Source organism: Ochotona princeps, chromosome 3, assembly GCF_030435755.1.
Source record: "Ochotona princeps isolate mOchPri1 chromosome 3, mOchPri1.hap1, whole genome shotgun sequence".
Lineage (NCBI taxonomy): Eukaryota > Metazoa > Chordata > Mammalia > Lagomorpha > Ochotonidae > Ochotona > Ochotona princeps.
Genome location: NC_080834.1, coordinates 117,372,717 through 118,356,491, shown reverse-complemented (window position 1 = coordinate 118,356,491; position 983,775 = coordinate 117,372,717). Strand labels below are relative to the sequence as shown.

The 983,775-nt window shown below is 40.8% G+C and overlaps 1 protein-coding gene and 1 pseudogene across 1 annotated transcript; both read right to left on the bottom strand.

Moving 5' to 3' along the window:
• Positions 1 to 208,586: 208,586 nt before the first annotated feature.
• LOC131479844 (contactin-associated protein-like 5) lies at positions 208,587 to 764,814 on the bottom strand. The gene is made up of 24 exons (XM_058661311.1): positions 764,617 to 764,814; positions 679,168 to 679,272; positions 667,269 to 667,462; positions 625,857 to 626,004; positions 615,863 to 616,066; positions 531,914 to 532,098; positions 500,900 to 501,043; positions 467,584 to 467,848; positions 458,278 to 458,427; positions 454,898 to 455,069; positions 423,258 to 423,364; positions 396,546 to 396,665; positions 367,519 to 367,719; positions 310,161 to 310,317; positions 302,198 to 302,325; positions 301,875 to 302,045; positions 287,397 to 287,615; positions 273,891 to 274,130; positions 266,743 to 266,967; positions 228,376 to 228,506; positions 220,929 to 221,007; positions 214,282 to 214,500; positions 211,332 to 211,403; positions 208,587 to 208,780 (listed from the first exon to the last, which is right to left on the bottom strand). The coding sequence occupies exons 1-24, from the start codon at positions 764,696 to 764,698 to the stop codon at positions 208,587 to 208,589; spliced, it is 3,912 nt and encodes a 1,303-aa protein (XP_058517294.1). The 5' UTR covers positions 764,699 to 764,814.
• A 45,573-nt stretch (positions 764,815 to 810,387) lies between these two features.
• On the bottom strand, positions 810,388 to 810,950 carry LOC131479872 (protein phosphatase inhibitor 2-like; annotated as a pseudogene).
• Between the last annotated feature and the right edge of the window lie 172,825 nt (positions 810,951 to 983,775).

The window sequence follows — 983,775 nt, the reverse complement described above, 5'->3', positions numbered from 1 at the left end:
ATGATTCTAACCAGGGCATCGTTTTCCCTTTCTGGATTTAATAAGATGAGTGATCATTTAATAAGCTGAAATACCATTTCCCCATGCTATTTCTTCCCATTTATCCTGTTTTCATTTTTTCATTTTGCACTACAATCCCAAGTCTGTATGAACAATCCAAAGTCTGTATGAATCAGACTTTGGTTTGGTTGAAATGCTTTTTTGTTTCCTAAAAGAAAAGCAACTGTGAAGTGCAGTGCGGTTAACCTGCTGGATCTCTGGTAATGAAATGGACAAGAAAGGGTGAAAAGTAAAGCTAGAATTCTTCCTAAGTTAAGTCTCACAGACATCTGGACAGGCATTTGCTGTCTTGTGCTAGTAGAAAACAGGAAGAATTAGCAAATACCACCTCGGGGTGCATCATGTTCTCGGCTGCTTACAAAAGTCTGTACTTACTTGTGTTTGAGGAAGCATTTGTGAAGCTCCATCTTAAACACATCTGCACTCCTGAACCCACTGGCACCCTTCCTGGACATGTGGAGCACATAGCAAGTGCATTACACCCGGCATACCAAAAGATGCGTTCCGGAAAAGCCCCGCCTTCAGTTCTCACTGCACCTACAGTATCGGGGATAAGTAGAGTTCTTTTTACAGGGTTAAATCCATGGTATGTATGGGAAAATTCAATCAATATGCACTCTGTGAAGCAAAATATAAATTCTAGTCTGAAGTAATGCTAATTCCATCTGTTCTTTCTGTGACACCAAGACCCACCACATCTTATGCAGTGTTTCAACTGCCGGTCCCCATCTTTCAGCAGCTATACTTCTCTATTCTCTAACAGCATTTTAAGTGCTCCCTTAATCCACCCCCTCCTTTTTTGTGTTTGCTTTATTTACTTGGAAGAGAGCAGAAAAGAGTAAGAAAAAGAGAGGGGGAGAAAAGAAGAGAGATTCCCCCAGTTGTAGATATATTCCCCAGATGATCACAATGGTCAGGACTGAGACAGCCTGAATACAGGAGCCCAGAACTCCATTCACATCTCCTAAACATCTGAGCCACCATCCATCTGCTTTCTCAGGTGCATTGACAGGGAGTTGGACTGGAAGCAGAGCAGCCAGAAATCAAGCTGTTACTCCAATATCAGAACTCTTTATTACAGTTCATGACTGTACACCACAACACTGATCTCTAATCTCCCTTTATTATAGTCCTCATGTTTTCTGCCTTCATGCTAGACCAAGTATACCTCCATTATCTCCTCCATTTGTTCGAGTGCAGTCTTGGATAAAAAGACTTCATGGATTTTATCACTTTACAGAAAAACTAAAAACAAAGATAAAATCTCATTTGCTAAGGTAACAATTTAAATGATATTATTTTCTTCAAATGGATCTTTTTCTGCAAGCAACAGCATACTGCGGATTCCAAAATATATTTGGCATTCACTGAATTACTCATTGGGCAAACAGATTAAATATATATATATATGAATTATAATATATATTATATATGAACCTCATAGCCTCTTATTGATTTTTAGCTACAAAAAGGAGATTATTTTTATGGATGCTGGAATTTCTTTTTGTAAGTCTGCTTGTTCTCTTTAGTAATATCAGAGCTATTGCTAACCTGACATATCATCTTTCAGGATCACAGCCTTCAGAATATAGCAGGGAGGGGATCAGGAAAAAAAAAGATTGCTCTCACATCCCTTTATTCATTCATGAGGCATTCATTGAATGGCCTGACATGATAGCCTGGTAGCAAAATCCTCAACTTTCATGCACTGGGATCTCACTGGGGTGCCTGTTCATGTCCCAGCTGCTCTACTTCCTCTCCAGCTTCCTACTTGTCACCTGGGAAAGTAACACAGGATAGCCCTAAGCTTTGGGACCCTGCACTGTGGGAGACTTGGAAGAATTTCCTGACTCCTGGCTTTGTACCAGCTTCTCCTGGATGTTGTGGCCACTCTAGGAGTGAACCCATGGATGGAAAATCTTTCTGTCTCTCCTTTTTATGTATCTGCCTTCTCAAGAAAAATAAATACATCTCTAAATGGTCAGTACTGTAAGGTTTGCACTAGGTGTTGGGAGCAAACCTATAAATTAAACTTTGCTCTTGCTGTTGGGAAGCTCAGCAAAGCAGGGAAGGCAAATACTGTAGTAAGAGGGTGTTGACCACAGTACTGGAGAATGGAGAACAAAGGCCTTCAGCAAGTACTTCTTTGGAAAGTTAATTCCTGGAGACTTCAAAAACTGCATGCTTTTATGGGAAATCCTCATAATCATTTCAGCTTTTGGTAAGTTTTTTTTTTTTTTTCTTTCCTCTCCTCAAAGCAAATCTGCTTCTAGAAAAGTAGTGGGTACAACCTATGGGAGTGACAATAAGTGGTCCCCGTCATTAACTGACTTTGAAGGTAGCTGAATTCTTTCTCTGCCTTGATTTTTTTTTTTAATTTTTTTTGTCCTGAGATTGCAACATTCTACCTTCCCACATGTCAGACCTAAATACAGACTTAGGATCTTATTTGAAGGACATCTTCAGCCCCGACACTTTGCTCATTTTTTTTTTTAGTTCTTCTGCCATCTCTTCCAACCCTAGTGCATGCCATCGCTCCTTCAAGGAGCAACATGGCTTTACTGCAATCCAGCTTTTCCGCAAACATTCATTTATGTTGGTGAATATTTATAAAAACTTTCAGAATCACAGGAAGCTCGACTTTGAATAACTGAATGAACAGTGTTTGCCCCTATGTAAACTATGGCTTTGGGGCCCTGGGTGCATTTTTGCAAGCTTGAAAATTGTATATGTCCCCTATTCATACCTAGGATTTGGAGAGATGGTTTCAATTATTCTACAGGTTACGTGTAGATTAAATAAATAAATACACTTTGCTGTTCCTACAGATGGCCAAATAGCTTAACAGAAGAAGACGTAAGCAAACTCAAGACAGTTTGAGGACCTGAAGGACAATTGAGGGCTTTTAACAAGAAGTTCTTGAATGTATCTTTTGCCCAGGAAAGAAGAAACTTCCCCACTGTATTGACAGTTGAAACACTAGTATGAGATTTTAATATTGAACCATTTTGTTTTATGTGAATTTTATATTGTTTTGAAGTAATGTACACTGAGGATAAGTAGAAAAGCACAAATTGTAGTGAGCTATTGTAATCTGTATGCTAGTTGTATTTTAGAATGTTTGTAATCTACTAAATGGCTGAATGTACATAATCAAATTATGAATATGAAGTTGGCTTCAGCGTTTTGATTGCCTTGTAGAGAACACACTGAAACAGAAGAGGGAATTCATGGCAGCAATTGGTGCGCACTGGTGGGGAAGGCCATTGGCTCAACTGTGAGTCAGGAATGGCAGATCTTACAATGCTCTGGCTCCTAACTCAGGAGTCTCTTTAGTGCATTTAGGTCAGGGTCTTACAAAAAGAAGAAAGAGGCAATATCATGGCCTTTGAATGAGGAATCCTTGAATGCCTTTTGCATAACATGTTTGATCATCCCCACCTCAACCCAACATTTTTTATTCAAATTTTCAAAAAAGCTGATCAGAACTGTCCCAGGGTGATTAAGAGTAATCACCCCAGTTACCTAAAGTGCTCAAAATAAGTATCAGACACGGATTTAAGGAAAAGTAATGGGCTGAAATCTCCCTAGGTCCAATTTACTGAACCAGATTCCCCTCTACCCCAACAGGATGTCTTGAAATCCTGGAAATGGTTCAGGCAGTTATATCAGCGTTCATCATTTCAGCTGTTCCAAGATACCCAGCAAGAATAGGAAGGAATAGCACTGTTCCTTGCTGACAACACACTGCTGGGGAATCTACCATCCAACACCATCTAAGAGTATGTTTGTCATCCATTCTACTGAATGGAGACACAGAAACTATAAACTAGTAGGGAAGAATCAGGGTAGCATCAATGATCGGGAGAATGATGTTAACCACTGAAGCCTGGCCTTCTTTACCTTAGAGTCTCATTCATCCTTGCTTCAGACTCAAGAATTGGCCTTGGAGGGCATAAACGAGGGTGCTGGACACACAGCCACCTACAGTTTTTGTGGAAAACATACCTCAGGGGGACACTCACTGTGTAACGTGAGGAGACAAGAGTGATGAGCATCTGTCTAGTCACACATTCCCAAACTATAAACAGCATGTCTTCCTTTGACTGGTAGTATCAACTTATGTAACTTATTCCTGCATTAAATCTTAAAAAACAACAGCAACAAAAACAAAAACAAAAACAACAACACCACCAAAAGTCAAGGTTAGAAGTGATGTGCTTTTTCTGAGAAACTCTGTGTTTAATGAGAACACAAATCAGGAATTTTTTTTCTACTGAAATTCTGTTTACTGAACTAACACTTTCCTTAGTTAACTAGCTCCTGCCTGGCAGGCAGCCATCTGTTTAAAAAACGTGTCCAGGAGCCAATAAAACTTTATCATAAGGAGCAAGTGTTACCTGATCTATTGATTATAGTCCACCAATCTCTCGAAGATAGCACTGCAATCAGATGAAAAAAATGTCCTCCTCGTGTTGTTTGGGCCCTCTGCTTGAGGAATGAGAAAGAGTAAGAGGGTGGCATTTAGCCTATAGAGACCATGTAAGCCATCTTTTGCTCTGGTATATATGCTTGGCTGTTCTTCAGCATAAATGCACAAAACAGGCCATCTCCTTTATAGATCTGCTCAAATCTCCCTGTTCCTTTTGATTTTATGACTTTTATCCTAACACAAGATCCCAAGTGATTTTGCCTCATTCCAAGTCAGTTTTATAAACCATATAACTTGACTTAATCAACTGTATGAAGATAATTAATGTTAGCCTTAGATTTGTTTTCTATGGTTACTGTTATACAGGGAAAAAAAGCTTAAACTGTAAATAACATACATTTAATAAAGAGAGACTTTTGTATGATTTTGTGTGGAAGTCAAATGTGTCTTGTTGTGCATTCTTGGATTCATTAAGGACTGTAGAATTAATCCCTGAGCTCCCAGACTCATCCCTGAGACCACAGACTCCCAGAGGGCATGACCTGGGGCTGGCTAGAGAAGGCTGAAGCTCATGTTCTTTGGGCCAATTGATTTCAGCAAAGCCAAAAATGGCTCCATGTGCTTTCTCATCGCTCAGCTGGGTTACCCTGGACTTCATTCTGGCTCTGATGTGCACAAGGAAAGTTCATTTACTTGGTTATAAGTCAAGATCAAGTTCTGGTGTCATCATTGTTTCAGATGCCCACATCAAACCTGGCAACTGTGACATTCTCATCAACACCAGCTTATAGGAGCCACTATATAGATCATACATATTTATAATATATGTGTATACATTTATATAAGCATATGCTTATATAATATGTTTATATGTGCATACATATTTTATATACATATATTAAATATAATATGTATAATGGACAGTTCTTATTGCTATTATTATTAATGCTACTATTATTATTGTTATAATTATTATTAAAGTTACACTCTTTGTGGAACCCAGAAGTAAAAAGCTGTTTCAGAATGGAGACTCATTCAGTATTACTGATAAGTTAAATCAGATGGGCTGGATGAACACTTCAGCTTTAGCAAGGTCAAAGTTTGTGGGAGAGGACGGATAGAGATGCCTGTTGCAATTGCTGTGTTATATTCCTACCCAATTTTCTGGGCAGCTTATGGATTTCTGGCAGACTCCAGAAAGCTTGCCAAAATGGAAAGCTTCTAATTAAAAAGATTTGTTAATCGCTAAGGCTTCAATTTGGATGAGCCTGCCTTAAGATGATTTGTTTACTGTTTCCTTCCTTTATTGGCATGTCGACTCCTGCACTCCTGCACTCTGTTACCTGAGATGCTCCTCAGACTCACAAATCCATTGGGAAATGACCTCAGTAAACATGGGAGAGAATCTGGCAGGCTCACTTTGGAAGACAGCGATCGATTAGGCTTATTCACAGCCCAATGCCAGGAGTAGATGTGCTTTTTGTGGACACTTTTATTTTTGAAATGGCCTTTGTCCATTGTATTGTGGTCTGGTGACACTCTGTATTAAATTATTTAGCAGCTATTTCTGTTCTGAAGCGATAGACTATCTGAAAGTTGTCTTGCAATTGTACTCATTATTTGTTAGACGAATGTATGTATATTCCTCCCTCTACCTCTCCTTTTCCTGGTAGTTTCCACCAAACCCTACGGAGGTGATGGATTTCATCTGATCTGGTCTCGAAAGAAATCACTTTTGAACTTTTCTCTTTCAAGAAAAGGAACATTCTCACAGAACTCTTTGATTTATGAGCAAAGAGTAGCTGGCTCAGCAGCTAGGAGTAGAGCAATATTATGTAAATAATTCATATTCAAATGGAAATAATCCAAAATAATTCGATCAAGTAAACTCAAGTTTGCCAAGTAAACAGGATCTACCAGGACTTACAGTCAGAATTAAAATAATAAAAAGAAATAATAAAAAGGTCACACACAGTCTCCTCGAGCCTTAGTCCACTTATCACCCTAAAAGTTTACTGGGCTAACATGGAACCAACTACTTCATTGATCAGAGTCAACATGCCCGTGATGTATTTATGAAGGTAACATTTAGGTTAGTGGTTCACATTACCACTTCCTAATGTTTCTAGATTGTGGGAAAAGGGTATCTTCATTGGAAGATACAAGAAGTCAAACCAGAGCTTTGCCTTATCATGGTCTGCATGTGATATAACATCACTTTATTTATTTATTTATTTATTTATTTATTTATTTATTTATTTTTGCCTTGCACCTGTCTGGATCTTTGTAAAAGTTCATGTTCCACACCAGGGCTCCTCACTCAATAGCATTATACTCCCAGCATGCTTTCTGCCCAGAGACAGTCTAAACTATTTCACACTAATTTCTGCTACCATCTCTTTACTAACTAAAAAAAATTTTGATTGATTATGTTCTTCTAGACATTGTCCTGCTCATGCCCTCATTCATCACTGTTCTGGTATGTTTTTAAACAATCTTTCTTAAAAATGTGTCCTTTTGCCTTTTGGGTCAGTTGTCTTCTATGGACTGCCACACGCAGTGATTTGATTTGTATCTGATCCTCACTTCCAAGTAAACTCTCCAAATATTCCTGCAAGTTTCCCAAGGGAAATAAAGCAATCCCTGTCAGCATTTCTATATACCTCCCTTAGGCTGACTTAATGGCTGTCTTCATTTACTAGTGTCCTATATTATGGAGAAAATTGTAGAGACGCTTTTATTCTTTGTTGATTTTGTAGTTTTAGACAAAGGAGCTATGGCCTCAGAGGGGATATCCTCAGAAGTTATATTTTGGCTTAACGGAAGGAAGGATTTTCAAATAATTGCGGTTGTTTTGAAATTGAATGAATGGCCAGGTAACACAATGAATTCCACATCATTGCAAGAGTGCAATAAGAGGTTAAATTTCCACTTATCTGTGATTTATGTGTCCAGTAGGAAGGTTAATATAGATGACTCAATTTCCCATCTTGTTCTAAGTGTCTATAATTTGGTAGTTGGCTGTTGTGTTCTGAGAGTATTTTAAAGCAATTACCGTGCCCAGAGCCAACATAATTTAGGCAATGGATGACCAGATTGGCAGCTTCTTGAGACTTTAGTGTTTTTTTTTTTTTAGTTTTTATGTACCTGCTTAAAGTCTATTACAGCAGGAGTCGATAAGGAGACTCTCTGAGGCTTTTTGGTTGTCCCCCGTTCCAGCCAAGCTCCTTCTGCCCCCAACAGTCATAATGTGTATTCAACTGAGGCCATGTAAACAGTCTGTAGAATATTTTGTGTGTTCACAGTTCATACTATTTTTAATTGATTTTCTTGTACTATTCACAATTTGTGAATTTACCGATTTTAAATTGTAGACCCTAGAGTTGAGACTTAAGATCAAATAGAAAGGGCTCCTAGATAAATTTATAAGGTAGTACATTTTTAGACTGGCCACATGCGTGTGCATTATCAATCTCTTTTATCTAAAAAGGGTACAGAATTCAAAGGAAGGTAAGAACTCCTGACCCCTTGTGTCTGAATGATGCATAGGGGGAATAGCTTCTATGCTGATGAGAACGGGAAATGGAAGTCTTCATGCTGAAATTTTTCTACGCCTTTATCTTCAGTTTATGAAATATTCCCTAAATGAATGTCACTAAGAATGCACTTATTTCCTTAAGTAAACATTTACAACAAGCATTATTGTACTAACTTGGCATTAAAACCATGATGAGGTGCAACAAGGGGGAATAAATAAAGTGCTAAGTGGTCTTTAGCCACTTGAATCCATAAAAATCAAATATATGATATATATATATTTTTAAAGATTTATTCAGTTTATTACAAAGTCAGATATACAGAGAGGAGGAGAGACAGAGAGGAAGATCTTCCATCCGATGATTCACTCCCCAAGTGAGCTGCAATGGCTGGTGGTGCACCGATCCAAAGCCGGGAACCAGGAACCTCTTCCGGGTCTCCCACATGGGTGCAGGGTCCCAAAGCATTGGGCCGTCCTCGACTGCTTTCCCAGGCCACAAGCAGGGAGCTGGATGGGAAGTGGAGCTGCCGAGATTGGAATCGGGGCCCGTATGGGATCCCGGGGCTTTCAAGGCGAGGACTTTAGCCACTAGGCCACGCCGCCGGGCTCAAATATATTATACATGTGGAGACACTCCAGTCTTTTAATTATTTAAACTTGGTATTTTCTTTTATGCCATTCCTCTTACTATGCATTTTTAAATGTGTGTGCTTTGCTTTTGCTTGGTTTAAACCATTTCATCAGAGCTTGCTTTGGGGGCCATCATGGTATTGCATTGGTATACAACTTTCTCCAGATTGCTATAGCCTGCTCATGTATTTCTCATTTATCTTCTTTTCTATATCATTAATGTGCATGAGAAAAAAATCAAGTGTCATATAGGGAACCCCAATCAAACTTACAGCTGACCTTTCAGAGGAAACACTACAGGCCAAAAGAGACTGGAGTGACATATTCCAGATTCTAAAAGAGAAAAATTTTCAGCCCAGAATAACTTACCCTGCAAAGCTCTCCTTTGTCTTTGAAAATGAAATGAAATTCTTCCACAATAAAGAAAAACTTCAAGATTTTGTCTCATCTAAACCTGCCCTATAAATGATACTCAAGGAGGTTCCCATGAAAGAAAAAAGAAATAGCAACCATCAGAAACAAAGGTAAATGTGGAGAACATCCAACTAAAAGGCTAACAGAAGACCCAATCATAGAACAACACATTGCCAAAATGACAGGACCAAACTGTCCCTTATCTATAATAACGCTGAATGTAAATGGCTTAAACTCATCAGTCGAACTCCATAGATTGGAGGGTTGAATCAAAAAACAAAACCCAACTATCTGCTGCTTACAGGAGACACAACTCACCAACAAAGATCAGAAAAAATTGAAAGTGAAAGGATGGAAAAAGATATTTCAAGCAAATGGTAAGGAAAGAGGAGCAGGAGTAGCCATTCTTATATCAGATGACATAGACTTTGATGTGAAGAGCATCAAAAGAGATAAAGAAGGATACCACATAATGCTTAAAGGGTGCCTCCAGCAAGAAGAGATCAGCATAATAAATGTTTATGCTCCAAATGCCAAAGCATTTACCTACGTGAAACAAATATTAACGGGATTAAAGGGAGAAATAGACTCCAATACGATCATAGTGGGGGACCTTAATACCTCATTAACACAAATGGACAGATCAAAAACCAGAAACTCAGCAAAGAAACAATAGAACTCACCCAAACTCTAGAGCAAATGGACTTAGTTGACATCTATCGAAACTTTCATCCTACTGACAGAGAATACACGTTTTTGTCATCAGTACATGGAACTTTCTCCAGAATTGATCATATCATAGGCCATGAAACAAGCCTTAACAAATTTTAAAAAGTGGAAATCATACCATGCACCTTCTCAGACCACCAAGGAGTGAAGCTTGAGACCAAGAATTTGAAATACCAAGGAAGACTTACAAACATATGGAGGCCGAATAATATATTACTAAATGAGCAATGGGTTAGAGAGGAAATCAAAGGGGAAATTAAAAAATTGCTAGAAACAAATAAGGCATCAACACAACTTATCAGAACTTACGGGACACAATCAAGGCAGTGCTGAGAGGAAAGTTCATTTCAATCAATGCTTATCTCAAGAAACAAGAAAAGCACCAAGTAAATCAGCTAACCTTACAGTTGAAGGAACTAGAAACACAACAACAAAGCAATCCCAAGATTAGTAGGAAAAAAGAAATCGTCAAAATAAGGGAGGAAATAAACCAAATAGAGACCAAGAGGACTATACACAAGATCAATCAATCCAAGAGCTGGTTCTTTGAGAAAATCAACAAAATAGACTCCCCACTAGCTCTACTAATTAAAAAAAGGAGGGAGAAAATACACATCAATAGTATCAGAGATGAGAATGGAGATATAACAACAGATATCTTAGAAATACAAAGAATCATCAGGAACTATTATAAGCAACTATATGCAATCAAATCAGAATACCTAAAAGAAATGGATAGATTTTTGAACATATACAATCTACCAAAATTGAATCAAGAAGCAATTAACAATCTAAACAGCCCAATAACATGCACTGAGATTCAATCAACAATTAAAGCCCTCCCAACCAAGAAAAGCCCGGGACCAGATGGCTTCACTGCTGAATTCTACCAAACGTTCCAAGAGGAACTTACCCCAATCTTACACAAGCTTTTTCAAACAATAGAAAGAGAGGCAATTCTTCCAAACTCGTTCTATGAAGCTAATATCACCTTAATACCAAAGCCAGAGAGAGAAACAACAGAAAAAGAGAACTACAGACCGATATCCTTGATGAACATAGATGCAACAATCTTCAATAAAATATTAGCCAACAGGATCCAACAATACATTAGGCAGATTATTCACCTGGACCAGGTGGGATTCATCCCAGGTATGCAAGGATGGTTCAACATTCGCAAAACAATAAATGTGATACATCACACCAACAAGTTGACTCATAAAAACCATATGATCCTCTCAATAGATGCAGAGAAGGCATTTGATAAAATCCAGCACCACTTCATGTTAAAAACCCTGAACAAGATAGGCATAGAAGGAACATTCTATAACACAATCAAAGCAATTTATGATAAACCCAATGCCTGTATCATACTAAATGGGGAAAGATTGGAAGCCTTCCCGCTAAAATCTGGAACTAGACAGGGATGTCCACTCTCACCGCTACTCTTCAATATAGTTTTGAATGTCCTTGTCAGAGCTATTAGACAAGAGAAAGCAATTAAAGGAATACAAATTGGAAATAAGGAATTGAAATTAACGCTATTCGCAGATGACATGATTCTCTACATAGGAGAACCAAAAGACTCAGTCAAAAGACTATTGGAACTTATAAGAGACTTTGGCAGAGTAGCAGGATACAAAATTAATGAACACAAATCGATGGCACTAGTGTATACAAATAATTCGACCGCTGAGAAAGAAATTGTAAGTACAGTTCCCTTTAAAATAGAGGAAATGAATCTTAAATACCTAGGAATTAAGTTAACTAAATATGTGAAAGACCTCTATGATGAAAACTATAAATCATTTTAAAAAGAAATAGAAGAAAACCTTGAGAAATGGAGAGCCTTACAGTGTTCTTGGATTGGCTGGATCAACATTATCAAAATGGCCATATTACCAAAAGCAATATATAGATTCAACGCAATCCCAATCAAAATCCCAGCAACATTCTTCTAGGAAATAGAAAAGATGATACAGAAGTTCATCTGGAATCACAAAAGACCACGGATAGCAAAAGCTGTCTTGAAAAATAGAAATCAAACTGGAGGAATCACAATTTCAGACCTCAAGACATACTATAGAGCAGTGGCTATCAAAGCAGTCTGGTACTGGTACAGAAACAGAGAAGAAGATCAGTGGAACAAAATAGAAACACCAGAAGGGAATCCACACAGGTACAATCAACTAATCTTTGACAAGAAAACTGAAAACAATCCAGGTAAAAAACCTGGTCTATTCAATAAATGCTGTTGGGACAACTGGATAGCAGCTTGCAGAATTAAGAAGCAAGACCCGCACCAGTCGCACTATACAAAAATCAGCTTTAACTGGCTCAAGGACCTAAACCTATACCCAGAAACCATCAAACTATAAAGGAAAACATAGGAAACATACTCCAAGATGTAGGAACAGGGAAAGACTTCTTAGAAAAGACGCCTAAAGCAACGGCAATCAAATCCAAAATGAACAAATAGGACTACATCAAACTAAAAAGTTTCTGTACAGCAAAGGAAATAATTAACAAAGTGAAGAAGCAACCAACAGAATGGGAGAAATTTTTGCATTCTACACAAGTGATGGGGACTAATATCTAGGATCTACAAAGAGCTTCAAAAACCCAAGGACAGTGAAAAAACAAACCCTAGAGCAAAATGGGCAAAGGAAATGAACAGACATTTCTCAAAAGAACAGATTCAAATGGCTAAAGACATATGAAAAGATGCTCAGGCTCTCTAGCCATCAGAGAGATACAAATGAAAACCACCTTGAGGTACCACCTAACTCCAGTGAGACTGGCCTACATTCAGAACTCAAAAAACAACACATGCTGGCGTGGATGTGAGGAGAAAGGCACCCTCCTTCACTGCTTGTGGGAGTGTAGGCTAGTACAATCATTGTGGAAATCCATATGGAGAGTGCTTGGAAAATTGCAAATAAACCTGCCATATGACCCACTGATCCGGCTCTTAGGCATATACCCAACAGATGTGAAATCTGCATATGAAAAGGGGATCTGTAATCCTATATTTACGGCAGCACAATCTACAATAGCAATGACCTGGAAACAAACCAGATGTGCGTCCAAGGAAGAGTGGTTAAAGAAACTGTGCTACATCTACTCAATGGAATATTATTCAGCTATTAAGAAGAATGCTATTATTCTGTTTAAAACCAGGTGGTCCCAACTAGAAACCATTATGCTCAGTGAAATGAGTCAATCACAAAAGAACAAATACCATATATTTTCTCTCATATAAGGAAGCCAACATGGAAAGGGTAACTCCAACAGTCCAATCTATACTGTTTCTCGAGTGTCTGTTTGCTCTTTTGGCTGTATCTCATATGTTTTGATGTTTTTATATCAGTTTGCTTGCTTCCAAATAATCTCTTTTCTCTAATACAATTCATCAAGTGCCCATGAAGTATACGATGGCATCATAGTTCCTACGAGACTTCTGTGTTTCCTTTTAGTTAAGCATGTGTTGCTTACTCAGTGGCACATTATTTTATCAAGGTGCTACAATTTGTTGTTGATGTTGTTGTGGTTGTTATTGTTGCTGTGATCGATGTAGCTGTTATGAAATGATGTCAATCCGAAAAATAGTAAAAAAAAAAAGTAATTTTCTTTGATGGTTTAATCATATTTTGTCCTGTTAATAGGAGTATTTTCTTTTTTTAAAAATGATGTGTTCAAATTGTATGAAAAGCCCTTTCTTTGATGATGATGGTTATGTTTTTTATTTGCAAATTTTTTATGATAATATTTTTGTTGATTAGATAGGTATTAGAAGATGAACTAACCTTCCATTTAAGGGATATAAAATATATTGTCTTGATGTATTATCATTTTAAGTTTTGCCAGGCAAGACTTAACAACATTTTGTCAAGAATCTTTCTATCTTTATTTATGTGTTAAGCTGCTTTATGATTTTACTTTGTATGTTGCTTCTATCATTTTTGGTATTTGAGGTATAAGAATAAAATATGTAAAAAAAAACATTAATAACATTGATAAATTAATCAGAAGCCTACTATTATCTCTGCAGTATTTCATAGGTACCCTCCTGCCTGAATGGCCTCTATTTATCACCTGCTTTTACATCCAGCCATTGGTCATTCTTCAGTCCGTGATGCTGAGATTTCCACTTGTACAAATTCTTGATTTTTCATTCATTGTTCAGGTTGTTCATAAGAGGCCGGTGATGAGTAGATCACTCTGAAGTAATTTACATTTTATTTGGCATGAATGGTTTATGGCTCTTTATCAAACACATTTTTGCTTAAATTATTTTCTATGAATAGTTCTAGCGGCTTGTATAAAATATTGTGGAAGATAATATAATCAGGATTAGTTCTGCAAGATAAATGTAAGGACCCACTGGTTCTTCCCTGACTCTCCAGCAGTGAACACGGTGGTTTGAGGAGTCTGTTTCACAGTACTCAGGTATTACATCTCAGCCAACTCTGCAGGATTCTCTTATCTGAAATTCCTTAATATTTTTAGTCACAGAGTCATAAGTATTCATTAGCTACCCTAAACTTAGAGGAGGAATGAGTTACCTTGCAAAAGATGTATTAACACATATCTAGGAAAGATTACCATTTGTTTTCTCTCATACAATGAATTAAAATTACTGCTTTCATGTTACAATTTTTCTTTATTCAACAGGTTTATGAAGTTCTGCCTACAACTCAGCATTTGATTTATCTGATCTTCAATTTTTTGTTTCAATTTTAATGTATCTACCTGGGGGACTGAAGACCTGTGTGAGTCTCTGATTAGGGTGGATAGTGTAGAGAAGGTTGGAACAGGGGTATGGTGGGTGACATAAATATTTCTGGTTTTTCTTCCATTTTGCTGGTGCAGAGGGAGTGCAACCGTCATTGCTGAGAGGCTACAACATCACATGGGGGCAGAAGCAGTCATTTAATGTCACCTTAGAGACATTGGTGTGGGAAAGAATGTTCTCAGGGTATTACATAGCGGCCTTGATTGTTTTGAGACATTGGTTAGTTACAGGAGTGGAGGGAGATCCTTAGGCCTTTTGGCTGCCCTTCTGGACCTCATTGTGCACCCAGACCTAGGTGCTAGTGTAGCGTGCAACCTTGACTTCTGTGCAAGTTGTCCTGTTTTCATCTTTTGAGGAATTACACTGAGTCCCCTGTTGATGTAGACGAGCTGACTGTCTTGTCTTTCAAGAGCATCTGGATATGCTCTCCATTCCTACACAAGACTAGGCAGCTAACCACTAACCAAACACACTCCTTTTGTTTTAAGAAATTCAATGATGGTTTTTCATTGTGGTGGCTGATCAAATCTAAATAAAACTATTTTACTCATAATAATGATGTAGTATTAATTTTTGCATCATAAATGGCTGCATCAAAGTTAGATGTGGGAGAAAATGGTCTATTGGTCTCACGCTTTCCTGCATTATCATGACAAAACACATTACCAGCCCTTATATGTGACTATTTCATCAAGAGTTCTTGAGTAGTGAACAGATTTTAAAGACTGAGAGAGGTTCCCTCATGAGAAGAATAGATACTAGTTGACAGCTATAGGGAAACTTATTTTTTCCCTCTCTGGCAAATGTTTGAAAGGTTTGATTGGTGCTGAGTGTGGAAAAAAATCTCTTGAAGAGTCTGCCTCTGTTGCACAGACGTGCTGTGTGTGCAAGGTCACTCCAAAGCTTTCCACTTCATCCCTGTGGATCTGAGATGGGATAAAACAGAAAAACCAACATCACTATACAGGTCACCCCATCTGTCAGGTTATGAGTAAACATCCTTTGTGCTGGTTCAAGATTACATTTTCTTTTCTTAAAAAATGCCAAAACAACCACAGGCTAATCTGTAGCTGGCATACAGGGTAAATCCTTTGACCCATGGTGGCTTTAAATCATAAATTCAAAGGATGCTTTTTGTATGTCTAGAGATTCTTCAAAGTCACTACACTTCTCTCGATCTTTTCATTTGGTAAACAATATAAAAGAAAATTTGGTAATATTTTCAGAAAATACACACATATGTATGTATATATGTATATATGTATGCATGCATGTATGTGTGTATGTATGTTTTTTTTTTCTTTCCCTCCTTCTTAGATTGAAATAATTTGATAGAGCTCATGGGAACCACAGATGGGGAAAAGAGAGTAGAGGTTCAATTTGCAGTGTTGAGTGTAGGTTGTGTATTAAACTTTGTTATTTGTGTTAGGTTGAAAATAAGTGACATCGCAGAGAACTCAGGTGCTTTTGTATCTCTCCTCTTCACAATTAGGTAATTCATCTCTGGATGAAAACTTTGTAACACATGATCATCGTATGAATTAACTCAGAGTGACTGTTCCTGTCAAGATAGATTTTAATGATTCCATCTTGATTACCAAAATTAGTAGAAAGATAAATGTGCTGAAATCAGAAGACTTCGGAGCAAACATGACATGCAATGCCAGGAAAATATTTGGTTACAAGTCAAAAAGATCTGTTCTAAGTCAGGAATTATATCTAGAGGCTGGCAGTCAATACGCTTTGCTCTTAGGATTTGTATCTTCAGCAGACTCATTTCCTCAGGTGTTAATATGAAGAGTTATAAATATCCCAGAGAGTACTTTTTGAAAGACAGGTGTAAAATTAATGATCTCTGCAAAAGGTTCTCTCATTGCTCAACATGATAAACAATTGAACATAAAATGTCCAACTTGACGTTCTATTGCTGGTAGAGTTGCGTGCGTGTGTGGGAGTTTGGGGAGTGGGTAGTGCTATCACCTTTATTTAGCAAAGAGGAGAGAAAGAGAAAAAAAAAGTAACACATGAAATTACTTTGATCTAAAAAGGACAGGTGCTTGTTAGAATACTTGAATGTCACAAGCTAAATTCATGGCTTCTGAGGAATATGAAAGTCTAAAGTTTAATTTGAAAATCAACCCATTGGTTAGGTAAAGGGGATGCAACATGAAAAGTACAAGGCTGTGAACCTGTCAACTCTGAAATGCTTACTCACTGAGAATGAAGTCTCTGTTTCTAGTAGATGCATCTGTCGTTTATTTCTCTCCTTTCTTAACTTCTAGCTGAACAGCATGAAAGAAGGAGTTAAGATTATGTAGACTCCACCAGAGAAAAGTCAGAAACAGAGTTCTTGATAGGAAAAATATAGCCAAATAATTAGAAACATTGGAACTTTAATTTATTCCCTCCACCCCATCAAAAGAAAAATGGAAGATGAGATTTTGGTTGGTACTCAAAATTCAAAGTAATACACACAGTGTATGCTCCAAGGTAGAATTTTTAGTAATATAAACATGTAGTCATAAATACAATTTCCATTTTCCCATGTGATTCAACATAGCAAAGCAAATGTGTTTTTATGTATGTTATGTAATCTATATTTATATAGAAATACAGATTTCTACGTCTATTATGTAATACAGATTTCTATCATTTGCTATTGGAATGTCACCTATGAGATAGATTGGGTTAATCATGAATATCTTGGGGACTGTGTATATTTAATTATGGCTATGGGTTACTATGCCTATAGTGATGAATATGTCATGAGAAAAAGTTTTTTTAAAGAATTGGTGGAGCCCAGCATTGTATCATAATGGCTAATGTCTTCACGTTCCATGAACCAGGATCCCATATGGTTGCCCGTTTGTTTCCTGATGTCCCCTGTTCCCATCCACCTCCCTGCTTGTGACCTGGAAAATCAATCAAGAATGACCCAAAGGAATCAATTCAGATTTTAATGAAATTAATATACAAAAATAATATTGGAAAATAGTAAATATTGAATACCTATTACAAAATGATGTAGAATATGTAATACATAATGATATTGAATTTATAATTTTGAATATTATACGTAAAGTGTGTCACACTGAAACTATCTATATACAATTTTCATGCACCTATTTAAGATAATAAGAGTATGGGAGATCGGAGAAAATGGCCGACCACGGAGGGTTGATGTAAAGGGGAAGGCAGAGAGAGAGGGCCAAAAAGTGCCAGAAGAAGGAGCAAGTCTAGTTAAAAATAGTATACACAGGTGTGCGAATCCCACAGGACACTGCGGAATCAACAAGATCCACGCAATTTGGAGAATCAACCAAAATAACAACAAATAAACCAAGGAAGCGCTCAGCGGCCAGCTCAGTCTCACCGCAGCTCGAAAACGGGTGAGTTGGGAACCCAGCAGGGGAAAGGCCAGCGGCAGTTTTGAATGGCCAATTTTGGGAGATCGTTGCACAAGGCCCCGCCAGTGGCGGCTGGAAACTGCAGGAGTGCTGAAACCTCTAGCACTGGTGGCGATATTAGTGACCTTGGTGGGACCCAGGCAAAGACAGGGACGGCTAAGTAACACACATTCCCACATAACGAACGCTACGGTACCGGAAGGGCGCTAGGATCCTGAAGTGCAGTAGCCGGCAGCTACTCCGGGACCACAGCTAAACTAAATTCTGGGCCAACCCAGGCCGAAGGAAAGCAGCCATGCCTCAGACAAAAAACCAAAGTAAAACAACAACAAAAAAATCCTAGGCACTGAAACCTAAGGCTGAAACCTAAGGCGCTGAAACCTGAAACCCAGAAGGGAAACAAAAACAACTCCCTGGGCCGAAGGAAAACAAAAACCTAGGCTAGCAAGACCTCAGGCCACCCACTAGGTGGCAACAGAGGTCAAGGGTGAGAATTCAGCAACACCTGGGGCCACAAGCATGAGGCGCAATAGGAGAGCCAGTGAGGTAGATGCAGCTAATGCCATCCCAAAAAGCCACCATAAAGCCTGGTCGATCGCAGAGATTACAGATGAAGAAATTGAAGACGTCTCTGATAAGGAGTTCAGAAAAATAATTATAAAACTCTTCAGAGACAATGAAAAACGATGGGACGAGCTCAAAGAATTTAAAAACCACATAATCACAGAAACAAAATCACTCAAAAACGAGATCCTGGACTCGAAGAATAAAGTTGAGAGCTTAGCCAACAGAATTACAGCAGCAGAAGACAGGATATCCGACTTAGAAGATTCCCAGAATGAAAGCAGGCAGATTATTAACCAACTAGAGTCACAACTACACAAGGCGACCAAGACGATCCAGGAGATGAATGACAACATCAAGAAGTCAAATATCAGAATCATGGGGCTCCCAGAAGGAGTGGAAAGAGAAACAGGCATACAACCAGTACTTGAGGAAATTATGCAGGAGAACTTCCAAAATACCTGGAACATGAGTCCAATCCAAATTCAGGAAGGCCAGAGGACTCCCCACAGGGTGGACCCAAAACGATCCTCCCCAAGACACGTGGTAATCAAGCTACCCTCCAATGAATACAAAGAAAGAATCCTAAGGTTAGCACGATCCAAAGAGAAGCTTACATTTAGGGGTAGGACCATCAGAATCACTGCCGACTTCTCAGAACAGACGCTCCAGGCAAGAAGGGAGTGGAACAAAATCTTTCAAGTACTGAAAGAGAACAACTGTCAACCAAGAATACTCTACCCAGCAAAGATTTCATTTGTATACGAGAACGAAACTAGATACTTCCACAGCAAAGAGAAATTAGAAGAATATGCCAACACAAAACCAACTCTACAAAATCTCCTTAGAAATGCGCTACTCCCAGAGAAAAAGGAAGCAAGCCATAAACAAGGATGGCAATCAGGGAGATCTCAATAAAGTCCATCCATGGAAACGACAATCAATTACCAACAACCTCAAAAACACAGGCATATGTCACGGCATAATTATAATTTCTCAATATTAACCCTCAACACAAATGGCTTAAATTCATCACTGAAAAGGCACTGATTAGCAGACTGGGTTAAAAATCAGGACCCAACTATATGCTGCTTGCAAGAAACGCATCTAACCAGAAGAAACTTCAGGAAACTCAAAGTGAAAGGATGGAAACAAATATTCCATGCCAATGGACGAGAAAAAAAGGCTGGCGTGGCAGTCCTATTCTCAGATGATACGGACTTCAAAGTAACAAACGTCAAAAAGGACAGGGAAGGGCGCTACATCCTCTTGAAAGGGAGGATCCAACAAGAACCAATCGCAATTCTTAACATATATGCTCCTAGCCCGGATGCACCCAGCTATGTGAAACAACTACTTTTGGACTTAAAGGGAGACATAGATGAACATACGATAATTCTGGGAGATCTGAACACCCCACTAACACCAATAGATAGATCAAAGCAGCAAAAGCTCAACAGAGAAGCCACAGAACTTACACAAACAATAGAACAAATGGACCTAGTAGACATCTATAGAATATTTCATCCTAAGGCCACAGACTACACCTTCTTCTCAGCACTGCATGGTACCTTCTCCAGGATAGACCACATAATAGGACACAAAGCAAGTTTAACTAACTACAAAAATATCAGAATCATACCATGTACCTTCTCAGACCATCACGGAGTGAAACTGGAAATCAACAACTCAAAATGTCCCAGGAAACATGTAAACTCCTGGAGGCTGAACAATATGCTACTAAACGAACAATGGGTTAGAGAAGAAATTAAAGACGAGATCAAAAAATTTATGGAAACCAACGAAAACCCAGATACAAATGTCCAAAACTTATGGGACACCGCCAAAGCAGTGTTACATGGTAAGTTTATTGCAATTAGTGCGCACGTCAAAGCTCAAGAAAGGCAACAAATGCAGGAATTAAGCACACACCTCCAGGAACTGGAAAAGCAACAGCAGAAGGACCCCACAAACAAGAGGAAACAAGAAATTATCAAAACAAGACAAGAACTAAATCAGAAAGAAATTTAAAAAACCATTCAGAAAATAAATGAATCAAAAAGCTGGTTCTTTGAGAGGATAAACAAAATAGATACCCCACTGGCCCGACTGACAAAGAAAAAACAAGACAAAGCAAGAATTAGCAGCATCAAAGATGAAAAAGGCAACATAACAACAGACACTACTACCATTAAGGAAATAATTAGAAATTATTACAAAGAACTATACGCCAACAAATCCGATAACCACTTGGAAATGGAAAGATTCTTAGAATCCCACCACTTACCAAAACTCACCCCAGAAGCAACAGAAGACCTGAATAAACCCATTACCGAATCAGAAATAGAATCAGTGATTAAAGAGCTCCCAACAAAGAAAAGCCCAGGCCCAGATGGTTTTACCACAGAATTCTACAAAACATTCCAACCAGAGCTAACCCCAATCCTTTACAAGCTCTTCAAAACAATAGAAAAGGAAGCAGTTCTTCCAAACTCATTCTATGAAGCCAATGTCACCTTAATCCCCAAACCGAATAGAGAATTAACAGAGAAGGAAAACTACAGACCGATCTCCCTGATGAACGTTGACGCTAAGATTCTCAACAAAATCCTAGCCAATAGAATACAAAAAAACATCAGACAAATCATCCATCCAGACCAAGTAGGTTTCATCCAGGGAATGCAGGGATGGTTCAACATAAGAAAATCCATAAATGTGATACATCACATCCAAAAACTGAAAAACAAAAACCATATAATAGTATCAATAGATGCAGAAAAAGCCTTCGACAAAATTCAACACCACTTCATGTTAAAAACCCTAACCAGGGTGGGGATAGAAGGAACAATCCACAACATAATCAAAGCAATATATGAAAAACCCAATGCCAGCATCATACTAAATGGAGAAAAACTGGATCCCTTCCCACTGAGATCTGGAACAAGACAAGGCTGCCCACTATCACCACTGCTATTCAATATAGTCCTAGAGGTACTTGCAGAAGCCATAAGACAAGACAAAGAAATCAAAGGAATCCAAATTGGAAATGAAGAAGTCAAGCTTTCACTATTCGCAGACGACATGATTCTCTACATAGAAGAACCAAAAAACTCAATACAAAGACTCCTAGAACTCATACGAGAATTTGGCAGAGTGGCAGGATACAAAATTAATGAACAAAAATCAATAGCCATGGTGTATGCAAATGGCCGCAAGATGGAAGAAGATCTAGCCAACAAGCTACCATTCAAAATAACAGAGAAAAGCATGAAATATCTGGGAATAAATTTAACCAAAAGCGTAGATGACCTTTATGAAGAAAATTACAAAACACTCAAAAAACAAATAGAACAAGACCTCGAAAGATGGAACAACATCCCATGCTCCTGGATAGGCAAAATTAATATCATCAAAATGTCTATACTACCAAAACCAATATATACATTCAATGCAATCCCAATCAAATTACCCACAGCATTCTTCATCGAACTGGAAAAAATGATACACAGATTCATCTGGAAACACAAAAAACCACGAATAGCCAGAACCACTCTGAAGAACAGGCACTTAACAGGGGGAATCACAGTACCGGATCTATGGACATACTATAGGGCAGTGGTCATCAAAACAGCCTGGTACTGGCACAAAGATAGAGAGGAAGATCAGTGGAACAGAATAGAAACAACAGATGGAAACCCACACAGATACAGTCAATTAATCTTCGACAAAAAGACAGACAACAACCCAAGCAAATGGAAAGGTCTGTTCAATAAATGCTGTTGGGACAACTGGTTGATAGCCTGCAGAAACAAAAAGATAGACCCACATCTCTCACCATACACCAAGATCGAATCTAAATGGATAAAAGACCTAAACCTACATCCAGAAACCTTCAAACTTTTGGAAGAAAATGTTGGAAACACACTGGAACACTTAGGGGTAGGCCCTCACTTCCTAAAAAAGACTCCAAATGCAGTAGAAATCGAGACCAAAATAAACAATTGGGACCTCATCAAACTAAGAAGCTTCTGTACAGCTAGAGAAACAATCAACAAAGTAAAAAGGCAACCTACAGAATGGGAGAAGATCTTTGCACACTACATAGGAGATAAAGGGCTGATCTCCAGAATACACAAAGAGCTACAGAGAAACCAAAACAACAGAACAAACAAACTGCTCAAGAAATGGGCACGGGAAATGGGCAGACATTTCACAAAAGAACAAACCCAAATGGCAAACAAGCATATGAAAAAATGCTCAAATTCCTTGGCAATAAGGGAAATCCAAATGAAGACAACAATGAGGTACCACCTAACTCCAGTAAGGATGGCACACATACATAATACCACCAACACTTGCTGGCGAGGATGTGGGGAAAAGGGAACCCTTCTCCACTGCTGGTGGGACTGCAGACTTGTACAGCCTCTATGGGAATCAGTTTGGCGAATACTCAAACAACTGAAAATCAACATACCATATGATCCAGCAATAGCACTCCTAGGAATATATCCAAAAGATCTCCTACACAAGAAACCAACATGCACGCCTATGTTCATTGCAGCACTATCTACAATCGCAAAAACCTGGAAGCAGCCAAAATGCCCATCAATAGAAGACTGGATAAGAAAGCTATGGTTCATCTACTCTATGGAATACTACTCAGCTATTAAAAAAAACGAAATGCAGTTCTTTGTGGACAAATGGGCCCGACTGGAATCCATCATGCTAAGAGAAATGAACCAATCCCAAAAGGTTAAATACCACATGTTCGCCTTAATCTGAGATGAAAAGATGACAACTTGAAAGATAGTACCTGTATATTGTAATATTAGTGCAATCTCTAACAACCTGTATCCAATGCAATAAGATAATGCGATATAATCTATAAAACAACAATTAATGTCAGAATACTTAAGATCTACATCAAAAAAGTGTAAAACCTACTATACCCTCAATACGCTATGTTAACCGGTAATGGGGAGGGAGTGCAGGGAAATCTTTCAAGACCATAAAAAGAGTGAGAGAAAAAAAAAAAGTACAATATAGCTTATCAAGGTCAAATCTGGTATTTCATAGACAGCAGACTCAATGCGGCACTAAACAACAATAAAACTACTATACCAATGCATGAGGGGGGAATCGGGTGCGATCCTGACAACCTCTTAACAGGAGGTCATGTGCGTGGAGCAGGGGGGCACTCCAGAGTGGAGCAGGTGGTAGGGAGGAAGCATGGATCCCAACCAGGAAGACTCCCAGATCTTCAACACAAACTACTAATATGAGCAACAAGGACTATACCCCAACTGCCAAGGAGGCCACAGGGAATTGGATGCCCTCGGAGGCCGAGTACTCTGAGGTCACCCACCCCCAACCGGAGCTTCCGCAGGGGATGGAAGAAGTCCAAACACTACCGTGCAGAAACCAACGTCATTGGAAAGACAGCCAGAAGCCCTGAGCGGTCCGCAGAAACAGAAGAACGATAAACGTCCTTCCAGACCAGGGAGGAGAGCTTTCTCTGGTCTGAGCCTGGCTCCACCTCTGGACCCCCGCCCTCCCTTGCAGTGACCATCGGGATCGTTTCGAAAACCCCTCACAGCAAACAAACAATCATACAAACTAAAAAAAAAAAAAAAAAAAAAAAAAAAAAACCTAAAATAAATAGACAAACAACAGAAAGTAGAGCTTGAAATCTGACAGGAAAGAGCTGGCATGGATTGGCTCATGCCTTGCTGGGTGGGACACAAAGATTGGTCACTCCTCACCATGGTGTTGAGGATTTTCCTGCACCCCCCCCCCAAAAAAAACAAAACAAAACAAAATGTTCTGCACCTTAAATGTCGACAAATATCTTGTTAGAGTTAAAAGCCAGTCTGGATTATTCCAAAATCTGCCAAGATCAACAAAATTATACTTCAACACAACAAATGGCTAAATACTAAAATGAAATAGACATGAGACAGCTGAATGGTACCCAGTGGCCTTTTCGGGGTATATAGCAGCCGGTCCGGTCCTGTGTATAAACTAAAATTGAAATGTCAATGAGCTAATCATAGGTTGTGGTTAGGACTTGTTTTTTTGTTATTTTGTTCTTTGGTTTTTTTTTTTTTTTTTTTATTGTTTTTTTTTTCTTTTTTTTTTTTTCTTTAACATACTGGTTACTCAAAACTATGTCAATTCCATAATATTGCAAATTGCTGTTGATGTTATATTGGGACTCTTAATTGACTGGGATGATATTATACCAGCTCTGACTTCGGACCAGAAATGGTCTCCCCAAGAAACTGTTCAACCCATCTGGACAACAAGTAGCTGGACTCCATGCTTAATATATGTTTGCAAGGAAAGAATCTTGATTGAATTTGAACTGTAATGCTACATCAAGGTGGAGGAATCCACCAGGGGGGAGGGGAGGGGGAGGGGGAGGGGGATTCCCAAAGCCTATGAAACTGTCATATAATGCTAAATATTAATTAAAAATAAAATAAAATTAAAAAAAAAAATAAGAGTATGGGCCCGGTGCGATATCATAGTGGTTACGGTCCTTGCCTTGCACGCGCCGGGCCCCACATGGTGCCAGTTCAAATCCCGGCGGCCCTGTTTCCCATCCAGCTCCCTGGCTGTGGCCTGGGAAGGCAGTTGAGGATGGCCCAAAGCCTTGGGACCCTGTACCCATGTGAGAGACCCGGAAGAGCTCCTGGCTCCTTGCTTCAGCCGGTGCGGTCACTTGGGGAGTGAACCATCGGACGGAAGATCTTCCTCTCTGTCTCTCCTCCTCTCTGTATATCTGCCTTTCCAATAAAAATAAATAAATCTTTAAAAAAGATAATAAGAGGGCCCGGTGGCGTGGCCTAGCGGCTAAAATCCTCGCCTTGAACGCCCTGGGATCCCATATGGGCTGCCGGTTCTAATCCTGGCAGCTCCACTTCCCATCCAGCTCCCTGCTGGTGGCCTGGGAAAGCAGTCGAGGATGGCCCAAAGCTTTGGGATCCTGCACCCGTGTGGGAGACCCGGAAGAGGTTTCTGGTTCCCGGCTTCAGATCAACACGCACCGGCAGTTGTGGCTCACTTTGGGAGTGAATCATTGGATGGAAGATGTTCCTCTCTGTCTCTCCTCCTCTCTGTATATCTGATTTTGTAATAAAAATAATAAAAATAAATCTTTAAACAAATGAAACAAAAAAGATTATAAGAGTAGTTATTATACATTATAGTAGAAGGAACACAATCGCTAAGATCACACAGGCAGTAAAAGAAATTAAGGACTATCTGATTGCAAATGCGTGAAATATTTCTCCATCTCGTTACTCCTGTGTGCAAGTCCCTCAGAATTAAGGGATCATGTGTGTTTGCATTTGTTGGTATAGGAAGCAAATCCAAATGTCTTTGTGTCTCCATATATAATGCAAAAATTGCTACATTCAGTGAATGGTTTTCTTTGTAAAAAATATTTATTTGTTTGTTTATTTGTTTGTTTGAAAAGCAGATTTGCAAAGAGAAGGAGAAACAGAAAGAAAGAAAGATCTTCCCCAAGTGGCCACAATGGTTGGGGTTAAGCTGATCTAAAGCCAAGAACCAGGATCTTCTTCCAGGTCTCCCATGTGGGTATAGGGTTCAAAGGCTTTGGGTCATCCTCCACTGCTTTCCAGGCCACAACCAGGGAGCTGGATGGGAAGTGGAGCTGCCTGGAAATGAACTGATGTCCATGTTGAATCCTGACCCATGCAAAGCGAGGATTTAGTTGCTAAGTCATAGTGCTGGGTCCTCAAAGAATCATTTCCATGCTGTTTCATTTCCACGAAGCAGTTTTTCATCATAATTTTAAAGAACACAGCAGTTATCATTTCTAAATCTACTGTGTAGAATGAAAGTGAAAATACTATACAACCAAATTCAAAACCCAAGGAATGGGGCCTGCACAGTGACTGAGCAGGCTAATGCTTTGCCTTGCAGCATCCTTATAGCATACGGGCACCGGTTCGAATTCCAGCTGCTCTGCCTCTGATCCGATACTTATGATGTTGGAAAGCAGTACAACATGTCTCAAGTCCTTGGACCCATGCACCCACGTGGGGGTGGGAGGTCTCTCCTTTTCTTTGTCAATCTGGCTTTTAAATAAAATTTAAAAAAGCATTTAGCCTACAGAAATTTTATCGAAAACAATGATAAGTAGAAAATGATTAGTAGGGAAAATAAATTCAGTCAGCTCTGGACGATGTTCTTACAAAAGAACATAAATATATCTGCTCTCTATATTTCGTACATATCTATGGGTATGCCTGTGGACTAGATCAGGCTGAAGCCAGGGGCCAAGAATTCCACCCAGATATTCCAGGTAAGGAACAAGAATCCAAGCGCTTGAATTTTCCCAGAGTGGGTGGGAGCAGAGGCCCGTCCTGCTTCCAAGGCTCCTACAGGAAGCTGTGTAGGGGCAGAGGCTCCTTCTGGCAGGCTTCCTATAGGAAGCTGGTTGAAGCACAGTCCCAGATGTCCTAAGAAGCAGCTCGAAAAAATGTACTTCAGCACCCATGCAGCTCCCAATCATTGGATTGTAATTTTGAAAATGAAGCAGGTCTGACAGGTTTCAGCAGGGTCATTGCTAAATAAAAGTGTGAGTCTTTTGAACTTTCTAATTATCCACATGGGAATGCCAACGTGCTCACAGAAATTTTTCCAAAGATCAAGGAAAACGAATATTATGGAAAACATGGCAGGGTCATTGCTGTGGTGCAGGAGCTTAAGCTGCCCCCTGCAAATTTGCATCCCCTATGGGCACAGGTGTGAGACATGAATAATTTACATCTCTCTTAGCTCTCTGCTCAAGCACCTGGGAGAGCATCCAGTGATGATCCAAACACTTGTGCCCCTGCACTCACATGAGAGACCTGGAAGAAGCTCCTGGATTCTGGTTTTAGCCTGGCAGAGCCCTGGGCGTTGTAGCCATCTGGGGAGTCAGTAGGCATATGGAAAATTTCTCTCTCTTTCTCTTTTTCCCCATCACCTATTTATCTGCTCCTTCTCTTCACAGCCCCCTCCTTTGCAAATCTGATAAACAAACGGAGAGGAAGATATTATTTTGCTTTCATATTGCTTCTACATCACAATTTTTTTTATGTGTAGCTGAATTTCTGGCCTATTTCTTGCAAGACCTCCTGTTGAACATACTGCATGTGGCTTTTGGGATTTGTGGTAATAAAAGCTCACAGAGCGGGAGAAATCCAGAGAGATGTTCCATTTGTCTGTTTTCTCCCCAGTGATTTGTAAAGGCTGGAGTGGAGTCAGGCTGAATTCAGGGATTTGGCTTCCATTTGGGTCTACCCTGTGGATGGCAGAAGACCAAGGGTGTGGTCATCTTCCACTGCTTTGCTATGCACATTAGCAGGAGCTTGAACCCAAAGCAGAGCAGTCTGGAAGTGAAATGAAGCTGTGATGTCAGATGCCACCTTTGCAAACAGTAGCATCACCCACTGCTATTTCTTCAAGATACTCCTAATTTCATAAAGACAGTTTTGATTAACAAGGCTTTAGATTAGTGATTTTATCTCCTTTCAACATCTTAAGTATGTCATTCATCTTGCCTGCAATCTTCTGAGGAAAAAATCCTTTCCATTCTGGAACGATTTTCTAGTTATAGAGGGTTGTTCTTATCTCAGCTACCACCAATACTGTTTTCTCCAATATATATGTATTTCCTTTCATGTTATTAGTTTATTTCTTTTAAATCTGTATCAGTTATCACATGATTTAAGTCTTGAACACTGGCTTCATTGTCCGTTGTGTGTATGGCTCAGGCCAAATTGCTGACTTTCTCGGGATTCATATTATCCTTTCAAAAATCAACTTGTGTGTTTGAGTGGAAACTCATATTGCTTGTAATTGTGCTACACAGCTTACTGACTCAAATCACATAATTTTTTGGCTAATGAATGCTGTTACAAAACACCAGGTAAAAGGGGCAGGCCTCTGGCTTAGCCGTTAAAACACCCCATCCCAAGTTGGGTTGCAGTATTTGGGTTTAATATCTAGCTCTGGCTCCTGACTTCAGCTGACATCTCATTGCAGACGCTGGAAGGCCGCAGTGATGGTTCAGGTGGTGTTCCTGTCCCCATTGACAAAGGAGCTCTGTATTGAATTCCTCTGCCTTTGATGACCAAACCTATGGGCTTTTCTGGATATTTGGTAAATGAACATTCAGATGGGAGCTACTTGACCTCTCAAAGAAATAAACAATGATTTAAAATGCACTAACATAAATGACAGGAATTTTGCTTATATTTTCCGAGATGGCAAGCACTGGAGTCAGCAATTGATCTGTATACATGGGGTTTGAAGCATCATAAACTGTGACCCATGGTTATCCCCTTAAAATCTGACAATGTGAAAAATTACATACTGGTTCTGATCTTGATTTTTCATGCAGAAAACACTGCATTTGAGGCTTTCTACTATGTATCTAACAATGCATGGTTAACGTCTAGCCATGAAAACCTACAGTGCTTATTGCCATAGAGGCATGGCTAAATTATTATTCAAAATAACACTATGTTCACTCTTCCTATTTAATAAATGAGAAAGTCAATCTGGAAAAAGATCCTCAAAGATGTTCAAGATCATAGTTTAATGCCTGCCAGTGCTGGGACTACAACCATGGCTCTCTTGGCTTCATACTACTTTGTGACAAGCTTGAAATGAAAGAGAAGAAACCTGGTGAGAATGAGGTGCGTCTTCGGATAATCGTACTTTGCCAAGTGATGCCGGTTCAGATTTCATATGCATATTTTCTCATTTGTGATAATGGGGCTCCTGGCACTAGTCTTTTTTTATTAATTATTTTGCATTATGTGACAGTTTCATAGGCTCTGGGAATCCCCCCACCCCTTCAAGGATTCCTCCACCTTGATGCAGTATTACAGTTCAAATTCAATCAAGATTCTTTCCTTGCAAACGTATACCAAGCATAGAGTTCAGCTACTTATTGTCCAGATGGGTTGAGCAGTTTCTTGGGGAGACCATTTCTGATCCGAAGTTAGAGCTGGTAGAATATCATCCCAGTCAATTAAGAGTCCCAATATAACATCAACAGCAATTTGCAATATTATGGAATTGACACGGTTTTGAGTAACCAGTATGTTTAAAAAAAAAAAAAAAAAGCAAGTTCTTAACCACAACCTACGATTAGCTCATTGACATTTCAATTTTAGTTTATATACAGGACCGGCTGCTATATACCTTGAAAAGGCTATAAGGTACCATTCAGCTGTCTCTTGTCTATTTCATTTTAGTATTTAGCCATTTGTTGTGTTGAAGTATAATTTTGCTGATCTTGGCAGATTTTAGGATAATCTAGACTGGCTTGTAACTCTAACAAGACATTTGTCAACAGTTAAGGTGCAGAACATTTTTTTGGGGGGTGGTGTGCAGGAAAATCCCCAACACCATGGTGAGGAGTGACTAATCTTTGTGTCCCACCCAGCGAGGCATGAGCCAATCCACGCCAGCTCTTTCCTGTCAGATTCCAAGCTCTACTTTTTGTTGTTTGTCTATTTATTTTGGGAGTATATATTGCAGTAGGACCTCTAAACACGGCATGCTTTCTCAACATACAGAATGTGGACATTCATTGTAAAGTGCAGAGCAACATGCTTGGCATCTAGTGGTTAACTCCTGGTTCCCCAAGGAATTTGTGCTAATTTCTTGTAAGCAGACAATTGGGTCTGGTGTCTGTATCTACGAGGTTCTCAATTTATCATCAATGGTGTGATCTATAGGCAATTCTAGATGGTGTGATGAGCTACAGCCCATGGGAATGCCTCTGAAGGAAGGTTACTTGATTGTAGTTTCCTTCCATATAATAATGACCCTCAAAACTCCTATGGATTGGAGAATAAAATGACTTCTACAGTCTAGTGATTAGAAGCCTTCAAGGACAACTGGATCATTCCCTTAAGTCAGGAAATTCCTTTTCCAGGAGGCAGGCGAGGACGCTTTGTGCTAAGGCAGACAGACAAGGGCACCTGGGGCTAGGAAAAGGCGTGGGTCTGGGCCTTGCTTCCACATTATGACAGCTTAATAACAATAGAGTTTAATGCACTCACCCCAGGGTGTGCTCAGTTCCCGTGTTCTCCCAATCTTGTCCACAAATATGGCATAGATGCTTGAGGACTGAAAATATCAAAATAACCTGTGAAGAGATTTCATCTCATGATTACCAATTACAAATCAAACTAAAATCAGCACGTGATAACATTTTAACCCATGAAATAAATTACCCTTTAAGTAGATTGCAGAGGTCTTGATAACATTCTTACTATTAAGAAGTGAGAGTGACAATGTCAAGTGATGCAATGCTTTGAGGCTTATCAAAGACATATGAAAATTTTAAAATCAGGCACAAGTGTGAAGAATTTAAGTAGATTATTAGTCATATCTGACAGTGAGCATTTGACCTGGTGGCTCCATCCCAGTTCCAATGCCCTCATTTATGAGCATGCCTGGTTCGATCCCAAGTGCCAACAACTCCAGGTTTCTGCTGCGGAGACCCTGGGGGGCAGAAGTAGTCTCCCAGGTGATTGATTTCCTTAGGCAAGGAATTCAAAAATACACTTCAAATTGTTTATTGCTAGTTTCAAGAAGGTTAAATTTGGGAGAGTATTTATCAATCTGTGTATTTAAAATTAATTTTAAAATGTTGGACTTATTCTTTAAAAATAGTTTTGAAAAGATTGACTTCACAGTTATGTTATACATAATTATTCAGATTGATTAAAAACTGAGTTCAGATCTCATATTTAGTGATTTGCTCTTCATTTTCCTGTGTTTGACTTCTTATACTAATTTTTTAATTAAATACTGAGACTTTCTACCTCAAAGAGAACATTTTATGATAACTTCTTTCGATTTCTGCGTATGCCTGCCTGTTTTTTTAATTCTTTTTAAAGATTTATTTGTTTTTATTGGAAGGTCAGATATACAGATAGGCAGAGAGACAATTTGATGATTGACTCCCCAAGTGACTGCAACGGCAGGTGCTGTGCCGATCCAAAGCCGGGTACCAGGAACTTCCTCCAGATCTCCCACACGGCTGCAGGGTCCCAAGACTTTGGGCTATCCTCTACTGCATTTCCAGGCCACCAGCAGGGAGCTGGATGGGAAGTGGAGCTGCCGGGATTAGAACTAGTGCCCATATAGGATCCCGGGGCGTTCAAGGTGAGGACTTTAGCTGCTAGGCCACAGCGCCGGACCCTTCCTGTTTATTTTGATTTTTCTGAAACACAGACAGATCAGTGTTTATTTGACAGCCAATAATTTATCACCCATCAATATATGTACTCCACCTCTCTATAAGTCACATAAAGGAGTATCTGGAGGATGTAAGTGGCTGAGAAAGCCTTAGAGCACTTGGAAGGCATCTCTTGGAGTCTATAGTCTCAACATTTTATGCTTTATTTCCAAAAGAACCAATCCTTTCATGTCTGCCTTTGACTCATATATTTATGCCTGGCTCGTGGCATTGATAAATTACACTGACTTAGGACGCAAAAGGCTGTGGGAGAGTAATGACACCTTGCTAAAAGCAAAAGTCAGCTTGAAAGAAGCAGAGAAGCCTGAAAATGAACCAAAAGAACTGTTTTCCAAAAGTCGCTAGGGGTCACTGGGATGCGGGTAAGCTCCAATGGAAATGTAACAGGAGTCTCTGTTGTGATCCTCGTTCCAGATGACAAGCAGAATGATGGAACGGCACAGTGAGTGGAGCCTTAATTAAATACATCTCTCATAAACCCACGACAATCATTATACTTAGCGGTATGATTTGAAAAACCTTTCCCAGCAAGTCAGGAACATGAACAGAATTGTTAATAATGTGGCTTCTACTCAATATTACTCAAAAGGAGCTGAACAAGAAAGTAAAAAAAAAAAAAAAACAGAGAGAGAAAGAAAAAGAAAACAACAATTACAAATTTATAATATCCTAGGATATGCACTGGTAAGCACTATGATTAGCTACCCAGGAAACAGGATTTTTTAATAAAGCCTCACACATTCTAGTAAAATATTCATAAAATACTCCAGTAAATTTGCTAAATTTTGGAAAAAAATTTAAAATTGATGTTTTTTTCTCTGAATTTATAGCAGCAATTAATATGATATTAACAGGATATAATAACAGGAAAAAATCCACAATTCTTAGAAAAACAATGTCTACATGAGAAATATATTACTATGTGTGAATGGATACTTGTTTTTAATGAAAAATTCATCGAAATAGAGAAAATTTTCGTTTGAAGCTGAAACTAAGCAAACAAATATCCATCAAAGAGTAAAAAAAAAAAAATGAATGGCTTAGTGGTTGAGACACCTGCTCCCGTACTGTGTCTGAGTCTGATTCCTGCCGATGCCTGCTTCGTGCCAGTGCAAACGCAGAGATGTATCAGGAGGCGGCTGAAGCACTGGGGCCTTGGCTCTCACATGGAAGATCTGAGCTTAAAACCTGACTCTTGACCTTGACTCACATTAGCCATTCTGGGGCGGCTGAAGCATTTAGTAAGTGGTTGCAGAAATTACTATTTGTTTAAATCAAAGAAAAATTCAAAGTTTGCATTCTTTTTTTTTAAAGATTTATTTATTTTATCACAAAGTCAGATATACAGAGAGGAGGAGAGACAGAGACAAAGATCTTCCATCCGATGATTCACTCCCAAAGTGAGCTGAAATGGCCGGTGCTGCGCTGATCCGAAGCCGGGAACCAGGATCCTCTTCCAGGTCTCCTACGCGGGTACAGGGTCCCAATGCATTGGGCCGTCTTCGACTGCTTTCCCAGGCCACAGGCAGGGAAATGGATGGGAAGTGGATCTGCCGGGACTAGAACCGGCTACCATATGGGATCCCGGGGCGTTCAAGGAGAGGACTTTAGCCGCTAGGCTACGCCACCAGGCCCCAAAGTTTGCATTCTTATACCACAACATCTATAATAACAAATGTAGAAACTGGAAAGTATGAATATAAAATTATTGTGTTTACAACCCTTAAGGAAAGGTAAACAGCCACGTGAACTTCATACGAGTGATAATAATTTCCTGTGATAAGAACTAGAAAGTGCAGGCAAGCGTAATATATGATTACGTGAAAAATGGAAGACTCATATGTGCTGGTGAAATACTTGTAAAGCTAACAGGTGAACACTGTATTGAAAGTGAAGCGTGCCCGACTCATGCTATAAAGGGTATATGTACAAGTGTTTGAGTGTATATGATTCAATATAAAAATAGACAAAGTAGTATGAGAAGTCACAAACTGCAGTTAGAAAATTTTTCAGAGTCTATGAGCATACAACCTAGGGAGAGAAAAATCCAACTTACCGATATTCATTTATCCCTGGCATAGCCACTGAGAAATAACGGCTTTCCTATTGATTACATGCAGTGGATTGATTTTGTAGCATATGAAAGGAGTCTGTCAATATCTATTAAATTTTAAAAAAAGATCCTTTAACCTAGTAATCTCACATATGAGACCCTCTATTCAGATAGATGTGACATTCAAGTGGACTTCTCTGTACAATGGCGTTTAGTATAGAATGATTTATATCACTGCAAAGCAAGCCAACAACCAAACAAAATAGATACCAAACTGAATCCAACTTTGAATGACTGTCACAAAATGGCTAGATTTGTTGAGCTTACATTAGGAAGCAACAGTTATTTAAAAGGTCAAATTGGGTTGTCTTTAATTTATGTAAGAAAGTTGAGTGAGAAAAATCAACAAATGGGAAATACACAGACACATATTCTTCTCTATGTAAACTTCTGTTTCCTTGTGTATGTACAGAGTCATGTTGCAGGGAGCTGGATCAGAAACAGTAACTGGGACCTAAACCTGGCCTGCCACATCACCAGCAGTGCCACAACACCAGCTTGTTGGGAAGGACATTTTCCTGTGAAATGAAAGGAAGCTTTGCTGCTCCCAGTAACTTCTGCCCACGCTTTAAAAGGAAGGCGAGAATATACTCAACGTAACTCGTAAGTTTTGAACATTACCTACAAGTTGGATTTCCCTCTCTTGTTTCCAGCTTGATTTTAGACCCATGTTAAATCAGAGGAACACACTGATTAACTCATCCATTTGCTGCCAATCTGCAGATGTTATAACCTCCAAGGCTGATGTGTTACAATGGTAACATCCTGAAAAAAACCTAAAAGCAGTGTGATTTTGTGCACATTTGTCAGATTCAAGTTTGCAGAAGTATTTAATGATTTCTGATCTTGGGTTTCGCGACTTGTCAGTTTCATGGTCGCTCAGTTAAGGCAAACATCTACACATTCAAGTTAATGCAGAAGAGCAAGAGGAAGTGTAGCTCAACTCGTTTTATTCTGTTTTGTTTATGGCAACAATAAGATCGCAATGAAAGTGAGGAAAATACAGTCATAAGAACTGTTTTGAGAAGGTAGCAGTTTGACAAGAGGGAAGTTGCAGTGCAAGAGGGCTTTCCCCCACCCCTAAAAAGAAAGCCTCAGGTTTCTTTTGATGGAACTTTTTATTATTATTATTCTGCAAAGAAAAATCAATTGCTTTGGAGTCTATTCTCTTTGCCATACATTCTCCTGGTCTCTGTTATTATGTTAAAAATGCTAAATAAACAAAGGAAGGGGAAAAGTCACAATTCACATAATATACCAAAATAATTCATCTTGAAGGTAAATTCAGTTAAAAAAAAAAACTTAATTTCTTGAAAAAAAAGTCTGTATGTGGTTGGGAGGCACCTGGCTCTTCCCTGAGCTGAAAGTAGAGACCGAATAAAGCAGTCTTTGTTATTACAAAGAACAAAAACCAAGGCATGCCAAATCCATCATTCCCCACACTTTTTGCTTGGCCTAACATTTTTCCCCAAGCAAACCTTGTTTCCCTGCTTTTCTTCAGCTTCTGCCTGTGCCTATCTCTACCTGTTTTTAATTATAGACTTTCTCCAGTCGGAGTGGAGAAAGAAAGTGCATTAACAGCTGCAGTGGGATTTTCTATGTGCTGTAATGGCCTTTGGGTATGAATTCACCTGCAGGCAAAAGGGCTGATCTTTTTCACATCCTTATAGCAACCTGTTCTTTGTTCTAAGATGCTGCTTACAATGCATGCTGACATTTGACTAATGATGTAAAGCTGTTGTGTTTTTCTGGTGACAGATCCAGATTTTGTTATGGAATAAGGGGGCTTTGCAGGTCCACGACAGTGGCAGGTATCTTGACTATTGCTTTTTCCTTCTTATATTAAATATTCAGGATATTCATTATGCACCAAAGTTGGAAGAATCTAAGATTAGTGGGAAACCTTTGTGAAAGTTTATGTTATTGTTATTGATATGTAACTTGTGTGCTGCACCCATTTTTCTACTTTACAAACACAAATGTCAACAGAATAAGCAAACCCTACCTTTGGGGACATTTTTTCTCTTATTTTTTTATGCAGTACAAAGTAATCATGTGTTGGGTTGGTGGGTTGTGGGGGGTAGGGTGCAAATCTTTCTAAAGTTTCTTGCCAAAGATGAAACTTAGGCAAGTGGGGAAACTTCAAATTTGAAAACTTAGTGGAAAAGATATTCCAAAGTAGAATAAATCTAAACTGGAAGCCCAAACTTCTCTGATCCCCAGGTTAGCACCTGCCTCTACATTTCAGGATCTAGAGAAAGATGAGAAGGTGTGTCAGAGATTCCCCGCTGCTCAATTCCAGTAATTCCAGGAACCACATGCAGGCACTACTTTGCTCTGAATCCAGACTTTGAGGATGCTGCATAATTGAAAATAGTAACTCTCTGCTATGTAGAAGCTCTTCAGCTTGCCAATAGAGCCACAACCCTTTCACCGCAGCATCTGCCAGCTGAGTGCATGAACGAATGCGTGGCAGCACTGCTCTATCATGGTAGCCCCTTGCTGACTATACAGTACCACAGCACAGGCACTCCGTCACACTCTGGGGACCTTTCTGAACAGGCTGTTCCAATTTTTCATTTTCCTTTCTACAGGACTATGCAGACACAATGCACTGTGACCTCTTGCATTTGCATATGCTAGGATTTGTAACGCTTCATTGTCTTCTAGGAACTTTGCTCTTTTGATTCCTCTTCAAGAGTTTGACCTATTCTCTCTCCACTCGTTAGTTCACAGCTTATGTTGTGGCTGCCCTGAGAAGATATAATGATGAGAAGAAAAGACAGAGAGTGCTTCCATTCTCTGGTTCACGCATCAAATTCCTACACTGGCTGATGTGGGCAGACTGAGGACAGGATGTGGAGAATATTTCTGTGTTTCTCAAGCTTGGCTTCATAGGGTGTACCCTAGCAGGCAGCCAAATCAGGTGTAAAGCTAGAACTCAGACCCAGGCACTCTGAAATGGCATATAGGCTTCTTTATAAAGTATATATTTAATATGCACATATTAAAATCTGAAACACACAATGAAATGAGACAATGTTTTTGGTGCCCTAGACCTCCAGTGCCCATCCCCAGCCATTGCTACTAGCATTTTGCTTGACCGGTGTTCTATAATGAGCTCCTTCTGGCATGCAAGCATACTCCTGCCCTTACACACACACACACACACACACTGTATTTTTTGGTTTTTACACAAGAAGAATATGTTTTTAAGGTTTATTATTTATCTGAGAGAACTACAGGGAATTAGGAGAAATAAGTGGGAGAGACACAGAGGTGTTCTATCTGCTGGTTCTTCACTAGATGGACCCAGTGGACCGTGGTGAGTCAGGCTAAAGTCAGAAACCATGAATTCTAACCAGTTGTCCCACATGTTGCTTAGGCTATCTTCCACTGCTTTTCTAGGCCATATGCTGGGAGTTGGGTAGAAAGTGAGCAGCTGGGACTAGAACCAGCACCTAACATGCAATACTGACACTGCAGGTTGTATCTTGTTTGTTTATTTGTTTTTTATTGGAAAGGTAGATATACAGAGAGGAAAGACAGAAAGGAAGGTCTTCCGTCAGATGGTTCACTCCCCAAGTGTCCACAAAGGCTGGAGTTGAGCCAATCCGAAGCCAGGAGCCCAGATCCTCTTCCAGGTCTCCCATGCAGGTGCAGGGTCCCAAAACTTTGGACTGTCCTTGACAGCATTCCCAAGCCACAGGCAGGGAGCTGGATGGGAAGCGGGGCTGCCGGGATTAGAACCAGTGCCCATATGGGATCAAGATGTTCAAGATGAGGACTTTAACCACTAGGCTATCACTCTGGGCCTGCAGGTTGTATCTTTAGTTGCTATGCTATGCTATACACTGATTCTGCAGTATTTTTTAATTCAGTTAAAATATGATGCTATTCTTTTCATTTTCACTGATGGTTACACATTGTATATATTCATAGGTTAGTGTGTGCATATTTTTAAGTTTTGTCTTATTTTTATAGGAAGGCATATTTACAGAGAGAATGATAGAGATAACGATCTTCCATCCTCTAGTTCACTCCCCAAATGATCACAATGGCAGTCTTTGATTTGATCCAATCCAGGAGCCAAGTGCTTCTTCCAGGTTTCCCACACAGGTACAGGGTCCCAAGGCTTTGGGCCATCCTCCACTACTTCCCCGGGCTTTCCAAGTGCTTAAAGAGAAAAGACATCTTCAACTCCTTTTCAATCTACCAGCTCCAGGAAATGATACCTACACATCATGGAGAGGATTTGTGAAGCACCTTCCTTGGGAGAGGCTACAGTCCTGGTCTCCTAACGTGAGAGAGTTTAGTTGAAATTCACCTTCTAAACTAAAACTTAGTTTAGACCATGTAAAGCCCCCTGGGGATCCTGCCAAGAGCTTTTCTGCAGTGTGGTAAGACCAGTTTGATCTAGTCACCCCCAGAAAAACATGAAAAGAGTCATGCGAGAGTCACTGTGTATGCATTCGCGGTAAAGCTGGAAGGGAGCACTTGTATTGAGGCATGGTTGCATTCCATGGATTTTTATTGGACTAGGATGACAGAATCTTCCCCGGTTTCTGGAGGCGTGCTGCAAGAGAAAGCAAATGCAGAGATGCAGAGGGGACATCAGCAGTGGGCGAAATGATGTCCTCCTGGATTCTTTGCTCTAGAGGAACGTTGAAATGGCTACAATAGAAGGAGTCATTAGCAAGAGAAGAAATGAAATGTAGCCACCAGAAGAGAAAGGCAGGCACCAGAAGAGTGCCTTTGTTTCAAAAAGCTTCTGTAATGGGAGTCATTTATTAAATTCTCTTAAGTCCCAAGATAATTTAACTAGTTGATTAAGGTACAAATTCAAAAGGGAACTTTGCACCTCTGATTCCCATCCTTCCGTTAGCTAACTGAGATAAGTGGTCATTCACGCAATGATATTAGGGTCGCATAAAAGAATTTTCACTAGAATCACTTTTACCTGGAAGTAAGATGACGTAACTAACAATGAAAAAGAAAATTGGCTGCTGTATGCTCTGAGGTAACTTTTATTCAAGTGTCTTTCCACCAGGTAGATTTCAAAAGGAAAACAAGGAAATGAAAATGAAAGCTGTAGGTAGCATACACACACACACACACACACACAAACACACTTGCCCATCCAAATTGCAAACTGTTCCTTCTTGTTGTTTGATTTGAAAGTGTAGAATGGACTTTTGGTCTATCAGCTTAAGACCCTTGTTAGACTATACACATTTGGAATCCCTGAAGCTGCCCTCTGCTCTGATTTCAGCTGCCTCCTGGGGCACACACTGCCAGGCGATAGCAAAAGATCAGGTATGACTGGAACTCTGCTGCTTGAGAAAACTGGACTGTGAGCTGGTAGAAGGGAGTGCTTTGTCCCTGCCTCTACAATACACATATAGATGCATGCATGTATCTGTACAGAGACATAACTCTACAGCCAGAGGTATACATCTACTGACATATGTTCCCAATTTTAGATAGTTTCACTTTTATGTTGGTTTAGTTATTATGTAACAAATGTATTGCTTCAGAATCACTGTGAAAATCGTCTCGCGCAGCATGGATTAAAATAAAGTCCCTTTGACTCCCTTTTAGATTGTCTGCTTCCTTAGAAAGGCATTATTGGTTTTGCACATCTCCTAACAAAGAAATGCATACATTGTCTACATTCTTAGACAAATCTTACCATATTTTATTTATTGTCTTATTTATCTTTGCAAACAAAAATACGTGTGTGGATTAAGCAAATGCAATAATTACATAAATGCAGTGCTGCCTTCCTATTTCTATCTGTAATATATAGTATGACTGTTTCTTGATAAGCTGATTGATGTAATTATTAATTTTACTTTGAAGCGCTAGCTATAGAACAAGATGCCACTGTGGTTTCCTGGCATTCCAACGAAGAAACTGTCCTGCAGATGAAGAATAGTGTCCAGGAAGCTTGCATTTTGAAGGCAGTATTACTCTTAGTAAGTGAGAAGTCAGGACTAACAGGTGTATTTTTAGTGATGTTCATGGGATACCTGCTAACCCAGAGTAGGTTTTGTAGAGAATTCACAAGCACATTTGGAAGCTACAAAGGTGGAAATGTCCTTGAAGAAATGACTGAATAGCAAAGGTAGAAATAGAACAATAGCTAGAAGGAAGAAGATAGGGGATTGTTCTTGAAAAGATGAAAGCAAAAATGATATGTTTTATGCTCTTCAACATTTTGATATTTGTAAAATGGTTATTTTGATTTTTATTTAAAAAGGACTATGATTTATCTCTTGCATATATAACAATCCTCATGATTACTTGTAGCAATGATTAATTATGTCTGAATTTTCACTCCATTTTAGCAGTTCCATCAAATTATTCACATTTAAACTCAGGCCTCTAGAATTTCAGCTCCCCAAGAAATATGCACTGACATTTTAATTAACAATTAAATTACTGCATTCCAAATATAAAAAGGACTTTTTATTGCCAATGGACATTAAGAATTAATATGAATCTGTCACATGGTTATGAATACAAAGCTTGTGCCTCTTCAAGTGTTATAATTAAATATCCTTCTAAAATAATTTGGGAAAATTATTTTTAAAGACTGGTGAACATCTATCCACATAAAATTGGGCATGAGTGAGCATAATGGAATTAATGCACAGAAATTTTTTTTTTTATTTTTATTACAAAGTCAGATATACTGAGAGGAGGAGAGATAGAGAGGAAGTGGAGCTGCTGGGATTAGAACCAGCGGCCATATGGGATCAAGGCAAGGACCTTAGCCACTAGGCCACGCTGCCAAGCCCCTGCACAGAAAATTTTAAATGAGATTCAGGGAAGAAACAGTTTTAATGTGATTTCCCAGGAGAATGTTAGGACACTTCGTATTCCACATGGATTATGCAGACTGGGTGTGAAGAGGTTTTGGAAGGGACAAACCTTGTAGCTAAGAAGTGGAATATAATGATGCAGCATAAGAATCTAGATAAGTTTCCATTCAAAATTTGCATGTTGTATAACTTATAACAAAGAGAATACAGCATTTTGTGAGTACTGGCATTCTTTAAGAAAAATAGCATTTCCTTCCTGAATATGTCATTGTTTAGCCACATACAGAATTATATGAAGTTCCCGGTGTTAATATTGGAAACTGACTCAGCAATATGACACCACTGAGGATGCCCACACCCCACAGAGGAGCTTCTGTGTTCAAAGCACTGGTTCCAGATTTTATTCCAGCTTCCTGCCAATGTGGAACCTAGAAGGTGATGGCTCAGGCTTTGAGTCCTATCCTACCACGGCGAAGGCCCAGCCTGAGTTCCAGGCTCCTGACTTTGGCTAGCCTCCAGATGCTGTGGCCATTTGGGGAGAGAATAAGAAGAGGAAAGGACTCCCTTCTTCTCTGTATGTTTCTGTTTCAGGTTAAATGAAGACAAAGACTTAACAAAAACAAAAAAGTCAAAAGCCAAAGATTGCATACACAGCAAGTGTTGATACTCAATTGTGCAGCTTTTCTGGCCTCTGCTGTCCTCCATCTTCAAGAAATCTCGGTGAGATAGTAGAGCAGATGGTGAGGGCTGACCAGACCCCTGAGTGACCTTGCCCTGCTTTGGTTGTGTGTCTCGCCCTGTTTGGGATCTGCCTCTTCTCTCATGCCTGATGGTATAAACAGAACCTTGGACCCTTCCTGCTAATGTCTAATCTGACATCATTCTGATGAAATTTCTCTTCCCTTGTGTTAAAGGAGATTACTTACTCTGAAATTTTGTTAAAACAGATTGAATGCTATGTCTTAAAGAATAAAACAGCAGTTTCCTAATTTGATTTATATTCTATAATGAAGCTAAAAAAGACTCATTTCCAGAATATATTTGCCAATTTCCATAATAATTTTTATATATCTATCATCAATTGACTTATAATGTTTTCCTGAACATATCCAGGCCTCTGAATGTATCCAGCTTATTTTTTAAATGGACAACTTTAAATGTAAAACATACGTTTAAAGAAACTCTTTCATGCTTCATTGAAAGCCAACTCATTCTTAAAAATTCAAATAGAATGAACATGGGTCCAATGATAATTTTTTTTCTTTTTGATACTTTGCCAAATTGTTATTATTATTATTATTATTATTGCCTCTTACTATTTGTCTTTCTTTTTCTTTTTATTTATTTTCACATTTTATTATTATTACTATTTCATGATATAGTTCTATAGGCTCTGACATTTTCTTTATCTCACTCCCGAAAATGTCCCCCTCACTGATAACCCCTATATTGTTACAATAGTATGGTTCTTTAGAAAGAATCATAAGTTCACCATTGTGGACATGGATGATGGCAGAAAGTCCAGCATCCTATTTTCAAGATATATTTAACAGTTTTATTGGGAGTCCGTCTTTGATCTGGAAGTAGAGATGTGTTATCCCCACATCTGGATATGGTAGTCTCAATTGCCATATATCCCCTTAGATGAAAAACAACAAAACAACATCAACAATTGGAAGAAAACTAGAAATCTACAATGCCATTGAGTTAAACAACATGCTACTGAATGACTAATGTGTCACTGAAGAAATGAAAAAGAAAATCAAGAATGTTTTTTAAGAAAATGATATTACTGTATGACATATAAGTTAGTGAAGAATTTAGTATAGTACAGCAACTGCTTTGAAGAAACAAAAATGAAAACAAAAACATCAAAATCCATGATATTTAGTTTCCACTGATCTTTGCTGGTGAGAAGTGTTTGCTACAGGCAACAGATAGATGGGTTTTGTTTTGTTTTTTTTTTTTTTTTTTAATCTAGTCTACTAAACTATGATGTTTGGTTGATGTGTTTAAACCAATTACATTCAGGATTAATATGCATAGGTGGTGATTTGCTCATGTTATTTTAGCAATGGGTTGGTCATTGTTTGATTTTGTTTTCTGTTATTTTACTGGCGTGTTCTTCACATTTGCCTTTGGTTTTGGTGGGTGCTATTCCTTTTCTCTGTCAAGACAACATCTATAAGTAGCATTTGTAGGGCAGGTCTGAAAGAGGAATATTCTTTGAGTTTTTCTTTACTGTAAACAAATTTCATTCTCAACGACAAGTAAAGCTTGGCTGGGTGCATTAATCTGGACTGACAATTTTTTGCTTTTAGATTCTGAAATATTTTGTTTAATTCTCTTCTGACCTGTAGAGTTTCCTGTGAAAAGCCAGCTATGAGTCTATTGCAATTCCTATATTGGTCAATTGATTTTTTTTCACATGTGTGTTTAAGGATGTTTTCCTTGTGTTCAGCTGAAGAGAGCTTGATTTTTATCTGTCATGATGAAGATCAGTTTTGGTCACCTTTGTTGGGAATTCTATGCCCCTCTAGGATGTTGTTTCCCAATTATTTCTCCATATTAGGAAAGTTTTCATCTTTTATTTCATTAAATACATTTTTAAATCCAGCTTCTCTTTTTGTGCCTTCTGCAACTTCTGTAACTATTATATTTGATCTTTTAATAGTATTTTTTAATTCTTAAATAGTTTTTTTAGCTTCACCCAACTCTGCTTCAATCTTTTTTATTGCAACAAGAACTATCTTCCAATTCTGAATTCTGAGGTTCTTTCTTCTGCCTCATTCATTCTATTATGGAGACTTTCCACTGTATTTTAATTTGCCCTACTGTATGCTTCATTTCCAATAATTCAGCCTGATTTTGTTCCAGTGTTGCTATTTCCTGTGTGACATACTCCTTACATTTTTTGAATCCCTGTGTATGTTTATAGTTGTTGATAAGTAAGAAGCCTTATAATGAATTTTCTGAATACTGTGTCCTGCCCCCCTTCATTTCCTAGATGTCTTCCTCAGTTAACTCTGAGGTTGCTGAAGGCTTTTGCTCTTTTTTAGGAATATCTTCAATAATGTTCATTTGCCTCTGTCTTCACTGTTTTTCAAACTAACAGACACTACACCTCTTAGAAGTAAATATCAAATTACATTTTCCCCTTTTAGACATGTATTTGGAAAGATGTATTTGAGTGTAGTGTTTTCCTAACTGACAACGGCTTGTAAATCTAGTTCTCTATGAGCATTTTGACTAAAGACAATTCTCAGGTTGAACCTCAAGCACCTGTGCTGTGAGGAAGGTATTTCTTCAGGGTCCATTCCTATCCACCCTTGAAATGCTTGTGGACTAAACAGGCCCTGGGCATGAGCTGAGACTATCAGAAGAAAGTTCTAACCCTGACCTATTTCGCTGAGCGAAAAATATGTGAAGTTCAAGGGAGAAGCAAAATGAGTAATTTCTGATGAAAGCACAAGTGGACCTACTGAGCCTCCACGAATGACAAGATTTCGTTGGTCATATCCATGATATTTTAGTATCATGTTGAACTATTGCTCCATAAATCCAATTTTAGTAGAAGTTCGTGGGAAATAACAGGACTCCCTGCAAATAGCTTGCTTGTTCTCAACTCTGGGAATAATAAGAGATTAAATGATCTGTAGAGTGAGCACATCCACAGAATTCTGGAAATGTATCCAAGTGTCTATTCCCTTATATCCATAGCTTTGCTCTGCTGGTCTTTGAATTAGCAATGATTTGTCAAACAAGACCCTCGTTGAGGGCTAGCATTGTAGCAGAGTAAGAGAAGTTACCATGTATAATATCAATGTCCCATACCAGAGCATGGGTTCATTTCAAGTCATGGCTGTTGTGATTCTATTTCTGTTCATTGCTAACCTACCTAGCGATGCAGCAGAACATAGCCCAAATTTTTAGACCACTTATATCCTTGTAAGAGTTCTAGATGGAATCCCAGACATTCATTTTGTCCCAACTTTTAGGGGATCATTTAGGGAAGTGAGTTATTTTGTTTCAGACTGTTTACTTTCTGTTGTTCTGAGCTGGCAAATCCCACCCACCCATGTTAGGTTATGCCCCCTCCTTCTTCAAAGTCAGCAAGGGTACATGGACTGTTTTGTTTTCAACTCCCTCTGGTCTTTTGCTCCCACACTGAAAGGGTCATGTGACTGAATCGGACCCACAAGGACATTCTCTGCTTACCACACAGGATAATCATAATGTACCATGAGATATACATTAGGTGATGGAGAAGATGAGGACCAATAATCATACTTCAAACTGTGGTGTTGATGTGTGTGTGTGTGTGTGTGTGTGTGTATACACATCTTGTGACTACAGGGAGATCATTTACTTTAGGAAGTTTTAGATTTCAAACCACAAGTTTTTAGTCTTGATTTTCTATGCCAGATTAAATAACGAGAGCAACAAAAATGTTTAACCAAATATTTTATTTCCTTTGTTATAGGAATGAATGGAATCTTTCATGTTCTTTCTGTAAAATATATTTTGTCTGCTAGTTTCTTTTTAAGACACCACCCTTGTTAACAAATCTGTGAGGGATGCATATAGGGAAAAATAAATATGGTCCCAGTAGAGCTTCCTCTTGCTCTTAAACAATATCTTAATAAAACTTTCTGTGACTGTTGTGTTGAAATAAATAATAACAAAAATAAACTTCAATTCTGATTTCAGTGAGATTTTAAAATAAAAGTCTCACACACAAAAAAACTTTTTTTAAATTAAATTGTTTCTACCATATTTGTTGTGGTGGAGTGTAGTAGAGAGTGGAGTGCAGCCCGAATCTTGTCTCTCAAATCACATAAGCTAACCTGTTTTTCCTTTATTGTTCCCCAAGCCCTACAGGAGGAAAATCTGAATTTTTAGCAGCTGATATAAATGAATTTGAAAATATCCCTTACCTAGTGAAGGGTACAGAAATAAATACCGTCACTGTTTAGTGTTCCCAAAGATTTGAGAACATCAACAAGATGCTTGCAGGCCAATGTTACAAGTGGACCATAGTTCAACACACGTAGTTAGTTTTGTCCAAGGAGAATATGTTGTACTAATCTTGATTGCCAGGCTTTTGCAACAGCACTTCACAAGGAAATATAATTCATAGAGGTGCATCTTACTGGCATGAACAACACTGCGAAAAGCTCTCTGTGAGTGCAAAGTAAAACTGCATTTTCTGAAGTTAAATAGAAACATTCTTCTCTCTGCTTAAACTTTAATGAAACAATTTAGAGCAAAACCATCCTCTTATTTCATAAATTGTTTTCAGTGAAAATACAATACATTTCAGCCTTCGGGCACAATACTTGCTCCTTCATTGCCTCAATTCTACCTGTTGAGTCAAATTGATGGGGACCTGCACTTGGATATTGGCCATAATATCAAGGTCAATTTCATGTTCAGTAGATACTGATTAAAGTGCAATCAGCATGCTCCCCTTTAATCAATAGCATAATGTGCATTTCACAATTGGGCCATATCGGCTGCCTCTCTTCCATATTATCCAGCATGTGCTTTCTATATATTAATTCAACCAAGACTTCATTGTTCATATAGATGGGAATGTAGTCAGAAATGCAGAGCACCAAGACGTAAAAGTTGAAATCAACTGAGTTGAGCAGTTTACTGTGCCAACAAGGAGTGTGAGCATAAGAGGATTCCTCTACAGAATGACTGCTGACTGAGAGGACATAGGAACAGTGAAGCCTGCTCAGTTCACGGTGCCTGCCTGGCTCTTCCCATGAGTCCCAAGGCCAGCTTCCTGAAAAGGCAGGTGGTTCATTTTAGAAGCAGGATATCATTGTAACATGAGTCATGCTCATCATAAAAGAGAAAGAGAAGCAAAAGTCACAGAAGGGGGAATAATAAAAATCAGCTAAGTTACAATTTCAGAAATAATACAATTCACAATTGGTTGCCTAGGACCATTATGTGTGTATATTAGCATTTTATCTTAGTTAAAAAATCAGTGCATTAGAATGATCTCTCTGGCTGATATATTTTTAATTTCTGTAAGGCTGATTTTACACCTTTACTGTGTTTTTATTTCTTTTGAGCCTCACTGGGATGACCACTGTGTTCCTTCTGTTACTTTATTCCCAACGATGGTGATCTCTGAGCCCATGCTTTGCTGCAGCCTCAGGATGCTCTTCCTCCAGGATGGGCCCCTGAAATTCTGCCTCGGGAAGGAAGCAAGGTCCTACGTAAAAACAGTGTGTGATCTCTCCTCTAGTTCCACCTCTCTTTAGAAATCCTGTCATGTTTAGGAAATGTGTCCCTTTTCCCTTGGCCTTCACACCCACTGAGGCTTCTACTACTAGTTACTGAGTTAATCTGGAAAAGTATTGCTTCTATGTAGACTAGTTCCACCTCTCTTTAGAAATCCTGTCATGTTTAGGAACTGTGTCCCTTTTCCCTTGGCCTTCACACCCACTGAGGTTTCTACTACTAGTTACTGAGTTAATCTGGAAAAGTATTGCTTCTATGTAGACTGAGCTGTAACTTGTATAAGTATTCATATTAGAGGTTTTTTGTGTTGTTGCTGATTTTATTTTAGTATTCATGAAGACAAGAAACAGAAGTAAAAATACTTTGGAACAATCATCCTTGGGAGAAACAATAAATAATGTTTCTTAGTATCAATTTCTTTTCCCTGGGATGGGCAAAGTGAATTATAATATGTGATAGATTGTGTCATGATTGAGCTTTAATTTAATGATGCTCTGACTACCAAGAATTAGATATGTTGTTGTATGTCAAGACTTATTTATTTATTTATTTAGTCACATCCACATCATAGTTGATTCTAACCTGAAACCCATTGTACTGGAACTTCAGCTTTCTGGTATTTTTTATCACTGGGACACAAAATACCGAAGGATAACTGATAATATTCTGTTTAATAGAGAAATGTGAGTTTCACGATGATAACTCATGGACCCAGAAAAGCCACCCAGCCAAGACTGCCAAGTAATAGTTAAGGAAGCTAACATATTCCTTTTGAGTGGGGCAACTAACCCTTGGTGGATGTGATACAATCTAAGTTATTCATCCTTCAATGTCTTCTATCTACCTTCCACATGCAAATGCTACTCCTCTCTGCTAAGGGAAAAAATCCAGCTTTGTAGCTCGGGTTCATGGTTCAGTGTCTAGTGAGCTTGATCAATGGTAGCTCCTATTTATAGGTTTCTGATCATTCAGGATAAAATAATGGAACATCCCAGTATAATTTTACTTCTTTTTATTATTATCATTTTATGATACAGTTTCATAGGTACTGGGATGACCCTTGCTCCCTCCTCAATTCCGTCCTACCTCATTGAGTCTGTCTGTATTATTACTATAGTATAGTTGTTCAGACACAGCCATATGTCCATCATTGCGGGCATGGACAATGGCACAGAGTCCAACACCCTATTGTCAGTATAGTAAATAGTTTCATTGGGAGTTCACCTTGGTCTGGAAGTAGAGGTGCATACTGCATTGTATCCTCACATCTGGATATAATAGTCTACGTTACACTGTTGCTATACACCGCCTTAAATGAAAAAGTCACAATACAAAATCAACAGCCGGAAGAAAAAAAATTAACAACACCATGAAGTTAAATAACATGCTACTCAATGACTAATGTGTCGCTGAAGAGATGAAAATCAAGAACCTTCTTGAAGAAAATGATGCTACTCTATGATCTACAAGTCACTGAATAATTCAATCAGAAGTGTTTTGAAGAGATTAAACTAACAAAAAATAAAGTTATAACGAAATCATTTGTTTATGATATGAGAAAATTCTGGTAAGATGTTGAGGCACTATTAAAATTAGCTGACTTGGGCCCGGCGGCGTGGCCTAGCGGCTAAAGTCCTCGCCTTGAAAGCCTCGGGATCCCATATGGGCACCGGTTCTAATCCTGGCAGCTCCACTTCCCATCAAGCTCCCTGCTTGTGGCCTGGGAAAGCAGTCGAGGATGGCCCAAAGCTTTGGGACCCTGCACCCGTGTGGGAGACCCGGAAGAGGTTCCTGGTCCCGGCATCGGATCGGCGCGTACCGGCCCATTGCGGCTCACTTGGGGAGTGAAACATCGGATGGAAGATCTTTCTCTCTGTCTCTCCTCCTCTCTGTATATCCAGCTTTCCAATAATAATAATAATAATAAAATCTTTAAAATTAGCTGACTTTTAAGCAAGATCTACATGTTTGAGTTTTGTAGAATGTACTTTCTGACACCCGTTTCTGTATTGGCCTTACAAATATGTCTCAAAGAAATAAAATAAGAAAGCAAAAAATAAAAGCAGTGGCTTATACAGTTAGCTAATTTCAATTTTAAGGGAAATGTTTATGATGTTTGAGCTTTACAGGGTACACTTTTTGTGATGTAACAATAAAAATTTCCTATTCTGAGAAACATTTATATATATATATATATATATATACACACACACACACATATATATATATATAGAGAGAGAGAGAGAGAAGAAACACAATTCTGTGTCTGTGTCATGACAGAAAAAATTCTGTTCACAGACGCTGTGGTTCTGTTATTTTAGATGGAGCCATTTCATAGCCTAGCTAATCCTGAGCACAGGTGCTATATATTTGTATAAGTCTTGTTTCATTCTGCAGGCAAAAAAAAGGGAGCACTTTTAAAAAGGGATCGATAGGGTCCGGCGGCGTGGCCTAGCAGTTAAAGTCCTTGCCTTGAACCAGGATCCCATACGGGCGCCAGTTCTAATCCCGGCAGCTCCACTTCCCTTCCAGCTCCCTGCTGGTGGCCTGGGAAAGCAGTCGAGGATGGCCCAAAGAGTTGGGACTCTGCACCCATGTGGGAGACCCAGAAGAGGTTCCAGGTTCCTGGCTTCGGATCAGCACAGCACCGGCCGTTGTGGCTCACTTTGGGAGTGAATCATCGGACGAAAGGTCTTCCTCTCTGTATATCTGATTTTGTAAATAAAAATAAGTAAATCTTTAAAAAAAAACTAAGAAAAAAAGGGATTGATATATTTATTGGTAGTGCTCGATCAAAAGAAAAAAAAAAGGTTAAAAATAAAGAATGGGAACATGTACAGAGGAAGATGAACGACAGTCTCAAAACCCCTAAAACAATGAAAGTGTTCTTAACAGGCAGTAGATTCTCATAAAGCAGTGAATGAAGTTCATTTTATGCTGGTAAAAACTAAAAGCCACAAGGAAAATGCAACTCATAATTTTTTATGTCAAGTAACAGCATTAAAATTTGTAAAAGGAAAATTGGTGGAGAGCTAAGAAAAAAATCAAGATTGCCACGGAGTGCAGTGCTGAATATACAGTCCTTAATTTATAACAACCCATGCATGTACAATTTAAATGTAGCCTTAGACTGTTTTAATAACATAAATAATATGGAACAATAAAACATTTTAAATGTTATATATTATCAACAAACTTTCGTGTTCAAGAGTCTGATGAGCTAATATTGCAAACATTTCCTTCAGCATCAGCTTATTAATGTTCAAAGTAAAAATCATGCACAACATTTATCAATGTCTACCTTTCAACTGCACCAGGGATCTAAGCACTTCTGTCTCCCTCCCTCTATGTTCCTTGGTCTGAGCCACCATGAACTGTCTTCAGATATATCATAAACAGGTGGTAACATATACCATATTCTGATTGTCTTGTCCTGACAGCGTGTTCTCCACAGGGCAGAGAAGGCCACCACTGACACAGGAGTCGGACCATAAGAGGCAAAGCCCAGCTCTGCTCTCTCACAGTAAAAGTCCAGTGCTGTCACAAGGGCTGCGAAGCCTCAGGAAAGCTGTGTTCCTGTCCTTGGACGTAACAGTAGCAACCTCTTTGCTTTGATGTTCTTTCTGCCTAAAATCACTTAGGTAACCCCTAGCTAAATTTGCAGTTTTTGGTTAAATTTAACTTCCCAATCTTATTGTTATTTATTGCAACTATGTTTATTATTAATGCAAACTGCCCTCCAAGAAATAGACATGTATCATTTTTTCCTTGTCCAGAGTAAGTTTTTTTTTTTAATGATTTACTTGTTTTTAATATGAGAGACACTTACAGAAAGAGGAGAAAGGGAGATCTTCCATCTGCTGGTTCACTCCCCAAAGGGCCACTGTGCCCACAGTTGGGCTGGTCTCAAACCAGGAGCCAGGAGCTTCTTCCAGGTTTCACACATGGGTGCAGGGACACAAGCACTAGAGCCATCTCCCACAATTTTCTAGACTAACCGCAGATGGATCAAAAGCTTAGTCTGCAATGCCAGGCCCGTTTGAGTACTTTTGTTTTCTAACATGCTCCACTATTACCAGTATCTGCTTCCTATCTCCACAAAGCATGCTGTATGTACATGCAGCTTTATACTAGAAGGCTTGATGATGTATTAATCAATAATAATAAATATAAATAAAATATAAACACATATTATATACCATACATTTCATAGTCAAATGTATTGATTTAAACACATTTTAAAGGCAAAAAAACAGACAGCAATCAATCCAGGATTAGTTAATAGAGAGTAAGACATATCAGGAAAAAATGTACTAAATACATAATCAGAAAAAGGGAGAATTCATAAATATACCTTTGAACTGACTCTTATTCATTCTATCTGAATACAAATAATTTGGAAATTAAATTAACAGCGATAATTAGGTAGTTACCAGTAGCAATATAATTTAAGAATGAAGGGACAGCAGAAATTAAAACAGAAACTTAAGCACAGCAACAAGGATCTATTCATAAAAATAGATATTCTAAAATATTTATAGTGTGAATATAAATTTGTGAACCAATTTAATTGTGCCAATAGGTATTTTAATATTGCTCAAAAAAATAAGAAAATAGCAGATTTACTCATTTTTTTCCAAAGACAGGCTAGAAAGAAAGAAACAAATAAGGAGAAAGTGAAAGGAAAGGACGGAGGGAGGCAGCCACACACGCTCATTTTTGGTGATATTGTAATTGTCTTGTACATTCAGTTTTTTGCACTTAACACTAACTAATGTCATTTTATTCTTTTTGAATAGATTTGTTTATTTATTGATTCATTTGTTCATTTGTTTTTGTTTGCTTATAGACCAAATATACAGAGAAAAAGAGTCAGAGACAGAGAGAAAGCCCTTTGATCCATTGGTTCACTTCCACAGGGGCCATGATTGTCAGGGTTGAGCCATTCCAAAGCCTAAAATTTCGTGTGAAGAAAATATTTCATGCTATAGCATTTGAAGAAATTTGTATCTTTGCTGTTCACTAGCTAAACCCAAATAGGAAAGAAAACTCTTTTTTTAAGATTTATTTTTATTGTAAAGTCAGATATACAGAGAGAAGAGACAGAGAGGAAGATCTTCTGTTCATTGATTCACTCCCTAAGCGACTGCAATGACCAGAGCTGAGCTGACCCGAAGCCAGGAGCCAGGAGCCTCTTCTGGGTCTCCCATTCAGGTGCAGGGTCCCAAAGCTTTGGGCCATCCTCGACTGCTTTCCTAGGCCACAAGCAGGCAGCTGGATAGGAAGTGGAGCTGCCGGGATTAGAACCGGCACCCATATGGGATCCCAGCACATGCAAGGTGAGGACTTAATCCACTAAGCCACCACGCTGGGCCCAAGAACTCTTTTTTTTTAAATGTAATACAGCCAATATACATTTCAAAGTCCTTTTCCTGAATGTTAACACAAGTAGAAAAACTGCACATTAAATCAAACTTGAAAAGAACTTTATGTTACTGTAATTGTTGAGGAATTGTCATAGAGGTAACTCAAATCCACATTTTATACGTGTCAGAAATATTCTTCACAAAATGCTTTATTGAAATGTCTTTCTACATGCAGTGTTGTACTTAGGTATCAATGATGTTTCCTTGGTTTCTGCTTTCCATCTTTAGATCCCCACTGCTGTATTTTAACTCCTATATTCCCAACCAATGCTTTTCTCATCCTTCAATCATTGAAGCCAAGTTCATCCCATCATATCATGTAGCCCCTTATGTTAGATTGAATAACTGATCTCATTGGGTAAGACATCCCAAGCCCTAGGTAAAAAGACTTGGAGAGGGGATTTGCAGACATTGCAATGGAATGCTATCCTGAAATATCCTTGGTGACGCACCATAAAATTGTTCATGTCCTTGTAAAAGAAAGGAAGATAGAACTGGATTCTAAAGCAGTGAAGGGACAATCAAATGCATGCTGGAGTAATTATTCACTTGCTTGAAGATGGAAGAAGGGGATTACCACTCAGGAAATAAAGGTTACATGTATAAATCACAAATGGAAATGCACACTTTCCTGCAGCATTCAGAGCAAGTAACAGCCTTGAGATTAAGCATAAATAAAATCTGTCTTAAAACTTCTAGCTTTCAGAACAGCGAAAGGACTTTTTTACGTAATTTAAAACAGTGGAGCTTGTGGCTACTCATTATAGCATCGAGGTGAAATGAATATAGCCCACATCTCCATTCTTTTTCCTATAAATGGCACGTCATTGTTTGAGGGAATCAAAAGAAAGTGTTTCTGACAAGAAATCTTGATCAAAGAGTGCAATTCTACCACTTAAAAGAAAGATGCATTAACCAAAACATCACAGTAGGAAACAATGTAATAGCATGACAAAAGCACTCTGTGGTTACACAAATTGAAGCGAATGAATCCCTAGTTGAGTGGGAGCAGTTCTATTTTTTTTCCCACATGCTATCTCAACAATTCCCTCAGCAGATCACATACATATTCTAAAGACTACTGTTAACAATCAGAAAAATGAATTCACTCATCTACTGATCCCTAGAATCAGACACAACACACAGCATAGTAATTGCATTGAGAAAATGTCCTAAATTAACATCATCTATCTCTATCTCTATCTCTATCTCTATCTCTATCTCTATCTCTATCTCTATCTCTATCTCTATCTCTATCTCTATCTCTATCTCTACCTCTATCTCTATCTCTATCTATATCTGTATCTATATCTATCTATTTAATAGGCAGAGGTACACACAGAGAAAAGGAGAAACTAAGAAAAGAGAGACAGATCTTCCATCTTCTGGCCTGCTCCCCAAAAGACTAAATTGCAAAGGCAGAGCCAGGCCATAGGCCAGACCTTCAGACTTCCTCCAGATCTCTACATGAGTAACAGGGCTGCAGCACTTGGGTCCCCTTATGCCGTTTTCCTAAGCTCGTCAGAACTGGCATTCATGTGGTTTCCGGCATTGAAGGTGTCAGCGGAATTAACTCTGCCTCAACACTTGCTCAGTTTAAAGAGTGCTAGAGTAAGCATAAGTTTTAAGTTATCATCTCCTAATTAACCCTGCAGCATCCTGTTACCTCTCTTGTTACAAGATTCTTAGTGCTTATTATGTGCTTCTTTTTTTTATCTGTATATTTTCTGAGTATGTTAATCATCATTAAAGAAGGTCATTATTATTTTTTCTCAATTTTTCATTGATATGGATTTTTTCCTGACTTCAAGCTTGTGATTCCTGAGAGGACCATCTTGTTATCTGTGTGGAATGTTCTAGAATAGCAATGATGCAACAGATATGAGCTGGAGAGAGGGAACTTTCAGAGAAGCAGCACACATGTAACAATGACACAGATGAAGGCAGCACCATTGTTAAAGTTGAAGGAGGCCGTGTGAGACACTGCGTCCAGCTTGGCCCAAAGGAGTGGGAAGCGCATATTGAAAGGAACCTACAGCAGACAATACAGAGAATGTCCATTTTCCGAGCTGTCTAAACTGTGTTTATTGATTGCATCTTTCTTCACGTATTTACTAATGGGTCTCAGCCATCCAAGCCATGCATGTTTTATGTGTTCAAACACTTCTATTTCTTTTTTTTATTATTTTAATTCATTAATTACATTGTATTATGTAACACAGTTTCATAGGTACTTGGATTCTCCCCACCCCTCCCCAAACCCTCCCACCATGGTGGATTCCTCCACCTTGTTGCATAACCACAGTTCAAGTTCAGTTGAGATTCCCCCACTGCAAGCATATTCCAAACATGGAGTCCATCATCTTGTTGTCCAGTCAAGTTCAACAGCTTCTTAGGTATACCCTCTCTGGTCTGAAGACAGAGCCAGCAGAGTATCATCCCAGTCAATTGAAAGCTCCAACATACCATCAGCACAAATTTACATCATTATGGAATTAATTGACATAGTAATGAGTAACCAATATGTTAAAAGTAAATGCGAGTTCCCAGCCACCTTCTGTGACCACCTCACCTATACTTCAATTTAGTTTATACACAACATATAGCATTCAAAACATAACATGTTATATATAACATCATATCATCTTAAATTAAGGCAAACATGTGGTATTTAACCTTTTGGGATTGGCTCATTTCCCTTAGCATTATGGTTTCCAGTTTGGCCCATTTGGCCACAAATAACTGCATTTTGTTTTTTTTAATAGCTGAGTAGTATTCCATGGAGTAGATGAACCATAGCTTTCTTATCCAATCCTCTGCTGATGGGCATTTTGGCTGCTTCCATGTTTTTGCAATTACTGATCGTGCTGCTATGAGCATAGGAGTGCATGTTGGTTTCTCATAAAACAATTGTTCTGGATATATTCCTAGGAGTGCTATTGCTGGATCATACGGTATGTTGTATTTGAGTTGTTTGAATGTTCTCCATACTGATTTCCATAGAGGCTGTACCAGCCTGCAGCCCCACCAGCAGTGGAGTAGGGTTCCCTTTTCCCCACAACCTTGCCAACAAGCGTTGTTGGTGCTTTTACTCATGTGGGCCAGTCTTACTGGCGTTAGGTGGTACCTCATTGATGTTTTAATTTGGATTTCCCTTATTGCCAGGGAACTTGAGCATTTTTTCATATGTTTATTTGCCATTTGGGTTTGTTCCTTTGTGAAGTGTTTGCCCATTTCCCGTGCCCATTTCTTCAGTGGCTTGTTTGTTTTGACATTTTGGTTGTTTTGTAGCTCTTTGTATATTCTGGAGATTAGCTCTATATCACCTATGTCGTGCGCCAAGATCTTCTCCCATTCTGTGGGTTGCCTTTTTACTTTGTTGATTGTTTCTCTAGCTGTACAGAAGCTTCTTAGTTTGATGAGGTCCCATTTGTTTATTTTGGTCTTGATTTCTACTGCATTTGGAGTCTTTTTTAGGAAGTGAGGGCCTACCCCTAAGTGTTGCAGTGTGTTTCCAACATTTTCTTCCAAGAGTTTGAAGGCTTCTAGATGTAGGTTTAGATCTGTTATCCATTTAGGTCTGATCTTAGTGTATGGTGAGAGATGTGGATCTATCTTTTTTGTTTCTGCAGGCTATCAACCAGTTGTCCCAACAGCATTTATTGAACAGACCTTCCCATTTGCCTGGATTGTCATTTGTCTTTTTGTCAAAGATTATTTGGCTGTGCCTGTTTGTGTTCCCTTCTGGTGTTTCTATTCTGCTCCATTGATCTTCTTCTCTATTTTTTTGCCAGTACCAGGCTGTTTTGATAATCACTGCCCTGTAGTATGTCCAGAGGTCCGGAACTGTGATTCCCCCTGCTAACTTCCTGTTATTGAGAATGGTTCTAGCTATTCGTGCTTTTTTGTGTTTCCAGATGAACCTTTGAATCATTGTTTCCAGATCCGTGAAGAATGTTTTGGGCAATTTGATTGGGATTGCGTTGAATGTATATATTGCTTTTGGCAGTATAGACATTTTAATGATATTGATTTTACCTATCCAGGAGCATGGGATGTTACTCCATCTTTCGAGGTCTTGTTCAATTTCTTTTTTAAGCAGTTTGTAGTTTTTTTCAAATAGGTCTCCTACATTTTTGGTTAGATTGATTCCCAGATATTTCATGCTTTTCTCTGTTATTTTGAATGGTATCTTGTTGGTTAGGTCTTTTTCCATCTTTGGGCTATTTGCATACACTACAAACACTTCTATTTCTAAAAGTTTGCACTATTACAGCTGTGCAGGGGAAGCCAGAAAATAAAAAAAAAAATCATTTTGTTTCAGCAGTCATTGCTCACAGTCACATCTCTCATGAAAAACTGAGGTTGGTAACAAAAAGGATCCCATCTAGCTTTAGATGCGACAGAGCAACCAGCTGCCTGTGTTTCCATCGCAAAGCTTCCGCTGAGGACTCCACAGAACTGCTGTGGTCCCCTCTAGATGGCTTATTCTGCTGACTTAAGTCTCACTATCTTATTGCTAATTTGTCTTTTTGCCAACATGCACTGGAATGCAGACGATCTAAACCTTAGATCCACTGCAACCCAGTGTAGGAAACCAGAATGGAGTTCCTGGCCCCGGGGTTCAGCCTGACCCTACTGTGATCAATGAGAGAGAGAGAGAACTAGCAGATGGAAGATTGTCTCTCTTTCTGTTTTGTTGTCTTTTAAATAAACAAATAAATCAACTTAGTATTAGCAACATGGTTTTGATCAGTGTTAGCGTGTTAAAAACTCGAAGCATATGCATCTAATTCACTGAGTTAATGGGGAGAGGTCAGAATTCTGTCTTTCCAGATCTGAAAGACGACACAGCATTCAGAGCACCAACTAACAGCTCTCCTTTTGAATCATAGTTCATCAGATTAGGTTCCTTGAAGAATATAGCGTCACTGAAACATGAATATGTCAACCAATCATGCTAACAGGAAGAAAAGTATTAACAACAGAGAACCATGTAAGAATCGGCACAATGGGAGTTGGTGTCAGTTCTGAATGAATACAATTGGATTAACGAATGCCTAGGGAAGTGTGATGTATTACATCTGAGGGCCTGTGATGGTGTATCCATGTCAGTAGCGGCAGGTATTTCAGTGGACATTGTGGTGAAGACTCCCCCTGAATGGGGGTAGCCCATCTGGTAGACTTTGAGGGCGGCAGGGGTGGGGAAGGACAGATGGAAAGAAAGCTGTGTCTCTGTCTTTTGTCTGTTGCCATTTCTGCCTTGCCCAGAAGAAGCTCTCTCTGTTGCTGCTGCCCTGGGTCTCAGCTTCAGGGTTTGTTGACCTCTGTCTGTGGGATTTACACCAGTGGCCCTTCAGGGAGACAAGGTGCCTCAAGACTTTGGACACAGTGTGTGGGGGCCGCATCCTTTCCTTCTCTTGTTTTGCAATTTCACGCACATGGACTGAACATTCTCGTCTCTGGCTCTTCAGCTGGCAGATAGCTCTGGCGAGGCACATTCTGTGACCATGTAAACCAGTCCAACAAGTCTGTCTCATATAAATAAACATTCTATCATTATTGCTTCTACTATGCCAACATTTCATGAACCCGTGCAATTAGTGAGTAAAACAAATTATAATATGTATGGACATTCTGTCTCCCATTCATGGAAGCCGTCAGAAAAGTTAGACAACTTGCCGTTACGATTTGACACTCATGGCCCTGGTGCCCAAATACATCTCTATTCACATCTCTAAAACCATTTGCATAGTTGCCCTACCATGTATTCATTTTTATGATCCACACAGCAGCCAGGTTATAAAAATGTTTAAAAAAAGCAAGAATGTTCATTTGCATATAAAATGCCCCCATTGCAGCCCTAAAATGTGTTTTTCTGCCTATAGGCTCATTTTAAGGCTAGTTTTATTTATTTTCTCATTTTATTTTTGCAAATCTGCATTCCATTTGTTTAACAAATCAATCTTCTGAAAAGCCTAATATCTCTGGGAACAGAGACTATTAAGCTGAGTTAGATTACAATCTATGAGGACACATTGAAAACTCCTAGTTTCTTATCTATAACGTAACTTGAATGACCCATAGAAATTGACTCACGGCAAAAATGTTGTCTCATACATAAAAAGATTACATCAAGACAACCTAAGTCTTGAGACACAGTTTAGACTCCTAAAGCAAGTTATAGGCCACCAGAGAAAGCTCACCAAGGATGGAAATGTGAAAGTTCTATGACAAGAGAAACCTACAGAATGAGGTGCATTGGGAATGTGTTTCAATATGCCTTGATTCAGGCCGGTTAGAGTTTATTGCTTGGAGCAGCCTTTAATCTTCCCAATGCGTTATTATTGCCTTTTAAATAAAAGCTCACAATTGTCCAGTCTACACAAATTTTCAGCAGCAGGCCATACCCCAGGGAGCTGTACTGGTAACACAAGAAATGAAATCAGCGTTCGGGCCTTGGGATTCGGGGGCAACTGCCGCTCCTCACAGTGTGGCGGCTGTGGGGGGTGCCCCTGCCGGGTCGGACCCAATGCTGGGGGCGCACGCCAAAGACACTACCGCAAGGCAGTGAACGAGTCCTCGGCCTCATCCAGGGCAGCCAGTGCACCATGTGGTGCCAAGCTTTGCCTGCTGGCCACCCGGCCGGGAAGCTCTGGGGTAATGGATGTCCGAATTGCTGCTTAGATAGCTCTAGGGTGACCCCACTGTTTCTGGGTTCTGAGTCAATCCTAAAGATTCCCAATGCCAGTAACTCTTCTTTTGGAGAACTTCTAATCACTCAATAATGCTGAGCTTTGAACACCTATAATGCAGAAGATAACCCCCAGATTGTCTAGCAGGATATTTTTTTGCCTGACATGATGTTGGTTCAGGAGACTGGTCACATTAGGCAGGTCCATAATTTTAACTAGCACTCTAGAACCTTATCCTGGGGTGGACTCTGTGCAGGATGTGTGGGCCGCACCCTGTAGAAAGTTTGGCCCCACTGGTAAACCTAAATTTTAGGTTGTTATGGACTAAGCTAGGTGTGTCCAAGGAGCCTGCCATCAATCACAGGTAAAGGGATCCGCCATAGACTGGACTGGGCAAGGCAGCAGCACCCAAATGTGCATCCTGAATAGGCTGTGGGGTGGGCCAGGCTGCAACATTCACCAGCTCATACAAGGCCAAATGGGAGGCCAGAGTACACCGGGCACTGGCCTAAAAACCAATGGCATGTATGTAAACTGGGTTTGGGAGTGGATCAAGTGGAGGTACTTGGGAAGCTCCCCTGGTGAGTCATAGCTCTCGCTGGTGAACACGCCGTCCAGATCTGGGGGTCGGACTAGCAGGGCATAGTAGCTCCAAAATGTGTAAATTGGTAATGGAACGTAATGTACTGGGCAGGACTGAGCAAACCTTTGTTTACAAGCAAAACTAGAAACCAGCATGGAACACAGGTCATACCGAGCTAGGCTCTTGCACCTACTGGTCCTCAGAGCAACCACGGGCATGTGCATGATTTACAGCTAGGAACAAGCCCAATCGGGGAGGTAACGGGACACCCTAACTAGGTTGAGGTTCCCACCAAGGGGCGTATGTGCTAGAATTGGAGCTGCGTTCTATCTAGGAAACAGTTGCAGTCACTCGAGGCACTAGTGTGGGCTGGGATTGGATGCACCAGGCCAGTTCAGACCCCAACACCATCTGGTGTCATGGAGAACCAGAGGGTAGATGTGGGACTGACTAGGCTGGGTCTCAACCCCCTACTGAGCCATGCGTGAGCTGTATGTGGGTATGGACGAGCCATGGCCGGGCTGAAACATCCAACAACAAGAACCAGAATGGGGTGAAAGCCAGCCAGGAAAAGCCACTGTCCCTGCTAGGACAGGACGTGAACTGAGTTGGGTTGGCTCAAGGACCCCCTGGCATGCGCAAAACCTGCCATTGGGAGGGGTTCTGATGGAGGAGCCTGGGCAACTCCTCTGGCAGGACACAGTCCCTGCAGGTAAGCACAAGAAGCATGATAGGAAACAGTCCAGAATAGGCCATGGAAAGTTTCCCACTGGCACACATTCGGCATGGGTCAGGAGCAGACCAGGCTGAATCAGTCCATATCACCCACTGGCAAATCCGATCACCAGATCAGAGTGTGGGATGAGCCGGGTTTGGTCGCGACAAAACCAGTACACATTATGGAATGCCAGGGCAAGGTTGCCTGTACTGGATATGAATGCAGCAGCCAACCAGCACACGTGAGATCCAGGAAGGAAGGGAGGGGCAGAACTGGTGGGGGGATTAAGGGGCTGGTTCCCTCGCCGGACAGCTACTCCCACCGGAGAGCGTGGGCTGGGATAGAGACAGACTAGACTATGCAAGGCTACAACACCTGTGCGCTGCATGTGGAATAGATCAGGGAAAAGCCAGGCTGGGCTGATTATTCCTGCTGGTGCAAGCATAAATTAGAGTGGGTGAGGGATGTTTGGGCATAGCCGGAGAAGCTGGCACTGGGGACTAATTCTGTCAAGTCAAATCACAGAACCACCTAAAGAGTGCATAAACCGGGACAGAGAGACCTGGGAGGGAAAAAGTGGGTTCCCCCTTCTTGGGTCACTAGTCCCATGGGAGGGCATGAAAACTAGGAAGGGGGCTGGGATGGCTAGATAGAGAGGCACTCAACAACACCCGTGAGGGCTGGATGGTTGAGTTGGTTAGATAGAACTAAGCTTTAATACCCATTGACAAGTGCCAGAGCCAAATGGGATGGGGGACAGACTGGTCTTCTGCTACACATACTGGCAAACCAGGGGCGGGCCGGGTGAGGGTTATCGTGGGTCGCCCCAACTAGGCTGCAGCTCCCACTGGTTAGTGTGAGGGCCGAGTACGTGCTGGGCAGAACCAGACTGGACTGCAACACCCATTGGTTCCAGTGCAACTCGAGACTGAAAACAGAACCAACCCAGCAATTGCAACCACCAGCTGATCGGGGTGATGGACTGTGCTGGGCCCTGTGCTTGCTAGAACATACAAGAAACTAATCTGGGAATACCTCAAAGTTTCTTTGGAGATCTCCCCAATCGAACTGCTGGACTCAGAACTCTAATCAAGAAAAGACAGAAGACAGAGCAGATCAATCATTCATCTCAGCTATATATTGGCAGCGAAATATGGGGCAAACGGAGACTTTATGATGGACCATATCAATCAGTGGACGACCTCATCGAGCGAAACTGGCAGCGATTCATAACTGGAGAACTATTAACACCACTTGAGCACATATCTCAGAGCATGCCCCACATCCGGGACTCGGGGTGGGCGGGAAACTCGGTGGGGCTTCTCCCTCAATATCCTCCTTTACCTCAGATACAAGATGGAAACAATATGGATATAATAGTATTGCCCACTTCCCTATCCCCCTGAACCTTTTTTTTTCTTTTTCTTTCTTTCTTTATTTTTTTTAAAGATTTATTCATTTTATTACAGCCAGATATACACAGAGGAGGAGAGACAGAGAGGAAGATCTTCCGTCCGATGATTCACTCCCCAAGTGAGCCGCAACGGGCCGATGCGCGCCGATCCGATGCCGGGAACCAGGAACCTCTTCCGGGTCTCCCACGCGGGTGCAGTGTCCCAATGCATTGGGCCGTCCTCAACTGCTTTCCCAGGCCACAAGCAGGGAGCTTGATGGGAAGTGGAGCTGCCGGGATTAGAACCGGCGCCCATATGGGATCCCGGGGCTTTCAAGGCGAGGATTTTAGCCGCTAGGCCACGCCGCCGGGCCCTCTTTTTCTTTCTTTAACTGTAATTAACTATGAAAAAGATTGTCAACAACAACACAATAAAATAGAAAGAAATGAAATCAGAATGCTTCTCCTGCCAGTCAGTGGAAGCCTGGCCTCAGTCTCCGGGTCGCAGCAGATTTGTGAATTGCAATCCTGAATGGATATGTTTATTTAGTTCTGGGTTAAGCTTCTTAAATTCCAACTAAGCTGATCATTATACATCATTCTGAGTTACATGAAAGGATTCTGCAAACATTGTCTACTGACCTTATGTTAAACTTCAGCCTCTTTCATTACGATGTATGTCCATTTGCTATAATTCACTTTCTCTTGGTTGCCATTAAGCCTCCTTTTGATTTCCATTGTACTCTGGTTCTTTGTGTTAATTCACAAGTCTGCTTTGATGCTGGGTTTCTTTTGCTTCAGTGGAGCCATTAGACATAAAAGCTCAATAATTTTATCACAAAAGGATAGCTTGGAATTTTTTACAGTTGGTACAGAAGCACAACTAGCATAATTTAATTTCTAAAAGTTTCTTGACTTATATCCAGATTCAGGCTTAAACACAGCCATTAAAATGAACATCTTCTGAGATTGCCTGATATTTAATTAAGCACTCACAGCAAAGTAAAAGGTAGCACATTCAGTTCTAATGTTACTTACCAGTATGATGTTAGCTTCCTTTTAAATTCCACCTGCCATCAAAAACTCATATTACAAGACTACATAATGCTGTATTTCATAGAAAGGACAATTTCAAGAAAAATTGGAATTGTGATTATCCCAACGAGTCAATTTTGAACAATTGTATCAACAGTGACTAAATATTTTGCCTCCTAACTTGAATTTACCAAATACCAAGAATATAGTGTGTTTCCCAAGGGCTGTCATGCCAGCAGCCTAGTAGTGCAAGGTATGGCAGTGTTGAGGTGGTGCAACTTCTAAGCAGCAAATACAAAAGAAGCTGAGTAGGCCACTGCAGGTTCTGTCTTACATTGAGGGATGTGTTAATCCTCACGAGAAAGAATTATTACAATGTGAGGCCAGGGGTCAAACTTGGTTCATCAGGTAAGACACCTGACAATGTGCCCATGTGTCACATCAAAACTCTTCACTTTGAAACTGGTTCTGATTCCTGACTCTAGTTTCCTGCCTGTGCATTTTCAGGGAAAAAAAAAAAAACCAGCACTAACTGAGATAATTAGGTTACTGCCACTGAAGTAAGAGAGATTTTTTTAGTTCTTTGCTCCTGGTTTGAACTCCAGGCTGGGATCATGGTGGACATCTGAAACTGAATCCCACTGATGAGAGTTCCTTCTTGGATTTTCTGCTAAGCAAGTAGTGATGTCTACTAGGCAAACTTAGTTCCATACAGAGATGTTAATCCCTACTCACATCTCTGCCATGTTGTGCCATAGTCCAGGAGCATTCCTTGTTAGTTGCTGATATGATATTCTTGGGCTTCTAGAACCAGGAACCAGAGAAAAACACTCTATAAAGACATTACTTTGTTTCTTTTAAGCGGTAGGGAGAGAGAATGATGGTGAGGTCTATCTACTGGTGTATTCCCCTAAAAATCATAGCAACCAGAGCTGGTCAGATAAAAGAGCAAAGCTAGGAGCCTTGAGTTTAGTAATGACTTCCCACATAGATGACAGCTAACCCAGCATTACACTCATGATGACTCAGGTGCAAATTGACAAGAAACTGAAAGTATGAGCAAAGCTAAATTAAAGCTGCACTAATGGAGTATGGGTTACAGGCATACCATGCAGTGACATACTCACTGCAAAAACTTAGACTGTTCAAAAAGAGGCACAAAACAGAGAGGGGCAGTGTATAAATTCACAAATTGAATTTCTTATAAAAGAAGAGGGGATCCTTAGGGGATGGCTGATGGGCAGTGTGTAGATGGAAGAATGAGGTGCAGTTGTCCTATCTTTCAGCAGGGCAAGGCTTCTGTAGTTTGGAGGTCTTGAGATGTTCAAGTGACTGAAGGTGTTTCAGAATTAGCGATGTGGGTGAGATGGAAGTAGTTTTTGCAAGCACTTGACCTACATTCTGACCTTGGTCAACCTTGGTCACTAGGGGCTGGGAGCTCGAGGAATGCAGAGGGTGGGGTGGTGGGCAGTACAAGGCACACTTTAGGCTGATGCTAATGAAGGCAGGAGTAAGTCCTTGGTGGAGCTGTCCTTATTTACTGCCCCAAGATCATGAGACATGTGTTCTTGTGCCTTCATTCTGAAAATCATTTCATTTATGCAGTATCCCATTTCAGGTGGTTTACTCTCCGGGCAGAAACCAAAAATGAATGCTAAATCCAAGGACAGCTCAATTAATTCTATTATCTGGCCATGCTAGGAAAGCATTGTGAGAACAATGACTTCTGACAAGACACGATCTAGGATGATCGAGCAACAAATTTTACTTTTGAAACAAGACACCACTGCCCAAAATGCAGTATTAGAGAATCTGACACTTGGCGATATGAACGTTTTTGACAGAATGGTTTATAAGTTATGATAACAGAGAAGGAGGAATAGAGATTCCATTTACTGCTTCATTCTCCAGGTGATCATAAAACACCCACAGCAGTCAGGGATGGGCCAGTCCAAATCGTGGAGGCTGAAATTCCACTGGGTTTTCCATGTTGTGGACAGAGACATAGTACCTGGGCCACCATCCAACATCCAGGTACCTAGACTGGGAAGCAGAGATATCAGGAATTGAGCTAGCATCTCTATGTGGAATGCAGCAGTCCTGGGGGTGGTTTAAAAAATCTTCCCCGAAACATACACACACAACCATGTACAATTTGCATACACACTTGCTAGTAAAAGTTCTTTTGGTGTCTTTGTAGCAGGAAAGAACTATTGTCCATTTTTTCTCCTTTAAATTTCCTCTGTAGTTCCAGGCATTTCTATCTCTACTATGTCATCTTTAGAGAGATCACTAACTGTGGAAGAGTGAGTGTACGTGAGTGGGACATACACTGGGAACAGCAAGCTTACTCAAAATTTCAGGAGAGGTTATAGGTTTTAAAAACAGATTGTCATTTAAGCCTGGTTGTTAGCGACTGTTAACAGATCTAATATTTTCTATGAATTTGAAGCCCATAAATATATATCCCAGTTTGATGGAGATAATACCTGCTTCTTCTTTTAGAATGCTTATGATATTTCTGAATCACCAGGAATTCCTTGCTGCTCATAAAAGCTCCATCATTGCCTCTCACAATGACAGAAATGTTTCTCTCTTAAGATACAGTTTGGCACAATCAGCTCTTGTCAAGATGATTGACGGGATGGATATGACATGCTTTGTTCCATTTAGGCCGATAGCTGGCTGGTTACAGTTATTAGTGTGTCCTTACTAATCGAATGAACTTCAATGGTGATTATCATTCTAGTGAAGCACAACTCAAGCAATAATGTCTCTAAAATAATGACTATTAAATGACTGGGAATGACTATTTAAAGTGACCGGTCCCAAAGGGAAACTTGACACACTTGGGCATTATACATGTCACTCAACCACTTAATCCTAGGGCCAGGATAGAGACATGGCAACTACTGAACACTGTGTCGGTGTGAAATTTTCACAATTCCCTGATGTAGTAGTACTCTGTCTGTGAGGATTAGCAGTCACTGAAGCTTGATTCAATCTGCTGTTTTAAGTTGATGGAATAAACTCCATCTTAATGCTAAAAACAGAGGGAATGTGAGGTCACAAACCTAAAGGATGAGTCATACTTAGGTCTGTAGGAAACAGCATAGATTGGTAGTATTTTCACGCCTTACTCAAGAAGTTAGGTAAGGAGAATCAACATTTTTGATACCTGATCTGTACAAGTTCTAATTTGTAGATTTTTTTTTTAATGTCTGAAACCAAGGGCAACCACACATGCAGATACTGATATGATACTGATATTCATATATATATATACATATATATATATATATATATATATATATATATAAAATTTTATTATGTTTTACAAAACAGCCTGCGTCTCAGGAAGCTAACAATACACAGAAGAAAGTGATGTGGTCAAGGTTAAAGATCTCTAGCATAATTTTTCCATTGTCCTAGTAAGTCCTTTTGAATCTCCAGTAGTTACTGTAGTTAGACTAAAAATATGCAATTTAATGGTGCCAGGCAAGGACTTTGTGCTTTTCTTGCCTTAATACTCTCCCTGTTTACCTAGAGACGTGCTAGAGCAGGGATAGAGGAGCTGTACTGTACTGCTCCATGCAGCAAAATAATTGTACAAATGTACCTTATTTTCTACTTTCTCTTTAGTACTAACATTAGTATCTTGTTTTAAAAATGATTATCCACTTAATTTTCTACAATTTAATTATTTTCTATAATCATGTCTTCTTTCTGTGCATGCAGTGAGGATAAATATAGAGATACAGTTTTATTCATGTGAGCTCTGTGACATGTTTGAGACATAGATATATTTATGAATGGACCAGCATTGTTTTTGTAATTTTCCAAAGTTAAATTAGTACAATACATTAAGTAGTTGCATTGAATCTGGCTTTGGTTAGCAAATTGAATGCCAGTTAAGATGTATATGCCCCATATCAGAGTACCTTGGTTCTGTCCTTAGCTTTGATTCCCAGTTGCAATTCCCTAACACTGCAGACCTCGGCATGCAGCAGGAAGATTCAGTTGTTTTGCTGATAACCAGAGTGGAGACTTGTATGGAGTTCCAGCTCCTGGCTTTGGTTTACCCCTTCGTAGCCATTCTGTGGACTTACCGGGGTGAGTCGGTAGAAAAGAGCTTAATTCACTTTCTTTTTTTCTGTTTCTCTTTCTTTACTTCTGTCTCTCTAACAATTCAAAATCAAAACAGTTTTGTTTATCCTTTTATTTAAGGAATAAAGATTCCCAGAGGAAGTATCTTTCTTTGTCTGCCTACAACAGTATCATTCTATAGCTTGCCTTCCTGGGGGGGGGGGGGAATACACATATGTAGACATATGTATAATGCATTTATCAGTATTTTATGGAGAATACTGAAATACTTATGTGCTAAAATATAATGCCTTATCCTAAAAAAAAGCCCATTGTTAATATCCTCATTCTTATATATTGTGCTATGAAGAAGCATCACTAAGACAAAGAAAGTGCATAAATACTTTATCTTTCAGCAAATGTTGCATATGGACTTCAGTATAAAAGTTGAGAATATCCCATATTTCATAAATGTTGGAACTATTGGATTTTTATCAGGAATCCAACAATAGTTGTATCTGAGGATTCTAGTTATGGAAGTATGAAGGCAAGTTTGATAGTTTCTGGGGAATACACTTCCATTTACTTCACTGAATTTTACGCTTGCTTGGAATCGACTGAAGATAATTGAAACAAAAGCCATCATGTCATGGAAATGATACTAAAATGGTACTTGTCAAAATTAGCATGCCATAAGTAAGAAACAAGACCCTTACCTTTGATCACACACACACACACACACAAAAAAACAAATCTAAATGGATAAATCATCTAAACCTACATCCAGAAACCATAAACCTATTAGAAGAAAAGTTAGGAAATAGTCTACAAGATATAGGCATAAGCAAATAGAAAAATCACCAAAAGCAGAGACAATCAAGACCAAGATAAACAAAGGGGACTAAATCAAACTAAGCAAGTTCTACACAGCAAAGGAAACAATCAGCAAAGTAAAGAAGAACTCAACAGAGTGGGAGAAAATCTTTGCACGCTACACAACTGATTGGGTGCTAATATCCAGAATATACTAAGGACTCCAGAGGCACAACAACAAACAAGTCAGTTAAGAAATGGGTAAAAGAAATGAGCATATTTCAAAAGAAACAAATCCAGATGACTAACAGACACAGAAAAAAAATGTTCAAGATCTCTAGCAGTAAGCAAAATTCAAATACAAACCACACTGTTTCCATTTAACCCCAATGAGAATGGCACACACACAGAAAACTACCAACACCTATTAGCAAGGATTTGTGGGATAATGTACCTAACTGCCCTGTTGGTGTGACTGTAAACTGGTGCAGGCACTCTAGAAGTCAACACGGAGAATACTCAGGCAACTGATAACATACCTACCATATGACTCAGCGATACCACTCCTGGGAACCTATGTAAGAGAGCTGATACATACACATCAGAAAGCAACCTGTACCTCTATATTCACTGTAGCATGATCAACAATTACAAAAAACAACCCAGATGTCCCTTGAAAAAGGACTGGATGAAGACACTGTGGTACATCTACTCTATGGAATGCTATTCAACTGTTAAAAAGCACAAAATATCACCATTTTCAGCCAAAGGTTTCCAATTGGAGACCGATATGGTCAGTAAAATGAGCCAAATCTAAAAGAACAAATATATATGCTCTAATATAAGACATTTATTGATAACGCAAAGCAAAAACAAAGGTAAACAAATATACACTTGCAAACTCACAAATGAAGAATGTACGGGCATCCAGAATACCAGAAACCTAAGAAATTGTCCGAAAGTATCTGTAGAACCAAATAAAAGTGAACCCTCCAATGAAACTTCTAAATTATACCTAAGTAACAGACTTTCTACCATTGTGTAGGTCACGTGTGTCATGACCCACCCATGTAAATTTGATATTTTACTATAAAACAAAGGGAGAGGAGATAGTATATATGTCCTAGTACTGCTTTTGCTACATATAATGGAATCTTATAGTCTTGTTTTTAATTTCATTACTTCAAAAAAAGTTTTTTTTTTTCCCTCCTACTAATTTCTATTACAAATAGGTCATACAGTAGCATCACTTTCCTCAGGAAGGTTTTCAATTTCTGATTCATTTCTTCAGTGACATATTGCTCATTCAGTAGCAAGCTATTCAACTTCATGGCTCTGTACTGTTCCTATTGTTGATTTTTACTTATGGCTTTTCATTTAAGGGGAAGTATATTAACTGTGTAATAGAAACTATCATAACCAGTTGCAATGAGCCAATGCATTTTGCATGTCTACTTGCAAACCAAAGACGAACTCTCAAAGAAACTGTTAACCCTATCTTGACAATAGGACATGGGCTCTATGACATCGTCCATACCTACAACATAAGGTTACACTTGAATAGCAGAATGATAAGCATATGACTATTTATGAAGCACTCTACCACTGTTACTCTGAAAGTTTCAGTTTGTTTTTCATTTACTCTTATTCTCTTCATCTCTGGCCCATCATTTAAGGAATTTTACTGCAATAGTTAGCATTCACATAATTATTAACAATGGGTGAAAAATTCTGTCTTAACTTGTTATGTTGTGTGGTGCTTTTTAAAATACAATAGAATATTTACAGGCGTGGTATTAGCTAATTTTTAAATCAGACTTACTTGCAATTATCAATGTTCCTGTTTTTCCTCAACTTAAAAAAAATCTTCATTATATTTATTTGAAAGTCAGACACACACAGAGAGGATTCCATCTTTTGGTCCACTCCCCAGATGGCTGCAACAATTGGGGCCGGTGAGGCTACAACCAGGAATGGGAGATTATTGAATTCATTGCACAGTAAAGCAGGGATCCAAGGAATTACTCTATCCTCCACTGGTTTTCCAGGACATTAGCAAGGAGATGAATTTGTAATTGATCAGATGAGACGCCTCTGTATGGGATTTCAGCACTCCAGGTGACAACTTAACTCACTATGCCATGGAACAGTAGATCAATTTTCTAGGCACTCTCCGTGCTGACTTCCTCAGTTGCTACACTAGCCTACGTTCCCACCAACCATGGAGCAGAATAGATGTTTCTTCACATCCACACAGGCATGTATTGTTGGTGCATATCTAAAAGCAGACCAATCTTACTGTGCGGGGTCTCCCCCACAGATTCCTTTGGTACCCTGTTGCCGGAGGGGATGAGCCTGCTGCCCGCCACACAGCCTCCCGGCCCGCGAGAGACAAACAGATGGACAGGGGTTCTGTCTAAGTAGTTCCGATTTATTGGGGAAATTCAATTTCTTATATAGGGTAAGGGATAACCTCAGGATGAAAATTTGGGAATTCCAGGAGGAGAGGAAACTAGAAGCCAATTACTAGGAGAATGACTGCAGAAGCCACCTTCCATAGGCCAGGGGTAGGTGAGTGAGATGGCCCTGGTCAATCAGTATTTCCTTAGAGCTACGTGACTCCTTCCCTGATTCACGCCCAGGGCTCTGTCCTTGGCAGCCATCTTGCCCACCAGTGACCTGGACTGCTAGTCGCCATCTCATTGACTTAATGACCTCTTTGCCCCTGAGCCCCACATTACTGGAGCTATGGAACATCAATGTGATTTGTGTGTGTGTTTCCCTAACAACTAGAGAGCATGAGCATTTTTTCCCTAAGTCTATCAGCCATTTCAATATCTTCTTTTGAAAAATATGTACTCATTTCCCTGCAACCTATCTTCTCACAAATTGTCTTCCTTTTCTGTTTCTGTAAATTTTATCATTCTAAATCCTGCATATTAGCCTGTTGAGTAATGTGCAAAGAGTTTATCCCATCACTTTTCTCATCACTTTCTGGACCATTTTCTTTGATGTACAGACACCTTTATTTTGCCTTTGATTGTATGTGCTTTTGGTGACTTTTCTAAGTGTTTACCAATACCTTTGTCTTGCAAACAGCTTTCTATGTGTTCCTTTAATAGCTTGATGGCTTATGGGGGCAGAGTTAGGCTTTTGATCCATTTATAGATGATTTTTTTTTAATAAGGTGAAAGGTGAGGGTCTTTTTTTTCCTACTTCTACAAACTGATACCCAATTGTCCCAACAGCATTTGCTGAAGATTAAAAATTTTCCCTGGATATTCTATTTCTCCTTTAGTTGGCTGCTCATGTGTAAACTCACTTCTGGAATTTGTATTCTGTTGCATTGCTTTTTGTTGGATGTTTCTGTGTCAATACCAGACATTTTGATTACCATTACCCTGTAGTATATCTGGAGACCCAGAAAAACAAAATAGAACAGCACAAAGCAACAACAACAAAATGCAACATGTCCCATGGTGCCATTTTTAGGTAGAGGGTATCCCCACTTTTTCTTTGTTTTCTCTGGCTCCAATTTCTGCTTCCACTGTTTTCCCATTTATTATTACAGCATTGTACTCCTTTAGTTAGTTACAGGTTTACCATTTTGTGGTGTAAGTACCTCATGGAATTGTGGGAATAGACAAGTTTCATTTCATTCTTTTACTGAAAATGGTGTCTCTGGAACTGACCCTATCTGGCTCTCCTTTGCTTGTTCATTTATGCTGCTGTCCTGTGCTGAAGACACAATCTGTTCTTATATTCCTTTACTTCAGTGTTGTGCACTTGCTATTGTTGTTGCTAAAATCTTGCTGCATATCCTGTGTAGTCTCCCTCTTCTAGTCAAGGATTCCAAGATACACAAAATTGTTGCTCTCGGGCCCGGAGGCGTGGCCTAGCGGCTAAAAGTCCTCGCCTTGAACGCTCAGGATCCCATATGGGCGCCAGTTCTAATCCTGGCAGCTCCACTTCCCATCCAGCTCCCTGCTTGTGGCCTAGGAAAGCAGTCGAGGATAGCCCAAAGCTTTAGGACCCTGCACCCATGTGGGAGACCCGGAAGAGGTTCCTGGTTCCCGGCTTTGGATCGGCACAGCACCGGCCGTTGCACTCACTTGGGGAGTGAATCATGGGACGGAAGATCTTCCTCTCTGTCTTTCCTCCTCTGTGTATATATGACTTTGTAATAAATAAATCTTTAAAAAAAAATGTTGCAAAAAAAAATACCTCTTGGGTTCCCATTTAATTGAGGCTGACTTAATCCTGTAGGTGATCCAATGAGGGGTTGTAGGATTAAATTATGGTGGAATTTGTCCTAAATCATTATAAAGAGAATGAAAATAAGAGACTAAACTAGAAAACACTTGCAATACATCAACTGATATGATGTTAACATATCCATAACATATGAAGGAATATCAACACTACAGGACAGATATCAAATTAAGAGACTGACCCAGTACATGAAAAAGCCAAACATAAACATTCCCTTCAAAAGCACATAGGAAATGGATACAAATGGACTAGATGCATTTTAAGCCATTGTTTTATCAGAGGATAGCAGTTTTTATTTACATGGGAAGAATCAGATAAAGTCACCTATTTAAAAATATAGTGATCATATTTCATGATACTGTAGTTTACTATGGAAAACTCACTGAGAGATTAGATATTAATGTACCTGATATAATATCTATGGAAATTTGCGTGACTTTGACCATGTCCAATGGAGAACTATAGTCAAATCGGCTAATTTTGACAAGCAAAAGCATTTTAATTCATGAAACATTAAATACATCAATCATGAGTGAAAAAGACGTAGCATGGGCCCTGTATGGTGGCCTAGTGGCTAAACTCCTCACCTTAGAACTGGTAATTTTGTCTATTGTTGTATTTCGTTTAGGATTATTTTGGGTATTTTTGCTTGGAATTATGTAAATCGTTGTTATCAGTTCCCTATATTTTAAGTAGCATGCAAAGATTTTCTCCTATTTTATTGGTTCATTCAAAAAAAAAGAAGTGAAATGCAGAAATTGCAATTAACTGCCCAAATTCTCCTATATGCAACTGGTGAACTGGCATATACACCAAAATTTGATGTCTGTATGTTTTATACTATGCTTAAGTAATATTTTGCATTATTCAAAAACATCTGACCATGCTTGTTTAAGGTACACATTTTAGACTTTTTTCTAGAAGCATTGTTGCTACTCAATCAGTTAAAGAAGATGTTAGTTTCAAACAACAGCTTGTTTTTACTATAAAACCATAGGGTAAATGCTACAGGGAAGACAGTGAAGTTGTAATTGAAGGTGCTGGCATTTGATATCAGAGTACTTCTAATACAACTTCTCAAGACTGAAACTGGGAAGGCAAGTGCTGATGCAAGTGCTTACACCACATCGGAGTCCAAGTTGAGCACCTGATTTCTTGTTTTAACTTGGGGGATTAGGGCATTTACAGAATGAACGATCAGGTGGAATATCACCTTTGTTCTCTTTCAAGTATATAACAAGTGAGTTAAAAAAGATTTTTTTTAAAAAAAGAAAACTCACAAGGAGGTACAAGCCCATCAATAGGAAAACTTGCCGTACTTTTGTATTCTTAGTATCTCCAGGACCATGGCGCAACCTGTACAGAATGAATTTCGTTCTTAATGAGTTTCACCCTGGGGGATGTAACCTTTCAGGTGCCACAGGGCTTTCATGCCAGTTAATTTTTAAATTTATTCTATAGATCTGTTTACCTGACCAAATTATTTTAGCAAGAAATTAGTAGTTTCCTTGAGTAGCCTAATGTGGCCAGGCCCTTGAGGCTTCAGGCTATTCTGCAAAGGGAGAATCAGAAAGAGATGTGAAATTATTTATCATTCAAGGTTAAACAGTCATTAGATATAGAAGTAAAGCGATGTTTATGTACCTCTGGTACAAACATCAATCGCGGTGAAGCAAAGTTGAATGTCAAACAGCCTGTTCATTTAGTAAGACAGAAAGCCAGGAGATGGATGACAGTATTTTTGGTGGGATGCATGTTTGTAAAACTACCTGTCATTATGCAACTTGCTTTTAGTGACAATCTAGAAAACACGTTTAGCTAAAAACATAGGTACCTCTCTCTCTCTTCCTCTCTCTCTCCTTCTTTTCTCTCTCTCTCTCTCTGTAAAAATTACATAGATTACAAGTACATTGATTATCTACGTGAGGATACTTCAGAAAGTACATGTAAAGTGAAATCAAAAGAAATTCATTTGGCACAGGAATTTTGAAATTCAAGGTTAATTGTGTGTGTGTGTGTAATTTTTAAACTCAACATTATTGTTATTGAATAACATATAAAGCCTAGGTTAGGGTATTCTGGGGTGAAATAGAAATTGAATTTGAAGCACATTATGATTGGGAATCCACTGCAGGGACTTTATAGATTATAGAGACTGATTGAGTAGCCATGTTTTGGACAGTATAGTGTTTGGGGTGCAATTGGAAATGGAGCTATTAAACTGGATCTATATCAATACAGATTTAATTTCACATTACAGGATTTGAGTGATAAAGAAGGAAAAGCATATGGATGAATGTGAGCATTAACTGAGCACTTGCAAAAGGATCCCTACTAAGGACTGCCAATGAGTGGCGGCAAAAATAAAACAAAACAAACACAGCATAGGGAAAGGTAGAAAGTCTGCGTTTGTTTAAGCATGAAGTAGTGACCTGGGTAAAATAACGATAAGATCTGAGCAGTACACAGAGTCTAGTTATGTAGAGGTTGCACATAGAGCACTATTCAAAGCTATGAACCAGCAGTGAGAGCAACTCTTTTCTTTTCCAGTTCAGACACCTCTGTTCTGCTCTTATCTCTGAGACCAATCAAGTCCACTAGAATCTCGTTTCAGGTCCAAGAAGAAGCCTTATGGGACCATTCTTCATGACCACTCTCTCACTGCCCAATGTCGGCATGTGCTGTGAATACTGGAAAAACAAAATTGTGTTTAAACTGTGAAGCCTAACACCTCACTGAGAAGAGAAACTTGCCATGTCTTGGAAATGTCAGCATTCATGTCTTAGCATGTGGCCAGGAAATCACACTTTTAGGAGCACAGCACAGGCATTTCCAAGCCGTTTCTTAAGTGATTAAGAGATCACTAAAGGAAAATGTCTTCCCTGCAGGTTCTTGGCCAGAAACAGGAGTCAGAAGCATTATCATTTCAGGACACATCTGCAAACTCTGTGTCATTCTCTACCTCCTTTCGGGAGAAAACCCATTTCCTCCCTCTTTCCCAGGAGGTGCTTTCTCTTTGCATTTCATTCCCCATTCACTTGTTCACATCACAAATAAAAGTTCTTCGTCTACATTCAATTCACAGCTTTTTATATCTGCAACATACTTAGTAAAGAAACCATCAAAATTTGCTGGTAACGAATCTCTGCCCACAAAGAAGTGATAATCAGGTTGCCTTTTGCCTTCTGTGTTGAATTTTCAGAAATTATTTTACGTAAAATTTTCAACACATGATTGTTTTGTTGGAAACATAAAAGCAGGCTCTGGCAAGTGTGGGTCACATTCACAGGTTGCAAAAACAGGGAGAAACCAAAAGGATGCTGCAGCTTTTTAAATGGGCAAGGGTTGACTAGGCACCCACTCCTCTCAGGACTCACTGCAGGGAACAGTTTGGGAAATGGAATCAGAGACTTAAGACATATATACTGCCTCATGTATCATCATGGGCTATGTTATTCTGAGTGCTGCTACATATCTAATCAATGAATTGTGTTTTAATGCATCTACTGAAGCAACACCGCCATTTCATTATTATATTTTCTTCATTTCCTTCAGCGCATAGCAACAAATATTTGCACATGGAAAAATATCTATTATCCACATAAGTCATTCTTTGCAACATATTAATTTTGGTGCATCTTAAGAGAGTTCTTTCTGGTATTCTTTCCAGCAACTGCCGTGCAGTTCTAAATGCTGGACTGTGCCATTGCTGACAAAATGGAACGGCAATAGTAGATCTGGCAAGAGAGCATTTAGAGTTTATGCTCAACTTGTTGTCATTGGGTTATTTCCAACTGCTGGTTTTTAACCTCTCTCTTTCTGATTGTAGCCCCCACAGGATATGAAAGTTTGCATTTCTGAGTGCCCCATGTCACCATGGAACCAACCAACAGTAATGATACTAGGAAGGCTGGGAGACAACAAAAAAAGTATTGGTAAATGTGATTTTATTCCAATAAACTACATCATTTGAGAGAACTATAAGTGGATCTGACAGTAGGTATTGCAATTTAAAATTATTTTGTAGCTGCAGAATTGTGGGACTGTTGCCAGCACATACAAAGCGGTTGGAAGCTGGCAGCTTTTATGAACTCTAGTTGCAGTTCATTACATGTGAACAATGCCAATAAAATGTTAAACTGTTTTAGGAATAAGATGTAAATACTACAAATGTTGTTTTTTCCTTTTCTTCAAAAAGAATATAGGTAATTGCACTTGAATTAATGTAAACTTCAGCATTCCAGTGACATTTTCTTTATTATTATTATTATTATTATTATTATTATTATTATTATATTTCAGTGCGAAAGCTATTCAGCATGGTGACTTGTGCAAGTTCCTAGTACTTTCATTATATGCTGTATCTGTTATTTTGGAATCTGATGAAATAACAGATTTACTATAACATAGCTAATATGTTTAACATTGGTAAAGAACATTTGCAAACGTCTTTAAAATGATGTAAAGTAATATTTTGAAAAGTGCATTCTCTTTTGTGTACTTACAATAAATTCCAATTTTATATACTTATTGAGAAAATGTTCATCTACAAGTTTTCTCCAAATGACTGGAAAAGTAAGATTGGGCTAGCACAAAGCCGGGAAATACAAACTCCATCCTGGTCTCTACTTGGTCCAACATTTGCGACCATCCCAGATGCGTTAGCAGGATCAGAAGTGCAGCAGGTGGTTTTGAACTGTGATTTTACATGGAGAGCCAGCACAGAAGGAATCTGTGACACCACATTTCTGTCATTGTAATAAACTTCATGTGAAAACTTGTTCTGGAATTGGACTTACACATGGAAATTGCCCATGGCCAAAAGGACACACTTCCCATTTCCTTCTCACTTCTGACTTTCACAAGAGAACCGTAACAAAGGGACTGAATTTTTTAATTTCAGAAAAGAAAAATTTCAAAAGTTTTTTCTAAGAGATTAAGTAGATATAGAATAGTATGTTCAATGAATCCCAATACAGCTGAAGAAAGAGGCATTCCAAGGTAATGTCACAGTGCTGGATCCAACAGAATGACAGCAGAGAGCATATAGAAAAACCAGGCTCATCCTGGGCAGAGCAATTAAAACAAAGCAATGGCTGTGAGATGTGGGGAGAGAGTTGCACAGGTTTTTTTTTTTTTCCTCTACCAGAATGATCTAAGTCAGGACATTACAACACCCATGATTTTCTCCTACAAACTTTATGCCACAGATTTCTTTGAGTTTTAGTGCTGCTTCCAATCTATTGCATGGTCTACTGGATGCTGGCTTTTAGAAGTCACATACAATCCAGAAAAAGAAAAAGATTTACTGATTTTAGGAAACTTGCAAATAAGTACATCTCCCAGACTCTATGGTACAGTGGCATCCTGACAAGTTTATATGTATAAATCAATCATTAGGAGGTTGGAAATTCTTGTTCCATTGATTGAAATAATAACATGGTATTTTTTTTTAATTTAGCATAATTCACACTTAAACCCATCTGAGGAGATTTTGAATCTATGACATTGGGCTAAGTCATTGCTTCCATTTTGTGTCCTGTTTCTGAAAAGTGATCATTTTTTATTTTCTGTCCAATTACTGAAATAATATTTTTTAATTTAATCACAATCTTCTTCGTATTTTGCTATTATAGAGTATATATACTACAGGGGTTGTGCTTACCATGTTACTCATAGTTGGATTCTGGGTAAACACTGTTTTACATTTATATTTTGATTTGATTCCAAGATTTCATGGAGCAATAAGATTATTCTCTTCATTTTTTATTTATTATTAACAATCAGCCAGTTAATAATATACAGAAGTAGAATAAAGGTTACTCTTTCAATTCTGAGAAACTGTTGAGGAACAGTCAGCTCGCTTACCCAAAAAAGGTAGGAAAGCTTTTTATTGTTATCATTAATTTATTCTTATTGGAATGTAAGATTTCAGAGACAAGGAGAGTTAGAAAGATCCGTCATTCTCTGTTCCCCAAGTAGATGAAATGGCTGGAGATGAGCAGATCCAAAGCCAGGGGTCAGAAGCTTCTTTTGGGTCACCCACATAGATGTAGGATACCACAGCTTTGGGCTGTCTTCAACTGCTTTTCCAGGCTACAAGCAGCGAGCTGGATGGGAAGTGGAACAGCTGGGACACAAACTGACTTCCATATTGGATCCCAGCACATGCAAAGTGAGGACTTTAGACACTAGAATATCGCACTGGGCCAAAATGATGACTTTTAACACGTATTTAAGTTTTGTGATGTATCAAAGTACTGCTGAAGTGCTGTTTTCCAGTTTCTTCTGTCAAACTCCCTGTAAGGATGGAGATATGGGTAATTCATGATTATTCATGGTTATTCATTTGATGCAAAATTAGTTCTTATGAAGAGGATTCCCTGCACAAGAAAGGAGCAGAGGGACACCCAGCATGTCATAACATAAGACTCCCAGAAGAGTTCAACCTAATGTAAAATAAATTTGCAATTCATGTCTGACTTTACTGAAATCCCTATTATCTGGGAGATCTTGAACAACTCATTCAGCTTTGATGAGTTCTCATGTGGACCCACTATAAATAAACAATGACAGAACCCATACAATAAGATTTTTTAGTAAGAGGATTCACATGACACGTGGCCTGCCCTAACACATTAGCTGACACATCATAAAAAGTAAACAGTTCTTTGCTTTTTCATTTGCAATACTGCTGAGAAATATCATGAATATTTGAGATCATGAGTAAATAACAAACGGAGGTGAAGTGTCTTCAGACTTGGATAATGCTGTGATAAGGTCTCCCTCAGGGTACCTCAAGGTTTAACTGTATTATATGTGCATGCTCTTGAAAGCTTTTGCTATTTTCCCATTGCTACCCAATTATCTAGTGTGTTACCTTTCCTCTATGGGAACAAATGTAGACAGCTAAGAAGCAGGAGGAAAATATGTTGACTTTTGGGTTTTCAACCCAGTGATTCTTGAAGGGTTTTATTTGCAAAGGATTTGCTGGGGACTTTTTTTTTTTTTTTTTTTTTTGGCAAAGATCTAGCACATCTTCTTTATTTACTAAAGTTCCAATACATTCTTGATTTTCTCCATGAAAAAGCTGAAATGATGGAAACAAAACAAAACAAAATGAAAAGAAATTTTGAAGAGTAACTCCTGGCAGTGCAGTGGAAATTCAAGTGCCTTGCAGTAGGAGTGAAACACATCAATAATCTCTTTTACTAGCAAATCAAGCCTTAGGTGTGGCTTTGTAATCTTTCTCTCGAGAATTGTTTTGTACCTGTGTCAAAAATTGTATCTTTAAAAAGCCATGTTTTCACCTGCTGGGGATAAAATGCAGATGAACTCTATGACCTTTAAAAATGTCAGTGTAGAGGTCAAGCAAGGATGGTTGATCAGGGCAGGAAGGTATAGCCAAGAGTGCCAAGAGACCCATGGACAAGGTCAAATGGAGCTCATAGCCAGAAAAAGAAAACTGCTGGACTGAGTGACCAAAGCTCCCTGGAGGCCACTGGAGAGAAACAGGACTGTTGCACACAAAGAAAATCTGTTGAAACTACAAAAGGTTACAGCTAGCAGCACAGGAGGAAGGTGAGCACAAGCAAGCTGCTCAACAAAGAAAGAACCAATGAATGTGGAGCCAAGACAAAGGTAAAAAGAGCAGACAGACTCTCCGTGGAAGTTGCCCCCTGCCATAAATAAATAAATAAATAAATAAATAAATAAATGGGGGGAGAGAGAGAGAGCTCCATAGGAAAAAGCTCTGGTGAGGGGAGGCAAGGCTGAGTGCAAGCTCATAGGTTCCCTGATACATCACACCTCAGATTAGGAGCAGAAACACTGATTTGGAACCAGCTACTGAGGAGTTAGCTGCAGGAGGGTGATGTGGCTGAGGGTAATATTCAGGAAATAAAGCAGTACCCACACTATACTCAGAAGATGTGCGCCTTAAACATCCAGGTGAAATACTGGAGACAATCAGAGGCTAGGTTGGGATCAACAGCACAAATCTCAGAGTGAACCACAAGGAAAGCTCAGGCACACTCGAGTCAGCGAGCACTAAGACCTAGCAGCCATGTCTCAATGCCAGGAGCATGAAGACTACAGGGACATGCACACCCATAGCAGGAACCAACTGGTGGCATGCTGGAGCAGCCCCACTAACTTGGTAACTGGGAAAACACTGGCAGAAATAATTTTATGAATAGAGCAGCATCCTTAGCAATGACATAAACAAAAAATCTGCAGAGCTTCTTGCTCTACAAACTATGACCAGGACAAGAGAGAGGAAAAATCATCACCCAAGAAGCTAGGAAAAAGAGCCAGGGAAGCAATGACTGTTGAGACTGAAGCGGAAGCTTCCCTGCTTACAAATTTAGAAGCCACGGACACAAAGACTAAAATTGGCTTGAAGAGAAAGCGCACAGATCTGAAAGGCCATGGGAAAGGGGGACAGCAAAACAGCAAACAACATAAATGAGTAAACCAATGTTTGCCTCATATTTTTTTCTTTTTTTACATTTTATTATTATCATTTTATGATACAGTTCCATATTCTCTTATTGCCTCCCCAATTCCCTCCTCCCACACCTAGTTCCTCTATACCATTACTAACATAAAGTTCTTCATACACAGTCATGTGCCCATCATTGCTGGCATGGACAATGGCAGAGAGTCCAGAATCCTCTTACCAAGATATAGTGAACAGTTTCATTGTAAGTCCATCTTTTTCTGGAAGCAAAAATGCATACTACACTGCATCCTCACATCTGAATGTTAGTCTCCATTACACAGCTACTATACATTCCCTTATATGAAAAGTCACAATAAAAAATCAATAATAGAAAGAAAAGAAGAAATTTACAATGCCATAAAGTTAAATGACATGTTACTAGATATGACAGTCTCCATTACACAGCTACTATACATCCCCTTAAATGAAGAGCCACAAAGCAAAATCAACACTAGGGAGAAAAAAGAAATTAACAACATCAAGAAGTTAAATAACACACTATTAAATGACTAGCGTGTAGCTGAAGAAATGAAAATCAAGAACCTTCTTAAAGAAAATGATGCCACTGCATGATCTATGAGTCATTGAATGATTTAATCAGAAGGAAGTGTTTTGAAGAGATGAAAACAACAGAAAACAATAAAACCCATGCAATATAGTTTCCGCTGATCTTTGTGGGTGACGTGTGTCTCCTCCAGACATTAAGCAGATGGGTTTTGTGTTTTAAACCCAGGGTACTAATCTATGATGTTTGATTGAGCTTAAGTCATTTACATTCAGAGTTTAATATGTACTTTGGTCCTGTCATTTTAGAAATGGGTTGTTCATTGGTTTAGTCTTCTGTTGTCATTTTACTGGGAACTTCTTCCCATTTGCCTTTGGTTTTGGTAGGTGCTATTCCTCTTCTCTGTGAAGAGAACATCTTGAAGTATCATTTGTAGGGCAGGTTTGGAACAGGCAAATTCTTTTAACTTTTCTTTATTGTGGAAGAATTTTATTTCATGTTCAAAGACAAAAGAAAGCTTTGCTGAGTATGTTATCCCAGGCCGAAAATTTTTTTCTTTTACAATCTGAAATAAGTCACTCCATTCTCTTCTTGCCTGTAGAGTTTCCTGTGAGAGATCTCTTGTGAGCTTAATTGGCATTCCTTTATATGTCAATTGATTTTTTTCACGTGCACATTTAAGCATCTTTTCCTTATGTTCAATTGAAGAGAGCTTGAGTATCATATGTCGTGGTGAAGATCACTTTTTTTTTCATTATTTATTATTTTTAATTCATTAATTACATTGTATTATGTGACACAGTTTCATAGGTACTGGGATTCTCCCCACCCCTCCCCAAACCCTCCCACCATGGTGGATTCCTCCACCTTGTTGCATAACCACAGCTCAAATTCAGTTGAGATTCCCCCATTGCAAGCGTATACCAAACATAGAGTCCAGCATCTTATTGTCCAGTCAAGTTCAACGGCTTCTTAGGTATACCCTCTCTGGTCTGAATCTTGGGAGTTCTGTGCCCCTCCTGGAACTTGTTTCCCAATTCTTTCTCTAGATTAGGGAAATTTTCCTTTATTATTTCATCAAATACATTTGCAAACTCAGCTTCTCTTTCTGTACCTTCTGGGACTGCCATAACTCTTATATTTGGCCCCTTAATAGTGTCTTTCAATTGTTGAATACTCTTTTTGGCCTGATCCAGCTCTGCTTCCAGCTTTTTGTTTGCTTCCCCCTGATGACAGAAAATATCTGCCAATTCTGAGATTCTTTCTTGTGTTTGCTTCATTCTACTTTGGAGACTCTCCACTGTACTCTTAATTTGCTCTAATGTGTTCTTAATTTCTGATATGATTTGTTTTATTGCTTCCTTAAATTCTTTGAACTCCTGCATGAGCTTCTCATTGTTGATCAGAATCTTTATAATGAGTCTTATGGATTCTGTGTGCCCCATTTTCTCGATGACTTCCTCAGTTAACTCTGAGTTTGGCATAGGATTTTGCTCCTTTGCAGGAGAGTCTTCGGTAATATTCATTGTGCTTTTGTCTCTTCTTTTGCTCTTGATCATTGTACTTCTGGTTAGCAGAGTCTTCTCCTTTTGGCAGGTTTCTAAGTTGTGTCACCCACAGGGCCACAATGCGATTTTACTTATTGCGGTTGGTACACAACTTTTCTTGCAGCCACTTGTGCCAAAATTTCCAGCGAGTTCCAAGTCTGGGTTCTTTTTTTTTTTATTGAACATATTTTATTCTTATATCTCAAATACCAAAAATGATAGAAGCAACATACAAAGTAAAATTATAAAGCAGCTTAACACATAAATAAAGATAGAAAGATTCTGACAAAATGTTGTTAAGTCTTGCCTGGCAAAACTAACAATGATAATACATCAAGACAATATATTTTATATCCCCTAAATGGAAGGTTAGTTCATCTTGTCATTCATGATATCACATCCTTATCATATATGCAGCATGCTTTGTGTCAGATGATTCACTCAGCCATAGGCAATGTTAACGTATGCCATGTTGAGCCCAACGGCGTGGCCTAGCAGCTAAAGTCCTCGCCTTGAACGCCCTGGGATCCCATATGGGCGCCAGTTCTAATCCCGGCAGCTCCACTTCCCATCCAGCTCCCTGTTTGTGGCCTGGGGAAGCAGTTGAAGACAGCCATGCTTTGGGATCCCAATGTTTTGGGATTCTGCACTCACGTGAGAGACCTGGAGGAAGTTCCTGGCTCCTGGCTTCAGATCGTGCACAGCACCAGCCATTGCGTTCACTTGGGGAATGAATCAGTGGACGGAAGATCTTCCTCTGTTTCTCCTCCTCTCTGTATATCTGACTCTTTAATAAAAAGAAATGTATCTTTAAAAAAAAAGATAGGCCATGCTGTACATAAGATGGTTTAAATCCATTTCCAATTTACAACAGTGCAAGCTTACAAATGGCTCATTATAGCTATAGAAACATCAGTGTGATAGAGAAGACAAAAATTTAGGAAAATTTAGAGTTAAAATATGCTTATTTTTTTGGTGTCCAAACTAATTCAGAGCATAAGAGGGATTTGTGAAAAGTAATCAATGTAGGCATTGTGAAAAGAAAAGCACGGATTTTAAGTTATCTGCACCCAAATAAAATCATCTTTTTATTTCCTTTTGCATGAATTTTTAAAGAATGCTAAAATAACGCTTAACCATACACACACATTTAATCAATGTATGTCTACAAATATGTTTTTGTACGTATATCTGTTTTTCATGTGGATTTTTGTATTCATTATCTATCATTACTTCATAAGTTATTTCTAAAAGTGTGACTTCAAACAGTGCACAGTTGTTTTTGAGACTCCTTGGCTGAATTGTGCCCTCCACTTCAAGATCTCTCACAGATTATAATGTATTAATTAAGGTCGTACTCTAATTCAAGGCCTCTCTCAGATAACAGGACACTGATGAAGGTCATGGTCTTACTCTACCTCAAGGTCTCTCACAGACTACCAAGCACTAATTAAGGTGTTTTTTTTTTATTTATAGTTGATTAATTACATTGTATTATGTGACACAGTTTCATAGGTACTTGGATTCTACCCACCCCTCCCCAAACCCTCCCACCATGGTGGATTCCTCCACCTTGTTGCATAACCACAGTTCAAGTTCAGTTGAGATTCCCCCATTGCAAGCATGTACGAAACATAGAGTCCAGCATCTTATTGTCCAGTCAAGTTCAATAGCTTCTTAGGTATACCCTCTCTGGTCTGAAGACAAAGCCAGCAGAGTATCATCCCAGTCAATTAAAAGCTCCAACATACCATCAGCAAAAATTTACATCATTATGGAATTAATTGACATAGTAATGAGTAACCAATATGTTAAAAGTAAATGCGAGTTCTTAACCACCTTCTGTGACCACCTCATTGGCACTAATTAAGATTGTACTCCTATTGCCAGGCTCTACTAGCAAAGTATCTAATTCCAGATTCACACCTGTGGTTGTTGACAAGATTGTTTGATCATGGAAGCCACTTTTTCAATTTCAACATTTCTCTCAAAATAAATAAATAAATAAATAAATAAATAAATAAATAAATAAATAAATTGATTAATTAATTAATTAAGGACGGGCCCAGTACGGTGGCCTAGTGGCTAAAGGCTTCGCTTTGCACACACCACAATTCCATATGGGCGCTAGTTTTAATCCCAGCAGACCTGCTTCCCATCCAGCTCCCTGCTTGCGGCCTAGGAAAGCAGTCAAGGATAGTCCACAGCCTTGGGACCCTGCACCCACATGGGAAACCTGGAAGAAGTTCCTGGCTCCTGGCTTCGGATCGACTCAGCACCAGCCATTGTGGTCACTTTGGGAGTAAATAATTGGACAGAATGCCTCCTCTCTGTATATCTGACCTTTCAATAAAAATAAAATCTTTTTTTAAAACGTACATGTGGATAGTTATTATAAAATACTATTTCAAACTGCAGTGTTTGCTATTAGATTTATCTTGGACATTTAGGCGGAAAGGAAGGGAAAATAGAAGTAGAAATATGATTTAAATGAAAACTTTAGTTGAAAGATATTACAAATTTGTTATGTATGTTGCTGAAACAATTACTTTATAATTGTCCCTTTTTGGCATGAATCATTGTAAAAGACATGGAAGTTAAATAAATTGCATTTATTGCCATTATGCTAAGATACCAAGATTAATCAGCAGAAGTATTTTATTACAAAACAAAATGTACTGTTTTTTTCTCAGTTGACATAATGAATAAAATGTAACTTAATAGGCATTAGGAAAGATGGAGAAGAGCCTCAGATACTCCCCATTGAAAGTCGGTGAGTCCCACAAAGACAATCGTCATTAGCTCTGTATATTTGTTAAAGCATTCAGTACAATTTCCTTCTTTGTTCCATATAATCAATCTGACTCTGTGGTTATGAAACAAAGTCGTAGCTATAGTTGAGTAACTGAACTCGGTAGTATGCCATTCGTGAAATGAAGCAAGTATCTGAAGGTCAATTGGATCGCTGTGGGAGAAAGAAAGGCTGGCATGAGAAGTAAATGACTGTGAATATTCAATGGGGACATCAGCAGTGGATAACTGTAATTAACAAGCCATCTGCTCTGCTTTTTCTTCAGATACAAGTAAAACTCCCAAGAGTTAGTTCAGCTAACTATTGGTTTGGAGGAGCTGATGGCTCAGTGGCTGCCTTTAACAGGTGTTCATACATAAAAACAATAGGATTCTTTAGAAGCACACTCAATCATTCACTGCTATTTAAGATCTACATGACTAGAGATGGACAGAATGGGAAAAATGATGCTGACAGATGGTACTCCCATTTGCCATATACATTCACTGACCAGATTCAAAAGCTGATAACGGTCAGTGACGGTAATTAAGCCTTTCAAGATCTTCCTCCTCACCCCAGCTTTTTATGATGCATTACCATCTTCTTCTTCTTCCATAATAATAATAATAATAATTATAACAATAATGCTTCTATTTTATTTTTAATTTTATAACACAATTCCATTGGCTCTGGGATTTCCCTAACCTCCCAAAATTTGCCTCCCAGACCGATTTCCCCCACATTATACAATAATATAATTCTTTGTAAGTAGTCTTAGGTCCATCATTCTGCTGTTTAAGTGTACCCTGATATTGTGGGTACAGACAAGGGCGTTCCATTGTCAATATATATCCAACAGTTTCAAAGGAAGTTCATCTTTGATCTGGAAGTAAGGATGAATACTTCATTTTATTTGCATTTCTGGATATGTAGTCTGTGTTACATAATTACTACACACTCCCTTAAATGAAAAGCCATTAAAAAATAAACAACAAGAACAAACTTAAAAAAATTACAACACCATGGTGTCAAATAACATGTCACTGAATAACCAATGCGTCAATGAAGAAATAAAAAAGAACCTTCTTGAAGAAAATGATGCTACTGTATGATCTATGAGTCAGTGATGAATTTAATATGAGAAAAGAAACTGCTTTGTAGAAATGAAAATAAAAGCAAATATATAAAGCCCATGAGTTGCAGCAAAAGCATTATTGAAAGTGCTATTGAGCTTATAATTTGCATTAATCTTGCATTATATCAGAGAGAACATATAGTGTTTGTCCTTTGGGGATTGACTTATTTCAATGAGTCTAATGGTCTATTTGGGACCATTTGGTTGTAAATAGTAGAATTTTACTCTTTTTAATAGCTGAGTAAAATTCCATTGAGTATATGTACTACAGTTTCTTCATCCATTCCTCTTTTGATGGGCATTTTGTTTGTCTCCATGTCTTTGTTATTGCAAATTGTGCTGCAATAAACATATTACTACAGATCTTTTTATCATATGCAGACTTAACTTCCTTTGGATACATTCCTAGGTTCAGGATTGCTGGGTCACACAGCAGGTTTATTTGCAGTTGCTCAAGCTCTCCTTCCTGATTTCTATAGTGATTGTACTAGCCTACACTCCCACCAGCAGTGAGGGAGGGTACCTTCTCCTCAAATTCATGGCAGCAGGTGTTGTTAGTGGAGTTCTGAATGTAGGGTGAGATCACAGGAGTTAGGTGGAATCCCAATGTGGTTTTCATTTGTAACTCCCTGATGGCTAGGAGACTGAGTATCTTTATATATATCTGTTAGCATTTGGATTTGTTCTTTTGAAAAATGTCTGTTCATTTCCTTCAACCATTTCTTCACAGGGTCATTTGTTAAGCTGTCATTAGGTTTTTGAAGCTCATTGTAAATCCTGGATGTTAGTCCCCTATCACTTGTGTACCATGCAAACTTTTTTTTCCCATTCTGTTGGTTGTTTCTTCACTATATTGATCATTAATTGCCCTACTGATGTTTTACTTTGATGAAGTCCCTTTTGTTTATTTTGGCTTTGACTACCTGTGTTTTTGCTGTCATTAAATAGCATTTCCTCATTCTTTTATCTTGGAGAGTTCTTCTGTTTTCTTCTATTAATTTGATGGTTTCTAGATGAAGATTTATTCCTTGATCCAGTCAGAGCTTTTTTTTTTTATTTATTTAAATTTAAGATGACGTGTGGGGTTCTTACTTCTTCCCTCTGCAGGCTGCTATCCTATTGTCCCAACAGCATTTGATGAAGACACTGCACTAGTTCCCTGGATTGTTTGCAGTTTTGTTGACAAAGGTTGATTGATTATACACGTGCAGGCTTGGGGTTTCTGTTCTGTTCCATTGATCTTCTCTGTTTCTGTGCCACTAGCAGACTGTTTTGATGACCAGTGCTCTATAGTTTATCCTGAGGTCTGGGATTGTGATTCCTCCAGCTTGATTTTTAATCTTCAGGATAGCTTTGGCTATTTGTGGTCTCTCGTGTTTCCAGATAAAGTTCTGTGGCATATTATTTAGTCTCCATGTGTTTGCATGTATTCATGGGTGTTTTGAATTATTGGTCTCCAGTTTCACTCCATAATCGCCTGAGTACGTGCATGTATAATTCAAAATTTTTAAAATTTGATAGTGCTTGCTTTATTGGCTATAATATGATCAATCCTGGAGAAAGTTAAACTGTTGAAAAAAAGTGTATTCTATCTCCATAGGATTAAAGTTTCACTAGGTATCAGTTAACTTCATTTCCTGTAGTGTCTGAGTGAGTTCTGTTGTTTTCCTGCTGTGTTTTAGTCTCGTCGATCTGTCCACTGATGGTAATAGGGCATTAAGGTCCCTAGTGTTATTGCATTGGAGTCTATTTATGTCTTTAAGTCTGTTCATTGTTTCGCATAGCTAGATGTCCTGGAATTTGGTGTGTATGCATTTATTATGGTGATTTCTTCATCTCTTTTAATGTTTGTTTGTTTACATCAAAGTCTATATTATCTAATAGAAGAATGGCTACACTTGCTCATTTTCCCTTCCATTTTACTGGAATATCTTTTTCCAGTCTTTCAGTTTCTGCTTTATTATTGAGATTTGTACCTTCATGGTGACAGATGTGTTTTGTTTCTTGGTTGACTACACTAATCTCTGATGTAATGCATTCCATTTATATTCAGGGTTAATACAGATAGCTAATTTTTGCTCCTGTCGTTTTAGCAATGGATTATTCTTTGATTAATCTTCTGTTGTCTTTTTACTGGGATGCTTTCCACATTTGCCTTTGGTTTTGTTAGGTGCATTTCCTTTTTCCTGTCAGAAGAACATCTTTAACTCTCATTTATAGGGCTGGTTTGGAAGACACAAATCCTTTGAACTTTTCTTTTCTATGGGATAATTTTATTACATTTTCAAAGACAAAGTAAAGCTTTGCTGGGTACATTATTCTGGGTTGACATTTTTTTTTCCTATCAGAATCTGGAACATGTCACCCCATTTTATTCTGGCCTGCAGAGTTTCCTGTGACAAGTTAGCTGTAAGTCTGATTGTCATTCCTCTACATGTCAACTGATTTTTTTTCTCATGTGCAATTATGGATATTTTCCTTATGCTCAGTTGGAAAGAGCTTAATTATTGTGTACCATGCTGAAGATCATATTTGGCCAACCCTGTTGGGAGTTCATGCTCCTCAGGAGGTTGTTTCCAAATTATTTCTCCATATTAGGGAAGTTTTTTATTTATTATTTCATTGAATATCAGTTTAAACCCAGCTTGTCCTTCTGTGCCTTCTGGAACTACCATAATTCTTATATTTTGGGTTTTAACTATGACTCTTAATTCTTGAGTACTTCTGTTTTTAGCTTGACCTTGCTCTGCTTCCAACTTTCTGATTGTTTCCTTGTTGTGACAAAAAAAAAAAAAAAAACAACTTTTGAGATTCTTTCTTCTGCTTTGTTCACTCTATTATAGAGAGTTTACACTGAATTTTAAAATTTGCTCCATTTTGCCCTTCATTTCTAATAATTTGACTTAATTTTTTTTCACTGTTGCTATCTCCTGTGTGACATATTCCTTAAATTCCTTGAAGTCCTGCAGGTAATTCTCATTATTGTTAAGGAGCTTCATAATAAGTTTTCTGAATTTTTTTATCCTCCATTTTCTTGTTATCTTCTTCAGTTAACTCTGGGGTTCGCAGAGCTTTTGCTTTCTTTGCAAGAGCATCTACAGTAATATTCATTGTACCTCTGTCTTTGCTTTTGCTGTTGGTCATTATAATTCTGGTTAGCAGATTCTTCTTCTGAGGGCTCGTTTCTAAGCTATGTTACCCACAGGTCTACAGATCGGCTGTTTATTGAGTTGGGTACCCAATTTGTCACTTGTAGTCACTTACACCTCTACCTCTAGCGAGTTTCAGACCTGGGCTCTTATGTTAGGCTTCCACGACAGCTTCCCTTCTTAGCCCTAGTTACTGGCTCACCATTCTTCATGTTCTGTGACCCCATGCTGTGGCCACACCATTGTCTATTCAGTTTCCCTCCCACTTCTTTTTCAACCAGTGCCAAGGATTAGGAAGACATCAGGTGTCCTAAATAGCTAAGTTTTTTTTTTTTTTTTGGTGATGATATTGATGAATCCTGTTGGCTCTTCAGTCTGAGAGCTGCCCAAAACCTAACTTGGATAGAGCCTGTTGGGTACTACATCGATACTATCTTCTCTGGAGGACTAGTGTAAGGCATTGAGGTTGAAATGATTTTGCCTCCAGCTTAGCCTATGTACTCACTGCTTTTCTTCTAGTCCCTCAGCCTTTGTCACCCTACACAAATTGTTGCCTGATGTGACACTGTGGAGTTCTGGGTCTTCTGGTTATTAAGTCTGAAGCAGCCAACGTATTGTGGCTCAAAATTGAAGGCTGCCATCTCAGAACTATTTTTTCTGGGGAACCAATGCAAAGGACAGAGTTGGAAGTGATTTTGCACCTAGTCTATCACTTGTGCCACTTGTGATTGTCCTCCATCATATTAGGATGGTATAGTCCTCCAGCAATAGACACCTGTGCAACATCATGCTATTTGAGTGTATCATGGCATGGTAGGTATAGACAATGTTTGGAAACATAGTATTGTATTGTCAAGGTATATTTTTATTTATTTTTTTCAAAGATTTATTTTATTTTTAATTCAAAGTCAGATATACAGAGAGGAGGAGACACAGAGAGGAAGATCTTCCTTACACCCCAGAAACAATAACAGAAGCCAGCACCCAGGAGCTTCTTCCTGGTCTCCCACATGGATGCAGGGTCCCAAGGCCTTGGGCCATCCTTGACTGCTTTTCCAGGCCACAAGCAAGGATCTGCCTGGGAAACAGGGCTGCTGGAATTAGAAACGGTGCCCATATAGGATCCCAGGGCGTTCAAGGCGAGTACTTTAGCCACTAGGCCACCATGCCGGACCCTCAAGGAATATTTTAAAAGAAATTTCAAAGTGCTAATATTCTTAAGAATGGATCAGGTAAACTTAACAACCTTGTATTTGGCTTTGATTTTTAGATGCCATATCAGAGTCACGATCTAGGAAATAAACAGTGATTGCACTCCATTAAAACTAAAATAAAAAATTCTAATCATGGGAAAGGTACCATCAAGGGAATAAGAAAAAGCCCAATTCTAGGATAGAAGTTGTAATAGACATATTTGAGAGAAGATTGCTACTCAAAATTAAGGGAAAAAATCACTTACACTCAACAATAACTAAATAAATAACCCAGTAAAAAGGGGACCATACACATGTATATAAATTTCATATAATTACCTACATATCTGAAAAAAGCCTATGAAAATAATTTTATATCACATATCATCAGACAAAAGAAAATTAAACAACAAGAAGAGATTACTGAGCACCAGTTATAAAAAAAAAACTCAGATCAGTAACATCTCCAAACGTTGTCCAAGAAGCAGAGCAATAGGTACTCTTATTCAATGCTTGTAGAAGATGCTCGATTACAGCTAGTGTAAAGAATGTTTATTAGCTTATAAAACCAAACATGTTGTGATGATAAGATTCAGAAAATATATTCGTTAGCATTTGTGCAAAAAGTTTAAACATACATTTCCACTAAAACTTGCACATATATGTTTTTATAGACTTTAAAGCTACAAAGATATCTCTTAGTTGGTGAATGTATAATGTGGTTTGCCTTCTTATTGCATACAATTAAGTGCTGAAAAGAAATGATAAATAGCAAATAATGAAAATCAACATCTTATTAACTGAAGTATACCAAAATGTACAGACTACATAATGTATGATTACAGTGATAGGACATCCTGGAAAGGGAAATATATGGAGATAATAAAATGATCACTGGTTTCAGGGTGTAGATGAGGAGGAAAGCATCATAATTCAGGCACAGACAGCTTTCAAGGCAGTGAAAATGCCCTGGAGGTGGACATTCAGATATTTTTTATGGCATGAGACACACTCTTCCATCTTAGTCCTGTCCACAGTTACGGGGATGTTTACAAATTTTTAAAAAATGCAACTTCAAATCACATCACACAACCTCAAAAGAAAATGTTAGTATCTGGTTCTCTGCTCTTGCCAGGAAAAGACAAAGGGCAATGACACAGAATCCCATCATGAGGCAGGGAGAACAGGGCTGAAACAGCAAAAGGAGGGAGAAACAGGAATGTGAGTGGACAAGTGATGAGGTTATGAACTTCATTACTCAGCAGAGAGATGGTGTACTTCCTCCTTCACAGGCCACTCAACACCTGTGCAGGTCAGAGCCAGTGCTTCACCCATCTCCACTGCTTCCTTCACACACTTGTTCTTCAATGCAGGTCTTCTCAATATTTTTGTGAAGTGTGGTGGTCAGTTCTATTTTTGAAAACTTCAATAGGGACAGGAACTTGATCTGGTAGTTACAAGACCATATCCCATTTTAGAGTGCCGTTTTAGAATAACAGTATTCTCTCTATGACTCTTTTGGCCTGTTTAATGAATGCTTTTTACAATCCACCAAGTTTTGCCTAATGCAGAAGACTTTCAAGTGTGGCTTAATGAAGTGAGGAAGTTAAAGAGAAGCAATCTTCTTAATTCCTTGAAAGTGAGAGTATTGAGAACCATGCAGAGAATGCACGTGAAGTTATGTATAATCTGAAATATCATTTCAGGAATGGTTCAAAGGCTGAAACAATGTTAAAGTGTTCTTTGGAAGTAGCTCTTTCATTAAGCAACCTGTGAGGCATAAGCACTGCTGATTCTTCAGGGAAAAATATTTTGTTATAATGACTGGTGTTCTGTTGTAGAAACAAAATTTCACAACCTTAAAATACAGGTTGAAATTGTTGATTCAATACTTCAAGATTCTGTAGTCTTGGCTATGACTTTCCTTCCCTATCCCCGTGCCGAGGTCCCTGGAAAAACAGCCACAGATGAATACATGCGTGGATTTATTCATTTGCCACCTAGAATTGAGATCCTGGAGCCAGGTTTTTTTCTATAGGCCCTGGCCATTTGAAATGGTAATATATATTTTGCAAAACTCTATGGATTTGTTTGTACCGTAAACTCAAAATCCTGAAGCTATAGCTGCTGCATGACTTCTGAGCTTACCTCATCTATAGAGAAAAAGCAGCTTTGTTTTCATTCTGGATACAGAGCAAGCATGGTGGTGGGTTTCCCCAGCCAGTTCTCGAGAGAATGAATACTCCCCAGTAACACAGAGGCTTCTGCATGAGCGTCACCTTCGTTCACAATATTCTCAAGGGACCTTGGGAGGGAGAAAGTTTGAACTCCCACATGATGAGAGTATACTTTGCCAGTGATCTCCTAATTAGGTCCCTGAAAGATTGCTATGGCAAATCCCAGGCATTGTTCCTACAATTAGTGATGTTCTAACTTTATTTTATTTTGAAAGGTCGAGTTACAGAGAGTGATTGAGACATGGAAAGCTTGTACCCATTGGTTCATTTAGCAAATGGCTCAGCAAATGGTTTCAACAGCTGGGGTTGGGCCAGGCCAAAGTTGTGAGCCAGTAGCTTCCTCTAGGTCTCCATAGTGGGTTCAGGGGCCCAAGGACTTGGCCTGTCCTCCCCTACTTTCTCAGACCACTTGCTAGGAAATGTATTGGAAGTGGAGCATTGAGGACTCATATGGGATGCAATGCTTCAGTTCACAGCTTAACTGATTTTGCTACAACAATGAACCCCTTGTTCTAGCCTTCTTTATGTCGTTCTCTTTCTTTTTGAATGCAAATACATTTCTGATTATTTTATCTGTGTTCTGAGTAGTTTTATGTCATGGATTAAGCCTTTCTAATATCTAAACTCTCAGAAAAGCCTGCCAGCAGGCCCCAAGACCACCAAGGGTGAGGCAATGGTGTTCTTGGGCCTCAGAACCATCGGAGACTAACTGGTAAGGGATGTCGATTTATTCAGCACAAATTACAGGTTTATAAGGTTAAGGAAGGGGAGAGCAGGAGGGTCTCTTCTGACAGTTGCCTTGCCCGATAATGACACTGCACTTGGACAGAAGGCATGCCTATTCCCCTTGACCCTCCACAGGTGGGCATTGTGAAGCAGGCAGCTGAATAAACAGTGACTTTCAATGTTGGCCTCCTCTATTGAAGTTTCAGTATGAGTCCCCAGTATGAGACCCAGATGGAAGCTTTGACTTCTGGCCCCAGCCTTAGGTGTTGAAACTAAAAAGTGAAACTGGATGCTTAAGGTCAGTCTTTCTGGGCCCAGCAGGATGGCATAGTGGTTGAGGTCCTCACCTTGCACAAGACTGGATCCCATATGGGTGCCAGTTCTAATCCCGGTGGCCCTATTTCCCATCCAGTTACCTGCTTGTGGACTGGGACAGCAGTTGAGGACAGCCCAAATCCTTGGGACACTGCACCCGCGTGGAAGACCAGAAAGAGCTCCTGGCTGCTGGCTTTGGATCGGCACAGCATCGGCCATTGCACTCACTTAGGGAGTGAACCATTGACGGAACATCTTCCCCTCTGTCTCTCCTCCTCTCTGTATATTCACCTTTCCAATAAGAATAAATAAATAAATAAATAAATAAATAAATAAATAAATAAATAAATAAATAATCAGTCTTTCTTTCCCAGCCATAGTTGTGTTTATATATTTGGATCATCAAATTTTATTCATTGATTTTGTGTTGTGCTATCTTATGAGTTCCTATAGTCTCTGGCCTTTTAAATGTGTCTCTCAATTTTTGAATGTCTTTGGGGGGTACGGGGGGAGGCTTCAGTTAGATCTATTTCGAGCTTTTTAATTATTTCCCCATTGTGGCAAGAAATACCTTCCAATTCTGAGTGTCTTTCTTCTGCCTCAATCATTCTATTATTGAGGTTTCCAACTGAATTTTTAATTTACTCCATCGCATTCTGAATTTCCAATGTATCAGCCTTCATTTGATTCATTGCTGCTATTTCCTGTATGACACATTCTTTAAGTGCTTTGAATGTCTGTCTGTGCCTCTCCTTGTTGATAAAAATCTTTGTAACAGTTTTTTTGTTTGTTTGTTTTTATTCTTTATCCCCTGTTTTCTCAATGTCTTCCTCAATTATCTCCAACGTTGACATAGGCGTTTTTTCTCTTGCAGGGAAGGCATTAATCACATACATTATATCTCTGTCTCTATTGTGCTTAGTCATTCCTATTCTGGTTAGAGATTCCACTCCTTAGTGCTGGTTTCTTAGCTGTGATACCCACTGTTCTACAGGTTAACTTTATTGATTTTGATTGGTATGTGGTTCTTCATTGGCAATCACTTGTGCCACTTCCTCCAGCAAGCTTCAGTCCCAGGCTCTTATGCTAGGTTTCTACCACCATCTCTGCAGCCCCTACTCCTGGCTCAACACTCTCCAGCCCCTGTGATTCTATTCCGTGGCTGTACCATTGCCTTCACAGCCTTTTCCCCACTCCTGTCTCCAGCAATGCCCAAATAAGGGAGACGCCAGCAGTCCTAATTCACTGGGTGCTAGTCTTGCCAGAATCTGCTGGCCTTTAGATCTGAGGGCAACCCACATCTATTTTGTTTGGAGGCATAGAATGCCAAGTTGGTACTGATTTCCCTGTGAGACCAATATAATGGACTGAGCCAGAACTGATTTCACTCTTAGCTTAGTGCTTTCCCCGCTCACTGATATCCCTTCACTCCTCTCAATATTTGCCGCAGTGCACAAAATGGTGCCTGATAGCTCCTGGGTTAGTACATGTACAGCTCACTATCACCTTTGCCACAGGACATGAAATGGTGCCCTATGTGGTGCTGGTGGGGATTGGACCATGAAATTCATCCTGTTTCTGCACCACTTCTTGGCATCTGCCACTCCATCTATGCTCGTGGTCAGATCAAATAAATTAGGGCAGGCAGTTCTGTCCCTTGGTTTAGTATTTAGTATTTAGTATTTAGTATTCAAGTATTTAGGCTTCTTAGGCTCCTGCACCCATCTGGGAAACTTGGAAGAAGCCTGTGATTCCAACCCTGCTCAGTGTGGCCATTTGGGATTGTAAACCAGCTGATGAAAGTTTTTTCTCTCTTTTTGTCTTTCCCTTTCTCTGTGAATCTGACTTAAAACTAGCCAATTAACTAACTAAATTGGTATTTTTTAAAAGAGACAAGACAGCAGGCAAGTTAGAATCAAGAACGAGGGACGGTACTGAGCCAAGAAGGTACACAGATGTAAAACCATAGCAAAGTGCTTAGTGCCAGTATTTCTTATCCAGGTACAGCATTATTTTTAAACTGTACAGTTTCAGGAATAATTTTTTTAAATAACATGGTAATTAATTAGTGAAAATATGAACATCTTCTTATAAAAATGTATAAAACATACTCCAAGGTCTCCTGACATTAGCAGAGCAGACTATATCTGCAGTCAATAAGTTACTTTATATATATATATTTGAATTTTTGAATTATGTGGTACAATTTCGTATAGACTGCGATTTCCCCCCAAACTCCCACCCCCGAAAGATTTTCCCCAGTTTACTGCAGTGGTATAATCCTTCATAAGGAGTTGCAATTCCATCAGTCTCTTATTTAAGTGTACCCCGACATTGCTGGTACAGGTAATGTCAGACAATCCACCATTCAAATGACTAACAGACATATAAAAAGATCCTCAGGCTCCCTAGTCATCAGAGATATACAAATGAAATCCACATTGAGGTACCACCAACTCCAGTGAGACTGGTCTACATTTAGAACTCAACTAACAACACCTACTGGCGTGGATGTGGGGAGAAAGGCACCCTCCTCACTGATGGTGGGAGTATAGCTAGTACAAATACTGTGGAAATCAGTATGGAAAGTGCTTGGAGAATTACTAATAAATCTGCCATATAACCCGGCTATCCTGCTGCTAGGAATATACCCAAAATAAATGAAATCTGCATACGATAAGGGGATCTGTAATCCTATATTCTTCCACTAACGCAGCATACATATTAGATGAATGAGAATTAGGTAATATCAGTATTGTAAATGTTCACCTCCAGAAGGTAAGGAAGGAAGATCAAATCTATGACCATAAGATTATGGGATAAAAATATTGGAGATCAGTGGAATTGGGAGCAAGAACGCAAGTGACAACAACATGAAATCAGATGTGATTAATTGAAATAATGACAAGATGACAAGCCCAGTTGACATCAGACTGGCTGAGTGATTAGCTCCATGTGGCTTACACATGAGTGAATACAATGTTAGAGAAGCAGAGTCTGCATGGGCTCCACCGCCAAGAGTACTGCTCCCCCAGCCTCTGTCACTGTCACCTATGAAGGAGCAGCCATCAGAGTCAGTGCTGAACTGAGGAGCACTCGACAAACTTGTTCAATAGAATCTCCTCAATCTCAGATTCAGTTTTCCAAGAGCAGACACTGAACCCAAATGTGGTCCACCCTTGATAAGTCACGAAACTCCCAATGAAGCTCCTGATATATGGTTTATAAGGGCATTGATCCCTAGGCATTAAATCCCAGACCAGGTGAATAGAGCACGGGGTGCAGGGAGACAGGGGACCATGAACTCTACAGGTCTCCAGCATGTATCACTGCAAAATGGCCTAATAAACTGTGAAATGGCTTGAAAGCCACAGATAGGGATAGTGATGTGGTTTTCCAGAATGAGAAACATTGAAATATATATTGATGTGGCTCTGTTCGAAAAGGAATGGTGTAAATGCTTAGGAATCTGCTGTCTAGAATATTGTACACCATCATGACAATGGTAAAATGAAGCACTTTTGCCCCTCATCTCCACAACTCTGTACCCTGCATAGCTGAAGAATCTAGAATCCAAAGGGTCTGGGCTCATGCCAGTAAGCACAAATAGGTTCTCAAGGGCAGGTGGCAAGACACTTCGAACTTTTGAAGTTCATAGACACAGACAGAAAGAAGGGGCAATTGACCATTATTAGCTGGGGGAGGTAGGACCTGAAGTCACACACTTACCCACAAGGGCTGGTCTTCTTGTTGTCTTTAAAGGGCCCCATTGTGAAATGAAAAAAAAAAATGCTGCAACTCAGGTCTAACAAAGCCATGGATACCAGGAACTCAGACTCTCCAACGGCTAAGGATCTCACAAATAAGCTTCTTGGGCAACACAAAGTACAAAGGCAAGGTGAATGGGGCATGGGGCGTAGAAGGAAGTTGGAGGGGCACTAGTCTCTAGTGGTCCCTGTGATGCTGGGACTGCCATGCATCTCATTCACATTTCCCTTGGTAATCCTCAGCTAGAAAAGTTTACTGAGGGCCCGGCGGCGTGGCCTAGCGGCTAAAAGTCCTCGCCTTGAAAGCCCCAGGATCCCATATGGGCGCCGGTTCTAATCCCGGCAGCTCCACTTCCCATCCAGCTCCCTGCTTGTGGCCTGGGAAAGCAGTTGAGGACGGCCCAGTGCATTGGGACACTGCATCCGCGTGGGAGACCTGGAAGAGGTTCCTGGTTCCTGGCTTCGGATCGGCGCGCACTGGCCCGTTGCGGCTCACTTGGGGAGTGAATCATCAGATGGAAGATCTTCCTCTCTGTCTCTCCTCCTCTGTGTATATCTGGCTGTAATAAAATGAATAAATCTTTAAAAAAAAAAAAAAAGAAAAAGAAAAGTTTACTGGGACACAATGTAGTCTGCTTTGCAAATTTGTGGAATTTAGTAGCAGTCAGGAGGCCCTATGTTCTTACCTCTATAAAGAAAGCATCTAGTGTTCCCTTGCAAGGAGCTGCTTTAGCCTGCAAACGGAGACCACAGCCCTGGGAATACCTGAGCAATGAGGGTAAGGAGACACTTGGGCCTGCCCTTCCCTGTCCCCAGCAGGATTCTGCTCTTCCTTGAAGTGTCCTTGTAGATATCTTTCTATACCCTTCTTGCTTTCAAGAACATCAGAACACCTTGATGGATCTTTAAAAAAAATAAAAAAGATCCATTTGAATTTGAATGTCGGAGTCACAGATAAAGATGGACAGTAGAGAAATCTCCAGTGTACTGGTTCACTGCTCCAATGCCTGAGCAGATAGGGGCGGGCCAGACTGGAGTCCCTGGCCAGGAGCCTGGAGCTCCACTGTGGTCTCCTATGTGGGTTGGTTAGATGAAAGCACAGAGGTCATCATCTACTGTTTTTCCAGGAGCATTTGCAGTGATGTCTTTGGGAATTACTCTCAATCTTTCACACAGAAGTGTCATAAAAAGTTTGAAATGAAAAAAAATAATAATAATAAGTTTGAAATGTTGCTTAAATACCTAAAGTCCTATTAAAATCTGAACTTCTGATCTGATTAGTGTGTCCTAATCACAGTAATTTTTATCTCCAGTACTATTTTCATCGTCAGTATCACTCAGCTGCTAACATGATCAGGTGTTCTACATTTCTGTGTAAATTCACAAATGAAGCAGAACCAGCAGGAACTTGTTTGGACTCAGTTATTCGGAAGGAGCTCAGTTATTTTCATTCATGGTTTTAATTTATTCCTGGAAAGTCTGTAGAACTATTCCTGCCCAGGGGCAGCTCTTCTGTGATCTTCGAGTTTTCTTTGAATGGGAATTTTGACTTGTTAGTTTCTGGATCTGAACTCACCCTGCAAGGTGGAGCTAGACCGCAAATTAATTGCGCTCCAGTGAGTAGTGATTCTGAGGCTTTCTTAGCCTTCTGCCCTAAGGATTGGGTCTTTGACTGCCTGGAACTTTGCATCTTGTGTCTGCTATGGTACTTCCTTCTTCTGACATGTTATCATTTATAGACAATCAAACTTTAGGTTAAGATTGTCATTTTCTTTTAATCTCTAGAAATGCATTTCATTCTAGGAGTACATATTCCTAGAATTTTCAACTGTAAGATTTAATGGCAATGGGCCTGGCGCCTTGACCTAGCGGCTAAAGTCCTCACCTTGCGCATGACTGGATCCCATATGGGTGCTGGTTCTAATCCCGGCAGCTCCACTTCCCATCCAGCTCCATGCTTGTGGCCTGGGAAGGCAGTCCAGGATGGCTCAAAGTCTTGGGACCCTACACCCACATGGGAGACCTGGAAGAGCTCCTGGCTCCTGGCTCCTGGCTCCTGGCTTTGGATCAGCACAGCACCGACACTTGTAGTCACTTGGGAAGTGAATCATTAGACAGAAGATCTTCCTCTCTGTCTCTCCTCTCTCTATATCCGCCTTCCAATAAAAATAAACAAAATCTTAAAAAAAGAATTTAATGAATTACAGTTTACAGACCCATTTCTGTGGATAATTCTCATTTTTGTGATTTACTCCATTTTGGCTAATATTTCTGTTTCCAAGCAATGACAGAATCAGACAAACAAGCAAATAAACAGGAAAATTGCTTCTTTGAGTATTTATGGTTTCCTATCAACAAATCTATTAATGCTCTTCTGGTGTCTTTTACATATAAGCATCATTGCTCTATTCTGATTTTCTCTCTGCCATTATCTCCATTTTCCTAGAATATATGGTATTATTGCAATATTTCTTTGACTACTACAATTTCTTCAGCTTACAAATAAAATGTTTTATGGATATAGCCATCAGATAGTCATTTATGGAAGTTGCATTATAAAAGTAAGTTTGTTTCATGTCATTTGATCATAGCAGTTGCTGATAGTGGTGCATCCATGTTAAGAAGTCTGTGGTTTGTGTGTGTGTCTGTGTGTGTGTTCACAATATAACCTGGCATGGGGTGTTTCATTCCTTTTTTAAGATTTATTTCTTTTTATTGCAAAATCACATATACAGAGAGGCGGAGAGACAGGGAAAAAGATCTTCCATCTGCTAATTTCACTCCACAAGTGACTGCGATTGTTGGAGCTGAACCTATTTGAAGCCAAGAGCCAGAGCTTCTTCCAGGTCTCCCATGCGAGGGCAGGGTCCCAAGGTTTTAGACTATCCTGGACTGCTTTGCCAGGGAACATTAAAGTCACTGGTTTAATGCTCCATTTAATAAAATGGTCATCAAGGCACAGTGCTATAACCAAGTGGGTTAAGCCAACAGCTGCAGCATAGGCAGCATTTAAGGGGCCTGGTGTGTGAGTCCCTCTTGTTTCACTTCACATTCAGCATCACTGTAAGGCACTGGAAAAGCTGTAGATGGGTCAGATCTCTGGGCTCTTCCACCCTTCTGGGGGATCTCAAAAATGTTCCTGGATTCTGGTTTCACGTGATCCCAGTTTCAGTCATTGTGACTATTTGGGGAATAAATCAACTGATGGAAGCCTCTCTCTGTGTGTCTCTCTCTTTTTTCTTCGTTTTTTTTTTTTCTCTGCAGTTTTGCTTCACAGATAAGCAACAAACGAATTGTTTAAAAAATGGAGTTCCATCAGCCTAAAGACTCTAATTTATTGTAAATGTAAGCGAAAACACAAACAGAAAGGCAACCATTTAACACAGATGCAGCCAATTTCAAAGCAATACACTGATCACTAATACCATAGTAGTGTTAATACCTCAACACCAATTTCAAAGAAAATTAAAACAAAGTTTGCCAAAATACATTTTCCATAGTATTGCTGTACATGGCAGTTCTTTGTTTGTTTTTTATTTGCTTCTATGTTTAGTTTAGCTCCCTCATAAAAGGGAAAGCATGTCATTCTGGGTCTAGCTTATTTCAATCAATATCATGTCAGCCAGTTGTAACCAATTTTCCTGAAACTGTTTGAATTTGATTAGTTACAAACCAGAATGATGTTCCATTGTGGTTTGTATACCACACTCCATTTATCCACTCATTTATGATTGCATATTCTGGTTACTGTGACCATTGTTACTATAAACATCCTAATGCACGTATGTCTTTCAGTCAACATGATCATGTCTCTTACAGAGCTCGGGATGAGTGTGTTTCTAGCTTGGTTTGCTTGTCATTTTTAAAGAAATCTCCACACTGTTCTCCACACTGGTTTCATTGATGAGCATACCTAGCACAGTGTGAAGGCATCTCCCCTTTTCTGCTTCTCTATAAGCATTTCTTTCTTCATGTATTTCAGTTTTTAGTCATTTTAACAAGTCTAGTGATGTTGATAGTTTTCATATACATGTTGGATGTTTGCATTTATTTCTTATAGAACTTCTGTTTTGAGGTTCTTTTGCCACTTACTTAATGCAACGATTGGTTTTTGTTGCTGAGGTTTTGTGGAATCTTTGGTTGTTTATTTTTAAGCTACTGATACATTCTGCATAGTAATCCTTGTCAGATAGCTAGCTCAAAATATTTCTTCTCCAGTAAAGGGATATCTCTTCCCTGTATTGATAATTTCCCTTGTTGTGAAGAAACTTCTGAGCTTGACATAACCCCATTTGTTTAGTTCTTGTGTTTCTGAGAATTCATCACTTGCATCAATGTCTTGGAGTACTTCCTGTACAACTTGTTGATCCTTGAAACGATGATGCTCATGTGAATACAAAAGCCGGCTGTGGCCGTAGTTACTCAGTCTGACATTTTTTTTCTATCCTTTTGCTATTCTATTTGATCTCATATTCCTTAGAACCCATTTTTAAAATCTACATGAACTCCATTTACTTTCCAGCTTTATGATATCCATAGCCTAATACAGTTTTCTTGACAGCAGTATGAAATTCTAAGCTCTCATTGTGGGATTGCAGGCAAACCATTCTCCTGAAGATGCCAGCTACATGTGAGTATGTTTGCATATCCGACTGCTCTACTTCTGATCCATTGCATTCTAATGACGTGGGGAAAGCAGCAGACGATTGCTTAAGTATATGTGACCTTCCCATCCCTCGCCGGTGCACAATGCACCCCTCTGGGGGATGAACGAGCAGGATGGAAGATCTCTCTGTCTCTCTCTTTGTCTCTCCCTCTTTCTCTTTCTTCACCTTTCTGTCTCTCTCTCTGCAACTCTTACTTTCAAAAACACAAAATCATAAAATACAGTTATACTAAACTCTGATGACTCTAAGCTATTAATCAGAAACTGGAAACAAAATATGATTTATTTCAAGGTTGCTAAAAATGTATTTAACTGAGTTGGGTTGGCTCAAGGACCCCTGGCATGCGCAAAACCTGCCATTGGGAGGGGTTCTGATGGAGGAGCCTGGGCAACTCCTCTGGCAGGACACAGTCCCTGCAGGTAAGCGCAAGAAGCATGATAGGAAACAGTCCAGAATAGGCCATGCAAAGTTTCCCACTGGCACACATTCAGCATGGGTCAGGAGCAGACCAGGCTGAATCAATCCATATCACCCACTGGCAAATCCGATCACCAGATCAGAGTGTGGGATGAGCCGGGTTTGGTTGCGACAAAACCAGTACACATTATGGAATGCCAGGGCGTGGTTGCCTGTACTGGATATGAATGCAGCACCCAAGCAGCACACGTGAGATCCAGGAAGGAAGGGAGGGGCAGAACTGGCGGGGGGATTAAGGGGCTGGTTCCCTCGCCGGACAGCTACTCCCACCGGAGAGCGTGGGCTGGGATAGAGACAGACTAGACTATGCAAGGCTACAACACCTGTGCGCTGCATGTGGACTAGATCAGGGAAAAGCCAGGCTGGGCTGATTATTCCTGCTGGTGCAAGCATAAATTAGAGTGGGTGAGGGATGTTTGGGCATAGCCGCAGAAGCTGGCACTGGGGACTAATTCTGTCAAGTCAAATCACAGAACCACCTAAAGAGTGCATAAACCGGGACAGAGAGACCTGGGAGGGAAAAAGTGGGTTCCCCCTTCTTGGGTCACTAGTCCCATGGGAGGGCATGAAAACTAGGAAGGGGGCTGGGATGGCTAGATAGAGAGGCACTCAACAACACCCGTGAGGGCTGGATGGTTGAGTTGGTTAGATAGAACTAAGCTTTAATACCCGTTGACAAGTGCCAGAGCCAAATGGGATGGGGGACAGACTGGTCTTCTGCTACACATACTGGCAAACCAGGGGCTGGCCGGGTGAGGGTTATTGTGGGTCGCTCCAACTAGGCTGCAGCTCCCACTGGTTAGTGTGAGGGCCGAGTACGTGCTGGGCAGAATCAGACTGGACTGCAACACCCATTGGTTCCAGTGCAACTCGGGACTGAAAACAGAACCAACCCAGCAATTGCAACCACCAGCTGATCGGGGTGATGGACTGTGCTGAGCCCTGTGCTTGCTAGAACATACAAGAAACTAGTCTGGGAATACCTCAAAGTTTCTTTGGAGATCTCCCCAATCGAACTGCTGGACTCAGAACTCTAATCAAGAAAAGACAGAAGACAGAGCAGATCAATCATTCATCTCAGCTATATGTTGGCAGCGAAAAATGGGGCAAACGGAGACTTTATATTGGACCATATCAATCAGTGGACGACCTCATCGAGCGAAACTGGCAGCGATTCATAACTGGAGAACTATTAACACCACTCGAGCACATATCTCAGAGCATGCCCCACATCTGGGACTCGGGGTGGGCGGGAAACCGGGTGGGGCTTCTCCCTCAATATCCCCCTTTACCTCAGATACAAGATGGAAACAATATGGACATAATGGTATTACCCACTTCCCTATCCCCCTGAACCTTTTTTTTTTCTTTTTCTTTCTTTAACTGTAATTAACTATGTAAAGATTGTCAACAATAACTCAATAAAATAGATTATAAAAAAATGTATTTCTTTTTGGTTCGCATGTTATGTTTTGCAGGGAACTACATTGTAATATGGGTTTTTGTATAAACTTAAGCATTTTGGAACTTAGTAATTTCTTTACTTAAAGATTTATTAATTTTTATTGCAAAGTCCCAGATATACAGACAGGAGGAGGTGAGACAAGGAGCGAGAACTTCCCTCAGATAATTCACTCCCCAAGTTGCTGCAACACTGGGACTGAACCAATCAGATGCTAGGAGCCCTGAGACTCCTCGGGGTCTCCCACATGTGTGCAGGGTCCCAAGGTATCGGGCTGTCCTCGACAGCTTTCCTGTCCTCGACGGGTGTTGGAACAGAAGCAGGGCTGCCAGGACTAGAACCAGTGCCTTTATAGAATCTCAGTGCATTCAAGGCAAGGACTTTAGCTGCTAGGCAAAAGTGCCAGGCCTGGAACCTACCAATTTCTTAGGGGCATCTGCAGTGCTGCTCTCAATCACTGGTTTGGAAATTTCTCAGCTCCTGTTCACACATCTCTGGTGTAGATTCTGTAAGAGAAATTAGAAACCACTGGTACTCAGCAAGACTAGATGAGGCCGGACATTCAGTCACGAGATTTTCTGGGAAGCAGTAACCGCAGTCACATTCCTAACGAGTATGAAAATCAGAGAAATATGACATCACACAATTTGATAAAACAGTGGTTTGTTACTGCTTTCCAGATGTCTCATATTAGGTGTATATTTGGTTTGTTATGTTGTCTGAGAGGAAAAACAAGCTAAGGACATCACAGCTCAGCTTTTGAGTGTTGAGGTTAATGAAGAGGACATGTTTGCCTTAGGCAAAGATTTATTTGCTTTTGACAAATAGATTCCTAATCTGCAGAGATAAGTATCAATCCAACAGGCTTATACAAAGCCCATGCAAGAAAGTCAGCATAGGAGGCTAAAACAACTGTTTATGTTTAATATTATTGTCTCTACCTATTGAAGACAGTGAACAAAAAGCAAAACACTCAAACATTCAGCTTCTGAATCAGTGCTGTGGATACAGGGCTTCGAACACAGCTTAAATTTATGATGGAAACTTGGGTTAATTCCAACAAAATCACACAGTTCTTTGATATAGAGACCCTGCAAAGAGTAGTGTCACTGCTAAGCTAACATGTAGATACTAGCCCAGTGTAGAGTCTCACCATCCCAATTTTGCATTCTGTAGTCTGTACACACACTCCACCATGCTTTTAACCTGTCTTTTGTGCACATGCATAAGGCATTGTCTGGAATGAGATCTTTCTATTTGATTTTTTTTCTTGTTATCGTGTTTTATCATTCACAGGTTTCTCTTTGAAGGAAAGTCCTACAAGATAGTTCAAAGACTGTTATTTTGGTTTACTTCTTTAAAAAGACATATTCTGTCAATCGATTTTTAGAGATTAATTTCATGTCCTTCTTTAATTAAATATAGAATGCTGTGTGATGGTGGGGTTAGTATGTTTAAGAACACACAAGTCATATATCTGCTGAAATTTTCAATGTGTGAACACTGCCTTATGTACTGGACTGATCTTAATTTATTGTAAAGATTATTGTAAAGATTATATCATGGCAAGAGCTGTAATTTCCCACAGTGGACTTCACAAATAACATGAAAGCATGGTCAAAATTCATTTTAGCTCAACATTTCAGGTATGAGCTGCTAATCCACCACAGAAGCAACCACCAAACAGCTTACTAACTCATATCTAAAATATATCAAAATCAAAAGCAACAAAAACATAAACAAAACAAGGCCCCAGCCCAGTAACCTAGTGGTTAAAGTCCTAGCTTTGCACTCAACAGGATCCTATATGGGTGCAGGTTCTAATCCTGGCAACCCCGCTTCCCATCCAGCTCCTTGCTTGTGCCCTGGTAAAGTAGTCGAGGATGGCCCAAAACCTTGGGACTGACCCTGAACCTGTGCTGGAGACCTAGAAGAGGCTGTGAGCTCCTGGCTTTGGATAGGCACAGCTCTGGCCATTGTGGCTATTTGGGGAATAAGTGAAAATCTTCCTCTCTGTCTTTCCTCATGTTGCTAGAGAACCACAAACTAAACAACAATATGAAGAGATGGACAAATCCAGTAATATACAGGTATAATTTATTAGGAAATTATGGATAGGATCATGGCCTTGACTAACTGCAAGTAAATGCAAGTAAATTCTCATGCTATGAAGTTAATTAATTAATTAACTTTTAAATCATCTTTATTCTTTCTCTTTTTATTAATATAAAGAGAACAGAAATTTTGTAGGGAAACAATAGGCTTTGGATAACTGGAGTGTATCATTCTTTTCTGAGAAATATTTAGATTCACTTCAGATGGTGCAGGAAACAGAAGAAAGATGCCATCACAATACCTAAATGACGTTGACCTACCAGGTATGAAAAGATTGCCAAGTACACAAAAAGGAATAGGTGGTGATTATGAACAAGGTGACAAAGAGAGAGTGAGAGAGACAGAGCGAGAGATCTACTCTCTGCTGGTTCACTGCGGAAATGACGACAGTTGGGACAAAAATGGGAAGAACCCAAAAATATATCTGTGTTTCACACATGGTGGCAGAGCCCCAACTAATTTTATGACCTCCGTTGATTTCCCAGCTATAGTAACAAGGAGCTGGATCAGAACTCCAATCTGAACAGACCAGCTCTGTGCATGCTGGTTTATCTCATTGTGCCACAACAGTAGCAAATATGTGCCCTATAAATATATGCAATTGTTATAAGTTAATTCAAAACACAGTTAACTTAAAGCTAAAAACAAACCCAAAGGTAAAACAATAGGTGTATGAGAATCACCAGTGAGTCACTTTGCAATGCATGTTTGGTGTTACTTTATGTTGGAATTTTTTTTTACTTCTCGCTTCTACTAAGTTATTAAATAAATTGAATTATTGTGACTCCCAGTGGTGTGTAAGATTAACTACTTATTCTTTCTGTGTAGCCATATATTATCATTTATTTCAACTTTTCCATAGGCTTTTTAGAGTATCCTAGCATATGTGTAGGGGTATGTGCATGGAATGTGAAAGATATTTGGTAAATATCTGTAAAGCATACTCTAGGATAATTTAAAAAAAAAACTTTGCCACAAATGAAAGAATTAAAAATAACTCAAAGGGGATTTCAGCCTATATAAGGGAATACATATATTATGATAAATCTACCCAGAATATGTAAAATAATCAAGATAAAGACATCTTTCATCATCCTTAAAGCTTGAAATGCATGAATAAATTATGACGTTTGTGAGAAACTAATGCCAATCTTTTAAAGTTGTGTACAATCATTTATACTCTCCTTCACTTCCACCTTCAAAGTATCTTTCATACACACTGTTTTTGTCATTAAAAATACTTCAAATTTCTCAAATATTCCCGTGCCATTGAAATGTTGGTTCTGCAAAATTCAGGTGAAAATAGCTTCAACAATTTGTTTTACAAAAAATATCCATAGTATATTTCCACTTAGCAGATCTGAGAAAAGTAAAATTGCGTGTTTGTGAGGCCTGACCATCATGCTTATGCAAGACCTTAAACAAGGAGTGCTGCAGAGTGTAAGACATTTGATGAGAGTCAGTTTGGGACAACGCTCCATGGGAGACAGAAGCAGGCAGTCCCTTCTGTTTCTGCCATCAGGGCCTTCCGTGGTGGAGGTAGCCAGGATAGTGGTTTGCTGATGGTAGCTTGCTGATGTATTTTTTCTTTCCATTGGCAAAACTGTGCACTCTATCACACACCCAGTTCTTCTGTGTGGCTTGACTTTGAGCTTAGGATTTTTTTCACCAGTTTGGATGGAAATTTAATTCCAATCACATGACAGATTACACGATCTCCTGGGTTTTCAAATACTGTCACACCACCTTTACTTTACATGACTTCTCACCTTCATTTCAGCAAAAGGTAAGTGCATGTTTATTTATATTCACTAGCACTATACGCATTTGAATGTGCTCATTGGTAATTAACATAGCATAAATCATTTGACGGAACTTTCCTTGGAGAATTGTATCAGCCGCGAAGCATGAGTTTTACGGGTTATGACAAGGTTGCCACACATAGAGTAACCTCAGGTTGCAATGTGACTCCATGCTGCATGTCTTGCCAGAGGAATGCTTTCAGTCACTGTGCTGCTGCTTTCCTCATCTTAGCCAATATCCTCACTCCCAGCCCTCAGGGGAAACTTCTGTGAAGCAGCAGAAATATGAATTCCTACAGTGTATATTCTTTGGATTATTGATATCATACACTCAGGTTGCGTAACAGTTACCCTTATATCTTTATCATAAAGTGCATTCATTTTAATCTTGCATTGAATTTCACAATATCAGCGTATCACAATGTATTATACCATTCTACTGCTGACAGATATTTTGATTGTTGCTGGTCTCGTGGCTAAAAAGAATAGCATTAAATAAGCATTGTTGACTCTGTGTCAACGGATTCTATTCCTTATAAAGCTAAAAGCAGAAATGACTGATCACAGGTAATACATATATGAAAGTTGAGTTTATACATCCAAACTGACTTTCAAAGCAGTTGTACACATATATATCCCCTCTAAAAACAACCAAAACGCTTTGATACTCATTCATCTGAAGAGAATATACAAATAACTAATAAGCGTGCAAAAAGCTGAGGAGTAGTGACTATTTCTGATACAAAAGGCAATTGCAAGTCAGAACCAGAATGAGATACTACTTAGTACCAACTGGAATCATCATTATAATAAAAAAAATCTCATACATTGTGGAGAATGGATCAACCACTGTGGAAAACAGCATGGCAGTGCTTAAAAAAGTTACATTTGGAATCACTATATTACATGCATTCCTCTATCATTATACCACTTTGACCTTCATTTCTTTAATTAACTATTTTAGACTTAGTTATCTAAAATGCAGATTAGAGAGAGAGAGGGAGGGAGGGAGAGAGAAAAATAGATCTTTCAAGCCTGGCATGATAGTCTGATGGCTAAAATCCTTAACATGGGCCCCGGTTCATGTGCTGGCTGCTGCACTTTGGTTCCCTGCTTGTGGCCTGGAGAAGCAGTCAAGGACAGGTGAAATCTTTGGGCCCTTGCACCCATGCTAGAGACCTGGAAAAATTTCCTGGCTTAAGATTAACTTTGATGTGGCTGTTGCGGCCACTTCAGCAGTGAACCAACGATGGAAGGTCATTCTCTCTGTCTCTTCTCCACTCTGTAAATCTGACTTTTCAATAAAAATAAATAAATCTTTAAAGAGAGAGAGAGAGATCTTCCAATCTGCTGCTTCACTCCTCAAATGACTGCAGCCACCATGGTTCAGACAGAACAAAGCTAGGAATGAGGAATGACATGCTGATCTCCTAAATGGATGAATTCGCCCCCAAGCATTTAGGCTGTCCTCTGCCACTTTCTCAAGTGTAATAGTGGGTAGCTGGAGAAGAAATGGAAGGTCAGAACCTAAACTTGAGCCCATATGGGATGTTGGCTTAACTCACAATGCCACAAACTTGGTCTTGATTTTAAGTATTTCAAAAGGAGGGAGAAAGGAAACGAGGGGAAAGATAGAGAGAGAGAGAGAGAGAGAGAGAGAGAGAGAGAGAGAGAGAATGAATGAATGAATGAGGTATGCTTATTCCCCAGCCACAGTCACATAAGAATCCCTAAAACTTAGAGGCAAACATATAATACTTGCAAATACGTAGAGTTCTTGAATAAATTTCAGTTGTTACTAGTAAAATAGGTCACAATACTCAGGGGGAAAAAAATCAACAGATAGTAATCCTTCCCATAATAAGATGATGACTTTATGAAATGGTCCTTGACCTTTTATCAAAAATATTATCATTTGGCTATTATTGCATAAACCATTAATGTGAAAGTTTCTCATCACAAATTCCTGGAATGTAACTTCACACAATTAAGTGCATTTATGTTTGGGATTCCCACAGCACAAACATTTCAACTTTACCTTTGCCTGCAGGTCTCATGGCTGACCAAACCTTGTAAAGATTTGAGGACTTTTTAAGCTTGGGTTAATTAGCATTCTGTTATATTACTGTAACTCCTCAAGATTACCATCATATTGCAGCAAATGCACTTTTGTTCGATCTGTGAAAATGTCAGGTCTTTGGCTGAAAAAACTGCAGATATTTGAGCTTTTTGGAGTCTAGCAGAAATCCTAATACACATTAAAGGGGAATGCAGACTTACACACTAAAGACAAGAAAATTTTATTTCGAAGACAAAATCTGTTACCCTCCCAAAAAATACTTATTTGTAAATATCACTTTAATGAACTAGCACATTTTCTTCAATTTTATTCCTTCATTTATCCTCTTTAATCCAAGGAATTCCATTCTATCATACCACTCCATTCTGATTCTGTGGGATCTGGAAGATGGGAAGAGTCTAGGTGATCTAAGCAGTCACCTGCTGTGCTTCCAGAGTGTCCCGGAAGCTCTAGAGCACACACCCTACTGTGAAACAGCAAAATTTGGGGGGAAGCAACACTAACCCCCCATTTATCTGAAAAAAATTCACCTCTTGATGGGTGGAATTTAAATTTGAGCTCCGTCATTATTCTTGTCATGGCTATGTTCCATTTCACCAAATAGCTAAACGTCAGTTCCCTCATCCATGTAATAGAGTTAAGAAAAGTACTTATTCATGAGGTTTCAAAAATGCCCACTGAGTGCTAATCATTATTAATGCTACATAAAAACTACCCTATAAATGCAGGAATTGTGAAAAATGAATGAATTAAGCCACCTTCCTAGGACACCACTTGTAAATGATGGGTAGTACTGTTAAAACTCCAGCTCTTCTAACTGAAAACCTGTACTCCTAATCAGCACTCAACTGTTTCTCAAACTAAAGAGTAGAAACTACAAGCAAGAATTACATCTTAAATTTAAATATGGACAAATGCAGTGCTTGCCAAATTCATGGACATCACTGGGTTCACAGCCAATACTTGTAAATTCATTTTCAGGTCACATTGGCATCAATTTGGAAAAAGAACATCTGGTTTGTCATTCGTAGTAAACATACATAAATTGGAGGATTGTGTAGAAGTAACAGGAGGTAAAAGGGAGATGAGAACGTGACAGTAAGGATTATTTTCTTTAAAACAGTTATGTCCATGTCTAGATGTGGGGATTTTCATCATCACTAGGAACCTTCTTAACAGCCTAATTTTATGGACATTTGTTGACAGCTGACTGACACCATAGTTTCATCTGAATCAACATAATAATGTGTTTCTTTTTTTTTAAGATTCATTCAGTTTATTACAAAGTCAGATATACAGAGAGGAGGAGAGACAGAGGAAGATCTTCCCTCCAATGATTCACTCCCCAAGTGAGCCGCAACGGGCCAGTGTGTGCTGATCCGATGCCGGGAACCTGGAACCTCTTCCGGGTCTCCCACACGGGTGCAGGGTCCCAAAGCTTTGGGCCATCCTCGACTGCTTTCCCAGGCCACAAGCAGGGAGCTGGATGGGAAGTGGAGCTGCCGGGATTAGAACCGGCGCCCATATGGGATCCCGGGGCATTCAAGGTGAGGACTTTAGCCGTTAGGCCACTTCGCTGGGCCCAATAATGTGTTTCAATAGAGGGAGAATTTTGATGATGGATAGCAAAACACAGTGAGATAAGAAATAAGTTCCAGTGCTACATAGTACAGTTGGGTGACTCTAGGTTACAGTAGTCTACCATTTGTCTTGTGAAGAACTAGAAAAGAACTTGAAGGCACTTGAAGAACCAAGTAGAAGATATCATATTATACCCCATGTAATGCTCACAGCAATAGCATGATATATGTATATAATGATATATGTATATAATGATATAGATATATAATGATATATCATTACACATATGTATTTATATATTATATTTAATGATATATCACTATATACATTTATATATGTGTGCATATTTTAACATAAATATTTATATAGACATATAAAATATATCTCTACATAAATAGATTATATGTGTGCATGTATTTATATATGATGTGTATATATAAATATGTATGCACACATCTATTTATCTATTTATTTATAGATATACACACACACATTTGTGAATTATAAATACCAACCCTGTTTTGTAAAAGACACTACATCTATTACATGTGCTCCACTACTCTGTCCCCTGTAACAGTGAAAGCCTCTGATCAATTTGATGGTTGAAAGGACTTTGAAAACTGCACTATCTCCTTTGGCAGAAGCAGTGATAAATGAGGGAGTCTTGTGGGTAGCTTTTCTTCACAGCTGCAAAGCACGAAACATCCTAAGATGCATATGAAGCCTTCAAGCCTATTGGAAATGTAATAAACACTTTCCCCTAACCTCCCAGCAGAGCACCGCACAACAAACCTGCCTTATGGTCACACAAACGTAACTCAAGGAAAACGCTTAAAAATAATCTTATTTATGTAAAGTTAGAGCTCATTTTATTTGCTCCTGAAATATCATCCCTTTCAAATTTCTTCATTTCTGGTTTCTCATTGTGCAAATTATTTCCCTGCGGATAAGGGCTGATGCCACTTAATTCCAGGTACCTATTAATAAATCATGTTAAGCTAGATACATAATTGATTATTTAACCCATTTTGAGGGTAATAAAGTAATCTACTTTTTAAAAAAGATTTATTATTATTGGAAAGCCGGATATACACAGAGGAGCAGAGACAGAGAGGAAGATCTTCTGTCTGATGTTTCACTACCCAACTGAGCCGCAACGGGCCGGTGCGTGCTGATCCAATGCCAGGAGCCAGGAACCTCTTCCGGGTCTCCCACACGGGTGCAGGGTCCCAAAGCTTTGGGCCGTCCTTGACTGCTTTCCCAGGCCACAAGCAGGAAGCTGGATGGGAAGTGGAGCTGCCGGGATTAGAACCAGCACCCATACAGGATCCCGGCACGTTCAAGGTGAGGACTTTAGCCGCTAGTCCACGCCGCCGGGCCCAAGTAATCTACTTTTAAATATCCTTTAGGAAATAAGAATATAGCCTACATTTCAATGTCATTTTTATTAGCTACAATAATTTAAAAGTTCTGAATTTTTCTATGTCATACAGGTGAAAGGTCTTTTAACTTGATATTTTATGAGGACATTAAGACTTTGGCTCAGTTAACAATGAAAGAGCAGTCTTAATATTTTTTAAAAGTTGAAATGAGAATATCTTCTGCTATTACCTTCAATTTTTGCTAAATATCTTCTTGAGATTGGTCTCTGAGTTTACCTAGTCAATGAAGAACGAATGAGTATGGTGATTATTTTAAATTATGTACATAATTTTCTTCAATATGTTCTGAAAACAGTACTGTTCTGTGTTAAGAATCCAAGCTCAAGCATATACTGTGATTTTGCAACATATAAATAAATAGTAGGTGACCCGTTGAGTTTCTGAGTTTTCCCTTGTCCTTAGCAAAATTACACCCTAGTAAGCACTGCACTCTCATTCAGTCTTTCTTTTTTTTTGGAAGTCAGCTAGTCATTTTATTATAAAACACCAGTGACAAAATACGATATATCCAACAGATGAATTTTCATGTAGGAAAAGATAATTTATACAAAATCTAGGCTTAACAAATACTTATGATACATATATTATCATTATTGATTTATCTTCAATTTATAATAAAACTTTCAAAATATTTTTCATTCCGTTCTCTCAAAAATCCATATAATACCCATTTTTGCTATTTATTATCAGCATTATTACTGTAACTGCTATCAGTACCATCAGCAATATTTTACTAGTACAAGTCAAAAAATAAAGCAAGGCACAGATTCCACCTACATCACTCTAAAACATTGATTTTCAGAAACATTGGCTATCACAGTTTCAGTTCAAGACTGTCCCTATAACTTTTCCATAAATGGTGACGCCATCTTCACGACCCCGTTAGGTGTTCAGAGATCCCCACGAATAGCATAACTGTTTTGTGATTTGCTAAGTAGAGTCTTCAGCAGGATTGTCAAATACTCAGCAAAATTGTGTGTCCCAATAACTTAAACCAATTATGTTTAACTCCCCTTGGAGCTTCAAAACCCTTGTCAATTCAATTCTCTATAGGTAAAACACAGGAAAACCATCATCACAGATATTCTCTTCTTCAGATCAAACATCTAATTCCATCAATAGAGACATGTCTTATATATCTTGCACTTTACTATCCTGTTGCCTTCCTCTGCATGAACTGATATTTATCAGTGTCCATTTGTGAAAGTGAAAGACAGAACTCTGCATAATTCTTAGGGAGCAGACTACCTAAGTGAGCAGCACAGTGGTACTGTTAGTTTCTTCAATGTTCAGTCTATAAAAATCCTAGGCAATGTACAAATGTTACCCCATATCATTGCTTTGGTAGGCATATCATCTTAACTCCATGAGGAATAGATATCATCATTTTTCAAAAAAAAAAGATGCTTATTTTTGATAGTGACAGACAATGGTCTTGTGCATAGTATTAAAAAATCAGGAAAGAGTGATACAGACATATTATGTAGACATGGAAGTAACTCAGTTTCTGGGGTTGAACTAAAAGGAGCTGGGTACTACAGTACTTGGACAATGCTAATAGAACTCAATGGCTTTTTGTATGGTATATATGTGTAATTCCTTTGTAAATAAAATATTTTTAAAAAACATTAAAAAAATGCCTAGAAGGTCAAAAGATCATGTCATAAGAAAATGTCTGTCTGCCTCCTCATCCATTAGTGCATTCTTTCCATACCTGACAACAGATGCTGAATTTCATTTCTTTATTTGAAACTATCAAGAAACTTCTGACTCAAAAGTTTTGTCCTCACGTTTCGCTTAAGCAAATTATAAGGATGCTTCAGAAACTTCATGAAAAAAGAGAATTCAGTGCTTATATTGGCATAAGAAAATTAAATTCTATGCACATGAAGGAACTTTAAAAATGTTATAGAATGTGGGTATTATGAAAGCCTATGCAAATATTTTTAAATGTTTGCATCAAAATGAACTTTATCTTTTAATTCTATTTTCCATTACTGTTCTAAAATATCTTTGTAACAATTCTATGTTTTAATTTCTCAATTGTCCACTGCAAACCCCATCCTTATAAAAGTACATATTCCTCAGAGTATATTACAGTTATCTCCCAGATGTTACATAAAAGACTACCATTTATCCACCCATACTATTCTTTCATCTAAAATCTTACTCATTGAGTTACAGAATTTATAACTTTATGTGAACTCACATGTTTTTAATGTTTGATGTTTGTATGATTAAAGAGGCCAGAAAGCAAGTGGGTTTTGTTCTTCATAATGTGTCCTCAACTGGTCCATGTCTCTGCAGCACAAAAAAAAAATGTATTTGATATTATTCAGTCTTTTAATGCTCACCTCCGAACATTTACTGCTATAACAATGTAAAAGAGACCCAAGCTGGACAATACCTCCTAGAGTAACAAAACACAGTACTGATATAACATTGGAAGGCAATAGTCATTCTTCTAACTGATCAGAATAGAAATTTAAAAATTAAAACATGAGGGCCCAGCGAAGTGGCCTAACGGCTAAAGTCCTCGCCTTGAATGCCCCAGGATCCCATATGGGCACCGGTTCTAGTCCTGGCAGCTCCACTTCCCATCCAGCTCCCTGCTTGTGGCCTGGGAAAGCAGTCGAGGACGGCCCAAGGCTTTGGGACCCTGTACTCACATGGGAAACCTGGAAAGAAGTTCCTGGCTCCTGGCTTCGGATCGGCACAGCACCGGCCATTGGGCTCACTTGGGGAGTGAAACATTGGAGGGAAGATCTTCCTCTGTCTCTCCTCCTCTCTGTACATCTGACTTTGTAATAGAAAAATAAATCTTAAAAAAATTAAAAGATGAAAAAGTATTTTGAGCTATTATGAGTACACCACAATAACAACTTCATGAGTACTTTAAGTTTGTAGAGAAATGGAGTCAAAATTTAAGCTTATTTTGGTGCAAGAGAACAGTGAGGGAAACTCATGCATAGTTTTTTTTTATTATTATACACATCTTCTATGAGTTTTTGGAAACCTTTTGTATTCATGGCCATCAAAATAATTGCAGAAAAAATATTCTAATGGCATTTTTCTGTGAAATCATTGAATTGTCTTCCTATCAACAACTAACTACATGCCAGGTTCCTGAAAAGGAACAATTCTCTTTCAAATGTGGGTTCATAGACATCACCAAATATGATGCAAGTGAAGGATGCTATTTTGGTTTCTCATGCAAGACAGTAATTGACTAACCACTCACAGAGATGCATCTATTACTAGAGTAATAACCTATATTGAAGAAATACTAAATGGGGATTTCTCCAACTTTGTGCTCCTCATCTTCTTCCTACAGCAGATTGTTTAATAAGCAGCATGGTTCTAGAAGGTCAAAGAAGCAGCAGTATGTTCAAGAAAGAAAAGCTGTGTAAAAGGTGTAAGATGTATAAACAGTCACAGGATGTTAGGAACCAACTTGGGAGTGGATCTCTGAATACCCTTTATGAAACAGAAACGTTCCAGCATGACACTTCAATTCCTTTTTTTTTTTTTTTTTAATTATTTATTGTTTAACTTCAGTAATTACATTGTATTATGTGACACAATTACATAGATACTTGGGTTCTCCCCACCCCTCCCCAAACCCTCCCACCATGGTGGATTCCTCCACCTTGTTGCATAACCACAGCTCAAGTTCAGTTGAGATTTCCCCATTGCAAGCGTATACCAAACATAGAGTCCAGCATCTTATTGTCCCGTCAAGTTCAACGGCTTCTTAGGTATACCCTCTCTGGTCTGATGACAGAGCCAGCAGAGCATCATCCCAGTCAATTGAAAGCTCCAACATACCATCAGCAAAAATTTACATCATTATGGAATTAATTGACATAGTAATGAGTAACCAATATGTTAAAAGTAAATGCGGGTTCCCAGCCACCTTCTGTGACCACCTCACCTATACTTCAATTTTAGTTTATACACAACATATAACATTCAAAACATAACATGTTATACTTAACATATCATCTTAAATTAAGGCAAACATGTGGTATTTAACCTTTTGGGATTGGCTCATTTCCCTTAGCATTATGGTTTCCAGTTTGGCCCATTTGGCCACAAAGAACTGCATTTTGTTTTTTTTAATAGCTGAGTAGTATTCCATGGAGTAGATGAACCATAGCTTTCTTATCCAATCCTCTGTTGATGGGCATTTTGGTTGTTTCCATGTTTTTGCAATTACTGATTGTGCTGCTATGAACATAGGAGTGCATGTTGGTTTCTCATAGAACAAGTGTTCTGGATATATTCCTAGGAGTGCTATTGCTGGATCATACGGTATGTTGAATTTGAGTTGTTTGAATATTCTCCATACTGATTTCCATAGAGGCTGTACCAGCCTGCAGCCCCACCAGCAGTGGAGTAAGGTTCCCTTTTCCCCGCAACCTCGCCAACAAGTGTCGTTGGTGCTTTTATTCATGTGGGCCAGTCTTACTGGCGTTAGGTGGTACCTCATTGATGTTTTAATTTGGATTTCCCTTATTGCCAGGGAACTTGAGCATTTTTTCATATGTTTATTTGCCATTTGGGTTTGTTCCTTTGTGAAGTGTTTGCCCATTTCCCGTGCCCATTTCTTGAGTGGCTTGTTTGTTTTGACATTTTGGTTGTTTTGTAGCTCTTTGTATATTCTGGAGATCAGCCCTCTATCACCTATGTCGTGTGCGAAGATCTTCTCCCATTCTGTGGGTTGCCTTTTTACTTTGTTGATTGTTTCTCTAGCTGTACAGAAGCTTCTTAGTTTGATGAGGTCCCAATTGTTTATTTTGGTCTTGATTTCTACTGCATCTGGAGTCTTTTTTAGGAAGTGAGGGCCTACCCCTAAGTGTTCCAGTGTGTTTCCAACATTTTCTTCCAAAAGTTTGAAGGTTTCTGGATGTAGGTTTAGATCTGTTATCCATTTAGATCTGATCTTAGTGTATGGTGAGAGATGTGGATCTATTTTTTTGTTTCTGCAGGCTATCAACCAGTTGTCCCAACAGCATTTATTGAACAGACCTTCCCATTTGCCTGGGTTGTCGTTTGTCTTTTTGTCAAAGATTATTTGGCTGTATCTGTGTGGGTTTCCTTCTGGCATTTCTATTCTGCTCCATTGGTCTTCCTCTCTATCTTTGTGCCAGTACCAGGCTGTTTTGATAACCACTGCCCTATAGTATGTCCAGAGGTCCGGAACTGTGATTCCCCCTGCTAACTTCCTGTTCTTCAGGATAGTTCTAGCTATCCATGGTTTTTCGTGCTCCCAGATGAACCTTTGGATCATTGTTTCCAGTTCCATGAAGAATGTTTTGGGCAATTTGATTGGTATTGCGTTGAATGTATATATTGCTTTTGGCAGTATAGACATTTTAATGATATTGATTTTACCTATCCAGGAGCATGGGATGTTACTCCATCTTTTGAGGTCTTGTTCAATTTCTTTTTTAAGCAGTTTGTAGTTTTCTTCAAATAAGTCTTCTACATTTTTGGTTAGATTTATTCCCAGATATTTCATACTTTTCTCTGTTATTTTGAATGGTATCTTGCTGGTTAAGTCTTTTTCCATCTTGGGGCTGTTCGCATACACTATGGCTGTTGATTTTTGTTCATTAATTTTGTACCCTGCCACTCTACCAAACTCTCGTACAAGTTCTAGCAGTCTCTGTATTGAGTCTCTTGGCTCTTCTACATAAAGAATCATATCATCTGCGTATAGTGAGAGCTTGACTTCTTCGTTTCCCATTTGGATTCCTCTGATTTCTTTTTCTTGTCTTATGGCCTCAGCGAGTACCTCTAGGACTATGTTGAACAGTAGTGGAGAAAGTGGACATCCCTGTCTTGTTCCAGATCTCAGTGGGAAGGGTTCCAGCTTTTCTCCATTCAGTATGATGCTGGCGTTGGGTTTTTCATATATGGCTTTAATTATGTTGTGGATTTTTCCATCTATGCCTACCTTGGTTAGGGTTTTTAGTAGGAAGTGATGTTGGATTTTGTCGAAAGCTTTTTCTGCATCTATTGATACTATCATGTGATTCTTGTTTTTCAGTTTTTGGATGTGGTGTATCACATTTATAGATTTTCGAATGTTGAACCATCCCTGCATTCCAGGGATGAATCCTACTTGATCTGGATGAATGATCTGTCTGATGTGTTTTTGAATTCTGTTGGCTAGGATTTTGTTGAGAATCTTAGCATCAATGTTCATCAAAGAGATAGGTCTGTAGTTTTCCTTCTCTGTTAGTTCTCTGTCTGGTTTTGGGATTAAGGTAATGTTGGCTTCATAGAATGAGTTTGGAAGGGTTGCCTCTTTTTCTATTGTTTTGAAGAGTTTGTAGAGGATTGGGGTCAGCTCTGTTCGGAATGTTTTGTAGAATTCTGGAGTGAAGCCGTCTGGGCCTGGGCTTTTCCTTGTTGGGAGGTCTTTAATCACTGATTCAATCTCTACTTCAGTTATGGGTTTGTTCAGGTCGTTTGTTGCCTCTGGGCTAAGTTTTGGCAAGTGGTAGAAGTCTAAGAACTTTTCCATTTCTTGGTGATCTTCTGATTTGTTGGAGTACAGTGCTTTGTAGTAATTTCTAATTATGGCCTTAATGGATGTGGTGTCTGTTGTTATGTTGCCTTTTTCATCTTTGATGCTGGTAATTCTTGCCTTCTCTTGTTTTTTCTTTGTCAGTCGGGCCAGTGGAGTGTCTATCTTGTTTATCTTCTCAAAAAACCAGCTTTTTGATTCATTGATTTTGTGTATGGTTTTTTTTATTTCTATCTGGTTGATTTCCTCCCTTGTTTTGATGATTTCTTGTTTCCTATTGTGTGTGGGGCTCTTCTGCTGTTGTTTTTCCAGTTCCTGGAGGTGTGTGTTTAGTTCCTGTATTTGGCGCCTCTCTTGGGCCTTGACATGAGCTCCAATTGCGATGAGTTTACCCCGTAGCACTGCTTTGGCAGTGTCCCACAAATTTTGGAATGTTGTGTCAGAGTTTTCATTGGTTTCCATAAATTTTTTGATCTCATCTTTAATTTCTTCTCTGATCCATTGTTCGTTTAGTAGCATATTGTTCAGCCTCCAAGAGTTTCTGTATTTCCTGGGGCATTTTGAATTGCTGATTTCCAGCTTCATTCCGTGGTGGTCTGAGAGGGTACATGGTATGATTCCTATCTTTTTGAAGTTATTTAGGTTTGCTTTGTGTCCTATCATGTGGTCGATCCTGGAGAAGGTGCCATGCACTGCTGAAAAAAATGTATAATCTGTGGTCTTAGGGTAAAAAATTCTATAAATGTCAACCAAGTCCAGTTGTTCTATTGTTTGTATGAGTTCTGTTGTTTCTTTGTTGAGTTTTTGTTTTGTTGATCTGTCTATAGTTGTTAGTGGGGTGTTAAGATCACCCACTATTATTGTGTGCATATCTATGTCTCCCCTTAAGTCCGTGAGTAATTGCTTCACGTAGCTAGGTGCGTTTGAATTTGGTGCATATATGTTCACAATGGTAATTACTTCCTGATGGATCAGTCCCTTCACCAATATATAATGTCCTTCCCTGTCCTTTTTGATGTGTGTCAGATTGAAGTCCACATCATCTGAAATTAAGACAGCTACCCCAGCCTTTTTTTCTCGTCCATTGGCATGAAATATCTGTTTCCAACCTTTCACTTTCAGCTTCTTCAAATCTCTTCTGGTTAGATGTGTCTCTTGTAGGCAACAGATAGTTGGGTGCTGTTTGGTAATCCATTCTGTTAATCTATGCCTTTTGATTGGTGAGTTCAGGCCATTTGTGTTGAGAGTTAAAATTGAGAGGTTGTGATTTTGCCCTGCCATACTTGTTTTTGTGGGTGTTGATATCTGTGTTATTGCCCTTCCTTGTGTGGACTTTAGTGGGGAGACCTTCCTGTTTGCCATTTTTGCTTATGATTCACCTCCTTTTTTTCTGGAGTTAGTGCATTTCTAAGGAGATTTTGTAGAGCTGGTTTTGTGCTGGCATATTCTTCTAATTTCTCTTTGCTGTGGAAGTATTTGATTTCGTTCTCAAATACGAATGAGATCTTTGCTGGGTACAATATTCTTGGTTGACAGTTGTTCTGATTCAGGATTTGGAAGATCTTTGTCCATTCTCTTCTTGCTTGTAAGGTCTCTTCAGAAAAGTCAGCCGTGATCCTGATTGGTTTTCCCCGGTATGTGATCTTTTCTCTGCTTCGTACTTGTCTCAGGATTCTTTCTTTGTCTTCGTTGGAGTGGAACTTGAGCACCATATGTCTGGGTGAAGATCGCTTTGGGTCATATCTGCTGGAAGTCCTCTGACCGTCCTGGATTTGAGCTGGATTCATGTTCCAAGTGTTTTGAAAGTTTTCCTGTATAATTTCGTCCAGCACCATTTGCATTCCTGATTCTTTTTCTGCTCCTTCAGGAAGGCCAATAATCCTAATATTTGATTTTCTGAGGTTGTCTTTCATTTCTTGTATGGTCTTATTGGCTTTGTTCAGACTTGTCTCCAGCTGTTTAATGAACTGGGTGTGTTCGTTTTGTGTGTCTTCCATTTCAGAGATCCTCTCTTCTGCTGTATTTGTTCTGTTGGTTAGGTTCTCAATTTTGTGCTCTAAGTCAAGGATTTTACTTTTCATTTGTTGTATTTCTGAGGCTATGTGGTTCTTGAATTCCTTGAAGTCCTCCCAATTCTTCTCATTGTCTCTGACATATTTTAACATTATTTTTTTGAATTCCTTGTCTGGTAGATCTTCTATGTCTTCATCTCGCATCTCCGAAATAGACATTGGCTTTCGATCCTTTATTGGTAGGGTGTTGGCACTCTCATCTGGATCATTACCTTTTCTGGTATTTCTTCCCATTGTGTTAGTGTTTCTTTTTTGAGAGACCTAGGCACCAGTGTGCTGAGGGGTCTCCAAGCACTATCCTGTAGAGATCGGAGTCTGCAGGCGTGGAGTAGCAGGGTGTGGGAATTTTCAAGGCACTTTTGGTGCGTCTCCAGAACACTGGACCTCAGGGCGCCACTTCCAGGGCCCAGAGGATTCAAAGCGCACTCTCAGCTCGTCCCCTACAGGTATGCTACCACAGGGCGTGGGGGAGTGAAGGCACTCTCTGTGCGCGCTCCCTGTGCACTGGATCACAGGGCTCGGAGCAAGGGACCATAGGGCGTGGGGTGTTCCAGGTGCTCTCTGGAAACGCCTCCTGCGCAGGCCCGCCCACCCCAGCACTTGCAGGGGACCGACCGCCCCGGCGCTAGCAGGGAACTGCCCAGCCCAGAGGCGTGCTTGGGTTCCTGTGGGATAGCACCGCCCAGCTGAGTGCCAGACCGCAAAGGCACAGGGGAGTATCCAGTGTGCCTTTTGCCTTTCTCCCAGACACAGTTTTGGCAGTTTCAAGGCACTCGCCCTGTGTTCAGGCTCTGTCCGTGCCCCTGGGGGGCCAACTCCCGAAGCCTCCAACCCACCACTGTCCCCACCCAACTCACTCAAACCTCAGGTTCTTGCAGTCTGCCTCTTCCTCTGGTGGGAATCCTGGCCGCCGGTGCGTCTCCCGACTGCTGCGTCCGTTGCTGGTCTCCGCGCGGGTCGCGATGGAGCCTGGAGGCTGCGGCTGGTGCAGGTCCCGGGGCTTGGCGACCAGGGTGGGCAGATGCCGGCGGGTCCCAGTGATTCAGGGTCCTGGTGTCCGCAGCGGGGCAGGTCCTGGCGAGTCCTGGTGACCAGGGTGAGCAGATGCCAGCGGGTCCCAATCACCGCCGGTCCTCACGGCCACAGTGTCTGCGGGTCGGTCTTTGGGTGCGTCGGCGGTTTTCAGCGTCTGCACTCAGAGGTGACTCAGCAGGTCAGGAGCGGAAAGTCGTCTTCCCTGTCCTTTGCTTTGTTTTGTTTTTCCCTGGTTGCTCTTCCGAGTTGTGTGGATTTTTTTGGCTCCACACTGTCCAGGGAACTTCACGTTCTTCTCCCTGTAGTTCTATGCTGCTCCACTTACGCTTTTGTCGCGTTCTAGCCCTCTCTGTCTGTGAGCTCTCTCACAGTCTTCCTCCTATGTCGGCCATCTTGCGATTCTCCCCGACACTTCAATTCCTTTTTAAAGACCCCTCTCACCTCCGGAGGCAATCAGCAAGCAGCAATAGTTATTTCCCCAGCAATCTGAGTCCCAGCTGTGTCCAGGTGGGAGGGGGAATTCACCAGGAACTCAGATGATGAAATCACCCATAGAAATGTGCCTCTTGCTGACTTGTGTAACCCAACCAAGAGCAGAAGCACAGTGGCAGAGCCCAAGCAGTTGAATGTAGGAATAGGGTGGATTTCACAGCTGAGACACCTAATAGTACCTCATTAGGTGTCAATCTGCTAATTAAGGCAAAGGTGTTCGGGGAGGGATAACATTGATCTGCTTGTATACTAACCCAGAGGAAAACCCACTTCCAGCTTAAGGCATTGTACTAGTCCCTGCAAGAAAACATTACCAACTCAGCACCCCATGGGTTTCATCCATAATACATCTGGGTTGCAACCAGACCTAGCTACTAGCAGGTATCAGCAAGAAAAGCTTCTGCAGAAGCCAGGTGGGAAGGGCATTTACCAGGAATTCAAGAAGCAAATTCAGTCACAAAACTGCAGGTCTTGTTGATTTGTTCAATTCTACCACAGGCAGAAGCGGCACAGTGGTGGGCATGGGTATATAAGTGGGCATGGGTACATAGCCTATTTCATGGGCCAGACCCCGGCAGTACTACATTCAGCACCATTTTGTGAACTTGGGCAAAGGCACTGGAGTAATGACAATAGTAAATTTTGCTAAGCCAGGGAAGAACTCACTCCTGGATTAACACATTGCACCAATCCTACCAGGAAAACAACACAGACTCAACTACCACAGGCTCTGCTCAAATTAGTTCAGACACTACCAATAAGAGTGAAACATAGGACAGTTAATGTCCAGCTACTGCTGGAAATGGGAGTGGGAGAAAGGTTTTGCAGGCAACATTACATTCACAACATGGGATTACAGGGGTTGGAGAGTGATGATCCGGGATCATGGCATGGGATCCTGGAATGGAATTTTGGCACAGGAAGTGCCACAAGTAACTGGAAAAAAAAAAAAACAAAAAAACAGGCACTAAATGGGATCAACACAGTCCTCTGGTATACCTGTGGCAACACTGCTCAAGTACCAGCCCCAAGGAGAATAATCTGCTAACCAAAGTTACAATGGCCAAAGGAAAGCAGAAACACAGGCACAATTAATAAGGTAATTGGCACCTCCCCTGAAAAGGAGCAAAAGCTTATGTCAGCCTCAGGCTAAATGAGGAAGACACAGAGAAACTTCTGGATCAAGATAAAAAAAAAAATTATGAAGCTTCATAAACAACAGTGAGGACCACGTAACGGAGTTCAAGGAATACGTTACAAGGAAATATCAATGTGGAAATAAAATGATGCTGAGTTATTTAAAATGATGCACACCATGCAGCAAGTTAAAAATGCACAGCAGAAGAAGACACCTTTGCAATGAGTCTGAAACAGACAAAAAGCTGAAAGGGAAACTGAGTCAAGCTAAGAAAAGCAGCTGGTAGTTAGGGGACATTATCAAACAGCTGCATGTAATGTTATGGGAGTGTTTGAAGGAATGGAAACCAGCTATGTTAAGAAATATATTCAGAGTAATAATAAGTAAGAAATTTCACAATAGGGAGAGAGAGTTGGGGGAAAACACAGGAGTGGCACAGAATTCGCAGTAGAGTTGACTGAAACCAGTCCCCACCATGACATATAACACAATTCTCACTGGTGGAACACAAAGGAAATAATGTGAAATATTCACATGAAAAAACATCATTTAACTTATCAGGAGCCCCAATCAGACAAACAGCTGACCTCTCAGAGGAAACTCTATAGCCTAGAAGAAAGTGAGGTGACATATTCCAAATCCCAAAAGGGAAAAAAAAATGTCAGGCTAGAATATCTTACCAAGCAAAGCTTTCTTTTGTCTTTGAAAATGAAAAAAAAAAAAAAAAAACAACAACAACAAAAAACAAAAACAAAAAAAAACTTCTATTGCAAAGAAAAGTTTAAAGAATTCACTTCTTCCAGGGCCACACTACAAACACTGCTAAAAGAGATCCTACTGATAAATAAAATAATAAAGAAGGCTAAATGAAGCAATGAGCCATTCTTTGCTAAAATACCAAGACCAAATCACTTTCTATCAACATTGACCCTGAATGTAAATTGCTTGAATTCATCAATCAAATGCCATAGATTAGTAGACTGGAAAAAAAAATGTCACCTACAAGAGACACTTCTTACATGAAAGATATGCAGAAACCAAAAGAGAAAGAATGGAAAAAGATATTCCATGCTAATATAAAGGAAAATTGAGATGATGTAACAATTCTTATATTACATAATGTAGACTTTGACATGAAAAACAAAACATTAGATGAGACGAATAAGGACACCACATCTTGATCAAGGGATCATTTCAGCAAGAATAAATCACCATAATAAATATGTGTGGACCAAATTCCAGAGCACTCAGCTACATGAAATGAATATTAGTGGATTTATGGGAGAAATAGTTTCCAGTGCAATAATAATGGGGGACCTTAACACTCCATTAATCTCAAAGGACAGAATGATGAGACATAAACTCAGCAAGGAAACAAGAATTCACCCAGAACTTAATTGAACTAGAACAAAAGAAATTAATTGATATATTTAGCACCATTCATCCTACAGACAATATACCTTTTTTTGCATCAGTACAAACTTTCTCCAAGATTTACCATATACTAGGCTGCAAAACAAGCCTCTGTAAATTAAAATAATATATGAAATTATATCATGTATCTTCTCAGATAAGCATGAAGTGAAACTAGAGACCAAAAAGCCAAAATATCCCAGGAAATATGCAAATACTTGGAGACTGAATAATATACTGTTAAATGAATAGTGGGTTATAAAAGAAATCAAAAGAGAAATGAAGAAAATGCTTTAAATGAATGAAGGCATCATTAAAACTTAACAAAACTTATGGGACACACTGCAGGCAGTGATAAGAGGAAAGGTCATTTCAATCAATGCTTAGGTAAAGAGATTAGAAATACACCAGTTAAATGAGTTAACCATACATCTGAAGAAGCTAGAAAAACAACAGCAAAGGCAATCCCAAGATTAGCAGATTAGAAGGAAAAATACAACCAAAATAAGGTAGGAAATAAACCAAATAGAGCCCGAAAGAACAACACATAAGTTCAATCAGTCAAAGAGCCAGTTCTTTGCAAAATCAACAAAATAAACACCAAACCAGCTCAACAAATCCTCCACCTTCAAAAAAAATAAATAAACTAGGGAAAAGATACAAATCAACACAATGAGAGATGAAAAAGAGAAATATAACAGATACCTCAGACATATGTATGATATCAGGGACAGTTACAAGCAACTGTATGCCAATGAATAGAGGAATTAGAAGAAATGGATAGATTTTTGGAGACATGCAATCTACCAAAATTTAATCATGAGTCATTTAATAATCTAAATAGTCCTATAATAAGGAATCAGATTGAAGCAATACTTACATACCCCCTAATCAAAAAAAGCCCTGGACCAGGTTGCTTTACTGCAAAATTCTACCAAATGTTTCAAGAACTTGGCCCCAATCCTCTACAAGCTATTCCAGCAATAGAAAGGGTGGCAACCCTTCCAAACTCTTGCTATGAAACTAATGTTACCTTAGTAATAAAGCCAGATTGAGATACAACAGAAAAAGTGAATTGCAGACCAATATCCCTGATGAACATAGACACAAAGATCCTCAACAAAATAGAGGCCAACATGATGCAACAATACATCAGGCAGATCTTTCCCCTGGGGCTGGGTGAAATTTATCAGCGATGGTTCAACATTCACAAATCAATAAATGTGATAAACCACATCAACAAGTTGAAAATCAAAAAATATATGATCATTCCAATAGGGCAGACAAGGCATTTAAAAAATTCAAAAAATTTCATAGTAAGAATCCTAAACAAGGTAGTCCTAGAAGGGCTGTCCCTGTGCTGTGTTCATGAGCCTCTTGGGTGCGGGTTCCAGCCGATCTGGGTCACTTGGACTGAGTCCTTGGGTTTGCCTGCATGGTAGGTGCTGAGTCTGGAGCCCCATTAGCAGGAGTCTGGTGGGACCTGTGTCTCCTGGCCCAGGTCCTTGGATTACTCTGTGCTGTGGGTTCCAGGTTTATGAGCCCAGGGGTTGTGGGGATCAGCGAATCCTCGGCCCACCCATGACAACTAGTATCATCATTAGGAAAGACAGAGGGCAGTGGACAGCAGGCCCTGATGCACATGAAGGATGCTGCATACCATTGAGATCTGCAGAAGACATCTGGTATCATTGCAGAAGAAAAGAACAAAAAGAAACTATCCCAGTCAAAGGATGACATCAAATATCTGGGCGAACGGAGACTCTAAGGTCGATTGTGTCAGTAAATTGACATTGCAAGGATTTCTTCACCCATGGATTGGCGAGATCAATAGCATTTCAGAACTGGGGCAATCACCTGGGCAGAACCCTTGGAACATGTGCCACATCAGGGATGAATAGGGTGGGGGTGGGGAGCCCATGATGACAGCTCATGATGCTGCCACTGAATAAAGGTTGATGAGAGTCACTATGAGTTCTGTGGCAGAAATGGCTGCTCATTGATAGGGATAGGCTAGTCTGGTCCCTGTGAGAGTCAAGTCTGGTGGCATTTCAGGCCAGGCCACAGATCTTACTAGCATACATGACTGCTGGGTGTAGGGGTGGCCTGGAGACAGTTTTGCAAGGTTACCTTGACTAGGCCACAGTACATGCTTACATACTCTCAGGGACATATCAGAGTTATGGCACAGAATGGTCTGGACCTGGCTGCAGTATCTGCTGAAGACCACAAGGGCAGGGGCTTGGCACCAGGATTGTGGGGTAAAACAGCCAGGAGTGGACTCTCTGAGTTGCATCAATATCTTACAAGACAAAATCCTCGATCACAGACATCTCTGTTACTGATTTTGGATAAAGAACATACCCACATACACATGAAAGAAAGACAAGTGGCCCCTTTGCTCCAATGGAAAACTGCAAGTGGCTCTTCAACATTTGGAAAGAAGAGCAGGTGGCACAGCATTTCAGGCCAGGTTCTTTGGACAGCTCCTAGGCCTGAGGACACTCCAAGGCAGACAGGGCACAAAACATATGCAGGGAGAAGAATGAAGAACCCTGGTGAGGACAGATGGAATATCTCACCTCGTATATAATGGCCATTGAAGTAAAATCCCTAGGACATCCTTCCCCCCAGTGAGGCCACTGGTGTGACATCACAAAACATTTCCATCCTCTGGTATTAATGTAACCTGACAAGAAAGAGTAGTATAACTTCTCCATTTCTCCTTGGTCCCTCTTTCCCACCTTAAATGCATCTCTCTCACCCACACTCTCCAACCCGGAACCTTTCCAACCCTATCAGTGGCCCACAAAGGTCTGCAATTCCCCAACCCCTCACCTGTGTAAAGAGCACTGAAATTATATATATATATATATATATATATATATCAAAAAATTATATATACATATAACAAAAAATATATATATAACAAATATATATATTTGTTCATGAGTCACCACTCTAAACATTCTTTGGCGTACTGCGCCATGCTTCCTGGCATCTCTCCATGGCTCCATTGTCATACTTGCTGGGTGTCTAATTTACATTTTTTTTGTAGCCTCTCTGCTTGCTTGTCTTTTCGGTTTGTGAATAATATATGTTCAATACAGGTATAACAATCACCAATCCTGTTGTCCAGAACAAAAATGTAACATGTTTTGATTTATGTTGAGAGTATTTTCAGCCTCCATTTTTCACTCACAGACAGTGGGACAGTGTTAACACTATTTCCTTGGTAGATATGCAGAGCACAGCAGCAAAGCCAGGTATTTAAGTATGTACACTAGTTTAATTTCATCCTCCAAAGAGCATTTGTTTGCACATTTATATGATAATTTTATAAACAAAGAATAAATCTAAGCATTAGGTTAACTACTGAAGCATTAAAAAAAATACCCACCTCTACTTCCGGTTCCAGAGGCCTCTCATTCAACTAATGCTGAAATAACTGTGGGGGTCAAATATTGACCACTGGGGGAAGGAGAGTAGCACAGTGGGTAATGAGGCAGACTCTGAAAGTAGATCCTATGGGTTAAGTACAACCTTCAGTCTTCGTCGCATCTATGGCTCTGGCCCAATTATTGTGTAGCAGATCTGTTTGATCGCTGCTTCTCTACCTCTCCCTGAGGAGTGTGTGTGAGGACCGAGTTAGCACAGATGTTGTTATTATCTTCTGGTAATCATGGCTAATACGACACTCTCTAGCTCACTGCTGTAATTCCTGACACTGCTTTGATATAGTAGGTGCTTATAATGCTACTAGACCTATTTTATCAGGAATACTTCTTAAAGCAGAAATATTGACGCAGGCAATTCTGTGTTCTCTTTTAAACAAATAATTTGTATTGCCTTTTTAAGATAAATTAGTGCATAAGGAAACTAGCTACAGACAATTATACTAAGGTCACATTGACAGTGCTATGCAAAAGCTTAGACTTCAGCATCGCAGGATCTAGTCCCTGAACCCACGTTCCAGATGACAACAGTGTTCCAGCTGTGTTACTGGACAAGAACTAACTTTGAATCTCACGCTCGGGAACTATCCTTTCATTCTCACTCTTTCTCGGGGGCTACCCTTTCATTCCTACTCTGTCTTCCTTCATCCAGTTCTCTTTGTGTATGTCAACAGTGCTTTACAAGGAAGGCAAACGCAGTTTTAACCAGAGAAGACATGGTCAGAATTTAATCTTTCTTTCACAAATCCTAGAGCATCAGATCAAACTGTATCTTTTAAGTGCAATTCCAATGCTTTCAGTTTAGCAATTACACCATATGCAATTAGCAATTGTGGGTGAATAAAAAAGAAATTAATGTAAAATTGCAATACAGTGCATTAATAAAAACAAGATTGAGCCTCAAATACAGGGATGGTTTTAGGTATCTAGTGATTATTGGTCTGTGAACTAAGGGATAAACAATTTATAACCATGAGAGCAGGAGGATGGCCTTGGCTAAGTGACAGGGACTGTTCAAGATCCTCATGATGCCTGTGACCTCCTCGAGGTTTCACAGGAGAGGAGAAATCAGCAGGGTGATTTAGAGCTCAGTGACTGTACTTGTTATCTCTCGCTATGATGAATCACCCGCAGTCTAACAATTTAAATCAACACATATGTGTTTTCTCATAGAGGAGCAAGAGTAAAGCTCAGTTGTTGCTCAGCCTCTGGAAGTATGTTAACAAGCTGTGAACCAGAGCTAAAGTCATCCCAAGTGCCAACTCACTCACATTTCTCATATCCATCCCTGACTTCCTTTTTTTTAAGATTTATTTTTATTGGAAAGGCAGATATACAGAGAGGAAGATCTTCCGTCCGATGATTCACTGCCCAAGTGACCATAACGGGTGGAGCTGAGCTGATCCGAAGCCAGGAGCCAGGAGCTCTTCCAGGTCCCCCACGCGGATGCAGGGTCCCAAGGCCTTGGGCTGTCCTCGACTGCTTTACCAGGCCACAGGCAGGGAGCTGGATGGGAAGTGGGGCCGCCAGGATTATAACCGACACCCATATGGCATCCCGGGGCGTCTAAGGCGAGGACTTTAACCACTATGCTATTGCGCTGGGCCCAAAATAAATAAATCTCTTTTTAAAAGGAGATTAATTTATTTTATTACAAAGTCAGATATACAGAGAGGAGGAGAGACAGAGAGGAAGATCTTCTGTCCAATGATTCACTCCCCAAGTGAGCCGCAATGGCCGGAGCTGTGCCAATCCAAAGCCGGGAACCTGGAACCCCCTCCGGGTCTCCCACGCAGGTGCAGGGTCCCAAGGCTTTGGGCCATCGTGGACTGCTTTTCCAGACCACAAGCAGGGAGCTGGATGGGAAGTGGAGCTGCCGGGATTAGGACCGGTGCCCATATGGGATCCCGGGGCTTTCAAGGCGAGGACTTTAGCAGCTAGGCCATGCCGCCGGGCCCAAAATAAATAAATCTTAAAAGAAAAGGTTTCAGTGTTAGTAGAACACTTCACGTTTGATCAAAATTAAATTGCATAACTATGTTTTAAATTTCCCTTACAACAAGCACATAAAGATAGTTTATGTCACAAGAGCTTTGCTTCATATTTGGATGAATGGGAGCAATCAGTTTATCCTCTAGGATGTGATCCTGTGCATACACTGTTGTCTAGACCAAAAAGTCAACATTATATGAATAGCAAACACTCTCTTATTGTGTGCTTTTGGCACACAACTAGTTTGAATACATTCTTATTAGAGCAGATCTCAAAATACAGTGCATAGTATAATCATGTGTGTGTGTGTGTGTGTGTGTGTGTGTGTGTGTGTGTGCATTTTATATGTGTCTGTTTTCTATGGCTGTATAAGGATTGCCACACAGTGAGTAACTTACAACAATGTCTTTTCATTGCATCAGATATCTATAGGTCAGAAGTCTTCCACTCCACTAGTATTTTCTGAAGATCAAAAATGTGTAGTTTCATGCTGGAGTTTTGCATTCTGTAGAGAAATGTCATTAAGACAGTTCAGGAACTCAGTTCCATATGTTTATATGATAAAAATCTCCATTTTCGAAGCAAATGCATCTCTCCTGAATTAGAAGCCAAACAGCCTGGGTGCAAAGGAGCTGCTGGTGTCTAAAGAAGAATGCTGGTGTCTCTAGTTGTGGCTTGCTCTACTGTACCACAACACGAGCCTGGATTTAGCTATTCTTCTAACCATAGAAATGCTATTGTATAATATATACTATTTTGCAATTGATTTATGTAAGTTAGCAAGATTATTTCATAATCTGGTCATACACTTATGCATATTGGTGCTGCAATGCTGTGGTTGTTCAGCAATAATCTACTGCATGAGCACAGCATGTTTTGTTCACTGCATCACAAATCTAGAGATCTGAACTGTCTTTATGTCTCCTGTGAATAACATTTGACCAAAAACCTTGTACATATTTTTATATGGAGTACTTTCATTCTTTTCTTTTTTCTCTGGGAATTACCACGTAATATTGTTAATCAATGTTACATTTTCAAGACCATCTGACTATACAAGTTTACACATTTATTCTTTTATTATAATCACCATAATAGGAGTGAACTGGCATATCATTGTGACTTTAGCTTGTATTCTCTAATGGCCGATAATTCCGGCAAGTTTTGCATGTGCCTTTGTGGTACTCACAGATTTCTTCTTTTAAGAAATGTCTACTGGGGCTGGTATGATGGGTCAAAAGGCTCATCATTTGCCTTCAATTCCTGGCACCCCGTATGCAAGCTGGTTCTTGTCAGGGCTGCTCCACTTCCCATCCAGTTCCCTGATTGTCAGGCCTGGGAAAGCAGTGGAGGACAGCCAAAGGCCTTGGGACCCTGCTTTCACTAGCAGGACCCAGTAGAAGCTCCTGGCTCCTGGCTTCTGTTCTGCTCAGCTACGGCTGTTGTGGTAATTTGGGGGGATGAACCAGTGGTTGAACCATTTTTTGTTCAACTCTGTTTCTCCTTCTCTATGTAAATCTGCCTTTCCAATAAAAATAAATAAATCTTTTTAAAAAAAAGTCTAATGAGATCCTTTAATCACCTTAAATCAGATTCTCTGTCTCTTATCACAAGTAGTAAGAACTTATATATTCTGGGTGCCATTTTTTCAGCATGTAGTTTATTTACAAATTTTGTGTCATTCTGTCATCTTTCCATGTTACTGATGATCCTGTTTCCAACACCAAGCTTGATCATTTTCATGTAATATAGTTTACCTTTTTTTCCCCCTGACTTTGATTTTGACCCATTGTGGAGTAGGCAGCCAGTACAGGGTCATGAGCTTGGAAGGCACTCCCCACCCACCACCTAGGTGTTCCCTTCTGCCCATCTGTGACTCTCATTATCATCACCTGGAACCTGAGAGGAGAGATATTGCATTGTGCTGTAATCTCTCTCCTTACAAGCCCACCCCAAAAACCCATGGTAGGGAGGGGTTTACTCTCTTGGTCACCTTCCAGGGGACATACTCCAAGGACAGGTAGTCCCTGAGCATGGCCCCTGAATGTCTGTATTCCTCACCCTCTGTTCATTTTTGGGGTAGGATAATGAATATAGAGTGTTAGGATGCTTTGTATTTCTGGTTTGTGTGCTGTAGGGAGTTCCGCGAGAGGAGAGGCCTGGCAGTGATGGAGTGTGGGAAGAGGGTCCGGGGAAAGGTGGATGTCTGCAGGTTTGTAAGTGTGTCCAGGTTACTCAATGCATGTCTGCTAGGATAATTTATATTGTTGGGGAAGCTGGGACATAGGTCTTTAGCTTAATGGATGGACTTCAGGGTAAAGGCCATTTGTTCCTCTTGGGTTTATGATCGATTGGATTGCCATATGGATTTGTGACTTGGTATTTCTATAAGCCCTGTTATCACTAAGCTTGGTTAATGATGACTCCTTAATAAACCTTAGGCGTGTCTGGTGTGATCTTGCTCACATCCTGCAACATTTCCAATTCCACCAGGAGGGGCCTGGGAGCAGTTATATAGAAATGAATAGATAGGAAATTCCCTAGTCCACCAATTTAGATAATAGAATGAAGAGAGGTGCTTCCTCCCCCGGGCAGAAGAACAGGAATGAACAGACCAAGGAAAGGAAACTACTAGAGGAACAAATTGTGTATTAGGGAACTGCCTCTTGCTGTTGATATGTAGATTCATCAAGCCTCCCTCCCTGGTGCGAATGTGACAACTTCTCTTTAAAAGGTCCAATGCTGGTAATAAAATTTATCTATTAGCCATCAGTGGGTAGTCCAGGCAGATTATCGGCTCCATGCGCTAAGACCATCCCTGTTGGAGAGTGAACAGCTCCCCGCAACAATACAAACCCTAACTCAGTGTCAGGATGACATACTTCTATTTTGTCTTAGCCAAGTTTTGGTGCATGATATGAGGAAGAAGCCTAACAATTCTTTTGTATATGGATATTCAATTTCCTAGCATTATGTGTTGAAAAGACTGCTCTTATTTCTATTGAACAGCCTTGACAACCTTGTAAAAAAATCATTGAAGATTCATATATATCTCTAAATCTCCAATTCTAGGTCTGATCTTCATATTCTTCTGCGAAACCAAACTGCTTCACTTATTGCAGCTTTTTTTTAAAGATTTATTTATTTTATTACAAAGTCAGATATACAGAGAGGAGGAGAGACAGAGAGGAAGATCTTCCCTCCAATGATTTACTCCCCAAGTGAGCCACAATGGCCGGTGCGCGCCAATCCAAAGCCAGGAACCTGGAACCTCTTCTGGGTGTCCCACGCGGGTGCAGGGTCCCAATGCATTGGGCCGTCGTGGACTGCTTTTCCAGGCCACAAGCAGGGAGCTGGATGGGAAGTGGAGCTGCCGGGATTAGGACCGGTATGGGATCCTGGGGCATTCAAGGTGAGGACTTTAGCAGCTAGGCCATGCTGCCGGGCCCTTATTGCAGCTTTTAAATGAAAAGTTTAAATCTGTTAATTTTGTCCTACATTGTTTTGGCTGATCTGCATCAATTATGTTGAAAATGAATGCTGACATCAGCTTGATAGCTTCTGAAAAATCACATCTAGTATTTTCTTGGGGATTATGTGATTCTACACATCACAGTAGGGAGTCCTGGTATCTGGTGTTTAGGGAACCCAGTCCTTTGGCCACATATGTCTGTGAAAATGTATCATATTTTTTAAAGATGTATTCATTTTTATTGGAAAGGCAGATATGCAGAAAGAAGGAGAGAACAAGAAATATATATTCCATCTGCTTCTTCATTCCCCAGGTGGCTGCAATGGCTGCAGATGAGCTGATCAGAATCTAGGATCCAGGAGTTTCTTGAGTCTCCCTCACGAGTGCAGGGTACCAAAGCTTTGGGCTTTGCTGGCCTGCTTTCCCAGGCCACAGGCAGAGAGCTGGATTGGGGGTGTTACAGCCAAGAAACAAACCAGTGCTCATATGGGATCCCAGCTCATGCAAGGCGAGGGTTTTAGCCACAATGCTAGAGTAGTGGGCACCAAGCTCCCTGCCTGGGAAAAAGTTGAGGATGGCCCAAAGCCTTGAGACCCTGCACTCACGTGGGAGACCCAAAAGAAGCTCCTGGCTCCTCGCTTTGGATTGACTCAGCTCCAGTCAATGCGCCTGCTTGGCTAGTGAACCAGCAGACTGAAGATTTTTCTCTCTGTGTCTCCTCCTCTCTGTATAACTTCCTTTCCAATAAAAATAAATAAATCTTTTTTTTTCCAAAGATTAAGCATCATTTGTAAGACAAAGCTTACAAATAGGGATAGGGCAGAAGCTATGTGACTGGCCTTCTCCTTACTAACATCTGTTGTGTGAGGGAAACCCCACAGAACTCATCCTCTGTTGCACAGAGCTGGAGTAAAGAAGTGGTTTGCAACCAAGTTTCACTTGTCTTCTAAAGATTTAAAAGATTTCCCTCAACATGTATCTCTAGAGAGACTAAAGCCTTCTCTTTCTTCATGTTTCTTTGTTGTGCTATTTTATATCAAATTGCAGTTAAGTGATTGCTTCAATGGGTGCATCATCTTTAAACTCCTTACTCAATACTTCCATCTGTGGATTACTAATTCCTTCTTCTTTTCCTGATTTTCCCATCGCAGTAGTTACAGCTGATACTATGCTATGGGTAGCTTTGTCTTCCACAAAGAGCTGTGCTCTCCAATTTGAACTGCATTTTCTTTCTTTCTTATTTTTTTTTTTTTTTTGGTCCATGTTTACAGGTTCAGGAAAACCTTCAATTGCTGAATGATTGACTTATGACTATTCCTGAACGATCATATATTATAATACCAGAGTGGAAATCAATAGAGGGAGAGACTTTGGGAAGAGGGTGGAGAAATCCCAGAGTTTATGGAGCTGTACCATAAAAATAAATAATAATTTTCAAAATGCTCAATCAGGTTTATGAAGAGAAGGAGAGACAGAAAGGTCTTCCATCTGCTGGTTCACTCCCAAAATGTGCAAAACGTAGAACTAAGACAATCCAGAGCCAGGAGTTTCTTTAAGGTCTCCCATGCAGGTGCAGTGTCCCAAGGCTTTGGACCATCCTCTACTATTTTCCCAAGCCACAAGAAGGGTGCTGGATGGAAGTGGAGCTCCCAGGACATGAAGCAGCGCCCATATGACATCCCAGAACATGCAAGTTGAGCTGTAACGCTGGGCCTGACTTGCACACGCTTGAAAAAAACCTGATGTGTTACAATTAATTGTAAGGACATACTTTCCTTACAACTTCACAGTATGATGTGTGCTGTATTCTTCTGTTTCATACTCTGTGTCTAAAATAATTTTAACACAAAGTACTTTTTTGGTGTGAAAACAAATAAGTGTGTATATGCATAAGGTGAGCCACTTGAGACAAAGAAGTAACTAGGCTTCCACCTTTATAACTGATAATAATGAGAATAATGAAGTTTTTTAAATCAGTATCATTATAACTACCTTCACATTATGTGTGCTGTTTACCTAAATATTTTCATTGCTTCCTTTCCACACAGAACAAAAATAAAGTGTAAATCTTCAACATAGTTTCTTTTTCCAAATCATCTTGGAGTTATCCCACGTTGTTGACTAAAGATTACATAGTGGGAAAATGTTTTATGCTATGGGAAATGAAGGCAGGGAGTCTTTCCAATAAAGGAATAATTGCCATGGAACAAATAATTAGAATCAGTGATTTCTTGACCTTACCAGTTTGATAATCTTTATCAAAATCACAATTCATGTTTTTTTTTGCAGCCATCTTATTTCTGATAGGCACATAAGAAAATGGTAAATTAAAATTTTGAAAACATTAGGACAAAATTTTGAGGCATCAGATATTCTGGTTTAAATTCTATACCGTAATTCATATATATCAGGACATCACATGGTCCCCATAGATATGTGCAATTTGTATGTGTCAATTAAAATTATTTTGATTGCTTTAAAGCTGTCAAAATAAAATTATAATATAAAAGTACTGAGCAGTGGACATTCAGCCTGGTGGTCCCACAGTGACATGCCTGAACTTGACCCCCACCCAGCTCTGGTTCCTAGATGAAGCTCACAGTCAGTGTAGACCAGAGGAGGTTGTAGTGACAGATCAAGCAACTGTGTTTCTATCGCATTGATGGGAAACCTGGGCTGCATGGATTGTGTCCCAGGCCCCAGCATCATCCCCAACACTGCCTGGAGCAGTGACTGTGACACCAACTTGATAGTGTGCGCTTTCTCTCTTCCTCTTTTCCCTTTTTCCTGTCTTTCTGCCTCCAAAATATAATAATTACATATACATATATATATATACGCACATATACGCACATACACATATATATACTGTCAACAGAACCAATACTCCAAAAATGTAAAAGCACCCCTGTTATTGCCATACTGCAAAAATCATATCATAGTTTAAATCACTTGCAGTAGATGGCATTTTTTTTGAAAATCAGATATACACAGAGGAGGACAGTCAGATAGGAAGATCTTCTATTTGCTAATTCACTCCCAAGTGGCCTTAATGGCTACAGCTGAACCAATCTGAACTTAGAAACCAGGAGCTTCTTCCAGGTTTTCCACAAGAGTGCAGGGTCCCAAGGCTTTGAGCCGTCCTCAACTGCTTTACCAGGCCCAGGGAGCTGGATGGGAAGTGGAACAGAGGCACAAACCAGCGCCCATATGGGATCCTGGCACATGGAAAGTGAGGACTTTAGAAATTAGGATATTGTGAGGGCCAGATAGATAACAACCTTTTTTAAAAATATTTTTACTTATCTTTATTGTTATCATTTTATGATACAGTTCCCTAGGCCCTGGGCTTTCCTTTATCTCCTCCCCAACCCACTCTTCCCAAACCCACTACTCCCCAACCCACTGTATCATTACTATAGTATAGTTTTTCACAGTCATATGTCCATTTTTGCGCACATGGACAATGGTAGAGAGTCCAGCATTCTATTGTTAAAACATAGCAAACAGTTTCATTGGGAGTCCATCTTTAGTCTGGAACTAGAGATGCATACTGCATTGTATCCTCACATCTGGATATGATAATCTCCATTACACAGTTGTTATACATTCCCTTAAATGAAAAGCCACAAAACAAAATCAACAACAGGGAGAAAAATAGAAATTTACAATGCCATGAAGTTAAACAACATGCTACTTACTGAATGACTAATGTATCGCTGAAGAAATGAAATCAAGAGCCTTCTTGAAGAAAATAATGCTACTGTATGATCTAAGGCTCACTGAAGAATTTATTCAGAGGGGGCCCAGCAGCGTGGCCTAGCGGCTAAAGTCTTCACCTTGAAAGCCCCAGGATCCCATATGGGAGCCGGTTCTAATCCCGGCAGCTCCACTTCCCATCCAGCTCCCTGCTTGTGGCCTGGGAAAGCAGGAGAGGACGGCCCAAAGCTTTGGGACCCTGCACCCGCGTTGGAGACCTGGAAGAGGTTCCTGGTCCCGGCATTGGATCGGTGTGTACTGGTCCATTGCGGCTCACTTGGGGAGTGAAACATCAGACAGAAGATCTTCCTCTCTGTCTCTCCTCCTCTCTGTATATCTGGCTTTCCAGTAACAATAAAATCTTTAAAAAAAAATTTATTCAGAGGGTTAGGAATGCAGGCATGCATGGGTCATGTTCTGGGAGAGTGAGCAAGAAAGTACAAGTCTAAGGGAAAGAGTTTGCTGTCTATGCCCTCAGAGTCCATTCACCAGAAGCAGAGAGCAAGCCACGTCGCAAGAGGCCAAGAGTCCAAGCGATGCAACATGCAAGGAGGTTCACTATGATAGCAAAAGAACTATGCATGTATAGTTACTACATGTATGTATATATGTGTATATATATACATGCTTATACACACATATCTATCTATCCATCTGTAGCTATACACTAACACACACACACACACATATATATATAATCCATATATGAAGTTAGGCTGGAATGTTTTTACTGGACACTGCTGATTAAATACTAGTTGTCTATTGAAAAAACAGTAATTTTTGATTATTGTTTCTCTTAGAGTGTTGATAGGTGACAGGGCTCAGTTTACTGGTTCTTGTTCAATGGTTCTTATAAGGGTCTATTTATAAAATGATTGGATTTTGTATCAAATCAAAAGCCTTCTTTGTTACATATCTGGTTTCTGAGCATCCACACAACGCTATAAATGTTTCTGGTATAGCAATTTCAGGGAAGCACAAAAGAATTTCAAAAAGTCAGGCCCGGCGTGGTGACCCAGAGTCTAAAGTCCTCACCTTGAAAGCACCATGATTCCATATGGGCACTGGTTCTAATTCTGTCAGCCCCACTTCCCATCCAGCTCCCTGTTTGTGGCCTGGGAAAGCAGTCGAGGACAGCCCAAAGCCTTGGGTTCCTGCTCCTGCGTGGGAGACCTGGAAGAGGCTACTGGCTCCTGTCTGGATTGACGCAGCTCTGGCTATTGCAGTCACTTGAGGAATGAATCATCGGATGGAAGATTTTTCTCTGTCTCTGCTCCTCTCTCTGTATATAACTGACTTTGCAATAAAGCAATGACTAAAATGATTTCAAAACGTCATGGCAAAGGAGAGTCAGGTGGGAACCATCACATTTAAACAATAAGTCTGAAAAATCACACTCCTATGTGTGGCACATTTTGTTCATTGGAAGCAGTTTGCACCCACAGGACAATGACTTGACACCAGTGATTTGTTTTCATGCAATTGAAGAGAATTTGCAAGTATGCTTTAAAATTACCAAATCATCATGTTAACAGAGTTATGACAAAGGTTAATAACTGAGAAAGCAAAATAACATATCAAATACACAATCCATCTAACAGGAGATTTACAAACATAATCATTTCTTATCAGGATGGAAAGAAAAAATAATCAAGTGAAGAATGAATGTTGGTTGTATTAAAGATATTGACAACAACATTTCCTACTCAACAGTTTCCACACTATCACTCCTTAAACAACTAAATGAGATCCAAATCACCAATTATTAAAACTTAAAGCACCTGTATGCTTGTTTTCAACATGTATTTTAAAAAGCTGCAAGTGCTGCCTCCACTTTAGTTATTGCAAAACCTGCTCTTGAAACCTCAGTTTCTGGATAAGAAGTTTGATCAGGAAACCAACCACCCAGACACCAGATTTGAGAGTTGCTCTCAGCCTCTCAGTCTTTCCAATGGAAGCTCCTGAGAACATCACACAAAGGGCAGATTCCCATTACGCCAAGTCCAAGTTCCTGCGACTACAATCATGTACATTTTAACGTGGTGTTTCTGGATGCCATGTGTTAGGGTGTGTTTTTATTCAGCCACATAATGTATGCAACCACCTGGGTGATGCTGTTATGTCATAAATACTTCTGCATATATGGTTTGTCTCATAAGAACATTTAAAAATAAAGAAGGGACATGCTTCACATGAGAGAATTGTGTTTAAAATGTGAAGGTCCCCCAGAGGTGGAGGACCAGGCAGGGTTTGTGTCACCTGGCCTGGGTCAAGGGGCCTTGCTAGTAGGTAGGTGCAGAGTTTGTGAGCCATGGGGTTGAGGGATCAGGGCGGATCCAGGTCACCATAAAGAAGGGACATGCTTCACATGAGAGAATTGTGTTTAAAATGTGAAGGTCCCCCAGAGGTGGAGGACCAGGCAGGGTTTGTGTCACCTGGCCTGGGTCAAGGGGCCTTGCTAGTAGGTAGGTGCAGGGTTTGTGAGCCATGGGGTTGAGGGATCAGGGCGGATCCAGGTCACCTGACCCAGGTCCTGGGGTTATCCTATGAAATGGGTGCCAGGTTCGTGAGCCACAGAGGATGGGGATCTGACGAGGATTGGAATCTCTGGCCCAGGAATTTGGGCTCACCTGCAAGAACATGTCCGATTTAGTGAAAAGGGAGGAGCAGTCGACACAGACTCTGATGTAAAAGGAAAATATGGCAGTTTATTTGGTGCTATAGTAGAAGGAGAACAGAAGAAACTGAACAACTACCCCATTCAAATGATGACAGCAAAAAAAAAAATCTTGATGAATGGAGACTTGGGACTTACTATTTCACTCAATGAACATTGGGAATGTGGCATCACCCTTGGATCAGTGAAATCAACAGCATTTCACAATTATTCAAACAACTTGGGAAGAACCCTCAGAATGTGTGCACATGGAGACCCTGGGTTGATATGAGGTGGAGGTTCCTCATCCCTGGGTACTGGGATGTTTGGAAGTTCTTTGTGACTTCCCCCTTTGTCTTTCTCCTTCACCCAGAAGCAACAAGAAGAAATAGCAAATTTAGGAACAATGAGGTCATCCAATTGTTCCTAACCCTTGATTTTCCCCAAGCTGATTAACCAAGTAATCTAATACTGGGACCTGCTCCAACTGGAAGTGGGAGAAAGGTTGCAGAGACAATGGTGCAGCCTCAGCATGGCATCACAGGAGGTGGAGACTGGTGAGCCAAGAGCTGGGGCTGTGGAGACCACAGTGGAAATCTGACATAAGAACCCAGACCTGGAACTTACTGGAGGTTGTGGCACAAGTGGCTGCAAGAAAAGTTGTGTACCAACCGCAATAAGTAAAATCACATTGTAGCCCTGTGGGTGACACAGCTTAGAAACCTGCCCCAAGGAGAAGACTCTGCTAACCAGAAGTGCAATGACCAAGAACAAAAGAAGAGACAAAAGCACAATGAATATTACGAAAAACTCCCCTGCAAAGGAGCAAAACCCTATGCCAAACTCAGAGGTAACTGAGGAAGACATCGAAAAAATGGGGCACACAGAATCCATAAGACTCATTTTAAACATTCTGATCAACAATGAGAAGCTCATGCAAGAGTTCAAAGAATTTAAGGAAGCAATAAAGCAAATCAAGGCTGGTATATCAGAAATTAAGAACACAGTAGAGCAAATTAAGAGTACAGTGGAGAGTCTCCAAAATAGAATGAAGCAAGCAGAAGGAAGAATCTCAGAATTGGAAGGTATTTCCTGTCATCAGGGGGGAAGCAAACAAAAAGCTAGAAGCAGAGTTGGATCAGGCCAAAAAAAGTATTCAAGAATTGAAAGACACTATTAAGAGGCCAAATATAAGAGTTATGGGAGTCCCAGAAGATGCAGACAGAGAAGCTGAGTTTGCAAATGTATTTGATGAAATAATAAAGGAAAATTCCCCTAACCTGGAGAAAGAATTGGGGAGCAAGATCCAGGAGGGGCACAGAACTCCCAACAGGCTTGATCAAAAGACATCTTCACCACGACATATGATAATCAAGTTCTCTTCATTCGAACATAGGACAAGATCCTTAAATGTGCACGTGAAAAAAATCAATTGACATATAAAGGAATGCCAATTAAGCTCACAAGAGATCTCTCACAGGAAACTCTACAGGCAAGAAGAGAATGGAGTGACATATTCCAGATTCTAAAAGAAAAAAATTGTGGACCAAGGATAACATATCCAGCAAAGCTTTCTTTTGTCTTTGAAAATGAAATAAAATTCTTCCACAGTAAAGAAAAGCTAAAAGAATTTGCCTCTTTCAAACCTGCACTGCAAATGATACTTCAAGAAGTTCTCTTAACAGAAAAGAGGAATAGCACCTACCAAAACTAAAGGCAAAGTTGAAGAACATCCCAGTAAAATGACAACAGAAGACTAAACCAATGAACAACCATTTCTAAAATGACAGGACCAATTTAACATCCATACATGTTAAACTCTGAATGTAAATGACTTAAGCTCAATCAAACGTCATAGATTAGTAGACTGGATTGAAAAACAAAACCCATCTGCTTATTGTCTGGAGGAGACACACTTCAACAAAGATCAGCGGAAACTATGTCACATGGGTTTTGTTGTTCTCTGTTGTTTTCATGTCTTCAAAACACTTCCTTCTGATTAAATCATTCATTGACTCGTAGATCATGCGGTGGCATCATTTTCTTCAAGAAGGTTCTTGATTTTCATTTCTTCAGCTACACATTAGTCATTTAATAGTGTGTTATTTAACTTCTTGATGTTGTTAACTTCTTTTTTCTCCCTGATGTTGATTTTGTTTTGTGGCTCTTCATTTAAGGGGATGTATAGTAGCTGTGTAATGGAGGCTGTCATATCTAGTAACATGCCATTTAACTTCAGGCATTGTAAATTTCTATTTTTCTTTTTATTGTTTATTTTGTATCATGACTTTTCATTTAAGGGGATGTATAGTAGCTGTGTGATGGAAACTGTCATATCTAGTAACATGTCATTTAACTTCATGGCATTGTAAATTTCTTCTTTCTATTGTTGATTTTGAATCATGACTTTTCGTTTAAGGAGATGTACAGTAGCTGTGAAATTGAGACTAACATTCAGATGTGAGGATGTCGCGTGGTATGCATTTTTAGTTCCAGACATAGATGGACTTAACAATGAATCTGTTTAGTATATCTTGACAATAGGATTCTAGACTCTCTGCCATTGTCTATGCTCACAATGATGGACATATGACTGAGTATGAAGAACTATATGTCAGTAATTATATGGAGGAACTGGGGGGGAGGAGGGAACTGGGGAGGGGATAAGGGAATATGAAACTGTATTATAAAATAATAACAATAACAATAAAATGCATTAAAAAAAGAAAAAAATTCAGGGAGATACCCAGAGCTTCATCAGATTGAAAAACTGTCTCATGAAAGTATTACATTAGCAGGCAAGGGACAAAGCAGCTGCTGGAGCTGCTGTTGGGGGCAATAGGTGGACTTCCAGGAAAGATACGATTCAGTGTAGTAGGGTTTCATCTTCAGGCTGTCCACACAGAAAATGGTATGAAGCCAGTTTGACCTAATCGTGAGCAGATGTTCACAATGAGGGGATGTTCAGCAAAGACATTGGGACCACTGTAGGATTTCAGATCTAATCATAGGAGAGAGTCTCTGTCATAGCTAATCATATGCCCAGGGTGGGAAGAGGAGCTCTGGAATATTCCGTGTGTGCTTGACACATGAAATCAGGCCAAGTATAGCAGTTGTGGATAAAGATAGAGGAAAATAAAGAGACAGCAAGCAAGATGATACTGGACTGCCATGCTGCTGAGCTAGAAATCTTCACTTTCCCCAGGCATGCAGAGTTCTGCCTAAGCTCCATACCACAAGGAACAGCATCAGCCTCCCCATTGTACTCATGAACAAATAGGTTTGATGGATGTTACAAAAGCGGTCACATGGAAGGGTACATGAAACTGGAGACCACTGTAGGGACAGATGCACGATGGTGTCTAGGAAGACAATGCAACACTGAAAGTATTGGCTGTGAGGGATAAGTCTGATATAGATGTGACAGTGAATGGGCCATTGAGTGATGTGTACACAACAGTGAGTGCTAGCACAGGGACAGAGCTCAAGGCAAATGAAGAAGGTATGGGTAATCATTCCCTGAAGACGATGTAAATAATTGTTCACTGAGCTCCACTACCACAAGCATTGGGGTGTCTCTTTCCATGAGAGCAACAAAGTTGAATGGGACATATCCCCAGGGTCTTCTCATCCCATTAATAGGACAGAAGAGGAGGATCTCTGAAAAAATGCCTTTAATCGTGTTTTTGCACCAACACCCTCTCCTGTTTTTAATAAGATCATGGGGCAAGCATAGAGGATTCACTAGCATTGGTCCCCATGGGTTCTTTACAAGTGAAACTTGACATTTTTTTAAAGCTTAACTGTGATCTTTTGATGTTCTCAAATAGAGCTTTGGAGAAATAATGAGTGTCCTGGGACATCTGTTTGCCCAGGTTTCTTTGCAAATGAGGGAGAGGATTTTCAATCATGAGAAATAATTTCAAAATCAGGTCTGCTTTTATTTCCTGTGCTACAACTCCAACTGTTGCAGATTCCTTTCTCCACTTACTGGCAGTTCACCCTCCAGCTCATCACCCTGCTCTAACTGGCATCTGACCTCCACCTGCCTCTTTTGTTCTCTAATGACCCTGTGGGAGCAAATGAACGCCAGCTTCTTCACTCAATGTGTGCTCCAAGTATTCAATACATGTGGCTGCAGTGCCCAGAGAGGGTACCTGGCAAAAGATAAGTGGAAGCATTCAAACTCTTTGACGTAGTTCACCCCGAATGTCACCTTTCCAAGGCTCATAGTCCCAAGGAATTGGAATTCAATTGAATGACTAACTCTTCAAGAACAGTCCTCTTCTTGAAGAGTGGGTTCCCTGCACTTACTAAGGTAGGCTTCCCTCTTTTTCTCATAGGTTATTTTATGCTGGGCCTAGCCATAACAAAAGCAAAAGTGATTAGCCACAGACTCTTTCCTGTTGGTATCCACACTGTAAGACCCTTGAAATCAGGGGCTCTGTCAACTATGTGTGCTTTCAATTGCTCTTTCAACACTGAGTCTTTTCCTGGCTTAGCCTCTCCGCTGTTACTAAAATACACGTAGTCTTTGTCTACATGGAGCAGTACAGAATTTTGGGAAAACAGACAATGATCAAATAATCAAATGACAAAGTATCTGGCTATATAATCTTTGAATACATACTCATGCATTATCTGAGGGTAGAATTTGTGATTTAGGAAAGCCAGAATTTGAGGATGAAGTAGCAATTTTCCAAATTCAAAAGGCAGAAATTAAATCAGTGAAAGAAAAGCTAGGGAATCCCAATGGAGACAGAATGAGCAGCAAGTGGCAAACCAATGGTGTTATGACTGATGTATGGCACATCTACTTACTAACAGAAGGGTTATTGGATGGAATCAATGTCCACACAACCAATTTGCAGCATCTCTGGCCTTCACCAATTCAGCATGTGCATCTGGGGCATTTCTAAAACTAATTTTAAGAGTTGATTCCTCAAAATCAAAATTCTGCATAAATGCTCACTTAAACACATAGTGGCCTCCTAATTGAGGGTTTTATTTATTTTACTATTTACTTGCTTTATTTCTTGATATGTTTCCTGTTAAACTGCTTTTTGATCCCAAAGAATAGGAATACACTCAAATTTAAATATTTACAAAAAGTGGAGACAGACCAAGGATACTCTAATATTTCAGAAGATTGCTTTATGCTGAGAGAACTTTTCGGTGTATTGCTTTAGAAATGCCTGTCATATCATCATGAAGTGTGATTGTTCTGCTAAACTCCCATAGGGAGTGAGAAATGACAAGTATTTATTGAGATGGTTGGTGGCAGCCTGGAAACTGAATTGGAAAACACAGAAAAAAATTCCAAGATATTAGTTAGAAGGATATGTTAGCAGAGACTAGGTCTTTAGAAAATGGAGAGGAATGGAGACATGTAATAGACAATTGAGAGACAAAACTTGCAGAGATAACCATGTATTGCATTTGCACGTGATGAAAGAGAGATTACCAAGCTCAAATGTAGCTAAGTGGATGGATAGCATAGATGCGCAGATAGTTTTCAGGGTATTCTGAATTTGTAGATGCATTTTTTTCAAATAACATATTTCAAAGTTGTTTACTCAGATGTTAAGCTCAGAGAAGAGATTTTACAGCTACAAATATGAATGTCACCACATATAGTTACCCAATTAACTTACCAGGGATATTATAAGAAAATGTATGTACATTAGATTGTATGAAAATGTATTTCTTCACAATTCTGAAATTTAGAAGCCCAACGTCAAGATTCCTGCAGGTGACCCTAAACAAAGCCTTTGTCTCTGGCTTATTGATGTCCATTATTTTCTCTTGTCTCTGTGCCTGCCTATGCCCCACTCTGTTCATCTTATAAGGACAACGGTCAGACCGGATTAAGGTCCACACATATGATTTCAATTTACCTTATCTCTCTCTTTAAAGTACCCTTCTAAGCACAGTCATATCCTGAGATCCTGGGATTTAGAGCTTCAGCATATGGATTTTAACATAAATAAAATACAATGCATATAGCTAGAATATAATTTAGCTTACAATAAGTGGTAATTACACCTGGAAGTTTAATCACTTGACAGTGATATTGTCCTTGTGAAGAATATATAATAAGAGAAGCAGGCCAGCATCAACACATGAAGAAGTCCAACTGCTAATGCTCAAAGAAAGGTAAGTAAATGAGAACCTGGAATCTAAGAGAAGTCAGAGGAGAACTTGGTGGTAGAAGCCAAGGGACCTAAATCTACTAATAAGTGGGAAGTGATGAGAAATTCACAAGGTTGTTACATAGAATAAGATCTAGCACGTAACCCATTGTTTCTAAGTCAGCGCTTCTTTTACTATGTATACCTAATGACATTTATTAAAGAATGATTTATTGATGTGTTTGAGTCTTTGGATAGGAACACAAAACACTAAATATTATGCAATTGGCTAAATATGTAGGTGCATATTTCAGTGCCTTAGTTTTCAGTTATGTAAAACTAACGTAGCAGTGTCAATGACACAATGTTAATTAAAATTATAGGCTTGGCATGCCTATCAAAGATACTTGATAGTGCTCACTGATATGTTTTAAAGTGTTGTACTCAAACACACTAAAAGTAGGAAAGAAATGAAAGTGAATTCATACCATGTCATAATCACGAAGAACACAATATGAATCAAGTGTTGAAAGCTTGTTTTAGATATGAGCATCAGATGGGAATTCAGAATAAGTAGTGGGAGACTCTGCTACAGTGTGAGAAAATAAAGCAGTGGAGCCATGATGGGCAATGGCTTCAGTCCAGAATCACGTGGCTGTGGACACTCATTGCTATTAACTTCTGGGCTGGTAGCACTCTGGTCTGCATGTTTGTGTCTCCTCCCAATTCCTATGTTGACACCAAACCCTCAAGATGAGAGTATTAAGAGAAAGGTTTTCGAGAACGTGGTTAGATTGTGAGGACTCTGGCCTCAAGGGTTGAATTACAGTCCTTACAAAAAATGTGTGAGGGAGCTTGTTGGACAATGCAATAGAAAAGCAAAATCATGTATGCATTAGATAGTAAATCCTCAGTAAACGCCAATGCTACTGGAGGCTTAACCATGCACTTGTCAGTGCAAGTGATGTGGGCAACAAAACTTGTGTTCTTTACAGAGTATCCACTCAGAGCTGTGGCTTCATATGAGCCTAGCAAGCTTGATGATTTAAATCAGATTAAAAAATAGACAAAGTCCAACATTAGATTTGTTAATTTGTGTGACATATTTTTATCAAGTACAGATGCAATCTTTAAAGAGAGAAATGAAAAAGATACATAAACATGTACTTACATATATATACACACACATACACACATATACTGTGTATATATATATCTCTATGTGTATATATATGTATATATGGTAAAAGTATGTGCATATTGGGTATGTATACATATAATACACATATATACAAGCATATAGACATATATATGTGTGTGTTTACAAACACATACACATACACATGCACAGACACATAAACACTTACCTTGAAAGAATACTTTTACCATCTTAGGAAAACAAATCTTCGGGCCGGCGGCGTGGCCTAGCGGCTGAAGTCCTCGCCTTGAAAGCCCCAGGATCCCATATGGGCGCCGGTTCTGATCCCGGCAGCTCCACTTCCCATCCAGCTCCCTGCTTGTGGCCTGGGAAAGCAGTTGAGGACGGCCCAAGGCTTTGGGACCCTGCACCCACGTGGGAGACCTGGAAGAGGTTCCTGGTCCCGGCATCGGATTGGCGCTCACCGGCCCGTTGCGGCTCACTTGGGGAGTGAAACATCGGATGGAAGATCTTCCTCTCTGTCTCTCCTCCTCTCTGTATATCCGGCTTTCCAATAACAATAAAAAAAATCTTTAAAAAAAAAAAAAAGAAAACAAATCTTCATAAATGCAAAGGAACTCCCATGGCACTTTAATTCAGCTGAAGAAGGTGAACTAGTTAACTCATGGTAGCTCCTCCGAAGTCTGGCCTTTTCCATGCCTGAGGATACACGTTTTCACATCTGAGCATACAGAGAGAGGATGACTGAAATTCTGATTTCGTTAAAAAGCAGAAAAGCTAGAAGACTGCTTCTCACAGTCCCTACATTCTAAGGAACTAAAGAGGGGATCTGAAACATTAAATTACCCCAATTCCAAGGGAGGGACAGTGTATTGATGCAGCACTGTTCCAGCTGGCTTTCAAAGTCTACTCTGTTATGTTCAGCACAGCAGTCTAATGGCTAAAGTCCTTGCCTTGCATGCACCAGGATACTTACTATATGGGCACTGGTCTTGTCCTGGGTGCCCCGCTCCCCATCCAGCCCCCTGCTTGTGCCCTGGGAAAACAGTTGAGCACGGCCCAAAGGTTTGGAGCCCTGTACCCACGTGGGAGACCCAGAAAAGGCTCCTGGCTCCTGGCTTCAGATCAGCACAGCTCCAGAAGTGGCAGCCACTTTGGTGAGTGAACCAGTGGGCAGAAGATTTTTTGTCTCTTCTTTCTGTAGATATGACTTTTATTAAGTAATAAGAAGAAGAAGAAGAGGAAGAGGAGGAGGAAGAAGAAGAATAAAAAGAAGAAGTAGACCAATTTGTGCTATCTTCCCCGATTCCTATTGAATGCCACACACTAGTGAATGAAAATTCATCTGAATTAAATCAATAAAATCATGGACATTGGAAAATGCTACCAGTGAGTGCTACTATTTGGTTGTGTTTTCACAAACCTGTTAAGCACATGCCAGAATGCACTGTTGGAGATGAATGCCAAGTCATAGACTTCTCCATTCCTCTGTCCCCATTACTGCGACTGTGGAAGTGGTGCAGCTTTATCTTCAGATTCTTCTAGACTTGAAATCTTCCTCGATGCAGCATGCACCATGCTTCCTTCTCTATCTCTCCTTATTAACTTTGGAGTTGTTTGTCATGTTCCAATGTCTTTAAATGAATTAAGTTTCTCTTCTATGGGGACTTTTGCAAGTCTATTCCATACAATAAATTGACATGGAATCAATCACACTCCCTTCAGCACAGCCCTTGCTAATGTGACCACAGAGTCCACCTGATTCAAGACTTGAGTTGTACATGTGATTAATGACTCATTCAAATCTCTGATGAAACAAAAGCAGGTGGCAAAGGAGTTCGAACAAATGTCATAGAGAAAATAGATCAAAATATTCGCAGCGGATTTCTGTTGAGTACTTCTTTTATGACTTTCATGTTTCCAAGAAATCTGCACAAATTGGCACACTTAATCCTCACCATAGCTCCACGAGACAAATACTGCTACCTCTGTTGTACAGATCCTGGTTTTGAATGCTAAATAACAAACATGCTTGACAATGAACACAACTGTGTGATTTGTTTTCTCAGCTTCAAGTAGACTTACTGGCACATGGAGTGCCATCATTAATATTAATGCACATGAACGTATGGGCAGGTGTGCAGCGCAGGCTCTCTTTGCTTTTCTATTCTGCATCAGTCTGAGAGCATATTTTATGAAAGGTAGTTTCCATGCATGAATTTTAAATTGCTGTGTGTCACTTTAAGTTGGTCCATATTAAGATAGACTGTGACAGATTTGGAAAGATAGAGATAAAATATATAATGCTGTTTGAAAAAAAAAGGGAGAATAAAGTTTAAGCATGAAGAGGCAGGCAGATGAAGAGCTGTTTATAATGTATTTTAAATCTATACTTGTTTTCTCTTACTGACTGGAATTTTTCTCCAAAATGGACCTTAGAAAAGGTCAAAATCCTGTGTCCCAAAACTTGCAAAACTATTCCTATAAATCAAGACTCTGGGGAAGGTAGAACACTATAGGTTAAACTCTAATTAGGGCACCTGCAACCCTTACTGAAAAGTGGATGAATGCCCAAGCCCTTTGATTCTGGTACACTTTCCTGTTAACAAACCTGGGAAGTAGTAGATGATGGCATGAATGAAGGTGATCTGCATACTTCCTGGTTCCAGCTTGGACCCGGGTCAGTCTCAGCTGCTACAGGCATTTGGCAAGTGAACCAGCAGATAGAAACATTTTCTTTAGAAGTTTTCATTTCTGTAAGTCATTGTGCCTTTCAGATCAACACATAAATAAACTTTTAAAAAAGTCAAAACATCAGGTGACAAAGGGTGCACCAATCATTGCACAGAATGGTTCCAGCCTCATTGAACATATAAGGAAAAACCAAACATGCTTTGCAGCTCCGCTGATCGCCCTCCAACAAAAACACTACCTTGGCGGAAGTCATCTTCTTCTGAATCTAATCTTGAGTTTGTGTTCTTGGACGGACGTGAGACTAAAATGCCGGGGCGGGGAACATGGGTAAGTCCATTCAGTCACTGCTGTCATGGGACCTAGAAGTCTCTTCCTTGGTTTGTGTCTCTACAGGGACAGTGGTAACATTACCCCTAGGATTCTCCTTCCTCCAGTCTAAGAATTTACCATCCAATTTTTCTACAAGGCTGTTCATACTGCACTGTTACTTGTTGCCTGTGAGTGATGGCTGCCAAGGGGGCCGGAGGGCGGAGTTTGCTTCCAACCAAACCCGGAACCGATGGCGGAATTATCCACAGGTGCAGCTGCTCTGAGGCTGTCTTCCGCTCCCCTAACCTCCTCCTTTAAAGAGGCCCCATCTCTTTTGCGCTCTTTTTCCTCTGCAGCTCACTCTTGACGTCTGTCTGCTGTATGGGGAAGGGACGCCCGTGGTTCCCCGAAATAAAGGCCATCTAAATTCTTTCCATATATTCGGCTGAGTTAATCTTTCCCTGTGAGAGGTGAATCTAACATTTTGGTGAGTGGTGAATCTAACAGTGAGTACTTGGCCTGCCCTGACCTAAAAATCTCCGTATTGCCCTTCCTCCCTCCCCAGGACAGCCATTGATTTCACTGTGGCTGATGGGCTCAAGGCTGCAAGTCCAGTGACTTCAGGCCGGATTAGAAATTCAGAGACAGGCCAGAACAGACACAGACAACAACCACTTGCTTTTGTTCGCCAGGAGATCTGAATCTTTTAAAAGTATTTTTAAAGTCTGCTTAAATGTCTTTTGAGAAACACCAATCTATTTAAATGTATTTCCTCTTCCATCCCTACTATTTTTGTTCAACCAAACAAGAACTGCCCATCAACCAAAATTACTTCTTGTTGAATGCCATCTCTGCTGATAAGAATTTTCTATTGTAAGTATGCTAGCTTAGTCTTTCTGAAGAAGAAATTGCAAAATAAACCAGTTTTTCAGGCAATAGAATGGCAATGAAACAGTTATGTGTGGGCTGACTATGTACCAATACCAACAGAGGGCTGTGAAAATGCATCTCCAATTTTTGTTTCTAGTTCTTTTTCCGCACTTAGTTATGAATGTTCTATTTTAGTAAATTGACAAAACGGGGGAACAAAGATGTATTTCCATTCAGTTCAGCCTTCTTTAAAGATATTGGAGGGTAACTGCATAATTAGGAAAATCAAATCAGCCAACATAAAATAAAGTAAAACAATCAATACGGACTCATAGCCAGCTAGAAATTAGAGATGATTCCTCCATACACATGCTATTATGCAGATTTTTTCCCTTTGTGTTTACTCTGATTTAATACTGTTTCCCTACCTGTTTCTAAATTTTGCTTGGGAGACTGGTGAGAAGCATCATAATCCATATGGAATCCAAGGAAGATGTTGGTTTCTTAAGTGCGCTTCCCTCTTCTCCCCAGCAGCACCCCCTTTCTCCTTTGTGCCCATCTACCAGCCCTGTGTTCTGCCATCGTTAGTTTTATTTTTTCCTCTCCCCTTCCAACTCATGGCTTAATCTCTCTTGCTATATCTTCTCTAGGTATTTCTTTTCGCTTTTCATTGTTGCTCCTCATTGTAGCTACATCATCATTTTCTTATCATTCACTAGCCTTTGCCTTTTCTGCTGGGGCATCTCAATAGTGAGCAAGAGTAACTATTGTATCATGTCTTCATAAAGGAAGTGTTGAGAGTTGGAGAAAGTCTTGGGGGTCTATGGCCCATACGTTGGAGGCTTACCTTCCAGAGCCCTGTGTTAATAGACTCAGATGTGACTTTATCTGCTCCTGGATTGGGATTAGGTTGGGTTGGGAGGGTGGAGCTCTCACAAGGGACTCATGATGAATTTAAAACATGATGATCAAGAACCTCTCGGTCCATCCCAGCTTCCTGGTTGGCCTTGTGATCTGCCTCTGAACATGATCTCCCATCACCACATCCCTGATGTTGCCAGACTAATGGGGAAGCCTTAGTTTGCATGATGACATTTCTAAATCATAAGTAAAAATGCACCTTCTTCTCTCACGTGTATCTTTACTCTGGTATATTAGCTGTAGTAACAAAAAGTGGATGTATGCATGATGTAACTCTAAATATAATTATCTGTGCACAACTCAGTGAATAAATCCTTGCCTTGCACAAACCAGGGTTCCATATGTGCACCTGTTCTTGTCCCAGCTGTTCCATTTCCTATCCAGCTCCCTGCTGGTGGCCTGAGAAAGCAGTTGAGGATGAGCCAAAGCCTTGGAACCCTGCATCCACGCAGAAGACCCAGAAGAGGCTCTTGGCTCCTGGCTTCGGATTGGCACAGCTTCAAAACTGGCAGCCAGTCTTGGAGTGAACCAGAAGACAGAGTTTTCTGTTTCTCCTTTACTCTGTAAATTTGCCCTTCCAATAAGAATAAACAAATCCTAAAATAAATAATATTTCTTATAAGTAGCATGTTATTTATGGAAATAATGTCTATCACTTGCAACTCAATAGCCATTGAGTTGTTCAGTGTGTCAGAGGCCATGTTGGGTGCTGACATTATGAATAAAATTAACACAGAGAACTTCCATTGGAGGGAAAATGCCATGTATGAATTTTTATTGAGGAGTCAAAATATGTGATGAAAAATTGTGAGATCGTTTTACTTTTTCCTTAGCTCCTAGGATTATATTCTGACAATATTCTTTTGCTGTCAAAGGCAGGCCAAATTTGATGTCAAATTAAACCCTAGGAATTTTGTTAGCATTTACTACTTTGTATTTTCAAGGTACATGTCATGTGGGTTTTTAAGAATACTTACTTTATTTGTTTGTTTTTAGTAGTTGCAATTGTCACCCATCATGACAATACTTTTTTTCCATCTGAAGTGGAGGCATTTCTATTTAAGCCAAGAGTGAAGAACTTTTTTTTTAAAGATTTATTTATTTTTATTACAAAGTCAGATGCACAGAGAAGAGAAGAGACAGAGAGGAAGATCTTCCGTCCAATGATTCACTCCCCAAGTGACCGCAAGGGCCAGTACTGTGTCGATCAGAAGCCAGGAACAAGGAACATCTTCCGAGTCTCGCACACGGGTGCAGGGTACCAAAGCTTTGGGCCGTCCTCGACTGCTTTCCCAGGCCACAAGCAGGGAGCTGGATGGGAAGTGGAGCTGCCGGGATTAGAACCGGCAACCATGTGAGATCCTGGTGCATTCAAGGCAAGGACTTTAGCCTTAAGGCCACGCTGCCGGGCCCTAGCGTGAAGAACTTTAAACAGTGTTGTCACGTGTACGCTGACATATATTTTCTGGAATCTGAAAGGCCAGTATATCCTAACTCATATATAAATACACTTGAAAATATACTCACCTAATTCCTGGCAAAATCAGCTGAAATTCTGCTTTTCTGCATCTGTCTTTAGACAGTTTTCTCCAGAAAGACAAACTTCTCTTTGGATATATTTTATTTATTACAGCACCAGCCAATTAACTAACCAAATAAATTTCATTTCATTCTAATTCATCTATGTATTTTACACATCATATTTTAAAAATCTCATGGGGGGCCCAGCACAGTAGCCTAGCAGCTAAAGTCCTCATCTTGCACACACCAGAATCCCATATGGGCACTAGTCCTAATCCCGGAAGCCCTACTTCCCATCCAGCTCCCTGCTGGTTGCCTGGGAAAGCAGTCGAGGACGGCTCAACGCATTAGGACCCTGCATCCTCATGGGAGACCCAGAAAAAGCTTCTTGCTCCTGGCTTCAGATCGGTTTAGCTCCAGCCATTGTGGTCACTTGGGGAATGAATCATCAGACGGAAGAGCTTCTTCTCTGTTTCTCCTCCTATTTGTGTATCTGACTTTACAATAAAAATAAATAAATTTTTAAAAAAGCTTAAAAACTTCTCATGGATACATATCTGCAGTTAATATAATATCCTACTTGCTTCTAGAATGGACAGGCTTGAGCTAAGCATGCAACTGACAGTATCACAGAATTTGATTTAAGATGAGGGATTGACTTATCCGTCATGGACACTGAGAATTGCCATCAATGCTGTTTGTAAGGTAGAACCCCAGGGAACATGAGAATGTAGTTCCAGTCCAAACACAAAGGGCCACAGACCAGGAGAGTCAACATGTCAGTCACGGTATGAGACTGCTGGCCCAGACCAGTGACAGTGACTCGGGAAGACAAAGGCTGCAGCAAGGACACAGGCCGCAGCCATTCTAGTTTCTCAGGTGACATTAAACAGAGCCAATAGTCCCATGGACTCCTGCCCTGCATTTCAAAAGACCAGTCTAACCTGTGCCTTGTAGTGTTCCTCAACCCACCCTCTGCATTCCTATCTCCAGAGAGGAAACCCTACAGAGTTTAACATACTCCGGGAAAGCTACTTCAGCCCTGCCCACTCCCTCACCCCTTGGAACACTCTCCAACATTCAAGTTCTAAAAGACCTGGCCTGCTGAAGGATCAGGCTGTTGCCACAAGTTTGGTGGCCATCTCCAGTTACGTGATTTCTCTTTAATAAATTTGGTTTTGTCTGTGAATTCATACTCCATTTCCTCTCTGTTTTACATCTCTTAACATCAGTAAGAATTTGTGGATCTCCAGTCTCAAATAGAGAGAAGAGATTTGCCTGCTTAAAAATATAATATATAATAAATTTATATAAATATTTAAAAAGCAAAGTTGTTAAATATTACCTCTTCTGCCCTCAAAACAAATGTTGCAGTCTTACTTCAGCAGAGTAAATCTTACATGATGCTTTTAACGTGCAGATATTAGAGTACTAGTCAATATAAAAATACATTCGTGGGAGCTAAAATTAAAATTAGAATAAAATTTAAAATAAACAACCAATTAAAACGTATGTGTGTGTTACTATTCATGTAAATATAAATTTGTGAAACATTTGGCTATTGCATTGTCAAATCAGTGGTTAAAATGTTGTGGTACCGAATTGTAATGATTTTAGATTTTATTGTATGTGTGTGAAATGGTCACCTCTCCATTGGATTATTGTTTACATATTCCCACTGAACTAGTGCCTTTTTACTTTTAATTTGATGATCTCAATATTTATGTAGATTAAAACACTATCTCAATAGTAATGTTGATTAAAACATGTTGTCTCAAAATTGAAAATGAAAGAGAGGGAGAGGGAGGGGGAGAAATGTGGGAGCAAGGAAGCATGTGTCACATTCGTAGAGTAATACTTAAAAATGATGTCAAAGCTGTGTTCTTTTAACATGAAAAAGTTTGAAAAAAAATAGTTTAAAAGTTGGTTTCTGGTATTGTCTCTATTTTTTTTAAGATTAATTTATTTTTGTTTGAGAAGCAAATTTTAGAGAGAAGGAGTGAAACAGAGAGAGAGATCTTGTATTGCTCATTCACTCCCAAAATGGCCAGAGTTTAGGTGATCTCAAACTGCGAGCCAGGAGCTTCTTCCAGTTCTCCTTCATGGGTGTTTGGGCTAGCTTCTGTCACTTTTCCAGGCCATAAACAGAGAGGTGGCTCAAAAGTGGAGCAGCAAGGATAGGAATCAGCACCCTTACAGGATGCCTTTGCTAGCATAGAGAGGGTTAGCATGCTATGCTACCTTGGCAGCACCTATCTTCTCCATGGTTAATCATTATGCAGAGTATACATGTGATTAGAGGCTTGGTGATTACTGTGACTACATATCTACTCGGTGACAAGAAAATCAGTTAAGTTATAGACATGAATAGGACATCATCTCTGACTATACAAATGGGCACATGTTCAGAAAAAACTTAGGGGCAAGATCACGCAGGAAGAAGAAGAAAAGAGGTCCTACATGAACTGGGTAATCATATGTGATGTTTGCTATGTTTAAGATAGGGAAGACATAATTACCCCAACCAAAGACATATAGAGAGTTCAGGGGACTGAACCAAATGAGGGAAGTGCAGGAAGACAATAGAAGACAGCAAGGGTTGATTGTGAATAAAATAGTCCCTGATGCAGACTCAAAGTCAAATCATTTCCTTTTCTTGGGATTATGGATAAGTTGGGGAACAAATATCTACTTCTTTTGTTCATCAACAAATGCAGTCAATAAGATCCCATTCTCCAATCACTGACAAAGACAAGAGACAGAGAAGAACAAATTTTCAGGAGGTTATTTGATGGAGGCAATCATGCTATTCAGATGCTGATGTGTTTCCCTAAGTATTCACAATTCCCAATGAGAATGGCGGCCGAGGGCAGTGGAGAGAAAATCTACACTTTCCAATGATGTCCTCTGGGCAAACTGGCCTCGTCAAATCTGACCTTGATCACGGATGATAAGATCTGCGAAAGCAGTCATAGGACCTTATTTGAAAACTAATATTATGTCCTGTGAGTGTGAGAAAAGTCTTTCCTCCTATTATGGCCAGTCAGACTCCTGAAGGAAATCCTTCTTGGCACTGGAGAGCAACATACAGTGCTTGTCATCATTCAAATGCTATTTTTTAAAAATATGCATGAAATCAATAATCAGAGCTGAGAGGGAGTGTTAGGGCAGCTGGACAGTGTGGGAGAAGATCATGAGTGTGTACTCTCCTTTGCTCTTTACTACTTGACATGTGGCTGCAGAAAGATGCTGGGTCTTGGTAGTCTCTGAGCCTGTCGCGATGGTCAGAGACAACGAAGCATGGTCCTTATTGCTATTCCATCACCAGGCACATTAAACATGGTACTACACCTCAGGGCTCACCACTCTAGCCTGTGTATGGCCCTTATTATGGGAGAGCAGGAGGCATAAAGGCTTGCAGTAATTAGAGATTTAACCTACTTTTAAAAAGAAGTATTTATTTTATTTAAAAGGCAGTGTTAAAGAGAGAAGGAGACATCTGCTGGTACACTCCACAAATGGGCATGAGAGCCAGCGCTCGGTCAGGCTGAACAAAGATCCAGGAACTCCATCCAGGTCTCCCATGTGAGAGGCTAGGTCCTAGGTTGGCTGGGCCATCTTCCACTGCCACTCCAGGTGCATGAGAATGGTCGTGGATTGAAAGTAGTCAATGCTCACATGGGATTTCAGCATCACAGATGGAAGCTTAACCACCTGCGTCAGAAAGCCAATCCTCAAACTGAAAGTTTAAGCCAAGTTTAAGAGAAAGTGTCTACTAGTAATAACATTACTGTTTATTGGAAAATCTGAAAGACTGAAGTCCAATGTATTTAGGGAAAAATTGTTGGCATTTATATATGTAGAAATAATTAGTCGGGAGGAGTGAAATCTACTTTTTTTCTATTCTCATTTCTGCAATCATGGATTTTCCAACAGAAGAATGAACAGAATGGGGCTTATTTAACCACTGAACAATGAATGAAACATAAGTCTGAAAAAAGAAGATACAATTAATCAGGCATACAATTTTGGTAGGAGGACATTTGATAATGTCCATAAAATATATGTATGGTCATAGCGGTTTTACCAAGCAGCTGTACTTTCTGAAATCCATTCTAAAAAGACAAACATGAGAAAAAAGTATATAAGCACCAGAGTGGTTCATTACAGTTAAAATAGAGAAGAGTAGATAATTCAAAGTATTTAAAATTTAAGTGAAAATACATAACTTTGTAAGAAGGAGCTGAAATTTTATGCCAGCTGCCTATGTCTCACCTCGGAGTCCCCGGTTTGATTCCTGACTCTGCGTCCTAACTCCAGCTTCCTGCTAATGCAGCACCCAGAAGGCAGTTGCAATTACACAAGCATTTGTGTTCATGATACAGATACAGAGACTCAGCACTACCCATTCCCAGCTTCAGGTCTGGCCCTGTCCAGCCTTTGCATGTGTCTGGGAAATGAGCCAGCACATGGGAACTCCAGGGCCTTCTCTCTCGCTCTCTCTTGTTCTTTCTTACTCTTCTTCTGTCTACTTCTAGAAATGAATGAATGAATGAATACGTAACAAATTCGAAGTTACTGTTAGAACTATCTGAGTAGGCTGGAGAAATCTTTACAAGTGACATTGTGTCTTCAAAGTCATCAACATAAGTTTGTGTACAGTGTAGCTTTTTATGAATATATGGGTTGCGTATTTGTGTGTGCAAGTATGTATATGTGGTACAGAGAAGGAAAGGAGATATTTCTGCATAATGTTACTAAAATTGTTCTGTCAAGGCTTAAGATTTATGACTCCCTCTATAGCTTCTTCCACCTCCAGTGCAATTTACAAAGCAGCCACTGTCAGCGTTTTACTTTGTCCCACGTGTGTGATGTTGGCAGCAGCATGTGGCCCAACTGATTGGCTGTGTTTTACTGAGAATGGATTTGCTTTTGTGTTCAGGTACCAGTCTTGGACATGTGGCTTACCCTGTCTAAGGGGATGATGGTGATGTGGCCCACACCACTGTGGAGAGGACCTCCTGTGTGTTCTGCAATGGCTCAGCTCTGAAACTGCTCCGCATGCTGTCTTTTATCTCCCACGATTTTTAGAAATTTCATTCTATCACTCATCTATCTCTCAATTAAATAACGTTTCCAAAATTAGTGAGAGAGTTAAGGCTGTCGCAGCCAGCAGTCTCAGAAGTGTTAACTCTCAGCACTGGTAACAAGCGAGCAGACCCATAGTATCAGCTAGAGTTCCCTACCTGTCCTAAGGTAAAGTTGCTCCTATCAGAGGTGATGAAGTCAGTCCAGCAGTAGGAGGTTACCTTAGCTGCACCTCCTGGTGTGGATGCAACTGCAGCTGCACCTCTTTGCTGCTCAGAAAAGTTATACTTGTATCATCTCCTTGTTCTAATTCCATTTTAGTATGTTTTACTTGTTTGTCTTTAATGACTTTATACTGTAGAGGACGTAGATACTAAGTTGATGTCCTAAACAAAAACAAAGCAAAAGTTAAAGACAGGCCATTCCTCCACCCTCAACAATTGAGCTCCATTTAATAGCCACCCAGTAGGGGAAAAAATCTCATTTATGTGAAATGTAATTTTCTGTGGTCTATTTTAGTGATAACATGCTCCACACACATCTGTTGTTACTTTCCATACACCCTTGCACAAAAAAGCGTACATGTTAATTCTTGTTTTACTTTGTTTATTTTCAAGTTATCAATGCATTCTGGAAATCTACCCATTGCAGAGTGGGGTGCCAGAGCTTGATCTTTCAATCTCTTACAAGTGTCTGTTTATTTCCAATACTTTGTAACGAAGCACAGGGATGCTATGTGTCCACTCATGCATAAATACATTCATATTGCTGGATGTGTAAATTCGTACAAATAGACAGCTGGGGCCAACCCACATTTATTTGAAGCTTTATTAGTTATTTCCAAATTCTTCTTTAAAGTGGTTATACAAGTTTGTACACCTGCTGTCAGAGCTATTTATATTTATATACAGCCCGATTTCCCACAGCCACACTTTAGAATGTAACTTCCATGTTAAACATGGCTCTCTATTTAACAATGTGTCCTAGAACTTCTGTTACTTGAAATGGAGGAAGGACTCTAGCAGAACTCAGTCTGCTGAATTACTCAGAAATGCTCAGAGTAAATAGCATGCTCCCATTTCGCAAGCTTATTTGTGTTTTTGATACTAGGATTCTGATGCAAATGCAAAGAACATATGCCTAATGCCTGTTTACACTGATATTTTAAAATGCTTTATAATATCAGCATATTTGTGAAATCATGTACCATGATTTTATGTTTCTTATTTTTAAAGCAAATGGGAAGTCAGGCCTCAATAAGGGGTGAATGATGTTACAGGATCCCATGAGAAAGTCCCAGGCCCCCTGACCAGAAGTGTGAGTTGGAAAACGAATCCTTGATGAGTCACAAAAGCAGCCAGTCTCTTTTGTGGGCCCTCCATTTCTTGCTGCCATTTCTTACCTCAAGGCCCTACCACAGCAATTTCTTGGGGAATTGAAACTGACAGCTCTGTGCTGATTAGAAGCCTCAGGACAGGGTGTTTCCAGAATGAGATCAAAGTCAGTGTTTTGGCCCACAACAGCCACAGGAGGAGGAAGAAAAACAATAAAAATCAGTCAACTCTTGGCAACATGAGTTATTAGAGGAAAATAGGAGTTAGAAGTACAGGGCAGGGAGAAGGCTTGCTGTGCCTCCCAGGGCTGTACCAAACCTCAATCAGCTAGCAGCTTGCCATTCCCTGACTTCCTGTTTTCCCATTTTCCAGCTATATGAGAAATAGTCACTTCTGCTAGTGAAAAGCAAGAATAAAAGAGAAGTTACAAAGCTCAACCCAGGGCCTCAGAGAGAGTGCCCCCAAGGACCTTTGTCCCTAAATGTATCCAGATCTCTGAAAGAGCAGTGCTGACTCGGGACTTGGATGTCACAGTCTCCTGCTCTGCTCTCTGCTTACCTTGGAATGACTGCAAGATCCTGTTGCACAGAATACTACAGGAAGTGCTCAGAAGTTCTAAAAGAATATCAGGGATTCTAGGGCACATTGAGAAAGCAGCACTACTTACAGGGAGTTTCCTAACATCAAGATGGATGGAAACGAAAGCTAGATTGAGATTCCACCCAACTCCAGTGAGACCGACCTACATTCAGAACTCCACTAACACCACCTGAGGGTATGGATGTGGGGAGAAAGGCACCCTCCTTCACTGTTAGTGGGAGTGGAGGCTAGTACACTCACTATGGAAGTCAGTATGTAGACTGCTAAAAGAACTGAAAAGTGATCTGCCATGACTAACCTGAGAATATATCCAAAGGCAATGGCATTTGCTGGTGAGAATGTTGGTAATCCTATATTTACAGCAGCACAATCTACAATAGCAGACATGGAAACAACCCAGGTGCCACTGAAAGAGGAATGAATAAAGAAACCGGTGCGTCTACTTTGCAGAATACCATTCAGCTATTAAAAAGACTAAATTCTACCATTTGTAAACCAGTGGTCCCAACTAAAGACCATTATGCTCAGTGAAATAAGATGACCTGAAAAAGACAAATATCGTCTCTTCTCTCTGAAATACGGCAAGCTTCATACAAAATACAAGATCAATTTATATGTAGGTAACCCTGTATATATCTGTATTCATCTGGAGGAACTATATAAGGAGACTGTCATACTAAAGGGAGACACAGTGCAGTATGCATATCTACTCCTGATTGAAAGATGATCCCCAATGAAAGTGTTAAATATATCTTGACAATAGGATATTGGACTGTGCCCGTATACCATGTGCAATGTGATGGTCGCCAAAAATAGCAGAATGATGGAGTTGTGACTGCTGCTGAAGTACTATACTATTGTAATAATATAAGGAAAAGCACTGTGGAGAGGTAATTAGACAGGGTGGAAGAGGTAGAGGAAATCCGTAAGTCTATTGAACTATATCATGAGATAGAAAAATAAAGCAAATTCAAAAAGGTACAGAGAAGCTACAGTGTGCCAAAGAAGCTGACCCTTCTCAAACTGCACATGGAAAAATCCATGTGGGGAACATGGAAGAAAGGAAGGTTCTATGACTGATACAATGAATGGTATCTATAATGTTGCTGAAAACATTCATGAAATCATGACGCAGATAGAACTCTATCTTGTGCAAAAATGTTTTTGGAATTCATGCTTAGATTTTTCCCAATATATTTACGTGAGATTCTTGCAGATCCCCCTTTAAGTACAAATTTAAATTTTCTTCACCTGAATAAATGTATCCTTTAGTTTCACTTTCTACTGAAAAAAAAAAGAAAGAAAGAAAGAAAGAAAGAAAGAAAGAAAGAAAGAAAGAAAGAAAGAAAGAAAGAAAGAAAGAAAGAAAAAGAAGTTCCTCCTACTATGGAGTCAGGAAAAATGAAAGGAGGCTGTCAGGATCCTGGGGTGGGGAGAACGCACCCTGACTGTCCCCCCTCAACCCTGTCAGCTGTATATGCTATGCACCCGTATTTCTCTGGGGTCAGCATAGTCCATGGCAGCCTCTGGGAGCGAATGGGAATGTGTTGGCACTGAGATGATAATGCCCTTTGCTCGTTTCTGCATGGTTATCTTCCCTGGACCACTGCTCTGACCTCATTGACCTACCAAGAGTGCCCCTCAGCAGGAACACCATTGAGCAATGCTTTTTATTTTTACTTCATTTTCTGCAGCACAGACGCATAGGGGCAGACAAACTGAGACTGCACTCCAGTAGCTTGAACCCCTGTAGGAATAATGAGGGGTACATAAGATGAATTCATAAGTCCTGCAATCAAGTTTTTAAAATATTTGTCCTTCATTGGCATTAAATATGCTGTCAAGAAAAGAGTGGTAGCTTTGAAAAAATAGAAGCCTCAGATCATAAACCCTGTGCTTTCAGAAGCATGTAGGCTGCAGCAGGAGTTATATATCGAGCTACTTAAGACATTTGTTTTATGGCCTGATTTTGTTCCTTCCTTTTCAATTGCCCTGATTTTTGATGGAGGTATAACAGAATGGATCATGAAGTTCACAAACATCATTAAGTAAAATGTAAAACGCAAAGTTTATCAAATGTAGCACAGAGCAACATATAATGATACAGATAAATGTTCACAGATCCAACATAACCTATTTTAAGCATATCAACATATGTTGCTGTGTGATGGGCCTTTTAACTCAGCACGCATCAGTTATTTATGACGTTATTATGATTGGGACTATTACTCGTTAGATTTAAGTGATGCAGGTTCTGCCACAGCTTCTGATGGTGTGCCAAAGTGGAAAGAATAGTAACTGTGAACTTTGATTAAACATGCGGTTATACTGAGTCGCAGTTGAGGGGTAGTGAGAGGCTAATCAATGAGCTAAATGTTGTCGTACAGGATCTTCATGGGAAATGGATGCAAGCCCAGAATGTCTGCTAAAGCTTCACCATTAACTTAGGCTTATATATATACATATATATATATATATATATATATATATATATATATATATATATATATATATATGTAGTTTTTTTTCCTGTTTGGCTGTTGAGAATTTCAACTTTAAACTAAAGAAGATAAGCAAAGCAGGCATAGCACACAAAATGCTGAGCAAAAACTTAACCCTTTGAAAATAGCACATTTCAACTTTGTTACAATATGATAACTCTTACAGGGCATGCATCTCAATGTGGGGCAGAACTTCAGTTCTTCTGCATGAGATGTATCCAGGGAGTATTTTGCTGAGTATTCTTTTAATTCCAGAGAAAGAAAAAAAGGGCAAATCTTAAAAAAGTAAAAACTTTAGTGTTGTGGTGAGGTGGGCTAAGCTGATGCCAGCAATGCCAAACTCCCATATTGGAATTCTAGTACAAATTCTAGCAGATGGGCAAATTCTGACACATGCAGAAAATTTACCAAGTCTTTCCTTCCTGTCTCTCAAAGTTTAAAATAAAAGAAAATAAAACTTTAAAAAATAAACAGAAATTTACTATTTACACTGTGTGATGTGTTGTCAAGTTATCTATGCCCATAAGCGCCCATCCTTCAGTTCTGTTTTTGCTGTTTGCTTTTTTTTTAACTTGAAATGCTTAAAATCCTAACCCCCCATGTCTCATGTAAGCCAAGTGAAAGGGGAAGGAGAGAGAGTGGATAGGGAAGGAGAGGGTTCTGAAACAGTGGATAAAGAATTCTGTTTGGAGTGATGAAAATATTCTAAACCATATTGTGGGGCTGTTAGCAAATTTGTGCAAGTGCAATAAAAATTATTATATTTGGTGCTTTAAGCAAGTGGATTGTACTGGATATGAATTACATCTCAACTGAACTTTCATTTGAGAAGGAGCAGGAAAAGAGAGGAGAGCAAGCAAGACAACATTCCCATCAGCTGGTTGATTCCCAAAATTGGTGCAGAAGTTGCTGCTGAGTCGAGTCATGCCTGCAGAAGGAAGTGAACTGTGGCTTCCCTTGTGGGCACCAGAGACATGGTTCTTGAAGCATGGAAGCTGCTCCCCAGGGTTTGCACTAGCAGGAAGCTGAGTCAGCCACCTAAGCCTGGACTCCAACCCAGGCCCTCTCATGTGGAGACACGGACATCTTAGCCACCAGGCTGGTTTCCTAAAAAAGAAGACACTTTTGAAGTCCACACACACAAGGGACCAAAGACTGCATCACTATCCGTGTTTCTGATTAGTTACCCATTATAGAACAGAGTGATTCTTGGTAGCAAATAGTTACTGAGAACTATATTTCATTTAGAAACTGCATCCTACTTGTAACTGAGTTCATCAATGTTGCATCGATGGTAATCTTGTCTCTCATTTAGCAATGAAACCCAGCAGAGCCAAATTGGGGACCATCTTGTGTAGAGACACAAATGCAAAGTGAGCCAAGACTGCACATGCACTAAGCTGGGGTGAACTAATCTCTGGCTCAGTGAGCTGCAATGTTGTGACATCCTGCAGGATGCACTCAAAACAGGTTAGGGTAGCTATCAGACCAGACGGCGAACAGATCAAGAGTTCCACGAGTGGCATATCAGGCACTGTTTTGCACAGTGTGGCAAAGCCTTTGAGACTGCGGGGATAAAAGTGAGTTGTGCATGGTTTGAGCCTGTAGTGAACTCACTGAGCTCAGTGCGTTGCGTTGGTCCCTCAGGGAAAATAAGACTGTCTTTGGCTTCACATGGATCAAAATAGGTCAATGTGGCCCTTAGACCTAATGGCTAACAGCTTCCGGCAATATCAGAACTGCCAAAAACCTAGCTATTTAGGACACCTGATATATCTCTAATCCTGAGAACTGCTCAAACCAAAAGTGGGGGAAAGGTTATATAGACAAAGGTGGAGCCTCAGCATGGGATCAGAGGAGATGGAGCATGGGGAGCCAGGAGGTGGGGCTCCTGAGTCCCTGGTAGAATTCTAACATAACAGCTCTCATCTGAAACTTGCTGGAGGGAGTGACACAAGTGACTGCAAACAAAGAGTCATGCACTAACTTTAATAAATAAAATTGAATTACAAACCTGTGGGTGACACAGCTTAGAAATCTGCCCCAAGGCTGATCCAATCTGAAACCAGGAGCCAGGTACATGGTCGCAAGGACTTGGGTCATCCTTGACTGCCTTTCCAGGTGACAAGCAGGGAGCTGAATGTGAAGCAGAACTTCCAGGTACAAACCAGTGCCTGCATGGGATCCCATCATGTTCAAAGCAAGGATTCCAGCTACTAGGTTACTGCAAAGGGTCCCCACTAAATTTTTAATTTTTTTATAAATAACACATATTTCTTAAAAATTCAAATACAGAAATAAAAGCACAATATCCCACCCAGTATACAGATAGCCACATAAATCCCCTTCCCTCTAATCCCATTCCCCAGAGGTTATCACTGTGAACAAGTTAAAGTATATCCTTTGAAACATGTTCCTTTTTTTTTTTAATTATTTATTATTTAACTTCAGTAATTACATTGTATTATGTGACACATTTACATAGATACTTGGGTTCTCCCCACCCCTCCCCATATGCAAGTATATATAAACACACATAAATGCACTTTTGCCTTTTACAAAAATGAAATCATGTAAATGTACATATTAATCTTCAATTTCTATCTTCATTCATTCAATATACAGAAAATTCACAACAAATCTGATTATCAGTCCTCTTAGGTTCGTTTTCCATTATATAAAATTCATATTCAAGCATCAATTACAAAACTCTTGATAATATACTTGATAAATTTTCAATGTATTCTGTTGTATTCTTTATTTCCAATAATTCGGCTTGATTTTGTTTCAGTGTTGCTATTTCCTCTGTGACATATTGCTTAAATTCCTTGAACTCCTGTATTATGTGTTTTTTTTTTTAATTTTTATTCATGTGTTTTATAACAAGTATTCTTAATTCTATATTCCCCATTTTCTTCATGTCCTCAGTTAACTCTGAGTTTGGCTAAGGCACTTGTTCTTTTGCTGGAGAGTCTTCAGTAATATTCATTGTTCCTCTGTCTCTTTGTTTACTCTTGGTCACTGCAATTCTGGTTAGCAGATTCTTCTCAGGGCAGGTTTCTAAGGTGTGTTACCTACAGGTCTACAAGTCAATTTTCCTGATTGGGTTTGGTATCCCGTTGTTTATAGTCACGTGTGTCACTCCTTGTATTGAGTTTCACATCTGGGGTCTTGAACTAGGCTTCCCCCATGGACTTTCTCTATAGTCTCAGCCACTGGTTCACCTGCTCTATACCTCCTGTGATCCTGTGCTGTAGCCACAGTGATGTCTATGCAGCCTTTCTCTCGGATCTAGTTCAAGCAGTGCCCCGGATTAGGAAGATACCAGCTGTCCTAATTATCTAGGTTGTCAGCAGTGCTTATCTTGCTGCCACCTGTTGGCCTCTAAGTCTGCGGGCCACTTGGAACTATTTGGGGTGGAGCCTGTAGAAGGTCAAATTTTCTTGGGGGACCAGTGCAATGCACTGTGCTGGAAATGATTTTGCTCCAAGTTTAGCACTGGCTCCCAATTACGCACTTGCTCGGCTTGCTATTATTCTTCCAGTCCCACAGTGTTTGTCCTGTGAAAATGGCACCTGATCGCTCCTATTTTAGCATATGTGTAGCTTTCCATGATTCCTCTCACCCCTAAGCCCTTGCTCCCTTGTGCAAAACTGTAATTTGAATATTCACATCACAAAACAAGCCTAATCCCTGCAAAAGAATTGCACATCTGCTAATGTAAACAAAACTACTTTTTAATGTTAAAGTCTTTCACTGATACTCTATTAGAAAGGTGTTTTATGTCTTTCTTCTAGGTTTCACCGTTGCTTCTGTAGGAAGCTATGACCCAGTTTATGAGATCTTGGGGACCTCATTCTTTGCAACCTAATGCATACATAGGTCATGCAGTATTTCCAATAGAAGACTGGATAAGAAAGCTATGGTTGATCTACTCTATGGAATACTACTCAGCTATTAAAAAAAAGAAATGCGGTTCTTTGTGGTCAAATGGGCCCGACTGGAATCCATCATGCTAAGAGAAATGACCTGATCCCAAAAGGTTAAATACCACATGTTCGCCTTAATCTGAGATGATAAGATGACAACCTGGAAGATAGTACCTATATATTGTAATATTAGTGCAATCTCTAATAACCTGTATTCAATGCAATAAGATAATGCGATATAATCTATAAACCAACAATTAATGTCAGAATACTTAAGATCTACATCAAAAAACTGTAAAACCTACTATATTCTCAATACGCTATGTTAACCTGTAAAGGGGGAGGAGTGCAGGGAAATCTTTCAGGACCATAAAAAGAGCAAGAAAAAAGTACAATACAGCCTATCAAGATCAAATCTGATAATTCATAGACAACAGACTCAAACCAGCACTAAACAATAGTAAAACTACTATACCAATGCATGAGGGGGGAATCGGGTGTGATCCTGACAACCTCTTAACAGGAGGTCATGTGCGTGGAGCAGGGGGGTACTCCAGAGTGGAGCAGGTGGTAAGGAGGAAGCTTGGATCCCAACCATGAAGACTCCCAGATCTTCACCACAAACTATTAATACAAGCAACAAGGACTATATCCCAACTGCCAAGGAGGCCACAGGGAATTGGATGCCCTCGGAGGCTGAGTACTCTGAGGTCACCCACCCCCAACCGGAGCTTCCGCAGGGGATGGAAGAAGTCCAAACACTACCGCGCAGAAACCAATGTCATCGGAAAGACAACCAGAAGCCCTGAGCGGTCCGCAGAAACAGGAGAACAATTAATGTCCTTCAGGACAGGGAGGAGAGCTTTCTCTGGTCCGAGCCTGGCTCCACCTCTGGACCCCCGCCATCCCTCGCAATGACCATCGGGATTGCTTCCAAAACCCCTCACAGCAAACAAACAAGCATACAAACTAAAAAAACAAACAAAAAAAACGCACCTAAAGTAAATAGACAACAGAAAGTAGAGCTTGAAATCTGACAGGAAAGAGCTGGCGTGGATTGGCTCATGCCTCGCTGGGTGGGACACAAAGATTAGTTACTCCTCACCATGGTGTTGAGGATTTTCCTGCACCCCCCCCAAAAAATAAAAAAAAAAATGTTCTGCACCTTAAATGTCGACAAATATCTTGTTAGAGTTACAAGCCAGTCTAGATTATCCTAAAATCTGCCAAGATCAGCAAAATTTTACTTCAACACAACAAATGGCTTAATACTAAAATGAAATAGACAGGAGACAGCTGAATGGTACCTTATAGCCATTTTAAGGTATATAGCAGCCGGTCCTGTGTATAAACTAAAATTGAAATGTCAATGAGCAAATCATTGGTTGTGGTTAGGACTTGTCTTTTTTTTGCTTTGTTTTGTTTTGTTTTTGTTTTGTTTTTGTTTCTGTTTCTTTTTGTTTGCTTGTTTTTTTTTTTAACATACTGGTTACTCAAAACCATGTCAATTCCATAATGTTACAAATTGCTGTTGATGTTATATTGGGACTCTTAATTGACTGGGATGATATTCTACCAGCTCTAACTTCAGACCAGGAATGGTCTCCCCAAGAAACTGTTCAACCCATCTGGACAATGAGTAGCTGGACTCTACGCTTGGTATATGTTTGCAAGGAAAGAATCTTGATTGAATTTGAACTATATTACTGCATCAAGGTGGAGGAATCCACCAGGGGGGAGGGGAGGGGGAGGGGTGGGGGGATTCCCAGAGCCTATGAAACTGTAACATTATGCTAAATAATAAATAAATAAATATATATATATATATATATATATATATATATATATACATATATATATATGTTCTAGCCTGACATTTTTTTTCCCCTTTTGGGATTTGGAATATGTCACCTCACTTTCTTCTAGGCTATAGAGTTTCCTCTGAGAGGTCAGCTGTTTGTCTGACTGGGGCTCCTGATAAGTTAAATGATGTTTTTTTCATGAGAATATTTCACATTATTTCCTTTGTGTTCCACCAGTGAGAATTGTGTTATATGTCATGGTGGGGACTGGTTTCAGTCAACTCTACTGCGAATTCTGTGCCACTCCTGTGTTTTTCCCCCAACTCTCTCTCCCTATTGCAAAATTTCTTACTTATTATTACTCTGAATATATTTCTTAACATAGCTGGTTTCCATTCCTTCAAACACTCCCATAACATTACATTCAGCTGTTTGATAATGTCCCCTAACTACCAGCTGCTTTTCTTAGCTTGACTCAGTTTCCCTTTCAGCTTTTTGTCTGTTTCAGACTCATTGCAAAGGTGTCTTCTTCTGCTGTGCATTTTTAACTTGCTGCATGGTGTGCATCATTTTAAATCACTCAGCATCATTTTATTTCCACATTGATATTTCCTTGTAACGTATTCCTTGAACTCCGTTACGTGGTCCTCACTGTTGTTTATGAAGCTTCATAATTTTTTTTTATCTTGATCCAGAAGTTTCTCTGTGTCTTCCTCATTTAGCCTGAGGCTGACATAAGCTTTTGCTCCTTTTCAGGGGAGGTGCCAATTACCTTATTAATTGTGCCTGTGCTTCTGCTTTCCTTTGGCCTTTGTAACTTTGGTTAGCAGATTATTCTCCTTGGGGCTGGTACTTGAGCAGTGTTGCCACAGGTATACCAGAGGACTGTGTTGATCCCATTTACTGCCTGTTTTTTTTTTTTTTTTTTTTTTTTTTTTTCCAGTTACTTGTGGCACTTCCTGTGCCAAAATTCCATTCCAGGATCCCATGCCATGATCCCGGATCATCACTCTCCACCCCCTGTAATCCCATGTTGTGAATGTAGTGTTGCCTGCAAAACCTTTCTCCCATTCCCATTTCCAGCAGTAGCTGGACATTAACTGTCCTATGTTTCACTCTTATTGGTAGTGTTAGAACTAATTTGAGCAGAGCCTCTGATAGTTGAGTCTGTATTGTTTTCCTGGTAGGATTGGTGCAATGTGTTAATCCAGGAGTGAGTTCTTCCCTGGCTTAGCAAAATTTACTATTGTCATTACTCCAGTGCCTTTGCCCAAGTTCACAAAATGGTGCTGAATGTAGTACTGCCGGGGTCTGGCCCATGAAATAGGCTATGTACCCATGCCCACTTATGTACCCATGCCCACCACTGTGCCGCTTCTGCCTGTGGTAGAATTGAACAAATCAACAAGACCTGCAGTTTTGTGACTGAATTTACTTCTTGAATTCCTGGTAAATGCCCTTCCCACCTGGCTTCTGCAGAAGCTTTTCTTGCTGATACCTGCTAGTAGCTAGGTCTGCGTGCAACCCAGATGTATTATGGATGAAACCCATGGGGTGCTGAGTTGGTAATGTTTTCTTGCAGGGACTAGCGCAATGCCTTAAGCTGGAAGTGGGTTTTCCTCTGGGTTAGTATACAAGCAGATCACTGTTATCCCTCCCCGAACACCTTTGCCTTAATTAGCAGATTGACACCTAATGAGGTACTATTAGGTGTCTCAGCTGTGAAATCCACCCTATTCCTACATTCAAGTGCTTGGGCTCTGCCACTGTGCTTCTGCTCTTGGTTGGGTTACACAAGTCAGCAAGACCTACATTTCTATGGGTGATTTCATCACCTGAGTTCCTGGTGAATTCCCCCTCCCACCTGGACACAGCTGGGACTCAGATTGCTGGGGAAATAACTATTGCTGCTTGCTGATTGCCTCCGGAGGTGAGAGAGGTCTTTAAAAAGGAATTGAAGTATCATGCTGGAATGTTTCTGTTTCATAAAGGGTATTCAGAGATCCACTCCCAAGTTGGTTCCTAACATCCTGTGACTGTTTACACATCTTAGACCTTTTACACAGCTTTTCTTTCTTGAACATACTGCTGCTTCTTTGACCTTCTAGAACCATGCTGCTGATTAAACAATCTGCTGTAGGAAGAAGATGAGGAGCACAAAGTTGGAGAAATCCCCATTTAGTATTTCGTCAATAGAGGTTATTACTCTAGTAATAGATGCATCTCTGTGAGTGGTTAGTCAACTACTGTCTTGCATGAGAAACCAAAATAGCATCCTTCACTTGCATCATATTTGGTGATGTCTACGAACCCACATTTGAAAGAGGATTGTTCCTGTTCAGGAACCTGGCATGTAGTTAGTTGTTGATAGGAAGACGATTCAATGATTACACAGAAAAATGCCATTAGAATATTTTTTCTGCAATTATTTTGATGGCCATGCATACAAAAGGTTTCCAAAAACTCATAGAAGATGTGTATAATAGTAAAAAAAAAGCTATGCATGAGTTTCCCTCACTGTTTTCTTGCACCAAAATAAGCTTAAATTTTGACTCCATTTCTCTACAAACTTAAAGTACTCATGAAGTTGTTATTGTGGTGTACTCAGAATAGCTCAAAATACCTTTTCATCTTCTAATTTTTTTAAAATTTATTTTTTTATTACAAAGTCAGATGTACAGAGAGGAGGAGAGACAGAGAGGAAGATCTTCTGTCCGATGATTCACTCCCCAAGTGAGCCCAATGGCCGGTGCTGTGCCGATCCGAAGCCAGGAGCCAGGAACTTCTTTCCAGGTCTCCCATGTGAGTGCAGGGTCCCAAAGCTTTAGGCCGTCCTCGACTGCTTTCCCAGGCCACAAGCAGGGAGCTGGATGGGAAGTGGAGCTGCCAGGATTAGAACCGGTGCCCATATGGGATCCTGGGGCGTTCAAGGCGAGGACTTTAGCCGTAAGGCCACTTCGCTGGGCCCTCATGTTTTAATTTTTAAATTTCTATTCTGATCAGTTAGAAGAATGACTATTGCCTTCCAATGTTAAACCAGTACTGTGTTTTGTAACTCTAGGAGGTATTGTCCAGCTTGGGTCTCTTTTACATTGTTATAGCAGTAAATGTTCGGAGGTGAGCATTAAAAGACTGAATGATATCAAATACATTTTTTTTTGTGCTGCAGAGACATGGACCAGTTGAGGACACATTATGAAGAACAAAACCCACTTGCTTTCTGGCCTCTTTGATCATACAAACATCAGACATTAAAAACATGTGAGTTCACATAAAGTTATAAATTCTGTAACTCAATGAGTAAGATTTTAGGTGAATGAATAGTAGGGGTGGATAAATGGTAGTCTTTCATGTAACATCTGGGAGATAACTGTAATATACTCTGAGGAATATGTACTTTTATAAGGGTGGGGTTTGCAGTGGACAATTGAGAAATTGAAACAGAGTTATTACAAAGATATTTTAGAACAGTAATGGAAAATAGAATTAAAAGATAAAGTTCATTTTGATACAAACATTTAAAAATATTTGCATAGGCTTTCATAATACACATTCTATAACATTTCTAAAGTTCCTTCATGTGCATAGAATTTAATTTTCTTATGCCAATGTAAGCACTGAATTCTATTTTTTCATGAAGTTTCTGAAGCATCCTTATAATTTGCTTAAGGGAATCGTGAGGACAAAACTTTTGAGTCAGAAGTTTCTTGATAGTTTCAAATAAAGAAATGAAATTCAGCATCTGTTGTCAGGTATGGAAAGAATGCACTAATGGATGAGGAGGCAGACAGAAAGACATTTTCTTATGACATGATCTTTTGACATTCTAGGCATTTTTCTTTTTTTTAATGTTTTTTAAAAAATATTTTATTTACAAAGGAATTACACATATATACCATACAAAAATCCATTGAGTTCTATTAGCATTGTCCAAATACTGTAGTACCCAGCTCCTTTTAGTCCAACCCCAGAAACTGAGTTACTTCGATGTCCACATAATATGTCTGTATCACTCTTTCCTGATTTTTTAATACTATGCACAAGACCATTGTCTGTCACTATCAAAAATAAGCATCTTTTTTTTTGAAAAATGATGATATCTATTCCTCATGGAGTTAAGATGATATGCCTACCAAAGCAATGATATGGGGTAACGTTTGCACATAGCCTAGGATTTTTATAGAATGAACATTGAAGAAACTAACAGTACCACTGTGCTGCTCACTTAGGTAGTCTGCTCCCTAAGAATTATGCAGAGTTCTGTCTTTCACTTTCACAAATGGACACTGATAAATATCAGTTCATGCAGAGGAAGGCAACAGGATAGTAAAGTGCAAGATATATAAGACATGTCTCTATTGATGGAATTAGATGTTTGATCTGAAGAAGAGAATATCTGTGATGATGGTTTTCCTGTGTTTTACCTATAGAGAATTGAATTGACAAGGGTTTTGAAGCTCCAAGGGGAGTTAAACATAATTGGTTTAAGTTATTGGGACACATAATTTTGCTGAGTATTTGACAATCCTGCTGAAGACTCTACTTAGCAAATCACAAAACAGTTATGCTATTCGTGGGGATCTCTGAACACCTAACGGGGTCGTGAAGATGGCGTCACCATTTATGGAAAAGTTATAGGGACAGTCTTGAACTGAAACTGTGATATCCAATGTTTCTGAAAATCAATGTTTTAGAGTGATGTAGGTGGAATCTGTGCCTTGCTTTATTTTTTGACTTGTACAAGTAAAATGTTGCTGATGGTACTGATAGCAGTTACAGTAATAATGCTGATAATAAATAGCAAAAATGGGTATTATATGGATTTTTGAGAGAACGGAATGAAAAATATTTTGAAAGTTTTATTATAAATTGAAGATAAATCAATAATGATAATATATGTATCATAAGTATTTGTTAAGCCTAGATTTTGTATAAATTATCTTTTCCTACATGAAAATTCATCTGTTGGATATATCGTATTTTGTCATTGGTGTTTTATGATAAAATGACTAGCTGACTTCCAAAAAAAAAAAGAAAGACTGAATGAGAGTGCAGTGCTTACTAGGGTGTAATTTTGCTAAGGACAAGGGAAAACTCAGAAACTCAACGGGTCACCTACTATTTATTTATATGATCATTATGATCATTTGGGGAGTGAACTAGAGGATGGAAGATCTTTATCTCTATCATTCTCTCTGTAAATATGCCTTCCTATAAAAATAAGACAAAACTTAAAAATATGCACACACTAACCTATGAATATATACAATGTGTAACCATCAGTGAAAATGAAAAGAATAGCATCATATTTTAACTGAATTAAAAAATACTGCAGAATCAGTGTATAGCATAGCATAGCAACTAAAGATACAACCTGCAGGCCCAGAGTGATAGCCTAGTGGTTAAAGTCCTCATCTTGAACATCTTGATCCCATATGGGCACTGGTTCTAATCCCGGCAGCCCTGCTTCCCATCCAGCTCCCTGCCTGTGGCTTGGGAATGCTGTCAAGGACAGTCCAAAGTTTTGGGACCTTGCACCTACATGGGAGACCTGGAAGAAAATCTGGGCTCCTGGCTTTGGATTGGCTCAACTCCAGCCTTTGTGGACACTTGGGGAGTGAACCATCTGACGGAAGACCTTCCTTTCTGTCTTTCCTCTCTGTATATCTAGCTTTCCAATAAAAAACAAACAAACAAGATACAACCTGCAATGTCAGTATTGCATGTTAGGTGCTGGTTCTAGTCCCAGCTGCTCACTTTCTACCCAACTCCCAGCATATGGCCTAGAAAAGCAGTGGAAGATAGCCTAAGCAACATGTGGGACAACTGGTTAGAATTCATGGTTTCTGACTTTAGCCTGACTCACCACAGTCCACTGGGTCCATCTAGTGAAGAACCAGCAGATGGAACACCTCTGTGTCTCTCCCACTTATTTCTCCTAATTCCCTGTAGTTCCTTCAGATAAATAATAAACCTTAAAAACATATTCTTCTTGTGTAAAAAGCAAAAAATACAGTGTGTGTGTGTGTAAGGGCAGGAGTATGCTTGCATGCCAGAAGGAGCTCATTGTACAACACTGGTCAAGCAAAATGCTAGTAGCAATGGCTGGGGATGGGCACTGGAGGTCTAGGGCACCAAAAACATTGTCTCATTTCATTGTGTGTTTCAGATTTTAATATGTGCATATTAAATATATACTTTATAAACAAGCCTATATGCCATTTCAGAGCGCCTGGGTCTGAGTTCTAGCTTTACACCTGATTTGGCTGCCTGCTAGGGTACACCGTATGAAGCCAAGTTTGAGAAACACAGAAATATTCTCCACATCCTGTCCTCAGTCTGCCCACATCAGCCAGTGTAGGAATTTGATGCGTGAACCAGAGAATGGAAGCACTCTCGGTCTTTTCTTCTCATCATTATATCTTCTCAGGGCAGCCACAACATAAGCTGTGAACTAATAAGTTGAGAGAGAATAGGTCAAACTCTTGAAGAGGAATCAAAAGAGCAAAGTTCCTAGAAGACAATGAAGCGTTACAAATCCTAGCATATGCAAATGCAAGAGGTCACAGTGCATTGTGTCTGCATAGTCCTGTAGAAAGGAAAATGAAAAATTGGAACAGCCTGTTCAGAAAGGTCCCCAGAGTGTGACGGAGTGCCTGTGCTGTGGTACTGTATAGTCAGCAAGGGGCTACCATGATAGAGCAGTGCTGCCACGCATCCGTTCATGCACTCAGCTGGCAGATGCCATGGTGAAAGGGTTGTGGCTCTATTGGCAAGCTGAAGAGCTTCTACATAGCAGAGAGTTACTATTTTCAATTATGCAGCATCCTCAAAGTCTGGATTCAGAGCAAAGTAGTGCCTGCATGTGGTTCCTGGAATTACTGGAATTGAGCAGTGGGGAATCTCTGACACACCTTCTCATCTTTCTCTAGATCCTGAAATGTAGAGGCAGGTGCTAACCTGGGGATCAGAGAAGTTTGGGCTTTCACTTTAGATTTGTTCTACTTTGGAATATCTTTTCCACTAAGTTTTCAAATTTGAAGTTTCCCCACTTGCCTAAGTTTCATCTTTGGCAAGAAACTTTAGAAAGATTTGCACCCTACCCCCCACAACCCACCAACCCAACACATGATTACTTTGTACTGCATAAAAAAATAAGAAAAAATGTCCCTAAAGGTAGGGTTTGCTTATTCTGTTGACATTTGTGTTTGTAAAGTAGAAAAATGGGTGCAGCACACAAGTTACATATCAATAACTATCTGTGTCTCCCGTCCTGCGGAAGAAATCACCCGATACTGGAGAGCGTTTCAGAGGCACTTTTATTCCAACCTTCAGTTCCTTCTTTGGGGCAGAAGCCCCTGGCTTATATATCCCTCCTATCCGTTAAATCCGTTACCCAGAAGCCTTCAGTTAAGTCAGTTAAGTCCGTTATTTCCGTTACACAGAGAACCTCCTCACCCCTCCCCCAAGGCCCCTGGCTATCTCTCAATCCTCCAATCAGCTTACACGCCTGAGGCAAGCAGTAAAGGGCCAATCACAGGGCACTTCCTGAAACCTGTCTCCAAGAGGAAGTAGGGTCCAGGCATCATCTTAGGGCAGGGCACACGTGCAGTGCTCCCAACAAATAACAATAACATCAACTTTCACAAAGGTTTCCCACTAATCTTAGATTCTTCCGACTTTGGTGCATAATGAATATCCTGAATATTTAATATAAGAAGGAAAAAGCAATAGTCAAGATACCTGCCACTGTCGCGTACCTTCAAAGCCCCCTTTTCCCATAACAAAATCTGGATCTGTCACCAGAAAAACACAACAGCTTTACATCTTTAGTCAAATATCAGCATGCATTGTAAACAGCATCTTAGAACAAAGAACAGGTTGCTATAAGGATGTGAAAAAGATCAGCCCTTTTGCCTGCAGGTGAATTCATACCCAAAGGCCATTACAGCACATAGAAAATCCCACTGCAGCTGTTAATGCACTTTCTTCCTCCACTCCGACTGGATAAAGTCTATAATTAAAAACAGGTAGATTCTTTCATTTAACCTTTTGGGATTGATTCATTTCTCTTAGCATGATGGATTCCAGTCGGGCCCATTTGTCCACAAAGAATTGCATTTCGTTTTTTTTAATAGCTGAGTAGTATTCCATGGAGTAGGCAGAAGCTGAAGAAAAGTAGGGAAACAAGGTTTGCTTGGGGAAAAATGTTAGGCCAAGCAAAAAGTGTGGGGAATGATGGATTTGGCATGCCTTGGCTTTTGTTCTTTGTAATAACAAAGACTGCTTTATTCGGTCTCTACTTTCAGCTCAGGGAAGAGCCAGGTGCCTCCCAACCACATACAGACTTTTTTTTCAAGAAATTAAGTTTTTTTTTTAACTGAATTTACCTTCAAGATGAATTATTTTGGTATATTATGTGAATTGTGACTTTTCCCCTTCCTTTGTTTATTTAGCATTTTTAACATAATAACAGAGACCAGGAGAATGTATGGCAAAGAGAATAGACTCCAAAGCAATTGATTTTTCTTTGCAGAATAATAATAATAAAAAGTTCCATCAAAAGAAACCTGAGGCTTCCTTTTTAGGGGTGGCGGAAAGCCCTCTTACACTGCAACTTCCCTCTTGCCAAACTGCTACCTTATCAAAACAGTTCTTATGACTGTATTTTCCTCACTTTCATTGCGATCTTATTGCTGCCATAAACAAAACAGAACAAAACGAATTGAGCTACACTTCCTCTTGCTCTTCTGCATTAATTTGAATGTGTAGATGTTTGCCTTAACTGAGCGACCATGAAACCGTGAAACTGACAAGTCGCGAAACCCAAGATCAGAAATCATTAAATACTTCTGCAAACTTGAATCTGACAAATGTGCACAAAATCACACTGCTTTTAGGTTTTTTTCAGGATGTTACCATTGTAACACATCAGCCTTGGAGGTTATAACATCTGCAGATTGGCAGCAAATGGATGAGTTAATCAGTGTGTTCCTCTGATTTAACATGGGTCTAAAATCAAGCTGGAAACAAGAGAGGGAAATCCAACTTGTAGGTAATGTTCAAAACTTACGAGCTACGTTGAGTATGTTCTCGCCTTCCTTTTAAAGCGTGGGCAGAAGTTACTGGGAGCAGCAAAGCTTCCTTTCATTTCACAGGAAAATGTCCTTCCCAACGAGCTGGTGTTGTGGCACTGCTGGTGATGTGGCAGGCCAGGTTTAGGTCCCAGTTACTGTTTCTGATCCAGCTCCCTGCAACATGACTCTGTACATACACAAGGAAACAGAAGTTTACATAGAGAAGAATATGTGTCTGTGTATTTCCCATTTGTTGATTTTTCTCACTCAACTTTCTTACATAAATTAAAGACAACCCAATTTGACCTTTTAAATAACTGTTGCTTCCTAATGTAAGCTCAACAAATCTAGCCATTTTGTGACAGTCATTCAAAATTGGATTCAACTTGGTATCTATTTTGTTTGGTTGCTGGCTTGCTTTGCAGTGATATAAATCATTCTATACTAAACGCCATTGCACAGAGAAGTCCACTTGAATGTCACATCTATCTGAATAGAGGGTCTCATATGTGAGATTACTAGGTTAAAGGATCTTTTTTTAAAATTTAATAGATATTGACAGACTCCTTTCATATGCTACAAAATCAATCCACTGCATGTAATCAATAGGAAAGCCGTTATTTCTCAGTGCTATGCCAGGGATAAATGAATATCGGTAACTTGGATTTTTCTCTCCGTAGGTTGTATGCTCATAGACTCTGAAAAATTTTCTAACTGCAGTTTGTGACTTCTCATACTATTTTGTCTATTTTTATATTGAATCATATACACTCAAACACTTGTACATATACCCTTTATAGTATGAGTCGGACATGCTTCACTTTCAATACAGTGTTCACCTGTTAGCTTTACAAGTATTTCACCAGCACATGTGAGTCTTACATTTTTCACGTAATCATATATTACGCTTGCCTGCACTTTCTAGTTCTTATCACAGTAAATTATTATCACTCGTATGAAGTTCACGTGGCTGTTTACCTTTCCTTAAGGGTTGTAAACACAATAATTTTATATTCATACTTTCCAGTTTCTACATTTGTTATTATAGATGTTGTGGTATAAGAATGCAAACTTTGGGGCCTGGTGGCGTAGTCTAGCAGCTAAAGTCCTCTCCTTGAACGCCCCGGGATCCCATATGGTCGCCGGTTCTAGTCCCGGCAGATCCACTTCCCATCCATTTCCCTGCCTGTGGCCTGGGAAAGCAGTCGAAGACGGCCCAATGCATTGGGACCCTGTACCCGCGTGGGAGACCTGGAAGAGGTTCCTGGTTCCCGGCTTCGGATCAGCGCAGCACCGGCCATTTCAGCTCACTTTGGGAGTGAATCATCGGATGGAAGATCTTTGTCTCTGTCTCTCCTCCTCTCTGTATATCTGACTTTGTGATAAAATAAATAAATCTTAAAAAAAAAAGAATGCAAACTTTGAATTTTTCTTTGATTTAAACAAATAGTAATTTCTGCAACCACTTACTAAATGCTTCAGCCACCCCAGAATGGCTAATGTGAGTCAATGTCAAGAGTCAGGTTTTAAGCTCAGATCTTCCATGTGAGAGCCAAGGCCCCAGTGCTTCAGCCGCCTCCTGATACATCTCTGCGTTTGCACTGGCACGAAGCAGGCATCGGCAGGAATCAGACTCAGACACAGTACGGGAGCAGGTGTCTCAACCACTAAGCCATTCATTTTTTTTTTTTTTTACTCTTTGATGGATATTTGTTTGCTTAGTTTCCGCTTCAAATGAAAATTTTCTCTATTTCGATGAATTTTTCATTAAAAATAAGTATCCATTCACACATAGTAATATATTTCTCATGTAGACATTGTTTTTCTAAGAATTGTGGATTTTTTCCTGTTATTATATCCTGTTAATATCATATTAATTGCTGCTATAAATTCAGAGAAAAAAACATCAATTTTAAATTTTTTTTCCAAAATTTAGCAAATTTACTGGAGTATTTTATGAATATTTTACTAGAATGTGTGAGGCTTTATTAAAAAATCCTGTTTCCTGGGTAGCTAATTATAGTGCTTACCAGTGCATATCCTAGGATATTATAAATTTGTAATTGTTGTTTTCATTTTCTTTCTCTCTCTGTTTTTTTTTTTTTTTTTTTTTTTTTTTTTTTTTACTTTCTTGTTCAGCTCCTTTTGAGTAATATTGAGTAGAAGCCACATTATTAACAATTCTGTTCATGTTCCTGACTTGCTGGGAAAGGTTTTTCAAATCATACCGCTAAGTATAATGATTGTCATGGGTTTATGAGAGATGTATTTAATTAAGGCTCCACTCACTGTGCCGTTCCATCATTCTGCTTGTCATCTGGAACAAGGATCACAACAGAGACTCCTGTTACATTTCCATTGGAGCTTACCCACATCCCAGTGACCCCTAGCGACTTTTGGAAAACAGTTGTTTTGGTTCCTTTCAGGCTTCTCTGCTTCTTTCAAGCTGACTTTTGCTTTTAGCAAGGTGTCATTACTCTCCCACAGCCTTTTGCGTCCTAAGTCAGTGTAATTTATCAATGCCACGAGCCAGGCATAAATATATGAGTCAAAGGCAGACATGAAAGGATTGGTTCTTTTGGAAATGAAGCATAAAATGTTGAGACTATAGACTCCAAGAGACGCCTTCCAAGTGCTCTAAGGCTTTCTCAGCCACTTGCATCCTCCAGATACTCCTTTATGTGACTTATAGAGAGGTGGAGTACATATATTGATGGGTGATAAATTATTGGCTGCCAAATAAACACTGATCTGTCTGTGTTTCAGAAAAATCAAAATAAACAGGAAGGGTCCGGCGCCGTGGCCTAGCAGCTAAAGTCCTCACCTTGAATGCCCCGGGATCCTATATGGGCACTAGTTCTAATCCCGGCAGCTCCACTTCCCATCCAGCTCCCTGCTGGTGGCCTGGAAATGCAGTAGAGGATAGCCCAAAGTCTTGGGACCCTGCACCCGTGTGGGAGATCTGGAGGAAGTTCCTGGTACCCGGCTTTGGATCGGCACAGCACCTGCCATTGCAGTCGCTTGGGGAGTCAATCATCAAATTGTCTCTCTGCCTATCTGTATATCTGACCTTCCAATAAAAACAAATAAATCTTTAAAAAGAATTAAAAAAACAGGCAGGCATAAGCAGAAATTGAAAGAAGTTATCATAAAATGTTCTCTTTGAGGTAGAAAGTCTCAGTATTTAATTAAAAAATTAGTATAAGAAGTCAAACACAGGAAAATGAAGAGCAAATCACTAAATATGAGATCTGAACTCAGTTTTTAATCAATCTGAATAATTATGTATAACATAACTGTGAAGTCAATCTTTTCAAAACTATTTTTAAAGAATAAGTCCAACATTTTAAAATTAATTTTAAATACACAGATTGATAAATACTCCCCCAAATTTAACCTTCTTGAAACTAGCAATAAATAATTTGAAGTGTATTTTTGAATTCCTTGCCTAAGGAAATCAATCACCTGGGAGACTATTTCTGCCTCCCAGGGTCTCCGCAGCAGAAACCTGGAGTTGTTAGCTGGCACTTGGGATCGAACCAGGCATGCTCATAAATGAGGGCATTGGAACTGGGATGGAGCCACCAGGTCAAATGCCCACTGTCAGATATGACTAATAATCTACTTAAATTCTTCACACTTGTGCCTGATTTTAAAATTTTCATATGACTCTGATAAACCTCAAAGCATTGCATCACTTGTCATTGTCACTCTCACTTCTTAATAGTAAGAATGTTATCAAGACCTCTGCAATCTACTTAAAGGGTAATTTATTTCATGGGTTAAAATGTTATCACGTGCTGATTTTAGTTTGATTTGTAATTGGTAATCATGAGATGAAATCTCTTCACAGGTTATTTTGATATTTTCAGTCCTCAAGCATCTATGCCATATTTGTGGACAAGATTGGGAGAGCATGGGAACTGAGCACACCCTGGGGTAAGTGCATTAAACTCTACTGTTATTAAGCTGTCATAATGTGGAAGCAAGGCCCAGACCCACGCCTTTTCCTAGCCCCAGGTGCCCTTGTCTGTCTGCGTTAGCACAAAGCATCCTCGCCTGCCTCCTGGAAAAGGAATTTCCTGACTTAAGGGAATGATCCAGTTGTCCTTGAAGGCTTCTAATCACTAGACTGCAGAAGTCATTTTATTCTCCAATCCATAGGAGTTTTGAGGGTCATTATTATATGGAAGGAAACTGTAACTACAATCAAGTAACCTTCCTTCAGAGGCATTCCCATGGGCTGTAGCTCATCACACCATCTAGAATTGCCTATAGATCACACCATTGATGATAAATTGAGAACCTCGTAGATACACAGACCAGACCCAATTGTCTGTTACAAGAAATTAGCACAAATTCCTTGGGGAACCAGGAGTTAAGCACTAGATGCCAAGCATGTTGCTCTGCACTTTACAATGAATGTCCACATTCTGTATGTTGAGAAAGCATGCCGTGTTTAGAGGTCCTACTGCAATATATACTCCCAAAATAAATGGACAAACAACAAAAAGTAGAGCTTGGACTCTGACAGGAAAGAGCTGGCGTGGATTGGCTCATGCCTCGCTGGGTGGGACACAAAGATTAGTCACTCCTCACCACGGTGTTGGGGATTTTCCTGCACACCCTGCCCCCCCCCCAAAAATGTTCTGCACCTTAATTGTCGACAAATGTCTTGTTAGAGTTACAAGCCAGTCTAGATTATCCTAAAATCTGCCAAGATCAGCAAAATTATACTTCAACACAACAAATGGCTAAATACTAAAATGAAATAGACACGAGACAGCTGAATGGTACCTTATAGCCATTTTAAGGTATATAGCAGCCGGTCCTGTATATAAACTAAAATTGAAATGTCAATGAGCTAATCGTAGGTTGTGGTTAAGAACTTGCTTTTTTTTTTTTTTTTTTTTTTTTTTTTTTTTTAAACATACTGGTTACTCAAAACCGTGTCAATTCCATAATATTGCAAATTGCTGTTGATGTTATATTGGGACTCTTAATTGACTGGGATGATATTCTACCAGCTCTAACTTCGGATCAGAAATGGTCTCCCCAAGAAACTGCTCAACCCATCTGGACAATAAGTAGCTGAACTCTATGCTTGGTACATGTTTGCAAGGAAAGAATCTTGATTGAATTTGAACTGTAATACTGCATCAAGGTGGAGGAATCCTTGAAGGGGTGGGGGGATTCCCAGAGCCTACGAAACTGTCACATAATGCAAAATAATTAATAAAAAAAGACTAGTGCCAGGAGCCCCATTATCACAAATGAGAAAATATGCATATGAAATCTGAACCTGCATCACTTGGCAAAGTACGATTATCCGAAGACGCACCTCATTCTCACCAGGTTTCTTCTCTTTCATTTCAAGCTTGTCACAAAGTGGTATGAAGCCAAGAGAGCCATGTTTATAATCCCAGCACTGGCAGACATTAAATTATGATCTTGAACATCTTTGAGGATCTTTTTCCAGATTGACTTTCTCATTTATTAAATAGGAAGAGTAAACATAGTGTTATTTTGAATAATAATTTAGCCATGCCTCTATGGCAATAAGCACTGTAGGTATTCATGGCTAGACGTTAACTATGCATTGTTAGATACATAGTAGAAAGCCTCAAATGCAGTGTTTTCCGCATGAAAAATCAAGATCAGAACCAGTATGTAATTTTTCACATTGTCAGATTTTAAGGGGATAACCATGGGTCACAGTTTATGATGCTTCAAACCCCATGTATACAGATCAATTGCTGACTCCAGTGCTTGCCATCTCGGAAAATATAAGCAAAATTCCTGTCATTTATGTTAGTGCATTTTAAATCATTGTTTATTTCTTTGAGAGGTCAAGTAGCTCCCATCTGAATGTTCATTTACCAAATATCCAGAAAAGCCCATAGGTTCGGTCATCAAAGGCAGAGGAATTCAATACATAGCTCCTTTGTCAATGGGGACGGGAACACCACCTGAACCATCACTGCGGCCTTCCAGCGTCTGCAATGAGATGTCAGCTGAAGTCAGGAGCCAGAGCTAGATATTTAACCCAAATACTGCAACCCAACTTGGGATGTGGGTGTTTTAACGGCTAAGCCAGAGGCCTGCCCCTTTTACCTGGTGTTTTGTAACAGCATTCATTAGCCAAAAAATTATGTGATTTGAGTCAGTAAGCTGTGTAGCACAATTACAAGCAATATGAGTTTCCACTCAAACACACAAGTTGATTTTTGAAAGGATAATATGAATCCCAAGAAAGTCAGCAATTTGGCCTGAGCCATACACACAACGGACAATGAAGCCAGTGTTCAAGACTTAAATCATGTGATAACTGATACAGATTTAAAAGAAATAAACTAATAACATGAAAGGAAATACATATATATTGGAGAAAACAGTATTGGTGGTAGCTGAGATAAGAACAACCCTCTATAACTAGAAAATCGTTCCAGAATGGAAAGGATTTTTTCCTCAGAAGATTGCAGGCAAGATGAATGAGATACTTAAGATGTTGAAAGGAGATAAAATCACTAATCTAAAGCCTTGTTAATCAAAACTGTCTTTATGAAATTAGGAGTATCTTGAAGAAATAGCAGTGGGTGATGCTACTGTTTGCAAAGGTGGCATCTGACATCACAGCTTCATTTCACTTCCAGACTGCTCTGCTTTGGGTTCAAGCTCCTGCTAATGTGCATAGCAAAGCAGTGGAAGATGACCACACCCTTGGTCTTCTGCCATCCACAGGGTAGACCCAAATGGAAGCCAAATCCCTGAATTCAGCCTGACTCCACTCCAGCCTTTACAAATCACTGGGGAGAAAACAGACAAATGGAACATCTCTCTGGATTTCTCCCGCTCTGTGAGCTTTTATTACCACAAATCCCAAAAGCCACATGCAGTATGTTCAACAGGAGGTCTTGCAAGAAATAGGCCAGAAATTCAGCTACACATAAAAAAATTGTGATGTAGAAGCAATATGAAAGCAAAATAATATCTTCCTCTCCGTTTGTTTATCAGATTTGCAAAGGAGGGGGCTGTGAAGAGAAGGAGCAGATAAATAGGTGATGGGGAAAAAGAGAAAGAGAGAGAAATTTTCCATATGCCTGCTGACTCCCCAGATGGCTACAACGCCCAGGGCTCTGCCAGGCTAAAACCAGAATCCAGGAGCTTCTTCCAGGTCTCTCATGTGAGTGCAGGGGCACAAGTGTTTGGATCATCACTGGATGCTCTCCCAGGTGCTTGAGCAGAGAGCTAAGAGAGATGTAAATTATTCATGTCTCACACCTGTGCCCATAGGGGATGCAAATTTGCAGGAGGCAGCTTAAGCTCCTGCACCACAGCAATGACCCTGCCATGTTTTCCATAATATGCGTTTTCCTTGATCTTTGGAAAAATTTCTGTGAGCACGTTGGCATTCCCATGTGGATAATTAGAAAGTTCAAAAGACTCACACTTTTATTTAGCAATGACCCTGCTGAAACCTGTCAGACCTGCTTCATTTTCAAAATTACAATCCAATGACTGGGAGCTGCATGGGTGCTGCAGTGCATTTTTTCAAGCTGCTTCTTAGGACATCTGGGACTGTGCTTCAACCAGCTTCCTATAGGAAGCCTGCCAGAAGGAGACTCTGCCCCTACACAGCTTCCTGTAGGAGCCTTGGAAGCAGGACGGGCCTCTGCTCCCACCCACTCTGGGAAAATTCAAGCGCTTGGATTCTTGTTCCTTACCTGGAATATCTGGGTGGAATTCTTGGCCCCTGGCTTCAGCCTGATCTAGTCCACAGGCATACCCATAGATATGTACGAAATATAGAGAGCAGATATATTTATGTTCTTTTGTAAGAACATCGTCCAGAGCTGACTGAATTTATTTTCCCTACTAATCATTTTCTACTTATCATTGTTTTCGATAAAATTTCTGTAGGCTAAATGCTTTTTTAAATTTTATTTAAAAGCCAGATTGACAAAGAAAAGGAGAGACCTCCCCACCCCCACGTGGGTGCATGGGTCCAAGGACTTGAGACATGTTGTACTGCTTTCCAACATCATGAGTATCAGATCAGAGGCAGAGCAGCTGGAATTCGAACCGGTGCCCGTATGCTATAAGGATGCTGCAAGGCAAAGCATTAGCCTGCTCAGTCACTGTGCAGGCCCCATTCCTTGGGTTTTGAATTTGGTTGTATAGTATTTTCACTTTCATTCTACACAGTAGATTTAGAAATGATAACTGCTGTGTTCTTTAAAATTATGATGAAAAACTGCTTCGTGGAAATGAAACAGCATGGAAATGATTCTTTGAGGACCCAGCGCTATGACTTAGCAACTAAATCCTCGCTTTGCATGGGTCAGGATTCAACATGGACATCAGTTCATTTCCAGACAGCTCCACTTCCCATCCAGACCCTGGTTGTGGCCTGGAAAGCAGTGGAGGATGACCCAAAGCCTTTGGACCCTATACCCACATGGGAGACCTGGAAGAAGATCCTGGTTCTTGGCTTTAGATCAGCTTAACCCCAACCATTGTGACCACTTGGGGAAGATCTTTCTTTCTGTTTCTCCTTCTCTTTGCAAATCTGCTTTTCAAACAAACAAACAAACAAACAAATAAATATTTTTTTACAAAGAAAGCCATTCACTGAATGTAGCAATTTTTGCATTATATATGGAGACACAAAGACATTTGGATTTGCTTCCTATACCAACAAATGCAAACACACATGATCCCTTAATTCTGAGGGACTTGCACACAGGAGTAACGAGATGGAGAAATATTTCACGCATTTGCAATCAGATAGTCCTTAATTTCTTTTACTGCCTGTGTGATCTTAGCGATTGTGTTCCTTCTACTATAATGTATAATAACTACTCTTATAATCTTCTTTGTTTCATTTTTTTAAAGATTTATTTTTATTATTTTTATTACAAAATCAGATATACAGAGAGGAGGAGAGACAGAGAGGAACATCTTCCATCCAATGATTCACTCCCAAAGTGAGCCACAATTGCCGGTGCGTGTTGATCTGAAGCCGGGAACCAGAAACCTCTTCCGGGTCTCCCACACGGGTGCAGGGTCCCAAAGCTTTGGGCCATCCTCGACTGCTTTCCCAGGCCACCAGCATGGAGCTGGATGGGAAGTGGAGCTGCCAGGATTAGAACCGGCAGCCCATATGGGATCCCAGGGCGTTCAAGGCGAGGATTTTAGCCGCTAGGCCACGCCACCGGGCCCTCTTATTATCTTTTTTAAAGATTTATTTATTTTTATTGGAAAGGCAGATATACAGAGAGGAGGAGAGACAGAGAGGAAGATCTTCCGTCCCATGGTTCACTCCCCAAGTGACCGCACCGGCTGGAGCTGAGCCAATCTGAAGCAAGGAGCCAGGAGTTCTTCCGGGTCTCTCACATGGGTGCAGGGTCCCAAGGCTTTGGGCCATCCTCAACTGCCTTCCCAGGCCACAGCCAGGGAGCTGGATGGGAAACAGTGCCGCCGGGATTTGAACTGGCACCCATGTGGGGCCCGGCGCGTGCAAGGCAAGGACTGTAACCACTATGATATCGCACCGGGCCCATACTCTTATTATCTTAAATAGGTGCATGAAAATTGTATATGGATAGTTTCAGTGTGACACACTTTACGTATAATATTCAAAATTATAAATTCAATATCATTATGTATTACATATTCTACATCATTTTGTAATAGGTATTCAATATTTACTATTTTCCAATATTATTTTTGTATATTAATTTCATTAAAATCTGAATTGATTCCTTTGTGTCATTCTTGATTGATTTTCCAGGTCACAAGCAGGGAGGTGGATGGCAACAGGGGACATCAGGAAACGAACGGGCAACCATATGGGATCCTGGTTCATGGAACGTGAAGACATTAGCCATTATGATACAATGCTGGGCTCCACCAATTCATTAAAAAAACTTTTTCTCATGACGTATGTCATCACTATAGGCATAGTAACCCATAGCCATAATTAAATAGACACAGTCCCCAAGATATTCATGATTAACCCAATCTATCTCGTAGGTGACATTCCAATGGCAAATGATAGAAATCTGTATTACATAATAGACATAGAAATCTGTATTTCTATATAAATATAGATTACATAACATACATAAAAACACATTTGCTTTGCTATGTTGAATCACATGGGAAAATGGAAATCGTATTTATGACTACATGTTTATATTACTAAAAATTCTACCTTGGAGCATACACTGTGTGTATTACTTTGGATTTTGAGTACCAACCAAAATCTCATCTTCCATTTCTCTTTTGATGGGGTGGAGGGAATAAATTAAAGTTCCAATGTTTCTAATTATTTGGCTATATTTTTCCTATCAAGAACTCTGTTTCTGACTTTTCTCTGGTGGAGTCTACATAATCTTAACTCCTTCTTTCATGCTGTTCAGCTAGAAGTTAAGAAAGGAGAGAAACAAACGACAGATGCATCTACTAGAAACAGAGACCTCATTCCCAGTGAGTAAGCATTTCAGAGTTGACAGGTTCACAGCCTTGTACTTTTCATGTTGCATCCCCTTTACCTAACCAATGGGTTAATTTTCAAGTTAAACTTTAGACTTTCATATTCCTCAGAAGCCATGAATTTAGCTTGTGACATTCAGGTATTCTAATAAACACCTGTCCTTTTTAGATCAAAGTAATTTCATGTGTTACTTTTTTTTTTCTCTGTCTCTCCTCTTTGCTAAATAAAGGTGATAGCACTACCCACTCCCCAAACTCCCACACACGCACGCAACTCTACCAGCAATAGAACATCAAGTTGGACATTTTATGTTCAATTGTTTATCATGTTGAGCAATGAGAGAACCTTTTGCAGAGATCATTAATTTTACACCTGTCTTTCAAAAAGTACTCTCTGGGATATTTATAACTCTTCATATTAACACCTGAGGAAATGAGTCTGCTGAAGATACAAATCCTAAGAGTAAAGCGTATTGACTGCCAGCCTCTAGATACAATTCCTGACTTAGAACAGATCTTTTTGACTTGTAACCAAATATTTTCCTGGCATTGCATGTCATGTTTGCTCCGAAGTCTTCTGATTTCAGCACATTTATCTTTCTACTAATTTTGGTAATCAAGATGGAATCATTAAAATCTATCTTGACAGGAACAGTCACTCTGAGTTAATTCATACGATGATCATGTGTTACAAAGTTTTCATCCAGAGATGAATTACCTAATTGTGGAGAGGAGAGATACAAAAGCACCTGAGTTCTCTGCGATGTCACTTATTTTCAGCCTAACACAAATAACAAAGTTTAATACACAACCTACACTCAACACTGCAAATTGAACCTCTACTCTCTTTTCCCCATCTGTGGTTCCCATGAGCTCTATCAAATTATTTCAATCTAAGAAGGAGGGAAAAAAAAATACATACACACATGCATGCATGCATACATATATACATATATACATACATATGTGTGTATTTTCTGAAAATATTACCAAATTTTCTTTTATATTGTTTACCAAATGAAAAGATCGAGAGAAGTGTAATGACTTTGAAGAATCTCTAGACAAACAAAAAGCATCCTTTGAAGTTATGATTTAAAGCCACCATGGGTCGAAGGATTTACGCTGTATGCCAGCTACAGATTAGCCTGTGGTTGTTTTGGCATTTTTTAAGAAAAGAAAATGTAATCTTGAACCAGCACAAAGGATGTTTACTCATAACCTGACAGATGGGGTGACCTGCATAGTGATGTTGGTTTTTCTGTTTTATCCCATCTCAGATCCACAGGGATGAAGTGGAAAGCTTTGGAGTGACCTTGCACACACAGCACGTCTGTGCAACAGAGGCAGACTCTTCAAAAGATTTTTTTCCACACTCAGCACCAATCAAACCTTTCAAACATTTGCCAGAGAGGGAAAAATAAGTTTCCCTATAGCTGTCAACTAGTATCTATTCTTCTCATGAGGGAAACTCTCTCAGTCTTTAAAATCTGTTCACTACTCAAGAACTCTTGATGAAATAGTCACATATAAGGGCTGGTAATGTGTTTTGTCATAATAATGCAGGAAAGCGTGAGACCAATAGACCATTTTCTCCCACATCTAACTTTGATGCAGCCATTTATGATGCAAAAATTAATACTACATCATTATTATGAGTAAAATAGTTTTATTTAGATTTGATCAGCCACCACAATGAAAAACCATCATTGCATTTCTTAAAACACAAGGAGTGTGTTTGGTTAGTGGTTAGCTGCCTAGTCTTGTGTAGGAATGGAGAGCATATCCAGATGCTCTTGAAAGACAAGACAGTCAGCTCGTCTACATCAACAGGGGACTCAGTGTAACTCCTCAAAAGATGAAAACAGGACAACTTGCACAGAAGTCAAGGTTGCACTCTACACTAGCACCTAGGTCTGGGTGCACAATGAGGTACAGAAGGGCAGCCAAAAGGCCTAAGGATCTCCCTCCACTCCTGTAACTAACCAATGTCTCAAAACAATCAAGGCCGCTATGTAATACCCTGAGAACATTCCTTCCCACATCAATGTCTCTAAGGTGACATTAAATGGCTGCTTCTGCCCCCATGTGATGATGTAGCCTCTCAGCAATGACGGTTGCACTCCCTCTGCACCAGCAAAATCGAAGAAAAAACAGAAATATTTATGTCACCCACCATACCCCTGTTCCAACCTTCTCTACACTATCCACCCTAATCAGAGACTCACACAGGTCTTCAATCCCCCAGGTAGATACATTAAAATTGAAACAAAAAATTGAAGATCAGATAAATCAAATGCTGAGTTGTAGACAGAACTTCATAAACCTGTTGAATAAAGAAAAATTGTAACATGGAAAGCAGTAATTTTAATTCATTGTATGAGAGAAAACAAATGGTAATCTTTCCTAGATATGTATTAATACATCTTTTGCAAGGTAACTCATTCCTCCTCTAAGTTTAGGGTAGCTAACGAATACTTATGACTCTGTGACTAAAAATATTAAGGAATTTCAGATAAGAGAATCCTGCAGAGTTGGCTGAGATGTAATACCTGAGTACTGTGAAACAGACTCCTCAAACCACCGTGTTCACTGCTGGAGAGTCAGGGAAGAACCAGTGGGTCCTTACATTTATCTTGCAGAACTAATCCTGATTATATTATCTTCCACAATATTTTATACAAGCCGCTAGAACTATTCATAGAAAATAATCTAAGCAAAAATGTGTTTGATAAAGAGCCATAAACCATTCATGCCAAATAAAATGTAAATTACTTCAGAGTGATCTACTCATCACCGGCCTCTTATGAACAACCTGAACAATGAATGAAAAATCAAGAATTTGTACAAGTGGAAATCTCAGCATCACGGACTGAAGAATGACCAATGGCTGGATGTAAAAGCAGGTGATAAATAGAGGCCATTCAGGCAGGAGGGTACCTATGAGATACTGCAGAGATAATAGTAGGCTTCTGATTAATTTATCAATGTTATTAATGTTTTTTTACATATTTTATTCTTATACCTCAAATACCAAAAATGATAGAAGCAACATACAAAGTAAAATTATAAAGCAGCTTAACACATAAATAAAGATAGAAAGATTCTTGACAAAATGTTGTTAAGTCTTGCCTGGCAAAACTTAAAATGATAATACATCAAGACAATATATTTTATATCCCTTAAATGGAAGGTTAGTTCATCTTCTAATACCTATCTAATCAACAAAAATATTATCATAAAAAATTTGCAAATAAAAACCATAACCATCATCATCAAAGAAAGGGCCTTTCATACAATTTGAACACATCATTTTTAAAAAAGAAAATACTCCTATTAACGGGACATAATATGATTAAACCATCAAAGAAAATTACTTTTTTTTTTTTTTTTACTATTTTTCGGATTGACATCATTTCATAACAGCCACATCAATCACAGCAACAATAACAACAACAACAACATCAACAACAAATTGTAGCACCTTGATAAAATAATGTGCCACTGAGTAAGCAACACATGCTTAACTAAAAGGAAACACAGAAGTCTCGTAGGAACTATGATGCCATCGTATACTTCATGGGCACTTGATGAATTGTATTAGAGAAAAGAGATTATTTGGAAGCAAGCAAACCGATATAAAAACATCAAAACATATGAGATACAGCCAAAAGAGCAAACAGACACTCGAGAAACAGTATAGATTGGACTGTTGGAGTTACCCTTTCCATGTTGGCTTCCTTATATGAGAGAAAATATATGGTATTTGTTCTTTTGTGATTGACTCATTTCACTGAGCATAATGGTTTCTAGCTGGGACCACCTGGTTTTAAACAGAATAATAGCATTCTTCTTAATAGCTGAATAATATTCCATTGAGTAGATGTAGCACAGTTTCTTTAACCACTCTTCCTTGGACGCACATCTGGTTTGTTTCCAGGTCATTGCTATTGTAGATTGTGCTTCCGTAAATATAGGATTACAGATCCCCTTTTCATATGCAGATTTCACTTCTGTTGGGTATATGCCTAAGAGCAGGATCAGTGGGTCATATGGCAGGTTTATTTGCAATTTTCCAAGCACTCTCCATATGGATTTCCACAATGATTGTACTAGCCTACACTCCCACAAGCAGTGAAGGAGGGTGCCTTTCTCCTCACATCCACGCCAGCATGTGTTGTTTTTTGAGTTCTGAATGTAGGCCAGTCTCACTGGAGTTAGGTGGTACCTCAAGGTGATTTTCATTTGTATCTCTCTGATGGCTAGAGAGCCTGAGCATCTTTTCATATGTCTTTAGCCATTTGAATCTGTTCTTTTGAGAAATGTATGTTCATTTCCTTTGCCCATTTTGCTCTAGGGTTTGTTTTTTCACTGTCCCTGGGTTTTTGAAGCTCTTTGTAGATCCTAGATATTAGTACCCTATCACTTGTGTGGAATGCAAAAATTTCTCCCATTCTGTTGGTTGCTTCTTCACTTTGTTAATTATTTCCTTTGCTGTACAGAAACTTTTTAGTTTGATGTAGTCCTATTTGTTCATTTTGGATTTGATTGCCGTTGCTTTAGGCGTCTTTTCTAAGAAGTCTTTCCCTGTTCCTACATCTTGGAGTATGTTTCCTATGTTTTCCTTTAATAGTTTGATGGTTTCTGGGTATAGGTTTAGGTCCTTGAGCCAGTTAAAGCTGATTTTTGTATAGTGCGACTGGTGCGGGTCTTGCTTCTTAATTCTGCAAGCTGCTATCCAGTTGTCCCAACAGCATTTATTGAATAGACCAGGTTTTTTACCTGGATTGTTTTCAGTTTTCTTGTCAAAGATTAGATGACTATATATGTGTGGATTCCCTTCTGGTGTTTCTATTCTGTTCCACTGATCTTCTCTGTTTCTGTACCAGTACCAGACTGTTTTGATAACCACTGCTCTATAGTATGTCTTGAGGTCTGAAATTGTGATTCCTCCAGTTTGATTTCTATTTTTCAAGACAGCTTTTGCTATCCGTGGTCTTTTGTGATTCCAGATGAACTTCTGTGTCATCTTTTCTATTTCCGAGAAGAATGTTGCTGGGATTTTGATTGGGATTGCGTTGAATCTATATATTGCTTTTGGTAATATGGCCATTTTGATAATGTTGATCCGGCCAATCCAAGAACACGGTAAGGTTCTCCATTTTTCAAGGCTTTCTTCTATTTCTTTTTAAAATGATTTATAGTTTTCATCACAGAGGTCTTTCACATATTTAGTTAACTTAATTCCTAGGCATTTAAGATTCATTTCCTCTATTTTAAAGGGAACTGTACTTACAATTTCTTTCTCAGCGGTGGAATTATTTGTATACACTAGTGCCATCTATTTGTGTTCATTAATTTTGTATCCTGCTACTCTGCCAAAGTCTCTTATAAGTTCCAATAGTCTTTTGACTGAGTCTTTTGGTTCTCCTATGTAGAGAATCATGTCATCTGCGAATAGCGTTAATTTCAATTCCTTATTTCCAATTTGTATTCCTTTAATTGCTTTCTCTTGTCTAATAGCTCTGACAAGGACATCCAAAACTATATTGAAGAGTAGCGGTGAGAGTGGACATCCCTGTCTAGTTCCAGATTTTAGGGGGAAGGCTTCCAATCTTTCCCCATTTAGTATGATACAGGCATTGGGTTTATCATAAATTGCTTTGATTGTGTTATAGAATATTCCTTCTATGCCTATCTTGTTCAGGGTTTTTAACATGAAGTGGTGCTGGATTTTATCAAATGCCTTCTCTGCATCTATTGAGAGGATCATATGGTTTTTATGAGTGAACTTGTTGATGTGATGTATCACATTTATTGTTTTGCGAATGTTGAACCATCCTTGCATACCTGGAATGAATCCCACCTGGTCCGGGTGAATAATCTGCCTAATGTATTGTTGGATCCTGTTGGCTAATATTTTATTGAAGATCGTTGCATCTATGTTCATCAAGGATATCGGTCTGTAGTTCTCTTTTTCTGTTGTTTCTCTCTCTGGCTTTGGTATTAAGGTGATGTTAGCTTCATAGAACGAGTTTGGAAGAATTGCCTCTCTTTCTATTGTTTGAAAAAGCTTGTGTAAGATTGGGGTAAGTTCCTCTTGGAACGTTTGGTAGAATTCAGCAGTGAAGCCATCTGGTCCCGGGCTTTTCTTGGTTGGGAGGGCTTTAATTGTTGATTCAATCTCAGTGCATGTTATTGGGCTGTTTAGATTGTTAATTGCTTCTTGATTCAATTTTGGTAGATTGTATATGTTCAAAAATCTATCCATTTCTTCTAGGTTTTCTGATTTGTTCACATATAGTTGCTTATAATAGTTCCTGATGATTCTTTGTATTTCTAAGGTATCTGTTGTTATATCTCCATTCTCATCTCTGATACTATTGATGTGTATTTTCTCCCTCCTTTTTTTAATTAGTAGAGCTAGTGGGGAGTCTATTTTGTTGATTTTCTCAAAGAACCAGCTCTTGGATTGATTGATCTTGTGTATAGTCCTCTTGGTCTCTATTTGGTTTATTTCCTCCCTTATTTTGATGATTTCTTTTTTCCTACTAATCTTGGGATTGCTTTGTTGTTGTGTTTCTAGTTCCTTCAACTGTAAGGTTAGCTGATTTACTTGGTGCTTTTCTTGTTTCTTGAGATAAGCATTGATTGAAATGAAGTTTCCTCTCAGCACTGCCTTGATTGTGTCCCATAAGTTCTGATAAGTTGTGTTGATGCCTTATTTGCTTCTAGCAATTTTTTAATTTCCCCTTTGATTTCCTCTCTAACCCATTGCTCATTTAGTAATATATTATTCAGCCTCCATATGTTTGTAAGTCTTCCTTGGTATTTCAAATTCTTGGTCTCAAGCTTCACTCCTTGGTGGTCTGAGAAGGTGCATGGTATGATTTCCACTTTTTAAAATTTGTTAAGGCTTGTTTCATGGCCTATGATATGATCAATTCTGGAGAAAGTTCCATGTACTGATGACAAAAACGTGTATTCTCTGTCAGTAGGATGAAAGTTTCGATAGATGTCAACTAAGTCCATTTGCTCTAGAGTTTGGGTGAGTTCTATTGTTTCTTTGCTGAGTTTCTGGTTTTTGATCTGTCCATTTGTGTTAATGGGGTATTAAGGTCCCCCACTATGATCGTATTGGAGTCTATTTCTCCCTTTAATCCCGTTAATATTTGTTTCACGTAAGTAGATGCTTTGGCATTTGGAGCATAAACATTTATTATGCTGATCTCTTCTTGCTGGAGGCACCCTTTAAGCATTATGTGGTATCCTTCTTTATCTCTTTTGATGCTCTTCACATCAAAGTCTATGTCATCTGATATAAGAATGGCTACTCCTGCTCTTCTTTCCTTACCATTTGCTTGAAATATCTTTTTCCATCCTTTCACTTTCAATTTTTTCTGATCTTTGTTGGTGAGTTGTGTCTCCTGTAAGCAGCAGATAGTTGGGTTTTGTTTTTTGATCCAACCCTTCAATCTATGGAGTTTGACTGATGAGTTTAAGCCATTTACATTCAGCGTTATTATAGATAAGGGACAGTTTGGTCCTGTCATTTTGGCAATGTGTTGTTCTATGATTGTGTCTTCTGTTAGCCTTTTAGTTGGATGTTCTTCACATTTACCTTTGTTTCTGATGGTTGCTATTTCTTTTTTCTTTCATGGGAACCTCCTTGAGTATCATTTATAGGGCAGGTTTAGATGAGACAAAATCTTGAAGTTTTTCTTTATTGTGGAAGAATTTCATTTCATTTTCAAAGACAAAGGAGAGCTTTGCAGGGTAAGTTATTCTGGGCTGAAAGTTTTTCTCTTTTAGAATCTGGAATATGTCACTCCAGTCTCTTCTGGCCTGTAGTGTTTCCTCTGAAAGGTCAGCTGTAAGTTTGATTGGGGTTCCCTATATGACACTTGATTTTTTTCTCATGCACATTAATGATATAGAAAAGAAGATAAATGAGAAATAAATGAGCAGTCTATAGCAATCTGGAGAAAGCTGTATACCAATGCAATACCATGATGGCCCCCAAAGCAAGCTCTGATGAAATGGTTTAAACCAAGCAAAAGCAAAGCACACACATTTAAAAATGCATAGTAAGAGGAATGGCATAAAAGAAAACACCAAGTTTAAATAATTAAGAGACTGGAGTGTCTCCACATATATAATATATTTGAGCCTGGCGGTGTGGCCTAGTGGCTAAAGTCCTCTCCTTGAACGCCCCGGGATCCCATACGGGAGCCGGTTCCAATCTCGGCAGCTCCACTTCCCATCCAGCTCCCTGCTTGTGGCCTGGGAAAGCAGTGGAGGACGGCCCAATGCTTTGGGACACTGCACCCGTTTGGGAGACCCGGAAGAGGTTCCTGGTTCCCGGCTTTGGATCGGTGCAGCACCAGCCGTTGCAGCTCACTTGGGGAGTGAATCATCGGATGGAAGATCTTCCTCTCTGTCTCTCCTCCTCTGTGTGTATCTGGCTGTAATAAACTGAATAAATCTTTAAAAAAAATATATATCATATATTTGATTTTTATGGATTCAAGTGGCTAAAGACCACTTAGCACTTTATTTATTCCCCCTTGTTGCACCTCATCATGGTTTTAATGCCAAGTAAGTACAATAATGCTTGTTGTAAATGTTTACTTAAGGAAATAAGTGCATTCTTAGTGACATTCATTTAGGGAATATTTCATAAACTGAAGATAAAGGCGTAGAAAAAATTCAGCATGAAGACTCCCATTTCCCGTTCTCATCAGCATAGAAGCTATTCCCCCTATGCATCATTCAGACACATGGGGTCAGGAGTTCTTACCTTCCTTTGAATTCTGTACCCTTTTTAGATAAAAGAGATTGATAATGCACACGCATGTGGCCAGTCTAAAAATGTACTACCTTATAAATTTATCTAGGAGCCCTTTCTATTTGATCTTAAGTCTCAACTCTAGGGTCTACAATTTAAAATCGGTAAATTCACAAATTGTGAATAGTACAAGAAAATCAATTAAAAATAGTATGAACTGTGAACACACAAAATATTCTACAGACTGTTTACATGGCCTCAGTTGAATACACATTATGACTGTTGGGGGCAGAAGGAGCTTGGCTGGAACGGGGGACAACCAAAAAGCCTCAGAGAACGGGGGAACGGGGGACAACCAAAAAGCCTCAGAGAGTCTCCTTATCGACTCCTGCTGTAATAGACTTTAAGCAGGTACATAAAAACTAAAAAAAAAAACACTAAAAGTCTCAAGAAGCTGCCAATCTGGTCATCCATTGCCTAAATTATGTTGGCTCTGGACACGGTAATTGCTTTAAAATACTCTCAGAACACAACAGCCAACTACCAAATTATAGACACTTAGAACAAGATGGGAAATTGAGTCATCTATATTAACCTTCCTACTGGACACATAAATCACAGATAAGTGGAAATTTAACCTCTTATTGCACTCTTGCAATGATGTGGAATTCATTGTGTTACTTGGCCATTCATTCAATTTCAAAACAACCACAATTATTTGAAAATCCTTCCTTCCGTTAAGCCAAAATATAACTTCTGAGGATATCCTCTCTGAGGCCATAGCTCCTTTGTCTAAAACTACAAAATCAACAAAGAATAAAAGCGTCTCTACAATTTTCTCCATAATATAGGACACTAGTAAATGAAGACAGCCATTAAGTCAGCCTAAGGGAGGTATATAGAAATGCTGACAGGGATTGCTTTATTTCCCTTGGGAAACTTGCAGGAATATTTGGAGAGTTTACTTGGAAGTGAGGATCAGATACAAATCAAATCACTGCGTGTGGCAGTCCATAGAAGACAACTGACCCAAAAGGCAAAAGGACACATTTTTAAGAAAGATTGTTTAAAAACATACCAGAACAGTGATGAATGAGGGCATGAGCAGGACAATGTCTAGAAGAACATAATCAATCAAAATTTTTTTTAATTAGTAAAGAGATGGTAGCAGAAATTAGTGTGAAATAGTTTAGACTGTCTCTGGGCAGAAAGCATGCTGGGAGTATAATGCTATTGAGTGAGGAGCCCTGGTGTGGAACATGAACTTTTACAAAGATCCAGACAGGTGCAAGGCAAAAATAAATAAATAAATAAATAAATAAATAAATAAAGTGATGTTATATCACATGCAGACCATGATAAGGCAAAGCTCTGGTTTGACTTCTTGTATCTTCCAATGAAGATACCCTTTTCCCACAATCTAGAAACATTAGGAAGTGGTAATGTGAACCACTAACCTAAATGTTACCTTCATAAATACATCACGGGCATGTTGACTCTGATCAATGAAGTAGTTGGTTCCATGTTAGCCCAGTAAACTTTTAGGGTGATAAGTGGACTAAGGCTCGAGGAGACTGTGTGTGACCTTTTTATTATTTCTTTTTATTATTTTAATTCTGACTGTAAGTCCTGGTAGATCCTGTTTACTTGGCAAACTTGAGTTTACTTGATCGAATTATTTTGGATTATTTCCATTTGAATATGAATTATTTACATAATATTGCTCTACTCCTAGCTGCTGAGCCAGCTACTCTTTGCTCATAAATCAAAGAGTTCTGTGAGAATGTTCCTTTTCTTGAAAGAGAAAAGTTCAAAAGTGATTTCTTTCGAGACCAGATCAGATGAAATCCATCACCTCCATAGGGTTTGGTGGAAACTACCAGGAAAAGGAGAGGTAGAGGGAGGAATATACATACATTCGTCTAACAAATAATGAGTACAATTGCAAGACAACTTTCAGATAGTCTATCGCTTCAGAACAGAAATAGCTGCTAAATAATTTAATACAGAGTGTCACCAGACCACAATACAATGGACAAAGGCCATTTCAAAAATAAAAGTGTCCACAAAAAGCACATCTACTCCTGGCATTGGGCTGTGAATAAGCCTGATCGATCGCTGTCTTCCAAAGTGAGCCTGCCAGATTCTCTTCCATGTTTACTGAGGTCATTTCCCAATGGATTTGTGAGTCTGAGGAGCATCTCAGGTAACAGAGTGCAGGAGTGCAGGAGTCGACATGCCAATAAAGGAAGGCAACAGTAAACAAATCATCTTAAGGCAGGCTCATCCAAATTGAAGCCTTAGCGATTAACAAATCTTTTTCATTAGAAGCTTTCCATTTTGGCAAGCTTTCTGGAGTCTGCCAGAAATCCATAAGCTGCCCAGAAAATTGGGTAGGAATATAACACAGCAATTGCAACAGGCATCTCTATCCGTCCTCTCCCACAAACTTTGACCTTGCTAAAGCTGAAGTGTTCATCCAGCCCATCTGATTTAACTTATCAGTAATACTGAATGAGTCTCCATTCTGAAACAGCTTTTTACTTCTGGGTTCCACAAAGAGTGTAACTTTAATAATAATTATAACAATAATAATAGTAGCATTAATAAAAATAGCAATAAGAGCTGTCCATTATACATATTATATTTAATATATGTATTAAAATATGTGTGCACATATAAATATATAATAATATAATATTATATAAGCATATGCTTATATAAATGTATACACATATATTATAAATATGTATGATCTATATAGTGGCTCCTATAAGCTGGTGTTGATGAGAATGTCACAGTTGCCAGGTTTGATGTGGACATCTGAAACAATGATGACACCAGAACTTGATCTTGACTTATAACCAAGTAAATGAACTTTCCTTGTGCACATCGGAGCCAGAATGAAGTTCAGAATAACCCAGCTGAGCGATGAGAAAGCATATGGAGCCATTTTTGGCTTTGCTGAAATCAATAGGCCCAAAGAACATGAGCTTCAGCCTTCTCTAGCCAGCCCCAGGTCATGCCTTCTGGGAGTCTGTGGTCTCAGGGATGAGTCTGGGAGCTCAGGGATTAATTCTACAGTCCTTAATGAATCCAAGAATGCACAACAAGACACATTTGACTTCCACACAAAATCATACAAAAGTCTCTCTTTATTAAATGTATGTTATTTACAGTTTAAGCTTTTTTTCCCTGTATAACAGTAACCATAGAAAACAAATCTAAGGCTAACATTAATTATCTTCATACAGTTGATTAAGTCAAGTTATATGGTTTATAAAACTGACTTGGAATGAGGCAAAATCACTTGGGATCTTGTGTTAGGATAAAAATCATAAAATCAAAAGGAACAGGGAGATTTGAGCAGATCTATAAAGGAGATGGCCTGTTTTGTGCATTTATGCTGAAGAACAGCCAAGCATATATACCAGAGCAAAAGATGGCTTACATGGTCTCTATAGGCTAAATGCCACCCTCTTACTCTTTCTCATTCCTCAAGCAGAGGGCCCAAACAACACGAGGAGGACATTTTTTTCATCTGATTGCAGTGCTATCTTCGAGAGATTGGTGGACTATAATCAATAGATCAGGTAACACTTGCTCCTTATGATAAAGTTTTATTGGCTCCTGGACAAGTTTTTTAAACAGATGGCTACCTGCCAGGCAGGAGCTAGTTAACTAAGGAAAGTGTTAGTTCAGTAAACAGAATTTCAGTAGAAAAAAAATTCCTGATTTGTGTTCTCATTAAACACAGAGTTTCTCAGAAAAAGCACATCACTTCTAACGTGACTTTTGGTGTTGTTGTTGTTTTTGTTTTTGTTGCTGTTGTTTTTTAAGATTTAATGCAGGAATAAGTTACATAAGTTAATACTACCAGTCATAGGAGGACATGCTGTTTATAGTTTGTTTGGGACTGTGTGACTAGACAGATGCTCATCACTCTTGTCTCCTCACGTTACACAGTGAGTGTCCCTCTGAGGTATGTTTTCCACAAAAACTGTAGGTGGCTGTGTGTCCAGCACCCTCGTTTATGCCCTCCAAGGCCAATTCTTGAGTCTGAAGCAAGGATGAATGAGACTCTAAGGTAAAGAAGGCCAGGCTTTAGTGGTTAACATCATTCTCCCGATCATTGATGCTACCCTGATTCTTCCCTACTAGTTTATAGTTTCTGTGTCTCCATTCAGTAGAATGGATGACAAACATACTCTTAGATGGTGTTGGATGGTAGATTCCCCAGCAGTGTGTTGTCAGCAAGGAACAGTGCTATTCCTTCCTATTCTTGCTGGGTATCTTGGAACAGCTGAAATGATGAACGCTGATATAACTGCCTGAACCATTTCCAGGATTTCAAGACATCCTCTTGGGGTAGAGGGGAATCTGGTTCAGTAAATTGGACCTAGGGAGATTTCAGCCCATTACTTTTCCTTAAATCCGTGTCTGATACTTATCTTGAGCACTTTAGGTAACTGGGGTGATTACTCTTAATCACCCTGGGACAGTTCTAATCAGCTTTTTTGAAAATTTGAATAAAAAATGTTGGGTTGAGGTGGGGATGATCAAACATGTTATGCAAAAGGCATTCAAGGATTCCTCATTCAAAGGCCATGATATTGCCTTTTTCTTCTTTTTGTAAGACCCTGACCTAAATGCACTAAAGAGACTCCTGAGTTAGGAGCCAGACCATTGTAAGATCTGCCATTCCTGACTCACAGTTGAGCCAATAGCCTTCCCCACCAGTGCGCACCAATTGCTGCCATGAATTGCCTCTTCTGTTTCAGTGTGTTCTCTACAAGGCAATCAAAACGCTGAAGCCAACTTCATATTCATACTTTGATTATGTACATTCAGCCATTTAGTAGATTACAAACATTCTAAAATACAACTAGCATACAGATTACAATAGCTCACTAAAATTTGTGCTTTTCTACTTATCCTCAGTGTACATTACTTCAAAACAATATAAAATTCACATAAAACAAAATGGTTCAATATTAAAATCTCATACTAGTGTTTCAACTGTCAATACAGTGGGGAAGTTTCTTCTTTCCTGGGCAAAAGATACATTCAAGAACTCCTTGTTAAAAGCCCTCAATTGTCCTTCAGGTCCTCAAAATGTCTTGAGTTTGCTTACGTCTTCTTCTGTTAAGCTCTTTGGTCATCTGTAGGAACAGCAAAGTGTATTTATTTATTTAATCTACACGTAACCTGTAGAATAATTGAAACCATCTCTCCAAATCCTAGGTATGAATAGGGGACATATACAATTTTCAAGCTTGCAAAAATGCACCCAGGGCCCCAAAGCCATAGTTTACATAGGGGCAAACACTGTTCATTCAGTTATTCAAAGTCGAGCTTCCTGTGATTCTGAAAGTTTTTCTAAATATTCACCAACATAAATGAATGTTTGCGGAAAAGCTGGATTGCAGTAAAGCCATGTTGCTCCTTGAAGGAGCGATGGCATGCACTAGGGTTGGAAGAGATGGCAGAAGAACTAAAAAAAAAATGAGCAAAGTGTCAGGGCTGAAGATGTCCTTCAAATAAGATCCTAAGTCTGTATTTAGGTCTGACATGTGGGAAGGTAGAATGTTGCAATCTCAGGACAAAAAAAATTAAAAAAAAAATCAAGGCAGAGAAAGAATTCAGCTACCTTCAAAGTCAGTTAATGACGGGGACCACTTATTGTCACTCCCATAGGTTGTACCCACTACTTTTCTAGAAGCAGATTTGCTTTGAGGAGAGGAAAGGAAAAAAAAACTTACCAAAAGCTGAAATGATTATGAGGATTTCCCATAAAAACATGCCGTTTTTGAAGTCTCCAGGAATTAACTCTCCAAAGAAGTACTTGCTGAAGGCCTTTGTTCTGCATTCTCTAGTACTGTGGTCAACACCCTCTTACTACAGTATTTGCCTTCCCTGCTTTGCTGAGCTTCCCAACAGCAAGAGCAAAGTTTAATTTATAGGTTTGCTCCCAACACCTAGTGCAAACCTTACAGTACTGACCATTTAGAAATGTATTTATTTTTCTTGAGAAGGCAGATACATAAAAAGGAGAGACAGAAAGATTTTCCATCCATGGGTTCACTCCTAGAGTGGCCACAACATCCAGGAGAAGCTGGTACAAAGCCAGGAGTCAGGAATTTCTTCCAAGTCTCCCACAGTGCAGGGTCCCAAAGCTTAGGGCTATCCTGTGTTACTTTCCCAGGCGACAAGTAGGAAGCTGGAGAGGAAGTAGAGCAGCTGGGACATGAACAGGCACCCCAGTGAGATCCCAGTGCATGAAAGTTGAGGATTTTGCTACCAGGCTATCATGTCAGGCCATTCAATGAATGCCTCATGAATGAATAAAGGGATGTGAGAGCAATCTTTTTTTTTCCTGATCCCCTCCCTGCTATATTCTGAAGGCTGTGATCCTGAAAGATGATATGTCAGGTTAGCAATAGCTCTGATATTACTAAAGAGAACAAGCAGACTTACAAAAAGAAATTCCAGCATCCATAAAAATAATCTCCTTTTTGTAGCTAAAAATCAATAAGAGGCTATGAGGTTCATATATAATATATATTATAATTCATATGTATATATGAAATATATATATGTATATATATATTTAATCTGTTTGCCCAATGAGTAATTCAGTGAATGCCAAATATATTTTGGAATCCGCAGTATGCTGTTGCTTGCAGAAAAAGATCCATTTGAAGAAAATAATATCATTTAAACTGTTACCTTAGCAAATGAGATTTTATCTTTGTTTTTAGTTTTTCTGTAAAGTGATAAAATCCATGAAGTCTTTTTATCCAAGACTGCACTCGAACAAATGGAGGAGATAATGGAGGTATACTTGGTCTAGCATGAAGGCAGAAAACATGAGGACTATAATAAAGGGAGATTAGAAATCAGTGTTGTGGTGTACAGTCATGAACTATAATAAAGGGTTCCGATATTGGAGTAACAGCTTGATTTCTGGCTGCTCTGCTTCCAGTCCAACTCCCTGTCAATGCACCTGAGAAAGCAGATGGATGGTGGCTCAGATGTTTAGAGGACGTGAATGGAATTCTGGGCTCCTGCATTCAGGCTGTCTCAGTCCTGACCATTGTGATCATCTGGGGAATATATCTGCAACTGGGGGAATCTCTCTTTTTTTCTCCCCCTCTCTTTTTTCTTACTCTTTTCTGCTCTCTTCCAAGTAAATAAAGCAAACACAAAAAAGAAGGGGGTGGATTAAGGGAGCACTTAAAATGCTGTTAGAGAATAGAGAAGTAGAGCTGCTGAAAGATGGGGACAGGCAGTTGAAACACTGCATAAGATACGGTGGGTCTTGGTGTCACAGAAAGAACAGATGGAATTAGCATTATTTCAGACTAGAATTTATATTTTGCCTCACAGAGTGCATACTGATTGATTTTTCCACACATGCCATGGATTTAACCCTGTAAAAAGAACTCTACTTATCCCCGATACTGTAGGTGCAGTGAGAACTGAAGGCGGGGCTTTTCCGGAATGCATCGTTTGGTATGCCTGGTGTAATGCACTTGCTATGTGCTCCACATGTCCAGTAAGAGTGCCAGTGGGTTCAGGAGTGCAGATGTGTTTAAGATGGAGCTTCACAAACGCTTCCTCAAACACAAGTAAGTACAGACTTTTGTAAGCAGCCGAGAACATGATGCACCCCGAGGTGGTATTTGCTAAATCTTCCTGTTTTCTACTAGCACAAGACAGCAAATGCCTGTCCAGATGTCTGTGAGACTTAACTTAGGAAGAATTCTAGCTTTACTTTTCACCCTTTCTTGTCCATTTCATTACCAGAGATACAGCAGGTTAACCCCACTGCACCTCACAGTTGCTTTTCTTTCAGGAAACAAAAGAGCATTTCAACCAAACCAAAGTCTGATTCATACAGACTTTGGATTGTAGTGCAAAATGAAAACAGGATAAATGGGAAGAAATAGCATGGGGAAATGGTATTTCAGCTTATTAAATGATCACTCATCTTATTAAATCCAGAAAGGGAAAACGATGCCCTGGTTAGAATCATTGTAAAATGCATTTGTGAGAGCATCCTCAAAAGGACAGAATGAAAACAACCGCATGTTAAAGAATCTACAGAGTCTTAAAGCAGTGTTTATGCAGAAAGTTGAAAAGCATTGGGTTCCCAAATTAAGTATGTGCCCTACTTGCTTTGTCCCAGAAAATGAAGTCATGAACTGGCAGCTGAAAGGAACTGGTGAGTCTCCAAGCAGAGCAGAGTTGAATAGCAGAAGTGATGGATACACCAGGAAGAAGATACAATTTCTCCTAACAATCAAGGCTGGGTGAGAGTGGGGCTGTAATTTTTTTTCCAGATAAAATGTGCCTTGCAAAGTGGAAACAGGTCTATTTCCCACACCTGTGCATCACTATATTGGCATTTTAAGCATTGCTGGCGTTGCTTCTACCTTTTCTCCAAGAAGGGCCACAGTCAAGAGTTATGTATTTTATTACAGGAAAATTATTTGGAATCTCACCTTTATCTCATGAATGAAAACTAAGTGTCTTCCCGAAGGGTCCATTGTGCTGTTTTGTCATCATAAGGGGCCTGGTATGTTTCACCACCTCACTTAGAAGTAGAGGCCTGCAGAACAGCCGTGTGGGAGGAGAAGGGCCTTATCCTCACGGTATGCAAAATCTTTGAAAACATAGTGTGTTGCAGAGCCCTGGGCCTCAGAGCTCAACACTGCACAGGAAACGCTCAAAGGAATGCAGATGCTCTCCTTCTGTTCTAGGCTGTGACACCTGTAGTCCTGCCTTCAGTTTGTGCTCCAAGTATTTACTATGTATGGAGAAGGGAAGGACTTTAGCATTTCCGTCTCTCATGCATTTTTTTCCAGCTTTCCTTTCAAACCAAGTTAGGCTGTTTTAGCTTGTTTGCAAGATCAGATAACACTTTATACTCTTATTTGATTTTCTTCATGCTGTGATAGCATATTTATATATATATTATATGTATGTATTATACATGTATATGTATACATATATTATCTCAAATTAATCCATACATAATCTAGCTAACATTTCTTATGAGAGTGAAGGAAGCAGCTAGAAATTTTTGAAGCACCAACTGCTGAGCAATTGTCATTTTTCTTCTTAGAGTTAAGCTACTATTTCCATGCTATTCTACAGTCATAACCCCAGGGGGTGGAGTTCAGCCATGGGCAAGCAGTTGCTCACTACCAGCAGCAATCCTAAATTTGCAAATATTCAGAGGACAAGGGTCACTGGGGCTATAGGTTAAAAATTAGCACACAGGCTGCCTCTGCTAAGGACATTTAAGGGAGTGCAAGCACACATTTCTTTCACCTTATCCAATGCCTTTGTTTTCCTGGTATGAATGGACTTGGAAGGGGGGAGATGTCAGGGATCACCAGGTGAGCTTAAAGTTATGGACCTCAAATGTCTAGCACATTTGCCGGAAGAATGGGTGTAAAACCAAGGAACATAAAACAGAATATGTATGTATGCACACATGTGTCTCCTTCTTTTTCAGAGCAGTAACATCACCATGACAGGTGTCAGAACAGAAGGCATTGGCTGCAGCTGCCTGGTTTCTTAAGCTGGATCAAGGGAATGGGAATCAACCCCGGTGGGTGTGAGGAGGTTCCAAACACCATATGATGAGCAATTCAGAGAAAAGAGAATGGCCCATTTAAATATCAAGAATCAAGAGTGGGAGGAGAAAAATAATAGCAAGAATAACAAAGAGTATCAAGTGACCCTGTAGATGTTCAGATGAAATGCTCCTGTTTACGCTCATTCGCTGTGTCCTGTAAGTCAATCTCATTTCTGAAGGCGCTGTCCAAATCTTCAGGGTATTCCTTCTTCATCTGGCTTGTGCGAAGGGCCTGCTTGTGCTGGTACAGGAAGCGGATCGTGACACTTATGCTGCAAGCGGTGACGAATATCACCAGTGCTATGACCCCTGCAGAGGGAGGGGGAGAGAAGAGAGTCAGAGGTGGGAAGAGCAGTGCCAGTGACCTTCCTATCCTGTGTCTGCACACGGCGCACTGGGAGAGCAATGCAAAGCAAAGTTACATAAATAGACCTGCTGCAGGACCTTCAGCCTTCAATACAGGAAAGCATCTGATGTTTAAACAATAAAAACATATATGGCCTTACTTAATTGACCAAGAATTCAATATTGCAAGTAGGCAATTGCAAGAGCAAGACATTTAACTTTTTAAAAAAATCTGTTTTGAAAAACATGGTGGCATCGTTTGTAATTGACATATTTTTATCTGTTACCAATGGAATATGTGAAGATATTTATCATCCTAAAGAACAATATTTAAATATCTTTCGCCCAAATATATACTACTTGCATATATTTACAGCTACGTTTGTGTACCTTAAGTACATCATTAACAATGAAAGTTTTACTAAAACAACAAGGTGTTCCAACACTGGAATACACCTGCTACTCACAGGCTCACTCACAGAGGGAAAAGTCCTGGATGTGTTATGCTTCAGTTCAGTTCCATCATATATTCCCTTTCTACGCTCCATGATTTTGTTCGCTCTATTTTGTAACTTGTCCCCACTAAACCAGAGATCATATCCCTACCTCTTCCATCGAGGCTCTTCGGACATGAAAGGCTAGTGCATGTGGCAGTAGGATAAAGGGTTTCAACTTAAATACAGACTTCTCAGAATTAGAACATTTGAAGATATTTATGGTTATCAATCATAATTTTAATTTTAAGAAAGATAGATACTGGTGCTTTATTTTACTTCCGAAGTCATATAAATATTGATAAAAATTGTCCACTTTCGGAAGATGTCTTTGTATGCCTTGCAACACAATGTGCAAAATCATAGTCATTAAAGAATTAAATGTTTTAGTTGAATGTTTTCCACAGTTTTTATTTAAAAGCTGGGGGTGTGATTAAGGCTATGTCACATTTTAGAATATAACTATATTTATTTTTTCATAATATATTCCCACACTTAAATACTACATACTTATATAGTGTAAAAGTGTCTTTATACATTAAATACATATTTAAAAGTCATTATATCACATGTTCTCCAATCCTTGCAGGGCAAGGTAGAGTTACACCATCCAAGATAACACATGTCTAAATAAAATGGGTGCATCTAAGTGACACTCATGAGTTAGGTTTAAGTTTAGGGGATGAAACAGGCAACCATTTTCTGCTTCTTCAATGCCTGGGATAGTCAGAGATGATGGCTGCACATACTTCTGGAAATTTTCCTTTGTGGCTGAAGTAGCTTTCCTGATCAGAAGAAGACTTAACTGGTCAGTTCAATGTGTGGCAAAAAAATGAGCAGTCACAATTCTTTTCTCCACTTTGTCAAATGAGAAACTCTGAGAGATAGGGATATATTTATGTTACACACACTGACTTATGCCCAGCAAAAATAAGATCAGACTCTCCTCTCTGAATCAGAAATGTGGTTTGTGTGTTTGAGAATTATCTGTAATGAAAGGGTTATGGTTATTGCTAATTGTTGTTCTACTATCAGGGTAGAACTTTGTGTCTTCACAGTCAAATCTCTACTTGTTGTTGTCTGTTGATCACTAATCTCCACAGCCAGACTATGGATCCCAGGAGGACTGTGGCTGGGTCTTTCATTGTCTTACACCTATACATAGCATATGGTCTGATCTTATTCATTACATGGAAATCAAATAAATGATGACTGTCAACATTCAAGACTTTACGTCGTGTGGGTCCATTCATTGAGGCTGCCAGTAGGCATGGATCTGAGCACCTGAGAGTGTTATTGTTCTTATATGGGAATGGAATTAATGTCTCCATTTCCAACATGGATCCTACAGTCAACAAAAGTATCTTACAGTCAACAAAGAGCATGAGTTAGTTATTTTTAAGTTGCAAGAGCCTGAAGGCAAAATGAAGTTACTTAGAGACAGCAGCTGAGTTCAGGGAGAACCAGAAATGGGGAAGGCAACAGACAGCTAAAGCAAAAGCATGGTAGAGGGCTGGAGCTGTGTACACAGTAGAGCAGACATCTACACCTATAATTACATATGCGGCTAGACTGGAAACTGCGGTTGTGTGTCTACCTGCTGAGTAGATCAAACCAAAATCACTTGGTGGGGCAAACTTGATGACAGTGCAGTTTCCCCATCTTTCTGCTCCAACATAGCTTCATTTCCGTATGTAGCTCTATTGGCCTGCTTTGTTTGTGCTCTAGGAAAAGTGACAACTGGATGAGATGAACAGGACACAGACTGTTTCTCTGTAGATGAATACTCCTGCTATTGACTTGGTAAGCGTCTGCCTGATGAACCACAGGAAGTGTGCCCCATGGAGCATGGCAGGCTGTGGAGAGCAGATGCCTGTGACCTCGGCACAGGAGAGTGTCAGATAAAGGCTCACAGTGCTGTAGACCAGGTTGGGTTCCTAATGCGGGCAGGCTTTGGATAACATCCCCCACATTGGAGTATTGTTTCTTTACTCTGCTTTTGACGACACTGAATGCTTTACCTCCGAAGATGGCTGAAACACTTCGAACTGCACTAGTGAGTGGTTCCCGCTCATCTGCCTTCTCAAAAGGATCTACAAAAGAAAGAGATGTCAAAATCCACTCCTCAGTGGCACGGACCAGGAAGGGGTGACACACCTGTCAATTACACCTGATGCTTTCAAATACTGGTGTTGACACCTTGGAGAGAACCAAAACAAAGACAGACAGGAAGAGTTATGCATTGCTACATCCCATGGATCCAAAGCCTGATAGATTCTATGTAGCTTATGAGAAAAGTTGTTGAGAAAAGTGGTATAGCCTTGTCTGTATAGCACCCTCTACTCTACGGTGCTCTTTCTATTCCTGAATGGTTCCTGTGTATGGCTCCTTAGCTCCAGCACTTATGCCACAAAAGGAGCAACGCTCGTGCTGGAGAAACAACATCCCTAGGAGTCACCATTCTGAAACAGAGATTACACTGCAGGTGCATTAACTCAGAGGGCACTGCTCTCTTTCATGCACATTACCACATGTGGTACAGGAAATGGAAGCATTTAGCCTAAAGGCACCCAGATCTGGCTCTGAATCCTGATTGCTTCTTGTGCTGATCTGATGATGTTGAGCAAGATCTTTCTCTAAACATTTAGTTATTTTCCTCTACTTGAAATGAGGAGCAATGTAGGAGCAATGATCTTGAATCTACTGCTTCACTCTCAAAACACCAGCAACAACCAAGGCTGGTTCAGACTAAAACTAGGACACTGGCACACACATACGGGTAGCAGGCTACCAAGCACTCTCTCCATCACGTGTTGTCCCCCAGGCTGTATTAAAAGGAAGCTGCACTGGAAGCAGAACAGCCAGAACACAAGTTGTTCCTCTGATATGAGATGTAGGCTTTCCAAGCAATGGCTTAACTACATTTTTTTTCCACAATAATTGCTTCCTGATATATTTTGAAAATGCAAAGTGTAGCAGTTTAAATTAGTAAAAGCAGATAATGATATCTATGTGTAGGTGTATATATATAAATGTAATTTCAAAGATTCCCTATATGGGATGGGCCCGGCGGCATGGCCTAGCGGCTAAAGTCCTCACCTTGAATGCACCAGGATCCCACATGGGCGCCAGTTCTAATCCCGGCAGCTCCACTTTCCATCCAGCTCCCTGCTTGTGGCCTGGGAAGGCAGTCAAGGACGGCCCAATGCATTGGGACCCTGCACCAGCGTGGGAGACCCGGAAGAGGTTCCAGGTTCCCGGCTTCGGATCGGCGCAGCACCGGCTGTTGCGACTCACTTGGGGAGTGAATCATCAGACGGAAGATCTTTCTCTCTGTCTTTCCTCTCTGTATATCTGACTTTGTAATAAAAATAAATAAATATTTAAAAAAAGATTCACTATATTATTACTGTAGAATTTAGTCTTCAGGAAATGATAGCTTGATCATTATTTTCTGTTCTTACAGATGAGGAAACTTGTTAGAGACCTGTTAGTAACTTGTCCAAAGTTCTGCAGTTCATTCCTGGACGTTAACGTACGAAGATTTTCAAGTGCCATGTTCAAGATAATTGTATTCTACTTCACTATCTCTAGGAAGACAATGGGATGGGAGACTATTGGGAATAGCACAACGCAATCTTTTTTCTTGGTCACAATTGCTCTAGGATTCAGATCATGCTCTTTTATTGACTTCAGCACTTTTAGTTTATAAAGAACTTTTTACATTAAAATTCAAGATAGCCAAGATTTAGCCCAGATCTTTACCTTAGAATATTTAGATAATTATGTTAGCATGCATGTTCTCTGTTTATTCATTTTAATTATATTTACCAAAGCTGAAAATAAATGACTTGCATCTGATGTGATCAAAGTACCGATGGCATAAGTACAAACTTGTAAAGAATTCCATGCCCTTTAACCATTTTGAGGAAGACCTACTGCAGAGTGACCCAAAGGGAAGTGATACACTCGTTTGAGTAGTCTTCCCATATGTCCATATTGTCTGTGTTGTCTGTACCATATTGTCTGGAGAGCCACATTGTGGTTTTGAGTTCCCTCCTCCTAACAGGAATGGCTCTAAATACCACTTCTGACAAATTCGTTCACAACAACAGTCTTTCAACATCCACCTTCATTGTCCTTAGTGTGTGTCAGGAAAGTAAGAGCAGGGCAGAGCATGAAAAGAATAACCTGAATCTTTAGACTCTCCTCAGCACTACTACTTGAAAAATGCCTTGCTACGTGTCAGTATTTCTGATAAGATTGAACATCAGATCAATTGTATGTATTGATGGGGCTGACATGGTGGCATAATATGCTAATCCACTGCTTATGCAATCCAAAGGCTATATTCAAACAATTCTATTATTTAAACTAAACCTGCCAAGCTAATGTTTCCTTTGCTACCCCAAATTCCAGAACTAAATATTGGACAACTGAAAACTATCCTCACAGTCGGAGCCTTTGCCCAAAATATTTAAATTATCCAGTCTAAACTTGTTCAGATTTTCCAACTCTGACTCATCTATTGCTTCCCATACAAACTGAGTCACACTTTTCTCCCTTTCCTCCTGCCTCTGACAAACCCCACACCTGCTCAGGTGTCTCAGAGTGACACTTTCCTTGGAAGCTATTGGCAAACTCTTCTATGAAAGACAGCTGTCTGCATAACTGGCACTTCAACATACATGATTAAAACAATTCCCAGATACTCCCATGACACACACAGATGGTGATGACGAAATCATAAATAAAAGGTATTTAAGTAGTAGTAAAGCAAAAAATAATTATGAAGGGTGAGGCTATGAAATTCTGTTTTGTTTCTTTTTTTCAGAAGGCAGTCATGATTTTAAATCAGGTATAAACAAGTGATTTAGTAGTCTTAGCCAACTTTTCAAACTAGAAACTCCCTAAAGATGCCAAAAGTAGATTTAATAGGGGTATTCCCCTGATACATTCCCTGGAAAATACCTGATGAAGAATGATCAGTGGTCACTGCATTGGCAGTGGAATCCACCATGGAGCCACAGCTGGCTTCCGCCAAGGTCCCTTGGATGGTCACAGGTGCAGTGGTGGCGTGACGCAGGGCTGCCTTCAATGGTGCTATGTGGTTATACTGGACTGAAGACAGGCATCCGAGGAAACCCAAGCTGTTTGCTTTAGCGACTTCAGAATCCAGGACAAGACTCTCTGAAATACAAAAACAGTCAGAGGACTCTTTACAAACTAGGTGCATGTCCTGTTTGAAACGTATCTAAAATTACAAAAATGCTTAACACTCCCCTATTCTTCTTGGTTCTGAGTTAGTATGAACACACTGCATCTGGCATGATAAGAGAGGATAAATAAAGTATGCCCAATTTCTGTTTAGGATAAAACAAGATGCAGAATGAAAAAGAATAGTCAAAAGCAAACTCACTTGCCAACGGTCATTCCAGGTCTCAAACACAGGTCTCTTAGTCCCTAACATCCTATTCTCCCCTTGTGATATCATGCTTCACATCATTCTATAGACACTTATTGCTGATTAGCTATAAAGAAAATTTTCCTCCTTGGCCTGGCTTAGCAGCTGAACTCTCTCTCTCTCTCATTTAGTTGACATGTGCTACCAATCAGTTGTTCTTCCCTAAATATGTAAAAGGGCTTTCTATCCCTTGAATACCTGTATAAGCCATGTTTCTGTTGTGCAAAAGACAGATCTAGCATCCACCTATGACAACTAAAGTTCCAAGTTTGATGGTCGACTTGCAGTGCCTAGTAAATAGAGATGTCCCCCAACTCCAAGAGTGATTGGTCATTTCGGAAGAAGACAGCGGGTTAGTCATGATTCAGGCAATGGATCTGACAGCAGAGGGAGGTCATTGTACATCATATGTAAGGCACTGGAATGTCAAGTTGATGTTGCAGGATTAAGGAGAATCTGGGTTGAGTTAATAATGTCCACAGTTCTGATTCCTTATTCTTCTAGCATTTATTCCACCACAATAATAAGCATCACTCTAATTATCAGGAAGCCTGTCATTTTCAAATCTTTATCAATGTCCACAAAGGGTCCGGTATGCAGAGTGACTATTTTGTAAGCAATTGAAAATTGAGTCAACAAATGAAAATTTAACATCTTCTACTGTATCATGATCAATGCATTTAATTACTACTGTTTGATTACACATAGATGCAATTTAGAAAGTTCATGGAAATGAACTAAAAAAGAAATTAATCTTTCAGACATCTTTAAAAATAGAATGTACAGGAACCATTCAAAACTTTATAAGGCAACCTCCTTTCAAAATGAAATATCAATATTCCTTTCCATATCGGTTTTGCTACATTTCATGGGTTTTGTTAGTTTGTTTTGATTTTCATTTATTCAAAATAGTTTACTTTATTAAATTCCTAAAGAATCATAGATCATACAGAGGCATCATTTTTCAAGAAGGTTTTTTTTATTATTATTTTTTCCCTTTTCATTTCTTTAGCGACACATTGGTCATTCAGTAGCATGTTGTTTAACTTCATGGTGTGTAGACTTTCCATTTCTCTTCCTGTTGCTTATTTTGTCTTATAGTTTTTCACTTAATGGGGATGTACAGTAACTGTATAATAGAGATGATCATATCCACATGTGAAGATACATACTGCATGCATCTCTACCTCCGAATCAAAGATGGACTCCCAATGAAACAAATATATCTTGAAAATAGGATGCTTTAATGTTGCTTTAGAAAGTTTACATAAAAAGGAGAGCTGATTTTGTGGCATACTGTGTTAAGCTGCTACTAGCAATATATGTATTCCATATAGACATCAATTCTTGTTCCAGCTACTCTTCAGCATCCATGAAGAAGGCCTGATAAAAGGAGGGGAAAATGTTCCAAATATGTGGGCTCCAGTCAACTTGTGGAAGACCTGGATGAAGCTGCTGGCTCCTGGATTCAGACTCATCCAGCACCCCATCGCTGGATGTCACAGACAACCAGGGACTGAGTCAAGCATGAATCTCTCTCTTTCTCATCGCACATTTCCCGCTGTAACTGTGACTTTTAAGACAAATTAATAATTTTAAGACTTATGTAAGTGCATGTTATAAGAACAAACATGCATGCACCTACATTTTTTGCACCAAAATAAATTTAAAATTTTCTCTGTGTGTATGTGTTGTTTCATTTATCATTCTGATAATTTATCAATAAGAAATTTATTTATTTTTACATTCACACTACAACCTTCATTCCAGAACTCCCTTTCATGAGGAAGGTGGGATTATGATTAGAGGTTGATTAATATTTTTATTGCTAGCTCTTCCTCTTGTGCCTCACATGCACAAGAGCATCCCTCTTCATCATTTTTTTCGTTATTTTGACACCTGAAGCTAAATAAACTGTGTATAATGCAACCTTAGCAGTGATGTAAGTTTGAATGGCATCTATCATGATCTCTATTCCGCATATGCTTTATGAATCAGTGTCCACATAGTGAGACGTCTCCAATACACTGTGTGGCAGGCAGTTCTGGTGGTGTCCAATGTGCACATCTCCTTTTAGAGAGGATTTCATCAGGGATTGTGGTTTGGCACACCCTTCCAAGGAGGGCATGAAAACTTACACAAAGCTTGAATTCTGTTTGGAAACAGAATGGGTACAAAACTGATCTGGGGTAGACAAGTACACTTCTACTATCCGTGTAAGTACAAGCCAATCTCTGGAAGACAAGCCCGGCATTATTACATGAATTACATGTTGATATTGAAAGTTGGCTCATTTGTGGTAAGTTATGCATTGCCTCCAAGACTGCTGTTGCGTAATGTATAATTGGACAGATATGTGATTTCATCATATGTTTTATAAATAATATATATTAAAGGAGCCAGAACCATGACAGTGGGCCATGCTCTCAGTCAGCATCCCATAACAGCACCGATTCAAATTTTGGATGCCCCATTTCTGATCCAGCTCAATAGCACTAGTGGTCATAGGCATTTGGGGAGTGAATAACCAAATGGACAATCACAGTCTGCCTGTGATATTCACATGCCTGCACATGTGTGGACATGAATGTATCCACAATCATAGAGAAGCGTACAAACAGGTATGGGTTCATGTGTACCAACTTGCACACAAGCATGTTCTTTAGCATGTGCATACACTCACTCATGTGCATGTAAATGTATGTGTGCATATATGAATATAATATCCCCATTAAAATTGTCCATACACACAAATGCCAATGATATGCATTAAGTGTTAAAAATCATAAAGAAACACATACACAGGGAACAGTTTGACTTTTCAAAGGTAAATTTTTCCACTCTAGAAATTCTTTCCTAGGCAACTAGGTTAATAAAACCAAAATAAATGAAAAATTATTCTCTGAAATAAAGTAAATGGGATTTGGCCTAAGTGAGGTGACTGCATTTGTAGATTAAAACAGTTGATTTGCCCAGAATATTAGGTTTTGCGGTCCAGTAAAATACATGTAAGCAGGGTTGGCATTTATAGTGTAGCATGTTAAGTCTCTGCTTGTGACATGGACATCCCAGTTCAGAGTGCTTGTTCAGATCCACACTTCCCTGCTTCTGATCCAGCTTCTTCCTAATGTACCTGGGAAGGGTGTAGTGGTCGCCTAAATACTTGGTCTCCTGCCATCTATGTGGGAGACAGCACAGAGTTCACAACAAGGCTCCAGCCTGTCCTGTCCCTGGCTTTCGAGGCCTTTGGAGAAGTAACCCAGGAGTAGAAGATACCTCGTCACCCTATCTTTCAAACAAAGAAGTAAATCTTTTGACAAGAAATAAGCAATATAGAAATAGAGTTAGAAAGTCTAACATGCATGTAATTCACATTAAAAATTGGGAAAGTGGGGGGGCAGACTACACAGAATTGCACGATGCATTTTTAAAAAAGCAGTAAAAGTCATGTTTAAGTGACAATACTAAAAAAAAAAAGTGAATAGAGAAATGAAATCAGGCATAACAATTGATAGGCTGAGACTATTTGATAATAAATGAACATGATCCGTATGGATAACGTATGTGAACCAGCTACATAAATATATGTAGCAACTAAGAAATGGATAAACATGGGCCTGGCGGCATGGCCTAGCGGCTAAAGTCCTCGCCTTGAACACGCCGGGGATCCTATATGGGCACCGGTTCTAATCCCGGCAGCTCCACTTCCCATCCAGTTCCCTGCTTGTGGCCTGGGAAGGCAGTTCAGGACGGCCCAAAGCTTAGGGACCCCGCACCAGCGTGGGAGACCTGGAAGAGGTTCCAGGTTCCCGGCTTCGGATCGGCACGCACCGGCCCGTTGTGGCTCACTTGGGGAGTGAAACATCGGACGGAAGATCTTCCCCTCTGTCTCTCCTCCTCTTTGTATATCCGGCTTTCCAATAATAATAAAATCTTAAAAAAAAAAAAAAAGAAATGGATAAACATGAGCACATCCAATAAGATTTTTCAAAAATCCTTGTGCACCAGAAAGCTAGAGCCAGATTCATGACAGAAAGCTGTGTAATACCACAATAAGAAGAAGAAGAAGAAGAAGAAGAAGAAGAAGAAGAAGAAGAAGAAGAAGAAGAAGAAGAAAATAAATGAGACAGTCTTCAAAAGTAGCTGGCCAGTAAAGGTGGTGAAGTTCATCTGAGCACCTCCAGAATCAGGGCAGACTGCTAGCACATCATTCAATCACAACTACTGAACCCAGACTATATAACTCAAGGATGCACTGAGTAAAATTTAAAATCGGCCCCTCAGCAGTAGTATTTCAGATTTCCAAGCTGTGAGCTCTCTATCTGGAAAACTGAAAGCTGCTCTCACCACACCACTGCATGCAGAGCTGGGGAGAGAGGGCTGTGTATAATTGCTTCACCGAGTCAGTGCCAACATGCCCCATTACAACACTGCATGATTTCTCAACTTCATGAGAACAAGCACCCTTCAATACTGAGTTGTATGTCTATCTATATTAACCTCCAAAAGTCAAAGTGAAATGACAAGCATTTCATTCTCATATAGAGCTTATGAAAGTTTCCTTAATCCGGTAGAAAATTGAAAAACCCAAGACATTAGAATGAAACAGAAAAACAAACATGTGTATGTGTTCATAAAATTTAGCAGTTTTTACAGAAATTATTATTGTTAATCAGGGAGGCGATGGAATGGGAAATAAACAAAACACAACACAGACATCAACACTGCTTTATTAGTTCATTCAGATGTCATGTGAGAAACTGAAGTTAATATTTTCTCAGTCCTATTGCAGTAGTTTTCAAGGTTCATGTTCTGTTGTGGGAATTACACGTCCTCCAGGAATCACAAGGTTTAATGATAGAAGAGTTAGGGCCCTGCCTATCCAACTTACTTACAATTAAGCAGAATCGCATGACTCGCGCTCTGTAACCCTCACAGACCTTCTCCCCCTCCTGGGAGAACAGAGTGGCAGCCCTCAAAGACCTACCCACCTCTTGGGAGAACAGGGTAGCAGTACTCAGAGACCTTCTCCCCCTCTTGGGTGAACAAGGTGGCAGCCCTTAGAGATCTCCCCATTTTGGGGAGAACAAGGAGCCATGCTTTGGGAGCTGTTGCCCACCCTTAGCGGGGGATAACTTATCAGATGGCCAACTGATTTGCTTGTAAAGACTTGAGGATGCAGCCCAAAGAGCCCTAGCAAGATCCCACATCATGATCAGTGCAAGCATTTGATAACCAACAAAATTCTTGTTATATATTCTTCCCTGCTAAAACAGTAACAGGATAATATTTTCTGCATTATTCTGTGACTAAGAACAAAGAACTTACTGCAAATCGCACAAAAACTTGGAGCAATAAAAATAAGACAAACAACAACAAAAAACAAACCAAGCTGTACACATAAACTACCAAAGGAAAAGGACATATACCTTTTATTTCTAAAACAGAAATGGCCAGATTAAGTATAAAATAAAAATCTAGCTATATATTCTTTACAAAGCCATAAATAAGGATTCAAAAAAAGAGAAAGATTGAAAGGAAAGCAATGAGAAATAAATGGGCAGGTGCTAGGAAAGGCAAAACAGTAATAACTATATTAATAAAAATATCTAAGCATAACACAAAATAACTTTATCATAAAAGTTAAAAAAAGAACTTAAGTCTGAAAATGTGCAATTTATCAGTAAAAAATTTAGTTCTTGAAAAAGACAAAAAGGATGTCATGTAGAAATTAAAACATCACATTTTCAGTCAAAATAAAAACAGTAAAACAATGGCAAATTCTAATCACTCTGATTAAAATGTGCTTGAGCCAATTAATCATTCTGCAAATTTTGATTTCCTTCCCTATGTTTATATAAAGTAAAAATTAAGCAAAATTTAAATAATAAATGTATTTTAAAATTAAGTGAATATTTATGATTTTACTAAATGACTTCATGAATGTACTTCTTTCAAGCAATATAAAATGACATAAATTCCAGTCCCCATCCTTATCACATACGCATCTCAGCATTTTTTGTTACAGCAATTTGAATGTCAGATCTTGGATGGGCTTAAGGCTCCAGATTTTAGTGGTCAGGTTGACAATGTGTGTATTCACTTGTTTATGCTAACAGATCCCACTCCAGAGGTGTGCACTGAAACAGCTGACCTGTGACTTTGCCCAGGGTCAAGGACCTGGCCCACCTAAGCTTGGTTTCCAGGGAGAAGTTACAGCTGAGCTGGTCCACCTGCCAGAACACAGAACAAAGAGCCATCAGTGGAGATCTGCAGGTGAAGGGCATTTAAAGATTCCAATCCATAAATAGCTGGAAAAAAAGAACAACAAAATTACATTCAGAGCACATAGAGCAGACCCCTGTCTAGGATTTTCTCTCAGGAGAGGTTAGAAATGCCTCACTAATTCTTTCACAATACACAGAAAATTTTCTTCTTTGTGAAATACTTGGTTTCACAGAAGCCTTCACTCTGAGACATTTTACGCAGCTTTTTGAGAGGTACTTTTCTTCCCACTGAGATGTCCTTGCAAATTCTTTGCTGAAAACAAGCAAACAAAGGAAATCTGCTCAGGGATTAGCCATGCAGGATTAGTTTTACACAGAAAGCAGGCACTCATTTCCTGTCTCTTCTTGTTCTCTTGAGCATCCATCCCTATTCTAGTCTTCTCCACGTTCTGTGTTCTCATTCGGGTCCAGGCTAGGGTACCATACAGGTGGTGAAAGACAGATGACAAGATGGGTTGTAGGGAAGAGAAGCCAGCTACACAGTTATTACCAATCATGTAGCTGAGAACCAAACCTTCCGGAGTGACTAAAAGTCACCACTGAAGTGTACAGGACTGAATTTTTAGGATCATCCTTCAGGCATCCGTCCCTTCCACCTTGCTCACTGATTATTCCAGCCCCATCCCCTTATCCGGGGATCTGGCTCCAGCACAGCCACAGCTTTCAGTCTAATCAAATCTATTTCCTTTAGACTATGTTCTGAGTATCCATGTGACCCTATTTCTGGAAAAGCTTCTCATTGCCCTGTGGTGGGGGGAAAGTGTCTTTAATTCACAGAAACCACGTGTTAGGGAGAGATTCATATGTGCATTTGTAGCACATAAATACATATGTTGTTTAACTCCATTTTCCATTAAATTGATGAAGTACACATGAGGTTAGCTTAGGAGAAAGAGGCTGTCTGCCTAATCTGACCATGTCCATGGAGCCACAGTTCCAGGACTAATTTACCACTGTTCCCTACCCCCTTTCCCTCTGCACTCTTCTCTTCTGATTAAACTTTATTTACCCTAGGAAAGGGCCAATAGTGGTGTCCTGTGGTGCAAGACTATATGCTTGCTACCTTGTGGTAATGTGCATCAAGTATTCAACATTTGATGGTGTGTAAGACAAAATGCAAATACATCTGTCCAAACATACTCCTCCCTTGAATATTATAACAATTTTACTAGGCAATGACTGATATTTGTGTTAGCATTTTCCCACAAATCCAAGACACCGGACACAATCAGTGAAGCACACGAGAGGTCTTTATTTTCATGGGGGACAGAGCCATGGGGCAGGGAGAAAGTGAGAGGAGAAAGAGAGCAAAGGGGAGAGGCATCATTTATGGCTTCGGATTGGGGTGTGGGGAGCACAAGGTCAGGGACTGGCAGGTGCACTAGATGAACACCAGGGATGGATGCCTCAAGGGATCGGTGGAGTGTACTCTTTGGATTTGAAGGTCTCTAAGCTTAGACAAGCAGCCCCTAGGGGGCCATGACCTAGGGGATTGAAGGCAATGTTGGGTAAGCAGATACGCAAGGTGGCTACTGGGTTCAGGATGGCGGGGTCAATCTTTTGGTCACTATTTGAGCCTCCCTTACAATGCATGTGACTGGTATGTGAGTGTGTGTGTGTGTGTGTGTGTGTGTGTGTGTGTGTGTATGTGTGTATGTGTGTTTGTGGGTAGGAGTGTGACACAATGAAGCCAATAACTTAACAATGTGGCTAAGGTCATGAGAAGCCAAATGAATTGCCATGTGGTCTCTTTGTTGTATGATATCATGTCTGCTTTATTTTGTTGTGTCTATGGATAATTGAGAAACTAGTAGATTAAAACTATCTTCATTTCTGAGTGTTTAGTATGTTCATTTAACACACATGTAAGTATCTACTACATGTCATACTGCTATAAATCCTTCCCATCTATCGTATCTTGAATGATTTTATGATGCCCTGAATAGTTTAGTTGATGTTCTTGACTCTGTCCTGCTTCTGATATTGCATTTCAGGTACTGCATGATATTGATTTTCTCTCTCTCTCTCTCTCTCTCTCTCTCTCTCTCTCTCTCAATTTCTCCACTAAACCCTTGAGAATAAACATTATTATCATAGTCATGTATGTTTTCTGGGGGTCTACTCTGGAAATTGGCCACATTGTTTAAGAGAATAATGGTTTAATACCCAGTATTGCTTCTCCTTCACCTGGTGCTGTGACATCAGAGTTCACCATAACTCCAGGGTGTCTTTGGTGACATCTCCACCCTGGCTACATGAGGGCTTTGGTATCCTTGATTGAAATCCAAGACTTGAGAGGAGGGTTTTTCTTCCTGAATCACAGCGAAGCTCTTGCCTGCCTTCTCCTGCTTGTCTTTAAAACTACCCTTCCCACACAAGCAGCAAAGCTCCCTTTTACCCCCTGTTGCCTAGGAAGAATGCAGGGACTAACATGGAAAATGATTTTCTCCCACGATACAACAAATTGAATCATCGGATGCTTAAACCTGGAGTTTAAGCTGAGATCCCTGGCTTCAGCTCACTCATCTGTCTTAGCTGCCCAGGTTCCATTTTCATATGGTTCCTTGAACATCACAAAAGTGCCCATTAACAGGTCACATGTGGAATGACTGAATGTCTACTTCCTGAGTCATGCCTCCCCTGCCATATTGCTTAGTTGGAACTTGGCTGCCCCTTATCTAACAAATGACTCATGGAAGAAACAAGAAATGGGACCAACCATTAAAGACATTTTGACTAAATATAATTAGAGATATGGATTGAAAGGTTGACTGACTCAAAGAAACTTTGAGGCTTTCCTGGGCTACAGATGCCATAGGGAATGACTCCAGTCCAAGCAAAGAGTGATGGCAACTGCACAATAGTTATTGTTCAATTGCTGCGTTTGAAAAACTAAGCAATGTGCCAGGCAAAGGCAAACATTAAATAGGCAAACATTAAATAGGATGTTGATCTATAGTATGTATTAAGCAATTATCAAAGCAGTCACTGGGAGAGCCAATGTTTTGTTAGTCTTGTTTGTACCTGTTATTACCTAGTGTTTATTTCATCTTTAATCACAACTAGTTGTTTAGGGACAAAGCACCATAGCCCTTTAAACTTTTGAGATAGCTGAATTTCACAATCCAACCTAGGGAAGCTTTGTTAATCTCATCCTAGCATGCACAGAGATCCTTCCTGCTCTTAATTACAATGAGGAACAGAAAGAGAATGAAATAAGGTGTTTGAAGGGATGCCTCACTCTTTAGCTGGTTTCCTTCATATAATGTTTACAAGAATTATTGATCCTAGTTTTACTCATGTTCTCTTGCATGGCCAGGATTAAAGTGAAGCTCAATCCATATGTCCCATGCATATATGAATCTGACCGCTTCAGCTGTTATTACTTCTCCCAGTGTCTGACAGGCAGCTAGAATCAAGATCTAGAGCAGAGCAATGAACTTAAAGGACCTATGAAACATGGAGCTTTTAAGCACTAGACCAAACATTTCCTCCATAATTCAAACTTTTATATAGCTACATGATAGTTATTTAACTAGATAGATATAATTGTAGACAGTGAAATTTAAGTAGACTAGAATTCATAATGGAATCTTGTCTGGGATCTCACAGCAAAAGTGATGGAAATTGAATTCACAGTTGAATGAATGTATAACGATGCTTTTCTTAATTTTAAGAGCACCATCCCCTCTGCCACCAGAAAAGAATGATGTGGTTGTTTTTAAACTTTCTGATCCCTTTTTCTTTGCACCTTTGTTTTGTGCTGGCTTTTGCTTATTCTTGTCTAATCTATCAGTGCATTTTATATAAGGACACTGAAATACACCTTTATCACTATTAAACGTTGGGGGCATCTGAACCTTAAAACATACCAAGTTCCAAGAATTCATGCTCCTGACTGCAGGTGCATGCTCCAAGTTCTCCTTTCTGAGTTCAAAAGGAGGACAAGGGAGCCCAGCATTATGGCTCATTTGCTAAATTCTCACCTTGCACACTCTGGTATCCCATATGGGCACCAGTTTATGTCCTGGCTGCTCTACTTCCTTTCCAGCTCCCTACTTGTGGCCAGGGAAAACAGTAAATTATGGTTCAAGGCCTTGGGACACTGCATCTGCATGAGAGACCTGGAAGAAGCTCCCAGCTCCTGATTTTGCATGGCCTTGGCCTGGGTTGTTAAGTCATTTGGGGAGTGAATCAGAGAACAGAAGATCTCTCTACATCTCTTCTCTCTGGAGATCTGTGTTCCCAATTGGAAAAAAAAAAAAAAAAAAGAAAAAAGGACACAAAGGAGGAATTACAGCAGCTCACATCCCGAGTCTGTTGGATGAATGTGGTAAGATGTACATTGGGACAATTGCATCAAGATAGATAGATAGATAGATAGATAGATAGATAGATAGATAGATAATGCACTATGCACATGCGTACTTATATATGGCATTTATAATTTGATGCTGAATGAGATGTGCCAAGGAGTGAGTACAGACAGAGAACAGAGGTATCTTGCAATTCTAAGGTTCTCCAGTGTGCATTGTCAGGTACAAATTGAAGGCCAACAGAAAAGAGTGAGCGATACACACAAACAGGAGAATAGGATAGTGGCATCCTGCAAGTAGGTGAGAAATAAACCAAGTTTTCAGAGTAGAGAGCCTTCTGTGGCCACCAAGAGGACAGGAATGATGGAGTGCTGGCAAGAACACCGGAGTTTGCAAGAGAAGAGCATGGATGCTTTGAGAAGCACTATTCCACTGCAGCTGAGAGGGAAAAAAAATCTTGATTTACTAAAATTTGCCAAGTTCAGTAAAAACTATGATTCAACACTATAAACTCCAAAATATAAAACTGAAAATAGACACGAAACAGCGGAATACTACCCTATAGCCATTTTAAGATGTATAGCAGCTGGTTGTGTATAAACTAAAATTGACATGTCAATGAGGTAGTCACAGGATGTGGTTAAGAACTTGCATGTTCTAGCATATAGGTTACTCAATACCATGTCAATTAACTCCATAATGTTGTAAATTGTTGATGTTACATGGTGGTTTTTTGTTGAACGGGATGATATTCTGACAGCTCTGCTTTCAGACCAGAGATGGTCTCTGCAAGAAACTATTGAATTTACTGGACAATAAGATGCTGGACCCTATGTATGGTATATGCTTGCAATGAAAGAATCATGACTGGATTTGAATTTCAATACTGCAACAAGGTGGAGTAATCCACCATGGAGGAAGGGCATGGGTAGGGGTTGGGGGAATCCTAGAGCCTATGAAACGGTGCCATAAGATGAAATGAAAAAAAAAAAATAAGATAAAGTGAACTTTAGAAGTGAAGTATATAAAAATATTTCCACAAATTTGGGAATTACGATGTGAGAGAAAATGAAACCATGCATTAATTTAAATAAATACACTTCCCTTCTGGGAGGTTTTTGTTTGCCATTTTTTTTTATTAATTCTTTTGCATTATGTGACAGTTTCATAGGCTCTGGGAATTCCCCCACCCCTCCCCATGCCCCTCCCCCTGGTGGATTCCTCCACCTTGATGCAGTATTACAGTTCAAATTCAATCAAGATTCTTTCCTTGCAAACGTATACCAAGCATAGAGTCCAGCTACTTATTGTCCAGATGGGTTGAACAGTTTTTCCATTTTTTTTAATATTTATTGGTTTATTTGATTTGCCTTACAAACAGCACAGGGTAGGAGGTGATTAAAAAATGCTCCTTTATCCACTGGCTTATTTCTAAGTTGCCACACAGCTAGGATTTGGCCAGGCCATCGCCAGAAGTCAGAAACTGACTCTGGACTCTGCATGTTCTCCAAGAGAAGGGAGAGAACATGGAAAGACATTGATGCAGGCAAATGCATGAGTGGCTCTGGAGAGGGGCCTTCTATGCTCCTCTGAAAGGAAAGTCAGTCCCTGAGAATGAAGACAGAGCTGTCACAGTTAGCTGGAGAGAGCAGAGGACATGAGAACTAATCTGAGGTGATGGCCGGGTGGACTGAAGGGCTTGCTGAGGGTTCTGGATTCTATACACGGGTGATGTGAACTCCGTCTAGTCTCCTATGTGGCCTGCCACTGTCTACTTCTGGTCCTTTTTTTCAGATTTATTAATTTTTTTATTGGAAAATCAGATACACAAAAAGGACAGACAGAGAAAAAGATCTTCTGTCCACTGATTCACTCCCTAAGAGGCCACAATACCTGGAGCTAAGCCAATCCAAAGCCAGGAACCTCTTCCGGGTCTCCCACATTGATGCAGGGTCCCAAGGCTTTGAGCCATCTTTGACTGCTTTCCCAGGCCACAAGCAAGGAGCTGGATGGAAGGTGGGGCTACAGGGATTAGAACTGGTGCCAATATGGGATCCTAGTACATGCAAGGTGAGGACTTCAGTCGCTACGCTACCACACCGGGCCCTGGTATTGGTACTTTATACAGAGAACATGGGGGTTTCTCACAATTTTGTACCATGTGTGCACATTCAGACCCAGTTGAGTCCTAACATCAGAACACAAGTATTGATGACCATACAACACCTGTGCTCTCCCCAGTGCTCCCTGTCTCTTTGGCACACTTTTTCCACTGCTCGTGCTGAAACCTATTGTGACTTCTCCTTATCCATGTATTTATGACCACAACCCAGCCTGGGTGTTACCTGTTTAACCAGATAATACAATCACCTGATGTTCTTCTCTTCTCCCATATTTTTCTGGTTCAGTTAATCTGACGTGAGGCCCAAGGACTTATATTTCTTCTTTTTTTTTAAGATTTTATTATTATTGGAAAGCCGGATATACAGAGAGGAGGAGAGACAGAGAGGAAGATCTTCCATCCAATGTTTCACTCCCCAAGTGAGCTGCAACGGGCCGGTGCGCGCTGATCTGATGCCAGGAACCTGGAACCTCTTCCTGGTCTCCCATGTGGGTGCAGGGTCCCAAAGCATTGGGCTGTCCTCAACTGCCTTCCTAGGCCACAAGCAGGGAGCTGGATGGGAAGTGGAGCTGCCGGGATTAGAACCGGCACCCATATGGGATCCCAGCACTTTCAAGGTGAGAACCTTAGCCGCTAGGCCTCACCACCAGCCCAAGGACTTATATTTCTAGCAAAGTTGTAGGTTTTCTGGATGACTGAGGGAGGAATAAACACATCTTGGCAACCAATACTCTAGTTCTCCCAAGATTGGGCCATGTATGAGTTATGTTTATATCTAGCTATATCTGCCTCATTTGGCTTTGGATAGAAGCTTAAAAAACCTCGACTGATCAGCCAAGGCCTGTTGGCTGATTGTGAATAAGGGAGGTGAGTTACCTGCATGGTAAGCTCCCTCCCCTCTCGGTTTATCTTCAAGTGATGCATCTTTCCATTAGCAAAGTTCTCTGTATCAATGGTGAATACGTGGGTGTCTTCCTTGCTCAACTGATAGCGAACCTGTAAGCTTCCTTGAAAGAAAAATGGTAGAAATTAATATTAAAAATCGTTCCCATAAAATATATAATTGTGATAAGATTGTCATTGAGTTGATTTTTATTATGTACCAAGAGAGCCTGCTCCTGAATTCCTGTTATTTGTACGTTTAATACGAATAATGTAGCTCATCAGGGCCCCAACAGAAAACTCAAGTACTAATACTATTACTACTGCAAAATGAAAGAGTGAGTGTGTGTGCATGTCTCTGTGTGTGTCTGTGTGTGTCTGTGTGATAAGAAACCAGAATTCCACTCCGGAAAATAAGGGAACCAAAAGCCTCTTTTGTAACTGGATTGATAAAAGTTTACTAAGATAGAGGTAAGGTTAGTTCCACTCTCTCTCCAGTTCCTTCCACTTTCTGTAACTTTCTGCTCCACTTCCCTACTTCCACTTCAACCTAAAGGAAGATGTGGTGAATCAGCACCTGTCTCCACCGATGGAGACAGATGCTACTAGTTGGTGTATGTTGTGGTTATGGCATAGCAATCCACGTTTACCCTCAGTGGGCCAATGGAACATTCAAATTTCACTAGGAAACTTTTTTCCAGATAGATGTTCACTACTCATTGGAGACCAGGAGATCAATTTACTGCATCTCAGTCAACATTTCTTACAAATGGAACAGGACTGAAAAGGAAACCTGAGAATCCCAAGAGACAAATTATCCACAAATGTAGTGTGTGTGTGTGTGTGTGTCAGAGAGAAAGAGAGAGAATGCTAGATCACAAAGTGGATACTTTGCTATGGATCATGCTGTTAGAGTGCACAAGACATTCCATACGAGAAACTTGCCTCAAAATACAGCTCTACTACCAGATGGAATTGTTAATCTCTCCTATTTAAATTCAGTTTTTTCATTCTTTTTTTTTTTGTGGTGGTTAGTGTATATCAATGTTGGTAGATTATAAATGGTCTGTAATAGTTTGTGTGTCCCATGGAGAGAGATAAGATGTTCTCATATGGAAATTACAAATACAACCAGGGAGCAGAGGTTAAGCCCTACAGCTCAGAGATCCACATCCCTCATCTGAGTTGCTGGGTTCAGTGATTGGCTCTGGCTCCTGACTGCAGCTGTCTACCCATGGAGGCAGAAAATGGACACTCAGGTACTTTGGTTTCTGCCACCTGCATCGGCGATCTGGACTGAGTTCACAGTTCCTGGCTTCAGCCTTGGCCCAGCTTCAGCTGTTACTTGCACTTGAGGAATAAACCAGCTGATGGAAACTCTCCATGTCTCTCTTTGCCAGTCTATATCTCCCTGTTTTAGAAATTAAAAAAAAAATCATGATTGAATGAAACTGTTGAGCCTCTGATAAGCCTTGTTTTCCATATGCTTCTAGAATATATGTATTTTAATCGAATGACTTGTTTTCCCAAACAGATACAAAATCTAGAAATCATGTTGAAAAACACAAGTTAAATTTAGCTGCTTTTAAAATCATGTATTTGGGTAAAATTTGCATCAGTATTTTTAGAGCACAAGAAGTACAAGGTATGTGTGAGGTAAATGTGAAATACAGCCTATCAGGATAATAACTGGTAACTCATAGACAACAGACTCGAATCAGAATTAGACAATAGTTAAACTACAAAGACATACAGGGGGAATCAAGAGCAATCCTGACAACCTCTTAACAGGAGGTCATATGCAAAGAGCAGGGGGGGGATCCCAGAGTGGAGCAGGGGGACAGGAGAGGCTTGTATCCCAACCCTGAAGACCCACGGATCCTCACCAAAGACTATCAGTATGAGCACCAAGGACTACATCCCAACTACGAAGGAAACCACAGGGAACTGGAGTGCCTTCGGAGGCCAAGAAGGTCATCCACTCCCGCTTGACTCTACCACATGGGATGGAAGAAGTCCAAATCCTCCCTTGCAGGATCCAAGAGCATCAGAACAACAGCCATGATCCCTGAGCAGTCCGCAGAAACAGGAGAACAGTAAACTTCCTTTGGGACTAGGGAGGGGAGCTCTCTCTGGTCCTCGCTTGTTTCCAACTTTGGGTCCACAACCTCTCTGGCAATGACCATCAGGATCACTCGGGAAACCGCTCAAAACAAACAAATAACCAAATAAACAAATAAACAAAAAATCTAGAATAGATAGAGAACAACAAGGATAGCTTAGAATCAGACAGGAAACGGTCAGCGTGGATTCACTTATACCTTACTAGGTGGGACACAAAGATTAGTTACTCCTCACTAAGGCATTGAAGATTTCTCTGTACACCCCTCCTTAAAACTGTTCTGCACCTAAACTGTTGACACATGTCTTGTTAGAGTTATAAGCCAGTCTAGACTTCCCGAAAAAAAAAAAAAAAGCCAGGTTCAGCAAAATTATGCTTCAACGCTATAAAAAGCTAAATACTACAATGAAAATAGACATGAGACAGCTGAATAGTAATCTATAGCCATTTTAAGGTGTATATAACCCGGTTGTATATTAACTAAAATTGAAATGTCAATGAAGAAGTCACAGGATGTGGTTAAGAACTTGCATTTTTTTTTAACATATTGGTTACTCAATACTATGTCAACTAATTCCATAACGTTATAAATTGTTCCTGATGTTATATTGGGGGTTTTAATTGATTGGGATGATACTCTGCTGGCTCTATCTTCAGACCAGAGATGGTCTCCCCAAGAAGCCGTTGAACTTATCTGGACAATAAGATACTGGACTCTATGCTTGGTATATGCTTGCAATAAAAGATTCTCAACTGAACTTGAACTGTGGCAATGCAGCAAGGTGGAAGAATCCACCATGGGGTGGGAGAGTTTGGGGAGGGGTGGGGGAAATCCCAGTACCTATGAAACTGCGTCACATAATGCAATGTAATTAATTAAAAAAAAAAAGAAGTACAAGGGACAGCACTTTAAACTTGGAACAATCTACATTTTAAAGAAAGTATCAAAACATGAAAATAGTCGTCTTCTCATTCTGAGGAAAGCACCTGTTGCTTTTTGTCCTGTTTTCTCCTTGGTTTTAATACACATGCCATTGTGACTGAGTCCTACTTATCTCTCAACCTTCATCTGAAACTCTTTGTCAGTAAAGTGACACTGTCAGATTTAGAACCACAAGCTAGCCAAATCCAAACAAGAGCTGAGTTTTCCCAGTGAACACAGCAGCTTCAGTGACATTTTTGGGTAGCATGCTCCTCCACAATAGTCTTTCTCCTTAACTTTGCTCCCCACCATCCTTCAGAAATTGCTGCAAGGTCATGTCTTCCAGGAAGCCATCCTGGACTTCTCCAAGGGCTTGCTCCTGTAGGTTATGCGTGTTATCAACTTTCACCTTACACATAGCACATTACCTCATCTATTTACTTGCCCAAACCCCATACAAGTCTGCCCAGCACATTCTGGGATTGCTAGTACATGGTATGATGAACACGCAGTAAATTCACGAGAGCCAGGTCTCCAGTTACACCTGGGCAGGAACCCACTCTGCGTTGTGCCATGTCACTGAACCAGGTGTTTGATAAGCAACTGTATTAAATGCATTTGTGATGCGGGACATAAATTTATACTAAGCTGAGAAGTGTCTGCGTACCTATTGGACTTGCTGTTAATGCCAGTCCCCTTTGTCTCCCTCCTCCCGAATTTAAGCTTTCCTCAGAAGAAATGTTACTTATTTATCTTTTTTGTTTGCAGAGACTAAATCAGGGTCTGCTATCTGAAGTCTCCAGAAGATACCTGTTGAATAAAGTCACCATTCTGGAGACTGTTATCTCCGCATCACCAAAATTTTGAATTGACATCATTTCAATGCTTTCTCTGTGCAATACTCTAGAGAACAAGTAGCTACAATGATCTTTAAGAAGCGTACAATTTAGCTGAAAGAAACAAAAACATCATCATACCTCTTGTGATGTGCCTACCATTTTTAGGTGCTTTGATATTAAATGCACTTTTAAAGTCAAATCCTGAAATTGCAGATCAGGGTTTCATGTAGTGATTAAGACACTGCATCCCACTTCAGAGTGAGGGGGTGAGTGCATCTGATTCCCAGTTCCAGTTAGTGACTCAGTGTTCTTTTTCATGACTTTTTAAAAAGTTATTGGAAAGTCAGCTATACATAGAGGAGGAGAGACAGAGAGGAAGATATTCCATTTGTTGATTCACTCCCTAAGAGGATTCAATGGCTGAACCTGAGCCAATCCGAAGCCAGGAGCCTCTTCTGGGTCTCCCATGCAGGTGCACGGTCCCAAGGCTTTGGGCTATCTTAGACTGCTTTCCCAGGCCACAAACAGGAAGCTGTATGGGAGGCAGAGCTGCTGGGATTAGAACCAGAGGCCATATGGGATCCTAGCACATGCAAGGCAAGGATATTAGCCACTATGCTATCATGCTGAGCCCCAGTGCCAACTTTTGTGATCATTCATGAAATGAACCAGCAGATGATTTTTTCTGCTCTCTGTCTCTCTGTCTCTCTGTCTCTCTCTCTCTATCTCTCTCTCTGACTTACAAATAAGACACATTGATCTTAACAACAGAAAAGGACATCTATGGACATTCACTCAAGCAATCTCCCTGTATTAAAACTTACAGAAATTTAGAGCCACAGAAACCCCAAATAGTCAAAGTGATTCTGAGAAAAGAAAGAGCCAAACTGAAGACAATACTTTGCCTCACCTCAAAACATACTACAGAGCTAAAAGTGTATTGCTTCAGCATTTAAGAGAACCACACACCAATGGAACTGAATAGAATAGCTAGATATACACCCATATTTTTATGAGAGAGAGGGAGAAAGAAATCTTTCACCTGTCAATTCTCCCTACAAAGAACTCCAAAGCCGCTATCCTATAATGCTTTCCTGCACTATAAAATTATGCCAAAGATTCAAGAACACATATTAGGAAAAGGCAATTTTTTTCTTTTTTTTTTTTTTTGACAAATGACATTGAAAATTGAATCTCTACACAGAAGAATGTAGCTGGATTCCTGAAGAAAATAGACTCAAAGTAGATTGAAAATCTAAAACACAAGGTGCCAAATCACCAAATCACTACAAAGAAGTGAGACAGGAACTTGTCAGGGTACTGAACAGGACTGCAGAACCATTTTTTTAGACATGACAACAAAAGCGCAAGAAACAGAAATTAACATTTACCAAGGAATTACATTAAATCAAAAGGACTGCACAGCAAAGAGGTGGACTGATAAATGGAAAAAGATAGTTTTAAGCTACAATTTGACAATTTGTTAATATCAGAAAATATAGGGCGTTCGCACAATGCAAGTGGAAAAAATCTAGTCCAACTCGGAAAATGTGTGAGCAGATATTTGGCCTAGAAGTTAACGGCAGGTGTTAGCATGCCTGTGATTCTCATCGGAGTGCCTGGGAGCAAGGGCTACCTCTGGAGACAGATTCCATTTTCCTGTTACTGTGGACCCTGGGAGATAGTGCTGAAGACTCAAGTAATGGAATTCTTACCACTCCTGGGATAGATCTATATTGCCTTTCTGGCTATTGATGCTAGCTCCTACCCAGCTCCAGCTGTGGTAAACATCTGAGGACTGAACTAACCAAGAGGAGATCTCCTCAGAATCTCTCTGCTTTCCAAATACATAACTTGAAAATCAGGCTTAGGATCTGAATAGATATTTCTTACACAAAAACACATGAATGCAGAGAGATATATAAAAACACTCAACATCACTAATCATCAAGAATCATGTTCCAGTTAGGCAGTTAGGATGGTTATTCACAAAATGAGAAATGTGGCAGTTGTTTGCCAAGGGTATGAGAAAAGGGGATTCTTAGACATTGTTGGTGGGATCTTATATTGATAACACAAACTTGGAAAGCTGTATGCTCATTTCTGAAAAAACAAAAGCAAAATAGAATTATACCAGTGCTAGGTATACGGAATGAAGTAATATCAGTAAATTTGTTGAGACACTGACACATTCATGCTCTCTTCGCCATTATTCAGAATCTCCAAGATGCACAAACAGCTTAACCATCCATCAGAGGAAAAAAATATAGTATATAAATACAATGTGATATCATTAAGACACAGAAAGAGATACAATGCTATTGCTTTTACAATCTAGATGGAGCTGGAGGATACATGGTGAAAGAAAATGTATCAAGTGTAGGTAGAAGCCTACTGTGTTACCTCATGTATGTGTGAAACCTGAAAAAGTTGATCTCAACATAATCTGAAAATAGAACAGAGGTGACCAGAGACCATACAGAACTGGCAGAAAGAAAAGCAGAAAATCTGCATTGGCTTGTGTAATCTAATTGAAGGGATATGTCCCGATACCCTATTGAACAGTACACTGAACACAGTTAACAATTGTGTGCTGTGTGTGTAACAACAGCTAGAAGAGAAGGATTAAATTGCATTCATAAAAATGTTGGAATTTTACAGCAGTGTATGTACTACTTGCTCAGGTTTGACCATTACACAACGCAAAAAGACATGGAAAGTTCATTGTGCACCAGCCAGGAGTAATGATAGTAAGAAAAGAATGGTAAACAAAGAGACCAAAGTAGAAGACACATAAAAGAGTGACAAGAAAAGAGACCGGAGTAGAAAGACCCATACCTGAGTGCTAAGAAATTTGAATTTATGCAAACAGTGATCCTATAAGGAACTTGAAACACATGTGAGGGGGCACTTTTGACAACAGTGTGCAAGACTCCACTTATGCTCACTGCATCTTGCACCAGATGGTTCTATTCAAATCCTGGCTTTGCTTGAGTGTCCAGCTTCTTGCTAATGCACATCCTGTCAGGTAGCAGGTTATGGCTCAACCTCTTGGATTTCTGCCACCAGTATGGGAGATCCAGACTTGGCTCCTGATTCATAGCTGCCAGAGAGTGAACCAGCAGATGGAGTATATTTTCGTATTGTTCTTCTCTCAGTCTTTCTTTCTCTTTGTCATTGCTTTCAAATGAAATGAAAACACATTATACATTTAAAAAGAAACTAAGAACATGTGTGAAAATATCAGCTTAAAAAACTATCTTAAGGTTATCTCAGGTACAACATCACACATTCCAAATGCAAAGGAAATGATTTGATACATTATATCTTGTCAGAATACTGAAAGGAAGCACACTGCAGGAACTGTCTCCCCACTGTGGGTTGCACCCCTGTCTCACGTGATCAATATCCTGTGTAATCATTTCACTTTGAAAGAAGAATTTCCCACACAGGTTAAACACTTCCTGCTCTTCATCAGTCTGCTTTGATCCCAGATTCAGACAGGTTTTTATACACCAGTTATTTCGCACTAACTAGATTATCCTCACCAACCAGAACCTCCTCTGATCTTCTCCACCTCATTTAATGGCACTACTTTCCACTATTTACATTAGGCTGTTGGGAGCTAGCCATTCCCCACCCCCAACATTAGGAATCCTACACAAATGCTCCACGTTCATGTCATCTACTGCCTTGTGCCCCCCCCCCAAATAAATTCTGCCTTTCCACCATTTTCCAGCTCCACAGTCACACCATAACGCAACATATCACCACCCCTGCCAGATCATTACAGTACAGTCTGCACTTATCTCTCCATTTCCAGTGTTATGGTATCCTTTCTCACTCCCATTGATTCTAGAGACAACAGAGAATCCAAGTATTTAGGTGATAAGTCAGATGTCACTGAGTAAACTGTTTTAACATTCCTCCCACGCACTCAGAGTTACAGCCAGATCCTTTGACAGAGAGTATAAGAACCTGTAAGAACTACACTTAAGTTTTCTGAAGTAGTTACATTCCACACTTTACCTCATCCTTTGAGCTCCAACTATGGATAATCTCCTTTGGGCTCCCCTAAGGTAAACCTCTCAATCTGGCCACAGACTCACTGCATCTATTGTTCTCTCTATCTGGGAAGCTGCTCTCACAGACCTGTGTCAGAAGACTCCTCATCATCCATATTTTAGCTTTCACGTCATTCACATGGTGATTCCTTTCATACAACCTCCTCAGTGTATCTGCAGAGCTAGTTTTGAAACCATCAGTGACAGTTGACTAGTGTACCAAGGAATCGATATGTAAGATTACCGGATTACCATAGCTCCTTTGTAAACACATTTGTAAGGATTCCAATGTCTGTCTTCCTGGTTTATCTGATGCCCAATATCTCCCAATTCTTAGAGTAAGAATTAACCTCACCAAATTCTTCACATTCCTCTCATATTCTGTCTGTTCGCATTACCTGCTTCATTATAGGACAATTTTGTCATGCAGGCTCAGGTCTCCTGACTCATGTGTGCCTCACTGAATGTAGCTATTTGCTCAGTAGAAGTATCATTGCTTATTATACTCCAACAAGTTTTACGTGACAGAAGGAAAAAATCATGCCTCCTGCTTGTAAACCACCTTAAATGCACAACTGCCGACTTCACATTTTTTGTTTCCTGTGTCTTCTCAAATTCAAACCAACTTTTCTTTTCTTTTTCTCAGATATCCATTTTTTTCTGAACTCTTGTCTTTTCTAAAGGGAGTGAAGAGATGGAGAAAAACAACCCACAAACTTTTGTTTCTATTAGTAATCAAAACTGCAACTAGTGATATAATTATTCACTTTTGGAACATTTCATCAGAGTAACACAGGTATAAGCCACAGTAAGACATCATCACACTATCATTCAAGTGACTATTAGAAAAACCAAAATGTGTGAAGACAGATTTTGTACCACAGCCGGTGAAGCAACCACTTGGGTGCCCATATCAGATTGTGGTGGTGACTCGAGTCCCTGCTTTTGTGCTTCTGATTCAGCTCTGCTAATGCATCTGAGATACAAGAAGATGATTGTGCAAGGGCTTGGGTCCCTGTCATCCATATGGGGTACTCAGATGGAGCTCCAGGGCTCTGGGCTTGGACCAAACCCAGTCCTAGGGGCTGCGAGCATTTGGGAAGTAAACCAGTAAGTAGAAAATATGTCCCCGGTGCCTGGTACAATGACTCAGTGACTAAATCCTTGCCTTGCAAGTGCCAGGATCCTATATGAAAGTTGGTTTGTGTCCCAGCTGCTTCACTTTGTATCTAGATTCCTGCTTGTATCCTGGGAAACTAGTATAGGATGACCAAAAGCCTTGGGACTTTGCACCCACATGGCAGACCTAATTACTCCATGTGTCCTCCACCATGCTGAGAACACTTTTGCAATAGCCTTGACTTTTACTGCAATCAGCCTACCCCAGCTTGCTCAACCCAGCCCATCCTCAGCTCTCAGCACCAATGACTCTCCTGCCCAGTAGACCTCTTTATTGCCACTGCCCTACACTGAATGTTACCTCTCAGTGCTCTGCATTATCTCACAATTCCTCATTGCATTTCTACCACTGCAGATAATTAATACATATTCAACTCCTCTAATGAAAAGCAAGACCCAGGAGAGAAGAGATTCTGTCTATTTGATTCATCTCTTTACTTTGGACTGATCTAAATTAGCTGGCATGAGCTAGTAAATGCATTTCTATCTAATGAAGAAAAGAGGAAATTGATAGCACCAAGACAATAAAAAAGGGGGGAAAGGAAGATTTTATAAGATGAAAAGATGCTTGAGCCACTAAGTCTTCTGTAGAATACTATTTGTTAAAGTAAGAAATGGGAGATTGGAATTTTGGAGAGATAGCAGACTCATAATGGAGATGTAAGAACTCAGAACGGGAAGTGTGTGGAGCCTAAAATTGTGATCTGTTAACGGTGTGCTTTATGTAATAAGAATCTGTTATAGTCAGTTGGAACTGTTTCCTATAGAAAAGTTATTCCCAGTTCTGCAACTGAGATGTTGGATATGATGCAAGAGAAAAAATTCCTTGTTGCTTCCTAGGACTCCAAAATTGCTTTCAATGACAGTTCCCTGATACAGTGGCTGGTGAGGTTTGGGTATTAGTTCAGATGTTGATACCTCTCTCATAAGGCTCATGTGCTAAAGGCTTGGTCCTTAAACCCAGTATTGTGCATAGCTGGTTATACCAACACCTGGGATACCCACATCCAATATTGGTGGTGATTTGTGTCCTGGCAGAGCCACTGCTGATCCAGTTCCCTGTTAGTGGCCTGAGAAGAGCACAGGAGAATGGCCCATGTTTTTGGCTTCCTGTTAACCACGTGGGAGAATCAGATGAAGCTCCTGGCTTCTGCCAGGTTGAGCATTATTTGTTGTGGCCATTTGAGGGGCCTCTGCCTCTCTGTTTCTCCTTTTTCTGTAACTCTGAATTTCACATAAAACATAAGAACTTCCAAAAAAATGGCTTTCATACTCAAATTCTTATTTCAATTATACTAAGAAGATAACAGCTTAATCCAGTCATAGTGTCTGAGGTTGGGGCCTTCGGGAAGTGAATGGGTTAGAACTGGTCTTTATTTCAGATGGCCTAGTTCTATTGACATAAACATTGTCGCATGACTCTCCTTCTCTTTCCACACTGGCTCTCCTTATTGTTGAGATCAGAGTCACCTGATCTCAGACTGCATTGTCAGAATTGTGAACCCAACTGGATCTTCCAAAGTAATCAGTATCAATTGTCTTATTATAGTCATGAAAAGCTGTCTAATGCATTGTCCTATTTTAAACCTTGAGCTTGTGTCTTCATCTACATGTTTACTGAGGAATAGGCAGGGTGGTGATTCAGAGCCCATTTGACTAGATCCTGTTCCAATATCTTCCCTGATAATCCGGTGAGACCTCAGGCAAAGCACTTGATTTCCCATTGTGCCCCTTCCTTTGTATGCAAATGCATACAAACATCATAATCTCCCTAAAATTGTGAGGCTGACGTTCTATCAGGGTCTCCAGGTTATGTGGTGCATGGCATTCATAAGTGCTAACTAGTACTACAATTAGGATCTTGAGTAGTAGGATGTATTATTACCTGAGCTACATGCTCAGGAGTCAGGATAAAGAGGACAATGGCGGTGACAACAGCATTACTGGCTGGCTTGGTCTCCATCTTTTGTGTAATTATTTTTGTTATTGTTCAAATGACTCTGTAATGAACCCTTAAGGCAGCACCACCTTTAAGAGCCACATTTGCACCACAGGGAATTAGAAATAGCAAGTTCAGTGCTGAACATTGAAATGATCACCTGGAGAGCTAGTCACATTACCAAATGTGTACAATTGAATGTGTGCAATTTGTGAGTTAGGCACCAACATGCATAGAAGCATTCTGAATGACTCAAGTTCATCTCAAATTCATCTCAAGTTCAAGTTTTTGTCAAGTGAAATGGAACTTCTGTAGCAGAACGCTTGCACAGAACACAGAAAGGGAGATGTGGCTCTTCTTTATATACTGTTTTCTGAGCACAAGTATGGCATTAACTTTAAATGTGCTAGATACAAATTCAGTTGCAGTGGAATTCAGTGTTCAAGCTAGAAACGGCCTGAATGCATCCATTTCCCTTTCATTCAGTGAGGGAGGAAATGAAAATAGAGCAAACTGTCACAACAACAAGGCCTTATGATGTGAGCATATTTTATCAGGACAAACCTGGACAGAACCTACCAAGGTGAAGTTGAGGGCTAATCATTTGGCTCAAGTTGGGGTTAGTCATTTGGCTATTCAAAGCTACTTAATGAACTCTGAACTGATTAACTGCAGTACCTGTTTTAAACAAATTCCCTTTCCTCCCATCTTTTTGATTGATTTAAATTCCCAAAGTCTGGGCCCAACACGGTAGCCTAGTGGCTGAAGTCTTCGCCTTGCATACACCAACATCCCTTATCGGTGCTGGTTCATGTCCCGGCAGCCCTACTTCCCAACCAACTCCCTGCTTGTGGCCTGGGAAAGCAGGAGAGGACAGCTCAGAGCCTTGGGACACTGCACCTGCGTGGGAGATCCGGAAGAGGCTCCTGGCTCCTGGCTTCAGACTGGTTCAATTCCAGCCTTTATGGCTACTTGGGAAGTGAATCAACGGACAAAATATCTTCCTCTCTGTTCTCCTCTATGTATATCTATTTTTCCAATAAAAATAACTCTTAAAAAAATTCCAAAATCACCAATGAGTTGAAAAGTATGTTTTTCTTTGTAGGAGTCAGTTTTAGGACCTCTTTGTTTTTTGCTGCCCCAGTTCCAAGGTCAGCCCCACACACGTCTGGGTTAAACCCATACTCTGAGCATTCCGTTATCCCCTCTTGCAGACGAAGTTGGCAGAAGCTCAGCCTTACCCTTGTGATGTAACAGCATAAATCACTGCTTGAATGCTAAGAAACACAAACTTAAACCCTTAGATACTGTCTCATAGAAATCAAAAGGTTTAATTATTGTTTTTAATTCATATTTGAAAAGATATTGGCGCTCCCTGGGAAAGCTGGATCACAAACTCTAGGCATGTGCACAATTAATAGCTCCTCAGGGGAGATGATTGCCTTCCTGGTAAGCGTATATTTATACATCAACACAGATTTGAGATATCATAACAATTTCAAAGCAATTGAGGCCCTATTCACCCTGGATGAGGGAGAATTCATTTGTAGAAAACTGTCATGGTCACAGCTCAATGTGATCCGTTTGCATCCTGGGAGACCACAGCCCATGCTCACACTGAGCTGCTTACGTGGCGACAGACAGGAAGCAGACCGAGAGATGTTAATGAATAAACCCTCTTGCAAAGAATGAAGAATCAAAGCAAGGACTGAAACCACACTCCTGGTTCTCCACTCCATCAGCAGCCCACGAAATAGACATAACATGTTTGATCTGAACAAGCAAACAGAGTTTTCCATGACAGGAAGAGTTCCATGGTTAATCCACTTTAATTACATATGGCATCATGATTTCAATATGTGGCATGGCCTAGCAGCCCTTGACTAGTAGTATTAGCCACATACAGCTGTATTTGCGTGGGGCTTTACAGTGCAGTTTGCTAATGAGTCAAACACTACAGAATATAGCATGGAAGTTCTAAGTTCTTAGATTTCTGAAATCTTCATTTGGCTATCTAGTTTCCTATAGTTATCTCCTGGAAAAGATCATCTCATTCTCAAGGTCTCAAATTGTTCCCTTCTACACATCTTACCTTGAAATACTTGATTTTACCATGGATCAAAATAAAGGTTTAGTTTGTACCTTAACTTTATCAACCTTGGTTCCAGCTCATGTCTTCTCTGATGGACTTTCTATCATGTTTGCAAAGAATTAGTGCCCTCCTTTGATGATGCAGAGATTATCTGAGATGAGAATGCTCTTACATGTCACTGTGTTGGTTAAATCAGAAGCAAGGCTCAGACAGCCTTCCTCTTCTATGTAAGTCCCTGCTCGCTGGTTAAATAATCATATTCAAATCCAATGTCTACTGTACAGAATTTCATAAAGATTTTGAAAAGAACAATGAAATGCTCTAGCCTTGCTCAGAGTGGAACAGTGACTTGAAAATAGTAATTGCTAAGAAGTCTGATGCCAGGCACTTTACATGGGACAGGACAGTACTAAAATCCACAGTAGGGTTAGGTTATACAACTTGCATCTGATTAACAGCATGCCACACTTTCTGACATGAATATGGATGTTGCACCCTGAGCACCCAGAAGATGATCACCCCAAAACAAGCATATACATTCTACTATTTTGGCCACGGGTGCCTTGCCATGCATTGCATGAGTTCTGGAAATTTTTCAGCATATCTCTAAAGCCCTAAGGGAATACATATGCATTTGGATCTCGCAATTTCCCTAGTCAGAAGTTATGGAAGCCAATCATTGAACCTTTAATAATTGATCACAGCAATAAAACAATAGCAAAATATAAAAAAATACAAACACTGAAAGAAACAGGGAAAAAAGAGTCCAACAATAAGGAAAGTATGTAAATTGAGAACAATTTGGTATAATTTATCTGTAAATATATGGTATTGCAAAAAAGATATATACAACATAGTATTAATTCAAAGTTTTTGAAAGCAATGTGTGCAGTGTAATTATATTTGAACTTGAATATTCAAAGATAGACAAAGTCACCATTAATTATGAACTGTATGTTAGGTACTGTGTTTTATTTTTGCTATTTCATTTAAATTTTACAGTGAAGCTTGAGAGTAGATGTTATTGCTATTTATAGAAGGACAGAGCAATTGATGACCTAATCAGAATCAAAAATAAGTTTATACCAGAACTATGGTCCTAGCCCAAAACTCTGCTCGTAAATAACTAGCTAGCTTGCTTCTGAATCTAGATTATAAAACCTTGCAGCATCTGTCCTGGGGATGTGATTAAAGGTAACTTATTACTTCTGCTAGCATACATTTACTTGTTTCTAAACTCTCTTCTGTAAATATTCATTAGATATGTTTTTAATGTGATATTGAGAAAGCTTGTATAAGGTGTGTGAGTGACACAATAGGCTGTGGTGTTGCTTTGCCCAGGTTTCCTTGACATGATTTAGAAGAGGTCACCAGGGCCCAGCACAGTTGTTCAGTGGCTAAATCGTTGCCTTGAAAGTATCAGGGTCCCATATAGGCACCAGTTCATGTCCCAACTGCCCCACTTCCCATCCAGTTCCCTGCAAGTGGTCTTAAAATGCAGTGGAGGATGGCCCAAAGCCTTGGGATCCTGCATTTATCTGGAAGAGTCTGCTGACTCCTGGTTTTAGATCAGCTCAGCTCCAGCTGTTGTGGTCACTTGGGGAATGAACTAGTAGATGGAAGATCTTTCTGTCTCTCCTTCCCTCTGTGTAAATCCGACCTTTCAATAACAACAAATCTTTTAGAAGACGTTACTGTCCTGTTACTTACCCATCTCACTATAAAGTCTTGTTTCCATTGTTGTTCAACCAGAAATAGCACCTGAATGCTGATAGAGGCCTTCTTTTGTAATGCCTCCCCTTTATAGTCTAGATATTTACACATGACCAACATCTCTATGGGTTTAGCAGCTGCCTAGGAAGTCTGCATCTTAATTATCCCTTTCTCTCTGAGGCTATGTGATCAATAAGTTCATTTTTCATAGTAAATACAGTTAATGAGAAGAAGCAAGAGTCCCTTTCTCAAAGTTCATTTTTAAGGGCAATGTCATTTGGAAATAGGTGAGTGTGGTGTTGTAGCAGGGGCTCATAATGTTAAAAAAAATCCGCATATTAGCTCTAGCAGGCAAAGCCACAGTCAAGACATTGGGGTATCTGGTATTAGATCTTCCCCTTCATTCGTTTTGTGATTTCGGGTGATGCTTGCTGCTAACAATATCTGCCACCTCGGATTGCACGTGAAACCTATGAGGGAGCAGGTGCTGAGTAAATGGGTCCCTTATAAGCATCTTTCATCTCTCAATCAGTGTTCAAGAGACATACAAAATCTTTGGTAAACATCCTTTAGGTAAATGTTCACACTGTACTTGTAGAGCAGCTTTTACTCAAGCAAATTCAAATATTCTGACCATAGGAAAGAGTAGCTTGCAATTTTTAAGATTTATTTTATTTTTATTGAAAAATCAGATATACAGAGAGAAATAGAAACAAAGAGGAAGATCTCCCACCAGATGATTCACTTCTCAAGTGACCACAAGAGCCAGAACTGTGCAGATACAAAGCCAGGAGCCCAGATCATCTTCCAGGTCTCCTATGTGGTCACAGGGTCCAAAGGGTTTGCACCATCCTCAACTGCTTTCCCAGGCCACAAGCAGGGAGCTGGATTGGAACTGGGGCCACCGGGATTAGAAACGGCACCCATATGGGATCCTGGAGCATGCAAAGTGAGAATTTTAGTTGCTAGGTAACCATGCCATGCCCAAAACTTGCATTTGTAAACCTACAATGTGATTTTCAGAACTTATATATTTTTCCTGTTCCACTTCAAAAAAAGAAAAAAAAAAAAAAGTCTTTCAGATGTAGGTAGTAGTTAGGCATTAGCATGAAACTTTATGGCATGGCCCGAAAGAGATTAAATTGCTCTTTCACGGTTGTGTCAGGGGTGGCTTCAGATGCATCCCAAACTGCTTCTCTTGCCACTTGTGACCTACACGGTGACATTCCACCATTTAGTCCAAGGAGGGAGATCTGCACGAATCACTGGCTGGAGCTTACCCAGGCCAGGGATAAATATAGCATTAGGTGAAAGAGACCCTGTCTCACGGCCTGAAACAGCTATCCGCTGTCATACTTTCAGGTGTCAATAAAGAAAGAAAAGACAGACTATGGAACGTGGACCGGAGAACTCAGTGACCTTATGTAGCACTTTATCCTACAGCATGAAATAAGCCTTGGTGTTCCTGGTCTGGCACAGAGACACTTCAGAAAGGATGCATTGCATGTGGTTGGCAATGGCAATGATGAGGGAAGACAAGGTACACAATATACATACTGAAGTAGTGATATTTTACTTCAGTGAAAGCATCATGGAAGATAATTTTTAAAAAATGGAGTTTGTGGATTGACCTGTTGCTTAAGTCAGCAATAACCGGAGTCCCTGGGTTCCATTTGAGGCCCTGGCTCCTAACTCCCCATTCCTATTAGCATAGATTTTATTTTCAAATCAACTAAGAATGTATGTGAGCAGGCAATGACTTTCCTGCCTTCCTGTATCTGTCCTCAGGTACTGCTCAGCCTGTGAGAGGCCCAGCATAGAGGACTGACTTGTTCTTGTCTATCTGCATGGCTTACATCTCAACAGACATGATGGGAGACGAATACGCCTACGGAATATCCTGGATGACAAGAAGTATAATCTGGAAGGCTTCAATGTTCTTAACACAACACTGGAGGATTTTGCCTTGGCTGCTGGGAGGACAACACTCATGAGTATTCACCAATTCCACCTGGTCACAGATACAGGAAGGTCAACAAATCCATATTGCAAGGTGTCAGTCCTAGGTGACTGTCCATGGAGTACCCAGACACAAAACAAGGAAGTTTCTTCAATTGAGCCACATTTTCCCAACATTAAGGATCCTCACAGGGACCTGTGTCACTTTTTGAGAAGGTTACACTGCTTCCTTTCATAGCAGCATCCCCTCCAGGTGTTGTTTTGAGTCCCAGCTGTTCCACTCCTGATCCGGCTCCTTGCTAAAGTCCCTGGGAACGTAGCAGAAAAGGATGGCCCACATACCTGAGCTTCTGTTACTCACGAGACAGGAGGTTCCAGCTCCTGGCTTCATCCCTGCCCAAGGTTGGCTATTGTGTTCATTTGAAAGAGTAAATAAGCAGATGGAAAATATGCTGTCTTAGACCTTCAGTTTTCTCTCTGTAACTTTATCTTTCAAATAGATAAGTGCATTTTTAGAAAGAATTCTCATAAGTGTTCATTAACCATCAAATTGTGGGTGTCTCATTGCAGAACTGCCAGATCAGTACTTTCAGGGAGGGGCTTGTGATGGGATGTATGAGTGCCTGTCCACGGAAGATCATCTTAAGGAAATTGGGATTAGGATAGAATTTTGAAAGTGTCAATGGAAAATGAAGTTTTTAAGAAAATGCTGTTTGTGGATTGGCCTTTAGCTTAAGTCACCAGCATGGACTTTCTGGGTTCCATTTGAGGCTCTGGCTCCTAACTCCAGATTCCTATCAGCACGGACAACAGGAGGCAGTACTGATGTTTCAAAGAGTTGGGTACCTGCTACCCACAGAGGAGACCTTGATTTGGTTCCTGGATTTTTGCTTAATCCCAACTGCTGCTAAAATTTAAAAATTCAGTCAGCTAATGAGATTTCTCCCTGTCTCTATCTTTTTCTTGCTGTCTCATGTGTACAAAACAAACAAAAAACCAAACAATAGCAAACGAGTTCTATTTTGGTGCAAATATTTTATCAAAGCTGCATCTGAAAGTATTTGAAAAGGTAGTGAATATGGGAAAATACATAGAGGGAGAAAAACTACGCATGGATTTTTTAAAAATGTGCAAAAATAAGCTTTTGAGTTTTCTTTCTCTTCTCACATGTATGGCGCATGCTCCTTCTCTAGCTGTGATATGGTTTTCACACCAAAATCACAACCCCCCAGAAAGCAGCAAACACTCAGAAAGCTGGGCCATGTCTGCGAGTTTCCGTACAGTATGTGTGGAAGACAGGCTGGAGGCTAAACATCAGGCTTTGCCCTTTAATGATTCCTGGAAAAATGGCCAGTGCTGTTGGTCTGAGAGCACAGGACCACAGAATTCAAAGAACCATGCAGGGATACAGGGAGTAAGGGGAAAAAGCTGCCTAATCATTGGATGAAGCGGTTAGGCTTGGGGTTGGGTCAGGAAGTTGCACTCACCAGCTCATCCTATCCCCTTTTCTCTCCAAGCCCCTACAGTGCAACCTTCTAGATCTTCCTAATATGTCCCCTCCCAGTTCAGAATCTCCTCCCTCAAGATCTCTGAATGTTAATATGGCCCACGTTGATTAGAAAATATTATGCTTGTATCTTAAAAGAGCTACTCCATGACTAACCAGGGAATGTGCAGAATAAGGCAAAGGCTTAATTGTTGATAGAATATAGTGGATTAAACATAAGACACTCACAACTTATACTGGAATGCTAGTTTGAGTCCCAGCTGCTTCACCTTCCATCCAGCCCCCTGCTAATGCACCTGGGGAAGCTATAGAAGATGGCTCACGTATCTGGGTTCCTGACACCTGGATGGTGTTCCTGGCTGTTGACTTCAGCCTTGTCCAGCCCCAGCTGCAGCAGAGAATTTAGGAACTCGACCAGGGAAAGGAAGATTTTTCTTCCCTTCTGCCTTTCCAATAATTGGAAAAAAAATTTTTTTAAGAATATTTAATTTAGTCATTGATCTCTGGGTAATGTTGTAAATTCCAAATGACTTAGTATCTAAAACAGCACTCGATGTTTGCATACTGATTATATCAACATATAGATTGTTTTGATTATATGAAATTAGAATATACAAAAATACAAATCCAACCTAAATTCACTCAGATGTTTAATCCCTAAACGTACTTGTATTTAGGAGACAAAAGAGTTTCAGAAAGATTTCTAAGCCATCATTGTTTATTCAGCTATGGTTGCTTTGGGGATTTTAATAACAGCTATGGGTGCGTTGTATATAAGGTACTCAGATGAGCCATGCCTATGGATCAAAGTGCAGAAGATCTCAGATGCCCTGCCTGGACTGACCATCATGTGTGCCTTCTAAGAAAGTCAGTGCTGATAATACCGAAGTAAGTCTTCTGCAGTGTGAGTATTGCCTCTGCCTCACCTTCAGACACCAGAGGACACTCTTGCTCTTCAGTCATCTCTAGGCCCTCAATTACAGTGCCCCACATCCTCCTCAGGTAATTGACACTCTGATCAGGAAGTGTTCCAGAGAAGGGAGAAAGAGCTGTGATGATGCCCTCCTTTCCTTCCTTGGAGATCTGCTTTCACCCTGCGATGTTCTATCCACAGAATAAGGAAATATTTCCTAGTTAACTTTGAAACTTCTGTGTTGGCCTTTTACAGCTTTGCCTTTGTTAATTGAGTGGGTCCTTCCAAAAAGATAGCCAGGTTAAGTGAGATATTAAGATGCATAAAGATGTGGGATATACTGATACATAACAGACACATAGGCATATAGGTACATACAAAAACTCACATATAACAGGTATAATACATAAAATTCATATATGTATTTTTGAATGCAAGAATATATTTGTTGAAGATTTTAAAAGACATAGGAAATACGTTACATCAGAAGCAAACACTATTACTATTTTCAAAATATTTTGGGAAAATAAACTGGGATCCTCATGAATAATAAGAAGTTAAACATATCCACTGCTTTATATGTGACAAAATTGGATAAGTTGACCATATTAAGGCACAATACTTTCACCAAAACCTCTCAAAATCAACGGTTTCAGTATTATATTCATTTAGTGCTGGATCTGCTGCTCCGGCAGCCTCTCAAGCACCATCCCTCGAGGAGAGGTTGCCTCTGAGCCTGCCCCAGAGCTGTGCTCTTTCACTCAACAAGCAGCCACGAAGAGCCCCCACACCATGCTCACTGTGTGGGTAAACTCACAATTAGCACCTCTTGGTATTCAGATATTTTACTGCTGTGGAAGTACATGCTTGGTTATATTTATTCTCTAAGGAACTACATGCTCGCTCTCTCTCATTCTCTCTCCTCTCTCTCTCTCTCTCTCTCTCTCTTTCTCTCTCTCTCTCTCTCTCTCTCTCTCATTTTGATTCACTGCTGTGTATGGACTGACCATTGTTCTCCCATAGCAAGCATTGTCCCTAGGACAATGCAAACTCTGGGTACTGCAAAATCATTCATTGAACTTGATAACCCTTTAAGGTTTTATACATTTCTACTTCCGTTCTGTTAGAATTGCCCTAAATATCCAGTCAACCACAAGGTACAGAGTAGAACATGGAGTTGCAGAAAAATTAAGTTTATAACCAAAGTGCACCCAGTGGTGTTGCGATATCTATCATATGTCATATACTTTGTTTCAAATTATCACATAACTAAACCTGTTTGGAAAGGTACCTGTAACTACTAAGCTCTGCACATGCTCTCAACATGCCAGCATCCCAGAAACCTCACAGGACTTATCATTACTACACCACAGGTCAACCAGTGTTGATTTCTTTTTTTTTATTAATTATTTTGCATTATGTGACAGTTTCATAGGCTCTGGGAATCCCCCCACCCCTCCACCTCCCCTCCCCCCTGGTGGATTCCTCCACCTTGATGCAGCATTACAGTTCAAATTCAATCAAGATTCTTTCCTTGCAAACATATACCAAGCATAAAGTCCAGCTACTTATTGTCCAGATGGGTTGAACAGTTTCTTGGGGAGACCATTTCTGGTCCGAAGTTAGAGCTGGTAGAATATCATCCCAGTCAATTAAGAGTCCCAGTATAACATCAACAGCAATTTGCAATATTATGGAATTGACATGGTTTTGAGTAACCAGTATGTTAAAAAAAAAAAAAAAAAGCAAGTTCTTAACCACAACCTATCATTAGCTCATTGACATTTCAATTTTAGTTTATATTCAGGACCAGCTGCTATATACCTTAAAATGGCTATAAGGTACCATTCAGCTGTCTTGTGTCTATTTCATTTTCGTATTTAGCCATTTGTTGTGTTGAAGTATAATTTTGCTGATCTTGGCAGATTTTAGGATAATCTAGACTGGCTTGTAACTCTAACAAGATATTTGTTGACATTTAAGGTGCAGAACACGTTTTTTTTTTTTTTTTTTTTTTGGCGAGGGTGTGCAGGAAAATCCTCAACATCATGGTGAGGAGTAACTAATCTTTGTGTCCCACCCAGCAAGGCATGAGCCAATCCACGCCAGCTCTTTCAACCAGTGTTGATTTCTAATCACATAACACAACAGTGTATGCTTTACAATCCATTTTATAAAGAGTTTGCCTTTGTTAGACCTGGAATATGTCAACATAATGACTATGAGATTTATCACTCTTATTTTCATATAAGTCTCATATTTCTTTGTCTAAAGTCAATATATACCGGATGTCAAATTTTAATGAGTAAGAAGCTTTACTGATACATTGGGAAGATGTTAAAATGGCCTTAGTCTAAAATCCCACTCCTGGGTGTAGATAAAAGTGTCACCTAGATTTGGAAGGAAAAAAAGAAGAAACTGATTATAGAGGGAGGGAGGAAGGGGGTAAAGAGAAAAAGAGAGTCAAATGTCAAAGCTGTGACTTGTGTTTGACAAGTGGAAATATGATAAAGATGAGTGTCATGCCTATGATTTGGTTATGTAATGTCATGAAGGCAGTGGGTAGCATGGCTACACACACACACACACATACACACATTGTCATTCCCTCACTGGCATAAAGAAGTAAATCTCAAGTGCCTGAGGAGACTGGCATGGGTAATTCTCCATGCTGGGTTCAAGCGAATGGGAACTGAAGCTCACAGCAGTCAGCAAGAAAACACATGCTTTGATTATGGGAACAGAAGGGCTGAAGTTCTGTCAATGGGCCCACTGGGCTTGAAAACAGCTTTCAGTTACCAGGACTCTGAAGAGACTTCAGCCCAGTTGACAGCTCAGTTGCAGGCTGTGAGTCCCAGAACTAGGGACCCAGAAAAATTCCTTAGCCTTGAAAATTTCAAGGTAAGATCTGTACAATGGTTCAAGCTGCTAAATTTGTGGGAAAGTAAGACTTACCAGACCAAAAAGAATGGAGTGATACTTCCCTGTAGCACAGTCTCTTTCACTCAGTCACATTGAATGTGTGAAAATAAAATTTCTAAGAACATCTGCCAATTCTCCTTCCATAGTCCATCCTCAACAGCATCTGATTTCACCAATGTAGATGACATGGAAGATGGTTACTGACTCGGTCATTTTAAACATACACCAGTACCGTCCATTTATTTATACGCTCATTTATGATTTGATGAGATACAAACAAGGAGGCAGGTGAAAGAAGCTGAGCTTGGGCAGCTGAGAAATGATTTCTTGAAAGCATGGTCTCAGAGAAGGAAATTAGATGAAAAAAGAGAGAGAGGAAGGGATGGAGTGAAAAAGAAAGAGAGAGAAAAGAAAGAAAAAAGAGTGATGGAGAAGGTAGTGAGGGAGGAAGGAACAGAGGATTCAAGCAAGCAAGGGAGGGAGGGAAAGAAGGAAGGAGGAAGGAATGCAGGGATGTACAATTTTCTGATATCATTTTCAGCCCGTGTTTCCCACAGTCACATAGTAAACACTTTGGAGCCATGCCAACCATGGTGCAAGGTGACGTAAGTAAATATTGTCACAAAAGAGACATTTAGTAAGAAGACATGCTTGATACAACACACCTACAGGCATGAGAAAAAAGCTGGTCTGTTCTGAGAAATATGTTTCCCCCATATGTATCACCCATTTCTATTAGTTTTATCTTCATATTTGATTCATTACCTTTCCCCACCCTTCACATGGCAGACTCTTTGGCTTTCAGCACAGAACTATATCTGAAAATCTATTAAGTTTATTTCTAAGACATCGGTGGCCACCAAAATTAAACTACCAGCACAAAGACGGACTGTTATTTAAAACTGGGGAGAGATTAGAGGGGATTTTTACTTTATCAAAACTTATTTCAGTTATGCAACTGGCATCCATTCCTCCAATGTCTTCACTTGTGCTCTAATTTATCTTCCACCTCACATGATCTTAATCTTTCATTGTCAATTTATGAAAAAGCCAGAGGGATTTCAATGGTCTGTCCTATAGTACACCCACGTTTTGAATTAGAACCTTCCAAGGGGAATTCTGTGAGCTTCTTTCTCTTGAATGAACTCCAAACATTTCATCTGTAATCTCATGTGTCTTTTCAGAGCTCCTACCCAAGGAAGGCCACATAAATGCCTGAGAGCCTGCAAATCTATCATCAAGGATTTGATGATTTGGTCTCATTTCCTTTTCTTTCCCTCTATTTTTAAAAAGTACGACTTTATTCACTTTAAAATGACTTTCTGTAGGTATGTTTTTTCTCAGCCTTTAGTATAACTAGAGAAGTAAAAGGAACATAAAAAATTAGAAAAAGGGATCCAGAGGCGTGGCCTAGCGACTGAAGTCCTCGCCTTGAACACGCCAGGATCCCATATGAGCGCCGGTTCTGGTCCCGGCAGCCCCACTTTCCATCCAGCTCCCTGCTTGTGGCCTGGGAAAGCAGTCGAGGACAGCCCAAAGATTTGGGACCCTGTACCTGCATGGGAGACCTGGAAGAGCTTCCAGGTTCCCGGCTTCAGATAGGTGCAGCACCGGCTGTTGCACTCACTTGGGGAGTGAATCATCAGACGGAAGATCTTCCTCTCTGTCTCTCCTTTCTGTATATCCCACTTTCCAATAAAAATAAATAAATCTTTAAAAAAAATTAGAAAAAGAGAGTGAGAAATGCAGCTTTTACTATTGTCTACAACTTCTTGAAGGGTGCTCGTTCATGCAGCTTCATGTGCTACAGTAAAGCTGTTATCATCTTTAGCACTTGCCCACCTCCATTCTTGGAGATGCTTTAAAGCACTGTGAAGATAGGGCCGTGAAGTCTTCTAAATAGGATGTACTGCACATTGCCTGTAAGAAGGAGCTCTGGCTTGGAATCAACAAACATGCAATAATGTTGAATGAAGCATTAAGAAATTTCTGTAAGAAAAGTTGAGTACCAGAATGGAGAATTCACTAGAAATGCACATGGAACTTCCCTCTTCCTCCACTCATGGTTCAAGGTCACTTGTCCTGAGTTCTGGAATTGGGCCCATAGGGTGCATACAAGTGAATAGTGACTGTGATCATTTGCATAACTGAGTGCCATAGGAATTATGAGTCCAAAGAATGAACGTTTTTGAGAGAATCAGAAATGCAAGCCAGAAGACATGACATTAAATAATAATTTTGTTCCAAGGGAAGAATGCCAGTAAAGAACAGTAGGAGTCCAGCAAAGGGAATGAAACACGCACAGAACCTCCCTGAGGGCAAAGGAAGACTGGTGTGTTCAGTATCCACTTTCATATAGTGGAAGGCATGGTGGGGCATTCACAGAACAGTTTGAAACTTCACAGGAAAGTGAGAGCATGGAAGTGAGGAGTGAGTGGAGTTGAGCCTGACGGCCATGAGGAACTATTGAAAGATGAATGACAGCACTACGTTTGAATTTAACTATAACCCTAGTCAGAATAGAAAGTGGATGTTAAGGAACCAGTCTTAGAGGTTAAGACTGTTGTAATAATCTAATTCCAAAATTAGGGCGGCTAGAACAAACAAACAATTGAATCGATCAATTGAATCGAAGAGACTGGACGAAGTAACGTACAGTAAGACAATGCAAAACAATACTTAATGGGGGAACAGCTGTCAACTGACACACCCTGGGCTGGTGAAACCTGGAAGGGATGGGTATTGCGGTTTAAATATTTGATCCCAGAATTCACATAGAAGCTTAAACTCCAATGTGATAAGTAAATGGCACTGAGTAGATAAAACCTGAATCCAACTAAGTTTAGTGGTGAGGCTTTTGGGAAGAGCTTTAATTGAATTGGGTCATTAAGGTGGACTCACATCCCAGTGGCTTTATAAAGAGACACAGACATTAGGTTCCTTGACCTTTTCCACATGATGCTGGGACTCCACCAGGTAGAATGCCATCACCAGAAGCTGAATCAGTGCTGCCTTTTCCACCTTGAGCCATGATCTTTCAGAATTAGGAGCCAAAAGAAACATCTTTGCTTTATAAAGTTAGGCAGCTTATAATTATACATAACTGCTTAATAAATAGTGATGGTTTCTGACTTGGGACATTTGGGTGGATGTAAAGTCCTTTCCTGAGAAAGCAAAATTAAATAAATAAATAAATAAATAAATAAATAAATAAATAAATAAATAAATAAATAAAATTCAAGGAGATAAAGATTCAGCTGAGAAGATGGTATTATGGGCTACCGGTGGAGGTGAATGTGCAGCCTGTTGGCTTTCAGTGGGTTAGCTAAAGGATACACACCAGATGGATATGTACAGCTTCCTCACAGATAATGAGTCAGTTCCCCGAAATCTACCTAGAGTCATACAATGCAAGCATCTAGATCTGAGGTTCCAGAGCACGTAGACTCCACTGAAGTCATGGGAACGGATGAGGCATCCGAAAGACAGGCTCAGCATCAGGATTATAGAAAGAGATCAAAGAAATGGCCAATGTTTCTGGTGTCTTTGGTGAGAGAATGACAAGCTGTAGTTATTTCATGAACATTAGGGTCTAAAATAAGTCAATGAGCAGTTTATTGTAGACCTTAGCATGGACAATTAAAAGGTAAAGTGCTTAAGCGTGAATCAGCTACAATTACTATTTCCAACTAAAATATTTCATCATTCAGTTGTTCATTCACTCATAAGAGGACACATACTTATCATTTGTATTTAATATTTACACACTTGCTTGATTCCATGGTTTTTGGAACACAGAAGTAAGCCACTGCCTGCAACACCATTAGCCAATGACAGCATCACTTCAGATCCTGGCTGCCCCATGTGCAATTCCGTTTCTTACTAATGTGCCTGGGAAAAGCAAAGGGAAGTGGCTTAAGTGCTTGGATTCCTGCCATAAGGGAGATCCAAGTGCGTTTTCACATCCTGGCTGCATTCAGCCTGGCGCAGCACTGCTACTGCAACTATTTGGGTAGTGAGCTGCGGGACAGACGATCCAATTGAATCTCTATGTCTCTCACTACATCTGTTCAATTTATCTGCCTTTCAGATAAATAAACCTTGAAAAGTGTGTCTTTATATAATACACTGTGTGCAAATGAATTATATCATTCCTTGTATGAAGAATATTGACACTGGTAGCATCCAAATGGCATCCAATATCCTCTTACTCCTGGTGTTTGTACTCTTGTGCATTGTCCTCCCAAACAGTAGTAGGTCTCAGAAGATTCAGATATTTCTTGCACACTCTGTTCCTCTCCTCTTGCTCTCTCCTTTCCTCCTTCCTCCCTTTCTTGCTGCTTCTCTACCTCTATTGCTCCTTCTTCACATTTCCTGGGGAATGACAGCTGACCAATCATAGGAGCAGCCCTGTTGAAGAGTGAGCCTGTTCATGACATGAAGTTAAGAGCCTCAGGAAGGAGTCTGGAATCAGATTACCAAGAATTTCTGCTTCTTACAGTGCAGGACACACATCTGATCCCCTAAAAGACCACGAGCTACAGCCAGCACCTGAATCCAAGACTTCTGATGTGTCTCACCCTGTGTGAAGTAATCAGTGGTTCTTGTTTGAAAGTGCTGACTTTGGTATCATTTTGTATGCAGCATTAAATAATCAATGCATGTAAGTCAAGTGGTATTCCTGTAAAGTTGCTTTAGATGTGGCAAGTGAGATCACCATACAGGACTGATCATCTTAATAAATAACAAACTCTAGGTGCACTTTAAACTGAGTCCTGATCCTCTTTGGGGATTTAGCCATGGACCTCGACTTTCTCTGCTCGCTGTTCTGAGGAAGGGTCAAACTTCTTCTGTCAATTTTTTTGTTTTTTTGTTAAGTACTTTTCCATTTTAAGTCTACCAATATCTCATCCTCATGCGTTTTTCTATTTCTGTAAATTCTCTTAGATATTGGGTCTCATGCATTTATCTCAATTTCTTTTATTTTTTCCATGAAGTCTCTCTGTTTTTGAAATGGTCAACATGTGGGGAAATCTCTTAGCTTTTATCTCTCCACTTGATAGATTTTAGGAAATTTCTTCTACAATATGATGCAAGGCAGATTTCCAGATTCCGTTTTTCTTAGATTGGGTTTGTTATTTGAAAGTCAGAACCGCAAAAAGAGAGACGGGGAGATTATTTGTTCACTGGTTTACTCTGCAGATGACTAAAACTTGCAGGTCAGGTGAAGGTACATCTGGAACTGTATCATGGGTTTCAGGGGCTGAAACACTTGAGTCATCTTCACTGCTCCCCTAGGCCATTACAGAAAGCTGGATTGGAAATGGAGCAACTGGAACAAGAGCGAGCGTTTCTATGGGATCCCAGCAGTGCAGGCAGTGGCACAAAGTGCTTTGCCACAATGGTGACTCCTCCAATTTTAGTTTAATGAGCCATGCTGTGTTTCACAGGTTTTTAAGTTGGCCTACTCTCAGGAAACATCCCCTTTAATGTTTGTCCAGTCTCCTGTATTATTCCTGTTTTCTTCATGCAGCTTTAGTATCTCTGTGCTTTACATCATCTTCATTTTGAGTCTTTATCCAAGTGTCGGTAGGTATTCTCTAATTGTACTGATGATTGAGTTATGGCATATTTGATCGAAACTTGTCAAAGAAGGGGCTGAGCTTGTCCACAGGACAGGTTCATAATCAGGTTATCATAAAAGTAAACCATATTTTCTAGCTATAACCTAATTTGTTTTTTATCTAGACAAGTGTTTCACTGCTGGGAGAAAAGCAGCCAATAACTGGCTGGAATTCTAGGCCTACCTAACGCCAACTCTGTTAACTATACCAATATTTCAGCCCATTCTTTATTTTATTTTTTATTTTTTAGATTCGTGAGGATGGGGGGGGCAAGGCATTTTCCATGCCACTGTGGGCACATACTGTCCAGGGCTGTCTTACCTCCACTTCCAGGGCACTGTACAAATGGTGTGCTGAGCATACTTTGCCTGAGTCTAGAGAACTGGACACAGGCCAGAATGGGTATACCTGTTAGCCCATTTGCCAAGTATAAGATGATATAAGGGGGCTAAATGGACTGGGTCATTATACTCACAAGTAAACATGAAAAGTAAGAAGTAGATCGAATGGGGAAGTACAGGGAGCCTTCCTTTGTCAAGTCAACTCACCTGCCTGCATGCATGAGAGCCTGAAGCTGAAACAAGGTCAGTTGAAGCACCCACTTGTGAAAGCAGGGACTGAAAGCAGGCCAGGCCAAGTTATGGCACAGCACCATCAGCACCATCTAGTAAGTATCAGGGCTAGCGACAGACCTGGTAGTGGATTTGGGGACACCTCAGGTAGGCCAAGGCACCTGTTGGGACACATGAGAGATGTGTTGCAGGCAGTCTGGAGCACACTATCCTAAAACACTCACATACACATATGAGAGCTAGGACTCAGGGTGGGCTGGGTAATGCTGGGACACAGTACCTACTGACATATGCAAGAACCAGGGCTAATGGTGGGCCTGGTAGGGTTTTTTTGGGGACACTACTGGACTCCTCCACTGGTACTTGCAACAGCTAGGACTGGGGATAGTTCCAGGTTAGCTAGACCTCAGCATCCACTAATACATGTGAATAGCAATGCTGGGGAACAGACATAGCATGATTTAGTAGGGATTGTCCCAACTAGGTCTCAGCATCGTGAAAACTGTGGGTGGGGAAGGGTGCATTGGGTCAGGCCACAGTATCTGCTACCACACACAAATGTCAGGGCTGAGAATGAACCAGGTAGGAGTTCTTCAGGGTGACCCCAACTAAGAAGCAGCCCCCACTGGTGTGTGTGTGTGTGAGAGAGAGAGAGAGAGAGAGTGACAGAAAGAGAGAGAGAGAGAGGGCCAGGCCTACGTGCAGGCTGGACTTAGCTAGGCTTTGGCACCTGCTGGTTAATGTGAGAGCCAGTACTGAAGTCAGGACTGACCAGACAACTGTACCCTTTTGTATGTGCATTGGCTGGTTCAGGGGGTGGAATGAGCTCAACCTATACTAGTTTACACATAGCATAGCAAGGTTTGAAGACTTCCCAGATGAGGCTTCTTAAGTAGCTCCCCAGCTAGACCACCATGCTCAATCCCTGGCCTCAGGAAAAATCAAATAGGCATGTGGTCTGATCCCAGAGCACATGTTGCAGGCCTGGGCCACCACTTGTTGACCCTCAAGTGGAAATGTTGAGCTTACTCAGATAAACATGAAAGGGAAGACAGCCAGCTCATCTAAGGCAAAAAATGACTTTAAGTACCTCATTAAAAATGGAAAGAAGATGGCTGAAAAACACGGCAGGCCAGACTCTACAGCAACCATATTGGCGTGCTGATAGATAAGGACAGCCACTAAGCCTTAAAAATAATTTCTTACCTCTTGCATGCTTAAGCTGACAACAACTTGAATATTTCCAAAAACTCAAGTACCTCCCTTAGGACATTGTCATATCAGAATCTCAAAGTAACATTGAAGAATTGTCTCTGTCACTGGGAACTCCTCTTGTAATGTAACAGCAAGGGCTGGCACAAGATTTCATCTCCTCTTTGCCTCCATCTCAATAGACATGAGAGAGAAAATGGAAACATGGCTCTCACTCATTGTCCCCACTACTACTCCAACACTTTCCTTCATAATCAGAGGCTCATGTGGGTCTGCAACTCCCAGACCACTGCAATACACATTAAAATAAAATAATTAAAGTTAAGCTATTTTATCAGTGATGGAACACACACACACACACTCACACACACTCACAAACACACATAATCCCCTTCCCCATAGGTTACTCAGTTCTATGGAAGAGAACTTTCGGCTCCTGTATGGAGGAAAGAATGCCTATCTGTAAGAACTCTGGGAATGAGGGAGAAAATAAAATTAGGAGTTCCATTGACCAGTATGCAGACAGTATTGCATCAATATTGCACTCAAAAATGGATACTGTTGGACTCCATCCAACAATCGAGTCTATAGTGTGGGCAGAAAGGAACAATATGCTTTTCTTTCTAGACAGCTCCATCTGTAGACATGATATGCTGCCCATGATGCTGCAAGAGCATAAGGCCACACCCTTTTCTGATACCTGCCAGCAGAGCAGCCTCTGCCTGAATGTGAAAGAGATCTATGAATGAGAGGTGATCCGATAGAGGAACTTGGGGAACTCATTTATCCGTACACAATCCCTTCAGGTGAATGCAATAACCGAAGCTGGGAGCAGCACAGACCAAGCAAGGTTACAGTACTCACTGGCATATATTTGGGTCAGTTTTAGGGGTGGGCCAGGCTGGTCCACTTCATAGCTCCTACTGGCAGACATGAGACCCAGGATGGGGTACAGGACAGACCTGATTGAGTATAACAGTTGCAAGGTCAAGATAAAGTCGGTACTGCAGGCTGACTGGACTGGGAAAGAGTGCAGCACCTACACGCATGACCTGGAACTTGGGGGGAGATTGGGCTGAGCTAGGCTGTAACACTCGCTAGCGAATGCAATGTGAGGCAAGGCCATTCCAGTCCGGAACGCAGCACCTGCTAGCGCAGGTAAGATCCCAGATTGGGGGAGTGGAGCTAGCCCAGTAGTGGGATTGTAGGGGCTCCTTTGCTGGGCCACTGCTTGCTCTGATGAGAGTGAGAATGGGGATTAGGGCAGACAAGGCTGGGCAAGGCTGTAAAACTCATTGGATTACATATGATCCAGGTTAAAGGGAGAGCCATGTTGGGCTAACTGACTGTATCTACTGGTGCATTCATGAGCCAGAGTGAATGCTGGCTGGTTGGGCTTTGCTGTTGCATCAGCTGGCAGGTGCTGGGACTGGGTTTAGACTGTCAAATCATCCAGAGAGTATAAGCTCTGGGGTTGGGTGTGGGCCTGGATTGACAGGTGATGGCTCCCATCAGCATGAGTGTGTGGTTAGATAATAGGGTTGGTCAGGCTGAGCCATGTTCCAACACCCATTGGTGTATACAAGAGCTGGATGAAATGTGGGATGGACTGGACCAGTTGTCTGCAAACCAGCATGTGCAGGAACTGGGGCTTGGAATAGGTCCAATGGGAGTTATTGGGTGTTCCTCCCACTATGTTGTAGTTCCTGCTGGTGTGCATGAGGCTGAGTGTGTGGTGGGCACTGTTAACTGGGCATCAGCATTCATTGGTTTGTGTAAGAGAAGGAGTTGTGGACAGAACTGACGAGGTGATTGCAACCACCAGTGTATGTGTAGGCTGATGTGGGTGATGGACTGAGACAGATCCTCTACTGGCTGGAATACTTAGCAATCAGGTTGGGGTCACTCCTGGCCAGATTACTTTGGGGAACACCACTAGACTCAGAATTAAAACCACAGTGAAAATCATAGGATATGTGATCTGACTGTAGATTACATGTATCAGAACTGGGTCTCCTCAGTTGCAGAGGCCTGTGAAGTAGACAGCATGCACAGATGCTCATCAGGGACATGACAACCAGTTCATTGAGGCCTGCAAAGAACATCTAAACCATGGAGGACAGAACAAATTGGACAACTCTGCCAATCAAGCTTTGACCCATACCTGGGTGAGTGGAGATTCTAAGGTGGGTCATGTCAGCCAATGGAGCCTGGAAGGATCACCTCAGACTTGAAGCAATGAAATCAACATAATCTCAGAACTATCAAAATCACTTGAGCAGTACCCTCAGAATCTGTTCCACATTGGGGACACTGGGATGACAGCCGGTGGTCATCCCTCATTCGTGGGCACTGTTGCAGTTGGACTGCTGATAGCGGTCCACTTTCCCTGGATACATGGAGAAAAAAGCAGAATGGAGGCAGTTATCCTTTTCACTTTCCCCTATTCCTCGACCGTTCCCACGCTTATCATAATCAACATGGGCATTCACCCCTCTCAAGTGTGTAAATATCATCAAATGTAAAGTGAATTTATTGTTTTAAAAAGTAGATGATAATAACTCATCACATAGCATTTGGTTCCAAAGTTTTCAGACACTTGAACTTTTTTATCTTTTTAAAATTTCTGTTAATACAAGCAAAACGGATAATGTAAGGAAAACATTATTCTGGAGTTTAAAAAGAGAAAGCTAGTAATTGTGCCCAGTCAGCTCATGCTTAGTAAAGGCATGCATTTATGACATGGGGTTGGTTTCAAAGCCATGGAGTTCCACTGAGTCCTATCAATAATTCTTGAAACAGTTGCTATGAGGCAACAGCACTCCCTGTTGTGCATGTTCTCTTCAGCATTTCAGTTGACAGTGGCTGTCAAATACGGCTGGCTAGTGTCAGAGTTGGACTCTAACCTAGCGCTGCAATGAGCAGCTCAGAATGGGCACTGATGCTATTTTTTCACGCTTCAGTGTGCACCAAAGGATAATTTGCCAAATATAGCAAGATATGTAGCAATTACTCCTCAAGAGAGTTGTAGCACTCCTTCCAAATCATCCATCATCCTCACCTTGCCAATATTGTGCTCAGAAAGATCTGTGACCAGAACAACTGTGGGTGGTCACAGGAGGTCAACAGAGATGCCTTACAAAGCACAGAGCCTGTGTGAAAGCTAGGGTAAACACCAGAGAGAAACTGGAGGTTCTGTGACAGAAGTAGCCCCAGTACAAATGAAATGAGCCTGACATCTGAACTGCCAATCCAGAACTTAGATGTCACAGAGCTAAGAATTCTAAGCAGTGGCACAGTAACATGTCCAAGTCAGAATAAGTGTCGTTTAAAAGATAACAGACTGAGTAAGCATTCATGTGAGGGTGCTGCCAGTGGTATACCATGATGAGTGAACCTGAGAATTACTGAGGGATGGGAGAATGTCAATACTCAGCATCACCCCAACAGTGGCCAAAAGAAAACGAGGGCTCACCCATCATGCCCAGTCTTTTCTTTTTCTCAGGTAGGAAGTAGTTCCTTAATTGAATAAATAAACAGGGTTGGGTCTTAGCTGGCATAAAGTCATTTGGGATTTTTATAGCACATCTACCTGGGTTTAATTTCCACGAGGTCATCATGACATCTTCTTGGTCACAGAGAAGACTCAGATGGAAGGTGGGTGTTTGAAGCACTGGCAGGTGAAAGGAGTGCATCATTTGCAGTGTTATAAGGATTCTAGCTCACCTACAATCCTCAACACAGTGCGTTGAGAAGGGCAGACACCAGCACCGATTTCAGACTCCAGTGTCACACCGAAGAGTTGATGTCACTGAGTGCTGTATTGTGTCCCACAGCAGTACTTTAAGTACGAGGACAATTTAAAAAACTCATAGATACGTGAAATTAGACAATAACCTGATTTGGTGGAAAATAGTTTTGAACTACATGCTTTTTCATAATATACATTTCCTGAGTTTTTGAAGATCTTTCATATTTATGAATTTCAAAATATTTTTGCACCAAAATGTCATTTTCTTTTAACTGCATTGCTAAGAAGTTTTAGAGTAGTTTCACATTCGCTCTTATGAACTACTTTTTTTTTTTAAGATGGGAGATGGAGAAAGGTATCATGTGGATGATGGCAGGAATGAGCTCGACTTTTTTATATGAGTTTTTCTTAAAACTTATAAGTTTTTTTCTTTGAAAGTAGAATCAGAGAGAGAGAGAGAGATTTTCCACCTGCTGGTTCACTCCCTACGTGATCGCAACAGCTGAGGTTTGACCAGCCCATAGCTAGGAATCAGGAATTGTATCTGAATCTCCCACTTGAGTGTCAGGGACTCAAGTACTTGGGTCATCATTTGCTGATTCCCAGGGTGTGTGTTGGCAGAAGTGTTTGGGAAAACCAAAACTCAAGCTGGCATTCTGATTCAGGTTGGATATAAACACAGTAGGCAATGGCCTAACTCCTGTGCCAGCTGTACCCCCGACCCACCTCAGCTTGACCTGTAAGTCCCCCTTTGACAATGAGCCTCTTAAGGAGTCTAGAGTGGCTTTCAGAGCTGTTGTTTCTAAATATCAAGAAATCAAGCCATGTACTTAAGTGGATGTGCGCCTGCCATAATGCTGAATTAGGAGAACTAATGATAATCCAGGGTCTACTTGCTACCCAGAGAGATACTAACTAGGGAAAGCTGAGCCAGTCCTAAGCAAAGGCTTTCTGTGATGATGTATTCACATCTGAAGACATCCATATTTTCTGGTCAAGTGCGCAAAGGATATAAATCTAAAATTTCTCTTGGAAAAAATTTATACGGTCTATTTTCTGAACCCCTAAACTTCAATTAGAGTTCTTGTCCAAATGCTAAATACTCACTTCCCCATGCCATTATCTTCACCTTTAGTTTAAGAATACAAAAATTCCCACATCCCTGCAACCAGCCAACTGCATGTTTATGGTCTGGGAAAACAGCAGAGGGTATCCCAAAGACTAGAGACCCTGTACCCACATGGAAGATGTGGAAGAAGATCCTAGCTCCTGATTTTGGATCAGCTCAACTCTGGCTACTGCAACCATTTGCGAAGTTAACCAGCAGGAAGAGCATCTTCATCTTTGTCTTCTCTCTCCATAATTCTGTTCTGCCTTTCCAATAAAATTAATTCAATCCTACAAAAATAAAAAATATATATGGAGTCTCATTCCGGAGTCAAAAGCAACTATCCTGGTTCAGAAAAATCAACAGTTGCTCAACTTTCAGCACATCTGTGAAGAGTTGTTTAAACTGGGAAAATGCAAAGTGCAATGGTCCCAAAGGCTCAAAGTAAAAATATGCAGCAATACTTCATAGATCTCTCTGTACAGTACTGACACCACCACATGTATTTGACCACTTCAAAATAAACTCAAAAGTACCTCTGGTACTGGTGTTGACACACAGTAGGTCAAACCAATATGTAGGATCCCACAGCCCTCCTTTCCATTCCTGGCTAGAGTACCAACTGCTCCAACTTCTCTTCCAGCTTCATACTACCCAGGCCAGGAGGTATGTCTGTAGGTGTATGGCCCAGGTATATGGCTTGCTACTCCCACAAGCAAGCGCTACATAGAGTCCTGGATTCTGGCTTCACCCTGGCTCGTGCCATTTGAGGAGTGAACCAGAAAGTGAAAGCTGGACGAAAAGCAGGTCTGCCAGGGTTAGAACCATCATCCATACAGGATCCTAGCGCTTGCAAGGTGAGGACTTTAGCCACTAGACTTCCACGCCAGGCTCTCCAAGAACATTTTAAAGCTCCCTCATAAATGTATAACAGAATTCAATATGTACATACAGGTATTCCTATTGTGCATCATCAATATGCATGACCTGAGATGTACGAATATTCCTGTAAAACTGTATACCACAAATGCTTTGGAGGAAGCTCAACATTCTAGAATTCTATAACCGCAGTATCAAAGTCCAACCCTATTATAAGATGACTAGCTAAGAAGGGAGGCTGATAGATTGATATCCAGGAGCCAATTTGGCCCTTACTCTGTCATGAATCAGCCAGGTGGCCCACATTAGACTTCTCGAACATTCCAAGCCATGGTGTGCTCAACCTGTCTCCACAGCTGCAAGCACTATTGCAGGATATACAACTTAATGCCATGGGCGTAACCTTAATCTTAAACCAAACTTAATCAAAAGCTTAACGTTACATAAACTTAACCTTAATCATAGAAAGTTATGCTGAAAAACAGGTCTAATAACCCACAATGCTTCAGCTTTTTCTTGCAGGCCTTTTCAAGGCCAAATGGACTGGCAAGAACCAAAACGCAATGTTGGCCCTTCTGTCATGTTTTCCTTCTCTTTGGCTTGCTCTTAGAATGAATAAGAACCGTTAAATCAGACTGGCCACTAACATTAATGTACGCCATGTTTGAGCCAATCCAGAGGCTCCTCAGTTTGGTTCCTACTATTAGAATTGTAGATCATTCTTCGTTTTTGATACTGTACAAAGTTGCAAGCCAAGCTGAAGCACAAGAAAAATGAAAACATAGCATAAGGATGACACAGATTCTCCCAAGACTAAAAGACATCCAGGGGCTGATTCTGTGTCACTGTCTACTAAGCCACAGGTTGCACTAGCTGGGGCCCGTTATTCCAATGCTGCTTTGAATCAGATTTCAATATTTGCTCCGATTCCAATCTAGTTCCCTGATAATGTGCATGGGAAAGCAGCAGATTACTCAAGTAGTTTGAGTCTTGCTACATATGCAAAAAACTTAGGTGGAGTTCCTGAGTCTTGACCCAACATAATGCCAGCTTTTATGGCCATGTGGGAATGAAACACTAGATAGAAGATGTATTTTTCTTTCTTTTTTATAAGTTTGTTAAGTTTTATTGGAAAGGCAGTCAGATTAACAGTGAGGAGAGACGGAAACATCTCCATTCTGCTGGTTCACTCCCCAAATGGACAAAACAGATGGAGTTGAACTGACGTGAAGCCAGGACTAAGGAGTTTCTTCCAGGTCTTCCACATTAATGCAGAGTCCCAAGGCTTTGGACCATCCACGACTGCTTTCCCTGGTTACAAGCAGGACTCTGAATGAGATATGGAGCAGCCATGTCAGGTACCAGCAACCCTATGATCGCAGCACTAGCACGGTGAGGATTTAGTGATTGAGCCATCTTGCCTGGGCTGAAAGATGTCTTTTTCTTTTGATCTTTCCCTCTTTATTTATTACCCTATCCTTCAAATATGTTTATTATCTTTAAAATAAATTAATAGGGCCCAGAGTGGTGACTAAGTTGGTCAATCTTCCCCCAAGTACTGGGATCCCATATGTGAGCCAGTTTCTGTCCCTGCCGCTCCACTTCCCATTTGTCTCCTTGACTGTGTCCTGGGAAGTCAGCAGAAGATAACCCAGACTTGTGTCCTCTCACCAAGGTAGGAGACCCAGAGGAGGATCCTTGCTACCAACTGATTCATCTCATTTCTAGCCATTGTGGTAACTTGTGGAATGAACAGATGAATAATTTTCTGTCTCTTCTCTGTCAAATCTGCCTTCCCAATAAAAAAATAAATGAATCTTTTAAAACTTAAATAACATTGCACAAATAGTGAAATAAAGGGTTCCATTTAAACTGCATCTTCTAGGATTCCTTTCTGCTATGTCTCAGCAGTGTTTTGGAGATTGTACAGCCAGGACACTATTGTCTCTGCACTCCACGCCTGATTGAACAGCTATCCCTCTGCCAGCATTTGACTTCACAGCATCCTTAGCCATTCTCAAGTCTCAACCCTTGTGGAATGGAGTCAACTAGTCCAGGACGAGTAGCCACCATTTGCTTACAGCTGTCATTATCCGTGAGCCTCAGCATTCCATATAGCAACAGAGTTCTGCTCCTTTCTGATACTCCATTTTGCCCACAATATTTCCAAAATCTGATGCTTACCTTTTCGCTAAATTAATAAGGGACAAGTTAATATCAAGACACTATGATCTATTAGAAGCCCTGCAAATTGATAACTTGAGTGTTTCTCAAATCCTGTGAAAATAAACCCATCATGGGTCGAGAAGTAGAAAAAAAAACAATGAAAAGTCCCCTGGAAACATAATAAAGTATACTTATTTATCAATAGGGAATAAATTCCCTGAATTTATCTTGTTTGTGAATTTTACAGCAAGTAAGAATTATCATAAAAGGAAAGAAAATATTTTTTTAATTTATAAAACAACAGTATGACAGCTTTGTCAAAGTTTTGAAACTCGCTGCTCACAACAGCAGTGTCAAAAATGTTATCTGTAACTCATATACATATATATTAACCTCCAAAGTCGCCTATTCTTTAATGTTATGACTCATACATGTTACTTCCCCTCAAGACCTAGACCACTGACACCTATTTATATAGTAGCTTGCATTCAGGCTAAGTGTGTTAACAGCCCTTAGTGTTGAAGACTACAGCAGAGCTGACTACACCTAGGTGGCAAGCATCCTGAAATTCAGTTGCACATGTGATCTTATCTATATTTGATGGATTGTAGCAACAAATAATAAATAATCACTGCTAAGGAGTGAAGGCGAATTAAGTCAATGCATTTGAGATTTCAGAGAAGAATCAACACTGGCTCTGAGTATCAATTATAACTCAACAAGGTAAAAGATACTGAATGTTTGGCCTGGAAGTCTAAAAATGAGCTTCTCAGCTGGGGCCCACAGGGACCTGCACTGATGCTGAGACCTGGAGGACAACGGTGGTCCCTCCAGCACAGCCTGGCACTCCCAGTAGGCTTGTGGCCTCTAGCACTTACCATTCTTGCAGAGCAGAGTGGCCAGGAAGTTCTGAGAAGAATAATTAATGAAGAGCAAGAGGCTGGGTGCCCGATCTGTCATAAAGCTAAGTGCAATGTTCTCCTTGGATGGCGCTGCGTCTGCATAAAGAGCTGAAGATGATAGATTGAAGTTCTTGGTCACAGGGTAGGGTTCTTGAAATGTGTAAGTAACTGATGTCCCAGCCTCAAAAACAGCAGAAACCTCTGCGAAGTATAAGAGTAAAAACATACTCAGCAGTGACGTAATGGCTTACTTTGTTCCCTGGGTAACCAAATACTGTGCAAGGAATTTCCCACAGAATTTCTGAAAGGGTAAGCATTATTATTATTATTATTATTATTATTATTATATGTGAAACTGGAGCCTTACAGAGGTTGAACAGGTGGCACAGCCCGAATGGGGGCCAGCTTCTTCTGGTATTCAAATTTAGTTAACACACTGAAGATGTGTGACTGGCAAGATGACTACCATATGACAGCCAAATATCAATGTTCTGCCCCTGCTTGCAGCATAGTGCACAGGAGGTCTACTGACACCATGTTCCTTGCAAATTTATAACTCTGAGAAGTTGGTTTTCCTGATGTCTCTGGAGGATAATGAGTGGACTCTAGCTGAGGAACTAAGAATTATTCCCTATGCGATTGAATCAAGGGTAAGAACTAGGGCAGACACAGCAGTGTAGTAGGCTAATGTTCTGCTTGTGGTGCTGGTATCCCACACAAGTGCTGGTTTCTGTCCCAGCTGATCCACTTCTAAGCCAAATTCTTGTATGTGGCTGGAAAGGAAGTAGAGGATAGTCTGGGTACTTGGGGCTCCTGTACTCATGAAGGAAACCCAGAAAATACTCCTGGCTCCTGGCTTTGGATCAACTCAACTCCAGTAATCATGGCCATTTGGGCAGTGAAACAATGTATGTAAGTGTTCGCACTCTCTCTCTCTCTCTCTCTCTCTCTGCCTTCCAAACCAGAAAGAAAGAAAGAAAGAAAGAAAGAAAGAAAGAAAGAAAGAAAGAAAGAAAGAAAGAAAGAAAGAAAGAAAGAAAGGTAGATTAAACGGTAAGAGCCAATGCAAATAGCACAAAAAGGATTTGTGGGAAAAAGGCCCTGTATTCTCACCCCTGAACTCAATGTTTTTAGATGTCTAAGCATTGATATTCAGTGAGAGAAAGCCGCAAAGATTTGCACAAACAGCATTCTCTTGAGAAACAATCTCTACAGCACAGATCTACAGGTGGCACTCAGCTGCTACCACAGGGCATCAACAACTAGACCAAAATTCACTTAGCAGGAAGTACAATTCATGCAATGTCTCTGTACATACTTCTCATGCCATCTGCCATATTAATGTCAAAGTGCAGCATAGATTCCAGCCTACCTCTGGACCTCATGCCAACTGTAGGAGACCATGCCAGTGCTGCTACCACCAAGTCCCTACTTCAAATTTCACTTCATTTTCCTTGGTGAAATATGCTTTAAGGCCACACCCTAAGCCACAAGTTTGAGAGACTTTTCAACCACATGACACCCCATGCATATCTGTATGACTCACTCTTTTTCTCTTGTTAACTGGTTTTTATAAGGCTCTTGCCCTAAAGATTCAAGAAAGAAATCCAATTCAACTTCCCAAGTCCCAATGGTTCCTGGCATCTGATGTCACTGAGGCCCAGAACAACCTGGGGAATCCTGAGATGAGAACTCAGCAGTGATTGGTCCTTGAAGTGTGGACCCTGAGGGGACTAGGAACCAGTGTGACCTGAGGAGAGAACCCGACTAGCTGGGGAAAATGTTGCTCTGCTCACCTCAGCTCTCCTGGAACTCTGCTCAGTCTACTTATCCAATATCAGCGGAGCTAAGTTCAATCTTTGCAGGTATTCAAGTTTTATAGGGCACAATCTAAAAGCACAAAACACATGGGGCTTTAAGCCAGTAGTATTTAGCCTTAATAATAGTTTTGGAATTAGATGAGAATGAGAGTGGTTATAAAGCCCAGTCCTTGATAATAAGTAGGCTGGTAGTTAATATCAGATTAGTGAATTTGTAATTAACTTATGAAAAATCAATTTAAAGATAAATGAAATAAGTAGAAATTTGATCATTGATTGAATATTTTGTAATGTTAAATATATCATTATATTCTTATTATTACCTAATTACTTGATAATGATCCTGTGGAGATGTGTTTTTAATGAGTTCATAACTGTTAGCAATTCATGGTGTAATAGTTCTAGATTAGTGACATTATATATGGAAACCGCTTCAAAATAACAAAGGAGAAGCACAGGATGTGACTAGGGAGGCCATGACATTGGTCACAAGTTGGTAATTGTGGAAACCAAGTAATGTGAGCTGCAGTGCATGTTTAAAAGTTCTATAACAAAAACAGGAGGAAAGTATATTTGGTAGGAATACAAACATCAAAAATGTTAATAAATATTTTTAAAGATTATAGGGGTGGGGACAGAGAGAAAGTGAATCCACAAGTTCATTCTCCTTGTGGTCGCATCAGCAGGGGCAGAGCCAGTTTGAAGCCAGGAGCTTCATCAGGGTGCTGTTTTTCAAGGTGCATTAGCAGTGAACAGATAGAAAGCAGAGAAGCCAAGACTCAAAATGACACCCATGTGGGATGCTGACACAGCAGGCAGCAGTTTAATTGGATGTATCAGAGAACCTGCTCCCAAATCAAGTAAGATTTAGGTCAAATGTAACAAATGAAGTGGACATGCCCATTTTTAACAGAAATTTGTTGAAACAGTCAGAAATGCATGCGTGTATCACATCATCATTTACAGAAAAATCATACATAATCTAAAAAGCCCCAAATAATAAAGAAAGCATTCAGGAAAATTTTATATACCAGGAGTTACTCCCAAGTGCTTCATGAAGGGCTAGTCACCTTGGAAACAACCCCCTGTGAAACTTTCCTCTTTCTTATGTCTTAAAGATGAGGAATTCAAGGAGCCTTGAGGTCAAGTTACACAATCAGTGATACATGATAGATAATAGATTGTTGATGAGCTAATCCAAATTTAGGTAGGTTTGGTGCAGAAGGGCAAAGTTACTTTTTGATGTGTTAGACTCAGGTGATCGAATGGATTAAATAAGAAAAAAAATTGTTACTATACAAAATCTTTTATAATCATTACACATGGTGCTTACAAATATATAAAAGAGAAAACTTATGAAACAAAGCTGAGTCAAATCATGATATGAAATGTAATAAAATACAATTGTCACTTAGTCATTAGATTGGGCTAAATTACGTGTTTTCTACTATTTCAAATTAAGAAGAAAATTCAGGAAACACATCATAAAGGTGATATCCAGATCTGATGTGAGTGGTAAGAATTTTTATATGTTGCTGATACAAAAAAAAAAATAGTGAAGAATTTGAACAGATTTCTATCCAAAGAAGATAAAAACAGACAAAGAGAACATGGGTTTCAATATCACCTGTTACTAGGGAAATGAAAATGATGCCATTTCATAGTCAGCAGGATACCCAGCTCTGAAAAGTGACGTGGTGGGGATGATCATTTAACCTAGCCTTTAAAAAGTCAGTTAAGACAGCTGCATTTCATGGTGGAGAGACCAAGTGCAACACATATTGTGTTCCCAACTACAAATTCCGGATAATGCAGGAAAGAGGACTCAAAGCAGACAGGAAGTTCCTCCACCTCTAACACTTGTTAGCAAGGCACTGAAACTCCAAATTCCTCATCTGCTAAACATGGTTATCAATGCCTATCCTACTAGTGCGGGTGTAAGAAATACACTCACAAAAGTTAGCTCACTGCTATTTGATTTAAACATAAATTTGTTATGCACTACTGTCCGAAAATTCCTAGCTCTGACCCAGGCGTGGGTAATTAAGCAAATGTCCATCAAAGATGCTGCCAGAATTTGTATACCATTTCTCTAAAAGCTAATACCTTAGTACACAGAAAGGATGACTACCCTGTGTTGAACTCTCTCTCTCTCCTCGATCCACCATACTAGTTTCAAGCTACCATTTCAAGAGGCAGCTGGCATTGCTAAAAGATTTGATATAACAGCCCATCTTGTTGTATTCTATGCAATTATTCAATAATGAGTGAATCATCTCCTGAGAGTTATCTGAAAGGAAAACAGTTTGGAAACCAGCAAATTGAGCCATGCTAATATTTGCTAATATATATATATATATATATATATATATATATATATATATATATATATATATATATATATATAAAAATATAAAATAATATATAAATATATGTATTTATAAATAATATATATATAAATAATATATATATATATATATATATTTATATAAATATAAATATATATAAATATATATAAATAAATATATACATATAAATATATATAAATATATAATATATATATTATATATATATTTAATATATAATATATATATAATATTTAACTTATGAATAAAAATTTTAAAGAAATGAAACAAGATGGGAAAGTTTGCAGAAAATGTTCCAATATACAATGCAGAAAGATGGACAGACAATTAATAGGGGTCATTTTAAATAGAAGGGCCCACCCACAACAGCAGTTAGAATAAATGTATAATCAGGTCTATACTTGTATCTATGAAACAGTTGACTAACAGTTGACTAACATCCCTGGAGAAGGGTAGAGAGAGTCAAAACAGAATGTATGTATATGGAAGCTATAAAATAAATAATGCTCGTGGCATTGAGCAACTGGTCCTAGAAATGTGTATCCTGCATTTGTTCTCTTTAGCAATGTTAGGCTACTCTAAGTGTGGCACATAAAGTTTTGAGGTTATTAAGCAATCACCCAGTGTGAAAACTCACTAGTTCCTGCTCTTTAGAGGTGATAGGAAATCTGCAGGGTGAGTCCAGCTTTGTCGCTTGGCCCCATGTAAACACAGTCATTCTTATTTCTAAAATTTTTGTCACTCATTTTCTTCCAAGGGGTAGAACATGCTTCCCAAACAAATAATTCAAAATAAATGAAAAGAGGGTCTGATGAAAAAATAGAGTTATAATAGAGAGTTCTTGAAATAAAACATTGCATTTTTTATCCTTTTGTATTTAATTCCAATGGATTCAACTGGACTGAATATACCATTGTTTGGTAGACTGTCTAGAAAATGGGTTTTAAAGAATTATCAAGAAATAGTCATAACTGTTATAATTGAGTGAAAACCAAGTCTTGTCATAACTAAAATATTTTAAGATTAATCTTAAAATGTTGTTTATATTTCAAGGCAGACATTTGCTTTTTAAGCAATAAACTTTTGAATTACTAAAAAATATCAGTAACAGTCATACTATTTTGTCCTCTATGAACAATCACCAAATGTGTGTGAGGACCCTTCAGAATGTTGGTGGGAAAAGCGGAATGAAGAGGTAGCTTTACCTTGCTATAAGCATTGTTTCAAATCTCTGCGATGACTTTTTATGCCATGATTACTCTATGGAATTTTTGAAATACGTATCTATATCAAATAATGAAATTTCAAATGTTTCTTGTTTCCCTTGAGTTTTTCTAGAGAATGCACATCAGTATAATCACAGATGAATGTCAAGATAGATATTCATCATGACAAACTTGGTCAGTGTGATGAATTCACAAAGTCAACAAAAAGTATTGAATGAGCACCAGGGCAGGAAGTGTGTGTGACTTTTTATTAAAGTCTCAGAGCAAGCTGAGGTGAACAGGAGCCCCTGAGTAGAGCTTAAAGTTTTTTTTTTTTTTTTTAAAGATTTATTATTATTGGAAAGCCGGATATACAGAGAGGAGGAGAGACAGAGAGGAAGATCTTCCATCCGATGTTTCACTCCCCAAGTGAGCTGCAACGGGCCGGTGCGCGCTGATACGAAGCTGGAAACCAGGAACCTCTTTCCACATCTCCCACGTGGGTGCAGGGTCCCATGCCTTGGGCCATCCTCGACTGCTTTCCCAGGCCACAAGCAAGGAGCTGGATGGGAAGTGGAGCTGCCGGGATTAGAACTGGCGCCCATATGGGATCCCGGCGTGTTCAAGGAGAGGACTTTAGCCGCTAGGCCACGCCGCCGGGCCCGAGCTTCCAGTTTTATGAAGGGTGTGTTTCCTGGCGTTTAAGATGCCTTTGTCCTATATTTGGAAGTTTGTGCTTGGAACTCACTGTGTTCTTCATCCAAGCTTCCTGCTATTGTAAATTCCGGGAGGTGGCAGCGCTGGCTCCTGTTCTCAAGGTTCGGTGAATCTCGCCCATGTGGGACACATCTATGTGTGACAGTATATTCAGCTCCTAACACTCATTCCTATCCCAGCCTTGGGCATTTGGGGAGTAAATCAACAGATGACAGCTAGCATTATCCATCTCAGCTTGTTGTTTTGCCTTATAATAATAAACAAGCCAGAGAGTGAATGAAGGGTTCAAAACCAATCAAGATAACTTAAATACATATTTTTCAATATCTGGAGAATTGGGATATTTTGTTTGATATTCAATGTTGTTTTTGCAATGTTTTCTTTTTTGCACAAACAACACAAATGTGGATTAAACTTTTTAAAATATTCCTCCAGGGTTACAGTCTATGGTCCTTAGGTGACATTTGCAGACAAACATACAGAACAGGAAACATCATGTGTCATAGTTGCTGATGCAATAGACTCGAGAGTCTACCACTTTTAGCCCTCAGGTTCGTTCACTGCCAACAACAGTGTGCTGTGCTGTAATTACCCACCCAGCTCAAGTGCATCTTCAGTGAACACAAGTGAGGATGATGAGTCTGTGCAATGATGTTGAGTGTCTTAACAAATGGAAATCAAGGGAGAGCAAGCTGCCAGCATTAACCCGCTGCCAGCAATGCAGGTGTCCTACATCAGAGAGCTGGTTCAAGCCTCAGCTGCTCCTTTTCTGATCCAGTTCCTGGCTAATGGGAATCAGCATTGGGGTGGCAGCAGGAGATGAACCATATGCTTAGGTACCTTTTATTCCCATGGTTGACTCCGGAAGAATTCCAAGCTGCCACATTTGGTTTGGTCCTTTCTTGGCCACTGAGGCCAATTAGCCAGTAAGCACCATGTTGAATGTCTTCTATTTCTCTGTCTCTCCCTCTTTCTTTCACATCAATATTAATATTTTAGCAATGTGGCCTACATACCTTTGCTGCAAAAGGCCCCTTCATACGGTGAACTGGTACAGTCACATAGGTAACCACTGTGCTTCTCCACACACCTGCCCCCATTGTGACAGATGCTGCCATAGCTGCTGCAGTGGCCTGGGCAGCCAGGCCTGACTCCAGATGTGCCCCTGGCTCTCTCCTCCAGGTCCAGTTTCTGCCCATTCATACGTAAGGAGCGGATACATCCTTGGAAGCCTTTCTGTCTCGATGAAGTGCCTCCTAAGGGCAAGAAATAAACAATGATTTTTCAGTGTTTAGGAGCCATCAGTTTGAAGTTTAACACCCACACTGATAGTTACCTGATGCTCCATTGCAAAGAATTTTACCACTAAATTTATGCTGAGAGTTAGAAAAATCAAAGTGTCAGGGGACGGAGGGTGGGAGGGGGTGGTGGAAGTCATTTTAATCTGGGTACTGCTACTCTTCCGTCTAAGGAGAGATAAACCATAGTTCTTATATGATTCTGCACTCATGGACCTTAATAGTGGATATGCTGATGGAAAAGTTCACTGCAAATAGTGTAAAACAGGCTCCTGCCTGTTCTACCCCAGGTTCCCGGCTTTGGCCTAGCCCAGTTCTGGATGCTACAGGCATCTGTGGGAATTAAATAGCAAATAGGGGAGTTTCTGTCTAGCTGCCTTTTCTCTTTGTCACTTTGCCTTTCAAGCAAAAATAAATGAATAATCAAATAGAATTACATTTAGAAAGAAAAGATGTCTTTTCCAAATATAGATTAGAATCATGATCCACCATTGGCTAAGGGTATATCTTGAAAATTTCAGAGAGATTCCATCTGCTCTTTGACAACAGTCCCAGAAAAGGGTAGAATCAAAGCTTTGTGGATGCTTCAGAAGCACTTGAGATACAGGATCCACCAGTCTGTCCCCATGCCTCTAACTCCAGGAAAATTATGTGGGAAGAATCAGCCTACAAAGACATTAAATGAAGTCCCACCAGAGTGTCTATTTGGTACTGGAATGCTGAGTAATGCCAAGGAGGCTTAGTTTGAGGCCACCCTTTAAACATATACTCTATTCCCAATCCTGTAGGTGACATAGTCACTCTTTCAATCTACAGCTCTGTTTCTCATTTAAAAATTGTTATTCATTGTGTGACAAGACATATACTGTAGTTCATCTCATTTGTTAGACTGAAACTTGATTAATTATGGGCACACAAAGAGGTGAGAGTAGGACACCATGTGAACCTTCATGGTCTACCAAAGATGTTGATAGGGAGGAAAGGGTGGAAGGGAAGAAGTTAAAGGCAAGGCTGACTTGCCATTTATTCCTTGTATCCTTAGTCTGTCAATTCATCATTTGTACTTCATTATTCTATACTACCAAATATTAGCTTTCTAAATTCAAGATAAAAATTGTTTTCCATTGGCATGTATTACATAGGAGTTTCCATTACATTTTCTTACAGATGGCTATAGATGCAAAACCAGGAACAAGACTGGGAAGCCAATACAATTGTGTCGCAAGCTAATCCTCCACCTTTAGCACTAGAATCCCATATGGACACTGGTTCATGTCCTGATTGCACTAATTCTGATCCAGCTGTCTGTTAATGGCCTGGGAAAGAGGAAGAAGATGGCCCAAGGTCTTGGACCCTACCATCTTCATGGGCTACCTAAAAGCAGATCTTGGCTCTCAGCTTTGGAACAGACCAACTTTGGCCATTGTAGCCATAGGGACAGTGAATCATTGAATGGAATATCTCCCTCTTTTTCTCTGTCTCCTTCTCTTACTTTCTGTGTAACTATTTCAAATAAAATACATTAATTTACGAAAAGAAGGAATTGGGATTATAAATTAAAATGTAAACTAAAGAATTACTGAGACATGACTTTTGGTGCAGAACTTAAGATCCCTTATAGGAGAGGCAGGGATAGATTTCTGGTTCTGCTTTTAATGCTAGCTTCCTACTATTATAAGTCACATGGCCCAAGTACTTTGGAACTTGGAATCCATATGGGAGATCCAGACCAAATTTCTAACTCTGGGTTTCAGCCTGGTCCTGTCACAGTCTTTGTAGGCATTCAGCAAATGAACCAGACATAAGCAGAGTTCTCACTTATTCTCTAGCATTTTCAAATCAATCAATCAATCAATCAGTCAATCAATTGATAGGTTTAAGGGAATTTCTGGCCCCTGGCAAGAAAATAGTTTAAAGTATGGATGGTGAGAAGACCTAGGGTGGAGGATTGACTGCCTTTTCCAAACCACATCAGGTCACTAGTTGGGCCCTTTACCACTGTGTCTAAAGGTGAAGGCAAGATATTGTTAGGAGATAAATTGAAGTCTCTTATTTGGAGCATTGATCAAACTTCGGTTTCAGTGGCTTCATTTCTGATAAGTAAACCTCAGGAAGGTCAAGAGGTCAAATCTAAAGTATATTCCCCTGTTTGTCTCAATTTTTTTGTATATTTTTTTATTAATTATTTTGCATTATGTTACAGTTTCATAGGCTCTGGGAATCCCCCACCCCTCCACCTCCCCTCTCCCCTGGTGGCTTCCTCCACCTTGATGCAGTATTACAGTTCAAATTCAATCAAGGTTCTTTCCTTGTAAATATATACCAAGTATAAAGTCCAGCTATTTATTGTCCAGATGGGTTGAACAGTCTCTTAGGGAGACCATTTCTGGTCTGTTGTTAGAGCTGGCAGAATATCATCCCATTCAACCAAGAGTCCCAACATAACATCAACAGTAATTTGCAACATTATGGAATTGACATGGTTGTGAGTAACCAGTGTGTTACAAAAAAAAAAAAAAAAAATAGAAAGCAAGTTCTTAACCACATCGTATGATTAGCCCATTGACATTTCAGTTTTAGTTTTATATACAGAACCGACTGCTATATACCTTAAAATGGCTATAACGTAACGTTCAACTGTCTCGTGTCTATTTCATTTTAGTATTTAGCCATTTGTTGTGTTGAAGTATAATTTTGCTGATCTTGGCAGATTTTAGGGTAATCTAGACTGGCTTGTAACTCTAACAAGACATTTGTCAACAATTAAGGTGCTGAACATTTTTTTGTTTGTTTTTTTTTTGGGGGGGTGCAGGGAAATCCCCAACACCATGGTGAGGAGTGACTAATCTTTGTGTCCCACCCAGCGAGGCATGAGCCAATCCACGCCAGCTCTTTCCTGTCAGATTCCAAGCTCTACTTTTTGTTGTTTGTCTATTTATTTTAGGTTTTTTTTAGTTTGTATGATTGTTTGTTTGCTATGAGGGGTTTTCGGAGCGATCCCGATGGTCATCGCGAGAGAGGGTGGGGGTCCAGAGGTGGAGCCAGGTTCAGACCAGAGAAAGCTCTCCTCCCTGGTCCTGAAGGACATTTATTGTTCTTCTGTTTCTGCGAACCGCTCAGGGCTTCTGGTTGTCTTTCCGATGACGTTGGTTTCTGCACGGTAGTGTTTGGACTTCTTCCATCCCCTGCGGAAGCTCCGGTTGAGGGTGGGTGACCTCAGAGTACTCGGCCTCCGAAGGCATTCAATTCCCTGTGGTCTCCTAGGCAGTTGGGATGTAGTCCTTGTTGCTCGTATTAATAGTTTGTGGTGAAGGTCTGGGAGTCTTCATGGTTGGGATCCAAGCTTCCTCCTTACCGCCTGCTCCACTCTGGAGTGCCCCCCTGCTCCACGCACATGACCTCCTGTTAAGAGGTTGTTGGGATCACACCCGATTCCCCCCTCATGCATTGGTATAGTAGTTTTGCTATTGTTTAGTGCCGCTTTGAGTCTGTTGTCTATGAATTACCAGATTTGATCTTGATAGGCTATATTGTACTTTTTCCTCACTCTTTTTATGGTCCTGAAAGACTTCCCTGCATTCCCCCCATCACAGATTAACATAGCGTATTGAGGGTAAAGTAGGTGTTACAGTTTTTCAATGTAGATCTTAAGTATTTTGACATTAATTGTTGGTTTATAGTTTACATTGCATTATCTTATTGCATTGGACACAGGTTGTTATAGATTGCACTATTATTACAATATACAGGTACTATCTTCCAAGTTGTCATCTTATCATCTTAGATTAAGGCAAACATGTGGTATTTAACCTTTTGGGATTGGTCCATTACTCTTAGCATGATGGATTCCAGTCGGGCCCATTTGTCCACAAAGAACTGCATTTCGGTTTTTTTTTTTATAGCTGAGTAATATTCCATAGAGTAGATGAACCATAGCTTTCTTATCCAGTCTTCTATTGATGGGCATTTTGGCTGCTTCCAGGTTTTTGCGATTGTAGATTGTGCTGCTATGAACATAGGCGTGCATGTTGGTTTCTTGTGTAGGAGATATTTTGGATATATCCCTAGGAATGCTATTGCTGGATCATATGGAATGTTGATTTTCAGTTGTTTGCGTATTCACCATATTGATTCCCATAGAGGTTGTACAAGTCTGCAGTCCCACCAGCAGTGGAGAAGGGTTCCCTTTTCCCCACATCCTCGTCAGCAAATGTTGGTGGTATTATGTATGTACGCCATCCTTACTGGAGTTAGGTGGTACCTCATTGTTGTCTTCATTTGGATTTCCCTTATTGCCAGGGAACTTGAGCATTTTTTCATATGCTTGTTTGCCATTTGGTTTTGTTCTTTTGTGAAATGTCTGCCCATTTCCCGTGCCCATTTCTTGAGCAGTTTGTTTGTTCTGGTGTTTTGGTTTCTCTGTAGCTCTTTGTATATTCGGGAAATCAGCCCTCTATCTCCTATGTCGTGTGCAAAGATCTTCTCCCATTCTGTAGGTTGTTTTTTTACTTTGTTGATTGTTTCCCTTGATGTACAGAAGCTTCTTAGTTTGATGAGGTCCCAATTGTTTATTTTGGTCTCGATTTCTACTGCTTTTGGAGTCTTTTTTAGGGAGTGAGGGCCTACTCCTAAATGTTGCAGTGTGTTTCCAACATTTTCTTCCAAAAGTTTGAAGGTTTCTGGATGTAGTTTTAGATCTTTTATCCATTTAGATCTGATCTTAGTGTATGGTGAGAGATGTGGGTCTATCTTTTTGTTTCTGCAGGCTATCAAGCAGTTGTCCCAGCAGCATTTATTAAATAGACCTTCCCATTTGCTTGGGTTGTTGTCTGTCTTTTTGTCAAAGATTAATTGACTGTATCTGTGTGGGTTTCCATCTGTTGTTTCTATTCTGTTCCACTGATCTTCCTCTCTATCTTTGTGCCAGTACCAGGCTGTTTTGATAACCACTGCTCTATAGTATGTCCATAGATCCGGTACTGTGATTCCCCCTGATAAGTTCCTGTTCTTCAGAGTGATTCTGGCTTTTCGTGGTTTTTTGTGTTTCCAGATGAATCTGTGTATCATTTTTTCCAGTTCGATGAAGAATGCTGTGGGTAATTTGATTGGGATTGCATTGAATGTATATATTGCTTTTGGTAGTATAGACATTTTGATGATATTAATTTTGCCTATCCAGGAGCATGGAATGTTGTTCCATGTTTTGAGGTCTTCTTCTATTTGTTTTTTGAGTGTCTTATAATTTTCTTCATAAAGGTCTTCTACACTTTTGGTTAAATTTATTCCCATATATTTCATGCTTTTCTCTGTTATTTTGAATGGTAGCTTGTTGGTTAGATCTTCTTCCATCTTGTGGCTATTTGCATACATTATGGCTGTTGATTTTTGTTCATTTATCTTGTATCCTGCCACTCTGCCAAATTCTCGTATGAGTTCTAGGAGTCTTTGTATTGAGTTTTTTTGGTTCCTCTATGTAAAGAATCATGTCATCTGCGAATAGTGAAAGTTTGACTTCTCCATTTCCAATTTGGATTCCTTTGATTTCTTTGTCTTGTCTTATGGCTTCTGCAAGTACCTCTAGGACTATATTGAATAGCAGTGGTGATAGTGGGCAGCCTTGTCTTGTTCCAGATCTCAGTGGGAAGGGATCCAGTTTTTCTACATTTAGTATGATGCTGGCGTTGGGTTTTTCATATATTGCTTTGATTATATTGTGGATTGTTCCTTCTATCCCCACCCTGGTTAGGGTTTTTAACATGAAGTGGTGTTGAATTTTGTCGAAGGCTTTTTCTGCATCTATTGATACTATTATATGGTTTTTGTTTTTCAGTTTTTGGATGTGATGTATCACATTTATGGATTTCCTTATGTTGAACCATCCCTGCATTCCAGGGATGAAACCTACTTGGTCTGGATGGATGATCTGTCTGATGTTTTTTTGTATTCTATTGGCTAGGATTTTGTTGAGAATCTTAGCATCAACATTCATCAGGGAGATCGGTCTGTAGTTTTCCTTCTCTGTTAATTCTCTGTTTGGTTTGGGGATTAAGGTGATATTAGCTTCATAGAATGAGTTTGGAAGAGTTGCTTATTTTCTATTGTTTTGAAGAACTTGTAAAGGATTGGGGTTAGCTCTGGTTGGAATGTTTTGTAGAATTCTGTGGTAAAACCATCTGGGCCTGGGCTTTTCTTTGTTGGGAGCTCTTTAATTGCTGATTCTATCTCTGATTCGGTAATGGGTTTATTCAGGTCTTCTGTTGCTTCTGGGGAGAGTTTTGGTAAGTGGTAGGAGTCTAGGAATCTTTCCATTTCCAGGCGGTTATCGGATTTGTTGGCTTATAGTTCTTTGTAATAATTTCTAATTATTTCCTTAATGGTAGTAGTGTCTGTTGTTATGTTGCCTTTTTCATCTTTGATGCTGCTAATTCTTGCTTTGTCTTGTTTTTTCTTTGTCAATCGGGCCAGTGGGGTATCTATTTTGTTTATCCTCTCAAAGAACCAGCTTTTTGATTCATTTATTTCCTGAATGTTTTTTTTAATTTCTTTCTGATTTAGTTCTTGTCTTGTTTTGATAATTTCTTGTTTCCTCTTGTTTGTGGGGTCCTTCTGCTGTTGCTTTTCCAGTTCCTGGAGGTGTGTGCTTAATTCCTGCATTTGTTGCCTTTCTTGTGCTTTGACGTGTGCACTAATTGCAATAAACTTACCACGTAACACTGCTTTGGCAGTGTCCCATAAGTTTTGGGCTTTTGTATCTGGGTTTTCGTTGGTTTCCATAAATTTTTTGATCTCGTCTTTAATTTCTTCTCTGACCCATTGTTCGTTTAATAGCATATTGTTCAGCCTCCAGGAGTTTACATGTTTCCTGGGACATTTTGAGTTGTTGATTTCCAGTTTCACTCCGTGATGGTCTGAGAAGGTACATGGTATGATTCTGATATTTTTGTAGTTAGTTAAACTTGCTTTGTGTCCTATTATGTGGTCTATCCTGGAGAAGGTGCCATGCACTGCTGAGAAGAAGGTGTAGTCTGTGGCCTTGGGATGAAATATTCTATAGATATCTACTAGGTCCAGTTGTTCTATTGTTTATATGAGTTCTGTGGCTTCCCTGTTGAGCTTTTGCTGCGTTGATCTATCTATTGGTGTTAGTGGGGTATTCAAATCACCCAGAATTACCGTATGTTCATCTATGTCTCCCTTTAAGTCCAAAAGTAGTTGTTTCACGTAGCTGAGTGCGTCTGGGCTAGGAGCATATATGTTAAGAATGGCGATTGGTTCTTGTTGGATCCTCCCTTTCAAGAAAATGTACCGCCCTTCCCTGTCCTTTTTGACGTTCGTTACTTTGAAGTCCATATCATCTTAGAATAGGACTGCCACGCCAGCCTTTTTCTCTCATCCATTGGCATGGAATATTTGTTTCCACCCTTTCACTTTCAGTTTCTTGAAGTTCCTTCTGGTTAGATGTGTTTCTTGCAAGCAGCATATAGTTGGGTCCTGATTTTTAACCCAGTCTGCTAATCGGTGCCTTTTGATTGATGAATTTAAGCCGTTTGTGTCGAGGGTTAATATTGAGAAATTATAATTATGCCGTGACATATGCCTGTGTTTTTGAGGTTGTTGGTGATTGAGTGTTGTTTCTGTGGATGGACTTTATTGAGATCTCCCAGATTGCCATCCTTGCTTATGGCTTGCTTCCTTTTTCTCTGAGAGTAGCGCATTTCTAAGGAGATTTTGTAGAGTTGGTTTTGTGTTGGCATATTCTTCTAATTTCTCTTTGCTGTGGAAGTATCTAGTTTCGTTCTCGTATACAAATGAAATCTTTGCTGGGTAGAGTATTCTTGGTTGACAGTTGTTCTCTTTCAGTACTTGAAAGATTTTGTTCCACTCCCTTCTTGCCTGGAGCGTCTGTTCTGAGAAGTCGGCAGTGATTCTGATGGTCCTGCCCCTAAATGTAAGCTTCTTTTTGGTTCGTGCTAACCTTAGGATTCTTTCTTTGTTTTCATTTGGAGGGTAACTTGATTACCACATGTCTTGGGGAAGATCGTTTTGGGTCCACCCTGTGGGGAGTCCTCTGGCCTTCCTGAATTTGGATTGGGTTCATGTTCCAGGTATTTTGGAAGTTCTCCTGCATAATTTCCTCAAGTACTGGTTGTATGCCTGTCTCTCTTTCCACTCCTTCTGGGAGCCCCATGATTCTGATATTTGACTTCTTGATGTTGTCATTCATCTCCTGGATCGTCTTGGTCGCCTTGTGTAGTTGTGACTCTAGTTGGTTAATAATCTGCCTGCTTTCATTCTGGGAATCTTCCAAGTAGGATATCCTGTCTTCTGCTGCTGTAGTTCTGTTGGCTAAGCTCTCAACTTTGTTCTTCAAGTCTAGGATCTCGTTTTTGAATAATTTTGTTTCTGTGATTATGTGGTTTTTGAAGTCTTTGAGCTCGTCCCATCATTTTTCATTGTCTCTGAAGAATTTTATGATTATTTTTGTGAACTCCTTATCAGAGACGTCTTCAATTTCTTCATCTGTATTCTCTGCGATCGACCAGGCTTTATGGTGGCTTTTTGGGGTGGGGCATTAGCTGCATCTACCTCACTGGCTTTCCTATTGTGCCTCATGCTTGTGGCCCCAGGTGTTGCTGGATTCTCACCCTTGACCTCTGTTGCCACCGAGTGGATGGCCTGAGGTCTTTCTGGCCTAGGTTTTTGTTTTGCTTCTGGACCAGGGAGTTTTTGGGTTTTTCTTGTTTGCCTTCTGGGTTTCAGGTTTCAGGGCCTCAGGTTTCAGGGCCTAGGAGCCCGGGACTTGTCTCTTGGGTTTTTTTTTTTTTTTTCTTTTGTTGTTGTTGCTTTGTTTTTTTGGTCTGAGGCACAGGATCTGGCCACTCCACCACCTCTTTCCCCCAGACTGGGTTGGCCTAGAATTCAGATTAGCTGTGATCCTGGGAATTTCACCCTAGCTGCCTCAGCTGCCAGCTACTGCACTTCAGGGTCCTAGCGTTCTCCCGGGACCGTGGTGTTTCGTTATGGGGAAGTTCGTGTCAGGCAGCCGTCCCAGTCTTTGCCTGGGTCCCGCCAAGGTTATTAATAACGCCACCAATACTAGAGGCTTCAGCACTCCTGCAGCTTCTAGCCACCGCTGGAGGGGCTTTGTGCAACGACCTCCCAAAGTTACCTCTGTATCCTCCAGTTGAAACTCCCACCGGCCTTTCCCCCACTGAGTTCCCAACTCACCACTTTTGAGCTGCCAAGCCGTGTCGCAGACACTGCCTTGGTCTTTCTGTTGTTATTTTTGGTTGATTCTCCAGACTGCGTGGATCTTGTTTGTGTCTCAGTTTTGATAAGGAGTTTTTTACCAACAAGGTGAGTCAGTTGGCATAGAAGCAGATCACATAGGAATGCATTTACTTTCTTCAAGTTGTGGTCAATCAACAGAGCAGGATTTATGCAGACAAATGTTTGCTTTTATCTTTCATTTCTCCTATTTTGGATTCACTCCCCATGGTGGATCAGAATGAATCTTCTTCTTTCTCATTAGTGTCAGTTTGATTTTTTTTAGTTTATAAATTTATTTTATTTCTAAAAATAATGATTACCTGGTTAGTCAGGGTAGGAAGGATCAAGGTTTAGGGAAAATTGGGTAAATTCATTGCTTCCAAATTTGCTGTTTCTTCTTGTTGCTCCTCAGATAAGGGAAGAAACAAAGGGGAATACCACTCAAAACTTTCCTTACATCCAGTACCCAGGATGAGCAGCCACCACCTCATATCAACCCAGAGTCTCGATGTGTACATATTTTGAGGGTTCTGTCCAAGTGGTTTCGATAGTTCTGAAATGCTGCCGATTTCACTGATCCAAGAGTGATGTCAGCCTCCCAATGTCCATTGGCTCCGTTCACCGAAATTATTTGCTGTCATCGTTTGTTTGAGGTTGTTCAGTTAGATCTGTTCTTCTGCTACAGCACCAAATGTGCTGCCTTAATTTCATTTTACAATAGGACCTGTGTTCACTGCTCCACTTTTTTCATTAAGTAGGACATGTTCCTGAAGGCAAGTCCAAACAGCTGGGCCAGATGTCCAAAGCATTGCTGGATCCCCCATCCCTGGGATTCATGAACCCAACACCCACCTGTTACGTGGGCCCTGGGACCCAGAACAGGAGACCCAAACCCAAATTCCCGAGCTTGGGGTTCATGAAACCAGTATCCACCTATTAGGTGGGCCCAGGGTCTGGGCCAAATGACACACACCCCATCAATTTCCTTGTCTCTGGGACTCAGGAATCAATTCCCTACTAAACCTGTGGGCTCTATGACCTGAGCCAATCTACCCAAACCCTGTCAGATCCTCTGTCCCTGGGATTCACGTACCCGGCACCCTTGCCTGAACTTTTGCAGTCTTATTGTGCCACCTGTTCTAGTCTAGTCTGTCCCGTGTTTCAGCTATTGTTCATGGGTGCTACAGCCTATCCCAGCCCAGCCTGATTGCTGTTTTGGTTCTAATGTGAACTGGCTAGTGTTGTGGCCTGATCTCACTCCTACTTCCCCATGCCCAGATTTTCAGATCTGCCAATGGGTGTTATGTGCTGACGCAGACTGGTACGTCCCAGACCTGACTCACATATATGCAAGCAGGTACTGTAACCTGGCATGATCCAGGTTGTTATTTGCCTTGCTTCTTGCACTCTCCTGCAGGGTCTGGGTCCCAATTAAGGAGTTTCCCAAGCTCCTCCATTAAGTCTCCTCCCACTGGCAATTTTTGCACACACAAGTGAGTCGTTGGCCCAGGTTGACTTTGTCCACCTCCTATCTGTTGGGAGCACTGCATGAGTGCCCTGCCCTAAGATGGCACCTGGCTCAAGGCCAGGAGGCAGCAGGAAGACAGAAGGGCGCAGGTGAAGCAAATCTGCCTCCTCTCCAGGCCTGGACTGGAGGTCGCAGGTGAGGCAAATTTGCCTCCTCTCCAGGGCCTGGCCAATCAGGTAGCACCCAGTGGGCCCACGGGAAAAAAAGGATATTTTAAGCAGGCCGCTTTTGGCAAGGGAGAGAGAGCTCTCTTTTTCCTTTTCATGCAGTTACCCTTTTTCGTTGGCCTTCATTAGTTTGATTGTGTGTGTGTTTGTGCGGTGTGTGTGATAAGCGGTGGGGGTTCCAGCTAAGGAAGAAGTCGAGTCGACTGGCTGGGAAACCGACTGGTTGGAAGAATGAAGCGCCTCTTGAAACAAAGCCTGGAGTGTCAGGTGATTTCTTCCACGGGACGGGAGACCCGGATACTATCCTGTCAAAAACAGTGGCCTTGCTTAGCTGGCCACGCCCATTCTGGTTCCTGTTGTATTCCAGTATTACCTGGTCCGCTCCCAGACACAACTTTCTTGTAGTTCAATGGAAGTCAAGACCTAGTCTGGCCAGTTCTACACCCAAAATGGCTCTCACGAGTACCAGTGGGGGCAGGAGTCAAGCCCAAAGTGTCGCTCCACCACTCCAGTGCACACCTGCACTGATGCAGTCTGTAGCCATGTACAATCACGCCTGCTGCCTCAGTCCTACTCGTTCTCACCAGTGACAACACCAATCCACCTGGGATGCACCTTTGGCTCCCCAACAGGGTCTGACACAATCCTCAGTGCTAGGAGGAGCCAGCGGAGCTTGCAGTTCAACAGGGGTGAGTCCGCCCTGCATTGACCCTATAGATTCTGCTAACAGACCAATTTCTCTCACTTTTGTCCTCCCCCCAAACCACTTTGGTATGAGTCTCCTACATACATAAAAAGCTTCTGCACAGCAAAGGAAGCAATTAACAAAGTGAGGAAGCAACCGACAGAATGGGAGACAATTTTTGCACACTACACAATGAACAGGGGACTAATATCCTGGATTTCCACAGAGTTTCAGAAACCCTGGGACAGTAAAACAAAACAAAACAAAACCCTGTAAAAAATGGGCAAAGGAAATGAACAGACATTTTTTCAAAAGAACAATTTCGAATGCCTAACAGACATATACAACAATGCTCAGACTCCCTAGCTATCAGGGAGATACAAATGAAAACCATATTGAGGTACCACCTAACTCCAGTGATTCTGGCCTACACTCACAACTTTGCTAACAACACCTGCAGGTGTGGATGTGGGGAGAGAGCTATCCTCCTTCATCGTTGGTGGGAGTGTAGGCTAGAACAACCACTGTGGAAATCAGTATGGAGACTGACTGGAGAGTTGCAAATAAATCTGCCATATGACCCAGCTATCCTGCTCCTAGGAATATACTCCCCCCAAAATGAAACCTGCATATGAGAAGGGGACCTGTAATCCTATATTTGCAGCAGCACAATCTACACTAGGAAAGACATGGAAACAATCCAGATGTGTGTCCAAAGAAGAGTGGTTAAAGGAACTGTGGTACATCTGCTGCATGGAATATTACTCAGCATAAACTTAACACCGTTTGTAACTAGATGCTCCCAACTAGAGACCATTATGCTCAGTTAGCAGCCAATCCCAAAAGAACAAATGTCATATGTTCTCTCTAATATAAGGGCACCATCATGCAAAGTATTTCATTAACCCATTCCATACTGGGTTATTTGTGGGGGAGGGCTGTATCCCTTGTGTTTTGAGGTTTTTGATTTCAGTTTCATTTCTTCCAAATAATTTCTTTTCTCTTGTCAAATTCATTGCTGGCTCATGGATTACACGATAGCATAATTTTACACAAGACTTTTATGTTTTTGTTTGTTTATTTGTTTGCTTGCTTGTTTGTTTTGTTACCCATGCATTAGTTTCTCAGTGGCATGTTTTTTCATGGTGCTGTAATTTTGTTGTTGTTGTGGCTGTTGTTCTAATGCATACCAATTTTTGACCTTGTTTCATGGCTTTTCATTTACGGGAATATATAGTGATGGAGAGACTACCAAATCCTGATGTGGGGGTACAATGCGATATGCATCCCTGCTTCCAAATCAAAGCTGGATTCCCAATGGAACTTTTGGCAACGTGTAGACAATGGGATGCTGGACTGTCTGACATTGTCTGTACCAGCAATGTCAGGGCACACTTAAATAAGAGATTGATGGAATTATGACTCCTGATGAAGGACTATACAGTTGTAGCAACATGGTGAAAATCTGTCAGGGATGGGAGTTTGGGGGACAATTCCAGTCTACATGAAATTGTACCATAAAATTCAAAAACTCAAAATAAAAACGTAATAGAAAAAAAAAAGATGTTTCCTACCTACAAGCAACTGGCCATTGAGTTGTAGCCGGAAATGGCTGTCCTCTGCAGTCATTCTGGTGCTCCTGGGGAGCTTGTCAACCTGCAGCGTGGTCTCCTTGAGGTTCCTCTCAGCCCTGACATAGTGCCACTGGTTGTCATTCAGAGGGGAAAGAGACTGGACAATGAGCTCAGTGGGGCCATTCCCAACATCAATGGCAAAAGTGACCTCAGAAGGAGCTGAAATCAAGAAGGAAATGGAAATAAATGAAGAGAATGAGTCACTGATCTATTAAGGGCACAGACAGATCAGACTAAATGGGACAAACTGTTGCAAGTCTATATCATGGGAGAGCACACTTCTTGCAAAATCTCTGCTGTGTTTGTATGTGTCCAGTTGATTCTTACTGTTCAAATTTTGGAAACAGAATGGGACCATGAGACATAAGTGTTGAGGCTTTAGTTTTTGGAGTCTAGGATCTCCTCTCTGATATGTTGTAAATACACATGTTGTAAGTTTTCACCCTATTCACATGAGTGAAAGGAGTTAAACAAGATACTCAGATGTATAATTTTCTTAACCATGATGATATATAGATAAATGCCAATACATAAGTTCAGATCCAGTTATTGCCATCAATCTGGACTACTGTCAGAACTGACTCCACATTTCTGTAGTCAGTTGCATATCACAGAAGCCAGCCAGACGGCAGTCATAGTACTAATGCTGAAATGACAATGATGGTTGGTACTGGTGGTGATCATCAGGGTGGTGGCTGGGTGATGGAGGTGATGGTGGTGCTGTAGTTTGGTAGTGACAGTGAGAATGGTGGTGATGATGATGGGAGTCTCTTGTATGGGGATGATGATATAACTGACTATGATGGTGTTGCTCATGAAGGTGGTCATGATGTAGTCTTGGTAGTGATGACAGTGACAATAGCAGAGGTAATGAGGAGGTAGATGTTATATGGGATGGTGATAGAGTTGACTATGACGATGGTGCTCATGGGGGTGGTGGAAGGTGGTGATGGTCATGGTCATGATGCAGTCACAATAGTGATGACAATGAGAATGGTAGAGGTGATGAGGAGGTATCTCTTATATGGGAAAGTTGATATAGATAAGAGAAGCAGTCCGATAAGTTCAATGAGTTTTATACCAGACACAACACCAAGCAATGGCAGTGGATTCTGTTATTTTAATCAACGAAATGACCCCAAGTGAAAAGCATTATTTTTGCTTTATGAGGCAAAAATGTTCTGGAAAAAAAAAGTTTGTTCAAAATTTCCGAGACACTAAACAAAATCTAACTTCAATGGCACAGTTCTTCACCATTCTCTCCTTTCTTTTTTTTTTTCATAAAGCAATTATTTAAAAATTGCTGGAGAGGTATCCTTTATTGAATTAAACAATACATTACCATTTTAAAATCTGAAATTGATACACATTTCACTTTGAAGTCACAACAACAGATTTACATACAATCATCAACTGCAGAAAAAAACAGGGAAGTGACTTTGTACTAAAGATGTTTTCCTTGTTCAAAAGCAAAGGAGATAATTTTAGAAGTTAAACTAAGTTAACTAAAGTTAACTTCTAAAATTAACTTCTAAAATTATCTACCATTCTCTTCTTTCTTCCATACACATTAACTTATTGATTTAATCACAAAAGAATTTTCTAAAGCTTAAAGGAATAGTGAATTAATTATAAATGAAGGCTAGCATGTCAGTCACCTGTGGGTAACTACGGCTTCTGCATGCCTGGCTGTCTTTTCCTGTTCAGTACCTTGGTGTTGTCCCTTCTTTCCTATCCCATGGAGAGATAGCAGGAATATACCTAGAAAATGGGCATCTGGTTTACTGAATCATTAACTCCACAACCTAAATGATTAGAGACATCCAAGCCCAAATGTCTCCATGGGGTACTACATTCTCAGCCCTTGCATCCTAAGAGAAAGTCAGATTTAGGACAGAATGCCTGCATATGCAAAGTGTCTAACTCAGGAGCTGGGATCACGTCCCATGCTACTAAGTCCTTGCAAGAAAAAGACGTCATGAGATCAGAGTAGAAATGAACCTGAGTTCTAAATCTTCTGGAACTTAAGGCAAAAAATAAAACCTCATTATGTTCTTATCCGTAAGATGGGAATAAAAGCAATTCTCCATTATTAGGTAGTTTATACATGAGTTCTGAAAAAGTTCTTAGAACTCTGCCTGACAGATAGTGTGTGCTCAGTAAGTAGTAGCTAGTACTATCTCCAGATAACACAGTCTGCCAGCCCAGGTACGTTGGCCTTGGGTTACAAATCCATGCATTAAAGGGGATGAGTTGGTGACAAATGAAGACCTACAGTAAAAGCGGCCTTTTGTGCTGTGCCCTTATTCTAACGCAGACCACCAATAAAAACTTGCAGCCCTGTGCGGTATGACTGACTCCACATTGATTTCTCTCTTCAGAACTCAGGGAAAGACTTCTGAGACTCTGGTGGAGGAGCACTGCAAGTTTGGGTAAATGTCTTCCAGCAAAACTGCTCCTGTGGTTTTACGGTCCACCCATGACGGATACCCTGATGGATGACCACATGGTCACTAGCTGTCCCCCACTGGACTATTATGCAATCTTTGTGCAAACAACCTCCCTCATTATACACTCAGCACCTATCACTGTCCTTCCACAGTACTGTCCCTCCACAAGCTTTTGTTCACTGAAGCATTGCCATGCTTAACATAGGAATGTGCCAGTGTAGTTTGCTTCAGATATTTTTAGATAGATACCAAGGTATTAGCTTAGTTCAAATGCTATTTTATTATCTAACTTTACTCAAGTCTGTCTTGAAAACTTTAATATCTACCATGTTTACCTTCCTCTTAGAACTGAAAGGGAATCAGTGAAGCATAATAGTTTAAAGGTACTTCAAAACTCTCATAGAAAGTAGAATTAAGAAATGCTTATTTTAATGTAAACATATGTCTAATTCCACAATATTTTTCATAGTATACATTTTCAGTGAGGCTTGGGAGATATCTTACAAACACTTCCTGTGTATTGAGTGCTTACCACAAACCAGGCAGTTGCATGAATGAACACAAGCATTTTCCATGAATCAGATGACTAACAATACCTCACTACAGGTTTATGAGACTCATGCTATTTTACACACAAGAGTATCAGGCAGAAGCATCTAAATAAATTCCAGTGAGGAAGGCTCACAGTCAGGATTTACACCCAAGTGCTGTGTCTCCAAAGCTTCTTTGTAATTGCTTTGCAATGCAGAATCCTTTCTTATTTCATATTTACTTATTTTTATGAGCTACAGAATGAAAGCAGGGGAGAAAGAGAACTCCCATTCACAAATTCCCTGTCCAAACACCCACATCAACTGCATTGTGCCAGTCAGGTCTCCCATGTGAGTGGCAGGGACACATCACTCAAGTCAGTATGTGCTCCCTCCAGGCTGTGCATGAACAAGATACACGAGTCAGGAGCAGAGCCCAAGACTCAAATCGAAGCAGCCTGTTAGAGGTTGAGAATACCCGAACCAGTGTCTTTAACAGCCATGAGACCAGCCACCCATCCCAGACTCACTATGTAAACAGCGTCTCCTGGGCCAAATTGTTGAAACAGATGCAGATTTCCTAGGAAGAGATTATATAATGCAGATGCCTAGGAACAATTGAATTGAAAAGCTTAGCAAGTTTTGTATCCTACATGAGCTGGTAACTTTGTGGTGGGACATGTGAAGCAAACAGAATCTATTCCCCGCTCGCCCCACCAGCTGGAGAGGTAGATATGGCCTAGAGGTCCTGGACAGGGACACAGCAGTCTCTAGGCAGGGAACGGGTTAATCATGAGTGAACGGTCTGATCTTTACTTCCCTGAAGTGTTTAATGAATACCTTGTCTGCAGCTCCTGTTTTGTGGATGAAAATTACTCTAAGAAGTCAACTCGGTTTTCAGTGTTCCATGTTTTGCTTTTCTTAAAACTTTTGATAGATGGACTTTATTTGATTACAGCCAAGCTCTTCTCTGGACTCTAGAGATTCAGATATGAGTGAAAGAAGATGAGCTCTAGTCTTGATTTTGAGAAGACAGACCAAAGCAGGGAATGCTAAATTTTGTACTACTAATAAAATATCTACCAGGTGCTCCTAGGAGAGGTGAAGCCATCCTGTATTGAAACCTCCTGGAAAACTTGCCTCATGACCTGGGGCAGAATGCACCATGGTGCCTACTGGGGAAGCCTCTCCATGCCTGCTCAGCCCTCTTCCCAGTACCGGGTCTGGAATTCCTCATGCCCTGGCCCAAAATGCGTCATGAAGTTAACGGGGAAGCCCCTCCATGCCTGCTCAGCCCTCCTCCCAGTACCAGGCCTGAACTTCCTGAAATGCACACCAACCTCCATTTCTGTGCCTTCAACCTCTACGCAAGGATATGGAGAAACCTCAGAGTGCATGTATGAACTCCAGAACGTCAAGATCTCTGGCAAGAATTTGGCTCAGCCTTTAAGATGTCACATAGATTACCCATATGGCACCGGGTGATGCCTTGGTTTTAGTCCCACTGCTTCTGACTCCAGATTCCTGCTACTGCACACCTCGGGATGCAGAAATGAAAGCTCAAGTGCTTGCGCCCCTGCTATTCATACGGAACATTCAGATTCAGTTCTCATCTCCTGCTTTTGGCCTGGACTAGCTCTGACACTGTGGTCATTTGTACAGGGAATCAGCAAAATGCAAACCTCATTCTGCATCTGTTTTGTTCCTTCATTTATCTCTTTGCTTTTCAAATAATTTGAAATAAATTATTAATCTTTTATAAAAAAGGTGTTGTGAAGTCTTCATGTACCAAGTTACTCTTTCTGGCCTGCTATGTATTCATATGAACTAAATAAAGATCATTAACCTTTTGATCACATGGATTCTTTGAGGATCACATGGTATTTATGTTTTGCATCTCAAAAAAAAAAAATCCTGAACAAAAAGGACAAAGAGTTGTTTGAAAACAAAATGAGGAACTGATTGCCAATTCAGTGTCTAATCAGAGTAATCATTCAATAGCCTGGTAAACAATAATTAGCATTTTTTTACTATTTCTCAGATTATGATTGCAATGTCTTCAAATTTGTAACACATTGAGTGATATCCTTAGATTGATACTTTTGAACTTCAAAAATTAAATCTCTCTTTCCATGTATTTATAATACACGTACACATTTATACATGCTTATGCACATGTGTGTATATATGCATACATATATATTTAGTTAGGGACCACACAGATAATTGGAATAACAAATGGAAATATTAAGTCTTTTGTTTTAAAGATTTATTTATTTTTATTGGAAAGGCGGATATACAGAGAGGAGGAGAGATAGAGAGGAAGATCTTCCATCTGATTGTTCACTCCCCAAGTGATCGCAATGGCCAGAGCTGAGTCAATCCGAAGCCAGGAGCCAGGAGCTCTTCTGGGTCTCTCACACAGGATCAGAGTTCCAAATCTTTGGGCCATCCTCGACTGCTTTCCCAGGCCACAAGCAGGGAGCTGGATGGGAAGCGGGGCCCCCGGGATTAGAACCGGCATCTATATGGGATCCCAGTGCATTCAAGGCAAGGACTCTAACCACTATGCTATTGCTCCAGGCCCAAGATTAAGTATTTTTTTAATTGTACACCTATGTTTATTAACAGGATTATCTTATCACAGTTAAAAACTGGAAACAACATAATGTCCATCAATGGATGAGCAGATGGACAAAACATGGTATATTCGTAAGAGTACTTCAAGAAGTTCGTGGAAATGCATATTGTGAGAAAAAACACACATAGATTTAAAAGTTTTTCTGCATCAAAATACACTACTGTCTAATTCCAAAAAAAAAAAAAAAAAAAAGCCACCCTGGTTATAGACATAGGTGCACTTGAAGGACAAAGAGGAATTTGGAGGTCGAAGGTGTGCTGCAGGCTTCATCTGAGGTTCCAGAGGCTGTGAAAGCCCAGTCACAACCCTGTTCCATTTCCTTCATCTCCCACATACTCATTGGCTTCTGTATGAGTGCACTTGCATGTCGGCTGCCAACTGCGCTACACAGCACACAGGAAACTTCATAACACCTTCAGACCAGCATCCAGCAGGACTGAGAACTCCAGCTAGTGAAGATTATACTTCTCCACAAAATTCAGGCACTTTTCTTTCTCCTTTTTTTTAAATACTGTATTATTGCTTCATTAATTATTTCAGAAGCAGACAGATAAATAGATGACCAATGGCTAGGACTGCCATGCTAAACTCAAGCTGGAAGCAGAAAAGTTAAATTCCCACCCCCAGAAAGACGCCAGGACTCAAGTAGTTGAGCTGTCTCTTAAGGTCTGCACTTGGAAGAAGCTGTAATCAACAACCAGAGTCAAGCATTTAATCAGAACACTCTGGTGTGGGATGCAGCTGAGATCTGACAGGGGTCACTTTTTCTTAAAGAGTTTTTTGAAATCAGGCATCTTGAAACTTCAATTATACACATCTAAAATTTGTCCATGTGAGAAATTTTCTTTTCCAGTTAGTGTAGTATATGGTTGAGTCCAGTCTAGTGCCTGAGCATATAGGGGTTTATTTGAGCTCTAAGGTGCTTTCCTGATGTATGTTAGCAATCTTCCTCTTTATATCATGCCATTCCTTACAAGTTTAAAAGATCAGAGGCAGAAAATGTATCAGCTGAAACACCATTTTCTTTTCTTTTTTTTTTTTTTTAAAGATTTATTCATTTTGTTACAGCCAGATATACACAGAGGAGGAGAGACAGAGAGGAAGATCTTCCATCCGATGATTCACTCCCCAAGTGAGCTGCAACGGGCCGATGCGCGCCGATCCGAGGCCGGGAACCTGGAACCTCTTCCGGGTCTCCCACGCGGGTGCAGTGTCCCAGTGCATTGGGCCGTCCTCAACTGCTTTCCCAGGCCACAAGCAGGGAGCTGGATGGGAAGCGGAGCTGCCGGGATTAGAACCGGCGCCCATATGGGATCCCGGGGCTTTCAAGGTGAGGACTTTAGCCGCTAGGCCACGCCGCCGGGCCCTGAAACACCATTTTCATAAATCTCACTAACTAAAAGCAAACTCTTATTATTACCACATCTTTACTAATTACCCTCATTGCTGTGATCCTTTGATCCCAGTTTTTCTTTTTTTAATTCATTTTATTATTCTTCTTATTATTTTATAGTACAGTTTCATATTCCCTTATCCCCTCCCCAGTTCCCTCCCCCCCAGTTCCTCTATATCATTACTAACATATAGTTCTTCATACTCAGTCATATGTCCATCATTGCGGGCCTGGACAATGGCAGAGTCTAGAATTCTATTGTCAAGAAATAGTAAACAGTTTCATTGTAAGTCCATCTTTGTCTGGAAGCAGAAATGCATACCACACTACATCCTCATATCTGAATGTTAGTCTCCATTTCACAGCTACTGTACATCCCCTTCAATGAAAAGTCATGATAAAAAATCAACAATAGAAAGAAAAGAGGAAATTTACAATGCCATGAAGTTAAATGACATGTTACTAGATATGATAGTCTCCATTATACAACTAGTGTTCATCCCCTTAAATGAAAAGTCATGATACAAAATCAACAAATAGAAATTTACAATGCCTGAAGTTAAATGACATGTTACTAGATATAACGGTCTCCATTACACAGCTACTATACATCCCCTTAAATGAAGAGTCACAAAACAAAATCAACAACAGGAAGAAAAAAAGAAATTAACAACACCAAAAAGTTAAATAACATGCTATTAAATGACTAATGTATAGCTGAAGAAATTAAAATCAAGAACCTTCTTGAAGAAAATGATGCTACCATATGATATACGAGTCATTGAATGATTTAATCAAAAGGAAGTGTTTTGAAGAGATGAAACTAACAGAGAATAACAAAACCCATGTGATAGAGTTTCCGCTAATCTTTGTTGAAGTGTGTCTCCTCCAGACAATATGCAGATGGGTTTTGTTTTATAATCCAGTGTACTACTCTGTGATGTTTGATTAAGCTTAAGTCATTTACATTCAGAGTTTAATATAAATGGGTGTGACGTTGGTCCTGTCATTTTAGGAAGGGGTTGTTCATTGGTTTAGTCTTCTGTTGTCATTTTACTGGGATGTTCTTCCCATTTGCCTTTGGTTTTGGTAGGTGCTATTCCTCTTCTCTGCCAAGAGAACATCTTGAAGTATCATTTGTAGGGCAGGTTTGAAAGAGGCAAATTCTTTTAGCTTTTCTTTACTGTGGAAGAATTTTATTTCATTTTCAAAGACGAAAGAAAGCTTTGCTGGATATGTTATCCCAGGCCGAATTTTTTTTTTTTTCTTTTAGAATCTTTAATATGTCACTCCATTCTCTTCTTGCCTGTAGAGTTTCCTGTGAGAGATCTCCTGTGAGCTTAATTGGCATTCCTTTATATGTCAATTGATTTTTTTCACGTGCACATTTAAGGATCTTTTCCTTATGTTCAATTGAAGAGAGCTTGATGATCATATGTCGTGGTGGTGAAGATCGCTTTTGATCAAGCCTTTTGGGAATTCTGTGCCCCTCCTGGATCTTGTTTCCCAATTCTTCCTCTAGATTAGGGAAATTTTCCTTTATTATTTCATTAAATACATTTGCAAACTCAGCTTCTCTTTCTGCACTTTCTGGGACTGCCATAACTCTTAGGTTTGGCCCCTTAATAGTGTCTTTCAATTCTTGAATACTTTTTTGGCCTGATCCAGCTCTGCTTCCAGCTTTTTGTTTGCTTCCCCCTGATGACAGGAAATACCTTCCAATTCTGAGATTCTTTCTTCTGCTTGCTTCATTCTATTTTGGAGACTCTGCACTGTACTCTTAATTTGCTCTACTGTGTTCTGAATTTCTGATATACCAGCCTTGATTTGCTTTATTGCTTCCTTAAATTCTTTGAATTCTTGCATGAGCTTCTCATTGTTGATCAGAAGCTTTAAAATGAGTCTTATGGATTCTGTGTGCCCCATTTTCTCGATGTCTTCCTCAGTTAACTCTGAGGTTGGCAATGGGTTTTGCTCCCTTGCAGGAGAGTTTTCAGTAATATTCATTGTGCCTTTGTCTCTTTTTTTGCTCTTGATCATTGTACTTCTGGTTAGCAGAGTCTTCTCCTTGGGGCAGGTTTCTAAGCTGTGTCCCCCACAGGGCTACAATGCGATTTTACTTATTACGGTTGGTACACAACTTTTCTTGCAGCCATTTGTGCCAAAACCTCCAGCAAGTTCCAGGTCTGGGTTCTTATGTCAGATTTCCACTGTGGTCTCCACAGCCCCAGCTCTTGGCTCACCACTCACCATCTCCTGTGATACCGTGCTGAGGCTGCACCGTTGTCTCTGCAACCTTTCTCCCATTTCCAGTTGGAGCAGGTCCCAGGATTAGAGAGACACCAGGTGTCCTATATAATTAAGTTGTTGGTGGCACTGATCTTGCTGGAACCTGTTGGACATTAGAGCTGGAACCTGATTAGACACGGACCTATTTTGATGCGTACGATGCCACAGTCAGTATTATTTTACTGCGGGACCAGTGCAGTCTCGGACCTCAGCAAGTTCTCGCGAGATCAGCACATGCGCAGTTCACTGTTGTCCCCTGCAGTCCCAAAGCTATTGCCACAGTGCCCAAAATGGCTCCTGCCGTACAACCACTAAGGTTCTTGATTTGCTGGTCATCAGATCCGAAGGCTATCCCAGATCTGCCCTGAGTGGAACCTGTAGAATGCCACGTCATTGCAGTTCACCCAGACAGAAATGAGCTCACTCTCAGCTCAGCGCATGCTCAGTCCTTTCCCTCGCCCTTTCCTCCTTACGCAAAATGGCGCCCAATTCAGTTCTAGGGGGCTGACTGGACTGTGAAATCCACTCTGTTCTCGCACTGCCCGTCTGAGATCTGCTGCTCTGTCTCTGCTCCTGGTCAAATCAAACGGACCAGCAGAACGGACATTTCTTTGTCTGGGTTCACCACCCGAGCTCCCAGTGAAAGTCCCTTCCCACCTGGTTGCTGGTGGAGTTCCAGCTGCTGTGGAGTTCAGATCGCCGTGCTGTAATATCAATCTCTGCAACACCACACCGTTGTGTCCGCTGCTTTCCTGTGTCTGTCAGTCTCCAGGTACCCCTCTGCTGTTGTTCTGTCCTTTCCTATTTCCTGAAATATGTCCTCTCTGCTTCATCCCGATTAAATGTTTTTCCATCTGTATAAACGTGTCCTTACCCTATTCCGCCATCTTGATTCTCAAGATTAAGTCTTAATCACTTAGAGAATATGATAATGACATATTCTGCATTTGCTCAGAAACAATATTAGGAACTATACTTCAAGCTAATAGTTTTCATATATTGAAAAATAATATTTACTTATTAGTTTCATATATTTTCCAAAATTTTTTAGAAATTATATATTTCAATCCTGACAGTCACTTCAGAAAATAGCAACTGATTGCTCATGACTGTCACCCTCTTTCTGATAGTATCCAAAATCTACTTTGGAAAATGACCTGCTACTTAATTCTTCATTGAACTTTAGAAAAAGTTGGCCCCATTGCCAAGCATATGATATGAACCCTGATATGAACCCATCTGCCAATTTTTACTGTCCTGGTTAAAATCACTGGTTGGCATGGGCTTCAGTGCATTTTACATTAAGGGTTACCATAGAAAGAGGCACCTATAGCATTTTCACAGGTGGGGCTGGCTTTGGACTGCAGTGTCAGAGTAGAAAGTGAAAACATTATATGAGTAATAACACTATTCAGCTGTGTGCCCAACCAGCCCTATGTCATCAGGATTTAGCCACACATCCTACAATCAACACATTCCTATTGTCTTACTTCCAGTTCAGGTCAAGTTAGTAGTGGTCAGATATGTCTGATTGGAAACGGCCCTCATTGTCCCTTTGTCCACACAGCCCCTTTCTCTTTTGGGTATCCATCTGAGTCAAAGTCACTGAGACTTCGGCATATGGTGGTTCTTCATAAACCACAGACTAATGCCAAAATGTCACAATTTGAATGTCACCCCTCCAAATGACATAGAAGGAAGTGAAATGAAAATTTTGGAAACATGCTATTCATTGTACAAAAATTTGGATAAATCCACTTGGGGAGCTGCTGCTTACACAGTTACAGGGAACACACTTTGGTGGTAGGAGTAATATCTGTTCTGAGCCATGACATTTATTAAAGGGCCATTTCTTCTACAAGGAATTGGCCTGCAGAGATTTCTTGCTATGAATGATTTAGGGCACCAATATCATCTGCCCAAAATGTAAAATGTGAATGCAATTATATTTCTGAAAAGTATGAAATACAAGATTTTCCTCTAGTTTGGACTTGCTTACTTTCAAATGACAGCAACAAAAAAATAGGGATACATAAAATCTGGTAAAGATTGTTATTCATTTGGAAAGTCAAGTTCACCAATTTCTTGATGAAGGATACTCCAAATGATAGTATCTATGGATTATAGATTATTTTTAAATACCAACTTACATTAAAAGCATTTTGTTTTGCAAAAAACCAAAGGGCGAAACACAGTATGACAAAGTATAAGCATTGACATTACATTGTTATGTAATTAACAGTAAATCATCACTGATTACCTTGTGGTGACACATCGTGACATTTGCTCATACTTCAATGAATCAAAAATTCATACGACCTAATTTTTATCAGGTTTACATTGAGGCTATTACGCCCATATTACGAAATGCCTGGCACTGAATTCCACAGTTTCAGGTCCTGGCCAATTTAAGTATAAGTGGTCTAATTTCACACCAAAGTCGCAAGAGCTTCCTCTCATTAATTGTCTTGCATCCTGGAGTAGCAGAAGGTGTAAGTATCTACATAGAAGACCCCCTTCCTTGTATGTATTGTGCTGTTACTTCAAAAGAACCCCGTAGCTAAGTACTGATTGCTGGTGACTTACACAAACGTCTCTACCACCTCTTCATGGAATAGGTTTTGTCTCCTTTGCTGGAGCTCTCAGATTCCCAGTATTTGCTGCTCAGAGCCTGCACTCAAGGTTGTTTGATGCACTGTTATTACTGTGAAATACAACACAGAAACCATCCCTTTACACCCAGAGAGACAGGGCATCTAACAGCAAACCTAAATCTTCAGGGTCATAAAGGCCAAAGTATTGAATACAGTCCATTCTGAATACAATATTAAGTGGGCAACACTGATTGTAGAGAACCTAAAAACAGTAGCATAAGTAACTAAACTTTTTGTATTTGCATCTCCACCATACATCATTAATTCTTTAGCAATGCCAGGGATAAGGTATTCCTCCACCAAAAAACAATCTATCTATCTATCTATCTTACATAGCTATATCTATATCTATCTATCTATCTATATATATATATATATATTTGGTATTTAAACAGATCAATATATGCACAGTTGATGTTTAAATAGATGTAAATATATATTATATAAATATATAGCTGGTGTTTAAACAGATGCATGAGTTATTGTTAATTTTTGCTTATAGTTTAAAAACTTTTCAATCATAGTTTATTGTTTATCATTTAATAATTATATTTGGGATGAACATTAGCACAGAAATCTCTAGATTTGTTTCTGAAAGAACAAGCATAAGTACTCAGTTTCTGATTTTTGCTCGTCACCATTTCTGCGCTATCGTATCTACTGTCAAAGGAACGAATGTAGAAGACAGAAATGGTGCACCAAGAGAGCTCTAGCAATTTTAATCTCTTCGTGATGTCTAGATTTTTACCTATTAGATGAAATTTATGGTGAGCTTTGCTTTAAAAATATATTTCTTTTGGTTGCAGGTTTGGAAGTTTTTAGAACTAATGAGGAAGGAGTACTTTGGCAGTTTATCATTTGGGGAATTTACTTAAAATGAAATTGACTTAAAATATTTACCAAGTATCTCTTTACATTTGGAATCCTTATTTGCATGAACATGGTTTCACCTAGAAAAAAAATGTTCTACTTTAAAGTGAACTGACAGCATTCTTTGATCATTGAAAGGAAAGACAGAAGGAGAAATTAAGACAGTACTCTGTATTCTCATGGGAACATGAACATGCATAGAGAATTGACTGATGCGTTCATAGATAAATCTGAATAAGTGAGATTTCAGAAACAGACATTTTCATGTTATCACTGCAAAATAAATCTACATAGGATTTTCCCACTTTTCATAAAAAATATTGGAATTGATCTAATAACAACAAATCTATATACTTTACCTTTTGTACTTCTATATGTACATACAAATATATGTATATAGATGTATATATACAAATATATGTATATAAATATAAGTGTGTATATGTGTTTGCATCACACATAAAATATTCATTAATATTTCATTTTGTCATCTCTTCATTTTACTTTATAATTGTTGTTGCATAGAACTGCTGTGTAAGGGGAGGGTGTTAAAAAATTGTACACTCATATCAAATGCAACTGATACAGCTCTGCAGAAAAAGCATCAGACCTCTTACTGGGTCATCACACTCTCCTTGTGGAAGGAGTAGAATCAGAGAAATTACCTTTGAAGTAAAGGTGCAGTGAAGCGATAAACCCCAAAAGTGACAGAAATATATTTGTATCTTCTTTCCATGTGAAGTGTAATGAGAATGGCCCTGGGGTGCAGAAGCCTAAAGTCACAGATAAGGAGTACTTGTCCTTTAGAAAGTAGAAACTGTAATAGGAATTCTTGGGCATTTTTTGGATGCATACAGAGTAAATTGTAAACGCTTCGATGGCCGTGGTAGAATACTGGCTAAATGCGCAGCAGGAGTGAGTTGGGCTCACCCTGATGAAATGTTTACAGCGATCGACAGGTGCTGCCTGGACCCCATCTCCACCTGAACTAACACATACTCAATGCTGCAGGTCATAGGCAGCTGGCCAACACCCCTGGGAACATGCATGTTCCAGAGCATGCACAGAGCAAGAAGTCTGCGCAACCTCGTTTCCAGGCCCTTGGCGAGGGGTATATAAAAACCCAGTCTCTTACACACTGGGCGGCTGTTCCCTCCTTGAGGATACTGTGTCAGGTAGAAGTGTTCCATCAGGTTCTTCCTAGACTAATAAATCTTGCGGGGACTTATTGTAGCTGGACTGCACTATTATCAAAATACAGGGGGAATCCTGTGGGGAAGGGAGTGTGCAAGGGGAAATCCTTGAACCCAAAGAACAGCATCATGAAAAATTTAAAACATTAAAACTTTTAATCAATTACTTTTTTCAAAACTCTCTCTCTCCATCCCTTTCTTTTTCTCTCTCCTTTCTGACTACCCTGAAACCTAACAGTAAAACCAGAGATGAACATGAGATGACCACTGCAAATTTGATCAAGCTCCAGTGAAAGTAATTTGACAGTACATCAATTCACTAGTGGCTGGTGGAAAAGATAGGAATTAAACATGTTCTGATGACTAGTGATGTTAGATTTGCAAATAAGAGAACTTACCGCTCATTTCAAGTCGTATAAAGTCTTTCAAGCCAAGATTTTCCAGGAAAACTCCAGATAAAGCCGTGGTTTTAAAGAAGAAGGAAATGTCGGCACTGAATTCCGCATGGAAGGCAGGGAAGTGGAGGTAAGAGGCTTCTGTGTCAAATGTGACCGCATTCCACAAGTGTCCTGCAAATGAGAAAACCCTTCAGCATCGGTCATCATTTTCCGTGGGGTGTGGATGCTTGGAGATAATGGAATGTTTCAAGACTAGGGCACACGGGAGAACCATCTTGTGCTCAAGTAATGCAGAAAAAGCGTATTTTTCAGGTTATACTCACGATCTCCATAGCAACGCAAGGGACCAATTCTCCAAGCAGCTTCTAAGTTTGATCTGTTGGTATGAGGGATAACTATTTGAGTAACAGGCAACTGCTCTTTGAAGGAAAGCAAACCAGTATAATTCGTCCTGCAAGATATAAATTTACACACACACACACAAAGAAAGGACAAAATGTGGGAAATCCAAGGAATATCTGAAAATGTCCCTGATTTTGGAAAAAAAAAAAAGATTCTGCTGTTTGCAACAGGGCAACCACTAGATAAGGGGAACAGAAGGCCTTTCATGGCTCACCAATGTGTGCAAAAAGCCGGAATGCCAGTTATAAAATCTGTGGTTGGCTTCCAAACACACATGCATTTTGCACCTTCCTCAATGTGCTTGCAAAGTACACTTTACAATGATTGTTACAGCTCATTGTGACTAGTAGCAACTCTCCTGCTGGATGCAATGCTAACAAGGCATTAAACATCTTTCCTTCTGTTCAACAGATTGGTTAGCCATCAGTGTGTTGGTTCAATGCGTTAATCTTTGAAGTGCAAGTACCAGCATCCCCTATGGGTACTGGTTCCTAGTTTGCATTCTATCTACTCCACTTGTATCCCAGCTCCTTGCCTTTGACCTGGGAAAGCAGTGAAGGATGGTCCAAGGCACAGAGACCTGCTCCCACATGGGAGATCCAGAAGAAACACCTAGCTGCTTTTATCAGTTCAGCTCAGCTCTGTCCATTGCAGCCAGTTGGGGAGTGAACTAGAGGATGGAAAATCTTTGTCTCTGTCACTCACTCTTTCTGATAATCTGCCTCACCTATGAAAATAAAAACAACAAAAAGGGGGTCATGGACTATCTTGTAGATAACATTAAATAGCCATCAGAAATCCTACTTGAAGATCACTTCAATTTGGAAGTGGAGATACCTTTCCATATTCATCTCTAATTGCAAATATAAGGAGGTTGTAAAATGAAATCATTAAACATACCATGACAATAGAATACTAGACTATCTACCGTTTCCTATAACTATAATGTCATGATACACTTAAATAGTAGCATGTTGGACTTGTGACTATTACTCAAGGATTATGCTACTTAAATGATGAGAGAACAGAATTGAGGCTAGTGGATGGGAGAATTCCTGTGTGTATGGAACTGTATCATGAATAATGTTGTTGATGATGATAATAATAATAATGCAGACTATGCCAAGGTTGCATTTCAGACACCTGTTCGTGAATTTTCAGGCACCTTTATTTGCTTCTTATCACCTTTTATCTGTAGATTAAAAGCAAGACATTATAGTGAGAGTGGGGTGTGTGGTTTTTCATTGCTTCATTCATGTCCAAAAGCTTGGCTTGGATAAATTTAAAATGCTCCTGCATCCAAAAACTGATGTTTTTGAAAAGACTTTTTTGTCATTTTAAAGGCAGGTTTTTTCAAGAAAAAGGAGAGATAGATATGTTCTTTCATCTACCCCTCATTCCCTAAACAACCCAAATAGCCACAATGCCCAGAGCTGAGCCTGTCCCCAAAGCTGGAAGCCAGGAATTCCTTCTTGGTTCTCCATGTAAGAAGTTTATATTTTAAATTTATTTTACACATACTTTTCTGTCTTTTGCCATCTTTCTTTCTCTATCATTTTATTTATTGCATAGAATAAGAAAAAAATTTCAAGGGCGATGAGACATTAGAGAATTTCTAATTCTGATCTGCATTCATTTTCTGCTCTCTTATTCATCTGTCCACCTACTACTCACGTTCCTTTGATGTCAGTTGACACTCAGACTCACACGCACGACTTTCCTGTACTCATTGCTTTGTCCCAGTTCACCTTTCATGTGGGCACTTCCTTGTGATCTCCACATTTGTACTGCTGAGACTACAAACCCTGCCGTCTTGATTTCTCCCCTCTTCCTTACCTGCTCCGTTATTCTTAATGAATCACTTCCACTGCTTTATCATCATCTTCCCTACCTCGGTTCTAACTGGAGGCAGTCCAGTCTCTTTCTAGGTCTTGGGGATGGACTCCAAAACTCGCTTGCTGCTTCCTTCTCTCAATTCTCTGACTCCTCTCAGACCCACATTTTCAAATTGTGAATTGTTATTCATATTGTATTGCTTAAAAACTTTTAAGCAGTCTGTCTCTTATAGGTGAAGTCCAGGTTCCAATATACTTGACAGAACAGAACAGACAACATAATAATATTTATATAAAGAAACAATATTATTCCTATGTCAAATGCACTGCTAGTGTTTGGGGCTACTATTCCAAGAATGTAGCGACAGTAACAACCACAACTTTGGGCATGAGTATAGCAGGTGCTTCTTTCTTCACTGACCATTGCTGTGTTATGTTAAAGGTTCATGCACTACCTCACTGAGTCCTGAGAACCACTCTATGATCATGCTGTGACAATGACTTCAAAGACAGGAAACTGCGGTTTTGAGGAGTGTTGAGCCATCCTAGGATGGAGCATTTGCAAATAGAGAGAACAGAGTTTAATCCAGAATGAGTTGCCAAAACATTCACTTATAAAACCATCATATTCTGTGCTTTCAATACTGAAAACAAAGTGAAATTTGTTGTTTCTCATCTTTAACTTACATCTTCCCATTGTGCTGAACTGATAATTCCAAACACACATCCTTCAGCTGCCCTTGGTCACTCTCAGGCTGACTGTCCACATTCTATTCACACAGGTTTGCTCCACACAACTAAAGTGCAATTGGTTAGGATTTAGTTTCCTAATTTACGGTCACCTTCCAACATTGCATTCCCCAAGATTCACTTGGGTCATCTTGGCAGGGTGTCTGGAGTCGATGCCATCTTAATTGTCAAGCTACATGATTACTCATTTGTTTTATTTCTGCTCAATACACATAGTAACTTTTTTATACGTAATTGCCCCAACGTTGAGAGAAATGGGGCCTCAATCATCCAGAATTTGTGGATTGAATGACAATTGATTACTCTGAAATGCTATTATTTCTGTACTATTATTTATTTCATTGCATATATGTATACTCTCCTTCAACACTGGTCTAGCTTCCAATAACCAGTATTGTCTCTCTCAGTTTACTGAAGTGACTGAGAAAATTAGAAAATTAAGGCATGCTGGATATACAACTTATTGCTAACTCTGCCAGTACTCTTGAGACAAATATTGCCCCTTTTAAACAAAGCAAGAACCTGAAGCTCAGAGAGCTCAAGCAATTCAGTTTCTTTAGTTAGTAAATGATAATCCTAGTATCTGAGCATCCTAGTATATACAATGTTACTTAGAAATTCATTAACTTGGGCCCAGCAGCGTGGCCTAGCAGCTAAAGTCCTCGTCTTGAACGCCCCGGGATCCCATATGGGCGCCAATTCTAATCCCAGCAGCTCCACTTCCCATCCAGCTCCCTGCTTGTGGCCTGGGAAAGCAGTCGAGGACGACCCAATGCTTTGGGACCCTACACCCACGTGGGAGACCTGGAAGAGGTTCCTGGTTCCTGGCTTCGGATCGGCGCAGCACTGGCCGTTGTGGCTCACTTGGGGAGTGAATCATCAGACAGAAGATCTTCCTCTCTGTGTATCTGACTTTGTAATAAAATAAATAAATCTTTAAAATAAAAAAGAAATTCATTAACTTTTGCATCCAGAAAATGGTGGTGCTGCCAGCTGAAATAGGCACAAGGTAGGTATGTTCTAAACGTATCATATGTGTTAGCTCATGACATTTTCGCATAACCCTTACAAGCCAGAGATGTTCAGGAGGTGGGATCATCTTCTTTTCTTCTACAAGATAAAAAAAAAAATCTACTCGTTCAGCACAATCCAGACAAGGATATTCATTTTCCCAGATAGGATGGCCAAACCTGAGATTGGGGAAGACCCTGAAGAGGACCCCAGCATTCCACTCTGCAATCATATTGAGATGAAGGTGCCACTATGATATACATGAAAAGAAGTAGTTGTGTTTTCCTGTGTGACTGTGTTCTGAATTCAGGGAGTTGTTAGCAATCCTGAGCAGTGACAGGTTTCCCCTCCCCCCACAGGGTGTGAATATCAAATTTCAGACTCACACTCAGTGTTCTCTGTGAAGTCCTTTCAGCAATTTGACCTCTTCTCTCAAAAGCAAATATGCAGCACCTGAACTTCTAGGCTACGGTTATATTCAATAACAACAATTGAAAAATGGAACTCATTGTTGACTTAGTGGCTAAAATACTGCTTTAAACACCTCAGGTATAATACTAGAATGCCTGATTTCATATCCAGATCACCTGTATACTATGACATTCTGCTAACGCACACCATAGATGATACCAAGAGGATGGCTCATATTGCGTCACTGCCTCCCACAAAAGCGACCCAAGCAACAATGGAGAAATTTCAAGTTGTCTCTCTGTCTCTTTCTCTGTCTGTGTCTCTGTCTCTTTCTTTTTCTGTATTTTTTTCGAACAAATGAAGTAAACAGTAAAAAAAAAGCATGTAAGATAAACTCTTCTGTAAAAAAAAAAGATCGAAAAATTTAAAAAGGCTAAATTACATTAAAAAAATTCCTTAACACATTGCTCTAATCATGAAAACCACTTAAAAATCAAGCATTCAATATAAAGAAATTATTCCATAAGTATGGTCATAAAAGTTATGAAATGCTGTGCTATTAAAATTAACAAGGCACATCCATTTACTGTTTATGTAAGAATGCCAATGAAAAATTCTAAGATACATTTTGCTTTAAAAATAGAATTGCAGATGAAGACATCTAGTTTTGCCTCAAATTTAGTTATAACTTAAATGAAAAATTGTCAATATTTGTGGAGATACCTTATAACTCAACTACTGTTTCTCAGAGCAAATTTTTTTCATGTAGAGTAAAGTTTACGAGGATTAAAAATGGCAATCTGGCAGGAGATTCTGCTTTTGAATTTTAAAACTACTGAAATATCTTGATTCTTTTAAAATAAAGATAATATATGTTTTTATTTTAAAAAGTAATCCTATTTTTAAAAGAAAAAAAAATCACTTTGATTTATGTAAGATTTTGCAGACCAAACCTGACAACACTAATGAAACTACGAAAAAAGTAAAAGGCAATAATTTCATCCTACTTATTTGGATCTAAGTGAAAGCTAATCTTTCCTGTGTGATCCATGAACTTCCTGGCAGGCAATATATTAAAACAGATTCCCATGACTGGATGTTTTTGTAGTGAATTAGGCACCACTTGGAATGCTATGTATTGAAGCACATGAATTCTAGCCCTGGTTACACTCTCAGCTCCAGCTAGAGAAAAGGCTGTGAGTGTTGGCTTAAACAGTTGGTCTCACACCATCAATGTGATGACCTGGATACAGCTCTTGACACCTGACTTTATCCCAGCTCAGTCATTGCTTTTGTTAGCATTATGGGGAGTGAACTAGCAGAGGTGAGGTGTCCATTGGTCTGTGTTTTTCTCTCTGCATCTCTGCCTTTTGAACAATCCAAAGAAGTAGGGATCAAAATTGCATGACCTTTTTAAGTGAAGTTGTATTTGCGTATGCCAATAGTTCAAGTCAAATGTTGCATAAAACACACAAATGCAAAATATTAACCTTGGTACTGACTTTAAGTTCTATATCCAGTACAATGTTTGTAATTGCTTAAAAATTGAATTCACAAAATTTCTCTGTTTGTGGAACTTGAAAGATAACTAATTACAACTTCAGTATACATCTATTTCTTATAGGTATACAATGAGCATTTCTTAAGTATAATTTGCTTTCTAGAATGCATCGATCAAAAACTATTCATAATCATAATATTCCTGAATGAATGATAAATGATAGCATCATCAAATAAAATGAGCAAAAAATCTTATTGCTATCCGATACAAAACACCAACTCCGTAACTCCACCTTCAGTTCTACAGATTAATGATTTCGGTTCTGAAATTAAACATGCATTTATAAGTGTGAGTGTGCTATTCTTTCATTCATGTTCTTCTCTTTTAATGTGTGATGCCTTTCTATGCTACTAAAACACATGAAAAATATGCTATCTTTACAAATCTTGAAGTAGATATTGGGTGTCATAACTGAGATAGAGTGTGGGGCACTGGTATTCCAGAGTAGAGTGACAAAGTGAAGCTCTGGCTCCACTTTTGATTCCAGATTCTTTTGAATGGCCATCCTGTAAAGCTGTAGGTGATGACTCAGCTTATTGTGTCTCTGTGACCCACATGGGAAACGCAGTGGAATTCCTGAAAATCCTATATCAAGCTACTGCACCATGTATAGCATACAGGGAAATTCAATGGCTAAATGATATACAATAACAACAAAAAAATGTTATTGACAAGGTGGAGAGGATGAGAAAAAAGAAAATCACACCATCAGTCCATCCATCTATTCATCTGTCCATTAATTTATTTATCCATTCATTCAGCAGTGAGTGCACAGATTCTTACGTAGCAAGGTTTTGAACCTGGTTATATTGCAAAGTCTATCTATTAAATCAGTGAATGAGCAGAAACTCACACAGACCATTCTTCATCTCTCTCTGTGCAGGTTAAAGTTATAACCAAACTCAATAAGCTATAGAAGAAATCATGAATGGATTCACAAGAGATACAACTCACCCATTAGTGATCACACAGCATTAGTTTTCTGGAAGGCATCCAGCCTTGGTGTGCCATAAGGTGATTTTCCTTTCCTTTAGGACTCAGGATTTGAGCCCCAGCTTAGACGCCACTAAAGTGAGGAACCATCAATTCACACAGCCTACAGGACTTCGAGTTACATAGGTTGATTTCTGTCTAAATCAAAGGCAGTCTGAGGCACCAAAAAATTAGATTGAATGAAAAAGCTGAGAAGCCCTAAACTCCTGGGATGTATCAAGCATTATCTCAGAAAGTCTCTCAAGAAGGAAATAAAGGATGTATTTGAAAATCAAAATCCTGGGACCTCTACTGCTTTCCAAGGTCACAAGCAGGAAGCTTAATGGGAAGCGGGGCAGCTGGGACCAAAAACGGTGCCCATATGGGATCCAGGCACATGCAAGGTGATGACTTTAGCCACTAGGCTCTTTCACCCAGCCTAAATAAAATAAATCTTTTTAGAAAGTTAAAGGGCTGTGTGTTCAGAGGGTATCAAATGTATGAAAGTTTCATAAGACAAAAAGGCTGGAATCACAGGATAGAAATACCAGTGGACAGCACCAAAGAAGACACAAGTGAGCCTATGCTGAGGGTAGCAGGTATTTTCCTGTCGACACAACATTTAACAGCCCCACAGGGGCCCATTCCCAGAGCTTATAGTTGCCAAACTTTCATGATTCCTGTTCGTCAAAATTTCCTGAATTTTTTGGATGTTTGGCACCCACATAGAAGACTGATATTGAGCTATACGTTTCTGGCTTCACAATAGCCTACACTGACTGTCACAGGTGTTGCGGGGTGGTGAAAAAGAAGGGGGGAGACACATCACCCTCTCTTCCTCCCTACAGTCCTGCCTCTTTCCCTCCCTTCCTCCCTTTCACCCTCCCTCCTTCTCTTTTCAAATGTATATATACTTTCTAAATACATGCAATTTAAAAGGAAGAGAACAATCGCAGGTGACTAGAACATCAGTGAGAGAGCTGGGGAAATGTCTGTATAATTACTCCTGGCTGTGTCTGCCACCGCTTTGCTCCACATCTGTGTTCTCCCTATGATAGACACACTCTTTGGATTGCAGAGGTCACGGCTCCATTCTATTCCTTTTGAGTATGAGTTAGGCCAACACAGAGATTGTGATGTGACCACATACCTTTGGTTGCATCCTTCATCACAGCACATAAAACACTAGAATTGACCACTTTCAGTGATAAAAGTCATCATTACCAAGACAGGGCCTTCACTCATTTGAATTTCTCATCTACAATTTTCTCTCTTTGGGGGAAGTTTTATGGATCACTGCATGTGCTGTGAAGACAAGTAAAGACAGCTCACAGTTCCTCTTACCATTCATCCTTGTGCACATCACAGTTGCAAAAGTGTGGAATATCCAGGAAACCTTTGTCCAGGCCACATTCACACTGCTGGGAGGCGGGTGGGGAACCTCCCCAGAATGGAAACTTCTCCTTGGACCGCCCAATCCACCAGATGTATGGTGCTCCATCTGGAAGACAAGATACTTCACAGGTCAAGGGGAAACTGAAAAAAGAATACATGCTAGTGCATATAAGCAGTGTTTTCATCAGAGCTATTTTCAATAGAGATTCTTCAAAAAGTTATTAATAATGGAACCTGAAGATACAATCATTTAAATACAAAAACATTTTTAATTTCACACATATTTTAGTGATTTTTTGAAGTCTCCTGTAGGAGGATTTAAAAACTGTTTTGCACCAGAATAAACCTATATTCTGGCTTAATTTCCCACAAACTTCTTGTTTTAAGTTTTATTTGTTTATTGTTTGAAACTCAAAGAGAAGAAGAAGCGATCACAGACACAGTTCCTATGCACTGCTTCACGTTTCGACTTTCCTCAGCAACTGGGGCTGGCCAGGCTGAAGGGAGGACCTAGCAATGAATCCAGTTTCTAATACATCCAGGAAGCTGGCATCAGGAGCAGAGCGGGATCTTGAAGCCAGGCACTCAGATGTGACCGACACCTGATAAGTAGTCAGTTTGCACCAAAGAAGAAAAAGAAAGAAAAGAAAGAGAAGAAAAGAGGAGAGAAGAGAAGAGAAGAGAAGGAAGGAGGGAGGGAAGGAAGGAAGGAAAGAAAGAAGAAAGGAAGGAAGGAAGGAAGGAAGGCAGGCAGGAAGGAAGGAAGGAAGAAAGAAAGAAAGAAAGAAAGAAAGAAAGAAAGAAAGAAAGAAAGAAAGAAAGAAAGAAAGAAAGAAAGAAAGAGAAAGAAAGAAAGGAGGGAGGGAGGGAAGGAAGGAAGGAAGGAGGGAGGGAGGAAGGAAAGGTAAGGGGAGAAACAATGCAAACAGCACAGAAAGGATTCCCTACAATGAAGGAAGCAAAGGTGGCTCCCCTGTGCTGATGCCTCTTTTGCATAACTGTTTCTTCCCTGAGTAGAGAAACCCTCCCCTCTGCAATGCACTAACTCAGCCTGGTGAGTTCTCACTGCCCACTCCTTGGTCAAACACACCACTTCCCTGGAACCTTTCTTAGGAGCCATGAATAAAAACCTGTTCTTACCCAGGGCTTCTGAAGTACTTTGTGAATTGTTCTGTTTCAACTCTTCTGTCTCACTGATTTGCACAGCAGTGCATAAGGCCTCCTTCCTGTAATGTTATTCTCTCTGTAGGTCATCAAATGTTTGTTAAAAATGTGATCTTTGGGCCCGGCGGCGTGGCCTAGCGGCTAAAGTCCTCTGCTTGAAAGCCCCGGAATCCCATATGGGCGCCGGTTCTTATCCCGCTAGCTCCACTTTCCATCCAGCTCCCTGCCTGTGGCCTGGGAAAGCAGTCGAGGACAGCCCAAGGGTTTGGGACCCTGCACCCGCATGGGAGTCCTGGAAGAGGTTCCTGGTTCCCGGCATCGGATCGGCGCGCACCGGCCGTTGCGGCTCACTTGGGGAGTGAAACATCGGATGGAAGGAAGATCTTCCTCTCTGTCTCTCCTCCTCTCTGTATATCCGGCTTTCCAATAACAATAAAATCTTAAAAAAAAAATGTGATCTTTACACAGACTACAATGAATGAAAAATATATATATATATATTTTATAAAATAAATATGTGATTTTTCTTTATTCACATATGGGACACTTAAAAATTTATAGGAAAATAGTATTGAGAGTTGACTGATGCAAAACATTTTAAATCCATGAACACTTTTTCATACTATATGTTTATTTTCCATGATTATTTTTATTTTTTATTTAATATATGACCCCTGGCATTTTGGATTCAATTCCTTCAATAAGCAGAACCCTGGAAAGTTCTAGAGATTGGGAGCTGCTGGAGAATGGGAGGGAGGGGAACCTTCACTTTAGCAAAAAGAGAACAGGCATGCTCTGGTTAGCTGATCTGAGAGACTCTTGAGGAGTTATCTACAGTGTCCTCAGTAACTGGCCATGGCTCAAAAACCCACCATCAGCACAAACATCCCTATGGGCAGTTAGAGCATGCTTGTATGTACTGGAATTTCAAGTTCACACGCCAGTCAGATGTGCAATTAGTTATAATATGTGGGCACAAAGTGATAGTCCACAATGAATCATACTGGCTTTAACTCCTCGGGAATGTCTGGATTGCCCCACAGGAATCATTCAACTCATCAAGGTGAGTACCATGCACTAAACATCACTTGTTACATCTCACAAGCGTATGCAAACCAAGCAACCACTGCCTTCTCCTCTCCTGTAGGAATAAGTGCTGTATACATTGGGAAGCCTTTTGCCTCAAGCAGTAAGGGGTTCTGGGCCATCTCTCACAGGGAACCGTCAGCACACTCCCCTTAAAACATCTCTTTCCTGCTGAAGCTAAAAAAAGTAAAATTTTCTTTCCCTCAATCACCTCTTAACCTAACAATGGAGAAAGATTTGAACCCATTCCTATTGTGAATACACTGCCACATCTATGCAAAGAAAGATTTCTATGCAAACAGCATGAAAAACAAGGTCCACAAAGCATATCTCTTAACCTTCCTAACAACTTTGAAAGTATTCATACTCATTTCACAGATAAAGAAATAGCAGCTAACACTAGGGTTAATAAATCCCTGGGAATACCCACACACACAAAGGGAGACATGAGTTTGACTTTACAGTTCTGATCCTCAGTTCTTGGGTCAAGATTGCAAAGTTATTTATTAAACAGCCATTACATTGATAAACTGTGCCATCTCCACTGAGAATGCATTCTCACTATGCTGGAGGATATTCCAAACTACATTGTCCTTCCAATTAGCTTGTCTTTTAATTTGAATAAAAAGAAACAAAAACACCTGGAGAATCAAACATTCCAAATAATGTATCATTTCTTCTACAAAGTTGCATTTGTCTGAAATCATACAGTGTTGCTGCACAGCTACATGGGACAGGGACAGGCCTATTAGGTTGCTAGGACCCAGTTGAAATTTCTCTGTAGAAATCTGAGATCAACATTTTGCAGATTGCACCTTGTGCTCAGTTGAGGTAGAATGAGCTATCTTTCTCACAAGAACACAGATTGATGGAAACTTATCAGGCATTTAGGTAGTCAGACTCAAAATCTTCCATTTCTAGGATAGTCACCATGTGACAAAAAGTTATTATAACTTTTGCACCCAAATATTTGCAAACACTACTTACGTGGCTTTGAAACTAAACCCCTTTGACACAGCTGCCAGAAAAGTTCAGTTCCTAGTTTCTCATAATCTTCCAGCTTTCTTCTTTTAACTTAAGATTTCCTTGTCCTACTTTTATGATCCCAAATTAATGTCCTATTACAACTAGCTTACTGAGTTAAGGCAGTGGAACAGGTGGCCCTGCAAGGTTCCTATTCACAGGGTTCATTAGGTCATAATTTCCTCTTCACTAATTCTTGTCGTTCGCTCTTATCTTGAGACATTCCTCTTCCAAGAATCAAAGCCTTGATAAATAACTAGTTATAATTAGCATGTAGCCAGACTGAGAGGAGCCCACTGTGTGATCATCAAAATTCCCTAGGAGCATGATATGGGAGACCATACGTTCCGCAGACCAAGCAGAAACTTGGATCGAATGAATACATGCCTTTCAGCCTAAGTTCAGTCTATCAGAATGTTTGCACTTCTAGGAATCCATGAATGAAGTGGTAGATACACAGATCCTTGCTCTGCACTCTGCAATGAACACCTCGTTTCCTAAATGGTGCTGCTGCACGTCAAGAGTAATCGAAATTGAGTGATTCTAGAAATTCCTGAAACCAGCCTTTTGGTGCTGTGTAATAGTTTTAACTAGATGCTCATAAGAGGTAACAAACTAGTTTTAGGCTAAATTCTGTTATCTAAACGTGTGTAACATGTTATATACAGTTGAGAAAACTTATGACAAGGGTAGACAGAGTACAGAATGAAAACAAAGTTTTAGTTGCAACTGAGTAAATTGTCCACGATGAACTGTCTTTGCAGTGCAGGGGATTAAGCTGGAATGACAACGTCTCAGAGTGCAGTAACAATCTGAGTCTCGGCTGTGCTGCTTTCCACCCAGTTTCCTGCTAGTGTGCCAGGAAAGGCAGCGAGAATCTGACTCAGGTAATTTAGGCTTTATCTTGCACCACAATCCTTCAGTGAATGTGTCCCTGAAGATGCTTTGGTCTTCTCCACAGACACCATTGATGGGTTTAGTTATCTAGTCTCATCGCTATAACATCAGTCCTGAGGTAGGCTGCTTTAAAGAAACAGTTAACAGGCATTTAGTCAAATTATCACATACCCTGGCATTTCTCTTTGAACTGTTTAGCGAATATCTCTCAGTCCTACTCTTCCACTTGCACCAAAAGCAGTGTGATGCATGCCATCTTCGCTCCCCCTACCCTGCTGTGTGTCTCTCATATCTTCCTTCTTTTCCAAGCTTCTAGGCTGAGAAACACGGCTTCATGTACAACAAACACAGCTCCTTGACCACCATGCAAACTAAGCTGAGTTATTAATGTTGCATTACAAATTAGAATGTCTCCGTTATCATTCATGCCAATGGACTCACTTCCAAGATACCACTACCATATAGAAAATCAGAATTAATAATCCAATATGGTTTAGTTCATGAATGTTTCATCCAGATTATAAAGTTTTCATGTTAGTGGCGCACTGAAAATATGTAAGAGAGAGGGCTAGATGTCGTAACTCAGTATTTATATCACCACCAGGGACCACTGCATCTGAGTGTGCCCGGATTCTAGTTTCTGTTCTGCTGCTTAGTAAAGCTTGCTATTATGGGTTGAGTTCTGAGTTCCTGGCTATGACCTGGCCTAGACTTAGCTGTTGTAGGAATTTGGATAGTGAACCAGCAAATGGGAGATCACTTGCTGTGTATCTCACTGCCTTTCAAGAAAAGAAACACAATTTTTTTTTAAAAAAAGTGACAAATAATTCTTTTGTAATACATCGATATTTCTTATAGTTTGATGAATTAATTTATAAGATACAATGTATTGTGCAAACCTTAAAAGAAATGCTGTTTCATTGAAAGCACTGATTTAGGTACACTATTCTGAAAGCACAACTTCCATGCACATGTAGTGTATCTGTGTCACTAGAATAACATGTCCAAGTGTGGCGGCTTATAAAGTAGACTTTACTTTTACACTTCTGGAGTCTACAGAATCAAATCACCATGGCAAATTCTGCTGTTCATGAGAGGAGTAATTTCTGGATTCTTCTTGCTGGCATTCCTCCTTGAATTGTTTGGGAATATCTCTCAGAGGCAAAAAACAAATCGGGGTATCCTTTATAACTGCATGGGTCCCATTCAAAAAGGTACCACCTCATGATGCAATCACACACACACACACCTTCCCAGGTCAGCCTGCTAATGCCATTTCCTCTGTCACTAGATTCCACTGTGTGAGACTCATGGGGACAAAAATATGCAAATTCCATAGCAAAAGGATAAAACATTATTAACCTACTCATATTCTCTAAGAAAATTTTGAAAAAATGCTGAATTGAGTAAAAGAAGTTGAACAACTGAGATGTAATGACTTAGCATTCCTTTAAGTTTCGCCAATTTTTACCAAAATCTTACCTAAAGCTAATTGATTATTAAAAAAAAAAACTGTTGTTAAAAAAAAAAAAGACTGTTGTTTTCATTATAATGTTCTTTTAATTCTTTCTTTGTTTTAAGTAGAGGACACTGAGGTGTAAATCTAGCTCAGAATGGAAGGATACATTTTCATCCAGAGAGAAGGTGTGCTTGTTTGTGGAGGGTGCATTTATATATACATTCTGAATTATTTACTTTGTTTATTTTCCATAGTCAAAGATTGCTTTATCCTCAACACATACTGATATAACACACACATCCACACATGTATGTTGTTTTGCCTGACTTTATTCCATGATGTATTCCTTTTATTTATTTATCTATTTTCCTCTACTTGAAATGGAGAATGGCAGTCTCTCTCTCTCTCTCTCTCTCTCTCTCTCTCTCTCTCTCTCTCTCTCTCTCTCTCTCTCACACACACACAGAGGGAGAGAGATCTTTTACCCACATGCTCCTTCTCTAAATGGCCACTACAGCCAGGTGTGAGACAAGCTAAACCTATAGTGCTGGAACTTCATCCATGGGGCACAGTTACGAGAACATGGCTCCATCATATTTTGTTTTCCAGATGCATTACTAAAAAATTGAATCCAAGTCAGAGATGGTGGGAAGCAAAACAGGCTCTCTCAGAAATTGGGTGTGTGGATATCCTAAGATGACTTCATTCACTGTGCCATAGCACTTGCCCCACCTTTTCTCTTTTAAATTCTTTTCTGGGTCACTCTTCTGCGATTTTACACCAGATTCTTACTCCTTTTTATTTTTTTCTTTTGTATCAACCGTTCTACAATTCTTTCTTCTCCTTTCTTCTGTTCTCCTCTCTGTTCCCCCTAACTGCATTTACATTTCTTTTCCAATTCTCCTCTAGCAACGCTTAATCTCTTCTGTAAATATGTATACACAATCACAGACGAAAGACAACTCACATGTCTACACACAGTACTCTGTTGTGGATTACTAATAAGCATTATGCAGTTATGGTGAAAGAAAGAAGAAAGGGAGATGGAGAGGGAGAGAGAGAGAGATAGGGAGAGGAGAAAGAAAGAAAGAAAGAAAGAAAGAAAGAAAGAAAGAAAGAAAGAAAGAAAGAAAGAAAGAAAGAAAGAAAGAAAGAGGGCTCGGCAGTGTGGCCTAGTGGCTAAGGTCCTCTCCTTGATCCCATATGGCCGCTGGTTCTAATCCCGGCAGCTCCACTTCCTCTCTCTCTCCTCCTCTCAGTATATCTGACTTTGTAATAAAAATAAAATAAATCTTAAAAAAAAAAAAGAAAGGAAAAAGCGAGATAGGCGGGATAGACTAGTGTCTAGATTGTAGCCTTGCATGTGTTGGAATAGCCTATGGGAGCTGTTTCCTGTCCTGCTGCTCCACTTCCCTTGCAGCTCCATGCTTGTCACCTTGGAAGACAATGGAGGATGCCCCAGAGCCAAAACTGCATGTAAAACCTGGAGGAAACTCCTGGCTTCTGGCTTTGGATCAGCCCAACTGTGGTCACTGGGGCCACTTGAGGAGTTAACCAGCAAAGACTTTTTCTCTCATTATGTCTGTAAATCTACCTTTCCAGTGAAAATAAATAAATCTTAACAAGAAGAAATAGTCAGAGAACAAAAAGAGGAAAAAGGAATAAACAAGAAGTCAGCAAGAACCCATTCTACAAATATCTACAAGAATCAAGATTCCCTTCCAATTAGCCACATCAATGAAATAATGAAGGAAATTGAGTTTGGCTTTCCCATTGCTAATAGACAAAATGCTCTTTGTTTATTTCTGTTTTGAAGCATAACTCCTCACTGAAGCATTCCTCCTCATTAGAGGAATGGACAGAACAAGGACCAGACAGTAAGCTGATGGAACTCACAGACTACACACATTAGTGAAGGCTGGCAGCAGAACACAGCAGGCCTGAAAGACGAATGGGTGAGGACAGCTTTTCTAATGAATACAATATGAGGAAATTTGCAATTACCCTGACCAGAGAGAAGTGGCTAGAGGATCATCAGCCTAATAATATCGCAATACAATAGAATTGTGTGTTGCATTTCCTATCTTACATTCCCAAATCTGAATAATATTTATTAAACATCCTTCTGCTTATGTTTATTTTCAGGATTAGGAGAAAATAAAATGGGGGTAGATTTCCTGCCTTCAGGATTTTCTGTTCTTCTATTATCCACAAAGTCCATTTAATTACTCTGAAAGATACACAATTGTAAATAGTTGAAAATAGTCATCTTGGTATTTTGAAAAAAAAAAGTTCATTTAAAAGAATAGTTTAAGTGTTAAAACTTATAGTTGAATGTTCAAAGAGCAATCAAATGAGATTTTGACAGTAATTTACTTAAACACAAATATGATTGGGCCTGGCAAGGTAGCATAGTAGCTAAGGTCCTCGCCTTGAAGGTACCGGGATCCTATATGGGTGCCAGTTTTCCCTGCCACCCTGCTTTCCATCCAGCTCCCTGTTTGTGGCCTGGGAAAACAGTAGAAGTTGGCCCAAAGCCTTGGGATTCTGCACATGTGGGAGACTTAGAGAAGCTCCTGGCTGCTGCTTGGGTACTGATTCAACAAATGGAAAATCCTCCTCTCTGGCTCTCCTCCTCTCTTTATATCTGCCTTTCCAATAAAAATAAAGCAAATCCTTAAAAAAAAAAAAGACAAAGATGACTATCAAACAGTATACATGAATCAATTGTTAAAATCCCAGTGATTAATTGAATTATTTAATACACATGTATGTATTACATGTGTGTTTGTGTAGATGCACATCTGCCTACTACACAATGAAATAACAGTATGCTCTTTGAATTCTGCAGTGATACAAAGAAGCTCAATTTCACGAAAGATGAACACTTTCACTAACAATCTCCCTCCACCAAATGCATGTATGTAACATATATGTTCTCATAACCGGGTGTGCAGCTCTGTAGCTCATCAGAGAACATTGTGCAGACCTCCGTTCTTCAAGATGTCACTTTTTTGCAAATCATGAGGAAAAAGCTAAGTAGTTGAATATAACATGATATACTGCATTAGCACTCAATTCCAAGGCTAATCAACCTATTTCTTGTCTCCTATGAAGACAAGTCATTAACCAGGGTTGCTGTCTACCACCTCAGTCAACAGGAACAAGCCCTCCAACCTTCTTAGACAGCTAATGCACTGTGGGATGCTCTCAGAGTCTTGAATCCAGTTGGAGAGGTGAGCAAATTACACAACAGAAACAACAGTGAAAAAAAAAAAAACCTCAGCTCTGAGTTTTCACAGGTTTCTAGTGATTCAGTAACATGATCCATTTCTAGCTCTATGTAAAATATCTTCACAAATACAATAAAACAGCTGACATTTTAGCAAGTCCTGTAATTATTTCATAACTGTGACTAGCCATATATACATATATATAGATATATAGACACATATCTATATATATACACACACACACATAAATATATATACATATATATTATTGACTGGAATATTCATTGCAATTTTGGAGATATTTAAAAATGCAAAATGAATTGGATTTCAACTATATTTACATACTGATTTATAGCTTAAAATGCTCCATATTCACTTTACATGTCATGGATGCCCATTTAAAAAATCAAGTCAGGAAATGATCTAATATTTGTTCATTATTTGTTTCACATAATAAAAATCATGGATGATGCTGGAGCTAGCGTGTAGCTTAATATGTTAAGATACAATCCACAATTTCCAAATCCTATAACGGTGCTGGTGTATGTCCTGGCCATTCTACTTCTGATCCAGCTCCAGTAAATAGAATCCTGTTATTTTCTTGTTTGAACTAAATCACTGTTTGCTTTGAGCTGGCATTCATGAAAATATTTTATAAAACAATTTGAAAACTAGATCGAGCTCTCAAACGAGATACATATTCAGTGAGGTAATTTTTAAGGGCTCTGAAATAATCTGACACTCTTCAAAGTGTGACAATCCTGATGGGCTAATGATGCTGGAACTGATAGGAGGAAAATGGAATGGTGTGGCTTCTCCAGAGGAGTCAGGAAAGGCCTGATTACATTCTATTGCTCATGCATTATGACTTCATGTTGTCCTTAATCACATCCTGGGAATTTCAATAGCCTTTTTCTTGCATATGAGTCTACCAAGCATAGATTGGTTCATAACAAATATTTAGGATTTGAAAATATAAAACAGCTAACTTGCATATTAGGATATAATTTTCATTGAGCCTCAGTTTGGATCATGAAAATTCATTGAGCTTTCCTTTCCTGATTTGTGAATTCACAATGTGATCCTTCAAAAAAAGATGAAGGGACTTCAAAGCATCTTAGGGTCTTTAATCCAGCATGTTAACACTTAAATTCTCAATGTTGCCTCTGTAATAAATATTCCTTTGATCATCTTATATTCAGCTATAACTTGTTTGGAACTTCAATACCAAAATAGATTATGTATGTAATACAAATAGGTATTTAGAGATATATTCCTTTTAAGAAGGAATAATATTACATATATCTACTCATCTACTTGATTTATCATGATTTTCAATGAGAGTATGATCAGCAAATCTGAACACACAACTAATGAGTAAGGAGACTGATTAAACACATTTTCCTACAGAGGAAAGCATCCAGAACAAAAGAAGTGAACTAATATTGGATTGATACATGAAATTATTTTACATAGAGAAAATTCTAAAGTCTCCACCAAAAAATGCTCTCAGAATTCGAATGAATTCAATTAAGTTGCAGGATACTAAATCAACAAGCAGAAAGTAGTAATAAGTGTATATGATAACAATATCTATCTGAAAACAGACATAAGGGAAATAATCCTGTTTCAAGTGCACCGGAAGAAAAAAATGCTTAGGGATGAATGTAATCAAGGACGTGAAATGATTCTGCAGTGAACACTGCCAAGCATCAATGACAGGCATTTTAAATGACAAACATAAATAGAAAGATCTGTGTTTATGGCATGAATGAATTTATATTGTTGAACTGTCTAAACTCTGCAAAGTTGGTTGCAGATCCAATGAATTTACTATCAAAACATCCTGGAATTTTACAGAAACAGTAAAAGTAATCCTACAGGATCATAAATGATCCCAAATTGCCAAATCAATCTTCAGTCAGAGGAGCAATGTTAGATTTACCACATTTCTGTTTTTTAAAAGATTTATTTCTCTTTATTGGAAACTCTGATTTACAATTAGAGCAAATGAAAGATGGAGAAAAAAAATCTTCCGTCTGCTGATTTACTCTCCAAGTGGCCACAACGGCCAGAGCTGAGTCGATCTGAAATCAGGAGCCAGGAGCCAGGAAATTTTTCTGGGTCTTCCACATGGGTGTAGGGTCACCAGGCTTTGGATTATCCTCTACTACTTTCCCAGGCCATAAGTAGCAGCTGAATGGGAAGTGGAGCAGCTAGGACACAAATCATTACACAGGGATCCTGACACAAGCAAAATGAGGACTTTAGCCACTGAGTTATCATACCAAGCCCCCACCATTCTTGTTTAGAAGAATAAAGCTAATGTAATCAAAGTAGTGTATGCTAACATAAAAGCAGATACATAACATCGCTGTAAGATACTTTTCAATTTGCATGGGAGTTACACACATCCCAATTGATTCATCATGGTTGACTTTCATAATAAACAAAAATACACTAAATATATCAAAACCTCTAAAATACCACAGCTCAACATGAAAATCCATCATAGCTTGGATCGTCAATGTCTGTGACCCAGAACTGCCCAGGACTGCAAGGATGAACCTCACAGCATCTGGTTAGCACAGCAAAAGATCAAAATTCAAAGCACGGCTTATCCTGAATGTGTTTCTTTCGTGCTACTGTAATGTCAACATATTGTAAGCAAAGGAATATTTATATTTGGAGATAAGGGATTAAAAAATAAAAGCTGAGCTAAGAAAGGCAATTCTTGTGAGGTCCTGATGCAGTTTGACAGGTGTGTTTATACAGCTAATATTTTAGAAGAGACACTAGGGTACTCATGGACTGCCAAAGAGGAGAGCTGACAGAAGGAACACAAACCTGCCGGAATGTTGTTCATGGACTTCTATCCTCAAAAACTGTCGGGAAATGCATTTCAGTCACCTGGTCACCCTGCCATGGCAGCTCTAGTAAAACAAAGCAGCAACATAAACGTTCATGTTGCATTTTCAGAATTTTCCATTTTAAGATGTCCAGGACATTGAAGGAGAGCTCTAACTTCCCTTAAATATGAAGAGGAATAATACTCACTGTGAAAACACAGTGATGCAATTTTAGTTTGCCTGCTTCTTTTCAAAAGCTTCTCACTTAGATGTTTTCAGTTTGCTTGTTTTTTGTCTGGCCGGTCTGCTGCCAATGCCTCACAGTCCTTTATTAAGGATTAGCAAAGCAGAGATGTGTGTGACAGTTCTGAGGGCCATAAAATCCCAGTCCGGCATGGACAGGGAGGTGGCTGAGGGCGGCGGTGACTGTGAGGATACACTCTCTTCCTCTTTTTAATAACATTAGCCATTTCCTCCCAGCAGGAAGTGTGCTGGCATTGAGAAAAGGCAGATACAGAAACAGAAAAATGCCTCACAGAGTATGGAAGAGTTTTACTCATGCTGATAGAAAATAGTGTATGCCACAGGTATCTTCACCTGAAAATCTAAAACTCAACATTCTTCAGAGTAAACAATTTTTGAATACCACCATGGTGTCACAAATGGAATACTTCATTATATGAAATGATGTTTCATGTGCAAAATGATAAAAAATATTTCATGAAATTATTTTCAGGCTACAAATATAAGGTACAAGCAAACCTTAGCTCACCAGCAACAGCAGGAACCAGGCAGATCCCAGGTCATGCTGGATAGGCTGTTACACTTATTGGTTTGCATGAGCCAGGGATAGGAGCAAATTGAGCAGGGCCAGCTTCCTGACTGGGGTTAGGCCAGGTCAGGCCAGGCTACAGCATCTAAGGCAAAGACCAAAACAGGAGACGGGCTAGGCCATGCTGGGTCAGAGCAACCATTGGCACATGCAGGATCTATGGCTAGGAACGGGCCTGACTGGGGAGCTAAGGGGATACACTGGCTGGGTAATGGTTACCACTGGTGAGAGTGGGTGCTAGAGTGGCAGCTGCGTTCTGGTCTGGACATAGTTGCATTATCCCTCGGCACAAAGGTAGGCTGGGGCCAGGTGCACCGGACTGGGCTAGACTCCAGCAACAACTGGTGATTGTGAGGACCAAGGTTGGTGTAGGACAGGCTAGGCTAGGTCTCTGACCCTACTGAGCCATGTGTGAGCTATGTCTGGGTGTGGACCAGGCTTGACTGGGCTGAAATATCCAACAGTAAGAATCATAATGGGTTAAAGGCCAGTCAGGAAAGGCCACTGCTCCTGCTAGAACAGGAGATGGACTAAGTAGGGTTGGTCCATGGACCCACTGGAGTACGCGAGATCTGGCATTGGGAGAGGTTCTGTTGGAGGAGCTTGGGAAACTTCTCTGTCAGGAAAGAGTCTCTAAAGGTGAGTGCAAGAACAACAATAGGGACAGCCTAAACCAGGCCAGGAAACACTACCCACAGGCACACATTCAGTGCAGTTCAGGGGAAGACCCAGGTGGGCCAGTTCACATCACCCACTAGCTAATCTGAGCACCAGAATAGAGTGTGGATCGGGCCTGGTTCAGTCGCAACACTTACCAGTACACATTAGGCTGGGGCTGGGTGCCAGCTGAGCTAGGCTAGGCTGTAGCCCCCACCAGCTTGAGCTGGAATTGGGGGTGGGCTGGAAGGGCACGCTACAGCACTCATTCGGAAATGCCAAGGCCCATTCTAGACTAGGCTGCAGCACCCAAACAATACATATAAGAATCAGGGAGTGGGGAGGCAAAGCTGGTAGAGGGGCTGCATGGGATTCCCCTGCTGAATAACCACTCCCACTTGAGGGCGTGAGTTGGAATGGGGGCAGACCAGGCTGGTCAGGGCTATAACACCTCTTGGCATCATGTAAGCTGGATCACGGAAAAGCCTGGCTGGGTTGACTGTTCCTACCGGTGCAAGCCTAAGTCAGAATGGGTGTGGGTTGATTGGGCATTGCCGCAACATCAGGTGGCAAATGCTGGCACTGGGGGTTAATTCTGTCAAGTTACCACTCCCACTAGCATGTGGACCAGGATTGGGGCAGGCATGGCTAGACAGAATGGCACCCATGGGCATGTATGTGGGCTTGATAGAGGGGTTGGTTGGGTTGAATTAAGCTTCAGTGCCAACTGATATGTATGAGAGCTGAATGGGATGTGGGACAGACTGAACCAGTCTGCTGTACATAATGGCAAGCACAGGAACCTAGGCAGGAGACAAACCTGGTGGTAGTTATTTTGGGTGGCTCTGACCAGGCTGCAGCTCTTACTGGTTTTCATGAGGGTGAATGTGTGGTGGACAGGATCAGACTGCACTGCAACAACCATTGGTTCCTTTTTTTTTTTTTTAAAGATTTATCCATTTTTACTACAGCCAGATATACACAGAGGAGGAGAGACAGAGAGGAAGATCTTCCGTCCGATGATTCACTCCCCAAGTGAGCCGCAATGGGCCAGTGCTGCGCCGGTCTGATGCCGGGAACCTGGAACCTCTTCCGGGTCTCCCACGCGGGTGCAGTGTCCCAATGCATTGGGCCGTCCTGGACTGCTTTCCCAGGCCACAAGCAGGGAGCTGGATGGGAAGTGGAGCTGCCAGGGTTAGAACCGGCGCCCATATGGGATCCCGGGGTTTTCAAGGCGAGGACTTTAGCCACTAGGCCACGCCGCCGGGCCCACCATTGGTTCTTATAGAAGACTGGACTGGAGACAGAAATGACCCCGCAGTTGCAACCACCAGCATTTGCATAAGCTGGTTAGGGCAATGTACTGTTCCAGACCCTGTACAGGAAAGCACACAAGAATCAGGTGTGGGATCACCTCAAACACAGTTTCTTTGAGGATGTCCCCCAACTGAACTGCTCGACTCAGAACCCCAAACAAGAAGAGAATCACAGGTTCCACAGTCTGACCATGAAGTGCATGTCCAAAGCTGAACCTCCTCAGTGGCTCAGATGGAGCAGTGGAAAGCAAATCCAGGTGCACATGGAGAACATGGCAGTCCATCAGAGGCTGCAGAGGACACCTGGCACCAAAACAGAGGACAGAGGACAGAACAAATTGATCAACTAGGCACATAGAGATTCTAACTTGGACTATGTCAGCCAGTGGATTCTGGAGATATTTCATCGTGTTCGGAATAGTGAGCAATTCAGAACTGGTGAATTATCAAAACCACTTGAGCAGTGCCCTTGGAGCATGCCCCACATCAGGGACCCTGGAATGGTTCAGAGGGTGGGTGGGGCCTTTTCCCTTTGTTTCCCCCATTCGCCCAGATACGAGAGAGAATGTGAAAACAATGGTTTAACCCACTTCCCTACAGCTCTTGACTCTTTGTGCCCTAATCAACTATGTAAAGAGCATCAAAATAATAATAATAATAATAATAAAACAAATTTAACATAAACATGAAGCATAAATGAATTTTTTGTTTACATTTTAGGTTGCATCCCTGACTTACCCATTACGGGAGCATAAATATACCCCACCCCCCCACACACACACACCTCCAGGCTGAAACCACAACACAAATAGAAAGCCTGATCTCTAAAACACTGCTGGTCTTAAATGTGTGCATAAAGGATCCTTACAGTGTCAGTTTTATGCAGTAGCGTATAAACTGTTAACTTATAAATAAAGTTAAAATTGCTATTTTCGTTGCTAAAAGGATATAGACACACAAGTTACACATTTTTCATGTTGAGATTTTATAAATTACAAAAGAAGGACTTCTATAGAAATAAGATTTAAGGTGAAAAAAATTTTTTGATGTTGTTAAGTAGTACTTTTATCATTATTATTTATTTAATTTTTAATGTATGTTTTTTATCGATTACATTGCATTATGCGACAGTTTCATAGGCAGTGGGATTCCCCCCACCCCTCCCCAAGCCCCTAGCCCCCCCATGGTGGACTCCTCCACCCCACTGCATCACCACAATTCAAATTCAGCTGAGATTCTTTCATTGGAAACATCCACCAGGCATAAAGTCCAGCATCTTATTATCCAGATAACTTCATCAGTTCCTTGGGGAGACCATCTCTGGTCTGAAGGTAGAGCTGGTAGAGTGGTTTTGACATTTCAACAGATCTGAATTGCTGCCACTCTCACCACTCCAAGCATAATGCAGTCTCTGGAGAATCCACTGATTGACATAGTCCATCATAGAGTCTCCATTTGCCCAGCACTTTCATTGCCAACACATAGCTCAGGTGGTTGATCCACTTGCTCTGTCCTCTGTCAACTGATGGTTAGCGTTCTGAGTCTGAAAGCTTGACTGGGGGAATCCCCATAGAAACTTTCTCCAAGGTGTTCCCCGACCAGATTCCTGTATGTACTGGCAAGAACCGGGCCCAGCACAGTCCATTGCCCTGATCAGCTGGTGGTTGCAATTGCTGGGTTGGTTCTGTTTTCAGCCCTGCCTTCCACTGAAACCAATGGATATCTGCAGTCCCGACTGGTTCTACCCAGCACATACTCAGCGCTCACATAAACCAGTGGGGACTGCTGTCCAGTTGGAGCGACCCACAATAACCCCACCAGACCCGCCCCCTGCCCTGGTTTGCCAGTATGTGTGTCCAGTCTGTCCCACATCCCCTTCTGCTCTCATACATGTCAATGGGTACGAGAACCATGTCCCATCTAACCAGCTCAACTATCCAGCCTTCACGGATGTTGTTGGGTGTCTCTCTGTCTAGCCACCCCAGCTCCTGTCCTAGTTTTCATGCCCTCCCATGGGGGTGGTAACCTAAGAGAGAGGAGCCCACTGTTTCCCTCCCAGGCCACTCCCCCTCCCGGATTATGCACTCTCCAGGTGCTTCTGTAGTTTAACTTGACAGAACTAGCCCCCATTGCCAGCTTTTGCCAGCTGATGCTGTGGCTAAGCCCCAACAACCTTCACCTACTCTAATTGTAGATTGCACCAGTAGGAATAATCAGCCCAGCCTGGTTTTTCCCTGATCTGCTCCACATTAGGCACATAGATGCTGTAGCCCTGCCTGGTCTGGTCTGTTCCCATCCCAGCTCCAGTGGGAGTAGCTGTCCAGCAAGGGAACCACCCCTTATTCCACTGTCAGCTCCGCTCCATCCCTTCCTGATTCTCACGCATGCTGGTTGGGTGCTATGGTCACATCTGGCACAGCCAACATCACCTTGGCATTCTATGTTGTGTACTGCTTTTGTCGTGACCGAACCTGGCCCGACCCACACTCTGTTTTGGTGCTCGGATTTGCCAGTGGATGACGTGAACTGATTCAGCCTGGTCTGCCCTCAACCCATGCTAAATGTATGCCAGTGGGACACTTTCCATGACCTCTTGGCTGTTTCCTTCCATACTTCTTGAGCTTACTTGCAGGGTCTGTGTCCTGACATGGGAGTTGCCCAGGCTCCTCCATCAGAACCCCTCCAAGTGCCGGCTTTCGCGCATACCAGTGGGTCCATGAGCCAGGACTACTCAGTTCACCTCCTGTCCTAGCAGGAACAGTGGCCTTTCCTAACTGGCCTTCAACCCATTCTGGTTCTTGCTGTTGGATGTTTCAGCCCAGCCACGGCGCATCCATACCCACATATGCCTCATATATGGCTCAGTTGAGGTTGAGACCTAGCTTAGTCTGTCCCACATCTACCCTGGTTCTCCAGAACACCAGAAGGTGTTGCAGTCTGGACTGGCCTGGTGCGTCTTGTCCCAGTCTACACTTGTGCCAAGGGAGACTACAGCTGTATCCTGACCAGAACGCAGCCCCATTCCAGTTCATGCGCCCCTTTGGTGGGAACTTCCACCCAGCTAGGGTGTCCCCTTAGCCCCCCCAACCAGGCCTGTTCCCAGCCATAGATCACACACATGCCAGAGGTTGCTCTGACTCAGCTTGGCATAGCCTGTCACCTGTCGTGATCCCTGTCCTAGACACTGTGGCTCGGCATCCGTGGCTCATGTAGACCAGTTGGTGCAAAAACCTCGCTGGGCCAGTCCTGTGGTTCATCCTGGTTTCCAATCTTATTTGTGGGCTAGGGTTTGCTCAGTGCTGCCCGGTGCACCCGTTCCATCGCCTTTTCATACACTGATGAGCCGTTGGTGCAACTTTGCCCAGCCTGTCTGCCCCCCAGGTCCGGACCACCTGTTCACCCGCGGGAGCTATAACCTCCAGGGGACCTTCCCAGGTTTCTGCCCCTGATCCCTTCCCAGATCCAGTTCTCCTAGATGCCACTGGGCTTTAGGCCAGTGCCCGGCGCAGTCGGGCCCTCCCATTGGCCCTGTCTGAGCTGGTAAAGGTTGCAGTCCAGCCCACCCCACAACCCACTCAGGATGCGCTCTCGGGTGCCGCTGCTCCTCTTATGGGCATTCCCCTGCAAACCTTCAGGTCTCAGTCCCACTCTTATGCTAAAGTTTCATGTTCCTATCACTGGGAATCACCAGGAATTCGTGTCTCACCAACACTAAAGCTGGCCTTATTCATGGGTGTCCCTAAGCAGCTATTACAAATCATAAAAACCCCAGAGCTCGCCTCTGGGTGGCCAGCAGGCAGAGCCTGGCACCACTTGGTGCATTGGCCACCTGAAACCAAGGGCTCAGCCACCACCATACTCAGCCGGATTCCACTTAGCAGGGATGCCTCCCCACAGCTACCACCCTGTGGGGTGGTTCAGGCTGCCCCCAGCCCCAGGATTGGAATCCACCCTGACTTGTCCTGCCACCAGCTTTTGGCGGTAGAGTGGAGCTAGATTTGTCCAGCTCCCGAGTTCCCCTCATGGCTATGAACCTGAGGGCTAGTTGCTCCTGGGCCTGGAGAAACCAAGGGCTCAGCCACTGACATATGGCGGTGGTTTTGGCTTGAGTCCTCAGCCGGATTCCACCTAACAGGGACGCCTTCCCACAGCTGCCACCCTGCGGGGTGGTTCAGACCGCCCCCAGCCCCAGGATTGGAATCCTTAAGGTGGAAATTTTTATTTCTAACTATCATGTTTTGTATTTTGAAGTTTCCCAAGAAGTCTAATTCTGTGAAAGCACATTTTCTGGACCTGTCTTTTCTCCCTTGATGTCAAACAACTAAAATAGCTCTCAGAACATCGAATTACCAGAGAATTAAAAAAAAAAATTGCAGAGTGATCTTAGTGTAGTGACCTGAGTCTTTTCATCCCTTGCTACAACCATCTGCCATGGGATGTCACAGCAGGGAAGCCCTCAGCAGCTGCCCCAGTCTGGATCGTTATGTCACACACTCAATGACACTTGCAAAACAGGAAAAACACCGAACAGACAGTTCTCAGAGTGTTATCTTTCCTATCAAGTAATACCGGGCTGCATTCAATATTTCCTAACTCAGCAGCTCCTCCTTGCTTGCTTTGAAGAAACAAGAGCTATTCCCACGTATCAAGGGATGGCAGGTATTTGAAGGCCATTTCTTTGACCTTGAGAGATTGGCAGGTCTAATACAGGTTCTCATCTGAAGAAGCTCATTCCAGTGCCCAATACAGTCTTCTAAAAGATTACAGTCCTTAACCCACAGTCCCATCAGTCCTTGGAAAATGAATGAGATGCATAGAACACTCAGACATGCCCAAGCCCATGCTGGAGAGAATGCTTCAGGTTGAGGGTAAGAAAACAAAAAAGAGGGTTGGACAATAAGCCTTATGTCCCTTTGCCCAGCAATTGGGGCTTGGGGCTTGGGTGGAGAATAGGTTCTTATTGCTATTGGTGCTACATCAAACTTTATTATTGAAAGGTTTCACTCTTTTTTTCAAAAAAATTTGAAATCTACCTACCAGATAAGTAAATACATACTGAATTATTTTAAAGTGTTTCACCAAGGAGATGGGGGTGTGCATTCTCTTCACAAATCTCTAATTGCCAATGCTTTTTAGGCTTATAAGTGGAATGTGATGAATCAAAAATGTAAAGCATAAATAAATCCTATACAGGACCAAACAAAAGTAAACATATGGAAATATATAATCCCTGGAGTCACTCAGCATGAGTATAAACCACAGTAGTTATTATCATGGTCAGAAGCATTTAGCTCACTAAGCTTTATTTTTTAATCCATATAATAGTGCGAGGAATGTTATCTGCTAAGACAGTTGTGAGAATTAAGTGCTATAAAGTAAGTAACAGCATCTGACACACTCATACTTTTCTGTCATTATTGTTACTACTGCTACTATGAAAATTTATTTTATTTGTTTGAAAGGCAAAAGCTACAAAAAAAGTGAAATGGAGAGAGAGAGAGAGAGAGAGAGAGAGAGAGAGAGAGAGAGAGAGAGAGAGAGAGAGAGATACTCCAGCTGTTGGTTCATTTTCCAGATTGCTGCAACAGCTGAAGTTGGGCCAAGCTGAATCCAGGGACCTGAGACTTGATCAGGAGCACTCAGGTCAGTCATCACTTGCTGCTTTCCCAGGCACATTCTGAAAGAACCGGATTAGAAACAGAGCAACCAGGACTGGAACCAGGGGCTAATAGCTGGTATGTCACAATGCTGGGCATACTGATCTTACTACAAGGAGTATTAGCACCTCTGTTACTTTTATGTGCCATATGTGAATCTCACTGAAAGTGGAAAACAGAACAGCAACCGATATAACCTCTTCAACATGCTTACTACTTTTTTTGTAGAATTGTTTTGGATAGAGATATATTAGACAAGCCTGGCCTCCAAGATGTAGAAACATGCCAGTTGAATTGCTTCAGAAGAGCTGTCAGGAGGAGCTTCTGGTAATGGATGCAATTATCTCTGTTAAGATACTGGGATTTCTATGCACCTGTAGAGAGTATGAGAGTGTGGCTTAAGGTAAACAAAGCAAAAAAAAAAAAAATGGAGGAGAAGCTATATGATAGGATGTTGAATTAAACAAGCTTAGAACTGTACACATACAAAACATTTTAGTTGAGGAATCAATATCTCTGCTGCGCAAACCTTCTTGCACTAAATTTTGTTCATTATAGGCTAGTCATACCAGAATAAGATGAGTCTAAATGAATGCAGAGGGAAACAGAATAAACAGCTGGCTTGAGCAGTATAATTGATCCAGAGTATGAAGGACCAGTGCCTATGTGAATATCAGAGGCAAGGAGTAAAGGGGTAGTGTGTGATGGTGCCATTCACTATGAGGAACTTTAGAAAAACGACGACTGGGAAGAGACGAGAGGTTCAAGATTAGGGAGAGGAAGTCAGGAAATCAGTGGGCAGAGCTAATGGAAGAAAAGTGGTGGAGAACACTCTCCTAGGTGTTGAAATTGGTGTTGAAAACATCAGAAACAACTTAAATGCCACAGGAGTATCCAACTGGATTGGCCTAACATTGTTTCTTGGGTGTACACTGCAGTAGTCCCAGATTGTTCCACAGAAAACAGTTTCAGAGACATTCAGAAGGAAGAGCAGCCCTGCAGTGTTCTAACAGTTTGCTGGGATCACAGGCAGGATACAGGACATCAGTTTCCCAAATAAAAATAAATACATCTTCTAGAAAAATAAAATGAGAACAAAGCTTTATTTACATGCATTTTTATTTGGAATAGTGAGTTGTTAACCATTTACTATGACATTTTTAGGGACAAGGAAAAAAACAACTGATTCTCTGTTGCTACATGCAGTTGAGTGAATGATTCTCATTTTTCACATTATTTGAGTCCAAACTAATGTTTCTGGTCATAAAACATAAAGGTCATTTCAATCTGTGTTTATGCTGTTAGCTTTGCACTGCACAACTTAGTGTTCAGTATTTGGCTATAAGTGACTAGGGAGTGACACCATAGTGTCAGCTATTGACAGACTGACAAATTGAAATCTCAACCTTGCCCTTGCAAGCTACTGTTACTAAACAAATGAATTACTCATTGCTTCCTCAAAGAGTCAAACACGGCTTACTAAAATTTCAAAATATTTTTTTATCAACTACAACACCACCAACAACAAAAAGACATCTCTGAGTAGATTCATCGATTAGGCTTAGGGGCAGCAAAGAAATTCACTAAGTGGGTTACAATATGTTTCAATGAGCATACAACATATAGTTCAGTAGATGTTTACAAAACTAATTGTGAGCTAAAAAGGGCTCTCTTTGGTGACTTCTGGTTGAATTATCTGCTTTTGTATACTGGCAATACTGATATGATTAAATGCATCTGGTGTTTGACACACATGCTATCTCAAATAGAGTGGTTGGAAAACTTGAGAATGTTCTGGCCCTTTCTACATCCTTGTAGTTTAGTTTCTTATCACTCAAAAATCTAACTTTTGTTTCTTCCCATGGCTGCTTAGATCTCAACAGAGTAAGATTAAAATGTGCTAGAGAGAAAAGAGGCGTAATCAAATGCTCAAAAAAAAAAAAAAAAAAAAAAAAAAGAAAAAGTCCTAGGGACCAAGCAGACTGAACTCACGAGAAGGGTATGCCATCTCTTTGCAGGAGTGGCTTGGTGCTGCAGCAATGGAAGGGATTTATGGTGACCCCTTTTGCCAATAATCTACGGATATTTTCATCAAGCATATTGCACAGCAGTGTGATAGAGATCCAAGATCTATGAACACAAAGATTCAGAGTCTAAAGAAAAAAAGCAGAATCCTTGACTGCATGGGAGGAATGATCAATCCCATCTCAACATGGATCGTGTCTGAAATAGGAATCAGTGGCTGTGTTCAAATGCCAAGGTTATAAATATAAACAGATATACCTTCCTATTGGAGCTCAAATCTATGACAGAGATCTGCCTGAATGAAAAGAATTTCAGCAAGATTATCAAGAATAAAAATATGATTGGCAAAAAAACAGAGGAGTATTCTGAAGACATTGAGGAAGGTTTTGATAAAGAGATCACAACATGATAAAATATTAATGAATATAGAAGGATTAAAAATGCATCATGTACACACCCTAAGCAGAGAGAATGTGTGGAAATATGAGGATGCTAGAAACAGCTCAGCTGACTAGGGCAACTGCAGGAGAAAGCAGGAACAAGGATGGAGAGTTCAGAGTTCATTGAGTCACAAAGGAATTTATCAAGAGAAGAGTTTCACTGGCAAGCAAAAGTGACCTTAGGCAGGAAGCCAGAATGTCAGAAAGTCAGGTCAAGTTGTAGTATAGGGACTGATGGATAAAGAATGTCAATACAGAGATATTTGCTAGAAGGTTATTGCATCACTGCAGGGAAGAACCTTGGATAATTTGGGGGAAATATGTGTTTCAACATTTTACACTTATTCATGCTGCCCAGTGAGGGGGTAAAAAGTCTTTAAGTCAGAGGAATAACCATGCCTGAGGAAGATTTCTCAAGGAAAGAACCAGTGCACAGCATGTTGACTTGCCAGAAGAACACTTGATTAGACCTGTGAGCAAATCTAAAAACTCAACCTGACCTTCGAGAATCACATTGTTTTAAATTTCTAAACCAGACCTTGCTCTGAGACTTACTCCTTTACAAATATAAATGGCTTTTATTTTTGCTTTACTATCGTAAGCAAAAATTAATAGCAGTGTCTATACGTGTCTTTTTAAAAAGATGTATTTATTTTTAGTGCAAAGTCAGATACACAGAGAGGATGAGAGATAGAGAGAAAGATCTTCCATCCAGTCATTTACTTGCCAAGTGGCCGCTACTGCCTGAGCTGAGCTGATCCGAAGCCAGGAGCCAGGAGATTCTTCCAGGCTCCCTACACAGGTGCAGCATACCAAGGCTTTGAGCCGTCCTTGACTGCTTTCCCAGGCCAGAAGCAGAGAGCTGGATGGGAAGCAGTGTCGCCAGGATTAGAACTGGTGCCCATATGAGATATCGGTGCATTCAAGACAAGCAATTTAGCTGCTAGGCTACCGTGCTGGGCCCTATAACGTTTTTAAAGGTATCTTTAAAGCAGCTCTTATTTCACCTCAAAATTTTTCAAATAGGTTGTGCTCATCTGAGGAAATTTTTCCAAAAAGTAAAGATGAAACAGAGGTATAACAAAGGCTTGTGTAGAGACAGAATAGTACAGCTTGCCTGTCTGTCTGTCTGGCATTTTCCTCCTCCCTACCCTCTTTGCTTCATTCTACACAAATATGAAGATTCATTGTTCTTCCCTGAAAATTGAATCTCTTTTTGATCCACCTTCTGACATTCTGCACTTGGTTCCTTGGTCCGCCCTCTTCTCCAACAAAAAGACACACACAAATACATTCAAACACATCAACACAAGCACAGACACAATCACTGTTGCACAAATACACATGTATGGACATGTATGGTATGTGGAGCCATACACAATCTTGACAGGAGCACATATGTGCAAATGCATGAGCACCAGCACACGATGCACACAGTTGTGCATGAAGACACTAACAGTTACACATATATGTGAAATCATACAAATGCACCCATACTTAGGGTGCACACATACAGAGGTATACAAGGCCATACACACATACTCACCTATATGCAAGGTTGTTTAATGACCAGCACTGCCCCAGCTACATGTTTCACTGCAATCTTGCAAATCCCTACTCTTCCATTAAAAATATACCGTATAATGCATTTATACCTACGGACTATAAAGTCTTCCATAAAAAAAAAAAAAAAACCTGCTTTATTTAAAACCACTAGACAATAAGATGCTGGACTCTATGTTTGGTATATGCTTGCAATGGGGGAATCTCAACTGAACTTGAACTGTGGTTATGCAACAAGGTGGAGGAATCCACCATGGTGGGAGGGTTTGGGGAGGGGTGGGGAGAATCCCAGTACCTATGAAACTGTGTCACATAATACAATGTAATTAATGAACTTAAAATAAAATTTTAAAAAAAAAATAAATAAAAAAATAAAACCACTTGTCTGCTTATTATCTCCTCCATTTGAGTGTGAGCCCGCGAGGAGCAGAGCTGTGGTCACAATCACCATTCTACCCTCAAGAATTAGTACAGATCCAGGTAAACTCAGTGCCTCACAGGTGGCTGCAGAGCTGGGTGTGGCAGGATGCAGTGCATAAAAGGGTTGGTGAGCTCATTAGGAAAACAAAATTAGTGAGTAAATGTTCATATTCTAGATGAGGACATTACCCATGCATTTTTGTGCCTGCTATTACCAAAATGCATTGCACAGAACTCAATGGTTTTGTCACGTTTTAGTTTTCACATGTTTCACATCTAACTTTTTGCTATGATTAATTGCATATTTTAATTGGTTGTAAGAACACTGACCTTGTCTGTATGAGGCACACATTTATCTTCCTATTTTAGTAAAGACATACAGTGGGAATCAAGAGCAATCCTGACAGACTCTTAGCAGGAGGTCATATGCACAGAGCGCAGGGAGTGGGGTAGGGAGAGGAACCCCAGAGTGAAGCAGGGAGACAGGAGGAGGCTTGTATCCCAACCCTGGAGACTCCTGCATCCTCACCAAGGACTATATCCCAACTGCCAAGGAGACCACGGGGAACTGGAGTGCCCTGGTAGGCCGAGAACTCTGGGGTCATCCACTCCCTTTCGGATCTCCCACAAGTGATGGAAGAAGCCCAGATCCTTCCTCACAGGATCTAATGTCTTCAGAACAGCAGCAGGCAGCCCTGAGCGGTCCTCAGAAACAGAACAGTAAACTCCCTTTGGGACTCGGGAGGGGAGCTTTCTCTGGTCCTTACTTAGTTCCAACTTTGGATCCCCACCCTCTCTTGCAATGACCATCAGGGTCGCGATGGAGTCCCCCGCCCGCAAAAAATTAGATTAGACAAAGACGAATAAGGAAAGCTTAGAACAGACAGGAAACAGTCAGCTTGGACTCACATATACCTCACTAGGGTATTGAAGATTTCTCTGCACACCCCTCCTAAAACTGTCCTGTGCCTCAATTGTTTTTTTTTTTTTTACATCTGTGTTGTTTCTTTTTTTTTTTTTAATTAATATTTAGCATTATGTGACAGTTTCATAGGCTTTGGGAATCCCCCTCCCCCTCCCCTCCCCCCTGGTGGATTCCTCCACCTTGATGCAGTATTACAGTTCAAATTCAATCAAGATTCTTTCCTTGCAAACATATATTAAGCATGGAGTCCAGCTACTTGTTGTCCAGATGGGTTGAACAGTTTCTTGGGGAGACCATTTCTGGTCCGAAGTCAGAGCTGGTATAATATCATCACAGTCAATTAAGAGTCCCAATATAACATCAACAGCAATTTGCAATATTATGGAATTGACATAGTTTTGAGTAACCAGTATGTTAAAAAAAAAAAACCAAAAAAAAAAAGAACAAAATAACAAAAAAACAAGTCCTAACCACAACCTATGATTAGCTCATTGACATCTCAATTTTAGTTTATATACAGGACCGGACCGGCTGCTATATACCCCGAAAAGGCCACTGGGTACCATTCAGCTGTCTCGTGTCTATTTCATTTTAGTATTTAGCCATTTGTTGTGTCGAAGTATAATTTTGTTGATCTTGGCAGATTTTGGGATAATCCAGACTGGCTTTTAACTCTAACAAGATAATTGTCGACATTTAAGGTGCAGAACATTTTTTTTTTGGGGGGGGGGGGTGTGCAGGGAAATCCTCAACACCATGGTGAAGAGTGACCAATCTTTGTGTCCCACCCAGCAAGGCATGAGCCAATCCATGCCAGCTCTTTCCTGTCAGATTTCAAGCTCTACTTTCTGTTGTTTGTCTATTTATTTTAGGTTTGTTTTTTTTTTTAGTTTGTATGATTGTTTATTTGCTGTGAGGGGTTTTCGAAGCGATCCCGATGGTCACTGAGAGGGAGGGCGGGGGTCCAGAGGTGGAGCCAGGCTCGGACCAGAGAAAGCTCTCCTCCCTGGTCCTGAAGGACATTAATTGTTCTTCTGTGTCTGCTGACCGCTCAGGGCTTCTGGCTGTCTTTCCGATGACGTTGGTTTCTGCACGGTAGTGTTTGGACTTCTTCCATCCCCTGCGGAAGCTCCGGTTGGGGGTGGGTGACCTCAGAGTACTCAGCCTCCGAGGGCATCCAATTCCCTGTGGCATCCTTGGCAGTTGGGGTATAGTCCTTGTTGCTCGTATTAGTAGTTTGTGTTGAAGATCTGGGAGTCTTCATGGTTGGGATCCAAGCTTCCTCCTTACCACCTGCTCCACTCTGGAGTGCCCCCCTGCTCCACGCACATGACCTCCTGTTAAGAGGTTGTCAGGATCGCACCCGATTCCCCCCTCATGCATTGGTATAGTAGTTTTATTGTTGTTTAGTGCCGCATTGAGTCTGCTGTCTATGAAATACCAGATTTGACCTTGATAAGCTATATTGTACTTTTTTCTTTTCTCTCACTCTTTTTATGGTCTTGAAAGATTTCCCTGCACTCCCTCCCCATTACCGGTTAACATAGCGTATTGAGGGTATAGTAGGTTTTACAGTTTTTTGATGTAGATCTTAAGTATTCTGACATTAATTGTTGTTTTATAGATTATATCGCATTATCTTATTGCATTGGATACAGGTTGTTAGATATTGCACTAATATTACAATATACAGGTACTGTCTTTCAAGTTGTCATCTTTTCATCTCAGATTAAGGCGAACATGTGGTATTTAACCTTTTGGGATTGGTTCATTTCTCTTAGCATGATGGATTCCAGTCGGGCCCATTTGTCCACAAAGAACTGCATTTCGTTTTTTTTAATAGCTGAGTAGTATTCCATAGAGTAGATGAACCATAGCTTTCTTATCCAGTCTTCTATTGATGGGCATTTTGGCTGCTTCCAGGTTTTTGCGATTGTAGATAATGCTGCTATGAACATAGGCGTGCATGTTGGTTTCTTGTGTAGGAGATCTTTTGGATATATTCCTAGGAGTGCTATTGCTGGATCATATGGTATGCTGATTTTCAGTTGTTTGAGTATTCGCAAAACTGATTCCCATAGAGGCTGTACAAGTCTGCAGCCCCACCAGCAGTGGAGAAGGGTTCCCTTTTCCCCACAGCCTCGCCAACAAATGTTGGTGGTATTATGTATGTGTGCCATCCTTACTAGAGTTAGGTGGTACCTCATTGTTGTCTTCATTTGGATTTCCCTTATTGCCAAGGAATTTGAGCATTTTTTCATATGCTTGTTTGCCATTTGGGTTTGTTCTTTTGTGAAATGTCTGCCCATTTCCCGTGCCCATTTCTTGAGTAGTTTGTTTGTTCTGTTGTTTTGGTTTCTCTGTAGCTCTTTGTATATTCTGGAGATCAGCCCTCTATCTCCTATGTAGTGTGCAAAGATCTTCTCCCATTCTGTAGGTTGCCTTTTTACTTTGTTGATTGTTTCTCTAGCTGTACAGAAGCTTCTTAGTTTGATGAGGTCCCAATTGTTTATTTTGGTCTCGATTTCTACTGCATTTGGAGTCTTTTTTAGGAAGTGAGGGCCTACCCCTAAGTGTTCCAGTGTGTTTCCAACATTTTCTTCCAAAAGTTTGAAGGTTTCTGGATGTAGGTTTAGGTCTTTTATCCATTTAGATTCGATCTTGGTGTATGGTGAGAGATGTGGGTCTATCTTTTTGTTTCTGCAGGCTATCAACCAGTTGTCCCAACAGCATTTATTGAACAGACCTTTCCATTTGCTTGGGTTGTTGTCTGTCTTTTTGTCAAAGATTAATTGACTGTATCTGTGTGGGTTTCCATCTGTTGTTTCTATTCTGCTCCACTGATCTTCCTCTCTATCTTTGTGCCAGTACCAGGCTGTTTTGATGACCACTGCCCTATAGTATGTCCATAGATCCGGTACTGTGATTCCCCCTGATAAGTGTCTGTTCTTCAGAGTGGTTCTGGCTATTCGTATTTTTTTGTGTTTCCAGATGAATCTGTGTATCATTTTTTCCAGTTCGATGAAGAATGCTGTGGGTAATTTGATTGGGATTGCATTGAATGTATATATTGCTTTTGGTAGTATAGACATTTTGATGATATTAATTTTGCCTATCCAGGAGCATGGGATGTTGTTCCATCTTTCGAGGTCTTGTTCTATTTGTTTTTTGAGTGTTTTGTAATTTTCTTCATAAAGGTCATCTACGCTTTTGGTTAAATTTATTCCCAGATATTTCATGCTTTTCTCTGTTATTTTGAATGGTAGCTTGTTGGTTAGATCTTCTTCCATCTTGCGGCCATTTGCATACACCATGGCTATTGATTTTTGTTCATTAATTTTGTAACCTGCCACTCTGCCAAATTCTCGTATGAGTTCTAGGAGTCTTTGTATTGAGTTTTTTGGTTCTTCTATGTAGAGAATCATGTCGTCTGCGAATAGTGAAAGCTTGACTTCTTCATTTCCAATTTGGATTCCTTTGATTTCTTTGTCTTGTCTTATGGCTTCTGCAAGTACCTCTAGGACTATATTGAATAGCAGTGGTGATAGTGGGCAGCCTTGTCTTGTTCCAGATCTCAGTGGGAAGGGATCCAGTTTTTCTCCATTTAGTATGATGCTGGCATTTGGTTTTTTCATATATTGCTTTGATTATGTTGTGGATTGTTCCTTCTATCCCCACCCTGGTTAGGGTTTTTAACATGAAGTGGTGTTGAATTTTGTCGAAGGCTTTTTCTGCATCTATTGATACTATTATATGGTTTTTGTTTTTCAGTTTTTGGATGTGATGTATCACATTTATGGATTTTCTTATGTTGAACCATCCCTGCATTCCCTGGATGAAACCTACTTGGTCTGGATGGATGATCTGTCTGATGTTTTTTTGTATTCTATTGGCTAGGATTTTGTTGAGAATCTTAGCATCAACGTTCATCAGGGAGATCAGTCTGTAGTTTTCCTTCTCTGTTAATTCTCTATTCGGTTTGGGGATTAAGGTGATATTAGCTTCATAGAATGAGTTTGGAAGAACTGCTTCCTTTTCTATTGTTTTGAAGAGCTTGTAAAGGATTGGGGTTAGCTCTGGTTGGAATGTTTTGTAGAATTCTGTGGTAAAACCATCTGGGCCTGGGCTTTTCTTTGTTGGGAGCTCTTTAATCACTGATTCTATTTCTGATTCGGTAATGGGTTTATTCAGGTCTTCTGTTGCTTCTGGGGTGAGTTTTGGTAAGTGGTGGGATTCTAAGAATCTTTCCATTTCCAAGTGGTTATCGGATTTGTTGGCGTATAGTTCTTTGTAATAATTTCTAATTATTTCCTTAATGGTAGTAGTGTCTGTTGTTATGTTGCCTTTTTCATCTTTGATGCTGTTAATTCTTGCTTTGTCTTGTTTTTTCTTTGTCAGTCGGGCCAGTGGGGTATCTATTTAACATATGCCTTGTTAGAGTTATAAGCCTGTTTGGACTACCCTAAAATTAGCCAAGTTCAGTAAAAATCATGCTTCATATATCATGCTAAATATAAAAATGAAAAATAGAAACGAAACAGTTGAATGGTACCCTATAACCATTTCAAGGTATATAACATTCGATTGTGTATAAACTAAAATTGAAATGTCAATGAAGTAGTCACAGGAGGTGGTTAAAAACTTACATTTTCTAACATATTGGTCACTCAATACCATGTGAACTAACTCCATAATGTTGTAAATTATTGTCGATGTTATGTTGTGGCTTTTCATTAGAGGAGATGATATTCTGCCAGCTCTGCCTTCAGACCAGAGAAGATCTGCCAAGGAAAGTGTTGGATTTATCTAGACAATAAGATGCTGGGCTCTCTGCATGGTACATGCTCGCAATGTAGGAATCATGACTGGATATGAACTGTAACACTGCAACAAGGTGGAGGAATCCAACATGGGGGGTGGCACAGGGAGGGGTTGGGGGAATCCCAGAACCTATGAGACTGTGTCATAAAACTAAATTTAAAAAGAAAAAAAATAATTAGCTGACAGAGGCAGGCTACTGTATAAGGTTAATGACTTTTCATCAGTTTTCCCACAGGGCTTCATAGATCCGTCTGATTTTGTGACATAACCTTGTTCTGTAATTTTCCATCAAAATATAATAACACTTATGGGCCCGGTGCGAAACCATAGCTGCTAAAGTCCTCATCTTGCACGCGTCATGATCCCATATGGGCACTGGCTTCCCATCCAGGTGGCCTTGCTTCCTATCCACATCCCTGCTTGTAGCCAGGGAAAGCAGCTGAGGACGACCTGAAGCCTTGGGATGCTTCTCCTGTGAGGGAGACCTGGAAGAATCTCCCGGCTCCTGGTTTTGTATTTGCTCAGCTCAGGCTGTGGTGGCCATTTGAGGAGTGAACCATTGAATGGAAGAGCTTCCTCTCTGTCTCTCCTCCTCTCTGTATACCTAACTTTGCACTAAAAATACATAGATATTTTTTTAAGATATAACACTTATTCACTAACTATGTGTCCCCCCAAAAATCAAGAAACTTCTCACTGTATGGCCCTAATTGAATTAACCACAACATCATTTATTGTGTCTTTAAATTTATTTTATTATTTTATTACATAATTCCATTGGCTCTGGGATTTCACCCCCCTCCAGTTATGTCTCCTATTTTGTTACAATAATATAGTCCTTGACAGTCATATGCTAATCATTCTGCTATCTAAGTGTATCCTGACATTGTAAGTATGGACAATGACAGAGTCCAGCATTATATTGGCAGGATATGTTTAACAGTTCATTGGGAGTCCATCTGTGATTTAGAAGTAGAGATTCATACTGCTTTATATATTCACATCTGTATAAGATAGGTTCTATTACACAGTTATTATACCTCCCCTTAAACAAAAAGCCATACAGGCCCAGCGCCATGGCCTAGCGGCTAAAAGTCCTCGCCTTGAACATGCCGGGATCCCATATGGGTGCCGGTTCTAGTCCCGGCAGCTCCACTTCCCATCCAGCTCCCTGCTTGTGGCCTGGGAAGGCAGTCTAGGATGGCCCAATGCTTTGGGGCCCTGCACCCGTGTGGGAGACATAGAAGAGGTTCCTGGTTCCTGGCTCTGGATCGGCACAGAACCGGCCGCTGCGCTCATTTGGGGAATGAATCATTGGACGGAAGATCTTCCTCTCTGTCTCTCCTCCTCTCTGTATATCTGACTTTGTAACAAAAATAAATCTTTGAAAAAAAGCATAAAACAAAATCAGCAACAGGAGGAAAAATTGGAAATTTACAGAAATATGAAGTTGAAGAACATGGTACTGAATGACCAACAATTTGCTGAAGAAACTAAAAAGAAAATCAAAAACCAGGGCTCTGAACATTGGCCTAGTGGTTAAGGTCCTTGCCTTGAATGCACTGGGATCCCATCTGGATGCCGGTTCTAATCCCAGCAACTCTGCTTCCCATCCAGCTCCCTGCGTGTGCCCTGGGAAAGCAGTCGAGAATGGCCCAAAACCTTGGGATCCTGCACACATGTGGAAGACCACGAGGAGACTCCTGGCTCCTGACTTTGGATTGATTCAGCTCCAGCCATGGTGGTCACTTGCCGAGTGGATCATCAGGTGGAAGATCTTCCTCTCTATCTCTCCTCTCTGTATATCTGATTTTGGAATAAAAATAAATAAATCTTTAAAAAACAACAAAAAAGGAAATTAAAGAACTTCTTAAAACAGACACTGACATTGCATGATCTGTGCATCACTCAAGAAAATAAGCAAAAAAAAAACTTTTTTGAAGAAATGGAAATAAAAACAAAAAATAGCAAAACCCATGAGATGTAGCCAAAACACTATTAAAAGGGACATTTCATTTGCTGTTTTTATCAAGTAGACTTGTTTCCAAAACCAAGAACTGCAGATCATCCTCACTTCCCTACTCCCTTAACTGAGCTTCTTCAATTGATTAAATTCCTAAAGTATTCTTCTTAAAGTATCTACTTATTTTTTAAAGATTTATTTATTTTATTGGAAAGTCAGATATGCAGGGAGGAAGAGAGACAGGAGGAAGATCTTCCATCTCCCCCAATGGCCGCAATGTCTGCATCTGAGCTGGTCCAAAGCCAGGAGCCTCTTCCAGATCTTGCAAGCAGATGAAGGTTCCCAAGTCTTTGAGCCATCCTCAGCTGCTTTTCCAAGCCACAGGCAGGGAGCTGGGTGGCAAGTAGGGCTGCTGGGATTAGAACCGGCACCCATGTGGGATTCTGGTACATGCAAGGCAAGGACTTTAGTCACAATGCTACCTTGCCTGGCCCAAAATTTATGTGTTTGACAGGAAGAGTGACAAAGTAGGGAAATATATAGACACAAACCCATATAAACACACCTGAGAGAGAAGGAGAGGGGAAGAGATATTGAGAGATAAATCTGACATCCAGGCAGCTGGGTCTCTCTCCTGGCTTCGACATGGTGGCAAGGGCGCAAGTACCTGGACCAGCTGCTGCTGCCCCCCAGGCACAATAGCAGAGATCTGGGCTGGAAGGGAGGCAGTTGGGGTTTGAAATGGTTCTCTGATCAGGGATGTTAGCGTCACAATCAGGGACTTAACCTGCTGTTCTGCAACTCCAGCCCTAAATTCTTCAGGTCTCAAGTTCTCCTTCACCAATGCTCACTAGATTTTTTTTTTCATGGAAATTTGCATGTCCTCCATCTCCGTTATTGACCCAGGCCTGATTCATTACTTCTCTCCGCAACTGAGGTAAAACTTTCCATAAATGAATATCTGCTTCAGTACAAAAAAAAAAAAATTAGAGAAACCTCAATTTACCAAGAGGAAATAGTATTGTCCAGCGTTGTGGTGTGTTGATTGTGTGTGCGTGGTTACTCATGCTCACAAATGATTCCTTTGCATTTATTAGAGCCAGGAGGTTTGCAGAGGAGTTGTTTCCTCTAAGGGAAAACAGGTCGCTGCAGCTCTGCCGGATCCTGCTGTACGTCACTTACAGGTTCCTCTGTAGTTTCCCTGCACAGGAAATACTGTTGCTGATCATAGAGATTGCTTCCTGTGATTGGCAATCACCTTGTACATTAATAGTCTTAAAACACTCAAGAGAGGAACTGAAGAGAAATGTAATTCTGGATGTAAAGGAAACCCATGAGCTGTGAAGGAGCTTCAAGAGCAGTGAATTTCAGATTTAAAAATTTGTGTTGAAATTAGTGTTGAAAAAGGCCTGCATGTACAGCACCACTGGCATCCCATACAGTCATCCATCCATGCCCCAAGTACTCAACCAAACTTCTTGCTTACGATTTTGGAAAGCAGCAGGGGAAGTTTGAAGTCCCTAGACCCCTTACCATCATGGGTGACCTAGGAGAAGCTCCTGACTCTTGGCTTCTGATTGGCTTAGCTCCAGGCATTACACATTGTGGCCATTTGCCGAGTGAACCATTGGATGGAGGATCTCTCTCTTTCTCTCTCTCCCCATCTCTCTTTTTCTCCCTTTATGTCCGAGCAGGAGCCATTGTTCACAAAATGTGCATTGATACAGGAAGTCTTGATGAGAGCTCCACAATTCTTTCCTTTGTCAGTCACCCAACTTCACCTAGAAGCAACATGACCACTAACTCAGCAAATGTTTCAGCCCAGCCACTAAATCCAAGGATTAAGAAAGGAATGTCTCCACCCTTGGAAATCTTAAATCTGTTTTGTGTTATCCAACTGCATGTAGTAATATGGGATAAAATTTAAATCAATTCTCATTGTAAACAACTGAAAAGCTTATTCCTTATTAACAGTAAGGATCTTTCAAGGGCTATACAGCCAGACTGGGCAATGCAGCCATAGACATTTCCTCCACTGACGTAAAGTGCATTAGATATGATGATTTAGAGAATTTATTTTGGGTTTTAAACACTCTAAGACCTGAATCCTCTGCCCAGTTATAGGGTATAACACAGAATAATGTGGGTGGCCTCTTGAAAGCAGGAGAGCCGGGGTATGGTGATGTAGCAGGCAAAGTCTCTATCTGTAGCACCACAGGCATCCTACATGGGTTCTGGTTTATGTCCCAGCTGTTCTACTTCCAACTCAAAATCCTGCTTATGGCAGCTTAAGTCACTTCCTGCGATGCCGGCCTGACACATGGCAGTGCCACTTTGAATCCAGGCTACTTCACTTCCAAAGCACACACCAGGAAGACAGTGGCAGATGATGTGTGCGCCTGGACCACTGTTGCCCATGTGGCAGTCTAGGATGGAGAGTTCTTGGCTCTTGACTTTAGCCTGCCCCACTCCTAGCCATTATAGACATTTGGAAGGTGAAGAACAAGTGAACCAAAGTTCTCTTTTTTCCCTCTGACACTTTGCATTTCAACTAACTAATTAACTAAATATATGAATAAACAAACAAGTAAATAACTCTTTTAAAGAAAGAAAATAAAGAAAGAAAAGCTTGCATCTTGGAACTGGCCTGGTGCTATAGAAACTAAGCCACTGTCTAGGAGTCCCTCTCCCAGTTTGGAGTAGCTCGTTTTGAATTCAAGTCTTCTTTACTCCGCAGCTTCCGGTGGATGTATACTTTGGGGAAGAATGGATAATGGCCCAAACACTTGAGTCTCACACCAAGAGAGATCCTGCTTCAGAAATTTGGAGAATGAATGAGAAGGATTATTCTCTCTCCCCCCCCCACCCCCATTTGACACAGAAATAAACAAAGAAGTAAAAATTTTTAAAAGTAAAACTTAGGGTTGACCTTGTGTCTCAGTGGGTTGACCTTGCGGCTCCGTGGGTAAAGCTGCCACCTCTGAGGCCTAAAAGCATCTTTGTGTACCAGCTGATTCACTTCCACTCCCAGCTTCCTGCTAATGGACTCAGCAAAGCAGTGCAAGATATCCAAGTGTTTGGACCCCTGCACCCACATGGAGGACTTAGATGAAGCTTCTCTGGTCTTCATCCTGGCCCAGCCCTGGTCATTGTGACCATGCAGAGAGTGAAGCAGTGGATGGAAGATCTCTTTCTGTGTGTCTCTTCCTGTGTCTCTCTCTCTCTAATTGATTTTAAACAAATTAATCTTTCAACAGTCAGTCGAGCTTGTATCCAGAAATCAATGAATGCCAAGTTATTCTGACCACTTGCAGTGTTAATATTTCCCTTCTGTTTGCACAGCTTTTATCCAACTTCAAAGCCTCAGGCTTTGCCTTCTACACAGTCCAGCCAACAAAGCCTAGTGACTTTCAGGACTAATTCTTTCTCAGAGTTCTGCAGGCTGATAAATTCTGTTGTAGATATTTACCTAGGTTTGTCTGAACTTTTTTAGACTTCCACAAGCAAATGGCAGGTAGGCTTGACATATCCAAGGTGACTTCCTCCCTGGCTTTGGCATATGGGAAGGGACTGCTCAGTTGGAGCACAGGGAAAGCTGGCTGTCTCTCTTTCGTTCTCTGTTTGTCATGCTGGTCCCAGGTCCTCTCTCCCTGAAGTTAGGCATCTCTAATAAGTCCACACTGCGCTCCTTTGCTGTGCAAGTGAATGATTCTCTGCATTTACACTTCAATAATTTGCTGGTAACTTTCCACTGCTTCTGTAAGAAGAGTTTTCAAAAATGTTGTGGTAGTTGGCATCAGAACACATCAGGTTAAGCTGTCATTTGTGGCACCAATATGCCATATGTGTGACAGTTTGATTTCTGGCTTTTCATTTTCAACCCATTTCCCTGATAGCATGCCAGGGGCAGCAGCAGAAAATGGCCAGGTACTTGACTCTCTGCCACCCATGTGGGAGATCCAGATGCTGTTCCAGGCTGTGAATGCCAGCCTGGCCTTTTTGTTAGCTGTTTCAGTTGTTTGGAGAGTGAAATTAAGTCAAATAGCAGATAGAATACTGTAGAAGGATGTTGTGACCCTAGAAGGTCAGTGAGCACAGGATTACAATTGATAGGATAACGTTTGTATGATAACAACTGAGTGGGTGCCATTCATATAACTAAATGAATATCATTTGTATGAATACAACTGAGTGGATGGCATGTGAATGAGAACACTTGATGGGATGTACAAACAAAAGAGTTCCAAACCAGAGTATGGAAACAATTGATGGGTTCCGTAGACAAATTCAATACCTCCTCCCTTATCCTATATGATCCTCAGTCTACAAAGTCTGATACCACTAATAAACGGTGACTTTTGATCACCAGTCAGAGTCCACACATGTTATTATAAGCTCCATACACCAACTCCATCGCTGCAGGACAGCAAAAGAATCTCTCTCTCTCTCTCTCCCTTCTCTTTTACTCTATAATTCAAATAATTAAATGTTTTGAAAAGAAGAAGAAAGCAGTTTTGAAAAAAAAAAACTCCCTTTAAATCTGTTTTCTCAGTAATTTTATTTGACAGGCAAAGAGAAAGAGAGAGAGAGAGACCCCATGTATTATTCATTCCTCCAATGCCTGTGTCCTATATTGAACTGCCTGGATTTAAGTCCCAGCTCTGCTCCACATTCCAGCTTCCCACTAATGCAGACCCTGGGGTGCAGCAGGTTGTGGCAGAACAACTTGTATCCCTGCCCCACCTTGTGACCCGAATGGAATTCCTGGCTGCTGTTTTCAGCCTATCTCAAACCCAAATATTGTGGAGGATTTGAGGTTGTGACCTTGCAGATAGGGGCTCTTTCTTTGGCTGTGTCTGTTTGTCTTTTATATAAATAAAGGAAACACATTTATTTATTTGTTTTCAAAAGCATAAATAACTCTTAAGCAACATGAAAATGAGACTCTAGAAGCACTTATTGCCTAGGTGAGCAATTCTTTCTTCCTGTGTGTTCAAATGTCAGCAACAAGCAGAATTTGACCTAAGGAAGCCAAATTTCGCATTTGCTCCTGGTGATAAGAGAATAAAACAAATAAATGTCAATGCGATTAATGGCAAATGTCTCAGAGATTTTCATGTTTAAAAGCCAGCAATGGTGTGCAGAGGTTGAACTAACACTTACTCTATTAAAATCCCATTCTGGAGCACAATTTCAGTTCCAGATGCTCTGTCTCACATCCGGTTTTCTGTTACTGGAAAGAAGTGGGAAGATGGTCCCTAGACCAGGTGCAGCTCTTGGTTCCCGGATTCAGCCCTGATGGGGCCATCTGGGGAGTGAGCTAGCAAACAGAAATGTTCTCTCTCATTCAGCCTTTGAAATACATAAATCTAACAGAAACAGCAATGAATCAATTGTGGAGTATAAGATGCAGACCTACAAAGATAGGGAAAAAGTGGCCCCTCAACAACTGAGCTACACACCTGATCCATAGTCTTCCTACAGAGACACCAGTTAATCAAGATTAGCCAGAGAAAACACCAAGAATAACATGTTTCAGTTTTACAAGTAATTGGCTGTGCTCCAATAAAATGCTTTGGGTTTAAGTAAACAACACACACACACACACACACACACACATCGCCATTACCTTTCTGCAATAACACAAACCTAAAATCAAGATTAGATGAATGCAAATGTTGATAATGATCATTATTATTGTTTGTAATAGTCCATGTTCTTTCTTGTAGCTGTCAAGATTCTGTGCTTTCTTTCAAATCCCACTGAAAACTTCCAGATTCAACATGGTAAAACAGGTATCTTTTGCAGACTGAGCACTTCGGTGCATTCTTTCTTTCTCTTCCAGCCCCTGAAACTTGCTTTCAGACACAATATAGATAAAAATACTAAAATCGATCACTTCAGAATCCTAACAATTAACCTAAGCCACAGAAGCACCAGCAGACTGTCTATGTAAGTCACACTGCCGATTGTCAGGAAGACAGAAGGGTATATGTGATGCCCCCTGTCCAAGTTCAGTAGTGTCTTAGCCAGAAGCCTGTGTTCTGTCAGACAATGGAAAGACCTGAAAATTTCTGAGGTGTCACAGGAAATGCACCATCATCACAGCACAGCCAACAGGTTGCACCAACTGGCAAGTCCCCATTCACGGAGTGTCATAGCTTTTTAATGTAACTCTGAAGTCTACTGGATAAGGAAACGGAAGTTGCTGCCTTGGACAGTAGCATCCCATATCAGAGTGTTGCTTCATGCTGGTTCATGCCCAGCTACTGCATTTCCAGTACAGTTTCCTTCTACTGCTCAGGCAACAGGAGATGGGTCACTTTCTTTGGTCCTTACACTGATTTGAGAGACATGAACGAAGGAAGCATTAGTGGAGTAAGAACATATTTAGCTGCTGTGACTAGTGGAGAACAGATCAAATAATGAAATCTCTCTTTCTTCTCTCTCACCTCTTCCTTTCAAGTAAATAAAGTTTTCAATAAATAAACGAATACAAACAAGATAAAAAAAAAAAGAAAAACAAAAGCTAACTATGAACCCAGAAGTTTCAAACTTCTGAGAATACAGAGTTCATCCAAGAAAGTTAGCAAATGCATAAGCACTTACAAAGGAAACTGATAACTGTGATAGTGGCTGCAATCTTAGTGGAGTTCGATAAGCCATGACCTGCAATATTAGCACACCACATTGAACAGCACTCCAGGTCCTGGCTGCTCTGCTTCCAATCTAGCTCCCTTCTACTGCAACTGGGAAAGCAGCATGACCCAAGTACCTGGGACTCTGCCAGCCCTGTGGGACATTCAGACAGTGATCCAGGGTCCTGGCTCTTCACTCTGGCCAGTCCACTGGACATTACAGCCATTTGGGGACTTAAGAAGTAGATGGAAGAACTCCCTCTTTCCCTCACTCTCATTTCTCCCCGTGTCTCTTTTATCTCACTGATGACCTGCCTTGCAGGTGAATAAATGCATAAATAAAAATATTCAATATGTCTTTATATGTGTATAAATACAATAAACTCATCTTAACATATTACTCAAAATACTCCATTTTCGATGCAACATTCTAAAGCAGAAAATGAAAGCTGAAAGCCTGCTACACGCAGAGCTGAAAGGCAATCAACAGAGCCTGTCCTTGAAAACACCTAGGTTTTGGATTTAGTAATCATGGAATCTAACAAATAAGACTTAGGCATTCCCTAGTACAGGGCATTTCTCAGGATGAATGATTTCAGGGTAGCTTCTTAGCTTCGGAGTCCTTGCCTACTGAGGAGATGAAAGAGAACCTGTCCTTCTACCTCTCCCATGGCTGCAGTCATCAACTGTACATGCAATTGTTCATAAAATGTCTTAGGGCTTTAGAATCAAGAGCAATGCTGTGAGTATGGTAGTAATAATCCTTTTCAGTAGCAGGAGAAATTGGGGAACAAGGCAACCTGTTCCCACTAAGTAAGAATAAGGCTCCTGCTTCTCAAGCACTGCTCTCTGAACGACACAGCAGCAGCCGGAGGCGGTTCTTAGCTTGACCCGGCTCCTTGTGCTCTGCCACTTTGCAGGTTATCTTGTCTGCTATAGGAGTACCTCCTGGACCATAAGATGATACATACCTCTATGCCTAGCCAGTGCTCACCTGGCTTCTGCACCTTACTCCTGCCCATTCATCCATCACGTTATGGAAGATGTAGGCATAGCTGACAATGCTTCGTTGCTTTCCTGCACGAAACATGTGCGGACCTGAGGTTTCACCACATCCTGCCTGTGATCTATTTGGAATTCTACAAAGAAAGGTGCTTGGGGTCACGTTAATACTCCCTAGATATTTAGTAAGTGTCTATTAAATGCTAAGCATTTTGCAAAGTCCCACAGATGCAAAGAAGCGATTAGGAATCCTTGCTACACTGAAGAAATCAGAGAAGTAGCGGTGGAGGTCCTGGCAGTGAGATGGAACAAATAAGGGCACAAGAGTGGAAGGAGCCCAGAGAAGTGGGGGTCCCACCTGACAGCAGTCAGAGTAGGGCACTATGGAAAGACCTGGAGCATCCACTTCCTACTGCTGGCTACACTGAGGGGTGCCACATGCCAATGTCCAGTTTCCCATCCCCACATCAGAGTTCTTGTGGAATCAGTTAACACACACACCAGGAGGTGGCTGAGCCTCAACATTTTTCTCCCCAAGGTCCCAAGAACATCCATCTGGAATCACTTCTGAAATTCTGGAGAAAAAAAAATTAAAAAAAAACTTTCAAACACCAGTAATTCCACAGAGCAGGAGCCTGGACAGGTGTGGAAAAACGTGTGAGAATACTGCTTGGGATGCTGACATCCAGCGTTGGAGTACTGATTTCAGTCTCGAATATTGCTAAGACATATGAGGAAAAGGACACTGTGTCCCAAATACTTGAGCCCCCTGCCACTGATGTGTGATACCCTGTTGGACTTTGTGGCTCATGGTTTTGACCTGGCTCAATCCTGGCTTTTGTGGGCATTTGAGGAATGAGCCAGCAAGGGTCTCTACCTTAAAATGAAAAAAATACATGTAAAGTAAAAAAAGTAATAATAAAAAGTATCATTCATGTTTTGGTATTGTGGCCTACAATGCTGGCATCCCAAATCAGCAAGTCTTAAAGACCAGGCTGTTGCTCTGAATTAGCTCCCTGAGAACATGCCTGACTGTGCAGAGCAAAGATGGATCAAATGCGCTTGTCCCTGCTGCCTACACAGGACACCATCATGGAATTCCAGACTCATGGACTAAGGCTGGCCCAGCCTGGCCATCACAATCATATGTGGAGTGATCCAGAGGAAAGATGATCTCTCTGTTTCTCCTACTCTCCAGGAGTCTGCCTTTTACATAAACGAATAAAGTTAAGAGCCATAAAACAAAACAAAAAAAATTTACTCAAAATTGTAAAGGCTATTTTTTTTTTAATTCTGGAAAATAAGCGAGGTTCCAAATAGTCAAAAGAATGTGTATTTCAGGGAAAAAAATTGAGTCACAATAAGAACAGCAAACTTTACACTATCTCATTTCACCTCATTCCTGTTCTTTCCTCGGTCCCACGGTCACTTGAAAAGCTACCAGCCTCACCAGTGCATAGACTTACAGGTGATCTAGAGAGAAAAATATATTTGATTCTCACCAAAAAGTCCCACTCTTAAGAGTTCTCACTATTAGGACTTTACCACAGCTCCTGCTAGTGTGTATCCTCAGGGACTGTCTTTGTGATTCCTGACTCAGTTAACCCTGTTCCAAACACTATTGAAAACAGCAGCAAGCGTTTGAAATCTCAGTTGCCTGAATCAGTGATACCATTGGAGGCTAAGAAGAGTCTGACAAAGTATTAAGAGAAACATCAGGGGAGAAGAATTTCATGAGGCATTGTTAAAAGCTCCTGGGGAAACTGAAGGCTGCACACGTGAGCTGAGCTCTGCAGAGTTCACCAAGCACTAGGAGGGCCCTGGGTTCTCACAGCTGACCGACTTCAAGGGTGTTCAGGTGCCAAATATGAAGGCAGAGGCAGTTGCAAACCTTTTTGTCTTCAAGTCATGTCTAATGTACATGAAGAATCCCTTGGCAAACCTTAAAGCATTCATTAACTAGAGATATTTAAGGAAATCTGTGTAACCATTAAGTACAAGCCATGGCAGTGATGTGTAAATTTCACTGGTCAGAGGCAAAAAGAAATACAAATTTTTCAGACCTACTTCAGTAAGATCACGAAGCAAAAATCATCAGCATCTTAACTGCAATGGTTAGGAGTATCAATGAAACCCATGGAGCCCAGATATGAATTTTGGAAGTGTTGATAATATAACAAAGAAGATATCCAGCTTTTAAAAAATGACAAGATGTAAAATTTGTTTCGTGTGTGATAGAAATGAATAGAAACTGTCTGCAGAAGTCCAGATGTTTACCAATTTAGGTAAAGACCTACAATTAGCTGTTACAAATGATCAAAGACAAAAGGAGATGTCTAAAATAATTAAAGTAAAACATCAATATGTCATCAAATAGAAGAAAATTTTGCAGAGCAATAAATAAAAACTGTATCGGTAGTTTTATACAATAAAAGTTATCTGTATTGCATTGAACATGAGAGAAATCCACAGTGCTGGTAGAGAAAATGTTCATACACTACTGAAATTACATTAGCATTAATCCAAAATGGATGGTTTTAGCATAAGATTTCCATTACAAATCCCTGGATAAGTAGCCAAACTGTAAAGCAAATAAACAAAAGGCTTAAGAAATCAAGGAGGAGAATAATAAAAGAATGACATATTCAAGTGTATGTATCTAACAATAAAAAAGAATCAAAGTCTTGTTTAGGGAGAGAGCTACAGAAGTAGAGATGGGCTGGTGTTGGCACACTGTTCAAGATGCAGCCTAGGTCATCTGTACGGCATATCAGAGAACCAAGGCATGAGCTCCAACCCAGCTTCTGGTTCCAGCATCCTGTTATTCTGTACCCTGAGAGGCAGCAGGTGATGGCTGCACAGACAGGTCCCTGAAACCAATGCGGAAGACCTTGTTTCCCATTCTGGCTTCTGAAGTTGGGTCTGGCCCAGCCCTGAATGTTATTTGTATTCAGGAAGTGACCCAATGTATGAGAAATCTGTCTCTGTCTCTCTCTCTCTGGCATTCAAATAAATAAATGAAAAGTTAAAAAAAAAAGAATATAAAAATGGTAATCCTATCATATCATGATTTGTACTATAAATAAGTGGATGAAGTGATATACATGATTTTCAAAGAGTTATCTATATTGGAAATAAATAATACACCATTGCTGTGATGCAAATATATCTAAAATAAAGCTAAAGAGGAAATATAACTAAAATGAAGCTAGAGAATATTTAAGAATTTCAGGGAAATATATTTTAAGCAATTCCTACCAAAGCCAAATTGCTAGCAAAATTGCTAGCAAAACAGATTTATTTTATTTTATTTTATTTTATTTTATTTTATTTTATTTTATTTTATTTTATTTTATTTTATTTTATGTCAGGGAGGCAAATCTTTAGGAAGATAAAAGAATCACAAACAATTGGCCAGAATAATAAACGAAAAAAAATGAGGAAATACATAATTTCAGGGAACCCAGTATTCCACTAATAATAATAATAATAATGAAAACATAACGATCATTGTAATAATCATATGAAGAAAAGCAAGCACAAGGGGAAGATCAGAAGAGACTTGAATGCATGACTTTGCACATCAACTGGAACCAATGGACACTCACAGAGCATTCCAAGTGAACACATCAGAATGCAACATCTACTGAGAGGGAATGGGACATTATCCAGGTTAGACCATAAGCCCATTAAAAACAAGATTCAATGTAAATCAATTAAAATAATGAGACGTATGTTTTCAAAAGAACTTAAATTTAAATTAAGGACAACAATAAAACTATGGAGAGTGATAATACAATATAAATGAGAACTAAATAATGAATTGACAGAAAGTATCTTAAACAGGAAAAAAAATCAGAAACATAAAACTTGTGAGAGTGCTAGACTCAGAAGGAAATGTATAGCTGTGATGCTTATATTTAAATGCACAGAGAGAGAGAGACATCAATGACCGCTCCCCCAAATCTTCACCTTCACTTATGAAAACAGAATAAATAATAAACTAAAAAATTACCAAATATAATGAAAGAATAATAAAAAACAATAAAGAAATTGAATAGGTGATAGCAATATGACAGCAAAAAAGCAATACATTAAAAGATCGATTATTTGTCAAAATTGTCAACAAACTGGGAAAACCTTCAGCTAAACTGAAGAATAAAGGAGATAGTGAGAGTACAAAGTTAGAAATGAAAGTTGGTAAGTACTAGGGTGTGGGATACTGTACGGAAGGTACAGAGTGCTCTCAGCCATGGGTGATAGTCCAGTGTTTCTCCTTTTTATTTTTATTTTGAATTTTTTTGTTTTTTAAAGATTTATTTATTTTTATTGGAAAGGCAGATATACAGAGAGGAGGAGAGACAGAGAGGAAGATCCTCTGTCCGATGATTCACTCCCCAAATGACCGCAACGACTGGAGCTGAGCCAATCTGAAGCCAGGAGCTCTTCCGGGTCTCCCACGCAGGTGTAGGGCCCCAAGACCTTGGGCTGTCCTCGACTGCTTTCCCAGGCAACAGGCAGGGAGCTGGATGGGAAGCAGGATTAGAACCGGCGACCATATGGGATCCCGATGCATGCAAGGCGAGGACTTTAACCACTATACTACGCACTGTGCTCTATTTTTGAATTTTGAATTTTATGGTACAATGCCATAGAGTCTGGATATGCCCCTCCCCCCACAAATTTCCACCCCCTGACTGATTTTTCCCATATCATTACAATATTATAATCTTTCACAAGGAGTCATAAGTGGGGTTGTTACAAATGTTCTATAGTTAGATAGTGGTGAAGTGTGCAACTCTTTGAATACACTAACTGCCACTGAATTAGACAAGTCAGGGAACAAATTTCGCAGTATGTTAAATATGTCTTAAATAAATCTTAAAAAAAAAAAGTCTTAATTAAACTGTCAAAACTGAGCACTTCATTGTGAAAACATCCTAAGAGTTTTTAAGAAATGAGGTAAAATCTCCACTTTTCCAGTATAGCTTCATGACTTCAAAATTGACCAGTTTTTTTATGTGTCTTTGGTGCTTCTAGATAAAACTCAGAAAAATAAAATCATGTCAAGTTTGTTTTGTCCTGTTTGTCTGTCACAAAGAGATGATCACTTAATAGGTGCTTTTAATTGCCTTGTCGACAGTTTATGTTGTATATAAGGGAGTCCCAGCAAACAAAGTTTAACGTTCATTCCCATGTCTGAAGAATTCAAGAAATACAAAAACTCCAAAAATTTTAGAAAATCAACTTGTGAGCCAGAAAAGTTAATTCATAAACACCCGGACATTGTTTATGATGCTGCATTGTTTTTGCTTTCCCAGAAACTGTAGATTCTTAACTTAGCAGTGCTCATCTTAACCATCACCATGCATGTCATCAACACAACCACAAGGAGCAAGCAAAATCCATTTAAAAAAAACACACATTCTGAGAACGTGTCAATTTCTTCAATACATATTAATTTTTGAAGTTGATGTCATGCTTTAAAATGTAGCATTACAACTCTGAAGCTAAGTCAACATTTGTTTCTTACCAGCTAGAATCAGTGATCACACAGATGTATTTGCATCTTATTTGATGGACAAAGGAAGAGAGAGCAAGAGAGACAGAGAGAGTTTTTCTTTCCATTAATCCCCTCCTCAAATGCTGGTAGCAGCCAGGGCTGGATGAGGCCTAAGGCAGCAGCCAGTGAAGCCCATTCCAGTCTCCCACCTGAGTGGCAGTGACCCAAGTGTTAAGGCCATCTCCCACTGCCTTCCCAGGTGCATTAACAAGAAACTGAATTGAAGGGAAGTGGTCAGAACTCAAAATAGCACTCCGAATGGGATGCTGGCATTGTTTATAGCAAGTTAACCTTCTATATTCTAATAGTGGCCCTTCTCTTAAAGGTATTGTACATCAGCTGTATGAGCAGATTAAACTAAACGCATTGCTCACATTGTGAGGATTCCCTTGGGAAATGGTTTTCTTCAATTCTCACAGTCTCATTTAACAGAGGAGGTAACTACATCTGAGAAAGATCGACACTGATGTGCAGTTACTCAGCTGATAAGCAATGATAACTAGTCATTGTTTATTACCCCTATATTTAACTGACAACAAGGTTAGGTTGCATTGTTTAATAAGCTTAACTTCAATATAACATGATCCTGGAAATCCCACATGCATTCTTGGAAAACTATGCTCACTTCATTGCCTTCCAAAGTAAGATATTTCTAATTATTTCTTGTTAGTGACGATGTTCTAGTTAGTATGGCAATGATTAAATGATGGCCGAAGTCAAGAAAGGTGGGGAAGGAATACACAATCACTTACACTTCAGAAGGAACTCAGTCTCTACTGTGGGTGTCAGGGACCCACCAACCTAAGTGACCACTGCCTGTTTTCTCCAAGGATGTGCATATGTAGGACTCTAGAAACGAAAGTTGAGCCAAGACTCAAACCAAGGCACTCAGACATGGGATGTGCAACTCTCAAGGAGCATTTCAACCAGGATGTCAAACAAAGGCCCCTCATCTTCCATTTAAAAAATCCTCCCCTTGCACTTTTTGAGTGTATTTCAAGTCTCCTCTGGGATACATATGCGTGTCAAAATAAACCCATATTCTTAAACTACTATTATCCCTTTGCAAATTTGCCTATGAGTTTTATTTCTTGGGCTGACATACATTCCATAATGTTATACATTGTTACTGATGTAATGTCGGGGCTTTTAATTGATCTGGATGATATTCTGCCGGCTCTACCTTCAGACCAGAGATGGTCTCCCCAAGAAACCGTTGAACTTAGCTGGACAATAGGATGCTAGACTTTATGCTTGGTAGATGCTTGCAATCAAAGTATCTCAACTGAATGTGAACTGTGGTAATGCAACAAGGTGGAGGAATTCACCATGGGGCGGGGCGGTTGGGAAGGGGTGAGGGGAATCCCAGTGCCTATAAAACTGTGTCACATAATGCAATGTAATCAATAAAAAAAAAGAGACAGACAGGAGGTCCTAACCATTATGTGTAAATGGAATCTTATACCAGAGAGAGTTGTCAGGAAATTCACTGATTATCACCACCGGTCACTTATATTCAACCTTTACAATGTTCACTCTATACTGCAATTTATCATTTAATTAATGTGCTTCATCGTAACTCTCTGTGATAATTTCCCATCCTTGGGCTCCCTCTTCCAAATAATGAGATGGACCATCAAAACAAAGCTGCTGAAGGATGCTGCTGCCTTTAGCTACTGGGGAAAAGAGAAAGCGACCAGCAGGAATGATGATCCTTTTCCTCTTTGAACACCACAGGTGTCATTCCATCATTGGATTTCCATTAAGTGTTGCAGGGAGGAAATATAAGGAAGAGAGAATGGACATGGAAATGACTTCAGCCTTAAAAATGAAGCCACAGGGAGTGCTTTCCATGGACTATTAATGCTAAGGCAGTGGAGTTGCTCCATCCTCTTAATTAGACTCATAAGTCTTAACCTTTAGGTTAACTGTGATTTTAGGCATGGCAAAGGATGAGAAATGAAATTAGTATTGCCCTAAGACAAGACAGAACACTCCCTCCAAAGACCCAAGGGTCCTGAGGAAGAACTCTGGGAGGCATTGCACTGACCTGCACCAAATTAGCCTCACAGAGCAGGTGGAACTCAGCAGGGCTCCACCCATGAACGCTGTTACTGTGTGACGAATACTGTTACATTCCAATTGTGCCATGAGTGGTTTCTCCAAGACACCAGACATCCGGGTTGTCAAGGACAGACTCTGAAGCACACATATTGCAGTAAAGCATTGAGACAGCACGAACCGGACACCCTCCACCCAGCAGGAGGAAGGGATGCTTTACTGGGGCTTCTCCATCAGACTGGAGTGCTGTTAGCAGGTCCCACACAGATGCCACCACATCCACTGCAGCCAGGACCTACCCTGGCAGCCGTGTCCCCTTCTTTCCTCTAACTCCTCAGTCTTCTCCAGCTGCCAAGAGGTTTAATGCTCTTCATGGTGTCAAATGACTTCTCCCAACCTCGTTTGTGATCTGTCCCTCATCTTTCATCAGACAACACCTCACATTTCCACAAAATGTAGACAATGCTCCCCTGGACTCCTGGTCCCAGGTTTGCTTACCCACAATGAGCTGTCATCTGAAAATACAGAAGGGGCATTCCAGCAATAAATAACTCAGAGCATACCTATGCTGCGTATTAAACATGCCCAGTTGTAACCTCTATACATTCAAGTGAGGATGGCACTGCAGGTGATGAAAGAGCAGATGGAGGGAGCAGAGCTTGAACTATTAAACACACTGCGAGGGAGGAGCAGGCAAGCAGGGCAGGTGGGGACTGATCCTTGTTGTGATATGGGCTGCAGTTTGAAGGACATACCCTCAGAGGCAGCTCCTCCTTAGTAAATGTAAGTAACCTTCATGTTCTTTGCGAGGGAGTGATGGGCAGGACAGCCAGAAGCTGTCCACTGGAATATGGATGTCACTCCAAGGAGCACACTTGGAAATGCTTATTTCTCCAATGAGGGAGTGTCTGGTGGCTCAGCAGGTTTTCCCAGGTAGGTTATTGACATTTTAGGAGGAGCCAGGAAAGTCTAACACGCAAACCTAGAGGAATCCTCCAACGGCCCTTAGCTACCCTTCAAATCTTAGAAGCCGTCTGAGTTCTAGACCCACTGGTCTCTTGGTATAATTCTTCAATTTTTTAAATTAGTTTGCTGAGGATGTTCATAATGTACCTAATTTACAAAGCACCATGGTAGGTAGTTTGGATAGAAGAAAAAAAAAAAAAGAAACATAGTACATACAGGGTTTGATCTTAAAAGCAAACTCAGGCCCCCACCTGGATCTTGTATTCAACATTCACAGGAACAGTCTCCACCATTTTGAAGCCATCTGGGAATCTTCAGGAACCAAAACACTTTCTCCAGATATAAAATATGAAGCAACAGAGGATTCTGTATTGGGTTACCAGTATTGTGGTCCCATGATTAAAACAATCACTTGTAATGCCAGTATCCCATTTCAAAGTGGCTGTTTAAAGTCCCTGTTCTACTATTTCCAATCTAGTTCATGCTTTTGGAAGGTGGCAGATGATGTACAAAGGTTTATTTTTTTTAAAAACAAACACTTATTTTTATTGGGAAGTCAGATGTACAGATAGGAGGAGAGACAGAGAGGAAAATCTTTTGTTTCTTGATTCACACCCCAAGAGGCCACAACAGCTGGAATTGTGCCTATATGAAACCAGGAGCCAGGAGACTTTTCTGAGTCTCTCAAGTTGGTACAGGGTTCCAAGGTTTTGTGCCGTCCTCGACTGCTTTTCCATGTCACAAGCAGGGAGCTGTGTGGGAAGCAGGGCCACCGGGATTTGAACCAGCACCCATAAGGAATCCGGGCACATTCAAGGCGAGGACTTTAGCGTCCAGACTACCATGCTGGGCCTCAACCTCCTTTGTACCCTGAAACCTGAGGGAGCCCAGGATGAAATTCTTGGCTCCTGGCATCAGCATGGCCTAGACCTGGTTATTCCCACCATTTGGAGAGTAAGTCAGAAAATCGAACATGGTATAAATATGTCAACTCTGCATTGTGGTGCACTCTATGCATACAGACAAGCAGGGTAGATAGGGGAGCACTGCATAGGTGTATCACTTTGTGCACATTGACAAACATGCATGCTAATGGGCACTGCTTAGAGACAAGTTTATGAAAAATGACATTGAATGTTTGAATCTTAAAACTGTATACATTTTTTAGCAGCCAAACACATTAACACGTGTATATGGAGAAAATATTATTCACACGTATGGTAGAGTTTTTGATGCGTTACAAATTTAATTTTGAAAATTTGTCTTGCTTTTCCAACAACAACAAAAAATGAATAAAATAACACTTAAGAAGTGTGAGCTCTCCAGGTGATTTCGACAATTACACGAACTAACACTGAAATTATGCCATTACCTAAGAGTAAAGCTAAGTTTGACACTAGCCAAATATTTGATTTTAGCTAAAAGCAAAAGTCAAGCTATACATATTCATGTTAAATGAGAATCTAGGAGTAGACAGACAGGCTTAATCATCACTGTTAGCTTTGAGAGGCCTGATAACATTTGTCTTTTATTTTCCTCACCTTCCGGAAAAGGGAAGGACACAGTCACAGGCAATTTTTCATATTCATTCTTGTTGCAATACATTTTTTCTATTATTCCCTTTTATTGTCTATTGTCCAGCAGACACACAGGTTCCACACCAGTGAGTTCTGCATTTCTGCTGCTCAGGGTCAGGTTCAGATATGCTCCAGTCTCAGGGTTCATCCTGGACCAGACTTGTAAGCGGAAAAGAATGACACCCTGTACAGCAGCTCCTGGGCCTCTGTTCCTCTTGCACTGTCCCAGCGACCCTGACAGAAGAGCTGGGCCATCTCTCTGGGTCTTTCTGGGAGGAGTTGCAGTACAGAGTTCCCAGACAGACCCTGAGAACTGTCTGACCTAACTGAGCAGTGCAACCTTCAAAATATTGCTTCTTTCTTTGCTAATAGCTTTTCATTGTAATTTTTGTTCCTGTTACTGACATAATTTAGTTTATCTCGGCTGCAACAGGAAGGCAGTTATGATTTTAATCTCTTTTTGATCATAGATTATTTGGTTTCAGTTCATTTTAAATTGATATTTATCTGATAAAGGAAGAGGGATGGTGATTTCTGTCTATTGCATCTGTCCCGAGTACCCGCAACAGCCTGGGCTGGGACAGGCCACAGTTAGGAACCAAGGACTCTGTCTACCTCTGTCTGCATCTGTCTGCATAGCCCCGAGTCCTTGGTGAGAAGCAGGGAGCAGCGTTCGAGAGGCAGAGCAGCTGGGACTCAGACCAGTCCCTGATACTGCATGCCAGTGTTCTAAGCTGCAGGTTAGCCCACTGGGGATTCACTCAGGCTGTTCCGACACAAGAAAAACTGGTGAGCATCGCTTTGTGTCAGTGCTAAGATGGCTCTGAAGATGTTCAAGAATGAATACAGCAAGCTTTAAGATGCTTCCAGTTTCTTGGAAAACATATAACAATGAGGGATTTTTGGAGGGTGACAAAAAAAAACTCCTGAAATTGTGCATGTTTTGTCCATCTAATGGACGATCTGCAAAGTTTCGAAAGCATCTCTATGGCCTGGTGGCTATTATGGAAGGAGACAGAGCGTTGGACAATTCTGATTTGGAAAAGGAATTATTATTTTGGCTTTACTACAAAGAAAGTTTCTGTCCTCTGTGTCTCTTCACTGCCAACAAACAAACAACCCTGAGTTCCTCTGGCCACCGCAGGCCTGTCCTTCTCTAGGAGGTTCAATGTAGGGCAGTGTCTCAAGGAAGAGCTTGTGTTCATTGATGTATGACTCCTGCTTTCCAACACCTGGACTTGGGATCCTTGTGAAACTGTCATAGGGTCACTAACACCCATGATTGCCTTCACAATGAAGATCTGCTCAGGTAAGATAAAAAATAACAGAACTGGGAATTCTAATTCAGATAGCACACCAAAGGGTGTTCCCTTACTTGGCTGTCTCCTCTCCCTTTCCTCTCCGTTCATACCGTTTGTGTCCACACTGCTCCTCTGCTCCCTTTTATTCTTCTCTGGTCTCTTTCCCACTCTTACTCTCTCAAAAGTAATTTCTGCAGCTACCAAAGGATTTTCACATATTACTCTTTCTCAATTCTAATCCCCAAATTCCGCTGAATGTACAGATTTTTACTGTATCAGCAACTTCATTTCTAATATCTTGCTCATCCGACTTTTTCCCCAACAGTGACAGAGTCACAGAAAATTGGTTTTCTATTGTACGGGGGGCATTTAATGTGATGATTACGCATATAGATTTTGAGTGAATTCTGACTTAATCTGGACAGGTTTATTAGATAAAAACCAGTTTAGTCTTGACTCAGTTTAATAGAATGCAACTGGTTTGGAGGTAGCTAGTGGAGTGGCCGATTCAAGAGTAGAAGATTTGTGGCTGGCAGCAGAACCGGATTTAACAATAACACATTTAACTTGATACATGAGTAATTCTATAGAAAGGAGGGGTTTGTGGCTTTAACTGGATTTAGCTTCATTGAATGTCAGCTTGCTAATTGATAAAACAAACAAACAAACAAACAAAAAGAGGAACTCAGTGTGGTTTCCTAGAGGCTAAAGTCCTTGCCTTGAATGCACCAAGATCTGTTAAGGATCAGGCTATAATCCAGGTGGCCCTGCTTCCAGTCCAGCTCCGTGCTTCTGGCCTAGGAAAGCAGTGGAGGGTACCCCAAAGCCTTGGGACCCTGCACCTGCATGGGAGACCTGGAAGAAGCTCCTGGCTCCTGGTTTCAGATCTTCTAGCTCTGGTTGTTGTGGCCACTTGGGCAGTGAACCAGTGGACAGAAGATCTTCCTCTCCGTCTCTCCTCCTCCTCTCTGTTTGTCTGACTTTCCAATAAAAATAATGAAGTCTTAAAAAAACAAAAGAAGGATTCCCAATGAAACTGTGAAATATGTTTTGACAATAGGATGCTGGATATTACATCATTGTCTGTATCTTAAATATCAGGATACTTAAATAGCAGAGTGATTGACTTGTGACTATGGTTGAAGGACTCCAGTTTTATAAATAATATAGGGGAAATCAGTAGGGGGGAGGAATTGGGGAAGAGGGAGGAGAAATTTCTGAACCTATGGAATGGTTTCATAATAAATAAATGATTTCGTTTTTAAGAAAACAAAGTAAGCAGATAAAGGTTCCATGGATTGAAGTGAGAAAGTTACAGAAATGAGGAGATCTGGGTGGTTTGCTAATACAGATTTGACATTCATATTCTTCATTGCATCTATAGATGAATACACTGAGTGTGAGAAGCCACTGTGCCTGCAAACCATCTGGAGGCCAACTCTGAACCTGAAGTTGGCATTAGTACTGCTTGAGAGCCCTGCATGGCACATTGCCCTTCCAGGGTTTCAGTCACAGTTCTGCCTCTGACTCCAAGTTCATGGCCACACACACTCTGAGTGACAGTAGTGATGATTCTGGCACTTCAATCCCTGCTATCTACACGGCCAACCTGAACTGAGTGCAAGAATCCTGGGTGTGACCTGTCTATCCTTGACTGAAGGACATTTGGGTGTGACCCAGAAGATGGGAAATCTCTCTCTCTCTCTCTTCCCTCTCTCTCTCTCTCTCTCTCTCTCTCTCTCTCTCTCTCTCTCTCTCTCTTCCCTCTCTGTATTTCAAATGCAAGTCAAATTTACTAAAAATAACATAAAAGAGGAGTGGCATTGTAGCACAGTATGTGAAGCTATCTCATAGGACAATGTTATCAGACATCAGTCTCTGGTTTGTGTCCCAGCTCCCATGCTTCCTTTCAATGTACCTGGAAGGCAGAGGACGATGTCCCATGTGCTTGGGCAGTGGTCTCCCATATAGCAACTAGGAACGAGTTTCTGGCTGGCTCCTGACTTTAGCCTTACCTATCCCTAACTATTGAAGGAATTTGAGAGTAAACAAATGAGTGAAAGATCTGTCACCCCCAATTCCCTCTGTGGCCCTTCATTTCATATATATTGGAACTACTGCCAATATCCAACAGCAACTACAGAACTGTTAGTGATGGAAATTTCTGATGATCCATCCTTCTTACCACCTTCAGAGTGGTATGCCAGCTAGCATGGAGTAGAGTGGCTGGAACCTTCTTAAACTGCAGAATTATGCACAAAATAAATATTATTGTCATGTTAAGCTGCAATGCTTAACAACAGTTTGTTATACAAGAACTGATGATAGGTACTGAAGAACTTTCCTTTGAGTACATGAACCTGTCTTATCATTATCTCTCCTTTTTCCCTCTCCTCCCCTTCTAGTCTCTCCTCTTCCTTTCCCTTCCCTTGCTAATGATCAAGCAAATGAGTTCCTGCCGCTCAGACAGGAGACCGGCTTGCATTTCTGGCTCTTGGCATTGCCGCAGCCCAATCCCATCCACTTTTAGGATCCAGGGAGTTCATCAGTGAACAGCAGCACTTTCTCTTCCTTTTTCGTTTTCTTTTTCTTTCTCTCTCTCTTTCCTTACTCATGCTCTCTCTCTTCCTGTCCCTCTTTCTCTCTTCTCTTTCTCATGCTCTCTCTCTTCTTCTTTCCCTTTCTTTTTCTTCTTCTGCCTCTCCTTTCCCTTTCAAGTAAATAAGCAGAACAAAATTCATGTTTGAACTGATTTCTTATTATAACACAGATTTTGAGCCTTCATCGCTGGGATGAGGGCTGTGAGTGAGGACATGCCTTCTTACCGAACACCTGACATTTGCCAGGCATGATACTGGAAGCTAAGACTACATTTTCCTTCAATCCTTCTAGTAACCTTGTCCAGGATCTCCCTGCAAATTTTTTCCAACAATAAAATTACAACTATAGAAATGGACTAGCCCATAGAGGGTCCCATGAGAGTCAGTGACAGAATAAAGTTCTCAATTGACAGATAAAGTTCTCAATCACCATGTGGCCTAGTCCAAAATCCTTGATCTTCCCAATTCAAATAATGGTGGCATTGTGGGTACAACTATTTGCCTGCAATGTTGGAATTTCCTATGAGTTTCAGTTTGTAACCCCTCTACAATCTTCAATCTCCCTGGGAAGAAATAGTAGAAAAGGGACAAGCCTGGGACGTTATTAAGAGAGACCTAGATGACATTCCTGGTTCCTGGTTTTAGCCTCACCCAGCACTTTCTACTGCAACTACATAAGTAGTGAAACAGTGGATTGAAAAATCTCCTTTCCCCCTTGACTGTACAATGTTTTCAAAATAAATAAATTAGCCTTTAAAAGCTTTGCTTGGGAAATTTAGGATTTTTTTTTTTTTAGAAAAAAGTGCACGTACAGAGAAAAATGAGATGAAATTAATTTCACAAGACACATACTCTTAAGGAACTTGCATAATCAGAGTGAACATATTTCATCTAATACCAAACCAAGTCCATGGAAAAATATAAGCAGTGGGACTAAAGCTGTGATTCAGTTAGCTAAATTGTCATTTGTGATGTCAGCTTTTGATGTAAAGGCCAGTTCTTACCTGGCTGACCCACTTCTAACCCAGCTTCCAGCTAATGGGACTGGGAAAGCAGTGGCCCAAATTCTAGGGTCCCTGCCAGTAATACAAAAGATCTGAGTGGAGCTCCGGGATCTTGCCTTTGACCTGGGCTAGCACCAGCTGTGTGGCCATTTGGAAATTAAACCAATGGACTGAAGATCTCTCCATCTCTCTTTCTCCCTAACCCCCATTTTGCCTCTGTAATAATCAGATTTTACAAAAGTAAAACTAGAAGCAACACATAAAAAGTGTGAGGGCAGCTTCTGGAGACAGACACCCCAAGAATAGCACTGTGATTGACACAGTGGGCTGGACTGTCTGGAGAGAGGCAGATATGAGCAAACACAGACATTGGCTAGTACACTGATTTCTGCGAAGCAGGGCACTGAGAACGGCCCTGATCTAATCAGTTTTCAAGTGTGGCTGAATCCAAGGAGGCAATAATAACTGTTTTCCGCAATGATGAGTCTGATTCATCAAGAAAATGTTGCATTTTGTGTTCAGAGCTTCCTGTTTAAAAAGGCAAGGAAGCATGTAATCCATTTGAGAACGACCTTCATTTCAAATAGCTATGAACTCTTTGCAAAGATCTATGGTAGTTAAAGGGATAAACGACGTTTATCAGCAAAAAACTTCAGCTCAGCAAGGCATTCCGACGTACTGAGTCAGTTTTCCCTCACTTCTCTGTTGCTGACACTTCATTTTCCCTCCAGCTTTTCCAAATTCTTGACACGTATGCACTGAGTGCTGTGCTTTCTAAGACTAGAGTTTCTTGGATATGTCAGATCTTGAGGTCCTGTTTTGTTTTTTTTTTTCCAACCATGAAATAACTGTTATGATTATGAATGAATGCCAAAGTGGGAATAAATTTTGACATTCTCCTTCCTGATCCCTGTTATGATCATTTTGGGTATTGATTAACAACCCTAGAAGTTTTGTTATGTTTTATCTGTTTTCAAGTACGTTCATAATTGAATCAAACATTCACTCAAAAAAATGCCATAAGAATAAATAAGTTGCGTTACTCTTTTTGTTTCTAACAGCAAACATTATCTGCAATCCTTTAATTTATTGGAATCTATTTGAAAGTCAGAAAAGCAGAGAGGGAGAGAGAAAGATTTTACTTCCACTGGCTCATTCCCCAAATGTCTGTAAAAACCAGGGTTAGTACAGGCCTGCCAGGAGACTGTAACTTTCTTTGGGTCTCCTATGTTAATGGTAGGTACCAAAGAGCTACCTATAATTTCCTTTTTTCTTTTTAAAGATTTATTTATTTTTATTGGAAACTCAGATATACAGAGAGGAGAAACAGAGAGGAAGATCTTCCGTCTGGTGATTCATTCCCCAAGTAATGGCAACGACCGGAGCTGAGCCAATCCAAAGCCAGGAGCCTGGAACTTCTTCTGTGTCTCCCATGTGGTACAGGATCCCAAAGCTTTGGGCCGTCCTCGGCTGGTTTCCCAGGCCACAAGCAGGAAGCTGGATGGGAAGCAGGGCTACTAGGACCAGAACCAGCACCCATATGGGATCTGAGCACATTCAAAGTGAAGACTTTGGCCGTTAGGCCACTGTGCCGGGCCCTACCTGCTATTTCTTAAGATACGTTATTGGGAATCTGAATCAGAAGCAGCACAGTTAGGCCTTGAATGAGCACTCAGATACCTGGTGTGGGCATTGCAAGCAGCATCCTGACCTGGTTTACAGTAGCACCCACCTCTGCTTCGTCCTTCCAAAGAGGTATTTCTTTGAGAACTCCGCACTCCAGGTAACACAAGTACTGTGAAACTTCAAGGTGTCCCCTGCCTGCATGTTACTGCACCTGATGCACACTTTACCCCAGATTGAATTCATCGTTCTTGTGTCAATATATTGAGATACCTGGCTGTTTTCTCATGTTTTCTTATTCCGAGAAAGAGAACTTCCCAGGACCATACTTCCCCTTTTTCTCTAAATGCACTCTTTAGTAACAGTGCCTTCAAGAAACTACTGGCCATCACACAGGGGCAGCATGGTTACTGTATCTTTCTGTTTTGTGAAGATGCAGGATAAACCTTGAGAGTCTTCAGAAGTCACCAGGTTACAAGCTGAGCATCAGAGCAAGCACTGAGCATACCTAGGCTCCCTGGTTCACGTGGTTTCACTGCACAGTGAGCACCCAAAATAATATCTCCTTCCTGTCAAGGACCTGACCTTGTTATTCCATTGTGGGAGGCCACTACAGAACATCAGGGGCGGGTCATGCCTTACCTGCTGTGCTGACCAGGTGAGACCTCCTACGGTGGTAAGCCACCTCTTGTTCGCAGTGCTCTGAGCTGTCAATCAGAGCCTCCAGCTGCTCCATGCTGCCGCTGTAGTCCAAGGTTATGGTGTAGGACTTCTCATGGCTGTAGCTCTGTACAGGTGTCAGCTCTGAGTTGTTGTGCTGCACTGTTGTCCAGATCTTGTCCTCTGCACAGGCAACACAAGACAAGGCAAGAGAGGTTAGAAGAGAGGTGGGAAGAGGATCACATAAGCAGTGTGCTGGGTCACTCAGCAGACAACTCAAAGTCACCTCCTGAGTGCTCAACTTAGGCAAAGAGGAAGGCCACGGAATTCCGTACCTCCTGGAGCTGGTATGAGAATTAACAATAGTCTGGAGAATCCTTATGCCCTGACTTTATGCTAAACATCCATGTGTGTTATTTCATAAGCCATTACCTCATCACATTCAAAGTTAAGTCACTATCTCATCATCTCGTTTGATCTTCCCTAAGAGTATTTCCAGGACCCCTATACTTACCCCAGTCTGGAGAAGTTCACATTTCTAACATGTAAAGATATGGTATTTAAATATAATCTCCATTAATATTTCCTTATACTTGAATTCATTTTTAGATTTTTTATAAGAGTTTATACAATGTAAATGCTAAGGAAACTGTTGTGGTACTGCATTGTTGGGGGTATAACTAAAAATAGTCATATCATGTCTAACACAGCCAGAAATTTGCTATTTTGTTTTTGCTTTTGATTTCATTTTTTCTAAAATATTTTCATTCCCAGGTTGGTTGGTTACTTGGTTGTAGAGGCTTGGGAAGTGAGGGAGTCAATAATGGTACATCTAAAATGAGGGAAATATGTACAAGAGGAAATCAGCTCTTCCAAGTGCAGACAGTGAATGAGTGCCCCAGAAAAGGACTGTGACAAAGGGCAGCCAGTTCCTTCTTGTTACTGGCACATTTATTTATACAAAGACTAATCAACACAGATGATTTTTTTGAAGATTTACTTTGTTTTTATTACAAAGTCAGATACACAGAGAGGAGGAGAGACAGAGAGGAAGATCTTCCGTCCATTGATTCACACCCCGAGTGGTTGCAAAGGCCAGAGCCAAGCCGATCCAAAACCAGGAGCCAAAAGGAGCCTCTTCTATGTCTCCCATGTGGGTGCAAGGTCCCAAGGCTTTGGGCCATTCTTAAATGTTTTCCCAGGTCACAAGCAGGAAACTAGATGAGAAGTGGGGCCATCAGGATTAGAACCTGTACCTATATGGTGGCATCCTGGTGCGTGCAAGGTGAGGACCATAGTTGCTAGGCTACTGTGCTGGGCCCTTAGATGATTTTTCCATAAGAAGCACAGGTATTTTGTTTAATATAAGACACATCACTTAGAAAATACCTGCAAAAGGAACATCATTAACAAGATTGCTTCTGTGCAATATGCACTGTATTTGCAATGCACCTAACAGCTGCTGTTAAAATTATTTGTTCTCTAAATGAACTCTTTCTGGCAGGAAAATGAATGTGTCAGGGTTTACAATAAGAGAACCTTGCTAACATGAAGATCTTTACAAGTGGAAGGACACAATTTACCCCTGAAAGGCAAGAAGAGAGGAGAGAAATTTGAATTTCAAGAGTTGAGAGGTCGTTCTTCAAGCCTATTTCAGCCAATAATAAGCTTGGATAATTCTCTTAATTTTTCCAAAGCTTGGTTAAGAATACAATAACCATGACAACAAAAGCAGGCTGGCAGTACTAGCAATACAATGGCAATGCTGTTAATGTGGAGTAGCAATCCAGAATATAAAGCTACAAGGTCTTATCTGGGATGTATCAGTCACTCTCTAATAATAACCTGCACTAAAGCATTTACTGCAATTGGATGTGCCATTTCATTCTGAACATCCTCACAATAAAGCGAAACAGGGAATAGGAAGACTGGAACAGCCTTTGCCATCGGAGTATCTAGCCTACATTACACGTCATGAGCTCTGAGTCCTGAGAGGAACCTAACGTAGACACCATGTGGTTTCCTCCCTCTACCACACTGTTAGTTGAGGGGAAACAAAGGCCCACAAGATAGAGGAATGACTCATGGTGAACACACGTCCTGAAGGTAACCATCGTTAATTAGCAACAAGTTACAAGTGCACCATATACTAAGATGAGCATTGCCATGGCTTAGCTGGAAAAGAATAGAAGTGACCACAGAAATATCTTGTAAGTTAATCTGTTTCACTAATGTATGCAACCTGGGAGAAGCCACTTCATCTCCCCACACCCAAGTTTCAACAACTTAAAAGGAAGAGGAAGAGACACAGGTATGATTTTTGATTAGCTCTGAAGGCTTTCCCAGCTGTACAGCAGGGAGGTGCAGCATGCAGTATGCACTTGCCTGGTGCGCAGACATTCTGAGCACACCTGCCCCTGGGTGACGGGAAGGCCCACAGACCTTCTGTCAGTAAGGATTACAGTTTTCATAAAGCCTGTGTTAAAGAAAATGTGCTTAGGTTTTGTTTTTAATAATGAAAAAAATCAGTCATTAGTTCTTAGTTGCAAAGATAATACTATATTAACAATTAACTCAGAACTCCAAAAACATTACCCAACTCCAAAAAATGTTAGACAAAAGCTGATGCAATAATCAAAGTAAAGTGACGGATACATAATGAAAGTGTTAGAGAAATAACAGTAGATAGTGTTAAAATGTCCATAATAATTAATGAGAAAAGGAAAAAATACAAATTCATAACAGCCCATGAAAAACTAGCACTCCATACTAGGATAATTAACATAAATTCTCGCCACATACATCTTGATAAATGATAACGTTGCCAGCCCTAATACAGGTTGATGGATGAGGAAGAAGTGGAATCCTTGAGTTGCTGAGTTTGTTTCCATCTCAAGTCAGCCTTTGTGGCTGATTCAAACAGGGTAATTTTAGCTGGAGAAGGCCAACATGAAGCTCTGTCTGTGATGAGGAGTTTTAAACCAGCAATGTCCATTTTAAATATCCCTGTAGGCGAATGTGGAAGAGATGGAGATGAACTCCCAAGTGGACCAAAGCAGGGATCTAAAAGTGACCAAATGTAGTTGGACCCAGAAAGCTAAATGATCACAATGATCATTTAGTCTACATGAAGTGGAAATTCGTGGACACAGATTCTGTATACAACCAAGAGATCAAGTTTATGTGCTGGCTCAGTACTCCAGGGTTCACCAGCATTGGTCTAATCATTACATTTCTTTTTTTTTTCCAAAGATTTATTTTTATTACAAAGTCAGATATACAGAGAGGAGGAGAGACAGAGAGGAAGATCTTCCGTCCGATGATTCACTCCCCAAGTGAGCTGCAACGGGCCGATGCATGCCGATCTGAAGCTGGAAACCAGGAACCTCTTCCAGGTCTCCCACACAGGTGCAGTGTCCCAATACATTGGGCCGTCCTCGACTGCTTTCCCAGGCCACAAGCAGGGAGCTGGATGGGAAGTAGAGCTGCCGGGATTGGAACCGGTGCCCATATGGGATCCCGGCGTGTTCAAGATGAGGACTTTAGCCGCTGGGCCACGCTGCCGGGCCCTAATCATTACATTTCTAAGCCAAATGTCATCATTTATAATCTTTGAAAAGCAGCAATGATACTAGCAGCTTTGAAACTGTGGGAATGACAGCCTGGACTTGGGAATAAGCATACTTGGAATCAATGTTTTGCTCCATGTCAGCAGTGAAACTATATGCAAATTATGTTGCATCATTGAGAAGTAGCTATATTAAATTAATAAAAAAAAGTAGTCCTTTTATTCATGATAATATCACTATGATGATGTGTTGTGTTTTGTAGGGACACATGGCAAGTTTTCTGATGCTCAAATGAGTTAAAAATACAGGTGTTGTTGGATAGGCTTCATGCTCAATAGGTTAAGCTGTCATTGTATAAGCTCACTTACTGTAACAGTATGTTGGTTCAAGTCCCAGGCACTCTGAGTCTAAACCATCTCCCTTTGTTGCATCCTAAGCAGCAGCAGATCATGACCCAAACACTTGAGTTCCTGCCAACCAAATGGGAGACTTGAATGGAGTCTCTGGTTTCTGGCTTCACTTTGTCTTGGCTCTGGATGCTATAGTCACATAGGGAATAGGCAAGTTTACCTTGCGGGTTCCTGGGGAGGAGATGCAACCTGAAGATATGAGGGGACAGTGCAGTCTTTTGCAATTGACAAAGTTTATTTCCAGGGTTTCAGTTTTTATACTTCATGAAACAATGGTTCAGACATAACTGAGAATTAGATCATGTCTAAGAACACAGAGACAACAAAGAAGCTAACAAGGCGACCTAGTCAAAAGATTATAGTAACAGGGAATAGATGATACTGTCTGTACTTGAGTGACTAGACAGAACACAGATGTCCACCTATCTTCAAAGAGAGCACAAAAGCACATCCAAGGACTCACTGGGAGCAAGAGCACACTGTGGGTGAGAGGCCTTCAGCGTTCTCTTTCCTGGAGCCTCTTCTCAACAGGGTCTCACAGGCTTCTGCTGTCCCAGCTTTCCTACAAGCTGTATTCCAACAGGAATGAGCCAGTAGACAGTTATCTCCAACATTGTCTCTTAAATAAATAAATCAATATTGAAAGCAGAACATATAAGCTAGATCTTCATTGTATCATTAGAAAGATGACTTTGTGGGGTTGGTATTGATGCAGTGGGCATCAGTTCTTCAGTGATGGTATTCTCTAGGATTGCTGGTTCAAGGCCTGAATGCTTCACTTCTGATCCCACTCCATGTAAATGTACATGGAACACACACACACACATACACACACACACACAGCAGAACATGATCCAAGCACTTGGGTAACTGCTATCCATACTGGAGGCCCGAATGAGGTTCCTGGCTTCTGGTGCTGACATTACTATGTTCAGGAGGAGGCAACCATTTAGAGAATGAATTTGCACATGGAGGGTCTCTTTCTCTCTCTTGCTCTATCTCTCTTTCTCTGAAAATGTACCTTTTAGATTTAAAAAAAAGTCTTGAAAACAAAAGAAATATAATCTTTGGGTAGTTTTGTCTGAGGAAGGAGTTCATTTTTCAGATGACTTTAAGAAATGGTGAACAGGTGCTGTGGTATAGTGAGGAAATCAATGCCTGTGCTGCTGGCATCCCATATGATACCACTTGGATGCCTGGATGTTGTGCTTCTGATCCAGTTCCCAGCTAACTTAAAGTATTTAATTTAGGCACCATGGAATTTAGCAGAAGATATAAATCCTCTGGGCCCTAGGCCCATGAGGGAAACCTGGAGGCAGCTCCTGACTCCCTGTTGTGGACCAGTTAAGCTCTGACTGAAGCAGTCCATTTGGGATTAACAAGTGGCTACAGGATCTCTTTTCTCTTGCTCACTCTCTGTGGTGTTGTCTCTCAAAGAAATAAATGCATCCTTAAAAACAAAAACAAACAAAACAAAAAAAAAATTGGTGAGGGCCCTGTATGATGACTCAATCATTACATTGAATGCACCAAGAACCCATATGGGGACTGGTTCATGTGCTGGCTACTCCACATTCCAAAAGCTAACTGTTTGTGGCCTGGGAATACAGCAGAGGATGACCCAACACTTCGAACCTCTGTACCAGCAAGGGGGACCCAGATGAGTCTCCAGACTGCTGGCTTAAGGTTCGCTCAGTTGGGGAGTGAATCAGTGGATGGCAGGTCTTTCTTTCTCTGACTCTTCCTTCTCTCTGTAAATCAACCTTTTTAGTAAAAATAAATGAATCTTAAAAGCATGGTGAACAGGGCCTGGCACGAAAACCTAGGGGCTAAATTCCTCACCTTGAACATGCTGGGATTATGTATGAGCACTGGTTCTAATTCCGGTGGCCCCACTTCCTATTAAGCTTCCTGCTTGTGGCCTGGGAAAGCAGTCGAGGACAGTCCAAAGCCTTGGAACCCTGCACCTGTGTGGGAGACCTAAAAGAGGCTCCGGGCTCCTAGCTTAAGAGTGACTCAGCTCCAACCATTGCAGCTGCTTGGGGAGTGAATCAATAGATGGAAGACCTTCCTCTCTGTCCCTACTCCTTTCTGTATATCTGACTTTGCAATAAAAATAAAATAAATCTTTTATAAAAAGCATGGTAAACATGGGCCCGGTGGCGTGGCCTAGTGGCTATAAGTCCTCGCCTTGAACACCCCGGGATCCCATATGGGTGCCGGTTCTAATCCCGGCAGCTCCACTTCCCATCCAGCTCCCTGCTTGTGGCCTGGGAAAGCAGTCGAGGACGGCCCAATGCTTTGGGACCCTGTACCTGTGTGGGAGACCCGGAAGAGGTTCCTGGTTTCCAGCTTCGGATGGTGTGCATCGGCCCGTTGCGGCTCACTTGGGGAGTAAATCATAGGATGGAAGATCTTCCTCTCCGTCTCTCCTCCTCTCTGTATATCTGACTTTGTAATAAAATAAATAAATCTTAAAAAAAAAGCATGGTAAACAGTAATTTGTACCACTACAGCTGTTTTGGAAGACAGCAAAACATTACCAACATGTTTAATTCTTAATTCCCTTTAGAAGAGCTTCTGTGGAGGCCTGATAGAGGAGAGTGGGGAACTCCTCTTCAGGATGTAGTCCCTGCAGGCAAGGATGAAAACAAAAGCTGGGAGCAACCAGGCTCAGGCCAGATTATATCACCTGCTGGCTTAGATGTGAGTCGGGTCAAGGAGCAAGCCAGGCTGGTGTAGTTGATAGCACCCACTGGCCGATATGAGAATCAGGATAGGGTACATGACAGGTCTGTTTCAGGCCACAACACTGGCCAGTTCACATTAAGGTCAGGACTGGAAGCTGGCTGAGCTGCACTATGCTGCAGCACCTACAAGCATGAGCAACAACTGGGCACAAATCCAGTCTGATAAGTCTATAAATACCTGCCAACAGATGCCAAGATTAGGCCAGTCATGCCAAACTGGGGTGCACCAGTTCATATGAGATCCAGAAGGAGGGGTATGATCCTAGCAGAGCGACAGCACAGGCTTCCCAGCTGGGTCACTGGCTCCAACCATGAACATGAGAATTGGGATTGCGGGTGAATCAGGCTGAGCAGGTCTATGATGACTGTTGGCCTGCATATAGGATGGGTTGGGAGGAGAGCCAGGCTGAGCTAACCAACTGTATCCAATAGTGCATGTATAAAACAAGATAGGTGGGAGTTAATTGAGCTTTGCGGCAGAATTGGCTGGCAATTTCTGGTACTGTGGGTGCATCCTGAAAAGCTAGACTGCAGAACCATCTGGAAAGTATAAGATCTGGGATTGGGAGTGGATGACAGTTGAGCAAGAACTCATACTGGCAAGCACACGCGAGTCAAAGCAGGTCACTTCACACAAGGTTTTTTTAGAGAAGCCTCCCAAACAAACTCCTGGTCTCCAACCATGAGGATGATTGCAGGATTGGTGGACTGACTATGGAGTGCATATGTCAGAGTTTGGCCTCCTCCATGGCTAAGAAGGAGCAGTGGCAGCCATGCCCAGGTGCATATGGAAGATATGACCATCCATGAAGGCCTGCAGTGAATATCTAGTACCATAGCAGAGGAAGGAATGAAGAAGAAATTGATCAATTATACCAGCCAAGCTTTGGAAGTAAACATCTGGGTGAATGGAGAGTCTAAGATGTTCCATGCCAGCCAATGGACCTTGGAAGGATTTCCTTAACCTTGGATCAGAGAGACAGACACCATTTCAGAACCATCTAAACCATTTAAACAGAACCCTTGGAGCAGGCTCTACATCAGGCAATCTGGGATGGCATCAGATGGCCGTTCCCATCCCTGGATACTGATGCATTTGGGAAGTTGGGTGTGGCATCACTCCTTATCTCCCCTCTTCCCAAGACACAGTAAAAGAAAATGTGGAAACAATCTTCTCATACACTTTCCCAATCCTCAATCCTTCACACTCTTATCAACTATGTAAACATCATCCTAAATATATATGTAAATCTTAAAATGTGTATGTAAGTAAACATCATATATGAGCTTTCACTATATGTTTGGGGTCCCCAGCAGTTCCTGAATTCTTCAGCAGATTTTAATTTTAATAGTTCTAAACCCTGTAGCTTTGGGAAAGTATCGCCCTCTGACACTGCCTTTCTCTATTCAGAGCATTCTTTTTCATTTCCTTTGCTGCACCCAATTCATTGTTCTCTTGATGAGGAGCAAAACCTCATTTCTCTGACTGCTCTAAGCTATTGAACCACTCATATAAAAAGTTTCTACCTACTCGTTGGTAATTTAGTAGGGAAATAGGGCCACTTTGCTAAGCCCCCTGGTTTGCTAAGGTTACAGTTAATATATAACTAAAATATTTGCTTCTCAAAAGCCATTTTCAGCACAATGATTTGTTGTGAGGGTGAATGCTCTCACAACTCAAATCAGCCCAGCTCCAGCTAAGGAGAGAGAGGTGGAGGGCCATCCGAGTACAGGCAGGATAAGGTGCTGAAGTAGCCTTTCACAAATACCCAAATACTCTTACATAAATGGGTACTGTTTTCTCAAGCTGCACTATGATGTTTAGCCTTTCAGCTGGTCTCACTGAAGCTATGCGATCTTCCAGGATATGTGTGCCAAGTTATTCTCTGCACACACCTAGATGTAAAACGGGAATTACAAACAATGACAGAGGAGCGATCTGGAGATAGAATGGGTCATAGACGGCAGCAGTAGCATTTCACTTGAGAGTTGGGGAACTGCTCATACTCACCCTCAGAGCCTAGTCTGGCACTGAACACTTTGGGTTTCCAGGATGTCTCATGAGGAGACTCAATTAATTCACCCCCATTTGCATTTTTCTAAGTGTCTGAGTTCCAGTATTTCCAAAATGTGTCCTTCGTGAATGCATTATATCATTAGCAAATTTCAGCGAAGAAGTTGCAATTCTTTGGCCCAGCATGATGGCTCCATATTTAAATTCTCAACTTGAAAGTGTCGGGATCCATGTGGGTGCTGATCCATGTCCTGGCTTCTCCACTTTCCATCCAACTCACTGCTTAGCCTGAGAAAGCAGTAGAGGATGGCCTAAGGACTCTGCATCCATGTGGGAAACTCAGAACACATGACTGGTCCCCCCTTCAAATCAGAAAGGTTCAGCTTTGCCCATTATAGGCATTTGAGATGTAAACCAATGACTGGAAGACCTTTGTCTCTCCTCTGCATAAATCTGACCTGCCTTTCTAATAAAAATATTTTTTTAAAAAGTTACAAATTTTAAGATGAAAGCACATAACAAACAAACAAACAAACAAACAAAAGAACAGCAAGAGAATATCAAAGCAGGCTCTACACATAATCAGCAGGCTAGTTGAATCAGCAAATTCTAGAACATTCCATAACTAACTCCACATGTATAACATGTCCCATTTGTCAATCCTGGAAGGCACATACAGCACTCCCAGCCCTCTGTCTCCAAATGGCACACCTGGATCCCCGGCTCCTGTTTCTGAGCTGGAATCTGCTTACGTACAGACCCACAACTCTATTTTTTTTCTCTCATTATATTTGATAAATCTTGTTATTATGATCATTATTTTATTAATAGTAATTACAGATGTTACACATTCTTCCATTGGTTGCCACGGAGATCACTTCTCAGAAGGAAAAAAAAAAGAAGAGTAGAAAAAGAGACACAATAACTCTCTACTTCATGAGATTTCATTCTGTCCACATAGCTGCGTCTGCACAGTGAAAAAAAAGGAGAGAAAGAGAGAAAGAGAGAAAGAGAGAAAGAGAGAAAGAGAGAAAGAGAGAAAGAGAGAAAGAGAGAAAGAGAGAAAGAAAGAAAGAAAGAAAGAAAGAAAGAAAGAAAGAAAGAAAGAAAGAAAGAGAAGAAGAAAACTGTGACTTTTCTATTACTGTGCTTGGAAGACAGGCCGATCTACAAATTATTAACGCCAAGCCTAATCGCAGAGTGACATCACTACGGGGAGATATTTATACTCATTTGTACAGTGTACCAAGTCACTTACACTCCTGTTCAGGGGTCGCTTTAGGCACAGTTATCCATGTTATCCATGTTGACCAGATGAGTTTTCTACGCCAAGGGTTAAGGCAGCTGAGAGAATCCTCCAAGCACTGCCTCTACCAATCAGGTGCCATCTACTCAAGTGTGATCTACTTGTGGCTCCTGTCATTTTTGCAATGCCTATTTTTTGTTTCACATGTTGTACCTTGCCTTCCCGCTTAAATCACAGCAATTAGTGCTGAGCAGGGATCACCTTGGAAGGGCGTCCATGGTCCATGGAGGCAGATGTGTGGGAGGGAACCCTGGACGTGGCCACCTTCAGGCTGAGACTGGAGCACTAACTCCACCACCCAGCAGACTCCCAACCATGGGGGAGCCAGTCACCTCTGAAACTTCCATCTCCTTATCACTGCCCTGGAAATAACCTACTGAGCATGTTCTTCTGGACACTAAAGAAGGAAACACAGGAGTAGGGACCAGTCCTGTGGTTCAGTGAGTGAAGCCAGCACTTGTAATTCGGGCATCTCATATCAGATCCACAGTGTGAGTCCCAGTTGCTCCACTTATGATCACTTGGTAATCTACATGGTAATATAGAAGACGAGGGCATGACTGCCTGGACTCCTGTCATCAGAGTGGGAGACCTGGATGAAATCATGGGCTGCTGGCTTCAGTCCATTATGGTTATCTGTGGACTGAACCAGTGACGGAAGATCTTTCTCCCTCTCTTCCTCACTCTCATTCCTCCTTTTCTTCTAACATTGAAATAAACAAGCAAATACAGCATTTTGGGTTGAGTGTTCAGCAGGGAGGTTAAGAAGCTACTTGGGGCATGAGCATCATGTATCACAGTGTCTGGTTTGGGTCCCGGCCCCATCTTCCAATTCAGCTTCGTGCTGTTGTCACACGGGGAGGCAGCAGATGATGGCTCATGTGCTTAGGCCCCTGCCACCCTCAGGAGAGATGCAGATCATTGTCCAGGTGTCTGGGTTGGCCTTGGCTGCTATATGTGTGTGGAGGAATTAACGGGTAGAAACTTCCTCTGTGTCTCTGACTTTCAGCGAAATTGAAATAAAGCAAACATGGAGTTGAAAAGACAGGCAAGGCAACACTTGATCCACACAGCTGCGTGGAGTCTAATTGAATCCACTCAGAGAGAACTTGAAGACACCATTTCATAAACAGAGAAACTTTTGTGAACCTGTGCTGGGGAGAGCTGGCATCCATCCCAATTCTTCCTCCCCACACCTTTAAAAGGAAGAGAGACAACTAGCATAAAGTGATTTCCAACACCCACAAAAAACTCACAATTCCTCTGGGGGCAGTTTCCAGGCCCAGAGATCCTGGCCAGGGGCCTGTGTGAGGCTCTTAGGGAGTGGTCAGCTCGCAGCACTGCTTCCTCACCCTGTTCATGGAGCATCCATCACTGCCCGCAGCCTGCTGACTTCTAGGAAACTCACTCAGCTATGATTTATCATCACCCCTCTCTCCAGCCCTCACTTGTTTATGTGCTGTTTCTGGCTGTTGCTTCTTTTTCTCTTTCTAGTTTTTTTGTCTTTTTTTCTTTGCTTCCAAACTCTTGATCAAAGAGACCTGGGGCATGTATTGTAGTAATGGTTTGGGAGGACAGGGCAGTATTACAGACAGGATTCCATGCATTTGGGATCCTTTTCGCTAATTGAAGGAGAAAGGAAAGGAGAGGAGAGGAGAGGAGGGGAGGGGAGAGGAGAGGAGAGGAAGGGAGAGGAGGAGAGGAGAGGAGAGAAAGGGAGAGGAGATGAGAGAAGAGATGAGATTACATTTTCCACCCACTGGTTCTCTGCCCACATGGTTGTAACTGCTGGGTATGGGCCAGTCAGAAGCTAGGAGCCTGAAACTCCATCTCGGTCTCCTACATGGGTGACAGGGGCTCAGTGCTAATATGGGACATCTGTGTAATTTCTGAAGACAGCTTAACCTTCCACATCTAAAGGCCCACCCCAGTATTGGTTCATTCTGAAGATAAGACTGGGAATTAACACAGATCCAACCTCAACTGCTGGAAGTGCCTTTTATTGGCTGTGGTGCCAAGCAGGCTACTTCCCAGCCTCTGTGTTCTCCTACTTTAAATGCCTCCTGCTTCATTGTGTAGACTGAAGGAGACACACTGGTGGAATGTATGACCCTGTGCCTGGGATACAGGTGTACTGGTAGCAGTCCCCAGGACATTGTTGGTGGGATTACAGGAACCTTGTAGAATCCAGAGGGCTGTGACCCCCAACTTGTCTCTCTCCCAGAAGAGGGATAAAAATTGGCACCACTTGCATCTCCTCTCACCTCTTCCAGCATGACCATGTCTCCCTACATTCTTGTTTGAAGACTAACAAAGAATACCAAAAGGTGAGAAGAATCATTCATCTTCAGTTCAGCTGACCACTCTCCTCTGGAGCTCCTCCCATTATACATGGTATTGTCCAAGCACTAGTGTCCTGTCACAGGGAACCCTTCCCTAGCTTCACCAGTGTCCTGCACTTCGCGAACTCAAGGACTCTTCCAGAAACCCATTGCACAGATACCTTCTACACTGCAAGTGCTAACAAGAGGCTGCCTAATACATCCTTTGGATGCTTAACTCCTATCACAGTGGATATCCACTTAGTTACAAGCTAAACAGTCAACAGACAACCAGGACTTGTACTCATTCACAGAGAAAGTTGTCGAAATCCAAGGAAAGTGAGAAATGATAGGAAAGGGTGTTGAAATGTGCCCTTGCAATTCCTGTGAGTTGCCATAGTTATCCATTGCTCATAGCAGAATACTTGAACAAGTATAATTAACTGATATATTGAATATTCTGAAAATTTAAAAAGATTTTGCAAAGACATTTGGAGTGTCAATATACCAGTCACTTAGATTTCCTTAATTTCCCCATTTGTGTTTGAGAATATACCAAGGTGCTTCAATCCAGACTAAGGCAATGATCTTGGTAACACTAATATCTAAACTTAATACTTTCTCCATGTTTGACAAACCTTTCAACAAATGCCATTTTTATTTTCTGTTCCATGATCCAACCCTGATATCCCACTGTTATCCTCTTAATCTCTTCAGATTCATAAGCTTCTCAGCTTTCCTTTTAGAACAATTGATGTTTATTTTATTATTTTTTCTCAAGCAATTGGTCTCCCGTGGATTATTGATTAATAGGTTTCATCACAAGATCTTACTAGTAGTGGTACAAAAAACTAGGAAGAACAATAAGATTCACAGGTACAATGTTTAGATTTGACATCATGGTATCTTGTATTAAAAGAAACTATGATATCTGACCTTTAGCGATTGGCTCATTTTCCTTAGTATAATGGCGTCCAGTTGGGCCCATTTGGTCGCAAACATATTTCATTTATGTAATAGCTGAGTAATATTCCATAGAGTAGATGGAACCATAGAAGCCTTATCCAACCCTTTGTTAATGGACTTTTTAAAAAAGATTTATTTATTTTATTGGAAAGGCAGATGTACAGAGAGGAGGAGAGACAGAGAGGAAGATCTTCTGTTCAATGATTCACTCCCCAAGTGGCCGCAATGGCCGGTGCTGAGGTGATCCGAAGCCAGGAGCCAGGAACTTCTTTCCGGTTTCCCATGCAGGTGCAGGATCCCAAGGCTTTGGGCCATCCTCAACTGCTTTCCCAGGCCACAAGATGGGAGCTGGATGGGCAGTGGAGCTGCCGGGATTAGAACCAGAGCCCATATGGGATATCGGCATGCTCAAGGTGAGGACCTTAAGCATTATATTATCGTGCAAGGCTCCCAATGGACATATTGGTTGATTCCATATTTTTTAATTATTGATTGCACTGCCATGAACATAGAGGCACATGCTGCTTTCTAATGAAACAGGTCTTTTAGATATTCCTAGAAGTGGTATTGTTGGGTAATATGGTAGGTAGATTTTCAGTTGCCTGAGCATTCTCCATACTGATTTCCATAGAGGTTGCATCAGCTTATATTCCGAGCAGCAGTGGAGTAGGATTCCTTTTTCCCTGCATCCTTGCCAGGTAATTTGGTAATTTTCTGTATGTGGGCCATTGATACTGGAGCTAAGTGATATCTCAATGAACTTTTATTTGAATTTCCTTTATTGCCAGGGAGATTGAGCATTTTTTCATATGTCTGTTAGCCATTTGGATTTGTCCCTGTGAAAAATGTCTGTCCATTTCCCTTGCCCATTTCTTAATCGGTTTTGTTGTTGTTGTTGTTATGACTGTTCTGGATTTCTTTGTATATTCTGGAAATCAGCCCTTTGTCTCCTGTATAATGTGCGAAGATTTTCTCCCATTCTAGTGGTTGGTATTTGAAGATGCTGATTGTTTCCCTTGCTGTGTAGATGCTTGTTAGTTTGATCAAGTTCCATTTGTTTATTTTGGCCTTGACTTCTTGTGCTTTGCATGATTGTTCTAGGCAGTCAGTGCCTACACATGGATCTTTTGGAGTTTTTCCAACTTTTTCTTCCAAATGTTTGATGCTTTATGGATGTAGGTTTAGATGTTTTATCCATTAAGATTTTTTTTTAAGATTTATTATTATTGGAAAGCCGGATATACAGAGAGGAGGAGAGACAGAGAGGAAGATATTCCGTCCGATGATTCACTCCCCAAGTGAGCCGCAACGGCCAGTGCTGTGCCGATCCGAAGCCAGGAACGAGGAACCTCTTCCAGGTCTCCCACGCAGGTACAGGGTCCCAAAGCATTGGGCCGTCCTCGACTGCTTTCCCAGGCCACAAGCAGGGAGCTGGATGGGAAGTGGAGTTGCTGGGATTAGAACCGGTGCCCATATGGGATCCCGGCGTGTTCAAGGCGAGGACTTTCAGCCGCTAGGCCACCGCACCAGGCCCTATCCATTAAGATTTGATCTTTGTGTATGGTGAAAGGTGTGGGTCTTGCTTCTTATTTCTGCAGGCTATTACCCAATTGTCCTAATAGCATTTATTGAAGAGAAACTCCTTTTTCCCTGGATTGTTTTATGTTTTCTTGTGGAAGATTAGAAGGCTGTACATGTGTGAGTTTCCTTCTGGTATGTTTGTTCTGCTGTATAGGTGTTTCTCTATGTTTCTGTGCCAGTACCAGGCTGTTTTGATAACTCCTGTGCTATAGTATGTCCAAAGGTCTGAAATTGTGATCCCTCCCACTAGGTTCTTATTTTTCAGGATGGTTCTGGCTATTTGTGGATTTTTGCATTTCCAGATAAACCTATATATCATTTTTTTAGCGCTCTGTGGAGAATATTCTTGGTATTTTAATTGGAATTGTGTTGAAGGTATATATTGCTCTTGGTATTATGTACACTTTGACGATATTGCTTCTGCCCAGCCATGAATATGGTATACATCTCCACTTTTTGAAGTCTTCTTTTATTTTATTTTTCGTAATGTTTTTCAGTTTTCATCATAGAGGTCTTCAACATCTTTAGTTGGGTTTATTCCCAGGTATTTCATTTTTCTCTGTTATTTTGAAGGGTGCCAGACTGGTTAGTTCTTTTTCAGCCTTGGAATTTTTTGTGTACACTATGGCTATTCATTTTTGTTCATTTATTTTTGTACCCTGCCACTTCACCAAACTCTTGTGTAAGTCCTAGCAGGCTTTTTATTGAGTCTCTTGGTTCTGCTATGCATAGAATCATGTCATCTTGTAGAGATAGCTTGACTTCCTTGTTTCCAACTTGAATTCCTTTGATTTCTTTTTCTTGTCTCATAGCATTTTTGAGTACTTCCACTACTATATTAAATGACAGTGGCAATAGTGGACATCCTTGTCTTGTTCCAGATCTTAGTGGGAAAACTTCCAGTCTGTCCCCATGCAGTATGACACTAGCATTGGGTTTTTTCCTGTATTGCTTTGATTATGTTGTGGAATGTTCCTTACATGCCAAGCTTATTTATAGTTTTTAGTATGAAATGATGTTGGATTTTATCAAAAGTTTTTTTCTGCATCTATAGAAACTATTGCATTATTCTTGCTCTTCGATTTTTTGATGTGGTATATCACATTTATTGATTTCTGAATATTAAACCATCCCTGATCGCAAATAGGAAATACTAAAATTCCAGAAAGAACAATGCCTCCCTAGGAAATCAGCTAAGTCTAGTATAGGAAAAAAAAAAACTAGTAGACATAGACAGAAAATGGGGAAATAACATCTACAGTAACTTTAAAATTCATTATTCTATCTGACTGTACACCCCTGGAGAAATACTGTCTATGGTTAAAAATTAAAAGTTGGAGAAATACTCAAGTTTTATATGCATTTGTACTAACATTAATGATATATTTTAGTAATCATCATTATATATATATATTATAAGATAGAGATGATTAATAAATATTTTAGTATCACTAGAGCAATTTTACAATGATGGAAGAGGGGCATAGAAAAGAGAATGATGGGAAATATTGGCTAAAACTGCAAGTATACAGAGAACACCTTATGAACTCATAATTTAGATGCCGCTACATCAGCAACAGCTCTGTCCACTGAAATAATTTAGAGATCAATTGAACATATCAACTTTGATTTCCAAATAGGAGGTATTAAATTTCCAGAAAGAACAATGTCTTCCTTGGAAAACAGCTGAGTCTGGTGTAGGAAAAAAAGTCAAACTACTAGTAGACATAGACAAAAATCAAACTACTAGTAGACATAGACAAACACCTGTTGATAGAAAGCAATGGTATGCAGCAATATTGATACAGAAGTAGAACTAAAGGGACCATGGCAAGCTCTTAAAGGAATAATCTGAATATGAAAGCAATAAGGAGGGCAACAGTATCATCGTTTCAAAATTAAATGATTTATGGGTCTGTGGTGAGAGGAAAGGATGCAGAGACAGTGCAAGAAAGGAGGAGCTCTTCTGTAGAGATGGAGGCCAAAGACAGCTACAATGTAGAGGAAATACAGCACTGGAAATATAATGCTAGAAAACAATAATGCAACAGTGGAAATGTGTGGGCCATCAAGAGACTGAGGCAATGTAGGAGAATGGGTATTCACAACATCATCATGCGGTGCTTCAGGTCACCTGCACAGTGCAGAGATGTAGCAGAGCATCCTAAGCCACACAGGGAAGCTGAGCAAATCCAGTCATGGGACAGACTGATGTTATGGGGCTACTGATGGATACAAGGAGGGGCAGATATAACCCAGGAGGTTTTCTTGCTGAAAATGCTCTAACATAAGTAAATAATCATGGGAAAAAATACTCCCTTTGGGACATTTTACATTATGACTAGAGTGTACTCTTCAAAAAGATCAGCAGCATGAAACCCAACTAATAACAGGGACCAAGCTGGAAACCTTGCAGAAGAAAAGAGATTTGAAGGGCCCTGAGTGCTTGGTACAATGCCTGCATCCTACATCAGAGTACATGGACCCTACTCCTGACTTCCATTTCTGCTAATGCACAGCCTGTGCTCAGGGGTGCTGCAGGGCAGCTTGAGTAGTGGAATCCCTGCTACCCAAGACAGAAGCACAGATTGCAATCCTAAGAACATGATGATTAGGAAGGTGAGTGGGCACAATAGAGAGCTCCTTTCCTTGGGATCACTTCATGGAGGACCTTTCGTCCGAGGCACTGACTAAGGGGAAGTTGAGCAATGGGCAAGGCATAGTCCACTGGGGATGGTGTCTTGCGTCTGGGTTTGGGGACCTTTTCTCACATCAGGAACTCTCTCTCCCTGAACCCAGGTTTGAGAATACCAGCTTAAATTCCTGCATCCATTGTTTGTCCCTTGGGAGTCTTAGTGCTTGAGATTTCAGTGCTTTGCCATACAAAATGGAGAGAGTGCAATTTCTCCCCAGGCCACTGGGAAAACTACATGGTATTGAGAATGCAAGATATCATTACCATTGACTGATGCCAGTATATACTCAAGGATTGTTACCAGTGACAGCTTCATAGGCAGCTTCTCCAACAACCACCCAGTCACCTTGTACACTTGTGTCTACCTCACCCTTTTTTATTGTCCCCATACCATCTGTCAACTCCTATTCTTGCACCATGGATACAATCATCTGTATCCTCCTGTTTCTACAGAACAAGAATGAATTCATTCAGTTTATAACCTCGGTGTCTAGCTCAGCACAGCAATTGGAAGTTCACCTTAAAGGCTTATTTTCTGAATAACTGCTTGAATTGATGAGTGAAATAATGAGAAATGTGTAAGTAACTGAACACAGGAAAAATAAAGATGTAACAAATGGAGATGAGTAAGGACTTCAGGAAGTCAGTGAATGGCAAAGGAAAGCTGTGAGAATGGAAATCCCATTTCTATCACCTGAGTCTCCTGTTTTATTCATGTGGGCTGGAATCCACTGGCTCTGCTGAATGTGTAAAAGGAATTTTTCTAAGAACCTGCTAACATTCTTGTCAATTTAAGGCTGACAATGCTTTAATTTCGGGGTAATGCTACAGCTTCTTTATTTAGTAGTTTGGTTTAATGGCCTAATTTAGCAGCAGATTGTGCTATCTGCTGCTTTCTGAGAGAAACTTTGTTAGGCTCAAGCCTTCAACACAAGTATTACTGCCCCCAAGCTCCTCCCTAACAGATTAGCCTTCTAGAAAGACCCTGAGGTTTTTTTTTTTTTTAATGCACAATGCATTAAACAGGAAGACAAGCACCTAGACAAGACCATCATTGTCTGAACTATCCAAATGTCTTTGTAGTCACTAGGATTTTATTTACAGAACGCAAACTGCTGCTATGAGTCTTAACAGCAATGCAAATATTGTTGCAATGGTTTCAGGTGCTCCTGAGCCACAGAGTATGAGCTCCAGGAATGAGTCCAGCAAGGAGACACAGCTGCTGAGACCTTCTCCCTGGTGACATGAGACCTGTGTCCAGAGGGGAGAGAACAGATCATCTGGGAAGGACCTCAGATCCCTTTCTGTTTGCTGTGTGGCAGTCACTTTCCAATAGTCTTCATCCCCTCACTCGTTGCATTGAGTAGATGCAGCCAGATCATCCTCACTCTCCATTGGCAGAGACAGATGCCAAATACAAAGATTAAGAGTCCTGTCTATGGCTCTTCTAAAAACATTGTAAAACAACAAAAACAGTAATGTAGCATTTCAGAGACTGCAATACGCATGGATATGGTTCTAAAATTTTTAATTGATTCATGTCAATGCATCAGTCTCCACTAGCCTTTGAAAATTGAAAACCAAGGAGAAAGAACATGCATGGATGCAGGTGGAGGTCAATGGGTTGAGGAAGCGTGGCCTTATCTACGTTTCTACAAGATCACTCTGCCTGTAATCTCAATTACGAGTCTGGGTGGGCGAAGACGTGGCAAGTTTTGATTATAAAGTATATGAAGCCCAGGAACAAGATTCGCATCATCTCTATCCTCTCATTGGTTCATTAGCACTTGACAACAGAGATTACAATGCAAACTGATGCAAAGCACTAAAGGGTAGTGTGTCCTGGCCCTTAAGTCTTTACCTTACCTCTCTGTGATAAGACGTATTGTGTACAGAGCAAAACCTTAAACCTAGACGGCAACAATTTGTATTCTGCTCCTAGAATTTATTAGCTTCCCTAATATAATTGTGAAATGAAAATTATCCTAGATGCTTCACAGTGAAGCATGCTGCACGGGCTTGGTATCCTGTGGATTATCAACATGATTTTATTATAGTCTGTAATCAAGTGACACAATTTCAACATGCTACTTCTACAGTCAATGCTTACTCAACTTATGATAAGCAATAAATGTGAGAACATGAGCACAGCTTGTTCTGTAAGTCTTTGGCAAGGAAGTGGTGTGTGAGGAGAAAGAGGGTGTGGACAGTCAAGCTTTTCAGTAGGAGCCTGAAACTTTCTCACAAAAGCATAGGGCACAGCACTGCATTCCTCTTGTTTTACCATACAATGCAACTACCAAAAATTAGCTACCTGTGTACAAATAAATGGCCAGCCGTGCAGCCCCATCCTATGTCCTGGATGATGCCTAGTCTCCTGCAGCCCAGAGGTAAACCACCACCATTGCTCAAGCTGTGCCAAGTGTATGGGAAAATGTTCTCCTTACTTCCCAGCAAAGCTGGGATGATAACTGATTACCTGTGATCACATTGCATAATTATGTACAAGAATATTGGGCAGAATTCAAAAACAGCTTCCCAATAAACTCCAGTATGCATAATTTGGTAGGTTTTAATGAAAAGTAAAGGCTTCTGCTCAGGGAGTGGGAAACAGCATTGTAACAGTTAGATTTGTAAGATATGGAGATTTGAAAGGTGGTGTATCAAAGTATTATGAACTGTTTGAGGAAAAAAAAAAGTTCTGCTTTAGGTATCTCGCTACATGTTTGTGGCAAGTTCTGTACAGTACCAGATAACTGCCACAAAAGTCCACGTGTGAAGTTGGCACTGCACCTCTCCAGACACAAAACAAATATCTTTTGCTAGTGATTCTAGAAAAAATAATTTTGCATGTCAACATGCCATTGTGCCTTATAAAGCAAAAGCGTCTTGCTACTTGAAAATGTATTTGACATGTTTAAACTGAGGAGGATGTAGCGAAATGTCAGGTTCCAAGGAATATCTTGTCACGGAGCTTTTTCATTTTATTCTGCCCTGTGGGTATTGGAAGATTCCCCTGAGACAGTCACCCCACAGGTCCTCAAAGCCTCTGAAACAGCACAGCAGCTGCAGCAGGGGAGCGTGGATTTTACAGCCAACAATAGAAGAAGGTTGTTTTTTATGGCTAAGGTTACTATGAAAGAGATTTTAAGGAATTATATGAAAAATGGAATTAAAGATGGGTACTTTTTTTTTTCTAAGATTCATCCGGTGACCAGTGCAGTAGCTTAGCAGCTAAAGTCCTCGCCTTGAACGTGCCAGGATCCCATATGGGTGCCGGTTCTAAACTCAGAAGCCCCACTTTCCATCAGCTCACTGCTTGTGCCCTGGAAAGGCAGTTGAGGATGGCCTAAACCTTAGGACTCTGCACCTGCGTGGAAGACCCAGAAGAGGCTCCTGGCTCCTTGCTTCAGATTGGCTCAGCTTTGGCTTTTGCGACCGCTTGGAGAGTGAATCATTGGACGGAAGATCTTCCTCTCTGTATATCTGAGTTTGCAATAAAAATAAAATAACTCTTTTAAAAATTATTAAAATATATGTTAAAAATAGATGCATCCTTATGTGAAAGGCAAAATGAAAGGAGAGGGAGTTAAGGAGAATATCTATTCACTGATTCATTCCCAAATGCTCATTAAAAGCCGAAGTTGGGCCATGCTGAAGACAGGAGCCAGAGAGTTCATCTGGACTTCTCTGTGGGTGGTAGGGTCCAAGTACTTAGACCACGGCATACTGCTTTCTGGGTACACTGCCAAGCTCAAGATTGGAAGCAAAGTATCTGGGACTCAAGACCAATATTTTTCTACTAGACGCAGGTGTCACAAACAGCAGCATTACCTGCTGTACTCTGCCCTGGTGAAAAACTGTATGATCCGAGTATAGATTTTTGTGCATAGATGTTTTAAAATATGTATTTTTAAATTATTTTTATTAATGGAAAGGCAGAGTTCCAGAGAGAGGAGAGACAGAAAGAAAGACAGAAATGATCTGTTTGCTAACCCACTCCTCAGTGGCCAGTTGAAATCAGGAACCACGTACTTCTTCTGTCTCCCATGTTTGCCTTGTGGAGGCCCAAAGACTTGGTCCAACCTCTGCTGCTTTTCCAGAAAGTTGGATCCAAAGTGGAGCAGTCAGTATTGCACTGGTACCCCTGCATGGTGGAGCCATCAGCAGAGGCATCATCTGTAATGCCACTATGCTGGCCTTGCAAATTTTTGAAATGGTTTCATGCAGAGATCTTCAAAAATATGTAGACAATATGTAGTTTGAAAAAAAATGGGGCCAAAATAAATGTATTCACAGCTCCTTTTACGTCTTAATGTTTTGGAAGTTTCCTTGTGTTCTCCTAACCCCCTCTCTAGGTTTTCAGGGATGAAATGCAAATTCATGGAGGCAACTAGCAGCAGGTAAGTGTTTTTTTTTTTTTTAATTGCAAAGTCAGCCATACAGAGAGGAAGAGAGACAGAGAGACACAACTTCCGTCTGTTGACTCACTCCCTAAGTGGCCACAATGGCCAGAGCTATACCAATCTGAAGCCAGGAGCCAGGAGTTTCTTCTGGGTCTCCCAGGTGGATGCAGGGTCCAAAGACTTTGGGCCATTCTCGATTGCTTTCCCAGGCCACAAGCAGGGAGCTGGGTGGGAACCAGGCCACCAGGATTAGAACCGGCACCCATATGGGATCCCAGCACCTGCAAGGTGAGGACTTTAGCCACTAGGCTACTGAGCTGGGCCCCAGGTGCTCCTGTTTGGAACTGCACTCATATACAAGATAGCAAGTGGAGGAGATAACTTAAGTACAGTTTGGTTAAGCACTGAGGGTTGTCTCATGACTGTTATTGATTTCACAGGACAGAACCTCAGCCTAAGATAAATTGTGGAAAATGGAAAGATAAAGACAGAGAAGTAAAGATTAGTCTTCAATTTAGCAATGATTTCGCAGAGTTCAACTGACATTGGATTTACCCAGTGTGTGTGTGTAAAAGTAGATTCAAGGACTTGTCATACTCTGTCCTTTATTTCTTACAAAGGAGCTCACTGTTAATGGGGAAACACAAGTATACACAGTTGTAACAAATTAATGTTGCTGGTGTTGTGTTAAAATTTACAGAAGAGGAGAGTGGAGTGTTGGCACCCTAGCTCAACAGAATAAACAGTGTGTGTGTGTGTGTGTGTGTGTGTGTGTCTGTGTGTGTGTTTGAGAGAAAGAAAGATTTCAAGGAATTGAATTATAAAAGTTTAACTGTAAGTTAGACCAGCAGGCTAGAGAGAAAATTGCAGCTCACGTTCAAAGACATCAAATGGCAGAATCCTTTGTTGTTTAAGCAAGGATTGCGTTTCTTCTCCTAAAGACTTCACTAAGTGGATGATGATAACACATGCTACAGAGAAAAACCTTTTTTGAAACTCATTGAATTATAAGTTAATTTTACCCATTAAAACACCTTCACAGAAAATATCTAAGAGTATTTGACTACACATGTGGATGCTATGTTCCTGTCAATCTGTTGTAATTCACCATCTGATCAAGGAAAACAAAAAAACCTAGCTGCCTATAGAGGCATGTCAGCTGTTCACTAATCTGAACCCTTACCCTTGCCCTGTTTTTTCTCCACTCCTGACTTTTCCTGAGTATAAACCTCAGCACCAAGAAGTCTTTTATTGTCTGATGGCATCTTACCTATCCTGCAGTCCACCTAAGTACCTTTTCACCCACCATCTCAATTCTTAGTCCATGCTGGATTCCTGGTTATCAAAAAACATCCCTCCCTTCTTGACCAATAAACTGATGAAGCCAAACATGACTGCAGATGTTTTCATCAGCTGAAATACTGCAACTAGATAGTGGATTGGAGCCCTGATGCCCTTTTTAACAAAAACAATAATAGGGCCCAGTGGCGTGGCCTAGCGGCTAAAAGTCCTCCCCTTGAAAGCCCCGGGATCCCATATGGGCACCGGTTCTAATCCCGGCAGCTCCACTTCCCATCCAGCTCCCTGCTTGTGGCCTGGGAAAGCAGTCGAGGACAGCCAAAAGCTTTGGGACCCTGCACCTGCGTGGGAGACCCGGAAGCGGTTCCAGGTTCCCGGCTTCGGATCGGCACGCATCGGCCCGTTGCAGCTCACTTGGGGAGTGAATCATCGGACGGAATATCTTCCTCTCTGTCTCTCCTCCTCTCTGTATATCTGGCTGTAATAAAATGAATAAATCTTAAAAAAAAAAAACAAAAACAATAATAACAAAAATTTGTTTAAATATGTCAGGCTCCTCTTGGCTATCTTCTTGTCTCCGAATCATTCATAAATTGAGTAACAATCTTTCAGGTTACTTGGTTCCCTAAGGTTATTTATTCACTGTGTGTTTCTCAAATTGATCCCAACTTTCCCTCACTCAATCTTCCCAGTTAAACAAAAACCCTTTGTGGTTGAGGATAAAGCTCATTACTCCAGGATTCACTTATTTGCACAGTCTGTGGCTTTCCCTTGCAGTCTGCATCCAAACTACCAACTGTGGTTACTGATGAACCGAATTATTTTTCCCGACTCCTTTGGTTAGTCCTTGAATTAAATCAATGCAGATCTTTCATTCATCCCACAAGACCCACCTTCCACATTGCTCCAGCTTTCTCTGTGCCTAGGAAAATTTGACTGCTCTGGATTTCTGGATTCTGGATGGATTTGGCCAGTATAAAATCTACGGAAGAGACTGACAGTCTGTGGAGAGACTGAGCTAAGTGGCCATCTGCTCTGAGCTGGGTGTCCGTCAGGTGATATCTCAATTGCTCTGAAGGCTCAGCGTCTCTTCTGGAAGCCACTACCACATCCTGACTTCTGACTGCTGGTGGGAGGACTTCTGTTCTAACTATTGCACTATGATTCCTGCCTGTAACTTCCTTTCACTTGCTCAGCATACTGTACACAATCCGCAAAGGGAATTAAAGATATAATCCACTCACGGTGTGATGAGGATATCTTGCTTCCAATGCTTAGAGTGATTTTGTGTTTTACTCAGGATCAACTAAATCATATGGTTTTACTCAAGAACCATCTGAAAAACCTTTTCTCTCTTTCTGTTCCTCTGGAGCTCAGGCAGCAGATCCCCTTGGTTAGAAACTCAAGGCCAGGGCCTGGCATGATAGTGTAGTGGTTAAAGTCCTTGCCTTGCACGCCCGGGATCACATATGGATGCCAGTTCTAATCCCAGCCGCCCCACTTCCCATTCAGCTCCCTGTTTGAGGCCTGGGAAAGCAGTCGAGGACAGCCCAAAGCCTTGGGACCCTGCACCCATGTGGGAGACCCAGAAGAGCTCCTGGCTCCTGGCTTCAGATTGGCTCAGCTCCAGCTGTTGCGCTCACTTGGGGAGTGAACCATTGGATGGAAGATCTTCCTCTCTGTATCTCCTTCTCTCTGTATATCTGCCTTTCAGCAACAATAAATAAATCTTAAAAAAAAAGAAACTCAAGGTCAGATCTGGAGCTTGATGGAGCTTTGGCTTATACCTGTTCAGGTGAGTCGAGGTTTTGATCTAGCCATTAAAATGTCTGATTAAGATAGTCACATCGCATACTGGAGTTCGTGGGTTAAATATCATGTTATGCCCCTGATTTAATTTCTGCTAATGTAGACTCTGGAAGGCAGCAGACAACGGCATGTATGTACATAGATCTTTGTTACCATGTTTGGAAAAATATATATGAAATCATGTCCCATCCCAGACACTGCTTGAACTTGGGGAGTGAACTACAAATGAGAGTTCTTTCTCTGGTTATTATACATGAACAAAATTGTAGTGGTGTACCTTCTGTGCATATTTTTCTATCACTTAATTGCTCTGATAAATCAACTGACTTTCCCATCATAGGGGAGCTGCCACTTTATATTACTTGGGGCCATTGACTAGGATCATGCTGCGAAAAGCTCAGCCTGCTTGTCATTGATGTGCACAGACAGAACTGTCTCGGGATGGGTGAGGAACTCAGGCGGCAGACACAGAAACAGCTGTCAGGACAAAGGAGTCGCCCCTTCTCAGGGAGCGAGCTGAGGGACCATTCTTCAGGAGGCACAGAACCAAGGTGTCTGCTTAGGAGAAACCTCCATGTGAAACTCTGGATCCTGAATGAGCACAATGCTGTGAATCCATACTGCCTGGAGAATTGGATCTCTAGCCCTCAGCTCCTTCAGAAGGAGGAGAAAGGAAATCCACACCCCCCCTGCTACACACACTATTGTTATTCTCTATGGGATTCCTCCACAGATGCTGCTGAAAGCTGCAGGGGAAAGCAGCTTCAGGTTTTCAGAAATTAACCCTAAGGGCACAACAACATTCCTTTTCAAATTCTCCTTTTTCTTTTTTAAAAAATGTATTTATTTTGTTCAAAGGCAGAGTGTCAGAGAGAAACACAGAGAAAGGGATCCTGTTTGCACTGGTCCATTCTCCAAATGACCACAGCAGCCAGAAACAGGTCAGACCAAACCCAGGTACCCAGACCATTCTTTCATCCTCCCACACAGGTGCATGAGCTCAAGTACCTGGACTGTTTCCAGCTTTGTTCCCTGGCATATGAGCAGGGAGCCAGAATAGAAGTGAAGTCGCCAGGATCACCACAGGAACTGCAAAATGAGGTGCCTTGTTCCCACAGCTTAAACTACTGCACCACAATGCCATCTCCCAGTTCTGCTTCTTCTGTTCCCCCATTCTTTCCATTCCCCTCTGCTCCATTCCCTGCACAACTCTAGCATATTTTATATCATGACATGAGTTGCTCATGTTTAATAATGCCGAACATTAAATCGGAGGATATGATTTTCAGTGAAATAACCCAAACACAGAGACAAAAGCCGTATGTTCTGCCATATAGAGATGCCATGTGTATTAATTTTTATTGCAAAAAGTGTTTTATTGAAACACAGTTTTGAGTCTCTGTAAAAAACTAATTAACAGAAATTATACACTACTGTAGTGTTAATGATTTTGTGACTATTCTAAAAGTTGAATTTCATTTGATAATTGTTTACATGACTTACTGGGCTATGGTTGTTTCACATTTATTTCTGGAGCTTTTGCTTAGTAGAGCCATGAAGTCTTTGACTAACATAAATGAAAAATAAGTTACATCGAAAAACAGTAAGTAAAATATTAGTTTGCAAACCTTCCAAACAGAAATATGTACATAGTGCTACTTATTTACATATTATAAAATGTCAAATTCATCGTGAGAGGTGTGTATTCTGACTTCTAAAAAGCGTTACTCTTATATTTATGGATGCTTCAGGGGCAGAACATACAAAGACGTACATATCTTGTTCACATTCCAAGGAAATGCCCAGCAAGCACTGAGCCTGTTCAGCTTGGACAGAGTGAGAGGCTCTGCTGGCCGCAGAATCCCATCAGACACTCAGCAACCTGCACTCGCCCTCATGAGTGTCAGCTGGTTTACACACAGAGTGGAACAAGTTCACATCTTCAGCAGCAGATGGTCCCACGTGATGAAGCTGATAGGATTTGCCTGTGAATCAGTATTCCCCTCTGTGGCTTTGCAGTTACATTCTTTATGAAAACTTAAAATTTTGTGGTTATTTAATGCATGCGCTTTAACTTCAGAATGCATTTCAATGATATAGTAAAGAAGTACACTTGGATTCTGGAACCAACATTATTAACATGCATATATATATGTGTACAAAAATGCTCATTTGGTCCTGGCGCAGTAGCCTATGGCTAAAGTCCTTGCCTTGAACGTGCTGTTATCCCATATGGGGGCCAGTTCTAATGAGTGGCCCCACTTTCCATCCAGCTCCCTGCTTGTGGTCTGGGAGAGCAGTGGAGGATGGTCCAAAGCCTTGGGATCCTGCATCTCTGTGGGATACCCGGAAGAAGCTCCTGGCTCCTGGCTATGAATTGGCTCAGTTCCAGCCATTGCAACCACTTGGGAAGTGAATCATCAGATGGAAGATCTTCCACTCTGCCTCTCCCCCTCCTCTCTGTATATCTGACTTTCCAATAAAAATAAATCAATCTTAAAAAATTTAAAAATGCTCATTTATAACAAAGGTACCTAGACAATTCCAACAATATAATGACAATGGCATTCTTGAGATTATGAATAAATGGGAACATTGATATTTGCTTCTGATTTTATATTTCCCCCTCAAACTTTGTACAATGACCACTGATTATTTTGTAGCAAAAAGTAATAATTGAAAGCACTTTAAAGCAATACCTATGTATAATGTCTCAATCCACAGGCTTTTGCTGAAGCGGAAGAGGGTTTATTTGCTTTCAGAATTTCCATGTGTGGCCACAGGATGTAGTACGTACCCCACTAAAGAAAGGAGCATATTGTCTTCTTTCTTTATCTTTCTTTATAAAATGGAGATGTGAAACATCCGCCCTGGACATTTATTATGAGGATTAAAGGAAATGATAGTTTCCAACTCTCATCTAAGTTGCCAGAGACCATGGATACACAGTAATTGCTGGCCATCTTACCCCTTCTTTAATTTTTGGAGATCAAGGATTAGGGAATTTTTTTTTAAGATTTATTCATTTTATTACAGCCAGATATACACAGAGGAGGAGAGACAGAGAGGAAGATCTTCCATCTGATGATTCACTCCCCAAGTGAGCCGGACGAGCCGATGCGCGCCGATCCGAAGCCGGGAACCTGGAACCTCCTCCGGGTCTCCCATGCGGGTGCAGGGTCCCAAAGCATTGGGCCGTCCTCAACTGCTTTCCCAGGCTACAAGCAGGGAGTTGGGTGGGAAGTGGAGCCGCCGGGATTCGAACCGGTGCCCATATGGAATCCCGGGGCTTTCAAGGGGAGGACTTTAGACGCTAGGCCACGCCGCTGGGCCCAAATCAAGGATTAGGGAAATTTACATAAAAAAACTCAGAAAGCCTAGGAAATGTAGTAATACTAAATTCCAAGTTGTACAATATCTGCAGCTTGGAATAATTAATGTGTTAATTATGTTTTGAGAAAAGTTAAGATCTGATTCTTCCCTTGTTCCCATTACACTAATAAGCAGGTCAAGCTCCTCACACAGTCCTCAGTACTAGACATGATGCCAAGTTTCTGACTTACAAAGAGAATATTTCTCACTAATTCTCAGTCTTTTTTATTACTATTTGTTGCTTGTTTTGTTTGTGTTTGTAACTTTTAAGGGAGAAACATTCATGGCAAGCTTTTTCAAAAAATGTTAGACAACTGAATGTTGGTTCAAAAACACCTCCTTCGGTTCAAGGATCTACTTTCCTTTCCTTGTTATTCATGAGGAAATCTAGCCGCTAATTGCTATGAAAATTTGTCCTTGAACATTTCAACCACACAGGTGTCTTCTTCCACAAGAGGCCCTTTTGCTTCAAAAGCTGAGGGTGAATGTGAGAGGGAATTTGCACCCTTACCAGTGATACTGCAGTCCACTCGGACAGGTGCCAGGGGCCCACTGCCATCTGTGTCGATGTGGAAGAAGCCGACTGCGTTCCCTTGATGCATGTAAACCTCGCAGGACTGCTCATAGATGGCTGAAAAGACAGAAAATCAAAGGAAAGAAAACGTTGTTCACTGTGGTTACCCCCTGTAGCAGTCAGTAACTCCTGCTTCTCCTGACTTCTGCGTGCGTGCCTCTCCCGTTGGCAGGCTTGAATTTCTCCCCAGGCCTTCTCAAACCAGTATACAAATGTGTGTCAGAGACACATTTACCAGGGCTCTTCCTTCATCCTTCTGCCTTCATTCTTCTAAATTCACCTCTCAGGTTACATTGCTCTCAAGTCTCCTCTTACCTCTTTTAAGGCCCTCTTCTTTACAGAATGATATGTCTCTTCCTTATACTCCCTGGCATATGGATTTATGGTTATCAATCTATTATTCTTTTTCCCAGATGGGGAAAGTAGTCATCATGTGTTGTCTGACAATGTAGCTTGACATCTACTGTGCTGTGACACTCATGTAAAATTTCAACAGATAATTGCTCAGTGAACTTTCAAGAATGCCTCTAGGGGTTTTGTATTATTTGTGTAGCAGGTTAAGCAGACTGTTCGGATGTCCCTAGCTCCACTATTTCTGATGCACACTCTCTTTGTATTCTCCTGAAATGCAATAGATGGTGTCTCCAGAATTTGAGTTTATGTCACCCATATGAGAGACGCAAATGGAATTCCCAGCCCCTGCACTTCCCTGGTTATGATCCTTTCAGGAGTAATTATACAGAGAAATTCTTCCTGTATCTACCTCTCTATCTCCCTGCCTTACAAAATAATAAATAAATTGATAAAAACTCATTTGTCTGTTAATCGATGATGTTTGATTGATCTGTCTAGGCGATTTAAATTCAGGGTGAATATGCATGGGTGGTAATTTGGTCCTGGCATTTTAGCCATGGGTTCATTGGTTTAGTCTTCTGGTGTCATTTTACTGGGATGTTCTTTGCATTTACCTTTGGTTTTATTGGGTGCTATTCCTCTTCTCTGTCAAGAGAACATCTTGAAGTATCATTTGTAGGGCAGGACTGAAAGAGGCACAATCTCTGAGCTTTAACTGTGAAAGAATTTTACTTCATTTTCAAAGACAAAGGAAAGTTTTGCTGGGTACATTATCCTGGACAAACTTTTTTTCTCTCTTTTTTGCATCTGGAATATGTCACTCCACTCTCTTCTGGCCTCTAGAGTTTCCTGTGAGAGGTTTCCTGTGAGTTTAATGGTATTCCTTTATATGTCAGTTGATTTTTTTCACGTGCACATTTAAGGATCTTTTACTTATGCTCAATTGAAGAGAGCTTGATAATCGTGTGTCTTGGTGAAGATCTCTTTTGATCAAGCCTGTTGGGAGTTCTGTGCCCCTTCTGAATGTTGTTTGCCAATTCTTTCTCCAGATTAGGGAAATTTCCTCTTATTATTTCATTAAATACATTTGCAAACCCAGCTTCTCTTTCTGCACCTTCTGGGACTCCCATAACTCTTCAATTTGGCCTCTTAATAGTGTCTTTCAATTCTTGAATACTTTTTTTTCGTTTTTAGCTTAGCCCATCTCTGCTTCCAGCTTTTTGTTTGTTTCCCCCTGATGACAGGATATATCTTCTAATTTTGAGTTTTTGTTTCTTCTGCCTCCTTCATTCTATTTTGGAGACTCTTCACTGTACTTTTAATTTGCTGCACTGTATTTTTAATTCCTGATGTATCAGTTTTCATTTGATTTATTGCTGCTATTTCCTGTGTGACATATTTGTTAAATTCCTTGAACTCTTGCTTTACATACTTCTCATTGTTGATAGGAAGCTTTATAACAAGCTCTGAGTTCAGCAAAGACTTTTCCTTCTTTGCAGGGGAGTCTTCAGTAGTATTAATTTTGTTTTTGTTCCATCTTTTGTTCTTGGTCATTGTACTTCTGGTTAGCAGATTCTTCTCCTTGGGGCAAGTTTCTAAGCTGTGTCACCCACAGGCCTGCAGTTTGATTTTACTTATTACAGTTGGTCCCTGGCTCGTTGCTTGCAGTCACATGTGCTATTCCCTCCAGCAAATTCCAGGTCTGAGTTCTTATGTTAGATTTCCACAATGGTTTCTGTTGCCCTAGCTCCTGGCTCACCACTCCCCACCTCCTGCGATACTGTGCTGAGGCTGCACCATTGTCTGTACAATGTTTCAACCAATTCTGGTTGGAGTAGGTCCCTGGATTAGGGACACACCAGGTGTCCTTTATAGCTAGGTTGTTGGTGGTACTGATCTTGCCAGAGTCTGTTGGCCATTATGTCTGAGGACAACACAGACCTATTTTGACCTGTACGATGTGAAAATAAGTATTATTTTCAATGACGTAATAGTGCAATGCACTGAGCTCACTATTGTCCTGCAGTTTTAAAGCCTTTGTACACTGTACAAAATGGCATCCAATGTGTCACTACTAGAGTTCTTGATCTGCTGGCTGTCAGGTCTGGGGGCTACCTGGGCATGTCTTGGGTGGAACCTATAGAATACCATGTTGTTGCAGTTCACTGAGCCAGAAATGAGTTCACTCCCAGCTCAGTGCATATGCAGTTCTGTCCCTTAGCCTTTGCCTCCTTAAACAAAATGGTGCATGATTCATCTCTAGGGGGGCGGACTGGGCTGTGAAAGCCACCCTGCCCGCACTGCCCATCTGGAACCTCCTGCACTGTCTCTGCTCCTGATGAAATCAAGCAGACCAGTAGGACGGACAGTTCTTTGTCTGGATCCATTGCCTGAGCTCCTGGTGAACACCTCTTCCCATGTTGTTGCTGGTGGAATTCCAGCTGCCGCTGAAGTTCAGATGGCCACTCACTGAATGCTGCTGGGGTATTATTCACTCACTGCAACACCACACCATTATGTCCACTGCTTTCCTGTGTGTGTCAGTCTATAGGCACCCCTTTACTCTTGTTCTCTCTCCTCCTGTTTCCTGGAATGCTCCCTCTCTGCTTCACACTGGGTAATGTTTCTCCTTCTATTTAAACATGTCCTTACCCTATTCTGCCATCTTGATTCTCCTAAAATTGCTATGTCTTTTTTTTTAAAGATTTATTTCTTTTATTGGAAAGTCAGATGTACAGAGAGGAGTAGAGACAGAGAGGAAGATCTTCTGTCTAATGATTCACTCCCAAGTAACTGCAACGGCTAGTGTTGTGCCAATCTGAAGCCAGGAGCCAGGAACTTCCTCCAGGTCTCCCACACAGGTCCAGGGTCCCAAGGTTTTGGGCTGTCCTCGACTGCTCTCCTAGGCCACAGTCAGGAGGCTGGATGGGAAGTGGAGCCGTTGGGACCAGAATCAGTACCCATATGGGATCCTGGCACTTACAAGGTGACGACCTTAACCGCTACTCTATCATGCTGGGCCCAAATTGCTGTGTCTTCTACAAATTCTCCATTGACCCCTGAAAACATCCATGATGAAACCATCATGTTTTTGTCTGGGAAGAATATGGTAACATTCAGAAAAAGCAGAAAAAAAATTAGTCTGTAATATTTGCATTGAAGCAGCAAGTAGTCACCCACCCTGATGTTAAATGGGACAAGCTGACATTAGGAGTATAAGATGTACAGTGAATGGTACAGTGAGAGACAAATGAAGCCTCTTTAGAACAAACTTTACATTAATGTGAACAGGTGCATAGCACATCTGTATAAAGCAGGTAGATCTCATTTTCAAATGAGAGAAAAAAAAGAACAGTCTGAATATAATTCAGCAGCTAATTTACAGCCTAAGGTATAACTGAAAATGTCCTTGTGATGTTCACACTCATTACAGGTAATGATAGCATCCTGAAAGCAAAGTAGTTCTATTTAGAGCTCAACTTTTCAATTCCAATGTCAGAGCTGTAGTCCTTTTGCCCCATTATTTAATTCCTACTGTAAAACTACAGATGCAGACAAGAAGCATGGCAGCATATGTGTTTGAGGCCATAAAAATGACTCATTTCTGTTTGCTTTCCTCATTCTTTGTATTCTCAGCAAAATAACAATTGTGACATCAATGCATATTTAGTTACCTGTCCACACGCAGAACCTAAACATATACATAAATCAATTAAATTCTTGTAATCAAATAAATGCTTGTGAATCATTTTGCATTCAGCAGCCTTTTATTTACTTCTGTTTATCAAATCCCTCATACGGTGCATTTCAGGGATTTTGCTTTGGCCTATTTTCATTGAAGGGGGAAAAATATTAAAATAAACGGGATTGCCGAAATTAGTTTAAAATGTCAGGATATTAAGTTAGTAAACACATTATTTTTGATGTTCCTATTTACAGATCGCTGGAGCAGTCTAAAAAATAGATATTTTCCGGCCCTGGGGGGCCCCCCCCAGCCAGGCCAGATCCGAGAACGAGGACTCAGCATGCCAAGATACCCGCAACAAGGCGGTGAGGGGGTCCCTGGCTGTGGGCGGCCAATGCACCAAATGGTTCCAGGCTCTGCCTGCTGGCTGCCCGGTGGAATGCTATGAAGTTTTTATGATCAGAAATAGCTGCTTAGAGACACCCTTGAATAAGGCCAGCTTTTGTGTAGGTGAGAGATGAATTTCTGGTGATTCCCAGTAATAGTAACCATAAACACTAGGGCAAGAGTGGGACTGAGACATGAAGGTTTGAATGAGAGTACCCATAAAAACTATTAGAAACAGACTGAATCACCAACCAAACCAGGACCCAGAAGCTCGAGTGGCCTAGTAGGGAAATAGTGGGCACCTACCTCGTAGGTAACTACCCCCACTGATGAACACGAAACCAGGACAAGGGTGGGATTGCTAAACAGAAAAGCACATGCCAGTATTTATGTGGGCTGGGTAGAGGGCTGGTTGGGTTGAGCTGGGCTTCAAAATGCATCAATAAGTTCCAGAGTTTAATGAGAGGTGGGACAGACTGAACAAGACTGCGGTAACTCACTCACATGCATGTAAAGCAGGGAAGGGAATAGACCGGGTGGAGGTTGTGCCAAGCCGCCGCAACCGGGCTACAGCTCCCACTGATTTGTGTGGGGACCGAGTGTGAAGTCGGTAGGATCAAGCCAGAACACAATACCCATTGGTCCAGGTGGATGACAGGGCTGGAAACAGAACTGATCCAGCGGAGTCCGGTCACCTTAAACAGGGCTATGACATTAACAACACGCTAGAGAAACATATCAGGGGAAGATTCTGTGGGGGAGGTGAGGGCCAAACCCTATGGAAATTCTAGCCCCACAGGTCACTTCAAGAGCTGGAGTGGTGATGGACTAAGCTAGGTGTGGCCGGGAAGCATGCCTTTGACCACAGATTGGAGAACCAATGGCAGTCTGGACTAGTTGGGGCAGCAGCGCTAGAGTGTGCATCCTCAGGTGGGTGCGTGGTGGGCCGGACTACAACGTTCACCAGCTCAAGCAAGGCAAAGGGGAGGGCCGGACTGCGCCGGGCACTGGCCCAAAGCGCAGTGGCATGTAGGAAAACTGGAGCTGGGAGAGGTTCAAGGGGAGAAACATGTGAGGTTCCCCAGGCGAGTTACATCTCCCACTGGGGAACTAGGGGTCGGATAGCCTGGGCAAAGGTGCATCAACAGCTGGTCAATGTGCTAAAAGGCAATGGAATGGGCGCGCCGCACAATACAGAGCACACCTTAGCCCACAAATAAAATTGTTAACCAGGGTGGAGCACAGCACATGCCCCGCTAAGTTTTTATACCAACTGGTCTGCGTGAGCCACGGATGCTGACCCACAGTGTCTAAGGCTAAGGTTGTGACAGGTGAAGAGCTATGCCAAGCTGAGTCAGAGCAACCACAGGCAGGCAGATCATTGGCTGGGAACAGGCTGAAGTTGAGGGGTTAAGGGAACACTGTAGCTGGGTGGAGGTTCCCACCAAGGGACACATGAGCTGGAAAGGGGCTGCGTCTGGTCAGGATACAGTTGTCTCCCTTGGCACAAGTGTGGACTGGGACAAGATGCACCTGCCCAGGCCAGACTGCAACACTTTCTGGTGCTCTGGAGGACCAGGTTAGATGTGGGACAGACTAGGCTAAGTCTTAACCCCAACTGAGCCCTATATGTGGGTATGGATGCACCGTGGCTGGGCTGAAACATCCAACAGCAAGAACCAGAATGGGTTGAAGGCCAGTTGGGAAAATCCACTAATCCTACTAGGAGAGGAAGTGAAATGAGCAGTGCTGACTCAAGGACCCACTGGTATGCGTGAAATCTGGTATTGGGAGGGGTTCTGATGGAGGAGCCTAGGCAACTCCTATGTCAGGACACAGACCCTGCAAGTAAGCGCAAGAAGCATGGAAGGAAACAGCCAAGAGGTCATGGAAAGAATCCCACTGGCATACATTTGGCATGGGTTGGGGCAGACCAGGCTGAATCAGTTCATGTCATCCACTGGCAAATCCGAGTACCAGAACAGAGTGTGGGTCAAGCCAGGACTGGTCGCAACAAAAGCAATGCACAACTCGGAATGTCAAGGTGAGGTTGCCTGTGCCAGATGTGACTGCAGCACCATATCAACACACATGAGAACCAGGCAGGGAGGGGGCACAACTGGCTGGGGAATAAGGGGTGGTTCCCTTGCTGAACAGCTACTCCCAATGGAGAATGTGAGCTAGGATGGGAGTAGACCAGACTGGGCAGGGCTACGGCACCTGTGTGCCTCATGTGGACCAGGCCAGGGAAAAACCAGGATGGGCTGATTGTTCCTTCTGGTGTAATCTACAATTAGAGTGGGTGAGGGTTGTTAGGGCCTAACCACAGCAGAAGCTGGCACTTGGGGGCCAATTCAGTCAAATTAAACCACAGAATTACCTGAAGAGCGCACAATCTGGGAGTGGGAGGTAAATAGGGGACACCGCCCTCTTGGATTACCACCTCGATGGTAGGGCGCAAAAACTGGGATAGGAGCTGGGGTGGCTAGACATAGTGACACCCAACATCATCCGTGAAGGCTAGATACTTAAGCGGGATAGATGAGACAAAGTCTTAATATCCATTAATATGTATGAGAGCAGAAAGGAATATGTGACAGACTGGATTAGTCTGCTACACATGCTGGCAAACCAGGGTAGAGGGTGGGCCTGGTTGGGGTTATTGTGGATCGCTCCAACTAGGCTGGGATGCAGCCCCCACTGGTTTATGCGAGGGCCCAGTATGTGATGGTCAGATCCGGGCTGGACAGCAAACACCCATTGGTTCCAGTAGAAAACAGGGATGGAATGCGGAACCAGCCCAGCAACTGCAACCACCAGCCGATAGGGGTGATGGACTGTGCTGGTCCCTGTGCTTGCTGGTGCATACAGGAATCTCACAAAGTTTCTTCTGGGATCCCCGCAATCGAGCTTTCAGTCTCTGGATGCTAAACATCAAATGACAGAGGACAGAACAAGCCAATCGACCACCTCAGCTATATGTTGACATTGAAAAAATGGGCCAACTGGAGACTATATGATGGACTATAACATTCAGTGGACTCTCCAATGACTGCATCGTGCCTGGAGTGGTGAGAGTGACAGCATTGAGTTCTGTGGATCTATCAAAACCACTTTGCCGGATCTACATTTGAACCAGAGATGGTCTTCCCAAGAAACTGATGAGCTTTTCTAGACAACAAGATGTGTGACTTCTTGCCTGGTAGATGCACACAATGAAAGAATCTCAACTGAATTTGATCTGTGGTAATGCAACAAGGTGGAGGAATACACTATGGTGGCGGTGGGGAGAATCACAGGGCCTATAAAACCATGACACATAATGCAATGTAATGCAAAGAAAAAAAATGTAATACAGCAATGAGGTGGAGCAATCCACCATGGGGGGAGGGTACAGGAAGGGGTTAGGGCATCCCCAGAGCCTATGAAACTGTCACATAATGAAGTGTAATTTGAAGTGTAATTAATAAAATTTATGTATAAAAAAAAGGAAGAAAAAAATCGATATTTTCATCACTTAGAGGGAGATTGGGTGAAGATGAATCCAAATTGGGATGCAACCCATGGAGAGGAGAGAGGGTGTGTGTGGCTATACAGGGAAAGTGTGAATGACAGCTGTCATGAAACTGTTCTGAATTTTCTTTATGATGTTGATTACAGAAATTTGCACATGTGATTGGATTACACAGAACTAAATACTCACCATTGTGCATATTGCAAAAATGCTAAGTGTCTGACTGAGTGGTTAGGATGCCTGTGTCCTACAATAGATGATATGAGATCAAGTCCTGTCTCTGGTTCCAGACTGCAGATTCCTGCTGAAGCTGAACCAGGGAAGTGATGGTGATGGTGGCCATTTATTCACTTCCTACCATCGTGATGGGGTTCCCAACTACATGATTCACCCTGGCTGGACCCTGGCTGCTGCAGGCATTTGAGAAGTGAACAACTGAATGGTAATTCAATTTGTCCGGGAATTTCATTGAAGACAAAATGCACATCAACAGTTGCTAATTACAAACAGAATGTTCTGTGCAAAATTTTTGTTACACCACATGCTATCTTAAGCTTCTGGAATCAATAATTTACAGAAACTTAATCATCGTTAATATAAAATAAATATGGACAATTAAGCATGCTTCTATAATTCTTTCCTGTAAGTCACAGCTAAATTTCATCCAGTCTGTGGGAGTAAAGTCATGGGTATGTTGAGGCAAGGGCTGCTATGAGCCTCAATGGCATATATGTCCTGGAAAGCTGTGGGTCTTTAGTTGACTAACACAGCCATCAGGTGCAGCTGAGCTTCATAGGTGCACATGCACAGTGGAGGACCTTTCCTGATTTGCTGGCACAGAGAGAAGGCTGTAGAAATTTTACCCTATCATCATTGGGCTATGGATAAATAAACTTTGTAAAGTCAGGCCCATCTCAGTAACCTAGCAGCTAAAGTCCTTGCCTTGCACACTCTGGGATCCTATATGGGCAATGGTTCTAATCCCTGCCACCCCATTTTCCATCCAGCTCCCTGCCTGTGGCCTGGGAAAGCAGCTGAGGGTGGCCCAAAGCCTTGGCACCCTGCACCCACATGGGAGTTCCGGAAGAGGTTCATGGCTCATGGTTTCAATTTAGCACAGCTCTGGCCATTGCATCCTCTTGGAAAGTGAATCAGCAGATGGAAGATCTTCCTCTCTGTCTCTCTTCATATCTGTATATCTAACTTTGCAATAAAATAAATATTCCCAATCCAAATAATGACTTCAACTCTTTCAAAATGCTGTCTCTAATTTTTAATTCTTATGGTCTTTAAGTTCTTTTCAGGAAAATAATCCTCTTTCAGTTGTGAAATCCAAGAATATTTTGCAATTCACTGATTGAGTAACCCTACTCATGGCTAATAATCTCAATAATTTCCCACTCTGTGCCTTTCAAGACTAGATATTTTCCATGCTGACAGTTCTGAACTCAAGGTTTTCCTTCCATCTCTGATAACAGAAGGGGATCACCACAGACAAATCTTTCCAGCATAGAAATGGAACTAGAGAAATCACAAGCAAATCTGACTTCTTTAGTTTCTCCCAACATGTTTACATTTCCACGGGTTCAGACTTCCGGAGATCAAAAAAGCTGTAGTGTTTGCCATTGAGGAGACTGGAGAGAAGCCAGACTTCTCAGCACAAACTTTCACTTTGAGTGAACTTTCACTGGAGTCTATACTACTGTGCAAGCACTTCATATACTGGAAAATTGGCTTGTCTTATTCTTCCTATTTCTTCAGTTGAAGAGAGGTTGTAGAAGAAGCAAAGAGCTAAGTAGAGGAAGAGAGGTAATGGAGAGCAGAGAGGGGGAGAGTGAAACAGAATCCTTCTGTGCTCATCCATTCTCCAAATGCCCCCAGCAGCCAGGATGAGGCTGGCAGCTGGCACTCAATCTTGGGCCCCCAGGAGAGTAGCAGGGATCTGAGTACTAAGGCTGTCACTTCATTCCATGGTGTAAGCGGGAAGGAAGCTGAAATGAAGAGCAGGGTTGTGTATCAGATCCAGGCATTGTGGTGTTGATTGCAGATGTCTCAAACATGATATTTTGCTTAGGCCTATTCTGTGTGAACCGTATCAAAGAGAGCCCTGTGCATGACATGGAATATTTTTACACACTCTAGGATTGGAAGACAAATGTTTCATAGCTCATATAGGACTCTGATTCAGAGTGTCTTCTGTGAAGAAAGAAATGCTGCAGCAGGAGAAAACACTTAGCATCAAATTCAATATTGTGGTAATAGTCAAGCTTTACAGGTGTCAATGTTTGTAATCCAAATACTTATTTGAAATTACTCAGGATTTTAGGGCCCGGCAGCATGGCCTAGCGGCTAAAGTCCTCGCCTTGAATGTGCCGGGATCCCATATGGGTGCCGGTTCTAATTCCGGCAGCTCCACTTCCCATCTAGCTCCCTGCTTGTGGCCTGGGAAAGCAGTCGAGAACGGCCCAAAGCTTTGGGACCCTGCACCCGCATGGGAGACCTGGAGGAGGTTCCTGGCTCCTGGCTTCAGATTGGTGTAGCACCGGCCGTTGCAGTCACTTGGGGAGTGAATCATCAAATGGAAGATCTTCCTCTCTGTCTCTCCTCCTCTCTGTATATCTGACTTTGCAATAAAAATAAATAAATCTTAAAAAAAAAAGAAATTACTCAGGGTTTTGTTTTATGTTGGAGCCCCAGCACCACAGGGAATTATATAGAGGAGGTGAGGTTACAGGTCTGGTCCAATGGAAAGGAACAGATGAAATCATCAAGATTAATTGTAGGGGGTATCTATAGGAGACACAGTTACCATGTGCTGTGACAGTTGCTACTGGTCAGCATTGTGCCTACTTCCCATGAGGAGCAGCTTCAGGCACACTGTATCCAGCATCCCTAAACTCATGCAGAGAAATGATGTGCATCTCAGAGTCTGGTGATCAGTAGTATAGAACAGTCTGCTATGTCAATATGTGACGTGCTGGGAAATGTGTACAGCGTTACAGTGCCTTGCGGTTAGGTCTTTAAACACCATTTGCTCAGAGCATGGAATTATGTTAGTTCTTTTTTCAAATTTTTCTTTTTCAAATTTTCTGGGCACATAACAGTGTCTTCATATCTTATCATGATATGTGATTCTTCATTTTCTAAGATTTATTTTAACAAAAGACAAAGCAAAACAGGTAAGAGAAAGAGAGAGAGAGAGAGAGAGAGAGAGAGAGAGAGAAAGAGAGAGAGAGAGAGAGAGGACTCTATCCACTGGAATGCAATGATTTCTCACATAGGGCTGGGCCAGAACAGGGAAAATTCTCCTGAAGCCCATGTTGGTCTTCCAGGTAGATTCCAAGGAAGTAAACACTTGGTCCCAGAGCATCAGTAGCTAATCTGGATTGGAAACAAATCTGCCAGGACTACAGCCATCATTGACATTAGATAGCGAGTCTTGGCATCGGCTCCTATGCTTCACAAGCATTCCCCAAGGTCAAGGTCATTTGTTTCTGCATTTATCTGGGTACTCTGGCTCAATCATCACTCTATCTAATACAAGCAAGATCTGTGAAGAGGATAACGTAAAAAAACCATCTTCTAAGAAAGCTTTTAGATAACAGTTTTACTTTAGTCCCACCTCTCTCTCTCTCTCTGTCTCTCTCTGTCTCTCTCTCTCTCTCTCTCTCACACACACACACACATACCAAACATTTAAGAGCAAAAACAACTAAATCTGAAGCTCAAAAGTACCACAAGCTTTTATGCTATAGGTAAGCCCAGGCCTGTTCCCAGCTCAGAGTTCCGGGTCCAGCCGCCATTTCTTTGAACTCACTCAGTGACTGATGTCATGGTGTTCTTGCCATCACACATGGGAGAAACTCCTACTAAATCACAAGGCCTGGATGTTGTAAGCAGATCAGATTGATGCAAATCCACTGTTTGACTCGTTCAACTTAAAACGAGTCTCTCCTGACACGGTGACACAGCTCACTCAGTGGTCGTTGACTTTAGGGACGGAATGCACACAAAGTAATTGGGCATTTATTTATGTGAGAATCCCTGACTACTTCCCACAGGAATGAAACAGAGAAGCCCACAACATACTGTCCTCGATGGCTCATTCTAGATCTTAGGCTCCAGTCCCCCTTCCCTTTGAAAGCCCTGGTCTGGTTGGCCATTCAGGAACAGGTGCCCATTGTGTTTGCCATGGGTTTGCTTGTCTCCAAGGCATAAGCCTTGAGTTTACCACCAAATGATGATGCCATGCCACATACAGGAGAGCACAGGGTGCATGCTATTAAATGGAGATGGTTTTAAACCAAGATGTTGTGAGTAAAAATTCTGTTTGTGCTCCTTATAAACTGCCTATGCCTGGACTTGTTCAGGTGTTCACCAAATCAAGAATTTGGCTGTAATTTTGAAGCTAAATAGAGAATATTTACATCAAATCTTTCCTTACTTAAAGGACTTCTGCATAGAAAAGCTTACAGAGATTCAGTGAATGTGATGAGAGACACTGTGGCATGGAAAAATAGGCAATCAGTACTTAGAGTCCAGGAGCACCAGAGTTCATATCCAGCAAGTGCTGTGACTATGTGGGCATCTCCCTGGATACTGAAGATACTTCCTGTGCCATTCATGGCACATTCTGCACATCACCCGTGTTTCACAATTACTGGTAACTATACTGTCATTTTTGTACATGTTTTGAAGAGCAACCAAAAATTCTTGTTTCCAACAGAGTAAGAGGCATGCCAGCACTAATGTTGTCATATGGACTTGTTTATGACAAAGACAAAAAGAATGTAGGCAACCTTTGATGATAAGAATATCTAGTCTGTGAAAGGCACTGGTTGGGTGGTGTTCGGGCTGATTGAAAGCTAAGGAGGGAGTTCCAGGCAGACATGCCCACCTGCTTCCTTCCTGGTAGAAATGACAGCAGAGCATAAAGCTCAGGGGAAGGAGAGCATTGAGGGTTATAGCTGACTAGGGATAGTTTGGTGTTTCTCAAGCAGAAATGGAGCAGGACGCATGCCCATTTGCTGTTACGTGCCTGAAAAATTCCTCCTGTGTGATTCTCATTGCCCTCATTTCTGCTGTGTGAAGATCCCTGACGTCCTGGAGTGCAATGCAGTGAGGAGACTGAGGTTAACTGTGTCTTCATTCACCTCCATGGACTGACTCCAGGGCAGTGAGATGTGAGCAAGAAGAAACAGCTGATAAGTCTCTGGGGTGTTGGAATTCTCTGCCGAAGCTACCAAGCCTTTCCCCAAATCCTTGCTGCTTAAACATTAGTCCAGCGACCAGTATATGTCAGAGGGCAAAGCCTGATAACATACACCCTTGTAGGCTGCTGAAGATCATCTGAGATTGTAAGTATCTGGTCCCAGGACTTGCCACCTGGAAAGGTGTGCTATCAGTGAATCAGTGTCTTCCTGTCAACAACTCACTGTCTTATCCAAATGCTGAAGCAATATCTCATATAGAAGTTGTCATATTTCCAAAATCAAACCCAACTCAGCAAAGTAATTAAGATAATCCTAGTGAATTTTGACATGCCTTTATGGATCTTAGAAATGAGTCCACGGCATTCACTTGTCTGTATTTTATCATCAATGCTGATCAGTTCAGAACCCTTTGTATAGACTCCACAGAGGTAAAATAAATGATTTTTCCCCCCATTGGCGTGCTGTAAGGACTTGTCTTCCTACATGAATTGGTCTTTGACTTTTCTCAGTTGTGATAAAGACACTGCAATGAAAAAGTGTCGCTCTTTAACCTCTGTAGTCCATGGGATATTTGACACTATAGGATTTACAATAAATACAGGCAATCGGGTCAAGGAACCAGCAGAGGATCTGAACAGACTTTTGTCATCAGAAGAAATACAAGTGGCCAACAAATGCATGAAAATATGATTGGCATCATTACCCCTCAGGGGAATGAAAACCAAAGCTGCAATGGAGTAGAATGTCACTCCAGTTAGATTAGCCATTATATAAAAAAAAAAAGACACAAAATAGCAAATGCCTTACAAAACAGCATGGCCATCCTAGAGAATAGCACAAAAGTTCCTCCAGAAATTAAGGGCAGATCTATCATATGACTCAGTTAGCTCACTTTGTGGTACATATCTGAAGGAAATGAAATCAGTATATGCAACCCTATATTCATTGCAGCTCTATTCACAAGAGCAAAGATAGAAAATGAATTTAGGTTTCCACCAATGGATGAGTGGATATAAAAAAAAAACATAGTGTGGTGAGTATATACAAATAATAGTATTCTGGTATTAAAAAGAATGAAATTTTGAGATTTGCAATGAAATAAATGACACCAGAAGTAATTCAGTGAAAGTTCAGATCAAATAAATCATCACTATTAGAAAAAGTTGAAAGAGCAGGAATAAACGGAAGTTGTACAAAAGGTAATAAAACATAGTCAGATACATATGGTAGGTCACAGCACTCCACAGCACTGTGGTTGACTCCTTCTCACAATCATAAGGAAGGATGATAGGCTTCAACATCTTTAAAGATAAATAAATGAAAAATCAAATCTCCTGGTTTGATCAGTCTACCCTATTTGTCTGGGTTGATGTGCAACAAGCGATGCATTTTACATTGAATTCAAAATACTATAGCTCTTCCAGCAGATGATGCTTATAATTTATTTCCATCATCAGAGTGCTCAAAGAATACTGATTGCAACACAATATCCAAGAAAGGACCTGAGACACACATTTCTGGGCTAGAGGTGCATCAACTATAAAGGTAATGGGACTGAAGTCTCAGGATCACCTTGCCAAAACCCAGAGTGAATTCCACAATGTGGGTTCCAGCAGTGCACTTCCCAGGTTTACATGAATTCTGTGCAGTTAGAAGGAGTTCAAAGAGCAGTCATCCCGCTAGGCTCTTGCACCTACTGGTCTGCGTGAGTCAGGGATGTCAAGCCACAGTGTCTAAGGCAGAGGTCGGGACAGGTGAGGGACTGAGCCAAGCTGAGTCAGAGCAACCACTGGCATGCACGTGATCTATGGCTGGAAACAGGCCCGGCTGGGCAGCTAAGGGGACACCCTAGCTGGGTTGAGGTTCCCACCAAGGGGCGGGTGGGCTGGAATGGGGGCTTTGTTCCGGTCAGGAAACAGTTGTAGTCTCCCTTGGCACAAGTGTGGACTGGGACAAGACACACCAGGTTGGCCAGACCCCAACACCGTCTGGTGTCCTGGAGGACCAGGGTAATGTGGGACGGACTAGGCTTGGTCTCAACCCCTACTGAACCATGTGTGAGCCGTATGTGGGTATGGACGAGCCATGGCTGGGCTGAACCATCCAACAGCAAGAACCAGCTTGGGTTGAGGGCCAATCAGGATAAGCCACTGTTCCTACTAGGACAGGAGGTGAACTGAGTAGGGCTGGCTCATGGACTCCCTGGTATGCGCAAAATCTGGCATGGGAGGGGTTCTGATGGAGGAGCCTGGGCAACTCCTCTAGCAGGACATAGACCCTGCAGGTAAGCGCAAGAAGCGTGATAGGAAACAGCCCAGAACAGGCCATGGAAGGTTTCCCACTGGCATACATTTGGCATGGGTCGGGGGCAGACCAGGCTGAATCAATTCACGTCATCCACTGGCAAATCCAAGCACCAGAACAGAGTGGGGGTCGGGCCAGGTTCAGTCGTGACAAAAACCAGTCCACATTATGGAATGCCAGGGTGAGGCTGCCTGTACTGGATGTGACTGCAGCGCCCATCCAGCACGCATGAGAACCAGGCAGGGAGGGGACAGAGCCTGTAGCGGAATAAGGGGTGGTTCCCTTGCTGGACAGCTACACCCACTGGAGAGCATGAGCTGCGATGGGGGCAGACCAGACTAAGCAGGGCTTACAACACCTGTGTGCCTCATGTGGACTAGATCAGGGAAAAGCCAAGATGGGCTGATTGCTCCCACTGGTGCAAGCAAAATTAGAGTGAGTGGGTGAGGGTTGTTTGGGCTTAGCCGCAGCATCAGCTGGCAGAAGCTGGCACTGGGGGCTAATTCTGTCGAGTCTAATCACAGAACCACCTGGAGAGCTCATAATCCAGGAGTGAGAGAGACCTGGGAGGCAAATAGTGGGCTCCTCCCTCTTAGGTTACCACTCCCGTGGGAGGGCACAAAAACTAGGACAGGGGCAGGGGTAGCTAGACAGAGAGGTACTTAACAACATCCATGAGGGCTGGATAGTTGAGCTGGTTAGATGGAACGAAGCTTCAATACCCATCGACATGTACGAGAGCCAAATGGGATATGGGGCAAACTGGACTAGTCTGCTACACATACTGGCAAACCAGGGTAGGGGGCAGGCCTGGTCGGGTTATTGTGGGTTGCTCTGACTGGGCTGCAGCTCCCACTGGTTTATGTAAGGGCCGAGTGTGTGCTGGGCAGAAGCAGGCTGGACTGCAACACTCATTGGTTCCAGTGGAAGTCGCGGCTCAAAACAGAACCAACCCAGCAATTGCAACCACCAGCTGACTGGGGTGATGGACTGTGGCGGGCCCTGTACTCGCTAGTACATACAAGAATCTGGTCTGGGAACACCTCAAAGTTTCTTTGGGGATCTCCCCAATCGAAATGGCGGGCTCAGAACCCTAACAGAAAAGACAGAAGACAAAACAGGTCAATCAACCACCTCAGCTATATTTTGGCAGCGAAATACTGGGCAAATGGAGACTCTGTGATGGACTATGTCAATCAGTGAATTTTTCAATGACCTCTTCGAACTTGGAGTGGTGAGACTGGCAGCGATTCATAACTGGTGAACTATCAAAACCACTTGAGCAAGTATCTCAGAGCATGCCCCACATCCGGGACGGGGTGGGTGGGAGACTGGGTGGGGCTTCTCCCTCAACATTCCCTTTACCTCAGATATATGAAGGAAGCAATATGGAAACAATAGTCTTACCCACTTTCCTATAGCCCTTGTACCTTTTTACCCTAATTAACTATGTAAAGATTGTCCAAAATACAATAAAAAAAGAGCAGTCATCCTTAAACATGGAGTCATAGTTTCCCAATTAATCTGAAGATCATTGGGGCTCAGTGGATGCTGGTAGAGTCCTTATCTGATCTTCCATTATTTGCCTTGAGACCCCATCTTCCAGAAGCAACGCAATGATAAGTCCCCTTTCTAAGATTCCATCATGAAGGAATATGAGTTGCATCCCCAGGAGGTAACTCCATTTGCAGACAGATATTGCCATAGGCTATCACCTGTATTCAGAGCCCATTCATTCTGCCTAAGCTCATAAACTGAATTTAGGCATAAACATCTTTCTTCCTTATTTTCTAAGTAGTATACATATTTGGTTTACAGTATTACTGGGCTTTCAGGAGTATTTTGAAGGTAAAAATATTTGAAGAGAAAAAGAAAACAGTGCCCATTTTTTTCTTTCATTTGGCATTCTTAGGTATGCAAGAAATGTCTTTTCAATGAGTTGTCTACCTACTGTCACTTTATTTAACAGATTCAATTACAGAAACTTTAAAAGGTAAAGAGAGTGTGAGGAGTGACTAGATAATTGGCCCTGGAGACCCCTGTCATTTTGAACTCAGTACGATTTTAAATATTTGCTTCCCCTAGGTCTTGGTTTCCTTAAAATTCACATGCCTTTTAAGTTCAAATTGTGTTGTTTGATAATCTGCTGTAACCTTGTAGCCCTGGTCCCACCAATCCAGTCCAACGTCATGGCACCATACCTGACATCCCTATGCACCAATCCCTCACAGCTCCTGCCCCAGTCTTCGCCCACTACTGCACTTAATTCCTTACAGCCCCGACAGTCCAAATCACCAACCCGTCTTGGCCCAGCCAGAACCTATCCACCAATCCCTCGTGGCCTGTGACACCCATAAGAAGGTGCACTCCCGCATTCCTTCATCTTGTTATCTGACTCTCTCCCCATTCCCTGGTGCCCCTTTCTGCCATGATGGCAGGGGACTTCTCTATCCCTCTCTCTGCCTCCACTCCCACCACCATGGCCTTCATTCCTGCTGGAATAAAACCCTCCTGAGTTGCTCGCTGAAGCTGGTGTTTAGGCCTGTGGTGGCAAATTGGAAAGAGCTTATTCTGAAAAGAGCTTAAACCTAAAGGAGCTTATACCAAAAGGAACTAACATAATCTCCTCTCTTTGATATAGGACTTCATCAGAGTAGAAGACCCTTAGATATATGTGAACCTGAAATAAAACTTTGATAGGATAGAATAAATTGCGAGAGCTGCCGACACGAGCTCTGTAAGGCTCCTTATTATTTAGACACTTTTGGATCTAGAGGTGGAGGACCAGGGATGGGCGGGTAAGACCAACATGAGGTGGAAAGACATGTTTCAGAGTCCAGGAGGATAGACTCAGTTCAGTCAAAGCATATTTGCATGCTATAAGGTAGATAAATGTGGCAAAGGCAATTTAAAAAACTAGTATTTCGTTTGTAAGGCAGGTTTGAAAGAGGCAAATTCTTCCAGCTTTTCTTTATTGTGGAAGAATTTTATTTCATTTTCAAAGATGAAAGAAAGCTTTGCTGGATATGTTATCCTGGACTGACAATTTTTTTCTTTTAGAATCTGGAATATGTCACTCCATTCTCTTCTTGCCTATAGAGTTTCCTGTGAGAGATCTCCTGTGAGCTTAATTGGCATTCCTTTATATGTCAATTGATTTTTTTCACGTGCACATTTGAGGATCTTTTCCTTATGTTCAATTGAAGAGAGCTTGATTATCATATGTCGTGGTGAAGATCACTTTTGATCAAGCCTGTTGGGAGAATTTGCCTCTTTCAAACCTGCCTTACAAACGATACTTCAAGATGTTCTCTTCACAGAGAAGAGGAATAGCACCTACCAAAACCAACAACAAATGGGAAGAACATCCCAGTAAAATGGCAACAGAAGACTAAACCAATGAACAACCCATGGCCAAAATGACAAGACCAAAGTAACACCCATGTATATTAAACTCTGAATGTAAATGGCTTAAGCTCAATCAAACATCATGGATTAGTACACTGGATTAAAAAACAAAACCCATCTGCTTAATGTCTGGAGGAGACACGTTTCAACAAAGATCAGTGGAAACTATACCGCGTGGGATTTGTTGTTTTCTGTTGATTTCATCTCTTCAAAACACTTTCTTCTTATTAAATCATTCAGTGACTCATAGATCATGGAGTGGCATCATTCTCTTCAAGAAGGTTCTTGATTTTCATTTCTTCAGCTACACATTAGTCATTTAATAGCATGTTATTTAACTTTTTGGTGTTGTTAATTTCTTTTTTCTCCCTGATGTTGATTTTGTTTTGTGGCTCTTCCTTTAAGGGGATGTATAGTAGCTGTGTAATGGAGACTGTCATATCTAGTAAAATGCCATTTAACTACATGGCATTGTAAATTTCCTCTTTTCTTTCTATTGTTGATTTTGTATCATGACTTTTCATTTAAGGAGATGTACAGTAGTTATGTAATGGAGACTGTCATATCTAGTAAAATGTCATTTAACTTCATGGCATTGTAAATTACAGTAGCTGTGAAATGCAGACTAACATCCAGATGTGAGGATGCAGTGTGGTATGCATTTCTAGTTCCAGACAAAGATGGACTTACAATGAAACTGTTCACTATATCTTGACAATAGGATTCTGTACTCTCTGCCATTGTCTATGCCCGCAATGATGGACACATGACTGTGTATGAAGAACTATACTTTAGTAATGATATAGAGGAACTAGGTCGGGAGGGGAGAGAACTGGGGAGGGGATAAGGGAATATGGAGCTGTATCATAAAATGATAGCAATAACAATAATATATGTATATATATATATGTATATATGTGTGTGTGTATATATATATGTATATATGTGTGTGTATATATATATATATAAAACAACTAGTATTTCAATTAAAAAATAATTCAGGCCTCCCACTGTCTAACTTGTGAATAGCACCATCCCGTTCCCCAGCTCTTCCTACTGCCATGCCTCTCATGTTTGATTGACTGGCAGTAAGGGAGATTTCACTCTGCACGGAGATTGGCCCAGTGAGACCCACGCAGGTCGAGTGCAGCCACTGCCACGTGTGGGCCAGCCTTTGTGGTTTAGGAGTGTCTTCAGTGAATGTGCCTTCTGTTTCCAGTGTAAATGCATCCAGCTTCCTAACACAGCAGTCCAGGCCACAGGTGCTCAGCAGCAATGCCCCTGGTTAGTCAGGTCTAGAGGAGCATAGACCAAGGGAGAGAAGCAAGATTGGAAATGCGTGGAGCCAGAAAATAGTCTGTGGAAACTGTTACAATCCTTACACGTAGTTAATGTAACTTAAAGGGACAGTCCCAATTTCAACCACAGTCATAACAATGTATGTAGCCTTACAAATAGTGTGTGGGTTTAGAAAATTAAATGGAAGCTATTAGTGAACTCTAAAAATAATTCTATCATTAATACTAATGGAAAACTAGAATTACGTTTGCAGATCCTTAGTTTTGTTTTCACAGAATTGTTGTGTCAAGAAGCAAGCAGAAGCAAGGTTGGCAGAGAAGGCGTTTGTCCCAGCAGTAAAAATGCACACATGCCAAATCAAGGTATCTGCGTGTGGTACCTGCCTCCTGCTGCTGCCTCCAGCTTTCTCTAGGAGCAGACGCTCTGGAGTAGCTCTGCGGATTGCATTCCTGCTACCTGAACTGAGCCGCTGACTCCCTGTTTCAGCTTACCAAATCGTAGTGCTTGTGGACAGCTGGGAAGCAAGCCAATCAATGAGAGTACTCTCTCCATCTCTCCCTCTCCATCTCTCTCTCTCCCTCTCTCTCTTTTTTCCTCTCTCACCTTGTCTCCTCAAATAATCTGGGACATCAATGCTTCATGGGGGTGGCTTAGCCCACTGTGCCACAGCCCCAGCACAATCTTTGTATATATTTAAAATTATGTTTAAAAGATGTTATTTTCAAATAATGCTTTTTTCATTCTCAAATGAACTTAGAAAACTATTGACAGAGGAGTCTTCAGATTAAATCCGTTTTCATCCACTTGAGCCTTCCTGCTCTAGTTCAGGATGCATTGCCCAAGCCCAGCAGCAGGCAGCACTGTTTGCAAGGTCATCAGTACAGGCCATAGGGTGCTCTGTGGCTTTGTGGGTTAAGTTTCTGTGTGTGCACTAGAGTCCCAGTTGTTTCACTTTCAACTGAGATCCCTGCTAATATACTTCTTAGAGCAGCAGGAGATGGTCCTAGCACTTACCCAGGAGATCCAGTTGTGGTACCTGGCTTCCTGGTGCCGGTCTTCAGCCTAGCCCAGCCATGTCTTGATGAAATTGGGGAGTGAACCAAGGGACAGAAGCGTTCTCTCTCTCTCTCTCTCTCTCTCTCCTTATGATATAGATAAATAGATGATGGATAGATAGATAATAGATGATAGATAGATAGGTAGATAGATAGATAGATAGATAGATAGATAGATAGATAGATAGATATTTGAAAGAATACGCATTGGCAGCCCACAATTTTCAGGATATTTGACTTAGGCATTGCTTAATTCCAGTGGTCCTTATCCTAATTTTTGATTCTGTAGTGTGGGTATACATTTGTGTTCTCCCTTTATCAGAAATTTCAAGTTAAAACTCCCTTGGGGAATGATTCCACATGGATGGCTGGACAAGCAAACTCAGCCTGCCTGCTAACATTATGTGTTGGTTCCTAAAGCAGGCAGGGCCAGTTAAGCAGTACTAACTGCCCGAGGGCTACTGTCCTGAGAGCCTGCTTCCGGTTCCCTAAGTGCAAATGTGCCACCAACCAGGAAAGAGACAATACCGCCAATGCCTTCAGGCCTTTAAAACAGTCTCCCAGTACCTATAAAACTGTGTCACATCACGCAATGTAATTGTAAAATAAATAAAGAGAGAAAAAAACAGTCTCATGCTAAGTGGTCATGTGTTTCTGTGACACTGATAATGTCACCAGATGTACACAGGATCTTCACTTAACAAGCTTTTCCAGATCACTGGCATCTGAATCCCGCAAAGAGAAATTTCACCATCAAAGTCCCAGCATAGGAACGGTAGTTTTTTTTTTCCCCCACTCAGGAATGGATTTCCTGGAGTGCTATTTATACTGTAAACATGACAGTTAAGTCTTAGTAAGGTAGCCACAACCATGATGGAAATGATCTCTATGCTATGTGAGGCTGGGACCACCACAGACAACACCTCACATTTTTCTTTGTTAGATTTGCGTTGTGGGGTCCTGCTTTGACTCCATGCACCTGCCAGGTTCCGGGTTTAAATGAATGTCTCTCGCCTGATGGATACCTGTGTGCTTTCTCTTCTTCTTCACATTTAAGTCTTTAAAAATTTACATATAAGGCAAATTCAACTGAAACTTGCGGCTGTCCTCTGATGACGATAATGATTACTATTTGCTGAAAGCCTTCAATGTGATTTGTTTTTCAATCACTGCTTAACTTTCGTCCACATTCAGCAATGTCTTTTATCAGATTATTTTATGCTTTCATGATAGCAAATTGAAAATGAAAGCACTTTGATTTCTTGGTAGATGAATCACATAAGGGAATCTGTATGTTCATCTTTATTTTTCATCCTGTCATTAGAGGATTGGAACGTTTTAAGCAATCACAAACACATTCTGCCAACCTTCATACCTTCCCTTCTTGTACTTGTATTGCCACTGCACTGCAATTTTAATTTACAGTCAAGGAACCTGGGATGATCCTTGCCAAAACAGAAATGGAACACTGTGTTACAGGAGAATTTTAAAGACCTATAAAGTGTCAGAGGATAGTCTTTCCTCTAATCACTATTGTCCCTGAACCTGGCTGCCCAGAGTCTCCTCAGGGCGACTCTCCATCAGCCTGTATGTGAATTGAGTCAGGGGAGAGCCAGGCTGCATTAACCAACTTTATCCACTGGTACATGCACAAACCAGAGTAAGTGATGTCTGGTTGTACTTTGCCACAGCATTGGCTGGCAAGTGCTGTGGCTGGGGGCAAGCCCTGTCAAACAAGACTGCAGAACCATGTGGAGAGTGCAAGATCCAGGACTGGAAATTGGCCCAGTAGGCAAACTGTGGGCACTTCTCTGATGGGCTCCAACTCCTACTTGTGAGCATGAGAACCAAGATGAGGGGTGGACCTGACTATAAAGGCCCCCACTGGCACCCACTGGCATGAATGTGGGTTGGATGGTGGGGTTGGTTTGGTTGAGCTAGGTTCCAATGCCCATTGACGTGTGTGAGAGCTGAATGGGATGTGGGATCAACATTCTGGCAAGTACAGAAACCAGGCTTGGGTGTGGGTCTAGTGGAGTTTATTGGGCATCACTCGGATGACTAGGCTGCAGTTCTCACTGGTGTACATAAGGGCCAAGTATGTGGTGGGCTGAGCTGCAACATCCTTTGGTTTGTGTAAGAGATGGGGCTGGAGACAGAACCAACTCAGGAATTGCAGCTGTGAGAGTGTACGTAGGATGATGTGGGTGATAGACTGAACCAGACCCTATACTGACAAGCATGTGTAAGAGTCATGTCTGGGATCACCTCAGAAGAGGCTTCTTTGAGGATCCCTCCCCCCAACTAAACCACTAGACTCAGAAGTCCAACCATGAAGAGTCTCAAGATCTGTAAAATAAACCTGAAATACATGTGTCAGAGCTGAGCCTTCTCAATGGTAATGATGGAGCCCAAGTATATGGGCATGGACGGCACACCCAAATGCACATGAAGGATATGGCAATACAATGGGGCCTATGGGATGACATCTGGTACCATAGCAAAGGATGGAGAAGAGAACACATCGGACAATTACCCGCAGCCTAGTGCTGACAGGAAATACTGGGCAAACGGAGATTCTAAGGTGGGCCACGTCAGCCAATGGGCTTTGGAAAGACTTCCTCATCCTTGGATTGATGAGGTTGACAGCAATTCAGAACTAGCAAAATCACTAGATCTGAACACTCAGAGCATGCTCCAAATAAGAGATTTGGGATGATGTAAGTGGCCATTTGACATCCCTTGATACTAAGGCAGTTGGGATGCTAACTACAGCTTTTGCCCTTCTCTTCCCCATTCCCCCACATACAGGAAGAAGAAAAAGAAAATTTGGAAGCATTGGTCTCTTCCACTTTCCCCTAATCTTTGACTCTTTTTTTTTAACCTTTGACTCTTGCGACCCTAAGCAGTGGTCAACATGAGCCTGCATCCTTCTCAATTATGTAAGCATCATTACAAAAATAAAGAAAAAAAAGTAAAAGAAAGAGCACCCAACCTCCACTTATTTTCAACTTCACAGTTATTTTTCAAGATCTAGAAATCTACCGTTGGTATGATGGATGGTGTAAATGAAAGGAAACCAGCACTCATGCAGTTGCCAAATTACATTTGCAGGAAATGAAAAGAGTGATTTTTAAAGTTGTAGGTAGGCTGTAATGTAACTTAGCTAAAATTTTGCGATTTTTCCCTCACTTTCTTTCAGGTTCTATTCTTTCACTCGCTACTAAATTGCTGACCATTCCGCTTCCTCCGAACTTCTTTCAAAAGCAATGTGTTATATACAATAACCTGAAAAATCGGTGTGTGTGTGTGTGTCCTACAATATTTCCTTGCAAATGCATGTTGCTCTTGGCTACCTGGGGATAGCATTTCTGGAATCAGACTTCAACATGATAATGTCTATTGTAAATGTTGCATAGAAACATGTAATTTTAGCCTACCAAGGGCCTACAAAATTTCGTAAATTTTCTCTCATATCATTTTCATATATAGGGTGTTCTACAGTGGCAATATTCAAATATGAGAGCTCAGTAAAATTAAAATTCATTTTTTGTTCCTGCCTCTACACTGTTCCAAATGTTTAAATAGAAAAAAAATGTAAGTAGATATTTTCTAATAAGGCCAGGCAGCATTGTTCCTTTCCCCAGGCAACTATGAACAATGATGAGGTTCACTGGGTTCAAGTCTATGGTTTGGTGAACCATCTCTCTGTGGCTGCTGAGCACTATCTTCCAGGGCACAGGGGAAACTGTGTGCTAGCTGAGACATCTTCAGCAAGGAGGGATCCACACTGTGCATTCCTGAACAGGGTCAGGTCCTGGCCCCACTGGCTCCTACAGCCAGCAACCTTTCTGAATTGCTGAGTGCCAATCCAGCAACGGCAGGAATAGAAGAATCCCAACATGCTATGTCCAGGCACAAACCCCATTAAGGTCCTCAGGATGGTACCAGGCTTCAGCTCAGTTATGTCTAAAACTCTCTTTGATGATTTATTGATTTCACAGTCTGAAACATGGAGAGAGAGAGAAAACTACCTTCAGTTCATTCGATCCCCAAATGCCCAGAGTGACTGAGGATGGGGTTGAGCCCACAGCAGATAGCAATGCAATTTACATCTCCTAAGTAGTTTCCAGGGACTAAACTTTGTGAGCCACAACAGCTGCCATCCCAAATTTGCACATGCAAAATTCAGGGTCCACAGCAAGAAATTGAATCTCTTGGCATTCCAACATAGGATGAGGGGTATGCACTCCCAGCTAACTATTCACCTCTTGGCTTGGCTGCTTTGTCTTTCCAAAAAGTATCACTCCAAGCCCTTTAGCTTCTATTTTTTTTTCAAATTTCACATTCCATGAATTGATAATAAAACTACAACTAGCCTCTTCAAATTCATGTCTCTTCCTTGTACTCAGAGTCCACTTCTGCCAGTTTGTATGCAATATTCTAAATGAAAATTTTCCATCCCCATCCCATGATTTGTTCAGTGGTCACAACAAAACTATAAAATTGTGTGACTCAGGGATCACCTTACTTACTTATTTCTGGCTCCACACTCTATCTTTTGTACAGGCTGGACTATGTCACTCTCTGCCTGCTCCTCACTCAGCACCTTCCAGTCCTGGGAACAACTTGTACATTCAAACTTTCTCCACAAGCTTTATGCTTTGATGCATTTCTTCACCTTTAAGTATCTCGCCTGATATCCTGCTAAATTTTTATTTGGAGATACTCCAAGTATTCTGTATTAAGGCTTTCTAACCCTGTGCCTAGCTGGCAGTTCATCCATACATCTCATCCACACTCAGGTGTTATTTTCACACATTCCGTAAATTGTATATTATCCTCTATTGAAGGTAAATGTATGTGTGTGGCTCTACGTGCCCAATCGGAGCCTGGGGGAAGGGATGATTGACATATTTAGGCAGAAGCCTTCAAAAGCAAGCACACACTTCCTTGTACTTGTTTCTCCCTACAGTGAAAACATTTCAGACAATGGAACCTTTGTCACCATCTCAGAATAAGGACATTATGGAAGAACACCCCCCTCAACGTGTGATGGGTATGTAACACAGGCATGGTGTGATTACGAATAACCAAAACAAACAAACAAAAAACAAACAAAAACTAACCACGAAGATATAAGGTTATTGATTCTAGCAGTATAATTTGTAAAATCAACTTCATGTCATTGACTAGGTCTTACCTTTGTACCTGAAACCTCTTACTTTGTCTCTCTCTCTCAATAATTATCCAACTCCATTTCTGTTCTTTTATTTCCTATCTTGCCAGTAGACCGTGGACTCACAAGCATGTGACTCACGAGTGTTTGGCACAGGCATCTTCTCAGAAAACACATACATTCAGTGAGTTAACAGTAAGTGTTCATTTGGCACTGAATGCACCTTGATGCTAACGCTGGTGTTTACTCACAGTTATGGCAGGTAGCACCAGTGTAGCCCATGCCACTGCAGTTACAATGGAAGGTGGACCAGGACTGGGAGCAGCTCCCTCCATGTTCACAGTAGTTTGACAAGCACCTAAAGGGAAAGAATCAAGAGCAAACACACTAATCCAGGGCAGTTGGAACAACTGTGTATCATATTTTTAAAGCACAATGTCAGTATACCAAAATTGATAAGTTATGACAAAACACTGCAGCTTCAATCAAAAATGTAACAGACAGAGCCTACATAACATGAAAACATTAATATAAAAGATTGGCTGTGGGACACGTTTCTACTGTAATGGGTGACATCGCTGTCTTTGCCACTGAGCTACAGTTCATGTTCCATCTTTCTACTTTTGATGCAGCTCCTAATTAATGGGAGCAACAGAACATGGCCCAGATTCTGGGGGCTGCATTCACCTGGAAGACACAGCTGAAGCTCCCAACACCTGACATCAGCCTTGGACAGCTCTGGCCATTACAGTCATTTGGGCAGTGGGTAGAGACCTCTCTGTTCCCCTCCATCTATGCCTCTCTCTATAAAACTCTTACTTTCAAGTAAATCAGAAAAAAATCTTTTTTTAAGAAAATGACTTTAACCAAATAAAATGACTTTAACCAAATAAAATGACTTTAACCAAATAAAATAAACACTTTGAAATTTTAAAGCAAATACATTAATTTCAAAATTGGTGTAATCAAAATGTATTAGCAACTGCATGGGTTAACAGAAATAAAGCCAAAATTAATATCTTGTATACAAGAGGTGTCGAATTTAAGGAGCACATGCCAGGATGCTTTAAAACAGTTCATGTTAAGTCTGTATTATGAAAACACTCTTCATGAGTTTCAAAGCATGTTGAACTAAAATCAATTCGATTTCATTTCAACTCCTTTTTTATTAACGGCTTCAAAATACACCCTTCTGAGTTCGCACTCCGACTCAGCCTCGTATTATTTGGAGCATATGACTAATGACAACAGCTGTAACCTCTAACATCTTACTGTTGCCACTGTGAGACAACGTGACAGGTATTCAATAGATGTAGTAAACAGGATTAAGAATAAAACCCATAACAAATACCATCATTCTTTGAGATACTCCTCCTCCTGTGAGTCAGAGAGTGCAACAAAGAGTGTTTCATTATCTACCAAGGAAGACAATGTAAGCACTAAACTTGCATAGCTGGAATAATGCATCAAATGATTTCCTTGTGGCCATACCAAGATTCAGACAAACAAAATGTGATTATTTATTCTAATTCTCTACATAGGCATTGAAGCCCTCCAGCAAAGATTTTTTTTTCAAAATCAGAAGCTAATATCCATGGATGAGTTCAGACATTTTGATAAAAATTCTCTCCTTAGCAGAGGAAACACCCAATGGTGTTGAAGATGGTGATGGTTGCCAAAAGCTTGTTGATAACTTTGTGATATCTAAATGTCAAAAATCTCATGCGTGGGAAATTGCAATGTAAAAATAACTATTTTGTTGTGTACATGTTTGAAATGCATGCATAATCTTATAAATGTATCTTCTATGAACTTTTAGTACCACCCTTACATGGCTTAAGGAATGGAAAAACTTGGGCAAATATATTCACCCTAATCAGCCAAACAAAAACCAGTTCTCCATCTCACAAGCGTTCTAGCCTTCTTAATTTTTTCTCGTGACCTAGGTTGAGAAGGAAAGAAACAGACTTGGCATTCAAGTGATCCAGACTCCCAGCCTCCTTGCACTCCTATACTACAAGGGGAGTTAAGAATATCTGGAGCATCAGTTTCCTTATTAATGTAATCCATGTATGGAGTTTGGCTCTGGGCATGTACTGAAGAAAGCACTGGGAGGGAGCACTGTGCTGAATTAGCATCTACCACTGCACCTTTGTAAATTTCGCATCCCACAACCCCCAGCTTATAAAATCATATCGGCTATAGTTTAACTTATGCCCAGAAACTCTCTGTAAAGATGACAAATAATTGCATGATTTCTCTATTCACTTGCTTTCCTTAGTTCAGGTCTCTGCCTCCCAAAATACACACCGATGCAGACACAATTTCATCCCTGAAAGATAATGGTTCTGTATTTGTCTCACCCAGGGAAGTGCATATTATTCTAAGAAAGGAAAGCCAGATCAAAACTAACAGAAACTCTTCCTAAAATATATCCTCTTTATGGTGTGGAAGCTATAAGAGAGAATACTCCAAAGTTCTCAGTGACCCTATTTTTGGACAGGTGAAGAAAATTTGTCTTAGGACCGTGAGGCAGGAAGAGAAGAGCTGATCCATGGAGCATCAAGTGGATGGCAATGTGAACTCTAATGATAAGCCTGTGGTTTGTTTCTGTTCTTTTCCAAATAGGGTTGAACACATTAACCTGCTTAGGGATGCTGGTGCCTTGATGGCCTTCATTGAGACAACCTGAACTCTTTCCAGGAAATTTCTCATTTCACTCAAGTTACTTCAAACTGAGATTGACAGCATATTGACAGCATATCAAAATAAACAAACAAACAAAAAACAAAGACGAAAAAAAGACACATCTGTCCTTGTCTTATATTCTGCACTTTGTAAATCCCAGCTTCCAACTGACCAACAGGAGGAAAGGGATCAAGGATGCTAGAAATATCTTTCTTTTCTTTTTTTTTATTAATTATTTTGCATTATGTGACAGTTTCATAGGCTCTGGGAATCTCCCCACCCCTCCCCCCCCTCCCCTTCCCCCTGGTGGATTCCTCCACCTTGATGCAGTATTACAGTTCAAATTCAATCAAGATTCTTTCCTTGCAAACATACACCAAGCAGTGCACACTGTGATTATAAAAACTGATCTGCAAAATCAACATTTGAAATAAGAGCTGCATAACACAAATTTACTTGTTTTAAAAGGGCTGTTTCACAATCGCAATTTCCATATTTTTCAATTAGTTTATTTTGACTAATGTCTTGTTTCCTTTTTCCTCTACTTTCCATGAACTGAACACTTAAAGATACAAAGACAGAAGGGGAAGATCATAGAGCTGCTGCATTTAGGAGAATTTATGATCTGAGGACATCATCACAAACTCTGTTGTAAGGTCTTTAACTCTACTTTTCAAGGAATGTTCACTTTGGACACAGGTCTACAATCCTACAGGGTCACTTATACAGACAGAGAAGGACAGATATGGCTTCCGCTTGTGGACAGTGTTCAACAAAGGCCACTTTCAGTGTGGACACAACAGCTTTTTGCATCTCTCCAAAAGCTCAGCTAAGATGGTGTTCTGTTGTGTCCTGTAGAAGATTAAGAGAATACACAGGACACCCTGTAAGCTGCTTTAGATAAAGGAATTAATTAAAAGGAAGGCATAGTAGATTTGAAAATCAAAAGGAAAAAAAGTCACATAGATTTGAGTTATTATGGTAGTTGGTAGAATGACCATTAAAAAGGGAAGTCTCTCCAAAGGGAGGGAGGTTATTGACATATTGACAGCCAGGGTGTGGATGCATTGGGACAGTTCATCCTGAGGCACACCACGACTGCATGGGTGGATGCAGGTCACCCTCCAGGGGTACATGGCCCTGGCCTCACAGCTATTGCTTTTCATGCATTTGCCTTCTCTCAGAAGATAGAAGGAAAAAAAAAGTCTCCCCCTAAAGATTGATACGCAGGCAAAAAGGCAGACAGCCAGGAAAGCTGTTTGAGAGATGACAAAGGAGTCTTGTAGCCTTTGGAGATACTGAATTATTTGGGGCAAGACCAGAAGCAGATATTTCTGGGAACTGAAGCTGGAGTCCAGTTTAAAGCATCCTGGCAAGAAAACTTTCAGTGGCGTGATCTCTCTTTCTGCTGCCCCATCCAGGTGTGAGAAACAATACAAGGATCCTTCACAGAAGTCTTTTGAGACAGAGTAGAGTGATTATTTTTTCTGAAATGTCACTGTAACTTGAACCAAGCCGAAGTTTCCGGTTGGAGTGGATTTGGCCTGGGAGAAGTGTGAGGAAAGAAATAAAGCACAAGGAAAATGCAGTCTGTCAGGGTGTTTAATTTTTTCCCCTGTTGGAAAATCTCCCAACAGAAGCAGGGAATTTTTTTTGCCTTTGTTAGAACAAAATCCAGTCACTGAGCCATAGCTAGAGCCAGTTTCATGACTATACCCCATCGATTTCCAAGCTGAAAAGTGGGTTTGCATTCTTGCTCCCTAGTGGACAGCTCCACTTGTATGCCTAATCAATGCCTTGAAATCTGCATATCCAAATTTGACTTTCTGATTTTCCAGACAGCCCATCCTGTGCCTCTGCTCATACCTGTTCCAATCATATCTTTCCCTGTTGTACTTGACAGCAATTTTAATATTTCCTAATGCTCACCCATGTCCAGGTTTGCTTTACAAACCTGAAGGGTCCCTTCTCACATAACCTACAACAGAGAATCAGCCAATCCCACAGACGAGTCTCTGCAATCAGCTGTAACTCTAGCCCAGTCTACTGCCTTCCCGGTTGTTACCTTGTTTTGTGTCAACATCAGTTCTCACCTACACAACTGCTGTTATAAACTAGGTGGTGCCAGGTTTCCGCCCTTGCCCCCTTTCAACAGAAGAGCAAGGGGGGAGCTTTTGAAACCCTCTCTAATGGCTTCCTGTGTTTTTCAGGATAAAAGCAGTCTATCTACTGCTAGACACAAATGGCTACTTAATTTACACCCCCTTGACTCTCTAAGACTCATCCCATATACTCTTCACTTTTCTACAGTGATCCTCCTTGTTCTCAGGCACTCCGGAATGTCCTCTGCTCAGGATTTTTGTACTGATATTCTTTCTCTCTACATGGCACATTCCCCTTCCTCTATATCTAGTAAATATCATCGAATGATCTGCACCATGACTACAATTCTTGGAGTCCTTTCTGTCCTCTCTCTTTCTCTTATCAAAATTGTAAAGATTTATTTTATTTTATTATTGAAAAGGCAGATATATAGAGCAAAGGAGTAACAGAGACAAATATTTTGCGTCCACTGATTCACTCCCTAAGTGGCCAAAATGATAGGACATGAGATGACTTGAAGCCAGGAGCCAAAAATTTCTTCTGGGTCTTCCACATGGGTGCAGGGTCCCAAGGCTTTGGGCCATCCTGTACTCATTTGTCAAGCCACAAGCAAGGACTGGATGGGAAGTGGAGCTGCCAGAGTATTATTCTGGACTCATATAAGATCCAATCAGATGCAAGGTAATGATATAGCCTGTAAGCAACTGTGCTGGGCCCCTCTCATCAAAGCCTTATACTGTCTCTCTGCCAATGAATGTAAGTTACATCAGCATAATGGAAATTCTGGCAAAAACTGCCTTTTGTACAACACAGGGAAAGTTATAAAGAAGGCAGATACTCAATACAGGGTTGTTGATTGATTGAATAGATGGATGGATATTTTCAGTGAGCAACACCGAACAGAGCATTACTCTGTTTACTGTAGAGTAAGCATTTTGTTCTGCCTCTGCAGTTAATCACAATTTACCTGGCTTATATTCCATTTAATTCTACCTGTTGACCACTGAGCAGTGTAATGGGAGGTGAGTGGAAAAGAAGGAGACAGAAGACCTTCACTTTTGCTGCTTTTCCAAATGGCCAGGCAAGTAAATACAGCATTTTTTCCAGAATGGGCAAAGATTGATTTGGGAGCAGGAACTGGTTCCTCTGAACAGAGAAGTGCATGGACACTGTGTTGTAGCTGTTCCAGGGTATAAGCAGATGGTGTCCTTGGGTTTTAGCTATTGAGCTGCAGTATGGTGATGTCCTTTATTTCGATCACTGATGGCTGCTGAGCTGCAGTGTGGGGCACTGATGACTTCATCACATAGAAACTTAGAAAGATGATTGTCCCCAGATTGAGTTGGAAGCACAGGAAGTTTGCCACTTAAGACTCTTACTGGGAAACACATGGGATGCCTAAAATAATCTGCATGTGTTTTTGGTTGGCTTTAATGAGAAAAAAGGAAAATCTCCAGGACATCATTCTGTAAATAATCTGCAATTGGAAAAAAGTTACAATTTTATTTTAAAATCCCTTCATTATTAATTTTTGAAGTCCTTGAAACAGAGCAATCATGAAATCAGTCCTTGTAACTTCTCAGTTTTTATCTATGCTTCAATGGCAGAGGCTTATTATTTAAGTCTTTCTAAGTTAACATGGTTGTTTCCTTGTTACTAATACTAAAATCAGATTAAAAAAAAATGCATGCCCTGGTTGCTTCCTGTAGCAAGACCTCAGACATTATTGTTACAAACCAGACAGAACCATTTAAACCAATTTAGTTCCATATGTTAAAAATAAACCTAGTAATTGTTTAATCTTGCAAACTTGGAATAATGCAGGATGCCTCAGTATCTGCTAGGCAGGTGGTAAAGACATCCCGGACCTACTTTTGGTCTTTAGATGAGGTGCCCTGCTTCCTGCTTTTGGTCAGTTACTTTTGATGCTAAGGGGACTTTGGTAGAACACCTATGGGTCAATGTGCTTTACAACTGACCATTAAGACTTATAACCAAATCCTTACGAGTTAGCATGCTTTATTCTAGCCACCTCACTTTCCTTTTTTCCTAGAAATCTTTGATTTTGTTTTCATAAATTTAATTAAAATTATACAATTAATATCAGGAGTTGAACAAATGATATGATATTGAAATGGAAATATATCCCAAAGCTGTTCTCAGCCAAACACATGTTAATAATGTAATTTTTTCCCTAGGAAGAAACTCCTAAATTAAACAAAATGTGTATGCATGGATGTGATACATTTCTTAGGATTAGGATTCGTTATGCCTTGAGAACGATTTCTCAGGACATGAAAGTGGCTTGCATCAAGTCTAATAATTACTTATTGGGATTGTAATTTGCTGCACATCTGTTTACTTATGCATTATGCATAATCAGGAGTATCAAATTCTCCACTTCATCCTATGAAATTATCCTGCCAAGAATAAAACTGTGCAGTACATCTCTCCTTATACTTTTTGGGAGAATTTGATCTATTTGAGTCTAGACTTTATAAACTCCAATTTAAGTTGTATGTTTTGCCATAAATATAATATTTTGATCAACCTTATTCTCTGTATTTGTCAAACTATTTCTTATTAATGCTTTTGTGACTCTTCTAAATTGTATGAGTTACACTGACCATCATTTCATATGATTATTGCTTATAGTCTTGTGTGCTTTTCTGTTAGTCTTCACTTGCAGTTGTAGAACATTTTATTGAGAAGAGACCCTAATCCTTTGACTATGATGCCTATAAAAATATGCAATCACACATAATATTAATTTTCAAAAATTGTGAACATTCAGAATTTAGACTTTAAATGAAAATTGTTCCTTTCTTGTACAATAGTAAGTATTCATTCTATGAATATTGAGCATTTTTAAGGTATATTTTTTCCTTTGAAAGACAAAGTTACAGACACAGAGAGATTGACAGCAAAGAATATCGGAGATTTTCACCCAATGGTTTGGCCTCCAAAAGATCTTCATGGCCAGGGTTAGATAGGCCAAAACCATGAGTCAGGAGCTTCATCTGAGTTCCCCCCAAGATTGATGGCAAGGGTTCAAATACCTGGGACATCACTGGGTTCTTTCCCAAATGCATTAGCAGGGAGCTGGATGAGAATCTGGGTAGTTGGGACTACAACAGGATACCAGCATTGCAACTAGTGGCATAACAATGAGCCATAATGCCAGCCACTGGAGGTTGAGATTTTTTAAAGTACATGTGACATTCAGCTTGCTAATGTAGTAAAGTGATATAAAAGAAACAAAATACTGTATCAACATTGTTTAAGAAACGTGAAGGTGTATACTTAGCAATTACATCCATACAGTGCACTAAAGTTTTCAAACACCCTTAGACAGGTAGTTAAAATCTGTCTGACTTATACATGTGTTAATAGTTGTATAAACCTACTTTCTAAAGAAGAAGGAAATAAAACTAGAGAACCAGGCCCTGTGCGATGGCTCAGTGGCTAAATCCTCACCTCGCGTGAGCGGGATCCCATATGGGCACCCATTCATATCCCAACTGCTCCATGTCCAATCCAGCTCCCTGCTGTGGCCTAGGAAAGCAGTAGAGACTGGCCCATCATGTTCTGAGACAAGGATGGACACATAGAAGAAAGAAAGAACAGGCACAAAGAACTGCCATCCAGGGGCTGAAGCAATGACTCAACTGGCTGCTCCAGTTCTGTTCGGCTCCTTGCTTATGGCCTGGAAAGACCTAAAGCCATGGGACCCTGCATCTGCATTGTCGAAGAAGCTTCTGGCTCTTGGATCCATTTCTCCGGCCATTGTGGCCATTTGGGGAGTAAACCAGTGGATGGAAGATCTTTTGCTCTGTATCACATTATCTCTAATATGCCTCTCCAATAAAAATAAATAAATCTTAAATGTCAAAAAAAATAGAAACTAGAGAACCAGGCGATCACACGTATAAAGAACCAAGACATCAAAAGTATAGTCATAAGAAATTCAAAGTTATTGTTTAAAGCCAAAAATAAACCTTGCCAAACATAGGAGGCACCCTCTGTGGGCACAGAACATCTGCCCCAGTGGTTGATGGGCTCCTTCTGCAGAGCTGAAATCCTGACTTCGAATCAGCCCCAGGATGAGACTTGCTGGATAAAAGAAGACTTAAGTCATGAGGCCAGGTCCATGTGCATCCAGTGGTGATAGAGAACATGCTTGCTGGCCTTGCAAGTTGCCAGTCCTCTCTGGGTGACTGGCATAGCATGGTGGTGACCTCCAAGGTGTGCAGTAACCCTATAACTACAGAAACTCATAAAGCTCCTGATGCTGAGTAGACTCCCGGATCACCAGCCAGAGCACCATGGGCAGGCAGACTGTCCGGCATCTTCATTATACCCAGCAAGTACAACTGAGTGGGCCAGCCCTTTGCCTCTTTGGAACAAAGCCCATCAGATAATACACTCCTGACAACTACTGTCCATTATAGCCATCTAGCCCCTCTATGTCTTGTAATAGTTGCAAAATTTAAAAAAAAAATGTTCTCTGTCTAAACAAGCTAATACTGTGTGTGTGATAAACCCATGGTATGCAGTCTTTAGGCAAATGACCTTTATATATATTTATTATATAAATATGATCTTTAAGAATTCAGTTGTCAGTTGTTAAATAGATCAGCACCTCAAAATACTCTATGTACATAAATAAAATAGTATTAACAGACCAACAGGTTAAGCCACAGCTGACAACACTAATATGCCATATTGCAGCAAAAGTTTGAGTCCTAGCTGCTCATCTACCTATCCAGCTCCTTGTTAATAAACCTAAGAAATCAGTGACAAATGGTTCAAGTGACCTTATAGGAGACTGCGATGAAGTTCAAGGTTCCTGGCTTTGGCTGGTGGAGCCCAGGCCATTGTGGACATTTGGAAAATGAATCAGCGAACATAAGCGTGTGGTCTCTCCGTTCTCTCTCAAATTGCCCTGCCCTCTTTCTGTGATTCTCTCCTATATACACATTTTTAAAGTATTGGTACATTTCTTTCCTGGCAGTTAAATTGAGGATTTAAATGAATGAGACATCTGCTATCAATGATGCTCCCCATAGGACTAATGGTTCCATAACTTGTTAATACTCCTCACTCCCTTCTCCCCCTTTTTGTGCACATTTGAAGGTCAGTTTCAATTTCCATATTGTTTTCCTTCGGCAGGAGAGGAAAAAAAGTTTCAATACTTCTCAAAATGCAAAGTGCAATAAGCTGATTCATGAAGCTAATATATTAGAAACCATCTAAACTGTGTTGCTTTGTCTGTTTACTTTAATTAGCAGCCAACTGCATTGATCTTGTTTTGGTCAAATAGCTTTTCTGAAAGCTTTTTAAACCTCTCCCTTCTGACAATTATCATAATCCTATCTTACCCATTATTTATAATGGATCTTCATTACAAATGAAACATGTTGTAATTACAGCAGATGCAGTTGTTTAGGGATACAGTGAATGAAAAGTGTCAGAAGTCAGCTCCCTAAATCTACCCAAGGTCTAGTTCAAGCAAGAAGTCAATTGTGGATCCTTGCTGAGGATTCCTCCAGCTAATGGACCAGCAAGATGGATGAATGGGTTTGTAGGGCATCTCACAGCAGTGGTCCTGGAGCTCAAGAGGGTGCCCAGACCATACAGTCTCTCTCTCTCTCTCTCTCTCTCTCTCTCTCTCTCTCTCTCTCTCTCTCTCTCTCTCTCTCTCTCTCTCTCCATGGAGCGTTGATGCAACTGAAGTGAAAAAAAGGACATTCCGTTTTCCACTACACTGCAAACCCAAAGCTTATGAGATCAAACTCCTATCATGTTCAAGTGGAACCCAGCTTCTTCCCCAGCCCAAGGATCTGTCTGGTTCTGTCTTTAATCAAAAGTAACTCATCAAACTGAAGGGATGGCACTCTTGGTGCTACAAGGCTCTAGACCCAAGACTCATAGGCATTCGCTTTTCCAGTGGATCAAGCCTCACTAGCCAGTATTGTCTAAGGAGTTAAACTAGAGGAATTCCAAGTCCAGGCAAGGAAACTCTAGGTCCAAAGTAGTGAATTCCCAAGACCAGTTGAAGCTTAATTGTCATAAAAATTCCCTGAAGAACATGTCATCACCATCATGACCAGTGAAAAGATGGTCATGAACCTTACAGATTAACCATGAACCATGGACACAGCCCCAACTGAATCTGTAGGAACATTTACTCCAACTACTTGGATAGCTATGCTGTGTAATTTACAACAAATATTCCTTCTTTTCCCCACTCTGATATCACAAATGTATTATCTGTGTGTTAGGCAAACTTTTGCAAGTTTGGAATTGTGTAGCTACACCTCAAATGAAGTAACGTGGTTGTTCTGCAACACTGGGAGATCAGGGGTGTTGGGCACTCTTCAAAGCCCAATTCCTTAAGGAATGGGAAATTAAAAATCAAGAGAGGGCCTGGTGCCATGGCCGAGCAGCTAAAGTCCTCACTTTGAACGCGCCAGGATCCCATATGGGCACTGGATCTAATCATGGCAGCCCTGCTTCCCATCTGGCTCCCTGCTTGTGGCCTGGGAAAGCAGTCTAGGACAACCCAAAACCTTGGGATGCTGCACCTGCGTGGGAGACCCGGAAAAGCTCCTGGCTCCTAGCTTCGGCTCGGTATAGCACCAGCCATTGTGGTCATTTGGGGAATGAATCATCAGATGGAAGATATTTCTGTCTCTCCATATATATATATATATATATATATATATATATATATATATATATAAATATATATACAAACACACACACACATATATGTATATATGTATATATATATATGAGTTTGCAATAAAAATAAATAAATCTTAAAAAAATCATGAGAAATAATCATCTTGACCCAGCAAAACATTTTCAATAGAAGAAGTGGTTGGCATTAAGTAAAGTAACTCCATGTAGCAGTTACACTCCCTGAGGAATAAAGAACCAAAAAAGACCACAAAGGACGAGACTCCTTGTTAGCTGGATTGCAGGTCATTTTGACAAAAGAGCTCGGACTGAGTGCAGGTCTCCAGCTGTGTAGCTCAGTGTGCTGTTTGAACTCTGACAGAATGGGAATATACCTCAGAGTTTACAGATGGGCTCTGGGTTTCCGGGGAGACCAAACTGAAGCAACTTTCTTGCTCACAGTGAGATAAAAGGATTTTTGTTGTCTGTATGATTGTGTTTAATAGCATGGAGATCTCTCAATTGAAACGCATACCACAGCTAAATTTCAGGACACTGCTCCTACCCCATTATGGATGGAACCATTCTCAGGCTTTGATGATAAAGAAGGTGCTGATGTTGTAGGTCTGAGTAAATAATGTTCTGCATTTATTATAAGCCCTCAGGTGACAGAGCTACCCAGTGCCAGACTGCATGCAATAGCAAAGAAAAATCCTGCCTCCAGGCCAGAACCGCTGTGTTGGGACGGAGCTGTGGCAATTGCAGGGGTTTATTCGTTTTCTTGGTTGTGATCTATTTTCATAAACATTTTTAATTTTTTGTAGTTATTAAATTCAAATAATACCATTTTCAAGATTACATCAGATTCTAGCACATTTCACCAGCCATCTGCTAGTTTTGCACTGCAGGTTCACTGTGAAGATCTTGATGTCAACTCTGACCTGCCTTCCCTGTGTATCCATGGGAATTCCTGGTAATATGTGCTTCAACAGGAAAAACATACAGGATACCAGGAACTCCTCATCTGGTCTATAAGATTCACATAAGTAGGGTTAATAAGGTGAGGGCACCAGGGTCCCATAGCCTCATCCACTTATGGGCAGCAAAGTTACAATGCACTCTTCTGAGACACAATAAAACCAGGAAATAGTGGACAGTGACACCAATTATCGGATCTAGCACAAGTAGCAATGGTAGTGACTGCACCAGGTTGGGATTTTCTAAAGAATGCACACAATTCAAATTTGCACATTTGAACAATAACCATTGTGCCTTGCTTTGAATGTTTCTTGTCACGCTAACCAAAATACCTGCCACTGCAAGACAAGGTGTTCTCAGCCTTCACTAGAGAAAAGCTACGTATTTGTGTGAGTCAAGATGAAGATTCAGCAACTGAAAGGAAACAGCCAAATAAAATAGATCCTGAGACTAACTCAGGAGTCCTCTGTGACTTCCTCCACCCCTCTAAGTCAAAGCTGTTCATTGTTTTCATGGACCATGTTTAGAAAAAAACTAATCTCCAAATACTGCCCTTATCGGTTATGGGGAGATCTCAAATTGTATTTTGCAAAACAAAATAGTTTGATATGTTGAAAACATTGGAAATAGCGCATATGACACAAACAAGAAAGAGCACAGGTCACGAGTGGGTTCATTAATGTCCCCCGTCCCCCACCCCAGTTTTCTGTCCAGGGTTAATTCCACTTGTAGGAACTTAGGATGACCCTTGATTGGTGGCCACTCACTGCCTGGCCTGGAACCCAGAGATGGTGTGAAGAGGCACCAGATGGGCCTGGATTACTCTAAGTGCTGATGAGTTTGAGTTTGTTGCAAGGTTCTTTAACTCACATCCTGGAATATGACTATAATTGACTTGGTTTTGAGTGCTGGATAATTAAGAGACTAGACACACAGCCCAGTATCTGAGGATGGAGACTATACTGTGATAGAACAGTAATGCGAAACAATGGCCCCTGTTACCCCAGGTGATGTGGCACACGGGCGCCTTCACAGTGCTGACAGAGCATGCACTCAAATAGCCCAGGCTTCAGAGGAGAGTGCCAAGTTCAAGTCCAGCTTTGCCTCTTTCTAGCTACATGACCATTGAAATTGTGTATGCCTTTCCAAGCTTGTGTTTCCTCATTCGTAAAAACTATTTTGGGTCCTCATGGGACTTCAGTAAGTTTCTAAATTATATGAAGCTGTGTGAACTCTTATTACTGTTATCCTCTATATTCACACATAATCTGCTATAGACATTGACTGTCTCTTTGCTCTCACTTTTCTGCTTTTTTCAACTTTTTTTACATACTGATCAAGAGACTGTTAGACCTTGCAGCAATCACCAAAGACACTTTATTTCTCTAGCTCAGCCTTTGTGTTTGACTTGCCTTTTGTTGTGCAAAACTATCTCATTTATTTCCTCCTTAATTGCGGGATTATCATAAAGATAAAGTGCTCTCTACACTTACTCCCACTCATTATTTATATACTACATTGTTAAATACATCACTCCAGTCTGCCTGATTCACTAGTGCTTACAGAAACATCTAAAACCATGCCTAACATGGCAGCTGACAGCAGCTTGGTTTATATCAGGCACTCTTTGCTATTCAAATAGAGTGTGATTTGGGGTGAGCTGCACTGGGAGTTTTTCAAAATGAGAAACAGGTGAAGAGTTTTCATTTTAAATCTTGGACAGCAGCCTCCAGGATTTCGAGTGAGCAAAGTTGTTCAAGATCATTCATGTCTCTCTTACCTTAAGGTTACTTCAAGAGACTTGTTGAGTTCACAAAGTTTCATGTGCAGCTGCTTCCCAGTCATGGAGAGCAGACACTGCTTCACCTCAACAGGCTTAAAAGTTCCAGCAAGCCATTGTAAGGCATATGTTGTCAACATACAGTCTTTGATATGGAAGATGGCCAGTAAATGCATGTGAGTAGATTAACAATTCATGGAATATTCAATAAAGATAGGTAGCAAGAGAAGCCCATGGAAAGTCACAAAAGACAATTGGAAATACTGAGAGTCTTGTGTGTGAAGCCTGGAGGACCTCCATGTGCTAGACATTGTATGATACGTGGGCAAATTCTGAAGTTCACAAGAGCTGGAGTTATAATAATACATATATGCTGCAATAAAGATAGTGGGTCTAAGTATTTAAAGATAGCTTTACTTGTATGCAACAAATTTTGAAATCATATGTATATATATATATATATATATATATATATATATATATATATATATTATAATTTTCCATGAACTTTAAGATCCTTCATGTAAATATTGAGAAAGAAGGACATGGCCATAATGTCTGCAACAGATTTGTTCTCGGTTATTTTACTCCCTTATCTTAAAAACGTGGCTCTAAATTGTTCTATTAGAATGGTTATCAATTCACAGTGCTCAGAACAATTTGATTGCAAAGTAAAATTGAAGGCAGGTAGGAGCTGGCCCTGTTCTCAGAAAACCCTTACATTAGTGTGTAAAGTGTTTATTAATATAAAGATGTGTCACTAGGGCTTGCTTTGTGGCAAAGTTGATGAATGCACCATCTGTCCTGCCAAATCCCACATGGGCAATGATTTTCTTCCTGACTGCTCCACCTCCAATCAAATTCCCTGAAATTGGCCTGGGAAAGCAACAGACACTGAGTCAAGTAGTTGATCATTTGCCACTCAAGAGGGAGACAGTATGAAACTCCTGGCATCTCACTTCCATCTGGCCCAACCTAGGCTGTTGTAACCATCTGGTAAGTGAACCAGTAAGTGAAAGATTTTCTTTCTTTCTCTCTCTCTCTCTCTCTCTCTCTCTCTCTCTCTCTCTCTCTCTCTCTCTCGTTCTCTCTCTCTCGTTCTCTCTCCTCCCTCATCTCTCCTCTCTTCTCTCTCCTCTCTCCCTCCCACCTTCCCTACCTGCTTCCCTCCTTCCCTCTGTGTGTGTGTGTATATGTATCTCTCCACCCCAAAAAACTTTTACTTTCAAATAAAAGATTAATTATTTTCTTTAAAGATTTATTTTTTTATTGCAAAGTCAGACAAACAGAGAGGAGGATAGACAGAGAGGAAGACCTTCTATCCAAGTGGCCACCATGGTCGGGGTTGAGCCAAGATACAAAGCTAGCAGCCAGGAGCTTCCTCTGCTTTTCCCACATTGGTACAGGATCCCAAGACTTGGAGCCATCCTGCACTGTTTTCCAGGCCACAAGCAGTGAGCTAGATGGGAAGAACTGTTTCCCTTTTGGATCCAGGGACATGCAAGGTGATGACTTTAGCCATTAGGCTACTGTGCCAGGCTCAGGAGAATTCTTTTAAATTAAGTGTATCATTGACTCCTAGGTAATTGTTGCACTCATTTCTCCTACGTGGCTTTCCTCTGCTTCTCAGATGCTTCAGACTTTGGAGAGCTCTTGACCAGCACCAAAGAAGATAGTGATTTGTCTGATTCTCATTATTTGTTCACATTTCTTCCAGCCACATATCTTCACAACCTCTCCTCCACCTCCTCCCCCGACACACATCAGCTCCAGAGTTACAGCTTAACATGAGTACCCTTGGCAATTGTAGGACCTTTAAAATGTGTGCTCTTTTTGCCACTCCCAGATCCTTGGAATTTTCCAGATTGCCAGCTGTCATATCATCCCATTTTTATGTCAGTGTTTATTATGAGTAGGCCAGCTTTTACTTTTTGTGTAGTGTATCTCATTTCATTTTGAGTAGGCATAGCTCAAATCTTATTGTACTAAATGGCAGCTCATTAGTAGTGATGCTGGCAATATTAGAATAGTGAACAGTTGTAATTGTTCTGTTTTTCTGTTAATAATCTTTTGCTGTGCCTAATTTATAAATGTAAACTTTACTATAGGTATGTATACATAAGGAAGTTTTAGTACTATCCATATTTCCTACATTGACCAGGGTGGAAGAGTGGTGTGTGTGTGTGAGTGTGTATGTGTGTGTGTGTGTGTGTGTGTGTGTGTGTGAGAGAGAGAGAGAGAGAGAGAGAGAGAGAAACACAGCATTCCCTGGATAAGCATAGAAATCTGTGCACATGTGTGCATTCAGTCAAAATTTTAAATCCACTTGCTTAAAAACTACCAATTATTTTAACATCTAAAGCTGAGATAGCTTTTAACCTCATCATGACAATTTTATGATTTCCCAAAATTACACTTTCAGGACAGGAAAGACCAGGTGGCGAGCAATGTGATTCTAACATTCTCTGCTAATAAGGTAAAAGTGCTCAGGACCCCCAGGATTCCCTGAAGTGTGGAAAAGGTGGATTTTGGAAATGTGTGAAATTCTACTTCATCTGCATCCTCTCAGCACACTCGCTATGTATTGCAGTTGTGCTCCTCGTACTTGCTACATGCTGTTATCTCTACTTCTGACTTGTTCTGCAGCACATCTGGAAGCTTGTGCCCTTACAGTGGCCCCTTAACTCAAGTCAATGATGAAGATGAAGCAAGAGAAAAGAGTTCAGGTTGTTACATCAAGTGGAAATTTCAGTCATATGCGCTGAACATAAGATAGATTATGTATGTAGCTTAAGAAGTGCCATCCTTTCATGCCTGTATTTGGACTTCCTAAAAGCTAGCTGCTGATCTGCCAAGAACTGCATTCATTTCTGTCTCTCTTACTTTTACATCTAAGAACTTTCATCTTTCTGCTCATAATCCTTGCCAAAACTTCAAGAAGGAGAACGAATAGTATTATCTTGATGCTGTTGAGCATGTTAAATTACATAATGCACTTGATAACCAAAGGAGCTGATACAGGAAAGTGTTACATGATAACTGTGCCCCCAGTTGGGCTAAAATGCAAAAATGAGATTCACCACCAGACAATCTGGTTTATTCCCACTTGAAGGCAAGTTAGTAGCTTTATGTCACTGTAAGAATGTAAATTCAATGGAACCCATGAACGCTGATAAGTCAAAATGCACAGTCACACACACACACACACACACACACACACACACACACACACACACACACCGATAACCATGCATGAAATACCAGGCCTAAATTGAGTTCTATCAACTTCCTCAGAGATTTTCATTCAAACTATAAATGGCATAAAATTAACTTTAACTTTAAATTTCGTTGCAAAAATAGGTGATCTTCTGTTGTGGGTGAGATCTACATTTTCCCCACCTCCAAATATTTTCAATTCCATCATCTTCTTTTTCCTTCTCCTCCTCCTTCCTGTTCTTCTTCATCTACTTTTCTATTCCAACTGTATCTATAAATAGTGCTTATAAGAGACAAACAATGAATTCCTTTTGGCCCAAAAACAAAGCAGTTTTGAAAGATTTTAGTCTTTTCTCCTTTTTAAAAGTGATTTTGTGATAGTTTCACAGACTTTGGGATTTCACAGGCTTTGGAAGTTTCCTTTCCCTCTCCCCAAACCTTCACACACTCCCACTGTTTTCCCCATATTATCCCAGTAGTAGAGTCCTTCACACACAGTCATAAGCCATCATTCTTCTCTTTATGTGTATTCTGACATCGTAGGAATGGACAATGGCAAACACTCCAGCATCTTATTGTGAGGAGGTATTTAACAGTTGCATTGGAAGTCTATCTTTGATACAGAAGGAGAGATGCATAGTGCATTGTATCTTCACATATGAATATGATAGTCTCTATTATACAGTTCTCATACAACCCCCTAAATGAAAAGCCATAAAACAAAATCAACAACAGGAAGAAAAATAGGAAATTTACAACGTTAAGTTAAGTAACATGCCACTGAATGACCAATGTGTTACTGAAGAAACGAAAAACAAACAAACAAAAACCTTCTTGGGGAAAACAATGCTTCTTGAAGAAGAAAACAATAACCTATGCGTCAATGAAGAAATAATTAAAACCCATGAGATGTAACAAAAACAGTATTGAAAGGGTCATGGATTTCACATGAAGGTTGCCTTGTATCAGCGAGAATATAAGATATTTGTCTTTTTGGAATTGACCTGTTTTATTCAGCATCATGTACTCTAGTTGGGAGCATTTGGTTGTAAATGGTAGAATTTAATTCTTTTTTTTGTGATTTATTTATTTTCATTATAAAGTCAAATATACAGAGAGGAAGAGAGACAGAAAGGAAGCTCTTCCAACTGATGGTTTACTCCGTAAGCGATCGTAAAGGCCAGAATTGAGTCAATCTGAAGTCAGGAGCCAGGAGTTTCTTCCAGGTCTCCCATGCCAGTGGAGTGTCCCAAGGCTTTGCACCATCCTCAACTGCTTTCCCATGTCACAAGCTGGGAGATGGATGGGAATTGGGACGACCAGGATTAGAACTGGCACCAATATAGGTTCCTGGCACATTCAAGATGAGGACTTCAGCTACTAGGCAATCGCACCATGCCCTAGAATTTCATTCTTTTGAGTTAAGATGAGTCATCCCTCATCTTTTGAGTCAAGATGAGCGAAAAAAAAGTGAAGGTGGCATTGAATTGCAGAAGGTAGCACTCCAGAGAATTTGAAAACTGGGTGATGGAAAATCCCCAGCTGAGTGTTGAAGGAGAGCTGACGGAGAGGCGCTTCGCATGAACGAACCGGGGCCATCAATTTCTTTGAATAATTAATTTCACATGTTTTCCATCTCTCACATCTGACCTGAAAATCGTAAAATCAACATGCTCTTGTGTTTCCAACATAAGCGCAGGTTTCCTTGCATTCTGTGTTTTCTAAAACAGCTGAAGTTCTTAGTCCCAACATCTCTCAGGGGGGATGATCTAGTTGTGTAGGGATTTTGATGAACGTTTCTCAGTACTCCCTGGATGTGCACATGACACCCCAGTCTTACAACCATTGCTGTTGGCATGAGTCCTTCTTCCTTGGAAATGCTGTGATAGCTCACCAGGCACATGGAAGTGGCTGTGTTGTCAGAATCGATATTATAGATTACCACTAGTGTTTGAGAGTGACGCTGGGAGGGACGCAGTGACAGTGGGATTCAGAGCACTGGGACAGAATTGAATGAGGTGCTAGCGTGCGCTTGGCCAGCTCTCTTTCTTATGAATCAAGGTGCCTCGACGCCCTTTCTCACACACAGGTGGAGCAGTACCATTTCATCAAGATAATGACCCACTTTTCTTATGAAAACAGTGTGAGGAATGGATAAGGTTGTTAACAGAACACAGGTGCATTTGTTCAAGTTTATTTATTTCTATCAGATTTAAGTTTTGTGTTCTTCCCAAGCTCTGCTTTCTTAATGAGACACAGTCTGAGACAAAGGGTGGGAAAAAGTGTTGGCTATGTGATTTTGAGAAAGGTGTATGATACCCCTAGGTCTCAACTTCATTCTTTGTACAATGGAGTCAATATTTCCTGTTCTAGGGGCTGGTATCATGACATAGCTGGTAAAGCCATCACCTGCAATACCAGTTTTGCAGATGATGGCTGGCTCCTGTCCTGGCTGCTTTATTTCCAATCCAGCTCCCCACTAATGGCATAGGAGGGTAACAGCAGACAGGCTAAGTATATGGGCCACATGTGGGAGACCCAAATGAAGTTCATGGCTTCTGGCATTAGCCTGGTCCAGCTTGAGCCATTGCAGCCATTTGAGGAATAAAGCAACAGATGAAAGGTTACTCTTTCTAACTCTAGCTTTCAAATAAATGAATATATGTTTTTAGAAAGTTACGTACTTCATTGTCTCATTGTATCAAAAATCACACACACATATACACATACATACACACACACATGCAAAACGGCCTAGCCACTTCATTAACATTACATAAAGATTGGCTATTATTAAGGTTGTTACACAAATTTTAAACTGCTTTCTGTTCCCTCTGACATTATCTTAAATTTGCTTTTAGTGATGATGCCTCAGTACAGTCCTTCTTATCCAGCCAAACCTATGCCCAGTACCTCACCCGCAATTTGTCCCAGTCTAACATCTGTTACCAGAGTCCCTGAAGGGGCCTGGCCTGACCTCTATCAACCCAGCTCACCCTTTAAGTTCCTGCTCAAATATCGCAAAATGTTCGCATCCAGAGCCGCTGCTGTGTTGGTACAGGTTCAGACATTGCTTGTAATGCCCGCATTGCATTTAAGAGTGCTGGATCAAGTCCTGTCTGCCTCACTGCTACTCCAAATTCTTGCTAACTGATATAACTGGGAAGGAAACAAGAGATGTCGTTTGCAACACAAATGAAATTCTTGGATGGAGTTCATTGTTCCTGCTGGAGCCCAGACCTGGCTGTTGCACCTGTTTGGGGAATGAATCAAACAACAGAAGGCTCTCTCTCTCTCTCTCTCTCTCTCTCTCTCTCTCTCTTTCTCTCTCTCCCTCTCCCTCCCTCCTTCTCTCTCTCCCCCCTCACTCTGTCTCCCCCACACCACTCTCTCTCTCTCTCTTTCTCTCTCTGTTGGACACATCCTGGCCACTTGAACGCCTTTCTCACATCTGTGGTTCTTCAGCAAAATTTGCATAGATTGTGGAATCTCCTCAAAATCACAAGTGAAACCCCTACCATTTATGGTCCAGTGGAAAGGGGGTTGGGCCTGAGCATATATGTTGATAACAGGTTGGTGTTACTGGGTTAGGGGGGATATTTGGGGAATCACCTTGTGGTATCCAAGTGGGGAAAATGAGAATGTTGTTCATTTTTTTATATATAATATAAATATAACTTTTCCTTTTTCTCGTTAAAATAATAAACATGATAAAGAAGTAGAAATGATTTTGTTTTGATTTTAGCTCCCTTCCATTATGAACTGTGGAAGATTACCACATGATACCAGTTCTCACAGTGATGTTAGAAGCTCTGATTGTGTGGGCATTGCCCTTACCATGGCTTTCCTGGCATCCAACATAAAAGCTTTCAGATTTATAGAAGAATCAAAACATATATATTACCCCCTCCAGTGCAGCATTTTTTATATTACCCTCTGTTTTTAACAAACTCCCACACACAGGATAGGTTTTTAGTATGAATATGTTAATGGAGGATGATCCAACATCAAGTGTCCTCAATATGAGTACTCACAACTCTCAAAGCCCAACATGGAAAATGTGGAAAAGACTTGACCCAAGAGGCTTTTCTTCAAAGATACATATGGTGGGGGAAGAAGGGCTCACAAGGGCACAAATCCCATTCCATTACTCATGCCCTGACCTGTCTATGACCACACTTCAGAAAAAAAATCATTTGTTTGATTTTAGAAAGAATCAGAGCCAAGAATCTGCCTTGTGACACATACTAGCAATAGGGGCACAGCCCCCGCTCCTACCCTTGAGTTTGTTGCTCTCTGAATTGCTTCCATGTCTGCCAATGCAAAGCTAGAGCTGCATGGGGTCCACGAACCCTCCCTAATGACATAACTGTCTAAGGAAAACATGGGGTGCAGGCACCGGTCTCCCAAGGATTAACTCCACAGCTTAGCTTGTTTCTCAGAGCATAACAGGATTGGTAATTTTGGCCTGATACATATAGCCACTGGCTTAACCGCAAGTTCCTGCTTCCTATTTGTCAAGTTATCTGCCAGGGGATTGGATAAAACTCAAGGGATTTAGGGTGGCCACTAGAGGATTGGATAAACACTGGGAGGAACTGAAGGGATTTAGGGTGGCCACTACTGGGAGGAGCTAAGCAGAGTATAAAAGAAAGTCTGGAGTTGCAATAAAGATCATTCTGTCATCGACCGGCATTCGGTGTACTGCGTGTTGCCTTGTCTTGTCTCTCTGCGTTGTCTGCGTTGCAACCCTAGTCCCTCCGCTCAGCTCGGATTACATGGCGACGCGGGCGTTGCCAACATCTGGAGGTCCCACCGAGACTGAGAAAGAGAGGATACGACGAAGGGTCGTCCCGGGAGGCTGGCCAGCTGATTCAGGTAAGTGGGACGTATTGTAAGTCTCTCCTAAACTGGTAGGAGAGGGAGTTTCATTTTGAAATAGACTTATTTTGAAATATAACTAGGTTTTGGATTTAAGTTTTCGATTTATTTAGAAGTATAGTCAGGTTTTAGATTTATTTTGAAGTATAGTTAGGTCTTGGTGTTTAATTTATCCGTTGAAAAGGACGATAAAATGGGTTCTGCCTTCTCACGGGATAAATTGGCCACCGAGCTTGAAGAACTTCTACGTCAACTGGGGATGCCAGTTAAATTTAAAATGATTAGAAATTTTGTTAAAGCCATTCAATCTAGCAGTCCTTGGTTTATTGTTTCAGGCAACTTCAATATTCCCGATTGGGAACAGGTTAAGGCCAATTTACAATCCTGTTTACAAAAAGACCCAGATAATTTCCCCATTGTTAACTTTTCTTTGTGGCGCTTAGTCCGTGATTCATTATTTACTGATAAAGTGAAAGTTGAGAGACAGTTAAGAGAAGTACAGACTACTTTTGAAGCAATCCAGGGGTGGGAAGTTCTACGGTCCTTGGAAGCCTGGAACGAGGCGGCCTCGAGTGAAACCACCCCGAGTGAGACCTCTTCTTTAGAGGAGAGTGAGGTCTCTTCTTTAGAGGAGAGTGAAGCCTCTTTTTCAGATGAGAACGAGGCCTCTTCCTCGGAAGAGAGTGAGGACAAACGAGATGAGAAGGTTTTCTTAAAGCGGAAAATTAAGGATAAAGAGAAGGTTTTCTTAAAGCGGGAAATTAGGGACATTAAAAGAAAGTTAAAGAAAGCAGGAATAGGTGCATGTTCCTCTGGCAAACTGTCCAGTTCCAGACCACCACCATATGTCCCTAATTTTGTGACCCCTACCGCTCCTCCTGAGGAGGAAACCGCAGGCCATTTACCCAATAATTACCCCACGCAGCCATGGAGTGACGGCCTCACTGATCAGCCGGTGGGTGGGGTTCGATGCTTCCCTGTAATAGAGGTTCCAGTTCGAGGGGGTCCCCCTCGCCGGGAGCATCAGCCCCTTCAATTTAAAGACCTCAAAAATGTAAAGCAGGCTGTTAAAGATTATGGTGCCCAGGCACCCTTTACTCTTGCACTCATAGAATCCTTTTTGAGTTTGAATCTTACTCCTAGTGATTGGATGCAATTGTGCCGCTCTGCTCTCGATGGTGGTGACTTTCTCCTATGGAAAGGGGATTTTCAAGATAGGTGCAGCTTTTTTGCTGAGCAGAACGCAGCTGGGGGACATGCAGATCGAAGCCTTGAAATGCTTACTGGCACTGGACCTTTTGAGGGCATCCAACAACAAGTTAATTATGACCTAGGAGTTTATGCACAGATAGCAAATGCAGCCCTTGGAGCCTGGAAGGCCTTACCTAATGCTAATACAGGAGACCAGCTTTCCAAGGTCTTGCAAGGCCCTACAGAACCTTTTCAAGAATTTGTGGACCGTATTATGCAGGTTGCTACTAAGATCTTTGGTAACGTGGAACCAGCAATGCCAGTAATTAAGCATATAGCCTTTGAGAATGCTAATAAATATTGTCAGGATGCTCTCAGGTTCCACAGAGATAAGTCCCTGCATGATTATCTTAAAATTTGCAGACATATTGACTCCACCCATGCCCTTGGGCAAGTGATAGCAGCAGCTGTTCAACACCCTCAGCCCCACCCTAGGGCGCCTCCCAAAACCTGTTTCAGATGTGGACAGCCTGGACATTTTAAAAAACAGTGCCCCAAAATTCTGCGACAAGGAAGATCACCCCCAAGATCCTTGCAGGCCCCAGATCTTTGTCCAAGATGCCATAAAGGCTATCATTGGAGCAGTGATTGTAGGTCCAGATATGATGCCCAAGGCAATCCCCTATCGGGAAACGGGGTCAGGGGCCCGCTCCGGGCCCCCCAACCTCAGGTGTACGGAGCCCAGCAGACACCTGTAACCTCTGGAACAGCGCAGACTCCTTCCAGAGTCCCTCTCCCACGGCGAGGAGCACCGACATTTCAACACTCCTCAGAGCAACACCAGGTAGCGCAGGACTGGACCTCTGTGCCACCTCTGGAGAGGTATTGACCCCGCTCCTGGGACCCCAACGGATAAAAACAGGAGTCAGGGGCCCCTTACCTAAGAATACCTTGGGCCTGATCCTAGGAAGAAGTAGTGCTACTATGGATGGAATCAGGGTACTACCAGGAGTGATAGATGAGGATACCCCTGCAGAAATAGAGGTCATGGCAGAATCAGCCAAAGGCACTATAATCATTCCACCTGGAGCTAGATTTGCCCAGCTAATCTTGATCCCCAAGGTTCCAACTGACAACCCCATTCTTAAGAGAGATAGACAAGGAGGATTTGGACATTCTGGCCCCTTGGCATGTTGGGTCTCCGACATGCAAACCCGACCCACCTTACAGTTAGAGATAGAAGGGAGAAAATTCACAGGTTTACTTGATACCGGAGCTGATAGTACAGTTATATCCCAGGCACAGTGGCCAAGTTCCTGGCCATTAGAGGCCACCCCAACCGTTCTCCAAGGGATAGGAACTTCTCAGCCACAGAAAAGTGCCAGGTTGTTAAGGTGGAAGGATCAAGAAGGGCATTCAGGAGTTTTCCAGCCGTATGTCTTACCACATATTCCTATCAACCTGTGGGGACGAGATTTGTTGAGTGCCATGAATGTTGTATTGACCTCTCAGCCTGTGCCAAATATGCTTAATAGACAGGGATACTTTCCTGGAAAAGGTTTGGGCAGACATCTTCAAGGTGACCCCCAACCAGTCTGTGACAGGGTTAAAAATTAGAGGCTGCAATTGAATTGGTAAAGGAACAGCTTGAGAGAAATTAAAAGAAGCCCATTGTTTACAGGCCTTTGCCTATATTTTAATATAACTCACAAAACAGGCATTCCTTATAATCCTCAGGGTCAAGCCATTGTCGAACGTGCCAACCGCACCCTTAAAGTTTATCTAGAAAAAATAAAGAAGGGAGATGTGGCTGAGCATTGCAGCTCACCCCATTCCTTACTGGCATCTGCCATCTATGTGTTAAATTTTTTAACTGTCACTAATGATGTAGCTCCTGCAGAGCGCCATTGGCTTCGCCCTTCTAATGAGAATAAAGGCCAAGTAAAATGGAAAGATCTGGCCACAAATAAATGGCGAGGACCAGATCCAGTACTAACGTGGGGGCGAGGCTCTGTTTGTGTTTTTCCCCAGGATGAAGAAACACCTAGATGGGTTCCCGAGAGACTTACACGACAAATCTCCTTGGCTCCAACTCAACATGATCCCACTCCTAATGATGTTCTTGCAGGATAGGAGACCCTGACAGCAGTGGTGCAACTTCCTGATATCCTGCCCATGGGAAACGCAGATCTCCAGCTGCTCCCCGATTTACCATCATATATGTGTTACCCCTGTGAAATGGCATTTAACTGGCAGCATGGATGTTTCAGGAACAAAGCGGAATCTTGGCCATGAGGCTGATGGTCGTAGCCATGATTGCAGTACTGTTCACTCTTCTTTGCCGCCTATGCAGGCAATAAGCCTGGGAGCAGGTCATTATTTGACAAACCATGATGGATTTAGCTGTGGAAAACCCTAGTGCTGAACATGGTGTGATGGGCAGCCAGAGACGGGTAAGATCTGGCAGCGCTGATGACCAACCTAAGACAGGGATTCCCCAGGTGGGGCTCCCCATGACGGGTAAGGCGTCAACTGACTGCTGGACAACCTAAGACAGGCGTCCATTAAAAAAACAAAAAAAGGGGGACATGCAGGCACCGGTCTCCCAAGGATTAACTCCACAGCTTAGCTTGTTTCTCAGAGCATAACAGGATTGGTAATTTTGGCCTGATACATATAGCCACTGGCTTAACCGCAAGTTCCTGCTTCCTATTTGTCAAGTTATCTGCCAGGGGATTGGATAAAACTCAAGGGATTTAGGGTGGCCACTAGAGGATTGGATAAACACTGGGAGGAACTGAAGGGATTTAGGGTGGCCACTACTGGGAGGAGCTAAGCAGAGTATAAAAGAAAGTCTGGAGTTGCAATAAAGATCATTCTGTCATCGACCGGCATTCGGTGTACTGCGTGTTGCCTTGTCTTGTCTCTCTGCGTTGTCTGCGTTGCAACCCTAGTCCCTCCGCTCAGCTCGGATTACGTGGCGACGCGGGCGTTGCCAACAATGGGGGGCATGGGATCTGAGACCCCCTAAGCCACGTTGTTGAACCATGAAACTTGCATGTAGTAATGTTGATATAAATGTGCAGACAATTTTTTTTTCTTTTTTAAAGATTTATTTTATTTTTATAACGAAGTCAGATATACTGAGAGGAAGAGAGATAGACAGGAAGTGGAGCTGCCGTTATTAGAACCAGCGGCCATATGGGATCAAGGCGAGGACCTTAGCCACTAGGCCACGCTGCCGAGCCTGGCAATGTTTATTTTTTTTATTTTTTCATTTATTATTTTGCATTATGTGACAGTTTCATAGGCTCTGGGAATCCCCCCACCCCTCTCCACGCCCCTCCCCCCTGGTGGATTCCTCCACCTTGATGCAGTATTACAGTTCAAATTCAATCAAGATTGACAATGGTTTTTAATAGGGGGCAAAGTCTACTTATTATGCTGATAAAATTTCAAGCCAGGAAAAGAAAACTAAGACTTTCTGTAGGGATTAGCCAGAAACTATTTTCATCATAAAAGGGTGTGCTATGTTTGCTGAGAGTTGCAGCTATCCTCAAGTCATCTACCCACAAAAAAAAAAAAAAAGAAAGAAAAGAAAAGGTACCATAATCCTCCCCACCCTGATTCAAGCTTTCTGCAGCTGGGACACAAGCAGGAGTTGAGTGACTGTGGTCAAGAACACCCGTAGGAAGAAGGAACTCAGTAGTCTCCTACAGTGTTCCTTGGATTGATTTTGACTTCCACTTGGAGAAAGGGGCTGTTAAAGCTGTGATGTGTGAGACTCTGGCTACAGGACTACCAAGAACTTGGTTCTAGGTCTGGCTGGAACCATTCCCTTTGCCTGCCCATTACTACCTTTGCAGGCTTCAGCCAATTCTGAACTTTCTAGGAGATGCTTTAAGACAGTCCGACCATAGAGGTAGGACCCAGCAAATTGTTAGAAATGCATCCCTCAGCGATTTGGTGATTCTGGGAAAAAGTGTTCACTCTTGTCTGAAAGTCTCAAGGAAACCTCACCCACATTTTCCTGAAAGTGCAGGGTCAGCAGATGCATAAGTCTGGAGGGAAGGGCCTTTTTCAAATCTGCTGGTTTGGAGGCTGATCCTTTAGGAAAATACAAAGACCACAACTTTGGCATCTAAATGTTTGCTTTCCCCCACCCTAATGAACTGTGACTAAATACCTGGAGGAGCAGGGCCTCCAAGCACGTGAGAACCCAAACTCAAAAAAAAAAAAAAAACACTGGGTTGAATGATTTGGGTACACATGGGAGATACATCATGCATATCACCCCCACCATTTACAATGAGTAATCAACCATGGTGGGATTTGGGATGACATCAGAGAAACACCTATCCTCTCCTCTCCCCAAGGAAGGTAGAGAGTTGAAAACTTGGGGAATTCATCTAAACAATATCAACTGCCAGACATGCAGCTGAGTAATTGTCTGTCATAGCTTTAACTTAACCTTCAACTATTGCTTCTATCATCCTGGCTTGGTGAAAGAGGGAATGTGAACAGAGTTTGGAATAACATGTGGTCTACTCAAGGTATTAGCCTTTCCAAGTCATTGCCCCCTGCACTCCTGCACTAGGATTCAGGAATTCCTACAGGAATGACCTCCACTTGCTACACTTGTCCGATTCTCTGTGGCCCCTCTTGGTTTGAATTTGTATCTTAGAGATCATGATGTGCTCAATTTGGTTGACATTCATTTGTAATTTTTTTCTGTTGCTGTGGACTTGGAACACCTTAGGGCTTTGACTTTGCACCTGACTCACTATGCCCCACTCTGATTCTGCTTGACATGGCACAGAACTTCGAATGCGTCTCTTTTAAATGGAAACACATTGAGTATGATAAATTTACACAGCTTGTCATAGATTGCCTAATCCTGAAAAATCTACCTGGTTGAGCAGAAGGTGGGGTTACATACTTAAAGAGTCATAGAAACACAGTAACTGCTGCTTCCTGGGGAGTGTGTTGAATAGTATATGGAGAAGATACAATGGCAATATGTATCTATTAGTTGCAATTTTAGCCCTGTGTGTCCTTATAAAACCTGACATACCACTCTGAGTCTTAGTGCTTCTGAATTCTTAGGCACTTAACAGCTCTGTAGGTACCCTGTTCTACTCGGGTACATACAAGTACCCCTTGCCCGCCTATGGGTCTAAACCATGGAGGGTGATCCACAGGTGTTCACTGAAAACAATAACTATTAAAGGTGATTTTTCTCTGTACTATCTAAAGCAATTCTGTCCTTCCTCCTATGAATTTTAGGGGAGCGTTAGGTTGGGCTCATGAAAAAGAGATAAAGGACAGAGAATATGAGGACAGTGGTCAGGATGGTTAGAAGAGGGATAGTTGTGGCTCACTGTATTCCTGTTTTCTAGAAAGGCATGTAAAAAAGTGTGGGTCTTTTTCCATCCTGTGCTTGGGTCATCAGGTTCTGGGTTCACCTGAAGACCACACGTTCTGTGATATGCACCTGCTGAAATGTACCAGCTCCTTTCTTCCTAGACGTCCTAGGATGGTGTCCTTTGCCCACCAATGAGACCCAAATTGATTAAAATATCATAATAATCGAGAAATGACACTACACAAGTTTTTACTCAAGAAGATCTTTTAGAGGTAATTTGCAAAATCCACAAACAGGACAGTAGCCATTCCAGACCACATATCAAAAGAACTTTAAGGATCCTTGGAAAGGGGGATCTCTTTCAATCTGGGGATATTCATAACCATTATGTGAAATACAGCCTTGGATTTCACTGATCTCATGTCTTCACAGCGGCCAACAATAAAGAGCCTTTAAGCATATCTGACACATAGATGGGGCTAGAAGAAAGGGAAGCTGAGAGAGATGGCTCCCACCTCCTTTGGAAGAAGAAGCGAGGGTAGTATCAGCAAGGAAGGGACCTGCATCTCTGTGTCCCCTGAGGAAGAGGAGGAAGAGGCCCGGGAGGAACTGGGGCAAGATACTCACTCACTCAGAAGCCCAAGAAAGCAGAGTCCATACACTCTTCCATGCCCACACTAAAGAAAAATCACAGTAGAGGTGATTGCATTTGTCCTGAAATGAGGTTTGCATTGGTTTACACAGTCAAAACAAACACCAAACTCAGAAACCATTTGCCTTTCTAGCCTCTGATCCTCTTTAACCAATGTTAAAAAATTCATTTGAAAACTAACGAGGCAAGTAAAGCCTTTTGCCACATGTTCCCCTTCTGCTAGAGGAGTGTCTGGTTTTACTCTCTAAACTAAACACAGGGCCCAGCACAGTGGCCTAGCGGCTTAAGTCCTTGCCTTGAACATGCTGGAAACCCATATGGGCGCTGGTTCTAATCCTGGAAGCTCCACTTCCATCCAGCTTCCTGCTTGTAGCCTAGGAAGGCAGTTGAGAATGGCCCAAAGCCTTGGGATCCTGCATCCATGTGGGAGACCTGGAGGGGGTTCCTGGCTCCTGGCTTTGGATCAGCGCAGCACTGGCCATTGTGGTCACTTGGGGAGTGAATCATCGGATGGAAGATCTTCCTCTCTGTCTCTTCTCCTCTCGGTATGTCTGACTTTGCAATGAAAATAAACAGATGTTTAAAATATATAAATAAATAAACTTGAACATAATCCTTTCTGACACAAGTAATCAAAACTATAATTGTAGGTAACACAATTATACAGACTACAATCACACAAAAGTAATGATGCAGTGTAGATATCAATGATATCCACATACTGGAAAGTAATGAGAGCATCTTTGATTAGAAATTGAAGTACCATAGAAACCCCTATTGATAAATGCTCTTTGCACTAACGCATGTTTTATAAAAGGCTATGCCAGTTGATGGAGGAGCATCAACCATGGCTAGAGACTATAGGGGTGCAACCACTCACTGTGAGACTTCCAATTCTGACGACTCCAAACATGCACGTTACTGAAGCACCTAATTTATCACTCACTTCTCCAGCTAGCTCAATAGAAAACACAAAGCAGAAAAACCAGGAAGCCTATGTGATTTGTGGATGGCCCCATGTGTAGTAGTATTCACAGAAAAGTACGCGTGCAAAGCTCCAGCCAATTATATGGGTCATTCTTGGCAGTAAGAGTCATTACGCTCCACAGAGCTGACCAGCGTGCTGCTTAGCAGAGGCACCTGCTCCTACCCTGGGCTGGGGCAATCACCATCCTCCCTGCATGTATTCTCTTCCAATGCTTCTCTCTCTCCTGCTTTGCCGTACCCCATCTACCAGGCAGATCTCATCACCCCCTCCATTACTCTTGCCTAAAGTCCTTCCACTCACATTCTCATGGAGACATTGTTGTTATTCTTTAGGCACAATGAATTATAAAATAATTACCTCATCCATTCACTGGAACAATAAACATCATCAATTATACTATGATACAGTATCAAGTATAACCCATATTTAGGTATTAGAGACCTTACATGTTAAAATGAACTATTATGAATTTAGTACTATTTTTGGTACCTAGGAGTGATGCTTCAATGTGATTTATCTTACTCTATTGTAATTACCCATTTGTCCCTGGATAAAACATTCAGCAAAAATACCCTATCACCAACACATAGATAGGCACTACGTTTATTTACTGAACTGTGAAAAGATGTGCTGTGTTTAGTTAGCAGAATTTTGGTAATGAAGGAGGCAGTTGCCCAAGAAGGAGGGTTGACCCCTTAAGAGACACTCAGAATCCACCATTTTGGATTGCCTGTATCATGTCTTTAAATCTAGGAACCCTGGTTATAAGAGGAGCCAGATGCTAAGAGGAGAGACTGAGCTTTCACTTCCTGTGGCATGCAAAATAAAAGTGCTGAGTCTCACTACCCAAGCCCTGTGTCTCTCAAGCTGAAGCAGCAAGTGTGAGGTGGCACTGGCAATGATCAGCCTCCCCAAAGGGTGCTGCATGCCCCTGGGCACTACCCGGAGTGTGTGGGGAGGCTCCCAGAAGCCTGCTGCTCACCAGCCTGGGTAAGCTAAAGGCACCTGATGCAACAAAGTACGCAACACTTGGGAAAGGAAGCGATTCCTCCCTCCTGTTTGCCATACTCCTGACTTTAAAGGAATCAAATGCCGTTCATGAACAAAATTTTAATCCTTTCACAAACTTGTATTTTGATTTGATTTGCATCTCTCAATACTGCTAGTCAACAGGAGGAAAGACTGAACTTAATTGTAACCAATTTTCTCTGGGCCCACAATCCTTTCAAAAATATTTTCTGTTAGGTCACTCAGTTATGTCCAATGTGGCTAATGTTGGTGGATTAGACTTTTGCTTAGAGAAACTCAAATGTAGAGAAGAGAGAATGGACAGGGGTGGAGAAACAGAAAAGAGACAATCATTACCTGTCTTTGATGCTGCACAGATCAATATGTAAACCACTAAAATTCCCCAGGGCACCTTGCTGAACTGAAATGAGGTCCTTGGGCTGGTTATCAATGAAGATGAGCCTCATGCAGCCTTGGAAAGCCTTAACGGGACTGAGACGTTGGGACTCGGTGAGATGGTCGGGGCACCCTGTGGGACAGAGAGAAGATGAAGAATGCTGAGATGAGCAGTCATCGCTTTGGAGACTTATTGAGGGAAAACTTACAGATCTCTTTATTTTGATTTTTCATTCACAGCAGTGTAAGCATGTCCTGCAATACATGGGAGTTGATGGGATTGGTACAAAATGGGTCATACTCCGTCTTTGTATAGAAAATGGATGTGTGTTGTAGGGATTACTGATGCTACAGAATTATATTTCTGATTATTTATCCCTGTTAGTAAACTCCTTGCCACTCTCTTCCATGGTATCCTTCAATTCACAGGAAGCTGGGACCACTTGGAAATTCTAATTTGTCGAAAAGCTTAAGTTGAAGTGAACCATCCAATGTTGAATTACCCCATTCACAGGAAAATGTGCTTTGGGTAAGTATCATGACAAAGCAATTGGTTGATTAATTGTCAGCATTAACAGGCTTGGTTCCTGAGAAAGGTACACGGAGGGATATTACTGGAATTTTGAATTGATTAGGAAAGGAAATAGATGCTTTAAGGGAATTAAGGACTTAAATGCATATAGTCCGAGCACGTAATAACACATGTAAAAGGTTAACATCTGAGCTTTTAGAAAGCAATTTTTAAATGGATTGAACTGATTTAGCATAACTGGCAAGCAGCACATAGCCACTTCTCATTCAGGCAGGTAGAAGGCAGGGCAGATTTAGGAGCGCTTACCCACTTTGCAGACTTCCCCAGTGGTTGTAATTTGTTCACAGCATATGGGAACGCAAGCTTGAAAATATGGCAATAACTCCTAACTAATCAGGAATAACCACAGCCATTGTTAATAGACACTCACTACTGGGCTAGCGCCTGGCAGCTGGTTAACAGCTCACAGACACACTGTCATATGAAGAAAAATACAACTGGTCATTGAAGAAGTCAAGAGAATTTACGCAAGTGGGCTGTTCTTACTGAAACTGATGTTTTACCTTCCTTAAATTTGCACCCTACATACGAAGCATGTGGTTAAACACCATGAAAAGCATAAATGAATCTTCACCAACTGAGCCCAGTGTCCCTGAAATGTACTTTTAAGAACATGTGTCCACCTGCGGAAGGGCAATCATCTTTGCCTTTAGAGATGTCAAATGCATATTGCTCCATAATTATTTGAAGCAATCTTCTTTAGACATCCCTTTCTCTCTCCCTTACGTATGACCTAACATGCAAATTAACACAACCTGTGAGGTGTGTCCTCAGGGGTCACAGGATCCAACATTTTTGCTACACCTGCTCTCCTTTCTGTCTTCACTAGTGGGCCATGGATGGCATATAGATCTGGTTGTGAATTCTTGTTCACCTGTTCATCACTCACTTCATGAACTTGTGTCATGTCTCCGTTATAGCAGACAACAGCCTTACTATCTATGAAGTGGAAAGAATATCTGCTATGCAAGCATGTCCCGTGAATGAACTTAAAACACACATCACATTCACGGAGGGTGGAGCTGCGGCTCTGAAAGGATGTGTGGCCTTTGCACAGGTGGAGAAGACTTTAGGTGAAGGACTGAGGCCTTTCCTCCCCCTAAAATCAGACCAGCAAGGCATTGCTACACATGATTCCCTACCAGAAATGCCCTCTATGGACTGGACTTGTATCTCACACTTACATAAAATCTCTTTTAGATTTCAAAGCTTCTCACCCCACAGTTCACTGCGTATGAAAGAAGAAACTTGAATAATCTATTTGCAGTACTGCAGTCCATACTTCTCCATAATACTGCTTTTCTCTTCGGGAATGGGGAGATGGGGAGTTGCAGCACAGGGCTCAGCACAAGCCCACACCTCTAAAGGCTGAAGCCAGCTGGATCGATCCCTGACTGTGATCAACACTAGCATTGGTATCTTAACCTTGACTCCCCTCTCGCAGCAATCCTGAGGTTGAGTCTACCCCACCCCAACCCAGACAGTCATTTAAGTACTTTGCTTAAGGTCAGATATTTAATGTACTTCTTCAGAAATTATGTGTATAATACAAACTATTGACTAATACACCAGATACTCACTTAAATAAAATCTTTTAAGATACACACACACAGATTATAGATATATGCATATCTATAGATATAATGTAATGACTGTGTACAGACATGCGAGTACTTCAAAAGGTGTGTGGGAGGGTGGGCATTTGCATCAATGTCCAGGACTTCACTTGGGATGCCCACATGCCACATCAGAGTGCCTGGGCTTGATCCCTGGATGATTCGTCACCCCAGGTTCCTGCTGCTGTGCACTCTAGGAGATGATAGGTAATGGCTCTAGTAGCTTAGTCCCTGAGGCAGATGCAGGAGACCTGGGATGAGCACTGGGCTCTTGACTGTGGCATGGCCCAGCCCTGAGTTCTTCAGGCATTTTGGGGATTGAACCAGCAGGTGGGACATCACACTCTGTCTCCCTCTCTAGCTCAGTCTCACTGCTTTTCAAGTCAATAAAATTAATAAATATAATGGAAAATGTCATTAAAAGGAAATCATTAAACTTCTTTTAAGTGTAGAAAATGTCTATCATGATCAAGCCATGTATGGTCTTCAATTTTATTTTTGTGCTCAAAAATGTAATTCCACTTTCCATAAATTTTTGGAAGTATACATCATATTTGTCATCCTAATTATCTCCAAGACATTGTCCTTGGAAAGATTAACAGGATTCACATAATATAGGAGATGGTGGAATCTGAGCTGGCTACTCTCTGTGTAATTACAAGACCCTGGGCCTCCTTTTACCCCTCCATTGTAGGTGCTCCAAACCATGGGCACAGCCTCCAGGCATGTGAGGGGGGAGGAGAGGGGCTGAGAAAGCAATAGGTAGAGAAATGATTGGGGTTGCAAAGCTAATGCTTCTACCTGAGTTTCCTCCTTGTAAATACTGCTGACTTTTGGTGAATTTTCTCCAAGTTTTCAGCTGAATTTGTTTTTCCAACATGATCTCAGACCCAGGTGTAGCTGCAGAAACATTCTTTGGCTGAGTTATATAATTCCAGTCCTCGTAGATACAATACTTTCTTTTCTCAGCTCTATCCTAGGTAATTTCTGTGTGGATGGCTGTGCGGTATTTTGCTTCTCACCATATTCAGTGTGTGTGTATTTATACTGCGTGTGTGTCAGAATGAGGTAACTGTCCCCTGCATTTCTCCCTCTCCATCTCTGTTTTCAATTTCATATTCTGGAGAACTTACCTCCGAAGTAGTAGCTGCTTCCTGAGTAAATCTGCACCGGGGTAGTGTCTTGAGCTGCGGGTGCTGCACCATTATCCAGAGTGAGAGTGATGCGGTTCCTTCTGGCACTGAGGCTGACCACATGCCACAAGCCATCATTCAGATTGCTGCCTGGAACAGAAACAAGAAGGACAGGTGTATGGATAATTGATTTTCTGAGATTAGGAGACCCTCAGGGTCCTTGCTCCCCCACCTGCTGTGGTCACATGCATCCTGAGCTAAACCCTCCTTCCTGGGCTCCCAGTGCTTATCAAGGATCATCTCCCTTCATCTCACAATTCCATTTGTGTTTGTCTCTCTCTCACTCTACCTTCCAGCCTGCCTGCTTTCGTTTCTTCTTCCTGCCTTCCCCTTCCTTCCCCTTTTTGCTTCTGAAAATGAATAATCCACCTTTAAAAAGTTTTTCTAAAGATCAAGAGGGAAAAACACAAAATTATGTGTATATATCATATATACATACAGATTTATTTGACAACCAGTGGCATGTTATGTAACAATACTTACCTAAAAAAGAAGAAAAAACATTTGATATGCTAAATAATCAATTAATGTATATGTGCAGAAGACAATGCCAAAAACAAAAACAAAATCAAAGTGATACTAATGGCTTCATGAAGTTCTGGCTGGAGCAGTCATGTGTGTGCAGGGGAGTTAACTCCATATGAAAAGTCCAAGAACATTTTGTATTAGGAATGTTTTAAAAATGATCAGGAATTTGCAACAAGTTGGACAAGAAATGGAGAAGACAGGAAGTCTACGTGGGAGTTCAAAAGTCATGAGGCTAAACAGGACAGAAAGATGGAAGGTGGCAGGTAGGTCCCATCACCTAGAGGCTGCCCCATTGCGGAAGTGTATCTGGCTCTCTCTCATCTTGTTAGGTTTATTTAGGGGAAGCTCAGACACACTTGAGAGAGGCTCTTAATCCAGGCAAAGTTTAATAAAGGGTCTGACGGACCACTTCCACCTGGCATGATAGCTGCCGGAGGAAAATAGAAGCCAGGGAGCATGACTTTGGGTTTTAAACACCGCGCCTGAGTGGCAGAGAAGGGAGGGACAACAGAGGTTTCTTGCCTCGCTCGTGCTCCGGGGTGTTTGGCACATGCTCAACGGTTGTGCGCTCACCTGTCTATGACGTGTAGTTGCGTGGGCGGGGCTCAGGGGGCCAGGTGGTAGCCGTTAGTTACTGTAGACATGGCTCCTAGGATGAGCCAGAGGTGATCCATTCCTGGGCTCATTCCCACTCTACCTCGGGCCATCGTTCTACCCTGTGCAGCCTCACATCTTTCTGCTTCGTGGCCGCCTTTCTACTCTGAGTCACAGAAGCCAGCAGCGTCCCCAGTTAGAACTGCGTTCCTGGGAACCCTTCCACAGAGCTTACAGGTATCACTTCCTCTCATTACCCTTCTCTCTTAAGTTCCAGAGGGACTAGGACACTCGAGCGGGAGCACAGAGCACTATACAGAGGCCAAGAAGAATCCACTATACCCACAGATTCCTCTCTGTTTACCAATATCAGAAGGCAGCGTTTGTCCCATCATGTGTATGCGGATGTCCACTTTACACAAAGCATACAGCAAGATTATGACCTGCCAGGACACAGTTTTAGAGATTCTTTCTCCAACCCCGGAAAAAAACTTTTCCCATGGTTCTGTGATGTGTTATTTACACAGTACTCCCTTGCTCAGGGCCCTGCCACTTATAATTTAATAGAAACTTAGACAAGCTCCTTCATCTTGCCAAACATGTTTACTCTTCTTGCAACAGAAGCAGAAACTGATTGACTTGAGAACATCTGAGTTTTACTTTCTGATGAAAACCAGAATCAGGTGGTTTTCCATGCCATGTCATAGTTGACCTTGATGATTCAAAGCAGCATAGTTCAGGGAATAGCAAAGGTGCTGAATAATTGAATGAATTAACAAGGGGATGAATTGATAAATCAGAAAATAAATGAAACAAAATTTCCTGAACTATAATAGAACCTGGCATTTCCTGTATCTAAATTCTTGTAACAAACTCTGCCTGATCTATTCCCTTGGGTCACATCATTTACCACCTGGCAGTCTTAAGCAACAATGTATCAATGTGCGTTTCCTCTCGCCAGTGGGGTTACAGGTTGCTGGGGGTGGAGTCTGAGTCAAGCTGAAGTGTCCTCGTTGGTTTCAACAGGGCAACTTGCCCTCTCCATTTGTTCACCAATTGACTGAACATCAGAGCAGCTGATTCTGTACTGCCAAGGGTCACCACAGGGTTCTCTCATTTGCATTGTTTAAATCACAGGTTAAACCTCTCCTACTTGCTAAGGCACGGCTTGAAATTCATGTTAACCTGGATCCTGAAAACCCTTGGTCAGCGTATGAACAGAACAATATCTGTGACTGCCATCCATGAGAATCTAACAGGTACAGATTTTGTTGTGGGTGGGGGGTGAAGGATTTTTTTTCCTGGTACAGATTTCAAAGTTGGTTCAATTATCGACATGTTAACCACTGAAGTCAGGGCATGCGAGAGTTATTCTGTCACTCCATTCAAGGCGCAAATCTGCCTCTAGGGTCTATAGTGAAAACACTGCTTCTCTTCCCCTCCTGCTTGACTCCTGTGTCCCAAGAAGCTGGAGCTCCCAAGGAGTTTTTCACCCTGAGCTTTGTCCTCCCTTCTTGGAGTATCTCCTTGCTCTGTTTAGTCATCATAGTCATGATGTACAGTTTGCACCTGTAGGACATCTCCTTTTTCTGATCCAGTTTGTTGCCTCTGTGGCAAGATTTCCTTACTCACAAGCACTTGTCCTCCTGCCTTAAAATCTCTCTGTTGTCCCTCCCAGCAGGGCCTCTGCAATCCTGGGGGCAGTACACCAGCTGCAGGTTGGAACACACAACATTGTCACAGAACATGGTTCAAAAGCTTCCTGAACTAAACAGAAGAGTGAGTTACATGGCGATACTGTCACAGTGGAACATGAAAGAGCAAAGGGAGCAATAGCATGTCTGATGGTAGGTTATTCTATAATCATCATCATCATCATTTAGCTCCCCCAGTTCCCTTTTTGAATAAAACATGGGGGAAGGAAGAGTAGGTTCAGAAATAAGGTGTCTCAATGATCATTATTCAGATGCCCATGACATCATTTTGGTAAACATCCAATCTTTCTTGGCAACGTAAAGCTTGGGTAATTTCATTTCTCCATTGCTTATACAGAAGCATAAGGCCTCTTCATGGTGTGGGATTCTAAAACTTGAACTTTGTGCTCAGTTTGTGAAAGCCACAGCCCACTGTGTGGCTGTTGATTTAACCGCAGTGATGGTATTTTCTCATTATCTTAGCTAAAGCACAGAGGCATCAGTGGCAATGTAATTGAAGCAGAGGATGAAGTTCACAGACGGATCAATTTTGCTGGATGTGCAGATGGCAGGTAGCTGCCAGCTGTTTATACAAACACGGCAGTATTGGAGGAAGAGCTCAGTTAATTGCTGGTCAGTAGACTGTACACATCTGACTGCCAGGATTATGATGGTGAACACTTCCCTCCTGGGTGACAAGGCTCTTCAGGCCTTCTCCCCAGCTCTGGAGACCTTATAGCCTTTTCAATCATGTTAGAACTTTCCCTCAGAATAGTTCATTCTTGTGTGTGACATGTTCTACAGCACAGGCTGCATATGATTGTCATAAAACCAACATTGTTAAAAACCACTTCTAATCTAGAATTGAGTTCTTCTGAGAGGAATGAAGGTCAATTCCACTGGTTCCTTCATTCAGTAAGCCACTAATTCAAGCAACAAGCACAGTTGCCCTGTACCCTTTGGAGACAATCCCATGGATGCTTAAGTTCTTTATTTAAAACAGTATACCAGTTGCCAATAATCTGGATTAATTGCAATAGCTAACATAACTAAACGATATTCTATGTAAATACAAACAATAGTATTTATTTGGTTTTATAATACAAAGAAAGAAGGATGTCCATGTTCAGCATAGATTAAATTAAAAAAATGACCTCCAATTAGTTGATTCTATGTATGTAGGTCCACAGATGAGAACCCTCTGGATTGAAAGGCCTGAAGGCAGTCACTGAGGCCCTCTGGGAAGCAGGTGTCTCACTGAGCCTTCCACAAATGCAATGGATAACAACAGGTAACCAGGTATTTAGTTCTGTACTGTATGGTGGAGAAAAAGACCCTGGACAGCCAATCTTATGGGAAGATAGCCAATATATGTAACTATGAGGTGAATGCCCTTCCAAAATCATGTGTTGAAAATTTAACCTCCATTACCTAAAAAAATACAGTGGCATTTTGAGAGATGAAGAAGTAATTTTTTTTAGGACACACTACTTTTTAGAGAATAGGAAATTGAGACAAAGTCACACATGGAAGGGAACAGTTGAGGGCATCAGGAGAAGATGGCCGGCTTTAACCCAGAGAGGTGCCAGAGAATATCAGTTTTGCCAATATTCTTACTTCAGTCTTTATTCTCCCAGAACTGTAAGTAAAATCTACAGTGTTTGTTCTGGCCCTCCTAATAGACTAACACAGGAGAAGGAACTTCAAAAGTACTTAAAAATGAAATTAAAGTACAAGATTTTTGTTGCAAAGAGCATCTGCAATCCAAGCGAAAGAACATTCACCCAAAGTTTCATGTGAGATGTGTACTGTAGTGAAGTCTGCATGGACTCCGAAAGTGTCCTGTTACTGTAAGAACTTATATTTTCATTTCATTTTTCATGAACATTTAGAAATGCCCCCATATAAATTATTAGGACAGCAATACAAAGGAGAAATTAAAAAAATTAGTTTCAAACTTTCTTGAACAGCACTAAACATTCCCGAATTTTTCTTCCATGTAAACTACCAAAGTGGATTTTGGTTTCCTGTAAAGGCAGTGCAGTACAAGGCTCCTGGAAGGTGTTCCCTATTCCAAGGCCAGTCCCACATCTCCACATGGGGTGAAGAGCACTAGGTATGAGTAGAATGTAAATGGCCCTGCACGGTAGGGCAAGGTCTTGTAAAACAGATTCCTAAGACTGACCTCACGTCAGTTAGTAGCCTTGGTCCATTGAAGACAGTCCTACTAAGGAATCTGCCTTGAGCTATAAAAAAAATATGAAAAAAGTATATACTAGATACTCAGTAAATATTTTGTGTAGAGTGTATGTTGATAGATATGCATCACTTGCTTTAAAATATTCTGTAGACAGCCTTTGCTGAGGTTAGACCAGAAAGTCAATGGCCTTCTCTTCTTGTATGAATCCCAACTAACCCGATGCTGTTGGCTCAATAGACTTGGCTCCCCAGCTCATGCAGACATTTAGTCCCCAAAGCCATAAATCAATGGTGCTGAGATGGTAGAAACACAATCAGCTCATGGTGTGTGGTGGGGAAGTAGATTGGTGAGATTCTCAGAGTATGTCCCTGTGAATGTATTCTGGATGTTCTACAGGGCGAGAGAGATCACACACACACACACACACACACACACACACACACACACATACACACACACACGATTGAGTTTTCACCCCATACATCAGCTTCCTGGATTTCCAGGTGATTTCTCTCTGCAGGCACTTCCCCATGCACTGTGTTCATCAGACACACAGTGAGAGGAATCTCCAGTGATGGGCTTTGAACTTCCAAATCTGTGTACCGAAATAACCTGCTCTGTGAGTGGCTGTGTCTGGCATTTAGTTGCAGAAATAAGGTTAACAGAAAAAATGCTTTGGGAAGACCTACCTTTAAATCTCAAATAGCATATTTTCCTAAATAGCCTATGGTATATACAACTGTAGCACTTTCTTCTCAAGCACTGTTTGTTTTTAATAACCCTTATATTTGTATTATTTTAAAAATAAAAGTGAATATTCACTTTGTATTGGGCAGCAATGGGATATATTGTAACCACCATGGACTTGAGAGCTCAAATAAGCAACTTTAGGATGAACATTTTCTGATTCAAAAAACATACAGTTTATTTTTATGACACGTTATCTCCAGAACAACTCAATTCAGATATCTTCTATTTTAAGGCTGTTTGAGTATTTCTCTGAGATTGCCAACTCAGAAAACAGTAAATTTCCTCCTCCTTCTCCCCATGAAAATCATGCACACAAGATGAAGCCCTAGAAGTAAGGAAGAAAGTGCCAGGCATCTCTGTTGTTTAACTTTTATAACTCTGAATATGAAAATATAATTCGGAGTGGTTAACTTACCACCATGACTAGAAATCGATTGAGTTTTATAAAACTCCACTGACTGTACAAATTCACTCTCAGCTTTTGTGACTTCTTAGAATGAAGCCCTTCTACCTTTAGATCTTAGGTCAGAATGGAAGAAAAGGGAATTTGTTAAATAGCTACTTAAGATATCTGAGAATTTGAGACATCTTAATCTGCTTTAATGGCTGTCATTGCCCTCCTTATTTATTGCATTGGAATAGCAGAGACAGAGACAGAGTGAAGGAATGATCTCAGCCCACTGATTCCTTACATAAATGATGACAGCAGCTGAGCTTGAGAAAGTCAGCCCAGGTCCCTCAAGTGGGCAGCACACACCTAACACCTTCAGCCTTCACCTGCAACCTCCCTGAGTGTGAAGTGTAGGAATCTGGAGCTAGTAACAAGGCCAAACTCAGACTCTAGCATTCTATTAGGGAATGTGAGCAGCTGAAATGAAGTCTTAACCACAATGCAAATATCTATCCCCAGTTTTTAATTTCCTGGAACAGGCCATCTCGAACATGACCTATTGATCCACATTTGATGATATCCATGTCTGTATACAATCCTTTCTATATGAACATAAAGTTGACTTCATCTTCCACTTGGAATGAATAAACTGACAGGAGAATATTGAGCCACTGCCTCCAACAGTACTGTTTTCAAGGGCTGTTTTTGTTTTTGTTTTCTGTTGGGTGTTCCGTGTCACTTTCTGCAGGCTGCTTTCTAGAGAGACCATGAGGATGAGATTGGCAGTGGATGTCCTGGCCCCACTTGCAACTCTGAGTTTTAGCTCAGAAGCAGAGCTCCCTGCAGGACGCCCCATCGATGACTGCACTTTAGGTCAAGCGAGGTTTGAGTAAGAATCACATACCCAAGTGACCGCTAAAATCCTCACCAACAGAAACTGGGGTAAGGTGTCAGCAATCAAAACTTTTAGTGTCCTGTAGTATATAGCCATTGGCAATTACTGCGCTCATATTTGCATGAGCAAAAGCTGATATATTTAAACAGGACAGAAGAAAGGCTGCCTTCAAGTTTATTTTTCTGATTCTCAGCTTGAGCCACTCCTGCATTTCTCAGATATCCAACTCGCCCTTCATCTCCCTTATTGACATTAAGAATATTCCATGGCCTTCACTATCAAGCTATATATATTTTTTACTATTTATGAATTTCCTTTTATCTGATTGATTATACTCTCACAATTCAGGAAGAAAGGAAGGGTTCTTAAATGTAAGGAAAATCAGGCAGTCTAGTCCTTCATGATTGATGTTGGCCCTGGGTACACAGCAGAATGAAACCTGAGGAAGATTCATTCAGGGCGGGATCTCAAACGATCCATGGGTTGATCATCATGCCTCAGTCCCTAGTGCAGGTTCTGGCATGTTGGTACAAATTAATGTCTATAGTACATTACCATAAGTATAAATAGAGCTTCCAAAATATCAGCCATTTCCAGATCATTAAAAGCCAAACAAAACCAAAGGCAGTCTTGGGGCTGGTGTTGTGTTGCAGCAGGTCAACATGCCTCTTGCAACACTGACATCTCCTACTGGAACACCAGTTTAAGTCCCAGTTACTCTCCTTCCCATTCAGCTCCCTGTTAATTTCCCTGGGAAGGCAGAGGAGATTACAGGTATGGGAACACTGTCATCTTTGTGGAACCTCTGTGTGGGGTCCTGATTCTGACTTCTGGCTAGCCAAGCCCTGCATGTTGTAGCCATTTGTGACATAAGTTTTTGCTTTTCTGTCTTTTAAGTAACTAAATAAACACACATATACATCTTAAAATGTTCTGCTATATCCAGATGCAATATATAGTATTGCTTATAAATTATTTCAAAACACATATATGTATTCTAAGTATATGTTTGAATGTATACTTTAAATAAAGATATATCTTTTTATAGATTTGTTTACCTATTTGAAAGTCAGAGACACAGAAAGAGAGAGAGAGATTCCAAGTGCTTGTTCACTCTCCAAATGGTTGAAAAATCTAGGCCAACATGAAACCAGGAGACCATTCAAACTTCTGTGGGTGACAGGGACCGTGACTCTTGAACTATCTCCTGCTACTTTGCCAGACTCATTAACAAAGAGTTGGAAGTGACATGAAACTTCTGGGTTTTCACAGTAACTTATATGGCATCACATGCTGCGGTTCAACACTTTGGGCCATGTCAGTCGCTACAATATGCTTCTTGACACTTTTTTCATTTTTTCCTTGAAATTGAATTGAGAGTTGTGAAAAAAAATTAGCTCTGTCTTTCAGAAACATGTCATTGTGGGAGCCATTTCTGTTGCTTCGCTTCATCACCTACCAACTAGAAAACATTCCCTGCTATGAGTGAGGGCAGTGAGAATTCCAATCACTTCAGATCCAGTCTAGAGGGGCACACATACCTGAGTGCTCTGTCAGTGAACACTGCTACACTAAATATTCCTAATCAATAATTTTTTAAAGATTTATGTATTTTTATTGAAAAGTCAGATACACAGAGAGGGGAAGAGACAGAGAGGAAGATCTCCCATCCATTGATTCACTCCCCAAGTGGCCGCAACAGCCGGAGCTGAGCTGAGCTGACACCAGGAGCCAGGATGCTCTTCTGGGTCTCCCATGCACGTGCAGAAACTCAAGATTTTGGGCTGTCCTTGATTGCTTTCCCAGGCCACAAACAGGGAGATGGATGGGAAGCAGGAATGCCGGGGTTAGAACTGGCACCTGTATGGGATCCTGGTGCATGTAAGGTGAGGACTTTAGCCACCAGGCTACTGCACCAGGCTCAGGAATTCTTATCGCCACTTCTTTAATGAGGATGTTGAAGGGGTAAGGAAATTAGGCCAGCAGTTGAAGTTCACATACCTAATGTGAATTTCACTTAAGAAAAAGTTTTTCCTGACAAGAACAATAGTGCTGCCTCTATAGACTGGAGCAGCTGTACAAATACTGGGCCTTTCCATGAACCTTAGAGCCAGCCTTTGTGTGTATCAGTGACAGCCTTCTTTCTTAATGTGGTTGAACAAGAAGCCCTCTTGGCCGGAGTCAGCACACATACCTGTGAGGATTTCTGCGACATGCTGGGTGGTTTTCTGGATGAGGAGCCTCAGGATGCCGCCCTCCAGGCTCAGCAGCAGGGTCCCCGAACCCTCAGACAGCTCTGTGGACAGAAGCACCCCGTCCTCATTCCATGTTCGAAACTGAAAACTCACTGAGAGCCCATTGATTCGTGGGGTGCCGGGCAGCAGCAAGTAACTGCTGTTGGAGTTGACAAATGTGATGGGAACGATGGATGGTTCAGAGCAGGAAAAAGTGATATTGCCCTGTGAAACAAACAAACAAAAAAAATCAAACAGAAAAGCCAGGACTTATTATTATAATAAATATTATTATTATCACTATTATTATTATTCTGTACTCTGATAGCTGATATAAACAGCCACCTGGAGCTGAGCTAAAATTCATGAACATTTCACATCCAGCTAAAAGATGTTGAAGTCACAAAGCACAAGCTTTGCTTAGAGACACTTCTGAGACCATTTTGTCCTGGGTGAAGGATTCAGTGCTGTGTGCACAGAGGATATCTGATATGGCAGCAAGGGAATGGGAGCGTTTTCAAGGGGACCTCAGATGGAAAAATAGTTGCACTCACTCATTGCACAAATCCACATGGCCTGCCAGCCACATGTTTGTGGTGGTTTTTACAAAGATGCTTGTGGAACAACTTTGTTACACACTGAGATGTGCTACAAACAAACGAACAAAAACTAGAGTCCAGCTCCCATGGAAACCTGGCGTAAGAACCAAACAAGGAAAAGTTTAACAGCACATGATCCTTAGATGGAATGACAACAGGTGAGGGATGGCAGTGAGCTGTCGAGGGCATTTTTACAAGGGGCAGGGTGTGAGCAACAGCCTGCAGAAACTAACACAGTGGCATCCCTGGAGTCCTGGAGGCACTTTTTTCTTGCAAGCAGTAAGTAGGTCACGAAGGGCCAGAGAAAGAGGAGAGGCTGGAAAGGTGAATTGGTAACTGGAAGTCAGAACACTCTGATGCTGCCTATGCAGTTTTCCTTCTAAGTCAGGGCACTTTGAAGGATCACAAGCTGCCCTTGTGATTTGCTGAAGGTATTAACAGTGACAACAGCGGAGAGTGGACAAAAAGCCTGAACTTGGGGCATGTGAAATGTGTACACGGCAGAAACGAGAAGAGGAAGACCATTATCTGCAGCATAAGCAAATTTCTCCAAGTTGATTAGAGAAAAACTGCAGTAGATATTTGTATTTGGAGGTTACAGGAAATTAATGTTCACAGAGCCATGTGTTTGGTTCACTTCCCACACATGAATTAGGAGAAAGCCTGAAACGCATGCAGCATTGTGAATACGTCCTATCACAAAAATCATTTAGAATTCCAATTGAAAACTCTGTATTTCCCATTCCTCCCATTTGTCACCTTCAGGTTCCAAGCATTCATGTTCACAGCCACGCAGTGAGTTGGTTCAGGTGAGCACATCCAAGTCGCTGTGACTGTCTCCTGTCAAAGCTACTGAACGCAGCCTTTACACAGCACCCTGGCCCTGCCCTTTTCAGCTGCTGCAGCAGCCAACATCATGTATGTGAACATGTCAGGGATTCTACCCTAGGCACCCTCACCTGGCTGCCTGAGGGACGGAAGTTTGTCCTGATGGTCTAGATGTCTGTTCCCCCATCAGAGTATCTGTATGCAAAAACCAGCTCCATGTCCCCAACGCAGCTTCCTACCATTGCAGACCCTAAGGGACCCTAGGGATGATTTAACAGATGGGTTTCATGACAGGAAACGCCAATGCTGAAATCCTGGCTCCTGCATCCTGATTTTGGCCCTGACTCAGCTCCGTCTGTTGAAAGCACTTGGAGAAGGACCAGCACATAAGAGTGTCTCTCCATCACTGTATCTCTTCTTCCCTCTTGAGTAATGTTGAAAAGAATAAAGAGGAGGAAGAGAACGGGAAGTACCAATCAATTAGGATGCCCACATTCCTGTATCCCAATGCCTGGATCCATGTTCCCTCTCTGCTCATAATTCCAATAGCTGCAAATGTGGATCCTCAAAGGCAGCGATGATGGCTCAAGTCATTGAGTTCTTGTCACTCATGAGAGAACAAGCTGAAAGTCTGTGACTCCTGGCATTTTGGACTTCTCTGATTCCTAGATGTTACAAGCATGTGGGAAAAGAATGAGCTTTCTCTCAGCCTTTTACAAAAAAAAAAAAAAAAATTTAAATGATTATCAAAGAAATGACTACCTGGATTCAGCTTTCCCTTGCAGTGGTCAGATACAGAGGTAAAAATGCCCAACATGGCTTTAATCCTAGATGTGATTACAGAAACCCCTCTCACAGAAAAGCATCCCTTATGTCTCTTTCCTAAGGGTCCTGTATTACCAAAAACAACTCCTACCAACAGTTAATCATCAGTCAGGCTTCCAAGAGCATATTCTTTCATAAATTTTTTGTTGTGGTGATTCAGACTTTTTTTTTTTCGTTAAGGCAGAGCTCCAGAAGTCACTGAATGTGTTAAAGGGTGGAACCCTGCACGTCCATCAAGAAATCGCTTTCAGTTTACATTGCCTACTGTGTCAGGCAGCACGCTCAGCCTTTATAAGCACATGCCATGAACTCTGCACAGCAATGCCTCGGCTTATTCTCTTCACTTTAAGGGGGTACCAGTTGGTTTAGAAAAAGTGGTCTTCCTCATAGTGATAACGGAAGACAGTCTCACAATTGTGTGGTGCAGAGCCTTTAGGGTTGGCCACCACTCCTGATAGCTCCTTCCTCTGCCCTGGGTGTTCCCATGCTTAAACCTCAATCAACTGCATTTGCAACCAACCCTATCTTGTGCTGAAATGATCATAGTATGAACTTGTGATGTGTCACACAATATTTATTTGTCAAAAATGGCCTCCCTCCCACTAGAATATGTGTTCCCTGACTTGCAATTCTAAGAGCCAGTAAGAGCCCGCATGCTTAGCAGATGATATAACTATAATTAGATTGTACACATATCCCTCCCACACACACACTCACACACACTGATAGTTTATCAGTTGTGGCATAGCTGCCATTTGGAAGAAGCAAAATTACAAAATCCCTATGGAAAGGTTAATATATAGTTGTAAACTATTATTTTTTACTTTTAGAGATCACTCTAAACTGTTTCAATGGCAAAAGTTCAGTACCCAAATTTGAAGGGGAATAGTTGGGAAGTAGTGAGGAAAGATGACAGATTTTAAAAGCATATATGATCAGGCCTGGGGTGGTAGCCTAGCCTTTAAAGTCCTTGCCTTTCATGCACCAGGATCCCATATGGGTGCAGGTTCTAATCCAGGCAGCCCTACTTCCCATCCAGTTCCTTACTTGTGGCCTGGGAAATTAATAGAGGATGGTCCAAGGCCATGGGATCCTACAACCATTTTGGAAACCCAGAAGAAACTCCTGACTCCTGGCTACATATCTACTCAGCTGTGGCCATTTCAGCTACCTGGGAAATGAATCAGTGGACAGAAAATCATCTCTGTCTCTCCTTCTCTTTGTGTATCTGACTTTCCAATAAAATAAATATCTTTTTAAAAAAGCATATTTGATCATAACCCTCCCCCATTTATTTCCTGATTCAATACTCAAGGTTCAGCCCTCTGAGCACTCTTGTGTGTGCTGCTGGGAAACAGTGATGAAAAATGGGCTCAGGTCAGTTCTAGGAGCTGATGTTCTTCACTATTCAATTTATTTATGCCATTTCTCAGTGTCCCTGCTTTGCATTATTTATGGAGGTTAACTTTACAGGAGGCTCAGAAGCTAAGATAACCTTGGTTTGGACCTCTAGAGCAGGAATTTCCAACAAATGCCTTCAGAAATTCTCAGTGTTTAAGAAAAGCCTGGGAGTGGTAACCAACATCTTAATCAACAGGGAGCAGGGTTGCCTCAAACTACACTGGGTGTGTTCTGTGCCCTTTCCTGACCCTTAGATACCCTGCAGTGTCCTGGGTCACTGAGAGTCATGTTCCTCTTTCCTGTGTCTTAATTCCGTTCTCTCTTTTCCAGGTCATCTTTGCCCTTGCATCTCTGAAGCGGTCCGAATTTTATTTCAGTACAGGTCTTTGTTTTCTCATGATAAATTAAAAAATGAATAGCAAGAGAGTAACTGAGGAGTCCCTTCCAAATCAAGTCTGACCCAACTTTCCAGAAGAATGTAGTTCAGAGCTCAGCTCCCACACTATGCCTGGTGTGTGTGATTGCTACTTCTGCTTCCCATCTCAGCTGTGCTCCTTGCCAGCAGAAGGCTGTACAGTGCTGAAGACCGTCAATGCCAGCCCCATCTACCAAGGTGGGGTGGAAAAAGATAAACACTATCTGGGTGTAAAGGTGATATATTTTTTTAAATCATCAAGGTTTAGGTAATCATTTACAACCATGCCATTTTTGACTTTTGGGTCCTTCTTAAAAGTCTTAATGGAATGGCCACCCTTCATTGAGAAAAGGAACCCCAGGAGACAATCTGCTTCAGCATTTTGTCGAAACAGACTTGGCCAAAGTCCACAGATTTCTGCCTTATGTAACTCATCCCTCGGTTTCTTCAGTGTCCATTCCTCATTGCTACGGGAGAAAGAGCCCCATTCCTCAGAGCATCTCCATTCCTCTCAATATTTGGTTCATTCAAAGTTTCCAAACTCCTGCTAGCTTTTCTCAGACACCGTACAACAGTGTCCTAGGCACAGGCTGTAAGTCCGTTGCACAAATGTGGCTTAGATGTTTTGCCTTCTGTAGCCATTGCATATATGTCACGTTCATAATTAGTGCACAACTTCCCACTCCATGAGGGTGTATGTTGTGACTAAGTCAGGAAAGTAGAGTCAGTGCTGCTTCAGAGATTAAAAAGTGAACGGAAAGAAAAGAAAGTCATCCTACCTTGGAGGAGAATCATGTTGAAGTAGTGTAGCAACTCTGTAATTTTTTATTTCCCTTGTTTCCATTACTTCCAGATCCAAGCACTTCCTGCTCAGTCTTGAACGTGGATGTGGTAGTCATGAGCAGAATTCCATCTGTTGTGGAGCTTTCTGAAAGCAAACCCTCCCCAGAGCCCTTCTCTTAGCAGGTAAGGGGTGGGCACAGAGATGGATTCTTTTATTATGGATTTCTGGAAGCAGCTTGAATAGATTCCATCTACAGTGTCAGCAGGCAGGGACACACCTGCTGGGTCCCTTGCTGGTACCCTGGTCACTGCTATGATGAATCGCCTCTTAACCTTGTTCTCCTCTCTGATCTTGCAACTTGCATTTAAAAGCAGCTAAAAGGCATGAGCAAGATGGTTTATTGAGCACACATGTTCAACCATGAAACAAGTCCGATTCATTAAAGAAATGTCCAACCTTAGTGGCCAGGAAGAAGGCAGGGAAGAAAGGCGAGAGACAATGTTTGAAGTGGATATTTTTAAAGCACAATCTGGGTATGTATCTGGAAATCAACAAGAGGTCATGGACAAAACTATTAAGAAGACCAGAACCGTAACCCTGTCTAACTTTTGCTAACATAATAAGACACTGACATTGTGTGATTAGAAAACCTCTTCCCTGTTTCTAATAATAAACTAGAAACACAGAAGGGTGGGGTACGTCTGACTGACAACACTTTTGGGGAGGAGCAAGCATCTTGCACATATTTAAAGGCTTGTGTTCCTTCTTTCCTCATTCCAGTAGGGACACGACCCTGAGTACCTGTTATCCCATCTATCATGTGGCACCCTGTTCCAAGTAGAAGGGGCCCTAACTGCTGTTAGGAATATGGAGTGATGACCATGCTGGCTGCTTCATGCTCTAAAAGAGAATCAGAAGGACATTCTTCCAAGGGTTGACCTAAGTGTCCCAGGAAGAATGTGGATTTCCTCAGGGGGGTGGTAACCTGGAACTTAAAGGCTTTTAGATATTTAGCCCTGTATAATACAGAGAACAGGCTGCTCCTATTTCCCCTAATTAAGTAGTTCAAGGGTCTAGCTGCAGGACTCAAGATCCCAGACTCAATTTTCAAGCTTACAATATAATAGAGTTGTCAGAGGTTTAAACCCCTATGAACGTAAAAGACGTAAGCAATTTCTCTAAAGCTTTAGATTAAATCTCCTTTAAGACTGAAGTCGTTAAAGTAATTCAATGAAATAAAGGTAACAGAAAATACAGCAACCATCCCTGAGATGCTTTATGTTTTGTTATTTAGGTCAGTTAGGAAACACAGAAAAATTTTAATTGAACAAATTACCACATGGTATAGAACAATATACAGAATATTAACACATAGTTACTTAAAAACAAGAAAAACCCTTAATTTCAAAAGAAAGCAATTTTTGAATCCAGATGGGAAATCGGTTAAATTTTTTTTTTGCACTATTATACTTTGCCTAAGTGCTGCAAATCCTAGGAATTGTCATGTATCCTTCAACTTAGACTCTGCTGTGTTTTCTCTGGTTACGGGTATTGAATCGGGTCTTCTTGTCACAATTCAGAGAAAAAATATGTTTACTAGAAAAAATATGTTTACTAGAAATGAGAGGAGAGACATTAAAAAAAGTTTTACTTTGAACTCACTTCACAGCTTCCTGACATCACTAATGCATAAAGGCACATTTCAGACCTGGCAGCTAAAGGCAGCCATACCTGAATTGCCCCTTTGCATGCTTCCTTTGCCTTGTGTGTCTGAAAATCATCCACACACTCTCTAGCTAACCTGGTGTTGGTTGCAGCGATTGTAGGTTATGGCTACAGCAAGAATTCATCGATGAACTACAGGTAGGTAGTCTTCAGTTGCTGGCATTTTCTTTCTCGCAAACGTGGACTAGTGGTGTTACATTTTCAAGGTAATGTACACTTATTACAACCCAAGGACACCTACTATTTCCTTTTATTGCTGATGTAAGCCATTTAGCTAATTTGTGGAATACTCCTAGAAAGTTATCATCTGGTCTAAAAATGGCCATCTGAAAATCAAGAATCTACAAATCCAAGTGAGCAGTGTCCAAGTAGTATCTGGACTATGGCTCATTCTCCTCCAGCTGTTTGCCACTGCTCCCTGACTCTCTGCTAGAATTTTCTTTCCATATTTATTCACAACTCAACAGCTTGGCAATGACCCAGATTTAGGCTCATGTCATGTGGGATGAATAAAACAGCTATAGTGAATCATTCAGTCTGTTGAATAAAAAGCTAGAAGTTACATACCAAGATGTGCTGTGGCTAGATTTGATCCAAGTAAGATGGATCTGGTGACCAAGGTTGGGTTAGAGGAAGGATGGCATTGGTCATCAAGGAAAAGGTGCTGAATATTCTCTTATCAGAGCACCTTAAATTCAGTCACAGTGAAATTCTGGTACACCTTAAGTACTGAGAGTCACAGTGGCTGTCTTATTGTACCAAAAATCCGATTTCCAAACTGCCTTGGGAATATGGCAAAATCAGCTTGAAGTTCTGCTTACACTGAGTGCTTTGGGAGTTTTTCAAATATGCCACTTCCAAGGGTTATACTATTGTACTGAGTTATTGTTTATAAAGAATTTCCATTGGGGGTATTTATTTTGTGTTTAATCATTGTCCAGACATCACAACACCCTTGTGAGTACAATACAGACAGGAGTACAAAGCTTCAATCATAAGGCATCAACCAAAGCCAAACAAGCATTAGCAAGCCAGGGAAATGTCTCAAATTCATCTAATCTGTAGGAAAAACTTCAAATTGAGTTCTTGATTTTTCCAATGTGTATAATGATTTCTAAGTTGATTTGTCTGAAAACTCCCAGGACTGATCAGTCATAGTATCAGTCATACTATATCATCATATCATGTCATGTCATGTCATGTCATATCATATCATATCATATCATATCATATCATATCATATCAGTCATATCAGACATGCTTCCCTGTATGTCTGGAAGCTTCTTGGTTCACAAACTCAGGGCCAGTGAGAGGCCAAACAAAGATTGTGTGTGTGTGTGTGTGTGTGTGTGTGTGTGTGTGTGTGTGTTAGGGGACAAAGGCTATTTCCTTTTTAAAGGCATTTCTTCCACATCAATCCATGTAAGCCAGAATTGGTCCTATAGCAGAGGAGTTGGATCAAAAGAGGGCAGGCACATAGCTGGGAGAGCCGTGAGATTGGAGTCACAGGACAGAGTCTAATGCTGGGAAACTAAAATGAAGCTTTGCATCAGGGCAGCTTAAAGGAGCTTTTGATTTGACCTTCCAAGTTAAATAGGATGGGATACAGTTGGAGGAAGGATTTGGGTGGACAGAGAGGAAAGAAGCACTGGGAAGAAGGTCAGAGTGCATTTGGAGAAGTTAAGGAAACAAAAGACCTGACATCAATACTCCAGGAGGAAACATGCTGTTTCTGCCAAACGAAGCCTTCAAGCAGAGCATGTGTGCTCCCCGGGCTTTCATTTGAGAGGCATCCAAGAGAGAGGCTTTGTTAGAAGTCAGGTTATGGCAACCAAAAAAATAAGTGGGCAGTTCAAAAGATAGTCTCCCGCCAGGACCTTTCCTCTGGCCTCCCAGCAGCTATCCACAGAGCTTCCACAGGACAAGCACTCTTTGGGACTTAGCAGTAGACTTCACCCTGACAGATTCTATCTAGATTTTGTCAGCATTTTGCACTCTCAAAGCAGCTCCAAATTTCAGTTTCAAGCATTGGATTCTGCTGTTGTCTCATGGTTTGGGTTTACTCCCCATTCAATGAGGCAGCACACCCCATTCAGGTTTCTAGGTTTTGAAACTGGTGGTTCTTAACACTTAAAGGAGAAACTCAGAGGGAAATCTTGGGAATTGGTGAGTGGGAGGAAATGAACATCAGACCTATGATTCAATTGAAAAGCTTTTTAATTTATACTAGAAAACATTGCACCTCTATCCTGGGCACTGTTCAATTTTTCTTTTTTTAAGATATGTTTATTTTTATTGGAAAGGCAGATATACGGAGCAGAGAGACAGAGAGGAAGATCTTTTGTCCGATGGTTCACTTCCCAAGCAGCCACAATGGCTGGTGCTGAGCCAATCCGAAGCCAGGAGCTGGGAGCTTCCTCTGGGTCTCCCACGCGGGTACAGGATCCCATGGCCTTAGACCATCCTCAACTACCTTCGCAGGCCACAAGCCGGAGGGAGCTGTTTGGGAAGTGGGCTTCTGGGTTTAGAACCAGTGCCCATGTGGGATCCTGGCATGCTCAAGGCTAGAACTTTAGCCACTATGCTATTGTGCCAGGTCCTGTTCAATTTCTGTATATTGTGCAAAGCCATTTGAAAAATGAACAGGAAGCTAAAAATAACAATCATTAAAGAATGTTACTAAAATACTGATAGTATTTTTGATACTTATAAAATTGAAATATCAGGAATTAATTTAATATTAGACAAAGGTTCATATCCCAATGGCCATTATTTATAATTGAAAATTGGGTCCCTGCACCCACATGGGAGATGCAGAGGATGCTCCTGGCTTATGATTGACAGCTCTGGCCATCATGGCTACTCAGGGGGCGAACCAATGACCAGAAGATCTTGTTCTCTACCTCCCCTTCTCTCTGTAAATCTGGGTTTCCAATAAAGCATAAATAAATCTTTTCAAAGATACAAATTTGTATATATGAATAAGGCAAGTGACTCTATGTAAATACGATAGCATGAAGCAGTTGACTACTTTGTTCAGGAGTAGTGTTCTCTGCGTAAGAAGCACAGTCAAAGTATTTAAAGTTAACACTCATGTTTTTAAAAACTAAAGCTTTAGTTACATAATTTTCCAGATGTGATTTCATTTTGCAACTTTCAGGACAATAGTAATTTTTAGTAACTTTTGTTTACAGACCATCTGTGTAGAGCAGTAACTAGGTGGGAAGAGAAGTCATTTTTTTGAATGCAATGGGCTACTTATTTTTTTTTACTGGTTTTAATTCCTGTGTAATTTCAGAAATGCTCTTCTTTTTTTCTACTCTCTTCAGTTAAACTCAGGTTGCTAAACTAGACACATTAGCATCTAAGTAATTCTTAAGGAACATAGATCAGGAAGTGTTGCAGTCAGAGTGCATGTGTGTGTGTGTGTGCTGTTCCTGTGTGTGTCCTTCTACTTAAAACTTCATTTTTTTGGACCACAAGCAAAAATATCTTTCTATTCTGCTCACAGATGTATGGAACTCTGGAAGATCAAATTCTGTTTAGAAAGTAATCTATGTTGGTAGTTTTGAAAATAGAACATAGGATTCTAGGTTTTTAGCAGACTGGAGGAGTAGCGAATGTGTGAGAATGGCAAGTGCTGCCAGCTGACATGGACAGAAAGTTAATTTCCAGCTCCTGAAATGACCATAGAGGTCAGCTTTTCTATTGCATCTATAGCATCTATAGAAAATGCAGAGGAATCAATCATCTCTCTGATTATGTCATGAAAAATTTCCCAGTTTTTAAAAGTAAAAAAAAAAAAGATGTGAAGCTTGTATGCTTGAAGAATGAGTGTGTGTGTGTGTGTGTGTGTAAATAGAAAAAAGGTTGTCTCAACATTAAATATCCTTTTGTGGTAAAACAAGCAAACAAACAAACAAAACTTCCATGGATTACGTATAGAAAACTCAGCATTGCAAAGCTTACATATGACAAGCCCAGAGATAACTTATACACAATCAGGAAAAGTGATTGCTTTAATCTAGGGTCAGGCTTCCTCTCTTTCTGCTTAATTTAGTAGTGTATGTCCTAGCACAGTGAGTTAGTCAAAACAAAGAAATGAAAGACACACACAATCATAAAGGAAAATGTAAAAATGTTTCTATTTCCAGATGACTTAATCTTATATACAGAAACTTCCAAGACTATACATACATATACACACACAATATTAGAGATATTAAAGTACTCAGTAATTTTCATAATAGAAAAGTAGCATGTAGAAATCATTTGGATTCTATGCTCTGATAAAAGAAATAATCAACTCCATCTAAAATGTCATCAAAAGGTATAAAATATTTAGAAATAAACTTGCCCAAGCCACTGAAAGATTCTTTTTTAAAAAAAAGATTTATTTATTTTTATTGGAAAGGCAGATACACAGAGAGGAGAGACAGAGAGGAAGATCTTCTGTTCTATGGTTCACTCCCCAGCTGACCACAGCAGCTGGAGCTGAGCCAATCCAAAGCCGAGAGCCAGGAGCTCTTCCAGGTCTCCCACATGGGTGCAGAGTATCAAAGACTTTGGGTCATTCCCGACTGCTTTCTCAGGCCACAAGCAGGGAGCTGGATGGGAAGCAGGGCCTCTGGGATTAGAATCGGCACCCATATGGGATCCCCGCACGTACAAGGCGAGGACTTTAACCACTATGCTATCGCACCGGCCCTGAAAAATTCTTAATTGGAAAACTAAAAGATGAAATGAATGGGAAACACACATACCAGTGGACATGTACCATGTGTTCCCAGAGCAGAAGAATTAATGCTGTTAGACATGTTCATGCTACGCAAAATGAGCTAGCTACATGCTCCGTGCAATCCTTGTAAGTCTCTAAGAAGAAAGAAAAGCCCTAATAAGTGCTATCAAACCACAAAAGCCTGTAACTACCAAAGCACTTCTGTGAAATAACAAACCTGGAAGCTTCACACGTCCACTTAAGAAGTATGTGATAAATGCAGCAACCAAAACTTGGACACTAATATACAGATGACCGACACAAACAGAAAACACAGCGCCCCCCCCCAAAAAAAAAACAGATATAACAACCTATGGTAAACAAATATTTGAGGCAAGGGATAAGAATCAAAATGGTGAGAGGAGAATCTGTTCAATAATGTCAGAGGGAGAAACGGAGACCACGTGCAACAGGATGCATCTGGAGCCTCACTTTATACGCTGCAAAAAGACACTCATGATGAATCAAGAAATTTTAAATATAAGACTTAAAAATGTAAACGTCTTAGAAGAAAACACAGATAAAATGATCCTTAACATTGATCCTTTGAGTGACTTTCCCACATGACTTCAAACACAAATAGTAAAAGCAAAACTGATTCAGTGGAATGATGCCAAAATGAAACATTTCTGTAGAGCAAAAGAAACCCCCAAATGAGAAAAAACAACTAGATTGAACCTCATATCTTACAAGAGGCTAGCAGCCAAATTATACAAGAACTAATGCAGTTCAATAGCAAAAAACAAACTGTAAATAATCTTACTAAAAACTAGCAAAGGATTAAGACATTTTGGTAAAGAAACCATTCAAATAAGCAGAAGAAAGGGGAAAATTGTTTAATGCTTTTCCCCCATTTTTCCTGACCTATTTATTTTTTTATTTATTTATTTTATTAGGTCCTGATATAGCTTTGTAGGCTCTGGAAATTCCCTTGTCCCTTCCCTAAATCTTTTCCACCCCCCTGATTTGCCCTCTGTTATGACAATAGCACAGTTCCTCAAAAGCAATCATAAGTCCATCATTCTGCTCTTGAAGTATATTCTGACATTGTAGGTATGGACAAAGGCAAACAGTCCAGCATCCTATTGTAAGTTATATTTAACAGTTTCACTGGGAGTCCATATTTGATTTGGCAGTAGAGATACATACTGTAATATATCCTCACAACATACTACAGAATGACCCATGAGTCACTTAAGAAATAAAAATCAAGAAGCTTCTTTAAGAAACTATGCTTCATGGCCTGGCCTGGTAAACTAGAGGCTAAAATCCTCACCTTGCATGTGCCAGTATCCATATGGGCACTGGTTCTAATCTTAGTGGCCCTGCTTCCCATCCAGCTTCCTGCTTGTGGCCTGGGAAAGCAATCGATAGCCCAAAGCCTTGGGAACCTACACTCCCCCACGTGGGAAATCTGGAAGAGGCTCCAGGCTTCTGACTTTGGATCAGTGCAGCTCCTGCCGTTGCGGCTGCTTGAGGAGTGAATCAACATATGGAGAATCTTCCTCTCTGTCTCTCCTCCTCTCTGTATAGCTGAATTTCTAATAAAAATAAATCTTAAAAAAATAAAACACTATACTTCATGCAGGAAACAATGACTTATGAGTTAGTGAATAAATTAATAAACTCTTTTGAAGAAATGAAAATAAAAAAAAAAAATCAAAATCATGCAATAGTTTCCACAGATCTTTGTTGGTGAGATGTGTCTTCTGCAGGCAACAGATCGGTGGTTTTTTTTTTTTGATCCAGTTCTCTAATCTGTGCCATTTGATTTATGAGTTTAAGCCAGTTATACTCAGGTTTAATACGGATAGGAGGTAATTTGATCCTGTCATTTTAGCAATGGGTTGTTTGTTGATGTGGTTTTCCATTGTTATTTTACTGGGATGTTCTTCACATTTGCCTTTGGTTTTGGTGGGTACTACTATTTTTCTCTGTTGAGAGAACATTTGGAATATCATTTTTAGGTGAGGTCTGAAAGAGGCATATTCTCTGAGCTTTACTGTGGAAGCATTGTATTTCATTTTCAAAGACAAAGCGAAGCTTTGCTGTGTACATTATTTTTGGTCGACATTTTTCCCCCTGTTAGCATCTGGAATATTTCACTATATTCTCTTCTGGCCTGTGGAATTTCCTGAGAGAGGTCACCTGAGAATCTGATTGGGGTTCTTTTATGTGTCAATTGATTTTTTTCACATGCAAATTTGAGGATATTAAGGATATTTTCCTTATGCTTAACTGAAGAGACTTTAATAAGCTTTATAACAAGGTTTTAAAATTATTTTTCCCCTATTTTCTTAATGTCTTCCTCAGTTAACTCTGAGGTGGCAAAAGCTTTTTCTCCTTTTCAGGGGAGTCTCCAGTAATATCCTTTGCAGCTTTTTAGCTCTTGGTCATTGCATATCTGGTTAGCAGACTCTTCTCCTTAGGTGAGGTTGTTAAGCTGTGTCAGCCACAGGTCTACAGGTCATTTTAACTTATTGCCTTTGGTATCCAGTTATTTGGATGTACTCACTTTTATCAGTTCCTCTAGAGAGCTTCAGTACCAGGCTCTTGTGCTAGGCTTCAACCAGTGTCTTCCTCTATGACCCCAGTTCTTGGCGCACCACTCACCACTCTCTGTGATCCTATGCTGTGGCCATACCATTACATATACAGCCTTGGACTGCATGGTAGAAATTCAGGCTGAACTTCTGTCAACCTACCAGCCTGTATCCTGGAGGCATCATGTTATGGCTCAAGTATTGGGAACCTGGATTCCTGCTATTCATAGAGACCACTGAGAAAAAGATCAAGTTCTGGGCTTTTGGCTTTAACCTGGCTCAACCATAGTTCTTTTGGGCATCTGGGGAATGATTGAGCAGATGGCCTAGTAAATGAGTGTGGTTCACGATGAACATCATGTCAGAAAACATTGGATGGGACATCCTAGAAACTCCTGTTTTGGGGCAACAGAACCAAGGGAAAGCCACTTTTAGCTCCACCTTTTCCTTCCTTCCTTCTGCAGCCTGCCATACGATTATACTATTGTCAACTTCTGAGAAAATAAATGAATGTGGATGATCCTTAACAAATTGTCTGATGTTTTACAAAATCATCTGGTGTTCATGATTTAATATGGCTGCCTGTGAGGTTTCAGAGACTACTGAACATGCTTCTTAATCACAGCCAGTCCAGAAAGAATAAATTGATTCAAATTCGGCAGAGTTTACTTCGCTAGATCCCTTGTGACCCACTTGAATGGGGAAAAAACCTCTCCTGACGCTTTTCTAACATGGCCTCAAGGACTCCGCAGAAAGAGGCAGTAGCTAATGGATGGAAGCATCCAAGATCATCTTCTAAAAACGTGCTGGCTTTCATATTGGTCAGCCGGTTTCACTGGTGAGTGGACTCAAACCCCTGTGCCTCTCTGAGCAGGTGAGCCCTCATGATGTCAGGGAACACAGTCATGTTTTCTTCCTTACAGGCAATAGGTCCACAGGGACAGCTGAGTTACGAACCAAAAATTGTGTCCAAGAGCCACTGATTGCCAAATTCTGGAGTGGATATTTGATTTCTGGCATGGAATGATTGCAAACAGATGCCCAGAATGCTTGAGTACTTTTTTGTTTTGTTTTATTTTGTTTTGCCAGCTCTCAAGCAGAGTTAAAAGCCTGATGTGTTTGTGGTTTACTGAAAGGCTTTGGAAAATATGTTACATGAACTATTTGAATAATTTTATATGCATATTACAGTAAAATAAACTTTTTTGTGCAAGAGGCAACAGGGAAACACAGAGAAAGAGACTTTAGATCGCCTCATGTGTTAACCCACTCCTCAAATGTCTACACTAGGATGTATCTGGGTCCGGAGCCAGCAATTCAATTCAGATCTTCCACATGGTGGCAGGGACCCAAATATTGAGCCTGATGCTTTCCAGGGGTTATGCAACATGAGTAAGCTGAAAGCCCATTACAGCAGGTACCTGAAACCAGGCACTTGTGTATGGGGTGCAGATGCTCCAGGTGCCATTCTAACCACTACCTCAAACATCTGCCTCTACACTTATATTTTAATTAGGTTTTCCACATAAATTTTTAAAAGATTTATTTATTTTTATTACAAAGTCAGATATATAGAAGGAGGAGAGACAGAGAGGAAGATCTTCCATCCGATGATTCACTCCCCAAGTGAGCCCAATGGCTGGTGCTGTGCTGATCCAGAGCCAGGAGCCAGGAACTTCCTCCAGGTCTCCTACACAGGTGCAGGGTCCCAAGGCTTTGGGACATCCTCGACTGCTTTCCCAGGCCACAAGCAGGGAGCTGGATAGGAAGTGGAGCTGCCGGGATTAGAACCGGTGCCCATATGAGATCCTGGTGCGTTCAAGGCGAGGACTTTAGCCTCTAGGCCATGCCACTGGGCCCTTCCACATAATTTTTAAAGTGCCCTTGTTTGTGCCACACCCATGGAATGAAGCCCACTCCTCATCACTTGCCTGGAAGCATCTTCTAGGGATGCTCAACTACCACTCACCATGGGAAGGTGACACTGAGTGTTCCAGCGTAAGGGGCTAGGAGGATATTCCTGTACATGAACTGTGATCACACGTATCCATCATAATGGCACATACAGCTGCATTAAATAGTGGGGTTAGCATGACCTCTACCCAATATGTGCAGATTAATGGTTTTGTCAGACATGCCTGGGTGTTTGGAAACAAAATATGTCCTTTCATCCTTATTCACAACCTCAGGGATACAATCTAGAGGCCAATCTTTATTGTTCATTTTAAAGATTTATTTCATTTTTATTGGAAAGTCAGATATAAGAGAGACAGAGAAGATTTTCTCTGTTGAATCACTCCCCAAATGGCCACAGTGGCCAGAGCTGCGCTGAGGTGAAGCCAGGAGCCCAGAGGTTCTTCCGGGTCTTTCACATGGGTGCAGGGTCCCAAGGCTTTGGGCTGTCCTTGACTGCCTTCCCAGACCACAAGCAGGGAGCTGGATGGGCAGTGGCACAGCCGGGATTAGAACCTTCACCCATGTGGGTTCCTGGCGTGTGCAAGCTGAGGACTCTAGCTGCTAGGCTATCATGCTGTGACCAATAGTTCATTTTAAATGATCATCTTCATTATTACTGTTATTATCGAAGAGATGATGCTTTTCCAGCTATGGGATATCACTGAGGCAAAGGAAACAAAATGAGCATTCCTCATTATATTTGCTTTCTTGGTAGAGTCAAGGCAAATTGTTAATCTTATTAAAGCAACAGAAATCAAATGAAGTAATCAAGTGATCCCGGGTCAACCTGAGGGAGCCTGGATCAGCTCAGTGACTGAATTATCACAGAAGTGATGGGATTAAGCAAGGTGTCAGAGAAAGTATAGAAGGAATGGACAGTGGAGTGGAATAATTTCAAAGGATGAGCTGGGTGAAAAAAAAAAAGTCTTTCGGTGAAGTATGAGGAAGTTGTAGAAGCTAACATTTCAGGAATCATTACATGGAAGGGATTAATTGGGTCACTCAATCACAAGTTCACCCCAAAAGATATTTTCAGAGGCAAAGCAGTTTTTAATGAAACACATTACATAAGTCAATGCATTACAGTCTTCGTTTTATCGGGAGGCTGTACCAGAATGAAGTTAAAAAAATAACATTTTACTAACCACAGTTGTGTACACCTATAATTGAGATTCTGCACATCACAATTTTGAGTGACAGTCTGGCTTTATCCCAGGGAGCTCCCGAGATAAATACAAAGTCATAAATGAATGGATACCTCCCTTTGCCTTTAAAAATCTGTCTTCAGAATGACCCGCACCTGTGGTTTTTAATATCCATTTAATGGGAGAGAACGTTAGTAGTTTTGCCTCTTCCTGTGTCTGAGTGTTAATTCTAAAAGAACCTGTGCTGCCCTTTTTCATGAAGAAGCTGCATCTTGTATTTCTCCTTTCAGCTCTGGGATTGCCAGGCTGTGTCAGTAGGGGGCACTGGATGACCACTACAGAGTTGAAGGCTAGTGTGAGGGGGTGGGGTGTGGTCAGGCTCTGGTGCCCTTTGCTGATTAAGCTCAGGGCTGTGTATGTTTGTGCTCCACCTTCAGTCGCCACACCCCGCAACAAAAGGTGGGACTCAGTCCCAATCACTGAGCTCTGGAATTTGGGCATCCCAGATGGCATCTTAAGTGCTTAGCCCGACACTCACTCCAATTACAATTTCTCAAGAATCAGCCCTAAGTGATCCACACACACTTTCAAGTTCTGCTTATTCAACAGAGAACTTACAGGAGACTTAACGTTTTATAGAGGTGGAGTAAAAGGCTAATTATGTTGAAGAAGTAATGATTTAATCATGTGTGAAATGTAACCTGGACTTCTTGACATGTTGTCCACAGACAAACTCTGGGCATAAGTTAACCCTGAATAATGTTATACAAAATAAAATATAACCATGATTTGCATTATATTCTTAAAAGGGTGTGTGTCCCATAGAATATAAATGATCAGTATCTATTGTGTTTGGTGTTGGGCTTGTTAAAAAATCTTTATAGAACAGGATTGTGATTGCTCAAAGGACTATGGTCTTTAGTTGACACGCAGTGAGAGATGCTGAGCTAAATGGAGCAATAAAACTAACCATAATAATATTCTTAGCTATTAGTGATTCCATGAAAATAAGATCCTGCAAAGAATGTAGGCAATATTACCACTGCTACATAGAGGAAGAATCTAGAACAGGGAGAGGTAATGCTGGGATTTAATCTCATTCTCTTCATGGGTCATGCTCTTGTATCAATGTGTGTCAATGTGGCTTCATACAAAAATATGCTTTTCTAATACTGGCATATTTATTTAAAAGCCAGAGTGACAGAGAAAGGAAAACAGATGTAAAGAGAAAGAGATTGTTCATATATTGATTCACTCCTTAAATGGCCACAATAGCCAGAGCTAGGACAAAGCCAAGAGCCTGAAATTGAATCCTGGTCTCCCATGAGAGTGCGGGGGATTAAACGCTCTGGACACCTTGCACTGCTGTCCCAGAAACATTAGCAGGGAGTTGGGTTAGAAGTGAAACAGCCAGGACTTCAACCAATACTTGGGGTAGGATCATAATATCATTTTAAGTGATTGCTACAATACTGTTTCCATGTATGTTTTCTGACTGTCACATGTTTAATATCAGGAGTGACACAGATTATTTCCTTTGTGAAAGGTATAAAATACCTGAAATAATAGCAGTAGTTCTTGTAAAGACAGAGTGGAGCCTGTTGTTTGTTCTCACATTCAGCGTTTGCCTGTAAAATGTCCCATTTTGGACTGGGTGTCAGTCACCTTGGAATTGTGTAAGAAAAGCCCTTTCCAAGAAGACAAGCTTAGTTCTTGTGCTTTATGGATATTGTTTCTGAACTTACCAACCCTGAGGTTTCTCAGATTCCTAAAAATAGGATATAGTAACGTGGGGAGTGTTTGGCAGGTGTAATGAAAACAAAGGAGTAAGACATTCAAAAAACAGCAAACAAGGAGAAACCTCAAGGAAGTGAAGCAAATAGAACGAGTTTCTATGGAATCATAAGGACAAGTGAGATGAGAAAAGAGAGTTGTATATCAAAACAGTGGCCAACACAGCATGAAAGTGGCTATACTGTGACAACCTAGGCAAATACATCAGTTTTGAATTCTGAATTCTGAAATCGTGACATAATGCCAGTGTGTGGTGGTTGAGAGCAGGCAACGGTTGAAGTTTTCCACCTCTGCAGGTAACAGCCATTTGGTGTGAGTACAGAAGATACTCAACTCTGTTTAGAAGTCAGTAACTCAAGTGCTAAGTTGTGCCAAGTGTGTATGTGTAAGAATCATGGCAAGGAAAGCATCATGGATCTGGGAGTTTGAAGGACATTCTTCGAAGGTGCAGTGCAGGAAGTATTGGACATGGTCAGTATTGGACATGGTCAGTAAACTCAGCATGATCAACATGGGTTCCTGTGGTCAGTCTTGCTCAATTGTGATTATAAATCACAGCATTGTCTCCTACTAAGTTCAGATATGGCTTGATGACTCTCAGCATTGGGCTCTGAGATGCCACTGAGCACCCACAGGTATTAACAATGTAAAATAGGACTGCAGCAGTCACACAGTAGCATAGCCAAATATTGGTTCAGGCTAAGATTTTAAACTTTGGTGTGATTTGCTCTAAAGTTGGTGGTCCAAACTCCAAGTGGCTCCCTGCCTCTATTTCACTCCCCTTGGACCTCTCGCCTGTGTAGAAACATAATGTCTTATTGTTGGCATAGCCTGGAGACTGGGATTTTGCTTTACTTCTGAGAAATAGTTAGGAGTTTGGGTCGCCATGATGATTCAGGAGGTGACCACTACTTGAGATTTTGGAACGGGGTGGCTAAGTATATCTGGGTTACAGAAGACAGGAAGGAGAAGGACCGCTCAGCTGGCCTGTTTGACACAACAGAAGGAAGGAAGGAGAAAATACACAGAGTGAATTCCAGAAAGGGTAGTCAACCATCTGAGGCTTGCAGGAAGAGAAGAGGTGCTGGTGAAAACAGGAGGGGAAACAAAGCCCTGCACATGGAAGAGCCATTGTACTTTGAGAGTCACATACTGAGGGTCACACAGGAAACAGAGAGTGAGTTCCTGGCAGAGTCCCTGTGCAGTGCTATGAGAAACCTCCTTGACCCCAAGAGGAAGCTCACTGTAAGCAGGTTTGAACCGAAAACAGAGGCCTAGGATGAGTGGATATTGCTCTTCATTGAGATTTTATTTCTCTTGCCAAGGACTTGGGTTTTTCCAAGTACTCTTACATTGCAAAAGACACCCAAGAGAGATGCCGACCCTGGGGCCATTTTTAAAACATCTCTTCAATCTTATGACTCAGCAAAGCAGCCCTACACAAGGATGTGTTCAACCTTGTGTTTTCTTCATTCTGATGTGAACATGAGTCAGCATCCCAGGAAAGAATACATGAGTACTAAAACTGAGAAAAACAAGGATGTAGCATTTTGCAGGAGAGGAGGAAGAAGATGACTATGGGTGACACAGACACTGAGCATGAATCACTGACATGTTCCAGTGCTTCTAATGTAAAGCAGGGATAGTGATGTCTAATCCCATCTCCTACCTCCAATGAAGTTGAGTAATAGACCAGAGTTCCACTGGGCATGCCTTTAGGTTATGCTCATGATCTTCGTGGATCAGGTGACTCATTAAATGCAGAGATCCTGAAATTGAAGAATTATCAGTGGTGGGAGGAAAGAGTATAAGAAAAATCATCCTCCGCTCATTAATTAGAAGGTTTGTGTAGAGGAAAAACACTTGAGTTGATTTCATTTAGCTTCCGTCTCCTGGAAGACAGTTAAGCACTGAAATGACCAGAAAGCAACAGGTAAAATGGGTGAGATAGACAAGCTTCTTTGTGACACTATTAGGGTCATGAATGATGATATATAGAGACCTGGGGCTACAAGCTAGGCTTAGGGTTAGGGTTTAGGGTTAGTGTTACAGTTTGGATTAAGTACAGCCTCAAAAAAATATGGGCTTATTTAAAAATGTGTTACCTTTGAGACAGAATAGTCCAATTTCAAGTCAGCTACCTTATATTTTGAAACTTACCTTTTTGCATCATAGTACAATGTTAATGCATTTTTGGTGATGAAAATTCAAATTTTAATACACTGCACTTTTAAATGGGCAGTGGTGAATTGATTTGATACTTAGATAATATTTGCAGATAAAGAGGCAAAAACTTTTAATAAAGATTTAAAGACATTGAATAAATCCTTTGAAAAACATTTCCCATATAATTCAAGTTATAAAAGTATCAATAGCATGTTGCTTTTTAAAATACATGCTTAATGTGAAAATGAAACATGTAGAGATGAAATATGTAGAAGTAAGGTGAGTGCTTTATTCTACAAATTGTTATTTTTCATTATGAAATACAGCAATATTTTCAAACATTCTAAATAATTTTTAAAATGAGATGCTTATTTTATCAAGTCAGTGAATAAAATTGTTCCCACAGGAAAGTATGTTGAAACAATTTTCAGAGCGGGTAAATGTTAGAGTCTGCTGATGTATATCTTCCGAAATTCCTGTTGAAACCCAATCACTAATGTGGTGGTGAGACAAGGTGTGCTCCCTCAGAGTGGGAGTGGGTCCTGAGGTCAGGGAATTAGTGTTCCTAGAAAAATAGGTTCGAGGGAGTTTATGTGTCCCTCCACATGTGAGGACACAGTGAACACTCTTCCATCCTCAGCCTGGAATGGCGTCCTACGAGACCCAACAGTGTTGGCACTTTGCCCCCCTTACTTCCCAGGCCCTGATACTGTGTGGGCAAACATACCATCTCTTGGTTAGAAGCCACTGATACTTGTTGCGGGAGCCCTAATGGATGGAGTTAACAGCCATCCAAGAGCTACATAGTATTATTACTATTTTACTTTAAGACACTATTCTTCATATGACCTTGAAACGAACTAGTTTCATGTTTCTTAGAGGAAGAAGGTAATGGTTCTAGAAGCTAATAACTGGGAAATCATCTTTTTTCCCCTAAGTGGGAAGAACCAATGGAGATGATTTGAAAATCAGATTGATCAGATGGTAGTGATAAAGACAGCAGTGATGTGGCGGGAGATGGAATGATAAGGTAGCTGCTTTTTCAAATGATTCCTTCCGTCATGTTAAAGTGTTTTGTCATGCAGCACACCCAGCGATATGAAATGTGATTCCAAGGTGAAGCTGAAGAGATTATAGGCTTCCCTAGATGTTTGTGAGTTCCGATCTGAGCATTTTTCAGGAGCTTCTGGGTTAGAGGAAGGTAACCCACAGTTTGGGGTGTGTGTGTGTGTGTGTGTGTGTGTGTGTGTGCGTTCTACCTGCACATTCACTGACCTCTGAATCAGAATGTTCCTTGCTTTCTGAGTTGCAAGAAGTAAGTAAACCTGCACTCGTGGCTTCCAGTGTGTGAGGAGTCAGGTGGCATAGTAGGCAGTTAGGATTTCTTGTCTCTGGTGAAGTGAATTTTTAAAAATTGTGTTTCTTGCAAGAGCTGTTCTTCCCTTGAGAGAGCACAAGGGGCAGAGTTAACATATCCATGCCCTATTTTAGAGTTATTGTCATAACAAAAGCAAGGAGACATGGTTAACCTAATCTCATCTCGGGGTCATTGTCAAAGAGATGGTGCCTGAATACTCACTTTACCATCAGAACGAGAGGGGGAAGCTGCCAGCCTCACTCTTTGGTTCTGGACCAGATGCTTGATAGTTGCTCATTGTGAATGAGTTTTTTTTTTTTTTTTTTCCTTGACATTTGAGTGACTCCCCTGAGATACTGCATTTACCATTACCTCAGGTTTTTTTTCCCTTGGGACTTTTCCTTCCTTGGGAGCCCCTCTGTCCACAATGGCAGGAACCCCATTTTCTGCCTTTTCCTAAATAAATCCTGCTTCGCAAGCTAGAGTTGCCCACATGAACATTCTTCTTCATGTGCGACAAGAAACAAGCTTGTTGCCATGTTTCACATTGAATTCCCTGCAAAACCAGGGCAGCATAGATGGAAATAATGCTGTCAACCATCCTCAGAAAACAGTATTGCTACTTATTTTCATGGATGTTTTATTCAAATACTCTAGGAGGGAAACAAAAGATTGCTTTAAAACACAAATAATTTGTCATTTGATTAAATATGGACTAGAGCTTGCCATTAAATTCTTCACATGAATAAAAACAGTTGAGTATATAAGTCTACTTAACTACTTACAGTGAATAAGTTAAAATTCAGATTCGTACACACAAAAATATAGCTGCCATTCAATCTACTTACTTTGATTGTTTGGAAATGATCTATATAAAATGACAAGTCTTATTGGTTCACTGGTCAGCCTTAGCTGGGTGGGAAGACAGATGTTTCGTTTAGTCATAGTGCCAATGTGTTAGGTGCCTCTATAGACCACACACTGTGATAAATCCGTTACAGCTGGATTTGTGCTTCATAATTCTTTGAAGAACGTGAGACCATCCAGGCATGCTGAGGTCTTGGCCTTACCTTCAGGAGGGTGGCACAGCATTGCCCTTCAATTTCCTAATTGGTTAGGAGACCACCAATGGAAAGCATCTGACCTGTAGGTTTTTCACCCAACAAGGAGGGTTCATGGAAGGCTTAAAACCCCAAGACACTCCCTGAGACCCCTTGGTTTTGCTCCCTCTCTCCTTTTGAGAGACACCTCAGCTCCCAGCTTTCTCTTGGGTGGTGCTTTCCCCATCCCTCTTCTTTCCCTGCCCATCTGGTCCCTTTGCAAATGAACTTTTCTGTCTGAAACTGGTTCTCGGGTTTTTATTTCCATATTGAGCTGAGGAAAGAACCTACCAGGCTATTCTGGTAACAGAAAGCACTAGAGTAGTCCACATGCTAAGTTTGAGAATGCTGATGGTTTGCAACTTGTTCAAGGCCCTGTTGTGAACTCAGGCATGCACCTATGCAGCCTATGTTACCAAGAAGACAGGACTTGGTCCACCTGGCTTCCTCCATAGTGAGTGGAAAGAATTTTCTGATTGTAACTTCAGCCACAATGTTGGGATGAACATTACTTTGAGCCTCACATGGGCCATTGTCTATCCAATCCCTTGATTCCAATTATTGAGTCAGAAAGATACCAATGTCAATTGACAAGCTCAATGCGCACTAATATTGTTTCTGTAACCTTGATCTGTTACTAGTATTTTTTATTATTATTCTGCCGTTCTCTGGAAGAAAAAGTAGCATGATCGTTTCTATTATGTTATCACAGCGAAATGGCTGAGAATTCAGGTATGTCCCAATCAAGTTATTCTTTTTTCTAAGATATATTTTTATTGTAAAGTCCGATATACAGAGAGGAGGAGGAGAGAGAGAGAAGAAGTTCTTCCATCTGCTGATTCACTCCCAAAGAGTCCGTAATAGAGCTGCACCAATCCCAAGCCAGGAGCCCAGAGCCTTCCTTGGGGGTCTCCCACACAGGTGTAGTACCCCAATATTTTGGGCTGTCCTCGAATGCTCTCCACAGCCAGAAGCAGGGAGCTGGATGGGATGCAAGGCCTCCGGGACACAGACTAGCACTCATATGGGATCCCAGCATGCACAAGGCAAGGACTTTAGCTGTTAGGCTACCAAGCAGCGCCCCCAGTCAAGTTATTCTTGTTGCCTCGGTGAAAGAAGATATAACACTCAGACTACTCAAAAAATTGATCATTTCTTGTGAATAACAATGCTTGAAATGAATCACATTTGCGAAACTATCAGAGCAATATATTTCTTATTTGTGTATGTAAAAATCCACATTATGGTTACTCTACAGACACATCAATGGGCCATTTACTTCCTGATTGTTATATCTTGCTCTTTTAGTACGGCATGGAGAATTTGAGTGAAAATAGTGAGGTATTTTTATGTCTCCTTTAAGCTGTTACTTTTACTGCATTTTGACATATAGAGGACCATCTTTTATTCAGATCAAGCTATAAAGACTGAATTGAATTATCCACAGGAATAGCTGCTAAATCTCCAGGGAATGGGATGAGGCAGGCAAGTCCCACGAGAAAGGATGCCAGATTGCAATGGGGATGCTGCCTGAGGCTGTCTACTGGTGATGCTGGTGCTGCGCAGACTGTGGGCTGGTGCTCCTTGAGCCTTCAGTCATGTTATGCAGTTCACAGGTATTATCGTGTTCTTGTTGCTGTGACTCTTTAATTAAACTCTGAGCTGCATAACACACAATAATCTAGAGAGTCTATGAATAGAGGAAGGACCAGAAATTATTCTTCCCCAAAGCAATAATTAGTACCGTTCTAGATTGGTGAAGTGGTGCTAGGCTGATTCTGCAACTGATTGCTGTCTCTGAGAGAACCTTTAAGCTAGAGCACAATACTAAGGATTTTGTACTTCACTATTTAACAGTGTAAACCATTCCTTCCCACATGGAATTTCTAGGAAATAGACCAGACCTATAAATGTGTGTGTGTGTGTGTGTGTGTGTGTGTGTGTGTGTGTGTGTTTGTGTGTGTGTATGAGTAAATGTTGTATTAATACAGATTCTCACATTAGCAAGTTTGATGGAAGCAATTTAGGAGGAAAAATCACATATTACTTCCTTTAACTTGTGAAGGTTAAAACCAGGGTTATCTACCTGCCCATTTGAAAGAGTTTTTTGAGGGGTTATTTTCCAAGTTAATCTTTGCTAATTGTGTTCTCTGTGCAACACTGATAAACACTGATAAATAAAGGACAGCTGTGATATCTTCAGCAACTAGACAAGTGTTGCCCAAGTCTCAAAACTGCAGAGATTTGTACAAGTCCAGGTTGGCAGTTCTCTCAGAAAAGATGGTTAAAACTGCCCACAGTGAGAACCTCGGACTTCTCCTTCTCTGCTGGATTCACGAGTGTGATGAATATGTGTCAGCAGTGGAAATAGTAGCTGAGGCATTGTATGTCTGAGGAGTTCCTTTATGAATGACACTGTATGGATATTTGCTATTCATACTGAGGTGCAGTATCTCAGATTTTCAAGTCTCAGTTTCTGAGCAATAAATGTGAGTGACATTTCATCTATTCCTTGTGTTTCTATTTGCTCTGCCCAGTCTGAGCACAATGGCAAGTCATTCATGGGACATGCGTATAAGTATTACATCAATCTCAAGGCTGTATCCATAGACTGAACTCAAGAAGGCAGATATCTTATAAAACTTTCTGAAAAACCAACACTGACGTAGTGAAGAAAAGAATGTGCTATTCATCTTCCATGTGTTCTGACATATATACTCAACAATGACCATTAGCAAGCAGGTGCTTAAGTGAATGGACAGCAGTTACTCACATGGGAAAAGGGAGCCTATTCTCAGGTGACCTGGGTACCAGCAAGGAATCAACAAGACATGGCCACAGATATCCTAGAGCCAGCCAATGGATTCAGTTCTTCCTTGAGCCATCCTCACACTTCTAAAGTACTTAGAAATGTTGCACATATTCCAAAACACTGACAATCGTTAACACAAGTTAAAGAAATCCAACAGAAATTTTGGAAACAAATAATGGAATAACTCCAGAAAAGTATAAATGTTCTTATCAAGAAGAAAATACAAAATAATTCAAATATTATAGTGTGTCCACATTGCACAGATAATCGAAGTTTGCAGCAAATCACTCCCAGCAGTATCAGTATAGATTAGATGTGGAGCTAAAGCCCTAACCACAAACAGCAATAATGAGGACACATCAAACCTTGCAGAAATAGTATTAGAGAAGGCTTAGTGCAATCTCCTTCTACACTAGAGTCACACACGTGCAAGAAACAAACACACACTCTAATCTCATTGGAGGTCACTTGGGGAACTCTTGTGTGTCTTTATGGACCAACACAGCTGAAGAAATATCAGGGAAATCCTCTCTCTCACATGTCTGTTCCAATTGTATGACCCTTCCACTCAGAGATATGCCACAGAAGCAGAAAGGGGAATCTAAATGTGGTGTAGCAAGGTTGCATCTCTTGATCGGACAGCTAGACGTTCCGGGTAACATTCATTATAGCACGTGGAATTTTTAGGTTTCCCTCAAACACATCTTGTGATACCAAGAAATATATCTCAGATTACATTTAGAATGATAATCAATAGATGCCAATATTAAGATGATGGGGGATCTGGCTCGAGAGAATAGCTGTTAAAGTCGTGGCCTTGAACTCATTGGAATCTCATATGGGTGCCGGTTGTATTCCTGGCAGCCCTCCTTCCCATCCAAATCCCTGCCTGTGGCCTTGGAAAGCAGTTGATGACAGCCCTAAGCCTTGTTCTGTCTTCATTTCTCTGCTATGGTACAAATAATGCTTGTGGGCGTGCTACCTGTAGAATCAAAGATCTACCACTATAGAATGTGAAGATGAAAATCCTCAAAGGAAAAACCCAAAGGAATTTAATTGGACACTAGGAATACTCTTGAAAGTCACTACTAATCAATAATATCCTTTTATGTTACTTTCCTTTGCTAGTCTGGGTAAAACATTGTTTTACTCATCCTGTTGCTAAAATGGCTTCTTTTTGTTGCAATTTGTAGGTTTCTAGATTCAATTTCATTTATTTTTGTTGTGATTTTATCATTTCTTGCTTCCTGTTCATTTCTTAAGAATAAGTCCTTGCTATGCATTGTTAGTTCATTTATGTGACACATTTTGAATTTTGAAAGCAACTAAAATTATGAATGTTATAAATGTCCCTTTCAATACTGTTTTTTTTTGCTATATTTTATAGGTTTTGATATTTTTGCTTTTATTTTTGTTTCTTAATTTTTTCTGATTAATTTATTAGTGACACATAGGAAATACAGTGGCAGCATTTTCTTCAAGAAGGTTTTTTATTTAATATTTTTTTAAATTTCTTTAGCAACACAGTAGTCATTCATTACTATGTTATTTAGCTGCATGGCATTGTAACTTTTCTACTTTTCTTCCTGTTAATGAGTTTGTTATTTTTTTATTTAAGGGGATGAACATTAAAAGAGACAATCATATCCATATGTGAAAATACAACAGAGTATGCATCTCTACTTCCTAATTAACAATAGTCTCTGAATGAAACTGTTAAATATATCTTGACAAAAGATGCTAACCTCGCTACCATTTACAATGTCTAAAATGTCAGGATACAATGGCAGAATGATGGACGTATGAATGTTTATGCAATGTTATACTATTAGGAAAGAAGGAAGGAAGCTAGAAACAAAAAAGGGAGGAAGGAGGGAGGGAGGAAGGAGGGAGGGAAGGAAGGAAGGAAGGAAGGAAGGAAGGAAGGAAGGAAGGAAGGAAAGAAGGAAGGAAGGAAGGAAGGAAGGAAGGAAAGAAGGAAGGAAGGAGGGAAGGAAGGAAGGAAGATATAGACTAGCCTAATGGATTAAAATAAAAACCACTTCTTTATTTGCAAAATACAAGAAGCATGTTCCACCAAAAATTATGTAAAAAGGCTAAAAGTGAAAGCAGGTAAGAAGATAATCCATGACAATGGAAAGCAAAATCAAGTAGAAGTAATTATCCTAATATCATTATATATATTCATGATATATATGTATATTATATATACATATAAAATATTTTATATACACATATACATACATGCATATGCTTTATATATACATATAATGATATTTGCATAATTCTGCTTGATTTTTATATATTTATTTCAGATATTGTCATGAATATATGTATATATATTTTTCATATAAGAAGAAACTATACAAAGAAATATAACTATATAAATAAACAAGGAAGGGAATTATATAGTGATTAAGAGACCAATTCACATGGAAGATAAGACTATTCTAAATGTTAACTGTTGAATTTACCTGGACAATAAGATGCTGGACTCTATGCTTGGTACATGCTTGCAATGAAAGAATCATGACTGGTTTTCAACTGTAACACTGGAACAAGGTGGAGGGATCTACCATGGGGGGAGGGCTGGGGGGGGGAGGTTTGGGGGAATCCCAGAGCCTATGAAACTGTGTCATAAAATGAAATGCAATTAAAAAAATAAACTAATAAAGGGAAAGCATTAAGTATTGAAAAAAGACTATTCTAAAAATTTATGAACTCAATGTTGAGCACTTGGTTATTTAAAATAACTATTAATGGATAAAATGGGAGAAATAAGCCCCAAGAAAAGAAAAAGAGATTAATTCAGCATTTCACTTTTATTAGTATTTGCTTCACCCATACAAAACTCAAGAACAGCAGAGTTAATCTACACTATGTGCCAAGTGAACTTAGTTGATATCTATGGAACGTTTCGTCTCACAGCTGCAGAATACACCTTCTCTTCATGAACGCATAGAACTTGGTCTAGAACAGACCATGTACTAAACCACAAAACGACCCGCAACAAATAAGGGAACAAATGAACTGTGTATCTTTTCTAACAGGAAATGAGTTGCAAATCGACAACTCAAACACTCTAGAAAGTATCCGAATACATAGAATCTAAATAATATACATCTGAATGAACACCTGGTCATAGAACAAAGTAGAAATAGAAAATTACTAGAAAAGAATGAAGATGACAAAAGAATATATAAAAACTAATGGGTACAGCATTATGAGGTACAGTATTAGGATGCATAGAAGGCATGAAATAAACAATTTAACAAGGCATATTGATGATCTAGAAAAAAAACAAAACTTAAACTTAGTGGAAAGAAATAATAAAAAATGGAGGCAAAATGTACAAAATTTAAACAAAAAGTAAGATACAAAACAAAAATGAAATATAGACCCAAATTCTTATTTTTAAGATTTATTTTACTTTTATTGGAAAATCAGATATACAGAGAGCAGGAGAGACAGAGAGGAAGATCATCCCTTTGCTGATTCACTCCCCAAGCAGCTACAGTGGCTGGAGCTGTGCTGATCAGAAGCCAAGAGCCAGGAGCTTCTTTCAACCCTGCGGTTGCAGGGTCCCAAGGCTTTGGGCCATACTCTACTGCTTTCCCAGGCCACAAGCAGGGAGCTGGATGGGAAGCGTGGCTGCTGGAATTAGAACCAGCACCCATATGGGATGCTGGCACATGGAAAGTAAGTACTTTGGCCACGAGGCTACTGTGCTGGGTCCTAGACCTAAATTCTTCAAAACATAAGTAAAATGACCTATCAATGGTTTAAATAATGAAAAAAATGGGAGAAGATTCAAATTAATACAATCAGATATGAAAAAGGAAGTATAACCACAAATATTACAGCAACAGTAAAATCTAAAAGATCAGATCTCTTTAACCAAGCAATTTACCAAAATTGAGTCTTGAAGTCATAGGAAACTCAAATAGACCAATAACTAGGAGAGAGAATGATTCTCTCAACAAATAAAAGTCTAATACTGGATACTCTGCCACTTAATACTACAACACTTTTTTAAGAGTTATTATTTTTTATTGCATATTAAATATACAGAAAGGAGGAGAGACAGAGAGGAAGATCTTCCGTCTGATGGTTCACTCCCCAAGCAGGGGACAATGAACTTCCTCCATGTCTCCCACGTGGGTGCAGGGTCTCAAGGCCTTGGGCCATCTTCGTCTGCTTTCCCAGGCCACAGCAGGGAGCTTGATGGGAAGTGGAGCTGCCGGGATTAGAACTGGCGCCCATATGGGATCCCAGTGTATTCAAGGCGAGGACTTTAGCTGCTAGGCCACTGTGCCAGGCCCAATATTACTACACTTTTAAATAACTAATCATAATTATTGTTAAACTATTTTAATAAAGTGAAAGTGAGAGAATCATGCCATTTTCTCTGAGGCATCATCACCTTATATTCGAAACCAGAGAAAGACACAGAAAAAAATAGAAGCATATAATCCAATATCTCTGATGGACACAGCTGCCAATGTCCTCACCAAATACCAGCAAATCAAACTCAACAACACTCAAGAGTATTATTCACCTGGATTAAGTGGGAAATAACTGTTATGTAGGCATGATTCAACATAGGCAATATAGTAAATATGAAACATATCTGTAATAATTCAAAAACTGAGGTGCCTCAGCGTAGTAGGTAGCACATTAATAATTCAAAAATGAAACAAAGATGATTACCACTATAGAAGCAGAGGAAGTGTTTGATAAAATAGAACATCCTATCATAATAAACAACAGAAAAAAAATCTTAAATCTATTTTGTGTAGAAGGAACATAGCTCAGGACAAGCCAGGCAATATACGAGTAACCCATATTAGGCATCATGCTAAATGGTGACCAAACTGGAAGCATTTCCACTAAGACCTGAAATCAGACTCACAGAAACACTCAGCATTACTACTAAATGTAGTGCTGTAACTTTTAGCTGGAGCTTTAGACAAGTAAGAGAAATCAAAGGGAGATGAATTGGGACATAGGAAGTCGAAGTGTCCCTGCATGATCCGTTTGCATAGCAAAATCCAAGGTCTCCAGGAAGAGACTATTTGAATTCATCAGAAAGGTGAAGTCTCAGGATAGAAAACCAACACTCAACAATCACTAGCCTTTGGATACACATTAAACACCATGACTGATAAATATTTAGGAGCAGTTCCATTCACAATAGCTACAAATCATTTCAATACCGTGGGGTAAATTTAACAAGAATGTAAATGTTGTCCCAATGCTAGTTACAAATCATTAAGGAAAGAAATAGAAAAAGTAAACAAATGGTATAATATTTAATGTTCACATATGGGAAGAATTAACACCATCAACTTGTTCATACTATCTGAAGCGATTTACAGATTAAATAAGATCGCATTCAATCAAAATACCCAACATTCTTTACAGACAAAAACAAAACAAAAAATGAAAACCTAAACAAAAATTCTTACTAAATCACAATAAACTCCAAAGAATTACAAAGAGTCCTAAGTAATAAAAATAAGCTGATAATGTCACAATTCAGATTCAAGACACCGTACATGGAAGATATAGTCAGACAACCTGTGCTCACAGACACACGCACACACATACACACACACACACATACACACATACACACACAGATATGTGGATCCATTTTTACTGCAGCTTAATTCACATTAGCTAAGATATTAAGTCAACACAAGTGTACATCAATTTTTGAGTAGATGATAAAAGTGTGGCATATATCCAAAAGGGAATACTTGGTAATTCTCTAATAAAAGCAATGAAATCATCAAAATGATAATGTTGCTCACATAGGTTACAGTTTTGGTACTCACTATTAGTTACCACAAGATTTTGAAATTTGATTCTTTTCTCTCTCTCTCTCTCTCTCATATATGCATATAACACATATATATCATGCTCTGTGCTGAAATATTTGATGAATGGAGTGTTAGGCCTGTAATTGTGAAGTGAGAGGAAACTACACCATTGTGTAATTTTCTCTTGTTTTAAAGATAGAATTGGAGCAGGAGGAGGGTGGGCGGGAAATGTAGGTAGGAGGAAAAATAGGGTATAGAGTATCTAGATGCAACTGATTTGTGAAATACATGAAACTGTTTATACACATAAAATATATTTAAATAACAAGAAATCAAACAAAAGGTGATTCATTCGGAGACGATTCTGATAGTGCAGTAACTCAACTCCCAAATGAAAAATATGTTTCAGCCTGTGTATATGACATGCAGAGTATAGGAGCATGTTAGTATACGAGTAAAATCTACACTTTGAGATTTGATTCTGAAGCTCTTGAAGAATAATGAATTTTCCTCTTACTAATTCTTTTTCTAGGTAAGAACTAAGTTTTGATTGTAAGGTAAATTGAAAGTAGCTTATTTTAATGATAAAAACAAAGATACAAAAAGTAGTAGAGAGCATTGGAGAGGGGAGTGTTACATAGTATACTCTTTTTTTTTTTTTAAGATTTATTTTATTTTTATTACAAAGTCAGATATACTGAGAGGAGGAGAGATAAAGAGGAAGTGGAGCTGCCGGGATTAGAACCAGCAGCCATATGGGATCAAGGCAAGGATCTTAGCCACTAGGCCATGCTGCCGAGCTCCTACACAGTATACTCTTAAAGCTGCACATAAAATACAGGAAATTCATTTCCATTTGGTAAATAAAGATATTTTAAAAATCAAGAATAAACATGATCAGGTATAACTAGTGAGTATGATATTCTCTGCTCCCGAAGAACTTGCCATTTCCTAGAGAAAAAGAAATCAATGTTGACCCAATATGGACAGCAAGCCCTAGCTACAGCTGGATTTTAACGTCAGCCCAAAAAAGCCACATTCTCTATTTGCTTCCAAAATGCGTGCTTCTCCCAGTAGTGAAAATCACCCTGATTTAGTCCATGCTGTCCAGTTTCAACTGGGATACTACCCGGATACTCAGAGTGAGGTGACAGGAGCAAATCTTACCTTTAGGTGATACAAATCATCAAAATAAAGGAAAAAGGCGGGGCGGGGTTTACTTACCACAGTATGGATTTGATGCTTCCGTCTCTTAGCCAGGTCAATTATGTTTACTCTGTCATAGTAGAGATTTTCAATACATCCATGAAAATTTTTCTTTAAAAAGGTCCCGGGTTTGCCTGGTACTGGTATCCCTCCAAAACTGAGCTGTATGGAGAGGAGATAAAAATAAACTCTTGCTAATAAGTGCTAAAGAAATAGACAATAAAAGTAAACAAGTAAGCAGATTCCAACATGTGCATGAGCCAAGTGGCTCAAGTAATTATAGATGACACTTCACTATCCATTTGAAAGGATACTAAATAGGGCATGTAAAAAATCTGTAATTGCTTGAGGACTTATTTTACTAAACTGTTTTCATTCACTTTTTGAATCTTTTGGTACTAAATAAAAAAGAATTTTGAAATGGAGAGAAAAAAGAGAATCAATGCCGTTGTATGTGTCACTTTTGTAAGCAACTTAGAGAATAGGGCCATGTTAAAGAGACAAATAAAAATAGCTCTCTTTCACTATACAGAGATCTAGATAAAGCCTACATTGTATGCAAAAGGATTAATGAAAATGATTACTCACAAGGTATTATCTATATGAATGGAAAACAAAAAATAGCAACATTTCTTATATACTTTTGTAAGGCAGATAAAAATCAATATCATGGGATCTTGTGGTATTATCAGTTATGCTGTTTATTCGACATTTGTGGTAAAAGGGGAATAGATAAAATGTAGAATGAGTTGCTTATGAATTATCACGTGTTGCAGATTGCTATGTTGACAATCAACAATGGTGTTTGAAATGCAAGCAGATAGCAAGCAAAATCTACTTCTAACGGTAGAGAAGATGTAGGATAATACTGTAGCACCACTTGTATTTCCAGCAAATACAGCAAATACAGATTATAATTTTAATAGATATATTACTTTAAAAACAAACCTGGGCTATTGGGAATGCTGCTCCTCCCATCTATAGAAGCAGAATTATCTCTGTAGTCGTAATCATGGTAACCATTTCATGAGTAACCTCACTTTCCCCCATTGATTTGAAAGGTCACCTTCAGCTTGGACGTAAACTATAGTCCAATTGAAAGATTGCTTGCTATGTCTTTCACCCTCTCTTTCATACACACACACACACACACACACACACACACACACACGCATGTGCGCTCAAATACACACTGTAAATGGTGTATGTTCTTATTCAGAATGTCTTCTCTGAGAGGCTAACGAATGTCAAGGGTTACTTTTAAATGTTGATGTTTCTCTTAAGTCTTACACTACCTCTCGGCTCCTCCCAGTGTAGTAGATGATAGTGATTGCTCATTCTTCTGGAATATTTTTTTAATGAACCTTTATTTATTCCTATTTGGAAGGCAGACTTTACAGAGAAGACAGATGAAGAGAAGGTGTGGTATCTGCTGGTTCACTCCTCAGCTAGTTCCAACAGCCAGAAGTTGAGCTGATCCAAAGCTGGGAGCCAGGAGCTTCTCCCAGGTCTCCAACATGGGCTCAAGAGCCCAAGAACATGTGCCATCCTATGCGATTTTCTTAGGCTAGACAGCTAGATTTGAAGTGTAGCAGCTGGAAAACAAAGCTGTGTTCCTGTGATGTGTTGGCACTTTGGTAGAAGGATTGGCGTGCAGTGCCACTGTGCTCCCCTATGCCCACCACTTATCCTCTCTCTCATATACATGCATATTCATACATATATACATGTATACTGATGTATACATATATGTTGATAAATCCAGACATGCATGCATACATATTATCTTCCACATATGAAATAAAACATAGCATTTGTGAATTTTAGCTTTTACACATACTTTTAATTTTTATTTTTGATGATGCTTACCTAGTTGTTCTGGGGAGGAAGGATCTGGGCTTAGGGAAAAGTGGTGCTTTCATTCTTTTGAAATTTTCCATCTCTTCCTGCTTCTGAGGGAAGGGCAGAGACAAAGGGAGAAGCCATACCCAGTCGCCTATCTACCCCAGTACTCAGCGATTGGCCATCTGATATCAACCCAGGGTCCCCAGTGTGGTGCATGCTCTGAGGGTTCTAACCAAGTGGGTTTCAATAATCCCAAAATGCTGTTGATCTTTCCAATCCAAGGATGAGGGAACCCTTCCAATGTCCATAGGCTGACAAGCTTGAACTTAGAGTCTCGTTTCACCCATATGTTTGAAGTCATCATTTGGCTGTAGCAGTTGTCCAATTTGTTCTGTCTTCATTTCTCTGCTATGGTACCAGATGTCCTCTGCAGGCTCAAACTGGTTGCCATATTCTCCATGTGCATTTGGGCCTGCCATCCACTGCAGAGGTCTAGTTCTGATACATGCAGTCTCTGGTCAGACCACCAATCTTGGATGTGAGACCCCAGGGGCCTGCACACCCCCAGCTGTGCCATTCCCCGAACAACTATAAACCCACACACCAAGTCCCCACGAGCATTCCATGGGACAGCCAGTAGGCTTCCCCCAGTGCTATTGGTGACCCAAGCTACCCAACCAGCACACACAGAGCCAGCATCCACTGTGCAGGCAAGCCCAAAGACCTGGGCCAGTTGACATTGGCACTGTCAGACCCACCATCCTGGGGCTCATGGGCCTGGCACCCACAGCACAGGTGGGCACAAGGACTATAATACAGCCCATCAAAGAGTTGCCCAGTTTCCCTACTGGGCTCACTCCCAGTCCTAGATCTTGGACTCTTAAGATGGTTCTACAGTCTAGCTGTATAAGATTTGCCCCCAGTCCCAGCACTGAATAGTCAGCATTGTGGTTAAGCCCAACAAGCCTGCACTTACTCTGGCTCATTCATATGGGAGTGGATGCAGTTGGTTTTCTGATCCTGGCTGTCCTCCTAACCCAATTCACATGCAGGCCAACAGGGTTTGTAGCCCTGCATGACCTGGTCTGTCCCTAGTCCCAGTCCCATTGCTCTCTAATGAGTATAGTGGAACAGCAGAGGAGACGATGATGCCCCCTACAAGGCTTACACCCTTGCCCTCATGGTCACTGGTGAGTGCTATAACCCAGTCTGGCATGGCCAATCTCACCTTGGCTTTTGTTGGCAGGTGCAGCAGCCTGGCCCAGTCTGGTCTGTGCCTGATTCCAGCCCCTGCTGATGCTTCAGCCTAGCATGGCCCAGCCAGATTTCAGTCCCAGCCCTAATGTAAACTGGCTGGTGTTGAGGCCCAATCTGGCCCCTCCTACACCCTGTCCTGGTTCTCAGATCTGCCAGCGGATGTTATGAACTGGCCCAGCCTGCTTCCACTCTCCAACGTAAGCCTCATGTAATGTATGCCAGTGAGTACTTTAACCTGGCCTGGTCTGGGTTATTCCTTCCCTTGGTTATTATGCTCAACTGCAGGGACTGCATCCTGACAAAGGAGTTTATCAAACTCCTCTATCAGGTCTCCTCCCAGTGGCAGATCATATTCATACTAGTGGGTCCTTGGCCCAGGTTGCCTTTGTCCACCTGTTGCTCTGAGGACACAGTGTACTTGCCCAACCAGTCCACACTCATTCTGGTTCTTAATGTTGGATGCTAAAGATCAGCCACACCTGGTCCACACCGAGCTAGAGCTCTCACGTGGTTCACTGGGATCTGAGACCTAATCCAGCCCATCCTATACCCACACTGACTCCCATGAATACCTTTAGTTGCTGGAGTCTATCCCAGTCTGGCGTTCTCTAGACTCAGTCCACACCCATGCTCAGGGAGACTGCAGGCATGTCCAGTCATGTCCAGTCATGTCCAATCATGTCCAGTCCAGACTGTTGCCCCCATTTGACCCTCACACTCACCAATGGGAACCCCAACCGAGCTGAGGAATCTTGTTAGCTCCTCAATCAGGCCTGTTCCTAACCAAAAATCTTGTTTATGTCAGCAGAGATTGCAATCCTACCAGGGTGAGCTCGTGAATGCTTCCAGAAATTCTGCCCCCACATTTGATTCTCTCACATGTTGGTTAGTATTATGGCCCAACCTAAATTACCCACCCCCTGTTCTTTCAGTGTTTTGCTTATCTTACTTAATACAAAGACACCCAATTCTGCTCACTTTGCTGTGTCAGAATTTCATTCTTCTTATGGCTGAGTTATATATATATATCTCTCTCCTTTACCTAGTCACTCATTAATACACATCTAGGTTAATTTCAAACCATTGCTATTGTGAAGAGCACTACAATAAACATAGAAACGCATTTATTTATTATTTGTCCTAAAACAGAGAGAGGAAAATGTAACAAAGAGACTTTGCATCCACTGATTTACTCCAAAGGGATTGCAACACTTGGATTTGAATCAGGCCTGATGGAGAAGACTGAAACTTTCCCTTATGGGTACTAGGGCCTGGATAACTGGTCCATCTTTAGTTGTTTCCCCCATGCACATTATCAGGGAACTTGATGGATAGCCTAGACTGGAGCCAGTTCTCATATGAACTATCAAGCATGATGATGGCTGACTCATTGTGCCGCAATTCTGGCTCAAGTATCTTTTCACAGGCTGACATCATTCTTTTTGTGGATAACTCAATCATGTGATAGATGCATTTGTAAATTCTGTATTCTCTTGCTGGACTCCTTAGTATTGCCAAACTATTGCCTTTTCTCTACCATTTTTCTTCTTAACTATTAAGGATCATCCATATTTCCATATGAACTTAAGGTTATTTCCCATAATTCTGAGGATAATGTCATTGATGCTTTGATAGAGATTGCATTGAATCTTGAAATTGCTTTGAACCATATAGAAATATTAGCAAAAGTGATTTTTCCTTAGTCCTAAACACAGGACATCTTTTCACATCTTTTCAAACTTTTGTTCTTCAACATCTTATTAAACATTTCATCATTTAGATTGTAGAGGTGTTTGTGATCTCTAGCTACACTTACAGCAAAATATTACCTTTTTAAAAGATTTTAACAATTTTTATTGGAAAGTCAGGTATACAAAAAGGAGGAGAGACAAAGAGGAAGATCATCCTTCCAGTGATTCGGTCCCAAAGTGGCCGCAATGGCCAGAGCTGAGCAGATCTAAAGGCAGGGGCCAGGAGCTTCTTCTGGATTTCCCAAATGGGTGCAGGGTCCCAAGGCTTTGTGTTGTCCTCTACCGCTTTCCCAAGCCACAAGCAGGGATTTGGTTGGGAAGTGGGGCCACTGGGACATGAACCAGTGGCCATACAGTATCCTAGTGCATATAAGGCGAGGACTTTAGCCACTAGGCTGCTGCACTGGGCCCAAAACAGTTCATTTGTTTCAGCTACTGAGAATAAAACAGCTCTATAGCTTTCTTATCCAGTCTTCTATTGATGGGCATTTTGGCTGCTTCCAGGTTTTTGCGATTGTAGATAGTGCTGCTATGAACATAGGCGTGCATGTTGGTTTCTTGTGTAGGAGGTCTTTTGGATATATTCCTAGGAGTGCTATTGCTGGATCATATGGTATGCTGATTTTCAGTTGTTTGAGTATTCGCCAAACTGATTCCCATAGAGGCTGTACAAGTCTGCAGTCCCACCAGCAGTGGAGAAGGGTTCCCTTTTCCCCACAGCCTCGCCAGCAAGTGTTGGTGGTATTATGTATGTGTGCCATCCTTACTGGAGTTAGGTGGTACCTCATTGTTGTCTTCATTTGGATTTCCCTTATTGCCAAGGAACTTGAGCATTTTTTCATATGTTTGTTTGCCATTTGTGTTTGTTCTTTTGTGAAATGTCTGCCCATTTCCCGTGCCCATTTCTTGAGCAGTTTGTTCTGTTGTTTTGGTTTCTCTGTAGCTCTTTGTATATTCTGGAGATCAGCCCTCTATCTCCTATGTAGTGTGCAAAGATCTTCTCCCATTCTGTAGGTTGTTTTTTTACTTTGTTGATTGTTTCTCTGGCTGTACAGAAGCTTCTTAGTTTGATGAGGTCCCAATTGTTTATTTTGGTCTCGATTTCTACTGCATTTGGAGTCTTTTTTAGGAAGTGAGGGCCTACCCCTAAGTGTTCCAGTGTGTTTCCAACATTTTCTTCCAAAAGTTTGAAGGTTTCTGGATGTAGGTTTAGGTCTTTTATCCATTTAGATTCGATCTTGGTGTATGGTGAGAGATGTGGGTCTATCTTTTTGTTTCTGCAGGCTATCAACCAGTTGTCCCAACAGCATTTATTGAACAGACCTTTCCATTTGCTTGGGTTGTTGTCTGTCTTTTTGTCAAAGATTAATTGGCTGTATCTGTGTGGGTTTCCATCTGTTGTTTCTATTCTGCTCCACTGATCTTCCTCTCTATCTTTGTGCCAGTACCAGGCTGTTTTGATGACCACTGCCCTATAGTATGTCCATAGATCCGGTACTGTGATTCCCCCTGTTAAGTGCCTGTTCTTCAGAGTGGTTCTAGCTATCCGTGGTTTTTTGTGCTTCCAGATGAATCTGTGTATCATTTTTTCCAGTTCGATGAAGAATGCTGTGGGTAATTTGATTGGGATTGCATTGAATGTATATATTGCTTTTGGTAGTATAGACATTTTATGGAATACTACTCAGCTATTAAAAAAAAACGAAATGCAGTTCTTTGTGGACAAATGGGCCCGACTGGAATCCATCATGCTAAGAGAAATGAACCAATCCCAAAAGGTTAAATACCGCATGTTCGCCTTAATCTGAGATGAAAAGATGACAACTTGAAAGATAGTACCTGTATATTGTAATATTAGTGCAATCTCTAACAACCTGTATCCAATGCAATAAGATAATGCGATATAATCTATAAAACAACAATTAATGTCAGAATATTTTAAGATCTACATCAAAAAACTGTAAAACCTAATACACCCTCAATACGCTATGTTAACCGGTAATGGGGAGGGAGTGCAGGGAAATCTTTCAAGACCATAAAAAGAGTGAGAGAAAAAAAAAAGTACAATATAGCTTATCAAGGTCAAATCTGGTAATTCATAGACAACAGACTCAAAGCGGCACTAAACAACAATAAAACTACTATACCAATGCATGAGGGGGGAATCGGGTGCGATCCTGACAACCTCTTAACAGGAGGTCATGTGCGTGGAGCAGGGGGGCACTCTAGAGTGGAGCAGGTGGTAAGGAGGAGGCTCGGATCCCAACCACGAAGACTCCCAGATCTTCAACACAAACTACTAATACGAGCAACAAGGACTATACCCCAACTGCCAAGGAGGCCACAGGGAATTGGAAGCCCTCGGAGGCTGAGTACTCTGAGGTCACCCACCCCCAACCGGAGCTTCCACAGGGGATGGAAGAGGTCCAAACACCACCGCACAGAAACCAACGTCATCGGAAAGACAACCAGAAGCCCTGAGCGGTCCGCAGAAACAGAAGAACAATAAACGTCCTTCGGGACCAGGGAGGAGAGCTTTCTCTGGTCCGAGCCTGGCTCCACCTCTGGACCCCCGCCCTCCCTCGCAGTGACCATCGGGATCACTTCGAAAACCCCTCACAGCAAACAAACAATCATACAAACTAAAAAAACAAAAAAAACAAAAACAAAAACAAAAACAAAAAACCCTAAAATAAATAGACAAACAACAGAAAGTAGAGCTTGAAATCTGACAGGAAAGAGCTGGCATGGATTGGCTCATGCCTTGCTGGGTGGGACACAAAGATTAGTCACTCCTCACCATGGTGTTGAGGATTTTCCTGCACACCCCCCCCAAAAAAAAAAAAATGTTCTGCACATTAAATGTCGACAAATATCTTGTTAGAGTTACAAGCCAGTCTAGATTATCCCAAAATCGGCCAGGATCAACAAAATTATACTTCAACACAACAAATGGCTAAATACTAAAATGAAATAGATATGAGACAACTGAATGGTACCCTATAGCCTTTTCAAGGTATATAGCAGCCGGTCCGGTCCTGTATATAAACTAAAATTGAGATGTCAATGAGCTAATCATAGGTTGTGGTTAGGACTTGTTTTTTGTTATTTAGTTCTGTTGTTGTTGTTGTTGTTGTTGTTGTTGTTTTAACATACTGGTTACTCAAAACTATGTCAATTCCATAATATTGCAAATTGCTGTTAATGTTATATTGGGACTCTTAATTGACTGTGATGATATTATACCAGCTCTGACTTCGGACCAGAAATGGTCTCCCCAAGAAACTGTTCAACCCATCTGGACAATAAGTAGCTGGACTCTATGCTTGGTATATGTTTGCAAGGAAAGAATCTTGATTGAATTTGAACTGTAATGCTGCATCAAGGTGGAGGAATCCACCAGGGGGGAGGGGGAGGGGGAGGGGGATTACCAAAGCCTATGAAACTGTCACATAATGCTAAATATTAATTAAAAATAAAAAAAAGATGATTTGTCACTTTATATTTTAACCTCCAAAAAAAAAAAAAAAACAGCTCTAATAAGTTCTTTATCAACAAGTTTATGGTGTGTGAAAATATAACTGATCTTTGTAATGCTTTTCTATGCTGCAATTTTGCCAAATATGTTGGCTTACTTATACCCTATTTGCACTCATTAGATAGTTTGTCATACAAATTATCTGCCTATCCTGTTGTTACTGATGATTTTTTTTCTATTTAGTTACTTGTGTAGATTTTAGACTAAAATTGTGTAGTTTCAAGCTAATCTCAAAATATTTTGAAAGGTATAACTCTGAGAGAGGCAAATACTTCAAAAATTTTGTGACAACAAGATTTAAATGTAAGTTTATTTGCAAAAACTTGGAGTGTGCAATCTTTATGTGTCATATTTCTCATGAATTTTTGATGCCCCCCTTTTGTGTAAAGCACTATTTTTTGCTGATTAACTTCCATATATTTTTCCCTATTTTATTATCTTGGTCAACACTTGTTCAACTCTACCCGTAACTTTAAGCAACAATAATTCCATAGATCGTTCAAAACATCAGCATGTTGCATGCCACTACACAGTGTGAAGGCTGCACATTGCCCCTACAGATTGTCCCTGCAGGGAAGGTAATCTGGGGACATGCTGGAGTAACAGAAGACATGTTTGACAGGATAGCAATGACTACTGTGGGCTTCCACAGATGGGGCCACTGCACTTGCAGATAGATAAATAGCTAAGTTAGGGTGGTTTATAAGGAGGCAACTGGAGTGTATATCTGCTTCAAGCCAAAGCATGCACCTTTCTGGGAGACCTGCACTTGGATAACCTGGGGCTGGTGGGAATGCTTGGGTAGCTAGGATATGGTGCCTGCCCTTCAAATGTTGGGTCAGAGAAGATAGCAGCACTGATCAGAAGGTGAGAGAACTGTATCTGGGCACTTGCTTGGCTGGGCTAGGTAGCTGTATCTATTGGTACAGCAAAGAGCCAGATTTGATATGGACCAGAGGGCACAACACCCACTGGCAAGTGGCAGGATTTGGTGCTAGTTATGTCAGTTTGGAGTATAGTACTCCCTGGTAAGCACAGGGTTTATGGCTGGGAGTGCTTCTGTCAGGGGGATTATAGGCTCTCCCTTGAGAGTTATACCTCCTGTTGGTGAGCGCAAGAGTCAGAGCTGGGAGCGGCCAGGATGGATAAGGTGGCAACTCCTATTGACATACATGTGGTCCAGGTTCAGTGGCAGAACTGAGCACAAAAGAGTGAGATAGGATGCAGACAAGACTGTGCTATGCTGCAGCACATGCCAGCACATGCAAAATGTGAGGCTGGGGGAAGGTCTGGTGGGAGTTATCAGGGGTCACCCCAACAAACTTTAGCACCTGTTGGTATGTGTAAGGAAAGGGCCTGTATTTGGGTGCGCTAGGTTAGATTATTTTACCTGTAGGTTCCTGTGAGAGATGAGGCTATGACTATGGACAAACTGACCTGACAGCTGCATTAACCAATATGTGCATTGGCTGGGTAGGTGACAAACTGGACTCTGCACTGGCTGATGCACACAAGAGTTAATTCTGAGGTCACCCCAGGTGAGGTTTCTTGGGGGACTATCAAATAGATAGTTGAACTAAACCCCAGGCACAGGGAAAATCACAATATATGTTATCTGTCCTTGGAGTGCTTATATTGGTTATAATTTTTTGTTTTGTTTTGTTTTTAAAGATTTATTTTATTTTTATTATAAAGTCAGATATACAGAGAGGAGGAAAGTCACAGAGGAAAATTTTTCATCTGTTGATTCACTGCCCAAGTGGCCACAATGCCTGGAGCAACATCTAGCCAAAACCAAGAGCCTGGATCCTCTTCCAGGTCTTTCACAGGGGTGCATGGTTCCAAGGCTATGGGCCATCCTTGACTGCTTTCCCAAGCCAAAAGCATGGAGCTGGATGGAAAGTAGGATTTCTGGGGTTAGAACCTGTGCCCATATGGGATGCTGGCACATGCAAGGTGAGGATTTTAGCCTCTAGGCTACTGCGCCAGACTCAGAGTGTTTGTATTGTGACTAGACCATCTCCATTACTGAATCCTATGCAGTGGAAAGCGTGGCAGACTCTCACAGTGGACATGATAGCCAGCTCATCTCCTCCAGCAGAGGATACTGAGTGTTTCTTCAGAAAATGGAAAGTACAAGTGTTTGGACAACTCTTAGACAAAGTTTGCAGCAAGTGTCTGGGTCTGTGGACACACTGAGGTGGACTTTGTCAACCAATGGAACTTGTAAAAATTGTCTCAATCCTGGTGCAATGAAACCAACAATATCTCAGAACAAAAAAAATAATGTCCCTTCAAGGGACATCTTTAGGACATTCTTCTATATTTTCATTCTTCTATATTTTGAAGTCACTACGGCACTATCAAATGACTATCCCCCATCCCTAGGTGCTGATGTAGTTTGATAGCAGGGAGCAGTCCTCTTTCCCTTCCCTGCTGTAGATACAGGGGGGAAAAATTCAAATATGTATCTGAAACATTTGTGCCACGCATCTTCTTCCTGGACCCTTCTCCACCTAGCCAGAGGCATACGTAAATATGTATCCCTGTCAGCTGTAACAATATTTAAAATAGGCTGGTCCAAGTACAGTGGTGGTTACAACTGTATCAACGTAAAATAAATTCAAATGAGAAACTGAATTCCTTCACAGAGCAGTTAGGAGATGTCGAAAACAATTAAGTCAGGGAGTTCCACCCATGAAAGGATAGAAGCTCATCACACAAGTTTAATTATGAAGAACAGCAATGGTTGCTGAAGCAGTGGGTTGCTATCAAGACGGATGTCTTCCCCTCGCTCTCTGTCTTGCTGCATTTTTTTTCACCATGTTACCATTCTTGCACTTCCTCTCTCCTTCTGTATAAATCATAAATCCTATGTGGCAGGCCATCCTGCCTACCATATGATTCTCCTTTCATGAGATGTGCTCATCAGAAAATGACACAAGCCCATGTTCCTCATCTTCCCAAATCTCTAGTCAAATTTATTTTCCTTATAATAGTACCCAACCTCAAGTATGTGTAGATAAAGGGTTTTTAGGGTACAATAACTGAGCTGCTCCCATGTGGGTCCCTCAAGACCTTTTAAAATTTTTATCATAAAAAAGGAAATTTTTGGTAATTTTTCATCATCATTTATTATCCCTAGCATCTATCCTATCACATACATTGGCTTATAATTACAGAATAAACTGCTTGAAACAATTGTTTCCAATTTTGAATGAAAGTACATCTGTAATATTGTGAAGTGGTTTCACTATCATTGGGAAAAACAGTTGTTTTCTTCATAATTTTCTTCCTAGTTTTAAATATGTCAGAAAGTGTCAGTGTGTGCAATCTGAGGTAAAAAAATATTGTAGCAGGAGTTACTTTTTTGTTTATGAATAAGATTGAGAATCTTCATCCTGGCATGTGTAAAGTGAGGATTTAGCCACTGAGACAGTCCACCAGAGCCTCTATGGAAAATCCTAGGAACCCTGCACTGTATTTACCTTCTGGGTGGCTGGAGGAAAAGCTCACAACTACATCTGCCATAGTGTGCCAAATCTCCTCTTAGCTGCCTCATAGGAGTCATCCTGCCAGGTAATCCATGTCCTTGAGATGAAGAAAGGGAGGGCACGTGAGTGACACTGACACCCTGAAACTTGGTAACAGTACATATCCTTCCATGTACACATGATCCTATGTACTACTTGCCAAATACTTTATGTAGTAGAAGGTTAAGATCACAATTGTAAAGTAAATTAGAAGTATGTTGTCACAAACGTTTTTCAAACTAAGAAAAAAAGGAGGATAGAGGGTCCAGCGTGGTAGCCCAGCAGCTAAAATCCTAGCCTTTAGTGTACCGCTATCCCATATGGGTGCTAGTTCATGTCTCAGTGGCCTCACTTCCCATCCAGCTCCCTGCTTGTGGCCTGGAAAAGCAATTGAGGACAGCCCAAAGACTTGGGACCTTGCACCTGTGTGGGAGACCTGGAAGAGGTTCCAGGCTCCTGGCTTGGTATCAGTACAGCTTCGGCTATTGTGGCCACTTGGAGAGTGAATCAGCAGATAGAAGATCTTTTTCTCTGTCTCTGGTCCTCTTTGTATCTCTGAATTTCCAATAAAAATAAATATATCTTTATAAAAGGATGATAGAAGTGAGGTAAGAAGCATGAAAGGGATGGTGAAAATTATCATTATGTCCTTAATATGTTATGTATCAAATACATATTTCATATACCTGTTCTTATATGTATTTCCTCAGCCTTGCCCAAATAGCCCATACTTATTCTGGCATTTATCATTGGGTGCTACAGCCTAGCCCTGTCTGTCCTACACTCAGACCCAGCTCTCATATAATTCAGTAGATGCTGAGACCTAGCCCAGCCTGTCCTACCCCCATTCTGGCTGTTGTGAGCACCAGTAGGTGCTGAAGTATATCCCATTCTGGCATACCCCAGAACCAGTTTACACCCATGCCTAGGAATACTGTACCCATGTCCAGCACATTTTCCCACACCCTTTCCTGCTCTTGTCCTCACCAGTGGGGACCTCAGCCGAGCCAGTGTGTCCCCTTAGCTATTCAACAAGGTCTACCCTTAGCCACAGACCTTGCACATGGCAGTGGCTTCTCTGATCCAGCTTGGCATAACTCATCACTCATCTTGGACTTTACCAACAGATACTGCATTGGCCCAGAATCAGAGCCCCTGCAGCCTCCTACTGGGTTTACCCCCATCCAGTTCTTACATGTGCTAGCAGATACTGCAGCACAGTCGGGCATGGCTGGTCTCACTTCATGGATATTGGGGTTTGGAACAGTCCAGGCTGATCCAGGCTGTAGTACCCACAAGTACACCCAAGAATTGACTGTGGGATGTGCCTGATCACAACATCCACCAGCACAGACAAAAGCTAAGACAGAGGGGGCAGGCTGTATTGGGTGAGGGCCTAGCACCAGTTGGCATGTGCAAGATCTGGGTCTGGGAGTGAATCTGGTAAGGGAACTTGGGGAACTTCCCTGGTGGACTATCGTTCTCACTGGTGAGCATGTGAGTAAGAACTGGATGTTGGTAAGCCCAAGCAGGCTGCTTTACTTGTGATGTGTGTGGATTTGCTCTAGAGGGGCAAAACAGGCAGGGCTGGGCCAAACCATAACACACCGACAGGCACGGGAATCAGTATGGGGTGTGGACCATGCCAGGTAGGTTAGATTTTCACATATACTGGTTTTCATGAAAGCCAGAGAAGTGAACATGCTGGGCAAGGTGAGGCTGCAGCACCCACCAGTGAAAGTTGGGATTGGGGACAGACCAGTTCATGCCTGGTTTGATACATTGATACTCACAGCTCTTGAGTAAACCAGCTGGTTTTTCAGTCCCTTGGGGGTAAACCCATGATCCCTTATAGAATCTGCTTCCAGACTCAGTTCTCTCATGACCTATTTAGTGTCATGGCCAAACCCAACATGGCTCACATTCTGTGCCTATACTCACTGGCAGGAATTATGGTCAAGCCCTGCTAGGCATGCTCCCAACCCATGGCTTCCATGTGCAGTAGCAGGCAATGATTGATAACAATATGTCCACCTCACTTGCCTGATGTGGGTGGGTATACTGGTTTGTTCCTGGAAGGACCTCCAGTTTCTCTCCTGTAAAACACTTGGTTTTAGCCTTCTCATTTATTTTCAAGTGCAGTGGCCTGATTAATGGAAGTCACTGAAAAGTAACTCCTCAACTGTCACATTGTCTCCTAGCAGTCCTTGCTCCCACCCATTCGCAGACCTGCTTGCCTTTGCAATAGACAGCTCTTTATGCCTGCAAGCGTGCAGATATCTAAGCAAGGTCCGATGGCAGTGTGCCATGCCAACCTTGGGCCCTGCCTGCCTACATACCTGGGGCCCACACACATTTGTGCATGTGTCTGCAAACCCTATATGCTGGTGCACCAGTGTCTGCCCTCAACAATGTTAAAAAAGAAATGAAAAAACAGAATAAGCAACTATGCTGACACACGGGTAGAGTCAACACAAATTTGGCATTAACCTGACCAATGATGCCTGCCAGCTGTTAGCTGCTTTTCTCCCAGTAGTTGCCTAGGACAAAAGCAACCTAAGCAGTTGCCTACAGATAGGGCTTTCTCAACATCTGCTAACATGGATAGAGAAGAGATCCCAGAAATATCTACCAATGATACTACATAATAATATTGTTAATCCCTGCCCATTTCAGCCTAATTTGGACAATCTTTTTCTCTAGAATTCCTCATGGATTGCTGGGAGCCAGTGAACTTTGTGGTGGGTGCCAGTCAAGGACAGAAATGGAGGGCAGGGTGTACCTCCTTAAACCTGGGAGAGGATCTATCTGTTAGACCTGGGACAGTGTGTATCTCCCTAAACCCAGGACAGGATGTTTCTCTTAGACCTGGGATAGGGTGTATCTCTTTAATCCTGGGACAGAGTGTATCTCATAGATACAAGAACAAGATGGTGATACTCTGGTTCTCTGAGAAAGGTCTGCTCTGTAAAGTCTGCTCCATGAAGCTTGGTTCTGTCTACTTGTCTTCCTGAGGTCTTAGGATGACCATACTGGGCCTCAAGGAAAGCTATTTTATTGGCCTGAATTTCTTTTAGTCATTGTGACCAGAAGAGATTGTCATACTCAGGGATACTTTGGGCACAGAGCCTTCCTCCTTGCCTCAGACAGGCGTAAGAATGACTTGTCACCTTCCAATAGTTTACTTCTGACAGACAAGAGAAAAAAACATAGTTGTCCAACACTCACGTATTACCACAGATCAGACAATCCTTACAGCATGGCACAAATTCTAAAGGTACAAAATCAGGAGGAAGCAAAGACAAATGGTCCATTAGTGGCTGTTTTTGCCTAGATGGAGGAAGCCTGATTGTGGAACTAGACAGGTGACTTCTCTTGATGTGGAATAGTAAGGAGAGTCAGAATTATCAAAATAACCATTAGGAGTATTTTAAAGTATTAGAAGAGCACTTGGAACATCCTGTGTGTCATTCACATATCCGTCAAACAAAATAATTACAGAAAATGACAGACAACTCTCGAGTGTGTGATTAAAATACCAGAAGGACCATGCAGAAATAGAAAAAAAGACAGTTTAAACTTTAAACATGCAGTGTGCCTGCTGCACCAAAAAACCAAATTAGTAATATGGATGATCAGTTGGAAGAAATATCTTTCAACAGAGGACAGCAATTTTTAAGAATTCACAATATTCAAGTGATCTGAAAAAGGAATTCAGAAGATATGAAAAAAGGACAAAGTTAATCTAATAAAGGGAAAAAGATGGAAATAACATAAAGAATCTTCCCTGAGATGAAAGAAGGTTAGAGTTTGCGTGTTCAAAGTGCTCAGGGAGGAGTAGGCACTTGGGTGATTGGTTAAGATATTTCTGTTACCTCCCTATCCCATTTCAAGTACCTATGTTCAAATCCCAGCTCTGCTTCCACTTCCAGCTAGACTTGCACTGAATTCGGATGTCCAAACCTCAGCCTTGCCCGACCTGATGTGGATTTTTGAGGCATGAAACAGCAGCTGGGAGTTCTCTCTGCCTTCTTGTCTGTCTTAGTGTCTTCCTATTCTTCCTTAATGATGCCTGTCAAGCACATGCATATATGCATTCATGTATATGTATACATTATTGCAAACTCTATCCTGCTGAAATCCTGTTGCTCCTAGCCTATAAATGTCAGAATGGCTAAAACCACATGTGGCTTTCAGCTGGCTTTGCTCAAGGAGAGACACTGGTGGCAAGCTGGAGGGGGAGGCAGAGGACAAGAGATAACAGGGCATGTCTCCACCTTCCTCACTGCCTCAGGTCACATCTTTGGTAACAGGCACAGCTCCCCTATAACCGTAAATCCTACCAGACACACTTCTGCCAGATGACCCTGACACCTGGGTGCCCGTGAGCATCACTTTTTTTCTTCTGACATTTGAACTTATGTGTAGTAGGAATTACCTGCTGTTGCTAGTCTCCAGATTTCTCTCATACCTTCTTTTGGTGTCAGTTTTTCTATTATTTGCACAGATCATTTCCTGCAGTATCATATTTTCTCAATTGCATTTTTTTTCCATTTTGGGAGCTCTTTAGACACTGTATTCTATATAAAACTCCCCTAAGATAAGCTTTATAATATTATCTCAGAGATGGGTACTTGGTGCTATGTTCTAGACTCTGAGTGGCTCATATCTCCTGTTGAATGTCTGGTTGGTCTCAGCTCTGCTTTCAAGTTCAGATTCTTGTTAATTCACACCTTGGACACAGTAGGTGAAGTCTCCAGGGGATGGGTCCCTGCCTCCCAGGTGGGAGATCTTTACTACATTGTGGTTGCTGGGACTAGTCAAACCACAGCTGTTGCAGCCTTTAGGGAAGTAAACGAGAAAGTAGGAAATAACTTCCCCCTCTCACTTTTTCTGTCTTCCTTTCAAATAAAGTAAATAAACCTGAGACAGAGAAAGAGAGAGAGAGAGAGAAAGAGAGAGAGGAGACTGAGCAACTGGTTCATTGCCCAAGTATACAGTAGGCCAGGGAAGAGACAAAGCTGAAGCTGGGAGGCGGGACTCAATGCAGGTCTCTCACAATGGATGTCAGAGAGCCAATCGCTTGAGCCATCACTGCTGCCTTCCAGAATGTTCAGCGACAAGCAACTGTATCAGAAGCAGAATACCTGGAATTCAGAATGAGTACTTGAGTATGAAATGCAAGCATCCAAACACAGTTCTTAACCACTGTGCCAAATTCCCAGTGCATTCTATTTGAAGTATGCAGATCACTTCCTATTTTCTGGTTAGAATCTAACAAATAATGTAACAACAGTAAAGAAAGCTAGATTAGATTTTTCTTCTGTGACACAGAAGGCTACAGCATACGAAATGTCATTTTTTGGAAAATTAGATTGTACTGCTGCAAATATATGATTACAGATCCCCTCCTCATATGGTGATTTCATTTATTTCTTTCTTTTAAAAATGTAATTACTTTATTGGAAAGGCAGATGTACAGAGAGGAGGAGAGACAGAGAGGGAGATCTTCCATCCGATGATTCACTCCTCAAGTGACCTCAATGGCTGGTGCTGCTAGAAGCCAAAGTGAGGAGCCAGGAACTTCTCTCTGGGTCTCCCATGCTGGTGCAGGGCCCCAAGGCTTTGGGCTGTCCTCGACTGGTTTCCCAGGTCACAAGCAGGGAGCTGGATGGGAAGTGGGGCTGCCAGGATTAGAACCGGTGGCCATTAGAACCGATGCGTTCAAGGCAAAGACCTTAACCATTATGCTATTGCTCCTGGCCCACAGATTTCATTTCTATTGGGTATATTCCTAGGGGTGGGATAGCTGGATCATAAGGCTGATTTATTTGCAATTCTCCAAATACTCTCCATACTGATTTCCACAATGGTTGTACTAGCCTACACTCCCACCAGCAATGAAGGAGTTTACCGTTCTCCACACATCCACTTACCAGGTACTGTTAATTGAGTTCTGAATGTAGGCCAGTGTCATTGGATTTAGCTGGTACCTCAAAGTGTTTTTCATTTGTATCTCTCTGATGGCTAGGGAGTCTGAGTATCTTTTCTTGTGTCTGTTAGGCATTTAAATCTGTTCTTTTGAAAAATATGTCTATTTCCTTTGCCTATTTGTTACAGGATTTTTTTTTTCTATCTCTGGGTTTCTGAAGCTCTTTTTAAATCCTGGATATTAGTCCCCTATCACTTGTGTAGTTTGCAAAGTTTTCTCTCTATATTTGCAGCAGCACAATCTACAATAGCAAAGATATGGAAACAATACAGATGTGCATCCAAAGAAGAGTGGTTAAAGAAACTGTGGTACATCTACTCCATGGAATATTGTTCAGCTATTAAGAAGAATGAAATTATTCTATTTACAACCAGGTGGTCCCAAATAAAGACCATTATGGTCATTGAAACTAGTCCATCACAAAAGAACAAATACCGTATATTCTCTCTCATATAAGGAAACCAACATGGAAAGTGTAACTTTAATAATCCGATCCATACTGTTTTCTTTCTTTTTTTCTTTTTTGTTTCCTTTGGCTGCATCCCATGTATTTTGATGTTTTTAGTTCTGTTTTATTTATTCCAAATATTTTCTTTTCTCTTGTTGAATTCATAACTGGCTCATGGATTACGCAGTGGCATTATTTTTTTTTTTTTGGAAGAGATTTTAGTGTTTCCTTTCTGTCACCCCTGTGTTGGTTACTCAGTGGTGCATTTTTTCATGGAGCTGTAATTTGTTGTTGTTGTACTGGTGGCTGTTGTTCTAACTCATACCGGTTGTTGACCTTGTTTCATGGCTTCTCTATGGAAATGTATAGTGATGTAGTACTGGGGCCTACCATATACAGATGTGGGGGTATAATGCTTCCAAATGAAGAATGGATTCCCAATGAAAATGTTGAAAATGTGTAGGTAATGGGACGCTGGACTGTCTGACATTGTCTGTACCAGCAATGTCTGGTACACTTAAATAAGAGACTGATGGAATTATGATTTTTTTCTATTAAGGAATATAGCACTGTAGTAAAACAGAGAAAATCTGTCAGGGGTGGGAGTTTAGGGAGGCAATCCTAGTCTATATAGAAAAAAAATAAATTAAAAAAAGAGAAAATTAGAGAAAAAGAACTTTAACCTAAATATCCTAAATCCTGATCTAGAAGGCTACTTCTAAAATGGCTTCCAGTGATCTGGTCCTCCTGGCATTCACTCTCCTGTGTAAATGTCATCTGGTCTGTTTGTACTGCATCTAGTGACTATGGGAAAAATGAAGAATGCCATTTTATGATTAGACTGTTTCTCACATTGTCATTCTGTCTCTTGCTTCTGATTGCTCTAACAATAGCCTTAGCCCCTGCCCATTTCAGCCTAATCTGGGCAATATTTCCCCCCGAGCTCCGAGTGAATTGGCAGACTCTGTGGCCTTCTTCATGGATGCCAGTCATATGACAAGAGTGGAGGGCAGGGTTTATCTCTTAGACCTGGGACAGGGTGTATCTCTTTATTCCTGGGTAGGGTTCATTTCTTATACCTGGAACAGGGTGTATCTCCTTAGAACTGGGGCAGGGTATATCTACTTAGATCTGGGAAAGGGAGTATCTTAGACTTGGAACAGGGTTATCTCTTAGACCTGGGACAGGGTGCATGTCTTAGATTTGGAACAGGGTATATCTCTTACACCTGGGACAAGGTGTATCTCCTTAGACCTGGGATGAAGATGGCTACACTCTGCTTCACTGAGGAAGGTCTGCTCTGTGAAGCCTACTCCACGAAACTTGGATCTGCCCACTTGCCTTCCTGAGTTTTTGATAACCATACTAGGCCTCAAGGAAAGCTATTTTTTTAATTATTTATTTTTTTATTAATTACATTGCATTATGTGACACAGTTTCATAGGCTCTGGGATTCCCCCCACCCCCCCCCCCTTACCCTCCACCCATGGTGGATTTCTCCATCTTGTTGCAGTATTACATTTCAAATTCAGTCAAGATTCTTTCATTGCAAGTGTATACCAAGCATAGAGTCCAGCATCTTATTATCTAGGTAAATTCAACGGTTTCTTGGGGAGACCATCTCTGGTCTGAAGGCAGAGTTGGCAGAATATCCTCCCGATCAATTTAAAGCCTTAACATAACATCTACAACAATTTACAACATTATGGAATTATTTGACATGGTATTGAGTAACCAATATGTTAAAAAAATGCAAGTTCTTAACCACATCCTGCGACTACTTCATTGACATTCCAATTTTAGTTTATATACTACTGTCTTCTATCCACCTGAAAATGGCTATAGAGTACTATTCAGCTGTCTCGTGTCTATTTTCATTTTAGTGTTTAGCAGTTTATAGTGTTGACGTCTAATTTTGCTGAACTTGGCAGATTTTACGACAGTCAAAACTGGCTTATAACTCTAACAAGGCATATGTCAACAATTGAGGTGCAGAACAGTTTTAAGAGGGCTGTGCAGAGAAATCTTCAGTACCTTAGTGAGGAGTAACTAATCTTTGTGTCCTACCTAGTAAGGTATGTGTGAATCCACGCTGACCGTTTCCTGTCTGGTTCTAAGCTTTCCTTGTTGTTTTCTGTCTATTCTAATGTGTGTATGTGTGTGTGTGTGTGTGTGTGTGTGTGTGTGTGTGTGTGTTTTGGGCGGAGGGGCTCTGGAGCTACCCTGATGGTCATTGCAAGAGAGGGTGGGGATCCAAAGTTGGAATTAAGTAAGGACCAGAGAAAGCTCCCTTCTCTAGTCCTGAAGGAAGTTAACTGTTCTTCTGTTTCTGCGGACCACTCAGGGCTCCTGGCTGTTGTTCTGATGCCCCTGGATCCTGCGAGGAAGGATTTGGGCTTCTTCCATCCCATGTGGTAGATCCAAACGGGAGTGGATGACGTCAGAGTTCTCGGCCTCCAAAGGCACTCCAGTCCCCCGTGGTCTCCTTGGCAGTTGGGATGTTTGGTCTTCAGCTTACAGTGTTGTGCTGGCACTGATCAGGTCTAACATACAGTATTTGTTAACATGTTCAGTTGAATGCTAAATGTACTTTTTATTTAACTAATTTACACCTCTAAATTATTCAGAGTTCAAAAGGAAGTCAGTCCCATAACTTCGAAAGTTCTAGTAGGATCCCTGGAACCCTCAAACATTGAGACAAAATTTGGATAATATGATTGTCATTTAAAATAATTTGGATTATAATCTCACAATATTATAAAATTATGCTAAATTTGTTGCATCATAGATGCTATTAAAGTAAATGAATATTTCCATCGGTCAAAATGTTTCCTAATCATGAAATTGGTCCAGATTGTAAATTATTTGTGTTCTTATTTACAAAGAATTATGTGAGATTTTGCCTTACAGGAAAGCAACACATTCTTTAAAAATGTATGGTAAAATTGGTATACGCTTGCAATGAGGGAATCTCAACTGAACTTGAACTGTGGTTATGCAACAAGGTGGAAGAATTCACCATGGGGGGAGGGTACGGGGAGGGGTGGGGAGAATCCCAGTACCTATGAAACTATGTCACATAATACAATGTAATTAATAAAAAAATATAAAAAAACAAAAACAAAAAACAAAACAAAACAAAAAAAATATGTTTTGGAAAAAGTAAAAAAAAAAATTGGTCATGATGTGTCTAATTTCTGGTTGTTTACCTTTAAAACAATGGAATTGAAGTCTGATTCCTTGTGAAGAACAACAGTGTTTTAACATCTCCTTTTAAGTTATTTCCATCTTATTGATAACTAAACCTGCTAACTAGCTTCAGTAAATTCTTAGGGAGCCTCTTAAGACAACAGCCAAGTTGAGAGAAAGGTCATTTGAAAAAGGTGCCACTTCCAGTTTTGAGGCGGGTTTGTGTTAAAATGTGTTTCCACAAACTGGGAGAAATGGTTGAAAATTGCTTAAAGCAATTGTATTTAAATTTTGGTATGCTTTTATTTAGAGAATGTATGCATTTGGCATTGCACATGATTGTTGCAAAATGTAAATCAAGAAAATTAGCAGATTATTAAGGAAGAGCATTGCTTGTAGAATATTTTGTCCTACAGAAGTATGCCTATCATAGAATGGAAAGGAAAAGCTGGGTCAAAATCCCTAAAGGCTTAAGCATGTTGAGAAATGACTTTTGTAAGTTTTATATGTATAATTGTCTATACTTTTAAGATATTATTAGAACATTGTTTAAGTGTTTAACATTAATACCTAATGTGTGCTGACATTAGAATTAAGTGTGCACACATGGGAATGCTAGTAAATATCTGAAAATTTGCAGGGAGGGGTCTGGTGCGATAGCTTAGCAGTTAAAGCACACGGCGCGGTAGCCTAGTAGCTGAAGTCCTCGCTTTGAACGTGCCAGGATCCCATATGGGTGCCAGTTCTAACACCTGTGGCTCTGCCTCCCGTCCAGCTCCCTGTCTGTGGCTTGGGAAGGTGGTTGAGGGTGGCCCGGGGCCTTGGGACCTTGCACCCATGTGAGAGACACGGAACAGGCTCCTGGCTTTGGAGTGACTCACCTCCAGCTGTTGCGGCCGCTTGGGGAGTGAGCCATCGGACGGAGGATCTTTCTCTCTATATGTATCTGCCTTTCCAGTAGAAACAAATAAATCTTCAAAAAAAGAAAATTTGCAGGGGAGAACCTCCTTAGTCCTCAGGTTTAGATAACAGATCAAAAGGAGGTGCTTTCTCCCCCAGGCAGGGAAACAGGAACTAATAGACCAAGGAAAGGCACCTGCTAGATGAACAAATCGATTATTGGTATACTACCTCTCATTGTTGATATGTACATTCCTCAAGTTCTCCTCCCTAATCTAAGTGACCATCTGATTGGGGTGTTGTCAGTCATCATGGGTATACCCTGAGGTCTAAAAAGTACAAGAGTGTGTGAAATCCTACAGGTGATTTCACAGGCTATCTGAGATCCAGTTGTCTCGACTTGCTCAGGGTTGCATACTTCTAAACATAGATGCTTTACTTTCTAGTTTCCAGCAGACCTATTGTACCCATTATAGCTAAAGTCTAATAGTTAAATATAGGTATGGTTTATTCAGATTACTAAGACCAAGATGTAACTCTAGACACTTGGTGACTTAAAAACACCTAAGAGATTTTTGAAAAAGGCTGTTCCAAAAGCTGTTTGTTTTGTTCATAAATGAGAATTGCTAAGCTAAATGCTTTTTGAAAATAATGTATAAATGCATAATTATACTCTTGAAAAGGAAAGCTATTTTGCTGGCTTGAAATTCTATTAGCCCTTGTGACCAGAAGGGATTGTCATACTCAGGGATACTTTGGGCGCAGAGCCTTCCCCCTTGCCTCAGAAAGGCGTAAGAATGACTTGTCACCTTCCAATAGTTTACTTCTGACAGACAAGAGAAAAAAACATAGTTGTCCAACACTCACGTAATACCACAGATCAGATAATCCTTACAGCATGGCACAAATTCTAAAGGTACAAAATCAGGAGGAAGCAAAGAAAAATGATCCATTAATGGCCATTTTTGCCTAGATGGAGGAAGCCAGATTGTGCTACTAGACAGGTGACTTCTCTTGATGTGGAATAGTAAGGAGAGTCAGAATTATCAAACGACTATTAGCAAGGCGTATTATAAAATGTTAGAACAGTGCCAGGAACATCCTGTGTGTCATTTACATGTCTGTCAGGCAAAACCATAGCAGAAAGTGACAGACAGCTCTCATGTGTGGGTGATTAGAATACCAGAAGGACCTTGAAGAACTAGAAAAAAAAATGAGTTTAGACTTTAAACATGCAGTGCGCCAGCTGCATGAGAAAACCAAATCAGTCATCTGGATGGTCAGGTGGAAGAAATGTCTTTCTTTCTCTCTATTTTTTTAGGATTATTTTATTTCTGTTGCAATACTAGATATAGAGAGAGGAGGAAACACAGCGGAAGTTTTTCCATCCAATGCTTCACTCCCCATGTGACCCTTGACTACTGTTTCGCTGATCTGAAGCCAGGAGCCAGGAAATTCTCCCAGGTCTCCCACGCGGGTGCAGGGTCCCAAAGCTTTGGGCCGTCTTCCACTGCTTTCCCAGGCCATGGGCAGGGAGCTGGATGGGAAGCAGGGCTGGTGGGAATGGAACCAGCACCCATATGGGATCCGGGTGCGTTCAAGGCGAGGATTTTACCTGTTAGGCCACATCGCTGGACCCAAGAAATATTTTTCAGCAGAGGACAAAAATATTAACAGGAAGAAATCACAGTAGCTAAACAAAAGGGAAAAAAGGGATCCAAAAGTTAATCTAAGAAATGGAAAAAAAGACGGAAATAAATTAAGAAATCTTCCCTGATTTGAAGAAAGATTACAGTTTGCATATTCAATGTGCTTAAGGAGGAGCAGGCACTTGGGGATTGATTAACATGCCTCTGTTGTCCCTGCATCCCCTTTCAAGTACCTGGGTTAAAAACCCAGCTGTGCTAACCACTTATAGCTAGACCAGCGCTGAATTCCCAGGTCCAAACCTCAGCCTGGCCCAGCCTGGCCCAACCTGGCCTGCTTTGTACCTTTGAGGAATGAACTAGAAGCTGGGATTTCTCTCTGCCTTCATGTCCGTCTTAGTGTCGTCCTATTCTTCCTTAATAATGCCTGTCAAATACGTGCATGCATGCATATACATGCATACATACATACAAACACATGCATACACACACATATAAATTTTTAAAAGCAGACTCTATCATGGAGAAATCCATCCATTCCTAACCTATAAATGTCTGAATAGCTAAAACCACATTGTGGCTTTCAGCTGGCTTTGCACAAGGAGAGGCACTGGTGGCAAGCTGGAGGGGGAGGCAGAGGACAAGAGATAACAGGACATGTCTCCACCTTCCTCGCTGCCTCAGGTCACATCTTTGGTAACAGGCACAGCTCCCCTATAACTGTAAATCCTACCAGACACACTTCTGCCAGATGACCCTGACACCTGGGTGCCCGTGAGCATCACTTTTTTTCTTCTGACATTTGAACTTATGTGTAGTAAGAATTACCTGCTATTGCTAGTCTCCAGATTTCCCTCACTATCTAACTTTTGGTGCTAGTTCTTCCATTATTTGCACAGATCATTTCCTGCAGTATCATATTTTCTCAATTGCTTGTTTTTTTTTCCCATTTTGTGGGATCTTTAGACACCCTGTTCTGTATATGTCTCCCATAAAATGTACTTTCCAATATTATCTCAGAGGTGGGTACTTGGTGCTACATTGAAGACTCTGAATGGCCCACATCTCCTGTTGGAATATCTGGTTGGTCTCAGCTCTGCTTTCAAGTTCAGATTCTTGCTAATTTACACTTTGGACACAGCAGGTGAAGTCTCAAGGGGACAGGTCTCTGCCTCCCAGGTAGGAGCTCTGAACTACGTTGTGGTTGCTGGGACTAGTCAAACCACAGCTGTTGCAGGCATTAGGGAAGTGAACCAGCAAATAAGAAATAATGTCCTCTCCTCTCTTTCTCTGTCTTCCTTTCAAATGAAGTAAATAAACCTGAGACAGAGAAAGAAAGAGAGAGAAAGAGAGAGAGAACGTGCATGTGAGCAACTGGTTCATTGCCCAAATACACATCAGCCAGGGAAGAGACAAAGCTGAGGCTAGGAGGTAGGGACTTAATGCAGGTCTCTCACAATGGATGTCGGAGAGCCAATCGCTTGAGCCATCACTGCTGCCTTCCAGAATGTTCAGTGACAGGCAACTGTGTCAGAAGCAGACTACCTGGAACTCAGAATGAGTACTTGAGTATGCAATGCAAGCATCCAAACACAGTTCTTAACCACTGCGCCAAATTCCCAGTGCATTCTATTTGAAGTATGCAGATCACTGCCTATTTTCTGGTTAGAATCTAACTAACAATCTTACAAAAAGAAATAAACCTAGATTTGATTTTTCATCTATAACACAGAAAGCTACAGACATGTAAAATGTCATTTTTGGAAAATTAGAGAAAAAGTATTGTTATGTGAATATCCTAAACCAAGAAGGCTGCTTCTGAAATGGCTTCCAGGGATCTCTTCCTCCTGTATTCAGTCTCATGTGTAAATTCTTCTGGTCTGTTTTTATTGCATTTAGTGATTACGGAAAAAATGATCAATGCCATTTTATGATTAGATTGTTTCTCACATTGTCATTCTGTCTGCTGCTTCTGATTGCTGTAGAAAATAGGCTTAGCCCCTGCCTGTTTCAGCCTAATCTGGGCAATCTTTTCTCTAGAGTTCCTTGTGAATTGGCTGAAACACTGTGGCCTTCTTTGTGGATGAGTACCAGGGAAATGACAGGAGCAGAGGACTGGGTGCATTTAGATCTGGGACAGGGTGTAACTCCTAGACCTGGACAGGATGTATCTCTTCGACCTGGGACAAACTTTGTTTTACTATAGTTCTCTGAGGAATGTCTGCTCTGTGAAGCCTGTTCCATGAAGCCTGGATCTGCCTACTTGCTTTCCTGAGGTCTTACATAACCATACTGGGCCTCTGGTGGAGATCTTGATGGAAGATGATGCCCAAGTGGACACTTTTAGCACAATATTAAGAAAAACCCTGAAGCCAATGTCTTAAAGCCATCCGGGATTAGTATGACATCATAAATATGGGCTGCTGAAGTCATTGTCTCAGAAAAAAAAAAGATATTCAAAATCAAAAGATTAAAATGGCAAAATGATGTATGAATGGTTAATCCTTGGTGAACAGATGAATCATCAACCATTATAAATTATTACTGCAGCTTAATATTTGAAGCAAAATCTCTGAAACACATGGCATGTAAAAAAATAATATACCAACATTACCACCATTTCAGAAGATATAATGCAAATCTTGACAAAAATTATGCTAAAACTGCTTCCCGGACCTTTGGTAAGATCAAGTGTAAAAATCAAGCTAGAGAGCAGTTGTTTAATTTGTTTTTGTTTGTTTGTTTGTGCCTACTAAGGAGCAGGACGCTTCATGCGTTAGTGAAACTTTTTTTTTTCTTTAAATGAGTGACGGGACAATGGAGATTCAAGTCTCACTTATTTTATTTAAACTTGAGCTGAATTTCTCAATGGTGAAGAGCCAAAGCACAACCAGAATCAGAATTCCCGTTAAGGAAATTGAAGGGAAATTGAAGGGAAATTGAAGGGAAATTGAAGGTAACAGCCACCACAACAGAAAGAGAAGGCAATTCTGCCCTGTGCCAAAGTTCTTCCGTAAGCACACAGTTTCTGTCACTGGAAACTGTCTAAGCTTCTCAGCCCCCACCAACATTTGACGTACAATACCTGCTCCCTACCTCTGTCCCAGGCACGGTCAATTCCATATAAAGAGTCTGAGATCTAAGAACATGTTGGGAAAATTGCAGATACTTTTGGTCATGTTCTTAAAGAACCCGGGACCCAGCGACATATCCTCTGTGCGATCCACATACCTTCCACTGCTCTGCAGGCCCCACCTCTGAAGCCATTAGCTGGAGCAGCACACTAGCAGCATCCTGAAGTGGGCCTCGGTTTCCCTATCTGTAAAACGCAGACGTGACAGCAGGAAGGACCCATTGGGTTTCTAGATGGAACTCATGGTGCTCCTCATTGTACTGGATCACGCGCTGCTCGAACTGGAACTTGGAGACCCAGGTGACAAAGTCCTTCAAGTTGCATGTCCAAGGAAAGGGCAGGCTCAGTGACCACCACCTGGGTCCCTTGCACAAGTGCCCCACCTCCATGAAGGGCAACGGGAGCCTGAAGTGCTCTGCCATGGTGCAGCTTGAGAAGCACGGTCAGGCAGGTCATGGCAGCAGCCCAAGGTTGAGACAAAGGCACAGAGCTCACGTGGGGCGTGTGTAGGTACCAGCGCATCGGCCTCAGGCGCAAGCACTTCCTGCTGTCCCGTGGTGGGCACGTGCCAGAGTCGCGTGCGCGACAGTTAGCACAGGGTAGCCTTCTCACCGCTGCAGCCGTTAACACCTCTTGACCGCTAAAGCTTGTCTTCCAGCACAACCAGCATGTCTCGCTGCCTTTACAGTTAACTTGTCTTCTTTTATGATCATCAGCGAAAGCTGGGCACACCATATGGCAAAGGTCTGGCATCTTTAAAACAGAGCTGCTCAGAGGCAAGTGCCAAGCTTGTTTGTTAAAGGCAACAAAACATACGGGTATGCCTTCAAGACAGCATCTTCAACTTCATCAATTGAAACATTATTGGATTATATTTCCCTCAATGCTGACATTACATTTTATGTCACTAACTGTGATCTAATACAGACCCTATTCATATGAAACCATAGAGAGGCAACTTACAAGTTGGCCAGAGCCTTAGAGAGACAACATTTAAGGGAGATGGAGAAACTTAATGATTTTATGATTCTTCGCGTTCATGAAAGAAATCTGTTTCCTTTGAAATAATCTTAATACATTAGGTGGTTTTTTCTTTTAAAATCAAATAAACATTTAATAAAGTAGTTGATATTCCTCGGCTTCTAGTTTTCAGAAGCTAAAAAAAAAAAAAATCTACCTATTCTCTTAGGTTCTGCATCAAAGAATAACAAACCCTTCCTAGAAGTTAATAAATGGTGTATGTTATCCAGAGTATCCTATGCTAATGTTTGGATTCAAAGAATAGATCCTTTTCAGAGCTCATAACAGATTAAAACCTCTTGGGTACCAGTTTTTTCACTGCTTCTATACCCATCACCATCGTTCTGTTATGTAATCAAGCAAGTGATTGCAGTTCCTGTTTGGCAGGGTTTCTTCTTTCAACAGCCCCTTTTTTCCTTCTCTGCAAGCCATAGAATCCAGGTTGCCAAGACCCTACCATGTCTCTGCTGGACATCCTGGTTCTCAGCCATTGGAAAGCAGACTGTCAGCCAGGGTCTTCTAGTAGAGAGAATGCTGAGCCCTATCCCCAAGTGTCTGACTCACACGTCTGAGTGGGTCGGATAACTTTCATTTTGTTCAACTTTCCAAGGACTAAGCCTTGGACTGGTCCTGGTCCTGAACAGGCCTAAAAAAGTGCTAGTCCAAAGCATGAAACTAGCCATGTCACCATCCTGCAAAACAGCTTCTGAGTGGTGCCTTGTCCATCATAATTCAAGTTCTTTAACCTGGCTCACATGACTATCACCTCACTCTCACTCTTTTTTTTTTTTTTAAGATTTATTTATTTTGATTGCAACATCAGATTAACAGAGAGGAGGAGAGAGAAGGATCTTCCATCTGATGATTCACTCCCCAAGTGACCACAATGGCCAGTGCTGCATCAATCTGAAGCCGGGAGCCGGGAGCTTCTCTGGGTCTCCCATGCAGGTGCAAGGACCCAAGGCTTTGGGCCATCCTCGACTGTTTTTCCAGGCCACAAGCAGGGAGCTGGATGGGAAGCAGGATTAGAACTGGCACCCATATGGAATCCTGGTGCAGTCATTGTGAGGACTTTAACTGCTAGGTCATAGTACCAGCCTTATCACCTCACTCTTATTTGGTGTTTTTGCTCACTACATCACACAATATGCTGCAATTATGTAAAAACAGACTGTTCAGGATCTCTCTCTCTCTCTCTCTCTCTCTCTCTCTCTCTCTCTCTCTCTGACACACACACACACATCACTTTCTGATCTAAGCAATGCATCTTGTATAGTTTGCAAATAATAATAACATGTAGAATCACTGTTGGTTTTTTCTGAATTATCTATGTCACATTTTTTTTGATTATTAGAAAATTTCCTTAAGAAACCAACAAAAAATACAAGATTAGTTACAAAAATACAGATATTACAAAAATATAGATTAGTTCTAACCACACAGTGTAGATAAACAAGCTCTAAGTCAGGCTTTTAGCGTGCTGACATCTGTTGATTTACTAAGCAAACTCTCAGATTTTGAGGCTTATCCATATCAGTTTGTAAAGACTTTCACTGTGGTGAATTTCAAAGTATTGAAGGGACACCCTGAGCCTTTTAACTGGGAAGAGATATTCTGTAGCCACACAGTTGAGAGAATTCCGACCAACAGATAGAATATTTAAAGCCTCGAAAATAATTATGAATGTAGATAGAAATAAATCAATTAAATATAATATTATAAAATAACCAAAAGTCAGTGGATTTATATTACATTTTAAATTGTTCACAAATCTGTATGGCCTAGAGGTTTTTTGAAATCATGGTTGTCTTTACTGTCTAGCATGAAATTCCTGGAAATTCACTCTTTGTTCCTCAGGAAGAGTACAAGCTGACGGCAGCACATCACGGAGCTGACTGTTTTGAACACTCTAAACTCCAGAATGCCAGGCATCAAAATCGCCGTGTGCTGGCATGTCTTCATCATGTTCCACTCCAGGACCTCCCAAGAGTAGCAGAACCTTCTGGAAGGCATCTTTCTGGGCTGAGATCCTGTTCTCTGCATCCCGCCAGTGCCCAGGGCTTCACTGCCTGTAGTCTGCCCTCAGCTATTGAGCTGTAACCACTGTCCCCCAAGTCTGGCATAGGGGCTTGGTGAGCTGTGTTGAGTGTTCCTCAGCCCAACGCTCAGTGGACTGTAGGGGCAGACTATATATTTCGTATATCCACAGGAATTACTCTTAGCTGTCAGTTTCTAGAGCTGGGCTTTTTTTATTTTTTAAGCCACTTCTGCAACAGGGCAGGAAACCAAACCAAACCAAACCAACCCAAACCAAACTAAACCAAACCAAAAACAACAACTCTGTCTTTACAAATCAAACATCTGAATGGGGGGTGAGAGTGAAGGATAAGAGTTTATACTGCAAATTGCAGATTCCGGGAGATTACCCCAGCTAACTGAAGTTGTTGTTCTAGGAGGGAATGATTGGGCATGGACATAGGACAGAGCAAAGGCCAAAGCAGTGAAAAGGAGACCTGCTCCTTTAACCTACTCAGAGTTTGGCTATATCTCCTGTGTATGTCCCTACCACACTGCCAGGGTTCTAAAGGGACCCTATCCCTATTTGACCATGAAGCACTGAGGATGGGGAGATGAGACCCAGACACAGGCACTTTGGTACCCCACCCCTTCTTTTACCTGTTCTGTTTACAATTTATATTTTATCTTTTGAGATCTTTTTGTTTGTTCATTTCCTGCTCTCCCTCAAGCAGCCTGGGGATGTGCAGGGAGCATCAACTCACCTCATAGTCAATGTCCAAGGAGTCTGCTGCACCCTTGGACCAGAAGTGCTGTGTGTGCCTGTCCACGGTGAAGTTCACCTGCTTTCCCACCCGCTCAATCAGGACTGAGTGCCAGTGCTGGTCGTCGAGAAGGCTGCCCAAGGTGGCTGAAGGTGGGCTGGTGCGGAGCCTGGCCGTACTGTCATCTATGATAGGGCAAAGAGGCAGAAGGCAGTTTTGAATGTGGCCAGATGAGCATCCCTAATTGGAAGCATTACAAGCAAAATGATTCAAAAATTCAAGGTTTTCTATAGAAAATGTAACATTGCAGGAGGAGAATTTCACATGAGCTGACCTCATGGCGAAGAGTTGCTTTCAAAATGCAGGCTTACCAGAAATACAATAGCAAATTATCTTTGGGGTATCAGCATAAGCTTTCTATAACAGATGAATGGAACTTGTTTCGTAGAGTTGTGAGGGACTAATGCTTAGCACACAGACAGGGTCCACATTGAATAGCTGAACTGATGCTTTCACTCCCTTCCTAAGATGAAATGATGCGCTTTCAGGACTTGAACAATTTAATTAAAAATGTATCATTTATTTGAGATACAGAAAGAAATCAGTAAGTGTGTGTGTGTGTGAGAGAGAGAGAGAGAGAGAGAGAGAGAGAGACGCGCCCTCAGTTAGTTTGCTACAATAGTCATATTGAGGCATACAGCTCAGTGTAGGGCTTCTACATGAACTGCAGAGACACCGATAGCTCACTGTCTTCCTTCTCTCATCCCCTTATCCAGGAATGACCAGAGTTCAGGACAGGGGTCCTTGTCAAGGCCCTTGAGCTTAAACAAAAACAGAGAGAAGAAACACTTGTCTCCCTGCATCTATGTGCCATACAATGTATCTGGATCTATCTAGATTATATACCTGAGACTACAGAGATTTTATTCCTGGAAATACCTGTTTTTCTTTCCAGGATGTATCTGGATTTTATTCCTGGATTTACCTGGATTTATTCTGGAATCTATCTGCAAGTCATACATGAATCAACCTGCACATTTTTCAAAAAAACTTTGTGTATTTCATTTCTGAATGTACAGGGTTTTATTCCTGTGTCTACCTGGATTCCATTCTTGAATCTACCTTTATTTTATCCATGGATCTACCAGGAATTGTTTCCACGATCCACATGCAATCCATAACCTGGGTTTTATAGCTGAATCTACTTAGATTATACACCTGGGTCAATCAAGATTCCATTCTTAGAACTGTATGGATTGTAACCTGGATATGTAATTCAAAATCTACCTGCATAATATTTCTGGATATTTCTACTTACATAACAAGGAATATACGGGTTGGATTTCTGGATCACCCTGGATTTTAGTATGGGATATACCTGCATTGCACACTGGATCATCCTGGATTTTTTTCCTGGAATCTGAATTTCATTCCTGGATGTACTTCTCTCTATTTCTGGGTATACCTGTATTTCCAGTAAACATCTGCATTCCATAGCTGAACTTACCTCGGTATTATATCTGAATCTACTTGTACTAAATGTATCAAGTTTCAATTCTTGGATTTGCAAGAATTTAACTCCAGGATCTACATGGAGTTTATTCCTAAATTTACGTGGAATTCATTAATGGATTAAAATCCAATTTAAACAGTCACTGCATGGTTTTTATTCTGGGATCTACTGCATTCCAACCGGGATTATCATGCATTCTTTCCCTGGAGCTCTAGGTATTATATTCCAAGATACCTAAAATTTATTCCTGGATCTAAATGCATTACCTTTTGTGGATCTATATTGATACCATCAATGGATCTACATTGATCTTTTCCTAGAGCATCCTGGATACACCTGCATTTCATTTCTGGAATTACCTGAATAAAATGTCTGTATCTATGGGGATAATATACAGAGACTAAAAGGATTTTATTGTGGAATTACCTGGTTGATATTTCTGAAACTATTTGAACTACTCGGGAATCTATCTGGAGTTTATACTTGTATCTACCTGGAATTTTTACTTGGATCTACGTGGAATTTATTCCTGCATCTGCCTGGTTTTGATTCTGGAATCTAGCTGTATTCCATACCTAGATTATTGAGCCTAATTTTCCTGCAGCTCCGTTTATTGTTTCCTGGATGCCTGAAATTGATGCCTGCATCGGCCTGTATTCCATTTGTGGATCTATCCTGATTTGATTCGTGGATCTAATTTTTCCCTGCTGTCTCCTTTGGTTTACTTCCTGGATCTAACTGCCTACAGTGTCTGGGTCTGTTTGGATTATACAACCAAGATTACAAGGATTTTATTCGTGGATAAACCTGGTTGGTTCTGTGGATGTATTTGGAGTTTATTCCTGGAACTACATGGAATTTATTCCGGCTGCTTTCTGGTTTTATATCTGAGAGTTAGCCGTATTCCATATCTGGATTATCCTGCATAATTTTCCTGGAGCTCTGTGTATTGTTTCCTGGATGCCTGAAATTTATTCCTGGATTTGCCTGCATTCCGTTTGTGGATCTATTCTGATTCGATTCGTGGATGTAATGTTTTTTCCTGGAGCTTCTTTGGTTTTCTTCCTGGATCTACCTGCCTACGTGTCTGGAACTATTTGGATGATTCAGCCGACATTATAAGGATTTTATTCTTGGATCTACCTGGTTGTTATTTTGAATGTATTTTAAGTTTACTCCTGGATCTACATGGAATTTCTCCCTTCTTCCTGGTTCTGATCTGGGATCTAGCCGTATTCCATACCTGGATTACTCTGCATAATTTTCCTGGATCTCTGTTTGTTGTTTCCTGGATGCCTGAAATTGATTCCTGGATTTTCCTGCTTTCTGTTTGTGAATCTATCCAGAGTAGTTTCATGGATATATATATTTTTTTTTTCCTGGAGCTTCTTGGGTTTTCTTCCTGGATCTACCAGCCTACAGTGTCTGGGTCTGTATGGATGATACAGCCGAGATTACAAGGATTTTATTCGTGGATCTACCTGATTTTTTTTTTTTTGGATGTCTTTGGAGTTTATTCCTGGATCTACATGGAATTTATTCCTGCTTCTGCCTGGTTCTGATTTCGGGATCTAACTGTATTCCATAACTAGATTATCTTGCATAATTTTCCTTTGATCTCTCTGTATTATTTCCTGGATGCCTGCAATTTATTCCTGGATTTACCTGCATTCTGCTTGTGGATCTATGCAGGTTCAATTCATGGTTATACTTTTTTTTCCCTGTAGCTTCTTTGGTTTTCTTTCTGGGTCTAACTGCCTACAGTGTCTGGATCTATCTGGATGATATAGCCGAGATATAAGGATTTTATTCTTGGATCTACCTTTTTGTAATTGGGCATCTATTTGGAGTTTATTCCTAGATCTACATGGAATTTATTCCTGCGTCTGCCTGGTTTTAATCTGGAATCTATCTGTATTCCATACCTGGATTACCTTGCATAATTTTCCTGGAGCTCTGTGTATTGTTCCCTGGATGCCTGCCATTTATTCCTGGATCTGCCTGTATTCAATTTTTGGATCCATCCCGATTCGATTGGTGAATGTAATTTTTCCCTGGTGTTTCCTTGGTTTTCTTCCTGGATCTACCTGCCTACAGTGTCTGGATCTTTGGATGATACAACCGAGATTTGAAGGAATTTACTCGTGGATATACCCGGTTGATATTTTTTTGGATGTATTTGGAGTTTATTCCTGGATCTGCATGGAATTTATTCCTGCCTCTGACTGGTTTTGATGTGGGATCTAGCCGTATTCCATATCTGGATTATCCTGCATAACTTTCCTGGAGCTTTGTGTATTGTTGTTTCCTGGATGCCTATAATTGATTTCTGGATGTACCTGCATTCCATTTGTGGATCTATCTCGATTCGATTTGTAGATACAATTTTTTTCCTGCATCTTCTTTGATTTTCTTCCAGGATCTACTTGCCTGCAGTGTCTTGATCTATTTGGAGGATACAGCTGAGATTACAAGGATTTTATTCATGGATCTACCTCCTTGATATTTTGGATGTATTTGGAGTTTTTTCCTGGATCTTTGTTGAATTTATGCCTGCCTCAGCCAGGTTTTGATCTGGGATCTAGCTGGATTCCATACCTGGATTATCATGCCTAATTTTCCTGGAGCTCTGTGTATTGTTTCCTGGATGCCTGAAATTGATTCCTGGATATGCCTGCATTCTGCTTGAGGATCTATCATGATTCGATTCGTGGATATAATTTTTTTTTTTCCCGGAGCTTCTTAGGTTTTCTTCCTGGTTCTATCTACCTACACCGTCTGTATTTCTCTGGATGACACACTCAAGATTACAAGGATTTTATTGTTGAATCTCTCTGCTTGTTATTTTGTGGATGTGTTTGGAGTTTATTCCTGGATCTACATGGAATGTATTCCTGCCTCTCCCTGGTTTTGATCTGGGATCTAGCCGCATTCCATACCTAGATATTCCAGCCTAATTTTCCTGGAGCTCCGCTTGTTGTTTCCAGGATGCCTGAAATTATTCCTGGATCTGCATGCCTTCCGCTTGTGGATCTATCCTGATTGGATTGGTGGAAATAATGTTTTTTCCTGGAGCTTCTTTGGTTTTCTTCATGGATCTACCTGCCTACAGTGTCTGGACCTATTTGGATGATACAGCCGAGATTACAAGGATTTTATTCATGGATCTACCTGTTTGCTTTTTGTGGATGTATTTGGAGTTTATTCTGGGATCTACATGAAAATTATTCCTGCCTCTGCGTGGTTTTGATCTGGAATCTGGCTGTATTCCATACCTGGATTATCCTGCTTCATTTTTCTGGAACTCTTTTGTTGTTTCCTGGGTGCCTGAAATTGATTCCTGGATCTGCCTGCACATCGTTTGTGGATCTATCCTGATTCGATTCGTGGATGTAATATTTCCCTGCTGTTTCCTTGGTTTTCTTCCTCGGTCTGCCTGCCTACGTTGTCTGGATCTACCTGGATGATACACTCAAGACTACAAGGATTTTATTCGTGGATCCTACCTGGTTGTTATTTTGGAAACATTTGGACTTTGTTCCTGTATCTACGTCGAATATATTCCTGCCTCTTCCTGGTTTTGCTTCTGGAATCTAGCTGTATTCCATACCTGGATTATCCTGCAAAATTTTTCCTGGGGCTCTGTGTATTGATCCCTGGAAGCCTGAAATTATTCCTGGATCTGCCTGCATTCCGTTTGTGGATTTATCCTGATTCGATTGGTGGATATAATGTTTTTTTCCTGGAGCTTCTTTGGTTTTCTTCCTCGATCTACCTGCCTACACTGTCTGGGTCTATTTGGATGATACAGCCGAGATTACAAAGATTTTATTCGTGGATCTACCTGGTTTTTTTTTTTGTGTGTGTGTGTGTGGATGTATTTGGATTTTATTCATAGATCTACGTGGAATTTATTCCTGCTTCTGCCTGGTTTTGATTCTGTGATCTATCCATATTCCATACCCGGATTATCCTGCCTAATTTTCCTGGAGCTCTTTTGTTGTTTCCTGGATGTCTGAGATTGATTCCTGGATCTGCCTGCATTCTGCTTGTGGATCTATCCTGATTCGATTCATGGATCTAATTTTTCCCTGCTATTTCCTTGATTTCCACCTGAATCAACGTGCCTACAGTGTCTGGATCTATCTGCCTCATTCAGCCGAGATTACAAGGACTTTATTCGTGGATCCTACCTAGTTGTTATTTTTGGCCGTATTTGGTATTTTTTCCTGGATCTACGTGGAATTTATTCCTGCCTTTGCCTGGTTTTGATCTGGGGTCTAGCCGTATTCCATACCTGGATTATCCTGCCTAATTTTTCCTGGAGCTCTGTGTATTGTTTCCTGGATGCCTGAAATTGATTCCTGGATCTGCCTGCATTCCGTTTGTGGATCTATCCTGATTCAATTCGTGGATATAACTTTTTTCCTGGAGCTTCTTTGGTTTTCTTCATGGATCTAACTGCCTATAGTATCTGGACCTATTTGTATGATACAGCCGAGATAACAAGTATTTTACTTGTGGATGTACCTGGTTGCTTTTTTGTGGATGTCTTTAGAGTTTATTCCTGGTTCTACATGGAATTTATTCCTGCTTCTGCCTGCTTTTGATTCTGGGATCTAGTCGTATTCCATCCCTGGATTATTCTGCATAATTTTCCTGCAGCTCTGTTTGTTGTTTCCTGGATAACTGAAATTGATTCCTGGATCTGCCTGCATTCCGCTTGTGGATCTATCCTGATTCGATTCGTGGATGTAACTTTTTTTTTTTCCTGGAGCTTCTTTCATTTTCTTCCTGGATCTACCTGCCTACAGTGTCTGGACCTATTTGGAAGATACAGCCGAGATAACAAGTATTTTATTTGTGGATGTACCTGGCTGTTTTTTGTGGATGTATTTGGAGTTTATTCTGGGATCTACATGAAATTTATTCCTGCCTCTGCGTGGTTTTGATCTGGAATCTGGCTGTATTCCATACCTGGATTATCCTGCTTCATTTTTCTGGAACTCTTTTGTTGTTTCCTGGATGCCTGTAATTTATTCCTGGATCTACAGTGACTTTATTCCTGCCTCTGCATGGTTTTGATCTGGGATCCTGCCGTATTCCATACCTGGAGTATTCTGTCTAATTTTCCTGGATCTCTGTTTGTTGTTTCCTGGGTGCCTGAAATTGATTCCTGGATCTGCCTGCACATCGTTTGTGGATCTATCCTGATTCGATTCGTGGATGTAATATTTCCCTGCTGTTTCCTTGGTTTTCTTCCTCGGTCTGCCTGCCTACGTCGTCTGGATCTACCTGGATGATACACTCAAGACTACAAGGATTTTATTCGTGGATCCTACCTGGTTGTTATTTTGGAAACATTTGGACTTTGTTCCTGTATCTACGTCGAATATATTCCTGCCTCTTCCTGGTTTTGCTTCTGGAATCTAGCTGTATTCCATACCTGGATTATCCTGCAAAATTTTTCCTGGGGCTCTGTGTATTGATCCCTGGAAGCCTGAAATTATTCCTGGATCTGCCTGCATTCCGTTTGTGGATTTATCCTGATTCGATTGGTGGATATAATGTTTTTTTCCTGGAGCTTCTTTGGTTTTCTTCCTCGATCTACCTGCCTACACTGTCTGGGTCTATTTGGATGATACAGCCGAGATTACAAAGATTTTATTCGTGGATCTACCTGGTTTTTTTTTTGTGTGTGTGTGTGTGTGGATGTATTTGGATTTTATTCATAGATCTACGTGGAATTTATTCCTGCTTCTGCCTGGTTTTGATTCTGTGATCTATCCATATTCCATACCCGGATTATCCTGCCTAATTTTCCTGGAGCTCTTTTGTTGTTTCCTGGATGTCTGAGATTGATTCCTGGATCTGCCTGCATTCTGCTTGTGGATCTATCCTGATTCGATTCGTGGATCTAATTTTTCCCTGCTTTTTCCTTGATTTCCTCCTGGATCAACGTGCCTATAGTGTCTGGATCTATCTGCCTCATTCAGCCGAGATTACAAGGACTTTATTCGTGGATCCTACCTAGTTGTTATTTTTGGCCGTATTTGGTATTTTTTCCTGGATCTACGTGGAATTTATTCCTGCCTTTGCCTGGTTTTGATCTGGGGTCTAGCCGTATTCCATACCTGGATTATCCTGCCTAATTTTTCCTGGAGCTCTGTGTATTGTTTCCTGGATGCCTGAAATTGATTCCTGGATCTGCCTGCATTCCGTTTGTGGATCTATCCTGATTCAATTCGTGGATATAACTTTTTTCCTGGAGCTTCTTTGGTTTTCTTCATGGATCTAACTGCCTATAGTATCTGGACCTATTTGTATGATACAGCCGAGATAACAAGTATTTTACTTGTGGATGTACCTGGTTGCTTTTTTGTGGATGTCTTTAGAGTTTATTCCTGGTTCTACATGGAATTTATTCCTGCTTCTGCCTGCTTTTGATTCTGGGATCTAGTCGTATTCCATCCCTGGATTATTCTGCATAATTTTCCTGCAGCTCTGTTTGTTGTTTCCTGGATAACTGAAATTGATTCCTGGATCTGCCTGCATTCCGCTTGTGGATCTATCCTGATTCGATTCGTGGATGTAACTTTTTTTTTTTCCTGGAGCTTCTTTCATTTTCTTCCTGGATCTACCTGCCTACAGTGTCTGGACCTATTTGGAAGATACAGCCGAGATAACAAGTATTTTATTTGTGGATGTACCTGGCTGTTTTTTGTGGATGTATTTGGAGTTTATTCTGGGATCTACATGAAATTTATTCCTGCCTCTGCGTGGTTTTGATCTGGAATCTGGCTGTATTCCATACCTGGATTATCCTGCTTCATTTTTCTGGAACTCTTTTGTTGTTTCCTGGATGCCTGTAATTTATTCCTGGATCTACAGTGACTTTATTCCTGCCTCTGCATGGTTTTGATCTGGGATCCTGCCGTATTCCATACCTGGAGTATTCTGTCTAATTTTCCTGGATCTCTGTTTGTTGTTTCCTGGGTGCCTGAAATTGATTCCTGGATCTGCCTGCACATCGTTTGTGGATCTATCCTGATTCGATTCGTGGATGTAATATTTCCCTGCTGTTTCCTTGGTTTTCTTCCTCGGTCTGCCTGCCTACGTCGTCTGGATCTACCTGGATGATACACTCAAGACTACAAGGATTTTATTCGTGGATCCTACCTGGTTGTTATTTTGGAAACATTTGGACTTTGTTCCTGTATCTACGTCGAATATATTCCTGCCTCTTCCTGGTTTTGCTTCTGGAATCTAGCTGTATTCCATACCTGGATTATCCTGCAAAATTTTTCCTGGGGCTCTGTGTATTGATCCCTGGAAGCCTGAAATTATTCCTGGATCTGCCTGCATTCCGTTTGTGGATTTATCCTGATTCGATTGGTGGATATAATGTTTTTTTCCTGGAGCTTCTTTGGTTTTCTTCCTCGATCTACCTGCCTACACTGTCTGGGTCTATTTGGATGATACAGCCGAGATTACAAAGATTTTATTCGTGGATCTACCTGGTTTTTTTTTTGTGTGTGTGTGTGTGTGGATGTATTTGGATTTTATTCATAGATCTACGTGGAATTTATTCCTGCTTCTGCCTGGTTTTGATTCTGTGATCTATCCATATTCCATACCCGGATTATCCTGCCTAATTTTCCTGGAGCTCTTTTGTTGTTTCCTGGATGTCTGAGATTGATTCCTGGATCTGCCTGCATTCTGCTTGTGGATCTATCCTGATTCGATTCGTGGATCTAATTTTTCCCTGCTTTTTCCTTGATTTCCTCCTGGATCAACGTGCCTATAGTGTCTGGATCTATCTGCCTCATTCAGCCGAGATTACAAGGACTTTATTCGTGGATCCTACCTAGTTGTTATCTTTGGCCGTATTTGGTATTTTTTCCTGGATCTACGTGGAATTTATTCCTGCCTTTGCCTGGTTTTGATCTGGGGTCTAGCCGTATTCCATACCTGGATTATCCTGCCTAATTTTTCCTGGAGCTCTGTGTATTGTTTCCTGGATGCCTGAAATTATTCCTGGATCTGCCTGCATTCCGTTTGTGGATCTATCCTGATTCAATTCGTGGATATAACTTTTTTCCTGGAGCTTCTTTGGTTTTCTTCATGGATCTAACTGCCTACAGTGTCTGGACCTATTTGTATGATACAGCCGAGATAACAAGTATTTTACTTGTGGATGTACCTGGTTGCTTTTTTGTGGATGTCTTTAGAGTTTATTCCTGGTTCTACATGGAATTTATTCCTGCTTCTGCCTGCTTTTAATTCTGGGATCTAGTCGTGTTCCATCCCTGGATTATTCTGCATAATTTTCCTGCAGCTCTGTTTGTTGTTTCCTGGATAACTGAAATTAATTCCTGGATCTGCCTGCATTCCGCTTGTGGATCTATCCTGATTCGATTCGTGGATGTAATTTTTTTTTTTTTCCTGGAGCTTGTTTCATTTTCTTCCTGGATCTACCTGTCTACAGTGTCTGGACCTATTTGGAAGATACAGCCGAGATAACAAATATTTTATTTGTGGATGTACCTGGCTGTTTTTTGTGGATGTATTTGGAGTTTATTCTGGGATCTACATGAAATTTATTCCTGCCTCTGCGTGGTTTTGATCTGGAATCTGGCTGTATTCCATACCTGGATTATCCTGCTTCATTTTTCTGGAACTCTTTTGTTGTTTCCTGGATGCCTGTAATTTATTCCTGGATCTGCCTTCATTCCGCTTGTAGATCTATCCTGATTCGGTTTGTGGATGTAATATTTCCCTGCTGTTTCCTGGGTTTTCTTCCTGGATCTACCTGCCTACAGTGTCTGGTTATATGGATGATAAAGCCAAGGTAACAAAGATTTTATTCTTGGATCTACCTTGTTGTTATTTGGAAATATTTGGAGTTTATTCCTTTATCGACATGGAATTTATGCCTGCCTGTGCCTGGTTTTGATCTGGGATGTAGCTATAGTTTGTACCTGGATATACCTGCCTAATTCTCCTGGAGCTCCGTTTGCTGTTTGCTGGGTGCCTGAAATTATTCCTGCCCCTGCCCACAATCTCCTCGTGGATCTATCCTGATTGGATTCGTGGATATAATTTTTTTTCCTGGAGCTTTTTTGGTTTTCTTCCTGGATCTATCTACCTACACCGTCTGTATTTCTCTGGATGATACACTCAAGATTACAAGGATTTTATTGTTATTTTATTGTTTTTTAGGATGTGTTTGGAGTTTATTCCTGGATCTACATGGAATGTATTCCTGCCTCTCCCTGGTTTTGATCTGGGATCTAGCCGCATTCCATACCTGGATATTCCAGCCTAATTTTCCTGGAGCTCCGTTTGTTGTTTCCAGGATGCCTGAAATTATTCCTGGATCTGCATGCCTTCCGCTTGTGGATCTATCCTGATTGGATTGGTGGAAATAATGTTTTTTCCTGGAGCTTCTTTGGTTTTCTTCATGGATCTACCTGCCTACAGTGTCTGGACCTATTTGGATGATACAGCCAAGATTACAAGGATTTTATTCGTGGATCTACCTGTTTGCTTTTTGTGGATGTATTTGGAATTTATTCCTGGATCTACAGTGACTTTATTCCTGCCTCTGCATGGTTTTGATCTGGGATCCTGCCGTATTCCATACCTGGAGTATTCTGTCTAATTTTCCTGGATCTCTGTTTGTTGTTTCCTGGGTGCCTGAAATTGATTCCTGGATCTGCCTGCACATCGTTTGTGGATCTATCCTGATTCGATTCGTGGATGTAATATTTCCCTGCTGTTTCCTTGGTTTTCTTCCTCGGTCTGCCTGCCTACGTCGTCTGGATCTACCTGGATGATACACTCAAGACTACAAGGATTTTATTCGTGGATCCTACCTGGTTGTTATTTTGGAAACATTTGGACTTTGTTCCTGTATCTACGTCGAATATATTCCTGCCTCTTCCTGGTTTTGCTTCTGGAATCTAGCTGTATTCCATACCTGGATTATCCTGCAAAATTTTTCCTGGGGCTCTGTGTATTGATCCCTGGAAGCCTGAAATTATTCCTGGATCTGCCTGCATTCCGTTTGTGGATTTATCCTGATGCGATTGGTGGATATAATATTTTTTTCCTGGAGCTTCTTTGATTTTCTTCCTCGATCTACCTGCCTACACTGTCTGGGTCTATTTGGATGATACAGCCGAGATTACAAAGATTTTATTCGTGGATCTACCTGGTTTTGTGTGTGTGTGTGGATGTATTTGGATTTTATTCATAGATCTACGTGGAATTTATTCCTGCTTCTGCCTGGTTTTGATTCTGTGATCTATCCATATTCCATACCCGGATTATCCTGCCTAATTTTCCTGGAGCTCTTTTGTTGTTTCCTGGATGTCTGAGATTGATTCCTGGATCTGCCTGCATTCTGCTTGTGGATCTATCCTGATTCGATTCGTGGATCTAATTTTTCCCTGCTTTTTCCTTGATTTCCTCCTGGATCAACGTGCCTACAGTGTCTGGATCTATCTGCCTCATTCAGCCGAGATTACAAGGACTTTATTCGTGGATCCTACCTAGTTGTTATCTTTGGCCGTATTTGGTATTTTTTCCTGGATCTACGTGGAATTTATTCCTGCCTTTGCCTGGTTTTGATCTGGGGTCTAGCCGTATTCCATACCTGGATTATCCTGCCTAATTTTTCCTGGAGCTCTGTGTATTGTTTCCTGGATGCCTAAAATTATTCCTGGATCTGCCTGCATTCCGTTTGTGGATCTATCCTGATTCAATTCGTGGATATAACTTTTTTCCTGGAGCTTGTTTGGTTTTCTTCATGGATCTAACTGCCTACAGTGTCTGGACCTATTTGTATGATACAGCCGAGATAACAAGTATTTTACTTGTGGATGTACCTGGTTGCTTTTTTGTGGATGTCTTTAGAGTTTATTCCTGGTTCTACATGGAATTTATTCCTGCTTCTGCCTGCTTTTGATTCTGGGATCTAGTCGTATTCCATCCCTGGATTATTCTGCATAATTTTCCTGCAGCTCTGTTTGTTGTTTCCTGGATAACTGAAATTAATTCCTGGATCTGCCTGCATTCCGCTTGTGGATCTATCCTGATTCGATTCGTGGATGTAATTTTTTTTTTTTCCTGGAGCTTGTTTCATTTTCTTCCTGGATCTACCTGCCTACAGTGTCTGGACCTATTTGGAAGATACAGCCGAGATAACAAGTATTTTATTTGTGGATGTACCTGGCTGTTTTTTGTGGATGTATTTGGAGTTTATTCTGGGATCTACATGAAATTTATTCCTGCCTCTGCGTGGTTTCGATCTGGAATCTGGCTGTATTCCATACCTGGATTATCCTGCTTCATTTTTCTGGAACTCTTTTGTTGTTTCCTGGATGCCTGTAATTTATTCCTGGATCTGCCTTCATTCCGCTTGTAGATCTATCCTGATTCGGTTTGTGGATGTAATATTTCCCTGCTGTTTCCTGGGTTTTCTTCCTGGATCTACCTGCCTACAGTGTCTGGTTATATGGATGATAAAGCCAAGGTAACAAAGATTTTATTCTTGGATCTACCTTGTTGTTATTTGGAAATATTTGGCGTTTATTCCTTTATCGACATGGAATTTATGCCTGCCTGTGCCTGGTTTTGATCTGGGATGTAGCTATAGTTTGTACCTGGATATACCTGCCTAATTCTCCTGGAGCTCCGTTTGCTGTTTGCTGGGTGCCTGAAATTATTCCTGCCCCTGCCCACAATCTCCTCGTGGATCTATCCTGATTGGATTCGTGGATATAATTTTTTTTCCTGGAGCTTTTTTGGTTTTCTTCCTGGATCTATCTACCTACACCGTCTGTATTTCTCTGGATGATACACTCAAGATTACAAGGATTTTATTGTTATTTTATTGTTTTTTAGGATGTGTTTGGAGTTTATTCCTGGATCTACATGGAATGTATTCCTGCCTCTCCCTGGTTTTGATCTGGGATCTAGCCGCATTCCATACCTGGATATTCCAGCCTAATTTTCCTGGAGCTCCGTTTGTTGTTTCCAGGATGCCTGAAATTATTCCTGGATCTGCATGCCTTCCGCTTGTGGATCTATCCTGATTGGATTGGTGGAAATAATGTTTTTTCCTGGAGCTTCTTTGGTTTTCTTCATGGATCTACCTGCCTACAGTGTCTGGACCTATTTGGATGATACAGCCAAGATTACAAGGATTTTATTCGTGGATCTACCTGTTTGCTTTTTGTGGATGTATTTGGAATTTATTCCTGGATCTACAGTGACTTTATTCCTGCCTCTGCATGGTTTTGATCTGGGATCCTGCTGTATTCCATTCCTGGAGTATCCTGTCTAATTTTCCTGGATCTCTGTTTGTTGTTTCCTGGGTGCCTGAAATTGATTCCTGGATCTGCCTGCACATCGTTTGTGGATCTATCCTGATTCGATTCGTGGATGTAATATTTCCCTGCTGTTTCCTTGGTTTTCTTCCTCGGTCTGCCTGCCTACGTCGTCTGGATCTACCTGGATGATACACTCAAGACTACAAGGATTTTATTCGTGGATCCTACCTGGTTGTTATTTTGGAAACATTTGGACTTTGTTCCTGTATCTACGTCGAATATATTCCTGCCTCTTCCTGGTTTTGCTTCTGGAATCTAGCTGTATTCCATACCTGGATTATCCTGCAAAATTTTTCCTGGGGCTCTGTGTATTGATCCCTGGAAGCCTGAAATTATTCCTGGATCTGCCTGCATTCCGTTTGTGGATTTATCCTGATGCGATTGGTGGATATAATATTTTTTTCCTGGAGCTTCTTTGATTTTCTTCCTCGATCTACCTGCCTACACTGTCTGGGTCTATTTGGATGATACAGCCGAGATTACAAAGATTTTATTCGTGGATCTACCTGGTTTTGTGTGTGTGTGTGGATGTATTTGGATTTTATTCATAGATCTACGTGGAATTTATTCCTGCTTCTGCCTGGTTTTGATTCTGTGATCTATCCATATTCCATACCCGGATTATCCTGCCTAATTTTCCTGGAGCTCTTTTGTTGTTTCCTGGATGTCTGAGATTGATTCCTGGATCTGCCTGCATTCTGCTTGTGGATCTATCCTGATTCGATTCGTGGATCTAATTTTTCCCTGCTTTTTCCTTGATTTCCTCCTGGATCAACGTGCCTACAGTGTCTGGATCTATCTGCCTCATTCAGCCGAGATTACAAGGACTTTATTCGTGGATCCTACCTAGTTGTTATCTTTGGCCGTATTTGGTATTTTTTCCTGGATCTACGTGGAATTTATTCCTGCCTTTGCCTGGTTTTGATCTGGGGTCTAGCCGTATTCCATACCTGGATTATCCTGCCTAATTTTTCCTGGAGCTCTGTGTATTGTTTCCTGGATGCCTAAAATTATTCCTGGATCTGCCTTCATTCCGTTTGTGGATCTATCCTGATTCAATTCGTGGATATAACTTTTTTCCTGGAGCTTCTTTGGTTTTCTTCATGGATCTAACTGCCTACAGTGTCTGGACCTATTTGTATGATACAGCCGAGATAACAAGTATTTTACTTGTGGATGTACCTGGTTGCTTTTTTGTGGATGTCTTTAGAGTTTATTCCTGGTTCTACATGGAATTTATTCCTGCTTCTGCCTGCTTTTGATTCTGGGATCTAGTCGTATTCCATCCCTGGATTATTCTGCATAATTTTCCTGCAGCTCTGTTTGTTGTTTCCTGGATAACTGAAATTAATTCCTGGATCTGCCTGCATTCCGCTTGTGGATCTATCCTGATTCGATTCGTGGATGTAATTTTTTTTTTTTCCTGGAGCTTGTTTCATTTTCTTCCTGGATCTACCTGTCTACAGTGTCTGGACCTATTTGGAAGATACAGCCGAGATAACAAGTATTTTATTTGTGGATGTACCTGGCTGTTTTTTGTGGATGTATTTGGAGTTTATTCTGGGATCTACATGAAATTTATTCCTGCCTCTGCGTGGTTTTGATCTGGAATCTGGCTGTATTCCATACCTGGATTATCCTGCTTCATTTTTCTGGAACTCTTTTGTTGTTTCCTGGATGCCTGTAATTTATTCCTGGATCTGCCTTCATTCCGCTTGTAGATCTATCCTGATTCGGTTTGTGGATGTAATATTTCCCTGCTGTTTCCTGGGTTTTCTTCCTGGATCTACCTGCCTACAGTGTCTGGTTATATGGATGATAAAGCCAAGGTAACAAAGATTTTATTCTTGGATCTACCTTGTTGTTATTTGGAAATATTTGGAGTTTATTCCTTTATCGACATGGAATTTATGCCTGCCTGTGCCTGGTTTTGATCTGGGATGTAGCTATAGTTTGTACCTGGATATACCTGCCTAATTCTCCTGGAGCTCCGTTTGCTGTTTGCTGGGTGCCTGAAATTATTCCTGCCCCTGCCCACAATCTCCTCGTGGATCTATCCTGATTGGATTCGTGGATATAATTTTTTTTCCTGGAGCTTTTTTGGTTTTCTTCCTGGATCTATCTACCTACACCGTCTGTATTTCTCTGGATGATACACTCAAGATTACAAGGATTTTATTGTTATTTTATTGTTTTTTAGGATGTGTTTGGAGTTTATTCCTGGATCTACATGGAATGTATTCCTGCCTCTCCCTGGTTTTGATCTGGGATCTAGCCGCATTCCATACCTGGATATTCCAGCCTAATTTTCCTGGAGCTCCGTTTGTTGTTTCCAGGATGCCTGAAATTATTCCTGGATCTGCATGCCTTCCGCTTGTGGATCTATCCTGATTGGATTGGTGGAAATAATGTTTTTTCCTGGAGCTTCTTTGGTTTTCTTCATGGATCTACCTGCCTACAGTGTCTGGACCTATTTGGATGATACAGCCAAGATTACAAGGATTTTATTCGTGGATCTACCTGTTTGCTTTTTGTGGATGTATTTGGAATTTATTCCTGGATCTACAGTGACTTTATTCCTGCCTCTGCATGGTTTTGATCTGGGATCCTGCTGTATTCCATTCCTGGAGTATCCTGTCTAATTTTCCTGGATCTCTGTTTGTTGTTTCCTGGGTGCCTGAAATTGATTCCTGGATCTGCCTGCACATCGTTTGTGGATCTATCCTGATTCGATTCGTGGATGTAATATTTCCCTGCTGTTTCCTTGGTTTTCTTCCTCGGTCTGCCTGCCTACGTCGTCTGGATCTACCTGGATGATACACTCAAGACTACAAGGATTTTATTCGTGGATCCTACCTGGTTGTTATTTTGGAAACATTTGGACTTTGTTCCTGTATCTACGTTGAATATATTCCTGCCTCTTCCTGGTTTTGCTTCTGGAATCTAGCTGTATTCCATACCTGGATTATCCTGCAAAATTTTTCCTGGGGCTCTGTATATTGATCCCTGGAAGCCTGAAATTATTCCTGGATCTGCCTGCATTCCGTTTGTGGATTTATCCTGATTCGATTGGTGGATATAATGTTTTTTTCCTGGAGCTTCTTTGGTTTTCTTCCTCGATCTACCTGCCTACACTGTCTGGGTCTATTTGGATGATACAGCCGAGATTACAAAGATTTTATTCGTGGATCTACCTGGTTTTTTTTGTGTGTGTGTGTGGATGTATTTGGATTTTATTCATAGATCTACGTGGAATTTATTCCTGCTTCTGCCTGGTTTTGATTCTGTGATCTATCCATATTCCATACCCGGATTATCCTGCCTAATTTTCCTGGAGCTCTTTTGTTGTTTCCTGGATGTCTGAGATTGATTCCTGGATCTGCCTGCATTCTGCTTGTGGATCTATCCTGATTCGATTCGTGGATCTAATTTTTCCCTGCTGTTTCCTTGATTTCCTCCTGGATCAATGTGCCTACAGTGTCTGGATCTATCTGCCTCATTCAGCCGAGATTACAAGGACTTTATTCGTGGATCCTACCTAGTTGTTATTTTTGGCCGTATTTGGTATTTTTTCCTGGATCTACGTGGAATTTATTCCTGCCTTTGCCTGGTTTTGATCTGGGGTCTAGCCGTATTCCATACCTGGATTATCCTGCCTAATTTTTCCTGGAGCTCTGTGTATTGTTTCCTGGATGCCTGAAATTATTCCTGGATCTGCCTTCATTCCGTTTGTGGATCTATCCTGATTCAATTCATGGATATAACTTTTTTCCTGGAGCTTCTTTGGTTTTCTTCATGGATCTAACTGCCTACAGTGTCTGGACCTATTTGTATGATACAGCCGAGATAACAAGTATTTTACTTGTGGATGTACCTGGTTGCTTTTTTGTGGATGTCTTTAGAGTTTATTCCTGGTTCTACATGGAATTTATTCCTGCTTCTGCCTGCTTTTGATTCTGGGATCTAGTCGTATTCCATCCCTGGATTATTCTGCATAATTTTCCTGCAGCTCTGTTTGTTGTTTCCCGGATAACTGAAATTGATTCCTGGATCTGCCTGCATTCCGCTTGTGGATCTATCCTGATTCGATTCGTGGATGTAATTTTTTGTTGTTTTCTGGAGCTTGTTTCATTTTCTTCCTGGATCTACCTGCCTACAGTGTCTGGACCTATTTGGAAGATACAGCCGAGATAACAAGTATTTTATTTGTGGATGTACCTGGCTGTTTTTTATGGATGTATTTGGAGTTTATTCTGGGATCTACATGAAATTTATTCCTGCCTCTGCGTGGTTTCGATCTGGAATCTGGCTGTATTCCATACCTGGATTATCCTGCTTCATTTTTCTGGAACTCTTTTGTTGTTTCCTGGATGCCTGTAATTTATTCCTGGATCTGCCTTCATTCCGCTTGTAGATCTATCCTGATTCGGTTTGTGGATGTAATATTTCCCTGCTGTTTCCTGGGTTTTCTTCCTGAATCTACCTGCCTACAGTGTCTGGTTATATGGATGATAAAGCCAAGGTAACAAAGATTTTATTCTTGGATCTACCTTGTTGTTATTTGGAAATATTTGGAGTTTATTCCTTTATCTACATGGAATTTATGCCTGCCTGTGCCTGGTTTTGATCTGGGATGTAGCTATAGTTTGTACCTGGATATACCTGCCTAATTCTCCTGGAGCTCCGTTTGCTGTTTGCTGGGTGCCTGAAATTATTCCTGCCCCTGCCCACAATCTCCTCGTGGATCTATCCTGATTGGATTCGTGGATATAATTTTTTTTCCTGGAGCTTTTTTGGTTTTCTTCCTGGATCTATCTACCTACACCGTCTGTATTTCTCTGGATGATACACTCAAGATTACAAGGATTTTATTGTTATTTTATTGTTTTTTAGGATGTGTTTGGAGTTTATTCCTGGATCTACATGGAATGTATTCCTGCCTCTCCCTGGTTTTGATCTGGGATCTAGCCGCATTCCATACCTGGATATTCCAGCCTAATTTTCCTGGAGCTCCGTTTGTTGTTTCCAGGATGCCTGAAATTATTCCTGGATCTGCATGCCTTCCGCTTGTGGATCTATCCTGATTGGATTGGTGGAAATAATGTTTTTTCCTGGAGCTTCTTTGGTTTTCTTCATGGATCTACCTGCCTACAGTGTCTGGACCTATTTGGATGATACAGCCAAGATTACAAGGATTTTATTCGTGGATCTACCTGTTTGCTTTTTGTGGATGTATTTGGAATTTATTCCTGGATCTACAGTGACTTTATTCCTGCCTCTGCATGGTTTTGATCTGGGATCCTGCCGTATTCCATTCCTGGAGTATCCTGTCTAATTTTCCTGGATCTCTGTTTGTTGTTTCCTGGGTGCCTGAAATTGATTCCTGGATCTGCCTGCACATCGTTTGTGGATCTATCCTGATTCGATTCGTGGATGTAATATTTCCCTGCTGTTTCCTTGGTTTTCTTCCTCGGTCTGCCTGCCTACGTCGTCTGGATCTACCTGGATGATACACTCAAGACTACAAGGATTTTATTCGTGGATCCTACCTGGTTGTTATTTTGGAAACATTTGGACTTTGTTCCTGTATCTACGTTGAATATATTCCTGCCTCTTCCTGGTTTTGCTTCTGGAATCTAGCTGTATTCCATACCTGGATTATCCTGCAAAATTTTTCCTGGGGCTCTGTATATTGATCCCTGGAAGCCTGAAATTATTCCTGGATCTGCCTGCATTCCGTTTGTGGATTTATCCTGATTCGATTGGTGGATATAATGTTTTTTTCCTGGAGCTTCTTTGGTTTTCTTCCTCGATCTACCTGCCTACACTGTCTGGGTCTATTTGGATGATACAGCCGAGATTACAAAGATTTTATTCGTGGATCTACCTGGTTTTTTTTGTGTGTGTGTGTGGATGTATTTGGATTTTATTCATAGATCTACGTGGAATTTATTCCTGCTTCTGCCTGGTTTTGATTCTGTGATCTATCCATATTCCATACCCGGATTATCCTGCCTAATTTTCCTGGAGCTCTTTTGTTGTTTCCTGGATGTCTGAGATTGATTCCTGGATCTGCCTGCATTCTGCTTGTGGATCTATCCTGATTCGATTCGTGGATCTAATTTTTCCCTGCTGTTTCCTTGATTTCCTCCTGGATCAATGTGCCTACAGTGTCTGGATCTATCTGCCTCATTCAGCCGAGATTACAAGGACTTTATTCGTGGATCCTACCTAGTTGTTATTTTTGGCCGTATTTGGTATTTTTTCCTGGATCTACGTGGAATTTATTCCTGCCTTTGCCTGGTTTTGATCTGGGGTCTAGCCGTATTCCATACCTGGATTATCCTGCCTAATTTTTCCTGGAGCTCTGTGTATTGTTTCCTGGATGCCTGAAATTATTCCTGGATCTGCCTTCATTCCGTTTGTGGATCTATCCTGATTCAATTCGTGGATATAACTTTTTTCCTGGAGCTTCTTTGGTTTTCTTCATGGATCTAACTGCCTACAGTGTCTGGACCTATTTGTATGATACAGCCGAGATAACAAGTATTTTACTTGTGGATGTACCTGGTTGCTTTTTTGTGGATGTCTTTAGAGTTTATTCCTGGTTCTACATGGAATTTATTCCTGCTTCTGCCTGCTTTTGATTCTGGGATCTAGTCGTATTCCATCCCTGGATTATTCTGCATAATTTTCCTGCAGCTCTGTTTGTTGTTTCCTGGATAACTGAAATTGATTCCTGGATCTGCCTGCATTCCGCTTGTGGATCTATCCTGATTCGATTCGTGGATGTAATTTTTTGTTGTTTTCTGGAGCTTGTTTCATTTTCTTCCTGGATCTACCTGCCTACAGTGTCTGGACCTATTTGGAAGATACAGCCGAGATAACAAGTATTTTATTTGTGGATGTACCTGGCTGTTTTTTGTGGATGTATTTGGAGTTTATTCTGGGATCTACATGAAATTTATTCCTGCCTCTGCGTGGTTTCGATCTGGAATCTGGCTGTATTCCATACCTGGATTATCCTGCTTCATTTTTCTGGAACTCTTTTGTTGTTTCCTGGATGCCTGTAATTTATTCCTGGATCTGCCTTCATTCCGCTTGTAGATCTATCCTGATTCGGTTTGTGGATGTAATATTTCCCTGCTGTTTCCTGGGTTTTCTTCCTGAATCTACCTGCCTACAGTGTCTGGTTATATGGATGATAAAGCCAAGGTAACAAAGATTTTATTCTTGGATCTACCTTGTTGTTATTTGGAAATATTTCGCGTTTATTCCTTTATCGACATGGAATTTATGCCTGCCTGTGCCTGGTTTTGATCTGGGATGTAGCTATAGTTTGTACCTGGATATACCTGCCTAATTCTCCTGGAGCTCCGTTTGCTGTTTGCTGGGTGCCTGAAATTATTCCTGCCCCTGCCCACAATCTCCTCGTGGATCTATCCTGATTGGATTCGTGGATATAATTTTTTTTCCTGGAGCTTTTTTGGTTTTCTTCCTGGATCTATCTACCTACACCGTCTGTATTTCTCTGGATGATACACTCAAGATTACAAGGATTTTATTGTTATTTTATTGTTTTTTAGGATGTGTTTGGAGTTTATTCCTGGATCTACATGGAATGTATTCCTGCCTCTCCCTGGTTTTGATCTGGGATCTAGCCGCATTCCATACCTGGATATTCCAGCCTAATTTTCCTGGAGCTCCGTTTGTTGTTTCCAGGATGCCTGAAATTATTCCTGGATCTGCATGCCTTCCGCTTGTGGATCTATCCTGATTGGATTGGTGGAAATAATGTTTTTTCCTGGAGCTTCTTTGGTTTTCTTCATGGATCTACCTGCCTACAGTGTCTGGACCTATTTGGATGATACAGCCAAGATTACAAGGATTTTATTCGTGGATCTACCTGTTTGCTTTTTGTGGATGTATTTGGAATTTATTCCTGGATCTACAGTGACTTTATTCCTGCCTCTGCATGGTTTTGATCTGGGATCCTGCTGTATTCCATTCCTGGAGTATCCTGTCTAATTTTCCTGGATCTCTGTTTGTTGTTTCCTGGGTGCCTGAAATTGATTCCTGGATCTGCCTGCACATCGTTTGTGGATCTATCCTGATTCGATTCGTGGATGTAATATTTCCCTGCTGTTTCCTTGGTTTTCTTCCTCGGTCTGCCTGCCTACGTCGTCTGGATCTACCTGGATGATACACTCAAGACTACAAGGATTTTATTCGTGGATCCTACCTGGTTGTTATTTTGGAAACATTTGGACTTTGTTCCTGTATCTACGTTGAATATATTCCTGCCTCTTCCTGGTTTTGCTTCTGGAATCTAGCTGTATTCCATACCTGGATTATCCTGCAAAATTTTTCCTGGGGCTCTGTATATTGATCCCTGGAAGCCTGAAATTATTCCTGGATCTGCCTGCATTCCGTTTGTGGATTTATCCTGATTCGATTGGTGGATATAATGTTTTTTTCCTGGAGCTTCTTTGGTTTTCTTCCTCGATCTACCTGCCTACACTGTCTGGGTCTATTTGGATGATACAGCCGAGATTACAAAGATTTTATTCGTGGATCTACCTGGTTTTTTTTGTGTGTGTGTGTGGATGTATTTGGATTTTATTCATAGATCTACGTGGAATTTATTCCTGCTTCTGCCTGGTTTTGATTCTGTGATCTATCCATATTCCATACCCGGATTATCCTGCCTAATTTTCCTGGAGCTCTTTTGTTGTTTCCTGGATGTCTGAGATTGATTCCTGGATCTGCCTGCATTCTGCTTGTGGATCTATCCTGATTCGATTCGTGGATCTAATTTTTCCCTGCTGTTTCCTTGATTTCCTCCTGGATCAATGTGCCTACAGTGTCTGGATCTATCTGCCTCATTCAGCCGAGATTACAAGGACTTTATTCGTGGATCCTACCTAGTTGTTATTTTTGGCCGTATTTGGTATTTTTTCCTGGATCTACGTGGAATTTATTCCTGCCTTTGCCTGGTTTTGATCTGGGGTCTAGCCGTATTCCATACCTGGATTATCCTGCCTAATTTTTCCTGGAGCTCTGTGTATTGTTTCCTGGATGCCTGAAATTATTCCTGGATCTGCCTTCATTCCGTTTGTGGATCTATCCTGATTCAATTCGTGGATATAACTTTTTTCCTGGAGCTTCTTTGGTTTTCTTCATGGATCTAACTGCCTACAGTGTCTGGACCTATTTGTATGATACAGCCGAGATAACAAGTATTTTACTTGTGGATGTACCTGGTTGCTTTTTTGTGGATGTCTTTAGAGTTTATTCCTGGTTCTACATGGAATTTATTCCTGCTTCTGCCTGCTTTTGATTCTGGGATCTAGTCGTATTCCATCCCTGGATTATTCTGCATAATTTTCCTGCAGCTCTGTTTGTTGTTTCCTGGATAACTGAAATTGATTCCTGGATCTGCCTGCATTCCGCTTGTGGATCTATCCTGATTCGATTCGTGGATGTAATTTTTTGTTGTTTTCTGGAGCTTGTTTCATTTTCTTCCTGGATCTACCTGCCTACAGTGTCTGGACCTATTTGGAAGATACAGCCGAGATAACAAGTATTTTATTTGTGGATGTACCTGGCTGTTTTTTATGGATGTATTTGGAGTTTATTCTGGGATCTACATGAAATTTATTCCTGCCTCTGCGTGGTTTCGATCTGGAATCTGGCTGTATTCCATACCTGGATTATCCTGCTTCATTTTTCTGGAACTCTTTTGTTGTTTCCTGGATGCCTGTAATTTATTCCTGGATCTGCCTTCATTCCGCTTGTAGATCTATCCTGATTCGGTTTGTGGATGTAATATTTCCCTGCTGTTTCCTGGGTTTTCTTCCTGAATCTACCTGCCTACAGTGTCTGGTTATATGGATGATAAAGCCAAGGTAACAAAGATTTTATTCTTGGATCTACCTTGTTGTTATTTGGAAATATTTGGAGTTTATTCCTTTATCTACATGGAATTTATGCCTGCCTGTGCCTGGTTTTGATCTGGGATGTAGCTATAGTTTGTACCTGGATATACCTGCCTAATTCTCCTGGAGCTCCGTTTGCTGTTTGCTGGGTGCCTGAAATTATTCCTGCCCCTGCCCACAATCTCCTCGTGGATCTATCCTGATTGGATTCGTGGATATAATTTTTTTTCCTGGAGCTTTTTTGGTTTTCTTCCTGGATCTATCTACCTACACCGTCTGTATTTCTCTGGATGATACACTCAAGATTACAAGGATTTTATTGTTATTTTATTGTTTTTTAGGATGTGTTTGGAGTTTATTCCTGGATCTACATGGAATGTATTCCTGCCTCTCCCTGGTTTTGATCTGGGATCTAGCCGCATTCCATACCTGGATATTCCAGCCTAATTTTCCTGGAGCTCCGTTTGTTGTTTCCAGGATGCCTGAAATTATTCCTGGATCTGCATGCCTTCCGCTTGTGGATCTATCCTGATTGGATTGGTGGAAATAATGTTTTTTCCTGGAGCTTCTTTGGTTTTCTTCATGGATCTACCTGCCTACAGTGTCTGGACCTATTTGGATGATACAGCCAAGATTACAAGGATTTTATTCGTGGATCTACCTGTTTGCTTTTTGTGGATGTATTTGGAATTTATTCCTGGATCTACAGTGACTTTATTCCTGCCTCTGCATGGTTTTGATCTGGGATCCTGCTGTATTCCATACCTGGAGTATCCTGTCTAATTTTCCTGGATCTCTGTTTGTTGTTTCCTGGGTGCCTGAAATTGATTCCTGGATCTGCCTGCACATCGTTTGTGGATCTATCCTGATTCGATTCGTGGATGTAATATTTCCCTGCTGTTTCCTTGGTTTTCTTCCTCGGTCTGCCTGCCTACGTCGTCTGGATCTACCTGGATGATACACTCAAGACTACAAGGATTTTATTCGTGGATCCTACCTGGTTGTTATTTTGGAAACATTTGGACTTTGTTCCTGTATCTACGTCGCATATATTCCTGCCTCTTCCTGGTTTTGCTTCTGGAATCTAGCTGTATTCCATACCTGGATTATCCTGCAAAATTTTTCCTGGGGCTCTGTGTATTGATCCCTGGAAGCCTGAAATTATTCCTGGATCTGCCTGCATTCCGTTTGTGGATTTATCCTGATTCGATTGGTGGATATAATGTTTTTTCCTGGAGCTTCTTTGGTTTTCTTCCTCGATCTACCTGCCTACACTGTCTGGGTCTATTTGGATGATACAGCCGAGATTACAAAGATTTTATTCGTGGATCTACCTGGTTTTTTTTTGTGTGTGTGTGGATGTATTTGGATTTTATTCATAGATCTACGTGGAATTTATTTCTGCTTCTGCCTGGTTTTGATTCTGTGATCTATCCATATTCCATACCCGGATTATCCTGCCTAATTTTCCTGGAGCTCTTTTGTTGTTTCCTGGATGTCTGAGATTGATTCCTGGATCTGCCTGCATTCTGCTTGTGGATCTATCCTGATTCGATTCGTGGATCTAATTTTTCCCTGCTATTTCCTTGATTTCCTCCTGGATCAACGTGCCTACAGTGTCTGGATCTATCTGCCTCATTCAGCCGAGCTTACAAGGACTTTATTCGTGGATCCTACCTAGTTGTTATTTTTGGCCGTATTTGGTATTTTTTCCTGGATCTACGTGGAATTTATTCCTGCCTTTGCCTGGTTTTGATCTGGGGTCTAGCCGTATTCCATACGTGGATTATCCTGCCTAATTTTTCCTGGAGCTCTGTGTATTGTTTCCTGGATGCCTGAAATTATTCCTGGATCTGCCTTCATTCCGTTTGTGGATCTATCCTGATTCAATTCGTGGATATAACTTTTTTCCTGGAGCTTCTTTGGTTTTCTTCATGGATCTAACTGCCTACAGTGTCTGGACCTATTTGTATGATACAGCCGAGATAACAAGTATTTTACTTGTGGATGTACCTGGTTGCTTTTTTGTGGATGTCTTTAGAGTTTATTCCTGGTTCTACATGGAATTTATTCCTGCTTCTGCCTGCTTTTGATTCTGGGATCTAGTCGTATTCCATCCCTGGATTATTCTGCATAATTTTCCTGCAGCTCTGTTTGTTGTTTCCTGGATAACTGAAATTGATTCCTGGATCTGCCTGCATTCCGCTTGTGGATCTATCCTGATTCGATTCGTGGATGTAATTTTTTGTTGTTTTCTGGAGCTTGTTTCATTTTCTTCCTGGATCTACCTGCCTACAGTGTCTGGACCTATTTGGAAGATACAGCCGAGATAACAAGTATTTTATTTGTGGATGTACCTGGCTGTTTTTTGTGGATGTATTTGGAGTTTATTCTGGGATCTACATGAAATTTATTCCTGCCTCTGCGTGGTTTTGATCTGGAATCTGGCTGTATTCCATACCTGGATTATCCTGCTTCATTTTTCTGGAACTCTTTTGTTGTTTCCTGGATGCCTGTAATTTATTCCTGGATCTGCCTTCATTCCGCTTGTAGATCTATCCTGATTCGGTTTGTGGATGTAATATTTCCCTGCTGTTTCCTGGGTTTTCTTCCTGGATCTACCTGCCTACCTTGTCTGGTTATATGGATGATAAAGCCAAGGTAACAAAGATTTTATTCTTGGATCTACCTTGTTGTTATTTGGAAATATTTGGAGTTTATTCCTTTATCTACATGGAATTTATGCCTGCCTGTGCCTGGTTTTGATCTGGGATGTAGCTATAGTTTGTGCCTGGATATACCTGCCTAATTCTCCTGGAGCTCCGTTTGCTGTTTGCTGGGTGCCTGAAATTATTCCTGCCCCTGCCCACAATCTCCTCGTGGATCTATCCTGATTGGATTCGTGGATATAATTTTTTTTCCTGGAGCTTTTTTGGTTTTCTTCCTGGATCTATCTACCTACACCGTCTGTATTTCTCTGGATGATACACTCAAGATTACAAGGATTTTATTGTTATTTTATTGTTTTTTAGGATGTGTTTGGAGTTTATTCCTGGATCTACATGGAATGTATTCCTGCCTCTCCCTGGTTTTGATCTGGGATCTAGCCGCATTCCATACCTGGATATTCCAGCCTAATTTTCCTGGAGCTCTGTTTGTTGTTTCCAGGATGCCTGAAATTATTCCTGGATCTGCATGCCTTCCGCTTGTGGATCTATCCTGATTGGATTGGTGGAAATAATGTTTTTTCCTGGAGCTTCTTTGGTTTTCTTCATGGATCTACCTGCCTACAGTGTCTGGACCTATTTGGATGATACAGCCAAGATTACAAGGATTTTATTCGTGGATCTACCTGTTTGCTTTTTGTGGATGTATTTGGAATTTATTCCTGGATCTACAGTGACTTTATTCCTGCCTCTGCATGGTTTTGATCTGGGATCCTGCTGTATTCCATACCTGGAGTATCCTGTCTAATTTTCCTGGATCTCTGTTTGTTGTTTCCTGGGTGCCTGAAATTGATTCCTGGATCTGCCTGCACATCGTTTGTGGATCTATCCTGATTCGATTCGTGGATGTAATATTTCCCTGCTGTTTCCTTGGTTTTCTTCCTCGGTCTGCCTGCCTACGTCGTCTGGATCTACCTGGATGATACACTCAAGACTACAAGGATTTTATTCGTGGATCCTACCTGGTTGTTATTTTGGAAACATTTGGACTTTGTTCCTGTATCTACGTCGCATATATTCCTGCCTCTTCCTGGTTTTGCTTCTGGAATCTAGCTGTATTCCATACCTGGATTATCCTGCAAAATTTTTCCTGGGGCTCTGTGTATTGATCCCTGGAAGCCTGAAATTATTCCTGGATCTGCCTGCATTCCGTTTGTGGATTTATCCTGATTCGATTGGTGGATATAATGTTTTTTCCTGGAGCTTCTTTGGTTTTCTTCCTCGATCTACCTGCCTACACTGTCTGGGTCTATTTGGATGATACAGCCGAGATTACAAAGATTTTATTCGTGGATCTACCTGGTTTTTTTTTGTGTGTGTGTGGATGTATTTGGATTTTATTCATAGATCTACGTGGAATTTATTCCTGCTTCTGCCTGGTTTTGATTCTGTGATCTATCCATATTCCATACCCGGATTATCCTGCCTAATTTTCCTGGAGCTCTTTTGTTGTTTCCTGGATGTCTGAGATTGATTCCTGGATCTGCCTGCATTCTGCTTGTGGATCTATCCTGATTCGATTCGTGGATCTAATTTTTCCCTGCTATTTCCTTGATTTCCTCCTGGATCAATGTGCCTACAGTGTCTGGATCTATCTGCCTCATTCAGCCGAGATTACAAGGACTTTATTCGTGGATCCTACCTAGTTGTTATTTTTGGCCGTATTTGGTATTTTTTCCTGGATCTACGTGGAATTTATTCCTGCCTTTGCCTGGTTTTGATCTGGGGTCTAGCCGTATTCCATACGTGGATTATCCTGCCTAATTTTTCCTGGAGCTCTGTGTATTGTTTCCTGGATGCCTGAAATTATTCCTGGATCTGCCTTCATTCCGTTTGTGGATCTATCCTGATTCAATTCGTGGATATAACTTTTTTCCTGGAGCTTCTTTGGTTTTCTTCCTGGATCTAACTGCCTACAGTGTCTGGACCTATTTGTATGATACAGCCGAGATAACAAGTATTTTACTTGTGGATGTACCTGGTTGCTTTTTTGTGGATGTCTTTAGAGTTTATTCCTGGTTCTACATGGAATTTATTCCTGCTTCTGCCTGCTTTTGATTCTGGGATCTAGTCGTATTCCATCCCTGGATTATTCTGCATAATTTTCCTGCAGCTCTGTTTGTTGTTTCCTGGATAACTGAAATTGATTCCTGGATCTGCCTGCATTCCGCTTGTGGATCTATCCTGATTCGATTCGTGGATGTAATTTTTTGTTGTTTTCTGGAGCTTGTTTCATTTTCTTCCTGGATCTACCTGCCTACAGTGTCTGGACCTATTTGGAAGATACAGCCGAGATAACAAGTATTTTATTTGTGGATGTACCTGGCTGTTTTTTGTGGATGTATTTGGAGTTTATTCTGGGATCTACATGAAATTTATTCCTGCCTCTGCGTGGTTTTGATCTGGAATCTGGCTGTATTCCATACCTGGATTATCCTGCTTCATTTTTCTGGAACTCTTTTGTTGTTTCCTGGATGCCTGTAATTTATTCCTGGATCTGCCTTCATTCCGCTTGTAGATCTATCCTGATTCGGTTTGTGGATGTAATATTTCCCTGCTGTTTCCTGGGTTTTCTTCCTGGATCTACCTGCCTACAGTGTCTGGTTATATGGATGATAAAGCCAAGGTAACAAAGATTTTATTCTTGGATCTACCTTGTTGTTATTTGGAAATATTTGGAGTTTATTCCTTTATCTACATGGAATTTATGCCTGCCTGTGCCTGGTTTTGATCTGGGATGTAGCTATAGTTTGTACCTGGATATACCTGCTTAATTCTCCTGCAGCTCCGTTTGCTGTTTGCTGGGTGCCTGAAATTATTCCTGCCCCTGCCCACAATCTCCTCGTGGATCTATCCTGATTGGATTCGTGGATATAATTTTTTTTCCTGGAGCTTTTTTGGTTTTCTTCCTGGATCTATCTACCTACACCGTCTGTATTTCTCTGGATGATACACTCAAGATTACAAGGATTTTATTGTTATTTTATTGTTTTTTAGGATGTGTTTGGAGTTTATTCCTGGATCTACATGGAATGTATTCCTGCCTCTCCCTGGTTTTGATCTGGGATCTAGCCGCATTCCATACCTGGATATTCCAGCCTAATTTTCCTGGAGCTCTGTTTGTTGTTTCCAGGATGCCTGAAATTATTCCTGGATCTGCATGCCTTCCGCTTGTGGATCTATCCTGATTGGATTGGTGGAAATAATGTTTTTTCCTGGAGCTTCTTTGGTTTTCTTCATGGATCTACCTGCCTACAGTGTCTGGACCTATTTGGATGATACAGCCAAGATTACAAGGATTTTATTCGTGGATCTACCTGTTTGCTTTTTGTGGATGTATTTGGAATTTATTCCTGGATCTACAGTGACTTTATTCCTGCCTCTGCATGGTTTTGATCTGGGATCCTGCTGTATTCCATACCTGGAGTATCCTGTCTAATTTTCCTGGATCTCTGTTTGTTGTTTCCTGGGTGCCTGAAATTGATTCCTGGATCTGCCTGCACATCGTTTGTGGATCTATCCTGATTCGATTCGTGGATGTAATATTTCCCTGCTGTTTCCTTGGTTTTCTTCCTCGGTCTGCCTGCCTACGTCGTCTGGATCTACCTGGATGATACACTCAAGACTACAAGGATTTTATTCGTGGATCCTACCTGGTTGTTATTTTGGAAACATTTGGACTTTGTTCCTGTATCTACGTCGCATATATTCCTGCCTCTTCCTGGTTTTGCTTCTGGAATCTAGCTGTATTCCATACCTGGATTATCCTGCAAAATTTTTCCTGGGGCTCTGTGTATTGATCCCTGGAAGCCTGAAATTATTCCTGGATCTGCCTGCATTCCGTTTGTGGATTTATCCTGATTCGATTGGTGGATATAATGTTTTTTTCCTGGAGCTTCTTTGGTTTTCTTCCTCGATCTACCTGCCTACACTGTCTGGGTCTATTTGGATGATACAGCCGAGATTACAAAGATTTTATTTGTGGATCTACCTGGTTTTTTTGTGTGTGTGTGTGGATGTATTTGGATTTTATTCATAGATCTACGTGGAATTTATTCCTGCTTCTGCCTGGTTTTGATTCTGTGATCTATCCATATTCCATACCCGGATTATCCTGCCTAATTTTCCTGGAGCTCTTTTGTTGTTTCCTGGATGTCTGAGATTGATTCCTGGATCTGCCTGCATTCTGCTTGTGGATCTATCCTGATTCGATTCGTGGATCTAATTTTTCCCTGCTATTTCCTTGATTTCCTCCTGGATCAACGTGCCTACAGTGTCTGGATCTATCTGCCTCATTCAGCCGAGATTACAAGGACTTTATTCGTGGATCCTACCTAGTTGTTATCTTTGGCCGTATTTGGTATTTTTTCCTGGATCTACGTGGAATTTATTCCTGCCTTTGCCTGGTTTTGATCTGGGGTCTAGCCGTATTCCATACGTGGATTATCCTGCCTAATTTTTCCTGGAGCTCTGTGTATTGTTTCCTGGATGCCTGAAATTATTCCTGGATCTGCCTTCATTCCGTTTGTGGATCTATCCTGATTCAATTCGTGGATATAACTTTTTTCCTGGAGCTTCTTTGGTTTTCTTCATGGATCTAACTGCCTACAGTGTCTGGACCTATTTGTATGATACAGCCGAGATAACAAGTATTTTACTTGTGGATGTACCTGGTTGCTTTTTTGTGGATGTCTTTAGAGTTTATTCCTGGTTCTACATGGAATTTATTCCTGCTTCTGCCTGCTTTTGATTCTGGGATCTAGTCGTATTCCATCCCTGGATTATTCTGCATAATTTTCCTGCAGCTCTGTTTGTTGTTTCCTGGATAACTGAAATTAATTCCTGGATCTGCCTGCATTCCGCTTGTGGATCTATCCTGATTCGATTCGTGGATGTAATTTTTTGTTGTTTTCTGGAGCTTGTTTCATTTTCTTCCTGGATCTACCTGCCTACAGTGTCTGGACCTATTTGGAAGATACAGCCGAGATAACAAGTATTTTATTTGTGGAATACCTGGCTGTTTTTTGTGGATGTATTTGGAGTTTATTCTGGGATCTACATGAAATTTATTCCTGCCTCTGCGTGGTTTTGATCTGGAATCTGGCTGTATTCCATACCTGGATTATCCTGCTTCATTTTTCTGGAACTCTTTTGTTGTTTCCTGGATGCCTGTAATTTATTCCTGGATCTGCCTTCATTCCGCTTGTAGATCTATCCTGATTCGGTTTGTGGATGTAATATTTCCCTGCTGTTTCCTGGGTTTTCTTCCTGGATCTACCTGCCTACAGTGTCTGGTTATATGGATGATAAAGCCAAGGTAACAAAGATTTTATTCTTGGATCTACCTTGTTGTTATTTGGAAATATTTGGAGTTTATTCCTTTATCTACATGGAATTTATGCCTGCCTGTGCCTGGTTTTGATCTGGGATGTAGCTATAGTTTGTACCTGGATATACCTGCCTAATTCTCCTGGAGCTCCGTTTGCTGTTTGCTGGGTGCCTGAAATTATTCCTGCCCCTGCCCACAATCTCCTCGTGGATCTATCCTGATTGGATTCGTGGATATAATTTTTTTTCCTGGAGCTTTTTTGGTTTTCTTCCTGGATCTATCTACCTACACCGTCTGTATTTCTCTGGATGATACACTCAAGATTACAAGGATTTTATTGTTATTTTATTGTTTTTTAGGATGTGTTTGGAGTTTATTCCTGGATCTACATGGAATGTATTCCTGCCTCTCCCTGGTTTTGATCTGGGATCTAGCCGCATTCCATACCTGGATATTCCAGCCTAATTTTCCTGGAGCTCTGTTTGTTGTTTCCAGGATGCCTGAAATTATTCCTGGATCTGCATGCCTTCCGCTTGTGGATCTATCCTGATTGGATTGGTGGAAATAATGTTTTTTCCTGGAGCTTCTTTGGTTTTCTTCATGGATCTACCTGCCTACAGTGTCTGGACCTATTTGGATGATACAGCCAAGATTACAAGGATTTTATTCATGGATCTACCTGTTTGCTTTTTGTGGATGTATTTGGAATTTATTCCTGGATCTACAGTGACTTTATTCCTGCCTCTGCATGGTTTTGATCTGGGATCCTGCTGTATTCCATACCTGGAGTATCCTGTCTAATTTTCCTGGATCTCTGTTTGTTGTTTCCTGGGTGCCTGAAATTGATTCCTGGATCTGCCTGCACATCGTTTGTGGATCTATCCTGATTCGATTCGTGGATGTAATATTTCCCTGCTGTTTCCTTGGTTTTCTTCCTCGGTCTGCCTGCCTACGTCGTCTGGATCTACCTGGATGATACACTCAAGACTACAAGGATTTTATTCGTGGATCCTACCTGGTTGTTATTTTGGAAACATTTGGACTTTGTTCCTGTATCTACGTCGCATATATTCCTGCCTCTTCCTGGTTTTGCTTCTGGAATCTAGCTGTATTCCATACCTGGATTATCCTGCAAAATTTTTCCTGGGGCTCTGTGTATTGATCCCTGGAAGCCTGAAATTATTCCTGGATCTGCCTGCATTCCGTTTGTGGATTTATCCTGATTCGATTGGTGGATATAATGTTTTTTTCCTGGAGCTTCTTTGGTTTTCTTCCTCGATCTACCTGCCTACACTGTCTGGGTCTATTTGGATGATACAGCCGAGATTACAAAGATTTTATTTGTGGATCTACCTGGTTTTTTTGTGTGTGTGTGTGGATGTATTTGGATTTTATTCATAGATCTACGTGGAATTTATTTCTGCTTCTGCCTGGTTTTGATTCTGTGATCTATCCATATTCCATACCCGGATTATCCTGCCTAATTTTCCTGGAGCTCTTTTGTTGTTTCCTGGATGTCTGAGATTGATTCCTGGATCTGCCTGTTCTGCTTGTGGATCTATCCTGATTCGATTCGTGGATCTAATTTTTCCCTGCTATTTCCTTGATTTCCTCCTGGATCAACGTGCCTACAGTGTCTGGATCTATCTGCCTCATTCAGCCGAGATTACAAGGACTTTATTCGTGGATCCTACCTAGTTGTTATCTTTGGCCGTATTTGGTATTTTTTCCTGGATCTACGTGGAATTTATTCCTGCCTTTGCCTGGTTTTGATCTGGGGTCTAGCCGTATTCCATACGTGGATTATCCTGCCTAATTTTTCCTGGAGCTCTGTGTATTGTTTCCTGGATGCCTGAAATTATTCCTGGATCTGCCTTCATTCCGTTTGTGGATCTATCCTGATTCAATTCGTGGATATAACTTTTTTCCTGGAGCTTCTTTGGTTTTCTTCATGGATCTAACTGCCTACAGTGTCTGGACCTATTTGTATGATACAGCCGAGATAACAAGTATTTTACTTGTGGATGTACCTGGTTGCTTTTTTGTGGATGTCTTTAGAGTTTATTCCTGGTTCTACATGGAATTTATTCCTGCTTCTGCCTGCTTTTGATTCTGGGATCTAGTCGTATTCCATCCCTGGATTATTCTGCATAATTTTCCTGCAGCTCTGTTTGTTGTTTCCTGGATAACTGAAATTGATTCCTGGATCTGCCTGCATTCCGCTTGTGGATCTATCCTGATTCGATTCGTGGATGTAATTTTTTGTTGTTTTCTGGAGCTTGTTTCATTTTCTTCCTGGATCTACCTGCCTACAGTGTCTGGACCTATTTGGAAGATACAGCCGAGATAACAAGTATTTTATTTGTGGAATACCTGGCTGTTTTTTGTGGATGTATTTGGAGTTTATTCTGGGATCTACATGAAATTTATTCCTGCCTCTGCGTGGTTTTGATCTGGAATCTGGCTGTATTCCATACCTGGATTATCCTGCTTCATTTTTCTGGAACTCTTTTGTTGTTTCCTGGATGCCTGTAATTTATTCCTGGATCTGCCTTCATTCCGCTTGTAGATCTATCCTGATTCGGTTTGTGGATGTAATATTTCCCTGCTGTTTCCTGGGTTTTCTTCCTGGATCTACCTGCCTACAGTGTCTGGTTATATGGATGATAAAGCCAAGGTAACAAAGATTTTATTCTTGGATCTACCTTGTTGTTATTTGGAAATATTTGGAGTTTATTCCTTTATCTACATGGAATTTATGCCTGCCTGTGCCTGGTTTTGATCTGGGATGTAGCTATAGTTTGTACCTGGATATACCTGCCTAATTCTCCTGGAGCTCCGTTTGCTGTTTGCTGGGTGCCTGAAATTATTCCTGCCCCTGCCCACAATCTCCTCGTGGATCTATCCTGATTGGATTCGTGGATATAATTTTTTTTCCTGGAGCTTTTTTGGTTTTCTTCCTGGATCTATCTACCTACACCGTCTGTATTTCTCTGGATGATACACTCAAGATTACAAGGATTTTATTGTTATTTTATTGTTTTTTAGGATGTGTTTGGAGTTTATTCCTGGATCTACATGGAATGTATTCCTGCCTCTCCCTGGTTTTGATCTGGGATCTAGCCGCATTCCATACCTGGATATTCCAGCCTAATTTTCCTGGAGCTCTGTTTGTTGTTTCCAGGATGCCTGAAATTATTCCTGGATCTGCATGCCTTCCGCTTGTGGATCTATCCTGATTGGATTGGTGGAAATAATGTTTTTTCCTGGAGCTTCTTTGGTTTTCTTCATGGATCTACCTGCCTACAGTGTCTGGACCTATTTGGATGATACAGCCAAGATTACAAGGATTTTATTCGTGGATCTACCTGTTTGCTTTTTGTGGATGTATTTGGAATTTATTCCTGGATCTACAGTGACTTTATTCCTGCCTCTGCATGGTTTTGATCTGGGATCCTGCTGTATTCCATACCTGGAGTATCCTGTCTAATTTTCCTGGATCTCTGTTTGTTGTTTCCTGGGTGCCTGAAATTGATTCCTGGATCTGCCTGCACATCGTTTGTGGATCTATCCTGATTCGATTCGTGGATGTAATATTTCCCTGCTGTTTCCTTGGTTTTCTTCCTCGGTCTGCCTGCCTACGTCGTCTGGATCTACCTGGATGATACACTCAAGACTACAAGGATTTTATTCGTGGATCCTACCTGGTTGTTATTTTGGAAACATTTGGACTTTGTTCCTGTATCTACGTCGCATATATTCCTGCCTCTTCCTGGTTTTGCTTCTGGAATCTAGCTGTATTCCATACCTGGATTATCCTGCAAAATTTTTCCTGGGGCTCTGTGTATTGATCCCTGGAAGCCTGAAATTATTCCTGGATCTGCCTGCATTCCGTTTGTGGATTTATCCTGATTCGATTGGTGGATATAATGTTTTTTTCCTGGAGCTTCTTTGGTTTTCTTCCTCGATCTACCTGCCTACACTGTCTGGGTCTATTTGGATGATACAGCCGAGATTACAAAGATTTTATTTGTGGATCTACCTGGTTTTTTTGTGTGTGTGTGTGGATGTATTTGGATTTTATTCATAGATCTACGTGGAATTTATTTCTGCTTCTGCCTGGTTTTGATTCTGTGATCTATCCATATTCCATACCCGGATTATCCTGCCTAATTTTCCTGGAGCTCTTTTGTTGTTTCCTGGATGTCTGAGATTGATTCCTGGATCTGCCTGTTCTGCTTGTGGATCTATCCTGATTCGATTCGTGGATCTAATTTTTCCCTGCTATTTCCTTGATTTCCTCCTGGATCAACGTGCCTACAGTGTCTGGATCTATCTGCCTCATTCAGCCGAGATTACAAGGACTTTATTCGTGGATCCTACCTAGTTGTTATCTTTGGCCGTATTTGGTATTTTTTCCTGGATCTACGTGGAATTTATTCCTGCCTTTGCCTGGTTTTGATCTGGGGTCTAGCCGTATTCCATACGTGGATTATCCTGCCTAATTTTTCCTGGAGCTCTGTGTATTGTTTCCTGGATGCCTGAAATTATTCCTGGATCTGCCTTCATTCCGTTTGTGGATCTATCCTGATTCAATTCGTGGATATAACTTTTTTCCTGGAGCTTCTTTGGTTTTCTTCATGGATCTAACTGCCTACAGTGTCTGGACCTATTTGTATGATACAGCCGAGATAACAAGTATTTTACTTGTGGATGTACCTGGTTGCTTTTTTGTGGATGTCTTTAGAGTTTATTCCTGGTTCTACATGGAATTTATTCCTGCTTCTGCCTGCTTTTGATTCTGGGATCTAGTCGTATTCCATCCCTGGATTATTCTGCATAATTTTCCTGCAGCTCTGTTTGTTGTTTCCTGGATAACTGAAATTGATTCCTGGATCTGCCTGCATTCCGCTTGTGGATCTATCCTGATTCGATTCGTGGATGTAATTTTTTGTTGTTTTCTGGAGCTTGTTTCATTTTCTTCCTGGATCTACCTGCCTACAGTGTCTGGACCTATTTGGAAGATACAGCCGAGATAACAAGTATTTTATTTGTGGATGTACCTGGCTGTTTTTTGTGGATGTATTTGGAGTTTATTCTGGGATCTACATGAAATTTATTCCTGCCTCTGCGTGGTTTTGATCTGGAATCTGGCTGTATTCCATACCTGGATTATCCTGCTTCATTTTTCTGGAACTCTTTTGTTGTTTCCTGGATGCCTGTAATTTATTCCTGGATCTGCCTTCATTCCGCTTGTAGATCTATCCTGATTCGGTTTGTGGATGTAATATTTCCCTGCTGTTTCCTGGGTTTTCTTCCTGGATCTACCTGCCTACAGTGTCTGGTTATATGGATGATAAAGCCAAGGTAACAAAGATTTTATTCTTGGATCTACCTTGTTGTTATTTGGAAATATTTGGAGTTTATTCCTTTATCTACATGGAATTTATGCCTGCCTGTGCCTGGTTTTGATCTGGGATGTAGCTATAGTTTGTACCTGGATATACCTGCCTAATTCTCCTGGAGCTCCGTTTGCTGTTTGCTGGGTGCCTGAAATTATTCCTGCCCCTGCCCACAATCTCCTCGTGGATCTATCCTGATTGGATTCGTGGATATAATTTTTTTTCCTGGAGCTTTTTTGGTTTTCTTCCTGGATCTATCTACCTACACCGTCTGTATTTCTCTGGATGATACACTCAAGATTACAAGGATTTTATTGTTATTTTATTGTTTTTTAGGATGTGTTTGGAGTTTATTCCTGGATCTACATGGAATGTATTCCTGCCTCTCCCTGGTTTTGATCTGGGATCTAGCCGCATTCCATACCTGGATATTCCAGCCTAATTTTCCTGGAGCTCTGTTTGTTGTTTCCAGGATGCCTGAAATTATTCCTGGATCTGCATGCCTTCCGCTTGTGGATCTATCCTGATTGGATTGGTGGAAATAATGTTTTTTCCTGGAGCTTCTTTGGTTTTCTTCATGGATCTACCTGCCTACAGTGTCTGGACCTATTTGGATGATACAGCCAAGATTACAAGGATTTTATTCGTGGATCTACCTGTTTGCTTTTTGTGGATGTATTTGGAATTTATTCCTGGATCTACAGTGACTTTATTCCTGCCTCTGCATGGTTTTGATCTGGGATCCTGCTGTATTCCATACCTGGAGTATCCTGTCTAATTTTCCTGGATCTCTGTTTGTTGTTTCCTGGGTGCCTGAAATTGATTCCTGGATCTGCCTGCACATCGTTTGTGGATCTATCCTGATTCGATTCGTGGATGTAATATTTCCCTGCTGTTTCCTTGGTTTTCTTCCTCGGTTTGCCTGCCTACGTCGTCTGGATCTACCTGGATGATACACTCAAGACTACAAGGATTTTATTCGTGGATCCTACCTGGTTGTTATTTTGGAAACATTTGGACTTTGTTCCTGTATCTACGTCGAATATATTCCTGCCTCTTCCTGGTTTTGCTTCTGGAATCTAGCTGTATTCCATACCTGGATTATCCTGCAAAATTTTTCCTGGGGCTCTGTGTATTGATCCCTGGAAGCCTGAAATTATTCCTGGATCTGCCTGCATTCCGTTTGTGGATTTATCCTGATTCGATTGGTGGATATAATGTTTTTTTTCCTGGAGCTTCTTTGGTTTTCTTCCTCGATCTACCTGCCTACACTGTCTGGGTCTATTTGGATGATACAGCCGAGATTACAAAGATTTTATTCGTGGATCTACCTGGTTTTTTTGTGTGTGTGTGTGGATGTATTTGTATTTTATTCATAGATCTACGTGGAATTTATTCCTGCTTCTGCCTGGTTTTGATTCTGTGATCTATCCATATTCCATACCCGGATTATCCTGCCTAATTTTCCTGGAGCTCTTTTGTTGTTTCCTGGATGTCTGAGATTGATTCCTGGATCTGCCTGCATTCTGCTTGTGGATCTATCCTGATTCGATTCGTGGATCTAATTTTTCCCTGCTATTTCCTTGATTTCCTCCTGGATCAACGTGCCTACAGTGTCTGGATCTATCTGCCTCATTCAGCCGAGATTACAAGGACTTTATTCGTGGATCCTACCTAGTTGTTATTTTTGGCCGTATTTGGTATTTTTTCCTGGATCTACGTGGAATTTATTCCTGCCTTTGCCTGGTTTTGATCTGGGGTCTAGCCGTATTCCATACCTGGATTATCCTGCCTAATTTTTCCTGGAGCTCTGTGTATTGTTTCCTGGATGCCTGAAATTATTCCTGGATCTGCCTGCATTCCGTTTGTGGATTTATCCTGATTCAATTCGTGGATATAACTTTTTTCCTGGAGCTTCTTTGGTTTTCTTCCTGGATCTAACTGCCTACAGTGTCTGGACCTATTTGTATGATACAGCCGAGATAACAAGTATTTTACTTGTGGATGTACCTGGTTGCTTTTTTGTGGATGTCTTTAGAGTTTATTCCTGGTTCTACATGGAATTTATTCCTGCTTCTGCCTGCTTTTGATTCTGGGATCTAGTCGTATTCCATCCCTGGATTATTCTGCATAATTTTCCTGCAGCTCTGTTTGTTGTTTCCTGGATAACTGAAATTGATTCCTGGATCTGCCTGCATTCCGCTTGTGGATCTATCCTGATTCGATTCGTGGATGTAATTTTTTGTTGTTTTCTGGAGCTTGTTTCATTTTCTTCCTGGATCTACCTGCCTACAGTGTCTGGACCTATTTGGAAGATACAGCCGAGATAACAAGTATTTTATTTGTGGATGTACCTGGCTGTTTTTTGTGGATGTATTTGGAGTTTATTCTGGGATCTACATGAAATTTATTCCTGCCTCTGCGTGGTTTTGATCTGGGATCTGGCTGTATTCCATACCTGGATTATCCTGCTTCATTTTTCTGGAACTCTTTTGTTGTTTCCTGGATGCCTGTAATTTATTCCTGGATCTGCCTTCATTCCGCTTGTAGATCTATCCTGATTCGGTTTGTGGATGTAATATTTCCCTGCTGTTTCCTGGGTTTTCTTCCTGGATCTACCTGCCTACAGTGTCTGGCTATATGGATGATAAAGCCAAGATAACAAAGATTTTATTCTTGGATCTACCTTGTTGTTATTTGGAAATATTTGGAGTTTATTCCTTTATCTACATGGAATTTATGCCTGCCTGTGCCTGGTTTTGATCTGGGATGTAGCTATAGTTTGTACCTGGATATACCTGCCTAATTCTCCTGGAGCTCCGTTTGCTGTTTGCTGGGTGCCTGAAATTATTCCTGCCCCTGCCCACAATCTCCTCATGGATCTATCCTGATTTGATTCGTGGATATAATTTTTTTTCCTGGAGCTTTTTTGGTTTTCTTCCTGGATCTATCTACCTACACCGTCTGTATTTCTCTGGATGATACACTCAAGATTACAAGGATTTTATTGTTATTTTATTGTTTTTTAGGATGTGTTTGGAGTTTATTCCTGGATCTACATGGAATGTATTCCTGCCTCTCCCTGGTTTTGATCTGGGATCTAGCCGCATTCCATACCTGGATATTCCAGCCTAATTTTCCTGGAGCTCCGTTTGTTGTTTCCAGGATGCCTGAAATTATTCCTGGATCTGCATGCCTTCCGCTTGTGGATCTATCCTGATTGGATTGGTGGAAATAATGTTTTTTTCTGGAGCTTCTTTGGTTTTCTTCATGGATCTACCTGCCTACAGTGTCTGGACCTATTTGGATGATACAGCCAAGATTACAAGGATTTTATTCGTGGATCTACCTGTTTGCTTTTTGTGGATGTATTTGGAATTTATTCCTGGATCTACAGTGACTTTATTCCTGCCTCTGCATGGTTTTGATCTGGGATCCTGCTGTATTCCATACCTGGAGTATCCTGTCTAATTTTCCTGGATCTCTGTTTGTTGTTTCCTGGGTGCCTGAAATTGATTCCTGGATCTGCCTGCACATCGTTTGTGGATCTATCCTGATTCGATTCGTGGATGTAATATTTCCCTGCTGTTTCCTTGGTTTTCTTCCTCGGTCTGCCTGCCTACGTCGTCTGGATCTACCTGGATGATACACTCAAGACTACAAGGATTTTATTCGTGGATCCTACCTGGTTGTTATTTTGGAAACATTTGGACTTTGTTCCTGTATCTACGTCGCATATATTCCTGCCTCTTCCTGGTTTTGCTTCTGGAATCTAGCTGTATTCCATACCTGGATTATCCTGCAAAATTTTTCCTGGGGCTCTGTGTATTGATCCCTGGAAGCCTGAAATTATTCCTGGATCTGCCTGCATTCCGTTTGTGGATTTATCCTGATTTGACTGGTGGATATAATGTTTTTTTCCTGGAGCTTCTTTGGTTTTCTTCCTCGATCTACCTGCCTACACTGTCTGTGTCTATTTGGATGATACAGCCGAGATTACAAAGATTTTATTCGTGGATCTACCTGGTTTTTTTTTGTGTGTGTGTTTGGATGTATTTGTATTTTATTCATAGATCTACGTGGAATTTATTCCTGCTTCTGCCTGGTTTTGATTCTGTGATCTATCCATATTCCATACCCGGATTATCCTGCCTAATTTTCCTGGAGCTCTTTTGTTGTTTCCTGGATGTCTGAGATTGATTCCTGGATCTGCCTGCATTCTGCTTGTGGATCTATCCTGATTCGATTCGTGGATCTAATTTTTCCCTGCTATTTCCTTGATTTCCTCCTGGATCAACGTGCCTACAGTGTCTGGATCTATCTGCCTCATTCAGCCGAGATTACAAGGACTTTATTCGTGGATCCTACCTAGTTGTTATTTTTGGCCGTATTTGGTATTTTTTCCTGGATCTACGTGGAATTTATTCCTGCCTTTGCCTGGTTTTGATCTGGGGTCTAGCCGTATTCCATACGTGGATTATCCTGCCTAATTTTTCCTGGAGCTCTGTGTATTGTTTCCTGGATGCCTGAAATTATTCCTGGATCTGCCTGCATTCCGTTTGTGGATCTATCCTGATTCAATTCGTGGATATAACTTTTTTCCTGGAGCTTCTTTGGTTTTCTTCCTGGATCTAACTGCCTACAGTGTCTGGACCTATTTGTATGATACAGCCGAGATAACAAGTATTTTACTTGTGGATGTACCTGGTTGCTTTTTTGTGGATGTCTTTAGAGTTTATTCCTGGTTCTACATGGAATTTATTCCTGCTTCTGCCTGCTTTTGATTCTGGGATCTAGTCGTATTCCATCCCTGGATTATTCTGCATAATTTTCCTGCAGCTCTGTTTGTTGTTTCCTGGATAACTGAAATTGATTCCTGGATCTGCCTGCATTCCGCTTGTGGATCTATCCTGATTCGATTCGTGGATGTAATTTTTTGTTGTTTTCTGGAGCTTGTTTCATTTTCTTCCTGGATCTACCTGCCTACAGTGTCTGGACCTATTTGGAAGATACAGCCGAGATAACAAGTATTTTATTTGTGGATGTACCTGGCTGTTTTTTGTGGATGTATTTGGAGTTTATTCTGGGATCTACATGAAATTTATTCCTGCCTCTGCGTGGTTTTGATCTGGAATCTGGCTGTATTCCATACCTGGATTATCCTGCTTCATTTTTCTGGAACTCTTTTGTTGTTTCCTGGATGCCTGTAATTTATTCCTGGATCTGCCTTCATTCCGCTTGTAGATCTATCCTGATTCGGTTTGTGGATGTAATATTTCCCTGCTGTTTCCTGGGTTTTCTTCCTGGATCTACCTGCCTACAGTGTCTGGTTATATGGATGATAAAGCCAAGGTAACAAAGATTTTATTCTTGGATCTACCTTGTTGTTATTTGGAAATATTTGGAGTTTATTCCTTTATCTACATGGAATTTATGCCTGCCTGTGCCTGGTTTTGATCTGGGATGTAGCTATAGTTTGTACCTGGATATACCTGCCTAATTCTCCTGGAGCTCCGTTTGCTGTTTGCTGGGTGCCTGAAATTATTCCTGCCCCTGCCCACAATCTCCTCATGGATCTATCCTGATTGGATTCGTGGATATAATTTTTTTTCCTGGAGCTTTTGTGGTTTTCTTCCTGGATCTATCTACCTACACCGTCTGTATTTCTCTGGATGATACACTCAAGATTACAAGGATTTTATTGTTATTTTATTGTTTTTTAGGATGTGTTTGGAGTTTATTCCTGGATCTACATGGAATGTATTCCTGCCTCTCCCTGGTTTTGATCTGGGATCTAGCCGCATTCCATACCTGGATATTCCAGCCTAATTTTCCTGGAGCTCTGTTTGTTGTTTCCAGGATGCCTGAAATTATTCCTGGATCTGCATGCCTTCCGCTTGTGGATCTATCCTGATTGGATTGGTGGAAATAATGTTTTTTCCTGGAGCTTCTTTGGTTTTCTTCATGGATCTACCTGCCTACAGTGTCTGGACCTATTTGGATGATACAGCCAAGATTACAAGGATTTTATTCGTGGATCTACCTGTTTGCTTTTTGTGGATGTATTTGGAATTTATTCCTGGATCTACAGTGACTTTATTTCTGCCTCTGCATGGTTTTGATCTGGGATCCTGCTGTATTCCATACCTGGAGTATCCTATCTAATTTTCCTGGATCTCTGTTTGTTGTTTCCTGGGTGCCTGAAATTGATTCCTGGATCTGCCTGCACATCGTTTGTGGATCTATCCTGATTCGATTCGTGGATGTAATATTTCCCTGCTGTTTCCTTGGTTTTCTTCCTCGGTCTGCCTGCCTACGTCGTCTGGATCTACCTGGATGATACACTCAAGACTACAAGGATTTTATTCGTGGATCCTACCTGGTTGTTATTTTGGAAACATTTGGACTTTGTTCCTGTATCTACGTCGAATATATTCCTGCCTCTTCCTGTTTTGCTTCTGGAATCTAGCTGTATTCCATACCTGGATTATCCTGCAAAATTTTTCCTGGGGCTCTGTGTATTGATCCCTGGAAGCCTGAAATTATTCCTGGATCTGCCTGCATTCCGTTTGTGGATTTATCCTGATTCGATTGGTGGATATAATGTTTTTTTTCCTGGAGCTTCTTTGGTTTTCTTCCTCGATCTACCTGCCTACACTGTCTGTGTCTATTTGGATGATACAGCCGAGATTACAAAGATTTTATTCGTGGATCTACCTGTTTTGGTTTTTTTTCTGTCGAATGTATTTGGATTTTATTCATAGATCTACGTGGAATTTATTCCTGCTTCTGCCTGGTTTTGATTCTGTGATCTATCCATATTCCATACCCGGATTATCCTGCCTAATTTTCCTGGAGCTCTTTTGTTGTTTCCTGGATGTCTGAGATTGATTCCTGGATCTGCCTGCATTCTGCTTGTGGATCTATCCTGATTCGATTCGTGGATCTAATTTTTCCCTGCTATTTCCTTGATTTCCTCCTGGATCAACGTGCCTACAGTGTCTGGATCTATCTGCCTCATTCAGCCGAGATTACAAGGACTTTATTCGTGGATCCTACCTAGTTGTTATCTTTGGCCGTATTTGGTATTTTTTCCTGGATCTACGTGGAATTTATTCCTGCCTTTGCCTGGTTTTGATCTGGGGTCTAGCCGTATTCCATACCTGGATTATCCTGCCTAATTTTTCCTGGAGCTCTGTGTATTGTTTCCTGGATGCCTGAAATTATTCCTGGATCTGCCTGCATTCCGTTTGTGGATCTATCCTGATTCAATTCGTGGATATAACTTTTTTCCTGGAGCTTCTTTGGTTTTCTTCCTGGATCTAACTGCCTACAGTGTCTGGACCTATTTGTATGATACAGCCGAGATAACAAGTATTTTACTTGTGGATGTACCTGGTTGCTTTTTTGTGGATGTCTTTAGAGTTTATTCCTGGTTCTACATGGAATTTATTCCTGCTTCTGCCTGCTTTTGATTCTGGGATCTAGTCGTATTCCATCCCTGGATTATTCTGCATAATTTTCCTGCAGCTCTGTTTGTTGTTTCCTGGATAACTGAAATTGATTCCTGGATCTGCCTGCATTCCGCTTGTGGATCTATCCTGATTCGATTCGTGGATGTAATTTTTTGTTGTTTTCTGGAGCTTGTTTCATTTTCTTCCTGGATCTACCTGCCTACAGTGTCTGGACCTATTTGGAAGATACAGCCGAGATAACAAGTATTTTATTTGTGGATGTACCTGGCTGTTTTTTGTGGATGTATTTGGAGTTTATTCTGGGATCTACATGAAATTTATTCCTGCCTCTGCGTGGTTTTAATCTGGAATCTGGCTGTATTCCATACCTGGATTATCCTGCTTCATTTTTCTGGAACTCTTTTGTTGTTTCCTGGATGCCTGTAATTTATTCCTGGATCTGCCTTCATTCCGCTTGTAGATCTATCCTGATTCGGTTTGTGGATGTAATATTTCCCTGCTGTTTCCTGGGTTTTCTTCCTGGATCTACCTGCCTACAGTGTCTGGTTATATGGATGATAAAGCCAAGGTAACAAAGATTTTATTCTTGGATCTACCTTGTTATTTGGAAATATTTGGAGTTTATTCCTTTATCTACATGGAATTTATGCCTGCCTGTGCCTGGTTTTGATCTGGGATGTAGCTATAGTTTGTACCTGGATATACCTGCCTAATTCTCCTGGAGCTCCGTTTGCTGTTTCCTGGGTGCCTGAAATTATTCCTGCCTCTGGCCACAATCTCCTCGTGGATCTATCCTGATTGGATTCGTGGATATAATTTTTTTTCCTGGAGCTTTTTTGGTTTTCTTCCTGGATCTATCTACCTACACCGTCTGTATTTCTCTGGATGATACACTCAAGATTACAAGGATTTTATTGTTATTTTATTGTTTTTTAGGATGTGTTTGGAGTTTATTCCTGGATCTACATGGAATGTATTCCTGCCTCTCCCTGGTTTTGATCTGGGATCTAGCCGCATTCCATACCTGGATATTCCAGCCTAATTTTCCTGGAGCTCTGTTTGTTGTTTCCAGGATGCCTGAAATTATTCCTGGATCTGCATGCCTTCCGCTTGTGGATCTATCCTGATTGGATTGGTGGAAATAATGTTTTTTCCTGGAGCTTCTTTGGTTTTCTTCATGGATCTACCTGCCTACAGTGTCTGGACCTATTTGGATGATACAGCCAAGATTACAAGGATTTTATTCGTGGATCTACCTGTTTGCTTTTTGTGGATGTATTTGGAATTTATTCCTGGATCTACAGTGACTTTATTCCTGCCTCTGCATGGTTTTGATCTGGGCTCCTGCCGTATTCCATACCTGGAGTATCCTATCTAATTTTCCTGGATCTCTGTTTGTTGTTTCCTGGGTGCCTGAAATTGATTCCTGGATCTGCCTGCACATCGTTTGTGGATCTATCCTGATTCGATTCGTGGATGTAATATTTCCCTGCTGTTTCCTTGGTTTTCTTCCTCGGTCTGCCTGCCTACGTCGTCTGGATCTACCTGGATGATACACTCAAGACTACAAGGATTTTATTCGTGGATCCTACCTGGTTGTTATTTTGGAAACATTTGGACTTTGTTCCTGTATCTACGTCGAATATATTCCAGCCTCTTCCTGGTTTTGCTTCTGGAATCTAGCTGTATTCCATACCTGGATTATCCTGCAAAATTTTTCCTGGGGCTCTGTGTATTGATCCCTGGAAGCCTGAAATTATTCCTGGATCTGCCTGCATTCCGTTTGTGGATTTATCCTGATTCGATTGGTGGATATAATGTTTTTTTTCCTGGAGCTTCTTTGGTTTTCTTCCTCGATCTACCTGCCTACACTGTCTGGGTCTATTTGGATGATACAGCCGAGATTACAAAGATTTTATTCGTGGATCTACCTGTTTTGGTTTTTTTTCTGTCGAATGTATTTGGATTTTATTCATAGATCTACGTGGAATTTATTCCTGCTTCTGCCTGGTTTTGATTCTGTGATCTATCCATATTCCATACCCGGATTATCCTGCCTAATTTTCCTGGAGCTCTTTTGTTGTTTCCTGGATGTCTGAGATTGATTCCTGGATCTGCCTGCATTCTGCTTGTGGATCTATCCTGATTCGATTCGTGGATCTAATTTTTCCCTGCTATTTCCTTGATTTCCTCCTGGATCAACGTGCCTACAGTGTCTGGATCTATCTGCCTCATTCAGCCGAGATTACAAGGACTTTATTCGTGGATCCTACCTAGTTGTTATTTTTGGCCGTATTTGGTATTTTTTCCTGGATCTACGTGGAATTTATTCCTGCCTTTGCCTGGTTTTGATCTGGGGTCTAGCCGTATTCCATACCTGGATTATCCTGCCTAATTTTTCCTGGAGCTCTGTGTATTGTTTCCTGGATGCCTGAAATTATTCCTGGATCTGCCTTCATTCGGTTTGTGGATCTATCCTGATTCAATTCGTGGATATAACTTTTTTCCTGTAGCTTCTTTGGTTTTCTTCCTGGATCTAACTGCCTACAGTGTCTGGACCTATTTGTATGATACAGCCGAGATAACAAGTATTTTACTTGTGGATGTACCTGGTTGCTTTTTTGTGGATGTCTTTAGAGTTTATTCCTGGTTCTACATGGAATTTATTCCTGCTTCTGCCTGCTTTTGATTCTGGGATCTAGTCGTATTCCATCCCTGGATTATTCTGCATAATTTTCCTGCAGCTCTGTTTGTTGTTTCCTGGATAACTGAAATTGATTCCTGGATCTGCCTGCATTCCGCTTGTGGATCTATCCTGATTCGATTCGTGGATGTAATTTTTTGTTGTTTTCTGGAGCTTGTTTCATTTTCTTCCTGGATCTACCTGCCTACAGTGTCTGGACCTATTTGGAAGATACAGCCGAGATAACAAGTATTTTATTTGTAGATGTACCTGGCTGTTTTTTATGGATGTATTTGGAGTTTATTCTGGGATCTACATGAAATTTATTCCTGCCTCTGCGTGGTTTTGATCTGGAATCTGGCTGTATTCCATACCTGGATTATCCTGCTTCATTTTTCTGGAACTCTTTTGTTGTTTCCTGGATGCCTGTAATTTATTCCTGGATCTGCCTTCATTCCGCTTGTAGATCTATCCTGATTCGGTTTGTGGATGTAATATTTCCCTGCTGTTTCCTGGGTTTTCTTCCTGGATCTACCTGCCTACAGTGTCTGGTTATATGGATGATAAAGCCAAGGTAACAAAGATTTTATTCTTGGATCTACCTTGTTGTTATTTGGAAATATTTGGAGTTTATTCCTTTATCTACATGGAATTTATGCCTGCCTGTGCCTGGTTTTGATCTGGGATGTAGCTATAGTTTGTACCTGGATATACCTGCCTAATTCTCCTGGAGCTCCGTTTGCTGTTTGCTGGGTGCCTGAAATTATTCCTGCCCCTGCCCACAATCTCCTCGTGGATCTATCCTGATTGGATTCGTGGATATAATTTTTTTTCCTGGAGCTTTTTTGGTTTTCTTCCTGGATCTATCTACCTACACCGTCTGTATTTCTCTGGATGATACACTCAAGATTACAAGGATTTTATTGTTATTTTATTGTTTTTTAGGATGTGTTTGGAGTTTATTCCTGGATCTACATGGAATGTATTCCTGCCTCTCCCTGGTTTTGATCTGGGATCTAGCCGCATTCCATACCTGGATATTCCAGCCTAATTTTCCTGGAGCTCCGTTTGTTGTTTCCAGGATGCCTGAAATTATTCCTGGATCTGCATTCCTTCCGCTTGTGGATCTATCCTGATTTGATTGGTGGAAATAATGTTTTTTCCTGGAGCTTCTTTGGTTTTCTTCATGGATCTACCTGCCTACAGTGTCTGGACCTATTTGGATGATACAGCCAAGATTACAAGGATTTTATTCGTGGATCTACCTGTTTGCTTTTTGTGGATGTATTTGGAATTTATTCCTGGATCTACAGTGACTTTATTCCTGCCTCTGCATGGTTTTGATCTGGGCTCCTGCCGTATTCCATACCTGGAGTATCCTGTCTAATTTTCCTGGATCTCTGTTTGTTGTTTCCTGGGTGCCTGAAATTGATTCCTGGATCTGCCTGCATTCCGTTTGTGGATTTATCCTGATTCGATTGGTGGATATAATGTTTTTTTCCTGGAGCTTCTTTGGTTTTCTTCCTCGATCTACCTGCCTACACTGTCTGGGTCTATTTGGATGATACAGCCGAGATTACAAAGATTTAATTTGTGGATCTACCTGTTTTGTTTTTTTTTTCTGTCGAATGTATTTGGATTTTATTCATAGATCTACGTGGAATTTATTCCTGCTTCTGCCTGGTTTTGATTCTGTGATCTATCCATATTCCATACCCGGATTATCCTGCCTAATTTTCCTGGAGCTCTTTTGTTGTTTCCTGGATGTCTGAGATTGATTCCTGGATCTGCCTGCATTCTGCTTGTGGATCTATCCTGATTCGATTCGTGGATCTAATTTTTCCCTGCTATTTCCTTGATTTCCTCCTGGATCAACGTGCCTACAGTGTCTGGATCTATCTGCCTCATTCAGCCGAGATTACAAGGACTTTATTCGTGGATCCTACCTAGTTGTTATTTTTGGCCGTATTTGGTATTTTTTCCTGGATCTACGTGGAATTTATTCCTGCCTTTGCCTGGTTTTGATCTGGGGTCTAGCCGTATTCCATACGTGGATTATCCTGCCTAATTTTTCCTGGAGCTCTGTGTATTGTTTCCTGGATGCGTGAAATTATTCCTGGATCTGCCTGCATTCCGTTTGTGGATCTATCCTGATTCAATTCGTGGATATAACTTTTTTCCTGGAGCTTCTTTGGTTTTCTTCATGGATCTAACTGCCTACAGTGTCTGGACCTATTTGTATGATACAGCCGAGATAACAAGTATTTTACTTGTGGATGTACCTGGTTGCTTTTTTGTGGATGTCTTTAGAGTTTATTCCTGGTTCTACATGGAATTTATTCCTGCTTCTGCCTGCTTTTGATTCTGGGATCTAGTCGTATTCCATCCCTGGATTATTCTGCATAATTTTCCTGCAGCTCTGTTTGTTGTTTCCTGGATAACTGAAATTGATTCCTGGATCTGCCTGCATTCCGCTTGTGGATCTATCCTGATTCGATTCGTGGATGTAATTTTTTGTTGTTTTCTGGAGCTTGTTTCATTTTCTTCCTGGATCTACCTGCCTACAGTGTCTGGACCTATTTGGAAGATACAGCCGAGATAACAAGTATTTTATTTGTGGATGTACCTGGCTGTTTTTTGTGGATGTATTTGGAGTTTATTCTGGGATCTACATGAAATTTATTCCTGCCTCTGCGTGGTTTTGATCTGGAATCTGGCTGTATTCCATACCTGGATTATCCTGCTTCATTTTTCTGGAACTCTTTTGTTGTTTCCTGGATGCCTGTAATTTATTCCTGGATCTGCCTTCATTCCGCTTGTAGATCTATCCTGATTCGGTTTGTGGATGTAATATTTCCCTGCTGTTTCCTGGGTTTTCTTCCTGGATCTACCTGCCTACAGTGTCTGGTTATATGGATGATAAAGCCAAGGTAACAAAGATTTTATTCTTGGATCTACCTTGTTATTTGGAAATATTTGGAGTTTATTCCTTTATCTACATGGAATTTATGCCTGCCTGTGCCTGGTTTTGATCTGGGATGTAGCTATAGTTTGTACCTGGATATACCTGCCTAATTCTCCTGGAGCTCCGTTTGCTGTTTGCTGGGTGCCTGAAATTATTCCTGCCCCTGCCCACAATCTCCTCGTGGATCTATCCTGATTGGATTCGTGGATATAATTTTTTTTCCTGGAGCTTTTTTGGTTTTCTTCCTGGATCTATCTACCTACACCGTCTGTATTTCTCTGGATGATACACTCAAGATTACAAGGATTTTATTGTTATTTTATTGTTTTTTAGGATGTGTTTGGAGTTTATTCCTGGATCTACATGGAATGTATTCCTGCCTCTCCCTGGTTTTGATCTGGGATCTAGCCGCATTCCATACCTGGATATTCCAGCCTAATTTTCCTGGAGCTCTGTTTGTTGTTTCCAGGATGCCTGAAATTATTCCTGGATCTGCATGCCTTCCGCTTGTGGATCTATCCTGATTGGATTGGTGGAAATAATGTTTTTTCCTGGAGCTTCTTTGGTTTTCTTCATGGATCTACCTGCCTACAGTGTCTGGACCTATTTGGATGATACAGCCAAGATTACAAGGATTTTATTCGTGGATCTACCTGTTTGCTTTTTGTGGATGTATTTGGAATTTATTCCTGGATCTACAGTGACTTTATTCCTGCCTCTGCATGGTTTTGATCTGGGATCCTGCCGTATTCCATACCTGGAGTATCCTATCTAATTTTCCTGGATCTCTGTTTGTTGTTTCCTGGGTGCCTGAAATTGATTCCTGGATCTGCCTGCACATCGTTTGTGGATCTATCCTGATTCGATTCGTGGATGTAATATTTCCCTGCTGTTTCCTTGGTTTTCTTCCTCGGTCTGCCTGCCTACGTCGTCTGGATCTACCTGGATGATACACTCAAGACTACAAGGATTTTATTCGTGGATCCTACCTGGTTGTTATTTTGGAAACATTTGGACTTTGTTCCTGTATCTACGTCGCATATATTCCTGCCTCTTCCTGGTTTTGCTTCTGGAATCTAGCTGTATTCCATACCTGGATTATCCTGCAAAATTTTTCCTGGGGCTCTGTGTATTGATCCCTGGAAGCCTGAAATTATTCCTGGATCTGCCTGCATTCCGTTTGTGGATTTATCCTGATTCGATTGGTGGATATAATGTTTTTTTCCTGGAGCTTCTTTGGTTTTCTTCCTCGATCTACCTGCCTACACTGTCTGGGTCTATTTGGATGATACAGCCGAGATTACAAAGATTTTATTCGTGGATCTACCTGTTTTGTTTTTTTTTTCTGTCGAATGTATTTGGATTTTATTCATAGATCTACGTGGAATTTATTCCTGCTTCTGCCTGGTTTTGATTCTGTGATCTATCCATATTCCATACCCGGATTATCCTGCCTAATTTTCCTGGAGCTCTTTTGTTGTTTCCTGGATGTCTGAGATTGATTCCTGGATCTGCCTGCATTCTGCTTGTGGATCTATCCTGATTCGATTCGTGGATCTAATTTTTCCCTGCTATTTCCTTGATTTCCTCCTGGATCAACGTGCCTACAGTGTCTGGATCTATCTGCCTCATTCAGCCGAGATTACAAGGACTTTATTCGTGGATCCTACCTAGTTGTTATTTTTGGCCGTATTTGGTATTTTTTCCTGGATCTATGTGGAATTTATTCCTGCCTTTGCCTGGTTTTGATCTGGGGTCTAGCCGTATTCCATACGTGGATTATCCTGCCTAATTTTTCCTGGAGCTCTGTGTATTGTTTCCTGGATGCCTGAAATTATTCCTGGATCTGCCTTCATTCGGTTTGTGGATCTATCCTGATTCAATTCGTGGATATAACTTTTTTCCTGGAGCTTCTTTGGTTTTCTTCCTGGATCTAACTGCCTACAGTGTCTGGACCTATTTGTATGATACAGCCGAGATAACAAGTATTTTACTTGTGGATGTACCTGGTTGCTTTTTTGTGGATGTCTTTAGAGTTTATTCCTGGTTCTACATGGAATTTATTCCTGCTTCTGCCTGCTTTTGATTCTGGGATCTAGTCGTATTCCATCCCTGGATTATTCTGCATAATTTTCCTGCAGCTCTGTTTGTTGTTTCCTGGATAACTGAAATTGATTCCTGGATCTGCCTGCATTCCGCTTGTGGATCTATCCTGATTCGATTCGTGGATGTAATTTTTTGTTGTTTTCTGGAGCTTGTTTCATTTTCTTCCTGGATCTACCTGCCTACAGTGTCTGGACCTATTTGGAAGATACAGCCGAGATAACAAGTATTTTATTTGTAGATGTACCTGGCTGTTTTTTATGGATGTATTTGGAGTTTATTCTGGGATCTACATGAAATTTATTCCTGCCTCTGCGTGGTTTTGATCTGGAATCTGGCTGTATTCCATACCTGGATTATCCTGCTTCATTTTTCTGGAACTCTTTTGTTGTTTCCTGGATGCCTGTAATTTATTCCTGGATCTGCCTTCATTCCGCTTGTAGATCTATCCTGATTCGGTTTGTGGATGTAATATTTCCCTGCTGTTTCCTGGGTTTTCTTCCTGGATCTACCTGCCTACAGTGTCTGGTTATATGGATGATAAAGCCAAGGTAACAAAGATTTTATTCTTGGATCTACCTTGTTGTTATTTGGAAATATTTGGAGTTTATTCCTTTATCTACATGGAATTTATGCCTGCCTGTGCCTGGTTTTGATCTGGGATGTAGCTATAGTTTGTACCTGGATATACCTGCCTAATTCTCCTGGAGCTCCGTTTGCTGTTTCCTGGGTGCCTGAAATTATTCCTGCCCCTGCCCACAATCTCCTCGTGGATCTATCCTGATTGGATTCGTGGATATAATTTTTTTTCCTGGAGCTTTTTTGGTTTTCTTCCTGGATCTATCTACCTACACCGTCTGTATTTCTCTGGATGATACACTCAAGATTACAAGGATTTTATTGTTATTTTATTGTTTTTTAGGATGTGTTTGGAGTTTATTCCTGGATCTACATGGAATGTATTCCTGCCTCTCCCTGGTTTTGATCTGGGATCTAGCCGCATTCCATACCTGGATATTCCAGCCTAATTTTCCTGGAGCTCCGTTTGTTGTTTCCAGGATGCCTGAAATTATTCCTGGATCTGCATGCCTTCCGCTTGTGGATCTATCCTGATTTGATTGGTGGAAATAATGTTTTTTCCTGGAGCTTCTTTGGTTTTCTTCATGGATCTACCTGCCTACAGTGTCTGGACCTATTTGGATGATACAGCCAAGATTACAAGGATTTTATTCGTGGATCTACCTGTTTGCTTTTTGTGGATGTATTTGGAATTTATTCCTGGATCTACAGTGACTTTATTCCTGCCTCTGCATGGTTTTGATCTGGGATCCTGCCGTATTCCATACCTGGAGTATCCTGTCTAATTTTCCTGGATCTCTGTTTGTTGTTTCCTGGGTGCCTGAAATTGATTCCTGGATCTGCCTGCATTCCGTTTGTGGATCTATCCTGATTCGATTGGTGGATATAATGTTTTTTTCCTGGAGCTTCTTTGGTTTTCTTCCTCGATCTACCTGCCTACACTGTCTGGGTCTATTTGGATGATACAGCCGAGATTACAAAGATTTAATTTGTGGATCTACCTGTTTTGTTTTTTTTTTCTGTCGAATGTATTTGGATTTTATTCATAGATCTACGTGGAATTTATTCCTGCTTCTGCCTGGTTTTGATTCTGTGATCTATCCATATTCCATACCCGGATTATCCTGCCTAATTTTCCTGGAGCTCTTTTGTTGTTTCCTGGATGTCTGAGATTGATTCCTGGATCTGCCTGCATTCTGCTTGTGGATCTATCCTGATTCGATTCGTGGATCTAATTTTTCCCTGCTATTTCCTTGATTTCCTCCTGGATCAACGTGCCTACAGTGTCTGGATCTATCTGCCTCATTCAGCCGAGATTACAAGGACTTTATTCGTGGATCCTACCTAGTTGTTATTTTTGGCCGTATTTGGTATTTTTTCCTGGATCTACGTGGAATTTATTCCTGCCTTTGCCTGGTTTTGATCTGGGGTCTAGCCGTATTCCATACCTGGATTATCCTGCCTAATTTTTCCTGGAGCTCTGTGTATTGTTTCCTGGATGCCTGAAATTATTCCTGGATCTGCCTTCATTCCGTTTGTGGATCTATCCTGATTCAATTCGTGGATATAACTTTTTTCCTGGAGCTTCTTTGGTTTTCTTCCTGGATCTAACTGCCTACAGTGTCTGGACCTATTTGTATGATACAGCCGAGATAACAAGTATTTTACTTGTGGATGTACCTGGTTGCTTTTTTGTGGATGTCTTTAGAGTTTATTCCTGGTTCTACATGGAATTTATTCCTGCTTCTGCCTGCTTTTGATTCTGGGATCTAGTCGTATTCCATCCCTGGATTATTCTGCATAATTTTCCTGCAGCTCTGTTTGTTGTTTCCTGGATAACTGAAATTGATTCCTGGATCTGCCTGCATTCCGCTTGTGGATCTATCCTGATTCGATTCGTGGATGTAATTTTTTGTTGTTTTCTGGAGCTTGTTTCATTTTCTTCCTGGATCTACCTGCCTACAGTGTCTGGACCTATTTGGAAGATACAGCCGAGATAACAAGTATTTTATTTGTGGATGTACCTGGCTGTTTTTTGTGGATGTATTTGGAGTTTATTCTGGGATCTACATGAAATTTATTCCTGCCTCTGCGTGGTTTTGATCTGGAATCTGGCTGTATTCCATACCTGGATTATCCTGCTTCATTTTTCTGGAACTCTTTTGTTGTTTCCTGGATGCCTGTAATTTATTCCTGGATCTGCCTTCATTCCGTTTGTAGATCTATCCTGATTCGGTTTGTGGATGTAATATTTCCCTGCTGTTTCCTGGGTTTTCTTCCTGGATCTACCTGCCTACAGTGTCTGGTTATATGGATGATAAAGCCAAGGTAACAAAGATTTTATTCTTGGATCTACCTTGTTATTTGGAAATATTTGGAGTTTATTCCTTTATCTACATGGAATTTATGCCTGCCTGTGCCTGGTTTTGATCTGGGATGTAGCTATAGTTTGTACCTGGCTATACCTGCCTAATTCTCCTGGAGCTCCGTTTGCTGTTTGCTGGGTGCCTGAAATTATTCCTGCCCCTGCCCACAATCTCCTCGTGGATCTATCCTGATTGGATTCGTGGATATAATTTTTTTTCCTGGAGCTTTTTTGGTTTTCTTCCTGGATCTATCTACCTACACCGTCTGTATTTCTCTGGATGATACACTCAAGATTACAAGGATTTTATTGTTATTTTATTGTTTTTTAGGATGTGTTTGGAGTTTATTCCTGGATCTACATGGAATGTATTCCTGCCTCTCCCTGGTTTTGATCTGGGATCTAGCCGCATTCCATACCTGGATATTCCAGCCTAATTTTCCTGGAGCTCTGTTTGTTGTTTCCAGGATGCCTGAAATTATTCCTGGATCTGCATGCCTTCCGCTTGTGGATCTATCCTGATTGGATTGGTGGAAATAATGTTTTTTCCTGGAGCTTCTTTGGTTTTCTTCATGGATCTACCTGCCTACAGTGTCTGGACCTATTTGGATGATACAGCCAAGATTACAAGGATTTTATTCGTGGATCTACCTGTTTGCTTTTTGTGGATGTATTTGGAATTTATTCCTGGATCTACAGTGACTTTATTCCTGCCTCTGCATGGTTTTGATCTGGGATCCTGCCGTATTCCATACCTGGAGTATCCTATCTAATTTTCCTGGATCTCTGTTTGTTGTTTCCTGGGTGCCTGAAATTGATTCCTGGATCTGCCTGCACATCGTTTGTGGATCTATCCTGATTCGATTCGTGGATGTAATATTTCCCTGCTGTTTCCTTGGTTTTCTTCCTCGGTCTGCCTGCCTACGTCGTCTGGATCTACCTGGATGATACACTCAAGACTACAAGGATTTTATTCGTGGATCCTACCTGGTTGTTATTTTGGAAACATTTGGACTTTGTTCCTGTATCTACGTCGAATATATTCCTGCCTCTTCCTGGTTTTGCTTCTGGAATCTAGCTGTATTCCATACCTGGATTATCCTGCAAAATTTTTCCTGGGGCTCTGTGTATTGATCCCTGGAAGCCTGAAATTATTCCTGGATCTGCCTGCATTCCGTTTGTGGATTTATCCTGATTCGATTGGTGGATATAATGTTTTTTTCCTGGAGCTTCTTTGGTTTTCTTCCTCGATCTACCTGCCTACACTGTCTGGGTCTATTTGGATGATACAGCCGAGATTACAAAGATTTTATTTGTGGATCTACCTGTTTTGTTTTTTTTTTCTGTCGAATGTATTTGGATTTTATTCATAGATCTACGTGGAATTTATTCCTGCTTCTGCCTGGTTTTGATTCTGTGATCTATCCATATTCCATACCCGGATTATCCTGCCTAATTTTCCTGGAGCTCTTTTGTTGTTTCCTGGATGTCTGAGATTGATTCCTGGATCTGCCTGCATTCTGCTTGTGGATCTATCCTGATTCGATTCGTGGATCTAATTTTTCCCTGCTATTTCCTTGATTTCCTCCTGGATCAACGTGCCTACAGTGTCTGGATCTATCTGCCTCATTCAGCCGAGATTACAAGGACTTTATTCGTGGATCCTACCTAGTTGTTATTTTTGGCCGTATTTGGTATTTTTTCCTGGATCTACGTGGAATTTATTCCTGCCTTTGCCTGGTTTTGATCTGGGGTCTAGCCGTATTCCATACCTGGATTATCCTGCCTAATTTTTCCTGGAGCTCTGTGTATTGTTTCCTGGATGCCTGAAATTATTCCTGGATCTGCCTTCATTCGGTTTGTGGATCTATCCTGATTCAATTCGTGGATATAACTTTTTTCCTGTAGCTTCTTTGGTTTTCTTCCTGGATCTAACTGCCTACAGTGTCTGGACCTATTTGTATGATACAGCCGAGATAACAAGTATTTTACTTGTGGATGTACCTGGTTGCTTTTTTGTGGATGTCTTTAGAGTTTATTCCTGGTTCTACATGGAATTTATTCCTGCTTCTGCCTGCTTTTGATTCTGGGATCTAGTCGTATTCCATCCCTGGATTATTCTGCATAATTTTCCTGCAGCTCTGTTTGTTGTTTCCTGGATAACTGAAATTGATTCCTGGATCTGCCTGCATTCCGCTTGTGGATCTATCCTGATTCGATTCGTGGATGTAATTTTTTGTTGTTTTCTGGAGCTTGTTTCATTTTCTTCCTGGATCTACCTGCCTACAGTGTCTGGACCTATTTGGAAGATACAGCCGAGATAACAAGTATTTTATTTGTGGATGTACCTGGCTGTTTTTTGTGGATGTATTTGGAGTTTATTCTGGGATCTACATGAAATTTATTCCTGCCTCTGCGTGGTTTTGATCTGGAATCTGGCTGTATTCCATACCTGGATTATCCTGCTTCATTTTTCTGGAACTCTTTTGTTGTTTCCTGGATGCCTGTAATTTATTCCTGGATCTGCCTTCATTCCGCTTGTAGATCTATCCTGATTCGGTTTGTGGATGTAATATTTCCCTGCTGTTTCCTGGGTTTTCTTCCTGGATCTACCTGCCTACAGTGTCTGGTTATATGGATGATAAAGCCAAGGTAACAAAGATTTTATTCTTGGATCTACCTTGTTATTTGGAAATATTTGGAGTTTATTCCTTTATCTACATGGAATTTATGCCTGCCTGTGCCTGGTTTTGATCTGGGATGTAGCTATAGTTTGTACCTGGATATACCTGCCTAATTCTCCTGGAGCTCCGTTTGCTGTTTCCTGGGTGCCTGAAATTATTCCTGCCCCTGCCCACAATCTCCTCGTGGATCTATCCTGATTGGATTCGTGGATATAATTTTTTTTCCTGGAGCTTTTTTGGTTTTCTTCCTGGATCTATCTACCTACACCGTCTGTATTTCTCTGGATGATACACTCAAGATTACAAGGATTTTATTGTTATTTTATTGTTTTTTAGGATGTGTTTGGAGTTTATTCCTGGATCTACATGGAATGTATTCCTGCCTCTCCCTGGTTTTGATCTGGGATCTAGCCGCATTCCATACCTGGATATTCCAGCCTAATTTTCCTGGAGCTCTGTTTGTTGTTTCCAGGATGCCTGAAATTATTCCTGGATCTGCATGCCTTCCGCTTGTGGATCTATCCTGATTTGATTGGTGGAAATAATGTTTTTTCCTGGAGCTTCTTTGGTTTTCTTCATGGATCTACCTGCCTACAGTGTCTGGACCTATTTGGATGATACAGCCAAGATTACAAGGATTTTATTCGTGGATCTACCTGTTTGCTTTTTGTGGATGTATTTGGAATTTATTCCTGGATCTACAGTGACTTTATTCCTGCCTCTGCATGGTTTTGATCTGGGATCCTGCCGTATTCCATACCTGGAGTATCCTATCTAATTTTCCTGGATCTCTGTTTGTTGTTTCCTGGGTGCCTGAAATTGATTCCTGGATCTGCCTGCACATCGTTTGTGGATCTATCCTGATTCGATTCGTGGATGTAATATTTCCCTGCTGTTTCCTTGGTTTTCTTCCTCGGTCTGCCTGCCTACGTCGTCTGGATCTACCTGGATGATACACTCAAGACTACAAGGATTTTATTCGTGGATCCTACCTGGTTGTTATTTTGGAAACATTTGGACTTTGTTCCTGTATCTACGTCGAATATATTCCTGCCTCTTCCTGGTTTTGCTTCTGGAATCTAGCTGTATTCCATACCTGGATTATCCTGCAAAATTTTTCCTGGGGCTCTGTGTATTGATCCCTGGAAGCCTGAAATTATTCCTGGATCTGCCTGCATTCCGTTTGTGGATTTATCCTGATTCGATTGGTGGATATAATGTTTTTTTCCTGGAGCTTCTTTGGTTTTCTTCCTCGATCTACCTGCCTACACTGTCTGGGTCTATTTGGATGATACAGCCGAGATTACAAAGATTTTATTTGTGGATCTACCTGGTTTTTTTGTGTGTGTGTGTGGATGTATTTGGATTTTATTCATAGATCTACGTGGAATTTATTTCTGCTTCTGCCTGGTTTTGATTCTGTGATCTATCCATATTCCATACCCGGATTATCCTGCCTAATTTTCCTGGAGCTCTTTTGTTGTTTCCTGGATGTCTGAGATTGATTCCTGGATCTGCCTGTTCTGCTTGTGGATCTATCCTGATTCGATTCGTGGATCTAATTTTTCCCTGCTATTTCCTTGATTTCCTCCTGGATCAACGTGCCTACAGTGTCTGGATCTATCTGCCTCATTCAGCCGAGATTACAAGGACTTTATTCGTGGATCCTACCTAGTTGTTATCTTTGGCCGTATTTGGTATTTTTTCCTGGATCTACGTGGAATTTATTCCTGCCTTTGCCTGGTTTTGATCTGGGGTCTAGCCGTATTCCATACGTGGATTATCCTGCCTAATTTTTCCTGGAGCTCTGTGTATTGTTTCCTGGATGCCTGAAATTATTCCTGGATCTGCCTTCATTCCGTTTGTGGATCTATCCTGATTCAATTCGTGGATATAACTTTTTTCCTGGAGCTTCTTTGGTTTTCTTCATGGATCTAACTGCCTACAGTGTCTGGACCTATTTGTATGATACAGCCGAGATAACAAGTATTTTACTTGTGGATGTACCTGGTTGCTTTTTTGTGGATGTCTTTAGAGTTTATTCCTGGTTCTACATGGAATTTATTCCTGCTTCTGCCTGCTTTTGATTCTGGGATCTAGTCGTATTCCATCCCTGGATTATTCTGCATAATTTTCCTGCAGCTCTGTTTGTTGTTTCCTGGATAACTGAAATTGATTCCTGGATCTGCCTGCATTCCGCTTGTGGATCTATCCTGATTCGATTCGTGGATGTAATTTTTTGTTGTTTTCTGGAGCTTGTTTCATTTTCTTCCTGGATCTACCTGCCTACAGTGTCTGGACCTATTTGGAAGATACAGCCGAGATAACAAGTATTTTATTTGTGGATGTACCTGGCTGTTTTTTGTGGATGTATTTGGAGTTTATTCTGGGATCTACATGAAATTTATTCCTGCCTCTGCGTGGTTTTGATCTGGAATCTGGCTGTATTCCATACCTGGATTATCCTGCTTCATTTTTCTGGAACTCTTTTGTTGTTTCCTGGATGCCTGTAATTTATTCCTGGATCTGCCTTCATTCCGTTTGTAGATCTATCCTGATTCGGTTTGTGGATGTAATATTTCCCTGCTGTTTCCTGGGTTTTCTTCCTGGATCTACCTGCCTACAGTGTCTGGTTATATGGATGATAAAGCCAAGGTAACAAAGATTTTATTCTTGGATCTACCTTGTTATTTGGAAATATTTGGAGTTTATTCCTTTATCTACATGGAATTTATGCCTGCCTGTGCCTGGTTTTGATCTGGGATGTAGCTATAGTTTGTACCTGGATATACCTGCCTAATTCTCCTGGAGCTCCGTTTGCTGTTTGCTGGGTGCCTGAAATTATTCCTGCCCCTGCCCACAATCTCCTCGTGGATCTATCCTGATTGGATTCGTGGATATAATTTTTTTTCCTGGAGCTTTTTTGGTTTTCTTCCTGGATCTATCTACCTACACCGTCTGTATTTCTCTGGATGATACACTCAAGATTACAAGGATTTTATTGTTATTTTATTGTTTTTTAGGATGTGTTTGGAGTTTATTCCTGGATCTACATGGAATGTATTCCTGCCTCTCCCTGGTTTTGATCTGGGATCTAGCCGCATTCCATACCTGGATATTCCAGCCTAATTTTCCTGGAGCTCTGTTTGTTGTTTCCAGGATGCCTGAAATTATTCCTGGATCTGCATGCCTTCCGCTTGTGGATCTATCCTGATTGGATTGGTGGAAATAATGTTTTTTCCTGGAGCTTCTTTGGTTTTCTTCATGGATCTACCTGCCTACAGTGTCTGGACCTATTTGGATGATACAGCCAAGATTACAAGGATTTTATTCGTGGATCTACCTGTTTGCTTTTTGTGGATGTATTTGGAATTTATTCCTGGATCTACAGTGACTTTATTCCTGCCTCTGCATGGTTTTGATCTGGGATCCTGCCGTATTCCATACCTGGAGTATCCTATCTAATTTTCCTGGATCTCTGTTTGTTGTTTCCTGGGTGCCTGAAATTGATTCCTGGATCTGCCTGCACATCGTTTGTGGATCTATCCTGATTCGATTCGTGGATGTAATATTTCCCTGCTGTTTCCTTGGTTTTCTTCCTCGGTCTGCCTGCCTACGTCGTCTGGATCTACCTGGATGATACACTCAAGACTACAAGGATTTTATTCGTGGATCCTACCTGGTTGTTATTTTGGAAACATTTGGACTTTGTTCCTGTATCTACGTCGAATATATTCCTGCCTCTTCCTGGTTTTGCTTCTGGAATCTAGCTGTATTCCATACCTGGATTATCCTGCAAAATTTTTCCTGGGGCTCTGTGTATTGATCCCTGGAAGCCTGAAATTATTCCTGGATCTGCCTGCATTCCGTTTGTGGATTTATCCTGATTCGATTGGTGGATATAATGTTTTTTTCCTGGAGCTTCTTTGGTTTTCTTCCTCGATCTACCTGCCTACACTGTCTGGGTCTATTTGGATGATACAGCCGAGATTACAAAGATTTTATTTGTGGATCTACCTGTTTTGTTTTTTTTTTCTGTCGAATGTATTTGGATTTTATTCATAGATCTACGTGGAATTTATTCCTGCTTCTGCCTGGTTTTGATTCTGTGATCTATCCATATTCCATACCCGGATTATCCTGCCTAATTTTCCTGGAGCTCTTTTGTTGTTTCCTGGATGTCTGAGATTGATTCCTGGATCTGCCTGCATTCTGCTTGTGGATCTATCCTGATTCGATTCGTGGATCTAATTTTTCCCTGCTATTTCCTTGATTTCCTCCTGGATCAACGTGCCTACAGTGTCTGGATCTATCTGCCTCATTCAGCCGAGATTACAAGGACTTTATTCGTGGATCCTACCTAGTTGTTATTTTTGGCCGTATTTGGTATTTTTTCCTGGATCTACGTGGAATTTATTCCTGCCTTTGCCTGGTTTTGATCTGGGGTCTAGCCGTATTCCATACCTGGATTATCCTGCCTAATTTTTCCTGGAGCTCTGTGTATTGTTTCCTGGATGCCTGAAATTATTCCTGGATCTGCCTTCATTCGGTTTGTGGATCTATCCTGATTCAATTCGTGGATATAACTTTTTTCCTGTAGCTTCTTTGGTTTTCTTCCTGGATCTAACTGCCTACAGTGTCTGGACCTATTTGTATGATACAGCCGAGATAACAAGTATTTTACTTGTGGATGTACCTGGTTGCTTTTTTGTGGATGTCTTTAGAGTTTATTCCTGGTTCTACATGGAATTTATTCCTGCTTCTGCCTGCTTTTGATTCTGGGATCTAGTCGTATTCCATCCCTGGATTATTCTGCATAATTTTCCTGCAGCTCTGTTTGTTGTTTCCTGGATAACTGAAATTGATTCCTGGATCTGCCTGCATTCCGCTTGTGGATCTATCCTGATTCGATTCGTGGATGTAATTTTTTGTTGTTTTCTGGAGCTTGTTTCATTTTCTTCCTGGATCTACCTGCCTACAGTGTCTGGACCTATTTGGAAGATACAGCCGAGATAACAAGTATTTTATTTGTGGATGTACCTGGCTGTTTTTTGTGGATGTATTTGGAGTTTATTCTGGGATCTACATGAAATTTATTCCTGCCTCTGCGTGGTTTTGATCTGGAATCTGGCTGTATTCCATACCTGGATTATCCTGCTTCATTTTTCTGGAACTCTTTTGTTGTTTCCTGGATGCCTGTAATTTATTCCTGGATCTGCCTTCATTCCGCTTGTAGATCTATCCTGATTCAGTTTGTGGATGTAATATTTCCCTGCTGTTTCCTGGGTTTTCTTCCTGGATCTACCTGCCTACAGTGTCTGGTTATATGGATGATAAAGCCAAGGTAACAAAGATTTTATTCTTGGATCTACCTTGTTATTTGGAAATATTTGGAGTTTATTCCTTTATCTACATGGAATTTATGCCTGCCTGTGCCTGGTTTTGATCTGGGATGTAGCTATAGTTTGTACCTGGATATACCTGCCTAATTCTCCTGGAGCTCCGTTTGCTGTTTCCTGGGTGCCTGAAATTATTCCTGCCCCTGCCCACAATCTCCTCGTGGATCTATCCTGATTGGATTCGTGGATATAATTTTTTTTCCTGGAGCTTTTTTGGTTTTCTTCCTGGATCTATCTACCTACACCGTCTGTATTTCTCTGGATGATACACTCAAGATTACAAGGATTTTATTGTTATTTTATTGTTTTTTAGGATGTGTTTGGAGTTTATTCCTGGATCTACATGGAATGTATTCCTGCCTCTCCCTGGTTTTGATCTGGGATCTAGCCGCATTCCATACCTGGATATTCCAGCCTAATTTTCCTGGAGCTCTGTTTGTTGTTTCCAGGATGCCTGAAATTATTCCTGGATCGGCATGCCTTCCGCTTGTGGATCTATCCTGATTGGATTGGTGGAAATAATGTTTTTTCCTGGAGCTTCTTTGGTTTTCTTCATGGATCTACCTGCCTACAGTGTCTGGACCTATTTGGATGATACAGCCAAGATTACAAGGATTTTATTCGTGGATCTACCTGTTTGCTTTTTGTGGATGTATTTGGAATTTATTCCTGGATCTACAGTGACTTTATTCCTGCCTCTGCATGGTTTTGATCTGGGATCCTGCCGTATTCCATACCTGGAGTATCCTATCTAATTTTCCTGGATCTCTGTTTGTTGTTTCCTGGGTGCCTGAAATTGATTCCTGGATCTGCCTGCACATCGTTTGTGGATCTATCCTGATTCGATTCGTGGATGTAATATTTCCCTGCTGTTTCCTTGGTTTTCTTCCTCGGTCTGCCTGCCTACGTCGTCTGGATCTACCTGGATGATACACTCAAGACTACAAGGATTTTATTCGTGGATCCTACCTGGTTGTTATTTTGGAAACATTTGGACTTTGTTCCTGTATCTACGTCGAATATATTCCTGCCTCTTCCTGGTTTTGCTTCTGGAATCTAGCTGTATTCCATACCTGGATTATCCTGCAAAATTTTTCCTGGGGCTCTGTGTATTGATCCCTGGAAGCCTGAAATTATTCCTGGATCTGCCTGCATTCCGTTTGTGGATTTATCCTGATTCGATTGGTGGATATAATGTTTTTTTCCTGGAGCTTCTTTGGTTTTCTTCCTCGATCTACCTGCCTACACTGTCTGGGTCTATTTGGATGATACAGCCGAGTTACAAAGATTTTATTCGTGGATCTACCTGTTTTGTTTTTTTTTCTGTCGAATGTATTTGGATTTTATTCATAGATCTACGTGGAATTTATTCCTGCTTCTGCCTGGTTTTGATTCTGTGATCTATCCATATTCCATACCCGGATTATCCTGCCTAATTTTCCTGGAGCTCTTTTGTTGTTTCCTGGATGTCTGAGATTGATTCCTGGATCTGCCTGCATTCTGCTTGTGGATCTATCCTGATTCGATTCGTGGATCTAATTTTTCCCTGCTATTTCCTTGATTTCCTCCTGGATCAACGTGCCTACAGTGTCTGGATCTATCTGCCTCATTCAGCCGAGCTTACAAGGACTTTATTCGTGGATCCTACCTAGTTGTTATTTTTGGCCGTATTTGGTATTTTTTCCTGGATCTACGTGGAATTTATTCCTGCCTTTGCCTGGTTTTGATCTGGGGTCTAGCCGTATTCCATACCTGGATTATCCTGCCTAATTTTTCCTGGAGCTCTGTGTATTGTTTCCTGGATGCCTGAAATTATTCCTGGATCTGCCTTCATTCGGTTTGTGGATCTATCCTGATTCAATTCGTGGATATAACTTTTTTCCTGTAGCTTCTTTGGTTTTCTTCATGGATCTAACTGCCTACAGTGTCTGGACCTATTTGTACGATACAGCCGAGATAACAAGTATTTTACTTGTGGATGTACCTGGTTGCTTTTTTGTGGATGTCTTTAGAGTTTATTCCTGGTTCTACATGGAATTTATTCCTGCTTCTGCCTGCTTTTGATTCTGGGATCTAGTCGTATTCCATCCCTGGATTATTCTGCATAATTTTCCTGCAGCTCTGTTTGTTGTTTCCTGGATAACTGAAATTGATTCCTGGATCTGCCTGCATTCCGCTTGTGGATCTATCCTGATTCGATTCGTGGATGTAATTTTTTGTTGTTTTCTGGAGCTTGTTTCATTTTCTTCCTGGATCTACCTGCCTACAGTGTCTGGACCTATTTGGAAGATACAGCCGAGATAACAAGTATTTTATTTGTGGATGTACCTGGCTGTTTTTTGTGGATGTATTTGGAGTTTATTCTGGGATCTACATGAAATTTATTCCTGCCTCTGCGTGGTTTTGATCTGGAATCTGGCTGTATTCCATACCTGGATTATCCTGCTTCATTTTTCTGGAACTCTTTTGTTGTTTCCTGGATGCCTGTAAATTATTCCTGGATCTGCCTTCATTCCGCTTGTAGATCTATCCTGATTCGGTTTGTGGATGTAATATTTCCCTGCTGTTTCCTGGGTTTTCTTCCTGGATCTACCTGCCTACAGTGTCTGGTTATATGGATGATAAAGCCAAGGTAACAAAGATTTTATTCTTGGATCTACCTTGTTATTTGGAAATATTTGGAGTTTATTCCTTTATCTACATGGAATTTATGCCTGCCTGTGCCTGGTTTTGATCTGGGATGTAGCTATAGTTTGTACCTGGATATACCTGCCTAATTCTCCTGGAGCTCCGTTTGCTGTTTCCTGGGTGCCTGAAATTATTCCTGCCCCTGCCCACAATCTCCTCGTGGATCTATCCTGATTGGATTCGTGGATATAATTTTTTTTCCTGGAGCTTTTTTGGTTTTCTTCCTGGATCTATCTACCTACACCGTCTGTATTTCTCTGGATGATACACTCAAGATTACAAGGATTTTATTGTTATTTTATTGTTTTTTAGGATGTGTTTGGAGTTTATTCCTGGATCTACATGGAATGTATTCCTGCCTCTCCCTGGTTTTGATCTGGGATCTAGCCGCATTCCATACCTGGATATTCCAGCCTAATTTTCCTGGAGCTCTGTTTGTTGTTTCCAGGATGCCTGAAATTATTCCTGGATCTGCATTCCTTCCGCTTGTGGATCTATCCTGATTTGATTGGTGGAAATAATGTTTTTTCCTGGAGCTTCTTTGGTTTTCTTCATGGATCTACCTGCCTACAGTGTCTGGACCTATTTGGATGATACAGCCAAGATTACAAGGATTTTATTCGTGGATCTACCTGTTTGCTTTTTGTGGATGTATTTGGAATTTATTTCTGGATCTACAGTGACTTTATTCCTGCCTCTGCATGGTTTTGATCTGGGCTCCTGCCGTATTCCATACCTGGAGTATCCTATCTAATTTTCCTGGATCTCTGTTTGTTGTTTCCTGGGTGCCTGAAATTGATTCCTGGATCTGCCTGCACATCGTTTGTGGATCTATCCTGATTCGATTCGTGGATGTAATATTTCCCTGCTGTTTCCTTGGTTTTCTTCCTCGGTCTGCCTGCCTACGTCGTCTGGATCTACCTGGATGATACACTCAAGACTACAAGGATTTTATTCGTGGATCCTACCTGGTTGTTATTTTGGAAACATTTGGACTTTGTTCCTGTATCTACGTCGAATATATTCCTGCCTCTTCCTGGTTTTGCTTCTGGAATCTAGCTGTATTCCATACCTGGATTATCCTGCAAAATTTTTCCTGGGGCTCTGTGTATTGATCCCTGGAAGCCTGAAATTATTCCTGGATCTGCCTGCATTCCGTTTGTGGATTTATCCTGATTCGATTGGTGGATATAATGTTTTTTTTCCTGGAGCTTCTTTGGTTTTCTTCCTCGATCTACCTGCCTACACTGTCTGGGTCTATTTGGATGATACAGCCGAGATTACAAAGATTTTATTCGTGGATCTACCTGTTTTGTTTTTTTTTTCTGTCGAATGTATTTGGATTTTATTCATAGATCTACGTGGAATTTATTCCTGCTTCTGCCTGGTTTTGATTCTGTGATCTATCCATATTCCATACCCGGATTATCCTGCCTAATTTTCCTGGAGCTCTTTTGTTGTTTCCTGGATGTCTGAGATTGATTCCTGGATCTGCCTGCATTCTGCTTGTGGATCTATCCTGATTCGATTCGTGGATCTAATTTTTCCCTGCTATTTCCTTGATTTCCTCCTGGATCAACGTGCCTACAGTGTCTGGATCTATCTGCCTCATTCAGCCGAGATTACAAGGACTTTATTCGTGGATCCTACCTAGTTGTTATTTTTGGCCGTATTTGGTATTTTTTCCTGGATCTACGTGGAATTTATTCCTGCCTTTGCCTGGTTTTGATCTGGGGTCTAGCCGTATTCCATACGTGGATTATCCTGCCTAATTTTTCCTGGAGCTCTGTGTATTGTTTCCTGGATGCCTGAAATTATTCCTGGATCTGCCTTCATTCCGTTTGTGGATCTATCCTGATTCAATTCGTGGATATAACTTTTTTCCTGTAGCTTCTTTGGTTTTCTTCATGGATCTAACTGCCTACAGTGTCTGGACCTATTTGTACGATACAGCCGAGATAACAAGTATTTTACTTGTGGATGTACCTGGTTGCTTTTTTGTGGATGTCTTTAGAGTTTATTCCTGGTTCTACATGGAATTTATTCCTGCTTCTGCCTGCTTTTGATTCTGGGATCTAGTCGTATTCCATCCCTGGATTATTCTGCATAATTTTCCTGCAGCTCTGTTTGTTGTTTCCTGGATAACTGAAATTGATTCCTGGATCTGCCTGCATTCCGCTTGTGGATCTATCCTGATTCGATTCGTGGATGTAATTTTTTGTTGTTTTCTGGAGCTTGTTTCATTTTCTTCCTGGATCTACCTGCCTACAGTGTCTGGACCTATTTGGAAGATACAGCCGAGATAACAAGTATTTTATTTGTGGATGTACCTGGCTGTTTTTTGTGGATGTATTTGGAGTTTATTCTGGGATCTACATGAAATTTATTCCTGCCTCTGCGTGGTTTTGATCTGGAATCTGGCTGTATTCCATACCTGGATTATCCTGCTTCATTTTTCTGGAACTCTTTTGTTGTTTCCTGGATGCCTGTAAATTATTCCTGGATCTGCCTTCATTCCGCTTGTAGATCTATCCTGATTCAGTTTGTGGATGTAATATTTCCCTGCTGTTTCCTGGGTTTTCTTCCTGGATCTACCTGCCTACAGTGTCTGGTTATATGGATGATAAAGCCAAGGTAACAAAGATTTTATTCTTGGATCTACCTTGTTATTTGGAAATATTTGGAGTTTATTCCTTTATCTACATGGAATTTATGCCTGCCTGTGCCTGGTTTTGATCTGGGATGTAGCTATAGTTTGTGCCTGGATATACCTGCCTAATTCTCCTGGAGCTCCGTTTGCTGTTTGCTGGGTGCCTGAAATTATTCCTGCCCCTGCCCACAATCTCCTCGTGGATCTATCCTGATTGGATTCGTGGATATAATTTTTTTTCCTGGAGCTTTTTTGGTTTTCTTCCTGGATCTATCTACCTACACCGTCTGTATTTCTCTGGATGATACACTCAAGATTACAAGGATTTTATTGTTATTTTATTGTTTTTTAGGATGTGTTTGGAGTTTATTCCTGGATCTACATGGAATGTATTCCTGCCTCTCCCTGGTTTTGATCTGGGATCTAGCCGCATTCCATACCTGGATATTCCAGCCTAATTTTCCTGGAGCTCTGTTTGTTGTTTCCAGGATGCCTGAAATTATTCCTGGATCTGCATTCCTTCCGCTTGTGGATCTATCCTGATTTGATTGGTGGAAATAATGTTTTTTCCTGGAGCTTCTTTGGTTTTCTTCATGGATCTACCTGCCTACAGTGTCTGGACCTATTTGGATGATACAGCCAAGATTACAAGGATTTTATTCGTGGATCTACCTGTTTGCTTTTTGTGGATGTATTTGGAATTTATTTCTGGATCTACAGTGACTTTATTCCTGCCTCTGCATGGTTTTGATCTGGGATCCTGCCGTATTCCATACCTGGAGTATCCTATCTAATTTTCCTGGATCTCTGTTTGTTGTTTCCTGGGTGCCTGAAATTGATTCCTGGATCTGCCTGCACATCGTTTGTGGATCTATCCTGATTCGATTCGTGGATGTAATATTTCCCTGCTGTTTCCTTGGTTTTCTTCCTCGGTCTGCCTGCCTACGTCGTCTGGATCTACCTGGATGATACACTCAAGACTACAAGGATTTTATTCGTGGATCCTACCTGGTTGTTATTTTGGAAACATTTGGACTTTGTTCCTGTATCTACGTCGAATATATTCCTGCCTCTTCCTGGTTTTGCTTCTGGAATCTAGCTGTATTCCATACCTGGATTATCCTGCAAAATTTTTCCTGGGGCTCTGTGTATTGATCCCTGGAAGCCTGAAATTATTCCTGGATCTGCCTGCATTCCGTTTGTGGATTTATCCTGATTCGATTGGTGGATATAATGTTTTTTTTCCTGGAGCTTCTTTGGTTTTCTTCCTCGATCTACCTGCCTACACTGTCTGGGTCTATTTGGATGATACAGCCGAGATTACAAAGATTTTATTCGTGGATCTACCTGTTTTGTTTTTTCTTTTCTGTCGAATGTATTTAGATTTTATTCATAGATCTACGTGGAATTTATTCCTGCTTCTGCCTGGTTTTGATTCTGTGATCTATCCATATTCCATACCCGGATTATCCTGCCTAATTTTCCTGGAGCTCTTTTGTTGTTTCCTGGATGTCTGAGATTGATTCCTGGATCTGCCTGCATTCTGCTTGTGGATCTATCCTGATTCGATTCGTGGATCTAATTTTTCCCTGCTATTTCCTTGATTTCCTCCTGGATCAACGTGCCTACAGTGTCTGGATCTATCTGCCTCATTCAGCCGAGATTACAAGGACTTTATTCGTGGATCCTACCTAGTTGTTATTTTTGGCCGTATTTGGTATTTTTTCCTGGATCTACGTGGAATTTATTCCTGCCTTTGCCTGGTTTTGATCTGGGGTCTAGCCGTATTCCATACGTGGATTATCCTGCCTAATTTTTCCTGGAGCTCTGTGTATTGTTTCCTGGATGCCTGAAATTATTCCTGGATCTGCCTTCATTCCGTTTGTGGATCTATCCTGATTCAATTCGTGGATATAACTTTTTTCCTGTAGCTTCTTTGGTTTTCTTCATGGATCTAACTGCCTACAGTGTCTGGACCTATTTGTACGATACAGCCGAGATAACAAGTATTTTACTTGTGGATGTACCTGGTTGCTTTTTTGTGGATGTCTTTAGAGTTTATTCCTGGTTCTACATGGAATTTATTCCTGCTTCTGCCTGCTTTTGATTCTGGGATCTAGTCGTATTCCATCCCTGGATTATTCTGCATAATTTTCCTGCAGCTCTGTTTGTTGTTTCCTGGATAACTGAAATTGATTCCTGGATCTGCCTGCATTCCGCTTGTGGATCTATCCTGATTCGATTCGTGGATGTAATTTTTTGTTGTTTTCTGGAGCTTGTTTCATTTTCTTCCTGGATCTACCTGCCTACAGTGTCTGGACCTATTTGGAAGATACAGCCGAGATAACAAGTATTTTATTTGTGGATGTACCTGGCTGTTTTTTGTGGATGTATTTGGAGTTTATTCTGGGATCTACATGAAATTTATTCCTGCCTCTGCGTGGTTTTGATCTGGAATCTGGCTGTATTCCATACCTGGATTATCCTGCTTCATTTTTCTGGAACTCTTTTGTTGTTTCCTGGATGCCTGTAATTTATTCCTGGATCTGCCTTCATTCCGCTTGTAGATCTATCCTGATTCGGTTTGTGGATGTAATATTTCCCTGCTGTTTCCTGGGTTTTCTTCCTGGATCTACCTGCCTACAGTGTCTGGTTATATGGATGATAAAGCCAAGGTAACAAAGATTTTATTCTTGGATCTTCCTTGTTGTTATTTGGAAATATTTGGAGTTTATTCCTTTATCTACATGGAATTTATGCCTTCCTGTGCCTGGTATTGATCTGGGATGTAGCTATAGTTTGTACCTGGATATACCTGCCTAATTCTCCTGGAGCTCTGTTTGCTGTTTGCTGGGTGCCTGAAATTATTCCTGCCTCTGCCCACAATCTCCTTGTGGATCTATCCTGATTTGATTTGTGGATATAATTTTTTTTCCTGGAGCTTCTTTGGTTTTCTTCCTGGATCTATCTACCTACACCGTCTGTATTTCTCTGGATGATACACTCAAGATTACAAGGATTTTATTGTTATTGTTTTTTAGGATGTGTTTGGAGTTTATTCCTGGATCTACATTGAAATGTATTCCTGCCTCTCCTTCGTTTTGATCTGGGATCTAGCCGCATTCCATACCTGGATATTCCAGCCTAATTTTTTGTTGTTTCCAAGATGCCTGAAATTATTCCTGGATCTGCATGCCTTCTGCATGCCTTCCGCTTGTGGATCTATCCTGATTTGATTGGTGGAAATAATGTTTTTTCCTGGAGCTTCTTTGGTTTTCTTCCTACAGTGTATGGACATATTTGGAATATACAGCCGAGATAACAAGTATTTTATTTGTGGATGTACTTGTCTGTTTTTTGTGGATGTATTTGGAGTTTATTCCAGGATCTACATGAAATTTATTCCTGCCTCTGCGTGGTTTTGATCTGGAATCTGGCTGTATTCCTACCTGGATTATCCTGCTTCATTTTTCTGGAACTCTTGTTGTTTCCTGGATGCCTGTAATTTATTCCTGGATCTGCCTTCATTCCGCTTGTAGATCTATCCTGATTCGGTTTGTGGATGTAATATTTCCCTGCTGTTTCCTGGGTTTTCTTCCTGGATCTACCTGCCTACAGTGTCTGGTTATATGGATGATAAAGCCAAGGTAACAAAGATTTTATTCTTGGATCTACCTTGTTGTTATTTGGAAATATTTGGAGTTTATTCCTTTATCTACATGGAATTTATGCCTGCCTGTGCCTGGTTTTGATCTGGGATGTAGCTATAGTTTGTACCTGGATATACCTGCCTAATTCTCCTGGAGCTCCGTTTGCTGTTTCCTGGGTGCCTGAAATTATTTCTGCCTCTGCCCACAATCTCCTTGTGGATCTATCCTGATTTGATTTGTGGATATAATTTTTTTTCCTGGAGCTTCTTTGGTTTTCTTCCTGGATCTATCTACCTACACCGTCTGTATTTCTCTGGATGATACACTCAAGATTACAAGGATTTTATTGTTGAATCTCTCTATTTGATGTTTTTGATATGTTTTGAGTTTCTTCCTGGATCTACACGGAATCTATCCTGCCTCTCCCTGTTTTTGATCTGGGATCTAGCCGCATTCCATACCTGGATATTCCAGCCTAATTTTCCTGGAGCTCCGTTTGTTGTTTCCAGGATGCCTGAAATTATTCCTGGATCTGCCTGCATTCTGCTTGTGGATCTATCCTGATTTGATTGGTGGAAATAATGTTTTTTCCTGGAGCTTCTTTGGTTTTTTTCATGGATCTACCTGCCTACAGTGTCTGAACCTATTTGGATGATACAGCCGAGATTACATGGATTTTGTTCGTGGATCTACTTGGTTGTTTTTTGTGGATATATTTGGAGTTTTTTCCTGGATCTACATGGAATTTACTCCTGCCTCTGCCTGGTTTTGATCTGTGATGTAGCGTCATTGCATACCTGGATTTTATGCTTAATTTTCCTGGAGCTCTGTGTATTTTTGTTTCGTGGATGCCTGAAATTATTCCTGGATCTGCCTGCATTCCGTTTGTGGATCTATCCTGATTCGATTCGTGGGAATAATTTTTTTCCTGGAGCTTTTTGGTTGTCTTTCTGGATGTACCTGCCTACAGTACCTAGCTATATTTGGATCTACCTATTTCAAGTTTGTGCATGTAATTGGGGTTTATTCCTGGATGTACATGGATTTTTTTCCTGCCTCTGCCTGGTTTTTTTTCTGGAATCTAGCTGTATTCCATACCTGGATTATCCTGCCTAATTTTTCTGCAGCTCTGTTTGTTGTTTCCTGGATGCTGATAATTGATTTCTGGATCTGCCTGCATTCCGTTTGTGAATCTATACTGATTCGATTCTTGGATTTAATGTTTTTTCCTGCAGCTTCTTGGTTTGCTTTCTGGATCTATCTGCCTACAGTGTCTGGAAGCTTTGGATGATACAGCCGAGATTTCAAGGATTTTATTCGTGGATCTACCTGTTTGCTTTTTGTGGATGTATTTGGAGTTTATTCCTGGATCTACATGGTATTTATTCCTGCCTCTGCCTGTTTTTGATTATGGAATCTAGCTGTACTCCATTCCTGGAGTATCCTGCATAATTTTCCTGTAGCTCCGTTTGTTGTTTCCTGCATGCCTGAAATTTATTCCTGGATTTGCCTGCATTCCGTTTGTGGATTTGTCCTGAACCATTTGTGGATGTAATGTTTCCCTGCTGTTTCCTTGGTTTTCTTCCTGGATCTATGGGCCTGTAGTGTCTGGATCTATCTGGATGATACACTCAAGACTGCTTGGATTTTATTTGTGGATCCTACCTGGTTGTTATTTTGGAATTATTTGGAGTTTATTCCTGGATCTACAGTGACTTTATTCCTGCCTCTCCCTGATTATTGAATCTAGCTGTACTCCATACCTGGATTATCCCGTAAAATTTTTCCTGGAGCTCTCTGTATTGTTTCCTGGATGCCTGAAATATTCCTTGATCTGCATGCATTCCACTTATGGATCTATCCTGATTGTATTGGTGGACATAATTTTTTTTTTGGAGCTTCTTTGGTTTTCTTTCTGGATCGATTTGCCTACAGTGTCTGGGTCTGTATGGATGATACAGCAGAGATTACAAGGATTGTCTTAGTGGATCTAATTGTTTGCTGTTTGTGGATGTATTTGGAATTTATTCCTGGAACTACATAGAATTTATTCCTGCCTCTGCCTGGTTTTGATTCTGAGATCTAGCTGTATTCCATACCTGGATTATTCTGCATAATTTTCCTGGAACTCTGTTTGTTGTTTCCTGTATGCCTGAAATTGATTCCTGGATCTTCCTGCATTTCGTTTATAGATCTGTCCTGATTCAGTTAGTGCATATAATTTTCCTTGCTTTTTCCTAGGTTTTCTTCCCCAATGTACCTGCTTACAGTGTCTGGATACCTGGATGAAACACTCAAGACTACAAGAATTTTATTCTTGTATCTACCTGGTTGTTATTTTGGAATTATTTGGAGTTTATTCCTGGATCTGCGTCGAATTTATTCCTGCCTCTGCCTGGTTTTGATTCTGGGATCTAGCTGTATTCCATCCCTGGATTATGCTATATAATTTTTCCTGGATCTCTGTTTGTTGTTTCCTGGATGCCTGAAATTGATTCCTGGATCTGCCTGCATTTCGTTTGTGGATCTCTGCTTATTTGATTTATGGATATAATGTTTTTTTCCTGGAGCTTTTTCGTTGTCTTCCTGGATCTACTAGCCTACAGTGTCTTATTGTATTTGGATGATACAGCCGATATTGCAAGCATTTTATTCTTGGGTCTAGCTGGTCGCATTTTGTGGATGTATTTGGACTTTATTCCTGGATCTACATGGAATCTATTCTTGCCTCTGCCTGGTTTTGATCTGGGATCTAGCTGTATTCCATACCTGGATTATCCTGCCTAATTTTCTTGGAGCTCCGTTTGTTGTTCCCTGGGTGCCAGAAATTATTCCTGGATCTGCCTGCATTCCATTTGTGGATCTATCCTGATTCGTTGCAGGAATATTATTGTTTTCCCTGCTGTTTCCTCATTTTTCTTCCTGAATCTACCTGCGTACATATCTCGATCTATCTTGATGATACAGCAGAGATTGCAAGGATTTAATTCGTGGATCTACCTTGTTGTTATTTCTGGATTCATTTGGAATTTATTCCTGGATCTACGTGGAATTTATTCCTGCCTCTTCCTTGTTTTATGCTGGGATCTACCTGTATTGCCTACCTGGATTATCCTCCATAATTTTCCTGTAGCTCTTTTGTTGTTTCCTGGATGTCTGAGATTGATTCCTGGTTCTGCCTGCATTCCGCTGGAGCTTCTTTGGTTTTCTTCCTGGATCTACCTGCCTACAGTGTTGGGTCTTATTGGATGATACAGCCATGACTACAAGGATTTTGTTCGTGCATCTACCTGGTTGTTATTTCTGGATGTTTTTGGACTTTATTCCTGGATCTACACGGAATTTATTCCTGCCTCTATATGGTTTTGAAACTGGAATCTAGCTGTGCTCCATTTCATAATTTTTCTACATAACTTTCCTGAAACTCTTTGTTTTTTTCCTGCATGGCTGAAATTAATTCCTGCATCTACTTTCATTGTGTTTGTAGATCTATCCTTATTCTGTTGTTGCCTCTAAATTTTTTCTTGCAGCTTTCTTTGATTTTCTTCCTGGATCCACCTGGATCCATCATCCATCTGGATGATTTCTCTGAGAATACAATCATTTTTTTCATGGAACTTCCTGATTGTTATTATGGATCTATTTGGAATTTATTCGTAGATCTATCTGGAGATTATTCCTTGATCTACATGAATTTGTTTTTCTTCTAGCTATTTTTTTTATTCTGAGATCTGCTTGCATTCCATACCTGAATTACCCAGTTTAATTTTCCCAGAGCTCTGAGTATTGCATTCCCGGATGCCTGAAATTTATTCTTGGATCTACCTGCATTCTGTTTATTTATCTATTCTGATTCCATTCTTGGATCTATTTTTTTTTATAGATTTATTCATTTTATTGCAGCCAGATATACACAGAGAAGGAGAGACAGAGAGGAAGATCTTCCGTCCGATGATTCACTCCCCAAGTGAGCTGCAACGGGCTGATGCGCGCCGATCCGAAGCCGGGAACCAGGAACCTCTTCCAGGTCTCCCACGCGGGTGCAGTGTCCCAATGCATTGGGCCGTCCTCAACTGCTTTCCCAGGCCACAAGCAGGGAGCTGGATGGGAAGTGGAGCTGCCGGGACTAGAACCGGCGCCCATATGGGATCCCGGGGCTTTCAAGGCGAGGACTTTAGCCGCTAGGCCACGCCGCCGGGCCCTATTTTTTTTTTTTTTAAACCTTGAGATTTCTGGCTTTTATTCCAGGTTCTACCTACATACTTTGTCTGGATCTCTCTGGCAGATACACCTGACACTACGTGGATTTTATACATGGAGCTACATGGTTTTTCTTCCTGGATGTATTTGGATTCTATTCCTGGATCTTCCTGGACTTTAATCCTGGAATTTCATGGACTTCTGCCTCAGACTGGTTCTTATTCTGTGATCTATCTGCATTCCATAGCTGGTTTATTCTGTATATTTTCCTGGAGCTCTGCGAATTGCATTCCTGGATGCATGAAGTTTATTTCTGCATCTAGCGGCATCCCGCTTTTATTTTAATCTACACGGATACCACAACTGTACTACCTGTTTTCCACACCTGCATATTCCAGTATACTATGCTGGGATTTTCCTTCATTGCAATCCTTAAAATTCCCTGATACTCCCATTTTTCCTTCGCTCAATCTACCCAGATTTTATTTCTGGACCAGCTAGTCCAAACTGGATTTTATACATGTATTCCATATTTTTTTGTACCTGTATTCAACACTTGAATCTACCTGCCTTTCTACAATTTGAACAACCTTGATTTCACACTTGAATATTCTTGTATACCACATCTATATCTTCCTTGATTCCCCGCTGGAGCTACTTGCTTTTTGGTCTTGGATCTACCTGTATTCCATACCTTGATTTACCTCAGTTTCATTCCTGGCTCTGAATGGATTTTATTGCTGAACGTATCTGGATCCATACCTGGATCTCCCTGCATACCATGCCTGAATGTATGTGAATTCCACACATAAATCTACTTGCATGCCATCCTTAAATATTCCTGGATCTCACACCTGTATCTAGTTGGATTCCACAAACTACCTGGGTTTATTCCTGGATATACCCAGATTCCATACCTAAATTTCCCTGTCCAGTTCTATTTGAATTTTATGCCTGGACCTACCTTATTTCCACACCTGGATCTATTCTAGACTTCACATGTGGATCTACCTGTATTCCACACCTGGACCTACCTGGATTCCATACATGAAACTTTCAGGACTTAAAATCTGAATCATAACCTGTCTTGATCTACCTGTAATCCACACCTGGATCTTCCCTAATTCCCCACTTACATTTACTTGGATTCCAACACTGGTATTCCATGGCTGGAAGTACAGAGCTTCCACAAGATCTACCTGAATTCCACACCTTAATCTACCTGGAATCCCTGCATTGATTTACTTGGCTTCCTCATGTGGATCTTCCTGGATTCCACACATGAATCTACTTGCATTTCACATATAGATCTATTTGCTTTCAACACCTGGATGATCCTTGAGTCTATTACTGTTTCTACCTGATTTCCGCACATGGATCTATCTGGATTGCACACCTGGACTCACCTGGATTCTACATTAGGATCTACATAGAATCCAAACATGGATTTACCTAGGTTTCACACCTTGATCTTCCTAAATTTGATACATTTTTTTTTCTGCCTGGCTTCAACACCTGAATCTACCTGCATTACACACATGGATCTACCTTCATTTTGTGCATGTATGTACCTGGATTTGGAACCCCCATCTATCTATTCCACATCTGAATCTGCCTGGATTCCATAACTCTATCTACCTGGATTCTACAACTGGATCTACTGGATTACTCACCCAAATCTACCTGAATTCCACAAATTAATCTCTTTGCATTCTACACCTGGATCTACCTGCACACCATGTATAAATCTACCTGGATTTCATTCCTGGGTCTATGTTGATTCCAGACTCTGCCACGCATTATAAGCTTACTTTCAATTAGCCTGAAAGGTGTATTCATGAATTCGTACATTTCCTGTCATTAGTTACTATATTTTGTAACATATCTTCTATTAAAACAAATTGTGTAACTGAAACAAGAGAATCTGTGCTTTCTGTTAGGAAGTGCGGTTCTGATCCTACCAAGGAAAACAGAAAATGGCGCCTTGCAGAACACCCCCCTGGAAATCCTCACCATTAGAAGTTACAATGAGGAATTATCAAACTCTCCATCTCAGAATATCTGGTTTAAGGTTTACCACTGTGGCTGGCAATATTTAATCACCAGGTTTAACCAGTTTCCAATTTACCTTTCTTGTTTTTTTAAATATTTATTCATTTTTATTACATAGTCAGATATACAGAGAGGATAAGAGACAGATAGGAAGATAATTCATCCATGGATTCACTCCCAAGCAGCTGCAGCAGCAAGAACTGAGCAGATCTGAAGCCAAGAACCAGGAGCCTCTTCTGGGTCTCCCACACAGGTGCAGTGTCCTGAGGCTCTGGACTGTCCTCTACTGTTTTCCCAGGCCACAGGCATGGAGCTGGATGGGATCCAGTCTGACAGGATTAGAATTAGTACCTATATTGGATCCAGGCATGGTCAAGGTGTGAACTTTAGCTGCTGGGCTAGGGCACCAGGCCCCAGTTTCCGATTTATTAAGGCAAGATAAAAACTCTCATGGGCAATTATGAAGCACAGAAAACAAAAAGCTGTGCAGAAGCTAACTTGTGGGAAAGAAGCATAGCAGAAAATCTTATTTCTAATTAAATGAAAACTTGTCTCATGCAATTGGTCATCCATGCAGTTTTTGTATATTGCTTATTTCCTGGAACCTTTTAAGTTCGTTCTTGATACATTGCCAGTTTTATTGTTCTGTATTGGGAAAAGTGTATATTTTTGACACCAGTTTTTGAGTACCTTAAAAAATATTTTTTTTTTTAAATTTTTACTTGAAAATCAAAGAGACAGAGGTGTAAACAGATCTCTCATCCACAGGCTACTAAATACCCTAAACAGCTACTGCTAGGCCAGGCCCAAGAAAGCAGCCCAGAACACAATCCAAGTGTAACTGTGGGTGCAAGAGCTACAGTTGCTCAAGCCAGGCCTTGCAGCTTCCCAGGGTGTGCACTGCAGGAAGCTGGAATAGGAAGCAGAGCTGGGATATGCACATAGGTATTCCACTCAGGGACTTTGGTTTTCCAAGCAACTGTTTAAATTCTATAAAAGTATTCTTTCCTATGAACCTTTGGAATGCACGAATGTTTAATTAAGACTTTATAACTATCACACCAAGTCCTAAGTATATAATTGGTTTTTTCAGGTGTGAGTCAGTTTTCCTCTTCCTCCTTATGGATCTATTGATAATTTTTTAAAAATAATCTTAACTGTTAAGACAGATTTATAGAGAGAAGGAGAGATGGAGAGAAAGATCTTCCCTCCCCCTGTTCATTTCCACAGTGCTGCAATGACTGGAGCTGGCAAATCCAGGGCGAGGAGTGCCTTCCAGGTCTTCCACGCAGGAACAGGTTTCCAAACATTCTGTCCATCCACTACTGTTTTCCCACGGGACAAGCAGGGAATTACAATGGAAGTGGAACACCCAGGACATGAACTGGCATTCTTATCTGATCCCAGCTCTTTCAAAGTGAGAGTTTAGCCACTGAGCAATTGCACCAGGACCTCTACTAATAATAGTTGAGATATCTGTGCTTTGGTTCCAAACTCCACGCAATCCAATCTTGCAAAACACGTTCTGTTAGGACTTTGTTTTTTTCTTTAAAAATAAATAGCAGTGTATTTTTTTAAAGTTCATCTAAAATTAAACCCACCATTATTGCTTTTGGTATTCGCAATTTTTTGAAACTGTATATTTTTTCTTTTTTTAACTTTTTTAAAATTTTTTATTATATTTTTTGACAATCTTTACATTGTTAATTAAGGTTAAAAAGGTACAAGGGCTATAGGGAAGGGTTAAGACTATTATTTACATGTTGTTTTCTTCATGTATCTGAGGTAAAGGGAGTATTGAGGGAGAAGCCCCACCCAGTTTCCCACCCACTCCAAGTCCCGGATATCGGGCATTCTCCGAGATTCTTGCTCAGGTGGTTTTGAGAGTTCAACAGTTATGAATCGCTGCCAATATCGTCACTCCAAGCACAATGAGGTCTTTGAAGAATCCACTGATTGACATAGTCCATCATAGAGTCTCCATTTGCCCAGTATTTCGCTACCAACATATAGCTGAGATGGTTGATTGACTTGTTCTGTCTTCTGTCGTTTCTGGGATAGGGTTCTGAGTCCAGCATTTCTACTGGGGAGATCCCCAAAGAAATTTGGAGGTATTCCCAGACCAGATTCTTGTGTGTTCTAGCAAGTACAGGGCCCACCACAGTCCATCACCCCAATCAGCTGGTGGTTGCAATTGTTGGGTTGGTTCTGTTTTGAGCCCCGACTTCCACTGGAACCAATGAGTGTTGCAGTCCAACCTGGTTCTGCCCAGCACACAGTCGGCCCTCAGATAAACCAGTGGGAGCTGCAGCCTAGTTGGAGCAACCTGCAATAACCCCCACCAGGCCCGCCCCCTACCCTGGCTTGCCAGTATGTGTAGCAGACTAGTCCAGTGTGTCCCACACCCCATTTGGCTCTCGTACATGTTGATAGGTGTTGAAGCTTAGTTCTATCTAACCAGCTCAACTATCCAGTCTTCATGGCTGTTGTTGAGTGCCTCTCTGTCTAGCCACCCCAGCCCTCACCACCCCGTCGCCGTCCTAGTTTTCATGCCCTCCTGTGGGAGTGGTAACCTAAGAGGGAGGAGCCCACTATTTCCCACCCAGGTTGCTGTCACTCCCGGATTATGCACTCTCCAGGTAGTTCTGTGGTATGACTTGACAGAATTACCCCCAGTGCCAGCTTCTGCCAGCTGATGTGGTGGCTAAGCCCAAACAACCCTCACCCACTTTAATGTTTGTTTGCACCAGTGGGAACAATTAGCCCAGTCTGGCTTTTCCCTGATCTGGTCCACATGAGGCCCACAGGTGTTGTAGCCCTGCTTAGTGTGGTCTGCTCCCATCCTAGCCCACACTCTCCAGTAGGAGTAGCTGTTCGGCAAGGGGACCCCCCTCCTATATTCCCCTGCCGACTCTGCCCACTCCATTCCTAGTTCTCACACGTGTACTGGTTGGGTGCTGCGGTCACATCCGGTACAAGCAACCTCACCTTAGCATTCTCTATTGTGCACTGGTTTTTGTCGTGACCAAACCCGGCTAGACCCACACTCTGTTCTGGTGTTCAGATTTGTCAGTGGATGACGTGACCTGATTCAGCCTGGTCTGCCTCCGACCCATGCCAAATGTATGCCAGTGGGAAACTTTCCATGGCCTATTCTGGGCTGTTTCCTATCATGCTTCTTGCGCTAACCTGCAGGGACTGTGTCCTGCCAGAGGAGTTGCCTAGGCGCCTCCATCAGAACACCTCCCATGCCAGATTGTGTATTTTTTTCATAACATACATTTGCATGAAATTTTTAGGGTACCCCTCTGGAACTAAAAGGCAATGATCTTCCCACATCCTTAGTAGTAACCCACATCAAATAGTAGGCCAATAGTCATTCTCAAGAGAACAAGTTCACTTTTTCTTCAGCTTTGCTCTTACTACATTTTGCTTGTTAGTTTCCCTGTGGAGTCTGATTGTACACCCCTGAGAATCCACTCCCTGCTGCCTGTACTAGCCTAAGCCTCCATATATGCCTTTGACCACATACAAGAGGTTAAACTCCCCTCTCTCTTGCCCTGGGGTAGCAAATTGGCTACAGTGAAACACACCTCAAATACACCTCCCTGTAGTGATGGAAGCCAGCCCACAAGGAGAGGTTAAGTCCCGCCTATGTAAGAATCTAGAGGTAGTCCTACAGTATCCTGGTTGGCATCTGCCCACTCTGAGTTGCACTTAAGCAGTCAGGGCATTTAAAGAAAAGCCCCCCCCCCCCTTGGGCCTGGCACAGTAGCCTAGCAGCTAAAGTCTCCTCCTTACAAGTGCACTGGAATCCCATATGGGTACCAGTTCTAATCCTAGTAGACTCACTCTCATTTGCTATCCAGCTCCCTGCTTGTGGCTTGGAAAAGTATTAGAATATGGGCCAAAGCCTTGGTGACCTTCATCCACATGACAGACCTGGAAGAAGGTCCAAGCTCCTGGCTTTGGATAGGCCCAGCTCCCGCTGTTGTGGCTGCTTGGGAGTGAATCGATGGATGAAAGTTCTTCTCTGTCTCTTGCAAATAATTACTTCTTGCTGTATCTGACTTTACAATGAAAATAAATAAAAATCTTAAAAAATAGAAAGGTCCAACTGGCAGTGACTCATAACTGGAGAACTATTAACACCACTTGAGCACATATCTCAGAGCATGCCCCACATCCGGGACTTGGGGTGGGCGGGAAACCAGGTGGGGCTTCTCCCTCAATATCCCCCTTTACCTCAGATACATGATGGAAACAATATGGACATAATAGCATTGCCCACCTCCCTATCCCCCTGAACCTTTTTTTTCTTTTTCTTGTTTTTCCTTCAACTATAGTTAACTATGTAAAGATTGTCAACAACAATACAATAAAATGGATTAAAAAAAAAATAGAAAGGTCCTCTTTACAAAGTCTAGACATTTCCAGATACTTACACTTCCTATGCCTCAAAATAGGTTCACTTCACTCACCAAAAACAATAATCAAGCCAAAAAAAGTCCTTCTTCATTTTTACTTTTCATTGATATCTATGTTTTGTAAGTGCAGCTGGCAGAGCAGATTTTGAACAAGCGCCATGATAATATGCAATTAAGCAGAGAAGTAACGCACTTGTATTTGGCTTTGGAAGGACTGGTCTCAGCACTTGATTCCTGACTCCATCTTCTTGCTCACACAGACCCTGGGAGGAAGCAGGTGAGGGCTTAGTCGCTGGATTGCTGCTTGTCATGTGAGACACAAGGATTGTGCTCCCAGTCTTGACTTCAGCACACTCACTCACTCACTGTAGGCATTTGGGCAGATAACCAGTATCCCACTCTTCCTCCCCCTATCCATCTTTGTTTTTGACTCTCTGTATCAAAAATAAATAAACCTTTGAAAATAAACAGATACATTTTCTAAATGTACGTTAGAGTTTGTGTTACTAGAAGGAATCAATAAACAGGATGGAAAGTGAATCACTTTAACATATTGCAGCATTTCCTAAGTAGGTATGCTACCTTGTGTCAAAGAATGTCTGTGGTGTAAACATGTCAAAATCAAATCGCTTCTCTACCCCTGTAAGAATGGGGATATCGTGCCCAGTAAAGGAGTCCCTCTTGGCCTGGCACAAAGAATGAAAGAAGCCATGCCTGTCCTACCCAAGTTGAGATGCAGGGCGAGCCTTCCTTTCTGGAGCTCCAGGGTAATGTGGTCTCCGCGTTGACCCTCTCCGTGGAACAGGACCCCATCTCCTTGCAGGCTCTTAAACTTGAGGAAGATGACATCTTTGAGAGTGCTCATGAGCTTCTGACTGAACCTGTACAGCAGCAAGCTCCGGCCGTCAAAGTTGGCAATGTCAGATTCTGTACATGGAGAGAGTCCGGGGAGAAAAAATGTCAGTGTGTGCCCGCAAAATAACTGCTCATTTTCCACCCCAGCTGCTCTCCAGGTCACAGGATTGTTCTCAATGCCTGGAATGTCCTCTCTCAGAGCAAGTCCATAGACTAGGCCAACCCTGTTCAAGCTTAGGGGAATTACAAGAAGCCAAGCCATATGCTACCTGTGTCAATGCCAGCTGATGAGAGCCTAGAGGTAAGAGTTCCCGTTAGTGCCTTGCCAGCTTTGACTTCAGGGCAAAAGCTGAGCATGTTCCAAAACCAGCTTATGCTTCATTGTGTAGTGGCCGCTCACCACTTAGCTTTCCTATTCATTCCCATCTGAGAGTTGGGGACTGCTCAATTTACTGTCTCATGTTCACTATTGGAAAATGTAAATGCACTTTTATGGCAAGTCTGGTTAAATAACACCGTCTTCCTAGAACTCTAGGCCCAGGAGGAGTCCTTCAGCAAAATGGTATTTGGACATACAGGGGAAATAAAAAAAACTTCATCATCATCATGGAAGATGTATACTGTGAAAACACAGCACAGTTTTCAAAAATTCTCGTGCCTGGATCAACTTAGTTTTAAATTCCATTTTTCCATGGAATCTTCGATATTTACTCCTGTCCTTTTGATTTCTATCTTGCCCTGTGTTGGCAAAATATATCACTTTAGTGTTTATGGACAACCGTGTCCATTCATTGTTGTTAAACCAGGAAGGAGAAGGCCAGGCAGTCATGATTTTGATGGGTGCAAACACATCTGACAGCCTATAGAACTGTGTCAAAAATAATAATAATAATTTTAAAAGAAAAAATATCTCACAAGTTTGTACCAAAAAAACCAAGAGGAATTTTATGTAAGATGGCTATTGCACATTACTTCCATACTATTATCCTATTTTTCAAATTCTAAATATATTTCTGAGGCATCTTATGCATTTTAAATAACAGGTATAAGCCTATTTAATCATAACTTTAAGCATAATTGGCATTCCCTGTCTTATGTGTCATAGTATCAATTGGGAGTGTGGGGTGTTTGGAATTATTCTTATTTCAAATTCAACAACCAGGAAAACCCATTTTTATTCTTGATAACGCTATTTAAATGCTTCAACTTTAGAATACAACTAAGTGCTTTGCAAATCAAAGATCTAAAAACCTCCTTTGTAAATTTCATTTTCTAAAACCAAAAAGTTTAATTAAATCATGCTTTCTTGTAATTAAATTAATTTCACGATTAATTGCTATGGAAAAAAAATAGCTCCAAACAATGAAAGTGGCTGAGGGCTTCTTAGGTGTTAGAAGAAACTAGATACAGAAAGATTTTCACCAAGATTTTCACTCTTCTTAGGAACTCCCCAGTTCACATGCTACATCCAGCCAGCAACCATTCGTCATGCAGTAATGAGGGCCACTGTGTGGATAAGACCATGGATGTGCAACTAGTCTTCCTTGATCACCCCGGGCAACCTCACCACATTAAGGATGTCTTGCTTGTCTGCAAAATGAGAATCATTATGTGCATTAGGGAAGACTGCTGTGAGATGCAAATGTACTAATAAAGTAATAGAACATAAAAAATGAGGTTGTTCTGATTGGCACGTTATGCTAATTAATTCAGCAGCGGGTAGCAGGAGTTGTAGCAATGATTATTTTGCAAAGCAGAGTCTCTTATGCCCAAATATCCACCCGTGGTGGTTGTCACTCAGTTCCCACCCTAAAGAAACATTTTCACTTATTGAGTCAGCAGCTTCCTGAATAAAGAACTCTAAGTTACCCCCAAATATCCTGCCCCCAAATATCCTGCCCTGCTACATTCTGTCTTAGATAGTCCAGATTAAATTGTCCAGATGTGCAGGGTAGACATATTTGTTTCTGGTTTTGTTTTGCTTTTTTGCCAGTTTTCCACTGTGACTCACTGTTGAGACAATAATTGTGTCAGCAGGAGATTCTCTGACCAGCAAGGAGTAGCAAGTTCACACTGTGTCCCTCAAAGATTGGAAAGAAGAGGGCAGAAAGTTGTGCATGTAGAGGAAGTGAGCAGGTAAATTGGTCTTAAATGCTCCTTGTGGGAAGAAAAGAGCCTCGAGGGTTTGAGAAGGGATAGTGTAAAGCAAGGTGCAGGAAATCTGCAGGGTTAGATTGAGGGATGGACAGGAAGATGTCTGCTTCCCAATGCGGTTATCTCCTTCATGCTGAGTCACAGCACAAGGGCTGTCATTTGCACAGCCATGTAAATGTCACATATAGCCCTTGTTGCATTCCCCCCATTGCCATAGGCATGCAATGTTTAAACTTGAGGCTTCGTAGCACAGAGAACACTTCTGCATGTCCACTCATTCTGTGCCCTGTTGAAGTCACTGTTCATAATTTCATCATTCTACATTGCTCATTTTAAATGTATGGTAGCCCATACATGATGGTGGGTTACCATCCTGACACAGTGAGCTTGCTGAGAACCACCAGCCTCAGCGTGAATGAGAGACAGAGTAGACAGAGCCATCTGATGGGAGAGAAGATGGATGAATGTGGCTGCTAGCTTCCTGGAGCATCAGGGTGAGGGTGAGACAGGATGGGAGGTGCCCTCTGATGGGAGAGAACACAGATCAGAATGGCTATTACTTCTCTGGGAGCAACACAGAGCAAAAGGAGCAGCCAGCCTGGGGAGCTGCTCCCCCACTGGGAGCCACTTTGGCTAACTGGTACTAGTCTGTGGGACATGACTATTGGTGCATGATATTGTCCGTACTGATATACCTGATTGTAAGGCTGTAATAAGAAACTCATGTTATGGAATTAATTGACATAGTAATGAGTAACCAATATGTTAAAAGTAAATGCGAGTTCTTAACCACCTTCTGTGACCACCTCATTGACATTTCAATTTTAGTTTATACACAACATATAACATACATAACATAACATGTTATACATAACATAATTTTTGCTGATGGTATGTTGGAGCTTTTAATTGATCGGGATGATACTCTGCTAGCTCTGTCTTCAGACCAGAGAGGGTATACCTAAGAAGCCGTTGAACTTGACTGGACAATAAGATGCTGGACTCTATGTTTGGTATATGCTTGCAATGGGGGAATCTCAACTGAACTTGAACTGTGGTTATGCAACAAGGTGGAGGAATACACCATGGTGGGAGGGTTTGGGGAGGGTTGGGGAGAATCCAAGTACCTATGAAACTGTGTCACATAATACAATGTAATTAATGAATTAAAAATACAAAAAACAGAGGGCAGGGACTGGAGGGGGGAGTGTTTTATTTGCTCAAAGACAATGATAGAATTTATAAATAAAAAGACCTAGGAAAATAAAAAAAAAGAAACTCATGTTAAAAACTGCATCAGTAAATACATATGAATAAAATGTATTATTTTGCCACTATTTTCTCTGATACTTTTCATTAATTTAATTTTCTCATCTTTTGATGGTTTTTTGCCACAAGGACACCTCTCAAAGGAAATAAGGAAATAAATTACTTTTTGGTTAAGTTCTGGTGGTCACACATTCTTTTCCTCCGACTGGACTGCATGCCCTCCTTCTTCGTCCATCACAGCAATTATGATCTAGCTTCTGACCGGTTCAGCTCAAGCTCCATCTGTTACTGCCACTTGGTGGAGTAAATCAGTGGATGGAAGACCTTTTATCTCTGTAAATCAGACTTTCCAATAAAAAAAAATCTTAAGAAAAAAAAAAAAAGATTGGAACCACAGTCAGATCTCTGAGGATGGAAGTTCAAGAAACAGTAAAATCATGTGAGTTTCAGTTTGAGATTAAGGCAGAAATCATTCTATCATTCTTAAATCATTTTCTGTAAGGAAAAATAAATGATGGATATATATTGTTAGTAAGAACTCCAGCTTTTTTTTTTTTTTTACTATTTTTGCTTTTGTTTTCTGCAAACTTATCTGATCACCTGCTGTCTTTGTTTCTATTGTTATCACAGAATATCTCAGGCTGGGGGTATACAAGGAAATAGACTAATTTCTGCGTGGTTGTGAAGCTGGCATGGCAAAACATCCCTTGCTATTTCAGTTACTGGAAGAAAGTGGAAGGCTGTGTGTGGATGGGAACAGTCATGAGATCTGTCTTTGATTTATGGTAACAACTCATGGTCATGGCAACTCAGCCAGTCTTGCACGAGTGAGCAGTTGCTCCTTCCTTGAGAATTCATCCAGTCCTATAAGAAACAAAATTATCCCACAGAGGTTTCACTTCCCAAGAATATCACAACAGCAATTACTGGGTGACAGGCGTGTGACACAGGATTTAAAGTGCCACCTGCATCAGCTGCATCCCAGGTGGGAGCACCTGGCTTCAGGCCCAGCTCTGCTCCTGATTTCAGTTTCCTCCTAAAACCCAACCACACCACTGGACCATCCAGCACCTGCTGCTTCACAGGTTGCGTATTAACAAGAAACTAGTGCAGAATTCGAGCCAGGACTCAGCGCCAGGCACTCCCACCTGGATGTGTGTGAGTGCAGGATGTCCACAGTGACATCCTAACTGCTACATCCAATAACCAGCCAATCCAACCGCTGTTGGATACAGTTGTCAGAAGTGTACTTCCTGGAGCAGAAACTTTTTCCTCTTTTTCTACAAATTGATTTTTAGAATCTCATTATTGAAAACTCAATTTAATTTGTAGTTTGTTGAAATGATGATGCAGTGAAAAACTCCATAGAATGTGAAAACCCAGCCAATAGATGCAGAAATCCTCAGGATAAATGCCAAGTCATGCCACAGTCTTTGCAAAGGCTGATGGAGGTGAGGACTACCTTCACACAGCAAATATTCCAAACACATCAGTGCCCAGGTGTGACCTCCCTGACTATTGCTCCGATGCCCATGCACTTCAAAACACAGAGAAGGCCCATTTGACTTACACAGGCGGGGCGGGGATGGGGGAGAGGAACTTGAAAAAAACTGCCCAATATGGAGTCTTATTTTCCTAATGAATCACAAATTTCCACTAGGTAAAGAAAGCAAAAGGGATGCTTACTTCCGTTTCTAAAGATTCATGTATTTGTTTGAAACACAGAGCTGCAGAGTTACAGAGGGGTGTAAGGAGATAGCTTCCATCCATTAGTTCATTCCTTAAATAGCCACTCAAAACCAGAAGCTTCATCTGGAGCTTCAAAGCAGGTTAAAAGAGCTCAGACACATGGGTCGTGTTCTCCTGCCATTCGCAGGTAATTACCATGGATTTGGATAAGAAATGGAGCAGGTGGAACACCATCTAATGTGCAGATGTGATGCCAGCATTGTAGGCAACATGTTGAACTGCATGCCACAATGCTGGCTTTGAGATTTCACACATACGATGATGTATATGAAAAATGGGGTTGGGGAGATTGTTCTAAGGAAATAGGAGCTTACTGAAGCACAGGACATCAGGTGAATGTTGACAGAAGTGTGTATTTTCAAAGGTGCAAGTGCAGGGATTTAGATTGTATTCAGGAGGAATGAATCACAGAGCTACCATGGGTTGTAGGTAAGTTGCACAGAACTCGAGTCTGTGGCAAAGAAGAAGTAAGCTAATAAAGGTATAAGTAAACCAGACTTAAATATGTGCTATACGAAGTTTGTGATATGTGTTTTACTTTCAATTACAGATTTCCAGTTGGCAATGGCAAAGATCATTCCAGAGGACAGGCCAAGAGAAACAGCTTTGGGGAAAACATACAGGTGGTGATGCTCTCATGGAACTCTGCTAATTCAGGTAGGTATAGAGCAACAAGAGAATACGTAGAATGTTAACACTGGGACCTGGGAAATACCAAGGTTAACAAGCAAACCAAGAGAATAAGCAACTTTTTTGGGGGGGCAGGCAAAAAGAAACAGTATCTGAATCGAATCCCACTGCGAGGCCAAGTGAGATGAGAAAAATGCAGTGAACACAGGCATAGATCTCTAATGACCCCGACTGAAGTCCATTCTTTGAGGCACTCTGCAAATCAAGGTTCTTCCACAGAAACAGACCCAGTGGCAATTCTGCCCACACTGAAAGTTTTATTGCAAGAGATTGCCTCATGCAGTTCTGAGGCTGGCCAAGCAAATGTGAAACCTGTAGTGTAGCCCACACAGAAAACAGTAAATTTACACTCCATAGATTAATTTTATTCTTCCCCAGTGAAGTCCCAGCTGTCCTCAGCAAAACTCAGTGCCAATTGAATCCAGCCAGCTCAGATGGACCAGGACCAGCTACTTTCTTTAAAATCTGTGATTGATGTTTTTTTTTGTTTGTTTGTTTATCTCTTCAAAACATTTTCTTTCCCATTAAATTCTTCACAGACTCACAGATAATACAATAGCATCATTTTCTTCAACAAGGTTCCTAATTTTTGCTTCTGTGGCCACACATTACTTAAACAGTAGCATGTTATTTGGCCTCATGGCATTTTTAATTCCTCTTTTTCTTCCTACTGTTGATTTTGTCGTGTGACTTTTCATTTAAGGGGATGCACAGTAACTGTGTAATGGAGAGTATCATATCCAGATGTGATGATGCAATGCAGTATGAATCTCTACTTCCAGACAAAAGATGAACTCCAATGAAACTGTTAACTACGTTTTGAAAATAAGATGTTGAACTACCTTACATTGTCCGTGCCCACAACGATGGACATATGACTGTTTATGAAGAACTATACTACAGTAATAATGTAGGAAAACTCAGTGGAGGGGGATAGAATTTTGGGAGGGGCAAGGGAAATATCAGGGCCTAAGGAACTGTATCGTAAAATTCTAATAAATAATAATAGAAAGAAGTAAAAAAAAACTGTGATTGTAAAAATCAGACATTTCGCAATACTCCCTTGATTACTCTTTAGTTGAATATCTCTGAAATATCTCTTAGAAAAATGAAGTTTAAAAAAAAATTATTCTGGTGCAAAACATTTTGAAATCCATGCATAGTTTTTTTCATTGTACACATATCCTGTGAACCTCTTAAAAAAACACTCTTGGAGCCAGAATACCTTCCTAATTGTTATGTTCATCAGCACGTAGAATGGAGTTTTACGTTTAGAGGAATCACACAATTTAACAAAATGATAAGAAGATTCTGGAAGGGAGAATTAGATACAGCAGAAACATAGAACATGGATTTTAGATTGAAATTGAGGTTAATATTCCCGCTCCACAAGGATAAACATGAACGCACCAGGGTCGGAATTCAGGACTGCACAGTCCTTGGTTTGGGGCTCCTGACAGGAGACTGTGTGACTGCAGTTCCTTAAGTGATTCCCTGCCCATCAATAGACATATTACCCTGGAGGTTTATTGCCCGAGAGGACCTACTTGACAAAGGATCCAGTTGGGCTTCAGTATACCCAGGAACCATCTAACTTTTCAAAGAAATATGCACACTATTGCAGGTATCTTGTTTTCTAATTGGAGCACGCATAAACACCCATGGCCAGAGAAAGCTCAACATAAAACTCAAAAGTAGCCTTCAATTTCATTGCACATATTTTACCCTCTGCTGCTCCAAGTCTTTCTGTACAAGTTAACAATGCAGATGAACACGAAAGACATTTCAATAGAGTAGGAAGAAACACAAGAATGAGGGCATTTTAAGGAGCAATACAATTGCTATAGACCAAAATAGATGGCTGACGAAACAACAAAAACAAGCAATTTGTCAGCATGAAATCTCCATATTTCACTTAAAAATAAATATTATTGAACTGGCTTGGCCACATATTGTCAAGGAAGGAGTTAGAGGAGATTCTAGATTCTAGGAAGAGGGAATCTATGCCCGTTAGATACCCTGTGCCTTCTGATGCAGGGGAACAAGCAGCAAGCAGTCCTTCCTTGGCCCATCTCATTGCTGATGCCTATGTCCTACACAGCACTCTTTCAGAAAGTGCTTCTGCAAATAAACACAGGCATTTTAGCAGCAAATTACTGTCCAGAACTTTACTCTTATCAACTACTCTATGCTCGTATTGTACTTGGGGAACTTCTTAACATTTTTTAGCTGGGAATGTAGGGGATCTCTGTTCCCAGAAATCATCTATGGGATGGAGCTAGAAGATTGTGACATGTACAGTGAGTTCCATGTTCTACTGTCTGTATGCAATTGATGTCTCTGAGGAAAGGGATGTACAGCCATTCTGCAATTCTGCAATCATACCCAGGAACCTGAAGAATTGATTTAGGTCACAATGGCAGTGATCAAGTGTTATCTACTAGTACCCCTGGTTTTTTGGCACAGGAGTGGCACAGATTTAGTACTAAAGCTAAAAGTTTTTTTTTTTTTTTAAAGATTTATTATTATTGGAAAGCTGGATATACAGAGAGGAGGAGAGACAGAGAGGAAGATCTTCCCTCCGATGATTCACTCCCCAAGTAAGCCGCAACGGAGTGGTGCGCGCCATCCAAAGCCGGGAACCAGGAACCTCTTCCGGGTCTCCCACACGAGTGCAGGGTCCCAAAGCATTGGGCCGTCCTCAACTGCTTTCCCAGGCCACAATCAGGGAGCTGGACAGGAAGTGGTGCTGCCGGGATTAGAACCGGCGCCCATATGGGATCCCAGGGCGTTCAAGGCGAGGACCTTAGCCACTAGGCCATGCCGCCAGGCCCAAGGTAAAAGTTTTATTATGATAAAACTAGACTTCAGTGAAAAAGAATGAATTTTAGGGATGAAAGACTCCTGGCCTAATTTTGGTCGGATTCTACTGTAATGCCAATGCTGCCCATGTTTTCAGTCATCCCGTGTAGACAATAGCGTTCCACTTTTACATTCAGTAGAAATAAGCTATAGATGAATGAGTGGAAGGCATCATTCCCAGACAGAGATACTTTGTGAGTTATAATTTGAAACATGCCTTCTTCTATAACAGAACTACTGTCTGTTCCCTCAGGAAGGGAAATTTCATACTAACTCATCCCACATCTGAAAAAGAACTAAGCTTAAAGTTCTCTTTTATTCCAAGGGAAACAATGTTGTTCGAACAGCAAAAGCTCTTGACTTAGATTTTTACTGAGTCTCTATGATATTATCACATTTCAAATCTTCAGCACGAAATAGAAGATTTTTCCCTGCTTCTGCATTGATTAGTATGTCTTAGAGTATGTAGGAGGACATTGTGACCCTAGAAGGTCAGTGAGCACAGGATTACAGTTGGTTGGATAATATTTGGAGGAGAATAACCAAATGGCTACATTTTGTATACCTTATTGGATATCATTTGCATAAGAACAGTTGAGTGGAGAGTATGTATATGAGAACACCTGGTGGAATATACAAGACAAAAGAGTTCCAAACAAAAGCATTGATGGTTTTGTTGATGAGCTCAATACTTCCTCCCTTATCCTGTATGGCCCTCAGTGTATAAAGTTTGATGCCACTAATAAACTATGGCTTTGACCATCAGTCAGGGTCCACGTGTGTTATTATCGGCTCCGTGCACCAAGTCCATCGCTGCGGGACAGCGACAAGAGTACACACACACACACTATCTATATATATATATATATAGATATATATATGTATATATATATATGTATATATATATATATATATATATATATATACACACACCCTGTATTTATGTATATACATAATACATTTAATATATACTTTCAAATATTTTTATATTTATTTTATATTTTATTATATATAAATATATTTAACATCTAGAAAAGGTTTCAAAATTGTTGTCAGTTATAATAGGGATTAACCAACATTCTGTGTTTAGTGCACTGAAACACACAGGACAAGTATAAATGCTATGTGGGGTACTTACTGTAGGAGCATCCATAGACCTCGACCCTCATGCCAATCTTCCCACTTGGGTTCCACCGCAAGGGCACAAAGCGAATGAGGCGGGCTCTCACAGAGTGTGGGAGCTTGTGGTGCACCACGCTGTCAGCATTCACGTTCCCCGAGAAGGTCTACAGAGAGAAAGGAGGCAGCTGAGCTCCTTGACACCATGCACAGTGGTGGGAATCCTAAGTCAACCACAGCAAGTCTTTGAGAGAACTCCTCAGTTCTTCAACCGATTCCAAATAAAAACGTGTCTTGGGTGAAAATTAGTTATTTTTTCAGAAGCTCTATCCAATATGCTTAAGGCATTCCTCATCTCAGTCCCAAATTTCATGTATAAGGCAATCCGAAAATGTTGAAAGACAAGTCACTTTAAAGTTCATAAAATCTTACAGCACAACAAAAATATTCAAAATTGGTATGGAATTGGAGAAAACTGACATCTCCTCTTACAAAGAAATGTTTTAATTGGAGCAATGATTATCATTAGTAACGCTGAATCGTTTTATCATTACCAGCTTTCACAGATGAAAAGGAAAAATAAAAACAAACAAAACCATTGAATCGTAGATTGAGAAACAAAGGAGCGGGAAGTCTCTGAACCACTCCATTGGTTAGTAACGGGTCTGAAGTTCAATTCCAAGGTTGACCTGTTTCAAAGCTTGTGGTCTTTCTACAACCTTGCACTATTCTACTGTCCCATGGTAATTATTACAAGAGGCAGACAACACAACTCAGGCAATAACATGTTTACACATTCCCTTGTAAGGTTTAATCAAAGAAACCCGAGCATTGGACAATCTGCCCTGAAGACAATTTACCTAACAGCTTTCATTTTGATGAATGACTATTGGAGAATATTTTTCTGGCTGATAAAATCTTAAAGTTTACTCCTCATCCTTCATGTTGATCAGACTAGAGTAACATACTTACAGCTTAAGATTCACCATTAAGATTAGAATACATCCCAGCAACAAGAAGGAATATAGTAGTGATATCTACAACAACAGATCTTTTTTTATTTTATTTATTAAATTTATTCATTAATTACATTGTGTTGTAATTTCATAGGAACTGGGATTCTCCCCACACTTCCCCACACCCTCCCCCCATGGTGCGTTCCTCCACCTTGTACAACAACAGATCTTGCTGAGCGAAGATGCCGTATTTAAAAATTAAACATTGTTTTATTTCACAACTAGAAGGTTCCAAGAGTTATAAAACTCTAATGACCAAAGCCAATTCACTATCAGATTTGAAAGTTTCAGGAAATCCATGTTGCTTTCATTTTTAGATGAGAAGACTTGGTTTTGGAGATGTTAAGTGAGGTGCCCAAATGGAAATCAGGTCACACATCAAGAAAATCTATCAGGGTCCTGGCGGCGTGGCCTAGGGGCTAAAGTCCTCGCCTTGGACTCCCCGGGATCCCATATGGGCACTGGTTCTAATCCCGGCAGCTCCACTTCCCATCCAGCTCCCTGCTTGTAGCCTGGGAAGGCAGTCAAGGATGGCCCAAAAGCGTTGGGACCCTGCACCCAAGTGGGAGACCTGGAGGAGGGTCCTGGTTCCTGGCATCGGATCGGCGTGCACTGGCCCGTTGCGGCTCACTTGGGGAGTGAAACATTGAATGGAAGATCTTCCTCTCTGTCTCTCCTCCTCTCTGTATATCCGGCTTTGCAATAATAATAAATCTTAAATCTTAAAAAAAAAAAAGGAAAATCTATCAGAAACTGGGACTAATCATCAGAAATCATGATTAAAATGCATTGATCCTTTAGCTTTATTCTTGTTCTCACCTCCATATGTAACTGATGGACAGTTTCACTTCCTTTGCCTTCACAAAGATGTGTGCACACATGTGTACACACACACACAAACACACTTAACCTCTGTGAATATGCAATCCATCTGGCAATCATGTGGTCAGTTAATTTGGTGTCATCATGTCACAGGGGATGACCCAAGGCTCACATAACTAATGACATGAACACGCACATAATCAGATCCTTGCTGATGTTCAATCTGATTCATATTACATCACCACATCTCAGAAGTCTATACGCTGTCTGTCTACCCCAAGTCAAAGCGGCAAGACACAGAAGCTGGAACAGGATCACACAATTTTAATAAAATAAAAGCTACCATGACTATGACTATTAAATACTGTGTGTCTAGGCCTGACACAGTATCCTAGAGGCTAAAATCTGTACCTTGCACACATTGGGATCCCACACGGACACTGGTTCTAATCCCTGCAGCCCCATTTCCCATTCAGCTCCCTGCTTGTGACAAGGATGGCCAAAAGCCTTGGGATCCTGAACCCATGTGTGGGAGACCCAGGAGAGGCTCGGTGCTGCTGGCTTCATATTGACTTAGCTCTAGCCATTGCGGTCCCTTGGGGAGTGAATCAGCAGACAGAGTTCTTCTCTGTCTCTTCTCTTCTTTGTATATCTGACTTTCCAATAGAATAATAAATATTTTTTTTTAAATCCTGTGTGTCTGATCCTTAACAGTGCAACTCAGGGCAAGAGTTGGCTTTTCCCTAAAGAACCTGAAACTCAGAGAAGTGCATGTATTGTCAGGTTGTCAGAGCTAGTGACTTTTCACCATGTTCTTTTAAAACACCACTAACTCCCTTACTCCTCTTTTGCACATCGTTCATGTGCCCCAAAAGTGCTAACAGACAATGGCTCCTTGGGCAAGGAATCATAGGTAGAGTGTATACAAGATTGAGAGTGTACAAAGATAGGCGTGAGCTCTTGCTTCCCTTTCAAACCACACTTGACAGTCAGCACAATTTGTTTCATTGATGTATTCATCTGCAAATGTGATGACTGTATTTGTGGTCTTTCCCCGATCTCTGTGGCTGAAATTCAGTGGGTGTGAACTGTGAAGCTATGATAAAAATGTGCAGTGTGCTTAGCCACACACACTGACTAGGTCTGGGTTAACCTTCCTGAAATGACTCACTGGGATTCAGTGATGATGCCATGTTCATCCTAAACACAAGAGGGAATCAAACAAAGGCAAAATAACATGCTCAGGGAAGTTTTGAACCTTGAATCTGATACATATGAAAGTAACATTGCACTCAATTCAATGTTACTAATATAAGTCACATATTTGCTGAGAGAGTAGTTGGGAAGGCAAGTTCCAACTGGACAATCCTTAGGCAAATATCTTTGTATTACCTAGTACTCTCAAGTAAGAGCCTTACTACTCTCAGGCCCCGAGCAATTTAAGCCAATCATGCTTAAATTTTCTAAACGGAGTTCAAAATGTTCCACTCCCTACCTCCCTACCTCCCCCATGTCCCAACAAAAAAAGACTGAAAACTAAAGCTATCAAGAGTCTAATAGCCCAGGGCTAATTACGAATGCATTGTTTTAAACTTGATAAGACACTTAATAAATAGTAATTAACACACAAGCCATAAAGTTACAACTAAGATTGATAAACCCATTTAGTATTCAGTTTTCTAAACAGATGTTTTGGGGTGAAAGACAAAAATGGTTTCCAGGTCCAGCGCGGTGGCCTAGCAGCTAAAGTCCTTGCCTTGAATGTGCAGGGATCCCATATGGGCACCGGTTCTGGTCCGAGCTGCTCCAGTTCCCATTCAGCTCCTTGTCTGTGGCCTGGGAAAGCAGTCTGGGACAGGCTAAATCCTAGGGACCCTGCACCCAAGTGGAAGACCTGGAGGAGGTTCCTGGCTCCTGGCTTATGATCGGCACATCACCAGCTGTTGTGCTCACTTGGGGAGTGAATCATCGGATGGAGGATATTCCTCTCTGTCTCTTCTCTTCTCTGTGTATCTGCCTTTCCAACAAAAAATAAATAACTTAAGAAAATGGTTTCCGTTCATGAACTTACAAGGCAAAACAAGAGAGGCAGGGGTTAGGTACTGGCCACTCAGGGGAATAAATGGGTGTTCTGAAAAGAAGGGTTTTAAAGGGGAAAATGAGCATGAACCACCTGAGCTCTTTTTAGGACTTCCTTTTGTGGCACAGTGTCCATTATTTCCTTCTTACTGAACATAGGTCACACATGCTTGTCAATGCTTGGGGAAAGCTGTCCAATTTGACTAAGAGACCACTAAGAAAATATTTGGCACATACAGATCTACTCAGATCCCAATATTTGGCAAACTAGGATTCTGGAACCATGCCACTCTCCATCCAGCCTCCATTACCTAGAGAGCAAACCAGGTAGGAATTTTAGTCACTATAGGGAGGGCATAACTTACAATGGTTTCAGGGATGGTTTTTAGCCTGTGTGATGCCATGCATGAGGATCTTCACTGGAATTCAGCATTTGCAGCCATTTCCAGGCTAGCGATATGTGGCCCCATCCTTTGTGGTGATGCTAGGCAGTGGCATAGTTCCATCAGCGCCGTGGTCATGAGGTGGAAATACACAAATCCTAGCGTGAGTTGTCCTCCTGGCCTCTGATGTGCAGTGGGCTCAATGAACATAATCCATTGATTAGTTATGGAACTTCCAGATTCTGAAAAGCTTATCATAATGGAAATATCATCTCCATGGAACATCCATAGAGAAAACAATCATTTCCTCCTTCTCTGATTGTCAGGAAGGGACAAGAACTCATGTGGCCCGCTAAGGATGAGCTATGCTCATGAGAATCAGTCACTCAAGCTGTGTCTGTCATGCAACATAACTACCCTCCCTGGGCTCATCCTGCTTTTGGCCTCTGTAGCTGCATCATAAAAGATACATTTCCTTTTAGCTCTGTTTCTGGCAGCAGAGATACCTTTCTTGGTTATTTAGTGCCGCTTCAGTCCTGTCCCAGCGCTGACACCACTTGTACCCTTGTGCAGTCAATGGCCCAGGAACCTTTCCGCTCCAAATCTTCCTGTTCTGAATGTAGGTACCATGCGTTGTCTTGAAAGGTGGTGTGACCATTTTAGAAAATGAACTTTTAAAGAATATCCTAATATTGCAAATGTTGTTCCTGAGTCACCTATATTGAAATTATTTCTTGGGAAAAATTTTATCAGGTATGAATTCACCAAACACACAACTGGAACTCCACTGACCCCATTATATTCCTTTCGTATATTTTTAATAATTATTTATTTTATTGGAAAGTCAGAATTATGGAGAGAGGGGGGAGACAAAGAGAAGGATCTTCTGTCTGCTTGTACTCTCTCTAAGTGGTTAAACAGCTGGAGCTGAACTGATCCAAACCAGTAGTCAGGAACTTCTGGGTCTCACATATGTGTACAGGGTCCCAAGGCTTTGTGCCATCCTAGATGCTTTCCCAGGCCACAAGCAGGGAGCTGGATGGGAAGCGGACACACCTAGAGTGTGTCCCGGCACTTGGTAATTATAAGGTGAGGACTTAAGCCACTAGGCTGCTGTGCAGGGCCTTCCTTTTGTACTTTTTAGGGTGGGATGCAATAGACCCTGAAGACATTTGTGTGATGGCATCAGTTAAATGCCTCCCACACTTGGAGTCATCGGTGTGGACTGAGTGGCCTTGCAGAAAAACCTGGTTCCTCAAAGATGTTGTACCCCAAGGCCAAACAGTGAGTAGTCATTCTATTCCATCATTACCCTTCAGCTTTGATGAATCAGGGCCTCCCAGTAAATGATTTGCTTTCAAACTCTTCTTCTGGGGCTGGTGCTGTGGTGCGGTGTGTTAAGCTGCTCCCTACAGCAGCAGGCTTTCTCCCTTCCAGTCCATTCCCTGTTAATGCAGCTGGCAAATCAGCAGAGAAAGACACTGCCACCCATGCAGGGGACCACGAGGAGGTGTGTTTTTTCTTGAGCGGTACCAGGTGTGACCATTTGGCTTGTGAATCAGTGCATAAGGCTTTCTTTCTCCCTCTGCCTTTCAAGTAACTAAAATGAATCTTTAAAAAATTACAGAAAAAAAACTTTTCCAACAATAAATGAAGCATAAACAAAGTATTGCCAACCAATACAGGAATCCAATATATCAACTCAGAATGAAACAGAAATAGGCTTTTGAGCTCACCTCCTAGGATGCAAATCCAGACCACTGATCACCCTTGAGGGCCTTATCAATGTCATGATGAATATCTGCCAGAGAAATAGGCACAGAGATGAGAGCAAGCTTCTAGGCTGCTGTTGGTGACCTCTGCTGAAGTCCCGGACAGTGTGTCCTTTCTGCTGTGAGACCTCCTGCACCATGTGGAAGGGACCTGGATGAAGCTCCTAGCTTTGGCCTGGCCCAGCCCTGACCCTTGTGGGCATTTGAGCAGAAAACACATTGGTCACACACTTCTCTTGTCTTTACTTCTCTCTCTGTAACTCCTGATTAAATATGTATATATTCAGCTGAATGAATGGCAGCTTTGCCATAGGGTGCAAGCCAGGAAAAACCAGAAGCCTGACACTATTAGCAAATCAGATTTTTCACACAGCACACAGGAAAAGGAAAAAAAAAATGGTCTTGTTCCTTGCCATTCTGAAAAGTAAAAAGAAAGCTTTTCCAACTCCCTCTCCAAGGAAATAGGAACTGGCAACAAGAGAGCTGATAACAACCTTGGGCTTCTGTTGCAGGACCTGGAGATGAAGGGAGAAATTGTAACAAGGCGCAGAACCAAGCACAGATACAATGAAGCCAAGTCACTGGGAAGAAGAAAAATGGAAAACCAAGATACTAAGGCAGCCCATGACCTGTCATTGTGTGCCTGGTCATTTGCAAGCCTGCACTCTGATGCTTTTTCCTGTCCCACTTCATGTCCCTTCCTAGATGTTACCAATCGACAATTTATACACATAAGTTTGAGATTTCTATTTACCTATAAATTTGCATTTTAAGTAAGTATGTAATAGATTCAGGGTAAGGAAACCTCTTATTTTCCACCAAGAATATTTATAATAGAATGATAATCCTTGTTTACACTCCTAGAGAACAATGGTCTTCCTTCTTTTTGTGTCCAATGGCATGGCTAGTGGTGAACTAAATCACTGTACGTTGCATGGACAGAAATTATGTCTTTATGAAAATAAAATAAAAAAAAAACAACGTAATGAAGGAGGGAGGACTGACAGGGGTGGAGGAAGGAGGCAGGAAATTAAAACTGTTCCCTTAGATATGTACTTATATACTTACAAAATACAGCAAATCTGTTTTTATTATATTAATATATTTTAAATCACTCCTTAAAAAGATTTTATTTATTTATTTATTTTTAAAGATTTATTCATTTTATTACAGCCAGATATACACAGAGGAGGAGAGACAGAGAGGAAGATCTTCCGTCCGATGATTCACTCCCCAAGTGAGCCGCAACGGGCCGGTGCGCACCGATCCGAAGCCAGGAACCTGGAACCTCTTCCAGGTCTCCCACGCGGGTGCAGTGTCCCAATGTATTGGTCTGTCCTCAACTGCTTTCCCAGGCCACAATCAGGGAGCTGAATGGGAAGTGGAGCTGCCGGGATTAGAACCGGCGCCCATATGGGATCCCGGGGCTTTGAAGAGGAGGACTTTAGCCACCAGGCCACGCCGCCGGGCCCGATTTTATTTATTTTTATTGGAAAGTCAGATATACAGAGAGAAGGAGAGAAACAGAGGAAGATCTTTTGTCCACTGGTTCACTCCCCAAGTGGCTACAATGTCCACAGCTGAGCGCAGCCCGAGCCAGGAGCCAGGAGCTTCTTCCGGGTCTCCCACAGGGGGTACAAGGTTCCAAGGCTTTGGGTCATCCTCTAGTGTTTTCCAATACCACAAGCAGGGAGCTGAATGGGAAGCACGACTGCCAGGATTAGAAACAGCACTCATATGGGACCCTGACACATTCAAGGTGAGCACTTGTTGCTAGCCTATTGCACCAGACCCAATATGTTTGTTTAAAAGCGGTAACCTTTAATTTTACTCAGCCATAGATTTATTGAATTTGTAATCCACCTGCAGTTGTCTTGGCATGGCCAATTGAAATTGTTTCTAAGGACTTAGAACTGGCTGGCTGGAAGGTATTCCAAGTATTTATGGAAAATATGTATTTATAGCAAGTTCATTTTGTTGCAAAATAATCTGTAGAGCCATGCAGAGCTTTTTCATGACATTCATTTTGAAGAGCATCCCTATACATACATATTGATTTGTTCATCCCCGTGTCCTCATCACTACAGTCCAGGTGTTGTGAGGGCACAGTTTTCTGGAACTTCAGGCAGCAGGGCACAGGTAACCCATAACATGTCTGCATTGATTCGGAAAGGATACATGGCCTTTGTGTCCCTACAACTCATGGTAAAATCCTGTATATTGATGTGTGCGTATGAAGTAGCTTGAGAGAGAAATTCCTGTTCATAGAATCTGACGAGGCTGAGAATAAAATTGATTGAGAATTTTTTTCTCAATGAACAATGCTTCAAAAGCAAAAGGAAAAAAAAAATGATGATACCAGAGTTTAGAGTTGCTTCTCCCATCCAGTTCCTACTGTAGGGCTCTTCCTTCCCAGGGTATGGTACATCAAAAATGCAAATGCAGTCCCATTATTCAGGAATTAAAAAAAAAAGACAAAATCACTTACTTATTTCCTACAGTAAACATATCAGCACATCAGCAGAAACTATATTTCATGTATTTTTTTTAAAGATTTATTTATTTTCATTGCAAACTCAAATATACAGAGAGGAGGAGAGACAGAGAAGAAGCTCTTCTGTCCAATGATTCACTCTAACTTCAACAGCTGGTGCTGCGCCGATCCAAAGCCAGAAATTTCCTCCAAGTCTCCCACGCAGGTGTGGGGTCCAAAAAACTTGGGCCGTCCTTGGCTGCTTTCCCAGGCCACAGGCAGGGAGCTGGATGAGAAGTGGGACCAGTGGGATTAGAACTGCAGTCCATATGGGATCCCAGCATGTTTAAGGTGAGGACTTTATACACTAGGCCACTGCTTCGGGCCCTCTCATGGATTTTAAACTTTTTTTGTTTTTATTTTCATTTCTTCAAATCATTTTGTACTCATTAAATTCTTCGCTGACTCACAGATCATGCAGTAGTATCGTTTTCTTCAAGAATGCTCTTGATTTTGCTTTTCCTTCCATCAGGGACACATTAGTCATTCAGTAGCATGTATTTAAATTCATGATGTTGTAAATTTCTATTTTTCTTCCTGTTATTGATTTTTTTCTTGTGGCTTTTCATTTACGGGGATGTATAACTACTGTAGAATGAAAAGTATCATACCCACCTGTGAGGATACATTGCAACATGCATCTGTACTGCAGATCAAAGATGGGCTCCCAATGAAAGTGTTAAGTTTGTCTTGACAATAGGCTACTAAACTGTCTGGCATTGTCCATGCCCGTAATGATGGACTTATGACTGTTTATGAAAAACTATATGATTGTTAATAACAGAGTGGAAAATAATGTGTTGGGAGGGGAGTTTTTGCGAGGGATCAGGAGAATCACAGAACCTTTGAAACTGTATCATAAAATAATCATTTTCAAGAGTGGAAAAAAAGATAACAAGGTCCAGTGTTGGCACTGGCTCTGTGACCCAAGCAGATTTACACTGGAGTTGAGGACTCCTTGCTTGGCAGATGGACAGAGCTCAACGTAAAGTCACCAGGGACAGAATTCTGGGGTTAGGGATCTAACCTGAAGATGCTTTGTGCACCTGTTACTGTTAATGTGAATGGGAGATTAACACAGATATTGAAGCTTTATGTTCAAAGATCTGTCAACAACCCCAGTTTACATTCCTAGCGAATTGTCTCAGCATAGAAATGTGTGAATTTTCTTTATTGTCTTGACTTTCACGATATTTAAAGTAGTAAGATATTTTTGAATTAACAAGTTGTTTGAAAAAAAATGAAAAGAAACAATGCTTGTTCCGGCCTCTATTTCATTCCAGTTCTTTAAAGCTTACTTATTAAAACATTTCAAAGCAAAAATACAATGAAAAAATGGTGTCTTGGAATTGTGAATTGATGGGTCTTTTCTAACAGTTCGCAGCAGCACCCCTCTTGCTGACATTAATCCTGCCTCCAGCTGCTCCCTGGCACACGTGGCAGGGAGGCTGGCATGCTCCGTGTTCAACACAGAGGATTAGTGCTGGATAAATAGATTTGCTCCTCACTGTGTCAAGGAGGAATGTTCAGGCTGTATACATATTTCACATCATTCCTGAATTTAAATGCTGATTTTCAGACTCTCCTACTTAATAGACATACACTTGGTCTGTCTCTGTTGTTGGTAATGTTTGAATCAAGCTAAGCAGGTATTCTGAGCCCTCCACTTCATGAGCTAGATAGACCTCTTATCAAACAGGCTAGATCTCTTATCAAACAGAATACCTACTCTGTTTGATGAGTATTATTTCTCACAGTCCCGGCATACACTGTAAACAAACAAACAAACAATATATATGTATATATATATATAAAATAAACTATATACATGTAAATACATATATGTATGTATGTGTGTATATATATATGTATATGTGTATATATATATGTGTGTATATATATATACATATATATATACACACATATATATATACATATATATATATACATATATATATACACACACATAAACACTCAATCTGTTTGGCCATATGTGCTGTCCCAGTCTGGTTTCTGTACCTTTCTCTTATGCCTTGCAGCATGTTAATGAGCGGCTGACGGTGAGAACTGTGGCATGTGATCTCAGTTCTGACCCTTGCCCCACCACCTGACTGCCTTTGAGAACCGAGACAAGCACCTAGGTTTTCTGTCCTGGCACTTGCTCCAGTTTACAATGATGAGAAGAGTGCGTTTCTCAAGGTCTGTGCAATTAATAATGTGTATTCTAATAAATTATACCAAAATTATCCAAAACTGCACACTGATATACATTGCATACACACACACACACACACACACACACACACACACACACATATTGCTTAATGTATAGGACAAAGTTTTGTCATAATATACAACCTATAGAACTACTACTATTTTTTCTTGTGCATGTTTCATTAATAACATAATTATGCTTGTATATGTAATTATCCTTGTCAAGTCCTGAACTTTTAAATGAATGGGTGCCAATTTTCAGGGAAGAGAAAGAGGAGAGGATTTACTGGATGCAGAGAATGATGTAGCTGCCTGTTCTCACATCAGACCTCGTCACACCCTGAGTGGGTGTTTCAGAAAGGAGAATGCGGAAAGCTCAAAGTTCAGGAAACTTCCCAGGTTGGAGATGAGATCTAGGCCCGTGTCTGTCCAGATGTGCAAATCTTCCCTCTCTCTGTGCAAGGCCAGTGACTCTGGGGAAGCATCACCTCTCATGCTCTTGGCCAGCACCTGCCCCTGCTTGCACTTGTTTCATGACACGTGGTCCTTTATGCTCCGTGCTGTGTCTGTACTCATCTGCCTTCACCATAACAGAAGAGACATTTTCCGAGCAGAATTCCCCAACCGCTCTCCGACATCTCTTCCATCATCTGTCTATGGACAGATACCCATTCCTTGACCTGTAGCCTCCATACCTGCCTAGAATTATACAGTTGACAAGTATTTAATATCTGATCATATCCAGCATTCCTTATTTCCACTTTTGTCAATATCTTTGCTTCATCAATATATTTGCATCCTCTGTAATAGTCCCTATTCTTTGAGGGAATTCAATTATTGGAAGGCTTCGTCTCCGCATGATTAACCATAATTCAGAGCATTTTATTGAATTTTGCTGCACTAAGAATGCATTGGACAGTTAGTAAAAGACCATTATGATATCAGACATTAGCATTGTTAGGGAATACTGACTTGAGTTTGAGTTTGCTGTGAGTCCTTTCCTGTGCAGGCAGAATTGCTTAGTCGCAGAGGATGCAGAAGGGAGAACGTGTAACAGATGAGCTTCCTTCTTATTTCCATCACAGAGGGGCATGGCAACGATGTGGTCCCTGTCTGTGCTTTAGCTTTCTGTTCAGTCACATGGGGGTGACAACACTGGGTCTAACAGAGAGCTGTCAGCAGGAAGAAAGGTGATGGTTACGTATGTTACATGATGTGCCCCTGCACACATTTGCTTCCTCCTTCCTGTCCTTGATATGCCACATGCCAGGACACACAGATGGAAACAAACCACCCATGAAGCCTGTGGCACTCTCCCAGGAGCTGCATCTGTGGAACCAGTGCTCCCCCGCTTTTGCCTGGTTTTCTTTTGTTTTATTAAAAGTCAAATAAAACACACCCTCAGCATAATAATCAAGTGCTATCAGTGTATAAAATGTGACTGGTATCCCATGCATGCTGTAGCTGCGCTTGAGGTTCTTCTTTAATAACTAGGTCCCTTAACATTCTCTAAACTTTTTCGAACTTTGATGACTAAGAAGGAGGTTAAACTGGACAGTTTAAACTGGACAGGATTGTTTATCATTGTTAATTGGGGGAAAATCACATTTGCTTTGCAGAAATAAAACCCAAGACTTCAGTGTGTCCCTTGATTTTTTCAAGCAGATATGTAATTGTATTGGTCAGGGTGGAGTTCAGGATAATGGAGTGTGTAGCTGCACTTTGTGATGCGGTCTTAGAGCTGGTCTGAGGCTAGGGTGAGAGAGCTTGTATTCTGTCCACACTGAATCCTATCCCTAGCGTGAGGTGGAACAAGTAAGCTGGTGTGGACTTGGAACATGAGGTTTGGGGTGGAACTGGGGGGCAGAGATTCCTAGAAGCACAGTACAGATCTACAGCCTCCCAGAGGTCTGCCATCTTTAACGCATCATAATCCGTCAGAAGGGTTTCTGTGTTGTGATTTCAGTATCCTGATTTGTAAGTCCTCCTCTTGCAAGCTGTCCAAAATCTCTGTGGGAGCTAACAGAAGTGGCTGTGCCTTGGATTGGTGCAGGTTGATTTTGATACAGCGGAAAGCATGGGAGTCCTGCCTGAAGGGACAAGCAGCTAGCAGCCAGGAGGGACTCTGAAGAACGTGGAAGCATTCTTCAGGGGCTCCAGGTTGATGCATAAAGATCAGAGAAGTCATAGAGAAAATAAACAAACAAAAAAAGATGAGACTTGACTAAAGGCCTTTGGGAACAATGAAAATTGTTCTGACTTTGTAGATGAAACATGCTTATGCTTTATTGTACAAGAAGTCTTATGTTTTTAAAGCAAATAAAGGTGTTTAAAAAATTTAAAAAAAAAAAAAGAAAATTGTGACATTTGGAAACTCCACACAACCCAATACACAGAGAAGAGCGTAGGATACAGACAACGAAAAGCTGTGTTTGATGAAGTTCTTCCATTCTTAGTTGCACAGGAAATTAACAAAAAATGGTTCTGGATGATAAAGGAAAATTAATGGTATTTGGACACTATTCACTAAAAGGACTAAACACTAAGAAACTTGTTAGAGTTTCCTGGTGTCAGTTAGTGACTATCAGAACACAACTGGGTGCATAGCATCAAAATGAAGGCAAGTGAACAGATTTGTAGAAAAGCAGAATTAAAATACAAGCTTAGCTGCAGGAGCCTGGTACTGCGGTCCACATGTTGCTTGAGACAGCTGAATTCCATGCTGTGCTAACGGCTCTGGACGCCAGCTTCCTGCTTGTGGACACTCCGAGGATGCTCTCTGCCACCCACATGGAGCCCTGGGTTGAGTTCCCTGCTCTTGTAAATATTTGGAGATTGAACCAACCGCTAGATCTCTATCTGTATCTCTATATTTCTCTGCTTTTCAATAAATAAAATAAAAATAAGTCATTTTTTTGAAAAAGTCAAATTTGTTTGAGAAATATATTTGAAACCATTCATACGTTTCTATAACATGCATTGGCCATGGACTTTTTCAAAAGCCCATGTGTAAATTAATTTTAATATTTTTTAAATTATTATTTAACTATTCTTAATTATTTGAGAGAAAAAAAATCATCCAACTACTGGTTCGCTCTCCAAATGGGCGAGGTGACCAGAGCAGGGCTAAACCAGGAATCCAACCCAAGAGTCCCACATGAGTTGGAAAAGATGCAGCTGCCTGAACCATAGTACTTCCTCCCAAGGTGTGTGAGCTTGAAGCTGGGATTGGGTGTGCAGCCGTGGCTTGAACCAGAGTTACATATCCTCATCGACAAAGAAAAAATAAATGTTAAATGCCTCTTGTCTTTGTTGTATCTTCCCACCCTTCTTTATCTTATTTTTTTTTTTTGTCTTTTGACAAAAGACACAAAATGCAAGTAACAAGTCATATTTATAAAATAGCATATTTAGGAATCAAATAAGCACAAATTATTCTGAGCAAGTCATATTTATAAAATAGCATATTTAGGAATCAAATAAGCACAAATTATTCTGAGTAAAATGACAGGGTTTTATGAATCAATTTCAATATGACTTTATGTCATTATGGTATAATCCCTGCCTTAAATTTCACTGAGTCTGTAAAAATTCATGAAACATGGCCCAGCACAGTAGCCTAGTTGCCAAATTCCTCATCTTGTAATCACCGGAATCCCATATGGGCTGCAGTTCTAATCCTGACAGCCCCACTTCCCATTCAGCTCCCTGCTTGTGGTCTGGAAAAGCAGTTCAGGATGCCCCAAAGCTTTGGGAGCCTGATCTGACATGTGGGAGACCAGAAGAAGCTCCTGGCTCCTGGCTTCACATCAGCTCAGCTACTGCTGTTATGGCCACTTGTGGAGTGGATCAGCAGAGGGAATATCTTCCTCTCTGTATCTCCTCCTCTCTGTATATTTGACCTTGCAATAAAAAGAAATATAGGGCCCGGCGGCATGGCCTAGCGGCTAAAGTCCTCGCCTTCAAAGCCCCGGGATCCCATATGGGTGCCCGTTCTAATCCCGGCAGCTCCGTTTCCCGTCCAGCTCCCTGATTGTGGCCTGGGAAAGCAGTTGAGGACGGCCCAATGTGTTGGGACACTGCACCTGCGTGGGAGACCCGGAAGAGGTTCCAGGTTCCCGGCTTCGTATCGGCGCGCATCGGCCCGTTGCGGCTCACTTGGGGAGTGAAATATCGGAGGGAAGATCTTCCTCTCTGTCTCTCCTCCTCTCTCTGTATATCTGACTTTGTAATAAAAATAAATCTTTAAAAAAAAAAGAAAAAATAAAAATATATATATATATAAAAAGAAACATAAAAAGTGCATCAGACCTCTGTCTTTATTAAAACAGGTTTTGACTCGGGCCCGGCACGATAACTTAGTGATTAAAGTCCTCTTCTTGAACCTGCCAGGATCCTATATGTGCTCCGGTTCTAATCCCCGCAGCCCCAGTTCCCATCAAGCTTCCTGCCTGTGGCCTGGAAAAGCAGTCAAGGACTGCCCAAAGCCTTGGGACCCTGTACCCTCATGGGAGACCTGGTTGAAGCTCCTGGCTCCTGGCTTCAGATTGGCTCAGTTTCAGCTGTTGTGGCCACTTGGGGAGTGAACCGTCAGACAGAAGATCTTCCTTTCTGTCTCTCCTCCTCTCTGTATATCTGCCATTCCAATAAAAATATATAAATCTTAAAAACAAAGCAAAACAAAACAAAACAAAAAATACTAAGAAGTTTTGACTCTAGGAATTTAGGTATCCTTACTAAGAGAATTGATTTAACTAGCCTGCTTCTAGAGATTTCTAAAGACTACTGGTTTAAAGGGTTAGCAATCTTGTAACTCTTTTGCTTTTCACAGAAGCTACATAGTTTCTTTCCATCATATGGGCTAATTACTGAGTATATACCATTTTCATCTTGTTTAGATGGTTTGACCTTTTCTCGTCAATTTTAATAGTTCTTCATTCCTGTAAACATTTCTTCACAGTAAGCAATCTTGATGCCTAGGAAATGCTAATTGGTCCTTTAAAAGGTTTTCATGATGAATATCTTTGTGCCTCGATTTAAGTGTTCTGGGCAGAGAGCAAAGATGAGAGAAGTCACTTTGCACTGTCCTCCATCCTCCTTCATGCTTGTCACCTTACCTTTTCTCACCAGTACATGATCCTTGTTCCCTGTCGTGTGTGTGTATCATTCTTGTGCCTTTACTTGCTTTTCCCTTTTTCTTTCTTTCTTTTCTTTCTTTCTTTTCTTTTCTTTTCTTTTCTTTTCTTTTCTTTTCTTTTCTTTCTTGCTTTGTTTCCTTTCCTTTCCTTTCCTTTCCTTTCCTTTCCTTTCCTTTCCTTTCCTTTCCTTTCCTTTCCTTTCCTTTCCTTTCCTTTCCTTTCCTTTCCTTTCTTCCACAGTGAGTGTTCCAATTCCAGAACTAGTATTTATCCAAGCTACATCTTCTCCACAGGAGTTGAAACAAGTAACTCTATACAGTGACAAAGAAAAGCGCTGAAGTGTAATGCCAGCCAAGTAGCTGCTCAGGGCAAGTGCAGTGTCCCAGGGACAGGAATACAAACTGACTTATCAGTTCCATTCATGGTCAAATCCCGTCTTCTTTCCATTTACATTGTCCTTCTATTTTCTTTCCTAACATTATCTTTCAAGACAAGGTTTCAATCGGCAAGGCGGTAACACAAAGAGTTCCCATATATGCATCTCCCCATTTCTCCTCTTGCCGTAACAGCTGTATATTTGTCACAGATAATAAACCCTACCCAATTTCCCCTATTTTTTTTTATCCAAACATCTCTACTACTGCAGTTAGCATGTGGAAACATATCTTAAACATATCTTATAATATGAAATATATCTGTTAGCCTGAAACTGAGTGGTGGTGTTGCTCCTTTGCTCCCCTAGTGTCCTCTCCCGGGTGTGCTGCTGCAGCCCACCAGTGTGTGCTGCCTGCTCCATGGGAGTCTTTGGGGCGTTGAGGTGATAAGGAAGTGGAGGTACAGGGATAGCACATCTCCTCTTGGAGAAGGGAGGCTGCTGCTTCCTGTGGTTTGCTTTCTTTGTATGTAACATTTGTATTTAATCCAATTTGTTATGTAACAGGTTTAAAAAAAAAGCATACTAAAACGATTGACTGATAGATTCTCTAGCCTTGCTCTTTGAAGCAGATATTATTATGCTTGCCTAAAAAGTCAAGACAGACTCATATAAAGTAGCTAGCACGACCAATACCATATCTCTTAATTTCCAAAACTGGGATTTGAAACCTGAGGAATTTGATTCTGTCCCTACTCCTAGACCATGAATAAAACAATGAGAACCCATGATTCTCTAAACTGATGCTCAGCGCAGATACATAATTTCTCTCCTGCAGAAATGCCTCTATAGATTGCCTCAGCCCAAGCTTTCTGATTTGAGAGCATTGGCCTTGCTGAATCATGTGAAACAATATTGTTGAACCTCATTTTAAATTTTTGAACCATTTCATTCATACACTCATGTGAAAATACTACTTAAAACATTTATCATGGGTCTAGCACGGTTGCTTAACAGCTGAAGTCCTTGCCTTGCATGTGCCAAGATCCCATATGGGCACTGCTTCTAACCCCGGCTGCCCTACTTCTCTTCCAGCTCCCTGCTTGTGGCCTGGGAAAGCAATTGAGGATGGTCGAAAGCCTTGGGACCCTGCACCTGTGTGAGAAACTCGGAAGAAACTCCTGGTTCCTGGCTTCAGATCAACTCAGTGTCAGCCATTATGGCCACTTGGGGAGTGGATCATTGGATTGGAGATCTTTCTGTCTCTCTTCCTCTCTGTATATCTGACTTTCGAATGAAAATAAAATAAATCTTTAAAAAAATCTATCATGATATTCATTGTTTTTCTTTAGAGGTTAACTCAAATAGTTCCTTCTTGAATGCAAACTACAAAAAGTAACTGGTTTCTATCTTAAATGGCTATGCCTTCTCTGTTGTAACATACTCGGTTTCTACTTACACCCCAGTTGCTAGAAAACTAACGATTTTCCAAGTGTCCAGGTTGCTCAGACAGGTGCCTGCCACTGTGTGAAATTCTTATTCAGCAACCACCAGTTTGTCCCTGTTTACTTATCTGTTTTGTGAATATTTCTCACAAGCTGAATGGGGTGACAGATGGTGGCCAAAGAAATGGAGCAAAACTGGCTGGGCCATGAGCACCATGAGTAGATGATTCTGTGCTGAAAGGCAAGCCATTCTGGCACAGCAGGAGTAGGCGTAAACAAATTCAGAGAGACAGAAGTCACTCATCAAGGCTCGGTTCCAAGCCCTTTGGTAGACACTGAACCGTCTGTCTGAGGACAAGCTCTGAAGCCAAATCCCAAAGGGATAGGAAGAACAAAGCTGAGAAGGGCACAGAAGATGCCCCGGCAGCCACTGGATTATCTGCAGTCAGGAGAGAGGAGAGCATATGGACTCTAACCTCCCTTTGTTTTACGGAGTCATGGTATATGAAAACTTCAACCTCTGATTTCTGAGCTGGATGAGATTCGGCTGACATTCACAACTGTGAAAAAACACAATATTTTTTTTATGTTGCAGTTGCTGCTGCTTATTTTGCCAACCAAGACCTACAGTGTCTTCTCTATTTTCATGTCTACTTTTAAGAGTCAAGAATGCTTTTTACTTTCAAAGAAACTGACCCAAAACTCCATTGTGCAAATTATTATCAGTGCATCTATATGTCTTTTTGTTCCCCACAAACAGGGGTTATTGTGACATATATATATATATATATATATATATATATATATATATATATATATATATATATATATATATTTTTTTTTTTAAAGATTTACTCATTTTATTAGAAAATCAGATATACATGGAGGAGGAGAGCCATAGAGGAAGATCTTCTGTCCAATGATTCACTCCACAGTGGTTGCAACACGCAGAACTGAACCAATACAAAGCCAGGAACCTGGAGCCTCTTCCAGGTCTTCCACGCTAGTGCATGGACCCAAGGCTTTGGGCCATCCTCTACTGTTTTCTCAGGCTACAAGCAAGGAGCTGGATGGAAAGTGGGGTCACCGGGACTAAAATCAGTGCCAATATGGGATCCTGGGGTGTGCAAGTTGAGGACTCTAGCCACTAGGCTACTGCAGAAGACCCAAATAAATGTGTTTTAAAAAGCTATGTACCATCTGCTTTGATTTCAAAAGGGAATCAGTAAATGGGACAAAGCAAATGAACTGTATTCAGAACGACAGAACGTCATGTTTAAGGAAAATATTGACAGAAGATAAATGTGAATCATCAATTTAGTTTTAAGGGAATGAGTATAAATGCATACAAATTACAGTTCCCTTAAGCATTTTCTGCTCCTGTAAAATGTCCCATAAGGAACATTTCCATTCAACCCAAAAATCACCTCTACTTAGAAAGTTGCAGTTACCAGGTGAGGAAAACAATCCTGGGGCTATGGCCAGGAATGAATCTGAGCAAACAGTTCTCAGGAAGCTCAGCTCCCAGACCTTGCCAACCTCACAGAACAGGGCACACCTACATCAGTACAAACTGGCATCAAACCAAACAAGCTGAAACCTTGTACCCAATACTGGGGAAACTGCTTCCTGCAAGGCTGAGGTCCCAGATAACATCACAATTCAAGACGTGGCTGCTCTGCCTCCAAAAAGCTCCTGAGGAAAAACAGGTTGGAAAACTCTCTCAAGTTTCACATTCATAGGAAGACATCATGAACTTGAGTTTTGCCTTCTGCTTTACCATCCCAAACCTTGCAGTCACTGCCTCTGAGACAGCCAAGGCTAATAGGAAAGACCTGTTTCCCATTTGTTTTTCACAGATCTATTTTGTTTGCTGGTTGCAAATTGTTACCTAACAACATAGCTGTTACTCCCTCTACCTTCTCCACTCCTCACTCTTTCTTAAGAGAAAATAGAACTTTTCTTTTTAAGATTTGTTTATTTGTATTGGAAAGGCAGATAAACAGAGGAGGAGAGACGGAGAGAAAGGTCTTCCGCCAGATGGTTCACTCCCCAAGTGGCCTCAATGACTGACGCTAAGCCAATCCAAAGTCAGGAACCTCTTTCGGGTCTCCCACACGGGTGCAGGATCCCAAAGCTTTGGGCCATCCTTGACTGCTTTCCCAAGCCACAAGCAGGGAGCTGGAGTGGAAGCAAGGCATCCAGGATTAGAACTGGCACCCATAAGGGATCCTGGGCGTGCTAGGCAAGGACTTTAACCACTAGGCTATTGCACCGGGCCCTATCCAATAGTTCTTGAATCAGTGCTCCTCAGTAATGTGTCCCCTCTCTGAGCACCTCCACGTACATGTGGAACAGTACTTCATTATAAGGATTTTCCTTACTCTTAACCTCTATTCACTTAAAAGTGGCTGCTGTTTCAGCCTTTGGGAATAATACACAAAGTTCAATTTTCCTGTATAGATTTGCAATAAAGAGAGCTTTTTTTTTTTTATCCATTTTATTGTATTGTTGTTGACAATCTTTACATAGTTAACTATAGTTGAAGGAAAAACAAGAAAAAGAAAAAAAAAAGGTTCAGGGGGATAGGGAGGTGGGCAATGCTATTATGTCAATATTGTTTCCATCATGTATCTGAGGTAGAGTGGGACACTGAGGGAGAAGCCCCACCTGGTTTCCCGCCCACCCCAAGTCCCGGATGTGGGGCATGCTCTGAGATATGTGCTCAAGTGGTGTTAATTGTTCTCCAGTTATGAGTCACTGCCAGTTTCGCTCGATGAGGTGGTCCACTGATTGATATGGTCCATCATGAAGTCTCCATTTGTCCCATATTTCGCTGCCAACATGTAGCTGAGATGAATGATTGTCCTATTCTGTCTTCTGTCTGTTCTTGGTTAGAATTCTGAGTCCAGCAGTTCAAGTGGGGAGGTCTCCAAAGATACTTTGAGGTATTCCCAGATTAGTTTCTTGTATGTTCTAGCAAGCACAGGGCCCGGCACAGTCCATCACCCTGATCAGCTGGTGGTTGCAATTGCTGTGTTGGTTCTGTTTTCAGTCCCGAGTTGCACTGGAACCAATGGGTGTTGCAGTCCAGTCTGGTTCGGCCCTTACATCAACCAGTGGGAGCTGCAGCCTAGTTGGGGCGACCCACAATAACCCCCACCAGACCGCCCCCTACTCTGGTTTGCCAGTATGTGTAGCAGAAGACCAATCTGTCCCCCATCCCATTTGGCTCTGGTACTTGTCAATGGGTATTAAAGCTTAGTTTTATCTCACCAACTCAACCATCCAGCCCTCACAGATATTGTTGAGTACCTCTCTATCTAGCCATCCCAGCCCCCGTCCTAGTTTATATGCCCTCCCACGGGAATAGTGACCCAAGAAGGGGGAACCCACTTTTTCCCTCCCAGGTCTCTCTGTCCCGGTTTATGCACTCTTTAGGTGGTCCTGTGATTTGACTCGACAGAATTAGTCCCCAGTGCCAGCTTCTGCCAGCTGATGCTGTGGCCCTGATCTAGTCCACATGCAGCGCACAGGTGTTGTAGCCTTGCTTAGTCGTGTCTGTCTCTATCCCAGCCCACGCTCTCCAGTGGGAGTGGCTGTCCAGCGAGGGGACCAGCCCCTTAACGCCCCCGCCAGCTCTGCCCCTCCCTTCCTGGATCTCACGTGTGCTGGATGGGTGCTGCATTCATATCCAGTACAGGCAACCACGCCCTGGCATTCCATAATGTGCACTGGTTTTGTCGCAACCAAACCCGGCCCATTCCACACTCTGTTCTGGTGATCGGATTTGCCAGAGGATGACATGAACTGATTCAGCCTGGTCTGCTCCTGACCCATGCCGAATGCATGCCAGTGGGAAACTTTCCATGGCCTATTCTGGGCTGTTTCCAATCATGCTTCTTGTGCTTACCTGCAGGGACTGTGTCCTGCCAGAGGAGTTGCCCAGGCTCCTCCATCAGAACCCCTCCCAATGCCAGATTTTGCGTTTGCCAGGGGGTTCTTGAGCCAACCCTATTCAGTTCACCTCCTGTCCTAGCAGGAACAGTGGCTTTTCCTGGCTGGCTTTCACCCCATTCTGACTCTTGTTGTTGGATGTTTCAGCCCGGCCATGGCTCGTCCATACCCACATACAGCTCACACATGGCTCAGAAGGGGATTGAGACCCAGCCTAGTCAGTCCCACATCTACCCTGGTTCTCCATAACACCAGATGGTGCTGGGATCTGAACCGGCCTGGTGTATCCAATCCCAGCCCACACTAGTGCCTCGGGTGACTACAACTGTTTCCTAGATAGAACGCAGCCCCCATTCCAGCACATACACCCCTTGGTGGGAACCTCATCCCAGCTGTGGCATCCCAGATTGGGACCGTTCCTAGCCGTAAATCACGCACCTGCACGTGGTTGCTCCGAGGACCATTAGGTGCCAGCCTGCTAGACAAGCCGGAGCTTATCTTTTACTTGATAGGTGTTCAAAGCTCAGCATTATTAAGGGATTGGAAGTTCTTCAAAGGAAGAGTTACTGGCATTGGAAATCTTTAGGATTGACTCAGATCCCAGAAACAGTGGGGTCACTCTAGAGCTATCTCAGCAGCAATTCAGACGTCCAATACCCTAGAGCTCCCCGGCCGGGCGGCCAGCAAGCACAGCCTGGTGCCAAATGGTGCACTGGCCGCCCGGGCCCAGCCCGCCATGAGCCATGGGCACATGGCGGACTGGGTTCGGGATCCGAGCTAGACGTCCTCTCCCGCAGCCCTCGGCTCGCCTCTGGCAGCCGGAGGTTTGATCCTGCAGGCCCAAGGTTGCGCCCCTCCCCAATCCCGTTCACCACCCAATGAGGGTGGTGGGTGGGCCCCGGACATGCCCAGTCACGGAGGCCTCCCCCCTCGGTGTACTCACCCCAGAAGGAAGCAGGCCCCGCACCCAGGCATGTCCGGGCCCAGCCCACCATGAGCCATGGGCACATGGTGGACTGGGTTCGGGATCCGAGCTAGACGTCCTCTCCCGCAGCCCTCGGCTCGCCTCTTTAAAGAGAGCTTAATAATGCTAAATACATGACAGCTGTCACTCACATTTCATTTTACCTGAATTCTGGATAGGCAGTATCTCTATTTGCATTCTGGTATGGATAGTCGATTTGAAGCTCGAGGCAAACATTGCTGCTTTTGTTTTCTTTTTTTTTTTTTTTTCCATTTTTTTAATTATATTTTTGACAATCTTTACATAGTTAAATAGGATAAAAAAGGTTCAACGGTTATAGGGAAGTGGGTAAGACTATTATTTCCATGTTGTTTCCTTCATGTTTAAAGCAGGGTATTAAGGGAGAAGGCCCACCCAATTTTCCACCCTTCCCAGGTCCCGGATGTAGCGCATTCTCCAAGGTTCTTGCTCAAGTGGTTTTGATGGTTCACCAATTATGAATCACTGCCAGTCTTGTCACTCCAAGCACGATGAGGTCTTTGAAGAATTCACTGATTGATATAGTCCATCATAGAGTCTCCATTTACCCAGTATTTCTCTGCCAACATATAGCTGAGATGGTTGATTGACCTGTTCTGTCTTCTGTCTTTCCTTGGTTAGGGTCTGGAGTCCAGCATTTCGATTGGGGAGATCTCCAAAGAAATTTGGTCTGAGGTGTTCTCAGATCAGTATGTACTGGCAAGTACAGGGCCTGGCACAGTCCATTGCCCTGATTAGCTGGTGGTTGCAATTGCTGGGTTGGCTCTGTTTTGAGCCCCGACTTCCACTGGAACCAATGGGTGTTGCAGTCTAGCCTGGTTCTGCCCAGCACATACTCAGCCCTCACATAAACCAGTGGGAGCAGCCTAGTCGGAGCGACCCACAATAACCCTCACCATACCTGCCCCCTGTCCTGGCTTGCCAGTATGTGTAGCAGACTAGTCCAGTCTGTCCCACATCCCATTTGGCTCTCATACATGTCAATGGGTATTAAAGCCTAGTTCCATTTAATCAGCTCCACTATGCAGCCCACACAGATGCTGTTGGATATCTGTTTAGCCACCCCAACCCCTGTCCTAGTTTTCATGCCCTCCCACGCGAGTGGTAACCCACTATTTCTCTCCCAGGCCTCTCCCACTCCCGGATTATGCACTCTCCAGGTGGTTCTGTGGTTTGACTTGACAGAATTAGACCCCAGTGCCAGCTTCTGCCAGCTGATGCGGTGGCTAAGCCCAAACAACCCTCACCCACTCTAATTTTGTTCGCACCAGTAGGAATAATCAGCTCAGCTTGGCTTTTCCCTGATCTGGTCCGCATGAGGCGCACAGGTGTAGTAGCCCTGCTTAGTTTGGTCTGTCCCCATCCCAGTTCACGCTCTCCAGTGGGAGTAGCCGTCCATCAAGGGAAGCACCCCCATATTTCCCTGCCGGCTCTGCCCCCTCCCTTCCTGGTTCTCACGCATGCTGGTTGGGTGCTGCGGTCAAATCCAGTACAGGCAACCTCACCTTGGCATTCTGTATTGTGCACTAGTTTTTGTTGCGACTAAACCCGGCTAGACCCACACTGTTCTGGTGCTTGGATTTGCCAGTGGATGACGAGAACTGATTCAGTCTGGTCTTTTCCCCACCCATGCCAAATGTATGCCAGTGGGAAACTTTCCATGGCCTATTCTGGGCTGTTTCCTATCATGCTTCTTGCGCTTACCTGCAGGGACTGTGTCCTGCCAGAGGAGTTGCCCAAGCTCCTCCATCAGAACCCCTCCCAATGCCAGATTTTGTGCATGCTTTTGTTTTCTAATGGGATATTTTTAACCTAATGTCTCCATATCCCCCTGTGCAAACTCTCCCCTGCGGCTGGCAGTACCTGTTTCAAAGCAGTCAGTACGTCAGACCCTAGAGGTTGGCATCCTAAAGTATGACATAACATCATGCAGATGGATATACGTCTCAGCCTGATTTGATCATTACTCTATTCTCAACACGAATGGAACCATTATTTTGCATCTTATTAACATGTACAATTATAAAGTGTCAATAAAAAGGGGAGAAGTCCTGCACTATATATGGGAGCTAAAATGAGATAAAGAAAGGAAGAAAAGGAGTGAGGAATAAGGGCAGAAACTGAACTTGACAATACACTTTTTTGTCAAACTTTCCTGTATAGATATGTCGAAATTTGATGTAAATCATGTTACTGTAGAATTAATGATTCTGTGAACTTTACACCTTCTTTACATGGGAAAAATGGAACAGCTTTTCATTTGATTATCATTTATAGCCCTTGTCTAACCATCTCTGCTGGAATGTTTTTTTAAACTTTTCCTCTTACTCTTTATTTATTAGATTCATTCTGCGTGTAAATATGTTAAATCAAAAATTGTATCTGAAAAATATAACTAAATACTTATTTTAAGCTAAAGAGCAAAAGATAGTACTTTAAATTTACTGGGAAGCAGCATGAACAATCACAAAACACTGTGACATTCCTGCCTTTGTTCCTATCTGTCAGGTGCAAAGGACAGAGAACTTCAACCAGGGCATGTAGTGAGTCCCCAGCCCACACAGGAAAGGGCAGGCTGGTCCCCTTTGCAGTGTATGTCCTGAGCGCTGTGACAATCTCAGCTGCATCTGGAGATGAGCATGAGCTGTCTCCCTACACTGTTCGCCCTCCTCTGGAGGCCAGCCTCTCCCTGAGGAGTCAGCTCAGGGAGTTCATCTCAGGAATTGCAAGAGCAAGCACAGGTTGCATTGTGCTTTTCCTCCTGCGCCTTGGTTTTCTAGTTTTTCTTCTTAAAAACAATTTGCGAGCCCGGTGTGATTGTGTAGTGGGTAAGGTCCTCGCCTTGCACACCCAGGATCTCATATGGGTGTCGGTTCTAATCCCGGCAGCCACGCTTCCCATCCAGCTCCCTACCTGCAACCTGGGAAAGCAGCAGAGATGGCCCAAAGTCTTGGGACCCTGCACCCATGTGAGAGATCCAGAAGAAGCTCCAGGTTCCTGGCTTCAGATTGGCTCAGCTCTAGCCGTTGTGTCTACTTTGGGAGTGAACCATCGGACAGAAGATCTTCCTCTCTGTCTCTCCTCCTCTCTGTATAATTGACTTTCCAATAAAAATAAATAAATCTTTAAAAAGAAAAAGCAAAAAAAAAAAAAAAAAAACAATTTGCTTGCCAGAAGCATTGGTCCCAAATTCTCCTAAGCTCTGAACATAATCTCAGAATATTTTAATTTTATCCAACACTATATATTATAAAAATATATTTCTCCCTAGATATTGTGCTGCATAAACAATGCCAGTACATTTCTGCAGAAAGGTACATAAATTTTATATATTTTCATATGAATGCACACTTTCCTCATTCAATCAAATTTGACAAATGAGTACAAAGGCAAGAGCTAAAGCCCTAAATATTAATGTTTTGTCTTCCTGATGTATCATTTGTATATTTGCTCTTCATAATTAAATGGCATGTTGGGAGAATTACAATATCCCAAAGAAATCCTGCCAGAATCACTGATTCTACCAATGGCTCATGTGGTTATTGGTCACACAGGGCAATTAATTAATTTCCTGTTAGAAATGTTACACATTGGGATTGGAGATTAATCACCATGACCAAAATGTGGAGATTTGAATTTTGACCCTTAAGTTTTCACACTTCACAGATTCAGCAGCTGTTCCCTTCCAACTAAGCTTTTGAGAATGATCCACTTTGTTCAAGATTGAATCATGTTGTGTTAGGAAAAAATCACCCAGTTTCCCAAACATGCTTTGGAGATGGTGATCACACATAAGTCAAGCCATCTTTCCCCATGCGGCATTATACCCCAAACACGAGCAGATGATGGTTAAAACTTACACATCCTAAAGTATATTTCACTATAAAAACCCAGAGGGATAGATCAGATAATGCCCATTTTTTAATGATAATGAGAACCGTAAATAACTTCCAAGCCTTTGCAACATGGTCATTTATCTTCCTGATATGATAAAGCCATACTATGTTTTACCTAGCAAAAATGTATGCAGTTTCTCTTCTATGGGAATGTATTTTGGAAGAGGCAAATGAGATGCTGTCCTTTCATCATTCGTGGGTAAGCACACAGAAGGCAAAGTATTGCCTGTCAGTTGAATCCCCAATGGCTGACAAAGGAGTTTTATTGTGTAACTCATCCGCACTTGCAGACTCAAGCATTAATAAGATGCAAAGCATGCTATAAAGTTCTTACTGAAGGAGTTAAAGGAAAGACATCAGTCCATTAGTCACATTTGCTCATCCCTAGACCTGTACAGAGGATGTGGCAGTGAAATATTTGCTGTGCACAGGAGGTGAGGGTTATGATGACCAAATTCTACACAAGATGCACATCAGGAAATCTTTTGACAAAAGTCTTTAAAGAAAATGAGGTGTTATACTTCAGAGAACTTTACATAAATCATGCTAAGGGTTCCCCAGCCTTTTTTAATTGGAGGAAAAATTCAACACACAGTGCCAAAAACTAGAAAAAGAAAAAAACACTTTCTAAAGTCTGCAGAGCAACTGGTAATGCATTTGTGAGTGCCAAGTGATTGATTTCATCCACTCAGCCCTTCCAGTTTCAAGTAACGTCCATTTCCAATGATGTAGACTAGAAAACTAATAGATTAGCATATGTGCTGTTTTTGGCTATCTCAGTGCAAGACATCCCAAGCATCTTTTCAATTACAGATAAAAGTAGCATCAGTGGCAACTGGTTAGTTGAAATCTTATGACCTAAGAGGCTTAATGAATAAAGCTAAATACAACTGTGTTTCTGGTGTAATATGTTAGCTTGAGGGAACAAGGTTTGTACAAGATTAAGCACTGTAGTTAATATAAATCTAATGAAGCCTGACTTTGGAGCCCCCGGGGATAAACACATCGGCATAGCGTTTGGCAGGGACAGAAAGAAGGCTGGCACTACTGGTTATGGGGGCCCTTGTATTTGCCAGCTTATGGCTACTGGACCGTTTGCTTTGGCATTTGATTTTGTGCTGACCCAAAACTCCATGACTACCTCTACTCTTTTCACCATTTCTGTGCTGCAAGTGCAAACTTAAAGGCCCATTAATTTTGTGTACCCTGGTAGGGGCTGCTGGTGCCTAAAACAGCTCTTCAATTTCCAGATCAGTCTTCTCTCACCTATAGAAGCCACATTGTACACACAAGGTGCCGGCTCCAAGCATTTGTCAGGATCATTTATTCACAAAGTAGGTAGCATCATTCCTTCATTGTTAAACCTTGCCAAAGGAGGCCTGGCATGGTAGCCTAGTGGTTAAAATCCTCACCTTGCACGCACTAGGATCCCCTGTGGGCACTGACTCAAATTCCAGCGGCCCCGCATCCCATTCGGTTCCCTATATATGGCCTGGGAAAGAAGTTGAGGACAGCCCAAAGCCATGGGACCCTACACGCACATGGACAGCCTGGAAGAGGCTCCCGGCTCCTGGCTTCAGATTGGCGCAGCTCCAGCTATTGCGGCCACTTTCAGAGTGAATCACCAGATGGAAGATCTTCCTCCCTGTCTATCCTCTTCTCTGTATAACTGACTTTCCAATAAAAATAAATCTTACAAAAATTTGCCAGAGGCTCTCTATTTCCCCACACTTGATTCAGTCTGTCTTAGGCATTTCCCTCTTTGTATTCTCCTTTCTTCCTGTTTGGATACTTCTAGAAATCACTGGAACAGTCACCATTTTCAGTGGAACTCCTTAAACTCCAAGTAATGTTGGGATGAAAAATGGCAATGAGTTAGGACAGAAGTTATGCCATTGACTTCTGTGGTGATTGGCACCCCATGACCAGGAGTGTGGTCAGTGAAACATTGCTGGCATACTTGTGCCATGCATAGATTCCTGCCACCTGTTGGTCTCCTAGTGGAGGCAGCAGATGAAACTTTCATTAAGGAATGAAGCAAAGAAGTGCTGGGAAGCTGTGTAAGCTGAGTTGGAAAGACCAGCATCGCTTAGGAGAAAAGTATCATTCTTCACCGTTCCTGTGTCTAAGTGAAGAGGAGACGGCCATTCTGTTCCAAAACCACACACTCACAAAAGAAGCCTATTACCTTTTATCAAATAACTAAAATCCCCAATGAGTTTGCTTGTTACTAATCCCTTGGTGGAGAAGGACCCTTGGGTCCTTTGCTAATGTCATTTATGGCTGAGAACAGTGACAGAGCATCTCCCATGAGGTATGTTAGTGACATCTAGCCATATTGAAAGTAGTACTTAGAAGTAATGGGGATTGGCAGATTAATAGCTGCTATGTCTGTTATATCAGTTCACACTCAGACATTATTTTACCAATACCCCCAACTTCAGCAGATGAAACTTGTCCTAGGAAAACCTGCTATGCTTTCTGTGCATTCTGTGTGTTAGCAATGCATGAGGTTCATTACATTTGTGGAAGCTGCTTCTATGTGTTTACTAGTTCCTCTCTGCTCTGCTTTATAATTTCAAATTATACTGCTTTGACAAGACATCCCGTTCCAGTTTAGAATGGGTTGGATTTTGAAAAGCTCCCAGCAGTCTTGATGAGCACAGTGAAGCTGAGAGTTGTATATGCGTAATCTGTCGCTGCTTCCTGGAATCTATCAGTTGGGAAACCCCTCTTAGACGAATTGTACATCTCTGCAGCTACATGCACAGCAATTGTCCTCTTATGTCAGAGCAAGCCTCAATAGTTGCTGTTTGTGACAGCCAAGAAGAAAGGAAATGTCACTGTGGAAATAGCATCTTGCCTGGTACCCCCCACATAAGAAATACCATTATGAGGCACACAAAGTGGCACACAGCAGTCAGTCATGTGACCACCACCTGGGGGTGAGGACTCCTGCAGCCTCCCACATGGATGTTGTGAGGTCAGATGCACTGAGTGTATGGTGGAAATGCCATTGCTGCTGCTGCCACCACGTTTTCATTAGCAAAACCACTTTTGATATTTTTACATGAGCTATATAGTCTATGCCTCATTTCAAAGTTCACTCTCTTTTGGAAAGACAAATAAAAAGTAGTCCCGACAAAACATATCATGCCTGCTTCCTAATTGGGAAATGATGAGATAATTAGTTAAACTGGGAATAAACAGTACTGTGAGATTGGCTAAGGACACCTTTGCTGCAGAAGGAGTTGGCATAGCGAGTTGTATACGCATTTTAGAGTTTGCTGCCGTTGAATGAGCCTTAACGGGGAACTCACTGCCTTTCATTACCAACTCACCAGATGGAGGTCAGTATTGACTCACATTCCTTCTTAGAGTGAATATTCCATTTTCTGAACTTCCAAAGTACTTTTGGATTCTTTACTGTAAAACTGAAATGTAATCCTTCAGAAAATGGGCAAATAAAAACTTGTAATGGCTTCTTAGGGTAGCTCTAAAACCATCCATTGAATTATGTTAAATGTGGATACATGCATTCACAATGCATTCACATGCATTTAAGCTTATTCAAGCACATTTGATGTCAAGTCATCCCATTGGTGATACGAAGGAACGCGGGTCTTACAAAAAAAGTGATGTATGTGAAGTCTTCTCTGCTGAAATGTTGTTTTTTGTCTGTTGGATGTGTTTGAAGTAGGAGTGGATGACATCACAGGCTTACATGTTCTTGGAGTATTACAAATCAACAAGAAAGCCAATCTCTTTGTAATTTTATAACAGTATAAAAGTGGCCCTGATTTTGATTTGTAACTTTAAATACACATTACTGTTGCATGGTCTATAAATAACAGAATTTATAAAAAAAGGATACTTAATGTCCAAAACAGTCAAGGGAGCCTAAAATATTATTTTGCCATTGTCCGGCCTTTTGCCCCAAAGCAGCCTTGTAACCTATTTAAGTACTGTGTTCAAAATCTTCCAAATGAACTGTAACAAGCTCCTTTCCCTAGCACTGCTACCAGTCCAATAATTTGAAATGCTTAAAGGATCATCTCTGGTCATTTACCGGGTGCATATTCTAGGGGCATGCTCTTGTGGCTAATCTTTGCAGAGAATTAATTCATGGGGGAGGGCATCATTTCTCTGCTGATAGCTCTGGAATGTGTTCTCCAGGTCAGCTCACTTTTCACTGTAAAGTGACGTGCAACCACCCATTCATACTCCCTGTTCTGTTGTGGGTGTTTCCTTTATACTAGGCCACGTGCATGGGTCTCATTCTCACCTGAATTCTGCCATTTAGCTGCCCATAGGAATACTGACGTTCTGAGAAGGCAGCACTAATGAGCTACGGGCAAAAGACAATTTCAGAAACTGCATCGATTGCATGGCTTTCAAGTCACGTTTATCATTATGCAAAAGTAATTGTATAAAATATTTCAATTTTATCTCTGTGTAATAAGAGTTACAGGCCAGGTAACAAATTACTGTTGAACGAAAGGAGAGAGAAGCAAAAATCATATTGGACATGGTTTCCTAGAACTCTCATTCATTTTACAGACAAGACCCTCCAAATAATATCTGCCAGAAAGGATTGTGAGTATGAAAAAGTTCAGAAAAGCAGTGTTCTATGTTCTGAGACATGACTCTATATTTTGGAAAAGAGCCCGGATGAGCAAGAAGTCACTTGTTCCTGGATTAATCGAATCAAGAGAAATTGTGACGGGGGCCTGGGGTTAGATTTAAACCGGGTTGTAAAAGGCAAGAAACACACTCCAGAGTTGAGAGTGGGAGAACTGGGGAACACAGAAAGGTTTTGGAAAAATTTAAGATGAAGGTGTTATAGCAAGCATAGCGTTTGTGATAAAGAAGCATGAAAATGCTCAAATAGCAGTGACTTTGTGCTGGGTGTACTGGGAATATGAGAGGTTGTGCATAAACTGTCTGTGCAGCCAAGAGGTTCAGACTCCAATAAAGCAGTTCAGCTTTGTATGGAGACCTAGGGGATGTCAGGAACTTGTGTATGTGTTTCCAAGAGCTTCCACAAAAAATCATCATCATACTGAAGGCTTAAAACACGAATGTGCCCTCTCACGGTTCTAGAGTGCAGAAGTTCAGCATGGAGGTTCAAGCAGGACCTGGGACTTCAGAAAGCTCTAGGGATGAACCCTACCATGTTTCTTCTGAGCTTTTCTTGTCTCCTGGTCATGGGTAGTTCTACTTTGTCGATACATTGCCACTCCAGTCTCTGCATCCTTCTTTATTCTAGTTTGCCCGCATGTCTCTGTCTTCCCTCCTCTTCAGATAAAGGCATCGAGTGTTGGGCTTAGTTTCTGCATAGATTCCATGATCGGGGTCAGTTTGAGATCTTCACTCAGCAAAGATCACTGTCTAAATAAAGTCACAATCTGAGTTCTGGTTCAAATGAATGCAGTGCAGATGTTCTCCAATGCACTTCAAATCTATCTATGCACAACTTAAAAATGTATTTTTAGACATACCTACTCTATCTTTTCCTAACACCTGCGGCGATCCAAGCTTTTGCTTGCATCGGAAGCTTTGCTGGATAGATTTTTTACTTAGTGGAAGGAGGTTGAGGAATCCATGTCAGTAGTACAACAAACAGAGAAAACTGCTTAAACCTTTGGCAATCAAGCCCACCATTTGCTGAACTGACTTGGAATAGCTCACTTGGAGCTCACTCTGAAATGACTGCCTAATGGTTCTGCCACAAAATCATTCCAAATATGCATATAAATAGTCAAAGAAAGTTATGCTTAACAGAGTCACCTGGGAATAGATTTCAATGAAGTATGAATTTTAAAACAGATTTGTTGTGAACTTTCATCTCTGTAGGTGATTGCCTTGTGGCCAGACCCATACATGTTCTCCATTTATTCCTCTCATTCACCACGAACACTGACATAAAAACAGATGTTTCCTCCATGCTGGGAGTTAAGAGAGAAGCATCACGTGGTATGGGAAATGTTGACTTCAAATAGAATCCCAGAGATCCCCTCTCTTTTACACAAGAACCTGAATTCCATGACCTTGGAACCTGCAATGGTCCATTGCGAAGGAAAATATAATTGGGTGTGTGAGCATGGTTACTTGAAGGTACTTGGGATTGTACACTCCATGACAGAATGGTGCCTTTGGGGATAATCACAGTCTTCCCAGGAGTTTAACTTTATCTAAATAATCATATAGATATTGTAAATTTTGGTATTTCTCATACATTAGGAACATTGGGAGCCGACATAGCTCAGCTCAGTAAGTTCTTGCCTCACTGTAATAAAGGCTTAATAAACATATTTTTAAAAAATGTGTTTTTTATTGGAAAGTCAGATATACAGAGAGGAGGAGAGAAAGTGAGGAAGTTCTTCTGTCTGTAGATTCACTCCCCAAGTGATCCCAGTGGCAGGAGCTGCGCCAATCCGAAGCCAGGAGCCAGGAGCCAGGAACTTCTTCCGGGTCTCCCTCATGGGTGCAGAGTCCCAGGCTTTGGGCAGTCCTCGACTGCTTTTCCAGGCCACAAGCAGGGAGCTGGATGGAAAACGGGACTGCCAAGATTAGAACCTGCACCCATATGGGATCCTGGTGCATGCAAGGCAAGTACTTCAGCTGCTAGGCCACCTCACTGGGCCCAGCTTAATAAATATTTAATCTATTTGAGCCACGGGGCTCAGGGGTGGAAAATGCTGCTCAGAGTGACATGAGTCAAATGTAGCAGAGAGTCCAAGCTTGGATTTGAGAAAAATCCAAAGTTCATTTTCCAAATCCCTCTAGAAAGGAGAGTTTATTTAAGTGCTTTTGAATTAAAGTGATTTCAAATGAAAGAATGTAATGCTGATACAGTTTAAATAAAAATTCCTTCCTCCCCTATCATCTTCTCATCTACCCACAGAGTCAAGTTATAAGTTCATGGCAGAATGGCATCTGTTGTTGAATAAACAAAAGTCATTCTAAATGAAACACAATTAATTCAAAACCCTTTTTACTCCATCCACCCAACACTCTAACAAGTCATGTCTAACTATAAAATGCGTACTTTTCTTTTCTTTCTTTGTTCTTATTTGAATAAAGAAATCAAACAAGGAACTGGACAACGGAGCAAGACACTCCACAAATTTTCAGTGTGACCCTTCGTTATGGGTCACGTAGCTTACAAAAAGAAGAATTACAGTCGTCTCAAAGAATTGTGATTGCTTCATTTTAAACTAAAGCAGCTGGCTTCTCTATAGTTAAATAGCCAGGCTTTTGTTTATTGTGACTGTGCCTTGTGTGCTGAGAAGGACAAAGGTTTGAAGTTTCAATGCCTCTCTTCTAAATCCCAGCCCCAGTTCTCATGGTGGAGCAGGCAGGGCTCATGATTAATTCCAGTGGTTCTTATTGTTTGATTGTTCAGTAAAGATAACCTCTCTTTTGCAGGAATGACTTCATAAATTGGGACAAAAATATTACTTAAGGTAGACATTCAAAATATGTTGCCGATATTATCGTTTTTAAAGTGAGAAAAGTAGATGCAGGCAAAAACAAAACACAAGCAAATAAAGTCAGTCATTGCACAAAAACTTCAATTGCAACATCACCAATTAGTGCCAGTGTTTCATAGGTGGATCGAACCTCGCATTGTCTTACAAACATGAGTATCAGGTGGAGAGGGATTATCTCATGAATTTTTCTGGCCTTTACTGACAAGACTGACGTCACCTCATGGACAAATGTTCTCAGTTTGATTGCTGTGTTTACGCTGTGACCTGCAGTTACTGGCCTCCAAAGGCAGCCAGTGTCCATGAGGACAGGCAGAAAGCATGCTATTTTCTCTGTGTACTTTCTGTACTACGTTAGGGTTTTGGAAACTAATGACACAAGCTCAAAGTGACTTTGAATAATTTATATATCATTGCAATTTAGTGCCTGGTTGTATTAGCAAGACTTTACTGCAGAATCAACAAAACAAAATTATATGTCATTTAGTTACTATGAGTAAGGCTACAAAATAAAATATCATAATTTATATTTAATAAGACAATATTGTATAATATGCTGAAATTTAAATGTATATCCTCATGTGCATATATGTAGAACACATATTATTTAAATCTATATACTAGCATGTTTAAGTCTACATGCAATTTCTTCATATGGGGACAGGTGTGCACAGAGGGCTAAAATACCAATTAAGACTCCTATATTTCACATCTAAGTGATAGGATTTATATCCCAGGTCCACTCGTGATGCCAGCTTCTGCTAATATTGATCCTGGTAGACAACAGTAAGCACTCAAATAGTTGAGGCAGGGCATCTACATGTGAGGGATGTCTGTGATGAGTTTCACACCACTGACTTGAGTCTGGCCTACCCATGGCTGTTGGAGATGTTGCAGGAGTCACGTAGTACATGGAAGAGGTCTCTTTTTTTCTCTTTCTTTCTCTTTCCTTTTCTCTTTCTCAGTACCCCCCGACTCATTCCAGCCCTCCCTTCAAATGAAACTGAATAGTATTTTAAATGCATATGTAAACTCCAAGATAATGTACATATTCTATCTTAAAAACTGGAAGCTCATTTTTAAAGTCTCACTTAAATTTTTGTCCTTAAATAAAACCATTTGTAAAGTTTCACATTTTCAAGAGGCAAAAAAAAAAATTTACAAGATATTCTTCTGTTTTTGCAAATGTAAAAACCAGAATTTTTAAACCGTGCAGTTCTTTTTTAAAAAACTTCTTTAAATATTACAAGTCTGAAAACACAGCCTTTTATAGGATACACTGGCATTCCATTACATGAAATTGACTAAGCCATTTGTTAAGGTGTCATTTAATTGTCGCACTAATTATTAATGAAGTGAAAAATCTGTCTCAGAAAGAGAACTCAGCAAATCATGTGGAAGAAAGGAAAGGTTTATAAAGATATCATTAACATTAGGATCACTAAGCAAAAAGTGATATAGCCCTGGAGTCTTTGCAACAATTTATTTGTTGAAAAGTCTGAGGGCTGAGTCAGTCTGAAGCTTCATCCTAGTGTCCTTGTTGAATCCAGAGAACCAAGAAGTTGGGCCATGTGCTGCTGCTTTCCAAGGCATATTAGCAGGAAATGGACTGGAACTGGATCAGCCGTGACTGCTGCCACTATCCCAGTCCAGGACCTGAGTCTTCTTGAGCAGGTTTTTGTTTGTTTTGGTTTGGTTTGTTTTGATTTGTTTTTTTTTTTTTTTTTCCACACAAGACACAGAGAGAAGCTGGTCTGGTTCAGTGAGGTAGAGGGAGCTGGTTGCAACACAAAGACTAGGAAGCAACTTCATTTTTTTTTTTTTTTTTTAGTATAAGCTGTACGGGCAGGCCCTGTTGAATGCAAGGAGGTCAAATATCTGATCTACAAACAGAATTTGACTGGCAAACACATCATCCTACCTTAAGTAACAAGGAGGCTTAGGGTATCCCTCCCAACCTTCTTTTATACATCTATACTGTAATTTTGACAGTGTCTGAAAGCACCGTAGCTTCTAGAAAGATCACCAGGGTGCAGAAGACTGGAGAAGAGGACTAGGTAATAGAAGCATTAGGGAGGAGAGGGCCTGCCTCAGTGACCTGGATGTGGGACACGGTGGTCTGCACCCATTCAGTATTTTCCTGTCCTTTGCACTCAGATTCCTCCGCATGCACACAAGTGAGCTGAGTTGTCTGGAGAAGCATGGTGTTAACTCATTCATGCCTGCAAGCTTGATCCTGAGGTTATACATTGTTTCCATTATGCAATCCCTGCTCTCAGTTATGTTAAGGTGCCATTGAAGGGCATGGATAGGACAAAGATTGAACTGAATCAAAATAGCTTATGGGAATTAAGTTCTTGTCACTCACTCTGCTGGCAGCTCAGGCACTTTGTGCTCTCCTCTTGCCCATCTGTGCATCTTTCTGGCAGTGTGCCCCTTCCCATGTGTTCATCTTCCCTCTGATGCAAGGAGGCCTCCTAAGTCACTGCATGGGGAATTGGCTCACAGATGCTTGATGCCCGAAATCACATTCAAATAGGATGGGATGTCAGGGGTGCGCAATTCACTGTGACAGATTTTGGGTAATTTAACAAAAATAAATAAATAAATAAATAAATAAATAAATAAATAAATAAATCCCACCTAGGATGCACAGAGCAAATAAAACCAACCTGGAGGTGGGCATTTATTCTACAATTGGGAAAACGGCACAATGTGTCAGAGTCGCTTATGTGATGCCTGCCTCCAGCTCCCAACTCTAGGTTCTTGTTAATGTGAGTATAGGAAAACAGCAGCAATGGATCAAGCAGTTGGATGCCCATGGCAGGTGTCCAGGTATTTGGACCATTTTCTGTTGTTTCCCAAATATATTAAGAGGCCTGGAATAGAAGCAGAGCATCCAGTGCTCAAATTGGTGAACCCTTATGGCATGCTGGCATCACAGGAGCTAGCCAATTCTGTTAATTCTTCAAGTCAGCAAGATTATGGGTTGCTATTACAATTTGATTTGAGGCTACAAATTAGGACTGTGGACTAAACACTATCAGAACAGGAAACTTACACAATAATGCCATTATCTTTTTCCCTATATTTATGCACCTTTTTGATTATTCCATAGTGCCTTTTCATATTTGATTTTATATTTTCAGGTAATGGATTCTTGGATGTTCTTAAACATTTGTAGATATGAAGAAATACAGAATCTTATATTAGGGCTAGACAAGAATTATACAGAAGCAACACAAAATCTAGGACAACAAAATATTAAATGTGTGCAGTAGCAGTAGTATAAAAATTCATTTGTTCAGATATTCCCGCAAATCAAAATGTATTTTCAAATACTACTGCAGCATACAAGACGAGAAGATCTACTGAAGAGTGGCAGAAGCCAACCACTGATGTGCTGTGTCATATTGCTTATTATCTGTTATGATCCTTTAGAAGTAAATTAAATGAAGACTGTGTCTTTGAGCTATGCTTTCATTGTTTTAATACTTGGAAGTCTCTTTGCCTCACTGCCAAATCCGAAGTCATTCAGCCAGACTGGTGTCAACTGAACATCTCAAGTGCAGACCCACACTCTACACCCAGAATCTTGCTCTAGCTCTGACGCTTGCTCACAGGACTACAAGATGACTGCAATTGCTGAGCCCACCAGAGTAGCTATCTTTAATTAGTAACACTTAGCATGCAGTTTAATAATAATAATAATAACCTTGTTTATCTTTTATGTTTACCTCACAGGAAGCATAAAATAAGACTTTCGAGAGCTGTGAGAGTCAGTGTCCTCCCGGCACCACAGCAAGGGCATCACTTGCATTGCAAGTTGGTGGTGATCTCAATTGTATGCAGCATATACAGAGTCCAAACCCAGTTGACACATACTTCTCAAAGTGAATCCCCAGCAGTACTTGAATTTTGTTTTGTTTTGTTTTGTTTTGTCTTTTAGAAATGAATGAAATTGCTTAGCCTACCTAGGCTAGGTGTTTCAGAAATCATACAGAAGATAGCTAGCTAAGTGCCCCAAGAAATGGTAAACTGGCATGTTCTTGTTTTTGAGAATGTCTCCCTTATGGATCATACAAGGTTGGACCCCCATTGTGGCTAATAAACAGCAGGAGTCTGAACCTCCATCAGTTTTTGAAAATTATCCACAGCATTTCTCTGATTGGTCACAGTGAGAGGCCAACATGTTTATCTATGTTGATGACAAAAGGGGCTTTGATGTTGTGTCTATGGGACAGACTGTTTGTGGTTTTGTTTTGATCAGGTTTGAGTTCCTGAAAGGCATTTTAGAGCCCCATCCTAGGATGCTAGAGTTAGGGATAATGAATGAATTCCAAGGCTTGCACCTAGCTATATACTTGTCCCCTAGGTTGGCCAGTTGATACTTAACAACAGAGTTGATGGTAAAAATAGATAAATGAATGAATAAATAAATAAATAATTGTAAGCACAGGGATTGCAAGCTTAGGAAGACAGGATTTTACATTAGAGTTACTAGGGATGGGGCTAGGTTACATGCTGGCCGAGATAAGTCCCAGTTAGAGATGCATCACCCCATCCATACTAGAGCTCCAGTTCAAGTCCCGCCTACTTTGCCTTGCATCCTGCCGTCTGCTAACACAGTGAGAAGTAGTGATCCAGGTTTTGCCTGTCACTCAGAAGAAGGACAGGCATGGCTTTCTGGTGTGGCCTTGTCCTGCCTGTGGAGGGGAGACTTGTGGAGTAAAGAAGAGGCTGGATCTCTCTCCTCCTCTCCTTCACTCACTTCCACTCTCAATCGTAACCTTGCTTTCTCATTTGTTGCTGTGCCTTTCAGGTTAACAATCTCATCCAGAGCACAGTCTGGTGAAAGTGACAGGCATGTTTTACTCACTATTCTGATGCATTTGTAAAACAACCTAAGGGTTTTGTTTGCTTGTTTTGTTTTGTTTCCTTGCTTAGTATTCATTTTTATTGGAAAGTCTGATTTTCAGAAAGAAGGAGACACAGAAAGACATATTTTCTGTCTACTGCTCATTCCCCAAGTAAGTGTCTTCAGTGAGACTTGAGTGAAGTGTCTTGAGTAAAGTAAGTGGCAAGACTGAAGCCTACCTGAAGCCAGGAGCTTCCTCTGCGTCTTTCATGTGGGTGCAGGGTCCCAAGGCTTTGGGTCACCCTCGACTGCTTTCCCAGGCCACAAGCAGGATGGGAAGTGGAGAAGTTGGGCCATGAACCAGCACCTACATGGAATCTTGGCAGATGCAAGATGAGGATTTAAACACTAGGCTATCACGCCAGGCCCAACAACCTGAGGTTTGACCTGTACTCTTATATTTACAGCAGCACAATCTATAATAACAAAGACATGGAAACAACCCTGATGCTCATCAGAAGAGGAGTGAGTGAAGAAATGCTGGCACATCTACTCCATGGAATACTACTCAGCCACTTGAAAAATGAAATTTTACTATTTGCAACCAAATGGTACAAATAAGAGACCCTTATTCTCACCGAAATAAATCAACCCCAAAAGGACAAATATTACATATTCTCTCTGAATTAAGGCAACCTTCATGCAAACACACAAGATCAATAAATGTAAAATAGGTAAACATGCATGTACATATAGCCATCCAGAGGAACAGCATAACAGAGCCTGATCCATTGAGATGGGGAGAGGCACTGCAGCCTGCATCTCTGTTTCCAAATCAAAGATGGACTCCCAATGGAACGTTTCAACATATCTTGACAATAGGATGGTAGATTGTGCCATTGTCCTCATCTGCAAAGTCAGGAAACATTTAAATAGCAAACTGATGGAGTTATGACTGTTTTTGTAGGACTGTGCTATTGTAATGATATGGAGAAAATTAGTAGGGGGTAGGTTCAGAGAGGGGGAACCTCAGCGACTGTGGAACTATATCTCAAAATAAATTCCTTTCTTTGTTTCTTTATTTCTTTCTTTCTCTTTCTTTCATTCTTTCTTTCTTCCTTTCTTCTTTCCTTCCTTCTTTTTTTCTTTCTTCTTTCTCTCTCTCAAGAAGAAAAATAATAGTTGATCTAAACTAGTTTTCCCCAAAGAAGCAAGGTGAATTTTCTGTCTTCTTCCCATTTCCCATTGGATAATACAAAGGAAACCTTGGGAGCTTGGTGTGGGGGCAGGGGAGGAATGAGAGAAGGAAAGATTTGTTCACAACTTGGAAAAATCTTCACTCCAAAACAGAAGATTTTCTACACTGATAATGTAATTCAACATTTTAAACGATCACTTTCACCATTCTTATTAAATGTAGTTCTGAAAGCTTTAGCCAGAGACATTCAGCATGAAACAGCAATCAAAGAGTTAGAAAGAACATGTAAGATCAGGCCCATTCACAATCACTATAAATAAATAAAAATATATTGAAATAAATTTAGCCAAGTATTTGAGGGAGCTGCATAATGAAAATTATGAAACACTAAAGAAAGGAATAAAAGAAGACACAAAAAATAGGGGGGAAAATCTTCCAAATGTATATATCAGAAGTATTAATATAATCAGATTCTACATTTTAACAAAAGTAATTTACAGAATCAATGTGACACCAATCAAAATACAGCAATCAACATCCATATCAATATCACAATATCCTTTTTAGAAGTGGAAAATAAAATGCTAAAATTCATAATGAAATGCAAATGACTGTAAATAATAAAGCAATCTTAAACAACAATTGCAGTAGCAAAACAAAAAATGGCTAGGCAATCAAGCAACAATCTTCAAGAATCATCACAGAGAGTTACAATATTTTAACCCTTCCGGTTGTTTTCTTTCCCAGGCCAGGATTCACAAGTTAGGAAACTCTCATCAACTGACATAATTGAAGTGGTTGGGCTATGGCAACGTATTTAAACTGTTTGACATTTAATTAAACAAGCAACTAAATCAATAAATAAACACATACAATCTTCTTAACAGACTTAGTGGTGTACAATAATCCTTAAAAAAGTTCGTAGATCATGAACTTGAAACCTAGTGCTTACTTGTCAATGAACATGGTAAGAACTTCTTGAATTTTTTCAGATTGTGTGGATGAGAGAACTGAGACTCATTCCACAAACTACCAATTTTCAGGGGAAAAAAACACATATTTTTCAGGAGACATCCTAGCTTCCTGGTGAATGAACAGGGCTGGAGACAGTACTTACAAGTGTCTATTTCTGGAGATGCCTATCAGAGGTGCTGAGTTAATGATAATGTGTGCATCATCAGATGACATAAACAGTCACTGCTTACCATCAACACTTCCAGTTTGTGCAGTGAAAGAGAGAAGACATCTTACCCAGATGCTGTCTTCTTGCCTATACTGCTTCCAGTTGTGCCCTGTGTCGCTGAACATCAGGCTGTAGTTCGTCACCCAGTCAGAGCTTCCATATCTTCCCTGTGTGGCCACTGCTGTAATCTCCACTCGGTTTCCGAAGTCTAACTGGAGCCACTGTTGGGCACTGGAGTCAGCTGGGGACCAACCACCAATTCCTGAGTGAAAGCAGAGACACACAGAAAGCGTGGTAGCAATCCCCTATGTTGTTACAAGGTTCAAGTGTCAACAAAGAAACAGTAGCCCCACCTTTCAATGACTTTGTCCTTAATCCCTTGGTATATCCCTGCAATTTTTCCTTCCTCTATCTTCATGGCAATTCCTGCCATGGCATAAAACACATTACTAAGATCATACCCCCTACAGCTTGCCACTTCTCCCTTAGCCATTACAGTTTCTATGCCTAGTGGGGGTATTTTTTTCCTCCTTCTTTATTTCCTTCCTTCTTTGCATCTTCTCTCTTTCTTTATTCTTTACAACTTCAGCCTAGATTATAGACACACAAAGCAAGTCTTGCTTTTCTCTCAGTTATCTCCTTCCTTTCTTCCTTTTGGTCTCTTTTATCCCGCTCCTCTTTTCTCTGCTCTCTTTGTCTTCCAAGCATGCACTGTGATGTCAGGCATTTTATTGAACACACAAAGGTGGACGAATACTGACTTTAACACTAAGGGACATTATTGGTTTATACATTACTTAGTCAACAGATGCCCATTGAACACCAGAACAAACTGCATACTTCAGAAGGAGATACAACCCCAAATACGTTTTGGGATATTTAAAGGACCCTTACAAGAGGAAACAATCAATAAAAATGGAATCACAGGGTGCATGGCACTGTAGAAGGTGTTTGAGAAGCCTGCCAAATACAGGGATAGCAGAGTGGCCACATGAGCAATTGCAGTTGTGTGCAGAGGGATAGTCATAGAGACCAAGTAGGGAAGAAGGGAAACAAATTTTGGAAATCTCAGCAAGTTGGAAGAGTATGTGTTGGATCACATGTGGTTCAACATACTTTACACACAGTGGCCTTCTGACATTTAAACAGGCCTCTGACCCTGGACTTCATTGCTGTCAGACTTGAACTTTGCAGAAGGTTAATACCATCCTTGGTTAGCTGGAAGGCTACTGGCTCAGTTGTTCCTTCTACATTTCACTGAATAATGAGGAAATCATTGTTTTCTTCTGAACACAGTGTTGACTGAATTTCTGAAACCTTAGTGGGGTTATAGTAGACTGCCCTACACCATGGAGAGACAGCTGGAAGCCAAATGCTTTACTAATGACCTGTTTGGGACTTCAGTTTGGGAGTGAATTGGATTTTTCATTTAGAGAAGCAAATCAATAAATTTCATTTCATTCAAACTCTGCCACTGCAGGTCATGCTAGCGGCATTCCCATCTACTTTCCTGGAAACTGAGTCCATTTCTAGGTTATGCCTCCCCACTATAGTCTCCCTTGAACAAATCATGACAGGTAGACATAGGAGGAGAAGGACATGGAGCACACTCCACAAGATGTGGCTTATGTATCCCCGGTACACAGCTCCTCCTTGGGAGCTTCTGTTTGATAAAGGCTTTACTCCTCCTCTGAAATGATTGAAATGATTTAATGGCTGGAACAACGAAGTATCTACTGGATAGTACACTTCATTAAGTGGTGTGTGCATGTGTGTGTGTGTGAGAGAGAGAGAGAGAGAGAGAGAGAGAGAGAGGGAGAGAGGGAGGAAGAGAGAGAGAAGGAGGGAGAGACAGGAATGCGGTGACAGATACTGCTGTAATTCACTAAGAACCTTCTCTCTGCCTTCTGTGGAGATTGTAGAGCAGCAGGTGTGTGGTGTAAAGGCAATTTCCAGCTTTCCACAGAAGCATTTGTGTGGCTACGTGGCCAAACTTTGCAGCAAAACAAAGAGTGAATAAACGTGGAATGTTGAGGCCAGTGGTCTCTTTCCTCGTTGTTTCCCTTGCCAAGAGTGAGGCATGTGGATGACGGAAAATGGAGAATGGCAGGGTCTCAGAATGGAATTGCCCTGAATCCCTTCAGTGTCTTTGGTGAGGATGTGGAGAAGGAATTAAAAATCACATACGTATCTTATTTAAATCATTGAAAATAAGAATCTACTTGTTACTGAAACTTAGCCTATTTTCACATATACACAGTATCTCAAGAAGTAAACACTATACCCACTATTTCCTTGAAGGAATTAAGAATCAGCACATCTTCTAGACACTTGGCAATTCGGTTCTTTTTAATATAGTTGTGCATTAAGCTTCTAAAATGCTAGTCATTAGTGAGATAATTTGTAAAGAGGAGATACTGGGAGAGCAATCCTGAGGTATCAGGAATAAAATTTCATTTTTATGCAACAACATTGTTTTCATCAACAAGTTCGCTGTTTTGCATCCTTCTTTCACCGATCTAGCTTCTCAATGATACCAAAAAGATTTGCATTCTGGGAAACCCAAAGCTATTCTGAGCTTGCTCATTGTATTTCCACTCAATTTCTCCTGCTCTCCATTGCACAAAGCTTCCTTGTTCTATTTTGTATTCATTGTTTTTTTTTTGAATTTTCATGACAAGAAATAGGAAGAGAGTGGCAAATATCTCCCCTCTGCTGTCCACTCCCCAAATACCCACACCAATCAGGAACTCCACATGGTATTCCACATGGATGGCGAGAATCAGACATAAGTCCTCATCTGCAGATTCACAGATGCACATAAGCAAGGCAATAGGGCAGGGACTCAAACCCAGATCCTTCCAGAATTGGATATGGGTATCCCAAGTACTCTCTGAACCCTGAACCAAACACCCATCAAACTTCTTAGTTGAAAAATACGCAGAATTGTGAAGCTGGCTTTGTGCTGAAGTGAGTTAATTCATTGTCTGTTAGGTTAGCATGTGCTGTTCCATTTTTCATCCTCCTCCTGCAAAGGACTCTAGGAAAGCAATGAAAGATGGCCCAAATAGTTTGGCCACTTCACCCACATTGGAGATCCAAGTTGAGTTTCTGCCTCTGTTTAGTGAAATTATATTGTTATCCTTCTGTAATTTTATCTTTTGTAATGAGCACACCATTCTAGCATAAACTAAAATTTTTATGATTCCGTTGCAATTCATTAATTAACTAATCAACACATACAGAAACATGAGAGCTGGTAGTATGATAGGTTAGACCGCTGCCCCATACTGGTATTCCAAATGGATGTCAATTGATGTTCCCCAGCTCCACTTCCAGCTTCACAATGCAACTCCCTGCTGATACGCCTTGGAAGGCAGCAGAAGATGACCCAACTGTTTAGGCACCTGCCATCCAGGTGGGAGACTCAGATGAAGCTGCTGGCTGCTGGTTTTGGTCTGGCCAGGGCCCACCACTGTGACTACTTTGCCATTGAATCTGCAGACAAAAAAATTTCTACATCCCCACTCTCTGTGACCATTTCTCTCTCACACACACACACACACGAAAGATTATGTATTTAGAATATATATGAAAGATTATCTTTTAGAATAAGATTAGTTAAAGGTAAAATAGACGGCATTTAATGCCATGAATATAATAAAAATACATTTATAATAGTAGTCATTATATACTTACATAATATATAATTATATAGTAAAATATTAATAATATAGTGATAAGACAAAGTAATAAGGCTTATTAGAGGTAAAATAAGTGAAAAATTATCCATGTAGAACCTATATATGAAAGATTATCCATTTAGAATAAGACTTATTAGAGATAAAATAGATGGCATTTCATACCATGGCATTTCCATACCTAGTCTGGTTTTGGAACACAGTCTGACCAGGAAAACAACTAAAAACAAAAGAGTTAGTGTGTGAGTCTCATAGATTCATTCATCTTAGGTAAGAATTTATCTTATTTAAGGACTCGTAATGCTGTAGGCATATTTAGAAAATGACCAGGAAACTACCTGGAATGACTCACACTATCTTATATTATTTATTTTATTCAAACGTCAGATATACAAAGATGAGGAAAGACAGAAAGGAACATCTTTTGTAATTGGCCACAACAGACAGATTTGAGCCAATCCAAAGCCAGGAGCCAGAAGCCTCTTCTGGGTCTCCCACACAGGTGCAGGGTCACAAGGCTTTGGGCCATCCTTGACTGCCTTTCCAGGCCACAAGCAGGAAGCTGAATAGAAAGCAGGGCTGCCAGGACATGAACTGATGCCCATATGGGACCCAGCATATGCACGACGAGGACCTTAGCCACTAGGCCACCTCACCAGCCCCTCACTGTATCTTTAATCATTAACCAGGTTGGTTTCTCTTCAAGCTAAAGTTTGAGATTTTTCTTGGACAAAGTCATCTGATAACTATAATGAATGAAGCAGGAGAGGAAATGATATAAATATTTAACATGACACAGTGCACAGATGGGTAGCAATGACATCTACAACATGTTTGGAACACTGTGGGGTCTCTACTTCCGCCTCTCCACTTATTTCCCCCATGTTCGTGTGTAACAGGATCTGCGTCTGAGCATTGACCTCTGGAGCAGAGAAGTCACAGAATGAAGAACTGGGCACCTTCATTTAGCTCCTGAGCAGGTATAGGAGAGCCAGATGCTTCGCTCTGGCACTGTCCAGAGCTCCTCCACAGGTTCCAGGTAAGGAAGGGGAGAGTTTACGTCACAGGGAGATCCAGTAATTGGAGCAGAATGTGCTGTGTCTGACTTAGTTTGAGCTTTATGAAACTAAAATTTGAGTGCAATGGTTTATTGACAAAGTGACCCAGTAGTCCAGATGAGTTGTGGGAGGTGATGAGGAAGGGCAGGACCTACTGTAGTAGCATAGTAGCTAAAGTCCTCAGCTTGCATGGGCCAGGATCCCATAGGGGCTCTGATTCATGTCCCAGTTTCTCCAAGTCCCATCTAGCTCCTGGCCTGTGGCCTACAAGAACAGAAGAGGATGGCCCCAGTCCTTAGGACCCATCACCCATGAGGGAGACTGAGAAGGGGCTCCTGGTTTCCGGTTTTGAACAGGCTCAGCTCCAGCCATTGTGGTCACTTGGGAGTGAATCAGTGGACTGAAGATTCATATGCCTGCATCTACTTCTATCTGTATATATGACTTTCCCATTTAGGTAGAAAGATGGATAGATAGATAGATAGATAGATAGATAGATAGATAGATAGATAGATAGATAATACCAATCTGTGATGCATCACCCAGCCCTAACTTCTGTGACTGAGCTCATCTCTAGCAGTGTAGGATGAATTTAAGAGGAATCTCAGTAGGGGAGGGTTTTGTATATCACAAAAACTTTTTGAGATTTGGAAAACCTGCCATTGGGTTGGGCCTGATTCTGTTGGGGGTGGTCTCAGGACTCCCCTGCAGCAACTGCATTACCACCCCATATGCTAGTGACTCACACCAACTAGAGCTCCCCCCTCAACCAGAGAAACATCTGACCAAGAAGAAACTGCCTTCTCTGGGAAGCTATTCCATTCCCTCACCAACTCCCTGTATTGCCCAAGGCTTGCCTGAATCAAATTGCAAGAGATTGCACTGTTTCTTGGCAGCGGTGATCTCACGGTGTTTTCTACAACTTGGAACCTCCTCTTGACTCCAAAGGATCCGGATTCTGGCTCCTTCCCTGGATTTCACCGTTTCCTCCATTCCTGACTCCAGAGAGCACAGCCCAAGGGTCACTTCAACCAGAAGACTTAGTTGAATCTATATCAGTTCAGGTACAAAAGAGCCCTCATCTCAGCTCCTCAAATGCCAGGCCTGGAATCGGAGGACGTGGACATTGTCTTCCTCAATCCTGTGTGCCTGTGATAATTGCTGGTTCTTTTCAACTACCGTACAACTTTCATGTCCCTCGTAAATGATGGGTAAGGTATATTTCTATGGGCTTCATCTTAAAAATGATCTCACTCTTTGTCAGAAGGTGTTACGCACTTGTAAACTGTTGGCTTCTTTGGAGTATTGTGTACATGGATATTGTTTTGAAGCTCTAATGAATTCATCATCTTCTACTCTAGTTTTGTCATAAATATGATGTTTTCACTAACAAATTTTGGTGGAATTCATGTTGCTTTAGCAATTCTTTGCAATCCCATGCCTTCTCTTTCATAAAAATTAAAAATCACTGTTCAAAAATTCCAGAATCCGTTATCATGAATTTATTTTGATGCATCAAGAAGAAGTACTTGCAGACTTTATCATCAAGTGCATTTTTCAAGGATGACTTCAAGACTCCCTTATATGTCCTATGGAAAAAATGATCATAAATGAAATTTCTTATTATCGCAAAGGCTTCATTTTAGATATATTCTTATCTAGAGATACCGTGGCAATGGAAAGTTACTCTTTTGACAGGAAGATGATGAGTGTACCCCAAAACATTGGGGAGAGGGCAGGTTGCGCAGCTCAAGAAAAACTGGAACGTAGGTCACATATTGTTTCACTACCATGAGATGACAGGAAATATTTCAGTTAATCACAGGCCACATATAGGTCAGCAGTCCCATCGTGTTACAGTAGAATTGAAGAATTCCCATTTCCTAACACTAATGAGATGATAGAACAACACTTTCATATTTATGTGGGCATGCTGATTTAATCAAAATTACTGCATTATCAAAGGTTTATAGCTATCACCTGTAAATGTATGCACAGTGTATAATACTTGATAATGATAACAGATGGATATTGCTGATTACAGCAAACAGCATCTTCTCTGCTTCAAATAACGACCAGGCCAAGAATGGGAGTGCCAGAGCAATGGAAGCAAACTACCAAGAGTACAAGCTCCTCCCTATCATGGACCTTTAAGCTTGTGAGGGGAATCATAATGCAACAAGACAATACCACCCCCTCTCAGCTTGCAGGTAATGATAGGTGGACATCACAGGTGGACAGAAGGAACTGCATAGGTGGTAGGGGGAGTGGCTTCCAAGTTCATGACCCTGAACTAGCTGCCTACCCCACAGAAGTTTGACACTTAGCCTAGCTGAAGAAAGAACTGACATATTTGGCTTTGCCTCCATGTGAAAGAAGAAACAAAGCTCCTACGAAATTGCAGAATGTTTCTGTGCTATCACTCTCATTGTGATATATAGCTGCCCCAGGAAGAGATGGGGCTCAGAGCATTCCAATATCTAGATGAAGAGTCTTCCCCACAAGCATATTAGGCCACATTATAATTTGGGAAATATTGAGATCACCAAATCACTCTCTCACAAGCTGTGAAAATCTGGTCTTTGTGCTTAGAATACAGGCAACTTCATTCAAAATGCCAAAATTATCTGGGGGAATGTAACTATTATACCAAATACATCTTTATGCATAATAAGAGAGCACATAAGCATGAATAACGCTATTAGCTAACCTGGGGTAGAATTGGATTCAAACCCAACCCTACCACAGATTAGCTCTGTGTCCTTGAGTCAGTGACTTCCCTCTTTTCAGCCTGGTTCCTCCTTATTGAAAGTAAAAATACCAAGTATGTTAGAGTACTGATATGCGCAAAAAACGTGCAACTGATGCTTCCAGCATGATTTCCTATGTGTAATGATTCCGTCTGCTTTAATATCCCCCATGAGACCATCCAGGCCTGCTGAGGTCCTGGCCACACCTTCAGGTGGATGGCACAAGCACCGCCCACCCATTTCCTAACCGATTAAGAGACCACCAATGGGTGACATCATACCTGTAGATTTCTACCCAACAAGGAGGGGTCAGGGAACTCTTAAAATTCCAAGACCCTTCCTCAAACCTTTGGTTGTCTCTCCCTCCCTCTTTTGAGAGGCATTCCACCTCCTGGCTTTTTTTTTGGGAGGCGCTTTCCCCTTCCCTCCCCCTTCGATGTTCACCTGGTCCCTTCACAAGTAAACTTTTCTGTCTCCAACAGTTTCCAGGCTTTTTATTTCTATGATAAGCTTAGGTTGGTAACATTCCACATATACCCTAACCTTGAGATGCTGAACGAAAAAGACACACTGCTAAGAACAAAAGAAGCAGAGAGACACCAGGCTCTAAGATGACGCATCTCAACCTAAATGTGTAAATGCTGTTTAGTTGTTAAAACACTGGTTCTGAAGCAATGACTCTGCATAGCAACCAAGAACCTAGGTGATACCAAGTGCTCCCTTGTGTTTATGCCTGAAGCCTTGAGAAACAAGTGTGTAGCAACAAGATAAGCACAACCTGCTGCCAGCCATGCCTGAGAAAGTGAGGACATGACAAAGAAAGGAAGGAAGGAAGAGGACATTCTGAAGGGAGTTTCTGCATATCTCCCTGTGAATGCAAATGAGATTATTTCCATGCCTGTCTTTATCACCTCTGGTTTGAGAGACTGAACCATCCTTAGCGAGAGATATTGTAGCATTGGTAGTGCAATTGGATCCTCAGAGTGCTCAACTGCTGCCTGGAACAAATCCCTAGACAGCTGATGCCATGCTCCTTGAAGAAGTCCTGACTCCTGTGCTGTTTCCAATTTCCATCTCCTCAAGGATATCCTGATAGCGCAAAACTGCAAAAGAAACTTTCCCAAGCCTTATGGCTCGACAGTGTTTGGCCTTCAGTGCATCCAGAGAATATGCGGATGTGGCAAGTGTGTACAGATTCTGTGCAGTGTGAAGGCAGGATCGTCAAACCTCTTCACCCACTGAGAAGCTATAAATGCCTTGATTGAAGAAGCCAAACACTCCATGGCAACACCACTGTCATTCTAGAAACACACTCTCTCAACACACTCTCTCAACTTCCAGTCAAGCATTAAATGAAATAATAATGAAGTAAAAATAAAAATAAACATGAAGTGAGCGAGAGTGATTAAAATTGAAGGAGTAAATGGATATCTATCTGTCTGCAGATATGGAATAAAAAAAGATGAAAACAAATCCTACAAACCACTCCTCTCTTGGAGTCGACAGACTCTTCCTATTTCCCTTTTAACCATATTAAGCGAGTTAAATCCTTCTTTCCATCTTCCAGAAGATCTAACCCACAGTTTGATGGCCTCTCTCTGTGCCACCAGCTCCTATATTTCCTGCTAACAGTAAGTGCTTCTTTGAACCCCAGAGAAGTTAATGCTCAGATCAAAAGATTTCTTTACACACACACACACACACACACACACACACACACACACACACGTCAAAGTTGACAATGATAGATCCTTCTTAAGCCAAAATTATAGAGATTGATTTAGTGGCCTAATTTAATGGTGAGCTGACAGGCAACTTAATGCATCTTCTTATATTTTTTCTCAAAAGAATTTGTTTTTTCTTGGGAGGGGATGGAGACTTAAGGGTACGTGGAAGTGAGATAACACCAATTCCATTTGCCAGATCCCTCCCATAGAGGAGATAGATGAGTGAATGTTTATTCAGGTGAACAGAGCCATAATCGCAGATTGGGCCAGAGACACTGCGCTATGCACACACAGTCAGGAGTTACCCTGAGATCAGGCCCAGGGTTTCCCCAGAAACGGTTCATGAGTGACTGGGCTTTCATGGCTTTTTGTAGCCACAGTTTGGTGAGATACGACAAACGGCATGCAAGAAGCACTGTTGAAGGCAACATTAAAATTTGCCAACCTGCATTTCTCCTGGAACTACAAAGGAAACCTGCCAGTTACAGTTCAGTTCTTTAGCCTGCAATGAAAATGAGCTCTCAGATATGCACGTTTCATCTCAGACTCCTGAGGGCTTCAGCAAGGCAGGTGTTATTGGGCTACTTACTCGTGAAAAATTAAGGCCGAGACTAGGTAAGCATGTAATACATTATCAAAATCTCTAAATATTAGAGATAGCATTTGAATTCCAGCTGATTAATTCAAAGTTGTGTTTCTTTTTCCTCTACCCCTCTACAGCCTGTAAACGTGAGTCAATTTTTTTTATAGATTTATATAATGCAGCAATAAGCATGGCATCTAGAGTCAGCTGACTTAATTTTGAATCCAAGCATTTTCCTTTTTGAGTTATTTGGCAAATTTGTAACTTTGCTGAGTCTCAGGAACCCTACTGAAGGTGAACGGTGATAATGGGCATGTAAGTACAGTTCTGTGAGTTCTAAACTCTGCACTATAGGTGACATGCCATGGGGATACAGGTGCTGTGGCTCTGTAGGTTAAGCTGCTACTTGGGACACACTCGTGTCAGATCTGAGTTCCAGAACTGAGCCGGGACTCTGCTTCTGATCAGTTTCATGCTAAGGTGCTCTGTAGGAAGTAGTGGGTAATGGCCTATGTACTTCAGTTCCCCCCCTATGTGAGATTTGCTGGAGTTCCTAGATCCCAGATTCCCTGTAGCTTATCCTTGCCTGTTGTAGTTGTTTTGAAAGTGGTTTAACACATGAAAGAACTCTCTCTTTGCAAATCAATTCCTATTTTTTTTTCTTTAAAAGGCAATTTAGCAAAGGGTGGGAGAAATACAAAATTGTTATTAATTGCCTTCTGGGTCTTTGCCTGTAATATCATTCTCAAGCAAGGTATGCAATAAAACTTTGACACTGATGAACTTTTAAATTGCTGATCCCTTTACAATGAAAAACATGTGATACATAGGATAAATCAAAAAACCAATGTGCAACGAAGAATCACAAATCAATCTTGTTATTAAGGGAGATTCAAAATTCTGAATGAAAGTGTTAACAAATTAAACATTTAACACTGGAAAAACATATTGTCAATACCATAACGAGAAATTAGAACTTTCGAGAGATCTATTAGTGTGTCTGGCTTAGTATACCAATGGGAGATAGAGTTAAGTAGTAGAAATTATAATTAATGAGTAGATTGTCTGAAATAATATGCCATTTTTCCTTAACCTGGGAAAGTGTTTATAATATTAATCAGATATTCAAAAACACAAATAAGGGGAAAATGTTTTAATAATAGAAGTAACCCCAACTTCTTTGTATCTGCCTATTCTTTATCAAATAAACATCCGGATTTGATTACATGAGAACTGCGTGCACATCCAACATCATAATGGTCAAGGCAGTTGACACCAGGGAGTAGTAGTGATGGTTACCTATGCTTCATCATAGTTTGCTAGCACACATGGGCTACCACACTATGGTTTCCTTTACTGTAAGTAAAAGCCTTTTGTATATTTCCAAATCACAAATGTAATTTTATAGTGGAAAATTTTAGTAAACATTTCTATTATAGTATCTTCATAATAATTTCTTAGTAGGCGGTTTTTCCAGAAAATATAAAAATAAAACACTTTACTTTTCTCAAAGATTTATTGATTTACTTTTTTGAAAGGCAAAGTAACACAGAAGGAGACAGAAACAGAGAAAGATCTTCCACTCACTGTTTTATTCCCCAAATGGTTACAATGATCAGAGTTGGCTGGGACCAGTGCAAGCAGGCAGCAACTTCATTGAGGTCTCCAATGTGGATGCAGCAGTCCAAGCACTTAGGCTGTTTTCCGCTGCTTTCCCAGGTGTGTTAGCAGGGAGCTGGATCAGAAGTGCAACACTCACAACTGAATTAATTCTCACAAAATTTTAAAAAAATTGAAATGGAGAGTTGGGGGCTGAGAATTTTATTTCGTGGCTAAGACACCATGAACTTCACATGATACGAGGTAGTGAGTGATGACTCAATCCAATGTGCTCCTCTCACCCAAGGGTAAGCCTTGACCCAGCTCAGTCCTGTGCACGACAGGCATTGGAGGAGTAAACATTAATTTTCATTCTCTGCACATGTGTTTGCATTTCTTTCTACCATTCATATAAATACAATAAATCAGCAGGTACATTTAAACTGGGATTCTATGTGTTTAGTGGAAAAAAGTGAATTTTCTCTTCCTTCCTTATACAAATATGTGCTTCTCAGCCTTTGAGTGTTGGATTTGAGTGTCGCTACTTACCAACTCTCCTGTTGAGCTGTGCTGCGCTGGGAGTACCGGTGAGATCGGAGGAGCTGGTAAAAGCCATTGGAGAGAGCACAGCTGCTAAAGGCTCAACACAGTTGTCTACAATGGTGGGAGAGAGAGAGACCCAATTCTGTTAGTGGGACCTATTCTGTGAAGAGAGAAGGCATGACACACACTACCCTCACTCAATTACCAACTGCTAGGAACACAGAGACACAAGTATCACTGCATCTTCTCCCCCATGGGACACTGAAGGACAGGCAAAGCTTCCTCTCACAGAGAAGACAAACCTAAAAAGGTCGTATAAGTCACCCATGGAAATAGCACAAAAAAAAAAAAAAAAAAAAAAAAAACAGCATATCAAGAATTCTTGCTAGGTTTGCTAATTTTTTTAAAAAAAGCTAGATTTATTTTTTCATTCAATCTTTCAGCATTGCAAGTCTGCAAGAGAAGCTTGTAAATGCTGTCACTGAATTTATTCCATGGGAAGAAGACTACTCATGACGGAGGCTCACTGTTTAAATACTCTACATCTTCAGTCCCCACGGACCCTACAGTAATTGCATCTAGAAAAATAATACAGTTTACAATGGTGTACTCTTACTTGTGTGAATACATTAGAAAATGATACTCATTCTAATAGCTAACTTCTGCTCTACAGAATAATAGAGAATAGTCCTAGAGTTTGTGTAGTCTTGAATCTAGAATTTCTATGAGAAAACACTCTGTTTAAACATCCTTAAATGTGACACAGCCCATTCTGCTAGACTTCTGTGATGAGATCTAAATTTGGCAAGTTTGAGGGCAAGGGCAGAAATACCAGCCTCAATATAGAATCCAGGATGATCCACTTTCGCATACTTAAAAGCGTATACACTTTCATGCTGGGAATGAAATTTTTCCTTCCCTTCAAAATGCATATTGAAATTTGATGTATTTGGTGATGGTGTTAGAGACAGGCTCACATAGAGGTGATTAGGGCATAAGAGGTCAGTCTTTCAGGTGGTTTTTATACTCTGATGAAAGAATTTTAGTTAGTGAGCTTCCTCTCTTTCTTCATCTCTTCACATTTACACAAATGAGAAACTAACGAAAAGACCTTCAGCAGCGGTGTACAATTTGATACTGGAGTTTGCAGACTCTAGAACTGTCTGTCAATAAGTTCAATTCACTGGAAATATCCTGCTTTCAGATTGTCATTTTTTCTCACAAACATATTTATTTAAAAAAAAACAATAGCATAATGGAAAATATAATAAAATGTTAGAATTTAAATTTAAATTTAATTTGAAAAATGAAAAGTGAAAAGAGGGAGGGAGGAAGAAGGAGATAGATACTATCCATGCACTCATTCACTGTTCAAATAACTCCAACAGATGGGGCTGACTCAGGTCAAAGCCAGGAGCCTAGGTCTCTAATGCGATTGTCAGGGGCTCAAGAACTTGGACTTCGTCCACTGCCTTCCTTGGCACATTAGCCAGGATCTGCATCAGAGGCAGAGGGAGCACAATTGTACTGGCCCTCCAGTATGGGATGCCAGCATTTTTACTGGTATTTAGCTCAATGTGCCACAATGCCAGACTCCAAAAAGTCTGTCAGAGCCACATAAAACATCCAAGACAATTGGTTACCTAACAGTTGTGTAACAACTCACTTCTTTGTATCTTCCGCTAGGTGGTGGCCCATTTGTGGGACTATAGGAAAAGCTTCGGCTTACTACAGGCCTTCCATAAAAAACAGTTGAGGGCCCAGCAGCGTGGCCTAGCGGCTAAAGTCCTCGCCTTGAATGCCCCGGGATCCCATATGGGCGCCGGTTCTAATCCCGGCAGCTCTACTTCCCATCCAGCTCCCTGCTTGTGGCCTGGGAAAGCAGTCGAAGACGGCCCAATGCTTTGGGACCCTGCACCCACGTGGGAGACCCAGAGGAGGTTCCTAGTTCCCGGCTTCGGATTGGCATAGCACCGGCCGTTGCACTCACTTGGGGAGTGAATCATAGGATGGAAGATCTTCCTCTCTGTGTCTCCTCCTCTCTGTATATCTGACTTTGTAATAAAATAAATAAATCTTAAAAAAAAAAAAGAACAGTTGAAAGAATGGAGTGTTGAGTAAATGAGTGAAAGCACAAGAAAAAGGGGGGGGGGGAGATGGTTTGATCAATCAATGTAAAAGTAATGATGCTTTTTCCCCAGTTTCCAGTTTGTACCTAACTGATCTGCTGGACAATGTCAAATGATTTCCTTCATTTATATAGACATATTTCATTCAAAATAAACTTGAAATGTGCCACTCATTTTAACATAAGTATTAAATTTTCATTCATTAGATTTAGTGTATTTTCAAAATAAATTGGAAAAGTAGAGCTTGCATTTTGCCCAAAGACAAAAACTTTAAAAAAGCATTTTAAGGGGCTGCTGCATTGGTCTAACTGATTAATCCTCTAATTTTAACTGTCAGCATCCCATATAGCCACTGGTTCGTGTCCCAATTATTCCACTTTCCCTCAAGCGCTCTGCTTGTGGCCTGGGAAAGTTATGATGACCAAAAGACTTGGGATCACACCCCTGCCTGGAAGAGTCAGAAGAAGCTACTGGCTGCTGGTTTTGAATTGGCTGCACCAAGACCACTGTGGCCATTTGAGGAGTGAACTTATCTCTATGCCTTTCCAAAAAAAAATAGTAATAACTATCTTTGACCTGAACAAACCCATAACTGAAGTAGAGATTGAATCAGTGATTAAAGACCTCCCAACAAAGAAAAGCCCAGGCCCAGACGGCTTCACTACAGAATTCTACAAAACATTCCGAACAGAACTGACCCCAATCCTCTACAAACTCTTCAAAACAATAGAAAAAGAGGCAACCCTTCCAAACTCATTCTATGAAGCCAACATTACCTTAATCCCAAAACCAGACAGAGAACTAACAGAGAAGGAAAACTACAGACCTATCTCTTTGATGAACATTGATGCTAAGATTCTCAACAAAATCCTAGCCAACAGAATTCAAAAACACATCAGACAGATCATTCATCCGGATCAAATAGGATTCATCCCTGGAATGCAGGGATGGTTCAACATTCGGAAATCCATAAATGTGATACACCACATCCAAAAACTGAAAAACAAGAATCACATGATAGTATCAATAGATGCAGAAAAAGCTTTTGACAAAATCCAACACCACTTCCTACTAAAAACCCTAACCAAGGTAGGCATAGTTGGAAAAATCCACAACATAATTAAAGACATATATGAAAAACCCAACGCCAGCATCATACTGAATGGAGAAAAGCTGGAACCCTTCCCACTGAGATCTGGAACAAGACAGGGATGTCCACTTTCTCCACTACTATTCAACATAGTCCTAGAGGTACTCGCTGAGACCATAAGACAAGAAGAAGAAATCAGAGGAATCCAAATGGGAAACGAAGAAGTCAAACTCTCACTATATGCAGATGATATGATTCTTTATGTAGAAGAGCCAAGAGACTCAATACAGAGACTGCTAGAACTTATACGAGAGTTTGGTAGAGTGGCAGGGTACAAAATTAATGAACAAAAATCAACAGCCATAGTGTATGCGAGCAGCCCCAAGATGGAAAAAGACTTAACCAGCAAGATACCATTCAAAATAACAGAGAAAAGTATGAAATATCTGGGAATAAATCTAACCAAAAATGTAGGAGACTTATTTGAAGAAAACTACAAACTACTTAAAAAAGAAATTGAACAAGACCTCAAAAGATGGAGTAACATCCCATGCTCCTGGATAGGTAAAATCAATATCATTAAAATGTCTATACTGCCAAAAGCAATATATACATTCAACGCAATCCCAATCAAATTGCCCAAAACATTCTTCATGGAACTGGAAACAATGATCCAAAGGTTCATCTGGAAGCACAAAAAACCACGGATAGCTAGAACCATCCTGAAGAACAGAAAGTTAGCAGGGGGAATCACAGTTCCGGACCTCTGGACATACTATAGGGCAGTGGTTATCAAAACAGCGTGGTACTGGCACAAAGATAGAGAGGAAGATCAATGGAGCAGAATAGAAACACCAGAAGGAAACCCACACAGATACAGCCAAATAATCTTTGACAAAAAGACAAACGACAATCCAGGCAAATGGGAAGGTCTGTTCAATAAATGCTGTTGGGACAACTGGTTAATAGCCTGCAGAAACAAAAAAATAGATCCACATCTCTCACCATACACTAAGATCAGATCTAAATGGATAACAGATCTAAACCTACATCCAGAAACCCTCAAACTTTTGGAAGAAAATGTTGGAAACACACTGCAACACTTAGGAGTAGGCCCCCACTTCCTAAAAAAGACTCCAAATGCAGTAGAAATCCAGACCAAAATAAACAATTTGGACCTCATCAAACTAAGAAGCTTCTGTACAGCTAGAGAAACAATCAACAAAGTAAAAAGGCAACCCACAGAATGGGAGAAGATCTTCGCACACGACATAGGTGATAGAGGGCTGATCTCCAGAATATACAAAGAGCTACAAAACAACCAAAATGTCAAAACAAACAAGCCACTCAAGAAATGGGCACGGGAAATGGGCAAACACTTCACAAAGAACAAACCCAAATGGCAAGTAAACATATGAAAAAATGCTCAAGTTCCCTGGCAATAAGGGAAATCCAAATTAAAACATCAATGAGGTACCACCTAACGCCAGTAAGACTGGCCCACATGAATAAAAGCACCAACAACACTTGGTTGGCGAGGTTGCGGGGAAAAGGGATCCCTACTCCACTGCTGGTGGGGCTGCAGGCTGGTACAGCCTCTATGGAAATCAGTATGGAGAATATTCAAACAACTCAAATTCAACATACCGTATGATCCAGCAATAGCACTCCTAGGAATATATCCAGAACAATTGTTTTATGAGAAACCAACATGCACTCCTATGCTCATAGCAGCACAATCAGTAATTGCAAAAACATGGAAGCAACCAAAATGCCCATCAGCTGAGGATTGGATAAGAAAGCTATGGTTCATCTACTCCATGGAATACTACTCAGCTATTAAAAAAACAAAATGCAGTTCTTTGTGGCCAAATGGGCCAAACTGGAAACCATAATGCTAAGGGAAATGAGCCAATCACAAAAGGTTAAATACCACATGTTTGCCTTAATTTAAGATGATATGATCTTATGTATAACATATTATGTTTTGAATGTTATATGTTGTGTATAAACTAAAATTGAAGTATAGGTGAGGTGGTCACAGAAGGTGGCTGGGAACTCGTATTTACTTTTAACATATTGGTTATCCATTACTATGTCAATTAATTCCATAATGATGTAAATTTTTGCTGATGGTATGTTGGAGCTTTCAATTGACTGGGGTGATACTCTGCTGGCTCTGTCTTCAGGCCAGAGAGGGTATACCTAAGAAGCTGTTGAACTTGACTGGACAATAAGATGCTGGACTCTATGTTTGGTATACTCTTGCAATGGGGGAATCTCAACTGAACTTGCGCTGTGGTTATGCAACAAGGTGGAGGAATCCACCATGGTGGGAGGGTTTGGGGAGGGGTGGGGAGAACCCAAGTATCTATGTAACTGTGTCACATAATACAATGTAATTAATGAAGTTAATAAATAATTAAAAAAAAGAGGAATGGCACAGCAATCCCAGCAGTGATTGGTACACTTGGAAAAACATAACTTAGGTGCTTCGGCTCTGGTGTCAGGAACACATGAGAGGGAAGACAACATCGCATCACTCTTGTGTGAAGGTACGCGTTTGCCTCTCTGCTGCTGAGTGAGGATATAAATTAGACAAAACGCAGCCCTGGCACTTGGCTGTTTCTTCACATCATCAAGGGGTGTCTGATGAATCCAGTAGGATGAATGCCTCAGGAAGACACAAGCCTCCCCCACCCACACACACATAAATGCACATCCTGTCAACAGTCACCACAAGGTGTCCAAGTTCAAATCAATGGTCAGAGGTAGTTACAGCATCCCCCCGCCTAGAATCTTCTTTACACCATCTTACAGCCAAAATCCTTCCACAACTACCTGCTGGTGTGTCTAAGGTGCTTGTGTATTTCTTAAAAGTTTAATATGTGTATATGGTTACCATTATCTGTGTGTGTGTGTGTGTGTGTGTGTGTGTGTGTGTGTGTGTGACTGATGACATTTCTGAGTGTCGGGTCTTGTTTTATTCCCTTAGTTTTTCTTGGTAGGATATTTGTTGTGCAACTACTGATTTTTTTTAAAAAAAATTTATTATTATTGGAAAGCCGGATATACAGAGAGGAGGAGTGACAGAGAGGAGATCTTCCATCCAATTATTCACTCCCCAAGTGAACCGCTACGGCTGGTGCTGCACCAATCTGATGCCAGGAACCAGGAAACTCTTCTGGGTCTCCCACACGGGTACAGTGTCCCAAAGCCTTGGGCTGTCCTCAACTGCTTTCCCAGGCCACAAGCAGGGAGCTGGACGGGAAGTAGAGCTGCCGGGATTAGAACCGGCGCCCATATGGGATCCCTTGGCATTCAAGGCGAGGACTTTAGCCACTAGGCCATGCCGCTGGGCCCCAACTGATTGTTTTAACCATGTTGTATTGTTCCTCTGTAGATATTTTTTTAAGGTTTATTTATTTTTATTACAAAGTCAGATATACAAAGAGGAGGAGAGACACAGAGAGGAAGAACTTTGGTCCAATGATTCACTCCCCAAGTCAGTGCAAGGGCCGGTGCTGTGCCGATCCGAAGCCGGGAACCAGGAACCTCTTCCGGGTCTCCCACGCGGGTGCAGGGTCCCAAAGCATTGGGCCATCCTCGACTGCTTTGCCAGGCCATCAGGGAGCTGGATGGGAAGTGGAGCCGCCTGGATTAGAACCGGCGCCCATATGGGATCCCGGTGTGTTCAAGGTGAGGACTTTAGCCGCTAGGCCACAGTGCCAGGCCCCCTGTAGATATTTTAAGTCAACTCATTTAAGTATGGGAATTTACCTTTTTGCTTTTATTATAATAGTCATGGATTAATGTATCAATCATTACAATGACCATGGAGTAGCCAAAATAGAAGGGATCTCATCACTACAATTCTATTCATGAGAACAAATCTTTTTTTAAGATTTATTTATTTTATTACAAAGTCAAATATACAGAGAGAAGGACAGAGAGAGAGGAAGATCTTCCATCCTATGATTCACTCCCCAAGTGAGCCACAACGGCCGGTGCTGGGCCGATCCGAAGCCAGGAACCAGGAACCTCTTCCGGTTCTCCCAAGTGGGTGCAGTGTCCCAAATCATCGGGCTGTCCTCAACTGCTTTCCCAGGCCACAAGCAGGGAGCTGGATGGGAAGTGGAGCCACCGGGACTAGAACCAGCGCCCATATGGGATCCCGGGGTGTTCAAAGCGAGGACTTTAGCCACTAGGCTACGGTGCCAGGCCCATGAGAACAAATTTTTAAAAAACACGTATTTACTCATTTATTAACAACTAGATTTGCAGATAGAGATTTCCCATCCACTGGTTTACTCCCCAGATGGCCATAAGCCATAGTACTAAGCTTGGGAACAAATATTTGTTCTTGAAAATGATCTGCGGAAATATTTGAGTTTAATAAGGTCTAAATTCCAGACTAAGAAGAAAATGCAAACAAGTAAACAGATCAACTGGTAGGAAGTGTGCATGGGTTATTATTTTTATTATTACTTTTTTAACCCAAGATCAATACTCCAGCCAGTAATGTTGGTTCCTAGCACTCCAGACTTCCAGCAAATCAACTTTTGTTTCCCACCAGCTCCAGGCGCTACTCTCTTCCACAAAGTCCTGGTCTTAGTGAGAACTAAATTTGGGGAGCACATGGCCTTGGCCTTGAGGCAAGCCTGCTGTGCATACCCCCACCTCTATGTTATGCATAAACTAAAATTGAAATGTCAATGAGGTGGTCACAGAATGTGATTAAGAACCCACATTTATTTTTAACATATTGGTTACTCATTGCTATGTCAATTAATTCCATAACGATGTAAATTTTTGCTGATGGTATATTGGAAGGGTCTCCTTAAGAAGCCGTTGAACTAGGCTGGACAGTAAGATGCTGGACTCTATGTTTGGTATATGCTTTCAGTGAGGGAATCTCAACTGAACTTAACCTGTGGTCATGTAACAGAGTGGAGCAATCCACCATGGGGGGAGGGTTTGGGGAGGGGTGGAGGAAATCCCAGTACCTATGAAACTAATACAATGTAATTAATGAATAATAATAAAAAAAATTTAAAAAGAATTAACTAAGAAAAAAAAAGAAAGTTAATTACAAAGTGAATAAAAGACCAATTTCATCAAAAAAAAAGTCAGTCTGCGGTTCAACATTGGAATTTGGAAAATGCATTGCGGACAGTCTATGCAAATGGAAATGCTGGACAAGATGTGCAGGCTTTCAGAACAGGAGAAATGAACTAGCCTTTCCTTTTGTCTGATGACTTGGGGCAGCCTGGGAAAGTGGATTTTTTATTTCATTTATTTTTTTTATTCTATTTTTATTACAAAGTCAGATATACTGAGAGGAGGAGAAACAGAGAGAAAGTGGAGCTGCCGGGATCAGAACCAGCGTCCACATGGGATCAAGGCGAGGACCTTAGCCATTAGGCCACGCTGCCGAGCCCCATTCATTTATTTTTTATTGGAAGGTCAGATTTACAGAAAGGAGGAAAGACACAGAGGAAGATCTTCCATCCACTGATTCACTCCCCCGGTGAACACATGGCCATAATCTGAAGGGGGGAGCCAGGAGGCTCTTTCTTCCAGATCTCCCATGCAAGTGCAGGGTCCCAAGGCTTCAGGACATCTTCCACTGCCTATTCAGGCCACAAGCAGGGAGCTGGATGGGAAGCAGAGCTGGTAGGACATGAACCAGTTCCCATTTTGGATGCTGGGGAATGCAAGGCAAGGACTTTAGCCACTAAGCTACAGCACCAGGCCTGAGTCTGGATATTATCCAGAGGATTAGAGCTAGGAGATCCCTGTCTTAGATCCATTTCTTCTTTTCACTCAGTGACTCCAAGTGATTCATTCAAGTGCGTTAAGCTCTATTGCTACTGCCTACAATACAAAAAGCATCTCTGCTCTGTTTAGCCATAGAATTCTCTAAAAGATGGAATGAGAAGAGACCTTAAAAGCCCCTTTTAAAACACAGAGTCCATGAAGAGATCATGAAGGTGTATGTGGATTGCTGCTTGAAACTGCTACCACTGAAAGCCATTACACTTAAGAACTTTACTTTTTTTTTTTATTATTTAACTTCATTAATTACATTGTATTATGTGACACAGTTACATAGATACTTGGGTTCTCCCACCCCTCCCCAAACCCTCCCACCATGGTGGATTCCTCCACCTTGTTGCATAACCACAGCTCAAGTTCATTTGAGATTCCCCCATTGCAAGCATACACCAAACATAGAGTCCAGCATCTTATTGTCCAGTCAAGTTCAACGTCTTCTTAGGTATACCCTCTCTGGCCTGAAGACAGAGCCAGCAGAGTATTATCCCAGTCAATTGAAAGCTCCATCATACCATCAGCAAAAATTTACATCATTATGGAATTAATTGACATAGTAATGAGTAACCAACATGTTGAAAGTAAATACGAGTTCCCAGCCACCTTCTGTGACCACCTCACCTATACTTCAATTTAGTTTATACACAACATATAACATTCAAAACATAACATGTTATACATAACATCATATCATCTTAAATTAAGGCAAACATGTGGTATTTAACCTTTTGTGATTGGCTCATTTCCCTTAGCATTATGGTTTCCAGTTTGGCCCATTTGGCCACAAAGAACTGCATTTTGTTTTTTTTAATAGCTGAGTAGTATTCCATGGAGTAGAGTGGCAGGGTACAAAATTAATGAACAAAAATCAACAGCCATAGTGTATGCGAACAGCCCCAAGATGGAAAAAGACTTAACCAGCAAGATACCATTCAAAATAACAGAGAAAAGTATGAAATATCTGGGAATAAATCTAACCAAAAATGTAGGAGACTTATTCGAAGAAAACTACAAACTACTTAAAAAAGAAATTGAACAAGACCTCAAAAGATGGAGTAACATCCCATGCTCCTGGATAGGTAAAACCAATATCATTAAAATGTCTATACTGCCAAAAGCAATATATACATTCAACGCAATCCCAATCAAATTGCCCAAAACATTCTTCATGGAACTGGAAACAATGATCCAAAAGTTCATCTGGAAGCACAAAAAAACACGGATAGCTAGAACCATCCTGAAAAACAGGAAGTTAGCAGGGGGAATCACAGTTCCAGACCTCTGGACATACTATAGGGCAGTGGTTATCAAAACAGTGTGGTACTGGCACAAAGATAGAGAGGAAGATCAATGGAGCAGAATAGAAACACCAGAAGGAAACCCACACAGATACAGCCAAATAATCTTTGACAAAAAGACAAACGACAATCCAGGCAAATGGGAAGGTCTGTTCAATAAATGCTGTTGGGACAACTGGTTAATAGCCTGCAGAAACAAAAAAATAGATCCACATCTCTCACCATACACTAAGATCAGATCTAAAAGGATAACAGATCTAAACCTACATCCAGAAACCCTCAAACTTTTGGAAGAAAATGTTGGAAACACACTGCAACACTTAGGGGTAGGCCCTCACTTCCTAAAAAAGACTCCAAATGCAGTAGAAATCCAGACCAAAATAAACAATTTGGACCTCATCAAACTAAGAAGCTTCTGTACAGCTAGAGAAACAATCAACAAAGTAAAAAGGCAACCCACAGAATGGGAGAAGATCTTTGCACACGACATAGGTGATAGAGGGCTGATCTCCAGAATATACAAAGAGCTACAAAACAACCAAAATGTCAAAACAAACAAGCCACTCAAGAAATGGGCACGGGAAATGGGCAAACACTTCACAAAGGAACAAACCCAAATGGCAAGTAAACATATGAAAAAATGCTCAAGTTCCCTGGCAATAAGGGAAATCCAAATTAAAACATCAATGAGGTACCACCTAACGCCAGTAAGACTGGCCCACATGAATAAAAGCACCAACAACACTTGGTTGGCGAGGTTGCGGGGAAAAGGGATCCCTACTCCACTGCTGGTGGGGCTGCAGGCTGGTACAGCCTCTATGGAAATCAGTATGGAGAATATTCAAACAACTCAAATTCAACATACCGTATGATCCAGCAATAGCACTCCTAGGAATATATCCAGACCAATTGTTTTATGAGAAACCAACATGCACTCCTATGCTCATAGCAGCACAATCAGTAATTGCAAAAACATGGAAGCAACCAAAATGCCCATCAACTTTACTTTTGGAAATCTTGATCTCAGCCACAAAACCAGCCCAAGAATTGGTGTCACAGAGAAAGCTTTGTCATGGAAGGTTGACACCCGTCCATGTGAACAGTGGAATGTGCCACAAAGGTGAGTAAAGTGGGAAAGGAGATGTCGGGGATGAGGATAATGGCTCAAGGAAGTCCTCCCTCTGTGGTGGGCAGCCTCCAAGAGACTGATTTTTGTCTCCTGAAATGCATGGCTGTAGATGGAAACATCTGCTCCAGCTGCACACACAGGCCTTCAAGGAGCTCCCATGTCTCTCTGGGCCCTTGCAGTGTCTCTGCCTTCTGACAGGGTGTGCATGTGCCCTAAGTTACTTACTCACTCCTGCAATGTGTGCAGAGGTTCACCTGTGTCTCATGAAGACGAGGAGCTTTGAAGGTACCAGGGCTCAGCCAAAGGCATGTAAAGAGCAGATACAAACAACCAGGGCTGCTTCTGTCACTTCCAAATGCCATAGGTCACATCCACATCTCTAAGAACAATCTCCCAAGAACGATGGATTGGGATGGTAGAATATATTTAACAAATCTTAAGAAGTCCTATTGAATATCTTCTAAGATTTTTGTAAAACAGGACGGGCGTCAAATGCAAATCCTCATGCATATGTCATTTATGATCCTCCATGTCATCAATACTTTGCTTCATGGCCATTTTTACCATTGTCTGTTACAACATAAAGGCCACTGCCTATAGCATCGCATTCCCATAAAAGTAAAAACCCATCCTAGGCGACAGAAACCATCATAATTGTTACACACAACTAGCTGTTCATAGAAGCCTAGTGCTATTTGCCAATGACTTAGCCATACACCAAGGTCTACCAAGGCTTTTGAACCAGAGGAAATACCTGAAATTATGTAGGTTTAGCTTTGTAAAGCCTTTGTAAACACAAAGGAGGGCATTGAAGAGTGACAAAATCCTCAGAATGACTCCATCAATTAGTGGATTAGCCTGGACCAACCTCAGGTTTTCTTCTTTGTCTACTGTTGATCCCTGCTAGCCTAGAGGGCCCAGGGACAGACAGAAAGCTCTTAGGTGATGCCAAAAGTTCCTGTGGATAATATTCACCCCAGACTTATTTAAATGAAGCTGACTAATCAGAAGAAAACGTATATCTTTATCTCAAGTCCCTCCATCACAACTACTTAAGGATTGCACAGCTCTGTCTGGCTGTGGCTTCAGCATCCTGCAACTTTGTGGACCAGTGAACATCACCTGGAACCAAACCCCAATCAAACCTTGATTTTGGGCCCTGCTTGGGGTGGCTTACTAGATAAAGTCCTCACACTGCACTCACCAGGATCACATATGGGTGCGGGTTCTAGTCCCAAAGCCTTGGGACTCTGCACCCACGTGGGAATCCCAGAAGAGACTCTGGGCTCCTGGTTTTGGATCAACACAGCTCTGACCATTGAGGCTGCTTGGTGAGTGAATTATTGCATAGAAGATCTTCCTCTGTGTCTTTCCTCATCTTTGCATATCTGACTTTCCAAAATTAATTAATTAATTAATTAATTAATTCATTAAAAATGCTTGGTATTACTATCATTCTGGTCTCAATAGCCCCACTATTTTGGTGCAGTTTTTATCTCAAATTTGATGTGTTGGCTGGGAAGTGGTGCGAGTTCTCCCTTGCTTGGTTTTCATCCCCTATCCTTTCCTCTTTTTGCCTGTGGACTGGCCACTTGCATTGCCCTTTCTGGACTGCTGACCTCCGCTGGATTTGACTATCACAGAGCAATAGACCACGAGGTAAGACTCTATCCAGCTTCTCCTGTTCCAAAAAGCCCTCTCCAAACTCCTCCGGACCTTCTAAATTGTGTGCATGTCATGCTTCCTCTGGGAACCAGATTCCCTTCTAGCTTGAAATTCCAGGTAGGGGTATCTTCCTCGCATTACGGCTAGCTATGGTGTACTTTGTCAGGGCAGGACAGGACAGGACAGGCAGTGCTAAATTGCAGATGGAAGATACTTTTTTACTTTAATTTTCTAGCAGATTTGGGCAATTTCTGTCACTGTAACGGCAAGCAGTCTCAAGTTCCATATTTCCAGGCCTTTGGAATCTGCTCCCACCCCTCTCTTATTCCTCCTAATCCTGTCCCCTTCCCTCCATCCTTCATACTCCTGTTCTTTCTTTTGTTTCTCTTGTCCCCCATCGTGTGAAGGATCCTTGCCACTACAGCTGCAAGGAAGGTCTCTGTCCTCACCCAAGGCTCTCTCTGACCCCTCACCCTCCATGTTTTCCACTGCTCACTCCCTTACACATACACACACACACACACACACTCAAAACCTTCCTCCTCCATATTCTTCACTTCCTGCATGTACACCACGTTCCCAGGTCCCCTCCACTCCACTTCCTGTGAACAAAACCTGTCAGCCACCTTCTCTTTCTCCTCCATGTGACAGGACACCATCTGCCACATCCCCTCTCTCCTCCATGGCACAGGACACCGTGTGCCATCTTGCCTTTCTCCATTTTCACTCTGTCTATTCTGCTCTCCCTTTTAGGTCCTTCCGAGTTAGCCCCAATAAGGCCCCCTCCTCCCACACATCCACCTCAGGGCCTAAACTCTCTGGCTCTCCCACCCACCCCATCCCCATGCCCAGCAGCTCTTCCCACGTTTCTTTCTTCTTGCTGCTACAGCTGCAGCAGCTGATTTGAGTTCTATTTTGCTCTTGTCAACTGATTACCATCTATTTGAAAGAAAAAAGCAAAATCCTGTTACTTGCCAAACTTGATTTAACATTTATATAGCAAGATAATCTGATGTGAACTTGTTCTAATCCATTGCCACAGTATTCAAAAGCATGGCATAAACCCACTTGCTCTTCCTGACTGATTTACAGAATTCTTCCAGGTTAAAACATGTTGCAGAAGGGGTGGGAAATCATGAAAGGTTTGAGAGGAATTATCTTGTATGATTTATATGCAACGCAATTGATCCTTGTCCTCAAAAATTGCCTTTAGAATTTTCTAAATATTTATCATTGGTGTGATTGTTTTTTCTAATGTACAGTTTAGGTTAATTGTAAACCTGTGCTCTTGTTTCAAGTTTGTAGTGGACATCAGACCTTTGCTAAATGTTTCCTAGGGCTTTTATTTGATGGTTTTCACTTGACAATGTCATGTCATTCATCTGGTGTTTCCAACTCCTTTCTTCACTCCTTTCTCTCTCTCTCTCTGTCTCTCTGTCTCTCTGTCTCTCTGTCTTTCTCTCTATCATGCTGAGTGACACAGGCTGCACAATTTGCTCTCCAGAACTTAAATGGATGGTTAATGTGTCAGACCAAGGAGTCTAATTATCTTCTCAGGAACATCACCTTAAAACTGTCCGGACAAATTTCTAGCTCAGTCCATTAGGAAATTTACGGATAGAACTGAGCATCGGCTTGGCTAACATCCCAAGGCTGCCTCTGTGGCCCACTTTACCACAGGCACAGAGAAGAGTGGTTGGTCAGGTAGCAGGAGGCCCATTAACCTATTCTCAAAGAGACCCCTTAAAGACAGTCCATTCTCAAGTAGCACCTGCTTCTAATGTGGGAAGCTAGAAGATAGGGCAATCAGCTTCCAATGACAGAAGTGGTTTTCAAAGAATCCTGTCAGCTCTGCCAAGAGCCAGGCCCAGTAGAAATGGAACCTCCCTGGGGGTCAAAGAATTCCTGGGTCAGAACCATGGTAGCCACAAGCTAGAAAGCCCTTCGTTCTGCCCAGTTCCCAAAGAATTCATAACAATGGAGGATGGCCTATGTCAGTAGTGTCACAGGTAAAGTTGTAGATTTCGCCCAGAGACACCAACTGTTCTGTATCAGCTTCCTTTTCAGGCCAGCTCTCCTCTCTGTCCAGCCAGGCAGTGGAAGTCAATAGGATGTCTCCTCTGAGTTTCCAGTACCCTACATGAAAGGACAAATGGCCCTGGGCCTCACATATGCCTGGCCAACTTCTGGATTTGGATAATAGCAGAATTTTCCTGGGTGTGCCCAGAATTGAAACTCCAGTGCCCATTTGTGTAAGACCTCAGAAACAGTTTTTACTAGCTAGCACTGTAGCCTTGAAGGCCACTGTCTGCTGGAGCCCTGGCTTTACCATAGGCTCTTCCTTTGCTCCTGCTGAGCTCAGAAAGGCCAAAATAATCACCCTAGTTCCTGCTAGCAACCAGAGTCCCCATGAGCAGAAGGAAGGAAAGAGCACAGGACTAGGAAAAGGCCAGATTATCTCCAATGGAACACAGGCACTATGCATCACACAACCATACATGTCATTTTTATTTGTTCTTTTCATATCTTGACTATTTCTCAAGGCCTTAGTACACAGTCTTAACCAGTTTTTCATGGATGACCCAGCCTAAGCTTCCCCACTAATGCCATACGACAAAAGTCTGGGGTATTGAGGCTGAGTGGAGGTGACACCAGTAGCCTGCCAAAGCCAAGTGGACACTCCATCCAAGAATGGCTAGAATGCAGAGTATGCACAGAAGTTCAGCAACTGCCATGATGATCCATGCTCCACCACAGAGACACCTCCAAGAAGCTCCTCAGGACCAACCCTCAGAGACAACGGGAAGAACTCAAGCCATCTTTTCAAAAGGACATTTGATAACTAAATCTTCCCTCCATTTTTGTGTAATGCACACTCAAATATAGTTTTTTTTTCCCTAACAAAACCATTATCCAGTTTATTTTGCAGAGCTAGGAGCCTCACATTCCTCCCCAACCAGATTGTGTCCACTGCCAACAGAACACTGCCCAAACTCAGCTCTAAGAGGCCATGGGTCCCCTCCCCTTAACCCTGCCTCACTTCTTCCAGTCCCCTCGCCCCCACCCCCCCCAACTTCTCCCTCTTGCCCGCAGATCCTTGACTCCTGTCTCTTACCTAGGGTAGGCTTGCTGGACCGGCCTCTACAGTCACCTGACTTCACTCTCTTTGAGGGGATTCTGTACCACCAAAGGAACTCCCATCACCAATGCCTCACTCAGTAACAAACTCCTCCTGCCCAATCTGTTCCACTGTTTTTCCTCAAAGAGCCCTTAAGGCTAAGTTGCCTACTCACCAGTTGCAGGGACATCAACTGGATGAAAACCAGTCCATAAAAACTTCTGCAAGAACAAGTGTCTTCCACTGTCTTCCATACCTGGCTGCTACCACACCATCAGATCCAACATCTCTCCTCCCTAGCCTGGTGACTCAGCCCTTCTCAAGGCCCTTCACCCACTCTCCCTCCAACCTTGGTGGATTGGACCACACTTGGTGATCCTGACCATACCTTCAGCTGTCAAACACCTTGGTCACACTTTCTGGTATCATGTTACTTGCCTCAGATGTTTTACTCATACCAAGCGTGAGTGGTTTGTCACTTCCTTGTGACTAACCACACTCAAACTTTCCTGACTACCTCACTTCTCTCCTGATCCTCTTCCTGACAACAGATAATCTTTTCCTCTTCATTGCAGCTGGATTCTCCCCATTAGGACATTGGAACCCATGGAATACTGAAGGCATGTGTCTGTGTGGCACTGCAGAAACTCAGTATCAAGCCATGATCTTCATACAGGATTATCTTTCAGGGTGTCTGGGATCTCCAGGGCCAATTTCTTTTTGGCCAACCCCTGCCCCATCTCTCAGCATAGCTCAATTTAATTGCCCTGCCTCCAGCACCAATTCCTCTTTTGTGAAGTTTTCCTCAGTTTCAGTCAACTGTTATGAAATTCTAGCAGGTGCCCAAATCGGGGAATCAATTACTGGACAGGAAGGTCCAGGTGGGGTTTAACACACACATGCCCAGGGTCTACCATCTGCTGGAACTTGCTCCCACCTTCTGGCCATAGCGACAGTGGTGCAGTCCAGGATATGGTCAATGAAATCACATCCCATGGATCATGCAGAAAGAGAACGGGAACAACAGATCAGATTTGGGAGGCATCCTGACTCACAATAAATTAGATGCTCCTCCATTGGGAAATTTTCCATGTCCAAACTGCTGTGCCTGCACAGACCCCCCCCTATTTTTTTTATTCAATCAGGTCCTCTGTAACCCTACCTCCCCTGAGTTGTCGCCCCTATTCAACAGGAGGCAGCCAGGTAAGACCAGCAGCAATGCATTTCCAACAAAGTGTTAGGAATGTTAGCCTAGAGGGCCCAGGGGCAGGCAGAAAGCCCCTAGGTGGCGCCCAAAGTTCCTGGTGAGAAAAGCAGCACCAGACTCGTTTAAATGGAGCTGACCAATCATCATCACTTAAGGAATGCATGGTTCAGTCCGGGTATGACTTGGATTTTTTCTTTTCCACTTGCTTTATTTTTATTGGAAAGTCAGATATACAGAAAAGATCTCCCACCCCTTGATTCACTCCCCAAGAGACCACAATGGCTGGAGCGGAGCTGATCTGAAGCCAGGACCCAGGAACTTAATACAAGTCTCCTCAGTGGGGGCAGGGTCCCAAGGCTTTGGGCCGTCCTCGACTGCTTTCCCAGGCCATGGCAGGGAGCTGGATGGGAAGCAGGGCTGCCGGAATTAAAATTGGCATCCACAGGGGATCAAGAGGAGGACTCTAGCCACCAGGCTACCACGCTGAGGCCTGCTATCTTATGGACCAGTGAATCTCACCTAGGAGCAGACCTCAATAATAGCTTGGTTTTACCATCATTCTGGTCTCAGTAGACTCGCTGTTTCTGTGTGTTTTCTATCTGACAATCCCTACGCCAGTACTTTCTATTTCTGCATCAAACCAGCAGCTGCCATTTTGTGTATTTTTCATGACAAAATCTTTTATTAGATCCTTATTTCTCCTGAAAAAGAAAAGACAGTTTTATTTGCTTATTAACAGCAAAACATTAATGGAGAAAAGTATATAACTTTCAAAATAATTTGTATTCCCCCCACTCTTCTTGCCTTCCTTTTTTCTTCTTACAGTTTTTTTTTTAATCAATCTCCTCCCTTCAGAAAAAAAAAAATGTTAGGAGCCAAAGACTTATGGGCCTTAGACTTGGCCTACCTGACAGCCTGTTGCATTGCAAAAGCCTGCAGGCAGGGCTACAGCAAGCAGGATATTAGGCCAAAACATCCTCTGTAGAGCAAACAGAATACAACCTCCACCCTTGTTCCTGTTCAGATAATTAGTTCCTCCCCTGTTTCAATGTAGCTGATTAGTTCCTTCCTGCTTCAGTGAAGATAATTACTCCCAGGAAACCCCTCCCTTTCTCCCCCTCCCCTAGAGAAGGTATATATATGAGGAGAAAAAATAAAGAGAGAGGCACTCTTTTCCACCAAGTACGAGTGTCCGTGTGTTTCTTGGGCCAGCAGCCCGGCATTCCCAGTCCACCCTCAGGGTCTGAGCGTCGTGTCCTGCAGGTCGGGACAAAAAAATAAACAATAAGCATGAAAGAACCAAGGGAAAAACAGATAAGACAGGGTCTGGAGCTCAGGCAGGACAGGATGCCCCTGTGGTACGCTGCCATCCCAGGTCAGAGGGGTGGAGCTCAGGCAGGGCAGGACGCCAATGTGGCACGCTGCCATCCCAGGTCAGAGGGGTGGAACTCAGGCAGGGCAGGGAGCCTGTTAGAGGAGTTGCTGTGTATTTCGATTCTTGCACTTCATATTCTGTTTTGTGCTATAGTGTCTGAGAAGACAGCAGCTGAAAGCCCAGGTAACTGGATGCTGCCACCCATGAGAGGGACCTGGATGTGAAATGGCACCCCTTGCTGGCAGCCTTGGCTTATCTCTTGCCTCTAATTGGAGGAATGAATTAGCTGATGGAAGATCGCTCTCTTTCTCTCTCTCTCGCACACATACTCTGATGTTACAATAACTTACAGAGTAAATTTTCAAAGGGTCAAAAAAGATAAGTAAAAGTAATACATACGCTCCTTTATCAATATTTGCATGGATATTTGTGCATTTTACCTGATATTTTCCATCTGAAGAAATGGAGATGATTTTTCCTTCCGAATATGTGTAGAATCAAATAGTAAAGATGTGTTTTGCATTAATAAAATATAAAAAAAACAAAAGAGGGTTCTGAATAAATAGGATATTTACACTGCTGCTTTCAAATTAACATTGACTCCTTATATGATCCTACTTTAAATAACATTTTTTGCTGGCAACATACATATTTTATTCACTACTATTAAAATACCAATAGTTACAGATGATACTGAAGCTAAATTGTGCACATTGCCTAGATTATCACTATAAATTTGTTTTGCATATGGGATTTGGAACTTAAAGGAGTCACTTGTACTTATAGGTGAGATAAAATTCCTTTAAGCATTGCACACTTAATGGCCTACTTTGCATAAAGACGTAAGGCATGCATTTAGTTAAGCTCTTACGCCCAAAAAGAAAAAACAAACAAACAAAAAAAATGTGTTCTGCATCTTAAATGTCGACAAATATCTTGTTCGAGTTACAAGCAAGTCTAGATTATCCTAAAACCTGCCAAGATCAATAAAATTATACTTCAACACAACAAATGGCGAAATACTAAAATGAAATAGACACGAGACAGCTGAATGGTACCTTATAGCCTTTTCAAGGTATATAGCAGCCGGTCCTGTATATAAACTAAAATTGAGATGTCAATGAACTAATCATAGGTTGTGGTTAGGACTTTTTTTTTTTTTTTTAACATACTGGTTACTCAAAACCATGTCAATTCCATAATATTGCAAATTGCTGTTGATGTTATATTGAGACTCTTAATTGACTGTGATGATATTCTACCAGCTCTAACTTTGGACCAGAAATGGTCTCCCCAAGAAACTGTTCAACCCATCTGGACAATACGTAGCTGGACTCTGCTTGGTATATGTTTGCAAGGAAAGAATCTTGATTGAATTTGAACTGTAATACTGCATGAAGGTGGAGGAATCCACCAGGGGGGAGGGGAGGTGGAGGGGTGGGGGGATTTCCAGAGCCTATGAAACTGTCATATAATACAAAATAATTAAAAAAAAAATGTTAGGTAGAAGCAACAACTCATGTTTTAGCTTCATTCATTTTCCTAATGTTGCCTGTAATTTAACGTTGCAAACAGCAAAATCAAAAGCATTGTATCTATTGAATTTGACCCTGTCTTCGTTCTCCATTTGGAAACGCTATAAAATTAACTCATAAGGAGCCGACGCCATAACAATTGCTCTCTGAAGTAAGAGATGAAGAGGTCAAACCTCTAACCTCAGGTCCCTCTCCAAACTGATTTAGCAATTGCTCTTTTTAAAAAGATGTATTTATTTCTTTGAAAGGCAGAGAAATACAGAGAGGCAGGTAGAGCTCTAGAGAGAAGTCTTCCATCTGCTGGTTTGTTCCCCAGATGGTGTCAACAGTTGGGGCTGGGTCAGAATAAAGCTAAGTTCTGTGAACTTTATCTCAGTCCTTCAATGTGTGTGACAGGGCATCAAGCATTTGGATCATCGCCCTCCATTCCTCAGTTCAATAAGAAGGAAGTGTGTCAGAAACAAAGTAGCCAGGCTTTGAATTGGCATGCATAGAGCATGCCAGCATTGCAAGAGGTGACTTAACCTACTTGAGTGCTTGGTTTTGGAACACAACTTGGACACTTATGTTGTATTCTTTGCTGTGGTAAAACACAATAAATTCACAGAAAGAGCCTCTGAACTCAGAAGTCAAGCCTCTACTTTATTCATATAATATATATGTATAAATATATTATATATAAACGTATATGATATATATAAAGTTTATACACATCATCATTAATTTATTTATGTATACTATACGTAAAGTATATCAAGTGTATACACATTATTATTTTATTATATACATTATATATACACTATAAAGTATAAACATGCAGCTATTATAAAGTATATACACATACATATTACATGCATGTAAATATATATGCTATTTTATATATGATCTAAATTCCCTAACTTTTCTATATCAGGACATACAGCAACCCATTGATCTTGTATCTATGCCTGTGCTAAAACTGAACTGTCATTGAATATTTCAACTCTCGAATGCAGCGTTCCTCTTCATTGTTTTCCTCAACACACTTGAACTGAGCACATACCGAGTGTCAGCATTTCTGGTAAGACTTGGGACTTGAAGTGATGACAGAGTTGTCCAGAATTGATGCAAATGACTATCCATGGCTCTGTGACAATGCATGTCAGGCTGTAGAAACCCGAAGCAGGGGTTAGTCCGGCCTAGGCATTATTTCAGAGTTTAAATTGTTTAATTGCTTTTTTTAAATTTGGAAAAGCTGATTTATAGCAAGAAGGAAAGACAGAGAGATCTGCTCCCATTGGTTCACTCCCCAAATGGCGCCAACAGCTGGAGCTGAGCTGATCTGAAGCTACAAGCCAGCAGATTCAGCCTTGTCTCGCATATGGGTACAGGATCTGAAGACTTTGGACTATTCTTCACTACTTTCTCAGTCTGCAAGCCAGGAGCTGAATGGGAAGTGGAGGAACTTGGAACACGAACTTGTGCCTACATGGGATACTGGCACTTGCAGGTAGAGGATTAAACTGGTGAGCCATTGCATTGTCCCCTTTTTTTCAGGATTTTCAAAGTGTTCTGTCTAAAATTCTCCTTGAATTTTCTAGTTACTAATCTTTGCATGTGGTTTACTGGGAGTATGTCATAATCAAGTCAATAAGCACAATAACGAAGTGGCAGCTGATACAGGATTCTTTGGGCAACTCCTGATATGTTTCAGTAGTCAGCAGAGACTGTGCCCTGGTAAGGTGGTGCTGAGCAGAGGACTGCGTCCTCCTTATTACAGAGATGATGACTCAACACGTTCACGCTGCACTGAATGACTAAACTGACCTTTGGACCAAGGCCATTGTGTCTTTCTGCACTGCAACTAGTAGAACAAATGGAGGCTTGCAACACTGGTGGCTAAGGTGACCCACACTGACCTGACTTCCTTGCACGACTACAGCTCTTTCCCTCTTAAGTTTTCAGAGCACCTCAAAACATGGCCCATTACTTGATCCACATGCATGGTTCTGAAACACTCTTCCATAAAATGCTTTCCTCTCAGATTGACACCTTCCCACCTGCTTTTGTCTCTATAATCCTGCTAATGTTTGATGGAGTGATGACAAAAAACCAGAAACCTGTCAACTTGTTTACTTTCCTCAAGGCCTGTCACAGTTAGGCTAATGTCTTCCACACAGGTGGTAGGGACCCAATATTTTGGGCTGTCATGGCTGTGTCCTAGCATCTTCAGTAGCAAGCAGCTGGAGCCAGACCTGGAATCAGGCATCTAACTCAGGTGTTCCTCTATGGGATACAGGTGTTTCACTAGCAGGCATCTTAACAAGTAGTTTAGATATCTGCTGTTCTCTGTTGTTTCAGTTCTTGTTTGGAGATATTTAAATTGGGGGCTGGCATTGACGTGTATCAGATAAATTCATGGCCTGTAATATCCACATCCCATATTGGTGCTGGTCCACATCCGGGCTGTCAGGGAAAAGCTGCAGAGTTAGGACCACATGTTTGGGACCCTGTCACTCACATGAGAGACCGGATGAGGCTTCTGGGTTCAGTCTCACCTAGTTCTCACTGCTACAGCCATTTAGACAGCAAACCATTGTCTCTCTCCCTCCCTCTGCACCCTCCTGCTTTATAACTGTGACTTCCAGATAAATAAATAAATCTTTAAAAATAATTTAAAAGCATTTCATTATTCCATGCTTTACTTCATCTGTAATCTAAATTAGCAATGCCTTGATCTAGCTTCACCTACATGACTCACTGTAATCTGCTAACCATGTGCAGAAAAGAAAGAGCAGTGCTAAAGAACAGATCTAGATGGGAAGTGCAGCAGTTGTAATGTGAACTGGTGTCCATATGGAATCCCAGAGAATGCAAGATGTGAATGTATCCACTAGAGTATAGCACCAGACCCAAATGATGAATATTTTTGCCCATACATAAGAATGAGTTTCATATAAAAATGACTCCTCCCAGGTTTGCAGTTGTCCATGCCTTTAGAATGAAGTGCTGACTCCATGTTCATATTCCTCCTTCTTACATACACTTGGATATAATTCTTTCTCCTATCATCATTGCCTTTCATAGTGATGAGCACAAGTGCTTTTCAGTGATTATCTGTCAAGTAAAACTTTAGAGAAGTGGAAGAGAGCATGAAACAGGAACTAAAAACCTGGGAGGAAACTAGCCATATTTCAAAAATGGGAAATAGCTGGGAAATGACAAGGAGGCTGATGAAAACCAACGCTGTGAACTCCGGAAGCAAATACTGACAAGACCAGCATTGCCATTCTCTAAATAGGTGTGATTTGTGATACCATCTTTATATTCTTTTTGCTAAAATCAACTCAGAGAGGTAGAAGAGCCACGATGACGACTGTGTGACAGATGCAGGGCAGGGCATCTACATCACATAGTTTTATCTAGGAAGACAAAGACATCATCTCCCTATAGAACTTGTGCCAACCATCTACACTCTCATTTATTTCTTGAAGAAATCAAAGCCCTGGACCCAGAGCAGTAGCCTAGAGGCTAAAGTCTTCACCTTGCATGTGCCAGGATCCCTAATGGGCATTTGTGTCCCAGCTGGTCTACTTCTCTTCCAGCTCCCTGCATGTGGCTTGGGATGGCTTCATGGACAGCCCAAAGCCTTGGGACCCTGCTCCTGGATTGAAAACCCCGAGAACACTCCTGTTTCCTAGATTCAGATTGGCTCAGCTCCGGCTGTTGCAGCCACTTTGAAAGTGAACCAACAGATGGAGCACCTTTCTGTCTCTCTGAAAATCTGACTTTCCACTAAGAATAAACACATCTTAAAAACAAAGAAAGAAATTAAAGTCAGGAGAGACCCAGGAATCCCCCTGGAAATAGGAAGGGAGGGGGTGCTGATGTGTAGGACCTTGAAGTTCTATGAGCATGCCAACCATGGTAGGCCTATGAAGCAGAACAGAAACTTCATAGCAATGTGTAGCACCACCCTACTTACTCCACTGATGGACATAGTGGACCTAATTTTTCTCTGTGGCCAATTCTGAAAAATGAAAATAGTAGCATCAATGTGATACAGGTGGACATCACAACAAGTAATGAGCATTATAATCAACAGAGAAACAATTTGACACAGAGAAATGGCAGAATTATTGGCAAGTATAACAATATATTAGTCTGTTGTCATCACTGAAGACTTTTACAGATTTCCTATTTAGATCCTAAAATTGTGAAGTGAAAATTGTCAATAACTAGGCACATATGACCCTGTTAATGACTTTCAACTCTTCATTATATTTATATAGATACAAATTTCTTCATTTAAGAAACAGAAAACTAGGGTCGCCAGAACTGTCTACGCCTACAATGTGCAGATGCACTTCAATAGCAGAATGGTGGAATTGATAGCTGCTTATGAAGGATTATACTATTATGATATAGGTACAACCAGTGAGGGGGAAGGGATTTAGGGAGAGGAGGAGGGGAAATCCAAGTTCTTATGGAATTGTGTCATTAGATAGATAGATAGATAGAGATAGATAGATAGATAGATAGATAGATAGATAGATAGATAGATAGATATAGATAGATAAAAAAGAACAGGAGTTCTTCATTGATCATGGTGGCAAATGCTCATGAATATTTTACATTCACCATCTGGCTTCCTTCACTCCATAGTGGTGATTCTTATGCATTTATTCTCTCTCTTGCTCTCTCTCTCTTTCTCTCTCTCTTTCTCTTTCTCTCTCAAGTCCGATATACAGAGAAGAGGAGAGATAGAAAGGAAGATCTTCCAGCCAATGATTAATGCCCCAAGAGGCAACAAAGGCTGGGACTGAGCCAATCTGAAGCCAGGGGCTGGTAGCTTCTTCTGGATCTCCCACGCAGGTGCAGGATCCCAAGGCTTTGGGCCGTCCTTGACTGCTTTCCCAGGCCACAAAGCAGGGAGCTGGATGGGAAGCAGGGCTGCGGGGATTAGAAGCAGTGCCCATATGGGATCCAGGAATGTTCAAGGCAAGAACTTTAGCTGCTAAGCTACTGCACTGGGCCCCATGCGTTTATTCTTTTATTACAAAACAAACACACAACAACAAAAGATTAGAATAGACAAAGAACAACAAGGAAAGCTTAGAACTAGACAGGAAATGATCAGTGGGGACTCACACATGCCTTGCTAGGTAGGACACGAAAATAAATTACTCCTAACTAAGGTATGGAGGATTTCTCTGCACACCCCACTCAACAGTGTTCTGTACCTCAACTGGTGACATATGCCTTGTTAGAGCTATAAGCCAGTTTAGACTATACTAAAATCTGCCAAGTTCAGTAAAAATTATGCTTCAACACAATAAACTGCTAAATAAAAAATGAAAACAGACACGAGACAGCCGAATAGTATCTTATAGCCATTTTAAGGTAGATAGAAGCCAGTTGTATACAAACTAAAACTGAAATGTTAATGAAGTAGTCACAGGATGTGTTTAAGAACCTGCATTTTCTAACATATCAGTCACTCAATACAATGTCAATTAATCCCATAATGTTGGAAACTGTTGTTGATGTTATGTTATGGCTTTTAATCGATTCGGAATGATATTCTGCCAGCTATGTCTTCAGACCAGAGTTGGTCTACCCAAGAAACCATTGAATTGAGCTGGACAATAAGATGCTGGACTCTATGCGTGGCACATGCTTGCAATGAAAGAAACAAGATTGCATTTGAACTGCAATACTGCAATAAGGTGGAGTAATCCACCATGGGGGGAGGGGGTGGAGGAATATCAGAGCCTATGAAATAAAATAAAATGCAATTAAAAAAGGCTTTTTGTTATCAAAAGAGAAAAGTCTGAAGAGAACTCAAGGTTAAAATCTATGGCAAGTGGTTTCTTTTGTTTGGCATTCTTTTCTATTCTTTCATTCCTTCCTTGTAATATATATTCAAACTAAGCACTAAGAGTGAATACTACATGTTTTCTGGAGGTAAAATTGAGCTACTGATTGATACTCATGATTACATTTCAGTTATGGAAACTACTTTGTGTAAAAACATCATAAAATGTTGGGTGTGATTTACTGTACTAAAAGCGTAGCATGTCATTTGTTGAAATTCCATATGTTTGAGAAAGCTTTTCCTTTGGGTGACTAAGAGGGAGACGGGAGTTTCCAACAGACAATCCACCCTACCAACTGCTCTGTGGTCCAGAGAGCACACCCGTTGGATATCAAACCGTGTCCTGTAGGACTCAGTGATATAACCCTCCATGCAAGCAAAAGTGAAAATGTTTGATACATTTCAGGTCTTTAGATAAAAATTGGGAGGGACGGGGAAGGCCAACAATAGAAGCTTGTTCCAGGCAAAATGCTTCAGCATATTCTACTTTTATTCGTGAAATGTTCTCGCTCAGTCTATATTCGATTATAATTGAATTAAACAAGTATCAGCGGTAGATATGAAGACACAAAGTGACATGTTGTATAGATGTGTCTAGGTATTTGGTGCTGTAATTTATTTATTTATTTATTTATTTTAATTATTTATTATTTTTAATTCATTAATTACATTGTACTATGTGACACAGTTTCATAGGTACTTGGGTTCTCCCCACCTGGTGCTGTAATTTAACAAATTCAATAAAGTGTATGCTGTATTTAGAGTCTGGGAATCTGTCACAGTCAAATGATTTCAATTTCCAGTTTTCTTTTCCCAGTACTTCAATTTATTCATGAACAAATGTATTATTTTTTAAGATTTATTTATTTTATTACAAAGTTAGATATACAGAGAGAAGGAGAGACAGAGAGGAAGATCTTCCATCTGATGATTCACTCCCAAAGTGAGCTGCAGTGGTCGGTGCTGAGCCAATCCGAAGCCGGGAACCAGGAGCCTCTTCCGGGTCTCCCTCATGGGTGCAGGGTCCCAAAGCTTTGGGCCATCCTCGACTGCTTTCCCAGGCCACAAGCAGGGAGCTGGATGGGAAGTGGAGCTGCTGGGATCAGAACCGGCGCCCATATGGGATCCCGGTGCGTTCAAGGCAAGGACTTTAGCCGCTAGGCCATGCCGCTGGGGCCATGAACAAATATTTTAAAAAGCAAGAAAATGTACTGCATGGTATGTACTAAACATACGCACTTTTGTAGTAGATCAAATAACATAAGAAAAGGCATCCTGTGAAGCAATTATCACCCCAGGAAAGTTGCATTTCACTGCTGAAGAGAGAAAGTAGTATATTTCAAAACTGTGCATGCAAACCTATGGAGATAAGAGAGTGGTATGTGATTGTGGACCAAGACCTCTCACCTTAATGTCACCTCAACACAATAGAAGTGATCTTTAATCTCAAAATGCAGGATTTTCTGCCATTTTTCTTCCTTTTTTCTTCACCTCCCCAGCATTCTGCTTTGCAAATTGACTGGTCCTGACAAGGAGCTGGTCTGCACATTCAGGCCTTTCCCTTTTCTTCCTTAAATAAGGTTAAATGTAGTTTTGATGTGACAACATCACTTGGAAATCTCCTGCCGAATATTTCCTCCAGGCAAGAAGACAAAGCATGTTCACTTTCTATGTCAGCTTCGGCTCAATCTCCAGTGATTAGGAGTCAAGCTTTGGAGGAGAAAAGAATTTAAAATATTTGTTCATGATGCAGAATGGATCCAGGAAACTTGCCTGATCCATTCTTTTCAACTAGTCTCAGCTCTGAGGTCAATTTTACAACGCTAAGAAGAAATACAAGATTTTGATGACAACTTTGCCAGGCATTATTACAGGGCCTATGAAAGTATTCCATAATCAATTTTTAGAGAATCTTCTACAGTTTGCAAAGGGAGACAGAGACTCCTTCTTATTTATTTCTTGAGGTCTTTGATGGTCAATTTTGAACACTACAAGCATATGCATGAACACAAAAACACACAGTCCACTGGGATTAGCAACACAGAGGACAAATGAAACAGAGTGACCTTCAAATTAGTAACCTTCCATTTTAGCACTCTCTGCTTCCAGTACAATCAGACTGCAAGAGCTGCTAATTGCTGTTCAACTTCATGTGTCTCTGAAGCTGGTCAGCCTGACCAAAAGAGGTGTATTTAGGCCTCCAAGCCTTAACAGACTTCTGACATTAATGGGAGTTTATTCTTCAAAAATTATCCCAGAAAAACTGGCTGTAAAACCTCAGAGTCTATCTTCTGGCGTTGCTGGAATATTGATGTACAGAACACATTCTGAAAGCTGACATACCTAATACACAGTCCACTCCTCCCCATGATCAGTTGTAAATACGTAGAAAACTCGTGATGGCTTTTGATTTTCAGCATAGTATTACTGAATACATAGCAATATGAATTTGGTATTTACAAAATCAAGTTTCTTATTTGGCAGCTCTCAGACTTGTCACTGAATCATGTTGAAATAATTATAAAGAGAAAGTTATTTAAAAAACAGTTATAAAGAGAAAGGTGGAGACACATAGAGTTAGTCCATCCACTGGTCCAATACTTAAGCGGCCAAAAAGGCCAGTCGGACTGGTATGGAACTGGAAGCCTGGAGATTCTTCAACGTTTTCCACATGGGTTCAAAGGCCCAACATGTTGGGTCATTTCTACTGTTTTCCTAGGCATATCAGAACGCAGCTGGATTGAAAGTGAAGTAGTTATAATTTGAACTGGAGGCAACATTACATGCCAGTATTATGGCAAGTTTTAACATGATGAACAACCCCATCCCCACTGAATCATTATGTGGGCTGCTTTGATATTCTGACAACTCGTGCTCACTATAATTCTAGTGGCAGTGGTGAATATTTGCTGAAACAACTGATTTTCAAAAGGATATTGGGGCTCAGTGCAATAGCCTAACAGCTAAAATCCTCACCTTGGCTACACCAGGATGCCATATGGCTGCCGGTTCTAATCATGGCAGCCCTGCTTCCCATCCAGCCTCCGCCTGTGGCCTGGGAAAGCAGTAGAGAATGGATCAAATCCTTGAGACCCTGTACCTACGTGGAAGATCTGGAAGAAGCTCCAGGCTCCTGCCTTCCGATCAGCTCAGCATTGGCCATTGTAGCTACTCGGGGAGTAAATCATCAGAGGGAAGATCTTCCTTTCTGTCTCTCCTGCTCTCCATATATCTGATTTTCCAATAAAAATAAACAACGTCTTCAAAAGCTCCACACATATACACTCACACCACGATTCATAAGTGGCTCGAATTTCAAGCATGCAGGCACTGTTTCTGGAGGCAAAGGAAAAAGCTAAATCTGAACAGCATTTACAATGAGGCCAAGAAGCAGTGATGTGATGTGTGTGACTTTTGTCAATTTGGGTAATTAAACTGAGCCAGAATTACAAAATGGGTATGTGTCTAAAAATGTTTTTGCATACTGATTTAATAAACATTTGAGACTAAGTGTAAATATACAGCAACCTACTCCTTTGGGTGAGTTTCACACACTGCTTCCATGGTCACATTCCTTTGCCCCACTTCAGATCCAGACTGTAACTCCTGATTGCTTTTTTTTTTTTTTTTTTTTTTTTTTGCCTCCCAGGGTCTGGACTATCTCTCCCCAGGTGGTACACAGGTCTCCAGGGGAAGCTTTTATAGTTCTTTCTCTATAGAAGGCTGAGGCCCAGCATGATAGCGTAGTGGTTAAAGTCCTCACCTTGCATGCGCCAGGATCCCATATGAGCGCCAGTTCTAATCCCAGCGGCCCTGCTGGGGCTAGACAACATCCAAATTGGGATCCTGAAACTTCATCTTGGTCTCCCACGTAGATGAGAGGTACCCAGGTATTTGCATCAACTTCTGATGCATTCCCATGTTCATTAACAGGGCGCTGAATTGAGTGGAGCAGCCAGGACTTGGACCTATGTTTGTATGGCGTGCTGACATTGCAGGCAGCTTAGCCTACTGTGTGCTAGTGAGAGTCCTTCCATTATATATTCTTTTGATCATGCAGTTCTCCTTCATTGAATGGATGAAAGATGCAGAATTTGCTTACTGTGACGCTGTGTCTAGTTCACTGCTGGGTTGGCTTCAAGGAACACAACCCTGTCCTCTTGTGTATTCCGTCCTGTAATGTGCGCAACAGTAAGTTCAAGTTTCTCCTTTTTGATAGCATCATCTGAGGTGGACTTCAACATCTTTTTTGCATATGTCATATCACCACAGGAAACTATACGAAGCTGGCAAAGGTCCTTTTCCCCCTTTCCAGTTCATCCCCATCTGTGCACTTCACACACATATTAGAATTTGACTACAGTTGAGAGAGTGAACATGAATAGTTTTCCTTTGCCTATATCAAAGTACAGTCATGCCCTCTACAAGGATGTCTTCCGTCATAATGTTTTCAGGAGTGTGATCATTAGATTACTGCCAGCTCTCCTTATGTACAGCTGTCCTGACACCAAGACAATAGTGCTCAACTCACATGGCTGTGACAGTGCTACTGTAACCAGGCACTGCGCTGCCATCAGAGCTCATCGCTTACACGGCTGAGACAATGCTAGCCTAATCAGCAACTGTACTGCCACTGGGTGAAAAGCATCACCCAGAAAGTGCTGTCGAGGATAACAACAACGAAAAGCAACCAGGATCTGCTTTTTTTTTTTTTTATTTGATACACTAGATTTTTCTACTGTTATTTTAGAGTACACATTTTTAATATTTCATAGCTTGTAGGATACAAGGACAACCGGTAATTAAAATTACTAATGCATACTTTTCTACTATGTTTTTTTTAAAATAAAATAAGAAACAAAAGCAATGGTGATGTGGCATAGTGAGTATAGCTGCCACCTGTGAAATTGGCATCCCACGAAGCCCTTGGTTCGAGTATCTGGAAAAGTAGCAGAAGTTCATGTTGATGACACACTTTGTAACAACCTATTGCTCTTCTAATAAAGACAATGCTTTAAAGAGATGGATATTGAGTGAGAATGTGCTGTTTTTCACAGTTACTGCCTAATATCATGAGACTTTTAATTCAGCTGCATTTCCCTTGCTGCATGCATTTTGATTTTTTTTTTGTCAGACTAAGAAGTAGTTGTGTGCAAAGTTGGGGAATGTCTGGTTTTAAGGGAAGACTCCCAGGATTAATGCCTTTCTGTTAATATAGATCCCCAGGTCACTTGTGGGGAAAGCATTATTGGAAACTTCATTGGTGCTTTCTTCCCAAAGAGACTAACATTGACCACTATGTGTTATTTTATTTACTCATAAAACAACTGCTGCTTGATATTTTCCCTAACCAACCCTGAAGTATGCTTTTAAAGGACATGCCTACCAAGTGTTAATGTAACAGCCAAAGAAATCATTTTTCAAGTCATATGCACATTATAGAAGTGAAGCAAATAGTTACTTGCCAAAAGTGTTACCAAGCAAAATAAATGGCAGCTGAATTTTTAAATTCAAACATGAGTGCTTCGTATCTTTCGTCTGGAGAGAAGCACCAGAACTTCTGAGGTCTCCACAGGTTATCACACAGGAGGATGCATTTTCAATTTTCCAGAGGCAAAAGCCCTCAATGGGGTTTGAAGCCTTTTTAAAACCATAATGGAAACATTTTAAAACCATAATGGAAACAAATTGAAAGGCAAACCTGGAGGCATGGCCTGCTCTAATCTGAAGTTCAGGAGCTAAGTACAGCTCAGACCTTTTCACCTGCATCCCCGTGCTTCATGTATACCGGAAATAATTCTGACACTTGACAAGGTGTTTTGAAATTTTAGCAATCTAAAGATGAAGTTCTGTCAATTCTAAAATGAACAGGAGTTGTTTTCAGAGTTCTTTCAAAAGCAAAAGATTAGTGTCAAGAATTTGAAATTCACGCAGAATTTTTCCATAACAAACTTTGGAATTTTTATTTTATTTATTTTATTTTATTTGTTGGAAATACAAATACACAGAGAGAAGGAGACACAGAGATTAAGATCTTCCTTTGGCTGTACCACTCCAGTGTGTTCCAGGTTTCCCAGGTGGGTGCCGGGCCTAAAGGCCCTGGGCCATCCTTCATTGCCCTCCCAGGACATAAGCAGGGAGTAAGCTGGGAAGTGGAACAGATGGGATTTGAACTGGTGCTCACATAGACCCCCAGCAGATGCAAGGTGAGAATCCAGCAACTAGGCCATTGCTCTGGGCCCCATGACAAACCTATCCATCAACTGTTTGAAAATCCATGTGTGTTTGGCCGGCATTGTGCCGTAGTATTGGTAAAGCTGCTGCCTGCTACTAAAGCATTCCATGTGGGTGCTGGTTTGAATTCAGGCTACAGTGCTTCCCATCCAGCTCCATGCTAATGTGTGTGGGGACTGCAAAGGCACACCTGAAAGAAGTCCTGGCTCTTGCTTTCATATTGACCCAGTTTCTGCCATCTAGGTGACTAGCGAATACAAGATTCTCTCTCTCTCTCCCTCTCTCATCTTTAAATAAATAAATACTTTCTAAAAAAAGAGAAAATCGTGTATTCATGATTTTAGTGTCTTTGTGCTGAGAACATTTTCATTTCATTTTCCGTGAATCTTTGAAGTACCTTCTTAGACCTGTGCCCTGTTTATTAAACAAACAAAACACACCTCCCCTAAACAAAAGAGGTTTTGCTCCTCAATCAATTCAAGTTAATTATTATGATGAAAGCCAGCTAAGGAAGGGCACCCGTGGCTCTGCTCCTCAGTGGCTCCATCCTCACCCTCTCACACATGGGATAGCAGGTGTCAGTACACGTGATTGATCATCGTGCTTTCCTCCTGCAGAAGAACATCGGCTTTACAAGGGATTTCTGTTTCATCTACGTTATCTCCAAAATCTACGAAACTCTGGCAGTGTCTGATGTATCTTCTTGTCTGAACAATAAGAATTAAATCTAAGCCTTGACATCCCTCATTATCTAGTGGATGCACCGTATTGGCGTATGTATTTCTTCTAAGTACCGTCATTCATTTTAGGTTGATATCTTACATTTGATCTTAGCCAAAAGGCCGAGAAGCGATTAGGTTGATATCTTAATGGAAAGAAATATTAAAGAACTCATAAAAAATCCCATTATAAATGGTGTTGAATTTACTCATCTATACCAGACTGGAGCCATTTAAATGACAATAGATTGAGTCATAGTTAACCTCATTGTTTAGAGATGCAGGGAGAACAAATTCGCTGGTAGTAGATAACATTCTAATTTTTCATTGTATTGAAATCTCTCCCTCTCTGGTTGCCTCTCCGTCTCCATTTCCCTCTCCCATTCCCTCCTCCTTTCTTTTTCTTCCTCTGTTTTTGTTTAACAATTAGATCTTCTAGTCATTTTATCTAACGTAAGACTACCTCAGGTTTCATTAAAGGACTTGATTTTCAAACTTCCTCAAGAATGGTTATAGACAGTCACTTTGGGGAAACAAGAGGTGAGCCAATCCCAAATTTCCTTACCTCTTTTTCCCTTCCTTCAGCTACTCCCTTTCTCTATACTAAGCCGTGAATGCTCTCTACCCTAGAAAGAGTTTCCATGGAGACTTCTAAGTGCACATGCTTTCCCAGATGTTCATCACGTTGTTGAAGACTGCTCAGATACCCAGGACGCCCAAAGACTAGTACATCTTGTCTCACTCCACCAGATTCTGTCATCCTGGGCCATCCCTCATCCCTGATAAAACTTCTTCAGAGAAACTTCTCCACCTCTGTAATAAACCATAACCTAAGAAAATGATCTAACATCAATCATTCATGCCTTCAATTCCTGAGTATATGTGTTATCTCTTTTTCAGAGTTATTTGCATTTAACCTTATCTTATATATCTTATATATCTTATCTTATATATATATATCCTATATATGTTATATATCTTATATATCTTATATCTTATATATCTTATATATCTTATCTTATATCTTATATATATATCTTATATATCTTATATCTTATATATCTTATCTTATATCTTATATTCCTCTTTATTTAGAGAATTTTAGTCATTAAATTAAATTAAATTAAGGAATTAATTCAACAATTGTTGGCTGTGAATTTATCAAAGGGCAAACACCCTGACAAAAGCTATAAATATGAAAGTATATGAATTTTAAGTCTTACACGAAGGAAGCTCCCAGCTGGACAATACATCGCCCCGTACTTGAGCAATGTGCTGATCAAAGCATAGTGTGTGTGCCTCTGCTCTGTTCCCTCATCTCATTTGTTTACTTTACTGCTTCCTGCCTCCACCAAGTACACAGGGGCGCTGCATATTCTCCTGTCATGCTCACTGAGACATGCACATTGTGATCAATCACCTAAACTTGGATGTGTTATTGAACACTTTTCAGATTTTTTTTAAAAAGCACTTACTGAATGGACAGACCATAGCTCAAGGGGTGATTTTCATGGTTAGGGCTGTAGATCCTTTTGGTGCTATTGTAAGACCCTGGCCTCAAATAAGATAAAGGACAGTATTTATCTGTGAAATATTGGGACTGAAAGTGCAGTCACTTTTCTACTTCCGAGGTACTCACCCCGTCTCCCATCCTGTTTGAAGATCTTGCAAGCAAGAAGGACAGCAGTAGAGGAAAGAGAGAAGCTGCTGTTACACTGAGCATTCCCTAACATGATAGTAAGATTTCGTCTCTTTCACTTCTCTCTTTCTCTTCCATCTTCTCAGGCCCTTTACTCATGTTTCATATTATTTCATATACCAGGTCAAAAGCTTTCCTTTGGAGACAAAAACAAACTTTGGGCAACAGGAGATGATATAACCTAGAAGCATGCAGAAAATTGAATTTGTAACTGTGTTTTACTTATTTTGCCAGTGAAGTGCTACAAGAATTGCATACATTCTTGGAGATAAAGGTAAGAATTGCACTCTAAAGGAGGTTCTGGTGGTTCTGAAAGCACGTGAGACCCATTTAACTTGCCACTCATTCTTAAGATGTGTCATGCACACGAGAGACTCTGGGGAAGTGCAACGGGGCCAGGAAGAGGATGCTTTCTCCCTTGGGGGGAAGCAGTTCATCCTTGCTTTGGATGCTATGATTCACATAATCCACAAAATCGGACTCCACATCGACTTTGTTGTCAAAAAGGAAAATGCTGAGCACATATACATATATGTTCATAGAAAAAGTGTCATCAAAAATATCGCTGTGTCTCTAATTACAACTTCAAAAAATCCATCTCTTTTCTCTTTTGGCATTTGTTTTTCTGTTATGGCCCCAGTTTCAAAAAAACCTAGGTCCTGAAGTCACCTGCTTCAAAATCAGACATCCCACCAACAGTACTGTGGCTCTTAGAGCTGTGGGAAAATATCTATATCTAATCTATATCTATATCTGTATCTATATCTGTATCTGTATCTGCATCTGTACCTATATCTGTATCTATATCTATATGTCTATATGTCTATTTCTATGTCTATATGTCTATGTCTATGTCTGTATCTATATGTCTATATGTCTGTGTCTATGTCTATTTGTATGTCTATATGTCTATATGTCTATTTCTATGTTTATATGTCTATGTCTATGTCTACGTCTATGTCTATATCTACCTTCAGCCCAACACTGCTGGTGAGTCTAGATGTCCCTATCCTGTCCTCCCAGACTGATCTCCCTCCCTGTGCCATCCACACTGCCATGAGTTAAACTGGACATATTTGACTCATTAAAACACAAGATGCTCAATTAAAGTCTAACTTCAAATTGGTAATCAATGCCTTTTTTAAAACATAAAGATGTCAAATGTGGAATTTATAACACCCTTCCATTTTTTCCGTAAATCTAACTGCATTTCATCAGATAACCCTGAACCCAAGCGCTTAGTCCAGATGCTGATTTGATCACCAGGACATTCCCATTAAATCATCCCCTCCCCAAAGTTGCAGAGGGGTCTGCAAGGCCTTTCTAAAGTCGTTATTTTCAGTCTTGCCACCTTCTGTTCTGTCAGGTAGGGAGCAGCCTAATGCTCCATAATCTAGTCAAGACATTTTTTTCTTTCTTTTGTTTTATGAATTATTTTGCATTATGTGACAGTTTCATAGGCTCTGGGAATCCCCCCACCCCTTCCCCTCCCCTCCCCCTGGTGGATTCCTCCACCTTGATGCAGCATTACAGTTCAAATTCAATCAAGATTCTTTCCTTGCAAACATATACCAAGCATAGAGTCCAGCTACTTATTGTCCAGATGGGTTGAACAGTTTCTTGGGGAGACCATTTCTGGTCCGAAGTTAGAGCTGGTAGAATATCATCCCAGTCAATTTTGGTTCATCTACTCTATGGAATACTACTCAGCTATTAAAAAAAAAAACGAAATGCAGTTCTTTGTGGTCAAATGGGCCTGACTGGAATCCATCATGCTAAGAGAAATGAACCAATCCCAAAAGGTTAAATACCACATGTTTGCCTTAATTTGAGATGAAAAGATGACAACTTGGAAGATAGTACCTGTATATTGTGGTATTAGTGCAATCTCTAACAACCTGTATCCAATGCAATAAGATAATGCGATATAATCTGTAAACCAACAATTAATGTCAGAATACTTAAGATCTACATCGAAAAACTGTAAAACCTACTATACCCTCAATATGCTATGTTAACTGTAATGGGGAGGGAGTGCAGGGAAATCTTTCAGGACCATAAAAAGAGTGAGAAAAAAGTACAATATAGCCTATCAAGATCAAATCTGGTAATTCATAGACAACAGACTCAAAGCTGCACGAAACAACAATAAAACTACTATACCAATGCATGAGGGGGGAATAGGGTGCGATCCTGACAACCTCTTAACAGGAGGTCATGTGCGTGGAGCAGGAGGGCACTGCAGAGTGGAGCAGGTGGTAAGGAGGAAGCTTGGATCCCAACCATGAAGACTCCCAGACCTTCACTGCAAACTATTAATACGAGCAACAAGGACTAGTCAAGGCATTTTTAATCTCTGGAGAATTGCTCTGCAAGTGATGTGAAAATGCCTGGGCAGGGGAACTCACCCTCAGCTGTTTCCAGAGATTCTTCCCATTGTACAGCTTTTTCATTCTTGTAATTTCTTTCAGAATTCTCTAATATTTTAAACTCAGAGTAACGTTCCCTCCTATTGTTTGTCAGGAAATTGAAATATGTGTCTATGTGCTAATAACATAATTTTCTATAAATTTTCTACTTTTATGTGCTCCATCTTGGTCAGAAACGCCTTGAGGGATGAATGTCATCTCTCATGTGTTTTCTCCTAGCATTGGACATGATTTTTTGCCTGCTACACCTAAAAAAATGGTTTTGAGTGAATATTTGAATAGACTGAATGAAGCACACTATAATTTTTTCTTAAACATTAGAAAAAAGATCACATGGCATTTGCAATGAAATACATTAACTATGCTTTATCTGTCTGCCTGATGAGAGGGAATCAACCATGGTTTGCTCTTTGGCTGGACTGATAAATACCATGGATGATGGATTCTGAATGGAAGCTATTAAATCTAACACAGGCACAACGACACAAACTCAATACCAATTGATTCCGCAGATTGCAACATGGTGAAATTGCAGAAACAGACAGAAAGGAAAATAGAAAAGAGAAGAAGCACCAGGGCCCAGCATGGCAGCTTAGTAGCTTAAGTCCTTGCCTTGTACATGCGACTATAACGAATGCCGTTTCTAATCCTGGCAGTCCCCCTTCCCAACCGTCTCCTGCTTGTGGCCTGGGAAAGTAGTGGAGGCTGGCCAAAAGCCTTGGAACCCACCATCCCTGTGGCGGACACGAAAAAGGAGCCTGGCTCCTGGCTACGGATTGGCACAGTTCTGGCTGTTGTGGCCACTTGGGGAGTGAATCATCGGACAGGATATTTTCCCTCACTCTCCTCCTCTCTGCATATCTGACTTTGAAAAAAAAATGGTTTCCTGACAGTGGTATAAAATTTGGCATACATATCACCTTCCCAAAGTTCAATAGCACTGTGGCAATCATCCCCCGCAAAAAAAAAAAAAAAAAAAAAAGCATTTCCAAAGTTAAATAATGAACACTATTATTTTGCAGGATGTGACAATAATGTAGGATAATTACCACTCTACCTGTCTTTCAAAAAGAAGGTTAGGGAGAGATTTCCTGATATACAATTTCATGCTAAAAGAAAAAGAGAACAAACATCTTCTGCAATCATAATGAAAGAGGTAGAAAAGCATAATGACTAGACGTACATCCCTGAGTCTCATTCGAGGGGGGAGCATTCATATTTGAAAAGGCTTAAAAACATATCTATTTTCCCTAAATTAAAGATAATTAAACCTGCATGGTCAAGTACACACTGCATTTAGTTGTTTGAATAAATTACTTTCCAGTACTTTTTGTGATCGTGACATACCCTTTTGTTCTATTGCCAGCTTGGAGTCTTAAAACATCTTAGAGCCAAAGAGTAGGTACAGATTAGACCAAGTCTGAAAGCATAAAAGATACTTTTCTTTCAAATATCATCTGGACATATTTCTAATTCTTTGATTATCACTGCATAAATAAAGCAATTTTATACGTTTATAGCATTTTGTAGATCTTGGCATGTCCTGATGATTCTTGCAGACCCTTAACATAGGGCTATGATGATGGAGAGAGCAAGTGGCTTTCCAAAGTCAGACAAGGAAGATAACTTGTGAAAGGAAGGGTCTGGTCCAAGCGCACGTTTAAAGGCAAGTGAGGTCAGCTCTTCCCACTTGTTTCGGGATGATTGCCATCTTCACTTGATGAGCTGGCTAGCTTTTAGCATCTTCACTAAATGAAGAAGAATGTTTTGGGAGATAGGTAGTTGGCAGGTAGCAAGATTTTTTAAAAAAAATTAAAGAGGGAAATATGGATACTGATTTGTTTGCATGTATGTTCAATTTAATATCTTTACAGCTTGATTATCTGTAAAGGAAAAGTTCCCTTCACAGTAAAATCATTGCTATTTTGATCTGGAAACATGATAGGTTCACTAATGGAGGCCTGCAATACATTACACCTTACCATAATTCATTCTGCAGCAATTAAATGATTCCTCCATAAAAGGCATTATATGTACAACTGCTGCTATTAAAATGATTTGTCAAGGGTTTTACAAACCAAATACTGTGAAATATAAAGCTGAAATAAAATTTAGTATTCAAAATGAAACCCATGAAAATGAGTAAAAGGAAAATCTTTTTCTGCTTTCTGTTTGTGCATCAGTCTACCTGAGCTTGCCAGGCTAGATGAAACATTCCAGCATCTCTCAAACTCCCTTTCACATTCTCTTCTGAAGAAGGATTCTTAATGCCCGTGGGTGTCTGACACACAGCTCCTTTCTTGTGGAAACTCTACAGGAAGCTGCTGACTACAGGAGGTGGAGGCACACATTACAACTGTGGGGTTCAGTGGAAGTGAGCAATCAGAGAAAATGAGATGCCATTGGAAGGCATTTTCTCTACCTTGAGGTATCAGAGGGCAGAATTTGAGTGATCATGGGGCAGGCGTCATTTCCTGAACTCCAGACGAAGGAAATGAATTTTCCTACTCTGAGTTTTCAAGCATCATTCTACCTCCTCCTGGTTATCATGACCCATAGCAAAACTTATCTTCCTTTATTTATAACCAAAATATTTCTAGGTTTAATCAACTTCTTTTCACTTTTTTTCCTGACTTTGTTTCCAATCAATCAGCGTGCTGAAGGGAAGTAATGAGGACTTTTTATGGAAACCTAATTCAGGTTACAAACAAGGAGCAGCCATTCTTTTAACATTATATTGAATGCATTCTTGGAGCAAAAGTTAACCAAAAATCATGCAAAAATTACTAACTTTGATGTTGCTGATGGTGATGGAAATAGATGATTAAATTATGCAGAAAAAATATCCCTTTCAAATTTCCATCAAATGTTTCCAGAAAAACAGCAGAAAATAGATCCTGGAGAATCATATCTGATGTTCTATAAGATCATTATTCTCCCTCATTTACAGGAAACTGCTTTTCTCTGATGGAAATCATCTCTGCCTTGAGAGAGTTTAATGTCCTTGCCAAAGACCATTATGCATTTGCATGCATTGTTTGCAAGCTACCAGAACAATTTTGGTGACATTAATTATTGGATAACACAATCCATATTTACAGTCATCATGTTTCTCAAATCAAGCCTTTTCCTCTCTTTCACTCACTGTGGAATCATTCAAATCATGCTAGTAGGGGGAAAAAGCCATGGCTTGGCTTTTTTCAGTGCCTCCTTTCTTGGTGTTGATGAAAACATAAAATGTATGTTCTGAAAAAACCTTTTCTTTTGGGAGCAGCTGCAGGTAAAGCAGTAGCATCCAGCACAGGCATGCGGCCAGCTGAAGAAATCTAAGAGCCAAACTGATCAGGAATACATTGGGACTCTATGAATCCTGCTGAGGTAATGGAGTTGCATTTTAATACATCCAGAGTAAATGCATTTGTCTTTGAGTGATTTGGAATAACACCCTCTGCTTTTCGTGTCACTTGTAAAATGGCATCTCATATAATTAAAGAAAACTTCTTTATCTCAAATGCAGATAGATCTTGGTTTTGTGAAATGTACCATCAGAAAACACAATCATTCTGGGAAAGCTATCATTTTCACTCATGATTTTAAGAAAGGAGGAAAAGGAGAACAAAAAGTGCATGTTCCTCAAGGTAAAATCCATCTTGTATAAACACTACTAAAATCTGTTTAGAGATGGAGTGAGTAGGCACATGTCAGGGTTTGAGGAATTTTGGGATGTGGGGATGAGTGGGAGGTTAATTTCTACACATTTTTCTTTGGGAAGGGTGAAATTCAGGGAACTTTTCCACAGGTTTTTTCTTCCTACTTAAACTACTGCTATTGATATTTATTTTTTCAGATTCAATGAATCTTACAATAATAAGAAAACCCCAAGAGTTTGAAAAATAAAATTGAATAGTCTTCAAATGAGGGTGATATTCTCACAGAGATACTTTCTATTCATTTTTTCACCTCCTAAATGGCTGCTAAGGCCAGGTTAGGGCTAAGCCAAAGCCAGCAATTCAGAGCCTTGCCAACGAACCTCACCTCTTCATAGGGCAAAAACACTGGTATCATTTACTACAACTTTTCTCCAGCACATTAGCTAGAAACTGGGTAAGAAGTTGCAAAGCTGGAACTGGCATGGTTGTGCAGCATGCTAATTCTCATCTCAGTCCAGGCTCTTGTGGTCACTTGGCGAGTGAGCCATTAGATGGAACACCTTCTCTCTTTCTCCCTCTTTATAAAATCTGTCTTTTGAGTAAACATAAATTAATCTATCAGTAATTGCAAAAACATGGAAACAACCAAAATGTCCATCAACAGAGGATTGGATAAGAAAGCTATGGTTCATCTACTCCATGGAATACTACTCAGCTATTAAAAAAAACAAAATGCAGTTCTTTGTGGCCAAATGGGCCAAACTGGAAACCATAATGCTAAGGGAAATGAGCCAATCCCAAAAGGTTAAATACCACATGTTTGCCTTAATTTAAGATGATATGATGTTATGTATAACATGTTATGTTTTGAATGTTATATGTTGTGTATAAACTAAAATTGAAGTATAGGTGAGGTGGTCACAGAAGGTGGCTGGGAACCCGCATTTACTTTTAACATATTGGTTACTCATTACTATGTCAATTAATTCCATAATGATGTAAATTTTTGCTGATGGTATGTTGGAGCTTTCAATTGACTGGGATGATACTCTGCTGGCTCTGTCATCAGACCAGAGAGGGTATACCTAAGAAGCCGTTGAACTTGACGGGACAATAAGATGCTGGACTCTATGTTTGGTATACGCTTGCAATGGGGAAATCTCAACTGAACTTGAGCTGTGGTTATGCAACAAGGTGGAGGAATCCACCATGGTGGGAGGGTTTGGGGAGGGGTGGGGAGAACCCAAGTATCTATGTAACTGTGTCACATAATACAATGTAATTACTGAAGTTAAATAATAAATAAAAAAAAATAATAATAATCTCTACAAGTATAAGAATTTTGGCCAAGCACAATTGCTGAATGGCAAAACCCTCGCCTTGCGTCCACCAGGATACCATATGGGTGCCCGTTCGTGTCCCAGTTGCTCCACAAGACAGTGGGATTGACTCCAAAGACTGTGAAGAATTGGCTGTCAATCCCAGTCTTTTCTGGTCCTCTGTTGCACCTGGAGATCATCCAGGAGCTGTAATTATAACCCGTTCATTTTCCATTTAGCTATAAAGCCACTCCAGTTAGCTGCATTGTTGAGATTGCTCTTGCAGATCTTGATCAAGAGCTGTGAAAACAAATTCCACAGCCAGCCAATGGGTGTGTCATTATTTGTGCATTCAATAACTTGCAGAAATGAAGCTTCAGCTGCTTTATTTGACCTTGCTCAAGTATACAAGGTAGCTCCAGGCCAGTGGGCAGAGAAACAGCATTTACAGGGGGCAGAAGAGCCAACAAATTATTGGATGACAGCCATACTTTATATCCCTGCTCTATCCTGCTTTGAAAAAAGCAATCATCTCTCTGAGTGACTGCCGTATAGGGTTGTCATATAGTTCACAATCATTTAGAAATGGAGAAAATCAACTTTCATAGTGGGAAGCAGGAAACACATAAGGAGGCAGAACTTACTCAAACGGCCATAAGACCCTGTTAGGTTTACTATAGGGGAGCAGTGAGGTCAGTATTCAGGGGAGACAAGGTAACTTCTACAAAGTCATGGAGCTAAGAGGGAGGTCCCAAGGGGTAATGAGCACCTTGATTGCATCTGTTTGCATCTGTTTGGTCTTCTGTGCTCTAAGAGGGTGTATCCTGCCCTGTTTCTTATCCCTGCACTTTTTTTAAGCCAATTATCCGTCTAATTTGACCAGCAGCTACCCTTCCCTACAGAGGCACGTAATCAGGCATGTGCTGTGGAAAAGGGTGATGTAACCTCATGGGCTCCAGGACTGGCATTCTGGCTCTTTTGTGCCCAGATAGCACCTCACTGCCCTGGGAGTTAAGCAGAAGCTTCTTAGGATCAGCTCAGTGGAGGGCATCTTGTAGACAGTTCCTTTAGCTGCCTTTTGTAGGATAGCAGAGGAGACCACTGTGGATTAATGGCAGCCTCTCTGTTGATGTGCTTGCTAAGGAAGCGCTCATTTGAGAACTGTCTGCACACTCTGCTGATACTGGCAAGATTCTAAAAAGCTAAGTCATGTGCTAAAGCATGTCAAAAGAACAAACCATGCCAAATGAACAAGATAACTCTCAAAGAGAAAAGTAAAGGTCATGTAGGAGAATGAAACAGAATTCAACTCAACGCTCTTTCAGGGAAAGAAAATAATGCCATTCGTGACATGGGATCTGAAAGTGGATATCCTCATGACATTCTCTGCATGTTGTCCATCTGTGGTCCTGAAGCTCCATCATCTGACACAGGGTGACACTTTAATGTCCTGTCATGATTTGCTACCTGGTTCTCCCACCTCTTGAGAGTCTGGCCTTGGCTGTGGCTGCCTTCTGCACTGACACAGATACACAGCAGGATTCTGCCCATTATCTCCTCCCAAATGGAGAGAAGAAGACAGAGCTATTTGATAAGGCACCTGCTGGTGGGTTTTATCACAAGTCAAGTTATACTGGCATCTGTGGCCAGGGGCTATGCCCTTGGCCCCGTTTCCGTTTTGATGAACTGTGTAATCACATGGAGTCAAATCTAAAGAAAGAACTCCAGAAAATCAGTTTGTTCTGCACCATTAACAGTATTTGGAAGTGGGCAAGTGACATGGCAGTTAAGTCGCCTAAAATATCATGATTGATGCATGGGTTCAAGCACTTGATCCACTTCCCATTCCAGCTTTCTGCTAATATACACTCCAGCAAATAGCAGCCAATGACTAAGTCACCTGTGGTTCCTTCTCCAACACACACACACACATGCACATCCACTGCCCATATTGAGTTCCTTGTTACTGGTGTTGGGCTGATAAAATCAGAGTTATTGCAGGCATTTGGGGAGTGAACCAACAGATGCAAGAGCTCTATCTTTGTTTCTCTGTGCAACTCTACCCAAGTTGCTATCTATTTTTTCAAATAAAATGAAAAAAAAAAAGTAAAACAAAACAGATGGGTTTGATACCCTGGAGTTGAGTGTTAAGTTGTGACCCTACACAAGCATTCCGTGTTTCCATGTTTGAGTGCTGGTGGCTTTCTGCTACATGCCTGGCAAAGCACTGAGTGATGGCCTGAGTCTATATATCCATCTCATGATGGAGACTTGATGGAGTTCCTGGACCCTGGCTTCATTATGGTCCAGCCCTGGCTGAGGAACAATCTGGAGAAAAAAGCCAGAAGATACATACATGTTCTGTGTTTGTCACTCTGCTTCTCAAATAAATAAATCTTTGCATGTGCCATGATTTAATGATTGAATATTGTCTTTATTTTTGAGGCATCATAAATCTAATATGGTAGTGTGAGAAATAATGTTTCCCAATGGATTTTGCTAGAAGTGCACCATTGTTACCACTTCTTATTTGCTGAAGATAAATCACTATGTTTTGTCCAATATTCCTTGTAAGCTAATAACAAATGTCAAGCCTTTGTGGTGCCTATTCATAACTCAAGGATCTCTACAAAATCCTCATAATATTGAACTTTTCTTTTCTCCCTTTACTGTGTTCTTCCATCATCCACACAGTTCCTTTCCCTAATGGGTAGATTGGATCCCTCATTGTGAAAGTGTCCATTTCCCCTTTGTGTAAATACAAGACAACTCAGTGTATCTGCACAGTGCCCACAAATTGGACAGTTTTAACAGTGAGACCACCATAACCCATGGAAAGAATGAGTAACCCCAAGTACCTCCCCCAAGTCATCTGTCTGCTGTCTTCTCATGAAGCAGGAACTCTGGAGATAAGATTGCCAGCCTGTGCCCTCAACGTCTACAATCCCGTGGGATTAGAACATGTGCTTGTTAATCAGAGGTGAGACCCAAGAAGAAACAAGCAGAAGAGGCAGGACTGAATATGACTAGACACTGCATCATGACTCCCAAGTAGCTTTTAGGAGGATGATGGGGCAGACAGTTGCATGCTATAGAGAGGATAAGAGAGAAACGATGCATACCAAACATTTAATCCTGTAAGTTTACATCAAATTTAGAGTCTGCATTCCTTGTATTAATAGATGCTTAAGGTTTTTTTTTTTTTAACTATGGTAAATGCTTCAATAATCAGCAATGATAGCTTTGGAGCCCTGTACACTAGCACAGTGGCTAAAGTCTCGCTTTGCATGAGCCGGGATCCCATATGGGTGCCAGTTCATAACCCAGTGGCCCTGCTTCCAATCTGGCTTGATACAAAAATTACCCTTCAAAACTGTGATGAAGTGCAGAAACAACATTATGTGTATGATGTTTTATTATATTAGCACATCTCTTTTTTCTATTTTATTTTTATAGTACAATTCCATAGTGTCTGGGATTACCACACCCACTCTCCAAGGTCCCTCCCCTCAACTGATTTTTCCCAAATTATTACAACGGCATAGTCCTTCATAAGCAGTCATAAGTCCATCATTCTGTTATTTAAGTGTGTCCTAACATTGCTGGTACAGAAAATGCAAACAGTCCAGTATCTTATTGTCAAGACTTATCCAACAGCTTCATTGGGAGTCCATCCTTGACATGGAAGTAGAGATCCACACTGCACTGCTGTAACCTGGACATGATAGTCTCTACCACAAAGTCACTATCCATTCCCTTAAATGAGAAGCCATGCAACAAAGTTAGCAACAGGAATAAAGTTACAACAAAAAATTTATAGTACCATAGAGTTAAATAACATGCTACTAAACAATGTGTCACCAAAGAAATGGGAAAGAAAACAAAAAAGCTTCTTGAGTACAATGATGCTACTGTGTTATCCACAAGTCAGTAAAGGACTTAATAAGTGAAAAGAAGCTATTTTGAAGAAATGACAACAAAATCGCTATCAAAACACATGAATTGCAGCAAAAACAGCACTGAAAGGGTTATTAATCTTATGCATTCAGGTTGTCTTATATCAGGGAGAACATGATATTTTTCGTTTTGGGGTTGACTTACTTGACTGAGTATAATAAGCTCTAATTGGGATCATCCAGTTGCAAATGGTATAATTTCATTCTTTTTGATGGCTTAGTAATATCCTATGGAGTAGATGTACCACAGTTTCTCTAAGCACTCCTGTTTGGATGAGCATCTGGGTTGTTTCCATGACTTTGCTATTGTAGATTGTGCTGAGGTAAATACAGGAGCACAAGTCACTTTCTCATATACAGTTATCATTTCCTTTGGATGTATTGCTAGGAGCAGGATAGCTGTGTTGTTTGGAAGGTTTATTTAGAGTTCTCTAAGCACGCTCCGTACTGATTTCCATAGTGGTTGTACTAGCTTACATTCCTACCAGTAGTGAAGGAGTGTACCTTTATCCCTTTATCCACACCAGCAAGTGTTGTTAGTAGAGATTAGAACATCTCTTCACAGTGAAATGTTTAAAAAGTCTGCTGTTGTTGGCTGCAACAACTCCTGGAGCAACCTAGCAATGCTTTCAGAGGCTGATGTCATGTTTCCCATGGGTAAGATAAAATCATACTCAATTTGTAAGTTTTTTTTTAATTTTTATTTTTAATTAAAATTTTGAATTTATGGTACAATTCTAGAATTTTGTTTCTTAATATAACGAAAGGCAGATCATCTTTTTCTTACACCTTCTCATCTCTATATTTTATCGTGCTTTTCATTAGGCCCTAAACACAGCATTCCTAGTTTTCACACCATGTCTCCAATGTTTAGGAATACAGCTATATCTGTGTGTTCTTGCAGACTAGTTTGTGCTGTGAAGCAAACAGTGTTCTTAGTTGATATTGCTAAACCTTTGACAATCATTGAAATAGGTTAACTGAGAAAGCTATGGTGTATAGGGAGAATAAAGAAAGAAGAAAATATCTGGATAGAAGAGGGGGAAAGCAAAACATTTAGTAATGATCAGAAAGCAATAAGTTTAAAGGCAAAGCTATACCAAACATAGTCCACAGAATAATATGACTTTGGTTTGAGAATACAGGGACAATAGTAGCATAAAGACTAATAGTAAAATGGAGAAAGATAAAAGCTTTCCTTTGTCTTTGAAAATGAAATAAAATTCTTCCATAGTAAAGAAAGAGTATGACTCTTCCAAACCTGCTACACAAGTGACACTTAAATATGTTCTCTTGACAAACAAGAGGAATAGTGCAAATGTGAAGAACATTCTAGTAAAATAACAACAGAAGACTAAGTCAGTTAACAACCCATTTCTTTTTTTTTTTTTTTTTTAAAGATTTATTCGTTTTATTACAGCCAGATATACACAGAGGAGGAGAGACAGAGAGGAAGATCTTCCGTCCGATGATTCACTCCCCAAGTGAGCCGCAACGGGCCGGTGCGCGCCGATCCGATGCCGGGAACCAGGAACCTCTTCCAGGTCTCCCACGCGGGTGCAGGGTCCCAATGAATTGGGCCGTCCTCTCCTGCTTTCCCAGGCCACAAGCAGGGAGCTGGATGGGAAGTGGAGCTGCCGGGATTAGAACCGGCGCCCATATGGGATCCCGGGGCTTTCAAGGCGAGGACTTTAGCCGCTAGGCCACGGCCGCCGGGCCCAACAACCCATTTCTAAAATGACAGGACAACACTAAAACCCATTCATATTAGCCCTAAATGTAAATGGCTTAAATTCACCAATCGAATGTTATAGATTAGTAGATTGGATTAAAAAAACAAAACTCATTTATTTGTTGCCTACAGGGAGACATATGCCACCAACAAAGATCAGCAGAAACTGTATCTCATGGGTTCTGTTTTTTTTTTTTTTCAGTTTCTTCAAAACACTTACTTTCTCATTAAATTCTGCCCTGATTCATAGATCATACACTAGAATCATTTTAAGAAAGTCCTTTATTTTCTTCTTCATTTCCTCAGCGATACATTAGTTATTCAGTAGCATGTTATTTAACTTCATGGCATTGTAAATTTCTATTTTTCTTCCTGTTGTTGATTTTGTTTTGTGGATTTTCATTTAAAGGGATGTACAGTAACTGTATTGGAGACTATCATATTCAAATGTGAGGATACAATGAAGTATGCATCTCTACTTCCAGATTAAAGATGGACTCCCAATGAAACTAACTCTATCTTGATAATATGGTGCTGCGTTCTCTGCCATTGCTCATGCCTGAAGTGATGGACACATGACTGTTTATGAAGAACTTTACTAATAATATATGGGAATAATATATGGGAATAATAAATGGGAACTCAGTGGTTTGGGAGGAGACTTGGGAGGGGGTTGAGCAAATGCTAGGGCCTATGGAACTATATCATAAAATTATAATAATAATTAAAAAGAAGAAAAATAAATAATAAACAATTTTTAAGAGGCCTTTTTGGAAAGTCATTAATATTATTTATTCGAAGGGCTATGTGACAGAAAGAAGAAAAGACAGAGAGAGAAGGAGATCTTCCTTTGCTCTTTCCCTCTCCAAAAGGCTGCATCTGCTGGGGCTGGGGAAGGCTGACACCGAGAGAGTGGGAGTCCATCCATGTTTCCTGTATGTTCTTGGGTCCTTTTCCATCATGTTTCCTAACATGCAGGAAATTGGGTCAGAGTTGGAGCAGCCAGGGCTTGGATAGCTGTTCCAGTAGGAGATATTTGTGTTATAAGCAGTGGATAAATTGTATCACCTATACTTGCTCCCGAAGAATGCTTGCATTTATAAATGCAAGAGATGAGTTAAAAAATAATAAAAGTGTTTCCACAACCACTGACTTTTCCAGTTACTGTACTCCTGTTGCCTTTGCTATGGAAACTGCCTCCATATACTAATGATATTCTAGTGATTAAAATAGGTTAACCAGCACACAGACCAACTGAGGCATGAACAGAACTTGGCCTTGTGTATTTATGTTCATGGGATGTGTTGGGTAGAGAATTGACAGAAATTTAAGTTAGGGACAAGAAAAGTGAGTTGTCTGACTTCACACTCAAGGGATGTCTCAGATTGTGTTCAGCCCTGACTTGTACCCAGGACAGCATTGCTCTTGTTAATATTATCATTGCTACTTGCTCCTCATAGTGACTATCATTTCATGAAAGAAAATCCAAGAACTAAAAATGCTAGAGTTGTTTCATTTCATGACTTTGAGTAATCAGCTTGACTTATTGGCTCGGTAAAGGAGCTTCCATCCCCTTTCAGAGCAAGTAAAAGTGGAATCCAGCATGATAGCAAAGCAGATTGGAAGATCACTGTTAAGTAGCTGTCTACTTGATAAAGCTTCAGTATCACCTGATCTGAGCTGAGCCACCTGAAAAAGACATAGTTGAGACTTGTAGGCAGCAACGTCCATTGCCTCACCCTTAGGTTCTCGGTTCTTAAATCCTATTTGAAATGATTAAATGTGATTTAGGCTTTTCCCAGCACTAATGAGCACTGCACATCATTAGTGTAAAACCTCCCGTACGGTGCTCTAATCAGAATTATGTCACATCCCTTTAACAAACCAATAGACTGTGTGATGCAATTCGTGTCTTGTTTACAAGCATACAGGTTCTAAGCTGTAGGAACAACAATGATAACGCAAGTCAGGCAAATCAGTGACAAATCAATTGGGTGTTTTAGAATTTTTTTGTCTGGAATGCTAACATTCACTTTTCACATAAAAAAGGAGAGTCCTGGCATGAGGAAACTTTGAATCTTTCCATCATTAAGCTGTATTTTTTTAAAAAATGTATCTACTTTTGTAAAAGAGAGGTTTATGGGCTGAAGAAGAGGAGGAAGAGAGAGAGCCGGCATCCACCAATTCACTCCCCAAATAGGTGAATGGCCAAAGCTGGGCCAAAATGGAAGCCAGATCCAGGAGCTCTATCTAGACCTGCTACTTAGGCTGAGGACCCCAAGGCCCTGGATCATATTCTGCTGCTCTCCCTGCTGCACTAACAGGGAGTTGAATCAGTAGTAGAGCAGTGGGACTCAAATTGGTGCCCACATGGGAAACTAGCATTGCAGGCAGCAGCTGTACCCACTGCTCTCTAACACAAGCCAGCAAGTTATATTCTTTATCATAGAGCTAAAATCCCAGGACTCAAACAAGCGCTTCCGTATGGGAGCTTGATGATACAAGTGAGACTTAGACCTTGCAGCTAGGCCATTATTCAATTATTTAGGATAAAGTACCAAGATTTCTCATTTGATAAAATTGTCTCCATAAGTATGACTTCTAGCAGCTTCATAATATGTCAGCATATGGATACAATATAAAATATTTAGGTATTTGTAAGGTGCTGGAGACCTATTTTTTTCAACTGCTTTCATAATTTTGCAATGACAATGTTCATTCAAAATAAGCATGTTCACAGTCTGCTTCTTTTCTTAAAGTAATTTCTGAGATATGAGACTCACACAGGTGACCGTTCAGAGTGCTAAAATGTTTTTCCGTTTAAGGAAACTGAATGTAAAATTTTCCTATATTCCTACATCTTACTAGCTTTATTTATGTTTTTTTTTAATCTTCTTGGAACAAATTTGGCTGTCTTAGTAATTTTGGAATGATGAGGGAATCTGAGGCTTTATTAACTTGGAACCTGACTGAAGTGGCAGTTGTCAGGGACTGGCACATCTGCCGGGAATCAAGGTTCAGGCACCAGTCCCCTGGCATCGGATCACTTTTTCTCTTCTCTGCTTTCACTTCTGCTTCTCTTTGGGGACAAACAGGGTGATGTCTGCCAAAATGGACTCTTTTGAAAGCAGAAATAGTGCTCAGGAAAGACCTTTAAAAGTAAAAACTTCTGTACACCAATAAGGTTTTATTAATTCATCACCTCAGCGATAAAAACATAGCCAGTTACTATTCACAATCATAATGAACATGTAGCAAATCTTAATCCTTCCCCAAAAATTCAAAGCTCAAAATCACATTAGGTATACTTTTAAATATCAAACCCTCCCTGTAATTCAAAACAACTATTGGACACAGAACTCTCAAAGACAGGCTTATCTCTACCCAGCAGCAACACCTGCTAATGAGATCAGAGTAAGTGGGTAATAGCAGGCTAGCACAGCTTTTGCCACTCTCACGAATGCTGAACATCAAGTGTGGCTCATGAGACAGCGCAGCATCTCCAGGCGCTAACCCTGAGGGAAGTAGGGAGAAGGCCACATGAAGAGAGGAAAGCCATAACACAAACCGCTACCCTGCTTTGTAGGGGGCTGGAATCCCTCTGGGAGAACTTCTTTAACTTCTCTTGAATACCTTTCAAAATGGAGAAGCAATTTGAATTTCATTTTCAAGATCTGTTTGTTTTTATTGAAAAAGCAGATTCACAGAGATAAGGAGAGACAGAAAATTCTTCCTTCCACCGGTTCACTCCCCAAATGGCCACAATGGCCAGAGCTGAGCTGATCTGAAGCCAGGAGAAGAAGTCAGAAAAAGCCAGTAGCTTCTTCCCATTTGCCCACATGCATCAGCTCCATATTTTGAATCCGGCACTGTTTGTTACTTTTTTTCTCCTCCTAGTTAATGAGCTTTTAGAGAATAAAACATCTGTAATTCTGCTGCTTTTTTTCCCCACACTAATATCTTTTTTTCTGTATTTGGGGAAAGGGGAGAAACAAAGGGAGAAGCCCCACTCAGTTTTAGGAAAAAATTTCTTACCCTAAGCAACAGATGAAGTCATGGTTTATTGAAATTGTCTCCATTCCAACTTCTTAGAAGTCAGTAAAGGAACTGGTATTTAGGGCTGAAACTGCTGCAGCCCATGTTAGAGCAGAACGGGCTTCATACCTGACCTTGGGTCCTAACTTCAACTTCCTGCTAGTATAGACACTGGGAGCAGAAAGGATGGTTCCCATAGTGAATCTGGATTGAGTTTCCAGTTCCAAGTTTTGACTCTGTCCCAGCCCTACCTCTTGGGGGGTATTTGTCTAATAAACCATCAAATGAGAGTTCTGGCTCTGAAATAAATAAATTGTAACTTAAAGAAACACAAGCTGTGTATACTTATTTCACTGCATTGGCATGGAGGAGAATCCTTGGTGCTGAAGAGTTAGTGCTCATGGTTATACAGGGCTTTGTCCCACCATGCAGTGGGACAGATATTCTGGACCCCAAGCCCAGAATTCTTTTTACTATTCACCAGATTTAGGGATTTACAGCTTGAAAAATAATGAACTCACAAAAATCATGACTTCTTCTATTACTTAGAGTAAGAAAAGTTTTCTTAAACTTCCTACTCATTAGACTTAAGGATCTTAATGAATATAGAAGTAGAGATACTCAAAGGAAAAGACAGCTCTAGAAGAAGTGAAATCTGACTTGTAGAAGGAAAAACAGCGTTTACATCAGAAGACACTTGATTGTCTCTGGGAAATGTGGGTATAGTTCCCTTTCTCTCTCTCTCATATGTGTGTTCTTTCTGTTCTCATCTATAACATGTGGTGGATAATGTAATAACCCAGAGTTATAATGAATCTGTCACAAAAAGTATTCAATGGTTGTAGCTATACTTTCTGCCTTTTCCTGCTACCTTCCCTAACCACATATTCGTTCTAGAATTGTGAATTCACAGAAGTGTTTCAGAGAAGGAGGGAGTAAGAAATGAGGAGACTGCTCTCTGGAGCCTGTATTTACACATGATTAGTTGTTATGATTTTAAGATCTTATGTTTTTTGAATACTTTATAATTGGCCTGATAAACAGAAATGATTTCACGAGAGTTATTCAATATTCAAACGGTTTAGAAAAAAGCAAGGGTCATTCTGCCAGTGTAATTTTATGATTTAATTAGCAATAGAATTTCCCTGTACCTGGGTTATCTGTCACATTGCACTTATTTCATTTCTGGCTGTCTCAATCGGGATGGATAGGTTGGTGACATTGTTTCCTTTGCAATGATGACACTTTTCAAGAACAGAATGGTGGCAGGAAGAAGCAAGACCACCGTTCACAAGGAGCTATTTGGCCCAACAAGCTGTTCCATCATTAATCAATCCCCAGCTCTTTAGAAGCTCCTCTCTTACCATCATAAAGTAGCCAGTATGGAATCCAGCAGAAAGCTTGAAAATGGCTGAGGAGGAAAAACGGAACATACAAAGTCAATTAATGCAATTAATGGTGATGACAGAACCATGCATCTGTCTCGTGCAGTTCACAGCAGGCACTTCTGCAGAAGTGAGGTTATTTAACCTGATTTAATTAGCACTAAGTGCTAAATTGTTTGGCACACACTATCAAACTAAGCTGATGCTGATATACAGGCAAGTGCAGTGATTTGCAGTAGAAGGGTAAGCCTTCTGTGTTGGTGTGGACTGCAAAGTGGTTGTATCAGAAGATTCAGAGGTGCTGGGTGATGGAGCGCTATTTCAGCTCATTTCCTATGCCTCAGCCCATTCCTCAAAATACCTCATTGTTTCCCCATTTGTAGGCTTCCCTTCAGGCCCCTTTCAGCAGAGGACTACAGAGCTACATGCGTTTGTTTTACATCCCTCCTAATGATAATTAAAATCCATGAAGCCAGACGTAAGCAATAATTGTGTTGGTCCTACAGACCAATCACATACAGCCTTGCTCCTGCAGCTCCATTGCTTGCGCTGTGCTGGCATTGGTAAAGTCAAAATAGAGGAAAAGAAGAAAGCCTCTGAAATATTTCAGGAAGGAAAATCAACATGAAACGCAGGGGGATATCTCCATGTGTACTAGTCAATCAGCTGGGGAGGAATTACTGTTCCTTCTGGTTGTGGTTTGCACTGATGGAGGCAGGTTTAAAGGGTCAATCGCACCTAATGTGACTGAGTGAAGACACTCAGACACCCAGACACTCAGAGCAGGTGTAAACACAGAATTCCTTCCACATGTGCACACATAGCAGAACGGTTCTAAAAGCTTCTGTTCTTTCGAGACTCCAGACTGCTGCTGATAATGCAGAGGTAACTAAGGCATGGCATTTACACAGCCTCCTGGGGAATCCAGAGCTGCTGTCCAAATGAGCAAATACAATGCATTATCACGAATGCCTATGTCTTCCTCACTCCAAAATGTGGCCTCAAAAATCACCAAAATAGTGGGTCCAATGGTGAATTCCACATACTGCCCCGTGAAGCGCTTCTTACAAAGCAATAGGGTGGAGACATGCCCTTTATTCTTAAGGACTATACATTCCAGTTAGAAAGTAAAATGTCAAATAACTCGATGAATGTCAAAAACCTAAAATATTGCCTGTGAGCCTTGCATTCCACGTGATCAGCAGTTTTAACCCTTGCTGTTCCACTTGTATTCCAGCTCCCTGCTGAGGCACTTGGGGAAACAGTAGAGCCTGCCCAAGCACTTAGACCCTAGCACTCATGTGGAAAACCCAGATAAAGTTCCTGGCTTGCTTCTTTTTCCTATTTTTTTCATAAAATTTATTTGTTTTAACTGGAAAGGCCGATCCAAATAAAAAAAATAAATAAATAAAGGCCCAGCCTGATAACTAAGCAGGTAAAATCCTTGTCTTGCCCACATTGGGATCCCATATGGGCATGGTTCTAACCCCAGTGGCCCTGCTTCCCATCAAGCTCTGTGCTTGTGGACTGGGAAATCAGTCGAGGACGGTCCAAAGACTTGAGACCCCGCACTCATGTGGGAATCCCAGAAGAGGCTCCGGGCTCCTAGCTTCAGATTGATATAGCTCCAGCTGCTGTGATTGCTTGGGGGGATGAATCAACATATAGGAGATCTTTTTCTTTGTCCCTCCTCCTTTCTGGATATCTGACTTTATAATACTAAAAAAATTTAAAAAAATAAGTAAGTGACTACTAGTTTACATTTCTTCCTTAGTTAAAAAAAAATAGGACAAGAGGGAAGCAAACCCATCATTGGATACACTAATCAGTAAATCTTTCAAATGCAGATTTTGGTCAGGAATCATCAGACGTTCCCCTTATATACTATTGCTTCAACCATCACCTCCCTTCTAGAAGTCCAGAATCATAGACAGTAATCTAACAGGGACTGTTTATTCAGTAGTTGTCACATGTGGGGTTCCCTAGAAGCCCCATTTGTGTTTACCATTCCTGACTAGAAGCTGTAGTCTTAATTATTTAAGAGAGAAAAAAGGACTCATGCATGCACACACACACACACACACACGCACGCAAAATAGTCTATCCCATTGGTATCCTCCCCAAATTCCAACAGTAGCCAGTACCAGACTTGGGCCAAAGCCTGGAACTCAATGCAGGTCTCTTAAGTGAGTGGCCAGGGTTCAACTGCTTATGGAACCACTACTACATTCCCGGGTTGCAGTGGTGAGATGCTCAAGCCAGGAGCCTGACCAGGGGCTAAATCCAGTTACTTAGATATGGGACATGGACATCTTGACTTGTCTACCAACGGCTCCCTCTGATTGGCTATTATTGTCTCCTATTTCACAAAGCAGGACTTGGTAGATGAGGAAGCCAAGTGTCTTGCCAGAAACACAGAAAAGGAATGTACCAGAACAGAGGCTCAATAGACCGGCCTTGTGAGGAGTTACTTGAACATAGTCCCCACCCCCTTTTCAGACTCAGCTCCTTCTTTTTTAAGCTTTATTTATTTTTATTGGAAAGGTGGATATACAAAGAGGAGGAGAGACAGAGAGGAAGATCTTCCATCCGATGGTTCACTCTCCAAGCGGCCACAATAGCTGGAGCTGAGCCAATCCAAAGCCAGGAGCCAGGAGCTCTGCTGGATCTGCCATGTGGGTGCAGAATCCCAAGGCTTTGAGCCATCCTAGACTGATTTCCCAGGCCACAAACAGGGAGCTGGATGGGAAGCAGGTTACCGGGATTAGAACCGGTGCCCATATTGGATCCCAGTGCATGCAAGGGGAGGACTACGCTGTCGTGCTGAGCCCAGCACCTTTTTAAATATCTGCTTCCCCTAGCTCTTGGTTTCCTTAAGATTTTCATGCCCTTTAAGCTCAAATTTTACTGTCTGCCAACCTGCTGTAACCTTGCAACCCTGTTCTTCACCAACCTGCTATAACTTTGTAACCACCTTCCCACCAATCCACTGTAACCCTACGGGTCCAGATTGGACATCACTACCCACACAGCAATCCTTGCAGCCCCTCCACCTAGTATTCACCCACCAGCATGTCTACCAATCCCTTGTGGCCCACCGATAGCCCTGTCCGCCAGTCCCTCACAGCCCCATGATACCCGCCCTCAGCCATTAAGGCACACTCCTGTGTGCATACCCGCCTTCATCCTGTTCTCCCTCTCTTTTCCTCTTCCCTCAGAGTCCCTCCTTCCACGATGACAGAAGACCTCTCTCTCTCTTTTGTCTCTCTCTGCCTCCACTCCCATGCCCATGGCCTATCATCCCTGCTGCACTAAAATCTCCTGCATAACTCATTGCATCTGTCGCTTTGGCTTATGGTAGCAAACTGAAAAGAGCTTATACCAAAAAGAGCTAACATTTCCAGCATAAAAGGTAGTTGCCTAGGGGAAAACAAAACAAAACAAGCAAACAAAAAAACAGTAATCACATTGTCTAACACAATCACAAAAAATGAAATAAAAATTTAAAGTAAGTAAAGGAGCCCTCAAAAACCTGCCATTTTCAGAAGGTTTTTCCAGAAATCCCAGGTAGCAACACTGATCTCCAGTTCAGCCAGCTGGCTGAGCAGAAGCCAGCACATCCCCAGGCACAGAACCCGGCAGGGAACCTCAGACACAGAGCTGTCTGCCTTCACGGATTAGGGACTCCTAGTCTAGTTTAGAGTCCAGGCCAAGGGTCTTCCTAGGTAAACTCAGGTCTTCACTCCCTTTGAAAGGTTCTTTCCTTTATTCCACACTATAAACCAGATGCTCTTTTGATACTTGCATGAAATTTGCCAGGTAATTCTATGAAGTCATGCATTCCCATTCACATGATGTTAAAAATAATGCCTCCAGAATCCCAAACCAACACATGCCGAGGTCAAGATTACAGAGTGTTTTACAGCTGCTCTTTGGTCCCCGCAATCACCACTGTTTGAACAACTCAGGTTGGTCCTTCCCTCACCTTTCACCCATGTCTCAGATGAAGGAAGCAATGCCTAGAGAGCTCAATCTCTCAGTTCCCCAAACCCTACTTTTCCAAAGATGTTCAGTCATTGCAGGTTGAACAAAGTGCCTGGCCCCCTGTCTTTCCTACAGTAAATCACACCACGGTGCAGATCCATTCCTACCTCTCCAACTTCTCCCCACTTCTCCACTCACCACGAGAGGCTTCACTGACTCTTTTATCTCTACTGATCACAAGGGTGTGAGTGAACTCTTCAGGCAGCTGTGCCTCTGGCCAACCCCACATTTCCTCTTTTCTGTGCATCGAATCCTTATACACCTTTTGTTTCCACATTTTCCCAAGAGAATGCGTTCTTTACCAGTCATGCCTGTCTTTTTCCTGTTCATTTCTTCAGCACAAACTAGTTATTAAACTCCTGCTCTTTATTTAGTTCATTGCCCAGATATATTTGGCAAAGAACACATTTTGTTTAAATTCCAATTGAATCCTAGTTATTTCAGACAATATCCAGGATTAAGCAAATTATTTAGCTTTTCGAAGTCTCACATTTCTCATGATAAAAACTGGGTCTAGCAGTTTCTATTTTAGAAGGTTTTCTGTAGATGACATATGAATTGTCTCCCAGGAATTTAATGGTAATTTAAAGCAGACAACCACTTTCCATTTCTTCCCTCTCTTTTCCAAGCTACCATTGTGATTTTACAGCATTAGTCACACAAGCCAGAACTCTGTAGGCTTAGGTTCTGTAGACTTAGGTTGCGCTGCATTATTTCTTCTGTGAAAACTGAGATTTTTTAAAACCAATGGAAAGACAATGGAAAAATAAAACATGATAAGAGGGACAATACGTAATTTTCGTCTTTACTTGTCTTATCCTTTGGGATTTTGTTGAATGTGTGGAAACTAATCAGCCTATATTTAACATTAATTTATTCAAAGCACATAGGTAATGGAGAAAAATCGACCGCTTCTCTTGCAGTAGCAGCTAGCATAATAGAGTCTCATGGACAGACTTACCATGGGGCCATGCTCTGGAAACCTATTTGATTTATGCCTTTAATAAAACAAATTATCTTGTTCCAAGGTAGGTCTTTTACTATGAAAAAATAATAGGAATGAAATGAGAGCAGGCTGTACTGATAATGGGTATGGCTTTGCAATCACTTCCAATTCCTTTTTTAAATATTGTCAGTATGTTTTGCTTAATAAAGGATTATTCAGTCAGGAAACACTGTATTACAAAAACCTGATGTTGGGGGCCCGGCAGCGTGGCCTAGCGGCTAATGTCCTCGCCTTGAACGCCCCGGGATCCCATATGGGTGCCAGTTCTAATCCCAGCAGCTCCACTTCCCATCCAACTCCTTGCTTGTGGCCTGGGAAAGCAGTCGAGGACGGCCCAATGCCTTGGGATCCTGCACCTGCATGGGAGACCTGGAAGAAGGTCCTGGTTCCTGGCTCCTGGCTTTGGATTGGCACAGCATCTGCTGCTGTGCTCACTTGGGGAGTGAATCATCGGACAGAGGATCTTCCTCTCTGTCTCTCCTCCTCTCTGTATATCTGACTTTGTAATAAAATAAATAAAAAAACTTAAAAAAACCCTGATATTAGTTTTTGCTACAATATTTTTTCATCCACACATCCATTCAATAACATTTCTTGGGACACAATTCTGGAATGGCTGTCCCAGGTGTTTAAGAGGGAAAAGAACGAACGATGCGTATCGCTTCCTTTCGGGGTTTCTCCCCTCCGTGGGAAGACAAACTCACAGACAGGCCTTGGCAGGACAAGGTGATTATGACAAGACATCCGTGTGTGTGTTAAAGCTTCCCACAGTGGATGCTGAGGTCTGAACAGGGTGCGTGAATACGGTCAGAAACCTGAGAGAGTGGTAGAACCAGGTTATTCTGGCATCCATTACCCTTAACACTTGTTTTGAAGAAAAGATTGACATAGTTACTTGAAGGAATTACAGAAGTAGAAGGAGAGATAGAGAGGCCCTCTGGTTCACTCCCCAGAGGGCTGCAATGGCAGGAGCCTGGAACTCCATGCAGGTCTTCCATGTGGAATTCAGGGGCCTAAGCACGTGAACTATGCTCCACTGCCTTTGCAGTAGCAGCGGGACAGAATTGGACTGGAAGTGGAATAATCAGGGATCGAACTGGTGCCTCTATGATAAAGAACACTGGCATCTCAGGCAGCATATTTAGCCACTATACCACAGTGGGGCCTCTCTTAATACTGGTCTCTGTTTTCAGAGCTGTGTTCAAAAAAAACCTGTGTTTATTTCAATACTAAGTGGAATAATTCATGTCCTTTCTTCATTTGAGGTCAAGTACACAGTGGATCTAGGGGATCTAAATACACAGAGATGCAGTGTCAGTCCAAATTGTTGTTTGGGGCAGGGGGAGGTGTAAATAATAACTACTTTGGGTTTTTATTCTGGAGCTCTACAATCATTACGTGCTTTCTCCCTCCAACTGTAAAATGTTTTTACAGCACTTCAAAATTATTTCTACTCGACCTTTTTTTTTTGTTTTTTTTTTTGTGTGTTTTTTTGCAACACTTAAGGTGTAGAGAACATCAAACAGGTTGTAGAGAATACTGTAGCAGGTAAGCAAGCCACAGTTGCAGAACAATCAAACAATTTTAGAAAGGCAAAGATTATGAATAAACAAGTCAAAAAAGTGAACACCAATAGCCTTTAAACACATGGGGAGTTGAAAACCCCACCAAGAGATGACATCCAAAAATTATCTATCTATCTATCTATCTATCTATCTATCTATCTATCTATCTATCTATTTAGTGTTTACACAGTTCTCCTATTTGGTGATTTTTTTTAAAAGAATTCAGGATATTTGGGAGTAAAGCTGGTCTTTGTTTTTTTTTAAATTTATTTATTATTATTAATTCATTAATTACATTGTATTATGTGACACAGTTACATGTGAAAATACTTTTGCTTTGTCGTTTGCTGGTGTTGCATTTTCTCTTACTCTGTGCAGATATTGAATGTGTCGATCTAATTTTGTGGCTTGGAATTTTGAGTCAGAATTTTTTTTAAAAATAACGTTCTTTATTAACTCAGGGTTTAATGGGATTCAAGCGGCGGTGGGAGAGGTCACAGTTGGAGCCGAATTTCAGCTATCTCACATTTCTGAGTGGCCTAAGGCGTGTTTTCTATACGTTGACAGTCCTCATTGATAATATTCAGAAAAGCTGTAGATGAGGAGGGACAACATGAAATGGAAAGTCTGGTGCTCAGGGCTGCTGCATTCCAAGCCAAACAAAATACAACAAAAGCAACCGCAAAACAACAACAACAAAAAACAGTTTTTTCTCACTATGCTTCCTAAAGCACGTCGGTCTTCAGTTACAAGAAGATGAGGTCGACACAGTCTTTTTAGTTCGAGTACAGCTAAAAATCCTGGCAGTTATGATGAAAACAAGCTTAAGAGAAGACTGAAAATTGGGAAGAACAAAATATATTTACTGGAAATTACCATTCCAGGAAAGACATACAAGGTTTTTGGTTGACTTTTTCCTTTTTGACTTTTTGCTTTTTGTTTACTTACATATTTTTTTAAGATTTATTATTTATTTTTATTGCAAAGTCAGATATACAGAGAGACAAAGAGAAAGATCTTCTGTCTGATGATTCACTCCCCAAGTGACTGCAGTGGCAATGCTGCACCAATACGAAGCCAGGAGCCAAGAACTTTTTTTTTCTTTAATACTCTTACTTAGTTGATTAATGTACAAAGGGTCAAGTGCCACAGGAAACTGTGTAATGCCATTGTTTCCATGCTAATATCATCGTTTTTTCCCTGTATCTGGAGTTAGAGGAGAAACAAAGGAAAAGCTCCACCCAGCCTCCCACCCATCCCAGGGCCCCCATGTGAGGCAGACTCTGAAGGTCCTGTTCAAGCAGTTTTGCTAGTTCAACAGGTCTGATACGTTGCCAGTCTTGCTGTTCCAATCGTGATGAAAACTATTCAGAATCCACTGGCTGACATAGTCTCTTCATGGTTGGATTCTGAGATCAGCAGTTCAGTTGGAGGGATCTCCAAAGAAACTTCATCTGAGATGATCCCAAACCTGATTCTTGTGTGTGTTTGCAGTACAGGGTCTGGCACAGTCCGTTACCCCAATCAGCTTATGCACATGCTGGTCGTGGCAATTACTGGGTCAGTTCTGCCTCCAGCCCTGTCTTCTACTTGAACCAATGGGTGTTGTAGTCCAACTCGATCCTACCCACTTCATACTCAGTCCTGACGCAAACCAGTGGGAGCTGAAACCAAGTTGGGGCGACTCCTCATAACCCCCACCAGGCCTGCTCCCTACCCTGGTTCCCATGCATTTCAGTATATACCGCAGGTGTGTTCAGTCTGTCCCACATCCCATTTATCTCTCATACTTGTCAATGGGCATTGAAGCCTAGTTCAACCCAACCAACCTACTATCCAGTCCACACACATACTGGCAGGTGCCTTTCTGTCTAGCCAACCATGTCCCTGTCCTGGTTTTTGTGCTCTCCAGTGGGAGTGGTAACCCATGAGGGTGGTGCCCACTATCTCCCCACTAGGGGACTTGAACTTCCAGATTATGCACTCTCCAGGTGGTTCTGCCATTTAACTTGACAGAATTAGCCCCCAGTACCAGCCTCTATCATCTGATTCTCCAGCAGAGCCCAACCAACTCTCACCCACTCGAATTTGCTTGCACCAGTCGGAACAGTCAGCCCAATCTGGCCCTTCTCTAATCTAGCTCACATGAGGCCCACAGGTATTGTAGCCCTGCCTGGTCTGGTCTGCTCCCATCCCCACTCACACTTTCCAGTGAGAGTGGTTGTCCAGCAGGAGAGCCCACATTCCCCTGTTGGCTTTGAGGAGGCAGGAAATTCTTCCAGTTCTCCCATGTGGGTACAGGGTCCCAAGGTTTTGGGCCATCCTTGACTGCTTTCCCAGGCCACAAGCAGGGAGTTGGATGGGAAGTGGGGCTGCTGGGATTAGAACCGGCGCCCATATGGGATCCCGGGACACATTCAAGGCAAGAACTTTGGCCACTAGGCCATTGCCCCGACTCTTTACTTACATGTTTCAAATGCAAAATACATTGGGACTTTGAAACACAATTTAAAATAAGCAAAAAGCAAAATAAACAGTCAAACATAAACACAAAAGCTTCAACCAAAATATGTTGTACTGGGTAATGGGAGATGCCAGATACCTTGTAATAACCACACATGTCCACATGCTAAAGGAAAAACATAGTGGGCTCCATTTCTTCCCAGGCGGCAGCAGAATGGAGAACCTGGATGTCCATTCACTTAGGGTTCTGGCGGAGGGCCAAGGGAATTGTCACCAAAGGCCACTCAGGTGGCCAGGATTCCACTGTTCCTCTTCCCATTTTGTTTCAGTGGAGACCACGTGAGGCATCCAAATCCTCATCTCTATTCAATAACAACAGGGATGTCACAAATCAGGGGTAAGTTAAGAAGGAAATGTTATTTCCCACGTCTGCATGGAAATTATGAGGTCACACTCCCTGCTATGACTCCCATAGAAGTATTGAAAGACCCAACTAATCGAAACATGGGTAAGCTCTAACATTTCAAGACATAACAGAAAAAAAAATCCATGTTTGACTTTAAATTGTGAATTATATCAAAACCTTAGATGATATCAAGCAGAATGGGAAAGAATATAATGAATATTGTGAAATGATCAGCAGTAGAATTCTCTGACAAAATCTTGCAAACAGCCAGGATGATAATTGTAAAATATCTCTCACTTGTAAAATATTTCAAATAAAAAACTACAGCAAAGGGATACAATTGTTAATATCATTCAAGCAATGAAAATTGAAGCTGATAAATACAAAAATGGAAATAAATAAAAATCCTAATACATAAAATTAACCAATAGAAACAAAGGATGAAGAGGAAAAAGACAGTTGAAACATAGGACAATAGAGTTTAAAACAAAAAACAAGGAAAAGAAATGGGGAAGAGATTTAAAATCAGGTATAAACAAAAGGGGAAAGGATTTAAAAAAAGACTAAATAAAATTTTAAATTCCTAATTTTTGAAAGGAAACATAAACTTAACAATTCAAGAAGCTGAATGAACTCTAAATATAATAGACTCAAAGAAATCTATACCAAGATCCACAGAATTAAGCTTTTGAAAACTGAAGAAAATGAAGAAGTCTTGCAAACAATTAGAGAAGAATGCTACCTTATCTGCAAGAGAAGAAGACGTTTTCAGCCGACAAAGATAACCTTCCAGAAAAAAAGTGTGCACAAATGCCCGGAGGAGGCAAAGCCAAAAAAATCGCCACCAGTGGGCCTGTGCTAAAATCATGGTTGTACTGCAACATCTCAGGAGGAAGAAATGATACAAAGAAAAACCTGTTCATTTCCAGAAGAGGAGCATAACAAAATTTACATAGATTCCACAATAAGTGGTTCTTCTCTTGGGTTGTCTAAATTATATTTGACATTTGAGAGAATAATCATTAGACCATCTAATGCAGTTCTAAATGCAAACGGAGGAAATATTTAAACAAATTGTTATTATGAAGGGGGAAATGAAGGACATAAAAGGAAAAAAAATTCTAGGTATCGCTCGATTGATAGAATGCAATTTGGTTCAGAGTAAACTGCAGAAAAATCATTTGCATATGAAATGCATTAGCTTGCAACCAATAACAAAGCTATGTAAATAAAATATCACAAGAAATATAAATAAAAAATGCATCTCAGTGTGCATGTTCCAGTAATCCAGAAAAAGGAAAAAAGCAAAAATAGAGAAGTAAAATGCATACACATACATGAAATATTAATTTCAAGCATATCAATATTGCAATGTAATGCAAAGGAACTTTTAAATTTAGATACTACCCAAACAGATTAAAAGTTGTTACCCAAGCAGATAATGTTTACAAAAGTTTACCACAAGTAAAACAAAATAGTCAGCATTAAACTTTAAGGGGAGAAAAAGACCTATAACATACCATTAATCAAAGAAAAATAAGACGGACCATAATAATATGAGACATAGTAGACATGACAGCAAAGACATTTACCAGAACAAGAGAGAAGCATGACAGAATGATTAAAGGGCAAAAATACAAATAAGACATTAAAAATAAAAACAGGATTCAAACAAACAGTTCCATAGTTATAGTTAGAAACCTTAACCATGTTCTCTGCACAGCTTCTAGAACAAATGAATGGAGCATCAGTAAATTATGGAAGAGTTCAACAAATCCCCAACCACAGACAAATACACATTCTTTTCAAAATCTCATTGAATGCACAAAGGGACTATGAAAAGTGTAAAAAGCATTTGAATTGTCTTACTTTCATTTTCCACATTTCTTTGATAATGGGACGATATCAAATGTTTGGAAACTACTAAATGATCCCTGAGTCAAAGATTCAGTCTCAAAGCAAGAGAAAATATATTGAACGAGTTGAAAATGTTAGTAGAACATAATAAAGTTTGTAGCATGCATCTCAAGTCACAGTAAGAATGAAAGGACAAACTGCACATACTGTGAAAGATTACAAGTGGTCTTAGCTTCAGTCCTACAGACTCAGGGGGAAAAAATGAGAATGAAGGGCAGATGAAATCATGGAGCTGGGAGAAAAACAAGAATCAATGAAGTTGAGAACAAAGCAAAATCGATGGTGCACAGAGCCAACTCTTATGAAAAAATAAATCAATAAAATTGATGAGACTCTGGTAGACCTGACAAAAGGAAAAAAAAAAAAAAAGGAAAACTCAATTATCAGGATGAAGCATAAGATATCACTACAGATATCAAAAGAGCAGCAAAGGAGAAGTATAAATGACTCCGTATCATAAATGTGAGAAGCTAAGCTTGTGGAGCAGCATCTAAGCCTGGGACTGTCACAAACAACCCTCCCAATCCGCACTCTGGGAATGCCAAACACAGTGGCTTTGCAGCAGGAAACCATTAGCTACCTTACAGGCCATTGTTTTGTTTTCTCTTATTTCTTCAGCATGGCATCCAAAGCTTGACTGTCACAACTTGGGAAAATGTAGGCTTTCCAACACTACATGACCTAAACAGCCAAGGAAACTGTTCCTAAAATGAGATGCTCAGTATGATCTCTAGAATTGGCTTTAAGATGAGTGAAGATGTTTTTGATGGGTCTTTTACAGCTGTGTTCCCCTCAATGTTATTCCTAGATATGAGCATCTACACAGCAGAGTATCATTAATCAAACTTTTCAGGAGAATATGAAGAGCTACTTCTAATCATATTCGCAACACTTACAGTGGCTGACACCATTTCAGATGATGTACATCACCTCATTTAATCTTCCAAGCTGACTCACACCATGAGTTACTACCATGCTTTTTTTTTTCTCAGTTGAGGAACTAAGTATTCCAAAAGCACAAAAGTTTGTTGAGTTTATTAAACAGTAAAATGAAAGGTGTTGGCCCGGAGCGATAGCATAGTGGTTAAAGTCCTTGCCTTGCACTCGCCAGGATCCTATATGGGCACCGGTTCTAATCCCGGCGGCCCCGCTTCCCATACAGCTCCCTGCTTGTGGCCTAGGAAAGCAGTTGAGAACAGCCCAAAGCCTTGGGACCCTGCACCCGCGTGGGAGACCCAGAAGAACTCCCGGCTTCAGATTGGCGCAGCTCCAGCTGTTGTAGCCACTTGGGGAGTGAACCATCGGACGGAAGATCTTCCTCTACATCTCTCCTCCTTTCTGTATATCCACCTCTAAAATAAATACATAAATAAATAAATCTTAAAAAATAAAAACAAAATGAAAAGTGCAATGTAAGCCTGGTGTTATACCCACTGCTTTAGACATTCACCATTTCCTGGTTTCTCTGCCCACATTCCACTACTGCTAAACCTCACCTCTCCTGGAACACAAATTAGAAACACAAAGCATCTTAACATTGTTATCTTCAATGTCCTGAACAAGCAGTGACAGAGAGTGAAGAAAACAGACACACAAGGCCCATGACCAGGGAACACTTGTCCTTGGAGTCTGTGCGTGAAAAGCCAGAGAGCAATGAGGTACGGGGGGCCAAGAGTGCTAAAGTGACAGAAGCACAGGACCCAGAGAGTGAGCCCCTCCTTACCATGAGCCTTTCTAGTGCCTTGTGAGGGGAGTGGCTACACAACAGTGGGAAACCACCCCCTCTGAGACTCCAGCTGAGGACAGGTGAGCATCACAGGTGGGCAGGAGGGAACACCTAGAGGGCGCTGGGGCAGTGGCTTCCAAGCCTGTGAGACTAAACTAGCTGCCTGCCTCACCATGCCATTTTCTGCCTTCCCAGAAACATTGTATGGAGATCTCGTGGCATTACCCCTTCCCATGGAAATGCCTATTGAAGTCCTAATCCCTAGGTGATGACAATAGGAGGTAGGACATTTGAGAGGTGATTCGATCAAGAAATACAAAGAGTTCTCATGAATGAGATTAATGACCATTTCAAAGGGACCCCAGAGAGCTCCAATGCCCCTTGTACCCTGTGAGATTACAGTGGGGAAATTCTGAACGTGAATCCAAAAATTGGGTCCACACCAGACTGAACCAGTTGGTGCTTTGATCTGACTCTCCAGGATGCCTGATTTTTCTACATAAGCCTCTCTGTGGCATCCTGATTCAGCAGCCCAAAAGGAAAATCAAGTCTAACATGAAAGCCAGCTCTTTTAACACACTTAATTAGAGCAAATGGCATCATTGCTATCTTTCAAGAAAGTCAGCCGCAGATGACTGTGAGTCTAGTGCAAAACAGAGCCAAGCTTTACACTGTACAGATTCAACTAACTCTATTTGAAACCCTCAGGTTTTCAAAATATAAAACTGTCAGTGTTTTAAAAACCCTTTTAATGTTTGCAATTAGGAAAGGAAAAAAGGCCTATGCGTCGAAAGTCTAAGATCCCAGCCAAACTGTGGGCTATTCCGGTTAAAACAGATAACAGAATCTTCATTTCGGAGATTTTTTAAAAATTATTTTTATTTTTCATTTTTTTACTTCTTTTTAAATCATCATCATCATCAATCTATTATATAGTTCCATAGGCCCTGGGATTTCCCATCCCCATTCCCTTGCCCCCACCAAATTCCCCTATATCACTACTACAGCATAATTCTTCAGTCACATGCCCATCATTGCGGGCACAGACAACAGCAGAGAGTCCAGCATCCTATTGTCAGAATACAGCTGATAGTGTAATTAGCAATCTATCTTTGATCTGGAAGCAGAGATGGACACTGCCCTGCATCCTCACATCTGGACATGCTGGTCTCCATTACACAGTCACCATACATCCCACTAAATGAAAAGCCATAACAAAAAATCAACACTAGGAAAAAACAGAAATTTGCAATGCCATGAAGTTCTCAAGATGTTTTGATTGTTCAGCAGTCCTGAATCACTAGCGATTCGACCACTCCAATCGTGATGAAATCTCTTCCAAATCCACTGGCTGCTATAGTCCACCTTAGTGTCAATGCTTTGCTGGGGTAGTTGATCAATTTGTTCTGTCCTCCATTCTCTGCCATGGTACCAGGTGTTCTCTTAACCTTCCAGGGTCCAATGTACTGCCATATACTCCATGTACATTTGGATATGCTGTCCACTGCTCTGTCTGAGCCACTGATGAGGCCCACCTCTGACATATGCACTCCATGGTGAGACCATGGAATCACCAAACAAACCTCATCTGAGACCATCCCAGACCTGATTCTTGTGTATGTTTGCCAGTACCTGGTCTGGCACAGTCTATCACCCAAATCAGCCTACGAATACCTTGGTAGTTGCAATTGCTAGGTCAAATCTGTCTCTAGCCCTGTGTTTTATGCAACCCAATGGTTGTTGGAGCCAAGCCCAATCCTGCCCACCACATAACGGCCTTCATGAAAACCCAGTGGGAGGTGAGCATAGTTAGAACAATCCACAAATCACCCCACCAGGCCTGCCCCTGCCCTAGTTCCTGTGCTTGCCAGTATGTATAGCAGACTGGTCCCATCTGCCCCACATCCCATTCAGCTCTCATCCATGTTAATGGGCATTGAAGCCCAGTTCATCCCAAGCAGCCCCATTATCCAGTCCACACTGGTGCCAGAGGGTGCCATTACCTGTCTAAGCCATGCTTGTGCCTGTCAGAATTTGGCCCCTGTAGCAGCATCTACCCAGCTGATTCTGTGGTAAAGCCCAACCAACCCAACACCACAGTGGCTTATGCATGTACCAGAAGGGACAATCAGCCCAGCCTGGTTTTTCCCTGATCCAACTCACATGTAGGTCATCAGATGTTGTGGCCCTGCCTGGCCTGGTCTGCCCCCATACCAGCTCTCAGGTTCACCAGTAGGAGTAGTGGCCCAGTAAGGGGCCCCCGCAGCCTCTCCATTGGGTCCATATTCACCCCTCTTCACCGGGTTTCACATGTGCTGTTTGGGTGCTGCAGTCCAGTCTGGCACAGCCCACTTCATCTCGGCATTTGCCAGTAGGGGCTACAGCCTAGTCCAGCCCTGCCAGCCCCAAGTCCTGGCCCTCATGTGGAGTGGCTGGTATTGTGCCTTGACCCAGACAGACCCACACTCCATTATGGCACTCGGATTCACCAATGAGTGATATGGACTGACCCTGCCTGGCCCGCCCCCAACTCATGCCAAACGTATGCAGGCGGGTACCATATTTTGGCCTCGTCTGGGCTGCTCCCCATGTTAGTTCTTACACTCACCTGTAGGGACTGTGTCCCAACAGAGGAGTTTACCAAGCTCCTCCATCAGAATCTCTCTCAATGTCAGATCTTGCGCACACTGGTGGGTCCATGTGCCAGCACTACTTACTCCACCTCCTGTCCCACAGGAACAGTGGCCTTCCCTGACCAGCCCTCACCCATTCTGGTTCTGGTTGTTGGGCACTACAGCCCAGCCAAGCCTGGTCTGTACCCAGACACAGCTCACTCGTGGCTCAGCAGGGGCAGAGACCTACCCTAGGCCATTCTACACCTACCCTGGTTCTCACGAGCACTAGTGGGTGCTGGAGTCTAACCCAGTCCAGTGCATCCCAGATGCAGCCCACACACATGCTGAGAGATCTTGCAATCATATCCAGACCAAACTACAGCCCCCACCCTGGCCCTCACGTTCACCAGTAGGTATCACAACCTGGCCAGGGAGTGCCCTTAGCTCCCCAACCAGGCCTGTTCCCAGCCACAGATCTCACGCATGACAGTGGTTGCTCTGTACTAGCCTGGCATAGTCCCTCATCTGTCTTAGCCTTTGCCTTTAGATGTTGTAAGCTGGCCTGACCTAGCCAGCCCCCAGTATCAACTCTAGCTGCTGGATGTTGCAACCTGACCCTGCTCAGTTTGCTCCCATCCCAGGCTCATGTGAACCAGTAGATGTGATACCCTAGCCCATCATGACCTCCATTCCAGCCTGGTTTCTGCACTCACCAGTGTGCTAAGGTCTGCTCAGCACTGCGTTGTCTGCCCCTTCCAAAACCAACCTATACACTTGCCAACAGATGGGGCTACCTTGCTCAGCTTAACTGACCCCTAGGTCTGGAACACATGCTCACCAGTGGGAACTATGGCCCCCTATAGGAGATTTCCAGGTTTCCCCATTCAGCACATTCCCAGACCCAGATTTCACATGCTCCAGCAGGTGCTATACCCTTACCTGGCATAGCCTCTGTCTTGACCTTTGTATTGTAGGTCAGCCTGCTCCACACCTGTTTTAGGAAGCTCATGCAAGTGCTGCAGCTTGGACCTTTCCAGCCTATTGTCAGCCCCAGTACCATGAGTGTTGGTGGGTTCCTTGTGCACACCTAATTCAGCCTGTCACCATCCCAACTATTGAGCTAAGCAGTATGTCCACAGGGTTGGGCCCACTTATACCCCACAGAATCTACCCTTGGACCTTGATCTCTCTCATGTGCTGGTTACTGTCATAGTCCTGCATAATGTGACCGGTGTCCTGTTCCAACACTCAATCAGGTACTGGGATTTAGCTCTGCTATAAAGGCCTTTAACTTTCATGTGGTCTGGCGTATGGTGCTCAATCTATACAAGTTATTTATAAGCCATGAAAATAGTTTATGCTTGCAAAGAGGGAATCTCAACTGTACTTGATCAGTGGATATGCAACAAGGTGGAATATTCCACATGGGGGGAGGGCGGGGGGAGGGGTGGAGTGATTCCCCGTTGAACGAAACTGTATCACATAATACAATGTAATCAATGAATGAAAAAAATAATTAAAAAAAAAGAAAATAGAAAACAGAATAAAACACAATTGGATATAAGTTAAGAGCACATAATATCGTTTCAATAAATCTAATTCAAAATTTGTAAACTAAGTGATGAAATAATGAGTTTTATTTTTTAGTAAGACCGTGTAAAATATTTATTTCACATGAGGTATAGGACAGTTTTGAGTGTCTTCTAAGTCCAGGTCTTTTATTAGACCATTAGTGGCTGAAAAAGATTTGCTGAGATGAAAGCAAGATTAATACATTGTGTTTGCAAAGGAAAATACCAATAATGTAATATAACTGACTATTTGCACAGAAAGGCAGGTAGTCATTCTATGTAAATATAACTGCATGCAGCAATTGTCATAATTTTACATTTGCTTAACATCAATTTTTTTCTAACCTGAAATGTCACTCAGTGTGTGTATAATTATATCTATCTATCTATCTATCTATCTATCTATCTATCTATCTATGATATAGAGTCAGTATCTAGAATTGACTCAGTAGTGACTGCAGCAATAAAAGGATGTATTGTAACAATGGGCTCATAATTTTGGAAGAAATTTCACCTTGGTTGAAATCTAACTACCAGATATTTCTACTAAATCAGTTGATACTGATGTCAGTGAATAAAGAAATACATATTGTTATAAAATCACAGACAGATGTATGCATTTTGGTTCATACATCAAAATTTACTGTGCTAGTCACACAATAATGCTTTCTTAGTAGACAGAATCATCACCACAAAAGCAAAACAAATAAACAAACAGACAAAAACCAAAGTATAGTCCTGTATTCTTCATTGAATTATATCATAATTGAAGGAGTTTTGCATTTCTCTGATAACAGTGCATTGGCTGAAACAAATACTAGAACCCTGGCATTCATTCGTCCACCATGTTACTACCCATGTGCTTTCCATGTACTACCCATAGCAACTACCCATGTGCTTTATGATCTCTCTGCTGATTGCATTACTGAAGTACCAAGTTCGATAGATGTGAACATCACATTCTATTCATAAGGCAAAGGAACTGGGGAGGAGGAACAGCAACAACCACACAGATCTGAATACAAAGCATGTTGATGAATGCCGCCTAAAACTGAGCAGCCACAGAGGCACATCCCTTCCCGCTCCCTATAGCACTCATCCATCCTCTGGGCAAAAGCCATTCCATTTCAGAAAAGACATAGGTATGAACTGTCTTCCAGCCAGCCATTTCAATTTATTATCTAAGATTAATATTCACAAAGGTAATAACTAGTCAATATTGACCTTGGGAAATAATAACTCTTGACAGCCAACAAATTAAATGTTTTAGATAAATCATATACATGTATACAATTCTATAAGTACAGTAGTAATAAAATGAAACTAATAATAACTCATCCAAAATTGTGTTTCTATATTACACACATTTTAATTTTAAAATTACGTAACATGGTTTATTAAACAGATTATTGAAAATGTTTCCATATTGATTTTGTGTGGTCTAAGGTTGAGATAATATTAAATTTCTGATCAAACTTGATATCAGTTCAATGCAAACAAAAACAGATGGCATTCACTCATTCTCATTAGAAATAAAATTTACTCTTTAAAAAATTAAAATATGGGGGCCCGGTGGAGTGACCTAGCGGCTAAAGTCCTCGCCTTGAAAGCGCCAGGATCCCATACGGGCGCTGGTTCTAATCCCGGCAGCTCCACTTCCCATCCAGCTCCTTGCTTGTGGCCTGGGAAAGCAGTTGAGGACGGCCCAATGCATTGGGACACTGCACCCGTGTGGGGGACCCAGAAGAGGTTCCAGGTTCCCGGCTTCGGATTGGCGCGCACCGGCCCGTTGCGGCTCACTTGGGGAGTGAATCATCGGACGGAAGATCTTCCTCTCTGTCTCTCCTCCTCTGTGTATATCTGGCTGTAATAAAAAATGAATAAATCTTTAAAAAAAATTAAAATTTGGGGCCCGGTGGCATGGCCTGGGGCTAAAGTCCTCACCTTGAACGCCCCAGGATCCCATACGGGTGCCGGTTCTAATCCCGGCAACTCCACTTCCCATCCAGCTCCCTGCTTGTGGCCTGGGAAAGCAGTCGAGGACTGCTCAAAGCCTTGGGACCCTGCACCTGTGTGGGAGACCTGGAAGAGGTTCCTGGTTCCTGGCTTTGGATTGGCACAGCATCGGCTGCTGCGCTCACTTGGGGAGTGAATCATCGGACGGAGGATCTTCCTCTCTGTCTCTCCTCCTCTCTGTATATCTGACTTTGTATTTAAATACGTAAATAAATCTCAAAAAAAATAAAATTTATTAGGGGCCTGGTGCCATGCCCTAGCGTCTAACGTTCTCTCCTTGAACACACCAAAATTCCATATAGGCACCGGTGCTAATCCCAGCAGCTCTACTTCCCATCTAGCTCCCTGCTTGTGGTCTGGGAAAGCAGTCTAGGATGGCCCAAAGCCTTGGGACCCTGCACGCACGTGGGAGACCTGGAGGAAGTTCCTGGTTCCTTGCTTCAGATGGCTCAGCATCGGCCGTTGTGGTCAATTGGGGAGTGAATCATTGGACGGATGATCTTCCTCTCTGTCTCTCCTCTCTGTATATCTGACTTTGTAATAAAAATAAATAAATCTTAAAAAATTAAAATCTATTTATTTAATTTTTCCATGACATGGTTTCATTGGATCTGGAATTTTCCATTCCCCATCCTCAAAGCCCTGCACCCCCACTAAATTCCCCCATGTCATTACAATAGCATAGTCCTTTACAATCAGTCATATCTACATCATTCTGCTATTTAACTGTATCCTGACATTGAAGGCATGACAATGGTAGACAGTCCAGTATCCTATTGTCAAGATATAGTGAACAGTTTAATTTGGAATCCATCTTGTTTTTGGAAGTAGAGAAGCACATTGTATTGTATCTTCACATGTGTATGTGATAGTCACTACTACTAGAACATCAGCCTAGGGACAAAGCTAAGCATTGCTCCTTCCACAGCCTCCCCGGATGTCTCTATTACTATTCACTAAGCTAGCTGGAAGTTTTCCTTTCTGCTCATGAATCGATAAGTCCTTCGTACATCCAATTATTGATTAATCATAATCTCTGGCTTTTAGTCCGGTAACAGTTGTTAATTGGAAGAAAAACAAAATGTTACTCTCAGAAACACTGAAGTTGCTCTGTTAGGATCAGGAATTCCTGAAGATGTAAATTAGGGGATAGTAGATAATGTCTTCGGGCCTGTGCCATTGGTGTAAGCAGCCCTCAGTGCTGGGTTATGTTACGTAGCATGGATTATCAATTTTAATCGAAGGATTCGGAAAAAGTTTTTCTTCATACTACACGCACAGACATAACATGACACTTAATGCAAATCCACCTGAATGTTTAAGATAAAATTCAAGAAATTATATACTTCAGTGGTGACCTAAAGCTGAGCTTCCAGACTCCCTCAGGCATCATGTACCCCATTTTTACAGTGAGTGAAAATTCAACGGAAACTTTGGAAAACAATAGCTTCAGCCATGGAACAGAGACATAAGCCCTTTAGTGAAAGTCCCTGGAGACAGCAAGAGAGAAGCAAAGGAGAGAACCAAGGAGAGGCAGAGATGGGTAGGAAAAAGAGGTCAGAAATATGAAATATGACAAAAGAAAAAACAGAGGTTAAGAAAGATGTAAAATTGGAGTGAAAGTGAGACTTAAGGAAAAGAAAGACTGAGTTTTTCTCCTTTCCTGTGAGGCTGTCCTTGAGATATCGCAGCAGGTACCAAGCCTCAGGAGCAGTGCCCATGCGAGGGCAGAGCCCATGGGCCAAATGAGGACCTGGAATGGTTTCTCTGTAAGGTAGGCACATTATCAGCCCCAAATTCTGTTGCCTATGAAATACCAATGAGGAGAAGCTCCTATACACAGTGAGGAATCTGCCTATGTAAGGCAGAGGCACATTTTGTCCCCACCCAGTCCTGTCACCTGTGCAGGTATAATAACAAGTCCCCATGCACAGAGGCAGTGTCTAAATTCTCCAACTTAAATTAGGGAAAATGAATCCTCCTACCTCGGTTTTAACAGGAACCTGTAATTGTCCTTGCCCTGCTTTGCATGACACAATCCATGCTAAGACTCTTTAGTCATTATGGTAACTGGCAGAATTACTGGATTTTCACATCATGTACATCTCATACAGATCCACTTCCACTATGCTGACTGGGAATAGTTACTGAGTGAGAACAGATCAATCCAGGACTGTGACTTGGGCCTTTCTCATTGTGTTCTAACATTCCCCCACTTCCTGTCTGATGTACTATTGTCATCTTTGCAGATTTGGGAAATACCAACAGCCTGAATACCAACAGGACATTGGCATCACTTAGCTTGGGCACACTGGACACCCCTTATCCATTGCCTTTCCACATTCAAAGCATCCTCTGCCCCTCATCCACTCACTTTTCTCCTGCTGTAAATCTGTTTCTCTTAGTCAAGCATGCATTTGTTTGTATTCTACATCCTCTGTCATTCAGGCTCTGAATGTTAGGGCTTATCTTTTTGAGTTGGAAGAAAGACTGACCCCATATGCAACGATTAAGGAGATTAATGAAGTCAAAGAGAGTTGCATGAGGACAGCTGGGTAGAGGGAGTGGTATAACACAGGTTTGTTTTTTTTTTTCCAGTGGCCTGTGGGAGCAGCTATGTGTTGGGCTTGTAAGGTCAATAGGCCTTTGTGATACCAGGCATATTGGTAATGATGCATATGAGGGTTAGTAAGGCAGCATTTCAATCTGACAGACTTTGTGCTCAACCTTTATGCATCCTTACCACAATTAGGAGCTCTGGAAGAAGCCAACATTATTCTAAACTACATGTTCTTATAGCAGAGGGCAAGAGTGGGAATGAGAGGAAGCAAAGATGGGAGGCAGACAGGGAGTGGAAGACAGAATGAGAGGCATGCATTAAGAAATGTCCTAGATTAAAACCCGCAAACCATGTCAGGCATGTAACATTGCATTGCAGTTTGCCTTGGACTATCTTCAGAGGAAGTTTTGCTTCCAAAGGTCGATGTTTAACAATAATATGCATCATGAGCAATGTTTTGCCATTTTTCTTCACTTTCCTTCTAACTTCAACATTACTCTTATCATTCTCTACAACTCAATCAATTCAGTGGATCCAGTGAAACAGATGGTATTAATCAACACCCGAGAATATGCACAAAAGCAACTAGAAATGTAGACACAGAATTTATGCCAGCCTATCACCTACCTATCAGAAAAAGGAAATTCAAATGGCCCACACTGCATGCCGTTGACCCTCTTCCTAAAGAGCAACCTCTGATAATAGCTGTGATCTTGGGCTACTCCCCAGTCAGAGGTGGAGTGAGAACCGGGATACTGAGATTTAACTATACATTCTTAATAATGGCTCTCACTCTGCTGACAAAGCACGGCATCATTTACAGATTACAATTTGCATCAGGAAGATGGATATAGACACTATAAACTATGTCATGTCATGCAAATGTGAAATATGGCCCTCTGAAAGCATGGTCATTTCATATTCCCAGAGAAGAATTTCAGGAAACAGTAACTTGTGCTACCTCTATGGGTCTCATTAATCAAAAACATGGAAGCAGCCACAAATGCATTTTAAGCACAAATCTGTGCCTTCGGAATTCACAGACTTATGCTTCCCTGCGTCTTGAACTTGTTTGGTTACTATTATCTTTTGGAATCTTTGTGGCTCTTGACAATTGGAATACATTCTGCTCTGAGGCTTTTCAGGTGTCTTCACAGGCTTTGCCACCACCAGTCCTGGCCCACTTTAATCTGTTTTATTCTAGCAGGATGATCCTTTTAAAACAAAAGCTGTATGTAATTATTATTGCAGCTTTAAAATGAAAATAAAAGATCCCCAGACTTGCCTACTTTTTTTAGTTGCTTCTTCCATTGCCATGGCAAGGAGGAGCCCCCTTCAATTTCTCTAACTATTAAAGGCCATACGTTTAAGACTGCGCTTAAATGTCATTCTTCTCTAACAGCATCCATTTAATTTCAGCCAGCTTGACCCCCTGTGTGCCTGCTATTGCACCTGGTGCTTTCTTTTCCTAATGTTTCGCACTTTGATATGATTACACATATATGAACTTACTTAATCATTATTTTAGGGTCATATTTCTCAAAGTTTCTTGCCATGTGTTCCACAACTCTTAATGACATGGAATAGTTTTTGTTATCCTTTGTTTCTCAGAGAGCTTAGAAAAACTTGAGATTAGGGAAAAGAACATTAAATTCAAACTAATTTTCTCAATACGTTTCTCAAATGAGTGACTATTTAAACACTTCATCTTCTTTGCCCAATAAACATAGCCTGTGTTAAAGCTTTTCAATTAAAAAGAGATATTTCTAATAATGTAATACTAAAACTGTGATTGACTGAATTCACTCTTCCCTTTTATACAGAAACTTAGGCTATAGAAATGTTTCTGTATGGGGAGGCGGTGTGGCCTAGCAGCTAAAATCCTCACCTCGAACATGCCGGGATCCCACATGGGCGCCGGTTCTAATCTCGACAGCTCCATTTCTCATCCAGCTCCCTGCTTGTGGCCTAGGAAAGCAGTCGAGGATGGCCCAAAGCCTTGGGATCCTGCACCCGCGTGGAAGACCTGGAAAGAAGTTCCTGGTTCCCGGCTTTGGACCCATGCAGCACTGGTCGTTGCGCTCGCTTGGGGAGTGAATCATTGGACGGATGATCTTCCTCTCTGTCTCTTCTCCCCTCTGTGTATCTGATTTTGTAATGAAAATAAAATAAATCTGATTTTTTTTAAAGCTTCTGTAGCAATCTGGTAATGTCTTGTTTTCAGGTTACATAGGAGTAAGCCAAGCTGATCTCCAGTTTGGTGCTGGGGTCAGGTGGATGGAAAAGTTTCCTCTTTTAGAAGTGAATAGCCATGCATCCAAAAAAAGGATAATCTCAGTGAAGGCAAGATACACAAATCCATCTTCAGCTCCCACACCCATTAAGTGATCCAGACTTCCACTTTTTTATTTACAGTTATTAACTTCTTAGGATTTTCAAATTGAGGATAAGGAATCCTTATTATTTAAAAATAAATACATGATAAAAACAAGACTCTGATTTTAGGACTGTAGAAATCGTTTAGAATTTAAAAATCTTAGTAGGAAATCACTACCACTTATTTTATCTATTCACACATCTAATATTTTTGGTGTCAAGCATAAATATCCAACTAAATATGAACACTAGGAAACTTTTAATTCTCAGTTGGGGCAATAATGTCTATGAGAAGGGCTATGGAAATGACATGTCGTATCACTCCATCCAGCCTGGGGAAAGCACTCACCTACCCCTCTGCGTGACTGGAAGAAATGAGGGAGGGTAGAAACTGGGGAAGGGCATCCTAGAGCAAGTAGGCAGCCAATGCAGATGGACACTTGGACACATCAATCTAAATGGCTCGTCTGCAGCATGTGAGGAGCTCCATGCAACTTGGGGAGGAGAGGTGGAGGCGAGGTTTTAGGTGTTAGAGTCACACGATAGCCAGCCTTGTGTTGGGGTCTGAGGTTTGCAACTACTGCTCAGTTCATCACTTTCAGGCTCACATCTGTAGATTACGACACAAGACTCATACAAGTAATGTTCATGGCATTGTTACCTTGTTGTGCAATTATTGGAAGAAAATTCATAAGTCCTCCTCAAACTATGTTCTTTCCTATTTCCAAAATCAACACTTGTACAGCAAAATGAAGAACTGAGTCTTCGTCCAGATGTACTCTTACTTTGACCACTGTGATAGAAAGCATCTCTCATTAAATCTCTAATCACATTCACATCAAAGCATTTCTGTCTTGTTTTTCTAAGTATGACTCAGGCTGGATCTGGTGGGACCTGCTGATTCTACGTCCTCTTATGTGGGCAGAGCTAGAGAAAAATCATAGAGAACTCACCCAATGTCAAAAACTTATCCACAGAGTCTCATTAGATTAATTACAGCCAATTCCCTATCTTGCTAACAGTTTTATTTTGTTTAAGATTTATGTACTTATTTATTTATATATTTATTAATTTATTGGAAAGTCAGATGTACAAAGAGAAGGAGAGACAGAGAGGAATATTCTCTATCCACTGATTCACTCCCCAAGTAGCTGCAACTGCCGGAGCTGAGCCAATGCGAAGCCAGGAGCCAGGAGTCTCCTCTGGGTCTCCCATGAGGGTACAGAGCACCAGATCCCAGACAGACAGTGCGAGAACAGGGTGGATTTCACAGCCCAGTTAGCCCCCTAAAACTGAATTGGGCACCATTTTGCGTAAGGAGGCAAAGGCAAGGGAAAGATCTGAGCATACACTGAGCTGGAAGTGAACTCGTTTCTGACTAAGTGAACTGCAGATACATGGCATTGTATAGGTTCCACCCGGGGCAGGTCTAGGTAGCCCTAAGACCTGATGGCCAGCAGATCAAGAACTGTAGTGGTGGTACATCAGGTGCCATTTTGTACACTGTGGCAATAACTTTAGGACTGCGGGGAACAACAGTGAACTGCTCATGTGCTGAGCTCGCAAGAACTCACTGAGTTCAGAGGATTACACTGGTCCTGCAGGAAAATAATACCAACTGTGGCATCGTAAGGGTCAAAATAGGTCCCTGTGGCACCCAGACCTAACATCCAACAGGTTCCAGCAAGATCAGTGCCACCAACAACCTAACTATATAGGACACCTGGTGTCTCTCTAATCCTGTTACCTGCTCCAACCGAAAGTGGGAGAAAGGTTGCAGAGAAAACGGTGCAGCCTCAGCATGGTATCACAGGAGGTGGAGACTGGTGAGCCAGGAGCTGGGGCTGTGGAGACCACTGTGGAAATCTGACATAAGAACCCATACCTGGAACTCGCTGGAGGCTGTGGCACAAGTGGACACAAGTGGCCACAAGGAAAAAGTTGTGTACCAACCACAATAAGTAAAATTCCATTGTAGCCCTGTGGGTGACACAACTTAGAAACCTGCCTCAAGGAGAAGACTCTGCTGACCAGAAGTACAATGACCAGGAGCAAAAGAAGAGACAAAAGCACAATGAATATTACTGAAGACTCCCCTGCAAAGGAGCAAAACCCATTGCCAACCTCAGAGTTAACTGAGGAACACATCGAGAAAATGGGGCACACAGATTCAATAACACTCATTTTAAAGATTCTGATCAAAAGTGAGAAGCTCATGCAAGAGTTCAAAGAATTTAAGGAAGCAATAAAGCAAATCAAGGCTGGTATATCAGAAATTAATAACACAGCAGAGCAAATGAAGAGTACAATGGAGAGTCTCCAAAATAGAATGAAACAAGCAGAAGAAAGAATCTCAGAATTGGAAGTTATTTCCTGTCATCAGGGGGAAGCAAACAAAAAGCTGGAAGCAGAGCTGGATCAGGCCAAAAAAAGTATTCAAGAATTGAAAGACACCATTAAGAGGCCAAATATAAGAGTTCTGGGAGTCCCAGAAGGTACACAATGAGAAGCTGAGTTTGCAAATGTATTTAAAGAAATAATAAAGGAAAATTTCCCTAATCTGGAGAAAGAAGTGGGAAACAAGTTCCTGGAGAGGCACAGAACTCCCAACAGGTTTGATCAAAAGCGATCTTCACCAAGACACATGATCATCAAGCTCTCTTCAATTGAACATAAGCAAAAGATCCTTAAATGTGCACATGAAAAAAATCAATTGACATATAAAGGAATGCCAATTAAATTCACAGGAGATCTCTCACAGGAAACTCTACAGGCAAGAAGAGAATGGAGTGACACATTCCAGATTCTAAAAAAATGAAAAAAAATTACCGGGCCCGGCGGCATGGCCTAGCAGCTAAAGTCCTTGCCTTGAACGCATGAGAATCCCACATGGGCGCCGGTTCTAATCCCAGCAGCTCCACTTCCCATCCAGCTCCCTGAGTGTGGCCTGGGAAAGCAGTTGAGGATGGCCCAAAGCCTTGGGACCCTGCACCCGCGTGGGAGACCTGGAAGAGGTTCCAGTTTCCGGCTTTGGATCCGCGCAGCACCGGCCGTTGCGCTCACTTGGGGAGTGAATCATCAGATGGAAGATCTTCCTCTCTGTCTCTCCTCTCTTTGTATCTGACTTTGTAATAATAATAAATAAATCTTTAAAAAAAAAAAAACCTTGCTATTCTGCGGTTTGCAGTCAACATGTTTAAAAAAAAGCAGAAAAAATGTTTGGCCTAGGATAACATATCCAGCAAACCTTTCTTTTGTCTTTGAAAATGAAATAAAATTCTTCCACAGTAAAAAAATAAAAAAAAATTAAAAGAATATTCCTCTTCCAAACCTGCCCTACCAATGATACTTCAAGATGTTCTCTTGACAGAGAAGAGGAACAGAACCTACCAAAACCAAAGGCAAATGTGAAGAACATCCCAGTAAAATGACAACAGAAGACTAAGTAAATGAATAACCCATTCCTAAAATGACAGGACCAAAGTACCATCCATACATATTATACTCTAAATGTAAATGATTTAAGCTCTATCAAACATCATAGATTAGTAGACTGGATTAAAAAAACAAAACAACATCTATTTATTGTCTAGAAGAAACACACTTCACCAGCAAAAACCAGTGGAAACTGTATCTCATGGATTTTGTTATTTTCTGCTACTTTCATCTCTTCAAAACACTTTATTCTGATTAAATCATTCAGTGACTCATAGATCATACAGCAGCATCATTTTCTTCAAGAAAGTTCTTGATTTTCATTTCTTCAGCTACACGTTAGTCATTTAGTAGCATGTTATTTAACTTCATGGTGTTGTTAATTTCTTTTTTCTTCCTGACGTTGATTTTGTTTTCTGTCTCTTCATTTAAGGGGATGTATAGTAGCTGTGTAATGGAGACTGTCATATCTAGTAACATGCCATTTAACTTCATGGCATTGTAAATTTCTATTTTTCTTTCTATTGTTGATTTTGCATTATGATGTTTCATTTCAGGGGATGTACAGTAGCTATAAAATGGAGACTAACATCCACATGTGAGGATACAATGTAGTGTGCATTTCTACTTTCAGACAAAGATGGACTGTCAATGAGACTGTTCACTATATCTTGACAATAGGATGCTGGACTCTCTGCCATTGTCCATGCCCGCAATGATGGACATATGACTGTGTATGAAGAACTGTATTTTAGTAATAATATGGAGGAAATAGGTGGGCGAGTAGGGAATTGGGGAGGGGATAACAGAAATGCCAGAAGCCTATGAAACTGTATCATAAGATAATAATAATAATAATAATAATAATAATAATAAAATAAGTTCAACAATGAGAAAATTTTTAGAACTCTTAAATGTACATTGTAAGTATTTGCTTCAATTATACAGACAAAAAGTCATGAAAAGTGTATCACAAACACTCTTGAGAAAAATCAGAGTGACGTTTACTTAGAATGTAAGCTACTGATGGAGTTTACGAGTAAGCTTCAGGTCATTCAAGACATAGCTCATCTCCTTGGAGATCTCTATGAATATGATTGATGTCTTAATACAACTAAGATGAAATATCCCTTGTGAGAAAGGGCTAGATCAAATGTGATTCTGCCAGGGTAACATTCATGTGAAACTAATATATAGAAACAATACATTTATTAATAAATGAACAAAATCTTGTGTAATGGATTTAAAGTTTATTCAAAGTGATTTATCAGTGAAGACTAAATTTTTGTTATAACATGTTTTGTATCAAAAATCACATAGTGATCTCATATCCAATGGATTCCTAACACCTTGTACATGCAGTTCTAACAGTCTTTCAACACAGATGATCTGCTCAGTTAGGAGACCCACAAGCTATTCTCTTTTGAGGTCGTCACATATCCTAGCTTTACACCCAATCACGTGAGCACCAGAAGATTGCATAACCTTATCACTGTTTGACTCCTGAGTGGCAGGGTAATTGGGAATAAAACTGATCAACTCCTCCAATTCCTGGTTTACCTTTCATCAGCTCTCTTGGAACATTTTCCTGGTGCCAGATGAGTTGATATGATATGTAATTTTTTTTTCCATTTAGCAAGAGCTTATTACATCTACACTTGAAATTAACTCTCCCCTAAGGGTATGTGCACAGGAAGTATTGTTGCTGTTTAATATCCTGAACATCTAGATTGGGGAGATGGTTGATAATTTTCTTCTCTTTATGGATTCATAACTCTGCTGTAGTCTTCTAACTTGACTTTAATTTTAATTCTGTTCATTTAATTTATTTATTGCATTTTATTGAAATTTACTTTAGTTTATAAACTCTTAAAATGTGTAATAGATTAAGTATTCATTTATCTCTAGGAGATAAATGTCCTTGTTTTTGTCAGGTTATAAAAAAATTCACATGCACACGCTCACATACAAACACATACCACAACTTTAACACACTCAGATTATTACAAGAGGAATGGAAACAGTAAAAAGTTATTCTCACGTGAACTGAGCTCATAGTTGTAACTATGTGTCATAGAATTACTTTGGCAAATAATCTCCTCAAAAGGCTACAGTCCCAAATGGCATTGCATGAGATTAATTCAAAATAAAGGAAATGTTATCTTGGACAAAAATCATCTTTCCAACTAAGCTTAAGAAAAATAATTCCAATGGAAATTGATAGTCTAAGGAATATGCAAATCTATGTCAACGGAGTACAGATGAATAGCCTTATGTGAATGAGGAAACACTGGACAGCGGCAGCACTGAGGACTGGACAGCACTGAGGACCTGCAGTGCTTATCCTGTTCTCATGGAGATTCTGCACGCAGACTCTGAGGATCAACAGGTCCTGAGGTGAAAAGGAACTTTCCACTGTTGTTCTATTGATCACTGAACTTGAACTAATACATTATGCACAACATAATCAACATGCATCACTGTTCCTTAACAACACTGACCCCAAGTATTTAGCAAGCAGTGTGCATTCAAATGAGGATGTAAAAGGGGCAATTACACTATCTCTGAAAAAATATACAAACTCATTAGCAGCTGGAGTTTGAGTGTTCAGAATTAGCTTTGTCATTGCATCAGTAAGGATAAGCATACATCTTAAACCTTGGTACCTAGATTCTATGAGTATTATTAAAACAGTAATTATAATTAAATTAATTTACAGAAAACTCTGTTTTGCCCCTGGCTGTTAACAAGAGCACTTAGCAAGCAGGTGCTCCCAGGGCATGCTGGGAGGTGCCTCCTATTTATTCTTACTTTCCTTCCCCCCACAGTGGGCCTTCAAGGTATTCCCTTTTTTGGGAAAAAATGCAGCTTTGTGGTCACTCCTTTGAATTATCAGGACTATACTGACATCTTGTGTTCTAGAAAGTTGAGAATCTAGTTTATGGTCATACCTAACATTCTTCTGCTAACAGTTGAAGTCTTTTGCTAAGCACCAAGGAAACAATTTCACAGGGGAAAGAGGCAGGGGCAGCATGAGCAAAAGGAAGAAGTCAGAAAGCAAAGAAACACTGAGTTTAACTTGTCTCTGCACACATTCTTGAGGAAATTTCTAAATGCAAGCCCTCAGCACCTCCCTCCCTTTTGCAGCAGTTGACTTTCTCAGCCCAAAACTCAACAAGAGCATTAGCGGGGGTTGCCACTAATTAAAGATTTGGAATTCTGAAACTTTCAATGATAAACAGAAAGCCCTCCTCTCTGAACAGTTTTCAGCACCGGACATGTGTCTTGTCTTTCCTTGAAGTGCAATTCTGTAAGGAACACATGTTCTTTGTCCAGTAGGATCCGAGACCAGTGGGAGCCAGGCAGAAGGAATCAAAAGTGGTCAGCATTGCCTTCTCTTCCTCTATTGCTAGTGATGCCAATCACACAAAGTAACATTATTCCAGATGTTTAGAATTTCTGTAACTCCAGGTTGGGATAGAGTTTAGGGACACCTGCATAGAAACTTCAGAAGCCTGGGAAACCATCTTTGGAAAACAGATGTGTGAACTATACTCCTTAGCATGTAAGAGTTCCCAGAGCTGGGAAATCTTCCCTTTCTCTGCTTGCAGAGGCAGCTGAGTAATTGTGTTTGAACTCAATAGCTCCAGAGATTTATGCGAGTTTGATGAGCTGCACATAAGGCAGGTGGCAGATCCCCCTGTGCCCAGCCTTCCTGCCTGTTAAGTGAAATGCTCTGCGCTTGCAGAGATCGGTTCTTCCATGACAGAGTGCTTATTGCATATTCATTATGTGTTCCCTGGTAAAAGGAGAGGTACCTAAAAAAGCTCTCGCTCTGTGCCAATGACAGGCATTGACCTTTCAGTTGAGTACATTGGGCTGTGACTCTGTGGCCCAAGCTGTCATTCTGTTGAACTGACATCTATTTGTTATGAGACACCCTACCTGGACTTTCTGCCTACGGCAGGGGAGAAGAGTTGCTGTCACTGAGTGGGGCTGGGAGTACCGTTAACCCTGGAAGCTGCCTGCAGGAACTCACTGCGCAGAGTCCTTCCCAGGGAAAACCTTGGCTGACTCCTGGCAGGCAGAGATCTCAGCGCTAGCAGTAGGATTTTCTGCTCCCCCGAACTTTGCCGATTCCGGGAGGTCAGGGAATCCAGCAGGACTGCCTCTTCAGAGCTCCGCTGAATTTTGGGACGGTTGGAGTGAGGAAAGCACCCCAATCAGCGATATTCCACCCTGTTCGTCTATCCAGAGCAGAGACCCTCCACTCAGTAACTTCAGACCTGTACCTGATTTTCTCTCTGAATGCGGCAGTTCCCCCGATTCGCCCACCCCCTTCCAACTCCGTGTACTCACAGTTTGTTGCTGTAAATCCTAAATGCCAGAAGCTGGAAAACAGGAAAGTGAAAACGTTGGTCAGCTGTGGTACAGAACCCATTTCCCGCGAGTGAGCCTTGTCTCTGGATCCAATCCCAAATCCGCAGGCGTCAGCCACCACTCTTTTCTCTCTCTCTGGCTCTTTCTCCTCCGCACCTCCTGGCCTCTCCCGGCCCTCTTGGAGATGCACTCTGTGTGTTCACTCCATATTGCGTGCAGACGCCCAACCGAAGCCGTGGCTGGGGCTCCTCAAAAGCTGCGCCTGAGGCTATAGTCCCACATTTGCCATCCGCTAAATCTTCACCTTGCTCTCCCGCCTCTCCCTTCTGCCTTGTTTGCAGGACCAATCCAGACACAACGCCAACCTCAGCCGCCTAGCTCGGTGCGCCGCCCAGTCCACCTAGGCGGGCGCCAGAGCGGGAATCAGCACCCTGGAGGAGGACAGCTCCTCGGGAGGCTGTGCCGCGTAGCCCCGGCCAGGCCCGCCCCGCGCTTGCGGTGAGAGTGACCTGAGCAGGACTTGTCCCGGCTGGGGTGCGTACTCCCTCACAGGTGAGGTGAGGGGGACTCAGCTACTAGGGAGGGCAAACATTTCTCTCACTTTCTCGCTCTCTCCCTGCTCTCATCCTCCCATTTCGCATACAGTGAGATTGAAACCGTTTTTTTTTTTTTTTTCTTTCCAAGAACGCTGCGGAAAGAACGTTAAAGGCAGTTGGAAGACGTGGCTCTTAATGAAGAAGGCGTTTCCCGTGGAAAGCTTGGGTATGCGCTCTGGCGAGGTACACCCATCCCATTTGGAAAGCAGGGAAGGGTGATGGGTGGTTGGCTTTATTGCCATTTCCCAGTGTGGTGGCAGAAGTCTGGGGCGCTCCCCTGCTGTCCCGGGACTCTGCAAGCTCCACCTTGGCCTCCTGCGTCTGCCTTTTCCTGGCTGCTGGCGTCCTGCTTCCCTGGGCAAACACTGCCAGGGGGAGGGTGGGCGGCTCCCCGGCATGGAGGAGCCCGGTGGGCGTCCGAAGGAGAAGAGTCCGGGCGGAAGGACTAAATCCTGAAACCGGAGGGTTCTGCGAGAGCCAATTGGCGTTGAACAGAAGAAATGAACAGTTTTAATTTCTACCCACAGGTTCTGTATTGTGAATCCTGATTCTAACCCCTGGCTTCTAGGAAGTATCTTTGGGATCCCTCTGCTTTACCCCAAATGAACTTACTTTGTTTAAAATGGAAGGCGCCAAATCCAAGCAAAATAATTTCTCTGATGGGGAAGCTTGAGATTCAGTTAGTGTCAGTGGACTCAGAACTTGGGGGAAGTTGATAACCCTGACCTGTTCCCACCCAAACCCAGCTGTAGCAACTCTACAGCCTGTAGTTCCAGGCCAGGTTCCCGCAAGTTCTTGGCATCCAGTTTCAGACCCTGCAGATCATGGACCAGGCTTGGATTCAGGCAGCTTGCGCCTGAGTCCTGAGATTAACCCACTGGTTCTGGGGAGAGCTGGGCTCCCATGCTTGGTTTGCTGACAGATAGTCGAATGGCATTTTTTTTTTTTTTTTTTTTTTTTAGAGAAGGAAGTATTCTCAAGGCCCTTATCCCATGTAAGTAAATGACTCTGCTCCTTTTAGACTTCCTACTGGAATTATCTAAGACACTAACTCTTGGGGCCAGAAGCATCCTCCACTAAAGCTTTGGTTGCAGGGAAAAGAACACACTGAGGAGAGGCACAAACTTAAAGCATGAGACCTCAGGTGACTCAAGGAGCTGCACAGCTGGCCGGGGACTAAAGCCAAGGGAGAAAGTCTCAGGTTCAGATTGCAGTGATGGGTGGGCCTTCAGTGTGGGCCTGGATGGGCTGGCTGTACACATCCATTCTGACCTTTGAGGACCTGAGGTGAGGTGCCCCATCAGGCTAGGTTAAATGTGCTGAAAACCTAAAGAAGCTATAATCAATCATGGGCCACAGTGGAATGTCCTGGGTGACTGTAACCCTGGGGTGTCTGCAATAGAAGTAAAATATTACAGATATCTTAAAAACTCTTTTTTAAACTCTTGTCCCCTTTGTTACCCCTCATATGGACAAGCTGAGAATTCATTCAATTGGCCTAAATCAATCTTATATATAATGAATCTTCTATATAATCATAAAGCATATTTCTCTAAAGAGAAAAAAGTAGTACTGTTTTGATTCTGTTTAAACTATACCATACTATTCCATTCTACAACTGACTTTATATGTGTTTTATTTTTGAAATTTGTACATTTGAATGTGTAGATACCTGATTCCTTCATGTTACTAATGTATTATGTTTCTTTTTATAGATATTTCAATATCTGTTGATAAAAATCTTTGTTTACTAATCTATATCAGGTTTTTTTTTCTTTTTCTATGATAAATTATATTATCTTGTATCTACCACTTAATTATGCATATATACACTTTGGGTAGTTTCTGAATCATAGAAAATGTTTATCTGGATCCAGCATTACTAGCTAGTGCCAATTACTCTATAACTTGGTAGTGGCAACTTTTTCTCTTTCTTCCATGGCAGCCAAGCCCATCCTCCATCTTTCCAAGAAATATTTGGATATTTAAAAATTTCCAGATATTATAAACATGTTGGCTTCATTTATTGGCAGGAGGAGTTACTATGAATTATCTGTGCCAGCAAAACTTCTCAGACTATGTACTAAAACAAAGAGAATTCGATTACCACAAAGTCCCCAAAATTAATTACGTTCAATTTGTTAACAAATACTGGAACTGTGTGTTTAGATATACATATGCACGTTCACTGTGATGGTATATCAGTTGAAACTGATTTAAAGTCTTATTTGCAATTTTAGCTTCCCCCCCCCCAACATACCTGTTCTCAGATCAAATTTCTGCTTTAAGTAGCAGACATTTGTTTGAGATTTGTTACAGGTTCAATAAGAATACTGCAGCTTTGACAGCAATGTAGCAGTAAACAGTATATGTAAATAATGCCATCTTCTGCAGGCCTTTTGGAAGCATGTTTCTTTTAGGAGTAGGATAATTAGTTACTATCAAAACATTTTTTTCAACCAGGTTGATATTTATCTATGGAAGTTGTTCTGTAAAGCCTTCCGTCTGTAAATCCACCTTTTGCAGGGTGGAGCAGAAGCTGACAGAGCTCCCCTTCTCCCGGCACTGGTCCACAGAGAACAAGGCACACTACGAAAGCTCTGTGTTTTGAAGAACATTTGTCATTCTTCAGCTGTAGAACTGGTTGAGAACTAACAAAATCTTATAAAATGTATGTCAGGCTCGGCACAGTGGCTTAGCGGCTGAAGTCCTCGCCTTGAACCAGTATCCCATGTGGGCTCTGGTTCTAATCCCAACAACCCCGCTTCCCATCCAGCTTCCTGCTTGTGGACTGGGAAGGCAGTCAAGGACGGCCCAAAGCCTTTGCATGCTGCACCTGTGTGGGAGATCTGGTGGAAGTTCTTGGCTCCTGGCCTAGGATAGCACAGCTCCAGCTGTTGTGGTCACTTAGCAGGTGAATCATCGGACGGAAGATCTTCTTCTCTGTCTCTCCTCCTCTCTGTTTATCTAACTTTGCAGGTAAAAATAAATAAATCTTTCAAAAATGTATGTCTGATCATCTTCTGAAGACTAACTTTTTTTCTGAAAACTTAACATGAAAAAATGAGCTATAAGGTAGTGGTACCATGACATAGTACTTTAAGTCATCATCTGTAACTCCAGCAATCCATATGAATACAATCTTGTGTCCTGGCAGCTTCACTTCCCATATGGCTTCCTGCTAATGGCCTTGGAAGAGTATTAGAAGATGACCCAAGTGTTTGAGTCTCTTACACACAGATGCAAGATTGACAAGTTGCTGTAGCTCCTGGCCCAGCCTTGTTCTCAGCTGTTACATGGGGAACAGACAAGTAGATGCAAATCTTTATATGATTTTCTCTCTATCTGTGTAACTCTGCATTTCAAATAAATTAATTTAAAAATGAACTGGGCTGGTTTTGCTTCATTTTTGTTTAAATTCACTTGATTGCATCCATCTTTTAGCCATTCTTGGAACGTAAGGAAAATCATCAACATTACCCTTTCCCCACTCTTACCACCAGCACGGATGTTAGCTGGTAGCTCATCTGATCAGTTTTGTAATCTTTCCATGAGGCCAGGAAAGTAGGTCTGGGCTGGCCATCTCCATTTTATTGAGGGGATCTTAAGGAAAGAGATACGGATGTGTTAAATATCCTTTAGAATGAACAGCCCAAGCCCATTGGTCTCTAAACATGAAACCTCCTTTGTATTTCCCTTGTCTTTACATCTTTATAAGTAATAGACACTACAACCTATGGATCATTACATATAAAAGAGAAGATCCAAATATTATCACATTAGGCCACTCTGTTCTGAATATCAATATTTTTCGATTATTTTGATTTCAAACAATGTAAGGTAGTAATGGGAGGATAATTTGTCTTGAAAACAGGATTTTTAAAATATTGTTGAACAGAAAGTCAAATCAACCATTTTTTCCTTCATTTCTTCTTTTTTTAACGTCCTGTTTTGTTTTTCTTCACCCATTCCCCTACCTGTTATATAGTATGTGGCCAGTATTATGGCACAGGTTATAGCAAATAGAAAAAGTGCTCCTTACTCTAGAATTAAAAAATGTAAGCATGTTAAAAAGATAAAACAACAGGATCGTGCAGAAACAGAAGAACAGTAAACTTCCTTCAGGACTAGGGAGGGGAGATTTCTCTGGTCCTAGCTTGGTTCCAACTTTGGGTCCCCACCCTCTCCGGCAATGACCATCAAGATCACTCAAGAAACGCCTCAAAATAAACAAACAAATAAAAAAATCTAGAATAGATAGAGAACAACAAGGAAAGCTTAGAATTAGACAGGAAATGGTCAGCGTGGATTCATTTATACCTTACTAGGTGGGACACAAAGATTAGTTACTCCTCACCGAGGTATTGAGGATTTCTCTGCACACCCCTCCTAAAACTGTTCTGCACCTAAACTGTTGACACATGTCTTGTTAGAATTATAAGCCAGTCTAGACTTCCCGAAAAATAGCCAGGTTCAACAAAATTATGCTTTGACGCTATAAAATGTTAAATACTATAGTAAAAATAGACACGAGATAACTGAATAGTAATCTATAGCCATTTTAAGGTGTATAGAACCCGGTTGCATATAAACTAAAATTGCAAAGTCAATGAAGAAGTCACAGGATGTGGTTAAGAACTTGCATTTTGTTTTAAACATATTGGTTACTCAATACTATGTCATTTAATTCCCCATGTTATAAATTGTTATTGATGTTATGTTGGGGCTTTTAATTGATTGGAATGATACTCTGTCGGCTCTACCTTCCAACCAGAGATGGTCTCCCCAACAAGCCGTTGAACTTATCTGGACAATAAGAGGCTGGACTCTGTGCTTGGGATATGCTTGCAATGAAAGAATCTCAACTGAACTTGAACTGTGTTAATGCAACAAGATGGAGGAATCCATCATGGAGTGAGGGTTTGGGGAGGGGGGCAGGATCCCAGTACCTATAAAACTGTGTCACATAATGCAGTGTAAAACTGTGTCACATAATACAATGTAATTAATAACAATAATAATAAGCCAACATGGTGGTGCATTGTGCTGCATTGGATAAGGCCATTCACTGAGTACAGCATTGACATCTCATAGAGGTGCCAGAGTGGCTCCCAAAATCTCCACTTTCCATCCTGCTTGCTGATAACAGCCTGTGAAAAACAGCTCGAAGATATCTCAAATGCTAGTGTCCCTCTGTTTTCATGTGGTACTGGGACTAAGCTCTTACCTGCTGGCTATGGCCTGGCTCAGCCCTGGGCTTTGTGGCTGTCTGGGAGACTGGTCCCTAATGGAGCACCACTCTATATATCTCCCCAATTATCTGTGCCATTCTCACTTTGAAATAACTAAATAAATCTTTTAAAAATATTTAGACAATAACACCAATTAGCACGTGCTTCTGTGCCAAGTCTTAGATAGAAATGCTATAGGAGTTTTTCAATTGGCAATCACAATTTCCTATGGAAGAAAGAATTTGGCAATCTGCAGCATCTCTTGCATATTTATGGGTTTGACAGATTTGGGTCATCCTTAGACAAGCAGCTTGTTAAGATGGCCAGGCCTTGGAATATTAGCCTTCACAAGAAACTTGTCTTAGGACACTGAAAGCAAACTGTCTGCCACTGGGTTGTCAGAGTAGGTCCATTCCAGGCATGTGTTGATTAAAACAACATGAGCCTCTCTTATATTAATAGGACTTAACACAATGTCATGTCCAATACACTCACCCTTGACATCAAAACAGTCATTTTTTATTATCTACCCACTGTCAAAACAATAATCATCCCAATTTCTTCCCTTTGCAGGCAGCCCTAACAGCTGCCTATGTGCCACGCTATGGGTATATACTGCTCTTTCTGTGTTCCAGAAAGTAGTCTATTTCTATGTCCAGGTTCAGCATATAGGTTTCTCTTAAGATCTTTAATTGTTGCTGTGCAATGTTTCTTATCATATGATTGGTATTGCTAGCTTTGGGTAGTGTTGTCGTAAGTATTTAGCTTTGAACCTTCAGAATACATAGTAGGTATGCAATAAGTGTTTGATGTCCAGTTGGTGTTGATGTGGAAAAGGCTGTTTCGGATAGCATACCCATTCCTTAATTGATTCCATCGACCACAATACAAAATCTCCTAGCAGCACACGTATCTTTCTTTGCTTTGGAAATCAAGATGCCAGCAATATGAAAATCAACGCAAATGTCATTCGTTATATGTATAGTTTATTCTTCCAGCCATATGTTTCTCTAATATTTGGATTTAATTTTTAGATGAACTTCATGCTGCTGTATCTGATTACATTTATACAAATTCAGCCATGCCGTATGCAGAAGCCACACCAAAAGTAATTCATCTTCATTTATTTCTGTCTTACTCCAAAGAAACCCCTTCCAATTTTAACCAAGGAGTCATTTGTAATATTTATTGTGTTTCAGAAGAAACCTGTTTAGAATAGTTTAACAAAAGCATTTGGGCTAAAAAAAGGATTCTTGTCAGTTTTGGCTTTGCAACATTGCTGGCATATGGTTTTGAATTTGTGACATGATCTCTTCAAGGTTCAGTTTGTACACTACTAAAATATGAATTATGCTAAGTCCTGGTTTAACATTTGTGCATACTGACTAGAGTCATATGGGTAGCTCTACTTTCGTTAAATAAATACAAGTTATAAGTCTATGCCCTAGCCTAATTAGAAAATTTCTTCAAGAAATAGCCCTGGACTTTCTATTTCATTTGTTCATACATCCTTGTATGAAAAGTAAATGCAAACATCAATAAAGATCTTACACCTTAACAAAAATATGGAAAAATAATCACTCAAACCATCACAATAATTTAATCATCCAGTATTTAGTAAGCCACATTGATGTGCCCTTATTTAACTATTAGTGACTGTTGGTTGATTGAATTGAGGTCACACACGGTGTGGTACTGCCCACAATCTAGGTATAAAGATGACACATTCAAACTTGAGAAATGAAAGCTTTTCAGTTGCAAACCTTGTCCTGTTTTTCAAATTCATTCAACTGCATGATGCTGAGTTGGTGAACAGTAGTTGATTCTAACTCGTCTAGATTGTGCAGCAGGCTGGGAAGAGAATCCCGACTTCAGTGAGCCAACCTTCATGGGCGACATTCTCCTTCAAGGATGACTACCCAGCCTTTATTGGCCAATAGGACCCAAGGGGAAGTCGAAGAAAAAATTTTGTTTCCTGGGAAATGAGAGAAGAGTGTGAGAGCAAGGTGTATTGTTCTTGTATTTTCAGCACGGCATCAATAGTATGAGGGTACAATGGAGATGACTGTCAAAATGAGATAAAATTAAATCAATAAATAAGCCAAACAGATATACTCCTTAGGTCTTCAGTGCTACACTGAGTTACTTTTACTCTAGAACAGTGAATGTGTATTTTTCAGGTTGTTGTTGCTTCACCCTTCTAGAGGAAGATAGAACAGCATTAATTAGGCATCAATACACAGCGGCACTTACTTTCCCTGTTGGAATCCATGAAGCAATTTTGAAATCAGTAGTGTAAGCTCCCGTTGGCACCAGGCTGTAGATACTCTGGAAATTTGAGTAAAATTGCCCCCAAGCACCATGGTATTAAATAGCTCAAGAATTTAAATGTGGGCTTTCTGATTGCAGCATGTAAGCTTTTCCTGTCATGGCTCAGCTCTACCACACCCTGAATGAAACAGATCTGCTAATTCTGTGTGTATGTGTGTGTTAAATAGGCAAATTTGAACTCAAGTATAACCAGTAATTTAACTTGTATACTTTTTCTTTCTTTAGGGTGACTGAAATCCTCCTTCTGCCCTTAGGGAATAGCTGTTTCCATGGCCACTATGAGATCACTAAGTTCCTTAAATCTTCCAATGAGAAGTAGCAAGTGTCCGTCTCAGTAAGGTAGGCCAACATTTGATAGATCTGTGAAGCAGTCCACTATAGAAGGACTTTCACAAAATCATAGCGTTTTGCAAAGGTGTATTTTTCAGGCAATAAATATTTGGAAGAAAAATGAAGAACGTGATTTCATTACGTAATTTAATCCCTAGCGTTTATGTCCTTTAATCCACTTTGCATTTAAATCAGCATATAGAACACAGTGAAAGACATCTAGAATTTGCTTAGCATTGGTGTTTTCACTAGGTGGAATGCCTTTGGCCTGGAGCCAGCAGGGGCTGTGGTGACCAGCAGGAGGAAAACAGGCAGAGAAGATTTGAATGAAGCAGCAGTGTGGGACACTGTGTACCTTGCGATTTGTTGCTAATTTGTGGGAAGGTTGAGAGATGACGCAAGAAAATCTATCAAAACAGAAATTTAAATCTGTACATGATCGATTTCATAATTTGCTATACTGCTGGGATTATTTGTTTTAAATGATCACGTAAGTTTTAATTTATTAAAGTTTGCAACAATATACAATAAAATCATATTAGTTATTCTTATTTTTCTTTTTTTAAGATTTATTTTTTTTTTTAATTGCAAACTCAGAGACAAGAGAGGAGGAGAGACACAGAGGAAGATCCTCAGGCCAATGATTCACTCCCCAAGTGACCGCAATAGCCAGTGCTGTGCCGATCTGAAGCCAGGAGCCAGGAACTTCTGCCAGGTCTCCCACTCGAGTGCAGGATCCCAAGGCTTTGGGCCATCCTCGACTACTTTCCACAGACAGGGGGCTGGATGGGAAGTGGGGCTACCGGGATTAGAACCATGGCCCATATGGGATCAGGCATGCCCAAGGTAAGGACTTCAGTTGCTAGGCCACCATGCAGGGCCCCAGTTATTCTTACTTTTCTCAAAAATAAATCACCAGCCTCCTCCAATAGTAAGTGCAGACTTAGTTTCATCATTCAAAACTAAAATTTAGGGCCCAGCGCGATAGCATAGTGGTTGAAGTCTTTGCCTTGCACAAGCCGGGATCACATATGGGCCATGGTTCTAATCCCAGTGGCCCCATTTCCAATCCAGTTCAATGCTCCTTGCTTGTGGCCTGGGAAATCAGTCAAGGATTGCCCAAAGCCTTGGGACCCTGCACCCACATGGGAGACCTGGAGGAAGTTCCTGGATCCTGGCTTCATACTGGCGCAGCACTGGCAGTTGCGGTCACTTGGGGAGTGAATCACTGGACGGAAGATCTTCCTCTGTGTCTCTCCTCCTCTTTGTATGTCTGACTTTGCAATAAAAAAAAATAAATCTTTTAAAAAAAGCTGTAAAATTCAGCAAAAAAAAAATCCCTAGTGTTTCTATAAGCATCATGATTGTCTACTTTTTCTGGGTTTCTCATTTTAGCTTCCACTTTTTTCTTGTCACTTTTATTACCACTCAGTCCCTTCTCTCTGTGCTGGCCCTGTAATAGGTACTGCTATCATGCCTGATCTTTTAATGTTTTTAGGAGGTCATGATACGGCACTTTTGACTAAATGCCTTCAAGCAGCGGCACACCAAATTCCTACTGAAACAACAGAGGACAAGCTTCCTACTACAGGCCTCTGGAAAGCAGTGGAGGATAGCCCATCTCCTTGGGTCCCAAGGGATTGGTGGCTATGATTGTCTGAGCTACAGGAGATTCCTAGGTGGTTGGAGATTAGGGAAGGTGACTGTGAGGGATTGGTAGGGTTGTCATGAATTATGTCATGAGGCAGTAGTGGATTGGTGGCAAGAGGTTGGATTTGTGAGGTTACAGTGGATTAGTGACAACCAGACCACCTGACGTTTGCCAGCCGTAGGAAGGGGAAGCAGGAGGAAGGTGGTGTGGGTCCAGAATGGCAGAGTCTCATCAAACTCAGGGTGATATTTGAGCTACTCCTCACCCACGTGGGAGACCTGGGAGAATTCCTGCCCTCTGGTTTTGGATCAGCACAAGCTGTGGCTGTTGTGGTCATTTGTGGAGTGAACCAGCAGGTGAAACATCTTTCTGTGTCTGCTTCTCTCTGTAGATCTGCCTTTTCGTTAAAAACTGAGTGAGTTTTTTAAAATGTATGCTTGAATTTTGTTTTCAGATTTTATGAAAATTATAAATGAATTCACATGTTAATATTTTCCTTTAATTTTTTTCCTCTGAGTAACATGATCTTTCAAATGATTTCTCATGTACACACAGAAAAGCTTTCAAGCATTTGTTTTCAATATTGCGGAATTGATTTTAAACATCAGATATGCCCATTCGTCTTTTTTTTTTTTTTTTTTTTTTTTTAATTTTATTTTAAATTCATTAATTACATTGTATTATGTGACACAGTTTCATAGGTACTGGGATTCTCCCCACCCCTCCCCAAACCCTCCCACCATGGTGGATTCCTCCACCTTGTTGCATAACCACAGTTCAAGTTCAGTTGAGATTCCCCCATTGCAAGCATATACCAAACATAGAGTCCAGCATCTTATTGTCCAGATAAGTTCAACGGCTTCTTAGGTATACACTCTCTGGTCTGAAGACAGAGCCAGCAGACTATCATCCCGATCAATTAAAAGCTCCAACATACCATCAGCAAAAATTTACATCACCATGGAATTAATTGACATAGTAACGAGTAACCAATATGGTAAAAGTGAATGCGATTTCTTATCCACCTTCTGTGACCACCTCATTGACATTTCAATTTAGGTTTATACACAACATATAACATTCATAACATAACTTGTTATACATAACATCGTGTCACCTTAAATTAAGGCAAACATGTGGTATTTAACCTTTTGGGATTGGCTCATTTCCCTTAGCATTATGGTTTCCAGTTTGGCCCATTTGGCCACAAAGAACTGCATTTTGTTTTGTTTAATAGCTGAGTAGTATTCCATGGAGTAGATGAACCATAGCTTTCTTATCCAATCCTCTGTTGATGGGCATTTTGGTTGCTTCCATGTCTTTGCAATTACTGATTGTGCTGCTATGAGCATAGGAGTGCATGTTGGTTTCTCATAAAACAAGTGTTCTGGATATATTCCTAGGAGTGCTATTGCCGGGTCATACGGTATGTTGTATTTGAGTTGTTTGAATGTTCTCCATACTGATTTCCATAGAGGCTGTACCAGCCTGCAGCCCCACCAGCAGTGGAGTAGGGTTCCCTTTTCCCCGCAACCTCGCCAACATGTGTTGTTGGTGCTTTTTTTCATGTGGGCCAGTCTTACTGGCGTTAGGTGGTACCTCATTGATGTTTTAATTTGGATTTCCCTTATTGCCAGGGAACTTGAGCATTTTTTCATATGTTTATTTGCCATTTGGGTTTGTTCCTTTGTGAAGTGTTTGCCCATTTCCCGTGCCCATTTCTTGAGTGGCTTGTTTGTTTTGACATTTTGGTTGTTTTGTAGCTCTTTGTATATTCTGGAGATCAGCCCTCTATCACCTAAGTCGTGTGCAAAGATCTTCTCCCATTCTGTGGGTTGCCTTTTTACTTTGTTGATTGTTTCTCTAGCTGTACAGAAGCTTCTTAGTTTGATGAGGTCCCAATTGTTTATTTTGGTCTTGATTTCTACTGCATTTGGAGTCTTTTTTAGGAAGTGAGGGCCTACCCCTAAGTGTGTTTCCAACATTTTCTTCCAAAAGTTTGAAGGTTTCTGGATGTAGGTTTAAATCTTTTATCCATTTGGATTTGATCTTAGTATATGGTGAGAGATGTGGGTCTATCTTTTTGTTTCTGCAGGCTATCAACCAGTTGTCCCAACAGCATTTATTGAACAGACCTTCCCATTTGCCTGGGTTGTCATTTGTCTTTTTGTCAAAGATTATTTGGCTGTATTTCTGTGGGTTCCCATCTGGTGTTTCTATTCTGCTCCATTGATCTTCTTCTCTATTTTTGTGCCAGTACCAGGCTGTTTTGATAACCACTGCCCTATAGTATGTCCAGAGGTCCGGAACTGTGATTCCCCCTGCTAACTTCCTGTTCTTGAGAATGGTTCTAGCTATTCGTGGTTTTTTGTGTTTCCAGATGAACCTTTGGATCATTGTTTCCAGGTCTGTGAAGAATGTTTTGGGCAATTTGATTGGGATTGCGTTGAATGTATATATTGCTTTTGGCAGTATAGACATTTTAATGATATTGATTTTACCTATCCAGGAGCATGGGATGTTACTCCATCTTTCTAGATCTTGTTCAATTTCTTTTTTAAGTAGTTTGTAGTTTTCCTCGAATAGGTCTCCTACATTTTTGGTTAGGTTAATTCCCAGATACTTCATGCTTTCCTTTGTTACTTTGAATGGTATCTTGCTGGTTAGATCTTTTTCCAACTTGGGGCTGTTAGCATACACTATGGCTGTTGATTTTTGTTCATTAATTTTGTACCCTGCCACTCTACCAAACTCTCGTATAAGTTCTAGTAGTCTCTGTGTTGAGCCTTTTGGCTCTTCCATATAAAGAATCATGTCATCTGCATATAGTGAAAGCTTGACTTCTTCATTTCCCATTTGGATTCCTTTGATTTCTTTTTCTTGTCTTATGGCCTCAGCGAGTACCTCTAGAACTATGTTGAATAGCAGCGGAGAAAGCGGACATCCCTGTCTTGTTCCAGATCTCAGTGGGAAGGGTTCCAGTTTTTCTCCATTCAGTATGATGCTGGCATTGGGTTTTTCATATATTGCTTTGATTATGTTGTGGATTTTTCCATCTATGCCTACCTTGGTTAGGGTCTTTAGCAGGAAGTTGTGCTGAATTTTGTCGAAAGCTTTTTCTGCATCTATTGATACTATCATGTGATTCTTGTTTTTCAGTTTTTGGATGTGGTGTATCACATTTATGGATTTGCGAATGTTGAACCATCCCTGCATTCCAGGGATGAATCCTACTTGATCTGGATGAATGATCTGTCTGATGTGTTTTTGAATTCTGTTGGCTAGGATTTTGTTGAGAATCTTAGCATCAATGTTCATCAAAGAGATAGGTCTGTAGTTTTCTTTCTCTGTAGGATCTCTGCCCGGTTTTGGGATTAAGGTAATGTTGGCTTCATAGAATGAGTTTGGAAGGGTTGCTTCCTTTTCTATTGTTTTGAAGAGTTTGTAGAGGATTGGAGTTAGTTCTGTTCGGAATGTTTTGTAGAATTCTGTAGTGAAGCCGTCTGGGCCTGGGCTTTTCTTTGTTGGGAGGTCTTTAATCACTGATTCAATCTCTGCTTCAGTTATGGGTTTGTTCAGGTTGATTGTTGCCTCTGGGCTAAGTTTTGGCAGGTTGTGTGAGTCTAAGAACTTTTCCATTTCTTGGTGGTCTTCTGATTTGTTGGAGTACAGTGCTTTGTAGTAATTTCTGATTATGTTCTTAATGGTTGTAATGTCTGTTGTTATGTTGCCTTTTTCATCTTTGATGCTGTTAATTCTTGCTTTCTCTTGTTTTTTCTTTGTCAGACGGGCCAGCGGGGTGTCTATTTTGTTTATCTTTTCAAAAAACCAGCTTTTTGATTCGTTGATTTTGTGTATGGTTTTTTTTATTTCTATCTGGTTGATTTCCTCCCTTGTTTTGATGATTTCTTGTTTCCTATTGTGTGTGGGGCTCATCTGCTGCTGCTTTTCCAATTCCTGGAGGTGTGTGGTTAGTTCCTGTATTTGGCGACTCTCTTGGGCCTTGACATGAGCTCCAATTGCGATGAGTTTACCCCGTAGCACTGCTTTGGCAGTGTCCCACAAGTTTTGGAATGTTGTGTCAGAGTTTTCATTGGTTTCCATAAATTTTTTGATCTCATCTTTAATTTCTTCCCTGACCCATTGTTCGTTTAATAGCATATTGTTCAGCCTCCAAGAGTTTCTATATTTCCTGGGACATTTTGAATTGCTGATTTCCAGTTTCATTCCGTGGTGGTCTGAGAGGGTACATGGTATGATTCCTATCTTTTTGAAGTTATTTAGATTTGCTTTGTGTCCTATCATGTGGTCGATCCTGGAGAAGGTGCCATGCACTGCTGAAAAAAATGTATAATCTGTGGTCTTAGGATAAAAAATTCTATAAATGTCTACCAAGTCTAGTTGTTCTAATGTTTGTACGAGCTCTGTTGTTTCTTTGTTGAGTTTTTGTTTTGTTGATCTGTCTATAGTTGTTAGTGGGGTGTTAAGATCACCCACTATTATTGTGTGTGTATCTATGTCTCCCCTTAAGTCTGTAAGTAGTTGCTTCACGAAGCTAGGCGCATTGGAATTAGGTGCATATATGTTCACGATTGTAATTACTTCTTGATGGATCAGTCCCTTCACCAATATATAATGTCCTTCTCTGTCCTTTTTGATGTCTGTCAGCTTGAAGTCTAGGTCATCTGAGATTAGAACAGCTACGCCAGCCTTTTTTTCTCGTCCATTGGCATGAAATGTCTTTTTCCATCCTTTCACTTTAAATTTCTTACAGGATTTTCTGGTTAGATGTGTCTCTTGTAGACAACATATAGTTGGGTGCTGTTTGATGATCCATTCCGTTAATCTATGCCTTTTGATTGGTGAGTTTAAGCCATTTGTGTTTAGAGATAATATTGAAAGGAATTGGTTTTGGGCTGCCATGAGTGTAAGTATGCAAGTGTGTATTTGCGACTATTAGAGTTCTTGATTGGTTGACTTTTCTTGTATGGATTTTAGTGGGGAGGTCTTCCCATTTGCCATCTTTGATTTTGGTTTGTATTTTTTCTTTCTGGGTTTAGCACCTTCCTGAGGAGATTTTCCAGAGCTGGTTTCGTGTTGATGTATTCTTCGAGTTTCTCTTTACTGTTGAAGTATTTAATTTCATTCTCAAATATAAATGAGAGCTTTGCTGGGTACATTATTCTTGGTTGGCAGTTGTTTTGTTTCAGGATTTGATAGATTTTACCCCATTCTCTCTTTGCTTGGAGCGTTTCTTCTGATAGGTCGGCTGTGATCCTGATTTCCCTTCCCCTGAAAGTAATCTTATCCTTTTTTCTTACTTGTCTTAGAATGGTTTCCTTGTGTTCACTTGAAGGTAGCTTGAGGACCACATGTCTGGGAGACGATTTGTTTGGGTCGTATCTCCTGGGGGTTCTTTGCCCTTCCTGGATTTGTGCTGGATTTATATTTCCAATATTCTGGAAGTTCTCCTGTATTATCTCATTGAGCACCCGTTGCAAGCCTGTCTCCTTTTCCACTCCTTCGGGAAGGCCTATTATTCTAATATTTGATTTTTTGAGGTTGTCTTTCATTTCCTGTATGGACCTATTGGCTTTCTCTAGATTTGTCTCCAACTGTTTGATGAGCTGCTGCCTTTCATTCTGATTGTCTTCCAATTCTGATATTCTGTCCTCTGCTGTGTTCATTCTGTTGGTTAGGCTTTCAATTTTGTGCTCTATATCGAGGATTCCCTTTTTGATTTGATTTATTTCTGCAGTGATATGGTTTTCGAATGCCTTAGACTCTTCCCAGCGCTTTTCACTCTCTCTGACGAATTTCATCATTAGCTTCTTAAAGTCCTTATCTGATAGTTCCTCTATGTCTTCATCTTGCATCTCAGATATTGAGATTAGTTTTTGGTTGTATTGGGAGGGAGTGCTTGATCTTTCCTCTGGGTCATTGCTTTTTCTGATACTTCTCCTCATTGTGTTTTTGCTTCTTGTTGTTTTGAGATTTTAGCGGTGATTCAGCTGAGCCGGCTCTGGTTTGGGGTCTCCGGCTGAGCCCAGCAGGGCTTACTGCCTGAGTCACCAGCTGCTTTCAGGATCTGTAGATCACAGCCCTGAGCTGGGTCAGGAGGCTTTGTGGGCCAGCCCCAGTGCCAGGCCCCTTCCCCTGTGGCTCCCTCTCAAAGGCAGTGCCCTACAGATTCACTCTGCTGAGCCGCGCCTGGGCTTTGGGTCACAAGGCTAATACAGCGGGGGTCTCCGCCTCAGTGCTGAGCCGAGACTCTCCTTCAGGGCTTGAGGTTAGCACAGCAGGGGCTCCTGCTGCTCGGAGTCTAAAATCCCCAACCCCGGCCTGTGCTGGGCTGGAAATCTCTGCGGCCCCAGTGCCAAACTCGGAAGCGCTGCTCCGCTGAGGGCTGCAACACCGCAGGCAGGTCTTTCCGAGTGGGCTCCTGCTGGGAAAACCTGTCCGGCCAGTTCAGCTGAGCCCGCTCTGGTCTGGCCTCTCTAGCTGAGCCCAGCTGGGGACTCTGCCCTGAAGAAGCCACTTCCTCAGCTGCACTCTCTCAAGGGTAGAAGCGGATCTCTGAGAGGCACAGAGCCCTTGAGGTGAGATGTGCCCCCACTAGTCTGCTCCTCTGCCCAGGACGTGAGGCCCTGTCGAGCGTTGCCCAGCCTCTGGGGCTCAGGGCTAGTCCAGCAACAGGATCCACTGACTCTCCCGCAGCCAGTCCACAGCTCAGAGCCGATATGGGGATCTCTGAGCCCCAGTCCCACAGCGCCGCTCCTGTTCCCTCTGCACTCTCCCTCAGCCGCTGAGCAGCGGGTAGGCAAGCCTCTGGGAAATCTCCCCTGCTTTTCCTCCACTTCTGCAGGGATGATGCACCCAATGATCAGTCCAGTAGCCTCCTCTGGGGGCTCCTGCCTTCCAGGGGACTGGTGCCCCTGTCGGTGTGGGCGCCTATCCTTCCAGCCGCCTCTGTTTTCCCTGGGGCGGTTGAGCCTCCGCCGCCTTCCCCCTGCCTGGGATCGTGACTCACCAGGTTTCTCGCGGCGTGCTGTATTTTCTTTCCTACTTTTTGCGGCTGTTCCTTCACGCTGTGTAGATCTTCTTGCTTTAGTGAACTCCAGTGACCTTCTCGTTCTTCTCCCTACAGTTTCGCACCTCCTGGCCTGTTTCTCTGCAGGATCGGCTCCCCTCCTTCCCTACTCCACCCTACACCAGCTCTCTGCAGTCGGCCATCTTTTTTCCAACTCCGCCCATTCGTCTTTACAGAAAAGAGTACACACTATTAGATTTCAAATATAGTCACCAGTGGGTTCAAAATACTCATATTTCTTTACTAAGCTTTTCATTTCACCACATATTTCCTCAGTTTCTAATTAATCCTTAGAGTAGCTGTGCAAAATCAGGCTTCATTGTTCTTAAGAATTAAGATTTGAGAGTGCTACATGCTAAGCTAAAGAACAGGCAGCCACAGAATGAGAAAATAGATTTCTGATTAAGTTTTCTAAATTTCTTCTCTTTAGAATAAGAGAGAGTTGCAGCTTTGGAGCTAAATTTTACATACACATCAACGTATTTTAAAAACATCTCTATTAGTGTAATTTCTTCCATAAAGATGTGCACTGGAAGGAACCTTGTATCTTCAGATATTTCTATTTTTAAAAAAGCCTGTGGTGCTTCAAACTCCAACATTTTCTCCCAGCATCATTTTTCAATTCTATCTGATTTTCCTATTAAAAGCCTAACTAAGTAACTTTAAGCCAAGCCTAGTCATTCATAGACTCATGGAATGGGTTCTCAGTATCTCAGAGAACAAATGGAGGTTCATTTTGAAAAGATCAGCAGAGGGAAGAGAGCTGAGCTGCCTGTACTGTGATACTTCCAGCGCAATTTTAGCAACTGTAAGCTGTGCTCCTATCACCAGCCAGGCAGCCTTGATCGTGCGTTAGATCAGGGTCTTCTGTGCGCAGGGCTTCAGAACTGGTCAAGACCAAGGGCAATTTCTCCAAGCTGTGCTGACATTTATTTTCAGTGTCTGGGTAACATCTGCTGGGGAACTCTTTGTGTTCAGTGGTGAAGAACTCATTTGGTCTGACCCTGGCAGGGCAGCTGCAGATGGCATTGCCATTCAATAAATCTGTACCAGGCTAATTTTCACACTGGCCCGTGAACGATGCCATAAGAATTCAAAGGGCCCTTGGGCAGAGAAATGGCTCCGTGCATCAAAGTGGAAATGCGCATTTGTGTCATTTGACAAGGGTCCTGGAATCTGTGTTTTTCAGCATTCTCTCAGAATTTGCATCATCGTTCAAGCTTGGGAAGCAGCAGTCACTCCATAGTTGAGAAAAAGCAAATCCCATAGAGAAGGAATTTGCCATGTATTACAACATTGCTATATCGAAAATGAGCACATAAATAAGAACCCCCACTCCAATTGCCTTTTCTATCCAGTCACTAAGCTGTACCCAGCTGTGTTTTGATTCACTGAGTTGTCAAACTGGCCTGGCACTTCGCAAGAGAGCAGGGATGGCATAGTGCATGACTTCTTGCAGGAGGAACACAGAAGGTGGTATAGTACATGGCAGCTGGGATGCAGAGGGCAGAATTCAGCAGGATCCTGGGCTGGTACAGACCAGACATGAGGGCCATAGGTGTTATCCAGCAGCTCTGCTCTGTCAGAGGAGGCGGTGAAAGTGTCCCCAGAGAGTGCTTGTGATCAGGGTAGAACTGCTCAGGAATGCAGGCTGCCAGATTATTAAGGGATGATGAGCTGTGCACAATGCTGTGAGACAGCCTCCCTCTACCCAGGCCAAGCTCTCTTCATCTCCTCCTCTTAGTGCTTCCTCTCTGAGCTTTGACTTGGGCCATTTGTGCAGTCAGTCTCCCTGGTTTTAGAGATGGCAGAGAACCAAAAATGCTTTTGTATTGAAGACTATTTGGGGGTGAAGTGAAGTTATGTGTTTAGCTAACAGAGCTGGAGCAAGTAATCCATCTGCAGAGCCTGTGTTTAGCCACTCCGGCGCCTGTATCATCCATCCCGAGGACAGGAGCTACTCAGAGTGGTCAATCATTAGATCCCCAATGAATCATACCAGAAAGCAAACCGAAGCTCTCATAAAAGTGGAAAACACCTACTTCTCACAATGGCAGGCTCCCTCTGCCTCCCTAGCACTTTCTGTGCATCACAGCAAATTTAGCCCATAGGGGCATACACAGCCTCTGAAGAGCTGGTCTGGAGTTTGAAGAGCAGAGCTGTCCCCATTGAGATACACGGTTTGTGAGTTAGACTGCCCGGGCTCCAGTGTTGTGCAACCTGCCAATTGAGGATAACACTTTTTCTCCTGCAGTTTTGTTAAATGTGCATTCATTCAAATTAACCTGTCTTTAGCCAGCACAAAAAATAGACAGAATACAAGTTCCTTACGGACAGGTTCCTGACTCACAAGCCTCGCTTTTTTTTTCTGCTCTAATCTCAAAATTCCCTGTAAGACATGACATTGGAGGAAGCTTTCTGTATACACTTGAGGCAGCAGATGAGTTAATGACTAAACCTGGAACTGGGTCTATTAACATTCCTCACAATGCGTAACAGCCAACTCATACCCATCTGCCTGGGGAGGAATTTTCATCCCATCCTGATGAATCTGTCCTTGCATATCTATTGACAGTTCACATCTCTAACACTTTTTCGACTTGGGGTTTATTTTTTGTATATGTTTTTTCCTAACATTTCTTGTACACAACATACACCTGATACTGTGTTTTATGTGCTAAGGAAAACAACAGATGAATAAACGCAATTGGTGATCTCAGAAAGGATCTATACAGATTTCGTTTAAGTACACAGTAACACAAGTACATATACTTTAAGAATTTCTTCAATGATTTATTTGAAAAGTAAAGTCTGTCTCTCTCTCACTCACACACACACAAACACACACACACACACACACTCACACACTCACAGAGTACTTCCATGTAGTAGTCTATTCTCCCAGTGTTCCAATAACTGGAACAGTCCTGGCTGGAGAAGAACGATGTTGAGAACGGGGAACTCCTTCAGTATCTCCCCGCTGGATGCGAAGGAGAGTGGCATATCAGGTTTAGCCACTGCTTGGGAACAGCTATCAGGACTGTCATTTCAAGTTGCAAACTGCTCTGTTTCTGATCCAGCTCTTCGTTAATACACCTGGCAAAGCCATGGATAATGATCCAGGTACTTGTGCCATTGTGGGAGACATGGATGCCACACCTGGCTCCTCTCATTGGCCTAAGGCAGAGCATCCACTGTTTCTTCATTCTCTCTCTTTTTTTTTCTCTTTCAAATAAACACATAGTATATTTTTTTTTAAGTGGAGTAGTAAGACCCTGTACGAGTACTCTGATATGGATTGGGATCCTGGCATTGTAAGTGGTGACAATGTGGTGTGACACAATGCCACCTTGATCATTATATTGATACAGGGAAGAATCAATGTTAGGGAAACATTTTACTAAAAATAAATAATTGCATGAGGAACCCAGGATGGTTTATACCAGTTGAAGTATTATTTCTACAAATTTCTAACAATACTCTAAAAGAGCAATAACTCTACAAATTAGAGCAAATATCCACAATATGCCATATTTAGGGTCCACAGATATGTTCGTGGGTGGACGTGAGATAAAAAAAATCCTCATGGAGTATTGGAATTAAAGCATAAGCTCATCTGGTGCAGAAATTAGTGACACCATAAATATTTTTTTATAGTACGCATTTTAATGAAACTTCTAAAGAGCCTTGTATGAGTTTATGTAGGAGGATAATTGATTGGACATCATTTGTATGAGAATAATTGATTAGAGACAATTTGCATGAGAGCAACTGAGTGAATATCAGTTGAATGAGAGGTGCTTCCTTTCTAAGTAGGGAAACAGGAACTAATAGGCCAAAGAAAGGAGACTCGCTTTTGCTGTTGAAATGTGATTTTTCACATGTGTTTGGCATTGACCGATTAGGAATAGATGTCTTTACATTTTCAAAAGAACCTGGTAAAATTCAGGCAAAGATAAACAGACTATGCAGGTCCAACAGGTGACTCAGTGAGCATTTGTCTTTGTTAAATATTTTTACACTATCAAAAGAATGATCCAGGCATCGGGCATCAGGACACAGCAGGATAAGCTGCCACTTAGTGTTTTGGTAGTTCATAAGGGCACCCAGGTGATTCTTGTTGTCTCCACTTGTTTTGTTTAGTTCTCTGTTAATGAACCTAGAGAAGCAACAGAAGAAGATCCAAATGCTTGAGTTACTGCTACCCAGGGGAGGACCTGGGTGGATTCCCCGGGTCCTATCATCCTATCATTGACCTGGCCAAATCCCAGCCAATGCACGCATTAGGGGTATGAACCAGGAAATGGAAGCTCTCTGATTTTTTAAAACCTTTTTAGAATGCCAGATATACAAAAAAGAGGAGGAGAGACAGAGAGGAAGATTTTGTGTCCTTTGATTCACTCCCCAAGTGGCCACAACACCTGGAGCTATGCCCATCTGAAGCCAGGAGCCAGGAGTTTCTTCTGGGTCTCTCATGTGGGGGCAGGGTCCCAAAGCTTTGGGCCATCTTTGACTGCTTTCCCAGTTCACCAGCAGGGAGCTTGATGGGAAGCGGGACTGCCAGGATTAGAACCGGTGTCCATATGGCATCCTGACTTTAGCCCCTAGTCTACAGCGCCGGGCCCTGGAAGCTCTCTTTCCTTCTGGTTTCACCTATGCTGTCTACAATTCTGCCCTTCAAACAAATAGATAAATCTTTTAAGGAATGGCTCAGGGACCCATCACGGTAGCCTAGCAGATCTAGTCCCTTGCACACATTGGGATCCCATACAGGTGCCAGTGCTAATTCCGGAAGTCCCGTGTCTCATCCTGCTCCCTGCTTGTGGCCTGAAAATGCAGTTGAGGATGGCCCAAAGCATTGGGACCCTGCATCTGGCTCCTGGCTTTGGATTGGCTCATCTCCAGCCATGTGGCCACCTGGGGAGTGAATCAGAAAAGGAAGACCTCACTTTCTGTCTCTTCACCACTCTGTATATCTGCTATACAATTAAAAATAAATAAATACATCTTAAATGGCTCAAAAAGTAGAAAAATCATTATTCAACCCTGTAGAGAATCTTTCATCCTGTGTCTCAAGATCAGTGATGAACAGAATATTGTGAGAGTTTGAAAGTTATTTTTCCTGGGACTAGTGGGTTAATTAGCATAATGGACAGCGAGAAGGGAGTACCTGCACTGTGACATGATTCTCATCCTGCATAATGGGTGCCAGACTGCCCTAAGGAGGTAAGCACCTCAAATGGAGCTACACCTGTGTTACACACAGAACTGCCCTTTCCAGGTTTGTTGGGTCAATGGACAAAACCTGGAAGACATCTTAGTGCATTTCATCTAAATGCACTCCAACCAAGCCACCCGAGCATCTGCACAAAGCATACACTCGAATACTTTTGAATGACCTGATTCAATTTTGAGGCAGAAAGTATATTGGGAGTTTGAGAACAAGCTCAAGTCAAAACAAATTCCATCTGCAAATTTCTTAATGACAGAGCAAGCCTCCCTCAGAATATCAAGGTTTTCTTCAGCCTTAAATCCAGCAGGTGTAATTGAACCTCTGAGATCTTTTCTTCCTGCCAGTTAGAGACTCTTGGAAAGCATTCTACCTCTCCTGAGAAATAGATATATCCATGAATGGTGGCTGGATATACTGAAATTGCATTTGGGGTTTAAATCAGGAGAGATAGAAAAGGATTTTGGAAAAACTTAATGTAATTTTAAGTTTCACTTCCCCTTCCTGTAATGACAGGAAAGCAAGACAAAATGAGCTTGATCCTAGGACTCAGTTGATACCAAAAAAACCTCTTAGATTACACTTCATGCTTAGATATCTGATAGACGTTTTAGTTGAGAAAATACCGTTTCAAAATACAAAGAATGTGAAAATGCTCCTATTTCTGTCTCTTAAAACACAATGCAAACCACATCGTTGTGTCTTCTGTAAAGTTCCGCTCCAACCTTGTGACACCCAGGAGACCAGGCAGAATCTGCTGAGGGTGTTTCACATGAAAGCTGCACATGGAAATTTACAGCCGTAACATAAGCAATGCACAGATAGGGATCTGGTCTTGGCACCTGTCATTGGCAGACTTGGCCAAGACAAGGGATAACTAGGTGATTGCCAGCTTGTTGACTGTCTGCAGTATGGAGCAGTGAGGATTCATGTGGTGTCACTTGTTGAGATCCTGTGATGACCCTAGCACATTGGAAAGCCTGTATTGGGCTTGCATTATATCCTGATGTGTCCCCAAAAAACTCACTGCCTTGTCCTCCTTTTTCCTGCTAGTAAAGATCAAACTCAGAGTGCAAGTTACACCCTCCAAGTCCTTCCTGCCATTAATAAATGCCAAAACTGGGATTTGCATTCAGATCTAAGTAAATGTTTGGTTTTAACAGAACGTCTGTTTTACGTTCTTGAGCTGCATTTCAATTTTTGCTCATAAAACCCAGTTATTAAAAATACTTAATTTTCCCTGCTTCCCTTCTTTGGAACATCTTTTGTTATCCCATTGTCTCTGTAGCCTTAGAGTCTGTCCTTCTCAGGTTGCTCTGCTCGCATCGGATCAACATCTGGTTGCCTGTCACTTTTATAAGTGCATCTGACAGTCTGAAATGTCTGAAAATAAACCTGTCCCAAAGAGGTATTCCCAGTTTTAGTGGCGTTTGAGAAAATTATCTCAAAGATATATAGAAGCAGGTGGCCAGCATTGTGATATGGTGGGTAAAGCCATTGCCTCTTTAAAAAAAATTATTTATTTATTTATTTTATATTAATTCCATTGCATTATGTGACACAGTTTCATAGGCTCTGAGATTCCTCCCACCGCTCCCCATACCCTCCTGCCATGGTGGATTCCTCCAATTTGATGCAATATTACAGTTTAAATCCAGTCAAGATTCTTTCATTGCAAGGATATACTAAGCATGGAGTCCAGCATCTTGTTGTCCAGATAAATTCAATGGTTTCTTGGGTAGACCATCTCTGGTCTGAAGGCAGAGCTGGCAGAATATCATCTCGATCAATTAAAAGCCACAACATAACATCAACAACAATTATTTGACATGGTATTGAGTAACCAATATGTTAAAAAAAATGCAAGTTCTGAATCACATCCTGTGACTACTTCATCGACATTTTGATGTTAGTTTATATACAACCGGCTTCTATACACCTTAAAATGGCTATAGGGTACTATTCAGCTGTCTCGTGTATATTTTCATTTTAGTATTTAGCAGTTTGTAGTGTTGAAACATAATTTTACTGAACCTGGCAGATTTTAAGAAAGTCTAAGCTGACTTATAAATCTAACAAGGCATATATCAACAGATGAAGTGCAGAACAATTTTAGAAGGGGTGTGCAAAGAAATCTTCAATACCCCAGTGAGGAGTAACTAATCTTTGTGTCCTACCTAGTAAGGTATGTGTGTGTCCACGCTGACCGTTTCCTGTCTGGTTCTATTCTGGTTGATCCTTGTTGTTCTCTATCTATTCTAATGTGTGTATGTTGTGTGTGTGTGTGTGTGCGTGTGTGTTTTGGGGTGGGGTGCTCCGGAGTGATCCTGATGGTCATTGCAAGAGAGGGTGATGAACCAAAGTTGGAACTAAGTAAGGACCAGAGAAAGCTCCTAAAGGAAGCTTACTGTTCTTTTGTTTCTGTGGACCGCTCAGGGTTCCTAAGCCATTGCCTCTAATGCTAGCATCCTGTGGGGTCACCCATTTGTGTCCTGGCTATCCTACCCCTACGCTGGCTCCCTTCTAATGTGCCTGAGAAAAGCAGCAGAAGTTGGCACAAGATCTTGGGGTCCTGTCACCCACTTCAGAGACCCACATTAAACTCCTGGCTTCAACCTGGCTTAGTTCTGGCTCATTGCGGCCACAACAGGAATAAACTACTAAATGAGAACCCCTCTCAATCTCTCTCTCATCTTTCTGTAACTCTGATTTTTAAATAAATAAGTAATTAAAACAAATAAGCAAACAAGATGAAAAGTTGATTCTTAGTTCATAACTGTCACAACTCAGCAATTCACCAAGCTGCTCAATCTTGGTTGTTTTTCGTGATGCCTGCAGAGCTGGGTTGCAGCTGAGGCGGATGCTGCCACCTGGCATCCTGAGGAAGGTGTAGTGAGCATCATTTCTTAGGAGGTATTTAGGGTCTGTTTGAGAACCCTTCACAAAGGCAGCTGCTTGGTAGTTAATTGCTTTCTAAGTGTCAATGTCTTCCTCCAAGTCAGGAAGATGCCCTGCATTTGGAGCTGTCAGGTCTCTTCCATCCTGAGATCTCTTTTCGGCAGAAACTCAGCAAGTTCCGGTTCCTGATCAGAGGTGCTTCTGAAAGCAGGAGTGTGTGGTGGCGTTCCAGTGCAAGCCAGTATCCAGCAAGTGGGAAATGGCAGCAAATCCTGGTCCATCCGGGCAGACTCCTGTTCCTTCTCTTTGTTCTTCAGGGAAAGAAAGGAGTGGAGAAATAGAATCTCATGTGTGGGGGATTACGGCAAACTCAGCTCACATCTGCCTTGCTGACTTCAGGGGGAAAAAAAAGATTTTTGTAGGGGAAGAAAATACGAGAAGCCTTATTTTATTTGGTTTTATTTTATTTTATTTCATTTTAATTTCTTATTTTATTTCATTTTATTTTATTTATGTTTTTTGCTGGTTGAAAAGAGGCAACCTCACTTGATACTGATTTTTTTCTTATTTTTTTATTGCTAGTAGTTTTTTTTAAAAAGGGAAGTGGGTAAGACTATTATTTCCATATTGTTTCCTTCATGTATCTGAGGTAAAGGGGGATACTGAGGGAGAAGCCCCACCCAGTTTCCCGTCCACACCAAGTCCCGGATGTGGGGCATGCTCTGAGATAATTGCTCAAGTGGTTTTGATAGTTCACCAGTTATGAATCGCTGCCAGTCTCACCACTCCAAGCACGATGAGGTCGTTGAAGAATCCACTGATTGACACAGTCCATCATAGAGTCTCCATTTGCCCAGTATTTTGCTGCCAATATATAGCTGAGGTGGTTGATTGACTTGTTCTTTCTTCTGTTTTTTCTTGGCTAGGGTTCTGAGTCCATCAGTTCGATTGGAGAGATCCCCAAAGAAATTTTGAGGTATTCGCAGACCAGATCCTTGTATGTTCTAGCAAGCATGGGGCCCGGCACAGTCCATTGCCCCAATCAGCTGGTGGTTGCAATTGCTGGGTTGGTTCTGTTTCCAGTGCTGTCTTCCATTGGAACCAATAGGTGTTACAGTCCAGCCTGGTTCTGCCCAGCACATATACGGCCTTCACATAAACCAGTGGGAGCAGCAGCCTAGTCAGAGCGACCCACAATAACCCCCACCAGGTCTGCCCCTACCCTGATTTGCCTGTATGTGTAGCAGACTAGTCCAGTCTGTCGCCCATCCTATTTGGCTTTTATACATGTCAGTGGGTAATAAAGCTTAGTTCCTTCTAACCAGCTCAACTATCCAGCCCTAATGGATGTTGTTGAGTGCCTCTCTGTCTAGCCACCCCAGCCCCTGTTCTAGTTTTCATGCCCTCCCGCGGGAGTGGTAACACAAGAGGGAGGAGCCTACTATTTCCCTCCCAGGTCTCTCTCAAGTCCAGTTTATGCACTCTTCAGGTGGTTCTGTGGTTAGACTTGACAGAATTAGACCCCAGTGCCAGCTTCTGCCAGCTGATGCTGCGGCTAAGCCCAAACAGCCCTCACCCACTCTAATTTATGCTTAAACCAGTAGGAATAATCCGCCCAGCCTGGCTTTTCCCTAATCTAGTCCACATGAGACCCACAGGTGTTGTAGCCCTGCTTAGTTTGGTCTGTCCCCATCCCAGCCCACGCTCTCCAGTGGGAGTAGCTGTCGGGCGAGGGGACCACTCCCTTGATACTGATTTTTAATTGAGACTCGGAAAGGATACAAAAAGGAGACTATTTTATTAAAAAGATAAAAGGGGTTGGAAAAGTAAAATGTGAATTTTCAGTGAGACCCCAGATCACTAATTTAGAATCAGTAGTCTTCCATCCTAAGACTGCATAAATCTTCAAAAATTCCTGAAGAAAACAATAAAGTAACTTAATTACATTGAAACCATATGGGAAGCCAGCCTCTCCTGTCCTCCCCAAAAAAGCTGCTAAAAGCTGCGTGTTTGGCTAGAAAGTGAGAATACTGCATAAACACTGATAGGGACATATCTTAATTAGTGACCACTAATTAAGAGGCATATTTTGTGCTAAATGATCCATGGCCACAGCACACCTTTCATGGGAGCCTGCTGAAGTAGACAAAGTTCATCAAATCTTGTCATGAAACCTGGGGCATATGCAGTCAGGCCTGCATCCCAGCCTAGTCACTGCCACGGTCAGAATTGGACCCAGATGTGCCCAATTCCAGAGATTGCATTTTCTTCCTCACACATGGTGCATTGAAAGATGATCTCTAAACACCTCTGCTGTAAGGAAGATGATTTAGAAGTCACAAGACTGCTGAGGAAGTCGGAGTGCAGCAATGTTATAAATGGAACTACAAATAGAGATAATATATTTACTTTAAATAATTGTGATTCCCATTCACGCTGTAAGTGTCACCTGAGGGACCTGTGATGTGGCATAGTGGAGGCTGGCATCCATAATGGTGATAGTTCATGCCACGAATACTCCACCTGCGATACAGCTTTCTCCTGGGAAGAGCATGGGGAGATGGCCCAGGTGCCTGAGCGTCTAAACCCGCGTGGAAGACCCAAATGAAGCTCTGGCTCACAGATATTTACACACATATATCTGATGGGCTGATATCTTCATCATTAACATTGACATTTTCAATTTATCTTAGGCCTTCAGGTCCTCTTATCAACAGTTAAAACATCATCATGGCATTGTAAAAACTGTACATTTGGCAGTCTTAGGATGTGATATTTTTACTACAGAGACTCAAAATTTCACAAGTGGAAATGCTTACCAGGTAAAATAAATGCTTTCAAAAGTTGTTTCTGCTTATTACTTGTTCAATATTTTATTTAGTGGAGTATGAAGCTTGTCACAATAACATAAAATACATCACAAGCATTGACAGAAAAATAAGAAAAGAGGACGGAGGGAGGGTGGGAAGGTTCATTGTATCCTTTGAGCTATATACATGAAATATATGAAATCTGCCTGATAAGTAAAGATAAATTCGCAGGTGCCTGCCCTATTTGCTCAGAGTTGACTCTTCTAACACCATCAAATGCATGGACATGTTCACTAAATATAGTTAGCATCAATCACTAGGTTGCCTTTATTGCTGGGTAGTAATTAATTTCACTGTGCACGGCTTTCTGTGTATGTCTGTTTAACTGAATGCTAGTTGGATTTGTTTGCAGGTTTTAGCAATTACGAATGAGACTGCTGTTGTCATGTACTTTTTGGTACACATATAAGTCTTTAATAGAAGCAGATCTAGAAGTAGCATTATTGTTACAGGGTAGATTATATCTAAACCTATGTTTTAAAATATTTTATTATTTCTATTTTCCATGATACAATTTTGTAGGTATAGAGTTCCCCCTCTACTTCATTCTTCTCCCTCCCCTTTTCCCTGACACTATCATTTCCCCTCATAATAGAGTCCTGCAGCGAAAGTCACAAATCTCAACATTGTGCTACTTACCTATAGATATTGACAATAGTGAAAAATCTAGTATCATGTTGTCAAAGTACATTTAAAAGTTGCATTGCCATTCCTCCTTTTATTTGGGAATGGAGAGACTAGAATCTCTAAGTAGTTGAAAACTGCCAGGCTGTCTTCCAGAACAACCATATCTTTCCACATTCCCTTTATTTTCTACTTCATATAGGTTTATTCCTTTCCCTGCCAGGGATCCCTAGCATCCCTGTCTCTATCTTAAGAGAAGAAGAACTAGCTATGCTGTACCCATAGGTCTGGCAGGATGCATTCTTCAGTCTTACTATGTTCCCAGCAGTTTTCAGCCCTTTGATTGTTAGCTCAGTCAACCTTCACCACATGAGACATCATTCTCACCTCCGGACGTTGAGAATACTGAGACAGAACCAGGTCATCTGGAAAGAAAGGGAGAGAGCTCGTATTCTAGTGAAGCAGACTGGGCCCAAGTCCCATTCCATTAACCATAATGCCGGGCCACCTATCTCAGTTCTATGATTTTTAATTATAATATTCTTCCTAGTATTTCTAGCACACATGTCTTTTGGGAGATAATGCATGTGTTATTCCTTGTTTAATATTCAAGCCTCAGTCCTCAGTTTCCGTATTTTCCTCAGTGTCCACCAGAGACCAGATATCTTGGTCTGAGAACAGCCTCCTGCCAGCAGAAGCCACATGCACACATTTTTGTTTTCATAAAATAGTTGATGAGTTTTCTGGAGAATCATAAGCAAATGCCAAATTATGAAATAAAAATGTTTTAGTTGAGACATTCTATGTGATATAGGAAGCAAGATGAAGCTGTATCTTTAACATCAAGTAGCTCCACATAAAGAATAAAAAAATAGTTTTCTAAAAAAGTGTATAGCAGAGAAAGCGATAGCTAGAGAGAGACATATTCAAGTGTCTGTCAACAACAAACTGTAGAAACAAAACACATATTTATGCAATGGAACAATCTTTTATAAAGAAAATGCCTGTATAATAACCATCCTTCTATGCTATACATGGATATCATGAAAGTAATGCTAGATGGGAAAACACACTACGTGATTTTACTTTTAAGTCCAGAATAAAAAAAAATGTTCATAGTTATGGTAAACTGGAAGTGTTATAGCTTTGGATGGCAGCTCTGCACAGGGAGCCCAGATGAGAAGCCTGGAGCTTGAGGCTGTTGATATGTTTCATCTGTGCATGGATGAATTGAACATCTACTGTGGATTTAACATAGATACACACACAACCATAATTCACATGTGCTTCTATGGGAGTGTTCTACAGAACAAAAGTTTCTAATTTGGCAGAATGGCATGAAAGGACCCTCAAGTGCTCCAGGGAACCAACTTTCCTTTTGTATGTACAAATTTAAAGGATTTGAATAATTTGCACATACCACTCTGTGCTTGATATTCTATCGATAGCTTGCTTATCTGTTTCCACACATCTAGTGCCCTAGAATATCTTCATGCTTCTCTCCTGGTGAGTGTCTCACCAGCTAATTTCACTTTAATCCCACTCACCTTCATGATGTTCCGGAGGCAGATGGCAACTATCTTGGTAACTTTGCCCCAGATGAACTTTCTTCCACTCAGCTCTCTCTCTCAACTTGTTTATTGTAAATGTATAGAGAGGCAGCAAGGAAAAGATGTCCATCTTTCTAAACTCTAAATTCTCTGCTCAAACACTGCCTTCTTAAAGAAATTTTGGTGATTGCCTGTGCAGATTGGCACTCAGTTTAACTTCCAGCGCTCCTTGTCCTCTTATGATATATTGTTGCTTTTCTCCTTGACAGTTACACCTTCAAGAACAGTTTATCTACTCATTTATTTTGTTTATTCTCCCTGTACTTAACCAGTTACTGCCTCCTTTAACTCACAAAAATCAATCATGGAGGAGAGAAAAAGTACATTATACTGTCATGAAAATTATAAGAAGATTATTTTATAATATCTTCTCCTCTGGCTAGGAAATGATAAGAAATACTGCACCTTGTTTTGAGAGGAATGGATGTAAAGCAAATTAACTACAGCAAAGACAACCTAAAATCCCAAAACAATGTTGCATTCAGCCTTCTATGAACATTGAAAAGCTTTGAAAGATCCCTGGAAAAGGAATTACAACAGACCATGAAGATGGCCTCAACTATCGAACCATTTTCACAGATATTCAAAAAAGGAGGAGATGCTGAAAGATTATAAAATATATAATTAATCAAGCATCAATTAATAAAGCCTTTCCATGTCATTGTTCCCTTCAACTCATTCATTAGCTCAATATACATCATTTCAAAGAGGTGGCCATGTGCCTAGTTGTTAAGATGCCTGTGTCCCATATCAGGAAGACTGGATTTGATATCCAGTTGGATTTCTTCTCTCCCCATTCCTGCTAAGGCTGACTGTGGAAGGCTATGATGTTGGCTCCAGTGATTGGATTCCTGCCATCGATGCAAGGGATCTGGATGGAGTTCCTGGCTTTCAGACCCAGTCCAGAAATAGCTATGTGGGTATCTGGGAAAGGAATCAGGCACTCCCACCCCCTTCTCTTTCCCAAATAAACACATCTTTAGAATAACCCTAATGAAGAAAATCTGTGCAGCATCTAAAAACAGGCATAATACGTTAAAACAAACACAAAGACAAAATAAAACCTTTCAAAACCCATTTTAGAGACAGCTCAGATGCCCTATTTCGCAAAACAAAGCATTACACAGTTGCATAAGAGAAAGGCTATGCTCTGAAATATTCCAGTTTTTCTTCTTCATTAGCATATTATCCATGTCTTCACTATTTCTTTCCAGTACATTTTTTTTTAAAGTTTTGTTAATTTTACTGGAAAGCTAGGATTACAGATCAAGAGGGAAAGGAGTATAGAAAGGGGAAGATCTTCCATTCACTGATTCACCCTCCAAATGACTACTACGATTCGAGCTGAGTTGACTTGAAGCCAGGAGCAAGGAGCTTCCTTGCTTTCATGGCAAATATTGGAAGGAGTTTAGAGAGAGAAGCACTTATGTCTCAGCATCTTTTTTCTCGTAGCTGTGCCTCCCTCCTCTAATCAGTCTCGTGTTCTGAGATCGAGAGGAATTAGCTATAAGCTGAGTATTTGAGATTCAAAAGAAATGAGGTGTATACAGGGACAAGAAGATAGTGACAGCAGTATAAATATTAGCCAGCCATTAAGAAATGACAGGATTTGGGTCTCATTTGTAGAAGAATGCTCAATTTTAAGGTTTATTTTGAACTAACGGTGAGCAAAGAAAAGCCACATAGCTAAAACTTCCCTGTGATGGCCAAAGCTATTCCCCAACAATCAATAGATGAGTAGAGAATGTTTAAGCTGACATTTTCATTACAATAGGATTTTATTGCTCTCTCCAGTTTTGGTGTTTCAAATAAATGTTAAAGTGCACAAATACAACATGTCTCTTTTAAGTCCTGAAAACTCTGTCTCAACACTTTCAGAGGCTCTTGTGCCTTCAGGCAAACAGAACGAATATATACAAATACAGAAGTAAGTGCAGTGTCATTCAGTTTAATTTATTTTTCAGGCAGGGATGAATCTGATGTCCTGGTGCTTTTTGGATCAGCAGGACCAATTTACACAGCTGTAAAGAAGTCTACATCCCTCCCTTGATCACTGCCACACACTGAACATCTTTAACCCTAAAATCTGAAATCGGTTCTGAGGAAAAAAACATACTTTCAGCGTTGAAATTACATCACAGGTGGAAAGTTCCACACTAGGATCACACTGTCGTAATTTGTTGAGAGACTGAACAGCATGATCAGTAAGGGACCCAGTCACCGGAACTCAAAACTAGCTCTGCTGCTCAATAAGCTGCTCCACCTAAAATAAGCCATCAAGTCTGTTCCTGTCTTATTTGTTCCTTGGTCTTTGCCTTTTAGTACCAGAGGAGTATGTTTATTAACACTGGTGTACTGTTTCACAGGTTGATTTGCAACTATTTGTCCAAGGCCCTTTATATTCCGTACTGTGCTATGCCTGGAAGATACAGATGTGCTTCCTAAAATTACAGGTCATTTAACTCTGGGAGAAAAGCAGATATCACAGCTAGTTTATAATTAATTGCAAGCCCCTTATCTGCATTTAGAAAGAAGGGAATAAAAAATGGGACAGTGTCAGCAAACATTGATAGGACAGGAGAGAAGGGTCCCTGTCCAAAGTGGTGACTGCGTCCGACTTTGGAGATTAGATAAGTGACATGAAGGCAATGTAGGCATACCCGTAGTATTGAAAGGGAGAGAGACCCATGTGCAAAGATCAAGGGGCGGGGAAGAAGTTCATGGTCATCCCTTCAGGAGAGCACAGTGGGAGGACCCAATGCACTAGTCTAGCGGTTGAAGTCCTCATCTTACACACTCTAAGTTTTCATATGGGCACTGGTTCTAATCCCAGCTGCTCTGCTTCCCATTCCACTCCCTGTCTGTGGCCTGGGAAAGCACTGGAGGACAGCCAAAGCCTTGGGGCGCTGCACCCGTGTGAGTCACCTGGAGGAAGTTCGAGGCTCCTAGCTTCGGATCTGCTCATCTCCTGAAGTTGTAGCCACTCGGGGAGTTAATCAACGGACAGAATATCTTACAAAGAGAGAAAGAGAGAGAAATAGTAGAAAAGTTTTGAGCTGTGGGTAGTGTTGTCAGAAGTGAGTCTGAATTTAGGTCATGGAATGGGACAACCTGAGGCCTCTGGGGTTATTTGAGAATGGATAAACTTGATTTTAGCAGTCACTGGGGTGTCATTGAACTTTTATTTGTACACTTTCTTCTTCTGAAGGAGAAGGATACAGAGACCTTGATACCTCCTATACCCTGGATCACTCAGCAAGTGCCAAATAGCAGATGGGGCTGGGATCCCAGAACTAAATCTGTGTTTTTGGGTTGGATCATGTGGACCTAGTTCTATGATTCATCCATTACTGCTTCCCAGGGTGACGACTTCCCAGGATCGTAGTTAGGATTGAACATATGTCCACCAGCACGAGATGTGGGCATTCCAACCAGTGTCTTAACCACCACACCGTATGTTTGCTGTTTTCTTATGCTTTAAAATGAAATATTTTGGAATATCTAAGTTACCCAATATGATATGGAGATATTGAGTCAATTTAGAATTATGTAAAGTTAGCACATCTAAAAAGAATGGTTTATTTAACTCTAAATAATGTTAGCTGGTGTTTTTAAATTATTTGCAACCCTGCCATGTGTCACTGGAGCTACAACATTCTATGAGGTCAATTGGGATTGTCTCTTGACTCTGGACTCCCTTCTCCAGATACATCTCGTTCCTGTACCCATTGTTCTTGCCAAAGAGTTCCCCAGTCTTTGCAGAGAGGATGCACTCTTTCCTGTCTAGAATCTGTGTGATTTAGGGGCAGACACTGGAGTCTCAGCTGCAGGAGGGCATGCAGAACTGTAATCGTGCACCTGTCCCATTATGAAGTTGTGCTGATTAAGAGAATGGAGCCGCTTCCTTAGCGAGAGGTGAGCTGGAGAATCTGAAAATGGAAAACCCTGATCTTTCTCTAGGACATTAACAGTTTTCTTCATATATTTTTTTTAAAATGTAAGTTTACAGTTTGTTGCTCCCTCTTTTCCTTGTCTTCCTTCCTCTCTCATTTTCTTTCTTTCACTGCTTTTTATGTTTCAACACACACATCACTGAGAGAGGTCTCTAACTGTTGGCAGGTCCAAGAGGGATAAAGTAGGGTCAATGAATAGGCCCTACAGAGAAATGTTAGATAGGAAAGAGAGGGAGAGAGACAGAGAGAACCCTAATTTTCTGCTGAACTTCTCATGTTTTACTGTGTGTCTGTGCCCTTGTCCACATATTGAGTCATGAACCTCTGTGTGCTGACAAGAGCCTATCACATCTAATGATCTCATGGATTCTGCCCATCTTGACAGAACTATTTTATAGACAGTCTTCACAGAACAGCTCAGCAAGACCCTAACTCTGAGCTGGATTCAGACCAACTTTCTCCAGCTTTATAGTATGCATAATCTCTGTTGAAGCCAATGTTGGTAAGTAGGATGAATTTGTGGATTTGATGTGAAAAATTTCACTTGATGTTCAATGGCACTTAAACAGTATCAGACTCTAAAAAAATAGCAAGGTTTGGATGAAAGATTGATAGTGAATTTCATGAGTTGTCTCACTCAAATTATTTCCTTTTATAACATTGGCTTAATAAAATAGCAAGGTTTGCTTCTGTGATTAGGCCACCAAACAAAATTGAGCTAAAAAAAAAAAAAAAAACCTTCTGTCTCACAGACTGAGAAATCATAGCTTACTGTTGAGAGTAACACATTTTCTTTCAACTCTTAGGGCTTACATGAATGGAAATACCAAGTGTTTGTACCATTTACTCACTTGAGTGGGTGTGATATACTTTTTCCAGTACTGAATACATTTTTCTACAAACATAATTTCTTTGGTTGCTAACATTGTGCAGTAAAATATGAAGAACATATTTAAAAGTTGGAGCCAGGGTCTCCCGTTCTGATGAAGGGTCCCAAGGCTTTTGGCCATCTTTCACTGTTTTTCCAGACCACAAGCAGGGAGCTGGATGGGAAGTAAAGCAGCTAGAACACAAACTGGTGCCAATAGAGGGTTCTGGTACATGCAAGGTGAGGATTTAGCTATTGAGCTTTTGTGCCAGGCTCCATCTGTTATTTTCTTGTACAATGTACGATGGCTTTCACAACGTACAATGGTACAGTATTTTCTTCAAAGGCTTACTTAATCATCCCTATTATGCTCTTGATAATATGCTCTGGAGACATTTCTCACTCTAAAAATAAACCTTGTCTTTTCTGATAGTTAAATATCTCGGTCATCTTTTTCTGAGCTGGGAGTAATGATTCATCTGATTTCTGACACTTCAGATCTGCCAATTAGAAAAAAGTCACATAAATGGAATTGTGCAAAAGGAGCTTAGCTCTTAGCTTCTGATTTGTTTCACTTTATGTGATATATAAGATGAATCTATTGTCTAGTGTGGTGCAGAGATAGGACTTTTCATGACTGCATGATATTCTTCATTTAAATTTATTTTTGATGCAATGTTTATATAGTTGAGAAGGATGTATGCCTGTGTTCCACTACTGAGTAGGATGAGAAAAGTTGAGGAACAGATGAAAGCAAATGAGCTCATAGTTTCCAATTTTCTTTTTCTTCTTCTTCTTGTACCTGGGGTAAGCAGAAAGAGAAGGGGAGAAGCCATTCCCAGCATCCCAACCACACCAATATCTGGGAATAGAGAATGGCCACCTCATGTCATCCCATGGTCCCCGATGCGGAGCCTGCTCATAGAGTTCTGCCCGAGTGGTTTTGATAGTTCTGAAATGCTGCTGATTTCCTCGTTCCAAGGATGAGGAAATCCTTCCTGGGTCTATTGACTGACTTAGATTCTCAATTTGCTCAGATTCTAGCTGACAATGTTTGGTTAAGAGAGTTGTACAATTTTTTCTGCCCACCATCCTCTGCTTTGTTACCAGATTTCTCTTCAGGCTCCAGTGGACTGCCATATTCCCCATGTGCATCTGGGCATGCTGATCACTGCACCGTCTTCAGCAACCAAAGAAAATACATGCATTTAACTATCAGACCACCATTCCTGCAATGTTCCCCGTGGCTGGAGCTCTGAGTCCAATGATCCAGCTGGGTGGGTTCCGGAAGAAACCTCATTTGAGGTGACACCTACTTGACTCCTGTGTGTGCCAGCCGGTACAAAGTCAAGTTCAGTCTGTCACCCACAACAGCCTACACATACACCAGTGTTTGCCGTTGCTGGGTCAGTTTTGTCTCCAGCCCTTGTGTGATTTAATGAGTGCTGAGACATACCCCAGCCTGTCCTATACTTACTCTGTCCCTTGTGATCACCAGCATGTTCTGGAACTAGCCTCGTCTGGCACAACCCAGACTCAATCCACATCCTTGCTAAGGTATACTGAAATCATGTCCAGCCAAGTTTGCTGCCCCAGTTCCAGCTCTCATGCTCACCAGCAGGATCCACAACCCAGCTGGGGCATCCCCTTAGCTTGCCAGTCAGGTCTGTTCCCAGCCATAAATTTTGCACATGCCAGTGGTTGGTCTGACCCAGCCAAGTATAGTCCATCCCATCTCTTGCCCTTTCCCATTGGATTCTGCTTGGCCTGGATTGTCCCAGCATACTCCCAATCCCAAATCTTGCTGGTGGGTGCTACAGCCTAGAGTTGCCCAGTTTGATCCCATCCCTGGCTTTTATGCAAACCAGTAGGAGTGCTACTATAGCCCTACATGGTCTGTATTCCATTTAGATTCCTGCACTTGCCAGTGTACTATGGCTTGGCCTGGCCCTGCATGACTCCTCCCTCCCAATCCCCAATCCACACATTTGCTGACAAGTTGAGCAGCCTAGCCCTACCTGACCAACAACCAGGTCTTGCTCATATATACTTACCAGTTGAAGCTATAGTCCATGAAGAGTGTTCCCCAAGCTCCCCCTCCAGCCTCACTCCCAGATCCAGATCTTACACATGCCAATGGGTACTAGGTGTTTAAGCAACACATGCTGCTCCCTCTGAGTCTCTCTGTGTGCTTGTGGGTATTGTGGCCCAGACTTCTCCACACCCTTTTCCTGGCTGCACCTACAGTTGCTGCAACCGGGAGCAGCCTGGCCTGTTCTGATCCCCAGTATCCATGATTGTTGGGGGTTTCCACGATCATGCCTAATTCAGCCTGTAACACCCTCAGTTCTTGAGCAAACAAGCTGGTATGGCAGTCCCACAGGTGTGATCTCACAAATCCTTCCCAGAAATTGTTCTTCCACATGCTGGTTGGTGTCATGCCCCAGGCTAATGTGACCCATCTCCTGTTCTGACACTCACTGGTAGGTACTGTGTTCTAATCCCAACAAGTAGCCCCCACTAGCCCTAACTTTTGTGTGTGCCAATAGGTGGTGGTTAGCAGTGGTTGATGCTAGCTAGCTCAACCTAGGTATCCCATGTCAGTTAGTACTTTGGTTCTCTAACTTCCCTCCTCCAAAACACTTGGAATGAGCCCCCTAGCTTACCTGCACATACAGTAGCCTTGTCAAGAGAAGTCCACTAAAGTCATTCTTAACATATAACGTATTACCTCAGTGCTCCCCCTTCCACATATCTTGTACTGCTTCCTTGATCAATGCACAGCTACTGCTCCTACAAGTACCTGGGTTCTGCAGCCTGGTCTTCTGGTGGGTTGGGGTGTTGGCCTGCAGTCCTTCCTGCCCACCTGGGATCCCAGATCCAGTGCTTTGGCACATGTGGAACCTGGGGCCGTACCCACCCCCCAACTGGGACTCAGGCATGTTAACAAGCCTCCAATCCCAGTACACTGGCATATCACACCAGCAAGCCAGCCTGGGGCCCTAGCACTGCCCCTCTCTCCCTTGGACCCAAACGCATGAGAAATTTCTCAGGCCCACTCAACTGCTCCAGCCCTAGTAAGGATTTCCAGGCCCCCAAAAGCAACCTAGGTGCCCAACTGACTGGATGATATTGTATGATGTGGATTTACACATTTTATTTATCCATTTATGCCTCGGTTTACACACATGTGTGAGTAGTACATATAAAAATGGCTATATGGGGCTCGGCAGCGTGGCCTAGTGGCTAAGATCCTCGCCTTGATCCCATATGGCCGCTGGTTCTAATCCCGGCAGCTCCAGTTCCTCTCTATCTCTTCTCCTCTCAGTATATCTGACTTTGTAATAAAAATAAAATAAATTTTAAAAAAATGGCTATATATCTAGCAACCAAATTAAAACAAAACAAAATAAAGCAAAATAAAAACCCAGATATATGGTTTTATTTGAAAGGCAAAGTTAGATGCAGAGAGAGAGAGAGAGAGAGAGAGAGAGAGAGAGAGAATCTTCCAACTGCTGGTTCATTCCAGCCACAACTGCTACAATTGCTGCTGAATGAAGGAGCCAGAGATTCTTCCAGGTCTCCCAGGTGGCCAGGACACAAATACTCGGGCAATCTTCTGGTGCTTTCCCAGGTGCACTAGCCACGAATTGTATTGGAAGAAAGGCAGTCAAAACTTGAATTGTGACCCATAGAAAATGCCAGCATCACAGCCTGCAGCTTAATCAGCTTTGCTACAGTGTCAGATCCTGGCAATTTCTGAAAGTTTTAATCATGTGCTCATCTATAATTTCAACTTTAAGAAGTTATCAAACAGTTTGTATAAGTGGTCACATGATTTTATATTGCAGTAAGTGTTTCACAAGGTTATGAATTCTCTGTTTGACAGCACTGTTTTTTTTTAATCTATATTATTGACTTTTGACACAATGTGAAATCTATTATGATTTTGATTAGTGTTTCATGAATGACCTGTAATGTTCACAAAATTGTCCTATCTGTGGTGTTCATTTGGATATCATCTTTTACAAAATATCAGTTTAGACAAGGGAGGGAGAGAGAGAGTAAGGTGGGAAATAACCTTATGCTCTTAAAACTGTATATTAGAAATATATGAGGTGTGCTCTAGTTACATATCTTTTACAATTTTTATAATTTATGAAACAATTCCATAGGCTCTGGGATTTCCTTTATGCCCTCCGCCTCCTCTGGGTCTCCCACACGTGTATAGTTTGAAGACTTTGGGCTGTCCTCGAGTGCTTTCCCAGCCCACAAGCAGGGAGCTGGATGGGAAGTGAGACTGCTGGAATTAGAACCAGCATCCACATGGGATCCCGGGGCGTTGAAGGCGAGGATTTTATCCGCTAGGCCATGCCGCCGGGCCCCAATGTTGCATTTCTTTGTAACAGTAGGCATTAACTAATTCCCACTTTTAGAGAAATAGTCTTGCAGCTCATTGACATTTTACAAAATCATTCCTTTTAATCGTATCATTTTATCAATAAGTTTATGACGTATTTTAATATTCCAAGTTTTCTGCCAGCCGTCACTGGCTATATTTCCGATTTTATTGCCACGTTCCCACTTTCATGGCAGCAATTCCAGCCAAACATTTTCACCAGCTATTCCCACAGATGTTTCTCTCCCATGTTCTTTTTTCTGCCACATTTGTTTGTGTGATCTGTCTCACCGTATTGCTATGAGTTTTTCCATCTATGCAAATTGTACCTATTTTTCAAAAAGGAATTCATTCTGTGCATAATTGCTGAAGTGCTCTAGATAAGCAAAATCTAATGAGGTCTTTCACTTTTGAAAATATCATGGACACTCTAGCCTTCCCATCCCTTTGTTTAATCTCCTACAGGAGTTTTGTTTCTAGTGGTACTCAAGATTGTAGTCTGGGAGCTGCTCACAGCAGCCCATCCAGCAGGATGAGTGGGGTCCGGCATCCATCTATGCTACCAGCTCTGCTAACATATGCTAACACTCCAGGCCATGTGATAAGGAAGAGCAATGCACCTATCCAGAAAAAAAAAAAAAAAAGAACTTTTTGGAAAAGTTTCCTCCCAGAGGGAAAGTCATTTGCACATTGGTGTTTGCTGAGAGAGCATCTGGCCTTTAATGCTTCAGTCAGTGCTCTGCTTAAATAGCAACTGTAGAGTAACATACGTATGTAGTGTTGTAATCTGTTTTGTTGCATACATCATGTCACCTAGCACAGTGCCACAAAAAGATTTGGTACAAATAAACAGTTAACATTCACACACACTATTGTCAAAAATTCAACCTCTGAAATTTCCCTAGGGTGGATTCTTCTATTTCACAAAAACTGGAATCGCAGAGTTGCCACATAGCTTTCCATGCCTTAGTGAGGACTGGGGAATAGGGAAGATTGCATTAGGAATCAACGTAACTTTTCACTCACACTCAGACCTACTATTGCTCACGTTTCTTATGTTAGTGAAAACACAAGCATTTTCTATAAGCAGTAAAGCAACCAATCCCATTGAGAACTGTTTCACTGATTTCACTGATTTCACATTCACTATTTCCAAGTCATAAACATGTATTTGATTTTTCTAGTTTTCTGTTTCAGAGTTGATTTTCTATTTATTTGATCATAATATTTGAGAACAGTGATGTTTCTCTTCTCCCAGCTTGGGCTGCAATTTCTTTCTCTTGTCCAGTGGTCCTGCCTAGGACTGTTAATGCAATACAAACAAGCCGTAGGAGAAGCAAGCATTTTTGTCATACACTGTTCTCAGGACAGTTTTCAGTCTTTTGCCACTGAAAATTATTGTGGCTGTGGATCCCCATGAGGGCCCCTTTCATGCTGACAGCGTTTCTTCTCTCCTAGTGTTCTTAATGTTTCCACCTTGCCAAGTTGGCAGTTAGAGAAAATTATTTTTCCTGCATCACTTGAGATGAACATATGGCATGCTCCCATGCATGAACAGAATCCATTTTTGAAACTCTGTGTTTACCCAGACTGCTTTAATAGTTTTCATGACCATTTGCATTATTGCCACTTTTGGAGAAAATGAAGCTGTTTTCTGAAAAACCTGTGTATTTTGTCCCATAATTAAAAAATGTGTGACAGATTGAGCTGAAGTATTTTTTAACAACTATCATCCTCTTTATCTGTGACATTCTTATTCAGTCAACTTTGCCTTCTCTATTTTCTCCTTTTGGAATAATTCTACAGGTTGAAAATATCTTTTTGTGGGCCCAGTGTGATGGCCCCAGTGGCTAAATCCTTCCCTTGCTTGCATCAGGATTCTATGTGGTCACTCTTTATGTACCGTTTGCACCACTTCCCACCCTACTCCCTGCTTCTGGCCTGGGAAAACAGCAGAAAATGTCCCAAAGCCTGCACTCAAGCGGGAGATCTGGAAGAAACTCCTGGTTTCTAGCTTCAGATCAGCCCAAGTCCAGCCATTGTGACTACTTGGGGAGTGAACTAGCAGAGAAAAGATCCATCTCTCTGTATCTCCTCTTTGTAAACCTGTTTTTGCAATAAAAATTGATAAATGTTAAAAAACAACATAGCTTTTAAAATGGCGACATAGCTTTTGAGAGCAAATTAGCGAATTCTATTACTCCCAATTATTTAAAAATATTTGTCTTACTAAATTTAATCCTTCTGCTTTCCCATACTTTTATGCCAATTTTTAAATTTAGAATTAATAAGTTCACATGCAGCAAATATAATATTAACAATGCAAGGAGAGGCTGTAATCCTTGTAGCCAGTCTTAACCCAAGCTGAGGTTAATATAGTCAAAATACACAACAGCTCTTGGACTGGCAGTGCAATTTCATTCCAATAAAACCCACAAAAGCTGCAGATATTGTATCTGTAATCCATACTCACTTTTGAGCATCATAATTTATTAGTGCTGTGCATCATAAAATATCAATGACTTCCCCCTGTGACATTGAAACTGATAGGGAGCTGTGACTGTAGGCATTGCCCAACATCAAAAAAGAATACTGCATCATGGCATGAAAGATCAAAACCCTAAGTACATATCTTGAAAAATGTATATCACTTTTACATCATGGTGAAACAGGAAAAACCTAGGTTGAGGACCATCTGCAAAACTTTTCTATCACTTTCTTGGTTATGCTCACCTCACATCTGCTGTTATCACTACTTAAATAGTGATTTACTATATATGTCTTGTTTAAACTTTATTTGATCACATCTTGGGACTGGTTACCTGTTTTATGTTGCTCTCATTTCACTCATTTTGGCTGATTATTCATTGAGGATATTACATGTTTTGATAACTCCTTTCTTTTAAATTGGGTTTTGTGGTGCGGATGTGTCACACTGCGGAGAACATTTGGCTTCTGAAGAAGTGGGCTGTCTCTGGTATTCTGATACTTTGACTGAAACTCCTAGAAACTTCTCTGTGTGGGTTTTTATGTGCATATATTTCTTCTTTCCTCTGGGATGGACGCCAGCTCTGAGTCTCTAAAAAACTACCAAATTGTGAGTTGCTGCACAATGTCATATTCCTCATACATACTAAGTGTTGTTATTATTTTTACTTTAGCTGCTGAAACCTAGAATCCACCATTGCTACTATTTTAGACATTTTGTAATCTGTGCAGTGATATCTGATTGCTGTTTATTTTACATATACCTATTGGTGAATGCAAGGGAATAAATCTTCATTTATTTATTTGTCACTTTCATTTTCTTTTCAGGTTTTCTGTGATTATTTATATGCTTGTTTTATAACTGCTAATATTCAACATTTTAAAACAATTCTACATATCAATCCCTTGTTAGAGTGTAGCTACAGAGTATCTTTTTCTCTGCCATTGATTTTTGATTTTAGGCTTTTATATTAGTCTTCAAAGAAAATCTTAAGCTTTGATGAGGCCTAACTTGTCATATTTTCCTTTTATATCTCATGCTGTTGTAATATCAAGTATAAGAATACTTTTGCTAGACTAAAATATTAAAGCTTTTTCTGATAATTTATGGTTTTTTTTCAATATCACAGTTTAGAGTTAAATTTGTAATGCATGTCAATGTAAGTTCCTTTTGCTTTGTGGAGTTTAGTTTTACTTTTTCTACAAGTATATAATTACATTAATGTTCATTATAAAGAAAATCTTTCTTCTATTAGCTTGTTTATATTTTTTATTTATTTTTTTATTTTTATTACAAAGCCAGATATACTGAGAGGAGGAGAGATAGAGAGAAAGTGGAGCTGCCGGGATTAGAACCAGCGGCCATATGGGATCAAGGCAAGGACCTTAGCCACTGGGCCACACTGCTGAGCCCTAGCTTATTTATATTTTTAAGATCTATATATTTGAAGGAAAAAAAGGCAGAGAAAGAAAAATAGATCGCACCTTATCTGAGTGGATAATCTGCCCGATGTACTGCTGGATTCTGTTGGCTAATATTTTGTTGAGGAATTTCACATTTATCTTCATCAGGAATAACATTGTATTTAGTTCTCTTTTTCTGTTGTGTGTCTATCTGGCTTTGGGATCAAGGTGATATTGGCTTCACAGGAAGAGTTTGGAATGATTAGCTTCCTTTCTAATGTTTAGTATAGCTAGTGGAAGATTTCAGGAAGTTCCTCCTGAAACATTTGGTAGAACTCAGCAGTATAGCCATTTTGTGGGAGGCTTTTCTTGGTTAGAAGGGATTTAATTACTGATTTACAGATCTGTTTTGATTAACTGCTATGTGATTCAAAATTGGTTGATCTTAAAATGTTCAAAAATCTATCCATTTCTTCTAGGTCGTCTGATTCATTGGCCTGTAGTTGCTTGTAGTTGTTCCTAATTAATCTATGTATGTCCGAAGTATCTGTTGTAATTTTTTTTTTCTTTTCAAAGAGAGGGGGGAGCTCTGTTGGGTACATGATTTGAAGATGATGATTATTCCTCTTTGATTTGGAATATGTCACTCCATTCTCTTCTGGCCTGTAGAGTTTCTTGTGAGGGGTCAGCTATGAGTCTGATTGCATGTCCTCTATATGTCAATTGCTTTTTTTCATGTGTGTGTTTAAGGATCTTTCCCTTGTGTTTAACTGAAGAGAGATGGATTTTCATGGATCATGGCTAACATTACTTTGGGTCAAGCGTGTAGGAACTTTTGTGCCTGTCCTATATGTTATTTCCCAATTCTTTCTCCATATTAGGAAAGTTTTCAGATATCATTGCATTGAATATATCTTTAAGCCCAACTTCTCTTTCTGTGCCTCCTGAAATTCCCATGACACTTATATTTGGGCTTTTAATAGTGTCCCTTAATTCTTGAAAACTTTACAGGCTCAACTCAATTCCACTTCTAGCTTTTTGATTGTGTCCCCATTATGACAGGAACTATCTTAGAATTCTGAGGATCTTTCTTCTGCCTTGCTCATTCTATCCTTGAGGCTTTCTGCTGACATTTTGTTTTGCTTCATTGTGTCCTTCACTTCCAATAATCCAGGTTGATTCTGTTTCAGTGTTATTATTTCATGCGTGACATCTTCCTTAAATTCCTTGACGACCTTTACATGTTCTCATTGTGTTTAACAAGATTTATAGCAAGGTTTTAAAACTATTTATCCCCATTTCCTTGATGCCTTCCTCAGTTAATGCTGAGGTTGACAAAGGCTTTTGCCTTTGCAGGGGAGACATCAGTAATATCCATTGTGTATCTGTCTCTTCTGCTCTTAGTTAGCAGATTCTTCTCCTTAGGGCAATTTTCAAAGCCATGTTACCTAAAGGTCTACAGTTAGCTTTTATTGATTGTTTTTGGTACCTGGCTCTTTGGTAGCTGCAACTAATCTTATTGACTTGAGCTAAAAAACAAAAAACAACAAACAAACAAACAAAAAACAACTTAATTGGAGTTTTAGAATTAGTAAGCTAGAAAACTTAACTTTTACAACTCTTTTTAAATAAGCAGATAAATCACGTTGACGACCAGCTTAAAATATTCCTCACCTTGAAAACTTATCAGTCTGTGCATGTTGTTCCTGCATTTGGTTTTTGATTTAAACACACAGACATGCACACACGAACACACATAAACCTCAAAGTTTTTGGACAAGCTGCTATATCTAGGGATGATGAAACAAATTAGTTCCCCTTGTCACCCAAAATACATTGTTTCATTTTGAAAGCATAAAAAAACTATATAATACTTTATACAAATTAACCAGGGTTCTAACAAAAGTAATGCAATTATGAACTCACGACATTAGACCTTGGTTGTGGTGAAGTATTAAGGCTCAGGATAGTATGTAAGTTAGGCATTGTCTACCTAATCAGTCTCTAAGCTCTGACTTAATTCTTGGCAACATATAGTACCTGTTATGCATTTTGGTGCTCACCAGATGAAATACATCTCAGTGACAGGGCTTGTATTAGAGAAACAACTGCCAGGTTGAGAAAATCTCTTCTATGAGCTCTGATTTGTCATTGGTCACTTGGCATAAATCTTAGATTTTATTCTTCTGTATTTGTGCTTTTTCCTTCTTCAGTGTCTAACATTTTTTATTTTATACTCTTTATGATCATGAAGATCTTTTGAAATTATTGAGCTACTTTAGTATTCAGTCCTTCATTGTAGTGAAGCTTCCTTTTCATTTCAAATTACATCTTTTCTTCCTGGTTCTTCAAATCAGAGGTCATTGCTCTCCTCTCCATGTTCCCAAATCTTATGCTTCCACTCTGAGCCTTCAGCAGCAGCCATTTCTTATTTAAAGTGTCTGGAGTTATGGCTTCCCTGGTTTCTGTAATACTGTACGCATTGTCGTCAGCATCACTTGTCACATTATGGTAAGGAATACTTGGCCTATCTACTTTCATTAAACCATAGCGTGTCTGCTGGAGGACAGATCTCCAGGATGTACACTTCATCCAACTTCCGTGATTTCTTGCTCTGCTCCTTGTCAACACTCCCATGGTGCTCCTCCACCAATGCCACCCTAGAGGCAGTAGAGGATGTCATGTTTTTCGGGATTCCCCTTGATGTGCCTGTGCAAGGCTGTGGAGGCTGCCACTGCCATGAGCTCTGGGTCAGCTCAGGGTTGCTGCAAGCATGGCCTCTGGGAAGAGAAGGGGTCGGGCTCTAGCAGAGACCTGCCAGGCAGCTACAAGATGAGGAGACAGCACCAAGCTAACACAGCCTGTGTGCCTTGAGTGTCATGGGGACAGCCACGGGTGTCATGCCACTACACAAATGATGCTGAAGCCAGAGCCTAGGCCCTTGATTCAGGCCAGCATTTGACCTGTTGCCTGCAAAGGGAGGCCAACCTTAGGGCCTTGTCGCAGAAGTCACATGGACCAAAAAGTGATTCTCGTCAGAGTTTTGTTGTGTAAGTCCCAGTCCGTCAAGCCGTTATCTTCCTCCTCCACAGGTCATGATTTGACTGTCCCTGCATCACTTTTCACTCCACCAGTGGATAAATCCATGAGGCCTCTAAACCTTGAGTTGCAAACTTCCAAAACTGTAATATATATATATATATATATATATATATATATATATATATATATATATATTTAGTATTGAATAGATTTGGATATGTGTGATCACAGCAGGTAACAGATGACATTAATGTCAGAACTGAATAAACATTAGCTTCATGCACCCCTGATTCCCTAACTTACTTCTCTCCAAACACAGTCCATACAAAAGGTATGATTGGCAGAAAGAAAAACAGACCATTTAACCTAGAATAGCTGAAATACTTTGCAGAAAAAAAAAATCAACCCATATTTGAAACTGACAACTGTAACAGTCACCAGTTGTTACTGAATATATGGTTTCACACGTCATCTTGATGTGTGACAGATTCTTAGAAATATGTTATTTCATAACAATGATTACTTCTGCCGCTCTGATGAAGTGGTCAAGCCTCACACAGAAGATGGACCCAGACACAGACTCCACAGTTAGAATAAAGAAGACACTGGAAGAGAAGCAGAAATGCCCACCCTCTCTGACAAACATGCAAACACTATGTCTTCTTTACATGTTACAAACATGTACATTTTTATAAATTATATACCAGCTTTGCCTCACGGCGCTGTGGCCTAGCGGCTAAAGCCCTAGCCTTGAACGCCCCGGTATCCCATATGGGCCCTGGTTCTAATCCCGGCAGCTCCACTTCCCGTCCAGCTCCCTGCCTGTGGCCTGGGAAAGCAGTCGAGGACCGCCCAGTGCCTTGGGACCCTGCACCCGCATGGGAGACCCGGAAAGAAGTTCCTGGCTCCTGGCTTCAGATCAGCATAGCACTAGCCCTTTGTGCTCACTTGGGGAGTGAATCATCGGATAGAATATCTTCCTCTCTATCTGTCTTTCTCTCTGTATATCTGGCTTTGTAATAAAAACAAATAAATCTTTAAAAAAATTATATACCAGTTGTCAGGATCCATCATATCTTTTTCAAAATCATTCAATATGAAATATGTTAAAATGTAAAATTGGAAGAACCAGCATTGTGGCAGAAGGGATGAAGCTGCTGTTTACAATGCTGTTGTCTAATCAAATCCAGCTACTATCCTTCCTATCCAGATGCCAGTTAATGTGCCTTTGGAGTCAACAGATGACAGCCCCTCAAGTGTTTGGGCCTCTGCCATGTGTTCCAGAAACCTGGGTGGAGTCCTGATCCTGGCTTTGGTCTGACTATTGTAACTATTTGGGAGTTAAGCAGCAGATGGAAGATTGCTTTGCCTCTCCCTCAAATAAATAAGTAAGAGGATCTTTAAAAATTAAAATCAATAGGAGAGAAAATTCCTTCAGAAATGTAAACCATTTAGTGGCCATTTAGTAAATTGGTACCTGGGGAATCTCACAGTTACCCTGTGTCAGTGATGATCTCTGGAGCAAGCAGCTTGCTTTCAGCCAACAAGCTGTGTGAGTGAAAAAGGATAAGCTCAGAAACAATTGCAATGGCTGCTAGCTCAAAAGATTATTCTTTCCTGTCAGATTTCAAGAGCTGGCGTGGATTGGCTCATGCCTTGCTGGGTGGGACACAAAGATTAGTCACTCCTCACCATGGTGTTGAGGATTTTCCTGCACACCCCTCCAAAAAAAATAAAAATGTTCTGCACCTTAAATGTCGACAAATATCTTGTTCGAGTTACAAGCCAGTCTAGATTATCCCAAAATCTGCCAAGATCAGCAAAATTATACTTCAACACAACTAATGGCTAAATACTAAAATGAAATAGACACGAAACAGCTGAATGGTACCCTATAGCCATTTTAAGGTATATAGCAGCTGGTCCGGTCCTGTATATAAACTAAAATTGAGATGTCAATGAACTAACCATAGGTTGTGGTTAGGACTTGTTTTTTTTTTTTTTTAACATACTGGTTAATCAAAACCATGTCAATTCCATAATATTGCAAATTGCTGTTGATGTTATATTGGGACTCTTAATTGACTGTGATGATATTCTACCAGCTCTAACTTCGGACCAGAAATGGTCTCCCCAAGAAACTGTTCAACCCATCTGGACAAGAAGTAGCTGGACTCCATGCTTAGTATATGTTTACAAGGAAAGAATCTTGATTGAACTTGAACTGTAATGCTGCATCAAGGTGGAGGAATCCACCAGGGGGGAGGGGAGGGGGAGGGGTGGGTGGATTCCCAGAGCCTATGAAACTGTCACATAATGCAAAATATTAGTAAAAATATAAAAAAAGATTATTCTTAGAAGGTGTTGTGCAGTAGCACGTTAAGCCACTGTCTGAATATCTGCACCCCATATTGGAGTGCCTGGCTGAAGGCTCTGGTGCTCTGTGCTTCTCATCTAGTGTCCAGCTAATGCAACTGGGAGCAGGTGATCGTTGAAGTTCCTGGAACAAGTCATCCACACAGAGACTTGAATGGATCCACTGTGTCTGAGCTTCAGCTGGTCCACCTCTGACTGTTGCAGGCATTTGGAAAGGGAATCAAAGGTTGGAAACCTATCTCTGTTCTCATTCTGTCTCCCTCTTGCTCTGTTATTTCACTCCACCTACCAAATAAACAAATTCTTCAAATTCTTAGAACTGCAAAAAAAACATATGTACTGGATACAAGCCTGTTACTCTTTGCAGTGTTTGAAGTCTGGGAGATAGTGTGAACATTCACGGGTTAAATTTACTTTCTAATATCAAGATCCATTTTATGAATGAATAATATTCAAATTATTGATAATGTTCATCATATGCTAATGTCATCAATGATATCTAAAATAATCCTAATTTTTAATGAAAATAAACACAATTAAATGCAAATTAAAAGAAGTGTTCTATAAAAAACAAATTGGATTTCTTAATTTAAGCCTCAAAATGATAATTTGAATAAAAAGTGTCAATTGAAAAAATTAAGTTTTCAATGTAGTTTTAAAATATCTATATTATCGGGCCTGGTGCGGTGGCCTAGCAGCTAAAGTTCTAGCCTTGAAAGCCTCGGGATCCAATATGGATGCTGATTCTAATCCCGGCAGCTTACACTTCCCGTCCAGCTCCCTGCTTGTGGCCTGGGAAAAGCAGTCGGGGGCAGCCGAAATACTTGGGACCCTGCACCCGTGTGGGAGACCTGGAAGAAGTTCCTGGTTCCCAGCTTCGGATTGTGGAGAGAATCATTGGACAGAGTATCTTCCTCTCTGTCTCTCCTCTCTTTATATCTGAGTTGGCAATAAAAATTAAATAAATCTTTAAAACATATCTATATTATCTATTTGAAAGGCAGAATTACAAAGAGAAAGAGATGGAGAGACAGAGATATTTTTCATCCCATTTGTTCACTCCACTATTGACTATAAAGACCAGTGCTCAGTCAGGTCAAAGACAGGATCCAGCAGCTTCCTTTGGTCTCCTGTCTGTGTGCAAAGGTGTGAGGATGTGGGTCATTCTTGCTGCTATCTCAGAAGCATTAGCAGGGAGCTGAGTCAGAGGTGAAGCAGCTGGGATTCAAACTTGTGCCCATGTGGAATATTGGCAATCCAGGAAGCCGCTTAACTTGATATAACACAATATCAGTTCCCACATCTTCAATATTTATACTGAGAAACCTCAAAAGTGTGTTCCAAAAGATTCTATAGCAACTTTTTGTCGTTGTGTTGTAACCATATCCCCCTTTTAAATCTGCTTAGTTGATCAGATCTTCCTGGCCCTGTCAGTGCGAGCACCAGTGTTGGCTGTTTAACCCTGCAGCACCAGTGCAGCAGTGACTAAAAGGCCACCTTTAACCCCGAGAAGCAGACAAGCTGGTCTTGTAAAACTCTCTTCTGGTGAGGATAAATGTGATCTTCCCCTTTTAAAGAGAAAATATTAGTTCTGCAGTATACTCAGCATTCTTGCATGTCGTGTTAATATTTATTCCTTTCCCACGTGTAGGTTTGTAAGTCTTGGCAAAGCTTGGCACAGCATATGAACACTTGGATTCCCTTCATGTAGTCTGTGATTGAATTTGAGGAATGTGGTGTCGACATGGTAGTGAAATAGGGGCTATGCATGCCATTGGGGTTCTCACATTGCAGCTGAGACATCACTATCACGTTCCATTCCTCCCTTCTGAATATCCCTGGAAATGTTCTGGCTGTACACTTATCCCTGGATCAAGGCAGTTGTTGCTCAGCTTACGTCAACTAAATGTCCTTTCCCCACGGCCCTGTTGGCCCTGCTCTTAGATTCATCCTGCACACTATCACCCAACTTCACTGAAATTTTGGGCCTGTGGAGAGTTCGGAAGGTAGCATGGCAGGCAGCTTCCAGTTCAGTAAAGGGTTTACTTTCACATCCCCAAATTCAGACTTCAGACATTGCACGTCTTCCGCCTACTCCATATCCTCAGTTACCACCCATGCAGTAGATTCTGCTCATTTCTGATGCAGGTGATGTAGGTGTCTACTGACATTCATCTTAAATTCCTTTTTTTTTCTAGTGCAGACAAGAAATAATTCAGGAACATTTAGTGAAGATTCATTTAATGATATTTCTAGAATGAAATGGAGCTCTGGGCACTATTTTCAACATGATGTATTATCTGGTTCATCTGCAATATGTGAGTAAGCACAAAGTTTAATAGTACAAGTCACAAGCATTTCCTGTCTCTACAATTCGCTGGTCTCTACAATTCTTGAGAATAAAATTCATAGCTTACACTACTGTGGGTCATTTGCTACAGCTCTCTAAATGCAGCCCTCATAGAAGGCAGGGTAAGTAAGCATAAGCTATACTTTTTATTAAAGCAAAAGTATATACAGGTCAGAATACAAGGGGGAAATAGTCTTTAACAAATTTGTTGATTATCAATTTGTGAAATTGAAGAATATAATTTAACAATTGTGTTTCAATGTCTCCTCTACCATATGGGTTTCCAATGTCATTGGAATGTTGTGATCATTAAATAGGAAATCAAAATACAGTTATGTTTGTAAGTTTTCACTTCACACCTTGCAGTCTTCAAAATTCACAAGGTACAGAATGAGAAGGTATAAGGACTTCCTAGATCCTTACATCCACCAGTTGACCAAGAGTCAGAATGCACAAGGTACAGAATGAGAAGGCATAAGGACTTCCTAGATCCTTACATCCATCAGTTGACCAAGAGTTTGAGATGCTCTTTGACCTCAGTGAAGAATAACCTTGTAACCAAGGCTGTAGAGTATAATGTGGCCACTTATCCATCCCTGTATGCCCATGCCAGGCACACTTTGCTGTTGGACAGCCAATAATGCACCTGAGCACCTTGGCCTCCTACCTGCCTCATCTCTTTCTGCTTCTTTTAGGAAGGAGTCAGCTCATATACCAACCCATCCACAGTCTAAGCAACCAACTACATCACCCTTCAAACTGATATTCCAGCACCATTGTCCTTGCCTGAATTCCCCCAAGGCAATACCAGACAACTAGGAACAAATATTTTATGCTTGCCTATGACATTATTTCCAGCAGCCCATCCAGTTCTCTGGCCTTGCCTCACTTGCTCCTTCTTGTAACACACACACACACACACACACACACACACACACACACACACCCTTGCTAACAGAACTTTCAGCTGCACTGTTGCTTCGCAATTTAGCCTGTCTGCTAAATCTATGGTCCTGTATGGTGTGGTAAGCACTTTTTTCCTGCAGACCCTAACATGTTATCTTTTCTTAAAAAAATATGAGGAGGAAGAGAGGAATGAAGAGAAATGATGAATGAAGGGTTCATAGAGAAACAGAGAGACAGAAAAGCTATCCATATGATTCACTGGTTCACTCCCTAGAGTCTCAGTCTGGGTCTCTCAAATGTGGACAGCTACTTGAGTCATCACTGCTGTTTCCTTCCCTAGGGTATATTACGGCAGGAAGTTGGCATTAGCTCTTGGAGCCTGGGGTGGAAATCCAGCACTAAAATAAGGGGTGCAAAAAAAAACAAAACAAAATCCATGAGATACAGTTTCTGGTAATCTTTGTTGGTGAAATGTGTCTCCTATAGGTAACAAATAGATGGGTTTGTATTAGTTTCACCTCTTCAATAACACTTTCTTCTTATTAAATTGTTCAGTAACTCATAGATCATGCAGTTGCATCATTTTCTTCAAGAAGACTCTTGATTTTCTTTTAAATTTCTTCAGCCAAACGTTTTTGAGCAATCCATTTACAATTTCACAACAGAAAGTCTCAAGGTCACTCAGCTGTTTGTTCTTCACTTCTGAAGTAAGACCTGCTAAGATCTGGAGATGTCAGATGGGCTAATAAATGTTACACAACTAATTATCACCATAGCAGAGACAGACCCTCTCCTGCCCAGAACCAGGGCTAGGTCAGGAAAGCCTTAAGGTGTCCAGAACCAGGGCCAGGTGAGAGAAGTCTTAAGTGTTCTCATGTAACAGTGAGGTGTTTCAGGGACATTTTCTCACCTTGAAATCTCTTTCAGGTCGTTGTGCTTCCAGGTATGTTTGGAGATAGATTTGCTGCCCCGAGTCCCCAGAAGTTCAGGCCATAATTGACCTCACTGGAGAAATCTGCAGGTGGCAGGAACTGATCACTACAAAGAACTCTGCACAGCTCTCGGGTTATTCAAGGGGGGAATCGAAGCTTTCAATCAAGGAAGGACAAATAAATCAGACTGTTTTTATTTGTGAATCTTATTTATTGTTCTTTCTGTAACACATGTTAGCAAAATAGAGGAACATGACAGCAGAATAGTCCTGCTTCTTCAGATTGTGCATAAAGAAGCTATACAGGAACTGGCTCTACAGTCCTAGCCCTGGTAACTGTGACCTCAAATTCCTAAATCTTGTGTGATTGCTCCTTAACCAATTGTTCTTTCAGACAGCCACTGAATATTTCCCATAAATGTTACAGCTCATGCTTTCCTTTGAGAGAGACCATGATTCTCATTCACTGTGACCTTAATATTTCTCAAGTTTGGCTAGGAATTAATGTATCTCCAGATCTCCCACCCCGATCGACTCTAGTTGGTCTCAATCTTAAGATGTCTTCAAGCCTTAGTTTGTGTCCACTTCCCTTTTCTTAGCATAATCTACTTGCATTGGGTCATATCTGCTTCCTTGCTCAGACATTGCTCTGTGCTATTGAATTACTACACAGACCACATCATATTGTGATTACTGTCCGTGTACCATTCTCCTCCATCAGGATAAAAACCTGGAAGTCAAGGATTGTAGTCTAATCAACACTGCATTCTGAATAGAACTGCATGGAGTATGTAGATAACCAACAAATGCCACAATAACAAATAAATGAATAAACACATTCATGTCAAATGGGTGTACATTCATTAAAAAAAACACATTTATCTGAAGGGCAAAGTTGCATAGAGAGGGAGATAAAGAGAAAGAAAGTCTTTGCCCAACTTCTTCTGCTTTTACAGAACAATAGTAGGTAGAAGGATTGGAAGTGGAACAGTTAGGACTTGACCTGGAGTCCATGTAAGGTTCCATTAGAACGGACACAGCTAGATCACTATGCCACCTAGCTGAATGTTTTACAGCTGGAAATTGTGTGATAGTTATGACTCAGAGTAGGAACGCAATAATATTAATGAATAAATTTGCATTGCAGAATGCCAAATTATTGAAAGATCATGTGACAAGGAGGAAAGTATTAAAGTAACAAATAGAAAGCAAGAGAAAGTTTATAGATGTTGAGAAGGTGTTAGCCATGTCTTGGAGACTTGGATGGAGATACAAAAAGGGAACAGGAACTTCAAACGAGCAACAACTGATAGAACACATATTGACAGCAATGAACCTAACAAGCAGAAATAGGTATGGATTAGAATTTTGTTATCTTGCAGGAAAAAAAAATAGCCAGCCTAACTCACACAGGATTCACAAGGTATTGCCTACAGGCTTTTGCAGATACAGGATTAAAACAAATCCAGTAAATACAAAATAACGCTCCAACCCACATCACGTAAGTACACTTAGTACCTAGTAAGGCAGCAATGAAAAGGTTCCACTACAACCTCCAGATGACAATGTCGCATGTTGGTATTTAATGCTACCTGCAGATGCAGATGGCTTATGCTAGACTTCACAGAGAATAAAAACAGCAGTTAGTAAAATATGTTTGGCAATATCTAAAAACACAAAAAGGCTTCTCAGCATCATTTAAGGAGCACTGATATTTTTCTCAACCACATAGCTCCCATTGACATCAGTTAAATAAATATATCATAATAACAAATGCAGGTCTTGCTATGTGCATAGTAGCAATGGCCACAAACATCTCAAGCAATCCAAAAGACAAATTCCTCAGGAATCAGATAACTTTTCAAGAATTGACTCTGCTTTTTCTTTCCATTTTTTATTTTTCTGGTATAAATACTTCCTTGATAACACCTATTCCAGCGAATTTACTCTCAAGAATGAAAAACAAAAAACTTTAAAATTTTGAGTTTGCTCTCTGGAATATATGCTGCTAATTAATTTGTGTATTAATTGCTATTTCTTTATTTATTTATCCATTCATTCAAATATTCATCTTAAAGTGTATGTTTTTTTTCTAGTGCATGTGCTTTTGATACATTGGTGACCTAAACAGAAAATTCTTATATCACTTCTATTCTTCTAGAGAGAAGAAAGAGACAGTTCTGTTTATTAAAGAACAAGATTAAGTAGTATGAAATATGATGGCAGCTACAATGGGTGAGAAAGCAGGCAAGGGGACAGAACATGTCAGGGGCATATTAGACACCAGGATTTTAATAACTTATTTGAAAAGAAGAGAGAGAGATACAGAGAATTTTCCATCTGCTGGTTCAATCCCCAAATGGCCACAGTGACAGGGACTGGCCGCTTGTGGGGCTTTGAATTTCTTCTGAATCATTCACGTCTTTGTAAGGGCCCAAGAATTTGGGTCGTCCTCCACTGTTTTCCCAGGCACATTAGCAGGGAGCCGGTTTAGAAGTTGGAAAATTTGTATTCAAAAAAGAGTATAATAAAACTAGAAAAAAAAAAAAAAGAGCTTCCTAGTAACCCATCAGAAGCTGTCCAGTTCACCTGTTACGGTGCGGCAGGGAAGCCCCCTCCATTTCAGTCCTCTGAGGAAAGCGACTTTGAAACCACAATCACTTCCTATGTTCTCTCCCTGTATGCTCTCAGTACTTTATCCTTTTTTTTTTTAAAAGATTTGTTTATTTGTGTTACGATGTTAGATATACAGAGAGCCAGAGAGACAGAGAGGAAGATCTTTCATCCATTGATTTACTTCCCAATCGGCTGGAAGGGCCAGAGCTGAGCTGATCTGAAGCCAAAAGCCAGGAGCGTCATCCAGGTCTCCCATATGTGATTCTGGCCATGAAAGGCGAGGTCATTAACCACTAGGCTATCATGATGTGCCCTCTCAGTACTTTTCTACCTGCAAAGCTGCTTCCTTCTCCTCAGGTCATTGGACCTCTGCTGCTTACAGTGGTGCTCCACTATCACCGCCCTTCCTGTTTTATGTATATTACATGTATTTAAGTCTGTGTCTCCATAGCACACATGCACAGAAGTTCTAACTTCATCATCAACAGGCTATGTTAATATAACCACATCTATTGCTCTTCAGATCCAGAGCAATGACAAATGTGTTGAGCAAATTATACGAACAGTAGTCAGATCACCTCTGTTCATGGGTGAGACAAAATATAATTAGTTTATCAGATACAATATTTTTATTTTGGAAGAACATTTAAATCTATAAACAATGCATATTCTTTATGTCACTTGTAACAATAACATTTAATGGGAGGAATTAGAAGTTATTTTTTAATCTGAATTGCCCAAACTTCTGACTAATTGTAATCCAGCAGCTGGCATGCATTCTCTTTCTGCACATCAAAATTAAGGACTGATTTTGGGAGAGAAATATTCATAAAAAATACACAGAAGGTAATCCTTACTTTAATAAAAAGCAAATCAAAGGGACTATGGTAAGTGCAGTTATTCAGTTGGTCTTGTCAATCACATCCAGTCTACCCACAACCCATGCTTATGGATTGCTTGATTTAGGGAAATGTCAAGTCTTTCTGGGCTGTGGATTTAGCTCTGTGAACAACACAGACTGTATGCATAAAGTTAAAGTTTTGATGAAAACCTTCTATCAGGCACAGCAAATTCAATCCAGTACTGAAAAACCTGTATTTATTTCCTACCTGTAACCTCTAATAGAGCTGGAGGAATAAAGACAGTGATCCAAGAACAACTCTGTGCATCACAACAGTTGACACTCTTTCAGACTTACATTCACTTTCCATGGTAGATGATTCTAACTTGTGTTCTAAGGGGCACAGTTCCAATCAAGGTTTTGAGGTCCATAAACTTTGGAGTCATTCAAAAAATTCATGGAAAATCAATATTATGGTAAAACTATGAATTTCAGGGCTCGGCAGCATGGCCTAGCAGCTCAAGTCCTCGCCTTGAACGCCCTGGGATCCCATATGGGTGCCGGTTCTAATCCCTGCAGTTCCACTTTCCATCCAGCTTCCTGCTTGTGCCCTGGAGAAGCAGTTGAGGATGGCCCAAAGACTTGGGACCCTGCACCTGTGTGGGAGACCTGGAGGAAGTTCCTGGTTCCTGGCTTCGGATTGGCGCAGCACTGGCTGTTAAGCTCACTTGGGGAGCTCAGATCACCTCTGTTCATGTGTGAGACAAAATATAATTGGTTTATCAGACAAAATATTTTTATTTGGAAAGAACATTTAAATCTATAAACAATGCATATTTTTATGTCACTTGTAACAATAATATTTAATGTTGTGGTCAGTTGGGATGTGAATCATCGGACAGAAGATCTTCCTGTCTCTCCTCCTCTCTGTATATCTGACTTGTCAATAAAAATAAATAAATCTTAAAAAAAAACCATGAATTTCAAAAACACTTTGCACACAACTAAATATATTTATTAATTCAATTGGTCATGAACCAATAGAATTAATATGTTCTGTCTTAACACATAGTCAACAATTCCAAAAGCAAATATGCTTAATTTTATTTAATAATACCAAGTTCACTGTATCTTGGAGTTGACTTGTCAGTGAATAGTATGGTGAAACTGAGCGTCAAAACACAGATGTGGCATTACTCTTTGTTTCTGCTTAAATCTACAGTAAATCTGACCACAAGCAGAATCAGCAGTCATCTGAGAAAACACAGCTGCAATATCATTTCATTTTTATGGGTTCCCCAAGTACTTGTCCTCAAGAGCTTTGGTATATCCACTCCATGAAATATTATCCAGCTATTAAAAAAGAATGAAATGCAACCTTTAGCAGCAAAATGGATCAAATAGAGACCATGATGCTCAGTGAAATAAGCAATCCCCAAATGACAAATATCATATGTTCTCTCTGATATAAGGCAACTTTCATGCAAAATACAATATATATATGTATATACAAATACATATAATATATATAATGTATATACATGCAAATATGTGTGTGTTTGCATAATACACCAAGGGATGTTGCATCTTAATGAAACCCTTTCTGACTGTGATAAAGCTCATAAAATATGTTGTAGGGAAGGGGAAAGAAAATGCCTGCTTCCTTAGCATTTGCTAAAACTTATTAATACGCTTCATTTTTTAGCCAGAGTGCTCAGTTTTTGTACAGGATTTTGTGAGTGAGATGAAATTTGAGGTAACTTTAGAAATGGACAGAGGAATACAGAGAAGAAAGGAAAATGAAGAGAAAGGAAGAAAAAGGAGAGAGGGATGGAATGAGGAAGGAGAAAGGAAATTGTTAACATAGAAATAAAAAGCAAAGAAAGAAAGAGAAAGAATGAGACAGAAGGAAGAAAGGAGGGAAGGAAGAGGAGGGATGGAGGGAAGGAAGGAACAAACAAATGAACAAAGGTAGAAGTGAAGAGAAAATGATTTCAGGTCCAGAAGTATTTGCATAACTGCTCCCTTCTGTTATATTTGGGTTTCTCAAAACCAGCTTTCTAACACAAAGTTTCTGCAAGAAGCAGAAATTAGCTGTTCTCATATAGCAGTGAAACATTAAGAAGTGCAGTATTTGGAGAGGTCATAGAAAAATAATGAGTTTGAGAATCAGTTTTCAAAACAGTGCTGTTTTCTCGTGTTGGAGTCAGTCATTAGATAGACAACATCCTGTTCATTTCTGAATTTTTAAGTCACATCACTAGTCGCCCATTCAATGTTACACCACTTGTTCATTATCCATAAAATATTTTGCTTTAATTGGGGATAGAAGTTACTGAAATTAAACAAAGAGTGACACATAGAGATATAATTAATTCTCTGTAAATGCATGTCTTAGGATGACATCAATCTATCGATCTATCTATCAATCTATCTATCTATCTATTATCTATCTTTCCCTTTTTGCAATGAGGTTGGCCCCACAGACATCATAATTACAACAGCAAATTCAGTTTTGAAACTCCAAAGTTAGACATTTTAACAAATTTATTGTTTCATATGATTGAGTGCAATTCTCCATCTTCCTTAGTATTTAGTCACTTGATTAGAGAAGGGTACACTGAATTGCTTGTTTTCTGGATCATTCCAGTGTGGCTGTGAATACATATTGAACACTGAGTAGAGGGCCTGAGTTCTTTCAGATTTAGGATTGTGCTTCCTGAAGCTAACGCCAGGCCTGTGTCCTCAGCCTGTCAGTGAGCGCTGTGTGGATTCAGCTTGAGGGAGAGCAGTGGGTAGTCAAATGGGGAGCTTCTAATAATAAAAGCTTGTGATAGATGACAGAGCTTCATGTCAGCCTGTTATGCTAAAAGGCACAGAAGGCTGGGTTTGGGATGTGGTTGAGAGTGTGTCCACCTTGCTCTGTAGGGGAGTGGTGAGGTTATCTAATAGCAAGGGGATCCAGGGAACCCTGAGTGTTAGGCTTGCTACTTTGTATCTTCTGAGTGTCTTTTCCAGTCACACAAGCAAAACTGTAGGTTTAGATGTGTGCTCCATGACTATAATGAGTTTCCAAATTGCTCTGTTTCTTAAAAGCATGAGCCTGCTGGGAGAGGAAGAAATGAACAGCCATGTGTTAGGAGAACTTTAGTTGTCTCTTAACCACCATGGCAGCTACCTAGAGGACAGCTCTTACAGGTGTGAATGTTTGCAGATATTATGTTCAGCATCTGTCTTGTACAGCCTGTAACATTATGTTGCTTTTGAGCTCTCCATTTGTTTGCTTTAAGTGCTCCATGCCTTACCGGACACATGATCACCTTAGCTCTGTTAACGTTGCTATTTGAGCCTCAGTTCAAAAGCTGTTTCTGTCTATTCTGGGACTATTGGCTCTTCCTCAGTTTAGGAATTAGGATGCATTGAAACACTCCCAGCAGTGTACTCCTAATCATTTTCTTTCATCCCCAGATGTACTCTTCAGTGGTCGGAACTGTATAGCTGCTTAAAAAAAACACATTTTCTCCATTTGTTTATTTTCAATGTATGTAATTGAGAGAGAGGGTGATGAAGAAGTATTCTATCTCCTTCACTGAATTTTGCTGGTTCACTCCCTGGACACTTGTTGGCAATATTGAAAACTGGCCCAAGCCAACATTAAGAGCCTAAAACTCAATCCAGATCTGCTGTGCAGGTGGAGGTAACACAAGCACCTGAGCCAAGACCTACTGTCTCCCAGGCTGTGCACCAGTGGCGATCTGGAACAGAGAGTGTAATCAGCAGTGGAAACCAGGCACCCCAATGTGGGATGTGAGTAACCCCAGGGACATCTCAACTGCTACACCAAAGGCCCACCACCAGAATCCCCTGATTGTTAAACTGCATTATAGGTACACAACACTTTATGCTGTTGGGACTGTTACACCTATCAGAACACTAAACAGCTATTTCAGTTTAGATACCAAAGTTTAATGAACAGCATCCTACTTTGCCCATGGGCATCATGAGCACATCCAGTATCACAAGTGAGTTTTCATTTGGCAATGCCAAGCAGAGAGAGTGGCTTCTAGCTCTCTGAGAATATCAGGTCACTGCATTGTGGTGGAAACAATACTGAATTCTGTTGGGGTTAAAGTGATTAGTGATTACTATAAAAAAAAAAAGTAATGATGTTCGGAGGATAAGAAGGGTGATGAAGCGTGTACTGACAGACTACTTCAGTTTTAATGAAGAGAGAAAATTATTAGATGCAAAATGGAGATATGCAGAAGTTCAAATTTAAAATACTTGTAAACATAAACTATTAACACTTTATAAGAGCTTTCTTTAACCAAAGGCAAATATTAATACTGTCTTTGCATATTTCTAGCAGTCAATGATTCCATGTATTCCAAATTTATTTTCCTGCTTTTATTCAAGATAACATCAAAACTTATGATAAATAGTATTTGTTTCACAAATTATTTTAAATGCTTATGTTAGTGTTTTGATTTTTTCAACCTACTGAGCAAAACAATATTGATCCCCAGAAGTAGTACTCTTATTTTTAAATGTATTTATTTCTTTGATAAATTTCTATGAGACACTGAGAAGCAGAGATACTCCATCCATCGGTTGGTTATGTGCCACCCCAGGTGGCTGTTATGGCGCAAATCGGTCCAGCTCAAAGGCAGGAGCCAGGAGCTTCCACCAAGCCTCTCACATGAGTATTAGGGAATTAACATCCAAATCATATGCCATTGCTTTACCAGACCATTAGCAGGCTGAGTCTGACATGGAGTAGCAAGGACATGAACCAGAGTCCATTTGGAATTCTGGCAATGCAATCACTTGGACCACTGTTTTCTCAGGCCCTACAAAGGAGCTGAATCAAAAGTAGAGTGCTGATACATCACTGACTGCTCATATAGGACGCTGATCTTGCAGGCAATGGCTTAGTGCATTATCCTGCAACATTGGCGCTAAATTAGATTTCATCAGTTAGCAAGGAATTGGAGGCTTCTCAAGAAAGTGAACCACTACATGAAGAGTTGTAACCTGATTTGTATATGAAACATTGTGATATGATTTAGAAATTTTAAAAGAACAGACAGATGGGTCTCAGCCAATAGCAGGAAGTCAACTGATCCGACCGTTTCCAAGCAAGGCACTCAGATCACTGTAAGAAACCCATAAACTATTTTTCTGCTTCTACTTCTGCGTCAGACTGTAACAGCCCTTTTCCCATATGACAGAGGGCAGCTATCTGAACCTCTTTAGATTATAATGCTGCTTAATCCATGTATCCTTTGACTCAAACCCTGCTACATTTAATTCATTTAATGGCTTCTTTTTTAAATGGAATTCATAAAGTTAGCACTGAATACACTGTCAAAAAAGAGAAAAAGTAATCTGCAAACTGGAAAGGTATCTGCATGTTAAGTTTGCATAGGAAATATAGGCTAAATATTGTGCTCTTTTGAAATTTGCATGTTGAAACACTAAGCCTCCAAACAGTGGTGTTCCAAAGTGAACACTTTGGGAGGCAATTACATTAAGGTGAAACACTGAAGTTGGAAATAATGAAGGGGCTAAGGAAGGGGAAGAAACCAGATCCTGATTGTTTGCCACTGTGTGGAGACAAAGCAAGAGAAAAAAATGCACATGTAAACCAGAAAGAGGATGCTTATCAGGCACCAAATCTGTGAGCGCTTTGAAAGGATGAAATGCTCAACTGAATGAAAATGACACGGTAGAGAAACCTGGTCTTAGACACGGTGCTGGTGCCACAGGCAGCAAACACTTCCCCCTAACACTTTCTTTGTTTATAAAGATTTGTTTATTTATTTAAAAGCCAAAGAAAGAGTGGAAAAAGGAAGGAGAGAAAGAGATCTTCTATCTGCTGATTTACTTCCGAAATGACCAGCCAAAGTCAAAAGCCTAGAACTTCATCTTTTTTTAAGATTTATTTAGTTTTATTGCAAAGTCAGATATAAAGAGAGGAGGAGAGGCAGAGAGGAAGATCTTTCATCCAACGATTCACCCCCCAAGTTGCCATAATGGATGGAGCTGAGCTGATCAGAAACCAGTAGCCTGGAGCCTCTTCCAGGTCTCCCACATGGGTGCAAAGTCCTAAGGCTTTGGGCCATCCTCGATTGCTTTCCCAGGCCACAAGCAGGGAGCTGGATGAGAAGCAAGGCCACTGGGATTAGAACTGACACCCATATGGGAATCTGGTGCATTCAAGGCAAGGATTTTAGCCACTAGGCCACTGTACCAGGTCCTAAAACCCCCATCTTGATCTCATGTCAGTCACAAAGGCCATGTTCCATTGCCTGCCCAGGTACATTAGCCGGATGTTGGATTAGAAACAGAGAAGTCCTCATTCTAATATTCACTCTGATATAGGAAGCAAATATCACAGATGAGTTCTTAATCTTCAGCATCACAGTCATCCTCTCACACTCTCTATTGCAGTACTTAGCCGTGTGCTACTGGCAAGGAGAGATATACTTGCAAGACCCAACTCTAACACAACAACCCAGGCAAAGGGAAAAACTGTGCATTCAGAAAATCAGTACAAAGTGGGCACAGCTGTTACTTGCGGACATTACTCTCATGGTGATGCACAGATGGGAAGGGACCAAGGCAATTATTGGATGGACAATACTTCTCAGTTAAAATAAAAAAAAAAGGAAAAAGGTAACTAGAGATGGACCTGTGATAGAAGCAATTTCTTGGTTCTGATTCCCATTGTGTAGGTAGAAGCACCTGAGATTTATTGGTGTGCATTCTGTGGCAAAGCTTGTTAAATTTATTGTGGTTGATGCTGGCAGATATAAAGGAGTCCATAAATCTCACTAGCATTGATTCCCTGATTCCATGTAAGTCAGTCCTGTTGATGACAATTTGAGAGAAAAATCAAGTCACGTGTGATCATGCTGATTTGAGAATGGCATACGCTGTCGTTTATGTTCAAACGTTGCTGGTTACACTTCCTGGTTGCACAAGTACATCATCTCAAAGTGTTCCTTAGAGCCTGAGAATTTCTGATAATAACATGGGCTTCTTTCAGTGAATGAAAATGCTTTAACAGAAGCTTGTGGCCAGATGAAGTCAAAAGATCCGTCCATTGTGGTGCAGAATAAAGTGAATTTTGTACAAATCTATTACATGGTGTACATTTTTCATTAACTTGTTGAGAATTTCACCTATCACCACTAGTTTGTACTCTCTTAACTGGGAATATTTGTTGCTTTTATAAAATACATCTACTTATTGCTACATGGTACATCCCCTCTTAAGAAAAGGAGTAGGTGGTGACCATTTAGCATAGAATCTAAGGCTGCATGGACATTGACCATGTCCATGTACGTAGGTATCTGGCTCCGGGCCCTAATGCAGCTACTCACTGGAAGTGCAACTTGAGAGTCAGTGGCGATTGCTCATGTGAGCGGATTCCTGCAATCCTGTTAAACAAACTGGGATTGTGGTTTTGGTGCTCATTCTTCAGTACCTGTTGCAGGCATTTTGGAAGTTAATTAAAAAAACAATGAGCTCCTACTCTCCCCCTCCCTTCCTCGCTGCCTCTCTCTCAGAAAAACAAAAGAATTTAACTTTTTTTTCTCTTTGGGAAGGATTTCTCTTCCATTTTTCGCATTACTATTGTTATCGTCATAGTCTAAATTGTCTGAGAGGACAGTTTTTGCTGAAATCTCCTAATTGAGATATCTTATCCAAAAACATCAATTAAAGGATACCAGGCACTAATTAAATAATCTAACAATGCATCTTCAACTTAAGGGCATAAGAAATCAAGAGCAAGAAAACCTCACCAAAATTAATTAATAATTAATTAATTAGTAATAGGGTGCCGGCCTGTGTGCATGGTGGGAGCTGGTGCATGGATCTCAGAAGGGGCTGAATGCAGTTCCGTTCAGTCTGTCCAGGGTACAGATGATGCCAGGAGAAGCCTCTTGGCCACCTGGGAGCCCGCCCATGGGGACCATGGGGTGTACACACTTTGGGGATCTGTGGCTTCATGTCCAGGTGAGGCATGGCAACTGAGGGATCTGTATTGAGAAGGCCACTGTTCTTGAAGATCTCAGCATCCCCAATTGCATAGATAGTGCAGTGGGTGACATACACAGATGCACATGAAGGATATCACAGTCCATTGAAGCCTGAAGAGGACGTCTGACAGCATAGTAGAGGATGGAGGTAAGATTGCCCAGGGAAGGAAGCAAGGTGATGTATGGGAGGCAGGATCATCAAGGGAGTATGTTACAGATGAGAAATGAATGCTGGTTATCTTAAGAGCTGCAGGTAGTGATGGGCTGAATTAGGCGTCACCATGGAACCTTCTGATAATCAGGGGTCCCGGGGTTGGGAACTTGCCAGGCTGGACTGCGAACAGGCCAGGCTGGTCCAGGCCATAGCACCCAGAGGCATAATCAAGGATGGATGTGGGGCAGGCTGCAGTGCAACATCCAACAGCATATGGAAAGGCCACAATGGAGGGGGCAGATGATGCCAGGTAAGGGCCAGGCACCCTACATCTAAGATCCAGGTCTGGGATTGTGTCTGATGGGGGAACTTGGATAACTCTCCTGGTGTACCATAACTCATGCTGGTGAGCATGTGATTCAGGTCTGGGTTTTGGTGAGGCCAAGAAGGGCAGCTTCAACTATTGGCAAGTGCATTGAGTCATTCTGGAGAGGGAGTCAACATGGCAGGGCTATGCTAACCTTTGCCCATTGGTGTGTGCAGGAGCCAGGATGGAATGTGAATTTTGCCGAGCTATGCTATCACACCTACCAGTTTGCATGAACCAGGGATGGGAGCAGACTAGGCAGGGTTAGGCTACAGTACCACCAGTGAGAGTTGAGACCGGGAAAGGACAGGATGCAGCATCTGATGGCAAAGGACAAGACAAGGAATAGGCAATGACAAACTGGGTCAGAGCAACCACTGGCATTCACAAGATCTGTAGCTGGGAGCTGGCTTATTTAGGGAGCTAGGTGGATGTCATGGCTGATTTGGTGTTCCCATTGGTGAGCAAAAGAGCAGGAATGGGAGCAGTAATCTGGGCTGGACATGGATGCAGTGTCCCTTGACATGGGTGTGGTGGATCTGGGGTGTGCCAGACTGGACTAGAATCCAGAACCCACTGGTGCTTGTAAGAGCCAGGGTGAGTTTAGGATGGGCTGGGATATGTTGTGGCTCCTTGTGAAGCATGTGAAATCTATGCCTGGGTATGGACCAGGTGTGGCTGGGCTGTAGCATCCAATAGTAAGAACCAGGATGTGTTTGTATTGATTTGGCAAGGCCACTGTTTCTGCCAGAACAGGAGATGGACTAAGTCAGTCTGGGCCAGTGACCCAGCAATGTTGATGAGATCTGCCTCTTGGAAGAGACCTGTTAGAGTAACTTGGGGAACACATCTGTCAGGATACAGTCCCTGCTAGTGAACACAAGAGTCAAGGCACAGTGTAGCACAAACCATGCCAGGTTAAAGTACCTGCTGGAATTTGTGTGAGTTAACTCTATGGAGGATGGAGGACAGGTTGGGCCAGTTCATAACACCCCCTGGTAGATCTGAGAAATAGCACAGGGTGCAGGCCAGATGAGGTTGTACCACAAGAAGTGCCAGTTTACATTAGGACCAGGCCTGTAGACTGGCTGAGCTGGGATGGTTTGTAGTACCCAATAGCATGAGCTTGAACTGGGGGACAGAGAGGGCCAGGCCAGACATAGCACCCACTGACAAAAGCTGATGTGAAGCAGGTCATGCCAGATTGGGCCATAGTACCCACAAGCCTACGTGGACCTGGGGCAGAGGGGACACTCCCAGTAGCAGGGGCAGTTCAGGCACCCCAGCTGGGTTGATGTGCCACTGGTGAGCATGAGAACTGTGATCATGGGCTGATGAAGTGGGGCAGGGTTACATCACTTGTTGATCTGCGCGTGAATTGGTTGGAAGAGAACCAGGCTGGGCTGACTGATTGTACTTCCTGGTGCATGAATAGGCCAGAGTAAGGGCAGTCTGGTTGGGCTCTGTTGCAACATCAGCTGACAAGTGCTGGGTCTGGGGACAAATTTAATCAAGCTAGACTGCAGAACCACCTGTTGAGTGCAAGATCTGGGAATGTGAGTGGGCCCAATAGGGAAACTACAGGCACCTCTCTGATAATTACAACTCCCACTGGTGAGCATGGGAACCAAGGCTGGGGGAAGGCCTGGATAAACATGTGGTGGTATGCACCAGCATGAATCTAGGGTGGATAGTGTGATTGATTAGTTTGAGCTAAGTATCAACTCCCATCCAATTATGATAGTTGAACAGGTTGTAGCGCAGACTGGACCAGTCTTCTGCATAAACTAGCAAGTACAAAGATAAGAGCTGAGGCAGGACTAGTGGGGCATTTTGGGGATCACTCAAACTATGCTGCAGTTGCCATGGTGTACCTGAAGACCAAGAGTGCAATGGGCTGGGTTGGGCAAGGCCACAGCATCCATTGGTTTATTTAAGAAATGGGGCTGGAGACAGAGCTGACCCAGAAATTTTAACCACTAGTGTGTGTGCAGGCTCTTTAGGGGACCAGACAGAATTAAACCTATACTGACAAGCACACACAAGTGTCAGGTCTGAGATCACTTCAAATCAGATTTTTTTGGGAACCCTTCCCCTCTCCACAGCTCAACTGCAATGCTGGACTCAGAACTGTAATCATGGGGGAAACCACAAGATCTGTGTTCTGACCACTTAGTGCATGCATCAGAGCTGAGACTACTCAGTGGCTTAGATGGAACAATGGACAGCCCCCAGACACACATGGAGGGCATGGAAGTGCATCAGAGCCTCCAGAGACATCTGGTACCATAGCAGCAGAAAGAGGGCAGAAAAAAAATGATCAATTACCCTAGCCAAGTTTTGGCAGTAAATATCTGAGTGAATGGAGACTCTAAGTTGGACTATGTCATCCAGTGGATCTGGGGATTATTTTCTTATCCTTGAATTGGTGAGATCAATAGCACTTTTGAACAATTAAACTATTGAGACCACTTGAGCAGAACCCTCAGATTATGATCCACACTTGGAACCCTGGGATGAAGTTGAGTAATTGTTCCCCAGGTCCTGAGGCAGTTGGTAGACTGGGTGTGGTTTCTCCCCTTCTCCCAGATTCAGGGAGAAAACAAGATAGAGGCAATGGTCTCACCCACTTTCCACTAACTCTGGGTCCTTCACACCTTATTAAACATCATCGAAAATAAAATTAAAAAAAAATTAAAAGCAGAAATGTAGAAAGAAAACACTAACGTTGAAAAAATGTTGATGTACATGGATTTGGATAACTAATATTAAAATGTTCATCCTAATCAAAGCAATTGTGTTTCCAATCAAAACGCCAAAAATGCTCATCTCAAATATGTAAAGAAGTTGCTACAATTCCTATGGAATTTGTGAGAGATCCCAGATAATTAAAAGCAAGCCTTTAAACACAAAACTACCATATTTCAAGTCATACTATATGGATCAGTGATAAAGCACACTGACATTGACTCAAGAATAGACATGTGTACCATAAGAGAATAGATTAGGCAAACCAGAAAAATAATTCATACATCTACTACCAAGTAACCTTTGTCAAATTAGCTAAAATTGCTCCTTGGGGATGATAGAGTCTCTGTAAAATGGTCTTGGAAATATTGGATCTTTGCACAAAAATACACACAAATAGGATTACACCAAGGTACAAACTATATGCACAAAATAACAAAGCACTCAAGAAAGTGCAAAGACTACTGACAGAAGAGGAACAAACATTTGCACAAAATTAATCTTTTAAAGAATTCATATCCAGAGTATGGAATCAACTCAGATGCCTATCAACTAATGGCTACAAGAAAAATCATACATACAGGATGGAATATTACTTGGCTGTAAGTCATAATTTAAAATCTCTGTGTTTTGCTGTTATTCATGCAACTGCAGGTCTTGATGTTTAGTTGAAATAAGCAAGTTTCCAAATTCACACGTTTTTTCCTAATCCCTTTAGCAACTATACAGAACACAAAAAGTGTGTGCCATAATTCACATGATCAAGTTTGATTAATGTTTGAAGCCATTGTCCATATTCCAGAGGCTTTTCCTACTGAATGCTTATTGAAATGTTTAGTTAGTGGGGGGATAAGCTTATGATTATAAAATGAATTGAAGGATATTATTATAAAATGTAACAAAACTAATAAATGAAGGAGGTAGTATGGTGGGGTACATGAGGGACTGAAGGTCAGGTGGGAAGTGTTGATTGTGTACTCTGAAACTGTAAATGTGAAATGCAGAATTTCTGCATCTATGCACAGTTAAATTAGAAGAGCAAAGAAAAAATATTATAAATATTCAGAATTTGAAATCAAGCAGGTATTTCTGCTTAACAGAAAAACTTCAAAACTGACAAAACCATTTATAATAATATTCTCAAATATCCAAAATGATTGTTAAATTGAATCATTACACAATGCAGAAATGATAAAGTATAACCAACCTGAATGAGTACAGAGTTCTCTAACCGTGAAGCCCCTTTGTCACTTTGGGATTGAGAAGGGGAAAAGTAGACTGTAATTTACATTCTGTTCCTCTGTGTTCTGCTCTCTTCCAATCCCTGGAGGAGACAGAAGCATTAACCTGTACTAGGAAAGCTCTAAGACACCATGTATGCGGTTTCTAGACACATAGAATTTTGGAGGTGATGTGATTTCACAATGAAAATCTAAATCATGGTCATTGATTTATAGAACTAGAATGGCCCTGATTATTTTCAGCAGCTCAAATAAACAATTTGTGTTAATATGTTTCCATTTCTTTTTTTATTTTTAAGTTGGACACCACTTTTTTTTTCATCTTCCTCAGTATTGGTCACACAAAGACTGAATAACATATGTCAAAAAATTCAAATTGGTTAAAGTGTTCATAAAAGGTCAAGAAATATCTGTATCTAGTTTTCCATTACCTTTTAGTTCATCTTTTCCATTTTCACTATTGTTGTAAATAAAAGGTATTTCATATATTGAGGTATAAATAATATTCCTAATGATGAAATATTTCTGCTTTGTTTTATTTCATCAAGATCTGGCATTAAAAATAAAGACACGATTTTTGACCGTAGATGTTACATGTCTTATTTTTTCATACACAAGAAATTTTCTGACATTTTCAATGCTGATAATGGGAACTAGCACAGTCCTGAAAAGTTGTAAGTTGCATAGACATGGGAATTAATTTGGTAAGTCCCTGTTTATTAAACACTTGGCAGAAATGATCACATGTAAAAATGAGAAATAGTATTATTTATTTTGAAGTAGTATTATTTAGACAATAGGTTATGCAGCTTTTTTTTTAAAGGTAATATTAGTTTTTATTGGTCAGTGTCAATTTCACAATATATCAATTCCTTGGTAAAACATACTTTTCTCTGTGGTTTGAATTGAATGCTATTGTCTAATATTATTATTATGAATGTCCATAAAATTTAATAACTTGCTTTTACTGTAGTGTTTGCTTTTCTAAATTCTGATCCCCATCATTATGCTTTTTTTCTGTAAAGATAATAATCTCTTCCTTCACACTTTACATAGCCTTCAAACTGACTTTTCATAGAAACTTCCAACTTTCTTGAATTTGGGTTTGTTGCCTTTTTTGCTTGATTCAGGGAGGCTACAATTGATCCTCATCTAAATCTCTATTTACTTGTTTATCTTGATTTTTAGACTGAAGTTCCTCACAGTGTAATTCACGGGTCACTACATCGACTTTGTGAGGAAAGCAATTTAAAATGTGTGTATTCTTCAAACTAGACTTATTACATTGGAAGCTCTAGTTTCTCTGAATTAGCCCTGGTGGTTTTTACGAACAGTAATATTTGCAAAAACTCTTGTCTCTACAATAGCTGAAGTACTAAGTTATTGAAAAGAAACTGCATTAACAGTATAGGACTTCAAACTTCCTGACAAAATAACTTTTGTACTGGACTAGATTTATCCAGCATGACTAATTCACTGTCTCTTCGCAAGAGAAAAAAAAAAGAAATTCATGTGATGTTGAGTCACTTCTTTACAGGCATGGAATCTAAAAATACAACATAACAAATTGAAACAAAACAAAACAGAATAAAGCAAAAACTATTAAAAACAAAAATAGTAAACTATTAAAAAAAACACACACAGTCCAAGACCAAATGCTGCTGTGGCCCTGCTTTTAAAACTATTTCCAAACCACCTACTTGTTTCATCAAAAGAAACCTTAGATGGGATTGGCATCATGACATTCTGAGTAAAGACACTGCCTATGAAACCGCATCCCACAAGGGCCAATGGTCCTAGTGTGTAATTCCTTAGTACTCAACATCTTTCTCTAACTCCAATGCTGGTTTCCATGTCTGCCACAATCTCATTAGCATCTCGTATAATCCTCAGGGCTTTATAGCAAAGGCCTCAGATGGATGGGTGGCTCCTCTGCTGATTCATCTAGGATTTACCGTTTGGAAAGATGACCTCACTGACTCCCAAAATACTCTAAGGGATTCTCAGACTTTCTCTTCTCAGCAACTGTTCTAACTCCCATTGGCTAGAATGGCTTCTGCACAGGGAGGTCTTATGACCTCAGCCCAAGAAATTAACAGAAGATGCAATCTGCTTCAGGTCTAGTGTCAGGGGTTGTGTACCATCCTTTTTATTTAATTTCAGTGATAAATGCAAGTCACAACTTCAGCCTCGTTCAAGCAGTGGGGTAGCAGACTTCATCTACAATTAGATTGGAGATTTTACTATCCATGCCTGTGAGTACTAATTTGAAAGAATTTGTAGCCATATTTTGACATATAACTTTGAGCTTTTTCTGATCAACATAATTTGCATGCCTCCTTTATTTGAAGTGCATTTCCTCCCTCCAGCAGCCTGAAAAGTGTCATAAAATCACAGCATCATGCTCAGTATGCGGTCTCCCATGATCTGAAAATGAAGAGTATCCAGATGCAATATCTTCAGTGCAGATCCTTTTAATCCTGTTGGATAGAGGCAGGATAACCATCAGACATGTCCAAAATGGAAGCAGTGAAAATACAAAGCTGCCTCTGGTTGCAGTAAATCTGCATTTTGTGGTATTGCCAGATCTCCTAGTGCTGGGCTTACAGCATGACTCAGGAGTGCTTTTCTGTACATCCTCCTAAAAACAGCTCTTGGATGCCCTCAGACATCATCTTTCCAGAATAGTAGATTTTACTTTATTTTTATTTTACTTATTTTGTTCTATTTCAGAATTTCAGAGAAAGAAAAGGGAGAGAGAGGAGAGAGAGAAATCTTTCATTTGCTGCTGAAGTGAACTGCCCAGATACCTGTAATCGCCAGGGTTGGATCAAGCCACATCCAAGAGCCAGAAGTTTCACTCAACTCTCTCAGCAAGTGTTGGGGACAGGTTCTGCTGCTCTTGCCAAACAAGAACCTGGATTGGGATTGGGAAGGTCCTAGAATATGAACTGATGCCCTTATGGGATGCTGGAGGGCTAGCCATAGTATATATTTTATTTAAACTTGAAAATGGTCTACATTTATTAATATATTGTTATCTCAGGCCACTTTCTGAGTATACACATTTCCCGAAAAGTGTTTCTTTTTTTTGTTTTGGATGCTGTCATTTTCTTTTCATCTAACTCATGTTGATTATACCAAACCTTCTTTTAAAGTATGTGTTGTTGAAAAAGAGTCAGCAGCAGTTATGAACTGAAAGCAAGACAACAAAATTGTTTTGTGGTTTCTCGTTTAAGGGAATGTACAGTAATGGCATAACAGAGGCTACCATATCCAGATGTGGAAATACAATGTAATGTGCATCCCTACTTCTAAACCCAAGATGGACTCCCAATGAAACTGTTGGAAACGTGTAGACTATGGGATACCGGACTGTCTGGCACTGTCTGTACCACCACCGTCGGGGCACGCTTAAATAACAGACTGATGGACTTATGACTCCTTATGAAGGACTACACTATTGTAACAATATGGGGAAAATCAGTCAGGGGGTGGGAATCTGAGGGGAAAGAGAGAAATCCCAGACCCTATGGAACTGTACCATAAAAATTCAAACTAAGTAAACAAAAAGAACTATAAAAATAAAATTAATTATGTGTATTTGCGGGGAATCCAGCTGAAGTTTCCTCAATTCTTCACGACAAATAGCTGCCCTTGCATTAAAAACGGTTGTCTCTGGTATTTGGACCATGGGTGATGCTGCTGAGGTTTAATACAATGTGACCATATCCTCACAAACCCTGATTTCATGCTTCCTTTCTTCTTTAAATTCCTGTTTGCATTGCCTAACTCTTTTTTTAAAAAAATGTTAAAATACACCATCTTGGCTACTTTCAGTTTGTTTATCCAGAGCTATTCATTCTTCTGGAAATTTTTCTGGATGATTACATCAAACGAAACAACCCCCTATGTTGGTTTCACGTACTTTACAGGCAGCAGAAGCCCCAGCTGCCACTCTCACTCTACTGCCTGGGAGCCCAGCCCCTTCAGGTAGCTGCTCACATCCATGAGATGCAAGCTCTGTCTGCCAAGAGTGATAGTTCTAGTCTCCTCAGAGAGAGAATCCCTATAACCTGAAGACAGGTTGGATGGTGCCAGTTATGAACAGAAAGAAGGCTTTGACATTTCAACGCATAACGAAAGACTTTCAGATACATACTACTTCTTAGTGACACAGTTGCTGCGTTAGATGAGATCTGTGTGTACACTCATGGATAAGAATGTGTGCCCAAAGGACAATATCTGTCCACAACCATTTATACAAGAATCTGGGGTCTGCAAAGTTCAGAAAACTAGTGGTTTCTTTCTTTTTTAAATTATAACAATAGAATTCGCTCACCTTCCATGAACTCATTTAAAACATAAGTTCAGTAAAACTGATGTGAAATAACAATACCTTATGTTTTCTCATACAAGAAAATTATGGTTTCAGAGTTTATTTTTAATAATGGGATGTATGTAACAAGCATACATCATATGCGTAATGTATCCAACAATTCAGGTATTTGTTCATACAGATATATGTATGTACACATATATATATGTAATACATATGTATGACATGATATTGTGTTGTGTGTTATGCATATATGTGTAAATTCTGAAATATTTCTGGTCTCAGGAGTTTGGGAAACAATATTTTGTACTTCATGTATATAGTAAATTTGTAATTAAAAAATTATTACTGTTGATTTTGTTTTATGGCTTTTAAGAAGATGTATATATACTTTATATATACACCATTGAAAATAGTTTACAATGTTGCACAAAAGGTGAAAACTATACACCTTCACAAATTTAAAAAATTTCAGGAGACTGCACTGAGCAAACTTTGGCACATTTTGTGTGTTCCTCAGACCCAGAGCAGTTTCACATAAAGCACTTGCCTTCACAGCAAACCCGTTTGGCCTTTGGGAGTGAACTAGTGGATGTCAATCTTCCTTTCAAAAAAAATCCATATTTTCTTTACTCTATATAAGGGAAAAACATGTTATATTTGTCTTTCTGTGTAAAGCATATTCTACTTTGCATAGTGGTTCCCAATTCCACTTATTTTGTTCCAAATGTCAGGATCTCATTATTTTTTTAAATTTCTAAGTCATATTGCATTGTATATACATGCTTCATATTCTTGATCCACTGTCCAATAATGGAAATCTGGATGGCTCAGTGTCTTCATTATCCTGGTAGTTTTGTAATAAATGTGGGAGTACTAGTGTCACTTTCATATATTGATGCAGTTTCTTTTGGATATATATCCAGAAGTGGGTCATATGGGACTTGTGTTTTTGGGTGTTTGAAGCCCTTCCATAATGCTTGCTATGATGATTGCACTAATCGGCATTGCAAAGAAGAGTGTTTTGCTGTTCCCTTTTCTTCATTGTCACCAGTATTTATATTTTGAACTTCTGAGAAGAGTCGTTTTAAGAGCTGTGATATTTTTTCATGCAATTGTTGTCCATTTCTGTTTTTTTCCCCGTTTTAAAAGAAAAAAAAAATGGGTAATAAAGTTCTCTGCCCTTTCATTACTTACATTTTTTATTTCACTGCTGCTAATTTTGTTTTAGTACCCCAGGAACTCTATTTATTAATCCTATGTGATTATTTTCTCCAATTTTCTCAGTTGTCTCTTCAGTCACTTGATTGTTTTCTATTGTTGCACAGAATTTCTGAGCTTGATAAAATTATATTTGCCTTTTTTTTCATTGTACTTTTTGGATTCCATTTAAAGAGAGAAAAAAAAAAGAGGAGTATCTGAATGTTTTCTGGTTATTTCCCTAATTTGTCCTTTAACTATTTCATGGTTTCAGGTTTTATATTTAGATTTGTAATACATTTTAAGTTCACCTATTTTTTTTAGGGTGAAAGTTTAGGGTCTTGTGATTTTTTAAAGACTCTTTTTTTATACCTTGAAGAGCAGATTTACAGAAAAGAGGAAAGGCAGAAAGAATGATCTTTCATCTGCTGGCTCACTCCCTAATTCATTGCAATAGCCATTGCTGAGCCAATTGGAAGCCAGGAGCAAGGAGCTTCTTCTGGATCTCCCACAGGATGTAGGTGCCCATGGATTTGGGCTGTCATCATCTTCTTCCCAGGATCACATACATGGAATTGGATTGGAATTGGAGCAACCAGAACATGAATCAGTGTCCATATATCATGCTGATGCTGACAGAAGAGGATTGACCTGCTCTGCTACCACTAATGGTTTAGGTATTATGACAGATAATTTCTAAATTTTGGGGGTGGATATGTATGAAAAGATACGATAATTTATACAATCACTGCATTTTTAGGAAGCTGATGTAAATGATGCTTACATGTGAAGCGGAATAACATCCGCAGGGTTCAGCAAGGGGCACCGAGGATTTAGCTGCCAGCTGTAACATGGGCAGCACGTATGAGCACCAGCTTCGGTCCCTCATGCTGCATTTTTTAAATCTATTTTGCTGCTAACAGCCTGGGAAAGCAGCTGCTAATGACCCCAATACTTGGGATCCTGCAACTACACAGTAGTTCTGGGTGGGCTTCCAGGTTCCTGGCTACAGCCTGGCCCACCTCTGGCTATTAAAACCATTTTTGAATGCTCTAGCAAATTGAGGGTAAACCCCTACCTTCCATAATTTCTCTAACACTATGTTTTCTAAATCAATTGCTTTGTTAAAAATACAGTTATGACAACTAATTAAAATGTTCACGGATAGGTATTTAGCTTAATACTCAAGATCCAGCTAGTGTGACCACATAAGACAGCAGAAAGCCACAATCAGATGCACATGTCTGGCTCCTGCCTCAAACTAATGGTGAGTGTAAACTCTCGGAGGGAGTTTTACTGCCTCAGCTAATTTGGTTTCTGGCACTCATGTGAAAGACATGAATCAATGTTCAGTTCTTGTGTTCAGCCCTATTCCTTTTCAGCCATTTTGAGCATCTGATGAACTAATATCAATGTGATTTATGTATTTTCTCTTTCTCTTTCTCTTTCCAACTCTCTGCTTTTTAAACATAATAAAGTAGTTATACTTACGTATCTCCCTTGTTTTTTGTATTTTTAAGATTCTTATGCAACAGTTCTAGCAGATATATTTGATGAAATATATAGGATTGATAAAAAATAATATAAATTGCTAATACAGCTTCCATTGAAACTTTTAAGTTGAACAGACTCTGGGGACAAATCCATGTAAACCCCTAATCGCAAACCTTTAATATAACAGAGCATTGCTGTAATTTCAAATCGTCAAACTATTTTAATAATAAATGATATCATGATAGTGATAGCCATTATCACAATTATAAATGCAGAACCATATTTACCTCAAGTGTTTACTTAATCTATCTGCAATCTTGTAATATTCTGTTAACAGTTATCCTCTTTTCTTCTTTTTCATTTGTTATTATTATTATTATTATTATTATTACTTTATCATACATTTCGATAGGGCCTGGGATTTCCCAAACCCTCTCCCTAACTCCCCTCTTCCTCTCACTGAGTTCCCCATATTATTACTACAGTATAGTTCTTCATAAACAGTCATGTGTCCATCATTGTGGGCATGGACAATGGCAGACAGTTCAGCACGCTATTGTCAAGATAGAGTAAACAGTCTCACTGGGAGTCCATCTTTGGAATTAGAGATGCATACTGCATTGTATCCCCGCATCTGGATATGACAGTCTCTATTACACGGTTGCTGAACGTCCTCTTAAATGAAAAGTCACAAAACAAAATCAATAACAGGCAGAAAAACATTTCATGAAGTCGAATAACATGCTACTGAATGACTAATGTGTCTCTGAAGAAATGAAAAAGAACATCAAGAACATTCATGAACAAAATGATGTTACTCTATGATCTATGAGTCAGTGAAGAATTTAATGAGACAAAAAATGTTTAAATTGAAATCCATGAGGTGTAGTTCTGCTGATCTTTGTTGGTGAGATATATCTCCTGTAAGTAACAAATAGTTGGGTTTTGTGTTTTTAATCAGTCTAATTGTCATGACTAATTGATGAATTTAAGTCATTTATATTTAGGGTTGATATGAAGGAAGCCCTGTCATTTTAGCAATGTGTTGTTAATTGCTTTAGTTCTAGTGTTATTTTACTTGGAAGTTCTTCACATTTGCTGTTTGTTTTGGTGGGTGCTGTTCTTCCTGTCTGTCAAGAGAACATATTTAAGTATCATTTGTAGGGCAGGTTTGGAAAAGGCATATTCTTTTAGCTTTTCTTTATTGTGGAAAAGTGTTATTTCATTTTCAAATACAAAAGGAAAGCTTTTCTGGGTATGAATCGCAGAACTGGAAGATGTTTCCTGTCACCAGGGGGTGAATAAACAGAAAGCTGGAATCAGAGCTGTGTCAAGCTAAAAAAAATTATTCAAGAATTGAAAGACATTATTAAAAGACTTAATAAAAGAGTTATGGGACTCCCAGAAGGTGGAGAAAGAGAAGTTGGGTTTAAAAATACATTTAATGAAATAATAAAGGAAAATTTTCCTAGTCTAGAGAAAGAATTGGGAAATAGCATCCAGGATGGGCATAGAATTCTCAAAAGTGTTGACCAAAGTGATTATCGCCACTACACATGATGATCAAGCTTTCTTTAATTGAAGATAAGGAAAATAACCTTAAATGTGCCTGCAAAAAAAAATCGATTGACATATAAAGGGATGTTAATTAAATTCACAGGAGACCTCTCACAGGAAACTTTACAGGCCAGAATAGAATTGAGACATACACCAGATTCTACGAGGAAAAAAATTGCTGGCCCAGGATAACAAATATCTTTTTTGTTTTTATCACTGAGGTAGCAACAATTAGAAATCATAGTTTCCCCAGAAGATGAAACTGAGAGTAGGTAGTAAAGTTTAGGTTCAAGTTTATATATTGTGTTCTGGATTAGGATCCCTTTCTACGTCATCCTTGCTTCATTGTCACCCGTTTATACAAAACCCACTTGATTTCTTGTTGTCACTTGGAAACATTGCTCAGACTTTATCCACAAGGTTTTTATCAGGACAACAGTGTTTTTATTTTTGCCAGTGTTGGAAAAGGTTGGAGAGGCCGCCATCTGATTAGCTATCACTGTCCTTGATTTACAATAGCCATTAGCTGGAGCTGTTTGCTTTTACAGCCATCTCATTCATGTTCTAGTGAAGTGAGTTGTCCATGGTTGTGTGAAATTATGATCAAATTGGTTCAGGCAGAGACCATCTAACTGGACATGCATTTATTTTTATTATCAGCCTTGAATTAAGTTTTAATTAAATAATACTTTTTTCAGTACCTCCTTCAAGGAAGCTTTCAGTGATTCATACTTATTCATCACTTCAAGTGCTACACACTATAGAAATCCCAAAATGGTGCTGAACACCTTCACACCTGGAACAAAGAGAAATATTGTCAAGGCAGAAGATTTGGGGACAAAGACAGTTGCGTAAGCTGTAAAACAACATCTGTTGATCTTTTGTGGGTTCAGAGAGTAACACAACACAGCAAAAGCCCAGAAACAGCAATACAGAGCCATGTAGTATCATCAACAGCTGCATGACCTCCAGTTCTGTGCCCAATGCTACATCTACTTGTTACTAGAAAGAAACCAGTCCTGGGGCATTTTGAAAAACATGCTGGCATTTGACATACAGGCTTCTCTGAAGGCTCCTTGCATTGTGGTCCTGGGCTTAAGCACTGCCATATGCTGCAAGATTGCACATTAACTCTTCAACATCAGATTCCACGCAGGAAAGTGCAAGTGCATGTTGTTGTTAATAATTTCATGTTGTTTGTTTCTAAGGAAACAATTTAAAATGCATCTGCGAGGGAGACAGTTTACTACCTCCGAACACACCATCTGTGTCCTAGATATAGGAGTATAAACACCCATTATAAATGAAACATAAAAAACAAGTGAGTGTAGCCAGGTCCCATGCACACCCTACACATAAAGACACAAATCATCAATCATTGTATTTGGGAAATCTAAGTGCTAATGAATATTTCAGGACTTATTTTATCAGTGGGTCAGATAAAATCCCCATCATTTATCATCAAAATTGTTCTGAGCTAAATTTAAAGCACATAAGAATGGATTAAAACCTGAAACCATCTCTTTGCACCTTTAGTTCCTTTGCTTCTGGGACATGAAGATTACTCTGTTTCCCATCTTCATTTTCCAGAACCCCTATCTGCTCACGCTTAGCCAATGACCACTGCAATCCCCTTCCCATGGATACACAGCTGATCTACTTCTCCTTTTGCCTAGGTTAGCACTGTATTTAGACACAGAGTTCCAACACTTCCCAAGTTATGGACATCGGAAATGGAAAGCGATATGAGATTTGTTTGGTATGTGAGTACAGGAAGGATTAAGAAAAGATAGATCAAAGGCCATGTACTTGTCGCTTCTTTCCCATTCCTTACAATGAAGTAAGTCTCGCTATCTTTCGTCCAGAACATGACTCCATTTGAGTCCTGTTCATAAGCGTTTTTGATGATTGAGATGCAGCTACTGACTGTGAGAATTTCCTGGATTCATGTTAGGAGTCACAGACTTATGGGCCTTAGACTTGGCATACCTGGCAACCTGTTGCATTGCAAAGCCTGCCTTGGACAAGCAGGGCCACAGCAAGCAGGATATTAGGCCAGAACATCCTGTGTAAAGCAAGTGGAATAGAACTTCCACCCTTGTTCCTGTTCAGATGATTAGTTCCCCCCCTGTTTCAATATAGATAATTAGTTCCTTCCCTGCTTCAATGAAGATAATTACTCCCAGGAAACCCCTCCACTTCCCTTCTTCCCCTAGAGAAGAAGGTATATATATGAGGAGTAAAATAAAGAGCAGGAAGCACTCTTTTCCACCAAGCACGTCCCAGGGCCAGCAGCCCAGGGCCAGCAGCCCGGCATTCCCAGTCCACCCTCAGGGTTTGAGCATTGTGTCCTGCAGGTCAGGACAGGTTCAGTTAGAGTGTAATTTGTTTTTAATCCAGGAATTTAATGAGCATCCCACCTTCATCAGAAAGTTCACCAGTCCTACCCAACTATTGTCAGTTGTCACAGCTTCCAGAAAACAGGGGCTGACTTATAGTTGCTATTTTGTTTTAGAAAAGAACTTCTGATAGCAGCTCAACTGGACAGCTTCTATAAGATCCTGAGAAATTCAACCAGGAATGCCAAATTGTGAGGGTCATGGTAAACTGCAGAACAGTAGTACCCAGGAAATCTAACAATGCCCACGTTTCTCTTGTTCTAGAATGGACTCCTACATTACCACAGACAGAGCCCTGACCAAGAAAATTATTTTAACAGGACTCCCAAGGAGATAGTTATCCTTTAGAGTATGATACTAGATTTTCCACTGTTGCCTACATCTAAAATCCATTTTACACTTAAAAAGCAAAATGTTGCACTTGTAACTGTTACTAAAGGACTATACTAGTGTGATGATAGGGGAAAATGGGAGGAGCAAAAAATTAGGAAAGACAAAGAAGTGAAAAAGAAATCACTACCTATACCTACAAAGCTGTATCATGGAAATGAAATAAATAAATAAATAATAATAATAATAATAATAATAAAGCAAAAAGGTGATTATTCTGAGTCTACAGCACCAGAGGACAATATTTTGTAAGTCAGTGTATGTCCCCAAAAGTCCTCCAGTAGTTAGCTTGCATTCTTTACCATTTTAGTTAAAGAGAACTAGCTGAACAGTTGTTCAAGCCAGATCTCTGCAATTGCTTTTGAAGACTTCCTTTCTCCCCAGACACATGGAAACCATCCACAAATCTTGTAAGCTTTACTTCCCAAGTATATAATTTTCCACTTGCATAATTTTCTGTATTCTCACCAACAAACCCAACTCAAACCCCCTTTGTCTCTGGCATGGGCAGTTAGCCATGGCACCCAATCTGGCCACCCTATATACTGTATTTACCATATGGTCTAGCAGTGTTATTCAAAAACATGAATCACAGCATGTGACTTTTGTTCAGCACTCTTTAAGAAACGTGAACTTAGACTTGATTGACCACATAAGGAAATCGTTTTACTGTCATGCTGCTGCTCTTTCTTCCTACTATGTATTTTCAACTATTGATCCATCTTTGAACCTACAGTTTCATTTGCTATGAAATAAAATCAAGTCCAATGGTGTCAAGCCTATGGTGATTTATTTCTTTATTTTCACTGACAACCTCTGTCCTCTGACCTGATGTGTTCCTCCTTCCATGTCGAGTTTCCTTTGGACTAACCTGCGACTACAAAGTATTTGGACAAGTAAGCTTCTACAGGGAAAAAACACTCCCGCACATCCCTTTTAGGTCTATCGTTTCTTTGGTAAAGCAGATCAGCTCACCACTTCAATTAGACACCAGGTCCAGGGAGGAGGAGGCCAAATCAGGGATGTTTACAGAGGGAAGATTTACACAGATGACATGGCTGTGGGGCAATGAGACACTGAAGGGTTAAGAATCTGATACAGGTACTTTATTAGTATTTATTCTGGTTACCTAGCGACCATAAGAAAAAGGCTGAGAAGCAATCAAGATATGTTTTCTGACAGCTAAGAAAAGATATATAAGTAACAAGACTGTGACAGAAGTATTCTTAAAACCCTTAATATACTGTGCTGAGCCAGATGGAGGTTCTGCAATATTGCTATGACTTTTTAAGTAAACTGTACAGGAAATATCTGTCCTCTTCAGGGAAACCTTTACATTAGGTGAAGAAGAGCTTCTGAATAGGTAATGCCCACTCCTGTGGGACAGATATATGCATTCCTCTTCAGTCATTTTTATTCTGGTCAAATTATTCAAGGCTATAAGAGACAATGAAATACCTTGTTAATCCCAAAAGTTCCAAGAGAGTATTTAGGGAAGCTAAATAGACTGGAATACATATGATAGCTGTCTACAAATTTAGAATTTGTAAATAAGTGATGCTGGTTTAATCATATGGCAACTTACAAAATCATTTATGATAAAAAGAAACAAGAGTTTAAGTAGGCCATGCACTTTAAAGGGCTCCAATTTAGAATTTGTAGGAGGTCATTCCTCTTTTGAAGTCATTTATTATTTTTACTCAAGAGTTTTGGTTTTCAGTCAGTTGTCCTGGGGACTTTGGAGTCAAGTTCAGTGTTTGCAGGTTATTCTGTGATGAGACCCTCAACACACAGCCTTCCATGGGCTCAACTGTATTGCTGTCGCAAAAGAGCAAGACAAAGACTCATTTTGGAAGAAATATGGAGATTCTGTGGCTACAGTTTTGTGAGGCTGTTTGGGAAATGTATTGGCTCTTGAGGACCAAAGATAAGCCAACATTAGTACTGCCTCCAGATGCTAGGCCAGAAATGGGGATACAGGGTATCCTTGATGCCAGAGTTAGCATCTGATTTACACAAGTGAAGCCGATAGTGTCCATGTGTTTCCAACAAGTCAGCAATTCAGATGGAGTGGAAGAGACTGGGGATGGAGAAACAAGGTTGATATGGGTGAAGGCGAAGATGGCTGATCACAAAGAGCTGGTATAGGGCGGAGTAGGGAGAGAGGGGGACCGATCCAGCAGAGAAACAAACCAGGAGACACAGAATTGTAGGGAGAGGAGTGGGAAGGTCACTGGAGATCTACACAGTGTGGAAGGACAGCCATAAAAAGTAGAAAATACAGCTCGCTGCGCGAAATTTGGTCAGTTGCAATCCCAGGCAGGGGGAAGGCAGTGGAATCTCAGCCATTCCAGGGAAGACTAAGGAGGCTGGAAGGACAGGCGCCCACACCGACAGGGGCACAGACAACTGGAGTGCAGGAGACCCTAAAGGAGGCTACTGGATTGAACAAAGGGGGCATCAACCCATGCAGAGGTAGAAGATAAGCAGGGGGAGTTTCCCAGAAACATGCCTCCCAGCTGGTCCACAGCTTTGAGAGAGTGCAGAGGGGACTGGAGCTGTGCTCTGGGACTGTGGCGCAGTAATTCCCGACTCAGTACCAAACAGTGGACTAGCTGCTAGAGGCTCCAGTGGAACTCATTGCTGGGCTCAGCCTGAGCACCAGGGGCTGGGCAACACTTGGCAGAGTCTCCCGACCTAGACAGAAGTGCAGGCTAGCAGGGGTACAGCTGCATGCCTCCCAAGGCTCCGCTCCCAATGGTGGAGCACCTTTGAGAGAGTGCAAAAAAAAAAAAAAAAAAAAAAAAAGCCTCGTATGGGAGGCAGGGCAGGACTGTTTACTCAAACAGCAAGCCACAGAAATCTCAGGCAGAATCCCCTGCTGTGCTTAGCTCAGCTGGAGACCCTGAGGCAAACCTGGCTCAGCTGAACCGCTGGGCAAGTTCTCCCAGTGGATAGAAGCTGGAGGCTGCTCAACAAAGCCTACCCGTCTGGTAGCAGGGATGCTGTAGTGCATCCCCCAGTGAGGCAACACTTTTGAGTGGGATTTCCAGGGAGAAGAGCCTGGTGGAAATTTCCAACCCAGCCTGGGGTTGTAAATTCCGAGCCAAGGGCGGCTGGGCCTGGGTCAGAGTCCCCTGCTGTGCGCGGCTCCACCCCAGCCCCAGAGGCAAGACACAGCTCAGCAGACCTGTGGCCTGAGACTGGCACAGCAGCACCTGCTGTTTGTGGCTCCAGCCCTGAGCCCCAGAGACGAGAGAAGGCTCAGCAGACCTGTGGCTTGAGACTGAGGCAGCGGCCCTTGCTGTACACAGCTCCAACCCCAAGCCCTGGAGGCGAGAAGAGCGCAACAGAGTCAACTAACCCAGACAGACGCATACAGTAGTGTGTCTCCCAGTGGGGCAACGCCTTTGAGTGGGAGCTGCAGGGGAGGGGCCTGGCACTAGGGATGGGCCACAGAGCCTCCGGACCCACCTTGGGGCTGTGGATCACAAACTCTGAGCAGCAATCAGCTAGAGACTCAGGGAGAACCCCGTGCTGTGCTCAGCTAGAGTCCCAGAGTCAGTGGCACCACCCAACAGATCTCCTGAACCAGGAAGAAACACAGGCAAGCAGGGCCACAGCAGGGTGTTTCCCAACAGGGGAGCACATCTGTGACAGTATAGTTGAGTGTGGAACAGCAAGCTCTACATCTACCCAGAGCAAAAATAAGAAGCCCGAGGTTATAAAGTCTATCATCTGCATCCTGTCCCCATTGGTACACACAGGACAACACCCAACCAACTAGCTACAAAGAAACCAGGTTGCAGAGATATAAACCCAGGTGCAAACAAAGCAACCCAGCACCCACCCCACCATCATCTGCTGTCCCCAATAGAGTAAGAAGAATTATACTTATGCCAAAACTCCATACAGCAGTTGCTGGATCACACCTCATCTAGGCTACAGCACTGAGGACAATGGCTGTGGACAATCAAGTCAGAGGCTAAAATCCGAAAATGGCAAGAAACAACAACACAAAGAGGAGAAGTATCAGAAAAAGTAATGACTCAGAAGAAAGATCAAGCACTCCCTCCCAATACAACCAAAAACTAATCTCAATATCTGAAATGCAAGATGAAGACATAGAGGAATTACCAGAAAGGAATTTAAGAAGCTAGTGAGGAAATTCATTACAGACAGCGAGAAGCACTGGGAAGAGTCCAAAGAATTTGAAAACCATGTCATTGCAGAAATAACTCAAGTCAAAAAGGGAATCCTCGATCTAGAACACAAAATTGAAAGCCTAAGCAACAGAATGAACACAGCAGAGGACAGAATATCAGGATTGGACGACAATCAGAATGAAAGGCAGCAGTTCATCAAACAGTTGGAGACAAATCTGGAGAAAGCCAATAGGTCCATACAGGAAATGAAAGACAACCTCAAAAAATAAAATATTAGAATAATAGGCCTTCCCGAAGGAGTGGAAAAGGAGATAGGCTTGCAACGGGTGCAAAACGAGATAATACAGGAGAACTTCCAGAACACTGGAAATATAAATCCAGCACAAATCCAGGAAGGACAGATAACCCCCAACAGATTCGACGCAAACAGATCCTCACCCAGACATGTGGTCCTCAAGCTACCTTCAAGCGAATACAAGGAAACTATTCTAAGACAAGTAAGAAAAAAGGATAAGATTAGTTTCAGAGGAAGGCAAATCAGATTCACAGCTGATCTCTCAGAAAAAAATACTCCAGGCAAGGAGAGAATGGGATAAAACCTCTCAAATCCTGAAACAAAACAACTGCCAACCAAGAATAATGTACCCCTCAAAGCTCTCATTTGCATTTGAGAATGAAATTAAATATTTCAACAGTAAAGAGAAACTCAAAGAATACACTAGCATGAAACCAGCTCTAGAAAATCTCCTCAGGAAGGTGCTAAACCCAGAAATAAAAACTGAAAACCGGATTTGGGAAGATGGCCGACCGCAGAGAGCTGGTGTAGGTTGGAGTAGGGAAAGAGGGGAACCGATCCAGCAGAGAAACAGGCTAGGAAACAGAAAATTGTAGGGAGAAGAGCGAGAAGGTCACTGGAGCTCACTAAAGCAAGAAGATCTACACGGAGTGAAGGAACAGCCGCAAAACATGGGAAAGAAGATACAGCACGCTGCGCGGACCTTGGTGAGTCACGATCCCAGGCAGGGGGAAGGCGGCAGAGACTCAACCGTACCAAGGACAGAGACGACTAGAAGGATAGGCGCCCACACAGACAGGGGCACCAGTCCTCTGGAAGGCAGAAGCCCCGAGAGGAGGCTACTGGACTAATCATTGGGGGCATCATCCCCTGCAGAAGTGGAGGACAAGCAGGGGAGATTTCCCAGAGGCTTGCCTCTGAGCTGCTCAGCGATTTTGGGAGAGTACAGAGGGAACAAGAGCGGCGGAGCTGTGGGACTGGGGCTCAGAGATCCCCGTACCAGCTCCGAGCTGTGGACTGGCTGCTGGGGACTCCAGTGGATCTCGGCCTGAGCTCCAGAAGCTGGGCAGGGCCCTCACATCCTGGGTGGAGGAGCACACTAGTGGGGGCACGTCTGTGTGCCCCTTGCAACTTCCACCCTTGAGAGAGTGCAGCTGAGGAAGTGACTTCTCTGGGGCGGAGTCCCTGGCTGGGCGCAGCTGGAAAGACCTGACCTGAGCAGCCCCGCGGAATTGGCTGGACAGGTTCTCCCAGCAGGAGCCCGCTTGGAAAGACCTGCCTGCAGTGTCAGTGGAGCAGAGCCTCTGAGTGGGAATCCTGGAGAGTGCAGTTCGGCACTGGGGCCAGTGGAGATCTCTAGCCCAGCCCAGCCTGGAGTTGGGGATTTCGGGCTTCGATCAGCGGGGCCTCTGCTGTGCTAATCTCAAGCCCTGAAGGAGAGTCTCGGCTCAGCACTGAGGCAGAAACTCCGAGGCGCGGCTCGGCAGAGTGAATCTGTAGGGCACCGCCATTGAGAGGGAGCCACAGGGGAAGGGGCCGGGCACTAGGGCTGGCCCACAAAGCCTCCTGACCCAGCTTGGGGCTGTGATTTACAGACCCTGAAAGTAGCTGGTGACTCAGGCAGTACGCCCTGCTGGACTCAGCCGGAGACCCCAAACGAGAACCGGCTCAGCTGAATTGACGCTAAAATCACAAAACAACAAGAAGCAAAAACACAATGAGGAGAAGTATCAGAAAAAGCAATGACCCAGAGGAAAGATCAAGCACTTCCTCCCAATACAACCAAAAACTAATCCCAATATCTGAGATGCAAGATGAAGACATAGAGGAAATACCAGATAAGGACTTTAAGAAACTAGTGATGAAATTCATCAGAGACTGTGAGAAGCGCTGGGAAGAGTCCAAGGTATTCAAAAACGATGTCACTGCAGAAATAAATCAAGTCAAAAAGGGAATCCTCGATATAGAGCACAAAATTGAAAGCCTAACCAACAGAATGAACACAGCAGAGGACAGAATATCAGGATTGGAAGACAATCAGAACGAAAGGCAGCAGGAAGGACAAAGAACCAGGAAGGACAAGGAACCCCCAGTAGATACGATCCAAACAGATCGTCACCCAGAACTCACCATGGGGGGAGGGTAGGGGGGAGAATCCCAGATTCTATGTAATTACAACACAATGTAATTAATGAATAAATTTAATCTTAAAAAAAAGAGATAATACAGGAGAACTTCCAGAACACTGGAAATATAAATCCAACACAAATCCAGGAAGGACAAAGGACCACCAGTAGATACAATCCAAACAGATCCTCACCCAGACATGTGGTCCTCAAGCTACCCTCAAGTGAACATAAGGAAACTATTCTAAGACAAGTAAGAAAAAAGGATAAGATTACTTTCACGGGAAGGAAAATCAGAATCACAGCCGACCTATCAAGCAACGAGAGAATGGAGTAAAACCTATCAAATCCTGAAACAAAACAACTGCCAACCAAGAATAATGTACCCAGCAAAGCTCTCATTTATATTTGAGAAAGAAATCAAATACTTCAACAGCAAAGAGAAACTCGAAGAATACATCAACACGAAACCAGCTCTGGAAAATCTCCTCAGGAAGGTGCTAAACCCAGAAAGAAAAAATGAAAACTAAATCAAAGATGGCAAATGAGAAGACCTCCCCACTGAAACCCATACAAGAAAAGTCAACCAATCAGGAACTCTAATAGTCGCAAATACACATTTGCACACTTACACACACTCATGGCAGCCCAAAATCAATTTCTCTCAATATTATCTCTAAACACAAATGGCCTAAACTCACCAATCAAAAGGCATAGATTAACGGCATGGATCATCAAACAGCACCCAACAATCTGTTGCCTACAAGAGACACATCTAACCAGAAAAGCCTGTAAGAAATTTAAAGTGAAGGGATGGAAAAAGACATTTCATGATATTGGACAAGAAAAAAAGGCTGGAGTAGCTGTTCTAATCTCAGATGACCTAGACTTCAAGCTGACAGACATCAAAAAGGACAGAGAAGGACATTATATTGGTGAAGGGACTGATCCATCAGGAAGTAATTACCATTGTGAACATATATGCACCTAATTCCAATGCACCTAGCTACGTGAAGCAATTACTTACAGACTTAAGGGGAGACATAGATACACACACAATAATAGTGGGTGATCTTAACACCCCACTAACAACTATAGACAGATCAACGAACCAAAAACTCAACAAAGAAACAACAGAGCTCATACAAACATTAGAACAACTGGACTTAGTAGACATCGATAGAACTTTTTATCCTAAGGCCACAGATTATCCATTTTTATCAGCAGTGCATGGCACCTTCTCCAGGATCGACCACATGATAGGACACAAAGCAAATCTAAATAACTTCAAAAAGGTAGGAATCATACCATGTACCCTCTTGGACCACCACGGAATGAAACTGGAAGTCAGCAATTCAAAATGCCCCAGGAAATACAGAAACTCTTGGAGGTTGAACAATATGCTATTAAATGAACAATGGGTCAGAGAAGAAATTAAAGATGAGATCAAAAAATTTATGGAAACCAATGAAAACCCTGACACAACATTCCAAAACTTGTGGGACACTGACAAAGCAGTGCTACGGGGTAAACTCATCGCAATTGGAGCTCATGTCAAGGCCCAAGAAAGTCGCCAAATACAGGAACTAAACACACACCTCCAGGAATTGGAAAAGCAGCAGTGGATGAGCCACACACACAATAGGAAACAAGAAATCATCAAAATAAGGGAGGAAATCAACCAGATAGAAATAAAAAAAAAAAACATACACAAAATCAATGAATCAAAAAGCTGGTTTTTTGAAAAGATAAACAAGATAGACACCCCGCTGGCCCGACTGACAAAGAAAAAACAAGAGAAAGCAAGAATTAACACCATCAAAGATGAAAAAGGCAACATAACAACAGACGCTGCAACCATCAAGAACATAATTAGAAAATACTACAAATCACTGTGCTCCAACAAATCAGAAGACCATCAAGAAATGGAAAAGTTCTTAGACTCACACAACCTGCCAAAACTTAGCCCAGAGGCAACAAACGACCTGAACAAACCCATAACTGAAGCAGAGATTGAATCAGTGATTAAAGACCTCCCAACAAAGAAAAGCCCAGGCCCAGACGGCTTCACTACAGAATTCTACAAAACATTCTGAACAGAACTCACCCCAATCCTCTACAAACTCTTCAAAAGAATAGAAAAGGAAGCAACCCTTCCAAACTCATTCTATGAAGGCAGCATTACTTTAATCCCAAAACCAGACAGAGATCCTACATAGAAAGAAAACTGCAGACCTATCTCTCTGATGAACATTGATGCTAAGATCCTCAACAAAATCCTAGCCAATAGAATTCAAAAAATCATCCGACAGATCATTCATCCGGATCAAGTAGGATTCATCCCTGGAATGCAGGGGTGGTTCAACATTCACAAATCCATAAATGTGATACACCACATCCAAAAACTGAAAAACAAGAATCACATGATAGTATCAATAGACGCTGAAAAAGCTTTCGACAAAATCCAGTACAGCTTCCTGCTAAAGACCCTAACCAAGGTAGGCATAGATGGAAAAATTCACAACATAATCAAAGCAATATATGAAAAACCCAACGCCAGCATCATACTGAATGGAGAAAAAATGGAACCCTTCCCACTGAGATCTGGAACAAGACAGGGATGTCCACTTTCTCCACTGCTATTCAACATAGTTCTAGAGGTACTCGCTGAGGCCATAAGACAAGAAAAAGAAATCAAAGGAATCCAAATGGGAAATGAAGAAGTCAAGCTTTCACTATATGCAGATGACATGATTCTTTATATGGAAGAGCCAAAAGGCTCAACACAGAGACTACTAGAACTTTTATGAGAGTTTGGTGGAGTGGCAGGGTACAAAATTAATGAACAAAAATCAACAGCCATAGTGTATGCGAACAGCCCCAAGATGGAAAAAGACCTAACCAGCAAGATACCGTCCAAAATAAGAGAGAAAATTATGAAATATCTGGGAATAAACCTAATCAAAAATGCAGGAGACTTATTTGAAGAAAACTACAAACTACTGAAAAAAGAAATTGAACAAGATCTAGAAAGATGGAGTAACACCCCATGCTCCTGGATAGGTAAAATCAATATCATTAAAATGTCTATACTGCCAAAAGCAATATATACATTCAACGCAATTTCAATCAAATTGCCAAAAACATTCTTCATGGAACTGGAAACAATGATACAAAGGTTCATCTGGAAAAACAAAAAACCACAAATAGCTGGAAACATCCTGAAGAACAGGAAGTTAGCAGGGGGAATCACAGTTCCAGACCTCTGGACATACTACAGGGTAGTGGTTATCAAAACAGCGTGGTACTGGCACAAAGATAGAGAGGAAGATCAATGGAGCAGAATAGAAACACCAGATGGGAACCCACACAGATACAGCCAAATAATCTTTGACAAAAGGACAAACGACAATCCAGGCAAATGGGAAGGTCTGTTCAATAAATGCTGTTGGGACAACTGGTTGATAGCCTGCAGAAACAAAAAGATAGAGCCACATCTCTCACCATACACCAAGATCAAATCTAAATGCATAAAGGATCTAAACCTACATCCAGAAACCTTCAAACTGTTGGAAGAAAATGTTGGAAATACTCTGCAAGATCTAGGGGTAGGTCCCGACTTCCTAAATAGGACACCAAAAGCAATAGCAATCAAGACCAGAATAAACAATTGGGACCTCATCAAACTAAGAAGCTTCTGTACAGCTAGAGAAACAATCAACAAAGGAAAAAAGCAATCCACAGAATAGGAGAAGATCTTCACGCACTACATAGGTGATAGCGGGCTAATTTCCAGAATATACAAAGAACTACAAAACAACCAAAATGCCCAAACAGAAAAGCCACTCTAGAAATGGGCACAGGAGATGTGCAGACATTTCACAAAAGAACAATCCCCAATGGCAAATAAACATATGAAAAAATGTGCAAGTTCCCTGGCAATAAGGGAAATCCAAATCAAAACATCAATGAGGTACCACCTGACACCAGTAAGACTGGCCCACATGAAAAAAAGCACCAACAACACTTGTTGGCGAGGTTGTGGAGAAAAGGGAACCCTTCTCTACTGCTGGTGGGGCTGCAGGCTGGTACAGCCTCTATGGAAATCAGTATGGAGAACATTCAAACAACTCAAATTCGACATACCGTATGATCCAGCAATAGCACTCCTAGGAATATATCCAAAACACCTCTTTTATGAGAAACCAACATGCACTCCTATGTTCATAGCAGCACAATCAGTAATTGCAAAAACATGGAAGCAGCCAAAATGCCCATCAACAGAGGATTGGATAAGAAAGCTATGGTTCATCTACTCCATGGAATACTACTCAGCTATTAAAAAAAACAAAATGCAGTTCTTTGTGGCCAAATGGACCAAACTGGAAACCATAATGCTAAGGGAAATGAGCCAATCCCAAAAGGTTTGATACCACATGTTTGCCTATATTTAAGATGATATGATGTTATGTAAAACATGTTATTTTATGCATGTTATGTTAAACATTGTGTATAAACTAAAATTGAAATGTCAAGGAGGTTGCCACAGAATGTGGTTAAGAAATCGCATTTGTTTTCAACATATTGGTTACTCAATACTATATCAATTAATTCCACAACGAAGTAAATTATTGCGGAGGGTATGTTGGAGCTTTTAATTGATCGGGATGATCCTCTGCTGGTTCTGCCCTTGGACCAAATAGTGTCTCTCCAAGAGGCTGAGGAACTTGACTGGACTATAAGATGTTGGACTCTATCTTTAGTTTATGTTTTCAAAGAGGGACTCTCAACTGAGCTTGAGCTGTGGTTATGCAACAAGGTGGAGGAATCCACCATGGTGGGAGGGTTTGGGGAGGAGTGTGGTGATTCCCAGTACCTATGAAACTGTATCACATAATACAATGTAATCAATGAATAAAATAAATAAAAAAATAAAAAGAATATATTAAAGAACAAAAAATAGGTTGATATGGTCTTTTGACAAAAGGAAAGCATCCCTTAAAATATGTTTTCCCATTCTGTTAATAATACTGATGTTTCCCCCACAATTTATCTTGCAGATAAGGGAGATGGTGAAACTCATGTGGAAGAAAAATGATGAGTGGGGTCAGCATCAGGAACATCTCGCCATTCCACTTGTAAAGAAATGCCTCTGACTTTGGGTTGAGGCAGCTGGGTAATTCTTAGCCTTTGTGTGTATGTGGGGTTGAGGAAGCTTCGCTTACATGCAGTGGGACAGGAAAACAGGTCCCCAGGACGATTCACCTCTTGTTTGTCTCCACCAGCCCAAAATATCATTGTCTGCCTCTTGTGAAAAGAAACTCCCTGAATGAACGGAGCAGCATATCTCATCCTTCAACGTCATAATCACTGGACTGAAGGACTTATTGGCTTCCCCAACAGATAAGAACCTTGATGTCCAGAAATGTCTAGGGATTCCTTTAGGGGTTGCTACATCTAAAGATTCCCCATTCAGATTTTTCCAGTGGGAGTGGGGTGGAAAAAATCCTTAATCATGTCTATAATCTTTGAATGTGAATGTAGACTGGGTATGCCCAGCCCTTTTACCTGGTCAACCAGGTGCCAGGGATGCATTCTGATGGGGAGCATCCAATCTGGGCATCATTGAAAAGCCATTTCAAGGCATGGCCTTTTTTTTTTTTTTTTTAAATAATGACATCCTTGGAACCGCGCACTGGTGCCTAAGGGTCACTGGGAGAAGAGTTATCCTGTTCTATAGATAGAGGTCCAGCAGGTACAGGTCCTGGGTTTGTTTGCACAGACTGAGCTTGACTCTGCTCTGACCTCTTGTTCCTTCTGGCTCATTCCACACTCCAAACAAATGAACCGAGTCCTTCCCTTTCTGTGACCTTATCCTTTCTCTGGGACTTGCTAGGCATCAACAGATAAGACAAAACAGACATCAGTACACACAATAATGGCACCTTTGGAAAGACTACCTTTCACATACATGTTCATGTGTGAAGATGCTGTGGAGAATAAGTAATGTTTCATATTACACAACAGAATGTCCTGAGAATGGCCTGTGACAAATACACCTTTCTAACCTAATTCGTCAAATGTATCACATGTATAAGACACTAATGTCCTCTTGTCATAAAGTGAAATTTTTATTAAATCTTTCTTGATACAATATCATTCAGGTCATGTAAATGTACAAATGAGATAAAACTGAATCCACTTTGTAATTCATTCCTGTAGACTTTAGTAAAATGTAACTGGACATGGTAGAGGCTGTTAAATAATCAAGGTGTAATTTGACCACAGAAAATTATTAGGTGGAAAAATGCTAAATGGAATTGCTTCATTCTCCATTCTTTGTTTCCTCTTTCTCTGTGAAACACACAAGCAGTGAGTACCTGCTGGGCAGAGATCCCTTAACTTTCAGACTTTCTCTGATGCAGGTTGAAGGCTTTTGTTTTTATGGAAAGTCTTCTTGTTCACCTGCATGTAAATTGACCCTGATTACTTTCAGTCTCTCCCTCAGTGTCATCCTAGGATGGGCAGCCAGAGACAGCAGTTTCTGCCCATTGCATGTCACATCTAATTCTGTGCCCAGTTTATCTTTTCCTCCTCTCACAATCACATCACTGTCTGTCATGATCTGTGACTGTGGTGTAATAATACCCCATATTAAAATGAAAGAAAACATGCAAGAATAAAAACAGATATAGATCCTTTCACCTTCACCTTAGATTATGTTTCTTGAACATAGATATATATATCTGTGTGAATATCTTAAACATGCACATTAATATAGAAAATTAAAAAGAAACAAATGTCTTTGAAGTATTAAGTTTTTTATATTTATGCCAACTGTTATGCTGGAAATTGATGACTTTAAGGTCAATTTCACAGTGCCTGGGGCAGCGAGGGGACAGTTATCACACTGTTTCCCATATAAAGTGGATGTACATTCTGGAATAGTGTCCTTGGAAGTCAGGGTGAGGGTGTGATCTGTGTCACAAATGCATGCCCTTAAATTTTTCAGGTCTCATGCCATCAGAATTATCCCATGCCTCTCTGACTACCTCTGCTGACAGCGTAGAGACAGTGTACTTGTGTTAAAGAGGGTTAAGCCAGAACTAGCAAAAGTAGCATGCAACCACGGAGTGTGCTTTGAGCTTCCCAGCTGGCATCCTGCTGATGCACTTGAAAAGATGTCACCCACGTCAAAGACACCAATGGGGAGTTCCTGCTTCTGGTTTAAGATCACTCAGCCTTGGTAGCTGGGTTCATTTGGAGGCTTTTCGAAGTGTGAAGGAACAGGCACACATGTTCTCTCTCTCTCTCTCGGTCTCCCCCTTTCTGTAACTCTGCTTTAAAATTAAATGATGAACTTTTAGAAGGGAATAGCACACTTTTTTTTCTTTTTTAGTACAACGTCAGATATACAGAAAGGAGGAGAAACAGAGAGCAAGATCTTCCTTCCAATGATGCACTCCCAAAGTGACTGCAACAGTCAGCACTGTGTCGATCCAAAGCCAGGAGCCAGAAACTTCCTCCAGGTTTCTCATGCGGGTGCAGGGTCCCAAAGCTTGGGGCAGACTTCAACTGCTTTCCCAGGCCACAATGAGGGATCTGGATGGGAAGCAGAGCTGCCAGGACTAGAACCGGTGCCCATATGGGATCCCGGGGCTTTCAAGGTGAGAACTTTAGCTTCTAGGCTACCGTGCTGGGCCCATACTTTCTTCTTTTGAAGATCCCAGCTCCCACATGGCATGACGAAAGGGAAATACCTTCAGCCTGAGTTACTACTCACAGGGCAGCAGACCTTCCACCTAGGTGTGAGTGAGGACTATGGTCCCTGTAACACTGTACTATAGAGAATACAGAGCAGTGTCTGCAAAATACTAACACTGGGGATGGCATTGCGGCTCAGCAAGCTAAGCTTCTGCCTATGCTGTTGGCATCCCATATAGATGCTGGTTCGCTTCCAGGGTGCTCCGATTTTGCTCCTTGCTAATCATGCAGGAAAACAGTGTATGCTGATCCAAATGCTTTGTCTTCTGCAACCCATGTTGGTGACCATGGTCTGCATGGAGTTCCTGACTTCTGGTTGCAACCCAGCCCAGTCCCAGTCCTTGGACTTGAACCAGCAAATGGCAGATCTCCCACCCCTTCCTCAATCACCCACTCTCCATAACTGGTTCAAAGGTAAGCTTATGTATTGTGGCAAAAAAAAAAACATATTGCTAAAAATGAGCCCAGATTTAATTTGTAAAGATTTATTTATTTTTATTGGAAGATTTGATTTGCAGAGAGAAGGAGATACAGAAAGATCTTCAGTCTGCTGGTTCCCTCCCAAAGTAGCCTAAGCAATTGGAGCTGAGAAGACCCAAAACCAGGAATCAGGGCCTTCTTTTGGATCTCCTATACAGATGCAGGATCCCAAGGCTTTGGACCATCAACTACTGCTTTTTCAGGCTATGCACTGGCAACTGGATTGGAAGTGAAGCACCCAGGACAAGAACTAGCACCCATATGGGATCCTAGCTTGTCAAAGGTAAGGAATGAGCCACTGAACCATCATGCTGCGACTATATGATGATTTAATTTGCTTGCATAAATACCAGTGGTAGGCTAGTTGGGTCATAAGATGGACCTATTTTCTTATTGCTGAGGAATAATTCTCTGTATAATGTGCCTAGGAAAGCAGCAGAAAATGGTCAGAGTTTTTGAGGCTCTGTATGCGTGAGAGAGACCAAAGTGGAGTTCTAGGCACACGATTTTGGGCATGCCCAGCCTTTTCCCTTGCAGTTATTTTGAGAATGAAATGGAAGTTGTCAGATCTTGTCCTCTTTGCCTCTCCGTCTTTCTCACATATGGCCCTTCAAATGTATTTTTATATCACTTTTAAAAGTTATTTTACTTCAAGTACATATATTTTGAAGACTGTGAAGTTTGGCATGGGCCTCTGACAGTCTCACTGTCAAGATCCTAAATGGAGAGAAACCCATACATTCATGGTAGAGCAAAACATTGCTCGAGGTACAAATGCAGCATGCACAAGAAAGCAGTCTGACTCCTTGCTGAACCCCAGTGTTTTAGGTATGGATGAAGGGAGAAGGACCCTGAAGGCATCTAGGAAAAAAGAAAAGCAGGGAGGAGGTGGACTAGAGAATGCCCCTCTGTCAGGCCAAGCACAGGGCTCAGAGCCCCCAGCAGCTGTGAGAGGTCAATGGATACACGGGATATAGGGGATACCTTACCTATTTTCTCCTAATTACGTTGCTCAAACGAATGAATTATGTTCTTTTTCAAAACTCTGCTGCTTAGAGAATCTTCTCAATTTGTTAAATCACATTGTCTCTGAATCTATAATAAAATATTAGAAGAGCAGATCATAATCTACATTGTACTTTGAAGAAAAGATCACAGATGGTTGGATGGTATGCCAGACTAATCCCCCACTTGCAGTGTCAGCATCTCCTACGGGCACTGGTTTGAGTCTTGGATGCTCCGCTTTCTCTTTTTCTTTTTTTTAAGATTTATTCATTTTATTACAGCCAGATATACACAGAGGAGGAGAGACAGAGAGGAAGATCTTCCCTCTGATAATTCGCTCCCCAAGTGAGCCGCAACGGGCCGATGCGCGCAGATCCGAAGCCAGGAACCTGGAACCTCTTCTGGGTCTCCCACGCGGGTGCAGTGTCCCAATGCATTGGGCCGTCCTCGACTGCTTTCCCAGGCCACAAGCAGGGAGCTGGATGGGAACTGGAGCTGCCGGGATTAGAACTGGCGCCCATATGGGATCCTGGGGCTTTCAAGGTGAGGACTTTAGCCGCTAGGCCACACCGCCGGGCCCGGATGCTCCGCTTTCAATCTTATTTCCTTCTGATTGCCTGGGAAAACAGAAATGAAAGGTTCAAATGCTTTGGGTCCCTGCACACATGTGAGAGACCCAGAAGACATTCCTGACTTCCAACTTTGGATGGGCCCAGTTTTGGTTCCTGTGGCAAGCTAGAGAATGATGCCGAAGGTAGAAGATCAATATCTCACCCTTTCTTTCTTATAACTCTTTCAACTAAAATAAATAATTTTTTTTAAAAAAGTGCAGAGGTTTGAGTTTCATTTGTGATGCCACTGAAAATGGACCTCTGGTAATTATATGAATGATGGAGTGTTTGCGCAGTTCTCTTTTAGTGTAAGGCATTCTCATTTCCATAAACATAAAACATGTTTCTTTAAAGATTTATTTATTTGATTTATTTATTTATTTATTTATTTATCAGAAAGGAAGATAGATTTACAGAGAGAAGCAAAGACAGAGAAAAAAATCTTATGTCCACTAGTTCACTCCCCAGTAGCTGCAGCAGCCAGAGCTGGACTGATTCAAAGCCAGAAGCCAGGAGCTTCTTCTGGGTCTCTCACATGGGTGCAGGATCCCAAGGCTTTGGGTGTCCTAGGCCACAAGCAGGGATCTGGATGTGGGCTGCATTGAAAGTGGAGCAGACTGTGTGCGAATCAATGATCACACGGGATCCAGGTGCAGGCAAAGCAAGGACTTAACTCACAAGGCTGCTGTGCTGGGCCCAAAACATGCTTTTTCTTTTATTATTATTCAAGGCTTCTAACTATGCTGTAAAAATAACATGATTTAGACATGTTGTAAGTGTAAATGAAATCACAATACTTAACTATATTTTTATATATTACCTTTGATGTGAAAAGCATCAATGCAGATACATCTGCATACGTGCTTAAAGGTGCAGTAGTTCCTGGATGCTTTGGAATACAGTTGCAGTTGCTTAACACATTAGGACCTGAAATTCCAACTTCTCCTGGAATTTCAATTGGTTTTTTCATCTTCTATGTCTAAGGCTCCTCTCATGTGCAAATTCATTCAGCATCACTGCCAAGCCATTCCTCACTATTCCATGAGAAGTCAGGGTAAAAGAGGAATGGCACACTAAACTCTACTCAGGCTGAGCATCCTGAGTTTGCAACGTGTGAACCACAAGACTGTTGTCCACAAAGACCTGCAGATGAAGGACAGAAAGCTAGCATCTGTTGGAAGTGAACTGCGTAACCAAAGGCATTTAGACATTAATCCTAGCGTGGGATTCAGATCACAGCCTTTATTTATTTTTTTATTTTATATATATATATATATTTTTATTAATTATTTTGCATTATGTGACAGTTTCATAGGCTCTGGGAATCCCCCCACAACTCCCCCTCCCCTCCCCCCTGACAGCCTTTATTTTATCAGAAATAATATGAGTAGATGACATCACTCATTCAAGGCCAAACACTGGGGAATTGTGGCTGCCACGTGACATGTGAATCATTCCCACTTCCCTAACACCCACCAGATTTATATGTGAGTCCCTGGTATGATCACTCCATCTGCCCCAAAGGGATGCCGCTAGATTCTCTCATTTTTCTGTTTATTCATCTTTCCATGGTGACATCGTTTCCTCCATATTTCAGTGTTCTTGTCTTTTTTTTTTTAATTTTTATTCACAAGTCAGATATACAGAGAGGAGGAGAGACAGAGAGGAAGATCTTCCATCCTCTGACTCACAGCCCAAGTAGCCGCAACCTCCAGAACTGTGCTGATCCAAAGCCAGGAGCCTGGAGCCTCTTCCGAGTCTCCCACGTGGGTGCAGGGTCCCAAGGTTTTGGAACATCCTCTACTGCTTTCTCTGGCCACAAACAGGGAACTGGGTGGGAAGCAGGGTGGCTGACATTGGAACCGGTGCCCTTGTGGGATCTTGGCACATGCAAGGTGAGGACTTTAATTGCTAGGCTATCTTGCCAGGCCCATTCTTTCCGTTTTGTTTTAAAACCAGATGCTAACACTCAGTCCCTCTTCTCTGATTGAAATGTGAGTCCGACACACATTCTAAATATCATCATATTTTATTATGTATTTGTTAAAAGGTGAAAGGGAAATGAACCAATCCCAAAAGGTTAGATACCACATGTTTGCCTTAATTTAATATGATATGATGTTAAGCATATCATGTTATGTTATGGATATTATGTCATTTGTAGTATATAAACTAAAATTGAACTGTGAATGGGGGGTCACAGAAAGTGGTTAAGAAATCGCATTTATTTTTAGCATGTTGACTGCTCAATATCATGTCAATTCAATCCATAATGATGTTAATTGTTGCAGATGGTATATTAGTGCTTTTATTTGACCGGGAAGATGCTCTGCTGACTCTGCCCTCAGACCAGAGAGGGTCTTCCCAATAAGTAGATGGACTTGTCTGGACTATGGGATGTTGGACTCTATGCTTGGCAAATTCTTGCAGGGAGGGAATTTCAACTAAACTTGAACTATGGTTATGCAGCGGGGTGGAGGAACCCACCATGGGGGGAGTGTGGGGGGGAGAATCCCAGATTCTATGTAATTACAACACAATGTAATTAATGAATAAATTTAATAAAAAAAAAGAAAAAAAAGGTGAAGAAATTCATTTTTAATTAAGAAATTCTCTGGATTTAAAAAATCAGTGAAGGAGAATATTAGGGAAAATGTTACCTTGCTTATTTCAATCACTGTATTAAAACTTGAATTCAGTGAACACTTAGCAACCTCACAGGGACAAGGTTTTTATCCTTAATGAAATTGCTTATGTATACCATGATTGAACTTAATATTTCAAGGCTCAGGTGTACTAATGGGAGGGACCTGCACATAAATTATAGATTACAATAACCCAATTATTTCAAAAACAGATGGTCACTTTATCACTTTTAAATTACTCTTGATATAAATGAAGGTAATAAGCAAATAAAACCTGTTAGAGTTCATGACATTATCATAATTGAACAGACTTCAGTAAATCAGATCACATCTGTAGACATATGAGTTGATAGAATTGATCACTAAGTTTCTGACGTCTGCTTTTTAAGTTGGTTTATAAAAATAGTAACATTTTAGAAATGCAAATGTCTTAGACTTCTATGGACTATTTCTGTTTGTCTTTATGGATGAACACATTTATTGTGCAACATTCACTTGGAATTTGTTTGATCAGAGGATTTAGAATACATGTTCTTCAAAATTCATTTGAATTTATAAAGATATATTTGAGTTACCAGTTTTTTAAGACAGGCAACTCATGAGCAAAGTGATTATCTATTCAATGCCTGCTCTTTAGCAGTACATGGCAGAGAGAGGGAGGGAGAGAGAGAGAGAGAGGGAGTGAGGGAGAGAGGGGGAGAGAGAGAGAGAGAGAGAGAGAGAGAGAGAGAGAGAGAATTCATTAGAGGAACTTCATTGGAAGGCATTATAGAAAGGAATCTCATTTAGGAGTAATTTAGCCAAAGGCAACAGCGTTACTGTCGTGTCCATCAACCAGAGTCACCAAGCAGTATGAGCAAGATCACTATTATTTTGTGATTGTTCATAAGGTAAAGGTAACAAGCTGTAAATGAAGGCTTGAAGAAGAGCATACCACACTCTAAGTTTCTTAGAAGCACGTTCCCTGATAACACATGGAGTATGATAGCATTCCTGGAGAGCATTAACACCAATGTTCTGTTGTAGGTCATTGGTTGATAGCATGATACACATTCTCATGAGAATGAAAAAGTAATGACCCTCTTGATGGAGACATTGCTAAAGAACAACAGCCAGAACATAACCATGGGGATAAAAACTCTGTAAATATTAATTTGTCCAGATGAAGCACATTATGAAAGCAAGCAGTGTTCCCTTCCTGATCTATACTTCATGATTTGCTATCACTTTCCCTCTTTTAGCACCTAACGTAATTTTACATAATAGCTGAGGTAAATATCAAGAGTTATGGAAAATCAAGGCAATGCTAAAATTTTCATGGGAAAATGTTTTATCTGCAAGAGAATGTTGAAAGACAGCAGGTGTTTTCCAGTTTCCAGAAATTAGAAGGGTGACGTGTGTTTATCTGGGTGTAATTTTTCAATGTGCATGTTCACACCACCGATTTTAATTGCTTCATTATGAAGGTATAAGAGGCAATGAGTTCTTCATTGTTCATTAATTGCATACTTGGAAGGCTCAGCAAAAAAGATTGTGAACTGCTGTTTTTATCCAGTGTTTGAGTATTTCAGTAATAATAATCACAGATATATCTCTGTTACATAAAGTAATCTGCTTCTCCTGAGAAAATAAACAGATGTGAGAAGTATTAAAAACCATCACAAGGACTCAGCATAATGGCTCAGTGGCTACGTCCTCATCTATACATGCCAACATCCTGTACGGGTGCCAGTTCCTGTTCTAGCTGCCCCACTTCTCATCCAGCTCCCTGCTTGTGGCCTGGGATGCAGCAGAGGATCATCCAAAGCCTTGGGTTCTGCGTCCATGGAGGAGAGCTGGAAGAAACCCCTGGCTCCTAGATTCAGTTCCGTGCAGCTCTCCAACCCCCATTCACTTGGGGAGTGAATCAGAGAATAGAAAATTTTTCTCTCTGTACCTGCTTCTCTTTGTACATCTGCCTTTCCAGTAAAAATCAATAAATCCCCCCCCCAAAAAAAAATCATCACAGAGAGGTTGACTAGAATTTGGTAGCTTCTGCTTTTGATAAAAAGTATCTTTAAAAATTCACATGTAAATCTATATATCGGTGTATATCCATCTATCATCTATCTATCTAGATTCATAAAAATAAAGGCAGAAATAATAAAAGCCAGAATTTACTTACTATGTAAAAAATGTTTAGAGCACAAACTCCTTTCTGCAGCAGACTAGATGGTTAAACAAAGGGATGTCTTAAAGAATAATGTGAAGCATGACTTGAGCAGCACAACACTGTAAGCAGGTAACAATTTCCAACCTTTGCACAGAAACACTGAAAAACATACTACATGGACAAAACCAATTTTCCTAGACACCTGGAAAACAATTAAATGTTTACAGCAACCCAGATGAATCAAGTAAAGGCAGTTTTTAAAATTCAGAAAAAAAATTGTGACGATGTGCAGAAGAATAACCTGAACAGCCATATTCGCTTCCTTTCCAGGTTAATGTGAATTATACTACAGTGCAGTAAGTGGAGTACCTTATTCAAGGAGTATTGGCTTTGATGTGCTTTATTCATGTTCTGTCAACAGCTTTTCTCATATTTACCTTCTAGGAGTTAGTTACGTCTTGTCAGTAGAGATGTACAAGTGAATTAAACCTAAAAAAAAAAATCTTAGCTATTCTCTCCTAGTTTCCAGTACTGAACCCACTTACACCACAGAACTTAACTTTGCAGTTTGGAAAATGATGTAAGTTTCACTCAGTTCAGAAAGTTTCAGAAAAGTATGCAAGTTATTTTGATGGAATAAACTTACATTCTCTACAAGTCACCTGCAGATTCTCCAAGTTTCAGTTCAAATGTTGTTCATTTTCCAGAATTTCATTGGAAGCTATCCTTCATTTAATACACTTATTCCGTATTTTAAAAGTATTTATTGGCTAGGAGTGTTGATGTATTTATGATTTCCTTGGGGTTACCTGATCGTATGTAAAGTTCCCTTGCTTGTCTAACTTCACTAAGAAACAAAGATATTTATTTACTTATTTATTTATCCACTGCACTGAGTAGAGAGATTTGGATTCTAACTGATATTAAAATGGATGATAGCTAGGAAAATAAAGCACAAAAGGCTGGAAAGGAAAGGAAAGTAAGAAGTTACAGAAAAAGGAAAAAATAAGTAGTGGTTGCATTCTGATGATGTATTGCCATGATGCTTGTCAAAAAGCGTTCCACTGATTGATTTATGGTTTCTCTATTTTAATGGAAATCCACTAAGCAGAAAAATTGAAAAAAACCTTATGACAAAGAGCAAACCTGATTAGAAATATATCAATTGTCTGCTGTTCTTTGACATATATAAATATTTTCTAGAGATTGTATAATTATGCATTGCATTGATACAATTTCCCTAATAAGCATGGATATTGACATAGTAAATACCTAATAAATCTTGACTGCTGAGGTAAAATTCTGTAAGAATAGTTTTTACGTGCAATTAATTGTATATTCTTATTCTGTCCTTCCTATACTAGATGGCTCATGTGATTGCATTATACATGATGCACTTGACATTCAACAAACTTAATGTGTCTCCTACCTTAAAAAGCAGGGATAGGAGAAAAGTTTGCAATCTAAGCAATCTGATTCCAGAGTACAAAATTGAACCATCAGTCTAAGTAAAAGTAATCCAAATGTTTTCTACTATACCTATTCTTCATAATTAGTTTAAAATTTTCAGAAAAACATACTTTTGGTTTTTTATAGGTAAGGGCACTAAATGGTAGAGATTAATCTGAAATTTCAAAATAAACATGTGATGAAAGTGACACTCAAGTCAAAATGAAAGCAATGTTTGCTTCCCACAAGCAGATGTCCACTACAGAACTACTAACTAAGAATTGAGATAGGTCCTGGCACAGTGGCCTAGTGGCTAAAGTCTTCCCCTTACCCACACTGGGATCCTATATGGGCGTTGCCTTTAATCCTGGCAGCCTTTCTTCCTATCCAGCTCCCTGCTTGTGGCCTGGGAAAGTAGTCGAGGACAGCCCAAAGCCTTGGATCTTGCACCCACATGAGAGACTCAGTGGAGGCTCCTGGCTCCTGGCTTTAGATCAGCTCAGCCCCTGCCATTGTGTTCACTTGGGGAGTAAATCATTGGATGGAAGATCTTCCTCTGTGTCTCTTGTCCTCTCTTGTATGTCTGACCTTCCAATAAAAATAAATAAATCTTAAAAACAATCAAGATAAATGTATAATATGCTGACTACACTATAAATACCAATAGTCTTTTATGCAAACAATCTTCTGTACAGATAAGCTCTTATTTGATGAACTTCACTACATAGCAGTTATATGGATAAAGACATGTGGGTTTTCTTGATAACCATGTCCTGGCTCCATGATTCGTAGCCACCTAGCTAATGTGCTAACTTCATCTTCAGGGACTGCTGTACTCTTCTATCCATCCAGGTGCTCTACTGGCAGTGAGCCCAATAGGAAAGCTAATGAATTTCATAACCATTTCATTTTTTGTGAATTGAGATCCTTGATGTGAAATAATTTTATATGCATTTCCATATCAATTGATAGATATTCCATAACAATACAAATGGTAGTTCTGGAAGATTTATTGCATTTGGAAATGCAAACCTACACCCAGAGTGACTATTTCATTGGGAAAAAAATAATGCCCCATTGTGATGGAAAACATTTGGTGCTGCAGCACAGTGACAACTGATCCATGCCCAAACATAGCTCTTGCATGCTTTAGCAGGGGTAGAGACCTAGTCCAGCCCATCCTACACCCACCCTTGCTCTCACAAATACCAGTGGGTGGTAAAATCAAGCCCAGGTGGGCACACCCCAGACCCAGTCTACACCCATGTTGAAGAACACTGCAGCCATGTCCAGCACAAATCATCACCCTCATTCCAGCTCTCACACTCACCAGTGGGAACCACAATCCAGCCAGGGCATTCCCTTAGGTCCCCAACAAGGTCCAGTCACAGATATTGTGTATGTTCCATGTGCAGTCCATCCCCTCCAGAACCAACACACACACACACACACACACACACACACACACACACACACACACAGACATACACACACATACACACACACCAACAAGTGGATCTACCTTGTCCTCGCTAACCACATGCTCTCCAACAGAAGCTAAAGCCCGCCAAGGGAGTTTCCCAAGTTCCCACATCAGGTCCACTCCCAAACCCAGATCTCACGCATGCCAGCAGGTGTTAGGCCCTTACCCAGCATAGCCCCCACCTCCATTTGTATGAGCTGGTGGATTTTGAGGCCCAGCCTTCCCCACACTCTTTTCTTTGGTATGCCTTCAGGTGCTGCAGCCTGGAGCTCCCCAGTCTGTTTCTGACCCCAGCACCCATTAATGTCAGAGCATTTCATAGCCATGCCTAACTAAGCCCGTTACCACCCCCAGCTCTTAAGCTAACCAGAGAAAATTGAAGTTCTAAAGACCTGGGCCTACATATCCCCACAGAATCTACCCCTGGACCTGGTTCCCTCCAGTGCTGGTTAGTGTCGTGGCGCTTCCTATCATTACTCTTCCTCTATTCTGACAATCATTAGTGGGTACTGTGATCTAACCTTGCCAGGCACAACCCCAGCTTTAGCTTTTATGTCGGCTGCTGTATGGTGGTCAATGGTGTTCCTTGTTAATTAGTCCAGCTCAGCACCATCACTCTGACCCATGCTGGTCCTCTGGCCTCTCCAAACTGTTCAGTCTCAGTCCCGTCTCTTACCTGCAGGTAAAGTGGCCCTCTCATCGGGAGTCCCTGGGAAATTATTGCTTATCTGACACACACTCCTTCAGTGGTCCTGTCTCCCACAAATATCCTTCTCCTTTCCTGATAAATCCACAATCTTTGCACCCAGGAACACATGAGTTCCCCAGTGCAGCCTTCTGAGGTCCAGTCAGTGGTGTGCTACCCACCTAATAATGTCCCAAGCTCCTGACACATGTGCTGGCTTGGAAACTTACTCCTGCACACACCCAAGATCCAGGCCTGTCTAAGGTTCCCCAGGTTTGGTCCACCAGCACACCAGGCTAGCGTGCTAACTCCTTCCCTCTATCAATTCCAGAGACCAGGCACATGGGGCAATCTTACATGGATCCATGCCCCCAGGTCTCAGCAAGCCTCTACTGGTGCTAGCCCCTAGTATCCTGCAAGCTCTCACCCAAAGGCCCCTGGTCACCACATGATTGGCCAACTGCTCTGATTCTTATCAAGCTCCCTACAAATGTATAAATCTCAACAATCTTCCCAATTCTCAAGCTGTGGATGACAAAGACAGTGTTTAAGTAGTCTATGGCCTGGCTCTCAGCAATAGCTTTTCATACAAAAATCTTTGATCATTTGAAGCTATAGATTTCATATTTTTTAACCATGTAACTTGTAAGATTACTGAAACAGACTATTAAAACATTGATAGTACTAGAATTTCTGTTCATGATGCTGCTTCAAGGAGATGCCTTTGGGAAATGTGTTGCGAAAAATAAAGTTGCCAAGAAAAAGCAAGGAACTGATGTATGTGAAAGTATTTAATTAGAACTGCACAAAGTGCAAACGTTTTTTGTTTATTATTATTATTATTATTATTTTATGATACAGTTCCATATGCTCCTGGGATTTCCCTTGTCCCCACCCCAATCCCCCCCACCTAATTCCTCTACATCATTACTAACATATAGTTCTTCATACAGTCATATGTCCATCATTGCGGGCATGGACAATGGCAGAGTCCAGCATCTTATTGTCAAGATATAGTAAACAGTTTCATTGTAAGTCCATCTTTGTTTGGAAGTAGAAATGCATACTGCCTTACAAAGTGCAAAATTTTATATGAATTTCTCAGCAGAATAAAAATAATAACCTGTAAATTAAATTATGGGATTTGAACAGATAAAATGAAATACTACATTTGAAAGGAATTTTTAGTAAGCAAAAGCTTCATATGAGTTGATTCTCTTATTAAAAAGTATTGCAATTGGCTGGTTTGGGATTACTTATTGTATGTTAGTTACAAAGGCTTGTTGCAATCTCCTAATTAATATATTCAACTTTATCTCAGTTCAACAAACTTTTATAGCTAAATCTTTCCATACATATGCACCATTAAAGTTACATATGTATCTGCAAACAAGAGACTTTCCAAATATTTATTAAATTTAAATTTAAAAGTTAATTTATTTTGAAGAACAAAATTTGAAATCCAAAGATAGTTAACAAACTATGCTTGTGTTTTTGATGATTTTACAAGAAAAGTCGTTTCTATTATACAGTTTACTTGTTTAAATTCCCTCGTGCATTTCTATTCATTAATAGAAACATACATGTGCATAGGTTTGAATTTTCCAAAGTGCATGGACTTGTTATATTAACTAAAACTTTCAGGCTTAAATAAACTCCCTTCACATGTGCAAAACATTATATTATTCTATCTGTGGTGAATATTTCAGTTGATTCACATTAACCTTGTGCTTTAAGCCCTGACAGTATTCAGAACCACATTCAACTGCCCTAAACTTGAAGCTAAGCTCAAGGGTGAAAAAAGAAAAGAGAGTGTAGTTACCCTGGTAAAGATAATTCAACAAACTGTCTTTCAACATATGGTTTTCTGTAGCATTTTTCATATCAAATGAAAAAAAAAAAAGTCAGACATAGGGATTTAATCTTCCAGTCAAGATACCTGCAGCATATACTACCGCTTCTGGGTCCTATACCTGGCTGGGACTCCTTATTGTACCTCCTTCCTAATGTGGACTGTGGGAAGCAGTGATGATGACTCAAGAAGTTTTACCCTGCAGCTCATCAGGGAGACTTGCCTTGGGCTCCTAACCTTGGCTACAGCTCAGCCTTAGCAGGTATACCAGGGAGTGACTAAGTAGATGGAGCACCCTGTATGTATGTATATATGTTTGTGTATGTATGTATGCATGTATCTATCTATCTATCTACCTATCTATATCTATCATGTTACTCTCAAATAAATTCCTTATACTAAAATAAAATCTTCATTATGCTGATTTCCCAAAGTGGAGGACGTGTGACTTTATGTTGGTAAATGTTATTTCAGTGATTTAATGACGTAATGCACACCAAGAAATGTGTTATTTTCCGTAGAGTTTATTTGCTGTTCTTCTGGTTTCTCCTTTTAAACCATCTTTCAGGGGTAACTGATACACTTTAAGATTTAACTTTTTTTTAAAGCTTTAAATCTTTACTCACTTACTGTGCTGTGACAGAAGACTGAGACTAGCAAGTGACCCTGATGACATGGGAAGGCAAGCGCAAATACATAGAAGGGAATGTAAAGTAAGGTCATAAAGGCAGAGGTACCAACTGAAAAAATACTGCAAAGGGCTAAGTTTCAGAAACATTTGCTTTCTCAGAAACACAAAAGCTCAGTTACTCTGTTGCAAAAGTAACTATCATTTTTCACATAACATAATGTAAAGGTACTACGTATAAGTTTTTATCTGTAAACTCTAAAAAGTAACAGTAATTTTGATAAGTGAAAATGCTGTCTACTTACAAATAGAAGCAGGTTTGCATGGACGACACACAGCCTCAAATTAAAAAAAGAAAAAGTGAAAGCTGACACCTGCTACAGTAGCCTTGCTGCTAAAGTCCTCCTCTTGCATGCACAGGGATCCCATGCGGGCAATGGCCCATTTCTCATCCAACTCCCTGCTTGTGGCCTGGGAAAGCCAGAATGGCCAAAATTGTGGAACCCTGTACCCGTGTGGGAGACTGAGATGAAGCTCCTGGCTCCTGGCTTTGAACCTACTCAGCTTTGGCCATTGCAGGCACTAGGTGAGTGAATCAGTAGATGGAAGTTCTTCCTCTCTGTCTCTCCTCCTCTCTGTAAATCTGAATTTCCAGTAAAAATAAAAAATAAATCTTAAAAAATGTGAAAGGTATATTCTGAAGCAAGGCGCTTTGCAGAAAACTAGAGATACTGCACAATTTAATGTACACATTTAGACAGTTTCAGAGTAGCAGAAGTAAATATTTTACTGGCCTTTTTACATTTTTAAGTAAATTAAGTCCATAAAGCACTAAAGAAACCTGAAAAAATATTCTTCAGTTTTACTTTTATAACTCATCTCACATTAGTGTGATGTGAGTTTATCTATAGTGTGTTTACAGTACAGTCATTCTAACAGAATATTCTGCATATTTAGAATCCTCAAAGAATAGAGTAATTAAAATGTGTTCCACTTCACCTACAATTTGAAAGGTCAAAGTGTAGACAAGATTATAACATAATATAAATAAACCTTTTAAAATACTGATATCTGCTTCTTTGACAAAGAATAAAAATTTTATACCATCAGTATGTTTTTAACCTATAATTAGGTTTTTTTTTTTAAGATTTATTTTTATTGGAAAGGTGGATATACATAGAGGAGGAGAGACAGAGAGGAAGATCTTCCGTCCGATGTTTCGCTCCCCAAGTGAGCTCAACAGCCGGTGCTATGCCGATCCGAAGCCAGGAACCAGGAACCTCTTCCGGGTCTCTCACATGGGTGCAGGGTCCCAAGGTATTGGGCTGTCCTCGACTGCTTTCCCAGGCCACAAGCAGGGAGCTGGATGGGAAGTGGAGCTGCTGGGATTGGAACCAGCGCCCATATGGGATCCAGGACGTTCAAGGCGAGGACTTTAGATGCTAGGCCACGTCGCCGGGCCCTATAATTAGTTTTTTTTTTTTTTAATATTTTATTATTATTGGAAAGCCGGATATACAGAGAGGAGGAGAGACAGAGAGGAAGATCTTCCATCCAATGTTTCACTCCCCAAGTGAGCCGCAACTGGCCAATGCGCGCCAATCCGATGCTGGGACCTGGAACTTCTTCCGGGTCTCCCACGTGGGTGCAGGGTCCCAAAGCTTTGGGCCGTCCTCTCCTGCTTTCCCAGACCACAAGCAGGGAGCTGGATGGCAAGTGGAGCTGCTGGGATTAGAACCGGTGCCCATATGGGATCCCGGGGCTTTCAAGGCAAGGACTTTAGCCGCTAGGCCATGCTGCCGGGTCCTAATTAGGTTTTAATATTAAAACTAAAACACATCATTGGTGCAACAGCTGAATCAACAGGACTGCAAGATAAGTTAGCTAAAATAATAGCCTTGGGCAAGAATGTAATTTCTTAAAAACATTGTGTAGTGAACAAAGGCCTTCTATTTATGGAAGCATTCAATTGCATCCTTTTGTGGTAACTGATTTATTCCATCTTTTGAAAATACTTTAGTTTTGTATGTGATAATGTATAGATGTATGATAACACAGCATTGGAACATTTTGTGACACAGTTTCATAGGCTCTGGGATTCCCCCAATCTTCCCCATGCCCTCCCCTCCATGGTTAATTCCTCTACCTTGTTGTAGTATTACAGTTCAAATCCAGTCATGATTCCTTCATTGCAAGCATGTACCATGCATAGATTCCAGCATCTTAATATCCAGATAAATTCAACGGTTTCTTGGGAAGACCATTTCTGGTTTGAAGGCAGAGCTGTCAGAATATCATCCTGTTCAATGAAAAGCCGCAACATAACATCCACAACAATTTACAACAATATGGAGTTAATTGACATGATATTGAGTGACCAACCTGTTAGAAAATGCAAGTTCTTAACCACATCCTGTGACTACTTCATCGACATTTCAATTTTACTTTAGACACAGAACCGGCTGCTATGCACCTTAAAATGGCTATAGGGTACTATTTCAGCTGTCTCATGTCTATTTTCATTTTAGTATTTAGCAGTTAATTTTTACTGAACTTGGCTGATTTTAGGGTAGTCCAAACTGGCTTATAACTCTAACAAGGCATATGTCAATAGTTGAGGCACAGAACAGGTTTAGGAGGGGTGTGAAGAGAAATCTTCAATACCTCAGTGAGGAGTAATTAAACTTTGTTTCCAAGCTGAACATTTCCTCCTGGTTCTAAGCTTTCCTTATTGTTCTCTATCTAATCTTCTTTTTTTTTTTTTTTTTTTTGGTGGGGTAGGCTCTGGAGTGACACTGATGGTCATGGCAAGAGAGGGAGGGAATCCAAAGTTGGAACTAAGTAAGGACCAGAGAAAGCTCCTCTCCCGAATTCCAAAGGGAGTTTACTGTTCTTCTGTTTCTGAGGTCTGCTTAGGGTTCTGATTATTGTTCCGATGACATTAGATCCTCTGAGGAAGGATCTGGGCATCTTCCATCCCATGTGGGAATTCCAAAAGGGAGTGGATGACCTCAGAGTTCTCGGCCTACGAGGGCATTCCAATTCCTAGTGGTTTCCTTGGCAGTTGGGATATAGTCCTTGGTGTCCATACTGCTATTTCTCGGTGAGGATCCGGGAGTTTCCAGGGTTGGGATACAAGCCTTCTTCTGTCTTCCTGCTCCACTCTGGGGTTTCCCCTCTCCCCACCTGTTCTATGCATATGACCTCCTGTTAAGAGGTTGTCAGGATTGCTCTTGATTCTCCCTATATGTCTTTATAGTTTTGCTAATGTCTAATGCTGCTTCGAGTCTGTTGTCCATAAGTTACCTGTAATATTCTTGATAGGTTATTCTTAACATCTTTCTCACATTTTCTAAGAAGGTGGAAGATTTCTCTGCTCTTCCAACCCATTACGGAGTAACATAGGGCATTAAAAGTATATTAGGCTTTACAGCACTTTGATGTAGATCATAATCAGTCTGACTCAATTGACTGTTGTTCAATGATTACATCACAATATCTTATTGCATGTGATACAGGCTGTTTGAGTTTGAAATGATATTACAATTTACGGGTACTATTTATTGGAGTGACTTTGTTTCATCTTAAATTAAGGCAAACATGTGGTATCTAACCTTTTGGGATTGGCTCATTTCCCTTAGCATAATGGTTTCCAGTTAGGCCCATTTGGCCACAAAGAAGAGTTCATGGTTCTTAAATGGGAGTTACTCCAAACACATGAACTATAATCTGCTAGTACGTGACACAAAGTAGAGATCCTGATTTTGTTGCTGTTGCTGTTTTGTTTTGAAAGACAGATTTACAGAGGAGGAGAGACAAAGAGAAAAATTTTGCATCCCTGGGTTCACTCGCCAAGTGGCTGCAACAGTTGCATCTGAGCTGATCTAGAACCAAGAGCCAGTAGCTTCTTCCAGGTCCCCCATGTAGGTGCACAGTCCCAAGGCATTGGGCCATCCTCGACTTCTATTGCAGGCCACAAATAAGGAGCTGGGCAGGAAGTGGAACAGCAGGGGCACAAATTGATTCCCAAATAGGATACTGGAATTTGCAAGGTGTGGATTTAGTCACTGAGCCATTGTGCCAGAGTTCATGTATCACAGTATACTAAGTTTCAGTAAAAATTCCAGGATTTATAATTGAAATCTATATGAATTTGTCTCTGAGGTGAAAAAGAGATATAGACAGAGAGAAATTAAAAAAAAATCACTCAGCTTCTGGTTCACTCCCCAGTTGTCTCCACATTGGTCAGGGCTTGCTCAGTTGTAGACATGAGGCTGGAACTCAATTCAGGTCTCCCACATGAGAGGCTGCCCTCTACTGTCTTCCAGGGTGTGCATGCTCAGGAAGCTGAGATCAGGAGCAGAGCAGGGCTGGAACTTAACGCCAGGTACTCAGCATGGGATATGGGTACCCTAAGCAGTGTCTTGATGCCCTAGCTAAAAACTGCTCCTCAAATCTTCAGATTGTGGAAATGCTAGCAAGTCTAACAACAGATAACTACTATGACTACTGCAGTCTTTGGAGTAAAAAACAGTAACAATAATGAGAAATTCAGACATTAGAGAGAAATATATAAATCTTGAATGATAGCAAACCTCATGATCATTATAATGATTGGTACATTAATTAGTTTTCAATTATCACAATATTCATCTTTCTATTGTGTACTAAAGGTTGTATGCTTTTAATTAACTTACTAAAATATTAATTAAATATGTCTATAATCATTGAGTTCCAGAAAATTCATTGTGTTAACTAATTTTGATGAGTTTTGCAGTGTGGTAATAATATTTGGGAAGTTGGAGCCGTGGAATTGAACAACCCGAGTGATTTACAGGGTGAAGTTGTACCTGGCAAGAACAGCACCGAAAACCTCAGCTTGGGGAATCAAAGGAAAGAGGTTGAAAGAGAGGCCACTGGGAGGCCTTACTGCACAGGATTTCACAAACTCGCAGGCACAGGGAAGGAAATAGGTGACAAAACCTGGCCTCTTGTTTGCGGCCTGGAAAATACCATCCAGAGGCCCATCCTTGTCTAGAGCAGAAAGCTCCTTGAGCCTGGGACTCAACATTGGAACACATTCAAAGACACACTAACCCATCGTTGCACTTGCTTTGTGAGCCACCCTGGGAACTTCAGGCACCCTAGAGAAGTCAATAACCCCGTAAAACCAATGCCTCCCTTGAATCACCAGCTCCATAAAGAGATGATTATTATGTCAGAGAAGAATATTTTTACATGGGTCCCTGAGTTCATGTTGTGGAAAACCATTTGCTGGAGTGCTTCAGTGTGGTAAGTTATAACTCAGACAACTGTGGCATATTATCAGTGCAGCACTTGTGTGACTTAGAATAAATCTCCTATTCAGGTGTTCAAAGCACAGTAGCTTTGAGATGCTGCAGAGTGCTCATGATGTACAGTCAATTGGAGAATAAAATTATTAAATATAAAAAAGCCTCATCTCACAGCACATGGAGATCAGCACAAAGATGGACAGTTCTGTTTTTTCTTTCTCATCCAATACTTCCCCCTAACCTTTTTTTTCAGCCTAACTCCACCCTGCCCTCCAGCAGAAGTTGCAAAGTGCTGGACATGAAGTTGGTTCTGGATGACACAGATCTTTGTTCTGAGTTCAGAGTATTAAAAATAAGAATAATTGTAAAGAGTTACAAATATTCCAAAATGAGATCATGTCCCATTTTATGCTCTGGATTTTCTTAGAGTAAAGTATATAGGACAAAGGTGTACTAGACGATGGATTGCTAACGGTGAGGGATGACACTGAACAACAGCTCTTATTCAAAGAGATTGAGATCAACTCTAGAGGAATGCCTATGCATGATACTTCAGACCCAAATACATGAGATCTCAAAGCCTCATTAAGCAGGTGATCAACTCTCCCCATACCAGCCTGGGTGTGCGCTCAGGTCATTGCAATTTTCTGGCAGGGGTGTGTAGTAATGGTCTTAAACTTGGGCAGCTCATGGACTCGCCTTCTTTACAAGTACATCTGTGTGGCTAGCCCAGGCAGCTCAAGACGGTGGTCTGCTTCTCCCAGAGGCCTCAGCTCAAGTACTTTTTCTCTATTTTTGGTTTAATGCCTTTCCATTCTTAAGCCTGCCATTCTGTCCATGGGTCCACAAAAAGATGGGAGACTCCACCTCAAGACGAGTCCTTCTATTGGTGCTCATATTGGAAAAAATATACAAATGTCTTGCTGAGATGTTGGCATATCTCTGTTTATCATCTATTTGTGCTAGTGAATACATAAGCAATCACTTGTTTCTCTTTTGATTCTGACCCATGTCCTGAATGATTCCCTAAACATCTGATAGCTCAGCCATAGCAACCATTTTGCCTCAGTCTAAGATCATCTCAAGATACTTTGTGTTTATCCTGATGCACATCTTCACACTACAGACCTGTTGGGAGACATTTGGAGTTGGTTTTCTATTTTCCTGCATTCAGCCATTTCATCCTTCACCACACAGTCCCTGCAGAACAGTTCTAAATTTGCACAGAGCACTATAAATCCAACATCGTCTGTAGACCCAGAGAATCATCACCATGTGCAAACTTGATAAAGACATGTTAACTCAGGCTACATCCCAGAGCTATCTATAATCTCCATGGTTAGGAGATTACCATGTAACTTATGGATGCGTTAAAAGTTGGGAATCACTGATTTAGAAACCCATTGTAGGTCATCCAGTTTATATTTACCTAGCTTGAATTAATGTGAAATGTCTTATCAATATTACTCCAGCATGTTGAAGAGAGAAACTGTGTGTCTCATCTGTGATATATTCCAGATAAACAAGCAAAGTGCAGTGGAAACAGAGTAATAAGATCTCTCATCTAAAATAGGCTTATTCATCTTGTGTTATATGGTTTTCCCAAAACCTGTGTCATGTTTATTTACAGATGAAAAGGCAGAGGATGACAACCAAGAACTGAGAAACACAGGAGCTCCCAAACCATCTGTTTCATCTTGACCTGCTGCTTTTGAGTATTTGCTTGAGTTCTACTATCAAGACTTTCCAGTGAAAAGCGGCACTAGCTGGCTCAGTGCTTTAAATGCATTTTCCTTAAGTACTTGCTTGAGTACAGAGTCACAATGATTCTGAAAATTCCTGGCACCTTAACATATGACCCTTTATTATACAAAAGTTAAGTGTGGGCTATCTTGGGCCACCCTGTCTAGAAGTATTTTAATCAATATTAAGACATAAGCAACATGTCAGTTTTCATCTAATGATCAAGTCTGAACAGTAAATGTATATGATACTTTATCCATCTAGGCCATTATGTGTCTGTATTGCTATTTGATGTACTGTGAGAAATAAAATCAAGAGGCATGGCATGGTGAGAAGTGGGTGAAGCACAGAGAATTAAGTGATTCAGGCTGCACTTGCAGCACGGACATCCATGCCAATCACTATTTTCTGTGCTGGCTCTTCCACATCTGCCCAAGCTTGCTTTAAATGCTTCCTGGAAAGCAGACTATGAAGGATAGGTAGTGCTATCTATTACTACCACATGGGAGACTTCAATGAGTGGATTTCTGTTTTCCAGGGTTCAGGCTGGCTCAGCCCTGACTGTTTTAGCAATTGGGGCATGAACCAACATGTAAGTCTCTTCTCTAATTGTAGCTTTAGGTTCTGTGGTTTCGTGTACCTGTATCAACTGATATATGTAAATCGTAATAAGAAAAAAATTCCAGAAATAAAGAATTCATAAATTGTAACTAAGATTTTTCATGCTTATTTATTTGAAAAGCAGAATGATAGAGAGAGAGAGAAAGTGACCCACAGAAAGAAAATTGCATCTACTGGTTTAATCTGCAAATGGCCACCATGGATGGGGCTAGGTTGTGGTCAGGAGTCTGGTACTCCATCATGGAGGCCCGCATCGGTGGCAGTGCCAAGCACTTAGTCTATCTTACGCTCTTTTCCAGGTGCAGCTTCAGGGACTTGCATTGGAAGCAGAGCAGCGGGGGACTCACATTGGCACTCTGATATTGGATGCAGGGATTACAGGTGGCAGCTTGGTCTGTCGCATTCACAACACTAGCCGAAGTTTAAAATCATTTCTACCATAGTGGATTATTACAACCATTACATTGTATTATTTATTGTTGTTGTCATTGACTCACATTGCATGATTTATAGATTAGAAATGTATCAGAATTGTGCATACCTAGGCAAAGGCTACATAGAGGGATTGGTTGTTGTGGGCATTGGTGTCCTATTGTCCTGTTAATAGGCTTGGAGGGAAGAGGATATAATATGGTAATAAAGAGGCTTAGGGGCAGACGGCTCCCACCACTTCTAACACCATCATGGTCTCCGTGTGTCGATGCTTTTCGCTCGGACATTCGCCGTGCCTACTATGCTGGCTCAGCTAGCCGCGACAATTGGTGCTAACTGTCCATACAGTAACCCACTGAGTTGTTCTCTATATAGAGCTAGAGACATGCTTGGAGATGGGAATGCTATGGCCTTATGACTCATAAAGTATTTTTATGATAACTTTCAAAACCTATTTATGATGATAAACAAGGTCCTATAGGACCTAGCTTCCAGCCTTCACCTATCTCCCTGTAGCTTCTTCTTGCCCTGAAGCAAACACACACACACACACAATTTATGAAACTTTGACCTCTAAATGCCTTTTTTCTGACAATAAAAATGTTCATTTATTTTGAAAGTCAGTTCTACATAGATACAGGTGGTGAAAGATAGCACAAAAAAGGAGAGAGAGATAGCACATTCCAATCTGTTGGTTCAACTCCCATATGATGTTAATGGCCAGCACTTCACCAGGACAATACCAGGAGCCAGAAATTCAATCGGATTCTCCCACTTGGCTAGTTAAGTTGTGTATAAAAACAGAAGTCTTCATATGCATTAAATTCTAAGTAATCCACAAGTACTTACGATGTTTAATCGTAATAAATGAAAATGCATTGAATTAGTTGATACATTGTAAAAATATGAATATTCAGACAGACATTATCAATATCAGTCAAGATAAGTTATGTGTTTGGCCTAGATGTAAGAATTCAACTTACGATGACTCCATGCCATATTAGAGTGTCTTTGTGTTCTAGCTCTGCGTCCAATTACAACTCCTTGAAAAATAAACACTGAGAAGCACAAAAGATGTCCCAATGTCCTGACCACATATGTGAAAGTACTGGATGGCATTCCTGGCTCCCTGTTCCCATGTTCAGCCTGACCTAGATCCAGCAGTTGGAGGGTATTTGAGGAGAGAGTCAGTAGATGACAGCCCTATTCTCTCTCTCTCTCTCGATCTCTCTGATGCTCAAAAGAAGTTGTGTATATAACTAAGAATGCTAAAATTATCATTTATTTCATAATGTTTTGTGAAAATGTTAAAAGTCAGTATCTACAGAGGAAACCCAGAACATGCTCCTGACTCCAGATTGCCTCAGATCTGTCTTTGCAGCCACTTGGGCAGTGAACCAACAGATGGGAGATATTTGCGTATCTCCTTCTCTCTGTAAATCTGTCTTTCCAATTCAAATAAATGGATTTTTAAAAATTCAGTAATTGCGGAATACTTATTTCATTTCTTGGCATGTTCACTAGTGGTTGGATGTTTTTAGAGCAATTATAGTCGTATTAGTAGAGTAACGACTATGTCCAGAATTCCCATTACTCTGATTCCAGAGGAATAGATACGTACCGTGCCTATCTGTATGAAGTAATGACTTTCTCCAAGGACATACTGAGCAAGAAATCATGTTTCAGACATGTGTATTGAAAGTTTAATTGTGGTCATTTTGGATTCCATATGTCTTTTACTCAGTTCCTTCCATGGTATCATCTTCAAAACAAAAACACAAGAGCACAACTAAGACATAAGCACTGAGTGAACACGTGAATCTATTTGCATTTCCCAGCTTTACTCTGTGGTGGTTTGGAGGAAGATACCTCCCACCACAGAGACAGACCATAGAATTGAGCCAAAGCTTCTCAACCTGACCCAGAAGCTGAACTCTTCATTATTGTGGTTTAAGGCATCTGATTATTCTCTATTTTACAAAGTAAAAATAAAATGATGCTGGCAAATTCATCCATCACTATTTGAGTTGAACAGTTTTATAGTTTTTTTGTAGTTCTAATAATAACAGCTCACAATCTCTTCATTCAGTTCTCACTGCCCCCAATCACTATCGATAGCTCTGCTTAATTAACATATCAGCATACTAAACACAACAATAATAGATAGAAAAAAAGAACATCTATATGAATATTTATCATACATTCTTATAAGATATTGATTTCTATAATGGATAGCGATTATAATCACTAATCTTTACAGGAATGCTGTTATTAGATTCTATTATTCTCATTTTCATTCTAAAGTAAAATAACCTAAAACATTCAAATAATAAGTCTAGAGCTTTGCTCTCATGTCTTAACTTATATTGGAGCCTGAATTTGTATATAATTAAATTCCATAATCAGAAAATTATATATCTTTTGTCACTTTTTTCCTGGAAATACATTGATCAATTAATAAAATAGAAAAAAATATTGAGTAAAAAATAACCTAATTCCCTATTCCCTGCCATATATATTTTTTTAGAAATTTCCCAATCAGCTGAGGTAAAGCATTGGAAAATGATTTTCACAGCTCATCTTGGAAGCTAATCATCTTTGCAGGTTAAGTGACTTTTCCCAGCACTGACTCCTCTGCTATGAAAAGCTAAATGTGTTCTCGAATGAAATGTGAGGTTGAATTGCCCTCTAGAAGTAATGTTAAACAGCGGTAGATTTGCTTCCCTGAAAGAATTAAAAGTATTAGCAAGGAACTTTAGCAGGTAACTGAAATCAGTGACCATCTACAGAGATTTATAAATGGCTTCATTGAAAAGATCACAGATACTCTGTATGTTTTACAACGATTCTACCCCATGAATAAATAGTCCACACTTAACTCAGGAGGATGTGTTTTAAGGTATGAGTAGATCTCTGAAACTGGGGCAACACTGCACTGCATATACACCAATTTTAATTATGTATGCAAATCTGTAAGTTTTTCATTTATAAATTAGATCTAGCAGGAACACAATACAACAATCTCCAATAAAATCAGTGTGTCTACTATCTCTCTTATTCCATCTCTGCAAAGATAAGAAATTATCAAGCATCATTTACTGAAAACCAAAGAACCAAAGAAAAGGTGATACACAGCGTATCAAATATATGGTTCTGATCTGCTTACATAAACCTAATCAGATTGTTCAACTCTAGTATAAATGAAAATATAAATACACAGTATAATTCTTTACATTATTCAGATAGCATACTATAGTCATGACAGGAGAGGACAGATAAGCAGAAAACACGTTTATTTGAGGCACTTTCTCTTCTACCTCATAAACAACTGACAGTACCTGAGAAGGCAAGTACTGACAGTACTTGATCCTGATGGAAGAGCAGGGGTGCCAGATTTACAGACTCCTGGTCTAATAGGAGATAGGGTAGTTTTGACAGCTTTGTCACTAGAATCACTGAGCCAAAGAACCAAATCATCAATCACCTCCACCCATCATGTGACTCATTCCCTCAACCATGACCCCTGAATTGTGCTCTGTCCTCAGACGCTGCTACGCAACCTCGGTGTCCCTACTCTGACGGCTTTCTGCACATCAGCTCTCTGCCTCAGCTGTCCTTCACATATTTAAAAATGTAGTCGAATGCCTTGAATGAAGGTATCATAGGGCATTAATGTTGGTGTGAAAGTTTTATTTTTATTAATTGATTCAAAGTTCAGAAGCTAAATATTGCAACAACACAAGGAGCAGCAGTCATGTCCACATTTAGTATTTTAATTATCATCGACTTGCCTAGGACACTGACATTTGTATCTCCAAATCACAGCTCCATTCTGATTTCCAAGTGCAGAAACAGGTCATTGCTTACACAAATCATTTAGCAGAAACCAGACACATTAAAAATGATGCTTCTAAAGGTTAAAATAGCTAAAATGGTTAATGCACAACTGTTGATAGAGCAGGACATGTAGAAAGACTGCTAGTTAATTTTTATATTATTTGACTAGATTAGGAAAATAAAAAACCTGCTTCTTTTGTGGGGTGTCTGAGCATCTCCAAAAAATAGAGTGATCTAACTAACAATTGATTCCTTTGAGCCCTAATCCGGCTTTCCCAGGCCTTCTGTTAAACAGTGTCTCTCAGCTTATTACGTAGATATTGATACCATTCTAGAAACACTTCCTTGAGTTAATTCACTGCTGCACCTGTAGAAAAACTTCAACTTCATTATTTTTAGGATTTCTGAGTTTTGCTATTTCTTCAGATTTTGTAAGTGTTGAATCATCTTTGTGGTTATTGTAAGTATTTAGCCTATCCTATATCAAACATCAGTATTTCCTCTGCTCCCTACCCCCAAGAAAGAATATTGAATTCTAGGTTTACATTTGTAACTGCCCTGAACACTCAGTCCTTCACCATCATATAACTGTCAATCACATTGACTCTTCCCCATCCACCCTGGATGTGCTGAACTCCACCTGATGATTAGCATTGCCACAGCTCTTTATCTACGCCTCTTCCTCAAAAGTAACAAAACCATCGGTGTAGCGTTCAGATAAGGCAAAACCTGGTGCTCCTTTGTTGGTGCCGAGCCTGTCATACTGATTTCCGTAATTTCCCTATCTTCACTCTTGAAGAATGTCATTGTAGCATACACTTTTTATGGCTCTTGTGGGTCCATTCCTTTAGAGCCTAGTGTGGTATCCTGAATATAAAGGCTGTGTCTAGCCAACTGAATGAATTTTTAGCTGATGTATTTCCAGATATTCTCCTGTTTAAATACAAATGCTACTTTTAAATTTGTAAAGTATCACCCTGGTTTATTCAGATTTTGTGGATTCACAGAGCTAATTTGTGAAATGAGTCAGTCGCCACTACAATGTCACTTGGAAGCATTTCCTTGAAGTAAGACTAAGGCATCATTGTTTAGATATTTTCGTATAGTTTGGGACTCATCATTCTCTTTGATGATGTCTGATTTCCCTTTCTTTTGAGAAATGAAAACATCTGGTTCAGATTAATTTGGGCCTCCCTTGGCATTTTATCATCAGAGTAGTGATTTTCCTGGCACTTGGTATTTCAGTCAATTCTCATTCATAATCTGAATGTGTTTTCTCTAATGACACAATATTTCAGGTGAAAATGCTCAGTATGTTTTCAAGGAGATTTCATTATACTCCTGTTTTTTCAAATAATAATGTAATCCAGAATTGCATTTAAATGTGACCAGTGAGTTGCAAGGACAATTGCTAACAGATCTTCCTTGACTCAAAAATACTTGGGTTGCTGTAACATTTACTAGAAATGTTCCACGCCAGAGTGTGAGAGGTCTAAGAAGTGATGCCCTGACAGATTTCACGGCAAGAGAAATGTTTGCACAGTGATTTTAGAGTGTTCATTCTCTGTTAGAGAATTATCTCTATATTAGTACCCATTGTACTATTGTGCACATATTAAATACCAGCTGCCTATCCCAAGTATAAATTAACAGAGACATGTTCAATCTCCCACCTGTAAACCGAGCCTATGGAGATGATGTTGGAATCTTCCCATTAGGTCTCTGCTGCTTTTCAGAGAGACTGTTTCAGGTGTGACAAAACATGCTCAAAGTTTGACAAACTCTTGCTAAATTGGCTTGATATTAAATCTGCATATGGAAGTTAACAAAAAAAAAACTAAGCTGGGTATATTTTCTAGAATAATCTATATCAAAATTGTTTCCCCTGGATTCTCATTGGATCTGAATGAGGAAATTTGCAAGTTACTGAGGAGAACAGTGGGTCGGATGAGGATGGAAGGGGAAACAGTTGAGCTTAAGGAACCATATCATGAAAAATAAGCATTTTTAAGAAGAGTATTATGGCTTTGAAAGGCAGAGAGTTATAGAGAGATACAGACATCTTCCATCTGTTGGTTCACTTCCAAATGGCTACAATAGCAACCCCTGAGCTAGGCTGAAGCCAGAAGCCTGGAACTCCCTCTGGCTCTACCACATCGCTACAGAGTCCCTATTACTAAGAACATTTTGTGCTGTTTTCCCAAGTACATTGTCAGGGAGATGGATTGGCAAGAGAGTAGCAAGGACTTGAACCTATGCCCTGATATGGGATGCTGCTGCTTCATGTGATAGCCTAAACTACTGGATCATATGGCTGATGGCTCCAGTTTTATCTCAAGAGACAAAGAACAATAATTCGAATCAGACTCAATGTTAATTAAATCCTTGTTAACCTTCTTTTAAGTAACACAAACTTTCTATGCACTCTTAATAATAAAACTGCTTCATTTTATTAATATGATATATAGGCTGATTATATTCAATTTTATGTTGTTTTAATATATTTTGTATAGAGGACATAGCAATATGTACGTATGTATGATTATATAAACAATAGAGAAATTATAATGGACCAATAGAAAAATAGAAAAAAGAGAGACAGAGTCCTTAAAATCTAGTCACTATAACATTACTTCTTGTCCTTTTGGCTAGGACCTAATGTATTAATTATGACAGAACTGAGATGAAATATATATCGGTATCAAATTACGACAGAATACATGAAAAATGGAAAATGTCCCAATAACGAATATGTGAGTATACGAGCACAGACAATCAAAAGAACACACAGCAAACTCCTACATTTTTCTATCTTAGCTTTGTATCTAGGTTTACAATATTAGGAAAATCATATTATTTCTCTGGGATATGGTTTTATCTTTTGTAATATACTGGCCTAAACACCCACATTTCTGCATGCGTCATTTGTGTTTACTGTGTGGTGTCAGAGATCAGCTTTTTGTTTAAAAGATTTTTTTGAAAGGCAAAACCTTGCCTGAATCACAACCTTAGACTCCTGAAACCGTTGCTCAACATTAAATTTGGTGTTCCTCAATGAAGGGATTCTGTGAGTTTCTTGACAATGCCTGCCATTTGTCTCTTAATCTCCCCTAACAAGGGGAGTGGTGGTTACACCTTGTGTGGTCCTTGTGCGAATCAAGCCCAAAGTGGTGAAAACATTCCTGATCCCTTTAGGGAGTACAGTGATTACAGGAATTGTTCCAGTATAAGTTGATTTAAGATCCTCTGTCGCACTTCATACTTCAGTTACTTCAAACAAGAAGAATATCATTCATTGTTACTCTTAGATTTCATGACTAGATTGTATAAGAGTTACGTTCCTTTTAATCTAGAGATGCAAGAGAAACAGAAGCTGTGTCCCGTGTTCCTTAGGGATTGAAGCTAATGCAGAAGGCACTCTGAGTCATGGGCCCCAAAGACACACACAGTGCTCCTCCTGCTTTGTTCACAATCCTCACCTGTCTACCAGCCTAGAACCACAGTCTTACATTATAAACACACACACAACACACACACACACTGTTCCCTAGAGTTAAGAAGAAAGTCTTTCACGTGCTGCTTTGAAAATACTCCCAAATAAAACTAGCCCCTTTAAGCCGACTCCATTATGATCATTCTTTGGGACATTTTTCATGTAGGACTGCCTCCTTCCATGCCCTGCCTACTGTACAATAAAGGAAAAAGCTCATATGCTTTTACCTCTTGTGACAGTGGGAGACCAAGCAGAGGAGACAGTAGTGGTGAATGAGATGTTAACAGTTATGAGTGCCACCAGTAACCAGCATATACGTTTATGGGTAGGTCTTCATGTGTCAGATTCTGCCGGAGTGTGTATCTGCATATCTGTCACTTAAATCTTCTACTGTCTATCATCTAACTCGTATCTATCATCTATCTACATGTATCATCGCTAACATCTCATCTAAGACAGCTATTACCTCTGAATCATCTGTTATCTGTCATCCATTCACATCTTCCTATCTATCTATCTAGGTAGCTAGCTAGTTACTCATCCGTTCAAATCTTCATTCTTATTTGACCTTGTCTCTTTCATCTAGAAATTAAGAACTCTTCTCTATGATAAAAGTGCCTCTTTAGCCACAGTGACATTATCAACATGTACTGAAGAGCATAAAAAATCCCCTGCTCCTCTGCTTGTTATTTTTAAATGTTTTATTTTTTAATTTTATTTGGAATGTAGAATGAGAGAGAGAGAAGAGAAGAGAAGAGAAGAGAAGAGAAGAGAAGAGAAGAGAAGAGAAGAGAAGAGAGAAGAGAAGAGAAGAGAGAAGAGAAGAGAAGAGAAGAGAAGAGAAGAGAAGAGAAGAGAAGAGAAGAGAAGAGAAGAGAAGAGAAGAGAGGAGAAGAGAAGAGAAGAGAAGAGATCTTTCATTATGGTCATAACTGGGCCAGGCAAAGCCAGATGCAGCAGCTTCCTCCATACCTCCCACAAGAGTGCAGGGAACTAAGCACTTTGCCTGCCTTCTGCTGCCTTTGCATATACATTAGCAGGGTGCTGGATTCAGAGCGGAGTATCTAGGTCCTCTATCAGTGACTGTGTGTGATGATGGTAGAAGCAGCAGCTTGACCTGTTATGCCACAGCACAGTAACCCATTTGGCTCTTTTCACCCAGGGTATCTTAGGGACATTCCTGTCAGTGTCAACTTAAAGATCACTGCAAACAGTGAATCATTCTGTGTTGTGTGTTTGAGGTCTGTCTGGGGATAATAGGTATGAATACCAAGAGGACTATTTCCAAACTAGTAACACCAGTATTCTATCAGCAAAATATAATATTTGTGCTGCATGAAAATTAAGTTGAAATTTCAGCATCCAGACATGAAATTCACTGCAATGCATTCACATGTGTTTGTTTATATATTGTTGATGGACGCTGCTTCTTCCTCTTCATCATGGGAGACCATGATGAAACTTCTAGCTTTGTCCCGCTCCACCCTTTCCTTTATGACTATTTGAGGAGTGAAGCAGTAGATGGAAGGTCTTTCTCGCTCTCTCCTCTCTCTCTTTCTCTTTCAAATAAATAAATGTTTCAGCAACAAAACAGACAAAAATATGAAACACCATTCAGACCACAAAATCTTGACAAGAAATTGAGAAACCAGGTCATATATAATAGAGTCAGTATGAAGTTGGCTCCTACTAATCTCAGTGCAGATCTTTTCAGCTTGCAGGATCTACTATATGGTTAGGATTGTCTCCACCATCATTAATCATATGCACATGTTTTTCTCATGGAAAATTAATATATGTTTAGAAATTACTAAGCACATAGCAGTTGACTAATAAATATTTGTAAGAAACAAAAGAATAAACAAAGGACATTACCAAGCAAATAATTCACACTAAACATTCTTTAAAATCTTATTAAGATACATGCTTAATTTTACAATTTACTGGCTTAGTTTGTTCATTTCATTTCATTGTGTAATTTGTTTTTTAGAGAGGAAGGAATTTTTTTCGTTTACTGGCTTTATGTGGAATTAGCAAATTGAGAACCAATTTACATTTAGCTTTTTATTTGATGGTATTAGATTTAATATGCATCACAAATGTAATTTCAGAGCTTGGGGGAGATGTAGAAATTAACTGCTCATTACATGGTGTTCTTGGAGACCTATTTATTTGAAAAATAGGGATGCTGAAAGGAAAGAGGGAGGGAAGGAGGAAGAAGCATTAGCGAGAGAGACTGAGAGATCTGCCACCCTATGATTCATGCCTGAGCTTCCCATGCAATCAATGTTGGGCCAAGGAAAAGATAAGATCCAGGGCATGCATGCTCATCTCCCACGTGAGGGGCAGATGCTCAAGAACGTGGGTCCAGAGCCAATGCTTTCCTTGGCTTATTAGCAGAAAGCTAGACCACAGCCAGAGCAGCCTGGATGTCAAAGAGCTCTGGATCTGGGATGCCAGTTTTCATTAACTCATATCACATCAGACACTCTAACATTTTAAACACATACAAAACTTAGAAGACACCTTATTTTGCATTTTAAGCTAAAGGAGATGGATGTAAACATTCAATTAACCTATCTCTATATAAAATGATAGGACTGCATTTGCTCATGAATTCAATCCCAGAGTTTATTCTTGTTTTCAATTATTTTGATTTTAAAATGTTGATTTGAGCCCAGCGCAATAGCATAGCAGTTAAAATCCTCGCTTTGAACGTGCCAGGATCCCATGTGGGCTCTGGTTCTAATCCCAGCAACCCCACTTCCCATACAGCTCCCTGGCTGTGTCCTGGGACAGCAATCAAGGACAGTCCAAAGCTTTGGGACCCTAAACCCACGTGGGAGACCTGGAGGAAGTTCCTGGCTCCTGGCTTCGGATTGGCTCAGCTCCAGCTGTTGCGGTCACTTGGGCAGAGAAGCATTGGACGGAAGATCTTCCTCTCTGTCTCTCCTCCTCTCTGTATATCTGACTTTCCAATAAAAATAAATAAATCTTATAAAAAAATTAATTTATTTCTCTGAGACTCAGAGTTACAGGCAAGGGTTGGGGCGATGAACAAGAAGAGAGTGAGAGAGAGAGGTATAAAGGTCTTCAATTTTTTTTTTTTTGATTGACTCTGAAGGTATCTGTCACGAACAGGGCTGAAACAGGTAAAGCCTAGGACCCAGGAGCTGTATCTGGGCCTTCCATTTAGCTTTCAGGAGTCCAAGAACCAGAGCAATTTTCTGATGCTTTTCCTCACACCACCAAGAAGAAGCTGGCCTGAAACTGGATAATGTTCCACATTTGTATTTATCATTGATGGAAAACATTGCGTATACAATGCTGTTTAGAGAGATTGGGAAGTGTCATTACTCTAACACTAGATCAAACCCTAGCCTAATTAAATTCCTAAACTAAGTCAATATGTTTTAAATCATGTTTTTAACAATATTCTTGGTGCCTGTAAATTACCACCTGCAAGACAGACATCTAGCATACACACTGGTTTGAGTCCTTGCTGTCCCACTTGTAATCTTGTTCCTTGTAAATGAAAGTGGGAAGGCAGCATGAGATGATTCAATGGTCTGCATCCCAGCTTGCCACCTGGGAAGTGATGAGTTTGAGGCTTCTGGCTTCAGCCTGGCTCAGCACAGGCTGGTGAATCTAATATGGGCTTCATCCAGCTGATGAAAGATTCGTTTTTCTCTGTATCTTCCCCTATTGCCCTGCATTTCCAATGAATGAATACTTATATTTGTAATTATCACTTGACGTGTCAAGTTATAGATTGAGAATGAGAGAAAGAGAAAAAAAATTTTTTTTCATCTTTTAGTCCACTTCCCAAATAGTTGTGATAGCAACGGCAAGTCCATACTGAAACAGAAATCAGGAACTTCTTCCAGGTCTCCCAGGTGAATGCAATGGCCAAAGCATTGAGCCCTTCACTGCCTTTCCAGGAAAATTAGCAGAATAGAAAATAAAGCACCTGGGACACAAACCAGTGCCTTTCTAACATGCTGACACTTCAGTCGGAAACTACCAGTCTTGGCACAACACCAGCACCTCCAATAAATTAATCTTTACAAAGCATGTTGATAACTTTTTGGAAATGATAGAAAATAGAAATAACTGAAAGTATGTAAACAGAAATAAGTAACACTGAAAAATGCACAAATTAAGCGTGCGAAAATATAGAAGTAAGATCAACAACAAAAAGCTTGCTTGTTTAAAGAGGTGTGAAAATTTGATAAATTATTGTGTGGCTTCCTCATAGACGGAGCACTAGAGAAGTTGCATGTTATTGATATCAACAATATAAATATGAAATTTCACTCAAAATCCTACAAATTAATAGTCATTCTGAGAACTCTCACTAGTAGTTTGAGAAAGTTAAATATAATGCATTCTTAAAAAATTTAAAAGGACACTGAATCTGTAAGAAAGGATATGCATTATTAAACTGCAATTAAATAAACCTTTTATAAATAAGGACTGTTCTTTAATCTGTGAGTTTTCTTAAGTTTTGTTACATTTGTCTGGGTTAGATTGGTGCCACTAAACAATATATCAATAAGAGAAGACAATTTATGGGTAAATAACTAAATCAATAAAGGTGCTGGGGGATGAATACATGACATTTTCTTTTCACAAATCAAAATGCTTGTTAATTTCAACACCTTCAACCACAGGAAGAAAGCAAAAGACCCTAATTTCTACAAAGCCTGGGTTGGGAGGACTCTATATCTAGATCTTCAGGGTGGAATCGATAGACTCTTCCATTAGCCTCGCGTTCTCAGTGGAGTGGATTCAGATGTTTAGATCTTTGCCATGGATGCTCAGGGGAAGAATATTTCAAGACTCTTTCAATAAATGAGGGCCAGATTCTGTTGGCTCTTTTGATCTGATCTGACAGATTCATGGCACCACCTCTGCCACATTGTGTTACAAGCAGACCACCAGCTCAGCAATATGAGCAACCCACAAGTTCACCAGAACCAGCAAACACAAACCCATCAAGATCCCAGACTACGGTATGCTCCAGCCAGTGGAGCCAGTAACGTGGACAGGGAAAGGGTATGGGGATGAAGCACGAACAGGAGACCAGCGATGGTAGAAGTATCTCACACCTCTCAACGTCTCTTTATTACTCCTCCACCTCGCATTATATACCTCTCCCGCAAAGTCCTTTAGCCACGTGATTGTATACAGCTGAACCCAGTTGCATACAGCTGAACCTAGTTCTGCTTAGTTCATACAGCTGGTCCAACTCTTCTTAGCCCAGGTGTTTTGCAGGGTTACCATGGTATTGAAGATTTCACTGCACACACTTCCAAAAACAAAATGTTCTGCACCTTAATTGTAGACAAATGTCTTGTTAGAGTTGTAAGCCAGTCTAGATTACCCTAAAATCCACCAAGTTCAGCAAAATTATACTTTAACACGACAAATGGCTAAATACTAAAATGAAAATAGACATGAGACAGCTGAATAATACCCTATAGCCATTTTAAGGGGTATAGCAGCCGGTTCTGTATATAAACTAAAATTGAAATATCAATGAGCTAATCACAGGATATGGCTAAGAACTTGCATTTTTTTTTAACATATTGGTTACTCAAAACCATGTCAATTCCATAATGTTGTAAATTGTTGTTGATGTTATATTGGGACTCTTAATTGATTGGGGTGATACTCTGCCAGCTCTACCTTCAGACCAGAAATGGTCTCACCAAGAAACTGTTCAACTTATTCGGACAATAAGATGCTGGACTCTATACTTGGTATATGTTTGTAAAGAAAGAATCTTGATTGAATTTGAACTGTAATACTGCAACAAAATGGAAGAATCCACCATGGGGGAAGGGCATGGGGAGGCGTTGGGGGAAACCCAGAGCCTATGAGACTGTCACATAATGCAATGTAATTAATAAAAAAAAGAGTTCAGCCTGTGCTTCTGCTGTAACCGCAAACCCAGTTCCTGTTACTGCTCAGCTTAACAAGCACTATTAACTCCTTAGCCCTCAACAATGGTAGATCATATATCTGAGAAGGAGCAATGTCAAGCTTACTGTGGGGAACAGCAGGTGGAAAGAGAGGCATTCTTATCATCTTTGAAAAATGCTTGAAAAAACGTGATTGATTTTATCAGAGCTCCTGATACTTCTTGTAGAGAACTAAAATTCCTGCTACAATGAATAATTGACTTTTTAAATTCTCTCTGTGTAAAGTATTTTTTGGACTTTTTCTTCTTATTAATTTGTTTTAGTAGCCTTTTTCATAATCAGTAATATATTTATTATGAGACATAAGTTTTTTTCTTCTTTTATTGTTATTATCATTGTATGATACAGTCCCATAGGCCCTGGGATTTTTATTAACCTCTTCCCAATTTCCCTCCCTCCTACTGAGTCCCTACATTTTTACAGTAGCATAGTTCTTCATGTGCAGTCATAATTCCATCATAGTGGGCATGGACAATGGCAGAGTCCAGCACCTATTGTCAGGGTGCATTTGACAGCTTCATTGGGAATCCATCTTTGATCTGGAAGTACAGATGTGTACTGCATTATATACTAGATATGATAGTTTCCATTATACAGTTACTGTACATGCCCTTAAATGAAAAGTCAGAGAGCAAAATCAACAAGATGACAAACAAAAGTTTACATTGACATTAAGTTAAATAATATGCCACTAAATGACTAATGTGTCGTTGACGAACTACAAAAAACAAAAACATCAAAATCTATGAGGTATACTTTCCACTGATCTTTCTCAGTGAGATATGTCCCCTGTAGGTAACAATTAGATGGGTTTTATTCTAGTCCACTAATCTATGACTGATTCATGATTTTAATCCTTTTATATAGGGTTAATATGAATGGGTGGTTAGTTGGTGCTGTCATTTTAGCAATGGGTTGTTGGTTGCTGTTGTAACAAATTCTGTTGTTACTTTACTGGGATGTTCTTCCCATTTACCTTTGGTTTTGGTGGATGCTATCCCTTTCTCTGTCAAGAGAACATCTCTATAAATCATTTCTATCAGGCTTGGAAGAAGTTTTTTTTTAACTGTACTATGGAAGAATTTTATTTCATTTTACAAGACAAAGAAAACTATGTATATACATGTATGTATATATATATATATACCAGTATCTATCTATCTATCTATCTATCTATCTATCTATCTATCTATCTATCTATATACACTAATATATATATATATGTGTGTGTGTGTGTGTGTGTGTGTGTGTGTGTGTGCATGCTTTTAGAATCTGGAATGTGTCATTCCATTCTCTTATGTCCTGTAGAATTTCCTGAGAGTTCATTTGTAAATTTAATTTCCATTCCACTGTAAGTCAATTTTTTCATGTCTATATTTAAGGATCTTTTCATTATGTTTCATGGACGAGAACTTAATTATCATGTTTTGTGGTGAAGATCTCTGTGTTCAACCCTGTTGGAGGTTCTTTGCACCTCGTGGATGTTGTTTCCCAATTTTTTCACCAGTTCAGGGAATTTTTTTTTTTATTATTTCATTAAATACATTTTCAAATCCAGCTTCTCTTTCTGCACCATCTGGAAACCCCATAATTCTTATATTTAGCCTTTAAATAGTGCCTCTTAATTATTGAATGCTTTTTTTAAAAAAAACTTGATCTGGCTATGTTTCCAGCTTTTTGATTGTTTTCCCACTGTGGCAAGAAATATCTTCCAATTCTGAGATTCTTTCTTCTGTCTCCTTCATCCCATTATTGAAAGTTCCCACTAAATGTTTAACTAGCTTTATTGCATGCTTCATTTCCAATAATTCAGCTTGTTTTTATTTTCAGTGTTGCTACTTCCTATGTGATATACTACTTATATTCCTTGAACTCCTATATGTGCTTCTCATTGTTGATAATTTTTACAATGAGTTTTCTAAATTGTGTATCACCTGTTTCCTTGATGTTCCTCAGTTAACTCTGAGGTTGGCAAGGGCTTTTGCAGGGGAATCTTCAATAATACTCACTTTACAACTGACTCTTCTTTGATTTTGGTCATTGTACTTCTGGTTCACAGATTCTTCTCCTTAGGGTAAGTTTCCAAATGGCAGTCAGAATCACAGCTGACTTCTCTCAAGGAAGCCTACAGGTCAGAAGACAGTAGAATGACACATTTCACATTCTAAGAGGAAATTAAAAAAATATTGGTCCAAAACAACATACCCATCAAAGCTTTTCTTTATGTTTGAAAATGAAATAAGATTTTTCCACAGTAAAAAAAGCTCAAAGAATATGATTCTTCCAGACCTGCCCTACAAAGTATTCTTAAAGATGTTCTCTTGACAGAGAAAAGGAATAACATCCATCAAAACCAAAGACAAATATGAAGACAACAATATCAATGAACAACACAACAATACAACAATATCAATAGCAACACAACAATATCAATGAACAACCCATTGCTAAAATGGCAGGACCAAATTACCATCTATTCATATCAACCCTGAATGTAAATGGTGAAAAAATATATCAATCAAGCATCATATATATGCAAACTATATCAAAAAGCAAAACCCATCTTTCTGTTACCAGAGGAAATACATCTCACCAACAAAATTAGCGGAAACTACATCTCATGGATTTGGTGTTTTTACTTTTAGTTTCATTTAGTCAAAATAGATTTTTTTTCTCATATTAAAATTTTCACTGATAGGCCATAGAATCTCATCATTTTCTTCAAGAACATTCTTGATTTTCTTTTTCATTTCTTCAGATATACATCAGTTATTCCGTAGCATGATATTTAACCTCATGACTGTATAAATTTTTTTTCCTGTTGTTGATTTTGTTTTGTGACCTTTCACTTATGGTAATATATAGTACCTGTGAAATGGAGACTATCCTACCCAGATGTGAGGATACACTGCAGTATGTGTCTCTACAGTCAGATTAAATATAAACTCCAAATGAAACTGTTAAATATGTCTTGACAAAAGAATGCTGGACATTCTGCCATTGTCCATGCCCACAATGATAGACTTATGACTGTTTCTATGGGACTATAGTATTGTAATATTACAGGAGAAACCAGTGTGTGATTCAGGGGACTTGGAGAGGGGGTAAGGGAATTCCCAGAGCCTATGAAATCGTATCATAAGATATTAAAAATTATAATAACTATAAATGGAGAAAATATTTAAAACATTAAAACCAGAGCAGAGTAAGAATTAGCATGTTTTATATTTAACAGCTTATAGTATTGAAGCATGATTTTTACTGAACTTGGCAAATTTTAGGATAGTCCCAATAGGTTTATAACTCTAACAAATAATATGTTAACAGTTGAGATGCAGAACAGATTTAAGTGGGGTGTTCAGAGAAATCTTCAATACCTTAGTGAGGAGTACTTAATCTTTGTGTCCTATCTAGTAAGGTATATATGAGTCCAGGCTGATCATTTCTTGTCTGTCCTAATAGACACAAGACAGCTGAATAGTACCCTATAACCATTTTAAAGTATAGGAGCCAGTTGTATATAAACTAAAATTGAAATGTCAATGAAGTAGTCACAGGAAGTGGTTAAGAACTTGCATTTTCTAACATATTGGTCACTCAATACCATATCAATTCACTCCATACTGTTGTAAATCGTTATTGATGTTATGTTGTGGCTTTTCATTGGGGAGGGATGCTATTCTGCCAGCTCTACTTTCAGACCAAGAATAGTCTCCCAAGGAAACTATTGAAACTATCTGGACAATAAGAGGCTGAACTCTATGCATGGTACATGCTCGTAATGAAAGAATCATGACTGGATATGAACTGTAATACTGAAATAATATGGACGCATCCACCATGAGGGGAGAGCATGGGGAGGTGTTGGGGGAGTCCCAGAACCTATGAAACTGTTATAAAATGAAAATTTAAAAATTAACATTAAAATATTACCAAATTTTGGCATCATTAATGCTATTTTATACTTTATATTTCAACATGCCAAGTTGGCTGAAGGAATTATAAGTATCTTCATGTGAGTTTTTTGGGAAGGCTGGATTATGGTGGTGGGGTGAAGGAATGAAGCAGTAGCATTCCATGGTGCCTACATCCTATCCTTGCATGCCCTGAATCTCATATGAATGTCAGTTTCTGTCCCAGAAGCTCCACTTCCCATCCAGCTCCTTGCTTGTGGCCTGGGAAAGCAGTGGAGGATAGCCTGAAGGCTTGGGACCCTGCACTCATATCAGAGATCCTGAAGAAACCTGGCTCCTGGCTTTAGATCAGTTTAGCACCAACCATTGAGTACATTTGGGGAGTGAGCCAGTGGATGGAAGATCTTTTTCACTGTATCTCCTTCTCTCTGCAAATCTGACTTTCCAATAAATACAAATAAATATTTAAACATTTTTTGATAGTCAGCCCAAACTTTCAAGCAATTATATTTTATATCTGTGTTTTTTTTCTTTAAGACTAATCTATTTTTTAAAATTTATTTTATAGAAAAGAAAGAAGAGACAGAGAGTAAGATATTCTATCTGCTGCATTGTACCATTATTGCTTGCAACAATCAGAGCTCAGTTGGACCAAAGCCAGGAGCCAAGACCAAGAATTTTTTCCAGGTCTCCCATGTGGGTGCAGGGTCCCAAGGCTTTGAGCCATCCTCCACTGCATTCCCAGGCCACAAGCAAAGAGCTAAATGAGAAGCAGAGCTGCTTGGATGGGAACTAGCATCCATATGAGATCCTGGGCTTGCAAGGATAGGATTTAGGAGCAATTGTATCACACTTCTTCATTTCCTCACCCTGCTGGATGAGAATTGGAGCAACTGGGACCATACGGGATCCTAGTGCATGCAAGGTGAAGTTTAAAGACACTAGGCTATTGTGCCAATCCTATTTATACTGACAAAATATGCTATACATAGATGAGGACATAGAAAGTTCACAGCCAAAAATGTAATTAAATGTTGTTTTGCTCCAAATAATAATTTAAATTCAATGGATATTAAATTCATAATATTCATTTTGTGTAAAAATTTTTAATACCTCTAACATTGTACTTTTCTACTTCCATGTCAATATTGTACATGTCTACTTCCAATAGTATTGAAAAAATGTTTTTAAATAAATAAGCATTTGATCAACCTCCCAGAAATTATAATCATCTTCATGAAAATCTTGGAGGATTTTTAAAAATTTGTTTGCTTAATTTCCCTGTTAAAGTTTAACTCAGAAAGGGGAAATAGGGCCTCAGCAATGGCCTAGAGTCTAAATACTCACCTTGAACACCCAGGATCCCATAGAGGTGCAGGTTTCTGCCCAGCATCTCCACTTCCTATCAAGCTCCCTGTGTGTGGGCTGGGAAATGAGTAGAGGATGCCCTTTGAACCTTGCATCCACATAGAAGACAGTGAGGAATCTGCTGGATCCTGATTTCGGATTGGCTCACCTCTGGCCTTGAATTCACTTAAGTAGTGAGCCAGTGGACAGATCTTTCTCTCTGTCCATCCCTCTAGCATGCCTTTCCAATAAAAATGAATAAATAATAAAAAAGGAAAACAAAATGATCATGTATTGATTTATTTATCTGTTTTATCAATGACATCTTTAAACACAGCATTTTGTGTTTCCCAGATTAAAGAAAATTCTAATATCCAAACTATAAATACTATATTAGATAAAAGCTATTGATTTCAAAATGTCTGTCTTTATGTTGATCAACTATCCATACTGCATGTCCTAGTTAAATTTGTCTTTGACACACACACAAAAAAATTTAGAGGACAAGGAAGGGGAAAGGTTTACCAAAGGAGTAAGATTTATCATAGGCATAACAAAAATATGATCTCAACAAAAGGGAGAATGAGACAGGAATCTGTATTCCTGTATTTACAGCAGCACAATCTCCAATAGCAGTGACATGGATGCAAGCAAGATGGCCCTCAAAAGAGGGGTGGATAAAGAAAGTGTGGTATACATCTACTCCATGGAATACTACCAAGCTATTAAGAAGAATGAAAGTTACAATTTGCAATCAAATAGTCCCAAACAGAGACATTAAGGTCAGTGAAATAAGTCAGTTTCAAAAGGACAAACATCATGTGTTCTCTCTGATATAAGGCAATCTCCATGCAGAACACAAGATCAATGCACAAGCTCTTTCAATACTGTTTTTGCTACATCTCATGGGTTATGATATTTTTGTTTCTGTTTTCATTTCTTCCAAAAAGTTTCTTTTTTTCTATGACAATGATCACTGTCTCATAGGTCATATTGCAACAACCTTTTGTAAGAAGTTTTTTAATTTTCTTTTTTGTTTCTTTAACAACACATCGGTGCCTCAGTAACATGTTATTTAACTTCTTGTTGTAAACTTTCTATTTTTCTTCCTGTTACTGATTTTCTTTAATGGCTTTTGTTTAAAAGGATGAATAGTAGCTCTGTAATAGATATTATCATGTCCATATGTGAATGTACAATGCAGCATGCACCTCTACTTCCAAAACAAAGATGAGTTCCTGATGAAAATATTAAATATATCTTGGCAATAGGATGCTTGACTCTCTGCCAATGTCCATGACTACAATATCAGAATATGGTTAACTAGCAGAATCCTGGACTTATGACTGTTTATGAAGGACTATATTTTTGAATAATATAGGGCAAATCAATGGGCAAGAGAGGCTTTGGAGAGGGTGGTAAAGAAAATTGCAGTGGCTAAGGAATTGTATCATGAAATAGTAAAATTAAAAAATAAATAAATAAGAGACAGGATGTATAAGCATGCTTGTGAATGGGCTGTACTGAGTGAGGTTCAGGGTTTACTCTCAAGGGTATGGGCTATCAATCCTGTGGATTGTATAATTTCTGTGAAATTATTTGGCCTGGTTCTGCCTAGGCGAACTCAGAGAAAACTTAAAATTCAAATAAATCTGAAGTTGGCTAGTTTTTAAAGTTGAAAACTTTGTAGTATAGACAAATGAATCTATAAGCCTGGAAATAAATTTTACAGCAAAACAGGTTCCCCATCCTGAATATTTGTAGAGGTATTTGAATTCCTCGCATTTCCTTGCCTTCTTTGAAAGTCTGAGAAGCGTCATCATATCAGCTTCCTATTAGGAGTAGAGTGTCAGGCAGGGAAATTTTATTGCAATGTTGTTTTACCTAGTCATAAGTAATTAAGGGGTGTTATTTATTCTGGATACTTTTATCCAACATTGTTCTGGGCAATGGTTTCACAAAAAATAACAATTTCCCAGAGCAAAAATAGGGGTGGAATGTTGGATATAGTAGCTGCTGCCTTAAAGGGTCTTGTGACCTCTGTCTTTTCCTTACTAACTACCTGCTTTGACTATCATGACTAATGACATTTTATTCCTAGGCCTGAAAAAGCACTTCAATATATTAATATACTTGTCTTAATCCAAGAAATGATATGTCTAGTAAGATTATATTGTCTAACCACAATATCATAAATAATGTTAGCAGTTATGTCACCACTAAAACTTTATTTTCATACCTTGCAAGTTTTCAAACTTTCAACTTTTCAAATTTGGATTTACTAGATTTAGGATCTAGGATATTTAATTGGAAAAGAATTGTGGTTGGCAATCTGTTATGATGTAATAGTTATTTAGTTCAGAAAAGGCATGGTGGAGAGAAGCTCTCTGGGTCTTTTGAGTTAGCATCTCTTATTGCTCATTTGGACAATAAAATGTAAAATGGAGTTGCCATTAAAAAGAAGATAGGCAAAACATTTCTGATATTTGTGCAATTTTTATACCACACATGTCTCATATACCACACATGTAGCATATTCATGGATTCTAAATATGGTTTTACATTCTTGACCTAGTATGTTAGTTTCAGTATTCCCATTTGGTACAATAAGACACGCTTTGGGTCCCAGCTCCACTTCCAATTCCAGCTGATGGCTTTAGTAAGTGAACCCCTGCCATACAGAAACTCCAATTTTTGCACAAAGTACAGCTTTAGCCATTGGAAATCATGGAGAAGTGAACCAGAAGATGGGAGTGTGTTCATTCTCTCTCTCTCTATTTCCTTTTGTCGATGTAATTGTGACTTTCAAAATAAATAAATACATACATAAATGCATAAATTTTAAATCTCATAGAAACGAAAGGGAAAGATAGTCTCATTTTGCTGCCAAAGTTTTGTAATGCTTGTATTTGTATTCTTTGAGAGAAAGAGATCCTCCACATACAGGCTCAATCCTGTGATGGGCAGTGGCTATCAATGGGCCCAGTCAGGGCCAGGAATCCAGATCTCCTGTGTATGTTCAGGAACACAAACATTTAATTCATCTTTTGCATTTCCCAGGCAATTAGCAAAGAGCTGAATCCGAAATAGAACACACAGAGCTCACAACAGCACCCATTTGGGATTCTGGCCTTCTCAGTGGAGGCTATACATGTCACATCACAAAGCTTACTTCACTGAAATTTTGGAATTGCATCTTAGTCATAGTTTTGATGATGTATAATCTGATGATTGTGATATAAAGGAAGAAATAGGAAAATTAAAACACTTCTGGTGTGTCAATATTACTTTGCTCACAAGTGAAAGAAATTCAAGGTGAAATATCTTGGTCACGAAGCATCATTTATTGTTCTATAGCAGTAAAGCTTTTAAACAACCACAGCTAAAAACAAAACAGAATTCCTCTTTGCTCTGCAATAAGCTAGCTTGGACTGCAGATTGTTGGTAGAGTTCTTGGTTCAACCCTCTTTGTTGCTTCCCCTTCAATGCTGAGTTTCTTTTTCTTTTTTTCAGAAAATCTATTTATTTATTTATTCATTCATTCATTCATGTATTGATAAGGCAGACATACAGAGAGCAGGAGAGACAGAGAAGATCTTCTGTCCGATGGTTCACTCCCCACGTGACCGCAAGGACTGGAGCTGAGCCAATCTGAAGCCAGGATCCAGGAGCTTCTTCCAGGTCTCCCACTTGAGTGCAGGGTCCTCAGGGTTTTGGCTGCCCTCGACTGCTTTCCCAGGCCACAAGCAGGGAGTTGGATGGGAAGCAGGGCTGCTGGGATTAGAACCAGCACTGACATGGGATCCTGGAGCATCCAAGACGAGGACTTCAGGTGCTTGGGTTTTGTGCAGGGTCTTGAGTTTATTTTCTATACCAATAAATCTGTGCCCTTAATAAACCAGGTCTTATTGGTACCAAAAATCCAGATACTTTACCCAAGAACCATACCAGTTGATGCTTTGTATTCTTATTTAAACAAACAACCCAACAAACAAAAAAACTGGCATATCAAGTAATCCCCATAGTTTATAGTGCAGTACTGACTCAGTTCCTAGTTGTTCCTCTTCTCATCTAGCTTCCATGTACTATAGTTGATGTTTTGGGCCTTCATTCCAATGTGGAAAACTAGGCAAGGATTCCTAGCTCCTGTCTTAGCCCTGGCCCCAGCCCAGCTGCTGCAACATTTGATGAATAGCAGAGTAGATGAAAGATCTCTCTGTCAATCATGGCAGCCTTAAAACGTGATGATTCATTCTGATGGTTGAATTTTGGTCTATTTGGCAACAACTGAATCAAGAGTTTGAAGATAATATTTAAGAAAGGGATTTTGTATGGAGATAAAATCTTTACAACAATCCAAATGCACTCCAAAATTAGAGTAGATGCAATTCCCAGGAAAAAGTAAGACACGACAGTCATGCTTTTTAAGTGTTTTTATAATTATCTTGTCTAAACAGTGGGATTTTTGTCAAAATGTATGAGAAATAAAGAATAGCAAGGCAAATCTTCCCTAAATTTAAGAAAAACAATGAAGAAAATGGAGCATTTGTGTGTATAACTTGTATGAAACACAAGGGCAGAGACCTTGCTTTCGGACCATCAGAGGAATGGAATGTGTGATGCTCTTAACCATGTTATTCTCCATGCATTCCTCTTTGAAACTGTGGGTATGGTTGTGCTTCTGTATCTTTCATTCATTTACGATATTGCACTCCAGTGACCTGTTTTCTGATGTATTCTTCTGTGGGGTGTGAAAACTACTTGCCCTGTAAGGGCAGGAAACATGCCTTTGATATTTTCAGCTGTTTCTTAAATGCCTTTCCCTGGCAAATGCATCGCATACTGTCTAACATGCTAATGCACCAATTGAAATAGTTGCTATACTTGCGATCACTATTCCTGAACAAACAAGCCAGTGCGTAGAACACATTGACTTTATTGCTGTTTGACGTACCAGGAAAAATGAGATAACGAATGCAAGCTGGAATGTTTGTGATTTTGATTGTGGGGAGGTAACTTTTCATTTGAAGCGGAATCAAGTACATCTAATAATAATAGGAAAAACAGGGTCAACATTTGGAAGATTTATTTTACTGAGGGGCTCTGGATGTCAACCAAAGTGCGTTGTGGGTAAACAATGATGTCTCAGTAATGTGAATGTCACTCCTACGTGGTTCTTGGGGCTGACCTGCACACAGGCACAGAAGGACTAGCCAGTGTGAAGCGTGCGTGGGAAAAACTCTAAAGCTTGTGAGAGCTGAAGAGCTATTTCACCTCCACCTTAGTGTTGCTGTATGAGTTGTGGGTCCTCTGTTCCTGTTTGAACTTACAGCCTGTGTTCATTTGTATTATCAAGCTGATAAATTGAAGGTATGCAGTGGAAAGTTTTCAAAGGAAACTTTCACTCATGTTTCTATTTATTTGTTTGTTTATTTATTTATTTATTTATTTATTTATTTTCATGTTTGTTTTTACCAGAAAGGCAGATTTACAGAGAAAGGGAATCACAGAGTGAGATTCCCAATCCATTGTTTCATTCCCAAAGTGGTCCCAATGGTAGAGCTGAATCAATCCAAAGCCAGGATCCAGTAGCTTTTTTCAGGTCTTCTTTGTGAGTGCAGGGTCCCAAGCCTCTGATACATACTCGACTGCTTTCCTAGGCCACAGTCCAGGAGCGGGATGGAATTGAAGCAGCCAGGACAGGAATTGGAGCCCTTATCAGAGATTTAGCATTTGGACTATGGCACTGGGCGCAAATTTCCCTGACATTTAAAAAGCCATATTACTGTGGCTTCCTCTGCTTAGTCTTGGGGGAAATTATATATATATATATCATCTAGATAGATACATATCTAATTGCAGCAAAAGTATCCAAAGACTTTCTAGTAAATCTAAATTTCTGTCTACAGCAAAGAGGTTAAACATGAATTCATTCTGCAAGGACAAGGGAACTAATTTTCTTTTTAGTGTTCCACATGGCTTAATTTCCTAAGTAACCTCATGGGATTTAGATTAAGGACATTTTTGTGCCATCAAATACAAGGAACCGTGCCATCAAATCAACGAAAGATTCAAGACAGATGAGAAAATCCATGCTGGATCTGATCAGAGTCCCCTCTCTCAAACTATTCTTCAATCCTATTAAGTGCCTACATTGAGTTTGAAGCAAAAGAAAACAGAAACCCACACTTCAGAGAGTTCATGGAGTAAGGAAGTAGATCACACCAACATGTGAAAAGGATGGATAAAATCACAGGCTGCAAACATTTTTTGCTTTTCATCAAGGTAAACTATCCTGTACAACCTGGGGTCTGTCTGTGGTGAATAGTTAATATGTATGCTTTCACTGATTCATCTTCTGTTTCCAATTACCAATGATTATTGAATACTATTGACCTAATGCTTTTTGATATTTAGGAATGAATTCCACATGCATTATCTAAGACCATGACTTACCCTGGCTCATGCACTAAATCCATAGAACACATCAGGTTTTAGGAAGAACATGATAACAAGTGGGATATTAATAACTTTCTCCTTTAGTCAACCTGGTTTGTATAGCTGGAGGTTGATGGATAATTCTCACTTTTATGACAATGTCACGAAATCAAGCTCAAGAAGCAAAATGCTCTATCAGATAACATCGTTTGGTCTCCCAGTCAAGGGTTCTGTTCAAGCTCCATGGACTCTTGTGTATGTAGAATGATGGCAGATTCCTCTCCAACAATTACAGTCCAATTCTTTTTGTCATGGGAATACCATTCACTGTTCATTCAGTGTGCTCTACCAAAAAAATGAACAGAATGGGAGAAAGAGAGAGAGAGAATTCATGTAATCCAAGGTTTCATGAATGCTTAGGTTTGTTAGATATCAGAAATAAATGTATAAATGTATATTTTGAATGGCCAAACTGCTCAGTCTTGCTATCATTTTGTTAGATTTCTAGTCCCAATTATATAACAGATTTGATATTCTAGCTCTAAAAGTTAATATTTTTTCTGCTGCTCCTTAGATCGTCTAAATGTTCTGATAAAGAATATGAAGTATCCATAAATTAGTAATAGAAAGTTTAGTCATTTTAAATGTTAGTAATTATTTGATTTAACAAAGTAAATACACTATAAGAAACTGGAATTTTTGGAGCTTGGCACTGCAGCCTAGTGGCTAATTCCTCAGCTTGCCAATGCTAGGATCCCATATGGGCATCTGTTCCTGTCCTTGTTGATCCACTTCCCGTCCAGCTCCTGGCTTATGGCTTAGGGGACCCTGCACCCAACTGGGAGACCCAGAGGGGGTCCTGGCTCCTGGCTTCAGATCAGCTGAGCCCCAGCCATTGTGTCTGCCTGAGGAGTGAATCAGCAGATGCATTTTCCTGTCCATCTTTCCTTCTCTCTGTATATCTGACATTCCAATACAAATAAATGAATCTTAAAAAAAAAAAAAAGAAAAAGAAACTAATTTTTTCACAAGGATGTTGCCTTACCTCTCAATCCATGTAGGCAATTTAGGAAACCTGATTTTTTTCTGGGGATTTTTCTTTCAACCAGGTCAGTACATTTTAGTTACACAGTGAAGATGGATTTGATTTTAGAACCTTATTAAATGACCCAATTCTATTTTTTTTGTTTTGCTTTTGTCCTTCTGAGGCATTCTTGTGCTTGTTGAATAACATAATTTTAAGATCACTTGGCAAAATAAGAAATGAATATATGATAAAGTGAGCACAATCAGTTTTCTCCTCTGCTTCCATTATGGAATGAAAGTGGTATACCATTATCACTGTAAAAAGTGACAAGACAAACAAGCTCTGTTATCTTTACTACCTCATCACTTTTCTAAATCTTGTAAGCTAAAATGGAAAGTGATTCAGCAGGGGATGATTTCTTGAGCTAGAGTTTCATGGAATTGCTGAATTTCCTCATCCAAAAAAAGCCACGTTCATTATTGATAAATTTTGTTAAATGCCTGTTATGATTTTTTTTAGTTTTAAAGAATGAGTGTTCTTGCTTCTATTGCTTAGCAATTACTAAAACATAATACTGTCTTTTAAAAAAAGATATTTCCTGCCAACTCCCTCCAAGTTTTCCCAGAAGCAGGATGGAGTTCATCATGAGGAAGTAGGTGTTTGATCACAAAACTAAATAACAGGTAAAATGGCCCTGGGGCTTCATGCGTGTGGAAATCACAAGTCTTCTAAAGGCTCCGGGGTGCTCATCCCATGGAGGAGTTAACTGAAGGCTCCTGGGTGCTCATCCCATGGAGGAGTTAACGGAAGGCTCCTGGATGCTCATCCCATGGAAGAATTACCTAAAGGCCCTTGGGTGCTCATCCAATGTAGGATGACTTTGTTAAGACTTCCTGACTCCAGGTGACTGGGTGAAAGGCAGATATACAGAAAGGAGAGACAGAGAGGAAGATCTTCTGCCTGATAACTCACTCCCCAAGTGACCACAATGGCTGGTGCTGAGCCAATCTGAAGCCAGGAGCCTCCTCCAGGTCTCGCATGTAGGTGTAGGGTCCCAAAGACTTGGGTCATCCTGGACTGCATTCCCAGGTCACAGGTAGGGAGCTGGATGGGAAGCAGGGCCTTGGGCATTAGAAATGGCACCCAAATAGGATCCTGGCACTTTCAAGGCGAGGACTTTACCACTACGTTATTGGGCTGGGCCCAGGCACAGGCAAGTTTTAACCTCGGATCTATCATGGTGTCCTAGTGAGTGGAATGGATACTAGCACGTGGGACATACTTTGTGATGTGTCAGGGAATTCTCACGCTATTCCCTTTACCTCCCCCAGGAAGTACCGCCCATCAAGTGGTGCCACAGAGATGGTGCATAGTGAGAGTCAGTTCAGGGTCTGTTGGAGGACACGAACCAACAATGGTGGTAGCAACAAGAGACAATGAACTGTGTTAGGTAAATACCTGGGCAGGTGCTGCGTTCATTACGACTGAGACTGGAATATTTCATGAGTCTTCCTTTGAAGATACTATTCCAGTGCTTTTCTTTTCTCCTCACCACTGCAACACAATACGGGACTGTGTGCTTTCTGACCAGCTGCCATCTGCAGTCACAGCAGACCAGCACCTCATCCACCGCATGACACCATGTCTTCTTTTACACTGCTTTGAAGGCTTTCGTTATCCTGTATTTCACTGAAGGAGTTGATGAGATCTTCCCCAAAGTATTTTGCAGTGCACTCACCTAGAGCAATAGAGCAATGGGCACTTCAGTGGAAGCAAAATAAAGCTCATCCAAGCCTCGTGGTTTGTCATCACATGTATTACCTGTCTCTGCTAAGCCTGTCTTCAGAGAAAGACAAATGTAGAAGTACAGAGTATAGGGATTTTTAATTATAACGTTTTATTTTAAAAATAAAATAAAATCCTTAATTTTGCTTCTAGTCTTAAATAACAGGTGTTATTTGAAGATGTTTTATATTTTTAAAACATATGTAATAATCCAAAAAGATCCAATGTAAAATAAATTTATCATTAACACGTAACTCCAGTGTAAACATATATAAAAATAAATTGGATTTCCTGATTTTTTATTTCTGTTGGTAAAATTTATTTAAATGGTGAGAAAATCAAACACACATTGAGGGATGGTCTGGGTGGAGGGAGGAAATGTGAGAAAGTGATATTTCTGTATTCATTTTGTGTTCACAGGGAGAGAGGGCTCCACTAGCTGTTGCCTGGCTTCCCCTGAACCTGGGACGGGGTGATTACTTACACCACCCTTCGGCCCCAGGTGAGGCAGAGTGCATTCTGGGGAACTAGTCATGTGACAAGTAGGCAAATTGCATTACATTAGGCGTGGGAGGTGTGGCTTCCCACAGGTAAATCTAAGCTTGTTATCCACTGGTGCCATTTGATTCCCTGCTGAGATCCCTGACCTACTCTGAAGAGTTACTGGAGGATGCAGTTTCAGCTCATCCTCTGCAGCTACAGAGCATGGACTACTATTTTAAGGCATATATTAGGTAGTTTTGATGTTATGTTGATTTAGAAACAAGATTTTCAAATAATTCTGAAACTGTTATCTATATGCACAACTCTTCTGTTGTTGTTGCATTCTCTGCTTTAATCTTATCTTTTCATATGTGTCAGTACCCAAAAATTAAGGACTTTCTAAAAGAAGGACAGAAAAAAAAGTAAGAGAAGTTTATGGAGATTTCAGAGTAGTCAAAGGCATGAGAAAAGATGAGGTTGTGTCTGTTTACTGTGCCAAATTATGAGTACCCATTCATATCATTAAAAGTAGTCATTTTGAGTGATTTTTGTTTGTTTTTAAAGATTTTTTAATTTATTTTAATTGGAAAGCCAGATATACAGAGAAGAGGAGAGATGGAAAGTAAGATCTCTTCACTGGTTCACTCCCTAAGCAGTCACAATGGCCAGAACTTAGCCAATCCAAAGCCAGGAGCCAGGAGCTTCTTCCACATCTCCCACATGTACACAGGGTCCCAAAGCTTTTGGGCCATCCCAGACTGCTTTCCCAGGTCACAGACAAGGAGCTGGATGGGGAGTGGAGCAGTCAGGAGTAGAACCAATGTCCATATGGGATCCTGTCACATGCAACACAGGGGCTTTAGCCTCTAGGCTACAGCACCGGGCCGTGATTTTGATCTAATAGCATTCCATTACATACTTCTCCCATTAGGTCGATCCATATGAAATTGACATTTATTTGTTTGCTAGTGACAAATGACAATCTGATGTGATTTAATTCAGTAAAATGTAAACTTTATTATCTAGCTATAGGCTATCACTGACTGATAAACATTTCTTGGGAAAACACTACTTCACTTTTTTTACTGTAAATTTTATTACATTTTAGCATTTTCTGAAACCTGATATTTTTATGCTTGTTCAAGCCAACATATACATGCATTCATAATAGCACAAAAGAATAAAAAGATTCATAGTCTACATATTTTATTTTAAAATACAATAGATATGCTGCCTTATAAACTTTAAAGATTTATGCTGCATAGTAAATACATATGTATTTATACAATTCAATCCCTTGCTGTGTTTAGTATATACAGAAAGATAGTAATTTGTAATAGTCCTTTGAAAGGTTACATTTATTACTGTGCAATAAAGTAAATTCAAAATATAAATTTATAGACCACTGCAATTGAAATAGTCTATTATTTTAGCATATAACTCATTATTGTTTTATATTTTATCCAGAAATATAGATGCATTGAAATAACCTACTTGGTATGACTCATCATCAAACTACTCGCTAAGCAAACAACAATTAAAACCAAATACCGAACACTGTGCTTGAGGTGAATCTTCAGAAAGTTTAAAATACTTTTGTGCTCCGTGTAACCTAGCAGTCAGCAGATGACACAGAAACATTAAGTCACAGTCACAAAGCAGCATGATGAGTTCTGTCACTGTCTATCGTCACCACTCAGAGAAGATGGGATATCTGTCATAGACTCCTGCATCAACTCTAAAACTATCAAAGAATTGCAAGAACTGCCGTATGAATGTGTCTTCCTCACATTTAAAGCATCACATATTTCACTGTCTCTAAAGACAACAAACTAAGTTTTCACTTTGCAGTGATGGCATTTCATTGTCTAGGTAGGTTTGCAAAAGGATCTGATTGTCACTGTCTTAGGTTAGATCACTTCCCAGGTACATTTTTGCAACACTGGTTAAAATAAAGCTGAAAGTTCACTCTTGGAACTGACAGAGGTTTACTTTTATCTTAACATTGGAAGTTGCCTCTAGAGTTGCTGAAAAATTAAATGCCATGTTTTCTGTGGTTTATCAAATCAAAAAGGCTGAAACCCCCTTTTTTGCCATTAATTAATGACGGAACATAGTGAAGCAGACTTCAGCTTAGGAAAGTAATAACTTTTTATTAACTGAAATTACCAATGCTCTCTGCATCTATTTCTTCCAAAGTTTTTCAACTCCTTGATACTTAATTCATTAAAAAAAAATGCTGCTATTTCATGTGACAGAGGTAATCTGGCAATGCAAAGTGATCTCAGAATGAGGGTCACACTGACATTCACACATCCCATGGTTAAATAACTTGTCGATTTACATTAATCTGAATACAGACATATTATGATGGAATTTAATGACTTTTCATACTGTATTGACAATTTAGAGTTTAGTCTAATGCATTTTATTCTCTATTGCTTTTATTTTTGTGCTTCTCCTGAAATTTAATTCTGGAGGGCTCATGGTGTGGTTTGTGGACCTCAGGAGTATCAAGGCAGCAATTTAGTTACACATCTGGAACCCACCCCAAGGTGACTTCTTCAGGAAAACTCTGTATCAAAATGCAGTGCACCACCATGAAACGCTTGCATAAGAACGAATTCAAGATATCCACTTGGGGTAACAGGAGGCCGAGCATTCAACATTCTGCTTTATGAGTTAACTAAATTTTATGCACAGGACATCTTAATCAATCATATTTACAGGAGTTTCTTCCTTTTTTATTTCCTTGTATTTAGCATTCTTTCTCATTTTGAAGTTCAAACTGGAAAGCATTCAATCAGCTTGCTGCTATGCAAGCCTTTTTCAATGAACGTGGCTGTGTGTTAGTCTGTGCTAGCATTCTATGTTTTCTTCACAGTGAGTGTAGAAAGCATTGGCAGCACGCATTTATTACAGGGTCACCACATTTCTATCAACCACAGACTCTTCAGCTCCAGTACTTAAGTCTTACATCTATTTTCTTTTCTGCTTTATCACCAACATCCTACACAGGGCCTGTAATGCAAAAGATGTGTCTTCCATCTGGTGAATGATACTGAAGCCAGAAGACAGATCATGGCTCATCTGAAAACAGCATGTGACTGGGGCCATGGTGGATGTATTAGGAGAGGCCAGTTGTGGCTGCTTGGTGAACGCTTGCGAGAATGGGAGGTAGAATTGCAAAGGAAGAGCCCAGCACTGAAGGAATTAAGGAGGTTTATCCAGGCGCACAGAACCTGCTGCCCCAGGTGTGTGTGCAGATACACACACACACACACACATAACACAGTGTGTTTCTGACCTAGAGCATAATTATGTTGTGGATTTTTCCATCTATGCCTACCTTGGTTAGGGTTTTTAGTAGGAAGTGGTGTTGGATTTTGTCGAAAGCTTTTTCTGCATCTATTGATACTATCATGTGATTCTTGTTTTTCAGTTTTTGGATGTGGTGTATCACATTTATGGATTTCTGAATGTTGACCATCCCTGCATTCCAGGGATGAATCCTACTTGATCTGGATGAACGATCTGTCTGATGTGTTTTTGAATTCTGTTGGCTAGGATTTTGTTGAGAATCTTAGCATCAATGTTCATCAAAGAGATAGGTCTGTAGTTTTCCTTCTCTGTTAGTTCTCTGTCTGGTTTTGGGATTAAGGTAATGTTGGCTTCATAGAATGAGTTTGGAAGGGTTGCCTCTTTTTCTATTGTTTTGAAGAGTTTGTAGAGGATTGGGGTCAGTTCTGTTCAGAATGTTTTGTAGAATTCTGGAGTGAAGCCGTGTGGGCCTGGGCTTTTCTTTGTTGGGAGATCTTTAATCACTGATTCAATCTCTACTTCAGTTATGGGTTTGTTCAGGTCGTTTGTTGCCTCTGGGCTAAGTTTTGGCAGGTGGTAGAAGTCTAAGAACTTTTCCATTTCTTGGTGATCTTCTGATTTGTTGGAGTACAGTGCTTTGTAGTAATTTCTAATTATGGCCTTAATGGATGCGGTGTCTGTTGTTATGTTGCCTTTTTCATCTTTGATGCTGTTAATTCTTGCCTTCTCTTGTTTTTTCCTTGTCAGTCGGGCCAGTGGGGTGTCTATCTTGTTTATCTTCTCAAAAAACCAGCTTTTTGATTCATTGATTTTGTGTATGGTTTTTTTTATTTCTATCTGGTTGATTTCCTCCCTTGTTTTGATGATTTCTTGTTTCCTATTGTGTGTGGGGCTCTTCTGCTGTTGTTTTTCCAATTCCTGGAGGTGTGTGTTTAGTTCCTGTATTTGGCGCCTCTCTTGGGCCTTGACATGAGCTCCAATTGCGATGAGTTTACCCCGTAGCACTGCTTTGGCAGTGTCCCACAAATTTTGGAATGTTGTGTCAGAGTTTTCATTGGTTTCCATAAATTTTTTGATCTCGTCTTTAATTTCTTCTCTGATCCATTGTTCGTTTAATAGCATATTGTTCAGCCTCCAAGAGTTTCTGTATTTCCTGGGACATTTTGAATTGCTGATTTCCAGCTTCATTCCGTGGTGGTCTGAGAGGGTACATGGTATGATTCCTATCTTTTTGAAGTTATTTAGGTTTGCTTTGTGTCCTATCATGTGGTCGATCGTGGAGAAGGTGCCATGCACTGCTGAAAAAAATGTATAATCTGTGGCCTTAGGGTAATAAATTCTATAGATGTCAACCAAGTCCAGTTGTTCTATTGTTTGTATGAGCTCTGTTGTTTCTTTGTTGAGTTTTTGTTTTGTTGATCTGTCTTTAGTTGTTAGTGGGGTGTTAAGATCACCCACTATTATTGTGTGCATATCTATGTCTCCCCTTAAGTCCGTGAGTAATTGCTTCACGTAGCTAGGTGCGTTTGAATTTGGTGCATATATGTTCACAATGGTAATTACTTCCTGATGGATCAGTCCCTTCACCAATATATAATGTCCTTCCCTGTCCTTTTTGATGTGTGTCAGATTGAAGTCCACATCATCTGAAATTAAGACAGCTACCCCAGCCTTTTTTTCTCGTCCATTGGCATGAAATATCTGTTTCCAACCTTTCACTTTCAGCTTCTTCGAATCTCTTCTGGTTAGATGTGTCTCTTGTAGGCAACAGATAGTTGGGTGCTGTTTGATAATCCATTCTGTTAATCTATGCCTTTTGATTGGTGAGTTCAGGCCATTTGTGTTAAGAGTTAAAATTGAGAGGTTGTGATTTTGCCCTGCCATACTTGTTTTTGTGGGTGTTGATATCTGTGTAATTGCCCTTCCTTGTGTGGACTTTAGTGGGGAGATCTTCCTGTTTGCCATCTTTGCTTATGATTCACCTCCTTTTTTTCTGGATTTAGTGCATTTCTAAGGAGATTTTGTAGAGCTGGTTTTGTGCTGGCATATTCTTCTAATTTCTCTTTGCTGTGGAAGTATTTGATTTCGTTCTCAAATACGAATGAGATCTTTGCTGGGTACAATAGTCTTGGTTGACAGTTGTTCTGATTCAGGATTTGGAAGATCTTTGTCCATTCTCTTCTTGCTTGTAAAGTCTCTTCAGAGAAGTCAGCAGTGATCCTGATTGGTTTTCCCCGGTATGTGATCTTTTCTCTGCTTCGTACTTGTCTTAGGATTCTTTCTTTGTCTTCGTTGGAGTGGAACTTGAGCACCATATGTCTGGGTGAAGATCGCTTTGGGTCATATCTGCTGGGAGTCCTCTGACCGTCCTGGATTTGGGCTGGGTTCATGTTCCAAGTGTTTTGAAAGTTTTCCTGTATAATTTCGTCGAGCACCATTTGCATTCCTGACTCTTTTTCCGCTCCTTCAGGAAGGCCAATAATCCTAATATTTGATTTTCTGAGGTTGTCTTTCATTTCTTGTATGGTCTTATTGGCTTTGTTCAGACTTGTCTCCAGCTGTTTCATGAACTGGGTATGTTCGTTTTGTGTGTCTTCCGTTTCAGAGATCCTCTCTTCTGCTGTATTTGTTCTGTTGGTTAGGCTCTCAATTTTGTGCTCTAAGTCAAGGATTTTACTTTTCATTTGTTGTATTTCTGAGGCTATGTGGTTCTTGAATTCCTTGAAGTCCTCTCAATTCTTCTCATTGCCTCTGACATATTTTAACATTATTTTTTTGAATTCCTTGTCTGGTAGATCTTCTATGTCTTCATCTCGCATCTCTGAAATAGACATTGGCTTTCAATCCTTTATTGGTAGGGTGTTGGCACTCTCATCTGGATCATTACCTTTTCTGGTATTTCTTCCCATTGTGTTAGTGTTTCTTTTTTGAGAGACCTAGGCACCAGTGTGCTGAGGGGCCTCCAAGCACTATCCTGTAGAGATCGGAGTCTGCAGGCGTGGAGTAGCAGGGTGTGGGAATTTTCAAGGCACTTTTGGTGCGTCTCCAGAACACTGGACCTCAGGGCGCCACTTCCAGGGCCCAGCGGATTCAAAGCGCACTCTCAGCTCGTCCCCTACAGGTATGCTACCACAGGACGTGGGGGAGTGAAGGCACTCTCTGTGCGCGCCCCCTGTGCGCGGGATCACAGGGCTCGGAGCACGGGACTATAGGGCGTGGGGTGTTCCAGGTGCTCTCTGGAAGCGCCTCCTGTGCAGGCCCGCCCACCCCAGCACTTGCAGGGGACCGGCCGCCCCAGCGCTAGCACGGGACTGCCCAGCCCAGATGGCGTGCTTAGGTTCCTGTGGGATAGCACCGCCCAGCTGAGTGCCAGACCGCAAAGGCATGGGGGAGTATCCAATGTGCCTTTTGCCTTTCTCCCAGACACAGTTTTGGCAGTTTCAAGGCACTTGCCCTGTGTCTCTAGACGCTGGAGTCTGGGGGTGGGGGAGGGGCGGGGAGAGGAGCACCAATTGTGTTCAGGCTCTGTGCATGCCCCTGGGGGGCCAACTCCCGAAGCCTCCAACCCACCACTGTCCCCACCCAACTCACTCAAAGCTCAGGTTCTTGCAGTCTGCCTCTTCCTCTGGTCGGAATCCTCGCCGCAGGTGCGTCTCCCCACTGCTGTGTCCGTTGCTGGTCTCTGCGGGTGCAGGCGGCTGGAACCTGGAGGCTGCGGCTGGGGCAGGTCCCGGCGGGGCTTGGTGACCAGGGTGGGCGGATGCCGGCGGGTCTCGGTGATTCAGGGTCCTGGTGACCAGGATGAGCAGATGCCAGCGGGTCCCAATCACCGCTGGTCCTCACGGCCACTGCGTCTGCGGGTCGGTCTCCGGATCGGCCGGCGGCTTTCAGTGTCTGCACTCAGAGGTGACTCAGCAGGTTTGGAGCGGAAAGTCGTCTCCCCTGCCATTTCTTTTGTTTTTCCCTGGTTGCTCTTCCGAGTTGTGTGGATTTTTTTGGTTCCACACTGTCCAGGGAACTTCACGTTCTTCTCCCTGTAGTTCTATGCTGCTCCACTTACTCTTTTGTCGCGTTCTAGCCCTCTCTGTCTGTGAGCTCTCTCACAGTCTTCCTCCTATGTCGGCCATCTTGCGAGTCTCTCTCCAATGTTGATTTTCAACATTTGTCATTGACAAGAAGTTCAGAAACATAATAGGACATTTTATATTATTGACCTTTAAGGAAATAATAAAAAAAATTAATAGTATTTTGTTAATTCAATTAAATGATAATGTCAATTAAAAGAGTAATTCTGTACACAAACTTAACATTTCTCATTAATTGTTTTTTCAAAAGCAATAAAGTACATAAATCTTTTAAAAAAATAATTTCCCCTGAATAGACACCAATGGCTAAGTGGATTCAGTTATATATAACTGGAATCAGATAACGCAGGGATGCTTTGCTGTTCCGTGTTCATGGAACTGCATCCTTGATGTACAGCAGGTGCTCAAGCAGAAGAAAGCTGTGGCTCATCAAATACAGCTCTTTATTTTGAGCAGCTATGTAGCACAGTCTGTGCATAATCGATTTGAGCAGTCATTGATTCTGTAGGACTTTCTCAAATCACTTTAAAGTAATCCAAGTAGATGTGTCGGATTGATATTCACTTAATACACATAACTATACTGTTAATTTTCATCATTTTATAAATTAGAGCTTTTATAACATTTTTAATCTTTGCACCGCCTTTTGTAAACATTTTTGAGATTTATCAGGCAGGAGAAAACAATTGGGATTTTGGAAGCCTGGAATTTATCACTGCTCCTGTCTACTTCAGTTTCTTCAGCTGCTAATTCACACTGGAGAGAATTATTTAAACTAATCAATCACACTTGTCTCTATATATTTCTTGGGTGGCTGTCATCTTTGCACCTAGGATGTCAGAGGGAGGGAGCTGTCTTGCAAGCAAATCAATGAGAGAAATTCTCACTTCTCCTTGAAGTTGCATCAGTTTTTAAAGAGGAAGGCCTTAAGTGAAAACAGGCCATGGTCAAGATGGCTTCTATATGTGGGTTCATTGAATGGCTGGGTGAAGGTGTGTTAGAGAGGCAAAACCAAACAAAACACTAAAAACCATAAAGCTTCTCAAATGCGTATCCACAGTTAACATACCATCATGCTCATTATTTTTTTGCATTTTAAATGCTCTTTGGTATAAGCGATATTACCTGGATTGAACCCCCATCTGTTTCAGGAAAAATGAATTTCTGTTAGGATATCTCAGACACTTCATTTTTCCTCATTGTTGTAAGTATGAAGCACAGGGCCCGGTGGCGTGGCCTAGCGGCTAAAGTCCTCACCTTGAAAGCACCAGGATCCCATATGGGCGCCGGTTCTAATCCCGGCAGCTCCACTTCCCTTCCAGCTCCCTGCTTGTGGCCTGGGAAAGCAGTCGAGGACGGCCCAATGCATTGGGACACTGCACCCGCGTGGGAGACCCGGAAGAGGTTCCAGGTTCCCGGCTTCGGATTGGCGCGCATCGGCCCGTTGCGGCTCACTTGGGGAGTGAATCATCGGATGGAAGATCTTCCTCTCTGTCTCTCCTCCTCTCTGTATATCTGACTGTAATAAAATGAATCTTTAAAAAATGAATCTTTAAAAAAATGAATCTTTAAATAAAATGATTTATTCATTTTATTACAGCCAGATATACACAGAGGAGGAGAGACAGAGAGGAAGATCTTCCGTCCGATGATTCACTCCCCTAAAATGAATAAATCTTTAAAAAAAATAAGTATGAAGCACAAACACAGACACACAGGTTCAGAATGGTTGCGTTGAAATCTGTGTATGTGGTCTGAGAAAATCATCATATTATAGAGAAAGGAAAGATAGTCATGCTGAAGATACACAGTGGGCAGGCTTCATGATAGATGATGGATATGGAATTCTTCTTTAAAGGGCACATAAAAATATGTTGACACTTGGATAAAAATGTTTTAATTCAAGTCTTTTTTTGCTTATTGTACTGATTATTGTATCACAATAATCTTAACATAAATGTGTTGTAATTGCCTCTTTTTTCAACGAAATACTCGAATTTAGTGCCTAGTACCCTGACAAACATTCCCATTTTAAAATGTATAAATCCTATTCTAAACAGCTGAATAGGGTGTTTTTATGTGGGAAATTGGTGTGTCAATGGAAAAGGGCCAATATCAGACCCTAACTCTCACCGCATGATGTTTTATAAGAGAAACATTCATGTGCTTTATTGCAGATATTGACACATCATTGAATAAGAGGCAAGGAACTTCTCACAGAAATAGAAGCTTGCCACTGCCTTCAACCTGGGTTCTGTTCAGAGTGGGCATGAGGGTAGGATTCTCACCTGCTGAGTTTTAAGCTTCTCAAAGACAGTGAGTGTAGAACACTTTAAAAATAAGACCCTAGACAACAGAATTTTCCCCCAATTGAACTAACCTAAGGGACTGGCCTCCGAAGAGGACTTCTATGCTGTGACTTATTTAAGGTAGAAACCCATAGAAAAGCACACCTGAAATATATTTGATAACAAGGTTATTCATACAGGAATAAGTTCCTAAGTAATTGCTTGTAAATTTTTCTCAGGGAAGAAGCTAACTTGACTTTCAAAATTGTTAGCCATCACGGTTTGGTGTGTAAACCATCCTCCTGTTTACGATGTGATGCAATGGCAGCCGCCATTAGTAAAGTGGGTGCCTCCCTCTTCCTTCCTCCCAGTGTGATTCCCAACAGGAGGATCAATGATGCATTTTTTTTTGCTCCTGAGCTGAGATCCCATTGTTGGGGACATGCATTTTCTGCTACTCCAGCTTTCTGTAGAGTGGAGAATAGAGTCACAGAGCTCAAAGTCTGTTTCCCCAAACAGGAATTAGTGTGGGTCATATTCAGTGCAATACTCCAGAAAATTACAACTAGTATGGCAAGAACGTCCATATCTAGGAAGAGACTTCTTGGCAAGGAATTGTGTTCATGGCTGTTGGTGTGTCTACAGTGTGACACAGGCAAGCTGCATTTATCAGCATGTGGACAGGCAAACTTCAGACTGATTCTGAACATGTAAGACTCGCACGTTGCAGTGGGCAGATGCCTCAGTCAGCTAGCAAGCTCAAGTAGGCTGAGTTTGACCTTCCTTATATGCTTTTGTTCATTAACCCTCTAATAGATTCTCCAGTTAGGAAGGGTCTAAGCTTTACTGAGTGCAAAACTCCAAATGCTGATCCCCTGAGGAAGCACTCTCTCAGGCATACTTAGTGGAAGGGGTTAATCAGGCATCTGGACACCCCACAGATGAACTGAATCAACAATTTGAGCCAAGAGACAGAGTGAACGGTGTGTGTGTCTGTGTGTGTGTTCATGCGCTATGTAAGAATCTTTGAGTGTATTTCAGTAAAACCAGTTATTGAGAGAATGATAGCTACTATGCTCTTAAAAACGGAAAACTGAACATTTGCATGGCACATTAATTGAGAAAATAATAATGGTAATGACATTCACCATGTTTTGTTTTGTGCTTTCAAAGTACTTTTCTTTAATAGTTAATAGTTTTCTAAACTGAGTGTGATGTGTAATTGCTAGATACAATTCATTTATTACTATTTGTTACTATTCATTTATCATATGTACAGAAGGCTGAGTACAAGGAGCTGGAACTACTGTAATAACAAATACTTTCTATAAAGCCTATGGCACTTTTCCTTTTTTACTCATCATGCTTGTTCCTCTTCCCCTACTCGTACTTGTCTATTAAGAAAGGAAGCAGAATTTTTTTCAAAGGAATAGTTCAGTTGGAAACGTGGGCAACCTCCTTTTCCAAGGAATTGCTGGAGATTTTTGTTCCCACAGAATTTTTAGGAATTCACAGCTGTTTTGGAATGTGGGAGATCACCCCTGGATCTCTGCCTGCCTGTCCTATGTAGAAGGTCATAAGCATGTGTCACACTGTGTCCCTGGGAGAACCCCCTGATGATGGTTTCAGCTGAAAGAGACCTCAGCCTGGCTTGGTCACTGGCCATAGAGGCAAGGGCAGTGGGTTGCATCCCAGTCTCTCTTCTGTCCTTGGAAAAGCTGTGGTGGGACTTTCTTGTTAAGCAACCCTGAGAAGTCAGGTGCAGACTACATTACCTACCAGCCCACCTGGTAGGTGGGACCCACAACCTACCTGCCAGCCATTCATGTTATATATGACCTATGACATGATTGAAGGTTCTAGAGAGATAGGACTTCTAGCTGTGTTGGAGGACTGTCAGGAGATACCCCCTTGCCTTCATCTTTCTTAGGCTATATAAGTTTGTGCTCACATTACAACTGGTGGACATGCTTGATTGGAGTGTCTCCTGTAGTTCTTGCTGTAGAACACCCCTGCCTCACCCCCTTGCTGGTTTCTGAGTCCTGCCAGTCAGGAAACTCCCAAGATTTTGAAATAATTATTTTTTCTCTGCTGGATTCTTTCTGACCTGACAAAACAGAAAGAACCATGGACAAGGAAGTGCAACCATCCACAAGGAGGCTTACTAAGTGAAGCAAGGCAGTACCAGAATAGTCCCTGAATGGAGAGTCGGGAGAGGAGTTTGTGTTTAAAGATTTTTGTGTTTCTTAAAGGGACAGCTTACCCTAACTAATGACTATTTAGAGCATATGTAAACCATGAGCCACTCTAGACACAGCTACCAGCACCACCGTATTGAGTAGGTATACAACATTGATGCAGTCCTCCCTTGCACTCAGGGCTTGGAGTTTGAGGACCTGGGCCTGCAGAAGGAAGTTGTCACTGTTCATGCAGGGGGGTGGTGGTCAGGGATTTTGGCCGAACTCACTGGTGGCTCTCATAATTGTAGCTTTGATTCCTGGACATCACTTCCTGCTGCATTAAAACTTGTCTCCTGCATGTGTCAGAAACAAAATGCCGCCCCCAACCAAACTTGATATAGACCTTTTGTAGGAGTAGGGAGTGATGTGCTGACTGGATGTTCAGTTATAACAGAGGTTTATTTCTCTGTCTTCTGCTTCTGTTATAAAGGAGTCTCAGCAGTGTCATGACATTGCAGACATGATAGGAAGTGAAGCTGGGGAGCGTGATGGGAATGAATGTGCCAAGCCTGCAGCCTGATTCACTTGGTTTGGAAAAGGAATGTATTGGGTTTCTGTATGTAGCCCCACTGCTGGCAATCTTAGCTGTTCCTTGCTTGCTGGCTACTTATTTGCCAACTTTTTATGATTCTTTTAACTTTTTTTCCAGCACGTTTTTTTTTTTTTTTTGATTCAAAGTTTCAAAATAAATCTTGGTAATGTGAACTGGCAGTGACAACTTTGGCTTCTTTAAAGAAGCTGACCAAAAATGAAGTCTTGGGCACAGCATGATAGCCTAGTGGCTACAGTCTAAATTGCATGCTCCAGGATCCCATATGGATACTGGTTTTAGTCCCAGCGGAATCACTTCCCTTCCAGCTCCCCACTTGTGGCCTGGAAAAGCAGCCGAAGACAGCCCAAGGCATTGCGGCCCTGCACCCACATGGGAAACCGGGAACAAGCTCCTGGCTCCTGGCTCCTGGCTCCTGGCTCCTGGCTCCTGGCTTCAGATCAACTCAGCTCCTGCTATTGTAGCTGCTGGAGGAGCGAATCAGCTGATGGAAGATCTTTGTCTCTTCTCCTTTCTGTATATCTGCCTTTCCAATAAAAATAAATAAATCTTAAAAAAAAAAAAGAAAATAAAATCTGTGTCCCTGACCATGGGATAAATTTTTGTCCATGGCTGATTTTAAACTGACTCCTTGGAGATGGAGTTTCCTGAGGCTACGAAGCACAGCACCTTCACTACTGAGTTGCTGGAGGGGACTACAGAAGCATACCACAGCAGCCATGTATACATGGGTTCCAAGATGTCCTCATGGCTAGAAAGCAATATATGTGCTGGGTTACTTAATGATTAGAATGTCTGATCTGTGGGCTGTTTAAGCATATGCAATCACATGTGTGGGGTAGCCTTGTTATGGTAACCTGCTGATTTCAAATGAGCTGTTTTTTGGTGCCTGAGAGAATGAGTCCTCATTCTACCCATCCATCCAACCCAGCTGAGTCTTTTGATACCTGTCATAACCACTCTCAGACCTTGAGGACCCCTTATCATTTTGTCAGGTTTAGAAATGCAGATGGGCTTATGCCACTATTGTGGCTGAACCTGATCACCTGCTTGGTATTCCATCCCTGCAAACATCTTCCTTGATTCTGGTCACAAACAAATACAATTGGGTTTTTTGGTAAATTGAGACAGCAGTGCTGATGGTTTTTTTTTTTTTTTTAAATATTTAGTGAAATTTCTACATTATGTGAAAGTTTAAGACAAACTCGGTAACTATCTAATGAGAGGTCATAACAAATGTGATCTGTGAAATACTTAGGTCAGCATATCCCAAACCCTACATATTGTTAATTCTAGAAATATGATATGTGAGATTTGTGTTTTTCTTAATAATAAGATATGTTGGCAGCACTACAGTAGGGAAATAAACAGATGAATGAAAAACAAAAAAAAAAAAAACACAGCTCCTGCATGCATGAGACATTGAACCCTGTGACTGAGTGACTTTCCGATTATTAGGCACATTGCTACCTGCCTCCAGCTCCTACCTTTTGGGTTCAGTTCACTTCTGATTGAAATGTATTCCCTAATGATTATGAGGAAAGGACTAACTATGAGACACGGACATGGTCTGTGGGAGAATACACCATTATGTACGCTGGGCATTGAGATACAGCTTAGCAGAAGGCCGAATTTTGACTTTGCTTTTTTCTTGAGTGTTCTCAAGGAATCATTTAACTGTATTTTGAACTAATATTAAATAAAAGCTGATGCCAACATAATTTTATGTAATTTATGTTTTTCTCAGTTGCATAGTCTCAATTTTTTTCTGTTTTAACAGCTTGCTTTGTTTAGACTGTTTCTAGGCTTACAGAAGTATTACATGGAAAGAACAAACAGAAAGCCTACGCCCTTCCCTGTCCTCACATTTTTTATCATTATTAATGTGGAGCATCGATGCGTTATTATTACCTAGAGCCCGTATGACATATGAGAATTTATTCTTTAGGATGAACACATTTATTACCCAGAATCTCTTTGCCTAGTGGGATCCCAGACAGAGAGAGGCAGGGAGGAACAGCAGGGAGAAGTTGTTCTTACACATGTAAACCCCAGGCTAAGTGCACAGTGGGCACTCAATGCTTTCCTGAATTGTCCAGGAAGTGATAGTTGTGTCACTCCAATCTACCTGCTTATGGTAAGTATCTGATTCGGATCTGAGATACCTGTTCTCACAGGAAACAAGAAACATGCTTTCTTTGTTATTGGGATACAAGTCAGTTAGCAGACAGGTTTTTTTTGTTGTTGTTTTTTAGTTATTTTTGTGTTGAAGCTTGTATCCTGATTCACACAACACTGACTTTTGTAGGCAGACTGCATTATTTTAAAGAAAACATGGTACTTATTTATTTTCCCTTCACAGGTAATGAATTTGCTCTTCTATTCAAATTGCATTTCCAAACCAGGGACTCCTACATTATTTTGCTGTTTTTTCACTCTTTCATAGTGTGCATTTCGATTTGAGTCTGTAATCAATTTTAATTGATTTCATGGAATGCAAAAGGTTGTTGACAGGATTTACTGATTTGTTTCAGCCTAAGTTGTCCGGTTGCTTTACCGTCACTGGTTGGAAAAGTAAACACTATTCTCCTTCAATGCCTTTATTCCTTTGTTCCTCTGTTTCTTCTGTCCCAGTGATCTCTGTCCATTCTTGACTAATACCCCACTGTTTGAATTGTGGGAAAATCATCACAATAAGTCTAGCTTGATTCCACAGTAATGTTGTATTGGTTACTCAAGGATTTTACTTTTGGAGTAAAATAAAAAGCAGTTTAGGCAGCAGCAAAAGAAAAAATTGGGGGAATTTTTCTTAAAATTGTGTCAACTCAGGCCTGGCGCAATAGTCTAGTGAATAAAGTCCTCACTTTGCATGTACCAGGATCCCATTTAGGTGCCGGTTTGTATCTTAGTTGCTCTACTTCCCTTCCAACCTCTTGTCTGTGGCTTGGGAATGCCGTAGAGGACGGTCCAAACCTTGGGACCCTTCAAGTGCATGGGAAACCAAGCAAGAGCCTCCTGGCTCCTGGTTTTGAAGCAGCTTAATTCAGGCTGTTGCAGACACTTGGAGTGTGAACCAGCAGATGATAAATCTTTCTGTTTCTCCTTCTCTCTGTAACTCTGGCTTTCCAATACAAATAAATGTATGTTTTAAAGTGTCAAGTCTATATTTCAAATGGGGGGAAGTGACATTTGAAAAATTTTGAGAAACAGCACAGGTGAGGTTGTGAGGGAGGAAGGAATGAAAATAAATCCAAACAAAACAAAATAAAAAAGATTTTGAGTTTTCCTGTTCGTAATTTTGTAACATAATAGAACTTTAAAGAATACATGTTTATTTGAAAAGCAAAGCTACACAGAGAGGAAGAGAGAGACAGAAAGAGAGTGTGTGAGAGAGAGAAAAAGAGAGTGTGAGGGAGAGAGAACTTCTATCCACTGCTTCACTTTGCAAATGGCTTTGTATAATCATGGATAAACCAGATTAAAAACAGGAGCCGGAAGCTTGCTCTTGGATCCCCACATGCGCACTGTGTTGCTACTTTTTTATTGCTTTCCTAGGAACACTAAAAGGGGTTTTGAATAAGCAGTAAATCAGCCTGGACTCAAACTGGCACCAACATCCTACAGACAACACACACAAAAAATACTTATTCTGTGGATATTCCACAGGCCTGTGACCACATAATAACATAATATATATTATTATATATTATATAAAATATAACTAAAACATATGTACTATTCTTTAACTTGCATACCATCATGTGAGCTTTTTAGACATGTTTTGTGAATATGGTTTTTCTACATATATTTCTTCTATTCCCTAATTTTTCTGCTTACCTTCACGTTCTTGTGACTGTTTGTCTTTTGCACTTATCCACAGGTTTTATGAACCCTACTTTTTTTCATAGCCCTCGTTATTCTTGCTTCTACATGAAAGATGTATTTGGTCTTAGGGACTCTTCCAATTACATCAAAAGTATAGTGTAGGCACCAGCTTCCGACCTGGAAGATTACAGTGCTGCCTACAATGTTGGCAGCCCGTATTAATGCCAGCTTGTATCCTGACGGCTGCTCTCCTGACGTAGCTTTCTGCTAATGCCAATAGGAATGAAGCAAAGGTAGCCAGAGCACATATGTGGGTTCCTGCACTCATGTAGGGGACCTGCTTTAGTATTGTTAGAACTTTATTTTAAAAGTCTGCATGCTTTAAAAAGCTACAGAGTTTGCAATTATTTTCTCAGTTTGTGACTTGCTTTTTGAATTTTAACTTCATTTAAAGAGTAAAAACTGTGAAATTTGAAAAGTCTTACTAATTTGTGTGTTGCATAAAGTGTTTTTGTAATGATAACTTATCAAACTTAAGGTCTTACAGATCTTTATGTAATTTTTGTTGCTCTATATTCTACCTATCCAAGGGAAATCTTCACAATCTTCCTGGAAAGTAAGTGCTATACTACAAAATTAAAAAAAAATTACAAAGCTTAAAAAGATGTTTTACACAAAATAAAGCTATTAATATGTTTGTTATATAAATACGTTTAAAAATATCACTTCCACATGCTGCAGCTGGGCCCAGCCACTGCCTGGTTCGGGTCAGCCCAGGTCTCCTAAGTGGGGGTTGGGAACCAATCACTGGAGCCATGGCTGTTGCCTCCCAAGGTCTGCATGAGCAGGAAGCTGAGGTCAGGAGCCAGAGCTGAGTACTGAGTCCAGGCCTTGGAATACAGGACACTGGCTCCTTACCTGCCAGGCCAAATGCTTGCATTTACACGAATGCTTAATTCCATTTCCCCACAGATATTTTGAAATATCCTCCTGTGACAGAATATGATTAAGTTTTGTAAGAGGTGTGAGATACAAGTCAAGGAAGCTTTGTAGATAGTTTTATACTTATCCTATGGATACCCCACAGACCTGTGACTGTATGATGATTTACCGTGATTAGCATGCCTTATGCTAAGAGTTGCAGAAGATAGAAAGTACATGGAAAATAGTGTTTCTTTTTCTAGAATTACTTTTGTTATTGTAGTTTCTTTGCCTTTTCATAGAGATTTTAGAATTTATGATACACACAAAGATATTGGAGCATTTCCAGATGAAACTTTTTGCTAGATTTTCTTTTTTTTTTTTTTTATTGCTAAGTCAGATATACAGAGAGGAGGAGAGACAGAGAGGAAGATCTTCTGTCCAATGATTCACTCTCCAAGTGACTGCAACGGCCGGTGCTGCGCCAATCCAAAGCCAGGAGTCAAGAACTTCCTCCAGGTCTCCCACACACGAGTGCAGGGTCCCAAGACTGGGCAGTCCTCGACTGCTTTCCCAGGCCACAACCAGGGAGCTGGGCTGCAGGGATTAGAACCGGCAGACATATGGGGATCCCAGAGCATTCAAGGCGAGGACTTTAATCGCTAGGCCACAGTGCTGAAACCTCCACGTGAAATTTTGTTAAGGTAACAGATGACATTGTGGATAACTGAATTTGTCATAATATTGGATTCTTCATTCCACCCAAAGAATACAACACCATTTATTTAACTAACCATTGAATCCTCTGTAAGTTGTGGTGATTTCTTCTTTTTTCTTCCTTTGGAGCTTCCACTGTGACTCAGAGTCAGTGCCAAAACTGAAAGTATTTGGAAACTCTTCCTCATTAAAAAAAAAAAAAATTAAAGCCATTCATTTGCAATTTAAGCAACATAGAGAAAAATGGTTGTAGGGCTACAGGATTGTCAGAGGCAAATAAGGCAACTGCGAGTTTCACCGTCTACAGGAGAGATCCTTCCTCTCTCTGATGTCTCTCCCCCTCTGTCCCTCTCGTTCATTCTGTATCCTCACCATTTTCTCTATCACTCTGTTTCCCTATTTCCTTCCCTTTCTGTCTCAGAGAGGATGAGTCCTCTCCGACCTCTGGTCCTTCATGGTGGCCCAGTCTCAGAGTTATGGTGCTGCAGATTTCATTAACCAGACAGTGCATTCTGCATTCCTTCATCAACTCCCAGGGCAAGAAGGACTTATTTGTCCCAGGCTGAGAGTATGATGTGCTGTGAACAGATGTGCTGCAGGTTTGCCTTGTGTGGGCTCGTATCCATGGCGGACACAGGGATGGCTTCCCCCTCAGTCTAGGACGCAGCAATGGAGGAGGCATCGGGGTGCCCAACAGGCCTGTCTTCAGCAATCCCGAAGGTACAGGTTACCAATTCCACTGAATTGTGTGTTCATACAACTTTCCCCCAAATGATGAGTTTGTTGGAGACTCTATTAGTTCATCTTACAAGATTAAGCTTTCTCTTCATTCTTACACATTCGTTCAAATTTTCCATCATTTGTTGGATTTGTTAAATAAGATGATTTGAGATTAATCAGAAAGATTCTCTTTTATCCATTTTGTAAATTCCTACATTGTTGAGTCTGGTGATTTCTTGTTTTAGAAGTACATTTGCTATTCCCTGTTTTCTGTCCTACACTTGCTACACGCCCTTATAATCACATGTTTTTGTTAATCATCCTGTCTTCAAAACTTGCTGCTGCAATCCAGGATTTGTTACGCCAGTGGAAGAAAATTCATGATGCCAGTTTTGACATGCTATTTGGCAAATAATTTACAACAAAATAACCATGGACTCAGAACAGGCCAAGTGGTGGAGGAACAGAGACTGTGGGAAGTTCAATAAATCCCCAGGTACCCACAGGAACCTAGTGTCCACAGTGAAGTAGGGCACATTTGATCCTACCTCAGAGGAGCCCATGCAGAGATTTTTGGCAAAAAATTAACATGTTTTATCTTACCACTTGCAGTGGTTGTGTTTTTTTTTTTCCCTTTTGACCAAATCACCTAACATTTTAAAATGTTGCATCATTTATGTTATTATCAACAGAATCAACTGTAATGTTATTTAAAAAAAATGATCTATTCATTTCTATTGGAAAGGCAGATACACAAAGAAAAGGAGAGACAGGGAGGAAGATCTTCCATACAATGGTTCACTCCCCAAGAAGTCGCAATGGCTGGAGCTGAGCCAATCTGAAGCCAGGAGCCCGGAGCATCCTCCGGGTCTCCCAAGTGGGTGCAGGGTACCAAAGCTATGGGCCATCCTCAACTGCTTTCCCAGGCCACCAGCAGAAAGCTGGATGGGAAGCAGGGTCATCAGGATTAGAACCGGCACCAACATGGGATTCCAGTGAGTTCGAGGCGAGGATTCTAGCAATTATGCTCTCACACTGGACCCTGTAATGTTATTTTAAAGTTGTATAATTTCTAATATCATGATTCTCACATTCCAAATTTGTTTTGGTTATTAATACTTTTGTGACCATATTGCCTGGCACTAGGAGATTTTATTGAATATATTCATTGCATGTTCATTACTGTTCTCATTGAATTTAATGGCCTCCTTTTTCCTATTGAATGAACAACATTAGGTTGAATGTCACATACTTGAATGTCATATACTTGAAATTATTTCTGCAATCCTTGCATGAAGCAGGGAAGATATTTAAATCAATTTTTATTAGTAGCTAAATTAAGACTCATAGCTGATAAAATACCCATAATTTTCCCAAATCTATATATGGATTTTTACAGTATTTATGAACCTTAATGAAAAGTCTTTTTTAAAGAGTTATTTTCAAAACTCTATTTTAGTTATGAATTAATTTGTATGATATGATGTATAAGTAATACACCTTCACTTTAACAACCTAGATTTTATTATGGATATCCTTAATTTCAGTTTTCTTCCCAATGACTAGAATAACAGGACCAAATACTGCATTAACTGTTGGTGAAACCGAACATGCAGAAGACAGAAAGCCTATGAAAACTACAGTGTATCAATGACACATAGTTGCGTTGTGTCAGATGTATTTTCAATGATTTCTGTTTCTCCTTCTCTCTATAAATCTGCATTTCCAATAAAATAAGTCAAATACAAAATATATAAAATGCAAATGTGTTTTTACACAATCCCCAATTAAATCTAGACTCAAATGTCATCTAATGAACATTAAACTATTTTTTGTATTTATTTGTAAATTTCAAAATGAACCAAAGTAAAAAATGAATTAATAATGCTCAGAAATTTGGTTATCTGATTTGGCATCTGATTTTTACAGATAAGTAAACTTACACTGGACTATTTCACATGGGTATCATGAGAGTTTATTATCAGTGGTAAAGAGAAAAAAAAATGTAGCAAGTCAAACCATATATCATCTCTAGAATTTTTCCAGTTCAATGGTGTTTCAAAGGAATATTAGTTTCATCTTTCTGAAATGTGTGTGATTAATAGTATCAGTTCTGACAACCTGAAAATGACTTAGACAAAAAAGAATTTGTATGATACGATTGAATGCCAGTTTATCTTAATATTTAACCAAATTTTCTGAATGAACACATTACAGGAGAAATGTTTAAAGTAACTCAGAAATCACACTATCATCCAACAAATTAAGTCTCAGAAATATTATGTAAAAAATCTCATGTAAGTAAAGCTCATTTTTTTCCTAATGTTTGCAAGCTTTATTTTGCAGGAAAAAAAATGGAACAGGGACATGTGTTTGTCATCTAATTTATGTCATGTGTGGGTGATATCATAAAACGAATACAATTCATGGACACACACACCCTTAAACGTCCATGAACTGACATCTCCCCAGTAAGACACACACCGTTTTTCATGAGAGCTTTGCCTCTGCCTGACTAATCTGTGCTGGGAATAGTCACTGAAGCAAAATCTCTTTCCGTGTACTGAAACATCTCTTCCTGAGGAATTCCTGTTTGGTGCCTTAAGTATGTTTATCTAAATCGTCTTGTTGTTGTTGAGCTATTATATGTTAAAATATTGTAGATCCAGACCCTTGTTGGTGAAACGATGCAAAATATTTTCTGTAATTATAGAAGCATGAATGTATGTCATTTAGGTAATTTGGCTCATAAGGATTTTATTTTAAAATTTTGCTTTAATTTTTTTGGTTTTCCTACTTGTACTTAATATAATATCGATTCTCAGAATTCGATAACATATTTTTTTTCTTACAGTTTCTTCTAAATCTTTGGTGTGGCTTTTAGGTTTTGCCACTTGAGTGATTTTGAGTAAACTTTGAACATTCTGTTAGGATTTAATAACTTTAAATTTTTGGTATGTTTTAATAACAGATATTAAATTTGTTCCAGATTCACTGAAAATGTATGCATTTTATGCATTGGGCCACCTTTATGCTGCTTTCCCCAGCACATCAGCAAGCAGCTGGATCAGAAGGGGAGCAGATGGAACATGAGCCACATGGGCTGCCAGTGTCTCAGGTGGTGGCCTTATCCACTATATTACAATGTTGACTCCAGTTATGCATTTTTTTGTAACGATTCTTCTTTATATATGTAAACATTGAAAAACAGGCCAAAGCATATTTTCTGTGTTAAGTTGCCTCAACACTTTTAGTTGCAGAATGTCTGCTTGAAGCACTTTCATTAAAAATCAGTTGGCCACAGATATATGGTTTTATTCCTTTTCCAGTACAGTTTTAATTTTACAAGGATTTGAAAAATAACTGTTTGTTAAAGGTATAACCAGATTTTTGTAGACTGCATTGAACTTGTAGATTCAATTTAAAGAATAATCGGATATTATGATTCGGTTTTATATTTTATGTATCATTTTATATATTTGTATATTTATTATATTATGTATTTATATCTTCTAACTCAAAGAATGTTTTCATTTTTTACTTGTTGAACGATTTCTTTTATTTTTATTTCATCTTTTGTTTTACTTCTTTAGTTATACAAGGAACAATGCCACTTCATTAATACAATTCTAAGAACCTAAAGATATTTCCAACTAGATCCACCTTCCTTTTCTTCTTTCTTTTCTTATTTTTCTATTGATTTTTATAACAACATACGTTCACGTGACTTTGTAATCACAGGCTTAATCCTCCACCAGCTAAAAGATTCAGCAAACAGTAACAGAGAGAATCACTATGCCTCAAGAATACAGACCGGAGTATAAGCAAAACTCACACCTTAAGCTGTCAGTTTAGTTCATGTACATTACACTTCTGTGTTCTGTATGTTTGTAAAATACAGGAACATATAACATTTATCTTGCTGAAACTGTTCTTCACTGAGAATAATGGTCTTTGGTTGCATTCATTGTGCTGTGAAAGACATGATTTCATTCTTGTGCAGCTGAGTTATATTCCTTTGTGTGTACATCACAGTTTACTTATCTAGGCCTCATTTATGGGTTTTTGTTATAATCATGATAGAGGAGACAGTTCTATGAAAAGACCTAACAATCTTTAATATGTACACACATAGGCAGAGCATGCAATGTCATAAAATAATAACTTCCAGGATTCCAAGGATAAATACTCCCTAGTGAGAAGCAGTATAGATGAACAGCACAGAATACATTAAAAACTGATCGTTATGAGCGTTTAACAATGTTCAATGACATAGAGATGCTACTTGTCATTAGAGGGTAAAGACAAATTAGATTACTCCAAGTGGGTGGCCGGTTGCAAGACTATGCAAACAAACTTTCATAAAATTCCAGTGAATCCATCTACTTTTTACAAATTGAAAGTACAATATTTCCTACAAAATTTAAATTTACTGTGGCACGCATCTCTATTTTTTTCCATTATGTCGAAATATTTACAATGTATTTTCATGGGAAAAGATGACTTTATTGACATCTTCAAAAACAAGTGGAAAGTAATGAAAGTATAGAAGCCATTCAGCATTCACTGGACTGTAACTCACCCACTGACGGTTAAGCGCCAGATCACAAATTGCAAATAGAAACATGGACACACGTGACCAACAGGAAGATGACCACGCCCCAACCTGCAGGGAGCACCGTGAACAAGTATGAGGCAGTGGCTGCAGACCTGAATTCCAACTTCACCTCTCACTAAATGTGGGCCTCCTGAGGATTGGCTGTGCTTTCTTATGTCATGGGGCTCCAGGGTCAATCAGCAGCTGCATTGTCACACTATGACGGAATCCTGCAACATTACCATTCTAGGAGAAGCCTGGGGGTTTAAGTTTGAAAGCTTGCTCCTCCAATTGTGATCCAGATCCCTGATAACGCTTGGGAAAACAATGGGAAACTTCCAGTTCCTGGGCCCCTTCACGCATATGGGAAACCCAGTGGAAGCTTCCTGGCCCACCTATGGTGGGTGCAGCCATCTGCGCAGTGAATCAGCAGATGGAAGACCTTCCTTTCTGCTTCTCTCCCTGTCTCTCCATCTGTAACTCTATCATGCAAACAAATAAGTCTTAAGGAAAAGAAAAGAAATACCTGCTGCTCATTGCAAGAGTTTTTCACCTAAAATGTGTGTAATTTCATGCATACGTCTTATGCATCCCAAGTGCAACACTAGCATCGTTTTGCTTTAAATAGTAATATGATCATATTTTTTTCTGATTTTACTTCTTTTTATTATTATCATTTGATAATACAGTTCCATGGATCATTGAATTTCCTTTGTCCCCTCCCCAATTCCTTCACCCCTCACTGTGCAAATGTTTCTGTATTTCTCTGTGTCCTGATGCACTAGTTAGGTTTTCAGTTGCCTGTAAGGGCCACGTCTAAGGCTGAGCCTAGAAGCAGGAAACTGAGTCAGGTCTTCATTGTGACTGGCAGAAATTTGGTCACCTCAACAACCACTATACCTCCCAAGATCTGCATTAAACAGAAAGTAAAGCCAGGAACAAAATCAGACATACCGATGAGGCACAGGGACATCACAATCTGTGGTCAGCCATCCTAATTCATATCTAAGCCACCAGACCAAACATGCACCTTGAAATTTTCTGAGCCATCCAAGTTGTAAACAAGCCTGACAGCAGATTTTCTCAATGTCTCAGTCAGAGTGCTAAATTTTCATATTGTTTGGTTCCACTGATGATCTTTGCTTAGTTTATCAATTCAATGAAATAAAATTGCTTGGTAGCTCTATTTGGTTAGAGAGGGATTTCCATTCATTCCATAATTCAGTATAAAACCTACACTTAATCATCATTTCCCTTTTTCCTGGGATTTTAAGAAGACCCAGGTTTAAGTCCTCTAGGTGAATAAATACCTTTTATCGAAAGTCAAGGGCTGGTTTCCCTTATAATTATGGATTACTTTTACATTTTTTATTATAAATTTTGAATTTTATCGTACAATTCCATGTAGTCTGGGATTGCCTTCCTCCCAAATCCCATCCCCCAACTGATTTTTCCCATATTGTCACAGCAGTACATTCCTTCATAAAGAGTTACAATTCCATCAGTCCATATGTGTGGACTTCAGTGTTACAGTGGTATTTCCCCCAAAATTGTGTAACAGTGCCGCATGTGTGTGTGCATGCGTGTACCTCAGTCACGGCACAAAGGCACAGTTCCAAACAGCATCTCAAGTCACAACAAAGATTAAAAATTCTAACTGAGAAAAGCATGCAAACTTCTAACTTCCACATTAGCACTAAGCCCATTAAAAGGATCAGGATATTCATTTACAAAGTGACCTAGAAGTGTTCACTTGGCCTTCATGCTTTCGGCATTGCATGCAGCTTGTAGTAATGCATATAGAGTGATTGATAACATTCACTGAGGAGACCTGGTATATCAGAGGCACAGGATAGGGTGAGTCTATGGTTATGACAGCAATGCTACATTTCCCAGTGGGGGAACCAAAACAATACAAAACAAACTAAACCCTTTGGTAAGCAGCTTTCTTATTACTGCTAAAAACTAGTCACTGGGAAGTGGATGGAACATACTCTCTTAACTTGCAGATGCTTGACTTGACCCTATTTTCTATTTTCTATTTCTTCCCTTGAGTTCATGTGTCAGGATTAACTAAAGGTCGGCACCATAACAGGAATAACAATTAGTGATGGAAGTTTCTATATTTAATTTTCACATGCAAGTAAACTTCACAGTAAGAAGAAAAGAATGATATTATACAGCTGTTGAAGACTTTCACTATTGGTTTATCATAATAGTAATTAAATAAATCAACATGCTAACATTTTTTAAGTTTGAATGAATTTTGTTAAAACTTTTTGGGCTTTGCTTTGAACAGGCCAGGTGAAAGCCTGGAGTTAGGAATTCCATCTTGGTATCTCATGTAAGTTGTCGAGTGGTCAGACATTTGGGTGGTAGTCTGATGCTTTCCCAGCAGCCTTAGCAGGGTTTTGGATCAGAAGAAGGACATGAAGGACTCAAATCCATGCTCGTATAGGATGATAGTGCTGCAGATGGCAGACTAACCTGCTCTTCCATGAAGCTGACTCTCAAATATACCCATCTACTCCTGAGGACAGCATAGCGTGGGCCATGAAGGAGTGGAAGAAATCTCATATGTGAAGAAAATTACTCAGACGGTAAGTAGTTCCCCATAAGTAACTGAGGAATAATTATTTTAAGCCCGTAAAGGTGATATCGTGAGAGATAGCCTAGGTAAACTATTACTGGTCACTAGGGGTTAAAACAGATTCAAGATACATCTACTGTCTCTCACGTTAAAGTTATAATACACACACAGACACGACTTTCTCTTATGAGTCTGATATATGATTGCCAAAACGACACCAGCAATGTGCAAATAAAATAAAGTAAAAGAAATAGAAGTAATAAAGGCAGCATATTCATTGAGAAGAAGGAAAACAAACTAAATATTGTTTTTTTGCCAGAGGGGAGAGATGAGAAATTTTGTATTGCCAAGGAGGTCAGTACTAAGAGATTAAGCCATCTTCCACAGAACATGGAAATTTAATGGCTAAGGGGAACATACTTTCTGCCATATAGACTTAAAATACTACGAAAGAGTTTATTCCTGTCTTGGTAGAGATGAAAGCCCTAAGTCTAAGGGTTAACAGGATTTTCTCATGGCTACACAGTAAATAAGCATTTTAATTAGCATGGTACCCTGGTCTGTTTCTCTAAGGCACATGGTCTTTGGATTAAGTACTCTTGAGTGGCATTGCAAGTCACTATCTGACTCGTCAACAGGAATAGGGTTAACTGAGTCACAACTGGAGTTTAAGAATTATTGATTCATTTGGCACTGAAGATCTGATGAGAACAATCACAACAGTAACAGCAAGTAAGAGGACAAACATTTTTTTTTAGCTGTATTATTTTCTTGGAAAGTCAGATATACAGAGAGGAGGAGAGAAAGGAGGATTTTCTGTCCAATAATTCACTCCCCAAGTAACCACAATGGCTAGAGCTCAGCTGATCTGAAGTCAAGACACAGGAGCTTCTTCTGAGTCTCCAGCGTAGGTGCAGGATCCCAAGTCTTGAGGGTGTCCTCAACTGGTTTCCCAGGCCATAAGCAGGGAGTTAGATGGGAAGCAGGGCCTCCAGCATTAGAACCAGCACCCATATGGGATCCCGGCTTGTCCAAGGCAAGGACTTTAGCTGCGTGGCTACCACTCTGGGCCCATGAGGATCAACTTTATAAAGGGAGAAATGTTTCCCATCCTTGTTTCTACATATTTATTCCTCATGCTAACATCACTTGCAAAAATACTTTTTCAGAGGTTTATTTCCTTAGGAAATTTTCCAATCCAGTGTTCCATTACACTTGATTACAAAGTGGCCAAGTCATTTCATGCCCATTTCAATATATATTCCAAGTCTGCAGTACAAGTTATGATTTTTAAATATTGCTATATTTGATTTTCCACTAATGGCTACCTCGAAATAGTTCTATGGCAGTAAAATAAAAAAAATGCACCTGTGTTGTTACACTACTTCCTATGTTAAAGCAATTTTATATGGTTCATTACATAAACTGAGCATTACAGCTGTATTTCTTTCAGATAGGCTTAGTTGAGGTAAATCTCAATCTAGTACGATAGTGTTATAAATGACCTTTTGGAAATGGGCAATTTCGTAAAAGCAATGTTAGATATAACCTATCTATGTGTGCATCTAATATGTTTCTATCTTTTTATCCTCTCTACTACCCATCTATGCTTTTATCTATCTATCTGAAAGGCAGAGGAACAGACGGGGATCTCCCATCTCCAATGTCTACAACAATCAGGCTGGCCTGCCTGGGACCCGACGCTTGCATCCTTTGCTAGTTCCCAGGAACCGGAAATCATGAGCAGAGTCAGAATACCAGCCTTGAGAGCGATGCAGGCATGTGTCCTGTGTTGTTAACCACTGCTGTGTGTGTGTGTGTGTGTGTGTGTGTGTGTGTAGGTGTGTAGGTGTGGGAGTGTAGGTGTATGGTTATTTACTGAAAGGGAGGTATGGAGGGAAAGGGAGGAACAGCAGGAAAAGCTACCATCTGCTGCCTTTCTCCTCCAATATGTGCCAACAGCTGCAGCTGGACCAGACTAGAACAAGGTTATCAGCACTTCACCCTTGTCTCCCTCATAAGCGACAAAGCTCGAATACATGGAGCCCCATCTAATGCATGACCAAGCACATCAACAGTGTACCAGAGGGAGAGCCAAATCAGAAGCAGAGCAGACAGGGGTTTTTGTTTGTGTTTTTGTTTGTTTTTAAGATTTATATATATATATATTTTACTGGAAAGTCAGATACACAGACAGGAAGAAAGACAGTGAGGAAGATCCATCAGCAGATCTTCCTCCCTCCCCAAGTGGCTGCAAGTGAGCCAATCCAAAGCCAGGAGTCAAAAGCTTCTTCTGGGTCTCTCACACAGATGCAGAGTCCCAAGGCTTTGGGCCGTCCTCATCCGCTTGGCCAGGCCACATTCAAGCAGCAGGATGGGAACCAGGGTGGCTGGGACACAAAACAGCAGCCATATGCAATCCTGATGCATGCAAGGCAAGGACTTTAGCTGCTAGGCTACCGAGTCACACCTACTAGCCAAGTTTTTAACCAGCACTGAAGTTGAAGTGAAATGATATTTCAGGAGGTGAATTAGCCTCCTGTGCCACAATGTGGTGTCCTCTGTTTGCCTGGAGGAGTGATTGTTGCATCCCACATCACCACACACAACCCAAGAAGTGAATGCTGGACTGAAGGTAACTTACAGCAAAAATGAAAGCAAATATAATCCAATTAAATAGTAGCTGAAACATTTACCAATCACTTTCTTACCTTGAATTTGAATCAGTATTTTCCTGCATATCAAGACATAAAAAATACTAAATCATACAAAAACAAGAGACATTGATATATATGTATATATATATACATATATATATATATATATACACACACATGCATATGCACACATACATATATGGTTAGGTTATGTAAAATAAATACTTCCATAATTATTTGCTTTTTTTAAAGATTGGTTTATTTTTATTGGAAAGGCAGATATACAGAGAAGAGGAGAGACAGAAATAAAGATCTTCCAACTGTTGATTCACTCCCCAGGTAACCACAAAGGCCAGAGCTGAGCTGATCCAAAACCAAGTGCTAAGAGCCTCTTCTGGGTTTTCATCATGGGTGCAGGGTCCCAAGGCCTTGGGCCGTCCTGAACTGCTTTCCCAAGCCACGAGAAGGGAGCTGAATGGGAAGCAGGGCCTCCTGGATATGTTCCAACACCTATATGAGATCCCAGCAGGTACAAGTCAAGGACTTTAGGCACTAGGCTACCTCACCAGGCCCTCATGCTGTTTTGTTTTCAAACTGCAAACTATGCTGAGCAAATATGTCAAGAGAAGTGACATATTTCTTGATTTTGATGCAGTGATTAGCAAGAAAAAAATCAGAAAATCAGAAAGTATATTGGAAAGACGGATGAATTGGGCCAGGGTAGCAGTAAAGCTGGTAGAGCCAAAACCCTAAGTGCCTCATGACCATATCAACATGGTGTTTCAAGTCCAGCTACACTGTTTCCAGTCCAGCTTCCTACCATTATGCCTGGGAAGGCACCAGATGATGGCTTCAGCATTCGGATCGCTGGTATCTTGATCTTGGGACATCAAGAAGTCTCTGAAACCCATTTGTACTTGCTGGCTCCTGGCTTCAGCCTGGCTCAGCCGCATTTGGGGAAGGAACCAAGTGAGAAAAAATGTTTCTCTTCTATCTTCACCCCACTTCTGTCACTCTGCCTTTTTCAAATAATAATAATAACAATAATAATAATAATGATGGAGCAAGCCAGTTAAATGCATATTAAATGATAATCTTATTAAAATAAACAGGAGGCTGTCAATAATCATGTACATTTTCATTTTATATTAGAACCAACTCGGACTGATATATCACAAAGATTATATTTGTTACATTGTATGGTGTGGCCTAACTAACTATGAATAAATTCATGAAGAATTCTTAGGGTTTTTATTTCACCTTTAAAATTATATGGTCTTTTGGATGAAACCGACATCTTCCTTTTTTAATATGCTAACTATTGCTTTTTTTGCCAAGCAGCCCATTTTGTAGGAAAACTCTCATTATGCATTCGAATATAAAATATATTTATGCAAATATTACAGTAGTCATCAAAATAACAAAAGGTAGGAAACAACACCAAAATGTAAAATCAGAAAAAAGAGGAAATTAATAAAGTGCCCTGTATCTACATTCAGACAATTGTGACTTTTACTAAGGCAAAGACTCCCTAATCCCAGAAAAAAAAAATAGTTCTTCATTATGTAACTCTATTTCTTGCTCTTGATATTTTATATGTCATAAAGCTATCCAAACTAGAATTCTGTCTTCCGTCTTTACAGAAGCATCTTGAAGCTTATATATTCTTGAGCATTTATTGGGGATCTGGTTGAGGACAGAAACTGAATTGGTTTCACACCTCACTGTATGTGACAACAGATTGATGTCCTTGGCTTCTGCTCCTGAACAATCAGGATAGAGAGCGATTACTGTCCCTGGCTGCTGATGAAACACAATCTAGAAATGGGAACAAATCTTGGGGAAAATAAAGAAGCGTCTTGGGGTTTAGACTTGCCAGCATGTCCCAAGGTCACTGAGGGTGAGGCAGACGGTGGCCTTTGGCTGCAAGAAACACCAGAGACAAGCTGGTGAGGAATGTCCACTTTATTATGCACAGATTACAGGTTTTAAAGGGTAAGGAAGGGGAGGGCAGGAGGGAGCCTTCCAGCAGACCCCACGCCCACCAAAGATGCTGTAATTGGCTGATGACAATGATGATCGCCCACGGAAGCTATTGCACATTATATTACTTCTGGACCATTTATAAAATGATATAGAAAATTAAGCATTTCGTTGTTTAAAGAGTACCCAACCAATAAGTACCAAGTGTCAAAACATTCAGATGTTTGAGCAAATTTTATAGCGATTGTACAAAATCTGGAAAGAACTTAAACAACAGGATAATGGTTAGGATTTTATAGTGCAATATTACAATTTTCCCAACCACATCAATGATTTTTTTAATATTTGAAAAGTGCCGTTTTCAGACACAAGTGCAGTGGCTCAGTGGCTAAATCTTTGCTTCAATGCACTAGGATACAATATGGGTGCCTGTTCATGTCCCGGCTACTCAAATTCCCATCTGACTCCCTGCCTGTGGCCTGTATAGAGTAAAGGATGACCCTAGATCTTGGGACCTGGCAACTTCATGGGAGACCTGGAGGAAGTGTCAGGCGCCTAGTTACGGATTGGCTCAGCTCCGACTGCTGTGGCCAATAGTAGATGTAGGGAACCAGTAGATGGAAGACTTTTCTCTCTGTGTCTCCTTCCATTTTCATATCTTACTTTCCTTTAAAAATAAATAAATATTCAAAACTGCAGTTTCCTTTGAGTGTCAGCCTGATACGCTGTGGTAAACTGGTTTTGGGAACAGGTGAGTCTGGGAAATATTAAATCCCATGTCTCTTCCCTACAAGTTATGTGAGTTAGACTTATTCGGAAATCTCTCTGTTAATGATTTTAACCTTTGGGGAATATGAACTGAATAGAATTCAAAACACTAGACTATTACAAATAAAACACAAATATATGACACTTCCTATTACAATGAGCACCGGTAATTAGGTAAACATATAAATAGATATGACATATAATGCAATGATACAGGTTTTCAGATATTGTGTAAAAGTACGGATGTTCCATCAAGTTAAATATTCATCATTTTGATGCAATAAAATTTCAAAACTAATTTCTTTTGTTTAACAGTAGTCATGGGCCCTCTGATCAACATCTCTTCTGCAGCTTTTTTCCTTAATCAGGTTTGTTTGTTTGTTTGTTTTGTTTGTATAGCCATCATTCTATTTTCTTCTATGACTTGACTCTTTTAGATCTAGGGAACACTGTGAGAGAATAAGTAGCATTTGTCTTCCTGTGTCTGCCTTATTCTTCTTGGTCATTTTTAAAAGTTGAGACTTGTTTTAGTATGTGTGTCTATATTATGAATGCATATATGTGTTTATCCATTGAACTATTAAGGGGTACCAAAAGGATTTCCCTAACTTGGTTGCTGAGAGCAGTGATAAAATGAATTTTGGAGCACGGATATTTTGGGGTTTACTAATTGCATTGTTTTGCATATCGATGTAGCCATGCTGGAACTGCTCGATCAGTTCGTATTCTGATTTTTAGTTGTTTGAACGATCCCGTACAGTTTTCCAGAGGGCTGTACAAATCACCCAGCATTGGGCAAATAGCCTCTTTCCTCCACATCCTAGTGAACACATACAAACTTAGGTCTTTTTCTAATGATCTTTCTAAAGCGTTGAGGCTGTAATATTTTCCTAAGGATTTGTGACATTGACTGTTTCCTATGTCTCTTCATCTCTCTTTCTTTAGACATGCCTATTTATACCTTTATCCATTGTAAAGTCTGAGGTTCGTTTGTTTATGTGCTACTATGTTTTTGAGTCAGCTGTATCTGTCGGGTCAGGTAGGTTGCATCTGAGAGCTAAGGTGGAATGGAGCGTGCACTCAGCCTAAGCCTTCCCCCAGCTGCCTGCTCTGCCCTGCTTCTGGTGGCCCTTTGATCTAATGAGAGCTGTCTCAGAGCATTGGCTCTGACACGACGCTGCTTTCACTGTAACATCACTGGATATGCTCACTTATCTGCATTCGTATGTTCTTACATTTGTAATGAGGGCATGAAAATACTAGGTAACTTTAAACAGACTAAATCACAAGCACTCAAAATACAATAAGTTAAACAGACAAAGAAGGGCCCGGCACTGTGGCCTACTGGCTAAAGTCCTTGGCTAAAGTCCTTGCCTTGAATGGGTCCGGGATCCCATATGGGCACCAGTTCCTTTTTTTTTAATTAATTATTTTGCATTATGTGACAGTTTCATAGGCTCTGGGAATCCCCTCACCCCTCTTCCTCCCCTCTCCCTGGTGGATTCCTCCACCTTGATGCAGTATTACAGTTCAAATTCAATCAAGATTCTTTCCTTGCAAACATATACCAAGCATAGAGTCCAGCTACTTATTGTCCAGATGGGTTGAACAGTTTCTTGGGGAGACCATTTCTGGTCCGAAGTTAGAGCTGGTAGAATATCATCCCAGTCAATTAAGAGTCCCAATATAACATCAACAGCAGTTTGCAATATTACGGAATTGACATGGTTTTGAGCAACCAGCATGTTAAAAAAAAAAAAAAAAAAAGCAAATCCTAACCACAACCTATGATTAGCTCATTGACATTTCAATTTTAGTTTATATACAACAGTTCTAATCCCAGCAGCCCCACTGCCCATCCAGCTTCCTGCTTGTGGCCTGGGAAAGCAGTCGAGGACAGCCCAAAGCAATGAGACCCTGCACCCGCATGGGAGACCTGGAGGAAGTTTCCTGACTCCTGGCTTCAGATCAGAGCAGCACCGGCTATTGTGGTCACTTGGGGAGTGAATCATCAGATGGAAGATATTTCTCTATGCCTCCTCTTCCTCTCTGTATATATATATATCTGACTCTGCAGTAAAAATAAATAAATCTTAAAAAAAGATGAAGAAATGAAATCAGAATAATAGCATCAGATCAGCAAAGATTCACATGTTGTATGAGAAACTTGAGCCTGACCTTCTTTTTTTTATTTTATTTTATTGTATTGTTGTTGACAATCTTTACATAGTTAATTGCGGTTAAAAAAAAACAGTTCAGGGGGTATAGGGAAGTGGGTAATACTATTATGTCCATATTGTTTCCATCATGTATCTGAGGCAAAGGGGGATATTGAGGGAGAAGCCCCACCCGGTTTCCCGCCCATCCCAAGTCCTAGATGTGGGGCATGCTCTGAGATATTTGCTCAAGTGGTTTTAATAGTTCTCCAGTTATGAATCACTGCCAGTTTCACTCGATGAGGTCGTCCACTGATTGATATGGTCCATCATAAAGTCTCTGTTTGCTCCATATTTCACGAGCCTGACCTTCTTAAACACCAAAAACAAATAACATGACTATTTGCCACAATAATCAGTAAGAAGAAAATTTCAGAACTTGATTACTTTGAATCTTTAAAAAAATCATTTGAAACCTCAATTTCACTAATATAAAGATTACAGTATATTTTTAGCTCCCTCAAGTTATTCCTGAATCCATGAGATAAAGAATATTTGTTTTTGAGATCTATAGAAGTGCGCCCCATGTTGGTAAGATGACAGTGAAATGTGCTCACTACAAAGGCAGATGACTGTGCTTGGTGCAGCCCTGAGAATCGGGTTCTCTTGGATAAATCTGGGACTCTGAGTTTCTTTCATTTGAAATATTATCACAAATATTGTACTATAATTACTTATTACAATGAGCATGTGATTATTAATCTCACAAGAATTACTCATATTTGCATCTATATTGTACACCATTTAAATTTGGAGATAGCTCCTTAATACCTTGCTGGGTCAATGCCAGTTACTTAGCAAACATCTTTTCAATTGTCATTATTATTTAGCTCTTTGTCTTTAGGAAATCTCTTTTGTTTTAAAGACAAGATCATGTTTGCAGACTCAATAAAAAGATACCCTGAATAAAAATAAATAGCCTACCTAAAAAGTCAACAGCCATAGACCTTGGAATCTGGGGCCTGCCCTAATTTAAAATGGCCTTCTTATTCTTGCTCACAATGTTCAATCTTTTCTTAGTATATTGTTCAGGAAATATTAATTGTTCCTAGTGTCTGCCTAAACCAGTCCTGCTTCAAATAGATTTGTCTGTCTGTGTGTGTGTGTGCGACACTTAAAAGACAGACTTTATGTGTGCTGATCGGGTTCTGCAGTCACATCTGGCACAGGCAACCTCACCTTGACGTTCTGTGTTGTGTACTGCTTTTGTTGCGACTGAACCTGATTCAACCCACACTCTGTTCTGGTACTCGGATTTGCCAGTGGATGACGTGAACTGGTTCAGCCTGGTCTGCCCCCGACCCATGCCAAATGTATGCCAGTGGGACACTTTCCATGACCTCTTACCTGTTTCCTTCCATGCTGCTTGGGCTTACCTGCAGGGTCTGTGTCCTGCCAGAGGAGTTGCCCAGGCACCTCCATCAGAACCCCTTCCAATACCAGATTTCACACATACCAGTGGGTCCATGATCCAGCCCTATTCAGTTCACCTCCTGTCCTAGTAGGAATAGTGGCTTTTCCCAGCTGGCCTTCAACCCACTCTGGTTCTTGCTGTTGGATGTTTCAGCCTAGCCACAGCTCGTCCATACCCACATATAGCTCATATATGGCTCAGTTGGGGTTAAGACCTAGCGTCCGTCTCACATCTACCCTGGTCCTCCAGAACACCAGAAGGTGTTGCAGTCTGGCCTGGCCTGGTGTGTCTTGTCCCAGTCACACTTGTGCCAAGGGGGACAACAACTGTATCCTGACCAGAACACAGCCCCTTTCCAGCTCATGCGCCCCTTGGTGGGGACCTCCACCCAGCTACAGTGTTCCCTTTGCCCCCCAACCGGAGCCTGTTCCCAGCCAGTGATCCGCATGCCAGTGATTGCTCTGACTCACCTTGGCACAGCCTTTTATCTGTCGCAACCCTAGCCTTAGACACTGTGGCTCAGTGTCTGTGGCTCATGTACACAAGTTGGTGTAAAACCGGTAGGGGAATAAAGGGTGGTTCCCTTGCTAAACAGCTACTCCCACTGGAGAGTGTGAGCAAGGATATGAGTAGACCAGACTAGGCAGGGCTACAACACCTGTGTGCCTCATGTGGACCAGATTAGGGAAAAACCAGGCTGGGCTGATTGTTCCTACTGGTGCAATCTACAATTAGAGTGGGTGAGGGTTGTTGGGGCTTAGCCACAGCATCAGCTGGCAAAAGCTGGCACTGGGGGCCAGTTCTGTCAAATTAAACCACAGAACCACCTGAAGAACTCATAATCTGGGAGTGGGAGTGGCCTGGAGGGGAAATAGGGGACTCCCCCCTCTTGGGTTACCACCCCCTCGGAAGGGCGTAAAAACTAGGATGGGAGCTGGGGTGGCTAGACAGAGTGACACCCAACAACATCTGTGAAGGCTGGATAGTTGAGCTGGATAGATGGGGCAATTGGAGACTATATGATGGACTATATCAATCAGTGGATTTTCCAACAACCGCATCGTGCCTGGAGTGGTAAGAGTGGCAGCAATACAGTTCTGTGGAACTAACAAAACCACTCTGCTGGTTCTAACTTCAGACCAGAGATGGTCTCCCCAAGAAACTGATGAACTTTTTTGGACAATACGATGCTGGACTTTTTGCCTGGTAGATGCTTGCAATGAAAGAATCTCAACTGAATTTGAACTGTGGTAATGCAACAAGGTGGAGGAATACACCATGGGGGCAGGGGAGAATCGCAGGACCTATAAAACCATGTCACATAATGCAATGTAATCCAAAAAAAAAAAAATAAAAAAAGACAGACTTTATTCATTTGTAATAGTCCACGAACTCCAGTTAAGAACAAGGCCCCTTCTGGACAGTTGGCACAGAATATATCATTTATTTCTTAACACAACTTGGCTATCGCCACATGACTTCCTGTGCCATTTTTCATGGGAAGGAGCCATGGCACAAGGACATGGAGAAATTTATTAAAGGACACAGAGCTGGGAATGATTGGGTTGGAACTGATGAATCTTCTGACTTCAACTCAATGTTTCTTGCACAAGAACCTGCCTTGCCTTTTCCAGTATTAAATTCAGGATAAAACCCACGCAGTATAGATTTTTCTGCCTTGTGTAAGTTTTTAAGTGCATAGTTCAGTGCTATTAAAAACATTTGCAATATTTTAATAATATCACCATCCATCTCCACACTGTTGATCATGCAAAACTAAGACAGCGAGCTTCATTTACATCCACTAGACCCTAGCAGCCAGCATTCCACTTCATTCTCTGTCATTTTTACTGCATCAACCGTTTTCTATAACTGAAATCACACAATAGTTGTTTTTGTGTGAATGGTTTATCCCATTTGCTATAATATCCTGAAGGTACTGCCATGGCGTCTAATCACGTTTCTGTTATGACTGAGAATTCTCCCATTGTTGGACCAAACTGTGTGTATTCACTCATCCTTCCATGAACAGTGGAGTTGTTTGTATGATTAGTGTTGGTTCTTCGAAAGTGGGTGAATTCACCCGTGAACCGTTTTGACTAGCACATTTCTTCGTCAAAGGGTTTTTGATAATTAATGTAACTTCCTTAAATTTAGATTTTTTTTTTTAAGATTTTATTGTTATTGGAAAGCCGGATATACAGAGAGGAGGAGAGACAGAGAGGAAGATCTTCCATCCGATGTTTCACTCCCCAAGTGAGCCGCAACGGGCCGGTACGCGCCAATCCGAAGCCGGGAACCAGGAACCTCTTCCAGGTCTCCCACGCGGGTGCAGGGTCCCAAGGCTTTGGGCCGTCCTCGACTGCTTTCCCAGGCCACAGGCAGGGAGCTGGATGGGAAGTGGAGCAGCTGGGATTAGAACCGGTGCCCATATGGGATCCCGGGGCTTTCAAGGTGAGGACTTTAGCCGCTAGGCCACACCGCCAGGCCCAAATTTAGATTTTTAAAAAAGATTTATTTATTTTTATTGCAATGTCAGTTATATAGAGAGAAGACGTCTGATGATTCGCTCCCCAAGCGACCACAACGGCCAGTGTTGTGCTGATCCAAAGACAGGATCCTGGAGTTTCTTCTAGGTCTCCCACATGGGTGCAAGGTCCCAAGGCTTTGGGCTGACCTTGATTGCTTTCGCAGGCCACAAGCAGGGAGCTGGATAGCAAGCAGCTATAATGGGATTAGAACCGGAGCCCATTGGGATTTTGGCGTGTTCAAGGCAAGGATTTCAGCCGCTAGGCTACTGTGCCAAAACCAAATTTAGATCTTTTAGTTATCCTTAGTGTTAGTAGATTCGTGTTTTCAGGATTTTTTCTCCATTTAACAGAGTTTATACAATTTGTTTGCCTGTACTTACTTAACAAAGTCTTTAATAATTTTTTTTGCGTTTCTACGGAATCATTAATAGTGTTTTCTCTTTCATTTCCAATAATTTAAATCTTACACAGACACATATGGATCCAATTTTTCTTTTTTGTTGTTAGTCAACTTTTGTTTATTTGCTACTTTGATTTTGTAATTTCTCTATTCTGACCAAGTTTTCAATGTTGATTGCCATCACAGAAAATCAAATGTAGATCATTCCTTTTCTATTTCCTTTTGTTGTAATGTTAATCTGAATAGCCTCTTGCTTTTAGTTCCAACATTTATAGCTAGAAAATTTCCTCTCGACTCTGCTTTCACTGTATATATTCCATATTATTTGATGCATTTTCGTTTTCATTGTTTCTAAATACTTTATATTTTCCTCATGATTTCTTCTATTCACCATTTAAGAATATAATTGTAAATTTGTCTCTTCATTATTTTAAGTTATTTTATATGACACATGTTGTTTAAAATAAGTTGAGAACTAACTATCTTGGAAAGTACACTACTGGTACATGAGAAAAAGACAAATGCCTGTTGAGTAGAGTAATTGAGATACATCTGAAAGACCAAGTTTGTTTTTTGGTTAATTTATGTCTTCTATTTCTCCTTGTTCTGCCTGACCATTACTATAGAACTAATTTTACCTTAAATTCTTCATTTTTACTACAAATATTTTGAAAGTCTGCCATTAAGTGCATATACGTTTATAATCTTTATGTTCATCTTGCTATGTTGAAAATGTTATTGATTTAATGTCACTGTCTCTTGAAAGCCTTTTGACATCAAGTCTTATTTGCCTATTATTAGCACAGCCAATGCTGCTCTATTTGGGTTCTGATTGTACAGTATGTGGCCTTCCGTTCTCTCACATTAATGCTTTTGGGTCTGTAAGTCTGCAGTGACTCTTACGGATGGTGTGTGCACCACATGCTTCACCCCTCTGCGGATTCCTTTCTTGTGATTAGAGATCTGAAGGCACACACATGTAATGTGGCAGTAAGGACTTACTGCTTTCTGTCATTTTGCCTTTTACTTCTTTCTTATTCTTTTCTTGAAAATGGTCTTCATTTGTGTTAGACGTTTACATGTACTGTTTTGAACTTCATCATGGTTTTCCTACCTACGTGTTTCATACCCATTTTCTTTGTCATATATATATATACACATATATATATATGTATACATATATATGTTTGTGTGTATATGTATTATATATGTGTATGTGTATATAAAACCTCCTGCTTTAACCATCTGTACACTTTTTGGTTGTCCTTTTGGTTATTTAATGTCGCACATTCATAATGTATGCCAAAAAAAGATGCACTAATGATGTTATCTTTTTAAAGCATTTATTTATTTTTATTGGAATGTCAGATATACAGAGAGGAAACTCTTCCCTCCACTGTTCATTCCCAAAGTGGCTGCAGCAGGAGCTGAGGCAATCCAAAGCCAGGAGCCAGGAGCCTCTTTCAGGTTTTCCATGTGAATGCAGGGTCCCGAGGCTTTGGCCCATCCTCATCTGCCTTCTCAGGCAGTAAGCAGGGAGCTGGATGGGAAGTGGAGCCGCAGCGATTAGAACTGACATCCTTATGTGATCCTGGTGCATACAAGGCAAGGACTTTAGCTGCTCGGCTATCACTCTGGACCAGAATTTTATCTTTTTAAGAAGGGTTCTATTTTATTTATTTCAAAGTGAGAGACAAAGAGAGTGAGAGAAAAAGATTTTTCATCAGACATTGCACTTCCCAAATGTCTTCAACAGCAAGGGTAATCTAAGTTAAAACGATGAACTTGGATCTCAATCTGGGTGTCCCAATGGAGGTCAGGGACCAAAGCATTTGAGATACCATCTGTTGCTCCCATGGTGCAAATCAGTTGATGCCACATTACAAATGGAACTGGGAGTTGAACTGAGGATTCTGGTATGGAATGCCAGTGTCCTATGGTGGGTCAATAAATGTGCATGATGCCTTCCTCAATTCTTTCAAAATTTGAGGAAATAAAATTTACATATAAAATAAAATAAAATAGACTGTATGTAATTATATACAAAACATTTACATAATTTTGTATGGTATATATATATATATATATATATATATATATAATTTTCTCGAGTTTTGAATGAAGTGAAATATAATTTAACTCACTGAATCGACATAAGTACTACATTTTAGACTAATTATTGTTTACTTTTGTTAGTCTCCTAAATCATGTGAAAGCAAAAATTGCAGGTGCAAAGGATTGCTATAAAAGTAGTAGATTTGTAATTTCTTATTCATTTCCCTATGTTGAAATTTTTGGTTTTCTAGATTACATTTAAATTACTTGTTGCATCACTTCATGCGCAGAACTGGAGAGATTTTATTTCTTTCAGGACATGGTGACTCATGATGAATGCTCTCCGCTTTCATTTACCTGGGATGTCTTAACTTCTTGTGCATTTTTGAATGAATCAGCTCACTACCCAAATGACCACATCAGCCAACACTGGGTCAGGAGCTTAGAGCCTCAACTGGGTCTCCCATTTGGTGGTGGGAACCAAACGCTTGGGCCTTCGTTCACTGCTTTTTTCAGGGCATTAATCGGTCATCCTGCATCTGAGACTTGACCTGTAGCCTTATGGGAGTCTGGTGTCACATGAGATGGTTGTATCCATCTTGTCACAACCCCAGGCTCCTTGCACATGTTTATAGAACAACTTTTCCTATACATAGACATCTTATGTGAGAATTTTAGTTGATTCCTCATTTCATCATTTCAAATATGTTGGCCCACTGTCTTCTAATCAGCAGAGTTTATGACATATTTTGTGATAATCTTATTGATAATTCCTATATATGGTCAATGCCTCTTATTGCCTTCATAATTTTCTTGTTTTGTTTTCTTTTTGGGTCATGGGAACAAGAAAAACTGGAATATGATAGGTTTTGGTGTGGATGTCATTGAGTCAAATTTCTTATGTGTTCATTTTTATGCTTTCATTAAGCTGGGGAACTTTTCAAACATTCAAATCTTAGCCCCTTCATCTCACTTTTCTCCTTCTGGGACTCTGTCGTATTATATGCTGGTGCACTTTAGGGAGTCCCATATACATATTAGTCTCAAGATACTTCTCTTCAACATTATACTATGTGTTAACGAGTTCTGCATCCTGGTTCTCAAATTTGTTTTTTTTATTTGGTCCTGTATTCAAGTTGTCTATACTTTTATTCCTTAAATTTATTTATCTCATTATTGAAAGGAAGAAGGACAGAGAGGTGGGGGCAAAGAGAGACCAAAGTTAACATTCACTGAATCACTCTCCAAATGGCCAGAAAAGTTAACATTAGTTCAGGCAAAGCCAGGAGCCTAGATTTACAGCCAGGTTTACTCCATGGGTGGCAAGGCTCAAAGCACTTCCCTATCATCATCTGGTTCCTAGCTTCGGATCAGCATAGCACCGGCCGTTGCGGTGACTTAGGGAGTGAATCATCGGACGGAAGATCTTCCTCTTTGTCTCTCCTCTCTGTATGTCTGACTTTGTAATAAAAATAAATAAATCTTAAAAAATGATCTTCTAATGGATGGATGTTATAGTGCAGCCAGTTAAGCTTCCACTTGCATTGCCCACATCCCATTTCAAAGTTCCTAAGATTGAGTGCCACCTCCACTTGCCAACCAGTTCCTGCTGACATACACCAGGGATGCATCTGGTAATGTATGAAGTTTGGCTTCCCATAAGGTAGACATGGATGAAGTCCCCCTCTTTTGGGTATAGCCAACCCAAGCCTTGACTCTTTCGTGCCAGCTGGGTGTTTACTCACTGATGAAAATATTCTCTCTCTCTCTCTCTCTCTCTCTCTCTCTCTGTCTGTCATACAAACACTGACACACACCCACACCGTCAAATAGATAAATGAATCTATTTTTTTAACAATCACTCTTTAATGGAGGTAAGATATTTTTGCCTAGGAATAGAAATGTTTTATCACCTTTGCCACAATAGGAGTGAGCCTCTGAGTCTGACAGAGCAGAGTGCAAGTGCCAAGTTTGCTCCTGACTCAGCTGGGCTTCCTGTGTTTTTGCTCTCCACGTTGTGAGATAATTGATAAACCTAATTTCATAAATGGTTAAAGTCTCCAACACAAAAGGAAGCCAAAACATAGTGGCCACTATTATTAATAACAGAGGTACCATGGCTGAAGAACAAGTGGATAAAAACCCTGTAGAGGCTTATTTAATCGAGGCATGGATGTAGCAGCGATAGCTTTATTCAGTGCAAGGGAGACAGGAAGAGCTGAGTATCTGAAGAAGCAAAGGAATACATAGAAATGTCAGAAACACTGCCCCTGGTTCCAGTTACCAGGCCTGCTTTCATGCATGGTTAGGGCTGATGCATGAAGGTCTAAAGCAGATCCTGTGAACACCTAGTCAGAGGGCAGGCATGCTTCCTCCCTCCGCTATGCCCATTCCCACGAGGTGTAACAGGGGTATCCTGTGCTTCTGAATCTACCGGTAGAACACAATGACTCATGATGGTCTTGGCTATGTCAGATTCTGATTCACATCTGATGTGAGATAGACGTAACGGTTTAAGATGTGGGACATAATTTGGCATGATGAAATTTGGTTTGGAGGACCTGGATGTAAAGTGCGATCCTCCTACTTAACATGTTGAGCTAAGAACTTGGTTTCTATGAAACACAATCTTCTTGTCTATAAACTGAAAGGAATATGGCTATGAAAAAATGGGCACTGATGTTATGTTGTTTGTAAAAATAGAATTTTGTAGGCTAAGAAGGATAAAAAGTGTTAATGAAACTACTCAGCTTGATATAACTTGAGGAGAATTTGTCCAGTATTCAAGAGAAGAACACTTCCTCAGAAGGCAGACCATGTAATGTTTCGAATGCTGTCTCAGATAGCTTTTCATAATTCCAAAAATACACCTGACGTAAGGCAGATATCTGAAGAAAAGGATCGATCTTGACTCACCTTTCTGGAAAGTCAAAGTAAACTGGTTGTGTTGGCCCAGCCTGTAGTCAAGAAGTTGTTGCTAGCAAAGCCCCAGTGTGCTATGGAACCTCACGGGATTAGAGCAAGGGAGTGCTCTCACACACCTGTCCCTCTGTTCCTCTCCTAAGACAACCAGGATCATTCGTGAGGACTTCATTCTAGAGTGTGACCCTCCTCCTCCCTGTGCAAGGGCCTACCTCCAAACTCAGTAACTGGCCTAAGTGTATACACTGTTAGTACCACTAAGCCGCTGAGTTTAGGAAGAAACTATTCAAATTATGAGAAGATTTGAGAGTAATAGCCAAGTTCAACATACAATTAAAATTCTGTTTTCTGCCTGACTCAGCCCTGGCTGTTGCTGTCCTTTGTGGAATGAAACAGCACCTGGAAAATTTCTTTTATCTGGCTCTCTCTCCTGTCTCGATAAATTTTGCTTTAAGATACAAATAAAAATATTTTAAAAAGAAGGTTAGTCATTGCACCATTTTAAGAAAAAAGAGCCATTCTTCAAAAATAAAATTCATGTTAGGTAGAGTATTCTTAAAAGATACTTTTGCATCCAGCATGGTAGCCTAGTGCATAAAGTCCTTACTTGGTACACACTGGGGTTCCCCTATAGACACCAGTTTGTATCACTGAGGCCCTGCTTCACATCCAGTTCCCTGTTATGGCCTGTGCAAACAGTTGAGGTTGGTACAAACTTTGGGCCTGTGCATCAGTGTGGACGACCTGGAAAAAGCTCATGGATCTTTGTTTCAGATTGGCTCAGCTCCAGCCATTGTGACCACTTGGGAAGTGAATCAGCAGATGGAATATCTTTCTCTCTGTCTCTCCTCCTCTTTGTTTGGGATTAGCTTTAGGGATGAGTTATCTATAAAATCATTATTTTCTTTGCATGTCTCCTACTTACTTTGTTTCTTCAACCCCTGTCTTTCTCTTAAGTTTACAGATGTCTCCAAATGCATTGAATGTGGACTCAAAACCATGAGACAATGTCTATAGCAGCATGACTTTCACTGTTTTCCTATTTTTATCAGCAATGTTTTTTATTCTTCTGTTTTCATTAGTATGGTGTTCAGTTTTCCATTCAGGTCAATAATTCAGTTGTTCATGCAGAATTTTTTTTGAAAGAACCCACCAAATTCTCAGTGGGAAATATCAACAGATGGCTTGTGTCCTGAATCATTTCTGAGTCCTTCCCTGGAGATCTTCACCAGTCCTGGCTATTGCCTCCCCTCCGAATCTTGAGGGACTGGCTGCTCCAATGCATGTAAGATTTGCATTTCCTGCTGCTCATTCATCACTCGAGCTAAGTGAGTTTGTGTTATCGTTTCCTGATGTAAGTAACTCTGTTACTGTGCAGAGATTGTGGTCATGTTTGCCTACTCCATCACTCAATGTCTGCCAGTGCCTCTCATTTTCCATAGGTTCAGGCTGATAATATAATAAAAACCAGTCTTTTAGCATGACATTTCTTTTAAACACGATTTTCACAATACTTGCTGTCTTTATTTAAATAGGGACAAATGCAGTTAGAATGTTTCTACCCAGTAGTTCATTTCCTAAATGGTCACAACAGGCAGGTCTGGTCAGGCTGAATCCTGGGATCTGGAACTCTGTCTGGGTCTGCCACAATAATGGTAGGCGAGATAGGAAGCGTGGATCAGCTTCCTTTGCTTTCCTAGGTCCAATAACAAGGATCTGGTTGGAAAACAGAGCAACTGGAACTCAAAATGGTTTTCCAGTAGGGATTTGTATTGTAGGTGGCAGCCCTAAGTGACTGTACTCTTTCTACTAGACTGTGCTTTAAGATGGCATTTTAAGAAGTGAAATGGCAGGTCATCCTCAAAAGATTTTATCAATACTTCACAAAGCCTTCAAGATTAAGAAAAACAGACAGAGTGAGAAATTGCTACCGCCAGGAATTGTGTAACGCTGGATGTAACAAGCAATGTGTGATAGCTAGAATTTAAACATACTGGATAAGAAAGAAAGAAAGAAAGAAAGAAAGAAAGAAAGAAAGAAAGAAAGAAAGAAAGAAAGAAAGAAAGAAAGAAAGAGAGAGAGAGAGAGAGAGAGAGAGAAAGAAAGAAAGAAAGAAAGAAAGAAAGAAAGGGAGAAAGAGAGAGAAACAGAAAGAAAGAAAGAAAGAGAAAGAGAAAAAAAGAGGAAGGAGAGGATAAAGAAAATCAAGCAAAAAGTGATAGTAAAGAAATATTTCAATAGTAACTCATTAATTATATCAAACGAATCACTAATGCAAGATGCTAAAAATATTGGAATTTGAGAATAGTATGTGTAGATACAGGATATTCTATGCAACTCCCTTCTTGACTATCTTCTTATGAATCTAGATATGTTTTGTTTCACAATGGGAATAATGAGGGTTGTAACTATGGCTCAGATCTTAATTGCTGCCAATTCAGGTCCTGGCTGTTTCTCTTCCCATCCAACTCCTGGTTTATGGCCTTGGATAACAGCAATAACGGTCCAAGTCCCTAGTACCCTGAACTCACGTGGAAGACACAGAAAAAATTCCTAGGTCCCGGCTTCAGATCAGCTCAGATCAGCCCAGACCTGAGAGGTCTGGGTGTTGCATCCTTTAGAGAAGTGAAACAGGGGCTGCAAGATATATCTGTCTTTTCTCCTTGTAAAATTTGCTTTTTTAAAAAGATTTATTTTTATTACAAAGTCAGATATAGAGAGGAGAAGAGATAGAGAGGAAGATCTTCCGTCCGATGATTCACTCCCCAAGTGAGCTGCAACGGCCGGTGCGCGCTGATCCGAAGCCGGGAACCAAGAACCTCTTTTGGGTCTCCCACATGGGTGCAGGGTCCCAAAGCTTTGGGCCGTCCTCCACTGCTTTCCCAGGCCACCAGCAGGGAGCTGGATGGGAAGTGGGGCTGATGGGATTAGAACCGGCGCCCATATGGGATCCTGGTGCGTTCAAGGCGAGGACTTTAGCCGCTAGGCCATGCCGCCGGGCCCCTGTAAAATCTGCTTTTACAACAAAAACAAACAGTTCTTCAGAAAATGCTGCTCTGCCTCTACAAATCTCATCTTCCATCAAGACCTTCTTCAACTGATGCTTCCCATAATGAAAACTTCTTTGGGATCATTGTTCCTACAAATAATTGTTTTTGTACTCAAGCATCTAAAATATTTCTTATTACAGTAAGAGAAAATAATTGGAACCTCACAAAGTGCATTGTTGCTTAAATACTGCAGAGACAGACTAGAGGTAAGTAAGATGGGTTTTGAAGTTGAATAATTGTTCTAACAACTCTTTCTTGTCCAACATAATTAACATCCTGGAGTCTCATCCTCTCCTTTCTGTAACATGCGAGTAATTATCATTTCATGATCATTGTGGCAACTAATTGAATGTGGCAACAACTATTATGGATAATTAATTCCATTCGTGAGAAGGGTGTGAAATTGTCCAATGGGGAAAATATTGGTAATGTACTAAATGGGAAATTATATTGCTAGTTATGATAAATAAATAAAAAAGATGAAAAGGGCACAACCCATGTCCTCAATAATTAGTTAAGATTGTAAAATGATAATCTAGCAGGTGATTTGAGGGTTACCTTGGTGTAAAGAAAGAATATTCTGTGGCAAAAAAAATATTGATCCTGATTTTGAATCTAGCTTTTCTGAACAAAATTACTGCTAAACTGCACAAAAGTTCTAGGTGTTCATTGAACAACAAGCAAAATTCTCTGGAAACAGAACAAGATTAAGCAGGGGTTAAAGCTGTGAGCCATCATAAATACGCAGGAAAACAGCTAGGGAGCTCACCATGGCAACAGCATAGTTGAACATAGGTGAGTGGCAGGTGACATCTTGGGCTTGCAGGTCATCTTGAAGTGTTAAATGCACCTTGTGTAGGCAAGCGGAAGACCACCACATAAACCTCTTGAGATATGGGAGACAGAAGGAACTCAGAGATGTGAGAACTATAAAGATACCTACAAGGCATTTTCACTTAATCATACTAAGAAAATAGGGTTTAATATCCTGTAAATTAGTCACTGTGTACATTAGAAAATCATATATAAAGGAATAATGAGATCATATTAGGCATTCGTAGCAGTCTGTCAGTTCTTTGCAGTCAAAAAATCCCAAAGTAGGACAGAATGACGTATCAAATCAAGTTTGCAAGATTCATTTAAAGCTTTGAATATTTTTTCAATCATCTCTCATGTAGCACCATATGAAGAAGTATTTTCATTTGATTTCTGCCAGTTGTGCTCTGTGTGAAATGTTCCCTGTAAATCAGAACATAAAAACAATGTTTATGACTAACTTTAAGAGAAAAAGATGCTAAGACCTTACAGGTGTCAAGGACTAGTGCCGGCTCCTGTCAGGACATGAAATAACTTCAGTCGGTGCCCTGGGAGTAGAGCAGCTACCTTAGTCATATCTGTATCCAAGAGATGGTATAGCAGATGCTCAGAGAGACTGAGCAATGTAGCCATGGTTCATGGACTATGAAGCCCGGGTCACTTCAAATGTGGCTAGTCCAGCCAACCTGTGAGATGCCCAACATCAGGAGTCAGTGGCCTTTAATGCCAACCACTGGTTCAGGGACTAATGGGCTGGCATGATTATGACATAGCTTTCTATCTGTGAAGAAACAAACTTAATGATTATGTTTAAAATGTTAGTGGTGTGCACAAAGCTTTACATATGCAGAACTGGGAATTGCAATAAGGTCACAGAACCACACTTCCCAGGGCAGGATACCAATGCCCCTGACCTTCGTATCGCAGGATGATTTCCATGGCAGTGTTTTCCTTGACTCCCTGTATAGAAAAGGTTCTCTCCTGAGTCAATTTGGGTACAATACTGGTGTAGGTCATGACAGAGGTGTTAGCCCTGCTACTGACCCTCTAACTGCTCACTAATTACAGTGACTTGAGGACATTGCCCCTGCTGACTTGCGTGGGCACAGATATGTGGGGTTGATTTCAGAGTGCCCACAGGCTGCCATTGCACAGGGATGGCAGTGCATGGTGGTGGCCAGGACCCCGTCTTTGCCCATGCACTCTATTTCATGTTATTTGCAGAAAAAAATCCTAGGTCCAAGGATCCTGGGGTATCCTGGCCACCAGACAGTGTCTTCATTTCCACCTGATGTTCTTTGTCACCAAATGTTGTTGGCTTTTTCTTACAATTGACATTTGACTTCTATGGCAGTGGGGATCAGTGAGAGAGAGCATGAGAGAGATAAAGAGAGGAGCAGAGAGAGAGAATGAATTCTTAGGTTTTAGAAAACATTCTTGTTGGTGGGAACTCTGGGCAACATAATTGAAAAATAATGAATATTTTAAAGATAATTAGATAAACAATTAAATAAGGTTCTCTGTCTCTCCCTTGAAATAGGGAGGAAGCAGTTTGAAAGTAGGGATACAAGACAAGGGAATTTGCAGATCATTTGTTATAGTGATTAAGCCACTCTTTTGGGACATATTCACCCCATATCTGAGTGTTGGTCTTTATGTCCTAGCGCCACATCAGATTATAGCTTAAAGCTTTGGAACTGAGTCAAACAGGGTAATTCTGGGTATTTTGGGAGAGTGATCAAAAAGTTGGGAGCTCTCTCTTTGTCTCTTTCATTTCCCCCTCTACTCTTTCCCTCTTTCTATCTTTCAAATTGCATTCAGCTTTATCTAAATATGTTTCACACATACACACAAACATATATGCACTTCAAAAATGCATGCAAAATTAAATAAAAAGTCAAATTTATTGTGGTGCACATTATGGGAGAAACTGAATTTGCATATATTTTAATTATTTGCACCAAAATTAGAGTAACTTTTCCATGAACACTTATAGGTATATTAATATGAACATCATAAAATTTTGTACAGACCAGAAAAATGAAGAGAAACTTTCATTTTACAGCATTAAATGTATATAATACAAAAGAAGGAAAATATAATACTAACAACTGAAGGACTTTTTAAGAACCAGAAAGATATACGTAGATGGACAGATGAATAGGGAAGAAATCTATATAATCAGTGCAGAACACTTCAAGTATGAACTCCATTTCCTGTGATCACAGTATTGTGAAATTATTAATGAACAGAAAATTTGTGTCAAGCTTAGATAAAACAGCCTTCCAGGAGAGTTAACCTTGAGAAAAAATATATTGGCATTATCAATGTGAAAAGTGCAGCTGATTTTCAAAATGCGTCCAGGGCCTAATTGGGAATCGGCATTGAGGCCTTAGGCACAGAGGCATTCTGTCCTTTGTTACATGAAGAGAAGCATTTGTGTGTGTGGATGCAAATGTGTGTGTGTGTGTTTGTGTGTGTGTGTGATGTGTTGATATCCATTGATAACATAGGTAGTGGAAGCATAATTATTATGACTGTAGGAATCTACCAGTGACCTAACAAAGAAGCAATGTCTGAGAATGCAGTAAGAGCTTCATGTTTCAGTCTTGGGAAGAAACAACGATGTAGCATTAAGTCATTTCAAGACACTGAAGATTTAATTGAATAGGGAACACACAGAGACATCGTTTCAGTGTGCCAAAGACACATTTTATGTTTGTTACCATTGTCATTACAATCAGATATATGTATGTATACCCATATTTGTACACACACATACATATATAAGAACAGCACATGAAATTATGTGTATGCTACTTAGAGTCTACTAAATGCTATGGATAATATGTATAACATATGTACTATGTGATTAATGTAAGATACAGTATACAATAATGTGCAAATGAGTATGCTGCATTAATCTGAATCATGATGTTTATATTACACCTGATTATATATGTTCTATGTTAGTCAATGTATTACACAAAGGATATTGTACACTTAAAAACATCAATCCATTGTTTCCATTCAATCACCCACCTAGGTATCTGTGCTTGACCTTTAAGGACTGTCTTTATTTTAATCAGCCACATGTAGCAAATCTAGAATGACTAATTGCAGGGGAATATGAGTCTCTGCGGAGAAGCACTGACAATAACTCCATTAGAATAAAATTGATAATATGAAGAAGACAACTGGCCTTGAAGAGCATTTAGTTGAACAGCTATATTCCCAAAAAGTGTGAAATGTATTATAGTTGAAAAAATTATGATAGGATGTGATATCAGATAACTAGATATTGGGGGTCAAAGTTTCAGAGGTGGAAATATCTGTGAGAATGTAGAAGACCACATAAATCAGAATGCACAATGAAATTATATAAATGTCATCATCGAATCAACATAATGTACATGTTTGTTACCCCCCAAAAATTATAAAGTGAGATGATGAAATCAATTTGCTCATAGAGGGAAATAACTAAGTTTTTGTAGCTTATTTTAATATATGCACATAAATAAACAATAGCCTTTTAAAGGAAACATACGGAAGGAAACAACTTGTGTTCACTCATGTGAACACACACATAATGTCTACATGTTACAGCTCATTTCAGATGGCAGGCTTAAAAATAAATCAGGGAATTTGTCATTTATCATGTAAACATTTGGAATTTTATTGCACTATATAAAAAAGAGCAAATTTTATGTATTTCATATATATATATTAGAACAAAGCGATGTAACCTGCCTTTTCTCCCTCCGATCCATATGCAACAGAGAGCTTACTTTTATTATTTAGGAAATTTTAAACACTCAATACACACTTATTTTCCCCAAACAGAACTATGGCACAAAATATTATTTTTTCTTGTAATTCTAGAGAGATTCAAGAATATGTAAAGTTTTTCTCCAAAACTCTAATGGGATTTTGTAAGGCTGAAACACAGCATTATTTTAACACTTAAACGTTTTAGAGTAGTCTTGTCTAGTTCTACAAAGCATGGTTAACATTTCAATAGATATTGAACCAAGTTTATTGAATTAAGGTTTTATTTCTTAGTTTTAAGAATGCATTAGACAAAACATGCTTTATTCCAGAATGCCCATTTTTATTCATGTTTCTTTATTAGTTAACTTAGTATTTCACGTCTGTCATCAGTTTACTGTATTTATTTAGCTTACAAGGCCTATCATAATCTTTATGAGTTTATTCCCAGATAGTTCTTATTTTAGTGATTGCTTCACACTTAGTGATTACAAACATCCATTGTTAGTGTACAGAAATAATATTCCTTTTTAACTATTGAGCTTGTATCTTGCAATCTCGCTAAATCAATTCAATGCTATTTTATAAATTTAGTGAGGTATCTTATATAGGCAATCGTATATCTGCGATTAGAGACAGTGTTGTGTATTTATCTATGAACCATGTGCCTTGTTCCCACTTTCTTCATTTTAATGTTCTGCGAACACCTGACGAGGTGGTGAATGTGAGAAGCAGGCAGTACTGCGCCCCTTGGTCTCTGTGCCCTGAGCCTCCCACCCTGCTCTCCTAATTCTACCTTTGGGTTCTAGTATGTTGTCGCCGCCCATCTTTCAGTCCCACCTATCACAGGCTGGCTTGTTGTATGCTGAATCCTTCAAGCTCTTTGTGAAAAATCGAGAATGGTTACTCTCAAAGCTCCTTTTATCTGAGGTTCAAAACAATGCACTGTTATCGGGCCCGATGCGGCTAACGTCCTCCACTTGACCACGCCAGGATCCCATATGGGCGCCGGTTCTAATCCCAGCATCCCCGCTTAGGATCCAGCTCCCTGCTTGTGGCCTGGGAAAGCAGTCGAGGACAGCCCAAAGCTTTGGGACCCTGCACCCACATGGGAGACCCGGAAGAGCTCCTGGCCCCTGGCTTTCAGTTGACTCAGTTCCAGCCCCTGCGCTCAATTTTGGAATGAATCATCAGATGGAAGATCTTCCTCCCTGTCTCTCCTCCTCTCTGTATATCTGACTTTGTAATAAAAATAAGTGATTCTTTAAAAAAATGCCCTAGTATCAAAATACTTTTCGTAAGAAATGCTGCTCACAGATGTGATTTTGGTCATATAGTATATTCATGTAGTGTGTACTATTGATCAAATTTTAAATACGGAACTATTGAGTGGAAATTTCTGCTTTAGAATTAGATTTCTTTGTGCTTGTACTGCTATTACAATATCTGGTTCATATGGGATGACTGTGGAAGTTTTTATTTTGGAACTAGTTGCTGCATTCCATCCAAGATGTTCAGATTACATTTGCAGAGTCTATCTTAATGTTACAATATAATCCCTTTTATGTACTCAATAGTGCCTACTCAATACGCTTTAGGGAATTAGTACTTCCTGTTCCTCTCATTAACTTTAACACTTTACACTTTCCTCTGTCTCCCTCTCCCACTTTCTCTCTTCTTATTTATTTTGAGCTCAGTAAAAGATTTTCAAGTTGACTATCTTAGGAAAAAAAAAGTTTACCAATTTGTGCATCACTTAAAAAGCAGCTCTTCATTTTATTAATCTTTTATAATATAAAATATATTTGTTGAGTCCAGTATGATGGCTAAATTCTCATATTACAATTGACAGGAACCCATATAGGTGCCAGTTCCTGTCCTGGCTGTTCCATTATCCATTTAGTTCCCTGCTTGTGGGCTGGGAAAGCAGTGATGCATGGCCCCAAACCTTAGGACCCTGCACCTGCATGGGAAAGCAGGGAAGAAAAACCTTGCTCCTGCTCTGGAACAGCTCAAATGGCCATTACAGTCATTTGAGAACTGAACCAGTTGATGGAAGGTGTTTCTGTTTCTCCTCTCTGTGAATCTTATCTGAATTTCCAATAAAAAATAAATGAAATCTCAAAAAAATATATACTTCTTCCATGATTTTTGTTATTTACTTCTTTTTATTGATTTTGTGTTTTATTTGTGCTTGACTTTTTGTTTTTTGTTTGCTTGCTTGCTTGCGTTTCAGAAACTTTAGGTGCCACTTTCTTTAATTATGGTTTTGGTTTTATGGACTCATGCACTGCTACCATCCTTCCTGTTAAAACAGCTTTGCTTTCTTTTTCTGATTCATTGTATTTATTTATTTATTTATTTATTTATTTATTTATTTATTTATTTATTTATTTATATTGGAAAGACAGATTTTGCAAGAGAGAAGGAGAAATGGAGAGAAAGCTCTTCCATGTTCTAGTTGACTCCCAAAGTGAACACAATGGCAGGAGCTGAGCTAATCCGAAGCCAGAAGCCAGGATTCTCTTCTGGTCTCCCATGCAGGTGCAGGATTCTAAGGCTTTGGTCCATCTTCAACTGCTTGCCCAGGCCACCAGCAGGGAAAGGAAGCAAAGTAGGGCAGCCAGGATACGAACTGGTGTCCATACGTGATCCCAGCACATGCAAGGTGAGGATTTAGCCACTAGTCTATCATGCTGAAACCCAGCTTTGCTTTCATTTTCAATACTTTCAGGCAAATTATACATTTTGGTTTTTATTTCTTCAATGGGCTCTTAATTATTTGGTAGTGTGACACTCAGTATCTATGAAATTAAATGTGTTTTATAATTTTTTGTTGATTAATCAACTTTGTTCACTTATGCTCAGAAAAATAAATACATGCTATGATTTCAACATTTTTTGTGTTTGCTCATGTTTTACAGACTTTTATATATTCTTATCCTAAAGAATAGTCCATGTGCTGATGAAAACAATGTATTTCCAGCAGCTGTGGGGTGGAATATGCTATGAATATCTATTATGTTCTTTTCTTCTCTCTTGCAGATTAACTCTATTGTTTCTTTGTTGCTTTTTAAAAATCAGGTTGATTCATTCATTAATTGTCATTCTGAAATTTCCCAATTACTGTACTAGGGTTTATGCCTTGTTTTAGTTCAATCGGCATTCATTTTACAAAACCGGTGCTCTGATGTTAATAACATAAAATGCATGCAATGAAAATACCTTGTTAAATTCCTTGATCATCATATAATATAATTTTTTATGCTTCTAATAAATTTTTTCTTCAAGTCAACTTCACTTGCATTTTAATCCCATTTGCCTAGAATATCTTCTTCATGTCTTTTAGGATCATCCTGAATGTGTCTTCACTGGTAAGTGCATTTCACAAATGTAGCATGTTGTATTTTTGTGTTTCGTCCACTCAGCTAGGCCGTATTTGTGGTTGGGGATTTAGTCCATTTACACTTACACTTAAGGTTAACCTTACACTTAAGGTTATCATTGAATGTTAATGAGTTTGTCTCCTCTCCCTTGCTCCATTGAACATTCCTTTTTTTAATTTATTTTAAAGATTTATTATTATTATTATTATTTATTCATTTATTACATTGTATTATGTGACACAGTTACATAGATACTGGGATTCCCCCCCCCTCCCCACCCCTCTCTTGCCATGATGGATTACTCCACCTTGTTGCATAACCATAGTTCAAGTTCAGCCAAGATTCCCTCCCTGCAAGCATATACCAAACATAGACTCCAGCATCCTATAGGCTAGTCAAGTTCCTCAGCTTCTTAGGGAGACCCTGTCTGGTCCGAGGGCAGAACCAGCAGAGTATCATCCTGATCACTTAACAACTCCAAAAAGCCATCAGCAACAGTTAACTTCGTTGTGGAATTAATTGACATATTATTGATTTAACAACATGTTAAAAACAAACGCAATTTCTCAATCACATTACATGGTCTCCTCGTTGACATTTCAATTTTAGTTAATACACAACGTATAACACAACATACATAACATAACATGTTTTACATATAGTCATATCATCTTAAATAAGGGCAAAGATGTGGTATCTGACCTTTTGGGATTGGCTCATTTCCCTTAGCATTATGGTTTCCAGTTTGGCCCACTTGGCCACAAAAAACTGCATTTTGTTTTTTTAAGCTGAGTAGTATTCCATGGAGTAGATGAACCATAGCTTTCTTATCCAATCCTCTTTTGATGGGCATTTTGGCTGCTTCCATGTTTTTGCAATTACTGATTGTGCTGCTATAAACATAGGGGTGCATGTTGGTTTCTCATAAAACAGGTCTTTTGGATATATTCCTAGGAGTGTTATTGCTGGATCATACGGTATGTTGATTTTGAGTTGTTTGAATGTTCTCCATACTGATTTCCATAGAGGCTGTACCAATCTGCAGCCCACCAACAGTGGAGTAGGGTTCCCTTTTCCCCGCAACCTTGCCAACAAGTGTTGTTGGTGCTGTTTTTCATGTGGGCCAGTCTTACTGGCGTTAGGTGGTACCTCATTGATGTTTTAATTTGGATTTCCCTTATTGCCAGGGAACTTGAGCATTTTTTCATATGTTTATTTGCCATTTGGGTTTGTTCCTTTGTGAAGTGTCTGCCCATTTCCCGTGCCCATTTCTTGAGTGGCTTTTTTGTTTTGGTGTTTTGGTTGTTTTGTAGCTCTTTGTATATTCTGGAGATCAGCCCTCTATCACCTATGTCGTGTGTGAAGATCTTCTCCCATTCTGTGGGTTGCCTTTTTACTTTGTTGATTGTTTCTCTAGCTGTATAGAAGCTTCTTAGTTTGATGAGGTCCCATTTGTTTATTCTGGTCTTGATTGCTATTGCCTTTGGTGTCCTTTTTAGGAAGTCAGGACCTACCCCTAGATCTTGCAGAGTATTTCCAACATTTTCTTCCAAAAGTTTGAAGGTTTCTGGATGTAGGTTTAGAAGTGTTATCCACTTAGATTCGATCCTGGTGTATGGTGAGAGATGTGGGTCTATCTTCTTGCTTCTGCAGGCTATGAACCAGTTGTCCCAACAGTATTTATTGAACAGACCTTCCCATTTGCCTGGATTGTCATTTGTCTTTTCGTCAAAGATTATTTGGCTGTATTTGTGTGGGTTCCCTTCTGGTGTTTCTATTCTGCTCCATTGATCTTCCTCCCTATCTTTGTGCCAGTACCAGGCTGTTTTGATAACCACTGCCCTGCAGTATGTCTAGATGTCCGAAGCTGTGATTCCCCCTGCTAACTTCCTGTTCTTCAGGATGGTTCTTGCTATTCAAGGTTTTTTGTGTTTCCACATGAACCTTTGAATCATTGTTTCTAGTTCCATGTTCTTCATGTTTTGGCTATGTGATTGGGATTGCGTTGAATGTATATATTGTTTTTGGCAGTATAGACATTTTAATGATATTGACTTTACCTATCCAGGAGCATGGAATGTTACTCCATCTTTTGAGGTCTTGTTCAATTTGTTTTTTAAGTAGTTTGTAGTTTTCTTCAAATAGGTCTTCTACATTTTTGGTTAGATTTATTCCCAGATACTTCATACTTTTCTCTTTTATTTTGAATGGTATCTTGCTGGTTAAGTCTTTTTCCATCTTGGGGCTATTCGCATAAACTATGGCTGTTGATTTTTGTTCATTAATTTTGTACCCTGCCACTCTGCCAAACTCTCGTACAAGTTCTAGCAGTCTCTGTATTGAGTCTCTTGGCTCTTCTATATAAAGAAGCATATCATCTGCGTATAATGAAAGCTTGACTTCTTCGTTTTCTATTTGGATTCCACTGATTTCTTTCTCTTGTCTTATGGCCTCAACGAGTACCTCTAGGACTATGTTGAATAGCAGTGGAGGAAGTGGACATCCCTGTCTTGTTCCAGATCTCAGTGGGAAGGGTTCCAGTTTTTCTCCATTCAGTATAATGCTGGCATTGGATTTTTCATATATTGCTTTGATTATGTTGTGAATTTTTCCATCTATGCCTACCATGGTTAGGGTTTTAGCCGGAAATTGTGTTAGATTTTGTCGAAAGCTTTTTCTGCGTCTATTGATACTATCATGTGATTCTTGTTTTGTAATTTTTGGATGTGGTGCATCACATTTATGGATTTCCGGATGTTGAACCATCCCTGCATTCCAGGGATGAATCCTACTTGATCCGGACGAATGATCTGTCAGATGATTTTTTGAATTCTATTGGCTAGGATTTTGTTGAGGATCTTAGCATCAATGTTCATCAGAGAGATAGGTCTGTAGTTTTCTTTCTCTGTTGGTACTCTGTCCGGTTTTGGGACTAAGGTGATGTTGGCTTCATAGAATCAGTTTGGAATGGTTGCTTCTTTTTCTATTGTTTTGAAGAGTTTGTAGAGGATTGGGGTTAGTTCTGTTCGGAATGTTTTGTAGAATTCTGCAGTGAAGCCGTCTGGGCCTGGGCTTTTCTTTGTTGGGAGATCTTTAATCACTGATTCAGTTTCTGCTTCAGTTATGGGTTTGTTCAGGTCATTTGTTGCCTCTGGGCTGTTTTGGCAGGTGGTAGAAGTCTAAGAACTTTTCCATTTCTTGGTGGTCTTTTTCTGATACTTCTTCTGATACTTCTCCTCATTGTGTTTTTGTTTCTTCTCATTTTGGGATTTCAGCCTCTGGCTTGTTTTTCCTCAGCCATTGCCCTCAGTGCTATGACTTACAAATGGTGTGTTCTAGCTGCTGCTGTATGGAGTGCTGGCATAGGCGTTATATTTCTCACTCTGTTGGGGACAGCCTGTGATGGTTGGTGGTTGTTGGGTTGCTTCGTTTGCGCCTGGGTTTATATCACGGCCACCTGGCTCCCTTGCAGGTTGTTGGTTCGGGGTTTTCTGTCTGCTTAGCAGTGCCTCGGCTCTGGGTCACAAGCCAATCATGGCGGGGATCTCCGCCGAGTCTTGCCTTCAGTGTTTGAGGCTAGTACAGCAGGACCCTCTGCTGCCTGGAGCTTGAAATCCACAAGCCCGGGCTGGGTTGGAAACCTCCGCAGGCCCCAGCGCCAAACTCCTCTCTCCGGGATTCCCACTCAAAAGTGCTGCTCTGCTGAGAGACAACATGGCCTCTAGCCACTGGGCAGGCAGGCTTTTCTGAGCGGCCTCAGCTGAGAGACTCTGCCTGGATTCTACTGAACCGGTTCTGGTTTGGGGTCTCCAGGTGTGCCCAGCAGGGCGTGCTGCCTGAGGCAGAGGCTGTTTTCTGCTTTTGAGTTCACAGCCCTGGCCCCTAGGAAGCTACTTTCTCTTGCATTCTCTCAATGGTGGGATGGGAGCCCTGAGGGGCACGCCACAGTGCCCCTGCTAGCTTGCTCTCCTGCCCAGGTCATGAGGTTTTGCCTAGTGTTGCCCAGCCTCTGAAGCTCAGGCTGAGACTGGCAATAGGTTCCTCTGGATTCTCTAGCAGCTAGTCTAGCTGAGATGGGGATTTCTGCGCCACTCCAGATCCCTCTGCACTCTCTCAAAGCTGCTGAGCGGCTGGGAGGCACGTTTCTGGGAAACCTCCCCTGCTTGTCTTCTATTTCTGCATGGGATGATGCCCCCTATGTTCAATCCAGTAGCCTCCTCTAGGGGATCCTGCACTCCAGTGGACTGTGCCGCTGTCTGTGTGGGCGCCTATTCTTCCAGCCGCCTTTGTCTTCCCTGGAACGGCAGAGATTCTGCCACCTTCCCCCTGCCTGGGATCGTGACTCACCAAGTTTCTCACTGCGTGCTGTATTTTCTTTCTTACTTTTTATGGCTGTTCCTCCACGCTGTGTAGATCTTCTTACTTTAGTGGACTCCAGTGACCTTCCTGCTCCTCTTCCTACAATTTTGTGTCTCCTGGCTTGTGTCTCTACTGGATCGGTTCCCCTCTTTCCCTACTCCACTCTACACCAGCTCTCTGCAGTCGGCCATCTTCCTCCAGTCAACATTCCTTTTTAAAGTGTCATTTTTTCTCTTTTTTTCTCTTTTCTAAAGTAGGCAGTGTTTTTATTCTTTAAAATGCCCTTTTCCTTTTTCGTGGTAGGTCTAACTGAGACATTTCAAAAGACCTGTCTTGTCTTTTCTTTTTTTTTTCATTTATTATCATTTATTTAAAAAGTACAATGAGTGACATAGCTCAGCAATATTAGAAAATGGATAACTCTAATAATAATAAAATATGATACATGTCTTTAACTTGGTCACTTAAGCAGACTTTCAGATTTATCTCAGGAGGCAAACATCTCAAATTTGTTACAGTGTATGTGATCATATTTATTAATATCCTGTTTTCAAGTTTTTTAAAACATGTTTCAAAACCTGTACAAATACCACACCATTAAAATACAGCATCACTATAGACTAAAATGTCTGTCTGTTGCCTGGAGTCTTGCACATAATTAAATGAAAGCACCATGCAGGTATGAGGGATTGCATTATAAAAGGAAGTATAGATTTCAAATAAAAAAATCCCAGAGGCAAGTACCACTAAGAGAAGCTTATCAGTTACTAAAACAGCACGGGCATAGGCAAACAATCTCCATGGCAATTGAAGCTGCTTGGACTTCAGAGGTGAGAATAAATACCTTAAATTTAATATAAGTGTGAAATGCAAGTCATCTTATACTCTTGTGCATTGAAAGGGCAATTTGCTGTAATGCTTCGCAATGATGATTTTAACTTCAAAAAGAGGAGGTAATAGGAGCTCACAGATGGAAACTGCACAAACTGCAGTTCCAAAATATAGCCAGAATTATCTTTGGAAATATAAAGCCAATAATGTGACTACTTTAATCATTTATTTCTTCCTACTGTTTCCAGTTTCAATATCAGGTTCTTTACCATGGGTTATGGGGGTGTCTTAGTCTCACTGATCATCCTGCATGTTCTTTAGATTCTATTTTTTTTTTCTTTTTTATTGGAAAGTCGGATATACAGAGAGGAGGAAAGACAGAGAGGAAGATCCTCTATCTGATGATTTACTCCCCAAGTGGCAGCAATGACCAGAGCTGAGCCAATCTGAAGCCAGGAGCCAGGAACTTCCTCCAGGTCTCCCACATGGGTGCAGAGTCCCAAGGCTCTGGGCCATCCTCAACAAGCAGGGAGCTGGATGGGAAGCGGGCCTGCCAGGATTAGAACCAGCACCCACTGGGATCCAGCACATTCAGGGTAAGGACTTTAGCTGCTAGGCCACCACGCTGGGTCCCATACTTGTATTTTACCTGTTATAATATCCAGTCTGATTTTTTCATTATATCTTGCCTATTTCTGGATACTGACTTTACAGTTAATAGTTTTGGTAATTATAATAATGTTCACTCTCAGACACACCAGCTCCTCCCTTTCTGCTTAGAAGGAGAGACTGTTGAGAACTGAACAGGTGTTAATTCTCTAAGCTGAATGAGGTAGCATCCAAAGGGACCTCCTAAACAGGTGTAGAAAAGGCTGTGAGCCATCTTGATCTGACTAATCAGAGGACAGAGACATGGGTCCTACTTCAAATGTAGAGAAATTATAGCACTTGACAGGTTGCAGACCGCATTTTGGACTGTGTGACACTGACTTCCAATTTTTCTGTAGTTGCATATTTTTCAATGTAAATATAAAAAGTGCTGTAAATAGTACACCAAAAGAGAAATCATTTTCTCCATAATTAATAATTGGTGCCTTTTTTAAAAAAAGGTTTATTTATTTTATTTGAAAGAGTACATAGAGAGGAAGATATAGAGCTGCACTGCAATGGACAGAGCTGTGCAGGTCTGAAGCTGGGAACCAAAATCTGGGAGATGCCTCCGTGACTCTTACATGGGTACAAGGGGCTTAAGGCCTTTGGTCATTCTGCAGTGCCTTCCCAGACCATCAGCAGGTCCGTGGATTGGAGGAAGAGCAGCCAGGAAGTGAACTGGTGCCTCTATGGGATACCAGTATTGCAGGTTGAGGATTAGCCCGATATGCCACCATACTGGCCCATTGTTAGTTCTTTACATGTATAATTAATACATAGTACACTTTTTCCTAGTTCAGTGTTAAAGCCAATACCATAGAGGAAAAAAAAAGTGGTGACGATGGCAAAGGAATTCTTAGCTAGGAAGAAAGAGTGAGGAAAGAAAATAATGTTTGTGGCTAGCATGTTGGCATAGCAAGCCACTCCTCCGCCTGAGACTCTGGCATCTGCTATTGAATGCTAGCTTGCTTCCTGGCTGCTCCACCTCTGAGCCTGCTTTGCTTATATCTGTGAAAGCAGTGGGGGATGAACAAAGTCCTTGGGACCCTACACCCCTGTGGGAAACCCGGAAGAACATTCCGGCTCCAAATCAACTCAGTTCTGGCCACTGGGGTCATCTGGGGAGTGAACCAGTGAATAGAAACCCCCCTCTCTATCTCTCCTCCTCTCTCTGCATAAAATCTGATTTTTAAATACAAATAATAGTACATTTTTCCTAGTTTTATATTATGTGGTGTCTTATGGTTTAGTTACCAGAAGCATCAATTGTTATTAGATTATAAGACAATCCTTACTTTCTTCAAAGTTCCTGATAAGTGAAAGCTATTTATAAGTTTTTATCTGTACATGTGATAATTTTAAAGATGAATTGTTTCTCATTTTTTCTCCTCTTAATAATTTGCAAGGCTAGAGAACATCCAATCCAAGCTCCTCATTAGCCAAAGAGAACATAATATTGGCATTATGAATTTTTAGTATCAAGAATTAGAGGTGATTTTTTTAAGTTAACTGAGCATGTGTGTCTTTTCAATCAAATGATTTTTCATCTGCTACACAGAGTGTGGTTTTAAGTTTCCTACCTAATTTTTTAATTTGAATTATTGAGTTCTTCCTTTCTAATATTTCTGTCTGGTCTTTTTCCAATATCTCTCTCTGCTGAATTTCTCACTAATATCATGCATTAATTCATAATGTGTTTGATATGTAACTGCAGTCTTTTATCTCTTTAAGTAGCTATAATCTTATTCTTTTGAATTCTTTCTCAGATATTTCATAAATCTTTTAAGTATAGTACTTATGCATTATTACAATCTGTCTTGGTGATCACATTGCCGTACCTATTTATATATCTTATGTTTCTGCATGGATTTATTGATTTTTATGCCTGTGAGGGTTTAGTTGTTTTCATATTATTGAAAGGATACTTTTGGTTAATTAAACACTTTTTCTCTGGAAAAAACAAATGAAGCTTTGAACATTGGTTTGGTCAACTATGCTATCTTTAGCTCCAAGTAGATTCCAGAAATATCCAAAACCTTGATTTGCTGTGGCTCATTGTAGCAGTGGTAGGGATCTTGGATGCTCCTATATGTCAGTGTGGTCGCTGAGATCTCCGTCACATAGGTCTTTCACCATCTGCTGAGGAGCAGACTGCAGTGAGGACCATCTCAGGTGTTGAGAGCAGGCCTTTCTGTGCTGAGTAGGCTTGGCAGTCAGACACCCATTCAATCAGGAGCTGGAGTTGGCAGATTCTCACGGACTGCAGGAGGGTGATCCCATGAGTGCCTACCACTGCCTGACTTGAGAGTATTCAGAACTGTGTTTATGCTCAGTGGCAGAGGCAGATGCTTAGATGAAGTCTGAGAGTGACTTTAGCTGTTGGACAGTCCCACTACTCTGTGTGATGTGTGCTGAGTGGGGTCAGGTGCAGGAACTCCAGGCTGGGATCACAAATGAGTAGGATCACACAGACATTTGGGTGGCAGAGAGACCCAACAACTTCTGTGTGAGTGTTTATTGTTGTTAGCCCTGCACTGTGATTGGGCAGAGCACACTTTCTAGATCAGACTTAGAGCAGTGATGCAGGCAGCAATGAACTTTTGTGGGGTGGAACAGAAAAACCAAAGTCCCAAGGAACCACACTTCTTGCTCTACTACAGGGAGCTCACTCCAAAGTCTCAGAGAGAATGCACTCAATTCTGTGCTGGGTGGAACACAGAAAACCTAGTCCAAGTCTACAGGCAAATACACTGATTGGAGCCAGAACCACTGTGCAATTGTTTGTCAGAGGGGCAAGGATCCAGAAGGATTCCCAAGGTGGATGGATGTAGGGTGGAAATTCTGAGTGCTGTCTGCGGGTGGGGCTGGAGCAGAATGGCACATAACTTGGAACAAATTCCCTTCCCCTGTGCTTTTGTAGGGAACAGGTTCACTCCCCATTGTACACTCAGACTCTATGGCGAGCAATATTCCTGCTGTGTAATGAGCTCTGAGCTTTGGTAGGCAACCCGAGCAATGGCATTAGAACTTGGTTTGAGTCTCAGTGTGCAGTTTCCACTAGGAATCACCAGTGGTTCAAGCCGCCAGAGGAACGGACATTGTTAGGAGAAGGAAGTCCTCAGGTCTGAGACAGGAGGCATTCTTGCTTTTAAGGTAGAAAGTACTGGAACTTAGTTGCCCTACTTCCTCTGTACTGAACACTGCACAGGTTGAAAGGCAGCAAGGCTGGAATCAGCCTTACTCTGTTGGACTCAGTCACTACAGCTGGAGTTCTTTCCTGTCTGTATGCTACTGCATCAGGTCTCAGTATCCTACTGTGTCCTAGTATTCGTGTGCCTCAGTATTTAGCTAGCTTTAATCTTCTCCATAGAGGAGCAGTCAACAACGGTCTACTCAGTTCAGACCAGCTCTTCCACGGTCTTAAAATTTGTACTGTGGGGCCCACATTAGAACTATACTATACTAATAATATAGGGGAACTCAGTGAGCGGGGGGCAACTTAGGGAGGGGATATTGAAAATCCCAGTGCCTATGGAAATATATCATAAAATATAATAATAATAAAAGTAAATATGTATATCTAATAAAATTTTTGAAATGCATAGAAATGGTAAAAACAAGCTGTGATAATTCGACTTCCTCATTCTAATTGGTTTCCCTTTATTTTTTTCCCCTTGCTTATGTTTCTGGTTACAACAACCACTTGCGTCATATGAATTGTGTTGTAGCACCCAGTCATGCAGCTGGCCCAGTCCTAGATGCTGCAACCATTTGGGAAGTGAAGCAAGAGATGGAAGACCTCTTTCTCTGTCTATGTTTCCTCTCTATCCCTTGGCATTCAAACAACTTAAAAAAAATAAACATCCAACTAAAACTGTTTTACCTCACATTTTTATTTATGAACTTCTGTTTAACTCCCTCTTGCATGCACGAGTCACAAGTCTGTTAGTAGATTGTCTCTGTACATATTCTTTGCATGATATTCTGCTTTGGATGAGATGGGCCCTAAAAGAGATTTCAAATGGTTCATGCAAAATAAATGGAATTAAAAGATAAATTCAGTGTAAGCAATTTTAAATGCATGCAGATAAGATGCGTTCAAAAAGTACATGGAAATTATGTAATATGAAAAATGTACTTCATAAGTGTCTTGACTCTAAACACATGTTTGATGTAAGTTTCTGTGAATTATTTGAGGTGTTCTCAACGACAGTGGAGACTCAGTGTCTCAGTGGGTTCTCCTTCAGTACTCCTGCTTGGGCTCATCACACACTTGGAGGCTCTAATGACAAAATGCCCCGAATTCTCTAGATCCAATTACAAAAACCCGGTTCTGTGGAATCTGCTCTGTCTTTGGATTAAATCCTCTAGGGAACTTTCATTATGATCCCCAGTTATCCTTCCTGTCCTTTCACTAGCTTGTTATCTAGCAGTAAGATTGTATCACTAATTTTCTGGGTCAGGTTCGCTGTCTGCATTTGACAGTTGGGTTTGGGAAATAATCTGGAGAGACACAATGCTAAATATAACAGCACCAAGTGTTGAAATTGCAAAAGAGAAAAAGCCTTAAAGTCTGAAATTTAGATATCAATACTGTAAATATATAATTCTGGGAAAAAACAACATTTTTAAAAATTGTATTTTTTTCCAAGATTTATTTATTTTATTAATGGAAATACGGATATACAGAGAGGAGGAGAGACAGAGAGAAAGACCTTCCATCCAATGGTTCACTCCCCAAGTGACCACAACGGCTGGAACTGAGCCAATCCAAAGCCTGGAGCCAGGAGCTCTTCTGGGTCTCCCATGCAGGTGCAGGGTCCCAAAGCTTTGGACCATCCTCGACTGCTTTCCCAGGTCACAAGCAGGGAGCTGGATAGGAAGCAGGGCTGCCAGAATTAGAACCAGTGCCCATATGGGATCCTGGTGCGGTCAAGGCAAGGACTTTAACCACTACGCTATCGCACCAGGCCCAAATTGTCTGTGTTTTTTTTTTTTAAAGATTTATTTTATTACAAAGTCAGATATACAGAGAGAGGAGGAGAGACAGAGAGGAAGATCTTCCATCTGATGTTTCACTCCCCAAGTGAGCCGCAACGGGCCTGTGCGCACCGATCCAATGCCGGGAACCAGGAACCTCTTCCAGGTCTCCCATGCGGGTGCAGGGTCCCAATGCATTGGGCCATCCTCGACTGTTTTCCCAGGCCACAAGCAGGGAGCTGGATGGGAAGTGGAGCTGCCGGGATTAGAACCGGTGCCCATATGTGATCCCAGCGCGTTCAAGGCGAGGACTTTAGCTGCTAGGCCACGGCGCCAGGCCCAAATTGTCTGTATTTTTAAAAATATATTTTTTAGGAAGTTACAAGAACATGACACAATACTTTATTAGACAATTTTGTTCAAAAATAGCCAATAATATAAGGCATGGTTATAAACATCATACTCTGGAGTATTAAAGAGAGTCAAGAAATACATACTCATGGGCAAATTAGATCCATAAAATACAGGTTTAAAAAGCCAAATATATGAGCAGCTGTCACTGTGGTTGGTAATTGCATCATACACCCGGCTTGACCACTGTGATCATCTGAAATATCCTGACAAGTAGCCTGAGTCCTTTGCTGAGGATGAAGAGGGACCTCGATGAATGGGCAGGCGTTTGTGACAGCAGTTACATGCCTACGTTACACAGCAGATACCTGGCTTTGAGTGCCATTTCCAATTTCAGACTCCAGCTTCTTACCAATGTGAATCTTTAAGACAATGTTGGTGGCTCAAGTGCTTGACATCCTGCTGTCCTCGTGGGAGACCTGGACTGGCTCTCCTTTCCAGTCTCAGCCATTATGGAAGAGGAAAGTGCTCTTTTTTGTTTTAAGATTTATTTCTTTTTATTGGAATGTCAGGTATACAGAGAGGAGGAGAGACAGAGAAGATCTTCCATCTGTTGATTCACTCCCCAAGTGGCCCCAAGTGGCTGGAGCTTTGCCGATCCAAAGCCAGGATCCAGTAGCCTCTTTCGGGTCTCCCACAAGGGTGCAGGGTCCCAAGGCTTTGGGCTGTCCTCGACTGCTTTCCCAGGCCACAAGTAGGGAGCTGGATGGGAAGTGGGACCACTGGGATATGAACCAGCACCCATATGGGATCCTGGTGCGTTCAAGGCAAGTAATTTAGCAGCTAGGTTGCCATGCCAGGCCCAAGAGTTCTCTTAAAAAAATCCTTCTCTGCTTTTAAATAAATCTTTTAAGCACTCTTTTTTATTTATTTATTTTTAATTCACTTGACAGACACAATGACATAGAGAGGGAGAAAAGAGGAAGTTGAGAAGTCTTTCTTCTACCTATTCACTCTCCAACTGACAACAACAACCAGAGTTTTTCCAAGCCAAAAGAAGGAAGCAGGAACTCCATTCTGGTGCACACGGCCCTCAGGCCTATCAGTGTGTCATGTGGTCGTTATCTTGATACCCTTGCAGGTGCATTAATAGGGAGCCAGATAGAAAGTGGAATAGGTGACACTCCAATCAACACACTAAAGTGGGATGACAGCATTGCAAACCATGGTTTAGTGCATGAGGTCATATCACTGACTCTTAATTTTGTTTTATTTATTCCGAAGAAATGGGGTTAACCATTTGACACAACAGCTTTATGTTTCTTTGAATTCCTTTATCCAGGGAAGAATTTGAGCCCTGGTCTATAATCCAGCCAAATCTGTACCCTTGAGACAGCAGGTCAAAAAACACAAATATTGGTTTATCTGCCACTTGTATGTGAGACTGCATTTTATTTCTTGGCTCCTAGATTCATCCATTACAGGCATTTGGGGATGAATAAGGAAATGGTGCATATAATGTCTCAGTACTTCTCTCTTCTGTGCAGATTAATAAATTAAAACAAAATAAGAAAATTAAAATTATACTAACAAGAACCCTGGTAGGTCACCAAGGTATAGTTATCAAAGAGCTGAAATTCTAAAAGAGTTTATTTCTTCTTCTCTGACACTCACCACCTACTAGCCCAGCTCTCTTGCTCTATTTGCTATCACAAGACTTCTTTACAGGATGAGGAAAATCAGTAGGATACCTGCATAGCTAACTTCTAAAGGAACATTACATACCAATCCCATCAGGTCTGCCTATTGATTTGCCAAGGCATGAAATCATTATGCCATCTGCTTCATTGATCAGGAGAAGATTCATGGTGTTACTGATCAGACTGCCTATCTGTCTCAGTCCAGAATTCCATATGTAAGTTGCCCTAATTAACTCTTTTCTTATACAGAATTCATTCTCCATTCTTAGGCTTCATTGTTTCTTCTCAGCTTGGTGAACATTTCCTACCCTAACCACATTCCTATGGGTCCCTATTCAATACAAGCTATTCTGATTTTATTAAGCTATTTCTGGGCCTCTCTGAAGCCAGAGCACAGGAGCAGACAGCACTCTTGACAAGACACTAAGTTGATGTACAGGGTAGTGTTTTTCTGACTTTACCTCCCTGTCTTGGTTTTAGCAAGTTTGATCTCTTCCTAGAGAGTATATATATGTACTGTCTAGCATATACGTATTCTTCATAACTGCTGACATATGTGTATAAATATATACATATATAAACACAAAGTTTTTGGGCCAGGCAGCGTGACCTAGCGGCTAAAGTCCTCGCCTTGAAAGCCCCGGGATCCCATATGGGCGCCGGTTCTAATCCCGGCAGCTCCACTTCCCATCCAGCTCCCTGCTTGTGGCCTGGGAAAGCAGTTGAGGACGGCCCAATGCATTGGGACACTGCACCCGCGTGGGAGACCTGGAAGAGGTTCCTGGTTCCCAGCTTCGGATCGGCGCGCACCGGCCCGTTGCGGCTCACTTGGGGAGTGAAACATCGGATGGAAGATCTTCCTCTCTGTCTCTCCTCTGTGTATATCTGGCTGTAATAAAATGAATAAATCTTAAAAAAAAAAAAAACACAAAGTTTCATGCTTAGGCTTTGAGTAGAAAAATACTGCTAGGAAACTAAGCATGCTAAAGGAGGTGACATTTGAGATTACTGAACCAGGCTAGAAGGGAAGATTTGACAAACTGGAAAATTGGGGCTGGCATTATGCCACCATTGAATAAGTCATCAAATTGCCTGTTCAAATCTAGCTACTCCAATTCTGCTTTGCTCCCTGATAACACATCTAGTAGGCAGAAGAACACTGTCAAATATTTGGTTCTTGCCACTATTACAGCAGAGAGATGGAGTCCCTCTCCACTGGTTCCAGACAGTTTCAGCCTTGCCCATTGTGGCCATTCTTGGAGTGAAGCCATGGATAGAGGAATTTCTCCATCTCTCTCTCACAGTCTTCCTTTCAAATGCAAATGAATTTAAACAAAAATGTTTTTCGGAATCAATTTGGCCCTTTCACTAATTCATTAACTTGATTGTGAGTTCATAACTGCTGACATATTTATTTATTTTTTCACTGGAAATGTGGATTTAAAGAGAGAAGGAGACAGAGAGAGAAAGATTTCTTTCTGCTGCTTTACACCCCCAGTTGGCCACGATGGCTGAAGCTGAGCTGATATAAAGCCAGGAGCCAGGGGTTTCTTCCAGGTCTTCCATGCAAGTGCAGAGTCCAAAGTCTTTGAACACTTCTCTACTGTTTTCCCAGACCACAAGCAGGGAGCTGGATGGGAAGTGGTGTCATCAGAAAACAAACATGTGGACATATAGGATTCCAGAGGCTGCAAGCTGAGGATTTAGAAACTATGCTACTGTGCCAGATCCAAAATCAGAAGGTCTTGCACCTAACCACTAAATGGCATCAAATTGAATAATAATCCATATGAGACTGTTTAAACATTCACAAGTGACATATACTTGTTACGTAGTGTCCTGTGTTCACAAAAATACAATGTTTTTAAGGTTCTTCTAAACTGAATTATGCTTCCTGTGATTCCCATTCAAATATGCAGAGGAAATGCTGAAACAAACATGCAAAAGTTCCAAGCACACCAGCCAGACATAACCACAGCCATATGCCTGATTTTAGCACATGCTCGAGCTGCCAATACGCCTTTCTTTTCTTTTCTTTTTAAAGATTTATTTATTTTTATTGCAAAGTCAGATACACAGAGAGGAGGAGAGACAGAGAGGAAGATCTTCCATCCAATGATTCACTCCCCAAGAGACCTCAATGGCCGGTGCTGTGCTGATCTGAAGCCAGAAGCCAGGGCCCAGGAACTTCTTCCGGGTCTCCCACGCAGGTGCAGGGTCCCAAGGCTTTGGGCCGTCCTTGACTGCTTTCCCAGGCCACAATCAGGGAGCTGGATGGGAAGTGGAGCTGCTGGGATTAGAACCAGCATCTGTATGGGATCCTGGGGCATTCAAGGTGAGGACTTCAGCTGCCAGGCCACCATGCCTGGCCCAATATAGCTCTTTCAAATGCCAGACACAAAGGCTAAGAAAGCACTACCACACCTCTGCATATTTGGTCTTCACATCACTAAACAGCTCTAACCTACACAGAACTAAAATTCTTCCCTGAGAAGAGAGGACTTGACTCATTCAGTTGCATTTAATTCTCAGGTCTTTGCTCTCTCCACTGCAGATACAGCATCAGGTTTGGGCACCTTTATCTATCTATCTATCTATCTATCTATCTATCTATCTATCTATCTATCATCTACCATCAATCTATATCTATTTCTCCATCTATCTGTCTCTATCTCTGTACATCCTTCTATTTATCATATTCATATCCTTTCTCCTCAATGAATGCCTCCAATGGGCTCCCAACTCTATGTCCTTGCTAATACAGTGAACTATGATGCCTCAAGTGATTTGGCTCCTTTCTTCCAAGTGAGAATCTAGAATTCAATGGTCTCTGCCAGTTTTTCAATGTGAAAATGAATAAAATTGCTATTCTACATTGCTAATGAGTTATGCAAGTCAAACCAAATTGCTTGAAACACTAATGCTATTCTGCATTCCTGATTAAATCAATTGGATTAATTTTGTGCTTATTTGCAAGTTACAGTAAAACAAAATCTGCATTCATTTTAGCTACTGGGTCTATTTGAAAGAGTCGCTAAACATTCCTATCAATATTGCAAAGAATATGGAACATCTGATTAATCCAAATATCTAAAACATAGTTTACCAAATCCTGGCTTGTTTATCTTAAATTAGCAAAATCAAATGTACTTAGTAAACAAACTTGCAAAATGTTACTTGCCATCTTGTAAATGTCAACCTTATAGGAAGGTAAAGTTATATATAGAATGTTTACATGATTTACATATACCAGCATGATTGAAATTTTGTTTTGATGAAGCATGCCTATTAAAAATAATCTCCTGTAAAGGAAGAAGAAAATCATGCTTATTTGAAAAATTCTCATTTAAGTACTTAGCACTATTCATGTACTCAATGAATACATAAAATAAATCCTCCAAATTTGGAATGAGAATGTAACTGCCTAAGAATTTACTAAAATAGCTGAGCCACAAATTCCCTGAAGACTGCTTGATCATAGGACAACTTAACAATCAAAAAACGTGATCAGTTATGTTTCTGAAATCTTAAAGGTATAGTTTTAAATTGTATAGTTTCTAACCATTGAAACTATTTAAATTTACTGTTTAGGGTCAAACAATGCAATGGTATTGCATTCATTCCTTTCTGTCACTTAAAAACACAAAATAAAACTGAAAAATCAAATATTGATTGTGTACAAATTAAAGAAAAATGAACCTCTCTAGAATAACCTACATTTGGGCCCGGCGGCGTGGCCTAGCGGCTAAAGTCCTCTCCTTGAAAGCCCCGGGATCCCATATGGGCACCGGTTCTAATCCCGGCAGCTCCACTTCCCATCCAGCTCCCTGCTTGTGGCCTGGGAAAGCAGTCGAGGACGGTCCAGTGCTTTGGGACACTGCACCCGCGTGGGAGACCCGGAAGAGGTTCCTGGTTCCCGGCATCGGATCGGCGCGCACCGGCCCGTTGCGGCTCACTTGGGGAGTGAAACATCGGATGGAAGATCTTCCTCTCTGTCTCTCCTCCTCTCTGTATATCCGGCTTTCCAATAATAATAAAATCTAAAAAAAAAAAGAATAACCTACATTTAATAGATGTTGGTGTATCCATTCTCTCCAGCTCTATCCACGTATCAGTTCCTTGAACATTGCCTCTAATGATGAAATAAACTCATTCTTGTTGACAACTGGAGCATCATTGACATCCTCAGCTTTCACTCCTGGGTCATTTCACTTCCCAGTGGGAGCCTTGGTCAGCAGCAGGCATCTAGGACCCTTCATCTGATATTTCCAGAGATAACGCGACTTCCCTCTGGTCTCTGCACCTGCACAATCATCGGAAAACCAGTCTCCATCCTTTAAAACCATAGATTACATGCTGCTTTACTTGACCATGCAACATTTGAAAGTGTGGTTTACGTAATCATGATCACTAACACCTAGAGTTAACGCAATACATTCTTTTTGTGCTTTAAATGAACTAGAATGAAATTGAGCTAACAAGCAAGAAACCTGCTTTATTATCTCTAAAGGCATCCTTAATGTGTGCTACTCATTCCCCTACACCCTGCAGCACCATGGCAAAGCTTGCAAGGTTCTAAGAGTAAGTAGACATGTACTGGAGGAATGGTCAGAATAACAAAACTCAAGGAATACTGTGGTCAATAAGACATTCTGTCCTTTACTCATTCATTCCCAAGGATTCCAAAGTACCTTAGATATGCAGGGTGTTCATCCAGCTCCTTTCAAGGTCCTTCAAACCTGGTAGGAGGTTTGAAACTACATCACAGTAAGTGGTCTATACTGGCCAAAACTTTATTCTGCCAAGCTGCTGTTTTCCCTGGTGCATCATTTCTACACGCACTCTAATCCAAAGTCATACCAAATTTAAATTTTTTTAAAAGAAAACTTGGCAAATGGATGCGGACACTGATGATCCCCAGGAAACTGGCAGCCTCTGATAACCTGCATTGTGGAGAAGGTTAACCCAGTGACCTGAGCCTGATCACCACGTGGTCTTCTGTCCTTAAACGAACACTCCCAGGTCACCTGTGGCCAGATTCAGGCTGACAGCAACTCCACAAGCAGCTCCCTGTAGCCCTCCTGGAGGGAAAATGCCTGTACTGACCCACTGGCCTCAACCTGTCACCCTCTCTATGGTGGCTACTTCCTGTTCTCATCCTCTGGCTGAACATTGCTACCTGTTGTCTGTGACTCTGAGTAGGCATCACTGCCCCTGCTTTGAACACCATAAGAAGTCATTGTTGAGTTACTTTGCATTCAACATTTCTGTCCTTGAACTCTGTGGATTCATGTGTTCTGTCTCCTGTTGTCTGTCTGCCCATCAACAGTTACTGAGGTCAAATGGAGAGCAGCACACCTGCTTCTATGAGGTAGAATTCTGTGGAAAGAGCTCAGGTCCCTTCCTTGCCCTTTGCTAATACTCTCTCTTCTAGATTCCCACGGGCTAATTGTGAATGCCTACTTCTTTTTCTTTTCCTTTTCTAGAAGAGATTTATTTATTTTTCAATTGAAAGTCAGCTTTACAGAGAAAAGGAGATACAAATATCTTCCAATTATTGCTTCATTCCCAAAGTGACTGCAACAGCTGGAGCAGAGCTAATCCAACGCCAGGTTCCAGGAGCTTATTCCAGGGCTCCCACCTGAGTGCTTTAGGCTTTAGGCTGTCCTCCACTGCTTTTCCAGGCCACAGGCAAGGGGCTAGATGGAAGTGGGACAGCCTGGACATGAGCTGGTGTACATGTAGAATCCTGGAAGAATGCAAGAAAGGGAGTTTAGTCACTGGACCATTGAGCCAGGGCACATGCCATCTTCTTTCTTTTTTGTTTTTCTTTTAAGATTTATTTATTTTATTACAAAGTCAGATATACAGAGAGGAGGAGAGACAGAGAGGAAGATCTTTCATCCAATGATTCACTCCCCAGGTGAGCCACAACAGCCGGCGCTGCGCCGATCCGAAGCTGGGTAGCAGAAACTTCTTAACAGGTCTCCCACGCAGGTGCAGGATCCCAAAGTATTGGGCCGTCCTCGACTGCTTTCCCAGGTCACAAGCAGGGAGCTGGATGGGAAGTGGAGCTGCCGGGATTAGAACCAGCGCCCATACGGATCCCGGGGCATTCAAGGCAAGGACTTTAGCCACTAGGCCACGCCGCTGGGCCCATGCCATCTTATTTCACAGTGTGTTTTATGTGTGTTTTATAGATTGGTTGTCAGGCTAACTCTTCATATACGCACACTTACAACACACACAAATATACACATACTCATAATGAGTGCTTTTAGTTTTTTGATCAACAGTATTCTAGGAGTGGGTATTTGGCCTATTACTTAAAAATACCTCTAGCTACAGCACATGTGTTCTTTCTTTCTGACTTAAAATATGTAACTGAAGGACAGGCATAGAAGAGCAGGTCCCATGGCCCACACCCGGTGTTAAAGTGCTCCATTTGAGACTCTGATATTTTGCACTTGCTTGCAATACAGCTTTCTGATAAGGCACATGAGTGATAGTAGACCATGGCCCAAGTACTTGGGTTCCTGCCATCTATATGGCTGACCAATATGGAGTGATGAGTAGAAATGACATAGTGAATGGAAATTATATCTCTGTTCTTGTCTCTTTCTATGTCACTCTTTCTTTCAAACACATAAATTATCCTCTGAAAAATTGTGTAACCAGTTATCTAGAATGCAGTAATTCTTCAGCAACATCTGCTGAGTAATGTATAAACAAATGAATAAAGAAGGAACCTGAGTTTGCAATTATTTACTTACAGAGATACATTCACGGCATTTGTAGAAATGCACCAGTTTGTGATAAATTACCAAATAGTGTTTGTGTGCTAATTGTGTTTTGCAGCCCCAAGGCCAGGTTAAGGTATCTGACTTGCTATGGCCAGTGAGATTAAAAAGGTATGCTGCTACCCATCCTGGGTGGGAAAGGCAAGAACAATTGTGTGGTTCTGCAACCATGTGATTGCTTTTATTTTTATTATTATTATTGCTTTTATTTTTATTATTTGTCTGTGCTCTGAGACTGCTATTCCCCAGATTTTTGTTTCATTTGACTACACAGTGCAGAGGACTGAGAGTGTCTGCTAAACTCTTACGTGATGCAAGCAAGACAAGAAGTGAACCCCAGTCCTGGTGTTGAGGCTTAATGGGTAAGATCAGTGCCTGAGAAGCTGAAATCCCAATTGGGAACCATTTCTAGACCTGGTTTCTCTACCTGCAGAAGAAAGGCACACAGGTTAGTACAAATGCTTGGTCCTCAACAAGCATGTGGAAGACTCAGAAGAGGCTGCTGGCTTCAGATGGCCCAACACTGGCCATTGCAGCCTTTTGTAGAGTGAAACAATGGATGGAAGCTTTCTTTTATTTCTCTGGTGTGAAACTACGCTATGCTCAGCAGTTGAGACTCGGGGTTACTATGTCACTCTGGGGCAATTGACTTTAAGCTAATTGATTAATAACATTTATCAGAGCCTTGTTTGTTCCACAAAGGATTTATGCAGTTTCAAATGACAGGAGAGTCCATAGTTGCTTAAAGGAACTTCCCAGTCCCTGAGAGTCTACTAGGCATCCAATGTCAGACAGTTTTGCATTCTGAGTCTTACAACCATATTAGCACAACATGCAGATGGGAAAGTAGACTCAGTCGACAACTGGGAGCACATGTGCTGAACATTCATTGTGTTTCCATTCTGTGGAATGTTTTAAATTTCGCCACTATTCTGGAATCAGTTGTGTTGGTACTGGACAGGAGAGCAGCTGCTTTGGTTTCCACACTATGAGTGATAGTGAACCTGGGGGAGGCAGACTTGTATCCAGAGCCTCTGAACTTGGTGAAATAGTACATAGTATCTATCACTAGCTCTCCTGTTGGTAAACCGAGTGATGATGTGTCTTGCATCATCACACAGTCATGGAAATGAACGTCATGTGTCACCCATGATCATTCTTTGAGGACACAACCTGTTGTATGTGTGTTACATACACCTTACTGAAAAGGTAAAGGAAGCAATTCATACCTGATTATCCCTAAGAGGGAGCAGAGATGTGGGGTTAATAACAAATGTTGTCACAGGAGCCCAGCCAGGCAGAGAACAAGAGAGACATAAATATAATCTAAACC

What these genes read in the sequence shown, in the direction of transcription:
- LOC131479844 (XM_058661311.1), bottom strand. Translation starts at nt 764,698, where the DNA reads ATGGGTTCTGTACCACAGCTGACCAACGTTTTCACTTTCCTGTTTTCC. An exon ending in AGGGGCCTTTTGCAGCAAAG is followed by an intron (nt 266,968 to 273,890) that starts GTATGTAGGCCA and finishes TATACTTCGCAG; the next exon opens with AGGTTTCTGCTGTTTTTGAG. An exon ending in CACTGATCATTCTTCATCAG is followed by an intron (nt 211,404 to 214,281) that starts GTATTTTCCAGG and finishes TTTCTTTTGTAG; the next exon opens with ATCCTTTTGAGAAGGCAGAT.